Raw genomic sequence first — 1,013,049 nt, forward strand, 5'->3', positions numbered from 1 at the left:
TTGAGGGGCATCCCCTCATTTTCCAATTTTTGGCCACCACAAAGAGCGCAGCTATGAATATTTTTGTACAAGTCTTTTTGTCCATTATCTCTTTGGGGTACAAGCCCAGCAGTGCTATGGCTGGATCAAAGGGCAGACAGTCTTTTATCGCCCTTTGGGCATAGTTCCAAATTGCCCTCCAGAATGGTTGGATCAATTCACAACTCCACCAGCAATGAATTAATGTCCCCACTTTGCCACATCCCCTCCAGCATTCATTACTTTGCATAGCTGTCATGTTAGCCAATCTGCTAGGTGTGAGATGATACCTCAGAGTTGTTTTGATTTGCATCTCTCTGATTATAAGAGATGTAGAGCACTTTTTCATGTGCTTATTAATAGTTTTGATTTCTTTGGCTGAGAATTGCCTGTTCATGTCCCTTGCCCATTTGTCAATTGGAGAATGGCTTGATTTTTTGTACAATTGATTTAGTTCTTTATAAATTTTAGTAATTAAACCCTTGTCAGAGGTTTTTATGAAGATTGTTTCCCAATTTGTTGCTACCCTTCTGATTTTGGTTACATTGGTTTTGTTTGTACAAAAACTTTTTAATTTGATGTAATCCAGATTATTTATTTTGCATTTTGTAATTCTTTCTAATTCTTGCTTGGTTTTGAAGTATTTCCCTTCCCAAAGGTCTGACATGTATACTATTCTGTGTTCGCCTAATTTTCTTATAGTTTCTTTCTTTATGTTCAAGTCATTCATCCATTTTGAATTTATCTTGGTGTAGGGTGTGAGGTGTTGATCTAAGCCTAATCTTTCCCACACTGTCCTCCAATTTTCCCAACAGTTTTTATGAAATAGTGGGTTTTTGTCCCAAAAGCTGGGATCTTTGGGTTTGTCATATACTGTCTTGCTGAGGTTGCTTGCCCCCAGTCTATTCCACTGATCCTCCTTTCTGTCTCTTAGCCAGTACCAAATTGTTTTGATGACCGCTGCTTTATAATATAGTCTGAGATCTGGGACTGCAAGACCCCCTTCCTTTGTATTTTTTTTCATTAATTCCCTGGGTATCCTTGATCTTTTGTTTTTCCAAATGAACTTTGTTATGTTTTTTTCTAAATCAGTAAAAAAAATTTTTGGGAGTTCCATGGGTATGGCACTAAATAGATAGATGAGTTTGGGTAGGATGGTCATTTTTATTATATTGGCTCGTCCTACCCATGAGCAGTTAATGTTCTTCCAATTGTTCAAGTCTAGTTTTAGTTGTGTGGAAAGTGTTTTGTAGTTGTGTTCATATAGATCCTGTGTTTGTCTCGGGAGATAGATTCCTAAGTATTTTATTTTGTCTTGGGTAATTTTGAATGGGATTTCTCTTTCTAGTTCTTGCTGCTGAGCTGTGTTGGAATTATATAGAAATGCTGATGACTTATGTGGGTTTATTTTGTATCCTGCAACTTTGCTAAAGTTGTTGATTATTTCAATTAGCTTTTTGGTTGAATCTCTAGGATTCTTTAAGTAGACCATCATGTCATCTGCAAAGAGTGATAATTTGGTCTCCTCCTTGCCTATTTTGATGCCTTCAATTTCTTTTTCTTCTCTAATTGCTACTGCTAGTGTTTCTAATACAATGTCAAATAATAGAGGTGATAATGGGCATCCTTGTTTCACTCCTGATCTTAATGGGAATGGATTTAGTTTATCCCCATTGCAGATGATATTAGCTGATGGTTTTAGATATATACTGTTTATTATTTTTAGGAATGACCCTTCTATTCCTATGCTTTCTAGTGTTTTTAGTAGGAATGGGTGTTGTATTTTATCAAAGGCTTTTTCTGCATCTATTGAGATAATCATGTGATTCTTGTTGGTTTGCTTGTTGATGTGGTCAATTATGTGGATAGTTTTCCTAATGTTGAACCAGCCCTGCATCCCTGGTATGAATCCTACTTGATCATGGTGGATGACCCTTCTAATCACTTGCTGGAGTCTTTTTGCTAGTATCCTATTTAAGATTTTTGCATCTATATTCATTAGGGAGATTGGCCTATAGTTTTCTTTCTCTGTTTTTGGCCTGCCTGGCTTTGGAATTAGTACCATGTTTGTGTCATAAAAGGAGTTTGGTAGGACTCCCTCTTTGCTTATTATGTCGAATAGTTTGTGTAATATTGGCGTTAACTGTTCTCTGAATGTTTGATAGAATTCACTGGTGAATCCATCAGGCCCTGGGGATTTTTTCTTAGGCAGTTCTTTGATGGCTTGATGGATTTCAATTTCTGATATGGGATTATTTAAGAAAACTATTTCTTCTTCTGTTAGTCTAGGCAATTTATATTTTTGTAAATATTCATCCATATCACCTAGATTGGTAAATTTATTGCCATATAGTTGGGCAAAGTAGTTTTTAATGATTGCCTTAATTTCCTCTTCATTTGAGGTGAGATCCCCCTTTTCATCCTTGATGCTATTAATTTGCCTTTCTTCTTTCCTTTTTTTAATTAAATTAACCAGTACTTTGTCTATTTTGTCTGTTTTTTCAAAGTACCAGCTTCTAGTCTTGTTTATTAGCTCAATAGTTCTGTCACTTTCTATTTTATTAATTTCTCCCTTAATTTTTAGGATCTCTAGTATGGTTTTCTTCTGGGGGTTTTTAATTTGTTCATTCTCAAGTTTTTTGATTTGCATTTCCAATTCCTTGGTCTCTGTCCTCCCTAATTTGTTAATATATGCACTCAGGGATATGAATTTTCCTCTAAGTACTGCCTTGGCTGCATCCCATAAGGTTTGAAAGGATGTTTCGCCGTTGTCATTTTCTTCAACGAAATTGTTAATTGTTTCTATGATTTCTTCTCTAACTAAATGATTTTGGAGTATCATGTTATTTAATTTCCAATTAATTTTTGATTTGGGTCTCCATGTACCCTTGCCGATCAATATTTTAATTGCCTTGTGATCTGAAAAGGCTGCAGTTAATATTTCTGCTTTTCTGCATTTAAGTGCCATGTTTCTATGACCTAGTGTATGATCTATTTTTGTGAATGTGCCATGTGGTGCTGAAAAGAAGGTGTATTCTTTTTTGTCCCTATTTATTTTTCTCCATATGTCTATTAATTCTAATTTTTCTAAGATTTCATTCACCTCTTTTACCTCTTTCTTATTTATTTTTTGATTTGATTTATCTAAATTTGATAGTGGTTGGTTCAAGTCTCCCACTAATATGGTTTTACTGTCTAATTCCTCCTTCAATTCTCCTAGTTTCTCTATTAAAAATTTGGAAGCTATACCATTTGGTGCATACATGTTGATTAGTGATATTTCCTCATTGTCTATACTTCCTTTTAGCAGAATATATTTACCTTCCCTGTCCCTTTTGATCAGGTCTATTTGTACTTTGGCTTTGTCAGATATCATGATTGCAACTCCTGCCTTCTTTCTATCGGTTGAGGCCCAAAAGGTCTTACTCCAACCTTTAATTCTAACCTTGTGAGTGTCAACCCGTCTCATATGTGTTTCTTGAAGACAACATATGGTAGGGTTTTGTGTTCTAATCCAGTCTGCTATTTGTCTGCGTTTTATGGGTGAGTTCATCCCATTCACGTTCAAAGTTATGATTGTTATTTGTGGATTCGCTGGCATTTTGATGTCTTCCCCTAGTTCTGACCTTTCTTCTTTAGCTTTCTCCTTTTGAACCAGTGATTTACTTTAGGTCGGTCCCCCTAGTCCCCTCCCTTGAGATGCTTCCCTTTCTAGCCCGTCCCTTTTTATGCTCCCTTCCCCTCCCCCCTCTCCTTCCCTCCCTTTTTGTGCTCCCTCCCCCCTCCCCCTCCTTAATTTTCCTTTCTTTCTTGCCCTAATGGATAAGATAGAAATCAGGATCCCACTGGATCTAGATGTTCTTCCCTCTCAGATTTGATTTCACTGAGAGTAAGGTTTAAGTACTTCCACTTCACGCTCTCTTCCTCTCCTTCTCATATGAGAGTTCTTCCCCTCCCCTTCCCATGTGTATCTTTATATGGGAAAGTTTATTCTATTGATTCCCCCCCTATTTCTTGAAGTTAATCTTAGTATTATCACGGTTCCCCCCTCCCTTTTCCTTTTTTTGCCCCAACTTTCCCCAAATCTTCTTGATTCCCCAATCTTTCCCTATGCATGTTTCTTCTAACTACTCTTATGATGATACAATTTATGAGAGTTACACAAAACATTTTCCCCACATATTAATATATATAATTAGATGTAAATGTAGTCCTTATAGAAGAGAGTTTGACTTAAAGAGAAAGATAAGATTTATCTCCTTTTCCCTTTCTTTCATATTTACCTTTTCATGTTTCTCTTGCTTTCTGTGCTTGGATATCGAACTTTCCACAGAGCTCTGGTCTTTTCTTAGCAAATGCTTGGAAATCTTCTATTTTGTTGAATGCCCATACTTTCCCCTGGAAGTATATAGTCAGTTTTGCTGGGTAGTTGATTCTTGGTTGGAGACCCAGCTCTCTTGCCTTTCTAAATATCGTGTTCCATGCTTTGCGGTCTCTTAGTGTGTTAGCCGCTAAGTCATGTGTGATCCTTATGGGAGCCCCCTTATATCTGAAGCTCTTCTTCTTGGCTTCTTGTAGGATTTTCTCCTTTACTTGGAAGCTCTTGAATTTGGCAATTACATTCCTAGGCGTTGTCTTTTGGGGATTTAGTATAGAAGGTGTTCTATGAATCCTTTCTATTTCTATTTTGCCCCCTTGCTCCAGAACGTGGGGGCAATTTTCTTTTATAATCTCCTCTAGAATAAAATCCAATTTGTTGTTTACCTCTGGTTTTTCTGGGAGACCGATGATACGGAGATTTTCTCGTCTTCCTCTGTTCTCCAGGTCCGTGACCTTCTCAGTGAGATATTTTCTGTTTTCTTCCAATTCATTAATTGTTTGGGTTTGCTTTATTGATTCTTGCTGTTTTATCATCTCACTTTCTTCGAGGTCCTTAATTCTGGTCATTAGGGACTGGATTTGCTTTTCAGCCTTGTCTGCCCTTGTATTGGCTGCTTCGAGTTCTTTTTCCAATTGAGCAGTCTTATCTGTCAGACAGCTGATCTCTTTCTCCCATTTTTCTTTCCAGAAGGTTTCCATCTTTTGGATAAGTTCCAGTTTGAGATCTTCCAGAGCTTGTTGATAGTTTCCATTTTGGGAGGCGTGTTCTGAATTTTTTTGGATTTCCTCTTCATTCTCCTCTTTCCCTTGGGTACTTCCACCATAAAAGTTTTCAATAGTCACTTTTTTCCCTTTCTTCCTGGAGGCTTGATTTTGGGCCATGTGAGCCATCCCTTTGGTGGTTTTATTTCCCTTTCCTTTTTGGTCTGGGGTCTGGGTTATAAGAGTGGTTTTTCTGTGAATTTAGGTTGCTTCAGACTGGTTCTTCCCAGCCTCCGAGCCCAGGTATTCAGCTCCGCCCAGATAATCCGTGCGCCTTGTTCAGCGCAGCCCGCCCGAAGTCCGCTGGCTTCTCCAGTGAAAGCGCCCTGAGACGTTTTTTCCTGGCAGTCCCCAGATCCCAAGGACCCTGGAGTGCCCCCCCAGACAGAGACGCTCCCCACTCACTCGCTGTCCTGGTGAGCGCTCAGGTAGCTCACTCTGGTTTAGTGGGGGAGGTGGGGTGGGGGAAGGGCGGCTCAGTTCACTTTTCTGTGCAAGCTTTTCCTTCTTATTTTAGTGTGGAAATGTTCAAGCCCCACGTACCTTTGCCTCTGTGGGGTACTGGGGAGTCCTTCTGTTCCTCCAAAGGTGATTTTATGCTCCTTTGATGTAGTCTATTTCGTTCGGTGCTGGGGAGAGGAAACGTGCTGCGTCTAGATTGCAGCCATGATTACCCGGAAGTCCCAAGATGTCATTTTTATTTCATTGAAGTACATAGATTCCCTGAAATCTATCTGGAGGGTGGGGGGAATCTCGGGCTCTAGGTTAAGAACCCTTTCTATAGAATCCCTTACAAATAAGATTTTTCACTTGAGCAGAGTTCTTAAGGAAATGAGAGATATTAACAGAAGGAAATGCAGTAAGGTTACATTCCAGGAATGGAGTTTAGCAATTCAAAGTCAGAACAAAATATCTATAGAGTAGTATAATGTCTGAGGAACAACAAGAATGCCATTTCAACTGGACTGAACAGTATGGGAAAAGAAGTAACAAAATACAGTTCGAAAGGTAGGTTGGGACCAGGTTGTGTAAGGATTTAAAAGCTAAAAAGACCTTATACTATATTTGGTCCTAGAAGCAATAGCCATCCTGTGAAATTTTCTGAGTAGAAGGGTTGATGTGGCCAGACCAATACTTTAGTAAATTCACTTTGACAGCTATGTAGTGGATGAATTGGAAAGGGAAGGAAGTTGGATTTAGAAGACCAATTAGGGAGTTTTTGTAATAGTTCAGGTAAAACAGGAATGATGACCTGATCCTTATGTGAGCAGAGAAAAGGTAATGGATACAAGAGATATTAGCAATGTCTATATTTGACAATATCTAACAGCTGAATGGATATATGGAGTGAAGAGAATGAAGTATCAAGGATAACACTGAGTTTGCAAACCTGGGTGGATAGAAAGCTGCTGGTACCCTCAACAGAAATTGGAAGTCTGGAAGAGGGAAAGGTTTTAGGGGAAAATAATAAATTCTGTTTTGGAAATGTTGCATTTCAGATATATATTTTGAGGTCTCAGAGGTGGAGTCAAGATGGTGGCATAGAAGCAGCAAAAGTTCAGACCTCTGAATACCCTTAGCTTCTAGGGGACTGAAAATCAAACCTAACAACAAGACAAAGCCAAGGAACCCTTCTGCTGTACTCAATCCAAAAAGTACACTGCCCAAAAGCTCGGTTTTAAGGGGAAGGCAGAAGGAAGGTCCCAGAACCCCTCCTCCCCCACCTAGAGTGCTAAGCCTCCAGCAGCAGCAGGAACCTCTGGGCTGGCAAAAACACCTGTCTGGAGGATGTACCTTGCGGGCAGGGCTGTGCCAGGCTCAGAGCATCAAACACAGGCGGTGGGGAAAGAGCAGGAGAGGGAATGCAGTGTGGGATGCCTGGTCACAGCAGCAGAGACCCTCCATATTGCTCCATCCTTCCAGGAGGTTTTAGCCTCAGAGCACATCCAGCCCAACCCAGCTGAACCTAATCCCATCAAAAGTCTTCAGAGGTCAGGGAAACCCAAGCTCCAACACCCCTCCCCCACAAACAGCTGGACTTTGATCCAATTAAAAGCCTACAAAGGACAAGGAAGCTCAAACTCCAACACCCCTCAACCACAGACTGCACAGAGAGATCTTCTGTCAAAGCTCCAAGAGGGGTGACTGACAGAAAACCCCAAAACCAAGAAAATTAGAGGAGCAAGAGCACAGACAAATACGGGGTATAAAGAAGGGGTAAACATGAGGAAACAACAGAAAAAGAAGAAAGAAATTACAATAGACAGCTTCTATACAGGCAAAGAACAAAGAGCAAATGAAGCAGAAGAGGAGAGATCATCAAATGATAAATCAGAAATCCCAGCGAATTGGATACAGGCTTTGGAAGAACTCAAAATGCAATTCAAAACACAATTAAGAGAGGCTGAAGACAATTGGGAAAGGAACTTAAAAACTAAGATAAGTCATCTGGAAACAGAAAATAGTGTCTTGAAAGCCAAAATCAACCAGCTGGAAAATGAGGCAAAGCAGATGAAAGATAAGGCAAAGAAGATGAAAGATGAGGCAAAGGAGATGAGAGATGAGGTAAAGAGAATGAAATACGACCTCCAAAGAAAATCAGATCAGAAGGAGAAGGATGACCAAAAGCCAGGGATGAAACCCAGTCTTTAAGAACCAGAATACAACTAGAATTATATGACCCCACAAGGCAGCAGGACACTATAAAACAAAATCAAAAGAATGAAAAAAATTGAGGAAAATATGAAGCATCTCATTCACAAAACAGAAGATTTAGAAAATTGTTCAAATTGTTCAAAATTTAAGAATTGTTGGTCTACCAGAAGGCCATGACAAAAGAAAAAGCCTGGACATAATACTACAGGAATTTATTCAAGAAAATTGCCCCAATATTCTAGAACAAGAGGGAAAAGTGGAGATTGAAAGAATCCACAGATCACCTCCTGTTCTTAATCCCCAACTCACAACACCCAGGTATATTATGGCCAAATTCAAGAACTATCAGACCAAAGAAAAGATATTACAAGCTGCCAAGAGGAAGTCATTCAGATACCATGGAACCACAGTGAGGATAACACGGGAGCTGGCTGCATCCACATTGAAGGACCGGAAGACACAGAATAGGATATTCTGGAAAGCAAGGGAACTAGGTCTACAACCAAGAATCAACTACACAGCAAAACTGACTATATTCTTACAGGGGAAAGTATGGTCATTCAACAAAATAGAAGAATTCCAAGAATTTGTAAATAAAAGACCAGACCTGAACAGAAAATTTGATGTCCAAGCACAGAACTCAAGTGAATCATCAAAAGGTAATTAAAAAAGAGGGAAAAAAGAAGAACAACACAAAACAAACAAAAAAACAACCCCTTTTTTATTTTTTTATTTTTTTTAAACCCTTACCTTCCGTCTTGGAGTCAATACTGTGTATTGGCTCCAAGGCAGAAGAGTGGTAAGGGCTAGGCAATGGGGGTTAAGTGACTTGTCCAGGGTCACACAGCTAGGAAGTGTCTGAGGTCAGATTTGAACCTAGGACCTCCTGTCTCTAGGCCTGGTTCTCAATCCACTGAGCTACCCAGCTGCCCCCAAAACAACCCTTTTTTTAAAGAGACTCAATAAGTTAAAATGATATGTATCCCTACAAGAAAAGAGGTCATTGGTAACTCTTAAAAACTGTTATTATCACCTGGGCAGCTAGAGGAATTACACTTATAGGGAACAGTGACAAACTATTTGGAAGAAATAACAAGAAATAAATAGGTACATATATATATATATGTATATAGATACATATATATGTGTGTATGTGTGTGTGTATATATATATACAACTAGATCTAAAAAAGAGGTTAATACTAAAAGAAATGGGAAAAGAAACAAAAGGGGGTAAATTTATATGTCACAAAGAAGTTGATGGCAGGAGGGGGGAGAACATCAATATACTGGGAGGGTAAAGAGGTTGGAGATAGTAAATACTCAACTCTTGAAATTGACCCAAAGAGGAAAGAACAATCCAATCCATTGGGGTAGAGAATAGATTCGAGCCCTATAGGGGAGTAGAAGGGTAACAAATGGACTGGTGGGGAGGGAAGCAGTGTAAGGCAGGGAGAGGTAACATAATAAAAATGACAATCCTGCCCAAATTAATTTACTTATTTAGTGTCATACCCATTGAACTACCAAAAAACGTTTTTACTGAATTAGAAAAAAACATAACAAGTTCATTTGGGAGAACAAAAGATCAAGGATATCCAGGGAAATCATGAAAAAAACTGCAAAGGAAGGAGACTTTGCAGTCCCAGATCTCAAACTATACTATAAAGCAGTGGTCATAAAAACAATTTGGTACTGACTAAGAGACAGTAAGGAGGCTCAGTGGAATTGACTAGGGGTATATGACCTCAGCAGGATAGTCTATGAAAGTCCTAAGATCCCAGTTTTTGGGACCAAAACCCACTATTTGATAAAAAAAAAAAACCTGCTGGGAAAATTGGAAGAAAGTATGGGAGAGATTAGGTTTGGATCAACATCTCACACCCTACACCAAGATAAACTCAGAATGGGTGAATGACTTGAATATAAAGAAGGAAACTATAAGCAAAGAAGACAAGTGAACATTGAATAGTATACTTGTCAAAATATAAAATCAATACTTTTGATTTCATCAAATTAAAAAGGTTTTGTACAAAAGAAACTAAATCATCCAAAATTAGAAGGGAAGCAACAAATTGGAAAGCAATCTTCATTACAAAAACCTCTGACAAAGGTCTAATTACTCAAATTTATGAAGAGCTAATTCAATTGTACAAAAAATCAAGCCATTCTCCAATTGATAAATGGGCAAGGGACATGAATAGGCAATTTTCAGTTAAAGAAATCAAAACCATTAATAAGCACATGAAAAAGTGTTCTAAATCTCTTATAATTCGAGAAATGCAAATCAAAACAACTCTGAGGTATCACCTCACACCTAGCAGATTGGCTAACATGACAGCAAAGGAAAATAATGAATGCTGGAGGGGGTGTAGCAAAGTTGGAACATTAATGCATTGCTGATGGAGTTGTGAATTGATCCAACCATTCTGGAGGGCAATTTGGAACCATGCCCAAAGGGTGCTAAAAGATTGTCTGCCCTTTGATCCAGCCATAACACTGCTGGGTTTGTACCCCAAAGAGATAATAAGGAAAAAGACATGTACAAGAATATTCATAGCTGCACTCTTTGTGGTGGCCAAAAATTGGAAAATGAGGGGATGCCCTTCAATTGGGGAATGGCTGAACAAATTGTGGTATATGTTGGTGATGGAATACTATTGTGCTCAAAGGAATAATAAACTGGAGGAATTCTATGTGAACTGGAATGACCTCCAGGAATTGATACAGAGTGAAAGGATCAGAACCAGGAAAACATTGTACACAGAGACTGATACACTGTGGTACAATCGAATGTAATGGACTTCTCTGTTAGTGGCAATGTAGTGATCCTGAACAACCCAGAGGGATCTAGGAGAAAAACCACTATCCACATTCAGAGGAAACACTGAGGGAGTACAAACACTGAAAAAAAACAATTGCTTGAATACATGGGTCGAATGGATATGGTTGGGGATGTAGACTCTAAATGAACATCCTAGTGCAAACAACATGGAAATAGGTTCTGATCAAGGACACAAGTTATACCCAATGAAATTGCACTTTGGCTGTGAAAAGGGTGGATGTAGGGGAGGGAGGGAAATAAAGTGCTAATTGTAACCAAAAAAAATTAAAATAAAAAAATACAAACAAGAAAAAAAGGTATATATTTTGAAATATACAAAAGGAAGTTAGAGGAGTATGATTAGAGCTCAGGAAAGAAAGCTTTTTCATATTGTATCTCAGAATAATCCTGAATATAAAATAAAGTTATCATTTTCCAAAAATTTCATTTAGGCTTGGTAAGAAAGAATAAAAGTGAGTAAAAAATTTATTAGCACAGGTTACAGTAAGGTTTACTATATGTGCCAATGTCTGCACACAGTAAGCACTAAATAAAAGATAGTTGAAATTTTTGTGGGGGGTGGGGGTTTCATTGATATTATCCAGAAGCCATTTAGTTTCACTGAATGGTAGTACTCAGTTGCAAAGCACTATTTTTTCTCACAGTTTCTTTCTCAGATTGAGATAGCCAATTGAGTTCACAGTTCGACTTCACAATTAATGCTAATTAGAGTTCAATATATTTTTCATGTTATAGTTCAATCCCTAAAAACTAAACCCTAAATAATCAAAACAATAAATACAGTCTGTTGGTCATGTAATTGAGCTTTCATCTTAAAGATTTCTGAATATCTTGTTCTCTCATGATTGCATAAAACTTAACAATGTAGATAATTTAGGGTAAGAGGTTCAATATAAAGCAGTTGGTATTGGTGTTATATATGGGTTATTCTGAACTTGAATTTTTCTTGATATGAGATAGTCTTTTTGTCCTCACAATTTGTCATAATCATATGTAATTTTAAAAATGTGCAAATAATATAGTGGCAGATTAATTCACTCAATGAATAATATAAATATTGCATAAATAACATTTCACGATTTAATTATATTTTAAACATTCACAATCCTCATGATCTGTAATGTTTTCCAGGAAGGCTCTAAATGTAGTTCCCCACTCTCTTTCTGGTGGTTCTGACATAGCAACTTTGATATACCATGGGAAATTATTAAAATTGACTCATACTTAAAAAAGCAGAAACTCAGAAAATTCAGAACTTTTGTTATTATAATGTATAGATCTAAAATTTTAAATATTTATTTTCTAATAATCATGGTCATCTCAGTTTAAAATTCATAGAAGCTTTCTTGTTTCCATACATGATCTGATAAGTCATTGAGGGTTTTTTCCTCAGAGTAAACTGTCACAGGTAATTCTTAAGACACAGACCAGGTTTTATAAGATGTCTGACCCTCAAGTCTGACCCAATGTTTAACAGATCTACATAAATTCATGTCATAGTAGGGCTCCAAATATTTACAGAATTATTTTTGGAGAAGATATCTTGTTTGACACTTAGTTATTTTTTTAATCCCATATTGAAGACACATAGACCCAAATATTCTTGTTTTCTCAAGGTTATCTGCTTTTCAATTTAAAATGATAACTAGTTATTTCAAGACATAATATTTAAGATTTTATTTAACTAGTGGTTGCAAGATCAGCAATATTTTTTTTTGAAACAATAAATCCCAAAAGAATAGGGGAAGAAAGACAGAGGGGGGGAGAGACAGATAAACAGAGACCTTTCTATGCATTCTCCTGTCCAGTTATCTTCCTTTTTTCTTTGCTTTTTGTCATTGTTTATCATATTAAAAGGAAAACAATTTCTGCCCAGAGAAAGCTCTACTCCCAATCAAGTGAATTTGAGAATTCCTATTTTTAAAAATCCATTATAACAATTATTTTATGTGATAAATCCTAGAAAGAGAAAATATTTTTCTTTTAAGTCTCCCCACTAATGCTCATTCCAACACGACCTGCTTAGAGAGGATGAACATCATATTAGTTTTCAAGATTGAGCTTAAATGATTCTTATTCACCTAACTTTAAGAGAACCATTGTTGTAGAGGTTGAGTATTATACCACTCCCTCTTCTATACCCAGTCATATAGTTTGGACTAGGTTCTATCCTTATTCCATTGGAGCTTGGCTTCTAATGTGGGTGGTGAGGGTTTCTTTTTATCACACTTTTTTGGCTCATTAAAATCCCCACCCTTGCAACCCTATTTAGATCTTACTTACATCTATGAATTACAAATAAAGCTTTATGAGAGAGACAGTCAGAGAGAGAGAGAGAGAGAGAGAGAGAGAGAGAGAGAGAGAGAGAGAGAGAGAGAGAGAGAGAGAGAGAGAGAGAGAGAGAGAGAGAGAGAGAGAGAGAGAGAGAGAGAGAGAGAGAGAGAGAGAGAGAGAGAGAGGAGAGAGAGTGATTCATTGTACAATTTGAAATAAGAATGGGTCAAATAATGTATTATTCTACCAAAAGAAATACTAAATCATAAGATCACAAGTATGAATTTGTTGAAATACAAGCTTAACATGATATTGTAACTTAATAATCACTGTTACAATCTCCTGTCAAGTTGATATTTGAACTTCTATAGACTATAAAGCAATTTTCAGAATTCCCAATTAACCATATTACATTTCACCTAAGGTCAACACCGTCCAAACAACTTCTGCTACATACCTGCTAGTAAAACAGCCAGACCTGGAATTCCTCCCAAGGCCACGTTTTTGTTTTGTTTCTTTTAATCTCAGAACCTCTATACTTCTTGAACTCACAAAGTCACCTCTGAGACTAGAAATGTCCTCCTTCAGAACTGTATTTACTCACCTTTTCAGCAAAGGAATTATAGAATAGAAAATACCCCCATGGCCTAGCTACTGGACTACCTATATGCCCCTCATAAGAGTGGCAGTGAAGTTGGGAGGAAAGAATATAGCTCACAGGAAATCTAGATTCAGGGTATTTTACCTGTTACTTGGGAAAGTAGAAGTCAAGGGCGAGTCTGCTGCCATTGGGCTGGGGAGGAATAATGGATCACTCACAGCTGACAATCAAAAAAGACAAGTCCTTTTAGTGCCAGGTTATCACAGGTTGGAAGAAAACTCCAAAGTTCCTAAAGGGTTGACTAGAACCAGAAAAGATAACTTGAATATGGACCATGGGATGAAGCCAACAAGTCAATTCAGTCTTGTTAACGTGTTAAATTGTTTCTGGCAGCTGTATAGTTCAGAGAACAGAACACTGGATCTGGATTCAGGACAACCCAGGTTCAAATCTGGCCTTAGACACTTACTAGCTATATGACTCTAAGCAAGCCATTTAACCTGTTTGCCTCAGTTACCTCAACTTTAAAGTGGGGATAATAATTGCACCTACATCATAGGGCTGTTCTGAGGATTAAATAAGATAATATTTGTAAAACATGCTTAACACAGTGAGACAGTAGGCCTATATAAGGGCTTATTCCATTCCATTCCCTTTCCTACTTCCCCCAAAAGAACATATAAGACATCTATTATTATAAAAAACTGAACTGGAAAATAGGTCATGGAGAAATGACTTAATCAAACAACAAAAAAAAAAAAACAACTAGCTACTATATTTCAAGAAATCATAAAAGACAACTGATGACATTTATTATAACCAGAGAAAATAGGACAAATGCTATGAAGAACAAAGAGGATGTTTGTAAAGTGCTTAGCACAGGACCTGGCACAAAGCAGGTGCTTAATAAATGCTTATTTCCTTCCTTCCTTATCATATTTTCCCCATCTATTAAAAGCTACATATCATTCTCACTGGACTGATTACATCATACATACAAATACAGATGATAGACAACAAGACAGACCCTTTTTTAGTCTCACAAAATCATTCCCATAGAAAACATTCCTCTACTAAGATCCATGCTGGGTTTTTTAGATTTCTGTTCTCTGGTATTACAGTAACAACTCTGGCAGGGTTAGGTTGTTTTTTTTCCCTAGAGTTAATTATAATTATTTAGACTTTCTCTCACAAAAATTCAAACTTTTTTTTTAACTGGCTGAACACTTAATCTTTTGTCCAGAAAAGCAAGTGGAGATTATACCTTACTTCAAGTTTAACTAACCTCTGAAAAGTTAGGAAGGTTTGCATGTTAGAGGAGCAGCCAATTTTTCTCCTTTGTTGCTGAATTATAAATTTTCTTTTCCTTAAGTTCACTAATAAAATGGCCACAGGTGTTCCCCCTGGGAGACAGAAAAAAAATACCAAAAAAACACAACACTACCAAAGTGGGAGTTTCTCAGTTCATAGATTTATTCCACACAAGTGAAGCTTGGGAATAGTCTGATGAAGTGAGCCTTTTAGCCTAAAAAGACTTCTCTAGTCCATAATCCACTTTGCCAAAGAGATTCAACGAATTTCTGTTCCCTAAAAAGCATTATCAAAGTGATAGCCCTTCTTAGAGAGACCTTCCTTCCCATAGAATATTCATCAAAGAGAATTGTCTCATGGGTCTACTGACATAGTAGTCAAAGATATGATGGATTCATTATGAATTGGAGACACAATAGGAAAGGAATCTACCTTTAGGAATCTCACTGCCATCGACCCAAACCAAAAAGAATTGTTCTTCAGTTTTCTCTCAGTACCAAATTGAACAGAATAGCCAACCCAAAAAAAAAAGTTTAATTAAAATAAAATAAGAATTTCATGAATTTCTTATTATATATGAGATGTCTTTTTTCACAGCATAAAGAATATGAAAATATGTATTGCACAATAGCACTTATATAACCTATATCAGACTATTTATAGCCTCTGGGAGAAGGCAGGAGAGGGAAGAAGTGAAAGAATCTGAATCATAAAAGATCAGATAACAATTATCAAAAATTGCTTCTACATGCAATTGAAAAAATTTAAAAGTTAAAGCTTTAAAAAGGACATATGGGGGCAGTTGGGTGGCTCAGTGGATTGAGAGTCAGGCCCAGAGATGGGAGGTCCTAGGTTCAAATCTGGCCTCAGACACTTCCCAGTTGTGTGACCCTGGACAAGTCACTTGACCCCCATTGCCTAGCCCTTACTACTCTTCTGCCTTAGAGCCAATACACAGCATTGGTTCCAAGACAGAAGGTAAGGATTTTAAATAAAATTTTTTAGAGGACATATAAAAACTTGGAAAGATTTATGTGAAGTGATGCAAAGTGAAGTGAGTAGATGCAGGAGAGCAATATACATATTAATAGCAATAATTCATGATGAGATGATCAACTGTGAATGACTTTACTATCAGCAATTCAAGGATCCAGGACAATTCCAAGGGACTCATGATAAAAAAGCCTAACCTGAATGCAGATTAAAGCATATCATTTTTCACTTTATCTCCTTCATGAGTTTATTTCTCACATAAGTGATATGTGTCTTCTTTCACATGACAAACAGGGAAATATGCATTGTATGATAGTGCATATATAACCTATGTCATATCACCTGCCATCTTGCTGAGGGGAGAGAGGTGGGAGCAAGAGAATGAATATAGATTGGAAAATGTCAGAAAATGATTATTAAAAATTGAATTGACATGTAATCTGAAAAATATTTTAAAATAAACCAAAAAAAGAAATAAGAAATAAAGATTCTTTATTGACCTCAAGGTACAAAAAATTCCAGATGCTTCAAACCTTAGAAGGGTCTCTATGAGCAGGCTTCCTCTGATTATCTAGAAGAGAAGATAAACAGTTCTTTCATCTTCAAATTGTGCCCTGGTGTTCTGCAATACCCTTTTTCCAGATGTGTGTGTTGGATTTTCTGGCCAATTCTCATAAAAAACGGTTGTGAATTAACTATATCTAGTCCATAAGCAGAACAGTAGAAATCTTATAAAAGGAATACAAAAGACATAGACCAAATATGAGCAGAGAGAAATTCCTTTAAGAAAACAACTCTTATAGGTACTAAGTCTTATATACTCTGCTGAGGCAGTTGCTTGCTTCTTTAGCATTAGTTTTGAAAGTGAGCTAATTCACATTTCAGCCTTAATGTAGAAGTTTACTATTATACTAAAGAATTAGGACTATCTGGTTTATCAGCTTAGATGCCAGGAGAGAAGTAAGGAGGGCTTAAGAGAGACAGCAGGTGGGAGACTTCCGGTCAAGATGGCGGTGTAGAAGCAGCGAAAGTTCAGACCTCCGAAACCCTTCCCTAACGATCGCAAACAAAGTGCTCCTAGGCCACCGAAATTCAAGCTGAACAACAGGATAGACCTGGGGAAACCTCCTCCTGGACCTGGATCAAAAGGTACCACACCCCAAAAGCCAGAACCCTAGATCACTCGGATCTAAAGGGTAGACAGAAAGAAGGTCCCAGGACCCATCCCCCCAACCCAGAGTGCTGAGCCCAAGGCAGCAGCGGGAACCTCAGGGCTCTGAGGACTCACCTTGAAAGCAACCTGAGCCAGTCTCCGGAGCGCCCAACACAGATGGCAGGGAAGCATAGAGAGAAGGGGGAAGCCTGTGGCCTCCTGGCTGGGTTCTTCCCTCTGGGTCTCGGGGGAGGTCTCAGCTTCGGGGCACCAGCTGAGCCCAATCCCATCGGGAGCCCTCAGAGCTACTGAAAGGACAGAGGGCTCAGGGCTGGCAAAGGGGTGGCTCCGAAGAGCCTACCTTGAAAGTAACCCGGGCCAGTTTCTGGTCACTCAACACAGACTGAGGAAGAGGAGGTTGCTGCTTTTCTCTTTCTTCTTTTTTGGCTCCGGGATCATTCGGCCCACACTACCTGAACCTAATCCCATCAGGAGCCATTAGAGTCCAGGCAAGCCACGACCCCTCCCCCCTTAGAGAGCAGGGTCTTCTGAAAGAACCAGCTGAACCTAATCCCATCAGGAGCCCTCAGAGCTACTGAAAGGACAGAAAACTCAGGGCTGGCAAAGGGGTTGCTCCAAAGAGCTTTCCTTGAAAGTAACTCGGCCAGTCTCTGGGCACTCAACACAGGCTGTGGAAGAGGAGGTGGCTGCTTTTTTTTTTCCCTTCCCTTTTTTGGCTCTGGGATCTTTCGGCCCACACCACCTGAACCTAATCTCATCAGGAGCCCTCAGAGTCCAGGCAAGCCACAACCCCTCCCCCCTTAGAGAGCTGGGTCTTCTGAAAAAACAGAAACCTAGAGGCGAAGTCAAGATGGCAGCCTAGAAGGAGCATAGACCTGGCAGCCTGGCTAGAGCTTTAGAGATCCTCCATATCTGCTCCAGCCGTCCAGGAAGTTTAAAACTCAGAATAAACCCATCCCAAATAAGCTGAACTCAATCCCATCAAAAGTCTCCAGAACACAGGGAAGCCCAGGCTCCCCATCCATCCTCACTGACTGCTGAACTTTAAGCCAATCAAAAGCCTCCAGAGGACAGGAAAGCTCAAACCCCCAACAACCCTCCCTCAGAGATTACACCAAGAGATCCTCTGTTAAAGCTCCAAGAGGGGAGACTGATAGAAGTCCCTAAAAAACAGAAAAATGAGAGGAACAAGAGCACAGACAAATACAGGGAGGAAAGAAGGGGTGAATTTGAACAAACAACAGAAACAGAAGAAAGAAACTACAATAGATAGCTACTACTCACCAAATGGAACAGAGGGGGAGAGATCAGCAAACGATAAACCAGAAATCCCAGCGAATTGGATACAGGCTGTGGAAGAACTCAAAACACAGCTAAGAGAGGCTGAAGACAATTGGGAAAAGAACTTAAAAATTAAGATAAGTCATCTGGAAACAGAGGCACTTGAACTAAAACAAGAAAATAGTGTCCTGAAAGCCAAAATCATCCAGCTGGAAAATGAGGCAAAGGAGATGAAAGATGAAGCAAAGGAGATGAAAGACGAGATAAAGAGGATGAAAGACAATCTTCAAAGAAACTCAGACCAGAAGGAAAAAGACGACCAAAAAGCCAAAGATGAAATCCAATCTTTAAGAACCCGAGTAAAACAACTAGAATCAAGTGACCTCACAAGGCAGCAGGACACTATAAGACAAAACAAAAAGAATGAAAAAATTGAGGAAAATGTGAAGCATCTCATTCACAAAACAGACGATTTAGAAAATCGTTCAAGAAGAGACAATTTAAGAATAATTGGACTACCAGAAGACCACGACAAAAGAAAAAGCCTGGACATAATACTAGAGGAAATTATCCAGGAAAACTGTCCCGAAATCCTAGAACAAGAGGGGAAAGTGGAGATTGAAAGAATCCACAGATCACCCCCTGTTTTTAATCCCCAACTGACAACACCAAGAAATGTTATAGCCAAATTCAAAAGCAATCAGATAAAAGAACAGGTATTACAAGCTGCCAAAAAGAAACCATTCAGATACCATGGAAACATGGTGAGGATAACACAGGATCTTTCTGCATCCACACTGAAGGACCGAAAGGCATGGAATATGATATTCCGGAAAGCAAGGGAACTAGGCCTACAGCCAAGAATAAAATACCCATCAAAACTGACCATATTCTTACAGGGGAAAGTATGGTCATTTAACACAACAGAGGAATTCCAAGCATTCATAAATAAAAGACCAGACCTGAACAGAAAATTTGAAGTCCAACCACAGAATTCAAGAGAATCATCAAAAGGTAATTAAAAAAGAGGGGAAAAACAACAACAACAACAAAGGTTTTTTTTAAGAGACTCAATAAGTTAAAATGATATGTATCCCTATAAGAAAAGAGGTCATTGGCAACTCTTAAAAACTGTTGCTATCACCTAAGCAGCTAGAAGAACTACACTCAGAGGGAAGGGACAAACTGTATAGGATGAAAGGACAAGACATAAATAGGTATATAGAGATATGCATGCATAAATACATATACATGTGTATGTGTATATATATATGTATATACATGACTAAAGCTAAAAAAGAAAAGAGGTTATGACTAAAAGAAATGGGAAAAGAAACAAATGGGGGTAAATTTATATGTCACAAAGAAGCTCATGGCGGGAGGGGGGAGAACATCGATACACTGGAAGGGTAAAGAGGTCGGAGATAGGAAATATTCAACTCTTACTTACTTTGAAACTGACCCAAAGAGGGAAGAACAATCCAATCCATTGGGGAAGAGAATAGATTTGCGCACTACAGAGGAGTAGAAGGGTAAAAAACAGACTGGTGGGGAGGGAAGCAGTACAAGGGAGGGAGATAGGGTGGGGGGGAATTTTTAAAAAAGACTACAGGGGAAAATAAGGGAGGGAATTAGAAGGGAGGGGGGTAGAAAGGGAAATACAAGGGGGACTGATTTAAAGTAAATCACTGGACTAAAAGGTAGAGCTGAAGAAGAAAGGTTAGAATTAGGGAAGGATATCAAAATGCCAGGGAGTCCACAAGTGACAGTCATAACATTGAACGTGAATGGGATGAACTCACCCATAAAACATAAACAAATAGAAGAATGGATTAGAATCCAAAACCCTACCATATGTTGTCTCCAAGAAACACACATGAGGCGGGTAGACACCCACAAGGTCAGAATTAAAGGATGGAGTAAGACCTTCTGGGCCTCAAGTGACAGAAAGAAGGCAGGAGTGGCAATCATGATATCTGATAAAGCCAAAGCAAAAATAGACCTGATCAAAAGGGATAGGGAAGGTTATTATATTTTGTTAAAAGGGACTTTAGATAATGAGGAAATATCACTAATCAACATATATGCACCAAATAATATAGCACCCAAATTTCTAATGGAGAAACTAGGAGAATTGAAGGAAGAAATAGACAGTAAAACCATATTAGTGGGAGACTTAAACCAACCATTATCAAATTTAGATAAATCAAATAAAAAAATAAATAAGAAAGAGGTAAAAGAAGTGAATGAAATCTTAGAAAAATTAGAATTAATAGACATATGGAGAAAAATAAATAGGGATAAAAAGGAATACACCTTCTTCTCAGCACCACATGGCACATTCACAAAGATTGACCATACATTAGGTCACAGAAACATGGCACACAAATGCAGAAAAGCAGAAATAATAAATGCAGCCTTTTCAGACCACAAGGCAATAAAAATAACGATCAGTAATGGTACATGGAAAACCAAATCAAAAACTAATTGGAAACTAAACAATATGATACTCCAAAATCGTTTAGTTAGAGAAGAAATCATAGAAACAATTAATAATTTCATCGAGGAAAATGACAATGGCGAGACATCCTTTCAAACCTTTTGGGATGCAGCCAAAGCAGTAATCAGAGGTAAATTCATATCCCTGAGTGCATATATTAACAAACTAGGGAGAGCAGAGATCAATCAATTGGAAATGCAAATAAAAAAACTCGAAAGTGACCAAATTAAAAACCCCCAGCAGAAAACCAAACTAGAAATCCTAAAAATTAAGGGAGAAATTAATAAAATTGAAAGTGATAGAACTATTGATTTAATAAATAAGACAAGAAGCTGGTACTTTGAAAAAACAAACAAAATAGACAAAGTACTGGTCAATCTAATTAAAAAAAGGAAGGAAGAAAAGCAAATTAACAGCATCAAAGATGAAAAGGGGGACATCACCTCTGAGGAAGAGGAAATTAAGGCAATCATTAGAAATTACTTTGCCCAATTATATGGCAATAAATATACCAATTTAAGTGATATGGATGAATATATACAAAAATACAAACTGCCTAGACTAACAGAAGAGGAAATAGAATTCTTAAATAATCCCATATCAGAAAATGAAATCCACCAAGCCATCAAAGAACTTCCTAAGAAAAAATCCCCAGGGCCTGATGGATTCACCAGTGAATTCTATCAAACATTCAGAGAACAGTTAATCCCAATACTATACAAACTATTTGACATAATAAGCAAAGAGGGAGTTCTACCAAACTCCTTTTATGACACAAACATGGTACTGATTCCAAAACCAGGCAGGTCAAAAACAGAGAAAGAAAACTATAGACCAATCTCCCTAATGAATATAGATGCAAAAATCTTAAATAGGATACTAGCAAAAAGACTTCAGCAAGTGATCAGAAGGGTCATCCACCATGATCAAGTAGGATTTATACCAGGGATGCAGGGCTGGTTCAATATTAGGAAAACCATCCACATAATTGACCACATTAACAAGCAAACCAACAAGAACCACATGATTATCTCAATAGATGCAGAAAAAGCCTTTGATAAAATACAACACCCATTCCTATTAAAAACGCTAGAAAGCATAGGAATAGAAGGGTCATTCCTAAAAATAATAAACAGTATATATCTAAAACCATCAGCTAATATCATTTGCAATGGGGATAAACTAGATGCATTCCCAATAAGATCAGGAGTGAAACAAGGATGCCCATTATCACCTCTATTATTTGACATCGTACTAGAAACACTAGCAGTAGCAATTAGAGAAGAAAAAGAAATTGAAGGCATCAAAATAGGCAAGGAGGAGACCAAGTTATCACTTTTTGCAGATGACATGATGGTCTACTTAAAGAATCCTAGAGATTCAACCAAAAAGCTAATTGAAATAATCAACAACTTTAGCAAAGTTGCAGGATACAAAATAAACCCACATAAGTCATCAGCTTTTCTATATATCTCCAACACAGCTCAGCAGCAAGAACTAGAAAGAGAAAACCCATTCAAAATCACCTTAGACAAAATAAAATACCTAGGAATCTACCTCCCAAGACAAACACAGGAACTATATGAACACAACTACAAAACACTCGCCACACAACTAAAACTAGACTTGAACAATTGGAAAAACATTAACTGCTCATGGGTAGGAAGAGCCAACATAATAAAAATGACTATCTTGCCCAAACTTATTTATCTATTTAGTGCCATACCCATGGAACTCCCAAAAAATTTCTTTACTGATTTGGAAAAAAGCATAACAAAGTTCATTTGGAATAACAAAAGATCAAGGATATCCAGGGAAATAATGAAAAAAAGCACTAATGAGGGGGGCCTAGCAGTCCCAGACCTCAAACTATATTACAAAGCAGCAGTCATCAAAACAATTTGGTACTGGCTAAGAGACAGAAAGGAGGATCAGTGGAATAGACTGGGGGAAAGCGACCTCAGCCAGATAGTATACGATAAACCCAAAGATCCCAGGTCTTGGGACAAAAATTCACTATTTGATAAGAACTGCTGGGAAAATTGGAAGACAGTGTGGGAGAGAATAGGAATTGATCAACACCTCACACCCTACACCAAGATAAATTCAAAATGGGTGAAAGACTTAAACATAAAGAAGGAAACCATAAGCAAATTGGGTAAACACAGAATAGTATACATGTCAGACCTTTGGGAGGGGAAAGACTTTAAAACCAAGCAAGACATAGAGAGAATCACAAAATGTAAAATAAATAATTTCGACTACATCAAATTAAAAGGCTTTTGTACAAACAAAAGCAATGTAACTAAAATCAGAAGGAAAACAACAAGTTGGGAAAAAATCTTCATAAAAACCTCTGACAAAGGTTTAATTACTCAAATTTATAAAGAGCTAAATCAATTGTACAAAAAATCAAGCCATTCCCCAATTGATAAATGGGCAAGGGACATGGATAGACAGTTTTCAGATAAAGAAATCAAAATTATTAATAAGCACATGAAGAAGTGCTCCACATCTCTTATAATCAGAGAGATGCAAATCAAAACAACTCTGAGGTATCACCTCACACCTAGCAGATTGGCTAACATGACAGTTATGGAAAGTAATGAATGCTGGAGGGGATGTGGCAAAGTAGGGACATTAATTCATTGCTGGTGGAGTTGTGAACTGATCCAGCCATTCTGGAGGGCAATTTGGAACTATGCACAAAGGGCGATAAAAGAATGTCTACCCTTTGATCCAGCCATAGCACTGCTGGGTTTGTACCCCAAAGAGATAATGGACAAAAAGACTTGTACAAAAGTATTCATAGCTGCGCTCTTTGTGGTGGCCAAAAATTGGAAAATGAGGGGATGCCCATCAATCGGGGAATGGCTGAACAAATTGTGGTATATGTTGGTGATGGAATACTATTGTGCTCAAAGGAATAATAAAGTGGAGGATTTCCATGTGAACTGGAACAACCTCCAAGAAGTGATGCAGAGCGAGAGGAGCAGAACCAGGAGAACATTGTACACAAAGACAAACACACTGTGGTATCATCGAACGTAATTGACTTCTCCATTAGTGGCAGTGTAATGTCCCTGCACAATCTGCAGGGATCAAGGAGAAAAAAACACTATCCAAAAGCAGAGGACAAACTGAGGGAATAGAAACACCGAGGAAAAGCAACTGCCTGACTACAATGGCTGAGGGGACATGACAGAGGAAAGACTCGGAGCAAACACTCTGATGCAAATACTAACAACATGGCAATGGGTTCAAGTCAAGAACACATATGATACCAGTGGAATCACACGTCGGCCACGGGGGGTGGGAGGGAGGAAAAGAAAATGATCTTTGTCTTTAATGAAAAATGCATGGAAATGATCAAATAAAATACTATTAAAAAAAAGAGAGAGAGAGAGAGACAGCAAAGGCAAAAACAAACATGCCTTTTTCCTTAAATGGAATGAATGCCAGTTTCTAAGGTGAAATTATTCATGTCAAGAGGGAGAAGATATAGATCCTCTCTTTTTTGATACTATACTAAATTATAATCTTTACTTTTCTTCACTATTTTTTGTAATGTCATATTTTGTTTTTCATTACAGGAATTTTATTTTCTCTTTTCTAAATCAGGTTAGCTAAATATTAATCTAGCTAGTGTTTTCAAATAACTAGATTTTAATTTTATCATTTTAGTCTCGTTTTCATCTTTTTCTCCTGATTTTCAAGTCTCTTCTTTTTACTTATTTTTGTCCTATTTTGTTGATTTCCTAGCTTTTAAATTATATACTCAGTTCATTACTTCACCCCTCTCCTACATTCTTAATGTAGGTTTTCAGAGACATTTTCCCTCTGAGGATTTCTTTATTTGCAAATTATAAATGTGGACATCATTATCATTCTCTTTGAATTTGTGAATTCTATAATTGCTTTTAGATCCACTCATTATTCATAAAGCCATTAATTCTCCATTTATTTTGTATCCTTTGCTTATGGTTATGTATTAATTATCATTTGTATTGTGTTATGGTCTACAAAAGAAATGCTTAGGAGCCTTTTTTAAAATTTTTTTTTCTGTTTCTCTGTGCCCTTACAGATGATCTATTTTGTAAAGGTACTATTTTCTGCTGAGTAATATGTACAGTCTTTAATATTCTCATTCGGAGAATGCAATGTCTTTCAGATCCAATCTCTCCAACAGGTTATTCTAGTATATATTTTCCTTTTGGCTTATTTTTTATTGGAATCAACAATCTCTGAAAAAAAGAACAATAAAATCTTCTATAATTACTGTGTTGTGTTTTATGGGTTTCTATTTTTTTGTAATTCAATTAATTTTATTTTATAAATTTAGATGCTATGCAATTTGGTACACATAATTAATATTAATTCTGTATTGATATTGTTTCATTGCCTTGGTGACTTTACACATAGAATAATAGTGCCTGGAATTTTAACCAATAAATAATATGAGGTCATTTCCCCAAGAATAACATTGTTTATTAATAGGGACATGTGATCTATTAATAAAAGATGGGTTCATCATGTCTGCCTCTTAAGGGGAAAGACCTCCATAAGGCCAGACCCTCTCTTTTATTAGGGAGGTATATCTTCTTTCTGATTGGCTTGACAGTTTGTCCTCTAGACCTCTCTTGGCAGTCCCAATTAGTGGATATTTTGAAAGAGGAAGTAGACTTTGAGATCTCAACTCCTCCCCTATAACTTCATCATGGATGCAGGGTAAAGGCAGGTGGGTGGGTGAATTTTCACTTTAGATATGAATACCTAAAGCTTCACTTAAACTTAGAGAAATGTTGCTGATCCAATAGTTTCAAATGCCTTAGTGACATATCCTTCCAAAGTCTTTAACAAAAAGCAAAAGATTAGATGGACCAGTTAGATAGATACCTTGAGGCCTGGGAGTAAATTACTTTAGCTTTAGTAATTGGACTAATTCTGCTTAACTTTCAAATTCAGGTTTAAAGAAATGAATGGTTTCCCATAAAAATATTATTAACAAATAATACAATTCAACATTAATCTTCTCACTCCCCTTCCCCTTGTCAATTTGTTGGGAGATACTGTCTCCTCAATGAATCACTACATATGTGATATTTATAAATTTCAAAATTGACTCATCAGAGTACATTAGAACCCAAAAGTACTATACATTTCACAAAGAGTTTAATTCTGGAGCTTGCGGTTTTTTTTAATATGATGTTAAAAAGTGATTGACTGACATATTGATGGAGAGTATTTAAGGGGTACTCTCTTTCTGGGACATGGGTCTTACAAACAAATAAAATAAGAAGAAATGGAAGGGATGGGTGACCCAACCTTCACAATTCAGTCTGTTACATCCAAGGACTCATGATGAAGTTGTCTGATTTTTTAGGACATCCACATCTTCCTCTTCTTAGGTCTTCTGGAATCATGTTGATCCTCAGAGCATTTTCTCTAGCAAATCTGTTTTCCCAGTCCAGGTCACTGGTAACATCTTTCTCTAAAATTTCTTGAAAAGTGGATCTTAATACAATTTAATACAGTCATTAAAATTTCATTTTGCAAATAACTCTGCCATATAGTGAGAGTTAACTCAAATCCTGTAGTTCTAATCTTACTAATATGAAAGTCATCCACCCATTTCCATGTTCTTGAGAATTTAGTACATGTAGCTTTTTCCTCTTTCTTGACTCCTGATTCTTAAAACTCCTTTTAACTATTTAATCCCTTGAGTTCTTAGTACTTCTTTGTTCCTTCATTCTCTGCTTAGTTCAGTTTTCCTATTGTCTTCATGACAAAATATAAACTCCTTATCTCGGCTTTTAAAACCCTTCCCAATTTACCTCCCTCCTACCTTTCCAAGAATTATCACTCTTAATACACCCTATATTCTAGCCAAATTAGCCAACTTGGTCTTTCCCAAACCTGCCATTCTGACTCTTACCTCCATGTCTTTGCACAGGTTGTCCTCCATGTTTGAAATGTCCTCCTTCCACACTTCTACTTTTCAGAATCACTTGCTTTCTTCTTTAAGTCTTGGTTCATCTCTCCTCATCTCCCCCTAATTGTTAGTGCTCTCTTTTTCCTGTTACATACTTAACTGTGTATATATTGTAAACCTTGTTAGACTGTAAACTCCTTAAGGGAAAGAACTATTTGTCATGTCATTCTATTCCAAGTATATTTCTTTTCACATATTAATTCTTTAATAAATGCTCATTGGGTTAGATTAGATTATAAACCACCAGATGAATTGCAAGGAATCAGCTTCTCTCCTCTCCTCACACTCTCAGTTTTCCATGGTCTTTCTTACCTATCATAAACTGAGAGTGCCAATTTTTTTACTTCTTGGCCCAAGAGTGAAAGTTCCTTATTAAATCTAAGTCTTCTCTGTGGTTCTGGAGAAAATTATTGCCCACCAACAGTGTCTACCAAACCTGGTAGTTAACATCTCTCCCTGGGCTACATATAAAAGTGAAATCAGTAGTTGTGGTAAATTTGACAATTGGAGGTTTGGAATTCTCAGTGCTCAGAAAACAGAGTGGATGGAAAGTTAGTACTGTACTTAGAGTGATTAGCAAAATGAGTCAGAGAGAAAGCGTGAGTAAAGGGTCGTGAGGCTTTGTGAAAGTTGAAGGAGTGTGAGTCAGTGAATATTATGAGTGGGTGTCTTGAGCTGATTTGGGCTTGGCCCTTTTTCTCTTTCTATGAAAATGGAAAGGAAAGTCAGTATAGCAACCAGCTATGGATGATGGATTCAAAGGATGGAACCACCAAGCTCAGAGAGTTTATACCAACCTCATGCCAATTCTCCTTCCTTGACTTGAACATAATTAGCATTCCTTTGCATGCTCAGGAATCTCTCTCCCTCAGACTGGTGCCTCTGGCCATGAGCCAGCTTTACTTCATTTGTTTCACTATATAACTACAGCTTTGGTTCTATCTGGTCACTGTAAGTTGCCTAGATCTCTCTGATTGCCTGAGATTTAGCTACACACACTATCTGGCTTCACTTCTCTGAAACAGGTGAAAATAAGGAACTGAGTGGCAGTGAGAGAGAGAGAGAGCCCTTTTAATCTTGAATCCCTCTTTATGAGCGTTGTGCTAGTAGAATGTTATCATTCAATGAACTCAGCAGTCAGTTTAAGGTAAAAGTCACCATGGCTTTATTCCTCAAACTTCCCAAACCCGAAATAGCTTAAGTTTATTTATGTGTGGGAATTAATCAAATAAGTCTCTAATTAGAGGAGAGTTACTGGGAGTTCATTTTGAACAGGTAGTTCTTCTCTGTGTGCCTTGTTGTTTATAGGAACAGAAAGACTGGGATGATGAGTTGTGGGGACAGTAAGAAAGTCATTTTTGCCTGCAGCCCTGTCAAGGGCTGGAACTGCCTACAGTCATTACATAAACACTGGGAGAAGTAGGGCTTATATATCATGTATAAAGGTTGAACTATCTTTACTGATTTAATGGAAGTGGGTATCCTTAAAGGAGAAAGAAAAGGATCCAGAAAAAAAAAAACTTTTTGTGGGAGAGCAGTTCAATTGCAGGAATCTGTGGTGGCTTTTGCTCCATCTGTGTTTGTGTACCTAGTATTCAGCAAATTTCCCAATGCCACCCAGAGACTCTCTGGACTCTCAAACTCATACTCACTACAAAGTCCTTTTGCACCCACAACTCTCTCATGAGCACCCTCTTTACCTATGTAGAAATTGACAGGAACCAGAACTATGCCCAGAATATCTTTCAAGGCTTGGCATTGCTGCCTACCGGTATATGTACATTAATCTCATTGGTTAATACAGGTTGGAGACACTTGCCACTGTGTAGCACCTTATTTCTAACTCCTTCCAACTCCCTAAATCACATCTAGCATCACCCATGCCATAGATGCACAAAACCCTACTCAAAACATGTCCTGATTTACATTTCTTCAGTTTTGACACAGTCCCCTCACTCTTTCTCTGATTCATAACACTAATCTAAGTGCAGTACTAAAAACTTCACTCAAACTCAGTTCAACACACCTAACATTTCATACCCCCAAGATCCACTTTCATCTTAACTATGAATTGAACCTAAGAAGGAGGATTAACTATCAATCAAGGGCCATTACATTTCCTTTACATTGTATGAGTTATCTGTTTACGGTGTTTTTGTTCAGTCATTTCAGTCTTGTCTGATTCTTTTGACCCACTTTGAGATTTTCTTGGCAGAGACTTGAATGGTTTGTCATTTTTTTTTCTCCAGTTAATTTTACAGATCAAGAACTGAGGCAAACAGGGTTAAATGACTTGCCCAGGGTCACATGGCCAGTGAGTCTGAGGCCACATTTGAACTCGGGTTTTCCTGACTCTAGGTCTGGCACTCTACCCACTGTGCCACATAACTGCCTCTAAAACTGGCATATCCAGAGTCTAATACTTGATGCCTTAGGTAAATGGAATGGAAGAGGATTGAGTCTTGATGATTCCATGTTAGAGGCCATTGATCTCATTAGTCAGTTGCCATAGGACCATGACACTTGCCTATCCTGTGCTCTATGATACCATTCTACATCTACCAGTTCCCTTCTTTCTCACAATTTGAATAGAAGAAAAGGGGTCATGAATTTAAATATTCTTCTGAAAAACTGATAAACCTTGTGATCAATAAAACAGTACTAGTAGGAGAGAATTCATGAAATCTCAGATAATACATATTGACACTATAGACTTTTGAAGCTCAGTCCTGTTGTTGTTGTTGTTGTTTTTAATAATTGTATCAAAAGTCTCTAATAGTAGAAAATTTAGGCTCTGATAGCCAGAAGCAAAGAAGATTTTGGAAACAGGAAGACCTTTCTGGATCCTTCAGATCACAGAATATAAGGAGCTGCCTATTATACCTGGTTACAGATTTAACTATGTGTTATAAAAAAAATCCACAGTGATTTCTCTAACAACACACACACACACACACACACACACACACACACACACACACACACTGGCTCATATGTGTGCTCACATAATTCAGGCATCCTGGCCCAGCAAAAAGACTTGAAGATTTATTTTCAAGAGACCTAGGTTCAAATCCTGAATAGAATCTTCAAACTATAGGTCAGTAAGCTTGACTTTGATTTCTGGCAAAATTCTAGAGAGATTATTTAAGATAGCTTTTAACTATCTAGATCAACAGTGGTTTAAAAGAGGCAGGATGCATTCACCATGAACATACCATGTCAGATGAATATCATTTCCTTTTTTTCTTTTTAAACTCTTCCCTTCTGTCTTAGAATCAATACTGTGTATTGTTTCCAAGACAAAAGAGCAATAAGGGCTAGGCAATGGGGGTTAAGGGAAGTGTCCAGAATGATGAAGGTCCTTGATTCCAAGACATATAAGGATTAGTTGAAGGAACCTAACATGTTTGTCCATGGAAAAGATAACTCAAGGGGCATCTGATAACTGCCTTTAAGTGTTCAAGAACTATTATAGGGTAAGAGGGATTACACCTCTGTTGAGCCTGAGAGAGTTGAAACAGGATCAATGGGAAGAAGTTGCAGTGTTAAGATTCAAATTCTCTGAAAACTGCATATTAATTTATAATTATTTATTAAATAATGAAAAGACTGGTTAGAGAGAGAAAAGGCACATAATCACCTGGCTGATCGCCTAGCAAACCTGAACTTGCTGCTTACCACATGTCTCCATTCACTCCTGTTGCTTGGCTAGAACAGAAAGAACAAATTTTCTTGATCCATAATTTATAATCCCCATGATATCACTTTTTATGAGTCACCCTGATTGGACAGATGTAACCTCAGGCCGGATTAGAGGCCAGTCTTCAGCACCCCAAGAGTCACATGAGAGAAGAAGCAATCATCTTCCAGAATGCCAGTAGCCACTAGACTTCTAGATATCTTCCCATAGTGTACATGCACCCTCCCTCCAACAAGATAAGCCTCAGATCTTGTTTTTAATTCAATAAAAAGATGAGGCTTAATGAAAACTCAATTCACTAGAGAAACATCCCAAGACTAATATTAGGATACCAAGAAAATGGGGGCAAACTAGCATTTCATTCTCACAAAAGAGACAAATGTAGGCTTGATGCCAGGAAAAAGTTTCTTTCTTTTTTTTTTAAATCCTTACCTTATGTCTTAGAATCAATACTGTGCATTGGTTCCATGGAAGAAGAGCAATAAGGGCTAGGCAATGAGGGTTAAGTAACTTGACCAGGGTCACATAGCTAGGAATTATCTTAGTTCAGATTTGAACCTAGGACCTCTCATCTCTAGGCCCGATTCTTAATCCACTGAACCACCCAGCTACCTCCTAGCAAAAAGTTTCTTAACAATTAGAACTGTTTTAAAATGGAATGGATGGTCTCAAAAGGTGGTAGGTTTCTCCTCCTTGGAAGTCTTTAAGAAGAGCCTATAAAACCAATTGTCTGATAGATTGTAGTGAGTATAAATTTTGTATATTTTTTAGACAAAATGGCTACTATCCCTTCCAATTCTTGAACTGTGACTGCAAAACTTTGCACCCCACAGAAAGAGATAGAGAAATTCCATTTAAAATAATTGCAGAAAATATAAAAGATTTGGAAGTCTACCTGCTGAGACAAACCCAGGGACTGTATGATTACAATTTAAAAACATGTTTTCACACAAATAAAGACAGATCCAAACAACTGGAGAAATATTAATTGCTCATGGGTAGGCCAAGATAAATATTCTACCTAAGTTAATTTACTTATTTAATGACATAATAACCAAGCTATCAAACATTTACTTTATAAAACTAGAAAAAATAACAAAGTTCATATGGGGAAACTAAAAGTCAAGAATACCCAGGGAATCACTGGAAAAAAAATGTGAAGGAAGATAAAAATATATTACAAAGCAGTAATCATGAAAACAATCTGGTACTGTGTATGAAACAGAGCAGTAGATCAATGGAATAGATTAAGTGGTATTTGACAAACTCAAAGATTCAAGATTTTGGGATAAGAAAGTTACCATTTGACAAAAATTGCTAGCTAGGAAAGTTGGGAAATGGTTTGGCAGAAAGTAGGCATAGACCAAGACAAGGTCAAAATGGGTAAATGATTTATATATAAAGGGTCATACTCTCCACAATTAATAAACCTAAAAAATTATTAACAGAGGGAAAATCAGATTCAAAAATGTGGCTGAGCCTTTCAGTAATCTAAACTATAGGAATGTGTAGGCTGATAAATAGGGCAAGATTAGATTATCTTCAAACACCTTAGAGTTAAGTAGCAACAGAGTATAATTCATCTGCCACGGGGGAAAAAAAAAACAACCAGAATAGCTTGACAAGGGTTTGTTTGTTTTTTTTTTTTTCCCAGAGAATTAGAAGTAGTTAAAAAAGGACTGTGCTAGAAATAGAAAAGCAGAGAATTCCAACATGATGGTAAAAAGGGTACAAAGGGCTGTATAAAAACCTAGTGAGGTAATAATACTCACAGGAATTCTGAAACATTTTCTCAAATATATCTAGAAGATAAAAAACACTAAAGAGAAAATAGCCCCATTAATAAATGACGAGTGAGATGAAATGGGTTTTTTAAATAGTTGGGCTACTGAAATGATTTTGAAAATACAGCCTTTAACAAGAAAAATTAAAAGGACTGGGAGAATTTTTTAAAAAGGGAACTATAAAGACTTGTCAGCAAAATAGTGATAAATAAAAAGCAAGGAATATAATATTTCAGGGGAGATGAGGGTTTTCAGATCAGTGGGCTTCAATAATCTAGCTTCTTAATGGAGGAGGAAAATTAATTAATGAATTTATTAATTCATAATTCATTGGAATTTGTATTTAGTCTCATTACTTCTAGGATCAAATTTTTGGCATTTAAAGCTCCAGACTATCTTTCCAACCTTATATTACTCCTTTCTACACACTAAAATTTAGCCAAATTGCAATTCTAACTATTCCTCAAACACACCTTCCTTTCCTCCATCTGTAAGATCCCTACTTCTTTCAAAACTCACCTCAAACACTACCCTCTATACTATGAGCTCTTACCTGGTACCAAAAATCTATGAACAGATATTGAGGGTCCTTGAACTTAGTTGGGGGGATTACATCTTTATTTTTACTTTGGGTTATCTTTGTATTTTTTAGATATTTAAGAATTATATTAGCCAGATTGCTTATAAAGTACATTTTGACTCAAAAGCAAGCTCTTCTATATGAAGCCTTTCCTGATCCATTCTTCCCTTCAGTTGCCAGTGCCCCCTCCAAGTAGCCTTTTAAAATATTTTTATATACATATATTGCAGTGATCTTCCCTAAGAGGATCTAGTTCCCTGAAAACGGGTACTATTTCATGTTTTCCATTGTATCTCCAGAGCCTAGCATGATCTAGCCTACTTACCCATATCAGGCACTTAATAAATACTTGTTAATTGATTTATTTTTGTATTAAATATCTTGTATGTCTTCATCCAACCAAGGCAGCAAGTTAAATTTTAAACATTGGAGGGTGTTCCCATTTTATCCAAACTCCCACGTACTTTCTATTGCTCATAAAAGCTTTGGTTACGAAACATTAGATTTTTCCCAGAATCACTCAGCTCTAGTTCTACATTCCACACTCTAATATATCCAATACCATCCCCAAACTCAAACATAATTTCAATCTTTTCATGGACTTCTAAACATTAATCCCTCACCTACAACTCTCTACAACATATTTCTTGCTGTTTCTACTCCCTAAAACAAACTAAATTTCTTTGTTTCAGATTGTGTTACTAAAATTCCTGGATCTCCAACCACATATACCTACCTCAGATTCATACCCTGAAGACAGAAATAACAAAATTCAATGATGAAGGAAGTCTGAATCTAGAGTAGAAAGTTTTAGGTCATGTGAGAAAGAAGATAAGTTATAGAGCAATAATAATAATACCTCACATTTAAATAGCACTTTAAGTATGAACTTATGTACTGAGCTATATTTTCTATCTTCATTTCATTTCAACACAAATTTAGTAAATAATTAATATGTGTAAATTATTATGTTGTGCTCTGGGGATAAAAAGAACAAAATGAACATTTTTCTGTCCCAGTGGAAGCTACATTCTAATGGCAAGTAAACAGATAATTGGTGGACTCTAAGTATGAAATAAAGCATACATTTTGGGGCAGCTTGTTTAAGTGTTATTTGGTACAAGAAAGGGTTTAATTCTGGGAGGAGGAGAAGGCAATGAGAAGTGACAGGAACAAAAACAATCTTGGTCCAAAGGAATTTGTAGTTGCATCCTCTCAAATATTTAAAGAACAATTAATATCTCTTCTATATATCTTTCTTTAGGGTTCTCATTCTCTTAATTCTCAAGCCTCTATTAAGTTTTTCATTAATGTCAAGTTGTTAATTTTGTTCTTTATGTTGCTTTGTCTCTTAATATTAGCTTAACCTTTTCATTGTTGCTTTCAGTTGTTGATTAAGGGAATCTAGAATTCCTGGTATGCTTGTGTTTTTCAGGTTCCTTATTGCATGTTTTTCTTCTGTTATTTTTAATTGCACAATTTGGTGTTCCAAGTGTTCTACTGAATATACCAGAAATATATTGACTTAATCTTCTAATGCTTTAAATACATCTTCAATAGTTTTTTCAAGTCTCCTCCATATGACAATATATCTGTCCTTTGGAATATTTGTTGGTAGTTCAAGCTTTTCTCCTATGATTCTTACAATGGCCACAGCCTTAACGTGTATTGTAGTGTACAAGGTCCTGAAATATTTTATGCTTTTTCTAAAATATTGTAGGAGTATGAATTTGTTCATTCTGAACAACATATATTAATAAATATGATTTTAGCAGACAATAGATTTTTTAACGTTTACCTTTTATCTTATTATCAGTTCTAAGACAGAAGAGCATCAGGGCAAGGAGGTTGAAGTTAAGTGACATGCCCAGGTTCACAGAGCTAGAAAGTGTCAAATTTGAACTCAAGTCCTCTTAACTCCAGGCCCAGTACACTATCCACTGTACCTAGCTGCTCCAATATGAACCTAAGTCTCAAGAAGCTATGTAATAACAGGCCCACAGGTAAGTTAGGTATTTCACAGTTGGCCAGGGGACTGCATTAAATGTTGAAACTAACATAGGGTGGGATGGTAAAAGTCATTTCTTGGGGGAATGTTCTAAGATTTTCTTTTGAATAAAAGAACAGCATAGGGTGGTAATGTTTCACATGGGAAGCACCATCCCTGATCTCTTCTAGCTTTTTGATGATTCTTGCCAACTTCTTATGTGCATGAAGATTCAATCAGTTTCAGAGCTGTTCTGGGAGGCAGCAAGACTGTAAATCTGGAAAAGCTAGAAGCATTCAGGGTCTTGAACTTTATTGGGTTTGAATGTGTGATTGTGAAAGTAAAGAGTAGAGAAACGACAGCACTCATAAATCAAACCCAAAGAAGATCAGGGTTGTCAAGATAGGTTCTGTGCACAAGCACAACCTGGGATAGGGGTTTAGGTTTGAGGATACTCAGATGGATTGGGTGGGGAAGATACCTGGGCAGAGTTTAGCTTTCACCATTCAGGGACCTTTCCCAAGTTAAATTCTCTATCCCCAGCCTTTGGGTCACATCCATTGGAAGGAATGATGTTTGTTAGCTGGAGAGAGCGAGACAGACTTCACACAGCTCCCGCCAGATGAGACTCTCTCTGGACAAACTCCAGACAATAGATTTTTAAAAGTACTCTGGGTTTGAACATAAAGAAGAAAACTATAAGTAAATTATGTGAACACAGAATAGCATACATGTCAGACCTTTGGGAAGGGAAACTTTTTTAAACCAAGCAAGACTTAGAAAGAGTCACAAAATGTAAAATAAATAATTTGACTACATCAAATTAAAAAGGTTTTGTACAAACAAAACTAATATAACAAAAATGATAAGGGAAGCAACAAATTGGGAAACAATCTTCATAACAAAAACCTCTGACAAAGGTTTAATTACTCAAATTTACAAAGAGCTAAATCAATTGTACAAAAAATCAAGCCATTCTCCAATTGATAAATGGGCAAGGGACATGAATAGGCAATTTTCAGTTAAAGAAATCAAAACCATTAATAAGCAATGAAAAAGTGTTCTAAATCTCTTATAATCAGAGAGATGCAAATCAAAATAACTCTGAGGTATCATCTTACACCTAGCAGGTTGGCTAACATGACAGCAAAGGAAGGTAATGAATGCTGGAGGGGATGTGGCAAAGTTGGGACATTAATGCACTGCTGGTGGAGTTGTGAATTGATCCAACAGTTCTGGAGGGCAATTTGAAACTATGCCCTAAGGGTGCTAAAAGACTGTCAGTCCTTTGATCCAGCCATAGAACTACTGTGTTTATACCCCAAAGAAATAATAAGGAAAAATAAATGTACAAGAATATTCATAGCTGTACTCTTTGTGGTGGCCAAAAATTGGAAAATGAGGGGATGCCCTTCAATTGGGGAATGGCTGAACAAATTGTGGTATATGTTGGTGATGGAATATTATTGTGCTAAAAGGAATAATAAAGTGGAGGAATTCCATGGAGACTGGAACGACCTCCAAGAAGTGATGCAGAGCAAAAGGAGCAGAACCAGGAGAATATTGTACACAGAGACCGATACACTGTGGTACAATCAAATGTAATTGATTTCTCCATTAGTGGCAATGAATTGACCTGGAACAACCCAGAGGGATCTACGAGAAAGAACACTATCCACATTCAGAGGAAAAACTGTGGGAGTAGAAACACAGAAGAAAAACAATTGCTTGATTACATGGGTCGAGGGGGATATGATTGAGGATGTAGACTCTAAATGATCACCCTAGGGCAAATACCAACAACATGGAAATGGGTTCTCATCAAGGACACATGTAATAATACCCAGTGGAATTGCCTGTTGGCTATGGGAGGGGTGAGGAGAGGGGAGTGAGGAATAGAAAATTATTTTTGTAACCAAGGAATAATGTTTGAAATTGACCAAATAAAAAAATAATATTAAAAAAGTACTCCGGGTATACTAGATCTAATTGTTGGAGTCATGTTATTTCAGAATTAGAGTATAATAATATCTATCTCCTTTTCAAAACCATTTGATATATCAGTTTTGTTTTCATCATCCACTATGTTATTAAATATGATTTTTGAAATTTGCATTAAGATTTTCAGTGACCTTAAAGGTCTTCAACTTTCCCAACCTCATATTTTAGTAGTCCTTTAATTTCATCTCTTATTTTCTCAAACCTATGTACAGGGATGAAGTTTTGTGTGTGTGTGTGTGTGTTTATGATTGTCTTGCCCTAGTTGATAATACAAGTTTGTGTGATTTGGAGCTAATTGTATCATTGACAAAAACAGCATGAACCCCTTGTTTATAACTGGAAAGATCTTTTTCAAATTTCATCATGATAATACTGGCACACAATAAAAGTATTCATGTATTTAGCCTATTTCATGCACACTTACAATGTCTCCACTTGGAATTTCAGATTTGTTCCAATGAATTTTGCCTTGCTTTGATTCCGCAAGAGGAAAAGTCTTATTCATTCTGCTATCATCTAGGTCAAGGTGATTGATCATCATAATAATTTCAAATAAAGTGAGTCCTATGAAATCACATGTATTTTTTAGATTTATAGTAGTGATCTTATTACCCTAGCCAGCTTTCTAACCCGAAGTCCAACCAAGGTTTTTAGGGTTCTTACTCACTCTTCACAAAAGGCAGCAGGGAAGAGCAGTTGATAGAGTAATGAGACAGGATTCAGAAATACCCCAGTTCAAATATGGCCTCAGACACTTACAAGTTGTTAAATGAACAAGTCATTTAATCTATTTTTACCTCAGTTTCCTCATCTGTAAAACGAGCTAGAAAAAGAAATGGTAACCCATCCCAGAATCTTTGCCAAGAAAACCTCATGGATAGCACTGGCATGCTAGGGTCCTTGGGGTGTTGAAGAACTGAACATGACTGGAGAACAACAATCTGATTTTCACAACTACTACATGAATTTCAGTCCCTAATGCACATCAGGTCTCTTACTGGCATTTTTTTCCCTTCATCATTGCTTCTACCTCAGGATATAGACAATGTTGGTCTAGGAGGGAGGGGGGTGTCATTATTGTTGCTATTAACATCAATAATAGCAATCATGGCAATAGGATATAGTGAAAATAGGACTAGAACAAGTCAGGAAACATAAGTTCGTGTTGTGGCATGCTTGGGCAAATTTCTTAACTTCCTTGGACCTGTTCTTCATCTAGAAGAAGAAGTTAGACTAGATGATTCCCTAAGGTTCCTTCTGCTCTGATCAAGTGAAATTATATATATGTGTGTGTGTGTGTGTGTGTGTGTGTGTGTGTGTATTATATGTTTACATATATATATAAAATTATTTGCAAACCTCAAATCATTTTATAAAAGTTACTACGTTAGTCAAATGCAGCCTACAGTTTCCCCTTAAACCTGGCTTGTACAAAAGCCAAGTATAACTCCCTAGCCACAGAACAACAATGGAGGTTAACTAAACAAAACATATATCATATAAATAACTCCTGCTCAGAAAAAAGAAACTGAGAAGACAAAAAAAAAACTCCTAAAGAAACAAAACTTAGGACCAGGTGGATGGTGGATTTACAAACATTCAATGAACATTTAATCCTACTATTAAATAGATTATTTGCAAATCTAGAAAAGAAAGGAATCTTACAAAACTCCTTCTGTGCGACAGATTTGGTATTGAAGTTTAAACCAGAGATATATGAAGCCAAGGATAAACAAACTATAGACCATATAGACCAATATTTCTTTTTTTAAAGCCTTACCTTCTGTCTTAGAATCAATAATGTGTGTTGGTTCTAAGGCAGAAGAGTGGTAAGGGCTAGGCAATGGGGGTTAAGTTACTTACCCATGAAGTCACACATGTATGAAGTGTGTGAGGTCACATTTGAACCCAGAACTTCCCATCTCTGTGCCTGGTTCTTAATCCACTGAGCCACCCAGTTGCCCCTTAGACTACTATTTCTATTTAAAAAATCAAATCAAATATTAGTAAAGAGGCTATAACCAAGTTGCACTTATACTAGAAATTCAGAGTTGTTTCAATATTGGGAAAACTATAAGACCAAATAAATTACAATAATTAAAATGACAGAATTACCTCAATAGATGGGAGTGGGAAGGAGAAAGGAATAAATATTTACATATAACCTACTTTGTACCAGGCAATATAGGTTAAGGCTTTTTAACAAGTGTTATCTTATTTGATCCTCATAATAATGCTGAAAGATAGGTGATGTTATTCTTTCCATTTTACAACTGAATATATTGAGGCAGACAGTCAGATATGAACTTGGAAAGATAAGGCTTTCTGACTCTAAGCCTGGAACCCTATGTACTTTGTCACCTTGCAGAATCTCTCAATTCATCTGTTATCTCTCTCCTCCATTTCTTGGGAAATGCATATAAAATTTTTCTACATTCATTGCAACTTTATCCTTTTCTTTGCATTCACTCTATATAAAAGCTTTTGAAATCTGTATTCTGACTATCTCATTCAACTGAAACTATTCTCTTCAAAATAACTAATGATTTCTTTTTTTAAAATGTTTTGTTTTTTCCAATTACATGTAAAAACAATTTTTTAACATTTTTTTAAATCGAGCTCCAAATTCTCTTCCTCTCTTCTCCCTTTCCTTTGTCTGAGGAGGCAAGCAATAGATTATATATGTGTAGTCATGTAAAATATACATATTAGTCATGTTGTGAAAATGTGGATAAAAAAACAAGAAAAATAAAGTAAAAAGGTTTTAATCTGCATTCAGATTCTATCAGTTCTTTCTATGTAGGTGGATAGAAGTTTTCATTACAATTAAGAATTGCCTTGGATCATTATATTGCTGAGAAAAGCAAAGTCATTCATAGTTGATTATTGTACAACATTGCTATTACTGTATACACAGTTTTCCTGGTCCTATTCACTTCACTTTGCATCAGTTCATGTAAGTCTTTCCAGGTTTTTCCGAAAGCTTCCTGATTGAACCCCTGCACCACCCAGCATACTATAATGCCAGAGCACTACAAGATACACCATAATAGCTAAACCCTTTTATGCCACACTACTAGGCACTAATTGCTTCTATTTCTTCTCTTCTCACTCATTCCTTAATATTTTGAAATCAAACTTCCATTGTTCACTCAAGTAAAACTGATCTCTCCTAAGTTCTGATCTGATAGTCTTTTCTTAGGCCTTATCTTTTTCATCACATCTGCTGCATTTGATACTGCTGTCTTCTCTTCTTGCATATACTTTCCTCTTTGGGTTTTCCTGACATTCCTAACTCATGATTGGCTTCCTACTTGACTATTTCTTCTTAGTCTTAGGAGGCTCATCATCTACATTATGCCCCCAATTGTGAGTGCTCCCCAAGATTCTTTTCTCCCTACTGTTGGTAATTTTATCAGCTCTCCTAGGTTAAACTATCGTTATGGAAATCACTCCCGTTTATATGTCCAAATCCTGTCTCTCCCATGAATATCAGTTCTGTATCACAAAATTAATCAAAGAATCAATAAAAATTTATTAAATACCTACAACTATGTGGCAAGCACTATGCTAAGTACTGAGGGTATTAAAAGAGGCAAAAGATAACCCTTGGCAACAAGGAGCTTATAATCTAATAGGGGAGAAAATATGCAAACTAATGTACAGAAAGCAACCTATATACAGGCCAGCTAGGAAATAACTAATAGAGAAAGGACACTAGAATTAAAAATTAACAATTGGATATTACATAATGGAGACATTTTCAACTCCACATGTTTAAAACTAAGCTCATCATCTTTCCTCCATAAGCCTTCCCTTCTTTCAAATTTCTTTAAAAATTTTGTCAAAGATACCAACATCTTCCCAGTGTCTTAAGTTCATAATCTTAGCAATATCCTCAACTATTCACTCTCCCTCATGTCTCACATATCAATTAATTTGCCAAGAATGTGTCATTTCTACTTTCACAACATGTCTTGCATCTGACTTCTCCTCTCTTTCCACACAATTATTACTTCATTATGCACTCATCACTTCTGTCCCACATCATTGCAACATAATCCTAACCAGTCTCCCTTTCTCACATCTCTCACCACTCCAGTTCATTCTACACTCAGTTGCCAAATGAACTTTCCTCAAGCAAATTCTAATCTTATGACTCCCCCACTTAACTAAACTCCAGTGCCTTCCTCCTGAATCTAGGATAAACTATAAACTCCCTGAAAACCTGGCCCCAGATTTCTCTTTTCAATCTCATTGGATGTTATTTTCCTTCTTGTAATCTAGAGAAAATGGTCTTTCTCTATCCCTTACTCACTACATTCCATCTTCCATGTCCCATCTCCAATGTCCTTTCATTAGTCATCCTCCATGGCTAGAATGGACACTTTCCTACCTCTGCTTCAGAGTTCCACTCTTCCTTTAAGATGTGACTCAGCTAAGACATTCTTTTGCGTGAAGCTTTTCCTGACCCCCCCCCCCAAGCTAGTGTCCTCCCCCAGTCCCTTATATTTAACTACTTGTATGCACTCATATGCATATTCATTAACTTTATACTTATGATGCCGATTTGTATATGTATTCCTCTCCTCCATTAGAATGCAAGCTTATCGTTGTATGGTGTGGTGTGCTGGTGAGGAGGGCTAATCATGTTCTTTCCCTCTCTCTCACTGCCATTCATCTTTGTTTGGGTTGGGTCACTGACTCTTAAGCTATTCCCATGTTCTAACCCTTGGGGATGGCTTTCCTATAGCTTCTCCTTCCGTGTTTCCTTCCCTTCCCTTAAGAAGGGGAGGGGCTAGTTTGTTAGTCAGAGTCGGGTTCCATTCCATTACTGGATAGTCAGCCTTCTAACAGACATTGTTTCCCAGGTCCTATTAAATAGTAACAAGTATATTTCCCTAGAAAAGATACAAAGTAAATGTTTCTTCTTCTAGTTGCTTAAGTGGGTTAGTATTCCCACTTCTATTTCTAGCCTGTAGCAGTTAGGAAGAATGACTCAGTTGAATAATGTATTTCTTTCTTGAGCCTTCAAGCATGGAGTGCACTCTTTAATTGCAAGCCTTAAGGGTGAATTAGTCCACACTCATTTTTTTTCAATTCTTTACCTTCAGTCTTAGAATCAATATAAGAATTGCTTCCAAGGAGAAGAAAAATAATGGCTAGGTAACTAGGGTTAAGTGACTTGCCTAAAAAAGTGTCTGAGAGAGGATCTGAACCCAGGAACTTCTATCCTTAGGTTTGGCTCTCTATCCACTAAGCTGCCTAGCTGTCTGCCCTTTAGGCAATCAACTTTTAGGTTGAAATACCCAGACAAAAATTGCAAATATGGAAAGACAAGACAATATAGATTTCTATCCCATTGCCTTATAATATCAGCTTCTTGAAAGGTGGGGGGCTCTATCACTTAAAAGTTCTATATGATACCAAGTGTATATGGTATTTAGTAATCATCCAACAATACTATCCAATCAACTTACTAAACAGAATCTGGTGGCATCAGTTAAAACAGCATAATATAGTCATTACTTGTCTTGGAGTTTGTTGGAAAATGTGGAAACAAGTTGAGCAAATTATCCACAGAGGAAGGGGGGGGGAGGGAAGGAAAGAAGGAAGGAAGGAAAAAAGAAAGGAAGGAAGGAAGGAAGGAAGGAAGGAAGGAAGGAAGGAAGGAAGGAAGGAAGGAAGGAAGGAAGGAAGGAAGGAAGGAAGGAAGGAAGGAAGGAAGGAAGGAAGGAAGGAAGGAAGGAAGGAAGGAAGGAGAGGGGTAGAGTGAAGGAAGAAAGATGGAGGGAGGGACAAAGGGAGGGAGGAGAAAGAGAGGAAAGGGGGAAGCAAGGGAGAAAGGAAGAGAGGAAAGGAAGAGAAAAGGGGAGTTAAGAAGGAGAGAGTGAGGGATGGACAGAGAGAAGGAGGGAAGGAAGAAGGGAGAGAAAGGGGAGAAAGGGAGGAACAGAGGAAGAAAAAGGAGACATAGTGGAAGAAAGGGAGGGAAGGAAGGGACATAAGGTAGGAAGGAGAGAGAGAGAGAGAGTTACTTTCAGCATCAATAAGAAAAGGAATTCCATAACTTACATTACAATTGGAGTAAAAATGTTTTATACTCTAAGGATTTGTAGAGAAAGGATAGACAAGGTAGATAGCTTTATACACACACACACACACACACACACACACACACACACACACGTGGTACTAGGATATCTCTTTAAGGAAAGGATAGATCAAATGTATGTGGGGCATCTCCAGGAAACAAGCTGCAAGTAATTCTAAAGCTCAACAAAACTGTTGGCATTGTTACCTTTGGTGCATTGTGACCTCAAACTATATAACTAACTGGTCTAGGGCAGCAAGGGACAAAGAGTAGCAACATTAAAGGTAAAATGACTTAATTAGTGGGGGAAAAGAAAAAGACTTTGAAGAGGCTGTTTTTGTTTCCAGGGTTGAATGGAACTACATACACTTTCAAGATGAACAGTACCACAAAGTCCGCCAGAAGTTTGCTACATTCTAAAGCAAGGTGAATGTTTGGTGGGAATTATTTTTAGGTAAAAGGTAGGGGAAGAGATTATCTCCACATTTTCCCAAGTAAAAGAATAACATTAATGGTATTTTCAGGAGACGTGCTAATATGCAGCAAGAAAATTACCTAAAAGAATTAAATGAGGATCTGAAACTAAGAAAAGAGGAGTTGGTGGCGATACTGAAACCCTTGGAAGAGAAGAATGGCACCTTACTTCAGAACTTAATGACAAATTTAGAGGAAAAACAAAAGAGGTAAACTGGGCAGTACTTTATTTTTAAAGAGGAAGTGGGGATAACAAAATTGTCGCACACAAAAATGTCCCAGGCATGCAGAAAAAAGCTTTGGAGCTTCTTCCAATCTAATCAGAAAGCTGCCAATAGTTTCAGTTTTTTGAGAGCTGTTATGAAAGTGGAGAAGGATTCCTGGGCACCTTGGCATAACTTTATGAAAAAGAAGTTGAGATGAGGGGGCATATTCCTGTCCTTATGATAGCCAGAGATAGTGTAAGAGATCTAAGCAGACATTCCCAGACTGAATACTATCGAAACAAAGAATGATGTAAAGTGGAAGGCAAGGGAAAGTTCTTTTGAGAAGTTTGTCCCTATCTTCTTCTTGCTGAGTTTTATCTGACTCTTTGTGACCCTGAATGGTCTTTTTCTTAGCAAAAATACAGGAGTGGTTTGCCATCATTTCCTTCTTCAGTGGATTAAGGCAGACAGAGGTTAAATGACTTGTCCAGGGTCACATAACTGCCCCTTTCAAGAACAGACATTTTCACTTTAAGACAAGCATAGTACACAAGAATACAGTTGTTCTGGCTATCATAAGGTTCTTTCTTTTAGATATCAGACAAGCTAGCAGTTTCATTTATCTTGCCTCCTAAGGAGAACTCTGAGAGAAATCATGGCATTGTGGACAGAGGACCAACAATGGGAAGTCAGAAAGAACTGGTTTCAAATCCAGTTTCTAACAGACTAGCTATGTGGTAAATGGTCCAATCTCAGTGCCTTCAGGTAACATTCTAAGGCAGGGGGTTAGATTTCAAGGGTTTCTAAAACTTACATAGGAAAATAATTATGATTTCAGTGTGATCAATTTCATTTTGAATCCTATGCATTTTATTCTATTCATTTGAAAACTTATTCTAAGAAAGAGTCCCAAGGCTTTTCCAGACTGTTAAAGGGCTCCATGACACAAACACAAAAGGTTTGGGACCGCGCCTCGGCTAGGGAAGGGGTGGGGGGATCGTTGGGGGGGGAGGAAAAGAAAATGATCTGTTTCCAATGAACAATGTATGAAAATGACCAAATAAAATAATGTTTAAAAAAAAAAAAAGGTTCAGGACCCTTGCTCTAGTGCTGCAAGTTACAAATTGCCTATCTGCATTTGTGGTGGGAATTTTCACAAGGTATTCCTCACACTGATAAGATTGCAGATCTAATCCAGAAAGAACAAGCAGATTAACGGGGATGAATAGTTGGTTACTTCCCGAGTGTGAATATATGAACCAAGGCAGGAATCTCATTAATTATGAAGAACTGATTATTTCCAGAGGTACTTCCAAAGCTCTTTTAATAGTCTAGCTTTGACACCACTTCTTTTGCAGGGGACCTTTCAGCCCCAAGTAGGTAAACGTTCTCTTCTGTGCAGAATGCCTTTACTTAATGCCTTCTCCTTACCTTCTAGTCTACAGATCATGAGGCAGATCATGGTAGCAAAAGGGGATGATTCCGATGATACCATTGTCCTGGAGATGATCCAAGAAGCAGAAGAGCTAAAACAGAACCTGGTAAGAGAGTCTGGGGTTGGAAAACAGAATCCTGGGCAGGGTTTGGAAGGTTCATGGCACCAGTTATGGAGGCTGACTTAACTCTGACAGTGTAGGGGCCTAGATGCTTGCCTTATAGTGTTGAGTCTCTATGATCATACACCCTTATAAAACTGTTCTGTGTACAGAAACCTGTGGTGACCCATGAAGAACAAATATAGAGGTAAGGGGCTCAAGTATTGTAAGACTACTTTGATTTTCTTTGTGATTTCCTCAATTAACTATCAGAGTTTAAAAGACACAAGGCATATTAGCACTTCACATCTCATCACAAGTAGAAATTTCCCTGGGGGAGGGGGAAAACTCATTATTAGAAGTGCTGAAGGCATTATATAGGATTTTATTTTTTTATTGTTATAAAGGAGATTTGTGATTTAGTGCTATAGAATTACTACTCTGCCTTTTCATTCATCAAATCAAAAGGAAAAGGAAGCTAAAAGGCATTTAAGTTGTTTTTTTCTCTTAAATCTAATTTCCAGTCTAGTAATTTAAATTTTTTTTCTTTAAGATTATCAAGCTCATCTCTTAATTTTTTTGAAATTTTTTATTCCTTTGCCTTCCTTTATTGCCATTGTCTCCAGGCTCCACTCTCCCTTTTCTACCCCTCTTTGTCCTGCTGTGCCCCTTCCCATTTCACTTCACCCCATGTGGAGTAGAACAAACACTGTATTTCTCTATAGGAAAGAAAAAATATGTTGCTTCGAAGAGAAATGGATTTGCTATGGAACAAGGTAAGAAAGCTAGAGTCTGAAATCATGGTAAATTGATAGATGTCATTCACTCTGATCACTATCATCATAGAGTCTACTTTCATTCCTGAGACATTTGGCACACAAAAAAGTTTAACCTATTAAGTTAAAGGCCTTGGGTTAATCCAAGGTTCAGTAATCAATAAATAAGCATTGGCATCTAGGTGGCACCAAGTATAGAGCATTGGACCTTGCAGTTAGGGAGAACTGAATTCAAAGCTAACCTCAGAAATTTACTACTTGTATGAGCCTAGGCAAGTTATTTAACTTCTGCCTATCTCCATTTCTTCAAATGTAAAATAGGGTTAATAATAGCACCTACATCACAGTTATTATCTCAAACTGGAGAATATTAGTAAAGTTCTTAATGGTGCCTGGGACATAATAGCTGCTTAATAAATGGCTTAATTCCTTCCTTATTAAGCTCCAACTCTGTGTCTGTGTCAAAAAAGAACTTTAATTTGTTCCTAGGAATGGAAGTTTTCATGGACTTTATGTATTAATTCTCTGGCCAGATATGATCTATATTTCTGTTCAGCTTTGACTTAAAAAGTCAATGATTATCACTCCATTTTTTTTCACACACAATTTGGATGCCACTGCGATCAGGTCAGAGACAGCACTAAACTCCATTAACTGTAAATAGAATTTAGTTTTTGAGGTCTTTTAGAAAAAATGCACTCAAGAGATATGAGAGGATATTTCCTCTGATAGGCCCCAGCTCCTCCAGAATTTTGGAAAGTTTTCTAAAGAAGAAGGTAATTCATATTCCCTAGCTTTTTTATATTCCACTTCCCCATTTCTTTCTAGAAAGAGAGAAGCAAAGATTGAAGAAACTTTTTCATTCTGGATTCTCCTTAAGTAAGAGAGATGCTGGATAAAAAGTGTCTTCTAGTAGAAAAAACTGAAACCATAAGTCCATCTTTCCATACCTCCAAATCATCAATGTAAAGTTGTTGTTGTTTTTTTAATTCCATTAGCAAGCAATTGAAGATGAGCATCGTTGTCAACAGAAAGAAATGCTACTCAAAAGCAAGGCAGAAATGAAAGCGTTAAAGGCAAGTATACTATGTGCTGCTTAGAATTCTCAAACCTTTTAATATAACATGCTAAAAGCATGAAATTAGGAGACAGGATCACCTTGAGAGGCAGAGAGATAATGTTTGTTTAGCTATCTTGCTGGGTACTAGATTTCTTGCTTCACCTATATCTATGTATAGGGAGTGGCAGTGCGATTGACTGCATCCCTTTTCTAGGTTCTCCATTCCCTTTAGTGTTGTTCTTTCATCCCAGGCTCCCTAATTCCCTTATTACCTAGGATGAACTGAAGGGAGACATCATATACAGAGAAAAAGAGAAGGAGGCAAAAAAAAGTGAGACCTTTCTTAGTATTTGTGACTTGGTGGTTAGAAAGTAACTCCAGAGGGTACCTGACTGCTTCAGTAAGACAAAACTGAACACAGCAATTAAAGTAAAGTGAGCTCCCAAATGGATCTGAGTTTTTCCCAGGAGACTCGATTTTTTCTTGTACATATTATTTCATTGACCAGTAATTCTTCTGTAAGCTTCTGGAATGTCTGATCTAAGGTGAAGTGTTAGAGTCTGTCCCAATCATTGTGATTCCACAGTGTATCAGTGGACAGTGGTATATGGTTGTTACTGAAAATTTATTAGAAGTGCCTTTGATGCATCACACAATTAGAATTTTCCTATAATGTCTTGATTCAAGTAAAACAAATTTAATTCATTTGGGTTTTGCCATGTGAAATTATTCTACTGCATTATTATAATAAATTTACCAAAAAACCCATTCGTAGACAGCTAAAGAGCCACTAGTCTATCCTTACTGGCCATTGTACTGTGGGAGTTTCATAGATTATGGAGAAGACTGAGCTTTAATCTTTTTTGGTGATTTTTCACCAAGAGACTCTTGCTTTCACTAGGAGAAGCTCCAGAGGCAAAAGGATATGATCACTTTTCAACGGGAACCTGACAAACTTCAGGTATCAACTCTCCTGACTATGGGTATGGGGTACAAATTTAAAGTTATCAAAGCATCTTTATATTATTGGCTGATGAACCTTATATTCACTAAAAACACAATTATTTTTTACCAGTAGCAACAGATTTTCTTCATCACTGAATTTTATTTTAAAAAGTAGTTAAACTGTCCACTGCACAAAGTGGGAAAGTAACTTCCAAAGAGGATTCTAGAGTCTAAGAATGGCCCTATACAAAACTGTAAAGTAAGTAAATCTTGCCTTTAGAGCACTTTATTCTTTTGACATGCTTCTCAGGCTCCAAAGTCCTTGTCACAGTTACTTTCTGTCTATAGGAACTCTACCAAGTGTCTATATTGAGGTCTTTTCTTTATCCATTCTTATTTTCCTTCCAGGAGAAGACTGATGTGTAAAGAACACTAGCCTTGACAAAAAAGATATGGATTCAAATCCCTGCTCTGTCCCTATTTACTAAGGGCAAGACACTAACTCTCTGGACCTTAATCTATTCCTCATCTATAAATTGAGAGAGTTTGAGATTACCTCTTAAATCTCTTTAAACTCTAAATCTATTATGCTATAATCCTGTACTCCTATACACCCCTAAGCCTTAGCAGTACTTGGGTAACCTGGTGAGTGGTAATGGGTTCATCAATAAAATAGATTTTCATTAATATCCAGATAAAGGTATAGAGATAAGTATTTCTTTATGGGATATTAAACAATTTAATGATACAATGCTAAATTGAGAGTCAAAAGGGTTCTGTTTTTGGTTTCATGATGTAGTCATTGAATATTTGGACTAATTAAATTTTTTCTCTTGTTCATTTCTTTTGTCTAAGTTAGGAATGAATAATAGCCCATTCCCCTGGCACTGTGAAGCAATTAATTGTTGGCAATCCTTGAGTAGAAGGCAATGAGTAGTTAGGAACTGGGTTTAGAGAAGTCACTAGTAACTAAGTATTTCGCTAATTATTGTTTTTCCAAAAGGAACTTCATGGTAAAGTGATTGAGGAGAACATTGATACAATGATGAACCCTCAGGCAAATGACCTTTTACTACATGATCTGAGTGAGAATTTGGAGACATCTGAAGACTGCTCCAAATTTCATAGTACCTCAAGGTAGGTGGAGATTAGGGTAAGTGTATTTTTTAAACCATTATTTTCTGTCTTCATAACAGCTCTGACAGAAGGGCAAGGACTAGGCAAAATGAGCTTAAGTGACTTGCCCCGAGTCACAGAGCTAGGAAGTGTCTGAGGCCACATTTGAACCCAGTTCTTCTCCATTCCAAGCCTGGAGCTCTATCCTCTGTGCTACCTCACTGCCCTGTGTAAATGTATTTCGGAGGAAGGGATTGCTACTTTAGGGTTTTGTAGCACAGATTAGAAAATCCTAATATAGGAAAGAGAATCCTTGCCTCTAGGGTACAAAACGAAGGTAACAATAGTTGATATTTTATATAAGTTTTAAAGTTTGCAATGTAGTTTATGTATGTAATTTGATTTGATCCTCACCACAAACCTATGAAGTATAGGTCCTATTACTGTCTCTGTTTTACATATGAAGAAACTAAGGATCAAAGAAGGTAAGTGACTTTACCTAGGGTCACAGGGCAAGTATGTTTATTCCAAATCCAGGCAGGCCTTCCCAACTCCAAATCTAGCACTTTATCTTCTATACCATTGTGGTCTTCAGTTAGAAGGTCTAATAGGTAGGAGTTTGGATAGTCACCAGAGTTGTTGAATTCGGGAGAATCTTTAATCCACTATGCAATTCATTAGCAGATGTACAAGGGAAATCCATAGATAGGATAGTAATAAATGTGTTTTTTGCACTAGCCCTAGACATTCCTTATATGTAAGAGTTTACCATATCAGAGTTAAGGAATGGCTTTAGAAAGGAGAAAAAGTTCTTAAGCCTACAAATAGTTATGAGAGACTATTATAGAAGGTAACGAGAATTAAGAATTAAGCAATGCATATTGCCTTGTACTTCTGCTTGTACTTTCATCTTAGACTTAACATAGTACTTTAAACTTTCTCTCTCCCTCAATGCTCAGCAGTGTTCGCCATACATTGTAGTTATTTAACAAATCTTTATAAAAATGGAAATGGAAATCTCAAACTATTAATAGTATTAGTACAGCAAACTAAATTTCTTTATGATTTGTAAACTGATCACAAAAGAGCTAAAGGCAAGGTGCCATCAGAACCAAATGACTGGTATAACTGTTTATAGAGGAACCTAGATTAGAATTTTCCACAAAAATGCAAATATTAATAAGATATCCAGAGGCATTTCCAGGTTGTTTTTCTCTTTGTAGTTTGGTAGTTGCCAAAGTCCATAAACTGTTCTGAAGAAGTCCTGCTAAGGTTTATGTCTGTTAGCCAGACCTGAACTAATATGTAATGTTAAGGGAATAATATTGCCTTCGTTCATGGAAATATGATTGAGTATATGTGATCTGCTGGATAATGTGAATGGATATTTCCAGCACCTTTACTAAAATGGACATTCTACATGAATTTCCTCTTTGCTAGCTAGGAGGTGGACCAGGAGTATCAGCAATGGGTAATGAATTCGCAAGACAAATACACTGTTAGAATTCAGGGAGTTTTGGAGATGGAAGAAAGTTTAAAGATAATCCAGCTCCTTCCTCCTACCCCTCTTCCATTCCATACATGAGGAAAACTAAAGCCTAGAGAGGTGAAATGAACTATTCAAGGTCATACAAGCTGATTGCCAAAGCTAGGATAAGAACCCAGTTCTGATTCTTACTTTAGCATTCTTTCTCAATACCTGTGACTTGTTAGTAGTCACAACAATAACAATATTTAAAGAGATCTGCAAAGGACTTTATATTTGTCATGACAACACCTCTGGGAGGTAGGTACTATAGGTATTATTACCTTATTTTAGAGTAATAGCTGAGGTTCAAGAGTTTGTATCAAATTACCAGAAGTCACATAGAAAACAAATATTAGAGATTGGATTTGAACCCAAGTATTTCCTGACTCTAGGCCCTGTCCTCCACTCCACCAAACTGTCAAACTGAGGTTCTTGTTTGTGTTTTTGGAAGGATTTGGTGCTTTTCTCTTTATGCATGTTAGATGAATGAACGAATGCATGTAAAAATTGCCCTCTATGAATCATACTTTTTTCACTTATAACAAGTATGATCATAGGCACGTAGGGAAATAGCTATCTTTCATGCTACGGAAGCTAGTTTTCCTATCTAAAATGAGAAAACAATGAAATATTTGAAGTTGTTTTCTCCTGCATTGAAAGGCTGGAGACCCAGGTTGGATCCTGGTTCTGCCTCTGGGCCGTTTAACCTCCTATGCGTCGTTTTCCTTGTATAGAATGAAGGGTTAGACTACATGCTCTGGTAAAGTTTCTTCTTGTTCTGACATCTTGTGATTCTAAATCAGAAAAGCTCTTACATATACGCAATCCTTGGGTTTGCTTGAATAGGACTGAAGAATGAGCTAGGAGCAGACAACTTATTCAAGTCAACACACTAAATATTTACTAAACACCTACTCTTTGCAAAGCGCTGGGAAACAAAAAGTCCAAACCAAAGCAGTTTCTGTCCTCAAGGAGCATACCATAGATAAAGTACATACAAAGTAATAAGGGTAAAGAGCACTAACAACTGAAGGAATAGTGAAGGGTCTTATGAAGAAAGTAATGAGAGACAGCGGCAGAGTAAACAGAGTGAGTTTGACTAGAACTTAGGGAGTATGAAGAGGGCTAATATATGAGAGGGGCTAATAATAATATAATGAGCTGGGAAATCTAAGCCTGAGCCTAGACTATAAAGGGCTTTAAATGCCACCTTAAGGGGTTTGCAGTTTATCCTTCCGGCGACAGGGAGTTCACTTGCTTATTGAAGAGGACAGTAACAATCAAATCTATGCTTTGGCGAGATCACAATTTGGATTCCACGTTGAAGGATGGATGGAAGAGGGAAGAAACTGGAAGCATACTATAATAGTTCAGGCCAAGATTATAAAAGCCTGAAGCTAGGTGGCCTCCACCAAATGGTGGAAGGTCTGGATGAAAAAGATATTGTGCAGTAAAGCTGACAAGATTTGGCCCCTAATTAGATAATAGAGGTTGAGAAAAGTGGAGAAATTTAAGAATGACTTTGAACTTGAGAAGCTATAGAAAAAAGGAGTTAGAAAAAGGATGAGGTTTATAGAGAAAGATAATGATCTCTTTTGAAAGCACCTGAGGGGGAAGTTAGGTGGCTCAAGGGATTGAGAGCCAGGTCCAAAGAGACGGGAAGGTCCTGGGTTCAAATTTGGCATCAGACATGTCCTAGCTGTATGACCCTGGGCAAATCACCTAACCCCCATTGCCTAGCTTTTACCACTATTGATTCTAAGCCTGAAGGTAAAGGTTTTAAATAAAATAACCAGAGTTCTCAGCTATTCCAGATCTAGCCAAGCAAGGGACTCAAATCTATGAGTCAGATGTGCTTGAATAAAATATGGCCATAAGTTGACACCCCAAATTCTGAAATGGTGATTGTGGATGCTTCAGGAGAAGAAGAGTTGAGGTTAAGAGGCTCATTACACATGAAAAAGGATACTTTCCACTGTAATCTCTTTTCCAACCAAGACTGGAAAAGTTCATGGAAGGCCAGCCCTGTGAATGTTAAGTGTAGCAAAAGTTGTAGGAGACAATTCCTGTTTGCCAGAGAGATGACTGCTCCAGTGACACTGAATACCTGTGTAGGTAGACAGAAATTTTTGAGACCCACTGGAGAGAAAAATGAAAAAGTTTTAGACAGACAAACACAAATTATCTTAATGGAAAATGGGTGAACTTCCTGGAGTCAGACATTCTGTGAAGCTAGCTCCTAACATGTTCTTTGGCTTCTTGTACCTCCAACTCTAGAGGCTGCTAAGAATGAACTCTACAGAGTTTCTTGAAGAAGAAAAGGCAATTGGTCCTACAGATACTAACCCAAATTCTCCCATCTCATATCTTCTTCCCTGCTATGTTGTCAAAATGTTAAGTACTGATTGGTTGCAGTGTAGTAGTACTATGTGTCTGTGATTTGGTTGGCAAAACAAAGCTGTATTAATGGTGCCTTAAAAAGGAGATCAAACTCTGTTACTAAATCTATTAATTTTCACAGTATCCTTGCTTTGGGAGAAAGCAAGAATTATCACCTCCATTTCCACAGAAGGAAACATTCTGGTAGAATGGGAAGAATTAATTTCCCCAAGTCTGGTATAGCATCAGTCCTTACCTTTTTTGGGGTCAACTGCAAAACTCAGGATGGAAGATTGCTAAGTATTAGCTTTAGCTTGTCTCAATCCCTGTCTTCATATTATAAACACATGTTTTTCATCTTATTTTTTTTGTTCTGGCAGTTAGCACAATGCCTGGCATATAACGTACAAATGTATTTATGTATATAAATGTACATATGAAGTCTTTCCAACAGAAAGCATCTTTTTTCCTTAAAATTCTTCCCTCTGGAAATTTCTTCTATCCAGGTCACTACCATCCTCTTGGTTACATAGGCTGACAACCTTTATGTTGTCTTCAACTCTCAATCATTACACATAGATGAATCTGTAGCTATCTTGTCATTTTCTGTGTTCCTAACAAATCTCCTAAATGTTCCTTTCTGTCCACTCACGTTGCCACCAACCTAGTTTGGGCCCTCATCACCTCACCCCTGGACTATAATAATAGCCTTCTGATTGGTTTCCCTCTCCAAGTCTCTCCTCCCTCCAAATTCTATTAAAACCCCAAACAACAAAATAGTCACTTTTATATCATAATATTTCATTTTTATTTTTGTTGTTCCAGATCTCTACCTAATGCCCTAATTTATGACAGTGTTTAATCCACATACATTTGAAAAATAGTAGGATATATTGTATGCCATATTGTAATCTACAGAAGGCATGTGGGTTTATTTTATGGATTTCCAGCCCTGTTGTAATAACTTGGAGGATTTGGAACCATTGGTATTATATAGAGAAGTATACTAGGTTCTGGGAGACATGAGTTTATATTCTACAAACAGATAATTTACTGATCATTTTAGATTTTTCTTTAAAAAAGTATGCAAGATAGATACCTGGAAGGTGTAATATATAACTAAATAATGTAGAATACAAAATAACAGTGCATTATAAGTAAGCAAGAGAAGTACAAAGTTATATGTGACATGTAAAAGGGAAAAGTTAAGGGGGGAAATCAGATGAGATTTGAGTGTAAAACTGAGGTTAAATGGTTAATTTCTTAACTTGTTATTATTTCACATTGTAAAACCTTCCAGAAGTCCTTAGAAAATTAAATCTTTGATGTAAAACCCAGTAGAATTGCACATCGGCTATGGGGGGAGGGGAAGGGGAAGAACATGAAGCATGTAACCATGGAAAAATATTCTAAATTAATTAATTAAATTTTTTCAATGGAAAAAAAAGAAAATTAAATCTTTATTTCAAAATTAGTTTTGAAATCTAAGAAACAAAAAGCAGATAGGTTGCTCTCTCCTATATTGAGACAAGACAATTAATCTTGTTCTGATAACTCCAATTAAAAACAGCAGGTAAAAATTTTTTTTTCCAAGGATAAACCTGAATGGGGACAGTCTACCTACTTCTACTTTTCTGTTCCCTTAAACCTTAGCCCTTCCTCCTTCTACTTGCATTTCTCTTTGTTTTCTTTCTCTTCCTCCTCTTCTTTTCCTTTACCTCTTATCTATTTTCTTTTTTTTCTTCAAGCCATCCTCCCTTCCCCAAAAGAACCTGGTATGAGTATATGTATACACATACACAAATATACATACATATGCATTTCTCAATTACATTTTCATCTGTTTGCATCACACTGAGGGGAGCCTCCCCTTTGACACCTCTGGCAGATAGAGAGATCATCCCTAAATCAAGAATGTCTGCCTTCTAACACCTACTTGAACTATAATTCTGGGCAAGTCATTTAAATTCTTAGGGTTCTAAACAATCACACAAGACTATTAAGTTGCAGAAAAGTTGTCACCCTAAATTGGTAGAGGGCATTTCCTTACCCAGGTGATCCCTATATCAGTGAAATCACAGATCTACTTGCCCATGATACTTGGTTAGTTTTATTTTTCACTGACCATGTTAAATATATATGCATTTCATTTTCATCAACAAGATTAAAAAAAAAAACCCTTAACCATTTTAAGCCTTAAGAATATGACTCTGGATCACACACCTCACTTAAAAGAAACAGGAAAAGTATGCAGGTGGAGTAGCATCATATTGTTGTGAGGTGCTGGGTATGATATGTGCCCATAACCCATGCTACTGAGACAGAGCCCAAAGCTGGTGGTTTGTTTGAGCTAGGGAGTTCTGAGCCCTGTAATAAAGCTAAAACCTAAATAAGGATTCCTACTTAGTTTTACATTGTATGGTGAGCCCCAGAGAGCACCAGACTTAAGGTCAGGTCATAAAAAAAAAAATAGGTCAAAGCTACTTTATCAATGAGTGGTAGAATCAGGTCCATGAGTGGCTCTTGTACTTCATTTTTATGTGAGATAGATTGTTTTTAAAAAATGAGGAACCAAGAATCAGAGGGAAGAGGCACAGAGGAAAGCATTTGAGTAAAGATAACCAGAAATTGAAACAAGTAATTTTTTCATTGGAGTATACTACAGACCACATGAGAAAGAGGAAATAGACAAGGAAATTGGAAAGGGGACTGGTGCCAATAGCAGAACAAGAAGTAACTTCTTGACCTGAGTTAATATGAAAGTTTCGTTCTTCAGAAGGGAACCAGTAAGCAAGATTTTACTCTTTATCTCCTTGTCTCTAATAGAGAGGAATTGATTGTTTGTGAGGAAACGAGAATATTAAAAAGAAATGACCATTCCTCCATTCCCTTATATTGCTATAGTCTGAATTCCTTCTTCATATAAAAGACAATCGGATGGCCACTAATCTTTATTGATTAATGTTGACAGAAGTAGAGAATTGTGGAGAAGACTTGCCTTTGATCAGACAGCTATGGAGAAGAAAGCTGCTAATAAGTTCATGTATAACAAGTAATGGTCCTATTGTTCTGGGACAGGAGAGAGGAAAGACATGCATGCAGACTAAATTTTTAAGAGAACAGATTTTAAAGAGTTCATTGAAAGATAGTATTCCATGGAATAAAATTCAGTCAAGGGAAATTAGCCTGGTAGAAATAGGAAACACTAGAGAATGGAATTTGAAGATGTAAAGGAAAACAATTTCAGTGGGGGGGAAAATGGGAGTTGCCTGAAGTAATGTGAATTCAGGAGGAAATTTACCAGTCAACCAACTTGAATTTTAAAAGGATAAATAAACAAATGGAAACAAGGGTTGATAATGGATGATGAACATAAGATTGTGGCATGAACCTATAAAGCTAGTGTCACAAATGCTAAAACTAAGAATGAGCTGAGGTTGATGAGTAAAGGAAAAGAGAAGAGTTAGGATCTTTTGTTTGTCATTTAAAAGCTACATTGTGTGAAAGAGGTGACTCAAAGAAGTAAGACGATCACTGAGGGCTCATCCCCCTCCCTTCCTACCCCCTCAGCATCACAGAAGGCCAAAGTTTTCCCCAAATCTCTACTTGTGTCAGCTTTAATGACAAATTTCCTTTTACATAAAAAGTAGAGTAAAACAATAGCAAAGATAGAATAATGGTCAATAAGATGATGGGGGTGGGGGAAGAGAAAACCATTTATTTGAATAGGAATAAACTAGTGCTTGAGCTGCCAGCTGCAGAGATATAGCTTCTTCTCCCGAGTCCAGTACTCCAAAGGGGGGAAAAATAATCCATCAGTTTAACAGGGACATGAACTATTTTGAGCCAGGCCCAACTCAGGATGAGTTCAGTAGGCTTAGGGTCAGAACAAGTTGAGATACTGTTAGCATGGAAAGGATATTTAGGAAGGCCAGCATTGATTTGCCTCCACATTTGCCTAGTCAGAAGTCAAGAATCCTTGACTCTTCATGCACTGAACTTTTATACTTAGGTAACCAGAAAGTTGTCAATAATTCATGTTTTAGTCCCTGGGCCAATAAGATATCAAGGATGGTTTCATTGCCTTTTAGGTAAAAACTAGCCTAGCCTACATGACAAGGACTTAGTAGATGTTAGACCAGGCCTGCTTTAACAGGTAAGAGGAAAAATGAATGGTTTCTCCTGTCTTATTGACATGTTCATCAGTTCTAGACTGAAAGAGGTGGGAGTAGGGGAGTTAATGATGACCTTTGCTAATTTGGTAATGAACGATCAGCCCCACTTGACCCTATCCTCCTTCTTCCCCAACTGGTGGATTCCTAGACATTCAAGTTCAAAGACATCAACTGATGAACTCTGGGAAAGCATCTGCTTGAGTATTCCTGTTGCAGCAGAACTCGGAGCATAGGTGTGACAAACCCATGGGAGCTGACAAAATAATTCAGTACAGAGAGGAGGATGGGGGTGGGGAAAGCCTGGTACAAAGCCTTTATTTCCACAAATAATTACGCAAAGTGATATGTGGATGATGAGCTACCAAAGGAGACTGAGAAAAGGAACAGAAAGTTAGGAAGGGAATCAAAAGAAAGTAGTATCATGAAAACTCAGGGAGGGGAGATTATCAAGGAAAAGATAGGTAGACAACAGTGTCAAATGTGAGAAGAGATCAAGAAGGTTAGGTCTGAAAAGATAAGGTAATTGAGATCTATTGATAACTTTGGAGAGAGTAGTTTCAGTTCACTGATGAGGTCAGAAGCCAGATTGCAATGGGTTGAAAAATCAGGGACATATAATTGGAGACAATGAGTAGAGTTTCCTTATTTTTTAAAGCATAAAAAGTGCAAGTTATTTTTTCTAGAAGTTTAATATGGTATCTGCTTTAATAGTAGGTACTTAATGAATCATTGTTTCCTTGTTAATTTTGTGATTCTGTTACTCTGAGATATCTGCAAGTTTTATTAATTTATTGAATTAGAATTAAGAAATTCTAATTCTAATCTAAATTCTAATATAAAACATGATTCTGTAGGAATATATCTTCATATGATAAATAGTAGCAATGGAACTTAGTCCTTGGAATCAGGAATATCTGCTTGAGGCAAATTCAGACTCAGACACTTTAGTAGCTATATGATCCTAGGCAATTCATTTCATGTCTCTTAGCCTCAGTTTCCTCATCTGTAAATCGGTATTATAATAGTACCTATATCCCAGCGTTGTTTTGAGGACAAACTGAAATAATATTTGTAAAGCATTTTGCAAACCATAAAGTTTTATGCAAATGCTTAGTTGTGATGATAACTATGTTGTTGTTTAATCAGTTCAGTCATGATCCCATTTGGGATTTTCTTGACAAAGATAGTGGAGTGGTTGCCATTTCCTCCTTCAGCTCATTTTACAGGTGAGGAAACTGAGGCAAAAAAGGCTAAGGGTTCTGCAACTAGTTAGTGTCTGAGGCTGGATTTGAATTCAGTAGGATGAGTCTTTTTGATGCCACAGCCATTACACTGCACTACCTACCTGCTACTGCTGTTATTATACCTTTCAGTGCCCTGGGCAACAATTTTAAGACTGAGATGCAGGGCAGGCACTGGTCTGTGCTGGTAGATTGGTGGAAGGAGTTTCTTACCTGTTAGCTTCTGATTCCCATAAAATCACAGGATCAGTTAAAAAAAAATTTATAGAACATTGTAACTAAAAAGTAAATTGTTTTCTCCAAGGCAGCTCACTTTTTCCTCATGTTTCCTTAGTAGGTATTCCAGATCCTCCGGCAGTGGGCAGAAATCAATCTCTGAATGTGGTGAGGACTTTCATTTGCAATGTATTTTAATAAAAAATACTTTTAGGACCCATTTTGATAATGGTTTGGGGTTTTGAAACAGACTCAAATGGGGCAGCGCAGTAGCACAGTGGAAAGATCCCTAGGCCTAGAGATGGGAGGTGTCCTGGGTTCAAATTTAGTTTTAGATACTTCCTAACTGTGTAACTCTAGGCAAATCATTTAAACCCAACTGCCTAGCCCTGCTTCTCTTCTGCTTTTTAGAAATAATTCTTAGAAGGTAAGGGTTAAAAAATGGGCTTTAGTTCTTGAATTTATCTCAATCCCATATTTATCCTCCCCAAAGTCCTTCATTATTAGACAAACTGCTCAACATTTTGAAGGCTTTCTTTTTTGACACTATAAACATTTTTATATTATAAAGGAAGTATTCGGGTACTGTATGCAATTATGGCAAAATTTTTATGTGTTGCAGGGAGTTTAAGGAGCAGAGACCTTAGTAGAAGATCCAGATTCTAAGGAAAATCTGGATGATGATGTAAGCAGGTGAGGCTCTTTTTTGTATCTGTATCTGACTAAAGCTTTGCCAAGCACAGTTGACATTGTAGAAGATAAGGTGGTTTAAACTTTGTTTCCTTTCTGCCTTAGAACTAATAAGGGTTTTTTTTTTTTAAAGATTCCATTACTTCACCATATCCTAATCCCATATCTATCCTCCTTTCATAATTAGACAAACTACCCAACCTTGTGAAGACTTTCCTTTTTGACTCTGTAAACATTTTTATACTACAAAGGGACTGTCAGGGTACTGTATGTAATTATGGCAAAATTTTTGTCTTGCAGGGAGTTTAAGGAACGAAGATCTTAGTGGAAGACTCAGGAACTAAGGAAAGTTTGGTTAGGCTCTTTTCTCTGGATCTGCACCAGGCTGAAGCTTTGCCAAGTTCAGATGACATTCTGAAGATTAGGTGGTTTAAACTTTGCTTTGGACTTTAAAACAGGACCTGGCATTTTGTATTAATTAAAACATCCCTGCAATTTTCTCCTGCTATTATCTGCAGAAGGTCACGTTTTGTCAGTTTAAATAACCACTTCTGGGTTGCTGATAAATTTTCGTTTTGGCACAGTATACAAAATCATCAACATAATTCACAACTAAAATCCTTCACTAACTTGAAAACAGATAAGAAAAATACCATAAAAGAATGATTGCTTTGATAGGATGTGTAATTTTATATTTTAGTGATTTACCTTCAGTTAAAAATGAAGGTTAATTAACTTAATTTTAAAAAGTTATGCCAGAAACTGTACAGTCATTTTAGTGACCTTTAAATTTGAAATCAAAGTCAGTTTAGGTGTAAATGGCTTAAATTTTTTCACAAAATGTCCATTTCCCCCCTTAGTCTCCAAAAATACAAATTTAAAAAGTCAGGAAATCCAAGAATCATAGGGAAGAAGTATGGGGGAAAGAGCATGAAGTACTGAAGTATTTAAATAGTTCCTGGGAAACCTCCATATGTAGGTGACATTTTTGGGTATTAAATGCTCCTGAAATAAAAACTGGGTGTAGAAAAGAATGCAACAGAGCATTCTGGATTTCAGTTTGGAATTACACAACAAAAGTTATTAAACTGCCCCTATCAAATGACCCAGTAATCTCAACTACTGTACTTGTATTACAAGAAAGGAGGGGGGGAAAAAAACTAAAACAGGTATAATACCTATCAAAATATCCATGACGGCATTTCTTTTTGTGGCAGCAATGAACTGGAAACAAAATAGGTGTCCATTGGAAATGACTAAAAAAGTTATGATATATGAATATAACAAAGCATCATTAGACAATAAGAAATGAATGATATAGGGAATTCAGAAATACATTTAAAGATCTATATAAATTCATGCAAAGTGAAATAAGCAGGATCAAGAGAACAATAAATAAAATGACTACAACAATACAATGAAAAGATTTCTAAGAGGAAGTCTGACTAATAAAAACAATGAAGTTCCTAGAGAAGAGATAATGAAATAAACATCCTTCATGGTAGGGAATTTTGGTGTAGTGGAGACTTCTAGGATAGAATTTTGTTTACATGGGGAAAAAGTTTTGGTAACTTATGTTATTGCTTAATTGTTTTTTCTTGGCTAATGCAGGAAGGTTTAGTTTGGGGGTGGAGTGATTGAGAAATGACTGATATAGGCAGAAGATATCAATAAGACCAAAAGAACTAAGAAACAAATTTATTGAACTAGAATTCTACCAACTGGATCTTTGAACTTTTATGTTGGGGTAATTAAGTAGTAGTACCTGGATATAAACCCAGTTCCTCTCCAAATCCTTTCTCTATTCATACATGTACAGGATGACTCCTTTACAGGTATGCCATGACCTATTTATGTATGTTACAGGATGAAAATGAGCAAAAATCAGTGATAATTGTGAAAAAGTGCTATTTGATTATTCTAAAAATGAATATAGAATTATTATAAAAGGCTTAGACTCATACAAAACTTTTATGAACCATGTTTCCTTAGCTCTGTTAATCAAATAACGAATTCATAACTTCAGAGATAAAAATGGACCTTTGAGACTTGAGTTTGAACTCATCAAATCACTTTCTCATTTGAAACCTGGGTCTTTCTGACTCCACGTCTAATACTCTATCCACTACAGCATGTTGACTTGCTTGCTGGTTAGAGGTTTATAACTATCTCAGAAATCAAGGAAAAGTTTAGCCTGGCACTTAAACTTCTCTTGCCTTCCTTCAAATATCCTAATATTTTAACCTTTCTCATGACACAATTAAAATGTAACAATTTGTTATATTCTTTAATGTTAAACATTTCATTAAAAAATTTCCCCCAGATTACATGCTGATATAATTTTTAATTGTTTTCTGACATTTCAGGATCCAGGTTCTCTCCCTCTCACACACCCCTTTCCCTTCCCCAAGACAGCAGATATGATATTGATAATAGGTTGTTACATGTGTTACAATATATATTTCCATGTTTGTCATATTGGGAAAGGACATTGCCTAAACTAAAGAAAAATTCATGGAGGAAATGCAAATTAAAACAACTCCAAGGTGTAGGTGATCTGTATTTCTCTAATAGTGAATTGGAACATTTTTTTTAATATTACTAAAGATTGTTTTAATTTTGTCATCTGAAAATTGCTTGTTCATATCCTTTGACCATTTATCAATTGGAGAATGTCTTATATATTCCTATAAATTTGATTCAGATCTCTATATATTTGAGAAATGAGGCTGTTGTCAGACTTACTATCAAACTTTTTCAGTTTTTGTTTCCCTTCTAATTTTGCTTGCATTGATTTTGTTTGTGCAAAACCTTTATAATTTAATGTAGTCAAAGTTACCTATTTTACATTTTGTAATGTTCTCCATGTATTGTTAGGACACAAATTCTTCCCTTATATATAGATCTAACAAGTAAACTTCCATGCTCCCTTAATATAGCATCCTTTATTTCTAAATCATGTAAAGATTTTTACTTTATCTTGGTATATGGTGTCAGGTGTTGGTTTGTGCCTAGTTTCTTTCATACTGTTTTCCAGTTTTCCTAATAGTTTTTGTTGAATAGTGAGTTCTTTCAAAAGCTTGGGTCTTTAGGTTCGTCAAACACTTCCTTATCACGGTAATCTACTTGTTTCTTAACTAGTTCCAGATTGTTTTAATGGTTGAGATCTGGCACAGTTTAGCTACCTTTATATACCCCCCCACCCCCCACCCCCGACTAATTTCCTTGCTATTATTGGCCTTTTGTTCTTGGCTTGGATATGACTGAATTCTTGAAGGGCTAGGTGATTACACAGAGTGTCTAGCCTAAAGTCAGGAAGGTGGTCACCAAGGACTACACTGTCTGTTAAAGGCCGGAGTTGCTGCAATTTCTTTCATAACAAGTAAGTTTTGAATAGGCACTCTGTCACCTTAGAGAGGTGTCAACTTTCCAAGTAGGCCTGAATTGGGCTTTGTGCCTATTTTTTCATGTGTTAGAATTTTATATTATGAAATAAGAGAACAAGTCTGTTCCAGGAAAGGAGGGAGTGTTTTCTCTGTAAACCAGGCAAGAAACAGCACATTGATAAATATGAAATTAACTACATTATTATGGTAAAAATTTTCAGAACAATAAAAAAATACCCCATCTATTCTACCTTGTAACATTTTAGTCTGAACATTCATTCTACAAAATAAAATATACATATATGACCATATAAATGATAACAGTCAAATATTTAAAAAGGCAGAAATAGGGTGGGGGAGGCATTTAATGAGATGATGTATATTCAGGGAGTTTTCTTTTTTGCGTATTGATTTTATTAGATAGACTATACTTAATCTGAAGCTTGGCTTTAAATTAAGATCTAAATTTAGATGTAGAAGGAACCCTAAAGTTCATGTCATCCAATTCTTTTACATTTGAGGAGTCACTCTGAGAAATTAATTGACTAGCCCAATGTAAGTCATGTACCAGATAGTTAGAGGATTGTAGAACTAAATATAGCCCCTCTGATTTCAATCTTTCTAGTATTCATATAATTAGGTAAGGGATTCCCAATTTATCACCAATATCACAGCAGTCTCAGAAAATTATTCTACTACTTTTTTAGGTTGCTTTTTATTTTTTCTTCCTACATTTCATTCAACCCTGGTCTGATTGATGTTAGATCACAGCATTGCTTATTTGCTAGTCATCTGGAAAAAATCTATGTGAGGGGAAAGGAGGAGTTTGCTTTCTTGACACCTTCTTTTTGATTCCTCAAAATTAAGCATTTCTTAGTAAGTTTATTAGACCAGGCACTGATCAGACCATCCAGTAATGACACTTTACCAGTTAGTCCCCTGCTACTTACTTCATACACCTTGTCTGACCTTTCTTTTTACCTCTGTATAAACAATGTAGTGATAGTAGTTCAACTGTTTTTGTTGTGTTTGACTTTCCATTTGGCATTTTCTTTGCAAAGATAAGAGTGGTTTGCCATTTCCTTCTCCAGCTCATTTTCCAGATGAGGAAACTGAGGCAAACAGGGTCAAACGATTTGAACAGGGCCACAAAGCTAGTAAGTATCTGAAGTGGGATTTGAACTCAGGATTATGAGTCTTCCTGACTTCAGGCCAGGCACTGTCCACTGAGCAATCCTGCTACCTTGTAGTGAATATGCCATTAGCTATTAAAAATAAGGTGCTTTTTTGTTGTTCTGGGTAGCCATTTTTGACACAGAGGAAGTCACTGGTGCTTCTCAAACATTTTCATTTGGGTAGTATACATAAATTGATACCTCTGAGAGAGTTTTCCCTTACCTATTAATATGAATACTGGGAAGATTTGGAGTCAGAAGGGCTCAGTATAGATCTATTCTCTACTAATTATTTTCTGGTAAATGACTTACAATGGGTTAATTAATTAATCTTTCAAAGTGTCTCCTCAAACATAAAAGGTAGGGATTGAATGACATGACGTTTAGGGTTCCTTTCACTTGTAAATTTAGGATTCTGTGATGTGGGGCTTTACAAATAGTGAGAGGCCAAGATGGACCTAGATTACTAATATATTACCAAGATAGAGGATATCAAGGGCACAGGAACTGAAAGCGTGATCACCATTACATTCAGTAGATATAAAATACTAACAGTTCTCAAGTACAAATGGGTTAAACTTAATTTCTTTGGGTAATTCTTTGCAAAGAATAAGGTTGACTATAACGATAATAAATAAAGAGTACACACTGGCATATAAAGGTTTAGCAAATACCCTAATGCTAGAGGTCATTCTTCCTATGTCAATTAGGCACCCAAGTGGGAGTGAGATTAATGGGTGTAGGGACAAGAATGGGTTGCAGGGAGTAGTCTCTGACAGAGGTACTCCAAAGCAAGAACTCCAAGAAAACCTCAATTTGCTGACAAATCATCATCAGATAAAATAGGAAAGAATTATTCCATATTAGTTTCTTAACAAACAGAACTTCTGGAGACTTCAAGGGCAATTGGGGGACCCAGATTACAACAATGATAATGGAAGATAACACCATTTCATTCAGTGGAAAATGAAAACACTAGCAGTTATTCCTCAATTGCAAATGGGCTATGCTTCAAGAATTTCTTTGTATGTATAACTGAAACTCACATCCACAGAAACAATTTTTTATATATGGTGGTTTTCTGGCCAGCTCACATCTTTATAACCCATAATGTACCTAGAATAGTACTACAGAACATATTTATGTCTAATGACAGTATAATGGGAAAATGCAAAGTTCCAACTTAGTACACTTCTTTATGTGTATTTTTCTTCCTGTGCAATGGGAATGATAATTTCCCTAACCCAAACTTCCTTTGGAGGCTTGTGGCAGGGACTTGAGAATATAAGGGGTAGGAAAAGAGGCTGCTGAGGATGGGAATCTGGGTGAAGAAAAATAACTGAAAATATCATCCCATCTACAGCCTCTTTCTACTTTGAAATTCTGTAATTTTCCAGTATATGGCCTTAATCTTGAAAATATGTGATTAATGATTAGAGGTAATTGAAGTAAGAGTATACATACAGCTTAATTTGCAAAAATTTGAAAAATTCTTTAAAGTGCTTTCCTTTCGACAAGATGAATATTACTGCTTCTAGAAAAACTCAAATCACAATCTATGGGAAGAATTTCTATAATGAGAGATATTGCATTTATACACTAGAATCTTTTCTCCATTTTGTCTTTGGCAGCCAGAATAAACCTATGGACCTATTTTCTATTGTAGGCGCCTTTTTAGAAGGGGAAGAAAATGTGTTCATTCAATTCTAACTCTTACATAAAGATATCTTTTCATTTCACTTCTAGGTTAATTTTTCTGCATTATGACTTCTAAGATATTTGTGAATAAACAGATTCACTTTCTCATTTCTCAAGTAATTTTATTTTGATCTAATACATTTAATTCCTGAAAGAATTCAGGAGTGATGTTAAAATGCACCTTGTTAGGAAGAAGAAACAAGTTTGGTAGAAGAAAAAGGTGTTAGGCATTGGATGACATTTTGCAAGTTCATACAGTAACAATCACTTAGAAACCACTGATAAAAGGAAATCACACTAATAATTGGAACAACAAATTTTTTGTAATATTTTATTAGAGTATATTGAATTTTTGCAGTTCACTGGCATTATATATATAATATAATGTATAATGTATATACAGAATTGAATTTTATTAATTATAAATTTCTGCAATTTAAACATATTTGCAATATAAATATATAGTTAAAATATCAGCGATATAGATATATATTATATATTGGCTAAGAATTAAATATATTCATTCTCAAATCAATTTTACTAGATTTTATCATATGTAGTATTCTGCTAAGGACTTTACAAAGAACAAAGTCCAAGATGTTAAGATAGCATTAGTTTGTAAAAGGTCCTCATTAAATGGAATATAGGTAGTCTGCATAAAAACATAGAATTAGATGGTTAGTGCATAACCTAAAATCATCTAATCCACCTCCTAGTTTTATAGACAAGGAAACTAAGGTCCAGAGTATTGACTTGCCCAAACTCTCAGCCAACAGTGGGAAAGTTGGGCCTAGAATACAGGTCTTTTAACTAGTGCTTTTCATATGAGAAATAAAAAATTTGTTAATTTTACATTCACAAAAAGAAAAAAAAATAGGATATTTTGCAATATGCAACAAGCAGTGTATGTCTTTTATTCTTTTTACTTGCTTTGAAATGTAGGAGATATCACAAAAGCATGGTGGTGGGTCTGCCTGCCCCAAGTGTTCCTAATCCAATCCATCCTCTATTCAACTGAAGTGATATTCCTGAAGTATAGGTCTGACCAAGTTACCCCTCCCTACCTGATCCTTCCCTTTAATACTTTATGTTTTTATAAAAAGTAATTTCACATATACATACACAAGGGGCTATATAAATATAAATTGTCTTGTTGAATTCACCTATGTTTCTTTCCATTATCTCAATGGGGCTAAACATTTACTAAAGGCCTATCAGTCTGAGTCTTCTGAGTTGAATAGTTTTTAAAAAATGACTTTTGCTTCATTGGGAGGCTCTAATATATTTACAAACAAGTTTAAAGTGTGGGTTATAGTAAACAGAATTAGTCTAGAAGACCTTCTAAAAAAACCCCACAACAGTTCTTAAACTCTACTAAAAAACAGGTTTTCTATAAAATAGATTTTAACCTCAAGGTTTTGGAAAAGAAGTTGTTTTTTTTTTTTTAATGAGGGCACTGGAAAAAGGTGAGAAAAACTAAAATCATCTTTCTCCCTAAATCCTTCCCCTGCCCATCCCGCCTTTACTATTACCATAAAAGACATCATCCTCCCCATCCCTAGATATCACCCTCAATTTCTCATATCACTATCTCACTATCATTCCCCACCATCTAATTGGTTCCCAAGGGCTGCTGGATTTTACCTTTGCAACATCTTTCCAATATGTCCTTTTTTTTTTTTAAACCTTCTGTCTTGGATTCAATACTGTGTATTGGTTCCAACGTAGAAGAATGGTAAGGGCTAGGCAATGGGGGTCATATGACTTGCCCAGGGTCACATAGCTGGTAAGTGTTGGAGGCCAGATCTGAACTGAGGACTGGCTTTCAATCCACTGAGCTACCCAATTGCCCTCTTTTGACACTTCCACACCTCTGGTAAAGTGCCTCATCACCTGGATTATCACAAAAGTGTGGTGGTGGGTTTGCCTGCCCCAAGTGTTCCTAATCCAATCCATCCTCTATTCAACTAAAGTGATATTCCTGAAGTATAGGTCTGACCAAGTTACCCTCCCTACCTGATCCTTCCCTTTAATAAACTCCACTGGTTCCCTCCTGCTATCAGGGTCAAAGACAAAATACTCTGGCATTCAAAGCTCTGCTGGCCTAGGACCTTCCTACCCTTTCAAGACTTCTTTCACTTTACTTCTCAAACCTATGGCATATTCTCTTTCCCCTAAGCCTAGAATGCTCTCTCCCTACTGCTTTTTCTTGCTTTAAATTCCAACTAAAATCCCATCTTTTATAAGAAGCCTTTCCCAACCCTTAATTTTGATGCTTTCTCAATTATTTCCTATTTACCTTTTATATAGCTTGTCTGAATACATTTGTTTTTTCATTTATCAGATTGTGAGCTCCTTGAAGGTAGAGACTTTCTTTTGCCTCTTTTAAAATCCCCAGTGCTGACTGACAAAACAGGGAAGAGTTAGAGAATAACAAAAAATAACCATAAATGTACATGTTTTACATAAAATATAGAAAAATACATTATCAAGCTGGACAGATCAATGGGTAAGACACCTGGGCTTGGAAAGGTTTGAATTCAGGAAGATTTAAATTCAAACATCCTGCCTCAAACACTTAACTAGCTCTATGTCCCTACCTCTTAACCTTTTTCAGTCTCAGTTCCTCCCCTTACCTAATATGGTTGTTGTCAAGATAAAATGAAATATGCAAAGCACCCTGCAAAAACTAAAATGCTATGTAAATGCTAGCTATTACCAAATTCTCTATTTCGATATGAGTTATCAGTGGGGTAATTCAAATACCAAAATACCAAAACAGTAACAGAATGAATTTAAATTGGAATTCAAAAGTACTGGATTCCATTTCCAATTTTGATTGGGAGGGTCTAGAGGACTGGGGAGCTTAATTTTTTGTGTCATGGAACTCTCTGGCAACCTATGGACCACTTCTCAGAAAAAAAAAGTTTTTTGAATTTAAATCCATAGGATTATAAAGGAAACCAGTTATATAGAAAATTATCAATATTATGCATACATGTATATATATTTTTACACATCGTTCCGTACATGTCTACATTTGAATACGTATGTGAGTATGGTTTTCAATCTATAATCTCAAATTCATAGAGCCCAGGTAAAGAATTCCTTGTGCTTTTTCTTTTTCTAATCAAACATTCAGTAAATAGGTTTCACCCTCATTTTTCTGTATGGGAAACCCCTAGAATGTCAGGAGTGCCAAGGAAGAGAAATGACGCTAAAGCACAAAGCTGCTGGGATGCCCAGGGAACACCATAAAGTGCATAGCTAAAGAAACCAGGTTGTCTAAGAGCTACCTTCTTCTCCTAGCCGTCTCAGAGCTGCTAGCATCCAACATTCACATTCCACCCACGCAACCTTCAAAGCTTCTTTCAGGCTCCCCATAGGGTTCTCCCCCGCCTCCCATGGAGTGGGCGGCAATTCCCCAAGGGCAGTGCGCACCGTCCAAAGGAATCCTACGCCTCAGTTACCCATATGCCAGGGGTCCTGCAGGTGCTCAGAACACCCTCCAGGGATCTCCAGGGCAGCGGCTGTACCACCCCCGCCCTCTAGCAAAAGGGGCAGGAAGACTAGAGAAAGAGTTCGGTGGCATCTTCCTCCCTCTCCTCCCCCCCCAAATCTCTGCTCGGCGAACGATTGCTTTTGTCTGGGGCTCCTTTTAGGTTGACCATTCCGCGCGCTCCCGTGTCAATTTCGTACTTACCTTTCTCCACTCCTCTCAGAATCCGCCACCCCCCAACCCGCCCAGCCAAGCAAAAATTGCAACCGGCCGCGCGCCAGTGCGCGCAGGGCCACGTTTGGTTTAGCTCGTGCAGGTTCCCTAACCCGAGCAATCCCTCAGTCACTCCCCTCACCTCCTCCTCCACGCTCCCACTGGCTCCTTGTCCCGGCCCGTGACTCCGCCCCCTCCCAACCCAGGCCCAACCACCTCCGCCACCCCAGGAAACTCCCCACCAGCACAAGCTCTCCCAGAGGCTGCCACTTCTGCTCCGATCGACCACTTCAAGTCCTTAGCTTTCCGGGAGCGAAATTCCAACTGCCGCAGCTGCTGCTCCCTCTGGCGTGGGCTCTTCTCTTCCTAGCCCACCTTACCCGCTCGGACTCCGCTCATGCGGGTGCTGAAGTCGCGTGCGCGCGCTAGCATACCCTCCCGCTGCCTCTCCCGGCTCTTTGACCCTCTAGCAGCCTTCGACCCCACTGTATCCTAGTCACGCGCTCTGACTCCTCCTCTTCTTCGTCCTTTCCCTCGCGGCCGCCTGTGCCCGGTCACTTCTGGTCCCCCCCCCTCCCCTTTCCTCCCTCCTTTACCCTTTTCTCCTCCTCCTCCTTCTCTTCTTCCCTCCCCCTCCTCCCTCTTCCTTCGCGCGCTCCCTCCCTCTTGCTCACTAGCTTGCGCGCTCCCGGTCCCGCGCGCTCCGGGCCCCGGGTTTCTCTCGGCTCCTGCCTGTGAGGTGACTGCGCTGGGAAATATGGCGACCGAGGGAATGATCCTCACCAACCACGACCACCAAATCCGCGTTGGGGTCCTTACAGGTAACCGGCAGATGAGGGATGCTGGGACCCCCGCAGCCGCTTCTCCGGCTCCGCCTCGGGCTCCTCGCCGGTGGTGGCTCCTCTCAGCGGCCCCCGGGAAGAAGGGGGGGGGGGAAGAGTGGGATCGCGGAGGTGGGGGGGGTACTGACAGTAGCTGGCGCTGCTGGGGTTGAGGGTATCCCCGAGGGTCTCCCCCCACTTGGGAGCTGCGGCCGCCCCCGCAACGTGTCAGGGCCCGCTGCTGCCGCTGGAGCCGGAGTCCCGGGCCTCCTGGGAGAGCTCCAGGGCCGGCGCTGCGGGGCACCGACCGCGCGGCTGGGGAGGAAGCCCGGCGTGCTGGGACCCCGCATTGGGAAGCCTGCGTGCGTCCCGCGCGGGCCGTAATGCATCCTCTTGTGTGATGTGTGTGTGTGTGTGTGTGTGTGTGTGTGTGTGTGTGTGCATACTCCTGCGTGTTGTTGGTGTGTGTGTGTCTACGAACATTCAACGGTTCGACCATTCCCAGATTTTTTCCCGTTCCTCTGTTCTTCCTTCTTTCTCTACCCGGCGGCCCCGGAGCTGCTCGGGCCATGGTTGAATAAGGCTCTGGCTGTACGTTACCGGGAGTGTTAGCCTGGCCAAACTCCGTTACCACCTCACTTGCCACCACTCGGCTGGGCGCTCCCCCTGGGGAGGAGAGGAAGCACCTAGCTTGAGGACAGGTGAAGGAATCTGCATCTTTCCTCCTTAAGAAAGGAACCTGGTTTTACTTCCCCCTCCCCCTTTCCTCGTTTTCCTCTCACTGCTTTTGCACTTCACACAGTCAAAGGGGTCCCGTCCTGTTCTCTTATCACTCAAGCCCCCTTACGTCTCGGGATTCCCCCAGTCCTCTTTAGCATCCCTACTCCCCATCCCCCAACTGGTGGAAGGTCCGGAAGCTGGTAAAAGGCGCACTTTTCCTTCGGCCCGGGTTTACCTCCCTCTCCAAGGCTGTGTGTGCTCTGCATGTCTGATTCGGTTGCGTTTTATTTGGGTAATAATCCTCTGTTCGGCGATATGCAGGCAGTTGCTGCAGGACACGACTCCCAGGATAAATAAATAGCAAGTGAATAATTTCTCGAGCGTTTTTGTTGCGCTTTTGTTTCTATAGTTGTTGGGTTTCTGTGTAAGAGAGAGATGGTGAGATGAGTTAAAGGACCAGATTTAGTATTTGGTTTGAAGGAAACACAAGATTCAGTTATGACCTGGGTTTGAGACTTATGGAAAATAAATTACAATAGGATAGGATAGGAATCCTAGCTCCCCATTTCGCTCCCCCATATGTCCAGATATGACAAGTCTGAGATGGTGCTCTAAAAAAGGAATAAAATCATGGAAAATCGTCTTATTTTTAGTTAGAAAAATGTGTGAGGTTACTGGGCACGAAAGTGCAGTTTTTTTTTTTTTAATTCAGACTTGCGTTTATTGATTATTTTCATTATGTGGAAAAGGGTACTCCCTTCAGAGTAAGCGATGCTGACACTGATGTCTGTTGAATATTTCTTATTGAAAGCTCTCAGAAACCAGTCCAAATGATTTTTGTAGAAGGAAACCCCCAAGTCAGATGGTGCGCTGTTCTTTCCTTTTGGTGCTGAAACTGTTGACTGGCACTGAGATTCATCAAGGTTTTCTAGAATGAGTGAAGTTAGACAAAAACTGACTACAAAACTCTGTGATTGAATGCTAACTGGTACTCCTGTTTATCATGCTTCAGGCTGAATTTTAAGGGCATCAGTATCAGATGTTAACAACAGAGATTGGAATATTCGGTAAAATCATAGAAACATTATTTATGTGTATCTGCAAAGGTGTAGTTTTTACCTGGTAGGAGCTGGTAGTCTAAAAACACTGACAGTTTTAAACAACTCCACACATTTACTGAGTATATACAGTTGCTTTATTAATATTATGTACAATTGAATTTGCATTGTGAAAAGGTAGTATAAATTTGAATAAGATGGATTGTATATTTGAAAGAATAATGAGTATTTTTGCCTTGAAAGAAGTAGAAAGGTAGAGGATTATAAGAGAGGTTATGAAGGCAGGCTTCTAAAAACCTTTGAACCAAGGAAAAAGATCCATAATTTTTAGTGAAAGACATACAGCATGGTAAAAATGTTAGACAGAGAGATGTTTATAGTAGAAATATGGAATACTTGAAGATGAAGAGTTGCCAGAAAATGAAGTTGCAGTAATCTAGTTAAAGATGTTCAGAGACTGAAATAGACTATGGCAATAGGGATGAAGAGAAAAGATCAGTTTTGGGAGAGTTGGTAACAAAAGGTAATAATATTTGCCCTCCTTTACTCCTAAAAAATGCTGTGTGGAGGTAAAAGTTGCTGATATTTCTTGGTAGGAAGGTGAGGCATGAGGAAGGAGAAACATTTTTTATCTCTTTGTTCAAATATATATTTTATTTTAGGGTCAAGTTACTCTGCTCATTATGGTATGTGTTTTTGGAAAAATTAGAGGATCAAGTTTTGTTGTATTTTTTGCTTCTGTAGGAATTTTAGTATCATAATGTTAATAATTAAAATTAGTTTTTGTTTATCTTTTTGAGGACCATGTTTCATGCCTAGTGAAATTCACTTAATAGGCTTTGCATCCATAATGATGATTTTTCGTATTCTGAATTATACTATGAATTTATGATCTACCTACAGAAGTATTTATAATAGCTCCTTGTATTTAACAGTGCTTTCATTTTTATGATAGTTATATTGAGTTACTTCTGAAAACTTTAACTGATTTGATTCTTGTATAGCAAGCATTCTTAAACTGGGGTCTTTACATTTGATTTTTATTTTTTTCTATCTCAAAAACTTTATTTCAATATACTTGGCTTCCATTGTAATCCTATACATTTAATTTTATGCCTTTAAAGCCATTTTGTTGAAACGTGGTCCCATAGGTTTTTCTAGACTGTCAAAGGAGTCCATGAAATAAAAAAGATTAAGAATACTTCTATATGATAATGTCATATAACTCTTAAAGTATACTTAAAAGATGACATTTGTGCTTGGGATTTTCATTCATTAGCCATTTTTGTAATCTTCTCAACTATGAATTCAGCAAATTTAGTATACCAATATATTGAAATTTTCTCACAATAATTTCTAAAATCATGATTATAGGAAGGTCAGTATTTAGCAATAAGTACTTTTTGGTTTTATCTTCTGAATCATTAGGATTTTAGAAGTCAGATGATTAACTTAATATAGATGTCTTAAATTTTTCTAGTTAAGATCATGAGCATATTTTAAACAGTAATATGAGATATATGTATGTAAATTAGTTGATCAGGAAAATTTATATTGAAATACTGTCATTGCCTTTTGAAAAAAGGTCATATAGATTTGAAATGTTTTATAATAACTTTTATGTTGATGTCCCAGAAAGAAAAATTACATATATAGTTCAGTGATATAAAATATCATTTCTAAATAGTTTATTGTTTCTTCCTGGTTTTGATTCTAGTAAATATTGAAGATAGTCCAATAACTAATGGCTTGTCTCAAGGTAATTCTTGTTTTAAATCTGAATTTGGACATTAGAGAATTATAGTGATTATGATGAATTTTGTAGATTTTTGGTAGTTGTGATTTTGCAGATAATCTTAATATCTTATTAAATTCACAATCTCATTAAAATAATTTCTTATTCTCACAATTGCACTTAGGATGCAAACACTTGTATAAATCCATATTTAATGCACTTTCTATTATACCACATTGCTTCTTAATTATAGATTTTTTTTTAGTATCAAATGGTAATTGATCTAGAGTTACTACTGTATAAGGTTATTTTTTCAGACTAGTTTATGGGTTAGCTGTAGAATGTTCTTCCTTAATATTTATCTTGAAAGTACATAGAAGATTGGATATTTGTGAAAATGGAAGTTTTAATCAAAATTTTTTTCCCTGAAAAATCACTGATAACGCTAATTTGAGTGCTATAGTAAGAATTAGTTAATTAACTGGGAAGTATTTTGCTTTTGCTTTTTTTTTTTGTGGGGAGCATACTATTGTGGACTTTTATTTCCAGAACACAAGTTTGGAGTCTTAAAACTTTTTTCTTTAGCATATAAGTGCTTAAGATTGTTTCTTTTTCTTTTTTTTTTTGGCTTATGTATTTATCTGGCAGAGTGTCTAGCTTAAATATTTCTTTCAGTTGTTGAAATCCGCATTCATCTGAATCACTTGATTCAGTCATTTTTCAGATTATGTGGAAAGCACACAATAAAAACTCATTCTTTATTAAGTCAATGTATAACTTGCCTTTAAAAGAGAGCTAAGAATTACCAATGATAATATTTAGGTGAAAATATGTTAATTGAGGCATAAAGAGATACCTTTTATATATCTTTGAATATTTGTTTTTTGATCCAGAAAATGTGTACATTTTTTTCAGTACGCTGGAAACTTGCCTTTACTGATATAGTTTGATATTGGCTTGGTCTAATCATTGCAATTAATATCTCTCCAATTATTTAGATCTATCTTATTTCTATATAGAGTGTTTTATAGTTGTATTTATATAGTTCCAGTATCGGTCTTGCAAACACTTCATACATCCTGTTGTTTTTTTGAATTGAATTTCTTTTTATCGGTCGCTACTGGGTTTTGTGGATGTTATACAGAAAGGTGGATGATTTGTATGCATTTATGTTGCACAGTGGATAGAGCATAGGACTTGAAGACAGCTAGACCTGAGTTCAAATCCTGTCTCAAAAATCACTTAGCTCTTATGATCCTGGGAAAATTACTTAACCTCTCTCTGTGTCTCACTTTCCTCTGTAAAATGGGCACCTACCTCTCAATATTGTTGATGATGGTCAAATGATTTGACACATATAAAGTCTTTTGCACATCTTAAAAGCACTAAATAAATGCCAACTTATCCCACTGCTTTGCTGAAGTTATTGTTTCAGCTAGGTTTTTTATTTTTTGTTGTTGACTATTTCTAAATAGATCATCATGTCATCTGCAAAAAGAAATAATTTTGTTTCCTCTTTACCTGTGCTTATTCCTTTAATTTTTTTCTTGTCTTATTGCTTTAGCTTGCATTTCCAGAGCTATATCAAATTGTAGTGGTGATACTGGAAATCTTTGCTTTATCCTTCATCTTAGTGGATAGGTCTCTAGCATTTTTCCATTTCAAATAATTCTGGCTCTGGGTTTTAGCCAAGTATTGTTTATCATATTAAGGAGAAGTTCATTTTCCAATACTTTTAATGATTTTTAAAAGAAATGAGTATTTTAAAATATTTAATTGAAATCTTTTTCATCATTTATTAATATCATGATTTCTATTATTTTTGTTAATACCACATATTATATTTATTGGTTTCCTAATATTGAACCAAATTGGTATTCCTGGAGTAAGTCCAATCTGGTCTGAGTGTGATAGGTTGTGATGGCTCATTAAGACTTGATAATAGATAGTATGGGGGATGGGAGTGAAGGAGATGCAAAACTCTTACATGACTCACAGGTTGCAAACTGGGTGCCCAAGAAATTTATTAGTAGTTCTTTTTAGCAATAGGTAAGTTTTGATAAACTATGGTTTTAGGAAGGAAGACAGCTCTAACTTAGACATCTTAAATTTTAAATGTACTTGTGCGATATCAAGAAGATAGTCAGAAGAGAAATTAGAGCTGGCTATCTGGGTTTTCAAATCATCTTCTTGGATAATAATTGAATCCAATGGAAAATTTTCATATATCAAGTTTTGATCTAAGACAGAATCCTGGTGAATATCTAAGCTTAAAGGGTCAGAAAATGGATGATTATCCTGCAGAAAGAAAAAGGGAACAGACAAATAAGTCAGAAAACTAGGAAAGTACAGTGATAGAAGCCAGAAGAGGACAGAGATCTAGGAGTAGTAGATGGTCTACACTGCTGAAATTTCTAAAGAGATTAAAGAAGGAAAAGGCCACTGAATTTTCTATTTTAAAAAGCTGATAACTCTAGAGAGAATAGTTTAAGGAGAGTGTTAGAGTCTAAAGTTAAGTTGCAAGGGGTTTAAAAGGAAATGAGTAATGAAAATGTAGAAGGAAGAAGAATCCTCAGGTATTTCTAAGAGTGGCATTTGTTAGTGAAAGGATTATAACATATAGCTTGACAGTATGACAGGGTCAAATGCAGGTTTTTAAAGGATGAGATAGACCCAAACATTTTTTTAGACAGTGGGGTAGCAGCCAGAAGGTAGCTGAAGGTGAGAGAGGAATGAATTCCAGGGAAGATGAGAGGTTATTGAATAGACACAGATAAAGATTTGACCCTGGATAAGGCTTCTTGCATGGCAACTTCTTCCTAAGAAGTCAGAGTAAAAGAGGAGAGAATTGGGGATGTGTGCTTCAGAGAGGATTTTAGGGATAGAGTAGGGGAAAAGAGGTAGCTCATAATATATGATCTTGAATTTTCTCAGCAATAAGATAGTCCAAATGTTCCAAGATATTCAAGTCAAATCAACAAGTGTTTATTAAGCACATAGTATTGTGCTAAGCACCGAATAAGAAAAGCAAGAAAGAGTCCCTGCTCTTAAGGTGCTCTCAGTCCACTGGAGGGTGTACAACCGAGGTATATAAACAAATACATATATATGAGACAATTTCAGAGGGAAGACATCAGGGTTAAAGATTTGTCAGCAAAGGCTTCTTGCAGAAGCTGAATTTTAGATGAAAATGAAAGAAAAGTAGGAAGAAATAGGAGGGAGAGAATTCTAGGCATATGGGCAGCCAGTGAAAAAATGGCTGGAGTTGAGAGATGAAATATTATGTTTGAGGATCAGCAAGGTCAATGCCACTAGATTCCATTACATGTAGAAAGGAGTAAGGTGTAAGGAGACTAGAAGGGTAAGAAGGGGCCAGATTATCAAAGACTTTAAAAATCATAGGATTTTATTTTGGATCCTGTAGGTTATAAGGAGCTGCTGGAATTAATCAAATGGCAAAGATGACATGGTCAAAACTATGTTTTAAGAAGATCAGCTGAGTGGAGGATGGATTGGAGCATGGAGAGGTATGAGGCAAGGAAACAAGCCAGTAGGCTTTTACAATAACCTAAGCATGGAGTGATGAAGGCGCCTACACCCAGGTGGTAGCAATCTCAGAGGAGAGAATAGGGCCTAATGGACAGATGTTGCAAACACAGGTTTTGGCAGCAGACTAGATATGGGATGGCAGGGAGAGGAATAAGATAATGTTAGATAGTTATGGATGACTTTTAGGTTTTAAGCCTGGGTAACCTGGAGGATGGTGGTACTCCTTGACAGTAACAGGGAAATTGGGAAGAAGGAAGGGCTTGTAGAAAAGTTAGTGAGGTCAGTTTTAAATAATTTAGTTTTAGATAACTAGATATGAGACTGGAGGTAAGCAAGAATTGTTAGGGCTGGATAGGTAGATTTGAGGATCATAGCATAGAGATAATTTAATCCTTCGGAGCTAATGAGATTATCAAATGAAATAGGAGAGAGGGAGCAGAGAAGAGGACCCAGGACAGAGTTCTTTGGTACACCCCATTTTAGCAGATATGACCTGGATAAAGGTCAAGCTAAGTAGACTGAGTAGTCAGGTAGGAGGAGAATGAGGAAGAAAGACAATAGTATCACAAAATGAGAGAAGAAAGCATCAAGGACAAAAGAATGATAACCAACAGTGTCAGAGGCTGTATAGAGAGGGCAAGAAAGATAAAGATTGAGAAAAGACCATTTGATTTTACAATTAAGAGATCATTGGTAATCTTGGAGAGAACATTTCTAGTTGAATGATGAGGACATACAAGTTCTTAAGGCTACATATTTCCAGCTCCTTTAAATAGTTCATTATAACTTTTTAAGAGCACCTTTACCTTTCTGGAAAGTTGTGGAGACTATGTGTAGTTAAAAATATACAAACTTGCTTATAGTCAATATCTTAAACTGGAATTAGTCCCAATAAATTTTGACTGGGTTCAGTTATCTCTATGCAGATGATTCCTATCTATTTATATATTGTGGGTTTTAAAATATTGTGGCTGGGTAGTCCCTCCTCCCTACCTCCTGGTGTAGGATTGGTCTTGAATTGGACCAATTCCATGCTAGGGAGGGACCATGCCCCCAATTCTGGGCATGGGATTGGTCTATATAAGGTCTAAGGACCAATCCCATGCCAAGAAGGGACCTTTAAATCTGACAAGTATCAAAGTGGGGGTGGGTGGGAGTTAGTCAATATCAGGCTAGGGAAACTCATTTTTCCTTTAAAGCAAAGTTTTTGAAAGATCAGTCAGCTTTTTCTTTCAATACATATACATATATATATTGTTTTTTTATATATCTATATCTATCTATCTATCTATCTATCTATCTATCTATCTATCTATCTATCTATCTATCTATCTATCTATCCTGCCTTATCCTCTTTCCTGAACTCTCAGCCATGCAGGTACATAACCTCTCTCATCTTAAATTTTTCATTCTCACTCACTCAACCTTTTCATTTCTATCTTTATAACACTTTTTATAGATACCCTTCTATTCACTCATGTTTAGATTTTCATCTCTTCTCACCTAGATAGTTGTAATAGCTATCCAGGTCTCTATCCACTCCAAAGTAAATTGTTGGCCCCCAAGTTACCTTTATGATCAAATATAACATCTTCTTCTTGACATTAAAATTTTTTTTATAACTTGGTCCCTTCCTACTTTTCTAGTCTTCTTTACTCCTCTTTATTCACTTTATGCTCTGGTTCTGTTGGCTTTCTTGCTGACCTTTACATGCAACACTTCATATCTTACCTCCATTCTTTTGCACTTTGTTTTCCATGTCTGGAATATTCTCTCCCTTCACTTCTGCCTCTTAAGTGTTCCTTACATCCCTTAAAAATCAGTTCTACTCCTGCCTTTTGCAGAAGGCCTTTCTTCATCCTCTGAGTTGCTAGTACTTTTTGGATTTCAAAATTACACCTATAGAGTTTTCTTATCTTGGAATTTCCCTTAGCCACTGAAGCCTCCTTGCCCTAGACATCTTACTATGCCGGCAGTCTGCTTACCCTGGGTATCCCTCTGCAATGTCTCTTCCCTACTCTTATTGCTCTGTTCTTCCTGGAGACTCTATTTAATGAAGTGACCTAGGCTGGCCTGCTATTATTCCCCTCTGGACACTGTTCCTGACTTCTTCTGGATTGTAAAACCATGCTCTCATTCATTTGACCCTCTTTTCCCCAATGCTTTTTCCAGCTCCCCTTTTTCTGTTTTCTTCCCTTAGAATGCAAGCACCATAAAGGCAATGGCCCTCTTTCTTCAGGGTCAGTGTCTATCTTCCTTTTGATACCAGAAACATATTTAGGAAACTGTAAAGTTATTTTGATGCATCCTACATAATGAGATACATTTCTTGTGGAATGAGCTTGATCATTATTACTTCTACCACAGACTACTAATCCTTTCACAGGTTGTAAAATATAAGAGTTAAATTGAAAAGACTTGGGTCCTTAGAATTTTATAAAATTTATTAGAATTACTTGGGTAGGTAAAAGAGCAGAATTAGGTAAAAGGATAAAAATAAAATAGCCTAATCGAAACTACCACTTGGTTAGTCTCAGTCTGGCCACAGCAGCAGCTCCCCCACCGCAGTCACCCGAGATAGAGTGGGAGCACTTCCTGGATTGCCTCTTTTTATTCCTTCTTTTTACACTCTGATCAATTCAGAATCTCCAGATGTAGGTAACACAAACTCATGGACATTGCCTTAGAATCAGGTGACCTAATTTATCCAATGATTTCTCTCACACTGTCCTGGCTTCCCACCTGAGTTTGAACTCACACCAGGTACTCCTAGTAGAAAAGGGGAAAAGGATAAATTCTCTTTTCACAAAAATGTGTTTTTTATAAGATGATTAAACTATTTTAGCTACTTGGGATTCACTGGCCAATAGTGCATGGCATATTTCCATTTTTGACCATCACTTTAGTGAACTCAGTGACTCTGGATAGGACAGAGCCATAAGCAGCTGGTAATGAAGATATGCCACTTGTTTTTCAGATCTAGGCAACTTCACCTGTGACCCTGACATTGGGTCCTTCAGCTTCTACGTCCTTAAAGCTGTGGTCTCCTCATGAGGGCTTGATCAATGCATAACTATCTATTCTTAAGTTATAATAGGATGTAGTTCTGCTTTCCTGACAAACTTCTGGTATTGTTACTTCAGTAACCTGTCTTTTTGACCATCATTCCCTTTTGGCCATCATCCTTTCCTGTGGGATGGGTTTGATCAGAGGTCCACTTCTTCCACATTTTCCATTACTTTCCTTGGAATGTACTTCTTTAGACTTTGAGAAAATATCCTACTGTGTTTGAAGTTGAGTCTCTACTTGTTGCCTATTTCATGGACCATTTTTATAATGCTTGAATACTTTCATATGATTTATCAAGTTGTCATAAGTTCAATGACTGTTTCATTGCTTTAACATTCCTTATGTCACCCACATGGGCTATTGGCTACTTGAATAATTCTGGTCATGCTTTCATCTTTAGAGGATATCACTCTTCTTGCTATAAAATCTGACTAAGTTGTTGTCAGCTCATGACAAGAATTTGGATAGTAGTTTCCATTTGTATGGAATGATACTATCAGACACAGCTATTGCTATTGCTGTTATTCACTTGGATTGTAGAACAGCTTTTTAAATGTATTCCAGATATGTAAGTCTGTGAATTCTTCTTTTTATACCAGAGAATATTTAAATATTGTGTCTTAGAGGCAGCTGGTGGCACAGCAATAGAGCATTGGGTCCAGAATCAGGAAGATCTGAATTTAAATAAGGCCTCAGATACTAGCTGTGTGACTCTGGGCAAGCACTTAATTTCCATTTGCCTTAATTTCCTCAGCTATAAAATGGGGATAAAAAGCACCTACTTTGCTGGATGATTATGAAGATAAACTGAGGTAATACTTATAAGATGCACTAGCACAGTGCCAGACTTATAGGGGTTATGTAAGTGCTTCTTCTTTTCTTCTCCCCTTTTAAGGTTTTCTTTCAAACAATTTATCTTGACTTCTCTCAGAAGCCTTCCAGCCCTGTAGAACCTAAATTGCACTAATACCAAAGTACCTAAAAGAATATTCGAGCTAAAAGATGACATTTTTTCTAATGATGATAAAGTTCATTTTATAATAAAAATCTCCCATACTTACATAGTTGATATCATTGCAAAACTGATATGATAAATCAAGGCAAAGTCTTCAAATTCACACTATGTTCTAGAAATGTAAAGTGATTTCATTTATATGTATATTTCTTTTAAAACTGGCAGTATCTTCTCTTCCTGGTTCTTGTTTTGTCTATCTGGCTACTCCTTCAGGTCCTACCTTTTAACTCTGGGTGACCCATAAGTCTCTCTTTTGGGTCCTCTTCTCTTCTCCCTTTATGCTATCTCACATGGTGATCTCATCAACTTCTGAGGAGTCAATTATTATCCTTAATCTCAGAGTTAACCATGATTCCTCACTTTTGTTCTCCCTCATCCCAGATTTAACTGCCAGAGCATTTCTCACATCAAGTTACTTATATTTACAGCTAGTTCAAGCCCTCCTCACTTTTTTCCTGGTTTATTGCAATAGCCTCCTTTTTGGTTTTCCTGTCTCAAGTCTTTCTTTACTCCATTCTATCCTTATGACATTCTTAGGGATATTCATAAAGCACATGTTTGGCCCATTCCATTTCCCTGCTCAACAAACTTCATTAACTCCCCATCATATTTAGGATCAAATACCAACTTCTGTTTGGCTCTTAAAACCTCTTTCAACAGGAATTCTTATCCTTTTTAGATTGTAGACCTCTGATAATCTGGCAAAACTCATGAATCCTTTCTCAGAAATTTTATGCATTTTAAAATGAATAAAATAAAACACATAGATATGATTATAAAGGTAACAATTATATTTAAATAAATATGTAATTTTCCCATTTAAGTCTATGGACCTCCTGAAACTTTTGTGGACCCCAAGTTAATTAAAAGCCTTTGCTTTACAACCTGGCTCCAATCTACTTTTCTAGCTTTTTACAGTACTTTCCTTTATACTTTCAGTGGACTAACCTAATTGTCTTTTTTTATGTTCCTTTTACACAACATTCTTCTATCATGTCCGTCTGACTTTGTATAGACTAACCTTTATTCTCTTTTCACCTTATTTTAGAGTTCCTAACTACCTTCAAAGATCAACCCAAATGTAACTTCCTTCATGAGACCTTTCCTATGCTACCCTTCTTCCTTTCCCAGGTGCTCTAGTGCCTTTCCCCTAAAATTCTTATGTTCATATTTTTGTATTTATGAACCATATCTCTTAACCACAAACCTTCCTTCATGCTAACTTCCCTGTTACTATCAAGGATCACTCCCAGTCACCCAGGCATAAAACTTAGGTGACAGCCTTGAATCATCAATCTCATCTCCCCCTCTATGTAATCTGTTGCCAAAGCCTCTTGATTTTACCTTTTCCAGATCTCTTGTATATACCCTTCTCTTCGCTTCTCTTAGATTGCCACCACACTGTTACAGGATCTTGAAGTTACAGCATGCCTGGACTATTTCAGTGGCTTTCTGTTTGGTCTGCCAACCACAAGTCTCTCTTCCAGTAAATTCTCCATTCAACTGTCAAAGTGATCTTAATAGAGTTCAGGTTTGACCATGACTCCCTCCACTCTTAAATTTTATTTACTCATTATTTCTAGGATCAAATATGACATCTTCTGGAGTTTAAAGCCATTTATAATCTTCCTCTCTCTTCCATGCCTTTCTACTTTTTTTACACCTTACTCCCTTCCATTACTATGCAATCCAGTGACAATGGCCTCCTTCCTGTTTCTCAGACATGGCACTCCATCTCTCAGATCTCAGCATTTTTACCTCACATGTTCTCTTTCCTTAAGTCTGCTTCTTGACTTCTGTGACTTCCTTTAAGTTCTAGGTTAAATGCCATGTTTTTAAAAAAGTAAAGACAATATTTCCAAATTTCCCTTAATTCTAGTGCCTTCCTTCTGTTGATTACTTCCAATCTATAAGTGTGTGTATAATATTTTGCTTGTTTGTACCTAGTTAATTTGCATGTTATCTCCCTTATTTGGTTGTGAGTAGAGACTGTCTTTTGCTTTTCTTTGTAGCCACCACTTACCACATTTGTTGACTGTTGATGTCTGAGAGTACAGATTATATGTTTGCATATGTGTCTAATGTATCCTCCATTAGAATGTAAGCATTTTAGGATAGGAATGATTTCATTTTTGTCTTTGTATCCTCAACACCTAGCATATAATAGGAGCCTAATAATGCTTATTGACTGATTAGATTATGAAAAATTAGACTAAGGATATACTAGTTTTGTAAGATTTATTTTTGAAGCTTCTCAATTTAATTTCTAGTTTTCTTATACCTTACTGCCCCTGCTGTATACAATGTAATCTAATAACACTAGCTTCCTTGCTGTTCCTCAAAAGTTACAGTCTCCCAACTTCTAGAAGCTTACAAGTTCTTCAAATGAAATAAAATGGATCTATTTATTAACTTCTTGTCCACTCTAAGCAGAAATTATCATTTCATCTTAATGACCTAGTTAATTCTAAAAATTAATAAGGAATTCATTTGCTCTGAGCAGATAAGATACTTTTTTAGCCTTCTGCACACAAATGAGTGATGGGCTCATCTCATGGAAATGTTTCTACAGGAAAATATACATTGACAAAGGATGAAAATAAAGAATTCTCTGATTTGTCAAACAGTTGTTCCAAATTGTATTACTATTTATGACATTTTATTTTCTCCTCTGAGTATAAGGATAAAAATAATAGTTTTCTCCTTTATCCCAAAATGACAAAGCACCGATGGTTTTGTGACTACGAAATGACTAGGGGGCATGGGTACAACACAGTATAGAATGTGTTCTAGCTAAAATAGACCATGGGTCTTGCATTTTATCTCCCATTACATTAATAATGAAGGCAATGGAGTTGACCAAAGCATACTTGTTCTTTTAAGTAAATCTTTTCCCATTCCTTTTTACTTTTTTTTTTTAATGTAGAATTGATCAGGATAGTACAGTGGAAAGAGTAGTGTCTGAGGTCAGAGAAAACCTGGGTTCATGTTCTGTTTCTCATACTTGCTAACTACATAAAAATATAAGTCCTTGAACCTCAGTTTTTTCATTTTTAAAGTGAGGGGGTTAAACTAGATTTCCTCTGTGATTCCTTCCAGCTCTACCTCTATGATCCTATGTATTTCTCTGAGTTTATTTCCTCATATATAAAATGATGTCAGTAATACCTATATAAAGTGCTTTGTAAATCTTTAAGTGCTTTCATTTAATTCAATTAAATTCAATTATTTTGTTAATTGAAAAAAACTCAGTTAAGCTGTAATTATTCCTATATATGTTTGTAATTGGGTTGTACTGTCATTAAGAATATGGTTATGGATAATACAAAATTGTATTCTTAGCAAAAATTACTTAAATGCATCCATATTTTGTATTTGTATTCTATGATTGCAACCAATATCTGAGAAAACAGACTATTTACAAGGCTATGTTGATGCTAGTTGATTGCTGTTGCAAGGTGTGCTGACATGTCAATCTATTTGTAGTTGCTGAAGTGAATTAAAAAAAAACAAAACACCTCAGCCATGTTAACTTTAGAGCATTTGAAAACACTAGAAAATAAGTCTGCATTTGCCATATGGGGAAAAAAAAACAGTTGGTAAGCAAAAATGGTTTTGGATTTTTTTGTGCATGTGGAAATGTTTTAAGCATGAGAGAAACATTAAAAAATACTCATGATGAGAACTATCAAATCAAATTGATGAAGTATATATATATCAATATATGTATACATATATATATTTCTGTGCTATATGCTATGGAGAGTGAAGTGTAATCACTACACTCTACCAACTTAAATATTAAAGTGGGACAAGATACTATAATTCTGATTCAAGTCTAAACCAGGAAAGAGTTAAGCCAATGAGACTGGGTATATCTTATGATTTTCTTCCTTTTTTTGTCTTTTTCTTCAAAGGATACAGTCAGATAGCCTGTCAGCACATCAATCAGTATGATGGTCATGAATTTCTTCTCCCTGGGAATCTGAAAAAAATGGGAAAGAACTTAGGATCAGGAGAAGTGAATATGCATGGACTTTTGTTAGTGGGTTTGATTGCAGAATCTGTTCAAGTGTCAGATGATAGGTATTTTGGAACAAGTATGACATTGAGATTATAAAATGTATCATGTGATATACTATTGTCTAGATCCTTCACAGGATACCACTATTTCAGTTAAAAAGTGGAAAAAGGATTAGGAGAAAAAACACATACACACAAATAATATTTACCAATTGTTTAGAGTCTTGTGAGAGATTTGATGGGGAAAGAGATGAAAAGCAGTGGCTAAAATGAAATTTTGTATAATGTGTATAAAACTGTCTCCTTTATGGAAGTAATTTTTCTTTACCTTCTCCTTTTAAAACAATCCTTATAAGTGCTTAGTTCAATAATCTATTAATTGAATTTATGCAAGTTGCCCATATTTCTTCTTGGAATGCTTGAAACCTGTTTTTTTTTTAATTTTTCCTAATGATTAACATGATTGAGTGCATTGTAGAAAAGGCAATTATGACATCATAAATTGGTATATGTTTTGTGTATATTGTGACATTAAATTACTGAAATTCATGAGTTACTTATTAAAATCGAGTATGAATGTAAGTGCAAGAGCTCTTCAACTAATTTTGAGGTCTTAGATTTTGATTGGGATAATTTTAGATAGACTTCAGACTTGGGGAAACTTTAGGGAGAAGGTAGTATTAGTTGATTGTTGTTCTTTGTAATTGAAGAAGTCCAAAATGACATCACTATGTCAGGGTCAGTGTACAGTGTGTCTGACTGTGGCTGATAAGACCAATTCAGGCTCTGAAGGTTCTCCCACAGGTCTGGCACAGATAGCCTATATGAACATTTGGGATGGAAATGTCTCTAAATTTGTGCATCTCATGTTTCTTTTTAGTTCTGCTTTACTCATAGATCCTAATATTTTCTTTGATGCAGCAATGCCACGCTGGATGGTCCTGTGCTAGTGTTTCCCAGGTATCATAATCGATACAAAATCAATACCAGAGAGAGTTTGAGTGTGTCATTGTATTGTTTCTTTTGACCTCAGTGTGAGCACTTGCTGTGTGTGAATTGTCTGTAAGATAGTCTTTTCTGCAAACATGCAATGTATGTGCCACATACATTGTGCTATGCAGTAGAATGAGAATGCTTGGCATAAAGCTTTAGAAAGGTTCCTTAGTGTCCAGCACCTTATCTTGCCCAGTGATCTTCAAGTCTTACTCTGTCAGTTCAAATGGAAGTGATTCGATTTCCTGGCATAGCACTGGTATACTGCCTAGATAAATTACATCTTTGAAGAAAAACCATTTATTAGTTTTTTCCTACTAGGTTAATATTTTCTTTTGAAATTTAGATAATTAAATTTTCCTCCTAAAATGTTCAAAATTGGTTACTTTTTGCATTCCAACAGAGGTTAAAAAAGAGAACAACACTGATTGCAGCTTTATGATCCTTTTAAAACGATCTCAAAATTATTGGGTTTTAATATATTATAAATTATACCATTCTGGTAAATTCTTATTGACGACAAACCTTTAATTTCACAAAATTGAAATTTTGTAAAAGAATATTAGAAATCTTAAACATATAGACTAAAATTATCGATGTATTTATGTAAAAAGAAAATTCTGTTTCTGGTATTGTCAGTTAGAAGCCTTGGAAAAATATATTATTTTATTTTATTTTTTTTATTTTTTTTTATGTTATGTAAATTTCAGTTTTAATTTTTTTTTAAAATATATTTTATTTGATCATTTCCAAGCATTATTCGTTAAAGACATAGATCATTTTCTTTTCCTCCCCCCCACCCCCCATAGCCGACGCGTAAGTCCACTGGGCATTAGATGTTTTCTTGATTTGAACCCATTGCTTTGTTGATAGTATTTGCATTAGAGTGTTCATTTAAAGTCTATCCTCTGTCATGTCCCCTCAACCTCTGTATTCAGGCAGTTGCTTTTTCTTGGTGTTTCCACTCCCATAGTTTATCCTTTGCTTATGAATGGTGTTTTTTTTCTCCTGGATCCCTGAAAGTTGTTCAGGGACATTACACCGCCCCTAATGGAGAAGTCCATTACGTTCGATTATACCACAGTGTATTAGTCTCTGTGTACAATGTTCTCCTGGTTCTGCTCCTCTCGCTCTGCATCACTTCCTGGAGGTTGTTCCAGTCTCCATGGAACTTCTCCACTTTATTATTCCTTTGAGCACAATAGTATTCCATCACCAACATATACCACAGTTTGTTCAGCCATTCCCCAATTGATGGGCATCCCCTCGTTTTCCAGTTTTGGGCCACCACAAAGAGCGCAGCTATGAATATTTTTGTACAAGTCTTTGTGTCCGTTATCTCTTTGGGGTACAGACCCAGCAGTGCTATGGCTGGGTCAAAGGGTAGATATTCTTTTGTCGCCCTTTGGGCATAGTTCCAAATTGCCCTCCAGAATGGTTGGATCAGTTCACAACTCCACCAGCAATGAATTAATGTCCCTACTTTGCCACATCCCCTCCAGCATTCATTACTTTCCTTTGCTGTTATGTTAGCCAATCTGCTAGGTGTGAGGTGATACCTCAGAGTTGTTTTGATTTGCATCTCTCTGATTATAAGAGATGTAGAACACTTCTTCATGTGCTTGTTAATAGTTTTGATTTCTTTATCTGAGAACTGCCTATCCATTTCCCTTGCCCATTTATCAATTGGAGAATGGCTTGATTTTTTGTACAATTGATTTAGCTCATTATAAATATGAGTAATTAAACCTTTGTCAGAGGTTTCTATGAAGATTTTTTCCCAATTTGTTGTTTCCCTTCTGATTTTAGTTATATTGGTTTTGTTTGTACAAAAGCTTTTTAGTTTGATGTAGTCAAAATTATTTATTTTACATTTTGTGATTCTTTCTATATCTTGCTTGGTTTTAAAGCCTTTCCCCTCCCAAAGGTCTGACATGTATACTATTCTGTGTTTACCCAATTTACTTATGGTTTCCTTCTTTATGTTTAAGTCACTCACCCATTTTGAATTTATCTTGGTGTAGGGTGTGAGGTGTTGATCTATTCCTAGTCTCTCCCACACTGTCTTCCAATTTTCCCAGCAGTTTTTATCGAATAGTGGATTTTTGTCCCAAAAGCTGGGATCTTTGGGTTTATCGTATACTGTCTTGCTGAGGTCGTTTTCTCCCAGTCTATTCCACTGATCTTCCTTTCTGTTTCTTAGCCAGTACCAAATTGTTTTGATGACTGCTGCTTTGTAATATAGTTTTAGGTCAGGGACTGCAAGGCCCCCATCATATGTGTTTTTTTTCATTATTTCCCTGGATATCCTTGATCTTTTGTTCTTCCAAATGAACTTTGTTATGGTTTTTTCTAAATCAGTGAAGAAGTATTTTGGTAGTTCAATGGGTATGGCACTAAATAGATAAATAAGTTTGGGTAGGATGGTCATTTTTATTATATTGGCTCGTCCTATCCATGAGCAGTTAATGTTTTTCCAATTGTTCAAGTCTGGTTTTAGTTGTGTGGCGAGTGTTTTGTAGTTGTGTTCATATAGTTCCTGTGTTTGTCTTGGGAGATAGATTCCTAGGTATTTTATTTTGTCTAAGGTGATTTTGAATGGGATTTCTCTTTCTAGTTCTTGCTGCTGAGCTGTGTTGGAGATATATAGAAAAGCTGATGATTTATGTGGGTTTATTTTGTATCCTGCAACTTTGCTAAAGTTGTTGATTATTTCAATTAGCTTTTTGGTTGAATCTCTAGGATTCTTTAAGTAGACCATCATGTCATCCGCAAAGAGTGATAACTTGGTCTCCTCCTTGCCTATTCTGATACCTTCAATTTCTTTATCTTCTCTAATTGCTACTGCTAGTGTTTCTAGTACAATGTCAAATAGTAGAGGTGATAATGGGCATCCTTGTTTCACTCCTGATCTTATTGGGAATGCATCTAGTTTATCCCCATTGCAGATGATATTAGCTGTTGGTTTTAGATATATACTGTTTATTATTTTTAGGAATGACCCTTCTATTCCTATGCTTTCTAGTGTTTTTAATAGGAATGGGTGTTGTATTTTATCAAAGGCTTTTTCTGCATCTATTGAGATAATCATGTGGTTCTTGCTAGTTTGCTTGTTGATGTGGTCAATTATGTGGATGGTTTTCCTAATGTTGAACCAGCCCTGCATCCCTGGTATGAATCCTACTTGATCATGGTGAATGATCCTTCTGATCACTTGCTGGAGTCTTTTTGCTAGTATCCTATTTAAAATTTTTGCATCTATATTCATTAGGGAGATTGGTCTATAGTTTTCTTTCTCTGTTTTTGACCTGCCTGGTTTTGGAATCAGTACCATGTTTGTGTCGTAAAAGGAGTTTGGTAGAACTCCCTCTTTGCTTATTATGTCAAATAGTTTGTATAGTATTGGGGTTAACTGTTCTCTGAATGTTTGATAGAATTCACAGGTGAATCCATCAGGCCCTGGGGATTTTTTCTTAGGAAGTTCTTTGATGGCTTGATGGATTTCAATTTCTGATATGGGATTATTTAAGAATTCTATTTCCTCTTCTGTTAGTCTAGGCAGTTTGTATTTTTGTATATATTCATCCATTTCTCCTAAATTGGTGTATTTATTGCCATATAATTGGGCAAAGTAATTTCTAATGATTGCCTTAATTTCATCTTCATCGGAGGTGCTGTCCCCCTTTTCATCTTTAATGCTGTTAATTTGCTTTACTTCTTTCCTTTTTTTAATTAGATTGACCAGTACTTTGTCTATTTTGTTTGTTTTTTCAAAGTACCAGCTTCTTGTCTTATTTATTAAATCAATAGTTCTATCACTTTCGATTTTATTAATTTCTCCCTTAATTTTTAGGATTTCTAATTTGGTTTTCTGCTGGGGGTTTTTAATTTGATCGCTTTCGAGTTTTTTCAATTGCATTTCCAATTGATTGATCTCTGCTCTCCCTTGTTTGTTAATATGAGCTTTCAGGGATATGAATTTGCCTCTGATTACCGCTTTGGCTGCATCCCAAAAGGTTTGAAAGGATGTTTCGCCATTGTCATTTTCCTTGATGAAATTATTAATTGTTTCTATGATTTCTTCTTTAGCTAAACGGTTTTGGAGTATCATATTGTTTAATTTCCAATTGGTTTTAGATTTGGTTTTCCATGTACCATTACTAATCATTATTTTTATTGCCTTGTGATCTGAGAAGGCTGCATTCATTATTTCTGCTTTTTTGCATTTGTGTGCTATGTTTCTGTGACCTAATGTATGGTCAATTTTTGTGAATGTGCCATGTGGTGCTGAGAAGAAGGTGTATTCCTTTTTATCCCTATTTATTTTTCTCCATATGTCTATTAATTCTAATTTTTCTAAGATTTCATTCACTTCTTTTACCTCTTTCTTATTTATTTTTTGATTTGATTTATCTAAATTTGATAATGGTTGGTTTAAGTCTCCCACTAGTATGGTTTTATTGTCTATTTCTTCCTTCAATTCTCCTAGTTTCTCCATTAGAAATTTGGGTGCTATATTATTTGGTGCATACATGTTGATTAATGATATTTCCTCGTTGTCTAGAGTCCCTTTTAACAAAATATAATTACCTTCCCTATCCCTTTTGATTAGGTCTATTTTTGCATTGGCTTTATCAGATATCATGATTACCACTCCTGCCTTCTTTCTATCAGTTGAGGCCCAGAAGGTCTTACTCCATCCTTTAATTCTGACCTTGTGGGTGTCAACCCGCCTCATGTGTGTTTCTTGAAGACAACATATGGTAGGGTTTTGGATTCTAATCCATTCTGCTATTCGTCTACGTTTTATGGGTGAGTTCATCCCATTCACATTCAAAGTTATGATTGTCATTTGTGGACTCCCTGGCATTTTGATTGCCTTCCCTAATTCTAACCTTTTCTTCTTCGGCTCTACCTTTTAGTCCAGTGATTTACTTTGAATCAGTCCCCCTTGTCCCCTCCCTTGATGTTTCCCTTTTTAGTCCCTCCCTTTTTGTTCCCTCCCCCTCCCCCCCTCTCTTTCCCTCCCTTTTTGTTCTCCCTCTCCCCCTCCCCCCCTTGGTTTTCCCTTCTCCTTACCCTTGTTGGGTAAGATAGAATTCAAGATCCCAATGGATCTGGATGTTTTTCCCTCTCAGAGTTGATTTCCCTGAGATTGAGGTTTAAGTAAACCCCCCCCCCCCTTCCTCTCCTTCTTATAGGAGTTTTCTTCCCCTCCCCTTCCCCTGTGAATCTTTGTGTGAGAACCATTATTCTATTTGGTCTTTCTTTACCCCCTATTTATACATTACATTTTCCCCACATATTAGTATACATAGGTTGATATAAATGTAGTCCTTATAGAAGAGAGTTTGAGTAAAAGAAGATAACATTTTTCCCCTTTCCTTTATATTTACCTTTTCAGGTATTCCTTGCTCTTTGATTTTCGGTATCAAACTTTCCACAGAGCTCTGGTCTTTTCTTTGCAAAAAGTTGGAAGTCTTATATTTTGTTGAATGCCCATACTTTCCCTTGGAAGTATATAGTCAGTTTTGCTGGGTAGCTGATTCTTGGTTGGAGACCCAACTCTCTTGCCTTTCTGAAGATCATGTTCCATGCCTTACGATCATTCAGCGTAGAACTTGCAAGGTCTTGTGTGACCCTGATTGGCATTCCTTTATATCTAAATTGTCTTTTTCTGGCTTCCTGTAGGATTTTTTCTTTTGTTTGATAGCTTTGGAATTTGGCAATTACATTCCTGGGAGTTGTCTTTTGGGGGTTTAGTGTAGAAGGTGTTCTGTGAGCTCTGTCAGTGGCTGTATTGCCCCCTTGTTCTAGAATCTCTGGGCAATTTTCTTTGATTATATCTTGTATCACCATGTCCAGTTTGGTGTTTATTTCTGGCTTTTCTGGGAGTCCAATTATTCTTAAATTTTCTCTTCTCCCCCTGTTTTCCAGATCTATCACCTTGTCGGTGAGATATTTTATGTTCTCTTCTAATTTCTTGGTGTTTTGGCTTTGCTTTATTAGTTCTTGCTTTAAAGCCTGGTTTTCTTTTACAGTTTGGTCAAACTGGTTTTGTAGATGCGTGAATTTCTTTTGCATCATTTCCCACTTTTCCTCCCAGAGGGCTTCCATCTTTTTGGTCCTTTCTGATTCAAATTCTTCATGGGTTTGTGGAGAGTTTCTATTTCCTTTGGGAGATTTTGGAGAATTTTCTTGTATATCTTCTTCTATCTGCTCTGTATTTTGTATTTTGGCTCCATAGAATGTGTCCAGAGTCGCCCCTTTCTTCTTATTTTTCTTGGTATTTTGGGGCTTCTGTGCTTCTGTGGAGTTTGTCATCTCTGAACGTGGAGGATTGGCTTTTCTTGTCTTTGTCTGGTGATCAGAGGCTTTAGTCCTGGGCAGATGTTGGTTCTATGAGCGTTCCCTGGGTTAAACTGAATATGCCTCACTGGAACTGGAATGGAAGGGTCGGACCTCGAGGCCACACTCTCCCCCTGGCTCGATTTCCGGAAGTTGCCTTCAGAATCCCTGGCCGTGAGGCTGTTTCCTCGGCCTGCGGGGGATGGGCTGCCGCTTCCCCAAGCTCCGAGAGCACAGACTTTCACTGAGACTTGGATAGCAGGATCCAGCCCGTGAGGCTGTCTTGCCCGCCCTGAGGGTTGCTGTTGTTTTGACCAGCTCTCTGCAGCGGAGGCCCCAGGCAGTAACTTTCACCCGGACCGACCAGCTCTTTGCAGCGGAGGCCCCAGGCAGTAACTTTCACCCTGACCGACCAGCTCTCTGCAGCGGAAGCCCCAGGCAGTAACTTTCACCCGGACTGGGACTTGGGTAGAAGACCCTGAGGGTTGTTGTTCCTCAGACCCTGCTCTCTGAGCCCGGCGCGGCTGCCGCTTCCGGGAGCCTTGGACTCTGCGCTCCTACCCCTGAGGTCCGAGGGATCTCGGGTTCTGGCTTTTAAGGGGAGCCGTACCTTTTGAACAGGGTCCAGGTCCAGGAGGAGGGTTCCCAGGGTCTGTGCTGTTGATCGTTTTGAATTTCGGCGCCTTAGGAGCTTCTAGTTTGAGATCGGTCGGGAAGGGTTTTCCGGAGATCTGAACTTCAGCTTTCTCTAAGCCGCCATCTTAACCGGAAGGGCCAAAAATATATTATTTTAAAAAAGCTTTTGGTATCTCTTTTTTCTTCCATAACTATTTAAAAATCTATATCTCTTCCCTCCCTGCCTGGCAAGCCATTGTTTGTTGTAAAGAGTATAAAAGAGGTTTTAAAAAGTTCATTAAAACTAACCAATATATTAAACAAATCTGATAATTTTAAAAATGCTTCCCCACTCATAAAACCTTTTCAAAAGAGAGAAGAGAAAAAAATTTTCAACTTTTTTCAAGGGCCAAGCTTGATCATTATAATCACATAGCACTGTTTCCTTTTTATTATTCTTTCCATTGGCATTGTCAGGTCATTGTGTGTATTATTTTCTTAGTTCTTCTCAACTCTCTACCTGCTTGTATAAGTCTTTACATGCGTCTTTGAATTTTTCATATTCATCATTTCTTCTAATGTAGTTAAGATTTCATTAAATATACTTGCCACGAATTCTTTAGCCATTTCCCAGGTAATGGATGCCTGCTTTTATTTTTCTTTATCATATACTGTACTTCATCTGCATATGTGTCTTTAATCTATTTTTCATTCTTTGATTCTGTTTTCCTTCTGCCAAGCACAATGCCTGGCACATAATAAATGTTGACTGATTGCATTTTTTTGCTGCCACTGAAAGTAATGGTATCAATATTTTTTGTATATGTGGAATCTTTCCTTCTGACTGTCGTGGACACTGGGATCTAAGATACTGCTCCAACAAGCAAAAGAATCTCAGGTATGAAGGTATGAACATTTTAGTAGTTGAAAAACTACTCTATCATGCTACATTGGAAAGAACATTGTAGTTAAGGAATCTGGGTGAGTTCGAGTTGTAATTTCCACTCAAAAATAATTAAACTCCATTTCTTTTGGATATTTTTAGTTATGGATATTTCTTCCTGCATCTACACTTGTACTTTGATAGAGCTCTGATTTCTTTAGTATGTGTATTCCCTTTACTGAAATGGTTTGCAAACCATCCTTAGTTTCACACTTATTAGCATTATTAATTGATTGATAAGCATTAATTATATGTCTGCTATGTGCCACATAGTGTACTTAGTGTCAAGCATTCAAAGACAAAAGTTAGGCATTCCCTGATTTCAGGGAACTTATATTCTTTTGGGAAGGGGGATACATTTTTACAGAAATAGAAAATTATTCAAAATAAATACAAAATGTTTGTGTTTTTTTTTGGACAAGAACATTCAGTAAGGGAATCTCAACATGTCTCTTGATAGAGGTGGCACGTTAGCTATGCTTTGAAAGGAGCTAGTTCATCTAAGAGGTGGAGGTGAGGAGGGAAAACATTTTGCCTATGAAGATAGACAGTGCAAAGGTTTGGTGATGAGGGATGGAATGTTATATTCAGCAAGGAGATTGGTCTGGCTGAGTGAGAGAAATGTGCAATCATATTGGAGGGATAAGATGGAGCCAGAATATATAGAGCTTTAAATACCAACAGAGGAATATGTATTTATCTTAAACACAATAGGGAGCCAATGAAGTTTTTTGGTCAGGGGAGTCATGGTCATTTTTGCACTTTAGGAATAGAAATTTATATTATCTCCTTGGAGAATGGTTTGGAGAGAAGGGGAGACCAATTAGGAAATTCTAGCAGTATTCTAGGTAATGAGGACCAGATCTAGGGTGGCTGTGGTATGAAAATGGAGAGATGAATGTGAGAGGTAATGGAGAGTAGGATTGTTAAGATTTAGGAACTGACAGGAGCAAATGAAGATAAAAAGTCCAGGATGACTCTCATATTGAGAATATGGAAGAACAAAGATGCCCTCACCACAAGGAGGAGAAATGGGTTTATGGAGAAAGATAATGAGTTCTTTGCATGTATTGAGTTAGATATGTCTTTGGAACACCCAAGTGGAAATATGGGACTGGATTTATAAATATTTAGATTTGGGAAATCATCTGAATGGAGAAGGTAGTAGAATTGATAGGACTTGATGAAATTACCAAAAAAGAAAAGTACAAAACTCAAAACAAACCTATGAAGTATCATTCAGATATGGAAGGCAGTACTGCAGAAGAAACTGAAATTGCTTGAATACCTAGAAGGAAAACCATGGGGCAGCTAGGTAGCAGAGTGTATAGTGCATGAGGCCTGGAATCAGGAGGACTTGGAGCAGATCTAGCCTCAGACCCTTCTTAGCAGTGTGACCCTGTGTAAGTCACTTAACTCCATTTGCCTATCCCTTGTCCTTCTGTCTTAGAGTTGTTACTAGAGAAAGTGAGTATTTAAAAAAAAAGAAAGAAAACTGTGATAGAACAATGTCACAGAAACATAGAAGAGATATACAAAATGGCAAGGCAAGTATCTTGTGTTTTTGGAAAGGAAGGGTCAAAAAGGATAATTGAGAAAGATCCATTGAATTTCCAAATTAAGAGATCATTGTTGACTTTGGGAGAGTCATTTAAATGGAATACTGGGGATAGAAGACAGATTTCAAGGGTTGAGAAATAAGAAAGTGGAGGCAATATGTATAGGTTACTTTTTTTAGGAGTTTGATTATGGAAGAGAAAAGATAGAATATTAGCCTGAGGAAAAGGTAAAGGATTTTTAAGAATGAAGACCTAGGGTATATTTACAAGTGTGAAGCTTTCCACAAGAAGTTAAAAATTAAAGAGGAAGGACATGATTGGATCAAGGACACAAACAGAATTGTCATTATCAATGAGAACGCCTACTTCTTTCTAGACTGGAAAAAAGAAGGAAAGAATGAGACATGAAGGGGTGATATGAACTATGAATGGAGAAGAGAAGTTGAGCAGATAACCTCAATTTTTATGTTCCCACAATTTTTTCATAGAAAACCTCAATGTTCTAGAGGCCTTGTGCTTTCATTAGTATGTGGATTGTCCATCTGTCTTATTTCTTTCTCACTATCTGACTGGTTTGCCTTCTTTTCCAGAAATATGTGTCTTGAGATATTTATCTTAAATGGACTTTTGGGAGAGTGAACATGTTGGCATTTAGGCCTAACTCCTCAAATGCAACCCTCTTCTCTTTTTTTGGTTTTTTGTAGTATTCTAGATCTCAGCAGTTAGTACATTGTCATCTACAAATAGGAATATTTGGAGAACCTCATATTTAATTAGGGAATACTTTTTTGTTAGGACTTTATACAAGACATCTTCCATGATATTTTGTGAACACCTTAGATGAACTTATATTTTGTTTTATATTTCATTTGCTGCTGGTACTCATGTGGTTATCCTCGTAGGTAATATCACAAATAATTTAAATTGATATGTATGCAAACTGTGTGAACAAGGCTTCAAGATTGTAGTTTTAATATTGAATAAAATGCTTTTAAAGAAATCAGTACACAAATTCCTAGGACCTCAAGTTCTCTATACACTTCAGTTTTGTAATAGCAAGGATTTGTCTTTTGGTAGAAAATGAATTATAAAATCATTGCAGTTTGCCTCTTAGCTTAAGTTACTCTTAGTATTTATATTGTTTACTCATATAGATTTCCCAGGAATTATTTAATGGTTTTTATAGTCCAGGGTCTTTCCTCGTCTGCATACTTCATCATGTTGATTGGTCTGATTCTTTTTCCAAAAGCCAGGGAAACTGTCCCCAAGATTTAGTTGGCTCAGGAGGCTAAGGCTCCTTCAACCCACTAAGTGGTAATAGTAGCTACTTCTTTACCTGAAGACATAAAATAGCTTGGGCCCTCTGACTTCTGGAATTCTAAGCTCAAGGATTTGAGTATCTCCATACCTAACTTAGCATACCATGTGTTTTTCCATTTAGAGGTAAGGGGATGGAAAGGAATGCCTACTTAGCTGAGTGTTTGTGAACCTGTTGAATAATCTTTATACCACAGCTAAATGAACCTTCTTTTGTTAACTTAACTTTGATTGTCTAATTTTATTTTGATTACAGACCTAAATTACCTCCTTTCAGTTGACTTAAAAATTTTTTGTAATCTCTTTCATTCTTTTGTAAATTTTACCTTCCTTTAGATTGATTGGAAAATAAATTCATGAGTAACTTTGAATTTGTATTTACTTTCACTTAGTCTGAACTAAAGATATAAAAATTATTTCGCCAATTCCAACCAGGGGAATATAGTTGTAGGAAAGAGCAGTGGCCTTTGAGTCAGAAGACCTCTGAGTTCTAGCCCTGACCCTCAATTGTGAGCAAATCATTTAAGTTCTCTTGAGCTTGTTTATTGGTAAAATGATAATAACAATAATGATATACTATTTAGTAGTGGTTTTTGTTGTTGAGGAAAGTGTTTTTAAAATTATGAAGTGTTATGTAAATATGAGCTATTTATATACTATGGTTATTATAGTGTTCAGAATGAGTTAGATATAACCTTTTATCCATAAGAATTTACATTCTACAACATTTGACTTCTTTGAAACGCCAGTACTTTTAGATTTTAAAGCCCTTGTTCCAGGATGCAAATAATAGTCAGAAGTAGAGAAGTAGAGATAAAGTTAGGTTTTGGACCATGATCAATACCAGGCCTAAATGGTTTATTGAAATTGGCAGTAATCTAGATATAGGCTCTTGGATAGTCAGGGTGTTTTAAACTTTTTAACTTGACTCGTTAAATTTTCATTCTTATAATGAATACACTTTCATTCTACACTTTTAATTGAAAGAATGGGTAATTGACATTATCGAGATAGATGTTCATATAATCGTGTTACTTGTACTTAACCAGCAATAATATGATGATAACACTAGTATTGTCATTACCATCTTACAGGTACTTATATTTTCAAAGACACCTTCTGTATTATCTTATTTGATCTTCACAACAATCTTCTCTGGTTGCTTTTATCCAGTTGTCAGATAAGAAAATTGGCTGAGAGAGTTGAAGTGCCTTCCCTCAGTGACATAGATTGTAATGTTAAATCCAGGGTTCTTAAATAAATATAGGCTAAGCACTTCTCCCCATTATATCAGGTTGGGTCTTTTGTTTATTGGGTTTGGTTAAAAAATAGAAATAAATTCAGAATTTGAATAGGAAAAATAAATATTTTTAAGCAGAAAGGGAACAGAAGAACATTAATTAAAACAGATAGGGAGCCTACCAGTATGAAATGTATCTTATTTTCTTTAAGCGTGTTCTAAGCTGTAGAAACAAAATTATGTGGCAGTGTCCATGCATAGAATGTATAGTAATAAAGCACAAGTATAGTGTTGGGGACTTAAAATTACATGTCAGAAATGTTGAATCTTACACATATCCTATATCCTATATTGCAACACATCTAGAAGGAATATAGTTCTTGTCCCTACCATGGTCTGGGGCTTTCTTTAGAATGAGAAGATCAGTAACTGTTGCTTACAAATAGGATAACAAAGTATAACTCAAGACATAACTAAGTTGTGTTATAATTAGTGGCTTTTTTACTAAATGAATGTGTGGGACTTTTATAATACTAAATTTTATGTTGTATATTAAAATTTAAAGGTAAATATGAAATTATTTGGTTTATTATACATAATATAAGCTACCTTTGGAGGCAACATGTTCGTGTAGAGGTGTGCTGATTAAGAGAGAATTGGCTTCAGATTCTGTTGGTAACACTTCCTATCTGTGTGAACCTGGACAAGTCAGAAAATCATATACTCTCAGCATTGGGAGAAAAGTCAAGAGTCTATCTTGTGCCACATATCTCCCAAATTAGACCCAGGCCCTTTGCTTCTGAGACAAGGTTCCATATAGTATAATATATAAGCCTACGTACAGGACTTTGCCCTAGTTTCATTTTACATTAAATATATATTTGATAACTAAAATCTCATCTTAATAATGTAAAAGCCTCACTGTTTCAAAGTTCTGCTGATTAATCTAGATCCAGATCATAATGTTGACTAACTCTTGAGGCTTAAGTGCAATGAACTTTTCCTAAGCAGCAATCTATTCACAGTCCTATTTATAGCATTATTCATATAGAACTAACTGCCAGCTGCAAACTTGTTTTGCTAAATACAGCATTTGCAGAACCACTTAATGATAATAGTTAAGGTATAGCTATACATATTAATTAGGAACATAGGTAAAATAATGAGATAATTTGGTATGATCTGAAAATCTGAAGGAAGTAAAAAGGGATGAGTTAGATGTAGTAAGGATTTGAAAAAGGTCTCATGAATGTAGAGAGATGTGGGGAAACTGAGAAGGAAATGAATCTTTTGGTTCAGTGGCTTCCCTTTACTGGTTGAAATCTGAAGTTATGTGGTACCAAAGAAGAACTTGTGTTCACTTGTGAGGATTTTTCTCTTATTGCATATAACACATTTGAAAAAATTAGCTTACTTGTCTATTGATGAAATACATGTGATAGTGGTTTTCTTTTTTAATGTGGTTAATGCTGAAATTTACATATGCTTCTTTTTCTTCTTTTTTAATTTTTCTTTTAATAAAGTCCCTACCCCCCCAAAGCAAATGTGTTTAACTTCACTTTGAGCCAGGACCTTATATGTAAGGTATATAACCAAGGTATTCCTCTCTATTAAATCCAAATGTGTTAACATGTAGGATTGAGATTAGTTTACAGATTTGATCAAAATTTTTACTTTTGAAATGATATGGTAGATTGAATTTGACAATGTTTACCTCTAAATATTTCATAGTCAAATATTTGACTTATTGCTAGCAAAACAGCATAACTCAAATTTCTTTAATTAAAAAAATCACTACCCTCCCTCCAAAAAAAAAAAAATCTGGCAGTGTCCGAGGCTAGATTTGAAGTCCAGAAGATGAATCTTCTTGACTGCAGATCTGACACTCTATCCACTGTGCCACCTAGCTTCCCCTGTAATAAATTACTAACAATCAAAATAAATAAATGCAAAATAAAACAATCAATACATTACTTTGTATTTGTCAAATTGGAAAAATGAAAAAATTAAATCTTTGAGGGGCTGTGGGAAGGCAGGTACATAATTCTATTCTACTACTAGAAGAACTATGAAATGTTCTAGCCATTTTGGAAAACTATTTAGAATTATGCAAAAAAAATTACTAACTTGTTCAAATCTTTTGACTCAGTGAACATGTCACTTGTGCTTATAAGATTATAGGCTTAAAGCTTGTAAAGGACATTAAGAGCTCATCTAGGGAAATCAACTTATTTGCTGATGGACTAGCTAAGATTGCATTGCATAGGTGATAGTGCTTGGTAGGGTTAGGATTTGGAACCACATCATTTTTACTTTATTTAAAGTAAAAAAATAAATAATGCTTTTTCTACTATATTACAGTGCTGTTCAGATAGGTACCATGAAGAAGGTAATGATTTGTACAAAAGTAATCATAGCAACATTCTTAATAACAAAAAGGTGTGCCATGTGCCTAACAATCAAGGCAATGGCTGTATGAAATGTACCATTTGAATGTAATGGAATATTTGTACTATGAGCCATAATGATTTTGAAGTGGAAAATGAAGAAAACAGAACCAAAACAACAAAAAAAATGAAGTGACTAAAAAAATAAATCAAATGATCCTTAAAACAAAACTTAAGTGCAATAATTTGGTTCCAAATTACTAAAACTTACAAAACTTATCTTTTTTCTCCATAAATAATCAGTAAACTATAAAATTAGAAAATACATGTACCATAAATTAGTCACTAAATTTGTTGGTTTTGCTCATTTTTTTGAGTTAATATACTCTGTGGGGATTGGTTTGGGTTTTATTAAGAAATGTTTATTGCTTCAAGATAAAATGTACAAATAATTTTTAAAAAAATCTGGACACACCCTTCCCCAAGAATATAGTATTAAACTGATTTATAGTGTTATCTATCATGGGTAGTGAGAAAGCAGTTACTTGCTTTTCTGTCACTTAAACTTGGCATTCTTTCATTTGAAAAGTAATTGTACTCTTGTGAATAAATTTTTAAGCAGTGGTAAAGTTGAACAGGTAATAAGAATGAAATGTTCCAAAATGAAATAAAAAACCATATTGTAGAGTTATTAAAAACTTAAGGATGAAGTCTACTTTGACATAAAAAGGATCTTTATTATCACTTTCAAAGTAAAGATCTGCCATTAACTGATTTATCAATATTAATATTTTACACATATAAGTATATATAGAATCTATGCTTATGCAAATCAGATAGTATGAAAGGAAATGTAATTACCATCAGGTACATTGGCAATATCATAGGATTTTGTTAAAATATTATAAGAAACATGTTTTCATTTGAACTGATTTTAAAAAGTGGTAGCTCTCCACTTGTGAACAATTAAAGTGGCAAATTTAATCAATTGTTGAGTACTTCTGTAGATCCATGATATCATTTTTAACACATCTTAATTTATATCTTCTCCTATATAATTCTTATCTGTGTTTACTCACAAATTTTCTTTACAAAATCTGCTCTAAAACCTAGTAGGTCTTTGTCTAAACTATTAAGAAGTTTGTCATCAACAATTGGCTAATAGGTGAACATTTCTTTGTAGCAATCTATGATTTTCATAGCAATAGAACATAATATTTATTACTAGAAACAAGGAAAAATAATTAATTTTAAATGCTATGGTTTTGGTAAGTGTAATCCTATGTGTTGGTGTATATGAAATAGAAATTTATAATAAATGTGTAGTTTATTGTGCAAGGGTGTTGGGTTGAGGGAAGGTGTAAAAGTGAACAGATTACAGTTAGAACCAACATATTAGACATGAAGTGAATCTGATTCATTTTAGAACAAATTTTGCTGGGAAAGGATGGATATCCATTGGCAGTGTTAAAAAATCTTAGAGATAAGGAAGATAGTATTTAGAATAGGAAATTAAATGTTACTATAGATAATATTATGACTGACTTCGTATCTCATGAGGTTGTAATGAAAGTTCTTTGTTAATTTTAAATTCATCAAGTGTATCATGAAACTAATAATAATTCATTTATTTATTCCATTTAGTATATACATATTAAGTTGCCCATTAGGTGTAAGGCATTTTGTTAGATACTTCAAATTGGCTACATGTAACCAACATGTAGCCAAATAAATAAGTGATAAATTATGCTTTTATCTGCATCCTTCTCCAAAAATTCTTTCTTTGGAGGTGGATAGCATTCTTTTTCATAAGTTCCTCAGAATTATTCTGGATCATTGCATTGCTGTTAGTAGTAAGTCTAACACAACTGATCATTCCATAATATTGCTGTTACTGTACTGTGTACAATCTTTTCCTGGTTCTGCTTATTTCACTCTATATCAGTTCATGTAGGTCTTTCCAGCTCTTCTGAAATCATTGTATTCATCACTCCTTAGAGCACAAGAGTATTCCATCACCATCATATACCGCAATTTGTTTAGTCATTCCCCAATTCAGGGACATCCTTTTAGCTATCAATTCTTTGCCACACAAAAAATGCAGTTATAAATATTTTTGTACAAACAAGTTCTTTCCCGTTTTCTTTTAATCTTTTTTGGTATATTGACCTAGTAGTATTTTATTACTGGATCAAAGGGTATGCATTCTTTTATAGGCCTTTGGGCATAATTCCAAATTTCCCTCCAGCATGGTTAGATCAATTCACAACTCCACCAGCAATGCATTAGTGTCCCAGTTTTGCCACATCCCTTCCAACATTTATCATTTTCCTTTACTATCATATTGGCCAATCCGATAGATGTAAGAGGGTACCTCAGAATTGTTTTAATTTGTATTTCCTTAATCAATAGTGATTCAAAATGTTTTTTCATATGGTTATTGAAAACTTTGATTATTTTATCTGAAACTGCCTATTCATATCCTTTGACCATTTGTTAATTGAGGAATGACTTGTATTCTTATAAATTTGACTTAGTTCTTTATATATTTGAGAAATGAGACCATTATCTGAGAAATTTGTTCTAAAATTTTTTTCTCAGACTGTTGTTTCTCTTTTAATCTTGGTTGCATTGTTTTTGTTTATATAAAAACTTTTAGATTTAAATTTAAAATAATCAACATTATTCATTTTGCATCTTGTAATATCTGTCTTTTGTTTCATAATAAATTCTTCCCTTCTCCATAAATCTGACAGGTAAACAAACTATTCAGCTTTCTCCATCTTTTAAATCTGACTTTTCTAAAATTTCATTTACTTCCTTTACTTCTTTCTTATTTGTTTTTTTTTTTTGCTAGATTTATCTAGTTCTGATAGGGGAAGGTTGAGGTCCCCCACTATTATAGTTTTACTGTCTATTTCCTCTTTAAGCTCTTATAGTTTCACCTTTAAAAAATCTGCTGCTATACCACTTGGTGCATATATGTTAAGTACTGATACTACTTCATTGTCTATACTACCTTTTGTCAAGATGACACTACCATCCTTATCTCTTTTTCAGATCGCTTTTTACTTTAGCTTTGTCTGTGATTGCTACTCCTGCTTTTTTGTTCTCAGTTGATGCTAATAGATTCTGCACCATCCCCTTACCTTTACTGTATGTGTGTGTCTACCTGCCTCAAATATGTTTCTTATAAATAACATGGTAAGATTCTGTTTTTTTAATCCACTCTACTGTCTGCTTCCTTTTTAAGTTCATAGTTCTAATTACCATCTGGGTATTCCCTCCACCTTGTTTTCCTTTTTTAATCCTGCCCTTAATCCTTCCACTCTGTCACTTTATGCAAGTGTTTTGCTTTTAATCATTCCCCCATTCCCCCTCCCTTATATTACTCCGATTCCCACCAACACCCTTCTTATTCCCCTCCTACTTCTCTATAGGATCTTTTAATCACCCCTTGCAACTTCCTCTTCCTAATATTACTTCCCTCCCCACCACACCTTTTCTTATTCCCCTTCTATTTCTCTATTGCGTAAGACAGGATTCTTTATCCCAGTGAATCTGGCAGTTCTTTGTTCTCTGAGCCAATTCCAATGAGAGTAAGGTTTAAGTATTAAATTATTATTTGGGAGAAGGGGAAAGGTAAAGAAGTTGAGAGGAGAGAGGGTTTGGGGATTCTCTAATCCTAAAACAATTCCTACATTGGAGGATGGTGGAATAGAGTTCAGATTTGGAAAAATGGCCAACAGGTTTAAAGATTCAGTCACTTGAGTATTGTAGAGAGAAACCAGAGAGCAGGACTTTTCTGTCCCAAGGGCAAGAGACCAAGTTTTTTTTCAGTTTGGCTCTCCTTCAATGGTCCTTCCTGGTTCCCATTCTATTTAGAATGTCCTTGATTGACAGGTTCTGCAGTCCTGGCTTCTCCAGCTCTGCTGCAGACTTTACCCATTTTCTCTCTTCCACAACATTATATTCCTCCATTTTGTCTTTGGACAGGATGCATCCTACATCTTGTATTGACATTACTTACCTTTTACATATATCTTGTCAAATTTCTGTCTATTCTTAATCCTCTACTATGTTAAATATTTCTTTACTCTCCCAAAACAATAAATCCTAATCTGTCTTGACTATTCTGTCTACCTAACTGTATGCTAAGTTTGGGTATAGGAAAATGACTTAGGTAAATAGGGATTTTACATTAATATAGGTTTTTGAACATAATAACAAACCATGTAAAAATTTAAACAATTTCAACAGTATTTTGAATATGTAACCGTCTTATCTCCTTATGTCTATAAGTTCTAAGTAAAATTTCTATTACTAAAAATTGTTAACCAAAAATCATAATGTAATCTAACTTCTATACTTAATTTTATGTATGTCCCTACATTCCCTAAGACTTTGAACACATTTTTCTAAACTGTCCCTATTGTTAGTCATTAGAAAATTAATAAAATTATCCTAATATAATTAGTTTGTTAGTACATTAGTATTTACATATGTACCTAGGCTGTATATATACAGATTTACATATGTGCAAATATGCAATACAATGTCTTGATTTCTGTGCAAATTCATGCAGATAAGAACATTCTTTGTTTGAATTTTCCACAGAAATTTATATATCAGTATGAATTTTGTGTGTTGCAATTATGCATCTTATATACTTACCGAATCTATGAGACTTTCTTTCACATTGTGTTTATGTGTATCTTATGTATGTATATGTGGAGTTAACATTTATGTCACATTCTTACATGACCTCATGTCCACAAGTCCAAAATTTCAGAGTCCTTCCATGTCTTTTGATGTTGATTGTAGAAACATATGTGTCTTGGTTTCTTCCTCTGTGCTGCATACAATTTTTTTGACTGTCATCTCACCTTGATTGAAGTCCTGTGTTCTTTAACATACAGGAACATTCAGGAACTTACATGTGTATAAGGCTTTACATGTGCATGTTTGTAAGATAGAATTTTTCATTTTGTATGGAAGTAAGGTATGAATTCTTCCTGTGTGCTTGTAAGTATTCATGAGTTGTTCTTCATGAATGGGTGTACGTAGTATGTTGTAGTATAAGTTCTTAGATGTATGTTATGATTATAAATTTGATATTTTCTTATCTTTTGATGTTTGAATTTTCACAAGGGGATTTATTGTTTGCTCTCTTTGATGTTCATGTTAAGATATGTTGACTTTTGAGGTTTCTTGGAGATAGAATTTTGATGTTGGCTTATGTTGATGATATAATGTATTTCATTTAGTCATAGAGTTATGTTTTCCTAGTGAAATAATTTTGTTACTTTCTTTGTTGTTACGATTGTTGGCCGAGACTTTGTAGAGATTTTTTCTTTGGAGCTAATTTTAAAGTGCTTGTTTTTCTTTTCTGTCTGTTTTACTGTCTATCTTTCTATCCAGAGCTGTTTCATTTGCTTTTGTAGTGCTTGATTGTTCTAATTTGTACTCTCGTGTGCTTTCCTTTATTTTTTCTTTCATAGCTTTCCATTCATGGAAACTGTTGTTGATTATTGCTAGGGCTATTTGTTTTGTTGGTTATGACTAGGGCTATTTGTTTCAGATGTCATATTTATGTATCTTCATTGATGGTAATGTTATGGGTATGATGCAATTTTATATGTGAAGTATGGAACCATGGATCTTTTTGATCAACCTTTATAGATGTTTGGGTTGTCATTATGACCATTGTTGGACCGATCCATATTGGTTCTGTAGGAGATTCTCTATTGAAATTCTTGACATATACTTTGTTTCCTGGCTTTATCTTATGCAGTGAAAATTCTAATGGTAAATTCTAATTTAAAATCTAAAAATCTAATTTTCTTTGCACAAATAGTCTCAGTTTCCTCAGTTTTTCCAATCTATTTTGTATTTGTTTTAAATATTCATGAAGTACACATTCCCCTTTTAACATGGACAGAAATGATGGCTTTACTGTCCTACCATGCCAAAGTGGTTGACCATATCGTATTTCAAATGGTGATATATGCAAGTCAGTTCTCTGTCTAGTTATTACATTAAACAAAGCAAGAGGCATAACATCTGTCCATTTTAAGTGTGTTTCTGAACAGAGTTTACCCATCTGTGTCTTCAATTCTTTGTTCATACGTTCTACCTGGCCTGAACTTTGGGGTCAATAAGCCGAGTGATAATTGCATTTGATTCCCACGTTCTTGTAGATTTCTTGCAGAACTTGAGAAGTGAAATGAGACCCCCTGTCCGAGTTTATGGTATTGGGAATGCCATGTCTAGGTATTATTTCTTTTAATAGAAATATCTAATTATGTTGCTGTGTCATTTTTCTTGGCTGGACACGCTTCAACCCATCTTGTCAGTCTATCCACAATAACCAATACATATTTGTATCTCTTGTCTTTGAACGTGTTAATATAATCAATTTGGATACATTGGAAAGGTATGTAGCTGAGAGGTCTGCCTCCCAATGCTTAAAATGTCCTTGATTATACTTTCTGCATGTTTTACATGCCCGACAAGTTCTAATTGCATTTGTTGTTATTCCTGGTGCCGTCCAAAACCTCTGTATTGTATATAGAATCCCTTGCACCCTGTTGTGTCCTTTTGCATGAATTACAGTGCATAGATGTTGATATAGTTTTTTAGGGAGAATCGGTTTACCCTCTTGAGCAATCCAAATGCCTTTGATTAGTTTAGCGCCTAGCTGCTCCTTCCATGACTGTATTTCATCTCTATTGTAAGATCAGGTGAGATTGTGCTTTTCAATCAGATAGAAATTCAGCACATGGTGGGGTCTGAACCTCGCAGCGTATTTTGAAGTTACGTCTGCTCTGTCATTCCCTAGGGATAGTCTGTCCTTTCCATGAGTTTGTGCCTTGCAATGGATTATGGCCGCCTCTTTTGGAAGTTCTACAGCTTTTATAAGATGGTCTATTAATTTGCCATATGCAATTGGTTTCCCAGCTGAAGTTTTATACCCTCTGTTTTTTCATATGTATGCAGATGAATGCAAGGTGAAGAAAGCATAATGAGAGTCCATGTAAATGTTAACCCTTTTTCCTTTAGCTAACTCTAGGGCCACGAGCAGAGCCTTCAGCTTGGCTCCTTGGGCACTAACATGACTTGGCAACGATGCACATGCCAAAGCATTTTAAATTGTCAACTACCACTATCCCTGTAACTCTCCATCCTCCGCGAATATATGAGGAACCATTTGTGTATAACTCTTATTTCAGGAATGATAAGAGGTATGTCTTTAAGTTGTTCTTTGGGTTTTTGCATCATTTCTACTACTTGGTTGCAATCATGCAATTGTTCTCCACTTAGTGGCAAATCTGGAATCAGTCTCTGGGTTCAATGGTGTACATTTATGAATAGTGATGTTGTCATTGCCTAACAAAATGATTTCATACTGGGATATTCTTCCATCAGTGAATGGAAGCATATTCTGTGACTGTAGCAGTTTTTCTATTTGGTGTGCAGAATATACATGCAATTTACATTCCAATTCTATATCATATGATTTCTTGCCCATAAGAGCTGTTGCTACCACACTCCTGAGGCAATGCACCATTCCTTGTGTGACAGAATCGAGGATAGAACTGTAAAACGCTATAGCCCTTAGATTCAGCCAAAAATACTGTGCTAACATTCCAGAAGCGATGCCTTTAGCTTCATGGACATATAAATGGAACTCCTTCTTATAATTTTGTAATAATTCCCAAAGCTGGAGCTGATAGAATGACTCCTTTCAACTGTGACAAAGCATGCAGATGTTCTTTGTTTAATTGCAGCAGTTCTTTAATTTCTTTTTTTGTCATGTCAGTTAAATATTTGGAAATATGGGAATATCCTACTATGTATTGTCTTGAGAAACCAGCAACCCCTAGAAATGCCCTAAGTTCTTTCTTGGTCCTAGGGATGCCTAGCTTCTGTATGTCTGCTATCCTTTTATCAGAGATTTCCCTGGCATTCCCCTCTAGGACAAATCCCAGATATTCGACTTTCAGAAGAACCCACTGGACTTTCTTTTTTGAAACTATGTCCTATCTTATGAAGTTCTATTAATAACTTCTTTGAATCTTCCAAACATGTTTTTGGGTCAGGTGATGCTAGCAGTAAGTCATCCACATAATGTATTAATCTACTACGTTAGAAAATTATGCTGGCTAGATCTCTCTAAAGAAGTTGACAAAATAAGGAAGCCGACTCACAACATCCTTGCACTAGTCTTTTATAGGACATCTGATTTTGTCCCCATTGGAAAGCAAAAATATTTTGAGAGTCAGGGTGCAATGGTATGGTAAAGTATGCATTGCTCAAGTCCAAACACTGTGTACCATTGTGCTTCCGAAGGTATTTGTGTTATTATATCATTCAGAGAAGGTGTGACAGTGTGGTTTTTTCTTATGAAGTTATTTACTGCCCTAAGATCCATTACAAATCTCCAACATGGTTTTCCATCTTCATTAATCTTCATTAAGCTTGTTCTTTTTAATAGCTAGAATTGGACTATTGAATTCAGACACTGTAGTTCTTAATATGCCTTGTTTTAGCAAGCTGTTTATGATTGGTGGTATTCCTTCTTTTGCTTCTTTAATTAATTTGTACTGTGGTATCTTAGGAGGTATTCCATCCCTGACTTCAGTTCTGACTGGTGTCACAAACTTAATCCTACCCATATCATTTTGATGTTTTGCAACCACCCCTTGTGGAATATCTTTAGATATTTTATACATAGATGTTAAAATTTGAATTTTCTCAGGTTCTTCTGATTTTTCCAGGTATAACAATGGGTAGTGTTTTAATGAATGTTTGGGCAAATGCAAGTATATTTTCTCAGATCTTTCACATTGCAAAGTCACTTGGATCTTACACAAAAAATCCCATCCTAAAAGGTTATATGGACATTAGGGAAATATGATCTGTGGTGAGAGGACCCAATTTGACCATTGTGCTTTTGAGCTCAGGGACTTGTTGTATTTGTCCTGTAGTTTCAGCTACAGAAACCATACCCTCTATGTTGGTATCCCCTGGACATGTGTATTTAGGACAGATTTCGAAGCACCAGTATCTATGAGAGCTTTTTAGTTTTTCTTTCCCACTTTAATCCATACATAGTTTTGGCTTTTGTATAGATATGGAATTTATTGTTAGTGAATCACTCTGCACTGCTCTGCTATCTACTACCATTTGCATGGTTGAACTAGTTAAATCTTCTTGACTTAAATCATTTCCTATGTGATCTTCTTCTGAGTTTGATTGTATTATATCTTCTACTTCATTGGAAAATGAATTTAAATCATAGCTATGGTTAATCTGTTATATTCCTTCATGATCAGACCTCCCCCAACCATTTAGAATGTTGGCTTCATGCCTATCATTTGAATACTTGGCTGTTCTATCACTTGCTAAGTTTTGCATTCTTTGATCTTTTCAATACTCCACTTCCATTACTTTGAATATGATTGTTTTCAAATGTAATTTCAGTTTTATTTTTATTAAATTTTGTCATTTCTAAATTAGTCACTGTAGGATGAAAACTTTCAGCTTCTGGATTTAAACTAGATGTTTTTTCTAAGGAAATCTGTGCCATATAGTTACTAGAAGAGTTAACTTGTTCGTGTGGGTTTATAATTTCATCTGTGAGTGGTTTTAAATCTTTTACAGCTCCATTAACCTCATTTGTAATAGTAACCTTGTGCTTTGATTTTCTGCTACAGTCCTTTTGCTAAAGGAAATTGAAATTTTGCTTCACAGTGCCTTCCACCAAATTTTTAGGTTTATATGAATTTTTATGACTTTTTCTTGTACAAAATTCAATCCCTGTGCCCAATCTGCACTGAAAAAATTTTATAAGTATGTTTTAACTTGTTTCCTACTTTTTTCATGAGTAGTTACTATACAGTTTCTCTCTAAGTCTCCTATTTCAGTTTATATTTGAGGAATGATATTTTTAATTTCTTCATCTAGTTCCTTCACTTGTCTCTGCCTTTCATTTGATATTTTGTTTGGTTTGCTCTTCTCAGTACTCACAGACTCAGTTTTCTGTATCACCTGTGTTTTGTCCCTTTTCTGTTTTCTCTTTTGTTTTATACCAGCCTGCCTTTTACTCTTTTGCACTGTGATAGAGACATGAATAGAGCGAGGTTTTGAAGGACTTGTTGGCCAAGATGCAAGGCTAGAGACCTAGCTCTAGCTGTCAATCAAGAGAAGATTCCAATGGAATGTTCCCAGGAGTGGCAGTTGGGGGTTTGCTGGCCACACTGAGAATAGAAACTGGGCTTTTGGACTTGGTCTCTGTCTCTCTGGCTCTGAACAGTTGAAGCTGACAAGAAGGAAAAACTTGGCTTTTGACTTGGTTGTCTCTTGAAGAGTTGAGCTGGCCAGGAGAAACTTAAGAGACTTTGAACTTTGTTTTTCTCTGGGGTTGAAGTTGAGAAAGGAGACAAGCCAAGCTGAAGAAGAGACTTTTCTTGGTGAAGGAGAAAGAAGATTCAAACAGTTGTCCTCCATCTCCCTGTCTTAGAGTCACAGTTTGTGACTGAAATACTTCCTCAAACCTTCCTAAAATTATCCCCATAGTTTAGGGAAATTCTCATTCTTCTTACCTCAGTTTCCATCCTGTTATCCCAATAAACCCCTTGACTTGAAAAAGGAAAGGAAAAAATATCTTTATAGTTTACTCAAGTAAGGAGGGAAGGAGCCAAAGGCTTCAAGAAGAACTGGGTGGAGAGGGTTGGTTAAGGGAGGGAGTGATGGAGGAAGGAGGTTAGGAAATAGTTTGATCCATCAGCCATCAGTAGGGATCAATAGGCAAAACCCCAGAGCAGACCCTAGAGCACTCTCTTGTAGGCAGCTCCCCTGTGTACCAGCATCCCTGTATGGCATCCCTCAGCATTTCTCTGTTCTACCTCCTTTACAAATAAGCAGCGTCAGGTTCCTGTAGCAACCCTCTAGTCACAGCCAGCCAGAGGACAGCAGTCATTAAAGAAGAAACAGTTCCCCTCAGTTTACATTTCTCTTTTTCAGTCAGTAATAGTTTCCTTCAGTTTATTTCTCTATTTCAACAAGCAACAGTTCTTTCTCTCAGTTTATCTTTTTTTTATTTCAAGTGGCACCTTTAATCTGACTGTACCCAACAATCCCACCAGCAGTAAAGATAGTAAAGATGTTTAAACAAGTAGTTTTTGGTGTGGTGGTTTTGGCAGACATCGCCTGCTTTTGGGTTTATCATATTCTGTACAGCAAACTGACTCAAATGGTACTGGAGAGTGTGGATTATGTAGGAAACTTGACAATGACTGTTTTACAATTACCATTTCAAAATGAATTAGTTCTCTGGCAAGTCCTGGCACAAGTATATGTAGTCTTCATGGCTGTATTACAGACTCTAACCCAAGTAAAGAAAGTTTTCAGATTCATGGTACCCCTTAAGGCAGAGAAGGTTATGACCATTGACACCAACTTAGGCAAGATGATTAAGGCAGTGTTTATTATTCTATCACAAGTTTTCTCTCAGTTTATTATTCTATTTCAGCACCTATCTATCTCCTCACACCAAACTAAATACAGGATGGTTTTGGCTTCATAAGTCCCTTCTTACAATATTTGCCTATTTGGGCTTAGTCCCTGCATTTTTAGCTTCATGCATTTCCTCCAGGTTTGCTGCTTCCTGATTTGATCTTAAATCATAGTGTTTGCAGCAGGTATTTTTCTGTTTATTATAGTGTTTTCCTTGTGTATTCTTGTTGTTAACTTCATACTTCTTTTTGAGAAAACAGTCTAATAAATAAAATTAGGTGTCCAGTTTTGTGACAGAAAAAGCATTGCCTGGTCTCCCTTTGTACTTTCCTTTTCTGATAGGTAGGTTTTGTGTATGTTTTGACCATGTTAAGATTTTTGATTTCTTGAATCTCTTTTTCATTTAGATTCTGTTCTGATTCATGTAATTTCTCTTTTTATTCTATCACCTGTCTATTTTGCTCTGTGTGACTGTCAAAAAGATACAATGCAGAGTCTTGATGATCTGACAAATTCACTGAATCATATTTGGGAAAGTAGTTCTTGAAGAAATTCCTAAGGTTTGGTGTGCACCCTCTTAGAAATTGTCTTCTAACATGTGCTGTAGACTCTTCAGAATCCTTCTCTATTCCCATGATAGCCTCTGTTGTCTCAGAAAGGTGGTCAATGAATGTGGCTGAATGTTTGCTCTTTTCTTGTACCATTTTGTCAAATTTTACCCCAAAGCATTTGGCTTGGAGCAGCATCTTGATTGCCTGTAGCAAATCCTCTCTGCATTTCCTCAGATAGGTCTTGCTTATAGGGTTAGAGAAGTCAAAATCCTCTCTTTGCTCCTCAGTTGGCCAGCTGGTCAGGGTGTTCTCAGATCTCGTTTTGTCTATGAATTGGCGGTGTTCATGGGGGCTAAATAATTCTGCCAAAAAGAACTCTGTATCTTCAAAACTTGGCTCAAAGATACGAAAAGCCCTTTTTAATTCCTTGTGAGATCTATGAGTCTCTGATATAAATGTTGGGAATCTTTTCTTTATAGAATCCAATTCTTGTTTTGTGAATTGTTTGTGGACCTTGGAATGTAACACTCCAGCTGTGTCAGAGATCTTAGTAATGTCCTTTAATGGAAAAAAAATTTTTCAGCCTCTTTGCAATAGTGTCCTTGTCTTTGTCATTTCCCTGTGCACCCAACTTGTTTTTCTTGGCCTTCTTTTCTTTATCCTTTGTCTGCCTGTCCATTTCCCTTATCTTTGATCTGGTCTAGCCCATTTGTCTTTAAAAAATTCTTCAAACATGTTTTTCACCAGTACTTCCAAATTGGTGTCAACTACCATGATTTGTGCAGTTGTCCTTGGAATTAAAAATTTGTAAATGTTCTTCATGTATGTGAGAGTCTGTATTGTAACCATGGTAAAAATGTAAGCCTGAGTTAGTACTTGCCATAGGATAGTATCTTTTTGAAATGGCATATTCATTATAAAAGTGGTGGTATTTGTTATGTACCCCATGGTTTCTAATATTATCATTGTCATAGTATTATACAGGATATTGTATATTCAATAGCCTGCAATTATTGCAAATACCATCATCCCACATATTATTTGTTTGAACATCTTGTTTTCCCATTTTCTCTCCTCCACAACATTACAAAGGGCAGTGTCTAGGTGGTGCAGTGTATAGAGCACTGGACCTGGAGTCAGGAAGACCCACCTTCCTGAATTCAAATCTACCTTCAGGTTCTTAACTAGGTATGTGACCTTGGGCAAGTCACTTAACCTTGTTTCTCTTAGCTCCATCACCTTTAAAATGAGATTAAGAAGGAAATGTCAAGCCACTCCCACATCTAAGCCAAAAAAATCCCAAATGGGGCCACAAAGAGTTTGACACAACTGAAAAACTACTGAATAACAAAAACAAAATGCAGGGTTTGAACTTTTGGTAGTCTTTTATGTACAATCCAGCTCTAAACTTATGATTGTATAATCTTTATAATTTTTCTTATAAATAGCTGTTAAGTTGACATGCCCAAAATACATCTGATCACGTCACTCTTTGAAGGTTTAAGTAGTTCCTCATTCATTACCTGTAACAAAGTACAAATTCCTTTTTTCAGCATTTAAAGTCCTTGACAATCTAGCTCCAGCCTCTTCCCCAGGGCAATTACTCTCTACCCTCTAGCCAGGCTGTTATGTATTCTCTGTTTTCAATAGTCCATCTCTAATCTGTAGAAATCCTTAACATGCCTTAAAATAGAGCTCAGATGCCTTAAGCAGGCTTTTCCTAATCTCCTTAGTTAGATTATTCCCACCCCAAAAAATTTGTATTCATTTTGTGAATATTTATCTATATACATGTTGTTGCCCCCTTTAAGGGCAGGTCACTGGTTCAATTTTTCTTTCCATTTCCAAGCACCTAGAATAAAGTCTGATCATAGTAGAGACTCAGTAAGTGGTTGTTGAATAAAATTTAATTGAATTCAATAACTAACACTGAGAACATTACTTTTTTTCAATTTATGTTCCATTTATAAGCAAGAATTTTCAAGCTGGAAACAAGGCTTTTAGAGATCATGGCCAATACTATATCCAATACTTTTATTTTTCATAGTCGATAAATCGGAGTCACAGAGAAGTGCAATGACTTGCCGAAGAGAACCCAGTTGAATAAGGCACAGAACCTAAACTCCAAAAGACATCCTCATTCCCACTCTGTTCTCTTTTCAGTATGCCATATCATCTCCCTATATATATATATATATATATATATATATATATATAAATTTAAGGTCACCAAGGAATTCACTTATGTAATTTCTAAATGAAACACTCAAGTCAGCAGCCAAATTTTTTATGGTGTTTTAATTACAACAGGACGAAGAAAGTATTGGGGGGGAAGGGGAGAGAGAGAGACACACACATACACACACACACACACACACACGCACACACACGCACACACACACACAGGGAGACAGGGAGACAGGTTTTAAGGCCTTGGATAGCCAAGGCAGGGAAAGTGATCAGTCCTTATCACTCACGTGACCAATCTGAAGGAAAGCAGTCCATGGGGCTCCTCCAAGCACCAGCCTCGAACTGACTCTAGCCCTCCTCACAGGAAGTCCCGAGAACTCCAGAGGCTGTTCTCTACCTCACTTCCTGTGTCTCACTTGTGCCAATGGTGGCTCTAGCTTGACCTAGGATCTCCCAGAGGTCTTTCCTTTTTTTTGCACATGTCTGTTGAAGGCCATATTCTCAAATAATTAAATCTTGAGTTTGCTGCAGCCCTTCCTAATCTTGTTACACTGAGTAGGGTGGAGAATGTAGTTTCTAAGACCTGGTTCTGTTATTCCAAGTATCTCTATTGTTATTGATCAGGAAATAGCTAAATCCTATCTTCTAAAGAATGGTCTGAATAGGGTGGAGTAGTTTTGAAATTCATACCCTCCCTCCCTTCCTTTTTTTTTAACATGTTGGTTTAATTTTTAGTAATTGTTTTCTGACATTCTGTGATCTATGTTTTGTCAATCTCTTCTACTCCTCCCCCACTCTAAGAAGGCAGGTAATATGATATATAGATTGTGCATGTACTGCCATAAAATACATATTTCCATATTCATCATGTTGTGAAGGAAGATATCACTTACACTAGGGAAGAATTCATGGAGAAAATCAAGTGAAGGATGGTATGCTTCATTATGCATTAATTCATTCACATTGATCATCAAACATTATTGCTGTTACTATGTACAACTTTTTCTGGTTCTATTTACTTCATTTTGCATCCCTTCATATAAGGCATTCCAGGTTTTTTCTGATCATTCTGTTTCTCATTTCTTATGGCACAGTAGTATTCTATTACAATCATATACCATATACCACAACTTATTAGCCATTCACCATTTGATGGACAAATGGTGATGGACAACAAACCCTACAATTTTCATTTCTTTAGCCACCACAATAAGAGCTGCTCTATATAACATTTTTCATTATTATTTTAAAATGCCTTTATATATTAAACATAGTGATTATAGTAATGCAAATGTAATTATTTTTCTTATATATTATGGAGAAACGTATTACTTTCCCCCTGTTTGTTGATATTTGTAATCCTTGGTTTTTTAATTTTGAAGAACTTACCTGAAGAATGGGTACAGCTCTTTTTAAGAAGTCAAATTATAAAATCCTTAGCCTCAATAGATATCATTCATACAGAGAAATATTAAGAAAATTAGAAATAGCTGTGGATCAGTTTGGAGTAGAAATAGAAATGTTCTGTTTTATATAGAAAAGTATTTAAGGTAGAGGAAAAGAGATTAAGAGGAAAAATAGTGGATGGAGTTGAAATTTTAAAAGTTTGCCATGACTATTTATTGGCTTTGAAAGATAGATGATTTGGAGATAAAATGAAGAAAGTTATGAAGTTGCTTCTTGTAACTAGCAAGTGAGGCAGTCTCTGCGAATGCCTCAAGGAGAGAGAGAAAGAAAAGGATAGTAGATTGGATTCCGTGGGGGGCGTGATGGAGCCAGGTAGGAGATGGTAGAAATGAGTCAGAAACCAGGCTGTATTGATTACAATGGAGCCACAGCAGAACTCCGATCTCTGGACCACACAAAGGCATAATCCATCCAGTGAGCCAAAATTAACCATCACTCATGTCAGAGACATGATAGAGAACTTAGCTGAGAGAATTAGCCTAGGTTCTTTAAGCTAGTTGCCAAACATGAACCTTACGGCTGAGAGAATAGGGTGCAGGTAATGGAATGAATTAGAAAGAGCTAGGTATGGACTGCTATATCAAGGAAGTACAGTTGTAACTTTCAGAGTAATATTAGCTAGCATTTAAAACTACTAGCATATTAATAAAAAGTAACATTTAGATAGAGATTTAAAGTTTGCAAAACACTCCACATGTATTATCTCATTTGATCTTCACAACAATCCTGTGAGGTAGATTATTTTACCGACAAGGAATATGAGGGCAAGAGATTCTAAGGAATTTGCTTCAGATCACATAGTAAGTAAGTTGTGGAGAGCCATCATACCTTCACTGTCTGACAGAGTCACAGTTTGGGAAATGAAGCTGCAGAACAGCCTTTAGAAAATGAGGCACCCACTCAGCCCCACTCTATGTGACTTTTCCCACTAACTTCCCTTACTAATGGAATTGTTTTGTTTATTGTTCTCTTCCCCAATACAGGAGAAATCATATAAGAATAAATACTTACAGAGTTAACACACATATGTCCCACTTTAATCCCCCCAGGTTATTTCTCCAAAAATTATAGTCACAGAATTAAAACCTAAAGAGCAGACCCACTACGCCCTCCTTTCTCTCTTAGCAGAGGTACATTCAGAGGCCCCACACTCATTTGTTAGCCAAACACAATAGCACCACATCAATCACTCCTCTGAAGCACAAGCTACTGACACACTTCATTGTTTTGTTATGTTTACAATAACCAGGCAACATTGTTAAGGCGCCTTAATGAAACAGAGAAAAATATAACTTGGAAATGGAGAATGTTCCTGATTTTGGTCTGTCTTAAATTACCCTTTAACCCCATACCTAGCTGCGAAATGTTTTATTACCCATCTCCTAAATAATTCTGATTGATTGTGAAAGCTGATCAAAAGCAACAATGATTCTCTTAGCTGGTCATCCTACAGGTCTGGGGGAACTAACACCTGGATCACCCTGTCTATGTCATTTAACCCCATCATGTAAACCTTAAAATTTCTTAGACTTACAAATGTTGGAAATTTCACCGTTGGGAAATTTCATACTTGGAAAATTTCTTACTGATAGTCTATTGGAATGTGAACCCCATTGGCATGGGAATCTTACTGATAGTCTATCAGTCCAATAGACTATCAGTAAGAAATTTTCCAAGTATGAAATTTCCCAACGGTGAAATTTCCAACATTTGTAAGTCTAAGAAATTTTAAGGTTTACAATCACGAATTTCTCTGTTTTAGCAACATGGTAAATGGTCACAGAATGTTGATTAATTTGTTCATGCGTGACATATCCAATTATCTATAGATCATGTATGGTGAAAAATGACTTTGTGCCAGAAAAGCATGTACTCACTGAACTGTATAATAAACACGAACTCTATGCCTGGTGGAACAACTTGGCGACACCTAAGCACACAGGTCTGAGCACTGAGTTTGTCTCCCACCTCTTTAATCTTCTAAACTGCCACACCTAGACAGAAAAAGGACCCTTAGTTTTGAGAGACCCCTGGACAGACTTTTAATAGTAAGTGCCTGAGATAGGACTTGAGCTTGGGTCTTCTTAATTCCAAGTTCAGTACTTTATCCTTTATGCCATTTTGCTGCCTTATCACTTAGACTTTAAATACATTGTCTCAGAATAAGTTGGAACATATAGGGCCCCATATATTTAAAAAAAGCATATAAATTAATGTGTGAAAAAAAGATTTTAAGTGATTGTTTTGTGCTGAGCATTGTGCTAAACACAGGAGATACAAATAGAAAAGATATAGTCATGGAACTTATATATAGTCCCAGCCCTTAAGGGTTTCTGTTAAAAAAGAAAAAAAGAAGGTGACACTTAACTGGAAAGAATAGTTGAAATATGAATGACAAAGCTGAAGTCTGGAGGACAGAGGCAGGATTGATGTTAAGTTTTCATCTTATAGGAGAGAAGTAGAGTAAGTAAAGCAATAAAGATTAAGTTCATTATAACTAGATTGTATTATAGCTGTAGAGGCAGAGTAGAAGAATAGCTACAGGACCTAAGGCCAAGTCCTGCCCCTGAAACATATGACTTTGTGACTCTGGGCAAGGCACTTAGCATTTAAGTACTTAGGTAACTCTGGAAGCAACATCTAAGTATACCATCCTGTATTGGTAGAAGGAGTTTCATCAAATCTTACTTTTCCTTTACTAATGTAATTATAGGGTCAAAATTTTATCATATATGTACTTGTTTTCATTTTAAATCTGTATTTCTTAGTTTTCCTCCATTTTTATGCTATATATATGTACATATATGTATAGTCCAAATTTAAAAGTGGATTTAAGTGATTCATTTTATTTATGAAATATGATTGTGAGTGTAAGTTGCAGTATACTCTTTTTATTCACTCTTTGATGTCCCCTCAAAGTCTTAATAGCTGAAACTTTATTATATAACTCCAGTGGCAACTTCCAAAACTAAACATAGAATGCTAGGGATAATCAAACATCCTCTCTAGAATATAATTTCAATCTTGACCAGGATAGAAATATTATATAAATATTAATAATAATATAATAATCTTATCAAGGTTTTTTTTTTGCCTTACAAATTAAGAAAATATGCTAAAGAGAGGGTGTTGATCATTTAACAACTGTAACTTGTAATTTTTTTGATGGTCCTATAATAATTGATTTTTAAAATTACTTAAATTATAAAAAAATAACATTTTCTGTTTTAAGACTTAAGGTAACATATATTACTAAGGGAAAACTAACAAAGTGGTTTGTGTTTCTGATGGAAGGATTTAGGTGACCTTAACCAAAACTACACTAGCAGGCGCCACTATAATAAGACATTGCTAGTTCACAGCTTCCTGAGAAGCTACCGCATCATGATGGCATGCACACCCACTCAGAATTTATTTTCAGAAATGACAGAAACACCTTGTTATAATTAAACTTTTGTACAGAAAGTACTGGGATGCACTGAGGAAAATACACAAAGAAGCCAACAATCTTTGGAGATCAAAGACAGTATTAATTTTCAATAAGATTTCTTAACTATATAGTGAGAGACTATATGGTATCAGAGAAGAAAAATAATCAGATCTCATGGTCTGTGCCTGAGACAGTACAACTCATGAAATCTGTATATCATTTTTCTATGTAATAGAAATCATTTTTTCATCAAGAAATCTTTGAAAATGTCAAGAAATGTTTTCTCAGCTGTAATAATTGTTGTCATTTATATAATGATCAGAGTTTGCAAAGCACTTGATATATTATCTTATTGGTTACTTCAAAACAACTTTGTGAGGTAGGTACAAATAGTCTTATTGCCCCCATTTTATAGATGAAAAAAAGTGAGGTTCTCAGAGATTAAATTATTTAAACAAGGACATTCATGTAGTAAATGTTGAAGGTAGAATTTGAACATGGCTTCCTGATTTTGATCATGTGTCCAATATTTTTCCTGCTGCAATATGGTATTATAAGCATTTATTAAGTGCCAACTATGTGTCCAGTATTATTATGAGTTCTAGATTTCAAATAGGAAAAAGAAAAACAGTTCCTGCCCTTGAGGAGCTTTCAATTTAATGGGGGAAAGAAAACATACAAAAGAAAGCTAGGAGGAGAGAGGAGAAGGGGGGAGGGGTCAGTGGAATCCATGGAGTACTACTGATGGGAAATGAATGCTATCCCGAGTTATTTCACCTGTGATTCTTAAGAATGAATTGATAAGAGAGATGAATGGGAAAGTCACAAGGATTTATGAAGGGCTTACTAGATGATCCACACTATGTTAAAGCACTGAGTATGCAAGTTCAAGCAAAAAGACATTCAGCTTTCAAGGAGTTTATACAACATCTTAAAGGGAGCTGAAAACAGAAGAGCAAAGTTGATTATTTACCTGCACTGGGATATAGTGTTGAAGTACAGAAAGTGAGAAGCCTGGGTAAAGGGAGATTGAAAGTTGGTTTGCCTTGGTGGAAGAAGTCCAACACAGAGGGAGAATGTTCCACAGCAAGCAGGCTGTTAGGGGAGGGGCAAGGTGGGTGTTCCCAAGTCAGAAGGAGTTAGGTACTAGTACTAGAGGGAAATTACTGGATAGATTGCAATTGAGTAGTGATGTTGAAGTTCAGAAAATCAGAAATAGGGCTAGTAATTGCTAGAAGATACATAAAGAAAAAGTACAGCAGGCCTAGGGATAAAAGAGCTTACTTGGGGATAGTAAACATGGTTGAAGATTAGTTCTTGCCAGGAAAGAGTATTTTTAAACATTGATCATTTTTATTCATCTTAGAATTAGAAAAACTTTTTATTATAACTATGAAATTATACATTTATAGAAGCAATTATATTATTCATGCTATTTAGTATGGATGCCATTCTTTTCATATTAAAAAGTTATATGTAAAGTTATCTTCATTTACATCTTTTTGAATTGTTTCATATATATATGATAGTTTTCTCTTTAAGTAAGTGGATCATTTTGCAAATTGTATAATTGAACCTGCTCCCTTGGAGTTCCCAGCATCCCACTTTCCTTCTCACATTACCTGCTGATGTAGGGAGGATATAAGTTTGGTGTAGCTCTGCCTCTGGCTTTCTCTTTCTTCTAGATCACAGCAGTGGAAGGGGGCAGGAGAAGTTACTCACAAGGGCTTACTTTTTCTTAGATAATTAGTTTTTATACTTCTATTTCCTTTTTATTCTTTTTACTTCAAGTGATTATTAATAAACTTTATAAAATATGATACTTGGAATTTTGGACATTAATTTAAATCTTACAAAATCTTTACACAAAATTGTATATGGGCTACTAGGTATCACAGTGGATAGAGTGACAGGCCTGGAGTCTGGAGGACCTTGGCTCAATTCTAGCCTCAGACTTTTTTTTTTCATTGTGTGAACATTTTATTTTATTTTAGAATTAATTTATTTAGTAAATTTAGAACATTATTCCTTGGTTGTAAGAATCACATTATTTTCGCTCCTTCCCCTTCCCGCAGCTGACACACAATTTCGTTGGGTATTACATGTGTTGTTGATCAGAACCTATTTCCATGTTGTTGATGTTTGCACTAGGATGTTCATTTAGAGTCTACATCCCCAGCCATATTCCCTCGACCCATGTATTCAGGCAGTTGTTTTTCTACTTTGTATCTACTCCCACAGTTTTTCCTCTGAATGTAGATAATGTTTTTTTTTTTTTCTCGGAGATTCCTCCAAGACATTCAGGATCACTGCATTGCCACTAAAGGAGAAGTCCATTAAATTCCTTTGTACCACAGTGTATTGGTCTCTGTATACAATTTTATCCTGGTTCTGCTCCTTTCACATCAATTCCTGGAGGTCATTCCAGTTCCCATGAAATTCCTCCAGTTCATTATTCCTTTGAGCACAATAGTATTCCATCACCAACATATACCACAATTTGTTCAACCATTCCCCAAATGAAGGGCATCACCTCATTTTTCATTTTTTTTTTTGCCACCACAAAGAGCGCAGCTATGATTATTTTTGTACAAGTCTTTTTCCTTGTTATATATTTGGGGTAAAAACCCAGACTTGCTATGACTGGATCAAAGGGCAGATAGTCTTTTAGCACCCTTTGGGCACAGTTCCAAATTGCCCTCTAGAATGGTTGGATCAATTCACAACTCCAACAGCAATGCATTAATGTCCCAACTTTGCCACATTCCCTCCAGCACTCATTACCTTCTCTTGCTGTCATGTTAGCCAGTCTTCCCTTCTAAATTTGGTTGCATTAATTTTGTTTGTACAAAACCTTTTTAATTTGATGTAATCAAAATTGTTGATTTTACATTTTGTGACTTTTTCTAACTCTTGCTTGGTTTTAAAGTCTTTCCTTTCCCAAAGGTCTGACACGTATACTATTCTGTGTTCACCTAATTTGCTTTAAGTTTCCTTCTTTATATTCAAGTCATTCACCCATTCTGAGTTTATCTTGGTGTAGGGTGTAAGGTGTTGAGCCAAACGTAATCTCTCCCACACTGTCTTCCAATTTTCCCAGTAGTTTTTATTAAATAGTAGCTTTTGGTCCCCAAATCTAGAATCTTTGGGCTTGTCATAGACTGTCTTGCTGAGGTCACTTACCCCAAGTCTTTTCCACTGATCCTCCTTTCTGTCTCTTAGTACCAAATTGTTTTGATGACCACTGCTTTATAGTATAGTTTGAGATCTGGGACTGCAAAGCCTCCTTCCTTTACATTTTTTTTCATGATTTCCCTGGATATCCTTGATCTTTTGTTCTTCCAAATGAACTTTGTCATGGTTTTTTCTAATTCCGTAAAGAAGTTTTTTGGTAGTTTAATGGGTGTGGCACTAAATAAGTAAATAAATTTGGGTAGGATGGTTATTTTTATTATGTTATTAGCTCATCAAACTCATGAGCAGTCGATGATTTTTTAATTGTGTGGTGAGTGTTTTGTAATTGTGTTCATATAGTTCCTGTGCTTGTCTTGGCAGATGTATACCTAAGTATTTTTTTATTGTCTAGGGTGATTTTAAATGGAATTTCTCTTTATAATTCTTGCTGCTGAGATGTGTTGGAGATATATAGAAAAGCTGATACTTATGTGGGTTTATTTTGTATCCTGCAACTTTGCTAAAGTTGTTGATTATTTTGACTAGCTTTTTGATTGATTCTCTGGGGTTCTTTAAGTAGACCATCATATCATCTGCAAAGAGTGATAGCTTGGCCTCCTCATTGCCTATTTTAATACCTTCAGTTTCTTTTTCTTCTCTAATTGCTACAGTTAGTGTTTCTAGTACAATGTTAAGTAATAGAGGTGATAATGGGCATCCTTGTTTCACTCCTGATCTTACTGGGAAGGCTTCTAGTTTGTCCCCATTGCAGATGATGTTTGCTGATGGTATTAGATATATACTGTTTATTATTTTTAGGGAAGACCCTTCTATTTCTCTGCTTTCTAGTGTTTTCTTTTTTAAAACATTTTTATTTGGTCAATTTCAAACATTATTCCTTGGATATAAAAATCATTTTCTTTTCCTCCCTACCCTCCTGCCATCCCTCTCATAGCCGATGTGCAATTCTACTGGGTATCACATGTATCCTTGATCCGAACTCATTTCCATGTTGTTGGTATTTGTACTAGGATGTTCATTTAGAGTCTACATCCCCAATCATACATATCTCCTTGGCCCCTGTAGTCAAGCAGTTGTCTTTCCTTGGGGTTTTTACTCCCACAGTTTTTCTTCTTCATGTGGATAGTGTTTTTTTCTCAGATACCTGCAGATTGTTCAGGGAAATTGCATTGATACTAATGGAGAAGTCCATTACGTTCAATTGTACCACAGTATATCAGTCTCTGTGTACAATGTTCTCCTGGCTCTGTTCCTTTCGCTCTGTATCACTTCCGGGAGGTTGTTTCAGTCCCCATGGAATTCTTCCACTTTATCATTCCTTTGAGCCCAATAATATTCCATCACCAACATGTACCACAATTTGTTCAGCCATTCCCCAATTGAAGGCCATCTCCTCATTTTTCATTTTTTTTTTGCCACCACAAAGAGTGCAGCTATGAATTTTTTTAAACATTATTTTATTTGGTCATTTCCAAACATTATTCATTGGAGACAGAGATCATTTTCTTTTCCTCCCCCCCCCCCACCTCTCCCATAGCTGATGTGCATTTCCACTGGGTATCACATGTGTTCTTGATTCGAACACATTTCTATTTTGTTGGTATTTGCATTAGAGTGTTCATTTAGAGTCTCTCCTCAAACATGTCCCCTCAACCCCTGTAATCAAGCAGTTGCTTTTCCTCAGGTTTTTTCTCCCACAGTTTGTCCTCTGCTTGTGGATAGTGTTTTTTCTCCTAGATCCCTGCAGATTGTTCAGGGACATTGCATTGACACTAATGGAGAAGTCCATTACATTCGATTGTACCACAGTGTATCGGTCTCTGTGTATAATGTTTACCTGGTTCTGCTCCTTTTGGTCTGCATCACTTCCTGGAGGTTGTTCCAGTCTCCATGGAATTCCTCCACTTTATGATTCCTTTTAGCACAATAGTATTCCATCACCAACATATACCACAATTTGTTCAGCCATTCTCCAATTGAAGGGCATCCCCTCATTTTCCAATTTTTGACCACCACAGAGAGCGCGACTATGAATATTCTTGTACAAGTCTTTTTCCTTATTATCTCTTTGGGGTACAAGCCCAGCAGTGCTATGGCTGGATCAAAGGGCAGACAGTCTTTTATCACCCTTTGAGCATAGCTCTAAATTGCCCTCCAGAATGGTTGGATCAGTTCACAAACCCACCAGCAGTGAATTAATGTCCCAACTTTGCCACATCCCTTCCAGCATTCATTACTTTCCTTTGCTGTCATGTTAGCCAATCTGCTAGGTGTGAGGTGATACCTCAGAGTTGTTTTGATTTGCATCTCTCTGATTATCAGAGATTTAGAATACTTTTTCATGTGCTTATTAATAGTTTTGTTTTCTTTAACTGAAAACTGCCTATTCATGTCCCTTGCCCATTTATCAATTGGAGAATGGCTTGATATTTTGTACAATTGATTTAGCTCTTTGTAAATTTGAGTATTTAAGCCTTTGTCAGGTTTTTGTTATGAAGATTTTTTCCCAGTTTATTTCCCTTCTGATTTTGGTCACATTGGCTTTGTTTGTACAAAACCTTTTTAATTTGATGTAGTCAAAATTATTTATTTTACATTTTGTGACTTTTTAAAGTCTTTCCTTTCCCAGAGGTCTGACATGTATACTATTCTGTGTTCACTAATTTATTTATTGTTTCCTTCTTTACATTCAAGTCTTTCGCCCATTCTGAGTTTATCTTGGTGTAGGGTGTGAGGTGTTGAGCCAAACGTAATCTCTCCCACACTGTGTTCCAATTTTCCCAGCAGTTTTTATCAAATAGTGGATTTTTGTCCCAAAACTGGGGTCTTTGGGTTTGTCATAGACTGTCTTGCTGATGTCACTTACCCCAAGTTTATTTCACTGATCTTCCTTTCTATTAGCCAGTATCAAATTGTTTTGAAGACCATTGCTTTATAATATAGTTTGAGATCTGAGACTTCAAGGCCACCTTACTTTGTATTTTTTTTTCATTTTTTCCCTGGATATCCTTGATCTTTTCTTCTTCCAAATGAACTTTGTTATGTTTTTTTCTAATTCAGTAAAAAAAGTTTTTTGGATGTTTAATGGGTATGGCACTAAATAATAGCTAAGTTTGGGTAGCATGGCCATTTTTATTATGTTAGCTCGTCTTACCCATGAGCAGTTAAGGTTTTTCCAATTGATCAAATCTAGTTTTAGTTGTGTGGAAAGTGTTTTGTAGTTGTGTTCATATAGTTCCTGTATTGTCTTGCCAGATAGATTCCTAAGTATTTTATATTTGGAATTTCTCTTTCTGATTCCTGCTGCTGAGATGTGTTGGAGATATATAGAAATGCTGATGCCTTATGTGGGTTTATTTTGTATCATGCAACTTTACTAAAGTTGTTGATTATTTTGACTAGCTTTTATGTTGATTCTCTAGGATTCTTTAAGGAGAGCATCATGTGTTCCCCAAAGAGTGAAAGCTTGGTCTCCTCATTGCCAATTTTAATACCCTCAATTTCTTTTTCTTCTCTAATTGATACTGCTAGTGTTTCTAGTACAGTGTTGCTTAATAAAGGTGTTAATGGGCATCTTTGTTTCAATACTGATCTTATTTGGAATGCATTTGGTTTATCCCCTTTGCAGATGATGTGGCCTTATGGTTTTAGATAGATACTGTTTATTATTTTTAGGAAAGATCCTTCTATTCCTATCAACCATCCTTGTCTTCCTGGTATAAATCCCACCTGATCATAGTGAATAACCCTAGTGATGACTTGCTGGAGTCTTTTTTGCTAGTATCCTATTTAAGATTTTTACATCTGTATTCATTAAGGACATTTCTCTGTAGTTTTCTTTCTCCTTTTCTGGCCTGCCTGGCTTTGGGATCAGTACCATATTTGTGTCCTAAAATGAATTTGGTAGAACTCCCTCTTTGCTTATTATGTTAAATAGTTTGTATAGTATTGAGATTAGCTGTTCTTTGAATGTTTGATAGAATTCATTCTTAAATCCATCAGGCCCTGGGGATTTTTTCTTAGGGAGTTCTTTGATGGCCTGTTCAATTTCTTTTTCTGTTATGGGATTATTTAAGAATTCTATTTCTTTTTCTGTTAATCTAGGCAATTTATTTTTTGTAAATATTCATCCATATCACCTAGATTGGCATATTTATTACCATATAATTGGGCAAAATAATTTTTAATGATTGCCTTAATTTCCTCTTCATTGGAGGTGAGTTCTTCCTTTCCATCTATGATACTGTTAATTTGGTTTTCCTCTTTCCTCTTTTTTATTAGACTGACCAATATTTTGTCTTTTTGCTTGTTTTTTGAAAGTACCAGCTTTTTCTCTTATTTATTAGTTCAATAGTTATATCACTTTCAGTTTTATTAATTTCTCCCTTAATTTTTAGGATCTCTAATTTGGTTTTCTTCTGGGGGGGTTATTTTGTTTGCTTTCAAGTTTTTTGATGTGCATGTCCAATTTATTGACCTCTGCCCTCCCTAATTTGTTAATATTTCAATTCAAGGATATAAATTTTTCCCTGAATACTGCTTTGGCTGCATCCCTTTGAGTTTGAAAGGATGTCTCATCATTCTCATTTTCTTTTTTTTTTTAACTTTTAAGCCTTTATTTAATTTGGTTATTTTTCAATGTTATTCATTAGAAACAAAGATCACTTCCCCCTCCCCCCCTTCTTCCCATCCCTCCCATTGGCGATGTGTGATTCCTCTGGGTATTACATGCTTCCTCAACCAGAGCCCATTTCCATGCTATTGGTTTCCATAGTAGGGTGTTCATTCAGAGTGACTCCTCGTTCATATCCCCTCCACCCATGTAGTCAAGCTGTTGTCCTTCCTCCGAGTTTTTACTCCCACCGCTTGTCCTCTGCTTGTGGGAATGTTTTTTTCTCCTTGGTCCCTGCAGGTTGTTCAGGGACTTCGATTGTACCACAGTGTATCAGTCTCTGTGTACAATGTTTTCCTGGCTCTGTTCCTTTCGCTCTGCATCACTTCCTGGAGGTCTTTCCAGTCTCCATGGAATTCCTCCACTTTATAGTTCCTTTTAGCACAATAGTACTCCATCACCAACATGTACCACAATTTATTCAGCCATTCCCCAATTAAAGGCATCCCCTTACTTTCCAATTTTTTGCCACTACAAGAGCGCAGCTATGAATATTCTTGTATATGTCTTTTTACTTATTGTCTCTTTGGGGTACAGACCCAGAAGTAGTATCGCTGGATCAAAGGGCAGACAGTCTTTTATTGCCCTTTGGGCATAGTTCCAAACAACCCCCCAGAATGGTTGGATCATTTCACAACTCCACCAGCAATGAATTAATGTCCCAACTTTGCCACGTTCCTTCCAGCATTCATTACTTTCCTTCACTGTCATGTTAGTCAGTCTGCTGGGTGTGAGGTGATACCTCAGAGTTGTTTTGATTTGCATCTCTCTGATTATAAGAGATTTAGAGCGCTTTTTCATGTGCTTATTAATGGTATTGATTTTTTTGGCTGAAAACTGTTGTATTTAATAAAAGGCTTTTTCTGTGTCTATTGAAATAATCATGTGATTTTTGTTGGTTTGCTTGTTGATGTGGTCACTTATGTGGATGGTTTTCCTAATATTAAACCAGCCCTGCATCGCTGGTATAAATCCTACTTGATCATGGTCAATGACTCTCCTGATCACTTGCTGGAGTCTTTTTGCTAGTATCCTATTTAGGATTTTTTCATGTCTATTCATTAGGGAGATTGGTCTATAGTTTTCTTTCTCCATTTTTGACCTGCCTCGCTTTGGAATCAGTACCATGTTTGTGTCATAAAAGGAATTTGGTAGAACTCCCTCTTTACTTATTATGCCAAATAGTTTGTATAGTATTGGGATTAGCTGTTCTTTGAATGTTTGATAGAATTCACTTGTGAATCCCTCAGGCCCCGGGGATTCCTTCTTAGGGAGTTCTTTGATGGCCTGCTGAATTTCTTTTTGTGATATGGGATTATTTAAGAATTCTGTTTCTTCTTCTGATAGTCTAGGTAATTTATATTTTTGTAAATATTCATCCATATCACCTAGATTGGCATATTTATTGCTGTATAATTGGGGAAAGTAGTTTTTAATGATTGCCTTAATTTCCTCTTCATTGGAGGTGATGTCCTCCTTTTCATCTTTGATGCTGTTAATTTGCTTTTCATCTTTCCTTTTTTAAAATTAGATTGAACAGTATGTTGTTTATTTTGTTTGTTTTCTCAACGTACCAGCTTCTAATTTTATTTTCCCCTGAATACTGCTTTTTCTTCAATGAAATTATTGTTTCTATGATTTGTTCTCTGACTAGCCAATTCTGGAGAATCATATTATTTAATTTCCAATTAATTTTTGATTTGACTCTCCATGTATCCTTACTATTTTTATTGCCTTATGATCTGAATTGGGTGTATTTATTATTCATGCTTCTCTGTCATTGTATGCCATGTTTTACTGACCTAGTATATGGTCAATCTTTGTGAATGTGCCATATGCTGTGGAAAATGTGTATTCTTTTTTTGTCCCTATTTATTTTTTTACATATATCTATTAACTCTAATTTTTCTAAGATTTCATTCACCTCTTTTACCTCTTTTTTATTTATTTAATTTGATTTATCTAAATTTGATAGTGGTATGTTCAGGTCTCCCAGTACTATTGCTTTACTATCTATTTCCTCCTTTAATTCTACTAGTTTCTCCATTAGAATTCTGGGTGCTGTACCACTTGGTGCATACATGTTGATTAGTGATATTTCCTCATTTTTTATATACTCCCTTTTATCAGGAGGTATTTACCTTCCCTATCCCTTTTAATCAGGTTTTTTTTTTTTACTTTGTCTTTGTCAAGATATCATGATTACAACTTCTGCCTTCTTTCTGTTAGTTGAGGCCCAATAGGTCTCACTCCACCATTTAATTCTGATCTTGTGAGTATCTACTCTCCTCGTGTGTTTTTTGTAGACAACATATGGTAGGGATTTTGGATTCTAATCCAATCTGCTATTTGTCTACGTTTTATGGGTGAGTTCATCCCATTCATGTTCAAAGTTATGATTGTCACTTTTGAACTCCCTAGCATTTTGATATCCTCTCCTAGTTCTGTCCTTTATTCTTTTGCTATATCCTTTTCACCCAGTGGTTTACTTTTAGTCAATCCCCCTATATCCCTCCTTTGATATGCTTCCCTTTCTGGCCTCTCTCTTTTTGTTCCCTCCATTTTTTTAGGGTCTGTTAGGTTCCCTTCCCCCTCTCCTTCCCTCCCTTTTTTGAAATCCCTCCTTCCTTCCCACCTTAGTTTTCCCTTCTTCCTTACCCTGTAGGGTTAGATAGACTTCAAGATCCCAATGGATCTAGATACTCTTTTGTCTCAGAATTGATTTTACTGAGAGTAATGCTCAAGTATTACTTATTAGCTCTCTCTTCCTCTCCCTCTTATAAGAGTATTCTTCCCCTCCCCTCCCCATGTATATCTTTGTGTGACAAAGATTATTCTATTTATTTTATTTCTTCAAGTATCTCTTTATATCATCATTAAACCCCCCCTTTTTGCATATCATTTTATAGCCTTTAATTCCCCAATCTTTTCCTATGAATGATTCTTCTATTTACTATAGTAATGAAAACATTTTGAGAGTTACAAATAACATTTTCCCCATACATTATATATATAATTTGATCTAATTTTAGACCTTAATGAAGAGAGTTTGAATAAAAAAAAATTTTCTCCTTTTCCCTCTTTTTTTTTAAAATATATTTTATTTGATCATTTCCAAGCATTATTCGTTAAAGACATAGATCATTTTCTTTTCCTCCCCCCCACCCCCCATAGCCGACGCGCAAGTCCACTGGGCATTAGATGTTTTCTTGATTTGAACCCATTGCTTTGTTGATAGTATTTGCATTAGAGTGTTCATTTAAAGTCTATCCTCTGTCATGTCCCCTCAACCTCTGTATTCAGGCAGTTGCTTTTTCTCGGTGTTTCCACTCCCATAGTTTATCCTTTGCTTATGAATGGTGTTTTTTTTCTCCTGGATCCCTGAAAGTTGTTCAGGGACATTACACCGCCCCTAATGGAGAAGTCCATTACGTTCGATTATACCACAGTGTATTAGTCTCTGTGTACAATGTTCTCCTGGTTCTGCTCCTCTCGCTCTGCATCACTTCCTGGAGGTTGTTCCAGTCTCCATGGAACTTCTCCACTTTATTATTCCTTTGAGCACAATAGTATTCCATCACCAACATATACCACAGTTTGTTCAGCCATTCCCCAATTGATGGGCATCCCTTCGTTTTCCAGTTTTGGGCCACCACAAAGAGCGCAGCTATGAATATTTTTGTACAAGTCTTTGTGTCCATTATCTCTTTGGGGTACAGACCCAGCAGTGCTATGGCTGGGTCAAAGGGTAGATATTCTTTTGTCGCCCTTTGGGCATAGTTCCAAATTGCCCTCCAGAATGGTTGGATCAGTTCACAACTCCACCAGCAATGAATTAATGTCCCTACTTTGCCACATCCCCTCCAGCATTCATTACTTTCCTTTTCCCTCTTTTTTATATTTACCTTTTCATGTTTCTCTTCATCTTTGTGTTTGTATATCAAACTTTCCCCTTAGTTCTGGTCTTTTCCTTACAAATATTTGGAAATCTTCTATTTTGTTGAATGCCCATACTTTCCTCTGGAAGTATATAGTCAGTTTTGATGGATAGGCGAACCAGTTCTCTTGCCTTTCTGAATATCATGTTCCAGGCCATGCGGTCCTTTAGTGTGGAAACTGCCAGGTCTTGTGTGATCCTGATTGGTGCTCCTTGGTATCTGATTTTCCTCTTTTTGGCTTGTTGTAGAAATTTCTCCTTAGGTTGAAAGCTCTGGAATTTGGCAATGACATTTCTGTGAGTTGATTTGGGGGGTTTAGTGTAGAGGGTGTTCTGTGAACTCTTTTTTGCCGCCTTGTTCAATAATTTCCGGGCCCTTTTCTTTGGTAATCTCTTATAGTATGGTGCCAAGGTTTCTGTTTATTTCTGGCTTTTAAGGTCGACCATTGATTCTCAAATCATCTCTCCTTCCTCTGTTTTCCTGATCTTTCACCTTGTCAGTGAGATATTTTATGTTTTCTTCCATTTTGTCAGTCTTTTGACTTTACTATAGTAATTCTTGCTGGTTTGCAAGATCATTGGTTTCCAGTTGCTCAATTCTGGTCCTTAAGGCCTGGTTTTCTGCTTTAACCTTTTGGTATTCAGCTATGATTTCTTCATTTTTTAAAAACCATTTCCCACTTCTATTGCCAGAAGTTTTCCATGTTTTTGATGAGCTCCAATTGAGATTCTTCCAGGGCTTGTGGACAATTTCCATTTATTTAGAAGGGTTTGAATTAATTTGATTTTCATCCAGTATTTCCTCTGTAGCCTGGGTTTTTCCTCTGTAAAAGTTTTCAAGGGTTATATTTTAATTTTATTTTTTTGGAAGGATTTTGAGGCTACTCTGCACAATTAGCCATTTCCATGGATGTTTTTCCTTCTGTTTTTAGACCAAAATCTGAGTGAGCTATGCAGGTTATCTGTATATGGAGTTAAGGAGCAAGGATTTTGCCTGAGGCAAGCTCTCGAATATCTGCAGTCTTTTGTAGCTCTTCTCTGTGCTACCTTCCCAGGGGCCTGGGAAGGTCTGCTCTCTCCTGCCCACTTGGGTTTCTGGTCTAGCTGCCTTCAGGGTTGGGTCCCCGGCAGCCCTAGTCATCCCCCAGGGACCTAGAAGTGCCCCTTGTTAACTCTAGAGGTGCTCCTCACTCACTCCTAGGTTCTGGCGGGTGCTCTGGCTCAGAGCACCTAAGGTCTGCGCTCCCTCATGCCCTGGGGTTTCCCGCCTAGTTGCTTTCAGGGGTACGTCCCTAGCAGTCCTAGTCAGCTCCCAAGGACCTAGAGGTGCCCCTTGCTCACTCTAGAGGTGCCCCTCGCTCGCTCGTTTTGGCATGCGCTGGCTCTGATTCTGGCTCCATAGGTGGGGGTGGGGGAGGGTGGATCGGCTCTGTGGAAGCTTTTTCACTCTCTTATATATTGGAAAAGCCCCAATCCCACATACAATTCCTCCGTTCTTTTGAAAATGATTTTTAAGATCTTTTGGGGGTGTCTTTGTCGGTGTGTGCTGGGGAGAGGGAGTGAGCCGTATTTAGACTGCCACCATGCTTGCCTGGAAGGTCCTTTCTAGTGTATTCAGTAGGAATGAGTGTTTTTATTTTGTCAAAGGCTTTTTCTGCATTTGTTGAAATAATCATGGGATTTTTGTTGGGTTGCTTGTTAATATGGTTAATTATGTGGATGGTTTTCCTAATATTGAACCATCCTTGCATTCTTGGTATGAATCCTTCTTGGTCATAGTGAATAATCCTAGTGATCACTTGCTGGAGTCTTTTTGCTAGTATCCTATTCAAGATTTTTGCATCTATATTCATTAAGGAGATTGGTCTATAGTTTTCTTACTCTGTTTTTGACCTGCCTGGCTTTGGAATCAATACCATATTTGTGTCATTAAAAGAATTTGGTAGTACTCCTTCTTGGCTTATTCTGTCAAATAGTAAGTATAATATTGTGATTGGTTGTTCTTTGAATGTTTGATAGAATTCATTTGTGAATACATCTGGACTCGGGGATTTTTCCTTATGGAGTTATTTTTATGACTTGTTCAATTTCTTTTTCTGATATGGGATTATGAATTCTATTTCTTCTGTTAAGCTAGGCAATTTATATTTTTGTAAATATTCATCCATATCACCTAAGGCATATTTATTGCCATATCATATTGTCAAAATAGTTTTTAATGATTGCCTTAATTTCCTCTTTGTCTATTTTATTTGTTTTTATCAAAGTACTAGCTTCTAGTCTTATTCATTGAATCAATAGTACTTTGACATTCAAATTTATTAATTTCTCCTTTGATTTTTAGGATCTCTAATTTAATCTTCATCTGAGGATTTTTAATTTGTCCACTTTCTAGATTTTTAAGTTGCATGCCCAATTCATTGACCTCTGCCCTCTCTAATTTGTGAATATATGAACTCAAGGATATGAATTTCCCCCTGAGTTCCTCTTTGGCTGCATCCCATGGATTTTTAAAGGATGTCTCATCATTGTCATTTTCTTCAATGAAGTTATTAATTGTTTCTATGAGTTGTTCTTTTACCAACTGATTTTGGAGAATCGCAATGTTTAATTTCCAATTAATTTTTTATTTGCCTCTCCACATACCCTTATTAATTTTTATTTTCATTGCATTGTGATTGGAGAAGGTTGCATTTATTATTTCTGCTCTTTTGCACTCTTTTGCAATGTTTTTATGCCTAAATACGTTGTCAGTTTTTGTGAATGTACCATGTTCTAATGAAAAGCAGGTGTATTCCTTTTTGTCGCTATTTATTTTTCTCCACATATCTACTAACTGATATTCCTATGATTTTATTCACTTCTCTTATCTCTTATTTATTTTTTGGTTTGATTTCTCTAGTACTGATAGAGGAAGGTTCAGGTCTCCCACTAGTATAATTTTTCTATCTATTTCATCCTTGAGCTCCACTAGTTTCTCCTTTTTAGAAATTTGGATGCTATGCCATTTGGTGCATACATGTTGAGTACTGATATTTCCTCATTGTCTATACTGCCTTTTATCAGGATGTAATTACCTTCCCTATCTCTTTTAACTAGATCTATTTTTACTTTGGCTTTGTCAGATATAATGATTGTGACTCCTGCCTTCTTTTTCTCAGTTGATGCCCAATAGATTTGGCTCCATTCTCCATTTTACCCTATGCGTTATCTACCTTCTTCATGTGTGTTTCTTGTAGACAGCATATGGTAGGGTTTTAGACCGTAATCCACTCTCTTATTTGCTTGTGTTTTGTGGGTGAGTTCATTCCATTCACATTCAGTTATGATTACCAGCTGTATATTTCCCAGCATTTTGATTTCTACTCCTAGCCCTGCCTTTTCTTCTTTCACTATTTCCTTCTACACCAATGTTTTCTTTTTAATCAGTCCCCCTAATTCCCATCCTTACTTTACTTCCCTTTCTACCCCCCTCCCTTCTTATTCCCCCCTTAGTTTCTTTACAGTCTTTTTTAAACTGCCCCCACCCTCTCCCTCCCTTAAACTGCTTCTGCTTCCCTCCCCACCAGTCTGTTTATTATCCTTCTACACCCCTATAGGACTCAAATCAATTTTCGGCCCTAATGGATTGGATTGTTCTTCCCTCTTTGAGTCAATTTCAATGCACGTAAGAGTTGAGTATTTCCTATCTCCAACCTCTTTACCTTTCCCCAGTGTATTGAGTTCTCCCAGTGTTCTCCTGCCTCCCGCCATGAGCATCTTTGTGACATATAAATGTACCTCCTTTCATTTTTTTCCCTTTTCTTTTAGTATTAACCTGTTTTTTTAGCTCTAGTTATATATATATGTGTGTGTGTGTGTTTTATATATATATACACACACAGACACATACATATATATATATGTATTTATGCTTACATATATCTATATACATATTTATATCTTGGAATTCCATGCTATACGGTTTGTTACTGTTCCCTGTAATTATAATTCTTCTAGGTGTCCAAGTGAAAATAACAATTTTTAAGAGTTACCAGTGACCTCTTTTCTTATAGGGACACATATAATTTTAACTTATTTGGTCTCTTAATAATGTTTTGTTTTGTTTTGTTTTGTTTTCCCTCTTTTTTAAGTACCTTTTGATGATTCTCTTGAGTTCTGTGCTTGAGTATTCAATTTTATATTCAGATCTGTTCTTTAAAAATGCTTGGAAATCTTCTATTTTGTTAAATGACCCTGCTTTCCCCTGTAAGAATATAGTCAGTTTTGCTAGGTAGTTGATTCTTGGTTGTCAACCTAGTTCCCTTGCTTTCTGGAATATTATTATCCATGCCTTTCGGCTCTTCAGTGTAGATGCAGCCAGATCTGAATATTTGCTGCCTCTACGCTCCCATCTTGACTCTGCCTCTAGCCTCAAACTCTTCTTAGCTCCGGGACCCTGAGCAAGTTATTTAACCCCAATTGCCTTGATTCTAAGACAGAAGATTAGGGTTACTTTTTCTTAAGTATTATAAGAAAAGTATTTCTCTGTGTGTCAAGTTATGCCATGTGATGTGGGTAAGGGAGGATGAAAGAGAGCTTTGTTCCCTTATAGGGAGGGAGCCCACAGACAAAGAAGAGATTATAGGAAGAGGATAATAAAGGATATGGGCCAATCATATGAGGGCCTACCCAAAACTGAGAGGAAGTAGTAGGGCAGACACTTTGGACTATCAGAGACACAGACCTCAGTTTTATTGGATGGAGGCATGCAAGCCAGATATGTGGAATAGGGGTGGAAGTAAAATGGGCCATAGGTCTCCTAGTACCAGAAGGTTCAAACCAAGTCCTCTAAGCAGGGGCAGTCTCTCCAGGTCTCTTCTTTTAATTGAAGAGGTTTTTTTTTTAAATATTATTTTTGCTCTGCCCCAAGTAAAAACAATTTAGAATATTATTTTTTTAAATTTTCAGTTCAAAATCTCTCTCTCTCTCTCTCTCTCTCTCTCTCTCTCTCTCTCTCTCTCTCTCTCTCTCTCTCTCTCTCTCTCTCTTTCTCTCTCTCTCTCAACACTCTCCTATAGATTTCACACATGCAATCATGTGAAATACTTTTTCCATATTAGTCATTTTGTGGAAGAAAACTATAACAAAAATGTATTAAGAAAATGAAATATAGTGATTTTGATCTTCATTTAAATTTTAGTAGTTCTTTCTCTAGAAGTGGATAGCATTTTTCATCATGAGTCCTTTGTAATTGTCTTTGATCACTTTGACCTTTGACCACTCAGCTGAGAGTAGCTAAGTCATTCAGGACTATTCGTATGATGTTGATGAATCTGTGTACAATGTTTTACTGTTCTGCTCAATTCACTTTGTATCTGTTCTTGTAAATCTTTCCACGTTTTTTCTGAAATCATCTTTTTCATCATTTCTTACAGCATAATAGTATCCTGTTACAACCATATGCATAACTTATTTATCCTTTCCCACCTTAATGGACATTAAAAAAATTTTTTTTTGCTTCCTCAAAATAGAAGGACACAGAGTGACCAGTAGAGGGGCAGGAGCAGAGTACCATAAAGTAAAAATAGGTATTTTTTTGGAATACAAATTTCTTTTGGTATTCTTTATATAAAATTTAATTTGTATAATGTGAATTTATGTAACTCAAGAACTGTCTATAGTCGGTTTTGCTAAAACACTTGTTTTCAAAATATGAATTTGTTTCATTGTGATTGGTGCATTAGGGAACAATTTGAGCATATTGTGAATATATGCATGATTTTGATCATAAGAAGCACTAGGTGAGCAAAGAAACTTTCTCCTTTTAAAAATCCATAGATTGTGTTGGGGTTCCAAAGTAAGGGGTACATGCTAGTGTTAAATTTTCATAGTAAGCATATTCAAAATGCATACATTTTTTTTAATATATTTTATTTGATCATTTCCAAGCATTATTCGTTAAAGATCATTTTCTTTTCCTCCCCCCCACCCCCCATAGCCGACGCGTAAGTCCACTGGGCATTAGATGTTTTCTTGATTTGAACCCATTGCTTTGTTGATAGTATTTGCACTAGAGTGTTCATTTAGAGTCTGTCCTCTGTCATGTCCCCTCAACCTCTGTATTCAGGCAGTTGCTTTTCCTTGGTGTTTCCACTCCCATAGTTTATCCTTTGCTTATGAATAGTGTTTTTTTCTCCTAGATCCCTGCAAATTGTTCAGGGACATTACACCGCCACTAATGGAGAAGTCCATTACGTTCGATTATACCACAGTGTATTAGTCTCTGTGTACAATGTTCTCCTGGTTCTGCTCCTCTCGCTCTGCATCACTTCCTGGAGGTTGTTCCAGTCTCCATGGAACTTCTCCACTTTATTATTCCTTTTAGCACAATAGTACTCCATCACCAACATATACCACAGTTTGTTCAGCCATTCCCCAATTGATGGGCATCCCCTCATTTTCCAGTTTTGGGCCACCACAAAGAGCGCAGCTATGAATATTTTTGTACAAGTCTTTTTGTCCATTATCTCTTTGGGGTACAGACCCAGCAGTGCTATGGCTGGGTCAAAGGGTAGATATTCTTTTGTCGCCCTTTGGGCATAGCTCCAAAATGCCCTCCAGAATGGTTGGATCAATTCACAACTCCACCAGCAATGAATTAATGTCCCTACTTTGCCACATCCCCTCCAGCATTCATTACTTTCCTTTGCTGTAATGTTAGCCAATCTGCTAGGTGTGAGGTGATACCTCAGAGTTGTTTTGATTTGCATCTCTCTGATTATAAGAGATTTAGAACACTTCTTCATGTGCTTATTAATAGTTTTGATTTCTTTATCTGAGAACTGCCTATCCATGTCCCTTGCCCATTTATCAATTGGAGAATGGCTTGATTTTTTGTACAATTGATTTAGCTCATTATAAATATGAGTAATTAAACCTTTGTCAGAGGTTTTTATGAAGATTTTTTCCCAATTTGTTGTTTCCCTTCTGATTTTAGTTATATTGGTTTTGTTTGTACAAAAGCTTTTTAGTTTGATGTAGTCAAAATTATTTATTTTACATTTTGTGATTCTTTCTATATCTTGCTTGGTTTTAAAGCCTTTCCCCTCCCAAAGGTCTGATATGTATACTATTCTGTGTTTACCCAATTTACTTATGGTTTCCTTCTTTATGTTTAAGTCACTCACCCATTTTGAATTTATCTTGGTGTAGGGTGTGAGGTGTTGATCTATTCCTAGTCTCTCCCACACTGTCTTCCAATTTTCCCAGCAGTTTTTATCGAATAGTGGATTTTTGTCCCAAAAGCTGGGAGCTTTGGGTTTATCGTATACTATCTTGCTGAGGTCGCTTTCCCCCAGTCTATTCCACTGATCTTCCTTTCTGTTTCTTAGCCAGTACCAAATTGTTTTGATGACTGCTGCTTTGTAATATAGTTTTAGGTCAGGGACTGCAAGGCCCCCATCGTATGTGTTTTTTTTCATTATTTCCCTGGATATCCTTGATCTTTTGTTCTTCCAAATGAACTTTGTTATGGTTTTTTCTAAATCAGTGAAGAAGTATTTTGGTAGTTCAATGGGTATGGCACTAAATAGATAAATAAGTTTGGGTAGGATGGTCATTTTTATTATATTGGCTCGTCCTATCCATGAGCAGTTAATGTTTTTCCATTTGTTCAGGTCTAGTTTTAGTTGTGTGGCGAGTGTTTTGTAGTTGTGTTCATATAGTTCCTGTGTTTGTCTTGGGAGATAGATTCCTAGGTATTTTATTTTGTCTAAGGTGATTTTGAATGGGATTTCTCTTTCTAGTTCTTGCTGCTGAGCTGTGTTGGAGATATATAGAAAAGCTGATGATTTATGTGGGTTTATTTTGTATCCTGCAACTTTGCTAAAGTTGTTGATTATTTCAATTAGCTTTTTGGTTGAATCTCTAGGATTCTTTAAGTAGACCATCATGTCATCCGCAAAGAGTGATAACTTGGTCTCCTCCTTGCCTATTTTGATGCCTTCAATTTCTTTATCTTCTCTAATTGCTACTGCTAGTGTTTCTAGTACAATGTCAAATAGTAGGGGTGATAATGGGCATCCTTGTTTCACTCCTGATCTTATTGGGAATGCATCTAGTTTATCCCCATTGCAGATGATATTAGCTGTTGGTTTTAGATATATACTGTTTATTATTTTTAGGAATGACCCTTCTATTCCTATGCTTTCTAGTGTTTTTAATAGGAATGGGTGTTGTATTTTATCAAAGGCTTTTTCTGCATCTATTGAGATAATCATGTGGTTCTTGCTAGTTTGCTTGTTGATGTGGTCAATTATGTGGATGGTTTTCCTAATGTTGAACCAGCCCTGCATCCCTGGTATGAATCCTACTTGATCATGGTGAATGATCCTTCTGATCACTTGCTGGAGTCTTTTTGCTAGTATCCTATTTAAGATTTTTGCATCTATATTCATTAGGGAGATTGGCCTATAGTTTTCTTTCTCTGTTTTTGACCTGCCTGGTTTTGGAATCAGTACCATGTTTGTGTCGTAAAAGGAGTTTGGTAGAACTCCCTCTTTGCTTATTATGTCAAATAGTTTGTATAGTATTGGGGTTAACTGTTCTCTGAATGTTTGATAGAATTCACAGGTGAATCCATCAGGCCCTGGGGATTTTTTCTTAGGAAGTTCTTTGATGGCTTGTTGGATTTCAATTTCTGATATGGGATTATTTAAGAATTCTATTTCCTCTTCTGTTAGTCTAGGCAGTTTGTATTTTTGTATATATTCATCCATTTCTCCTAAATTGGTGTATTTGTTGCCATATAATTGGGCAAAGTAATTTCTAATGATTGCCTTAATTTCCTCCTCATTGGAGGTGCTGTCCCCCTTTTCATCTTTAATGCTGTTAATTTGCTTTACTTCTTTCCTTTTTTTAATTAGATTGACCAGTACTTTGTCTATTTTGTTTGTTTTTTCAAAGTACCAGCTTCTTGTCTTATTTATTAAATCAATAGTTCTATCACTTTCGATTTTATTAATTTCTCCCTTAATTTTTAGGATTTCTAATTTGGTTTTCTGCTGGGGGTTTTTAATTTGATCGCTTTCGAGTTTTTTCAATTGCATTTCCAATTGATTGATCTCTGCTCTCCCTTGTTTGTTAATATAAGCTTTCAGGGATATGAATTTGCCTCTGATTACCGCTTTGGCTGCATCCCAAAAGGTTTGAAAGGATGTTTCGCCATTGTCATTTTCCTCGATGAAATTATTAATTGTTTCTATGATTTCTTCTTTAACTAAACGGTTTTGGAGTATCATATTGTTTAATTTCCAATTGGTTTTAGATTTGGTTTTCCATGTACCATTACTAATCATTATTTTTATTGCCTTGTTATCTGAGAAGGCTGCATTCATTATTTCTGCTTTTTTGCATTTGTGTGCTATGTTTCTGTGACCTAATGTATGGTCAATTTTTGTGAATGTGCCATGTGGTGCTGAGAAGAAGGTGTATTCCTTTTTATCCCTATTTATTTTTCTCCATATGTCTATTAATTCTAATTTTTCTAAGATTTCATTCACTTCTTTTACCTCTTTCTTATTTATTTTTTGATTTGATTTATCTAAATTTGATAATGGTTGGTTTAAGTCTCCCACTAGTATGGTTTTATTGTCTATTTCGTCCTTCAATTCGCCTAGTTTCTCCATTAGAAATTTGGGTGCTATATTATTTGGTGCATACATGTTGATTAATGATATTTCCTCGTTGTCTAGAGTCCCTTTTAACAAAATATAATTACCTTCCCTATCCCTTTTGATCAGGTCTATTTTTGCATTGGCTTTATCAGATATCATGATTACCACTCCTGCCTTCTTTCTATCAGTTGAGGCCCAGAAGGTCTTACTCCATCCTTTAATTCTGACCTTGTGGGTGTCAACCCGCCTCATGTGTGTTTCTTGAAGACAACATATGGTAGGGTTTTGGATTCTAATCCATTCTGCTATTCGTCTACGTTTTATGGGTGAGTTCATCCCATTCACATTCAAAGTTATGATTGTCATTTGTGGACTCCCTGGCATTTTGATTGCCTTCCCTAATTCTAACCTTTTCTTCTTCGGCTCTACCTTTTAGTCCAGTGATTTACTTTGAATCAGTGCCCCTTGTCCCCTCCCTTGATGTTTCCCTTTTTAGTCCCTCCCTTTTTGTTCCCTCCCCCTCCCCCCTCTCTTTCCCTCCCTTTTTGTTCTCCCTCTCCCCCTCCCCCTCCTTGGTTTTCCCTTCTCCTTACCCTTGTTGGGTAAGATAGAATTCAAGATCCCAATGGATCTGGATGTTTTTCCCTCTCAGAGTTGATTTCCCTGAGATTGAGGTTTAAGTAAACCCCCCCCCCCTCTTCCTCTCCTTTTTATAGGAGTTTTCTTCCCCTTCCCTTCCCATGTGAATCTTTGTGTGAGAACGATTATTCTATTTGGTCTTTCTTTACCCCCTATTTATACATTACATTTTCCCCACATATAAGCATACATAGATTGATATAAATGTGGTCCTTATAGAAGAGAGTTTGAGTAAAAGAAGAAGATAACATTTTTCCCCTTTCCTTAATATTTACCTTTTCAGGTATTCCTTGCTCTTTGATTTTCGGTATCAAACTTTCCACAGAGCTCTGGTCTTTTCTTTGCAAAAAGTTGGAAGTCTTCTATTTTGTTGAATGCCCATACTTTCCCCTGGAAGTATATAGTCAGTTTTGCTGGGTAGCTGATTCTTGGTTGGAGACCCAGCTCTCTTGCCTTTCTGAAGATCATGTTCCATGCCTTACGATCATTCAGAGTAGAACTTGCAAGGTCTTGTGTGTCCCTGATTGGCATTCCTTTATATCTAAATTGTCTTTTTCTGGCTTCCTGTAGGATTTTTTCTTTTGTTTGATAGCTTTGGAATTTGGCAATTACATTCCTGGGAGTTGTCTTTTGGGGGTTTAGTGTAGAAGGTGTTCTGTGAGCTCTGTCAGTGGCTGTATTGCCCCCTTGTTCTAGAATCTCTGGGCAATTTTCTTTGATTATATCTTGTATCACCATGTCCAGTTTGGTGTTTATTTCTGGCTTTTCTGGGAGTCCAATTATTCTTAAATTTTCTCTTCTCCCTCTATTTTCCAGATCTATCACCTTGTCGGTGAGATATTTTATGTTCTCTTCTAATTTCTTGGTGTTTTGGCTTTGCTTTATTAGTTCTTGCTTTAAAGCCTGGTTTTCTTTTACAGTTTGGTCAAACTGGTTTTGTAGATGCATGAATTTCTTTTGCATTATTTCCCACTTTTCCTCCCAGAGGGCTTCCATCTTTTTGGTCATTTCTGATTCAAATTCTTCATGGGTTTGTGGAGAGTTTCTATTTCCTTTGGAAGATTTTGGAGAGTTTTCTTGTATATCTTCTTCTATCTGCTCTGTATTTTGTATTTTGGCTCCGTAGAATGTGTCCAAAGTCGCCCCTTTCTTCTTATTTTTCTTGGTATTTTGGGGCTTCTGTGCTTCTGTGGAGTTTGTCATCTCTGAATGTGGAGGATTAGCTTTTCTTATCTCTGGTGATCCGAGGCTTTAGTCCTGGGCAGATGTTGGTTCTAAGAGCTTTCCCTGGGTTAAACTGAATATGCCTCACTGGAACTGGAATGGAAGGGTTCGGACCACGAGGCCACACTCCCCCCCCCCTCCCCCGCTCGCTTTCAGGAAGTTGCCTTCAGAATCGCTGGCCATGAGGCTGTTTCGTCGGCCTGCAGGGGGGATGGGCTGCAGCTTTCCCAAGCTCTAGGGCAAGGACTTTCACTGAGACTTGGATAGCAGGATCCAGCCCGTGAGGCTGTCTTGCCCGCCCTGAGGGTTGCTGTTGTTTAGACCAGCTCTCTGCAGCGGAAGCCCCAGGCAGTAACTTTCACTGGGACTCGGGTAGAAGGCCCTGAGGGTTCTGCTCTCTGAGCCGCTCTGGGCTGCGGCTTCCCGGAGCCTTTGACTCTGCGCTCCTACCCCTGAGGTCCGAGTGATCTCGGGTTCTGGCTTTTGAGGGGAGCCGTACCTTTTGAACCGGGTCCAGGTCCAGGAGGAGGGTTCCCAGGGTCTGTGCTGTTGATCGTTTTGAATTTCGGTGCCTTAGGAGCTTATATTTTGAGATCGGTAGGGAAGGGTTTTCCAGAGATCTGAGCTTTAGCTTTCTCTAAGCCGCCATCTTAACCGGAAGTCCAAAATGCATACATTTTTATATAACAAAATATCTACCAATTACCTCAGGTCATTGTATATGTGTATATCCTACAAGGGTGTATTTAGCTCTTTTGCATTTGTGAATGTTTCTACATAAAAAAAAAATCACCACCTAAAACATGTTGAAGCATCCCAATTCAAAAACACAAAGAAGTACATATAAAAGGAAAGCTATCAGTAGTGAGGAAAACCTTGGAATAAAACATATTGAAAGAGAAAAATGGACATGTGATATCTCCTGAGTAATAGGCATAAGGAAATCCATATTGAGGACCTTTGTAAGCAATGTCATGAAAGCTAAAAAAAAAAATCTATCTTCATGTTTTGTACCCCCGACTCCATTTTTCCATAAGCCTTATAATTTTTTATTGTATGATTTTGCATAACTTGGTGGTTTTTAGGAATTCACATATATACATACACATTATATAAACATATATATAGTGTGTGTATTATCAGAACCAATTATTTTATTATGCTTATGAAGTTTTTAGGGCATAAAATAGATCCAAAAGAGGAACTAGTATTATTTTGAGGAAATTTATTTTTATTTTTTATTTAAAAATCCACATTTCTAGGAATTGGAATAACAACATTATGTAATCAGCCTGGAGATATAGGATGAAGCCAGATTTTTGAAGGACTTTAAATGTGAAAGTTACTTTATTCTATAAGTAGTAAGGAGCCACCGAAGCTTCTTAAGCTAAGGTGTGATATGACTAGATTTATGTTTTTAATTTGGCAACTCTAAAAGATTGTGGAGGTGAGAGGGACCAAATAGGAAGATGCTCATATAAAAGCTGACTGAAATCTTCTGGGTTATATGGTAAGAGGAGGTTTTCCCCCAGGAAATGAAGGATGCCTCAACTGCCCATCTCTAGAAAAGAAAAGGACATAGATTATCATATGACAATCACAAAGGGGACTCCCTCTCTTGCTTAGTCAGCTGTTAAGATTTTTCCAGAGTTCTCCTTAATAAAACTGAACCATCATGTGGAAAATGGTCATCTACCTGAGAACCAGTATGGTTTCAGAAAGGGCTGATGATGATGTTTGCTGCCTGACAACTCTAGGAGAAATGCCAAGAATGGAATAATATGTATAGCTTTCATCCATCTGACCAAGGCCTTTGATACTGCCAGCTGTAAGGGCTTGTGGAAGAAAATCTGGCAGAATTTTATTGCCTTGAGAAGTTCATCCCTTTGTATGCCAGCTTCATAACAATATGCTTGTACGAGTTTGGGCTAAAGGAGGATGCTCTTATGCTTTCCCATTCACCACTAGAGTGAAGCAGGGCATTTTCGGTATAGTTGTCAGATGGCCTTCAAAGAGGACAAAAACATCAAAGTTGGCTATCACATTTATAGTAAATTATTTAACTGAAAAGGTTACCAGTTTAGACTAAGTGGAAGGAGAGTTGGTGCATGACTTGTTCTCAGATGACCATAATACATTTGATGTAGCCTCTGAGGTTGAAATGCAAAAGAACATGGATCAATTCTTTGCTGCTTGTGCTAATTTTGGTGTGACATTTAACACCAAAAACCCCAGAAATTCTTCATAGCCAGCATTGCACCATTCCTATGTGGAGCCAGTGGTTATAGTGGATGGAGAAATTTTTAATGTTATGAATAAGTTCACTTATCTTGGCAGAATATTTTCCAAGAATGTCCACATAAGATGATGAGGTTGACACAGGCATTACCAGAGCAAGCTCATCATTTGGGAGGCTCTGAAATAAAGCGCGGAAGAGAAGAGGTACTAGACTGCTTTTCAAACTGAAAGTCTATAAAGCTCTTGTGTTGACTTCAATGTTTATGCCTGAGAAATTTGGACAGTCTACCAGCACCATGGCAAAAAATTTAACTACCTCTATTTGAATTATTTTAGAAAGATTCTAAAGATTACCTGGCAAGATAAAGAACTCGAACCAAACTGTTAAACATTCACATTTTACTGAGAGAGTACAATTCTGATGGGCTGGCCATACAGCCCAAATTTCAAATCCACATTTATCTAAATGACAACTTGAACAAGATAAGTGCTCACATGGAAGCCAGGAGAAGTGACACAAGGACACTCAATGTCTCTGTAGAACTTTAGTATATATTGTGGCATGTGGGAGACACTGGCACAAGATGTGGCATGGCCACGTCAAAGAAGGCACTGTGTTTCATGAGCAAAGGAACAAAGTAGAATTGGAGGTACAGAAAGGAAACTAGATGTATAAATCTTCTTCTCAAATGTTCAAATGGATTATTTATTGTCCTACCTATGATAAAGCCTTACAAACTTGTATTGGACAAATCAGCCACAGTCAAACATACATGACTCCAACATTCTGATACTGTAAATGTTAAAATTAAATCTCAATAATAAAAATATTATATTTTAGGAGATTTATTAAATGATCATTAGAAGTAAAGGAATAAAAGGGATACAAAATAAATACCACATGCCCATGGCTGATTAGCCATTTAAAAATCCCCACTCACTACCACCATGCTCACTGACAGGGCCAAAAAAAAAAGTGCAGGACCCTCCATGTCCCAGTCTAATATCCTCTGTATACAGGAAATATGTATTGACAGGAAGTCAGTGGCCTCCCATGAAATGTAGTTCTTTTTTAGGGTAACAGATTTTCAATTATACATTCCCCCCTCCCTGAGATCTTTGGAAGACTAGTCTCTCCAATGGATCTTGTAAACATAACCAACTTTTAAATTACAATAATTTGAGGATAAGAGGAAAAGAGAATAAAACTGATGATTGCTAGGCTCATTGACAAAAAGCCAGTTGTGGGGCAGCCCCCAAGCATAAGAGTATTCATACAAAAAAATGCATTCAACCCCATACAGTTCAAATCACCACATCTCAGAGTTCACTCTGGATCTTCCGGTGCAGTGTGTGGTGTATGGAGGCATCTTCATGGTGCCTTCTCCAAACAACACTTTCTAGATTTGGAGAGGTAGCATGTTTCTTAACCTAAAATTAATCTCAAAAAGAATTTAAACGCTGCATTTTAGAATAATAATACAGTGGTAAATGTGGGACTGGAACTTTGGAGAGAGATGAGTACTAGATTTGTATATTGAGGAATTTTAAATTTTGGGGAATTAATGAGATAAATGGAGGAGAGAAATATACAGAAAAAGAAAAGAAGACAGTATAGGTTAGAGTCCTGGGATAGTTGTTTCTGATCATCAATTATTCCTTTGGAAGTTGAATTAGATCTTTTTCATTATATGGGGTAAGTGAGAATGAGGAGTCTCAGATGATGCTGAGGTTGTGAACTTTCTTGATTGGGAATTGATACCCTCAGTAGTAGGAGAGAAGTTTAGAATAGGGGTAAGTTTGGAGGAGAAGAAAATGAGTTCTTTTTTTTTTTTTTGATATGTTTAATTTGAGATGCCTATTGAATATCTAATTTGGCATGTCCATTAGGCAGTTTATACTGGACTGAAGTGAGAGATAGGGGGGGGGGGGCTAGAATTGGGTATTCAGATCTTGAAGGCTTCTATATAGGCATCTATATTAATATCTTTCTGTCGGTTGAGATTTTTCTAAGTCTCAGAGGATCTATTTAGATTTCCCACTCTTAAGAGTTTGTAAAACACTTATAGTTGGATTCTGCTTGCTAATCTATTATGCTGTCTTCTTCCGCTTATGGGCAAGTCCATCCAATTCATATTCATATTTGTGATTGTTTATCTCCCCCTACTCTACTGGAATTTTTTTGAAGGTGATTAGTGAATTCTTTCTATTTTTACTTTATCCACTGGTTATAATAGATTTGGACAGTTTTCTTTCATAATTTCTGAATACTTTTCAAAGTAGTAAATCAATTTAAATATACTTTTGAGGTTTGATGTGGTTGGTTTCCCACTTTTTCTGATTAGGAGCTATCCAAAATAGTGAGCAAAACACTCACAGTGTACCTGTGTGTTTGTCCTTTATGTCTTGAAATAATCTCTGACCTATAAGTTATAAAATTATAACAAGTTTCAGTAAGTAAGAGAGGTGGCATGACATAGTGGATAGAGAAATGCCTTAACCAGGTTCATATCCTGCCTATGACACATGTACTGACTATGCAACCCTGAGCAAGTCACTTAATTTTTCAGAGACCCAAGTCAACTATTACTATATATTATAGAATGGTTGCTGAACTACAAAAAAAAAAAAAAGAATTTCCTTCTGTTTTGGAGCTCTTCTAGGAGTTCATTTTTGATCTAATATCCTTTCATATTTCCCTTTGAGGTTTCATACCTTTTCATTTTTATATTGTTGTCCTCTTCAGAGCTTGCATTTTGGGGCATCTCTGTTGCTGACCTGATTTTCTTTGTCTTTTGCTTATTTGGGGAGGGGGTTGCATTTTTCCTGACTTTGTCTATATGTTGAAGCTTAGTTCCATTCGTGGGGTGGAGGAAGTACCTTCCTGAGTTTGTACTGTGGTCTATTTCAGTGCCTGGGGGTCAGCTCAGATGTTGAACACGCCACTGAGGCAGCCTGGTTGACCTTTTGTGGGGAAGTTTGCAGCTGTAGAGAGTTGAGAAGTGAAGTGAGAGGAGAGGAAGTGGAGGCACTAAATGTGAATGGCTAGGGATATTAGAATCTAGTGAAGTGATTATGGGCAGCAGAGAAGAAATCAGTTATTGACAGTTGGAGAAAGGAAACGAGAACTGGGGTAACTTGCTAATCTTTTCTGACAGCACATTTGACAATAACATTTCTGTTATTGTCAAGTAAAAGTGGATGGAAGTGGGCACCCTTACTCTTAATTTTGTACCAGTTTTTCACCTTGAGTATTTTTCCATTGTGTGTTATGTTTACACTTAGCTTAAGGTAACATAATTTTTATTTTCCTTAGAAGAATTCTTCTGTTCTTGGTTTTTTGTCTTTTAAAAGTAATAAATAAATATTGGATTTTATCAAAGGCTTTTTCTACATTTGTTGGTCATATCTTCATAGTTTTTGTTTATGTTACATTATCATTATTTTAACTATTAGCTACTTCTCTTGGACTAATTTTGTTTCAAACCCGAATATGTTATTAGTTTCTAAAAAGTTAACATTATTCACTGACTCACATATCATTCTGTGTTTACTTTTCCTTTTCCAAATTTTGTGGTAATATTATTAAGAAGTAAAATTTACTTTCTGTTTTATTTTTCTTGTAGGATGTGTCTTATATAACAGGGAGTAGAAGTAAAAATATACTTTTCAGAATTGGTTTAATTAGGAAGGAATTTTTAAAGTCTAATTAAGATGAATTACATGCTACTAACCATACACTTTTACAAAAATGCATTTATTTTAATATTCTAGATGTAACTTTGTACTGGTATCCTTTTAAAAAAATCTTCCTGTACTTGGCTACTTATCATTCTCATATATAAGAGGCATCCCAATATATGAAGTTCTATGCAAAAGCTCAAAGTAAATGCTAATCTCTCTACTGTAAATTTTTAAAGTTTAGAAACTAGCTGAGGAGAATTAAGAATGGATAAATATATTTCACAGACTAATCCAGGTCCATGGGGGTACATTATCTCCCCTGCTCTGTATTTTACACACCATTTACTTTGTTCCTTCTTCACTTTTTCATTCAATTATAATGCAGATCACAAAACATGAGATAACAAATATCTTATCTACTCACTTGTTGGTTTAGAATGTCCAAGAAGTGGGAAAAATTAATAAGGTATCATCATTTTGCATTTTGGGCTTTCCTTTTCATTATAGGATACAAAATTTACTTGTTCTATAAAATATAGTTGCAGATCACATTTATATAGGACTATACAAAGCTATTTACTCACTACTGTATTATGAGATAGATAGTGAAAGTATTATCTCCATTTACAGATAAGTAAACTGGAGTAAAATAACTTGTCAAAAGTCACATAGTTACTAAATGATGAAGCTAAGATTTTAAAACAGGTTTCCTGAATTCAAGATTAGTGCTTTTTTAAAAAAATATATTTTATTTTATCATTTCCAAGCATTATTCGTTAAAGACATAGATCATTTTCTTTTCCTCCCCCCCACCCCCCCATAGCCGATGCATAAATCCACTGGGCATTACATGTTTTCTTGATTTGAACCCATTGCTTTGTTGATAATATTTGCATTAGAGTGTTCATTTAGTGTCTCTCCTCTGTCATGTCCCCTCAACCGCTGTATTCAGGCAGTTGCTTTTCCTCAGTGTTTCCAGTCCCATAGTTTATCCTTTGCTTATGAATAGTGTTTTTTTCTCCTGGATCCCTCTGTTCAGGGACATTACACCGCCATTAATGGAGACGTCCATTATGTTCGATTATACCACAGTGTATTAGTCTCTGTGTACAATGTTCTCCTGGTTCTGCTCCTCTCGCTCTGCATCACTTCCTGGAGGTTGTTCCAGTCCCCATGGAACTCCTCCACTTTATTATTCCTTTGAGCACAATAGTATTCCATCACCAACATATACCACAATTTGCTCAGCCATTCCCCAATTGATGGGCATCCCCTCGTTTTCCAGTTTTGGGCCACCACAAAGAGCGCAGCTATGAATATTTTTGTACAAGTCTTTGTGTCCATTATCTCTTTGGGGTACAGACCCAGCAGTGCTATGGCTGGGTCAAAGGGTAGATATTCTTTTGTTGCTCTTTGGGCATAGTTCCAAATTGCCCTCCAGAATGGTTGGATCAGTTCACATCTCCACCAGCAATGAATTAATGTCCCTACTTTGCCACATCCCCTCCAGCATTCATTACTTTTCTTTGCTGTCATGTTAGCCAATCTGCTAGGTGTGAGGTGATACCTCAGAGTTGTTTTGATTTGCATCTCTCTGATTATAAGAGATTTAGAACACTTCTTCATGTGCTTGTTAATAGTTTTGATTTCTTTATCTGAGAACTGCCTATCCATGTCCCTTGCCCATTTATCAATTGGAGAATGGCTTGATTTTTTGTACAATTGATTTAGCTCTTTATAAATATGAGTAATTAAACCTTTGTCAGAGGTTTCTATGAAGATTGTTTCCCAATTTGTTGTTTCCCTTCTGATTTTAGTTACATTGGTTTTGTTTGTACAAAAGCTTTTTAGTTTGATGTAGTCAAAATTATTTATTTTACATTTTGTGATTCTTTCTATGTCTTGCTTGGTTTTAAAGCCTTTCCCTTCCCAAAGGTCTGACATGTATACTATTCTGTTTTTACCCAATTTACTTATGGTTTCCTTCTTTATGTTTAAGTCACTCACCCATTTTGAATTTATCTTGGTGTAGGGTGTGAGGTGTTGATCTATTCCTAGTCTCTCCCACACTGTCTTCCAATTTTCCCAGCAGTTTTTGTCGAATAGTGGATTTTTGTCCCAAAAGCTGGGATCTTTGGGTTTATCGTATACTGTCTTGCTGAGGTCGCTTTCTCCCAGTCTATTCCACTGATCTTCCTTTCTGTTTCTTAGCCAGTACCAAATTGTTTTGATGACTGCTGCTTTGTAATATAGTTTAAGGTCAGGGACTGCAAGGCCCCCATCATATGTGTTTTTTTTTTCATTATTTCCCTGGATATCCTTGATCTTTTGTTCTTCCAAATGAACTTTGTTATGGTTTTTTCTAAATCAGTGAAGAAGTATTTTGGTAGTTCAATGGGTATGGCACTAAATAGATAAATAAGTTTGGGTAGGAAGGTCATTTTTATTATAATGGCTCGTCCTATCCATGAGCAGTTAATGTTTTTCCATTTGCTCAAGTCTAGTTTTAGTTGTGTGGCGAGTGTTTTGTAGTTGTGTTCATATAGTTCCTGTGTTTGTCTTGGGAGGTATATTCCTAGGTATTTTATTTTGTCTAAGGTGATTTTGAATGGGATTTCTCTTTCTAGTTCTTGCTGCTGAGCTGTGTTGGAGGTATATAGAAAAGCTGATGATTTATGTGGGTTTATTTTGTATCCTGCAACTTTGCTAAAGTTGTTGATTATTTCAATTAGCTTTTTGGTTGAATCTCTAGGATTCTTTAAGTAGACCATCATGTCATCCTCAAAGAGTGATAACTTGGTCTCCTCCTTGCCTATTTTGATGCCTTCAATTCCTTTATCTTCTCTAATTTCTACTGCTAGTGTTTCTAGTACAATGTCAAATAGTAGAGGTGATAATGGGCATCCTTGTTTCACTCCTGATCTTATTGGGAATGCATCTAGTTTACCCCATTGCAGATGATATTAGCTGATGGTTTTAGATATATACTGTTTATTATTTTTAGGAATGCCCCTTCTATTCCTATGCTTTCTAGTGTTTTTAATAGGAATGGGTGTTGTATTTTATCAAAGGCTTTTTCTGCATCTATTGAGATAATCATGTGGTTCTTGCTAGTTTGCTTGTTGATGTGGTCAATTATGTGGATGGTTTTCCTAATGTTGAACCAGCCCTGCATCCCTGGTATGAATCCTACTTGATCATGGTGAATGATCCTTCTGATCACTTGCTGGAGTCTTTTTGCTAGTATCCTATTTAAGATTTTTGCATCTATATTCATTAGGGAGATTGGCCTATAGTTTTCTTTCTCTGTTTTTGACCTGCCTAGTTTTGGAATCAGTACCATGTTTGTGTCGTAAAAGGAGTTTGGTAGAACTCCCTCTTTGCTTATTATGTCAAATAGTTTGTATAGTATTGGGATTAACTGTTCTCTGAATGTTTGATAGAATTCACAGGTGAATCCATCAGGCCCTGGGGATTTTTTCTTAGGAAGTTCTTTGATGGCTTGTTGGATATCAATTTCTGATATGGGATTATTTAAGAATTCTATTTCCTCCTCTGTTAGTCTAGGCAGTTTGTATTTTTGTATATATTCATCCATTTCTCCTAAATTGGTGTATTTATTGCCATATAATTGGGCAAAGTAATTTCTAATGATTGCCTTAATTTCATCTTCATCGGAGGTGCTGTCCCCCTTTTCATCTTTAATGCTGTTAATTTGCTTTACTTCTTTCCTTTTTTTAATTAGATTGACCAGTACTTTGTCTATTTTGTTTGTTTTTTCAAAGTACCAGCTTCTTGTCTTATTTATTAAATCAATAGTTCTATCACTTTCGATTTTATTAATTTCTCCCTTAATTTTTAGGATTTCTAGTTTGGTTTTCTGCTGGGGGGGGGGTTTAATTTGATCGCTTTTGAGTTTTTTCATTTGCATTTCCAATTGATTGATCTCTGCTCTCCCTTGTTTGTTAATATAAGCATTCAGGTATATGAATTTACCTCTGATTACCACTTTGGCTGCATCCTAAAAGGTTTGAAAGGATGTTTCACCATTGTCATTTTCCTCGATGAAATTATTAATTGTTTCTATGATTTCTTCTTTAACTAAACGGTTTTGGAGTATCATATTGTTTAATTTCCAATTGGTTTTAGATTTGGTTTTCCATGTACCATTACTAACCATTATTTTTATTGCCTTGTGATCAGAGAAGGCTGCATTCATTATTTCTGCTTTTCTGCATTTGTGTGCCATGTTTCTGTGACCTAATGTATGGTCAATGTTTGTGAATGTGCCATGTGGTGCTGAGAAGAAGGTGTATTCCTTTTTATCCCTATTTATTTTTCTCCATATGTCTATTAATTCTAATTTTTCTAAGATTTCATTCACTTCTTTTACCTCTTTCTTATTTATTTTTTGATTTGATTTATCTAAATTTGATAATGGTTGGTTTAAGTCTCCCACTAGTATGGTTTTATTGTCTATTTCTTCCTTCAATTCTCCTAGTTTCTCCATTAGAAATTTGGTGCTATATTATTTGGTGCATACATGTTGATTAATGATATTTCCTCGTTGTCTAGAGTCCCTTTTAACAAAATATAATTACCTTCCCTATCCCTTTTGATCAGGTCTATTTTTGCATTGGCTTTATCAGATATCATGATTACCACTCCTGCCTTCTTTCTATCAGTTGAGGCCCAGAAGGTCTTACTCCATCCTTTAATTCTGACCTTGTGGGTGTCAACCTGCCTCATGTGTGTTTCTTGAAGACAACATATGGTAGGGTTTTGGATTCTAATCCATTCTGCTATTCGTCTAAGTTTTATGGGTGAGTTCATCCCATTCACGTTCAAAGTTATGATTGTCATTTGTGGACTCCCTGGCATTTTGATAGCCTTCCCTAATTCTAACCTTTTCTTCTTCAGCTCTACCTTTTACTTCAGTGATTTACTTTGAATCAGTCCCCCTTGTTCCCTCCCTTGATGTTTCCCTTTTTAGTCCCTCCCTTTTTGTTCCCTCCCCCTTCCCCCTCTCTTTCCCTCCCTTTTTGTTCTCCCTCTCCCCCTCCCCCTCCTTGGTTTTCCCTTCTCCCTAGCCTTGTTGGGTAAGATAGAATTAAGATCCCAATGGATCTGGATGTTTTTCCCTCTCAGAGTTGATTTCCCTGAGATAAAGGTTTAAGTAAACAAAAAACCCCCTCTCTTCCTCTCCTTTTTATAGGAGTTTTCTTCCCCTCCCCTTCCCATGTGAATCTTTGTGTGAGAAAGATTATTCTATTTGGTCTTTCTTTACCCCCTATTTATACATTACATTTCCCCCACATATTAGTATACATAGATTGATATAAATGTAGTCCTTATAGAAGAGAGTTTGAGTAAAAGAAGAAGATAACATTTTTTCCCTTTCCTTAATATTTACCTTTTCAGGTATTCCTTGCTCTTTGATTTTCGGTATCAAACTTTCCACAGAGCTCTGGTCTTTTCTTTGCAAAGAGTTGGAAGTCTTCTATTTTGTTGAATGCCCATACTTTCCCTTGGAAGTATATAGTCAGTTTTGCTGGGTAGCTGATTCTTGGTTGGAGACCCAGCTCTCTTGCCTTTCTGAAGATCATGTTCCATGCCTTACGATCATTCAGAGTAGAACTTGCAAGGTCTTGTGTGACCCTGATTGGCATTCCTAAATTGTCTTTTTCTGGCTTCCTGTAGGATTTTTTCTTTTGTTTGATAGCTTTGGAATTTGGCAATTACATTCCTGGGAGTTGTCTTTTGGGGGTTTAGTGTAGAAGGTGTTCTGTGAGCTCTGTCAGTGGCTGTATTGCCCCCTTGTTCTAGAATCTCTGGGCAATTTTCTTTGATTATATCTTGTATCACCATGTCCAGTTTGGTGTTTATTTCTGGCTTTTCTGGGAGTCCAATTATTCTTAAATTATCTCTTCTCCCTCTATTTTCCAGATCTGTCACCTTGTCGGTGAGATATTTTATGTTCTCTTCTAATTTCTTGGTGTTTTGGCTTTGCTTTATTAATTCTTGCTCTTTTACACGATCGTTGTCTTCCAGCTGCCTGATTCTGGCCTTTAAAGCCTGGTTTTCCTTTTCAGTTTCATCTCACCGGTTTTGTAGATGCGTGAATTTCCTTTGCATTATTTCCAACTTTTCCTCCCAGAAGGCTTCCATCTTTTTGGTCATTTCTGATTCAAATTCTTCATGGGTTTGTGGAGAGTTTCCATTTCCTTTGGAAGATTTTGGAGCATTTTCTTGTATATCTTCTTCTATCTCCTCGGTATTTTGTATTTTGGCTCCAAAGAATGTGTCCAAAGTCGCCCCTTTCTTCTTATTTTTCTTGGTATTTTGGGGCTTCTGTGCTTCTGTGGAGTTTGCCATCTCTGAATGTGGAGGATTAGCTTTTCTTATCTCTGTCTGGTGTTCAGAGGCTTTAGTCCTGGGCAGATTGTCGGTTCTATGTGGTTTCCCTGGGTTAAATTGAGTATGCCTCACTGGAACTGGAGTGGAAGGGTCGGACCAGGGGGCCACACTCTCCCCTGGCTCTCTGGGTCGGGTTGCTTTCCGGAAGTTGCCTTCAGAATAGCTGGCTGTGAGGCTGTTTCGTCAGACTGCGGGGGGGGGGGGGGGGAGGGGTTTGGGGGGGGGATGGGCTGCGGCTTCCTGGAGCTCCGAGGGCAGTGACTTTCACTGAGATTTGGATAGCAGGATCCAGCCCGTGAGGTTGTCTTGCCCACCCTGAGGGTTGCTGTTGTTTCAGACAAGCCTGCTCTCTGTGTGTGTGTGGGGGGGGGGGCGGAGCTCGAGGGCAGTGACTTTCACTGGGACTCGGATAGAAGGCCCTGAGGGTTGCTGTTGTTTCAGACAAGCCTGCTCTCTGCGGGTGGATATCTGAGGGCAGTGACTTTCACTCGGACTCAGATAGATGGCCCTGAGGGTTGTTGTTGTTTCAAAGGACCCTGCTCTCTGAGCCGGGCGGGGCTGCGGCTTCCCGGAGCCTTGGACTCTGAGCTCCTACCCCTTAGGTCCGAGTGATCTCGGGTTCTGGCTTTTGAGGGGGGCCGAACCTTTTGATCCTGGTCCAGGTCCAGGAGGAGGATTCCCAGGGTCTATGTTGTTGATCGTCTTGAATTTCGGCGCCTTAGGAGCTTATAGTTTGAGATTGGTTGGGAAGGGTTTTCCGGAGATCTGAACTTTAGCTTTCTCTAAGCCGCCATCTTGAACGGAAGTCCAAGTTTAGTGCTTTTTTTGCTACATCATACTGTTTTCTTTTCATTAGAATTTGTATTCTCTATTATAATTTTTAAGTGATGTTTTGAGTTGATGCTATTTCCTTAGACTTGTTTTAATTTTCTTTTCCAAAATATTAGGAGATTTGATGTCTTTTATGGCAAAATAATTTTTAGAACTGATATAGATGGGAGTATTCTTTTATATTATTTATTTTGCATCATACATATCATGAGATTCTGAAAAACAACACTCCATATCCCAAGAAGCTATTGGGCCAGCCCATATCTTCCATCTGGAATTGTGCAGACCCTAGCCCTTACATCAATTTAAAAGTAAGTAAGTAGGCTGGAAAATGAGCAAAACAAAACAAAACAAAACAAAAAAGAATTCCACCATAAAGAACTATTATATTGGCAGGGAAACTCAAGATACAAACTTAGAATAAGAAAATGATTTCAAACATCTGCAAGCACAAACCTCAGATAAAAACAGCTTGGGCATCAAATGGCCTAGAATTTTTGGAATATATGAAGCATAAATTTTTAAAGTTAAAAACCATTTTCATAAATGAAGTGAGAAAGCTTGATGAAAACTGAAAAGAAAAGAGACCTTTGGAAGAAAGAATTGGGAAGGGAATTAATCGATTGGCACAGGAGAGGCAAAACTTGCCCAAAGAACAAACTCCTTGAAAGTTAAAATAGACCAAATAGAAACAAGGACTAAATAGAAACAATGACTAAATGAGGCAAGAAATATTAAAAATAAAGTCAGAAGACTGAAGAAATAGAGCAAAATATAAGCTATCTCATAGCAAAAACAATTGGCCTGGAAAATAGATCAAGGAGATAAAAAAATTTCAAGAATCACTGGACTATACTCCCCTCCCCCCCCAAGCCTAGGAACTCTATTAAAAGAAATTGCTCAGATCTCTTACAACCAGAGCACAAAACAGAATTAGAAAGAATTCACTGGTCACCTCCTAAAAGAAACCTCAAAATAAAAACTTTTGGGAACATCATAGACAAAATTCAGAAACTCTTACAATAATCCAGAAAGTATTCAACTGTTGTACTGAGGAGCAACAACCCAAATCACAAAATTTAGTAGACAGGACTATAGAGATGTGGAAGACTTGTAATGCAATATTCCAGAAACCAAAATATATGGGCTTACAGCCAAGAATAACTTATCCAGTACAATTAAGTGTTTTTCTACTGAGGAAAGATGAATCTTAAATGAGGTAGAAGACTTCCCAGCCTTTCTGAGGACAAGACCAGAGTTACAGAGAAACTTTGATTTTTCCAGTACTGGAGTTAATAGACACATAAAGAGGTTAAACTTGAATGAGCAATGATCAGGGTCCAAACAAGATAAAGTACTTATATTTGAGGAAAGTACCTATGTGACCCTCAAACCTGTATCAGGGATCAGTGAAAGATTCTAATTAAAGGTTTGAGAGTAGTTCTGTTATGTCTTGATGACCTTAAAAGAAGAATGGAAAGAGGATTACAGTGGAGAAGAAGAGGAAAGGAAGCCTAAGGAAAATGATCTTACTTAATCAGATGTCCAAGTAGAAGAACAAGGAGGAGGAAATGGAAGGAAATAGCTGATACTTCTGATTTAGTAACTGAACTAGTTAGAGGAAGGAAGAATACACACACATAGTTGGGTACAGTGGTACATTTCACTCAGCAGAGAAATTGAAGGGAAAAAGGAGCAGGGAAGAGGGGAAATTGGGAGGAAAGATTAAGGAAGGAATTAGTCTTATGCAAAACAAATTCTTATTAAGCAGATTGAAAAATAGAAAATAACATATAATAGAAAAAGGCTGTTTTTGAAGTGCCAAAGAATAGAAATCTGAAAGGGTGCCCATACATTGGTCAGTGGATGAACAAGTTATAGTATATAAATGTGATGGAATATTATTTATTGTAAGAAGTGAGGAAGATGTTTTTAGAGAACCTAGGAAGACTGATCTGAACCTATGCAGAGTGAAATGAACAGAACCAGGAGAACAGTTTATACAAGGACAACAATGTGGTAAAAGTAAACTTTGAAAGAAGTAGGAACTCTTTTTCAGTGTAGTGACCAACCACTGTTCCAGAGGCCTGATGAAACATGCTACCCACTCACTGATTGAGAGGCAAAGGACCCAGAGAACAGAATAGATATGTTTTTTTCCTATCTCTCTTTTGACATGACTAAGATGGAATTTTGTTTTGATTAATTATACTTTTTGTAATGAGTTTATTTTTCTTTAGCAAGGTGATCTAGTAGATAGAGTGCTGGGTTTGGAATCAGGAAACTCCTGAGTTCAAATCCAGCCTCAGACATTTACTAGCTGTGTGATCCTGGGCAAATCACTTAACTGTGTTTTCCTTGTTACTAATATGTAAAGTGAGCTGGAGAAGGAAATGGCAAACCACTCCATTATCTTTGTGAAGAATCAGACACGACTGAAATGCCTAAACAAGAAGTTTTCAGTTCGGGTAAGAAGGCAGAATTTTGCTGATTGGAAAAAAGTAAAAGACATTTTAAGAAAAAAATAAAGTAGTATGAGAAAGAGAGCAGCCACATATTGTTATTTATTGTTTCCTCCCCCTTGTTAGTAATAAAACATCTTTAAAAACCCGTAAAAGGGCTGTTAAAATTTTTTCTGATTTGACATGACCTTTGGAAAGAAAGAAGACATTTAGGAGGTATAGTGGATAAAGTGCCTGGCTTGAATCAGGAAGACTCATCTTCCTGAGTTCAAATTTGGCCTCAGACTTTATGAGCTGTATGATTCTGGGCATGTCACTTAACCCTGTTAGCTTCAGTCTTCATCTGTAAAATGAGCTCGAGAAGGAAATGGAATACCACATTACCAAGATGAAAATGAAGTCTAAACTGACTTATCTGAAGTTCACAAAATTAGTAATGTAAGGAGCACTGAAATTTAAACCCAAGGTCTCTGGTTCCAGATCCAGTGATCTTTGTCCTAGTATGCCACAGGGCTTCTAAATAATATTGTTTATATGGGGAAATGCTGTTCCTAAAATACACTTAAAACTGAAATTTTCTATGTATATCTATAAGATATATATATGTGTATATATATATGTATATATATATGTATATGCTTATATAAACAGCATTAGTTGTGTGTCTAACAGAACATTTGGCATTTATTAGATAATGGCTTGAATACAGTAGGACAGAAGAACAAAATTTTAGGTGTAATTCTGGAGTTCCAGAGATAAGATGTATTTATTTGTATTTTTGTGTACTTGAGACCCATATATTGAGCACAAATTAATAGGAAATCTATGAGGACTTTATTTAACTCTTTTTTGGATCAATGTAATCTCTTTCTATTACCTACATTTATAAGTTAGTACATAAAAATTTGTCTTATGCTGTTCATAAGAGAGCTATAACTTCAGAACCCTCTGACTTACTAAATTTCCACGTCAAAGGCAGTGTCAAGAATTGAATCATATGCTGTTTGGAGAATGGGCAGGGACTTTGATTCCTGGCAGCAATGCCCCCAAACACCTTGCTGGTAACTATTTTCATACATTTAGAACTAGAAGGGACTTTAGAGATCAGTTAGGTTACAGTTTAGAAAAAAAACAACTAACAGAATCCCCCTGCACCCCCTTCTCAAGATCAATAAATGTTAATGATTTAGGCCACATAGATAATAAAGGACAGAGCTAGGTCTCTCAGCTCTAGATTCTAGATTCTTTCAAATATACCTTTTTTACCTCCAAGGTTAAGAAGGGAAGAAGAAGAGAGTAAGAGAGAACCTTTGTTCATTCAGGGAAGGATGAGAATCAAAAGAGATTGTGAGCAAGTTTATATATAATTCAACAAACTTATGGTATACTAGTTTGGGTTTTGGGCATGCAAAGATGGATATGACAAATAATTGTGATATAAAGGAGGATGTAATAAGTGTACAGGGAAATTATTTTTTATTTTTCCTCTTTTTTTTTCTTTAGTCAATTTAGAACATTATTCCTTGGTTACAAGAATCATATTCTTTCCCTCCATCCCCTCCCCAACCCTTCCTGTAGCCGATGCACAATTCCACTGTGTATTTCATGTGTCCTTGATCAGAACCTATTTCCATGTTGTTGATGTTTGCACTAGCATGTTTACCCAGAGTCTATATCCCCAATCATATCCCCTCAACGCATGTTATCAAGCTGTTGCTTTTTATCGGTGTTTCTACTCCCACAGTTTTTCTTCTGAATGTGGATAGTGTTCTTTCTCATAGATCCCTCTGGGTTGTTCAGGATCACTACATTGCCACTAATGGAGAAGTCCATTACATTTGATTATACCACAGTGTATCAGTCTCTATGTACAATGTTCTCCTGGTTCTGCTCCTTTCACTCTACATCACTTCTTGGAGGTTGTTCCAGTTCCCATGGAATCCCTCCAGTTTATTATTGCTTTGAGCACAATAGTATTCCATCACCAACATATACCACAATTTGTTCAGCTATTCCCCAATCAAAGGGCATCCCCTCATTTTCCAATTTTTTGCTACCACAAAGAGCGCAGCTATGAATATTCTTGTACATGCCTTTTTCCTTATTATCTCTTTGGGAAATTATTATGAGAACTATGAAGGGAAAAGAACTATTTTGCATTTAACCTCTGATGGTTTAAGTAAAGGAAGGCAGAGAAGTGGGGAGGAGAAGGGGAAGATGATAGGATAAAAAGGGAAGTCAGAAAACAGTCCAGTTAAGTGGCCTCTGGGGTGGAGGGAGGGTGAAGTTTTAGTTCCTACAAGAAACTTGGGATATATTACTTTATTCCAGAAATCACAGTTAAAGTAGTTATTGCTTTGCTTTCCTCAGAAGTGAAAAAGGACATCTAAAAGGAAGAGATAGTGTTCTGTTCTTTTAAAACTTCTGGGATATTTGTTGACACTTTATTTTATTTATTTTTTAAACCCTTATCTTCAGTTTTAGAATCAACATTGTATATTGGTTCTAAGGCAGAAGAGTGGTAAGGGCTAGGTAATGGGGGTTAAGTGACTTGCCCAGGGTGACACACCTGGGAAATATCTGAGGTGAGATTTTAATCCAGGACCTCCTGTCTCTGGGTTCTCAATCCACTGAGCCACCCAGTTGCCGCCCCTCCCCATTGATACTTTATAAAAATTTAACTACCAATTGTCTATTTGGAATTTGTATCTAATTCTTTTCCATTTTAGTTCTAGCTTTTTTTGTTGTTGTTACTTGAAGCTTCATCAGAAAATAGCTTTACTTGGAAGAGAGACAAAAAGGGAAATGCAAGACTTTTACAATTAGTTCTATGCTGATAGGATTAAAAGATATTAAGAATTCACTGGAATTTTATTTTCTTGCTTGTTGGAGTCTGTGTGAATAGAGAATGCCATATTCCACCAAAGGAAGCCTGGAGAAAGCAGTATGGAACTGCAATATGGGAATTCCTCAGAACTCAAAATTTAAAATATTCCTAGTTGTGGTTCACTGTGCCAGGACTGCTGGCAGCCGGTGTTGCAGACATGCAGTTTGTGTGTAGCCTATTTTTAATTCTACTCTAGATTTTCTTAGGAGGGGCATGGGATTCTTTGGGAATGTGAAGTTTAATTGTGGTTTGATCCCCCACCTCGTTGTAAAATTGGGTACCTCTAAATTTGGATCTGTGTACAATTATGAACATGTTAACAAATAAAGGTAGGCAAACCACAGAGTAGAAGTAGTAAAACATTTAAGAACAGAAAAAGAAACGAAGTGATCATTCTCAGCAAGCATTCCCCAAATGAATGCGTTCCCATTTTCTATATCTCAGCACAGTTTGGAGAGGGTATTCTCCTTTATCCATATTCTTGCCTGCACACTATAGGGGTATGGAGGGGAAAGCATGACATCTTGGCAGCCATGAACCCTGTCACTTATAGTTCTTGGTGGTCATTCTGTTCCAGATATCACCTTGTTGAAGCCAGTAGCCTCCCTAGTAGTCAATACACGTTTCTATTTCATTTCAGTTCTTCACTGTTGGCAACTGTGGACTCCCCCGATGCCATGTTTTATCATCCTCTTTCTCCATTCAGCTCCACCCTTGAGGTTTTTTTTTTCCCCTTCCCCCTCCTGTAGCATCCATCTATTTTTTGGAATTCAACTATCTCTTTCTTTGAAGTATCAGTTTTTGGATAAATGCTGAGTAGCACACTGGAAATTTTGGCTTTCCAAACAACACCCATTTACACATAGGTGCCTCTTTTTTTTTAAATAACACCATGCAGTTTGGTTCCTAGTTGAGGGACTTGTAAGTATGGTATAGAGAAGTAGTGTAATGTGTTTTGACTCCTCATTGCTCTAATATAGTATGGGAGATGAGTTCTAGTTTCATGACTAGTAAGCTCTTTCATGAATAAATCATTTAATCATTCAATATCTGTTTATAATTGGCAGAGTGGGTTTGATGATTTCTATTCTACCTGCTTCATGGGGCCTTGTGATGATCAGTAAAATATGTGGGGAACTGCTTTGAAAACTTATGAGGTTCTGTAAGAATTTAAATTTATGTTTTATGCTAAATATGAGAATTATAAAGTAATATTGTGGTCAGTGATTTAAAAATATTACAGCTTAAATTAAAATTACTTTTAGCAGCTTTATTTACAAAGAAGTGGAAAGGGTGAAAGTGGAAAAATATAGAGACAGAGAGTAATGCTTAGCTACAAATATCGTAAGTTGAATACTGTCTCCAGACTTCAAATGCAAATCCAAAAGTGAATATCACCAGAATCCAAAGCCCTAATTAGGAAGCCAAAATCCAAAGAACCATGAGACACTGAAGAATCCCCCGAGAACCTTTCAGTGCATGAGACTAAGACTACCAAGAATCTCACCAGAACTCATGCTGAAAGGAGTGTTTCACCAAAGGGCCAATGAACAGAGAAGGTTTCCTCACTGAAGAACCAAGGAAGGAATCACTCCACTCACCACCACAAGCCAATGCAGGATCCAGGGAAAGAGTCTCCTCCTCTAGTCTAGCTCACCAATGCAGAGAGAGTGACTGAATCCTTGAACTGGCCTTTTAAAAGCAGTTTTCTTGATGTCACTTTCTGTCACACCCCCGATTTTCGGGAACCAATCACAGTCTTTCAATTTGCCTAGCACTTCCCAGGGGGGTGTGGTGTGGGCAGTGGTCTCTGAAGTTGTCACCCACTCTAGCAAGTGACTTGTGAACTCTCCTACTTGGTGATTTATAAGATACTAAGTAGGGGTACTTAAATTTTTGATTGATTAAATTAAAAATTGCTGATTGATAGACAAAGAGAGTTTGATTCACTCTTCACAGTTCATACATAAGAGAATTGCCATAGATTTCAGCAGAACTTTGAATAAAATACTTTATGATATTCTTGTGGACAAGGAGAAAGATTAATAGTGTAATAAGGTAAATTCAAAATTGGTTGAAGATTTGGATTAAAAATATTGGTTAATGGATAGATGTCAACCTAATAGGAGATCTTTTATGGCACACATCCTTTTCTGTTCAGTATGTTTATCAGTGACTTACATAAAGACACAAATGACATACTTATAAAATTTCTAAAAAGCAATGATGACAAAAAATGAAAATAGTTTGTTAGTATTCTTTTCTCAGGTGTACTTTTGACTTTTTGAACCTTTAATATTGTGCTTCTGCATCAGTTTCACTCTGAAGCCTGGAGCCTCCCTACATGCATGCTTGGGACCTTCACATGCTAGAATATCCAATCATCTACTCATTCACTCATTCCAGTGGTTTTCTTATCCCAAAACATCCCTTGGTCATGCCGTCTATGCTCTTTTATGCTTTCTTCCAGAGGCTTCTATTTTGGGAAATAGGCCAGACCCATGATGGAGAACCTATGGCATGTGTGCCAAAAAGAGAACACAGAGCCCTCTCTGTGGGCATGCTTGTAGTCAGCCACCAGAATTCCTAACTTGAAAGCCAGAGGGTCTAGGGGCGGAGGAGCTGTTTCCCTCCCCTACTCCACACTCCTGAGGACATTCCTTACTTCCTCTGTCCCTCTGCCCAACAGCCCAATGGAAGTGCTTTCTCCCTCTCCAGTCTTGGGTAAAGGGGGACCAAGGGGTTAGGTGTGGGGGTCAGGATGCAGCACTCAGTGAGGGGGGGGAGGCGGAGGGCAAGCACTTTGTCTCTAAAAGGTTCACCATGACTCGCCCAGACTAATCAATCTTCATTCCTCCTTTTATTTTTTAATTTTAATTTTTTAAAAACTTTACCTTCCACCTTAGAATCAATACTATGTGTTGTTTCCAAGGCAGAAAAGTACTAAGGGATAGGCAATGGGGGTGAAATGATTTGCCCATCGCTAGTACATGTTTGAGGTCAAATTTGAACCCAGGACCTCCTATCTCTAGATCTGGTTCTCAACTTACTGAGCTATCCAGCTGCCTCCTTTCATTCCTTCTTATACCTATGCTTCTGATTTTTCTGTCTTACAGTACCATGACTTTATTTAGACACTCCTCCCTCATTCCCTCTTACCTTTTCAGTTCCCTTTTCTGTTTTTTCTTCCCTCTTTAGAAGGTAAGCTACTTGAAGACAGGGATTGTCTTTTTTTTTACTTGTATTTTTATCTTCAAGTACTTAGCAAAGTAGTTGGCACATAGTAATCATGGAATAAATGATTGTTGGTTTCCTGCCTACTCACTTGTGAATTTGTATAGCCATTTTGTGAAACAGTTTGAAGTTGGGCTGAAAATATGACTAAACTGTCCATTCCTTCGTGCAGAAATTCCATTGCTAGGTATGCACTTCACAGAAGGTTCAGAGAAATATAGGTTCTAGACCCCAAAATATTAAGTGCTTTGTGTATGAGTGTGGATATCAAAGAACTGGGAAAAAAAGACATCAATTTGGATATGGCTAAAGAATTGTTATATGTAAATCTATGAAGTTTTATCATACTGTAAGAACCATATATCGAGATTTCAGAGAAATGCAAAATATGAACTAATATGGAGTGAAATAAGCAGAATTAGGAAGAATATATACCGTGATTGCAGCAATGTAAATGGAAAGAACCAACTCAAACCAAAACTATATTGTTATAATGAATAAGTTTGACTCCAGATAGCAGTTGATAAAACACTCTTCTCTTTATTTTAGGGGTTGGCAGATTATGGATGTGGAATATTGTGTATATTGTCAGATGTGATCACAGTGCTGATTGATTTTATTTAGCTCTCTTATTATTACTTTAAAATTTTGCTAAAAGGAAAAGCTCTCTGGGTAGGGAAAGAGGGAGAGATATACTTGAAAATAATAAAATTTCCAGAAGGCATGAAGGTGGGATAGATAAAATAATGTGACAAGGAAATCACTTTAAAAGACTGATATATATTAATTTAAGGTTGCCAAGGAATTCAGCTATGTAATTCCTTAATGAAAACTCAAGTCAGCAGTCAACCTTTTATGGATTTTAATTACAAACAGGAGGAAGAAAAGTATTAGAGAGAGAGAGAGAGAGAGGGAGGAGAGAGAGAGAGAGAGAGGAGAGAGAGAGAGAGAGAGAGAGAGAGAGAGAGAGAGAGAGAGAGAGAGAGAGAGAGAGAGAGAGAGGAGAGAGAGAGGGAGAGGGAGAGGGAGAGGGAGAGGGAGAGGGAGGGAGAGGGAGAGGGAGAGGGAGAGGGAGAGGGAGAGGGAGAGAGAGAGAGAAGGGAATAGGGCTTAAATATCCCTCTGTTTAGGCTAGGCCAAAAGGCCCAAGCCCTTAGATAGCTGAGGCAAAGGAAAGAGATCAGTCCCTAACTCACGTGACCAAAATGGAGAAACAGTCTCAGGGGCCTCCACCTCCAGCTTCCTTCAGAGCAAGCTTCTCAGAGCAAAAACTCTCCAACCACCTCCCAGTCCTCAGACCCTCCTATCTTTAAGGAAACCATCCAAGTTCCTTCCCCTCAGTTCTCACATCTACCAATCACTGTCCGTGTCTTCCCTGTGCCCACGGTGGCTCTAGCTTAACCCAGGACCTCCCAGAGGTCTGTGGCTTTGCACATGTCTGTTGAAGGTCATATTTTCAAATAATTAAATCTTTGATCCTTTGCTACAGCCCTTTCTAAATCCTGTTAACCTGAGTAGGGTAGAGATTGGAATAATTAAATTTTGATCTAGGCTGCAGCCCTTACTCAATCCTGTTAGGCCTGAATAGGGTGGAGATTGATTCCAAGTATCTCCATTGTATCAATTCTAAAATCAATCATGACTCAAAGAAATTCCTGTTCTATGCTTAAGCATAGGTCAAAGTCCTTTCCATTGTTCAGCAAAAGGTTTCTGTCCTAAAGTAATCTTAAGAAGGGAGGAGGAGGAACCTCCCATGCCAATGGGGTTCACATTCCAATAGACTATCAGTAAGAAATTTTCCAAGTATGAAATTTCCCAATGGTGAAATTTCCAACATTTATAAGTCTAAGAAATTTTAAGGTTTACAATACACAGAATCAGGATCCAAAAAGCTCATTATAGTTGAGACAGGCTGTATTTAATAGGATGAGTTTTAATAGGGATAAATATAAAGTCCTATGCTTAAGTGCAAAAAATAACTATAATTACAGAATAGGGAGAGACCTGACTAGACAGTAGTTCCTGTGAAAAAGGATCTAAAGTATATTAATGAAATGTAAGTTCAATGTGAATCAGCAGTGTCATGGGACAGGTAAAACTGCTAATGTGATTCAGGGAGAGGGGAGAGAAGGGAATTTGGAGAAGAAAGGATGAGAGAAAGAAAATTTATATTTCTGGTTGTAATTGTATTTCCTAGCATCATCGCTTTCTGAAATAAGTAGTAACTTACCCAGAAAATCTCTTCACTCTTTTCATCTTCTTTTCCTGCTGTTGTCCTTGTTAATAAATTTTTTGGTTGAATTTATGATTTCATTGATATCAGTAACTCCTAGGGAGGAAACTCCTTCTATTAGTATAGATTGATGCCTACTCTGCAACCTGTACCTTTAGAGAGTTACCTGGGGCACTAACAGTTTATTTTTTTCCATTTGAATATGTTTATTTAGTCAATTTAGAACATTATTCCTTGGTTACAATAATCACATTATTTCCCTCCCTCTCCTCCACCCCCTATTCCTGCAGCCAATGCTCAATTTCATTGGGTATTACTTGTGCCCTTGATTAGAACCTATTTCCATGTTGTTGTTTACACTAGGATGTTCATTTAGAGTCTACATTGCCAACCATATCCCTTCGATCCATGTATTCAAGCAGTTGTTTTTCTTTGGTGTTTTTACTCCCACTGTGTTTCCTCTGGATGTGGATAGTGGTTTTTCTCTTAGGTTCCTCCAGGTTGTTCAGGGTCATTGCATTTCCACTAATGGAGAAGTCCATTACATTTGATTGAATAACAGTGTGTCAGCCTCTGTGTACAATATTTTCCTGGTTCTGCTCCTGTCACTCTGCATCAATTCCTGGAGGTTGTTCCAGTTCCCATGGAATTCTTCCACTTTATTATTTCTCTGAGCACAATAGTATTCCATCACCAACATATACCACAATTTGTTCAGCCATTCCCCAATTGAAGGGCATCCCCTTATTTTCCAATTTTTTTTGCCACCACAAAGAGATAGATTCCTAAGTATTTTATATTGTCTAGGGTGATTTTAAATGGAATTTCTCTGTCTAATTCTTGCTGCTGAGATGGATTGGAGATATATAGAAATGCTGATGACTTATGCGTGTTTATTTTGTATCCTGCAACATTGCTAAAGTTGTTGATTATTTTGACTAGTTTTTTGGTTGATTCTCTAGGATTCTTTAAGTAAACCATCATATCATCCGCAAAGAGTGATAGCTTGGTCTCCTCTTTGCCAATTTTAATACCTTCAATTTCTTTTTCTTCTCTAATTGCTACTGTTAGTGTATCTAGTACAATGTTCATGTAAAAGTTGAGTATTTCCTATCTCCAGCCTCTTCACCCTTCCATTGTATTGATGTTCTCCCCCCTCCCACCATGAGCTCCTTTGTGACATGAATTCACCTCCATTTGTTTCTTTTCCCATCTTTTTTAGTATTAACCTCTTTTTTAGCTCTAGTTTGTCACTGTTCCCTCTAAGTGTAATTTTTCTAGCTGCCCAGGTGATAGCAACAGTTTTTAAGAGTTACCAATGACCTCTTTTCTTATAGGGATACATATCATTTTAACTTATTGAGTTTCTTAAAAAGAACTTTGTTGTTGTTCTTTTTTTGTTTTTCTTTTTCCCCTCTTTTTAAATTATCTTTTGATGATTCTCTTGAGTTCTGTGCTTGGACATCAAATTGTCTGCTCAGGTCTGGCCTTTTATTTACAAATTCTTGGAATTCTTCTATTTTGTTGAATGACCATACTTTCCCCTGTAAGAATATAGTCAGTTTTGCTGGGTAATTGATTCTTGGTTGTAGACCTAGTTCCCTTGCTTTCTGAAATATCATATTCCATGATTTTCGGTCCTTCAGTGTGGATGCAACCAGATCCCGCGTTATCCTCACTGTGGTTCTGTGGTATCTGAATGACTTCTTCTTGGCAGCTTGTAATATCTTTTATTTGGTCTGATAGCTCTTGAATTTGGCTATAACATTCCTGGGTGTTGTCAGTTGGGGATTAAGTAAAGGAAGTGATCTGTGGATTCTTTCAATCTCCAGTTTTCCTTCTTGTTCTAGGATATCAGGGCAGTTTTCTTGAATGACTTCCTGTAGTATTATGTCCAGGCTTTTTCTTTTGTCATGGTCTTCTGGTAGACCAATGATTTTTAAATTGTCTCTCCTTGAATGATTTTCTAAATCCTCTGTTTTGTGAATGAGATGCTTCATGTTTTCCTCAATTTTTTCATTCTTTTGGTTTTGTTTTATAGTGTCCTGCTTCCTTGTGAGGTCAATTGATTCCAGTTGTTGTATTGTGCTTCTTAAAGACTGGATTTCATCCCTGGCTTTTTGGTCATCCTTTTCATTCTGGTCTAATTTTCTTTGAAGGTCATCTTTCATCCTCTTTACCTTGTCTTTCATTTCCTTTGCCTCATCTTTCATCTCCTTTGCCTTATTTTCCAGCTGGTTGATTTTGGCTTTCAAGACACTATTTTCTCATTTTAGTTCAAGTGCCTCTGTTTCCAGATGACTTGTCATAGATTTTAAGTTCTTTTCCCAATTGTCTTCAGCCTCTCTTAATTGTGTTTTGAATTGCATTTTGAGTTCTTCCACATTCTGTATCCAATTCGCTGGGAATTCTGATTTATCTTTTGCTGATCCCTCCCCCTCTGGTCTTTTCGCTGTATAGAAGCTGTATATATTGTAATTTCTTTCTTCTTTTTCTGTTGTTTTCTCATATTCACCCCTTCTTTGCTCCCCGTATTTGTCTGTGCTCTTACTCCTCCCATTTTTTTGCTTTTGGGGGCTTCTGTCAGTCTCCCCTCTTGGAGATTTGACAGAAGATCTCTTGGTGCAGTCTCTGGGAGATTTGTTGGGGGTTTGAGCTTCCCTGTCCTTTGGAGGCTTTTGATTGGATTAAAGTCCTGCAGTCATTTAGTAGGGGTGTGGAGCCTGGGTTCTCCTGAGTTCTGAAGACTTTTGATGCGATTAAGTTCTGCTTTGTTGGGCTGGATGTGGTCTGAATCCAAAACCTCCTGGAAAGCTGGAGCAAATATGGAGGATCTCCACTCCTCTGGCCAGGCTTCCAGGTTTATGCTCCCTCTCTAGCTCCTTCCCCACCATCTGTGTTCAATGCTCTGAATTTGGCACAGCCCTGCCCGCAAGCTACAGCCTCCAGACCAGGAGTTCTTTGCCCGTCCAGAAGTTCCCGCTGCCACTGGGGGCTCAGCGCTGTGTGTGTGTGTGTGTGTGTGTGTGTGTGTGTGTGTGTGTGTGTGTGTGGGCTGAGGTGGGGGGTGGGGATTCCTGGGACCTTCCTTCTGCCTTCCTCATAAACCCGAGCATTCTCGGATTCTGGCTTTTCAGGGGGCTTACCTTTTGAATTGAGTCCAGCAGGAGGGTTCCTTTGCTCTCTCTTGTTAATTTTGATTTTCAGTCCCCTAGGAGCATTCAGTTTGTGATCAGTAAGGAAGGGTATTCAGAGATCTGAACTTCTGCTCCTTCTATGCTGCCATCTTGATGCCACCTCAGCACTAACAATTTAAATGATTTTCCCAGGGTTCTATCAATGTTCAAGTGAGGAATTGAACCTAAATCTTCTTCCTGTGACTTCAAGGAAAGATTCCTATCTATTGTACCAGACTGCCTCTAAATGCAAATAAAATGTTGACTGGCAGAAAATCTGTAAATGTTACTATTGGGAGGGAAATAATTTTAAAATTCCTGATTTTAAATGATGACTTATAATTAAGTAATTTTTCATTTGAAAAAAATCTCTCAAATATTAATCTCTGCCTACCTGGAGTGCAGAAGTTATATTTTAACTTTACTTCTAAAATGTACTGACATCTGCAATAATAATTACTAAAAAAACTACCAACAAGACAAAAAAATCCTCATATTTTATGTTTTTTTCTTTTTATTTCAACACATTTATTGGGTGCATCTTCTGTATAGGACACCATAGTAGGCATTATCAACGGCACAAAAATAAATATGATGTGGTATTATGCCATAGTATTTAGTTTCGAGATTAACGGGGATAGTTATTGCTTTTACAAAACAGAGGCCCGCGACCTTTTCCTGATGTGAAGTAATAAAATGTTTTCTAGCTGGAAAGTAGCCAAGAGTTCTTCTCCAAACCTCTCATTTTACAAATATGAAATCATGGCATAAACTACTTTTGATTTTTCCTAAGAGATTTTGTTTAAAAAAACAAACAAAACCTTTTCACCAACAAGGATTGTGGAGCCACTGACTTTTGAGATGAATATCACAGTCTTACATATGGAATTGGTACTGAAGAAAACAAAGATAAAGAAAAAAAGCCAAACTAAAACTTAAGTATATCCAGAGGGTCCTTAGTTAAGGTGACACAATTTTGAGGGCATTGAGGGTTTCTTAAAGTTTCGGAAGGAAAGAAAAAGCCAAAGGTATAGAGAAAAAAATCTCAATGCTCATGATTACAAAAGATAACCAAGAGAATATCAATGACTACTCACCCATATTCTTATTTTCCTAGCTATGTAGTTTTTATGCAACTGGTCTGTTCACATATCCATGGAGTTGTTGATAAAGGTTTTAAATTGCAAATCATATTGCATTTTATTATCATATAATTGAACAGAAGAGAGAGAGAATTTAAGATGCTATTGTGCTTACTGCTTTTGACTTAAAAAAAGGCATTTGTTTTGGAGAGCCATATCTATCTATTTTTATAGTCTATCCACCAGCAAGATATCTCCCATGCATCTGCCAGTCTATAAGAATCCTTGAAAGATGCAACAGCAGAGATATTATTTGACTGCCCTCTGATTATTAATATCAAATACTCAAATGGATCCATGAGGTTTTGGTAGTTTCCCCCAATAAGGCAATTCTAGCTTTTCTGTATTTGCCTAGTGCTATGTGATGCCTCACCATACCAACTTTGAAGTTTGCCACAGGAAATCCATCCAATATGATTGAGGCCTCTGTGCTTCTTGTTAATTTCACAGAGGTAGCAGCAGAGCATTCTTTTCATCTATCTATCATCTCACTCCTGTTGTGGGACCAGCCCATTTTCTCCTATAATGCAATGGTGGTTCAGTTGGTTGAGAGCCAGGCCTAGAAATGGGAAGTTCTGGTTAAAATCTGCCCTTAGAAACTTTCTAGCTGTGTTCCTGGGCAAGTCACTTAACCCCCACTGCCTAGCCCTTATATCTCTTCTGTTTTGGAACCAGTACACATTATTGTACTAGATGGAAGGTAAGGGTTAAAAAAATAACCTTTATTTTCTGTGCTATTAACAACCCCTAAGACAAAAAGGCAAAGGCTAGGCAAATGATATCTTGCCATGGGGTGACATAGCTAGGGAATGCCTGAGGCTAGATTTGACACCATGATTCTACCATTCTATCCACTTTACTATCTAGTTGCCTCTCATGCAATTCATGATGATACATTTTATTTCTGTTCTTTGGAGTTCCTCTTTGGTTATATGTTGCAACCTGCTCACACTTGAGTGTTTACATTATCTCTGATAATCATTTTAAATTTTTTGTAGATTTGTATTTCTTTTCTGTTTTGTTTTTACTATGTAGCATTACCAGTATAATGGCAGTATTAAAAAAGATAAACCTTTGCTATCATGAGAAAATTGTAGTCACTAAAGGAGCTGTAGACATTTCTTGTACTTCTCTTGTTCTATTCTAGAATCAGCTTTATTGATCATCTGCACTACCTATCCAAGATACACATACAGATTGACAGAGTAATTTGAGCAGTTCTTCATCTAGTTGGTCTTTCTTTTATGAATAGTTGGCCCAAACTTTTAAAAATAATTATAGATTTCTGAGGAGACTCTTCAGTATTATTGGGATTTGTTGCAGTTAATAAATACGTCAAAAAATAGAACCATCTGAAGCAATTTGAGTTAGAAAAGAAATCTCTCTGCAAATCAAAACAGCTCTGAGGTATCACCTCACACCTAGCAGATTGGCTGTGACAGCATGGGAAAGTAAGGAATACTGGAGGGGATGTGGCAAAGTTGGGACATTAATTCATTGCTGGTGGAGTTGTGAATTGATCAAACCATTCTGGAGGGCAATTTGGAACTATTCCCAAAGGGCAATAAAAGACTGTCTGCCCTTTGATCCAGCCATAGCACTGCTGGGTTTTTACCCCAAAGAGATCATAAGGAAAAAGACTTGTACAAGAATATTCATAGCTGCACTCTTTGTGGTGACAAAGAAATTGGAAAATGAGGAGATGCCCTTCAATTGGGGAATGACTTAAACAAATTGTGGTATATGATGGTGATGGAATACTATTGTGCTCAGAGAAATAATAATGAAGTCGAGGAATTTCATGGGAACTGGAACAACCTCCAGGAAGTGATGCAGAGTGAAAGGAGCAGAATCAGGAGAACATTGTACACAGAGACTGATACACTGTGGTACAATCGAATGTAATGGACTTCTCCATTAGTGGAAATTTAATGATCATGAACAACCTGGAGGGATCTATGAGAAAGAACACTATCCACATTCAGAGGAAAAAAACACTGAAGAAAAACAACTGCTTGATTACATGGGTCAAGGGGGATATGATTGGGGATATAGACCCTAAAGGAACATTCTAGTGCAAACATCAACAGCATGGAAATAGGTTCTGATGAAGGACACATGTAGTACCCAGTGAAATTGTGTGTCAGCTATGGGAATGGCAGGGGGAGAGGAGGGAGGAATAGAATATGATTTTTGTAACCAAGGAATAATGTTTGAAATTGACCAAATAAAATAAAAAAAATTTAAAGAAAAGAAATCTCTCTTCAACTTGGATATTAACAAGGACTTCATCAGAGTAGCAAACATCTTTGGCAAGTGTACTTGTCTCAATTCTACATCTTGCTTGATACTTATGATCAAAGAATTTTCAAAGAGTTATTTCTGATAATACATCTTTCAAATGATATTGAAATTTGGATGAATTACTATTATTTAAAAAAAAGACTAAGGCATTTTGTTCTACCAAGTCAAGTGCCTTGTCATAATCAACAAATATTAAACAGTAGAATCTTAATTATGAAATGGTAAAGATATGGTTCATTGTTGAATATTACTTGCAGAAGTCTGCTTTTTCCTTTTTAAAAGCTTCATTTGGGGTTTTCTGGATTTATGTGTAGATGACTTTACCAAAAGTTTTATATATGTGAGGGAGAGTAGGCAGTTGGGTGATGTTTATTAATTTTTTCTTGGTGGCTTTTCAGTACTAATAAGGTCTGCAATTTCTCCCTCAAAATCTTTGATATCTTTCTTTCCTTCTGACCTCTTTTTTCCCTCAGTACTCTTATAATTAGCCTTAAAGTTGAATTTAGCCACTTTTTCTGTTTTTTGTTCTCTTTAGTGCCATCTCTTTTTCCCCTCTAACTTTTCCTCTTTTTTTCTGCTACTTATTTAGGATAGTGATATTCAGATCAAAGTTGGTGTTTTCATTGTCCTTCATGAAGAAAACAGTCTTTTAGAATGCTTTTTACAAATCTTTTCAATTTTTCTTCTCTTGTTGTTCTCTTAAATGTTCTTCTCAAACTTAAATGCTCTTGGGATGACTTTCCTTGGTTGAATATTTTGCCAAATTTTGTTTAAACTATTCTTATTTTCTGTTGTTTTTCAACTGTTCTTTATAAGATGATACTGCTTTTAACTGTCCATCACATTTATTGTTAAGATTTTAGAAGATCAGTTATATTCTCCTCTGGTTGTTTATTGGTAGCATGGGTTTTAAAATTAATAATCAATAACTAAATATATTTTATGAAGTTTTATTAATAATAACTAAAAGAAAAGAACTTCCTGGTTGCAGGTCCAAGAGAGAGTTAGAGGGAGGAGTCACAGCCACTTAAATACAATCACACAAAATGAGGGGACACAGGAAAAAGGAATTTTGGGAAATTGTTAAGGGACTTCTGGGGGATGAAGTCCAAAGACTCAAAATCTCCATGTATACATAATCCCCCTGTGATCCTATTGGGAAACCAGTTTCCCCAAAAGGATCATGGAAACATAATCTACTTAAAGATTGCAATAATTTGTGGATAAAAGGAGAAGAGAACAAAATCAATGATTACTAGGTCAACAAAAAGCCAATTTGGGGGCAGTCCCCTTTGGCATAAGTCTATACATTCAAAACAAAGTCATTTCAACCCTGCATAGTTCAATTCACATCCCAAAGTTCACTCTGGATCTTTTGGTGCAACATGAGGTATCTGCAGACATCTATCTTCATGGCACATTCTGGATTCTGGGAGATAGCAACTTTTTATACTAAAATTGCTCAAATTTAAATCAAAGTTCACAACAATAACTTTTCCCCCCTGAGGTGAATAATAACCAACACAGGGATTACTCAGTGATGAATGGCTGAGTTATGAGGTATATGAATCAATTTGCAAAACAAAATCAAAAACATGAAAAAAACAAATAAAAGAGAAAATAACATGGATGAAACACAAAATGTAAAAGTCTTATGGCTAAAAAAAGATCTAAGAAAAGGAAAAAACCTCTATAACAGGTTGTTGAATCAGGACCCAATTAAAATGATTTAAGCAATTATGCATTTACCCAGTCATGAGCCAGGACTATAGAAAATTTGGCACACCATGAAATACAGAAAAGGGACTAGATTATAGGAGCCAGGGAGGAGCCAAATATGAGATACGTGGTAGAATGTGTGACAAGGCAGACCTGCCGTTAACACATGTTAAACAGCAGCAACCTCGAACCCCAGACAAGTTCAAGTCCTTTTGTCTTGGCTCAAAATTTTCATCAATTCCATTGAGATTGGTTGGTCTCTTTGACCTTGTGCTCGATTGGCATTATGCAGTTTCGCTTTCTGATTCTTTGTCACTGTGCAATGGCTCTTTTTGTATTCTCTTGTCCTGGAATCAGACAGAATCATTAAGCAAAGTCCCATACATTTTTTAAACAATCAGTGACATCCTTTTTATAGTCTGAAGCTTTTTGGGTATGTATTAATATTAGAACAACTGTATTTAAAACTTATATTACTGCAAAATAAAAAAAAATTAAAGAAAAACTTCAATACTGTTGACATGTGCTTCCAATACAAAAAGGAGAGAAAAAATAAAACTCAGATACTATATTGCACATACAAGGAAAAACAATAATAAAAAAGTTTTTTAAAATCAAAAATATATAGGTTAAAATCAGTGACACACTGTGTCAGGTATGTGTGAGTACAAATGATTTTCAGAATAAAACAGTAGCACAGTAGATAATGCACATTCAAAGAAGTACCAGAGTTCCCCAAATTCACAAAGCCCAGTTAATTACAATAGCAAACAAACCCACAATCATATTTCACATAAGTTGCTGTATGACATAATAAAACCTATGAACTGATGAATATTTTGTCACAATTTTTACAGATGCAACAAATCCTTGGCAAACATATTTTTAAGCAAAGTAAAACTTATTTGGGTCTAGAACATCATTAAGACATCTAGATTGTTCTGCTGGAAGTAAATTAAAATGAAGAGTTTTGCAGGAGCTCTTTTTTTGGCTTCCTGATTCATAGAAACACCCTGGTAGGAACATTTCTTTGTTTCTATACCTTTAATATAACATTCTTTATTATATGTGTATGTGTATATCATACATTCAGAAACTAAAATTATTTCTGAAGACCCCTTAGAATTAACAATTAAATTCTTAGCTCATTAAATTCTCCAAAGTTTGCACACAATTTAACCAGTTTGTTGAAATCCATCCATCATCATTTATGTGACAGTATACAAAGGCAACATGTGATCTTCAGTGGATCTAGTGACAAGGGTTTTAGCAAGATGTGCATGGGCTTATACAGAGATATTTTGTTCTTCAGCAAAGGTAAACATACAAATTAAAGATCAATGTAGGCAAAACATAGCTTAAAATGATTCAGTATAATAGATATTGATTAAATTAAAACAGATAAACTTAAAATAATTTAAACCTTAAAGCAATCAGATAAATAATATGAACCAATGAGAAGGTGCAGACAGGCTGTGCAGTCAAAATCCTTTACACCAAACCCAATAGATTTGTTCACTATTATAGGAGGAGAATAAACTCAAAATAGTTAGCAAGAAACTTCTAGATCTTTTAAAGTTTCCTTCCCCTCCCCCAGGATCTATTATCCACTTAGATTTCTTTTGTCAGTGCTTTGAATTTTTTCATAGAAGCACAGGGCAGAATCTCCACTCTGCATGTTGAGAGCAGTTAGGACTTTTAGAACTTTGTCATAATATTTTAGGTTGGTTTGTAGCATAAGCAGCCTAGCTTGTGGCATATTCTCGAGGAGAAGGAAATAAAGTGGGAAATCTCCAATGAAAATAAAAATTCCCAGGAAAAGAATTAAGCAGATCCAAACTGCACTTTTGAGATCTATCAACTCAAACTGTTGTTTCAGAGTTTCAAGCATGCTTTGCAATAACATTTTTCCTGAAAGATGCTGAATGGGGTTGTTAACATTAACAGAAAGAAGCAAAACTTTGAGGGAAAATAATAGCATATTTTCATATGAGAGAAATAATACTTCTTGGTATTTTGGGTCAAGAGAAAGAAGGAAAAAATAACCAGACTTATTCCCCAAACCTGACTTTAAATCTACTGATTTGGAACTAACTGCCCTCCTGTGAAGAACCTTTAGTAACAGCCTTCTAAACTAGGAGTCAAGGATCAGCTTTTAAAAAAATCTGCTTGAAAATTAGAAGGTGTGGGGTTCTTTTCTTCATACTGAAAAAGAGAGCAAGAGGGAGGAGTACAATTACTTAAATACAATCTTGCAAAACACTGGGATGCAGGAAAAAAAGAATTTGGGGAAATACTAAGGGACTTCTGGGGGATAAAGTCCAAAGGCTCAAAATCTCCATTTATATAGTAGTCATATCTCCCCACTTGGTGAGTCAGATGTTGACTAACTCAGGTGCATTCTGGGCTCTTGAGTCTCCTTGTTGAGTCAATTAACTTAAATTAATTAGATTTTTTAATTAAATTATTATAGTTTATGTGTTTGAGTTATTTAAGATTAAGTGATTTCAATTGCACTTTATATCTTTTTCTCATTATTAGTTTTTTAAAACTATTTCTAATGATAATATCAAATGAAGGATATTATAGGGCTGTGATGGTAAACCTATGACACATGTGCCAAAGATGGCACACAGAATCTCTCTGTGGGTGTACATAGGCCCCAGACTTGGTTGACTGGAAGCCTAGCCCTGTTCTCAAACCCAGGAGGTAGGATACTCTAGCCTCCCTCCACCATTGCAGGCGTTGGAGCACAGCCAATCCAGTGCTGGTAGCCTGGTCCCGATCCTCCACCCTTCCCCCTCAACATAAGTGGAGGGTATGGGACACTGGGACCTCCCCCTTCCCCCAGAGCTCAACCCTGGCTTGGCCAGCCTGCAACCTGGCACTGCCCCAAAACCTAACCCCCAACCCAGCCCTGAACACAAGGGTGGATGGGACACTGCATGCCTCCAGGGGACTGCACGTGGTATACATTGAGGGCCAGGGCATGGGCAGTCTGTGGGGGAGTTGGTAGAGCATGGCAATGGGGTCCCTAAAAAGTTTGAAAAAGTTCAACATCACTGACACAGGGAAAGGTTTAGTTTCCAAAGTGTGCCATTGTAATGTAAGAGATCCAGGATAAGGTCCAAGTTGAGTAAGGTTTCCCTATGGAAGGCGAGGTCTTCCAGTCACTTCCTATTTAATGAACAACATTCTACTGATTTCATCAAACCACAGAACATTATAGAACCTTAAACATGAGATCTATAATCAAAGAGTTTAACTTGGGGGCGGCTGGTTACCTCAGTGAAATGAGAGCCAGGCCTAGGAGGTCTTGGGTTCAAATCTGGCCTCAGATACTTCCTAGCTGTGTGACCCTGGGCAAGTCACAACTCCCATTGCTTAGCCCTTACCACTCTTCTGCCTTGGAACCAATACACAGTATTGATTCTAAGACAGAAGGTAGGGGTTTTTAAAAAAGAGAATTTAACTTAACTATTGACCTAGGAATAACCAAGTGGATGAAGAATGTTTATTGTCCATATCTAATTGGATAATAAGGATTAGAAAAAATTATCTATCTGTTCTAGAATGAATTCCTTAAAGTTTGAATTAAATCAGGTTAATCTTTTTTTCTGTTTTGCTTTTGTTATATATTTTTCCATGATTGTTTTTTTATTTTTTTATTTTTTTAAACATTATTTTATTTGGTCATTTCCAAACATTATTCATTGGAAACAAAGATCATTTTCTTTATCTCCCCCCCACCCCCACCTCTCCTTTAGCCAACGCATGGGTATCACATGTGTTCTTGATTCGAACCCATTTATATGTTGTTGATATTTGCATTAGAGTGTTCATTTAGAGTCTCTCCTCAGTCATATTCCCTCAACCCCTGTAGTCAAGCAGTTGCTTTTCATCGGTGTTTTTACTCCCACAGTTTATCCTCTGCTTGTGGATAGTGTTTTTTAAATCCCTGCAGATTGTTCAGGGACATTGCATTGAGACTAATGGAGAAGTCCATTACCTTCGATTGTACCACAGTATATCAGTCTCTGTGTATAATGATTTCCTGGTTCTGCTCCTTTTGCTCTGCATCACTTCCTGGAGGTTGTTCCAGTCTCCATGGAATTCCTCCACTTTATTATTCCTTTTAGCACAATAGTATTCCATCACCAACATATACCACAATTTGTTCAGTCATTCCCCAATTGAAGGGCATCCCCTAATTTTCCAATTTTTGGTCACCACAAAGAGTGCAGCTATGAATATTCTTGTACAAGTCTTTTTCCTTATTCTCTCTTTGGGGTACAAACCCAGCAGTGCTATGGCTGGATCAAAGGGCAGACAGTCTTTTATCGCCCTTTGGGCATAGTTCCAAATTGCCCTCCAGAATGGTTGAATCAATTCACAACTCCACCAGCAATGAATTAGTGTCCCTACTTTGCCTCATCCACTCCAGCATTCATTACTTTCCATAGCTGTCATGTTAGCCAATCTGCTAGGTGTGAGGTGATACCTCAGAGTTGTTTTGATTTGCATCTCTCTGATTATAAGAGATGTAGAGCACTTTTTCATGTGCTTATTAATAGTTTTGATTTCTTTGGCTGAGAACTGCCTGTTCATGTCCTTTGCCCAATTATCAATTGGAGAATGGCTGGATTTTTTGTATAACTGATTTAGCTCTTTGTAAATTTGAGTAATTAAAACTCTGTCAGAGGTTTTTATGAAGATTGCTTCCCAATTTGTTGCTTTCCTTCTTGAAGACAACATATGGTAGGGTTTGGGGTTCTAATCCAATCTGCTATTTGTCTATGTTTTATGGGTGAGTTTATTCCATTCATGTTCAAAGTTATGATTGTCACTTGTGGTTTCCCTGGCATTTTGATATCTTCCCCTAGTTCTGACCTTTTTTCGTTAGCTATATCCTTTTGAACCAATGATTTACTTTAGGTCAGTCCACCATGTGCCCTCCCTTGATATGCTTCCCTTTCTAGCTCCTCCCTTTTTATGCTCCCTTTCCCTCCCCCTCTCCTTCCCTCCCTTTTTATACTCTCTCCCCTCCTCCCCCTCCTTAATTTTCCTTTCTTTCTTACCCTGTTGGATAAGATAGAATTCAGGATCCCACTGGATCTAGATGTTCTTCCCTCTCAGAATTGATTTCACTGAGAGTAAGGTTTAAGTAATACCACTTCACGCTCTCTTCCTCTCCTCATATGAGAGTTCTTCCCCTCCCCTTCCCATGTGTGTCTTTGTATGGGAAAGATTATTCTATTTAGTCCCCTCCCCCCCATTTCTTGAAGTAAATCTTAGTATTGTTGATGCTTCCCCCCTCCCTTTTTCTTTCTTTGCCCCTCCCTTTCATCAAATCTTCTTGATGCCCCAATCTTTCCCTATGCATGATTCTTCTAACTACTCTTATGATGCATACAATTTTTGAGAGTTACACATTACATTTTCCCCACATATTAATATATATAATTTGATGTTAATGTAGTCCTTATAGAAGAGAGTTTGACTTAAAGAAAAAGATAAGGTTTTTCTCCTTTTCCCTTTCTTTCATATTTACCTTTTCATGTTTCCCTTGCTTTCTGTGATTGGATATAAAATTTTCCACTAAGTTCTGGTCTTTTCTTAGCAAATGCTTGGAAATCTTGTATTTTGTTGAATGCCCATACTTTCCCCTGGAAGTATATAGTCCGTTTTGCTGGGTAGTTGATTCTTGGTTGGAGACCCAGCTCTCTTGCCTTTCTAAATATCGTGTTCCATGCTTTGTGGTCTTTTAGTGTGTTAGCCGCTAAGTCATGTGTGGTCCTTATGGGAGCCCCCCCTATATCTGAAGCTCTTCTTCTTGGCTTCTTGTAGGATTTTCTCCTTTTCTTGGAACCTCTTGAATTTGGTGATTACATTCCTGGGGGTTGTCTTTTGGGGATTTATTATAGAGGGTGTTCTATGAACCCTTTGTATTTCTATTTTGCCCCTCCAGAACATGTGGGCAATTTTCTTCTGTAATCTCCTGTAGTATAGCATCAAGGTTATTGTTTATCTATGGTTTTTGGGCAGACTAATAATTCTCATGTTATCTCTTCTTCCTCTGTTTTCCTGGTTTGTGATCTTTTCAGTGAGATATTTTATGTTTTCTTCTAATTCATTAATTTTTTGGCTTTGCCTTATTAATTCTTGCTGTTGTGCATGCTCACTGTCTTCCAGTTGCTTAATTCTGGTTGTTAGGGACTGGTTTTGCTTTTCAGCTTTGTCTGCCCTTCTATTAGATGCTTCCAGCTCTTTCTCCAATTGTGAAGTCTTGTCTATCAGACTGCTGATCTCTTTCTCCCATTTTTCTTTCCAGAAGGTTTCCATCTTTTGGGTAAGCTCCAATTTGAGTTCTTCCAGAGCTTGTGGATAATTTCCATTTTGTGAGGCATGTTTTGATTTTGTTTGGGTTTCATCCTCTTTCTCTTCTTTTCCTTGGGTACTCCCATCATAAAAGTTTTCAATAGTCACCTTTTCCCCTTTCTTCCTGGAGGCTTGATTTTGGGCCGTGTGAGCCATCCCTTTGGTGGTTTTATTCCACTTTCCTTTGTGGTCTGGGGTCTGGGTGATATGGGCAGGTTTTCTGTGAATTTAGGTTGCCTCAGACTAGTTCTTCCCTGCCTCCGAGGTTTCATAGAGCACAGGCCCCTGTGCTCAGCCAACTGCCCCTTTGCTCAGCGCAACCTCCCCTTTGTTCAGTGAGGCCTCCCCTGTGATCAGTGCAGGATTCTCCCATGGATCCACCCTGAGAGGTCGTTTCCTAGCAGTCTTTAGATCCCAAGGACCCTGGTGTTCCCCCCCCCCCCAGACAGAGATGTTCCTCACTCACTCGCTGTCCCAGTGAGCGCTCTGATACCTTACTCTGGTTTGGTGGGGGAGGTGGGGGGAGAGGAAGGGTGGCTCAGCTCACGTTTTTGTGCAAGCTTTTCCTCCTTCTTATAGTGTGGAAATGTTCATACCCCATGTACCTTCGTTTCTGTGGGGTACTGGAGAGCCCCTCTGTTCTTCCAAAGGTGATTTTTTATGCTCTTTTGGGGTAGTCTATTTTGTTTGGTGCCGGGGAGAGGAAGCGATTCGCGTCTAGATTGTAGCCATGTTAACCCGGAAGTCCTCTCAGAAGTTAATCTTGAAGCTTGCTCACGAGCTATTGAAAATAAGAAGTTATAATATGACAAAGAATGAGTAAAGCAAAAACCTTATTGCATAAATCATTTAAAACTAGATTGAAAATTTTGTTTAGTGAATTGACTAAGTTTATCTTGAGGCTCAGCCTTAAGTATAATATTCAGAAACTCTGAAAAATAGGAATAGAAGTGTCAACAAGATGACCTAATTTTCTCTTTTTGCATTTAATTTTGTAAAACATAAGTGATAAAGGAATTAGAAATATAAAGAATTAAACTTTGAAGAGATCAGATTATGTAATCCAATGATTGAGAGATTTTGTCCATAAGACAGAGGGGGGTACTTCATGAATTTAGTTGAATCATCTTGGAACTCATCGAGGCCATGGAGCTTTGTCTGCTAAAATAAGGATGATCCCTTTGCTCCAGGCATATCCAAAATTATCTTTCTCGTATATGTCTCATTGCCAAGTTACTGAACTATAATTTGGTAGTGCACAATTTATTGTAATGAAGGTTACTCCTCGCTTTTAAAAGGGACCTTATTTTGAAAGAAAATTAGATGCAATTATCTCTTATTGAAGATAAGATATTAGAACTGGTGTATCAATATTTGATGTTTCCTCAGTTTCAAAGATATTTTGACAAATGTTACATCATTTAAGTTTATTTTTGTAAAATTATGTTTCCAAATTATGGAAATTATGTGTGGATGTAAGAAAATGTATGTAAAACTTTGATTTTTGTGTCTTTTTTTCAGTATAAAGTGATAAAATGACAAAAAGGATTAAGATATAGACTTAAAATGAACAACTCGGTAATCATTATATAATATATGCATGTGTATTGATACATACTTGCCTTAACCAGGACGTTATTATATTCTTGCATTAGACTCATTGAGCTTAATTTACCTAATAGAAAAAAGAGTGATATTTAATTTGAATGGGAAGAAGTAAAAAGGATCTGAAGAATTCTAGAGGAATTTTAACCTGAGTTAGGATGTTAGACAGTGAAAGGATATGATGCCTAAAGGAAGAAAGAGTACTGAACGTTTACATTCTTGTGGAACATAGTAGTCAAATAAGTAATAATTGCTTCTGTAAAGGGCATGTCAGTTAATCACCTCATAAATATGTCAGTTTAGTATCTCTTGCCATCAAAATGTTGTTTGTACTCTATTAGAATGGAAATTCCTGAAGGCAAAGATGTCTCTTTTTTGGTATTCTATCCTCAGTGCTTATTAACACTTCCTGACACATAGTAAATGTGCTATCATTACTTTTACATTCACCTACGTAAAAGAAAATAAAATAAAAGAATTAAATCATGTATTCCAATGAGTTTGGTTTACATTATCTAATGGTAAATAAAGAAACTTAAGAGAAGAGAGTAATTACCAAAGAATTTTGAATATAATTGATAATTAGGACAGAATAGGAGGGTAAATGATCTTGATGTCATTATATGGTTAAATATAATAAAAGCATATGCAGTATAAAAATGTTAAGGAAAAGGTCATGGTTATGAGTTAGGTAGGTAACACAGCAGATTAAGAAACTGAATTATTTTTATTTCCTTGGAACAACAAAAGAGCTTACAGTAACTGTAATAAACAGCTTGGGAAGATGACTTATTGACAAAGGAATAGATATGGCTTCAAAAATTAAATGCATTCTTTTCTCCCTTGGCTATAAAAGAACATGAATGAAAGTTGTTATAAATAGCTACATTTTTTCTTGGAAGAGAAAGAATTATCACTGAATATATATTAGAAATTGCACCAAAGTTGTAGGTGATTTAAAAATTTAGGCATGTGATAGCTAAATTAAGCATAAGATTCATTCCCAAATAACAGCATATCTCTGAGTAAATGGAAATATTAACTTTATTTTGTTTTTGAATTTAAAAAAAAAGTCTACAAACTATGCACAATTTACTAAACCACAAAGTTTTCATCAATCTTTAAAAATTATAGTTATTGAGTTGTTTTCATTTGTGTCCGAATCTTTAGGACCTCATTTGGGATTTTCTTGGCAAAGATACTGGAGTGGTCTGCAATTTCCTTTTCTTCTCTAGGTCACCTTACAGATGAGGAATCTGAGTCAAATGAGGAAAAGCCCAGGGTTACACAGTAAAGGTCTAAGGACAGATTTGGACTCAGAAAGAGAACTTTTCCTAACTCCAGGCCCAGCCTTCTATGCACCCTGCCACTTCGCTGTCCTTAAACATAACTTTGCTATATTTTAAGATACTTTCATTAACCTTTAAAAGTAGGATATCAGTAATAATTCCTTATCTTAATTTTACTTTTGGCTCACCTTGGTCTATCTAAATTTATTGTTCAGTAATTCAGTTGTGTTTGACACTTTTTGATCCCATGGACTCTACTTCCTATGGAGTTTTCTTGGCAAAGATACTGGAGTGGTTTGCCATGCCCTTAGTCCAGTGGACCAAGACAAACAGAGGTTAAGTGACTTGCTTAGGATCTCAAAGCTAATGAATTTCTGAGGCAAGATTTGGAAGTCAGCTCTTCAGACTCCAGGTTCAGCATTCTATTCACTGAGCCACTCTGTCCTATCTCAATCCATACATGTTACCAAAAAAAAAAAAAAACCAACACAAAACTATATAGTAACTACCCTGCATTGTGGGGGAAAAGCATACCAGATACAATTTTTTAGCAATTTATGATGAATCTAATCCAAACATTCTTTTGCTTTCTGACAGTCTCCTCATGCCTTCATATATCTCTCTAAATCAAGTCATTTTTTGACACATATAAAACCCACTGGAATTGCACATCAGCTATAGGAGGGAATTGGGGTAAGGGGAGGGAAAGAACATGAATCTTGTAACCATGGAAAATATTCTAAATTATTTAAACAAAAATTTCCAAAAAAAAAATCCAATACTAAAAATAAAATAAAATTAATCAAGTCATTTTTGAAATCCATATTTATAGAATTTTTGAGCAAGCTGTACTTCATGATATGTTCAAACATAATTATAGGGCACAGGATAAGGTAGAAGTTCGATTACTAGTTTGATTCATCAAGAAAACAATAGTCATTTAAGTTTCAACATATCCTTGGAAAATCCTATTTTTAAAACCATTTGATTCCTCTTTGGCCACTCCCTTCAAGGAGTCTTCTTTCCTGTTAGACAGATTCCCCTAATTTCCACAAACTCAAGTAATCAAAGCAACTTTTCCCTTCTCTTAGATGTATCATTATCTTAATGGTCTTTCTACCTTTGCCCATGCCAAGTCTTTACTCTAAGGTAAGGTCTTTTCATGGGCTGCTTTGGAGAGTGGTAATCAAGAGAGAGGAGAACAGGCAAACATTGTTTCTGAACTGATAGTTAAAGAAGACTAATGGATAACTTTTCCACTTAGTACAAAGTATGCAGACTTTCATAATTTCAAATGCTTTTTTTTTAGTATTTCTAAAAAAGGGTCTGTGGTCCTGGCTGCTTCTACAATGTGCTTTATTTCCACAAAGACATTTTAAGTTTAATTAAAAAGTAGGAGATATAAGACCAGAATTCTGTATTTTTCTTGGATTGTAACAGAAGAAAAGTTATTTGCATTTCTGAGATTCATTCTTTACCTTAATCCCCAATGGATAACATATAGGAAATTTAGTAAATTCTTGTTGATTGAGTAGAGTTTTAGCCCCATTTAATATATGAAGAAAGAGACAGTATTGCATAGTGGGTAAAAAGCCTACTTTGGAGTTAAGACAAATTAGATTCAGTTCTTAACTCTGGTACATACTGATTGTGAACTTGGATAAGGCACTTTAACCTCTTATTCCTAGGCATGGTTTCCAGAGTGGATCTGGGAATTCCTTTAATGGCTTGTTGCTTAACCTAAAAGGATACAGGACTAAATCTTTAAGGGTGTTGGGTTTTTTTTTCTTTTTGCTGTAAATATACGATCTTATCCTAAGACAAATTGTATTTTATCATCTTTATGAGAATTTAGAGGTTGTTTCCAATATAACTTTTATTAACTAATGCTCTGCCCCTCCTCCCTGATTCTAGGTCCCGACCTTTTCTGAAGTCCCAACCTGTTCTGAAGCTGGCATTCCCTAACTAATTGATAGGCACAGGTGCCATTAGGAAAATTAAATTCCTGCCCCTACCCTGAGATCACTTTGTGGTTGGAGCAGTTATCCATAAAAGGGCAGGCTTTGTGCTTTTAGGGAAGTGACTAGTGAATAAAAACTTCCTGCATCCTCCATTTAAAAAATTTAAGTGGAACTGAGTCACAACCAGATAAACAGGCATGGATAGATTGTGATCTGAATCTTGGATACTGTTTGTATTTTTTTCTGCAAATTCATTCATTTTCCAATTTTCACTATTATTGAAGGCTCCACATTTCCTTATAGTGATCTGGATTTTCACAGCCTCAATTTCATCTTCTCATGTTCCTTAACCCACATATCTTGCCAATTTTGCCCCCACATTTCTTAAATCTGTCTCTTTTTCTCTGTTTATACAGCCTCCTCCTATTTATAAGATTCAGGCCTTCATCACCTTGCCTGGATTATTTCACTACTCTCCTGAGTGTTCTCCCTCTCTCAAGTTTTTCCCATTACAAGTCTTTTATATTCTGTATTGCTGCCAAAGTGATTTTCCTAGGAAGTAGGCCTTACTAAGGCAGGTTTACTCATAAAACTCTGGTGGCACCCTATTGACTTTAGTATCAAATATAATAGAAATAGCAATTAGACATCTGATTTCTTTATAATATAGAACTCCCAGGTAAGGAAAACTTTTTCTTCCAATTCAAGATAGTGTCTTCTCTGTGATATAATTTTAGATAATTCCCTAGAGAGATGGTCCAAGGTCACACAACCAGAATTTGTGTGAGATGGGATATGAACCCTGGTCTTCCTGGCTCTCTACTATAGAATGTATCTCTCTCAGTAGGATCAGATATTGTTGAATTTTTATCTCATTTTTTAAAAAGTCTATTTTTGTGTAAGTTTCATAATAAACTTAATTATTGGTAGAGTAGTACATGTGTATAATTAATGTAAATAGACACATTTGAGGTTCTTACTCAAACTTTTTTTTTTCTTATTGGGTATACTCAAAACATTTTTACTAATAACATTTTATTTGCCACTTATAGAGCAAGTGCCAGTTTGCATTGGTACAAGGAGTTTCCTCATTAGGATTACTGTTACCCCAATGAAATCACTGCTTAAGACCAAAAGAATTAATTAATAAGGATATTGAATTGTAGAGAGATGAAATGGCTTGTCAACCACAGAGATAGGCATGTTAGGAGTGGGAGTAGATTTAGGGGGAAGGATAATGAGTAAAAGTGTTCAAGGGAAACTGGGTTGGTAATATTTGGCAGACATTTGTAAATGTGGGCCTGGAGTTCCATAAGATTGAAATAAGTTCTACATTTGGGTGTCATCTATGGAAGAGACAATAACTGAAACCATGGGAGTGGATGAGAACTATTTTACTGTGGTCTTAGAATGCTTTTTCATGGTGTTAAGGTTGTCTTCTTTATTATAGTTCTGCATTTCATTCCTGAAGGGTTCTTTATGAGGTTCTCTGCTCTCAGGGGATCTTATTTTGATGTCAGGAAAGCAAGGTTTGGAATAATGATTAACTTGTTAGTATACCATGAGGATGCTTTGGTCAAAATATGGTTGTAATATAGCACCAGGAGCTGCTTTGTTCTTCTCTTTCTTGTAATAAAAAGCAGTAGAGCCTCAGTCTACTTAGACGCTTTATTTTTCAGCAATGAGATAGTGTAAATTCTGTATTCATATTTTTATAAAAAAGCTAAATTTTAATCCTAGTATGAAATGGGACTATCTACCTGGGATTGTTGTTGAGATCATTGGATTTATAGTAAGAAGGGCTTTAGAGATCACCCTTTCATTTTACACATGAGGAAACTGAAACCTGAGAAGAGTATTGACTGACTTGTTCATGAAAAAAATCCTCCTCACCTCCATTTTAGAATTCCTACTTTCCTTCATAGTGTTGCTCAGATGTCACTTTAAATATATGAGGCCTTTCCTCATTCCCCCAGCTGCTAGTATATCTCCTTCAAAATTACCTTGGATTTATTTTGTACAAATTTTCATATACTATGTGTACATGTTGTTTCCCATATAGGATGTTATCTACGCAGAGACTTTCATTTTTGCCTTTAAATAGAAATTCAAAGAACTTTGCACAATGCCTTGACACAGTGCTTAATAAATGCTTTTTTGTTGATTGGTTGATTTTATTTGAATTCAGAGGTTTTCAGTTAGAATCTCAGTTATGCAACTTAAGAGTCTGTTACTCAGTAAACATTTATTAAGTCACTTCTACTTGCTAAGTACTGTCCTAAGCATTGAGGTATACAAAATAAAAAAAATAGTCCCTGCCCTTGAGGAGGTCATAATCTATTGGGAGCAAGACAAAATGTAAATAGATATATACAAACAAGCTACATACAGGATTAACAAGAAATAGTCAACCAAGGGAAGGTACTAGAATTAAGAGGAATTTGGAAACACTTCCAGTAGGAGGTACTTAAATGAGGATTTAAAGGAAGCCAGTAGACAGGTTGCTGAGGGAGAGTGTTCTAATCACAGGGTAAAGCCAGTTAAATGTCCAGAGTTGGGAGATAAGAATGCCTTGTTTGAAGAGTATGTAAAAAGGGTTTAACAACTGGAAAACTGCTAGAACAAGGAGAGGTAAAGTTGTGAATATCTTTCAATATCAAGTTAAGGATTTTCTTTTTGATCCTGGTGGTGATAGGAAGCCAGGGTGAGTTTATTGAGTAGGGGATGGCATGGTCAGATAAGCACTTAAAGGAAGGGTTTTTTTTTGACAGCTGAGTGGAGGATGGATTGGAGGAGGGAAAGACTTGAAGCAGGAAGGACCTATTAGGATGCCATTAGAGTAGACTAAATGTGGGGTAATGAGGGTCTGCACTAGTGGTGCCAGGGTCAGAGGAGAGAAGAAGGCATAGTCTAGAGATATTATGAAGGTCATTTAATCTGCTTGGAACTCAGTTTTCTTCTCTGTAAAATCAGGTGATCTCTAGATAATTTCTAAGATAACTTTCTAATTTGAAATATTAGATGCTATTACATAGTAAACTCAGGCTATGTATCAGTTGAGATGTGGCCCCAAGGAACTGCCATTACTGGCACATTTCTAGTTTAGTTTTGATGTCAGCATTATCTAGATTGGTTGACTGGAAGTAACGAGAGGAAGAAGTGTATAAGGAGTCAAGGTGTTGGGTAAGTTGAGGTAAAGGAGAAGAGGTGGCTATGGATTACCAAGAAACTGGTTGTTCCTCTCTTAAGCTGACAGAGAGTTTTCTCCTCTTCCTACTTCCTATCTTATCTCATGCCTATTGATGAGTCCAGGGTTTCTGGAATTGTTTTGACCTTGAATCAAATCCAAGTGCATGTTAAGCTTTTTTAGATCAGTGATCTCTAAACTTTTTTTTTTTGGTTTGTTTATAAATACTTACCTTCTCTCTTAGAATCAATACTAGGTATTCGTTCCAAGCCAGAAGAGCAATATGGGATTAGAGATTAAGTGACTAAGGTCAGATTTGAACCCAGGAACTATCTCCAAACTTTTTTGACTAAGTAACCCTAGCATTTTAAAAAATTGAGAATCTACCCCCAATTTGTTGACATTTTAATATATATATATATAATATACATGTACATTGTGTTAGTAATATATTATCACTTATTGATTTTTAAAATTTTTAAATTATTCTTTTGATTTTGTATATGTGAGAGATATGGTAGCTAGTGAGCTGGTTTTGAAACCAGGGAAACCTATATTCATGTCCTGCCTCTAATATATATTGGCACGTCCTTGGGCAAGCCACTTAACTTTTCAGTTCTCTAGGCAAATCTCCAAGACTGTAAGTTGTAGAGAAGCTGGTGACCTTCAATTGATAGAAGGAGATTTCTCACTTGGAAATTTGCTGTGTTAGTGAAATAACAGGACAACTCCCTAATCCTAACCTATTATGTAAATTATAAAAGATTTATTAAAAAATAAGTTTAAAATGACTGAGGTAAAGATGATATTTTAAAATTATTTTATTTATTAAAGGTACAAAAACCATAGTTTGGTTGTGTTTGGAAATGTACTTCTTGTTCTGTGCCTCTTGTCACTCAGTTACCTCTATGCCAGAAGACTGGAGTTCTGCTTTCATCATCAGTCTTCTAGAATAGTTATTGTTCATTGCATTGATCAGAGTTTTTAAGTCTTTCACAGTTTTATTCCTTTCCATCACTTTAGTATTGCATATAGTGCTATTCGAAGGTCTTTGATACAACAAAAAATGCTGCTATAATGTTTCTTTGTTCTTTTTGGAGATATTTATCTCAAAGAATTCTATTATTTTTTGGGATATAGTTCCAAATTCTAGAATGAAGGTATAAAAATTCACAGTTCCACCAAAAGTACATTAGTGTAGGGGTGTAGAGGCAGATAGGTGGTTCAGTGGATTGAGAACCAGGCCTAGAGACCCAGAGGCCCTGGATTCAGATATGACCTCAGACATGCCTAGCTGTATGACCCTGGGTAAGTCATTAACCTCCATGGCCTAGTCCTTACCACTCATCTGCCTGGGAATCAATACACATTATTGATTCTAAGACAGGAGATAAAAGTTTTAAAAATAAAAGTATGTTAATGTATTTATCCTCCCAAATTCCTTCTAACAATTATAATTTTCCTTTTTAAAAAAAATGTTTGCTATTTTGATGAGCTGATGAGGAATCTCAAAGATATAAATTTTTTACTTATCATTTTCTTAGTAATTTGAAGCATTTTTAAATGGTTGTTCTTTTTGGAAATTGCATGTTCATATTCTCTGCCCATCTATTTACTGGATAATAGCTCTTATTCTCACATATTTTTATCTCTTTCTCCTATGTATCTTGAATAGCAACCATTTAGCAGAGAAATTTTCTGCAAAGATTTTATGTTAGTTTCCTGTTTCTAATTCTAACAGAATTTACTTTTTCTAAAAGTTTTTTATTTTATGTAAGTACAATTTTATACATTATATTTTCCTATCAATCTCTTAACCCTTTTTCTGATAGCTTTCGTTTTCCAGTATTCCAGAGAAATAATTCAAATGAATTGCCCTTAGAACAGAGGTTCTTAATCTGAGATCTACAAAATAGGGTAGATTTCAAGGAGTTTTTGAACTTGGATAGGGGGGAAAAACTACATATTAATTTTCACTAACTTCTAACTGAAATTTAGTTTTTCCTTCAGTTATGAATTCTAAAAAAACATTCTGAGAAATGGTCCAGAGATTTCAATATATTACCAAAGGGGTCCATGGGGAAAAAAAAAGGTTTATAACCTTTAGCCTTTAAATGGTAACTAACTCTTGCCTCTAACCCCTAATATGAAGCCTAAGAACCATTTAGAGCCAAAGATTTTGATTTAGCTTTCAAGAGAAACGTTTGGAAGTATGGAATTTATTAGGAAAAGAAATAGCGTAAGTGGCAGATGTGCATTTATTTCTTTTGTTTTAGTGCTCCCAAAGAAGATTTTCTTCTTTGTTGAACCATTATTTAATTATCTGGTGTAGCCACAAAGTAAAGAATAATGTGCACATACCTATTAAATATCAGCTGCTATGTACCTTTGGATTTTAAAAATATCTCATCTAAAAGGAGCTGTCCCAGGGACAGTTGTGACCAAAATTAGAAAGATTTCTATCTATTGGCAGCCAATTCATGCTGTAGATTAGTAATGGTGAAACTTTTGGAAAGTTTAAGGACCCCATGCCCCATCACTCTCAACCATGTGCCATGGCCTACCCTCCCAGAAAGAGTACAATGCCCTGACCCCGTGTGTTGGAGGGTGAAGTCTGACCCATAGTTGGATCCATGGGATCCAGGCCTCTGTTCCCAGCCAAACTGGGAGTGGACAGGGTGACTGTTGCCCAAACCCAGTGGGATAGGTGGGGGAAGCCTAGGCAGGTAGATGGCTCAGAGACCCTGTGCTCTGCCTCCTGCAATTGGGGGGAGGGGCAGGGCTGGGCTCCAGTGCCCACAGAGAGGTCTCTGCATGCTGTGCATGCCATAGGTTCACCATCACAGCCATAGACCATTGCTTCTCAAAGGTTGTACAGGGGCACACTAGTCTAGTGCCAGGAGTTTCATTGGATGTGTTTCCTTCCCTTATCCTCAGACTATTCTTCCTGGCTTGGTAGCTTTGTCCAGAGAAGAGCAATGCTAACTTTTCTGTTGTAAGTTCTTGGAATGTAAAGAAAGAAGAGAATGTGGAGAGCTGGGAGGGGAGGGAGATATGCCAAAGTCTAACTGACTTGAAACCCTTCTTTATTGCTGCAGTGTCATGGTAAAAAATACTGTTCCATGAGCAGAAAATAATTTTAAAATCACTGAAAAAGGCTGAGGATCTTTGGCCATAAAGCTTATATATGTTACCAAGAAATATCACAGAAAGATTAAAGGAGTTCATTGCCTCTTCCCATAGACAGCTTCCCCCCCCCCCGCCCCCACCCCCTGGAGTGACCAAGCTAAGATCTGCCCTTTTCATAGTTTTTAAAGATCCTTTCCCTCAAAACTACTTGGTTTAAAGTAATGAGTCTCAAAATATTTCCAGTTTCTTCTAGGAAACAGCACCTCCTCTGCTCTTCACCCATAAGACCCTTTAACTGGATTGTTCTGATTGTTCTTCCCATCCTGCCATTCTCTCCACTGTGCTTATTATTTACTTAAATGAAACCCACCCAACTCCCTTGTGCATAAAATGTGTTTTCCCTCCTTTTTAATTTCTCATAGTACTTTCTCTGGACCTCTTCCTTGCCCTTTATTACATTCCAACTTGTATCACAGTTGATAGGTGCTTTATAATCTGTACCTAGCACCTAATAGTGCCTTGCATATAAGATATACATCAAAACTCACCAAGTACAATAAACACTTATTAAGTACCTGCTATGTGTCAGATGTTGTGTTGTCTAAAAATACATTTAGTGGACTTCCAGTCAAGATGGCGGCTTAGAGGCAGCAAAAGTTCAGACCTCTGAAAACCCTTCCTTACTGATCACAAACTGAATGCTCCTAGGGGACTAAAATTCAAACTTAACAATAGGACAGAGCCGGGGAACCCTCCTTCGGGACTCAGATCAAAAGGTACACCTCCCCCCAAAAGCCAGAATCCTAGATCACTCGGATCTAAGGGGAAGACAGAAGGAAGGTCCCAGGACCCCCCCCCACCCCCCAACCCAGAGCACTGAGCCCGTGGCAGCAGCAGGAACCTCAGGGCCATCAAAAGGACCTCAGGGCCGGCTGTTCTGAAGGGTGCACCTTGAAAGCAACCTGAGCCAGTCTCGGGGGTGTCCAACACAGATGGCAGGGAAACAGAGAGAGATGGGGTGGGGCTCCATCTGAGTCTCACCGGAGGTTTTTGCTTCGAGGCACATCCAGTCCAGCCCAGCTGAACCTAATCCCATCAGGAGCCCTCAGAGCTCAGGGAGGCTTGGACTCCTCCCCCCTTAGAGTGCAGGGTTTTCTGAAAGGACAGAAACCTCGGGGCCTACAAAGAGGTTGCTCCAAAGGGAGTACCTTAAAAGTAACCTGGGCCAGTCTCGGGGCATCCAACACAGACGGCAGCAGAGGCTTTTGCTTCCAGGCACATCCAGACCAACCCAGCTGAACTTAATCCCATTAGGAGCCCTCAAAGCTCAGGGAGGCCATGACCCCTGCCCCCTTAGAGTACAGGGTCTTCTGAAAGGACAGTAACCTCAGGGCCGGCAAAGGCACTGAGGTACCCGGCAGACAGTGCTGTGCCAGACTCAGAGCATGGAAGTAAAACAGTGGAGAAGCAACTGGAGGGAACTGAGAGCCTTAACACCTGAAACACTGGCAGGCAGGGGAGGGCAGACCCTGGGCTTCCCCAGGAAGACAGAGCAGCTGCAGAGAATGGACAATTTGCCTAGGGCTAAAGCCTCGGACCATCAGACAGATACACTAAGAGCCAGTCCTCCTCACTCAGATAGAGATGGCAAACAGTACAGAAGTGAAAAAACCTCCAAACATCAATGAAAGCAAGAAGAAGAGGGGTGACTTTGGACACATTTTATGAAGCAAAAATACAAAATACAGAGAAGATAGAAGAGGAAACACAAACAAATTCTCCAAAGCCTTCAAAAGGAAATGGAAATTCTCCACAATCTCTTGAAGAATTTAAATTGGAAATTATCAAAAAGTTGGAAGCCTTCTGGCAGGAAAAAATGGGAAACAGTGCAAAAGGAACTCAGCAATATGAGAGACCAAAATATGCAAAAGCAGAAACAGCTCGAAGCCTCAAAAAAAAAAAAAACAGTTCAGACCAAACTGAAAAGGAAAACCAGTCTTTAAAGGTCAGAATCAGGCAACTGGAAGACAATAGTCTTTCAAAAGAGCAAGAATTAATAAAGGAAAGTCAAAAGACTAAATTTAGAAGACAACATAAAATATCTCACTACAAGGTGACAGACCTGGAAAACAGAGGAAGGAGAGACAATCTGAGAATCATTGATCTACTAGAAAAACCAGAAATAAACAGTAATCTTGATATCATAATACATGATATCATCAAAGAAAACTGCCCAGAGATTCTAGAAAAAGGGAACAAAATATGCATTGATAGAGTTCACAGAATACCCTCTATACTAAATCCGCAAAAGACAACTCCCAGGAATGTAATTGCCAAATTTCAAAGCTTCCAAGCAAAAGAAAAAATCTTACAAGAAGTCAGAAAGAGACAATTTAAATATAAAGGAACACCAATCAGGGTCACACAGGACCTAGCAATTTCCACTCTGAACGACCGTAAGGCATGGAACATGATATTCCGAAAAGCAAGAGAGCTGGGTCTTCAATCTAGAATCAGCTATCCATCAAAACTGACTATATACTTCCAGGGGAAAGTATGGGCATTCAACAAAATACAAGATTTCCAAACATTTGTAAAGAAAAGACCAGAGCTATGTGGAAAGTTTGATATCCAAACACAAATATCAAGAGAAACTTGAAAAGGTAAATATGAAGGAAAGGGAAAAGGAGAAAAATGTTATCTTTTTCTTTTATTCAAACTCTCTTCTATAAGGACTACATTTATATCAAATTATATATATTAATATGTGGGGAAAATGTAATGTGTAACTCTCAAAAATTGTATGCATTATTAGAGTAGTAAGAGGAGTCACACATAGGGAAAGTTTGTGGCATCAAGATGATATGGAGAAAGGGGGGAAATAGAAAGAAAAAGGGAGGGGGGAATCATTCATGGTACTAAGATATAGTCCAAGAAATAGGAAAAAAAACTAAATAGATTAATCTTTCTCACAGAAAGATACACATTGGAAGGGGAGGGGAAGAATTCTCCTATAAGAAGGAGAGGAAGAGAGCTTTTACTTAAATCTTATTCTCAGTGAAATCAACTCTGAGAGGGAAGAGCATCCAGATACATTGGGATCTTGAATTTTATCTTATCCAATGGGGTAAGGGAGAAGGGAAAACCAAGGAGGGTAGTAGGGGAGGGAACACAAAAAGGGAGGGAAGGAGGGGGGGGAGTGGAAGGAAACAAAAAGGGAGGGCTAGAAAGGCAAACATATCAATGGAGGGGACTAGAGGGACTGATTTAAAGTAAATCACTGGCTTAAAAGGTTATAGCTAAAGAAGAAAGGTCAGAATTAGGGGAGGATATCAAAATGACAGGGAGTCCACAAGTGACAATCATAACTTTGAACCTGAATGGGATGAACTCACTCATAAAACGTAGACAAATAGCTGAATGGATTAGAATCCAAAACCCTACCATATGTTGTTTTCAAGAAACACACACGTGGCAGATAGACACTCACAAGGTCAGAATTAAAGGATGGAGTAAGACCTTCTGCACCTCAACTGATAGAAAGAAGGCAGGAGTTGCAATCATGATATGTGACAAGGCCAAACCAAAAATAGACCTGATTAAAAGGGATAGGGAAGGTAAATATATTTTGTTAAAAGGGACTTTAGATAATGAGGAAATATCACTAATCAACATGTATGCACCAAATAATATAGCACCCAAATTTCTAATGGAGAAACTAGGAGAATTGAAGGAGGAAATAGACAGTAAAACCATATTAGTGAGAGATTTGAACCAACCACTATCAAATTTAGATAAATCAAATCAAAAAAGAAATAAGAAAGAGGTAAAAGAAGTGAATGAAATCTTAGAAAAATTAGAGTTAATAGATATATGGAGAAAAATAAATAGGGACAAAAAGGAATACACCTTCTTCTCAGCACCACATGATACATTCACAAAGATTGACCATATACTAGGTCACAGAAACATGGCATTCAAATGCTGAAAAGCAGAAATAATAAATTCAGCCTTTTCAGATCATAAGGTAATAAAAATAATGATCAGTAAGGGTACATGGAGACCCAAGTCAAAAATTAATTGGAAATTAAATAATATGATACTCCAAAATCGGTTAGTTAGAGAACAAATCATAGGAAACAATTAATAATTTTGTTGAGGAAAATGACAATGGTGAGACATCCTTTCAAACCTAATGGGATGCAGCCAAAGCAGTAATCAGGAAAATTCATATCCTTGAATGCATATATTAATAAACTAGGGAGGGCAGAGATCAATGAATTAGAAGTGCAAATAAAAAACTTGAAAGCAAACAAATTAACCCCCCCCAGAAGAAAACCAAACTAGAGAACCTAAAAATTAAGGGAGAAATTAATAAAATCAAAAGTGATAGAACTATTAAACTAATAAATAAGACTAGAAGCTGATACTTTGAAAAAACAAACAAAATAGACAAAGTGCTGGTCAATCTAATTTAGAAAAGGAAAGAAGAAACGCAAATTAACAGCATCAAAGATGAAAAGGGGGACATCACATCCAAAGAAGAGGAAATTAAGGCAATCACTAAAAATTACTTTGCCCAATTATATGGCAATAAATATACCAATCTAGGGGATATGGATAAATATTTACAAAAATATAAATTGCCTAGACTAACAGAAGAAGAAATAGATTTCTTAAATAATCCCATGTCAGAAAAAGAAATCCAACAGGCCATCAAAGAACTTCCTAAGAAAAAATCCCCAGGGCCTGATGGATTCACAAGTGAATTCTATCAAACATTCAAAGAAAGGCTAACCCCAATACTATACAAACTATTTGACATAATAAGCAAAGAGGGAGTTCTACCAAATTCCTTTTATGACACAAACATGGTACTGATTCCAAAATCATGCAGACCAAAAACAGAGAAAGAAAATTATAGACCAATCTCCCTAGAATATAGATGCAAAAATCTTAAATAGGATACTAGCAAAAAGCTTCCAGCAAGTGATCAGAAGGGTCATTCACCATGATCAAGTAGGATTCATACCAGGGATGCAGAGCTGGTTCAATATTAGGAAAAACATCCACATAATTGACCATATCAACAAGCAAACCAACAAAAATCACATTATTATTTCAATAGACGCAGAAAAAGCCTTTGATAAAATACAACACCCATTCCTGTTAAAGAATCTAGAAAGTGTAGGAATAGAAGGGTCGTTCCTAAAAATAATAAACAGTATATATCTAAAACCATCAGCTAATATCATCTGCAATGGGGATAAACTAGATGCATTCCCAATAAAATCAGGAGTGAAATAGGATGTCCATTATCACCTCTATTATTTGACATTATACTAGAAACACTAGCAGTAGCAATTAGAGAAGAAAAAGAAATTGAAGGTATTAAAATAGGCAAGGAGGAGACCAAGTTATCACTCTTTTGCGGATGACATGATGATCTACTTAAAGAATCCTAGAGATTCAACCAAAAAGCTAATTGAAATAATCAACAACTTTAGCAAAGTTGTAGGATACAAAATAAACCCACACAAGTCATCAGCATTTCTATATATTTCCAACACAGCTCAACAGCAAAAACCAGAAAGAGAAATCCCAGGCAAAATCACCTTAGAGAAAATAAAATATTTAGGAATGTATCTGGCAAGACAAAGACAGGAACTATATGAACACAACTACAAAGCAGTCTCCACGCAACTAAAAGTAGACTTGAGAAATTGGAAAAACTTTAACTGCTCATGGGTAGGATGAGCCAATATAATAAAAATGAACATACTGCCCAAAATTATTCATCTATTTTAGTGCCATACCCATTGAACTTCCAAAAAATTTCTTTACTGATTTATAAAAAACTATAACAAAATTCATTTGGAAGAACAAAAGATCAAGGATATCCAGGGAAGAAATGAAAAAAAAATACAAAGGAAGGGGGCCTTGCAGTCCCAGATCTCAAAATATAATTACAAAATAGAGGTCATCAAAACAATTTGGTACTGGCTAAGAGACAGAAAGTAGGATCAGTGGAATAGACTTGGGGCAAGTGACCTCAGCTTGACAGTCTATGACAAGCCCAAAGATCCCAGCTTTTGGCACAAAAATCCACTTTTCAATAAAAACTGCTGGGAAAATTGGAGGACAGTGTGGGTGAGATTAGGTTTAGATCAATATCTCACACCCTACACCAAGATAAATTCAAAATGGGTGAATGTCTTGAACATAAAGAAGGAAACTATAAGTAAATTAGGCAAACACAGAATAGTATACATGTCAGACCTTTGGGAAGGGAAAGACTTTAAAACCACGCAAGACTTAGAAAGAGTCACAAAATGTAAAATAAATAATTTTGACTACATCAAATTAAAGTTTTTTTTTACAAACAAAACCAATGTAAAATCAGAAGGGAAGCAACAAATTGGGAAACAATCTTCATAAAAACCTCTGTGAAAGGTTTAATTACTAAAATTCACAAAGAGCTAAATCAATTGTACAAAAAATCAAGCCATTCTCCAATTGATAAATGGTCAAGGGACATGAATAGGCAGTTTTCAGATAAAGAAATCAAAACTATTAATAAGCACATGAAAAAGTGTTCCAAATCTTTTATAATCAGGTAAATAAAAACAACTCTGAGGTATCACCTCACACCTAGCAGATTGGCTAACATGACAGCAAAGGAAAGTAATGAATGCTGGAGGGGATGTGGCAAAGTGGGGACACTAATTCATTGCTGGTGGGGTTGTGAATTGATTCAACCATTCTGGAGGGCAATTTGGAACTATGCCCAAAGGGCGATAAAAGACTGTCTGCTCTTTGATCCAGCCATCGCACTGCTGGGTTTGTACTCCAAAGAGTTCATAAGGAAAAAACTTGTACAAGAATATTCATAGCATCTCTTTGTGGTGGCCAAAAATTGGAAAATGAGGGGATGCCCATCAATTGGAGAATGGATGAACAAATTGTGGTATATATTGGTGATGGAGTACTATTGTGCTAAAAGGAATAATAAAGTGGAGGAATTCCATGGAGACTGGAACGACCTCTAGGAAGTGATGCAGAGCGAGAGGAGCAGAACCAGGAAAACATTGTCCACAGTACAATCGAAGGTAATGGACTTCTCCATTAGTGGCGGTGTAATGTCCCTGAACAATCTGCAGGGATCTAGGAGAAAAAACACAATCCACAAGCAGAGGATAAACCCTGGGATTAGAAACACTGAGGAAAAATAACTGCTTGACTATATGGGTTGAGGGTATATGTCTGAGGAGAGACTCTAAATGAACACTCTAATGCAAATACTTACAACATGGAAATGGATTCAAATCAGGAACACATGTGATACCAAGTGGAATTGCCCGTCGGCTATGGGAGAGGTGTGTGTGTGGGGAAGGGAAAGAAAATAATGTTTGTCTCCAATGTATAATGTTTGGAAATGATCAAATAAAATATTGTTTAAAAATACATTTAGTAAAAAAGATAGTTTTTGCCCTCAAGTCCAGTGTGGAAAGACAACACAGAATCAGGAAAAGGAATGGTAGGGCTAAGGGATATCTTATTTTGTGTAGTTGAAACCAGACAGAGCAGTAGATGTAGAATGGAATGATCTGAAAAGTCCATTTTCTGTCTTCTATAAAAGAAGGCACTAGGAGGGATTTGGCACTTTACCTTGATCCCTCCAATTGGAGTTGATAGTAGGCTTAGAGAGGCTAATAAAAGTTTGTTTAAATCTAACCTTCTTACAGTCTCTTCTCTTTTTTATCCTTCCTGTGAGCATTGTTTGATCCTTATACTATTTCTCCTCTACTCCTCCCATTCTTAACCTTAGAAGCCAAATTATGTATTTTTAAAAATAAGGGTTCTAGAGTTGGAACACCTAGGTTTATATTCTATCTTTGGTACTATCTCTGTGACCCCAGACAATCACTTAGCCTTCCTGTATTTCAGTTTCTTCTTTCATAAAATGAAAGCATTTGATTAACTGATCTTTTAATTTCTTTCCAGTTCTAAATATAGAATCATGTGTTCTTTTCCATCTTTGCCTTTAAATTCTCAACTATATTTTGTTTCCTATCATATTTGAAATTATTGAATGTTTTTTTCTATCAGAATCTCCTTTTTGGGGGACATTCTATGTATCTTATTTCTATTAATGATTTAAAAATGAATGAATGAATTCATAAAATAAATGAGGAAAGGGTGGGAATAAGCATTTTTATAATGCTTACTGTGCCAGATACTATAATATGTGCTTTAAAATATTATATCATTTGATCTATATAACAAACCTATAAGATAGGTGCTATTGTTATCCCCTTTTTACATTTAAGGAAACTTAGGCAAACAAAGATTAAGTGAATTGTCCAGGCTCATACAGTTATTAATCATCTGAGGCCACATTTGAACTCAGTCCATATCTCTCTCTCTGACTTGCGCTGTTTCATGCTAGTGACTGAATTGCCATTTTTCTCAATATCCTCCAACCCAAGACTCACTCTAGATAATAGGGAAACTTCCACCACTCTTCCCTTCATCCTCTATCTTTCCTGTTTTCCCCAATAAACCCTTACTTGAGATAAAGAAGAAAAAGGAGATTTCCTCTGAAACATCATAGCTCACCCTGAATGACTTAGAAGGAGGCTGAAGAAGAAGGGGAAAGGGGAAACTGAAGGGAAGAAGAGGGGAGGAAGGGAGATTGGAAGAGGGAAGAAGGGAGGAACCAAAGGAAGGAGGGTAGGCAAAAGAAGATAACTATCTAATTTATTAGTTATCTAGTATTCATTAAATATACCCTCCAAAATTATCTATTACAATTATACTGTCTCAGTTGATGCTCTCATCAGCTTCCATAGTTTTAGTTATCATATCTATGCAGATGATTTTCAAATATTATTTGTCCAGTGCTAATCTCTTTCCTTACCTCAGTCTTGAACCTAAACACCCCAAAGTAAATATCTCTTGGACATTTTGACTGTGACATGTTCGATACAGAATCTATTATCTTTTCTCCTAAACCCATTCATCGTTTGAACTTCCTTAGGACTATTGCAAATGTACAATGGGCTACCTTGGGTAATTAACATATGCCTGCTTTTTGTCAGGTATTATAGCTAGTTGTCAAGGTGAAGGTATTGTGTCTTAGCAAAATTTTTATTTCTTTCTGAAATTTGCATTCAATTGGTGTTTAGTAAATGTTTAGTGTATGAATGAAATAGATGAGAAAGAGATGGAAATCATTATTTGCACTCATCTGTGATTCTCCTGAGGGACTTGAATATCAACATCTTCCCAATTTAGTTTATGTAGTAACATTTAATTTTGTAGATAGTTTTAATTTATATATAAATTCTGTAGGCTATACCTAGATGAGCTTTAAGTAACTTGTGAAGTATTTCTTTTTACAAATTCTGTTTCTTTAGCGTAATGATTTGGAAATTCTTATTGATATAATGCAGTTGTTAATATAAAAACAAAAACATTGCTATGATTATGTATATTCTATTTTATGTTTCAATTCTTATTTTTACTTTGAAAATTAATGAGTCAGGAAAGACCTAAAATAGTTTATTTGCTAACTTATTTTACTCTTCTTATGAATGGTTTTTGTAATGGAGAAGAACAGACATGCTTTGGATTTAGTATCAGAGGACCTACATTCAAATTCCACCTTTCTCTTCTTACAATCTATGTGATTTTGGGCAAATAATTTAATCCCCCTGAGTCTCAGTTTTCTCATCTGTAAAAACAGGGAGTGATATTAGTTGGTCACTATTGTATATTCTTTCCTGCTCAAAACAATCATATAATCCTCAAAATGATCCTATAATTCCTTGGCATGGCATATTTCATGACCTTTAATGTCCTGTGTTTTGCTCTGATAATACTCTTTTTTTTTTTTAAACCCTTACCTTCCGTCTTTGAATCAATACCAAGGCAGAAGGAGGTAAGGCTAGGAAAAGGAGGGTTAAGTGACTTTCCTAGGGTCACTTAATTAGGACATATCTGAGTACAGATTTAAACCCAGCACTTTTCATCTCCAGGTCTCACTCTCTATCTACTGAGCCAACTGGCTGCCCCTTCCAATATTCTTCTAAAATTTTTTCATGAAGATTTTTCTTCTCATAAAAAGGAGAAAGTATCTACTTATACAAAAATATTTATAGCAGCTCTTTTTGTGGTGGCAAAGAGGGGATGTCCATCAATTGGGAATGGTTGAACAAATTGTGGCATATGTTGGTGACAGAATATAAATAGGATGATTCCAGAAAAAGCTGGAAAGATCAACATGAACTGATGCAGAGTGAAATAAGTAGAACCAAGAGAACATTGTATACACTAACAGCAATATTGTACAATCAACAATTAAAGAATAAGTTACTCTCAGGAATACAATGATCTAGAACAGTTCTGAAGGTCTTATGACAGAGAACGCTATCTACTTCCAGAGAAAGAACTGTTGGTGTCAGTTGCAGTTCAAAGCACATTATTGTTCACATTAGTTTATTTATAGTTTTATTCTAGGGCTGTGATGTTGAACCTTTTAGAGACAGAATCTCAAACTCTGCTTCCCCCTCCCAACTGCGTGCCTTGCCCCTTCCCAGCACCAAGTGCCAGTTGTGCCCTGATTCCCCTTTATCCCATACAGGGGAGAGAGAAAATATTCTAATTGGGCTGCTGGGCCAAGGGGCAGGTGATGTGAAAAATGTCATCAGACATGATGTTGAGGGGGAGAGGATCAGCTCTACCAGAGTCCCTCTGCCTTTCCCATAATTAACTCAGGGGAGCAGGGGGGAGCCAAGTGCCCAAAGAGAGTGCTCTATATTTTGTCTTTTGTAAGAATTTAAATTTAAGTTTTTATGCTAATATGAAAGTTCAATAATAATATTGTGGTCGCTGATTTTAAAAATTAACTCTTAAGTCATGAGTCTGTTAGCCACTTTTAACAATTTAGTTTAATAGAGATAAAGTAAAGAGTGAAATGTAGGAAGGAAGTAGAGAGTATTGCCTAGCTAGATACCCTATAATTTCTGTCCAAAGAAGTTCAGCTCACCACTTGGCAAGGGCTCCCTTGAGTCCCGATCTTCATGAGGAGTCACGATAGTCTCTTAAGCCAGGAGTCCCTGTGGTGTCTTCAGCAAGGATTCCACCAATTCAAGCCTCTTCCTTCAGTTCCAGTCACTCACCCAGCAGATTTACAGTGCAGAAAGCTCCAGCCCAGCCGAATCCTCCTCCAGGAGAGTTTCCTCCTCCAGTCTGGCTCATCAACAAAGAGAGAATCCAAAGACAAACTCCAAAGGAGAAGTTCAAAGGAGATGACCCTTGGACAGGAAGTTAAGGATTTTTTTTAGTCCTTTTCCATGCCATTTCCTGTCTTTCCCCCTCTTTACAGGAACCAATCATAGTCTTTCATTTTGCCTAGCACTGTCCAGGGGCAGGGCAGTGGCCTCTGGAGTTGTCCCCCACTCTGGCAAGTGACTTGTGAACTCTCATACTTAGTGACTGGTAAGGTACTAAGAAGGGGGTACTTCAGTCTTGATTGGTTAACTTAAAATTTGCTGATTGATAGACAAAGCCCCACTCCTCTGTCTTTAAATAATGTCTCAATAAGCACTTAAACAAGTGACAAAAAGCAAGGAAAACAGAAATATGTCTTTAAAAAAGAATTATAAAAGATATAACAAAAGAAATGCAACAGGTATTTATAAGTTCACAAGTCATAAATAAGGATTGTGATTATAGTAAAATGTTATACTTCCCTCTTTTTGCCTTTTTTGTGACATACATCATAGTCATTGGAAAATTGACTTAAAGGTTTTAAAATATATTTCTTTCCTTGATTCAAGCAGGAGCTGGATTAGAAAAAAAAATCTTACTTCTCCTGAGATGAGTATATTGTTTAATATACTATATAAAATTAATTAAATTGTGATTTTTAAAACTCTAAGTCATTTTCTAACTTTCCATTATTAATTATAGTTTAACAATTATGTAGTCATACTGAAAAATAATTTTTTCAGCAAATAATTTTTCCTAATTATTTTGAATGGATAAATTTGCTAGAATAAGTTGCTTTGACTGGTGTAACTTTTCAATAACATCATTGATACATTATAACCAATATCCAATTTGACTGAAATATCACTGACATAATTAAGTAAGCTTTTTTTTAACATTAGCCTTATATAACTAAGACTCCTGCAATTTTGTTTATCCTAACAAGATATTTTCCTGTAGCCAGTTAAATAATCAATAAACATGTGCTCTATGACATTAGAAATCTCTATCCAGACTCCGTTTTCCACCTTTCATTCTAAACCTTCTTTGAACCCAAAGAATCTTAAAAAGTTATACTAATTATATATATATATATATATATATATACATATATATATATATATATATAAATGAATTATTGAGAACTTTCAGTTGTTAGGCTACAATCTACAAAGCTGGGGAGGAAAAAAAGACCATTTCAGAAACAAATTTGTACCAAAGTCAACTGTTTGTTTTTTGGGACTTTGGACTTTGCCTGTTATTCTTCAGTTGATTTCTGCATTCTGAGAACTAAGGATTCAGTTGCATACCTAAAAACTCTTTTCTTTTCTAATTGACCTCTAGATTGTGGCATCTATATGGACTTATATACTATTTGCAATGGTCTTCTGTCTAATTTGGCTCATGTTGGACTGATCTGAACCTTTACTACCTATAATGCAGTGCTAAAATGTGGATCTTTTAGGGAAACATTTTATTAGAAGAGAATTCCTGAAAAACTACTGGTGGGAGAAGAAAAGGACAATTGTACAAATATTCATGTTAAAAAAATGAAAGCATAAGGATTTTTACACAACGACCCTTTATATTGCTGCCCAATGAGTCAACTTTTAGGTAAAACTATTATTTCAACAATCTTGGATGAGAATTGAAAATGAGTCTATTTAATGGAATCTAGAATGTAGTAAAAAGTGGTGTCATGAGATTCTAGTACAATATTTATTTAAAACTATATTGAATAGGACTAGTAAGAATTTTAATAAGTCCAACCATTTGATTGAGTCACTGTATCTGTAAAGTAGAAAATAAAACATTTGGCAGCTTAAAGAATTATATTAGCATATTCATGACAAATTCAAATTTTTATAATGATCTCATCTGTTCTTAGACAAATTAACATCAGGGCCCAAGTCTTCTAAGAAGTGAGGGGTTAGACTTCTAGATGAATAAGGCTCTTTTCAGCTCTTTAGCTGTGATCCTAGTTCAATGTTGGTGAAACTTTTAGAGATTATGTGCTCAAATTTGTAAAGATTAAAATTTAGGGGATACCGAGGCAAGTAGAAATTAGTTTCTATCTGCAAGGAGTATTATATTTTTAGAGGTTTATTGAAGATTGGTAGTAGTCTCTTGGAAGTCGAGAATGACGATTGTCTTTGTGCATGTTTGCGCGAAGATACTTGTGTGTGAAAGACATTTAAGTGGAAAAGTCAGTGCACAGAGACAGTCCCACTCTCTTGGCATTGGAAGCCTGGGTCCAGTGGCACGAAAAATCATTACAGCTGGAGCCTTCTTCAGCTGCATTGGATGGCCATGTTGTCTTTTGTGCTCCAACACGCCACGCCCTAAGCACTCTATAGTGCCTTGCTGTATCACCATCTCAGCCGTTGAACCTTCTTGTTGGTTTCTTCCACCTGTTCCGCCGAAACAGTCTTCACATCCTGGGTGAGCAAGGCCCTGGTTCACCAGGGGTCTACGACCTGATGAAGATTAAAATATAAAGAAAATACAAGTAAGAGATGCATGTGTCCAGGCCCAAAGAGCCTATTCCTGACCACTCACATCTTGCCTGCTAGGTGGAAAGCCGCGTCTGCTCCCAAGCGGAAGTAGGAAAAAAGGGGCAGAGCCTTTTTTACAATCAGGTTAAATGCCCCATCTTGCTCTCAGCCCAGGTGAGGTTACAAGGCATTCTGGGGAAGTGGAGCAAGGAATTCTGGGGATTGAAGTGCTGGATTCAAGTCTCCATTTTTACAAACTGCACCCTCAAGCTGCCTGTGAGCTTCCCACCCCACATTACCCCAGATAACAGAGGGAGGAAGTGCTCACATTCTGCTGCTGGGCAGAGGAACAGGGCATGTGAAAATTGTCCTCAGGGAGGGAAAACAGAACAACCCTTAAACCAGGGCACTTGTGCCATGGATTTGCCAACATGGTCCTAGGTCCTTATGAATCAGACAAGTGACCTACATTTTGCCTTCATTGTTAACTACAGTCTTTTGACTGTTCCCTCTCTCTATTTTTTAAATCACTTTCATAAAATATGATCCCTTTCAATTTTTCATTATTCTCAAAGGTCTACCATTATTCATTAGCTCCTGTTACTAGGTTACTGAAGAAATGAATTAAATCATAAAATCAATATGTTTTTTGCCTGCTACATATTTATCACATATCTCTTCTTTCCGCCCACTGAATATAATGACATTATCCATGCCACACAACATAGGATTCTATGATTCTCACTCTCTATTACTTTGCTTTGGGGCAAGGACTGGGAATTGGGCATGGGGAAACAAGTTAGGGATGTAGAACCTCTCTTTTATATAGAGAGATACTTAATTTTCTACTTTACTCCTTGGAGACCATAAAGACCGTGAAGTCTACTACATAGTTGCTATAACTGTACTCATTAAGATGTCAGAAAATGAACTTGATGAAATGGTCATTGAAAGAAATACCAGGTCTAGCATAAATAAGAAGAGTTGCTGTTAAAGTCACAGGATATAATTTGTTCTTCTGTGTAGCCCAAGATTCTTTTCAAGGGTATTTCCAATGCTTGCTTCACCATTTTCTTGATATCATCACATTTGGTATGTTTTCCCAGGGGGCAGATCAGATCCAGAACAGGTACATTTTGAGTAGAAACATGAAAGGCCATGTCTGTGAGCTTCCCATTCAGTTCAAGTATGACCTTACTTACTGTCTTAGAAGCACTGGTAGAAGCAGGGATAATATTTTTGGCAGCTTTGTGCCCATTACACCACAGCTTGTTAAAAGGACCATTTGCTATCTTCTGGGTAGCAATAAATGCCATCTTAAATTGTGATCATGAATTCTTCCTCAACATCAAAATAGTTATGAATGACCTTGGCTAAGGGTCCAAGCGGTTCATAGTACAAGAGCTATTTTTGACAATCTTATGGGTATAAATAGATATGACATGCTTAAATTCATCCTTTGAGTGTGCCCCTGACCTTTTGGTGGTAAATGGTGGTAAAGTGTTTTTTTTTTCATTTAATAGTGGTGGAATTGTGATGATAGAAGTCACTCCCTAAGTTTGTCCTACCTCACATCCCATATTTTGCTTTCATACAGATTGGTATGTAGGGGCACAGAGAATAAAAGATGTGGGACAGAGCTCTCTCTCTCTCTCTCTCTCTCTCTCTCTCTCTCTCTCTCTCTCTCTCTCTCTCTCTCCTTATGCTGGAGGGCTTTTGCAAGGTAAGTGGCTTAGCAGGCTTGGGGTTTCAGTTTAGGTATTTTTCTGGATAGGTGAGATTTTCTGACCACTTCCTTCATTTCCCATTTTCATATATCTCTATTTTTATTAAAATTATGATGTTAAGAGCTACTAATGAATTTCTGATTTGAGAGTAATTATAACCTCGACCACAATATTTTATTAACATTACCTTTAATAATAATATTTTCATTTTTTATAGAACAATGCTCCTAGAAGATATTATATCTTTTCCATTGACCATCAGCTTTCTTAGCAATGGTATTGCCCTTAAACTTGACATGAATGGAATCATGTTGGAACATATAAACCATGTAGATGAGGTTATTGAAGGAATCATTGATGACCATACTATTCCTTTACATCTGAAATGGCAGTCCTGGTCACCAGAAGTCCAATATGACCAAATCCACTGACTCCAACCATTACCACCTTTTCTCAGGGTTGGGGCTACAACAGCAGATTTTGGCACCAAGCTTGGGAGAAGAACCAGAAATCATGCATATCTTTGATTGGACTTGACTGTTGTTTTATTCTACTTTTATCAACTTCCCAACTCACCTACCCCATTGACTGTTCCAAATTCTTTCTCTCTACTTAAATCATCAGCAAATTCCACATTGTCCTACCCCTTCCAGAGAATTTGGCCTCCTTCAGTGAGATTGAAACTGATTCATGGGCTCTCACTTGCATCCCATTTTTTATATTTTGGCTCTTATTTTGATCCCATTCTTTTTTATACCCGGATTGTTTATAAATTTCTTCACATAATCATTCATTTCATTCTTTCCTTCTTCTGTTTCAGAGGAGTTAAGAATTTTTTCTTCTTGCTAAGATGAATCCCCTGATGTACTGCTTTAATTTAATCTCCTGTTGTTTCTTCTCCATCCCCTTTCACCAGCTATCATCTATTTTCACTCATTTATCTTCATACTGCCCCTTAAAATACAACACTCCACATCTGATAAATATTCTTAGCATTCTGCTCTATCTATTCTACTAATCCATGTCTCTCTCCTTAGTGCAAAATTTTTGGAAGGAGTGTTCTGATCTAATGCCTTCATTTTTTCAACCATTAGTCTCTTCCCAATTCTAGGACAGACATCAACTAGGTTTATAACCTTGGCATTATGCTGGAAAACCTACTTTCTCACTTCCTACCTATCCAGAAATTCTCAAAGCTTGTCACTTTTATTTCCACAATATCTCTTAAATTCAGTCCCTTCTCTTCATTCACACAGATACCAAATTGGTTCAGATCATTATCATAGAATACCAAATATTATTTTAGAGGGTTTATTTTTTAACAGTTATGTGAAGTTATTGATTAAGGGAGTAAAGTAACATGGTCAAACCTCTGCTCCCCAAATGATTTTGGTGGCTGTATGGAGGAGCAATTGGAAGAGAGCCCAGAGATTAAATAGGAAATTCTTACAGTTATTCTGGTGAGTAACAATGAGTGCCTAAGCTAGGGTTGTGCCTGTGTGGGTAGAGAGAAGAGGGTATATGTGATGAAAACTACCAGATTTGGCAACTGAATGGTTTATTTAAGATGAGTAAATGTGAAATATTAAGGACATCAAAAGAACTCATACTAATTAATAATTAGTTTCATATCATTAGTTTACAATTAGACATTTTGGTCTGGATGTCTTAGACACATCCTGAACTCAATCAACATGTCCAAAACTGAATTTGACTTTTTCCTCAAATTGTCTCTCTTCTAAATTTTCCTATTTCCATTGAAGACACCATTAGGTTCAGAATCTTGGCATTATATTGGAAAACTCACTTTCTCACACCGTACATATCTTACATGTATATTGATGTTTAGTAAAGTGTTGAGAATGAAATCATATTGCAAATGTGAGTGACTGGATCAAGGGTAGTATCTTCAAAAGTAATAGTGAAGATTGAAAGAGAAGGGGGTTTGTGTGGGAAGAAAGATAAATGAATGAGTTCATTGGGGCATATGGATTTTGAGTTGCCTATTGGAAATGTAGTTTGAAATGTTAAGTAGGTAGTTGGTGATATGGGACTGGTGCTCAGAGGCAGACTTAATATAATTGATCTGTGAATCATCTGATAAAGAAGAGAGTAGAGATCTCCGGAAAACCCTTCCCGACCGATCTCAAACTAGAAGCTCCTAAGGCGCCGAAATTCAAAACAACCAACAGCACAGACCCTGGGAACCCTCCTCCTGGACCTGGACCCGGTTCAAAAGGTACGGCTCCCCTTAAAAGCCAGAACCCGAGATCCCTCGGACCTCAGGGGTAGGAGCGCAGAGTCCAAGGCTCCCGGAAGCGGCAGCCGCGCCGGGCTCAGAGAGCAGGGTCTGAGGAACAACAACCCTCAGGGTCTTCTACCCAAGTCCCAGTCCGGGTGAAAGTTACTGCCTGGGGCCTCCGCTGCAGAGAGCTGGTCAAAACAACAGCAACCCTCAGGGCGGGCAAGACAGCCTCACGGGCTGGATCCTGCTATCCAAGTCTCAGTGAAAGTCTGTGCTCTCGGAGCTTGGGGAAGCGGCAGCCCATCCCCCCGCAGGCCGACGAAACAGCCTCACGGCCAGCGATTCTGAAGGCAACTTCCGGAAATCGAGCCAGGGGGAGAGTGTGGCCTCGTGGTCCGACCCTTCCATTCCAGTTCCAGTGAGGCATATTCAGTTTAACCCAGGGAAAGCTCATAGAACTATCTGCCCAGGACTAAAGCCCCTGAACACCAGAAAGAGACAAGAAAAACTAATCCTCCACATTCAGAAATGGCAAACTCCACAGAACCACAGAAGCCCCAAAATACCAAGAAAAATAAGAAGAAAGGGGCGACTTTGGACACATTCTATGGAGCCAAAATACAAAATACAGAGCAGACAGAAGATAATATAAAAGAAAATGCTCCAAAACCTTCCAAAGGAAATGGAAACTCTCCACAAACCTATGAAGAATTTGAATCAGAAATGACCAAAAAGATGGAAGCCTTCTGGGAGGAAAAGTTGGAAATAATGCAAAAGAAATTCACGCATCTACAAAACCAGTTTGACCAAACTGTAAAAGAAAACCAGGCTTTAAAGGCCAGAATCAGGCAGCTGGAAGACAATGATCGTGTAAAAGAGCAAGAATCAATAAAGCAAAGCCAAAATACCAAGAAATTAGAAGAGAACATAAAATATCTCACCGACAAGGTGATAGATCTGGAAAATAGGGGGAGAAGGGATAATTTAAGAATAATTGGACTCCCAGATAAGCCAGAAATAAACACCAAACTGGACATGGTGATACAAGATATAATCAAAGAAAATTGCCCAGAGATTCTAGAACAAGGGGGCAATACATCCACTGACAGAGCTCACAGAACACCTTCTACACTAAACCCCCAAAAGACAACTCCCAGGAATGTAATTGCCAAATTCCAAAGCTATCAAACAAAAGAAAAAATCCTACAGGAAGCCAGAAAAAGACAATTTAGATATAAAGGAATGCCAATCAGGGTCACCCAAGACCTTGCAAGTTCTACTCTGAATGATCGTAAGGCATGGAACATGATCTTCAGAAAGGCCAGAGAGCTGGGTCTCCAACCAAGAATCAGCTACCCAGCAAAACTGACTATATACTTCCAAGGGAAAGTATGGGCATTCAACAAAATATAAGACTTCCAACTTTTTGCAAAGAAAAGACCAGAGCTCTGTGGAAAGTTTGATACCGAAAATCAAAGAGCAAGGAATACCTGAAAAGGTAAATATTAAGGAAAGGGGAAAAATGTTATCTTCTTTTACTCAAAGTCTCTTCTATAAGGACTACATTTATATCAACCTATGTATACTAATATGTGGGGAAAATGTAATGTATAAATAGGGGGTAAAGAAAGACCAAATAGAATAATGGTTCTCACACAAAGATTCACAGGGGAAGGGGAGGGGAAGAAAACTCCTATAAGAAGGAGAGGAAGAGAGGGGGGGGGTTTTACTTAAACCTCAATCTCAGGGAAATCAACTCTGAGAGGGAAAAACATCCAGATCCATTGGGATCTTGAATTCTATCTTACCCAACAAGGGTAAGGAGAAGGGAAAACCAAGGGGGGGAGGGGGAGAGGGAGAACAAAAAGGGAGGGAAAGAGAGGGGGGAAGGGGAGGGAACAAAAAGGGAGGGACTAAAAAGGGAAACATCAAGGGAGGGGACAAGGGGGACTGATTCAAAGTAAATCACTGGACTAAAAGGTAGAGCCGAAGAAGAAAAGGTTAGAATTAGGGAAGGCAATCAAAATGCCAGGGAGTCCACAAATGACAATCATAACTTTGAACGTGAATGGGATGAACTCACCCATAAAACGTAGACGAATAGCAGAATGGATTAGAATCCAAAACCCTACCATATGTTGTCTTCAAGAAACACACATGAGGCGGGTTGACACCCACAAGGTCAGAATTAAAGGATGGAGTAAGACCTTCTGGGCCTCAACTGATAGAAAGAAGGCAGGAGTGGTAATCATGATATCTGATAAAGCCAATGCAAAAATAGACCTGATCAAAAGGGATAGGGAAGGTAATTATATTTTGTTAAAAGGGACTCTAGACAATGAGGAAATATCATTAATCAACATGTATGCACCAAATAATATAGCACCCAAATTTCTAATGGAGAAACTAGGAGAATTGAAGGAAGAAATAGACAATAAAACCATACTAGTGGGAGACTTAAACCAACCATTATCAAATTTAGATAAATCAAATCAAAAAATAAATAAGAAAGAGGTAAAAGAAGTGAATGAAATCTTAGAAAAATTAGAATTAATAGACATATGGAGAAAAATAAATAGGGATAAAAAGGAATACACCTTCTTCTCAGCACCACATGGCACATTCACAAAAATTGACCATACATTAGGTCACAGAAACATAGCACACAAATGCAAAAAAGCAGAAATAATGAATGCAGCCTTCTCAGATCACAAGGCAATAAAAATAATGATTAGTAATGGTACATGGAAAACCAAATCTAAAACCAATTGGAAATTAAACAATATGATACTCCAAAACCGTTTAGCTAAAGAAGAAATCATAGAAACAATTAATAATTTCATCAAGGAAAATGACAATGGCGAAACATCCTTTCAAACCTTTTGGGATGCAGCCAAAGCGGTAATCAGAGGCAAATTCATATCCCTGAAAGCTCATATTAACAAACAAGGGAGAGCAGAGATCAATCAATTGGAAATGCAATTGAAAAAACTCGAAAGCGATCAAATTAAAAACCCCCAGCAGAAAACCAAATTAGAAATCCTAAAAATTAAGGGAGAAATTAATAAAATCGAAAGTGATAGAACTATTGATTTAATAAATAAGACAAGAAGCTGGTACTTTGAAAAAACAAACAAAATAGACAAAGTACTGGTCAATCTAATTAAAAAAAGGAAGGAAGAAAAGCAAATTCACAGCATTAAAGATGAAAAGGGGGACAGCACCTCCAATGAGGAGGAAATTAAGGCAATCATTAGAAATTACTTTGCCCAATTATATGGCAATAAATACACCAATTTAGGAGAAATGGATGAATATATACAAAAATACAAACTGCCTAGACTAACAGAAGAGGAAATAGAATTCTTAAATAATCCCATATCAGAAATTGAAATCCATCAAGCCATCAAAGAACTTCCTAAGAAAAAATCCCCAGGGCCTGATGGATTCACCTGTGAATTCTATCAAACATTCAGAGAACAGTTGACCCCAATACTATACAAACTATTTGACATAATAAGCAAAGAGGGAGTTCTACCAAACTCCTTTTACGACACAAACATGGTACTGATTCCAAAACCAGGCAGGTCAAAAACAGAGAAAGAAAACTATAGACCAATCTCCCTAATGAATATAGATGCAAAAATTTTAAATAGGATACTAGCAAAAAGACTCCAGCAAGTGATCAGAAGGATCATTCACCATGATCAAGTAGGATTCATACCAGGGATGCAGGGCTGGTTCAACATTAGGAAAACCATCCACATAATTGACCACATCAACAAGCAAACTAGCAAGAACCACATGATTATCTCAATAGATGCAGAAAAAGCCTTTGATAAAATACAACACCCATTCCTATTAAAAACACTAGAAAGCATAGGAATAGAAGGGTCATTCCTAAAAATAATAAACAGTATATATCTAAAACCAACAGCTAATATCATCTGCAATGGGGATAAACTAGATGCATTCCCAATAAGATCAGGAGTGAAACAAGGATGCCCATTATCACCTCTACTATTTGACATTGTACTAGAAACACTAGCAGTAGCAATTAGAGAAGATAAAGAAATTGAAGGTATCAGAATAGGCAAGGAGGAGACCAAGTTATCACTCTTTGCGGATGACATGATGGTCTACTTAAAGAATCCTAGAGATTCAACCAAAAAGCTAATTGAAATAATCAACAACTTTAGCAAAGTTGCAGGATACAAAATAAACCCACATAAATCATCAGCTTTTCTATATATCTCCAACACAGCTCAGCAGCAAGAACTAGAAAGAGAAATCCCATTCAAAATCACCTTAGACAAAATAAAATACCTAGGAATCTATCTCCCAAGACAAACACAGGAACTATATGAACACAACTACAAAACACTCGCCACACAACTAAAACTAGACTTGAACAATTGGAAAAACATTAACTGCTCATGGATAGGACGAGCCAATATAATAAAAATGACCATCCTACCCAAACTTATTTATCTATTTAGTGCCATACCCATTGAACTACCAAAATACTTCTTCACTGATTTAGAAAAAACCATAACAAAGTTCATTTGGAAGAACAAAAGATCAAGGATATCGAGGGAATTAATGAAAAAAAACACATATGATGGGGGCCTTGCAGTCCCTGACCTAAAACTATATTACAAAGCAGCAGTCATCAAAACAATTTGGTACTGGCTAAGAAACAGAAAGGAAGATCAGTGGAATAGACTGGGGGAAAACGACCTCAGCAAGAGAGTATACGATAAACCCAAAGATCCCAGCTTTTGGGACAAAAATCCACTATTCGATAAAAACTGCTGGGAAAATTGGAAGACAGTGTGGGAGAGACTAGGAATAGATCAACACCTCACACCCTACACCAAGATAAATTCAAAATGGGTGAGTGACTTAAACATACAGAAGGAAACCATAAGTAAATTGGGTAAACACAGAATAGTATACATGTCAGACCTTTGGGAGGGGAAAGGCTTTAAAACCAAGCAAGATATAGAAAGAATCACAAAATGTAAAATAAATAATTTTGACTACATCAAACTAAAAAGCTTTTGTACAAACAAAACCAATATAACTAAAATCAGAAGGGAAACAACAAATTGGGAAAAAATCTTCATAGAAACCTCTGACAAAGGTTTAATTACTCATATTTATAATGAGCTAAATCAATTGTACAAAAAATCAAGCCATTCTCCAATTGATAAATGGGCAAGGGAAATGGATAGGCAGTTCTCAGATAAAGAAATCAAAACTATTAACAAGCACATGAAGAAGTGTTCTACATCTCTTATAATCAGAGAGATGCAAATCAAAACAACTCTGAGGTATCACCTCACACCTAGCAGATTGGCTAACATAACAGCAAAGGAAAGTAATGAATGCTGGAGGGGATGTGGCAAAGTAGGGACATTAATTCATTGCTGGTGGAGTTGTGAACTGATCCAACCATTTTGGAGGGCAATTTGGAACTATGCCCAAAGGGCGACAAAAGAATATCTACCCTTTGACCCAGCCATAGCACTGCTGGGTCTGTACCCCAAAGAGATAATGGACACAAAGACTTGTACAAAAATATTCATAGCTGCGCTCTTTGTGGTGGCCCAAAACTGGAAAACGAGGGGATGCCCATCAATTGGGGAATGGCTGAACAAACTGTGGTATATGTTGGTGATGGAATACTATTGTGCTCAAAGGAATAATAAAGTGGAGAAGTTCCATGGAGACTGGAACAACCTTCAGGAAGTGATGCAGAGCGAGAGGAGCAGAACCAGGAGAACATTGTACACAGAGACTAATACACTGTGGTATAATCGAACGTAATGGACTTCTCCATTAGGGGCGGTGTAATGTCCCTGAACAACTTTCAGGGATCCAGGAGAAAAAAAAACACCATTCATAAGCAAAGGATAAACTATGGGAGTGGAAACACCGAGAAAAAGCAACTGCCTGAATACAGAGGTTGAGGGGACATGACAGAGGATAGACTTTAAATGAACACTCTAATGCAAATACTATCAACAAAGCAATGGGTTCAAATCAAGAAAACATCTAATGCCCAGTGGACTTACGCGTCGGCTATGGGGGGTGGGGGGGAGGAAAAGAAAATGATCTATGTCTTTAACGAATAATGCTTGGAAATGATCAAATAAAATATATTTAAAAAAAAAAAAGAAGAGAGTAGAAGCAATAGTATTAAATGCTGTGGAACGTTTGAAAAGAATAATGACTGAGAAGAGTCATTATATTTTGGCAATTGAGATCAGTGTTAATTTTAAAAGGTGAAAGATTTATACGATCTGAAGAGAAACCAGAGTATATCAATGTTAATTTTAGAGAGAGCATTTTCTGTTGAAAGATGAGTTTTGAAGTCAGATTTAGAAAAGAATAAAAGAATAGGAGATGGAGGCGCTAGCATAGAAGGCTTCTTCAAGAAGTTTTGCTGAGAAAAGGAGAAGAAATACAAGGCATTTTCTTTTATTTTTGAAATAATTTACTATTTGAGGTCTCAGTATACATGTGAAACAGCTAAATAGCAGGGTGGTGTGGAATATAATGAATTGCCAAAATAAAAGGAAAGCTAAAGCAAGACAGGAGAGTATAGCCAGGGGCTGGAGCTTTCATTCCTGCTCTAGTTTCTGAGGAAGAGTTATTTAGATGACAGCTAAGTGGCATAGTAGATAATGTTGGACTTAGAATCAGGAAGACTCCATATCCTGCTTTGTATTTATTAACTGTGTGACCCTGAGCAAGTCACTCTTGCCTCAATTTCCTTGTGTGTAAAATGGGGATAAAATAGGACCTACGTCCTAGGGTTAATGTGAAGATAAAATGATTTAATAGTTAATAAAAACTGTATATCTTAAAATCCTATACACAGAAGTGTTTATTTCATCCCAGAGGTAACTGGAGCCATTAAGAGTTCATTAGAGTTCAATAGGGAATGACATTAACCAGAACTGCATTTTAGTAAAATTAGTTCAGCAACACTTTATAGAATGTAATGAGAAACCTGAGAAAAGAAGGTCATTTTGGACTTGATGGCAATTTTATAAGGAATGATGAGAGTCTTAATCAGGATAGTAAGTCTGTGAATGATGATAAAAGTGATATCTAGGACAGATGTGATGGTAGAGAAGGCCCATTTTGGCAATGAATGACATATTTGGGTCTAGGACACTTTTGGCGAACCTATGGCACGTGTGCTGGAGGGGTCTTATTCCCTCCCCCTCTCCACAGGCACCTGAGGACATTTCTCATATCACCTGCCCCTCTGCCCAGCAGCCCAATGGGAACACTTCCTTCCTCCCCTGTGTGGGGTAAGGCAGGGGACTCATATGCAGCCTGAATTTGGGCACTCAGTTTCTAAAAGGTTCACCATCATTGGTCTAGGATGACACCAAGATTGCAAAGCAGGGTCATTGGAAGGACCATGGTGCTCTTGACATTAACAAAGACATTAAGAAGAGGAGGTGAGTTTTTTGGGAAAGATAACTGAATTTCCTTTTAAATATGTTGAAGTTAGTAAACCAATGAGAAATCTAGTTTAAAATGTCTTGTAGGCAGTTGGTGATGACTCATAGGAAAGAGAGCCTATGTGGATATATTGATCTGGGAATCATCTGCATAGTAGTGATTATTGAATCAACAGATGCTCTTGATATCACCAAGTGAAAGAGAATAGAAATGGAAGAGAAGAGGATCCAGGATAGAGTCTTGTGGGATGCCCACCATTAATAGGTGGCACCTAGAAGAAGATTTGTTATTGAAGACCAAGATGTCTAGCAGTTAGGAAAAGAACCAAAAGAAAGCATCCAAAGCAGAGAAGTTATCCAGAAGATAGTGATCAAGTGTTAAATGCTCCAGAAAGATCATGAAGGATGAGGATTAAGAAGAGGTAATTATATTTAGGAAATAAAAGATCATTGATAACTCTGGGGTGGAGCAATTTTAGTTGAATGATCAGGAGCCAGATTACAAAGGGTGTAGAAAAGAATGAGAGAAGTGGAAGCATTGAGCATTTTTGTTGTTCAATCATGTCCAAATCTTCATGATCCCATCTAAGGTTTTCTTGTAAAAAATACTGGAATTGGTTGCCATTTCCTAATCCAGCTCATTTTACAGGTTAGGAATTGAGGGAAACAGGGACAAATGTTTGATAAGTGACTGAGGCTGGATTTGAACTCAGATCTTTCTGACTTTAGACTGAGCATTCTATCCAATGCACCACCTAACTACTCATTTGAGTGTATAGATGGCTTTTTCAAGGAATTTAGCTGAAGAGAAAAGGAAGGTATAAGATAATAGTGGCAGACATGGTCAGATCATGTTTTTAAGGATGAGGGAGGTAGAAGTAGATTATAGGGGGAAATGCCAGGAGGTAGAAAAAGATTGAAGTTAAGAGAGAAATGCCAGAAACTTGTCCAATATACAATAAAACAACTGAGGCAGAGCTCTGAGCCAGTAACTATTTATTAGAGGAATCTGGCTTCCTTGAGCAAATAAGTTCCCAGACCTTCTCCAGAGTATAGCTTTTATTCTTTTCAGTACCCAGTTCTATTTTCAAATGCTTGGTCAATCCAAGCACCAGAAAATTATCTCAATCGTGAACTCCAAACTCTTGGTATACCTATTGTTCACATTACTACCAAACAATGAGATAGACATATAGCAACCAGCCCATCTACACCCCATCATCAAGGCATACTTAGAAAACATTTATCTGGGCATCCTAATGATAGGCCCTACATTGATATGATTTGGTATTAGATCAAATCTCTTGTCCAGGCTAGGCCTACCTGACATGGTTCATAAGGGAAGTGATATAGGGTAGAGGGGTTCTTAATGCATCATGGGACTTTCCACTGAAACTTGTGACATCTGGGTGGATCCCCCCTTCAAGCTATGCTGACAGTTAAAGTTTAACATAGAGTTTTTTTTTTTAATTTTTATTTGGTCATTTCCAAATATTATTCATTGGAGACAAAGATCATTTTCTTTTCTTCCCTCCCCCCTCCCACCACCTCTCCCACAGCTGACGTGCAATTCCACTGGGTATCACATGTGTTCTTGATTCAAACCCATTTCCATGTTGTTGGTATTTGCATTAGAGTGTTCACTTAGAGTCTCTCCTCAGTTATATCCCCTCCACCCCTGTAGTGAAACAGTTGCTTTTCATCGGTATTTTTACTCCCACAGTTTATCTTCTGCTTGTGGATAGTGTTTTTTAGATCCCTGCAGATTGTTCAGGGACACTGCATTATCACTAATGGAGAAGTCCATTACCTTCGATTGTATCACAGTGTATCAGTCTCTGTGTATAATGATTTCCTGGTTCTGCTCCTTTCACTTTGCATCACTTCCTGGAGGTTGTTCCAGTCTCCATGGAATTCCTCTACTTTATTATTCCTTTGAGCACAATAGTATTCCATCACCAACATATGCCACAATTTGTTTAGCCATTCCCCAATTGATGGGCATCCCCTCGTTTTCCAATTTTTGGCCACCACAAAGAGTGCAGCTATGAATATTCTTGTACAAGTCTTTTTCCTTATTATCTCTTTGGGGTACAAACCCAGCAGTGCTATGGCTGGATCAAAGGACAGACAGTCTTTTATCACTCTTTGGGCATAGTTCCAAATTGCCCTCCAGAATGGTTGGATCAATTCACAACTCCACCAGCAATGAATTAGTGTCCCTACTTTGCCACATCCCCTCCAGCATTCATTACTTTCCATAGCTGTCATATTAGCCAATCTGCTAGGTGTGAGGTGATACCTCAGAGTTGTTTTGATTTGCATCTCTCTGATTATAAGAGATGTAGAACACTTTTTCATGTGCTTATTAATAGTTTTGATTTCTTTGGCTGAGAACTGCCTGTTCATGTCCCTTGCCCATTTATCAATTGGAGAATGGCGTGTTTTTTTTTTGTACAATTGATTTAGCTCTTTGTAAATTTGAGTAATTAAACCTTTGTCAGAGGTTTTTATGAAGATTTTTTCCCAATTTGTTGCTACCCCTCTGATTTTAGTTACATTGGTTTTGTTTGTACAAAAACTCTTTAATTTGATGTAGTCAAAATTATTTATTTTATATTTTGTGATTCTTTCTAAGTCTTGCTTGGTTTTAAAACCTTTACCTTCCCAAAGGTCTAACAGGTATACTATTCTGTGTTCACCTAATTTACTTATAGTTTCCTTCTTTATGTTCAAGTCATTCACCCATTCTGAATTCATCTTGGTGTAGGGTGTGAGGTGTTGATCCAAACCTAATCTCTCCCACACTGTCTTCCAATTTTCCCAGCAGTTTTTATCAAATAATGGATTTTTGTCCCAAAAGCTGGGGTCTTTGGGTTTGTCATAAACTGTCTTGCTGAGATCATTTACGCCAAGTCTATTCCACTGATCCTCCTTTCTGTCTCTTAGGCAGTACCAAATTGTTTTGATAACCACTGCTTTATAGTACAGTTTGTGATCTGGGACTGCAAGTCCTCCTTCCTTTGCATTTTTTTTTCAAGATTTTCCTGGATATCCTTGATCCTTTGTTCTTCCAAATGAACTTAGTTATGGTTTTTTCTAATTCAGTAAAGAAGTTTTTTGGTAGTTCAATGGGTATGACACTAAATAAGTAAATTAATTTGGGTAGGATTGTCATTTTTATTATGTTAGCTCGTCCTACCCATGAGCAATCAATGTTTTTCCAATTGTTTAGATCTAGTTTTAGCTGTGTGGAAAGTGTTTTATAGTTGTGTTCATATAGTTCCTGTGTTTGTTTCGGCAGATAGATTCCTAAGTATTTTATATTGTCTAGGGTGATTTTAAATGGAATTTCTCTCTCTATTTCTTGCTGCTGAGATGTGTTGGAGATATATAGAAATGCTGATGACTTTTGTGGGTTTATTTTGTATCCTGCAACTTTGCTAAAGTTGTTGATTATTTCGAGTAACTTTTTGGTTGATTCTCTAGGATTCCTTAAGTAAACCATCATATCGTCTGCAAAGAGTGATAGCTTGGTCTCCTCATTGCCAACTTTAATACCTTCAATTTCTTTTTCTTCTCTAATTGCTACTGCATAGAGTTTTTTTGAGAGGAAAAACTATTAGTTTTAGAAATGATTCAAGTATGAACTGTAATGAATTGCTTCTGATTATTGTTTGTTAGTAAGCAATTAATCACTATTCTTTTGTAATCACATTAAAGTAGATAATACTCAGTAGGACTAATCATAGGGATAAAATTATTGATTTAAGATGCACAGGAGTCCACTAAAGTAAAGTAGGAGTCAAATGATTTCTCATAGAGTTTGGGGGGCAGTTGTCTTAACACAGGAGGTAAGAATAAATGTAGAGGGATTTTGCTTAGGAAGAATAAGGACTATTCCTTGGATAAGGGCCACAGACTCAAGTGAAGGGAGAAATAGGGAGAAATAATGTCATACGGTTATGAAATAAAAAGACAAGAAGGAGCTCTCAGTAAATGGCCTTAATTTATTAGTAAAATATGAAGGGTGAAGGTCTTCCACTGAGAAAGTAGTGGGAGGAGTTTTCACAGGAAGTTAAAGGTCAGATAAGATTTGGAAAAACTGCTGTGATGCGTGAGATAGAATTAAATAGAGTTTAAAATAGGCAGAAGGGTTGCCTCAGAAGTTGAGAATAGTTGACAAATTTATGGTGTATCTAATCAGGATGGTTTTAAAACAGTTTCAATTTGGTTTAACAATACATAAACAGGAACAAAGGAAGTTTATGATAGAGTAATTCAAGTTTGATCAGCTTGAGAATAAAGGTTCAAAGAGACTTTTTATAGAAGAACTTGGTATACTGTTGAAATGGTTCACCATGGGGTTTGAGATTGGGAGCAAAGAAGAGTATAGCTAGTCAAGAGATGATGGTCTAAGTAAATAATGAAAGTTGGAAGGATTGGAGATTCTAGTTGGGTCAGAGGAATTTCAGAGTTTACAAACATGAAAGGGAAACATTTGTGGGTGGTTGCAAGATCAAGAGTGTGACCTCTGGTTAGCTATGGTAGAGGAGATGATAAGGTCATGAGAACTATGAAATAGACAATAAAGTCATTGAAAGCAGGATAATTCCCTAGAAATTGGTAGCTAAATCACCAGGGTCTGGATAGGATAACTACATGTATGTCAGAGGGAGGTTGCTAAGTGACAGTAGAAAGAGAGACTAAAGATAGGTAAAGAAGAGACAAATTTCAGACAGAGAGATTAATTTGAAAACATTTTACACAAGATAGTAAATTGGGGTGGTAGTTGTATGAGTAGAGAGAAGGCAGTGGTTGAGAGAAGTATTATTGTTGTGGAAATGATAAGATATAGTAACTGATTCAGTATGTGAGGTTAAGTGAAAATAAAGAGCAGAAGATGACTTGATTAATAAAGAAGTTGTTAGTCGCTTTCAGGCAGGATATGAGCTCCAAGAGGGTTCTTACTGTGATTTTAAAATCTCCATCTTGCTTGGTCTAGCACCCAGGATTGTGCACACCCACACTACTCGGGTTTGTGCTAGTCAATGACAAATCAAAAATAACTGACTGCCCACCTGGACTGTCCTAAGCCAAGCTTGAGCACTTGTGAGGCACAGGAAGTGAGGTAGAGAACAGCCTCTGGAGTTAACTCACTTCCTGTGGACAGGGCTAGGCGGGAGTTTGAGCTAGGTGGCCAGCAGAGAGCTTTCCTTCAGATCGGTCACGTGAGTTGAGGACTGATTCTCTTTTCTACCTTGGCCTTCCAGGCCTAAACTCCCTCTGGTTCTGCCAGAAGGTTGAGTTAACCCTTTTCCTTTTCCCCTTCTTTCCTTCTCTCCCTCTCCTTCTTTCTTACACCCACTATAATTAAACCACAATAAAACTCCATACTGACTTGAGTGTTCATTTAGGAATTTCATAAGTGAATTCCTTGGCGACCTTAAATTAATATAAACCAGTCTTTAAAGGTGATTTCACTATCACATTACTCTAACTTGGGAGAACTATGGCTTACACAGCAAAATATGCAGCCATATCCAGGAATAGCAATAGTGGCATCCAAAATTTGATTTCACTCTTACACAATCAACATCAACCCGTAAAAGACTTGCAGGAAGCCTCCAGTGTTTTTACAGGCTGAACGAGATCAATGTAAGCAGTTCTATTGGGTCCATACTGTTATGTGTATTTTTCAGACTGTGTGAAGCTGTGGCCTTGTGAAGTTGCATTTCAGTAAACCATTGTCAGTCCCTGAACTCCTCTCTATTCCCAAGTATCTTCACTTTCATTTCTTGATCCTTCCTTAAATAAACCATAGAGAGCCACAAGTAACATATCTGCCTCATTATTTTGGCATTTCATGAAGAACCCAGCACAATTGGTGGCAGAAGTTGAATAATGAAGTATTGATAACTGGGTTTTGAAGAACTAAGGAGGATGAGGAAGAGGAGAATTTAGGAATTTTGATGTCTGAAAGCAATCCCTTCATATTGATTCAGTCAGAGTTCCTTAAGAGTCTAGGAAACTACAGATAGTGAAGTAAAGAGGCCATCCATAGGAAGCCTGTTGACTTAGGGTATTGACTTAATAGGGAAATTCCTGTACACCATGCTGTGACTGTTTTAAATTCTAATTGAGCAGCTAACCCATTTGGGATTTAGCAATTTATACTCCTCCCTACCTTATCCTTTCATATACACATGCTTTTTTATCAAACAGAAAGTTCAAGCCTTATAAAGGATTTTGTAAAAAATAATCCCATTCTACTGCCTATTTAAATAGTTTTAACTGTTTCCAGTTTAGAAAATAGCTCAACAAACCTCATTTTAGTTCTGAGAGCCTTCCATGGCCAAATTGGAATGCTCAAAAAAAAATTCAGAAGATAAGTCAGTTTTCCTTCTCTTTCTCCAAAGCAGTCTAGAAACATATAACACCTGGCTAGATTCCCAGAAAAGTTAACTAATGCTTATATTAAATCTTTCTGGTTGTATGGGTGCATGAATACTAACTAGCAAAAGTATTCATTTCTCTTGATTTTTAACATGTATTTAAATGTGATGAATCTGTTCAGTTTCTAGTAAAATTGGAATGAATTTTAAGAAGAATGAGACTATTAGGGTAATGAAATTTTCCCAAACTATATAATTAGAACTGGAGTTTGAGTGAAACACATTTTGGAGGAGCAGGGAGATTGGTGAACTCAGAGGGAGGGTAATAATAAAAATTCAAATAAAAAAAACGTTTTTCTGTTTCTGTGGTTTGTTGCATGGTGGGAAAAAAGACTCCAAAATATCAGGGATGATAATTTATGTATAAATTTGATATATTTTGGTGCATTCTTACATATGAAGATTAAGTGAAATGTTAATCATATTTTAAACTGCTACAGTTTTGAGCTTTTAGGTTGGGAGCAAGGTGTGGATTGAATGTCAGACCAGGAATCAGGAAGACTAATCTTAGTGAATTCAAATCTGACCATAGACACTTAATAGCTCTGTGACTCTGGGAAAGTCACTTTGCCTTAGTTCCCTCATCTGTAAGATGAGCTGGAGAAGGAAATGTCAAACCAGTCCACTATCTTTGCCAAGAAAATTCCAGATGGAGTTGTGAAGAGTTGGACAAAAAGATTACAATTATGTTGATGTTTCAGGTTTAAAGTATACATCTCTGTTTAGAATTATTTTCCTTTACCTAAACCATATTTGATATTTGTGTCCTATTTATATCATTGTCATTTTCTAATATCATTGAATACTTTTTCTCTTTGTTTTTTCTTTATTTATTTTCTTCAGATAGTTTTTAAAAATCAGATTATTGAAAAAATATATCCCCCCCAATTATGATGAAACACTCAAATAGTTTTAATGAATGATCTTCTTTTGAATGTCAGTATGGAGTTTATCTTTAGAGTATCAGTATGCATAATGCCTTTTGTAGTTTATAATGATGGATAGTTGATAACAAAATACTAGTATTTTTCCTTCCAAACAGATAATGAAAATGAACAACATAATAAGCAATTAAGGTAAGATTAATGATATTAGATTGCCAGAAATTGAATGTACCCTCCCAAGTAGTCAACAAATATTTGTTGAATATTTGTTAACAGTAAATGCTTAGTGGTATTGAGGAATGTAGAAATAATAAGTTCACTATCTAATTGGCATGATGATATATACAAATAAAAATTTGTATGGTGCTTTTAATTTTTACTATGAACTTTTTTTAAAAAAATATTTTATTTTGATAGTTTGTATTTAAAATTCATTTCCAAATATATTTCTTACCCTTTTTCCTACCCAGCAATTCTCCTCTATAATGAAAATTTAAAAAAGAAAGAGAAAAAAGCAATTTAGCAAAACTAACCCATGTATTGACTATATCTGATGGTATACACAATATTCAATTTTTGTAGTTTCCAACTGTAATGCTAAGAGAGAGATACATTTTTCTCATCTTTTCTCAAGGAACATGATTGATCATTTTAATCATAAAATATTCACTTTTTTGTTCTTTTCTGCTTGCATTTTGTAGTAATTATGTATATTGTTTTATTGGTTTTGCTTATTTTACTCCAATAGGTCACATAACTCTTCCTATTCTTTTCTGTATTTTTCATATTCATCATTAAGGCCCAGAGACATTTCATTTATATTCATGTGGACAATTTAATTAGCCATTTCACAACCACTGTGTTATCTACTTTGTTTTCAGTTTATAGCTTCCAGAAAAAGTGTTTCTTGCAATGAATATTTTGATGTTTATACAGCTTCCTTTTTGTCTTAATCTTCCTTTAGCTATATATACCAGAGGAATCTTAGGGTCCTAAAAGGTATGGATATTTAACTCTACTAACATTGGATCAGTTTACCATCTATTTCCGTCTTTTCTGAGATTGGTTAATTTATTGGGTGTGTCATGATGCCTCATAGATGTTTTGATTTGTATTTCTTTTATTATTGGTGATTTAATAGTTTATAATTCTTCTTTTGAGAACTATTTGTTAGATGGCATAGTAGAGTGGCCAACTTAGAGTCCAGGAAACCTGAATTCAAATTCCCTCCAGATACTCAATAGCTATGTCACCCTAGGCAAGTCAGTTAACTCAGTCTTAATTTCTTCCTCTGTATAATAGAGATAAATAAAAAGCACCTATTCCCAAAGGTTGTAGAGAAAAAAATATGTTAGCCTTAAAGTGCCATATAAATGCCAGTTATCCTCATTAATACCAACTTTTGTGAAGTAGGTGGTATATATAATATCTTGATTTTTCAAATGAAGGAATAAAGAGTCAGATAGGTTATTATTTGCCCATAGCCATGCCTGTCTTGATAGAGAGATTAAGCAAGTAATGGTAGAGATGAAATTTGAATCCAGATTCTCAGATTCTGTTACCCAGTGATTATTCAACTCTATATAGTTTCTCTTAAAACAAGGCAGTACAAAATAAATTCTAGACAAGTGGTATAAACAATTTAAATGTTACAGTCATTTTTCTTTAGATGGAATGATAAAGGAGGAACTGGTTTTTAAGCAGGGCCCTAGATGGATAGGTTTTGTTTGTTTTTACATTTTGGTGCAATTTTTTTTAATTCAATCACAGTTTATTAGTTGCCTGCCATACTAGATGCTTGTATTATCTAGGTACTAACCAAAGACAAAATAAGAAGTTCTCTCTGCTCCTAAAAATTATTTTTCTACTGGTTGGATACAACATTTACAGAGACAAAGAAAGATAGATAATTTGAGGACTAACAACAAGGAGCATGAGAAAAGACTTCCCTCAAGACTTGGTAGAGTTGAATCTTGAAGGAAACTAAGGATTATAAGAGGCTGAAGGAAGCTAGAAGTATATCCTGGGCATGTTCCATGAAATTGGGACACAGAAGCAGAAATAGAATCTGTGCCAGAGAACTTGGTTGGTGCAATTTTAATAATAGTTTCCTGACATTTTGCCCTCTGTGTTCTCTTCTTCCCTCCCACTCTTCCCTTTTCCCCAGGACAGCAGATAATATGTTTTAGGTGTACATGTTTTTATCATACAATACATAGAATGGATAAATTTTAAGTAGTTGAGGCTATAACAGAAGAATGTTTTGAAGATAGGTCTCTAGCCTCACAAGAGCTAAAAAATATTCTGGAAATTAGTGAAAAATAAGGTTAAGTAAATACTTAAAAAGCCATTCTTTTGTTTCATGTGGTTGGAAAGGGAACCATTGTTGGATGGAGAATATACTATATATGATAAATTTGTTGTGATGTGAATCAAAATAGGGAGTCAGTAAGGAGGAAGGAGCCTGTTATACTCAGGATAGGAGATAGCATTGAGAATAATAAAGAAAGGGTGACATGTGAGAGACCTAGTAAAGAAAAAATAGATGTGTGTAAGTAAATAATTTAATCTGGAGGAAACAGAGAGAAAAAAGTCAATGATAAATCCAGAATTTCTTTCTAGCTCAGAAGACTAGAAAAATAATAGAACCACTGATTGGAGTTGCCATTTAGGGAAGGGGAGTTGGTTTGCGGGAGAAGAGAATTATTTCAGTTTTTAATTTGTTGAGGTTAAATTGGTAATGAGACTAAAATGAATAGAGATGATCAGGAGAATTTAGGAAATAGAGAACTGGAAATCAGGTGAGAAATAAACATTTGAGATTTGGATGAATGAATTATCATTTCAGGTATGAGAGTAATCCTGAAAGTGGATAAGTGTGAAGGAATGAATTTAGAGCAAAAAGAGCAGAGGACAAGGATGTAAGGGAAGTTTACAGTTGAGAAGAAGGGATGAAGAGGTCAGGTAAATGAAGTATCAAAGAGTAGGTTGTTATTTTTCTCACATTTTAAAAACATTTTATTTATTTTCAATATTAATTATTTTCCACTTTCCTTCCCCTTTCCCAAATGGGAAAAATAAACAAAACAAAAATTCTAATATATATATATAATCAAGTAGAAAAATTTCTACATTGTTTATGTCCAAAACAGTATATCTTATTCTGCATTTTAAGTTCATTTTATCTGTTTCTTTTAAACCCTTCTTGAGCCACCTATGGTACCAACTCTATTCCCTCTAAGCAGAGGACCATTCTTTTACTTTAAAAATTTAAACCATCTATCCTTAGATCTCTCTCCTTCCTGATTCAATTGCTTCTGCATTATCTCTCATTTTATCCTTATTGCTCAAATTTTGAAAGAAAAGGTTCCTCTTTTTGCCAGTGCCAGTCCAAGTCCCTCTACTTGGGCCCTTACTGTCATCCCTTCCTATCCATTTTTTAATTATCAAGCATTTATACCCTACCACCACCTTCTTTACAGAGAGAGAGAGAGAGAGAGAGAGAGAGAGAGAGAGAGAGAGAGAGAGAGAGAGAGAGAGAGAGAGAGAGAGAGAGAGAGAATCTACTTCTGTATGATATAAAAATAGTCAAGCAAAACAAATTTCCACATCAGTTACATACCAAAATACATTTCTTATTCTGCATATTAGTCCATTATCTCCTTTTTGTGAGGTAGGAAGCATTCTTTTTTTTCTTATCTATCACTCCTTTGGAATTATGGCCAATCATTGTGTTGAATCATTCTTTCAAAAATGGTTTTTGTTTTTTATAATACTGTTGTTAAAGTACAAATTTATCCTGTCCTACTTATTACTTCATGCTGCATCAGTTCACACAAGTCTTTTTATTTATTTTTTAAAGCATCATTTTTCTACTTCTGTATGTATTTTTTATAGAAATTTATAGAAAAATTTATAGAATTTATAGAAATTTATAGAAAAATTTATAGAAATTTATAGAAATTTATTTATAGAAAATTTATAGAAAAATATTTCATTATATTCATTTAAGGATACCCTTTCAGTTACCAAGTTTCATTTTGTTTAGTTTGGGATTCAAAGGGAAGTATTTCTATAAACAATTTTGTATATGACCTTGTCTTCTTTCTTTGCTCTCTTCAGGGTATAGGCCCAGGAGTGGAATAGCTGAATCAATGATGAGAAATTTTTTGTGCATGATGTCAGTTGCTTTCCAGAATATCTAGACTAACCTTAAATTTCCCTTTAAACTTTGTCATTGTCCTTTTTTTAATTATCTTTGTTAATCTGATAGGTGTGTGATGGAACTTCAGAATTGCTTTAATTTATATTCATAAAATTCTTAAAGATTTAGAGCATTTCTTTAAGATTGTAGACAGCCTGGGTTTTTTCACTTGAGAAATGCCTGTTGTATATCTTTAGACTATTTATCAATTGGGTAATGATTCTTATTTTTATAAATTTTAATCAATTTTGGATATATCATAAATTATATAAATGAGAAATGAGACTAATCAGAGAAACTTGTTTTGAAGATTTTTCCCCTAGTTAGGTTTTTTCCTTTCTAATTTTAGCTATATTGGATTTGTTTGTGCAGAAAAATTCATATAATCCATATGATGTGCTATATACATCATTTAATTCTATCCATAGATCCAAAAGATATGTTCTTTTTCTCTATTTTTGAAAGTGATATGATCTTTAAATCTAGGTTGTGTTCATTTGGAGCTTATCTTGGGGTAATATGTCAATTATTGGTCTAAACCTACTTTCTACTATACTATTGCCCAGCTTTTTTCATCAATTTTTATCAAATGGTGAGTTGTTACCTAAATAATTGGAGTCAATTTATTTGTCTAACACTGTGCTGCTAAGTTTGTTTTCTTCTTTATTCTGTTAACTAATCTGCACTGGTAGATCTCTCTTTTTTAACCAGTACCAAATTGTTTTTGAAATTACTTTTTTGTAGTTTAATTTAAGATCTATTAAAACTAGATCCTCTTTTTTCTTACACTTTTCAATATTTCTCTTCAGATTCTTGACCTATAGTCTCCACTTTCCCAGTAGCAGGGATCAGACATGTGGACTGCCACATGTAGCTCTGCTGATACTTCTCATTTCTCTCAGTATAAATTCATACAAGTGTTCCTGAGTTTCATCTTCTTCATTATTTCTTATAGCATAGCACAGTATTCCACAATACTAATATTTCCTAATTTGTTCAGCCATTCTTCAGTTGATGGACAACCATTTTGTTTTTAGGTATTTACTATAACAGAAAGTTCTGGTTTAAAGGTTTTATTTTGTTTTTTACATATTGATCCCTTGATCTTTAAAACGTTTTTACATATTGTAGAAATTCTAAATACATAAAATTAATATATATGGTATTCGCATAGGCCATTGGAAATGAAGATGTTTTATATTTTTTGTCTAGGCTATGATTTAAAGGGATGTATTTTTTTTCTTCTGTTGGCATTCCATTGACCAGGGAGAAGGAAGAAGAAACAAAAAAACTTATATTGACTAGCCAGTTTAGAGTGGCTGAGAAAATAAAGAAATGAATTTATGAACTGTCTAGGATAGCTAAGGATTTATAAAGCCAACAGCAAAAAGTAATAAGAGAATTTACAGCAGTTGCCATTCATGGATGAAGTAAATCAGTAACCTCTTTATTCTCAAGTGCCCCATAAACCCTTACTTGTTTTAGGGAGGCTGCCAGAGGCCTCAAAAGAGTCATTGTACTTAGAAAGGATTTGATTCATGACAGATCATCTCAAAAGAAGCATGTAGAGCATCAATGTTGTACCGTGAACTTGGCTGGATAGAAAAACTTCCATAACTAATATATAATTAAGGAGTTTTTTTTTTGTTACCTGTAAATCATATTGTCTTAGCTATAGCATGTCACTATCATCAAGGGAAAATAATATTTTATTTCTGTTCTTGTTCTTCCTTTTGTGTTTTGTTTTATGCTTTATCTAGATTCCAAAAAAAGTAGAAAGTCTCATCTAGAAAAATTTATCATAGTAATAATTCATTTTCTTAAAACCCTCACCTTCTGTCTTAGAATCAATACCGTGTATTAGTTGCAAGACAGAGAGTAGTAAGGAATACGCAATGGGGGTTAATTGACTTGCCCAGGGTCACATAGCTAGGAAGTTTCTGAGGTCAAATTTGAACCCAGAATCTCCTGTCTCTGGGCCTGACTCTCAATCCACTGAGCACCCAGCTGTCCCCTCTCCCCTTCCTCCTCTAGTAATAATTTTTAAAAGCACAGCTAGAGAAGTGCTAGAACTAAAATCTCTAGTTGATAACACATAGTAGGGATTTTATAAACGCTGGTTGACTGACTACATGAGACACATAGAACTAGATAGTAATGGTAGCTGTACCATGAACGTTATTAAAATGATAACATGTGAAAAGGTAGATTAAGGGATAATACTAAAGAATAAAAGCAATATCTAGACATTATTATGGAAACCGCCTAGTCGCCATTTGGTGAGATCTTTGCCATTTATTTTTGTCTACTTTGAGGTGATGCTTTCACCATCTTCCATTTTCCCAAAATGGGATTTGGTGTGTCTCTTTATCCATTGGATTAGGAGACCTTATTCATCCTATGAAGAATGAGGAAACTCTAAATATTTTTTAGGATCCATGGATCTCCTATTCACATTAAAAACAAAGAACAAAAACAAATCACAGAGATCTAGTTCTAGGAAAAAAACCCAAAACAACTTGTGTTTCCATGTACTTAATTTGAAGAATAAGGCTATCAAGATCTAGTTGACTGGATAGTGTTTTTTAGATTCCTGCAGCTTGTTCAGGGACATTGCATTGTCCCTAATGGAGAAGTCCATTACCTTTGATTATACCACAGTGTATCAGTCTCTGTGTATAATGATTTCCTGGTTCTGCTCCTTTCGCTCTGCATCACTTCCTGGAGGTTGTTCCAGACTCCATGGAATTCCTCTACTTTATTATTCCTTTGAGCACAATAGTATTCCATCACCAACATATACCACAATTTGTTCAGCCATTCCCCAATTGAAGGGCATCCCTTCGTTTTCCAATTTTTGGCCACCACAAAGAGTGCAACTATGAATATTCTTATACAAGTTTTTTTTCCTTATTATCTCTTTGGGGTACAAACCCAGCAGTGCTATGGCTGGATCAAAGGGCAGACAGTCTTTTATCACCCTTTGGGCATAGTTCCAAATTGCCCTCCAGAATGGTTGGATCAATTCACAAATCCACCAGCAATGAATTAGTGTCCCTACTTTGCCACATCCCCTCCAGCATTCATTACTTTCCATGGCTGTCATGTTAGCCAATCTGCTAGGTGTGAGGTGATACCCCAGAGTTACTTTGATTTGCATCTCTCTGATTATAAGAGATGTAGAGCACTTTTCCATGTGCTTATTAATAGTTTTGATTTCTTTGGCTGAGAACTGCCTGTTCATGTCCCTTGCCCATTTATCAATTAGAGAATGGCTTGATTTTTTGTACAATTGTAAATTTGAATAATTAAACCTTTGTCAGAGGTTTTTATGAAGATTGCTTCCCAATTTGTTGCTTTCCTTTTGATTTTAGTTACGTTGGTTTTGTTTGTACAAAAACTTTTTAATTTGATGTAGTCAAAATTATTTATTTTGCATTTTGTGATTCTTTCTAAGTCTTGCTTGGTTTTAAAATCTTTCCCTTCCCAAAGGTCTGACATGTATACTATTCTGTGTTCGCCTAATTTTCTTATAGTTTCCTTCTTTATGTTCAACTCATTCACCCATTTTCAATTTATCTTGGTGTAGGGTGTGAGGTGTTGATCTAAATTGAATCTTTTCCACACTGTCCTCCAATTTTCCCAGCAGTTTTTATGAAATAGTGGATTTTTGTCCCAAAAGTTGGGTTCCCTGGATTTGTCATATACTGTCCTGCTGAGGTCACTTATCCCGAGTCTATTCCACTGTTCCTCCTTTCTGTCTCTTAGCCAGTACCAAGTTGTTTTGATGACTTCTGCTTTATAATATGGTCTGAGATCTGGGACTGCAAGGCCCCCTTCCTTGATATTTTTTTTCATTGTTTCCCTGGATATCCTTGATCCTTTGTTCTTCCAAATGAACCTTGTTATGGTTTTTTATAAATCAGTAAAAAAAAAAATTGGAAGTTCAATGGATACGGCACTAAATACATAAATGAGTTTGGGTAGGATGGTCATTTTTATTATTTTGGCTCTTCCTACCCATGAGCAGTTAATGTTCTTCCAATTGTTCAAGTCTAGTTTTAATTGTGTGGAGAGTGTTTTGTAGTTGTGTTCATATAGTTTCTGTGTTTGTTTTGGGAGATAGATTCCTAAGTATTTTATTTTGTCTAAGGTGATTTTGAATGGGATTTCTCTTTCTAGTTCTTGCTGCTGAGCTGTTTTGGAAATATATAGAAATGCTGATGACTTATGTGGGTTTATTTTGTATCCTGCAACTTTGCTAAAGTTGTTGATTGTTTCGATTAGCTTTTTGGTTGAATCTCTAGGATTCTTTAAGTAGACCATCATGTCATCCACAAAGAGTGATAACTTGGTTTCCTCCTTGCCTATTTTAATGCCTTCAATTTCTTTTTCTTCTCTAATTGCTACTGCTGGTGTTTCTAGTACAATGTCAAATAATAGAGGTGATAATGGTGTAAAGATTAAAATTTAGGAATATGGGGAGACTGAGGCAGGTAGAAATTAGTTTATCTCTGCAAGGAGTATTATATTTTTTACAGGTTTATTAAGGATTAAGGATTAAAGAATATACAAGTAAGAAACATGTGCCTAGGCCAGAGGCCTAGACAAAATAACCTCACATCATGGAAGAGACGCCTCTGCTCCAAAACGGAAGTCCAAAAGAGAGCGAGAGAGACCCAAAAACATTTGCCACCGGTTTAAATCCTTCCTCGATCTCGGCCCACCTCAGAATTCTCGTGAGATTACAAAGCATCTTGGGGAAGTGAAGCAAGGGCTTGTGGGGATTGAAGTTCAGAGTTCAAATCTCAATTTTACAATTCCCCCATTTGAACCTCTGGGAAGAAGTCCTTCCCCAAAGGATCATGAAAACATAATCAATTTAAAGATTACAATAATTTGAGGATAAGAGAAAAAAAAGAACAAAACCAATAATTACTGGACGCATTGACAGAAAGCTAGTTAGGGGGCAGTCCTCTTTTGGTATGAAAGTATACATACAAATAAATGTTCAATCAACCACACCCAAAGTTCAATTTTGTGCAACTTGTGGTCTGGAGGCTTCTTCATAGTATCTTCTCCAACAGTTCAGTTCTGGATTCAGAGAGAGGGAGCATCTTCTTTACCTAAAATTCTTCTCAAAAGGAATTTAAACTTTGCAATTTAAATAATGATATATTTTTTTTTTACATTCCCCTCATTAAGAGGGTGATTTAAAAAACCGGGATCACTTAGGGATGCATGGCTGAGGTATGAGGTATATGAATCAATTGGCACGAGAAATTAAAAAGATATCAGAAAAATCCAAAAGAAAAGAAAAAATTTCTGGAATAAAATATAGACTATCAAAGTCTTATGTGTAAAAATTCCAAGTAAAAAGAAAAATAAATCTATAACAGGTCCTTCAATCAGGGCCCAATCAAAATGATCTAAGTAATGATGCATTTATCCAGTCAGTGCCAGGACTACAGAAAGGTACCACACTATGAGAGGCAGAAAAGGGGACCAGATTATAGGAGCCAAGGTTTTGGGGATACTCGTCTGTGAGTATTTTCAGAGTGAGTGTGGACACAAGGAAAGCCTATGTCTTAACACATGTTAAACATAGTAACCTCGAGTCTTCACACTAGGTTCAAGACCTTTGTATTGGCCTAGAAGTGCATCAATCCATCCTAGATTGGCTTTTCTTTAGCTCTGTGCAACGGCTCTTTTGTGTATATCTTGTCCTGGAATCAGACAGAATCATTAAGCAAAGTGCCATAATTTATTTAAATAATTAGTGGCATCGTTTTTATAGTCACAAGCTTTTTGGGCATGCTCTGACAAATGTATTTCAAACTTGTAGTACTGAAAAATCAAAAGGTTAAAGAAAATCTTAATGCTGGTGACATGTGCTTCAAATATAAAAAGGAGAGAAAAAATAATAAAACTGAAAAATTATATTGCACATGCAAGAAAAATATAATAAAAGAGAGCTTAAAAAATTCAAAAATATAGCTTATAATCATTGACACTCTGTGGCAGCTAAGAAAATATAGAATACAAGGCTTTCTCACCAAAAATGAGATCCATTTCCTCTTAATATCTGGCCATGCTCACTGTGAGTAGAAAGCAAATGAATTGAACAAGGTTAACAATTTTTTCATTTTTAAAAATACAGTAGTACAAATATGTAGTTATCAAAATCCCCAAAATTCTCAATAGCCCAATTAATTACAATAGCAAACAAACACACTGGCATTTTAAACCTATGAATTTATGGATATTTGTCACAAGTTTTACAATCATAGCAAATCTTTCAACCTTGGTATTTAAGCATATTTTTTTAAAACAAAGTAAAACTCATCTTGGGTTTAAGAACATAATCAAGAAATCTATATATCATTCTGGTGCAAGTAAAATAGTGAGCTGAAGAATATAAATAAAGGGATGCTCCTTTTTTTTGGAGGCTTATAGGGATACAAATGCCCTGAGATTAACTGCCCAACTTCCATTCACATGTGGGAAGGTTGGGGTTTATAAAATACATTTCACTTCAGCTACTAGAATGGGCCTTACCTCGTGGTAGGGGCAGGCAAAAATAACAAGATTGTTAAAAAAATTCCAAAAATCATATTTAAAAAACCCTTAAAATCAAATCATTTGAGTTATTTAGCACATTAAATTTTCCCAAGGTAGTAATACAATTATAACCAGTTCTGAAGTCCATCTATCCTCGGCAAAATAGAAAAAAGCTGTTTTTTCATATATGGGCTTATTCACAATAATATTTGTTCAATAGTTATAGGGGAAAAACAACAGACTTTTTAAAACTAAGTACATTCAAAATAAATTCAATCAACCTTCAGTTCAAACAGAATAATATTAAATCCAGTGATATATGAACTTAAAATCACAAAGTTAAACCATAACAAAAAATGCAATAGAATAAAGAGATTTTTATAAACCATTGGAGTCTGAAATGCCTTAGAATATAGCCTTTAGTCTCTTCAAAGTTCCTTGGGTTCTTATCCATTTAAATGTCTATTGTCAGAAGGCAGAGTGGTAAGGGCTAAGCAATGGGGTCTAAGGGGTCTGCTCAGGGCCCCACAGCTGGGAAGTATCTGAGGCCAGATTTTAACCCAGGACCATATGTCCTCAGGTCTGGCTCCCAGTTCGTTGAGCCACCCATTTGCCCCTTCAAAGTTAAAGTTGAATCTTTGGGCTGAATCTGCTCCCTGACAGGCAGGTAAAATCAATGAAATTACCAGAAAAATCAAAAGGTATCCTTTTAAACAGCCCATTGCTTTTTATGTTTCTGTTTGAAAAAATCTGTTTCTTCTCTCCCTTTTCTCTCTCCCCTGCTCTGATACCTCCTCCTGCCCTAGTCCACGTGGATCCCGGGCCGCCCATGTGGAGCCAATACACTCCCCCACCCCACCCCCGTTTTGTTACCCGCCAAGGATCTGGGTTTATTGGTCAGGCAGGTCATCAGGTGATTACAATCTTGGTTGAATCAGGTGGGCCAGGTGAGTGAGAGAAAGACTGCGGGGTGGGCAGGACAATTACATTCCTGGGGGTTGTCTTTTGCGGATTTAGTATAGAGGGTGTTCTATGATCCCTTTGTATTTGTATTTTGCCCCCTTGCTTCAGAACATGTGGGCAATTTTCTTCTATAATCTCCTGTAGTATAGCATCGAGGATTTTGTTTATCTCTACTTTTTTGGGCAGACCAATAATTCTCACATTGTCTCTTCTTCCTCTGTTTTCCAGGTCTGTGACCTTTTCAGTGAGATATTTTGTGTTTTCTTCTAATTCATTAATTTTTTGGCTTTGCCTTATTAATTCTTGCTGTTGTGCATGCTCACTGTCTTCCAGTTGCTTAATTCTGGTCGTTAGGGACTGGTTTTGCTTTTCAGCTTTATCTGCCCTTCTATTAGATGCTTCCAGCTTTTTCTCCAATTGTGAAGTCTTGTCTATCAGACTGCTAATCTCTTTCTCCCACTTTTCTTTGCAGAATGTTTCCATTTTTTGGGTAAGCTCCAGTTTGAGTTCTTCTAGAGCTTGTGGATAATTTCCATTTTGTGAGGCATGTTTTGATTTTGTTTGGGTTTCATCCTCTTTCTCTTCTTTTCCTTGGGTACTCCCGCCATAAAAGTTTTCAATAGTCACCTTTTTCCAAACTTTCTTCCTTCAGGCTTGATTTTGGGCCATGTGAGCCATCCCTTTGGTGGTTTTATTCCCCTTTCCTTTTTGGTCTGGGGTCTGGGTGATATGGGCGGGTTTTCTGTGAATTTAGGTTGCCTCAGAATAGTTCTTCCCAGCCTCTGAGGTTTCATAGAGCGCAGGCCCCTGTGTTCAGCGCGGCCGCTCCTCTGCTCAGCACAGCCTCTCAGCGCAGCTGCCCCTTTGCTCAGTGCAGCCTGTCAGCGCGGCCACCCCTTTGCTCAGCGCAGGATTTTCCCATGAAACTGCCCTGAGAGGTCGTTTCTTTGCAGTCTTTAGATCCCAAGGACCCTGGTGTGCCTCCCCAGACCAAGACGTTCCTCACTCACTCGCTGTCCCAGTGAGCTCTCTGATACATTACTCTGGTTTGGTGGTGGTGGTGGGGGGGGTTGGGAGGGGGATGGGTGGCTCAATTCATGTTTTTGTGCAAGCTTTTCCTCCTCCTTATAGTGTGGAAATATTCAAGCCCCACGTACCTTCATTTCTGTGGGGTACTAGCGAGTCCCTCTGTTTTCCTAAGGTGATTTTTATGCTCTTTTGAGGTAGTCTATTTTGTTCGGTGCTGGGGAGAGGAAGCGATTCGCGTCTAGATTGCAGCCAATGCAGCTGTTATCCCGGAAGTCCCTCTACCTTAACCTTTAAAAAAAATTTCAATTCCAAATTCTTTCTCTACCTGTCCCCTCTATTGAGATAGCAAGAAAAGAAAAGCTGATTACTAAGTTGCGTAGTTATGTAAAACAAATCTCCCCTTAGATTTCTAGGAAGGAAGAAAGAAGTAAATAAGAAAGCATGTTTTCACCTGTATTTTAAATCCATTAATTCTCTATCTTGTATCGAATGGCATATTTCCTCATATCTTCAAGGAGGATAGGAATTTGGAATTATGGTTCATTATTGGGTTGATCAGAGTTCCTAAATCTTCCTCAGTTGACTGTCTTTACACTAGTGTAATAAGGAAGTTTGGAAGAGGGGAGAGTTATGAGGAAAAGATACTGAATTCGACATATTGAATTTAAAATGTCTTGAGATGAAGAGAATGGAAAAATTGGGAGCTCTCATTGTATGGTCTCAATTTTTTCAGTAAAGTAAGAGACATGGTCCTCATTTCAGAAAGAAGGAAATCATGGGATATCTAAAAGTGTTGAAGAGTAAAGATTTGGAATATATTTTTTGATGAATGAGATATGAATCACCTAGAGAAGAATAAAAGAATTGCCTTATTTTCTTGTCAGTGAAGTCTTCTCATCACTGTCTTTTTGTTGTTGTTGTTCATTGATAAGACTTTTGTTCATCAGAGTTCAGCAGTTTTTGAATTGTAGTCAAGGATGGGAATGGTGAGAGTAATCCCTAAGATACTGGTGAATAGGTTAAGAGGAAAAGATCATCATGTATATTTGTGGTGAAGTCCTCCAAAGGCACCTGACATAATGATTCACAAAAGACCTATTTTCATATACATCACTCAGGGATGTCTTTTATTAAAACCCCTCTCCCAACACCACATAGGTTAGAATCAATACTATTATTGGTACTAAGATTAGGTGACTTGCTTAATGTCACACTGCTGGGAAGTATCTGAGGCCATTTTTGAATCTGGCCCCTTCCTCTTCAGGCCTGGCTCTCTATCCACTCAGCAACCAAGCTGACCCGGGTCTTCTACATTTTGTAAATTATTTGGTCATTAGAATTGGCATCTGTACTTTAGAGAAGATTCCTATTTGGGTATTTATTAGAATAGAAGCTCTCTGAGGTCTTTTCCGACTCCAAGAGTATCATTATATGAACTTTAAAGGACACATAGTGTAAGGTAGCAGCCTCTATGTTAATGCAAATATATATTTGAGAATGTTCTGTAACACTACAGAAATCTTAAGTATACGATAAAAATAATGTAAAAATTGTTTTTTTACATTATTATCATATGATTCTATATTGAAAAGGATATTCAAACTCCTTCATATTAGCCCCCCTCATTTTATAGTTGAAGAAAAAAAGCCCAGAGAGATTGTGTTTTTTCCAACATATGTGACAAGTAGCAGAGCCAAAAATTATACATAGGTCTTCTGCCTCCATTCTAGCATTTTTTCTACTGCATTCTTCTGATCACCAAAGGTACATATCAATGGTTACCTGAATATAAATTTAAAATTCAGGGTTGTAGTTCTGTATTCAGTTGTGATTTCAATTATATATAATTTCTGTAATGTGCCACTGTTGTCCTGAATTTCTGCTGCCATAGAACATATTTTACCTAAACTTTTTGGTCCTCTTCAACACAAATGAAGTCTGGTGGGAGTTGAGTTCATTATATTGGCACTGAAGTGCACTTCTATGACCATAAATATCCAGCTCTTTTGTCAGAGTCTTCCTCTTCCTCATTCCCCACCAGGGTTATTTTTATTTTTAAATTTTATTTATTTTAATTAATTTTATTTATTTATTTAAAATATTTTCCATGGTTACATGATTCATAATCTTTTTCTCCTCTCTTCCCATCCCTCTCCCGTAGCCAATGAGCAATTCCACTGTTTTTTAAGTTTTTATTCATTTATTGAGTCAATTTAGAACATTATTCCTTGGTTACAAGAATCATATTATTTCCCTCCCTCCCCCTCCTTCCCATAGCTGATGTACCAATCTGTGGCAGGTAAAATTAGTTTCTCTCTGCTAAAAGTATTATATTTTTATGAGGTTTCTTAAAGGTTAAGAACTTAAGAAAATACAAGTAAGAAAGCATGTGCCTGGGTGGGCCGAGATGCCCATTCAACCTCACCTACATCATGAGAGACACATCTGCTTTGAAGCGGAAATAGGAAGACCCACGGTAGGCTTTACAACCAGTTTAAATAGAAATTTTTGATCTCGCCCAAGTGCGGATCTCAGTGAGATTACAAAGCATTCTGGGAAGTGGCCAAGGACTCCTGGGGATTGGAGTCCAGGGTTCAAATCTCCATTTTTTCAATTGTACCACAGTGTATCAGTCTCTGTGTACAATGTTCTTCTGGCTCTGCTCCTTTCACTCTGCATCAATTCCTGGAGGTCATTCCAGTTCACATGGACTTGACACGAAAGTTCTACTACTTCCTTAATAGTTATAAGTTCTTTTTAAAGACGAGGAATTTGATGCCCAGAGAATGGATATTACTTATTAAAGGTTACATGACTTCTAAGTATCATAGTTGATAATTCACTGGTATATAATAGAGATATAAGAAATGCTTCCTGATTGAATGAGCCATCTCTGAACTTTCACATTATTACAACTTCAATAAATATTTGTTGAATGAATAATTATATTACAGTTACATATATCTGTAATAAAATAGGAGCTGATTATGTCATTTTATAGTTATTTGAAAAATATCTTTTTTTAAATTAGGTCTACATTTATTTATGTTAGATATGAAACTTCTTGCAAGCATGATGACAACATAAAATGTATAAAGGAATATGAACAAGAAAAAGCAGTAATTATTTTCAAAAATTTTTGAAAATTCTCATGAGTATACATTTTTCTTTAAACTTTTACAAATGAGAAGAAATTATTCAAAATGATTGTGCTATATGGTTTCACAAAGAATTTTTTTCCAAACTTGAAGCACAATTAATTTGTACTTTATAGAGTAGATCAGAACATAGAAAACATTATCAGTGATCTTTAAAAGGCAAATATGCTTTCAGTTCCTAGGCTAAAAAAAGACAACTGAGAAACAAGTTTATAAGCCAATATCATTAATATCAAATTAAAGATGTTGAATCAATTTCTAAGTAGAATACTACAGTTCACCAAAGTAAATTATCATAACCAAGTAGGATTTAGAACTATGATTTAAGAATGTTACAATGCAAGGGCCATAATACAGTAAATCATATAAGCAAATAAAAAAATAAAATCTGTGATCAAATCATTGGATGCATTAGATTGATTAATTTGTCATTCACTTTTTTCTTGGAAAAATGATTTAAAAATAAAAGATTCATTGCTTAATGTATTTCTATTGCTCTTTATACAAAGAGGCATAACCCTTTGTATAATAGAGAACTACTAGAAGCATTCCCATTTAAAAGAGGCATGAAGTAGGAATGTTTATTTATCCCATCTTATACTTATATCTAAGATCCTAATCCTAACTAAAATTTCTAAAGATCCCTAAATCTATCTGCCTTTGAGGGAAATGTCTTCTGCCAGGCCAAGACCAGCCTGCTCTCTTACTCTTTCTAAAAATGTATCCACTTTGTAACTACCTATCTAAGTTCATCAATAAGCAATTACAAATGAAGCAGATTTATTCCTTGCATATAATGAGAAAGAAGTTAAGAAATGGAAACAAAAATTTAAGGCTAAACAAGTTAATGGTGTATGGTTGGCATCATAGAACTTTTTATTGACAAATTTGCCAACCAGTTCATAGAAATGGTCATTTTGGAACACAAGGAATACAAAATACTGGTAAATATAATAGAAATAAAAAGGAAAGAAGGAACACAAGGCATTGTAGATTTGGTAAAAAAAAGTATGCATAGCCCCTAGCATTACAAACATTGGCTCCAAAATATGTGCAGCTTCTGCAACTTGCTAAGCATATAACCAACATAGCTTTCGAGGAAAAACTTTTGGGGAATGTCCGTAAGCCTATACACTGTTTGAACATCTCCAAATTGACTTTATAGCAATGCCAAAAGCTGGACATTACAAATTTTGTTTAGTTATTGTAGTCTAAATAACAAGATGGCTGGAGGCCTTTCCAATTGCAAGAGGCATGTCAGCATTTATAGTAATATATATATATATATATATATATATTACTCAAAGAAATAACCTCGATTTGGGTTACCAGGAAGAATTTATTCAGACAGGGGAACCACATTTTACAGATTTTGTTTTAGCTCAAATATATTCATACTTAGGTATAACACCAAAATTTCATGTGCCATACCACCCATAGAGCTCAGGACAAGTGGAACTAATGAATAGGGAATTAAAGACAATGATTTGAAAATTATGTACTGAGACTCATTGAAATGGCCTACCGCTCTACCTTTATCATTATTCTACTTCTGAAGTAGGCTAAGGGGAGATCTACACAGCTTACCATTTGAGATGCTATTTGTTTATCCACCTATTCATGCAAAACCATTTAACCCTGTGTATACGTTGTTATTGGGAGGAGATACTATTGCTATATGTATAAGAAATCTACAAACCAAGATAAAAAGAACTTCATGAATCAGGAGCTGTAGTGAAAGCTGGACCTATAGATGTTTCAATACATGATTTACATCCCGGAGATACAGTGTATATAAAGAACTTTCAGTGAACAGGAGCAACTCAACTGATCAGGGAAGGTGCATTCCAAGTACTTCTAACAACCCCTATAGCAAACAAGATAGGATAAAAGACATCATGGATTCATTGTTCTCACATTAAACCTTTAGCTCCCATCAGGAGATTATCAGATTAGCTAATTTGATAAAATTAAGAATAACTATTTTTACATAATTCATCAAGATTTAACAACTCAGAATATACATACAAACCATATAAATTTTTGATTGGTAGAGATAATTGGAAAAGGTGTGAGATACTAGATACTTTTTGAAGAGGGCTAGTTAGAGTAGAAAACCATTTTTAGAAGCTCAACATAGTCAGAGTGCATAAGGATACAGTGAAAGGATGGCTGAGACTCACCTAAACATCATTAAATCAACAAAAATTTATTAAGTGCATCCTTTTTTGCCTATATTCTGCTAAGCATTGAAGATACAAATACAAAAGTAAAGGTCCCTGTTATAAAGAAGATTACATTCTACTAATAATTATTATTAGTAATATGTAATAGATAATAGATAATAATTATATATGTAAATGTGATTTGCTATTATATATATATATATTCATATATACTAATAAAAACTAGATTTGCTATTAAGTATTGTTAAAATTAAATGACAAACTCCAGGTTCTTATTTTCCATAGAGTTTATTAATAATTACTTGAAATAGAGAAAGCAAATATATAAAGATTTAAGCCTAATCTAACCTAACTCTCACCGTGTGGTTCTCCACATGTCTGTCTCTTCCAACCATGATTCTCCACTGCTGCTGTCCAAGGGGATAGAGAGTGAGAATGCCCAGCATCACTCCATTATCCACTTTGTTGACCCCGACCCATACCCTTTAATTCTGGGCCATATTCCTACGGCTCTTCACCTGTGACCTCTATTTGGAGCATTCATATGACATCCAGCCATGCAGCAAGTTTGAAGGGGGGGAGGGGGAGAGGGAAGAATTCTATTTACATGGTATGAAGCTGTTTCTTTTGCAATTCTACCCTATTTAGTGCCATTTTGAAAACCTTTCATTAGTTATAACTTTCAGTCAGATATATCATTTGCCTATTAGACATAAATTTGCTCTTAGTTTACCATCATTTCAAACTCATTATATCTAAGACAGACCTCATTGTTCTTTTCCCTAAGATCAACTTTCGGTCCTTTATGCCAACAGTATTCTCTGAAATCATGGATACAAGGCAAGACGGAAAACACATCAGTTATCAAACCTTGTCATTTCTTGATTAGCAATATCTTTTTCATCTTTCCTTTCTTTTCCATTCTAATTGATATCCTTCTGTTATAGACTAATTCATTCCAGGATAATGGTCTCTTAGTTTTTCAACTGTGTTCATTGTTGTTCCTTTCCAATAAATTGTACACACTATTGTTAGATTACTCTCCTAAAATACCAATCTATTATACTGCTCCCCTCTTTTGAAAAGCCTTTTACACCTTTCCTTTTCTTATCCATACCCTACTCATCTATGTAAACTTTATTGCCCTAAACATTGATGCACTTCCCATGCTAGCAACTCGGGTCTAATCCTTTCTCTTGTAAACACATTGCAATATATTCTGTCTCCATGCCTTCTCCCAGAATTTCTGTCCTTTTCTTGATTAAGATCAAAGAAAGTTACTCTTCAAAATCTAATTCCTCATCCTCCAGTTATTTGTCACAGTAATTACGTTTCTTCTTTGGCCTCACAACTCTAAAACATTCGATGATTTGTAGAAACTTTTGTATTTAACTTTTCATACATGGGATTCTTGTTGTTTCAGATAAATTATATGTTTCATAGTGTTGGCAATTTATCAAATAGCAAACATTTCTGCTATGTACCAGGCACAGTTGTAGGTGTCAGAGATACAACAAAACAGACTTCCTGCCCTAAAGGAACTTACTTCCTAATTGGGAAGACAAGCAACTACAACAAAAACATAATAATAACTAATTCGAATATAGTTCTCATTATGTGCCAGGTATCTTGTGAAGCATCCTAATAGCATCTTATTTAATTGTCTTAAAAACCATGGGAGGTATGTATTATTATTATTTTCCTCTTTTACATATGATGTTAAATGATTTGCTTAAGGTCACAGAGCCAGTAAGTGACTGAAATTGAACTTTCTGACTAAAGAAGGCCTGGTATTCTGTCTACTGTTCCACCTAGCTTCTCATATGTATGTATAGTAAGTATATTCATAAGTGTGTGCATATATATATTTTTTTTACATATATATCTATGTATACTCTCACTTTTATAATACACAAAATAAAGCAATTTTGAGTGGCAAGGTACTAGCAATTGGGTAGGTCAAGAAAAACTTTGTGCAAAAGGTGGTGATTGATATAAATTTTGAAGAAGTAAGAGTAATTCAAGGCCACAGTGAGAAAGAAGTACATTTTAGGAATGGGGAAGCCAGTGAAAAATAATGGAGATTAGAAATTCATGTTTTTGGGAAAAGACATTTTCTTGGACAGTAGAATGTTGGAAAGGGAGTAATATATAACAAGACTGGAAAGATATAGTAAGGCCAGCTTCAGAAATGTTTTAATGTTAAAAAAGAGGAGTTTATATTTTTATGTGAGGTAATAGAGAGTTAAGTAAAGGCAAAAAAATGATCAGACCCTAGCTTTAGAAGTTCATTTTGGCAACTGAGAAGAGGAATGAAATGAAGGGAATTGAGAATTGAGTAATGGGGAACAATTAATTACCTCTTTCAGTAGTCCAGTTAAGAGATGATTGAGGGCCTAAACTAAGTAGGTGGCTATGTGAGCAGTGAGAAGGGTCAGATATAAGAAATATATTTTGTAGCTAGAAATAAGATTTGGTCACTCATTGGATATGTGTACTGAGGGATAGTTCTAGATCAAGAATTGAGGATTATGTTGATGTTCATGGTGCCTTTGGCAGAAATAAGGAAAGTTTTTTTTTTAAAGGTATGTTTTGTGGGAAAGTTCTCTTTTGATATCTTGATATTGCTAAAATAGTTAAGTCTTGTATTTCTTTGTTTTTTCTCATAATATGTGATACAGTATGGTAGTACTGTAAATATTTGTCAAAATTTAATTTGAAAAACTTTTATTCACCTCAACATACATGTAAAATCATTGCTGTTGTTTACATTAACTTCCATTAGTGAATTTATTCTTTCCCCTCTCTAATGTAAAATAGATGTGTGCATAATTAAAATTGTTGCAATAGTTAGATTCTTAAGATAGGATATTCAGTTTCAGAGTTCTATATAGGCAGTTTTGTTTTCTGAAATAGCAATAGGATTTTATCCTAAGAAAAGTTTTGTTTTGAATTGTTCAACTTGGATTTTTTAAATGCATTTTGCATCAGTTTTATTTTTTAGTCAGATAGATTTTGTTTTTGTAAAAGCTTATGCTACATTATGTTTTTTGTAATTTTTTGTATTTTCAAATTTTTATGTATTCCTATAATATTTTAGATAAAATTGTTTTGTGTGTTAGTTTAGCACCATAGTTGATTTTTTAACAGCTATTCTTACCAAAAAATTTTGTATTTGCATTTTGGATTTTCTAGTGCATTCTTTTATACTTTGCATTTTGTAATTGTATTTTGAATTTTTCATTGTTTGATTTGTTTTGCAAATGTTTGCATTTTGTTTGGATCTTTGTAACTGTTTATTGTAAATCCCTTTCCTTTCTTTCCCCCATTTCAATTCCTTAGCTAAGGTAGTGGTGGGACTAGGATAAGATAAGTGAGTATAGGCTGTTTGTTATTTTGGGTCAGAATATTAGAATAGCATTACAATAAGGGGAATTTAAGTTTTGTTGGTGAATAAATACCAAAACCTTTTTTTTAAACTGAGTTTTGGTTTTGTTCAAAGGGTGGATTATAAGGAGGGAAGAAGAGAAATGGTAAGAGAGAGGTTTGCTGGACCTGACCACATGCCAGGAACTGATGATGCTGGATTCTGGAATACTGAGAGGGGATAAAGAGTGAACTATGTACAAATGGTTGGTCAGGGCTCTTAGACTTCCTGTCTCTTGGCTTGTCTGGAGCTGGAACTTCCTATCTCTGAAGCTGAGGAGATTTGGCTTCCTATCCTCTGGAGCTGAATATCTTTACCTTGGTTGTTCCTGGCTGGAGAAACCCTTCCTTGATTTAAATCACAAGTGTCTCTGCATGCTGTACCTGTCTACTCAGAAGATCTGTGACTGGCTAGCCTATACAAAACTTGTCTGTGTTGGGAAAGCCAGAAGCCAACTCCAGCCTGACCCAACTAGGGTTGAACTCTGCCATAAAGGGTTCACCCTGAAGATACTAGATGACCTGTTTCATCCTACAAAGTAATCCAGGAGGATTAAGTAGAGTCAGGTTAGCCAGTCAGCCCTGGGAATTTAGACAGACTAGGGAGCGTGGAAGAAAAAGAAGAAATCTCCATGAGGAGATTTTAGGAGGTGGAAGGTTTAGTGAGAACTTCATTAAAGCTAGGGAATCCTATTTTCTTAATCCTCCCCTTCATATTAACTTGTTTTCAAAAATAAATCCCTGTTCTGTTTTTACAAACCTGTCTGAGAGATCGAAAAGCGCATTGGTCCTAGTGAGACCAGCTCACAGGCCCATCTCATCAAGAGGTACTAAAGACTCAAAATAGCCTTGGTATCTCAATGTCATCAACACATCATCCCTTCTAGGATCAATATTTCAGTAGGAAATAAGGAATGAGTAATAGAATTAAAAGAGATTAATTTTCTTACCCTACGAAAGAAGTCTATCAACTAAAAAGTTTGATAACTTCTTCCAGTAGTTTTGTCTGTGAATTTTATACCAATCAGATAACTGTTTATACCTTTCAAGGAAAAACATGAAAAGATAAAAAAGGAAGGAATCATATTATCATAGATCGTTTCCAACATCATATTAAGACCCAAATTACATTTCCTAGGAATCGGTAGACAAGAGATAGTTTCAAAGGATTTAAATTTCTGAAAAGGTTTAAAGAGTACATTTAATCAATGTAATCCTTTGGCCATATACAAAGCAATTAGAAATCTTATTAGCCAAAAACTTCTTATACCATTCTATGTGAAAGTTCACCCTTCCTTTTTCTAGTTCTTTAAATATACCCAGGCAGTAGTGTTTAATCCTGAACAAGAGCAAGAAATGACAATTGAAAAGTTTCTAGGAGTCCCTTTGGTCCTATAGACAGATTCTCTTCAAGTTGTTATAATAAAATGTATATGAAAAAGATTTGATTAAATTACTAGGTACCATGATTACCTTGCATTTAAGATTTGCCAAATCCCCAATTAAATGAATATAGATTTTATATATATATATATATATATATATATATATATACACATATATATTTATATGTATATACACACACATACACATATATATGGGACGTTGAAAAATAGTATGTTATGGTACAATACGTATTTCCCCATATTTCTATATTTTATACATTCAGACATCTAATAAAACCCTCATATTTGGAATTATACCATTTTGGAAGGCAATTATATACCTGGAAGCTTTTTCAAACCAGCCCAGAGGCAACTCTGAAATACCTGACTTTGGAAAAGATACAGTTAAGTTGAAAGTATGGGCCATACCTTAGTGACCCTCATAACTCTGTCCAGTAGTACCTAAAATTTGTAGGAATTAGTAGTTTAGATCTGTTTCTTACTTGGTGAAAAAATGATAAAGGATCCAAGAAAGGCATTATAGGAAAATGAATGAATAAAAAATATATTATATAATAGATAATATCATGTAATAAAATTAAGAAAATTCACTACAAAATATTACATTTGAGAATGCGAGGCCGTAAAAGTTCTCTTCAAAGATGATAGATCTAAAAATTTAACTTGTCATATGCTACTGTCTTGCTGCTTTTCTAGTTTTCTTGAATGACTAAATTCTTCAGTACTTATGTGATGAAGTCCCTTTTAAATTACTAGTTCTTTATTATGCTGGACTTAACGATTCTTGATTTCAGTTTAATAATGGAGAAATTATATCCCTGATCAAAGAGCAATCTAAACTGAATAAACTCACTTTTCTTGAAACCACTTTGTTTAATAGAAGACACATAAAGGAAAGTAATAAGAGAAGATACTTTATTGCTTGAAGGAGCATAAATAGAAATTGATAACTCTCTATTGTTAGTGTTCAGGATTGTTTATAATCCTCATTACACCTGGATTTTTTTTTTTGTTTGTTTTTTTGTACACTGCTGCTAAGCAGTTTGTTCTTTTAACTAAAACCATGAATAGGTAAAAATTTAAAATTTGTGCATAAATGCTGTAATAGATTGTAAATATTTCCTGGTATTTGTTACACATATTTGTCTATTGTACACAAACACTTTGCTGTACTCAAGTGGCTTTTTTGAATTTTTGTTGAGTTACATAGACCAGGCAGAAAATAATTATATAAAACTTGAGAAGTCTGAAGAAAAATTTCAGGAACTATTTATGTTATTGCTTAAAAAACAAAATAATTTTTTACTTATTAAGCTTTAACCAGTGTGGTCAAATACAATTGATGTTTCAAGTTAATCATCTTAACTGGCCCAATAGAGCTTGCTTTTTGTAAAGATCTAAATAATATTTTATATTTAATACATTAGTTCTTTCTCGATCCATTAATTCTGGTTCCAATGATAAATTCTTAGCATCTTCTATGTTGCAAATGCATTTTTGATTACTTTATTTTTTATGTCATAACTTCTAATTACTGTACTTACCATTAAGTTAGAATTTAACATTCATACCGAGGCTTAGCTTGCCCACATCATTTATTAGGTAAATTTTCAAAATTTTGAAAGGCTGCATTCTTTTCAGTCAACTTTTTTGGTACTAATTTTATGTTGTTATGTAGGCTAGTGACATTAAATGATCAACTAACCAACAAAATATTTTGGAGTTAAAGATATCTTCATTTTTTTTTTATGAAACCCTACAACCTGGTCCAATAAAAATCATTTTTATTGGCATTTTCACAATAGTATGAGGTAGCTGTTTCTTGAGGAATGTGAGAACATTCTTCTTTCCAGTACTCTTTATTTAGGTACTTTGTAAATTTGTAGACACATTTTTCCCTAGTGAGTAAATTACTTCCTGGGTTTAAACTGGCTACTTTGATATAAAAACTCTTTCAGAAGTAACAAGGGTATAATGTAAAAAATATTGAGCACCAAATCAGGGTCACTTATAGGGTCATGTGGATCATATGGGGCAGGTGACCATTTATCTGCTCCCTATGTTTTAGCTGCCAGGAAGAAGCCTGCCATGGTTTTTGGTGTCTCTGGATCTCTACCATATCATCCTGCTCTGGTGGCTCTCAGCAGCAGCCAACAAACAGCTACTGAAAATGCAAGGCAGGTAAGTTTTCTCAAATTGCCCATATGGCTGCAGTATATGTATGGTGACCATCCATCCCAAATTTTTTGGGACATTTCTAGTTTCAAACACTCTCTTCCATTATCTCCTTATGCTATAAAAATATTCCCCAAATTCCAATGTTTTAGCAAATAGCAATTAAGTGAATGTATCAAGTTGATACACATCTATAATGAATGAATAAATGAATGATAAAGCATTTATTTGGTGCTTCTATGTAAGAGTCATTGTATTAAATACTGGGAACACAAATACAAGCAAATTAAGACAGTCTCTGCCTGCAAAAAACTTACTTTCCAAAAAGGGAAGATAACATTTGAAGGGAAACTAGAAAGTGGGAGGGAGAATGGCCAGAGTGCATCTTTTGGAGTTGGCTGAGAAATGACACAGAGGACTGCTTTCAAATAGAATGAAGCAGAATCTCACCATATCTCTAACAGTATGATACCTGAGCAAGAAGCCACCTATGCCTTGCAACAAATGACCATTTTTAGAATAATGATTGAAAATTTCATCTCAATAGGAAGGACCAATTATGATTGATATCAGCATATAAAAAATACCATAGATAGATAACTGATTCTTATCTCACTCCTTGTGTTTTAAAATCTATGCATTCTTGCCCACTCCAAGGTAGTGCTGAGAATGAGGAAGTTTGATTCATCATTTAATCATGCTACCAATATGAATTATAGTCGAGGTTCAAATGAAAATAATTCATACCCCATACAAAATTAACATTTGACTCTTCCAAACCAGAACTATTTAGATTGAAACATCAATTTAGAATTATCTGTGAAGTATGAAGGAATTTTTTTATTCTTTGCATGTGTATAAGGGTAACTTTTGTCTCTCTTGTTCCCCATTCTGGGGTCCATGAAGATTATTGAAAAGATAGCAGAAACAGGATGAGGGTTCTATTTGATTGTGTATCCAGAAGAGCTTGAAAAATTCAGAGCAAAAAAAAAAAAAAGAAAAAACAATTCAGAGCAATAGAAGAGAATAATAATAACTGAACTGATTGATTATATTCGACAGTTTTCAACGTTATAGAAACTTCGGTTACAGTCTATATCTCAGCTAGATAAAAATATTGATAACAGAAGTATTTATAATATAGTGCCTACTCTGTGTAAGGCACTATGTTAAGCATTTTACAAATATCTAATTTGAACCTGGTCAACTTTTGGAGATAGGCATCATTATAGTTGAGGAAACTGATTGTTGAAACGGAAGCTTTATCTCCGTAAACCAAATTAAGAGATGTCAGTGAAAAGTCTATAAAAGTTATTTGAAGAATTTTTATAATTTTGTACTTTCCTTTGTGTTTCCATGTATCAACCAGCAGTGGAAACTTAGGAAATCTAAAGAAAATCTGTATGCTTATCTCAAAGAAGAGAAAAGTTTATAAATGTGCATCCTACTTGGAACTGGATTAGAAAATGTAGGTAGAAATCAGAAAATGAACCAAATTCTAGCACGTTGTGGGGAAAAAAGGAAAAGGGCAAAGACATAGTCTGGGCTGCCCACAGAATTGAACTGGCTGGTATCCTCATTTTCCTATATCCTCATTCAGCTTCACATGTTTTTACTAATTTACTTGTTCCTTGTAACTTAAAGTAGTAGAATTCTGTAAAGAAAAGAGTTGTACATATGGTTCAGCCTCTATAATATGTGTCAGGTGATAATGATAATCAATTTTTATTGTAATCCTTTAATTCTTTCAAAATATTTTATATTCATCATCTTAATCTTTAAGTGAATCCAAATTATATCAAAATAATCTAATTTCAGCTAAGTTATTATGAATGGTTCCAAATATTGTTTTTAACACTTTTCAGTAGTTGAAATATTGATTGAGACTTACTTTTAGAAAATCACATAATTTTAGTGTGAGGAAGGGAACTCAGAGTGGCTCTCTATCCTAATCCATACCAAAAAATCAAGTGATACTTTCTGTTTATTAAATCCCTGATAATTGGTCACACAGACTCTGCTTAAGGATCTCCAGGGAGAGGGACCTCTAATTGCTTTTTTTATCTAATCAATTAATTAATTAACCTATTGATTAATTATTTATTTCTTTTAATCAATTTAAAACATTATTCCTTGGTTACAAGAATCATATTCTTTCCCTCCTTTCCCTCCCCCCACCCTTCACATAGATGACACTTAATTCCACTGGGTATTACATGTGTCCTTGATCAGAACCTATTTCCACATTGTAAATGTTTGCACTAGGATTTAGAGTCTATATCCCCAATCATATCCACTCAACCCATGTAATCAAGCAGTTGGTTTTCTTCAGTGTTTCTCCTCCCACAGTTTTTCCTCTCAATGTGGATAGTGTTCTTTCTCGTAGATCCCTCTGTTATTCAGGATCACTGCATTGCCACTAATGGTGAAGTACATTATATTTTATTTTACCACAGTGTATCAGTCTCTGTGCACAATGTTCTCCTGGCTCTGCTCTTTTCACTCTGCATCAATTCCTGGAGGTCCTTCTAGTTCCCATGGAATTCCTCCAGTTCATTATTCTTTTGAGCACAATAGTATTCCATCACCAACATATACCACAATTTGTTCAGCCACTCCCCAATTGAAGGGCATCCCCTCATTTTCCAATTTTTTGCCACCACAAAGAGAGCAGCTATGAATATTTTTGTACAAGTCTTTTTCCTTATTATCTCTTTGGGGTACAAATCCAGCAGTGCTATGGCTGGATCAAAGGGCAGACAATATTTTAGAACCCTCTGAGCATAGTTCCAAATTGTCCTCCAGAACAGTTGGATCAATTCACAACTCCAGCAGCAATATATTAATGTCCCAACTTTGCCACATCCCCTCCAGCATTCATTAATTTCCATTGCTGTCATGTTAGCCAATCTGCTAGGTGTGAGGTGATACCTCAGAGCTCTTTAGATTTGTATCTCTCTGATTATAAGAGATTTAGAACATTTTTTCATGTACTTATTAATAGTTTTGATTTCTTTGACTGAAAATTGCCTATTCATGTCCCTTGCCCATTTATCATTTGGAGAATGGCTTGATTATTTTTTTTTGTAGAATTGGTTTAGTTCTTTATAAATTTGAGTAATTACAACTTTTCAGAGGTTTTTGTAACGAAAATTGTTTCCCAATTTGTTCCTTCCCTTCTAATTTTGGTTGCATTGATTTTGTTTGTATGAAAACTATTTAATTTGATGTAATCAAAATTATTTATTTTACATTTTTGTGTCATTTCCTAGCTCTTGCTTGGTTTTAAAATATTTCCTTTCCCAAAGATCTGACATGTATACTATACTTTGTTTACCTAATTTACTTATAGTTTCCTTCTTTATATTCAGGTCATTCATCCATTGTGAGTTTATCTTGCTGTAGGGTGTGAGATGTTGATCCAAACCTAATCTCTTCCATACTGAATTCCAATTTTCTCAGTAGTCTTTATCACATAGTGAATTTTGGTCCCTAAAGCTAGGATCTTTGGGCTTATCATAGACTGTCTTGCTGAGGTCATTTACGCCAAGTCTATTCCACTGATCCTCCATTCTGTCTCTTAGCCAGTACCAAATTTTTTGATGACCACTGCTTTATAGTATAGTTTGAGATCTGGGACTGGAAGTCCTCCTTCCTTTGCATTTTGTTATGTTTTTCTCTCATTCAGTAAAAAAAAAAAATTTGGTAGTTCAATGGGTATGGCACTAATTAGGTAAATTTGGGTAGGATTGTCATTTTTATTATGTTAGCTCGTCCCACCTATGAACAATCAATGTTTTTCCAATTGTTTAGATCTAGTTTTAATTGTGTAGAGAGTGTTTTGTAGTTCTGTTCATATAGTTCCAGTATTTGTCTTGGCAGATGGATTCCTAAGTATTTTTTATTGTGTAGGGTGATTTTATATGGAATTTCTCTTTCTAATTCTTGCTGCTGAAATGGGTTGGAGATACATAGAGATGCTGATGACTTATGTGGGTTTATTTTGTATCCTGCAACTTTGCTAAAGTTGTTGATTATTTCAATTAGCTTTTTGGTTGATTCTCTAGGATTCTTTAAGTAGACCATCATATCATCCGCAAAGAGTGATAGCTTGGTCTCCTCATTGCCAATTTTAATACCTTCAATTTCTTTTTCTTCTCTAATTGCTACTACTAGTGTTTCTAGTACAATGTTAAATAATTTGGGTGATAATGGGCATCCTCGTTTCACTCCTGATCTTATTGGAAAGACTTCTAGTTTATCCCCATTGCAGATGATGTTTGCTGATAGTTTCAGATATATACTGTTTATTATTTTTAGGAAAGGCCCTTGTATTCCTGTTCTTTCTAGTGTTTTCAATAGGAATACGAATTGTAGTTTATCAAAGGCTTTTTCTGCATCTATTGAGATAATCATGTAATTTTTGTCAGTTTGCTTGTTAATATGGTCAATTATGTGGATGGTTTTCCTAATATTGAACCATCTTTGCATTCCTGATATGAATCCTACCTGGGCATAGTGAATAATCCTTTTGATGACTTGCTGTAGTCTTTTTGCTAATAATCTATTTAAGATTTTTGCATCTATATTCATTAAGGAGATTGGTCTATAGTTTTCTTTCTCTGTTTTTGACCTGCCCAGCTTTGGGATCAGTACCATATTTGTGTCATAAAATGAATTTGGTAGAAATCCTTCTTTGCTTATTCTGTCAAATAGTTTGTGTAATATTGGGATTACTTGTTCTTTGAATGTTTGATAGAATTCACTTGTGAATCCATCTGGACATGCGGATTTCTACTTAGGGAGTTCTTTGATGGCTTGTTCAATTTCTTTTTCTGATATGGGGTTGTTAGGTAATCTATTTTTCCTCTGTTAGTCTTGGACATTTTTATTTTTGTATATATTCGTCCATATCACCTAGATTACCATATTCATTGCCATATAATTGGGCATAATAATTTTTAATGATTGCCTTAATTTCCTCTTTATTAGAGGTGAGGTCTCCCTTTTCATCTTGAATATTGCCAATTTGGTATTCTTCTTTACTTTTTTAAATAGACTGACCAGTAATTTGGCTATTTTATTTGTTTTGTTTTTTTCAAAATACCAGTTTCTAATTTTATTTATTAAATCAATAGTTCTTTGACTTCCAACATCTCTAATTTAGTCTTCATCTGAGGATTTTTAATTTGTTCACTTTTGAGTTTTTTAATTTTCATGCCCAATTCATTGACCTATGACCTCCCTAATTTGTTAATATATGAACTGAAGGATATAATTTCCCCCCAGAGTACTGCTTTGGCTGCATCCCATAGAATTTGTCTATGTCTCACCATTGTCATTTTCTTCAATGCAGTTATTAATTGTTTTTATGATTTGTTCGTTAACTAACTGGTTTTGGAGAATCATATTGTTTAATTTCCAATTAATTTTTGATTAACCTCTCCATATACCCTTACTAATTATTATTTTTTTTCATTGTGATATGAGAAGTTTGCATTTATTATTTCTACTCTTTTGCACTTGTTTGCAGTGTTTTTATGGCCTAATACATGGTCAATTTTTGTGAATATACCATGTGCTGCTGAAAAGGTGTATTCCTTTTTGTCCCTGTTTATTTTTCTCAACATATCTACTAACTCTAATTTTTCTAAGATTTCATTCACTTCTCTTACCTTTTTCTTATTTATTTTTTGGTTTGGTATATCTAATTTGGATAGAGGAATGGTCAGGTCTCCCACTAGCATAGTTTTTCTATCTTTTTCATCCTTGAGATCCCCTAGTTTCTCCTTTAGAAATCTGGATGCTATGCCATTTGGTGCATACATGGTGAGTACTGATATTTCCTCATTGTCTATACTGCCTTTTATCAGGATGTAATTACCTTCCCTATCTCTTTAACTAGATTTATTTTTACTGTGGCTTTGTCAGATATTCTGATTGTGACTCCTACCTTCTTTTTATCAGTTGACGCCCAATAGTTTGGCTCCATCCTCTTATTTTCATCCTATGTGTATCTACCTTCCTCATGTGTGTTTCTTGTAGACAAAATATGGGAGGGTTTTGGATTCTAAGCCACTCTGTTATTTGCTTGCGTTTTATGGGTGAATTCATTCCATTCAAATTCAGAGTTATGATTACTAGCTGTGTAATTCCCAGCATTTTGATTTCTACTCCTGGTCTTGCTTTTTCTTCTTTCATTATTACCTTCTTCGCCAATATTTGTTTTTAGTCATTCCCCCTAGTTTCCACCCTTATTTTACTTCCCTTTCTACCCCCCTCCCTTCTTATTCCCCTCCTTTATTTGACTTGCAGTTTTTCTAAAATTACCCCCAACCCCCTCCCACCCTTGTAATGATTCCCTCACCACCAGTCTGTTTGTTACCCTTCTACTCCCCTATAAGGTGCAAATCTATTCTCTGTTCCAATGGATTGGGTTGTTCTTCCCTCCTTTGGGTCAATTTCAATGTACATAAGAGTTGAGTATTTCCTATCTTCAACCTCTTTACCCTTCTAGTGTATTGATGTTCTCCCCCACGCCGCCATAAGCTTCTTTGTGACATATAAATTTACCCCCTTTTGTTTCTTTTCCCATTTCTTTTAGTATTAACCTCTTTTTTAGTTCTAGTTGTGTGTGTGTGTATATATATATATATACACGTATATGTAGTTATGCATACATACATCTATATACCTATTTATGTCTTGTCATTTCATCCTATACAGTTTCTCACTCTTGCATCTACGTGTAATTCTTCTAACTGCCCAGTTGAAAATAACATTTTTTTTTAGATTTACCATTGACCTCTTTTCTTATAGGGATACATATTATTTTAACTTATTGAGTCTCTTTAAAAAAGTATTTTTTTTTCTTTTGCTTTGCTTTGTTTTGTTTTGTTTTGTTTCCCCTCCTCTTTTTTAATCACCTTTTGATGATTCTCTTGACTTCTATGTTTGGGCATCAAATTTTCTGTTCAGGTCTGGTCTTTTCTTTACAAATTCTTGGAATTCTTCTATTATATTGAATGACCATACTTTTCCCTGTAATAATATAGTCAGTTTTGCTGGTAGTTGATTCTTGGTTGTAGACCTAGTTCCCTTGTTTTCTGGAATATCATATTCCATGCCGTTTGTTCCATCATTGTGGATGCAGCCAGATTCTGAATTATCCTCACTATAGTTCTGTGGTATCTGAATGACTTCTTTTTGGCAGCTTGTAATATGTTTTCTTTAGTCTGATAGTTCTTGCATTTGGCTATAACATTCCTGGGTGTTGTCAGTTGGGGATTAAGTACAGGAGATATTCTGCTGATTCTTTCAATCTCTACTTTTCCCTCAGAATATCAGGGCAGTTTTCTTGAATAATTTCCTGTAGTATTATGTTCAGTCTTTTTCTTTTGTCATGGTCTTCAGGTAGACCAATATTTCTTAAATTGTCTCTCCTAAAACAATTTTCTAAATCTTCTGTTTTGTGAATGAGATGATTCATATTTTCCTCATTTTTTTTCATTCTATTTGTTTTGCTTTATAGTGTCCTGCTGTCTGGTGAGGTCACTTAATTCTAGTTGTATTCTGGTTCTTAAAGACTGGATTTCATCCCTGGCAAATCCTTTTCCTTCTGGTCTTATTTTCTTTGGAGGTCATCTTTCATTCTCTTTACCTCATGTCTCATCTCCTTTGCCTCATCTTTCTCTTTCTTTACCTCATCTTTTATCTTCTTTGCTTAATCTTTCATCTCCTTTGCCTCATCTTCCTTCTGGTTGATTTTGGCTTTCAAGACACTATTTTCTCACTTGAATTAAAACTCAAGTGTTTCTGTTTCCAGATGGCTTATCTTAGTTTTTAAGTTCTTTTCCCAATTGTCTTCAGCCTCTCTTAATTGTATTTTGAATTGCATTTTGAGTTCTTTCACAGTCTGTATCCAATTCGCTGGGGATTCTGATTGATTATTTGCTGATCCCTTCCCCTCTGGTCCGTTCGCTGTATAGAAGCTGTCTATTGTAATTTCTTTCTTCTTTTTCTGTTGTTTGCTCATATTACACCTTCTTTGCTCCCCATATTTGTCTGTGCTCTTGCTCCTCTCATTTATTTGGTTTTGTGGCTTTCTGTCAGTCTCCCTTCATGGAGCTTTGTCAGATCTCTCAGTGCAGTCTTTGGTGGAGGAGTGTTGGAGTTTGAGTTTCCCTGTCCTCTGGAGGCTTTTGATTGGATTAAAGTCCAGCAGTCAGTGAGGGAGGGGTGTTGGGACTTGGGCTTCCCTGAGGTCTGCAAACTTTTGATGGGATTATGTTCAGCTGGGTTGGGCTGGATGTCCCATGAGGCCAAAACTTCCTGGAAAGCTAGAGCAATATGGAGGGTTTCCGCCATTCTTACCAGGCTGCCAGATCTTCCCTTCCTCTCCAGCTGTTTCCCCGCTACCTGTGTATAACGTTCTGAGCCTGCCACAGCAATGCTCAAAAGGTACACCCTGCAGACCTGTGCCTTTGCCCACCCTGAGGTTCCCACTTCTCCTGGAGGCTTAGCACTCTAGGTGCAGCGGAGGGAGGGGTCCTGGGACCTTTCCTTTATCTTCCCCCTAAGGCCGGATATTCTAAGATTCCAGCTTTTGGGGTGCGTACTTTTGAATAGAGTCTAGCAGGAGGCTTCCCTGGCTCTCTCTTGTTCTTAGGTTTGATTTTCAGTCCCGTAGGAGCATTTAGTCTGTGTTTGACACAGAAGGGTTTTTAGAGGCCTGAAGTATTGCTTCTCCTAAGCCGCCATCTTTACCTTGCCTCTCTTCCTTGATTTTTAGGTTCTCTAATTTAGTCTTCATTTGAGGATTTTTAATTTGTTTACTTTCTTGTTTTTTCATTTGCATGCCCAATTCATTGACCTTTTCCTCCCTAATTCTTTAAATATATGAACTCAAGGATATAAATTTCCCCTAAGTATTGCTTTGGCTGCATCCCATTGATTTTGAAAGGATGCCTTATCATTGTCATTTTTTTCAAGGAAATTATTGTTTCTATGATTTGTACTTTTAACCAATTTTGTAGAATCATATTGTTCAATGTCCAATTAATTTTTGATTTGCCTCTCCATGTACCCTTACTAATTATTATTTTCATTGCATTGTGGTCTGAGAAGGTTGCATTTATTATTTCTTTTGCACTTGTTTGCAATGTTTTTATACCCTAGTACATGGTCAATATTTGTGAATGTACCATGTGATGCTGAAAAGGTTTATTCCTTTTTGACCCTATTTATTTTTCTCCACAAAGATACTAACTCTAATTTTTATAAGATTTCATTCAGTTCTCTAACCTTTTTCTTATTTATTTTTTGGTTTGGTATATCTAATTTGGATAGAGGAATGGTCAGGTCTCCCACTAGCATAGTTTTTCTATCTTTTTCATCCTTGAGATCCCCTAGTTTCTCCTTTAGAAATTTGGATGCTATGCCATTTGGTGCATACATTTTGAGTACTGGCATTTCCTCATTTTCTGTACTGCTTTTTATCAGTATGTAATTACCTTCCCTATCTCTTTTGACTTGATGTATTTTTATTTTGGCTTTGTCAGATATCATGATTGTGACTCCTGCCTTCTTTTTATCTTTTGGTGACTAATAGATGTGGCTCCATTCTTACTTTTTCCCTACATGTGTCTACCTTCCTCATGTGTGTTTCTTGTAGACAGCATATGGTAGGGTTTTGGTTTCTTATCCACTCTTCTATTTGCTTGTGTTTTTTGGGTGAGTTCATTCCATTCACATTCAGAGTTATGATTACCAGCTATGTTTCCCAGCATTTTGATTTCTACTCCTCATCTTGCCCTTTCTTCTTTCACTATTTCCTTCTACACCAATGTTTTGTTTTTAATTGGTTCCCCTAATTCCCACCCTTATTTTACTTCCCTTTCTAACCCCTCCCTTCTTATTTTTATTCTCATCCTCTTTTTGTACTCTAATTTCTAAAGGCAGCTAATTCTTTTTTTTTAAATAGCACCAGTAATTAGTAAGATTTTCCTCACATTAAATCCAAATTTAAGTCTTTGCACCTTCTACCATTCGCTCCTTGGTCTATACTCTGAGACCAAAGGGAATAAATCTAATCCCTTTTGTATATGATATGGCATTATCATGACAAGTCAGTGATTATGTTTCCTTAATCTTTTTCCAATCTAAAGAGCCCCAGTTCTTTCCACCATTTCTTTTATTCAATGCATTCAAGGCTCTTAACCTTCCTGCTTGATATTCTCTGGATTCTCTTCAACTTAACAGTGTCCTTTCTAAACTATTGGAAGCGGGTCCAAAATGGAGCCTAATGCTCCGTATTCTGTTAGCATTAACTTTTTTGCTGCTACATAAGACTTTTAAAGAGTTTGTATTTCCTTCTACTCTTACTGGATATTTTTTAAATAAACTGCTTTATAACTGGTGCCTTCCCTGTATTGTAGTTGTGAAGCAGTTTTTTTTTTTAATCTAAGTGTAAGACTATTCCCTCTTGAATTTCTTCTTATTAAATCCAGTCCAGTGTTCTGCCCTCATAAGACATTTCTTGCTCTTAATTCTGTCTAGTGTGTTAATGTTTGTTCCTAGTTTGAGATATCTGTAAATTTGATGAGCTCATCAAGAAAAGGTTTAAAAACATGAAGCCAATTATGTTTCTCTATAACAGAAATCTTAGTTGCCTGAAGTTTGCAGAAACTAGACTAATGAACTTTTATTAGACTTACAACAATGACTTAACTGATGTGGTTGAAAGAGAATCTGAAGTAATACAAAATAATTTTGGAAGTCAATAAAAATAGACAATTTTATATCTTTACTCAGAATACTGAACTCAATTAAATAAGAAAGGAAAACAATAATAATGAGGGCATAATTTTGTATTCTTTGAATAATTTGAAATTTTATGCTTTTGGGGGGGTTGCTATTATTGTTAAGAGTTAAGGGTATTTGTAGAATTCATGACTAGGATTTGAGGTAAAAAATATTCTAATATTAAACTTTAGAGTTAAAAAAAGTTAGTTTAAAGTTTTTAAAGTTAGTTTAAAGTTTTTTTTTTAGGGAAGGTTTATGAAAGAAAAGGAATATTCTGATTAGGCCTTCTGTCTTGTCCAGTCTAACAAAAAATGAATGAAGAGAACACATCAAATGCTATTCCCTTTGTATCTTCACTTTTTCTAATAGGTGAACCCTTTCTTTTGTCTTAGCTAATGAGGTAGGATATATCTCTTTAATTTGTTTCTACCAAAATGTTAGGGCAGTCATTTATATAAATGCATATGAGTGATTCTCCTCTAAATTTCTCTTCTGCTACCTCATTATAGTGAGTGATCCATGGTTTTATAAGGCTCTGGTTGTAGAGCACAAGCTCTGACATTTCCTATCAAACTAAAATAGAAAATGTGGTATTGGAACAAATGTGTTCGTCTTTCAGATTTAACATACATAATTTTTAACTTAGAAGAAGATTAGCCATCAAGTCATGATTTTTTTTTTTTTGTGATATATAGGACTATTCTAGGTATTGAGGGACTGTAATCTATGTTGGTGGAGAAAATATCCACCTCAGTTAAATTCCAGCTCCTTTGAAGTATGAAACAGTATCAAGTATAAGGTTATATTTGAAAATGTATATATTTAGGATACATGATTTTATGTAAACATGGTATATACATTGCACTTGGAATTAAGATGAAGGAGTTTGTTTCAAATTTGGGTTATTGTTAGACTGACAATACTGAACTTAGTGGGAAATCTTTTATCTTGCATATTTGCTTTGAAAAATGAATTTCTGATATTGTAATAGGTTTATCTCTGTTACAAAATGATAAAACTATCTGAACAGATTTGTTCAATCCCTTTATAATTCCATAAACTTAGTTAATATTTAAGAAAATGGACATTTTGAAGTGCTTAATGTTTTATCTATTTCTTTTTTATTAGCTTCTAAAGTAGTACTTTAAATAAAGAGAGTTGTTGTTAAGTACCCATTTAACTCAGTATTGTATGTATTCCCAGCAAATAAACTGATGAGTCTTGAATTAAAGTTAAATGCACAATGAATAATCAACACTGGATTTTGATTTATTAAAAAAGAGATAGCTTGATTTAAAATTTTTTGTTCTCTAATTTGTTTTTAAATAATTTCCTCTTCTCACTCAACATTTTACCTGTTTGAGTATTCACTGAAATTTATCATTAAACCTGCCTGCAAACAATCTGTCTTAAATATCATTGCATTGCAATTTGGCTTCCTTTATTTGATCACGTAGATTTGTTATCATTTCCTTTGGATTAAGAGAAGAGGACTCTGTACTCTCCCTGTAATCTTCTTTTTCCAAAAGATAAACACTTTCTTCTGCCTTAGATAAAGAAGTAGGATGTGTGTTTTCATAGTGATGTTTAATAACTTGTTTCCATGAAAATAATAGTGCAATCATTTAAATAATTAATTTAAATAAATGTAAGCGATTCTCCTCTGATATCTAATTATAGTGAATGATCTTAACTTTTCCAAGGTTATACTGGTATAACCTTAGAGGTTAAAATCTTTGAGTTGAAAAGAAATAAATTACAGCTGTATTTATTTAAAAATAATATTTTATTTGATCATTTCCAAGCATTATTCATTAAAGACAAAGATCGTTTTCTTTTCCTTCTCCCTCACCCCCTATAGCCGACGCGTGATTTCACTGGGTATCACATGTGTTCTTGATTCGAACCCATTGCCATGTTGTTAGTATTTGCATTAGAGTGTTTGTTTAGAGTCTCTCCTGTGTCATATCCCCTCACCACTGTAGTCAAGCAGTTGCTTTTCCTCGGTGTTTCTACTCCCACAGTTTATCCTCTGCTTATGGATAGTGTTTTTTTCTCCTAGATCCCTGCAGATTGTTCAGGGACATTACACCGCCACTAATGGAGAAGTCCATTACGTTTGATTATACCATGGTGTATTAGTCTCTGTGTACAATGTTCTCCTGGTTCCGCTCCTCTCGCTCTGAATCAATTCCTGGAGGTTTTTCCAATCTGCATGGAATTCCTCCACTTTATTATTTCTTTTTGCACAATAGTATTCCATCACCAACATATACCACAATTTGTTCAGCCATTCCCCAATTGATGGGCATCCCCTCGTTTTCCAATTTTTGGCCACCACAAAGAGCGCAGCTATGAATATTCTTGTACAAGTCTTTTTCCCCTTTACCTCTTTGGGGTACAAACCCAGCAGTGCTATGGCTGGATCAAAGGGCAGACAGTCTTTTAGTGCCCTTTGGGCATAGTTCCAAATTGCCCTCCAGAATGGTTGGATCAGTTCACAACTCCAGCAGCAATGAATTAATGTCCCTACTTTGCCACATCCCCTCCAACATTCATTACTTTCCTTTGCTATCATGTTAGCCAGTCTGCTAGGTGTGAGGTGATACCTCAGAGTTGTTTTGATTTGCATCTCTCTGATTATAAGAGATTTAGAACACTTCTTCATGTGCTTATTAATAGTTTTGATTTCTTTATCTGAAAACTGCCTATCCATGTCCCTTGCCCATTTATCAATTGGAGAATGGCTTGATTTTTTGTATAATTGATTTAGCTCTTTATAAATTTGAGTAATTAAACCTTTGTCAGAGGTTTCTATGAAGATTTTTTCCCAATTTGTTGTTTCCCTTCTGATTTTAGTTACATTGGTTTTGTTTGTACAAAAGCTTTTTAATTTGATGTAGTCGAAATTATTTATTTTACATTTTGTGATTCTTTCTATGTCTTGCTTGGTTTTAAAGTCTTTCCCCTCCCAAAGGTCTGACATGTATACTATTCTGTTTTTACCCAATTTACTTATGGTTTCCTTCTTTATGTTTAAGTCATTCAGCCATTCTGAATTTATCTTGGTGTAGGATGTGGGGTGTTGATCAATTCCTAATCTCTCCCACACTGTCTTCCAATTTTCCCAGCAGTTTTTATCGAATAGTGGATTTTTGTCCCAAAAGCTGGGATCTTTCGGTTTATCATATATTGTCTTGCTGAGGTCGCTTGACCCCAGTCTATTCCACTGATCCTCCTTTCTGTCTCTTAGCCAGTACCGAATTGTTTTGATGACTGCTGCTTTGTAATATAGTTTGAGGTCTGGGACTGCAAGGCCCCCATCGTTTGTGTTTGGTTTTTTTTCATTATTTCCCTGGATATCCTTGATCCTTTGTTATTCCAAATTGCAGCTGTATTTTAAAAAATTACTAGGCTCTTTAAAAATCTCTTTCACTCCTCACTCAAGGAAAAGAAAAATCTTTGTGACAAAAATGTATAGTCACGTGAAAAAAAAACTCCACATCAATGAGGTCCAAATATTTTCTCATTCTGTATATTAGTCCATTACCTTTCTGCCACAAGGTAGGTAACATCCTTCATCATTAGTCTCCTGGAATAGTGATTGATTATTGTATTGATCAGAGTTGTTAAGTATTTCAAAATTAACAATACATTTTAATATTTAAAAATATTTTTGCCATTACGTGCTTTATATATTTTATTATTTTAAATATTTTATCATATTTATAAAATATTTTCATATTTCAGTTAATGCACATATACACACTTGTTTCTAGATAACTCCCAGATTTGACACTTGTCTCCACTTTCCAAAACACCGCCTTAAGATTGGCATTCCCTACTGTTTGCTGCCATCTATCTTTCTCTTGCCTAAACCTGGATTCATATTGCTAAAGTTAACATCTGTCACAGTCTCTGTTTCTTCTCTCAACTCTTTTTTTCAGTGAAGGAATCTAGCCAGTTCCTATACTTCTTTCAATTGCTCTTCAATATTGATTATGCCTTGAGTGTAGAAGGCATTTGATAAAATGAATGAATGAATGAATGCAACAATGAAGAGATCTTCTTTCATTCAAATATTCTCATTACCTTCCTCACCACCCTCCATGCTAATTTCTACATTAGTGCCTTTAAGCATATTTTTTTGGTGTCTCTATTTTTTTTTCACCATCATCTCCATAACTCCCTATAATATTTACTCTACTGAAATGGAATTCTTAAAATAATCAAAGGCCAATTCTTTAATGTAATGTCCACATGGTATTCAACATCACTGATCATTATTTCATAGGCTCCTTCAGTTCTGGGACTTTCTATTGCCTCTTTTCCTATTTCTAGCACTTAGCACAGTTCCTGGTATATAGAATGTGATTGATAAATGTTTATTGACTGATAGGTAATTTCCCCAAGTAAGAAGCCTTTTCCCCTTTCATTACTATCACTATATTACCAGTCATCATGGGTATCTTTCAGTTAAACACTTTCTTCATGAAAAAAAAATCACAATTGCTATAATCAGAATGATTCTCTTCACTTCTCTGAATTCATAGTATTTACTGTCTGTATCACTAATCTTATGTAAGAACAGACTTAAGGTACCAGTTATGGGGAAATAAATTTTAATTCAGCACAAGAAAAATATTTCTGATAGTTAAATGGTCTCAACTGGTATATACTATCATCATTCATGTAATATCAGATTTTATAAAGTGCCAACTCCTTCATATTAGGAAACTGAGTTCTATAGTGAGAAAGTGAATTGGTTGAAGTATATGAATACATTGAGGTTCACCCTGTATATATAATATTTATTGTTTATACATCTGTGTTTATAGAAAAACTTCCTGATATTCAGAACAGACCCAAAATGATTCCCTCAAATGACAATGAGTTACTTGTCACTAGAGGCCTTCAGTTCAGATATAAATGAAAATGAAGTTTTGGATAGGGATTTGGCATCCTTTAAAATCATAATTCCATAGTTAAAGGATGTACCACTTTTAGGGTATAAAAATACTTCCAATTATTCTTTTAGGGTATTAGAGTATCTTATTGTTACAGTGGCAAAATATATTCCTAAACCTAAGCTGGCACCTGTGAAATTAAAAAAAAAACACATTTTAAATAATTGTTTTCAAAATTGACTTAATATACAAATATATTGGCAGTGGTATTTAATTTCATGATGGGATGTTGTCGAAACAGTAGTTCTATGTTATTTCATTTTATCTTTGTAATGTGTAGAAATAGTATTATCTCTGTTACAAATTGAGAAAGCAGCCTATAAGCAGTTAATTAAAATGCCTTCAGGATGCACAGTAGTAGAGCCTCAAACATAAGTCCTCTGATTCTAAATTCATGGCTCTTCCTGTGAGCAATGGGAACATCACTAGAAGTCTTGAATTCATTATTTGCTGGAGATATTGTAGATAGGATTTGTGCTTTGGATCAAGATTGGACTAGATAAACTCCAAGGACTTTTTCAACTCATAAGATTCTATGATTTACCGTATAGTACCTTTGATATCTCTTGTACTCTTGTCATGTGCAATCATTTAACTTTTAAAGTATGTATATGTACAATTTCTGCATGTTTTTTAGGTTCCTTATGGGTGGGTAAGGTATTTTAAAATATCTTTGTGTCCTTTATAGGCCATCATGTAGTGCTTTTGTGTGTGGTAGATTTAATATCTGTTGATTAATGAGACAATTCTCCCAATTCCTATATTGCTTTAATGAAGTCTTTTACCTAGTCATGAGGCAACTAGATGGCACAGTGGGCAGAGCACTGGGCCTGGAGTTGGGAAGCTGTAAGTTCACATTCAGATTTAGATACTCACTAGCTGTGTGACCCTGGGCAAGTTATTTAACTTTTGTTTGCTTTAATCCACTGGAGAAAGAAATGATAAACCAGTCCAGTATCTTTGTTGAGAAAACTCAAAACATGATCACAAAAAGTTAGACAAATTTAAACAATGGAAAAACATATCACCTAATCATGAATTTGATTTTATATCACCTCCTGTTGTTCTCTTGTTTGATATATAAAAGGTGTCGACTTAGAGAAATACATTATTATTTATGTAAGTTGGTTGTTTCAAATTCAAAATGCATTTTTCATTTGATATGTTGTAAATTGTGGTTTTCCATCTTTCCCACACACTTCTCTTTCATCTATAACATGGCTGAAATAACATTATTTAAAAATTTTTTTTTAAACCCTTACCTTCCATTTTGGAGTCAAAACTGTGTATTGGCTCCAAGGCTGAAGAGTGGTAAGGGCTAGGCAATGGGGGTCAAGTGACTTGCCCAGGGTCACACAGCTGGGAAGTGTCTGAGGCCAGATTTGAACCTAGGACCTCCCATCTCTAGGCCTGGTTCTCAATCCACTGAGCTACCCAGCTGCCCCCTTTTTGTTTGATTTAACTAGATCTGATAGAGGTAAGTTCAGGTATCCCACTAGTATAGTTTTACTATCTATTTCCTCCTTAAGCTCCAATAGTTTCTCCTTCAAAAATTTTGGCGCTCTACCATTTGATGTATACATATGGATTACTGATATATCCTCATTGTCTATACTGCCTTTTATCAGGATATATATATATCTATATATATCTATATCTATATCTATCTATCTATCTGTCTGTCTGTCTGTCTGTCTGTCTGTCTGTCTGTCTGTCTGTCTGTCTGTCTATCTATCTATCTATCTATCTATATTACCTTCCCTATCTCTTTTAATCAGATCTATTTTTATTTTGGCTTTGTCAGATATCATGATTGTGACTTCTGCTTTCATTTTCTCAGATGATGCCCAATAGATTTTGCTCTAGCCTCTTACCTTTACCCTGTGTGTGTCTATCTGCCTCATGTGTGTTTCTTATAGTCAACATAAGGTAGAATTTGGTTTCTAATTCACTCTGCTATTTGCTTTCGTTTTATGGATGAGTTCATCCCATTCACATTGAGTTATGATTACCACCTGTATATTCTCCTTCATTTTGATTTCTTCTTCTGGCCCTGCCCTTTCTTCTTTCACTATTTCCTTCTATACCAGTATTTTGCTTTTAATCAGTCCCCCTAAGCCCCATCCTTATTTTACTTCCCTTCCCACCACCTCCCTTCTTATTTCCCTCTTATTTTTGTAGGGTCTATTAAATTCCTTCCTTCCTTTCTTTCCCTCCCCTTTTGTTCTCCCTGCCCCACTGCCCCGCTTTTGGTTTTTCCTCCTCAGCTTTCCTGTAGGATAAGAGAATTCTCTACCCCAGTGGATCTAGATGCTCTTCCCACTTAGAATTGATTCCATTGAGAGTAAAGTTTAAGTATTACCTATTAGCCCTCTCTTCCTCTTCATGTGTGGTTTTCTCTCCCCCCCCCATGCATCTCTTTATGTGGTTGAATTTATCCTATTTTTCTTCTTACTTGAAGTTTTTTTGGTGCTATCTTTGATTCCCCCATACGGTATAAAATTTAGGGTTGGACTGGAAATGTTTTTAATTGGTCGCCAGGGAATTAAATTCTAAATCCCTCAAATACTCAAATCAAAATGGAATTCATGGTGGTTTATTTACAATAGAGGGGAGAAATTAAGGAAATGAGAGAGAGAGGGAAAGAGAGAGAGATGGCTATTCTGGCCTGTTCTGAACCAGGCAGGAGTTGAGAGGCCTCAGCCAAGAGGGCGGGCCAGAGGATTGAATCTAACATGGCTTCCAGCCACAAGACCTCCTTCATAATGATGGGTCTCCCCAGAGGCTAGTGATTCCAGAAAGCCAAGGGACAGTCCCAAGAGATGGGCCTCTCCAGAGGCTGGTGCCTCCAGAAAAATCAAGGAAAGGAGAGTCAGCCTTATCACTCACCACATGACCGTCTAAGAGAAGCAGTCTGAGGTCTCACCTTCAAGGTCCTCCTCGGTAAAGTTCTAAGGCCAACCAAACCTCACAAGAAGTGACACGAAATATAAAGGCAGTTCTTTATGTCACTTCTGGTGTCTTACATGTACCAACAGTGGCTGAAACTTGGCTTTGGACAGCCCAGCGGTCAGTCAGTTTCTGATTTGTCACTTGCTAGCACATGTGGTCATACACCTTCCTCCCTCACATTTAATCCTTAAGTGGGGGTGTATACATTCCTGGTTGCTAAAATTCTAAGCAGGGTGGAAGAATCATGTAGTTACTTCTACACTGTAGCCATCTCAGTCCATAAGTCAATTGTTAGGGATTTGATACAGTGCTGCCTGTGGTTTTTAATAGTTTATCATTCTTTTTTTGATTAAAGTTTGCTCACCTCTTCTGACTGCTTAACCATTGGTAATATCTGATTATATATTTCTTTTAGTTACCTAGGTATCTTATATATCAGACCCTTATCAGCAATATTTGATAAAAAATTTTTTCTATATCCCGTTTCCTTCTTATCCAAGCATTTTGTTCATATATTTGAAATTATCTTTCATCCTTTACTTTTTTTTAGAAGTACTTTATCTGGTTCTCTTGAGTTTTCTGGTATATGTTGTAAAAAAGATTATCTAAATATCATTGTTGGATGCTAAATCTTAAGAAATCTTGACTATGGTTCCTTGGTTTTTGAATTATTTCTTTTGGAATGCTTATAGTAAGTATTATTTCCTGGCCCGGGGAGTGCTCTAATTTGGAAATAATATTCCTGGGAATTTTCATTTTGAAGTTTTTTTCCAGATGATAATTGGTAGATTCTTTAAATTTCAGTATTTCTGTATACTTTTAGTGCAGTTTTATTTCATGGTTTCTTGGAATATGATTTGTGATTCTTAGATTATCTCTCCTCATTCTCATTTTTATTTAACTATAATGGATAAGAAGGGCTCTTGTTGAATGAGTTGTTAGTGGTTATAGCAAAATATAGAAGACTAACATGAAATTATAAACCTTTTCTCATATTGGGGAGTTTTTTCCATTTTATTAAAATTATATATTGTTAGAATTGGAAAGGACCTTAGAGATCATCTATTCCAAGATTGTTATTTTATAGACAGGAAATTAAAGCACATAGAGATTAAGTAACTGTCACAAAGCAGTAGTGTTAGGACTACAATCTAGGATGTCCTGACACCCAATTGAATATCTTTCCATTCAAAATAGTATTTATGGAAGCAAATTTTGCCTTTTAAAAAAACAATTAAAATCCAGCAGTTTCTGACCCCTGTTCAATCTTTCACTTTGGTGAAATTATATACATCAAAGTAAGTTAATAATAATATTCACAAATATGTGTTAAGGTTTACAAAGTACTTTCCTCACAAAAATTCTGTAAGTATGGCAAGTATCTAAGTCTTGGTAAGTTATGCATATTTTTATTGGCGAGGAAACTGTAACACAAAGAAGATTACTGACTTATAATTACACTTCTGGGTTTCCCAAGTCCACATTCACTGTTCTGCCAATTCTTTCCATGCTCCCTTTCAAGGCAGTCAGTTATATACACTATGAATTTTGATTTTAGAATAAAATCAGCACTAATTATTTTTAATGGAAGTGAAAACTAGTGACTCATTTTATTTTATCAAATGCTGATGATGCCTACTAAAATAGATTTTGCTGTTTGATATCCTCTGGCACTTTTCTTAAACTCCTAGGTGAAACCAGGTCACACTTTTGCCAAAAATGAAGCAGCCTTTTCACTTCTATTTTCATCTATATTCCCAATTGTCATAAGGAATTAATCTATTTAAATATATTTTTGTAGCAGTTGTTGCAAAAATAGGTGAAGAAAGGGAAAGGAAAATTATACAAGAAAGAAAGGAATGTACAATTTTCACATAAGATCTTCATAATTCTTAAGTAACTCATCACATATATATAGGTAGTAGTAATATACTAAAATAGTAATATTTTTAAACTTATTTAAAAATGTTAAAGTAAATTCTTAAGGGTGTGATAATCTTTCTTACATTCCCTTGATTCTTGAAAAAACATAACAAAGTTCATTTGGAAGAACAAAAGATCAAGGATATCCAGGGAAATCATGAAAAAAAAATTCAAAGAAAGGAGGACTTGCAGTCCCAGATCTCAAATTATACTATAAAGCAGTGGTTATCAAAACAATTTGGTATTGGCTAAGAGACAGAAGGAAGGATCAGTGGAATAGATTTGGCATTAATGACCTCAGCAAAACAGTCTATGATAAGCTCAAAGATCCCAGTTTTGGGGACCAAAATCTACTTTTTGATAAAAACTGCTGGGAAAATTGGAAGATAGTATGGGAGAGATTAGGTTTGGATCAACATCTCACACCCTACACCAGGATAAACTCAGAATGGGTGAATGAGCTGAATATAAAGAAGGAAACTATAAGTAAATTAGGCGATCACAGAATAGTATCCTTGTCAGATCTTTGGGAAAGGAAAGATTTTAAAACCAAGCAAGAGCTAGAAAAAATCACAAAATATAAAATCAATAATTTTGATTACATCAAATTAAAAAGTTTTTGTACAAACAAAGCTAATGCATTTAAAATTTGAAGGGAAGCAACAAATTGGGAATCAATCTTCATTACAAAAACTTCTGACAAATTACTCCAATTTATAAAGAGCTAAACCAGTTCTACCAAAAATCAAGCCATTCTCCAGTTGAAAAATGGGCAAGGGATTTGAATAGGCAATTTTCAGTTAAAGAAATCAAAACTATTAATAAGCACATGAAAAAGTGCTCAAAATCTCTTACAATCAGAGAAATGCAAATTAAAAACAACTCTGAGGTATCACTTCACACAGCAAATTGGCTGACATGACAGCAAAGGAAAGTAATGAATGCTGGAGGGGATGTGGCAAAGTAGGGACACTAATTCATTGCTGGTGGAGTTGTGAATTGATCCAACCATTCTGGAGGGCAATTTGGAACTATGCCCAAAAGGCGCTAAAAGACTGTCTGCCCTTTGATCCAGCCATAGCACTGCTGGGTTTATACCCCAAAGATATAATAAGGAAAAAGACTTGTACAAAAATATTCATAGCTGTGCTCTTAGTGGTGGGAAAAAATTGGAAAAGGAGGGGATGCCCTTCAATTAGGGAATGGCTGAACAAATGGTCGTATATGTTGGTGATGGCGTAGTATTGTGCTCAAAGGAATAATAAAGTGGAGGAATTCCATGGGGACTGTTACAACTTCCAGGAATTGATGCAGAGTGAGAGGAGCAGAACCCAGGAGAACCTTGTACCCAGAGACTGATACACTGTAGTACAATCGAATGTAATCGATTTTTCCATTAATGGTAATGTAATGACCCTGAACAACTTGGAGGAACCTAGGAGAAAAACCACTATCCACATCCAGAGGAAACACAGTGGGAGTAAAAACACTGAAGAAAAACAACTGCTTGAATACATAGATCAAAGGGATATGGTTGGGAATGTAGACTCTAAATAAACATCCTAGTGCAAACAACATTATACAAAGTGGGCATACCAATGAAATTGCATGTTGGCTGGGGAAAGAGTGGATGGAGGGGAGGGAGGAAAATAATGTGAGTATTGTAACCAAGGAATAATCTTCTAAAACCACTAAATAAACTAATTCAAATGGAAAATAAATAATAAATAAAAAGGGCAGCCAGGTAGATTGTTCTTTTTGTTTTCTTTTTCAAATAAACAATAAGAATCAATTTTAAAATAGTATACATTGGAATTAGAATTATGTTTAAATACAGAAGCTACATTTTATTAGCATGACAATACTTGATCAGAAGAGAGATTTAAATTCAAATTGAATTGTTTCCAGTTATAAACATAACCAATTAATCTGCACAAAACCGTATTAGGAATTGGGAGGAGGAATGTATGTCATTTTAATATTGAACAGTGTTTTGGAGTGCTAATAAATTATCATCTCAAAATTGGATTTTGTACTTTTAATGTGTCAACTAAAGTCAGAGATTCATAAAAGCTTTAAGTCATATTTATTTAAACTATATTTAATTTTGAATATTCTGCTTCTATCATGATTTTTTTACTGTGTAACCTTGCATATTTTAGGGGATTATAGGAGCTAACAAAGGTGATTTTAAAATCTGGTTTATTGTTTTATAATTCATTGGATTAGATACAACTATGTATTCTTAGAGGTGTGACAAGTATTGCTTTCATTAAAAGAACTTATCAGTATTTGTACTAAGGCATGTTTTTGGGCTTGAGAATTTGGGGACTCATCAGAGTTTGAGGACAAGAAGAAGATGAGTATTATAAAGCTTCCTAAAAGGTGGAGTTTGAAGTATATCTTGTAACAGAATTCACACCATTTTTACTAGAGTTAAAATAGCTTTCTTTTAAGGAAATATTGTTAAACAATGTATTAAATTTTTTTATCTTTCACCATTTGGGAAAGATATATTACTTCTATTTTTTGCTGAATGAATCTGTCTAGTGAGCTATATTGCCTTTACTTCTTGAAATCAGAGAAGTATTTTGAGAGTAAATTAATATTTAACATTTGGTATTTTGTCTAATATAACTTGCTGAGTTTCTGTGATAAAAGCGTCATCTCTCAAATATATAAGGATCTATAGTAGTAGTAGTCTCTTGGTAACCATGAAAGACGATTGTCAAAATATATAAAAACAAGAACTATTCCCCAACTTATAAATGATTAAACGAAATGAACAGGTTATTTTTAGAAGAAATTGAAGCTATCAATAGTCACAAAAATGCTGTAGATCATTGTTGATTAGAGAACTACAAACTAAAGCTGTTTGGAATTACTACCTCACACTTATTGGATTGGCTAACATTAAAGAAATAAAAAGACAAATGCTGAAAGCAATGTGAACCTATCCAATCATTCTGGAGAATAATTTGGAATTATTCCCAAAACCTATTAAACTGTGCATAAACATTGATCCAGCAATATAACTCTTTGGGCCATATCTCAAAAAGACTAAAAGGCTCAATATGTACAACAATGTTTATAGCAGCTCTAAACAATTGGAAATGGAGGGTTTGTCCATCAGTTGGATAATGATCAAAAAATTGTGGCATATAGTTATGATAGGTATATGTGATAGGTATATACATATATATACACATATATATAATAGGTATATTAGTATAAAAATACAATTACAAATACTATTAAAATGCTATAAGAAATGATGGCCAGGATGGTTTCAGAAAATCCTGGGAAGACTTAAATGAATTGATATAAAGTGAAGTGAACAGAAAACCAGTAAAACATTGTCAATAGTAGCAGCAAAATTACAAGGATGAGCAATTCAATTGTTTAAGACAATTTCAAAGGATTCAGGATGTAAAATGGTCTCCACCTGAAGAGAGAGAACTTAACAACTCAGTAAAAATTGAAGCATACTTTTTTCATTTTTTTCTATTTTTAACATGTCTAAAATGGAAATGTTGTGCATGACTTCACACATATAATTTATATCATATTGCTTGCCTTCTCAATAGTTTGAGAATAGTCTCGAGGGAGGGAGAGAATCTGGAACTTAAATTTTTAAAAAAATACTGTTTAGAAAGTAAAAAGTAAACTAGCTTGCTGAAAAAATAGCAATTATCATAATGGTTGATGTCTGGCATTAATAATACATACAGGTGGGTGGCGAAGCTTATATATCAAAATATATCACTTGACCAAAGACTGTGGATGGGCAAGAAAATCTCTGCAGGATTGAATAGGCAGAAAAGAGTAGGCTAGATTCTGTTTGGGAAATCAGATTCCTTTTAATGATCCTAAACATCTTGAAACAAAGAGCATATTAATTTTTTTATAAGGATGTAACTATCTGCGCTGCACTTCCTTGGAAGAATTAAAGTTTGAATTACTCATAGACAGAAACACACAATAGGGAATAAATAGATATAGCATATTACAAGTGAATACTTGTACAATATAAATGGCATGAAGTATTCTAATAGTGAAATATATGTCTAGAAAGAGACAATGAAGGGATGTTCTACCTTAATATTCCGTTGGTATGAACATAGCATCAAGAGATCTAAAGAAAGACCGAAAAACATTGCTTTTACCTCCAGTACAAAACTATTGAAAAGGTATGGACAAGAATGGCAATTGGTAAACAGCAATGGATTTGTTGGAATCTGTTCTGACAGTGATGAGACCACAGATCAATCATTTTTTGTTCCTACCTCAATGACTTTGTTTTAATGGAATACTGGTAGAAATTATTAAAATTGTGTTTGTCAACATGGAGAAAATGCTGTTGTCTTTTGAATATTAATTGATTACTAGTTTATCCATATCTGATATTTGTAACAGGAAGATGTTGAGCATAAAAAGGTGACAAAAAACCCCAAAATTCTGTGCTCAATGGCAGCTGTTTCTTAGAATAATCTACTTCAATGACAATTCTGAAACTCCATAAATTTGGAAAATTCAGGATATACTATAAAAGTTATCTGTGGGGTAAACATTTGTTATTGAACAATTTATCCTAACATGGATTTTTTTATGCTTCAGGTCCAAGCATTCATTACTTCTGACCTGGACTATTATAGTAACCTCCTAAATGATCTTCTTGCATCCAGTCTTCTTCTTTCTAATCCATCTTTCATACACATACCAAATTATTATTTAAGTACTAGATAGTATATAGAATACTTCTGTCACTTTAACACAGAAAACTATAAAGATATAATTCAACAAACATTTATTAAATTATTACTATGTGTAAGGTCTGGTGTTAAATGTTTGAAATAAATGGTAGGGATTTGGGGATGGAATAAGATAATTTTTAGGCCCATGTCAGAAGAGTAACCTGGTTTTGAGAAGCCCAGCCAAACCCAGTGCAGGCAGAGCTAGATCCTGAGATAAGACACACACAGAACTGTATATTATAAAATAAAAGTTATTTAATAAAATAGGGACAAGTAACAAGGAATTTGGATATACCTTACTCTAATAATAACTATCTACACCTCCCCAGATCTACAAAATCTCTTCACAGAGATTGCTTCTGAGTGGTTTCCCTACTCTCTTCCTATACTCTATATAACCCCTAAATTACTATACTCAACTAAGCTAACACTAAACCCCCTTTTGATAATATAAGGTAAAGGGTCTATGTGCAAGTCTGACAGGGCCCAACAAAGGTCTCACAATCAGATGTCAGTTGTCACAAGAGCAGTACAGGAACTCAGCAGATGTCAAAAGGCCAACAGGGTACAGGATAATCCAAGTAACAGGTAGAATGTGAAGAACAAGCAGTCAGATGTCACAGGGGAAAAGCTAATTTCCTTAGGTCCACCCAGAGAGAAAAGCACAGCCGCTACACTTGATTGTTTCTCTCCAGCAACAGCTGCTCTATCCCAGAATTCCAAACCTCTGCACTCTGCTGTCCATCTGCCTCTGCTCCCTGCATACACTTAACTTTACCTATAACATGTTGGAACTACAAAGATGATAAAAATGACATGATCCTTGCTTTGAAGACAGCCTCTAACAGGATGATACATATTAGAGGGTAGAATATGATAGGGTCAAAGAAGAAAGCCTGAGCCTGTCCCCATTTCTATATAGAGCATCACCATTCTTCTGGTCATCCAGATTTTCCATCCAGAAATCATGCTTAATTGTTCATTCTTTTATATTCAGTTAGTTGCCAAATCTTAAATATTCTACTTTTTAAACATCTCTCAAACCTATTCTTCATCCCCCACCCCCTCCAACAACACAACTTCTTTAGTATAGACTAACATCAAATCCTTCTTGAAGTGTTGCAGAAGACTCCTAATTGGTCTTTCTGTTTCTAGTCTCTTTCCTTTTCCAAACTATACCCTTCACAGCTTCTGAGTTGATCTTCTAAAAGCACAAATTGACTATGTCCCTCCTCTGTTCTAGAAGCTGGAATACCTCCCATTTTTCTCCAGGATCAAATGCAAAGTCATTTCTATAGAATTTAAAGCCTATGACAATCTGGTCACATTTTTTCCAAGTTAAGCATGCATTCCTCTTCTTGATGATTTCTGCCTTCCAGTCATACAGGCCTACATGCTGTTCCAGGTGCAGTACAATGACTTTTTGTGCCCACATGCTTCTACCTCAATCCTCCCTCCCTGCTTGGAATGATCTATTTTTACCTCTACCTCTTGGAGCTCCTAGCTCCTTTTCAGGCCCAACTCAAGGAGCACCTCTTTCTTTAAAGGCATTTTTAAATTCCTGTATATTTGTTAGTCTTTTCTTGCTTCTAATTTCTTTGTGTTTATTTTGCATATAGCTGGCATTCTTGTATTTATTTGTCTTTGTACATGTTCTGTCCTACTTTTGGAAATTATGACTGTAAGGGAAGAAATTTTCTTACTTTTGATTTTGTTTATTTGTTATCTGATTGGTATCATGGAGAGCAGTAGGTAGAGAGCTGGCCTCAGAAGCAGGAAGACCTAAATGTCAAGCCCTAACTATAAAACATATTGTTTTTATGTCCCTGATCAAGTCACTTAAATTTTTAGTACCTTGGGTAGCCTTCTAAGACAAATTTGCAAAGCAGATTGCAGACCTAAATTCATAGTAGTTATTTCTTATTTGAAGTGTTTCTATATCAATGAAATCATAGGTTTAGTTATATCCTCTATCCTCTTAACTAAATCAAAATGTATGACATAGAATAGGCAATTACTAATTATTTACTAATTGATTGATAAGCAGCTTTAGAGCTTAAGAAGTAACTTTAAACTGGGATTTATGAGGGAGAGACCACATTTGATTTCGGCCGTAAACTAGCAGAAGAATTTCAGAAAATGGAGGTAGGAAAGTATGTTCCAGAATGGGTGAATGGACTACATTAACAAAAAGAGGTGTAAGAGGGGAGAACAAATTTTGACCGAATTATACAGTGCATGAAGACAAGTAGTGAGAAATAGGGCTTTTATCTTTATTTTATCTTTAAGATAAGTTTTAGAACCAGATTATATTGGTTGTAAATGTGAGGTTAATTTGTATTTTATCCTGTAGATATATAATAGAGAAAAACTTTAAGCAGGTGAATGCCTTTGGTACTGTGAATTAAAAAGATCAAGGTGGGAAAAACTGGACAAAGGGAGACCAGTCAGGTTGTCAGACTCATCCCAATGAAAGATAATGACAATGTGAGTAGAGCAAAGGACAAATTTAAAAAAAATCTAGTTATAGCTAGGGGTAGAATCTATGGGACTCAGTGATTGGTTGGGTAAAGTATGGAAGAATTAAGAATGAGGCTTCCAAGTAGATTAATTGGGAGAATAGTGATAGCATTAATTAGTGAAGTTGGGTGAAGCTGCAGAATAATAAAATGGAGAAAGGGTGGGCCTTAGAATCAATTCCAGGCTTGCCTAATACCAGTTTTGGGACATTGGAAAAATCAAAATTTCTTTGAACCTTTGTTTCCTTTTCAATAGTAATATCCCAATTTATATAACTTATATACATTTATATCCTAATTTATGAATAATATAAAATCTCAATATGTTGGGATATAAATATTTGTATTTTGCATGATTATTGTAAAGAAAACAATTTGTAAATTATGGAGTCCTGTCTCCACATGGGTTTAAAGTGGATGATGTTTAGTTCAAGTTAAAAAATTTTTTAATTGCCATTTTTATACAAAATTTGTATAGCATTTTCACATTTGAAAAATGCTTTACAAATATTATCTCATTTGTTTTCACTTTTGTTTGGCTGCTTAGCCTCAATTGGTATATTTTAAAAGCACTAATTAACCATAGCCTGCTTCTTTTGGGGCTGTCTTCTTTCAGTTTGACAACATTTCAGTGAAGGAAAATGTTAATAGAGGTCTGGAAAAGGAGTCCAGTACAAGTTTTGCATCTAGGCATCCCACTACTGATGCCCAGAGGAGAAAGGAGCAGCCATAAGGACCAAGCTCAGTGGTAGTTGAGTTGAATACTTATCCATCATCCTACCATATTTGGTCTGGAATCTGGTGGGATCAATGCATTAAATCTCGTCCCTTTTCCCCAGAGATCAAGGTAGTATATGGCAGAATGTGACTCCTAACTGTTGTAGGGAGGAAATGTTTGTATTTCTGTTCTTGCTATATCTTCAATGCAAATAAATGCTGTTTTGTAGGAAACAGACAACCTTTCACTTGATCTCTGCAGAACAGTTATTGAAGAAGTTTTTTTTTTTTTGAAAATTGTATTTAATTAGTTAATTTAGAATATTTTCTCCATAGTTACAAGAATCAATGTTCTTTCCCTACGTGCCCCTGTAATTCCTCTGGGTTTTACATGTGTCATTTATCAAGACCTATTTCCCTATTATTGATAGTTGCACCAGGGTGATCATTTAGAGTCTACATCCCCAATCATATCCCCATTGACCCTTGAGATCGAGCAGTTGTTTTTCTTTTCTTATGTGTTTCTTCTACTCCCACAGTTCTTCCTCTGAATATGGATTATATTCTTTCTCATAAGCCCCTCCAAATTATTCTGAATCATTTCATTGCTACTAGTAGAGGAGTCCATTACATTTGATTTTACCACAGTGTATTGGTCTCTGTGTACAATGTTTTCCTGGTTCGGCTCCTTTCATTCTGCATCAATTCTTGGAGGTTGTTCCAGTTCACATGGAATTCCTCCAATTCATTATTCCTTTCAGCACAATAGTATTCCATCACCAACAAAGACCACAATTTGTTCAGCCATTCCTGAATCAGAGGCAATCCCCTCATTTTCCAATATTTTCCCACCACAAAGAGCACAGCTATGAATATTTTCGTACAATTTTTTTCCTTATTATCTCTTTGGGGTACAAACCCAGCAGGGGTATGGCTGGATCAAAGGGCAGACAGTTTTTTAGCCCCCTATGGGCTTAGTTCCAAATTGCCTTCCAAAATGGTTGGATCAATTCACAACTCCATCAGCAATGTATTAATGTCCCAATTTTGCTACATCCCCTCCAACATTTATTACTTTCCTTTGCTGTCATGTTAGCCAATCTTCTAGGTGTGAGGTGGTACCTGAGAGTTGTTTTGATTTTCATTTTTCTGATGATAAGAGATTTAGAACACTTTTTCATGTGTTTATTGATAGATTTGATTTTTTTAATCTGAAAATTGCCTATTCATGCCCCTTGCCCATTTATCAATTGGAGAATGGCTCGCTTTTTTTGTACAGTTGATTTACCTCTATATAAATTTGAGTAATTAGACCTTTGTCAGATGTTTTTGTTATGATTTTTTTTTCCCAATTTGGTGCTTCCCTTTTAATTTTGGTTGCATTGATTTTGTTTGACAAAACCTTTTTAGTGAAATGTAATGAAAAATAATTATTTTACATTTTGTAATTTTTTCCTAACATTTGCCTAGTCTTGAAATCTTTCCTTTCCCAAAGATCTGACAAGTATACTATTCTTTGTTCACCTAATTTACCTATAGTTTCCTTCTTTATATTTGAGTCATTCACCCATTCTGAGTTTATATTGGTTTGGGTGTGAGATGTTAATCTGAACCTAATCTCTCTCATACTGTTTTTCAATTTTCCCAGCAGTTTTTGTGAAATAGTGGATTTTTGTACCAAAAGCTGGGATCTTTGGGTTTATCATAGACTATCTTGTTGAAGTCACTTACCCCAAATCTATTCCACTGATCTTCCCTCCTGTCTCTTAACTAGTACCATATTGTTTGTGACCACTACTTTATAGTACAGTTTAAGATCTGGTACTGCTAGGCCACCTTCCTTCACATTTTTTTTCATTGTTTCCCTTGATATTCTTGATCTTTTGTTCTTCCAAATGAACTTTGTTATGATTTTTTTAATTCAGTAAAAAAGTTTTTTGGTAGTTTGATGGGTATGGCACTAAATAAGTAAATTAGTTTGGGTAGGATTGTCGTTTTTATTATGTTGACCCATCCTACCCATGAGCAATCTATGTTTTTCCAATTGTTTAGATCTAGTTTTAATTGTGTGGAGAGCTTTTTGTAGTAGTCTTCATACAGTTCCAGTGTTTGTCTCGGCAGATAGATTCCTAAGTATTTTATATTGTCTAGGGTGATTTTAAATGGAATTTTTCTTTCTAATTCTTGCTGCTGAGATGGGTTGGAGATATATAGAAATGCTGATGGCTTATGTGGGTTTATTTTGTATCCTGCAACTTTGCTAAAGTTGTTGATTATATCAACTAGCTTTTTGGTTGATTCTCTAGGACTCTTTATGTAGACCATCATATCCACAAAGAGTGATAACTTGGTCTCCTCATTGCATATTTTAATACCTTCAATTTCTTTTTCTTCTCTAATTGCTACTTCTAGTGTTTCTAGTACAATGTTAAATAGTGGAAGTGATAATGAGCATTCTTGTTTTACTCCTGATCTTATTGGGAAAGCTTCTAATTTATCATCATTGCAAATGATGCTGATGATTTTAGATATTTTAGGAAATTCCCTTTTATTCCTATACTTTCTGGTGTTTTCAATAGGAATAAGTGTGTCAAAGGCTTTTTCTGCTGCTTATTGAGATAATCATGTGATTTTTTTTTGTTTGCTTGTTGATATGGTCAGCTATGTGGATGGTTTTCCTAATATTGAACCATCCCATCATTCTTGGTATGAATCCCACCTGATCATAATGAATAACCTTCGTGATGGCTTGCTGGAGTCTTTTTGCTAGTATTCTATTTAAGATTTTTGTATCTATGTTCATTAGGGAGATTTGTCTGTAATTTTCTTTCTCTGTTTTGATCTACCTGGCTTTGGGATTAGTACCATATTTGTGTCATAAAAGGAATTTGGTAGAGTTCCTTCTTTGCTTATTCTATCAAATAGTTTGTATAGTTTTGGGATAAGTTGTTCTTTGAATGTTTGATAAAATTCAGTTGTGAATCCATGTGTTCCTGGGGATTTTTTCTTAGGGAGTTCTTTGATGACTTGTTCAATTTCTCTTTTTTTTTTTTGATAGGAGATAATTTAGGTATTCTATTTCTTCTGTAAATCTAGGCAATTTATATCTTTGTAAATATTCATCCATATCATCTAGATTGCCATATTTATTGCCAAATAATTGGGCAAAATAGTTTTTAATGATTGCCTTAATTCCCTGTTCATTAGAGGTAGAAGTTTTTTCTTGATATAGAATTTATATTAATGAAGATATACTTTAGGTTAGCTTAGTTAGTCAGAATTAATTCAATAGATAAGTGAGGGAGTGAAGCTAGCTTCGGTTTCCAAAGATAAAACATTCCTTTGCAGGGAAGAAATTGGGGATCAAGGTTCATAGTTAAATATCATTAGATTAGGGAAAATTACAGTTACCTCAACTAAATACTACTATTTCCTTTCTTATATTTTATTTTGATTAGTTTAGTAAGTAAGAATAAATTTTAGTATAACTGATCTCCAGCAATACCTTGAAAGTGAATATCGTTGATTCCCTCAGCGATCAGTTACTAGTTAGAGTTATAACAGTGATCAATATCCAGGGACAAGATTCCCTTTTACTTATTTACAACAAGGTTTCACTCCCCCTGATCAAATAGTCAAAGATGCCAAGACTGGAATTGTCAATTCTGGAACAATTGTCGGAAGACAAGGCAACCTAATCATTGTTTGTGGAACTATAAATTGGTTCAGCCATGCTGGAAAGCAAAATGGAATTATGTTAAGAAAGAAACTAATATGTATTTACTTTTGAAATCCCCCTACTTTGCATATTACACAAGTAAGTGTATGGGGGAAATGGCGTTAATTTTGAAAAGGTTGGACTTGATCATTTAAGGGTGTGGTCACCAGGAATTTAATTAATTTCAAAGAGGTTTTATTTACAATTTATTTACAAAAGGTAGGAAGAGATCAGAGAGGTTAAGGTAAGATATCTAGCCTGAATCCCAAGTAATTTACTCCTGATTAATGATCAAAAAAAGGTATCATTTTTTAAATTGTAACGGTAGCACTTTTAATAGGAAAAATCTAGAAACAAGGTAAATACGGGGCCTTTGATAGGTGAATGGCTAAAAAAAAGTTGTGGTGCATGAATGAAACTATCTTAAGAAACAGTGAATATGATGAATATTTTTAAAATGGGAAGACATGATCAGTTGAAAAGTGAAGTAAACAGAATCAGAGAAACCACATACATAGTAATTGGAACTATATAAATGGAAAGAACGACAAAGCACTGAAAACTAGTGTGGTGAATGACTTAGCTATTCTCAGTGGTACAATGATCCAAGACAGTTACAAAGGACTTGCAATGAAAAAATGTTATTTTCTTCCAGAGAAAGAACTGATGGAACCTGGATACACAACAAAGTGTATTTTGCATGCTTTTTCTTACTTTGCTTTTAGTTTTATGTTTGGTTTCTGTTTTCTTTCACGATATTACTAATAAATATGTTTTACATGACTTCACATATATAACCTCCATCAAATTGCTTGCCTTTTCAATAAGAGAGGAAGGAGCCAATTTGGAACTCAAAATTTTAGAAAGGAATGGTCAAAATTGTTTATATATATAGTTGGTAGAAAAGAAAACTAATACTGTGAAGTTATAATGACCAAACTTAGCCTCAAGGAGGAAATATGAAAAAATTGTCCCTCATTCTTCTTTGTAGAAGTGGTAGAAAGAACTATGGATATGAAATGCTACTTATGTGAAACTATTTGTGTCATTTGTTTTCTTGAAGTTTAATTTTTCTATTTTTCTTTTGCTATAAGGATTGCCTTTCTCAAAAGGGGAATAAGGATGGCTATATAGAGACTTGTATGTCTACATTAGAAAATGAAGATGATGTACTGGAAAAAATCAATAAAAATGCATGTTCTCTTTCCCTCTTCAAAGTGAGGGGCTTAGATCAAATTAACTCAAAGTCCTGCTTTAAATTTTTATCCCTGTACTTTGCTGCTTCTCTATTTATAGATCTATAACTGCTTGGTAAGCCTTAGTTGATGGTAAAATTTGTTTTTATTTTCTTTCCTCACCGGCTAGAAGCTGTGGTTGAAAAACCCTTAAGGAATTTGCTATTAACGTGCCATGGTTGCCTGAGTTAGTCATGAATATTTTGGAACTCTCAGTACAGATTCTTCTCACAAGATTTCCAGATATATTTTATTAAATACCTTAAAGCCTTGGAAGAACATCAAAGTTCTGAATATTTGCTTAAATTACATTAGATGTTGGAACTTTTTGATAATCACAAGTTGATTTCTCTTTTTAAAAAATCTGCCCTTTAACATCATTTTATTTATTATTATTTAAATTGTATGCTCTTAAAATATGTACCAAAGACAAAAAATTATGAGAATACAAAACAATACAAGGTGATATGACTAACAAAATAAAAGAATAGACAAAGTGAATTCCTCAAATCATCCTAACCCCTCTACCTTATCTAAAATGGGAAATATGTTTAAGAGATAAAAACAGTTTCAAGTCTCCTGGTGCAAAGATATTAAGCATTTTGTAACAAGTTAATAAGCCAGTGAATTAACAGCAGAAGCTAATTTCCAATCCACTCACTCAGAACCTTCCTCCACCAGTTGCAGGACTGTACAAGCTGACCTTCAGAACCTTACTCCCTCCTTCTTCCCTGTCCCTCACATTTCAGAAAACCAAAAGACAAAAGCTTGATGTGACCCATACTACAGTATATCAGTGTTCTTTATTGCAAAGTATCCTTAGCCAGACAAATGAAGTACTAGAGAAACCAGAATAAGGTATTTGCATTTGTATGGTGTTCCTCTAGACCTTTAGGAAAAGATACTAGCCAGTCTGACCCCCCAGAAGTTGATTGGGGAAGGTGAAGTGTGAAATCCAGAGCATGGGTGGAGACTAAGATAACTTGATTTTCTGCCTCTGAGGGGAAGGAGTCAAAAAGTCAACAATGGGAGAAAAGAAGGTCAAAAGATTGAAATGACCAAAGATCTTAGGAGAAAGAAAATTTAAAGACCTTAGTCATAAGCAGATAAAACAACAGGAAATATATAAATATAATAGAAACAAACAGCTTCTATATCACCTAAGACTAGATTTGTATTAATAAGTGTTGCAAACCGAAGGAAAATCAGTTAAAACGGATGAGGCAGATGACCTTGTAGAGTCCCCAGAGATCATGGTGCTACATAAGGATGTTCTTGTAGAGTTTAAGAGATAAATAAGTTTTAGTCTGTATAGTTTTAGCAGAATAGAAAGCTTTTAAACCTCAGTGATGAATATCACCAGAGAAATATGAGAAAAAGTATTTGACTGGGAATATAAATATACAACAGTGAAGTACAATCTGGAAAAGTAAAAATCAGCTTTAAATGAAAACATTATGGATATATAAAAAACCAAAGGAAGGCTCAATTAAAAATTTCATTTTTATGTTTACTTTTTAAATGGGTGCTGTTTATTCCTTGCCCATCATTCTTTATTAAAATCATGATTTTTCAGAACTAAGCAAAACAATTTCATTTTAACCTAACATTTTATTAAATGAGAAATGGTACTTGGGGTTCCTTACAACTCAGAGCACATACATACTTTCTAGTTTTGTCTGTTTAAGTAAAGTAGCATCTTCAGTATTCACTTGAGAATAATTCCAAGAAACAGGCTTATGAGGAAATGTAAGTGTGTGTCTTTGTTTTTAATGAGTGCATTATTAGAATCATCCATAAAGAGAAATGCAAGAAAGATTATTTTCAGCTGAAAGAAGCAAGGTTTTTTTCTGTACTCATGTACCTTAAATGTATACATATTGCCCATGTTTTAACTAGTAAAAGTCTATTCAAACTTTAGATTGGATTATACCTACTGAAATTATCTTATGATAATTCAATAACTTTGATAATTCTCTGAAATTAGTTTCTGATTTAGTAAGTTCCTGCTCATATGGATTGCTATTACCACAAAAGTAATTGCAGTTTTACCATTTGACTTTCATGCTGCCAGATCTTTAGAGTTATTAATCCCTGAATTGGGCCTTAAGACCCAAAGTCTTATGGTGATCCCATTAGGTCAGGTTTATTTTAATGAAGAGAGTTTAAAAAAACAAAACAAAACACTATCTTACTTAATAGTACATAGCTTATAGAAAAGGAAAAACATTTTTCTGTGATAGTGTGCACTTCATCTCAGATTTCTTTTAATCCCAACATTACATGTTAGGAGGAAGTATGTAGATGATTAAAATACATTTTCATTCTAATAAATTTCAGTGTATCAAGAGTGAGAATTGGTTAATGAACAGTCTTGTGTAGTACATTAATATTCATATAAAAACAAGAGACTTTGTGGGGTTTTCCTTAATGGACTTCCCTGACCAGCAGGGTCCCACAAGGGAAGGGGCTCACCTTTGTGATGGGACCCGAGGAGAGGTAGGAACCGAGAACCAGGGTGGAAATGAAAGACATGGACAAGTCAGTGTTTGGATAGGGCAGGCAATCCCTATGATACTCCCTTTGATAGGAGAGTACAAGTACAAAGGAACAAGAGGTGGAGGAGGAGATTAAGATAGGAAATGCAGGCCGAGATGGTTACAGCCTCGGGGAAGGAGAAGGTCAAGAGGAGAGAGAGAGATAGTCATTGAGGAGCCCAGTGGAGCTCCATGGAAGGGAGAAAGGCCAAGAGGCAAGAGGAAGTTCATGGGATTGCCTCTGGATTTTATTCCTGTCCTGCTTGGGCGGTACTCCCAAGGACATAGTAACCACATCACAAAGTATAGACAATCAAGATTGGGTGGCAAGGTAGAGGGAACACCTTTGGGCGTGTAGATTGCAAACCGCTCTTTCCCGGGGAATTGAGTCCGAGCATGTTAATGAGTTTGTCTTAGCCAAGGGCCGCATGGCCAGTTCAAGGTTACATTCACAAGCCTCATTGGTATAACCTTATGCTTGGAGACACAGTAGCCATACAGTCATTTATATTTCATAGATGTGAATATGCTTGGGATGCTACAGACTTTAACAGTAGTGTTGATAATTACTTCTGGAGACTAGACTAGCAGTTCACACTGGCCAGCAAGAGTCAATGATTAAATTTTTAGTGAGAGCATTTACACCTTGAAAATTAGCTCACACTATAAATCAGAGCTTGATTTATTTTGTTGGTTGTATAGACTTAAGAAATCAGTTAAACTTATAATTAAATAAAATTATATCTTATGTACAGTATTTTATTATTATTATACTAAAATAACTCTGCAGCTAAGTAGAATCTGTTCAACTGAAACTACCCTCCACAAGTTGCTTTTGATCCTTAATAGCTAAATCCTAGGGGCCTTTCCTCAGTCCTCAATTTTCTTGATTTCTCTGTAGCATGTAACAAACACTGTTCATGCTCTCTTTTCTAGATCGTCTTTCCTCTCTGGGTTTTCATGACATTCATATTTCAGTTTTCCTTCTACCATTTTGATTGCCCCTTCCCAGTCTTCTTACTGGAACCTCATTTATGTCCTTTTTACTAATTGTGGCTATCTGTTTTCTCAACTCTAAAATGAGAGGACTCAAATATTTCTAAGATCAATCAATCTCAGTTTTCTAATTATATATGTAATTGTCATTGAATAATTTGAGTAAGTCCCTTGAACATTCTGGCCTTCAATTTCCTTATCTTCAAAAGAAGTCAAATTGTACTACATTAATTCCAGTATCACTTTCCTCTTATTATAATGAGTTGCAGTTGGAATTTCAGAAGATTGTTTTAGCCCAATATTTTTCTCTATAGAGAGTTTATCATTATATAAAGCATCTTAAATGTTAAGACATATGAAGCATTTATTTTGTTAAACACATAATCTTTCAACCATTTGAAGATAAATACTTCAAAAATAGTTTAAAAAACAATTTAATGATTTCTTTTCTACTATCACCTTTCTTTTCTGTTGTGCAGAGCACTCCTTTTAATTTCAGTGGGGAAATTTAAGAATAGAATACACTATTAATGAACTAGTTTTTATTTATGTTCAACTTTTAGTTGTACTGTGATGCAAATATTAGATACTGTAGGAATACTGCATATTTACACTTTAAATTTTCAAATATTTTCAATAAGTAAGTTTTGCTTTTTCAGTCAACCTTGCGTTATATCCAGTTCAAGGGACTTATAATCTAGTTAGGAAATACTAAAACCTAACAAACAATTATTAGTGTAAGGATATAATTGTTACAAGTATTTGCTAAGTAAGCAATTAGAGATTATTGATAGGATAGGAATAAGTGGATGGAGATCTGAGCTTGATGGATTTAAGGCAGAGTGGATGATGGGAAGAGAACTTTCCCAAAGAGCGTTGGGAAAGGCAGTTGGACCGAAAATTCACTCTTTGGACTGTCCTGAATAAGGAAAGTTGTTCAAGGAGCTTGCTCTATGAGTTGGAGAAAATCTGGTGAATTTATTTCTTGAAAAACATCCTAGCAAACAAGAGTGGTTGCAGTTACTCTATGTCACCAGTAGGTGACAGGAGAGAGCAGCAGCTGAGTGGTGGTGTCTTGAGAATTCTGACAGTCCTGAGTTACATTTGAGCTGAAGGAAAAAATCCAATTTTAACCTATTACTGTTTATAAAAATTATAATTTAGAATTAGGATAGAAAGATAGTCAGTTGGGGAATTTAGTTAGTATAGATTAAGGAGGATTACCTTTGGTAATCAAGTATGTGAGGCAGAATTTTGTGGGGAAATATAGATTAAATTTATTAGTGTTAAGGAATATTTTACTATACTTATCTTCCTGTTAACTTTTCCTTTCCTTATAATTTAAAAGTTATAATAAATAGGTTTTGTATAAACAATCTGAGCAGGATTTTTCTTCAACTGCTTTAGAACAGTCATCTTTTTCCAACTGTCAAACCCAGGATTGTATATGAACTCAAGAGCCTTCCCATGTCATAACAACCATTGGTAACTACAAATACCAATAAATAATAAGGTTTAACATACCTTATTATATAATAAAGTGCTAAATGTGATATTCTTCTATATGATGAGTAGGGAAATGAATTCAGATTGAATCTAACTTTTGTCACTACCAGTACAACACTTCTATATAATGAAACAAATGTCATGCTGAAAATACTAATATTGCTTTTCTGATTTCATGACAATACATTTTTATGAAACGAAAGCTCCTTTTATGTAAAATAAGTTTTAGAGGCTTTGAGGGAAAATTAATAGAAAGATCATAATTGAGTTTGGGGGAACCTTTAGGCAGAGGTAAAAAATAAGAAACTTCATAGGCTGAGGGAGATGTGGATGCAGATCAGGGTTAGAATTTTGAGACATTCTTCTTCCACATTGGATTGTTACCTTGTCTCAAGAATATGAACTCCATGGTACCTGCCAGTCATGAGCCAAACCTGTTCCATTTCCAACAAAGAACAAGCTCTGCCTAGTCCTTGTGGTCTCACTAATATTTCTCTCATGAGTTTGAATCTAGGACTGGGAGATTTGGCAGGAGAATAGGGATACAGATTTTTTTGAATTTTTGTGAAGTTTGGAATAAATTCAACACAGTAGTTAAAATTATCTGCTTGCCTATTTCTACCATTCAGCATCATTCTGTCCTCTTCTGTTCATTAAGTGTTTCACTAACTCTTAACTTTGCTTCTTTTTCTGGCACCACTACCTATCTTCTCAACTTTTCATCACCTCAAAAAAAGAAAACCACCTTTTGTGACAAATTAGCATAGTCATGCAAAACAAATCCATACATTGTACATATTTTAAAAATATATCTAATTCTATGCCTCTATAGACCATCATACCTCCACTAGAAAGTATGAAACATGTTTCATTATTGGTCTCAAAGGGCCATGGTTGGTCACTGCCTTGTGCACAGAGTTTTTAAGTCAGAATTATTTTATTTTATAGTGTTGTAGTCATATAAATTATTCTGCAGGTTCTATTTTCTTCATTCTATGTCACTTCATTTAATCATTCTCAGATTTTTTCTGAATCCATTCTTTTTGTTATTTCTTATAGTTTAATAATATTCTAATATACTAATGTACCATAATTTAATAATTCCCTGTTTAGTGAGTATTGGCTTTGTTTCTAGAATAAAAAGTTCCAATATAAATATTTTTGTTCTACTACTTTTGTAATACAAACCACTATACCTGTACTGTGCTAGTAGTCCAGTGAACATCACACACACACACACCACACACACACACACACATACACACACACACACACACACGCGCGCGCACATACATACCTAGTAATAGCATTATTTACTCAAAAAATATTTATAGTTTTGTGACTTTTGAGATGTAATTCTGAGGTTTCTTTCCAGGATGGCTAGGCCAATTCATAGTTCTACAAAGCATACAGTAGTGTAACTGTTCTCCAGTTCTCTTCTGTAATTGCCATTTTTCCTTTTTTCCCTCATTTTTACCCATCTGATGGGCAGCTTCATAGTTGTTGATTTTTAATTTGGACTTCCAGTATTGTTGGAGATTAGGGAGATTTTAAAATATGATTGTTGACAGGTTACATTTCTTATTGTAAGAATTTCTTATTTATATTTTTAATTTATATTTGGTAAATGGCATTTGTCTGTATATATTTGAAACAATTCCTTGTGTACTTTGGATAGAGAAGTTTCATCAGATATATTAGCTGTATAATTTTAATTTTTCCCTCTTTCCCTTCTTTTTTTATTAATAAAATTTTTATTTAATTTAAAGAGACCTATAGAGGAAAAAAGAAAGTAATAAGAGAAAATATAAATACTGCATATTAATTTTTAAAGTATGTGGTGTCCATATTTTTTCTTGAGAATCCATTAAACTTTTTCTATCATACCCCTCATTTATATACTAATTATGTTTTTCTAAGGCATATAAATTATCAGTCCCAGAATCACAAGGAGAAAGGGAAAACTAGCCTAAGAAGGAAGAAAATTATATTTTAAAATATTAATTATAGCATCATTGAACTTTTTTTTTTAAAACCCTTACCTTCCATCTTGGAGTCAATACTGTGTATTGGCTCCAAGGCAGAAGACTGGTAAGGGCTAGGCAATGGGGGTCAAGTGACTTGCCCAGGGTCACACAGCTGGAAAGTGTCTGAGGTCAGATTTGAACCTAGGACCTCCCGTCTCTAGGGCTAGCTCTCAATCCACTGAGCTACCCAGCTGCCCCCTTGAACTTTTAAAAAACAGAAAGAAAAAATAATCAAGCTGGACAAAAATGGACAAAAGTATTTAAAACATAATACTAGATCTCTAATTCACATACCCAGAAAATGTGACAAAACTATTTAAAAAACAAAAGAAGATACTTCTAAGACTAATACCATGAAGAATTTTCTTCTTCTTCTTCTTAAAACATTATTTTATTTGGTCATTTTCATACATTGTTCATTGAAAACAGATCATTTTATTTTCCTCACCCCCAACCACCCCCCCACCCCTTCCCTAGCCTATGCGCAATTCGTCTGGGTATTCCTCTTTCCCTTCTAATTTTAACTGCATTGATTTTGTATTCAAAATGTTCACTTTACTTTTGGTGATTCTATTCTTTATTTGATCAAGAAAATTTCTCAAGTCCATAATTATAAGAAGTATCATTTCAAGGCATTATTTTAAAGTTTTGGGGCAGGAACTGGGAAAGCTGAGGCAAGACTCTGCTTTTTCTCTGTCACCTTGGCTCCATCCCTTTGTTGAACACTATTTTTCATGTAGTAATGGCCTTTTTAGAACTTTTGGAAGAGTTCAGAAATAGCTTTTAACAAAACAGATCACAGTTTGCTTGTGGTTGTCTTGCCCCAAATATAGACATGTACTACTTAGTCTAACAAGCACCTTTGTTTTAAAACTAGAAATACTTCTCTTAATTTGTTCTCACTTGATAATATACTTACAGCAAACATTTGCTTTATATTGTAATTGTTTTTTGGCTGGACATGAATATATTAATTAGGTGGTCCCCAGGGATTTATTTTCTAAATCCCAAAATGAATTACTAAAGTAAAATATAGTTTATGGTATTTTTATTTACAATAGAGGGAAGATATTAAGGAGAGAAAGAGGGAGAGGGAGGGGAGGGGGGGAAAGGGGGAGAGAAAGGGATAGAGGGAGAAAGGAAGAGGGAGAGGGAGAAGGAACTAGAACTGGCTTCCTCTGAGCCAGGAAGAAATTCTTTTTTTTTTTTTTAAACCCATACCTTCCGTCTTGGAGTCAATACTGTGTATTGGCTCCAAGGCAGAAGAGTGGTAAGGGTAGGCAATGGGGGTCAAGTGACTTGCCCAGGGTCACACAGCTAGGAGGTGGCTGAGGCCAGATTTGAACCTAGGACCACCCGTCTCTAGGCCTGGCTCTCAATCCACTGAGCTACCTAGCTGCCCCCTAGGGAGAGATTCTAATGCCCTAATCAGGGAAAAAAGTCTCAAGACTTTTCTCAGAGACATTAAAATCAGGGGATTACAATTTAATCATCACAATGAAGGAAGAGCTAAGTATCTTCATTGTTATGATCAGAGGTGAGTTAAATCCAATCTTCACAATATAAACAATAAATAAATAAATAAAACTATACCATCTGTACACTACAGAAATATACCTGAATTACATTGAAGATAAAAAAGATAACAGTTTTGATACCTCACCAAAATTCAGGAAACTATTAAAAATACACATTAAAAATATCCCCTTTTATAGCACAATTCTGTGATATTCAGATTATTGTAATAAAAAGTTTTATTAAAGTACATTTCTAGAAATACTAGGCATAGTCTCATAAATTTAATAAGAAAATGGTGTTTATGCCAAATCCTTCTAAAGTAGTTTCATAAAATGAACGGCCATATTTTGCAGGCAGTAGGAATAAGAAACTAATAAAGATGTAGATGTTATTTGTAATAACCCTTTTCTTATACCTTTGTACAGCAATATGGTTTGGTGTATGTGTATTATATCTGGATTTTGGAAATACTTAATTTAGGTGGTTACAATGTTTGATTTCTAAGTGTGAAGAAATCTAGTGGGTAACTGCAATTTTTAAATATTAGGAAATATTTTAGATAAACTTTGCCCTCTCTAACTGTAGTGCAAACAATATATACTGTAGTTGCATTCTCCACAGTCTTTCTGTGCCTCCTCCTTGTCTCCTTATCTTTCCCTTTGTATTCCAAGTCGTCATTGATTAATTCTATTCTTCCCCATAACAGTCTTTTACCAAACCTTGTTTATTATATATCATCTTCATTTTTATCAACTGCTAAGTAAATGAGCTCTGTTTCAGGAACCATTTTTTATTATTGTATCCTCCAGACCTTAGGTCAGTCCCTGAAACATAATAACCATTTAATAAATGTTATATTGGGGGTCAGATGGGTAGCTCAATGGATTGAGAGCCAGGTCTAGAGATGGGAGGTGTGGGACCCTGAGCAAATTACTTAACCCCCATTGCCTAGCCCTTACCATTCTTCTGCCTTGGAACCAATACATAGTATTGAATCTAAGACGGAAGATAAGGGATTTTTTTAAATGGTATTTTTGTTTTAGTTTATTAGAAATTATTTTATAATTATAATAATTATTGGCTGTAATAATTCATCCTAAAAGATATTTCACAATGATATCCATTTCCCCTAGAGTAGATTTTTTTAAAAAACTGGACAATTCCTTGTGTTTTTTTCTTTTAAAAATGTTTACACTATGATTTATTTTTAAATGTCTTGATAATTTTAATAAAACCATGTTATAATCTTTAAACATTTAAAGTTTTAAAAAGATTTAGTACTTCAATGAGATTTATGGATTTTCATTTTTCATCTTCAGTAGTATTAATTAACCATTTTCGTTCTTGGCTTTTTTTTATTGTGCCAAATTATTCATAATGAACATTTGTGTGTAAATGCACACATACATGTGTACATATTTGTAAATATACACATAAACACATACAGATATAGACAGATATAGGTCAGGAATATATATTATATACATAGAAAAAAGTACATATAAATATCCACGATAAGTTGGTGTATATTAATTACATGTATTTGGTGACTGTCACAGTTAGAAGTAGAACAATAACTGTTCGGATATAGTATTGATTTTAACCAGTGTATAATAGCTTTCTGTGTTTGCTGAATACAAACATTATTTACAGTTGAGATAGATAGCCAAGCAGATTTCTGTATTTGTCATCACAATTATTGTCTTTCGGAAATTCCTTCAACTGCTTCTAAGATCACTAGGGTTTTGCAAAACAAATTTTAAGAACTGTCCAGATCCATCCATTTGAATATAAAAATGAAGAACTTTATTTAGATACCCTTTGAAACAACCCTCTAAATATTCATATCTATGTATGTGTATACACGCAGATATGCATAGTATCATATCTTTATATACTTTGTTCTTTTTTCAAATAAATGCTTATCTTTTAAGTATTTAAAAACTTAAACTTGTAAGTTAACAAATAACAATATTTAAATACAACTATTCAAGAAAACAAACATAAGGAAATAATCAATTCAAAGCATATTTATAAAAGCTAAAGCTATGAAGATGAAAAACAACATTGCTTCTACCTTCCAGGAAAGAAAAATGTGAAAACTGAGTGACAACCTCCTTTTTGGTATTTGGTGTGATTCTGAGAAGATTAGCTAAGTATTTTAACAATTGATGACATATTGGTGTTCATTATTAATTAGTTACCAACCACATAACCATGGTGACTACTATCATTTTATCAGTGTTCTTATAATGCGTGGTTGTTAAATACATCTCAGAATTTTTTTTAATGCAAAAGAATTTTAAATCTTGAAATGTCCAATTTATTACTTTGATATTGCTCAGAGTTCCAGTGACCAAGTAGTCACAGGTTACTGTTGTCATTTTAATAATAAGAAAATGAAGTATTCATGAACTAATAAAATTTACTTTATAAATGTGATTAAATCAATAAAACTAAGCTTTTCATATCCAATATCCTTCCCTGCGGCCTCCAAACATGTTCATTTCTCCCTCATCCCTAAAAACCTCTAATTTGATCCTATATCACCACCCTTCCAGTTATCATTCTATATCTCTCCTCCCCTCCTCAGTTTAACTTGAAGTAAGCTATCTTCCAAACCCTCTTCTTCTCCTCCTCTCATTTCTGCAAATTAACTTTACACCATTTCCTCTCTAGGTTTTCATGACACATTGATCTCTCCTGGTTTTCCTTCTAATAGTCCGGCAGGCCCTAGTCAATCTCCTTTCATGAATCATCACTCAGATAACATTCACTAACCATAGATATTCCCCAAGACCAAGGAAAAAAGGAAGAAAGGAAATAAGCATTTATTAAGTGTATGCTATGTTCCTGGAACTGTGCTAAGCACTTTATAAATATCATCTCATTTGGTCCCAAGGTTTTGCCCTGGGCCTGTCCTTTTTTTTTTTCTCTAATGAATTTTTCTTGGTGATTTCATCATTTATTTCTCATCTATATATCCAGCTCAATTGTCTCCTGCGTTCTAGTCCCGACATCAACCTTTTGGACATTTTGACTTTTATGTCCCATAGAAATCTCAAACTCAGCATGCCCAAAATGGAATTCATTATCTTTCTCCTCCAAATCCAACCTCTTTACCATCTTTCCTAATAAATGATGGTGGAGTGTGACCCTATCTTGCCATGCTTACAACCTTGATATCATTCTCTAGTCCTCAGTCAGGGAATAAGTATTTATTAAGTGTCTGGTACGTATCAATGCTTTAATGGGAGAGACAAGCAAACAAAAATGTATAAATATATACTATATACACAAGATAAACAGGAAATAATTAGGAGAAAGAAGGCACTAGAATTGAGAGATTGGAAAAATTTCTTTTAGAAAATGGAATTTTAGTTGGGACTTGGAGAAAAAGTGAGAAAATGCATAGACAGGGATGAAGAGGGAAAACCCTGTGTTACTGATTTTTAAAAAAATGTGATACAGAGCAAGATGTTAGAAGAGTGGAAAAGTAGGAGATACTATGTTATAGAGAGTTTTGAATGCCAAACAGCATTTTGTATTTAATCCCTGGAGTGATTAGGAACCACTGGCCTTTATTGAGTAGAGGGCAGGGGAGGAGTAGGGGGTGACGTGTTTGGACCTGTGCTTTAAAAATATTACTTTGGTGGCTATAAAGATGTTTGGAGTAGGGAGAAACACAATATAATTTTGTGTTGTCTCGCCTTTTCGTCATAGTCTTCTCTCTACTTAGACTGCCATCATTCTTTCCCTCCTCCCTAGTACCATCTGGCTTCTCTGGTATCTTTGAAGACTCAGATCAAGTCAAACATTCTGTAAGAGACTTTCTAGTAGTAGCAGTAGGAGTTCTAACTACTCTCAGATATTATCCTACATTTACATTTAGTATATCTTGTATAGATGTAGTTATTTGCATTGTCTCCATTAGAAACCAAACTTCTTAAGGGCAGGGACCTTGTTTTTGCATTTCTTTTAACCTGATTCTTAGCACAGTGCCTGGCACATAATGCTTAATAAATGTTCATGAACTATGCTTTGTATTAGTGAATGGCTGGTTTTATATTCACTGTTGAAAAAGAAATAGTGTGTCAGTAATATAAATTAAGACAATGTATATGGAGGAATAGAGTTTCAGAACTTGGGTATTATAAATATATATATATATATATATATATATATATTATATAGGACATGGAGACATTAATTTGCTTAGGTAAAAATGAACAACCCTCCTTGCCCCTTTGTCAGGAATTAAAATTAAGGGTTTGACTAAAATGTATAAAAATCATAAATAATATGGTGGTCACAATTTAAAATATAGCTCAAGTCAAAATGACTTTAAATAGTTTTTATTTACAAAATAGGTGGAGAGAGTTAAAGTTGAGCAATACAAAAAGAGGGTAGAGAAGATAGTTAGCCTATTGCACTAAATATTGCTCTGGTGCTCAACTCAGCCCAGCATGACTTGTTAACCCTCAACTAGAATTAATCTCTCTCCAGAAGTCAGGAAAGGAAAGCCAGCTATTCACTCACCCAAGTTCCCTCCAAGAGGCAGTTCAAGCTGAAGACGGCGACCTGTTGAGGAAGACTCCTGAAGCCAACCTCAAGCCCCAGAAATTCAGTGCTTTTATAGTCACCTCTTGTCCCTTCCCCTCTTCACGGGGGCCAATCACAGCTTTCAAATTGTGCAGCACTGCCAAGAGGAAAGGGGGTAGTGTCTTGGGGGATCCACTTCTTATCCTCTGGAGGTGTTAACTCCAATCAAAAGGATTGACAGTTTCCTGACTGATTGAGTTGTTACCCACTTCAGCAAATGACTTGCTAAAAACACTCTTGCCCAGTGTCTGGTAAAGTACTAAGGTATTAAAAGAAAGTCTGATTCATACTTCACAGTCTGGTGATGTATTAAGTAGGGGTACTTAAGTTAGTGTTAACCAAGTGTTAACTCAAAATAGACAAAGAGAATCAAGAGTTCCCTTTCACAAGTGTTAACTCAAAATAGACAAAGAGAATAAAGAATTCCCTTTCACACCTTCCCCTGTCCCTAAGGCAGCTAAGTGTCTCAGTGGATTAAGAACCAGGCCTGGAGATGGGAGGTCCTAGATTCACATGTGGCACCAGATACTTCCTAGTTGTGTGACCTTGGGCAAGTCATTTAATTCCATTGCCTAGTCCTTACCACTCTTCTGCATAGGAAATAATATTTAGTATTGATTCTAAAAAAGTTTAAATAGAAAATCAATAGACTTGGAGGTCAAAAGCAACTAAAACTGGGGACAGCTACATGGCTCAGTGGATTGAGAGCCAGGCCGAGAGATGGGAGGTCCTGGGTTCAAATGTGGCCCAGACACTTCATGCCTGTGTGACCCTGGGCAAGTCACTTTAACACCCATTGCCTAGCCCTTTCTGCTCTTCTGCCTTAGACAGACGGTAAGGACTTAAAATAATAATAATTTTTAAAAGTAACTAAAACTGGTTATCAGTAATTTTAATTTTGTCATAACTTTTAATTACAAAGCATTTTCATCCTCATTGTAATTTATGACAATTAATTCCACTATGACAGTTCTATACCTGTAATACTTGCTATCAGATTGGGTGAATGAATTACTTGACTTCTGTTCTGAGATGCAATGGATCTTAAGCCAATTTGATGTGCCTGTGGCACTAATATGGTTGAAAGAGGGACAGAATGGATATCAGACTGCTAAGGACAGAAGACATAGCATAGATCAGAAATAGAGTAGGTCAAAACTCCCTTGTAGATCAGTAATGGAATCAAACTTTTTAGTGGTTGATGAACTAAGCCTACTTAAAGGAAGGGAGCCCAGTTTAAAAAATAATAATAATAATGCTACCTAATTTTGGAAGGCTTAATTTTTTTTTTCAATTTATTTGAAATGTGAGAGGACTCATGGTCTGTTGCTACAATACTGAGCAAAATATATAGATCTAGAGGTGATTTGGTCAGTTAAAAAAAAAAGAAATGAGTCTGTGTGTGTATCTTTGGATAGATACATAGATATAGGTATATTTACAATTCCTTATCTTAATGTCTTTTCTGCTCTGCCTATTCTATTATTTTTTTAGCTTTCCTTCCTATCTGTCATCACTCTACTGAAAAAAAAAAGTAAAAAGTTTATAATCCTTCATGAAAATTTAGAGATTTGCTAAATTTTATACTATTTAAAAGTGCTTGTTTAAAAGGAAAATCTATGAAAAAATATTAAAGACAAATGTTAAATGTTATGGTTACATTTAAATTTATGCTAGTCTATACCCTGTTGTTTATATTTATGCAAAGGTATAATCGATAAAGAATTCATATACCTGCTGCTTAGTACCCAATTGTGCATGTAAAATCATTGGTTGTGTTTGTGCTCAAGTGATATGGTATTCCCATGGCAATAAATACTTATTAGCTACAGTGCTAAATTTCTGAGCAATGTGACTTTACAAAATGCTGTTCTTTCAAGGGTTATTTTTTATTCACATGATGAAATACTTTGTTTTTTTATGTGAGAGGCTGGCTGATTTGTTGAAAGTTAATGTTTCATGCATCTTTTGCTCTATTCAGTAGTTGCTATAGTAACTTATGACAAACTAGAGAATTGGGAACTGAATATACTGCACACATCTTTTATTTAGCCATTTTCTTTCTCAGATTTATAGTAAACATTAAAATTCCTATTATCTCTATTCAAGCTAAGAGTATAATCTTTTTTAGATATTAATAGATATGATTGTTTTCATCCATTACTCATTCTGGTCAGTATTTGTGAGTGTGTGAGTGAGTGTGTGTGTGTGTGTGTGTGTGTGTGTGTGTGTGTGTGTGTGTATGTTTTAAAAATTAGAGTTCTTATATGTAAAAGCATATGCAGGGAGAGTCAGTTATACTTATTTATATAGCATTTCTTATAATGAGGAATATAGCTTTATTTCCTATTGGAGTTTCTTTATTTTTGGACTCAGATTCCCATCTTTTTCTACCTTGTTTCTATTAAGGACATCACCTTCCTTTCAGTCATCCTAGTTCACATCCTTTTCATTCATTCTCAATTCTTCCTTCTCCCTCACTCTTCACATCAAATTAGTGGTATAAATTCTATCTACAGTAAAGCTCATATTCACCCCCTTCTCTTCACTCAGCCTCTTCTCTAGTTCAGTTGCTCATTATTTTTCTCACCTACACACTAATACAACAGTAATGTTTTCTATTTAAAAACAGTAATTCCTATTTATTTTTAAATATAGTAAATAATATTTCAAACTTTTAAATATTTTACTTCTATTTCTCTTTCCTTGCCATTCTTTCTCCCAGTACAGTATTTTGAAACAAAATTTGAGAGCTATTACTTCCCCAAAGAGTGAAAAGGGTTTTCTAGCCATAAATTTTTTAAAAATATAAAAGTAACAAAGAAAAATTAGATCTCAGCATACAATCCCTATAGTACTAAGGAAAAACCAAAATTCTTGAACTCTGAAATTTATCAGTATTTCAAAGGCTCTGTGATCTGAGTAGTGGGTGTTCTTTCTTCTGGTACAGAATATAAATTTATGCTTTCTATGTAATTCTAATCCATGTTTTTTCATAGGGCTGCTATAGAGGACCTCCTCAACATCCTGAGGGCTTTTTATATATCCTGGATACAAATAGCTCAAACTACATCTGTCCCCAATTTCCCCCCTCCCCCAATGATATATGTCTTACCTGAGAAGTAGTGTAGGTTCTGTTCCTGTCCACAACAAAAGAGTTAACACACTAAAGCCCATCAGCCTATTTTTTTTTATTTCCCAGTGCACATAAAGTTATGTGTATATTAAATTGTAGTCTGTTAAGGGTGCAATATTACATTTTGGAAAACAACTTATATAACAATTAAAAAATATTCCTTAAACAATGCTAACTGTCATCTGAGCTTTCAGCCAGTTGTAATCATTTTACTAGTGGAGTCTCGATGCTGATGACTGCTTCCTAGTCAAAGTGATGGTTACTGAAGTTTAGGGTGGATCTAGCAATTTCTGAAAAAGATAATAATGAATTTTGCCACATCTGTTAACTCTTCCTTTCACTTGAATACTTAAGAGTCCATTACAGGGTTATTGGCCTGATTTCAACATTGTTCTTTATCAGGAAATAAAAAGGCTAGAGGAAAGGGTGAGAAATGTTAACATTCAGTTGGTAGAGCAGTCAGAATACATACAAAATTTATTAGTTAAGTTCCCCGTTTCATTTGGATTTATTTTGTGGTACCCCAAAACATTTACAGGTATGGCATCAAGGATCAGTGATCACAAGTCACCCTAACAGATATAATACAAATAATAATTTGAAATTTTTCAAGAATTACCAAAATGTGACACAGACATGATGTGAACACGTGCTGTTGGAAAACTGGCACTGATAGACTTGCTTGATTCAGGATTGCCACAATCTTTCAAGTTGTTTTTAAAAAAAATGTATTATGTACAACGTGCAATAAAGGGAAGTGCAATAAAACAAAATGTAAACATAAACCTTTCTTAAATATTGCATTTATTAAATACTAAATGTTTATAGAATTAAGTGATATCAAAGGTCATACTCTAATAACAATACTTCTGATGGATAGATACTTAGTTCTTAATCTTGAATTTATATATCTTTGTATAAATATTTATATTCCAATAAACATTGTTAATCTGTATTTTAACAGAAACAAGTTCTTTAGATCTGAAAGGATGAACAGAATCTTAACTTCAGAGGGACATTCTGCTTAGCTTTTTGGAAATAGATGTAATAGCTATGATTAAAGAGCTGTCATGCATCCTGTATCAGGAAGAGGTTTTAGACACTATTCTCCCACTGATATTATCAGAGATAGCTGGGCTGCCCCTGAAGCACTGAGTACATCTGAGAGTACCATAAAAAAAGAATTTATGCTTTCTTAGCTTAATGATTACTTAAGAGTATTTGAATGTTCATCACTTAGAATGAGAACACTAATTTAATTCTCTTTCCTAGTTTTTATATCTGCACTGTCTAGTGAAAAACAAAATTAGTCAATGGAATTATTTCTAATTATAGTGGGTTTGGTTTAAGATATAAAACTTAATAAACATTTTATCCAAGATATGTCTATTTTCTTTATTTTAAAAAATCCCATCAAATAAATGTTCATTACATAAGTACAAATGCCATTAACTTTAATCTTTTACTCAGAGTAAGAATCTACAAATGTACAAAAATATTCCAAAATATAGATTTCTTGCACAGATTTTGCAATTTAAATATAATTTAATTGCAATAAATTTTAAACAAATTTTAAAGTAGAGGCTCTTGAAATTTATCTATAACTTCATGATTTTTTATTATATAATTTAGCTAAAAATAACCTTTTCTTATAGGATATCAACAGTTTGTTTTCTCTGTGTTCCTATTTAGGAATATAGTATCACAAAAAGCATGTTTGTTAAAAGGAGAAAAAAAGAAAATTCATTATAACTCACAAAACTTTGGATAAGTTTTATCAAGATGGGGTGAAGAGGACAGCTGGGTAACTCAGTAGATTGAGAGTCGGGCCTAGAGACGGGAGGTCCTAGGTTCAAATGTAGCCTCAGACACTTCCTATCTGTGTGACCATGAGCAAGTCACTTTACCCCTATTGCCTATCCCATAGCATTCTTTTGCCTTAAAGTACATAGTATTATTAGAATACGTGGTATTGATTTCAAGGCAAAAGGTAAGGGTTAAAAAAAAAAGATGAGTTGAAGATTTTTAATTAATTTAATGATTAAGAATATTTGAATCTCAGTACAATAGCTAATGGTAAAAATAGACTAATCCAATTACCTTTGCTGGTTTTTATTTCTGAACTTTCAAGTGCAAAAGAGAAACAATTGATAAAATTTCTAATTACAGTGGTTTTGGTTTAAGATAGGTAACTATCTTATACTTTTAAGATATTTCTGTCTTCTTTATTTAAAAAAACTCAACAAACAAAAAATGTTTAAAATGTTATTAACGTTCATATTTTATTAGGAGTTAGAATCTATAAATGTACTCCCAAAATACCGAAATTTCTTCCATAGATCTTGAATTTTGAAAATTAACTTCAAGTTGGAATTAAGTAAATGGTCTAAAAAAGAATTTTATTTTAAAAAAGAAAAAGAATATTCAGCAAAACACACATGTGTAATGTAATATTGTAGAATGAACAGTGAATTAGAATCATTAGAATCCATGTTTCAGCCTTGTATATGGTACTAATTTATATGTATATATTTTAAACCCTTACCTTTTGTTTTAGAATTAATAGTGTGTATTGATTCTAAAGTAAAAGAATGGTATGGGGTAGGAAATGTAGATAAAGTGATTTGCCCAGGGTTGTGCAGCTAATAAGACAAATTTAAACCCAGAATCATCTGGCACTATATTCATTGAGCTACCTAGCTCAATCATATGTTATATGATTATGGGCAAGTCAGTTGACCTCTTTAAATTTTCTCACTCATTTCCATAGTAAGTTTAATAATACCAGTACTATCTAATTAAAAGCAAGTTTCCATTATATGTGATAGACTTCCAAATGTGACTATCTTAATTATATTTATTTTCAAAGCATGATTAATTGGATTAGTACTGACAAACTTTCATCAATTTTTATCTCTATATTTGTTAAATTTTTAAAAAGTATATTGTATGCTATACATGTAATTATGGGAAATAAATGAGATTGTTTCAAACTTGTTCTACAATAACTCAAAAGAACTAAAAATAGCACAACATATTCTTAGAAGTACACTTTTAAACTGAGTTCTTAATTTGAGTTTATTTTTAAGCGAAAGAATCATATAATAAATCTTGGAGATGGAGGAGACTTAACACTCATAAAACCTAATTCAGGGAGTTAGATGGCACAATGGATAGAGTGCTTGGCTTGCAATTAGGAAGATCTGAGTTCAAATGTGTTCACAGGTATTTACTTGTTTATGAATAGGTACGTCACCTGTCTTTCTCAACTGTAAAATGAGGGCAATAATAGCACCTATCTCTCAGGGTTCTTGTAAGGATCAAATGAGATTATATTTGTAAAAAGCATATCATTTTGACTAGCACATGTTAGACTTATAATTAATGCTCATTCCTTCCCTTCCCTTCTCTCTCTCCTTTTCTTTATAGAAAATGAGCAGGCAAAAGAAGGTTGAATAATATGCTCAAAGTTAGTGGCAAAATTAGAACTTTTGATTCATAGTCTAATGTTCTTTTTCTATTATACTCATATGGGTTGAAGCTGATGGATATCTTCTTTTGGGTGATTTTTGCACTAGAATTCTTGTAAGATCATGTTCATTATAATCTGATTTTATAACTATATTCTGCTTATCATGGATCATTTGTGCCTGCCTTTTAAATAAAGTATCTACTTTTTATTAGAAGTGACACCTTTATATTAGGGCATTTATTAGTATTTTCTAGTTCCTCAATTTGACTGTTCATTACAAAAATTACTTTAGTGATGATATTACTTCTAGAAAGTTGTATACATACATTTGATGCAGTGAAAGAGTTTTAAAAAATCTGGGAATGCAGGCTCCCTGCTAAGTGGAGAAGTAATTCTTATTCTCTTTCCCAGATTAGTTGATTTGACATCATTATCCTTATCCATGTACCAATAGTTAAGTCATCAAAGGTTCACTGTCATGTCTAAAATGAAAAAAGAATGAAAGAAAGTAGACTCCTTTCTTTATGTGTATAAATTAGCAATTACTGTGAGTTTTGTTTAAATTTATTTTTTCTGTCTTGCCTCACCCAATCCTGTCCCTCTTCTTTTTTTAGTGAGTGACAGTTGCTTCCGGAACCTAGCAGAAGACCGAAGTGGGATAAACCTCAAAGATTTAGTCCAAGATCCTTCACTGTGAGTAATGACTTTTCATTGCTTATTCTTAAAACTACAGTGATACCATACTTATAGGATCTATAATTCATAATGATTCATTCTAATGGCAGCTTTTCTTTGTTGACAGCCTTTATGTGTATGTTTTATATATTAGAATATATATAACATACACATTATATATACATTATATGCATACATAATTTATATCTGATTGTGTATATATATGTGTGTGTGCAGGTATGTGTGCACATGTATATAGATAGAGTTTGTAAACAAAATGAGACTAGAGCTTGGGAGAGTATTGAAAAAGTAGGGTTGCTTGACATGGCTAATAATGTAACTTTCAGAGACAAAAACTCCATTGCTATACTGTAAAATTACCATGAATATACTATATTGGAAGCAAACTCAAATTGTTTTCATTTCTTTTGAACATGTTTTATGTGTTTTATGAAATGTCATTCGGCAAAGGTTGTTTACTGTTTTTTGTATACATTTTGCTGTTTGTGATTTTACTTTAAATGGATTGATTCCATTTTTTTAGTCACTTAACACATATGTTATCTTAATGTTCACCTTTAACTGGAGTGCAGTAGGAGGGGCTGGCAGGATGATTTCTAAATGTTCTTAGGTGGGGAGAGTCCTTAAAATTGTCAAAGTCAAGTAAACCGTGGAAAAGCAAATGAGTTATGGCAGATTATCATCCTTATTTTTCTTTAATTCTTATTTTTCTTTAATAATGCATTACAGGGATAGGAACTTGGCCTTTCACTGTTAAAAGGAATTGTAGGATGAAGAAAATGACTGTCTTGGGACAGAGGAACAAGGGAATGGGGGACAGTTCTGTAACTGTTTTATAAGTCTTCTTGCCTAAAGCACTAGGTGCATTAAGTGACTGGCCCAGATTCACATAGCATTTCAACACTATGGATTTGAATGCAAGTTTTCCTACCATTGAAGCTATCTATACACTAAGGCAGTCTTCTCATTGTGTACATCATAACAGAAATTGTTATAATCCTGTGTATTTTATTTTATGCATTTAAAAAATTATTTTGAGAAGGGATTCCTAGGCTTCATGAAACTGCCAAAAGATTCCATGACTCAAAAAAAAGTTGTGAACCCCTGTTCTGGCATCATTGAGATTGACAGTCTCTTCCCCCACCTTTTAATTAGTTACTTAGACCAGGTATATTATATTGATTCATTTGTGGTGATGGTGGTGTGTGTGTGTGTGTGCATGCACGTGTATGTGTGTGTGTGTGTTATTTTTTGGAATATGAAAATGAAGCTATTATTTCTTGAAAACCTATTTGAACAAAATAAATTTTTACACTGTTTTGTAAGGTATATACTTCTGTACAAGAGAATTATATATATTTTATTATAATCCCTGTGTTTAAAGATTATATTCACAGTAGACTTAAGTGATTAAGAAGCTGTGAAACATTTCAGAGGAAATATAGAGTAATAATGAGTTGCATTATTTTCCATTAATTTTATACTTTTCTTTTAAACTTAATACCATATTCATTATACACCCTACCAGCAGATACTTAATGTACCAGCAGTGCTGGTGAAACATAGTAATATCTCTAATATAAGAAAAATCTAAGAGAATCTCCACAACTTTATAGGTACAAAATAAGAAATTTGTACACACTGGTTTTTTCAAACCAATGTTCTTAAATTGACATTTTCTCATCTAGGCAGTAGTCTGCTGTTTAAAATAGATCACTGGATAGAAGCAGTCTTTTTTATTTCTTTTTTTGAGCTGGTAAAGTGCCATCACTTTTAAGGATCTTCAAGGTTCATTATTAATGTTGTATTCAGATTAGTTTTATTTAGGGGAAAATATCAATATATATGCCCATTAGAGGAACTGACCAGTACCAAAAAATAGTAATTTTTTCAGGTACTGTCCATAGGAATATCCTCCTTTCTGAGCAATGGTCATTTTAAAGTTTCTTATAATTTTGTAGTTGCCCCTGTGATTATGTATTCATTGAATGGTTCATTTTCATTACACTTGTATTAGTTTACTGAATAGTTGCCTTGGGTGTGAGTAGATCTTAGGAAAGCTTTAAGTAGCTTCCACTTTGCTGGCTTCCATGCCTGGCACAAGTTTTTTTGTCAATTTTTGTAAATTTAGTGATTTTCAGAAACAGGGAAGGCCTCCTCTCCAGCTTCTCCTATTGGGATCCTTCTCTTCCTTCAGAGTCTAGCCAAAGAGTGACCTCCATGAAACCTCACACAAGTCCTCTTAGAAATCTTTCTTTTCCTTCCTATATTATAGCACTTGCTTTGTATATTTCTTTTGTAGTTAGTACATTTCAGTTGGTATAGTTTGGGACTTTGGTCTTATATCCTTTGGCTCACCTTTGCCCTTCCCTTTGAAAAGAGCAATTGTGAGGAGGGGACCTTTGAGAGCTAATGGATTACAAGAAGATCTAGTGTGGCAATACGAGAGCACCCTAACCAGGATCCCAATACTTTGGCTTGTGGAAATGCTGATCTATGTAGCCTGATAGTAATTAAGATTTGTATATTGAACCAGGAGCTTTCCTTTAAGAAAGAAAGATTTGATTTAGTTTCTCTGGCTGCCTGATGTGTGAATTCAGCATTCTGATATGACTAAAGTAAGTCAGGTGAGCAGAATAAGCTGCCAGGAGCTAGGGGTTGAATTACTTTCATTTGGGAATCCCAGATAGCTATTCTTAATGCACCAAATTTCAAAGGAAGACCTTTCTCTTCAAAAATGAGGAAGGTGGATGTTCTCTTAATCCCTTCCCTGCTGTAAATTCAGCCTCCCTGGTTTAGGGTCCCCTACTACCCTGGCTTCTGCTGCCCAGGTTTTGGGCCCCAAGGAAGAAATAGTATGGATGGCATTAGTAATTTAACACATGCCCTTAGTCATGGAGTTCTGGATGGAGGGAAGCTAAATTAAGACCTGGTTTTTGGCGAATCCTATATAAACCTGTGTTTAGAAGGGAGTTTAGCGTCTCAAATCTCAGGGGCAATATTGTTTATTCATGTGAGCCATTTTTTAAACCCTTACCTTCTGTCTTAGAATCAATACTGAGTATTAGATCTAAGGCAGAAGAGTGGTATGGGCTAGGCAATGAGGGTTAAGTGACTTGCCCAGGGTCACCCAGATAGGAAGCATCTGAGGCTAGATTTGAACTCAGGACCTGAGCCTGACTCTCAATCCACAGAACTACCCTGCTGCCCCTTGAGCCATTTTTATCTTGCATCTAAGTGCATGCCCTTTAAATATTTGTTTGCTTATCCTTCTTGAATGTTTATATTAGTCAGAGGATTTTTTTTTAATCTGGTTTATTTTGTCTCTTCAGATCCTTAGTTAATATTGTAATGAGAGTGAACCTAGCTTAAAATAGCCTCCCCTTCTCCACCCACCCTCAAAATTGTCCGCCTTTTGGGTTAGCAGACTGTTTTCCAATCCTCCATACCTTGAATGAATGAATAAAATCAAGCTACCCATCTATTGCAATATTAAGAAAAAAAGAAAAATGTTGGAAATATCCTTGTAGCAAATGCCTTCTTTTTTTGAAAAAGAATCACCTTATTTATGAACTGCTTCAGGCTATTATTTTGGGTATTGAAAGACACAAATTTGCAGTTTCAGAATATAAATATTTCAGCAAACAATACATTACAATATTAACTGACTATTTAGTTTGCTCATTTACCTGGTAGTTGTTGAGGAAAAGAGTTGTAAAGAAACTGTTAACTTTTGGAGGATTTGGAGCTTCTAAAGTAAAGAAAAGAATAGAACAGAATGTTATTCAGAGCCCATTTTCAATATGGTATATATGAATAGTTCATATAATGTAATGAAAAAATACCTAAGATCATGTAGAATTCAAAAGACCTGAGTTAATTTTTCTGCTCAAGCACTTAGGTAGGCTAATCATTTAGCCTCTCTGAATTTTCCTCTCCTCAAAAATAAATAGATAGATAAATACATGAAAAAGTAATTGTGCTTCATTAGCATAGAGTTGTTTGGGTATAATACCTTTGCAAGCTATTAATTGCTCAATTATATGAGCTATTATATTAATCATATTGTTGCTATATTAAACTAGGTTTTGGCCTTTTAAATTTTCTGTGGTGGGAAACTATGGAATCTTTTTCTAATAGAGCAGAGAGCTTGGGTCTTAAATCCTGGGTAGTGTTATTTTAACAATATCATCCTCCTGAATATGGTTGGCATTTTAAAATTATTTGTAATGGTGTTTTTTATACAGGTCTAACTTGTAAATGTGGCTGTGTTATTTTTACAGAAATTAACATTTCATTAAGGTGCAAAGGATTGTCAAAACAGTTTCATTGTATCATTCAATATATTGCATAATCTTTAGAGATTTTTGTTTGCATTTATGGAAAACATGAAATTCTTTTCTCTGTAAAAAAAATGTCTTGTCTATCACTTTCAAAATTTAAAACACAAAATGTTCCATAGCAATTTTGTAACCATACTATTATTTTTTCAGTCTACCTTTCTCTATTAGGATTCTCTTTTGTAGCCTTGTATTATTACTGTGTCTTACTACAGGAAATGGCTATAAGTAGCTGCTTTTAGAAAAAGAATATATTTCTTCTTTAAGCATTAGTGACCAACTTTGAATTGTAGTTTGTAATTTATAAATTTACTGACTATAAATTCAGCAGATACTTTCTTCATAATTGCTTTTGATATTTGAATATAGCCCTCAGAACTGAAAAATGAAAGTCAATACTGCAGAGAATAGTAGTATCTAAATATAAATCTCTGAAACATGCCATCCTAAAATGTGCCCTTCTTCTATCTGTTTCAGCAACTTTGCTGCTTATTATGGAGGTTCCCTGATTCTTTTGGAAGTACTAAAAACACAACCTTCTTACCCGTTGTACCCTTTTCTTCTTGATTGAACGATGTTTGGTATCTTGGGTCATAGCATTCATTACATAAAAGGGAAAAGCAGGATTGATAACTAGAAAACAATCATAGTTAGATATAGCCTGTACTTATCTTTTACATTAATACAAGTTAATGTGGTAAACTGAATTTCTCAAAAGTGCCAGGCAGCCATAAATAAATACTTCCCAAAATGTTTAGTGTTCATGGTATTCTCATACAGCATTTTAAGAAGCTATATACTTCTTTATGAATAAGTTATTTATCGGATTTAAATTTTATAACTTTTTAGTTGAAATTCTCATTTTCTTCAAATTCTCACATTTTTCTTCTATCATTGTCCTACTTCTACAGTTTTTGTAACACTATAAGATTTTATTTTGTTTGCTAGTACCAAAGTTTTGCTAAATTCAGAGTATGAGTGTTTGTCATAATATCATTGAATTTCAGAAAATTATGTAATTATCAACAATTTCTTTACTATTTGGCTACAAATCCTTTAATCTAAAAGTTTTGCTGTGTGAGGAAAACTCAACTCATGCTTGTAGTTCAAAAGAATTGATTCTCTAAAGCCATCTCTTTGTCCAAAAGGGATAGAGATTTGAGACTTCATCCCTGTAGGAGGTGAAGTATACATTATTTTATTTTTTTAAATTGCACCCAGCAAAAAATTTGAAGTTAATCTTGGGTATTATGCAGTGAAAGATTCTTTAGAGTTCAAGTATACATAGGTCCTACCTAAAATGTATAACTCTATAATTATATATCAGTTTATCAATAAACATTTATTAAATGTCTCCCATCTAAAGCAACAAACATCAACAAAATTGAGAATGTTTTTTGGAACAAGGTATGTGATTCCATTGATACAGAGAATTCACAGTAAGTAAACTCCCTCTACCAAAGGAGTGTGACACTTAGTTTTTTTAACTTAGTCATAGAGAAGTAAAGAAGCACTGAAAATGAACAAATTGAATCAATATAGCTAGCATTAGAAGATTACCAAAAGACTTTGTATGCCTTATCCTATAGGATACTTAAGATAACTGTGTGAGGTAGGAATTCAGGAGTTATTATCCCCATTCCATATGTTAGGAAACTAAGGCTCATATAGAGTTTATTTTTTTCCATTTGAATAAGTTTATTAGTCAATTTAGAACATTATTCCTTGGTTACAGTAATCACGATATTTCCCTCCTTCCCCTACACCCACTCTTACCACAGACAACACGCAATTTCATTGGGTATTACACGTGTCCTTGATCAGAGCCCATATGTTGTTTTTACACTAGGATGTTCATTTAGAGTCTACATCCCCAACAATATGCCTTCAACCCATGTATTCAAGCAGTTGTTTTTCTTTGGTGTTTGTACTCCCACAGTGTTTCTTTTGGATGTGGATAGTGGTTTTTCTCATAGGTTCCTCTGAGTTGTTCAGGGTCATTGCATTGCCACTAATGGAGAAGTCCATTACATTTGATTGTCCCACAGTGTGTTAATCTCTGTGTACAATGTTCTCCTGTTTCTGCTCCTCTCACTCTGCATCACTTCCTGGAGGTTGTTCCAGTTCCCATGGAATTCCTCCACTTTATCATTCCTTTTAGCACAATGGTATTCCATCACCAACATATACCAAAATTTATTCAGGCATTCCCCAATTGAAGGGCATCCCCTCATTTTCCAATTTTTTTCCACCACAAAGAGTGCAACCATGAATATTTTTGTACATGTCTTTTTTCTTATTATCTCATTGGGGTACAAACCCAGCAGTGCTATGGCTGGATCAAAGGGCAGACAGTCTTTTATCGCCATTTGGGCATAGTTCCAAATTGCCCTCCAGAATGGTTGGATCAATTCACAACTCCACCAGCAGTGCATTAATGTCCCAACTCTGCCACATCCCCTCCAACATTCATTACTTTCCTTTGCTGTCATGTTAGCCAATCTGTTAGGTGTGAGGTGATATCTCAGAGTTGTTTTGATTTGCATTTCTCTGATTGTAAGAGATTTAGAGCACTTTTTCATGTGCTTATTAATAGTTTTGTTTTCTTTAACTGAAAATTGCCTATTCATGTCCCTTGCCCATTTTTCAATTGGAAAATGGCTTGATTTTTTCTACAAGTGGTTTAGCTCTTTATAAATATGAGTAATTAGACCTTTGTCAGAGGTGTTTGTAATGAAGATTTTTTTCCCAATCTGTTGCTTCTCTTCTGATTTTGGATGCATTAGTTTTGTTTGTACAAAAACTTTTTAATTTGGTGTAATCAAAATTATTGATTTTACATTTTGTGATTTTTTTTTGGTTAGTTTTAAAGTCTTTCCTTTCCCAAAGATCTGACAAGGATACTATTCTGTGTTTGCCTAATTTACTTATAGTTTCTTTCTTTATATTCAGCTCATTCAGCCATTCTGAGTTTATCTTCTTGTAGGGTGTGAGATGTTGATCCAAACCTACTCTCTCCCATACTGTGTTCCAATTTCCCCAGCAGTTTTTTAATCAAAAAGTAGGTTTTGGTTGCAAAAAGTAGGATCTTTGGTTTATCATAGACTGTATTGCTGAGGTCACTTACCCCAAGTCTATTCCACTGATCCTCCTTTCTGTCTCTTAGCCAGTACCAAATTATTTTGATAACCACTGCTCTATAGTATAATTTGAGATCTAGGACTGCAGGTCCTCCTTCCTTTGCATTTTTTTTCATGATTTCCCTGGATATCCTTGATCTTTTGTTCTTCAAAATGACCTTTGTTATGTTTTTTTTTTCTAATTCTGTAAAGAAGTTTTTTGGTAGTTCAATGGGTATGGAACTAAATAAGTAAATTAATTTGGGTAGGATTGTCATTTTTATTATGTTAGCTTGTCCCACCCATGAGCAATCAATGTTTTTCAAATTGTTTAGATCTAGTTTTAATTGTGTGGGGATAGTGTTTTGTAGTTGTGTTCATATAGTTCCTATATTTGTCTTGTCAGATAGATTCTTTAGTATTTTATATTGTCTAGGGTGGTTTTAAATGGAATTTCTCTTTCCAATTCTTGCTGCTGAGATGTGTTGGAGATATATAGAAATGCTGATGACTTATGCGGGTTTATTTTCTATCCTTCAACTTTGCTAAAGTTGTTGATTATTTCGACTAGCTTTTTGGTTGATTCTCTAGGATTCTTTAAGTATACCATCATATGATTCACAAAGAGTCAGAGCTTGATCTCCTCATTGCCAATTTTAATACCTTCAATTTCTTTTCCTCCTCTAATTGCTACTGCTAGTGTTTCTAGTATAAGGTTAAATAATAGGGGTGATAATGGGCATCCTTGTTTCACTCCTGATTTTATTGGGAAGGCTTCTAGTTTATCCCCATTGCAGATGATGTTTGCTTATGGTTTCAGATATATACTCTTTATTATCTTTAGGAAAGGCCCTTCTATTCTTATACTTTCTAGTATTTTCAAAAGAAATGGGTGTTGTAGTTTATCATAGGCTTTTTCTGCACCTATTGAGATGATCATGTGATTTTTTTGGTTTGCTTTGGTTAATGGTTAATGGTTAATATGGTCAATTATGCAGATAGTTTTCCTAATTTTGAACCATCTTTGCATTCCTGGTATTAATCCTACTTGGTCATAGTGAATAACACTGGTGATGACTTGCTGGAGTCTTTTTGCGAGTATTCTATTTAAGATTTTTGCATCTATATTCATTAGGGAGATTGGTCTATAGTTTTCTTTCTCTGTTTTTGACCTGCCTGGCTTTGGAATCAGTACCATGTTTGTGTTGTATAATGAATTTGGTAGAACTCCTTCTTTGCTTATTCTGTCAAATAGTTTGTATAACATTGGGATTAGGTGTTCTTTGAATGTTTGATAGAATTTATTTGTGAATCCATCCCGACCTGAGGATTTTTTTCTTTGGGAGTTCTTTCATGGCTTGTTCAACTTTTTTTTTTTTAATATGGGGATATTTAGGTAATCTATTTCTTCCTCTGTTAGTCTAGGCAGTTTATATTTTTGTAAATATTCATCCATATCGCCTAGATTGGTATATTTATTGCCATATAATTGGGCAAAGTAGTTTTTAATGATTACCTTAATTTCCTCTTCATTGGAAGTGATGTCTGCTTTTCATCTTGGATACTGTCAATTTGGTTTTCTTCTTTCGTTTTTTAATTAGATTGACCAGTACTTTGTCTATTTTGTTTGTTTTTTCAAAGTACCAGCTTCTAGTCTTATTTATTAAATCAATAGTTCTTTGACTTTCAATTTTATTAATTTCTCCTTTGAGTTGTAGGATCTCTAATTTAGTCTTCATCTGAGGATTTTTAATTTGTTCGCTTTCTAATTTTTTAATTTGCATGCCCAATTCATTGACCTCTGCCTTTCTTAATTTGTTAATATATGAACTCAAGGATATAAATTTCCCCCTGAGTACTGCTTTGGCTGCATCCCATAGGTTTTGAAAGGATGTCCTTAATTGTTTCTATGATTTGTTCTTTAACCGGTTATGGAGAATCGCATTGTTTAATTTCCAAATAATGTTTTATTTACCACTCCTTATACCCTTATTTATTATTATTATTTTTATTTTATTATGATTTGAGAAAGTCGCATTTATTATTTCTTCTCTTTCGCACTCATTTGCAATGCTTTTATGCCCTAATACATGGTCAATTTTTGTGAATGTACCATGTGTTGCTGAAAAGAAGGTATATTCCTTTTTATTCTTATTTATTTTTCTCCACATGTCTACTAACTCTTAATTTTTCTAAGATTTCATTCACTTCTCTTACCTCTTTCTTATTGAATTTTTGGTTTGATTTATCTAGTTCAGATAGAGTAAGGTTCTGGTCTTCCACTAGTATGATTTTTCCATTTCATCCTTGAGCTCCTCTAGTTTTTCCTTTAGAAATGTGTATGCTATGCCATTCACTGCATATATGTTGAATACAGATATTTCCTCTTTGTCTATACTGCCTTTTATTAGGATGTAATTACCTTCCCTAATTCTTTTAATTATATTTATTTTTACTTTGGCTTTGTCAGATATTATGATTGCAACTCCTGCCTTCTTTTTATCAGTTGATGTCCAGTAGATTTGGCTCCATTCTCTTACTTTCACCCTATGCATATCTATATTCCTCATGTGTGTTTCTTGTAAACAGCATATGGTAGGGTATTGGATTCTAATCCACTTTGCTATCCATTTGCGTTTTATGGGTGATTTAATTCCATTCACATTCAGAGTTATGATTACTAGCTGTGTATTTCCCAACATTTTGATTTCTACTCCTGGTCCTGCCTTTTCTTCCTTCACTATTTTCTTCTACAGCAATGTTTGTTTATAATCAGTCCCCTTAGTTTCCCCCCTTATTTTACTTCCCTTGCTACCCCTCTCCCTTCTTATTCACCCCCTTATTTTCCTTATAGTCTTTCTAAAATTCACACCCCCACAATCTCCCTCCCTTGTACTGCTTCCCTCCCCACCAGTCCATTTGTTACCCTTCTACTCCCCTATAGGGCGTAAATCTATTATCTGCCCCAATGGATTGGATTGTTCCTCCTTTTTTGGGTCAGTTTCAAAGCACTTAAGAGTTGAGTATTTCCTATCTCCAACCTCTTTGCCCTTCAATACCCATCAATACCCAATAGTGTATTGATGTTCTCCCCCCTCCCGCCATGAGCTTTTTTTTGACATATAAATTTATTTTGACATATAAATTTTGACATATAAATTTTTTTGACATATAAATTTACCCCCATTACTTTCTTTTCTCATTTCTTTTAGCATTAACCTCTTTTTTTAACTTCAGTTGTGTGTGTGTGTGTATGTATGTATATGTATGTATGTTTGTATGTATAGTATTAGTCTCTTGGTTACCAAGGATGATGATTGTCTTTGTGCGTTTTCATCTATGCTAGAAGAGTGTGCACAAAGACACTTGTGCGTGAAGGAGATTTAAGTGGAAAAGTCGATATACAGAGACAGTCCCACTCTCTCGGCATTGGAAGCCTGGGTCCATTGGCATGAAAAGTTGTTACACCTGGAGTCTTCCTCAGCTGCATTGGATGGCCATGTTGTCTTTTGTGCTCCAACATGCCCTAAGCACTCCACAGTGCTTTGCTGCGACGCCCTCTCAGCCATTGAACCTTCTTATTGATTTCTTCTGTCTGTTCAGCCGAAGCAGTCTTCACATGCTGGGTGAGCAAAGCCCTGGTTCACCATGGGTCGACGACCCGATGGCTACCCTCATAAGGTTTGGCCGGCCTGTCAAAGCTGTTGCCCAGGGTGTCAGCTGCCGCATGCTAGCAGTTACTAGGAGCCACAAGTGAGAGCTGGGTGTCAGGTGGAGATTAGAGGCTGGAGAGCTGCCCTAGAAGGGCACGACAAGCCCTCCATACCAGAGATACTACCCCTCCTTGAACACCCCATACCCATATATGTGTATATATATATATATATATATATATATATATATATATGTGTGTGTGTGTGTGTGTGTGTGTATGAATATATATAGACACACATGTATATGTATTTATGCATGTATATATCTATATACCTATTTATGTTGTGTCCTTTCATCCTATACAGTTTGTCACTGTTCCTTCTAAGTGTAAGTCTTCTACCTGTCAAGGTGATATTGACAGTTTTTAAGAGTTACCAATGACCTCTTTTCTTATAGGGATACATATTTTAACTTATTGAGTTTTCTTAAAAAGAATTTTGTTGTTATTTTGTTTCCTTTTTTTCCCTCTTTTTAAATTACCTTTTGATGATTCTCTTGAGTTCTGTGTTTGTACATCAAATTTTCTGTTCAGGTCTGCCTTTTTATTTACAAATTATTGTACTTCTTTTATTTTCCTGAATGACCATACTTTCCCCTATAAGAATATAGTCAGTTTTACTGGGTAGTTGATTCTTGGTTGTAGAACTAGTTCCTTTGCTTTCCGGAATATTATATTCCATGACTTTCTGTCCTTCATGGTGGATGCAACCAGATCTTGCGTTATCCTCACTGTGGTTCTATCTGAATGACTTATTCCTGGAAGCTTGTAATATCTTTTCTTTGGTCTGATAGTTCTTGAATTTGGGTATAACATTCCTTGATAGTTCTTGAATTTGGCTATAACATTCCTTGGTGTTGTCAGTTGGGGATTAAGTGCAGGAGATGATTTGTGGATTCTTTCAATCTCCACTTTTCCCTCTTGTTCTAGGATATCAGAGCAGTTTTTTTGAATGATTTCCTGTAGTATTATGTCCAGGCTTTTTCTTTTGTCATGGTCTTCTGGTAGACCAATGATTTTTAAATTGTCTCTCCTTGAATGATTTTCTAAATCCTCTGTTTTGTGAATGAGATGCTTCATATTTTCCTCAATTTTTTCATTCTTTTGGTTTTGTTTTATAGTGTCCTGCTTCCTTGTGAGGTCCATTGATTCCAGTTGTTGTATTCTGCTTCTTAAAGACTGGATTTCATCCCTGGCTTTTTGGTCATCCTTTTCCTTCTGGTCTAATTTTCTTTGAAGGTCATCTTTCATCCTCTTTACCTAATCTTTCATCTCCTTTGCCTCATCTTTCATCTCCTTTGCCTCATTTTCCAGATGGTTGATTTTGGCTTTCAAGACACTATTTTCTCTTTTTAGATCAAGTGCCTCTGTTTCCAGATGACTTATCTTAGTTTTTAAGTTCTTTTCCCAATTGTCTTCAGCCTCTCGTAATTGTGTTTTGAGTTCTTCCACAGCCTGTATCCAACTCACTGGGAATTCTGATTTATCATTTGCTGACCTCTCCCTCTATGTTCTGTTTGCTGAATAGAATCTATCTATTGTAATTCCTTTCTTCTTTTTCTGTTGTTTGCTCATATTCACCCCTTCTTTACTCCCCATATTTGTCTGTGCTCTTGCTCATCTCATTTGTTTGGTTTGGGGGGCTTCTGTCAGTCTCCTCTCTTGGAGCTTTAAAAGAAGATCTCTCGGTGTAGTCTCTGAGGGAGTGTTGTTGGGGGTTTGAGCTTCCCTGTGCTCTGGAGGCTTTTGATTGGATTAAAGTCCAGCAGTCAATGAGGATGGGTGTGGAGCCTGGGGTTCCCTGAGTTCTGGAGACTGTTTATGGGATTGAGTTCAGCTTAGTTGGGCTGGTTGTGCTCTGAGACCAAAACCTCCTGGAAGGCTAGAGCAAATATGGAAGATTTCCACAGTTCTGGCCAGGCTGCCATGTTCATGCTCTCTCTCTAGCCCCTTCCCCGCAGTCTGTGTTTGATGCTCAGAACTTGGCACAGCCCTGCCCACAAGGTATACCCTCCAGACTAGCAACATTGCCTTCCCAGAAGTTCCCACTGCTGCCTGAGCCTCAGCACTCTAGGTGGAGTGGGGATGGGTCCTGGGACCTTCCTTCTGCCTTCCCCCTAAGCCCAAGTCTCCTTTGATTCTTGTTTTTGGGGGTGTGTACCTTTTGAATTAAGCCCAGCAGCAGGGTTCCTTTGCTCCGTCTTGTTTTTATGTTTGATTTTCAGTCCCCTAGTAGCATTTAGTTTTGGATCGATAAGGAAGCTTATTCAGTGGTCTGAACTTCTGCTCCTTCTAGGCCACCATCTTGATTCTACCTTTCATATAGAGTTTAAATTATCTGCCAATGGTCATATGTCTAAAAAGGGTCAGATATAGTATTAGAGCTTTGAGTTCTCCTGACTTCTTATACAACATTTTTCCCTGTTAAAATGTCTATTTTACAAAGAAGAGACTAGAATCATAACATTTTATAGAATGATTATATCCTATATATATCCTAAATCCTATATCCTAAAATAATAGGAGTTAGAAAGTACCTCAGGGGCACCTAGTCGAACAGTTGTAAAGCCTAGGGAGGTTAATTTACTTATTCAATGTTTTTTAGGAAGTAATTATCAAAACCAAAATTTAAACCTGTATCCTCCAACTCCAGAGTTCCCATGCTTTCTATAATATCTCATTATTTCCCTTGGTTTCTCAACTCCAAGATCCTTGAGGATCCCCCAACAACTTAGTTTAACAAGAATGTGTTAAGTGTTTTCTTTGTGTAGACATTATACCAAGTATGGAGAATAATATGTCAAAACTGAAATATATAGTCCCAATTGTTGACAAGTTTCTATTCTATGATGGTATAAGATTTTGGGGAGTATGAGTATGTAATCCAGATAAGTAAATAGAAAGTATATGTACCAAAAAATTATAGAATAGTTATTTTTTTGATTTGCTTTGTAAAAATAATAATTGGTGAGATATACAAATAGATGGGAAACCTCACCAATACAGGTTTAAACTGTTCAGATACTTTTGATAAATTTAATCAAAAGTATAGTCAGTGATAAAGTGAAGTGAGGGTCAAATGTGAACTTCCCTTCAGGGCCAAACACAAGGACTCTAAAGAGACTATTTATTATAAAAAATAAAATATTTACTGAAATATATAAGGATAACAAGGATTTCTAATTCTAAGGAATTCTAAATCTCCACAAACAAATGAGCTGAGTCTCAGCCAGTTAGAACTCTGAATCTGAACAGACTCAGAGTCCAAACCAACGACCAGATCTTTCTTTGGTTTTCTGAGATATAAACCAGTTTTTGAAGACTGAAATTGATAGTCAATAGTGTTTCCCACGTTGGAAAAAGAAAACACTAAGCTCTTCCAGGTCTTTCCCTCAGACAGAGAGAGAGGAAAAGATCTCCTCTAGTCCTGAGAGAGAGTCTCTGAGTGTGTCTCTGCCAACTTCCAGAGACCAACTACCAACTGACAGAGAGAGTAACTGACATAGAAAAATGGTTATAACTATCAACATTTCAAATTAACATACTCTCTCTGCTCTGCTCCAAACTCTAATTCTTTCTCAGGCCAGCCACTGTACTTCTTATCTCTAAAGTAATAAAACAATACTTATTTTCTAATATCATCCTTACTGCTTGTTTTTAGTAAGGGTGTGAGGATAGATAGAGCAGCAGTGAAAAGGCCTAAAGCAAGAATGTAGTAAACTGAGGTGAAACTTGAAGGAATTTGAAGAGATTAGAAGTGATTGGGAGGCTGTTATAGGCTTAAAGGACAGCCTATGTGAAAGCTTAGAGATTAGAGCTGAAATGTCATGTAGTAGGAATAACAGGTAGTAGGCTTAGTTAACTGGCCTGGAAAATGCTTGAAGGGGAATGTGTTGTTAGTTTGGAAAGGTTGGCTAGTGTGAGGTTATAAAGAGATCTGGTTATGTAGATATAATAATTTTCTCTATAGAGATCATTAAAACTCATGAGAGATGCTGAGGTCACTTAGTTAAAAAGCAGATAGAGGAATTCCGGTCAAGATGGCGGCTTAGAGAAAGCTAAAGTTCAGATCTCCTGAAACCCTTCCTTACCGATCTCAAACCGAATGCTCCTAGGACACCGAAATTCAAAACCATCAACAACATAGACCCCGGGAATCCTCCTTCTGGACCTGGATCAAAAGGTATGCCCCCCCCCAAAGCCAGAACCCAAGATCACTTGGACCTAAGGGGCAGGAAGAAGGAAGGTCCTAGGACCCATCCCCCCCAACCTAGAGTGCCCAGTCTGAGGCAGCAGAGGCAACCTCAGAGCCCCACGGCCTGCTATTCTGAAGGCCACATCCTGAAAACAACCTAACCCAGTCACGGGGGCACCCAGACAGCAGGGAAACAGAGAGGGACGGGGGAGCTCCTAACCCCCTGGGAGGTGCCCTTGGAGCTCCTGAAAGCCGCGGCCCCTCCTCCTCAGAGAGCAGGGTCGTGTGGAACAACAGCAACCCTCAGGGCTGGCAAAAGGGCCTTGGGAGCCAGCTATTCTGAAGGCCACATCCTGAAAACAACCTGACCCAGTCGAGGGAGTACCCAGACAGCAGGGAAACAGAGAGAGACGGGGGAGCTCATAACCCCCTGGCTGGAGCCTTCCATCAGAATATTAGTTCAACCCTGGGAAAGCTAATCTTCTTATCAGGAGTCCTTGCCCTGAGCTCAGGGAAGCCGTGGCCCCTCCCCCTCAGAGAGCAGGATCTTCAGAAACAACAGTAACCCTCAGGGCTGGCAAAAGGACCCCAGGGCCAGCTATTCAGAAGGCCACTTCCTGAAAACAACCTGACCCAGTCGAGGGGGCACCCAGACAGCAGGGAACCAGAGAGACGGGAGGAGCTTATAACCTCCTGGCTGGATCCCTCCATCCCAGTCTCAAGTCTCTGTCTCAGAGCACACTCAATTCAACCCAGGGACTCACCACCAATTCCTGGCTTCCCCAGGAAGACAGAACAACAACTTCATAGAAAGGACAATCTGCCTGGGGGTAAAACCTCTGAACACCAGACAGAGATAAGAAAAGCTAATCCTCCCTACCCAGATAGAGATGGCAAACTACACTGAAGCACAAAAGCCCCCAAATTCCAAAAGAAACAAGAGGAAGGGGGCAACTTTGGACACATTTTATGGAGCAGAGAAGACAGAAGAGGAAACACAAGCAAATGCTCTGAAACCTTCCAAAGGAAATGGAAACTCTCCAGAAACCCATGAAGAATTTGAATTTGAATCAGAAATGATCAAAAAGATGGAAGCCTTCTGGGAGGAAAAGTGGGAAATAATGCAAAAGAAATTCACGCATCTACAAAACCAGTTTGACCAAACTGAAAAGGAAAACCAGGCCTTAAAACAAGAACTAATAAAGCAAAACCAAAAGGCCAAGAAGTTAGAAGAGAACATAAAATATCTCACTAGAAAGAGAAATCCCATTCAAAATCACCTTAGACAAAATAAAATACCTAGGAATCTATCTCCCGAGACAAACACAGGAACTATATGAACACAACTACAAAACACTCTCCACACAACTAAAACTAGACTTGAGCAATTGGAAAAACATTAACTGCTCATGGATAGGACGAGCCAATATAATAAAAATGACCATCCTACCCAAACTTATTTATCTATTTAGTGCCATACCCATTGAACTCCCAAAATATTTCTTTACTGATTTAGAAAAAACCATAACAAAATTCATCTGGAATAACAAAAGATCAAGGATATCCAGGGAAATAATGAAAAAAAACCCCACATATGATGGGGGCCTTGCAGTCCCAGACCTTAAACTATATTACAAAGCAGCAGTCATCAAAACAATTTGGTACTGGCTTAGAGACAGAAAGGAAGATCAGTGGAATAGACTGGTGGAAAGCGACCTCAGCAAGACAGTATACGATAAGCCCAAAGATCCCAGGTTTTGGGACAAAAATCCACTATTCGATAAAAACTGCTGGGAAAACTGGAAGACAGTGTGGGAGAGATTAGGTTTGGATCAACACCTCACACCCTATACCAAGATAAATTCAAAATGGGTGAAAGACTTAAACATAAAGAAGGAAACCATAAGTAAATTGGGTAAACACAGAATAGTATACATGTCAGACCTTTGGGAGTGCAAAGACTTTAAAACCAAGCAAGACATAGAAAGAATCACAAAATGTAAAATAAATAAGTTTTACTACATCAAATTAAAAAGCTTTTGTACAAACAAAACCAATGTAACTAAAATCAGAAGGAAAACAACAAATTGGGAAAAAAATCTTCATAGAAACCTCTGACAAAGGTTTAATTACTCAAATTTATAAAGAGCTAAATCAATTGTACAAAAAATCAATGGGCAAGGGAAATGGATAGGCAGTTCTCAGATAAAGAAATCAAAACTATTAACAAGCACATGAAGAAGTGTTCTAAATCTCTTATAATCAGAGAGATGCAAATCAAAACAACTCTGAGGTATCACCTCACACCTAGCAGATTGGCTAACGTGACAGTTATGGAAAGTAATGAATGCTGGAGGGGATGTGCTGGTGGAGTTGTGAACTGATCCAACCATTCTGGAGGGCAATTTGGAACTATGCCCAAAGGGTGACAAAAGAATATCTACCATTTGATCCAGCCATAGCACTGCTGGGTCTGTACTCTAACAAGATAATGGACAAAAAGGCTTGTACAAAAATATTCATAGCTGCGCTCTTTGTTTTGGCCAAAAATTGGAAAACGAGGGGATGCCCATCAATTGGGGAATGGCTAAGCAAATTGTGGTATATGTTGGTGATGGAATACTATTGTGCTCAAAGGAATAATAAAGTGGAGGAATTCCATGGAGACTGGAACAACCTCCAGGAAGTGATGCAGAGCGAAAGGAGCAGAACCAAGAGAACATTGTACACAGAGACTAATTCACTGTGGTATAATTGAATGTAATGGACTTCTCCATTAGGGGCGGTGTAATGTCCCTGAACAATCTGCAGGGATCTAGGAGAAAAAACATTATTCATAAGCAGAGGATAAACTGTGGGAGTAGAAACACCGAGGAAAAGCAACTGCCTGACTACAGCGGTTGAGGGGATATGACAGAGGAGAGACTCTAAATGAACACTCTAATGCAAATACTAACAACATGGCAATGGGTTCGAATCAAGATATATGTGATACCCAGTGGAATCACGCGTCAGCTACTGGGGGTGGGAGGGGGGAGGAAAGGAAAATGATCTTTGTCTTTAATGAATAATGCTTGGAAACGATCAATTAAAATATTATAAAATTAAAAAAAAAAGCAGATAGAGAAGAGGTTTCAGGATACAACCTTGTGTTCACCCATGATTAGGAAGTGCCATAAATGATGTTCCTTCATAGAAAACTAAGGAATAGTCAAATATGGCTTCAAGACTGGGATATAATAAGTGATGGTACTCTCAACAGAATTAAGGAAATCACAAGGATGGGTACTTTTGGAGGGGAAATGAGTTCTTTTATGAAAAGGCTGAGCCTTCTGAAGCAGAACTCATTTGTTCTCAAAATGAATCCCTCCTTTATATACCTCAAATTGTATCTAATAGATAGCTAGTTCCAAAAAGAGATGTGGATTGGATATCTGTCTCTCTGTCTCTCTCTCTCTGTCTGTCTGTCTCTCTCCCTCTGTGTGTGTCTCTGTGTGTGTGTGTGTATACATATATATGTATATGTATGTATATATATATATATAAACACATTGAAACTGATGAGAGAACCTAAATATAGTGTAGAAATGCCAAGAGAGACCCTAGCATACATACCCAGGTTTAGTGAGTAGTACATGGTTGTTAATCCTTAATTGAGCTTGAGTAGGAATATAACAGAAAGCATTTTCATGAAAGCCATGAGAGAAAAGTATATAAATGCAAAGGGTGGTCACTAGTGTTAAATACTAAAAAATTATCTTTAAGTATAGTGACTAAAAAATGTAAAACATCAAATGAGTTTTGATGATTTATGAAAAATATGTCTAGAATGGAAGAACATGAATACAAGCAGCAACCCAGCTGAACTCTCCCAGCATTCTCCTCCAAACAAGTTTAAAATAACTCCTAAAATTAAATTTTCAAGTAGTAGAGCCAGTAAAAGGTGAGGCATTTTTCAAGCCTAAGACAATAAGAAAGTTAGCAGGAGAGGCCTATGACGTTGGGGTAGGCAGTGGAAGTGTAAGCAATAGCAGCAGTTTTGGGGAGCTCTCAGGCCAGAGATGGAAAGAAAGATTAATGAATGTCAAAGGATGATACAGGGGACCCTTTGCTGGCACTGAGTGTAGCTGGTACAGATTGGCCAGTCTATTCCATATAGATTTCTGGATCACAATTCCTTGGAGAGGGGGAGAAAAGTGCTTGGAGCTATAGGGAAGCAAGAACCTTTCCTAAGTAGATATCAAAATGCACACTAGGGGAACAGTAACTACATCTCTTCCTGGATCACACTACCTTGGAAGCACCAAAAAGTTGCAAACCCCCAGCAGCCCCCCCCCTAAAAAAAACCTGGTAACTTGGGGCAGTGCCTCCCCACCCACAGCAAACAGAGCCTAACTTTAATGTAATGTTTAAAGTCAAGAAATAGGCTGGGAAAATGAACAAAGAATAAAAAGGAACTTGATCACAAAATGCTACTTCAGTCGCAGGTAAGACCAGGACATAAACTTAGAAGACAACAACATGAAAGCAGTTGTAAGTAAAGCCTCAAAGATGAATGCTAACTGAACTCAAACCTAACAAGAATTTCTGAGTTAAAGAAATAAATGATAATGAGAGGATAAATGAGAGTGTTCAAAGAAAATTATGAAAAGAGAATTAACAGAATGGTAAAATAGGTACACAAAATACTGAAGGGAATAACAATTAAAAACCAGAATTGACCAAATCAAAAAATAGATATATATGAAAGCTCCCTGAAGAAATAATCATAAAAATTAGATTTGGTCAGGTGGAAACTAATGACTCTATGCAGTATCAAGAAACAATAAAGCAAAATCAAAAGAATGAAAAAATAGAAGAAAATGTGAAGTATCAAATCAGAAAAAGAACTGACCTGGAAGATAGATTGAAGAGAGATAATTTAAGAATTAATGGACTACCTGAAAGCCATGATGAAAAAGAGCCTAAACATCATATTTTAAGAAAGTATCAAGGAAAACTGCCCCAGTATCTCAGATCCCCAGGGTGAAATAGAAATCAAAAGAAACCACTGATCACTTAATATTTTACTTAAATTTTATAACTTTTAAATCAAGGAGAATATATTGCAAGCAACCAGAGAGAAACAATTCAGATATCATGGTACCACAATTAGAATTACATAAGATTTAGCAGCTTCCATATTAAAATATTAGAAAGTTTAGAATATGATATTTTGGGAAGCAAAAGAGTTATAATTACAACCAAGAATAATCTATCCAGTTTGGGATGATTTCACATACATAACTGAAATAATTTTGCTTCCTTTTTTAATGGGTAGGGGAGAAATTGGAAAGTGGGAGAAAATTTAGAACTCAGCATTTTAAAGGAATACTAAAAAGAAATAAATAGTAAATAATAGTTAAAAGAAATGTCAGGAATAGTAGGTTGGAGCCAGACTACCTAGCCCTTTAGGCTTTACATTTTATCCTAAATGCCCTAGGGTAGCATTGAAGGGTTTTGATCAGGAGAGTAAAAATGGTCAGATCTGTGCTTTAGGAAAATTATTTTAGTAGTAATTTGGAGGATGTATTGGAAACATAAGTAACCAGAAGTTGGGATGTGGTCAGTAATAATGACCTGAATTAAGGCAATATATGTGAAGAAGATTAATGTGTTAAATGTAGTAGAGGTAGTTTCACCAGGACTTCAGGTATGATAGAGAGAAAAAATAAATCTATGAAACTGGATGACCAGGAGAATGGTGATGACCTCTTTCTTAATGGCTTCATCTTACCATATTTCTGAGAGAAATCTCATGTTAATTCTGGTTGACTCTTGTATTTGGCCTCTTTATTAGAATGACATTTGTAATGTATCTGGAGTGTTGATTCTAATGTGCTGTGGTTGGTAAGACACAAAATAAAATGTCCCTTGTCCTCTAGCTATAGAAGTATCTATTTTTCATATTCTGTTGCTGTCAGTTCTTACCCAAGACTCCTCATAGTAATATAATTTTCCAGATGTTAAAGGAAAAACTTACTATATAACATTCCTGATGGAGATCTAAGGTATTTGAAACCAGAAGTATTTGAAAGTAGCTACCTAAATCTTTTTTTCATAATTGAGCACTAAAATCACATTTATGCTGGCAAGTTTGCTATCATTGATTTTATAGGGATAGCTGTATTACCAAATTTTTATCAGACTAATTTTCACCATCACTTCTGGTGAACTAAAAAAGTATTAATTTTCCCTTTTCCACCTTTCATTATTTTTCCTGCCTCCCCTTTCACGATAAAAAAGCATTTGTAAGACTTGTACAAAAATATTCATAGCTGTGCTCTTTGTGGTGGCCAAAAACTGGAAAACGAGGGGATGCCCATCAATTGGGGAATGGCTGAGCAAATTGTGGTATATGTTGGTGATGGAATACTATTGTGCTCAAAGGAATAATAAAGTGGAGGAATTCCATGGAGACTGGAACAACCTCCAGGAAGTGATGCAGAGCGAGAGGAGCAGAACCAGGAGAACATTGTACACAGAGACTAATACACTGTGGTATAATCTAACGTAATGGACTTCTCCATTAGTGGCGGAGTAATGTCCCTGAACAATTTGCAGGGATCTAGGAGAAAAAAACACTATTCATAAGCAAAGGATAAACTATGGGAGTAGAAACACCGAGGAAAAGCAACTGCCTGAATACAGCGGTTGAGGGGACATGACAGAGGAGAGACTCTAAATGAACACTCTAATTCAAATATTATCAACATAGCAATGGGTTCAAATTAAGAAAACATGTAATGCCCAGTGGATTTACGTGTCGGCTATGGGGGGTGGGGGAGAGGAAAAGAAAATGATCTATGTCTTTAATGAATAATGCTTGGAAATGATCAAATAAAATATAAAATTTAAAAAAAAGTGTTTGCCACTGTCATATAGTAGTTCCAGCAAAGAGTTAAAAAAAATAAAATAAAATAAAAAGCATTTGTACAAAATACAAATATTCATGTGATGTCTTTAGGCTTGAAATTGTCCTTTGATAAGTTATGTTTATAACCGTTGTTTAAAATTGCTTTTAGAGTTGAAGGAGGGTAGCAAGATGGAGGCTTTGAGCTTTAACAAATGCAATCTGACTTCTCTTAAACAAACAGTAAATTTATTTAAGTTGATAATTAGTAGTTTGGGTCAGGATGGCGGGCTAGAAAGTTCCCTAAGCATTTAAAAATCTTATCTGTCCCAGATCCCTCTGACCCACAAGGGTTTCTTTGGTCTCCAGCAAAGCTGGAGCTACACTGACTTCCTCTCTATCTCTTTTAAAACCTTTCTATCATACTGCTTAGTCTGTGCCCACCAACAAAAGTCTTTGATGAAGTACAGATCTAGTAGTTGGATAAGGAACCTAGTGACCAGACTGATCAAGTCACCACAAGTTCAAATTGACGTTAGTAGAGGTAAAGTTAAGATGATAAGTGCAGTCTTCACAGGAGTTCAAAGATGTCTCTGGGTTAAAGGAATTGCTGGCTGAAGCTCACAGAGACACAGGACTAAAGTAGGTTTGAGATCTGCATTAGAGAGAGAGAGCTAAGTCCAACCACTGTGACATTCTCACTCCTCTCTATCTTTTCCCCTACTCCTGGCTGTTAGTTAACTGTACCAGAACACTCTGGTAGAATTCCAAATTCTCCTCCTGCATTCTGACCCTTGCCTTCCAAGCCAAATCTGCCTTTTCTCACTCTGCCACACATCATCTTTTCCTGAATTCTGATATTCCTGTCTTTCAGAGTACAGAAATTATGTTTGTTAAGTTTGTTGAATAGCTTAGTACAGTATCTGAAATAAGCAAATGCTCAGTAAAAGATTGTTTATTAATTAGTAACTCTTACATAAGTTTTTTTTGTAATTTGTAGATTTATAATGAGTTTTAATGAGTTATTTAGTCTCATTAGGAGAAGAGTTTAATTCAGAGTACGGGTTTGTGATTTTTGTGTTGTCCCCTTTACGTGGGGAAGACAGAGGTATCTTCTGTGGACCCTTTAAGGAGAGAGGACAAATATCAGTGAAGCAGGAATTCTGGGCTCCATCTTCTCTGACACTGAGAGGACAGGAGTCTGAGTGACAGTAGTAACAGTTGAAAAGAAAGGAAAGGAAGATTTTAGTGTATTGAGATACTTTTGTTGGGAGGTGAGATAAATACTGAGTTGAGAAAGTGTGGTTACTGAAAAGAAGCTTTTTCCCTCTCGGCCACAGGGGGCGATAAAGAGCAGTTTTGTGTCAACAGTCACAGCCCTGCTTTTTCTGATACTGAACAGAGAAACTGCTCTAACTTTTCTCTCAAGAATTTACAATTTGTATAAGTTGCTTAGGTTTATATATTTAAAGTTCATCATTTTACTGTAGGTTAAAATATAGAATTTAATATTTAGACAGTTGAGCATAGTTAAGTGCAGGTTCATCTAGAACGAGAAACAGCTTCATGTGAAGCATTTGGTGGGGTTTTTGATTTTATGTAGAAATCTTAGTGTATAGGTTAAGAGATTCATATCCTGTTTCTAAACCCTGTCTTCTTTCTCTGCCTCTCCTCATAGAGATAATAAGTTAGTTGTATTAGACTGCCTCAAGCCTTCAATCTACCATCTACAATAAGTTAACCATTGATAGTTATAGTGATTATTACAGTTGGCTTTCTGCCTTCCATCAACTAAGTAGTTAACCCTGACAATTTAGTTTAGCAATACAGCTGGGCAATCAAACTATCAATACTCAATACCAACACAGTCAAATCAGTTATATTAATGACATTTATTATACTGCAAATATTTAATATAACAACTGACAGTTTCAGTTACTATAGTGCTTGGCTCATACTAGATTTTTTACTTTACCCATAACAGTTGTCTTTAGCCCTCTATTAACCACTAGTAATTAATTTAATAATATACAAGATTTAATATACCAATTATAATTTCTCAACATACAAGATTTATATACTTGCTACAGTTATCAAACCTATAAGTTTTAATTTGATTATTACAAATTTTAATGACAAAAATTATAACTAACCCCTTTCTACTTAATATTTATTATTTACTATTTAGTTTCCAAAAGACATATCAGTAATAGGTCATTAGGTAACTTGTTAAAAGTTGATTTTGCTGAAAATTTTGAGTAATAATCAGGTACTTGAAAATTTAAGACTATAATCCATACAAACTAAAGATTCAAACACTTAGAGGAATTTTTTCCTTCTGGATAGAGGATGTAAGATCTATAATAAATTTAGGAGATCTCAGTTCAAACAATGAAATATTTATGACTGATAATTTTTATATATATACACATACTAACTAATTTTGACATTTCCACATTTTTCTGTCTTCAGGGGTAAGACAAATATAATGTGACAAAGAAATTGGTAGTAATAATTATAGCTTGCATTGATGAAATGAATATTGATTGTTTCTCGTCTTTTACATTGCAGTGGTCATTGTTAGTTACCATTATTAGTAATAATATTTGTAGGTTTATAAGGTTTACAAAGAACTTTCTTTACCACAGTCTTATAAAGTATTTCATGTTGATATTGTTGGTTCACTTGTATGGGGGGCAATACTTAAGAATCAGAGATGCAATTTTTTTTATCTTTTTCCTCAAGGCTACATAGTTAATAAGTAAAGGAACTGAAATTGAAGCCCAAGTGTCCTGACTTCAGGTCCAGGGCTCTCATTACTACAAACAAAAAGGATGAAAAAAGGATTTATCCCAATATGCTGAGGTTTGTCATTACTCCAACTTCTGCATATCTGAGATTTAATAATATATGATGCTGGAAAAAGATAATTTATCCTTTTGGAACATGTAATTTCCTTTTAAGCAAGTACCACTTCATCATCATTTTGTACTTCCCACAGTCCTTGATTAGATGATCACATTCTATCAGTGCTGCTGAATTCAACTGAATTTTGACCCATTTAAAGGCAAGTCTTTACAGAAAAAACTAAATGTTCTGCTTATTCTAAGTCTCAAAAGCTCTACTACTCCCTTCTATCCTCATTCACTATAACTTTCTGTTAAAATTATTTACCATGATACTTCCCTTGTCTTGCCTAAATTTTTAGAATTATATTGTGAAAAAGTTATTCTTCCATTACTTTCCAGAGTAAGTTTGTTAAAACTATCAAACTTTTTAGATATCTGACAATTGGGGGATGGCTAAACAACTTGTGGTACATTAATATAATGGAATATTATTTACTATAAGAAACTTTGAAAGTTATAAGAATTCTGATCAAATATAGTATTAATTTCTGATTCCAGCATGCTGAAACATCTATGGTTTAATTGAGTTAGGGTACAGAATGAAACATATTTTGTATTACAGGCATTAGAATAATACATAGAACAGAGACAATACAACAAACCATACTGAATTTTGTGAAATTATATTGACAAACATCAGGCCTCAACTTTGTCCCCATACTTGTGGAGGAGGAAGACATATAGGAATATAGGAGTACTCTCTGCCTGTGGCACAGAATATTCAACCAGAGAACTAAAAAGCATAAAGAATTAGTGCAAAGTAACAATGAGCATATTGTGGCTATACCAGCCCAGAAGGAAAGGTAACTTATCTATAGCTAGGGCACCTCTTATCCCTCTAGAAATTATTTGGGGAAGGAACAGGAGGCTGATGAAAATGTGGAAGGAAGCTGGTACTTCCTTCATCAAACAAGCTGGTGATGATTTTGGGAATACCACTCTCTTATGGTTATCCTCTTATCTGATCAGTCATTCACAGTATCCTTTGCTGGATCCTCTTCCATTTCATGCCCTTTAACCATGTGTTTCACAGAACTTTGTCCTGGGATCACCTTCTCTTGTCCTTCTGGTGTTTTACTTGCTGATCTCATCAGATCTCATGAATTTAATTACCATGTCTTTGCTGATGATTCCTAAATCTATCTCTCCCACCTTAACCTCTCTACTGACCTCCGTTCTCACATCTTTCACTGCCCTGCAGTTGCCTCAAACTAGTCCAAAACAAAATTCATTATTGTTCCTTCTGAACCCTCCCCTTCCTACTTCCCTGTTATACTTGGGAGCAATCACATCTTCTCAGTCCCTCAAGCTCTTAATCTAAGCCTTGTGACTTCTCCATTCCCACTGTTTCTCACTCCTCATATTCATTCTCTTGCCAGTTTACTGATTTCATCTTCACAATGTCTCTTAAATATGCCCCATATTTCTTCTCTTACACTACCAGCACTCAAGTTCAAGTCCTTATCACCTGCATTCTTGAACTATTGCAATAGTCTCCTTGGTGGGTCTACCTATCTCAAGTCTCTCTCTGTGTCAGGCAACCCTCCATTGAGGCGTCAGAGTGATTTTCCTAAAGCACAGGTCCGACTATATCACTTCCCCTTCTTATAACTCCAAAGTGGCTACTGATTGCTTCAGTATCAAAATAAAATCCTCTATTTGAGGCTCAGATACCCTCATACCATAGCACCCTCCTACCTTTCTAGGTAAGTTATAAACCTTTCTCTTCACCATATCTTCAGTCCAGTGACACTGGCCTTCTTGATTAAGATACCCCATCTCTCAGCTCTGAGCATTTTCCCTGTTATGATTTTTTTAAAATTTCTTTAATTAATCTAGAATATTTTTCCATGGTTACAAGATTCATGTTCATTCACTGCCCTCTCTCAACCATCCTCCTATAGCCGACCCACAATTCCTCTGGGTTTTGCATGTGTCATTGATCAAGACCCATTTCTATGCCATTGATATATGCACCAGGGTGATTATTTAAAGTCTTTATCCCCAGTCATATCCCCATCAACCCTTGTTATCAAGAGGTTGTTTTTCTTCTGTATTTCTATTCCCACAATTCTTCCTCTGAACGTAGATAGCATTTTCTTATAAGTCCCATAGAAATGACCTTAATCATTGAATTGCTGCTAGTAGAGAATTTCATTATATTCCATTGTGCCACAGTGTATCAGTCTCTCTGTACCCTGTACTCTTTTCACTCTGCATCAATTCCTGGAGGTCGTTCCAGTTCACATTGAATTCCCTCAGTTCATCATTTCTTTGAGCATAATATTGTTTCATTTCCAATAGTCACAATAATTTGTTCAGCTATTCCCCAATCGAAGGTCATCCCCCCATTTTCCAATTATTGTACCCTCCCCCCCACAAAGAGCACAGCTATGAATATTTTGGTACAAGTCTTTTTCCTTATTATCTCTTTAGAGTAAAAACCCAGCAGTGGTATGGCTATATCAAAGGATAAGGAATCTTTTAGTACCCTTTGGACAAAGTTCCAGATTGCCATCCAGAATGCCTGGATGAATTCACAACTCTATCAGCAATGCATTAATGACCTAATTTTGCCACATCCCCTCCAACATTTATTACTTTCCGTTGCTGTCATATTAACCAGTCTGCTAGGTGTGAGGTGGTACCTCAGAGTTGTTTTCATTTGTATTTCTCTGATGATAAGAGATTTAGAACACTTTTTCATGTGTTTATTGATAGTTTTGATTTCTTATCTGAAAATTGCCAATTCATGTCCCTTGACTATTCATCAATCAGAGAATGGCTTAATTGTACAATTGATTTAACTCTTTATAAATTTGAGCAATTAGACCCTTTTAAGAGTTTTTTTGTTATGCAGATTATTTCCCAATTTGTTGCTTCCCTTCTAATTTTGATTACATTGATTTTGTTTGTACAAGACCTTTTTAATTTAATGTAATCAAAATTGCTTATTTTGCTTTTGTAATTTTTTTCTAATTCTTGCTTGGTTTTAAAGTCTTTTCTTTCCCAAAGATCTGTCAAGTATACTATTCAGTGTTCACATAATTTACTTATAGTTTCCTTCTTTCTGTTGAAGTCATTCACCACTTCTGAGTTTATCTTGGTGTAGGGTATTGTAAAGATTAAAATTAATATCCAATACTCCAGTTATTATATTTAATAATATTTATTAAATATTTACCTTGAAGTATGAGGAAGTAAGGCTAGGGAAAAAACCAAGCTCCACTCCTCCCTCCTCCTCATGGATCCAGAGAGAGCCATTGTGGGCAGAAACAGAAACTCAAAACTCCCTCCATGTAAGGAGATGCACAGACAGGAGAAGGGGATTGTGGGATATATATAGATATATTAAAGTCTCTAGGGTTCAAGATTCTAAATCAATACAGTGTGAGATATTGATCTAGACCTAATCTCTCCCATACCGTTTTATAATTTTTCCAGCAGCTTTTGTCAAATAGTGAATTCATTGGCCTCTGCCTTCCTTAATTTGTTAATATATGAACTCAAGGATATGAATTCCCCCCAAGTACTGCTTTGGCTGTAATCTCATAGATTTTGAAAGGATGTCAATTCATTGTCATTTTCTTCAAGGAAATTATTGTTTCTATGATTTGTTCTTTAACCTGATTTTGGAGAATCATATTTAATTTTCAATTAATTTTTTATTTGCCTCTCCATGTATCCTTACTAATTATTATTTTTATTGCATTATGATCTGAAAAGGTTGCATTTATTATTTCTGCTCTTTGGTACCTGTTTGCCATGTTTTTATACCCTAGTACATGGTCAAACTTTGTGAGCATTGTAACAGTTAAAATTAGGGAATATGGGGAGACTGAGGCAGGTAGAAATTAGTTTCTCTCTGCAAGGAGTATTATAATTTTTAGAGGTTTATTAAAGGTTAAAGATTAAAGAATATACAAGTAAGAAACATGTGCCTAGGCCAGAGGCCTAGACAAAATAACCTCACATCACGGAAGAGACGCCTCTGCTCCAAAACAGAAGTCCAAAAAAGAGCCCAAAAACCTTTGCCACCAGCTTAAATCCTTCCTCAATATTGGCCCACCTCAGAATTCCCATGAGATTACAAAGCATTTTGGGGAAGTGGAGCAAAGGCTTGTGGGAATTGTAGTCCTGTATTTGAGTCTATTTTTTACAGCATACCATGTGATGCTGCAAAATAGGTGTATTCCTTTTTGTCCCTATTTATTTTTCTCCATATATCTATTAACTCTTAATTTTTCTAAGATTCCATTCACAGCTCTTACCTCTTTCTTATTTGTTTTTTGTTTATCTAGATCTGATAGGGAAAGGTTCAGGTCTCCCACTAGTATAGTTTTACTAACTTTTTTCTCCTTCAACTCCTCTAATTTCTCCTTAGAAATTTGGATGCTATACCATTTGGTGCATACATGTTGATTCCTGATATTTCTTCATTTTCTATACTGCCTTTTGTAAGGATGTAATTGCTTTCCTTTTGTCTTTTAATTAGATCTATTTTTACTTTGGCTTTGTCAGATATCGTAATTGCAACTCTTGCCTTCTTTTTCTCATTTGAAGCTCAATAGATTTTAATCTAGCCTTTCATCTTTAATCTGTGTGTGTCTACCTATCTCATGTGTGTTTCTTGTGAACAACATATGGTAGGATTTTGGTTTCTAATCCACTCAGCTTTACTTCCACTTTACAGGTGATTTCATCCCATTCACATTCAAAGTTATGTTTGTTTTCTCTCCTTGTCCGGCCATTTCCTCTTTCACTAGTTCCTTCTACATCAATGTTCTATTTTAATCAGTCCCCCTAATCCCCACCCTTATTTTACTTCTCTTTCTCCCCCCCTCCATTCTATCTTTTATTTTTCTTTTGGGGTCTTTTTAAGCTACCCCACACATTCTTCCTCCCTAGGATTGCTTCCCTCCCCACCCTCTCTTTCCTTCCCCTCCCTTTTTATTTCCCTTTAATTTTTTTATAGACTATTGAATTCCCTTCTCCCTCTCTTTCCCTCCCTCTCTTTTTTAAACTCCCTGCCCCACTCCCCCTCTTAGTTTTCCTCTTTCAACTTCCCTATAGGGTAAGATAGAATTTGATACCCCAGTGAATCTAGAATATCTTCCATCTCACAATTGATTTTACTGAGAGTAAGGGTTGAGTATTAACTTTTAGCACTCTCATCCTCTCCTCCTTATAGTTGTATTCTTCCCCTCCCCCTCCCATGTGCCTTTTTGTGTAGTATAGATCATCCTAATTTTCTTATTCCTTCAAGTTTTTCTTGGTGCTATCTTCTCTCCACTCCCCTTCTTATTCTTTTAATATATGAATTTAAATCACTTAGTATCCCAATATCTACCTATGTATAATTCTTCTAACTATTATAATAGTGAATACAGTTTTTGAAAGTTACAAATAATATTCTTCCATATAGGAATATAAACAATTTGACCTTATTGAGGCCCTTTAAGAAAATTTTAGTTATTATCAAGAGACAATGGAGGCACCCTGTGAATATATATTGGAAAATACTTTTTCCCATTCCCTGAAGGAAATTTGAGTCCAACATTTTGTTCTTTGATGGCTTACAATGTAGCAATTCATTCAGTAGTGATCTGATAGTTGCTTTTTAAACATTGATCAATACTGTTTTCTTCTTGCAAGGTCAGTTCCTTTACATGAAATTCTCATAGAGAGCAATGGAAAGTGATGACCTCACTTATTCCCAAGGCTCTTATCTATAAGCACCTGCTGCTCAGCATACTGAGAACAGAGATATCCAAAAAAAAGAATGGAATCTTTTTACTAATGAAACCAAAGGAGAGCCCAGAAAAATTTTTCTAAGCGTTTTTGCTTCCTTCTCAGTTCAATGAGAAAAACCTATATAGCAGAAATTTATGAGATGTACAAAATGTTTTAAGTAGTTCAATTAGTAGAAAGATGTTTGAATTCTTACATTTCTTGAAAGGTGGTATTATTGAAAATAAGTTAGGCAGATGGTGTTTTTCTCTTCTACTGATTCCATCTTCTCTCCTTCTTTTATACTAGTGATTAATAGCAAAGCCAGAACTGGAAAAATAGATAAACCTTGCCAATTAGTTAAAGAAATTTAAAGTCAGATTTTCACATAGCCATCTGGCATTAGTCTAATTTGTTAACATCCATTTGAACTAGAAGCAACCTAATTAGCTAATTAATTTTATTTATCGCAAATAAATGCAATTAGGATATTTTGTTTTTATAACCCCACCCTTTTTCTATCCAAGCATTATAAAGTCATGACTTTTAGGCAAAACCAAAATTCTCATTGTAACAAATGAATTGAAAAGAAATAAAAATCCATTATTATAAAGGTAGCAATATAGAAATGGATTTTGGAAATGCATATGTAATTAGTAGTTTTTTAATAGCATTAACATCAATTCTGAGGATTAGTCGAAATCTTGAGGAAAACTATTAGTGAAAAACATGCATCATGATTAACAAGAAATCTTCATTTTATAGCCTATGAAATATTATATTGTGGTTTGAATGTAGTATTCTGATAGTCATCTGCATGATTATTCTCCTGAACCTGTATAATCCAAGGCTTTAACCAACTGACAGAAAGTTATTGGTTCAATACTGTCTTCTCATAGAATGCATTGCATTTCTTACAGAATAAAATCATTTGATTTATTTCTTTTCAGGAAGCATATTTCTCTTCAGCATAAGCAAAGGTTTATCAATATTTGTTATAACATGCTTAGCAAAAGTGTCAGGTAAGTATCCCAACTTCAACAGAAGATTCATGTTGTGAAACAATGGAAAATTATGTCTAATAAGCAGAGTTGAGCTAAATTTTAGAGGGCCTTTAATTCCAGGCAGAGGACGAGGCCAGAAGTTCTTCACTTTTTTGTATCATGGGATCCTTTGACAATCTCAGCAAACCTATGAATCCCGTCTGATAATAATTTTGCTTTTGGTTTTTGCCTATATTCATATTTGAAGGAAATGCTAATTTTTTGTTACAGGTTTTGAAAACAAAGGTAGTTTTCCCCACAAAGTTCCATATAAATGGAGATTTTGAGCCTTTGGACTTCATCCTCCAGAAGTCCTTTGGTATTTCCCAAAATTCCCCTTTCCTGTGTCCCTAAATTTTGCATGATTGTGTTTAAGTGGCTGTAACTCCTCCTCTTCCTCTCTCTTAGACCTGTGACCAGGCTGAAGTCAGGCAGTTCTTTTGTTTTAGTTAGTATTAATAAAACATTATAAAATATATTTAATTATTGAATATTAATGTTAAAACCCACACTTTGGCTTACCATGAAGGGATTACAAATTCTCAAAAAAAATTTTTGAGCAGATAGACTTACAGTAAAGATAGTAAGTTTGCCCGGTTGCTGATCACCATGAAGGTCCGGGGGCAGGGTGTGCCTATGTTCCTCCTGCTGCCTGCCACTGCCTGCTGTTTCTCCTGTCTATCTGCTTGGCCAGCATTCCTCACCACTCTCCAACCAGCTTGGAGCCTCCTCTTGCTCCAGACCAGACCCACCACAAGAGCCTGATAATCCCAGCCTTTTTTTTCCACAGAGGATGACATATAAAAATTTTTTCTGTCACAATCCCTTTCCATACTCCACATATGTGTTTCTAGCCTGCTATAGCCATTTTTCAGCTGATCCTGGACTCCTAGTATAGAAGGCTGTTATTAAAGGTTTTTCACAGGGAGGGCAGTTTCCCTTTTCCTGCATCCCTGCATTTTGCGTGATTGTATTTAATTGGCTGTAACTCCACCCTCTTTCTCTCTCTTAGAACTGGGACCAGGCTGAGGTCAGGCAGGTCTTTTGTTTTAGTTATTATTAATAAAACTTTATAAAATACAATATTTAGTTATTGAATATTAGTTTTAAAACCCAGTGCACGAATCCCAGTTTTAAAATTCCCACTCTAAGGACTGGAAAGCCAGAGAAGGATTTGAGAAGTGGTAGGTATGATAAGAAAATATCCTTATGTTAGAAAAATTAATCTAAACACAATATGCTTAATAAGAAGAAAGCCTTGGTGTATAGCTGAATCTGAGTAAGAAAGAACTGAGTTTAAATGTAGCTGCAGACATTTAATAACTGTACAAATAACTTAAGCTGTTTTCCTTCAACTCTTGGAGAAGGACATGGCAAACCATTCCAGTCTTTGCCAAGAAAAGCTGGAGAGAATAGAATACCATGGTGAAGGTGATCAATGATGTCAGAGGCTACTGAGAATTCAAGGAAAATGATTAAGAAAAGCCTCTTTGATTTGGCAGTTAAACTCTCATTGATTACATTTGCAAAGATCAGTTTGAAATGAATGATGAAGCCAGTACTCATACTGTAGAAAGTTACAGGAAAGTAACTAGGGTAATTGTTTATAGAAACACTTCTTAGGAAGTTTAGATACAAAATAGAAGGAAAAATATGGAATGATAGGTAGTGATGGATAGTTTTAAGAGAGGATTTTTTAAGGATGAGAAATTTAGGGAAGGTGTTATTAGACAAAGACAATGGGTAAAGAAGTCAACAATTTAAAAACTACACATATATTCAAGGTTATGAACAGAGAGAAAGGGCATTGAATTTTTCAAGAAGATCAGTGGTTTATAAAAAAAGTCTGTTTCTCTGATCCATTTGCAATGCTTAACATGCCTACTCCAAATTTGTCTAAATTCCATGAGTATAAAACTAGTATTTTTACTATATATGTATATGTATGTGTGTTTGTGTATGTATATGTGTGTATTTATATATATATATATATATTCCCAATTACCTGTAAAAACCCTTTAACATTCATTTTCTAAAATGTTGAAACAGTATAGCATGCAGTTTTCAACTATGCCAAACATATTTCCATATTGGTTATGTTTGGGGAAAAATATATCCAAAAAACCACAAAGAAAATAAAGTGAAAAATAGTATGCTTCAATCTACATTCAGATTCCATCAGTTCTTTCTTTGGATATGGAAATGTTTTTCATCATGATTCCTTTGGAATTGTTTCAGATCATATTATTGATGAATAGCTAAGTCATCATACAATATTGTTGTTCCTGCCTACAATATTATCCTGGTTTTGCTCACATCATCTTATATAAGTTCATGTAAATCTTTCCAATTATTTCTGAAATCATCCTGCTTGTCATTTCTTATAGCAAAGTAGTATTTTTTTACATTACAATCATAATCTACAACTTTCTCAGCCATTCTCCAATTGATGGACATTCACTTAATTTCTAATTCTTTACCATTACAAAAAGAACTGCTATAAATATAAATAAATAAATCGGCCTTTCCCCCCTTTTTTGATCTAATAGTGGTATTGTCAGATCAAAAAGGTATGAATAGTTTCATAGCCCTTTGGGTATATAAACTAATATTTTCTAACAATTAGCATTTTCACATCACTTGTTAGAAATTTGAAGAAAAAGTATATTATTGTGGCAAAATGCCATATTCATTATATTAAAAAATGAATCATCAAATGTTGAAGTAGGACTTATGATCTTGGATAACAATAGGATAAATATATCAGGACCTGAATAGATTTAGGACCAGAAGAAAGGTGGCAACTACTATAGGTTTAGGCAGGATTATAACCCAAGAAGATTCCATGGAGAAAAAAAGCCTCTACTTACCTTCATTCAAGAATAACAACAACAATAATAAAAATAGGTAACATTTAAACAGTAATGGCTTACAAAACACTACTTGGATGGGTATTATTATTATTATTATTCCCATTTTACAAATAAGTAAATTGAAATATTGATGTGATTTGTCTAGAGTTATAGAGCTATTCTTTTAGACTGGATTTGAATCCAGTAATGTTTTACTCCAGGTCCGTCACTATCCACTATCCACTGTGCCACCCAGCTGCCTTTTTCATATCATCAAAAACCCATAGAAGCTACAATTTATATATAAATATTCTTTCCTTCAACTATATTGTGCACCAGGAGAGAATGAAAGCTATTGAGGAATTAATTTCTTGTATTTTACAGATTCTAGTGTATAAGATTAATTATTAATGGAAGTTTTCAATTTAAGGGCTTAATGTTTTACTTTTTTCATCACATTAATTTACAAAGGTAATAGTTGACAATGTTTAGTATATGACTAAAAAATACTTACACTAATTAAATCCTTGTACTACTTTAAGGTAATTATTCATGCTCACTTCGTTCTTCATCAGTGAAGTATTGAATTACAAAGCAAAGTATACCTTGAAGCCTATTGGAGAATGTTATCCAAAGAGATGGGGAAAGGTCTTGGAAAAGGTGACATTTGAGTTGGGCTTTAAAACCTGGGTAAAAATTCAATGGGGAAAGAGAATCATAGAGGGCACCTTGGACATTGGAAATAGAATAAACATAGACCCAGAGCTGTGAAATCATAATACATATGCAGAAGATAAAGGGTCATTTAGTATGACAAGAACTTGGAGTGTTATGGAGAAGAGAGTAATATAAGGTAAGATGGAAATAGAGCCTCAAATGCCAAGAAGAGTAATTTGAACTTGACTAGATAGTAGAAAACTACTAAAGATTTTTGAACAGAAGTTTGATGTGAACTGACCTATATGTAAGAATAATTAGTCTAACCTGCATTTCTTCAGGTGAGTAAAAGTGATGACTTATGACAGATGTAATGATGAGATGAGAGTATACATATTACAGAGGTAGCATTAACAAACTCTGGTAACTGACTGGATATGAAAGAGAAGAGATGAGTATAATACTAAAACTAAAAAGAGCAATAAACCCAGGTGAATATTGGTACCACTGACAAAAATAATGAGCTCAAGTTGGAGGTATGCCAACTTTGAGATACTTGGGACATCTAGGCGGAGATGTCTTATTAGTAATTAGACCTGTAAGTCTTCAGCTCAGAAGAAAGGTCAGAACTTAAGCTATAGATTCAGGAGTCATCTGTTAAGGTAGTTGAAAATGAGAGTGAATGTTTTTGTAGAAGCAAAAAGTTGTAATGAGACAAGAAAACCAACAATAGATGTTGAGGAACAACACATGGGAAGTTAAGAAGGGAATAAGGAGAAAGCAAAGAAAACAAAAAGAATGGTGAGAGGGATAGAAGAACAAGGAGAGAGTGAAACTGTAGGAGGAGAGATTAGGAAGAAGTAGTTAACCCTTAAAAGTAGCAGAAAGGTAAAGGAAGAAAAGATTTTAGAAATTCCATTGGATAGCTTAGTGGATGCAGAGCCAGTTGTGGAGACAGGAGGTCCTGGTTCAAATTTGACCTCAGATACTTCCTAGCTGTGTGACTCTTGGCAAATTACTTGATCCCCCATTGCTAAATCTTTACTGTTCTGTCTTGGAACCGAGAGACAGTATTGATTTTCAAATGGAAGATAAGGTGTTGTGTGTTTTTTTTTTATTCCACTGAATTAGACAGTTTCATTAGAGATCTCAGAAAAACTTGAATAGAAAAGGGATAGAAATCAAACTGTAATGGGTTGGTAAAAGAATGGGCAGTGAGGAAATGAAGACTTTTGAGTACAGTTTATTTTTTCAAGAAGTTTAGCAGTTAAATATAAGAGAAACGGGACAAGAATTTGGATAGAATCGGAGGGACTGTAGTAACCTGAGCATGTTTTTAGCCAGATGAGGGCTGAGAGGAGAATATAACTGCTGGAGATAATTCTGTACAGAATGCAAAGTAGAAGACTCACCTCCAGAAACTCTCAGAGTGTTTGGAAACCTACAACTTGGTTCTTGAAAGTGATTTTGTATAGAAAAGTATGGATAGGGCGGCGTTCAAAATGAGATGGCTTAGAAACAGAAGTTGTATTGTGTCCAAAGATACCACAGAGGGTCCTGAAGATCCAATGCTCCAAACCTCAAAGATCTAGGTAATCTCATCACAGAAAATGGAGGTCAATAAAAAGCTTGGGTGACTCAGAACAAAAGCAATCAAGACATGACACTCCATGTGACCTCAGCACAGGGCCATAATTCAGGAAGTAAGTCTAGTGAGATGAGTGAACAAGATCCTGCATGTTAAAAAGAATTATTGAAAATCCAGATATACTCAAAGAACCAACCTCAGAGAAAGTACTAACATAACAGCAAAAAGAGGCTAAATGAAAAAATTGATTTTTCACAAGTACCACATGAACTTAAGAAATGAAGTATGACATCAAAAAAACAAAATAAAAGTTATAAAGAAAAGCATTGGAAGGTGAACAATTTAGAACAGAAAATTCTGAACTTAAGTAACAGACTCCCTGAAAATTAAAATGGACCAAACAGAAATTGATGACTCCATAAAACAAGAACTATAAGAACTTAAGGGAGAAGGCAACTGAAATATAACATTTTAAAAAGGAAAATTAAAAAAAAAAGGTCTTAAAAGTATTTTTTTAGATGCACAGAATTGAAAGTAGGAAAGGGGTTGCTCCAAATGGCATTCCTTGAAAACAACCTGGGCCAGTCTCCAGGCATTCAAAACAGATTGTGGAGGAGGAGGTTTTTTGCTTCAGGGCTCTTTCAGCCCAAAACAGCTGAACCTAATCCCATCAGGAGCCCTCAGAGCCCAGGGAGGCCATGACCCCACCCCTTAGAGAACAGGGTATACTGAAAAAACAGGAACCTAGAGGCAGAGTCAAGATGGCAGCCTAGAAGGAGCATAGACCTGGCAGCCGGGCCAGAGCTTTGGAGATCCTCCATATTTGCTTCAGCTATCCAGGAAGTTTAAAACTCAGAGTAACCCCAGCCCAACTAAGCTGAACTCAATCCCATCAAAAGTCTCCAGAACTCAGGGAAGCCCAGGCTCCCCATCCATCCTCATTGACTACTGGACTTTAAGCCAATCAAAAGTCTCCAGAGGACAGTGAAGCTCAAATCCCCAACAACTCTCCCCCAGAGACTACACCAAGAGATCTTCTGTTAAAGCTCCAAGAGGGGAGACTGATAGAAGTCCCCCCAAAACAAAAAAAAATGAGAGGAACAAGAGCACAGACAAATACGGGGAGTAAAGAAGGGGTGAATTTGAGCAAACAACAGAAAAAGAAGAAAGAAACTACAATAGACAGCTACTACTCAGCAAATGGAACAGAGGGGGAGAGATCAGCAAACAAACCAGAAATCTCAGCGAATTGGATACAGGCTGTGGAAGAACTCAAAACACAACTAAGAGAGGCTGAAGACAATTGGGAAAAGAACTTAAAAATTAAGATAAATCATCTGGAAACAGAGGCACTTGAACTAAAACGAGAAAATAGTGTCTTGAAAGCCAAAATCAACCAGCTGGAAAATGAGGCAAAAGAGATGAAAGATGAGGTAAAGAGGATGAAAGATGGTCTTCAAAGAAAATCAGACCAGAAGGAAAAAGACAACCAAAATGCCAGAGATGAAATCCAATCTTTAAGAACCAGAATAAAACAACTAGAATCAAGTGTCCTCACAAGGCAGCAGGACACTATAAAAAAACCCAAAAAGAATGAAAAAATTGAGGAAAATATGAAACATCTCATTCACAAAACAGATGATTTAGAAAATCATTCAAGAAGAGACAATTTAAGAATAATTGGACTACCAGAAGACCATGACAAAAGAAAAAGCCTGGACATCATACTAGAGGAAATTATCCAGGAAAACTGTCCCGAGATCCTAGAACAAGAGGGGAAAGTGGAGATTGAAAGAATCCACAGATCACCCCCTGTATTTAATCCCCAACTGACCACACCAAGAAATGTTATAGCCAAATTCAAAAGCAATCAGATGAAAGAAAAGACATTACAAGCTGCCAAGAAGAAGCCATGGAAACACGGTGAGGTTAACACAGGATCTGGCTGCATCCACACTGAAAAAAAGAAAGGCATGGAATACGATATTCTGGAAAGCAAGGGAACTAGGTCTCCAACCAAGAATAAAATACCCATCAAAACTGACTCTATTCTTATAGGGGGAAGTATGGTCATTCAACACAACAGAAGAGTTCCAAACATTCATAAATAAAAGACCAGACCTGAACAGAAAATTTGATGTCCAACCACAGAACTCAAGAGAATCATCAAAAGGTAATTAAAAAAGGGGGGGGGGGTAAACAAAACAACAAAAAATTTTTTAAGAGATTCAATAAGTTAAAATAATATGTATCCCTATGAGAAAAGAGGTCATTGGTAACTCTTAAAAACTGTTGCTATCACCTGAGCAGCTAGAAGAATTACACTCAGAGGGAACAGTGACAAACTGTATAGGATGAAAGGACAAGACATAAATAGGTATATAGATATATGCATGCATAAATACATATACATGTGTATGTATGTATATATATATATATATATATACATGACTAGAGCTAAAAAAGAAAAGATGTTATAACTAAAAGAAACAAATGGGGGTAAATTTATGTGTCACAAAGAAGCTCATGGTGGGAGGGGGGAGAACATCGATACACTGGAATGGTAAAGAGGTTGGAGATAGGAAATACTCAACTCTTACGTACTTTGAAACTGACCCAAAGAGGGAAGAACAATCCAATCCATTGGGGAAGAGAATAGATTTGCGCCCTCTAGGGGAGTAGAAGGGTAAAAAACAGACTGGTGGGGAAGGAAGCAGTACAAGGGAGGGAGAGGGTGTGTGGGGGGAATTTTTAAAAAGACTACAGGGGAAAATAAGGGAAGGAATAAGAAGGGAGGGGGGTAGAAAGGGAAATACAAGGGGGACTGATTTAAATAAATCACTAGACTAAAAGGTAGAGCCGAAGAAGAAGAAAGGTTAGAATTAGGGAAGGATATCAAAATGCCAGGGAGTCCACAAGTGACAGTCATAACATTGAACATGAATGGGATGAACTCACCCATAAAATGTAGACGAATAGCAGAATGGATTAGAATCCAAATACCATAAGTTGTCTCCAAGAAACACACATGAGGAGGGTAGACACCCACAAGGTCAGAATTAAAGGATGGAGTGAGACCTTCTGGGCCTCAACTGACAGAAAGAAGGTAGGAGTGGCAATCATGATATCTGATAAAGCCAAAGCAATTATAGACCTGATCAAAAGGGATAGGGAAGGTAATTATATTTTGTTAAAAGGGACTTTAGATAATGAGGAAATATCACTAATCAACATATATGCACCAAATAATAATAGCACCCAAATTTCTAATGGAGAAACTAGGAGAATTGAAGGAAGAAATAGACAGTAAAACCATATTAGTGGGAGAATTGAACCAACCATTATCAAATTTAGATAAATCAAATCAAAAAATAAATAAGAAAGAGGTAGAAGAAGTGAATGAAATCTTAGAAAAATTAGAATTAATAGACATATGGAGAAAAATAAATAGGGATAAAAAGGAATACACCTTCTTCTCAGAACCACATGGCACATGCACAAAGATTGACCATACATTAGGTCACAGAAACATGGCACACAAATGCAGAAAAGCAGAAATAATAAATGGAGCCTTTTCAGACCACAAGGCAATAAAAATAATGATCAGTAATGGTACATGGAAAACCAAATAAAAAAACTAATTGGAAACTAAACAATATGATACTCCAAAATCATTTAGAGAAGAAATCATAGAAACAATTAATAATTTCAAGGAAAATGACAATGGCGAGACATCCTTTCAAACCTTTTGGGATGCAGCCAAAGCAGTAATCAGAGGTAAATTCATATCCCTGAGTGCATATATTAACAAACTAGGGAGAGCAGAGATCAATCAATTGGAAATGCAAATAAAAAAACTCGAAAGTGACCAAATTAAAAACCCCCAGCAGAAAACCAAACTAGAAATCCTAAAAATTAAGGGAGAAATTAATAAAATCGAAAGTGATAGAACTATTGATTTAATAAATAAGACAAGAAGCTGATACTTTGAAAAAACAAACAAAATAGATAAAGTACTGGTCAATCTAATTTAAAAAAGGAAGGAAGAAAAGCAAATTAACAGCATCAAAGATGAAAAGGGGGACATCACCTCTGATGAAGAGGAAATTAAGGCAATCATTAAAATTACTTTGCCCAATTATATGGCAATAAATATACCAATTTATGTGATATGGATGAATATGTACCAAAATACAAACTGCCTAGACTAACAGAAGAGGAAATAGAATTCTTAAATAATCCCATATCAGAAAATGAAATCCAACAGGCCATCAAAGAACTTCCTAAGAAAAAATCCCCAGGGCCTGATGGATTCACCAGTGAATTCTATCAAACATTCAGAGAACAGTTAATCCCAATACTATACAAACTATTTGACATAATAAGCAAAGAGGGAGTTCTACCAAACTCCTTTTATGACACAAACATGGTACTGATTCCAAAACCAGGCAGGTCAAAAACAGAGAAAGAAAACTATAGACCAATCCCCTAATGAATATAGATGCAAAAATCTTAAATAGGATACTAGCATAAAGACTCCAGCAAGTGATCAGAAGGGTCATCCACCATGATCAAGTAGGATTTATACCAGGGATGCAGGGCTGGTTCAATATGAGGAAAACCATCCACATAATTGACCACATCAACAAGTAAACCAACAAGAACCACATGATTATCTCAATAGACGCAGAAAAAGCCTTTGATAAAATACAACACCCGTTCCTATTAAAAACACTAGAAAGCGGGGGGAGCTGGGTAGCTCAGTGGATTGAGAGCTAGCCCTAGAGATGGGAGGTCCTAGGTTCAAATCTGGCCTCAGACACTTCCCAGCTGTGTGACCCTGGGCAAGTCACTTGACCCTCATTGCCTAGCCCTTACCACTCTTCTGCCTTGGAGCCAATACACAGTATTGACTCCAAGACGGAAGGTAAGGGTTTTATTAAAAAAAAAAACACAAAAACACTAGAAAGCATAGGAATAGAAGGGTCATTCCTAAAAATAATAAACAGTATATATCTAAAACCAGCTAATATCATTTGCAATGGGGATAAACTAGATGCATTCCCAATAAGATCAGGAGTGAAACAAGGATGCCCATCATCACCTCTATTATTTGACATTGTACTAGAAACACTAGCAGTAGCAATTAGAGAAGAAAAAGAAATAGAAGGCATCAAAATAGGCAAGGAGGAGACCAAGTTATCACTCTTTGCAGATGACATGATGGTCTACTTAAAGAATCCTAGAGATTCAACCAAAAAGCTAATTGAAATAATCAACAACTTTAGCAAAGTTGCAGGATACAAAATAAACCCACGTAAGTCATCAGCTTTTTTATATATCTCCAACACAGCTCAGCAGCAAGAACTAGAAAGAGAAATCCCATTCAAAATCACCTTAGACAAAATAAAATACCTAGGAATCTACCTCCCGAGACAAACACAGGAAGTATATGAACATAACCACAAAACACTCGCCACAATTAAAACTAAACTTGAGCAATTGGAAAAACATTAACTGCTCATGGGTATGACGAGCCAATATAATAAAAATGACCATCCTACCCAAACTTATTTATCTATTTAGTGCCATACCCATGGAACTCCCAAAAAATTTCTTTACTGATTTGGAAAAAACCATAACAAAGTTCATTTGGAATAACAAAAGATCAAGGATATCCAGGGAAATAATGAAAAAAAAAAACAAATGAGGGGGCGCCTAGCAGTCATCAAAACAATTTGGTACTGGCTAAGAGACAGAAAGGAGGATCAGTGGAATAGACTGGGGGAAGTGACCTTAGCCAGACAGTATATGATAAACCCAAAGATCCCAGGTCTTGGGACAAAAATCCACTATTCGATAAAAACTGCTGGGAAAATGGGAAGACAGTGTGGGAGAGATTAGGAATTGATCAACACCTGACACCCTACACCAAGATAAATTGAAAATGGGTGAAAGACTTAAACATAAAGAAGGAAACCATAAGTAAATTGGGTAAACACAGAATAGTATACATGTCAGACTTTTGGGAGGGGAAAGACTTTAAAACCACGCAAGACATAGAAAGAATCACAAAATGTAAAATAAATAATTTCGACTATATCAAATTAAAAGGCTTTTGTACAAACAAAACCAATGTAACTAAAATCAGAAGGAAAACAACAAATTTGGATAAAATCTTCAGAAAAACCTCTGACAAAGGTTTAATTACTCAAATTTATAAAGAGCTAAATCAATTGTACAAAAAATCAAGCCATTCCCCAATTGATAAATGGGCAAGGGACATGGATAGGCAGTTTTCAGATAAAGAAATCAAAACTATTAATAAGCACATGAAGAAGTGTTCTAAATCTCTTATAATCAGAGAGATGCAAATCAAAACAACTCTGAGGTATCACCTCACACCTAGCAGATTGGCTAATATGACAGTTATAGAAAGTAATGAATGCTGGAGGGGATGTGGCAAAGTAGGGACATTAATTCATTGCTGGTGGAGTTGTGAATTGATCCAACCATTCTGGAGGGCAATTTGGAACTATGCCCAAAGGCAATAAAATAATGTCTACCATTTGATCCAGCCATAGCACTGCTGGGTCTGTACCCCAAAGAGATAATGGACAAAAAGACTTGTACAAAAATATTCATAGCTGCGCTCTTTGTTTTGGCCAAAAATTGGAAAACGAGGGGATGCCCATCAATTGGGGAATGGCTGAACAAATTGTGGTATATGTTTGGTGATGGAATATTATTGTGCAAAAAGGAATAATAAAGTGGAGGAATTCCATGGAGACTGGAACGACCTCCAGGAAGTTATGCAGAGCGAGAGGAGCAGAACCATGAGAACATTGTACACAGAGACAAACACACTGTGGTATAATCGAACTTAATGGACTTCTCCATTAGTGGCAGTGTAATGTCCCTGAACAATCTGCAGGGATCTAGGAGAAAAAACACTATCCATAAGCAGAGGACAAACTGAGGGAGTAGAAACACCGAGGAAAAGCAGCTGCCTGACTACAATGGCTCAGGGGACAGGACAGAGGAGAGACTCTAAATGAACACTCTAATGCAAACACTAACAACATGGCAATGGGTTCGAATCAAGAACACATGTGATACCCAGTGGAATCACACGTCGGCTATGGGGGGTGGGAGGGAGGAAAAGAAAATGATCTTTGTCTTTAATGAATAATGCATGGAAATGATCAAATAAAATACTATAAAATTAAAAAAAAACAAACAAAAAAAGAAAGTATAGGAATCGAAGGGCCTTTCTTAAAAATAATATACAGTATATACCTAAAACCATCAGCAAACATCATCTGCAATGGGGAAAAACTCAAAGCCTTCTCAGTAAGATCAGGAGTCAAACACGGATGCCCATTATCACCTTTATTATTTAATATTGTACTAGAAACACTAGCAGTAGCAATTAGAGAAGAAAAAGAAATTGAAGGTATTAAAATTGGCAATGAGGAGACCAAGCTGTCACTCTTTGCGGATGATATGACAATTTACTTAAAGCATCCTAGAGAATCAACCAAAAAGCTAATCGAAATAATCAACAACTTTAGCAAAGTTGCAGGATACAAAATAAACCCACATAAGCCATCAGCATTTCTACATATATCCAACACATCTCAGCAGGAAGAATTAGAAAGAGAAATTCCATTTAAAGTCACCCGTGACAATATAAAATACTTAGGAATCTATCTTCGAGACAAACACAGGAACTATAAGAAAACAACTACAGAACACTTTCCACACAATTAAAATAGATCTAAACAATTGGAAAAACATTGATTGCTCATGGGTGGGATGAGCTAACATAATAAAAATGACCATCCTACCCAAACTTATATATCTTTTTAGTGCCATACCTATTGAACTACCAAAAAACTATTTTACTGAATTAGAGAAAACCATAACAAAGTTCATTTGGAAGAATAAAGGATCAAGGATATCCAGGGAAATAATGAAAAAAAAATACAAAGGAACGTGGCCTTGCAGACCCAGATCACAAATTATATTACAAAGCAGCGGTCGTCAAAACAATTTGGTACTGGCTAAGAGACAGAAAGGAGGATCAGTGGAATAGACTTGGCGTAAATGATCTCAGCAAGACAGTCTATAACAAACCCAAAGACCCCAGCTTTTGGGACAAAAATCCATTATTTGATAAAAACTGCTGGGAAAATTGGAAGACAGTGTGGGAGAGATTAGGTTTGGATCAATACCTCACACCCTACACCAAGATAAACTCAGAATGGGCGAATGACTTGAATATAAAGAAGGAAACTATAAGTAAATTAGGTGAACACAGAATAGTATACATGTCAGACCTTTGGGAAGAGAAAGATTTTAAAACCAAGCAAGACTTAGAAAAAGTCACAAAATGCAAAATAAATAATTTTGACTACATCAAATTAAAAAATTTTTGTTGAAACACAACCAATGTAACTAACATTAGAAGGAAAGCAAGAAATTGGGAAACAATCTTCATAACAAAAACCTTTGACAAAGGTCTAATTACTCAAATCTATAAAGAGCTAAACCATTTGTACAAAAAATCAAGCCATTCTCCAATTGAAAAATGGGCAAGAGACCTGAATAGGCAATTTTCAGTTAAAGAAATCAAGACTATTAATAAGCACATGAAAAAGTGTTCTACATCTCTTATAATCAGAGAAATGCAAATCAAAACAACTCTGAGGTATCACCTCACACCTAGCAGATTGTTGAACATGACAGCAAAGGAAAGTAATGAATGCTGGAGGGGATGTGGCAAAGTGGGGACATTAATGCACTGCTGGTGGAGTTGTGAATTGATCCAACCATTCTGGAGGGCAATTTGGAACTATCGCCAAAGGGCGATAAAAGACTGTCTGCCCTTTGATCCAACCATAGCCTGTTGGGTTTGTACCCCAAAGAGATAATAAGGAAAAAGACTTGTACAAGAATATTCATAGCTGCGCTCTTTGTGGTGGCCAAAAATTGGAAAATGAGGGGATGCCCTTCAATTGGGGAATGCCTGAATAAATTGTGGTATATGTTGGTGATTGAATACTATTGTGCTAAAAGGAATAATAAAGTGGAGGAATTCCATGGAGACTGGAACAACCTCCAGGAAGTGATGCAGAGTGAGAGGAGCAGAACCAGGAGAACATTGTACACAGAGACTGACACACTGTGGTACAAGAGAACGTAATGGACTTCTCTAGTAATGGCTTTACAATGTCCCTGAACAACCTGCAGATATCTACAAGGGGAAAAAAAAACTGTCCTCAGCAGGGGACAAACTGAGGGAGTAAAAACACCAAGGAAAAGCAACTGCTGGACTATAGAGGTTGCGGGGACAAGATAGAGGAGAGATGCTAAATGAGCTCCCTAATGCAAATACCAACAACAAGGAAATGGGTTCAGAGCAAGGACATATGTGATACCCAGAGGAATTGCGCTTCGGCTAGGGAAGGGTGGCGGGGGGTTGAGGGGTAGGAAAAGAAAATGATATGTTTCCAATGAATAGTGTATGAAAATGACCAAATAAAATAATGTTTAAAAAAAAAAGGTCTTCAAAGTATTTTTTTAGAAGCACAGGATTGAAAGTAGGAAGGCCAAAAAGGGTCATATACAAGCATGACTTCTTTGGGAATAATGTGTTGAATTTATTGTATATAAAGAGAAAATCAAGCTATATATAAAAGAGGTTTGCAGTTTTATGTATGATCCTCTTTAAAAAAAATGTGCTGCTAGATAGCAGGAAGTAATTTATTTTAGAAAATGTTTATACCAATTTATCTGATGAATCTAATATCTAAGATTCCTCAAGAATTGACATACATATATGAGAATAAGTGCTATTTCCCAATAGATTAATCATCAAAATATTTGAAGGAATTTTCAAAAGAATTTCAAGCTATTGACAGTTCTACGAAAATGTTTCCCAAACCTCCAAGAGTAAGAGAAATGCCAAATAAAATACCTTGGTCCCATTTATAGCACATCATGTTTACAAATAAGACAAAACAGGAAAATAGCAACTGGAGGAGAGCATGATAGAAAGGCACACTAATGTAATTCAAACCATTTTACAAAACATTTTGGAACTCTCTATATACTCTTTGACCCCCAAAAATTATCAATAGGAATATATCCCAAGGAGATCAAGATTAGAGGGCAAAATGTCATAGAGAAATCTATTTAGAGCTTCATTTGGAAAAATGGATCAATAAATTATGAAATATTAATATTAAATTGATATGGAAAATTTAATTCTATTTGGGCAGAAGTAATCCTGCTTAAGGGGAGCCTTCTGTTTCTTCTCTGAACCCTGCCTACAACTCTCTATGCTATCTAAAATCTTTTCCTAAGCTATCTGACTTATCCTAGTATTCCCATCAGTAACTGATGAATAAAGGTAAATAGCCTGTTTTTGGCTGCTGCACTAAGTAACCCAAAGTTATAGATGTAAAGCTTTGGATTACCTTAGCCCAAGAAAAATTCAGGCAGATGGAGCACTAGCAGATGATCTTTGGACTCAGGGAAATGGTTTCCTCCAAATAAATTCTCTACCTAGAAATCAAAGATTTCTCCACTTACTCTTGACTATCCAGGAGAATCTCTCAGAGCAAAAACCCTCCTTCATCTTGATGGAAATTCAGGCAGGGAGTCAAAAACACTTCTAGCTCAGAGGAAAATCAAAGAAGGAAGTGAAGTTTCAGTTATTTTCAGTTCAGACTCCCACAATTCCTTTCCTACCCAGAATCTTCTACCAGGGCTTATCTCAAAATTCCTCTTCTTTCAACTAACCCTAGAAAACAATCTATATCTAACATATTCCTACACTGTTCTCTCTGAAGTGCATTGTAGACCTGACTTCTCTAAAGAAGAGTTATACATTGCCAGTGCTCTAATTTGCAATACATTTCTTATTACTTGATACTTTGATATATCTATTTACTTAATAAGTCTAAGCACTTTCTTATTTTTTGTAGATTTCATCCCTTTCATACTTCATCTTTGGAGGTTTTTTTTTTTTTTTCATAACTCAAGCTGCGGGAGGACTTTTAGTTCTTTATCTCTGGGCCACCAATGTATTGTTTCTTAATCTCACTATATGCTGCTATTTGTCTGACTTCCTTTTCTAGCCACATAACCTTGATTATATCTCCTTTACCACTTCTTATTCTAAATCATCTTTCGTAGCATGCTACAGCCTACTTATGTGGACCATTTAGCTTTCTATTGCCTTTGAGTTTCTTATAATTTTGACATTCTGACATCATGGGATTTTGTGATTCTTAGTTCTTCATCACTTGGGGACTATTGGCTCATGCAATAGCTAGCAATTTCCAATACCAAATACCTTGCATAATGTTTTTAGAAATCCTGGTACCATCTCTTTTTCTATCTATACCAAGTATCCATGATAAATTAACTCAGTCGGCTATTTGTGGAGCATCATATCATAATCTGGATCAAACATAGTTTTCATTCAATTTGCTTTTATAATCTGGCTAGTTAAATGAATATCTCTTACATTGCTATCAATTTCATTCAAGAGGCTTTTTTATTCTTCTGGGTTTAATATATTTTTACAATGATATTTGCAAAAAGGACACGAATAGAAATTATTTTCCTTGGGCTCTGTACAAGATATGTGCAGTGACACAGTAAACATATATGTCTCCCTATTTTTATCTCCCTTTATTTCAACATGTTAATCTATAGTCACTCTTACCATTGTCACTTCTGTAATTTTAACATACACACAAGACACATTGTTTAATGTATGATAAATTTTATTCTACCAAATTATAAGAATAATGAGCAACATGTGATTGAGCTAAGTCTTTTGATGGCCTGATCTACTTATTCTTACTTTATTCATCACAAAATGAAGGTAGAAGAGTAGAAGATTGTTGTATCTATCATTTATTTCCATCTGCCAAGTTACTTCAAAAAAAGTAAAAACATTTAGGGAAAAATTTATACACTTTTATGGAAGAAAATTCTTTTAATGTAAGTCTCTTGGGGAATTTTGCCAACTTAATTAATCCTTATTCAGTTGTAATGAATTTCTGACTGACAAATTGGTTCATTCATTATGCAAGTTATATGAAAGGCTCTCATTTCTACAAAAGGAATATGTACGAAATTCTAAATATTTTTATAAGAGATGAGTACATTCTCTATAAATGATGGATACATTCTTCTACCTGTCCACAAAAGCTTGAATTTGCCTTATATGTGAGTACTTTTTTACCCATTACCAAAAATTCATAAATGACATTGTAAATCACAACATATTTTATTCCAAATTCAGGAAACCTGGTTCACATCTTCCTGCCTCAGTGCCAATAGTTCTTTAGCCACAAGTACTGGATCATAGAGTAAGAATTACTTTGGGAACTAAAAGAGAAAGAATTTTGTACTTCTGGGTACCTATAACTTTGAAAATCTCTCAATAAAAGATAAAGCACTTTTCTACATTAAAAAATATTATCCAAAAATCCTGAATTGCAATTGCAGGAGTCAAGAAGAAATGAAAAGAGGGTTGTGTTTATAAATGTACTGTCCATCCTGAAAATATGCCTAAGTAACCTATGGTAGCTATATTAGAAGAAAAAATATTAGTAGGATATCTTGGCAAATTCTCATAGAAAGATTTGGAATATCTATGGAGAAAAGTTAGCAGGAACCTTCTAAGATTATACTATGCATTATCAACAATTTTAATGAAAATGGGATATAAAATTTGCAGATAGACTCTCACAGATTTTTCCCCACTTTGCTCTAAGTGTAATCCATGAGATAAAATTCAGTCACAGACATTACCACTAACTTGAATACAGACAATGTAGCAATGCTAATGGAGTTACATTTATAGAGTGGTTTAAGCTTAAAGTTGCTCTAAGACTTTTGGAACACCTTGTATAAAAAAAGAGATTTTTGAACAACCACATAAGGCTTGTTAGAGTATGAGTAAAAGCAGTCTCTCTAACCCTTATGTCCATCCACCCAGAAAATCTTTATATCTGACCTGCCACATATACCTTCTGGCAAATTTTCTACCTCTTGCTCTGACAACATTAATCAAATTAGTAATAAATAACATTGGAAAGAGCACAATGATAAATTTCTTTTATACACCACTCATTCCTTTTACTACATATCACCCTCTTAGACTATAAGATCCTTAAAGGTAGGAACTGTCTATAATTTTTGTTTTCTTACCCACAATGTGGTAACCAACATATCATCGACTTAATAAATGCTCATTTGTTTGCTCATTCCTTCCTTCTTTCCTTCTTTCTTTAATTTTTTCTTTCTTTTTTCCCTCCTTCACTCCTTCCTTCTTGTCTTCCCCATTTAACTTTAAGACCTTTGAGAGCAAAAATTGCCCCTCTGCCTTTCTTTGTATCCCTGAGGGCACATTCCTGATTTATAGTAGGTGCTCAATAAATGCTGAGTTATCAAAGAGAGGGATTTGTATTTTATACTAGAGGTAATAGGAAGTACCTGGAGTTAATTGAGTAGAGGGAGAAACTTGATCAGATCTGTACTTTAGGAAAATTTTTTTGGCAACTGTTCTTATCCTTTGGGGAAGGGAAAGAGTTGAGTTAGGGAGACAAATTAGATGACTACTATAGGGTCCAAATGACAGGTGACAATGATCTGAACTAAAGTAGTTATAATGTAAAAAGAGTTGAGAGAATTTGTAGAGAGTGAAGACAGTTTTGAGAGATTTTATGGCAATAAAGTCAACAAGATTTGGCAACTGATTGGAAATGTGGAATGATAGAGATTGAAGAATTGATAAATCTGAGAAATTGGAAAGATTAGAGTAAGCTAAACAGAAACACAACTTTGAAGTGTGGCCTTGTGGTAAAATATAGTAGTTTTACCATAAGGCATATTAAACATGAGATATTTGGGGGACATTACCTTTGAAATAACCAATAAGCAGCTTCTGAGTTGGGAATAGAAATGATAAAATGGATTTTCATAATAATAAGACCAGAAATTCATGCAAATGATATGTAGAGCTAGACTGGAATACGGAAACTATCAGAATAAATTGGATTAAGATTGTAGCATAGTATTAATAGCAGGTATATAATTTCCTTTATACACAAGGGATACAAATGGTTTTTACTTAGCCAGAGATTTTGTATCATTTGGATTGGAAGACTAAAAAGTAGAAATTGAGAGACTTATGAAATATAGCAACTTTTGGCTGGGCTCCCTCTAGAATTCTCTAAATACTTTCCATAATTGTTGGTTGGTTCATACCTCCAATAGTTCATTAGTGTGCCTTTTTACTGTATCTCTTCCAATATTTTTCATTTTCCTTACTTGTCATAATGACTAATCTGATGAGTGTGAACTGAAACCTCAGAATTGCTTTACTTTGTATTTCTATAATTATTCATTATTTTGAACTTTTTTAATATGGTTGTTAATTTTTTTTTAGTGTTCACTCTACATATATCCTTTGACCATTTATCTATTTGACCATTTAGCTTTACATTTGAATCAGTCTCTCATACATCTTGTAAATGAGACCTTTATTAGTGTAATTTGCTGTAAACATTTTTCCCCAGGTAAATTTTACCTTCTAATTTTAACAGCATTTGAGGTTTTTATACAATAACATTAATTTTATGTAATTAGAATTGTCCATTTATCTTCTATCATCTGTCTTTTTTTTATGAACTCTTCCTCATTCTTAGGGATCCAAAGGAAACTTCTTTCTCACTAATTTGCCTCTGATATCATTTGACATTTGGAAGTATATATTGGTCTATACCTAATTTCTACCAGAGTGATTTCTAGGTTATAGTGAATCCTTACACAGAACTGAAGTCTTTGTTTTATTTATTATGTTCTCTTCTTTCTGTATGTTTTATTTCTAATATTTTCCACTGATTGACTTATTCTTAAACTAGTATCATATCATCTTAATGATTATTGCTTCACTGTATAATTTGCAATCAGACTCACTTCTTTCCATTTTTATCCCTATTTCCCTTAAGATTATTGAACTTTTATTCCTCCAGATGAATTTTATTTTTTCTAATTCTAAAAAAAAATCATGTTTAATAATTTGATTGGTTTGGTACTGAACAGGTAAATTACAATAGTGAATATTATCATTTTATTAAACTAATTCAACAACCATTATGTAGTTCATTTTCCTCTAAATATTTAGGCCTATCTTTATTTCTGTAAAGTGTATTTTGTAATCATATTCATATAGTTTCAGGGTATTTCCTGATAGATACATTCCCAACTATTTGATCAAATATGTAGTCATTTTAATTGGCATTTCCTTTTCTATTTTTGTTTGCTGGGGTTGTTTTTAATAATGTAGAGGAATGATTATGATTTATGGAGAATATCTAATATCCTTCAACATATTTAAGTTACTTATTCTGTTAATTTTTTTCACACTTTGAGAAAACACTGGCCTGTTGTTTGAGTTCTTTGCTTTATCCTTCTCTGTTGTTAGGATTAGTCTTATATTCCCTCAAACATAAGTTTGGTAAAATATAGTATATCTATTAATTTTTTAAAAGTGCAATAGAACTCCTTATTAAACTATATGGAACAGTATATTTCCCACCTCACAACCCTTCTCCCTTAATAGTTTCTTACAGCAAGTTTAAACTGTTTCTTTGAATTATGATTATTAAATATATCTATTTGCTGCCTTGCTTATCTGAGTATTACATATTTTAATAGAAAACCATATATTTCTTTTGAATTCTTAATTTTGATGTCATAAAGCTATAGTTGGCTCTGTTTCTTATTTTTATTTCTCTATTGTGATTTCATGTTACTTATTTTATTTACTTTCCTAATTAAATTTTTCTCCCTTATCTTTTTTATCAGGTTGGCTATTATCATTTTTAATGTTTTCAAATAATGAGCTTTTCATTTTACTTATAATTGCATTGCATTTTTCCATTTATTTTTCTCTAATATTCAATATTTCTTTTGTTCTTATTTTGGTATTGTTCACTTGTTGGTTTTTTAATTGTTTTAATTAAATATCTAGTTTATTTATTCTTTATTTTTCCATTTTATTAATATGTGATCTTATAGATTTAATCTTCCTTCCCAGAACTGCTTTAGTTGTGTCAAAGAAATTTTAGTATGTTGTTTCCTCATTTCATTGTCTTAATGCAGTTATGGCCCATTTGATATTAAATTACAAGACATAAAGTAGACTTTCTTAGAAAAACTGTATACTTTCCTTTAGCACCATATAACAACATGTGAATAGTTATAGTAAAGGCAGATAGAAGAAGAATCAAAAGTTCAAGTTTTACAAGGCCTTCAATAGAAAAGTATAGGGTAATGTTGAACTGGTTAATTTCTAGGGTTCACATTGTGATAAAAGGAAATCAAAGGGGGGTAGCTGGGTATCTCAGTGGATTGAGAGCCAGGCCTAGAGACGGGAGGTCCTAGGTTCAAATCTGGCCTCAGTCACTTCCTAGCAGTGTGACCCTGGGCAAGTCACTTGACCCCCATTGCCCAGCCCTTACCACTCTTCTGCCTTGGAGCCAATACACAGTATTGACTCCAAGATGGAAGGCAAGGGTTTAAAAAAAAGAAAAAAAGGAAATCAAAGCCATGTCATGGGAGATGATGGCCTCAGTGAAATGAACTTTTTACTTTATAATTTTGATTAATAATTCACTGTCTGAAAATACTATTATGAAAAATCGTATTTTAATTCATAAACTGTAAATTCAGTGTAGATTTGAATGGTAGATAATAATTTTGTTATCCCAGAATTTCATTTTAATTGAGCCATATTTATTTGAATAATCTACTATTCCTGTCCTCTAAATTCTTTCTGATATGACCATATTTCTCCTATTTTGGGCACAGGCAGAGAGAAACAAACCTCTTTCTCTGTGTCTTGTATATGCACATATAGACACACATACATGCCCCATGCCCCTTTTCAGTCTATAAAGTTCCTTCCTCATAGTAACTCTCTTTCCTCTTGAACTACTTCTTCCATTCTTTTAAGTTATATTTCATTCTTCCTGACAACCTGGAAAACAGACTTATGTTTCTCTGGCTTTTTCATGTTTTCCTTCCAGGACAAACACCACCTTGTACTTACTATATGTTAATGGCAGAAACAAATTACCCTGTACATGCCACAGCGAACTGCAATGACATTGCACATAAAGTGTGTTCAGATTGGTTGAGGAGACCGATCCCACTCTGTTTGTGCATGTGTATGTGTGAATGTGTGTATTTTTTAAATAAAATAACAGACCAATGGGAACATGATGTTTCAAGCCTTTGGTACCTTAGAATGGAAACCTTCCTGGGAAGTAATTGTTTGATGATAGTCAGCTTCATGGTCAGTTTTTTCCTCCTCAGCCTTAGATAGACCCCATAAATCTAGTATCTAGTTTGTCTTAGATATAAATATTGCTAATAGCTATTGCTGATCTAGAGACATAGATGAAAAAAATCCAAATCTTTTGATCCTCCAAAATCAATGGAGACCATCTCTTTTCCCAATATCACATAGTTTTTATAATTATCACTTTATAATTCATTTTCTTATATCTAGTAGTGCTGGCCTCCAAACTAAATGTATATGCTATATGAAGATCTAATACTCACATTAAAATACAGCAAGAAATTTGTTTTAAAATATCAGTATGCCATTATATTTTTTCCATGATTGCAAAATACTATTATTATTTAAGATGCTTCCTATAGCAATTCTTTTCCAAGATAACTTTTTGTGAGATTATTTCTGAGCTTTCACAAATATATTTTAGCTCAACATTTTTATTTATACTTCTTTTATATTTGCATCTTTTACAGCAGTGTAGAATTGTTGGGTTTTACAACTGGAACATACCTTATTGCTTAATTGAATGCTAACTTTCACCTTAAAGCATTTATGAAAGGTCACTAAGCCCCTACTTAAACACTTCCAGTAATAGGAAAGCTCACTACTTCTTGAGGCAGTCTGTCCATTTCTTGTCAACTCTATTCGAATGTTATGTTCAAATCTCACTTCCTATAACTATTAATCATTAATTCTTAGTTTTGCCCCTTAAACAACACAAATCAGACAAATGTAGAAAGGAAAATCTTCTGTTCTCATTGTTTTTTTCTGCACCCATGGGTTAACTTGATCTTAATCTCATTTCATGACCTAACCTTTCTGCCAGGCCTCCCTCTGATTAAATTTTTAAGCCACCTCTAATAAACAATCTTCAGAGATTGATAGTATAACATAAAATTTTAGATTCTGATGCCCTGTGTATCATTTCAAATAAGATAAAGGTATAAACATAGCCTGAAAAAAATTGTAAAATATTCTAAGTTTATTCACCTACTGTCTGTTTGTCTCTCTATCTTTCTCCCCCTCCCTCCTTCCTCCTTTTCAACTCTGATGTCATTTCTCCCTTTCTCCCTACTGCTAGCACTGTGGGCCATTGTGCTTGCTTTTGTTCCTCTTCTCAAACCTCTCTGATATTCAGTTTCCTCATATGTATAATTAGAATAATAGTGATTCCTATAGCATTAATTTGTTATGATACTCAAGAATGTAAAATACTTTGTAATTCCTTAAAAAATTTTTTCTGAAGCATTACCATAGAATTAATTTGAATTAAGTCAATAACTTGGAGTTAATCATTCCAGTTTTAATATTAAGTTAAAATCAGCAATCATTTTTATTAGTATCCTAATTTAAGCAAGCCTCTGTCTTGGCTCCGGGAATACAAAGAAAAAGTAACAATCCATTTCCTCAAGATGTATTTCTATTTAGGCAGATACCATCCAAGTCTCTGGTGCACCTGTGCAGAACGTTCCATCTAGCAACAATAGTAGCAGCTAACATTTATAAATATAGCTTGGGTTTAAAAATCATTAAAGATTTGCAAAATACTGTACATGTGTTATCTTATTTAAACCTTAAAGCAGCCTTGGTTAGGTGGTATTATTATCTTGATTTTTATAGTTGTTGAAATAGAAGCAAACCAAGGTTAAGTAGTGTGCTCAAGGGTCAGAGTAACTAGTGTCTGGGGTAAGATTTTAATTTAAGTATTCCTAAATCCATGTCTAATACTCTTATCCACTACACTGTACCACCTACCTGCTCCCAACTATGCCACCTAGTTGACTAGTGGAAGTGTAACAATCTTCTATTTCAATCAGCCATGCTACTTCTAATGACTAGAAAGAAAGGTTCACAGACTAGTTTCAAAATAAAAGTGAAGGATTTTACATAAAATATTATTTGGATTGTTAAAATGGGAAGACTCTCTGGGTCCCCTTCAGTTCTATATTATTTTTTTTCTCAGTTTTGACCTCCATAAATTTGTAAGATAAAGTCACCTAATCCATAATAACTATATAGTTTAATAAATAGTGAAAATTCAAAGAAGATTAAGCGTTTTCTCCCAAGGAATTCTTTGTCCAATCATATCTCTGGTGTCCTCCACAACTTTTTCCAACTTCCCCAAGTAACAGAAAGGGCAAAAGGGAAGAGTACATGTTTGACTTAGAACCCTAACCAAACCCCCAACACACACACACACACACACACACACACACACACACACACACACACACTTTATGATTGATAGATAGATATCTACTTATCTCCAGCATTAAAATGTATATTCATTAATAGCAATTTCTACTTGTTAATTGATTAACCCTAGATAGTATAATATGGGAATTATTTGAATGGTAAATGATAACTAAAGATCAAGGCTGTTAATCTTCCTTACTTTACTCCCTTCCCCCCTTTTTCCCTTCACCCTTCTTCTCTCCACTTCCTGTTGATTCTCCTTTTGGTTTCTCTAAATTAACTCAGGGTGAGTTTATGATGTCTGAAATAAAATGCTCTTTTTTCCTCCTCTTTAAATTAAGGGATTTATTGGGGAAGAAAGGAAATATAAGAAATGGAGGGAAAAGGGATTTGGGGTTTCCCTAATACTAGAATGAGTCTTAGGTTGAAGGATGGTGGGATATAGTTCAATTTGGGAAAATGGACGGACAGATCTGAAAGTTCAGTCGCTGAATCACAACAGAGCAAATCAGAGAGAGCTGAACTTTGTCCTTATTTCTTCTATCTTCAAAGCCAAGAGAGAGAGTCCTGACTTTACTGTCTTCAAAGCCAATGACAACAGATTTCTTTCTGTCTTCCAAGCCAAAAACATAACAGACTTCAGTTGGTCTCCTCTCCTTCCTCCAACTGCTTCTCCCAGTCACATTCCAATCAGAATGCTCTCATTTGAATGATAGGTCATCAGTCCAAGCTATTCCTGCCTTGTTGCAAGCTTTTCAATTTCTCTCTTCCACAGTATACCTCAAGAGATAGAAAGTCAAAGAGAATGAGAAGAAAGGTTCATTTCTTTCCCCACCCTTATTTTCTCACAGCTTCTCCATATCCTGTGCTAGCCAGCAATCCCTAACATTCTTGAATTCACCAAGGAATTGCTGATTCTTTCACATCTCAGTCCATAGATTGCAATTATTCTCCATGTTTGGATCTTAGGTCTCCCACATGATAAATTCCCTAGGCTTTGGGCCAAAAAACAGAGGAATATGATTTGAGGTTCCCTGTGGGAACTCTGAATCTTTTTGCTCTCAGAGAGAGAAAATATATTGTAGATACCCAATGAATAAAGTATAAAGGATAGAAATGAGAATTGGACCTTTAGTTTTATTGGGGTAAGGTACTCCCAAGTAAAGAAATTACCTCGATCAATTCAGGTCAGTATTTTTTTCTGCAACTTAGAGGCTATAAAAGCTTTGTTTAAAAAACAAAGTAATAAAAAAGTTACTTCTTTTAGGAGAAGAAGGTGAGAAAGTGAAAAGTTGAGAATCATTCAACCAATAAGTGTTTATTAAGCTCTTTATATGTACTAAATATTGTTTTAGGCTCTAGAGATGTAAAAAATTCTCTCCATTCTCAAAAGTTTATATTTTATTAATATTAGAAATATGTATCATTTACACATGCATGTATATCTGAATATATTCAAGATAGAAATTTTTATAAATCATAAAATAGAAAATTTGTGTATAAGATTAAAACATTTTGTATACAATAACAAGTAAGTTAAAAGGGGAAAAGAACTAGGTAATAGAAATTATTTTTTAATTTTTAAAAACTTAGAATATTTTTCCATGTTTACAAGATTCATGTTATTTCCATCCCCCTCTTCCCTTCTTCCTCCCAGAGCAGACAAGAAATTCCACTGGGTTATACATATGTAATTGTTCAAAACCTATTTTCATATTTGTAATAGTGTTCTTTTAAAGCCAAAACCCCAGTCATATATCCACTGAACCACGTAATCAATCATATGTTTTACTTCTTCATTTTTATTCCTACAGTTCTTTATCTGGGTGTAGATAGCATTATTTCTCATAAGTCCCTCAGGATTGTCCTGGGTCTTTGCATTGTTATTAGTAAAGAAGTCCATTACATCTGATTGTGCCACAATATTTCAGTTACTATGTACAATGTTATCCTGGTTGTTCTCATTTTGCTCTGCATCAATAACTGGAAGTCTTTCTAACTGGGATAATACTGATAGAACAAAATCTAATAAAGGTCTGATATCTAAAAGAAACATAGGGAATTGATACAAATATGTGAGAACAAGAACTACACTCCATTAGATATTGAAAGGATATGAGCAGGCAATTTTCAGAAATACTTGCTATCAATAATTATATGAAAAAATACTCCAAAATACCACTACTAAGAGATCTATAAATTACAACTCTGGCATTTCACCTTTCACCCATTAAATTGACAAAAATAACAAGTATTGGGAGGCAATAGAAGCATAGACATATTAATGCCTTATTTGCAGCTGTAAAATGGTACTGCTAATTTGGAACTATACCTCAAAAGTCATTAAAATATCATATGAACCAGAGATACTTCTCTAAGGCATATATCTCAAAGAGATCAAAGGCAAAATGAAAGGACTCAAAACTGTTTATACCAGCACATTTTATTGTAGCAAAGAACTAGCAATAAAAGGAGTATCTATCAATTAGAGAATAACAACAAATTATAGTATTTGTTTTGCAAATTCTCTCAGTCTTAGGCGTTATGTCCACATTTAGAATCTGAAAGTTACTCTTGGTTTAAAATTTTTTTCCAGAACCAATTATTTTATTTCATGAACTCAAGCTAGTTGACCATTCAGTTGAAGTTGAGAGGAGTAAACATATATATTCTATTTAAGTGGAGATAACAAGTCATATAACTTCTTCAGTTTCCATTTTCATCATTCACTTAAAGAGCAAATCATCCTTATTTTTGTAGGATTGACATTAATTCAGCAATCATATGAGTCAATGGATCATTTCTTCTTCCTTTTTCCTTTTTTTACCTCCCTCTTCTTGTTGAAAACTTTGATCACTGCCTCCTGTTTTTTTGTGTCCTTGTTTTTAGTTTAGGAATCATTTCAGCTGTATAGAACATTACTAACTTACATGACAGGAACTATACAAGGGACAGGCTGCCATCTTCCACCTTTAGCTGAACCCATACTCTGCCTCTTATTGTAGATCACAATTTCACTCTCTGGAGTACATTTTATTTTTCTTGATGTGCACATAATAAGCCCAACTATGAGGCATACATCTTAAATTTCTCTAGCTGTAAGATTGTCAGCAGCTTTGTCAATTGGGATCCATCTTCCCTCAGCAAATGTCTTCTTTTTATTTAAATATGCAGTATAAGAATGATCTGTGGATACCATCTTCCTAAGGACTTATGTTCTCTAATTCCAGGTGGTAAGAATAGACTAGTGGTACCTTTAGGAAAAACTTAGGAAGATTGAGGGGAAAGGCAATGATGAATAATATTTTAGATATTTTTTTATTTCAGATAATATAGGGTATAACGAGATTAATTATGTAGGGTTGAAGCTCAGGATATAAATCAGGGCTATATATATATCAGGGATAAAAATTCACATTTGGATATCATTTACAGAGAGATGATAATTGAACATATGACAGTTAATGGGATAATGGAACCCAGATGATGATCATGTGAAGACAACTAAGAAACAGTCGTCAGGGTAAAAGTAGTACAGTCAGAAGAAAATAACCTGAGGAGATCCCAGGGGGAAAAAAAATTCAGGAAAGTAGGGTTGGCAACAATTCCCAGAAAAGCAAGAAAGTTAAAAAAGATTGTTTCATAAAAGAAGGACCCTGGATAGAATAATTGCAAAATTTTTATTAAACTCAGTCATGAGGTCAGAAACTAGATTTTAAGAGGTTCAAAAGTGAATGGAAAGGGGACTTCTGGGTAAACATGGTGGGAGTCTAGACTCAAGACTTGTCCTCTCCTCAGCACCCACCAATATAGACTACCTCAAAAGACCAGAAAAACTAAATTCATAAGAACAAAGGGACTCTACAGTAGGGTGCAGCACTGAAGGTATGTGGCTTTGGGGCATTTACACACTATAAGGGGGTGAAAAAGCTCCCATGAAAACACGAGCTGATCTACCATGCCCCACCCCATCTACAGAGCCAGAGTCAGAGCTAGCGCACACCAGAATCAGCAAGCGAGCTAGGGGCACCTCTAGAGTGAGTGAGCGGCACCTCTAGGTCCTTGGGAGCTGACTAAGACCACCAAAGACCTACCCCTAAGAGCAGCTACACATTAAACCCCAGCAGACTGAAGAGCTCAGACTGTGGGCTCTCACGGGAAGATAGCACAGAGAAAGCCAGCAAATAGCAGAAGCAGTGGAGATTCGGAAGCTTGCCTCAGGCAAAATCTTTGCTTTTTTACTCCATACTCAGAGAGCCTGACCATCCCCCTCAGATTTCTGACTAAAAAGGGAAGGAAAAACTTCCATAGTGATGGCAAATTATGCCCAGTAACAACAACCTCCCTCCAAGGAAAACACGAAGAAGGGATTTAATCTGGAACATTTTTATGGAGGAAAAACCCAGGCTACAGAGGAAATATTGGAGGAAATTCAAACAAATGCACCAAAATCTTCCAAAAAAATGGAAATTGTACACAAGCTCATGAAGAATTTAAATTGGAGCTCATCAAAAAAGATGGAAGCCTTCTGGCAAGAAAAGTGGGGAATAGTTCAAAGAGAAAATAACAGTTTAAAGGACAAGAACTCACAATTGGATAAACAGTTGGAAGCCACGAAAAACCAAATAGACCAAACTGAAAAAGGAAAACCAATCTTTAAAGACCAGAATTAGGCAATTAGAAGCCAATGATCTTGCAAAATGTCATGAATTAATAAAACAAAGTCAAAAGACTGACAAAATAGAGGAAAACATAAACTACCTTATTGACAAGATGACAGATCAGGAATACAGAGCAAGGAGAAACAATTTGAGAATCATTGGTTTACCTGAAAACTCAGAAATGAACAGAAAAGAAATCATCCAAGAAAACTGCCCTGTTGTTCTTGAACAAGGGGGCAAAATAGACATTGGATGATTTCATAGAACACCTCTATACTAAATCCTCAAAAGACAACTCCCAGGAATGTAATTGCCAAATTCAGGAGCTTCCAAACTAAGGAGAAAATTCTACAAGAAGCCAAAAAGAGAATTCAAAAACCAAGGAGCACTAATCCAGATTACACAACACCTGGCAGCTTCCACACTAAAAGAACCACAAGGTTTGGTACATGATATTTAGAAAGGCAAGAGAACTGGTTCTTCAACCAAGGATCACCTATCCATCAAAACTGACTATATAATTCCTGGGGAAAGTATGGTCATTCAACAAAATAGAATATTTACAATTATTTGTAAAGAAAAGACCACAACTAAGCAGAAAGTTTGATATACAAACAGAAACACCAAGAGAAAACTGAAAAGGTAAATGAGAAAGGGAAAAGTGGAAAAATTTTTATATTTAAAGTTTCTTCTTTAAGGCCTTCAATTATATCAAATTATATATATTGATATATGGAGAAATATTATTTGTAACTCAAAAATTATATTCTGTGTTATAGTAGTTAAAAGAATCATTCACAGCAAGAGATTGGGGTAATAAGTGCTATAAGACGTCATGGAAAAAAAGAGAAAGGGAGGGGAGAATTGAAGATGGCACCAAGAGATACTTGAATAAATAAAATAAATAGGATAATCTTTATCACACAAAAATACTCATGGGAAGGGGAGGGGAAGAATACTCCCATAAGAAGGTGAGGAAGAGAATGCTGATAGGTAATACTAAAACCTTACTCACAGTGAAATCAATTCTGAGAGGGAAGAGCATCTGGATCCATTGGGGTCTTGAATTCTATCTTATCCTATAGGGAAGTTGAGAAGGGAAAACTAAAGGGGGTAGGGTGAAGGGAATACAAAAAGATAGGGAAAGAGATGATGGAGGAAACTTAACAGACCCTAATCAACCATCTTAACAAGCAAACCAACAAAAATCACATGATTATCTCAATAGATGCAGAAAAAGGCTTTCACAAAACACAACACTCATTTCTATTGAAAACATTAGAAAGTATAGGTATAGAATCGTCTTTCCTAAAAATAATAAACAGTATTTATCTAAAGCCATCAGCCAACATAATCTGCAATAGGGATAAACTAGAAGCCTTCCCAATAAGATCAGGAGTGAAACAAGGCTGCCCATTATCACTGCTTTTATTTAAAATTGTAGTAGAAACACTAGCAGTAGCAATTAGAGAAGAAAAGGAAAATGAAGGTATTAAAATTGTCAATGAGGAGACCAAGCTATAACTCTTTGTGAATGATATGATAATCTACTTAAAGAATCTTAGAGAATCCACTAAAAAGCTAGTGGAAATAATCAAAACTTTTGCAAAGTTGCAGGATACAAAATAAACCCACAGAAGTCACCAGCATTTCTATATATCTCCAATCCATCTCAGCAGCAAGATTTAGAAAGAGAAATTCCATTTAAAATCACCCTAAACAATATAAAATACTTAGGAATCTATCTGCTGAGACAAACACAGGAACTATATGAACACAACTACAAAACACTTTCCATATAATTAAAACTAGATCTAAACAATTGTTTATGTGTGTTTATGGCTAGGACGAGCTAACATAATAAAAATGACCATCCTACCCAAACTTATTTACTCTAGTACCAGACCCATCGAACTACCAAAAAACTTTTTTACTGAATTGGAAAAAAACCATAACAAAGTTCATTTGGAAGAACAAAAGATCAAGGATATCCAGGGAAAAAATGAAAAAAAAATTCAAAGGAAGGTGGCCTTGCAGTACCAGATCTCAAACTATATTACAAAGCAGTGGTCATCAAAACATTATGGTACTGGCTAAGAGACAGAAAGGAGGATGAGTAGAATAAATTTGGGGTAAGTGACCTCAGCAAGACAAGTCTATGACAAGCCCAAAGATCCCAGCTTTTGAGACAAAAATCCATTATTTGATAGAAACTGCTGGGAAAAGTGAAAGACAGTGTGGGAGAGATTAGGTTTAGATCAACATCTCACACCCTACACCAAGATGAACTCAGAATGGGTGAATGACTTGAATATAAAGAAGGAAAGTATAAGTAAGTTATGTGAACAGAGAATAGTATACGTGTCAGTCCTTTGGGAAAGGACAGATTTTTAAAACCAAGCAAGACTTAGAAAAAGTCACAAAATGTCAAATAAATAATTTTGATTATATTAAATTAAAAAGGTTTTGTACAACCAAAACCAATGTAACCAGAATTAGAAGGGAAGTAACAAATTGGGAAACAGTCTTCATAACAAAAACATCTGACAAAGTCCTAATTACTCAAATTTACAAAGAGCTAAACCAATTGTATTAAAAATCAAGCCTTTCTCCAATTGATAAATGGTCAAGGGACATGAACAGGCAATTTTCAGTCAAAGAAATCAAAACTATTAATAAGCATATGAAAAAGTGTTCTAAATCTCTTATATTCAGAGAGATATAAATCAAAACAACTCTGAGGTATCACCTCACACCTAGCAGATTGGCCAACATTGGACAGCAAAGGAAAGTAATGAATTCTGGAGTGGATGTGGCAAAGTCAGGACATTAATTCGTTGGTGGTGTAGTTGTGAATTGATCCACAGGTCCATTTTTGTAACTTTTAAATCTTTTTTGAGAAGCTCAAACATGCTTCTCTGCTAAATCTTTATTATATTTAATATGTTTCTGGTCTTACTCCTTCCTTCCTTTTCCAGTTTCTTATACTTTATTATTCCCTTCTATCTCCTCTGTGGTCTAATGAATTACACTGGCTTAGTTGTATAGTTAGTGTTGCATATAACATTAAATTTCAACTCAATGTTTATCCCGCAGGACTGGAATTTTCCTGGCTTTATGTGAGACTCACCCACAATCCCATCTCCCAGAAGAAGCTTTTTTTTATTCCCTTTCAGATGATCTCCCCCCTTATAGTATATAAGATATCTATATATGAAATTTATGGTTATTGAATATATATTAGTTTGTTATATTGCTTTCTCTATTAAAATGTGACTTTTTTGAGAACAGAAATCATGTTTGTCTCTTTTTTTGAATCTCCAGAGCTTAGCATACATAGCACTTGGCAAATAATAACAAATGACTATTGTTTGAATTGCTTTCTTCCCTGGTAGAAGACCAAGTTTGTGAATAATTTTTTAACAACTTCCTATTTTTCTCTTTATGGAATTTTATTTTAAATTTGGTACATTACATTGTTTACGCCTGCTCTTTTTTTCTTTCTCTGACTAACAATTTTGTGTGCTCATATATAATATTTATTATATAAAAAGAATCTGGTAAAATAATTTTATTCTTGGGTGTTGAAAAATGTCACTTATGAATTCATCTGCATCAGGTTAGGGTTTTCCCCCATTATTGCTTTTTTTTCAGTTTACCTCTTTGAGATCAAGTTTAGAGTATGTTACCTTATTTTTTTAAATGATACTTTCTATATTTTATAAGTTATTAATATTTTAGATTCTCAGTTTTTTGGTCTGTAATTGAATAATTTTTTATCATTCTTTTTATTTTTATTACTTTTTATTTCACCTTGTTTATTGTTCATATTAGTTATATGATTTTTCCCCTCTTCATTAGATTAGCTATTTTTTGTTGGTTTTAAAAAATAAGCTCTTAGTTTTTTATCTTTGTGATATATATATTTTTTAAATTTCTCTTTCTCCCAACTTTCAAAGTGACTCTTTTTGTTCTTTTTTGGAGTTTGTTATGTTTCCAGTTCTGTTTAAAAAGTATATCATCAGGGGGCAGCTGGGTTGCTCAGTGGATTGAGAACCAGGCCTAGAGACGGGAGGTCCTAGGTTCAAATCTGGCCTCAGCCACTTCCTAGCTGTGTGACCCTGGGCAAGTCACTTGACCCCCATTGCCTAGCCCTTACCAGTCTTCTGCCTTGGAGCCAATACACAGTATTGACTCCAAGATGGAAGGTAAGGGTTTAAAAAAAAAAAAGTATATCATCAATTCATCATTCAGCCCTTTTTTATTGTTTTAAAATTTTTAGACATATTGTCTCATTGTTAAAATGATGTTCATATAATTCTCATCTCCATGTTCTTTAAGATGCTCATTACTGAGAATATCATAGTCTTCATTACTTTTACATGTTTTATTTGTATTTTGTATTATAATTTCTTATTACAAATTCTATTAGTGTTGCCTCTTCCTCCACAAAAATCTTCCTCTGGTGATTTCTACCAGTTTGAAATTGGAAGTTAAAGAAGGAATATTTACATACCTTACTGTCTACTACTCTCAGTACACTTTAAGAAACACATAATTATATATATATATATATATATATATATATATATATATATATATATATATATTTGAAATTAAAATTTTTTTATTTGAAATTGTTTATTTGAAACAGTTTGCTTTGCAAATACTTAAATGATTTGGCTGTATTTATATTATTTTAAAATTATAATGCACCTTATAAAAAGGCCTACATCAAAATAATGTATTTGTAGAGATAAAATAAAATATTGGATTATTGATTTAGTACCAAGCTTCTCTTTTAGTAGACATTCGTGATCTTTAACTGTACTTTTTTGTAAGTTCTTGTGGAGTAATAGGTTCATAATTTTAAGTAAATATGTTAATTATAGGGAAGAAAAATATATAGTTTTGTTAGCTAAATAAACATTAAAGTTAAAAAATCCCTATTGATTGAATTTATTTGATGAACTTTAATCTATCAAAATTAATTGGATAGAATTAAAGTTAAGTATATCTTGTATTTCTGAAATTCATTTTCTATTTTGGCTATCACTGGCCACATAATGTAAAAAATGGTGTCTTTTGCTCTTCAGGAGTTTTTATGCAATCTCAAACTCTCAATTTTCACCCCTTTAAGGAGCATTTCCCAATCCACTTCTGTCAAGGGATCCTTTCCCCCTTAGGATCTGGAATAACATTCTAATTTACATTATTTTTAATGTATATGTATATGAGAATAGGGACTCCTTTAAAACTAAACTTTATATCTTTTCCAACATCTGACATAGATATTCTTCACATATTAGATGTATTATGGAATACAGTGTTGTTTATTTAAGATTAATTCAATTAAATATTTAATATTCAGAAAAGGTATCCACTTTTTCCTGAAAAGAAAAAAGTAATTGATCTAATATTATTGCCGTATGTATTATCATATAATATGGCATTTTGAGATGATCTCTTTAATATCATTAACTTACTTCCCTAAGTTTCCTATAACTGTCAGAAGTACCATTTTCCTCCCAGTCATTCAGACTCATAACCTGTATCTAGGCATCCCTACTTTTCTCTCACTCTTCTATGTCTAATCAGTTTTTCAAGTCCTATTATTTCTACCTTCTTTAGAATCTCTTGTACACTACCCTCTTCTCTCTTACTACTTGGTACAGCCCTTTATCACCTTTTCTCCTCAATTATTAAAATAACCTACTAATTGGTTTCCCTATTTCAAGTCTCACCCTACTCTAATCTATTATCCATTCATCATTCACTGTCAAATTGTTTTTTCCTAAAACATAGTTCTAACTATATCACACATAGGCCCCCTGCTCCCACTTAACTCTAAGATCAAATATAAAATCTTGTCCTTTAAAACCTGCACTGTTAGGTACAATTAGGTGGCTCAGTGGATTGAAAGCTAAGCCTAGAGATGGGAAGTCCTGCATTCATATTTGATTTCAGATAGACACTTTCTAGCTGTGTTACCCTAAGATAGAAGATAAGGTTTTAAAAAAATGACCTGGACTTTCTCTGTCTTTCCAGCCTTTTTTCACCTTACTACCTTCCACATACTCTGTGGTCCAGTGACACTAGTCTCTCTGCTGTTCCTTGAACAAGATATTCCATCTCTTGACTCCTAGCATTTTCATTAGTGGCCTCCCCATTCTAGAATTCTCTCCCTCTTCATCTCTGCCTCTTTGTTCCCTACCTTCCTTCTAACTCCAGCTAAAGTCCACTTCTACAAGAAGCCTTTCCCATTCCTTGTTAATCTTAGTATCCTTCATCCCTTAGATTATTTCCAATTTGTCTCCTCTTCTAGACTGAGCTTCTTGAATACAGGGACTATTTTCTTCTTGTATATGTATCCCCTGCAAGACTGTGACTTGAACATAGTAGGTATTAATAAAGAATAATTCATTTGGTTCACAAATTTAGGAGGATAACTCTAACCTCTAAATATTGTCAACAGTGGATACCACTAAAAATAATATATTATAAATATAGTTACCAGAATTCAAACATTTTGCCAAGTGTTTTGAATATGTGTAGGAAATACATTGTGTGTAAAAACTACAAATCTCAAATGAGCTAAGAACTTTATAGTAACATGTTAAAATCAAAACAGAGTGAGTACTAATCTTGTAAGTTTGACTTTTTTGCTTTCTAAATTTTGTACTGAAATTCCTAAATGGTAATTGTGATTTATTTCTTGCTTTTGCAAATTAAAGCTCTAGGAAGTGAAGGAGGAAGAGAATAAAAAGATTTTTTAATGGTTCATTCTAATTTATGTGGTTTAAAATTTCATTGAAGAAACACCAAAAATAACAGAATTTGTGTAATATGTGGCATATTCCAAATGAATTAACAAATTAGACACTCAAAATGGTCTTATTTTTTCTGTAAAGTTCTATGGATCTCACATTAGTAGAATTTAAGAATAATTAAATAGAATTTTTTTTAATAAAATAAACTTTCCAATATACTTGCTTTAAGAATTATAGGATATTAATACTAAAAGGCACCATAGACATTCTGTGTTCAATCTCTTCCTCTTTTCAGAGGTGGAAAGTTCAAAATTTGCTCAAGATCACATGGTTAGTAACCTGTGCAACCTATGTGTCTGACATTTCTGGCCTTTCTCTTCAGTAAAATAAAATGTGACTTTTTTTTTAAAAAAGCACCAAACTTCTGCATAACTACTCATTTGTCATATTTCACAAGTGCAGAGTTAATAAAGGAATATGTGATTATCTAGTACAACTCCCTCATTTTATAGATGAGGAAACTAAAGCCTGACCAGATAAGGAATAAAGTCAGGAATATTATCACAGACTAATTTTTTTACAAACTAATATTACATACAACTGAAAATAATCCTGCTATTTTGGGGAAGGGGGTAATCCTCCTTCCACTCACCCAAATATTTTTCCCTTGTGTCAATAACATGCATTTTTAAAAAGTGAACTTGGTTCTCTGTGGCATCAACTTTATGGGAAAGGGAGAAAATTTAGTCTTATCTCGTAGTATCTTAATTCTGCCTTCAATTAACCACATATGGTCACTTTTACCTGGCAATTTTCCCTCTTATAAACATGAAAACCATTGTAAGGGATTATTCCATTTGTAAATTTGACTCACAAATAAAACTCAACAATTATTTTTGTGTCTCTGGGTTCTGCACAAAGACTATATTTATGTGGTATTACTGAGTCATGTAAATATTTGTGATGTGCCAAATGTTAATAAATATGACAACTCAAGCTCAATCTGTTTAAAAATAACTAGTGTTCAAATACACTTTGCTATGCAGTTTGAATCATATTTATTAGTTGATAATATTAAGAATTAGTTGCAAACTGAGCTGTTTAGAGAAATAACATGAATCTGTGTTTTTAACCATTTTATTTGTGCTCAGGATAGTATCTTATTTTTTTTAACTCATACCTTCCATCTTAGAATCAATTCCATGTATTGGTTCCAAGGCAGAAGAGTGGTAAGGGTTAGGCAATTGGGGTGTTAACTTGGAAAAAGCACAGAACTATTAATGTAGTCAGAAAAAACAAGGCTTAAATCAGGAGAGGGATAGGTCCAATAATCAACTGCTACACAAAGCCCAGCACCAAGAACTACACAGGGCCGATACCCTGGGGACTCTGGGAATATATCCCTTGGAGAAGACACAGGGCTAGATGCTTTCTCTAAAGAACAATATAATTGGGGCAACATATATACCTTTTGAGGAGCTAAAGGACAGGGAAGTATGATTGATTGACATTACCATGGTTACAAGGAAATGAGAAGCTCAAACTATACTGACAGGATACTGTATAATTGAAAATCTGTTATCCTAAAAAAAGAACTACATTTCCCAGGAGCCCACTAACTTCCTGTCCTTAAGTACTTCCTTTCTATAGGGGATATTAGGTGGGGACATGGAGGGTCCCACCCTTTTTTTTGACCCTGTCAGTGAGCATGGAGGTGGTGATTGGGGATTTTGAAATGTCTAATCAGCCATGGGCATGTGGTTTTTATTTTGTATCCCTATTTCTAATGATCATTAATAAATCCCTTAAAATATATTATTTTTATTATTACACATTATCTTATAAAAATTAAAATTAAACAGGCTTGGTAAAGCCAGAAGCTAAACATGATGGAATGGTTTACTCTACAATGCATGCTAAAAGAATGATTCCTGCATGGGTATTGGCCTAATGGGGGAAATCTCTAAGACTAAAAGAGTATTTGATATTTGATTAGGTTGACTCGCCTCACTTAGGCTAGAATTATCCATTACTTTAAGGCCTATTCAATCCAAAATGGTGAGTCTGAGACCTCCCTTGAGGCAAATTCTCATGGGACCAGGGCAAATTTGGGGTTTCCAGATTTCATGTTGATGGGGATTAAATGACTTGCCCAGGGTCACATAGCTAGGAAGTGTCTGAGGCCAAATTAGAACCTAGAACTTCCTTTCTCTTGGTCTGACTCTTAATCCACTGAGCAAAAAGCAATAAAAATAGGGAACCAGTTAATTTAAGCCTAATCTAAGTGGGAAGAAAATAAACCCAACACAGCAGAAGTCCTCCTAAATTCCATACACAAATCAAAGATAAAGATTTGCAGTAATGACACAGTAACATATAGTTATTTGTATTTATTATGATTAGTAAATATCTGGTATGTCCCATAAATACTGAATTTACTTCTTAGATTTCCTATTACTTCTTTAAAACCAGCCTATTAAGCCTTAAGAAAGAAATGGTTTTTAAAAAGTGGCCTGAAAAAAGAAATCACTAGAAAAAGCAAAGATCTAAAGAAATGTAATGCAATAGGATATTTTCTTTGAAGAAAAAAGAAAAAAAAATTCAAAACTCCACAGAACCAGAGCTAATCTTAAGAATGCATGTTTAAGTCTTAATGTGAGGCCATTTCTTTAGGCATATCAGTAATGCCATTAACAATTAGAAAATGGGCTCCCTCAGGTGTTTCTTACATTGCTTATATTAAATTTCATACATTAAATCACATCATTAGTGTTCATGTAGTATTTCATCACAAACCTATTTATATGTAATTGCTTGCCCAGCCAATAGATATGAGAGGTACCAATCACCTTTTATCCACACCAAAGGTATCCTTTTATCCATTACATCACTTTGCCTCTTATAATGCTAAAATATACACATTCTCCAAGTATATGATTACAATTATTTGCAAGATAAAAAAAAATCTATAAATTACATAATAGGTACTTTGAGATACCACCTTCTGAATTAATGCTAACATATAGAAGCAGTATAGGACATAGCCCCGAATTTCTGGTCAGAGGACCTGGATTCCATTTCCAGCTGTTGATGGGAAAAATGGAGGGAAAAAGGTAGGGAAGAAAAGAAGGGAGGGGGGGAGCTTTCTGCTCAGGGTAGCCTCGATAGGGAAATTGACCAGGCTTTTCCTTTTAGCCTATAATTATGGTAGGGATTTAAATTAAACTTAAACCAGACTAAATGGATCTTTAGATAGGTTTATTTTTGCTCTAAAAATAAAGGTCTGGAAAGTTAATGAAAATTAGATCTCCTTCAGGTATGTGGGGACCAAAGGCTCTTACACAGGGTAAGGCTCTTCTCTAGGAAAGGCACCAGAACTCTTGCACTTCTCCTTTCTTTGTATATCTTCTCAGACACCTCCCACAAAGGAAGTAGGGAGTGTCTGAGGAAGTTGGGGTAGAGGGTCCTGGGAGATGTAGTCTCCAAGGTTTTAGAGCCATTTTAAAATGCACACAGATTTGTTATTGTGAGACCTTAGGCAAATTGCTTATTAGCAGTAGATGGTATTACCTCTCAGGGTTTGTGTGAGAGAAACAACTTTCTCCTTTAGCTCCCAACTTTTTAACCACCTGAATATTCCTTACACATAGGCTAGGATGAAATAGTCATGTGAAATATGTTTCATCTCTGACAACTGTGAGTTTGAGTTATTCATAAAAAGATCAAAATTACCAGATTTTCTCACGATTACAAATTAGAACTCTCAAAGCCAAAATGAAACCATGCCTTTGAAGCTATTCAGATCTTTGCTCCAGTTCTGTATATTTCCAGCTATTCACGAGTTTCTTCCATTTCATTTTCTCTTTCTGCATTTTATTAATATACATGCATTGTAATGGGGGAAATTTTTAGCTTCTGGGAGAGGTTATAATATATGAACAATGGCCGCCAAGGAATTTACTTATGAAATTCCTAAAATGAAACACTCAAGTCAGAATGGAGTTTATGGAGGTTTAATCACACTGGGAGTAGGGAAAGGAGAGGGAGAGAAGGAGAGAAGAGAAAAGGGAAAGGGGCTACTCAACCTCTGGCCAAGGCAGAGTGAGTTCTAGGCCCAAAGGGCCAAGGTGGAAAGAATCAGTCCTTAACTCATGTGAGAGATCTGAAGGAAAGCTGTCTGCGGGCGTCCTCTCCCTCCAAGCTCCTAACACCAACTCCTCTCTAGCTCTCTCCACAGGAAGTGAGCGAAATCCAGAGGCTGTTCCTTACCTCACTTCCTGTGTCTCACAAGTGCCAATGGTTGGCTCTATCTTAGCTTAGGACAGCCCAGGTGGGCAGTTGGTTATTTCTGATTTGTCATTGACTAGCACATGCCCATGTAGTGTGGGTGTGCACAATTTTTGGGTGCTAGACCAAGATGGAGACTTTTAAAATTCACAATCCCCCCTGATGATGATTGGGAGACTAGTCTCCCCAATTGATCACTAAACATAAGCATACTGCACCCCAAGGTTCATTCTGGATTTTCCTGTAGTGAAAAGGTTTAGATATCCTTCTGCAAACAGTTCATTCTCTGGATTCAGTTAGTTAGCAAGCTTCTTCTCTGAAGATTTATCTCGAACAAAATTTAAATCTTGGATTTGATGAAATACAATCCCCCCTGAAGAAAGTGTTGAAAAAACACTGAGTCCAGCTGAGGATTCAAGTTTTAGCTGTGGGAGTGTGTGAGTTAATCCAAAAGAAAAACAAAACAAGATGAAAATAAAATCATAATCAAAAGAAGAAAAAGGGAAAAAATTAAGGGAAAAAATATAAACCCTTTATATATGCATATATTTATATTAAAGAAGAATTCAAAATCAGTATCAAAAATAAAAAAATCTATGTATACAAAATTTTAGAAAGCAAGAATAAAAAAAATTTTTTTTTTTACACATGCCCCTGTATTAGGGTCCAGTTAAGTAATTTCTAATCCCACAAGTCTGTAGGACAGAATGCAGTATATTTTACTTCCCCATTTGCAGCCAAGGCTACAGGAAGTTGCCATACTATAGGAGAGAAAAAAGAGGACCAGATTTTTATTTTATATCTAGGGAAGTGTTATTCCCTCGTCTGATTTTACCTTCGTTCTCAGGGATGGATGGAGCCAGGATGGTAGCCAACCTTAGGTACTTGTCTGTAGGTATTTTCACGAAGAGTGTGGATACAGGGAAGGCCTACATCTTAACGTCTGTCAAGTGTCGCAACCCCGAGTCTCACACTAGGTTCAAGTCCTTAGTATTGGCTTAGAAATGCATTAATCCTACCTGGATTGGTCCTTTGATTTTTAGACCTGTGAGCTCTTTTGGCATTATCCAGGTTATCTCTGTGCTCCTTGTTTGATCTCGTTCCTAGAATCAGACACAAACATTAATCATAGTCCCACAACAATTATCAATAAATGGCAGGTTCCCATAGTCTAAAGCTGTTTGGGTGCGTATTAATAATAACAGCAAGTATATATATTTAAACTAATATTGTAGAATAAAATTAATATTGATCATATGTACCTTAAGTACATAGAAATGAGAAAAAGGGAAAAAATAAAATAATGTAAAAATATAATAATAATAATAAAATAAGGAAAAGAGAAAAAAGAAAAAATTTAAATTTAAATTTAGGAATTCAATGTGTCAAAAGCAGAATAAAACAGTTCCACTTGTCAATGGGTAGTTATCTCCAATGAATGTATAGGATACAGTCAATCAGTCTCAACAGAAGATGCTCTCTTTACATGAGAACAGTGAATCCAAGAGTCCTTTTCTCCAACCTTTATAGATGTCGGAGTAGTTAACAATATTTGGAATGGTCCTTCCCAGGAAGGCTGGGTTGCTCCTGTACGCTGGAAGTTCTTTATATACACGTTGTCTCCTGGGTTCAGGTTGTGAAGTGAAAAGTCTAGCAGTCCAGCTTGTACTGCAGCTCCGGATTCATGTAGCTCACGCAGTTTGTGCTGTAATTCCTGTATATAGGAAGCAATAGTAGTATCTCCCCCTAATAGCGATGTATAAGCCGGGGAGAAAGGCTTAGCCTGTATAGGCGGATGTCCAAAAAGCATCTCAAATGATGAAATATGTAAGTCTCCTCTAGGCCTGCTTCTAAGATAAAATAGGGCCCAAGGGAGAATTTCAGGCCATTTTAAATGGGTCTCAGTGCATAATTTTCCAATCATAGTTTTAAGTTCTTTGTTCATCCTCTCAACTTGGCCTGAACTCTGGGGATGATATGGAACATGGAATTTGGGAGTTATCCCCAAGCAAGAATATATCTGGTTTAGAACAGAATCAGTAAAATGACTCCCCCTATCAGAATCAATACGTGCTGGTAGGCCAAAGTGAGGAATAATTTCTTTTAAAAGCACCTTAGCAACAAAAGCTGCTGTGGCTCAGGCTGTAGGAAATGCTTCCGGCCATCTGGTCAGTTGGTCTACTATAACCAAACAAAATTTATATTGTCCAGCCTTTGGCATCGTTATGAAATATATCTGCAGGTGCTCAAAAGGTGTGTAAGCCAGAGGGCATCCACCAAAGGCTTTACCACGAAAGGCATGTTGGTTATATGCCTGGCAGGGAGGGCAGGATGAACACACTTTAGAGGCTATGGCAGTTATACCAGGGGCTATCCATACTCTCTTAACAGAGTCCACGATGCCCTGGGTACCAAAGTGGCCATTATTATGAACAGATTGGCAAATTTGGTGATAGAAACTTCTAGGGAGCAGGGGTTTTCCTTCAGATGACACCCAGACTCCATTGATCTGTTTTGCTTTGAATTTCTGTTTCCATTTTTCCACTTCCTTCTCATCATAGGAAAGTGATAAATTTGAGTCATCAGTAGTTGTTAATGTTAGAAGTAATTCAGGCCCTTCTATGGCTGCTAGCTTTGCAGCAGCGTCTGCTCGGTCATTTCCCCTAGAGACAGGGTCGGTGCCACCTGTATGGGCTGAGCAATGAACTACAGCTAGGGCTTCAGGCAGCTGAAGAGCAGAAAGGACTTCATTAATAATTTCAGCATTAGCTATGGATTTTCCAGCTGAGGTTAAAAGTCCTTTCTGGAGCCAAAGCATCCCGACTGAGTGACAAATGCCAAAAGCATATCTAGAATCCGTATAAATTGTTGCCTTTTTACCCTTGGCAATTATACAGGCATGTTTCAGAGCTATGAGCTCTGCTCCTTGAGCGCTAATGTTAGAGGGCAATGAGGCTGACCACTCAGTGGCAAATTCTGAGACTACGGCAGCTCCACTATAGCGTATGCCATCCCTCATGAAAGAAGAACCATCAGTAAATAAGATCAGGTCTGAATTCTTTAAGGGAGTGTCCAAGAGATCATCTCGAGGCTTTTCTGCCATGGACACTAGTGTTTCACAACTGTGTAAAGGTTCTCCTGAAGTTGGTAAGTCTGGAAGCAAGGTGGCAGGATTAAGGGTTGAACAGCATTTCAAAGTAATATTTTCATTATTTAGCAAGGTTATTACATACCTTGTAATTCGCTGATCAGAAAATGCCTGTGTTCTCTCTCTTAGCAATAATGCTTCTACCTCATGTGGACACATAATTGTCAATGGGCATCCTAATACTAGATCAACAGTTTTTGTCACTAGTAAAGCAGTAGCAGCCACTCCTCTAAGGCATGGTGGTGCTCCTGAAGCTATTGGGTCCAGCTGGGCTGAATAATAAGCAACTGGACGCTGAGAAGGCCCCAGAGTCTGAGTTGAAACGCCTGAGGCTACTCCTCTTCAAGCATGTACATGACATGGTGGTTTTCCCCCATTACAGCATTAATTAGATATGAAACAATAGCTAGCATGAATGGCTAACCCTAGTTTTCTATGAAGCAAAATCATATTAGTAATTAGAATTAAAACAGCTTTTAAAAGTATGTGTGATCTTGTGATCCTGTGATCCTATTTTCTGGATAGTCAGAGCAGAGACTACTCCTACCCATAATCCATTTATGGTCCCTTGCATTATCTAGAGAATTCAGGGCTACTAAATAAAGTAGTTCTTTGGTAGGGAGGAGAGGGAACAGTTTGGTGATTCTTTCCACAGTAAAGCCTTGGGCAGAACTATAACTAGCAATTCCTGCATCCAGGATAGGCACAACAAAATGAACTTTGAGAATACACAGATTCATTTGGGCCTGATTAGAAAAACCAAAGGGAGATTTTGAACCGTGGGATAGTAATTACATGGGGGATGTTTCTATATTAGCACACTACCTTGTGCTAAGAAGACAAAGAACCTTTGATAATACAAGGCTTCTTTTGTGTAGGCTAGTACATGTAGGAACTCATCAGTGGCACAAAAAGAAATCCAATTAGTCTTATAAGCTAGCTGCTACCTTCATATGCTTCTCACTGCTTAGACTAATGGCTTAGAGTCCCAAATAAATCTGCCCTAGTCAGAGATTTTCCCCCAGGGAAGCTTCTTAGTAACAAGTGCTTCTTAATTTCCTCAATCTTTTCTTTTTTTTTTTAATTCTGAACTTAAAATGAACAACAAAAAAGAACATTTCCAGAGCACAAAAAGTATTTTCTATGAAACCAAATTATTATTTCATGACATTTAATAAGTTTTATGTTACACTTATTACAGTCTGTAGAGTGTAATAAATGTGACTTATAAAACTATCTAGCTTGTCTGCTTTTACTTCTGTTATTTTTGAGAATTAAAAAAAAATTTAGTGACCTTTTTTATAACATTACTACCTAAAAATCTCTCTTTCCTTTTCTCTTACCTCCGTTAAAAATTGAGATGAAATAAAGGGGAAACACACTTATAACCAATAAACATTGTCAAGTAAATAAGTGTTGTTGTTCAATCATTTTCAGTTATTTCCAACTATCATGACCTCATTTGGGGTTTTCTTGGCAAAGATACTGGAATAGCTTGCTATTTCCTTCTCCAGTTCATTTTTCAGATAAAGAAACTGAGATAAACAGCATTATGTGACTTGTCCATGGTCATACAACTAGTAAGTGTCTAAGGCCAGATTTGAATTCAGGAAGAGTCTTTCTAACTTTAATTCCTGGCACTCCATCCACTGTGCTACACATACAAAAATGTTTTTTTTTTCCTATTTCTGCATCTTATTTTCATCCTTTGCTTTCTAGAAATGAAAACATTTCATCATAGTTCTCAGTTAAATTTCTTTTAAAATTTTGCTTTCCCTATAAAAATTGTTTCCTTGTTTCTGTTCGTTTTATTCTGGATCAATAATTTGTTCAGCTGTTCTCAAAGTGGCAAAGAGGAAATGGAAGTCACTCTAATTGCTTTTCTTTAGGGTCAGGAAGTTCATTTTGACTGTATTTGCTTAGTAGCTATAGCTATACGAAAGTAGATAATACTTTCTTATTGTCATCACTTCCTTCCATGCTTGTTTCTTTGTTGAGTCTGATGTATTTCTGTATTAAACTCTTGAGTGTTTATCTGATGTGCCGTCTACTCCTTTTTCCATATTTGTTCTCAGGCAGTTATGAGAAATAGCAAGTTCTCTTTCCTATACCTATGTATGCCTTTTCTCTTCCTTTATTATAACAATAACATTTGTATAGCATTTTCTATTACAAGCACTTTACACATTCTCTCTCTATCGTTATAACATCTCTCGGAGACAATAGTCAAAACTGAGGCAAATAAAGGTTAAATAGTTTGCCCAGTTTGAACTATCTCTAGGCCAAGTGCTCTGTCTACCGTACCACCTACATGCCTCTCTTTTTCCTCTTCAAATTGCCAGTCCATCCTCAAAACTTTGTTTCTTTCTTATATAACTCCCTTGCTATCCACTGAGGACATTAAAGTTCTATAAATCTTTTTTTTCCCCTTCCTTCAAGTTGTTAGTATTACATCATCATATAATTCCTAACAGTTGCTCAAATGAATTACTCTTCTAGGTTTCCCTGAACTCTTTCAAAGTTCCTGCTCAGCTCTAGGTTTTATTCTTTTCATCAGAACTATTTAAAAGTTCTCTATTCCATTAAAGGCCATCAATTATATTCAAGTTTGCAGAATAAGTTATTCTTGGTGGTAAGCCTATATTTTTTTACATTTTGAAATATATTCCTAAACCTCATCTCTAAATAGGAACTTAGAATGTCTTGTGTAATCCTGAACATAGCTCCTTGAAACTTTCAAGTTCTTGAATGATTATAGTATTTTTTTTCTATTATATTGGAGCTCTGATGGTGGGGAGGGGAGTGGATTTACATTTACAAGAATTATATTCTTGAGACTTTACCCTTTAGGGTTCCTTTCAGGAACTGATCAATGGATTCTTACAAACTTTACTTTTTTCTCTAGCTAGCTGAACAGTTTTTAATATTTTTAAATTATTTCCTTGGTCTGTTTTCTGAATTAGTTGCTTTTGATCTCACAATATTTTACATTTTCTTTTCTTTTTAAGTTTTTTGGGGCAGCTGGGTGACTCAGTGGATTAAAAGTCAGATGCAGAGATGGGAGGTCCTGGGTTCAAATTTGATCTCATACTCTTCCTAGCTGTGTGACACTGGGCAAGTCACTTAACCCTCATTGCCTAGCCCTTACCACTCTTCTGTCTTAGAACCAATACCCAGTATTGATTCTAAGACGAAAGGTAAGGGTTAAAAAAAAGTGTTGTTTTTTTTTAAATTTTGATTTGATATTTCTTACTGTCTCATGTCATCATTGGTTTCTGTTGGGTCTGATCTACCTTTAAGGGAATCTATTTCTCAAGTAATGAGAAATTACTTGAATTAATTAGGAATAAAAGGAATTAATCCCTTTCTCTACATAGCTATTCATTCTTCCAATTTCTTGCCTTTTTTAAATTTATTTTTTAAAATCTCTTGATTGGTTTCTTCTACGTATTCTTATAGTCCTCATAGAAAATCTTAACTTTTTTTCTTTGCATTTCTGCCTGCAATTGGTAAAGAAATTATTTGAACCTTCTTTTCATGAATAAATTGTAATACCAAACATTTCTTTCTTTAATTTACTTTTCTCCATACTTATTTCCTAAATTGGGTTTTTTGTATAAGAACCAGCCTCTTTGCTGTGCTCTTGGGAGATTGTGTCATCATGCTTGGTCCCACCACAGTATCCCATGGTTTCTGAACAATTTGCCACCCCCTTCCCTCCTGAATTTTTGAGACTCAGAGCACTAAATCTTTAGGAATTGGAGAGAGTGTAAGAGATCTTAAAGCCTTAGGTCTCAGTGCTAAGTATTGCAGCATCATGTGGGTCATTGGTTACTACCACTCCCTGGACCTTCCCAGTTCCCAATCCTCAGACTTTCTGACCAATCTAAGATTTTTTCAGGTCTTTGTATCGCCTTTCCATTATTTGTCACATTGTTCTGTAAACAGTAGGTGCTTAAGGTGTTGATGAAATTTAATATACAGCTTCAAAGTTATCTAAGCAGCAGAAAAGCATCATACAATGCACCTATCTGACATTCTGAGAGTTCTGAGAGAAAAAATGTAAAGGTGGACCCTTTCTCTGACTTGATGCTCACTGAAAAAAAGAATTCGTTTTGTGAACAAATATGATTTAGATTGAGCTTTATGTATTTTAAAATTTTTATTTTTTAAAATATTTTCCATGGTTACACGATTCATTTTCTCTCCTTTCCTCCTTCCCTCCCCCCTCCCACAGCCAACAAGCAATTCTACTGGTTTATACAATATATATTATCACTTGATACCTATTTCCATATTATTCATTTTTACAATAGAGCAGTCTTTTGAAACCAAAACCCCAAGTCATGTACCCATATAAGCAAATGATAAGTTATATGTTTTTCTTCTGAGTTTCTATTCCCATAGTTCTTTCTCCAAATGTGGATAATACTCTTTATCATAAGTCTCTCAGGATTGTTCTGGATCATTGGATTGCTACTAGTAGCACAGTCCATTATATTTGATTATTCCACAATGTTTCAGTTTCTGTATACAATGTTCTCTTGGTTCTGCTCTTTACACTCTGCATCAGTTTGTGGAGGTTCTTCCAATTCATATAGAAATCCTCCAGTTCATCATTCCTTAAATCACAATAGTATTTCATCATCATCATATACCACAGTTTGTTCAGACATTCCCCAATTGATTGATACCCCCTCATTTTCCAATTTTTTTGCCACTACAAAGAATGCAGCTATGAATATTTTTGTACAGTCCTTTTTAATTATCTCTTTGAGGTACAAACCTAGTAGTGGTATTGCTGAAGCAAAGGGTATGTGTTCTTTTAAAGTCCTTTGGGCATAATTCCAAATTGTCTTTCAGAATGGTTGGATCAACTCACAACTCCATCAGCAGTGTATTAGTGTCTAATTTTGCCACATTCCCTCCGACATTTATTATTTTCCTTTACTGTCATATTGGCCAATCCACTAGGTGTGAGGTGATACTGCAGAGTTGTTTTGATTTGCATTTCTCTAATCAGGAGGGATTTAGAACACTTTTTAAATGTTATTATTGATAGTTTTGATTTCTTCATCTGAAAACTGCCTATTCATATCCTTTGACCATTTGTCAATTGGGGACTGGCTTGATTTCTTATACATTTGATTTAGTTCTTATCTATTTGGGAAATTAGACCTTTGTCAGAGAATTTTGTTACAAGAGCTTTATGCATTTTTAAAGTTGATTGAATTGATACTTAAAACTGAGACATGGAATTAGAAGGCTAGATATAGCTGGTGGAAAATGGTTAGCAGATTATGACAACAAAATTACAGAGAACTCTTTTTTATTCATAGAAACTTTATATTTTCCCAGTTGCATGTAATAACAATTTTCAACATACATTTTCTGAAATTATGTGATCCAAATTGTCTCCCTCCCTCCCTCCCCTCTTTCAGAGATGGTAAACAATTTGAGCTTGTATTTTCATGCAAAACATACTTCCATATTGGTCATCGTTGTAAGAAAATAATCATGGAAAAACAAAACCCCAAAATAAAACCATTAATACAGTAATGTGAAAGATGGTGTGCTTTTTTTGAAAGCCTGCCCAGTGGTCTCTCAAAACCGAGTGTTGTTTTCTGCCTAGGTGGGGCGGTTCAGGTGAATAATGAAGAGTGGGAGACAGCCAAGTGCTCAGAACCTGATACTTGGGCATCACAAAGCTGTTCTGCAAGGCACAGGGTTCATGTTTATTATATATAGTTCAGTGAGTACATGCTTTTCTGGCACACAGTCATTTTTCAACATACATGATTTCTAGCAGGTAATTGGATGTGTCACACATTAATTTCTAACAGGTTGTTTAATTAACATTCTATGATCATCTTGCATACCATGTTGCTACAACAAAAGAATGGTAATAGAGATGAATGATACAGGCAGGGTCAGTTCCCCCTGACCTTTGGGAGGACCAGCTAAGACAATCAGCTTTCATAATCAATCAGAATTACTTAGGAGATGGGTAACAAAGCATTTCACAGCTAGGTATGGGGTTAAAAGGCAAATTGAATATAACCCAGAATCAGATATCTTTCTGATTTCTAAGTTACATTTTTCTTTATGTTTCACTCAGGCACTTAGTGATGTTGCTCTGGTTATTGTACACAAACAGATCCAGTGAAGTGTGTCATAGCAGAGGAGTGATTGATGTGCCTGTGTGTTTGGCTTGCATTGAGTGTGGGGCATCTGAATGTGCCTCTGCTGAGAGAGAAAGGAGAGGGGTAGTGGGTAATGATCTTTAGGGTTTAATTCTGTGAATATGATCTTTGGCGTATTATCGTAGGGGGATAAAAGTAGGACATATGTGTGTTAACTCTGTAAGTATTTGCTCTTATATTATTTTCCTGGAACTAGGGAGAGAACAATAATTCAATAGCAAGGGATATTAGTGAAAGAAGTCACACAGAGGGAGGGGCTAAGTGGGTGCCTCCATCTTTCCAGAAAGTCTCCTTGCAACTCTGGCATCCACATGCAACCATGTTAGACAACGTGGGTATGACGGTTCTCCACAATGCTTTGATCTGCATTTGACTCCAATAGTTCTTTCTCTGGAGGTGGATAGCATTCTTCATCATAAGTCCCTCAGAATTATCCCAGATCATTGCATTGCTGAGAATAGCTAAGTCTTTCACAGTTGATCATCATATATTATTGCTGTTATTGTGTACAATGTTTTTCCATTCCAGTTTATTTCACTCTGCATCAGTTCATGTAAATCTTTCCAGTTTTTTCTGAAATCATTTTACTTATCCATTTCATATAGCATAATAATATTCCATCACCAACATGTACCACAATTTGTTCCTCCATCCCCCAAATGATGGCTATCCCCTCAATTTCCAGTTCTTTTCTACCACAAAAAGAGTTGCTATAAATTTTTTTGTACAAGTAGATCTTTCCCCTTTTTTATTATTGCTTTGGTATATAGAGCCAGTAGTGGTATTACAGGATCCAAGGAAATACAAAGGTTTTTAGCCCTTTGGGCATAGTACCAAATTGCCCTCCAGAATGGTTAGATCAGTTCACAACTCTATCAGCAATGTACAAGTGTCCCAGTTTTGCCACATCCCCTCCAAAACTTTATCATTTTCCTTTATTGTCATTTTGGCCAATCTGATAGGTATGTGGTCGTACCTCAGAATTGTTTTAACTTTTATTTTTCTTATCTGGGGATTTAGAATATTTTTTCATGTGGTGATTCATAGCTTTGATTTCTTCATCTAAAAATTGTTCATATTCTTTGACCATTTGTCAGTTGGTGAATTACTCCTATTCTTATAAATTTGACTTAACAAAGAACTCATTTTTAAGCAACGTCTATGCTCTAAATTATTTTATAGTGCTTGTAATCATGGTCTATTATAACAAATTATAATAAGCTAAGTTCCAGGAACCTAAAGACAGGATGATAATTGTATATCCTGGGGGACCAGAGCAATATTATTAACAACAAGATTTAAGCAACAAGAAATAAATCTTAAGAGTCAGAGTACTTCATATAGGGTATGTGTTGTTTATAAACAGCATGTCACACTTTGAGCATCATTGCCACCCTTTTAAGATCAAGTATATAGCACCAATCCTGCTTCTTTTGTGTCTCCAAACAACATCAGATACTGACATATTATAGTTGCTGCTACTATTTCCTGTGTTAGAAAACATCTTTTTTGAAAAGAAATAGACATTTCCTTTATCGATATCAAGTGAATGCCATAAACATAGCATATTTGGCATTTACCTAGACATTTGAAAGAATTGTTTACAGTGGAAAGAGCATGGGATTTGAAATCTTAGACCAGGGCTCATATCCTACTTCTGCAAATTATTTCTTGTAACATTGTACAAGCCACTTAACCTCTTTGTTTCTCAATTTCCTCATCTTTAAAGTGAAAGAGACTGGATGGCCTCTGAGGTTCTTTTAGCCAGATCCTGAGTTATCCTCACTGTGGTTCCTTGGTATCTGAATGACTTCTTCTTGGCAGCTTGTAATATCTTTTCTTTGGTCTGATAGTTCTTGAATTTGGCTATAACATTCCTGGGTGTCGTCAGTTGGGGATTAAGTACAGGAGGTGATCTGTGGATTCTATCAATCTCCACTTTTCCCTCTTGTTCAAGGATTTGGGGGCAGTTTTCTTTAATAATTTCCTGTAATATAATGTCTAGGCTTTTTCTTTTGTCATGGTCTTTTGGTAGGCCAATAATTCTTAAATTGTCTCTCCTTGAATGATTTTCTAAATCCTCTGTTTTGTGAATGAGATGCTTCATATTTTCCTCAATTTTTTCATTCTTTTGGTTTTGTTTTATAGAGTCCTGCTGCCTTGTGAAGTTGCTCGATTCTAGTTGTATTCTGGTTCTTAAAGACTGGATTTCAACCTTAGTTTTTTGGTCGTCCTTTTCCTTTTGGTCGGATTTTCTTTGGAGGTCATCTTTCATCTTCTTCACCTCATCTTTCATCTGCTTTGCCTCATCTTTCATCTCCTTTGTCTCATTTTCCAGCTGGTTGGTTTTGGCTTTCAAGACACTATTTTCTGTTTCTAGATGACATATTAGTTTTTAAGTTCTTTTCCCAATTGTCTTCAGCCTCTCTTAATTGTGTTTTGAATTGCATTTGGAGTTCTTCCAAAGCCTGTATCCAATTTGCTGGGATTTCTGATTTTTTCTTTGCTGGGTCCTCCCCCTCTGTTTCATTCGCTCTTTGCTCATTACCTGTGCAGAAGCTGTCTGTTGTAATTTCTTTCTTCTTTTTCTGTTGTTTGCTCGAGTTTACCCCTTCTTTGCTCCCCTTATTTGGCTGTGCTCTTGCTCCTCTCATTTTGTTTTGGTTTTGGGGCTGTCAGTCTCCCCTCTTGGAGCTTTGTTAGATAGATTTTCAATATGATCAGGTGTGATTTATACCAGGAATTGAAGGATGGTTTAATGTTAGGAAAACCTTCCACATAATTGACCATATTAATAATCAAACCAACAAAAATCACATGATTATCTCAATAGATGTCGAAAAAGCCTTCGACAAAATACAGCACCCATTCCTATTGAAAACACTAGAAAGTATAAGAATAGTAGAAGGGTCATTCCTCAAAATAATTGTAAAAGAGTGGAATTTCCAAAGGAGAGAAATTGGATGTGGAGAAACAAGAACCAGCCCACAAGGGGGAAGGGCAAAAAGGAAGAGACCCAAGATTCCAGGAAAAGAACAGACAGACGGGAACTCAGAAACTGCCACTTCAACTCCCACTCCTTCAGCTGAGAGCCTGACATGAGGATCTCTTAGGCTGGAGGTCCTCCTGGACAACTATACTACCTAGTGAACCCTTGAAGTCTTCCTCAGCTCAAACAGTGTAGACAGGACTTTGAAAGAAGCCATCTACTGAGAAAATCCTCTCCAAGTATTTTCTCCACTTCTCTATTTGCAATTTGTCCTGAACTCCAGCAATTTAAACAGATTAGCGCAGGAGTAGGGACAACCAGCAGCTGATCCAGAAGAGGGGTTTAGGCTGAGAGAATGGACCCCTGAATTTTGGGAGGTCAGTCTGCCAGTCTTTAGGGACTCCTGCTGTCCACTTTCCTTACTCAAACCTTCAATATTTCCCTTCCCTGAGTGGTTCTCTATTAAAGTGTTACTATTTAGATCAGATCTACCTACTTTTTGACATCAAAGAAGCGGACTGAAGATTTGGGGAGAACAGTACTTCTCCCCAAGGAGAAGGATTAGCTCAAGACCAGGGCTGAGGAGCAAACACAGACCTTAAAGGGAAAAGTGGTAGTTGGGGAAGAACCCAAAGGCAGGAAAATCTATCCTACCTCTCAATAACAGCTAAGATCAAGAAGGGAGTCAGTGGGTCATTTCTCCAAAGCCCTTTCTTCTGGTTCTTAATCTCCACCTCCCAAGCCCATTCTCTGAGGAGACAAACTCTGTCCCTCAGAGAGACATACTCAGGTTGTCTTCACCAAGGGGAAGAGAGGGGAAGATTAACCTCTTCTCCCTTCTCATTCTCTCAACCCTTTCTCTCATTCTCCCAATTCACCAGTGAGGTGGGTGTAACCTCCCTTACTGGCTCTATATTACATAATAAACAGTATATATTTAAAACTATCTGCAAGTATCACTTGCAAAGGAGGTCAAGTTAGAAGCCTTCCTAATATGATCAGGAGTGAAACAAGGATGCCTATTATCACCTCTTTTATTCAATTGTATTAGAAACACTAGCAGTAGCAATTAGAGAAGAAAAAGAAATTGAAGGGATTATAGTAGGCAGTGAGAAGATTAAACTATCATTCTTTGCAGATGATATGATGGTCTACTTAAAGAATCCCAGAAAATCAACTAAAAGGCTAGTGAAAATAATGAACAACTTTAATAAAGTTGCAAAATAAACCCACATAAGTCATCAGCATTTCTATATATTTTCAACAAAACTCAGCAGCAGAAGGTAGAAAGAGAAATAACATTCATAATCACTCTAGAAAATATATGTAAGAGTTAAAAGGAGGAGTTTGTCAAAAGTAAGGAGAGCAGTTGAATAAAACAGTTTAATTTGAGAAGTACAGATAGAAAATAGAAAAGGAAGAAAATTAAATTAGTGTTCCAATATCCTATGACTATACCTACATTTTTAATAGTAAATAAAATTTCTAATAACCTACTTCTGTTTTCTGAGGATCAATTCTTTTTGCCAGGTAAAGACCAGGCCTGCTCTAACTTACATTACCTAAAATTAACCTTTATCTTCCCACATAATCAGATATTCACCACACATGAATTCCTTCAATCACTTTCTACCACCATACTCTCAGTAGCCAAATGCCAGTAGCAGAGACAGACCTCCTGCTCTCTCGATATCAAGAGGCAAAAGCTCCACCTGCCAGGGTTCTTTCCCTCTCTCTCCCCTTGTCTCTCTTGTAACCAAGTCTTCAGCTCTGGCTCAGACACCTTTCAGTTCTGCTCTACTTAGAAATCCTGCTCTCTTGCCTCTGAAGGAAACAGAGGGAGATATTTAGAAAATCCAATTAACATATACACCCTGAGATCTTTTGGGAGACTAGCTCCCCAATGGATCTTTCAAACATAACTATCTAATAATATTATTCTATATTCCTTATCAAAGTTGCCTATAGAATTGATTCTTTCTAATATAAAACTATACTTATATGAGAAACAGAGAAGAGAGAAAGGAAGAAAAAGCAAGTCTCAAATTACAAACAACTACAAATAATTACATTTACAAAATTATAAATAATTACACTTACAAATAACACAATCTGACTATACATAAATAAGAATCTAAAGATATTAATCCAATTTCATTTTTAACAATTATTATGCATATGTACAAGAATATGATATAAATATATATAAAATATTTAGGAATCTATCTGCTAAAACAACCACAGGAATTATATGAACACAGCCATAAAACACATTTCGCATAGTTAAAACTAGATCTAAACAATTGGAAAAACAATTACTGCTTCTGGGTAGGATGAGCTAATATAATAAAAATGACAATCCTACCTGAAACAATTTGCTTATTCAGTGCCATACTTATCAAATTACCAAGAAACTTTTTTCGTGAATTAGAAAAAAGTATTACAAAGTTCATTTGGAAGAACAAAAGATCAAGAATATCAAGGGCACTAATGAAAAAAAGATTTGAAGGATGGGGGCCTACCAGTTACAGATCTTAAACCAAACTATAAAGCAATAGTCATCAAAACAATATGGTACTGGCTAAGAGACAGAAGGGAGGATCAGTGGAATAGACTTGGGATAAGTGACCTCAGCAAGACCTAAAGATCCCAGCTTTTGGGACAAAAATACACTATTTTACAAAAACTGCTGGGAAAATTGGAAAACAGTATGGGAAAAATTAGGTTTAGATCAAAATCTAATGCTTTATACCAAGATAAATTCAGAATAGGTAAAAACATAATGAAGGAAGGAAATTATAAGTAAATTAGGTAAACATAGAATAGTATACTTATTATATCTCTGGGAAAGGAAAGAATTTAAGATTAAACAATATATAGAGAATATTACAAAATGTAAAATGAACAATTTTGATTACATCACATAAAAAGTTTTTGTAAATACAAAACCAATGCCATCAAAATTAGAAGGGAAGAAACAGATTGAGGGGAAAATCTTTATAGCAAAAATATGGCAAAGGTCTAATTTCTCAAATTTATAAGGATCTAAATCAATTTTTAAAAAAATCAAGCCATTCCCCAATTGATAAATGGGCAAGGGATGTGAATAGGCAGTTTTCAGATAAAGAAATAAAAACTATCAATAAGCACATGAAAAAGTATTCTAAATCTATTATAATTAGAGAAATGAAAATCAAAACAAGTTTGAGATACCACCTCACACTTTGTGATAAAGGATGGAAAGGTTTTGCAAATTAGCCAGTATGATAGCAAAGGGAAATATTAAATGTTGGACAGGATATGGCAAAATTGGGACACTAATGCATTTCTGGTGGCATTGTCAATTGATCTAACCATTCTGGAAGGAGATTTGGAATTATGCATGAAGGGCTTTAAAAGACTGCCTGCCCTTTCATCCAGACATACCACTACTGGGTTTGTATCCTAAAGAGATAATAGACTTGTACAAAAATATTTATGGTCACAGTCTGTGAGGTGGAAAAAAAATTGGAAAATGAGGAGGTGTCCATCAATTGGGGAATGTGCAAACCTATTGTGGACTCTGTTGGTGATGGAATATTTTTGTGCTGAAAGGAATAATGAAATGGAGAAATTCCACGTGATCTTGAAAGACCTCTAGCAATTGATGTAGAGTGAATGGAAGAGAACCAGGATAACGTTGTACACAGAAACTAATATACTGTGACACAATCAAAGGTAATGGACTTCTCTATTAGCAGCAATGCAGTCATCCAGGACAATTCAGAGAGACTTTTGAGAAAGAACACTATCCACATCCAGAGAAAGATTTGGGAGTAGAAACACAAAAGAAAAACATATGATTGATCACACAGTTCAGTGGGGATATGATAGGGGATGTTGACTTTAAATGATCACTCTATTACAAATATTAGCAATATGGAAATAGGTTTCAAATAATGATAGATGTAAAACCCAGTGGAATTGTTTGTTTGCTCCAGGAGTGGTAGGGAAGTGGGGAGGGAAAAATCATGTAAGCATGGGAAAATATTCTAAATTAATTAAATAAAAATTAATAAATTAATTCTTAAAAAGTAAAAGTAACCAAGGTTGATGGTTTCTGGCTTGCAAATTGACTCATATGTGCTTCAATATCTACAGATAACCCAAGAAAAGTCTTTTGGAGAGGACTTTCTTAGAATAAAATAAGAAATGGATGGAAATACAGAAGTAAGAATTACTAACATGAATAAAAACATGCAGATAAAAAGTTCATTTATAAACTATATAGTCCAGTCATTAACTATGCTTCTGGACAGGTTTCATTCCTGGAGTAGTATAGAATTATACTTTGAAATGATGCAATTCTGCTCCATTTTTTCCATGAGAGACAGTGTTATTATAGGATGTAAAAACCAAAACCTAACTTTTGATCAAAATGATCACAGACACAATATATTGTAAACTACTTGAAGTCAAGGAAGGACCTTTATTTTTCTTGATATTAATTAAACCTAGCACTTAAATAGTGCTTCATACATAAGAGACATTTAATTGACTTGAATATTTATAAGCTACAAATGAATCAGCAATACAGTAAACACGTAAGATTAGTTTAATGTAATAGCATTGTAATTCACTAAATATCTTACAGCATAATGTGATAGTCATAGTTCTTATCTTCCTAATTCTTTTTAAATACATTTTTTGTTCAATTTAGAAGGTAGAGGACAGCCATCACAGTAATGTTATTCAGAAGTATTTCTTAAGGGAAATTTTCCTTTGGAATCTTTTATAAAACTTAAAGAGAAACAGAAGCCACTTCATGACTTTTAAAAAGTGAACCAAGACATTTTTATTTTGCTACCCTTTTCTCACTGCAGATTTCCCTGTAGCAAGTATAGCACCAGAGTTTTTGTTAATTGATCCGACGCCTTAAAAATAGAAAATATTAACACATTTTTTAGTTAAAGTCTCATCAACACAAGTCACTTAATCTTATACTTTGTCTTAGAAGACATACTTGCCTTTAATTTTCATTAGCCAATCTGCTTGTATTGAATTTTTCATACTTTGATACCTCACCATATTGTTTCACAGTATTAAAAAAAAAATCCAAACTTGGTTTAATTAGCTATCAAGCCCAATGTTGTCCATATAGTACTAAGGTTGATTCTAAAACTGTAAAATCAAGTGTCTGCTGTGTTGTATTAATTTTAATAGTGAATTTCAGTCTCGACTATAACAGTTTTTTTTTTAAACTTAAAAGGATTTCAATGACTTAAAGGGATAGTATTCTGATACTAATGTTCTTTTTATTATGCTATTGCCTTTCTCTTTTTCTCTTCCTTCTCTCTTACTCTTTTACTTTCCTGTTTTCTATTGAGTTTATCCATCATTGCCATTTTAGTCACCAGTTTGAAAACCTTTAGAAAAAGGTGCCACAAGTTGGGACGTGAATTGATCCAACCATTCTGGAGGGCAATTTGGAACTATACCCAAAGGGCGCTAAAAGACTGTCAGCCCTTTGATCCTGCCATAGCACTGATGGGTTTGTACCCCATAGAGATAATCAGGAAAAAGACATGTACAAAAGTATTCATAGTTGCGCTCTTTGTGGTGGCAAAAAATTGAAAAATGTCGGGATGCCCTTCAATTGGGGAATGGCTGAACAAATTGTGGTATATGTTGGTGATGGAATACTATTGTACTCATAGGAATAATAAAATGGAGGAATTTCATGGAGACTAGAACAACCTCCAGGAAGTGATGCAGAATGAGAGAAGCAGAACCAGGAGAACATTGTACACAGAGACTGATACACTGTGGTACAATTGAATGTAATGGACTTCTCCATTAGTGGCAGTGCAGTGATCTGGAACAACCCGGAGGGATCTATGAGAAAGAACACTATCCACCTTCAGAGGAAAAATTGTGGGACTAAAAACACCAAAGAAAAACAACTGATTGAATAAATGGGTTGAAAGTTATATGGTTGGGGATGTAGACTCTAAATGAACATCCTAGTGTAAAAAACAACATGGGAATACGTTCTGATCAAGGACACAAGTAATACCCAATGAAATTAGGCATTGGCTGTGGCAAGGGTGGGTGGAGGGGAAGGAGGGAAATAATGTGACTAATGTAACCAAGGTATAATGTACTAAATTGACTAAATAAACTAATTCAAATGGAGGGGAGGGGAAGGAAAAGGTACCACTGCCTCTGGCTTCTAGGAAGAAAGTAGGGGAAGAATCTATTAGTTGACTGAGGTTGGGAAACCAGCGTAAGCCTTATGCAAAATATATCAAGAATGAGGCTGATTGCTGTGTTTGTATGCCAAGGACCATCAATTGATAGTGTGGATATAATTGTCTGAAGTTCCATGACTGAATCATTAAAAGTCAAATCACTATATATTGATTAATTTGTATAGAAATAGAAAATCTATTTTTTCTCTCTTAATGTTCCCATGATTATTTCTTTCCTATCATAACTCCCCCTCTTCCTTGGAATTCTAATAGGAATAAATGGCTCTGTTTTATATCAAATTGTTTTACTGCCATGGAAAAATAAAACTCATCCAAAGAAAGAAATATAATTAGACTGAACGTTTCTTTGAGGGTTATCCCTTTGACCATTTATTTAATTAAAATATGCATTTTGCTATGAATTTTCTTATTATTGTTTGTTCTATTCAGTAGGAATGAATGTTTTAAAACACAAAACATTATAAAGTTGAGGATGTTTAAAAATATTTTGCTATAAATACTTTTATTTATATCAGATTGCTCATTCTGAAGAAAATATGACAAGAGTTCAGTTAGAAATATTTTAATTCACCTTCATATTTATACAAGGTTTGAAAGCTAGGTATTTGGGCTGGTGGCTGCTTTAGCAGTATCTTTTGAAGTTTTCAGCCCAGAGACAGGAAGAGGGTCACACAAATGGTCATAAAAAGGTTGTGTACGAAGTACAGCTGGCACTGATTGGCAACTGTACTGTCTACATACAGAGAGGAGCACTAGTAGTTGATCATAAGGAAACAGGGACCCTGGTCACAGTTTCAAAACAAAGAGAAGAGCCAATACTTGTGGCTACAGGGGACCAAGGACCCTTCCTGGTCCACAGTGTAGGACAGCAGTTAACCATAACTTTTCCAGGATCATATCACCTTGGAAGCAGCAAAATCTTGGAGATCCCCAAACTAACCCTGAAAATAAAAGCATTAAAATGCCTCCCACCCTGAAGAGAGCAGAGCTCAGTTTTAACATTAAAGTTCAAAATCAAGAAAGATGCTGGAAAAGTGATAAAACATCTAAAAATAAGAATTTACCTTAAAAATTACAATTGCGGAGGAAAAACAAAGTTATGAACTCATACAACAATAATTTGAAAACAGCTCTAAATAAAACCTTTAAAGAAAACGGCTAATTTGACCCAAACCCTACAAAAATTCCTAGAAGTTAAAGAAAGATATTAGAGTGATAGAGGAAATTTTAAGAAAAAAAATGTAAAGTATGAAAAGAGATTGGACATCTTGGAACAAGAGATTAAAAATACTGAAAAAATAACAGCTTTAAAATAAATTTGGAGGCATCTAGGTTGTTTAGTGGATTGAGAGACAGACCTAGAAACAAGAAGCCCTGGATTCAGATATGACTGCAGACATTTTTGCTGTATGACCCTGGGCAAGTCACTTAAATTCAATTGCCTAGACCTCACTACTCTTCTGCCTTTGAATCAATATACAGTATTGATTCAAAGATGTAAGATAAGGGTTTAAAAAATAAAATTGACCTCATAATGAAAGAGGAATAAAAATTCACTAAAGAGAATTACTCTTTATTAAGTACAACTTGCAAAATGGAAAAGGAGATACAATATCTCAATGAAGAAAAAAGTTTTTTCAGAGGATCTGATTAGTTCTCACTGTGGTTATTTCTCTTAGTTTTAGGAAGTCATATACTTATGAAAATTGTCTCACAAAAAAATTAATACAAAAGCATGATGTATGAGATTATTAGCTATACTTCATTGTGGTCATCAACATTTCAGCTTATCCACTGAAACTACCTTTTTTAAAAGCATCTCTTTTAATATGCCACAGATATAAAAATGTAGAGAAGTTTTTTATTTAGGGCAGATGACAATTTATTTTGTTTTCACCTCTTAATTTTTTTATTCAAAAAGCCTTATTTGTATGAGTTGACTATTAAACTACATGATACTCTTATCAGAGTATAAAAGCATACACAAAGCAGCGCTGACAATCCTGTATATTTAATTTAGTATATATGATTTTAATCATTAAATTACTAGTCAAATGATACAAGCTTACACTTCCTTTGTGTTGTAAGCATACACCTGCAGCATAGATTACTTCTGTCCTGTGAGGACATGTTGTGGTCTCTGCCTGATGCAAAACCTGGTAGTTTTGGTTTTGCAGTGGAAGGAAGACACTAGTATTTTGATCAGTGGTTAACAAGAAGTATATATACTTAGCCATAGCATGGAAAGAATACTCAAAAGGATATATTTTATTTGAATAGACCTTGGTTCTTTATCTCAAAGCAGATTTACAGGGTAGAGTATTTTGCCTCTGGATGCTGAAAGATTCTGACTAAATGGGTGGATAGGTGATGCCCCAGAACCTCTGTCAATAGTGATAGAAACAGTTTAGCTCTTAGGTTAGTTTCATACCTTTTAGGAAAAAACGGTACCCTGACTTATTTTGGAGGTGGAAAAGGGGGGAAGATAGTAGCTATTGATTCTGTCACAGGACAGTTTTGATTATGAAAATGACCACACAATATTTAATTTAAAATGTATGAAAATTTCAAATATTGAAGGTTTAGTGATGTTTTCAATTCTATATTCCTCTTTCACCTTCTTTTCTCTTTTTTTAATATGAAAATGTATCATTATAAACCTTGAGATTATTTTTATCTGAGGAAATACTTTAAATGCAAATTAGATTATTGAAAAATTCATAATTTCATTTAGTGTATTTTATTCTGGGTGGCAGTTGGTGCTTCTGATTTTAACAGTGTTTAATAATTTTACTTTTCAATTAAAATATGAGATGACAAAGAAAAAGATAATACTGTTCTTTGCTTCAAGGATATCATTATGTTTTACCAATATCCAAAAATATTCCAAGGAAGTTGAAAAAACTTTGATATAGAGAGTAATAAGCTATTAATAAATATTTATTCACTGAATGACTTATCAGTAGAGATGGGGTCTAAAGAAAGGGAGTCCTTGACTCTTAATCATATGTTACAGCATTTCTTGATGTTCTATGAATTCTAAAAAAACCATTTGGTATTAAAAATCATAATTTCTGAGCAGTATTGGTATATATTCATGCATATTTTTGTGTAACTTAGGAATATCACAATCTCTTGGATATTTTGATGACAAGTAGATTTTGGATGGCAAGGAAAACCTTGGCATCAATTAGACAGTAAGATCTTTCTGAAAAAAAGATTAATGTTAATTAAAGTGGCATCTGAGAAACTTCTGCATATGGTAGAAGCCAAGTCAAGTATACAGTTATTTTTAGAGTGCACTGTTCCAAACATGACTTAGAAAGATGAATCAATAGTCTGGCTTCTTATTGCAGTTACTAAGCAGATTGGTTTACATTTTCAAAGTGACTGGATACTTTGAAAGCAAATCATTGCCCAAGCCAAGGACATCTAAGAAAAAAATTTTTTAATTCCATTAATACTACCTATTCTTCCCAGGGGGAGTTGGTAAGGGGGGAAATATATGAGAGAGAGAGGTGGGGGGGGGAACTAAAGATAGCGTCTGCCCCACCTTTGGAATGAATTCACTGTGTATATAAATGCATAGTTTTATTTTTTTTATGCCTGTTTTCAAATTCCTAGACTCACAATTGGTTTAAAAAAGTTATCTCACCGTATCTAGCAAGGAATTTTTTGTTATCTTACGGTAAGAATAAGAAACACCTTCTTCTAAAATAGTTTTTAGAGTTCATTTCCTTTATGGAATTGGGTCTTATATAGTCCATTCAACTTTCAGTTAATTCTGTCATGGTGATTGGTTTGCAATAAATAATTGTTCCATAAATCCAGTTTATTTCCTTCTCATAGTTGTATGAATGATGACCCCAATATATGTAGATTTATGAAGATTTTATAGAGATGAGGAAATACTCAGATAGGTCTGTAGTTAATGATTGCTTTTCAGGGTAGTAATTTTCCTAATTATTCATTATCTGTGCTGTTTAAGATCTCATGAGAATCAGTGACTCAGTGCTTTCAGAATCATGTGACTTCCTTCACTTATTTCTTTTATTTGTACTCAATTTGATACGGCTGTTTTTTCTATCTTAATTTTTTTTTAGTGACATTGTAATTCCCTATAGAGGAGATATGTAGGGAACTGAGTTCAAGTAGTTTCATGTCTGTAGATGGGGATAAATTGAGGACCATGGGATAGATAATTAAGAGGAGGAAATGCTATTCCTCATCCATGCCACTCCTCTCCTCAGAAGCTTTTGAAGGAAAAAGGAGAGGATCCACAGCAGAAAAACTGTGGCTTTTACAAGGAAAATTTTAAATTTAAAAATTAAAAATTTCATTTCTGACAAGAAGATAACCCTTAAAAGGAGGAAAGATTGCTTAGTGATGTGTACTGAGGGAGAATCATAAAGTTGCAGTGGAGAACAAGGGATATATCTACTTTATATTTAAAAAGTACGAATGGTAGTGTAAGGGTAGAGAAAAGAAAACAAATGATAGAATATCCAGGGATGTAGTGACTTCCAAAAAGAATTAGGTTTCCAAGTGTGTATTATCAAGAGAAATTTAGAGTGAGGAAATTTGTTTTTGATTTGCTTTGGGTTCTGGAGAGCATAATGAAAAGTGAGGGCAGAGGAGGATGGAGATTTGGAGTCACACATCCTCTGTTCAGATCCTGCCTTGGCCTATTACTAGATTTGATACATGATCTTGGACAAATCATATAAGCTCTTAAAACCTCATTTTCTTCATCTGTAAACTGTCATGGATACTCTTAGATAACCTTGAAGGACCTTGTAGCTCTCAACTCTATATATATGTATAGGAACTAAAAAGAAATAGGACTGAGGTAAATGGAGATGTGAGAATAAGATTTAGTAGCAGGAATATGAAAGTTTTACCTAACAAGCCTTGATTTTGATTCAAAATGATTAGGTGAAAGAGAAAGAAGAATTTGATCAAACTTATCTGAGGCTCCCATCCTTCAAGGTTATTGTGATGTTTTAGGAAAGCATTAGGCTCTTCATTCTTAAATATCAAATAAGTGAGATTTGAACCAGAAAAAATCAGGCAGGTATTTGAGTTGGGGTGGGGGAAACAACAACTAGTGATTAGTAGTTGTTGGAATTGCTAAGTTAAAATGGTATCAAGTTCCACAAAAACCATACCTTATTACTGATCTCTGAGCAATACCGAAGCTTCAGAATCCTTGCTCTTGTTCCACAGGCAAAGGATGTGATCTACTCTAGCCTTGGTTAACTAACCTTTCTAGAGCAAAGGAAAAAAAAGTAAAAGTAATAAGGACTTGCAGTCAGAATCACATAAGGTTTAGAGCTCTTACCTTAATGAAATGGAAAGCTTGGAAAATGATATTACAAAAGGCAAATAGAAAAGACATGTAACCAAGAATAATTTGCCCAGCAAACGTGAGTATAATCCTACAGGGGGAAAAGAGACATAGAATAAGATTAAGGATTTTCAGTTATTCTTGTTTAGATATGGGCATGGAGGGGAACCAGACAAATACACACTCTGAAATTTTGAAAGTTAAAATACAACTAAATAAAACTATGAAATATGCAAGTATAAAATTTTTATATTTTAATAGCGGGATATAATTTTAAATGTATGTCCTCTTAGAAACCGAGGACTAGGAGTTCTAGAAGAAAATGTTATGTTTAATTATCTAAAAAGAAGAGAAGAAATGGGTAATAGTAAAGTAGAAAGTTATTATAACATTTAATTGGAATACTCAGGTAGAAAACTGTTCCATTGAGGAAGAGATAGACTCATGATATTAGTACATAAATGCAGATACACATACAAAGGACAATGAAGAAAAGACATTCAATTCATTAGGGAAACAGGAAGGACTGCAGGACATTAAGAGTGGGAGTATGGTTTCTAACTTCAGGGTAGATGGTGAAAAAGGGTTTAAAAGTCAAAGAAGAATAAGAACCCCTGATTGGGTGCTAAGGGAAATAAAAGCATATATGAGATAAAGCTGATTACTTCAGGCAGAGAGCATCAATAACTGTCAGTTCTGTACAGACAGCTCCTCTCTCTCCATCTTCTTCTTATAAGGAGTAAACAGGGAACAAGGAATGGACAGAAATATATTATTAATGGTGATCATAACTGTAAGTGTGAATGGAATCAATTTACCTATAAAAATGAAAAGGATAGATAAAAGAATGGATTAGAAAACAGACTCTACTCTCCACTTTCAGTTTATCCTTTAGCCTACTACACTGCCACACTGGCTGCCTTGCCCTTCAATGATAACTCTACTTACGTGATTGCTGAGTCCCTGCCTCAAACCATCAAATCATGGGAAGGTTTAGTCACACAGAAAAAGTGGAATGTTAAGCACATTCTTTAAAAACAACAATATAGCTCAGAGCTGAGATGGTGTAGTAAATCTGCATTCCCCAATATTTCCACACAAAAAAAGAAAAGAAATCCCCTCAATACATAGAAAATATAAAGGAACACATCTCAGTGAGGTAAGAATAGAGAACACGTTAGCACAGCATTGGAGAGAACCAGCAAAACTTGGATCAGCCCAATACATTGCCACTCTGCCAGAGGCAATGCAACTGCAGAATGGGAATATGCCCAGTCTAAGCCACTCTATAAAGGCAGAGAAGGCAGGAGAGCCTACAAACTCTCACAGGGTAACAGAGCCCTGAGTCTACAAGAGTGCAGAGAGCAGGTACTAGAACTGGAACTACAGAAATCTGCTCACTCCCACTTGCTAGCAGAACAGAGAACCTTCCCAGCCCAAGTCATTTAGCAAGGGCAGAGAAGAAGCAGTGTGGGGACCAGGCCAGGCCACAAAAAAAACAGAGGAACAGGTAATACAGGGTGCTAAATATAGCTGGCCAAAACAGCTATAAACCTCTCCAGAGTTAGCCAGCATGACAATCTCCTTGACAGATACACCATGAGAAAAAGAACAAGTAAGATTATTTACTGGAAAAACAACTGATCTGGAAAATAGATCCATAAGAGATAAACTTCAGAATACCTGAAAGAGAAAAAGGGGGAGGGGGGAGTGTTTTAAGAAATCAGAGAAAACAGTCTTTATATCCTCAGACAAAAGAGAAAATAGAAATACATAGAATTCACTAAACACTGAAAGAGACCCCAAAATAAAATACCCTAAGACTATCATAGCCAAATTCCAGTCCTCCCAGGCCAAGGAAAAAATACTATAAGGAGCCAGAAGGAAACAATTCAAAATCTGAGCAGCCACAGTCAGGATAATATAGGACCTAGTAGCTTCTGCATTAAAGGACTGGATGGTATGGAATATGATATTTCTTAAGGCAAAGGATTTAGACCTACAACCTAGAATTAAATGCCCAGGGGGTAAAATGGAAGTTTAATAAAATAGAATAATTTCAGACTTCCCTGATCAATTAATAAGCACTGAAGAGAAAACTTGATGAGCAAATTCAACATGCATGATAATAACACAATATAAAAAATTAAGTGAAAGCTGAAGGCATTTCAGTAAGGTTGAACTAAGTATATTCATTACCCAGAAAGGTGATAATTGAATTAATAATCAAAATATTTATGATATTTGAGAAAGGTTAAAATGTGTAAGGTATCCAAAGTACCTAAGATACTTTGAGAACTTTATCACTATTAGAGCAATGAAAAGGAGTATACATAAAAAGATAAAAGTAAGTTAAATTAGATGGATTGATATCCTCCTTCCACCCACCCACCCACCCAAAAATAGCAATACATGGGGAGAAGAGAAAAGGAGAGACAGAAGCTGGTAAACTCTCATTAAGAAGAATGTAAGGGGGCAGCTGGGTAGCTCAGTGGGTTGAGAGTCAGGCATAGAGACAGGACGTCCTAGGTTCAAATCTGGCCTCAGACACTTCCCAGCTGTGTGACCCTGAGCAAGTCACTTAACCCCCATTGGCTAGCCCTTACCACTCTTCTGCCTTGGAGCCAATACACAGTATTGACTCTAAGATGGAAGGTAAGGGTTTGGGGAAAAAAAAAGAAAAGAAGTATATAAGAGGTAAATACAATAGAGGAGAAAATGGGGCAGAAGGGACTATGCTTAAACCTTACTGTCACTGAAACTAATTCAAATGTGGGAATAACATCCACACTCAGCTATGGAAATAAACCTACCTTACTCTATAGGGAAGTAGGAGGTTAGGGAGAATAAGTAAGGGTGGTGATGGATAAAAAGGAGGGTGAATTGGAAGAGGTGACTGTCAAAAACAAAATGTCTGAACAGAGAAAGACTAAAAAGAGAGAGAAAAGAGTAACAGGAAATGAAATGGATGGAAACACAATTAGTAATCATAACTGAATATGAATTGGATGTACTCATTCATAAAATGGAAGAAATTAGCAAAATGGATTAAAAAACAGAAATTCACAATATCCTGTCTATATGAAACACATTTAAAAATAGGAAATATACAGAGTAAAAGTAAGGTGAATTACATGTAGTGGGCATAAATTAAAGATTTCCACTAAGAATGGGGATAAAACAAGGATTTTCATTATTACCATCTCTTTTGGACGTTGTGCTAGAAAAGCTAGATATATCAATAAGTCAAGAAAAAGAAATTAAAGGAATAAATATAAGAAAAGGGAGAAAATTGTTTGTTTGTGTTTTTTTTACAGCTGATAGGATGGCTTTCTTAAAGAACCCTAGAAGGTCAGCCCAGAACTAATTGAACTAATAACTTCAACAGAAGTGCAATATATAAACAAATCCACATAAATTTGTGTTTCTTAGATTTCCAATGAAACTCAGTAAGGAGGGATAGAGAAAATCCATTCCAAATAACTAGAAAATATATGCAATTCTCAAGAGTCTGCCTATCAAGAAACACAAAGGAACTAGTTGAATACAACTTCAAAACATTGTTGGAGGAAATAAAGACAAATCTGTGTAAAAGGACTATTATAAATAGATTCATGAATAGATTGAATCATTATAATAAAATAGCAAAGTACCAGCATTAATTGGTTTTTAGCATTATATTAATCAGATTGGTTATTAATGTCTGCAACAAGAAAATTATAAAATTCATCTGGAAAAACAAAAGTTCAAGAATGTAGAGGAAATATTTAGGGAAGGAAGAGGAAGGAAGCAGAAATAAAGATCTTAAACTATGCTATAAAATAATAATGATTAAAATAATTTGGTATTGATTGAAAAATAAGATTAACCAGTGGAATAGAGACAGAGGTAAATAAATCTAGTGGCATAATATTTGATTAACTCCCAAACCACAGCAACTTGGGTTAGGACTCATTATTTGATATAGCCTGTTGGAAAAATTAGGCACAAGTCTAGAAGAAATTAGATTTAGATCAACACTTCAAAACATATATCAATATAAATTCTAAATAAATTACATGATATAATATAAAAAGTAGAATCATAAATAAATGGGAAGAGCAAAAAAGAAATTGATATATCAGATGACCAAACAAGAAATAAAGAAAACATTTTCTTTTAAAAGTCTTATTCCTAGGATATGTACAAAGAATTGGTAAAAAATTTTAATAAATTTTCAATTCTCAAGGGAAGAAACTGATGCTACATGAAAAGTACTCCAAATCTCAACTAACTGAAATTAGAAGGAAAAAAGTGCTATATACCCAAAAAGCTTCTTTTGCAAGGAGAAACACACAATTAAACCTGGCAAAATTTGTAAGAACTGATTCAGAGTGAAGTCATATCCAGGAAAGTTTTTGTAACAGCACTGTGAAAACAAATTTGAAAGACTTAATACTGAAATCAATTTAATTACTACTTATGATTCCAGGGATATAGGTGATTATGCAGATATCCACTTCCTAACAGAGAGATGATGATCTCAGAATGCAGAATAAGAAATATTTGTAATTCCATGTGTAATTTTAAAAATCTAAGTATTTTTGTCATGAGGGTCTTTTTAAATGGATATGGGGAGTTCGATCTTGGAGCTTAAGGTTGGTGGAGCCCTGCAGACTGCTTTCCTTCAGATTGGTCACATGAAGAAACTGAAAGCAAAAGGAAAATGATTGGGGGAGGTGGAGTCAAGATAGCGTCCTAGAAGGAGCAGAAGTTCAGACCTCTGAATACCCTTCTTTACCGATCACAAACTGAATGCTCCTAAGGGACTGAAAATAAACCTTAACAAGAAGACAGAGCCAAGGAACCTTCCTGCTGGACTCAATTGAAAAGGTACGCCCCTAGAAAAGCCAGAATTCGAGAACACTGGGGTTTAAGGGGAAGACAGAAGGAAGGTCCCAGGACCCTTCCCCCCTCCCTCCTAGAGCGCTGAGACTCCACCAGCAGCGGGAACTTCTGGGTGGGCAAAGGTGCTGGTCTGAAGGGTATACCTTGTGGGCAGGGATGTTCCAAGTTCAGAGTGTCCAACAGAGACAGCAGGGAAGGAGGTAGAGAGGGAGCATAGACCTGGCAGCCTGGCCAGAGCTGAGGAGATCCTCCATATTTCCTCCAGTCTTCCAGGAGGTTTTGTACTCAGAGCACACCCAGCCCAACTAAGTTGAACTTAATCCCATACAAAATCTCCAGAACTCAGGGAAGCCCAGGCTCCAAACCCATCTTCATTGACTGCTGGACTTTAATCCAATCAAAAGCCTCCAGAGGACAGGGAAGCTCAAACCCCCAACAACCCTCCCTGGGAGACTACACCGAGAGATCTTCTTTTAAAGCTCCAAGAGAGGAGACTGACAGAAGCCCCCCATCCAAACAAATGAGATGAGCAAGAGCACAGACAAATACGGGGAGTAAAGAAGGGGTGAATATGAGCAAACAACAGAAAAAGAAGAAAGGAATTACAATAGATAGCTTCTATTCAGCAAACAGAACATAGAGGGAGAGGTCAGCAAATGATAAATCAGAATTCCCAGTGAGTTGGATACAGGCTGTGGAAGAACTCAAAACACAATTACGAGAGGCTGAAGACAATTGGGAAAAGAACTGAAAAACTAAGATAAGTCATCTGGAAACAGAGGCACTTGGACTAAAACGAGAAAATAGTGTCTTGAAAGCCAAAATCAATCAGCTGGAAAATGAGGCAAAGGATGTGAAAGATGAGACAAAGGAAATGAAAGACGAAGTAAAGAGGATGAAAGATGACCTTCAAAGAAAATCAGACCAGAAGGAAAAGGATGACCAAAAAGCCAGGGATGAAATCCAGTCTTTAAGAACCAGAATACAACAATTGGAATTAAGTGACCTCACAAGGCAGCAGGACACTATAAAACAAAACTAAAAGAATGAAAAAATTGAGGAAAATATGAAGTATCTCATTCACAAAACATGGGATTTAGAAAATTGTTGGAGATACAATTTAAGAATCATTGGTCTACCAGAAGACCATGACAAAAGAAAAAGCCTGGACATAATACTACAGGAATTTATTCAGGAAAACTGCCTCAATATCCTAGAACAAGAGGGAAAAGTGGAGATTGAAAGAATCCACAGATCACCTCCTGTATTTAATCCCCAACTGATAACACCCAGGAACATTATAGCCAAATTTAAGAACTATCAGACCAAAGAAAAGATATTACAAGCTGCCAAGAAGAAGTCATTCAGATACCACAGAACCACAGTGAGGATAACACAGGATCCGGCTGCATCCACACTGAAGGACCGAAAAGGCATAGAATATGATATTTCGGGAAGCAAGGGAACTAGGTCTACAAACAAGAATCAACTACCCAGCAAAACTGACTATATTCTTATTGGGGAAAGTATGGTCATTCAACACAATATAAGAATTCCAAGCATTTGTGAATAAAATACCAGACCTGAACAGAAAATTTGATGTACAAGCTCAGAACTGAAGAGAATCATCAAAAGGTAATTTAAAAAGGAGGGGTAAAAGAAAAACAAAACAAAACAACAAAAAAAATTTTTTAAGAGACTCTAAGTTAAAATGATATGTATCCCTCTAAGAAAAGAGGTCATTGGTAACTCTTAAAAACTATTGCTATCATCTGGGCATCTAGAAGAATTACACTTAGAGGGAACAGTGACAAACAGTATAGGATGATAGGACAAGACATAAATAGGTATATAGGTATATGCATGCATAAATACATATACGTGTGTGTGTACATACACAACTATAGCTAAAAAAGATGTCAATACTAAAAGAAATGGGAAAAGAAACAAATGAGGGTAAATTTATATGTCACAAAAAAGCTCATGGCAGGAGGGGGGAGAACATCAATACACTGGAAGGGTAAAGAGGTTGGAGATAGGAAATACTGAAAACAATTTGGTACTGGCTAAGAGACAGAAAGGAGGATGAGTGGAATAGACTAGGGGTAATGACCTCAGCAAGACAGTCTTTGTCTTGATATTCTGTCTTGACAAGCCCAAAGATCCCAGTTTTGGGGACCATAATCCACTATATCATAAAAACTGCTGGGAAAATTGGAAGACAGTATGGGAGAGATCAGGACTTGATCAACATCTCACACCCTACACCAAGATAAACTCAGAATGGGGGAATCACCTGAATATAATGAAGGAAACTATAAGCAAATTAGGCAAACACAGAATAGTATCCTTGTCAGATCTTTGGGAAAGGAAAGATTTTAAAACTAAGCAAGAGCTAGAAAAAAATCACAAAATGTAAAATCAACAATTTTGATTACATCAAATTAAAAAGTTTTTGTACAAACAAAACTAATGCATCCAAAATTAGAAGGGAAGCAACAAATTGGGAAACAATCTTCAATACAAAAACGTCTGACAAAGGTCTAATTACTCTAGTCATAAAGAGCTAAACCAATTGTACAAAAAATCAATCCATTCTCCAATTGAAAAATGGACAAGGGACATCAATAGGCAATTTTCAGTTAAAGAAATCAAAAGTATTAATAAGCACATGAAAAAGTGCTCTACATCTCTTATAATTAGAGAAATGCAAATCAAAACAACTCTGAGGTATCACCTCACACCTAGCAGATTGGCTAACATGACAGCTATGGAAAGTAATGAATGTTGGAGGGGATGTGGCAAAGTTGGGACATTAATGCATTGCTCGTGGAGTTGTGAATTGATCCAACCATTCTGGAGGGCAATTTGGAACTACGCCCAAAGGGTGATATAAGACTGTCTGCCCTTTGATCCAGCCATAGCCTGTTGGGTTTGTACCCCAAAGAGATAATAAGGAAAAAGACATGTACAAAAATATTCATAGCTGCACCCTTTTTGGTGGAAAAAAAATTGGAAAATGAGGGGATGCCCTTCAGTTGGGGAATGGCTGAATCAATTGTGGTATATGTTGGTGATGGAATACTATTGTGCTCAAAGGATTAATAAAGTTGAGGAATTCCATGAGGACTGGAACAACCTCTGAGAATTGATGCAGAGTGAAAGGAGCAGAACCAAGACATTGTACACAGAGACTGATACACTGTGGTACAATCGAATGTAATGGACTACTCCAATAGTGGCAGTGCAATGACCCTGAACAACTTGGAGGAACCTACAAGAAAAACCACTACCGACATCCAGAGGAAACACTGTGGGACTAAAAACACCAAAGAAAAACAACTGCTTGAATACATCGGTTAAAGGCATATTGTTGGGGATGTCGACTCTAAATGAACATCCTGGTGTAAACAACAACATGGAAATGGGTTCTGATCAAGCACACATGTAATACCCAATGAAATTGCATGTTGGCTGCTGGAAGAGTGGGTGGAGGGGAAGGAGGGAAATAATGTGATTATTGTAACCAAGGAATAATGTTCTAAATTGACTAAATAAACTAATTGAAATGGAAAAAAAAACTAAATGGATGTTGGGGATGAGAGAGAAAAGAGAACATACTTTTCATTTGAAGAAATTTTTAAAAATGTTTTTAACATTATTAGTTAATAATAACAATAATATTGTATTACCTCTGAACTCCTAATATTCATACAAAATTATCAATAATTTATTTTTCCTCATATATCAGAACTAGTCATTGCTCCCCTTCTTTGCATTTCTCTATTCACAAGTAAAGAAACATAAATCAAAAGCAGTTGTGATCACTCATACCTTAAGAAGAGATATTCTAGCATTAAATTATTAATCAAATCATGAATTATAAATATCCTTAGCAAAAAAAAATATTATTTATTATTAGCCAGCTTGGACAATTATAAGGGGTGAGGGGAAACAGCACAGCTCTATTTTTCATTAGTTCTCCTGAAGAGAAATGTTATTCTATTACTGCCACAAACTTATTCCAGCTTTTAGCAGCCTGAGGCAGTGTGAAACAGCTTACCAAAACTAGAATATTTCCTTTTTTTTTCCTTGAAATTAAAAGATAAATGCTCCTATACTGCTCCCCAGTGTTCAGTTTAGACATTCTGTTGAGTTTTCTCTTTTACCTCTTCTCCACTTTTTATCCATTTAAAAGTTGCAGCCTTTTTAGCACATATAGAACATGCCAAGCAAGAGGATTTCATTCCTTCCAAAGTACTTTATTCCTTACAGTGTGCCTGAGTAGCATCCATGGGTTTTGTTCTTCCCCAGGTAAGACTAAAGAATGGTAATATATTAGAATAAATTTATGTCAGTCAAAAGCCTTAATACTACAATGAGAGAAAATACTAGTTTTCTTTCTGGAAATCATTTCTGGTGGTCTGTACTCAATGTGACTGGAATTTTGCAAAGCCATTTATGGTTTTCAGAAATGTCTTTTGTACTACAAAAGCTTAAGCATTCCTAACTTCTCAGTCACATGATTAGTCAGCTGGTTAGATATATATCTGGGGTAGTAGATAGTAAAGAGGGTTCTAATATGATTTCTTTGTTTGGTATTTATATTTCTTTACAATGTGGCTTCATTTTTCCTTTGCAGAATTAAATTTCCTTTTCCTCCCTTTCATGCATTCTCTGGTCTAGGCACACTGACCTTTTTATTCCTCCAAACACAGCATTCCCTCTCCTGATGGCATGACTTTTTGTATATTCTGTGTCTCTTCTTCTGTCCCCTACCTACCATTAATCTGAAATAAATCCCTTTTCACCTTTACTTCTTAGAATCCTTAACCCAGGAATTCTAATTATTAATTCCCCTATCTTCCTTTTTCTTCAATTATCTTTTTTTCTTCAATGTACTTTTTTTCTGTTCCTCCAATAAAATGTAAGCTTCTTGTAAGATTATTTCCAGGACCTAACACATTTTGCCTAGCAATATGCGAGGACAATCTGGACCAATGGTTTCCTTAATGTATAGCAATGGTGTAAAACTCAGATAGAAAGGAGTCCTGTCTGCTATATATCAACTTGGAAAACTACAAATCAACATTATTTATGTTGTATTCTACTTCTGTTAATTTTTGTTAAACATTTCCCATGTATATTTTAATCTAATTAGGGCTAGTTTGAAGGAAATCTTATGAAAGTTTGACATATGTACTATCAAGGACTCAAAGTGCTAAAACTTCTAACAGTAAACACATTAGCAAATCTTCTGTAATTTAAGGTCCAGAAAGAAGCTTAAAGAACATATATCAGGGCTAAATCCAACTGAGCTACCTGTTTTTCAACACCAGCCAGCCAAAAATGGTCTTTGGATTTGTAAAATACAATAATTCTTTTTTATTTTACTTTTTTTACAATAAAACTTAATTTAAATATATAAAACTGCTGGAAAATAGATTTCTGACTCCTGCTCCCTAGAGTTGCCTGGGGCTCTAATTTGGTTAAGTAACGCAATTAAATGTTTCTACTTGGTCACTATTATCTATAGAATTTGAACCCTCTTTCTAATCCTAAAGTTACCTTAGTATTCACTAAACTATATTAACTGTCACCTTGCAAATTTGTTGTTGTTTAATAAATGCTGACTGAATTGAATTGAATAGAATATATACTAAGTGCACCACTGGTTAAATCTGACCTTGAGATATATTATTATAATTTTGTCTGGCCTCCTGTAAACTTTTATTTAGAAAAGCATTCTATCTGCTGATGTTAGCTAGCAAGTAATCAAGGAATGCCTAACACTAGAAAGTGAAATAAATATTGATTTGTTTGTATACCTCTATAAACTTTTATTTACAATTATGTCTTCCTGAAATGCCAGAAATATACTTTTTTCTTAGTTATTATTGCCATTCCTCCAATAGTTTAGAGGGAAAAAAGGAGAGAAATCTTCAACGTTTTTGTTAAGGGTTACAAAAAAAAAGGGTTTACTTTTTCAATTCCCTAAGCTTTAAGTTTGACTATGGGGGGGAAGGATATGGAGTTAAGCATGTGGGCTGACAATAAAGCCACTGGTTAGAGGGAAAGGAAGAACCTACCTCTGGTAATTATGTGGCTTTCTCTGATGAAATTCCTAAGGTAAGAGAGGGTAGAGTTTTAGGAAGGGAATAGTTGTAGTAACAACTAACTTAAAGGTTTGAGGGAATTTTTTACATCTTATTGATACTTTATTTTAAGTCACCATCAATTCCCAATATTTCCCTCCCCTAACACTAGAATCCTGCCTCATAACAACTAAGTGTAGTAAAATCAAAGACACATTGACAATGTCTGAAAATTTAATTTCTATACCATTAGTTCACCACTTCAATGCAGAAAGGTAGGAGACACTGACCAGTAGCTCTCTAAAAGTAGTTATTAAATGATACAATGAAGACTTTTAGTATCTTTTTCTTTTACATATAAATCATTCTTCAAGTTTTTATATAATTATTCCCAAATGACTCTGAATTCATATTAATAATAACTTTTTACTCTGCTGTAATATAGTACCTTTACATACTATGATGTGTTCAACCATTTGCCCAGTTGATGGTAACCCACTTTCCTTATGGTTCTTTGCTACTACAAAAAGTGTTACTGTAAATATCATACATGTGTAGTGTTTTCCTCTTCTTAGATTTCATAGTAGGCATAAATACGTATTAGTAGTGATATCACTGGTTTAAATGGCATATGCAGTTTAATGACTTTTAAAATATTCCAAATTGTTTTCCAGAATACTTCTAACAATTAACTGTATTACTTCTTTGTCCTTTATTATGCCTTTCTTTCTACAGATCCTCTAACATTTGCCATTTTCATCTTTTGTTATCATTCCTAAGCTGAAAAGTATAGATGAAAACTCAGAGTTCCTTTAATTGGATTTTTATTATTAATAATTTGGAGAACTATTTCATCGCTTGCATTTTTTAAAATGCCTCTTGGCCACATATTTTTGAGGAATGGCTCATAATAGTATATATTTATTTTATTTTTCCTTATCTTTGATATAAGATCTTGTATCAAAAATATTTGTTGCAAAGTTATTTTACCAACTCACTGCTTCTCTTCTGATTTTAACTACTTTGGTTCTAATCATTCTAAAGGATCTTTAATTTTATGTAATCTGAATTATCCATGGTATCTTATGTGATCATTTCTATATTTTTTAAATTAAGAATTCATCTCCAAGTCATTCATTGCACAAGGTAATTCTTTTCATTCTCTTCTAATTATTTTATGATATGATCTTTTATATGAGTATACATTTGGAGTTTTTGGAGATTAAAGTAAAATAAGTAAAACAACTGATTTAAACCTATTCTCTACAAAACTCCTTTCTCCTTTATCCATCAATTTTTGTAGAATAGAGAGTCCTTCACCCAGTAGTCGGTGGTCTTGAATTTATGGAACACTTTGCTGCAGTATTAAGTTGTTTCTGTGTCTTGCTTATTTTGTCTATTCTACTGATAGACATTTGTGCTCTTAGTATCAAATAATGTTTATGCTTGCTGCTTTCTAATACAGGTATACCTCATTTTATTGTACTTTGTAGATACTATACTACAAATTTTGAAGGTTAGTAACAACCCTTTGTTGACAAGGTTATCAGTCCAATTTTTCCAAAAGCATGTGGTCATATTGTGTCATTGTTACATTTTAGAAATTATTGAAAATTTTCAAACTATTTCATTATTACATAACTGTAGTGGTTATTTATGATCAATCTTTGATGTTATTATTGTAAATTTTTTAGGGCACCAGGAATCACATCCATATGTGACTGCAAACTCAGTCAATAAATGTAGTGTACTCTAATTGTTCTATCAACTGACTGTTACTGTCTCTCTTACTCTCCTTATTCCCTGAAATATACCAATGTTGAAATTAGGTTAATTAATAACTCTACAATGGCCTCTGTGAAAGGAAGAGGCAATTGTTGAGGCCGATTTCATTGCTGTTATCTTAAGAAATTACTGTAATCACCCAAGCCTTCAGGAATCACTGCCTTCCTTAATTAGTAAATCAGCCATCAACATTGAGGTAAGACTTCATATGCAAAAAGATTACTACTTGCTGAAGACCCAGGTGATAGCATTTTTAACAATATTTTTAAATTTAGGTATATACATTAGGTTTTTAAAATATATGATACTAATATAATATTTAATAGGTTATAGTGTGGTATAAACTTTTATGTATACTGGAAAACAAACAAAAATCATATGCCTCACTTAATTGCAATATTTGCTATGTTGTGGTGTTTGGGAACCAAACCTGCAATACTTTCGAAGTATGCCTGTATACTATAGTTTCAGCTCTAATAATTAGAATCCCTGTATTCCTTACTTCTAACAAATTATTTCCCCTTCAGATTCTTAACATTTTTTTCCTTCTAGACGATTGCTTTTGTTAGTGTGTCTAGCTCTAGGAAGTTAATTTTTGATATTGTTAGAGATTTGTTCTGGCAAAGTGTTGCTGTGAGGTCAAAAGAAGGTAATATGCATCAAACATTTTATGAATTGTAAAATACCTTAAAATTTCAACTCTTATTTTCTTTGTTATTAAAATCTCTTATGTATATTTTTAATGTGGTAGATTGCCTGGAGAGAAAGATTAACGGTATTGAAATTTCTTTGTCAGAGCTTTTAGTATAGTAACAGATTGAGAAGTTGAGGCTTTACATAGTAAAGTTTAGTTTTATTGCCATGAGATTTATTTATGCCATGCATATTTCTCCTATTATTCTTTTCCATTCATTCATGGACTTTTCTATGAAAAATACACCTTTTTCCCCCCTCAACATTGGCATGCTATTTTTGAAAATACCTTTTTTGCCATATTACTCTAATGTGAAATTTGTAAGATGTAATTTTATTTATGGTTCAAAGAATCAAAATCATATAGAGATAGACAAACTAAGTCATCTAGTTTGTAAAAATTATATAAGTACTCACTGAATATTCATTATGTAAAAGAGATTGTGCTAGCTGAAATGTGGAGGCTACAAATATGGGATGTCTGCAGTCATGGAACTCATAGTCTAATCAAGAACATTGAAAAAGTGAATAGTTATGAATGAATGAATGAATGAATGAATGAATGAATGAATGAATGAAAAATCATAAACATTAAGTACTTACTATGTGAAAAACACTATTAAGCTATTATAAAAATAACATATTTCTTATTTTATTTTTAAGAATTATACTGATATTGTACGTATCCCATGAGTTAAGGTTTATTTCCTTTTTGTGGTCTCGTTTTGTTATTTCACGATGTATCATTTCTCTAGGATATTTGAATTTCCATTCAGTATTTAATAATTAAATGCCCACCATGTATTCAGAACTGTCTAATCACAATGGCAGTAGAAAAATATAAAATACATTGCTTATTTTTAAAAACTTAGGAAATGATTATAGATTAATATAAAGCAATGTATAATCAAATCTTAGGTTGCATAGTTTATTATTTTTAATTGAATCATATAGAAACGAATTATTCTTAGCATAGCATAGCAAACATTAATTTGAAATCTATAGAATAGCCCCTTGTATCTCAGATCAGGAAATTTAGTTTCCTCTCCCAGAATCACGAATCAAATATTATTTTGACTCTGTTATGCACATTTGAAGTATTTAAGTTATTCTTTCACTGTCAAATTCATTCGAGTTTCCTAAAATTCAAAATCAATTTGGAGGAAAAAATTATTTTGAATTTATTTACAGTAGTACTCTGTCACTGTTTATAGTATAATATGTGCAGTGGATATCCATTTCACATACCATTGTAAAGATCAAAGCCTTTTGAAAGCTCAGGTTGATGAAGACTTTTTTTGTCTGGAAAAATTTCAGATCCACAGATATAAGCATGATACCAAGATAGTGAAATAATATGAGTGTTAGATAAAATTGAAGAGAAAAGGAACAATAACTGGTTGCTTTGTAGAGCTACTCTCTCTAAAGCTATGTTGTTTATAAGCTAGTTTTTTCCTGTATTAGTTTTAGAATTGTATTTGCTATTTTAAGTTGATTGGTTTTCATATCATTTACATACCCCTTTCTTGATCCCTCCCTACCAAATATCTATTATATTTGACTAATATGGTCAGAATGACCTTGCATTTAACTGTGTCATCATTTAATCAATCTTTTACATATATGATTCCATCTCCTCATTTTGAATTGGCATATATATATATATGTATACATATATATATATATAGATATATATAGATATATAGCCATCTGCTACCTCAGCCTTTCATAGTAAAGGTGTTTTATCATTAAATTGATACATGGAAGTCTGGGCTACCATTTTTTCCTCATTTTGTAAAACTGGATTCTAATGAAAATAATGTATGTGTTTAATGTCAGTAGCATGGATCTATATGAATTATAAAATTTAAAAATCAAACCATCATTTCTTTTATTATTCATTTAACCAGTAATGTCCAAACTTTCTTAATCATGCATTCCTATCAGTAAAAATATTTTACTCACATCTACCTAATATATGTATTTATGTGTATGAAGTAAAATAATGTTCATTATAAAACATAGAAAATGAAATTTTAAATAATTATGAAGTTCCTGTTTTAGATTGATTTATATATGAAAAAGATATTGATAAATTTATTATTATTTATTTAATAATATTAAAATCATTTAATGAGAACAGTGAAATTGAAAGTGCTCCATTATTTTTGTAAAATGTCTTTTTGTGATACAGTGATTAGAAGATCTGATTCTAAGCTCAATTTTTCTATATTTAATTTTAATATTTGTCATAGCTGAAAAAGCCTCATTGAATATAAAATAAAAGGGGTGCATTGTTGCCTATACTTTCTAAATCATGATTCTCCTTTTCCAATTTTACTTACATTGGTTTTATTGAAATTTAAGTAATAAATTTCCATCTTCCCTAATGTCATTTAGTTTTTCTTCCAAGCTAGTTGGAAGGTCTTGGTTTTTTATATTATCCATATTTTCTTATATACTATTCTTGATTTTGAGAGTATTTTCTTCTCCCAATTTCAGGTTGGGTGGGACTATATCGGCTTACAAGATAGTACCAGATGAAATAGAAGAAATCAAGGTATAGTATGATATCCTTCAACTCTGCAAAAAATAGCAAGCCTGGGGAAGGGAAGAAAATAATTACTCCTTTAAAAATATTTTTTAAAGCTTAGAATGATTATGTTGAAGTCTTATCAAATTCCCAATTAGTAACCATTCTTGAAGAGGGTACAAAATTATTATTCATCACTTGACTTCATAATGAAATGATCTTTAAACAAAAATTATAGTAAATCTATAAAGGAATTATTCAATTTCAGTGAAAACTTATAAATTAAGGGTATGATACCTGTAGAAGAGTCAGTTAAGGAGGTAAATGACAGGTATCACCCAAAGCTTCTATACTAAGAATGTTTGCTACTTAGTATAATTAATAAACTAAAATTACTAGTCATAAATTAGCATAAATATTAAAATACATGTATGTGAAAGTAAATGGGGAAAATCCCATACCTTCTTTGCCTAATCTGGGAATTTTCATAGATAAAAAGATCCCTTATGGGGGCTTAAAATGGCAAACGAACAATATAAGAGAAAACACGTAAGTTTTCATCATATTTCTGTTCCATTTTCCTTTGTCCCAGTATAAACAATACTCAAATTTTAACTAATTCTTACTCACTATCTTTAAAAACATGTATGAGCTATTTTCAACATATAGTTGTCAGTTCATATGAAAAAGTGTACTGATAACACTAAACTTGACATACTACTATATTCCTTTCTCCTAAATTTTGTTTCAAATTCTTTGGCTTGATTATATTTATTACTATTTAAAATAAATTCATTTTAAGGAGAGCAGTGCTCAGGATTAATATTATTTTAAGGAGAAATTAAATATTTTAAAATAGCATCTACAACTATCTGCTGATGGTTTGGAAAGGTATTTTGGGATGAGGAAAGAAAGACTGCTTGTTTTTCTTCCCATTCCTTAGTCTTCCTTCTCCATTGGAATTGTTTTAAATGAGGTTTTGAAAATTTGTTCAGGAAAGATGAATATTCAACATGAACATATAATAACTACTACTTTAATCTCCTTGAGCTGTGTAGCAAAGATACTTTTGGTGAGAGCACTGGATTTGGAAATCCCTCCTTTAATACCTATGTGAACTTGAGCTAGTTATTTCCCCTACTGGGTCTTAGTTTCTTCAACTTTTAATGGAATTATAATAAATTATTTTATATTTGTGTATGTGTGATCTGGAAAGAAAAAAATTGGCCCTTCCAAATTAGTAGATGATTTGATTATGTTTAACCTTTTAATATTAATTTAATGAGCTCCCTTTTGAACAAAATTAGAATAATGATAAGATAACCATAAATATACTTCTTTTATATTTTCTCTAATGAAACTTGTGGATTTGAGTTATAATTGTTCAAATGAAAGATCAACACTATCAAACTGAAATTTACAACTATTATTTTTTTCTGGGGTCAGGAAGACTTGTTTTTAATACTTACTAATTATATGTCTCTGAACAAGTCATTTAATACTAATCCCAAACTTTCCCATCCTCCACCCCCTATACACAGACACACTCAGTTTTCCTTACTAGTAAAATTAGAATAATAATATCACCTACCTCACAGGGTTATTGTGAAGATCAAGTAAGATAACACATGTAAGGTGCTTTGAAAATCTTAAAGTACTATATAAATGTGTTATTATTCAAAAAAAGGATGGATTCAGAAACTTGTAAATGATGGTCATTTTCTATTAAAAATTAATTAAAAGTGTGTTTGTGTGTATACACATATGCCTACATTATAAGTATATTTTATGTAAAATAAATGCTGCATAATCAATTTAAATATCTGCAATCGATTTAAACATGGAATTAAGTAAAAATACTGAAATTGTTTAAAACTAAGAAATGTAATTAAACATATTTCAGTTGCTCTGTCAAACAGGAATGATCGGAATAAATTAAATTTGTGGAAAATGAAATATATTCTTTAATTCTGATTTTCTCAACTAAATGTCATCTCTAGTATTAACAAGAAGAAATTGTAACAATGAGACAGTCAAGGTCCAGAGGTTATGACATACCCAAAATCACACCACAAATTAGTTAGAGAATGATATAAAAAGCAACTTAACATAGAGTTTTGTCTGCTATCTGAGAGTTAATCTTGATACCTCTTATCAATACTTTGGGGGGGTGGAGAGATTTATTTTTTTATTAAGAATTTTTTCCTATTGTTACCTAATTCATGATTCCCCTCCCCTACTTCCCTCCCTCTGGGACATTTATCATTGTTCAAAATCTAATTCCATGTTATTCATATTTGCAGTGGAGTGATCTTTTAACATCAAAACCCCAATGATATCCCCGTCAAACTACATGCTTGATCATGTTTTTCTTCTGAATTTCCATTCCCACAGTTCTTTTTCTGGATGTGGATAGCATTCTTTCTCATAAGTCCCCCTGGATTGTCCTAGGTCATTGCATTGCTCCTGGTAGAAAAACATTCATTTGTGCCATAATGTATCAGTCTCTGTACAGTGTTCTTCTGGTTCTGCTCATTTCACTCTACATCAATTCCTGGAGGTATTTCCAGTTTACATGGAATTCCTCCAGTTCATTATTGCTTTCAACACAATAATATTCCATCACCATCAGATACCACAATTTGTTCAGGTATTCCCCAATCGATGGACACCCCCTTCATTTTCCAATTTTTTGCCACCACAAGGAGGGCAGCTATAAATATTTTTGTACAAGTCTTTTTCTTTATTATCTCTTTCAGGTACAAACCTAGCAGCACTATGACTGGATCAGAGGGTGGGCATTCTTTTAAAGCTCTTTGGGTATAGTTCCAAATTGTCATCCAGAATGGTTGGAGCAATTCACAACTCCACCAGCAATGTATTAAAGTTCCAATTTTGCCACATCCCCCTACAATCTTTATCACTTTCCTTTTCTGCCATATTGGCCAGTCTGCTAGCTGTAAGGTGTTACCTTAGAGTTATTTAAATTTACATTTCTCTAATCATTAGGGATTTTGAACACTTTTTCATGTGCTTGTTGATGACTTTGATTTCTTCATGTCAAAACTGCCTATTAATGTCCATTGACCATTTGTTGATTGGGGAATGACTTGATTTTTTTGTAAATTTGGCTTAGTTCCTTATATATTTGGAAAATTAAACCTTTGTCAGAGAGTTTTGTTATATAAATATTTTCCCAGTTTGTTGCTTTCCTTCTAATTTTGGTTGCATTGAGTTATTTTTATAAAAACTTTTAAATTTATAATCAAAATCATTCATTTTACATTTTATAATGTTCTCTATCTCTTGCTTGGTCTTAAATTCCTTCCTTTTCCATAGATCTGACAGGTATATTAATCTGTGTTCACCTAATTTATTTATGATTTCACTATTTATATTTAAGTCATTTACCCATTTTGAATTAATCTTTGTATGGGGTATAAGATGTTGATCTAAACCAAATTTACCAGCAGTTTTTATCAAATAATGAGTTCTTGTCCTAAAAACTGGGATGGGTTTATTGAACACTAGCTTGCTGAGATCATTTACCCGTAGTCTATTCCATTGATCCACCCTTTTGTCTCTTAGCCAATACCATATTGTTTTGATGACCACTGTTTTATAGTATAGTTTAAAATCTTGTACTGCTAGGCCCCCATCCTTCACATTTTTTTCATTATTTCCCTTGTTATTCTTTATATCTTGTTCTTCCAGATGAACTTTATTATACTTTTTTCTAATTATATAAGAAAATTTTTGGGTAGTTTATTAGGTATGGCACTGAATAAATTGATTAATTTGGGTAGGATTCTAATTTTTATTATGTTAGCTTATCCCACCCATAAGCAATTAATGTTTTTACAGTTATTTAGATCTAGTTTTAATTATGTGAAAACTGTTTTATAATTGTATTCATATAATTCCTGTTTTTGTCTTGGTAGATAAATTCATAAATATTTTATATTCTATAGTGTGATGGAGTTTCTCTTTCTAAACTCCACTGCTGAATTTTGTTGGAAATATATAGAAATACTGATGATTTGTGTGGGTTTATCTTGTACCCCGAACTTAACTAAAGTTGTTAATAATTTTCCCAAGCCTTTTAGTTGATTTTCTAGGATTCTTTAAGTAGACCATCATATCATTTGCAAAGAGTGATAGTTTAATCTCCTCATTGCCTACTTAAATTTCTTCAATTTCTTTTTCTTCTCTAATTGCTACTTCTAGGGTTTCTAAGTACAATATTGAATAAAAGAGGTGAAAATGGGCATCCTTGCTTCACTCCTTATTTTATTGGGAAGACCTCTAATGTCCCCATTGCAGATGATTCTTGCTGATGATTTTAAATATATACTGTTTAATATTTTTGGGAAAGGCCCATCTATTCTCATACTTTCTGGTATTTTTAATATGAATGGGTGTTGTATTTTGTCAAAGTCATTTTCTGCATCAATAGATATAGTCATGTGATTTCTGTTGGTTTGATTATTGATATGGCCAATTATGTGGATGGTTTTCCTAATTTTGAACCATTCTTGCATTCCTGATATAAATCCCACCTGGTCACAGTGGATAATCTTTATGATAACTTGGTGGGGTCTTTTTGCTAGTATTCTATTTAAAATTTTTGTATCTATATTGTTTAAAGAGATTGACCTGTAGTTTTTTTACTTGCTTTTGGTCTGCGTGGCTTTGGAATCAGTACCACATTTGTGTCATAAAAGAAATTTGGTAAAACTTCTATGAGTAAAAATTAAAATTAGATCTTAATAAAAAATATTTTAGGAAATGTAATAAATAAGATACAAAATAAAGACAATGTGCCCATGGCTGATCAGTCAGTTCAAACACTTGCCTTACCACCACCAAACTCAGGACAGGAAGTAAAGAGGTGGGACCCTTTACATCCTTGCCTAATATCCCCTGTCTACAGGAGTACATAACAACAGGAAGTCAGTGGGCTCCTGGGAAATTAAGTTCTTTTGTTTAAGGTAACAGATTTTCACTTATACATATGCTTATTTTGTCAAATAGTTTGTATAGAATTGCAATTGGTGGTTCTTTAAATGTTTGGTAGAATTCACTTGTGAATCCTTCTGGCACTGGCGATTTTTTCTTAAGAAGTTGCTTGATGACTTGTTCAATTTCTTTATCTGAGATGGGATTATTTAAGTATTCTATTTCCTCTTTTGTTAATATAGGCAATTTATATTTTTGTAAATATTCACCCATTTCACCTAGATTGTCATATTCATTGCAATGTAATTAAACAAAGTAGTTCCTAATAATTGCCTTAATTTCCTCTTCAGTAGAGGTGAAATTGCCCCTTTCAGCTTTGATACTGTTAGTTTGATTGTCTTCTTTCTTTTTATTAGATTGACTAGTACTTTATCTATTTTAGTTTTTCTTTCAAAGTACCAGTTCCTAGACTTATTTATTAGAGTAGTAGTTCTTTTACTTTCAATTTGATTAATTTCTCCTTTAATTTTCCAATTTAGTTTTCATCTAGGGAATTTTAATTTGTTATTTTTCTAATTTTTTTTTAAGTTGCAAGCCCAATTCGTTGATTTCCTCTCTCTCTCTCTTATGTTGCTATAGAAACTCAGAGATGTAAAATTTCCCCCAGAGTACTGCTTTGGCTGAATTCCATAGGTTTTGATGTGATGTTTCCTCATTGTCCTTCTCTTTAATGAAATTCGTAATTTTTTCTATGATGTTTTTTGACCCACCAGTTTTGAAGATTTAGATTATTTAGTTTCCAATTAGTTTTAAATTTGCCTTTACATGTACCCTTTTTAAGAATAATTTTGACCTCATTATGATCTGAAAAAATTATTTATTATTTCTACTTTTCTACATTAGTTTGTAATATTTCTATGCTCTAATACATGGTCAGTCTTTGTATATATACCATATAATGCTGAGAAGCTATATTCCTTTTTATTCCTATACAGTTATCTCCAGATATCTATTACCTTTAATTTTTCTAACTTTTCATTCACTTTCCTTAACACTTAATGTTAAATGTTATGATTTCTAACTGTGTATTGCCCTCCTCTTTAGATCCTGTTTTACTCCCTTTCACTCTATTCCTTCTCACCAGTATTTTACTTTTTGTCACCTTGTTACCCCCACACTCTCCACTTCCCCTTCTGTCCAGTTACCTCCCACTTCCCTTGCCTTATGCCCCTTAGGGGTACAATAGAATTCTATACCCCAATTAGTATATTTCTTTTACCCTCTGTGAGCCCTTTAAGATGAAAGTAAAGTTTAAGCATTGACTGTCACCACCCTTGTCCTCCCCTCTCTATAATAATTTTTTACCCCTCTTCATGTTGTTTAATTTACCCCATTCTGTTTCTCACTTCCCTTGTCTCTCAGTGCAACCCTCTTTTTTAGCCTTTAATTAATTCTTTTATACATCATTCATCTGCATACAAATCATAATACATACATATATTTCCATATCATCACATTTACATACATATATATCATCATAATCAGCTTACTTCTCCACCCTCTTTTTGAGTAAATTCCTTCTATCTTCTCTACTACTGAGAGTAATTTCTGGGAATTACAGAAATTCTCTTTCCATGTGTACATATAAACATTTTTACCTTAATGAGACCCTTAAATTTTCATTTTCTAATTTACTTTTTTGGGCTTCTCTTGTGTCTTGTATTTGGACTTCAAATTTTTGGTTTAGGTCTGGCTTATTCCTCAGGAATGCTTGGAAATCTTCTATCTTATTGAACGACCATTTTTGCCCTGAAAGTATATACTCAGTTTTGGTAGATATGTGACTCTGGGTTGTAAGCCCAAATCATTTTGCCTTCCTGAATATCATACTCCATGCCTTTCAATCCTTTAATATAGAAGCTATAAGGTCCTCTTTGATTCTGATTGTTGTATAGATTGTACAGATGAAAAATTTGAAACACCTGAGCTACATTCCCAGCATACTTTTAAGTTACATCCTCATTTTACATAAGGATGCTTAGGAGATAAATTTGACTGAATCTCACACTGTGGGGCTTTCTTTTTTTGGAGCTTGTTGGTAAAGTGCTGCAGGTGTGAATCTCTGTTTCTCTTTGCTCTGCTCACTTGACTGAAATAACCTTTTATCTTTTCTCTATTTTTTAATTTATTATTAAAATTCCTATATATTTTTTCAATACTAGGAGTATTTATTTATTTTTACTCCTACAAAATCCTTGGTATTTGAATGATTTCTTTCTGGCTGCTTCTAGGATTTTTTTCCCTTGCTTTGGTGGCTCTTGAATTTAGCTATTATATTCCTGGAAGTTGTCATTTGAAGGTTTCTTTATGGAAGTGATCTCTTAATTCTTCTTTTTAAATTTTATTTTCTTGTTCCAGGATTTCTGGGTAGTTACCTTTGATAATTTCTTGTAATATTATATCCAAGGTTTTTTCTTGATCATGGCTTTGAGGTAGTCCAATAATTGTCAAATTGTCTCTCTGTCATCTATTTTCTAGGTCAGTTGTTTTTTCAGTAAGATATTGAATGTTTTCCTACATTTTTTCATTTCTTGATTCTGCTTTATTATTTCTTGATTTCTTATGAAATTATTAGTTTCTAGATTGTCAGTTCTGACTTTTAAGGCCTGATTTTTCTCTGTCAGTTTTTGTTTTTCCTTTTTTAATTGGTTCATTTCTTCTTGCATTACTTTTATTTCTTCTTGTAACACTTTCCTTTCTCCTTACATCACTCAGTTCTCTTTCCCCATTCATCTTCTTCCTCTCTTAATTAGTTTTTGAAGTCCTTTTTGAGTTCTTCCAGAATCTCTGTCCAATCCATATTTTTCTTTTGGACTTTCTGTGTGTTTCCTTTGCTTTCACTGTCCCCTTCTATGACTATACCTTTCTCTTTGTCTCCATAATGATTATTTAGAATTAGGTGCTTTTTTTGTGGCTTGCTCATTTTTCCTAAGCAATTATAGGTAGGCTTCAGGGAACAATTTGATGGTCTGAGGGCTGAGAACTCTAAGATCCCTCACTCCATGCTGATTCATTTGACCCTTCTGCTGCTGATAGCTTAAAGACTTGCCTCATGCTTAGGATAAGCTTTTGATCTCACTCTTATCTGATCGGGGACTGATCAAATTCTAGCCTCAAACTTAGTCTCAAGTTTTTCATCTCACTATGTACTTAGTCAGGTACAACCTTGATTGCCCTGTCTTAGAGTTCTACCCTGAGCTTTAGGCAAAAAAAATCAGTACTTAGTACTCAGTACTATCATCCACCCCATAGTGCTAATTAAGTACTTGTCCCAAACCCAGACTACAATTCCCTGGGGTGGGACTTTGCACTTCTCCACAGGTTTGAAATTTAATTGGGTGTTGTATAGCTTGTACCTGTATTCGCTCAGGCAATATCTCAGCATCTGGATGTTGGCTCAGACAGGTTCCCAAACATCGAACCTCGGAAAGCAGATGTGGGGTGTGCAGGGGTATGATTAACTCTTGGCTTGCTCTTCCCTCCTTGCTACAGTTTCTTGCTGGGTCTGCTCTCCTCTCACCACAGTGTCCCAAATGTTCATTGTATACCTTTTGGGTTTTTCTTTTCTTGAAAGTTGTTTCATTTGCTCTCCTTATTGGTTCTTTCACTCCTGTATTCATTTTGTGGTGATATTTTAATCTTGGTCAGAGAAGATTCTTATGGAGGCACAGAGGTGCTGAGGATTACTCTGCCATCTTGGTCCACCCCTGGAAGTCATAATTAACTCTTAATATTTATTCTAAACCTGAAACATTTAATCACAACTGAAAGTTAAAGGGTTTACTTTGTTTACTTCTTATCACAGACAAAACTGTTTTTAGATGTTAAAGTCATATTTATGATGATATCAACACTAATGGTTTTCTTATCCCTGGGTAAGAACAGCATAGTGTAGTGGAAGGCTATCTCTTGGCCAGACGTTCTGGTGTGAATAGGAGGAAAATACACAATTTCATTAGCTTTGCAGGGTTGGTCACTTCTCCTGAACTGCCTAAGTTCTCCAAACCTCTTGGGTTTTGTTGTTGTTGTTGTTCTGTAGTTTCAGTCATGTTTGACATTTTGTGACCCCATTTGGGTTTTTTTTTATAAAGATACTAGAGTATTTTGACATTTCCTTCTAGAGTATATTTTACAGATTTGGAACTGAGGCAATTTTAGTGACTTGCCCAAAATCACAAAGTTAGTAAATGTCTGAGACCACATTTGAACTCAGTAAGATGAGTTTTCCTAATTTTTAGGCCTAGCACTCCATCTGCTGCACCACCTGGCTGACCTGTGAATTTTAAAACTACCACACCCTACTCAGACTTTACTTTAGAAGGTCTGATTTAGCTATCTCCTGATTAATAACAATGGAGATACTTGATTTAACAGAATCAAGTCATAGGAACTCTACATGTCTCCACCCTACTTAGTTTAACAAGGTCAGGAATGCCTGTACCATACTCAAGGATTAAGTATTTGAGAAAATGGCCTTCAACAGACATGTGCAGAAACAGCGGACAGACCCCTGGGCAGTCCTAAGTCAAGCTAAGCTAACATTGGTACAGATGAGACACAGGAAAGTGACGTAAAACCATCTATATAGGGCAAGTCACTTGCTCTCTTCGGCCTCTTTTCCTGGAGAGGAATCTCTGGCTGGCAGCATGCTAAGCATTCTGACGTCTTGGCATGGTGGCAGCTATTTGTCTGAGTTTGGGCGGTGATTTTGCCCTTGAGCTAATTCACATTCAGGCAACTTGGCTGAGCCCTATTGGAGTTCAGATTGATTCCTTCCTCTTTTTCTCTCCAAAACCTTACCTTGCCTCTAATCTACCCACCCGGCACAAGCCAGGCAGGAGAAATCCTACACCCTTTTCCTTCTCCCTTCTTCTTAAATTTCTTTCCACTATATTAATTAAATCACCATAAATTTCTAGACTGACTTGGGTAAAATTTTTTGTTGTTATTTGGGATATCCATGGTGGCCAATAATTAATATAGTTTAGGTCACAAAGGTAAAATTATCTGTTACATTTTTGGCTGACCATGTTGGTTGTAATGAAATACCCTTAATCTTCTTGCAAAAGCCAATGTGTTGCTAGGCGCATTGATAAAAAGCCAAATTAGGGGCAGTCCCCTTTGTCATAAAAGTGTACATTTACAATAAATGTTCAATCAAACTTCAGTTCAATCAACCACACCAAAAGTTCATTTTTTACCTTTTTGATATAGTGTAGGTTTTCTGGCATCTTTCTGCAACAGATCATTCTCTGGATTTAGGAGTTAGCAAGCTTCTTCCTTGAAGATCTTTCTCGAACAAAAAAATTCAAAGTCTTGGATTTTATTATAATACAGTCCCCCCTGAAGTGGGTGTTAAAAAACATCCAGTTCAGCTCAGGATGCATTGTTGAGTTATGGGGGTATATGAGTCAATTACTAAAAGAATTTAAAAACAACAAAAACAAATAAAAAAAACAAAAATGTAAAGGGAGAAAAAAAGGAAGAAAGTTAAACTTTTGGAAGAAAAAAAATTTCAAAATCAGAATCAAAATACCAAAATCTATCTATATATATATATATAAAATGTTGAGTAAGCAAGAATAAATTCATAATATGCCCTTGAACAGGTCCAATTTAAAGTAATTTCTATCCCACAAGTTTGTAGGACAGGATGCAGTAATATTTTAGTTATCCATTTGCAGCCAAGACAATAGGAAGTTGCCATACTATAAGAAGGAAAGGAACTAGAATTATATTTTGATAGGGAAGCATCATTCCCTGATCTGATTTTTGTCATTCTTAGGGATATAGGGAGCTAGGATGATAGTGAAATTTTGGTACTTCTCTGAGTACTTCACAAAGAGTGTAGATACAAGAAAGTCCTATGATTTAACATGTGTCAAGCGTCGCAACCTCGAGTATCACACTATTTTTTCCTATGTGCTCTTTTTGGCACTATTCAGTTTAAATCTGTGCTTCTTGTTTTTATCCCTTTTTCTGGAATCAAACACAAACATTAATCACAGCCCCATAACATTTTATCAATAAATGGCAGGTTCCCATAGTTTAAAGCTTTTGGGTATGCATTGACATTATAACAACTATACATATATGTGTGTATGTATACATATATTAAACTTATATTACTGCAAAAAACATATTATTTGTATGTACCTTTAGTACAAGAAATGAGGAAAGGGGAAAAAATAAAATATTCTAATCAAAATAAAAGCAATAATAAAAAAAATAAGGGAATAAATCAGGAATTTACTGTGTTCTCGAAAAAATAGTATCCACTTGTCAGTGGATTATTATCTCCAATTCATGTGATAGGATATAGTCAATCAGTCTCAGCAGAAGATGCTCTCTTTACATGTGAGCAATGAATCCAAGAGTCCTTCTCTCCAATCTTTAAAGATGTTGGAGTAGTTAATATTTGGTATTGTCCTTCCCAGGAAGGCTGAGTTGCTCCAGTATGCTGGAAATTCTTAATATACACCTTGTCTCCTAGCTTCAGGTCATGAAATGAAACGTCTAGTGGTCCAGCTTGTACTGCAGCTCTGGATTTATAGAGTTCATGCCATTTGTGCTGTAATTCCTATATATAGGAAGCAATAGTAGTATCTCCCCATAATAGTGATGTATATGCAGGAGAGAATGGCTTAGCCTGTATAGGTGGATGTCCAAAAAGCATCTCAAATGGTGAGATGTGTAGGTCTCTTCTAGGCCTCCTTCTAAGATAAAATGGGGCTATAGGGAGAATTTCAGGCCATTATAAATGTGTCTCAGTGCATCATTTGCCAATCATAGCTTTAAGTTCTTTATTTATTTTTTTCAATTTGGTCTGAGCTCTGGGGATGATATGGCACCATAAATTTCCAGATTGGTTTAGGTAATTTTTTTTATTTGGGATATCCATGGCAGCCAATAATTAATATATTTTAGGTCACAATACTAAAATTATCCTTTACAGACCTCAGGCCATACTTTTACTAATCACTTCCCATTCCTGTGGGGATCTTTTAGTATTCAAATTTTCCATCTCTCACTGTCTATAGTTTCCTTATTTCCAGTCCCCTCAACCTAATACAACTCCACTTCCATTAATGTCACACTATAAAACTTACCCAAGTTTAGGGTTAGCCAGGAAATGGAAATAGTGAGATTCAGGATCAAGTAAAATAATTTAACAACAAACTACTTCCACCAGTAGTGAATTTAGCCCATTTACACTCTTCACATCCTATTTGATTCTTATCCAGATCTCTTTCTAAGTCTTACATAGGTGATCTAATACATTGAGTAATATCAATGAAATGCAAAATCTGAAATAGTTTTAGAAAAAATTTGTCATTAGGCTAAGGAGAAAGCCAGAAAAAAAGGCACAGCTCCTGGTTTGCTATAAGTTCAAACAAGGTCATCAGAACATTTGCCTGATTGGTTTTAATTGCTAATAGGACAGTTTGAGATAGCAATGTAATTTGAGAAACACAAAACACAAGCTTTGGGTGGACCTGATACAAGTACTGAGTAAGATCCAAACATTCCTTAACAACCATCCAGTTTTCCTGGTGCATCTCTTCACATCAGCCTGATCTTTACAGTAAGCTTTTGGTTTAGACAGTCTCTAGCCTCATAAAGCTAGGTTCAAATGATATTAATAAATGACAAATAAAAAATTATTTTCCTCATACTACCAATGCAACAACAGTCAAAGTTGTAGATCTTTTGTTACTCCTCACTTTTGCTGCACAAAAATCACACCTCCTTTTCTAGTCATATCTGTTCTTTCATACCACGTTTTATATATTTAAGCCCTGATAAGAGACTGCAGGTTATTTATACTCACCACAAGTCTTTTATTTTCCCTTTGGTTCACCTCAAATAGTAATTCTTTTGAGATGTTATAGTTATATTATTTGAATTACAATGTGAATACCAATATTTATTTGCTTTTTGGAGAGAGGGTGGGTGGCTGGCCATATTGAGCTGTTGAGAATTATTTAAAGGGTTATTCTACGCATTGTTTTAAATATAATACACCTGGGTAAACATGGCTGCAACTAGACTCGAATCGCTTCCTCTCCCCGGCACCGAACGAAATAGACTACCTCAAAAGAGCATAAAAATCACCTTTGGAAGAATGGAGGGACTCTCCAGTATGCAACAGAAATGAAGGTATGTCAGGTTTGAACATTTCCATACTATAAGAAGGAGGAAAAGCTTGCACAAAAACATGAACTGAGCCGCCCTTCCCCGCCCCCCCACATCCTCCACCAAACCAGAGTAAGGTATCAGCTCGCTCACTGGGACAGCGAGTGAGTGAGGAAGTCTCTGTCTGGGGGGGCACACCAGGGTCCTTGGGATCTAAAGACTGCTAGGAAATGACCTTTCAAGGCGGTTTCACGGGAGAATCCTGTGCTGAGCACAGGGGCCTCTGAGCCGAAGACAGGGGCGGTTGCGCTGAGCAAAGGGGCCTGCACTCTAAGAAATCTCGGAGACTGGGAAGAACTAGTCTGAGGCAACCTAAATTCACAGAAAACCCGCCCATACCACCCAGACCCTAGACCAAAAAGGAAAGGGGAATAAAACCACCAAAGGAATGGCTCACAGGGCCCAAAATCAAGCCTCCAAGAAGAAAGGGGGATAAGTGACTATTGAAAACTTTTATGGTGGGAGTACCCACGGAAAAGAAGAGAAGGAAGATGAAATCCAAACAAAATCAAAACATGCCTCCCAAAATGGAAACTATCCACAAGCTCTGGAAGAACTCAAATTGGAGCTTATCCAAAAGATGGAAAACTTCTGGAAAGAAAAATGGGAGAAAGAGATCAGCAGTCTGATAGACAAGACTTCACAATTGGAGAAAGAGCTGGAAGTATCTAATAGAAGGGCAGACAAAGATGAAAAGCAAAACCAGTCCTAATGACCAGAATTAAGCAACTGGAAGACAATAAGCTTGCAAAACAGCAAGAATTTAAAAAAAGCCAAAAAATTAATGAATTAGAAGAAAACATATCTCACTGAAAAGGTCACAGACCAGGAAAACAGAGGAAGAAGAGACAACGTGAGAATTATTGGTCTGACCGAAAAAGCAGAGATAAACAAAAATCTCGATGCTATACTACAGGAGATTATAGAAGAAAATTGCCCACATGTTCTGGAGCAAGGGGGCAAAATAGAAATACAAAGGGTTCATAGAACACCCTCTGTACTAAATCCCCAAAAGACAACCCCCAGGAATGTAATCTCCAAATTCAAGAGGTTCCAAGAAAAGGAGAAAATCCTACAAGAAGCCAATAAGAGGAGCTTCAGATACAAGAGGGCTCCCATAAGCATCACAGATGACTTAGCAGCTAACACACTAAGAGACCGAAAAGCATGGAACACAATATTTAGAAAGGCAAGAGAGCTGTGTCTCCAACCAAGAATCAACTACCCAGCAAAACTGACTATGTACTTCCAGGGTATGGGCATTCAACAAAATAGAAGATTTCCAAGCATTTGCTAAGAAAAGACCAGAACTTAGTGGAAAATTTGATATCAAATCACAGAAAGCAAGAGAAACATGAAAAGGAAAATATGAAAGAAAGGGAAAAGGAGATGAATCTTATCTTTTTCTTTAAATCAAACTCTCTTCTATAAGGATTATATTTACACCAAATTATATATACTAATATGTGAGGAAAATGTATTGTGTAACTCTCAAAAATTGTATGCATCATGAGAGTAGTTAGAAGAATCATGCATAGGGAAAGATTGGGGCATCAAGAAGATTTGGTGAAAGGGGGAGCAAAGTAAGAAAAAGGGAGGGGAGGAATCGTCGATAATACTAAGATTTACTTTAAGAAATGGGGGGGGACTAAATAGAATAATACATACAAAGATACACATGGGAAGGGGAGGGGACGAACTCTCATAAGAGAAGGAGAGGAAGAGAGCGTGAAGTGGTATTACTTAAACCTTACTCTCAGTGAAATCAACTCTGAAAAGGAAGGACATCTAGATCCAGTAGGATCCTGAATTCTATTTTATCCAACAACTTAAGAAAGAAAGGAAAATTAAGGAGGGGGGAGGAAGGAGGGAGTAAAAAAAGGGATGGAAGGAAAGGGGGGAGGGGAAGGGAGCATAAAAAGGGAAAGGCTAGTAAGGGAAGCATATCAAGGGAGGAGACTAGGGGGACTGACCTAAAGTAAATCACTGGTTCAAAAGGATATAGCTAGGTAAGAAAGGTCAGAACTAGGGGAAGATATCAAAATGCCAGGAAATCCACAAGTGACAATCATAACTTTGAACATGAATGGGATGAACTCACCCATAAAACTTAGACAAATAGCAGATTGGATTAGAACCCAAAACCCTACTATTTGTTGCCTTCAAGAAACACATATGAGGTGGGTTGATACTCACAAGGTTAGAATTAATGGATGGGCCTTTTGGGCCTCAACTGATAGAAAGAAGGCAGGCGTTGCAATCGCGATATCTGACAAAGCCAAAGCAAAAATAGACCTGATCAAAAGGAATAGGGAAGGTAAATATATTATGTTACAAGGGAGTATAGACAATGAGGAAATATCACTAATCAACATGTATGCACCAAATGGTATAGTATCCAAATTTTTAATGGAGAAACTAGGAGAATTGAAGGAGGAAATAGACAGTAAAACCATATTAGTGGGAGACTTGAACCAACCACTATCAAATTTAGATAAATCAAACCAAAAAATAAATAAGAAAGAGGTAAAAGAGGTGAATGAAATCTTAGAAAAATTAGAGTTAATAGACATATGGAGAAAAATAAATAGGGACAAAAAGGAATACACCTTCTTCTCAGTACCACATGGCACATTCACAAAAATAGATCATAAACTAGGTCACAGAAACATGCTACTCAAATGCAGAAAAGCAGAAATAATAAATGCAACCTTTTCAGATCATAAAGCAATAAAAATATTGATCAGTAAGGGTACATGGAGAGCCAAATCAAAAATTAATTGAAAATTAAATAATATGATACTACAAAATCTGTTAGAGAAGAAATCATAGAAACAATAATTTCATTGAGGAAAATGGCAATGGTGAGACATCCTTTCAAACCTTATCGGATGCAGCCAAAGCAGTAATCAGAGGACAATTCATATCCATGAGTGCATATATTAACAAATTAGGGATGGTAGAGATCAATGAATTGGAAATGCAAATCAAAAAACTTGATAACAAACAAATTAAAAACCCCCAGAAGAAAATCAAACTAGAAGTCCTAAAAATTAAGGGAGAAATTAATAAAATTGAAAGTGATAGAACTATTGAACTAATAAACAAGACTAGAAGCTGGTACTTTGAAAACAGACAAAATGGACAAAGTACTGGTCAATCTAATAAAAAAAGGAAAGAAGAAAGGCAAATTAACAGCATCGAGGATGAAAAGGGGGACCTCACCTCCAATGAAGAGAAAATTAAGGCAATCATTAAAAACTACTTTGCCCAACTATATGGCAATAAATATACCAACCTAAGTGATATGGATGAATATTTACAAAAATATAAATTGCCTAGACTAATAGAAGAAGAAATAGATTTCTGAAATAATCCCATATCAGAAAAAGAAATCCAACAGGCCATCAAAGAACTTCCTAAGAAAAAATCCCCAGGGCCTGATGGATTCACCAGTGAATTATATCCAACATTCAAAGAACGGCTAATCCTAATACTATACAAACTATTTGACATAATAGGCAAAGAGGGAGTTCTACCAAATTCCTTTTATGACACAAACATGCTACTGATTCCAAAGCCAGGCAGGTCAAAAACAGAGAAATAAAATTATAGACCAATCTCCCTAATGAATATAGATGCAAAAATCTTAAATAGGATACTAGCAAAAAGACTCTAGCAAATGATCAGAAGAGTCATTCACCATGATCAAGTAGAATTTATACCAGGCATGCAGGGCTGGTTCAATATTAGGAAAACCATCTACATAATTGACCACATCAACAAGCAAACCAACAAAAATCACATGATTATTTCAATAGATGCAGAAAAAGCCTTTGATAAAATACAACACCCATTCCTATTAAAAACACTAGAAAGCATAGGAATAGAAGGGTTGTTCCTAAAAATAATAAACAATATATATCTAAAACCATCAATTAATATCATCTGAAATGGGGATAAACTAGATGCATTCCCAATAAGATCAGGAGTGAAACAAGGATGCCCATTATCACCTCAATTATTTGACATTGTACTAGAAACACTAGCAGTAGCAATTAGAGAAGAAAAAGAAATTGAAGGCATTAAAATAGGCAAGGAGGAGACCAAGTTATCACTCTTTGCGGATGACATGATGGTCTACTTAAAGAATCCTAGCGATTCAACCAAAAAGCTAATCGAAACAATCAACAACTTTAGCAAAGTTGCAGGATACAAAATAAACCCACATAAGTCATCAGCATTTCTATATATTTCCAAAAAAGCTCAGCAGCAAGAACTAGAAAGAGAAATCCCATTCAAAATCACCTTAGACAAAATAAAATACTTAGGAATCTATCTCCCTAAACAAACACAGGAACTATATGAACACAACTACAAAACACTCTCCACACAATTAAAACTAGACTTGAACAATTGGAAGAACATTAACTGCTCATGGGTAGAAAGAGCCAAAATAATAAAAATGACCATCCTACCCAAACTCATTTATCTATTTAGTGCCACATCCATTGAACTTCCAAATTTTTTTTTTTACTGATTTATAAAAAACCATAACAAGGTTCATTTGGAAGAACAAAGGATCAAGGATATCCAGGGAAATAATGAAAAAAATACAGAGGAAGGGGGCCTTGCAGTCCCAGATCTCAGACTATATTATAAGGCAGCGGTCATCAAAACAGTTTGGTACTGGCTAAGAGACAGAAAGGAGGATCAGTGGAATAGACTTGGGGTAAGTGACCTCAGCAGGACAGTATATGACAAACCCAAAGATCCCTGTTTTTGGGACAAAAATCCACTATTTCATAAGAACTGCTGGGAAAATTGGAGGACAGTGTGGGAAAGATTAGGTTTGGATCAACACCTCACACCCTACACCAAGATAAATTGAAAATGGGTGAATGACTTGAACATAAAGAAGGAAACTATAAGAAAATTAGGCAAACACAGAATAGTATACATGTCAGACCTTTGGGAAGGAAGAGGCTTTAAAACCAAGCAAGACTTAGAAAGAGTCACAAAATGCAAAATAAATAATCTGGAATACATCAAATTAAAAAGGTTTTGTACCAGCAAAACCAATGTAAGTAAAATCAGAAGGGAAGAAACAAATTGGGAAACAATCTTTATAAAAATCTCTGACAAAGGTTTAATTACTCAAATTTACAAAGAGCTAAATCAGTTGTACAAAAAATCAAGCCATTCTCCAATTGATAAATGGGCAAGGGAGATGAACAGGCAGTTCTCAGCCAAATAAATCAAAACTATTAATAAGCACATGAAAAAGTGCTATACTTCTCTTATTATCAGAGAGATGCAAATCAAAACAACTGTGAGGTATCACCTCATACCTAGCAGATTGGCTAATATGACAGCTATGGAAAGTAATGAATGCTGGAGGGGATGCGGCAAAGTAGGGACACTAATTCATTGTAGGTGGAGTTGTGAATTGATCCAACCATTCTGGAAGTCAATTTGGAACTATGCCCAAAGGATACTAAAAGACTGTCTGCCCTTTGATCCAGCAATAGCACTGCTGAGTTTGTACCCCAAAGAGATAATAAGGAAAAAGACTTGTACAAGAATATTTATAGCTGCTCTCTTTGTGGTGGCCAAAAATTGGAAAATGAGGGGATGCCCTTCAATTGGGGAATGGCTGAACACATTGTGGTATATGTTGGTGATGGAATACTATTGTGCTAAAAAGGAATAATAAATTGGAGGAATTCCATGGAGTCTGGAACAACTTCCAGGAAGTGATGCAGAGTGAAAGGAGCAGAACCAGGAAATCATCATACATAGAGACTGATACACTGTGGTACAATTGAAGGTAATGGACTTCTCCATTAGGGTCAATGCAATGTCCTTGAACAATCTGCAGGGATCTAAAAAACACTATCTACAAGCAGAGGATAAACTGTGGGAGTAAAAACACCGAGGAAAAGCAACTGATTGACTACAGGGGTGGAGTGGTTATGCCTGAGGAGAGACTCTAAATGAACACTCTAATGTAAAAACCAACAACACGGAAATGGGTTCAAATCAAGAACACAAGTGATACCAAGTGGAATCATGCTTTGGCTATGGGAGAGGTGGTGGGAGAGGAGTTTGGAGGAAAAGAAAATGATCTTTGTTTCCAATGAATAATGTTTGGAAATAGCCAAATAAAATAATGTTTAAAAAAATATAATCTACCTTAGCTGCCTCCTATTTAATACTGGGCTCAGCTTCATGCCTATATATAATGCGTGTTTTAGCAAAATGTACTGATGGAATAACATACTGTCAGTTTCTTCTCCCAACTGCAATCTTGGCTAGTGGCCTTGATTACCAAATATTTCTTATACAAATACCTAGGTCAGGGGGCAGCTGGGTAGTTCAGTGGATTGAGAGCTAGGCCTAGCGATGGGAGGTCCTAGGTTCAAATCTAGCCTCAGACACTTCCCAGCTGTGTGACCCTGGGCAAGTCACTTGACCCTCATTGCCTAGCTCTTACCACTCTTCTGCCTTGTAGCCAATATTGACTCCAAGATGGAAGGTAAGGGTTTAAAAAAAAAATACCTAGGTCAATCTCTTGAATATCCATGGTGTTAGGGGGTTGATCCAATCAGCACCTTTACTCAGTAAGAGCATCTTGATGAAGAACATCTTCAGTCAATAAGGAATCCCTCTTCATCTTAAAATTTTGAAAAGAAGTGGGATGATCATACCAAGACAGAGATGTTACCATAGATAAAGGATATTAAGTATTAAGACTGATGAAGATAGATTGATATTAGAAGAATGAACTCAGTGGGAGCAGGTCCGTGAAGCAGATGAAGAGATATTGTCTAGGGTCTGGGAGAAGTTTCAGGTGCTAAAAGAATAAAGTTCAGGTTTAGCGAAGAAATTATGGGGATTTGTCACACTCTTCCTCTGGCAGCTTATATGTTTTAATGTCCTATCTTCTAGCTTACCCTAAATAAACTTCAGCTAAATACCTTTGTCAGAATATTAATCTAGACATATTCAGAAATGTGTTCAATCAAGATATTCAAATGCTAATCAAAAGTAATTCATTCACTCTTAAAATAAAGTAAAAACTAGAAATAAAATTGTAAGATTAGGAAAGTATCCTCCCCTGTGTGATTTGATCCATTCCCTGTCTTGTGAATTCTGTAATTTCTCTCCCTGATGACCTAAATTTTAAACATCTAAAGTCAGCTTTCTGTCTTTCACAGTTTTTATTTCAGTTGCAGATATGAAAATTTCATTAGAATTTCTAAAGAGTCATCAGTTAAAAATACAGCACTTTTTACTCCAAGAAATGATAAAGGAATAATTGAGTTAGTATAAAGAAAGGGGGAAATGGAGGAAGCATCATGGTCTATGTCGTTTTATTTAAACAGTTTTTTGCTTTAAGAGTTGTATTTTTTTTAATGTTGTGGTTGTTCACTTGTATCAGACATGCCCAAGTCTTTTGATCCCAATTCTGGGATTTTCTGCATAAAGATACTGGAGTGCTTTGTCATTTCCTTTTCCATTTCATTGACTTACTCAGGGTCACACATAAGTTTTTTGTTTTCAAGTAATATGGTTTAATAGATCAAAAGCTTGTGATTTCTTCTGATGCATAGCTTCCAACATATCTATCCTTTTGTAGGTGACATTCTTGAATTGTGGTCAAAACCAAAAAAGTCACCATGTGATGGCCAACCTACTGGTGATATCTCCAAACTTCTCTGTGTTAATTTTCAGATGACATGTATACAATCCAACTCTGAAGCTTTACTTGAAACCTCTTCAGCTTGGTTACATCTATCAACATTTGCACTCCGCTGGTATAACTTTTTTTTAAACATTATTTTATTTGGTCATTTTCAAACATTATTCCTTGGATACAACGATCATTTTTTCCCCCCACCCCCCATAACCCCTCCCATAGCCAACGGGGGATTCCACTGGGTATCACATGTGTCCTTGATTCAAACTCATTTCCATGTTGTTGGTATTTACATTAGGGTGTTCATTTAGAGTCTCTCCTCAGTCATAACCCCTCCACCCCAGTAGTCAAGCAGTTGCTCTTCTTTGGTGTTTTTACTCCCACAATTTGTCCTCTGCTTGTGGATAGTGTTTTTTCTCCTAGATCCTTACAGAATGTTCAGGGACGTTGTATTGACACTAATAGAGAAGTCCATTACCTTCTATTGTACCACAGTGTTTCAATCTCTGTATACAATGTTTTCCTGGTTCTGCTCCTTTCGCTCTGCATCACTTCCTGGAGGTTGTTCCAGACTCCATGGAATTCCTCCACTTTATTATTCCTTTTTAGCACAATAGTATTCCATCACCAACATATACCACAATTTGTTCAGCCATTCCCCCAATTGAAGGGCATCCCCTCATTTTCCAATTTTTTGCCACCACAAAGAGTGCAGCTATGAATATTCTTGTTCAAGTCTTTTTCCTTATTATCTCATTGGGGTACAAACCCAGCAGTGCTATGGCTGGATCAAAGGGCAGACAGTCTTTTAGCGACCTTTGGGCATAGTTCCAAATTGCCCTCCAGAATAGTTGGATCAATTCACAACTCCACCAGCAATGAATTAATGTCCCTACTTTGCCACATCCCCTCCAGCATTCATTACTTTCCTTTGCTGTCATGTTAGCTAGGTGTAAGGTGGTACCTCAGAGTTATTTTGATTTGCATCTCTGATTATAAGAGATATAGAGCACTTTTTCATGTGCTTATTAATAGTTTTGATTTATTTGGCTGAAAACTGCCTGTTCATGTCCCTTGCTCATTTATCAATTGGAAAATTGCTTGATTTTTTGTACAACTGATTTAGCTCTTTGTAAATTTGAGTAATTAGACCTTTGTCAGAGGTTTTTGTTATGAAGATTGTTTTCCAGTTTGTTGCTTCCCTTCTCATTTTGGTTTTGTTGGTTTTGTTTGTACAAAAACTTTTAAATTTGATGTAATCAAAATTGTTTATTTTCATTTTGTGACTCTTTCTATGTCTTGCTTGGTTTTAAAGTCTTTCCCTTCCCAATGGTATGACATGTATACTATTCTGTGTTCACCTAAATTACTTATAGTTTCCTTCTTTATGTTCAAGTCATTCACCCATTCTGAGTTTATCTTGGTGTAGGGTCACTGGTATAACTTTTGAAAAAACAGGTTTACCTCCAATCCATGATAAATTATCTTAATAATCCATTAGAATAAGTATATACAATAACAAGAAACATATTGCAGAGAATGAAGTTAGCTGTAATGATCCTTTCTCTTTGCAACTGTTCGTATTCGCCTAATGATGATGTTTTTTTCTTTGCTAAATTCACAGCCCTATAAATGTTTCTACTAGAAGGTATCTTTAAAAAGAAAGCCATTGTGATTAGATGGTTTGACTTCAAGATATTATTATTCTGGCTTCTCAAACTTCAAATAAGCTGCAACTCAGTAATGCTAGATGTGCAGGTAGAGTTTTATTTTATTCAAATGAATGATATTACAGAAGGCATAAACACCTGAATTTAAGCAATCAGCTGATTAAAGTAAGAAATTTTCCTACAATCTCATCCACCTCATCTTCTATAAATAAGCTCTTAATCAATTTCAAAGTCTCATAAGCCTTTTGTTACCTCTTGCATAAAGGGCAAATGACACTATACAAAAGTATTTTAAAAAATTACATGACACCCCTTGAACAGTGTATAAAAATAGTTGTCAGTACAGGAGTGCATTTAGTAAGATATTGGAAGTTTTCAACTGTGGAGAACCCTAATTCAGAGAAAATAGCTTTTAAGCTAGAAACTTTACCTCCCTCCTCATTTGCCATGTCATCAAATAACGGAGACTAGTAGGAGAAATGGCATCTAACTGAAACAAAGAGACTTATTAAAGGCAAGCTCTTAAGGGAGGAAAGGCTGTCCCTAACAGTTTGGGGAGAGATACACCAAGAAGAATCATGGAAAAAACAGGAACAAAGGTTGATACAAAAGAATAACCACGTGAGGAGAAAGCAGCTTCCAGAGAACAAGAGAAGAGTTATAGATGGGACCTCAGTTGCATTGCTTCCTTCGGCCCTGCCATTTTGACTACAACATCTCCCTTCATTCCTTTTTCAGTCATTCCAATTTGTGCTTCTTTTTAATGATTGTAAAATTTACCATATTAATGTTATTACGTGTATTTTTCTCTTGGTTTACTTTGTATCAGTTCATGAAAATGCCCTTATGTTTCTTTGCATTACTAATGTGGGTATCAAATAATATTACACTTTTTTACTACATAATAATACAATAATAATCTACTAAAGCTGTACATTATTGTTTGACAGAGCTTTTTAGCCATTTCCTCCATCAGTGGATGCCCAATTTGTTTCTAGCTCTGTTACCACAAAGAGTATATAGCTGTGAACATTTTGGTTATCTGTTGGATATTTGTTTTTGCCTTTGCTCCTCCTCTCCTTAGCTAACCTCCTTAAAAAAGCCATTTACAATAAATACCTCCACATTCTTTCCTCTCTCTTCCACACTTTCTGTAGTCTGGCTTCTAAACTCTTCAGTGAAACAAAAAAGCTCCCTCTAAAGATAATAAACATAATGTCTTACTCATTTTTTAACTTTGTCCATCATTTCTTAATATTCTTCTCCTGGACACTATTTTCTAGGTTTTCTTGAACTGCTTTCTATTGGTTCTACTTCTACCCAAGGCTCTGTTCTGGACTTTTTTCTTTACCATTCATACTGTTTCACTTCATGATCTTCCATTGGTTTGATTATTGTTCGTCTTCCTATTTGCATGTCCAAAATGAACTGTACCTATCTTTCATCATCTTTGCCAACATTCGTGGTGTAAGGTGAAATGTCAGAATGTTTTCATTCTGACTATTATTGTTGTGAAACATGTTTTCCATAGCTCATTTTTAATTTATAATTCTTTTTTTGAAAATTTAAATTTTATTAAATGACATCTATTAAAAACAGTCTTTTGGAACTCTTATGTATTTGAGTCATTTTCCTATACATTTTGAATGTTAAGTATTTATCAATGACATTTGATACAAATATTTTCCCCCTCTCTTGTCTTCCTTCCTTTCACTGGTTTGATTTGTGCAAAAGCTTTTTAATTTGACCTGTATTTCCTATTTTATCTTTAATGATCACCTCTATTCTTGGTTTTGGTAAGGATTCTCTGCCTAGTCATTATTGTGAAAGTTATTTCCTCTCATTCCCTTTCAATATGTTTTTTTGTGATTCATTTATACTTGAGTGCTAAAAGTCATTTTGAGCTCAATTTGGTCTATGATAGAAAATGTTTGTCTATATTTAATTTCTGTTAAACTCTTTTCCAGTTTCCTAAAGACCAAATAGTGATACCCTGCCCAATACTTTTTATACATTGTAATATCAAGTATAAACTAGGCCTACTATTCCAGTGTCCTTACTCCTTATTTTCTTCTATATACTCTGTGATACATTGATAATGGTCTCCTTACTTTATCTTGCATACAACAATCAGGCTGTTGAATGTCCATTTTGGCTGACTTTCTCCTATGCCTGGAATATTCTTTCTTCATCTCCCATCTTCTAGTTTACCTGGCTTTCTTCAAGTCTCAACTAATGTCCCATTTTTTTTTCAAAAATGTAATTTTACTTTAAGATTACCTCAAATTTATCCTATATTAAGCCTTAGTGCCTTCACTCTTAGAATATCTTCAATTTTTACAGTATGTATCTTATCCATGGTTGTTTGTCTCCCTTAATAGCTTGAGATATAAACTCCTTGAGAACAGAGATCCAGTTTTGTTTTTTGGTTTTGCTTTTATTTATATTCCCATTACTTAGTACAATAACTCACACATAATAGGTTCTTAACAATTGCTTTTTTAATTGCCTTGTGAGTGATAAAAACTCCTCAGTGTTTAACAGTTATTCAGCATTCTACTGCATTTCTTTTTTTTTTAGTTATTCCAAAACAGGTAATAACATTTTTAGTTTCTAACCTTTGGCAGTTTGCCCTTTTCTCAACTGCAGTGCTCTCCCTGAAATCTTACTGTATTCTAAATGTATTCTTCTAACCACAGTATAAATCTTTTAGATGAGAGATAGATAACAACTATATGTTATCATCTAGTGTTTATATTAATATGCCATTTCATCTCCTCCATTTTTCCCAGTAATTTTTCTCCCATCTAGAGCCCTTTAACCTATGTCAATATTTTTAATTTTTTATTTATTTAATTATGTAAAGGTATTTTTCTACATGTATATGATTCATTTTCTTTTCCTCCCCTTTTCATTTCCCCCTCCCAGAGCCAACAAGTAATTTCACTGGGTTTTACAAATGTTGTCACTTGATACCTATTTCTATATTATTCATTTTTGCTATAGAGCGTTTTTTTAAGGCCTAAACCCCAAATCACATACCCATATATACATGTGATAAGTGATGTCATAGCTTTCTTATACAAAAGTCCTTCAGGAGTTTTTTCATTACTCCTAGTAGCAAAGTCCATTACATTGAATTTTTCCATGATGTTTTACTTTCTGTGTACATAATGTTCTTCTGGTTCTGCTCATTTCACTCTGTATCAATTCAATGAGGTTCTCCTAGTTCTTATGGAAAGCTTCCAGATCATCAGTCGTAATAGCACAATAGTATTCCATCACCATCAGATACCACAATTTGTCCCAATCAAGGGAAACCCCCTCGTTTTCCAATTTTTTGCCACCACAAAGAATACGGATCTGAATATTTTTGTACAATTGTTTTTCCTTATTATGTCTTTGTGGTACAAATCCAGTAGTGGTATGACTGGTTCAAAGGTTATGCAGCTTTTTAAAGGCCTTTGTGCATAACTCCAAATTGCCTTTCAGAATGGCTAAATTAATTCACAACTCCACCAGCAATGCATTAGTGACCTGATTTTGCCACATCCCCTCCAACATTTATTATTTTCCTTGAGTATCATAATGGCCAATCTGCTAAGTATGAGATGGTACCTCCGTGTTGTTTTGATGTGCATTTCTCTAATTATGAGGGATTTAGAACACTTTTAAATGTGAATATTGATCATTTTGATTTCTTTGTCTGAAAACTTCCTATTCATGTCCCTTGTCAATTGGGGAATGGCTTAATTTTTTGTAGATTTGACTTAGCTCCTTATAAATTTGAGAAATGAGACCTTTGTCAGAGGTTTTTGTTATGAATTTCCCCCCAATTTATTGATTCCCTTCTAATTTTGGTTGCATTGGTTTAGTTTGTACATAAACTTTTAAATTTAACATAATTAAAATTATTCATTTTACTTTTTGTAATGTTCTTTATCTCTTGCTTGGCCTTAAATGCACTACTTTCTCATAGATCTGACAGAAATACTATTCTATAGTCATGTAATTTGTTTATAATTTCCCTATTTATAATTAAGTAATTTGCTCACTCTGAGTTAATCTTGATATATAGGGTATAGGATGTTGATCTAAGCCTAATTTCTCCCATGCTGTTTTCTAATTCTCCCAGCAGTTTTTGTCAAATAGTGGGTTCTTGTCACAAAAACTGGGATCTTTGGGTTTATCAAACACTATCTTGCTACTGTCATTTACTTCAAGTCGATTCCACTGATCCTTCTTTCTGTCTCTTAGCCAGTACCAAATTGTTTTGATGACCACTGCTTTGTAATATAGTTTGAAATCTGGTACTGCAAGGCTAACTTCCTTCACATATTTTTTCATTACTTACCTTGATATTCTTGATCTTTTGTTCTTCCAGATAAACTTTCTAATAATTTTTTCTAATTCTATAAAAAAGTGTTTTGGTAGTGTGATGGGTATGGCACCGAATAAGTGAATTAGTTTAGATAGGATTGCTATTTTTATTATATTAGCTCTCCCTACCCATGAGCAATTGATGTTTTTCCAGTTGTTTAAATCTAGTTTTATTCGTGTGAAGAGTGTTTTATAGTTATTTTCATATAATTCCTGAATTTGTCATGGCAAGTAGATTCCCAGGAATTTTATCTGTATTTTATCTTTTCTAGAGTAATCCTATGTCACTATTTCTGCAGAATAATACCTGAGAGTAAATAATAAAAATTTTTACAATCATTCAGTTTGAGAAGCCCCATCTTAACCAAATATTCTCCTTTTCTCCTTTAGCCTTATTTCTTTATTCAGAAAAATAATCTTGCTAGTGAATAATATTGAAAAGGTTATTTTTTCTAAGGCAGTCTGGCCAAGGGAATAATTCTGTCCTGCTTTTCAGAATTTAACCCAAAACTACTGTACTGTGTTATTCTTACCTTTGAAAGGTCAACATATTATTTTTTCTTCTTCATTGTTGTCCTCTATTTATATATTCATTTGCTTGGCTATAATTCTTTAACTCCATTCTACTTTATCCCTTAGATAGAAAACATATTTCTTTGATATTACATAGCAGTTTAGGTTTCATTTTTAGTACAGTATAATTAACTTCATACTCAGATAATTTAACTTTTACTGCATGCAAGGTCCTACGCTTAGGTTTCAGGACCACAGTGACAAATACGGAAACAGTTCCTGCCCTCCCTGAAGGGATCCAACAAATATGCACACAACCCAACCAAAAAAAAATGAGGAGAGCAGCTGGCAAAAGTAGAAGTAGAGAAAAAAGAAGAAATGCTTTCCAGGCATGAGAAGTAGTCTGTGCATAAGCAGAGTGTAAGGAGAATGAATGTCAATTTTAGGGAACATTTGGTTTTTTATGGGTGGGAGAAAATCATTCATATTTGTAGTTTTGGGGAAGGAAGCATTAATTAAAGAGATATTGAAAATGATCGAGGAAATCTTTTTTTTTTTAATGGCACCATACCAGAAGAGCAGGTACAAATAGGAAGACTCACCTTGGCAAAGTTAAAAACATCTCATTCTCAGAGACTGGTGAATAAAAAAACAGAATGAAAGATAATTTAAAGAAATTTTGAGGTATAGAGGAGAGAAAGATCCAAGACAAAGTATCTTGGATTATCAAGAAGAATAGAATGGAAAGATGACATGCTTTAAGCAGTTTGCGGGAAGAAGAGAACCTAGGAATACCTACTTTAGGTAAGAATATAGCTCAACAGTGCAGAATGAAAGGCTTTACCATTTATTAATGAACGATCAGTTTAGATTAGATACATTTTTGTAATGGATTTCTTTAGCACAACTGTCTGATTTCTTCCAGTAGAAATCCTTGACTTTGCATTTGGCATTTGCCTCTCTCTTCATCTCTATCTTCAATTCTTTTGAACTCATTAAGGCCAAATTGAAATGTTATATCCTTTAAGTCTTCCCTGATCATCCATGTTGGAATTTTGTCCACTTAAATCTTACATATCCTTCTTTAATTAATTATTTATATTTTGTGTTGTTACTTTATTTACATGCCTTTTCCATCTATTAGACTATGTTCTATTAGACCTCCACACAAGCTAACAAATTGATATTCAAGAAGTATGAATCTGATTATAATATTCTCTTGCTCAAAAAGCTTTAGTGGCTGCCTATTGCCTCTAGGACAAACAGAAAAACCTACAAAATGGCATTAAAAGCCCTTCATAATCTGATTCTAACCTTTTTTCTAGATTGATTTCATTTTATATTAATCCCCTTACCCCATTGTCATATATTCTACAATCTAAATAAACTACCCTATTTGCTTGTTCTCATACATGACATTCTATCTCCTACCCTCATCTCAGAGAAAGGCACTAGAACTAAAGTAGTGCAGAAGAGGGGAATGTAGATGAGGAAGAAGAAAATTCTAGGCGCTACAGATGTAAAGAGATGGCTGTATTGTGGAAGAATAACAAAGAGACCGGTGTCATTGGATCATAGGATATATGGAGAAATTTAGGATATAAGGAGACTGGAAAGGGGCAGGTTATAAAGGAATTAAAAAAACAAGATTTTATATTTGATCACCGACTTCAAAAAGAATCATCAAGAGGGTTGATGAACCTTGAAGAGGAAGATATTTAAGGGACATTGATGTGAGTAGGATGAAGAAGAATCTTAGACCAGGTACTGTACTCTTTGAGAAAGGGATGACCCAGAAACAAGTAAATGATTGATTTCAATGCATGTTTGCATCTCATCAAAGATAAAAGATCAAGACCTCATATAAAAATAGTTCCTAACTCCCATGACTGCAATCTCCATTTTCTCTCAGTTATCAGCTAGATGGTCATTCGTTGGATTTCACTATCATCCATAACAGTGCAGCCTTCGTGGTAATGAATTCTAAAATTTATCTCTGTCATCATAATGTCATTTCCTTCCTACCCCCCCCTTCTCTCTCTCTCTCTCTCTCTCTCTCTCTCTCTCTCTCTCTCTCTCTCTCTCTCTCTCTCTCTCTCTCTCCTCTCTCTCTCTCTCTCTCCCCTCTCTCTCTCTCTCTCCTCTCCTCTCTCTCTCTCCTCTCCCTCTCTCTCTCTCTCTCTCTCTCTCCCTCCCTCTCTCTCTCTCTCTCTCTCTCTTCTCTCTCTCTCTCCTCTCTCTCTCTCTCTCTCTCTCTCTCTCTCTCTCTCTCTCTCTCTCTCTCCCTCTCTCTCTCTCTCTAACCCCATTCACGCTCAAAGTTATGATTGTCATTTGTGTATTCCCCAGCATTTTGATATCCTCTCCTAGTTCTGTCCATTCTTCTTTTACTATATCCTTTTAAACCAGTGGTTTACTATTAATTAATCCCCCTAACCTCCTCCCTTAATATGCTTCCCTTTCTGGCCCCGCCCTTTTTGTTCCCTTCCTGTTTTTTTAGGTTCTGTTAAGTTTCCTCCCCCTTCTCTTTCCCTCTCTTTTGTACTCCCTCTCCCATACTTCCCTTAGTTTTCCCTTCTCACTTTCCCTGTAAGATAATATAGAACTCAAGACCCTAATGGATCTAGATGTGCTTCCCTCTCAGAATTGATTTCACTGAGAGTACAGTTTAAGTATTAGCACTCTCTTCCTGTCCTTTTTTTTTCAATTTAAACATTTTATTTGGTCAATTTCAAACATTATTCATTGAATACAAAAATCATTTTCTTTTCCTCCCGCCCCTCCCACCACCCCTCCCCCTAGCTGACGATAGCTGACACGCAATTCCACTGGGTATCATATGTGTCCTTGTTCAAACCCATTTCCAAGGTGTTGGTATTTGTGCTAGGATGTTCATTTAGAGTCTCCATTCCCAATCATGTCTCCTCGTCCCCTGTATTCAAGTAGTTGTCTTTCTTCAGTGGTTTTTGTTCCCACAGTTGGCTTCTGTTGTGGATAGTGATTTTTCTTGTAGATCCCTGCAGGTTGCTTAGGATCACTGCATTGACACTAATGGAGAAATCCATTACGTTCAATTGTTCCACAGTGTTTCAGTCTCTGTGTACAATGTTTTCCTGGTTCTGCTCCTCTCAGTCTGCATCACTTCCTGCAGGTTGTTCCAGTCTCCACGGAATTCCTCCACTTTATTATTCCTTTGAAAAACAATAGTATTCCATCACCAACATACCACAATTTGTTCAGCCATTCCCCAAATGAAGGGCTTCTCCCCATTTTCCAGTTTTTTGCTACCACAAAGAGTGCAGCTATGAATATTCTTGTACAGGTCTTTTCTTATAATCTCTTTGTGGTACAAATCCAGCAACACTATGGCTGGATAAAAGGGCAGACAGTCTTTTATCGCCCTTAGGGCATAGTTCCAAATTGCCCTCCAGAATGGTTGGATCAATTCACAACTCCACCAGCAATGAATTAATGACTTGACTTTTCCACATCCCTCCAACATTCATTACTTTCCATAGCTGTCATGTTGGCCAATCTCCAAGGTATGAGGTCGTACCTCAGAGTTATTTTGATTTGCATCTCTCTGATTATAAGAGATGTAGAGCACTTTTTCATGTGCCTATTAATAGTTTTGATTTCTATAGCTGAGAACTGCCTGTTCATGTCCCTTGCCCATTTGTCAAGTGGAGAATGGCTTGATTTTTTGTACAATTGATTTAGCTCTTTGTAAATATGAGTAATTAGACCTTTGTCAGAGATTTTTGTACTGAAGATTGTTTCCCAATTTGTTGCTTCCCTTCTCATTTTAGTTATATTGGTTTTGTTTGTACAAACACTTTTTAATTTGATGTAATCAAAATGAATTATTTTACATTTTGTGGCTCTTTCTAAGTCTTACTTGGTTTTAAAAATTTTCCCTTCCCAAAGGTCTGACATGTATACTATTCTATGTTTACGTAATTTACTTATAGTTTCGTTCTTTATATTCAAGTCATTCACCCATTCTGAGTTTATCTTGGTGTAGGGTATGAGGTATTGATCCAAACTTATTCTCTACCACACTGTCTTTGAGTTTTCCCATCAGTTTTTATTAAATAGTGGATTTTTGTCCCCAAAACTGGGTCTTTGGGTTTGTCATAGACTGTATTGCTGAGGTCACTTACCCCAAGTCTATTTCACTGATCTCCTTTCTGTCTCTTAGCCAGTACCAAATTGTTTTGATGACCACATCTTTATAATATAGTTTGAGATCTGGGACTGTAAGGCCACCTTCCTTTGCATTTTTTTTTCATTATTTCCCCAGATATCCTTGATCTTTTTTTTCATTCAAATAAACTTTGTTATGGTTTTTCTAGTTCAGTAAAAAAAAAAATTTGGAAGTTCAATGGGTATGGCACTAAATAGGTAGATAAGTTTGGGTAGGATAGTCATTTTTATTGGTTAGTCCTACCCATGAGCAGTTAATGTTTTTCCAATTGCTGAAATCTAGTTTTAGTTGTGTGGAAAGTGTTTCATAGTTGTGTTCACATAGTTTCTTTGTTTGTCTCAAAGATTCCTAAGTACTTTATATTGTCTAAGGTGATTTTGAATGGAATTTCTCTTTCTAATTCCTGCTGCTCTGATGTGTTAGAGATATATAGAAATGCTGATGACTTGTGTGGGTTTATTTTGTATCCTGCAACTTTGCTAAAATGGTTGATTATTTCCATAGCTTTTTGGTTGATTCTCTAGGATTTGTTAAGTGGAGCATCATGTCATCCACAAAGAATGATAGCTTGGTCTCCTCGTTGCCAATTTTAATACCCTCAATTTCTTTATCTTCTCTAATTGCTACTGCTAGTGTTTCTAGTACAATGTTGAATAATAAAGGTGATAAGGGGCATCTTTGTTTCACTGCTGATCTCATTGGGAATGCATCTAGTTTATCCCCATTGCAGATGATATTGGCTGATGGTTTTCGATAGATCCTGTTCATTATTTTTAGGAATGATCCTTCTATTCCTATACTTTCTAGTGTTTTCAATAGGAATGGGTGTTGTATTTTGTCAAAGGCTTTTTCTTTGTCTATTGAGATAATCATGTGATTTTTGTTGGTTTGCTTGTTGATATGGTCAATTATGTGGATGGTTTTACTAATATTGAACCATCCTTTCATTCCTGGTATGAATCCTACCTGATCAAAGTGAATAACCCTTGTGATGAATTCCTGAAGTCTTTTTGCTAGTATCCTGTTTTAAGATTTTTGCATCTATGATCATTAAGGAGATTGGTCTGTAGTTGTCTTTCTCTGTTTTTGACCTGTCTGGCTTGGGAATCAGTACCATATTTGTGTCATAAAAGGAATTTGGTAGAACTCCTTCTTTGCTTATTATATCAAATAGTTTGTATAATATTATGATTAGTTTTTCTTTGATTGCCTAATAGAATTCACTTGTGAATCCATCAGGCCCTGGTGATTTTTTCTTGGGGAATTCTTTGATGGCATGTTCAATTTCTTTTTCTGATCTGGGATTTTTAAGAATTCTATTTCTCCTTCTGTTTATCTAGGCAATTTATAATTTTGAAAATATTCATCCATATCAACTAGATTGGCATATTTATTGCCATATAATTGGGTAAAATAGTTTTTAATGATTGCCTTAATTTCTTCTTCATTGGAGGTGAGGTCTCCCTTTTCATCTATGATACTGTTAATTTGTTTTTCTTTTTTCCTCGTTTTTATTAGATTGACCAATATTTTGTGTATTTTGTTTGTTTTTTTCAAAATGCCAGCTTCTAGTCTTATTTTTTTAATTCAATAGTTCTATCACTTTCAGTTTTATTAATTTCTCCCTTAATTTTTAGGACTTCTAGTTTGATTTTCTTCTTGGGATTTTTAATGTGTTTCCTTTCAAGTTTTTTGATTTGCATGTCCAATTCACTGATCTCTGCCCTCCATAATTTGTTAATATATGAACTCAAAGATATAAATTTTCCCCTGAGTACTGCTTTGGCTACATCCTGTAGAGTTTGAAAGGATGTCTCATCATTGTCATTTTCTTCAATGAAATTATTAATTGTTTCTATGATTTGTTCTCTGATTAGTCGATTTTGGAGAATCATATTATTTAATTTCCAATTAGTTTTTGATTTAGCTCTCCTTGTACTCTTACTGATAGTTATTTTTATTGCCTTATGATCTGAAAAGTTTGAATTTATTATTTCTGTTTTTCTGCAATTGTATGCCATGTCTTTATGTATTTGGCCAAATTTTGTATTTGTGAATGTGCCATGTGCTACTGAAAGGAAGGTGTATTCCTTTTTGTCCCTATTTATTTTTCTCCATATATCTACTAATTCCAATTTTTCTAAGATTTCATTCACCTCTTTTACCTCTTTCTTATTTATTTTTTGACTTGATTTATCTAAATTTGATAGTGGTAGGTTCAGGTGTCCTACTAGTATGGTTTACTATCTATTTCCTCCTTCAATTCTACCTGTTTCTCCATTAGAAATTTGGGTGCTATACCATTTGGTGCATACATGTTGATTAGTGATATTTCCTCATTATCTATACTCCCTTTTATCAGGATGTATTTACTTTCCCTATCCCTTTTAATCAGGTTTATATTTACTTTGGCTTTGTCAGATATCATGATTACAATTCCTACCTTCTTTCTGTCAGTTGAGGCCCAATAGGTCTTTATCCACCCTTTTCTGAGACTTCAAAAAGCAGGTCCAGAGTCACAATGCTAGAATATGTGTGGGTGAGGAACTTCTGGGTAAATATGGTGGTAGTCTTGACAAAGATCTCTTCCTCTCTTCAGCACCTACCAATATAGACTACCTCAAAAGACCAAAATAATCAAATTCATATGAATGAAGGGACTCTACAGTAGGGCTCAGCATTGAACGTATGTGGGATATAGGAATTTCCACACTATAAGCTCCCACCAAAACATGAGCTGATTTACCATCCCCCACCCAACCTATGGAGCCCAAGTCAGAGCTAGCACATGCTAGAATCAGTGAGTGAGCGAGGGGCACCTCTAGGTCCTTGGAAGCAGACTAAGACCACCAAAGACTTATCCCTGAGAGCATCTACACCTGAAACCCCCTTATAGTGTGGAAATTCCTATATCCCACATACTTTCAATGAAGTCTCAGAAATGCGTCATTCAGAAAATATCATCACCTTGGCCTTAAGATCATCATTACCAGATAATAGAATCATTGTGTGAAGCACTAGAAACAATGAACACTTTTACTCATTGACTCAATAAACAAAATGACATGCAGAAACTTTCCTCCATGTGTCCTCTGAATTCTTATTTTTTCTATAGATCCTCAATTAGGGTTAATATAACTACCTAAGGGCTGATACTGTACAAATACTACAACTCCTTCCCCCCAACCTCTCTGTAACCAGTATCCCACACTTGTTAAAGGTTCTTCACCTGGATTTTTTATTCTTGAAAATACAGTTGCCACAATGACATCATTTTCTAATCTTATATTTTATTATAGATTCATTCTACTATACACATACATACTCCATAACATTAAGTCTTGATTCTTCTTCCATTCTCTATATATGATATACTCCATACCTCCAGGGATAGGTTTGTTTGTTTTTTCCTTTGATATTAAGTTTATTTAATTAATTAATTTGGAATATTTTCCATGGTTACATGATTCATGTTCTTCCCTCCTCTCCTTCCACCCCCCTCCTGTAGTCAATGAACAATTCCATTTGGTTTTACATGTATCATTTATCAAGATCTATTTCCAAATTATTAACATTTGCACTAGAGTGGTCGTCTAGAGTCTACATCCCCAATTATATCCCCTTCAAAACCATATGATTAAGCAGTTGTTTTTCTTATGCGTTTCTACTCCCACATTTCTTTCTCTGGATGTGTATAGTGTTCTTGCTCATAAGTCCCTCAGAATTGTCCTGGATTATTGCATTGCTGCTAGTAGAGAAGTCCATTACATTCTATTGTGCCACAGTGTATCAGTCTCTGTGTACAATGTTCTCCTGGTTCTGCTCCTTTCACTCTGCATCAATTCCTGGAGGTCTTTCCTGTTCACATGGAATTCGTCCAGTTCATTATTCCTTTTAGCATAATAGTATTCCATCTATAAGAGATACCACAGTTTGTTTAGCCATTCTCCCAATCAAAGGGCATCTCCTCATTTTCCAATTTTTTCCACCACAAGAGTGCATTTATAAATATTTTTGTACAAGTCTTTTTCCTTATGATACTTTGGTAGGGGGGTATAAACTCAGCAGTGGCATGGCTGGATCAAAGGGCAGGAAGTCTTTTAAAGCCTTTTGGGCATAGTTCCAAATTGTAGGGACAGGTTTTAAAATGTTTTCTGACATCAAAAATGTCAGAACATACCGCTTTCTCTTACAGGTGTAGAGTTAGTGGCCAATCAGAAGCAATATTATGCCCCTTTTCCCTTCTATACATGCAGATTCAGTCTGAGGACCTTTATTGCCTTGTTTTCAACTGACTATTAAAAATCTTTAATATATAATTCATGTAGATTGGAAAATATTTCATCAAGGTATGGTAGAATTCAGAATAAAAAGTTAAACTAGCAGATTTCTGTTTTTCCAACTAAACAATTTCTAAAAGTTTTGACTCTGAGTTAATATCCCTGGAACATGTAATTTTCCCCACAATTTATTTCTACTTTTATGTGTATTATGGATGTGGAATGCCTAGAACAACATGCAGAGATAGTGTAATATTTTATTGGCAAAATAAAATAATTTTCAAATTTAGTATGTTGGGAGGCATCCTGCTGTCTTTTAATTCAGGTTCTCATATTATTCTGTGGTATTTAGGGATTCTGTGCAGGCAGTGAAATAACCTCATAAACTTCTTAAAGTTATTAATTCAGTTCCTAAACTACCTCAGCAGTGTGATTTTTCTAGTCTGCTGCTGAATTAGTTGAACTGTTTCCAAACCAAAAGTATAAAAAGTCATACCTACATTTGGATAGAGATTAACATTGTTCATAAATGAAAATGGGAAGAAGAGAATAAATTGTATGCTTCGGCGGAGAGGAAGGGTTGTGAAGAGGAAGACAGGAAAAGATTAAGAAATTCTCAAGGCTCCCATTCTCAAATGTCTTTGGAGTAGAATAATACATTCTGCCAAATGATGCAATACATTTCCAAGGAAAAGTACATTTGAATGGTAATGTCTCAACAAATTTCAGGGTTGATAGACAGTTGAAATAGTTCGTCTAAAAATTCCATATAGGATCATCAGTCTTTGATGAAAGATGAGCCGTTTTATTTTAAATTGTTTACTATAAAGTACCCTTGATATTGAAAAAAGTTGAGATTTTTAATCTAATCTAAACTAAGGTGGGTTTTTTTTAATTTTTTTTGTATACCCAGCTACATGCCATAATCTGTTATAAATGTAGGTGAATTTGAGTCATACTTCCACTTCAGATGATAGCAGTGAATCTAAGGAAGGCAGGTTTGCTTTTCATCTGGTGTCAGGAACAAAGCTGTTGGAAGCATTAAGCACAGGGTCTTATACTTAGAAAGGGGTAGTTATTAAAAAAATTATACAGTTCCATGCTTGTTGTTTCTATATTATGACTGCAATAAATAGTTCCTAAGTCTAGTTTTTGTTTTTGTTTTTAGCATGGGACCTCTGATTTCAGTGGTATGTTACTCCCACTGAAATCAACATTTTTAAATATATCATCTCAGAGAGTTGCCTAGCCTTTAAAACTTAAGTGTTTTGCCCAGAGTGACACAACTAGTCTATATCAGAAAGCCTTAAACCTAGGTCTTCCTGACTTCGGGTATGACACTCTCTATGATATTCTGTTTCTCTGAGTGTAGACCATTTCCCAAGAATTCATTTTTCCACTTTTCTATGTATTGAAGTGCTTTTAGCCCCTATGAAGACTTAGTTCCAGGGAACAGCTGGGTAACTCAGTGGATTGAGAGGCAGGCCTACAGACGGGAGGTCCTAGGTTCCAATCTGGCCTCAGACATTTCTTAGCTATGTGACCCTGGGCAAGTCACTGAACCCTTACCACTCTTCTGCCTTGGAACCAATCGACAGTATTGATTCCAAGACTGATGGTAAGGGTTTAAAAAAAAAAGGCAATTCCAGATGCTACTAATTCCATGAAGCCCCTTCATCCCCCCCTAAGTGAAAATAACATCTCTGTCCTTAGCTTTTCTTTCTAAACTTTTTCTATATCTCTCCCATTCTTTTGTCACATCCTACTTTGTAACATACTTATTTATGTGTGTTACTCTTGAACTCTCTTCCTGCTGTTAGCGATTAGATTTTAAGATATTTAAGGATTGGTATCATGTCATTTTTCATATTTGTATTCCCAGTATTTATCATTGTCCTTTTCAATAGGAGACACCTAAGAAGCATTTATTGAATTTAAATGAACTGGATCTAATTCTTCATATTCAAAGCAAGATAAAGCAATATTAATGTATGATCCTTTTATTTTTAATAGAAGGATAATGAAGTAAGTGTATTTTCCTTCTTTGGCAATATGGTTCAGTGTCTCAATGTTTATTCCAAGCAACAACCCTGTAAAACAATACAGTGTATGGAATTAATTAGTGTAATTATTCACAAACCACAAATATTCATTGTTGATTTTTCTTCATAATTCAGTAGTCCCTCCTACCATTCTTCATACAAACTCAAACATAGACACTCTCTACCACTTTCTCTTACTGAAAATTTTTCAAAATAGAACTGTCAACATATAGCTTCAAAATCTTGCAAAATAAATCCTCACAGTGACCATGTCTAAGAATGTAGATCTCTTTCTGTATTTTTTATTTCATCATATCTCTGTCAGGAATTTATGTTTCATTATTTATCTTATCTTAAGACTTGTAATTCATCTTTTTACTGATCAGAGTTTTAAGGTTCTCAAAGTTGTTTTTCTCTTTATTCTTATCATTGTACACATTGTTTTCCTAATTCTGCTTTCTTTAATCTCTTACTTAACTCACTTAACAAAGGCCTTCCCAATTTCCTCTGAAATTGTTTATTTTTTCTTTTCTAATGGCATAATGATATCCCTTTTCATTCTTATACAACAATTTCTTTAGCCATTTAAAAAAAAAACAACCCTTACTAAAGCAGGAAGGCCGGCCCACAGCCTTCTCACGAAAGGAAAGATAGAAAGCTGACCTTGGGGAAGGACTACAGCCAAGGAGATGGACAAGAAGCAGGCAGATACACACGTAATATTTGACAATGGAGCTCCACAGAAAAGCCCCCACTACTTAGCTATCACAAGGACATGATACCACTAAGCAGTCCTAAATTAACAACATGTGGAAATAGGAGCATAGAGATTAGCTGAGAAGAAAAGCCACGATTCCTTGCAGCCTGGGCTGCAGGTACAGATCAATTCGGCTTGAGGAGAGAAGATCAAGAAAGAAATCACCGGTTCCTTAGAGCTGGTACTCTAAGCATGAACCACTTGAGGATAAGAGATTGAGGAGGAAAGGTCTTTCAGGAAGAGAGAGAGATAGAGAGGGAAGAAGTTAAAGATTGAGCTTAGCCAAAGGCTAAGTTCCAGGAATGACAGAGATAGGTGAAAGGTGATGTGGCAAGAGACCTGGCCTTCTGTGGAGCTACTATTTATTACCATTGAGATGCAAATGTGCACAATATATAGGGATGAGTGCATAGTGTATTGCCAGGTGAGCACAAAGAAACCTGATTTCACGCCTAACCTGGGGGATGCTGGGATTAAGGGTCAAAAGGCTTTACTTGCTATGCACAAGACTGAGCATGCTCTTTTCTAAGACAATCTTTACATTCTAACTGTTTCCCTTGTCCATAGATAGGTGTGGACTGCTACACTTACCTTCCATCTTAGAATCAATACTGTCTATTGGTTGAAATGCAGAAGAGTGGTAAGAACTAGGCATTGGGGATTAAGTGACTTACCCAGGGTCACACAGCTAAGAAGGGTTTTAGGCCAGATTTTGACCCTGGGACCCCCTGTCTCTAGGCCTGGCTCTCAATCCACTGGGCCACCCAGCTGCCATTTCTTAAAGGAAGACCCCCTTCATTTTTACTTTTCTCTACTATAAAAATAGCTACTACAAATATTTTTGTATATATAACTTCTTTTTCTTTCTTATTTGATTTCATAGGGCTTAATTATGGAAATGTTAATAAATTTTGCTGATTAATTCAAATTGCTTTGCAGAACAGTTGGGTCATTTTATAGCTCCATCAACAACACAGTAGTATTTTCCTGTAGTCCCTGTGTTGTGGGGGTCTTGAGGTGAACCCTTGTGGTTTGGGATAGGTACCCTTTGCAAAAATGCAAGACTCGGACTTCTGGGTCAAGATGGCTCCAGAGTAGAAGCAGGGCTCTACCTCTCCTCTCCACCAATCGAGACAGAATGCCTCAAAATAATAAAACCAAAATCAAAGGAGCGAAGGAGTCCACAGTAGGGCACAGAACAGAAGGTAGGTGAAGTTAGGGCATTTCCGTGCTAAAAGATTTCCCCCACTGAGGGGTGCTTTTCACCTACCTTTACAGAATCCGAACAAGCATGGGACAAATTTCTAAGTTCTAGAAGGGTGGCTGGCTGAGATCAACACAGACTTACTCCCAAGAGAAACTAGACTCACAACACTGGGAGGCTGAGGAAATGTTGAGATAGGCTGTGGAGTTGGAGAGAGGGGGCAGCTCACAAGAAAATGCTACAGAGAACCAAAAAAAGCCATCAGGCAAAAACCTCTTCAACTCTCAATACAGAGACTTCCCTACACTCCACACCCATACCTCTTCCAGTCAATCTTAAAGTTCTTAGGGGCTGGACCTGTCCATAAGTGCAGCAAGAGTAGGGAACCCAGGAGGCTGATGAAACATGGAGATAGGGTGTTGAGCTTGAGCAGGGAGCTCAAAGCTAAATACCACAGAGACCTGAAAAATAGCCTGTGGGTAAAAACCTCTCTAGCACTCAGTACAGAGACTTGCCTACACTCCACACCCAGACCTCTATGAGGCAATCTATAAGTTCTTAGGGTCTGTGCCTACCTCTTAAGAGCAGCTGGACACTGCTGAGAACTGGGGGAAATATCCTCAAGACAAAAACCTCTCCAGAACCCAATACAAAGATCACCCACATTCCTCACTTAGACATCTGACCAGGAAGGAATAAGGCAATGGCTACCAACTTTCAGGAACTAAAATCCACAAATACCATAAAAACAAGAAGAAAACTTTGACCCTTGATAACTTTTATGCAGAAAAAACCCAGAATAAAGAAGAGATAGCAGAAGATGACAAACAATTAACACTCCCAAACCTTTGGGAAAAAATGGAAATTGGTCACAAATTCTTGAAGATATTAAATCCATGATTGTGAGAAAAATGAAAGAGATATTACAAGAAAAGTGGGGAAAAGTCCAAAAAGAAAAGAACAGTTTAGAAGACAGCATCTCCCCATTGGAAATTGAATCCCAGAAGTCAAATGAAACAATAAGCAAATTGAAGACCAGAAATGACCTGCTGGAAACCATGAAAAGTAGGATAGATCAAACCAAAAAGGGAAATCAAGAGATTTTAGCTGAAAACCAGTCATTAAAAACTAGAATTGGGCAAGTAGAAGCCAATGATCTCACAAGACAGCAAGAATTAATAAAGCAAAGTCAAAAGAATGACAGATTAGAAGGCAACATAAAATATCTCATTGAGAGGGTTGACCTTGAAAAAAGAGGTTCTGCCACAAGAGGGCAAAATACACATTGAAAGAGTCCATAGATCACCTGCTATACTAAATCCTCAAAAGACAACCCCCAGGAATGTAATTGCCAAGTTCAAGAGCTTCCAAGATAAGGAGAAAATATTACAAGAAGCCAGAAAGAAAAAATTCAGATATCAAGGAGGACCAATCAGGATTACACAGAATCTGGCAACCTCCACACTAAAAGACCACAAGTCTTGGAATACGATATTCAGAGAAGCAAAGAGAAATGGATGTACAATGGGTATCACCTACCCATCAAAATTGACTATATACTTCCACAGGAAAGAATGGGCATTCAGCAAAATATATGACTTTCAAATATTTGTAAAGAAAATACCAGAACTAAACAGAGAATTTGATATCTAAATACAAAAACAAAGAGAAACATGAAAAGGTAAATAAAAAGATATGGGGTCTTATTTTTAGTTGTCTAAGCACCTCAAAAAGGGCAAATTGTTTATATTCCTATATGGGAAAATGTTACTTGTAATTTTCAAAAAATTTACTCACTATTTTAGTAGTTAGAAGAACTATGTATAGGTAGAGATTGGGGTACTAAGTGATTTGATATCATATATTTAAAAAAAGAAGAAGAAGAAAGAGGGGTGGAGATGACCCAAAGAGAAACTTGAAAAAATTAGAAAATTAGGATAATCTAATCTATACAATAAGGCACATGGGAGGGGGAGGGGAAGGATACAACTATAAGAAGGAGAGGAAGAGAGTGCTAAAAGGTAATACTCAAACCTTACTCTCACTGGAATCACTTCCAAGAGGGAAGAACATCTAGATCCATTGGTGTATTGAACTCTATCTTACCCTATAGGGAAGTTGAGAGGGGAAAACTATGAAGAGGGGAGTTAAAAAAAAACAACAGAGGGGACTTCCGGGTAATCATGGCTGCAATCTAGACGCCACACGCTTCTTCTCCCTAGCACCAAATGAAATAGACTACATCAAAGGAGCATAAAAATCACCTTTGGAGGAACTGAGGGACTCCCCAGTACTCCCCAGTACACCACAGAGACGAAGGTATGTGGGGTTTGAACATTTCCACACTATAATAAGAAGGAGGAAAAGCTTGCACAGAAACGTGAACTGAGCCACCCTTCCCCCCCCCCACCTCCCCCACCAAACCAGAGTGAGCTACCGGAGCGCTCACTGGGACAGCGAGTGAGTGGGGAACATCTGTCTGGGGGGGAACTCCAGGGTCCTTGGGATCTGAGGACTGCCAGGAAATAACGTCTCAGGGCAGTTTCACAGGAGAACCCGGCGCTGATCACAGGGGGTCCATGGAGCTGTACCAGGACAGTTGTGCTGAGCATCTGGGCGGAGCTAAACACCAGGAGTAGACCACGCGCTGATTATCTGGGCAGAGCTGAACACCTGGGCAGTTTGGCTGTGATCAGGGGCCCAGCTCTCTAAGAAACCTCGGAGGCTGGGAAGAACTAGTCTGGGCAACCTAGATTCACAGAAAACCCGCCCATATCACCCAGACCCCAGACCAAAAAGGAAAGGGGAATAAAACCACCAAAAGGGATGGCTCACATGGCCCAAAATCAAGCCTCCAGGAAGAAAGGGAAAAAGGTGACTTGAAAACTTTTATGGTGGAAGTACCCAAGGAAAAGAAGACAATGAGGATGAAATCCAAAAAACATCAGAACATGCCTCCCAAAATGGAAACTATCAACAAGCTCTGGAAGATCTCAAACTGGAACTTATCCAAAAGATGAAAACCTGGAAAGAAAAATGGGAGAAAGAGATCAGCAGTCTGACAGATAAGACTGCTCAATTGGAAAAAGAGCTCGAAGCATCCAATAGAAGGGCAGACAAAGCTGAAAAGCAAAACCAGTCCCTAATGACCAGAATTAAGCAACTCGAAGAAAGTGAGATCATAAAACAGCAAGAATCAATAAAGCAAACCCAAAAAATTAATGAATTGGAAGAAAACATAAAATATCTCACTGAAAAGGTCATAGACTTGGAAAACAGAGGAAGAAGAGACAACCTCCGAATTATCAGTCTCCCAGAAAAACCAGAGATAAACAATAAACTCATTATTATTCTACAGGAGATTATTGAAGAAAATTGCCCACACGTTCTGGAGCAAGGGGGCAAAATAGAAATAGAAAGGGTTCATAGAACACCCTCTAAACGAAATCCCCAAAAGACAACCCCTAGGAATGTAATTGCCAAATTCAAGAGCTTCCAAGAAAAGGAGAAAATCCTACAAGAAGCCAAGAAGAGGAGCTTCAGATATAAGGTGGCTCCCATAAGGATCACACACGACTTAGCGGCTAACACACAAAGAGACCGCAAAGCATAGAACACGATATTTAGAAAGTCAAGAGAGCTGGGTCTCTAACCAAGAATCAAATACCCAGCAAAACTGACTATATACTTCCAGGGGAAAGTATGGGCATTCAACAAAATAGAAGATTTCCAAGCATATGCTAAGAAACGACCAGAACTTAGTGGAAAATTTGATATCCAAGCACAGAAAGCAAGAGAAACATGAAAGGTGAATATGAAAATACGGGAAAAGGAGATAAATCTTATCTTTTTCTTTAAGTCAAACTCTCTTCTATAAGGACTACATTTATATCAAATTATATATATCAATATGTGGGGGAAATGTTTTGTGTAACTCTCAAAAATTGTATGCATCATAAGAGTAGTTAGAAGAAACATGCATAGGGAAAGATTGGGGCATTAAGAAGATTTGAGGAAAGTGGGGGCAAAGAAAGGAAAAGGGAGGGGGGCAACTGTCAATAACACTAAGATTTATTTCAAGAAATAGGAGGGGACTTAATAGAATAATCTTTCCCATATAAAGATACATGTGGGAAGGGGAGGGGAAGAACTCTCATATGAGAAGTAGAGGAAAAGAGCGTGAAGTGGAATTACTTAAACCTTACTCTCAGTGAAATCAAATCTGACAGGGAAGAACATCTAGATCCAGTGGGATCCTGAATTCTATCTTATCCAACAGGGTAAGAAAGAAAGGAAAATTAAGGAGGGCGAGGGGGAGGGAGTATAACAAGGGAGAGATGGAGAGGGGGGAGGGGAGGGGAGCATAGAAAGGGACGCATCTCAAGGGAGGGGACTAGGGGGACTGACCTAAAGTAAATCATTGGTTCAAAAGGATATAGCTAGGGAAGAAAGGTCACAATTAGGGGAGGATATCAAAATGCCAGATAATCCACAAGTGACAGTCATGCCTTTGAACGTGAATGGGATGAACTCACCCATAAAACATAGACAAATAGCAGGTTGGATTAGAACCCAAAACCCTACCATTTGTTGTCTTCAAGAAACACACATGAGGCGGGTAGACACTCACAAGGTTAGAATTAAAGATTGGAGTAAGACCTTTTGGGCCTCAACTGATAGAAAGAAGGCAGGAGTTGCAATCATGATATCTGACAAATCCAAAGCAAAAATAGACCTGATCAAAAGGGATAGGGAAGGTAAATATATTCTGTTAAAAGGGAGTATAGACAATGAGGAAATATCACTAATCAATGTGTATGCACCAAATGGTATAGTATCCAAATTTTTAATAGAGAAACTAGGAGAATTGAAGGAGGAAATACACAGTAAAACCATATTAGTGGGAGACTTGAACCAACCACTATCAAATTTAGATAAATCAAACAAAAAAAATAAACAAAAAAGAGGTAAAAGAGGTGAATGAAATTTTAGAAAAATTAGAGTTAATAGACATATGGAGAAAAATAAATAGGGACAAAAAGGAATACACCTTTTCAGCACCACATGGCACATTCACAAAAATAGATCATACACTAGGTCACAGACACATGGCACTCAAATGCAGAAAAGCAGAAATAATAAATGCAGCCTTTTCAGATCACAAGGCAATAAAAATATTGATTGGTAAGGGTAGATGGAGAGCCAAATCAAAAATTAATTGGAAATTAAATAATATGATACTCCAAAATTGGATACTTGAAGAAGAAATCATAGAAACAATTAATTTCGTTGAAGAAAATTACAATGGCGAGACATCCTTTCAAACCTTATGGGATGCAGCCAAGGCAGTACTTAGAAGAAAATTCATATCCCTGAGTGCATATATTAACAAATTAGGGAGAACAGAGATCAAGTAATTGGAAATGCAAATCAAAAAACTTGAGAACCAACAAATTAAAAACCCCCAGAAGAAATACAAACTAGAGATCCTAAAAGTTAAGGGGGAAATTAATAAAATCGAAAGGGACAGGACTATTGAGCTAATAAACAAGACTAGAAGCTGGTACTTTGAAAAAACAGACAAAATAGATAATGTACTGGTCAATCTAATTAAAAAAAAAGGAAAGAAGAATGGCAAATTAACAGCATCAAGGATGAAAAGGGGGATCTCACCTCCAATGAAGAGAAAATTAAGGCAATCATTAAAACTACTTTGCCCAACTATATGGCAATAAATATAGCAACCTAGGTGATATAGATGAATATTTACAAAAATATAAATTGCCTAGACTAGCAGGAGAAGAAATAGATTTCTGAAATAATCCCATATCAGAAAAAGTAATCCAACAGGCCATCAAAGAACTTCCTAAGAAAAAAATCCCCAGGGTGTGATGGATTCACAAAATTAGAAAAATTAGAGGACAGTGTGGGAAAGATTAGATTTAGATCAACACCTCACACCCTACACCAAGATAAATTCAAAATGGGTGAATGACTTGAACATAAAGAAGGAAACTATAAGTAAAATAGGTGAACACAGAATAGCATACATGTCAGACCTTTGGGAAGGGAAAGACTTTAAAACCAAGCAAGACTTAGAAAGAGTTAAAAAATGCAAAATAAATAATCTGTAATACATCAAATTAAAAAGTTTTTGTACAAACAAAACCAATGTAACCAAAATCAGAAGAGTAGCAACAAATTGGGAAACAATCTTCATAAAAACCTCTGACAAAGGTTTAATTACTCAAATTTACAAAGAACTAAATCAATTGTACAAAAAATCAAGCTATTCTCCAATTGATAAATGGGCAAGGGAGATGAACAGGCAGTTCTCAGCCAAAGAAATCAAAACTATTAATAAGCCATGAAAAAGTTTTGTACATCTCTTATAATCAGAGAGATGCAAATCCAAACAACTCTGAGGTATCACCTCACACCTAGCAGATTGGCTAACATGACAGCTATGGAAAGTAATGAATGCTGGAGGGGATGTGGCAAAGTGGGGACACTAATTCATTGCTGCTGGAGTTGTGAATTGATCCAGCCATTCTGGAGGGCAATTTGGAACTATGCCCAAAGGGTGATAAAAGACTGTCTGCCCTTTCATCCAGCCATAGCCTACTGGATTTCTACCCCAAAGAGATAATAAGGAAAAAGACTTGTACAAGAATATTCATAGCTATACTCTTTGTTGTGGCCAAAAATTGGAAAACGAGGGGATACCCTTCAATTGGGGAATGGCTGAATAAATTCTGGTATATGTTGGTGATGGAATACTATTGTGCTAAAAGGAATAATAAAGTGGAGGAATTCCATGGAGACTGGAACAACTTCCAGGAAGTGATACAGAGCAAAAGGAGCAGAACCAGGAAATCATTGTACACAGACTGATACATTGTGGTACAATCAAAGGTGATGGACTTCTCCATTAGTGGCAATGCAATGTCCCTGAACAATCTGCAGGGATCTGAAAAATACTATCCACAAGCAGAGGATAAACTGTGGGAGTAAAAACACCAATGAAAAGCAACTGCTTGACTACAGGGGTTGAGGGGATATGACTGAGGAGAGACTCTAAATGAACACTCTAATGCAAATACCAACAACAGGGAAATGGGTTCAAGTTCAGAACACATGTGATAACCAGTGGAATCGTGCGTCGGCTATGGGAGAGGGAAAGGGGGGGGGGGAAGGAAAAGAAAATTATCTTTGTTTCCAGTGAATAGTGTTTGGAAATGACCAAATAAAATAATGTTTAAAAAAGAAAAACAGAGAGGGAATGAGAGGGGATGAGAATTTAATAGACCCTAAAAAAATAAAAAGGGAATAAAAAAAGGAAGGGGGAGAAAGGGAGGGTGGGGAGGGAAGCAGTACAAGTGGGGGAGACTGTGAGAGGTAGCTTAAAAAGTCCCAAAAAGCAAAACAAGATAGTAATAAAAAGGGAAGGGGGAGAAAGGGAAGTAAAATAAGGGTAGGGATTGGGGGACAGATTAAAAAGAGAACTCTAATGTAGAAGGAAATAATGAAAGAGGAAAGGGCAGGACAGGGAGAGAAAATCAAAATGTCAGGGATGACACAGTAATCATGACATTGAATGTGAATAGGATGAACTTACCCATAAAGAGAAAGCAGAGTGGATTATAAAGCAAAATCAAGAAACACACATGAAGAAGGTAGATAAACATACGGTAAAATTAAGGGGATGGAGCAAAATCAATTGGGCACCAACTGAGAAAAACAAAATAGGAGTCGCAATCATGATATCTGGCAAAGCCAAAGTTAAAATAGACCTAGTTAAAGGAGATAGGGAAGGTATTTACATCCTGATAAAAGGCAGTATAGGCAAAGAGGAAATATCAATACTCAACATGTAGGCACCAAATAGTATAGCATTCAAATTTCTAAAACAAACTAGTGGAGCTCAAGAATGAAATAGAAAGAAAAACTATACTTAAAAAACAGAGAAAGAAAACTACAGACCAATCTCCTTAATAAACATAGATGCAAAAATCTTAAATAGAATACTAGCAAAAAGACTCTTGCAAGTGGTCACAAGGGTTATTCATTATGATCAGGTGGTATTTATACCAAGAATGCAAGAATGGTTCAATATTAGGAAAACCACCACATAATTGACCATATTAATAAGCAAACCAACAAAAATCACATGATTATTTTATTAGATGTAGAAAAAGCCTTTGACAAAATACAACACCCATTCCTATTGAAAACACTAGAAAACATAGGAATAGAAGGAACTTTCCTGAAAATAACAAACAGTATATATCTAAAACCATTAGCAAACATCATCTACGATGGGGATAAACTAGAAGCCCTCCCAGTAAGATCACAAGTGAAATAAGGATGCCCATTATCACCTCTATTATTTAACATTGTACTGAAAACACTATTAGTAGCAATTAAAGAAGAAAAATAAATTGAAGGTATTAAAATAGGCAATGAGGATCCCAAGCTATTACTTGTTACAGATGATATGATGGTATATTTAATGAATCCTAGAGAATCAGCTAAAAAAGATAGTAGAAATAATCAACTTTAGCAAAGTTGCAGGATACAAAATAAACCCACATAAGTCATCAGTATTTCTATGTTTTCAACACATCTCAGCAGCAAGAATTAGAAAGAGAAATTCCATTTAAAATCACCCTAGACAATATAAAATACTTAGGATTTGGGCATGACAAACAGGAACTATATGAACACAACTACAAAACACATAAATATCATAATAAAAATGACAATCCTGACTTCCGGTCAAGATGGGGGCTGAGAAGCAGCAAAAGTTCAGACCTCTGAAAACCCTTCCTTACCAATCACAAACTGAATGCTCCTGGGAGACTGAAATTCAAACTTAACAACAGGACAGAACTGGGAAACCCTCCTTCTGGACTCAAATAAAAAGTTATGCCCCCCCCAAAGCCAGAATCCTAGAACACTCAGGTCCACAGGGAAGGCAAAAGGAAGGTCCCTGGACCCCTCCCCACCAACCCAGAGCGCTGAGTCTCCAGCAGCAGTGGGAACCTCAGGGCCAGCAAAGGTGCTGTTCTGAAGGGCACACCTTAAAAGCAACCTGGGCCAGTCTGAGGGCGTCCAATACAGATAGCAGAGAAGCTGCATGAGAGAGAAGGGGGAAGCTTGTAGCCCCATGGCTGGCTCCTTACATCAGAGTCTTACTGGAGGTTTTTGCCTTGGGCACATACAGACCAACCCAGCTGAACCTAATCCCATCAGGAGTCCTCAGAGCTCAGGGAGGCCATCACCCCTCCCCCCCCAGAGTGCCAGGCCTCCGAAAGGACAGGAACCTCGGGGCTGGCAAAGGCGGACAATGCTCTGCCAGGCTCAGAGCATGGAAGTAAGGCAGCAGAGAAGCAACTGGAGACAACTGAGAGCAGTAACACCCAAAATGCTGGCAGGTAGGGGAGGTCAGACCCTGGGTTCCCCCGGGAAGACAGCTCAGCTGTGGAGAATGGACAATTTGCCTGGGGCTAAAGCCTTGGATCATCAGACAGATACACTTAGAGCCAATCCTCCTCACTCAGATTTCTGGATGGAAAGGGGAGAAAAAACCATTGAGATGACAAACAGTGCAGAGGTGCAACAACCTCCAAACACCAAAAAAAGCAAGAAGAAGGGGGTGACTTTGGACACATTTTATGGAGCAAAAATACAAAATACAGAGGAGATAGAAGAGGAATCACAAATTCTCCAAAGCATTCCAAAGGAAATGGAAATTCTCCACAAGCTCTTGAAGATATTAAATTGGAAATTATCAAAAATATGGAAGCCTTCTGGCAGGAAAAATGGGAAACAATGCAAAAGGAACTCAGCAATCTGAAGGACCAAAATATGCCAATGCAGAAACAGCTCAAAACCTCAAGAAAACGGTCAGACCAAAGTGAAAAGGAAAATCAGTCTTTAAAGGTCAGAATCAGACAACTAGAAGATAATGATCTTGCAAAAGAGCAAGAATTAATAAAGCAAAGTCAAAAGACTAAAGAATTAGAAGATAACATAAAATATCTCACTGATAAAGTGACAGACCTGGAAAACAGAGGAAGGAGAGACAATCTGAGAATCATTGGTCTACCAGAAAAGCTAGAAATAAACAGTAATCTTGATATCATAATACATGATATCATCAAAGAAATTTTGCCCGGGGATTCTAGAACAAGGGGACAAAATATATATTGAAAGACTTCACAGAACACCCTCTACACTAAATCCCCACAGACAGCTCCCAGGAATGTAATTGCCAAATTTAAAATCATCCAAGCAAAAGAAAAAAAAAGTTACAAGAAGCTAGAAAAATACAATTTAGATATAAAGGAAAACCAATCACAGTCACACAGGACCTAGCAATCTCCACTCTGAATGACTGTAAGGCATGGAACATGATATTCAGAAAAGCAAGAGAGCTGGGTCTTCAACCAAGAATCAGCTATCCATCAAAACAGACTATATACTTCCAGGGGAAAGTATGGGCATTCAACAAAATACAAGATTTTAAGCATTTGTAAAGAAAAGACCAGAGCTCTATGGAAAGTTTGATATCCAAACACAAAGAGCAAGAGAAACTTGAAAAGGTAAATATGGAGGAAATGGAAAAGGAGAAAAATGCTATCTTTTTCTTTCATTCAAATTCTCTTCTATAAGGGCTACATTTATATCAAATTATATATATATATATATATATATACATATATATATTAATATGTGGAAAATGGAATGTGTAACTCAAAAAATTGTATGCATCATTAGAGTAGTAAGAAAAATCACACATAGGGAAAGTTTGGGGCATCAAGATGATATGGAGAAAGGGGAGAAGAAAGAAAAAGGGAGGGGGGAATCGTTTATGGTACTAAGATATACTCCAAGAAATAGAAAGAAACAAAGATACACATGGGAAGGGAAGGGGAAGCAATCTCCTATAAGACGGAGAGGGAGAGAGCTTTTACTTAAACCTTACTCTTAGTGAAATCAACTCTGAGAGGGAAGAGCATCTAGATCCATTGGGATCTTGAATTCTATCTTATCCAACAGGGTAAGGGAGAAGGGAAAACCAAGGGGAGTATGGGGGGAACGAACACAAAAAGGGAGGGAAGGAGAGGGGGGAGTGGAAGGGAACAAAAAGGGAGGGCTAGAAAGGGAAACATCAATGGAGGGGACTAGGGAGACTGATTTAAAGTTAATCACTGGATTAAATGGTTATAGCTAAAGAAGAAAGGTCACAATTAGGGGAGGATATCAAAATGCCAGATAATCCACAAGTGACAATCATGCCTTTGAACGTGAATGGGATGAACTCATCCATAATACGTAGACAGATAGCAGAATGGATTAGAATCCAAAACCCTACTATAATGTTGTCTTCAAGAAACACACATGAGGAGGGTAGACACTCACATGGTTAGAATTAAAGGATGGAGTAAGACCTTCTGCGCCTCAACTGATAGAAAGAAGGCAGGAGTTGCAATCATGATATCTGACAAAGCCAAAGCAAAAATAGACCTGATCAAAAGGGATAGGGAAGGTAAATATATTTTGTTAAAAGGGACTATAGACAATGAGGAAATATCACTAATCAATATGTATGCACCAAATGGTATAGCACCCAAATTTCTAATGGAGAAACTAGGAGAATTGAAGGAGGAAATAGACAGTAAAACCATATTAGTGGGAGACTTGAACCAACCACTATCAAATTTAGATAAATCAAATCAAAAAATAAATAAGAAAGAGGTAAAAGAAGTGAATGAAATCTTAGAAAAATTAGAGTTAATAGACATATGGAGAAAAATAAATAGGGACAAAAAGGAATACACCTTCTCAGCACAACACCTCACATTCACAAAGATTGACTGTTCACTATGTCACAGAAACATGGCATACAAATGCACAAAAGCAGAAATAATAAATACAGCCTTTTCAGATTATAAGGCAATAAAAGTAATGATCAGTAAGGGCACATGGAGAGCCAAATCAAAACTTAATTGGAAATTAAATAATTTGATACTCCAAAATCGTTTAGAGAAAAAATCATAGAAACAATTAAGAATTTCATCGAGGAAAATAACAATGGTGAAACATCCTTTCAAACCTTATGGGATGCAGCCAAAGAAGTGCTCAGAGGAAAATTCATATCCCTGAGTGCATATATGAACAAACTCGGGAGGACAAACATCAATGAATTGGAAATGTAAATAAAAAAACTTGAAATCAAACAAATTAAAAAAAAAAAAACAGAAGAAAACCAAACTAGAGATCCTAAAAATTAAGGGAGAAATTCATAAAATTGAAAGTGATAGAACTATTGAACTAATAAATTAGACTAGAAGCTGGTACTTTGAAAAAACAAACAAAATAGAGAAACTACTGGTCAGTCTAATTAAAAAAAGGAAAGAAAAAAAGAAAATTAACAGCATCAAAGATGAAAAGGGGGACCTCACCTCCAATGAAGAGGAAATTAAGGCAATTATTAAAAATGACTTTGTCCAATTATATGGCAATAAATATACCAATCTAGGTGATATGGATGAATATTTACAAAAATATAAACTGCCTTGACTAATAGAAGAAGAAATAGAATTCTTATATAATCCCGGATTAGTAAAAGAAATTTAAGAAATTTAACATGCCATCAAAGAACTCCCTAAGAAAAAATCCCTAGGGCCTGGTGGATTCACAAGTGAATTCTATCAAACATTCAAAGAACAACTAATCCAAATATTATACAAACTATCTGACATAATAAGCAAATAGGGAGTTCTACCAAATTCATTTTATGACACAAACATGGTACTGATTCCAAAGCCAGACAGGTCAAAAATAGAAAAAGAAAATGATAGACCAATCTCCTTAATGAACAATAGATGCAAAAATCTTAAAAAGGATACTAGCAAAAAGACTCCAGCAAGTGATCAGAAGGGTCATCTACCATGATCAAGTACCATTTATACCAAGGATACAGGTCTGGTTCAATATTAGGAAAACCATTCACATAATTGTCCATATCAACAAGCAAACGAACAAGAATCACATGATTATCTCACTAGATGCAGAAAAAGCCTTTGATAAAATACAACACCCATTCCTATTAAAAACACTAGAAAGCATAGGAATAGTAGGGTCATTCCTAAAAACAATAAACAGTGTGTATATATATATATATATATATATATATATATAAAATCATCAGCTAACATCATCTGCAATGGTGATACACTAGATGCATTCCCAATAAGATAAGATCAGGAGTGAAACAAGGATGCCCATTATCACCCCTACTATTTAACATTGTACTAGAAATACTAGCTGTAGCAATTAGAAAAGAAAAAGAAATTTAAGCATTAAAATAGGCAAGGAGGAGACCAAGTTATTGTTCTTTGCGGATGATATGATGGTCTACTTAAAGAATCCTAGAGATTCAACCAAAAGCTAGTCAAAATAATCAACAACTTTAACAAAGTTGCCGGATACAAAATAAACTCGCATAAGTCATCAGCGTTCCTATACATTTCCAACACATCTCAGCAGCACGAATTAGAAAGAGAAATCCCATTCAAAATCACCTTAGACAAAATAAAATACTTAGGAATCTATCTCCTGAGACAAACACAGGAACTATATGAACACAACTACAAAACACTCTCCACACAACTAAACCTAGACTTGAGCAATTGGAAAAAATTTAACTGCTCATGGGTAGGACAAGCCAATATAATAAAAATGACCATCCTACCCAAACTTATTTATGTATTTAGTGCCATACCCATTGAACTTCCTAAAATTTTTTTTACTGACTTAGAAAAAAAAAACATAACAAAGTTCATTTGGAAGAACAATATTTGATCAAGGATATCCAGGGAAGTAATTTTTAAAAATACAGAGGAAGGGGGCCTTGCAGTCTGAGACCTCAAATTATATTATAAAGCAGTGGTCATCAAAACAATTTGGTACTGGCTAAGAGAGAGAAAGGATTATCAGTGGAATAGACTTGGGGTAAGTGATCTCAGCAAGACAGTATATGATAAACCCAAAGATCCCAGGTTTAGGGATAAAAATCCACTATCTGATAAAAACTGCTGGGAAAATTGGAAGACAGTGTGGGAGAGATTAGATTTGGATCAATACCTCACACCCTACACCAAGATAAATTCAAAATGGGTGAATGACTTGAACATAAAGAAGGAAATTATAAGTAAAATAGGTGAACACAGAATAGTATACATGTCAGACCTTTGGGAAGGGAAAGATTTTAAAACCAAACAAGACAGAAAGAGTCATAAAATGTAAAATAAATAATTTCCACTACATCAAATTAAAAAGGTTTTGTACAAACAAAAGCAATGTAACTAAAATCAGAAGGGAAGCAACAAATTGGGAAACAGTCTTCATAAAAACCTCTGACAAAGGTTTAATTACTCAAATTTACAAAGAGCTAAATCAATTGTACAAAAAATCAAGCCATTCTCCAATTGATAAATGGGCAAGGGACATGAATAGGGAGTTTTCAGATAAAGAAATCAAAACTATTAATAAGCACATGAAAAGTGTTCTAAGTCTCTTTATAAACAGAAAGATGCAAATCAAAACAACTTTGTAGTATCACCTCACAACTAGCGGATTGGCCAACATGATAGCAAAGGAAAGTAATGAATGCTGGAGGGGATGTGGCAAAGTAGGGACATCAATTCTTTGCTGGTTAGGTTGTGAATTTTCCAACTATTCTGGAGGGTAAATTGGTACTATGCCTGAAGGGCTATAAAAGATTGTCTGCCCTTTGATCCAGCCATAGCACTGCTAGGTTTGTATCCCAAAGTGATAATAAGGGAAAAGACTTGTACAAGAATATTCATAGCTGCAATCTTTGTGGTGGCTAAAAATTGGAAAATGAGAGGATGCCTTTCAATTGGAGAATGGCTGAACAAATTGTGGTATATTTGTGATGGAATACTATTATGCTAAAAGGAATAATAAAGTGAAGGAATTCCATGAAGACTGGAACAACCTCCAGGAAGTGATGCAGAGTAAGTGGAGCAGAAACTAGGAAAACATTGTACACAGAGAGTGATACACTTTGGTGTAATCAAACATAATGGACTTCTCCATTAGTGTCAATGCACTGTCCCTGAAAAATCTGCAGGGATCTAGGAGAAAAAACTATATACAAGCAGAGGACAAACTGGGAATAAATCCCCGAGGAAAAGCAACTGCTTGACTACATGGGTTGATGGGACATGACTGAGGAGAGTCTCTAAATGAACAAACACCCTAATACAAATACCAACAACATGGAAATGGGTTCGAATCAAGAACACATGTGATACCCAGTGGAATCGCGCATCAGCTATGGGAGAGGTGGTGGGAAGGGGGAGGGGGAAGAAAATGATCTTTGTCTCCAATGAATAATGTTTGGAAATGACCAAATAAAATAATGTTTAAAAAAATGACAATCCTACCCAAACTAATTTACTTATTTATTGGCATACCCATTGAACTACCAAAAAACTTTTTTACTTAATTAGAAAAAACCATAACAAAGTTTGTTTGGAAGAACAAAAGATCAAGGATATCCTGGGTAATAATGAAAAAAAAAGTGAAGGAAGGTGGCCTTGCAGTACCAGATTTCAAATTATATTATAAAGCAGTGGTCATGAAAACAATTTGGTACTAGCTAAGAGACAGAAAGGAGGATCAGTGGAATAGACCTGGGGTAAGTGATCTCAGCGAGGCAGTCTATAATAAGCCTATAGATCCCAGCTTTGGGAACCAAAATCCACTGTTTGATAAAAAGTGCTGGGGAAATTGGAGGACAATGTGGGAGAGATTAGGTTTGGATCAACCTCTCACACCCTACTGGAAGATAAACTGAGAATGGGTGAATTTCTTGAATATTAAGAAGGAAACTCTAAGTAAATTAGGTGAACACAGAATAGTATACATGACAGATCTTTGGGAAAGTAAGGATTTTAAGATGAAGCAAGAGTTAGAAAAAATCACACAATGTAAAATAAATAATTTTGATTACATTAAAATAACAAGGTTTTGTACAAACAATACCAATGCAATCAAAATTAGAAGGGAAGTAACAAATTGGGAAAATATCTTCATAACAAAAAATGTCTGACAAAGATCTAATTTACTCAAATTTATATAGAGCTAAATCAATTGTTTAAAAAATCAAGCCATTTTCCAATTGATAAATGGGCAAGGGACATGAATAGGCAACTATCACATAAAGAAATAAAAACTATTAATGAGCACATGAAAAAGTGTTCTTAATCTCTTATAATCAAAGAGATATTAATCAAAACAACTCTGAGGTATCACCTCACACCTAGCAGATTGACTAATATGACAGCAAAGGAATGTGATTAATATAAGGGAAAAGATTTGTACAAGAATATTCATAGCTACGCTCTTTGTGCTGGCAAAAAAATTGGAAAATTAGGGGATACTCTCCAATTACGGAATGGCTGAAGACATTGTGATATATGTTGGTGATGGAATATTATTGTGCTCAAAGGAATAATAACCTGGAGGAATTCCATGTTAACTGTAATGACCTCCAGGAATTGATGAAGTGTGAAAGAAGCATAACCAAGAGAATAATGTACACAGAGACTGATATAATGTGGTAAAATCAAATGTAATTGACTTCTCTATTAGTAGCAATGCAATGATCCAGAACTATTAGGAGGGACACATGAGAAAGTACGCTATCCACATCTAGAGGATGAACTGTGGGAAAAGAAACAGAAGAAAAACCACAGCTTGATCACATGGGTCGATGGGTCTATGACTGGGAAAGTAGACTCTAAAATATCACTTTAGTGCAAGTATTAATAATATGGAAGTAAACCCAGTGGAATCATGTCAGAAATGGCAAAGGGGTGGAGGGAAGCAGGTTAAGAACATGAGCCATATAACCATGGAAAAATATTCTAAATCATCTAATTAAATAAATTTTTCAAAAATAAATGCAAGCCTCCATAACATATCTTAGAAATGAAAAGAGAAATTTATTAATTTGGAATTCAAGTTGAAGTGCCTGGGAGGACAGTATAGGTAGGATAATGCCTCCTAGAGGAGATGTATCCTTGGTTTTTTATATCTTTTAGACAACATGGTCTACTGACTAGAGAAAGAATGAATGAATGTAATGGTTTGTCACCTGGCTGGGCCTAGAGTGATATTTTTTGTCCCAAAGACACAAGGAATTACTGGTCATAGTTTAGGGGACAAGTGGATGTCCTAGATTAAAACCTGATAGTAGCAGAGTACAACTAGATGTTTATCTGTTTCCATCTCAAAATCTAGGCGAGAATCCAAGGGGAATATTTCTCTCAAGGGTATTTCTTTATTAGGTGTCTCTGATGTCCAGTCATTCATTGTAAGAATGCAAGGAAGGAAAGGAATTTTCCTGCTTAATCACTTGTGGAGTTTGGGAAGTACAAAGGGAAAATTGGGGCTCCCATACCTCATCCAACATAATATTTTAGTTTTTTTTCATTTTTGCCAGTCTTTCAGATTTGAAGTAGTTGGTGAGTGTAAAATTAATCTTCCCAAAGCTTGTCATCTCCAGGATCATATATAAACTCCTTTAGTGTTAAACACCCTTGATGAACTGGCTTGCTCTTTCCTTTTTTTTCAAATTTCATCTGTTATTCCCAACTTCTCATTCTTTCTCAAATTCTATATCAAATCTTTTACCTTTTTAAAGCATCTCTTAAAAATACCATCTCTCTTCCAAAACTGTTTTTACAATTGCTCCTTACTTTACTATTAAGTAACCTATTAGATTGTTTTCTCTGCCTCAACTCTCGATCACACTCCAACTCACTTTTCATTACCCTCTCTCTACTCTGTGATCTAGTGACGATTGGTTCTTTGCTATTCCTAGGACATAATGCCTCACTTCCCAAGTCTACACATTTTTACTAGTAATATCCCCGTCTTAAAATCCTTTCCTTCTTCATCTCTTTATCTCTACTTTCTGGCTCACCTCACTTCCTTCAAGTCACATCTAAAGCCTTGTCTTATGCAAAATGTCTTTCCAACTTTTCCTTAATCTTAGTAACTTCTCTCTGAGGCTTGCTTCAGTTTATGCTGTATTCATTTTGTTTTTATGGAGTTGTTTGTATATCATTCCCCCTCATTAAATTGTGAACTCCCTAAACGCAAGGAATGTTGTTGACCTTCTTTTGTTTCTTCCACACTTAGCACCTTCCCTGACACTTAAGTCTGTTGAATGATATATTTTGACTGACAGATGAATTGGAATTAAATGAGGCAGAGTTGTAGTCATCAGCCTTACTCTCTCTTCCAGAATCAATCCAATCCAATGGAAAGACAAAAGTCAGGTTCAGTAGTGATTGCTTGGAATGAATGCAACAGATGACTATGTTTTTCATATACTGTGCCACTGTATATGCTTTTTTATCTAATTTCCCTCATCTGTTCTACTGATTATCCTCTCTTTTATTTCATCTTATTGTTTAAATATTTTCCCCTTCCTTCTTCTCTCCCCCTCTCGGGTTCAATAAGCACTTCCACTGGATTATACAAATATTATCACTTATACCTATTTCCATATTATTTATTTTTGCAATAGAGCAATCTTTTAAGACCAAAACCGCCAATCATATTTTCATCCAAACAAATGGCAAGTAATTTGTTTTACTTCTGTGTTTCTATTTCCACACTTTTTTCTCTGAATGTGGAGAACATTCTTTCTCATGATTCCCTTCAGGTTGTCTTGTAGTAGCAGATTCCATTACATTGGATTGTTCCCCAGTGTTTCACTTTCTGTGTATAATGTTCTCTTGGTTCTGCTAATTTCACTCTGCATCAGTTCCTGGAGGTTCTTTTAGTTCATATAGAAATCCTCCAATTCATCAATCCTCATAGCACAGTAGTATTCCATCAGCATCATATCCCATAATTTGTTCAGCCATTCACTCATCAAAGGACACATCCTAATTATCCAGGTTTTTTTCTACCACAAAGAGCGCAATTACTAATCTTTTTGTCTAAATGTTTTTTCCTTATTATCTCTTTAGGTTACAAACCTAGTAATAGTATTACTGTATCAAAGGGTATGCATTCTTTTAAGGACCTTTCAGCATAGTTTCAAATTGCCTTCCAGAATGACTGGATCAATTCACAGCTCCACCAGAAATATATTAATGTCCTAATTTTGCCATATTCCTTTCAACATTTATTATGTTCTTTTACTGTCATATTGTCCAATCTGCTAAGTGTGAGGTGGTACCGCAGCATTGTTTTGATTTGCATTTCTCAAATCACGAGGGATTTAGAACACTTTTTCATGTTTTCGTCTTTTCATGTTTTCATGCTTATTGATGTTTTTGATTTCTTCATCTGAAAACTACCTATTCATGTCCCCTGAATGTTTGTCAATTGGGAAATGATTTTATTTCTTATATATTTGACTTAGTGTCTTATAAACTTGAGAAATGAGACTTTTGTCAGAGGTTTTTGTTATACAAAAATTTTCCCAGTTTGTTGTTTCCCTTCTAAATTTTGGTTGCATTGGTTTTCTTTGTAGAAACCCTTTTTAATTTAAACTAATTAAAATTATTCATTTTACATTTTGTAATATTCTCTATCTCTTGCTTGGTTTTAAATTCTTTCCTTTCTCATAGATCTGACAGTTATAATATTCTATGTTCACCTAATTAACTTATAATTTTCCTCTTTATAATTATCTCATTTACCCATTCTGAATTTATTTTGATAGAGGGTGTGATATGTTGATCTAAACCTAATCTCTCCTATACTGTTTTCCTATTTTCCCAGCAGTTTTTGTCAAGTAGTGTATTCTTATCCCAAAAGCAGGATCTTTGTATTTATTGAACACTAGCTTCATGAGGTCATTTACCCCAAGTCTATCTCTTCACCCGTACCATATTGTTTTGATGATCACCACTTTAATAGTATAGTTTAAGATCTGATACTGCTGGGCTTCTATCCTTCACATATTTTTCATCAGTTCTTGATTTTTGTTCTTCCAGATGAACTTTGTTATAATTTTTTCTGATTCTATAAAAGGGATTTTGGGTAGTTTGATAGGTATGATATTGAATGAGTAAATTAACTTAGGTGGGATTATCATTTTTATGTTTAGATCTAGTTTATTTGTGTGAAGTGTTTTGTAATTTTGTTCATATTATTCCTGTGTTTGTCTTGGAAGATAGATTCCCTAATATTTTATATTACTTAAAGTGATTTTAAATGGAGTTTCTCTTTCTATCTGTTACAACTGATTTTTATTGGAAATAAATAGAAATGCTGATGCTTCATTTTGTATCCTGCAACTTTGCTAAAATTATTAATTATTTCCACTAGCTTTTTAGTTGATTTTCTCAAGTCTCTAAATATGTCATCATATCATCTGCAAAGAGTGATAGTTTATTTTCCTCATTGCCTGCTTTAATCCCTTCTATTTCTTTTTCTTCTCTAATTGCTGTCTCTAGCATTTCTGGTACAATATTAAGTAATAGTGGTGATAATGGACATCCTTGCTTCACTCATGATATTAGGAAGGCTCCTAACTTATCCCAATTGCAGATGATACTTGCTGATGTTTTTAAATGATTACTGATTATTATTTTTAGGAAAGTCCCCTTTATTCCTCTATTTTCTAGTGTTTTTAATAGGAATGGGTATTGTATTTTGACAAAGGCTTTTTCTGTATCAAAATAATCATGTTTGGTTATTGGTATGGTCAATTATGTGTATGGTTTTCCTAATATTAAACCATCCTTGCATTCCTGGTATAAATCCTACATGGTCATAATGAATAATCTTTGTGATAACTTTCTGTAGTTTCTTTGCTAGTATTTTATTTAAGATTTTTATATCTCTGTTCATTAAGGAGATTGGCCTGTAATTTTCTTTCTCCGTTTTTGGTCTTCCTGGCTTGGAATTAGTACCATATTTCTGTCATAAAAAGAATTTGGGAAAAACTCCTCCTTTGCTTATTTTGTCAGTTTGTATATTATTGGGATTAGTTGTTCTTTAAATGTTTAGTAGAAATCCACTTGCGAATCCATCTAGCCTTGAGGATTTTGGAGGGTGAGGGAATTCCTTGATGGCTTCTTCAATTTATTTTTCTGAGAGGTGATTATTTAATATGCTATTTCCTCTCTTGTTAATCTCTAGGCATTTTATATTTTTGTAAATATTCATCCATTTCATATAGATTATCATATTTATTGCCATATAATTGAGTATAGTAGGTCTTAAAAATTGTCTTAATATCCTCTTCAGTAGAGTTGAGATCACCCTTTTCATTTTTTTATTCACTGTTAATTTGGTTCTCCTCTCTTTTCTTATTAGATTTAAAATATTTTATTTGTTTCTTCAAAGTACCAAATCCTAGTCTTATTTATTAGTTCAATAGTTGTTTTACTTTCAATTTTATTAATTTCTCTTTTAATCTTAGAATTTCCAATTTAATTTTTATCTGGAGATTTTTAATTTGTTCTCTTTCTGATTCTTTAAGTTGCTAGACCAAATCATTGATTTGCTACCTCTCTATTTTGTTGATATAGGCACTCAGAGATATATATTTTCCCCTCATACTGCTCTGGCTATATCCTATAGATTTTGATATGTTATCTCATCTTTGTCATTCTCTTCAGTGAAGTCAGTAATTATTTTTATGATTTCTTTTTTGACCCACCTATTTTGAAGAATTAGATTATTTAGTTTCCTATTAATTTTAAATTTGTCTTTTCATGGACTCTTATTAATTATAATTTTATTACATTATGATTGAAAAAGTTGCATTAATTATTTCTATTTTTCTGCATTGTTTTCAATATTTCTATGCCCTACTACATGGTAAATCTTTGTATATGTATGAAATCATTTTAATCATCACTGCTTTGTGCATTTGAGATTTGATGTGACCAACCCATTCCCTCATTCTTTTTTTTTTTTGCCTTTTTTCATTATTAGCCTTTTTTTAATCTTTTATTTCACAGTGTGCATTTTATTAATATTTTCCTATGTATATCATTGAGGAATTTGTTACAGCACTGAATAAGTAAATTAATTTAGGTAACTTTGTCATGCTTAATACATTAGATCAATCAACATTTCAGTAATTAATACTTCCCTGTTTATTTAGGTAGCTCTTTGTTCCTGAAAAGATTTCTATTCATATAGTTCCTTGGTGAATCATGCTAGAAACACTCCTAAATATTTTATAGCATCTATCATTAATTTAACAGGAATTAATTTTTCTGACTTAATGCTAGATTTTGTTGGATAATATAGTTAAATTAAAGTTTTGATTAACTAACAGTTGTGAAATTTAAAAAAAAAACATTTTAACTGCATTCCTAATTATGAAAAATCCTCTATATAAGCCTTTTTTATACTTGTGGATTCAAAATCTCCCAATGGGCCATAGCCAACATTCAGAATAACTGTTTAAATGTATACACCTAAATAAGGGAAAAAATAAGTGAAAAACCTTATTCAATAAATTTTCTCCCTAAAACCTATTATAGGCCAAACAGAAATCTGACTCCATGAATAAGAAATACAGAAACAAAATAAAAATTGAACAGAAAGAAGAAGAGGAAGAGGAAGAAAACTATCTGGCATCAAAAATGACTGACATGCTAAATAGATCAACTTAAAAATTATTGAACTTTCTGAAATGTATAATAACAAGGACTCTAGATATTATATTTAAAGAAATAATTAGATCTGTCAATATCATAAGGCAAAGGAAAAAAAATAAAAGAATCTACCAATCTCCCTTGTAAAGAAATTATCAAAAGTCCCAGATATATTGTAGTCAAGGTCCAAAACTCCCTTGTATAATAAAGAATTTTTCAGACATCCCAAAATCATCAGTTCAACTACCAAGAAAGTATAATCAAGATTACGCAGGACCTAGTAGTTTCTACTAAATATGAGAGGTGGTCTCATAATATAATATTCCAAAAGTTATAAGTAAAGATTTACAATCAAGAATAGCTTACCCTAAAAAAGCAAGCCTATGTGTAAAAAACATGATTTCTCACAAAAAGACCAAAACTGAGTAGAAATTCTGAAATACAAAGAGAATTAAAGAAACATAAAGAAACTTATTTGAATAATTAGAAGGATGTTTATGAGAATATACTGATAAAATTCTAATAAGGGAATAAGAAACAAATCATAATGTCTTCAAAGGCTGTTGAGAATGTTAAATAATAAAAACAGATCATGGAGGATGAATTAGTTTTACTTTGATGGTCTGAAGAAGGGTAAGAAAAGAGAGGATAAAAAGAATATACTGCTATAAAAAAGAGGAGGAAGTGGAACCTGAGTAATTTCTTATAAATAAATACTTGAAAAGAGCACACGCAAAAGAAAGATTAGGAGGAATGGAAATCTTTGGTCTTTTGGTGGAGGATTGAATACACACATTTTCATGTTGAAATATGTAAAATAATAGGAAAACAAGTAGGGATAAGAGTGGGAGGTGATTTAAAGGGAGGGTAATATCCTGGGGGGGAAATAGTCACAAGCAAATCAAAGCAAAAAACTTCCTGATTCTGAAGAGAACATTAAAAGGGAAAAAACAATTAGAATATAAGAGGGTGACTTTTAAAAATTGCCTTTTACTCAATTCATAGGAATGATTGAACAAATTGTGGTATATAGATATAATGGAATACTATTGTGCCATAAGAAATAATGAAAGAAATAAAATTTCTTGTAAACTATGTGAAAAAGAATTGATAGACATGAGGTGTAGACAGTCATACTTTTTTTGGTCATGTGTGAATTTGTTTTGCTTGATTATATTCATTTCTTAAATAATTTTATTTTGCTTTTCCTTTCTCTTGGTTTTTCTTGGCTTTTAATGGAAAACAAAGAAAGGATGAGCAATAGTAATGAGAAAAAAGGAGAATTGTAACATTAAAATGCACAGAAGAGAACAAGAAGAAAGCACCAATAGGTAAATAAGTTTTGAAAGTAGATTACAGAATTTATTATATATATATATATGTATATTTTTTAAAAAGCAAGCAGTAACATATTAATGCACCAAAGAGAACAAGAAAAAAGTTCATAAGGAAGCACAGAAAAGCAAGACAATTTTGAAAATAAATTATTAAACTTATTTTATAATTTAACATACAAATTGTTTTATCTAGAAATTGGTGAAGAGTAACTGACAAATTCACTACACCAGGACAAATCAGGTAATTCTAAGTATAGATTGGCAGCATTCTTTTGGAATATATCCATTAGTTATGCTATCTCAATCTCCCCTGCTCCTCTGGGTGAAAGAGCCTGATCTGAGTGGCCTACACCAGTCATGATACATTTCCAGTCTTCTCCAAACTAGAGAAGTAATTTTTATTCATAAAGCAACATTTATTTCATAAATAAATAAAAAGAGGAATGTTAGTGTGGAAATACCAGTGTCCATTTTTAAATCATGGAAATGTTGGGGTATAAGTAAATTAGGAATCTTTTAGATAGATAGATATAACATAGATATAACAGAAAATTTGCTTATGTTATCATTATGTCCAGTGATGTCTCCATTTTGAGCTTATTTTGGTAGATGGTATAAAATGTTGGTCTATGCCTATTTTCTGATGGAATTTTCCATTTTTCCTAATAGGTTTTTTTGAATATTGAATTCTTGCCCCAATGTCTTAGATCTTTGGGTTTACCAAACTCTAGATTACTTTGGATTCATTTCTATATATTGTATACTTAATGTATTCCACTGATCAACCACTCTATTTCTTATTCAGTAACAGATTGTTTTGATGATTGCTGCTTTGTAGTAATGGTTGAAATCTGGCACTGCTCAGCCACCTTATTTCACTTTTTATTTTTTAGTAAATCCCTTGATATTCTTTATCTTGTGTGTCTTTTTTTTAAAATATATTTTATTTGATCATTTCCAAGCATTATTCGTTAAAGACATAGATCATTTTCTTTTCCTCCCCCCTACCCCCCATAGCCGACGCGTTCTTGTGTGTCTTAAGATGAATTTTGTTATTTTTTTCTAACTATAAAATAATTCTTTAGTGATTTGATAGAGGTGGCACTGAATAAGTAAATTAGTTTTGTATGTACCTGTATGATCCTGGGAAAGTCCCTTCACCTCAATTTCTTCAGCAATAATTTGTGGAGTTGCATTAAATGTTTAAGGTCCCTCTATCAATTTTATTAAGCTATGTATATATAGGTAAAGAGATTGCTCTGACCTTACTCTCCCAAAATGAGGTCAGCTATAGCTCTCTGTCAGAGATCTAATAGTTGTGCTGGTGAGAGAGCAAATCATATATAAGATATAAAGCAAACAAACATTATTTTTACATGATTGCCTGGATATGACTCAAGAGCTCATTAGCAAGAATGGCATAGAATCAAACCCTGTATCCCCTCCTCACCTTGTATAATTCTTATTTATTTGTGTCCTCTGGTATATCTGCCCTGTAATGAACAATGCATTTAAAGTAGGGAAGCTGTCACAAACCAGCAGTCCTTAAATACTTTGTGGATACTAATGTAAAACGCCATTCCCTTTATCACCTTTCTTCCTTTATCATAAATCTCTCCCTTTTACCCCTCTATTACACTAAAACAGATCCCTTCTTGCTATTTACCAGTCTACCTCTTCTGTCAAATATATATCATTGACAGTGTCTCTTTGGCACTTCCCACATGGAAATCATCACATACTACAACCCCATCATATTTGTTCTAGGGCTTTTAATTTCCTTTTGGGTTATAATCTTTGATCCCTTGGGTCAAAAATTAATACTTCAAGAAAGGATTCGGTTCTGTATGAGATATTAAATGACTGATTTTAGAGGCAACCCTCCTCTATCTCTAGTATACATGAAGTCTGTTCTATCATAGTGCAAAGGTCTCATCCCACTTTGGGGATTTGTGAGCTATGACAATCATAAGTCATTGGGAGTGATTCACGCTTTGGTTTGTGTACTGAGGTCTTTATCAGGCTGTCCCAGCCATCAGAGACCACTGCCCAGTTCATTTCAACAAGGAAACAATGATCATTGACTACTCATTCATTTCACCTTCTTTAATGGCTAGCTATATTGCTTTTACTTTGATTTCAGTGGAATAGCAGAAAGGAAAAAAAAGCCATACTCCTAGAGTCAAAGAATTGAGGTTCAAATCCTACCTCATCCACATATAGTGTAGGTTTCCCTAGACATATCACTCTCTTATCCTTAGTTTTCTTGCCTGCAAAATGAAGGATTTAGACTGGATGGCCACTGAGATAATGTTAATTTGTGACTTTCTAAAAAGCATTCATCTTCGGATATGCATTCAAATTTGAGTTTAGCACCTTTGCTCTCAAACAATATAACCAATAGGTGATGAGATATTCTTCAAAAATGAAATCATAACAATATAATCTCAGTAATAAAGTCAACATGTATGAAGAAGTCATGGAAAACTGTTGTTGAAATTTTAAAAAAGAATTTGAGAGCATAAAATCAATCATTTATTAAGTACTTACTTTGGCCCCAGTACTGTGCCAAGAACAAGAGATAGAAATAAGGAATAGAAGCAGATTTGGAGAATACAATCTCTATTTGCAAGGAGCTTATAATTTTTAGAAAAGATAGCAAAAGAGCTTATATTTTTAGAAAAGATAACATATAAATATCCAAAGAAGTACAAAATAGTTAAATCCAAGCTAGTTTGTGAAGTCATTGGCTATTTAGAGGATCATAAATGTGGAGCTGAACATAGTTCTCTCTAAAGGAAAATAACCAAAGATAGATACAAAAGTGTAACCCAAAATTTTGATGAGTTTCTGAAGGGTAGAGCCAAGAATCAAGTTTGATTTGTCTAATTTTTTTGAAATTAAAATAAGATTAAGGGCTTTTTAAACAATGGTCAACATCAGGGGGATAGCTGGGTGGCTCAGTAGATTGAGAGCCAGGCCTAGAGACAGGAGGTCCTAGGTTAAAATCTGGCCTCAGACACTTCCCAGCTGTGTGACCCTAGGCAAGTCACTTGACCCCCATTGCCTACACCTTTCCACTCTTATGCCTTGGAACCAATAAATAGTATTGATTCCAAGATGGAAGGTAAGGATTTTTGAATGAATGAATGAATGAATGAATGAATGAATGAATGAATGAATGAATGACATAAAAGGCAATGTCAACACCAGAAAAAGAACAAAGGAAAAAAATAGGCTCATTGCTTTGGGTAGATTATGATTGAGAAAAGGTAAAAGTACTGATCCTATTTTGCTTTTGTCTTTCACCCAAAGAAGACCTATTTTTAATTGTAAAGCACAAAATTTAAAAAAAATTATCTTCTAAGATAGTCTTATTTTTTTAGAAAATTATTTAAATCTAAATAAAAATATTGCAGGTTGTTCAAATGGCTTTCAGAGCCACTGTTGTTAATTTTAGAAGCCATAGACAAAAAAATATATTCGAAAAGTCTGAATATAGAGGAATAACCCAAATTTTTATGTGGATTTTTAAAATTGCATATTTATAAATTTCATGCTTACTTTGGCAAATTTCTAGAAAGATTTCCAATAAGATATTTGTGAACATTTAGAAAAGTTATCATTGTAAGGTAATATTCTAAATAACATGCCAAGCTACATTAATTTCCTTTTGTGGTAGATTTATTAGGTATTAGTGTCAGGTTTGAGAAATGCCAAATAAATAGTGTATGTTTCTTGATTTCACCAAATATTATGTTAAAAAGAAGATAGAGAAGCTCAACTCAAGTTTATTTCCATTTTTCTGCTAAGGAGAATGACTAATAAGGATTGAGTAGCAAGATAAAAATAAAAATAGAAAATACCTAATTGCTCTTGTCAATTTAAAGTCACTAGGCTCAAATGAATAGTACTGACCTATTAGTTACTCAACCAGCATTTATTAAACATTCACTATATCCCAGACACAATACTAGAGACTCGAGAAAAAAAGGCAAAATTCAAAGTCTCTTGTTTTCAAGGAGCTTACCTTCTAATGAGGAGGAATTAAAAGAGAGTATAAGAAGTACCCAAATAAATAAATACAAGGTATATACAAAATAAATACAGAAAGATGTACTAGATGAATTTTGGTATCCCTTCCCATTTTCATTTGACAATTCTATAGTCCTGGCAGAATTCTAGAATATTCATTGTGCAGTTAGAAGAAGAACTGATCACAAAAAATTAATATGACTTAATCTAAAAGAGATAATGACAGAACTATTCTTATTTCCTCTTATGGGCAGAGTTATGCCATAAATATAACTTATCAAGATTTTACCAAAGCATTTGTCCTCCATTGTTTTGGGGGAATTGGTGGGGAGGAGTTAATGGTGATGTAAAACATAGATAGACAGGCCAGATGATAATTTAAGTAGATTCAGATATTTTGAATGTCTGTTCTTAGAAACTAGCCATTAATTATTCAGTGTCATCGTTGAAGACAGTATGTAATGTAGTGCCCCTGCAATCTTTGTTTGGCACTGTGTTACTCAGCATTTTAAAAAATCTTTATTCAAGCATTCATGCTAATGAAATTTACAAATTATACAGAGCAGAGTGAGTGGGGCTAAAATGTTGGACTATATCAGAAACTACCCTTTTTATGGCACTTTGTAGATTTCTTCCAGATATAAAAGGGGTCTCTCTCTCACTGTTTCTATCAGTCTGTCTATCTGTCTGTCTATCTCTCTTCCTCTTCTTCCCCCTCCCCAATTTATGTAATTAAGGAGATACTCCATACCCTGATAACTTTTTTTAGGTGAGTATGCCTCTGAGTTTCAGAATCAATCAATAGTACAAAATGCATATGAACCCTTTTTAGAAACTTCTGTTGAATTAAAAAAAAATAAGCTAGTCATCATTGGACTGAATCAGTCATTCAGCAAGTATTTAAATAAACAACCTATTTGGGAGAATTGGTAAGCTTCAAGTTATTGGATGAAATCAGCATAATGAAATGTTTCTAGACTAACAGAAAGAATTAGGGCTCAGGAAAGAGTTATACCATCTTATTTATAATAGTGAGATAGAAACCTTTCTATGGCTAAAGTTTGACCCTGAAAATAACTATACTAGACACATTTTCTAAGTTAATTCAGTATTTTGTATTTTCCATAGTAGTTATATTATTTCATTATTATTGACAAGAATAATAGTCACAATTAATAAAAAGGCAATTTGGAATGGATAATGGATAGAGGGCAGTATCAATCAGAAACATCTCCAGTTCTGACTCTCTTTACATACTGCCTGACTGGTTAAATCACTTAGCTTCTTAGTGGCAATTCTCTGAAACTTCTGATCTCCTTTATTATAGGAAGGTACTCTCTGGAATCTCCCTACATCAAGGAATTTATAGGTTGAATAAAAAAGTAATAAACACCAACAAAATAAAAATAGGGACATCCAGCTCAGAATGAGTTGAAGAGGGATTTCTTGTGGGTGAAGACGTTTTTCAAATGTTTGAGAATAAGGTGTCTTGGTCATTTAAGGGACCTGGAACACTACAAAATATCTTAGAAGGGATTTGTAAACACAAAAGAATTTGGCTTGACCATCCACATAATGAAGACCAAGGAACCTTTTGTCTACATCATAGCATGCATCTGAAAGGACCAGCTATAAAACATTCATTGGTGCATCTATCTGGGCCAGCTAATACAAACAGAGAATAAGTTGGGACAAGATTTAATCAGAAACAAGTGCATGATCTAGATGTATTGCCTGCAGGAAATTACCAAACTTTTAATGATCCCAACATTCTCCCTGTTGAACTTCCATCATTTACATATCTGATTTGGTTAAAATCTTAAGTAAGCTAAGACAGAGCAACATTTTTTATAAGAAATTGAATTCTATGTCTGACAATCATCTCAGCAATTTGATCTCATGGAACAGGTGCCAAATGTTTATTAAGCACCAACTGTGTCTTAAATACTGTACTAAGTACGAGAATATAAATACAAATGATGAATAAAACAATCCCTGTTCATAAGGAGCTAGCATTCTAATTGAAAAGACCACAAGTACCTTTATAAGTACATGCAGAATGAATTTAAATAGAACAAATATAAAGTAATTAAATATCATGGACAGCCAGGTAATATACTGGTTGGAGCACCTGGTTCAGAGTCAGGAAGACTTGAGTTGAAATCTGGCTTCAAACATTTACTTGATATGTGACTCTGGACATATCATTTAACTTTTTGCAGATTCCTCATCTGTAAAATGAGCTAGGGAAGGAAATGACAAACCACTCCAGTGTCTTTGTCACAAAACCAAAAATGTGGTCACAAAGAATAGGACATGACTGAAACAACTGAACAACACAGAGGGAAGAAACTAGTTGTCCAGGGGATCAAAAAGGGCTTCACAGATAATAGATCCATTTGAGTATTTTTGTATTTACCAAAGGGAGGTGTAAGTTTTTAGGTTCTGTAGTCATATTATGACTACTACTGTATGTAAGTGATACATTGCTCAGTGGGGAAAAGGGCTTTATAATATCCTGATTTATATAGATTCATTTCAATGGTAATCATTAATTCAGTGTTGACATTTGATGCAAGATTAGATAAAACACCTTGCCAACTATTACAGTCTCCTAAATAGCTTAATATTCCTCTTTATGATCTTTAAGCCACAAAGTTAAATTGTTTTGAAGCCTTTAAAAGTGTTAATACTTTTAGAGTTTCATTAAGAAACAAAAGCACAGCAAAAGAAAGGTTCCCTAAGTGCTCTTGTATCATCATTGGACCATTCCATAAAGTAGATTTTCCATTAAATGAAAGACATCATTTTTTGTAGTCACTGTCAGTTTCTTGGTCATCTCTCTAGTTTGTAAACCTTGTGATTTTTAGCTTTTTTTCTAGATCTGGAAACTAGATGGTTTGCCTCTTTCAGGAGACCTGGGGTGGAAGTCCTAATGATTGACTGCTAATTTTTTCCTTTAAGAAAAACTAGAAGCTAATTATAGTCAGAAATAAAAGTATAATTGCCCCATTTACTTTGTGTTCCTTCTTCTAAAGAATTAAATGAATATTCATTATCCCTTTTGTGGGGTAATTGAGAGGGGAGAGCAATCCCAGATCCTTCTGTGTGATTTGTGGTCACAGAGAATTTAAAACTGGAATTGACCTTCTGTGGATTGACAAAGACTGATTTGAACCTAGGACTTCCTGCCTCTAGGCCTGATTCTCAATCCAGTGAGCCACCTAGCTTCCCCCTCTCATCACCTTTTTATTTCACTGCATTGTCAGTTTTATTTCATTGGTATAGGCACTTTCTTCCTCAGTTTCATCTTGTCCAAACCTTCTCATTCTTTGGGAATTTTATCCTTATTTTTCCATAAAAGAAAAAAAAAACAACTTTGTCTGGCTTTAGAACTCTACTCAAACTGATACACTGTGGTACAATAGAATGTAATGGGCTTCTCCATTACTGGCAATGCATTGATACTGAACAACGTGGAGGAATCTGTGAGAAAAGCCACTATCCACATTCAGAGGAAAAACTGTGGGAGTAGAAACACAGAAGAAAAACAACTGCTTGAATACATGGGTTGAGGGGATGTGGCTGGGGATGTAGACTCTAAATGAACATCCTAATGCAAACATCAACAGCATGGAGATAGGTTCTGAGCAAGGACACAAGTAATAAATGAAATTGCGCATCGGCTACAGGAATGGTGTGTGGAGGGGAGGGAGGGAAATAATGTAATTATTGTAACCAAGGATTAATGTTCTAAATAAATTAATTCCAATAAAAAAATAGAACTCTACTCAATGAGACAGAAAAGGAAAGATGTTACCATCTCCTTTCAGAGAGGCATTGGACTTAAAAATGCAGAATAAGCCTTTCATTTTTGGACATGGCGTTTGTAGAAATTTCTTTATTTGGTCTATACCTATTTGTTATGGATCTTTTTTTTTCATATTCTGGCTTAGTACTAGTTTTATTAAGATCAATTAAGGGATATGTGTATGTATGTGTGTTTATTAGAGTATAGACTCTAGTTTCCATAAAACCAAGATAGTGAAAATTTTAATTTAAGTGTTTTATCAGCAGTCACAAGTCTCTATCGTACCTCACCAAGCCTGTTGAGAATCCCTTCTATAGGTGCTGACAGTCTCTAAATTTCAAGTTACAATTTAGGATTCCTTAATTAGCAGTTTGAGGCAGCTGAACTGCTAACAACCACAAGCACATAAATGAAGTATGGGTAACTTAGCCAATAGTAAAATGTTAGCATATTTGGATGTATGTACACAGTGACATCTGTTTATTTCTACTCCTTTCAGCAGCATAAGGATTAACAACATAATGACTGCTAAATGCTTAGAAATTCTCCAAAAGCATCATACAAGTATAAAGGATTATCATCATCATAAATAATAGTAATCTATTATCAAGGATCTATTCAAAACAGCACCCAGAAAGGTTTTATGTCATATAAATTAACATCAGCAATGACCTAACCCCAAATGGTACACATTTTTAAAAATATCTTTAGACGTAGCACTGTACTTGAAAATCATAGGAATTAATATTTAAAAGAATGGAATTAGATTCAAAATTGTTCAAAGATTAAACACAAGAGCATTATTTTGAATAAAAAGCCTCTACTTTATTAGTAGGAGAAGGATATTCTTAGTCTGAAATTGTACCCATGAGCAGATGGGTTGACAGTTTTGTTGTTTAGTGGGAATGACAAATGATGATTTAACACTTAGCAAACAGAGCTCTGCAGTTTGGGGAATCTTCCCATGGCTGAGGATGTTGTGAGAATTAATGAAATATTTGTGTGTTGTCTTGCCCTAGGATTTCATCCATATAGGGAGCTCCTAGTTTGGAAACTCCCTCTGCCAACTGTAAATATGCAAATGTAGTGCTTTAGAGTTCCCTTGAGTCACTGAGAGATTAAGTGGTTGGTCTAGAATTAACAGTCAGTATGTGTCTGAGACATGATTTAAAAGAACAACAAAACCCTTACCTTCCATCTTAGAATCAATACTATATATTGGTTGCAGTGTAGAAGACCAGTAAGGGCTAGGCATTTGATGTTAAGTGACTTGCCCAGGGTCATACAGCTTAGTGTCCAAGGACAGATTGGAACCTCCTGTCTCTAGGCTTGGCTCTCAATCCACTGAGCCACCCAGCTGCCCCCTTAAGGCCTGATTGGATCCAGGTTATCTTTATTCTGAGGTTAACTATAAGCCAGACACCCACCCTTCACCACACACACACTTACATGGTCATAAATAATTATTAAATACTATAGATGCCAAGCACTGTACTAAGCATTAGGGATGTAAATAAAGGTAAAAGTTTCTCTTCTCAAGTATTTCACAATCTAATGGAGTAAACAATATGTAGATGCCTATGTACAAATGAGACAGGTTAGGGATGAATTGAACTTAATCAGATGAGGGAAGGCAGAAGAGGTAAGAAGATCAGCAAAGACTTCCAGGAAAATGTGGGATTTTAGCTAGGACCTAAAGGAAGCCAGGGGAGCCAAGAGGCAGAGATGAGGAGGGAGAGAGCATTCCAACAATGAGAGTAACCAGTAAAAATACCTGGAAATAGGTAGAGTATCTAGTTCAAGAAATAACAAGGAAGCCAGTGTCACTGGATGAAAGGGTATGTGGCAAGGAGTAGAAGAGCTGTCATAAGGAGTAGAAGAGCTGTCATAAGGTGTAAGAAGATTGGAAAGATAGAGGTAGGGGGAACAAGTTTTGAAGGTCTTTGAATGACAGAGTATTTCATTTTTGATCCTAGAGCCAATGAAATTAATGGTGGGGAGAAGAGGCTAACAGGGAACAGTAATAGGATGATTAGGAAGAGGGAAGATTTTATGGAGGGGTGTAGAATAATGAGTTCAATCTTGGACATGTTGAATTTAAGATGTCCAGAAGACATCCAGTTTCAGATGTTCAGTAGGTGGTTTAGGATGCCAGAGTGGAGCTTAGGAGAGACTAGCCAAATAGATCTGAGAATCATCTGCACAGAAATGATATCAAAATCCTAGGAGCTGATGAGATTACCAAATGAAAAAGTACAGAGGAAAAAGAAAAGAGGGCTCTAGTTATGTATACATACCCAAAGAGAAAATTTTAAAAGTAGCAAAAAGAAAAAGAGAGATGGTATCCTTGGGGAAAAAATTATTTTTCTTCCATATCAAAAGGTATATTTTAATGACAATTATAAGTACAAATTGGAATCTGATTTGAATTAAATGCTTAGGTTTGTGATGTATGGGTATTCCAAGAGGTCCAGCACCTTTGCTGTGAAGGTTATGGCTCCAAAAATCAATAACATTTGCAGTGGCCACACCACAGTAAAACTGTCTTGGCAGATGGCTTAAACCAGATTGAAGATAGCCATCAGTGACAGGAGAATATCTACCCCAAACATGTGAAGACTACTTCCAGCAGAATGGATAGATGAGAACAATTTGTTACAATGACTATGAAGGCAGGTGAAGCAAGTACTGTAGAGCACTTTGAGACTTGTCAGACATCAGAGATGCCAAGCTTATCTACTGCATTCCAGGCCATCACCAATCATCCTGAATTATCTTGCCATTGGACTTGGATGGCTCTGGAAGTCAGAGTGAAGCTGATGACTTTGCGCAGCTATATCTCATTTAAGTCCAGGCTACAGGCAAGTCAGAAGACATTACTTTTGGATTTGTTTGGTTTTTTTTCCTGGTGAAGTTACTTTATTTTAATTTTTTTACTTTAAAAAATGTATTCATTTAGAATAATTTTTCTATGGTTACATGATTTCATGATCCCGCCCCTTTTCCCTCCCCCTCCTTCAGTTGATAAGCAATTCCACAGGGTTAAACATGTATTGTTGTTCAAAATCTATTTCCATATTATTCATATTTGCAATAGAGTGATCATTTAACACCCAAAGCCCAGTCATATCCCCATTGAACCACATGATCGATCATATGTTTTTCTTCTATGTTTCTGCTCCCATAGTTCTTTCTCTGGAAGTGGATAGTGTTCTTTCTCAAAAGTTCCTCTGGATTGTCCTGGGTCATTGCATTGCTGCTAGTAGAGAAATCTATTACATTCGATTGTGCCGCAATGTATCAGTCTCTGTGTACAGTGTTCTCCTGGTTCTGCTCATTTTTCTCTTCATCAGTTCCTGGAGGTCTTTCCAGTTCATGTAGAAATCCTCCAGTTCATTAACCCTTTCAACATAATAGTATTCTACCATCATCAGGTACTACAACTTATTCAGCCATTTCCCAATCGATTGATACCCCCTCATTTTTCAATTTTTTGCCACCACAAATAGTGTGGCTATAAATATTCTTGTACAAGTCTTTTTCCTTATTATCTCTTTGGGGTACAAACCCAGCAGTGGTATGACTGGATCAAAGTGCAGGCAGAAAACTACAGATCAATCTCCTTAATGAATATAGATGCAAAAATCTTAAATAGAATACTAGCAAAAGGACTCCAGCAAGTGATCAGGAGGATTATTCACTATGATCATTTGCCACTTATACAAGGAATGCAAGGATGGTTTAATATTAGGAAAACCATCCACATAATTGACCATATCAGTAATCAAACCAAAAGAAATCACATGATTATCTCTATACCCATTCCTATTGAAAACAGTAGAAAGTAAAGGAATATAAGGGTCATTCCTCAAAATAATAAAGAGTATATATTTAAAACCATCAACAAGCATCATCTAAAATGGGGATAAATTAGTAACCTTCCCAATAAGATCAGGAGTGAAGCAAAGATGCCCATTATCACCTCTTTTATTCAATATTGTACTAGAAATGCTAGCATTAGCAATTAGAGAAGAAAAAATAATTTAAGAAATTAAAGTAGGTACTGAGGATACTAAACTATCACTCTGAAAGATATGAAGATATACTTAAAGAACCCCAGAAAATTAACTAAAAGGCTAGTGGAAATAATTAACAACTTTAATAAAGTTGCAGGGTACAAAATAAACCCACATAAATCATGAATGGGAGAATAAGGAGAGTAAAATATGAAATGACTTAAGGAAGCAAAGATTGAATCTTCTGAGCATATGGATTTATTAAGCATTGTATGCCAATTGCCTAATAAATTGGGACCAAGTCCCTCCCCCAGATTAGGACTAGACCCTAGATACAGAGGGAGACAGTCTTTTATACACTATAGACAAATAAGACTAGTTAAAGGAAAAATACAACATTAGGTAATCTGATTCCTAATTGGATGAAAAATTAGGGACCGTACTTTGTTGGGAGGGGGAGAATGAATAAGTCCAATTCCCTGAAATCAAAAAAAGATGTATCCCAGTCCCATGCCAACTGTGTTCAATCAAAAGAACAACAACAAAAAATCAATAACTGATGAGTATGTGGCCAGTTTTCAGATAAGACATATAAGCTGTTTGAAATATTGAGAGAAAACTCTTGTATTAATCACTAGGATCTTCCTGGATTTATAGAAGATCATCTCTGTAATCAAAACTCAAAGCAATAGTAAATTCTAGTCCCAAAAGTTTTTACGTCTCATAGCAAAATTTCACTAATGATAACTTAGAGCTTCAATATTGTTAACTTCCTCATACCACTGTGACAATATGTATATATATACATTTTCATAATTTTTATAAGTGATAGCCAAAAATTTCAAATGAAAACTCAATTTTTCTTCTAGTAACTCTGATTAGTACAACTACTAACTACAGCTCCAACAATTCCAAAGAACTTATGAAGAAATATGCTCTCTACCTCCAGATGAAGAAGTAATAGACTTAAGAATACAGATCAAACCATATGTTTGTTTCTTTTTCCTTTTTTTTTTTAGACTTGACTATTGGGAACAGGTAAACAAAGTTTTGTTTTGTTTTTACATTCTATAACATTTTAAATAAGATATTAATAGTCCCAAATTATTTGCATGTTTGTTTTATATCCTGTTACATCGAGAAAGTCATTATTCCATTTTATTTTAGTTGACTCTAGAGTTCTCTAAGTAGGCCAATCATATAACATTTTCATTGTTATTGTTAAGTTATTTTCAGTTGTGTCTAACTTCTAATAACCTAATTTCGAGTTTTCTTGGCAAAGATACTGGAATAGTTTGACGTTTTCATCTCCAGCTCATTTTTTCACAGATGAAGAACTGAGGCATATAGGGTTAAGTGGCTTGGTCAGGGTCTCACCTAGTGTCTGAGGGCAGATTTGAACTAAGGAAGATGAATCTCCCTGAATCTTGGCCCATCATAATACTCCACTGTACCATGTAGCTACCCCATATTTTTATTATATTTATTATAGATGTTATTCATATATATAGTGTGTGTATGTACCTTATCTTCTTAGATATCAATACTTAGAATCAATACTCGGTATTTGTTCCAAGGCAGAAAAACAGTAAGGGCTAGACAATTCAGGTTAAGTGACATAGCTAGGAAGTATCTGAGGGCCAATTTGAACCCAAGATCTCTTATCTCCAGGCCTGGCTCTCTATTCACTGAGCCACCTAGTTTTCCTTCCCCCACACACATATACACACCCACATCATATGTGGAAAAGTGATAATTATGTTTCTTTCTTCCCTATGCTTATCCTCTTGATTCCTTTTGTGTTTTTTTCTTTAGCTGATATTTCTCATACTAAAAGTAGTGATAATAGCCTTGTTTTTAAACCCTGAATTTATTTGTAAAAATCCTATGTCCCCATTATTTATAACATTGTAGTTTTTTTTAATTATAGATACATCTATTTCCAGTATTAAGGAAATGTCTATTTCCTATGCTTTTTAATTTTTTAATAGAAATAAATATTGTGTTTTCCCTGAAAGCTTTTCCTGTAAGTTTAGATATAGTCTTATAATTTTTAAATTTATTTTATTTCAAATGAAGGTCTACTTTTTCTCCCTCTCATCTCCTACTTCCCACCTTGAGAAAGTGGGAGATGGAGGGAAACTCTTGTTAAGAACATGTATATTTAAGTAAAATAAGTTCTTGTATCATCCATGAACAAGAACATAGATCTCAATCTGTCTCTCTTGAGTCCATTCCCTCTCAATCAGGAGGTGGATGCCCTGTTTTTTCATGAGTTCTCTGGAATCATAGTCAATTATTGCATTGATTAGAGGTACTGTTATTATTACCACGTTTACTTTGATAATTATTATCATTAGATTTGCATAGTGCTTTAAGGTTTGATAAGAATTTTATCTCAATAACTCTAGGAGGTTGATACTATTATTTTCCCAATTTTACAAATGAAGAATCTGATGTAACAGCACTTAAATGACTTTCACAGGATCACACAACCAGGAAATATCTGAGACAGCATTCTAATTTCAGACTTCCTGATTCTTTATCCAATGCTCTGTTCATTGCCCAACCTAGCTGTATTATAAATTGAAAATTTGAGTGGTACAGTGATACCCTAGAAAACAAGAAGAATGTTTCTTCTGCATTGGATAGAATCTTCTATGGATAATTTATTGTCAGACATTGACAAGAATTTCACAGGATGAGAAACTAGAGAGAAACTATGTTCTGCATTGGTTGAGTGAGTTCCTTCATGCACGTAAAATCACTGAATGACCAAAATATTAAAATGTAGTTTAAATGACTATTTAATAGTTCCATTCAAGAATTGAACTGGGTTCATTCATTAGTAGATCAGAATCACTCAAGAGAAAGTTAATGCCCAAGATATTTAAGAAGATATTAAAAGAATACCTAGCTTCTCTTTATGATTTAAAGTAACCATAACAAAATGAATTGCATCCTTCAGTCCTAAAAGAACTGGCAGAAGTGGTTGTTGGGCCATGGTCATTATTTGAAAGATCATGGAAAACAAGGTACCACAAGATTGGAGAATGGCAAATATCCTATTTTTTAATGGAATAGAACAGCTTCTGAAACATAAGCTGGTGAGTTTTATTTCATTTCCTTGGAAAATTATAGATCAGATTTTTTAAATGGTTGCTTAACATCTAAAAAGGGTAACACAAATAGCCAGTTTGACTTCAAGAATAGATGGTGTCGCCCTAGCTTTATTTCCTTTTTTGACATGATTACTAAACCAATAAAGGAAGGGAGAGTCATAGTTTATCTAGATTTTAACTAAGCTTTACAAGATCTCATAACAATCTGGTGGAAAAGATAAAGAACTGTGAATTAGATCAGAGATATCAAATATAGGCAAACAAAGATCCCAGTAAAAGCAAACCAGATTAAAATTTAACTGGAGTATTTTTAACAAAATAAATTAAAATATAACAGACCCTAGATAATGTAAATCTGGTTTTCTAATTCAGTATGCTGCTTGCAGGTATCCTTATGTACAATTCAGAAATGTCCTCTACCTCTACCTCTTTCTTTTAATGCCATTGGATTAGGTGATAGATGATAGATAAATTCAGAACTAATTAGATGGCTGTACTTAATGAGTAGTTGTTAATGACCTTACCTATAAAAGCATGACAGGAGGTCTCCAGCAGAGTACCCCCAAAGATTTCTGCTTTCTCGTGCTATTTAAAATTTTCATCAGTAACTTGGATAAAGGAATAGATGGTATACTAATCAAATTTTCAGGTGACTCCAAGCTAGAAAGGATACATACATAATATAAATTCCCCAGTCTACTCTCTGGAACTTATGTTTTATCCTGCACAGGGTTCTTGGTTACTCTGAAGAGGTTGAGGAATCTCCTCTTTTAGGGATCTAATGACTGGCACTTCAGTTCCATTTAACGAAGTGATATCAGATTAGATATTAGATACTACTTGACAGAATTTTATGAGACATTTCCTTCAGAGATTTAGCAAAAACAAACATACAGACATTGCTCTCAATTCTTTGGGAAGATATTCCCTATTATACAACTTGAGTCTCTGCATAATGGAGAATTGGGAAAATTAGGCAGAATTTGGCTCATAGTTTATTTCAGTTCTTATATAGCATTATTCTCACCAATTTCAAAGTCAGAACCAGAAACGCTGGTTTCTGCTGGGTTGGCTACATCTACCTTGGATTCCTGGACTCCCATGACCCCATGCACTCCTGAGATAGACTGGGGACTTTAGTACCTATACTTAGAATGGAAAATAATGACTAAAAAGGCTAAATACCCAATCTCATTTCTCATGGTGAGAGACAGAGACAGAGAGACAGAGAGAGAGATGAGGAGATAACACTTAGTTAGACCCTCTCCCCCTACCACATTATATTAGTGAAGGAGGCATTGACCCTCACATGGAAATGCCCCAAACACCTTGTTCCTGCATCAGGTTCTTTTAAAGACTTTGATAATTCTGGCTATGAAAACAATGAGAAAAAGTCTGTTCCCAAACAACATAGCAAACCAGTGCAAAATAACCAAACTTGATTCCATTCTCCCAAAAGCAGGTCCCTACTGTTTTCCATATGTATAACACAATCTTAGGTGCTATAGGCATACATCAAATTCTCCATTACATCTTGGTTAACAAAGACAGAAACAGAAAAGCTCTTGATAGGCTAGCTCACTGGACTGGACCTAATCTTATGAAAATTTAATATTTAAATTCAATAGGGATAAATTTAAAGTCTTATATTTCAATAAAAAATAAAGCTTCATAGATAAGGGGGAATATGCATGGTTAGGCAGGAGATCTGGGGTTTTTAATAGAATTCCTCAATATGAATCTATATAACATGGTAGCCAAAAGAGCTCATTGATTCTTGTCCTATATTGAGTAAGGCATTGCTTCTGGGAACATAGAGATGGTCTTATTGGTCAGACCTCATCTAGAGTATTGTGTTCTCTTCTGAACAGCATATTTTAAGAAAGTCATTAGTGGACAGGGAGGTGGCATAGCGGATAATTATGGGACTGGAGTCAGGAGGACTTGGGCTCAAATCTAACTTAAGATACTTCCTAGCTACATAACAGGTTTGTTAGGTGGGGGGTTGTTATAGTGGGGATTCCTCTTGTGTATCTGCTGAGCTATTTAAAGTCTAAGGCCCCTTCCAACTTTCAAGTTTTATAATTTTGTGACATAAGAAATAGATTGTGGTTCTTAGAAATAGGAATTTGACTAGTAATAAAAGCATTTTACTAGAAATCAGAAGACATGAATTTTAGTCCCAGCTCTGTGACTAACATTAACTATGTGGCTTTAGGTTGGTCATCCTCACCCCTCAGTTTCATTAACTACACAAAGAGAGAGTTTAATTATTTTAACTCCGGGTTTCTTTCGAGCTCCAAAAATTCAATGAGTCTATGATTTTATGATATTAAAGTACTTTTTTTGCATACAAGACTGATAAACAAAAGAAATCATTATCAGCTTGGAAACTTTTCTGCCTACCAGGTATCTCGGAGAATGGCAATGAATATGCTATTTTAAGAAGAAGAATCTATTTGAATTTAAACTCAAAAGAACTTTGGAAGCAGTATCATTAAAACAAATAATTAGAATAATTCATTGCCTATTTACTTTTTATTTGTGCTGCTTTTTTAAAGTCCTTGGGATTTTGGGGATTGGGATGATTCTTAGGAGCTATACGTTGTGTGTTTTTTTTTTCTATAATAGCTACATTTTTAAATTATGGTTGTCTTAGGTGAATGTTCAGTCTTCCATTAAGAAAGTGCTATAAAATTCTCTTCTTGTTTCTTTACAAGAAGCAATGTTTTATCCCTGTCTATGATGTGTTTTGGGGCCCAACATGTTTTGGGGGCAAGTAAACTCCAAAAAAATATCACAACTGATAGTAATACTGTTCCCTTTCAGGAAACACTGATAGACTGGTGTGACGAAAAGGAACTTAATTTGATTTTAACAACTGGAGGAACTGGATTTGCACCACGAGATGTCACTCCAGAGGTGAGATAGCATATGCCTTCATATTTAGCAAATAGCCTTAACAATGTGTTATTTTAAAATCTTGTGCTCTTTTTCTGACATTATTTTTGCAGTTTTTTTTTTATTTAGTTCAAAGGATATGTTCTAACAATAGGGTATATTTGTTGCCATGGTGTTATTCAAACATTATAAAAACACATTGTTTTCTTTACATTCTTTGGACTAAAACTAGAAAAAATTCTCTATAAGCAGGATTGGACTTCTTGCCCCAGGATGTGATGAGGCATTTTTTCAATGGCTTGTTTTATAATCAATAATTTAGGTATTTTCCTAACTGAGGAAAGAGTAATAATGAACAATTGTCCCTGAAAACTTCCTTTTGGCATCTTGAATATTTGCCTAACTTCTAGAAATTCTAGATGCTGGTTTGTGGCCCTGTTCTTTGTGTTAAAATTCTGTTATGTCATTGTGTGATGTTTCAAAACATAACAAGATAACTCAGATGTAATATGCACCAACATTCCAGTGTTTTCTAGCAGGAACAAATTTTTCAAAGAATGCTACCAGTTAGCATAATTAACCATAACTACTTAACTAGCCACTTCAATTTTCAAAAAAGTTTAGCATTCTCCATTACTTTTAATAATCTTTAAGGTATTATGAGGTAGTTCATAAATAGCTACTATTCTCCTTAGCCCAAAAAGGAACATTTAATGTTTGAAAGGGTGTATTTCATACAGAGAACTTTCAAAATATTTTGTTGTTCTTACTGAATGTTCCATAATATATATTTGTGATGCTTTCATCATTAAGGTAACTCCTCCCCTTAAAAAAATTTATCCAAGAATGTATATTGGTAGATTGTTAACTTAAGCTTTTTTTAAAGTCATCTTGTTTATTGATTAACTTAAACTTCTTCAACTCTGGGTGAAAGGATCATTTGATCATTGCTTGTTGAACTAAACTATTTAGGGACTGTGTTTTGGGAAGCAAAAAATTCTTTCTTTAGAATATCATGGGGGATTTTCCTTAAATAGACTAAAAAGTGTGGGATGATTAAGGTTTTTCTAAAGAACACAAAAATTCAGAAGGTATTGATGATATTTGTATTGCAGATAAAATAAGTTGAAAAAACTGAACTTTTCATTTAGCAAGAATAGTTCAAATAAGAAACAAACAGTAGTTCTATCTCAGATTAAATTTTCCTCAGTAGGCCCTAGTTTTACTCCTTCCCCAAGTAGCAGTTTCTCTGACAGCTTTTTTGTGCTACCTCATGGTCTCCTTCTTAATGAGACAATGTTCCAATGTCTCTCTCCCATCCCTTAGATGATTTTGTATTGTGCTATCAGAGATCTCCCTATAACCAATTCAATCCCTTAAAAAAATTTATGTGAGCCCATCTTTCATGCTACTTCTCCTAGGCATTCTTTGTGGTACTTCCCTTGGGTGGTCATTACTAGTCTATTAAAAAGTCACTCGAAGGTACAGCTTTTCAAAAGGCAGGTATTCCTAAATAATGTTCAGTGTTTGAACTGAGTGACATTGAGGTTCCTCACATCTCTATTTTGCATTATATTTTCATAATTTATAATGTCCTTTTACATTAAAATCGCTAGAAATAATGCTTTGGAAAAAAATTGTTCTTAACCTTTATTGCCTCAAGTCAATATTTTGCTGAGAAATCAGCCCACAATCATATGATATGTCAATGTGATAATAATATGATCAATTTTAGCTTTAATGTTTAGTGTCATCCCCTTCTTAATTTGTCCAGACTTCTTTGTAGTAGCAATCTATCAAAACTTCCATGTTACCCCATGTTTAAAGGGCCATGACTTAATAGTTTTGAAACTATAGAGTTGTTCTTATTATAATTAACTTTTCAAATGATTGAAAGCAGGATAGATGTGTGCCAACAGCAGACAACTAAGTATTTTCATTGTTCTAATTTTAAATAGATTTCATGGCTTTGAAGATACATGAATTTTCCTTCATTGATGACATATAATTTTCAGTGATAATAGCTTATAAAATTTTTAATTTTTGAAGAAACATGTATAGAGTGACTATATGAGACTTCTCCAAGTGCAATTACAGAATTGCAATTTTTTTTAAACTTTAGGGGGAAAAGTCATGATTGTATAAAGATGTCTTCTATTGTTATTAAGATTAGATAGATAGACAGATAGATAGATAGATAGATAGATAGATAGATAGATAGATAGATAGATAGATGGATGGATGGATGGATGGATGGATAGAAGACTAAAATGATTGCCCTGTGTCACACAGCCAGTATAAGTATAAGTATAAGTCAAGGTCTTGAAATGAGGTCTCTAAACCACTTTTTTTATTATGCCACCTTTCTAATGTATAAATGCCACAAAAAATTTTAAGATTATCTAATAGCCTTTATATCAAATGACAGTATTCTATGTTCAGGAAAGCTAGCTGATCAAGATCTAGTGCCATAAAGAAAAAAGAATTACTTGAGGTTTTATCAAAGCCAAATGTCGGGCCCTTTAAAACATGAAACACTGGAAAAGGCTAAAAGATTAAGTAATATTAAAGCACCTGTAATAGAGAGGAAGGATGTGAATTTTCTTCTCCCTACCCTCCAACCCAACTTATCTGATATAGTATATAGAATGTAGTCACAACTGAGGAATTTTTTAATATGTAAACAATATGCATGCCTTATTTAATTGAGTATATCATAATAATATTTTTACTTAATTAAAAGTTTTTATTAGTTCCCTTAAATTTTATTTGTTTATATTTGTATTTCTTCACTTTGAGTTTTCTTTTTAAGAAAGACCAAAGACCAACCTTTCCAGCTCATTTGAATGTTACAGTGGAAATTTGTGTTGCCCTGTAGCATAGAAAATAATTGAAAGAAAACCTAAAAATGAAAGTATTATTCTAAATAAACCTAACATAAAATCTGCAGTTTATTTAATTGATCAAAGTAGGAATCCTTTCTTCTATATAACCTCAACCCATATTTAAGACATTTCAAACTAGAATACATATATATTAGAAAGTAGTGCCAACCGGAAAAAAATATAGCGTTGCAAGTAGCCATTATAAATAAGGGTCAAAGGTTTTATGTATTTTTCAGGTCTGGGAGCCATAAATATAAAGAAATTTTTATGGTCCAGGGGAATAAGGGGAGGAGATTTTAGAGCCTGAAAAGTATTGCTAAAATAAACTAATATGAGGTCTGTACATATTACTTGGCACTGTGCTGCTAGTATCTTAAAATATACAGCATGCCGTGTAATAATCCAGTATTTTAACTTCTTAAACACATGTTTTTTATTTAGCCTATTGTGGTACTGTTTTTGAGTGAAAATACATTGCCAAATTTCATAATCATGATGTCAGTGAAAAATAGGTTTTATATTACACATATTTACATCAAAGTACATTAAAATTTGCCAGAATACATCTATTCCATAATTTTAAATACCTATAATAGAGCAACAGACTGTTATATAGTAACCATTTCTTTCTTTACAAGTAGGGGTTTTTTGTTTGTTTTAAAACATGTAAAGCAAGAACAGGGAATAATTAAAAGAAACAAGAAAGCATTGAACCAAAAGTAACAAAACACAAACTAAAGATTCTTTACTCTTATGACTTGTGAAAAATCAATAAAAATTATCACTAGTTACTCTAGCCCTTTGACAAAATTATTCATTTTGGAAAGCAAAAAAAGTGTTTTACAGAATAGTTATTTGAAGCAAAGACACCAGTCCTCTGCAGTGCTGCAAAACATACAAAACAACAGACCTTTATTAGCATAAGTAAAATGGGCAAAATTAAGAGAAGTAAATGGTAGACCAAGCAACAAAAACATTTCTATAAAACCAATCAGGACTTTATGTGAGATAATATCTAACACATGTGTTGTTTTAAGACTTAAAAGCACATTATATATGCTTTCTCATTTGATCCTCATAACAACCCTTTGAGGTAGATACTACCAGGGCCATTTTATAGATGAGAAAATAAGTAAGCTTAGAAGATAAGAGGCTCACACAGCTAGTAATTATGTGACGATGGGATTCAAATCTGGGTTCCTTCTGACTTCAGGTCCTATGATACTTCCACTATAACAAAGCCCTGCTATTTAAGATAAATTAAAACTAAATTGAATTAAGTATCACAGAAAGGTGCCAATTTTACATCATCTGACAAGGCACAACCATTCAAAAGAACTCTTCCTTTTTGGATTCTGTGACATGAATCTACCTGTTAACATTGGGCCTTTTGTTTACATTGGTCTTTTCAAATCAGAGTATTTTCTATTAATACTACATATATCTAGCTAATGTTATAATTTAGTTTTTCATAAATGCTGATTTATCTGTAAGACTATTATAAGAGCTTCTTTGAAGTACATGGAAAATATTTCCTTACTGCTTTCAGAGTGGAGGGATCAGAATGCAGCAAGAAGAGGATAGATATCCATAGTCCACATGTGTGGGGCATGACTTTCTAAAAGTGTTTTAATATCCCCACACTCTTCTCAATTTCCCCTGATATGGAATATGGATATAAAACAATTTGAATTGTATATCTTCTATTTTTCCACCACTGAAAGTTACCAGCTACTTTTTAATGATGTAACTAATTCCTCTTTTTATATGGTTATATTATATAATGTCCATATATAGTAATTTATGATCTTAATCAAATTTTATACCAATTTGAGTTTGCACATTTTAAAAACTCAGTTTCTAGGAACCGTATTCTGTATGAATTGGTCTTGTGAAGGTGCACAACTAGTCATTTCAGCAACTTTTTACAACTGCTGCCCTGGACAAACAAGAGCAAATGCATATCTTTCTAATACATGACTTGAAAATAATTCCAGAAGTAATAAAACAAATTCAGTTGAGTAGAAGGAAAGATTGGTTATTTGGGATTCAACCTCAGGTTGGAAAAGCCATTCTGTGTCCTTTCTAATTTATCAGAAAAATATCAATGAAACTTAAAACCATGTAGTATATTTTAGGGAAGGTGGCACAAATATTATTACCCACCATAACTTAGACTAAGTCATACCATTTATGTAAGATGGAGCAAGAGAGATTTCAGACAACCAGAAAAGAAAGTGTTAGAAAGGCTTATGGGAGTTAGTGGTTTCTTTATAGGACAGAGGAAGGAAGGGAAGGAATAGGCTGTAGTCATCTGTCCTCAGCCAACCAGAATTTGAATTTCCTCTTCCTTATTCTTCAGCAAATGGCCAAACTCACATTCCTTTCACTTTCTTCTAACTCTGCTGAAAGAGTATAAGTGAAGGTTTTTTGAAGCCTCTAAGTTTCCCTCCTTGCCCAAGGCTGGAGCACTGAGGCCACTGGTAGTGAACTGATAGCACTGTGCCTGAAGTCAAAGATACATGAGACCAAATCCAACCTGATACTTATTACCTGGACAAATGCCAGACAAGTGTTTACCGGTTTCCTCAACTATAAAATATAGATAATAAAAAAGCACATCTCCCAAGTTTATTATGAGGATCAGATTGGATAATTTTTTAAAGCACTTAACTTAGTGCCTAGTACATAGTAGGTGCTATATAAATGCTTATTTACTCCTTCCTTCCCCTGCTCTTCATGTTAGTTACAGTTAGTATATGCTATTTAGAATAGCATTTTAATGATAGCCTGCTTTGTGCCTGGATTATCAAAATACTTTTTTTCCTTTCTTCTTTGAAAAGTCTTGTATACTTTGTAATATGTAATAATTAATCAAATCTGATACATTGTGAGGAACACCAGCTCTCTATACCATGGAAATTTATTTCAAATAAATATCTGTTGAGTGCCTACATTCTCAGAATTGTGATTCCTCAAGCTTCCTCATAGAAGCATACACCTGCATCTATAATTTTGTCACTTATGGATTCTTCTAGCCTTTATTAAAAAGTTAAACAAATTAAAATCTTAAAGTTAAAATAGGTCTTAGCTGACACATAGTTCCAGCATTAGTCCACAAAGAAATTCCACTACCATATGCACCAAAAGATATCTATCTAGCTTCATGTCTTGAAAAATCTGTGATAAGAAAAGGCTGAGACATAAAAGTTCAAGCTTAAAATATTTACTGGCAAGCTTAGCAGTCTCTGACCCCTGACACAGTTTGCACAGCTTTTATATAGTTTAGTGGTTTTATAAGGGCCTTTCTTTCTCAGATTACCTTGGATTATATTTACCTAAGCATGTTATATCCACTCCATGTCCCCCCAATTCAATGATTCTTAATTGTACAATTGTGCCCTATTCTTAATAGTATAATAAGTGCCACAGGGGTTTAAAAAAAGAGAGAGTGAGATTAATTTTGGAGGTCAAAGTGGAAATTTCCATTAAAATGAGGAATTTTAACTCTACCTTGAAGAATAATGGTAAGCAGTAAGTTGAAAGATAGTATAACATTCCAGGTATAAGAAATCTCCCATTTACACTAGAAAAGGAGATTCAACTTGGGAAATAATAGCATGTGGTTGTTATCTTAGGACTAGGGAATAGTAGGGAACAGTATAGTAATAATATATAGTCCCTATCTTTAGATAACCTAGACTTAATATCCATTGTGGTAAGAAACCCTCAGTGCATCTTCAGGCTAGCAGTTTATTGCAGAGGAAAGGGTGAGAGAAAGAAAATCACATATTAGTCAATTTTTAGGTACTTATCAGCACTTATCATTCTCCTTGGAGGCTCTTCTCTGTCAGATACTAGCTTAAGTATAATGAAACTTATCATTACTGAATGACAAAAATTACATTATAGAAGTCAAAAGAACTCAGCAGCCATCTAAACCATCCATAACATACCTAGGAAGTGGCCATGCCTGTGCTCGACCACCTCTTAATGAAGGGGAATTTATCCCCTCCTGAGATAGCTCATTCAAATTTTGGAAAACGATTAGATTTTCCTGATATCAGGACTAAATTACCTCATGACAATTTCCACTGCTCCTGGTTCTATGTGGTTTCTCATGTGACTGGGACTCAAGGCCCTTCATTAAACTAGTTGCCTCTTTACATTCTCTGATTTATTCATGTCCACATTAAACCATAGTGCCCAGGACTGAGCAGAATATTCTAGATGTAGTCTGACAAGGGCAGAGGATTTGAGGATTTCATATTCCTAGAAATGATACCCTTCATTCAACTCAAAGAGGGGTAGAGTGAAGATTAGCTTGTTTAGCTTCCAAATCATAAAGTTGACTCATATATAACATATAGTCCATTAAAACTTCCAGATATTTTTCAGATAGGTGGCTATAAATAGCCATGACTCCCTCATCCTGTAATTGTAAAGTTGATTCAAATCCAGACCAATCTTCTAACCTGTGATAATCTTTTTAAATCCTTACTCTTTAGTCAGTATGTTGGCTGTACTTCCTCAGCATTTTGTCATCTGCAAATTTAATGAGTTCTACATCAGTGCCTTTCTCCAAGTTATTGATAAATATGTTAAATAGTATAAAACCAAGCACATATCATTGGGGTAGTACTCCCCTAAAGATCTCCGAATAAGCTAACATTCAACCATTGATGATTATGTTTTGAGTCTGGCTACTCAACCCATTCCAAATCTATCTCAGCATGTTCTTATATATTCTACATTGGTGGTGTCAAACTCAAAGGAAAACAAATCCCATCAGTACATGAACTTAGTAAACAAAAAATTAACATTGTATTTATTAGAGCAGCTAGGTGACTCAGTAGATAAAGAATCAATCCTAGAGATGAGAGGTCCTAGGTTCACATCTGGCCTCAGATTCTTCCTACCTGTGTGAACCAGGACCAGTCATTTAACCCAAATTACCTCACCCTTACCACTCTTCTTCCTTGGAACAGACACTCAGAATCAATTCTGAGACAGAAGTTAAGGTTTTTTAATATATGTATATATATATATGCATATATATAACTGTAATTTTATTTATTTTGTGTTTTGGGCCAAACTATGGAGTTTTTCAGGCCATGAACCTCTGTTCTACAGCTTTCCATGTTCTCTCTAAGAATAGTACGAAATACTTTATTAGATGCTTCACTAACATCTAGATAAACTATATCACATTCTACTGATCTATGAGTTGAATGGAACTCTATCAAAAAATAATAAATTTAGTTTGGCAAGATTTTTTTAATGAAGTCCTATAGAATTTGTAATAATCTCTTTATTTATTCTTTAATCATAAATTCTGAAAGTTGATAAGTCAAGCTCACTGACCTCTCATGCAAAAAATCAAGGCATTTACCTTTCCCCAGTTCTGTTGTACCTTTCCCATTCTCTATCATCTTTCAAATATCTCAAGTAGTGGTTTATCAATCACATCAACTATTTCTTTGAGTGCCTTAGAGCATGTGTGCTCCTGGAGAGAAGAAGTACTTCATTTTTTTTCTTTTTAATAGCAGCGGGAACACCTTGTAATTCCCTCTAACCCTGGTTGTAACACTCGGGCACATCTTTTCCTCTGCTAGACTCCTAACAAGGGGGTTTACCTTTTACACAAAAGGCATTTAATAGATGTTTAGTTGGTCGATGTAGTTCATATGTGCCAGTTGACCTGAATTAATTAAGATCAAATAGGTATTCTCTTACCATTTCTCCTTTTTTAAGTATCAGCTCCCTGTTACACATTTTTATTCTTTGATATCTGGGGCAAAGAAAACAAGAGTTAAATAAGAATGAGCAGCTCTACCTTCTCTTAGTGGTCAGTGATTATTATACAGTCCAACCCTAGTAATGATCCTATCATTTCATTGGACCTCTTTTTTCAACATTATAACTTTTAAACAACAACCCTTTTTGCTACCATAGCATTGCTCCCCAGCTTTAACTCATTCCAAACTTTCATAATCCTAACATTACTTTTATCGAACTGGGCACAGTTCTAATATTCTTCTCTTTACCTTCCCTTTCTTCCAGTCTCTGTATAAAACTAATTTTTTAAAAAATCTAAATTTTCCTATGTAACTACATTAGCCTCTTTAAATTAATATTTTCCTCAGAATTGTTATTCTTTGTGTCTTTGATGTTTCGTTCTCAGAAATTTTCTATTCCTCTGCCCTGGTTTCTCCTGCATGTCCATAGTTTCCTCCCTAACCTTCTTAATCCTTTAAAATCTGTTATTCCCAAATAGAGGCTTCATCAGTTCCAGGATAGAACTTCCTCTTCTTGGTTCCTTGACTTTTTAAAGGAAGAAATTATGATAAGAACAAGTTAAAAAGTTATTGTTAGCTATTTTACTTTTGGCCTACAAAGCTCTACCTGACATCTGGACAACTGAAGTTTCCCATCACTACTCTAAGGCTTCCATGCAAGTGTTGTGTTCTCTTTCTTGAACATCATCTATTTCCTCTTTCTGTCCAGGTGATTAGTGACCTAGTCTTAGTGGGAAAATTATTTCTCTTCCTGACTCCACTTATCTTCACTCAAAAGCCCTTCACCATGTTTCCCCTCCTCTGGTTGCTGGAACAGAATGCTGTCCAACTCTCTTTTTCCCCTTTACCTCTCCTCTTTCTTTTGATTAATGTATTATTCTCCATTATAACTTTAACCATGTTGTAATGAGACTCTCTGATCAGTACTTGAGGAAATCCAAGAGATATTCATATTGTCTCATATTCTACTCTGTCACTGATTAAGTTATGGTGAGGTTCTACTGTATTTGAATATTCATATAATTATAAAGCCTATGATAAAATATATATGATAATTTCCATTTATTTATTTTCTCCCTTCCTTCCTAGTTTTCGGAATCTAAACTCTGACTACTTATTCTTCTTTAAGGTAGATCTTCTTTTATAGAGTGGGTAAAATGAACCAATTATCCTGTTAATACTGAGTAGGATTCAGAAGAGATACAAGCACTCATAATACCTTGAGATCAATCCCAATATAAATCATCCTACATTCTCCAGGGCATCATTGGCAACCATATATAATATCCATATCCATCCCTAGCAAATCTGGCTCTTAAACTAATCTTACTTTTTCTATCTGAAAACTTTGGAGTTTTTCATCATATTCTCCATCTGAATTATGTATTTTTAATTGATGTCATTAGTTTCACATCACATCTATTTCTGAATATTGCTGTTTGATTCCATATATCCAGAAACCTTATAACAAAGAAAGAAAAAAAGAGCAGTTAAATAGAACCAATCAGCACATTAATTATGTCTGACATATACTGTGACCCATGCATAGTCTTCCAGTTCTGCCACAGAGAGAGTGGTGCATTTTCCCAATTCTGCTTTGGGACCAATTCAGTCATTATAATTATTATGTTCCGTTTCTTATTGTTCTTTCTGTTTACATTGTTGTAGTTACTGTGAACATTGTTCTCCTGGTTCTGCCAATTTCACTCTGTATCAGTTCACATAAGTCTTCGCATGCTTCTCTTCATATCTATCATTTCTTAGATATTATTAACTCGATTACATTCATATATCACAGTTTATTTAATCATTTCCCAATTGATGGACACCCCTTTTGTTTCAAGTTCCTTGCTACTACAAAAAATACTAAGATTAATATTTTTTTGTTTGTGGGTCTTTATTTCTGTCTTTGACTTCCTTGGGGTATTTGATTAGCAGCGGGATCTCTTGGTATGAACACTTTAGTAAGTTTCTGCATTGTGTATTAAAGTATACACTAGTCATCTGAAACCACAGATTTTGAGTGTTCAGAAGAATATGCTGAGAATTTGAGTCAGAAGTATTAGACGCCTCAGAAGAGAATAAAGGTACTAATAATTCATTATTTGACCCTTCCTTCTATTTATTGCTGCTACTATTGCTGTCATTCTCCTCTACCATCTTCTGTGAAGCAATCAGTATTAGACAGTAGTAAGGTCTGACCTGTTTTCCCTCATAAAAGATCTAGGGGAGCCCAGTGATCTACAACTGGAACTACCATTAGCAGTTCATCCTCCAATCTTTCCATGCTGCAAACAGGGGAGTTCCCCACGTATCTCCTTGCTGGGAGACTGTTTGCACTGGAGGTAAGTGTGAAACCGGGAAGTTGTGGGATGTAATGGGATGAGGGTTTCCCAAACCTTTCCCAGTCCTCAGAAATAACTTGGTTCTGGGGTAGAGAAAAGGTTCGGGCTGGTTCTTATTTTCCCTGAACCAGTTAACCCAGCCCAAAATTTGACCTGCTTTTCCTCAAACTGGGAGTCAGAAATCCCTTTTCTTTTCTGTTTTTCTGCTGCAGAAATTCCCAACATTCCCATTTTGTGGGCTCCAGAAAGGGGTAAGCAAAGCCTTCAATCCCAGCCAATCATTTCTAAATTAATACTTTTTTAGTGTTTTGGTTTTGTTGGTTTTTTTGTCATCATCCAAAACAATGCTCAGTTCATTTTCCTCATCTATTTAATTTCCTTGTGGATTGTTATGTACCTATGTTCTAGGATTGTTTCTGTATCCCTGAACACTAGAGCTCAGATCCATCTGCTATTTCCATTTGTGTATTGTTCCCTTGTGGGTTCTCATATGCAATTAATTATTATATTGGTATTTGGAAGAATTATTATATTTGGTTATAAGAAAACTCAATTTAGTTTGTTTCACCTTCAGTCTCATCCTTTCCCCAAAAAGGAATTAGTATTTTTCTGCTGATTGCTAGGTACTACCTCATCTATCTGCCTCTGGTCTGAGATCACCTTTCTGCTCTTCTTTCTTTGTGTTTACTGCCTTTGGTTGCTGTATCATTCTGCTGCCCACTCATTTGCAAAATGTTCTGCATTCCCTCAGTGGTGCTTTTTCCATCTGCTAATGGCCCAGTTTTGCCATATCCATTAGCTGCTTCATCTACCTAGAGACTGCCCAGCTTTGCCTATCTGCCATCCTATCCCCTTCTCTGGCATTATCACCTGCCAAATGCTGTGCTTTCTACCTGCCTGCTATTGCCAAGATCCTCTGTTAAAAACTGGGTAATACCAAAACCAAATGCTGACTACCCAGCTTCTATGCTATTTCTATTTGCTAAATACTTTGTGCCTTTGAGATAGCCTTCTGACTGGATTAGATTGTCTGCTGTTTCATCTACTGGTTTACTGAATATGACTAGTCTTATTTCACTGGAGACATTATGTTCATCTCCTTTGACTCCAGCACTGTACTTTTGCTACTTTCTGATTGGATTATATTGTCTCCTTATGTTCCATTGCATCTGATAACTCACTGGCATTGCTCCCTATGACCTTATTGTCCTCACAATATTTCATTTTCAAAAAAAGTTTTTCTAAGCATGATCAAAAGAAATAATAGAAATAAAAAAGTCTTCCTATATAAGTCTAATAGTTTTTCTTTTAAATTTAGTTTAATTCTTTTTTCTACTTTTTCACTTGATTTTATAGTCACCTTCTTAGCTGGAAATAAGGGGCTACTTTTCCAGTTCTTCATTGACTTTGTGTCAGTTACCTTCCCATATTATGTACTCTGAATATTTGTTTCTGTTTTTATTAAATATTTTATGGTTTCCCCATTTGCCAGATATTTTAAATGTCCCTATTTTTAAAAATCCTTTAAAGGGAAAATTATTTCTGTTTACTTTTGTCCTTTTTAGTAGTTCTGGATGAAGTGAGTTGGAGTGGTACTCCAGAGTATCTTCTCAAATAAGAATAAATTCAGTCTTATTAATTCTTTGCAGTACAAATCATAGTAGATTTTTTGTTATCCTTTTCCTTTCAGGCCATTTCTTTCCTTAATTTCTCCATAGGTTTTTTATGCTCCATTATTAATACCAAGAATACTTCAATAATCCTTCCCCTATATCTCTTCCTCTCCTTTTAAATTTCTTCATGGGGATAGGGAAAAGGGTTAGCATGTTTGAATGTTACTTGCAAAACGTTTCTGGCATCTACAAGGAATATAAAGCATATATTTATTTCTCTACACTGAAGAGTTTGTAGTCTTTTTTATTCAAATTTAGATGCAAGATGAAGACCAAATATTAGAATCTGTGAAGATATTGTTAGTGAGATCAGCAAGCACAAGACCTAGAAATAACACCCTAATTTTGAGTGACTATTACTTATAAAATCTAAATTTAGCTTTCTCTAATATAGAATTAAGGGAGAGCAAATCTAAAAGGAAAAACAATTGCTCTAACTAGTGTTGCAAAAATAGATAGGTAAGGCTCTTATTCCCAGTAAAAGACAGGAAACTGGTCAGCATGGAAGAAGTGCAAGACTATTTTTAGTATCTTTCAATTCTTTTATTTAACTTACTGGAAATAAAATGAATAGGAGAGAAATTAGTGGTATTCAGTAGTTGAGATCTCATTGAAAAGCCATGGATATTTGTAATAAAAGCAGAGAAGGAAAAACAAAAGAATATCAGAGAGCCTAGAGAATATGAAAGGGTAAGATTTTTAAGTAAACTACTTAGTTTTGTCTACAAGTACTACAAGTAAAGAGAAGAGAGAAAATAGTTAAAAAGATATGAAAATTGGAAAAGTTGGAGGTATAGGAACAATTGGAGAAAGAGAAAACAGCTGCCTGTGATGGTAATATTGCTTTGGAGTAGAACATGATGATGTTTTAAAGAAGCAAGTCTTTCAAGAGAAGAGTTCAAGTAAAAAATAAAACAAAGAGGCTTAAGACTATGGAGGTACTCTGGGGAAACTAGAAGGATAAATAAGAATAATTACAATGTAAAAATATAATGATAATAATATAATATTTTAATAATGATGATCACAAGATAAGATTTGTTGTCTCATGATGGTTTGATCTGAAGAAGGACTTTTCTTAGACAAATACATATCTTCATAAATATCTATTGTATTTAAGGTGTAAGGACCAATCAGTTGAAGTACAATATAAAGAGTGATCATTAGCATAAAGCACAACTAATCAGAAGCAATTATAATTTCATACTCTTAGGTCAGACTACATGCTAAACTGAAACAATACTACAGAGCAAAATAAGATATTTATTGATTGATGGTCTAGAACTGTGGTCTTTATACTTTTTTTTTAATCATGTACACTTATTAGTAATTTGTTTTCCTTGGTGAATTTACTCAGAATAGGACTGGAGAGTTTTCTCCTGGTACCTAAGTAGCCTTGAGAAACTAATGCCTAGCCTAGAAGGGGAAAAGTGGGAAATTACACAGTTGAGGGAAGATGTCAAATGGGAGAATATTTAGCTAAAATGAGTAAAGAGTAGGTATAATTATGTTTCAGACAAGCTCCACAATTGATTATAATAGAAAGGAAAGGATTTTATATATATATCCTACTTTCAATTACCCTTTGAAGTTAAGCCATGTCCCATTTGAGATGATGGTCCCCAGTCCTGACTTTGGAAACCACCAGTTTATAATGCAACTTTGAATGAAAAGAGTTCTTGTCCACATAAATCCCAACTAAATGTGTTTTGAGCACTTGAGAGAAGCTTAAAGATGACTTCTAGAGTATATAAAAGAGGTAATTTATAATTGTAGTGATAACAAAGTTATAGAATGACAAAGATATAGATAGACGTTTCAAGCAATAGCCATTCTAATTAAAATAAATAAAATTATGATGAATGGATGAGTGGGTGAATGAATAGATGAGTGAATGGATGGAGTAAACATATACTAAGTGCTCACTTTGGGCCAAGTACTATGCTAAATATTAAAAATACAAAAAAATGACAACAATAATGATGAAGATAATAGCAATAATAGCTAATATTTACATAGTGCATACTATGTGCTTTACAAATATCACGTTTGATCCTCACAACAACTCTGTGATATAAATGCTACCTACCTACCACCTGTTTTATAGTTGAGGAAACTAAGACAAATAGAGGTTAAGTGACTCTCCCATTGTGACACAGCTATAAAATGTCTGAGGCCAGATTTGAAACTAGGTTTTTCTGATTTCAGGTGTAGTTCTGTATCCACTGTGCCACCTTGATGCCTGAGAAAACAAGAAACTTACCTTCTAATGGGACAAGGGGAAAGAACAAAATGTAAAGGGGAGCTAGAAAATAGTGGGAGGGGAATGATAAAGGTAAAGAGACAGCAAAGAATTGTGTAGGGTAGTAGAACAGTTGAGAGAGTAGGTTGAACTTGAGAGTGAACCTTATGGCAAAGGCTCCTCCAGAAATGGCAGTCAATTTGGAGAGCAAGCTTCATAGATTTAATAAAGTTAGTCAGTAAACATTTATTAAATGCTCACTGTGTGCCAGAGTACAAATACAGAATAGAAATACAATCTCTGCCTTTAAGGACCTTATAATGTAATGAAAAAGACAGCACATCAAAGGAAGTTGAAATGGGAGGGAAGGTGCCCAGAGTAGGAGCATGATAGAGAAATCTAAAGGAATATAGCAGAGTAGGAATTGAAGAAAATTAAGCTGGCCTGTGTGCTCTCCTTAATTACAAGTTCTGGAAGGAGCTCTTCATTCAAAAGAACCTCAGGAACAAAGGACTGAGGCAATGTGAGGAAGAAGTCTGCGTGATCTTGTAGAAGGATGAAATTCCTTTGGAATCTAAAAGTGTGCAGCTAGGATACAGCTATATTTGGTATTTCTAATTTCTAAAAGCTATAAAATGTGGTACCCTGTTAAAAAATTTCCAGGAGTTCCCTATTATCTCTAGAATCAAATATCAAATATCTTGTTTGGTATTTAAAGCTATTCTCAACTAGTTCCTTCTTACCTTTCCAGACTCCTCTACTCCTTACCACCTGCTCTGTAATCTAGCCATCCTGGTCTATTTGCTATTATCCACCCAACATCCCATATCCCATCTCTATGCCTATATCTTTCCCTAGGCATTGTTCCCAGTTTCCAAGTCCCAGAATCTGTAGGGTCCTTTAAGATTCAACTCAAAGATCAACTCCTCCAGAAAGTCTTTCATTCACCTTCCATGTAGTGTGTATGTGTGTGTGTGTTTTCTCCTATTAGAATATAATCTCTTTAAAGTCAAAAACTTATAGTTCTACCTATCATATATATATATATATATATATATATATATATATATATATAGTTACCACAATAAATGCTGTTTGAGTTATCAATTGATTGCATTTGGCTATCACAAGATTTTGTTCTTTCCTTCTGCCTAATTCTTTGCAAAATCACACATAATCACACATTGCAAAGAAATATATCTTTTCATCTGTCCTAAGAGCTTACAATTCAGAAGTAGGAATTTCTTCTGTACTAATGCTGTTTCTCAAAGAAGGAAGATTACTTGATGCCTATTATAACTTTAGTGCCACTTAGGGTGCTTTCATTTTGAAACCCTACCACATTCAATGACAGGTTAGTCATTCTATTGATCACCAACATTAGATAAAATTGGGCTTGTTATTTTTATACCAAAGAATTTAAGAGAGTAGAGTTATAAATAGAAAACAAGCTGTAAGATTGTTTTTGAGCAAATAATGAGGATTCTTCCTTGAGTGCAGTTTCTTGTTAAAGAAAGCTATGATTTGCACATATGAATGAGTGAGTTAAAAAAAGCATTTATTAAGCATTTACTTTGTGCCATACACTGTGCTAAGTCTTGGAGTTATTATCAAAGACAATTCCTGTCCTCAAGGAGTTTACATTCTAATGGGGAAAACTACATTTAATGAAGTGGTGGCTAGATATATTTTGGTTTAGAAAACTTGAAGTATCATAAATAGAACTTTAGTGTAATAGATTCATGTGCCCTTTCCAGGATCATTGGTAATATTTATTTGATTATAGCCCCCAGAACTGGAAATCAGGAACAGGGGAAACACTGAGGAAATGTAGCTGAAGAAAAAAAATGTAAAATGAAGCATGTCTGGGGCTCACAGAGTTTTGGGGATGAAAAGGGTTAAGACCTCTAGGGCATGGTCTTTGTTCCAAGGTGACGCTAACAACATTCTGGAATTTAATTCTACTTCACTGTCAACTGACACTCACTATCCACAGACACTGCCATATTAATTACTGTCACTACAAAGTAGAATCCAACACTGACTAGATCAATTAATCATTTGAGCCAGGATTTCATTATCTTACACTCTGCCCTGCCTCTCCTGTCAAAATTGAGGTAGGCCTTCCAACCTTGACAGCAGTTACCTTTCATTTCTACTGCTCAGTACTTCACAGTCATCTCTTTAAACTTAATAAGATTTACTGAGCTATTTATCTTCTATTCTCCTCCTATTGTACTCAGGTTATTTCAGTTAACAGTAAGGGAAGAACCAAGTTCTTTGAGAAGAGGAAAAGGTACTAAACCAGAAATCATGTCCAAATCTAACTTGCTTTTTTCATTAGTCTTTACATCAGATTGGAAATATGTTCTGATATGAATTAAAGTTCCATTTTATTTGTCCACATAATGAAAAAAATTAAAGCAGAAATAAATGATACATAAATACAAATAGTAAGAATCACAGTATAAAAGACATGGTATGAAAGAGAGCAAATGAAAATTTGTGTTTTGTTTCTATTAGATGTATTTTTCTTTCTATGTAAGTATCAAAATGGCTTTTTCTCTTAAAGATTAGGAATGTTTCTAGTAATTAAAAAAAACAGAGGAATTAGATACTATTGCAATTCTTTTGTAGAAGAATAGTCTTAAAAAAAGATTATTTAACTTGATTCTAAGTCTCAAGTTATTATAGTACAGTAAAAGAGTATTGGATTTAGAATCAAAAGTTCAAATTTTATTTTTGCCACTTGCTGTAAAAGACACATTGGACAAGTCATTTAACTTCTCTAGGTTTCAATTTCCTCATGGATTAAATAATTAAATTGGTTGATCTCAGAGTTCTAGCTCACCTCTAAATCTATTATTCTATTATCACTGTCATCACAATATATAACAAGGAAATCAAGTTCTTCCCATGTATAAATACCTTTTTTGGAACAGTGGCTTTAGCAATTCATTCTTTTTTTCTTTTCCATTTATCAATCATAAGACAAGAGTGGCAAGGGCTAGGCAAACAGGGTTAAGTGACTGACCCAGGGTCACACAGCTTAGCAACTGAATCTTCAACAAATTCAGTAAACATTTAGGATTACTATATACAGGTTACTGTTGTAAGGTCCAACAGAAACATATAAATCAAGACATTTGTTCTTTAAGTAACCCCCAGATGAGTAGAATAGATAAACACAAATAACTGTAATGAAACAATTATAAGGTTATAGGAGAGAGACAAAAAAAGTTTTATAGAAGGAGAGTTCAGTTCTAAAGGGGAGCCAGGATTAGATTTTAGGTGAAAAGAAAACATTTGAGCTAAGTCTTGAAGATTGATAAAATTTCAGCAAACCAATTTAGGAATAAGAAAGAAGACAGTATTCTTAATTAAGAAAATGGCACAACAGAGATTCTGAAAATAATCATAAAGCATAAGACTTGTACAAAGAATAATCCAGTTTGCTTGGAACATAATTTTTAGAAAAAGAAATAGCATAAAATACAGAAGAGGAAAAGAAAATATTGTGCCCAATTGTAGAGGAACAATCTTGAATGCCAGACTAAGGAGTTTAAATTTAATACAGATACATTGGGTTGGAAGAGGACCAAAACTAGGACAGGCAGGCCAGATAGGAGACTGTTGGAGTGCTCCTCATAAAAGGTAATTAGGCCCTGTAATGGTGGAAATGAAAAGGAAAGGAATTGGGGACAGATGTAAGAAATATTGCTATGGTCAAATAGCTTCTTAAGATCCTCAAGCAGCATCTGTAGTCTTAGACTTACATTTTTTCCTTTCTGTTGTCTTGTTTTGTTTTTTTCATCAGTCTTATCATAAATATACATACTAAAAAGCAGGAGATCAATACCGATATTCATGGCTTTGCCAAAGGTATGATTAAAATTATAATTTTAGAGAATCTAATATCACAGTGTTTAGGTGTTTCTTGAATTATCTATTCCTTGTCATGTTTAGATTTTAGTCTTATAGTATTGTAAAACAGACCCATGGACAGAAAGAAAAATATAGACTTTATTTAACTATAAATATAATAGTATACTTACTGTATTATTACCTTATAATCTATTAATATAGGGATAAACACATAATTTTTCACTCATGTATTTCTGTAACAAAGATCAAAGAAAAAATTAATGGAAATTTGAAGACAGCAAATCAATAAAATATAAACAAATCTTTCTAAACAAATTAATTTTTTCCTTTAAAAAACAAAATCTGTGTGTACTACAGCTATAGTTTTCTCTATGGCTCATTGTTGAATTTTCCATGGTGTTACACTCTAATACTTTGCAACATGATAGGAATGTAAAATTTATTGGAATTCAGCAAAGCTGAATTAATGCAAAATAACTCTTACAACTGGTAAGTGTCTGAGGCCAGATTTGAATCTAGGACCTCCTCTCTCTAGGCCCGGCTCTCAATCCACTGAGCTACCTAACCCCCCCCCCAACATCTTTTTAATGATATCCCCTTCTCCTCTCTAATACTGCCACCATTATTTTGCACGTCCTCAAAATTTACGCCTGGACAATATATTGCAAGAGCCTGCTGGTTGTTGTCCATGTCACAACTCCCTACTCCAATCTACCCTCCACTCAGTTATCAGAAAAATTTTCTAACCAGGTCACCTCCCTACTCAATAAACTCTGAGGTCTCATTTCAGCAAGTGAACACAATAGGCAGAGATGAAGAGAAAGGACAATCCAGACATAGAGGACAGCCAGAGAAAACACTTGAAACTGAGAGATAAAGAGTCTTGTTTGTTGAATAGTGAGAAGGCTATTATCAGTACAGTGGTATTGAAGATTATTTGGCAGGGCATAAGACTGAAAAGGCAAAAGGAAGCTAAATTATAAAGGGCCTTGATTACCAAACAGAAGATTTTGCATTTGATTCTGAAGGTGATTAGAAATTCTGGAATTGATGGAGTAGGGAGATGACATGGTCAGATCTGTGTTGCAGGAAAATCACTCTGGTGAGTGAATGGAGGACACATCAGGGTAGATAGAGGCTTGATGTAGGCAGATGCATTGACAAACTTTTGCCATAGTCCAGGTATAAGCTGTTGAAGGCCTGTACCAGAGTGGTGGCAGTGTCAGAGGAGAGGAGATATATTTGAGAAACTTTGCAAAGGTGAAATTGACAGGCCTTGATTAAAGATTACATAATGGGGGATGGGCATGTGTGAGAAATAATGAGGAATTAAGGATGACTCCTAGGGTACAAACCTGAGGAATTGGAAAGATAACATTGCCTTCTAGAGTAATAAGGAGGTAGGAGGTAGAAGAGGGTTTAGGAAGAAAGATAATGAGTTCAGTTTTGAACATAATGAGTTTAAGATGTCTACTAGAAATTGAGCTTGAAATATCTGAAAGATAGTTAGAGATGCAAAATTGGAGGTCCACAGAGAATTTCAGGCAGAAGAGAGACATTTGAGAATCATCAGAATAGAGATAGTATAAATCCATGGGAGCTGATGAGATCACCAAGTGAAATAGTATAGAGGAAGAAGACAAGACAAATCAAGACAGAATCCTGTGGAATTTTTTTGGTTAGAGAGTATGATCTGAAAGAGAATCTAGCATAGTCAACTGACAAGTAGTGAGATAAGCAGGAGAAACAAAAGAGAGTGGTATTCTGAAAACCAAAAGATAACAACAGGAACAACAATAAACATTATATAGCATAATTATATAAGTCAGGTACTATCTTGTACCTTTTAAGCACCTGATATCTCATTTGATCCTAACAACAACCCTAACAGGTAGGTGCTGTGATTATCCCCATTTTACAAATAAGGAAACAAAGGTAAACAGCAATTTGGCCCAGGATTACACAAATAGTAAGTGTCTTCAGGTCAAATCAAGGAAAAGAATATGATGAAGTGTCAAAGGGTACAGAGAGGTTGAGGAGATATGACTGCTAAATGTTCACTGGATTTGGTAATTAAGAAATCATTGGTAATTTTGGAGAAAGCAGTGTCAGTGGAAGGATGAGGTTGGAAACTAGACCATAAATTTTAAGAAAAGAATTAGGAGAAAATGTTGAGGCACCTATTATTGATGGCCTTTACAGGGAGGTTAGCTACAAAGGCAGAAGAGGTATCAGACAATTGTTAGCAGTGATGACAAGATCAAATGAGGGTTTGGAGGGGAGGGGTTGGTTTTTTTAAAACCCTTACCTTCCGCCTTAGAATCAGTACTATGTATTCTAAGGTAGAAGAACAGTAAGGACTAGGCAATGGTGTTTAAGTGACACAGCTAGGAAGTTTATGAGTCCATATTTTAACCCAGGACCTCCCATCTCTGAGCTTGACTCTCAATCCACTGAGTCACCCAAATGCCCCCTAAGTGAAGATTTTTTGTGAGGATATGGGTATATTTGTAAGCAGTGGGGAGTGAAGTAGTAGTGGAGAGACTGAAAATAAGTAATGGAAAGGGGATCACAGAAGATATGATGGAATGGAATTGGTTAAACAAATAGAGGGTTTAATCTTGATAGAGTAAAGCTCCCTCATTTTGTGAGACATAAGTGAAGGAAGAGATAGTAACAGAAGACTTAGCATATAAGTTACAGGAGATGAAGAAGAGGAGAAAAGAGGGAGGTCATGGCAAATGGCCCAAACTTTTTCTGTAATATATGAAACAAGGTTCTCACCTTGGGTCTGGAAATGAAATAGTTTGGAAGAATCACTATGGAAATTGGGAGAGTGAGTTGATGAGGGATGTATAGTTGAATTGCCTTGAGGGCCAGTTGAGGCTATGTAATATAAATTTACAGTGGGTTCAATCAGAATGGTTGCATAATTTTCTCCACCTTTGCTTAGGAACCCATGTATAAGAGTACCAGGACTAAGGTACAAGTCACAATTGCAAAATGATTGGGAACTTAAGGGAAGAAGACAGTATAGAATCAGATTAGTTCACCAAGTAATCAAGGTAAGGAAAAGAGGACAGAAGGGCAGGTAGAGAACTAAGAGGAAAAACTAGAGATCAGATGAGGAGATTTCAGAATTCTTGAACATGGAGGTAGTATTTTTGTGGGTTATGGCAAAATCAGAGGTATGAACATTCTTGTATGTAGCTCATTAGAGAAGTTACTGCTCATGGCAAGTGACTAGATCAAGGAACTGAGTGGTTAGCATGTGTACACATGTATGTCCATATATCAACATACATATACACATGTGTATAATTTTATGTATACTATGTGTGTTCTGCTACCTAAAAATAAATCACATGTAGATGGATCAGATATCAGTAGAGATTATCATCTCTGTGCTTCTAATACCTTGATGGAGATATATAGCCCTGATCCCTTTCCTAAGCTATTATCTCCCATCACCAACAGCCTCTTAGAAATCTTAAATTCTTTGTTCCTAAAACATCTCAAACTCATTCAGAACAGGACTGAGGGACTTTCCCACTAGACTCTTCTCTCCTCCGGATTTCTCTATTACTCCTGAAGGGATCATCATCATCTACCCAATCACCCAGGCTTGCAACTTCAGTGTCATCCTTAACTTCTCATTATTACTCACCTCATGTATACAGTCATTTATCATATCTTTTAATTTCTAACTTAAAACATCTCCTATGTGTCTCATTCTCTCCACTCACAGAGCTTCTATCCTGGTTTAGAGTTTCATAACCTCCTGTCAAGACTAATGCAGTATTCTTCTAACTGATCATTCTAACTCAAGTCTCTCTCCATTCTAATCCATCCTCCACTCAAAAATTATTTTCCTGAAGCAAATGCCTTCCCACCTTACCTTCCCTACTCAGTAAATTGCAGTGGCTCTCTATTACCTCCAGAATTGACTATAAACTCTTTATTTTGCATACCTTTCGAGTCTTATTGTACTTTGTTCACTCTACAACCAGATCCACTGGCCTTTTGCTATTCCTCACACATAACCCTTCATAACCTGGTTCCATATTTTGAATACTTTTTAAATTCAGTTCTGTGAAATTTGCTCCCATTTCACTTTTAACCTCTTAGTTTTCCTGGCCTCCATATCTTTGCTCAAATCCTACTTTCTGCAGGAGGTCTTTCCCACTCTACCTCCCAACTTGCTAGTACCTTTCCTTCTGATATCAACTTATATATATATATATATATATATATATATATATATATATATATATATATATATATATATATATATACTGAATATATACTTATTTGTTTGTTTGTTTGTTTATGTTATCTCCCTAATTAGAATGTGAGTTCCTTGACAGCAGGAACTGTTTACCTTTTGTTTCACTAGTAATTTACTAAAATGCCTAGCACATAGTAGATGCTAAATCTTTTTTTTTTAATTGATTGGCTTTCCTAGGATCATGCAATCAGTATGTGTCAGAATTAGGACTTGAACTTAGATCTTCATGGCTGCAAAGCCAGCTCTCTATCCAGTACACAGTGCTGTCTCTCAAAGCTAAATATAAAAATAACTGATTATCTTCACCAGTATTAATACAAGGATGTGTGATCACTGATTGCACTCAATTATAATTTGAAGGTGAAGCATGATTATGGTTGTCATGTTTATGTTGAATCAGAAGTGAATGATTAGGTTTGTAGTTTCTATCCATCTCACTATACTTCCTCTCTATATGTGTTCATAGTTTTTAATCCTTGGAAGAGAAAAGGAAGCTTAATTTGATTGTTCTAAAATGAAATGCATTCTGTTTTCCAACTATTGCCTTTCTCAATTTCAACTAGAAATTGGAAGGCTGAATAACTGTCACTTTTAATAATGAGTTACTTAGTTCTGCCAACTTTAATCTGTGTATACTATGGGGCTTCTAGTCTAGGCTATTTAGATTTCAAATACTTAATTCTTAATCTGAGTTCTTAGTTCCAGATTTCATGTGAGCTTAAAAATATATAGTTTCTTTGAATTACTTGGAATTTGTTTACTGAAGCTTTCAAGGTGTAGAGATCATATGCTCCCAAAATAATTTCCATATTAGATGGAAATGATTGATGATAATGCTAATATCTAATATAGAAGTCTATCCATAGATATATATCCTATATCTACCTACATAGATGTAGATAGGTTTTTGGAAAGATTATATTAAAAAATAACTGCTAAGGAACTAAGAGTTGGTATTGTACATTTATGAGTGTCTATATGTTGTTTGTTTTAAGGACCAGAACTCCTAGTGTGTCCCTTGACATTGGCCTAACTGAATCTTCAGGTCTCCTTGCTCTTTCAAATGTTTCTAAGCCAATACTAATAGTATCTCTATCTCTTAAGTGGTGGTTGAATATTAACATCTGTGGAGCAGCGAAGAAAGCCACTTGAATAAAGAACTTTAGGTGATTAGTGGCACAGAAAGCCACACTGAAAAAGCTCCAGCTCAAATTTAACATGTTTAAATGATGATAACTTCCCATTTTGAACAGGGTTAAGTTTGTGGCCATGAACTCACATGTCATAAATTAACAACTATGTTAATATGTGCCCTTACGAAGAAGGCAGGTAAGTGTGAGTCTGTGGGCCTTTTAAAGCAATTGTAACAGTTATAATTTAAGAATAAGAAAAAATGATTGGTCCCCTTGTTAATAGTACTTATTTTAGGAGTCTAAGAACTTTCAATTTATTCTCTATTCTCAACTTATTCTACTGATTTCTCCTTCAATGAACATGAATAGAAGAAATGTTATTACATTTGTTCATGTCAGAAGCAAATAAAATAATGTTTTTAATGACAGAAAAGGATAGTAATTTCCTTTTTACCCAAGCCACCGCAAGAAATAAAGTATCAAAGTAATACTACAAAATCAGTAAATAAATGTTCATGACCTAAAAAGCAAAGTTATAAAGGTTAATTTCTTGGAGATGGAATAAGGAATCCAAAATTATATGGCTATAGCATACCTAATTTGTATTAAATTTCAAACATATTTGCCTCTTCTACATTTTCTCCTGAACCTAGGTCATATTGAATAATATCACCATCATCACCGCTACTCAGATTTAAATAACACTTAAATACATAAAATCCATATTTTCAAAACAGTCCTCAATGAATACAAATAGTATCCCATATTATAGATGAGTAAATCAGACTTCAAAGAAGTGAAGTGATTTGTCCATTGTCGCACAACTAAAACTAGAATTCCAGCCCAGGTCTGACTCTCTCAAGAGCTGCTTCTATCATATCATACTGTCTCTCAATAGTAATTGTAATATGATCCATGAAACACTTGTGTAACTAGCACAAGTATCACCCAAACTAATGAGCAAGAATGCTATCCACACATCCAGAGAAAGAACTGTGGGAGTAGAAAAGTAAAAGAAAAATATATGGTTGATCACATGGTTCGATGGGGATGTGATTGGGGATGTTGACTTTAAATGATCATTCTATTGCAAATATTAATAATATGGAAATAGGTGATAGGAAATATCAGTGATACATGTAAAACCCAGTGGAATTGCTCATCTGCTCTGAGGTGGGGGGAGGGGAGGGAAAAACATAAATTGTTTAATCATGGGAAATTATTCTTAATTAAATAAATAAATTGTTTTTTAACAAAAGAAATGTCATATTTTAATAGCATACATTTTTCCAATTTTAAAAATAACATTTCTGTTAAAATTGAATACAAAGCCTTTCTAAAACCCAAGTCTATTTTACCCTATGTTTATCTATAACTCAACCAGCATTTCTTAAGTGCCTACTATGAGCTAATGCCTGGAAATATTCAAACAGTCATTTACATTGGTGCTGTCATCAACTTCAAAATTCACTGCAATGATTCAAATTACAATCCATCTTTGTTTTCCCATTCTATCTCCTATCTTCCCTTAAGTCCATTGCTGAGGATCCACCCAACATTCTGAAGGTCCTCATTTTCTCCCGAGGAGGATATCAGTGGAGTATTAAGCTCATCCCTGACCCTTGACATATGTCTAGCTCCTCTTCTCTCCCTATCATTCATATATCTGAAGTTTTCTTTTACTTTTCTTCTTCAGAGTTCCTTATTAATTATTTGTTACAGCCTGCTTATATTAATCATGAATCTCTACTGCCTTCTTATGTGATACTTGTTTTCATTTCAGAGATCTCCTAGTGTTCTTTGTCTTATAGCCATACAATTAGAATATTGTATTTAAAATATAAGCCTTTGTTTCCAACAGAAAGATGAAGTCAATAAAGAAAATTTATGATTTCCTGAAGGCAATCCAGTTTCTCAATTTGTCCTGTTTAATTAAGACCTATATCTCATCTTTTTTTCATAACCATTCTCCTAGAAAAAACTATTCACCTCTTGCCAAGATGACTGCAAAAGCCTTCTAATGAGGACTCTGATCTTCAAGTCTCTCTTCTCTCCAATCCATTTTCCACTCAATTGCCTCCTCATTTCTATCTCTCAGAGGTCCTAATTACCTTCAGAGTTCAGTTCAGATAGCACTTATAAGAGTTCTTACCTGATTCCTCTCTATCCTAATGCCTACCTCCCTTCATAACCCCAAAATTAATTAACTTGTATGTTTTACCTTTTTTGTTACCCTTGTTTAAGTTTTTCTTGGGAAAATATACTGGAGTGGTTTGAAATTTCCTTCTGTAGCTCATTTTATAGTTGAGAAAACTAAGACAATTGGGGTAAAGTGATTTGTCCAAGATCACACAGCTAATAAGTACCTGAGACCAAATTTGAAATTAGGAAGACTCATCTCTCTGAGTTCAAATCCAGCCTCAAACACTTGTTCAGAAACAAACAGTCCTTGCAATTCAAAGACAACACACAAAATGAAACTGGAGGAGGGAGGGAGAAGAAAACAGGGAAGGTACTAGATACAAGGAAATGGTGGAAGAGTCAGAGAAGTCCCAAAGTAGCACAGCCAGATGATGTTTTATAGTGTACATACAGATGTTCTAAAGTGAGTTCCCTCCTTTAGTAGAGATTTTAGAGTTCTTAACTCTTCCTTCAAGAAGAGCCCTCTGATAGTGATGAGATACAGTACCATAGTTGATGTTATCTTGCACAATAAGGTTTTTTTATTAATGAACTTTCTCGAGTCTGTCGAAGAAGTTAGAGAAGTCCTAAATAAGTGCAACAAGATGAGAAATGGAAATAAATGCATCCAGTGCCATAAGAAATATTCATACTGCTTTCAGTAGATGTGCTTCTTAGTAGGCACTTTGATTGGCTAGGCCTATTTTTCACTGGGTATGATGATATAGCTCTACTGAACCTATTTTGTTAGTTCTTCCAAAAAACAAATATGTGCAAACACGCTATAAACAGTATAAATAGGAAATATTTAACAAAGGAAAGCTTTACAATTAAGAAGGATTAGAAAAGAGTTCTTGTAGAAGATGGAATTTTAGTTGGAACTTGAAGGAAGCCAGAGAAACCAATTGGAAGACTTGAAAGATAGGAGGGAACTAGGTTATGAAAGTCTTTGAAAGCCAAACAGAGAATTTCATATTTGATCCTAGGGGAGATAGGGAGCTGCTCAAATCTATTAAATAAAGGGATAACATGATCAGACTTGATTTTGGTGGCTGAATGGAAGCTGGATCAGAATGGGGAGAGATGAGGCAAGTAGACCAATCATCAGTCTCTAACAGTAATCCAAATGTGAGACGATGAGATGGCAGTGTCAAAGGAAAGAAGGGGGTGTATTTCAGAGAAGTTGTAATGGTAAAATCCTAGAATGTACTTTTCCCCACACTATTTCCTCTACCTCAAAAATAGCTTCTTCAAATATGGGAAAATATCAATATCCCTTTTTGGTCCTTTTTTTCTTCTGCATTCAGCAATTCTACCGTTCCTGGTGGTTAAATTTTTCTTCACCCACTTTAGAATTAATCCCTTGGCAATGTTCTAAGGGGAAACCCTGCTCCCAAGGCTCCTAGGCTTGTACCCCTTAAAAGTTAAAGAGAAAAACAGGTCCACTATATAGCTAAATGTTTATCTCTGTATTCTTCATGATAGCAAAGAATTAGAAACAAAGTTTCCATCAATTGAGAAGTGAGTGAAAAAATGTAGTATATTAATTTAATAGAATATTATTATGCAGTAAAAGTTGACAAATGGGGGGGGGGGTAGCTGGATGGCTCAGTGGATTGAGAGCCAGGCTAGAGATTGGGAAGTCCTGGGTTCAAATTTGGCCTCAGACTCTTCCTCGCTGTGTGATCCTAGGCAAGTCACTTAATTAACCCTTACCACTCTTCTGCCTTAGAACCAATACACAGAATTGATTCTAAGACAGATGGTAATCGTTTTTTTAAAAAGTTGACAAATGTTAGAAATTCAGAAGAGTATAGGAAGATTTGTGTTAGTTAATGTTGATTGAAATAAGTAGAACCACAAGATCAATATAAATGATGACAACTATATAATTTTTAAATCACTAAAAAGAAATCAGACTTCTTTTATCTCAAAACAAATGAAGATCCCAAAGAATAGATAATGAAACATACCTCTCCTCATGGCAGAAAAACAGTACTAGTAGAGCAGAATGTTTGCATTATCATATTTGGTCTATTAGATGTTAATGCTTTATTCTTTTTATTTGTCAGAATGTAAGATTCAATTAGGAAAAGAAATTATAGAATCACAAAGAGGAAGCATAGCTGTTTTTTTCTCCCAGAAATGACTTGGATGTAAAGATGTCAATGAATTCACTACTGAATGCAACGAAGCAGATAAAAGAAATCTATGCCAGAAATAACAGAATTTTGAAGTTATTGAAGACTTGATTTTCATGAGATCTAAAAGAAGAGATGACAAAGAACTGGAAACAATCATAAGTTCCATTAACATTCAGGAAAAATTTATCCAAAGGAATTCATTAACTAGGATCAGACTAGTTATTAATCATAGTTATCTCTCTGAAATCTTTGTGAAAATGATCTACATATCCTTAGAGGATATTTTCGTTATCCCTAAGGAAAATATAAGAAGGTAACAAGGAGGCTTTTTACAGTTTTCTATATCTATAATCATAAAATTAACTTTAAAAAAAGAGAACACAAGATGTTGGTGTGTACTATTTATTATTTTGGTGGGGTTTTTTGGTTTGGATCTGTGGTTTCATTGGGTACTCCAAATATGTCATTCACATAGAGACTCTCAGTGAACTCATCTTTCCCTACAACCCCTGGTCTTTTCCCAACTTGCCTATTATTTTTGAGGTTACCACCATCTTCCTACTCATCCTATCTCTCTTTTTGTCATCCTTGACTCCTCATTCTCAGTTCATCTCAAATAAATCAGTGTTTTCATTTTTTTTTCATTTTTGCTTCCACAGAACCTCTCTTGCACTACCTTCTCTCCATATATCCAGCTGTCACTCTAGTTCAAGCCCTCATCACCTCTTCCCTAGACTTCTACAATAACTTTCTAATTTTTCTCCCTAACTCAAGACTTTTCCCACTCCAGTATGTCCTCCTGAAGTTGCCAGAATGATTTTCCTAAAGTGCAGTTCTGACCATAATACCTACACACATATCCAAAAAAGTCCAAAAGTCTAATAACTTCCTATTACCATCAAGATTAAATATAAAATCCTACCTTTGACATTTAAAGCCCTTCATAACCTGAACTTCCTATGATTCCAATATAAAAGTTTCCTCCCTTCCACACAATCTATGATCCAACTATGTTCCATATGGAATATTCAAGGAGGATCATCACCTTTGATGTGAGTCCTTGCTAAGCCCTTTTCAGGGTTGATCACTCACCTTTGATGTCTACCTGTCACCCAACTCTCAATTGTGGTTCCAAGAAGCTATGGCATATAGAGCAGCTTTACCATTAAAACAATCTTGGCAGTCTAATCCAGGTATATAAAGACTTGTTCCAACCAGATGAGGCAGAGGAAAACGACTTGTTCCAGTGGTCCTGAAGGCAGCTGAAGCAGACATTGTGGATTGCTTAGAGCTAGGTCAGAAATGGAAGATGCTAAAATCATCCTGCACCATCACCTGTCATCCCTACTTTTGTCCTGACACTGGATTTGATGACTGGAAGAGTGTGAAGCTGATGACTTTGTGCAACTCTGCCTTACTTAAATCCAGTTCATGCACAAGTCTAGACACCAGGCCATGATATCATTAGTCCTGTTAGAAAACAAAGAATAAACAACACATTGTCTATTTACTCTTCCCCACATATGACTTTTTTCATGATTCGTGTTTTCTCCCTCCCCTTCCCCATCTTGGAGTAGATAAGCAATTCCACTGGGTATATATGATATATGTATATATATCTATATATATAAACAAGTGATCAATCATATGTTTTCTTCTGGATTTCTACTGCCACAGATTTTTACCTACACATGCCTCTTAATTTCCCAACTCCATTTGCATTGATTTTTTTCCAATGCTAGGGATAATCTCCCTCTTTACCTCCAACATTTTCCCCCACCACCCCTTCAAAACATTCAGCTCAAATCTATACCTACAGAAGCTATACTTTCTATAGACAGCTTTTTCCAATTCTTCCTTCCTTCAGAAATTACCCATAATTTAACATTGTATATTTTATATATTTACATATTTATTTTTGTTGTCTCACCCTTTAGAATATAAAATCATTGAGAGCAATAGCTATGCTTCACCTCTATTTCTATCCCTAATCCAAAGCACAATGTCTGACACATGCTGAGCACTTAAATGCTTGTTAGGCAGCTAGGTGGCTCCGTGGATAGAAAGCTGGGCCTGTTCAAATTAGGCCTCAGATATTTCCTAGCTTTGTGACTCATGGCAAGTCACTGAACTCCAGTTGTCTAATCCTTACAACTCTTCTGCCTTTGAACCAAAACTTAATTAATTTTGATTCTAAGACAGAAAGTAATAATTTTTTAAAATTATATTTAAATTTTTTTAATAAATAAATGCTTATTGACTGATAGATGCAAGCAGTATATGTCAAGACAGGACAAGAACCTAGGTCATCCCATGCTAGATTCTATCTACTATAAACACTGACTGTCATAAGATAATATTAAGATTTTTAAAAATCCATTATATCAATTTTGAGGGTAGCTGCCTTAAATTTGCTTACAATCCTCAGCTAACACTTATTAACATTAAATGAAAATGTGACTTAACTCAAGAGGACAGAACATTGGACTATAGTCAAGATAGCCAAGATACTCACAAGTCAAGTGTGCTGGCTGACCAAAAGCCTCTCAGTTTTGTCTCAAATTGGATCATGTTTTTAACTTCATGGTTTCTCAAACCTCAGAAACTAATTTTTTATAACTTTCTAGAAATATAAACTATGTATTGAATTTCAAGAGGTAAAATAACATTTTGTTTTATGTAGTTGAAGATAGCCAGTGACAGAGCAGGGCAGTTTTAGGGAGTGTACCGTATATCCTTCCATATAGCATTAAAAAATGAAGATAAATAATCCATACATTAAAAATTGGCCCCCCAAAAAAGCACCTATCTTGGAATTTCCTGGAATTAGCCAATAAGCTTTTATAGAGCACATTTATTGCATACATTGGACTCCATACATTACTCCAAAAGTGACACTGCCCTTGCCCTCCAAAAGCTTATGTTTTATTGGGGCAAAGAGTAGTTGGATGCAAGATATTCATTTAATTCTGGATGTATTCAGAGGAACCAGGAAGGTCCTATTGAATGAGGTTGTGTTTGATGTGAGGCTAGAAGAAGCAACAGTTTCCAAGAAGCCAAAATGCAGAGGAAGCACATGCTAAGCATGGAAGCAGTCTATTTGGGTTGGAAAACAGAATATTCTATATAAGAAACAGCAAGTAGGTTGAAGCACAGAATAATGGGGAAATGGTAGGGGAATAATATGCAATTAGCCAGGAAAGTTAGGCTAAATCCAGATTGTGAAGAGCTTAAAATGCCATAGGGGAGATTTATATCTTTTTATAGTGGTTATAGGAAGTCATTAAAGCTTTTTCAGCAGAAGGAGAGTAGCTTGATTAGAATTATACTTTAGGAATATCAATATAGCTGCTATAGAGGATGGATTAGAGGGGTAAATAGAATAACTTGTGGAGACCAATTAAAAGGGTCTCAGAAGTCCAAAAGATGGTTGTAGTATAAGTAGAAAGAAGAATATGAATTCAAGAGATGTTGAAGTGAAAAAAGCAACTGGTTTTATAAAAGAAGAGAGGGAAATAAATTCGGAGTTTACAAACATGGTTAGCTGGAAGATGTGATATGTTTCATAGACTTTGGGAGACTAATTAGGAGGGATAAGAGTTTAGGGATGGAATAACATTTAGTTTATCACACATTAAATTAAGTGACATGCTTATAAAAAATATTGCCTATTTCCTCTATTAGACAGGTATTGATGCAGGACAAGAGAAAGATAAGAGCTGAATATGGGAATATAATAGTTATTGGCACAGAGAAGAGAGTTGAATCTAAGGGAACTTATAAAAATTACTGAGAAATTACAGAGAAGTGGAGAGGGACCAGAATAGAATCTTGGGATACATTTACTGTCAGGGATAGATACTGTCAGGGATAATGATCTTGCAAAAGAAAATAGAGTCACTAAGACTTGTAGGAGGAATACTGTGACAAAACAGTGTCATGAAAACTGAAGGAAAAGAGTATCCAGCAAGGAGCAAAAGGTTTGGGCCAGAATGGCAAAAAAAAATAGTAAATGCTGAAGAGAATTCATAATACGCAATAGTTAAGAAAAGTGCGTTTGATTTAACAGTAAAGATTTTTACTTTAAACAAGTTGTAGAACGTGCTACTAATATAATGATTAACAATAAGCATTCCTGCTAAGAAGAGAGAAGTACTCTCCAATTGTCTTGGGAAAGTCCTGGGGTTTTTGCTGCCAGGTTGATATAATGAAATTAAAATTTAGGAAAAAAATATGATAATGGTGTGCAATAGAATTATGGAAATATCCATAATGCTAAACTCACATATACATTTAAATGCCATTCTCAAAATAAATGTTACACTAGTGACAAAAGAAGATTGTAACCTCTATTAACTCAGAGAAAAGATATTTTATGAATAAAACCATATCTTCATGGAGGAAAAAATGGTCTTTTTTAAATTCTCCATTGAACTTTGATTTTTTTTCTATAATGTATATAAGTCTTTGTCTACATTGTCTCTAAACTATTGGTCATTACTTTTTAAAAAAATCTGATGTAAAATAAGTAAGGTGAGTCCATCTCCTTTTTCAGCTGGCAGAGGTCAGATGAATATAGATAGCTAATACCAAGACAGTGTGGTGTAATAGATAAAAAGCTTGCCTCAGAATCAAGATAGTAAGTTCAAGGTCTATCTGACACATCCCACTTATACAGCCCTAGTGCTATTACATCTCTCTGACACTATAAGTTCTAGAAAACATATGAACCAGCATTGATAGTTTCCTCACTAGGGAATAATCTAAAGCAGTGAAATCTCTCTCTTTCTATTTTTCTTTAGCTTTTCTTCTTACTTGCACTATTGTCTATTTTGTAGAAAGATCTAGGAACTGAAAAAGAGACTCAGGAAAAATATCTTCCCCCCTCCCATTCTATTAAATAGATTCTAGAGGGGTTTAGAACTATAAGTAATTTGTTGCTCCCATTTTGTCCATTTCTCTAATCAGTTAAGAATCACACATATCCTGTTATTTCTAGCTTTGTAATCTCTCATATGTGCACAGTGGATAGAATGGCAGACATAAGAGTCGGGAAGACTCACCTTCCTCAGTTCAAACCTGGCTTCAGACACTTCCTGGCTATATAACCCTGGGCAAGGCACTTAATCATATTTTTCTGTGTTTCCTCACCTATAAAACAAATTGCAGAAGGAAATGGCAAACCACTCCAGGATCTTTGCCAAGAAAATCCCAAATAGCATCACAAAATCTTCCCGCCTAAGAATTCTCCTTTTCCATTCATATTCCATTAAGCTGCCAAAGTGAAAAGTGCAAGTTCAACTATATCACCCCTTCCAAACACAATAACAATAGCTAGTATTATAAATATTATTTTATATTATGAAAAACCCTGGGAGATCACCCAGGATCACCTTAACAAGAAAATATCTGAAGCTAGATTTGGACACACATCTTCTTGACTCCAGACTTTAAGGTAACCATAACTCCCTATTACATTCAGGATCAAATATACAGTCCTCCATTTTGTTTTTAACAGCTCTTTATAGCCTGACTTCTACCTACCTCTCCAGGCTTCTTACACTTTATTCCCCTCAGTATGCTCTGCAATCCAGTAACACTGACTTCCTTTCTTTGCTGTTCCTCACACATGATACTCCATTTTCCAACTCCTGGCATATTCATATTTTGTCACCCATTCCTGGAAGGCTGTCCCCAACTCTGCCTCCTAGTTTCCCTGGCTTCTTTCATGTGTCTGCTAAAATCCTACCCTCTGCAAGAAATCTTTCCCAGTCTTCCTTAATCTTCCCTCTGAGACCACTTCCAATGTATCCAGTATCTAATTTGCTTATACATACTTGTTTTCATGTTATTTCCTCCATGAGACTCAGGGCTCCTTGAGAGCAGGAACTGCTGCTGCTGCTGTTGTTTTGTTTTTTTTTAGTTATTCTTTGTATCCTCAGTGTTTCACACAGTGCCTGGCAGATAACATAGTATATGCTTAATAAATGTTAATGGACTGATTTTTATCTTGACAGTATGAAATCAGAAGATCCCACAGAACATTTATTTGTTTGGTGCACCTTTCCATCCTATTTTAAAGCTGCACCCTCAATATAGTCTTTGAAGGTTAATTGAGTAGCAGATGGCAATGTGAGAAATGTTCGTTAGCAGGAGGCTTCTTTTTGGTTAAATCTCCCTGACCAGAAATAAGTGTGGAGCAGACAATTTCCACTTTCCTGTTAAGCAGAAATAGGACTATAATAATAAATAACAAAACATAGTTCCTTCCCACCCCCCAACTATATTTGGCAACTTATCCTGAGATACACAGAACTTAATCAAGATTTGGTACTCTTTGGGATTTTATTATTGCATATTCTCTACATATTTAGTAATCACATTGTCTATTAGCAGTGACTTTTTTAAGGTCACTTTTTTCTGTAAAATTAAAAAGTGGACTTGATTTTCATTGAAAGCTTTCATACACTACAGAATCATTGTTTATGGTATTCTTTTGCAACTTCACCTGTCGTTGAAGCCTCTTTAGAACTTTAACTAATGATGTCTTCAAAGTATTACTGCTCAAGGGCAGAGAAAAAGGGATCATAATGCATAGCATTTTCCTTCTGTCATAGGTGATTCATAGCTACACAAGCACATAGAGGTGAAAAAGAAAGGAAAGTATTTTTAAAGAGAATATATAAGCACAATATATCCTCTTCATTTTAGATTCCACTAATTCAGAGTAAGGGATAATTTAGGCAAGAACTAAGGTTTGCCTTTGCATTTATCTATGAAAATTAGAATTGCAGAATATTTAATTTTGGAAGGACCTTAGAATTCATCTAGTACACATATTTCATTTTTGAGTTAAAGAAACTGATGTTCACCATGGTGACTCAGTGTCACCCTAAGTGAATCCTTTGTCATCCAATATTAACTTCACCAGAGCTATCACTTCATCACTTCTCTGTCCCTCACTACCCATACTTTAATTCTATTCTCTGTTCCCTATCTTAGTTCTTCTTTTTCCTGCCTTTAATTTCCTGCTCTTCCTTCTCTTTTCAAACTTGTTTCTGGCTTTCTTCACTTTACTGTTAGGGTCAAAAATTAGTTTGGTTTGGAGGGGATGGCAAGGAAGAAGTTGCACAGAAAAGAAAGTGACAATTCTTCAAACATTTATATTAAATAAATTAGTCCCTCATTCTAAATAGAGAGATGAGTTTTTCTGACCTATATTAGCAAAGTCTTGATGACACATTGCCATACTAAGTGATATATTTTCTTTCTATGTTATAAAATGTCAAATTTACCTAAAACCATGAGTTTTTAATGGAGTTTCCACAATTAACTGGTCTTTGTAAAGTGGATTAGATTAGAATGAAGAATTCAGTGTATAATCTCAAAAGTTGGCTAATTCCAAGAGGTTTAATTTGGGAAGTTCTTACATAATGGAGTAATAGCAATTAAAAATGAATCCCTGCCTTTTCAGAGCACAATCTATTATATTTCATATCTTATAAGACATGCTTTCATAGAACCTGAATGGGTGATCCTCAAATCCAGTCTTAACTTTCTTATTTTTCTTCTAAGATAGTATCGATAACAGGAAACATTTAGATACCTTATTATTTGAAGATGTTATATAAAATATGTACTGAAGCCATGGATAGATAGAAACTAAAATGTAAACTTTTTAATATTTAAAATGTTTTCTAAATCATTACTAAATATGGATTGAAAGTCCCTTTCTGTCCACAAATATTATTGTTTTTTATGGAGGACTGTAAGGAGGAGTTCTGGGCTGGTGATTTCACCTATGCAGAGATCCCATTATAAATCAACAAGCTATACATAAGTTATAGTCTTTAGAGAGTTGATTGGTGTGAGTGAGGAAGGAGCTGAGAGTTTAAGTGATTTGCCTACTCAGCTCTCAGATTCATATATCTGACTCCCTGCAGTCATTGAATAAATCTAGTATGTCAAAGGCAAGACTAATTTTCCTTACTCCCCATTAAGTGTCTTACCTACTAGGTTATACTAGCTCTTTTTTGTTTCCCTGATTCTAGCTTTTCCATAGACCTGAGATTCCTTAAGACTATAGCAATAAGTTATCTTGCTTATTGCAATCTAGTCATAAAATCTACTCCTGTTTTTTTCTCAATAATAACAAACATAAGCTTGCATGCTGTTTTATAGGTTACATTAATATTATTTATTTAAAAATAAAATACCCAGACCCTCCTGACCACCATTTCTTCCCTATTTTTCCTCACCTTCCCCCAAACTCTCATTTCCCTTTCTTGTTTTCATATTGGGAATGTTGCTCTCGATCTAATCACATTCCTTAAGAACCTTGGTTTAAGCATGCTATCTCACCTGAAGTTCTGTAGTTATTGCAATATCATTAACTTTACCACACAATTCATTAAACATTTATTAAACTCCTACTACCCTGTCAAGAACCTATGCTAACTACAAAAAGACAAAAACAGGTAAGAGTCCCAACCTCAACATAATGGAAGAGATGCTACAAATAAATATTTACCAAGCAAGCATTATACAGGATGGATAGGAAATATTTAACAAAAATAAGGCACTGGAATTAAAAGGGGTTTGGAGAACTCTTACTATAGAAGGTAGGATTTTAATTGTACATAAAGGAAACTAGAGAGGTCAGTAGTCAAAAGTGGAGGAGGGAGAACATGTTATTTACCATATTTTGGGATCCACCAAGATATTATATAATGAAACTTAATTCTCCCTATATATTGTTAAAGAGATTTTCTTAATCTCTCCCTCTGTCTCTTTAAGAGGCAGGAGAGCAGGATTTCTAAGTAGAGCAGAACTGACAGGAGTCTGTGTGCCAGAGCTGAAGATTCTGTTACCAAGGTGATGAGGGTAGAGATAAGGAAGGAACATATTTGGCAATTAGGTCTTTTGCCTCAGGATGTCATGAGCACAGGAGGTCTGTCTCTTAGTCAAGGGCTACTGGCAGTTAAATACTGACAGTTGGGTCTAGAAACAGATTGAAGGAGTTCGTGAATAGTGAATGTCTGTTTGTTTAGTAAGATAAGTAATTAGTGAATCAGTTTTAGATAGTATAGGTTAGATAGGCCTGGTCTCACCAGGCAAGAAGAACTTGTCCTCAGAAGACAGAAGTAGGGTTTTAGAAATTTTAGATAGTATTAGGAATTTAGGTATAGTCATAGGGTATTAGAATAACAATCTCCCTTTCCTCCTTTTCTATTTTCTATGTGTACTTCTCAAATTAAACTAAGCGTTTTATTCAACTGCTCTCCTCACTTTTGTAAAACTCCTACCATTTTAACCCTTAAAATATCTTCTTGCCATCTACCTTTACTATTGTCACAGTCTTCCAATTTTCCAGGTGTTTACTTTTTATTAAGATAAATACACCATTGATTCTAAAATATAATTTTTCATCATTGATTCATAGCCTAGGAGTAGTGAAATGTTCCCTTGAAGCTCAAATTCTTACACACAAAAATCTGAGAGATGATGTTTTTTAAGGGGGGAGGAAATCAAGTTAGGGACCAGGGAAACCAAGTACTGGTTCAACTTCTTCTGACTAGTTTGAAGGCCTTGGGAAATCATTTTTCAATTATGTGTTCCTTACCATAGATATTTGTTGAGAATCTGAATACTGCCTTCATGACTTTTATGAATTTAGGATATGGCTCATTATAATATTTTTGCCTCTTCATGACCCAAATTTGATATTATACCAAGTTTTAAATTCTTTAAAGATATTAGTACAGTTCAATTAAGTAAACAAAAAAAAGGAATCACCTTGTGATGTTTCATTAGATTTAAGGATAGGCTAGCTAATAAATTAAAACAAACATCTATGATCCTACTTTCTGTGGGGGAAAATTTTTTTTAAAGAATAAAGGAATTCTCTTGACAACTGACTATGCATGTTTCTTATATCTTTCTATATATTGAGTCATTTTTTTCAGACATGTCTGACTTTTGGTGACTCCATTTGCCTTTTTCATGAAAGAGATAATGGAATGGTTTGCCAGTTCCTCTTCCAGCTCTTTACATTTGAGGGAACTAAGGCATAAGAGATTAAGTGACATTGTCCAAGGTCATATAACTAGTTAAATGTCTGGGGCCAGATTGGAACTTAGGAAGATAAATCTTCCTGACTCCAGGACATGGTACTTTTATCTACTGTATCAGTTAGGTGTTTCATATATCCTCTACATGTCCCTTCCATTAAAAATTGTCCTCTTTCCCAAAAGATATTAAACTCTGGAGGTCATTATTTTCTGGTCCATTTTATTTTGAAATTTTTGATATTGCTTAATATTATACTAGAATTTGAAAGGCTGGTAGTCAAATAATAATGAATTTAAGTATAATTTGTAATAACAATACTTTTATTATAGCAGATCAATAAAAGTATGTGGTAGTACAAGCTTAATTATCCATCATTATAGGGAAGGAGACTGAAGTTCAAACAGTTTTGAGTGAATTGTCTATGACAATAGAAAATGTCAGAGATGATGCATGAACTCCTGTCCTATCTGCATAGTGGTAGTAGTAGATTGCAAGAGACACTAGAAAGAGTCCCAAATTTGAAGTCACAAGACCTAACTTTAAATCCTACCTGTGCTATTACTGTCTTTTTCACCTTTGGCAAGTCACTAAACCACTCTTACCCTTACTTGTTAACTCAGGGGGTTCAATTAGATGAGCTCGAATTCTCTTTCAGCTATATATCTATTATTCTAGGATTTTCTGATTCCACAGTGTTCCTCCACATGTAATATGAAAATCTTCTGAACTAACCAACTGTCGATCACAGGATGCTAGATTTAGAGGTGTAAGGGATATTAATATCCATCTAGTTTAACACCTTCCTTTTAATTTCCTATTAAGAAAAGACTTAACGTGATCCTAAGTGGGTGACATCCACAATTTTAATCTGATTTGAATGGAGCTTCTCCATTCCCACAATGGAAATATCAATCTCTTGTTGTCTTCTAACATATTTTCTCCTTTTCTTTCCCTGCTTTTTCTTTTCCCATTAGAATGTAAGCTACTTAAAAAATAAATTATTTCCTTTATTGTATTTACATCCTCAGTACCATGCACATAGAAAGCACTTAAAAAATTCTTGCTGATTAACTGATTATCTAGTAAAATTCTGTTTTGCAGGTTCATTTCCCTTATTTTTTCTCCACTTATTTTGGAAATGACTAAAGGGGAATTAAATCAGACCACACTGAAACTATCCTAAGTTGGCCAGATTTGTGATCTTTACCTTCACTTCTCTCCTGTATCTTCTTTCATCTCACAAAGCTACCACCATAATCCAAGCCCTCATCCCCTCTCACTAAGACATTTACATTAGTCTCCCATTTGGCTCCCTATTTCAAGTCTCTTCTCACCTTAATCCATCCTCCATAAAGCTTTAAAAAAAAAAAAGATTTTGAAGTCTCCTCGTGTTTGGCCTCTTTTTACATTTCTAGCATTCTCACATTTGACTTTCTTCCCTACATTCAACATTTCAGTTCCTACCAACACATTTCCATCTCCTATTTTCAAATAAGACTGTCCCCCATGTCATTTCTCACTCTTGACATCCCTACCTTCTTTCAAGATGCAGCTCAAATGTGTCCTCTTACAAGTCTTCCTGGCACCCTCCAGCTAATTGAGCTTTCTTCTCTAAGGTTCTTTTCCTTCTATTTTGTATTGTTATATATGTACCTTTTTATTTACATGCTATCTCCACCATTAGAATGTAATCTCATTGAAAACAAGATCTTTTTTGAGTTTTTGCCTTTCCTTGTTTCCCCAAGATTTAACACTTTAGGACAGTATCTGGCACATGACAAGCATTTAACAAATGCATTTCTATTGATTAATTATAATTCTTATAGAAGGAAATTCTACAACATCCCTTAGTAACTCATCCCATTTTTAACTTATCTCTTCAGATAGTTTTGTCTTATTCTTCACATTTATAATATAGTTAAGCCAGTTACCTTTTCTGTTTTCAGTGCATATGAAGATCATTTCTTCATTCTTACTCATTTTTAAACTAGATCATTGATGTATATTCTGAATCACTCAATCAACCAATAAACATTTATTCAATATGTAGTGTGCATCTGGTACCATGTTAGAGAATATGGGAAAAGGTGAATTTTAGAGTTTTTCTTCTATTCCAGCACAGGAAATGGTCTAGATCTATTGTATAGATAAATGGTGCCAAACTTAGTTATTTCATTTCTGAATTCCAACAGGCCTCTCATTGACTTAGAAAAACAGAAATTAATGTTATATTGTATTCATTTTTTCCTTTATTTTATTGAAACATTTCTCAATTACATCTTAATCTGGTTTAGGCTGCACTGGGGAGTTAGAGGCCCTAGTTTGACACTTTGGTCTAAATTACTTCTTCAGATCCTTTTGAGCCCTATTATTAAGTAATAAAGGGATCTCAAAAAAACACTGGGTTTATCCTATGCTTGGTCTGCTTAATTATTTCACCTATAATAAACAGCTATGGAATTGTGGATAAAGAGCCAGGAAGACTTGAATTCATGTTTCAGCTCTAACATATACACTTTCCTTGTGACCTTACACAAATCAAATGCTTCTGTCAATTCTTAAGTACTATAAATTGCAGAAAAGGTGCCAGTCTACATTGGTAACGGGAGTCCCTACCCTTTCAGGAAAGCAACCTAAGAACCTCAGATTTCTGACCTTCTGAAAATCTAAATAATTGTAAATATACTTATGTTTATTTGGGTCCCTTCCTAATGCCGATTTTTAGTTTAATTTTTTAGAAAACCTTTGATATGTTCATATTGATTACATTATTCTAAGTTATTTGGGGGTGAATTTTGTTTTGTTTTTTGTTTTTTAGTTAGATGTAGGGAAAGAGGTGAAATTTTTACTATTTTCTTCTGATTTTAAAGTGATGAAACCTGACAGGAAAGTAATTTCTGTGCTAGTCATCTTTATCACTATACTTTTAAATATCTGCTATAGACAATTGGGCATTGTTAGGTAATTGGAACTTTTTCCAAAAAAAGATAAAAGTTTTGGGGAAAAGGGAATAGGTTTTAATTTTCAAGTTAATTTCATTCCCTCTCTCCTCACCTACCCCTTCTTTAGTTAATTTCACTCAGTGTGCTGTTTAATCTTTAATTACAGGCTACAAAAGAAGTAATAGAACGGGAAGCTCCAGGGATGGCCCTTGCAATGCTGATGGGATCACTTAATGTTACACCTCTGGGCATGCTATCTAGGTAAGAAAGTAACCAAGTGTTGCAAAGATTATTATTTCCATCTATTATGGAGTGGTAGAAGCCTAGTTCATACTACTTAGGCAACAGGCAGTCCTGTATCCAGCTCTGTGCAGGTGAGTCGGATGATTAGTCTCTCCTTTCAGATATGCTCCGTAGCCAAACACTTTGCTTTCCTTAGCACAAAAATAATGCCAGACATATGCCCATGGCTCCATTTTTGTTTTTATTGTGTTAGCTACACATTCAAGCTGGGCTATTAGGGATAAAGGAGCTACTTGTTACCCCTTCAAGACAAACGCAAGACCTAATTGGCTATAGCTATTCTTTTATGCCAAAGAGTAGTAGATAGAGAGCTAAAAGCTAAGTTACTGGTTTAAAAACTATTCCGTACATGTACTGGCTGAGTAAACCTGGGAAAAATCACTTAACCTCATAATGTCCTGGGCAACTATGAAACAATGTTACTGAAAAGGTGCAATTCTATAATATTAAAGGGAATTTCCTCATCTATGAGTTTCCTATACCAATGAAATAACAAGGCAGGATCTATCCCTGCCTCCAGTTGCAACAGTGATGGATTTTACTCCCCACCACAACCACTATCCTGTACTACCCTATCACAATCCCATGATTGTGATATGTGATATGTGATCCTGGCTATGCCACAATCAAGACACTCCTTCACATCAGGTCCACACATTCTCTTTGGTTGTCCCCATGCCTGCAATGATCCCCCTCCTAATCTCTGCCTGCTGCCTGGTTGTCTTTAAAACCCAACTAAAGCCTCACCTTCTACAAAGCCTTTCCCAACGTTTTCTAATTCTAGTGACTTCCTTTTGTTAATTATTTCCTATTTATCTTATATATAACTTATTTGTACATACTTCTTTGCTTATTGTTCCCCCAATTAGATTGAGATCAACTTTAGGACAGAAACTTTTTGTCTCCTGCATAATGCCTGACACATAGTAGGCACTTAGTAAATATTTACTGATGTAGTTAGCAATATTTTCATTTCTAAAAGCTCACACATATCTCTTCAATAATAAAACCTGGTTTGGTTTTTTTTTGTTTTTGCTTTTGTTTTTGTTTTTTAAGGGAGGGCACAAGAAATCAAAGTTATAGTTACTAATCTGTAGTTTAAAAATTCCACCTTTTTCCTTGCTTTTGAAAACTAGGACATATCATTTTGTTCAGTTCTACATTCACAATTAATCTCTTTTAGTCAGTGCAAGAGTGAAAAGCAGAGTAGACTGCTGCACTTGAAGTCATGGAATCTGAATTTTCATCCTATTTATAATATTCTATAGCTATATATTAAATGAGAAAGCCATTTAATTTCTTTGTTTCTCAATTTTCTCCTCTGTAAAATGCTGATAATACTACTTGCATGACCTACCTGGCAGGGATGTTGTGAAGAAAACTCTTCATAAAACTTAGTTCTATAAAAACGCAAGTTGACATTATTTAAATAACTCTTCTTTCCTTGTTGGAATTGTTTGCTTTTCTCATCAAAATTTTATTCTTGGGAGCATCCCATCTCACTTGAGATAGTAGTTTTAGGTCTTCAGATTATGCCCATCTTCTCTTTAAACTCTTTGGCATCTTTATTACTCAGAATTCTAGGTGTATTATCAAACTATGCCAGGTTTTCCTCAGGCTATCTATGCTTATCTATCAAGGTCAGTTCTTTGCAAAATTTTTTCACACTTTCTCCTTCAGAAAACCACTTTCTTATTGTTAGTTAGATTCAGCTCCAAATTAGCAATTCACACAATCACATTGTCCACCTTTATAAGTAAGTCATTTATCACCTCCAAAGAGAAGAGCATTCAAGCAGATGTCCAAATAATTGTCCCTCACCACTTCCAAATCATGCCTCTGTTTATAATAAATTTCTCACTTTCTTCATCCATTTTTATTACACAGAAGAAAGTACATCATCCCAAACTTAAGAAGTTTACAATCTAAGTGATGAAACAAGACTTTCAAAAAGAATCTGACTGATCACCTTGTCAATACAGTTTCTGGCACTGGATAACAAGAGATTTAAAGTGCCTTCCAACTCTAAAATTCTTTAATAATTTATTCTTTCTACATATGTGTAGATATATAATATGTATATATAAGCACAAATATGCATGCCTGCATGAAAGGTAGTAAGTTCTTCTTTGGAATTCATTTGAACAATGAAGCCAAGGGTCTACTTATATTTATAGGGAGATAGTCATATTTCTTTATCTATTTATTTGACAGTTAGGCTCTCTAGAAAAGAAGATGGGAGAGTTTATTATCTTGGGGAGTTGCCTGAGGTACTGCATTTACCCAGAATGACTATAAGTATGGCAGTGGTAGGATTTGAATCCAGATCTTCCTAACTGAGGGCCTCTGCATATGTATTTGTATACATTGTTGCTGTTATTGAGTCATTTCACTCTTGACTGACACTTTGTGACTGCTCTTTGGGGTTTTATTGGCAAAGGTACTAGAGTGGTTTTGCCATTTCCTTCTCCAGCTTATTTTACAGATGAGGAAACTGAGGCAAATTCGGTTAAATGATTTGTCAAGGGTTACACAGCTAGTAAATTTCTGAGGCCAGATTTGAAGTCAATTCTTCCTGACTCCAGACCCCAAACTATTTACTATACTACCTACTTGCCACCTACATATATATGAATACAAATTCATAAATATGTGTAATTAGCATAATATAATGGATAAAGAACTAGCCCTAGAGTCAGGAAGTCCTTACTTTACCACATTATAGTTATATGAACCTGGATAATAGGGACCAACTTGACACCAGCATCTGTCCAGATTCAATGTTGGGATGAAATGAAACTCTCACATGTCATTAAACAATTAACAACAGGACATTCATCTTGCCCTAAGACAGCAAGGATATGCAACAAGGATATAATGGCACTTATTTCCTCTAGTTGCACTTCCGTTCTTTGCCATGTGGAAATGCAAGTGGTCATCAAGTCAGGTATGCTAAAGGATATGATAACTCCTGTGATTTTCAAAAACCCAATTTATCATCATGCTGACTCCCCATGGATGGGACTTTTTTATGCCTTGAAGTAACTAAGAAGCTGTGTGTCAAGGGAAGCAAAGTCTATTCACAAATCCTACATTAAAGGAAACCAAGGAACTCTAATCCTACCACAAACTATACCCCATGGTGCCAAGAACCTATGGATTTTGCAGAGGACCTTCCACTTTAAAATATTTTCAAGGACTTTACTGCATAAATTTCCTGAAATGTGTAGTACTAAAAGGAAAAAGAAGGGAGAAGAAAGAAAACACTTCCAAAAAAGAATTGGAAAAAAGGAAAAAAACAGAGAAAGACAAAAAAACTAAAAAACCTAGGTCTAAGTCTCAGATCTTAACAATCTAATACTAAACATTGGGTGATTTTATATCTTTGAAGTTCGCAGTGGGACTCGTAATGTAAGGTGGGTGATGATTTCCTACTAAGCCAGAGCAATACCAAGAATATCAAGAATATAGCACACATGATGATGCCTTAGGGCAATCATATTTTTCTCCTCATATAAGGTGGTACACCAGGAACTTGGCCTTATGACATATAATACTTCTGATAACAGCCAATGATTTAGTATGCCTCAGGGTCATCTGTAGTAAAATATCCCAGAGTCTAAATTGATGCCAACATTCTTCCAATATTACTACCCATACTCCCTGGCTCATCCACCAAAATATTCTCTCTAAGAGCCACATCAATGGAATGATACAAAATCTTTTCCCTCTTAGAAATCAATATGGACAGAATGCTCCCTTCTTCCATAGGTATTCTTCCTCACATATCCTGTTTAGGGACACAAAATTAATGCCAGGTCAGCTAGGGAATTCTCTTTCTTCCAAGGCCATCCACCATACTTATATAGAAACAGTTTCCCCTCCCCCATTCCATTAGAAAGCAAAGTATTTCCCAATAATACCACCCCATTGGTCCCCCAAGCCCTTTCTGAAGAGTTATCCAGACCATGCCAGAACAAAGGAAGGAAGCCTGTTAAGTTGAAGAGGATATGAACTACTTTTCCAAGGTAAATGAATCCTGCTGAGGAGTATTATAAGGAATTTATTTGATTTTAACGCTGTCTCTTTAGGAGCAGAATTTCTAGGTTAGAGGAAGTTAAGTAATATCACTCTGTCTCTTTAAGAGCAGAAGTCTTTTCAATCTCATGCTGTCTCTTTAAGAGGCAATAGCAGAAAGATTTTTGACCTCCATCTCTTAAGAGAAAATGAGAAAACAAGAATTTTCAGTTAAGCTTGACTCCATGTTCTCTGTCTTCTGAGGAAGCAGGGTGTTTGTGGTTTGTGTGTGAGTGTGCAGTCTGTCACAAATATCTGGGAGTTGGCTGTTGACAGTTGGAATTTATATATGAAGTAAGAAAGAAGCCTATTTCTGAGGGGTTTTCTTCTCAGCACCTTGAGGAAGAAGAGCCTGACCCAAAGGGCTCTTCTCCTCAGAACTGGAAGGCTGTCTGTGTTTCCACCACTGACAGTTTAAATTTCTGATACTTGGTGAAGGAGTTTGAAGAAAAATTTATTAATTAACATAGTTTTAGGGGGCAGCTGAGTAGCTCAGTGGATGGAGAGCCAGGCCTAGAGGCCAGAGGTTCTAGGCTTACATCTGGCCTCAGACACTTCCCAGCTGTGTGACCCTGGGCAAGTCACTTGACCCCATTGCCTCATCCTTACCACTCTTCTGCCTTGGAGCCAATACACAGTACTGATTCCAAGACAGAAGATAAGGGTTTAAAAAAAAACATAGTTTTAGTTAGATAGAGAATATTACTTTAGATTAGTGAGAGTAAGTTTTAGGAGGCCTGTCCTATCAGATAAGAAGAAACTGCAAAGAAAGCAGTTAGATTTGGAGGAGGGTATTAGTTAGATATTTTTAGTATAGGATTAGAATTTTAGATTTAAGAACTTTAAGATATACTTTCCTATTTTCCTAACTCCTGTTTCCTATCCCTACTTCTCCTGAGAATAAACAGTTTCAGTGGTGTACCAAACTGCTTCTGGCCTTCTATCCACTGCCTACAAAATAGTTTTACCAGTAACAGCTTTAGTTTAATAATAACAGCTTAGCAACAGCTTTATAAATAACCTATACACTATTTATTAGCTATAACAGGAGGCAGAAACCTTCAGTCCAAGGCAATTATGCTTTGTATGAAATATGAAGGGCCAGAAGGGTGTTAGTCAAAACTATGTCCAGAGATAATCCATTATCAAGAAAATCTTCCAAGAAACTGGTCCCATCCCAGGAAACCAAAGGACCAGAGTTCTTTTCTTCCTTGGATGGATGATTTGGCCCAGATATGGTTTCTGAGCAATTCTGTAGATTCTCTCATTTACTCCTATCATAATATGCTCTCTAGTTACTGGGACTTCCTCAAAAGAACAAAATTTTGTTCCTCACTGAATCTAGGACATTTCCAAACCTAAATAAGTCTCTCTAGCTTGTGTCATGGTAACAGGACAAAGTAACCTTTCCCACTCTAGTACTAGTATTCAAAGTTGCAGCTACAGATTGGGGCAGGTATCACTTATGTAAAAACATGGCTATTTCATAAGGAGGAGAAATGAGTGGAGGAACTGCCACAGAGATGGTGAAGAGTCTGGGAGTACTTTAAGCCTACTCTCATTAGATCTGGGATAAAGAGAGAACAATATACATAATTAGAAAGGTCAATTTTTTCTTAATATACAGAGAAATGAGAGAGAAGAAGAATGGGGAAAAAGGAGGGATTGGGGAAGAGACTACATAGGAAGAGGAGGGGGCTTAGGGAATGTGGAGGAACTCTTAGAGTGGGTTTTTAGAATTAAACATAATCAAGAAGTAGGAGTTCACAGTTGTGAGGATAAGGAAGGGATTTTTGGAAAGGTGGATAGAATGTGAATTAAAAGGTAAGGAGGAAGGGAGGGACCTTTGAAAAGTTGGCCAATTTGGAATGAAGAGAGCAAAGGGAGAAGATGAAAGGATTTTTAGAAGGGATGTGAATTGAAGAGGAAATTGGGCATCTGAGGTGGGATATGGCAGAAATAAAGGAAAAGGGGGACAAATTGGAAGGAGGAACAGAGTAGATAGAAATGCATAGCTAGTAACTATTGAGTGTAATGAGATAAATTTGGAAGAAAACAGAAGAAAGGTTCAAAAATGAATAGCTGACAATGTTTGTTTATAAGAAACACAATAAAAATGAGAGACACTCATAGAGAGGTGAGGGGCTGGAGCAGAATATACTCTGCCTCAGCAGGCCCAGAGAAAACAGGGGTAGCAGTCATGATCCCTGACAGAATTGGGGCTAAAATGGATGTAATTGAAAGGGAGGAACATGGTAACCACATTATGTTGGGGGGATTACACTAGATAAAGAAACATCAGTATTGAATCTGTGTGTAACAAATGTTATAGCATCCAGATTTTTAAAGTAAAAACTAAGTTGCAATATAGATGGAAACAGATAACAAAATAATAGTAGTGATGGCCTTTAATTTTTCCCAACTCAGATTTAGATAAATATATCCAAAAAAGAAATACGAAAGAAGTTGAGGAGAAGAATAGAACCTTAGATAAGTTAAATTATGGTAGGTATCTGGAGAGCTTTCATACCCCTGCCTGAGGTTAGTAATAGATCTAAACCTGAGCATATACATAATCCAAACATAGTTTCTGGTGGAACAGCAATGGTTTAGAGCATAAATATTCTTTTGCAGACATCATACTATGGAGGTAATCCTGCATTCCTGAAGGATTATGACACTGGAACCAAAGTTCCATTGGTTATGATCAATGTATATTATTTGAAAAGCAGATGGGTTAAAGTGACCAAATTAAATGCTGATAGGAACATAGAGAAATAGACCTGATATTATAATACATTGTTAGAGCAGTTGTCAATTGCTTTTTTGAAAACAAGATGGAAATGTACATTAAGAGTTGTAAAATTGAAGGGACAGCTGGGTAGCTCAGTGGATTGAGAACCAGGCCTATTGGTGGGAGGTCCTAGGTTCAAATTTGGCCCCAGACACTTCTTGGCTGTGTGACCCTGGGCAAGTCACTTAACCTCCATTGCCTTTACCACTCCTTACCTTACCACTCTTCTGCCTTAGAACCAATACACAGTATTGATTCCAAGACGGAAGGTAAGGGTTTAAAAAAAAAAAAAAGAGTTGTAAAGTTGTTCGTGCTCATTGACCTAGGGATCTCATTACTAGGGTTAGGTCCTAAGGGCATTATTGAGTGGATAAAAAACTGTGTATGTTTGAAAATATTCATGGAACCTTCATTTGTTATAACAAAATAACTGAAAATAATACAAATGCAATGACAGGGAGAAATGACTGTATGGATTGTAATAGTTGAATGTAATGGATTGTATCATGACATTGGATTTATAAAGAAAATAAGGAAACATAAAGAATGAAGAGAATAAGAACAATACATGCCATGATTACATTTAAAAAATAACAGCCATAAAATCAAGAGAAAAAATATACAAGTAAAGCAAATCCAAAGGACTGCAAAAGCAGAAGGTATTTATATTAGCATGCATTATAAAATGTACATATTTTAAACAAATTGTAAACAATGAGGAATTTGTGTTTTGCACATAATTTTTTATGCATTTGTTTAGTTAAACGTTTTTTGTTAATGGCAGTGGTTACTAAGTATATAAATAAATAAACAAACATGAACAGGATATTTTAAAGAATAAATCCTCTGCTCCTTGTCCCTCAATAGTAGTTAGTGTTTTTCTTCTGCAAGAATGGAATAATCTTGTCAATTGAGGAATAGCTGAACAAACTGTGGTGTGTGGTTGTAATGGTAAACCATTGTACCATAAGAAATAATGAATGGGATGAGTTCAGAAAAACCTGCAAAGACTTATATGACATATATGATATATAATGCAAAGTGACGTGAGCAGAAGTCATGCTAAATTTGTATGAGTATATCTGTTCTCTATCAAAATGAATAGATCAAGAATCTAGTTGTTGATAGTACTAGCCCAAGATAAAATTGTGGGAATAATTTTTAAATGCAAAAAAGAAAAGTCACATAGACATTCTGCTTTCCTTGGAAATCACTAAGAAACACTGACAATATAAGTATAAAGATATTTTTAATCATATAATAAAACAGTATGAACAGTAATGAAGTTATATTCTATATCAAAGTATGCACACATGAACAATTGGGGGAAGAAGAGTAACTGTATAACCAGTGTAGAAACTTACCATAAAGGTTCAGTTTTTCAGTCTGGATAGCGTATGGGAAATATTCTCTACCTCTACAAGTTTTGTTGATTCTATTTAATGGATGAGAGAAAGATTGGTGAGTTGAACTGGGACGAGGTAGAAGGAAGTCATTCCATATAGCTTTGATTAAAGAAAACTGGAAATCTTCAGTTCATAACAGCAAAGTGAATTTATTTTTTCTCTTGGATACACATAGCCACAAAAGTCAAATGTATCATAGAAAAACATTGCTTCAAAAAAAAATTCCCTTTAAATATATGCTATATTTTCAAAGACTTTCAAAAATTATAGAATAGCTTTTAAATTATTTGAATCTTGACTTAGTTATTGTTTTCACTTAGATAAATATTGTTTGTTTTTCTTCTTCTAAGAGCCTCAAAATAAGATGGACAGGCAGCGTAGCAGATGGGGGGGAGGGGGGGGACAGAACCTGAGTTTAGATCCCAACTCTGCCAATTACTACCTGCACAAATTTGCCTTCTCTAGGCTTCAGTTTCCATAAAATGATGAGTTTATACTTGATTACTTCTAAGTCCCTTTTGAAATAACTATGTGCTATAATAGATAAAGCTCTGGGCTTGGAGCTAAGAATACCTAATTTAGAATACTGCCTCATTCAGGTTTTACTTTAGCTAGTCATTTGTCCTCCATCAACCTCAATTTATTAGCGCTTATGTCACAAAATTATGAGGATCATATGAGATGATAAATGCATTGAACTTTGCAAACTTTAAAGTTCTATGTCAGTGATGATGATGATGAAGATAGAGGGTTTTTAAATCTATGATCCTAACTATTTTATAGATATTTACATCAATATATAAATTTTGCAAGTGAGGTATTAGATGTGTTGGTTCCTGTTTTCAGATTTGTTGGCTCTTTTTCTGTCAAGTGGTGTAGTGGATGAAACACTAGACCTGGTGTCAATCTTTGGAGAGAATAAAAAAAAGACTTCTTGTGAGGCATTTTTTCATTGAATTTTATTTTTTTCAGTTACATGTAGAAACAATATTCACAATTGTTTTCTGATATAAGTGAAAGATGGCATGCTTGATCTATAATCAGATTCTAACAATTCCTACTTTGGCTGTGGATAACATTTTTTTTATCATGTGACCTTTGGGGTTTCATTGGGACCCTGTTTTGCTTATAATAGTTTAGTCTTTCACAGTTGATCATCATATAGTTTTTCTCTTACTGTATATACTGTTCTCCTGGTTCTGCCCACTTCACTTTGCATCAATTCATATAAGTCTTTGCAAGTTTTTCAGAAGTAATACCATTCATCATTTCTTATGTCATAGTTTTCCAATACAATCACATATACAACATATATAACACCTTGTTCAACCATTCCCCAGTTGGTGGAGACCCCCTCTTTTTCCAGTTCTTTGCCACTACAAAAAGAGATGCCCTAAATATTTTTAACAAGAAAATCCTTTTCCTTTACCTCTGATCTCTTTAGGATACAGATCCAATAGTGGTTTTGCTGGGGCATTGCTTTATGGACCTGTGGACATGATTCCATATTGCTCTTTAGAACAGTTGTATCAGTTTGTGAGGTGTTTAGATAGCACAGTGAATAAATTCCTGGAACTGGAGTTAGGAAGATCTGAATTCAAATCCAGCCTCAGACATTTACTGTATGTGCCTGGACAAGTCACTTCAACTGTCTGCTTTAGTTTCTTCAACTATAAAATGAGGATCATAATAGCACCCATCTCCCAGTGTTGTGGTGAGGATAAAATGAGGTAATATTTATAAAGTCCTTAGTGCCACAGTGCCCAGCACATAATGGATACATAATAAACATTTATTCCTTCTCCTATCTTTCCAAGGCACCATTCTGTAAGGTTCTAACTCTTCAGAAAAATGCTAAGGGAGGTGTGCTTCAGTGGCTGTCCTGGGATCCTTTTGTCATTCCACCCTCTCTTTACTAGGAAGACTTGCCCTTCTCCTTTTTAAATAGTTGTAATCCTGGTGGCAGAGTAGGCAGCAGACATAATTGCCTTAAGATTATACTCAGTACATACTTAAATTGTCTGCTGCACTGCTTAGACTTTCAGCTAATCTCTTGTTTAGAAGCTTGAGACACTTGCATAGTTTGTGTAAATAAAAAAAATAATAAAAATATAATAGTGCAATTATTTGTAATACTAAGTATTACCAAGTACTAAGTACAAGTAGTACTAAGCACAAGTACATTTTGTTGTTCAGTTGTTTCAGTCATGTCTGATTCTTTAGGACTCCATTTGGAATTTTCTTGGCAAAGATACTGAAGTGGTTTTCCATTTCCTTCTCCAGCTCATTTTATGGTGAGGAACATGGTTAAAGGATTTTCCAGGGTTATACAAGTAATAAGTGTCTGAGGCCAGATTTGACATGAGAAAGATGAGTCTTCCTGACTCCAGACTAGCCCTCTTAGAAAGAGTTTGTTCTTCCCAAGTAGCAAAGAAAGCTGAAGGTCTTCTGACACAGGTGCTTTTTCTACTATGTGACAAAATAATGGAAAACTTTCAAAAGAAATGCAGCAAAAATCTTTATCAATTAGTATTTCCTTTTTAATTACAAAGTTGTCAAATGTTCTATAATTTGTGCTGAGCAACGAACTCATTGCTGTTCATACCATGCTATATGAACTACCTACATTCTTCATACTAGCTGTCAAAAATATAAGAATTAATGATAAAAGGCAAGCAATTGTTCTCTGTCAAAGATGGCTCAATTTTTAAATCTGATTGTCTGCCCAGCTTAGAGCTATATCCTAAATCTCATGCCAGGCAATCTATATCAAAGTTACCAGTCTTCAAAGGATGATATATAGGGGCCTGCAAAGCAACATTCCTTTGCTTTCCGGTTTTCAAGTTGCCAGGGGGAAAAAAGTAAATGTTCATTTAAGATGTGTTTAAGGAATTACTTTTTAAAAGATATAAATGATAGGATTCTGAGAGAGCTAGACTTCCCTTAAAGAAACTACATTATAGGTATTTGACTTTTTTTTTTAAGAAAACACTGATATATGATTACACCAGTGGGAAGGGAAGGATAAAACTGATCAATCAAAATCATATAAAGAGATGAGAGACAGTTGAGTATACTAAGGCGAGTATGCCCTCTCAAAAAAGAGACCAAGGAGGAAAAAAATTCATATCATAAGTGATTTCAAATAAAAGATTTATCAATTTTCAAAACTTTTTTATAGCAAAAAAAAAAGTGAACTATATCACATAGATTAGGAACATATTACACATTCAAACACCAGACTGCTGTTAGAAACCCTAATAGGAATATAATTTATAACCTAGATTTATTTAAATTAGTAGACCCTACCAATGTCTCATCTGGCCTATGAGATACCCAGTTACAGATGTCTCCTCATCCTTTGCTTACGAGTCCCCAAAGTCTCTTTCTGAACTTTGTTTTCTCTACACTTTCTCCCTTAATAATGTGTTCTACTACCTTGAATTAGAAGAGATTATTATCTCTTGGTTTAAGACTCTCAAATCTATATTATCTATCATTACTATCTCAAATTTCAGTCTCACATTAATAAGCACCTGCTAGAAATACCACTTGAATGCCTCATTAGCATTGTACATAACATATCCAAAACATGGCTAATTATCTTCTCTTCTAAATCCATTCTTTTGTCAGACTTTCCTATTTCTGTTAAGGCATCCACAATCTTTCTAATCACTCAGGTTTAAAAATTAGGAATCATCTTTGGCTTCCTTCTCCCTCTCCTCCATCTGTATATTCAATTAGTTGACAAGTTTTATTCATACTATCTCTACGGAATCTTTCAAATCCTCCTCTCTATCAACTTAGCTTTTACCAAATTCAGTCCCTTGTCACTTCTTATTAGGGACCCTTTAATAGCCTAAAAATTAGTCTTTCTTCAATTCATCCCACATATGGCTATCAGATAATCTTTCCAAGGCATTGGTAGGACCATGTTACTTGCCTGCTCAAATATCTTTAAGTGGGTCATTGTATATAAAATGAAATACAAACTTCTTAGACTGATATTTAAGGCTCTGAATGAACTAACTCCAATTTCTCCGAGTACTACCTGTGTGACCTAGGCAAATAATTTTCCTTCTGGGTTCCAGTTTAAAAGAAGGTTGGAATAGATGGCTTCTTTAATCACTTCCAGCTTTAAAACAACCAAATGCACTAAGCGTCTGGGAATTGATTCCCTAACATATACAGGGCATGTATAAAAACAATTACAGAATAATTTTCAAAGAATCAAAGGAAGACCTAAATAATCAGAAAGCTATTCAGATAGAGCCAATAGAGAAATAAATACATCAAAATCTCCACCAAATATTAAAACAGATTTCAAAAACACACCAGATGGAATCCTAATGGAGAAATCCAAGAAAAAACAAAATCAGTGAATTATTTGTCTAGCACAGTTTAACCTAAGGAAACAGAGGTTTTTAGACATTTTTAATAGGGTCTGCCCAGGTACAATGTAGGAAAAAGCTATAAATATGCACAAGAGGAGTTCTAAGACCCATAGGCACTTTGACCTCACATGGGAACCATTGCCAACTAGCAGTTTTGTAGCTTACTACCTCCTCCTCAGTCATAGATACAGGATAGACTACGGGCAGTAGGTGGGGTACCAAGAGAGAAGCAAGCTCAGAAACCATAGCAGTATGGCTCAAACCCCAGAAACAGAGTCGAGCCTCAGCTCCAACTTCTAACTCATCTAAAGTGTAAAAATTAAAATGAAATCTCAAATAATAAAAATATTATATTTTAAGGGATTTATTAATGATCATCAGAAATCAAGGAATAAAGAGGATACAAAATGAAGACCTTGTGCCCGTGGCTGATTAGCCCATTTAAAATCCCCGTGCTTAGCTTACCACCACCACCATGCTGACTGCAAGCCCAAGAAAGAGCCCCAAGAGGACCGCCCATTTGCTAATATCCTCTGTCTACAGGAAGTACCTAATGACAGGGAGTTAGTGGGCTCCCAGGAAATGTAGTTCTTTTTTAGGGTAACAGATTTTCAATTATACAAAAGGCTTGAGGGGAATAACTAAGACAGAATCTTAGACCAGAAGGAAGCTTGCAATTCCATATCTGTAAACCAGGGGAACTCCCCATCTAACTGACAGTCACTGTCAGCAGCATTCTACTGCCACTCTTACCCAAATTTCAGGTTCCTAAATAAATATCAGGAACTTGAAAAACTTAGACCGAGAAGGCAATGGTCATTTTGCTCTCAATCAGACATCATGGGAAACTCTGAAAGCTTATAGATTCCCAGCCTAAGATGTCCCTAAAATCCTGAAATAACAAGTAACCCAAAGAAAGTGGTGATAAGACCAAGCTAGACCTTCCCTCCAGCAGTACACAGAAGAATGGAACTCTACCATCTAATCCAAAGTCAGGAAAAATAAGCAAGCAAACAAACAAACAAAAGTTCATATGGTGACAGAAACAGAAACCCAGAAGAGAATAACTCCAAAACTTCTGAAAAGCCTTAACAATAAGCATAAATTTAACTAGATTTCCTAGAAAATATGAAGTGTTTAAAATTATTTTATGAACAAAAAGAAAACAGCAGAATAAAGATGACAGAACAGCAAACTCCCTCCCTACCCTGCCCCCCAAAAAAATTCCTAAAATTTACCAGACAGAATCCTAATGAGGAAGTCCAAGAAAAAAGTCACAATGAGTCACTTTTCCAGCTCAGGATAGCTTAGAGAGATCAAGAAGTCTGGAGAGACTATGGGTGTTAGGTGAGAAAAGGAGAAGTGGTCTGGCCAAGAGCACTGTGCATTTGAGTATTCCAACACAAAGGAAAGCTGTGTACCTAGGCATCTAGGTCCCAGATCTCTACCAAGGCACCCCCAGACCTCATATAGGGACATATGCCAGCTAGTGGCTTAGTTGCCCATCACTCAGTTCCTTGTCATAGATCCGGGAAAAATTGAGAAATGGCTTTGTGTCCCAGCCCCTACCCTTATCTTCACCTCTCCATCCCAGCACAGGCCGTAGGGCAGTAATGGGGACCTTTTGGAACTTTTTAAGGGCCCTGTGCCATGCCATCTACCCCCTCAGACTGTGTGCCAGTCCCCCATTGCATGCCATGCCCTGCCCTGGCCCCAACTGCATGCCCCACCCCCCCAACTGCATGCAGGAGCATGGCTGCTGAGGATACCAGTATGTACAATTAGAGGACTACATCGTCATTCCTTTCCTGGAGCTGACGGGATTCCCAGTACAATTTCTACACAGTGCATGAGTCATAAGGAAAAAGGGTCAGTGACCCAAACCTTATCAAAGCACTTATACCAGTGGACCTAGGGATAGTCAAAGTAACAGAACTGGAATGATGCAAATTTCCTGGAAGCCTCAAGCATTTAATAGACCTTTGAAGCACAGGGACCCTGGGCTAGGGGCCAGGGATTTTCTTCTCTTTGAGGGACCCACTGTAGCTACTGCTAATTGAATTAGGGAATTATCTGCCCAGGTAGCTAGGTGTGCATGGTTCTCTGGTTCTGAAAGATCTGGACAGTTTTGTGTTGTTTTTTTTCTTTTCAAAGATTTCTTGAAGTAGGGCACTTAGGTGACTCAATAGATAATGCGAGGCCTGGAGTTAGGAAGATCTGGGTCCTGTCAAATCTGGCAGGTCACTTAATCCTATTTGCCTAGTCCTTACCCTTCTTTCATTAGAGTTGTTACTACCATAGAAAGTATGGGTTAAAAAAAAGATTTCTTGATATATGATGTTTATGTTCTTGTTTTCGTATTTGAACAGTCTGATGATTGTTAATTTTTCCCCCTTCTTGATCTTTTTGCTGGTATATTGATTTTGCTACTTTACATTTTTTCTACTTTGTTTTTTGCCATTTTTCTTTGTTTTAACATTTCTTGCTATCACATTATAGCTTCTAGCCCAATCTGAAGCCTGCAAAGGAATAATTAGGATAGGAATTCTGGGCCTATAATTCTCTCTCTGAGCCAGCACCTGGCTAATAGTGACTGAATAGCAGCAGCTCACTTTTGTTCAGACCCAAATCCACATCAGGAATTTGTAGACTTCAGTTCATGTGATATAGCAATAAGACTTTACCCTAAATCACACCATTTTTCAAGCCCTGAAAGCTTATAGGTTGCTGAAGTTGTCCCCAAGGTTCTGGAAAAACAACACAGTACCCCAAGAAAGGAGCAAAAAATATCAGTTCCAAACTCCAATCTGCCCTCCAAAAGTGAAGAGAACCTGGCCCTAATATCAAGTCCAACATCAGGAAGCAAGCTATAATAGTTAATAAACAAAAGAATCCTATTAATAAAAAGACTATTATGGTGATAGGGACCCTCAAGACACAATCCCAGAAGAAGAAAGCAGAATAGAAATAGAAAGAATCCACCATCACTTCAATACTTCAGAAGTACTTAGGAGCAACAATGTAGGACAACACACAGCTTTGCAGGATAACACTCAACTTCCCAACTTAGCAGCAATCACTATAAAAGATTACAGAACTTGGAATTCTAGGGAAAAGGTATATTTTTTCTATTCCCATTCAGTTCTTTCCAGATGTTTAGCATGTCTAGTTTATCTGAGATTCTATTCATCTCCTTGACTTCTTTCTTAATTTTTGGTAGATTTCTCTAGTTCCAAGAGAAGTTTCAAGTCTTCCATTATTTTAGTTTTACTGACTATTTCTACCTATAATTCATTTACCTTTTCTTTAAATTTGGAATTAGTATTGATACTATTCCAATATGTGTTTCTTTTTAATGTAATGTAGTCTCCTTATGTATCTTTTAAAATTATATCTATTTTAGCTTCAACTTTGTCTGAGACCTTGATAGTTACTCCTGCTTTTATTACATCACCTGAAGTATAATAGAGTCTACTACAGGCTTTACTTTGTTATATGTATTGGGAAAGGAAAGGGAGGATTGAAAAATATGGGAGATAATGGGAGGTTGGTATGGGGGTATGGAGGAGTTTAAGGGGAGGAGTTTAAGGGGAGAGAGGGAATATCGTTCAGTGAAGCAAAGGAGGGAGATGCCTCCTGCTGAGAGGAAGCAGCAGGGGTCCGATAAGGACTGTTTGTCCTGGAATGACTGAACTGAAGTTCAGCTCCCTCTGTGTCCAGAAAGATAGTCCACTTATCTGACTGTGAATTCAAATAATATAAAGTTTAATAACCAGTTGGGATTGGAGTTTTTCCTCAGCTTCAGAGTTTCGGCTAGGCTCAGAGGCTGGCGTAGGGATTCTCCCACTCCTGTCTATTCTATATCAGTCCTGCTTTGTCTAATTCAGAATCTTAGCAGCAGATAGAAAGCCAACAAGAACAGGTCTAACCTTCAGAAGTGATTGGGCCTGAATCTTTGGGCTGAACCAAGAAGAGGCGGCACACCACACCAGACTGGGCTGAACAAGCTCCTCTCTCCTCCAACACCAGCAAGAAAGTCCCACCCCCGGCAGGAGGAAGTGCTAGTCACAAGACCCAACTGCCACTCCCAGTTGCCCCTTCCCCCACCAATTATTAGTCTAGTTTCCTTTCCACAACTTTTACTCTAAAAGTCTCCCATTTTTAAATATATTTCTTATAAATTACATATTGTTGGATTCTGGTTTTTGATCCATTCTAATACCCATTTCTGTTTTATAGGTAAGATCATCCCATTTACAATAAAAGTTATAATGCTAGTTGTGTATTTCCAACCACCCCATTTTCCTCACTTTATTCTTTTCTTACAGTATAAATTATTTTGCCACTCTGTATTGGTGGAAGAAATTTCCATGACAGGTGTTCCCACACTAATTAAATCATAGGTCTGAACCAAAATGACTAAAATCAAGTTATTGGATCCTTTTTTAATAGTATTTGTTTTGTAATATAACTTGAAATCCAGTTGTGCCAAATGTCTTTTGTGACTACCTTTTCTCCATTATTTTCTTTGATAATATATTTTTAAAAAAACTCTTATTTTTCTGTTTGGAATTGTTAATGAATATTGGTTCCCAAGCAGAAGAGTGGTAAAGGCTAGCCAAAAAGGGTTAACTGATTTGCCCAGGATTGCACAGCTATGATGTGTATGTGGCCAAATTTGAATCCAGGACCTCTTCTCTCTATGGTTGGCTCTCTATCCACTGAATCATTAGCTTCCCTGTACTTGATATTCTTAATATTTTGTCCATAAATCTACACTTTGAAAATTATGTTTCCTAATAGTATAAAGTAACTCCTTGGAACTTTGAAATTGCCTAGCGCAATGAAAGACTAAATGACTTGCCTTTGGTCACATACCTCATATGTTTCAGAAGCAAAATCTGAACACATCTCTCTCTAACACTAAGCTCTCTGACGATAACACCATACCCCATCTCTGGCACTGGATAAGAAAGAACAAATTTGTGGACTACATCAAAGAAGAACTAAAAACAAAATTATGGCAATATCAAGATATAGTCAAAATGAGTACTTTATTTAGATAGAAAGAGTGATATAGGGAACAAGCATTTTTTAAGAGCCTACTTAATAAGGGGGCAGCTGGGTAGCTCAGTGGATTGAGAGCCAGGCCTAGAGATGAGAGGTCCTGGGTTCAAATTTGGCCTCAGACACTTCCTAGCTGTGTGACCCTGGGCATGTCACTTGACACCCATTGCCTAGCCCTTACCACTCTTCTGCCTTGGAGCCAATACACAGTATTGACTCCAAGATGGAAGTTAAGGGTTTAAAAAAAAAAAAGAGTGATATAAGCAGATTAGGGGAGTTTGGGAAAAAAATACCTGTTAGAACTACAGATAAGGGAAAGTTTATGACCAAACAGGAAATAGAGAAAATTATAGGCAGCAAAATGAATAATTTTGATGGGATGAAATTTATAAGTTTTTACACAAAGTTAGTGCCAATAAAAATAGGAACCTGGAAAAATTTTATAGCGATTTATGTTGTTCTTATAAAGGCCTCATTTCTCAAATATATGGGAAACTGATGCTAAATTTATTAAAAGAAGAGCCATTCCTCACTTGTTAAATAGTCAAAGTATATGAACAGGCAGTTTCCAGAAGTAGAAATCAAAGCTTTCAATTGCCATATTTTTATAAATCCTGTAAAATTACTCATAGAGAAATGCAAATTAAAATAACTCTGAGGTACTAACTCATTTCTATCAAATTGGATAACGTGATAGAAAAAGAAAATGACAAATGCTAAAGAGATATAAAAAAAATAGGTGCATAGATATACTGCTGTATATGTGGAGTTGTGAACAGGTCCAACATTCTGGAGAACAATTCAGAAATATACCCCAAAGGGCCATCAAACTAACATTGAAATAACACTACTAGATCTGTATCCCAGAGATTTTTTTAATGGACATGAATCTGTATATACAAAAATATTAATAACAGCTCTTTTTGTGGTGCCATAGAATTGATATATTACTTCATTATTTATAGCATCTTTAGCAAGATGTAATTTCCTTCTATATCTCTTTTAATCTGATCAATTTTTACTTTAGCTTTGTCTGATATCATGATTGCTACTCCTGCTTTTTTTTACTTTAGATGTTGCATAATAAATTCTGCTCCAGCCTATTACCTTTAGTTTGTGTGTGTCGCCCTGCCTCAAATGTGTTTCTTGTATACAAAATATAGTAGGATTCTGGTTTTTAATCCACTCTCTATCTGCTTCCACTTAATGGGTGAGTTCATCCCATTCACATTCAGAGTTATGATTACTAACTGTGTATTGCCCTCCATCTTATTTTCCCCTTTAAATCTTGCTTTATTCCTTTTCACTCTGTTCCTCCTCACCACCGTTTTGTTTTTTATCACCCCTCCCACTTTCACCTCTCTCCAATTACCTCCCCCTTCCCTTTTCTTATTCCCCTTCTACTTTCTCTGTAGGGTATGATATAATTCTATATTGAGTATATTTGTTTTTCCCTCTCAGAGCCAGTTATAATAAGAGTAAAGGTTAAACATTGCCTGTTACCATCCTTATCCTCTCCTCTTTATATTGATTTTCCATGCTTCTTTATGTTATTCATTTTGTGGCATTTTTTTAAACATTAATTGGAGGAGATTCTGATGGTGACTTTGAGCTGCTCTACCTTATTCTGCCATCTTGTCTCCACCCTCTAGAAAAACTCATGCCATTGAATTGGAAATTAAGGGAATGCCCATCACTTGAGAAATGGTTAAGCAAGTTGTGACATGAATGATTAAAAAAAAAAACTTTTGTGCTATAAGAAATGACAAAGGAAATGGTTTCAGAAAATTTGGGAAAACTCATATCAACTGATGCAATGTAAAGGGAGCAAAAAGAGAAGTATTACTTCCCTGGAGTTCATGTGGTAGATAACCACTGCCTAATATATACTTACCAAAATGCAGCAATTATTGAGGCAGAAACACAATTTTTCTTATTATGATCAAGCATAAGTTCAAGCTTCAGAAGTAACTGAATAATTAAGAGGATTATGTAAGACTTCTTGTAATCAGAATTACATCAGAATGACAAAGAAATAACTCATTAAATATTGTAAACTTTTATGTTCCTCTTTATTCAATAAGAGTTAAAGTGAAAATAGATCCATAATTCTATACTTCCTTTAAAGTAACAAAAAGTTGTACAAATTTAAACAGTCATAATCTTAGGCATGTCTGAAGAAAATAAACTTTGTCAGACAAAGGTAAACTAAATTAGGTTACAGAATAAAATACATTTAGAGGATTCACAAATATTCTGATTAAGGTTGACAAGGAGTTGAAATTCTTCCTCTGGTTTCTTATATAAGGAAGGTTTAAGGCTCTTAAGTAAATTTTCATATCCCATGGAACAGGTTTGGTCAGATGAGGTAAATATTAAAATCTTTTTCAGCAGGAATACTTTTGAGACCCACGAAATAAAAAAAAAATATTTCAAAGATTCCCATAACAGTAGTAAAAAGTAATATTGTAACAGTGATCAACCATGAAAGTCTTAGCTACTTACATCAAGTATATTCATTCACAAAAATTCCAAGGGACCCAGGATGGAAAACACTGTCCACTTAGATGCTGAGTGCAAATTGAAGCATTTTTTTAAAAAACTCTTACCTTCTGTCTTACAATATATGCTGAGTATTAGTTCTCAGGCAAATGAGCAGCAAAGACAAGACATTTGGGTTTGTGACCTGTCCAGAGTCACATAGCTAGAAAGTTTCTGAGGCCAGATTGAGCCCAAGTCTTAAGAGACTTCAGGCCTGACACTCTCTGTCCAGTAGCTGCCTTGAACCTTTTTTCTTTCTTTTTTTTTTGGCAGCATGGGTAATATGGAAATGTTTCATATGATTTCACATGTATAATTGGTATTCTTTCCTCCTCAAAAGATGGAGGGGGGATAAGAGGGAGAGAAAATTTGGAACTGAAAATCTTAAGTGTTTAAAAAAATGTAAAGCTTGGGGGTGGGGTGTAAGATATGGGAAAAAGTACATGACAGTTTCAAAAGTAGGTTTTTTTTAGAGAAAATAACTATTTTGTCTTGTATTTGCAATTGTTCTTTTTTCCTATGTATTACCTTTTTGATAGGTACAATATGCAATACATTAACACCTCCCTTCCCCATAGTGACTTACATTCTAAAAAAGACAACTGAGAGAACTTCTGTATTCTATCCAATCTAACAAAGTACTCAGTAAACCGCTAGCAAATGTTCATTAGCTTAACTAATAAAGAAGGTTCTGTTTTCTTTAATCTAGTGTAATTAGCTGTGCTAATAAAGACACATTTTTTTCTTTTGTAACACTTTCAGCATTCTCTTTTAATAAGTATCTTTTCTTACCCTACCTGATCTTACCTAAACAGCTTTATGAGAAACTTCTTTTGTCACTCTCTGGGTCATGTCCCTCTGGAGGAGAAAATGTGTGTGTGTGTATGTATAAACACTTGTGTTATATATTAGATGTGTGTGTCATCTGCAAAATGGTAGCACCCTATTGACCATAACCTATTTATGGACTATAACATACGATTGAGTGAGTAAAGTAGAACTTCCCTTTCCTGTATCCTGTGCTATGGTTTATTTGGGCATAACTTGTAAGATTCCTGAAAATTTTCAAAACAATCTTGGTAACCAAGAAGGAATTACTGGCTCGGACTCTTTCATATTCTTATTTCCAAGAATTTTTCAATGGGCTTATGAATCAATTTGGGGACTTCTAGAGAAGAAGAAATGGGAAAGCTGATGAAGTTGCAATTGTGCTCTGTGTCTTTGTGCTCTGAATTGAGAAAGCGACACAATTTAGTCGTTTCTGTATTGTTTTGTCTATCTTTTCTCTAGCACTTATGAAAACTTAATTTCAAAAGAAGTGCTTAATATATTTATGGGTGAATATCTGGGGAAGGACTAGGATTTTTCTGAAACTAGTGCTCATTCACCTTACTTTATGAAGGCTAACAAGTAAGATATTTGTCAGTCTGATTGTGTTATCTTGACCACCCTTCCAGTATAAAATCATAGTTAAACTTTGGCCATAAGATCCAGGTTAAAGGGGAGTAGGAAGATAAATTGGTATGGCCCTATCTGATGTAAATCTCTAGTAGTCTGGAGTTAATTCCAATCATTAATGATTTAAAGCATATGTAAGACTCAGGTATTGAACAATTATTCTTCATTATGGAGGCTCTGTTCCAGAACACTGTATATTTCTGAAATATACTCTCGGAAACAAATTTTGGCTAAGTAGTAGGGAAAACCTCAGAAGGGCTGATGTGTCTAAGTCTACTTATTGAGCTCCATAAGTCTAAAAAGTCATTATGCAATACCTTTATCATGAAGCTTTACAAATTCTAAAGAGTAAAATACAGTTCAATTCCTAAACTGAGTTATTAGTGTATGTGAGCAAACCCTAAAGTACACATATTCTCCATCAATGTACAAAAGAAATTCATGAAAAACTCTGAAATCCTCTTCCTAATGACACTTCAACTAGAGGTTTGGAGAGGAAAAACTCAACAAATACAGGGCAAAATAGAGGCAATTATATATTCTCCCCCAAATCCACTTTCAATAGCAATCTAGTGTTTGATAAATATAAAAACACAAAGTACTTGGAGGGGTCTTTATTATATAATAACTGTAATAATTCCTGATAAATCTGAAAGACAATTTATCAAAAATTACATATAGAATAGATTTTTTGCTATACTGTTTTGTAATACTTCAGTAGATCTATTTTCTTACTGACTAGAGTATTCCTTTCCTACAATGCAGATTACAAGCTTTCTCATGCTGGGTGACTCATGTCAGAGGAGTCCACCTACTAGGTTGTGAGCCTTCCTTAAGTTAATTTAGCATTACATGGATACCAAAGGAGCTTAATGGCTGACCATCTGTTAACCCTTTATCTTGAAACATGGCCCAATTTACTCCTCTTGAGATACTCTCTTTGTGGCATCTCATATACTGTTTGACTTACACAATTCTCTTATTATATGATAAAGTCTACTCTAATGCCAACCATGTGTCTCTCCCTTTGCCCATAACTTTAGTCTTTTGAAAGCTATGGTATTCTGAGATTCATAGACATATAGTATACAATAACAACCACCAAAACAAATAACTTTAAAAGCTGAATAAACTAGGATCAATATTGTGGCCATCCATGATTCTAAAGGACTTAGAATGGGTATAACATGAATTGCACACATTTATCTATACATACATGCCTACATATACATATTATAAACCATCAAAAGAACTTTTTGTTGCTTGACCTACATAATTGTTATGAGAGATTTGTTTTTTTTTATTTTAATGGGTTAAAAGGCAGAGAAATAGATTACATTTTGTAATTAGAGGTAGTCTGATATAGATGTGAATTGTTAAATGAACTTTCAGATAAAATCATAACATTATTAATTTTACTTAATTATTTTACTTTGTAACAAGAGATGTCTCACAAAGTTGGAATAATCTGCTAACAAAGTGGAAGTAATCTGTACAAGTTTGTAATGCAAAAATAAAACATCAATACAACTTTTTAAAAGTAATTTGTTTTAAATTGACCCTTTCTCAGGGAGAAGCTAATCATGTATCTCTTCCTCTTTGAGCCCTATTCATTGTCAATCTGCAGTGTCTGACCAAGATGCATTGCACATATAAACATATTTGTATGTATATATCTAAATCATGATAGATCAATTGAGTAGGTTGTTCATCTTAAATATATTATAGGCCAGACAACAGGAATTTTATTTCTACTTGATTTATCATTTGTAGATTAGAATAGAATCTTTTGAATGATTTTGATAATAGCTTCTACAGTTTTCTGAGCCTTAATTGAAATAGAACAATTTGACTTTTTACATTTCGATTGTTTATCTTTTTAAAAGAGTTTCTCTGTGAACTCACCATCTGTTGGCAGTCCCTCTTCTATTAAGAGTTTGTACTGGATATCCTCCATAATGCTTCTTTTCTTCCTCCATTCTCTCTCTTATCATTTTCCTCAGTATAAAGCCCCTAAGCAAGTATCTTTCCTTCTCTGAACTTTTGTGTTATTTTTTCTAGTTAGAATATTAGTCCCTTGGGAGCATGGGACTATCTTGATCACTTTTATGCCTCAGTTTCTTTATCTTTAAAATGAATTCGAGAAAGAAATGGCAAAATCACTCCAGTATCTTTGCCAGGAAAATTTCAAATGGGATCACAAAGATTCAGACACCAATGAAACAACTAAACAACAATATATGCTTGCTCAGCACTTAACAGAAAGCCTGGCTCATATTAAGCACTTAATAATAATCTGTCTATCCTTGTTCTTGATAATCAAAAAAAGTATTAACAACCAGCTTTGTTGTTGTATGTTTCAAGAAATCTTGTATGATTTTTGCATAAGGATGTTAGACATCTTGTTCGAGAAAAGCATTTTAAGCCCGCATGTTTTACCAACACAATTTTTAAAAATATTCAACAAACAGTAAGTATAATTGGTTCTTGTATTCTCTACATCTTTCAACTTGAAAGGAGAGAACCATAGTTTACATGTGGATTACTGGCACAGAATCAGAATTTAGAAATGTATAAGAACCCAGGAACCATCTTCTCCAAGCCCAGAATGAAAAAACAAAAGTTCCTCAATGACATACCCAACAAGTAGACATCCAGCCTCATCTTGGAGACCTCTAAGGAAAAGGAAACTGCCACCTTTCATGGTTGTTTATTGCTTCTTTTCAGTTTCCATCCATTATTCTACCTGTGGTACTAAATGGACTTGATCTAATATTTCTTCAATATGATAGCCATTGAAGTACCATAACCCAGCTATCATTCCCCTCCTCCTCCACACTCGTCTTCTTTCCTCCTGGTTAATCATCATGCCAGTTCCTTCAATTAATACATATATGGCATGGATTAATTTCATAAGACTGGTAACTCTATCACCTTGCTGATTTATTGAACTTGAAAAATCCATTAATATCCCTAGATCTTTTTTCAGAGAAATTTCTGTTTAATTTTGTCTCCCCCATCTTATACAGGTTTCTTCTGTGTATTGTGAAGATTGGATTTTTCTCTCTATTGATTGTAACAATGAAGGTACTTAGCTCTTTCTTGATTGGGAAGATTAAATTATAATCCCCTAAATTGGAATATGTAGTTCTTTTTTAGGGTAACAGATTTTCAATTATACACCAGCCTACCTCTTCCTCTTTTTGTGTGTATGTGTTTTCTTATTCTTCATATATGATAGCTAGGATTGTGATATGAGCCTACAATACACTGGCACTGGTATTATTGATGGAGAAAAAATGTTTTGCTATAGAAATCTTTTCAATTTTTTATCATCTTTCTAGTTTCATTTTAAGTGCTCTTGATGGTATGGCTTAATTGTGCTTATTGCTATAATTAATGGCTTCATTTATTTATCTTAATTTCCTCTTATGCCCCTTTTTCCTCTGCTCTCTTTATCATTGTTTTATCATATAACAATGTTCATTATCTTCTATTACTTCTTCCAGAAGATTTTACAAATGATTTACTATTCGAGATTAAGGTTGTCCTTGTTTACCATCTCTGGCAAAGATTAAGAGTTTGCTGGCCATGGCAGGTTCTTTTAGTCTCCTTATTATAGCAATTAATCTGGGTCAATATCTTTTTATCTATTTTGCATTTCTCACTATCGGCTGCTTATTTAAATAAATCAGGTGGGAGTTGTTTTTTAGAGTTTCTGATATTATTTGGTGTTCACTACATGTACTTCTCATTCTATTCCTTAAAAAAGGATTATTCTCTTTATGCATGTGTCTGTGTGTAGTACTCAGGATGTTTGATGGGGAGACCCCCCTTCCTTTCTGTTCTGAGAGGGGGCTTGATTCAGGCCAATTCCCTGGTAATTTAGATTGATATTGAAAAGATTGAGACATATATAGCTCATTGAACAGTTAACCAAAGTACATTTGCGTAGCCTTTATCCTTTAAAAAAGTATAAGGCAAAGCAGCGAAAACTGCTTGAGTTGATTCAAGTCAGTAAAGCTCTCACTGTGATTCACCAGCCAAGTATTTGGGAGTCCCAATAGCTGTGAATAGCCACTTTTTACCCAGACAATAAGTAAGTTATATCAACATTCTGAGCCCTTAGTCCCTGAGCTAAATAACCAAGTCTCAAGACTGGTCTCAATACCTTTTAAGGGAAAAATTAGGCTAACTCTCATGGAGAAAAGGGTTTAGATATTGCTTTTATCACATCCTCAATCATTTTCTTCTCTAATAAGTATCACTCTTTTGGATATATGGTGCCCAACTCACATTCAAGGCAACTTTGGTCACTGGGGACAAAGGTTCTTCTGATCATTTTTACTACATATATTCTGAGCAGTTTCTAAAGCAATAATATTTTTCACTATATTTTTCACTATTTTACCCTGTGCTTGCTATTGTAGTAAAAATATTAAATATAAATATATATATATATACACACATATATATAATGTATGTATAAGTTGGAGTCAGCTAAATGACTCAGTGGAATTAGAGCCAGCCCTGGAGACAGGAGGTCCTGGGTTCAGATATGGGCTCAGATACTTTCTGGCTGTGTGACCTTTAACCCCCATTGCCTCACTGTTACCACTCTTCTACCTTGGAATCAATAATCAGTGTCCATTCTAATATAGAATATAAGAGTTTTTTAAAAAGGTATAAGCTGACTTACTTTGAAAGATTTTATCCATTTCTTCACAGATTTTCTCTTCATCCTAATAAGCTTTGTAGCAGATACTAGCATTTTTTCTTCACTTCTAGAAAATAAATCTTCATGAGGGTCTTTTTTGCAAATGCCTATCATGAAGTATTGTAATATGACATAAGCTGATATTTTGAATTTAGGCACAAACAAAACAAAACTAACTCCTTTATTTCCCTCTCCAAAGAAAACTTTCTATTTAGCTGCAATCCTGGCATCAATAAGTGTAAGATGAATTGGAGAGAAGAGAAACTGGAGATGAAGAAGACTTTTGTAATAGTCTACGCAAAAGAAAATGAATGACTGAGTAAGGACTATGGCAATAGGGAAGATAAGAAGGAAACATATTTGAGAACTATATTTTAATGATGGAATGAGAAGCAGTACAGTTCTAGAATACATAAATAACAACACAGGAATTGCAAAGTAATCTTCCTTTTATACTTCCTTTTATACTGATAAAGCTTTAACTAGAGTTTTGTGTCCAAATCTGAACACAACAGCCAAAAGAAAGTATTGGAGAACTTGGAAAAATGTTCTGGAAAGATCACAAAGATTGTTTAAGAATTGAAAAGTATATTTAAATAAGGTTTAAAGGGCCTATTCAATCCATTGAAGAGAAAAGGTGAAAGGAGAATAATATTCTAAAGAAGAGTTTTCACAAAAAGGATAATTACCCATTGTTTTGCTCATTCCTGGGTCCAGTATAAGATATAGAATAAGTTATTCTTATTATTATGGCTATGAGATACGCTGAGGGGAAAGGTAGAATTACAATGGGAGATAATGAAATCTTTTTTGAAATTCATAAAATTAGACCTGAAATGACCTTAGAAATCATTTAGACTAGTTAACCTGAATTACACAATTTTGCATACCATCAATTAGTGAATCGGGATTAGAACATAATTTCGTTGTTATATCATTTTACTTTTCTCTTAGCTTCCTAACTGTCTGGGATAGCCAAAAATGGGTTTGGGGTGAGATACTAAATTAAACACTGACAGTCCAAGCACAATTTCCTGTGATTAGCAACATATCTGTTAATGGTCTTGTTTTCTGTCCCACTCTTCATGTTTTACCCTTTAAAAAAAATTAATGGGTTCATTCTTAAGAACTCTTAGGCATAAATATTATAGACTTCTTACCCCTCTGAGCTTGATTTGCTTCAAACCTGATTCCCATTATCCTACAAACTCCAGATAATGTGACAAATTGGTTTGTCTAATTTTTATAGAAAATGCTGAATATTTTACCATAGACATTCTATTCCTAAGACAGTTGCTCATAACTAAAGGTGGAGCAGTTGCCCTTCATTATTGGGTTTTTTAAAAGTATACCTCACAAATAGTCTTCATCTAGTTTCTTTTTTTTTTATTTCAGACCTGTATGTGGAATCAGAGGGAAAACGCTCATAATTAACCTGCCAGGTAGCAAGAAAGGGTCCCAGGTAAGCACCATTGATGTCAATATTGTTTTAACAGTCACAGCTCATTCATAGATCTGAAATGAGCTGGGCAACCCTCCTTAAAACAATTAAAATTTGGCTCGAGTGTTTCATTACTAACTTTATGAAGACATGTCAGGTAGCTTAAAGTAAGATGAAACATTCTTCCTGGATCAGACACTTAATAGCTGTGTGACCCTGTACAAATCACTTAGCTTCTGCCTGCCTCAGTTTCCTCAGTTGTAAAATAGAGATTCTCAGTTATAAAATAGAGATTATAACAGGTCCTACCTCTCAGGATCATTTTGAGGCTTAAATGAAATTTTATCTGTAATATGCTTAAGCATAGCATCTAGTATATAATAGAATTTCAGTAAAAAAGACTGCCTAGGAACATTTACATTCATCTATAAGTTTTTTTCTTTTGAAATTTCTCTTAATTCTTTTTAAAACATCATTGCCTCTTTTTTTTCCATAATTAGGGTTTTAGGCTTAACTATGACTTCATTGATAAGATTGCTAGAGAGCCACATCTCATGAATTATCCATATCTTGAACAATTGATTTCATCAGTATAAAAAGCTACTAATGAGAAACTCCCTCTATTAATTCTGGGCCAGCATCTTCTTTGCAATTTATATAGTCTTAGGAATACCAAGAACTTAAGTGTTTTTCAGAGACAGGACTTGAATCCAAACTATAAGGCCAGCTGGAAACCATAACCCGAGTAAGGAGTTAGTTTCCTCAATTTCTCAGATAAAAAGCACTTATTCTTTCTTTCAACAATATTGATAATGATCAATAAAAATAGTTTCATTTGGTGAGTTAAATTATCTTGCAAGCATGATTTTAATGTTGAATTTAGGAGAAAGTAAATATCTTACTTTGTTGTTAGAGAATAGATGATGATACACACGTGTACTCTGCTGCTATGAAAAGAAAAACCTAGTGAAGCTATTTCTGGAAGTGATTTCCAGAATTAATTTTACTTGCCTCTGGTTGTCATTTGGCAAACTACCTATTTCTCTAGACCCTTGTGGCTAAAAACTTACAAATATTAAATATACAGTTGAGGGGTGGAGGAGAGAATGTGCTATATATGTTCAAAATCTAAAATAAAAGTGCTTACTAGCCCAGAACAGTATTATATTGTTTCATATATCAAACTCACTTCAATAAAATCTTTTAGTCAATATTCAATCAATCAACCAGTCAGTAAGCATTTATTATGAAAAAGGCACTGTAAAAAATTCTGGGGATAAGAGACAAATAGGTGACTCAGTGGATTTGGGAGCCAAGCCTAGTGAGGGGAGGTCCTTGGATTCAAGTCTGGTCTTAGACACTTCCTATTATTGATTCTAAGATGGAAGATATGGGTTAAACAAATTCTGAGGTTACAAAGAAAGACAAAAACAGTAGCAGTCCTCAAGAAACTCACATTCTAAGAAAAAAGTCAACACATAGATAACCAGGTATATAGAGAGTAGGTGGAAGATAATCTCAGAGATGACACTAGTAACTGAAAGGGCCAGGAAAGGCCTTCTGCAAAAAATACAGTTGAAAGTGGACCTGAAAAGAAGTCAAGGAAACCAAGAGTCAGAATTAAAAAGAGAGAGAGTGAGAGAGATCTTTCTAAACCTGGAGGAGAGCCAGTGCATTGGTATGGAAACAGGAGGTTTGTGATATGGAAAGGATGAGAAAGGACATCAAGTAGTATCAAGTCCCTAGATTGTTGAATATGGAGAGAAGTACAAGAAATTAGAAGGGGGGAAAGGGCCAGTTTATCAAGAGTTTTAAACACTAAACAGAGAATATCCTATTTGATCTTGGAGGTAAACATTAGCTATTGAAGTTTAGAAAATAGAGGAGAAATTGTCAAGCTGACACTTTGGAAAATTCACTGGCAGCTGAGCAGATGGGTGGGAGATCATGACCTAGTCAGAAAGACTAGTTAGAAGGCTATTGCAATAGTCCAAATTATAAATGATGAAGACCTAGAGTAGAATGGCTTCTGTGTTTATACAGAGAATGGGATGTATTTGAAAACTGTTATGAAGGTAGAAATGATATAGTTTAACAATAAATATGTGGTATGAGTGAATGAGTCAAAGATTATACCAATGTTGTAAGTTTAGGTAAGTGAGAGGATATTGGTACCCTTAACAGTAAGGAAATATAAGAGGGAAAACAAAAGTGGACCAAGGAGAGCCTTGCAGCAGACACCCATCCAGAGTGGGCATGATATAGATTACAAGCCAGTAAAGAAAACAGTTCTCTATTTTCTCTGAAGTGGTCAGCCAAATAGAAAACTCGGGATATACACTGTTCTTTAACAGTATAATAACAACTTTAGGATAGTATTCCAGGGGAGATGGTGATCATCAATGTCAAATCAAACGCTTCATAAAGTGTAAGAAGGATGAGGGTTAGGAAAGGGCCAATAGACTTGTCAATTAAGAGATTATTGGTAATTTTAGAGAGAGGAATTTCACATTAGGGTAAAGTCAGAAGCAACTTTACCAAAAATTTTTACAATTAACTGAAGAACTTGGGATCTTATATCCAACCTAGGAGAGGCCTAGATACAATGGGAGAAGCATCAAAGACAAAAGATTTCATTATATCTACTAATTCTATCTAGGCCTAGATCATTAGGTACTTTAAGGTTTATTGTTCAGTCTAAAATAAGGGTCCATCTGGGATTTCCCTAAAGGCAAGCTCCCAAAGGAAAGAGATAAATTTAGGAGCTTCATAAGTCATCACCCAGAAATGAAATAGCACTAACTGCTTAATAATGGCATGTTTATTATCTTTGAATCTAATCTCCCTTGCATAAGGATAGTCATTTGTCATTTGTGTAGCCCCTGAATAATTCTCCTCTTCCTCTAGACCTTGAAGAGAGAATTAACACAAGCTACTAAACCACCTGATATAGGAGAAAGTACTGAAAGAAGAGCCAGGGAACTTAATCACACTGATCTGTAGCATATGGTGCCAGATGTACCCTTTTATGAAAAAACTCCCAAATCATTCAGCATTTCATTGCTTCACATTGAACTTCTAATATTTATCAGATATGCATAAGTCAGAATTCTGTTATCAAAAAGATTAAAAGTTTCCTCTCACAATCATAGAATTTTAATCATTTTATTGTGGGAAAAAAACATGTTTACAAATGCATATACAAAGTATAAAGTGAATGTGGAATAAAAGAAGTCAAAAGAAAAACCATAATTTCTAGTTGTGAGTATTAGAAAACAGGTGTTGGAGAACGGGATTTGGAATTTTGTGCCTAAATTTAAAATATAGGATCAAAAGGCTATCAAAATGGAACAAAGTACCATTAAGAATAGGGTAGGCTACTTTGTGGTGGCAAAAAAATTGGAAAATGAGGGGGTGTCCATCAATTGGGGAATAGCTGAACAAATTGTGGTATTTGTTGGTGATGGAATACTGTTAGGCTAAAAGGAATAAAGAACTGGAGGAATTCCATGTGAATTGAAAAGACCTTCAGGAATTGATGCAGAGTAAAAGGGGCAGAACAAGGAGAATATTGTACACAGAGACTGATACACTGTGGCATGATTGAAGGTAATGGACTTCTCTACTAGCAGCAATACAATGACCCAGGACAATTCTGAGGGACTTATGAGAAAGAATGCTATCCACATACAGAGAAGGAAATGTGGGAGCAGAAACACAGAAGAAAAACATTTGATCGATCACGTGGTTTGATAGGGATATGATTGGGGATTTTTACTTTAAATGATCATTCTATTGCAAAAATTAATAATATGGAATAGGTCTTGATCAATGATACATGTAAAACCCAGTGAAATTGCTCATTGGCTACAGGAGGGGGTAGGAAGGAGTTCAGTACACAAGAGTATCAATTTAATATCATAGACAAGTAGGCTTATGGCTCGGTAGTTAATGACATTTTCTTGATTGTATTTTCTTGTAGTGATGATTTGTGTTGGGGTTTTTTTCCCAGACATGTAGTATCCTCTTCTCTTTGGGGATATTTTGAGAATCTATTCTTGTCTAAGATGCTTTTCCTATCTTTATTTTCTTTAGTACATTTTCTATTAACTTGTGTAATTCATCAGAATATGAAATGTTAGAACCAAAATATAATCATTGTATTGACATTGATTGAAAGATTTATTTTTTAAAGTAATCTTGGAAGATATTTTGCATCTTTCATTTTCTTATTATTCCTGCTGATTTTATTCTTAGATGATCCTGGAATAATCAGGCTTAAGCAGGTCTCTCCAAATTTTCTGTAAACTGTTTTTCCTTCATCAATTTTTACTATTCCATTACTATTTCATAATCTCCCAACATGTTCCACCATGAGATATTTGCCAATGATGCAACTGCTGTTGCCATTGGCTGCCATTTTTCTCTCCCTGTCTCTTTGGCAAGGAGATTTAAGATTTTACTGGCTCATACATTATCTTAAGTTCTTTTGGTTTTCTCTTCAGGGTGATTAAAATTAAATTTCCTTAGGAAATGGCAGTACTCCATGTTAATGCCTGACTATCAATTTTCAACTTCTTAATATCAATACCTTGACTAAATATCAGGTAGGAGTTTTGTTTGCAGATTATATAATCTCATCTTTATTCTTTTCCTAATTTGGGATTAATGTTTCACAAATCAATTGTCTAAGTGTATACAGACAGCTGATTTGGAAATGGTTCACATATCCAGAACTAATCATTTTTTTGTTTTTTCAGATATAAACAATTTCAATTTTATGATGTTATTCAATGTTCACTGTAGCACCAACTTTCTTATTGAAGAAAAAGTTCATTAAGGAGGTCATATGTGATTATCAGCCTATTTGGCTCTTCTTGAGACATGTTTTCATATATATATTTATATATACATATACACACACACACACACACACACACATATATATATATCTTTGTCATCCTCCTCTGTGTGCAAGGTTTTTTTTTTGTGTGTGCTTTTTTCTTAACCTTTTCCTTCCATCTTAGAATCAATATTTTGTATTGGTTCCAAGGCAAAAGAACAGTAAGGACTGGTCAATGGGGGATAAGTGACTTGCCCAGGGTCACACAGCTAGTGCATTTTGTTTTTGTTTTTTTTTAATTAGAAAGTTAATTAAATTAATTAAATTTAATTTAAAAAATTTAAAAATTCTGTGTCCCATCTCCATTCCCTCATGAATCCTTGGGGAGAGGGAGAATAAAGAAAGTAAATCAAAGCCCTTTGAATAAACATATATATATATATATATACATATATATATATACATATATATATTAGAATTTATTGGACATGGAAGGGTTAAAATAGGGTTTTGACAAAATAAGAGAGCAGCTTTTAGTAATTTAAGTTTTAATGAGAATATAGTAGAGTTGTAAATTAATATTATCCCTTTAAGCCAGAGAAAAGAAAACTTCTAGCAGCTTTTAACAATTAACAATCTAGTTTAATTAAAATAGAGATAGTAAAAGAATGTAGTAAAGGAGGGGGAAAGATAGAAAAGAGTAAAGAGAGATTACTAATCTAATACCCTATGACTATACCTAAATTCCTAATACTAACTAAAATTTCTAAAAGCTCTACTCTGTCTTCAAGGATAGGTTCTTCTGCCTGTCCAGACCAGGCCTAATCTAACCTACTCTACCTAAAATTGATTCACTAACTCTCTATCTACACTAATAAACAAACAGCCACCACCCATGACCTCCTTAAATAAGGTTTATCCTTCAACTGCCAGTGTTTAACTGCCAGTCACCCCTTGCCTAAGAGACAGACTCCTGTTCCCTTAAGGTCCAGAGGCAAAAAAACCCTTTTTAAGGCTAAAGCTCAAAGGCCCCTCAGTAAGCTCAGGCCCACCTTTATATAACTAAATGTCAACCCACACTACTAGCAACTAACCCCCAATGACCAACTCATGAACCCAGCAGCCAACTTCCCCACAACTCCCAGCCTTAACATTCTGCAACTCACAGACCAACTGTCAGCAACTTACTCACCAGCTCCCAACAACTTGCTCTCCTAATTGTCATCAACTGACAGCCTGCAACTGATGCTAGCCCAGCACAGGGCTCCCTAATTCCTACTTCCTGTCACTGTGGGCTACCCATCTCTATAGTGAGAGGAACTTCATTAATTTAAAGAATTCCTTTTTATAGATAACATGTCCAAAAATATGTCTCATTTAGCATATTTAGTCCATTACCTCTCTGGCAAAAAATGGAAAATATTCCAAGTCATTTATCTTTTGAAATCAGGATATAGATGTTTCATTGATCAATGTTCTTAAGTTCTTAAGTTTTTTTATTTATTTTTACAATGCCATTTACAACAATAATATTATAGTACAAATAATTATTCTTATTTCACTGTGTCAGTTTATACAAGCCTTCCCAGGTTTCTCAGAATCCATTCCCATCATTGTTTCTTACAATACGAGAATATTCCATTACATTTATGTACTGTAATTTGTTCAACCATTCCCTAGTTTGTGGTCATTTTCTTAGTTTGTACTTCTTTGCCTCCACAAAAAGAGTTGCTATAAATATTTCTGAACATACAAGATCTTTACCCTTTTCTTGGTCTCTCTAGAGGTATATGCCTAATAGCGATATTACTAAATAAAAGAGTAGGCTTAGTTTAGTTATTTTTGGGACATAGTTCCAAATTGCTTTCCAAAATTGTCGAAACGTTTCACAGCTCCACCAGCAGTGCTTTAATATGCCTGTTTTCCCATAACCCTTCCAACATTAATCATTTTATTTTTTGTTATCCTTGCCAACTAATGGATATGAGATGTAAATTCAGAGTTGCTTTAATTTGTATTTTTCTAATTATTAATGATTTAGACCATATTGTAATATTGGTATAGGTAACTGTGATATTTTCCCTTAAATTTTCCTGTTTCATGAGGGATCATAAAAGAAGTCAACTAAGAGAGAAGACCTAGGAATAGTGTTCTTATATTTTATTGATTTTAAAAGAAGAAGGGAATGAGGAATACTCTTAGAAAGAAAAATGGATAAAGGATGAGGGAGACTTCACATACCTGTGACCAATAGAAATCTAAAAAAGTAAGGAAAGGGTAGGGGAAGAAGACATCATTTGATCCTCACTTTTACCTGAGTTTGTCAAAAGAAGATAGAACACACTCAAGAGTATGGTATAAAAATGCATTCAACTCAACACAGAAACCAGAGGGAACTGGGAGGAGAGAATAAGAGGAAGGCTAGATTCAGAGAGAGGCTAGTCATAAAACAAACCAAGCTCAGAGAGGACATTATGGATAGTTTTAAAGAAAAGGTAAGAACTGATTATTATAATCTAATTGCATCTGTCATAGAGCATTGTTGCTAAACACACTTCCCTTCCACATCCTCTCTACTTCTTTGAAAAGAGAGCAAAAATTATTAGAACAGTGTAGCAAGTATGCTTTGGTTCCACTATCCCTGGACTAAACCAGCTAACCTCAGGATTCTGTAGGTACCTTAAGAGATTTGAATTGTCTTTCTTTATTGCCATCCACTCTAACCCCCACTGGTTATCTTCCCTCAACAGTTAACTGCCCAGCACTAGTACCTTAGTTCCATTAAATGACTTAGCATCACTTAGCTTTTTCAAAGGGATATTTACTTTGAAAACATAACAATTAAAAATTATAAACATTTCCTTTATTGCCACAGGGAAGATTCTATTCTACAACATCTCAGATTTTATAGTAAGTGGGCTCAGATTTAGAACAAGATAGATGGATGGATGGATGGATGGATGGATGGATGGATGGATGGATGGATGGATGGATGGATAGATAAGTAGATAGATAGATAGATAGATAGATAGATAGATAGATAGATAGATAGATAGATAGATAGATAGATAGATAGATAAACTAGGCTAAGCACAGTATAGCTAAGCTAGGCTAAGTCCTAAGTGTCACTCCCAAAGTTCACTCTTTATTCCCCAAGTATCAATGGTAGTCTAGATACAAAACCCAAGAAACACCTGGACTCCTGGAAACCAGTTCAAATGGTGAGGCAAAAGGAAAGAGGTCCATTTTATAGGCCTATATCTCAGCACCAGAGTAAAGAAGACCCAAGGCATACCCCCTTAGAGCATGTTCATTCATTACATGCCATCAGTGAAGAAGTGAAGCCAAGAGAGACCAGCTAAAGAATGATCGGCCAAGGTTCTAGTCAGCTGGCACCTTTTTGATTGACTCTATAGGCAAAGAGTACCCATTCACTAATGTGGTAAACTGACCAAAAACAATTATAAAATGGCGGAGTCTATGAAGGCAGTGCCATCACAACTTTTCTTTTAGAAACAGGTTCTCCAGCCTCTTCCACATAAGGAGGCTCCATTAAAGGTTTTCTGTATGTGTAATGATCCATAAAACAGAAGATGATAAGCAGAATGCATTAGAAAGCAGAATCCAACAATATGCTGCTTATGAGAAACATACTTGAAGCACAGATTCATGCAGTTAAAATAAAGGGCTGAAGCAAAAATCATGACTTCAGACACAGCAACAACAAAAGCAAACTTTGTTAAAAGAGATAAAAAAGGAAACTACTTTTTCTTTGTGTTCACCACTGAATTGTAATCTAATAAAATGTAAATGTCAGATCATGAAGAGAAAGACTTGTTAGCTTTTTGTCTTTGTGCCTCCAAAACCAAGCTTAGTACCTGACATATAGTAGACACAATAAATTCCTATTAAATGAATGAAAAATTATCAACTATTAGCATGTATTCTGATTCATTGTAGAAGACCATATCAAATCCTTCATAGAATTTGTCTACTTTCTTATGCTTTGTAATAGATGTTGGTATATAAATTGAAGGTATTGTCACAGATCCATCTTATTTGCAAACATTCCAGCCCTGCCTGGACAACAAGCTGTCTGCCAAGGGACCACTCACTGGAAGCTCAACCGAGAAATGGAACCAGTTCAGAGATGCAGTGAAGGAAACATCAAAGGCAGTCCAAGGCCCAAAACAACACAACCACCAGGACTGATTCGAGGAGAACAACACTGCTATTGAAGACCTATTGAGCAAGAAGAACAAAGCCTTTATGGAGTGGCAAAATAACCCAAACTCTGCTCCTAAAAAGGACAGATTCAAGTCTTTCCAAGCCACAGCACAGCGTGAGATCAGGAAGATGCAAGACCGATGGTGGGAAAAAAAGGCAGAAGAAATCCAGCGTTTTGCTGATACGAAAAACTACAAACAATTTTTCAGTGCCCTCAAGATTGTCTATGGGCCATTAAAACCCACCACCACTCCCTTGCTCTCCTCTGACGGTGACACTCTCATAAAAGATAAAAAAGGCATCAGCAACAGGTGGAAAGAACACTTCAGTCAGCTTCTCAACCGACTCTCTTCAGTCAACCAAAGCGCCCTTGACCAGATCCCCCAAAACCGCACCATTGAACAACTTGACGTCCCTCCTTCAATAGAGGAAGTCCAAAAAGCCATTAAACAAATGAGTGCAGGCAAGGCACCCGGTAAAGACGGGATCCCAACTGAGGTGTACAAGGCCTTAAATGGAAAGGCACTCCAGGCATTCCACATAGTGCTGACCAGCATATGGGAAGAGGAAGACATGCCCCCAGAACTCAGAGATGCCTCCATCGTAGCCCTATACAAGAACAAAGGCTCACGAGCAGCCTGTGACAACTACAGAGGCATCTCACTACTCTCGCAGCTGGAAAGATCCTCGCCCGTGTTATACTCAACAGACTCCTGTCATCTGTTTCAGAGCAGAACCTGCCTGAATCACAATGTGGCTTCCGAACAGATCGCAGCACCATCGACATGGTCTTCACGGTGAGGCAAATGCAGGAAAAATGCCTTGAGCAGAACCTGAGTCTCTACATTGTCTTCATAGACCTGACAAAGGCGTTTGACACAGTGAACAGGGATGCATTGTGGGTGATCCTCAGCAAGCTCAGTTGCCCAGCAAAATTCATCAAACTGATCCAGCTCCTTCATGTCGACATGACAGGGGAAGTCCTATCTGATTGAGAGATTTCCGATCGCTTCAACATCTCCAATGGTGTGAAACAAGGCTGTGTCCTCACTCTGGTACTATTCAACCTATTTTTCACCCAAGTATTACAACATGCTGTGATGGATCTAGACCTGGGTGTCTACATCAAATACCAACTGGATGGCTCACTATTCGACCTTCGCCACCTGACTGCAAAAACAAAGACAACAGAGAAACTCATCCTGGAAGCTCTCTTTGCAGATGACTGTGCTCTCATGGCCCACCAAGAAAATCATCTCCAAACCATTGTGGACAGGTTCTCCACCGCAACAAAACTGTTTGGCCTGACTATCAGCCTCAGCAAAACAGAGGTGCTGTTCCAACCTGCACCAGGGAGGCCAACTAACCAGCCGTGCATTATAATCAACGGTACACAGCTTTCTAATGTCAGCACTTTCAAGTACCTGGGCAGCACCATCGCCAACGACGGGTCCGTAGACCACGAGATTAATGCCAAGATCCAAAAGGCCAACCAGGCACTCAGGCGGCTGCACTGCAAAGTCCTCCAACACAGAGGTGTAAGCCCTGCAACAAAGCTCAAAGTGTACAACGCAGTGGTCCTCAGCTCGCTCCTGTACGGTTGTGAGACATGGACACTGTACCGGAAGCACATGAAACAGCTGGAGCAATTCCACCAACACTCCCTCCGGTCAATCATGAGGATCCGATGGCAGGACCGAATCACCAATCAGGAAGTCCTCGACAGAGCCAACTCCACCAGCATCGAAGTCCTGGTCCTCAAAACCCAGCTACGATGGTCTGGACACGTCATCTGCATGGACCCACAGCGAATACCAAGACAGGTATTCTATGGTGAACTGTCAGCTGGACTCAGGAAACAAGGCCGACCAAAGAAAAGATTCAAGGATCAGCTAAAGTCCAACTTGAAGTGGGCTGGCATTACACCAAAGCAACTAGAATTCGCTGCCTCTGACAAAAGCAGCTGGCGAACCCACATTAACCATGCCGCCGCCACCTTTGAAGATGAGCGATGTCGACGTCTTGCTGCTGCGCATGAACGCCGACACCAGGCCACAACCACACCTCCCGTAACAACTGGCGTCCCATGCCCCATGTGCCACAAATTCTGCCCCTCAGTCTTTGGACTTCAAAGCCACATGAGGGTACACCATAGATGAAACTGCACAAAGACAATTGTCATTCTCGATCACAGAGAGACTACTACTACTACTACTACTACTATTGTCACAGAAGTCTTTTTTCAGATTTTCATCGGTGTGATATGACCAAGTGTCACATGAATTAATATTATTGTATTTGTATTACAACAAAAACAGCTCCACCACTTGGTTTATTTACCTCTCAAGTAGATAGATATAAATGTAAATTCCATTTGGCTATAACTCCTATATATACATATGTATATACATATATACACAGAGGGTGTTCCAAAAGTTTTAGCACAATTTTAAGCCATTTAAGCTTTAGTAAGTTACTAAAGTTTTATTATTTATTAAAGAATATGTTATTAAAGCCTTAATAGTTTAAAACTTTACCAAGACATTTGGAATGCCATGTAATTATAAAGATATAAATGGAGATAAAGATATATGTGTATATATCTATAGACATTGTTTCATTTACAGCAGGATCATCAGTACTAATATGATTCTATTTCTTTAGTAGTATGACAGCTTATTGATCACAGGACAAAGATTTCATATTAAGAATACTAAGCAGGGGCAGCTAGATAGCACAATAGTGTTCAAGTCCTGGAGTTGGAAGGACCTTGGTTCAAATGTGGCCTTAGACACTTCCTAGTTGTGTGTGTGACTGTGGGCAGGTCACAACCCCAGTTGCCTAGCCCTACCTCTTCTGCCCTTGAATTGTTACTAAAACAGGAGTTTTTTTTAAGAGTACTAACCATTAGCGCATTCCTTTTTCTTCACTCTGCTATTGCCATTGCAGAAGTAGAAAGAGACACATAGGAATGAGAACCAGTTCTAAATTACCTTTGTTTCATGGGTTTCTGTAACCCAAAAATGTATCAATAAATTGCCAGCATATTGGTGATGGCCCTTTGTGTACTTAATTAGAATGGTCTTTAGAAAGCAATCATACAAATTTACTAGGATCTTACTTGAAGCTCTTCCACCTTTTAAAAACCTTTTGGTTTTGTGTTCTGTTAAATAACAACTCCTCAGAGTAACCTTCATGCCAAAAGGAAATAATGGGTTAGGACTTTGAGGAAGATTATTTGAGACACACATGCATAAAAAATACCTAGGCCAAAAATACCTAATGTTTATACTTCCATTGCCCCCCTAACCAGCTCCAATTAGAAGAAATCATCTGGGCTTATCACTCTGAACTAATATACACTGGGAACCCTCATTATTCTTTAATATCTTATATAATAATATGACATAATAATAATAAAAGATAATATCCATGAAGTCAGAGACAATATTTTATTTTTTCTGTGTTCCTATAATACATAGCATAGTATCCTTCAAGTGGTAGAAACTCAATAAATATTTGTTGTAGGAATGAATAAACAATAATGCAAAGTAGAATGTGATAAGTGTCTAATGAAGATGCAAACATGATCCTTTGAAAATTCAGAAAGAATAGATTTTGAAAATAAATTAGTTTGTTCATCATAATGATCTAATGGCATATATAAACTATGAAAATCTTTTTTCTACTCCATCCAAGATGTGTTTTCAGATGCCAGTTATGTGTGTGTTAATGTGTGTTCACTTCAGCATATGAGAAATGTTCTCTTTCGAATTCATGCTTCATGACCACACAGTGTGATTTCTGTGACCTGAAACGTAATCTATTCATAAATACAGCTTTTTAGACATGTCCCTTTTCATTTACATTGCCCAATTAAAAGCTCTATGTTTTCATTTAATAAATGGTCGTGCTATCATCCTAGTGACAGGTGAAAAAGTTAATATAAATTATAAAATAATCTTCATTGCAATCATTTTGTACAACTAAAAGGTACCCCTTTCATTACTTTTTTTTCTTCCTCTTACACACAGGAATGTTTTCAGTTTATACTGCCAGCCCTACCTCATGCCATTGACCTTTTACGTGATGCCATTGTAAAAGTAAAGGAGGTCCATGATGAACTTGAAGATTTGCCTTCTCCACCACCTCCTCTCTCCCCTCCTCCTACTACCAGCCCCCACAAACAGACGGAGGACAAAGGGGTTCAGTGTGAGGAAGAGGAGGAAGAGAAGAAAGATAGTGGTGTTGCTTCAACAGAAGACAGTTCCTCATCACATATAACAGCAGCAGCAATTGCAGCCAAGGTAAGTCTACTTAATTTAGAAAAGGAGGCAGTTCTGTTTTCTAAATTAAATACAACATGGTTTCTTTAGGTCTTTTAATAAATACTTGTATTATGAATGACAAGAAAGGGAAATTATAGTTATTTTAAGAAAATGGTACCATTAATTAATTCCACACCAACATACAAATCACTACAAATATTTGTTGTTCCCTTTTTATGAACCATTTTAATGTATCCCTGAATGTTTTTATAGGGTAGTTTATTTTACTTTAATCATTATCCTATATCATTCATGTTTACATAAGTGATTATCTAAAACATGTTTCTCTGTAGACTTTTCTCATATATAATGACACTAATTTTTAATATGATTATTCCTTTTATAATAAATGACCCATAATTCCATAGGTTTGTGATTTTAGTAAGTAGAATTAAATACTGTTAAGTCAATATGACACTTCAATGTTACCAGAAATATACTACTATTTTCTGATGATGTTCAGGAACAGTACATGGATTTTGTCATCTTCAGATTACCATAGCAGGGTCTCATGTTCTTTAACCATTTATAAGGTGAACCCCATTTACCCAACTTTTTTATTGAACTCTGTTTCCTCCCCAGGATTACCCAAATGAGAAAAGAACAACTCTTGTCCCATTTTTGGATATGTTACATATATTTGTTGCTATAATTTTTCCTTTAAAATTTAATACAGTATTATCTGTTGTTATCTTAGCCCCCTGACATAATTTGATTTAAAAGCATTTGAATAAATGTTTAAGTTTTAAAAATACAACAGTGCAAAAAAAAATCCTGTAGCCATCACTGAAATGAAGTATATATTCTGCTTCATGGACTTGTAGCTTATTTTTAGTATTTCTTCCCCAACCCTAATTCAGGTTCAATTTTTTTTTTATTCTCTTAAGAAATTATGTGTTTCTTACAAGTGGTTAAGTCATTCTTTTCCAAATAATCAAACAAAACAACAATCCTTGAACCTTCTTAGATGCCTCATCATGTAATGTTGCAATTTTTGTTTCAGCACATAATCTTTATTGCCTCACACAGTACAACATCCATTACACCCATCATGTACTACTTTTAGGAAACTACATGAAGGTGAAACATAAAAGAAAAGTGATATTAAGAATCCAGTTTTACGGGAACATTCCAAGTAATCTTCCTGGTACCTCACTGAAATATTGTGAAATGAATGTGGGGGACTTTGGAAGCAAAGGGAATTGGAATCAATCCATGCATTTAAAGGGGTTCTTTAGGTCTTTAGATTCTACCAAACCCAAAGAAAGTGTCCCAGGGTCATTGTTGCTATTCATCATTTCATGTGCATTAAACATTTGTTTTTGTTTTATCAAAGTCATGTTATGCTGTGTCTTATTTAAAAGCTAAAAGTTTATGAGAACAGAAATGAGGAATGATGAATGCTTCCTGCTTCTACATTGCTCACTACTCAGAACTCATTTCCTTACATGAAAAAAGTCTTATTTTACTCTGTAGTTATACCACATTGGGGGCAATTAGAATGATAAATTCACCATTGCTGTTTGAAGTTTTATTTATACAGTTAGCAATGCAATGTGAGATTTAATGCATTGATTATCTTGAAACAGCTGGAGCTACTGAGTTATTCTTTTAAAGCAATGTGGAATTTAAGGTGTAAACTGACCATTCCCCTCTTAAGTTTATAAGAATTTGTCATTTCATTGTCCCATCTGTTTTCACCCTTGTTTCTTTCCAGTCATTTTGCTTGTATAGTTTCATGTTTTCCTATCACTGTATTCATAGCTGTTATGTGTTGTGCATTAGAAGCATCCATTCTACACCAGTCCTGCTGTTATCATGGCACACGGTGAGCAGCCCATTCCTGGTCTCATCAGTTATTCCCATCACGCAACAGGCAGTGCAGGAGAACGGGTAAGACACACCTACAAGAGGCTTTTGAATTAATGTTTTTTGTGAACATACTGCCTGCCTCCTATCCTATTATTTAGTGAAGATGTGTTTATCAGTTTTTTAATGCCGAAGAATCTTCGGCAGTGCTTTTCTTCTTAATGTAAAATTTAAATGCCACGGAGCATAAGGGAATTACATTTAACAAAGCTTCTACTTTGACTAAAGCATTTAGTTTAGGATTAAAATAATGTAGTTTGTCAATAAGTTTCCATTACATAACCACCAAGAATTTCATCATTTAGATGTCTATGTTTCTGATTGTTCAGCAGTTTTATCTAATATCTTTAAAACTAATTCCCTTAAATGATCAATTTAAAGGTTTAAAATCTATTTTCTTTTTTTTTCAGCAGATTGTATTCTTTTTAAAGTATTTTTAACAGACAATATTTACTTTTATTTTCTTTGTTTTGACTGCATATTTATTCTTATTATTTTTGTATTTGATTTCTTTCTCCTTCAGTGTTCCCTTTAGTTCTAGATCAAAGATCCTTTGTTTCCAGAATCTTTCCCACATACATCTATTTGTGAAATCATTTCTGTTTCTATAAACCACAAAAAAAAACCTAGAAAATCCAAACATACATATAGATGCTTTAGAAAGGAACAAAATAACCTGTTTAACATTTAGTTGCTCAGGACAAATAAGTGAGGAAGGACATTAATTTGGTATGTTCATTAAAGAAGGAGAACCAGAACTTATCTCCATTGCGTAAATAGATTTGTGACCTCCTCAATTCAGGAATGACCTCTGGAAATAGCACTTGTAACCCATCGATGCCTACCTATCCTGTGTGACTCATCCAGGTCCTCCCAAAAGTTCATGATCAGGACATACTTCCTTGAGGCTTTCTTTACTTTTTCCCAACATTGTGTGAATACCAGTGGAACACTGGGCAATTGCTTGTAAACCCTTGTTCTTGTCTAATGACCAGCATATCTTCTCTTTCTTTCATAAAATAGTTTGATAACATTCTTTATTCCTAGTCTTCTTTAGAATTTGTCTTCTTTAGAATTTTCCATGCTCCTCTTTGTAATGTTCATCTTTAGTTCTTCCAAAGCAGTAGTGTTCTAGTTCTTGCTGCCATACAGCAACAACTACAAATGGCATGAGCCTTTGCTATTATGGGAATTTTAGGGTCAGTAAAAATGCTTTGTGATTTTCCAAAAGTAGTCCAACCTCCTCTCTTCCTCCTTTTCAACTCTGGGCCCAGATTACTGTCTATGTGCATACTGTTAGACAAGCTTAAGGGTTTCCGAGTGAATGTTTATTAAAATCTTGGCTACAGATATGTTTTTCCTATATGAACAGATAGGTTAGACTCCATTCAGTGATTACAAATCTCTTTCATTAGGCTCTGCAGCGTCTTGAAGCTTAATACAGAGTCAACATGATATCATTCTTAAACTGAAGTCTTCAGAGGATCTCAAACCTTCCTCAGCCTGACACTGTAATCTATCTCCTCCATCACAATCATGAATACTTCTGGCAAACATATGTCTACCAGTTGTAGTCTTCATCTTATGCTTATTTTCAGAAAGTTATAGAATATTTCTTTTGTTATATCTTCCATAGAAACTTGATCGATTGTAATGAATCTCTGGGAAACACCTTGTTATAAAAGAACATGTAAGGGTAGTATTTTGTTTTACCAAGTCTAAATACTCTCTTAAAAATCAAGAAACAGTATACACAATGGGATAAGCTCAGTTGTAAAAGGTCATTTGCTAAAGCCTACTTATATATAACCTCATTGAAGATGCCTTTGGTTTGTATATAGATAACCCTGATGAAGATTTTGTATATCTGGGAGAATAGGCATATATGTTGATAGTTGTGAATGACTATTCATTTACCTTTAATTTTTTTCTTTATTCCAGTAATAAATTTACACATAAGTGTTCCAAGGTTACATGATTAATGTTGTCTTCCTCCCCTCTTTCCTCCCTCTTCCCAGAGTTGACAAGCAATTCCACTGGTTATATATAATGTATGATCACTAAAAACCAATTTCCCTATTATTCATATGTAAGAGAGTAATTTTATAAAACCCAAACCCCAAATCATATACCCACATAAACAAATGATAAATAATATGTTTTCCTCTGCATTTCTACTCCAACAGTTCTTTCTCTATTTGTAGATAGCACTCTTTTTCATAAGTCCCTCAAAATTGTCCTGAATCATTGTATTGCTGTTAGTAGCAAAGTCTATTACATCCCACAGTGTTTTAGTTACTGTGTTTAATGTTCTCCTGGTTCTACTTATTTCACTCCACATCAGTTCATGTAGGTCTTTCCAGTTCTTTCTGAAATCATACAGTTCGTCATTCCTTATAGCACAATAGTATTCCATCACCATCATATACCACAATTTGTTCAGTGTAGGATTTAAATGAGTCCAATACTCCAAGTATTATATTTTATAAAGTTCTCAGGCATAGGAGAGCCAATGTTCTAGCCAAACTGAGATACTTTGTCTGAATCTGACATAGGGAAATCCTATGTCTGACATTGTCAAAGAGCTGCTCCTTCAAACACCAAAACAAGTCCTCTTTCTTGGTGCAGATTCTTGTCAATGCCACTTTGAGCTATGCAAACTCTGTAATGCTCTCCCAGAATGGGAGCTGTTTGAGATAAGGAAAATGGACCATGCTTACAATTCTACTTATTAAATTGGTTGCAAATATATTTCCTGTCTGTAGGTGGTGCTACCCTAGTATGTACTGGCTAGGAGTAAAAACCTCACTGGACTACTAGATGGAGACATGCTTTTAATCAGCCTTTGAATGGAGGGTAGCTGAAAGACTTTAGCCTGAGGCTAAGTTAGTAAGGGAAAACAAAAGCTTTCTATTTTAGGCACAGTGAAGGTAAAAACTCCTCAGAGCTGCTTAGCTGAGCTGGTCTGGGAGAGCAAAATAGGTTTAAGGAACTACTCTGCTTGAGACCCACATGGGGGTTTAGGAAAGGCCTTAAAGAGAGAAGAAACTTCTAGGAGTAAGATAAGGTTAAACTTTCTCAATTTAGCCCAATAATTAATACCTTCTAATAACAAATAAATAAATAAATAAAATGAGCTGAAATTATTAACTTCCTCCAACATGCCTGAATTCTGAGCTGCAAGATGGTAGCTTGTTGGGGGATCAGGGTTGTTTCCCCCAGGTGAAAGGATTAGAGACTTAATTGTTGCTTTAAAAAAAAACACCTGGCATTCCAGGTCACAGGGAGCAGTTATCCAGCTGCTTATAATTTAATGGAAGGGGGGGGGCGGGGTTTAGATCTTGTCCTCTGCTGATGCTTCCAAACAGCTCTCAAACCCTCCAGTGGATTGGGTGCAGATTGCAGTAGCTTATGGACAGCAGAGGCCTTGGGAGGCTTCTAAAACTATAGAATTAGACCAATGGCTGTGGCCTTGAACTGCTCTACAACTTGGAGAGGAGTAAGGGTTCCAAACTCCAGACTTCTGGTTGTCATAGATTTAAAGATTTAAAGATTTAAGATTTAAAATTAATGTCCAATACTCCAAGTATATTATATTTTATAAGTGTTATTAATAATCACTTGAAGTAAAGGAATAAAAAAGGAAATAGAAGTATAAAAACATAATAATCTAACAAAAGTAAATCCACTTGAGTAAGTTCTCCTGGCTCTCAAAAAATGCACCTCCACAGCTGCCTGTGATCACAAGAAGAGAGTGTGAGAGGGAGCTATACAAAATTTATATCCTGACTATGTCAGCAGGTAAAGTGAGAAGGAAAGTTGGGTCCTGGGAATTGTTGTTCTGGGGTTCAGATTCCAATTACACATTAGCCATTCCCCAATCAAGGGACATGCCCTCAGTTTCCATTTTTTTGCCACCACAAAAAGCACAGCTATAAATATTTTTGTACAAGCAAATCCATTCCCATTTTTTATTTCTTTGGGATTATTTACCTTTTTAAATATTGATTAAATATTTTTAAAATATTTATTTTAAATATTGATTTTTGCCCTATTTTCATCTTTTTTTAAAATATTGAAAGGAGTCTGTTGGTGCTCTCATAAATGTACTACCTCTGGAATAGATATCTTAGTCTGTTCCAATTTGATCCAATCCAGCTGACTTTCCTGCCTTTATATCTCTTTGGTGTCATTACTATTTCCTTTATAAACGCCCAAGGTGTTTTGATATTAGAATCCTGTTATGGTGGTTCCCTTATTACAGAATCAAAGAATCTAAGAATTAGAAGATAATATCTATCTAGTCCAACCTATACATGAAAGGGATCCCCACTATTACATACCTAATAAATAATCACTTAGCCTTTGCTTGAACATCTCCAAGGAGAAGAAACACACCACCTATCTAGTCATTCCATTAAACTTTTGAGTATATACAACTCTAATTGTTAGGAAATTATTCCAACATCAAGCCTAAGTTGGTCTCTTTGCAAATCATACCCATTGCTTCTGATTTGGCTTCTGGGACCAAATGGAAAAAGTCTGATCCCCTCCTACACAAGTCACCATTTGAAGTACTTAAAGACAGCTATTATGTACCCCCTAGTCTTCATTTCACCAGGTTAGACTTTCATAGTAATTTCAACTGATCCTCATGTGACATAGATTCAAAGCTCAACATATCTTTCTGGTTTCCCTCTTGCACTCTCCAGCTTATCAAGATGCTTCTTAAACCATGTTGCCTAGAATTGAATAAAATACTTCATATAAAGTCTAACAAAAGCAACATATAGTGAACTGTTGCATCTTCATTCCTGGAAACAGCCCAAGATCACATTAGTTTTTTGGGATTTACATATCCCCAGAGCTAATATACCTATGTGCATACACATATATGTGTATACACACATTTATATATGTGTGTGTATGTATATATACTTATAAATGTTTCTGTTTACATATGTGTATGCATAATCCACTAATACTCCCATATATTTTCAGAACTATTTACTATTACAAATGCTGGTCTTATCTTTGATAAGTCAGTGGTCTATCTGTATACAATAGCTGACTCCAAAATAACTCCCATGTCCATAATATGCCTTTTCCTGGTTGTTTAAATGGAGCCAATTTAATTCTTTGTGATTTTATTTGATGCTTGCAATGTCTACATCCTACCAGTTCTTTTTTTAAAGAAATGTTTAATGATAAAGAGATGTCTTCTATATAACTTCTCTCATATTTTTCTCTTGAACCATACTTTCCCAAATATTTCTCCCCATCCTTTCATTTCCCTACTTTTGCATTTAAATTACCAACTCTCAGCGTGTATACTGATTTGATTTTAAGGGATTTATCAAGTTCATGGAATTTTTCTACCAGTTTGTTTATCCTCATCATTATTTTCATGGTGGTCTTTTTGCAAATATTTTGCACTAAAAGATAATCATGTGACTCATTCAATATTATTTCTTATAGCAAAACCCACCCGACCAAATTTTTTCTTTACCTCTAGAAAAGAGTAGCATCATCTTTTCATTTATCTGCAACTTCTTCATTCTTGTTTACAAACAAAACATCAAGGTGGATATGATTCACCTCCTCCAGCACTGTGCCCACTCATTGATTACTGTACAAAGATCTCACATTTAGAGTGTTAACAGCCAAATTAAAGTTTGTTGATAGTTTTAAAAACCATGTGGTTCTTACTATCCTCTGATTTCCTTCCTCATTACTCTGCCTCTGTCACAACAAAAATAGAAGAGGGGTGGGAGGGTAGCTGGGTAGCTCAGTGGATTGAGAGCCAGGCCTAGATAGGAGGTCCTAGGTTCAAATCTGGCCTCAGACACTTCCCAGGTATGTGACCCTGGGCAAGTCACTTAACCTTCATTGCCTAGCCCTTACCACTCTTCTGCCTTGGAACCAATATACAATATTGATTCCAAGATGGAAGGTAAGTGTTTAAAAAAAATAGAAGGAAATCACAGAGGACTAGGCACCTTTTAAAATTTTTATTTGTTTCATAGTTTGTCATTGCCAAAAAAAAAATCACATCATCAAGATAGCAAACCTTTCAATGAGTAGCTAGTCTGTTTCTTGGAAAATAGATTCTGTCTGTTTCCTAAACCACCATGGAAGACTTCAGTATTATAGAACCTGTCAGTGCTTACACACCACTGACAAAGCCTTTGAAAACCCAACTTCTCTTCCATTCAATGGCAAAGCATCAGATTAGGACTTCTGTGCAGGAATATGAACTTCTTAATCTAAAATGTAGCCAATATAGAGAGGCGGAGTCAAGATGGCCCCATAGAAGGAGCAGAAGTTCAGACCTCTAAAAACCCTTCCTTACTGATCACAAACTGAATGCTCCTGGGGGACTGAAAATTAAACCCAACAACAAGACAGACCCAAGGAACTCTCCTGCTGGACTCAATTCAAAAGGTACATCATCCCCCCCCCCCCCAAAGCCGGAATCCCGGAATCCGAGAACACTCTAATTTAAGGTGATGGCAGAAGGAAGGTCCCAGGACCCATCTCCCCCACCCCTCACCTAGAGTACTGGGCTTCCAGCAGCAGCGGGAAGCTCTGGGCAGGAAAAGGAGCTGGTCTGGAGGGTGTACCGTACGGACAGGGCAGTGCCAAGCTCAGAGCTGCAAGCACAGATGGCAAGGAAGGAGCTAGAGAGGGAGCTGGCAGCCTTGTCAGAGCCCTGGAGATCTTCCATACTGCTCCAGCCTTCCAGGAGGTTTTTGGTCTCGGAGCACACCTAGCCCAACCCAGCTGAATTTAATCACATCAAAAGTCTTCAGAACTCAAAGAAGCCTAGGCTGCAACACTGACTGCTGGACTTTAATCCAATCAAAAGCCTACAGAGGACACGGAAGGGCAAACTCCAACACTCCTCCCCCAGAGACTGCACTGAGAAATCTGACAAAGTTCTAAGAGGGGAGACTGACAGAAAGCCCCAAAACCAAAAAAAAATGAGAGGAGCGAGAGCACAGACAAATACGGGGAGCAAAGAAGGGGTCAATATGAACAAACAACAGAAAAAGAAGAAAGAAATTACAATTGACAGCTTCTGCACAGGCAAAGAACCAAGAACAAACAATACACAGGAGGATTCAAGTAATAAAACAGAAATCCCAGTGAATTGGACACAGGCTTTGGAAGAACTCAAAATACAATTCAAAACACAAGTAAGAAAGGCTGAAGACAATTGGGACAAGAATTTAAAAACTAAGATAAGTCATCCAGAAACAGAAAATAGTGTTTTGAAAACCAAAATCAACCAGCTTGAAAATGAAGCAAAGGAGATGAAAGATGAGGCAAAAAAGCTGAAAGATGAGACAAAGGAGATAAGAGATGAAGTAAAGAGAATGAAAGATGACCTCCAAAGAAAATCAAACCAGAAGGAGAAGGATGACCAAAAAGCCAGGGATGAAATCCAGTCTTTAAGAACCAGAATACAACTGGGATCAAATGACCTCACAAGGCAGCAGGACACTATAAAACAAAACCAAAAGAATGAAAAAATTGAGGAAAAATATGAAGTATCTCATTCACAAAACAGACAATTTAGAAAATTGTTCAAGGAGAGACAATTTAAGAATCATTGGTCTACCAGAAGACCATGACAAAAGAAAAAGGCTGGACATAATACTACAGGAAATTATTCAGGAAAACTTCCCCAATATTCTGGAACAAGAGGGAAAAGTGGAGATTGAAAGAATCCATAGATCACCTCCTGTTCTTAATCCCCAACTGACAACACACAGAAATGTTATAGCCAAACTCAAGAACTATCAGACCAAAGAAAAGATATTACAAACTGCCAAGAAAAAGTCATTCAGATAACATGGAACCACAGTGAGGATAACACAGGATCTGGCTGCATCCACACTGAACGACCAAAAGGCATGGAATATGATATTCCAGAAAGCAAGGGAAATAGGTCTACAACCAAGAATCAACTACCCAGCAAAACTGACTATATTCTTACAGGGGAAAGTATGGTCATTCAACAAAATAGAAGAATTCCACGAATTTGTAAAGATAAGACCAGACCTGAACAGAAAATCCAATGCCCAAGCGCAGAACTCAAGAGAATCATCAAAAGGTAATTTAAAAAAGAGGGGGGAAAAGAAAAACAAAAGAAACAAAAAGAAACCTTTTTTTAAGAGATTCAATAAGTTAAAATGTTATGTATCCCTATAAGAAAAGAGGTAATTGATAACTCTAAAAAACTGTTATCACCTGGGCAGATAGAAGGATTACACTTAGAGGGAACAGTGACAAACTGTATAGGATGACAGGACAAGACAGAAATAGATATATAGATATATGCATGCATAAATATATATACATATGTATATATACATATGTGTATATATACACAACTAGAGCTAAAAAAGAAGTTAATGCTAAAAGAAATGGGAAAAGAAACAAATGGGGATAAATTTATATATCACAAAGAAGCTCATGGTGGGAGGGGGGAGAACATCAATACACTGGAAGGGTAAAGAGGTTGGACATAGGAAATATTCAACTCTTAAGTGCATTGAAATTGACCCAAAGAGGGAAGAACAATCCAATCCATTGGGGCAGAGAATAGATTTCTGCCTTATAGGGGAGTAGAAGGGTAACAAATGGAATGGTGGGGAGGGAAGCAATATAAGGGAGGGAGGAAGCGGGGGGATAATTTTAGAAAGACTACAGGGAAAATAAGGCGGGGGGGATAAGAAGGGAGAGGGTAGAAAGGGAAGTAAAATAAAGGTGGGAACTAGGAGGACTTATTAAAAACAAACATTGGTGTAGAAGTAAATAGTGAAAGAAGAAAAGGTAGGACCAGGAGTAGAAATAAAAATGCTGTAAAATTCACAGCTAGTAATCATAACTCTGAATGTGAATAGAATGAACTCACCCATAAAACGCAAGCAAATAGCAGAGTGGATTAGAATCCAAAACCCTACCATATGCTGTCTGCAAGAAACACACATGAGGAAGGTAGATGCGCATAGGGTGAAAGTAAGAGGATTGAGCCAAATCTATTGGGCATCAACTGATAAAAAGAAGGCAGGAGTCACAATCATGATATCCAACAAAGCGAAAGTAAAAATAAATCTAGTTAAAAGAGATAGGGAATGTAATTACATCCTGATAAAAGGCAGTATAGACAATGCACCAAATGGCATAGCATCCAAATTTCTAAAGGATAAACTAATGGAGCTCAAGGATGAAATAGATAGAAAAACTATACTAGTGAGAGACCTGAACCTTCCTCTATTCGAACTAAATAAATCAAACCAAAAAAAATAAATAAGAAAGACGTAAGAGAAGTGAATGAAATCTTAGAAAAATTAGAGTTAGTAGACATGTGGAGAAAAATAAATAGCGACAAAAAGGAATACAAATTTTCAGCAGTACATGGTACATTCACAAAAATTGACCATGTATAAGGGCATAAAAACATTGCAAACAAGTGCAAAATGGCAGAAATAATAAATGCAACCTTCTCAGATCATAATGCAATGAAAATAATAATTAGTAAGGGTTAATGGAGAGGTAAATCAAAAATTAATTGGAAATTGAACAATATGATTCTCCAAAACCGGTTAGTCAAAGAACAAATCATAGAAACAATAATTTCATTGAAGAAAATGACAATGATGAGATATCCTTTCAAAACCTATGGGATGCAGCCAAAGCAGTACTAAGGGGGAAATTTATATCCTTGAATTCATTTGTTAACAAATTAAGAAGGGGAGAGGTCAATGAATTTGGCATGCAAATTAAAAAACTAGAAAGTGAACAAATTAAAAATCCTCAGATGAAGACTAAATTAGAGACCCTAAAAATCAAAGGAGAAATTAATAAAATTGAAAGTCAAAGAACTATTGATTAAATAAATAAGACTAAAAGCTGGTACTTTGAAAAAACAAATAAAATAAACAAAGTACTTGTCAGTCTAATTAAAAAAGGAAAGAAGAAAATAAAATTGACAGTATCCAAGATAAAAAGGAAGACCTCACCTCTAATGAAGAGGAAATTAAGGCAATCATTAAAAACTATTATGCCTAATTATATGGCAACAAATATAGCCATATAGGTGATAGGAATGAATACTTACAAAAAATATAAACTGCCTAGACTAACAGAGAAAGAAAGAAATTACCTAAACTACCCCATATCAGAAAAAGAAATTGAAGAAGCCATCAAAAAGTCCCTAAGAAAAAATCCCCAGGTCCAGATGGATTCACAAATGAATTCTATCAAACATTCAAAGAACAACTAATCCCAATATTATACAAACCATTTGACAGAATAAGCAAAGAAGGAGTTCTACCAAATTCATTTTACAATACAAACATGGTACTGATCCCAAAACCAGGCAGGTCAAAAACAGAGAAAGAAAACTATAGACCAATCTCCTTAATGAATATAGATGCAAAAATCTTAAACAGAATACTAGCAAAAAGACTCCAGCAAGTCATCACAAGGGTTATTCACTATTACCAGGTAGGATTCATACCAGGAATGCAAGGATGGTACAATATTAGGAAACCTATTCGCATAATTGACCACATTAATAAGCAAACCAACAAAAATCACATGATTATCTCAATAGATGGCAGAAAAAGCCTTTGATAAAATACAACACCCATTCCTACTGAAAACACTAGAAAGTATAGGATTAAAAGGGCCTTTCCTAAAAATAATAAACAGTATATATCTAAAACCATCAGCAAACATCATCTGTAATGGGGATAAACTAGAAACCTTCCCAATAAGATCAGGAGTGAAACAAGGATGCCCATTATCACCCCTATTATTTAACATTGTACTAGAAACCCTTGCAGTAGCAATTAGAGAAGAAAAAGAAATTGAAGCTATTAAAATTGGCAATGAGGAGACCAAGCTATCACTCTTCGTGGATGGTATGATGGCATACTTAAAGAATCCTAGAGAATCAACCAAAAAGCTAGTTGAAATAATCAACAACTTTAGCAAAGTTGCAGGATACAAAATAAACCCGCATAAGTCATCAGCATTTCTATATATCTCCAATGCATCTCAGCAGCAAGAATTAGAAAGAGAAATTCCATTTAAAATCACCCTGGAAAATATAAAATACTTAGGAATCTATCTTCCAAGACAAACACAGGAACTACATGAACACAACTACAAAACATTCTCCACACAATTAAAATTAGATCTAAACAATTGAAAAAACATTGATTGCTCATGGGTGGGACGAGCTAACATAATGAAAATGACAATCCTACCCAAATTAATTTACTTATTTAGTACCATACCAATTGAACTACCAAAAAACTTTTACTGAATTAGAAAAAACTATAACAAAGTTCATTTGGAAGAACAAAAGGTCAAGGATATTCAGGGAAATCATGAAAAAAAAAATGCAAAGGAAGGAGGACTTGCAGTCCCAGATCTCAAACTGTACTATAAAGCAATGGTTATCAAAATAATTTGGTACTGGATAAGAGACAGAGAGGAGGATCAGTGGAATAGACTTGGGGTAAATGACCTCAGCAAGACAGTCTATGATAAGCCCAAAGTTCCCAGTTTGGGGGACCAAAACCCACTATTTGATAAAAAACTGCTGGGAAAATTGGAAGACAGTATGGGAGAGATTAGGTTTAGATCATCATCTCACACCCTACACCAAGATAAACTCAGAATGGGTGAATGACCTGAATATAAAGAAGGAAACTATAAGCAAATTAGGTGAACACAGAATAGTATAGTTGTCAGATCTTTGGGAAAGGAAAAACTTTAAAACCAAGCAAAAGCTAGGAAAAAAATCACAAAATATAATATCAATAATTTTGATTTCATCAAATTAAAAAGTTTTTGTACAAATGTAACTAATGCATCCAAAATGAGAAGGGAAGCAACAAATTGGGAAACAAAGTCTAATTACTCAAATTTATAAAGAGCTAAATCAATTGTTCAAGAAATCAATCCATTCTCCAATTGATAAATAGGCAAGGGACATGAACAGGCAGTTCTCAGCCAAAGAAATCAAAACTATTAATAAGTACATGAAAAAGTGTTCTACATCTCTTATAATCAGAGAAATGCAAATCAAAATAACTCTGAGGTATCACCTTACACCTAGCAGATTGGCTAACATGACAACAAAGAAATGTAATGAATGCTGGAGGGGATTTGGCCAAGTTGGGACATTAATGCATTGCTGGTGGAGTTGCAAATTGATCCATCCATTGTGGAGAGCAATTTGGAACTATGCCCAAAGGGCGATAAAAGAATGTCTGCCCTTTGATCCAGCCATAGAACTGCTGGGTTTGTGCCCCAAAGAGATAATGGGGAAAAAGACTTGTACAAGAATATTCATAGCTGCGCTCTTTGTGGTGGAAAAAAATTGGAAAATGAGGGGATGCCCTTCAATTGGGGAATGGCTGAACAAATTGTGATATATGTTGGTGATGGAATACTATTGCACTCAAAGGAATAATAAAGTGGGGGAATTCCATGGGGACTGGAACAACCTCCAGGAATTGGTGCAGAGTGAGAGGAGCAGAACCAGGAGAACATTGTACACAGAGACTGATACACTGTGGTACAATCGAATGTAATGGACTTCTCTATTAGTGGCAATGCAATGACCCTGAAAAACCTGGAGGAATCTACGAGAAAAAACACTATCCACCTCCAGAGGAAACACTTGGGGAGTAAAAACACCAAAGAAAAACAACTGCTTGAATACATGGTTTGAAGTGATGTGGTTGGGGATGTAGACTCTAAATGAACATCCTAGTGCAAACAACAACATGGAAATAGGTTCTGATCAAGGACACAAGTAATACCCAATGAAATTGCACGTTGCCTGTGGGAAGGATGAGTTGAGGGGAGGGAGGGAAACAATGTCATTATTGTAACCAAGGAATAATGTTCTAAATTGACTATATAAACTAATTCAAATGGAAAAAAACAAAAAAATAAAAATAAAATATAGCAAATATAAATTAAGCATTCTACACAGTAGAGTGGGAGTAGGGATTTACTGCTTCACTCAGCATATTTACAATCTGAAAATGAATTTTTATCAATAAAATGGTTTTCTGTGGGGCAAACTCCATAATTTTGATTTTTACAAATAAAATTTGCCTAGATAGAAAGAATTTTTTTGTCAAAAATAAATTGATAAATTTACATTTTTATTAGCAAAATAAATAATAAACTAGAATTCACAAAGTGAGTTAAATATAATCTTGCTAACAGCTATGACTTCTAAGAGTCAATTTGCCAAACGCAAAACAACAGTGAAAATTTTATTCATTCATCAGAAAAAATATAAGCTAATGTAGTCATAGCCAACATATTAAAGAATCATATTGCAAAATGTAGGATGCAATTTATATATCAGACACTCCATCTTAGTCTCCTTTGCTGGATCCTTATGCAGATCTTGCCTGCTAACCATAGGTGTCCCACAGGGTTCTGTCCTGATCCCTCTTCTCTCATACTATTTCATTTCATAATCTTATCAGTTCCCATGGGTTTAGTTATCATCTTGGCTGATGATGCTCAAACCTAACTATCCTGCTCCAGACTCTTTGCTGACATGGTCTCATATCTCCAACTACCTTTCACATATCTTGAACTAAATATCTAATAGGTATCTTAAACTTAACAGGTCCAAAACTAAAATCATTATTTTCCCCCTAGACCTTCCCCCTACCCCTCCTACGTTCTCTATTGCTGTAGAGGACAATATCATCTTCCCAGTCCTCCAGGCTCACAACATTTCACTATCTTACCCAATATCCAAGTTGGTGCTAAGGCCTCTCAATTTCTCCTTTGCAACATCTCTCATTTTTGTTACCTTCTCTACTCTGACACTACAGTCACTCTAGTGTAAGCTAGTGTAAGCCATACACTTCATGTATGGATTATTTTAGTAGTCTGCTAATGAGTGTACTTGCCTCAGGTATTCTGTCACTCTAATCCATCTTCCATTCACCGAGTGAAGTGATTTTCCTAAAGTAAGGTCACACACACACACAGAGAGAATAAAATCTAGTGGCTTCCCATTGCCTCCAAGATCAAATACAAAATCTCCTATTTGGCATTCAAATTCCTTCAAAACATACCATCTCCTACCTTTCCAGGCTTTTTATAGCTTACATCCCCACAACATATTCATAGATCCAGTGATACTGATTGTTCCATCAAAACACTCTGTCTTTGTGTTCTGCAAATTTTCTCTGACCATCCCCCATGCCCGGAAGACTCTCCCCTCCCCATCTCCACCAACTAACTTCTATGACTTCCTTTAAGTCCCAGATAAAATCATCTCTGGTATAAGAAACCATCCCCAGTGCTTTTAAATCTTAGTGTCTTCCCTCTGTTAATTATTTCCTATTTATACCATATATAGCTTGTTTTTACATATTTATTTGCTTGTTTGCCCTTCTATTAGATTGTGATCTCCTTGAGGGCAGGGATTGTGTTTTGCCTCTTTTTGTGTCCTTGGTACTTAGCATAGTGCATGATTTATACTAGTGCCTAATAAATGTTATTGATGAGGTAACCTAAAGAAATCATTTGAATTTTGAGGATGCAACTACTAGCTTTTGGAGTTCATAGGATACCATACAGGTTCCTTATTTATAAATTGGCAGATTTAGTGCCTTTCTTACTTCATTACTCTCATTTACCCCACATATTCAGTCATTTGCTGTATTTTGTCATTTCTTCTTTCATATCTCTCAAGTATGTCCCTTATCTCCATTTACATAACCTCAGCACCTCTTGCTTGGACTATCTTAATTGAATTCTGATTGTCCTCCCTGACTCAAAACTCCCTCCACTACAATCTTTCCTCCACTAAGCTGCCCAAGTGATTTTTCTGAATCATTTGTTTGACCGTGTCATTCTTCCAACCCTGTAAACTCCAGTAGCTCCCTGTTGCCTCCAGTATAAAACATGAAGATCTATGTTTGTCAGTTAAGCATTTCACAACCTTACCCCTTTCTACCTTTCTCATTTTCTCATTCATTCCTCCACTCCATAAACTCAACATTATAGCAACACTGGTCTATTTACTGTTTCTCACACAATAATTTTTTTTTTGCATTGATGGCATCCCATACCTGAAATGATCCCCCATCTTAGCTCTGCCTCATAGTTTCCCTGTTTTCCTTTAAGACTCAGCTTAAATTCCATATTCTGATGTAGGCCTTTCCCTCTATGATCACCTTCCATTCCATTTTTTATAGATCTTGAGCACACCTAATTATTTACATATTGTCTAACCCATTAGAGTGTGAGCTTCTTGAGAGCAAGGAACATTTTCTCTGGGTTTTTTATATCCCCAGCTATACCCCCCTAGCACAGTACCTGACACATGTTGTTTAGTCATTTTTAAGCTGTGTCCGACTCTTCATGATTCCATTTAGGGTTTTCTTGTCAAAGGCACTGGGGAGTGGTTTGCCATTTCTTTCTCCAGCTCATTTTACAGATGAGAAAACTAAGAGTTAAGTGACTTACCCAGGTTACCACAAATAGTAAGTGTCAGAGGCCAGATCTGAACTCAGGAAGAGCAGTCTTCCTGTTTCCAGGGATGACACTTTATCTACTATGCCACCTAGCTTCTGCTGACACAAAGTAAGATCTTAATAAATTGCTTATCAAATGCCTGATTGATTTTAAACATAATTGCTATGAAAGATGGTGATTCAAGTGCAAGGTCTTTATACTTCAAATAAGGCATTTTAAAATAAGCAATTAAAAAGAATAGAGAAGAAAAATAATAAGAAAGAATGAGATCTTCAGAGTTCATGATGCTTGTAAATGAAACTACATACACTTTCTGTGTACTTTATACTAACACTGACCCTATTCACATCTTAGCAACTCCTCTGCTTTGTTGGCAGTACTCCAGAAGGTGTCTGCAGAAGATTAATCACTTGGGTTTTCCTTGGATATTATTGAGCTGTTCTTTTAAGGCTTTCTCAGTAATAAGCTAAAGAACTACTTTTAGAAGGGGAAGGTCATGCAATCTACTTCTTTCCTTTTCTTTCCTAAGCCTGTCATCTTTTTTTTTTGTGACAGGGAAGTAAATCTTGATCGGAATAACAAACACTTGTTCTCTGATCTTGTGTTTTGAAATTATTAAAGTCAGACAAGACATTTCTGTTATATTTCTCAAGATTTGAGTACAAGGAGACAGAAAAAAGCAGCTTGGTGTTTTGTGCCCCTGATTCAATTTACTATCAAATGCTGACTTCAGAGATTGGTTCAAGATGCATCTGATTTCCAAGCATTCATTTGATAGATAATTTAAAAATATGTGATGATTTACTGATGATACTTATTGAGATAAATGGTTTTAAATGATTGCAGAAATGTTTGATATTTCATTTTAATATATAAAACCCAAGACAGAACACAAGATAAGAGAAAGTAAACATATCTGAACCTTTCCCACATATTTAAATTGATGCTTATCTAACCTCAGTCACTTCTCAGGTGTGTGACCCTAGGCAAGTCACTTGACAAGGTATTGCCTAGCCCTTACCACTCTTCTGCCTTAGAACCAATACACAGAATTGATTCCAAGACGGAAGGTAAGGGTTTTAAATAAATAAATAAATTGATGCTTAACTGAGGGTTAATCTGCTCATTCATTATCTGTATCTACTCTCCTCTGAGTCTTTGCTTAATGTTCTCCTTTGTTCACCTCACCTTCTTTATAACCATTAGTCCTGTCCATTTTTCAAAGTCTAGCCTCTGTTTTACCCCTTCCATGAAGCTTTCCCTGACTATTTCATAGTTTTTTTCCCCTTTATTTCTTTCATTTCTTTGTTGAACTACATTCATTCACAAATATTTATTTAGTGCAGTCTCTAAGTCACCTATAAGTTAAAAGTAGAGGAGATGCATTCTGATAATTTTGAGGCCAATTAATAGGCATTCTCCCCTACTCCACAAAACTTTCCAGAATTGTTATTTATTCCCTTCCTTCTGTGCCAGAAACTATATTTCTACCCTTTTCTAAGACTATTTCTTCTGGCCGAGACCTTGTTTCCTTCTCTTCCCACGTCTTTCACACCTTACTTCCGTCACTTTCCCATCCTGCTTAAGCATCTTCAGTTAGCCCCTCTTCACTTATACCTTCTTACATACAAATATTTTCAAATTTCCCCAAGATCTTATAATCTAAGAACCAAAAAATATCTCAAATAAAAGTTGTATCTGACCAGGAATCTCTTAACATCCCCAGTCAAATGGTTATCTGCCTTCTGATTCAAGAATGGGGTCTTATTACCTCTCAAGGCAATCTGTTTCACTTCTGTATAACTCTTATAGTTTAAAAAAAGGTTTTCCTTATGTCAAGCTTAAATCTTTAACCCTGTGGTTTCCATTTATTGCTTCTAGTTCTGTTTTCTCAGAATGATCAGAAAAGTCTAAACTTTTTTCCAATAGAGTTTGGTGATCAAATGTAGATTTTGATGAGACAGTTCCAACAAAGAAGTTAAAATATCAGAGTTGAGGTGAAAGAGTAGTTACACAACAGAAACCCATGCCAAAAATGGGGTGAAAGCCACCAAAATTGGTCTGGTACTTAGAGCAAGAGCAGATGTCTAATCAATGCTTGACCTACATCCCAGGCCATCCTAGCCAGAGAGCTGACTGTCCAAGTGTTTCTGAAGTCTCTCACAACAGTTGTAGCCTGACTGCCCATTAGTTATAAGAATCTGATTATACTTTGGGCCAGATTCTCAGATCAACCTGGGGCACTAATTTTGATCTGTCCAGTGAAGAGACCTAGCTCTGCAGTGGAAATCACATTCACCTCCTTAGAACAATTGAAAACCATTACTCCTCAACTGTTCAACTGAGCTATCTTATACACTTGAAGAGATTCAGAGATTCCTAGACTGATTTTTTTGGAACAAGATTTTGGAACAGGTTTTGACATTGTCAGTTTTTTTTTTAATCACTTTTTAAATCACAAATGATTCTTGAATGCTGGCCTATGCTTCTCAATATAACCTAAAGATGGCATTAGCTTTTGTCTCCTACATCACATTGTTAAATTATATTGAACTTGCAGTTCACTAAAACCCCTACCTCTTACATAAAATGTTGTCTAATCCACCATCTTTTATTTATGAAGTTGACTTTTTGAAACTAAGTATATAACTTTATATATGTCCCTGTTAAATTTCATCTTATTTGATTCAGCCAATTGTTCTGTCCTAAGTCCAAATGTTACTCTTCTTGGAAGACAAAACAGAAGTAAAATAAGAATTGATTAGATTGGCCTACTCACCCATCTTCATTTACCATCAATCCATCTGCCCCAAGCATTAATTTTCTCCCTTCAGTGATACATTAACATAAGATTTTTAAATTTTATTTTTAAATATTTTTCCATGTTTCCATAATTCATTTTCTTTCCCTCCCCTTTTCCCTCCCTCCCCCCAGAACCGACAAGCAATTCCACTGGGCTGTACAAATAACGTAAGATTTTTTAAAACCCCATTTGTAATCCTCAGCATTTATTACCATCCCCAGTCAATATCCTATTCAAAATCTTATTTCCATCTAAAACTGTGCCAGCTAGAAATATTACAAATTCATGTTATCTACCTTTAACTGGGTTCTCACTTTCCCAATGCAGTCTTTTTATATTTCTATAATTGATTCTCTATCTCAGTTCCCACAAAGCTTTTCCAAACCTTCTCTTCTCCAATCAGACCTTCTTGTATTATTAAATCTATTGTCTTTTTATCACCAGTGAATACCATAATACTTTCTGTTCATTGATTGTTCTTTCCTTTTCTCCTAAACTTTTTTTTAAAACACCAAAAAATATATAAATTCTCATTGTGTGCAGAGCACAGCAGGTAGGCTTTGGACTGCCAAACCTCTTGGAAAAGTTGTCTACATTCAGTGTATCTACATCTTTAACCTCTTCTATATCAACTCCTTTTTTTTTAACCCTTTCCTTCTGTTTTAGAATCAATTTTAAGTATCAGTTCCAAGGCAGAATAGTAAGGATTAAGCAATTGAGATTAAGTGACTTGCCCATAGTCACACAACTAGGAAGTGTCTTGAGGCCAGTTTTAAGCCTAACAAATGTCCTGTCTCCAGGTCTGGCTGTCTATCTACCAAGTTACTTAGCTGCCCCATTTTAACTTTTTACAAAAATGCTTCCATAAAAGTCACCAATAATCTCTTAATCCTTAAATCCAAGGGCATAATTGTCTTTTCTCTCCCATTAAATTACTATATTTCTTCAAAGCCTTTCTAGCATCTAGCAGTATATGACTGGAATTTTAAAATATTTTTAAATTAATTTCTGTGCTATTTTCAACAGAAACATGAAGGGTATCAGCTTCTAAGTTAGTAAGTATGTTAATCAAACTGTATTCATTACCATAAATAAAAAATCCAGATTCCTGAAGTAGTCCATCTAATGATCCTGAGGTACTCACTTCCTCACCCACGACCAGTACCCTCTTACAAACTGGCCTAGAAGAACCGTAATGAAAGGACAGGAACTCCTGGCCTCTGATTATAAATAAGGATTCTTTAGACTTACAGAGAAAATGTCCATTCATCCTTTTGGCCTGACTATTTAGCAGTGTCTCCAGCTTGTGCTGATAATATAACACTATTGCTGAAGTACAAGTTGAGTCAGTTTTTCAGGGCTAAGGCACCCCTAATCCTTCTCTTGGTTTCTCTACTGTAAAGGATACATTATGTATACTGAATAGAGAGATCTGTTAATTTCTTAGAAGATTGGAAGGAGACAGTTGTCATTCCTTTACCAGAATTTTCATAAAACCCAATAAATAGGCAGGAAGAACAGTAACAATAGGAGCTGCAAGTCTCAAAGAATAGTCTTTTATATGCCAGGAAGAAAAAGGCATACATGGGAACATGGTCTTATGCTATGTAAACCATTCAATATACCCAGTCCACTCTATAATGTACTAACCAGTTGTATTAAGAGGCTTTGTGTTAAAAAGCCAGCAAATGGTAGAGCTAAAATTTGAACTCTATCCTTCTGACTTCAAGTCTACTATTACAATAACACAATAGAAAAAGCCAGTTCATTTTCCAGCTCTGCTACTTTCTACCTTGTGACTCTGGAAATGACATTTAATAATAACAATAGCTCACATTTATATAATGTCTTAATATTTACAAAGTGCTTTTCTTATAACAACTCTTTGAAAAATAAAATACAAATATTATTATGCCCATTTCACATATAAGGAAAGTGAGCCTTAGAGAAGCAAAATTACTTGTTAATGATCAAACAGCTTAAGCGTTGAACCTGTGATAGAATTGATTTGGACTTGAATTGAGATGGGAAACAGGAGAAATGGAGGATTGGAAAGGAAGGATCTTAAATAAACAAACTATTCTCTCCAAAGATACTGATGATCTCTTTATTGCCACATCTAATGAGAATTCTTTATCCCTCTTGACATCTCTACACCTTCTAAGACTGGTGATCACCCTTTTCTCTTGAATGCTCTCATCTCTAGGTTCTTGTGACATTGTACTCTTCTAGTTCTTTCCCCTTTGCTGAACGTTCATCAATCTCACACTTGCTAATCCAAAGCTCAGTCCAAAGTCCTCTCCTCCCTCTTTATTATTTTGCATGTTAATCTCATTAAACCCCATGGTTTCAGTTGTCATTTCTTTGCAGATGACTCTCAGAACTATTCATCCTTTCTTTTCATCTTTTTCTGCCATTTAGATATCTTGTCTGTTATATACCTTGAATTCAGTATCTCCAAAACTGAATTTCTTTTCTTTGCCTCAAAACTCTCTACTCTCCTGAACCTCCAGAGTCTCCCAGAGACCCATGTTCTCAATTTGATGTCATCTTCAACTCCTCACTCTCTCCTGTTCCCTTAGCCAATCTGCTGACAAAGCCTATCAATTTCATCTTTGTTACATCTCTGACATTATACCCCTTTCTCTCCTCTGACACTGCCCTCACCCTGACGCAGACCTATCACTTCCCTACTGACTATTGTAATAGCCTAATGATAATTGCCTTTCCCTACTCTAGTACATCCTCTATTCAATTGTCAAATTGATCTTCCTACAATAGAGGTCTGATTATATTCCTCTCCCCACCCCATTCCCTAAACTCCAATGGCTCCCTGTTACCTCCAGGATCAAATACAAAATCTTCCATTTGGCCTTTAAAAACCTAGAACAATTTCCCTCATCTCCACTTCCTGATTTCCCTGGTGTCCTTTAAGTATCAACTGAAAGCCTGCCTTGTATTAGAAAACTTCCTCAATCCTCTTCAGTTTTAGTGCCTTTAGTACCTGAAATTACTCTCCCATTTTATCCTTTACATATTTTGCTTATATACAGTTGTTTGCCTCTTGTCTCCCCTATTAGAATATGAGCTTCAGGAGAGCAGGGACTGTTTTTTGCTTTTCTTTGTATCCTCAGCACTTAGCAAAGTGCATAGGCACTTAAAAATGCTAATTGACTTACTGCCTGAGAAAGATCAATTAGGAAATTATTGCAATAATCCAAGCAAGAGGTAATTAGTTGTAAGTATAGTTTTAGTGTTGAAAAGATGCAAGAGTTGTTTTGGAAATAAAATCAACAAAACTAAAGGAAAGATTAGTAGTAAACCTGGGAGCAGTGTTCTCAAAAGTCAGCAGAACTCCATTAAGAAAAGTTAAAACTAGCCTAATTTCTTTTTTTCTTTTTAACTACGATATTAGACCAGGTTAGTTTACTGAGATTTTAACAGGGAATTTACATAGCAGAACATAATGTCTCATACAGATTTTGTCAACAAGTTGAAAATATGTGACCTAAATATTTGTACAGTTGGCTAAACAACTGGTTGAATGGTCATCCTCAAAAACTGGCCTCAGACACTTCCTAGCCGTGTGTCCTAGGCAAGTCATTTAACCCCATGGCCTAGCCCTTACTACTCTTCTGCCTTGGAACCAATATTTAGAATTAATTTTAAGACATTAAAAAGAGTTTAAAAAAAAAAAGAAAATACTTGGTGGGCTCTTTACTATCTTTATCAGTTACAAGAATGAAAGAAATAGATGGCATGTTTATCAAATTCACAAATGACACAAAACCAGGAGAGGCAACTGACATGTTGAAATGCAGGGTGAGAAACCAAAAATATCTCCATAGACTAAATTCCAGGACAAACGAATTAAGTTGAGATTTAATCCAGAAAATCATGAAAACCTTACCCTTGGGTTAAAAAAAAAATCAACCCCCTAAGTCCAAGCTACAGGAAATGTGATGATAGTTTGTCTAAAAATTGTATGTGGGTGGATGGGGGATAGGCAGGGTCTTATTGGAGTACAAACTCAATTCAAGGCAACATTATGATGTCACAACCCAAAAATAAGTTTATGCCACTACTCATTGAAAGACATGCTATCTGGGAAGAGATGGTCCTGCTATGCTATACTTTATCCTGGTAAGATCAACTCAGAATTATTGTATTCTCTCATAGCTACCATAAATTTTAGGACATTAATAAACTATAGAGTTTTTTCAGAAAGTTAACCAAAATAGTGAAAGGCTTCAACATCATGCCATATAATAACTCACATTTGTATAGCGTATTACAGTTTATAAAAGCCTTTACATGTATTATCTCATCTGCAACTGCTTTCCCCAGACTCCCAGTAACATTAGTGATCAAGGTCCCCATAGAACAACTGGCTATTTCTCCTCTTGTGACTTGGGATAACTCTGAGGTTTCTGAGGTTTTCTAATATTGTGGCTCAGAATTCTCTTTTCAGTATGTAAAGCAAAATTAATTAATTTTTCAGAAAAGTATTCTCTAAACAAATATAACAATGAAAGATGTTACAAATAAGCATTCTCCCTAATAAAACCAGGGACATACTCCTCTTGAACACACAAAGTCTTTGGAGAGAGTGGACTTGCATTTATACAACTCATGCAACCAAAAGATAATTTCATAGCTATTAGTTTTTGGAAGACCTTTTCACTTTTTAAGTGTTGCTCTCTAATGAACTTCAAGATGTTCAGATTTTGTCAGTGTCTCGCTGGGAAAGCTCCCGATGCTGATGGTGTTGTCTATTACTGCTGTTCCATGGACCCTGCTACTGGCTCTACTGGCTGATAGAAATTCTCCAATGGCTTTGATAGATCACCCAAACTCACATAGTTACCACTAATTCCCTTCCAGAGGCTTTGCAGAAGTTGTTCCATTACCAGACAGGCCTGCTATTGGAATATGGAATTCTGAAATACCTAGCTATGTTATTCCAAGTCCCAGAGATACTTCTAATTCTTTTTGCCAATGTGTCCTTTGTGTTTTATGCTTTCTTTTAGAAATCAAAGTTCATTCCTTTCAAATTGATAAGGATTTGTTCATACCTAATTTATACTTGTGATTCACTAATTGATTTGCTTAAGAAATCTTGGCCTTCTGGACCAATAACCTCATGAAAAAGGTGCTTGTCTTTTGTTGCTGTTGTTCAGATTTGTGATTTCATTGATGTCAGAATACCTTATAAGGAATTCTCTGCCCTTCACCACTCTCCTTACCAAATTCAGACCAACAACATACTTTTCGACTTTAGACAGTTGCCTGAAGCACCTACAAGTTAAATAGTTCACCCAGGATCACACTACCAACATTTCAGAAATGAGACTGAAGCCCAAGTCTTTCTGACTCTGAGGCATAAGACTAAAGCATAACAACATTAGTGGAAGGAATTACAGTTGTTTACCTTTGAGAGGACAAGACTTTGAGGGAGAAGGGAGATAAGACCTAATAAGACACCACTACCTCCAGATCTGGGAATGTTTGCTTTGTCTTTGAAAATCTATGCAAAGTGCCTTGCATATTAATTGGGTGTTTTATAGATATCAAAAATTGAAAGGAGTAGCTAGGTGCTGTATTAAGGAAAGGAAGAAACTGTTGTTCAGTTGGGACAAACCTCCCCAATCTCCTTGCTTGGGATCTTGCCTTAATACAGTGTATAGTAGTCAGAAACACCTGAGTTCAAATGGGAACTCAAACACTTACTTGCTGTGTGACCCTGGGCAAATCATTTAACCCTGTTTACCTCCATTTCCTAGTACATAAAAGAAGCGAGAGAAGGAAATGGCAAACCCTAAGTAGGATCTGAAATGAATGAACAACAAAAATTGAAAAAGAAAGCAGCCTTCAATTATTTGAAGCACTAGAGGTCTTTCTTGTTTTGAGAATAAAGATTAGAATTATTCTGCTTGATTCTAAAACACAGAAGGAGAACCAAAGGTAGAAGTTGGAAATAGGCCAATTTATATCAGATTAAGAAAGAAAACTTCCTAAAAGATATCCAAAAGGAAGATGAACTTCCTTTAAAGATACTAAGTTACTAGAGGTCCACAAGCAAAGAGCTTGGCTGAACCTAGGCTCTCATAGCTCATTGATCATATACAAGTTGAACTAAAGAATCTTTGAGGTCCCTTCTAACTCTGAGTTTCTATGAAGTCTTTGATCTTATTAGATTTTACTAAACAACAGAAATTGGCTGAGAATAATTTGTTATCAGCAGGTATAGTCATCATATTTTGGGGTTTAATTACTCCATAAATTAGTAAATCTATAGTATCAGCTTAAAAAAAACTTTGTCTGGGGCAGTTTTTTAAGGTAACCTATCAATAGATCTACCATGTCAGAATTCATATATTAATAGTTTGCATATATACTTCCCTTCTCCCAAATATTTTGTATAGCAAGGACCTACAATAGCATAATTTGAATTCTCTATTACAAACAGATCCATTTTACCTCAGATTAATTAAAAGCTTTGGTTCAATTTTTATTTTTTCATATTAATTCTACTTAAAGTATTATTTGATGCTTGTTTTCTCCCTGCGAGATAGATTGACATGTGAAAACTTCCTTTCCAGTTTCATCTTGGATGATTTGCCAGTTTACCTTCAGAAATCATTTCTTTTAAAGCTTTATTTCAAATTAAACTGTTGAACTCAACCATCAAATTTCAGATATTTTTCCATACCACTACTGAGGATCAGGAGAAATTCTCAGAGCTATCTTTTTGGCAGCCAGTCAAGGTCTTCCCTCTTTCTTCTGAAGCATGAAAGCTTCTATCAGCATCTTAGATGAATTTCAGTATCATATACATGTCAAATATTCTTTATTAGAAACTTTAAGGCAAACTCATACTCCCTTCTTACTTTACTATTTTAATGAAATACTACAACCATACATTTCTGAAGATTTGGGGATAAGATTAAGCTTTTGCCTTCAAAGTGTAAGGGGTAAATTTAGGGGGTTTTGACTAATATATTATCCTTATGGTCACCAGGGATTAATTCAAATCCCAATAAAATACTCAAGTCAGTTTGGGAATTTTATGGTGGTTTAATTAACATAGAGGGAAGGAATTAAGAAGAGAGAGGGAAAAGGGTATAAGATTTCTCGGGCCAAGCCTGAGCCAAGGGGAATTCAGAGACCTCCAGCTATGAGGCCTCCTCTGAGATGAGGGGACTCCTAGGAGGATAACATTTTAGGAAAGGGAAAGGGAAAAAAAAAGAATCAGCCTAAACTCTGAGAGAGCTCAGGGAAGATGCCTCACATGACCCACGCCAAGACACCAAGATGCCCAGCACGCTGCCACCAGCCACGTCTCTGCCATGAAAGAGACCCCAGCAAGAGGAAGTGATGCAAATATATAGACATTTTTTACATCACTTCCTGCCTCTCACATGTACCAATGGTAGCTTAAGCTTGACTTCAGATAGCCCAGGGGTCTGTCAGTTGTTTCTGATTTGTCATTTGCTAGCACATGTCTGTCATAGGCCATCCTTCTCAACATTTAATCCTTAAGTAGGGGTATATACATTCCTGATTACTAGGCTAAGCAGGGTGGAGTAAATCTAAAATTCACAATAGAGTTCACATTCTACAACATACAAATGACTATTTATAAGATATGGACCACAGAAATGGAAGGTAATCTCAGAAGGATTGGACTGAGGGAGAAGAGAGGAAGTAAAAGAAAAACATACTGCAGGTGTTGTGAGATGAGTTCTAAAAGAAGCCAGAGAAGGTAGGAGGTGGAAGACCAAACTGAGAAGCTTCTTATTTCATCTTGGAGATAATAAAGAATCATTAGAATCTATTAAGCAGAGGAGACCTATGTTTTCAGAATTATAACTAGCACTTATAAATTGGTTTAGAGAAAGACTTGAGGCAGGGAAGCCAATTAATAGGCTATTCAAAGAGTACCAGTGATGAAGGCCTAACATAGGGTGGTATGTCAGTGGAGAAATGGAGTTGTATGCTTCTCTTGGAAGGCACGGAATATATAAGTCATTGTTAATTTGATCTGGAGGGTCCTATTAAGTTCTTCATGGAATATTTCCCTCTTCCCATCATATGCAAGAGATATTGGCACATAAATTGTATTTATCATTAATAATTATCTTTTTTGCAAATCCTTATCATGGCCATAAGCTGAGATAGAGTTTGGGAACAGAAAAGTTCCAAAACATGTGGATTAAAAAAAATAAACTTAATGTGTCTTATACAGAAACAAGAGTGGTAGGGACTGTGATCTGAGATTTCATTCCTGGATCTGTGGACCCTTCTTGACTAATCTGTTGCTGCACCTCCTCCATCATAAGGGTTTGTTCAGGAGCCTGCATTCCCCTTCCCAGCTAAGGAAAAGACAACATTCATTTCAGTAATCAGAAACATGAATACTAATAGATAGCTTCTATAACAAAACCACAGCCAAATCAAGTGAACCTCTCTTTCCACTTCTATCCCTATTCCCTTGATAACCTCTTCCCCTCCAAAGTTCTCTCACCCCTTATAGTGTCAGCCAACTTCTCCCATTATGTAGAGACCAAGATGCTGCCTCTTCATTCACAGTCTTAGTTCTGCAACTTTGTATCTTGATGGGGATGAGGATATAAATTTTGTATTTAGAATAGTATGTTTATTGACCCCTTTCAGTGGCAGGGAGCTTAAAAACAGGACAGCTATTCATAAATGTCCCTAGCTCATTAATTCTTTTGAATCCGAAAAGGTTCCATTTCATATAAAATAATTTACTAATTTTTTTCCATTGCATGGCCAAAGGCTATACTCAAATCTGTAAATTTTTGGTCATAGGGGAATTAAAAAAAATATTTAAGTTAATCTATGGGAATAAAATAAAAATTAGAATACGGTGACTTGCATCTGAGAGGTGACTTCTTATGTGAAGGATATGTATAGTCAGAAAACATGAGTGATTTGTGTAATGTGGTAGAAGTACTTTGGTGCTCCATGAAGTTAAAAATTATTTTTAATTGTCTTCAATATTGTGAAGATCCTCTGTGGAGAATTTGAAGAAAACTACAAACAATAGTAACCTAGAATAAAGTATTGAAGGTATTGCATTCTGAATGAAAAGAGGGAATGCTCTCGCCTATTTCTCTGAAAACAAAGAATCTAATAAAGAATTAAAGCAAAAAATTAAATTTTATATAATGACTCTTTTCAAACTCTTCATCCTGTTTTTCAAGACTCTCCTTCATTCTTCCTTTATCTTCTCTATCACCAAATATATCTTTATTTCTCATTAATATTAATCTTCAGAGTGATTTTTCATTAAAAAGACCTACATAATATCCACACACACACACCTAGCTTCAGAATGACTTTTGGGCCTACCAGGGATTGACTATTTTCCACTTAGGGACTCTTCTGCCATGTATACATGCACACAAGTATCATTCTGTCCCAGAGAACCTGACATCTAAAGAGAAAATAGATAGCTTCACTTTTCTTTTTTTCAATAAAATGTTATTTTATTTTGGTGGAGATCTGCCTTCTCCCCCTTCTTCCCTCCCTGTTCCACACATCCTCTCCCACTCTGAAAAAGCAAGAAAAAGAAAATGTATACTCAAGAAAAACAAATTCTGGTATTGACCATGTTCTAAATGCACACACACACACACACACACACACACACACACACACACACACACACATGTTTCACCCTGCACATAGAGGAAGTTTGTGATTAACCATGAAACCTCTGGAATTGAGTTTGATCATTGTCTTGATCAGTTACTAAGTCTTTCAAAGTTAACTTTACAGTATTATTGTTATTGTATATGTTGTTCTCCTGGTTCTTCTCTCTTCACTCTGCATTGATTCATACAAATCTTATCAGGTTTCCCCGAAATCATCCCTCTTCATCATTTCTTAACACATGTTTATATTGTATCACATTTCATATGTCATAACATGTTTAGTCATTCCCCAATTGATTTGCATTCCTTCAGTTTATAATTCTTTATCACCTCAAGCAGAGATATTATGAATATTTATGTACATATAGATCTTTTCCTGCTGTCTTTAATCTCTTTGTGGTTTAGACCCAGTAGTGGTATCACTGGGTCAAAGGGATTATACAGTTTAATAACTCTTTTGGGCCTAGTTCCACATTACAACACAGAATTGTTAGGCTAGTTCATAGTTCCCCAGTGTAAAAATTAAAATTAATGTACAATAATAAAAATAATATATTTTAGGTTATTTATTAATGATCATTAGGAATAAAGGGATAGAAAAATTAAAACCACGTGCCCATGGCAGATTAGCCCGTTTAAAATCCCCATGCTTAGCTTACCACCACCACCAAGCTCGCTGTCATCATGCCAAAAAGGGTGGGACCCTCCACATCCCCACCTAATATCCCCTGTCTACAGGAAGTATGCAATGACAGGACGTCAGTAGACTCCCGGGAAATGTAGTTCTTTTTTTAAGGTAACAGATTTTTCAATTATACACCAATAATGCATTAATGTACCTATTTTCCCACAACCTCTCCAGCATTTATCATTTTCCCTTTTTGTCAGCTTTGCCAATCTGATTGCTGTGAGGTGGATCCTCAGAGTTCCTTTAATTCTCATCTCTAATTATCATTAATTTAGATTTTTTTCATTTAAGTATTGTTAGCTTGCTTTTCTTCCTCTGAAAAGTCCCTCTGATCAATTGAGGAATGGTTTCTATTCATTTAAATCAGTTCCCTATATATTTTAGAAATGGAACATTTATCAAAGAAATTTATGTCAAAGATTTTTTTTTCCATTTGCCTGTATCTCTTCTTATTTTAGCTGCACATATTTTGCTTCTGCCAAAACTTGTAATTTTATTTATTCAAAATTATCCTTTTTACCTTCTATCATTCTATCTCTGAGTTTTCTTTAAGTGATATTCTGTATGAATTCCATAATATGATTTAATATAGAGAGATATGTATGCTTCAGAATGGCATTAAAGAAATTGTTATCCCCTTCAAAAAAAATCTCGTCAGGAGTCTATGTACTTATTCTAGTGATACTTCTAATGCTCAAGTCTTTTTTAGGTCTCTTTGGAATTTCCTATAAAGAAAGTTTATAAACCACCTGAGAAAATCAGTTATCTTTTTATAGTCAAGGTTTATTTTTTTCTGTTGATTAATATCCCTTTCTCCACCACAAAAAAAAAAATCTAGAATCATGGATTTAGAACTGGAAGAGATTCATAAAAACATCAAATTCAGTAGATAAAATTAGCTTACCATGAAATCTAGTTAAACCAGATTATTCTTAAAAAATTTGTAGATAAAACAACAAAGATATCAGAAATGAAACAGATCTGCCAGAATTTTAATAGTGATCCGTTTTCATCAACAGTAATGACAGATCTGCTCCATTTTAATTCTTATCACCTTGTCCACTATGCACCATGTGAGGAACTACCAAGGGCACTTAAGAAAAAATTGAGAAAACCATACACAGAACAAATCTGTGCCAGAGACAACATAATTTTAAAAGAACACTGGGATTTGATTCTCAAAATCAAAGAAGGAAATTTCTTAAAGATTTTAAAAGTTCACAGATGGTGTTTTTACCCAAAAAAAGACAACCAAGAAGACATTAGCAACTACCAACACATATGCTTGCTTTCATATTTCTGCAAAATCTTTATAAAAATTGTCTGCATATAGTAAGAATATTCTCAATAAAAACATAAGAATGGAATATATAGGCTTTTGTGAACTCTTCTAAAATAAAGCATATCTTTATGGTCAATTAGCTGATAGTAACATGAAGAATATAATATCTTCCCATCTTCACCATTCATTGATTATTTGAAGTATTTGACCCCTTGAAAAATGTCATCAGGTGGGATCCAAGACAACATTTTTCTCATACTTATATTAAAATTCTACATGTTAAAACTATAAGAGAGGGGGAAGCTGGGTGGCTCAGTGGATTGAGAGTCAGGCCTAGAGTGAACATTATTTATTTTATTGTATTTTTATTTAATTTGTTAAACATTTCCCAATTACATTTTAATTTGGTTTGAGCTATACTTGGAAGCTTAGAAAGACACTTAAGAGTCACTTGAGGGTACCTTGCCATGAGTTTGAAACCTCTGATTCAGAGTATCTATCTAAGACCCATATACTACTGGACTAAATTTATGATTGATTAACTAGTCATGTGCAATAGTAGAAGAATAGGAGCTTTTCATCAATTTGTTTTTCCAGTGTGGATGGATGGTTGGACCATGTTCTTCCACATTGACTCAGATTTCACTGGGAGCCTTTGTGGTATTATGCACCTCAATGCAATTAATACAATGTTATGAGAAAACTTTATGCATCAATAAAAAAGTCTTTGTTTGAACTCTGAAAAGGATCAGACACTTCCCAGCTGTGTGACCCTGGGCAAGTCACTTGACCCCCATTGCTTAGCCCTTACCACTCTTCTGCCTTGGAGCCAATACACAGTATTGACTCTGTAAGGGTTTTAAAAAAAAAAAAACTATAAGAGATTCAATGCAAGATAATTGTGTTCAGTGATTTACTGTATATTAACATTTAAGTGAGATACTAAAGAGAATAACATTTATCTAAGGTATACATTAGTAATATGGAAGATATCCTTTTCAGAGTTCAAACAAAGACTCTTTTATTGATGCATAAAGTTTACTCATAACATTGTATTAATTGCATTGAGGTGCATAAGTCCACAAAGGCTCCCAGTGAAATCTGAGTCAATGTGGAAGAACATGGTCCAACCATCCACACTGGAAAAACAAATTGATGAAAAGCTCCTATTCTTCTACTATTGCACATGACTAGTTAATCAATCATAAATTTAGTCCAGTAGTATATGGGTCTTAGATAGATGCTCTGAATCAGAGGTTTCAAACTCATGGCAGGGTACCCTCAAGTGACTCTTAAGTGTCTTTCTAAGCTTCCAAGTATAGCTCAAACCAAATTAAAATGTAATTGGGAAATGTTTAACAAATTAAATAAAAATGCAATAAAATAAATAATGTTCATTTGTGATTTTCTAAGTCAGTATGCAGCATACAGGAAGGTATTATTATTGAAGTTTGACACCACTGCTCTAGATGAAAGATTTGGGGTGTATATATGTATGTATATGTGTAGATATATAATTTGACCTTCACAACAACCCTGTGAGATAGGTGACCTTAATTTCTCAATTTTACAGATGATAAAACTGAGGCAGAGAGAAATTTTTGTAGGGCCACATAACTAGTAAGTTCTGAAGCTAGATCTGATCTCAGGTCTTCTGATTCTAAATCTAACATTCTTAGCTAACTTGCTACCTAACTGACAATAGCTTATAGGAAATTATGATGGAGAGATACATAGGAAGAAGAGGTGATCCAGTAATATAATAAGAACAATATGCAACAGAGAGTCCAGATGATGCCCTGGTACCCTAAGATATTGAAAGAAAAAAGAGAAAGTCTACCAATACATTTGATAGAGTTTCCATGGAGAATGGGAAAATTATGAATAAGAACTGCACAGGATAAGTAGATTAAGAATCTTTATTTGACAAACTAGAGAAAACTTGAAATGACACAACTCTTTCCTGGAGTATTTGAAGAACTATTACATGGAAAAGAGAATAAATTTGTCCTGGTTGGTCCCACAGGACATAGTTAAGAAGAGCAGATTTTTATTGAATATAAGGACAGTGAGAGATGGGGGTGTATAATGAATATAAAGCTGGCCTAAGACTAGAAAGACTTGAGTCTTATTAAGCATTTATTGTATAGTGAGTATTATAATAAATACTGGAGATAGATACTGAAGTACACAGTTATTGATCCCAAAGATGAAAAGATAACCAACAATGTAACACACAGAAGGGAGTTTATTAAAACAAACTGCAGTTTGGGCTCAGCACTAAAAATGGCTGGCCCCGAGTCTGGGGCTTGCAGGCTTTTTATACACTTTTGTGGTAGAGGGACTGCAGAGGAATTCCTGGGGTGGGGGAAGTGAACAGGAACTCCTGGGGCTGGGGTCCTTATCAGGGTTGTTATCAGTTCCTGGAGGGGGGGTGACAGGTATTCCTGGGCTAGGGTTCTTATCAGTTCCTAGTATATGTCATGAGGGGGAGGGACAGGGACTCCTGGGGTTAGGGGTCAAGGAGGGGAAAGAAGGGGTTTGGGAGCTGGCTCTTCATTCTCCACTTCTCCTGTACATGGGGAATCTTCCTCATGAGACAAAATCCTCATAAGGAGATTCAGTAGGAGTCAGAGTTTGATATTGCTGGTGAAGGACCATAGCTGGACAGTATTAATGCAATCCTTGACAAAGGCTACTAGGTGGGTTAAGAATGCATGGAAATAGCCCGGATGATATAAAAGCAAAGAATCCTTAGGCTAGGAGTCAGGAGGATACAAAGGAACAGAAGAATTTCCCTGACAATAGTCTGCCCAAGTTTCTGGGGTACGATGCCCATGTCATCTCCCCCCCTCTCCAAATAGATAAAGGGGTGATGGTCTCAGTATTCTGTAGCTTCTTCAGAGCTAAGAATTATTGTAAAGCTGTCCCTGCCTATTGTCAGGAGAGAGGTATTGGCTGTAGGCAATGTCCCGGGCTTCAGGCTGGTTGCTGAGGTTGTTATAGGGGCATCTGGGTGACTCCCATGAGTGGTTCTACCCTAGAAGCAACTAGAGAAGTGACAAAGTTACAAATGCAAGGTCCACATATCCCATAGGACAGTAGCCAAAACTTGAACAGGGAGGGAAAGGCTGTGGACACAGGGTCTTTAGGGGTGTGTCCTCAGTGAATGCCTGGGTCCAAGGTAGGTGGAGACCTGCTTTGGAGATCTAAAGGATGTCCAGCAACTGCTTACCCCGACTGGTAGACAGTTCCCAAGGTGGAGAGTCAGCCCCTAAGAAAAAAGTGTAAAAACCAGGCCTGAGGCAAAAACTAGAATGCCAGATAGAAACAGAGAAAATAGTACAATAATAGTTGATATTACACATTTGCCTTAGCCAACAGACTTCTTCAGAAATCATCTTCTGACAAGAATAGATCCCTTTAGGAAACTGGATTCCTGAATTATTTGCAGAGTTGGTATGTGATGTTTTTGTTTTTTTTTCTTTTGTTTTTTTTTTTAATATATTTTATTTGATCATTTCCAAGCATTATTCGTTAAAGACATAGATAATTTTCTTTTCCTCCCCCCCCACCCCCCATAGCCAACGCGTAAGTCCACTGGGCATTAGATGTTTTCTTGATTTGAACCCATTGCTTTGTTGATAGTATTTGCATTAGAGTGTTCATTTAGAGTCCATCCTCTGTCATGTCCCCTCAACCTCTGTATTCAGGCAGTTGCTTTTTCTCGGTGTTTCCACTCCCATAGTTTATCCTTTCCTTATGAATGGTGTTTTTTTCTCCTGGATCCCTGCAAGTTGTTCAGGGACATTACACCGCCACTAATGGAGAAGTCCATTACGTTCGATTATACCACAGTGTATTAGTCTCTGTGTACAATGTTCTCCTGGTTCTGCTCCTCTCGCTCTGCATCACTTCCTGGAGGTTGTTCCAGTCTCCATGGAACTTCTCCACTTTATTATTCCTTTTAGCACAATAGTATTCCATCACCAACATATACCACAGTTTGTTCAGCCATTCCCCAATTGATGGGCATCCCCTCGTTTTCCAGTTTTGGGCCACCACAAAGAGCGCAGCTATGAATATTTTTGTACAAGTCTTTGTGTCCATTATCTCTTTGGGGTACAGACCCAGCAGTGCTATGGCTGGGTCAAAGGGTAGATATTCTTTTGTTGCTCTTTGGGCATAGTTCCAAATTGCCCTCCAGAATGGTTGGATCATTTCACAGCTCCACCAGCAATGAATTAATGTCCCTATTTTGCCACATCCCCTCCAGCATTCATTACTTTCCTTTGCTGTTATGTTAGCCAATCTGCTAGGTGTGAGGTGATACCTCAGAGTTGTTTTGATTTGCATCTCTCTGATTATAAGAGATGTAGAACATTTTTTCATGTGCTTGTTAATAGTTTTGATTTCTTTATCTGAGAACTGCCTATCCATTTCCCTTGCCCATTTATCAATTGGAGAATGGCTTGATTTTTTGTACAATTGATTTAGCTCATTATAAATATGAGTAATTAAACCTTTGTCAGAGGTTTCTATGAAGATTTTTTCCCAATTTGTTGTTTCCCTTCTGATTTTAGTTATATTGGTTTTGTTTGTACAAAAGCTTTTTAGTTTGATGTAGTCAAAATTATTTATTTTACATTTTGTGATTCTTTCTATATCTTGCTTGGTTTTAAAGCCTTTCCCCTCCCAAAGGTCTGACATGTATACTATTCTATGTTTACCCAATTTACTTATGGTTTCCTTCTTTATGTTTAAGTCACTCACCCATTTTGAATTTATCTTGGTGTAGGGTGTGAGGTGTTGATCTATTCCTAGTCTCTCCCACACTGTCTTCCAATTTTCCCAGCAGTTTTTATCGAATAGTGGATTTTTGTCCCAAAAGCTGGGATCTTTGGGTTTTATCGTATACTGTCTTGCTGAGGTCGCTTTCCCCCAGTCTATTCCACTGATCTTCCTTTCTGTTTCTTAGCCAGTACCAAATTGTTTTGATGACTGCTGCTTTGTAATATAGTTTTAGGTCAGGGACTGCAAGGCCCCCATCATGTGTGTTTTTTTTCATTATTTCCCTGGATATCCTTGATCTTTTGTTCTTCCAAATGAACTTTGTTATAGTTTTTTCTAAATCAGTGAAGAAGTATTTTGGTAGTTCAATGGGTATGGCACTAAATAGATAAATGATGTTTTTGTTAAGAATATCCTTTTGCAAAGTACACATTAACTATTAACATCTATAAACACTTGAGTAACAATATTTTGCAGATGAATTTCTTTACCCCAGATTCTGAGGGAAATTCAAAAAAGCTTTGAGCTATATTTCCAAGCTCAAGATCCAAACTTCAACTGTGGTAAATTAAGGCTACAAATACAAGCCATCTGTTAAAAAACTTCACCTACCTCTCAAAGTATGTTCCCTAACAATTTAAGAATTTTCAGTTATTAACCTAATAGGTTGTTTGGGGAAATGGAAACTTTTAATTTTACAATTGGCATTATGTTCTGATTATGGGAATTTGTCACAAAGGTAAAGGCCAACAGGGAAATATTTCCTCCTATCCCAAAGGGCACATAGTGAGGGCTTAACGTACAGGCCAAAGCTATCACTGGCTCATGAAATCATTGTATCACTCAAGGATTAACAGCCTAAATGGTCAGAAAAGGTCCTTTCCTAGGTGAACCCAGAATATGCCTCTGTAAGCATCCCAGGACATTCTCTGTCCTTTGTGTACTTTGTCACCATTAGATCCCAGAAGCCTTCTTTTGCCTTAAAAGACAAGTCTCACCCATTTCAGCTGAAAGAAGTTCTGCTTATCAGCAAATCAGAATTTCCATATACCTCAAACAACCTTTCTGACCATTTGCCCTCTCTAAGGATTCCTTAAAGCCTATGAGTCTACATTATAGCAGTTATTCTTACATATTTTGGCAAAAATTAATTTATCACAATTTAGTCACAAAACCTGAACAGGAATGTTGAATTAATTAGCTCTACAGTAAATACAAATCAGGGCTAGATCAAATCCTGGCCTTAGGGCATCTGAAGGAACTAAGACAAGATCAGTCAGGAATCTCTCTAGAATTTCAGAAAAATTCCAGAATTATTTGTGATTTTCCAAAACCACATACATCAATTCTAGATATTATCCCTAAATTAAAGATCCAATTATTAGAGCAGAACATCTATCTGTTCTCTTGCACCTTCTCTCTCTCTCTCTCTCTCTCTCTCTCTCTCTCTCTCTCTCTCTCTCTCTCTCTCTCTCTCTCTCTCTCTCTCTCTCTCTCTTCTCCTCTCTCTCTCTCTCCCTCCCTCCCTCTCCCCCTTGAAAACCCCTCTGCTTAAAAAGCAGAACATCAACTTCCATTCTTCCTTTACAGACCCGCATACTCAAGCTTTATGAACTTTAGAGCAAAGTCCCTCTTTCTTCTGAATCCAAAACCAACATACCTTCTCCACCTTCTCTGACCTGCTTTTGCCATCATAAGTCAAACAAACATTCCGTTGGTATCACTTCAATTGCTAATCAGTAACCCAAAAGAATTCTGACTTAAAAGATTACAGCACTGAAACACTTTATCTTTAGCATAGTACTCATCAGTTATAAATTTCAGTTCATAGTACAAATGAGTAAACTGAGGTAACTACTGAGTATTGAACAAAATCTGTGATACAGTCAGGTTTACACTGAGCTTTTGTTTACATCCAAACAATACTTAAAATACATATTTTAGCAGCAACTCACATAACATATTTCAAAAAAATTTTTCATAAAGCATTTAGTATTATGGGATCTATTTTAAATTTAGAGATTTTGAAACCTTTTTAGGTTTAAAGGCCATAAACCTTAAAGCAAGCCTTTTGACAAGTAGGCTGATTATCTGTTTTCAAGACCAAGAAGTTAAATGTAATAATAAAGTTAGTCCAACTTTAATACACTGGATAAAAAACATTGAGATGAAAACCATTTGATGATTTTAAACAAAATCCATTTTTGGTAAGTTTAAACACTTAAACCTATTTTTTCCTTTAAACCTCTTATGATGGAAAGATAGATAAGGATGGAATGCAGTCTTCTTGAGGCTATATTACTAAAAAAAACACCTGTTTTACAGAACGAATCCTTGGCTTTTCTATACAGACTGAAATTTCACTGTATGACAAACTTTAAATTAGGATATTATTTTCTAAACCCACATAGGTACATGATCACAATTTTGAAATAAAAAACCAATAAATACCTCTAATAGAGAGATTTAAACATTACTTCCTTCTGGCTAGCAGACAGAGAAAGGAGATTTGTCAGGTCTTCTTATAAGAATAGCCCTGTTTACCCCCAAAACAGGATAATTAATAGGTTGTTCTACTATCTGAATACATGTTCATCTCTAGATCACAAATTCCTTCCAATACATTGTGCATATTTTTTCTAAAAAATCAATTCATATAACTTTAGTCAAAGACAACATCATTTAGAAATTCCCTCATTTGCAAAATACCAAATTCTTAGTACTTGTATTATTAAATCCCATGCACAGATTAACCACTTTAAAAACTTCTTGTGTCATATGATTTCTTGTTGCTAGTTCTGACAGCACATACATTAAAATAACATCTGATTTGAAAAATCCCAAGTTTAAATTCTAGAATAAGTTCTTCTCAACAACATAACAACTTTTTCTCGATGACTTTTACATCTATAAAGTAGCCAGTATAATTTCTGTCCTTATAGAATAAAAGCATTCCCTCTCTGTGTCAGGCTTGCTATCAATCACATTTAGACAATTCTCAAATTCACTGAAACCATTATGCATTGCAAGATCTAACAAAACAAAGTTCTAACTATGAGTTTTGTTGTACTCGATAAAATCTGGCTAACATTTCACCTGTAACTGACAAACAGTTACCACAATACATGAAATTACATTTGAATCATATCAAAATCATTAGCAATCCTCCCAAGTTGCATACATCAACCCTTAGAATTAATCTTAAGTGAAAAGTGCCTATAACTGGAGTAAAAATCTCCCTTTCCTGCTCTGAATTTTTCTCTTTTTCTCTCCTTTGGGGGCCCATCCAAAGGAAGAAAAAGGAAGAAATCATTGAATAGATATTTGCTTTTGCCCTCTGCTGATGATTTTTGATTATGGGAATTTCAATCTTGCAACTCCCCTAACGTTTCCTTTTTGTGAGTGTCCAATTAAGAATACATAGAAACAAGACTGCAATAAACAGAAACATCCTCAAAATAGGGGTGTCTCACCAGGTGTCTTTCTGTTCAGAATCAACCCTCTTTCTCACTGCAGCAGAGGAAGAAGACAGATTTGATCAGGGAACTGATAGCTTCCTGGTTTCCCTTTTTTTTTTAATTTCATCTCTGCCTGGATTTCTCAGCGGGCCCTTGCCTTAAAATTTAAGCAAACAGTAAGGGGCCTCTGTCCATATCATGCCCTCTTTCCTCCAAAATATGTCCAATTGCCACCTGATGTTAGAATTTACGGTATGAAAAAGCCAGTTTCCTCATTTTTTCCCTTGATGGTGCTTATCTATTTAACATGAGAGAAAACAAACAAACAAAAAACCCAATTGAGTTTTTGCTCTGGCTGCTTAGGTTTGATCTCTTCCCAACAAGAGGGGCCTGTGAGGAAACTTTTCCCTTTGTCTTAATTGGGCTGGCTAGTCCCTTTCTGGCTCAGACCTTAGCCTTGGTAGCCACTCCACACCTGAGGCTTCCCAAACTGAAAAGGGAGAAGTCCAGCACAGCCACTCCCCAAGTAGAGGATGGCATTACAGTTTTAGGGTGCCATGGATAGGCCATGCCTCTTGCCTATCAAAGGTGTAACATTGTCATTCAACCTTAAAAGGAATCAGGTTGGTTTGTTTTTTCAAGCTATTTAGAGCCAATTTTTCCCAACACAAAAGCAGACAGGGTAAAGATGGACTGGACAGTCAAGACAGACACAACAAATATGAACATTGGGCTGGATGTGCTCCTCCATTCTCCCCAAGGGGCTAGGGGTGAGTGATGCGAAAAAACAATGTGGTGTGGCCGCTTTCCTCCCGGGGCCACACCCCCTTCCTCCAATGCATTCACTGAGTTTCCAACTTCCAACCAAGGGGCCTCTAACCACCCCAAATTCCAACCAGGGAGCCTCTACCCACCCCAAATAAAGTCAACTAAAATCAACTGGCCAGAATACCCTGCTTAAGAGTCCAACAGGTCCTTCCCATGGCCCATCCAAGGGAGAGGGAGTCAGGGATCCTTAGGTGAAGGTAGCCAAGAGGGGTATCACAGTCTTCATCCACACCCTTCCCAGGATCTCCAACCTATCCCCTCGTGGGAAATAGAATTGCGTACTTTCCCAGTCTACACTCAGAAATAGGTGGGCAGTTCTCCCGGATTAATCCGACTTGGCATTAGACCATCCCAAATAATCCCTGGGCCCATGACCAGTGGTCAGCCACTTAGCCATATGTCGATGACTCAGGAGACCTTACCCCTACACTCTCACACAACATTCTCCAAATATTCATTCAACACCTCCAGAGGCTACTGTAAACCTCAAAATTTCTTAGACTTATAAATGTTGGAAATTTCACCATTGGGAAATTTCATACTTGAAAAATTTCCTATTGATAGTGGGTCTTGACTATTGGAATGTGAACCCCATTGGCATGGGAGGTTCCTTCTCCTCCCTTCTTAAGATTACTTTAGGACAGAATCGGTAAAATGACTCCCTCTATCGGAGTCAATACGTGCTGGTAGGCCAAAACGAGGAATAATTTATTTTAAAAGTATCTTTGCAACAAAATCTGCTGTGGCTCGGGTTGTAGGAAATGCTTCCGGCCATCTGGTTAGTTGATCTACAATTACTAGACAAAATTTATAATGTCCACTACTCACCAGACCCTACTGTCCTCCACCAAGATGTGATGTGTTCTGGATCCCATCATCTCCAGTTGCCCCAGTGACAGGGGTCCCCTCCATCTGTTGGTCATATTCTGTTTCCTTCATGGGATCCAGGACGAGCCCCCATATGAAGTACGCAGTTATTGATCCCAAAGATGAAAAGATAACCAACAATGTAACACACAGAAGGGAGTTTATTAAAACAAACTGTAGTTTGGGCTCAGCACTAAAAATGGCTGACCCCAAGTCTGGGGCTTTGTAACCTCCAAAATGTGGTTGCTAAAACTGTAAATGTTAAAAACTGTAAAGATAATTTTAGTGTTTGACTTAAAAGTCTAAAATAAATGGTCGCCATGGGAAATTCCCAAATATGAAAAATACCCAAGTCAGCTGGTGATTTATAGAGATTTTAATTAATATAAATGAAGGAATTAAGGGGAGAGAGAGAGAGAGAGAGAGAGAGAGAGAGAGAGAGAGAGAGAGAGAGAGAGAGAGAATAGCCAAGCAGTAGAAAAGGGCCTAAGGAAGAGCGAGTCAGTCTTTATCACTCACCACAAGATCATCTCCAAGCAAGCTCCAGTCCTCCACTGAATCTCCTGGACTGAGTTCAGAGTCTAACTCCACACTGAATTCAGAATCTCCCTCACTTCAACTCCGAACTCCAACCCCCTCCAAAACTAACTTCAATTGCCCGAACTAACTTCTCCTTTTAAAGAAATTTTCTCTTATGTCACCTCTTATGTTCTCTTATGTCCACTTTCACATCTACCAATCACAGTAGACGCTTTTTCCAAGGACTGCCCATTCTTAGTTCTCCTCTTCTTTTGTTCTCACCTTCTCTGATTAAATAAAATCCTCTGGGTACTTCACACCTCTTTGTTAAACTCGTCTTTTGTAAGTTGCTTGACCTTTTAGGTACTAATTTAACCTTTATAGGTATTTAGCACCTTTTTGTATTAAATCTAAAAATAGACCACCTAGCTTAAGGTTCTAGCTTTACTATAAGATATGAGTTAGGGACTTTTCATTGTTCAATCAGAAGTTGCAACTTTATCTTCCCCTAAGGCACTGTCTGAGTAGGGTGGAGTAATCTTAAAAGTTCTCAATACATTCCTGATCAAGTATCTTCATTGTTAAAAATGGGGAATAGCTAGGCAAAATCTTCTAAGGTACAGTCTGAGTAGTTTTTAAGATTCACAGCTTGCAGGCTTTTTATACACTTTTGTGGTAGGGGGACTGCAGTGGAATTCCTGGGGTGGGGGGAGTGAACAGGAACTCCTTGGGCTGGGGTCCTTATCAGTTAGGGTTGCTATCAGTTCCTGGAGGGGGGAGGTGACAGGTATTCCTGGGCTGGGGTCCTTATCAGTTCCTAGCATATGTCATGAGGGAGAGGGACAGGGACTCCTGGGGTTAGGGGTCAAGGAGGGGAAAGAAGGGGTTTGGAAGCTGGCTCTTCATTATGAAGGTAAAAATGGTTCTTAAGGAATTTGCTTTCTAATAGGAGCCACAATATATGAAGGATTAAGTACATAAAAATATGTAAATAGAATATGTGAATAGTTTCATTGGGGAAGGCACCAACAAGTGGGGGGAATCACAAAAGGGCTCCTAAAGAAAGTAAGATTTGAGCTTTTAAGAAAGCCAGGGAAACCAAGACGTAGAAGAGTAGAGAGTTTGTTCCAAACATGAGGGACAGATACTACAAAGGCATGGACATAGGAGAAGTTTTTTTCATGGACAGAAAGCCACAAGAAGCCTCGGTAACTGGATCACAAAGTATATTAAGAATAATGTATAAGAAATTTGAAAATGGAAAAGGGAGCCAAGTTATGAAGAGCTTTGAATGCCTTGGACCTGTAAGTAATAGAGGGTCAGTGAAGTTTATTGAATGTGGGGATATGGGAAGGAATCACATTGGAAGATATATGTAGAGAATGGATTGGAGTGGAGAGAGAGACTTGAGACAAGGAGACAATTAGACCACTGCAGCCCAGGCAAGAGGTGCTTAGGCCTAAAGTAAAGAAGCAGCTGTGTATAAGGAGAAGGGGATATTTTGGAGAAATATTGTGGAAGTAGAAACAATAAGATTTTGCACTGGAATGGACATATGGAACGAATGAGAGAAAAGAATCAAGAATGACGCTGAGATTTTGATCTTAGAAGCACATGGTGATACCCTCAGCACTATTAGGAAAATTTGGGAGGAAAGATAAGTATTTTTGTTTTGGAAATGTTGGGTTGCATGAGATCATAGTTGAAGGAAGAGTCTAGAGTTGGATGAAAAGTTGAATGAATTAGTAAAAAAATACCTATATGTTTATTAAGTACTTTTTATATACAAAGCACTCTGTTAAATACTAGGGATTACAAATAGAAAAACAAAACAATTTGTACTCTTATGCTTGAAGAAACCGATTAATATCATGGGAACTTGCCCTCGAGATTGATCCCTAATGGGCCCCATATCCCAAGAACTAAGATTGACATGTCCTTATTTATGTTTCACAAAGATATGTCATCCCAGGCTTCAAGAGGATATGTTATCCCAGGTTTCACAAGGATATGTTGTCTCAGGACTTCAAGTTTCACATAGATATATTGTCTCAGGGGTCACTGACCTGACCTAGGTCCTCATGACCATATGTTGAACATCTGGGTACCCTCTTGGCTCCTAAGTGTTAAGACTACCTTCTTCCCTTACTCCTTCTATATAAACCTGGTCTAGGAAAGGCTCGTGGTCTTTCACTTCTTTTGGAGACCCAGGCTATAGCTTGAATAAAAGTACCTCCTGCATATTACATTACTGTGTGTGTGTGTATGTGTGTGTGTGTGTGTGTGTGTGTGTGTGTGTGTGTGTGTGTGTGTGTTTCTCCTTGGAATCAGAACCAGAAACTGACTCAATAGTTCACATTATAATAAGAGAGGTAACACACCTTTCTCCTGTCTTTCTGTCATGATGCCTTAATACTTCAGGGAGTCGGGCTTGCCTGCTTATAAATAGGAGCTGGTTGGCATTTGGTGGAAATGTCTAGGCTCCTTTACAGAAATTGGTTCCACATATAATGCCTGCAGGAGCTGAGCTGGAAGCAGGAAGTCTGATAATCAACTACATAGCTAGGTAATATATAGAGAAAAGAAAACAGGACCCAAATAGAGAACCTTATAAAAAAAGTGACAAGTAGTCAAACAGATAAGAGGAGAACCAGGAGGAAACAGTATCAGAAAAACCCAGAAAATATCTGTATTTTCTTCAAGAGGAGATTGTGATAAGCAAAATCACATGGAATAGATAAGTTGAGAAAGATGAATTCTGAAAAAAGAGCATTGCATCTGGCAAGTATGAAATCATTTGAAACTTTAAAAAGAGTAGTTTTAGTCTATTGATGAAATAGAAAGCTAGATTACATGTGATTTAGAAAAAAAATGAGAGGGAAAGAAAGTGGATGAGCCCAGCATAAAAAACTTTCTCAAGGAGTTTAGCTGAGAAGGGAAAAAATGATAGAGTCTAATAGCTGCTGAGGATCTTAGTTTCCAGTAGGTTTTTATAAGAATGAAAGAAATTTAGGAAGCAGAATAAGAGGAAGAGAATAAGAATAAGGGAGAAATTAGTGTTAGAGAGTGGGAATGACAGAGAATACAATCTGCTGTAGAAGACAGAATGGAATTGGATCACCTTTGAAACTTGCCTTGACAAGGAAAAGGGCCCTGCTTCGTGTGAGACAAAAATAAAGGAGATTGTGGGAGAAAGCAACCTAGTGATATGAGAGGGAGAAAAAGTGAAAGTCACAGTAAATGGTTCCTCTCTCTCTTTTTTTCCCCCTTTCCTTTTTTTATGTGAAGTATGAATCAAGGTCCTCATTTGAGAAGACAGAAGGAGAAGGTGCCTTTGAGAGCTTGAAGAGAGGTGCTAATACTTGGAACAAGCACTGTGGAGAATGAGATAGCAAGTAAGCTCAGGAGAATTAGAATTATTATCTTGTTACACCAAGGTTATAATTGAGATTAGATAGCATAAATGTATGATTTTGTCATTTCCTTCAGCTCTGTGTAGCAACACATGAATATGAGTGAAAGAGGTAGATGGTTGGAGAAATCCAGGACTGAGTTTTAGCAAGCATGCTAGGCATAACAGGGGCAAGAGATTCAATGATTCAAAGATAGTGTAGAATTAATTTAGTTGAACAAGTGGTTAATAAAAGGAAGGAATAAGAATAATAACCATTAGAGGAATGATAGCATTAGAAAAATTGAGGGATAGAGTATATGGAAGACAGTGGAGAGAGAACAGAAATAGGAATTTCTAGGCACAGGGAAATATGGAATGATGGAAAATTGTGATAAAGAAATTTTGAAATAGAAGTAGATGATGGCAAGATCAGAAGTATTGAGGAATTGGAGGCAGCTAGGTGTCTTAGCACATAGAGAACCAGACCTGGAGTCTGGGAGACCGGGATTAAAATCTAGTCTCAGACACTTCCTAGCTGTATGACTCTGGAAAAGTCATTTAATACTTTTAATACATTTAATAATGCCTAGCCCAATGTTGGCAAACATTTTTGAGATTGCATGCCTATATGGAGTAAAAATTGAGAGGACCTTGGAAATTTCAGTCACCCTCTTTTACCACTTATTAAAAAATATATGACTGGGGAAATTAATTTAAAATGCTTTAGAGAGAGAGAGAGAGAGAGAGAGAGATGGGGAGAGGGACATTATCTCAAGTCTTTGACTGGAGGCAGATGCCCACAAGGGATTACAGAGAAAAGGAGGGGGAGTACTGCCTCAAGTTATTGACCCAAAGCAAATAACCAAAAATTCTCTTATTTATAGGAGAATCCTGATTCTATTAAGTCTTTCAGAAGGGATTATAACATTTTTACAATAGTTGGAGACAGAGTGTTGAATAGCTTTACCATGAACACATTCAAGCTAATTAACACCTTCAAGAAATTGGAGGATCACTTCACAATGGATACATCCAAGCAAATCGATATTTTAAAGAAATGATCAGGAAACTGGAGATAAATATAAGGAGAGTAGTTCAGGACTGGATTATCTAGAAGGGGCCAAGATGATCAATCAAGCCATTGGGCTATACCTCCTGGAAGAAGCTTCAATAATCCAAATACAAATATACAACTCAAGATTCATACTTAGAATCTAAGAACCTTAGCCTAGGACTCTTGCCTAGGGCAATTCCCAGACTGACTCACTTCAAGTTGTAAAGGTTTATAAAGATATGTTTGGGGTGGGGAGGACACCAACTTTTAGATATTAATAGCTATTAATAACTTGAGAACAAAGAAAAGACCAGACCTGAACAGAAAATTTGATGTCCAAGCACAGAACTCAAGAGAATCATCAAAAGGTAATTTAAAAAGAAGGGAAAAAAACAAAACAAAAAAAAATTTTTTAAGAGACTCAATAAGTTAAAATGATATCTATACCTATAAGAAAAGAGGTCATTGGTAACTCTTAAAAACTGTTGTTATTAGCTGGGCAGCAAAAAGAAGTATACTTAGAGGGAAAGCAACAAACTGTATAGGATGAAAGGACAAGACATAAATAGGTATATAGATATATGCATGCAAAAATACATACGCATGAGTATGCATGTATATATTTATATATATATATATATATATATAACTAGAGCTTAAAATAGGTTAATATTAAAAGAAATGGGAAAAGAAACAAATGGTAAATTTATATGTCATAAAGAAGCTCATGGTGGGAGGGAGGAGAACATCAATACAATGGAAGGGTAAAGAGGTCAGAGACAGGAAATACTCAACTTTTACGTGCTTTGAAAGTGACTAAAAGAGGGAAAAACAATCCAATCCATTGGGGGCAGAGAATAGATTTGCACTCTATAGGGGAGTAGAAGGGTAACAAACAGTCTGGTGGGGAGGGAAGCAGTACAAGAGAGGGAGGGAGCGGGGGGTTAATTTTAGAAAGACTACAGGAAAAATAAGGAGGGGATAAATAGGGAGGGGGGTAGAAAGGGAAGTAAAATAAGGATGGGAACAAGGGGGACTGTTCAAAAGCAAACATTGGTGTAGAAGGAAATAGTGAAAGAAGAAAAGGCAGGTAAAGGAGCAGAAATCAAAATGCTGGGAAATACACAGCTAGTAATCATAACTCTGAATGTGAATGGAATGAACTCACCCATAAAATGCAAGTGAATAGCAGAGTGGATTAGAGTCCAAAACCCTACCATATGCTGTCTACAAGAAACACATATGAGAAAGGTAGATACGCATAGGGTGAAAGTAAGAGGGTGGAGCCAAATCTATTGGGCATCAACTGACAAAAAGAAGGCAGGAGTCACAATCATGATATCCGACAAAGCCAAAGTAAAAATAAATCTAGTTAAAAGAGATAGGGAAGGTAATTACATCCTGATAAAAGGCAGTATAGACAGTGAGGAAATATCTGTACTCAACATGTATGCACCAAATGGCATAGCATCCAAATTTCTAAAGGAGAAACTAGAAGAACTCAAGGATAAAATAGATAGAAAAACTATACTAGTGGGAGATCTGAACCTTCCTCTATCTAAACTAGATAAATCAAACCAAAAAATAAGAAAGAGGTAAGAGAAGTGAATGAAATCTTAGAAAAATTAGTGTTAGTAGACATGTGGAGAAAAATAAATAGGGACAAAAAGGAATATACCTTCTTTTCTGCAGCACATGGTACATTTACAAAAATTGACCATGTATTAGGGCATAAAAACATTGCAAACAAGTGCAAAAGAGCAGAAATAATAAATGCAACTTTCTCAGATCACACAATGCAATGAAAATAATAATTAGTAAGGGAACATGGAGAGGTAAACTGAAAATTAATTGGAAATTAAATAATACGATTCTCCAAAACCAGTTAGTTAAAGAACAAATCATAGAAACAATTAATAACTTCATTGAAGAAAATGACAATGGTGAGACATCCTTTCAAAACCTATGGGATGCAGCCAAAGCAGCACTAAGGGGGAAATTTATATCCTTGGTTCATATATTAACAAATTAAGAAGGGCAGAGGTCAATGAATTGGGCATGCAAATTAAAAAATTAGAAAGTGAACAAATTAAAAATCCTCAGATGAAGACTAAATTAGAGATCCTAAAACTCAAAGGAGAAATTAATAAAATTGGAAGTCAAAGAACCATTGATTTAATAAATAAGACTAGAAGCTGGTACTTTGAAAAAACAAATAAAATAGACAAAGTACTGGTCAGTCTAATTAAAAAAAGGAAATAAATAAACCAAATTGACAGTATCCAAGATGAAAAAGGAGACCTCACCTCTAATGAAGAGGAAATTAAGGCAATCATTAAAAACTACTATGCCCAATTATATGGCAACAAATATAGCAATCTAGGTGATATGGATGAATACTTACAAAAATATAAATTGCCTAGACTAAAAGAGGAAGAAATAAATTACCTAAACAACCCCATTTCAGAAAAATAAATTGAACAAGCCATCAAAGAACTCCCTAAGAAAAAATCCCCAGGTCCAGATGGATTCACAAATGAATTCTATCAAACATTCAAAGAACAACTAATCCCAATATTAAACAAACTATTTGACAGAATAGGCCAAGAAGGAGTTCTACCAAATTCATTCTACGACACAAACATGGTACTGATCCCAAAGCCAGGCAGGTCAAAAACAGAGAAAGAAAACTATAGACCAATATCCCTAATGAATATAATCACAAAAATCATAAATAGGATACTAGCAAAAAGACTCCAGCAAGTCATCACAAGGGTCATCCACTATGACCAGGCAGGATTCATACCAGGAATGCAAGGATGGTTCAATATTAGGAAAACCATCCACATAATTGACCATATTAACAAGCAAACTGACAAAAATCACATGATTATCTCAATAGATGCAGAAAAAGCCTTTGATAAAATACAACACCCATTCCTATTGAAAATACTAGAAAGTATAAGAATAGAAGGGCCTTTCCTAAAAATAATAAACAGTATATATCTAAAACCATCAGTAAACATCATTTGCAATGGGGATAAATTAGAAGCCTTTCCAATAAGATCAGGAGTAAAACAAGGATGCCCATTATCACCTCTATTATTAAACATTGTACTAGAAACACTAGCCGTAGCAATTAGAGAAGAAAAAGAAATTGAAGGTATTAAAATTGGCAATGAGGAGACCAAGCTATCACTCTTTGCAGATGATATGATGATTTACTTAAGGAATCCTAGAGAATCAACCAAGTAGTTACTCAAAATAATCAACAACTTTAGCAAAGTTGCAGGATACAAAATAAACCCGCATAAGTCATCAGCATTTCTATATATCTCTAACCCATTTCAGCAGCAATACTTAGAAAGAGAAATACCATTCAAAATCACCCTAGACAATATAAAATACTTAGGAATCTATCTGCCAAGACAAACACAGGAACTATATGAACACAACTACAAAACACTTTCCACACAGCTAAAACTAGATCTAAACAATTGGAAAAACATTGATTGCTCATGGGTGGGACGAGCTAACATAATAAAAACAACAATCCTACCCAAATTAATTTACTTATTTAGTGCCATACCTATTGAACTACCAAAAAAGTTCTTTACTGAATTAGAAAAAACCATAACTAAGTTTATTTGGAAGAACAGAAGATCAAGGATATCCAGGGAAATCATGAAAAAAAATGCAAAGGAAGGAGGACTTGCAGTCCCAGATCTCAAACTCTACTATAAAGCAGTGGTTATCAAAACAATTTGGTACTGGCTAAGAGACAGAAAGGAGGATCAGTAGAATAGACTTGGCGTAAATGATCTCAGCAAGACAGTTTATGATAAACCCAAAGACCCCAGCTTTTGGGACAAAAATCCATTATTTGATAAAAACTGCTGGGAAAATTGGAAGACAGTGTGGGAGAGATTACGTTTGGATCAACATCTCACACCCTACACCAAGATAAATTCAGAATGGGTGAATGACTTGAACATAAAGAAGGAAACTATTAAGTAAATTAGGTGAACACAGAATAGTATACCTGTTAGATCTTTGGGAAGGGAAAGATTTTAAAACCAAGCAAGACTTAGAAAGAGTCACAAAATTTAAAATAATTTTGACTACATCAAATTTAAAAGTTTTTGTACAAACAAAACCAATGTAACTAAAATCAGAAGGGTAGCAACAAATTGGGAAACAGTCTTCATAAAAACCTCTGACAAAGGTTTAATTACTCAAATTTACAAAGAGCTAAATCAATTGTACAAAAAAATCAAGCCATTCTCCAATTGATAAATGGGCAAGGGACATGAACAGGCAGTTCTCAGCCAAAGAAATCAAAACTATTAATAAGCACATGAAAAAGTGTTCTACATCTCTTATAATCAGAGAGATGCAAATCAAAACAACTCTTGAGGTATCACCTCACACCTAGCAGATTGGCTAACATCACAGCTATGGAAAGTAATGAATGCTGGAGGGGATGTGGCAAAGTAGGGACACTAATTCAATCCTGGTGGAGTTGTGAATTGATCCAACCATTCTGGAGGGCAATTTGGAACTATGCCCAAAGGGCGATAAAAGACTGTCTGCCCTTTGATCCAGCCATAGCACTACTGGGATTGTACCCCAAAGAGATAATAAAGAAAAAGACTTGTACAAGAATATTCATAGCTGCACTCTTTGTGGTGGCCAAAAATTGGAAAATGAGGGGATGCCCTTCAATTGGGGAATGGCTGAATAAATTCTGGTATATGTTGGTGATGGAATACTATTGTGCTAAAAGGAATAAGAAAGTGGAGGAATTCCATGGAGACTGGAACAACCTCCAGGAAGTGATGCAGAACGAAAGGAGCAGAACCATGAAAACATTGTACACAGAGACTGATACATTGTGGTACAAGGAAAGGTAATGGACTTCCCCATTAGTGGCAATGCAATGTCCCTGAACAATCTGCAGGGATCTAAAAAACACTATCCACAAGCAGAAGATAAACTGTGGGAGTAAAAACACCAAGGAAAAGCAACTGCTTGACTACAGGGGTGGAGGGGATATGACTGAGGAGAGACTCTAAATGAACACAAATACCAACAACATGGAAATGGGTTTGAATAAAAAACACATGTGATACCCAGTGGAATTGCGTGTGGGCTATGGGAGAGGTGGTGGGAGGGAGGGGAGGGAAGAAAAGAAAATGATCTTTGTTTCCAATGAATAATGTTTGGAAATGACCAAATAAAATTTTTTTAAAAAAGATAGAAATTAAAAGATTAATTTGGATGCAACAAATAAGAAAAAATAACTTGAGAATAACACACTAATTTCTCACTCCACATAGAACCCAAATTGCTCCTTCAAGCTGCCTATGAGCTCCCCCCACCATTACCCTAGATAGCAGAGGGAAGAAGTGCTCCCATTGATCAGTTGGACAGAGGGTCAGGCATGCAAAAATGCCTAGGGGAACTCTGGAGAGGTGGAAGGAAGCAGCCCCCCTCCTTCCCCTCACCATAGCACTAGGCTTCATAGGTTTCACCCCAACACAGGCCTAGCCCTTAGCACTTTTTTTTGCCATGGACCTTGTACTTATATTGATTCTTTTTTTTTTATTTTATTTGATCATTTCCAAGCATTATTCATTAAAGACATAGATCATTTTCTTTTCCTCCCCCCCCCACCCCCCATAGCCGACGCGTAAATCCCCTGGGCATTACATGTTTTCTTGATTTGAACCCATTGCTATGTTGATAATATTTGCATTAGAGTGTTCATTTAGAGTCTCTCCTCTGTCATGTCCCCTCAACCCCTGTATTCAGGCAGTTGCTTTTCCTCGGTGTTTCCACTCCCATAGTTTATCCTTTGCTTATGAATGGTGTTTTTTTCTCCTGGATCCCTGCAAATTGTTCAGGGACATTACACCGCCACTAATGGAGAAGTCCATTACATTCGATTATACCACAGTGTATCAGTCTCTGTGTACAATGTTCTGGTTCTGCTCCTCTCGCTCTGCATCACTTCCTGGAGGTTGTTCCAGTCTCCATGGAACTTCTCCACTTTCTTATTCCTTTTAGCACAATAGTACTCCATCACCAACATATACCACAGTTTGTTCAGCCATTCCCCAATTGATGGGCATCCCCTCGTTTTCCAGTTTTTGGCCACCACAAAGAGCGCAGCTATGAATATTTTTGTACAAGTCTTTTTGTCCATTATCTCTTTGGGGTACAGACCCAGCAGTGCTATGGCTGGATCAAAGGGTAGATATTCTTTTGTCGCCCTTTGGGCATAGTTCCAAATTGCCCTCCAGAATGGTTGGATTAATTCACAACTCCACCAGGATTGAATTAGTGTCCCTACTTTGCCACATCCCCTCCAGCATTCATTACTTTCCATAGCTGTGATGTTAGCCAATCTGCTAGGTGTGAGGTGATACCTCAGAGTTGTTTTGATTTGCATCTCTCTGATTATAAGAGATTTAGAACACTTCTTCATGTGCTTATTAATAGTTTTGATTTCTTTATCTGAGAACTGCCTATCCATTACTTATATTGATTCTTATACAGAAGGTAAGGGTTTAAAAAGAAGTAGAAGAATTAGTATTGGAAATTCATATCTTAAAGATCTACTTTAGTATATAGGTTGAAATTCCCTACTATGAGGGCAGGAGTTGAGCAGGAAAAAAAATACTGAATCAAACATTGAAATCACAAGGAATGAAGGACAATGTCTTGATAGATAATAGTCACCAGGATCTTAATTGGGTGATAAGTTTGGATGTCTCCTCAAAGGAGGAAAGTTGCCAAGGAATGGTTATAGAGGGAGAATGGAGGAATGGTTATAGAGGGAGAGTGGGCAAGTGGGCCAAGGAATTTTCTCCCTCCCCCACCACATCCAGTGAATTCCAGTGAATGAGAGGAAGTACTGGAAAAGGTATGAGTGAAATCAAGAGTTAATAAGCTCTCTTGAGTAACAAATGGAAAGAATGAGAAGGTACTGTAAGAGATTTAATAAGAACAAATATTTTAATTAATAATAATTCCCTTTATAGTATAGGAATTTAGTAATAGAGGAAGTAGTTTATTTATTATGGAACATGCATTCCAGATGGCATGTGGAAGAGAAAGGCCAATCTGGAGTGGCACATTGGGGGCTAGTTGAGGCATATTGAAATAAGGGAGCAGGCAGTTGGGGATGTGAAATAGGATTTGTAGGATGGCATTCAGTGGGTGTCCAGGCATGAGTCCAGATAGTGTATCACTGATTTGTAAGAAATCTGTTAAGGGTAGGACAGAATGATACTGTTGGAGGTCCTTCTTTAAGGTAGGTTTTATCCTGTGAGGCTCCCTCCAATAGTCCCTATCTCTCTAAGGAAAAACTTTCTCATCATTAGAGCTGACCAAAAAAAAAGTGGGCTACCACATAAGGTAGTGAGTTCTTCATCTCTGGGGTCTTCAAGTAAAGGATGATTATTTTACTACCCTGCTTTGGAAGCCAGATGAGTCAGTGTTGCTCTTAAGAGTTCACAAAGAAACAATTAAGAACAATCAAATTCGTCTGTTTATGGTCCTACATTTAGGTCAAATGCCCTTTTGGAAAGTAATTTTTTGTAATTAATTTAGGAAGGGGAGGATGAGGACAAAGAGGGTAGACCATTTAAAATGTAACCACCAGCCATAATAGCTGTTAGCACCAACTATAACATTTTTATTACTTAGCTTGTGATGATTCACAAGCTTTCCCTTTTTTTATTTTTTAAAAAGATACATCTCTGATACACCTTAGAGATATTTCAGTTTTTTAGTTCCCAGGGATTGGCTGCATGGGATAATGAGAATGGAATGGAGGGCTCATTCTCCAAAACCTTTTCTCTGCTTAGGAATCTACTACAATCTTTAAGAACTATAGTGCTCCCCCTAAAAAAACAAAACCCTATTTCACTTGAGTTAAATTATCATAGTCGCCAAAATTTTAGAAATAGTTTAGCAATGTCAGACAAACAAATGAAATTACTGAGCCAAAGGGAAAACCAACAATCAAAGTATCCTAAGAAGTCTTTTGTTTATCTCTGAATACAGTAATCTGGCCCTTTCCAAGCTGAAGGACCTTGATTTATGCTTCTCAAAGGAAAACAATAGAGCTTTTACATTAAGGAGTTACATACTTAGGTTCTACATATGAATACTTACCTGGATTGGAGGGACTCTATTTCACAAGAATTAAAGACAAAAAGACCTTAATTTACCATTGTAGATACTACTAGGATATACTTTCACTAGCAAGCAATATCAATTAATTTACTTTTGTAAAGGAAGGTAGATGTTTATTTTTAAAATAGTAAACATTCTTATGTAACACTGACTGCTCTGGCCCCTATACCAAGTACATTATATTTTACCCACCCTCAGGGGTCTTCCAGTAACTTTACAGGTTTTGGGAGTGTCTCTCTGGGCTCTCTGCCATCAGTTCCAGCTGCTGCTGCTGATGTTTCCCCAATAATGAGAGAATCCCTGCACTTTAGTTCCATTTAGCTACTATTTTGTTTTAACAAGGAAATATTTACTCAGAAGTATAATCCCAAATAAACCTACTCTCCCATCCCATGGGATTTAATCCTCTTTCCCTTCTACCATCTCAGTCTCTGGTGAAGTGAATATGTTCATAGTTTAGCTCAGTTCCTATTAGGGCACAGTCCTAAGCTCCAAACCCCAAACCCCCTCAGACTTGAGTCCCTGGCCTCTTGGCCTCTCAGGATTCTCTGCTGAGCTGAATGCAATATCCTGCCTAAAATCCTGGATCCAAGCTTATCTTGGCTCAAACTCCCAGTTGGGTGGGGATCACTTCAAGAACCTGAATCTGAGAAGAGCACAATAGAAATGAACACAAATATTCCCAACGCCCATTTCTCTGATCCTGGATAAGAGGGATCAGGGTAAGGAGGTCCTTTCTCAGAGGTTCAGTTCATGGTCCTCCTGCTGCAAGTGAACTATGAACACTCTCTGGACATAGCAGGAAGGCATATGGGAAAGAACACTAACCAAATGGAGAAAGATTGTCCGGCCAGTTTAAAAGGCAACTTGTTCCAGTTATGTAAATAATCAAAAAAGGCTACCATCACCCACACAGTAGGTGAAAAAGAGTTCCTCCATGTTGGGCAATTTGGGCACATTCCAGAAGCAAACCTCTTAAACTTGTATACATTATTTTTTAAAGTAAAGAATGACAAGAGATCAAACATGAAAAGTGTTGCAGCAAAGTTCTGTTGGCCCTGCTACAGTGACCATTTGTCAGTGATATTGTTATGGGCATGGAGGATACCCTTTGGGGTTCGGGAAGGATGCCTTTTGCAAGCATGCAATGACTCCAAAACTTAGCTTAAAAACAAAAAGAGATTTATTAATTTAGAAAGTAATGTTGAGAGTGGCCAGGAGGATAGCAAGGTAGAACAGCAAGATGGGGAGCAGTTCCTTGGGAGGACAGCATGAAAGGAAAGGCTGTTCCCCCCGATGACATCAATTCGGGGGATTTTATACATTCTTCACAATGGTTAGTCACTCAGGCATGAGGTGGGGTGATCGTACTGGGGTCTGCCTGGGGACATAAAGATTCCTTAGTTTTAGGGGACAAACAGATGTCCGATAGGATCGAGGTGTGGCCTGAAGGTGCATCTTTCTGACCATCTAGAGGACGATCAAGGGAAGATAGTCATCTCAGGACTCTAGGTGGGGTCATTGGGTGTTTTTAATCTCAGAGCCAGGAAAAACAACAAGGGAGTTCCCTTGACAATAGTTCACCTGGGTTTCTGGGGTACAGTGCCCATGTCAATATTATGATGGGATTCCTAGTCAGCTATGGGTTAAATGGCCTCTGAGGTCCCTTCCAGTTCTGAGTTCTATGATTCTAAGGGAGTACTCATGCTGATAAAAGCACCACTACAGTACCTTGGATTTTTTTTTCCAGACTTTAATCTTTTTAAATCTTTACTTTGGATTACTTTCAACTGTGCCCTTCCCCCAAAAAAGTTTATCCATCATCAATGCTTTAAGCAATGGAATTTGTTATATATATGTGTGTGTGTGTGTATATATATATATATACATATATATATATATATATATATATATATATATATATATATATATACACACCATTGGAATTTGTATATAGTCTCCCAACATAACTGTTTTGTGTTTCATGTGCATATCTTTAAAAACCTGTGACCTATAATCCCGCTGTTAATTTTGTGTTTCTAGCTAGACCACAGATTTCTTTTGGCCAAAGACTTTGTTTTCAGTTTCTAGGTCAGAGACCTTAGTGCTTTTTTTTTTTTTAATGTGCTGCCTTTTATTTAAAAAGGTTACCATACTTGACTCTATTAAAAAAAAAAAACAATATGCAGTTTAAATTTGGTTTCCAAAGGGTGATAAATTTTTACTCATCCCTCCCCATTTTTACACTGTTGAGAGATGACAAATGGCCCACTTTTTTACAAGACAACTGAGTTACAATACAATTTGTAATCATAAAGCCATAATAACTTTGCTTAAAGGCCTTCTTATAACTGTACTCTTGCAGCTAGCCCATAAAGCTAGCTGGCCACAGATGATTTCAGTATTCTCTTCGTCTTGGCCATTCACTGCATGTTTATTTTGTAGCTGCCACCAAAATGCATTCTTCTTTGTATCATTATAGTGTGTTTAAAATTCATAACTAACTCTACATTTATAATTTTTAATCAGTTCAACTATTTCTCTCATTTACTTCTTCCCTCTTTTTTATAGCTTTAGTAGCCAAGTACATTGTACCTGAAAGGAGGGGAAATAGAAAAAAGATTATCTTTTCTTTTGATTGAAAATTTCAAGGAAACTCCTTTAGATAATACAGTCCATTTTATATAAATATAAGCATATGGTTGTAAGCAGCATCAAAGATGCTAGTTGACGCCAGAGAACAAGATTAGGACAAAAAAGTAGTTACTAATACAGTTTGTAGCCATAAAGTATAGCAAAGCTAACTTGCTTAAAGACCTTCTTAGAATTGTTCTCTTGCAGCTAGTTCATAAAGCTAAGTAGTCCTAGATTATTTCAATGTTCTCTTCATCTAGGACATTCACTGCATGAAGATTTTTGTAATAATTACCATCAATGAAATGAGTTGCCTCATTAGATAGTGAGTTCTCTCTTACTCTTCATTAAGAGGTTGAAGTACTACTAATTTTGTCCATGAGGCTAAAGTAATTTTATCAAATGCCTTAATTACTCACACTTATGTAATGCTTTTGCCATTTACAACATGCTTTCTTCACAGCAACCCCCTGAGATAAGTATGCAAGTATTATTACCCCTATTTGACAGATGGTTTGTCCATGGTCACGTAGCTAGTAAGTGGCAGTGTCAGAACTGAAAGATGGGTCTTCTAATTCCAGAACTAGTGCTGCCTACATTGTAGCATGCTGCTTTCCAGCTTTCTTAGCAATCAAAACACCCATGGAGATGTTCATAAATCATGATTATATTCTAGTTAGAAGCTCAGAGAGATAGAGAGACAAAAAGAAAAGAAGATTCCTGGCCACATAGTCTGGTGGCTGTAATATGTCCCACAGTTTCTCTTTGTATTTTTTCTTAACCAGTTGATTAGCTACAGAGAAGTAAATAGTAGATGGGGGAGGAGAGTCAGCACAATTCCTTGGGAAGAATATATTCCCAATGCAATTTCCCTTAATGAACAAATTTCTATTGGTTTAATAACTCATAGTTGAAATTATAGTGCAAGTCTGCTGAGAGTTCAAGATCAGCTGGGACAAGTTGTTTTCTTAACATCAGTTGCATAAGACAATAGAACATAGATCACTATTCTGAAAGTAATAAAAGTATTTTTCTTGGAATCTCTGGTGGTTTTCTTCTAATCCATGTTGATAGATTCATCTTCTCTAACTTCAACTGGTTCTTCACTAATGTTGGTCAAACCTTTTATTCATCACCTGTTCATTTCTATGCACACAACCACAATACCTATCTGAGTTTTTATTCTTTTTAATTCCTTCCTGTTCCATCTAGACCCTGACATCTGATTTTGCCTTCTACTTAACACGAACAAGCCTATAAAGAATGAAATTGTTTTTGTTCCTTTCTTATAACTGAAGCTATATTTAAATCTTCTTTCTCTACTATTTTGTATGCAATGGTTATCCTTCCATTTTAACCTTTGTTTCTGCTCTCTTCCATAGATTTCCTTCCAAAATTATCTCCTTTCTTCGGTACTTTGAGTCCCTTCCTTTCATTCTAAGGCTTCCACCTGCAAAGCACTATGGTATTGAATTTGTAGTCATCTTATGCTTACTTATCAGTGAAATATGTTACTTCTTTCCAGAATATAAGCTCCTCAAGGTCAAGGGCTATCTCATTTTTATATTTGTAATCCACAAGCATGGAACATAATAATTAATAATAAAACTTACTAATTAATTAATTAATTATCTTTCTCATTACCAACTATTATGGCTTCTACCCAATAATAATATTGCATAATATTGAGGACAACTGTGAATTTGCCACACCAAATTCAGTGGCCTTTTCTCATTGATTCATTTGTTCAACGAAGTACAGTGGTACCTTGACATGAGTTTAATCTCTTCCGTGGCCAAGCTTGTAACTCAATTTGCTTGTGTGTCAAAAATTAATCCACACTGACCCCAAAAAACCATTACATGGAAGTTTGTTTCTTCCTCCCTTTCAGAACATTGATAATGTATGAAACAAATGTCATTATACAGCTCCAATGTATGACCTGTTACATCTTTTTCTGGATGTGTCTTTTCAATAAACTGTTTAATTTTTTCCCAAATCCTCAACATTTCCTTAATCTTGCTTATGTTGATTACCTCATCCACTTCGGGCTTCTCCCCAACAATTTCCTACAAACCTCCATATGCTGCTGCTGTAATTCCTTCAATTCCTCCATCATCAGTTCCTCTCTGTGCTTCTCAACAAGGTTGTCAATGTCAAGCAATTCAGTACAGATGCTCTCACGGCTAGATAAACAATGAACTAATGAGACAGCCTTGTGTAACTTGTGAAACTGAACATTCAGTAGGCTTTCTAGTGGAAGATAGCAGAAGCTTGTGATTCAAATATCCTCTCGTGACTTAAAGCAAAAATCCCGATCATGACTGCTCGTATCTCAAATTGTTTGTGACTTAAGGTGCTCAGGTATCAAGATACCACTGTATTGACTACCTAGTACAAAGTGGTGTGCCAGGATTCACCATGATTTTACATAAAACATTTTGTGTTGTCTAATGACTCCTTTAAAATCTTCCCTTCTTTGCTTCTATGGAAACCTTGTTGGATTTTTTCTTTTTAAGTATTTTTCCATGGTTACATGATTCATGTTCACTCCCTCCCCTCTTCCTTTCCCCCTCCCAGAGATGACAAGCAATTCCACTAGGTTATACATATATTATCACTTAAAAACATCCAGTTCAGCTCAGGATGCAATGTTGAATTATGGAAGTCAATTATCAAAAGAAGAGAAAAACAAAACAAAAAATATGTATAAAGAGGAAAGAAATGGAAGAAAGTTAAACTTTTGGGAGAAGGAAAAAAAAATCAAAATAGGCCCTTATTTGGGTTTAATAAGTTTCTAACAGGCCCTTGTATAGGTCCAATTTAAAGTAATTTCTAATCCCACAAGTCTGTAGGACAGGATGCAATAATATTTCACTTACCCATTTGCAGCCAAGACTACAGGAAGTTGCCGTACTATAAGAAGAAAAAGAACGAGAATTTCATTTTGATAGAGAAGTGTCATTCCCTAGTCTGATTTTTCTTCATTCTCAGGAATATGGGGAGCCAGGATGATAGTCAAACTTTAGTACTTGACTGAGTACTTCTCAAAGAGTGTAGATACAAGGAAGTCCTACGACTTAACACATGTCAAGCATTGCAACCTTGAGTCTCACACTAGTTTTTCCTGTTTGCTCTTTTTGGCACTATTCAGGTTAAGTGTGCTCCTTATTTTTTATCCCATTTTCTAGAATAAGACACAAACATTAATCACAGTCCCATAACATTTTATCAATAAATGGCAGCTTCCCACAGTTTAAAGCTTTTGGGTATGCATTGATATTATAGCAACTGTGTGTGTGTGTGTGTGTGTGTGTGTGTGTGTATATATATATATATATATTAAACTTATATTACTGCAGAAAAAAATTGTATGTACCTTTAGTTCAAGAAATGAGAAAAAAAGGGAAAATTCAAATATTCTAATCAAAAAAGAAAAGAAAAGCAATAGTAAAAATTAGGGGGAAAGAAAAAAATCATGAATTCAATGTGTTCTTGAAAAAACAGCATCCACTTGACAATGGATTATTATCTCCAATGTATGTGATAGGATACAGTCAATCAGTCTCAACAGAAGATGCTCCCTTTACATGTGAGCAATGAATCCAAGAGTCCTTCTCTCTAATCTTCATAGATGTTGGAGTAGTTAACAATATTTGGAATGGCCCTTCCCAGGAAAGCTGAGTTGCTCCAGTATGCTGGAAATTCTTAATATACACGTTGTCTCCTGGGTTCAGGTCATGAAGTGAAAAGTCTAGAGGTCCGGCTTGTACTGCAGCTCCGGATTCATGTAGTTCGCACAGTTTGTGCTGTAGTTCCTGTAAATAGGAAGCAATAGTAGAATCTTCCCCTAATAGTGATGTATATGCAGGGGAGAAAGGGTTAGCCTGTATAGGTGGATGTCCAAAAAGCATCTCAAATGGTGAGATGTGTAGGTCTCCTCTAGGCCTGCTTCTAAGATAAAATAGGGCCAGAGGGAGAATTTCAGGCCATTTTAAATGTGTCTCAGTGCATAATTTTCCAATCATAGTTTTAACTTCTCTGTTCATTCTTTCAAATAGACCTGAGCTCTGGGAATGATATGGTACATGAAATTTGGGAGTTCTCCCCAAGCAAGAATATATCTGATTTAGGACAGAATCAGTAAAATGACTTCCTCTATCTGAATCAATACATGCTGGCAGGCCAAGGCGATGAATAATCTCTTTTAAAAGCACCTTAGCAACAAAAGTTGCTGTGGCTCAATTCACAGGAAATGCTTCTGGCCATTTGGTTAGTTGATATACTATGACTAGACAAAATTTATAATGTCCAGCCTTTGGCATTGTTATGAAAGCTGTCTGTAGATGCTCAAAAGGAGTATAAGTCAGAGGACGCCCACCAAAGGTTTGCCACGAAAGGCATGTTGGTTATATGCTTGGCAGGTAGAGCAGGCTGTACATACTTTAGAGGCTATAGTAGTTATACTAGGGGATATCCATACTCTCTTAACTGAGTCCATGATGCCCTAGGTACCAAAGTGACCATTTTTAAGACTAGATTGGTAAATTTGGTGATAGAAACCTCTAGGGAACAGGGGCTTTCCTTCAGATGATACCCATACTCCATTAATCTGTTTTGCTTCTGTTTTTCCACTTCCTTTTCATTATAGGAAAGTGATAAATGCAAGTCATCAGTTGTTGTTAACATTAAAATTAATTCAGGCCCTTCTATGGCTGTTAGCTTTGCAGCGGCATCTGCTCAATCATTTCCATTAGAGACAAGGTCAGTGCCACCTGTATGAGCAGAGCAATGAAACACAGCTCGGACTTCAGGCGCTGGAGAGCAGAAAGAACTTCATTAATAATTTCTGCATTAGCTATAGTTTTTCCAGCTGTGGTTAAAAATCCTCTGTGGAGCCACAGCATTCCAACTGAGTGAAAATGCCAAAAGCATATCTAGAATCTGTATAAATTGTTGCCTTTTTATCCTTGGCAATTATACAGGCGTATTTCAGAGATATGCATTCTGTACCTTGAGCACTAATATTAGAGGGCAGTGAAGCTGACCATTTAGTGGCAAATTCTGTGACTACAGCAGCTCCAGTGTAGCATATGCCATCCCTCATGAAAGAGGAACCATCAGTAAATAAGACCAGATCTGGATTGTCTAAGGGAGTGTCCAAGAGATTATCTCGAGGCTTTTCTGACATGGACACTAGTGTTTTACAACTGTGTAATTGTTCTCCTGAAATTGGTAAATCTGGAATCAAGGTGGCAGGGTTAAGGGTTGTACAGCGTTTCAAGGTAATGTTTTCACTTTTTAACAAGGTTATTTCATATCTTGTAATTCGCTGATCCGAGAATGCCTGTGCTCTATGCCTTAGCAACAATGCTTCTACCTCATGTGGTTACATAATTGTTAATGGGCATCCCAATACTAGATCAACAGTTTTTGTCACTAGTAAGGCTGGAACAGCTACTCCTCTAAGACATGGTGGTGCTCCTGATGCTACTGGGTCCAGTTGGGCAGAATAATAAGCAATTGGGCGCTGAGAAGGTCCCAAATCTGAGTTAAAACACCTGAAGCTACCCCTCTTCGCTCATGTACATACAAAGTAAATGGCTTGTTGTAATCTGGGATGCCTAGAGCAGGGGCAGACAGGATATCCTGTTTTAGATCTGATAGAGCTGACAAGTGTTCTGGCTTTTAATTTGAAGGGTTCAGGGACCAAATCCCTTGTTAGTGCTATAAGGGGTTGAGTAATTTCCCCATAGCAAGGAATCCATTGTCTACAAAACCCTGTTGCTCCTAAAATTGCTCTCAACTGTTTCTTAGTGGTAGGAATGCTTAAATTTTTAATATTTTCAATTCGTTTGGGAGAAATAGAGCAGGGACCCACAGTCAGGTTGAATCCCAAATATTCTCCTTTAGGGAGACACCACTGAACTTTTTCCTTTGAGATCTTATGTCCTCTTTTGTGCAATTCCAAAAGAAGGTGTTTACTATCTTCCTGACATGCTTCTGCGTATTTTGAAGCCAAGAGTAGATCATCTACATCTTTGATTAATTTGCTATTTTTAAATGTTATATTATCTGTGTCTTGGTTCAAAATTTGTGCAAATAAACTCAGGCTTTCCACGAACCCTTGTGGCAGATGACTCCATGTATAATTGGAGACCTTCCAGGTGAAAGCAAAGATATGCCTGGAGTTCTCATGTATGGGTATGGAAAAGAAGACTGAGCACAAGTCTACTACTGTAAAGTATGTAGCTGTGATAGGAATAGAAGAAATAATCATATGTATGTTGGAATCTATGGAGTGTCTCTTTATAACGTGGTTGTTCACAGCCCTCAGATCCTGTACAAATCTAAATAAGTGCTTGCCATCGGGCCTCCTTTTTGGCAGGATGGGTGTATTGTATTCAGATTTACAAAAGATTATTATTCCCTGGTCAGTTAATGAATTTATTACTGGGATAATACCCTCAATTGCCTCTTTTGAGAGAGGACACTGAGGAATGGAATGTCAGCTAGATTTAGTTTTTATCTGCACAGGAACAGCCAACGTAAGTAAGCCTACATTGGCCAAAAGAGATTCCAGTATATCTTCAGGTATTAGAAAGGTGGGATCCTCTTTCCCCTCCTGACTCTCTGAGAGAATTATAGGGAGTAAATTTAAAGATTCCTGAGGTAGTTCCAATGATAAGAAACCATCTGGGGAGCAAATTATTGTGGCTCTGAGTTTGCATAGAAGGTCCCTCCCCAGCAAATTTAAAGGGGAGTCAGGCATCAAAAGGAAGGAATGTTGTACCTCTAGGGGTCCTACAGACACCATTCTAGGGGAAAGTTTTTTAACTCTTTGGGGTATTCCTGACACTCCCATTATACTTTCTGAGCCAACGGAATAACAATGTAAATCAGGTGTACTCTTTAATACAGACCAGGAAGTTCCTGTGTCTAAAAGACAATCATAACAGGTGTTACCCACCTTTAAAGTAACATGGAGTTCATTAGTATGGGGGGGGGCAGTGGATAGGGACAACATGAAGTAGGACATCAGGGTCCAAAAAATCAAAGGTTGTATCCTCATGATTCCTGTGTCCCAGCCCCCCCCCTCCAGACACCTTCATTGTATTTGGGAAGTTCCTTGGGCACCACCCTGAAAGGCACCCCCCTGAGGGCCATTCCCCCGAGGGGCATTAGCACCCCGAGTATTTTTTGGATGAGCACCACTTAAGTTATATTGTTGTGTAGTCATTGGCTTGAGTTATCATTTTTCCAATATCTATTCCTATACTTACCATTCCTAAACTTGTGATTTCCATTATCATTATTATAGTTATTTCTATAATTATAACTTCTGTAGTTGTTATTAAACTGCATATTCCTTCTGAATTCTGCCTTGAATAAAGTTCTACATGCTATAATTCTGTGGTCCTTCTTCTCACAGAATTGGCAGGATGGATTGATAATTAGATTCCTGGAGAGGGGCAAGTACCATTGGTTGAGCATCATGCCCACTTTCCAGTTTAGCCATCTTATCTGTTAATTATCTCTATTGTTTCTCTGTTTTCTCCATGAGATCATTCTTTTCTTCCTCCTTTTCTTTGTTTCCCTTTGAAACATATAGAGCTGTTTTCTGCAATTCTTCAAGGTCCATCTCCAACCATCTCGGGCAGTGTGTTCTAAAATAATCTCTAATCACTTTGCAAGAGTTATTGACAAAGTGCCTTCTAACTTGTCTTATGTAATTTTCTTTAGATAGGTCAAAATCCAGGTATCTACTCCCAAATTCAATTATTCTGTCCATGAATCTTGAGGGCATCTCTTCATTTTGCTTAATTCTTTCAAATTCTGTCCGCTTATCTCTACTGTCTACACACTCTCTCATTGATGTTAAGATGGCCTCTCTACAATGGTATAGTTGTAAATAATCCTCAGAGTTGTTATAACCCCATTTGGGATCCTGAGATGGCCAGTGTGCTGCATTGTACCCCCAGGTTTTGTTGACATGAGCAATTATTTTATTTTTCTCATGTTCAGTTAATCCTGTAGCAGCGGTTGAGAGGACATGACAGAGGAGAGATTCTAAATGAAACTCTAATGCAAATATTGACAACATAAAAATGGGTTCAAATCAAGAACACATGTGACACCCAGTGGAATCACGCGTCGGCTATGGGGGGTGGGGGGAGGAAAAGAAAATGATCTTTGTCTTTAATGAATAATGCTTGGAAATGATCAAATAAAATATTATTTTAAAAAATCCTGTAGCAAGTTCTCAATGTCTTTGTAAGATGGATTATATTGAAAAAATATGTCTGTCATCTTTTTTGTTACCAGAAAGGTATCTTGTTCAATGTGGGAATATTTCATGTAAATACATTTATTTCTTGGGGAGTAAACAGTATATTGTGCCTTAAAGTCACCACATCCCTGTTTCGTCCTATTTCAAGTATTTCTCTTAGAGGAAACAGACCTCTAATTGAATTTGGTACCTGTGGGTCAGTTTGACTAAGACGAGTTTCTTTAGAAGGACGAGATTTCCTGAGGCCTGGAATTGGGTTTTATGTAGGAGAAGGAACAGGAGAAACTGGGATTTCACAGAAGGGTCTTGGGGATTAAGTTCAGCCAAGATTTGTAGACCATGAGAGAACAAGTCTGTTAGCTGAGCTATAGGAAAGGTATTTTCCATCTCCATTTCAGGGAAGGGAACTTCCTCATTTAGAGGTTCAGAAACAGGTCTGTCAGGTTCGGACCTGTTTTTGGTAGGGTGGATGTTTGCCAATTGATCCTGTAAGAAGCATTTTAAATTATTCAACTGGCCTTGCAAGTTCTCTTGCATGTTTTTTAATATCTTCCTGTGTTTTATTTTCAGATTTTTGCATAATTTGTTGTATTTTAGCATCTCTTAACACAGTACTGAGGAGTACAAAAATGACATTACCTAATAACATAAAAAATTGGAGGCATCCTGAATTCCTCAATGTCCCTAATTCTTCAACCGCCATATAAATGTCAAAGAATGTAGTATTCATTTATATATATATATATATATATGTATATATATATATATGCATATATATCGAAATATATAGTAATTATTTTTCCTAGCAGGCTTCACAAAACATGTGGGGAGCAGGACAAGGCCAAAACTCTCTCCAGGTCTCCCTCACTCCTAATTAAGAATAACCTAGGCAGTATTGTCAGTGAAGGTTGCCTAATTGGGTTGTTTGTTCCCTGAGGGAAAGGGGATTCGTAGCCATACAGCTTCCCCAGTCCTGCCGATTTTTGATTAAAAAACAAAACAAAACAGCTGTGTACAATTCAAATTAAGGAGAAAAGGGAGAAATAAAAATGTTTTATACTCACCTGCTCTCACAGCTGTGTTTCAAACTGTTTAAAAGGCTGACTTGAGAAAGAAAAGAAGGAAGGAAGGACGGAAGGAAGGAAGGAAGGAAGGAAGGAAGGAAGGAAGGAAGGAAGGAAGGAAGGAAGGAAGGAAGGAAGGAAGGAAGGAAGGAAGGAAGGAAGGAAGGAAGGAAGGAAGGAAGGAAGGAAAAAGATTTCACAGAAATTTGAGGGTTCTTCTAACCCTCAAATTTTTGTGGATTTTGACTTAACCTTTGTGGATTAGCCAGACTATAAAGATAATTTTAGGATTTTGACTTAAATCCAAATTAATTTGTTGCCAGGGGAAAATCCCAAATAAAATACCCAAGTCAGTCTGTTAATTTATGGTAATTTTAATTAATATAGAGGGAAGGCATTTAAGGAGAAGAAGGGAAGAAGATATAGGATTTCTCCCGCCTGACCTGTGCCAGGGGGAGTTTAAAATCTCCACCTCTAGGTCTCTGAATAAGATGAGAGGCTTCTAAGAGGATAAAGTTGGAAAGTAAAGGAGGGAAACTTTAGCCAGAAACTCACCACCGAACCGGAAAATAGCTGTAGCCACGTCAAGATGCCGAAAGGCCCAGTAAGCTGCTGTCAGCCACCTCTCCACCACCAAAGGTACCGGAGAGAGGAAGTGAGCCAATATATAGATCTTTTTACCCTTGTGTCCCCTCCTCTAAATGCCCATTCTTTAGTTCTCATCTTATTTGATTAGATTATATATTTAGAGTTACTTAACACTTCTTTGTTAAGTTCACTTTTTGTTAGTTACTTGACCTTTTTGTGATTAATTTAACCTTTATAGTTACTTAACACCTTTTTGTATTAAGGTCTAAAAATCAACTTAGCTTAAAGTTCTAGCTTCACTATAAGGTGAGAGCTAAGTATCTTCATTGTTCAAGCAGGAGTTTACAACTTTATCTTCCCATAAAGTAAGATCTAAGTGGGGTGGAGTAATTTAAAGTTCACAATAACTATCTCCATATTATTCATTTTTGTACTAGAATAATGTTTTAAAACCAAAACCCTAAATTATACAACCATATAAACAAGTGATAAATCATTTCCTCTGCATTTCTACTCCCACAGTTATTTCTCTAGATGTTGATAGCATTCTTTCTTAAAAATCCCTCAGGATTATCCTGGATCATTGCATTGCTATTAGTAGCAAAGTCAATTACATATAATCTTTCCAAAATATTTCAGTTACTGTGTACAGTGTTCTCCTGGTTCTGCTCATTTCACTCTGCATCACTTCATGGAGGTCTTTCCAGGTCATACAGAAATCCTCCAGTTCATCATTCCTTATAGCACAGTAGTATTCCATTACTATCATATACCACAATTTGTTTAGCCATTTCCCAATTGAGAGACACCACCCCCCCAATTTTCCAATTTCTTGCCACTACAAAGAGTGGGGCTTTGAATATTTTTGTATAACCCTTTTTATTATCTCTTTGGAGCACAAACCTACCAGTGGTATTGCTGAATCAAAGGGTATAATTCCAAATTGCCATCTGGAATGGTTGTATCAATTCATGACTCCACCAATGATGCATTAGTGTCCCAATTTTGCCACATCCCCTCCAACATTTCTCATTTCATATTGGCCAGTCTTCATCAGGAAAGATTTAGAACACTTATTCATTTAATTATTGAAAGTTTTGATTTCTACCTTGTTTTTTTTTTTTACTAGCTTTTCAACTTCCTATTCCAAAGGTTCACCTCTGGTATGGCTGTTCTTCCTTTTGCATTCATTCTCTATCCCTTGGAATCCTCATTTGTTCCAATGCATAAACTCTCACCTCTTTGCAGATGATCTTCAACTCTAATGCTACATTCCCATCTTTTGAGGTCAAGTCCTGAATTTACACTATTACCTGCATTTTTTCACACATATATCTTCCTTCAAACTATCCTCACATATACCTTCCAAATTCATTTTTCTGAAGCAGCATTTTTATTATGTTGCTCCCATACTCAGAACCCTTTAATGGATCTTTAATGCCAGTTAAGTTAAAAATCTGTAACTTGATGTTCAAGACCTTCTACAGTCTATAGTCCCTAGTCTACTTCTCCTACTTTATGTTGTACCACTACTGCATTTCCTGAAGGATATGACCTCAGAAGATATACGTAAGAATTACAATAATGGATCTCATTTCCAGCAAGGATGTGGAGAGGAGCAAATCTGTTTATGGGGATTTTTTTTTTATTGGTGCCAGGGCCCAGGAATAGTTATCTCTATTCAGATGCACAGGTTGGTTTCTCTCCAGGAAAGGAAAGGAGAAGAAAGGAGAGGAGAGAAAAGCATGCCTTATAGGTTATCATATGAAGCAAAATGTCCCTTTAAAATTGAAGAGGGGATTGAATGTAAAGACAAAAAAGGAAAAAAAAATAATCTTATTTGGGAGAGACTTCAGAGATTATCTACCAATCTAATGAAAACCCAAACAAGAATGCCCTCTACAAAATATACTACAGATGGTCATTTATCTCTTGCTTGAAGATATCTAGTGGGAGGAATAAGCCCACTATCCCTTGGGAAAATCCATTCCAATTTTTAATTGCTCTAATTCTTAGGAAGTTTTTTTTTTCCTTTATACCTAACCTGATCTTTCTCTTTGTAACTTTCATCCATTGCTACTAGTTCTTCTGTATTACAAAAGATATAGAGCTAAAAGAAGATTGAAAGCTCTTCCAGTCCAGCTTCCTCATTTATCAATGAGGAGACCAGAACGATTCAGTGACTTGCCCAAGGTCAGCCAGAATTAAGACACAAATCCTCTGACACCAAATTCTTTTAAATATTCTTTCGACTGAATTACACTACCTCTATGCCGAAAAAGAAGAAAAGTCTAATCACTCTTCAACATGACAGCCCTTTAAATACTTATAATCTCACCAAAACAGAGTAGAAAAGAACTGCATTATCTCCCTAATCCTAAATTTACTGTGCCTCTTTTAATATAATATAACCTAAGATCATATTAGATTTCAGAGCTTCTATAGTATACTTTTAAATCATATCAAGCTTGCAAATCTACCTAATTCTTTTTCAGACAAACTCTTCTTTAACTGTTCTTCCCCCATCTAGGACTTCTGAAGTTGATCTTTTTGAATTCTAGGATATGACTTTTCATTTATCGCAATTAAATCATAATTTATTAGTTTTGGTCCATTGTTCTACCCTGGCAAGATCTTATTAGATTTTTCATATCCAACCTGTGCACTATAGCTTTGTGCTATCAACAAAATTGGCAAGCATGTCAACCTATATCTTTATCTTACTAATTGACAGAAATGTTAACTAGCAAAAGACCAAGCACTCCATTATAGACATCCTTCCACTTGACATAAATCTAATAATGATTTGTTTTGGTCTGGATATATGATGACTTATGAATATAACAATACAGTCATCTAGTTCACATTTCTCCATCTTGTTCCAAATATAGCATGAGACAATGAAAATTGTCAAATGGTTTACTAATATCCAGATAAAATATACAACTTAATAAACAAGTTATTAAATATAATAATCAGTTTAATAACCAATGTAAAATAGAAATAAGGTTGATCTGGTATGACCTATTCTTTCTGGATGAGACCATGCTGGATATTTTTTATTTTTCTTTTCTATATGCTCATTGTTGGCTTTCAGCCATTTTCAGTTGTCTTCCTCTTCATCACTCCATTAAGGGATTTTCTTGGCAAAGATACTAGAGTCATTTGCAGTTTCATTCCTTAAATCATTTTACAGATAAGGAAACTGAGATAAACAGGGTTAAGTGGTTTGCCAAGGTTTGTACAGCTTGAAAGTGTCTGCGGAGCCAGATTTGAACACTGACTCTTCCTAACTCCAGATTTGGTCCATTATCCACTGTGTAACCTAGATGCTCTCTGCTTGTTAAGGTTAGATGAGATCAAGCATGTTCAGGGAGGTCATGTTCATAAAAAATATGTTCATTAACTGTCCACTTATCTCCAACATTTTTTAAAGATTGTTGAGAGAGGTTTAGCAATATTAATCAGTTCTTTCACTACTGTAGGAAATAGTTTGTCTGGGTATGGTATTAACTAATTGGAAAACTAATTTAATTCATTATTTGCCTTGAATATAAATTTCCTAATAGCTGTATTTATTGTCCTTTCCTATCCAGGGATTTTTCTCTTTGGCAAAGAAAACAAAAGCTAAATAAACTGATATTTTCACTCTATCAAGCATTGTCCTTATTGCATCCCACACAAACATTCCTTTCTTTGTGCCTCCTTTTTCTTCCAGTATAGTTTTTTGCAGTCTTTTGTTCCCCTTACTTTGCTTTATAAGTCATAGCCTTTCCAGTACTTTAACAGTTTCAACACTATTCTTTCAAGACTACCGTGTTTTTATTCCCTGTTACCTGTCCTTAACTTCTGTGGTAGCAAAGAATGGGAAAAATGTAAGTGACAGTTGCCAAATGAATAAACAAATTGCAGAACATGAATGTAACATATTATTACTGGGCCTTTAGAAATATGAAGAAATTGTTTTTTTTTATTTTAGTAACATTTCCACATAAGTTTTCCAAAATTATGTGATCCAGATTGTCTCTCTACCTTCTTCCCTCCCCCATTCTGAAGTTGGCAAGCAATTCACTTTGGGTTATGAATATATATTATCATGTAAAACATGAAATATGAAGAATTTAAAGAAGCATGAAAAGATATATTAAATGATGTATAATGAAGAGAGAACAAGGAAAACAATGTCTAAAATAAGTACAGCATTGTAAATGGGAAAAACAAAAAGAAATGAAACTGAATAATTAATAATGGCCTAGCTTAGGGCTATAAAAGAATGGAAAAAATGCAGCTCCCTCCTTTCATTGCAGAGTTGAAGGACTTTGACAGTGTACTCTTTCAAATGATTTCTAAGAGTAAATTTTTCAGTTAGTTTTGCTGAATTTCTTTTTTTTCCACTTTAGTTATCAATCTGTGTCAGAATAAAAGTGTAGGTAGGGATATGTTTAGAAATGAATATAATATAAAAACAAAGATAATAAACAAAAGACTTAAAAATAATTAAATAAAATCCAAACTGGTCAATGAGTTCCCAGTGTTTTTTCCTCCGCATTGAAATCATTTTTATTTGTATCATCAGAGTTTATTTTTAAGAATATCTTATCCTTCTTGGCCCAACTTCCTCTACAGAACTTTAGGTCATATAATCATACTTATTCTTCCTCTGCCAGAAACTATGATGAATCTATGATTTTATCAGTCAAGATACTCTTCCCCTACCCCCCAAAAAAAAAAAAGAACAATTAAATCAAGCCAGACACTGTGCTAGAGTCTAAGGAGAGAAAAATAAAAGTGAAATAATCCATGTTCTCAAGAAGCTTATATTAGTAGCGAGACAACATGTTTTTATATAAAAGAGTTGAGGGATAGCCACTAGTCTTGTGAATTCATTGATAAAAGGAACTCTAGTTTGAGGGAACTCCCCATACTAATGCAGATTGGTACCTTCTCTATAACTTATAATCTTAGAGAGTTTCCTAGAAGCAATGAGAGAGTAAGTGAACTTACTCAGGGTCACATAACCAAACATGTTCAAAAAAAGACTTGAACCCAGACCCTTTTGGTTTCCAGGATGGTGAGACCAGCTCTCTGTCCATTGTACCATGTACTTAAATATTAATTGAAGGGAAGAAGTAGGAGGAAAGCACTAGCAGCTGTAGAGATCAGTGATGCATTTCAGCTGAACTTAGAAGGTAGCTGATGGAGGGGAGGGATAAGAGTATTCCAAGCAATAGGAACAGCCAGTGTAGGGGTTTGGGAGTAAAGAGTTAGTTAGTTATGATAGTCATTAAGCATTTTATACATGTCTACTTTGTCCCAGGCACTGTGCCAAGTGACAAAAAACAGTCCCCAATCTCGAGAAACTCAGAGGCTAATGGAGGAGACAATGTACAAACAATATACTTATATTTGTATACATCCATATATATCCATAAATGTTCATATATATCATATGTGAGTGTGTGATATTCATATACATATATGTGATAAATCAACAGAGGAAAAGCATTAGCATTAAGGGAGATTGGAAAAAGCTTCTTATAGCCATAAGTGAGAGAATGACAGGTACAGAGGGGAGGCAATGAAAATGTCTAAGATCAGGAAATATGGATCATATTATCTGAGGGATGGCAAATGGCCAGTCTCATAGGGAGGGTGAGAGAAATAAAATATAAGACGATTGGAAAGGTTGGAAGTAGATGTTATGAAGTGCCTTGAACATACATTTGATTCTGGAATTAAGAAGTCACTGGAGTTGACAAAATAGGAGAGTAACATGATCAGACTTGTATAAAGTATGTCTAGATGATGTGGTATGGTGTGCAAGTATGAGGTGATGAGGGCCTGCACCAGGATGATAGCAATATCAGAAGTGAGAAAAGGATGTCATTGAGAGATAATACAAAGGTAAAATCAACAGACTTTGGCAACAGATTGGATACAGGAATAAGAAAGTGACATGTTGTGGATAATTCATAGAATATGAGCCTAAGTGACCAGTAAGATGGAGGTACCCTACACAGTAATAGGGAAGTTTGGAAGGAAGGAAGATTTTGGGGAAAGATAATAAAGTCAGGTTTAGACATGTTTAATTTACAATTTCTCAGGACATGCAGTTCAGTTTAGTAGACAGTTGGAGACATAACACTGGAGGTCAGGAAAGAGGTTGGAACTAAAGAAATGAATTTAGGAATCTTCAAGATAAGATGATAATTGAAGCCATGGGAGCTTATAAGATCACCAAGTAAATGGTATAGAAGGAAAAGAAAAGGGATCCCAGTATAAAACCTTGGGGAAACTAATCCTTTATGGCATATAAAGTGGGTGAAGATCCAGCAAAAGGAACAGAGAAGTAGTGGTTGGATAGGTAGTAGAAGAACCAGGACACAACAATGATATGAAAACTAAACGGAAGAGAGTGTCAAGAAGAAAAGGGAAATCAACAATGACAAAGGCTGCAGAGAGGTCAAGAAGGGTGAAGATTGATTAAAAGCCATTAGATTTGACAAGAGACTTTGGAGTGTCATTTTGGTCCAGTGATTCAGGTTAGAAACCAGACTACAAAGAGTTAAAAGAATGAGAGAAAAGGAAGTAGTATTAATAGTGGTAGAAGTAGTAGTAATAGTAGTAGTAGTAGATAACTTTTTCAAAAGTTTAGTCAAAAAAGGAAGCAAAGATACAGGATTATAGTTAGTAAAAAATAATCAGATCAATGAAAGTTTTTTAAGAATGTGGGAAATGTGCCTTTGTTTCTAAGCAGCAAATTGAATATTAATGAGAGTACAGATGATAGAAGATACAATTTGCTGGAAGAGAAGTTAAAATGGAATCCAGGATGTCTAAAGAAAGATTTGCCATGGTAAGAAATGCTAGCTTTTCTTGAGAAACAGGGGTGAAGGAGGAGAGAGCAAGGAAAGACTTTCTGTGAAGTGAAATGAGTAGGAGGGAAGAAGAGGGAGACCTTAGCAAATGCCCTCAGTTTTTTTGGTGAGAGTTGTTAGATGAGAGGGTAGGAGAAAAGCATGTCATGGTTGATTCTCAGAGGTATGAAAAAAGGGTGGAATAGCAAATTGATCTGGGAATTCTAACAATTGCCTTACTGCTGTGAATGCCCAAGCAAGATTATGTAACAAATTTGTAATAGACTCAGGCAACAGTTGTGATTTTCTCTTCCTTCATTCAGCAGCATGTAAAATAAATGATGGGAGTAATGTAGTCATTGGAAAGGTAGTTTGGGGCTAAGCTTTGAAGGATTTTAAAAGCCAAAGTTTATTTCTGGCCCTAAAGAAAATAGGAAGCCATTGGAGTTTATTGTGAGCAAGGCAATGACATGATTAGACCTGCACTGTAGGAAAATCATTTCCCTTCTATGTGAAGGATAGACTAAAGTAAGGTAAGACTTGGGTTGAAGAGAAAGAATTAAGAAGTTATTGTTATAATCTAGGTGAGAGGTGATGACAGCCTGATTTCGGGTAGTGACTATGCTGTGTGAATAAAGAGATAGTTATGAGAAACATAAAGATAAAAATGAGAAGATATGTCAACTGATTGGATTTGTGTGACAAAGAGTATAAAGTAAAATAACATTAAAATTGTGAAGCTTAGCATTGTTGTGTCCTAAACAGACATATGAAGGCTAAGAAGAAGGGTGAATTTAGGGAAAAGATTCTGTTTTGCATATATTGAGTTTAGAATGCCAAATGAGACATCAAAGTCAGAATGTTTAATAGACATTGAAAATCTGCAATTGGAGCTTGAAAAACACTATGGAAGAATGTTTTTGTTTGGTCATGTCTTAACTCTTCATGACCCCATTTGGGGCTTTCTTGGCAGATACTGGCGTGTTTTGTCATTTCCTTCTCCAGCTCATTTTACAGATAAGGAAGGTGAAGCAAACAGGGTTAAGAGAATGTCCCGGTCCCACAGGTAGTAAGTACCTAAGGCCAGATTTGAATTCATTTCTTCCTGACTCCAGGCCCTGTGTACCATTTAGCTGCCACTATGAATAGATACAAGTGTGCATATTCAGTTTGTGTGTATATACACACCCAGTTTAAATCTTCATTGAGATGATTAATTTATGGAAACTGATGATATCACCAAGTAAGTATGTAGAGAAAGAAGGCTTAGGGAAGAACCTTGGGGCAAACCCACAGTTAGGCAGCATGTTACAGATCCTTAATCCAGAACAGAAACTGAACAAGAGTACTGTAAGGTATAGAAGGAAAACCCAAATGACTGAGAACAGATCATTAAATTGGACAATTAAGAGATCATTGGTACATTTTGAGAGAGGAGTTTCGGTTGAGTGATAGGATTGTAGGACAGTTAGCATAAATTTAAGAAGTGAAAAGACAGGAATTGACCACAATGATTATAGATGCTTTTTCTAAGAGTTTGACTTTGAAAGGGATGCAAGATATAGGATAAAAGCTTGAGGAAATGATTGAGTCTTGTGAAGGCTTGATGTGTGTGTGTGTGTGTGTGTGTGTGTGTGTGTGTGTGTGTGTGTGTGTTTAAATATGTCTGGCAGCTGGAGAGTAGGAAATGCACCAATAGATAAAGATTTTTAAATTTTTCATTGAGCCTGTAGATTGTAGAATCTATTGTAGAAGTAGTATTAAATGTACAGGTAAAATGAGTGGTCCAATGAGGGAAAAGTGCATATCTTCTTCAGAGGGAAGAGTAAACAAGATGAGAAAGAGGAATGGGGTATCAACTTTTTTTTAAATTACTTCTTCAATAAATGAGCATTTATTTTCTGTTCTTCCTTTTCGGGGGTGGGGGGAAGGACAGAAAAACCAAAAACCACACACATATAACAAACATGTATCATCATGGAAAATAAATTCCTGTATTGGTCATTTCCAAAAATATGTCTAGTTCTGCATTTTTAGTTCATTGCTTAATATCAGGAACTGGGTAGAATTTTTCATTATTGTCATTCTACAATCATGTGTAATCATTGTATTGATTAGATGAGATGTAAAGAGAAGAGGGAGCTCCTAAAATATGAAACTGAGTGGATGGGAAAGGGGTGGTATGGGTAAGACTGAGAGGATTGCATTGCTGTGATAAGGACTCAGTTGAAAGTACATAATAAAAATGTGTAATAGACTCAAACTCAATCCTTCCATGACCGCCTTTACCATTCAGATCTTTTCCATGCACTCCTATGTGGGAACCTTCCTCACTTCTACTGGCATTATAAGGATACCAGCGGAGCACATAGGCTGGCCATCTGTCATTTATCTCACTCTCACCATATGACTAGCCTATTATCTTTTTTGTTTAATATATTACTTTGATGACATCCTTTCTTCCATTTCTTATTCAGCTTCTCATGTTTTGCAATTTAGCTTGCTCATGAAAACCATGTACCTCTCTATTGGGCTTTGAATGAAACTGATTTTTGATTCTTTGAATATTATTGTACCAAAACTTAAAATTACATCAAAACACCTAAAGAATTTTATTAAAAAGATGGGCATCTGTTTTAGGGAAAGTTTGAAGATATTAAACTAGCTTTTCAATTTCCCAAAGGCAAATCACCAGCTTTTTTCCTTCTTGTGTTTAATTATGGGCCAAATCAGTATCTATTTGCCATGTCTAAGATTATGTATATATATTTCTATAAACATATACACAGATGAATGAGCCCTATAGGCTTTCCATCTAACTTCATATTATAAACTGAATAATGGGAATTCTTCATCTACTTGGTTTTTCACTGACTATTTAGACCAATTTGTTTTTTAGAATAATCATGGATCATCTCTAGGAGGTCCCTGAAGTGTTCCAGAACTTGATGCAACAAGCATAGTGTCATCCACAAATGAACACTGGAGGATTTCACCGTTTTTAGGAATTTCTCTACAACTAGAACTCTATGCTAGATCTTTATTATGAACTCTTTTGGAAAGCATACATTTTGTTATTTTTTTACTTACCTTATATTAATGCTCAGATGATCATCAAACAAGCTTATCTGTATTTTATCTTTCATGTAATATTGAATAATTCAGATATATACAAAGAAGGCATTTTGAGAGCCTCTAAGTAGACATTTTGATCTATCAAATTAATTTTTTATAGTTAAGAAAAGCAAAGGCCTAATACTTTTTCCCATATTTTTGAGATCTGTCCCTGAATATATCAATCCCTCAGAGCTCTCAAATTATTTTACCCACAGTTCTAGTCTCCATTGGTATACTTCCTTTGGCTGAATCTTTTGAAATCTTTCTTAAATTCTATAGCACATGGCTGACTGGCTATATTTACTCTCCTACTTCACAAACTCTAAGATTAAATGGTTTCTTCCTTTCTGCCCTCCCACAACTTACTCTAACTTCAACCCCACCATGTAGCTCTTCCTGGTGAATAGCAGGTCCAGAATAGACATTTCCTAGATTAGTTTCTCCACTGTTTGATAGATATACTTATTAATAAATTATTAATGAGGCAAGAAAATATTAGCTTCTCTACTTTGTCAGAGAGAGAACTCCAGCAAACATTTCTGATTATTGGTTTTACAAGAAAGGTAGCATGAATAAAGGATTTAGTTGGAAAGATAAAAGTTTTAAGTCTTACCTCTTACAATATACTGGCTGTGTGGTAATACCATAAATTGCCAAGTAGTTGCCAATATGCCTTGATAATTTCCTCTCAAGGAGTTCTCCACGTCAGTGAACTCAATAGGTCCAGATAAAAAATAAAGCTTCCTCTCATCACATGAATGTTTGAAGTTGGATTGGAGAGCTGAGACCTGATGTTTCCTTATCTCTCTGAGCTCTCTAACCTGATCCTTTTTGTACAAAGCATCAAGTTATAATGTATACAGGTATAGTATATATGGTACATTTGCATAAGGTTTGCAAATCAGAACAGCTAGCTTCCTAAAAAACTATAGTGATCAGCTTTGTGCTAACCAAATTCTTCTAAAAGTATTTCCATATGCTAAGCCTCACGGTAATATTGGCCTTGTAGTCCATTCCCTATGACTCATTATAGATCAGATAGTCCTATAGTCAAGTCCCTTTGATGTTTCAAAAATGAAAGCTTTTTGGATGGACCTCTGAGAGCCCTGAGTTGCTTTTCCTTTAAAACAATGCATTGTGATAGAGCCCTCATACAGAATTTCTTCTAGTAATGAATTATGCTCTAACAAGATTCAAAATGTATTATTCTTAAACAACAAGGGTATTCTATGTAATATCTGATAGTACTAATAATAATAGCTAATATTTGAATAATGCTTTTATTTTTTAAGCATTTTTAACTCTTATTTTAGTGTTATGCTATATGAGGTAGGCACTATAAAGGACTTGGATACAAATAGATACAATAGGTAAGGGATAAGGGACATAAATACATGAAATTCCTAGTGAGAAAACTCCCTATGCTCATTGGCTTCTTCTTTGAAACCTAGAGTTTTAGAGGATTGTGTGAAATACTTAGAGATTAAGTGACTTCACCTGGGTTTCAAAGTCCAGCTGTGTCAGAGGAACTCAAGTTTTCTCTGCCTGAAGCCAGTTCTTTTTCCACTACCATCTGTTTCTCAGTATAAATATCAATATCCCATTTACATAGTGAACTTACTCAGCTTCAGGTGAAGTGGGGAGCTAGGTCTCCTACTTTTCAACCCAATTTTCTTTCCACTGGTTGGCAATTAGAAATCCAAAATATCTTTTCCCTGTTTTTGAGTGAAATTAAGAAAGTAAAAAAAAAAATTCCAACAAATCATTTTGTTCTCTACAAACAGCTGAATTGTGTTTCTGTTCCGGGTTAATCTAATCTACAGTTGCTGTAAACTGTATGAAAATATATTCGGAAGTGGAAAAAAGCACTGAATTTAGACCAATTCAAAAGACCTAGGTTCAGAGTTCTCAGCTGTTGCTGTATCCTTTATGAATTTAGAAAAGCAAATCATTTAACATTCCTGGACTTCCTTTTTGTCATATAAAAGTGAAGGCATTAGATTAGAAAGCCTCTGAGATTTGCTCCATCTCTAAATAGCTAATCCCATAAGAATATGGAAATAATCATCAATCAGTAGAGGTTGCAATTTATACTTAAGAAATTGAATGTGGGACTATGATTTCCCTTTCTCTTGCAAGAGGATGATTGCAAGAGAAATATAACAATTATTTGTAACATTGGAGAGATGTTCATTCATATATGCAGAATAACATTAAGGAAGTAAGTTATATATACATAATGTAAATGTGTCTGTTTGTATTGTGTATATATGTATGCATTATAAATACTTACAAGGTAAAGCCTTGAATTTCTTAAAATAAAGTCTCAGTGATTCTAACTTCAAATGAACAAACTTCCATGAGAATAAATTATATATGATTTCACTGTATTTAGCCTCTCTAGTCCTAAGAGAAAATATATACATCTAATAAATTATGGTCACATCAAGTTAAAGGTTGATATTCATTCCCATCAATAATCCAGGGAAGGAATGGTTAAATATGTTATTCATCTGCAGTCTCAGAAAATTTAAAAGGAATGTGAATAAATGTAAAAAGGCACAATAATTAGTAACATACTTAAAATAACACTTCTGTCTTTCTAGGTTTTTGCTAATATTCAGACAGCTCATAAATTTCTCCATGCTCTATTTGCAATTTTTCTTTAGAAAAGTTTCCCTTTTATTTTAATGTTACTCATCTAGTCATGTTCTTGCATTCTTTTAAATGATTCTTTTCAGTTCCTTTAGGAAGTCATTACCTCCCATGTGACTGTTTTGGGCACATATCTGAAGGAGACTATGTAGTTTGTTGTAATTACATTGTATGCTGCTTTATTCCTATTGTTGCCTCAGCAGATTGTGACTTTATTGCATAAATTTGCACATTACAGAATTTAATTAGTTGTGGTATGAATTTATATTCAATCAAGATTAAGGCAGAAACCACACAGGGACAAATCAAAATTTGTTTCTACACATGTGGGTGCTATATACCTTCAACAATGCTCATGTTTATTAATTTTCATAGATCATAGATTTTAAGTTGGAAAGAACTGTAACAGTCCCTTCCCCTAATAGATAAGGAAACCAAGGCCCAGAGAATTTAACCAGTTTCCTCAGTCACATAGGAAGTGGCAGAGCTGAGATGTGAACCTTGTTATTCCCTCCTCCAAACCATTGCTCTTTCAACTATGCCATGTTGTTGCCCAGAGCTGTATAGCTGCGACTACCTAAAACTTCTACTTTAGGGGATACTTTTAGCTTCTCTTTGTATTAGAAGTTAGTTGTATAAGATGTCATAATGTAACTTTTACCTTGAGGCCTGTCTTATATAGAAGCTGAAAATTGGCTAGCAGTCATTCCTAACCCCACAAGCCCAAAGTGTTAAAGACTTTATCCTAGGACTCAGATAATTTTGCAAGATTTTACCAACCTCTGTTATACTGATAAGATTGAGAAAAACTAGTGGATATTGTTTGGACAGATATTTTTTCACACTTAAAGATTTTTTTCATCCGTCAAGGTAATATTCCATGTTATTACATTTTTATTAATACCACCACCAAGGAACACAAAACTATGATAGTAGAATGAATGAATTACATAGCACAAAGACTTGAAATTGTTTGAACATAATTTTTTCTTGTTAACAGTTATTTTAATCATTGGTGCTTTCAAGTTATTCATCATGTCTGACTGTCTTGCTCAGATTCCAGATTCCATCATTTCCCGTGGCGTTCAGGTGCTCCCACGAGATACCGCCTCCCTCAGCACTACCCCTTCAGAATCTCCTCGTGCACAGGCTACATCTCGCCTCTCCACAGCTTCCTGTCCAACACCAAAAGTAAGCATAGTGCCTTTGCATTTGGCACTTCTCCAACTGTAATTGTGTAATGAGTCATACTTCTTTTCAATTGACCAAGTTTGGCTTCCATGTACTCACATACTGTGAGAAATAAAAGATGAATCCCATACCTTATTACACAAAATAGAGTTTTGAAAAAGTAATAGTAAAACAGAAACTCCATGGGAAATCTATACTTTCATTACAACTAGGAGTATCACTTCTATGGTTTCTCGCTTTTAGACATTTTTTATGAACATCACCTGATATACTATATAATGTTGTTCATGTAAATGTGGAATTCTGTCTTCATCTTGAGGGTGAAGATACTCTTAGCTAACAAATAAGAGAATTAATATTATAATGTACATTCACAAAACAAGTCTATTCACATTTCTAGTCTAGTCCAGGGTAGCTCCCTGCTTTAGTATCATTCCAATTTCTTTCAATGATATTCAGCTTGGAATGTTGCTGCCTCATATTTGGAAACAACTCTAAATTGACTAGAAAGAAAGTTTTAATGCCAACCTTTGGGGTGGGATGGTTATTATTCAGCATTTGTATTATAATTAATCCTGAAGTCATGTGAAAACAGATTGTACTCTGTTAATAGGCCAATATCATATCTTAGCATGTGAGGAGAATAGACTGCCTAGCTTAATAATGCCTATGGCTGCTTTCTCCTGAAAGTGTCATCACTAAAATCATTGTGTGTTTTAAAGACCTGCATCAGCAGAAAGCTCTTTATTGAATGTGGACATGTTCAATAGACTGGTAGCAAATGGCTAAAAGTAACATTCTTATTTAATTGATTGTGATAGTTATAGATGAGTCTGCTTGCTAAAATTATTACAAGAGTCTGACAGAACATTTTTCATACTATGACTTTTTTCTGTCAGCAAATTGAATTAACCTACAGGGATCTGTTCAGCTGTCTTTCCCAACTCCAACTCAGCATTATGAATGCAATTCTGGATTTGACTAGAATAGATCAGAAATGTGTGGGCATTTTTATCTGGTTTTATATCCCACAGTACAATATTCTTAGCTGTGTCTTCCTATATAATGAATGTTACATATACACTTTTGTCTTTAGTTTGTTCTGAAATTAGTTTAATTTAACTATGCCTTTAGAAAATTGGTATCTCAGAATTTCAACAAGAAGGCTTAATAGTGAATAAAAACAATAGGTATATCTTAGGTATTGGGTTAAATGTGCTTATGCTATTCAGATAAGTCAGCAATAAATCAACAAATATTTATTTGGATGATAATCTAATGCATTCAAACTGAAAACATACAGCTTCAAAAATGTAATTTAATGAAAATTCTCATCTCCTATCATTAAAATATTCAAAACAGACTCATAACCAGCATGGAGCAACTAAGACTTTGCCCCAGAAAAGGAAATGTAAAGGGCACTTAACAGTACCACCTTGGGGTACTATTCTATTCTCTCAGGGACCACGCCATGCACATAGCCCTGTAAGTTATTCAAGAATGTGAAAGCTTCATGGAAGTGTTCTGGGGGCAGCTTCCTTTTCCCAACAGAAATACTTCAGGGGAGCCACTTGTACCAGGCACACATGGGAAAATGTTATTTATAACTCTTGTTTCAAAACAAAAGTATCCATAGCTCACTGGGATTGCATTCCAACTGTGCAAACTGAATTTGGAAAGTAATTCAAACAGGAGGTCAGGTCCATTTTAGTATGTTTTGCTAAAGTTTTCACAGATGCTAAAATGTTCCATAAGACTTTTTTTTTTAATTATAAACAAAATAATTAAATAATTATTAATTAAAACAGCCTCTGTACAGTTATAAATGATACCAATGCAACGCCTTCATGAAACAAGGTTTTATGCATAAAAACCAGAACCTAAAGTTTTTTGTGAATAAACATGTAACATAGATGCTACCCATAAAAGAACCTAAGACTGTTCCACATATTGGGAAGATAACAGAAATGCTAGTGCAACTGGAGGAAATGTGGAAAGATTGGAGAAGCCTTAGTGGCTCAAATAATTAATAAAGTTCCCAAAAGGCTAGATATTATATTTCTTATCTTATAATTTTTTTGGTAATTCAGACCTTCAAAAGAATATACATAAAAGCTTCTGGAAGAAGATGTTCCAAAGTCATTCTTATCTGTGGATTATAGTAATATTCTAATATGTCTGATGTAGCTTTTGTTATTTTAATAGCTAGGTATTTAACATTTAAAAAATTTTTTGTAATCCTAATTTATAATTTAAAGTTAGAAATATAGGAGGTATAAATATGTGTATATGTGTGTATGTGTGTATACATGCATACATACACATGTATATGTATTGTATACATTTATGTATATATTATACTGTATGTAGTAGTTGTATGTAGTAGTTGTAGGAAACTGTTAGAGATGAGCAAAAACTATTATTGTTGAATATTCCACGTGTTTGACCAGTCCTCAATTTTCATTCATCTTACCTTCATTAAAGAACTATATGTATATATGTAATGTATGTATATATATGCTATATACACCAAGCCACATCAAAAAATTTTTAGGTACCCAAGATGGTTGGAAATCTTTCTTATTCACAAGATTGTTTGAGTACTTGTTTATCTACTTCATGTGATAACTTTTGTTACTAGACTTCTATAACAATGTCATCTGTGGTTTCATGAGATACAACTGTCAACTTAAATATGCTCTAACATGTAACAGTTTAGTCAATCAATCAACAAGCATTTATTAATGAGCATCAACACCTGGCTCTGTTATTACTTGCCTGGTGATTGTTAAGCAAGTTATCATTTCATCTGGTTCTTCAGGGTCCTTGTTTGGAAAATGGATTGCTTTCACATGCTCATATTGAAGAATAATTCATTCAAAGTATGTATTTAAGTAGAAATTTCACAATGACATTTTACTTTAAATTTGTATTTTTAATATGAAACTAAATATGATCTCTTAAAGGAAGCACGATAAAAGATTTTTTCCTGGCCCCCAAGAAAATTTTCAAAAAAGTGTTCTTTAATCCTCAAATAGGGTAATTTTGTCTCTAGCAAGGAAGGAGTTCTTTCTTTCATGGGTCCCTTGATTTAAATTGATGCTTGAACTGTATTTACACCTGTATTTGGATAGACTGTCACCTAGGCTCCTTATTATAATTATATTTGATCTTTTTTTTTTATAACAAGTTTTAAAAATAGATTTTTGAAAGTATTCATATATGTACTGAAAACGTAGGGGGAAAACTTTTATGAAGTCATATTATGGTTTAATTTTTCTTTAGTCCCAAACTGCTTGGATTCTCTAAGATTAAGCAGTTTATTTTATGTAAACAGAATAAGAAGTAAAAAGTATGCACCATTGGGAACAAAGTTAAGATGTTTCCCATATAAGATTTTACCAACCATGATTTATTAACTCTTGACTTAAAATCCTTTTTCTACCACTGGTGATAAGATTGTTGCATTTTCTCAGTTGATTGTTCTTAAATGTAACGTATTTCTCTTTCCCTTATTATAATATTAAGTCCATAAGGTCATGAGGCTTCTAAACATCAATCTGCACAAAAGACATCTTTTTAAAAAATAATTTGCTCGGGGGCAGCTGCGTAGCTCAGTGGATTGAGAGTCAGGCCTAGGGACAGGAGGTCCTAGGTTCAAATGTGACCTCAGCCACTTCCCAGGTGAGTGACCCTAGGCAAGTCACTTGACCCCCATTGCCTAGCCCATACCACTCTTCTGCCTTGGAGCCAATAAACAGTATTGACTCCAAGACGGAAGGTAAGGTTTTTTAAAAAAATAAAAAATAATTTTCTCTACAAGAGCCAGTTCAGAAATCATAAAAATTGGCTACCAGAGTGCTTTCTGTCTCAGTAAGAAGAAAAAAAGAAAAAAGTCAAAATAATAATCTATAATTAGAAGTATTCCCCAAAAAGCACTCACAAGAGTTGCCCTAATTTGTGAGACCCATAAGCACATCGTTCACATTCAAATTTAAATCTTTCCAAAAGAATATCTTTCATAGGAAAAGTTGTAAGTCCTTTAGCTTCCAATAAAAATGTAAAAATTAGATATATAATATTGGATTTTGAACCTATTGTCAGATTTGACTAGGCAGCCAGTGTTAAGGTTAATTTCTCTATAAAGTATTCTTGCCAGTTAGCAACTATGCCTAAAGACTACCTAAAAAGGAGGTATCTTTTAGCAGTCATTGTTATTGAATATCATTCTTAATACATATCCATAGCAGCGACCTTTAATTATTTAACACCCACTTACTAAGGAATAAAGTCTCATAATATTATCCAAAAATCATCCATATGAGTTAAAGGGCCTTAAATTCTCTAATATTCTCAAGTATTATCTATCATTAAGCAAACTGTACTGCAGAAATGGCCAATAGAAAAAACATTATCAGCCCCTCCTAAAATAAAACATACTAAGAGAGCCCAATTATTTATTCATTTCTTTTGTTAATGTATTCAAAAGAAATTGGGCATGACTAGAGTTTAGATTTGATATTTTATATTACATTTTATTTATTATTTTTATATTTTATATTATTATGTAACATAATAATATAATATTATTTATTTATTATTACATTTTATATTACAGTCACAGCAGTTATATTTACCTAGAATGGTCAAATTTTTAGTTCAAGAGTCACCCATAATAATTTTGAATTAATCTTTATTTTTATTCCATTTCCATGCTAAAGGTTTCTTTTTCCAGTTATATTTAACTGTATCCTACAGGAATTCTTTAAGATAATGGGCAGCTTCAACATGAAGAAGAATAAGGCCATTTTCCCTTACAGACCCCATTTTATTTTTCTTGTCAATTAATTTGTCTAAACTCCAAAAAATAATTGTAAAGCTGCCATCTACTATACAGAAACATGGGTCTAGAGCTAAGAAGGATCTCAAAAACTATGTAGCCCATCCCTTTTGTGTTATAGATGAGGATACAGTGCCCAAGTTCTCACAGAAAACAACAGAGGCAGGATTTGAACCCAGGTCCTTTGACTGTAGAGTCAGAGATCTTTCCATTCTGCCACACTCCTGCACAAAATAGATCTACAAGCAAAGATGAAAAAGAATGTTTCTGCTTTTATGCTTATTGGCATCTTTATGAATTATAAACAAATTATTTAAATTAGAACTTGTGTCCTTTTTGGAAGTAACATGAAATCATAATTTGGTAGACACTAAAGAACAAATTATGCAAAGCAGTAAAATTTTCAGCACTAAATGCAAGGCTACATTTCTGCTTATCTTCCACATTAGTTTGAAGCATCAAGAATCTCAATGTGTAGGATTGCATGAATATTCAGTTGTATGTGTATGCAAAGAAATATTTGCCATACAAAACTTTCATATTTCTATTTCTTAAATTGTACCATGGAAACTCATACTACTCACCTAAATACTCTTCTGAGGCCTAGAAGATATTCTTAGTTAGCTTTTTTCTAATGTATAACAGGTAACTCATTGAGGTCTGTTATTATATACACTGCTATCTATTTGCTTCCTCTAATCACTGGTGAAAAAATATACACATTAGCATTTTAAAAGAAGCTTGGGAAATAGCTGAGAATGAGCTGAACTGAAGAGAATATAGACTCTCAACATGCAAATTCATTAGGATCACTGAAAGAAACTTTGAAAGGATTCAAATTATCAACAATGATGGAATCATAAAGAGAATAATTGTGATATGAACTTGAATCCTTGATGTCTTTGAACAAAATGGAAAAATAGATAAGATTGGAATAATAATCATAAATAATAATAATAGCATTAATATAGTGCTTTAGAATTTGTGCAACTCTTTATATGTATTAACTCATTTGATAAGGAATTAAGGAAGGGCTCACCCAAGGATATTTTAAATATGTCATTATACAAAAGTATTTAAAGAAAACAATATTGAAGATTTCATAATTATTTTCTAAAAATTAGAAAATGTTTTAACAATATTTTATTTGGTTAACCTAATATGTGTTGTGAAACATATGTTACTACCAGGCAAAGAATAGGTATGTAAGGAATGAATGAATGATTAAATTGAGATTGAGAATTCCAGGATTCATAGATGAAGTAACTGCCAGTAAAACTGTATTCCTGTACTATACTGTTGATATGCCAGAGTGATATTTTGATGTCTTCCAAGGATTACTGGTTCTCACTCTGATTTTGGACACCTGGTTGTGCTTCAGTGTGTAGAAAACTTGCTTGTGCTGGCTCTTCCCTATTTTCATCTGAGTTTGATCCTGAATCCCCGGAATAACCTCAGAGGCTTCTGCTGAGCTCAGCATGCCTTGATTCCTTGAAACAATGTTAGCAATAATCTTTTCTCTCTGGATTCCCCTTTTATCTGTCATATCACCAGTGTTCTTGGGAAACATACCTACAAAAACTATTAACCGTTCCAGAGGAGCTCCCCTGTTCTTCCCCTAACACCAGTCTACAATCTTATCTCAAAATATTAGTAGAGAAAATTCCAGCCCAAATTCTAGGTTGAAGATATGAACCCAGAATGTCATGATCAGTGAAAAAGGTCTGCCACTTGCAGTAATGTGTATCCTCTTGCCGAGCTCTCAGTTCTAGAGGCTGACTACTTGGAGACAGGAAAGATATAAGGACTTAATCATACAGGTTCCTTCCTTCAGCCTATAAACATACTTTAAAGAAATGTTTTTAAATCCTTCTCTTAATGTTACGGACTTTAAAAACTATGATCCTAGGTCTCTATTCACTTTCATTTCTGTCAAGAGTTGTTTATATGATCAGTTGCCATGCCCTATTGATATTCTTCTAGCAACTTTTCTTACATCGAGTCAACTATGTGTAAAGCCCAATGCTAGGCAATGGCATTATAAAGACAAAATGAAACCCATTCACTTGCCTTAAGAACCACATATTCTAGTGAAAGATGCAACCTATAAACAAATAGGTATATATACATACTAGTGCAGGGAGGGAGAGAGTTCTGACCATTCGGAGGAATCAGGAAGGATTTCTTATATGAGGTTATACACAAGCTAAATCTTTAATCTACAAAGGCAGAAGATGGAATGCCAATTTCTGTAAATAGCAATTAGGCTAGTTTGTCTGGTATTCCTCATGAGAAAAGGGGAATAATGTGTAATGATATAGGTTACAAATAGATTAAAAAGGGATTTAAGTACCAACTTAAAGAATTTGTCATTTATCCTGCAGCCAATGAGTAGCCACTGAGAGTTCTTAGGTAAAAGTAAGGCTTCTTGGCTCATGGGTAAGAATATAAATTTATTGATCAGGCTAGCATTAACCAATAACTTAATGTAGTGATCTCTCTCAAAGATCAAAGACCCCAGAATCCCCTCCACAGATACATCAATAGACACTTGGGGAGCTCATTATTCAGCAACTCCTTCTGAACATCCCAAGACATCTCTAATTGGTTAAATAGCCACTGTAAATAGCCAATGGAGAGATGGTCCATCAAAACTCCCAACCCCTCCCCACCCTGGTGATGGTGGGTAGCCACATATTTAATGTTATATCATTAGCAATAACTCCTTATTTACTGAGCAAGGTGAACCTTGTTATCTCCTCTTTGAATTTGCCAGGCTCTAGGAATTTGGAGGGCCAGGCATTCCTTGGAGTTCCTAAGAAATATGCCCAGAGGTCAAAGAACTTATTTGAGTCTCTAATTCAAAACAAAGATATAGAAACAACTCATTATAAATAAAAAATAAAACCTCACATGTTTTCTGATGCATTCTTTATAAAATTTATTTTGACAGCTGTGAATAGAATAAGTGGGAGAGGAGAAAAAAATAGAACTGGAAATCTAATTGGAAAGCTTTCAGAATAGTCTATGGAAGACATGATAGGCGCCTAAACTAAGATGGTGGCTTGTATGGAACCAAAAGGAACATTTGAAAGAGCTGCTGTAAAAGTAGAATCAACAAAATATAGTTACTATTTGGATATTTGGAAGAGTAAAAAGAATGAAGCCAACGTTGTGAACCTGGCTGCCTAAAAGGATGGTAGTACCCTCAACAAAAATAGAGAAGCTTGGAAGAGGGGTAGTTTTAAGAAGGAATGCTCTTTATTTTGAATGTGTTGAGTTTTAAATGACTACAGGACATCAAAATGGAGATATCTAAAAGAAAGCTCATAATGTGGGACTGACCTTCAGGAGTGAGGTTACTGCTGCATCTAAAAATCTGGAAGTCATCTGCACAGAGAAGATAGTTGAACTTGTGAGAACTGATAAGGTTACCATGAGAGAGAATGTAGTGTGTGAGGAGAAATGGGCCAGGTAAAATCTTGGGGAACAGCCTTAGTTTATGGCAGCATTGATGCCAGTCCAGTCAAGAAAACTGAGAGTGATTGTAGGAAGAGAGAGCAGTATCACAAAAATAAAATAAAAAAAAGAAAGTTTTTCCTGCTACAGAGATGTCAAGAAGGATGAGAATTTCAAAGAGGCCATTTCTATGGTATCCTTGGATCATTAGTAACCTTGAGAAGAGCAGTTTCAGTTAAGTCCTAAACTCAGAAGCCAAATTATAAAAGGATTAAGAAATTAATAGATCGAGAGGAAATGAAGGAAAGGATTGTTAGCTTTTTAAAAGTCTGGACATAAAGAAGCTATATAAGAAGATACATTGACTATTAAATGAAGATATTTAAGAATGAAGGAAGACCAGGGTAGCTAAGTGGCTCAGAGGATAAAGACCCAGGCCTACAGATGGGAGGTCCTTGGTTCAAATGTGGCCTCAGACACTTCCTAGATATGTATGGGCAAGTCATTTAACCCCAATTGCCTAGTCCTTACCACTCTTCTGTCTTGGAACCAATATTTAGTATCAATTCTAAGACAAAAGGTATAAGTTTCAAAAAAAAAAAAGAATGATGGAAGATCTTTGTAGGATCCGGGAAAGAGATAATAGATAAAAAGATTGAAAATTAAATTTGCAGCAGGGGTGGGGAGTGAGTGTTGAAATAAAAAAAGCAACATGCACTCAGAGGACACAGGATGGAGTGGGATCAAGGGCACAATGAAAAAGATTGGCCTTGATGAGAAGGGCAACTTCATCAGATTCTACAATAAAGAAGGAAAGAGTGGAGAATGATGTTGAGTTTTGAGGTATTGGAATAAAGAAGTAACATAAACTCACAGCAAATGACTTCTTTTTTCTTAGTGAGTAGGAAGGGAGGCCCTCTGCTGGGCATCTGCAGGGGACAAGGAAAAGAAGGAATAGTTTAGAAGTTATGAGGAGAGAATTCCAGGAACAGCTACTATGAGGAATATAATAGAGCCAATTACTAAAGAATAAAAGCATTATAAACATAAATGAATATTTATATCAATGAATTAAAACATAATAAGTATAAGAAGAGTAAAGCCCAGAAAGAGATGGAAGGATAGATATAGTGAGAAGAATTTCAAAGTTCTGGATCATGGCAATTAATAGGTGACAGTGAGATAAAGATTATGACCACTCCTTTGTATATGTATCCTCCTTTCCTTTATAGTGTCACCATCCTAGCTTAGGACTTAATTGCTTCTCACTTATACTATTATAATAATTTACTAATCCATTATCCCATTACAATCTCTTTTCTCTCCATCCTTCACACATTTCTACCAAAGTAATCTTAGCATATACAAATTAGGCAGCAATAGACATAGAGCATTCTGAAAATAGGTTTAGATATTTATATTCCAACTTTATCACATCATATGGTATTTCTATGCCTTAGTTTCTCCATCTAGATAGGCATGGTGATGGAGTAAAAAGAGTTCTGCACATGAGTTAGTGACATTCTGGTTCAAATTCTGTGAAATCTTGGCAGCTAGGTGGTATAGTGTGGATGGACCTCTGGACCTGGAGTCAGGAATACCTAAGTTCAAATGTGTCCTCAGATACTTCCTAGCTCTGTGACCCTGGACATATATCACCTAACCTCTACTTATCTCAGCTTACTTATCTGTAAAATGGGAACCATAATTGCACTAACCTCCCATGGTTATGAAAATAAAATGAGATCATATTTATAAAGCATGTTGCAAATCTTAATGTGCTACCTATATATCTACTAGTATATTATTATTATTACTACTACTACTACTACTACTTCTAAGAGCTGTGTGACTGTGGACAAGTCACTTAATCTGTGTAAGCTTTGTTTTCCTCACTTCTAAAATAAAAATAGTAATACCTGAACTACCTACCTCATAAGCCTTTTGTGAAACTTTAATAGGATAAGTCATATAAAACTTATCTGTAAAGTGGAGACAATAATAATGGTAGCACCTATCTTAGTGAGTTTTTGAGATTAAAATTGAGATGTAATATTTTTAAAAGGTAGTGTAAGCTTAAAATACTAGATAAATGTCAGCTCTCATTTTTGTTATCTCTGAAAATATGTAATTCTTGCCCTATCAATCATTCTCATATGGATGTTGCCATTATAAATGAGATGATACCATAAAACTTCACTATTTCAGACTGATTTGATAGAAAGGGTCCATTTTATGTAATGAATCTTAAAATGTTTTTAAAGAAATTCCACTTTATTACTTTCACATATATATTCAAACTAATTGCTAGCAGTGTTTCTAAATAGAGATCCTGTTTGGCCTACTTGAATGAATATATAAGACTCTTGGTCCCATCCCATGTTTCTTTTTCCAGACATTGTTTCTCCCTCATGCATTTTTACTCTGTCTACACTACCACTTCTTAAACATGTAGTGTCATCTAAACCCCCAAAAGAAGTTATCTTTGATCCCTATACCATTTGAAGCTGCCTTTCTATTTACCTTTTTCCCTTTAACTGACCAACTCTAAGGAAAATAGTTTATACTTTCTTATGTTTCTTCACACAATCCCATGTAATTTGTTTTCTATTGCTTCTGCTTTACTGAAACTGCTTTCTCAGAGGATAATAATGTCCTAATTTAATATTTTTTATACTTTTTTTCTTCCTTTACTTCTCCATAGTATTGAAGCTGTTGATCAGAGGTGTCAAATATATAACCTATACACCTTCTTGAGTAGGCCTGAACCAAATTAAAATGCAACTGGGCAATTATTTGTAAAATAAATAAAATTACAATAAAACATAGATAACATTACATTTTAAAACTAAATCATCACTATATATGGCTCAAAATTTTCCTCTAGTATGGATTTACACCACCTCCCTGTTGGTCACTCTCTTCTTGACAGTCTTCATTTTCAATTTTTATGATAACTACTTTCTTGTTTTTCCTACCTCTAATTCTCTTCTTGGCCTCCATCACTGGTCTCATATTCTCCCAACCCCTAAATGTATATGTTCCTGGAGTCCTTATACTTGATGCCTTTTCTATTTATTCCCTTTTTTATGCTTTTCGTTTGGTGATCTCATCTATATTTATTAGTTCCTATTCAGAGAGAAATTCTTTGTAAAAAAAAGTACATATCCTGATCCATAAATTTATATAAACCTCTTCCTAATTAATTGATTGATTTAAGGACTAACACATTATCCTCAATAAGAAAGATGAATAAGCTGAAATTTAATAACATACATTTTTATAAAATGTAAGTGCTAGATCCAAAGCATCACCAATCCATAATTCAAAGCCTTGAATTTTATGAAGGTCTTTTTTTCCTTTTTATTGAAGCAATGTATTGACTCCACTGCATTGACCACAAACCCCCCACTCCTATATACACACACCTAGAAAACATTACTTTTTTCTAACCAGTTGGCAACTTGCAAAAGATTATAAAACTACTTTCCAATCTAATTGACCCCAATATATTAGTAAATGTGTATTCAAGATCAGGCCCACAAATACATGTGTCTGCCCAAACATATAGGTTAATTTTACAGAAAACAAAAAACTTCCAATACATTTTTCTATCCATGATATAGCACCAAGTCTTTAAAACATTGTACAAACCAAAAACAGGATTTAGCAACCTACTTCAATTAATGCCAAGATGTACTCACTTTTCCCTTCTTTTCAGTATTTCACCCTCCAAAAGTAGAGGAAGAATTGCTATGTTCCCCTTTTCTAACACTGTGATACAGCCCAACTGTTATGCCGACATTCTCTGGGTGGTCAATCAAGCCTGGGTGCCCCTTTCTATCAGATCAACTTAATCTTAGAGTACCTAATCTCCCAGTGCTTCTTACCTTCTAAGTGTTTGCACTTGTTTATATGTACACTCAAGAAAGAGAAGTGCCACAGCCAAATCTGTTAAAAGATCACAATAACTCACAAATATCCTTCCAACCTGAAATAGGAAGTCTCCTATTTACCCTGAAGGATACACAGATTCAAGAGACAACCACCTCAGCTATCTAGTCACCTCATTCTCAACTATTTTCTAACTCTCTCAAAGAATTGTGACAGCTGTGAGATACTCTGTAATAAACAGACTGGGCATCTCAAAGCTGTTATCCTTGCCCCACCTGCATTGGGATATGTATATGCCAGAGAAAGGACTGAAACTTTCTAGCAAATTAAGTTGATGAAATATTTCTCCAGATAGTTTTATTTTCCACATGGTTGTCCTGTGAAGAAGCTCTCTAAAAAGGGAAAGTTTTAGAAAGGGAAGTGGAACCTTGGAAATCATTGGCATGTGCCAGCTACACAGATGGTATAGTCCATTTTCATTCACTGATACCATATATCATATTCAGTATAGTGTTCTCCATAATATGGCCTTGTTCTCAATAAATATCTACTTCCTAACCTTTATCAAAAAGAGCAATATGTGATATCACACGGATAATCATTAGATGTTTCTCCCAAGGAAATCTACAAGATCGATAGTATTCCATGACCTTGATATCAAATGCAGTTATCTTTTAGGCATGAGCTATCCATTGTTCTTGTTCACTGCCTCAAATGACAGCTTATTTAAATTAGCTCTTCAAGAAGAGTAGTTTCAAGTTCTTGGTGGCTCTAGCTTAACCCAGGACCATCCAGAGGTCTGTGGCTTTGCACATGTCTGTTGAAGGTCATATTCTCAAATAATTAAATCTTGATCCTTTGCTATGGCCCTTCCTAAATCCTGTTACCCTGAGTAGGGTGGAGATTGGAATAATTAAATTTTGATCTATGCTGCAGCCCTTCCTAAATCCTGTTAGGACTGAGTAGGGTGTAGATTGTAATTTCCAAGACCTGGTTCTGTCATTCCAAGTATCTCTATTGTATCAATTCTAAAATCAATCATGACTCAAAGAACTTCCTGTTCTATGCTTAAGCATAGGTCAAAGCCCTTTCCATTGTTCAGCAAAAGGTTTCTGTCCTAAAGTAATCTTAAGAAGGGAGGAGGAGGAACCTCCCATGCCAATGGGGTTCACATTCCAATAGACTATCAGTAAGAAATTTTCCAAGTATGAAATTTCCCAATGGTGAAATTTCCAACATTTATAAGTCTAAGAAATTTTAAGGTTTACATTCTAAAACAATGGCAGTCACCTAAAGGAAAAGTTTCCCTAAAGAGAATTTTCCTACAGATAAATCCTATGTCAAAATCTGTTTGATTCACAACTTAAATGAAGTATGATTTTTTTTTCAGTTACGAGTATCAGCATCTACATTAGAAACAAATCTAGAAGGCTTGAAATAAAAAATAATAACCATCGCAGGAAGCCCAAATCACTTTTCAGTTCTTTATCCCCTCTAGATCTCATTAAAATAAACTTTATGAAAAAATCAGACCAATTCATTAAAGGGAGATTTCCCCTTTCTCCTTAAATATATGAAGCTTGACTTTTAAAGTCCCCCCCCCCCAATCAGGTATTCTCTTGTGACTTAATTGTCAGGATAAAACTATGTAGTTGTTGGATTTGGTTGTTTGAATCAACCAGCAAGCAATTTCTATTCCCCCTTAGGAAGAAAGTTTAAGCTCCAGTGGTATATAATTGCATAAAAGTCTGAATCATCATTAAGAATTATGTCTTTTTAAGTATTTTACATACAGGACATACATGTGTAATTACACAGTATCTAATATTATATTCCAACTAAATATAACACTGCAGCCCCCAATAGGTTTTTACTATTGACCTTTGAATAATGGAGTTTAAACTCTGGTTTAAAAAAAAAAAAAGGAAAATTTGTGTGTGTGTTTGTGTGTGTGTGTGTGTGTGTGTGTGTGTGTGTGTGTGTGTGTGTGTGTTCAAGGCAACAGGAGAACTACAAACCTTTCATCAGGTTGGAATTAATATTTCAATTTTTCCTGTAAGGATGAGAGATAATAGCAATTTTAAAAAATGACTAGTGAGATTTAGATAATCATCTATAGCCCTTGATGAACTTTCTTTCTGGAAATTTGATCCCTTTGGGAACATAAATGATGACTTTGCTTACATTCTCCTTATACTGTAAACTATTGAATTAACTGACCATAATATATAAAGGAAAAAACAGACTATCCTCCAACTTAATGACTTATGCTCATCACTAAAACCTCCCTTCCTCGAAACTTCTGTATTTCTGCAACGGTGTCACCATACTCTCAGCCCTCTCCTCCCCCTAGATTCATAAGTTTGGGGTCAACTTTCGCTATTCCTTCTTCCTGGCGTGTAAACTCTTGTCTCTAATGCTGCAGTATTTGTTTTAGTCATCCTCTTCTCTCTGTCCAAAATGGCTGTCACCATAGTTTTGGCCCTCATCGCCTCTCACTTAAGCTATTGTACTAACTACTTAATATACATTCCAAAACCAGGCTATCCCAATTTTTGCCTTCTTACTTCCTATGTGGCTTAAAACAAAAGTTTTTTTGTGCTTGTTATTTCTGGAACTTGGGAATGAATGTGATCTAACCCGTATAGAACATATTATTTACTTCCATATGCAAATATATTATTAATTCACAATATTGACTGCATTAGAGTCAGCTTTGAGGTCAGGAATTATTTTCATTAAGAATCTACCACATATCATACTCACTACTAGGCAATGGGGATAAAAAAAATAAAACAGAAATAATCCCTGCCCCCAAGAAACTTGAATTCTATCAAAAGGCAAGGTATAAGCTCAAATTCTATCTCTGACACATACCCACTGTATGACCCATGGAAAGCTATTGAGCTTTTCAATGCCCCAGTCCACTATTTAAACTGTAAATTACAAACAAATTGCAGAGCTACATTGATAAAGGGACATTTCCACACCAGGAGATTGATGAAATTATAGATCTAAACCAAAAAAAGAATGATTGCATGTTTTCTAATCTTACTCCTTTAATTTTCTTTAGGTTTTTATGTTATTTTTAAATTATTTTTCCATGGATGTATGATTCTTTTTGTCTCCCTCCCTTTTTCCTTTCCCCCTCCCAGAGTTGACAAGCAGTTCTACTGGGTTATACATATATTATCACACAAATCCTATTTCCATATTATTCATTTTTGTAACAGAGTAATCTTTTAAAACGAAAACCCCAAATCATATACCCATATAAAAAAGTGATAAATCGTATGTTTTCTTCTGGATTGCTACTCTTTCTCTAGATGTGGATAGGATTCTTTCTCATAAGTCTCTCAGAATTGTCCTGAATCATTGCATTGCTATTAGTAGCAAAGTCTTTTAAATTTGATTGTCCCACAATGTTTCAGTTAATGTGTACAATGTTTTCCTGGTTCTGCTTATTTCAATCTGCATCAGTTCATGTAGGTCTTTCCAGTTTTTATAGAAATCAAATAGTTCATCTTACCTTTTAGCACAATAGTCTTCCATCACCATCATATACCACATTTAATTTCCTTTTGGAAAGTTAACTCTGAGGTACATTTATTATCTGATATTTGCTATTCATTTATCTGTATTTCTTTATCATCTGATTTTCCTTCTGCCTTTGCAGATAATAATTACAGAAACTGTAACACTTAATCATGATAATTTTCATGTTTTTCTGAAGAAGTCATTGAATATTTATAGCTTTATGTTCATCATGGAAACTAAGCACAACTTAAATTCTGAAATGCCTAATTTGCATTAAAAAATCTATCTTTACAAATGGAATTTGATATGAATCAGCTTTACTAACAGGATACACCAAGCCAGAAACTATCATTGGTCATGTTAATAGAGTTCTGATTATTAAAAAATATTAAATACAAAAATCTTCAATTTGAGGCACTGGTTTAAAAAAAACAAACCTACTTTTCTCCTTAATGAAAAGACCCTTTTACTTTTTATTAAATGCTTTCCCATGCACAGGATTTATTAGAATTTGAAAATCACTATGTGTAAACAATGGTAGAGGTCACCTGATTAAAATTAGTGACTTTCTTAATTCTGTTTTCTGCATAGGGTGTAAAACTCAGCACATTGATTCCCCACCATTTACATATGCAACAGAAATAGATAAATTTCAACTCTCTAAGTTGAATACAATTAAGGCAGTTGCATTTGACATTATCCTAGGTCAATCATAACTGATAAAGTCACTAAACAATTATGGATCTAAAAATCATATGAAGCCTAACTATATATATATATATATATATATATATACGTGTGTGTATATATATATATATATATATATATATTTCTCTCATAAGTAAATCAAATTTGGTCATCTCATTAGTTCTTCTTACTTATTATGTTTCTACTACATGTAACATAAATACCATCATATTTCTTTAGCATTTTACATTTCATGGCTACAGGTATTTCTACCAGAAATGAACAGTCTTCATTTAAAAGCATTCTCCTTTAAGTCATGTCATTTTTGCTAAATGAAATATTGATTCTTATTGATATCCACTAGAGTTTTTTCAATTTTAGGAATATGAGGAAGTAACTTCAGTAGAACTCTGAGAAATAGTGTAATTTAGAATGAAAGCTGTCAGTAGGATTTAAAGGCTTTGATCCAATAAGAAAAAATGGTTTCAAAATTCACTAGTATGTTATAGAAGGATAACCCATTATAAATAAACTGTTGTATAATTTTATTTAAGCAACAGAACTGATAAATTCCAAGGATGATCTCATTCTGAATAATCAGCTATCATTGTCCCATCCATTGCCACAATATAGAGATCATTCTAAACCCCAGTTCATAGTTTAAAATAATATATATTATAAAGTGGCTTTACTTACTGCAGATAACAAATAAGAGTATCATCTCGTGCTTCCATATGAGTTTTTTGGTTTTTTAGTTTTTTTGGTTTTGTTTTGTTTTATCAGGGGGGAGGTAGAGTCTTGGATTTTAAGAGTAAAGTCAAGTTTAGTCTATTTTGGCCATTTACTCACAAGAGTTGGAGTGAATATTCTTGAGAGAAAGAGAGAATAGGGGCTTTGAATAGAAAGTAAAGAGATAGGGAATCTTATCCAGGAGACTATGGCTGAAACTAGCAACAATTGATGGTAGAGGGATTTTGGGAATGGGGGAAGAGAAATACAGTCCCAGAATTGACCTTTTCTTTGCCTGTAGGCCAATAACAAATCTAAGTGTATAGATCATTATCCCAGGCTATATTCCCAGAGTTATGTGAAGAGAGAAGGGAGCAGATTACATGGAAACCAGCATCAGAGGGAAGGGAGCAGATTTACATGGAAACCAGTATCAGATAATTGTCAAGAATGATGAGGAGAAAAGGGAGTAAAATACCAACTGAAGGAGAAATAAACAGGGAATTTCTTTGCCCACCATTCCTTGAATAAATCAGAGATAGACACTTATTGTGCATTCACTAACTATTTGGAAATAAAATGTTTCCATATTTTAAAGATGCATAAATAATCAAATAACATGTATTGAATAACTATAGCATGTTAATGTAAACATTAATGAGAAATATTAATCTTTTCAAAGGTTTCTGCCTCTCAAAGCATTCTTAATATTCAATCTCCATTGGATAATTTATTTTAGATAGATAAGATTTTAGAAAAATCTGTATATGAATATGATGGTCTGCCTCACATGGGAGGACAAAAGATATCTTGTAAAGATGGATAGACGAATGATTCCTTTTACTTAAAAACTCTTTTCTCTGTTCCTTTGTATTGTTCTGGAGCTATAGCTTGGATAAAATTTTTGTGACATACTTGAAAGGAATTATACTAGTAGAATAAAATGAAAAATAGAATCTGAAAAATAGTCTTTCCCAAAAATCATTTATTGACCACGTAATTTTACATGGTATTTTAAAATTTGCAAAACACTATACAAATATTATCTCATTTTATTCTTACACAATTCTTGGAGATAGGTTCTATTATTATTCCCATTTTACAAAGGAAGGAATTATGACAGATCATGATTTTCCCAGGGTCAATCAGTTTTTCCTAACTCCATGGTCAGTACCCGTATCAGTACACCATCAAGCTGCTTCACTAGGGCAAAGCATTCTGTCAGGCACTAGGAGAAAACAAGATTCGATAAGATATTAGGTATGATCTAAACCTTCATCAACTTTATAGTCAATGTTTAATAATAAACAGATGAGAAAAAAATTTCATGATAATTACAGTACAGGATTTAGAAAGCTTCCAAACAGCAATATCCATAAATTAGAATCATTTTGAAAGAACAAATGAAAAGGAGATATTAATCAAATTTTCCTATGTGTATTTCCTACATTTAGTAGAAATTGCTTTCTCTTTTTTTCAAATAATAAATCCTGTCCTTCTGTCTTAAAACCAATACAAAATATTAGCTTTAAAGTAGAAAAGCTATAAGGATTGGCAATTGGTTAAACAATTTGCCCAGGATTGCACAGCTAGAAAGTATCAGAGGTCAGATTTGAACCTAGGACTTCCTGTTTCCAAGCCTGGCTTTATATCCACTGGACCACCTAGCTGGCTCAACAATTGCTTTCTAGTTGTTGTTGTTGTTGTTTATATTTTTATTTTTTACCAATTGTATTTAATATTGAATTTCCACACAAATTTTCCTAAATTAGATGATCAAACTTATCTCCCTCCCTTCCCTTCCCTTCCCTTCCCTTCCCCCTCCTTGTGCTAACAGGTGATTCAGTCTGGGTTATACATGTATTATCATGCAAAACAAATTTCCATAAACAGGTAACATTTGTAATGAGGTAGCTGCCACAGCAGAGCAAGGAATGAGTAGGATCCCATGAATAGAATTGTATATATCCTAATAAATTTTATTGAAGGATACCCTTTATAGCCTACCAAGGTGTTATGGGCTAGAAGTGGGGGTGTTCTGACTTTCTTTGGGCTGCCTCTTGTAGTCAAGCAGCACAGACTCTTTGGCCTCAGACTAGTCCATGAAGAGTGTGGAATGGCCAGATGTCTTGTGGGAGTTTCAATCCTATTGGGTGACTTACCAGCTTTCCTTTTCTTAATACAGAAAAGATTTCATTTCTAATGTGTATCCATGATGTTCCATTTTTCCATTTTCATGGGATTAGAGGCAGTGCTTAGGCTAAATAGTATGGTAGAACATTATGTATGAAATTGTTGTTTTTTTTCATGGAGACCCTAAACAGTAGAGGGACATAAAGAAAAATAATGGTGATGATCAGAGATTTATAAATTATATATAAATTATGCCTTTTGTGTTTTTGTTTATCAATTCTTTCTCTAGAGGTGGACATTCACAAATTATTCTTCAAACATTAATTCTGTAGCTATATATAAAGTTCTCTTTGTTCTCATTTTGCTTTTCATAATTTCATGTAGGTTTTTCTATGCTTTTCAAAATTAATCTGCTCATCATTTCTTATAGTATATTAGTATTCCATCACAATTATATGCCACTGCTTGTTCAGCCATTCCCCAATTGAATATATCCCCTCAATTTCCAGTTCTTTAACACCAAAAATTTTAGAACATATAAATTATTTTCCTTTTTCCCTGATCATCTTGGGAGATCAAATCAAGAGTGGGTTTTCTGGGTGTAAGGGTATGCACAGTTTTATAACTCTCTGGGCATAATTCCAACTTGCTCTCTGAAATGGTTGGATCATTTCATCGTTCCACCAGCTGCGTATTAGTGTCCCTGTTTTTTCATGTCCCCTCCAACATTTGTCATTTTGCACTTTTATCATTTTAGCCAATATCTTAGAATAATTTTGGTCAGCATTTCTCTAATCAGTGATGATTTAGAGCAATTTTTAGTATGACTATATATGACTCTGATTTCTTCATCCAAAAACTGTCTGTTAATACTCTTTGACCATTTCTTAATAGGAGAGTGGTTCAATTTTTTATAAATTTGATGAGACTTCTAAGCTTATGCTACTCTTTTTTTAACCCTTCTCTTCTGTCTTAAAATCAATCCTAAGTATTGGTTCCTGAGGTTAATTGACCTACCTAGGGTCACATAGCTAGGAAGTGTCTGGGACCAAATGTGAACCCAGGATCGCCCATCTCTAGACCTGGTTCTCTATATACTGAGCTACCTTGTTGCCCCAAAATGAGATATTTGTAAAATGCCTAGCACATGCTGCTATGGGTTTTCTTATACTGGAACGGTTTGCTGTTTCCTTCTCCAGTATTTCCCCATTTTTCAGATGAGGAACTGAGACAAATTAGGGTAAAAATGTGATTTGCCCAGGGTCACACAGTAAGTATCTGAGGTAATATTTGAACTCAGGTCTTCCTGACTTCATATCCTGTGTGTCAACTGGTTCTTTAGGCACCTAAAGAGGTAGTTCATCGGACCAGATGAATTAGTCAATTAAATACTTTCTTATTGTCTCCTAATTTATCATTGATAGCAACTATACATTGTTCATTTTTATTATGCCATTTCTGGAGCAAATGTCATTTTCTGTTGGAGTGAAAATAGTAACAAAAACCAAATATCATGGGAATACATTGTAGCAATAAAAACTTAGTTGGAGCTAACATGAGGACTTGTTAAAAATGGGGAATTTTCCCAAGAATGAAATTGTTTCTTACATGTAGTTCTTTCTTTACCATGCAAGAATGTTGGTTTCAGGCATCTGATTTATTTATTATTCCCTGAATGTTAATTTCTCAAGTTTCAAGTCAGGTAGGTAGCACAGTAGATTAGAAAATTGGACCTGGAGCCAGAAAGAAAAGAGTTGAAATCCATTCTCAGAAATTTACCAACTATGTTACTGGCCAAATCTCCTCTGTCAACATCTGTTTCCTCATCTGTAAAATGAGGTTTGTTGTGAGGAACAAATGAGATATAACATTTATAAAACCCTTTGCAAACCTTCAAGTGCTAATATAAATGCCATCTTTTATAATTCTCCTAACTATTCAGATTGAGAAGCTTTATACTACCTTCCTTGCAAAAGCATGCTGGAGGATTTATAATTAATTAGAGCACTAGAATAATATAGTATCAGAGGAACCTTAAAAAAATCACACCTCTAATATCACCAGGCTATGGATGAGGAAAAATAAAGTCTAGAGGTGCTTGCCTAGTGGTCCACAGAAAGCAAGTATCAGAGTTAAGATTTACACCGGAATTCTTTCACAATAGAGCCATTACTCCACACTGTTCAATAGTGCATCTTGGAGAGAGTGAAACCTCTTACATGAAAGAGCTGAAGAACACACATTTATATATCAACAAAGCAAGTTAAAATATATGGTCCAAATAAACAACTGCAGTCATCAAAAAACTTCCTGGAAGAAATTAATTTTGAAGGTGAGGGATATTGTTCCATAGGGTCAGAGAGTAAGAGGTTTACTTTTGTTCTTTTGATTCTAATTTTGTATTTGAAAATATAATCAATGAATTTTCATAGCAACAAAAAGAAACAACATTCTTTTAGTAAATGTTAGTCTCTGACAGGACTGAAAAGCCGAATGGTGTTTATACTACAATTATCAATATTAAAAAGAAGGAATAGACATGTAGACTCATAGGACCTAAATTCTTCCAGATCCTTATCTGATCATTTCTCTTTACTCGGTATTTCTAATTAAATGAAACTATGATCCCATCAATATGCATATTCCCTCCAGTGATTCAGAATCATAATCCTTCCATATCTGCCCATCCTATTTAACTCCTGTGTATACTGGCCCATGTTTACCAAAGACTGGAGACTTTCTTTACTTTCTCTAAACATCACAAGATAATTAACAGAACACTTGGTTCTTTACATTTTCTTTGTTGAAGTAACAATAATTATGTTAACACCCTCTCAACTCCAAAAAATTGTCTTACTCTCTTAACTTTTCCAGCTCCATTAATGACATCACTAATTTCTTAAGTCTCTCAGGTTTAAAACATTAGTGTTATTTTTAACTTCCTTCTTAAAACCCTAATATTCCATCATTCACCAAGTCACATTGGTTCTTCCTTTAAAAAAAAAGGAAACATTCAGACCTTCTTTTCCATTTCCATTGCTATGACCCTAGTCTAGACCAGTGAGAGAAATGAGGCACACTATATAGATGACATTTCATGAGACAGCCTCCTGTGAATAGATCACAGTCCTGGTAGGATGATCAAAGGTGAAGAGGACTTAGATACAGAAGGAAATTCCAAGGTGAGACAGCAGTATAGACATTAATTAACATTTCAGGAAAACTCAAAGGAAGATCAAAAACATAAACACAGAGAACTGAAAGTGTCTGTGCATTTTATACTTGTTTAAAGATATAGTCATTTCTAGTAGGAGAAGAACAATGTAGGATCCTTTTCTCTTTGCCTCCAAAGCAGAAAATCTTTGTTGTTGCATTTTTTTTTACTGCTGCTATGATGAGATGTCAGGGAATGCACCTTAACCACAGTTCATTATATTATGGCAGTTGGTTACAATAGGAGAGACTAAGGTCAGGGAGAACACTTAGGAAGCTGATATAATAATTAATGCATCAAAACAATGCAACTGTGGTTTCGTGTAAAGAGCTTAGGAGTCAGATAACTAAGCATCTAACCATGGCTCTGCCATGGGTGACTTTGAACAAGTTATCTCATTTCTATTGGTTCCAGTGTTTTTTGTTTTGTTTTGTTTTTCCACTTGAAAAATTAGAGGGTTTAAACTATTTGTTATAGAAAGAGAACTCAATTGGGAGTCAGAGCATCTGGGTTTGAATCTCAGCCCTTCTGCTTAATATACACATGATCTTGCCCTAGACCCTTAACCATTCTGGATTTCATCATCTATAAAAAGATACAGCTAGATCACATGAACTTTAAGATCTTATATTCCATGATTCTAAGTGAGAGAATCTATTTTTTAAACCCTTACCTTCTGTCTTAGAATCAATGCAGTGTATTGATTCCAAGGTAGAAGAGTGGTAAGGACTAGACAATGGGAGTTAAGTGACTTGTACAAGGTCACACAGCTAGGAAGTGTCTGAGGACAAATTTGAATCTAGGACCTTCCATCTCTAGGCCTGGCTCTCAATCCACTGAACCACCTATCTGCGCCCTTAAATTTGTTTGTTGAGTTTGACATGATGGTGGGTAAATTCAGTTAGTTGCTTGGAGATTAGAGTTTCAAAAAGATAGCATAGTTAGTGATATAGATTTGGGGGTCACTCACATCAGGGTACTAGAATTATGAAAGTAGATAAGCTTTATGCAAAGAGTGATGACTAAGGAACAAACCTTAGAGACAAAAGAAGAAATGAAAGCCATAAATGAATATTGAAAAGTAATGATTTGAGATATAGGAGAACTAAAGTATTATATCATCATAAAATCCAAAAGAGAAAAATAAATAAGTGTGGTCAATATTATCAAATGATGAAAAATAAAGTTGGAGGAAAAGTCATTGAATTTTAAGATAAATTGGTCATTACTGATCTTCAACAAGACAGTTTCAGTAGAGTGCAAGGAAATCAACCAGACTGCAAAAGGTAAAAGGAATGAGTAGTTGATTAGAAAATGGAAGCTAAAACTTAGTATTAGTAGGTCTTATATCAGAACCTACTTGTTTAAAAGAAAATTCTTCAATAAAAGGTACAGCAGAATTAACAAAGGTTTTTCTGTTTGGTAGATAGCTCCTTCATACTTTCAATGTATACCAAGAACTTTAAAATTGCATATTTAAATTGAAACATGAATCCAACAATTGTTCCATGCACAAAGAAATCAAAGTGACAAGTAAGGGTTCTCACATAACTATGATATCTGACTCCACTGTGGTGTTATATATTATGAACATGTTTTTTGAAGTGTGTATTGCCATTTAGAAATACACTGTTTCTTCTAAGCACAAAATATATTTAATCTATTGGTGCATAATATTTGATCATGGTGGTAAAATGTGATCAAGAAACTTATCTTCAGCTGCAGTACCATTTTTAAATTGGTCATTTCATAGATTGGTCATTGTTTTATTTTTAAATGATAATTAACTGCATTGAGATGAAATTCTCTGACATCTACTGTAACATTCATAGGGTAAATAGAATGACAACAATCACAAAAAGAATTACTGCTTTGCATGAATATTTGTTCAGTCAGAGAAATTTAGACTTTTTTACTCTTATTTCTTTCTCAATATGGCGATATCTCAGACTAAGGCATATATTTGGCCTTGATTATACCTATTAGTTTATTTTTATTTCATTTTTAGGAAATTATGAAACAACAGATATAGTATTCTTCAAAGAAATAAGGAAACAGGAGTGGAGTTTCCTTTACCCGAAGGCATGAGAATCAAATCTTCTCTCAATCTTCTTGAATAGTTAAAACCTTACTTACTCTAAATAGAAAAAAAAAATAGAAGGAATTGGGATGTACAAACAGAGAAGTGTAGAGGAAGATATAAAAGAACCCTTTGCTCCATATAAAAGAACTGTTTAAAAAGCTCAACAATAAAATGTGAAGTTCCTTAACTAATCTGATAGAAATACAGAACTGTTTACTATTGTATAAAGGCAACTGAGGAATACAGGGAACTTTGAATGATTAGCAGAAAGCATCAGCTATACTTATAGTCTAGAATAAAAAGCAAGATGACTACTTTAAAGTGAACTCTGAGAAGAGAATTTACTCTGCAGTTTTATCCTTTCACCTCCCCTTTAGCAATAGCATACTGCAACCAGAGTACAGGGTAGCATCCTTTGGAGATGATTCAGCTGCAAGTACTGAGTGAAGGGGCGGCTTCAGGAAGATAAGAGTCTGTGCTTGGAACTGTGATCCTGCTTTGGAGATAGCAGTCCCCAGAGGCAATACTCATGCTAGTCCTAGGGCATGAGTTCCAGTTTTCTGTGTTTTATTTTTTTTAAACCCTTAATTTCCCTCTTAGAATCAATATTGTATTGGTTACAAGGCAAAAAAAGTGGTAAGGACTAGACAATAGGAGTTAAGTGATTTGCCCAGATTCACATAGCTAATATGTATTTGAGAAAATATTTGAACCCAGAACTTTGCACCTCTAGGCCTGATACTCAATACACTTAGCTACCTAGATGCCCCCTATGAACCTACTATGTGTCAGGCACTGTGCTGAGTACTAGTGATACAAAAAAAAAAAGACAAAATACAATACCTGTACCCAAGGAGCTACCAACAGGCAAACAAAATGTACAGACTATACGCAGTATAAATACTAAAAAATAAAAAATAGAAGGTCCTGGGATTAAGAAGAATTGAGAAAAGCTACCTGTAGAAAGTGAGATTTTAGTTAGGACTTAAAAAGAGTCAGCAAAGCCAAGAAGAGATTGTGAGGAGGGAAAGTGTTCCAGACATAGAGGACAGCCAGAGAAAATGTCCAAAATCAGTGAGGGAGTGCCATGTTTATGGAACAGCAAGAAAATCTATGTAACTGGATCGTAAAATCTGTGGCAAGGAATAAGTTGTAAAAAGACTGGGAGGGTAGGGGTTAAGGGCTTGGTTATGAAAGGCTTTGAACAGCAAATAGATGATTTTTGTATTTGATCATGGAGGTGATAGAGAGCCACTGGTGTTTGTTGAATATAAGGATGACATTATCAGACCTTTGCTTTAGGAAAATTACTTTAGCAGCTGAATGACTAATGGACTGGAATTGAGGGAGACTTGAGCCTGGCAGCCCTAACAGCATTTGCAATAATCCAAGTGCAAGGTGATGAGGGCCTACTCCTGGGTGGTGGTTAGAGAAGCTAGAGATGATAGAGATAATAGCCAAGTAGCACCCACAGCAGCCAGTGGAGGAGGTTCAACAGACAGTGACACCATGATCGCAGAAGTAATGCAAGGATATCAGCATCTCCACAGTTCTGAAGCAGTAGAGGGATGAAATATCACTCCTCTTCACATATGTGTGAGTTACATGTATCCCCTACATGTGTGTCTCTCTACTTAATGACCAATAGATGTATATGCTCTTTCCACTGACATTGCATTTGTTTGTGGGAAAGGGTACCCCCAGATCTTGGGAGCAATTTGTTGCACTTTGTTTTCTACACCATTTTAATAAGTACTTTGAGTTAACTGTGTCTTCGGGCTGACCATTAGAAGGATTCCAACAGTGGAGGCTTTTGAGCTGTAGTTTTAGGAGTACAAATACACAGTATCTTTTAACTTGGGTCCTCCCAGGTGAAAGACCCAACCTACAAATACAAGTTGCATTAATTTGGGGCACCCCGGATTATAGAGACCCATTGGATAAATGGTTTTTTTTTCCAGACTTCCACTTAGAATGGAGAGAAAGATCCATTAGAGAAATTTATGGGTTGTCTATCTTACTGAAGAAATTCATTAGGGATTCCCCCAGAACAGTTTGGTTTCTTGCCTGAAGGAAAAGGGATAACTACCGATGTCAATTCTAAGTCATTACTCCCTGTTGGTAAATTCCAGCTTTCTCTGGGAACCCATCTGGTACTATATTATATTCTGAGTGGATAAACTGATTTGCTTTCTATTTTTGTTATTGTAGTTTTTCATTTATATTGAAATTTTTGTTCTTTCCTAGTTATTACAGGAGGAAACAATCCCTTACAAGCATCATGCAGATATTACTTTAAAAATATTGTATGCTTGTTTAATACCTATAACTTTGTATTGGAGTATGAATATAATCCTTATGCCTACCAGCTTTGATAGGTCTGGATGCTCAGAAAGATTGTTAATTTTAAGATCTTCTTTAAAATGTGATGAATAAACTTCTAAGGCTCTTTGCAGGGTACTAAGTAGTTCATAACAATTGCATCATATGGTAGGACTCTAGTTCAAGGGAGAGGTACTAGAAAGGGCAATACTTGAAGCCTCCTCAGATTCCCACAGAACTTTCCAAAAATGAGGATATGGAGAAATGTGCTCCCAAAAAAACCCAAGTTGATTTTCTGGAAATAACAAATACTTAACTGGGGAAAGAGCATATTGGAGTTTGTATTGTAGAACTTCCCATGGAGCTAAGCATGAATACTATTCCCTTTTGATGAGACAAATGCCCTACTGTAAGACACCATCGCTAGTGTATGGGAAGGAAAGGGGAAAAAAGTGATCCCTTGCTTAACCCCATTCCATTTCTATATACTCCAGAAGAAAAAGGGGGGAGAAGGAAGGAAAATCAATTTTTTTTCCTCAAAAACTCACCCTAGAAGAGGGAGCCATCTTGCTTTTTATCTAGGTGATAATGGTGTGGCTAATACTTTCAGCTAATCATTGTGAATTCCTCCTTTATCTCACCTGTCTTTATCCAGTGATCACTGTCCTATATAATTTCATGAGGTTGATTAAGGAACATCTTTATACTTTGTTGCTGGATTGTATAAGTAATTCATTTATGCCTTTTTTTTTTTAGGAAATTGTCTCAATACTTCTTTTATACCTCCTTCTCAATCTCCATCTTCTATTCTTGTTATTAATCATTAAAAAAAGAAACTAACAAGCATGAAAAGTGCTGGTTGCTTCCTTCAGGTAAGGGAGAAGCCATAAGACTTCTGTTTTGCAGAAGACCAAGAAAAAATATAAATGATTGCTAGCAAGGATTGATAACCCTAAAAAGAAAAAGTAAGGGGTGGGAGAGAGAACTGACCAGGAGTTAACAGAGTACCAGTTTGTCCCTGGAGGAAGATTAGCATATATTTCTTCATCCCCTAAAAAAGACCACTGCACCCCCTTCCATCATCCACTTTGATAGACTAATTAGGCTTAGAATTGGGAGAGGCCCTATTCCCATTGCCTCGAAGGTGAGGAAAATTGCTTTGAGGAATGAGAACAAAAGGACCTAGTCCCATCTTTACAGTCCTGTATTTCAGGTGTATTCTGATTTACGTAGGCTTTTATGAATCCCTTTCACTGGATTCTTATCAATTCTAGCATAAAATACAATGCCCAAGCTTTACATTTAAAACCTCTAGAGTATGATATCAAGGTACTCTGCTAGCTTTAATTCACATCCTCCCGTTTCAGACTCCTTTTCATCCAAACTAGACTGTACCCCATCTAGCTTCTCTTTCTCTAAATTCAAGAAGGCCTTCCCAAGCTCTGCCCTTCAGACTCCTGCTTTCAAGGAACATCTCTGATGACACTTTTGCTATGAAATATCCAGCCTGTCAACCAGTATCAAGGCACTTTGTACTTAGCACTGGGCATACAAAGAAAAGCAAAAAAACCAAAACATTCTCTGCTCTATGGGATCTCACCATCTACTGGAGGAGGCAGCATGCAAATAACTATGTGCAAACAATTATTATTATATATATGCATATATATATGATAAATTGGAGATAATCTCAGAGAAGGTAATTTACATTAAGGACAGAGAAAGACTTCTTGCAGAAGGTGGGAGCCTGGCCAATAAAAGCCACAAAGCCAGGAACCTTCCAATTATTCCTTTGTAACATGGTTTTGAGATGTCCCAAGCTAAAAAGCATCTCCAACTCAAATTTTCCTGAAACATTTTGTTTGTGTTGTTCTTTTGTACTTACCACCACCTACTTTATTTTATAAGTATTATTTTATAAGTACCTGTGTATTTGTCAGCTCCGGGCCCAACCCCATGTCTCCTTCACCTGACAGATGCAATTTCTTTGAGAGCATAGACTATCATATTTTACCTTTTTTTTTCCCCTCAAACTTTCACTTTTTATTTTGAGTTCCATGTTTTCTTCATCTCACCCCTCCCCACCCATTGAGAAGGCAAGCAATATATCATATTTTATCTTTACATACTTAGTCCCTACTTCACTGCTTTATTCATAGTAAATTCTTAATAAATATTGTTGAACTGAACTGAGCTAAATTGTTCTGGATTAAAAACCTAACTGTAGTTATAACTGTAGTGTTGTTTTTATGGTAATATGCAGTCCAAGTTCCAAACAATCAAATTTAAATCAGAGGCTGTCAGTAGAGTTCATTCTCACTTACCCTGATTATTATGGGTTATTATTAATAATAATTTATTAATAATATTCCATAATTAATATCATTATTTAGAATATTAACTATTCAGACTATTCATTGCTGCTCTTCTTCTTTCTACTGCCTACCTATTGTCCATTTTACTCCTGGCAAGCATCTTCCATGTGGCCAGGGAAAAAGTTAAGAAATAAACTTGAAATATTCTGTTCTAAATATTCATCCTTTTTGTAAAAGTATACTAGCTTTAAATAAAGCATTTGTATTAGCTGTATATTTCATATATTCACTTTATCTCTATTTTCCAATACCACAGATAATTGGGAGTTTGATATAGCACAGCTTAGGATGTCAGTATTACTCCACTGTTTTTAAGTAGTGTGAGCTTAAAACTTCTTGACTATTTTTCAGAATCCATTAATGACATCCTCTATCCCTTTCCAACCACAGCTTCTTAGAAAGCATTCTTTCAAATTCTTTCTGAAATTTCTCTATTAGAACTTCTTATCTTCCTATTTAACCAGTTCATGGAATCAATAGAGTAGTGGATTACAGCCATTACTTGCTTTGAAAACCAGATTGGTTTTCAATTCTTCCCTCTTTCAGTGGTTTCAAGTTGTTCTCTGACTCATTTGCTTAGGCCCAACCAAAACCATTGAAAAGTGAATTAGCTGCTTTCCAAATTTATGTAAACTGGCACTATGGTATGTGCCTTAGTTTTTTCAATGAGACTTCAAATCTCACAAGTTAACAAGCTTTAATAACTATTAACATCAAATGCATGTATCTATTTGTCTTTGCTCAAATTGGTATCTTTATTTTTCTGCATTATATTTATTAAGCTATAATTAGTTCATATTTAAATTTCTCCTGATTGAGTTACTCTTTCATAGACTAATGTCTGTCTTTTACCCATTCCTGAGAATGAGTAACTTTTGTCAAGGGGATAAAATCAGACGTCATATAGCCCCAAATAAGCCAGATCATGTTACTGCTTTATACACTTGAAAATTCATATATAATAAAATATAAGATCCTTTGAGAAAATTCTCATACATATGGTATTGAAATAAATATTTAAACAAAATAGCAGTTTTCTTATGAGAGGCCCCAGAAGACAGAATAGTACTTTATATGTCATGTTTATATATCATAATAACCATTTTATTTTCACACTTATTGTTATTAATAATCACACAGTGATTATTTTATATTTAAATTTTTCATAATTAAAAGTATATAGCTACTTTTTATATCCACTTCCTAACATAACATTTAACAAAGTAAGCACTCAATCTTTGTTGAATTGTTGAATCAAAAGCCCTTTATAATAAAAGGGAAAGCTGCTCATAATTGACCAAAATAACTTGCTATTACAATCATTAAACTTTATCCAAATCTTCAGTATCTTTCTTAATGAAAATCTGATATTTTGTATCTGCTCTCTTGATATCCAAAACCCTAAAAAACTAAAAAGGGAGAAATTTGATAATTAAAAGTTATCCCTTCCACATTACAACTTTCCCTATTGTGTTTTCAGTATGGATCAAGATCAGCATATAAAAATAAATCTGAATTTTGGGGGAATTTTACAGAAGCCACAGATGACACATGAAAGCCATAAAATGGCACAAAATTTATAATATATATATACATAAATATATATATAAAACCTGTGACCAAGTACTTAATCGATATTTTACAATAAAGTGCTGTAAACATTCCATAAAAGAAAAAAAATTCAGACTTCTCTGATAAAAAGGGAGGACCAAATATTTTTACATGGATTTTCCAGATAACAGGAAAGTGCTCCCCTAATCTCTGCAATGTGGAAGGGATACCTATATTTCCCTGATTATTAACATCAGGTGAGACATAAAATAGAAATATATATGTTCTCCAAGATGAACACTATTATGGCCTATACAATGGTCCAATTGGAAGTGAAATTCCCTATAGATGGTAAGGTCTCCTAGATGTTTCTGTTTACAGACAACATTGTATTGAATTTTTCAAACCCCAAAACAAAAATGGACCATCTTAGTGAAATCCATGATTGTTCCCCAAGTGATCAACTTAATAATCCATATGCGAAAAACATCTGTTGCCAAGACTACAACATTCAGTTGAATGACTAATACATGAGGCAAGAGTCAAACCAACTTCTTCCTGGTTCCAAGTCCAATACTCTGTCTACTATATCAAAGCCCAAGTGACTTAATGATTCCCATGAAATATAAAATATAATAAATAAATATAAAAACCTAGAGAATAACCTCTAGAATACTAAGTAGATAATTTTTAGAGAATCTAAGGAAGTTGGACAAGAATCACCCAGGATGAGAAGGCACAGATGAATTGTAATCAGTACCAGTGAAGAAAATACTTTTTTCAATGAATCACAGCCTTCAGCCATAGTTCTTATTTATAATGAGAAAAAACAGTAAGAACAAATGATCTTCAACTAAACAAAATTCATGCCATTTTCAACATCATCTAATATGTTATGACGTTTCTTTGAAATTATGAGTTCTGGTTTTTAAGCTTTGTTCAACAACAGCTCTCACTCTAGGTCACTCCTAATATAATATTCCTGTACTGTCAGAGAAATATCAAAAGTGATATATATAGTTAATAGATAATACTAGGAAAGAATTGTCCTGGAGGCAGCTCAAATTCAACATGTCCAAACTAGAATTCCCTATCTTTAAAAAAAAAAAAAACCTTCCCTCTCCCTTAACTTTCTCTGGAGGGTATTCTCGTCTTTCTAGTCTCCCAGGATCAAAACATTAATCATCCTCAACTCTTCAGTCTCACATCTCTCAAATCAGTTGCCACCTCCTATTGATTCTACCTCTAATATATTACATTCATCCCTTCTTTCCATTCAAACAATCCAACTTAAGGTCAGGCCCTCTCTCTCCTGTATTGGACAAATGCATTAAATTCTTGCCTCCAGCCTCTCTTCAACCTGTCTTCTTCACAGCTGCCCAATTGAGATTACTGAACCTTTAAGTCTTACCATACTATTCCCCTTTTTAATAAACTCCAGTTGCTTCTTCTTGCCTCTTAAAATAAAATACAAAGTCATTTGGCTAGCTCTTAAAACTCTTGTGTGGAGAGCTATGCCTAGAGACGGGAGGTCCTAGGTTCAAATCTGACCTCAGACACTTCCCAGTTGTGTGACCCTGGGCAAGTCAGTTGACCCCCATTGCCTAGCCCTTACCACTCTTCTGCCTTGGAGCCAATACACAGTATTGACTCCAAGACAGAAGGTAAGGGTTTTAAAAAAAAAAAAAAACTCTTGTGTGGTTCTAGATTTCCTCTTTGGACTTATTGCCCATTACTCTCTTTCAGAAACTCTCTATTCTGCCCAAACTGGACTATAAGATGTCCCCTGGTTGCAGTATTCCATCTCCTTTCTCCATGCCTTTATACATATATATACCTCTAGAATACACTATCTCCTCAGATCTACTACATGGAAGTCCTAGTTTTCCTGTAAAGCTCTGCTCAAGTGTTACTTCCTAGAAGAAGCCTGCCTCGATTCCCCCATTTGCTACTGACCTCCTCCCAGAAATTATTTTGTATATTATTTTGTATTGAATTTTCAATGCACGTTTGTCCCCTTCCCAAAAAACTCCTTGAGGGCTTTATAGCCCCATTAGAAACAGTAGGAATTTAATAAATGCTTGTTGAATTAAATGGAAAAGTTTCTCTAGATTAAGCTATATGAATTACATTTATCCTACAATAGCACTCTTTAAAAAGTTATGTGAGGGGCAACTAGGTTGCTCAGTGGATTGAGAGCCAGGCCCAGAGATGGGAGGTCCTAGGGTCAAATCTGGCTTCAAACACTTCCTAGCTGGGTGACCCTGGGCAAGTCACTTAATCCCATTGCCTAGCCATATCACTCTTCTGCCTTGGAACCAATGCACAGTTTTGATTCTAAAACAGAAGGTAAGGGGTTGTTTTTTTTTTAATCATGTGAACAAATTGCAATGGTATAGCAATAACAATGATCATTAATCTGAATTAGCCCTGATCTGGAACTTAGTACCAACTTCTAAAACCTCCCGCCTTTTCCTTATTAGATGGGAGAATTGTTTGTTTTTAAGCAATACCTCTGATTAGAATACCAATAAAAATTAAAGGATTCCTCATTGATATAATACACTTAAGACTACACTTTATGCTCAGGATTTTTTTAATGTTTCAGTAATGATGTGTGAAAAGTAGCAGTTTAATTTGCTTTTCACATATTCCTTTAATCTGATAGGAAAAGATTGTTTCACATGGAAGAAAATTAAATGAACTAGCAAAGAAGATTTAAGGGAGTGATTATATCTAATGTTGGTCTGGCATTAAAATTTTCTAGTCGGGCAGCACAATTGCTTAATTGGGAAACTTAATGGCAGCTGAAAAAAAGCTTAAGTGCTTGTGTTAGCAAGCTGGAGTGATTTACTATGTTACTTACTTGTCATGAGTGACTTTCCACTTAAAGGACCCTTGTGTTTCCAATAACACAATTGATGCTTTCTGATGTTAACCTTGGAATAGGAGTCTAATGCATTGAGCAGTCAATGGAAGGTTTTATTCTCCATGGATGGGTTAGTATTTCCTTGTTTTCTGTAAGCCAAGTCCAGATGTAATGCTTCAAGTCCTGCTACAACAGAAGTCCCCAGCTAGCCAAAAGTAAGTGTTTCTTTCCCAGCATAGAAGGGTACTGAATGAACTGGCTTCTAAAGCCAAGGCTCCCAAATCATTGCCACATCATAACCAGCCAAGAGCAAATCTAGGGCACAGCTGTTTCAGAAGGCATGCAACCTCTATATGTTAGCCAAAAGTAAAATCTCTTCTAGCTTTTCAAAAGGGGTAACTCAGAGAGTCAACTGATATCTTTGCATGTATTGCTAACTAATGTGTAGAAATTTTTTTTAAGTTCACTTTTTCTTTATTCTTCTGTCTTTTTTACCCATCTTCCCTCATTGTAGCAAATTAGACGGCCGGATGAAAGCAAAGGAGTTGCTAGTAGAGTTGGATCCCTCAAAGTAAATATGTTTCTAACATTTTGGGGCAAAATTCTGTCTATAGCCTACACTTCCTACTTCCTTTTTGGAGGGTGGGATGGGAGGGAGGGGGCTTTTTCCATTTTCCACCATCCCATTTGTTTTTTTTATTAATTTCAATATTTTTATTGGCTGTTGGGTCATATTATTTTTTGTTTCAGCTACACATAAGAGCAACCAGCTGAAGGCAAGCCACCAAATAACTAGCTTTGAAATGGCACCACAAAGAAAATGGAGCAGCAGCCTCCTACAGTGTGCCTATAATTTGGGGCTGTAGATTAAACCGTTCCTCTGATTGATGTCACTGTATGCTTAAGTGCCTGTTACATAGAAAACTGATTTTGTATTGTTCCCATTTTTCTTTTTTGGCAAAAAGTAATTAAATATCTCCATGTTCTTGCTAATTGTTCTTTTCCACAAACACAATTATTATAAGGGTAAAGAGTTTCATTAATGTTTATATGCTTAGTAACTGAGAAAAAGGGATAATTTATGACACTAACAAGAATGATTTCACCATTTAACTTATAGTTTTTAAACGTTGCCTCTTTTATTCGAATCTTTTAAAAATATAGTATTTTTAGTGGTCAACACAGTCATTTCAAAAATGTTACCTTTTGGGTTATAATTTTTTTTAATAGGCAACTTAAAGTTTCTTATCTAAGGGTACAGTTTTGCCAAACCTTTCCCTTTCTCTTTGGTTAATTGATATCAGGCACTCACCACTCTACCAGCTAGACTTGGCACAAAAGTTAAGAAACACTTTCCAAGGTAGCCAAGAGCCACTTCCACTGCTGCCACCAAAAGATTTAGGCAATGAATTTGAAGATTTAAAATGTGCATAAACAACATACATTTCCAAGCAGTAAACTCTACCTTCTGGCCTGCCCTCTGTCGCTCTTACAATTTATGTCATGTTTATCAATTTAGTCCAAATACCAGAATAATCCATTGTAATGAAACTGTAATGACAAAATCCAGAAGCCATCATATAACCTAATTTTAAGTCATTTCAGTAATTTACCTTTATGTCCCCTTATGTTATTTCCTTTTTGCAACATAAAATACACTAATTTCTGTGCCCTGACCTTTCCCTGCCTTCTTAGTTTGATTTTCATTTAATTTTTCTTTTCATTTTCTTTTTGGTGTGTGTGTGTGTGTATGCGTCTCCTTTGTTCCAGGACAAGCCATCCTCTTTGTTCTCTAACACTGCTATACAGCGGGCAACTCTTTTGTGAAAATGTTATTTCACCGAGCACAAATAGTGGGAATGGGAATGTTTAATTATAACATATTTCAGAAATAAAGTCATTTAAAATTATTCCATTAGAAAAATGGAAGTTTGTGTGTCACAGTGATGCACTTATTTAGAACATTCCTCACTGTCTATATGTGAGGTGTCTCTCTTATTTTTTTTCCTTTCTTTCGGGGGAAATGAGCCAGTACAAATTTTAACCTTGGGTCATTCCTAAAATTTAAATGAAAAAATACAGTATATGTATGAAATACCTTTATTGAAATTACTAATGGTGACAGTGAGATTTCATGGAAGGGAAAGATAGCATCAATAGTTACAGCAGCATCTATTAAATGCTGGTGGAGGGGTTGGGGTAAGGGTTGGGGGTTTATGTGAGATTCTGGTTTCAGCTTTTGAATGTATTAGACACCAATTTATAAGTACATATATTTGTATTTGACAAGAAAAAATGGAAGGTTCAATGAATTATTATTTTAATATGGATGTGGATATGCCTTACCTACAAAGGGTATGTTTTGAAAGTGAAAGGCAAAGTTTTCTAACACTCAAAAATTTTCATTCCCTCTCCATCTCCCTCTTTAAAAAAAAAACATAGAAAGTTTAAAAGAGTAAGTACCTGGGAAATTATTTGGCTAATTATAATATTTATTTCCCTTTCATTGCTCCTGGGGGAACATCTCACAATTAAATAAAATAAAACATTGATCTCCAAATTATTGATTTATTGAGCATGTATGCTTGTGTTGTACAAAAGAACTTTGATGTCATGAAATGTTTTGCCAAAGGCAGTGAGAAATGTGTAATACTGTGATCTTATCTTGAAAAGAAAAGAAAAAGAAAAAATGCAAATAGAACAAGTTGCTTTTTCAATTCATTTTCTGATGTTTACATGTAGCTCCATCGAAAGCTGGAGGAGCTCAGAGATCACCTAGAAGGCAATGTGAAAGGATACTCTCTCAGAGTAAATGTACGATTTCACTCGGTGATTTTTTTTCTAAACTTCCGCTGGCTGGTAACACCAAATCTAATTGGTTTGTCCTTTCATCTCCATCTTTTTCCTTTCTCTCTCTCTTTCTCCCTCTCTCTTTCTTTTATAGCTGGGGTTTCATGCTAACATATATGAGATAAAGACAAAATTGTCAGGGTTTAAAGGAATCCTTCTTCCACACTGACCAATACTGGGGTTGGTTTGATAACTTTTAGACCTATTGCTAATTTTAAAATTCCCTGCTCAAAATCAAATTTGTTCCTCTAAAGAATTATAAATTTGCTGGGAATCACTCTTTATGCGGCTTCATTTTGAAGCTTTTCCATCAAACTATCTTTTACCTCATTAAAAAAATATTAAGCAGAATTTTAAATTATGGGCTGGTTCAGGCAAGTGATGCCTTGATGCTTCTCAAGCTTGGTCTGTGTGGGATATTAAGGTGCTCCATGCCTACCATTAGGAAAAATAATCAGTACCAGGGTGATATGATAGGTAAATTGGAAAAAAGGATTATTCTATGATCTCATAGAATTAAGTTAACAAACTTCTGAACTTGCACATTTCAAAAATAATTATAAGGTGTTTTTCAATTTAAAATAATCAAATCCAAATGAATTAAGCATATTTTAAACAGACTCCTGATACATCATAAAAACATGTAAGATGATAGTGCAGTGCCTAGAACATCATTTTGGAGGAAGGTGACCACAAGGCAAACCACACATTGTATATTTATTTTTTCACATTTCATCTAATAACTCCACTGCATATTTTTGTACAGAGCATTCTTTTCTTGGCAATAAAGTTGGATTTTAGGATTTAGACACAAATTATTTTGAGCTTCTTCGCCCCCTCAACTTGTGATTTCTGTTAAAAATTTGCTTCTCAACTCATGTTCTTTTAGAATAATTTTGAGAGATCCTTTCATTAAAAATAGAGCATTCTTTAAAATAGTATATGCTGTGGAATTAGAGGAGCTCCATACCATAGTTGTTAGAAAGCTAACTTGAAAGCCAGGAAGACCTGTGTTCATATCCTACCTCTACCATATACTGTCTCTATGACCCTGGGCATATCACATGACCTTTCAGTATTCAGCCCAACTCTTGAGGACCAGGTGTTATGGAGCAAATACTAGTCTGCGTTGGCAAAAGGTGTTTCTTCATCCAAGAGTTTCATATACTAATGATTTTCAGAGTTTTAATTCCTATCCTAATGAAATAAATTTAGTAGATGAGAGTACAATATAATACAATAAAAAAATTATAAACTTTTCACCTTGGACTCTATTCCTGGGGCTTCAAAGAATGGCAGTATGAATCTTAGTTTTATTTTTACTTTTCCCAGTGATGCTTACCATTAATATGTCATAGTTTCATAACTGTTTTGAAACATGGTCAAAATGGAATCAAACATTATGATGGATTTGTTTCATTGGGTTACTTGGTCTAGGTTCCAAGTAGGTAATATTGTTATATCTTTTTCCATTCAAGATCCCTTAATCACCACATCTGTGAGGTATATAATTCAAAATACTTCTGGCTGGACAAGTAATTAATTAACATTGGTTTAAGGGTTTCATCTTTTCCACCTCGTTCTACAAAACAAGTGTTTTGTTTTCCAAGAAAATTCTACAAGTATGCCAGATCCTCCATACTTTAACCATACCTCTACCCCATTAGAAGACATTTAGCATAAATGTATTCCCTTTTAAAACAGCCTCCTCAATGCATATAAAAAGATATCAGAAATATGCTAAAGTAAAAAAAATATTTAAGAATATGAATTAACTTATTTTTAGTGTTATACCTTCTTTACAAGAGGTGTGAAAATAGTTTCATTCAAGTCCATGGAAAGAATTATTCTTAGATAGAGAATCAAAAGAAAAGTATTTTCTGCTTCCTAAATATTTCTTATAGTCATGAGGATATATAACTACATCATCTCTAGATTTCTCTTCAATTCACCACCAGTGTCATTTAATGATTACTTGCAATGTCATCCTCATCTTTTCTTACACTCATTGGCAGCAATTTGCCCAGGTTTCCTTATGAGGGAATATTAGATTTTTCCAACCACAAGTACCCTATATAGGCTAATATATATAAAAAAAGAACATAATGAAATGCAACCCACTACCTCAAACAGATACCTTTCCTAATAAATTTAATACAAGAAAAGATGCAAATGGGTGGGTAGTCTAGGCTTATTCATTTCTGCTTGATTAATCTTGCCCTAAAACCTCTTTATAGGCAGCATTTTTGATGAACACTATGGCTTTCAGGCAGAACAAAGCCTGCGCAAATTGATTCAGATTCCTTCTCATTAATGGAGCCCCTTGAAATGAAGATTTTATTAGTACTTATTTTTCTAAAATTAAGTTGGCACATAGCATCTGTTTCATTTTCTGATAGAGCAGCAGATTCATTACAGTGGTCATATATATGAGTAGCATTGTTCTGGATTTTTTTATATTTAAAGAAATGCCATGAACACTCAATAACAAAGAAAAAAAATTTTTAATGGGTTTGATTTGTTACTTTTTTCTTTTTGTGTTAGTTGAGGGAAATGAGAGAGGCCTTTTTTCTTCGTTCTAATTTGTAGAAATAATTTTACTAAAATAAGTATACTCACCTGACAGTTTCTAGGATATCCTCATCTTCTATTGGATGAAGAGGGGTAAGGAGGGAAGGATAAGGAATAGAATTTTCCTTACTTAGAACCTTTGAATTATTAAATGTCTTCCCACATAGGTTCTTCTTTATTGACAGAAAAGATTATTGGGACCCTACAATCTAGCCAAAAAATACATCAGGTGCATTTCCCTTTTCTGTTCACTTTAAAGAATGTAAGTATATTGAATATAATCTTTTAGTAATATTCTTTAATTCATATAAAGGGAAAACAGTTGACTCCAAAGTGCTTGAATATCATTTGTCTAATTTAAGTGATGAGAAAAGAACTGCAAATTCTTGGGATGGATGTGCAATAAGATATGTGACTATAAGAGAAAGCTCACTAGTAAAGAAAAAAATAATTCCCCTTTTAATCAAAAAGAAACAGGAAACTTATTTAAACCTACTATTTATGGCAAAGAAGACATAAAAATGTTGAATAAGGAATTAGAATAAAATTTAATTTAGATAATTAAAAATAGCCACCTGATTGAGAAATAATATCATACAGATTTATCAAATGAGAATTAATTGGTTAGGAAAGTCAGGCCTTAAAGATTTTTGATATAATTAATAATTAATAGATAGCTATATGCTCAATTATTTTTATAAGCAAAATTTAGGAAATGGTTACTCTACGGTGTGATTCTAATAATTGTTCATTACTTACTCTATTAATATAAATAAAACAAATTATTTCAGGTCAATAAAAGGAATTGCAACTTAAAACAAGACTCATGGTAGATAGTAAGGAAAATGTCACAGTTTAGTATGAGTAGCATAATTTGCCAGTGGACATATTTTTGAAAATTATTTTAAATATTCATGGATGAACTTATAAGAAGTCTTTGTGTATGTTAATTCAATATTAGTGCAGATGGTTTATTCACTCTAGATGTTTTTTGTTATTTAATTTAGGCTTTAAGTCCAGCATTATTATATACTTTCATGTCACATACTTATGATGTTCAAGAAGTTGTCTTTGCATTTCTGATCACTATCAGGTTTTTTTAACTTTATCTTTACATATATACAGATACAGATTATTATATTAAAATGATTATTAATTGCAGTGAAATCACCTTCCTTCTAGAATCTAGAGCTTTGAAAATAAAATTGCCTATTAATGTAAGAAACTTTCTGATTAGTTATGCTTTGGAGATTAATGTTTTAGAGTTGCTGATGTGTCCATGTGATAATTTTTTTATCTTTTCTTTTTCTACTATTTTACCCCCCAAACATGAAATTAGCCTTATATTCTTTATCATTTTGTTCAATGTTAATAGTTCTGTTTAGTATTTTGCATCTATCAAGTCAGGAATATAAAAATAAACTCTTAATTCTTGTCACTAATTTAAAGAATCATTGATTAAGTTAAAACTTTTTTGTTTTGTAAATACTTTTTTATATATCACATGTTTTGTTTATGATTAAATTTTTGTGACAAAGAAAGCTATTTCCCCTAAGAAAACATCTATATCTCTTTTAAATTCTTCTAAATTCTCCATTGTGACTTCATCAGAAATCAGTCTTTCATCCATGATACAATTGCTACTAGAAAAAATGTAACATAATGAAAGCATATGATCATGTCGGTTTAATATATGTATCTGAAAAGGTATCAAGGTGTCTCTATTAGGAAATATCCCAAGTGAGTAGAAGCAGTTCTACATTTCAGCTTAACTGTATGGGAAATAAGAGTATTATTCCTAGTGAAAATCATTTCATCCCACTGGCTATTTGCCTGACTTTCCCCAATTTTCAGGCAATCTTAAAATGCATCTTTAATTCTTACATAGTGTGACTTGATTTTTTTAAATGAACCTTCTTTATTGTATTATTAAAATATTGTATTTGGTTTAATATTGTGTATAATAAGGGACAGCATGGTGGAGTGGATAAAGAAGTGGTCTCAAGTCAGGGAAGGCATGGTTTCAGGTCCTATCTCTAACATCTAGAGGCTGTAACCCTAGGCAACTCAACTCTCAGTGCCCCAGGCAATTCTCCAGGAGTATAAATCACAGAAAAGAACAGTTGCTACATGAATATAGGAATATGGACTGGTGGGCAAAGCTCACCTGAATTCCCTATGCTAATGAAATCACAGGTGTGGACCAAATACATAGATCTCAATAGTTATTATAAATATGAACAGTTTTTATTTAGCATCTTAAGTACTTTAACAGAAAATATGTTATGATGAATGAGATGCTTGACTCACTGAAATACCACCATTTTCCTCTAGAGAAGAGGACCCCCTGAATGTGTAAGGTTAATCAATATGATTTGTGAATGTAACAATCATTTTTTTGTGCAAAATAAAATTCTCCTAACTTTTTTATTAGGAACAGAAATTTCTCATCTAGAACTCCTAAAACCACTTACAATAAACCATCATTGCATGTACTGATACTTCTACACAGGTGTTTATTGCACACAAAGTCAAAATTTTCTTCTCAGAACTGACTTTAATACAATGAAAGATAACACAGTGTCTCTTTGACAAGCAGATCTCCTTAATAATAGAAAATGGAGTAAGAGAAATACCCAAACTGCAATGCTATCAGCCAAGCTGTTTTTAATAAGTTTTTCAAAATTTTCTGTCTTCTCTTAGCCCTTGAGATAATGAAAATTGGGACAAGAGCAAATGAAGAGAGAACAATAATTTAGAGATTTTATGGTCATGCTTTTCTGCAAAATAACAAAATTCTTCTAATTCTGAATTTGCCTTTTAATAAGAAAAATAGATATATCGCTTTATTAAAATGGCATTATTTGTCACCACATCTTTTAAAATATGAAAAGTACTATCCCATACCATTGAATAACACCAACATTATCAGAACTCTTATGCCTGGGATTATGTTTATACTTGTTACAGTCTAATAGTTACAGGAAAGTTCTGAATTAATCAACCTAATACCTTCGGAGCTTTCTCCTGCATATCTCACCCCTCCTAAGATTGTAAAGAAAAAACAGAATAAGATAATTTTTTTTTAACTTCTTAAACTACTTGCTTCATTATTTTTCCCCTTTTCACATCTGTTCATTTTGGATTGTTATTCCAAATTTGTAGGTAGAAGATGCAAACTTTTTTTTTTTACAAAAGGAAGTATTCCTACTTGTGCCTCATTCATTAAAATTGTGATCATGTGCCAGTGGGATACACAATTTAAATGAAGGACAAGACAGAGCCTTTGGTCTTGAACTTAGAATGGATTCAGCATTATAGAATCCATTAAACATGGCTTAACTGAAAATGAAGAAAAGCAAGATGAGCCTGGTAAGGAAGATTTGGTGTTCAATTATGAATCTATTTGGGAGTATGTGTGTGCGGTAATGTTGCCATTGGGTGGTATTTTTCTTATAAATTTGTAGTTTCATTAATCCTGAGAAAAGATAAGTTGAAGGAAAAACAAAAGATCAAAATAATGTGCTGGCTTTGGCATCCTGGGAAGAGTATGGCATTACAATATTCGAGAGTTATTCAATAAATAATTTTGAATGTGATTTTGAACTAATAACAATCAGTGTGGCATAGCAGGAAAAAGCAATCCCAGTGTGTTATATTGCCCAAATAAGCACAGTTCCATCTGGTTCTGTGCATGCATTTCTTCCATTAATTCATTTTACTTACTTTTTTAGCCAGGTGTTTTCAAGAAAAGATTCTACTTCACATGGCTCCAGCCCTAGGATATTTTCAAACCAAAATGTCTTCTTATAACAAATACTGAAATCCCTGGCTAATGTGTTGGTGTTGGAACCATCTAAACTTCTGAGACCCTTATTCTGACATCTTTCCTTCTTAACAGTGTTTTCTTTTCCCCACTGCACAACCAGGCTCGGCTTCCCTCGTGCTCATCTACCTATAGTGTTTCTGAGGTATATTCTGCACGTGTTTTATTACACAGTCAACAACATGCTCACCCTCACCGTTTTTCAAATTTTATTTTCCTGTTGCCTTAATTTATTTTGCCTTGCACTTTTCACAACCTGCCTAGAAAGAGATGGAGAACCAGAAGACAGTTATCCATTTGTGGGGAGGGAGTCACAGAATTGAATGCGTAGAGTGATCTCATCCTACACACCACCACAGTGTCCAGTTAGACTCTTTTAGAACATTATTGTATTGCTCTAGGATTTATAAAATCTGAAAAACTCAAATAATATACCTGTACTGCTACTATTATGTAAACTTCACCCAAAAGCTGCTTTAAATCAGGTCACTAAGGGAAGCAGTGTGGAGCAATCATTGGAAAGGCAGTAGAGTCAGAAGACCAGGTTCAAATCCTCGTTCTGCCTCATTCTCTGTGTGGCCTAGAACACAGGACGCTTAAGTTCTCAGAACCTCAGTTGTCCTAACTATAAAATGAAGAGGGTTAGTCTCCTTTCTGTTCTAAGTCTATGATGTAGTGGCAGATTCCAGGTTGTAGACTTGTATAGTAAAAAACTTTGTTGATTCTCCCTCTCTACCCACACAGCTGAAACATAAAAGTAAAAAAAAAAATTATTAAACAAAAGTTTTAAAGTGAAATTACTATTTCTTCCTTCTTTTCAAGAGAGAATAGCAAAAAAAATGCCATTTTTCCTTAAACCACATCAAAGTCAATTCACTTATACAGCAGTCATTTTTCTGATCCATTTACTGTACCAAGATTCTCACAATCAAGAAAGGCCCACCAATCATGAGATTCTGGCTCTTTTAATAAAATACATTAGAGGGGGCAGCTGGGTAGCTCAGTGGATTGAGAGACAAGCCTAGAGATGGGAGGTCCTACGTTCAAATCTGGCTTCAGACACTTCCCAATTGTGTGACCCTGTAAAAGTCACTTAACCCCCATTGCCTAGCCCTTACCACTCTTCTGCCTTGGAAACAATACACAGTATTGATTCCAAGTCGGAAGGTAAGGGTTTTTTAAAAATAAAAAAAACAAAATAAAATACATTCGATTGAGGTTTGTCCTCTCGGGAGAAAAATATCTTATTCCTGTTGTGTTCCTCAATGGTTAAGGTTTCTATCTTCCTCTAAAAAATTATTTGAAATCTCATCACCAGACTTTAAATAAACTTTTGATCCCATTTTTCCAAGCCAAGAACATTGGTAAGTAGTAGGAAAATAAGAACATACTAAATTCAAACTGTGATCAGAAAAGTTACTTTTAATGTGAGTGTTAATTTAAGAATATTAGTCTCTAATTCTACAGATATAGGAAATTTTTTCTCATATTAACTCTATGAAGAATATTATGCTACTTCAGTCAGCATATGAGATTCATTCAATTCTTACTATAGAAATGTTATCACAAGCTAGTTTTAAAACACACACACACACTCTCTCTCTCTCTCTCTCTCTCTCTCTCTCTCTCTCTCTCTCTCTCTCTCTTTCTCTCTCTCTCGCTCTCTCTCGCTCTCTCTCCCTCTCCCTCCAGTTCTATCAGATTGCCAGTAAAATTTTCAGAACCAGCATATAGAAGATCATCTTTTGACATGTAAATGGAAGAAACCAAATTTGAAATAATTAAGAAGGAATTAGCCTAGAGTCTAATTACTGAGTCATCTTTTAACTTGCAAATTAAAGGAGCCAGATCTGAAAGCAATTAGAAGGGTCTAAAGCTAGTCTTTCACCCTGGTACTTACTGTCATTTCTAATTTTTGCCTTTTTTTATTTTCAAGGTATAAGTTTCTTAGTTTTTTTCTTAGGATTGGTTTTGAGGAGAATTAATTTTTATTGAACCTAATTTTTGTAGAGAAAAGAAAAATCATGTGAGAAAAATGAATAATTAATAACATCAGTCAAGAACCTTGATAGAGAAGTTTAATTCCATCTCATCACTGCATTTTTCACAGGACACTTCATTTCGTAATTTTCCCCTGATGTAAGTTCTCAGTGTAAAAAATAAATAACTTCACCTTCTCACCTCATCTCGGCAATTTACCATATCCTAATATAAGAGGTACAGCAGTGGTACCATCTCCAATAATCCACAGCAGCCTCGGGATATTACTTTTTCTATGGTGGTATATATAAGATATATATATAAGATCAGTTGTAATGTGGAACTGATCTCTGGGACATTACTATTTGACAGGTATTTGTTCCAAGATACTCAGTACCTGAGTACACTATAATGGTCTCTGATTGGATTTTATCCCATTTCATTTTGTATAATTGATGATGATACATGGACTATACTAATTTGTCTTGAAACAGTTTTTCTGTCACCATAAAAGTTGTAAAATATAGACTACATAGGTGGCATTTATGTTTAATTTATGATACTTTTACAAGTAGGACATGAATCAACATTTCAGAGATTCCCTGAGTCTAGCATTCATTGTACAAAAGCAAGACCAGGAGTAAAGTCTCAGAAATGTCAAATTGCACAAAATATTTCAAACATATAAATCTTCCAGTTGAAAAAAACCTAAACTTAAAAACTGTTAATGAAATCTCCCCATTTAATTGATTTCAACAGAACTTCATTTTTTGTAAGTCATATTTTAAATGATGAAAAACTTGTTTTTGGCCTTAGGGAGCTTACATTCTATTAGAATGGTAAAATGTGTTCACAAATAACTATAATACAAGTGGCAGTGTGTCATATGCATAAGAGAGGTGATGAAAGGTTAGAGAAAAGAAGGTACTAGTTGGAGCAATCTAGAAAAGCTTCATGAAGAATATAGTATCTGAATTGGGTCCTTGAAAGTGAAAATGGCAAATGTAGAGAAAATCTGTCCCAGGGATGGCTTTTCCAAATACACAGAATAAAAAAGAAGTCAGATGAAAGTGTGTATTATGAAAAAAATGTTAAGTGCAAAACTCTATGCTAAATGCTAAGAATACATATAAAAAAGTAATATTCCCTTCTCTAAAGTAGTTAACATTCTAATAAAGAAAAACAACACATATTGAAGAGCCCTAGTATCTGAGGAGGGATATTGTGGTTCAGAAAGTCAAAGGAATAGGCAGTGAAGGGGAATGGACTGCTGCTTCTTCCAGTTTCAGTGGCATTATTGATTTAAATAAAATTTCAGCGTTAGAAACTAAGTGGAGGCAGAGAGAGCCTAGCAATAGAGTAAATGAGCAGAAGACAGACTGAAGCTGATCTGTGCATAGAAAGCTATGAGAACTTACCAATTAGGTCAATTCAAGATCCTAGATGGAAGTTCCAGAACAGAAAGAACAAAGTACTCCAGGACATGATCTTTGATTTGGAAAGTATAACATAGAGGATGATAAGAAGATGGATTATAGTTCATTTTACCTGAAAAGCAAAATGTTAGAAGGGGATTAACTTGAGAAAAAGAGATAAATATAGATAAATTGGAGCCAGATTGTATAGGAAGGAAGCCAGAAGAGTAGGAGAGAGAAGATGCAATAATGAATGGGGTTGATTGGTGGAATAAGACCCCCAAAAAAGTGAACAAAAACATAGGTGAAGGGCCATGGCAAGGAGTTTGGCCACCTTCGGCAACTAGATGGATTAAGGAAAGTTTGTGTGAGTGGGCGAATAGAGTGGTAAAAGAATGGACTTGTGGAGTTGAAGAAGCCCATATCAAAGAACTTCAATTTTGTTAAAGTTGGAACCCAGAAAGGACAGTGGGAATGGAAATGAACTCTTGAGGAAAAAGGGGAAACAGCCTTGGGGACTGAGATAGTGAGTCAAAGATGAATAAAAACATTGTCCTGTATTAGAAAGGACCTAATGGCAGTAGAGAAAGGGGGATAATTTATACTGAATTCATTCTGTGTGTTGATGACATCTTCCAGCATCTCTTAACAATTGAAAAGTAGTAAAACAACTGAAATGTCCTTCCTTCTTTATAAAAGGATTTATTGAACACCTACTACATGCCTAGTATCTTGTGATTGGTACTAGAGATACAATGACAGAGTAACTTATATTCTATTTGGGAGAAACAACATGAAGTTAGATAATATATACACCATAATTTATGGGGAAAGAGGACACTAACAACTGAGATCAGTTAAGGTTTATTGTAAAAGGTGTTAATCAAACTGGACTGTTAAGGAAATTAGGAATACTAATAGAAATGAGAAAATAGCCAACAAATATTTATCAAGTAGCACTGTGTTTAGGAATACAAAAAATCAAGCAAAGGCAAAAAGAGGTCCCCCTCCAAGGATCCCACATTCTAGAGAAACAATGTACATGCCAAAAAAGCTATGTACATGCAAGATATATACTGAGTAGGTAGAAAATAATCTCAAGAGGGAGGCAGAGGGCCTGGGAAAGTTGACTTCAGAAGGTGGAATTTGTCTGAATCTTAAAGGAAACTAAAAGGCAGAGAGGGGTGAAGGGGGTGTTCCAGGCAACTAGGGGAAAGACATGAGTAAAGAAATGAATGTTATTTATAAGCATGTGGCAAAGAAGAAAGTTCAATTAGCCTATTGGGTAAGTCTACTTAACCACTTTCATTATTTGGGAAGTTGCGTAACTTGTGCAGCATGGCAGGCAATTTGGGGGAGAATGTGTTAACTTTGGAGTTCTAAAACTACTAATGCTAAATCTGTTCCAAATGCAATGATGTTTTCTCTATAGTTAGTCTTATCAGAAGGTCCTGTTTGGGTAATAAATCTCTAAGGAAGTGGAGGCCTTCCTTCAAGGTAAGATCAGTCAGGTTTATCTTGTCCTTACCAGGTCCCTATTTACACAAGTATTTTAACTCTGTTCTATATTTAACTATTTAATATTCTTATCCTCTGACTTCTAAGACTATTTTTTTCTGGCAGTTGTCTACTTCTTCTACAAGTACATTCCAGGCTTGCATGTTATGTTCTAGGAGTAATAAGAAAATCAGTTCAGCTGGAACATAGTGCATAAAGGAATGTAATGTGCCAATCAACTGAATAATAGACTAATGGGAATAATATGAAGGTTTTTTTTTTCATGTAACCCCTTGAACAGCAGTTTGATCCATAATTTATCTTGACAAATAATGGTGAGGGTGCTAAAAACTTCAATGATAATGGGAAGCAAAAATATTTTACTCTTTTTTTCTCCATGTCAATCTCCCTTAATTTACATCACTGAGAAAACTAAATAATACCTATTTATCACATTGTTAATCCAAATGTATCACAATACCTTTGTCTATTGCATTCTTAAAAAAAAAATTCTTTGCAGAAAAAGGAATGCTGATGGCCCATGATTTACAGTAAGGTAATCTGTAGTTGTCCTTGTTGGAAGTGTCACTCAATTGCTAAAGACCGTTGTAGTATTAAAAGCCTCTTTGTAAAATAATGACACTTCAAGAAATGCCATTCTCTTTAATGTTCTGGGATGATTAAAAGACTTCATTTCTATGTCTTAATGTACAATAATGAGGCCTTTCCATATATATAGGAAACTAGAGGAACTGGACCAATCGTTTCATTAGTATGAAGGAATCCTAGATAAGGAAATTGTATTTACTAATGCCTTAACTTTTTACCTGTCATTCAGTTACTTGTATCGTTATGTGTTCTAACTAATGAAACATAGCCTGAGGAGACTTCTAATTTTTAAAAATAGAGAAAGGCGCTCCATAATATAGTTTATTAATGGCATTATTTTGTAAATATGGTACCAGGGGACACATGTATCTTCATCATAGTGGTCCCTTGATTTTTTATCTTAGGATCATTTTCACATTTGGGAATCACAAAACAGTATTAAATAAAGATGTTTTGTGAATAGTATGGCACAAATGGTATATCTTTACAAATGGGGTTAATCTTTTGAAGTCAGACAAAAAAAAAGGAAACTTATCTATTGAAGTTCCAATTGGCCCTCTATCTTATACCAACATTTAGTCATACAGAGTTCCTTTTAACATACTGATCTAGAACTTTCTTTGTTCAGCTAGAACTAAATTTTGCCCAAATCCCCTGTGTACTGATAATCATTTTTTAAAATATAATAAAAGGTGAAATATGGTATATATGTGCCATAAGAGGTACTGTTGGATTCCAAAGAACAGAAAGATTTTTTTTGACTATAGGATTAGGAAAGACAAAGATGGGGAGAAAAGCTATTCCCCTGAAAAGCAGCACTGATGAATTATAGCCAAAGTTGAGTTGCATATAAAGGGAGGCAGTGTGGAATACAACAGAAAATGTGTGGGATTTGGAGTCAGCGGCCTGTGTTAAGAATCCCAGGTCTTCTACTTACTCCCTTTATGATTCTGGACAAATCATATGTCCCTCCAACCCTCACTGTGCTCTTTGTAAAATGAGGTAATATTTGTAGTACTACTTCCCTCTCAGAGCTGTTATATCAAATGAGAGGATATATATATATATATAAAACACTTTAAAAACCTTAAAATGCTAGATAAAAGATCCTATTTTGGACTTCTGGTACAATTCCATATATATAATAGATAATTAATGCCTGATGATTGATTGTTTTGGTTAGAACTGGGGGCTAAAAAATATTAACTCTAAGATACCCTGGGAAGTGCAGAGATTTGTCAGATTTTCTGATGGATCTGTTATTGGACTAGACCAATAGTTTTGAAATTCGAATCCTGCATACACTTGTGTTATACTTTAATAATTAACTTTATGCTTCATCACCCCATTCATTAAGCTTTTTTTAGCTAAATTTGTATTGAGGGTACAGCTAATGCCAAATAGTTATTCATCCTGGTATCTCAGTAGATCTTAATGGATGTGGGGAGAGAATTCAGGCTGTTGATCTCACTTATATAGTCCAAAGTTCTCTACGGTTTTTTTGAAATTTCAATTTTGTTTTCCATGGCCCCATTAGAAACCCTTTATGTGACTCCCTTTCAAAGATATTGATCACCAGATTGAGAAAGTCTGGGATAATCTAAATGGAAATTTTATATCTAAATAAATCCATAGGACTTAATATTTGAAGAAGTGTATTTTATACAATTACAAAGGGCAGTAAATTAAGGATTATTACTAAGTCACTAAACAATAATTCTTGGTGAACCCTGTTTGAAATGGAGATGAAAATCTGATCTAAATGATTAGCAAAAAGGACATTTGCCTCAGATTGAAATTATGGGATCTTTTACTCATATATAAAGAGGAAACTGTCAGCTGGTAATTTAAGCAAAAAAGGAAGGTTGATGTATCAATTTCCTATGACCTTTTTTGAATAAATTAATCTGTTTCTCAGGATAAAAACCCATCTTCTTTATCAAAGAGATTTTTACTCTTTTTGGGCTGAGCCGCAAAATACTTTCCTTCCTGTGCCCTTATGCTCCACAGGCCAGCATTTTCTCTCCATTATTCTCCTTCTTTCTTAATTAACCCAATTGCCTCTCATGTCTAGGGAGACAGTGCCAACACACAGCCTTCACAGCTTCCAGTAAATTACAGAGTTTTAATGAATACTAAGTAGCTCATGATCTTACCTTATACCGGAAACCTTCTTGGATTTAATACCACGTCTCTTCCTCTTAGATTTGCAAGCAGTTTTGAATTATCACCAATTCTTTTATACATTTATATATATATATGCATATATATATATATACATATATACACACACACATATATATACATATATATATATACATATATATAATATCTTCCTGACTACTAGCAATATAAATTTTCCCCACATATCTTCTTCTTGTGCCCTTAGACACATTCATTTGTGTACAGTGGAGTTCATAGACTGGCCTCTAACAAATAAAACTATCATTGCTCTATAGTCATCATTCCTAAATTTTCAGAAACACTTGTTTTCCCATAGATACTGCCTCTCCATTTGTTTTATTTAAAAATTCAGTCCTTTTGATGAACTGTTTATGTTTCCAAATTATATTTTTGCAGAATCACTTGTAAATTTCTCTTTAGTCTCTACATACAATCTCTTAGCAGCCATATGAATTTGGGGAGTTGAGATATGATACATTTTAAATTGTGAAGTATTTAAAAGTTCCCTTTCCATCATTTTTCCAAAAACAGTAAATCTGGCAGCTTCTCACTATATTTCAGAACCCATTTCTCCTTTATCACAAGTAATTAAGATGGAATTTCCACTGAGGCTTTTAAAAAATGAACTACATTTATTCTACTGATTTGCTTACCTTTCTGAAGGTCTTTAGGGAAAATAAAAATAAAGGTCTTTGGTGTTTTGTTTTATTTTGCTTTTCAATACTGTTATATAAATAGAATCATCTTAAGTCTTTAGGCATGTCTTTTAGACATGTTCCTTGCTTCTTGTAGCATATAGTGAGAAATTTTGTTTGCACAGTGATTACTTTTGGGAAGAAATCTGAAATCTTGGATATTTATCTGTAACTTCGTTATCAGTTGTTTTAACCTAAAGAATTGCTAGTATGCTCTTTTTTTGCCCTGAGTCTACATCTTCATTATTTTAAAGAATTTAGAATAATAACAATTTTGAACATTTTATTATATTATCATTTTATATTATATGAACATATATTATTTTTTCCCTCTTTCATTCTATCTCATGGTTCTTCCTTTTTCACTCTGAGCACTGCTTTTCATGTTTTCTCTTTGTCTTAGAAAACACTTTTAAGTCTGAGTTCAGAGATTTGAGTCTATTATCTGATCTATTCATCAAGTTTTGATTTAATCCCTCCCCTTTTTTAGATTTTGCTCTTTGTTTTATACAGCTGCCCTATTATAACACCTTTCCGGCAATTTTCAACTGTCCTTGAGGTCTATGACAAAAATTCATTCATCACTTAGTTATGTAGAGCACAGAATATGTTTTACCATGTTTTAAATGCTGATTAGACTTAAATGGTGAGCTGGTTCTCAAAAGCCTATATTTGGTTCATAATGTAGCTGAAATTATACTTTTATTTAAGTACATTGTGAGTTAAGTTTGTGATGTAGTCTACAAATCTAACCAACTTAATATTTCTAAGGAAAGGTTTCTTCCACATTCTAGCTTAGATCCTGAAATGTTAGGAAGAGAATACCTCTTACTCTAAGTAAGAGACCCTTCCTTTCACCCCCTCCCCATCCTTTCTTGCCATAGCCTAGTAGATTCTGACTTACTCCTCATATACATCCCTCTTTTACAATGAAAACTGATCTATCTTCAAGCTGAGTTTCCACTTCAAATAAACATTACTTTTCAGCTACTGAATAAGTCGAATTGCTCTGTATGTGTACTTGAGTTGAAGGATCCAGTGTTTTTATGCTGACTGTGCCATATGGATAATGAAGGTGCTCAGGTATTGAGTTCTAGTTTACTACTTATAATATCTTGCTTTTTTCTTTGAATACGCTGGAATTTATTTTAATTAATGCTAACATTACAGAGATGCTTTTACTGAATTAGAAAAATTATAACTACCATTATACTCACCCTTGTATTAACACTAAGGATTCCCTTAACAAACCTTGGACTTATTCTCATACAGCCCTCATATGGATAATTCTTGTCACTGAGTCTACCAAGTCCTAGTCATTCATAAACAATTAAAGGCATTTTCCTCAAATATCTCATGAAATCACTAGAAATTGGGATCCACTGTCCAGTACTACAAGATGCTCCATATTTATAATCATCATCATTACTTCTACATGAGAGCCTATGAGTCTTGTGAGATAGACCTATAAACAACTAAAAAAGTTGAGCTTGATGTTTTTGAAATCTAAGTTAATCTTTTTCCCAATCCTTTCATCTGTTTCCCAAAGTCTGTTCTTTGGAATTCAACTTTTAACCAACTCTGTCATCTTCTCTTGAATGCATCTAACAGTTTACAGGTCTCTCCAGATGTAGTTTGAGCAGAAGATTCTTTTGATTTTTAAACTGCACTCTGCATTCATGTTCTTGCTTGTTGTAACTTCTGTTCTGCTGGTGTTTTTCCTGTCCAAATGTAATGTTCCATGTCTCGGCAGCTTTTCTGTAGGCTTTTGTCTTTGAGTATAAGTAACCAATGGAGATCTTTTGCTTAGCTTCTGTAGCTTATACCCAATGAAATGTCCTAGAGATACTTCAAGTTAAATCTTTCTGAATTTGGCCACTATTTTTGTTTTGGCACACCTACTCCATTACTCAAAAATTATTTATCTTTGAAGCCAGAAGTGTCAGATTTGTAGACTTCATGAAGCCTGCAACACTAAGTGTGGTCCAAAGCTGATTAAAATATAAATGGAAAATATTTAACAAATTACAGTATATCTAACAACCACATACCTTATATTTAATAAAGAGTTAATAAAATTAAAATATAATAAAACAAATATGTTTTAAAATTAAGGCAATATGCCACCTGCAAATCTCCTTATGGATGGATTAGTGGCCTTCATTTCTAGTTAAGATTGACACCATCATTTTAAGCCACTGTACAGATTTTGGTTGTTTACTGTCTCTTGCTGGTCACTAGTTGTTCTCAGAGGGTCTTGTACCTTCACAGACCTTTGACCTCTTGGACCATTCTGACTCTTATTTCTCTAAGTTGCATCATTCCTTTTTTTTCCCCAACTCAGAATAAGCTGCCCACCCATACCAGAAAGTCCAGAGAGTTTTTCTCTTTTATGTTTCTGCTAAAATTAGCAAATGCCTTCTGACTATTACCATAATGGTATTCTAGTATTGTAAACAGATTAATAAGTTATTTCAAGATTTCCTCCCTTCAAATTCTGAACAAATAAAAAAGTAGGCCCCTTTGATGTATTCTACCAATTATTCCTTCACCAACACTTCAATTTGTATGGCCAATCTAAAGTTCTGCAAGTTTCCCAGAGATACATGACTTCTTTACTGAGATTTGTAAGTTGGCCATAAACAAATTCCTTTCCTATAATGAAGGAGATTAAGACACAGTAGTATCTGAAGATGAAGCATCCCTTCCTTTAAGTTTATTATTTATTATTATGTAAGTTTATTTATTGGCAGGTTTTGTCTATTAGGACCTCCACTTTTTAAAGCAAGCCTTTTCTGAGAGAAATCTTTTGATGAGTTTCCGGGTACTATTTCCCAGAGTTACTATAGCAGGAATTGTTTAATTTTAAAAAAATTTTAAACTGAGTTTTTTAATAGTTTAAGTTTCTTATTGATTACTTTCTCTTACTACATCTCTTGTGAATATCTTGATATTTTTATTATGTCATTATTAACACAATGTCCATTCTTAGAACTTAAAAGCTTAATTTCCACTTAAAAGCATTAATTTCCATTGTGTCATACTACATTTCTTTTTTATTATAAAGATAATTCATTTTACCAATTACATGTAATAACAAATTTCCACATAAGGTTTCCAAAGTTATATGATCCAAATTGCTTCCTTCCCTCCCACCTCCCAGAACTGGTAATAATTTAGTCTGGTCTGGGTTTCATACATATATTATCATGCAAAACATTTCCATATTGTTTGTTTTTATAAGGGAATAATCATACAAAACCAAAACCTAAAAACTAAAATGAAAAATCATATGCTTTGATCTGCATTCTAACTCCAACAGTTCTTTTTCTTGAGGCAGATAACATTCTTTATCAGTGGTCCCTCAAAGTTGTCCTGGATCGTGGTTTATGCTATATTCCTTGAATGTTAACTCCCATTTAGTTCAAATTTCAGTTAAAATTGTTAATGACAAAACAAAAATACAGAGCAGTATAGCCTAGCATGAAGAACATATGGTAATAATGTCACAAATAAGCAAATGCTATCAGTGTCCCATACAGATAAGCAACAGTATCATCAATCACACATAAATTCAAATAGTTTGAATTATCAGCAATACAATACTATTGTAGATAGAGGACATAATGCATTAATCAGCATTAATAATTGATAGCATTAACAAAAATGGCATTTGGCTATGTAATATAGTGAATTGATTATGAGAAAAAAAACTCTAAAGGTGGAAAACGTTTAAATTTAAGTTAAAAAAAAAACAATTTATCAGTATCTGAACTGAGAAGAATCAAATCCAGTGATGATACAAACAAGATGTTTCAAAATTAGAAACAGGAAGAATAAAATGTTTCTTCAGAAAAAAAGAAACAAAATTTACCTATGAGGGAATAATCTCCTTCACCTTTAAAAATCACAAACATCCAAAAAACTTTCTTCCATGATAAGATAATAATGGAAATAATCTGGAAAAGATAGGAAGTGATAAGATCAAAGATACATGTTAAAGGACTGACCATGGCAAGGAGCAGGACCACGTTATCAAAAATCAAAGTGGAGGAGGACATGGTGAGGGATAGTTGCAGTGGGCACACAAGATAAGGAAAGAAGAGAAACCTCCCTGCAAATAGACTCATTTTTTTTTTCAGTGAAATAACTGAGATAGCAGGTGGAGTTGCTATGCAAAGATTGAGAACAGCTTCTTGTGGTGAATAGAACTACAAGTGGGCAGAAAATTGATTAAGGAGGAAAAAAGACTTGCATTTGTCACAGTGAAGGCCCAGTTGAAGGTAGATTATATAAATGTGTAATGAACTTAATCAGCAGTTTCCTAACTTCCTGCATGTTGAGCAGTATATGAGAAGAAATAAGATCAAGGCAATGCTAGCACTGGTGTTGGATAAGGTGTGAACGATAGTAGGACAAGGGATCAGAGAGTAGAGGATAGGATAACAATGAACTAGAATTTAGGGCACTTTACAACTTCCACTTTTCTCTTTCCACAAAAAGCACTTTTCTCACAACAACCCTGGGAAATAGGTGGTATAAGGAATATAACTCTATTTTACCTGAGAAAACTGAGGGGGTTAGAGAAAATCAGTTTTGTAGGCTCACATTCTAGTAAGTAGCAGGATCAAATCATCTTTTGACACTTATCTCAGCATTGTTTCCACTATACAACACACTGTAAACATAGATTTTGAAAAGCAAATTTTTAGTCATTTGTTAAATTAAGAATATTATTGAATATTTCAAAATTATCTACATGAAAAATTATGGAGCTGTTTGTACTGACTGATAAAAGACTACTGCCTTTTTAAAAATCATAATTACTACTCTGAATAAATTATTCTGTGGCATTTATAATTTTGATAATTCTTTGCATCTGTATCATGCCTTGTCTCCAGAGAGCTCCAAGAACTTTAAAATATTAATTTGTCGCCATTGGCAGCATCTTTGTGAATTTCATCCAGTTTTTAAACATGAGGCATAGAAAAGTAAAGTACATTGCCTCGGGTTATTCTCAAACAGTAAAAGGCCAAGCCAGAAATAGAATTGGAGCATATGTGGTGATTACCCCCTTTATATCTATGAACTCTCAGCAGGTTGAAACAAAAGTACCAGCTGACTTTTTCAGTAGCTAGAATATCTATCCATTTGGGGGCTATTGACCTTATCATATGAGTTTTTATTGAACTGAAATTTGTTGGGCATTGGGAATTGTATTTCTTTAAAGGTTTGTTTCATGCCTGCTGGCATTTGTCAGTTAACTCGGGGATAAAGAGTGATTATAAGCATATGTCACATGAACCTGATAAAGAACTTGGCCTGATTTACATGTTCAGTTTGAAAATGCTTTCATGCTACTTAATTGGTTCATCATTTTTGTTGTACTGGAAGGTGAGACTAAAACATTAGTGATTCTTAGGATGTCTACTCTGGCTGATTCCCTTGTAATGATACAGATTTTAAGATGGGATTTTATTTAGAAAGACTGTTATCATCCATCACCCTTGGAATAGAGCAAGTAAGTTATATATCAAATGCTCAGTCAAATGTACTGTAGTTTTAAAATCTTCCTTGTCTCTTTCTTCCCCCGTCAAATGACCTAGTTTTCCATTTCTTTAACCCTGCTATCATTTAAAGAAAGGGTATCTCTTCCATGGATTTTCTACAACAGATTTGTAAGAGTATATAACAAAATGGAAAAGAATGAGCTTGAAATTTTAATTTATGTACTATGAGATTGCTAATAGATGTTTTGACTTCCATGACCTTTCTACACCATGTTTCCTTTGTATTAATTAATTTACTTGCTCCTATTTTTTTCTAAGCCTATCCTCACATAAGAAAATGATAGTCTATTTTTGAAAGACCATTGGAGCCATATTACAAAAGGAGTTGCCTAGAGCCATCACTGACCCTTATATAATGTTTTCAAGTTTTCAAAGGCCTTTAATCCATGGCTGATTAGATCCTCACTCCAATCCTATGTAGTAAGTGCTGCAGATATTATTATCTGTATTTTGTAGATGATGATGATGATGATGATGATACTGAGGACCATAGAAGTGACCCACCAGTAGTCACACAACCAATAAATATCTGAGAAGGGATTTGAACTCAGGTCAAGTCTTTCCTCCAAACCATGCTGCTTTCCCTATTCAGGAACAAATGAATAGGGCTTACATTCAGAAGACCTGGTGTTGAAATTTGACTTCCATAAATTTGCTGTATGACTTTGGAAAAATTATTTCCCCTCTTTGGATCTAAGTGTCACCACATGTAAAAATGAAAGGGTTATTTATCATAGGCAATTGCCAACACTTCTTTATAAATTATTAAATTCTAAATCCTGTAAGCAAAATAGAAGGCTCATCTCCATATGCCAACAGTGTCCCTTCCCTCACCAGAGCTGTCTTAACCTCCTTATTTCTAGTTCTTTATAGGCTGTCATAGTTAAATGTTCTTGTTAGTAAGCATGGCACAAGCTTCTGCATGTCTCTTTGGTATGGCTAGTGTGTGCAACTTTATTGAAAGGAAAATTTTTATTAGCAATCTAGCCACACAGATTTTTTTTAATTTAACTTTAATAATTATCTGAGCTTCTGGATCCTGTACAGGGACTGGCAAAGGAAGAGAATTCCCCCTAGATAGGGTAACTGTGATAAAAATGAGAAAACTAAAATGAACTTGCTGCTTATTGCAATTAGATGCTTCTGAATTCCAGGCCAGCATCCTTCTATGAATGAACTAGGGACTTAAGGACTGTATCATTTTCCCAGACACAGATATGTTATCTAGTCATGAAAGAATACTTTAATAGACCTGTAATCTCACTGGTGTAGTTTCTCATTTGGAAAATGCAGACCTAGCCATACCTCTTATCTGAGCAACTTTTGCCCAATTCCTCTTATAAATTTTCTACAGTGAGCTACCTTCTCAGACTTTTCACATTATGCGGAAGCACATTGCAGTCTCCTTGTTGCCTCTCACTCATATTATATGACATTGATATGTCTTTTTATCGTTGATGTTATCTTTTAACATTGCAACTCATTATCGGAAAGATGATGCAGCCTATTCAAATTCATGTGTATCTCTTCATTGTGATATGGATGATCTAAAATTTTAATTCGGAAGTTCCATGATTCTGCCATTTAACAATGTCAACCAGTGGTTTTCAAAAGATGATTTCTGGGAGAAGCTCAGGGTCATTGAAATCACTATGCATTTTTCAAAGTGCAATTTTGCCAGTTCTCTTCCCTCTGAAGTTTTAGGCCTGGATCATTTAAAATACATGTACAAAGGGAGAGGAGGGAAAAGAATATTTAGAACACTCAAACTTAAGAGATGATATGAGGAATTAGCAACACTAGCTAGAAGCAGTGTCCTCAAATACTTAGCCCAGTGTTTGAAATATAAACAATTAGATCAAATTAAGACTGACTTTAATTGTCTTGCAATTAAATTTCACAAATTAATCATCCAGCTCAAAATTACATCAAATATGACTGAATTTGTTCATGTCTTTGGCAAAGTTCAAATTATTTTTAATGTACCTACTATGATACACATTATCATCAGTAATTATAATTTACTGGTTCAAATGTCAGAAGGCCCTTGATCAGTTCCATTATACATTCTTCTTGCTTATTTGAACACCTAACTAGATACTAATAAATATCTTATTGATGAAAAATAGATGTCTTGCTTTGTTTTCTATTTGCAATTTCATATTGAAACAATGAGAAAGTAATGAAGGACCATGAATCTTATCATTTAAGCTCTGAATCCTAAAATAATGATTTTTTCATTGAATCTCTGGGTTTTAGTACTGCATACAGATTTTCCAGTGTTCATTCCACAGTTAAGTCCTATCTAGAATTTTCTCAAGGAATAGTAATAAAAGTATAGTACCTAGAACTAGACTATGTTTTTGCTACTCTGAAATTAAAATGTAGGTGAATATGACAGAGACCAGATAGACTTTATAGAATTCCACAGTAATACTTTCATCTTCATCTAAATATCACCTTTATCTCATCTCCTTTTATTCATGGCAAGTATGGAAGTCAATACATGGCCATGCAACTTAGTGTAATTGATGAACTTTAAGAGTTTATAAAGAGTAGGAATAGTCAAACATTCACAAGTTGAAAAGAAAGTCACAATTATCTTGGGTTGTTCATTTAATCTAGACTGCAGTTCACATAGTAAGTGTTTGAGGCCTGTGCTGAGTTTTCCTACACTATAATTCTCTACTAGTAACATCACCAAAAGCTGCCTTCTACATTTGAGAACCATAGCTTTAGCCTTCCTACATCATCTTCCTTTCACCAGAATTATCTTTCAGAACATTTTGAAATCCATGTCTTGGGACATTGGTCTATAAACCTCCAGTCTGAGCCATTTGCATTCTGCTTGCCTGAGCCACTGCTGCTAGTCTGTGCATCTCCTGATACAGCTTTCCATCTGCTTGAACATTTTAGTCATACTATACTAATGCTTCAAGCTGTGTTTGAAAATTACTTTAGTTCCCTTTTAAATATCCCTCCCACAAGGGAAACGTTGCTACTGCTATTCTGATTACCTCCAAGGTTAGTCAAATTACATACCCTTTCCTTTATACAAATGTCCTTTTGTGTCTTTTTCCTAAACCTTTGGCCATCTCCCTATATAGGTATTAAAAGATGGTTCGATAACTGAATAAATAATGGCACTTTAGATGCTGACTGTGTATATTAGTGGTTGAAAGTAATACTCAAAACATCCCATGGTCTCCTGTTCATTATCTATATTACTTTCACTCATTTCCTATATCTCTTCCCCACATTTTTCTTTTCTGTGGATCTTTTTCTGCAAAATTTTTCTTCACAACTACTCTTCCCCTTTGCCTTTGGCTCCTGGCACACCCTCCTCTGCTTCTCCTATTCATCTGCCTTTGGCTTCCTAAGGCCCACTGACCTTGCCCCAGTTTCAAACACTGAGCAATAGCATAATTCCAGCAACTATTTTTAAAAAGAATGTTTCCATTCTGCAGTGATATGCAAAATAGGAATAAGCACACTTGACATACAGTGCTCAAAAAATATATGCTACACCATTATCTAGTACCAGTTCACAAAGGGTGCCACTGAGCCACAAAGACATGGATGATAAATTATGGATGAAACCAACACAAACAATGCAAGCATAATTTATCCTAACAGTTAAAATCTCAGCATATGAAACAACACTGTCAGAAGCTTTAAAAGAAAAAGGCTATTTGTGATTGTTTAACTTGGATAAAATATTGTGTTAATGAGAATAAGGTTATAGGAGTGATTACAATATAAACTAGTAAACATTATTGTATTCTGTGGTCACAGGTCTAAGTTAGGCATATTACTAATATTTGCACAGTGCACAAGGGAAACAAATCAAGAGATTGTATTGAACAACATAAAATGAACACAACAGTAAAATTTCACTATTTGGCCTTACTGTGGGAAAATATCAATCTGAATTTTTTTTCTCCAGTAGAATTGTCTTTGTATATGAAAGACAACAAATTTTACAAATAGAAAATGTAAATACAAATAGATAAATGTAAGCATAATGTTTTTATATGTATACTTTGACTATATATTGTTATATAAATAGATTAATTTTCATCCTGGTTGGAGAGATAGTGTGATAAAAATGGAATGTACCACATTTTTAGGGTCCTTTTAATCCAATGATTATCCCAGTCAGAGCCTATATTTATTTTTTTTAAGTCCCAGACTTAAAAAGTAGTATTATTTCAGTGATTACCTGTGCATATGTTTTTGTGAACAGATTTACATTTACAAAAGCTTTGTGTTCTTTTTTTTTAGCTAGTGCTTAGAATGTTTCTTTTGTTTTTTAACTTTGGTAGCTGATGGAAAAAATTTTTTTCATAATTCAGTTTTCATTGGTCTTTTGATTCTGTCCCATGACATATTCATTAGTAAACTAGGATAGTAGATAAACCACACAACTGTTAATTGAGGGTGCTAATAGCTGTAAAATAGTAACAAAAGAACATTTCATTCCCAAGAGAATGAATCAATATTAATGTGGGGTCATAGCAATTAATATCTTCATGCAAAGATCTAATTATAATAAAGTGTCAATTAACCATCACCTTACTAATTTTAATCATAAAATCATAAAACAGCCACAAACAAAAATAGCACAAAACAAAAAAATAAAAACAACCCCTGCATTTTAAAGCCTAACTGGGTTAAGCTGACTTCTATAGTTCCTTTTAGCTTTAGTTCTATAATTTGGGAAGAAAAGAACAAATGAAAAGGAAAACCAATATTCTAAAATCAAACTTCTAGAGAATGCCCTGGGATGCATGTCTATTTAGTTCCCTGTCTTAAGTATAAAGAACTGCACAGTGAAAACTTATGTCCATAGTAATGACCCTCAGAAACTATGAGATCTTGAATCACAAAAGATTCAGTTGCATTCACCTAACTATACTTCAGATACTTTAATTGGTTTATACTCTCATAATTGTGGGTAATCCCTCCATCATCACTATTGATTATGTGAGTAGTTTACTTATAGATTGAGTAGATTCTGCCTTATATGAGAGGTCTCAGAGTAGAACACTCTCTCTAGCATTTCTTCCTTTAGACTCTGCTGCATTCAGATGCCTTAAAGCAGCTTTAATATGCAATTAACAATTCATGTGATTAAAAGAGCATATCCTCTTATACACTTATAAAAATGGATTATATTAGATAAATCAATCCAGTATCCTGAAGACCAGGATTTAGAAAAGATACTCTTTTAATCTGAACATCATATTCTAACTTCAGCGAAAGACTTTCTAAACTAAACTTTCTTGTAATTTATACTTCAGATGGAGAAGCTTATATACTTTTTAGCTTAAACACAGCTCAGAAGTTACAGGATTTGGGAGCTGAGATTTAAAAGATCATATATAGTTTAACCATAATTATAACATTGCCTTTTTTGATCATCTAATCTCAATTCAAAGAACTTCAGTGAGTGAGGAAGTCTACCTTAAAGGTTGGCCACTGCCTTTTTTAAACAGCTCTAAGTGTTAGGATATTTGCCCTTATATTGACACTAAATTTTCATCAACTTTTACTCATTATTCATAGTCCTATACTTTGTGCTAAAATAAGTATAACATCCCTTCCACAAAACGGCTCTTCAAACTCTTCAAAATAATTTAAGTTATCACATTACTACCAAAGCCCTCAGTTCTTTGGGCTAAACATACCATATTCTGTAACTACCTCATATATGATAAAGTTTAGAACCCCATCACCATCCTGGGAACCCTCCTCTGGTTATCTATAGCAATAGCTAAGGACCTTGACTTTGATTCTAAGAAGAATTCTAAAAGGCACTGTTATAAGGGATGGTTTATGAACACTCAGAAAGGGATGTGGCAACCCCTGTGAGGCAGTACAGATTCAACAGGAAAATCAAAACAAGAACCTACTTTTAGTTTTATAATTGGCACTGTTTAGAATCTGAAGATAGGAAGTCATATCTGTTCAAACATATTAAAAATAGATTAAAGTTCTATTAGAAAAGGCTAATTCTATTAAATTATTCTCTAAACCAAACTTGAACTGACATTTGGCCTAATTTTTTCTTGTTTATTCAGTCATGTCAAATTCTTTATGACCCCATTTGAGGTTTTCTTGATAAAGATACTAGAGGAGTTTGCCATTTCCTCCTCCAGCTTATTTTATAGATGAGAAAATTCGGGCAAACAGGGTTAAATTTCTTGCCCAGAGTCGCATAGCTAAATAAATGTCAGAGGCCAGATCTAAACTCAGGAAAATGAGTCTGAAACTCATGCTCCATTTCATAGGGTAAATATCATCTCTAATAATTATAACCTCATTATACATTTTATCTTATATACTGAATCATGAAATCTTGGTTTTGAAGGGATGATAGAACTTTTTTAAAAATATTATATCCAACTACTCACACAAGCCAATCTCAGCTTATTTCTGAAGTTCATTATGATAATTTAAAAAATCACTTAATGTATCCCCAAATGAAACAAGTTCATTTGAGACTATCTTCTATTAGATTATCACTGGAATTGTACACTGATTCCAAGTAGTGTAAATAATTGAGTATTTAACATAGTTAAATCAAAACATCGGGTGTGATTTTTGGTTGTAGTTTTATCTTCATAACTATATTCTGGGATCATTGAAACAATTGCAATTTCCTAAATATTCTCTACTCTTCCTATTAAAATTCTGAGCCTATTTAATTATCCATCTTGAGAGCATATAAGATACATCAGTTCACCTAATTTTATATCAAAGTCTGGAAAACAAATATTCTTCATCCACTTAGTTTTTTCCTATATGGATAGTTTAGTTAGACTAAATTTATTTTTTGAGTCACAATAGATCTCATTTAGGAGGCTCCTCAGTGTTCTCTGGCTTGAAGCAATCAATATAATGCCATCTATAAATAGGAATATCTCAAGGACCTCTTTTTCTACCAGGAATCTCTTCTATTTAAACTCTTAGGTAAATATCATCTAAGCCAAGTTCCTCCCATCGATTAATACCAACATTTTAATAAGGCAGTAAAACATAGCATACCATAGTTTTAAAAACTTAAAGTTTTAGATTACCAAAAGGATAATGTTATACATAATGGGTTTTAATATGTTACCAGTGATTACCAATAAGTATGTAAAGGAGATGTACAAACAGAAAAAAAATGGATGGACTCATTATATAGCAGATCAAGGGATAATCAGGGATACAACCTAATAAGAAATCTAGAGGGAAGTGCTTCTGTGTATTGGGTGGCATACTGGATAAAGCTCTAGGTGTGGAGTCAGGAAGACTTGAGTTCAAATTCTAGCTCAGAAATTTAGTAGCTTTCTATCCCTGGATAAGTAATTTAATCTTTCTTGGTTTCAGTTTCCTCATTTGTACAAATGAAGGGTTGTATTCAGTGACTTCTAAGGTCCCTTCCAACTCTAAATATATGATTTTAGAACCTTGTAGAGAATTTATTGGAGAGTATGGACAAGAGTTGCACAGGACAAGAATATGTGGATAATTTTCAGTCTGCAGAGTTGGAGATCATAGATCCATCAAAGTTATATTTTGCTTAAATCAGTATTAAAATTAATACCTCTTCCCTGGGAACATACTGCCTTGAAAATAAGGAAATGATCCATATATGCCCTTCATGGCAAGAATAAACTAGACTGGAAAGTATGTATGTGCCAAAAAATAATTGAGAATTTACTATAGTTAGAGGGGGAAATTTTTTTATACCCCAAGAAATAAAAATCTGTATTATGATTCAACTCCTTCTTCTATGAGTCATGATGATATCCTAGTAATGTACTTATGGATATTCTAAGTATTAAAACTTGTAATTTTCTTTAAAAAAACAAAACTAAACTCTCAAATATTCCTGTTATGTCCTAGAGCAGCAAAGAGGGGGCCTTTAGTCTGCAGTGGTGGCACCAAACCCTTTCACCTGCCATCCTTAGAAGAGCTGAAAACTTGAAAAGATTTTCATTTAGGTGTTAATACTTTTTCTCTTCATAGCAACTCATGGGAAGGCAACTCACATGATCTCCAAGTTCCTTTCTGACTCCAAGACTTTTCCTCTAAGACATGGGTCACAATATGTATTTGTAAAGAGAGTTCCAAACCAATACCATCATAAATGTCTTAGAATACTAAAGATACAAAACTGAAAAGAGAAGCTAATATTAAAACTACTCGCTGGGAAAACCCAAGTTGCTTGAAATTTTTGAAACTCTATCTCCAAATGTGTATCTATATTCTTGGTAAAAGACACTGCCACAGACAGTATTGCTATCCATATGCAGGTGAGGCCAAAGATCCAATGAGTAACCACAGTGTATATTGGATACATCCTTCTATTGATTTGGGACTTACATAGTCTAAAACTAAATAATGGTTCCATATAATTAATTAATCTAACCATAGGGATAAATCTTGTGAGTAGCAATCAGTGGACCATGACATTTAACATTGCCTAGAAATCTGTATCTTCTATAATGTTTATGCCAGTTTTAGACAGTGTTACTCTGTCTAGTGGTTTTTAACATGGCCTACAAAATGGACAGTTGGCTAATTAAAGGATATATTTTAAAATATTTCTCATTTAAATTGCCCTATGATATACAAAGAACCAGGTAGAATTGAAAAAGATTTCTTTACACAAACATGTTTGCAACTCCTACAAAGTTAGCCCTAGATTTTAATAGTTCTTATTCACCTTTATCTTCCCCTATCTAAATCACTGGTCTATGAGTTATAAGTTTCTCTATAGACTTTAATGTGCCATTGCATGATCTGAGGGCAAGCCATTGCTCATAGTTCTCCAGCCTATAAGTTAGACTTGATGTTTACTGAACAAGAATATCTTACAAAGAACTTAATTAAATTACTTCAAAGCATTTTTAATTCTGTGTTATTTCAAAAGATATAAGACCAAGGCACTATAACATTATCTGACTTTACATGAATGGATTTTCATTAAGGTCAGATGGGTCAGTCATATATGTTTTAATTGTTTTCTTGGATAACTTACATGAGAAAAATTATAAAGGAGAAATCTTTCTTAAGCAACTATTCCATTTTTTTTTACCTTTAGAACTGAAAAGAGAAAGAAATAGTCTGAGAATTTCAAGTCTGAGAAAGATGGTAGAATTGCTAGATTAGTGTTTAATTAAATCCAAATTTTCTTTTCCCCTTCTCCTTGAATAGACTTTTAAGATTAATATTTGGGGGCAGCCGGATGACTCACTGAATTGAGAGCCATGCCCACAGATGAAAGATCCTGGGTTCAAATGTGATCTCAGAAACTTCCTAGCTGTATGACTGAGAAAGTCATTTAATCCCCATTACCTAGGTCTTACAACACTCTTCTACCTTGGAACTAATCACATTATTGATTCTAAGACAAAAGGTAAGGGTTAAAAAAAAGATTAACAGTTGGGCAAAATACTTAACCAACAATTTATTGCTACTTTGACTTCTTCCCATCTTCCCAGGCCCTGACATCTGAAGAAGAGTCACCCAGAGGAGTAGTTCTGAAGAGCTTCTTAAACTATCGTCATTTAAAAGATACTTAGCTTTTAAATAAACCTAGCTCCATTTAAGAATTAGGGCCAGAAAGGCCACTGGCAGCATATAACCCCAGTGATCTGATCACACAGGAAAGTTCTATCCCATTTTTTTGCTAGAGAATATCCTTTTCTCTTGGAAAATTAAGAAACCTCAGATCCTGGCTTTAAAAACATAGGGTGCAAAAGTCAATTCAATTAACTTCATACATTTTTAATAGTAGTATTTTAAATGGTATTGGGGTTGGTATTTTTTTAATAAACTCCTACTCTTCCTTGTAGCAGATTACTCATTTATTATATTTGACATATTTTCATGTTGTATACCTACCTTTAAGCAGGATCAAATGCAGTAGATGAATTTCACACTTCATGATTGTTAAGAGATTAACTATGACAACAGCTGAAATAATCCGTAGTGATTTGGTCTCAATGATAAGATGGTATATTCCATAGTAATTGTTGTTGTTGTTGTTGTTTTATAGAGCTCAGAAATCAGTTCTGTTTCTGAAATAAAAACTGTTGCCACATTCAGCCATAAAATCTTTATCATGTTCCTATAGCCTTTCTTCATAACACTAGGTAGCAATGGCATTACTGATGTATCCTACTGAAGAACTGTCCAAGTGATTTTTTTCTACATTAGGTTCAAATAAGATAATGTCTGGACTTTATCCATTCAAAAAATTAGTGGAGAGGATACATTCACAGTGTTTGCTCTACCATCCTTCAGCCCTGTCAGTGCCTTTGATGACTATAGGAGCAGCCCAAAACATAGATCTCTCCAAGTGGCAGGAGATAGATGGGGATAGCTTTGCTATACTGACTTGTTGATGGGTAATATTGAAAAAAGAAATGTCAATTCAGGAGTTCCCAAGGAATCACTTGACTGTATCACTAGAAGCATATTTGGGCTGTTATCCTAATATCACATCTGTCCTGAATGAAAAACACACTATACAGAAAAGAAAACACAATGAAACCAAATAAAGGAAAAAAATATTCAGATCATTTTTAACAAACTGATTGTAAACAGTTAAGAGTGAGAAGAGTATATTTCTCATAGGTTATTATTTAGATAGTATTTTCAATAGAGAATTTAATGGAAATTTTCATAACATTTTTCTAAATAGGTAACATTTAATTTTATTTCCTTTTAGAGCACATTAAAAGATTGAGATTTTAAAAGGGGACTTTTAGCACCACCCTTTCAGAGCTTCTTAAAATGACATAAGTAGGCAGGCATAAATAAGTCTCAATCTCTGAAATAAACTATCAACCAAGAATAAAGATATAGGAAGATATGATCTAAGACTATAAATATAGCCAAAGTTTTTATCTCATGGGCTCTTTAATGTCCACACAGAACAGACAGCATCTTGACATATAGGGCCTTATACACCAGACCCCAAGTAATAACCAATTGCTCAAAACTTTTCAGTTTGCAACCATATTTTACAGGTTGATACCAGCATATATTTCATAAAGAGTTAAAGTTATAAAGGTGAGCAGCAGAAAACCAGTAATTCTTTAAACCTGAGTGGTGTTAATCTATGATTTATTGTATTCACCATTCAAATACTTTGTCATCCAGATACAACCTGTTCTTAAAGTGAGCTTCAATTTATGTGCTCCTTTCTTTCCTCAATTCTGCAGAATGCAAAGGAGGAAAGATGTTAAACACACATTTGTACTTAACCACCCAGTGTTATAAATATTTTCTGGCTTCCACTGGAGAGCCCCTGACATCGCAAGGAACGGTGATCAAAATTCCACACACTAGCTTCAAGCTGGGGGCTCGTAGCTACTGCAGCATTAAAAAGGGGTCTTGTCCTGGCTTCTTTAAATAAGCATGGTGATGGGATGGTTTAAGGGAAGAACACCTCTCAAATCACATGACCACTGCTGTGCTTCATGTGTCCTGCTTCTTTCATTACAGCTTGGCCACTGACATTCTTCCCCTGTAATTTAGTGGGTGTGTGTGTGTATATATGTGGATGTGTAGTTGCTGGTGGTTACACATTATGCATGCCTCTTTCAGTGTTAGAGTGATGTGCTTCCCTGCTGTGCCACAGGTTATGGGTCAGCCCTTTCCAATTTTCTATGTTCCTAAGAGTTGGGTCTTCCGTTATTGGTGTGCGGTTCATGTAGTTGTGATGTGCACATCTCTGAACTGTTCATGTTGCATTAAACATGAGTTGAAATGCTGTCCCATGAGAATTAGCTTTTCACGTTGAGCTGAAAAAGTCTTCATTTCTGTGTAGCAATTCATGTTACTATAACCTATGGCTTTCAATTGTACCTCCATAATGAAGACCTGACTTTAAACACTGTGCTATTCTTGTTATGACCTAAGCATAAGGTAAGTGACTTCTCTAACTGTATCTAAAGATTGTGGTCATTAATTTAAATTTTATCTCTTCTTTTTTTTTTGCATTTTTACATTATTTTTTTCACCTCTAGTTTGTGCTTTTTTCATCTCATTTTCTGTTTGACCGCTTAAGATTTCTTTAAGAGCATTATGATCTTCAGCAAAATATGTACCATAGATTTAAACACATCATACATATTGTCATGAATAATTTGATGTCCCAGAGCAGTCTTGAATGGTAACAGAAAATATGTATCTATATTGTCAGTAAACTTTATGATGTTCATTTCTTCCACTGGCTTTAATACTACAGATTGTATTTTATGCATGGTTCAGTGTTTATTCCAGTGGTAAGATGAATCAGTTTTCAATACTGGAGAATCAGGAGTTAAATATGGTAAAATTGAATGTTCTGAGGGAATCATAAAGCAGATATTCTGACATTGTCCCTTTTATTGTCCCTCAGAAGGCTGGGAGTTGATGAAATCCTAGTTCTGTTTTGTTTTTCAGACTTCCTTTTTTCCAATGAGTACAGCCAGGGTAAGGTAGAGAGAAAAATCCACAAGACATGAACCTTCCTATAGAATTGGAGTCGGGCGTGTGTTACTTTCTCTGTGGCATGCGTGAGATCAAGGGTAACAGTTGTTTCCCAAATCCATCTGTTCCAGCAAATCCCATTACATTGTGTGTGATGGTACAGTGGAATCTTCAGCTTGGGGTTTTATGAAAGGATTGAGAATTTGAAATTTTACAAGTCTCATAGTGTAAGGTAGAGGGGAAGGGGCCCATTTTAAATGGGTTTTGAAGTATGTCTAAACTTTAGCACCGGGCATTTTTTCTAAAGTTATTTTTCCCATTTCTTTATCTTTACATCCAGAACCCTTGATGTTTAGAAAGCATTTATATTAAAGGTTGTTTTGTGTTCTGGGTTTATTGTTGTTTTTTTTTATTTAAAGATTTCCCCCAAATCTGGCACCTTGTTATCCAAAGTAAAATAATTGGGAACATTATACTGCTGTTTGTCGGCTGTGTGCCAACATTGAGAAATGCTCGTATATAGTTAGTTTAATCTGTTTCTCATCATCCAGAACCCTCTTCCTTCCCAGCTTTGAAATTTGTGGGAAGAAAGTTCATTTCCATTTGGCTCATATTGCCACATCACATGAATGTTAGATTTTTGTCTTTAAGCACTAAAGCAAGGTTTCATTTGGGGTCTCATTAATCTATCATATGAACAAGAATGTTTTTATATAGCCATACCAAGAAAATTCTTCTATTTTTTTAATGATAGCTAGTTCCTTACCATCATTGTCATTTGGACATTTTGCAAAGTGATATGCTTTTGGTACATTTTAATAATTTTGAATGATATCTGAACTACTCTGTTCATTATAAATTTCTTGGCTTTGTCCATACACTGACTCTGCTATAGGTTGGAAGGGCTTAAAGGTGAACTCAGGAGAAATAGAGGTTATCACATGAGTAACTATTACTGATCAAAGAAATTGCTTTCCATTCTCAAACGCTTTGCACTATGGGTTTGAGCTCCTTCTCTTCTACACTTTGTTGAAGATTCTCTTGACTTCCATTTGACTCCTTTTAGCGCTTTACTCTGTAACCTTTCTCCCCACTCCCACTTTCCTTTTCCTCTCCATCCTTTCTCCCTCTTTTAAAAAGCTGCTTCTTTTGTTTCCTGAATCACTTTTTTTTAACTTAGTTTCTCTTTTAACAAGCTTGTCTATTACTGTTTCTATTTCTTTTCTCCTTTAGGACTGTGGTGGTTATTGTAGTTATATTAATTTTCATTTCATGATGTGCCAACTTGCTTGTTTATTTTGTATGGAACCCATCTTCCCTTCTTCCCTGTGGTTTTCAGTGAGAAATAGAAAAATTGTAATCATGTAGACGATGTACCCTCCCCTAGGTCTGCCTATCTGCCCTTCTTCATCTCTAAATCTAATTCACTCAAACCCTTCCCTTTTTCTCACTTCCATTTCTTTTTTTTTATATATACTGTATTTGTCTTAAACTGTCATCATTCTTTTCCTTTTGGTCCAGAACTATATTTTAAGAAAACTTTTAAGAAAAAAACTTTCAGATTGGCTCCACTTTTTCATGTCCTAAAAAATAGTCCAGTGCAATAAAGAAATAAAACATCTGAGCCAAAGGAGGACAATTTTGACATTTCTTTGGAAATTTTTATTTTTAATTTCATTTTTTGTGTGGTTTTTAACTTCTTGTGTGTATGTTTGTGATTTTTTTTAACATTAACAATTTTTTTTCAGGGAAGGACAACCATAACCCACCCTAAGTTGCAACATTCCTTTCATAAGTTGTTTCATTATAATAAGTAGATTTTGTTAAACTATAGAATCCAGTTTGTTGTGTGAATGTACCTTTGGGGCAAGCTACTGTGGAGCAGAGAAGAGAGGTTTGGAGTTTTTAATAAGTCCTGATTCCTTTAAAATTAGCAGAAAGCCCTAACATCTTCTAGCAAAAGAGCCTTTTAGAGGCTTGCAGTCTTTTATCCTTAAAAGGAATTTCCTTCTCTTACCTTAAATACTAAAGGGGTTTCAGGTTTTTTTTTAATGAGTTTAGTAGAATAAACATATACATACTTAGACAGATTATTTAAATGATAAATCCAAGAATGGAAGACAAATTAAGCTCAATTTTTTCGATTTTTATTGAGAAGCTGATTGTAAAACCACTAAAGCAGTGCTCCTTAGCTTATCATAATCACAAGATAAATTTTCTTATGCTTGGGTTTTTCTTTTTTCTTTTTCTCACCTTAATGGATCTACAAAATAAGACTACAGTTGAATCTTTACAGTACAATTTCCTTACATGAATTGGTTATTTTTCCATTCAAAGGACTAAAAAGTCTAAAAGTGAAGGGTTTTTTTGTATCTTCAGTTAAATCATCAGCCTTGGAATTTTACCCAGATCTTGATTTCACAAGTTCATGAACAAATTGTCATCATTTCCATCTTTGTTCTAGTTCGTAATATACTCTCAAAGTTTATTTTCCTAACTGCCAATCATTACCTTCTTAAAAGCAAGGAGGGAAATGAATATATTGAATATACTAAAGTATATTGAATCCCACTTTTGAGATCTCAGATATATATATAAAGCCTTTGCCTCTAAATCCCAGAAGCTTGCCCGTTAATTCTGCACATCTGACTATCCATGTTATTTTCTGTATCTCATTGAGTCTATACTTTCTCTGCAGGTCCAGTCCAGGTGCAGCAGCAAGGAGAATATTCTCAGAGCCAGTGAGTATTGCATCATTCAGGTGGATTAATACATCAAACCTCCTTACAGATATAAAGGATACTTGAGAATTATGTATTGGTAATGGACTAGCAAAGGAAAGCCATTTCACACATAAGATTGATATGACTTGATGGTTCTAATTCTCAAAGAAAATCCTCTGGGAATTTAAATTTTTAAATGAGTGTGATGTACTCTTTCATGAACAACCCATGGATTTTTTTTCCTTTTTACTAATTTCTTTACCCTATGGTGGGAGTAAAGGAAAGGAGAAAGAAGCAGGTTTATACTGGAATTTTTTTATATGAAGAAATGCCCTATCCCAGTGCAAATCTTCATCTGTTTTATACTTGACAATCCTAAAGGATTGACTTCAGGAACTAAAGGGATTAAGTGGCCACCCAGGATCACACAGCTAGTATGTGTCAGCTTAAATCCAGGCCATTCTGAGTATAAGGTCCCCTTTCTATTCACTCTGCCTGATATTCAAAGTTGCAACTAAATCTATGCAGCTAAAGACAGACTTTGTTATGAGTTTTTATACTGTAATATAAAGATAAGTAGTTGTAGGGGGAAGCTCAGTGACTCAATAGATAGTCAGGCCTGGAGACAGGAGGTCCTGGGTTCAAATTTGGCCTCAGATAATTCCTAGCTGTGTGACTCTGGACAAGTCACTTAATCCCTTAGAACCAAAATCCAATATTGATTCTAAGGCGGAGTTCAAAAAAGAGATAAGTAGTGCTAGTAGTATTGTTTAAGTCAGATCTCAGCCTACAGTAAAATTTTAAGGAATGTAGTTGACAATAGCATAAAGCCAGTTGAGGGGTAAAGGCGAACCAAATGGCTCAATGGATAGACAGCCAGGTCTGGAAACAAGAGGTCCTGAATTTAAATCTCTGTGACCCTAGACATCACCTAACCCCCATTGCCTAGCCAATTACCTTTCTGCATTAGAGTTGTTACTAAAATCAAGGGGGTTGTTACTAAGACAGAATATATGAGTTTAAAAATAAATAAATAAAGCCAATAATATTAAATTATTTGAAAAGGTAGAAGCTATATGGCAATATACCTGATTCTCAAAAAGAAATTCGTGAGAAGATACTCTCATCCTTTCAGTAATTTGTTACTTCAGTAATCTACAATGTCCTCAGTGTAGGTCCTCCATTCACTGAAGCAGATCATAATCTAATGGAATCTTCTTTTCTTGTGCAGTTCTTATCTATATCTTCCCAGGAAACCTTTATAGACAATTTAACCAATGTTTTAAACATCCCCATGGACTTGTTGCTGAACTGTAGATTGGGAAGTCGACTGGTGGAAAGAAGCAAGTGGGAATGAAAAGGAAGTTAGTGAGTATAGATAGCTTTCTCTTAGAATTTGGTTGTGAAAGGAAGGAGAGAAAAAGACCTGTAGTCTTATGAAGTTGTTTTGTTTTGTTTTTCAAATGGCAGAGAATTGAACTTGTTTTATGGATTCAATAGGTATGGGACTGGTAGATAAAGAAAGATTGAAGAGAGAGATGGGAAATAGTTGAAAGAGACATTCACATGGAAGAAATGGGAAGGAATGAGATTAAGGAAACAAGTAGAGAGTTTAGTATACAACTAAATTAATTGTTGCTTTCTTAATGATAAACAATACTTGTTAGAAAATTATAATTATAATCTGAAAGACTCTTTCAATAAGACATCTCCCAAGCTAAGACCCTCCATAATTGATGCGACCACAGAAATAACTTTGACTATTCTTAGCTCATTATTAGACACATAAAATGGGCTTATTCACCTCCATTGTGGAAGATATTCTATTCAGAGCCCAAATAGAAAGTTACTCTCTATAAATGGTAATATCCTCTGGATTCTCTCATTTGTAAACAATATTTTACCACATGTATCAGGTGTAACCTTTTCATTGAGACCTGCAACCATTCAAAAGGGATCAGTCAGATAATCCACATAAGTGATGATGATAGTCTAACTCTGTGGTACCTACTCCCAAAAGACATGTGATCCACAGGGTATGAAGGTGACTCTCCTCCCACCCTCTCCCATTCTATCCTCTCTCATCTTGTTGACTTCTCATACCCAACCTGCTTATTGACAGGTCATTATCAATTGCAATACATATTATTCATATGGGATCCTGCCAGTTATTCCCAGTTGCCTGCCCTTGCTCCCATCTTGCCTATGCATCTTTTTAAATTCTATGTTGGCCTATGACATCTCTCTGCATGCATTACATTGGTCTCTTTAGATAACTCCTTCTTTTCTCTCTCACTAAAATCCCCTCTCTGGAAAGAGTTCATATTTTTAGCCATGAAATTCTATCTGTTCTTACTCTAGTCTTTGAAACTACCTCTTCCAAAATCTCAGGTATAAGTCAGACTATGCCTGGTTTCCCCACCTTTTCTCCTGCTTTTCCCAGCAGGAGCCTTTAAAAACTGAGAGATATACTTCACAAAAGTAGACATGCCTAGTATACCATGTGTTGTGTTATCAAAACTCCTGAAGGGTGATATATAAAGTATTGAACAAACCCACATGACCAACTATAATGACAAAATACACACAGTTGCAGATGCAAGCAAAGTTATAGGAGTAGCTCATCAATGCTTGAGCTTCTTTAAAGTGCAGGAATTGTGCCAAGGATATAGACAGCCATCCATTAGATGCCTCATGTTGGATCCAGTCTAGTAGATTGAGTGTCTACAAGCTTCCTAACAAAGTGGCTAATTCATTGAATGTGTAAAAATTGGTTTTCACAAGATTATATTTGCTTATTAATTGTAAAGTCCCCAAATTTAGGAGACAGTAAAGTTAAATACTCTTTTGAAAAAAAATAGTGACTAAGAGATCTTAACATTGGTTAAACTAACAAGCTGTCAGATTTTGGTGATCAGTGTGGATGATGAAAGGGTGCTGAGTTCTCTCAAAGTGATACCTCAAATCCTTCAAATACATCCTTAGTTGCAAATAGATCTTCCTTCCATGTGATGTAAAAGGTAAATGGAATAATTACAAGATAAAGGAAATTGATAAAATAGATTGAGGGGTAGAACCAGTTGTCAAAGTATAAGGCTGAACAAGAATTGAGTAGGTTATGGTATTGTTGAGACACAAAAAAGAATTCTAATCAGGTGGTCAAAATATTTAGAAGTGATAATTAATTATAAAAAGTTTTAACCAGATGCTTAAGGTTGCTATGTAGATGGGCTCAAGAAACAAGGCTGAAAATTTTAACCATTATGGAAAATAGGATAATTTTGCAATGACTAATAGTGAGTTTGAAATGTTTGTATTTCTGCCACATCCTGAATTTTGACTGTGTTCCAAATAAAGACCAGCCTCCCCACTGTAGTAAAAAGTGAAATGACATAAAACACATCTCTCCCCATTCTATATTTTAAAGGAGAATGAAATATTTCTAAAGAAAAGTAGAATATGAGATGGAAAAGGCAAGGCTTAACTTGCCAAAATGATTAAGAATTCAAGATTATAGCAAAGAAGAAAAAGGAATGGAAAAGGTTAGCTATATAATTAAAACTCAAAGATGCTTTCTGAATAATATTATGGATGATCTAAGGGAAAAGAAGCCACTCACCTACAAAGACTGATATAGTAAAGTCACAAACAATATTAGATGAGAGAAGAAGAGGATCCAATAAAGGTCAGAGGATAAAAGCAAAGCATGGTGATAGTTGGTGTTTCCCTGCTGATGGATACCAAGAAAGATATTTGTCAACCCAAGAACAATTATAAAGAGTTTGTTTGTCTTTCTGGAACATGAATCCAAAACTTTAAAAAAAAAAAACTTCTCAACAAGAGTTATTAAAATGGAAAACAACCTCGAGATTTCTGGTGAGTCACATAGACAAAAACAAAAGTTCCAAAAGAAACCTGAAAACTAATGCCAAAATTATAAATTCATTGAAAAGAAACTAAAGACCAGGGGTGGGGGTGGCACGGGTTATGTTTTCTTCATTGTTGCCCATTGAAGAGAAGGGATACAATAGAAAAAAATTAATTTGAGAAGTGGACAGCTAGCTAAGAATAGGATTTGGATTTCTTGATCTGAGTCCTGGCCAGAGATGGAGTATACCTAACATTGATTAATAAGTATTTGTTTGCCAGGTGTCCTGAAAAAATCTAATCTAATCTTAAACTAAAAAGTATGGGGGGGGGAGAAAATTCTGTGTGTGCATGTATGTGTATATAAACAATATATATATGCAAATTTAGAATCTACAGACTTGTATACAAGATAGATACTAAAACCACAAAGAAAGGATAGCATCTGAGATACCCAGAAATTGACAGGTGGCAAAATCCAAGAAAGAAGATAGTAGTAAAATATATAACCCCAACTGTACATATGTAAATAGCAGAGCTTAGAGAATAAACAATAGTAAATAGAGCAGGTAAGGAATAGGGGATATGAATAAGGTATCCTTCCTTGTGTGAAGAAATTAGGGCATGACAGAAAATTTGAGTAAAAATCAGAAAACAGAGGAAAAAAGCTATTTTTTCATTGTGCATACTACAGACCAACTGGACAGAAAAAAAAGTGTTATATGGGAAGTTTGGAAAACAAATCATGAAGCTGATACAGAGATAGTAAAGGAGGAATTCATTTATCTAGAAATCTGCTTCCCGCTGCCCAAGAGAGAACATCTGTCATCTTTCATCTCCCCTCTTCTATCTCTCTTTTCAAACTTTCTTTTTTTTTCTTCCTATTTCAAGATTTTATGGCCTGAATTTTGACCATTTAGGAAGTTATCTCTTATTTAAAAGAAGAAAAAATATTCCTAACCTGTAGCCTGACATGTTTTTGCAAAACCAGTTAGTGACATTGTGACTAACTCATGGGTATTGAATTGAAAAGACAACTTTATCATTTCCCAGAAGCAGAATAGAGGCCTTCTTTAAAGTACCCCATCTCTACTAATCCAGAGAGAGTGGGTGGCTTTCTGTTGTTCCTGCATCTAAACAGTTCTGCATTTGCTTCCTCCTTTTAAATTAGTTCTGTGAAAGAAGGATTAGACCAACTACCTATATATACACTGTAGAGCAATCCAGGCCCAGTGACTATGAGACAACATATTCTTGTACTATGTATGAAGTAAGAGATGAAGAAGGAAGACTATCAGGGACTTACCTGGTTAGAAATTCATCCCAGTGCCATCTGATCTTGGGCGTTTGCCCAGCCTGTTCAATGTAAGTTTAGTCACTGGTTCACTGGATAGGGAAGAGATGGTTGCCCATGATATGTGTCGTATTTCCAGAGGACATTTTATATCAAATAAGGACAGTTTTCAGTGTAGCAATTGTATGATAGTCAAATAATACCGAAATCTCTCTCACTACCTTTCTAATAATAATAGGCTCTCATGATTAGGTCATTAAATTTAGAAGTTGAAGAAACCTTAGAAATCATCTGATTGAACTCTCTCTAGAGATGAAACTAAGACCAAGAGCGATGTAAGAGTTCAGCCAAGGTCACAATCTGTATTAACTTTATTTAGTTAGGGCCTTTACATCTGTAAATATACAATGGCAATGATACTCTAAAAGGGATTTCTGACCCTTAACTAATTCATGTTGTTAAGTGACACCAAATGCTTAAATGAAAGGTATCTATTAACCACAGTTTGTTTTGTTTCTATAAATTTGCATCAGAAGTTTCTAATGAGTGCTATCTTTTGTTTGGGTTGCTTTTTATTTAATCACTGGATTTAAATTTTATATTGCTGAATTTTTTAAAGATATAAAATTAAATTAATTCAGCTACTTTTGTATTTTTGAAATCTTACAATATTATTCCTACTCCAAAAGCAAACTATTCCAGATTTTCTTTTTTTTTTTTAATGTAAAAACAAGTTTCATACATAGGAAAATCTGAGTAGGACATATTTCTATGAAGTTGAAAGGAGAAAGGGAGCAAAAAACATCCCTATTACTAATATAAGAAAAGGAGTAGGTGAAAAGCAGCAGTTTACAATTTCATCACCACCCTCACAATTGTAAACTTGAAGGGTGGTATTGAAGGAAACATCCTCCTATGTTCCTTTACTTTGGTTTTCTTCTTGCCAGAATTTTTTTTTAATTTAAGACATAAAAATAAAAATTTAGAGAAAAAGTTCTATGAGGCAACTAATGAAGCTTAATCTCCTATGTATTTATGTAGAAGATGAAATAATTTACTTTTTTTTGGAAATTGGTCAGTAAGTATGTGCCTAATATTTGCTGGGCACTGTGCTAAATACTACAGACAAAAAGAGAGGCAAAAGAGATTGCCCTCACAGAGCTTACAATCCAGTGGGAGACAACAGGCAAACAAATATGTACAAACAAGCTATACAGAGGATAAATAGGAAATAACTAAAAGAGGAGATGAGTTGGAAAATGATTCCTATAAAAGATGAGATTTTAATTGGAGCTAGGAGGCAGAGATAAGGAGAGAGAACATTCCAGGCATGGAGTACAACTAAAGAAAATTCCCAGAGTTGAAAGATGGAGTCTCCTATTTATGAAATAGCAAGAAGAGCAGTGTCACTAGATTAAAAGAGTATGTGGCAGAAAGTAAGATGTGAGAAGAGTGAGAAGGTGGAAGGAAGCTAGGTTGTAAAGGGATTTGAATACCAAACAGATGATTTTGTATTTTGCCAGAGATGACAGGGAACCTCTGGACTGTACCTATGCTTTAAGAAAATCACTTTGACTTTTTGGAGTGGAAATAGACATGAGACAGACAGATCTACCAGATTATTGCAATAGCCTAAATGTGAGAGGCTGAGGATCTGCACCTGAGTGAGTGAGAGTATCACAGGAGAAAGGGGGCATATTCAAGAAATGTTGCCAAAGTGAAATTGACAGCCTTTAGCAACAGATGGGAAGTGGAAAGTGTGAGATAGTGAGAAGTCAAGGATGACTCCTTAGGTTGGGCAAATTGTATATCAGATTGGAGATAACTGAAGGTAGTTGGAATGAGAGATTGGAGGTCAGCAGAGAGGTTAGTGCCAAATAGGTAGATTTGCAGATCAGCAGCATAGAGAATGCAATCACCAAGTAAAGGAAAAAGAAAAAAAGGTCCAAGACAGAGCTCTGTAGAACACCTACAGTAGAGGGCAAGACCTGGATCAGGATCCAGCAAAGGGTCAGATAAGTAGGAGGAGAACTAGGGGAGAATAATGTCCTGAAAACCTAGAGATAAGAGAATATTAAGAGGGTGATCAAACTTATTAAAGGACTAAGAAACAGCTGTTGGATTTGACAAGAAACCATTAGCAACTTGGGAGAGAGTTTTGGTGGAATGATGAGGTTGGAAACCAGATTATAAGAAGTTATGAAGAGTCTAAGAAAAGAATTGGAAACAATCTTCTCAAGGAATTTAGCCACAAAGGACAGAAGATATACAATGTTAGTGGGGATAGAGTAAATGAGGGGTTTTTGAAGACGGGGGAATCGTAAGCATGTTTGTAGAGAGTAAGGGAAGGCACCAATACACAGGAAGAGACTGAAGATAAATGAGAAAAAGGGGGTGACAGAGGGAGAAATTTATCAGACAGATGAGATGGACTGGGATGATTTATATAAGTAGTTGGCTTTGCCTTGATAAGATGAAAAAAGGGACTTCACATGAGTCCGAAGTGAAGGAAGAGATAGATAGTGGCAGAAGGTACCTGAATGACATGAAATGAGTAAGAGGGAGGTCAAGGCAAATAGATTCTCTTTACCTTTGCAAAAATTCTAAACTCTGCCCAAAATACATTTACTTCTCACTTCCTAGAATTTCTACCTTCCCACAAAGCAACTCCTGATCTACCCCCAGCTCTGAATGTTTTTCTCCCACCATAATACCCTCTATTTACTGTGCATAAATTTTATACCTATATTTCTCCCCCAGAAAAATTAAGCTCTATGTGCCTGACTCATAGTAAATTCCTAAATAAAAGTTTATTGATTTTCCACAAATCCTGGAAGTTACTCTTTGGTGTCTATAGATTCTTTGGTAATTTAATCAAGAAAGATCTCAGATGCAGTTCCTTTTTAGCTAGGGAGAAAAGGATGGCTCTGCACTTTTGATTAAATAGTGTATATTTCTTTCTACAGTAGCAAAATCCAACTACTCTATGCTCCTGCCAGTTACTTATCCCTCCTTCTAGATGCCTCCTTCTAGAATCCTGTCATGGAAAAAATGTGTATCCTCAGATTTGAAATAGAAAAGAAAGGAGAAGAAACTAACACCATAACATCATTGTCGAAATGAAGCAAGGATGTTAATGAGATGTCATCTTCACATGTAGAACAATGTCTTTCCAATGCACTACTAAACAAAATAAGAAAGAAAACAAAATCATTAGATGAAATCTTAGAATTTGAAGGGATCTTAGAAATCATCTAATAATTTTTTTCTTAGCTTAGCCTTTCATCTAGTTAATATTTTTAAAAAACACAAATATTTTCCTCCTTTTTATCATTTGAGAATATTTCCTTCTTTACAACTAAACATCAGCTGCAGAAGTTTATTCCTGTAACTTAATTGAGCAAGCACCACTAAAATAAGGAGTTTCCCATGTTTCCAAGGTTTTCTCAGCACTCCTATTACAAACAGCTCTCTTATTGGTTTCACATAGGCATTTAATTTTAAAATAATTTTACCACAGAGCTATTTATATTTGTTTAGTGATATTACTATTGCATTGAAATAATACATTGTCAACTAGCATAGGAGTACATTAAATGATGTCAAGAAGAATAGCATTCATTCATATTATTACTATAGCAATGCCAAGTTACTAAAAGAATATTTTTAACTATTCTTTCAACTTCAATTTTCTATAGAGATTTTATTTTTCAACTTCTTCATACAGCTAAGCAGTATTTATATTTATATATATTACACATTTTTCTTTCCTTTTTACTTTCTTTTTTCCTTCCCTTTCCATTTTTGTTCATATAGCTTCACTTTAATTCAAACCAGTCGATTTCAGTTTTTATTTTATTTACACGTAAAGTTTATTCTCAATTCCTATTATGTTGTATCATTTACACTGATAACTCAGTTTCAGACTACTCTAAAAATCATCGGCAGTTTGTTTGAGTTACTATAGCAAGTGAGAAATATGGATTGTGCACTTGAGCTAAAAACAGGAAATCAGATATCTTCCCCTGAGAACCTGGACCCTGTTCAGTCTCTGGACCTTGCTGAGATAACACCACCATTCCCAACCTCCCCATTCCTGCCTTTTCTCTCATCAGTCCCTGTCATGCCAGAATATAAATTGGTTTAATCTGATATATTTCTCCCTATTTGGATTCTTTTCCTTCTCTCTCCAGGAGTTCTGGCTTTTGTGAACTATGGAAATCAGCTTTAACAACAGTAGTAATAACCGCTCATATTTATGTAGCACTTTAAGGTTTTCAAAGGGCTTTATAGACTTTTTCAAATTTGGACCCCATAGTGCTATGAGCACTTTTACAGTTTTAATTCTTTTCAATCTCCACTTACTTCTTAGGCAACTTATGATCATCCTTTTAGAATTTTTAATACATAGCCAAACCCTAAGTTAACTATTTAATGGTCATGTTTTATAGAATCGTAGAGCAGGAAGAGACCCAAAAGCAGTTACTTAATTCATAGGATGGTAGACTTAGATTTAGAAGGAACCTTAGATAGAAATTAGTTCAACCCCCTCATTTTACAGATGAGGAAACTGAGACCCAGAGAGACTAAGTGATTTGCCCAAGGTCACAATAAAGAATATTCCTGTGGAGGGGAGAAAAGTATATATATGTAGTGAGAGAAAAAAGAGTTATAATGAGTTTTGGATGGAGAGAGTATGCATACTAGGACTTTACTTTCATTGAGAAAAGATTGTATCTTCCAGAACTTGAATCCAACCCCAGGAAAGAATATAAATGAATTCCCAATGGCAGCCAAAACTCATAGTCATAGAGAACATCAAAGAAAAATATTCAATATGTTGCATATGAGACCTACCAGATATTAATTAAATTCTAATTCTAAGTGTGTCTGTTTAGAGAAGAAAATCCAAAGGGATAAAAATATGTCTTTGAAAATAATTCTCTGTGAAGTCATTTTCAGCTTACAATTTATAGTACACAGAAACAAAAACAATTACATATATACGTAGTTATAGAACTCAAGTGAAAATTCAGTTAACATTTTGCTTTATGAAACAGTAGTCCTCTAACTTTTATACACTCTGGGGAATCATTTTGCTTCATTCTCTATTTTAACCAAGTGCTCCTTCAATTTTTCCTTCATCCTTATCAGAGATGAATTAATTCATGAGATATTTCTGTCATCTAAACCAATGGAAGATTTCTTCGTACTCTTATGCTGATAATTATCCTAATCATGTTGGGTTTCCAAAAGGTAGAATTAAGAAAAGAATGCATTTCAGGCATGGAGGACATTGTACTCAAATGTATAGATGTTTGAGATAGAGTGTATAGTTGTCTAGAATATAAAATACATCAAGGAGAATAATATGATTTTTTTAATTGTTAAGTCAACAAATATTTATGAAATGCTTATATGGTGCTGTGCTGGGAATACAAAGAAAGTAAAAACCATCCCTGCCCTCAAGGAATGGAAAGTAAGAGAGCAATTATTATTGTTGTTCAATCATGTCAAACTCTTCCATTTGGAGTTTTCTTGGCAAAGATATTGGAGTAGTGTGCCATTTCCTTCTTTAGCTTGTTTGATATGAGGAAACTAAAGCAAATAAGGTTAAGTGACTTACCACAACTAGTAAGTTTCTGAGGCCAGATTTAAACTCAGGAAGATGATTCCAAAATCCAGGCCCTGCACTCTATCCACTGTGCCACCTGGCTTCCCCAGTAGGGCAGACAACATGTAAATCACTAGTTATATACAAAATATATACAGAGGATATAAGAAATAATCTGAAATTAAAAGCAGGTGGGATGGCCAAGAAAGGCTTCATGAAGAAGTTAAGATTTGAGCTGAGAATCTAATGTGTTCTAAAGGCAGAAACAAGAAGATTCAGCAACAGATTGAATCTGCAGTAAGAATAAAGGATCAAAGATGACACTGAAATTGGAGGCTTGAGAGACTAAGAAGATGGTGACACTCTCAACAATAATAGAAAAGTTAAGAAGAGTGGCAGGCTTGGGAGTAAAGCTAACAAGCTCTGTTTCAGCCATATTCAGTTAGAGATATATGCAAGAAATATCTGAGGCAATTATTGTTGTATTACAACAGCTCAGGGGAGACATGGTTCTGGGAATCATCTGCAGAGAGATGGTAACTCCTACAGAAACTGATGAGATCATCAAGTGAAAGAATATGTAAAAAAAAAAAAGTCACAAATAAAATCTGTCAATTTTTTTTCCAATTCTTTCATAGTTCTCATTTCTTTTCCATTTTTTTCCTTAAGCTCTTTCATTGTATGTATAAAGAACATTTTAACTGTTTTTCTTTTAATACTTGCTTCATCTCTTCCATGAATTCTCATTGAGTTTGTGCCCACATTGTGTTTTCCTCTGAGATACTGATTTTAGATGTTTGGGAGACATTTTCTTCTGCATTTGTCTTGAGCATCCCTTCCACCATATTACCTAATTAAAGTGAAATTCTTTGTTTTGTTTGCCCCTTCTTCCTTCTTACTTCCTGACTTCAGATTTTATATTAGGTCCAGATTGGTCCTGTTGCTGCTTTTGGTGGGTATTAATGTTATTCCAGGATCTCGGGGACCATCTAGAGACCTGCAAGCTTTCAGTGCTCCTATCTGCCACCCATGTGTGGACTCTGCAAATTCTCTTCTCTGAACTAAATCTGCTCCTGGATTCCACCCCATCAGTCAACTGGGAAGCTCTGTTGGCTCAGAGTAACAGAATTGTCGGATCCACTTTGTCCTTGTATTCTCACTCTGGTTAGCCTTTTTAATTTTTTTTCTAATTTTTTTAACCAATTATATGTAATAACAAATTTACACTTGAGTTTTCCAAAGTTATATGATCCAAATTGTCTCCTTCCCTTTTTATCTCCCATCCCAGAGCTGGCAATATGGGTTATACATATATTATTACACAAAAATTTCCAGATTGTTCATTTTTGTAAGTGAAAAATCTTATAAAACCAAACCCCCAAAACATAAACCCAAATAAACAAGTGATATGTGAAAAATCATATGCTTTCATCTACATTCCTACTCCAACAGTTCTTTCGCTGAAGGTGGATACCATCTTTGTCTTAAATCCCTCAGAATTGTTCTGGATTCTCTGGTTATTCTTCTAAAAACCGAACTAGACATTGAAAGTTTAAAGTTGTTTTTATTTATATAGTAGTTGTGAGTATTGTTATTTTGGTTCTCACTTCTTCATTCTGTACCACAGCATACAAGTCTTTGAATTCTAACTCAGAAGTTTGAAACCTAGCTATGTGGTGGCCATGAATAGTGCTGAGCCCAAATCAGGATGAGTTCAAAACCAGTTTTAGATACTTACTACCTGTGTGGTCCTGGGCAAGTCTCTTAATTTCTATTTACCTCAACTTCCTCATCTGTAAAATGGGGATAATAATAGCACCTACCTCACAGAGCTGTGAAGATCAAATGAGATAATTATAAAACCCATACAGTGCCTGGCACAAAATAAGTACTATATAAATGTTAGCTATTATTATTTTTAAATTTCTTGTAGTATAATAATATTTAATTGCATAAAGATGCCACAATTTATTCAGCAATTCCCCAGCAATTTATTTTTAATTTTTGCTATTTTTTATTTTTGTTATTTCAATGTGTTGCTATAATTTTTTTTTTGCACAAATATTTCTTTTCTTGATATCAGTATCTTCCTTAGAACAATTATATGTTCAAAGGCCATTATCTTTATCATATTTATAACATTTCTCGAATAATTCTTCCTTATTTTCAAGAATTATTAGCTTGCCTGATTTCCCATAGCTATAAACAGTTAATTTTTCCTACTTTTATGATTTTTGATAGTATTATTATTACATATTTCTGGATCATAAGTTTATAAAATCATATGTCTAGGATTTCAGTGGAACTCAGAAGTCAACTCATCTAACCCCCTTATTTTTACAATTGAGGAAACTGAGGGTAAGTAACTTCCCCAAAAGGCATACAAATGATAAGTGTTAGAGTTGTAATTTGAACTTTGATTCCAGAACTATCCAATCAGAATACTGCCAGTGTAATAACACCAATTATTTTCATTTCTTCTTTTGAAAACTCTATATCCTTTGCTTATCTGTTAGATTTGTGTCCATTCTCTGTAAATTTTGGATATCAGACTTTTATCAAAAATGTTTAAAATTTTTTCAATATATTTTCTTCTTATTCTAGCCAAATTGATTTTATTTGTATTTAATGTTTTTATTTGTATTTTCATATAATTAACCTTAGTTATTTTGTCTTAATTTACTCTATGTATAGAACCTCACATTCTCCTTTTCTTGATTTAATTTTTTTTTAATTTTGAACTTACACACCAAAAAAGAGCATTTCTGTTTAAAAAACAGAATATAAAAAAGGGATTTTGTACTAAACTATAAATCTCTTTCTTATTACTTGATTTTACCTTAAAAGAATATACCTTCTACACATTACTTTCAAAACTGTCCTGCTTGCCTATGTTTCTCATCTTTTTTATTATTACTTTTCATATATGTATACCAAGTTTACTTGGAATTATTATGATATATAAAAATGCTGAGTTGAATTTAGTTTCAATCAGTTGTTGAATAAAACATTTTCCCAGCACATTTTTTGGCCTTAGATTCATGGAAGATCAACTTATACTATACATCTGCTAAATCTTGCTCTTCAACTTAAATTTTTTTTGTTTTATTCATTGCCAGATAATTTTGATGATTTCAGCCTTATAATATAATTTATTATCTAGTAATGCCCAAATCTCCTTTTTTTCTCATCATAATAAAAATATTTTGCTATCTGCTTAAGGGGTAGAATAGAGAACTAAAAGACATAGAAACCAACTAGAAAGCTTTTTTTTTTAATCCTTACCTTACATTTTGGAATCAATACTGTATATTGTTCCCATGCAGAAGAGCAGTAAGGACTAGCTAATGGAGATTAAGTGACTTGCCCAGGGTCACACCACTAGATAGTATTTAAGGCCAGATTTGAACTGAGGACCTCTCATCTCTCAGCCTGACTTGCAATCCATTAAGACACCTAGCTGACCTTAGAAAGCTATTTTAATAATCCAAGGAAATAATGATGAAGTCTGGGAATAGGGTTGTAGCCTTGTGAATAGTGAAAAGGAAAAACATACAAAACATAGGGTGGAAGGAAAATTGACAGAGCTTGGTCAATCTTATGTATAAATGAAAAGAATGGGTAAAAGGTGTCATAGAAGTTTTGAACCTGAGTGACTGAGAAAATAATGTCTCCCTTAATAGAAGTAGGAAAGTCTAGAGAAAGAATAAGTTGTAGAGTGAAGAATTATTTAGATTTCCAGAATATTAAGTTTGACGTGGAAATGGGATGTCCAGCAAATAGCTGTAGATGTTAGGCTTGAATTTGGATAACAGAGTAAGTTAGGAATATAAATATGCAAGTCATTTTTTATAAAAAGTGATGACAGAACCCATAGAAGTAGAGAAGATCCCTAAAGGAGATAATGTGGAGAATAAAGAAAAGGTCTAAGTCAAAAGATTGAAAAATATTCATCATCAAGAACAGGAGATAGATGATTTTCATCTCTTACTGAAAAGGAAGAATCAGGCAAAGCACTAAAATACTGGATTACAATGGAATTGAAGAAAACCAAAAGAATCCTGGTGAAGAGGTAGTTTACAATGTCAAAATTCCAGAAAGGTTAAGGAGGCCTGGAAATGGTCATCAGAATTTATTTAACTGAAATACTTTGTTTCAACACAATTGACAAACCTTTAACAAATAATCATTACCCCCATTTTATCATTGAAGAAATTGAGATAAAAAGGTTAAGTGACTTTCCCAGATTTACACAACTCTGGTCTTCTTGCTTCCAGGCCAGGTGCTCTATCCACTGCCCCACCTTTCTTCTTCACTCTTCACATCCAATTTAGTTTCTAAATTTTATTGATTCTGTGTTATAACCCCTTTTTAGCCATTAGCCATTACACTTAGTTCAATCCCTCTTAATCAATCTCCATGCTTCCAGTCTCTCTCCTCTTTAACCTAGCTATCCTTCACCTAACTACCAAATTTCAGATCTGATCATGGCACCACTCTACTCAAAAGATAACTCTCCCTTGCCTCAGTTTGGCTTTTAAAGCTATTTACAATCTGGTTTAGTACTTTTCAAGATTTTTTACACATTACTCTTCACATCCTCTCCATTCCAGTCAGACTGGCTATTTTGTTGTTCCCATACATGAAATTCCATTTCACCTTTTTACTTATCATAGACTGTTTCTCCTGCTTTGAAAGCACCACCTCTTCACCATACAGCTCAAATGCCACCTCTTAAGGAAGCCTATCCTATCCCTTACCCTCTAGTTTCTGATGTTTTCTCCAGAGAAATTATTTATCTATATTTTTATTTAATTTTCTGTGCATATATTTAGAATATAAGTACTTTGGGTCTGAGATTATTTTTCCTATATTTTTTCTATATTATTTCCTATACTTAATGTAATGCCTAGTACTTACTAAATGAATTGAATTAAATCGGATTGAGGTGAAGAATAGAGGAAATGAGGGAGTTCATGATAGACAACCTTAATTTTCTTGGGAAATTAACAAGTAAGAACTTCTGCTAGAACTGGAAGATGGTGATGTTGAGAGCTTATAGAGAAGGAGGGAAGTAGGGAGAAGGAAGCATTTCTTAAGTGCTTCCCATGAGCCAGGCATTTGGACATTTGGAATGCATACTTTGGAGAGTGCCAGTCAAGGAACAATAAAAGAATTAGTTTGGAGCAATGAAGCCCCATTTATGATTAAATAATATGAATTTGTAATTGACCCAATCATTTCTAGTAGCATTTAGAATTTTAGAAATAGAAATATTTAGGAATATAAATTTAGAAAGAGTTAAAAACCTATGCAGTGGGTGAGCTAGGGCATTGTCTTGTCATGAATAGAACAAGAACAAGGAGGAAAGAGATTCAGTGTGCACTTAAACTGATTTAAAATTTTTAAGTGAGGAAAGTGAAATCAGAAAGAGGGGTCATGATCTAGGAAACCAGGGAATTTCTTCCACAATCTCCCAAAACTTGATGTATGTAAGTAAGGATAGTCAGTCAAGATAGCTAGCATTTATTAAGCACCAGCTATTTGGCAGGAATTGTGCTAAGTTCTGGAGATCCAAAGAAAACAAAAAAAGTCCCTGGTCTCAAGAAACTCACTTCTAATGGAAAAGAAAATATGCAAATAGTTATTCAAACAAAATATATACAGGATAGATTGGAGGTAGCCCCAGAGGAAAGGCATTAAGATTTATTTAGAGTAAGAAGGACTTCTTGCAGAAAGTGGGAATTTAGCTGAGACTTGAAGAAAGTCAGGAAAGTCAAAAGGTAGAGATGTGGAAGGAAAATATTCCCAGGAATCAGGACAACTAGTGAAAGCACTAAGAATCAGAAGATAGAGGGTCATCTGAGAGAAACATTGAGGATCCTGGAGATAGCAGGGAACCAGTGGAGTTTACTGAATAGGGAAGAGGGTGGCATGGTCAGACCTGTACTTTAGGAAGATCACTGGTACCACTAAGTATAGGATGGAATGGAGTGAGGCTGGGGAACCAACCAAAAGGCATTAGTGTTGACATGAGGTCATGAGGGGCCTGCTCCTGAGTGGTCAGAAGAGAGCTTATGAGAGATGTTATGAAGGAAGAAAAGAAAAAAATAAATTTAGGAAGAGGGAGCCAGATGAAATGATAGAAAAGAATTTGTGATTTAAGTGTAGAATTTCAGAATTCATGAATTTCATTGAGACGGGGTATGGGATTGAGTTAGAAAAATGAGATTCTGATACTGACTCTTCTGCCTACCAAGTGGCACTGGGTAAACCACTCCACCTCTCTGCTCAGTTTCCATATTAGTACAATTAGAGTTGATTTCTAAAGTCCACTTCAGGGCTAATATTTTCCAATTCTATGTATGAGACATGGTAAATCCAAGGGTCAAGGAGAATATTAGTTGTTCCATACTCTCAAATAACAAAGCATTAGCACAAAAGCACCAAGGATTAACTTCAGGACAAAAAGAATGGAGAGGAACCAAAAAAAAAAAAAGCCCAGGTTTATACATCTACTATTTTACATAATAGTCACAGCTCATTTTTTATGGCACTTTGCCCTGTTTTCCTCACAGTAGTCCTAGGAGGTAAGCATTATTATAACCATTTTACAAATAAGGAAATAACAAGGTTATTTCAGGTACTAAAGCCAGTTCTTTTTGTTCTAAGCCCATAACTCTTTTCACTATAGAATTATGCCTCAAATATAGATAAGCCAAAGATTTATCTGGCAAAACCTGGTTATAAGTTGCAAGCTATAAAAATAAAATATTTAGATTAAAAAACTGTTCCAATATAGGTTCAAAACCTTTCAAAACTGTTTAACTCACTAATCAGGTTCAAACTGTTCGTATACTTTTGATAGAGGTAATCAAAAGTATCCTCAGTGATAAACTATGGCTCAAATGTGAACTTCCCTTCAGGTCCAGAAGCAAGGATACTAAGGAGACTCATTATAAACATAAAATATTAATTGAAATATATAAGGATAAATAAAGGATTTCTAATTCTAAGATATTCTAAATCCACCCAAATAAACTCCCAGATTCTGCAAGGAATCCTGTGTTTCACAGGCTACACTAATCCTCCTTGATCTGACTAACCCAAATTTATACTATCTAAATAAAAACTACTGCTAATATCCTTATAAATCTTAACTTCACCTTCAAATTATAAAATAGCAAAGGCTAGCTGGTTGAGTATCAAAAAGAATCAAGTTAGGACTCTGAGTCTTAAAAGACGCAGAGTCCAAACCAAAGACCAGGTTTTTCTTTGGTCTTCTCAGATATAAACCAATCTATAAAACCACAATAGATAGTCAATAGTGTTTCCCAAGTTGGGAAAGGAAAACACTAAGCTCCTTCAGATCTTTCCCTCAGACAGAGAGAGAGGCAAAGATGTTACCTTCTCCAGCCCAGAGAGAGAGTCTCTGAGTCTGTCTCTACCAACTGCCAGAGAGAGTAACTGACATAGAAAAATGGTTATAACTGTCAGCAATTGAAATTAAACATGCTCTCTCAGCCCTGCTTCAAACTCCAGTTCTTTTCTCAAGCCAGCCACTTTACTTCCTATCCCTGAACTAATAAAACAATACTTATTTTCTAATATCATCCTTACCGTATCAGTATGGCAGACATGAACAAAACAGAGTAAATGACAATAAATCATTCAGAATATCAAAAAGGAAAATCCCTTACATGATAATATATATGGTTTGTTGTATTTCTTTTTTTGAAAGGATGAATATATCATTTATAGTCAATCACAATCATTCATTGGTTGTGAGTCATCCAAGCAAGTCATCTACCTTGTAATTTCCAATTGCTCTTTGAAAAAGAGAAGGGAAAGGAATGTATCCAAGTCAGGCCTTTTTCTGTTGGCTAGAAACTTGGTTGCAAAAAAATTAGAAGAAAAAAGAATATTTCTTCATTTATTTCTGCAACTATCAAATACAACCTGTGGATTTTTTGATTTCATGCTACTTAATTTCTCCATTAGCCAAGTCGATCTAGACTTATTTGTCAACATACTAGTACTAAAGTGATATGAGCTTGCAATTCACACTTTGTCAGTAAGTGCCTGCTTATCATCTCTTTGTATATGCTCAACTCCGTTTTTAACTTTCATGGTTTTACCTCACTCCTTCCCTCCAAAAAAGAATACAGTCTCTTTAGCTTCACTTTTTTTTATTTCCCCCAAAAGGATTTGGGGGATATCATAAGAAACATTGCTCAAAATCCATACTGCCCTACATGTCTGTTAAAAAATTTATCAATCAATAAGCATTTATTATACCCCTAATTGTGCCATGCACTGTCACTTAACAACAATCCTTTTACAACATACTTTTGTATAATTTCATAATGCTACAGAATCTCTCTCAGAACTCAAAACTTTATGTCATGATATCTTCATATGAGTAAGAGTACTTAAAGGGCGATCAAAGAAGGAAGGGGTTAAGCAAACTATGCCTCAATTGAAAATAAACTAACCAAAGAGTAGTATTAGGATTAAAGTTTTTATTGTCTTTAAATATCAAAATTTTTACACACCCATTTTAATTTTGCTCAACAAAGCCTTTATTTTTTTTCTTTCCTTTTCCTTTTCAAAAAGAAGAATCAAGTATTCTTCCAACTAAAAGTTGACATGCTTTCTACTACTATCAGCTGTTCCCAAGAGCTTTTGACCAGTCACTCTTTCTTTGATTTATATCAGCGGTTCTCAACGTCTCAATTTGTAGCAATGAGAATACATAATCAGGTATTTACATTCCGAATCATAACTGTAGCAAAATTACAGTTTTGAAGTAGCCACCAAAATAGTTTTTTGGTTTGGGGTCACTACAACATGAGGAACTGTATTGCGGGGTCACGGCATTAGAAAGGTTGAGAACCACTGTATGAAAGACTGAATGCTTTGCATGTCTGAATGACTACATCTGTGAATAATCAAAGGCTTTAACTACTTAATCTTAGTACATTACCATCCTCTGTGCTATTTTAAATTCTTAAGACCACTATTTATCCTCTTTTGACTTTCTTACTTTTTAAAAAGATCCAGGGAGTTGAAATGGAGTGTATTTGAGCAACAAAAACTGTAGTAAATGAGAGAGTAATATTAATAGGGCAGAACAATATCTTCCTTATGGTTTTCAGCACACTCAAAGAATGAATAATGATTTAAGCTTGAACTACTTTGGGGAACTTAGTTGCTGATTGCTTTGAAGAATAAAGTTTCCTCCTGAGGTTTCTTTGATTAATCAGGTAGAACTTACATAAGCCTTTTATTTGTTTCTACTTTCTTCTCTTCTGTGATCTAGAGAAAACATCATTTATTCATTTATTTTTAATAAACATTTGAATGGATTTTTCCAATGAAGATGAAACAGTGTGCTTATGTGGCTGACAAGATAAAGCAGGGCATATCTAAAGTATTTCTACAGATATAAACAGGTCTGTTTTGATTGACACAAAACATGGAAAAGGACACTCGTCTGCAAAGACTATTATTCCTCCTTGTTCAGTAGAAAGGGAAGTTGAAAATATCTTGCAATCACCCTTTCTAGTCCATTACCTAGAATTTATGAAGCTCCTACTATGTGCCAGTTATGGTATTAACTGCTGGAGAGACAAAGTAAAGCAAAAAAATAATTCCTGCTTTTAAGGCGTTCCAAGCCCAAAGGGATGGGGGCTAGGGAGGGGCAGCATGCAAACAACTAAATATACACAAGACATGTACAAGGTAAATTGATTGTAGTCTCAGAGGGAAGTCATTAAGATTAAGGGAGATTGATGAACACTTCTTGGAGAAAATGAGACTAGCTGAGACTTGAAGAAAAGACTAGGAAGCCAGAAGGTAAGAAGGGAGAACATACCAGGCATGGAGGACACATACAGCTTCAGGAGACAGAGAGTAAGAAACATTTGAATCTCATGGTATATGGCAGGCATACATTGTAATAAATTTCAAAAAGTAGGAAGAAGGCAAGTTATAAAGGGCTTTAAAAGCCAGCTGGTTTTATAGTTAATAATAAATGAAATAGGGAGAGATCTCTCCTTTAGGAATATCTTTTTGATGGCCTAGGTTGGACAGGAACAGGGAGACTTGAAGTGGGCAGACCCACAAGCTAAGCTATTGCAGTAATCCAGATATGAAGTGATGACCTGTACCATAGCAGTCATGTCAGAAGAGAAGAGGGCTTATGAGTGATATTTTAAGAGTAGAAACAGGACTTGACAACTGATTGTGTAACTGTGGTACTGTGGTGAGAGAGAGGGAGAAGACAAGGATAACACCCAGGTTACAAGTTCTGGTGACTTTAAAAAGATAAATGAGGACCCTTGACCGTATAGGGAAAAGGGAAAGATAATGAGTTCAATTTTAGACATGTTCCATTTAGAATGTGCAGGGAAAGAGATTAAAACTGGACAGGTATTTCTCAGAATCATCTGCATAAAGATACTAATTAAAACTTGTTGACTAATTGTCAAGCAGCTGAGTACAGGGCATAGTGGACATTGAACTTCTGTATAGTTTCCATTTAGGTCTCATTCTTGTTCCTAATGTATATTAGGTATTGTTTTTTAAATTTAAAAATCTCATTGATACTGATCTTAACCATTATGGCATGAAAAAAATTAATGTAAAATGATTTTATAGGGGATCTACCATAATTCAGATAGGGTTAGCGTTCTCAAGCCTCCCTTTCAGAGTTCTAAATTCAAGCATGGTTATATGATGCCCCCCTACTACAGAGGAAAATATTCTTTATCACAGCAAAAAAAAAATTGCACATACTCTTTTCTCTGGACAGTTCAGTTATAATTAGATACATCAGAAAGACTTTAACAGTATTAATTAACCCCCTACATGAGGTTTCTAAATCGTAACTTTTTGTGTCAATGTCAATTTCTGCCAAGCTTCAGGTGAGCCATCTTTAAAATAGCAATAATAAATGTGCCACAAGCAAATTACACATATTGTTCTGTTTGAAAATAGAAATGCAATAGTGTTGACTAACTCAGCCAACTTGAATATTTTCTTTAAAGTGTTTATCTTCATCATGATTTTCAGTTCTTCTGGTACCAAAGTAGCCTGTACTCCCCATTCAGATTAATAGGTTCTTTGTTTAGTTGATCTCTTCCTCAGCACAGGAAGAGAGATCTCCAATATATTTATACATGATGCAAAAGAACCCAGCAAAGCCTAGAGGAGTGGAATCACCTGTTCATTCACTTAAAGAAAAAGTTGGCAGTCCCTGTTATTTTTTCTACATGCTTATTCAGTGTTTGGCATGAAGTCTGGACTGCACTTAGAGCAGAGTTGACAGGAACCAAATTGTAGATAACCTGTCCCTTTTTCTATTACATTGTGTCAACTGCTCTGCCCAGATTTAGGGTTTGGGATAGTAATTTAAGGCAGAAATATCCTGTATCTCTCAGAAACTGCACCCTACTTATGGGCCCATCTGCTGATGGGAGTTGCAAGTTTATAAAGAGAGGGGGGAAATTGTTAACTAAGCCACTGCTATAAGTGGACTGCTTATGTAATGAGACTTTACTCACAGAATCGTATCTAATTATAGAGAAATCTTACATGTATCTGAATGTGCTTATTGTAATCTACTAGGCTCTCTCAGTTCTCATAAACTAGTGCTAGGCATTTAAGTGGTATAGTCTCAGGCTAATGAACTTTTTTTTTTTTGCTATATGGAAAAAGTGGCCCTTGGGATCAAATTCTGGCCATATAAGTAACATTTTAATTTACTGAACCTGTTTAGCTTTCACTTTATGTGTTAGTCTGAACTGGATGGACTTATTATATACATCTCTGAAGTTTGAAAAGGTGTTCCTGTTTTTAATTTTTGACTAGTGGCTCCCAATTTCACTTGTTCACTTAAAATAAAATCTATTTTGACATTTGGATCATTTACTTATTTTGTGATTGCAATTTTAAGCCAATTAACTGACTATTATTTGTCAACATCTGGACTGCCATGATGAAAGTTATATAGTTTTAAAAATATCATACATAGGTCTTCTTTTCTCTTTGAAGTGAAAAGCTATCATTGCTAAATGTTCAATCTTTTAACATCAGCATCAATAGTTTTATTTTACTAAAGGTAGAGTTTGATGATATTTCTATTATTTGTAACCAGCATAATTGGAATTGGAAACCAAAATTGACAGCTGTAGGTAGAATACTACTGTCCACAAGAAAAGCAGCTGACCAGCATCCAGCAAAGAGAAAAAATCAGGGAGGCAGTTACCTTACCAGAGAGACTAATTGTATCCTGAGGATCAAATGGACCCACTAACCTCCTGCAGTGACCCAAAATTCCTGGAGAATTCTACAGCTAACCTAGATAAACTCTAGATTTCTCAGTACCGATTATGACTAGTCCAAATTCCCTGTAACTGTTGCATCTAAGAGACTATAGACTCTACAAGAGGCCCAGATCCATGAATTTCCACCAAAATAATACAGGTTGTGGACATGGTGAAGTCAAATAACTATTCTCCCACCCTCTCAGCTGAGGGCCTCATTCCTAAAATTCTCTGCCCCACTTTTCTTCTTGATTACCTTGGTTTCTTCAAGACTCAATTCAAATCCCACCTTCAGCAAAAAGACCTTTCAAGCACCTCTAGTTGCTAGTACTTTTCCCTCATAAATCATTTCTATTTACTCTCAATATATGTTTGATTATTATATGCATTATTTTTATGTTATCTTCTGCATTAGAATGTATGTGTGTTGAGGGAGGTATTCATTTTGCCTTTATTTTCCTACCACTTAGCCTAAAGCCTGGCACCTTTTAAGTATTGAATATATACTGCCTGTCTATTAGCCTGACTGACTGATTCAGGACTGACCTATCTTTGAGAAACAATGTCAATTCAAGAATCAACTCACTGAGTAGGCTTGAGAGTCATGATTCCAACAGCAAACTAGAATATGGCTTGAAAAATAGTAATATGGGTTTGCACATTTTCTGGTCCAAGGATATCCAAGCACTTTATAAAGACCTTTTAGAACTTCACTGAGCTATTCTTTATCCATATCCAAACATATGTCTAGAATCAGGATAGCCTCAGTCTTTTAATGAATAAAAGAACCACTTAATTCATAAAATTCCACTCTTTTATGTTGTTGCTCCGGGCCTAGCCAATCCAGACTTGTTACCAAACCAAAATACAGTCAGTTCACAGAGTAGAACAAAAGAGAGTTGCTATTTGTCCCTCTAGTTTCTTTTAGGGCATTTTTTTTTTGGCTGATCTTTTTGTTTGAATTCCTCCTTCCCTCCCCATTTTACAACCCCTTCACTTATCCCAACTTTTCTTCCTTTACTCTTATTGTTTAGTCATTTCTAGTTGTATCGGACCCTTTGTGATCCCATTTGGGATTTTTTTGGCAAACATATTGGAATGGTTTGCTTTTTCCTTCTTCAGCTCATTTTACAGATAAGGAAACCAAGGCAAACAGGGTTAAGTGACTTTGCCCAGGGCTACACGGCTCATGTGTCTGAGCTGGAAAAGGAAGAAAACTCCAAAAGGGGTTACAAAGAGCTAGACGCAACTGAAAATTATTAAAACGACAACTTAATGTTCATCAACTCATTAGCCAATTCCTAGGATTGTTATGAGGATAAAAAAAAAGTAAAACGTATAAAGCAGTTTTATTTTTTCTTTCTAATTTCATAAGATTAGAAAACCAAATTGTGTTTTTAAATTTTATATTTGTATTTCTATTGCTGAAAGAATTCAGGTGGCATGTATTTTATTATCAATGCTAATATCTTTGTAGGTATTTTTTTTAGTTTGTCGATGTGCAAATTAGAGGACAGCCTATCAAGGCTAAGAACTGCTTTTTTTGTCTAATCTCTGTATCTCTCAACCCACTGAATTAGATTTTAGTTGGTGATGGCTGTCTTTTACTAATCTCTGTATCATTCTATCCAGTGAACCAAACATTAATAGATAATGACAAGGATTCTTAGGTGATAGCACAGTGATTTCCTAAAATCTTTTCTAAAAATGTCCTGATTCAGTTGAGGAAAGTAAAAAAGTTATTCTTGATTATATGTGGGTAAAATATGATCTATGAATCAGATCTATCCTCACTGAGTAAAAAAAGAAAGAAAAAAAATATTACCTATTACCAACTAACTAAGAAAAAAAGGCAGGATTGATATAGTCACTATACCAATTAGTCACTCTTAGTGCCTAACATATTATGACATTGCTATTTGATACTGACATACTCAGGCCTTCCTTTCTTCATTCTCCCCCTATTTGTCTTAGCTGCTCAATCTCTGCTGATGGATCCTCATCTTTGTCCTACTCCATAACCATGGCTTTCCCCTAAGACTTTGTTCTAGACCTTCTCCTTCCAATCTCAGTACTATCTTCATTGGTGGTATCATCGGTTCAATTGTCATCTCTATGCAAACCATTCAAAGATCTCTCTGGTCTCTCTTTTGAGCTCCAATCTCATATCTTCAGTTATATTTGACATTTAAAACTAGATTTCCTGTAGGCATCTCTAATTCAAAAAACATCTACAACAGAATAATTATCTTTCTTCTCAAACCCTCCCCTCTTCTAAACATCTCTATTACTTTCAAGTTCACCTTCATCGATTGCTGAATCTTCTTGTTTTTACCTTCACAACATATACAGCCCTTTCTCTCCATTCCTATCACTAAATTTCAAGTACCCATAACCTCCTACCAGAACGATTCTTTCTAATTGGTCCCTCTGCCTCAAATCTATCCACTCCTCCACAGACCTGCCAAAGTGATTTTCCTAAAGCATAGGTCTACTCAATAAACTTTAGTGATTTTCTATTAATTCTAGGACCCTTTAGACATTCCTCCTTATGGTGTTCCAAGTCCTTCATGACTTGATCTATTCCTAATTTTCCTGACTTCTCATACTTTACTCCCTACTATACACATCATGGTCCAACAAAACTTGCTGTCTGTAGTACACAACATACATTTCCTGTCTTTGTGTCTTTGGCTAACTGAAACAATCCAGTGCCAGAAATGCTCACCCTCCTTACCTCTTCTTCTTGACATGCCTCACTTTCTTCAAGATTCAACTCTAGTCTTCTACATATGGAATTCCTGGCTCCCCTTTCCCAACCTCTTGAGCCTTCCCATGTAAGATCACCTTCTTTCTATTTTATTTGTCTTGTCTGCATCAATTTATTTACATATTACCTTCCTAATTAGTATATAAGCTCTTTGAGGTCAGTGGACTAATTTTTGTTTCTTTGTTTCTCCACTGCTTAGCAAACACCTGGCACATAATAAGCGCTTAATAAATTCTTACTGGTTAATTGATTGATTGATTAAACCTCATCTGACTCTGCTGTATTAAGAAACAAACTGGAGAGGGATATAATTGGGTTTTTTGGAGTTTGGTTGTTTTTAAAACCCTTACCTTTTGTCTTAGAATTAGTACTAAGTATTGGTTCCAAGGCAGAAAAGATGACTAGGCAATGGGGATTGAGTGAATTGCCAGGGATCACACAAGTAGGAAGTGTCTGAAGTCAAACTTGAACACAGGACCTTCTGTCCCAAGGCCTGGCTTTCTTTCCACTGAGCCACCTAGCTGCATTGGGGGTGATCGTTAGATAAAACAATAATTTGACTGCAGGCCTATCTTAGATGGCCCCCAAAAGTTGTGTACCATATTCCGTCATAATACCTTTTCTTTCTGTTCCAAGTACCCCTAGGAGGAGTCTCTCAGCAGACAAAAAGAAAGGATCTGAGCCAGCAATATTTAGGTTCAAGAATATAAGACCCTTTCCTTCTGGGGACCAACCTTATTCCAGGGTGGATAACTCCTTTGTAGCTCTTTAGAACAATTCCCAAATTAGTTCATTAAAATCCCAAACACATATCCTACCTGATTTTAGCAGGTAATGTAACAATGATGATTTGTTCTGTTTTTTTTCCCAAATAGAATTATTGAGGTGGAAAGGTCATTTCTTTGTTTTGTTTTCTTTATTTTGAAATATCTCAGAATGGAAGTTATTTATGTGCACAAATCATTTCTATCTTCCCATTGCTGTTCTAGTGATCACAGTCTCAGCTGAAATCTCTTCTTGTCTAGGTCACAGTGCTGTTGATATCACCAAAGTGGCAAGAAGACATCGCATGTCTCCATTCCCACTGACATCTATGGATAAAGCTTTCATCACAGTTCTAGAGATGACACCGGTGCTCGGGACAGAAATCATCAACTACCGAGGTACAATCAGATATAGCACAGATATAGTACAAAGGTACCCTGACTGCAATGTTTCTCAATGTTCAAGCTTAAATATTAAGAGCTATAGTTTTCATAAAAATAATGGGTTTCCTTGCTTGATATTCTGCTTTTTACCACACAACTCTATCTTCATTCTCATGACAACAGTTCATTACTTCCTTTAAAAAAACTGTCTTTATTTTCTACTAATTCCAATATCAACTAAAGAAAACTCAAGGCTGAGTGGTAAACAGAGATATTTATGAGACAACATGCTGATATTCCTGCTTGATTAATGGGAAACAACTGATGACTATAAAAATGTTTTTCATGCTATGGAAGCCCATCCTTTGGAAGCCAAAACCCAGTAACACATTTTCTATAGGGATAACCAAACATCATTGATTTACCTTTTTCTTCTTTGTAGTATTTTAATTAAAATCTTTTTAATAGAAATGACAAACATAAACATCTCTGAGCTTTGTTCAGTCTACACATGTATGGTGGCTTGGACATTTGTGAATATGATTTATTGTGTAGATATGAAGAAAAGAAAGCTAAACATATAAGAAATTTATGATTTTGTTTATGTGCAATCTTTTCTTTGTATGGAGAAATGCTTGTTTTATTTGGCTTTGTAAAATTGGGGCAGGAGTTAAATTCATGTAGGGAAATGGAAAAGTATAGCCAAAAAATTTATCAAATGTCTATATGTGATCACTGAAAAAATAAGGAATAATTTAAATTTCTTAATGTAAATTACAACTTTGAAAGCACTTGAGCTAGTATTTCATTATATTTTTATGTAAGCTTAAATTTTTAAAAAACAATCCAAAGTCTTTATCTACCAAAGCAAAACATGATAATAAGAAAACTGTCCTGCTTGAATCTTTCCTCTTCTCAGCTTTATTTCATTCTCTTCTATGCTTTTCATACTTATTACTTCTTATTCTAAGTAGGGTATATAAAATTCATACTGTTGAAAGTTAGTGGCAAGGTTGGTTCCTTTAGTTTTTTAGGATTTTGGAAATAAAGCATAGAAATTTTAAACATTTAATTGTAGCCACCATCTATGTGGATTGAACCAAGCTCAGAGTTGTAATCATATAGCTAAAAGACTAACTTCTTTTCTTTCCAATACCACAAAATACAAAATTATTGAAGATGGTGTAACAAATGGCATTCATTTTAGTTGGAAAACTAAGGCTGGTAAAACATACTAAATATTAGATTCCATCATAAACTTGGAAGTTCCTCTCTATTCAATATCTCCATTTAGGACATTTTGCATTTGTTCTACATTTCTAGCTTTCTTCTACAGTCTTATATAAGCAAGGGATCAGGGTACAAATTTACTATCCTATTTTTTCTCCTTGAGGAAAATTATAATTAAAAGAGCCCACTAGAGAAATGAATCAGTCAGACCTTCACTGTATGACAACTGGAGTCAGTTTGGATGAAATGAAAGTTCTCATCTATTTTTAAAGGTAGAGTGAATATTCAGAAATAGATTATACATGTTCAACATATCCTCTGACACTGAGGCATTTTTAAGAAGTATGAATATAACCTCAAGTTAGAAAGGAATTATGAAACATCAACAATCTTAAAGTATGCTTTTCTAACCTATTTTGCCACATTGTTTTGGAACAGCCACTCTGGGAGACTCTTAAAACACTATGAAGAGACTGATAGTCTTTTCAGTGCCAATAAAGTCATAGGTACATTTGAGGGGGGGGGGGGGGAATAGAAAAGTCATTTATTTTTTCCTTGTGAGAGGAAATACAGCAAGTTCAGATTCATTTCCCCTTCATCTGTACTAACAAACTATTACTTGTCACTCATGAGTAGACAAACCCTTCAGGAATGATTAGCTTTCTGTCAGCAACTTCTTCTATCAATGCTAATGAAAAAGTGACAAAGATCCCAGCACACAATGTCCAAATCAGATAAAGCTCAGTTTTTAATGCAAAACAGAATTAGTTATAATAAAGCCTTATGTAATACTGGAGTTATATTCAAAGAACAGAGCATTTTGTATTTTTAGAAGTTTCTACAAACTGAAAAAAAACTAGGGGAAGTAGATATGTATTCCAAAGTATGACCAAATTTTTTATTATTATTTAGCTTGTTTCTGTGTCTGTGAGACTTGAGTCATCAGTACTGCTTTTTTTTTAAAACCTACCTCATCAATGGCTACGTAACAAATTAGAGCATTATTACTGGTTCAGAATCTCATTTGGAAATTTGAATCTTGCCTCATCAAATCCATATGTCATTTAAATCACAAATTTATAAACATAGCCTTTTAAAATTTTGACTGAGTTTTTCTTACATCTTTTTTTCCATTGATTTTGATCTCCCACATTTTGTCCTCAAGCTTAATTTGTGAATTTAACAGTTCTTATAATCAGTAACCTCCATAATTGAAATGGTCCTACTCAAAAAAAACCTAGTCACAGCTCTTTTTTGGGGGGAAAGATGCTCTAAATGGAAATTATGCACTCTGAATCTTATTTCTCCCATACATTAAAGGTAAACCTATTGACAAAGGACCTTTTTTAAAAAATCCTTACCTTCCACCTAAGAATCAATACTACTATGTATTGGTTCTAAGGCAAAAGAAGGGTAAGGACTGGGCAATAGGAATTAAGTGACTTGCCCAGGGTCACACAGCTAGGAAGTGTCCGATTTGAACCCAGGACCTCCTGACTCCAGACTTTGCTCTCTGTCCACTGAACCACCTAGCTAGCTGCCTCCTCAAAAGACCTTTTATACTAGCATTCAATTGTTGGCTAATTTTATCAAATTGGTTTTTTTTATTTCTTTTTTCTTCTTTGTTATTAATTATGACTCTGGGAGGGGTATGGACTACAATAGGAAACATAAAAATAAAAGATATCAATAAAACTACATTTATCAAAAGACCTTTTAAAGAAATGACTAAAATGATCTTATTAAATCAACTATAAATAATATGACTGTACATTGCATAAAGTGAAACTTTAAAAAATCAATGAAAAGTTGATACAATAAACAATGTATATTATTTCTCTGTATATTATAGTGGCAGAGTATGTTGTATAATATTATTACTTCATCTAATTCAATTCAACAGCAATTCCTTTAAATTTCTTTTTTTTCCCTTTAAATTTCTTACTTATTTTTATTTTCAAAATAAAGCAGAAAGGAAAAGAATATCTTGAATGGGATTTTAAAATTCAAAAGGGCCATTCAGGGATGTTTTGAGAAAAATTTTTGTGGGAGCTTTGTGATAGCTTTTTTAAAAAGGGATCTAAGGATATGTGTTGATCTCATATTGAATAGGCTAGGTTTTTTTTGAGGCAGTAGGTTCTCCCTCACCAAAAGTCTTGAAAGAAAGGCTGGATGGCCACTTACTGAATATATTACAGAGGGAATTCTTTTCATATACATATTGGTCCCTAAGGACTCTTCCTACACTGGTCTTAACTTTCATTCATGAATAAGCATCAGAAGAGGACATTAACAGAGAAAATAGGAGAGAGAATTTTAAAGATAGATAAGAGAAATAACTCCAGCAGCAAGAAGACCAGGATATATATAGAAATTGTGGGAAGAGGGGCCAGGAAAATTAAGCATCAATACTTTCACCCTGAAAAAGAGGGCAGCCTCATCCACTTCAAGTTGAAGGAGATATAGAAGAGGGAGTGTCCCAAAGAAATCATTTTCAAAAGTAAAGGAGGACTAGAAGCAAAGCAGACTCCTTTCCTCTATTTTGCACACAGATATCTTCATTCAGGTATTTGAAGGAAGGACTTTCAGGTGGAACCTGTAAAGAGGCAGATTTGGGGCTGTAAATAAAGAAAATTTTCTTTCCTTTTTTTTTTAAACCCTTACCTTCCATCTTGGAGTCAATTCTGTGTATTGGCTCCAAGGCAGAAGAGTGGTAAGGGCTAGGCAATGGGGGTCAAGTGTCACACAGATGGGAAATGTCTGAGGCTAGATTTGAACCCAGGACCTCCCATCTCTAGGCCTGGCTTTCAATCCACTGAGCCACCCAGCTGCCCCCTAAAGAAAAATTTCTTAGCAATTAGAGGTGTCTAAAAATGGAATGGCCCTCTTGAATAGTAGTAGAATTCCATTCATAAGATATCTTTAAGCTGAGACTTAATGGACACTTGGCTGTGATTTTGTTGAGGGTTTTCATGTGTAAATAAGGGTTTAAGTGGAAGATCTCTGATATCTCTTACAATCTCTGAGATTCTGAAGTGCTTGGGCATTTTACTTTTTTATTTTTCCTATAAATTTCTCCTTTGCAGAGATAATTTGTCTTCCTGTTAAATTTCTCAAAATTGGCTAATAAACATATCTTCTGTTATGTACTCTCAACCCTAGCTTCCACAAGTACTAATATACTCATTAAATGGCAGAGCATAGTAATAAGTCAATGTGCCATACTTAACTGAACATGGACTACTCCTTTAATATAAGCCATATCCTAAAAATATCTTGGAAAAGAAAAAATGTTAAGAAATACATGCATACATAAATAAATACCTACACACATATAAGAAAATGCTGAAGGGATGAGTATCTACTGAAAATTCTAATTATAGTCTTTACTCAGGTTTTATATAAGCCAGATATTTGAGTTGGGGGATGGTGAAGGATAATTGTGGCTCATTGGGGGTCATGTTGACTTCTCCTTTATTGAGGAAAACCCAAGTTTTGTCTAATGGAAGCACCAGTGCCTTCATTCTCTTTGCCAAACTATGCTCACCTTAATCCAATTCTGCTCAAGGGGAAAGAGCTGAAATTTGTATACATTAAGATAAAAAAATTAACTCCACAAGCATTTATTAAGATCCTACTGATTCCCAAGGCTCTGGGAGTTGACAAATAAAGAAAAGAAACATTCTTATGCCAAGGAATTTGTTATAACCCTCTAAGGCAGAACTGCCTTAGAACTTAAGACAGCTTAAGATCTTGACATTTCTGAGGGTTATGTGCATTTTAATAAGTCTTAAGGTATTTGCTATCAAGTAAAGAAGAAAGAGGAACAGAATTGGCCAACAGAAACTCTCTGGCCCTTTCAAATCATACCTATTTTACCTGTAAGACCAGCCCTGACACAAAAGCTTATGAAGGGAAGCTTATGTTTCAGTTGAGTGGTCTGGAACAAATGATTTCATGATTTGGTATGGAGTATTGAAGTCAAATGAGCTCAATAATGTGACTTTGAATGGTATTTATACATATTTGTGAGCGCTTCTGTGCAAGCAGAGCTGGGCCAAAGTAAAGCAATAGCATAAAAATGCAAACGATCGATCCCTCTGGGTGAATATCATTGACAAATGATGTCCCTTATAATATAATACATAAAACTGATAGAATTTTAGAGATTAGAAGGAAATCTAGACTATCTATTGAATCTCCCTCATCTTATAAGGGAATTCAGGCCCATAGAGATGAATCAGCAGATTTCAGAATGGGATCACAAAATCCTAGTTGGAAGGAAACCTAGAGGCCCCCCATCCTAACCTGTAGTTGAATAAGAATCCCATCTCTGTTATATCTGACAAGTGGTCATACAGCCTTTGCTTGAAGGCAAAAGAAAAATTGCCTCTTGAGCAAGCCAGGTGTCCTGTCTAGTGAGTTTTCCACTCATTCTACCACTATTTTCACCAGTTGCATAGTCCATTATGTGAATACCGACTTGTGAAAAACAGAACATTATTTTCCTTCTTAAATATTACATTAGTATTTATAAAATATACCTATTCTATATAGCAATTTTTGAATAGAAAATAGTAATAATTCTATTGTGCTTCATGATTTCCCTGATTCTTTTTTATCTCAGGTGCATTTTATGTTCCTAAACTCCCAGAACATCTGTGGCCTCATTGAAGTATTTAAAACTTTAAAGTCTTCTCTGGCCAGATTAATTTGGGATATGCAGCAACCATGTTGCTCATTCACCAGTCATTTTTTTTTCATTTGTCATTTATTAATCATCTACTTTGTTCAAGCACTCTGATAGGACCTGGAAGAGCTACATATAGAATTGAGATGTGGTTCCTATCCTCATTTATTTTATAATCAAATATCAGAATTCTTCTCTGCAGTAGTGTGTGCATGTGGGCTTTTTATCTGTTTTGACTGGAAAGACTTTCAGAGATGTCTTAAATGTGTTCTTTTATATATTTGCTATTCTTGTCAAATCTCTGTTGTCAGGGTTTAAGTGAGCTGCTTTTGATTTCTTGTGATACCTTTTATAACAAAAGTTGGTGAGATTTTTCAGACTCCTTTTAAAGATACATTTTCTTCCTTGGTAAAATGCACAACATGAATAGATTATAAACTCACATATGGTATGTGTGAGTTGCCAGCAACTAGAAGGGAGATTCTTTTTAAAATGCTTTGTCACTATTCTCTGTGGATCACAGGCTTTTTTCAGTCAACATAGGGGAAAGAAATTATTCAAATAGCAGAGATTCTATGAACTCTAAATTTTCTTATTTGAAATTATGTGACAAAGTATAGAAGTGCTTCTGGCCTCAGCTTCTGGTGATGGTGCAATTGATTGAGACGTACTGGCCACAGAACTTCCTGCCATTTGCTATGTCTCAGCCTCACTTCCTGTTCCTTCTAGTCAACTATGACACAAACTATCTTAAAACCACATTGGAAACCTTGACTCTTGTCTCAGATCTCACAGCAAACTGTCATAATCTGAGTGGTTTTCAGGTATTCTCTGTGTTGCATATTGAAGGTAGAGAGAGGTCATATTCAGGAACTCTTCTGTCTTCTCAGTAGCAAGTAGTCTTCTCAGAGTAGCAAGGAGTTCTCATTAAAAAGAATCATTTTGGGGGGCAGCTGAGTAGCTCAGTGGATTGAGAGCCAGGTCTAGAGAATGGAGGTCCTAGGTTCAAATCTGACCTCAGACACTTCCCAGCTGTGTGACCCTGGGCAAGTCACTTAACCCCCATTGCCTAGCCCTTACTGCTCTTCTGCCTTGGAACCAATTCACAGTATTGATTTCAAGATGGAAGGTGAGGGTTTAAAAAAAAAAAAAGAGTCATTTTCTAATCTTAGAGATTATAAAAAGCAGCTCCTGGTGCTTCAGAGGACTCTGAAGGGATGTGGGACCAAGGTAATGCTCAGTGTTATTATACTTCTTGTATTCCTCCCAACTAATGAGAAATTGAAGACAAATTTAAAAAGCATATGAGGGGGCAGCTGTGTGAACCTGGGCAAGTCACTTAACCCCCATTGCCTAGCCTTTACCACTCTTCTGCCTTGGAGCCAATATACAGTATTGACTCCAAGATGGAAGGTGAAGTCAGTTTGTTTTTTAAAGGGGGTCAGGGGGATATGACATTTCCCTTTTGTTGAGAGTGCACATTGACATGATGCATTTAATGAGATCCAAGGAACAAAAGGGTTAGGATATATTCAGATCATTCTTTGAGCCAGCCAATTGTATGCCCTCTCATTTATTACTAAGAGCTAATTAAAAAGCAATCTTTGTCTATTTTTGTTTCTCTGTCTTAGGCAGGTCTCCAAAACAAGAATAAAGTGGAACACAGGAATTTATCCAAGTACTATAGATGAGAAAATAATAGCCAACATTTTTAGAGTACTTTAAGTTTTCCAAAGCATTTTACATAGAACATATCTTTTATGTTTCATTAACACCACTGAACAGATACTTCATGTATTATTCCTGTTTTACAAATAAAGAGACTAAAGAGCTTAAGTAGCCAGCTTTTGGGGGCAGTTATATAGCTAAGTGGATAGAAAGCCAGGTCTGGAGAGATATGAGATCCTGATTTCGAATCTGGCCTCAGATATTTCCTGGCCATGTGGCCCTGGGAAAGTCATTTAACACCAATTGCCTTACTGTTCTTCTGCCTTGAGATTGATACTTAGTATGAATTCTAAAACAGAAGGTAAGGGTTTGTTTATTATTTTTTTAAGTAGTTTATTTTTGATCACATAACTAATAAGTGTAAGAGGTGGGGTTTGAACCCAGGTTTTTCTGACTCTAGTATTTGCAAGTTTTTAAATAACTGCAATGGATTTACATCACCAATATCTAAGGACCAACCTAGGATAGGTAATTTGATAGAAACATCTTTCTCTTTATAAAAATTATGCTTTGCCAACTTTTTCTACAGGTCTCTGTATGCTTGTGGTCCCTTGTACATATGAATTTTGATAGATTGTTCCATGAATGAATCCCAATCCATCTTTAAAGTTGCCTCATCTCATTATACTCCTATTTCAGTTATCTTATTAAACTTCTGAATTATGCACATCTTATTGCATCTTCCTCTCCATACATCTTATTATACTCATACATCTTATTATACTGTTCTCTTTATGCATCCATTACACTTTAAAAATATGAGCATATTTCTAAATAAAAACTACAATTAAATACTATAATAGTAGCATTGGAACAACATAGTACAATGGATATATTCCCTGGATTTACATCCTGCCTCTCTGACACTTTCTAGTGGTATGATCCTGAGTGAGGAACTTAACTTCATCAGGCCACAGTTTCCTCATTCACGAGATATGGGGATTGAATTAGATGCTAGCCTTTTAAGGTCTCTTTCAGCCCTAAATCTATAATCTCATGATCCTTTCATATGCAAAGATGACTTTACTGACTCACTAACATTAGGATATATGCTTTCAGTTTGTTTTCCAATGGTAGTATTATATTTGTTTTTCTTTCTATCCAACCCTAATCCTATATTTCTGTGATGATTAGGATTCATGTCTTTGGTCTAGGCCTGAAATGGACCAATGGAAAGACTGTCTTTTTTAAGCCCTTCATTTTGCAATTCAAAAAATTAAGACCAATTGAACTTAAGAAATTTGAAGAAGTTTCATAGAGAGCTACAAAGATAGAATTTAAAGCCAGGTACTCTATAGTCCACATGTCTCAGAGCCTCCCCTTTTGAATGGTAATTTGTATAGTTGTCGATGTGATCATGCTCCATAACAAAGCTAGCCTTGTTTCCATTTGAGACTTTGTTACACAATCTTGATATCTTTGATACCACTTTCCATCCAGTTAAGTTCACTCACCAGCTAAGCTAATTAATCACATACTCCTAATTTTCTCTTCTGCCTGTCCATCACCTGTGCAGATATCATATCTGGTTCCAGTTTTACCTCACTTTGAATAAACATGATACAAAAAAAATTAAATGGAGCAAAATTTTATTGTGTGCTACTAAGTGCTAAAGAAGCTACAAAATTTAGAGTAAACAACCCCTGCCTTCATGGAACTTATAGCCTAGTATGAAAATGACATCTTCAAATAGCTATAATGAAAAATAAAGAATACCTGGGGAGAGCCAGGCCTAGAGATGAGAAATCCAAGGTTCAAATCTGATCTCAGACACTTCCTAGCTGTGTGACCCTGGGCAAGTCATTTAACCCCCATTGCCTACCCCTTACCACTCTTCCTATAGAAGATAGGATTTTAGTTAGAAGGAAGCTTAAAGGAAATGAGGTGGCAAAGATGAGTGAGGATGGAGAACATTCCTGGCATTGGGATAGCTAGCAGAAATGCCTGTAGTAAGTAGGAATATCTTGTTTGGGGAATAGCAAAGGAGACCAATGTCACTAGATCACAGATTATGGGAAAGAGGAGGTTGGAGTGTAAGGTAGAATAAGATTCAGAAGGTAGAAAGGAACAAGTTATGAAAGTCTTTGAATGCCCAATAGTATTTTATATTTTATACTAGAAGACAAGAAACCATTGGAATTTGCTCAGTATCATGGTCAAAGGTACAATTTAGGAAAATCACTTGGTTGATTAAGTGAAAGATGGGCTGAAATGGGGAGAAACTTGAAAAAGCAGACTAGCCAGAAGGCTGTTGTGGTAGTCCAAACCTGAGGTGATGAGGGTCTGCATCGGGGTAGTAGCAGTGTGAGAGGAAATAAGGGGGCTTATGCAAGAGATGTGATGAAGATAAATCAACAGACCTTGCCAACAGATTGGATATGGGGAGAATAGGAGAGTAAGAAGTCAAGGTCAATAGTTAATAGGGAAATTAGGAAGAGTGAAGGATTTGGAAGGAAAAATAAGTTCAATTTTGGACATGCTAGTGCCTATGGGACATCCATTTTGAGATAACCAGTAGGCAGGTGGAAAAGCAATACTGAAGATTAACAGTCATTAGAGTTCAATAAACTCAATAAGATTTGAGAATCATTAGCATACAGATAATAAATTAATCCATAGGAGCTGATAAGACCACCAAGCAAAACAGTATAGAGGGAAAAAAGAAAAGGGACAAGAACAACGGCATCTTGTTGTTAACAGGTAGACTGGATGGAGATCCAAAAGAGTCCCAAGGAGTGATCATGTAGTTAGGAAGAGAATCTGGAGCAAACAGTATCATAAAAACCTTGAGAGAAGGGAATACCAAAGGGAAGAGGGTAACTGACAGTTTCAGAGTCTTCAGAGAGGTCAAGAAGGATGAAAATTGGAAATAATCACTAGACTTGGCATTTAAGAAATTGTTAGTAACTTTGGAGAGAGCAGCTTTAATTGAATGAGTTTCAAAAGGAAACCATAGATAGTTAAGAAGAAAGTGGGAATAAAGGAAGTGGAGGCACCTATTGTAATAGGCTTCTCAAGGAATTTAGATACAAAAAGACAGAGAGATGATATGATAGCAAATGAGCATTTTGAGGAAATGAGGGAAACCTCTGCATGTTTGTAAGCGAGAGAAAAACAGCCAGTAGACACAGAGAGATTAAAGATAAGTGAGAGAGTGGGATTCTAGAGAAGACTGTGGAATGGAATCACTTATGCATGTAGAGGAATTTGCCTTAGCCCAGGAGAAGGGCCTTCTCATATGAAACAGGGATCAAAGAGGAGGTGGAAGATAAGTGAGATGAGGAAGAGAGAAGAGGATCTTTTTGGTGAATAGCCTCAATTCTTTCCAGTAAAATAAGAGTCAAGGTTCTCAATTTAGAGATCTGAGAGAAGGGAAGCTGTGGGAGGTTTTAAGAAAGATAAAAAGATTCAGAAAGATCTTCTGTGATGAATGGGATAGTGAGTTAATTAGGGAAGTGTAAAATTATTACCTTAAAGCAGTGAAGACCCAATTGAGGTTATATAACATAAATTTGTAGTGTATCCAATTAGCATTGTTTCATGAGTTTCTCAAGCTTTGTTCAGAAGCATATGTGTGAAGCAAAGGCCATAACAGATGGTGAGAGTTGATCCAAGGATTATATCCAAGGACAAGATTGGTAAAATAATAAGAGGTCAATAGACTCAAAAGAAGATGAAAGTGTCAAGTCAGATTGGTTCACAAATTGGTTAAGATGGGGCTTGATAAGCAGGGGGGAAAAGGTTAAATTATTGAAGGTCATGTATGGACAAAAAATAGGGTTTCGGATTTCACAGCAGAAGAAGAGATGAAATGACAATAGATTGTCATATTAGAGAAATTCAAAGTTCATGAACATAGAAATGGGTACATTTGCGGGGATGGAAAGATCAAAGATTTGACCGTGACTGAGGTGGAATGGAAGAGTTGATCGTGGGAAATGAGAAAATTGAGGAACTGTGTGGTAGCCCTAATGTTTGAGGCAGTATTATTATGTATGTTGAAGCTCTCTATTATGAGGGCAGGAGACAAAGAAGAAAGACTGAAACCATTGAGGAAGGAATAGGAGTGACTTGGAGATCAGTAGACAGTAGCTATCAGAATTTTGGTTGGATATTAGATATGAATTGAGTGAACCTCAGTGGAGGAGACATTACAAAATGATGGTGCTAGAGAGAGCATCTAGAAGTGGCAATGAGGATCAATAAGTATGCCCACTCCCCCACTTTGGCCAGTAAATGAGTAAATGAGCAACAGCACAAACTAATTTTGGAAAGAGACCCCAAGGAGGCGATATCATGAGCAAGGAGCTAGGTCTTAGTAACAGCCAGAAGATGAAAGGAGCAGGAGAGAAAAAGATTTAACATGAAAGTAAGTTTGTTATTTGACTGAACAAAGAAGAAAAGCATGTTGCCTTTATTAAAAGAGCAGGCATTTCATAGTGTACAGTGGAAGGGCTGGGTAGTTTTAGAGTGGGACATTGTGGGGGTTGGGTTAAGGGGAATGAAGATGGGTTTGAATAATGAGCTTAAGTGTTCAGAATCATAGATGAGGAAGATCTGACCTGGCAGGAATTTGTTAATTATTAAGAATTGAGCTATTTCCCATAAGGATTTGGCCTCAGATTTAATCACTTTCTTAAAAAGTTTAGATAAGGGCATAGGTATTTGGAGCTGAAAAAAATAGTGTTACTTCCCTTCTGCTAAGGCAGAAAAGTAGGCTGGAAATTTGATTGGATGGCATTTTTCCTCTTCCTGAGGGAGGTTAGAGATCAGGAAGACCAATACAGTAGAATGGCATTTTCTTCCCTCACTACCAAAACAGGAGACATGTGCAATTAAATCTCCTCTTTCTGAGGGAGATAAGAGACCAGGCACAACCTAATATGATAGAATCGTATTTTTCCCTTCCCTCCTCTCATCATGCCCTTTTGTTAATATGCTTGCCTGGTAAGACTTTTGGGACATCCTGGATTCTATTATATCCCTCAAGTTTACATACCTTATTTAGTGCAGCTTTGATTGGAAATGTTTTATGCTAGCTTATTTCAAAATGCTCTAACAGAGGTCAGGAATTACCTATTTTTGAAAATATGACATATTTAGTTAAGTTGGAAATAAAATTGGAAAATTAGTGAACATTTCTTTTAAACTGATAGGAATTTTTGAGGAAAGGGTTTTCATATTCAAAAAAAATTAATCACCTTGAACTAGATGAGGAAGAGTTAATATTGTTATAATAAAAATATTGCTGATGTCTGAAATTGTCAGAATAAGTGAAGGAAGAAAAGCAAGGAAAATATCTAAAGATTAACATAAGCATGAATGAAGAACTTGCAGATCATTACAGAAAAATTAAAAGAAATGAAAACTTGGCAATGGCCTTTAAGCTAAATTGATTTAACTTCCCCATTAATTTTCCCCATTAAAATATCAAGCATCACAGCAGTCACCTCTTAAAACTGCTTCTACCGTTTCTCAATGAAATTCTTTGTAACTCTTGAATGGCTAGTAGCTCACCCCAAGTATTACATAGCTAAGTGCCAAAGAAATTGCTGTGGTGACATTATCAAAAGAAAAACAAAAAGCATAGGGAACCTGCTATAATCAACAACCCTCAGTGTATAACACCCTGGAACAATAATTAGCTCTATTTAGACCTAGGGAGCAATATGATGGCTCCTAAGGTCCACTTTTTTCACTCTTCTTTAGCTTCAGGGAGTTTATTTTAGATGTAAAGTTACTGGAAACCCTTGAAGCCCACAGTTAGAAAAATTCCAAATATTTAGGCTCTCAGCCTGACTTACATATATATTTCTAGTTAACTTCTAGCATCTTTGTAGTTGAGGCAAAATTTAGTTTATAATAACTGTTTGGGAAACAAATCAGCAAATTAATTGTAGAGGCTACGGATCAGTGAAGTTGAGAAAGAAACAACCTTTTCTTAGGACTTCTCTCAGTACACATCTGCCCCAAGACATCTTCATAGCTCATGACCATCCTCAGTATCTTTCTTTTCTTCCTACTTTTGTGCCTTTATATGGTGATAATTAATAGATAACCCCTGGGGCATTGTCAAGTTTCCTCTGCTTATCAAGCATGATTCTTATGTAGTCATTAGAGTTCAAAAGACATTTTGATATGATTTTAAGGCTTATAGGATTGATTATTTGAGAATCTCTCTTATTACAACATTGTAGTAAGTGAAGTAGGGTAATAAATCACCCCACTCCTAGAGTCTCTATTTCCAGGAAAACATACTAGAGTATGTTTGATAAAATCCATAATCCCAAATCCTAGATAGCTTCAGCATGATCCATCTTAAATACCTTCCTGAATACCTCAAATACTTTCCCAAGTAGCTTATACTAAAGCATCTCAGGAAAAGGCTGTGGAGAATACTTTGTAATCAAATCCAGCAATCAACATTCTTCCCTTTCCTAAAGATTAAAATTCCCATTGAATCAGGGGAGAAAAAAAAACCTGTCTTCCAATCCTAATCCTAAAATAGCTTCCTTTATTTCAGAGCCAGGAAGAAGTAGAACTCCTGGGGTCTTTAATGACTTGGACCTGTTTGCAAGGCAGCTAATTCAAGCCGTAACAAAAACAATTATATCTACTCTATAACATTTATAGGCTATGCAACATAGCCAGACTAATTTAACAACAAATTAAACATGGTTAACAAACTATACAATAAATACATAATGATAATAAAAAGCAAATAAATGTACAAGAGAGAAAAAATAATTTTAAAAAGGAGCTTGCAGCAATTGACAGGTGCATCATTGAACTCAAATAATTTGGTAAGCATTGGCATTACTGTCAGACTACATATGTAATTTTTTTCCTCATTTTCACTTGAGACACTAAGTTAGTGGTCACTGGTTAGAGTGTCCACTGTTTAGAGAGCACTTGCTCTTCTTTGACCTGATGATCTACTTGCTCCTACACAAGTGCTAATTAATAGTATTAGCTGTTGATACTTCTCATTAGAACTACAGAACTGCCTTCTGAACTTTGGTTTACAGAGGATCCACATCAGCTTGCATTATTATTGATTTCTGAGGCAGTCACCTTTATTTTAAATATTTGTTTCTGAGCTATTGGGTCAGGCATACTTTATATGATTGTCAGGAGGTCTCTTTGACAATTGTCAGTTCAATTCTATATACATTTATTAAGGACCTACTATGTGCCAAGCACTGTGCTAAGCCTTTGGGAATTAAAAAAAAAAAAGGCAAACGACAGTCCCTGCTCTCAAATAGCTTACAATATAATGAGGAGGACAACATGCAAATAAATATGTAGAAAGCAAGTTATATATAGGATAAACAGGAAATAACTAAAAAGAGAAGGTTGGGAAAGGCTTCCTGTCAAAAGTTCTGTTTTGGATGGGACTTAATGGAAGCAAGGGAGCTCAACAGTAGTAGTGGTGGTGGTGGTGGTGGTGGTGGTGGTAGTGGTGATAGTAGTGGTATAGTTAGTAGTTGTTGTTGTAGAAAAGGGAGAACATTCCAGACATGAGGGACAGCCAGAGAGCATCTTGTTTGTGGAACAGTAAGAAGGTCAGTGTCACTAGACTAAAGAGTATGTTAAGAAGTAAAGTGTAAGAATCCTTGGAAACAACTTTAAAATGAAAGAGAAACCAGCTACAATTATTGCAAATAAGTGATTATAAGTAGATCATCTTTGTAGGGCCTCCATTAGCCTCAGAGGTTATTTTGTAAACAGCCAGGTTTTCTGGGCTTGCCATTATTAAGGACAGACTGCTTTTCCTTCATTCTGTTAATTTGTCAGTACCATGAACAGCAAGATTTCCAAGCAGAATTCTCATTACTATGTTTAAGGGACTAAGAACGAGCTCAAGCAATTCATGCCATTGTTTATTTCTTTCAGTGTTCTGAAGTAGATGTATCTGATATATTCATCATTAAGTTGTTGCAATATTCGGTTATTGGTCCCCTTGCATGTGATATGATAAGTAAATGCAAAGGAATCTGAAAATACTGCCAACTAGAAAAAAGTTAAATCTTCATGTAGGAGGTGGGACTTGGAGTAACCTTTGAAAGTAAACCGAAGTTTCCAAGAGGAAGAGATGATGAGGGAGTACCTTCCAGGTATGAATGCTAGTTTATGTATAGACATAGCAACCGGTTATATAATACTGAATTCAAGCAACAGCTGGTGGGCCAGTTTAGCACATAGAGTTTAGGAAGCAAAGTGATATAAAATAAATCCAGATAAATAGATGAAAACCCGATTATGGAGAGCTTTAAATGCCAATATGAGGGGTTTGTATATTATCTTGGAAGCAATTAGAAGTCACTGAATGCCTATGAGAAGTGAAATAATATGGTCATATCAATGCCTTATGAAAATTATTTCAACAGCACATTTTTTGCCCTTAATTTTTTTTTAATTTCAGTTTTTTCCAGATTACATGTCGATAGAATTTTTAATCATTTTCTCACATTTTGCGATTCATGTTCTCTCCCTCTCCCCTACCTCATCCTCCTCTCTAAGTAGGTAATAGAATTTAATTTACACATGCATTATCATAAATACATATTTCCATATTCAGCATATTGTAAAAAAAAGACATAACTTATAGTAAAGAAAAATTCATGAGACCTTTAGGGTTGTTCTGGATTCTTAAAATTGATGATAATTGTTAAGTCATTCACAATTGATCATCATACATTATTGTTGTTACTTTGTTCTTCTGGTTCTGCTAAATTCACTTTGCATCATCTCATACACATCTTTGAAAAATTTTTGTGAACATCTTGTTTGTCATTTCTTACAGTACAATAGTTTTCCATTGTAAAAGTATGTAAAAACATACTCCAACTTGTTCAGTCATTCCCCAGTTAATGGATATCTCTTTGGTTTCCAATTCTTTGCCACCACAAAAAGAACTACTACAAATATTTTTATACAGGTAAGTCCTTTTACCAATACCATCATAGTGGTATTGCTAGGTCAAAGGGTATTGACTAGGTTACTATGGTCATTTGCTACTGTGTGCCAAGTGCTTAATTTATTCCATTGATCTGCTACTCTATTTCTTGGCCAGTACTAAGTTGTTTTGATAGTTGTCATTTTATAAAATACAGATCTGGTACAGCTAATTCACTTTAACTTCATATTTTTTTCATTAATTTCCTTGTTATTCTTAGCCTTTTGTTCTTCCAAATGAATTTTATTTTTTTCTAGCTCTATGGAGTATTTTTTGGTAGTTTGATTGGTATGGTACTGAATAAGTCAATTAATTTAGTTAGGATTGTCATTTTTATTATTTTGGCTCAGCCTTTCTATCAGGAATTGTTTTTTCCAATTGTTTAGATCTGACTTTATTTGTGTGTAAAGTGTTTTGTAGTTGTATTTTAGCAGCTTTGTGGAAATTGGAGTGCAAGGAAGAGAAATTAGAAGGAAGGAGACAAATTAGTAAGCCATTCAATAATCCAGAATATGTGGTCATAAGAACCAAGGGAGTAATAAGAAATTCATCTACAGTAGAAGTCTATGAAGAGAAAGAAAGGCATGAATATGACCTCTGAGAAATAAAAGAATGATGATATCCTCAAAAGAAAAGATTGGATTTTAAAGTGAAAGTTATTGAGTTCTGTTTTATCCCCATTGAATCTGATGTCTCTTTAAACCAGTTGGAGATATCTAGTAGCCAATTTCTGATTTGGGATTATAATTCAGAAGTCTAAGACCGGTAACATAATCTTGAATTTTTCTGAGATAATTTGTTTCAATATGGTTCTCTCAGAAATCAAGAGGTGGATATAGAAAACCAAGATCATGTTCCACTGTCTTGAATTTATTCAATTAAAAATTTCCTATTTCTCAATATTGTCATTTTTAACAATCTCTTCAGATGATAATAGAACAACAAGTATCAACAGTGAACTTTGATTATTCCAGGGATCATGATTCTGTACCTGTATAAGAATCAGATCTTTCATTTTTTATTCCTAAATCCAGGCTATTTTATTTCTCTGTTCATTTATTGAATGAGAATTATGAGTTACTGCCCATTGAACACATGGTCTACAGTGATTTTCAGTGAATTGAAAAACAAATCCACAAAAAAAAGTTAAAACACTTTGAGCTCCACAAAGATTATTCTCAAAAAAAAAAAAGGACTCTACAAAACTCCTTTTATGATACAAACATGATCTTAATTCTCAAATATTAGGCAAAACAAAAAAGAGAACTATTGACCAAACTCATAAATGAAAACAGATGCAAAAAAAATTTTTTAATTAAATCTTCACAAGAAGACTAAATAAATATAGTCTGAAAATAATTCACTATGTCCAAGTTAGGTTTTCAGCAGGGATGCAAAAGTGGTTCAAAATTAGGAAAATAATTAGCATAAGTAATCTTATACATAAAAATAATAAAAACCATAAGAATATTTCAAAAGATACAGACAAAAAAAGACTGACAAAATGCATCCCTCCTTTATGTCGAGAACCTTAAAAAGAATAAACATTTAGGAGCTCTTCTATAATTTGACAAAAGAATATATATTTAAAACCAAAAGCAGATATTATTTACAACCAAAAAATAACTAAATGTTTTCCCAGTACAAGCAAAAGGAAAAAAAGATTGCCTATCTCCTTACTTCTTTTTGACACGGTTATAGAAATGTGAGCTATAATAATAAAATGAGAAAAAATTCAAAGGCAGACAAAAACTACCCCCATTTACAGAATGATGTGATAGTGTATTTAGAAAATCCCAGAAACAAAGAAAGTAAAGTGGCTAAGTTATTAATAGCTACAATAAGGTTTTAGAATATGGAATAAATCCACAAAATAATTAGCATTCCTACATAGAATTTTTTTAAGTCAGGAAGTAATTATATTTTTAAATTTTCATTATGATAACTAAAAAGTACATATTTTGGAATTTACATATAAGATGCAGAAATATAACTACAGAGCACTTTACAGAAATAAAGGGAAACAAACAAGTAGAGGAGCAATCCCTGCTCATGGTTAGGCCATGCCAATATAAATATTAGCTAAGTTAGCTCAAAGATTTAGTCCTATACAAGTCAAATCTCCAAGAAGATATTTTTTAAACTAGATCAAAAATAAAATAAAATTCATTTGAATAAAACAAAAAATTCAGAATACCGGGGGAAATAATGAAAAGTGTGGTTGAAGGGAGCATAACATTACCAAACTTCAAACTGTATTATAATTCATTAGCCATCTAAACCATTTGGTACTGGTTAAAAAACTGAAGGGGGAAAAAAAAGACAAGTAGATAAGTAGAAGAGACAAGATAAATAAGAAACAGAAGCAAGTGAAAACAATTGTTCTCTGTTTTATAAACCCAAGAATATAAATTACTAAAAGGAGGATTCCCTTTTTGAAAAGTACTGCAAAAAAAACTAGAAAGCAGTTCGACAGAAATTAGAATTAGACCAGCATTTTATAAAAGATGCCATGATAAACTCAAAATGAATATGTGACCTGAATATTAAAATGAGAACAAAAGAGGAAAAAAAAAACAGTTGAGAACAAGATCAGGGGAATTTCACAACTATGGCTGAGAGAGAATGCATAATCAAAGAAAGGAAATTATCCATTTTAGTTACATAAAATTAAAGGACTTGTACAAATAAAACCAATGAATACAAAATCAGAAGAAAAATAAAATGAGAAAAATAATTACATCAAACATCTCCGGCCTTTTATTACTGAAAGTAAAAGAATAATACCCTGTATCCTAAAGGTACAGTGTTAACACATATATAACCCCAGAACTATAAAATGCAAACTATAAGTGAAAACAAAGGGCAAAACCACAACCGAAAACATATTCTAAATCACTCGTAGTAATAGAAATACAAATTAAAAAAAACTTTTAAATTTCGCCTAACTCTAAATTAACAAATAAGAAGAGGAACAGTCAATTTAGAAGAGCTATAGAAAGATAGATACACTTATGTATTATTGTTGGAGTTGTTGGATGGGCCAAGTGTTTTGGAGTTCACTTCTGAATTATAAAATTAAAAAATAACTAAAATTTCTATATTCTTTGACCTTGCAATCCTACTACTAGATATACCCCAAGGAAATAAAAAACAAAAACAAGGATCCAATACATACCAAAATATTCATAGCAACATTCTTTTAGATAGAAAAACACAATAAACAACATGAATAGCCATCAGTTGAGGAATGGCTAAAAAAAAATAGCCAATTGTGGTATATGTACATAATAGATGTGATAATAAATTAAGACTATGAGGAATTCAATCCACTGAACATAGGAAAAATCTGCATGAACTAATAATACAGAGAAAAATAAACAGGCTTAAAAGAACAATGCATACAGTGTTTATAATAATGTAAGTGAAAAACATCACCAAAAAAAGTTGAACCCAGAGTAATGGAAAAGCTAATGAAGATTCTTGCAAAGAAATATGCAGGGGGCAGCTGGGTAGCTCAGTGGATTGAGAGCCAGGCCTAGAGACAGGAGGTCCTAGATTCAAATCGGGCCTCAGACACTTCTCAGCTGTGTGACCCTGGGCAAGTCACTTGACCCCCATTGCCTAGCCCTTACCACTCTTCTGCCTTGGAGCCAATACACAGCATTGATTCCAAGATGGAGAGTAAGGGTTAAAAAAAAAAAAGAAATATACATCTCCTCCTAGCAGAGAAAAGGATATCCTGAATCATGCAGGTTTTTTTGATTCTTGTGTTCTTCGAATCTACAATACATTAGAAAAGCACCAAAGAATTCATTTTTTAAAATCAATCATGGAAGGGTAACTAGGTGGCTCAGTGGATTGAAAGCCAGAGACAGGAGGTCCTGGGTTCAAGTTTGGCCTCAGATACTTCCTAGCTAACCTCCATTGCCTAGCCCTTACTGCTCTTCTGCCTTGGAACCAATATGCAGTATTGATTCTAAGATGGAAGGTGAGAGTTAAAAAAAAAATCAGTTATGTACATGTATAATCCAGTAGAACTACTTGTTGGCTTTGGGAGTGGCAAGGGTAAGTGGGGGAGGGTCATGAATCATGTATCCATGGATAAATATTCTAAATTTTAAAAGGGGGGAATCAATCATGAATAAGAGTCTACTTGAATTTTTTTTAGGTAGTCTTTCAGATGTACTCTCTGGATTTTTTTTTACCAGCTTTCTGATTTTATTGATTAATTCCTACCAATGCAAATAGGCACTTTCTTGTTACTAGAGACACTGAGAAGTAAAGTTACTTCCCAAGAATCAAATGGCCAGTATGTCACAGATGTGGGATTCGAACTCAGATCTTTCTGATTCCAGGGTTAGATATCTCTATCCACTATACCATGCTTGCCTATCACAATGAGGGTGGTATGTATAGTATACTGATGAACCTGAGGGCAGATATCATACTGTATAACATATTTGTACATGTCTCTACCAGAAAATATGTAGTCATTTAGATTTGCATATATTCCACCTTTTCTAGTTGTCTTTTTAGTCTGTGGCCTTTGAGACTGTTCTTGCTAGAAATTATTTTGCCTCTCATTGGCTTAGGCTGCCAGTATAAGGATATCAACTTTAAATTTTTTTTGCTTAGTATACTGAATAGCAGTTAGATGGAAGAAACCATGCAATCATTTTTGCTTCTATTCTTTATATGAGTTGCGTTTTTGTACATTCATAAGTTCTATGGAAGTTTGTATTGGACAATACAGCAATCAAAACAGACATGACTCTACTTCTGAAACATTGTCATAAATAATAAAATAGTAAATAAAGGATATGGAAATATGTATTTTGTAAACATATATCACCATGCAAGTATTAGTTTTAGACAGCTAGGTGGCACCATGGATAGAATACTTTTCTTAAAGTACTTTCTTGAATTATATAAATAAGTTTATGACTATGGAATCACTTTCATGAGAAATTCCGAGGTCCTATTTCCTGTTATCAGAATCAGTTTTAAGCTTCTGACTTCATACCTCTAGTGGAAGACACAAATAACATTTTCTTTTTCATTTTTTTTCTTTGAAGAATGCAAATAAGCCAGTTGGTTGCATATAAATCATAGCTGCCCTTTGTAGGCTAATGACTATCTTTTTTATTCACATCATATGTGTTGCTATTGACAGCCTTTTGGATCTGTGAGGGCTCTCATGAGGTGTTTATATATATATATATATATGTTTTAGAAACTAATGGAAACAATGTGAAATTCCATCATAAACATTATAAAGGGAAAGGGATTCTTGCAATGAGAAGTCCTGTGCCTCAGCCATAGGGAGAGAAAATATTTGAGCCTCACTCTTTCTACTGGCTCAGTATAAGGGAGAATCACAAATTAGAACCAGAGCAAATCATCCAGCCTTTAATGCCTACTCTTGCCATTCCTCTCCCATTAATCTCTTGTCTAAATATAGCTCATGTTCCCCAACAAGTGCCAATATACTCTTGCATCAAGATTTCAGATGCTTCTAAATCTCATTAAAATGCACATGTCCTGGGCTGCTTGTCATCTTCATAAAGTTGATAGAATTCTTTATTTTATAAAACTGTTGTATCACACTGTGCATAAGAATGCAAAACAATGTGGAAATTATTTACTGAGAATCCTTGGAGTAGCACATAACATTTCTTTAAGAGATGGCTAGGACTTACATGTCCATTCCAGAATGTAAGGGTCAGGTCTCCATGCTCAAAAGCATGTGCACTAATGATTCCGTCTATGGCCACAGTAAAAGGAACTACATGCTCAGATCATCCAGAATCTGTATCAGCACTCAAGTTACTTAGAAGAAGTAAGTCATATCTCAAAGCATGTTAAGCAAGTTAAACAGAAGGGAATAAAATAGAATACTTACTGCTTGGTCAACTATATAATAGCATTTAGCCCCTGCTCTGGTCAGAAATGCAGATGCAGTTGTTTATACCACAAAGATGAGTATCAAATGTGTGCTCCTCTGATTATCTTGGCATCTGTTGCCATCTGGGAGCCCTTCCTATTACCAGATCTGCTGCATATTGCTTTCCAACACATCGTTTGCTTACCTTTCTACCATCCCTCATGCTTTCAAACCAAAACTTGCAATGACACATTTCCCACTTGGGAGGGCCATGTTGAACCTTTCTGGATCCATCTGCTTTGGCATTGGTATTTTGCTGATTTGCCAGCAAAGATGAATTTACCTGAAAGATGGCAGCTTCCCTACATTCTTGGCAGGAGGAAAAATAATTAAAAAGCTCCAGAACTCTGCAGTCCAGTCTCAAGGGCTGCTAATTCTGTATTAATAATTTTGTTAAATAAGTGTAAAGCAGCCCTTCTTTCTTTCCAGCTGAGATGCATTATTGTTCATTCTATGATCTTTGAAGATGTGCCATAAAGGCCAGCTGGCATTTATGTGCTGCAAACATGATGCTCCAAGAATGTACATATGATATTCTGGGTTGAGGGGGGCAATGTCTTCCTTCCTTTGATCTCTACCCTCCCCTTGTTCATAAGTATCAAATTAAATTATGAAATGAAATCTGCTTCATCTTAGACTATTCCAACTTAAGGCATTCAGGATAAGATGATGAATCAAATTATTCAACAAGGACTTATTGAACAATACTATAAGCTGAGTCAGTCAGTGAACAAATAGCTATCAGAGGCTTACTGTGTGCTAAGCACTAGGATAAGTACTAGGGCAAAAAAGAAAAACAAAAATAGACCCCACTTTCATGGAATTCACATTCTTGTGGGGTTGACATCATATAAATAACATGCAAAATATATATACAGAGCAGGTGGAATGTAATTTGAAAGGTAAGACACTAGCAGCTAGTGGGACCAAGAAAGAGTTCCCTGCAGAAGATATTTCATCAGTCTTAAAGAAAACTAAGGAAACTAGTAAGCAGAGGTGAGGAAAAAATGCATCCAAGACATGAAGAGCAGCCAATGCAAAAACAAGGAGAGAGGAAGCATCACATGTAAGGAACAGCAAAGTAGGCCAGTGGAACTGGATCATAGATTAGGTAGAGGGGAATAAAGCAAAAAAAATAAAAGACTAGGAAGGTAGGGAGGAGCCAGGTGGAGAAGGGTTTTAAGTACCGTTAAATATCAGGGGTTTTTATTTTATTCTGGAGTCAGTTAAGGGGAGGTGACATGGTCAAATTCATACTTTGGAAAAATCACCTTGGCAGCCAAGTAGATGATTCACAGGAGTAAAGAGAGAAGCTTGAGGCAGAGAGACCAGTTAAAAAGTCTTCTGCAACGGTCCAACTAAGAAGTGATGAGGTCTGAACTAGGCTGGTGTCTATAATTGAAGAAATGATACATTCCCAATAGAGTAGAGATAGCTCCACAACTTAAAAGATGTTGTGAAGGGATATAGTGAGAGACCGAAGATCAGAATGGAAAGTGGGATGATAGCGGGAACAATCTGCTGGAGAATATGGAAGGTGATGGACTCAAGGATTCATGCAGTAAAATTTGCCTTGGCAGTTAAAAGGGCCATTTTTTTTTCATGAGAGACAGGAGTGAAGGAGAAAGACTGTGGGAAGACATGTGAGTGCTGTGTGAAAAAAGAGCTCTTGGCAAAAGCCTCAATTTTTTTTATGAGATTGATTCCTTAACTGAGAAGGGAGTGCCACAGGAGGCTCAAGAAGCAATGGAAAGGCTTAGAATAGCCACTGCAAGGAGAGGGATAACTTACTGATGAGGGAAGCATAGAATTGCTTTGCTTGTGGTAAAGAATATATAAAAATATAAAATATAAATATATAAAATATGGAATATAAAAAATTTTGTGATAAACCCAACCAGTATGCTTTTGTGACTTGTCTCCATCTCTGTTCAGCTGCAGGTTTATAGTAGCAAAGAAGGTGATTGGTGGGAGTAATCCAAAGTTGAGATTTTCATGACCTCCCCTAGAAGAAGGAGGCAAACAGATTTGATTGTAGAGGTTGGTACAGAGTGGAACTGATTCATGAAAGGCTTGAAATAGGAAAGATAGATGAGTATAGCCAGTGCAGAGGTAATATCCTAGGGAAAACTGACAGGTAGAAGAATAAAGGTCAAGGTAAAGACAAAAAACAAGATCAAGACATAGAAAAAATGGAATAATAAAAGAATATAATCAGATAAAAGAATTTTGGAGTTCATTAATGTGAAAATGAAACACCATGCCTTTTGTGCTTTGAGGAAATAGACACACAAAAAAGGATATTGGGAGACAAAACATATCTCCATAAAAGATGAAAACAATTGCTATGCACAAAGTAGTATAGGACAAGCTCAATAAATGGTGAATGACAGTGGACTAGAAAAGGAATTTATTAGGAATTATTTCCTGGAAGAGCTGAATTTTGAGCTGTTCTTAATAAATGGTATTTTGTTAATGCAGAGGAGTTTCAGCAAGGATTTATTTAGTATCTGCCATGTACCAGGCACTGTCCTACGCACTGGAAATATACAGTGAGCAACAAAAGGCAAGCCTTGCCCTTAAGGAACTGACAATCTAATGGGACATTAATATAAAATACTGATGGATATAAGCACCAAAGTAGGTGTTAACAAACTAAATGCAAAAACAAATAAACAAAAAAAACCCTTAGGGAATAATTAAAGATGAAGTTAGCAAGATAACCTCTTCATGTGTCATTATTCCTGTCATTATCACTGTCTTGTCTAAGTCCCTTATCCTTCTTTAATCATCAACCTTTTCCAACTTTCCTTCACTATCATTTCTTTCCCTCCTTTGTCCTTTGCTCAATTTGTCTGCTTTAGGTCAATCCTCAGGTAACAAATTCATCATCTTCTTAGCATGAGGTAAAGGAGGGAACAAGAGAGTAAATAAAGGAAAGTTTAAATAAAGGAAAGTTTAAAGTGAAGTAATAGGCAAGTAAATGGTTGGTTGAGGAAAGTTAGACCTGCTAATGTTTACAGAGCTGGGTCATGGTTCCTCCATTGCATACCAAATTGAAGCTACATCTTATCATTGATGAAAGGAGCAAAAATAAGCTACCTCAATAAAGGGTTTTCGTGACTATATTACTGGACCATCTGACTGTATTTTGTGAAACTGAAGTTCTATTCTCCATTCTACCGTTAAAATGTCTTCCTTATTCCCTCATTTTTTTCTTATTAGTTTCTTACTATAGTTCCTAGAATGTTGAACTTAGAATCAGAAATACCTGGTTTCAAATGTTATTCTAACACTTGTTGGTGGTATGAGCATAGGCAAATCACATCCTTTCTGAGGTCAAATGGCAATAATAATAACTATAGTTTCAACTTCACAGGGTTTGTTGTGTAAGGCTCAAATCAGATAATATATATAAAGCACAGTGCAAACCTTAAACCACTATATAAATTCAGCTATTATATTTGTCTACTTTAAAATCAATATAATACTGACCAACCAGTATAAAAAAGAATTTCCAAAAACTAGAAAATCTAGCTAAATATAGACATCATCACAAATACTATCCTTTTGACAGGCTTATAGTCTTTCTTTTTGAAGATTGTGGCTTGTAAATAAGACTGAATCATTCCTCAGCATATAAATTAAATTCTTGTCTACGTCACATCAAGATACCAAAAGCTGTTTTTCAGAAATATGGGCTATAAGGGTTAATTTTTTTTACAATTATCTTCATGTACATTGCATGGATATTATACCTTGGACAGCTCTATATCACAGACATTTTGAAGGAATGTGTGTGTGTTCCTAAAAAGCAGTAATGAATGCCTCCATTGTGAAGACAGAACTTACGATACTTGGAGGATCTTCCTTTGTCTAACCCTGGATTGGTCTAGGACCTTTGTCAATTCAATATACTTGTCTGTATCCAGGTTTGCACATATTAAAAAAAGAATCATAAATAATAACTTGCACCTTAATGTTTGAAAAGCACTTTACATGCTTTTTCTCACAACATGTAATCAAACATGTTTGATCCTCACAACAATCCTGTGAGGTAGGAGCCATTATTATCCCAGGTGTGAGAAAATTCATCTGTAAGTCTTCAGGTTGATAAGGAACTATAAAAATTCTTTCATTAATAGTTAAGGCATCTGCTTGGTATATGTATGTATGTTGTGTATGGTGTACATACATATTTGTATGTCTAAGTAAATATATTCACATGTATTTTACATATGGATCGACAGACATATTTATGTTGAAGCTCATCACCTGTTTCTTTACAACATTGTGATAAGATTAAGAGTTGAGCTGGACAGGAGATGCTGCTACTTTAACACTAACTCTCTTGAACCGGCATACAGCAAGACAAGAACTGGCTGCCATTTTCAGTGAAGTACTATTCTAGTTACTCTTGAAGTGTTTGGAAATGGAAAATCACCCTGTGCTTACCACAGTTACTTCCTTGTTCCCTATTTTAATATTTAATCCTACCGAAATACCAAAGCCATGTATTGTGCCTCATTTCTGTTGTAGGCTTACATACTGCCAAACAGGCAAACAAGAGTACTATATACAGATAAACTAGCCCAAAGGCTTATTTGAATCAATCAAGCAGAAATATGTAAATGAAGCAGCTGTGCTTATAAAAGGTCTCTAAATGAAAATGAATGATTAATGGTTGGAGAAAGCCCTCTGTCATCTCCAGGTCTGACAGCATTTCATCACCTATGATCAGGCATTCTAATGAACCAGTAAAGCCAAAGAAGAGAGTAGCAGCCATTCAGTTGAAATAAGGTATATAGCCGCATCACTGTTGTAATCTGCAAAGTTTGGATTAATTCCAGATATGAAGCTACTCCAAGGAATTTCAATGTGGTCCTGTGCTAGAACTAATTTAAAGAGTTGTATGGTCAATTACAGAGCCAAATGATGGCAGGTCTACCTGAGGAGTAAGGAGAGGGGATTGAAAGCCATTTCAGTTTTGGTCTAAACAGAACGTTTTAGAGTCTACCCTCATTCTTTATCCTACAAATTGAATCCAAAGACTCTCATCACCTTTGTAATGGAACATGTAGAAAAGAAAAGTTCCCTCTAACTCAGATGTAACTATGTGAAAATTAGGACTGGACAACCAGATCATACTGAGCTGACATACTAAAGAAATGGCCTATGCCTCAAGGCAACAGAATTGCTTCATGTAAATAAAGTCTTGCATTTTTATAATTGGAGAAAGGCTTAATTTTTAATAGGACAGTTATTGTCTAGATGATATATGGGAAAGGAAATGAAATTGAATGTAGTTTACTACTGGAAAATATTTGCTAAGTGATCCAGATTACTAAGTAATGTCTCAGAATGACTATTCTCCTATATTATTTCAATAACCTACACATAATATCAGCTGGTAGTTTTAGCCCTCTCCTTAAAGTTACCAATTTATCTGGTCTAATGAAGTCCAAACCAACAGCTAAAATTCAAGTAGGCATTATAAGATAAACATTCTTTATTTATAGAAATGCTGATAACTTGATGGCAGAAGGAAAGGCTATGGTAATGTTACCTAAACTAAGCACAATAATTAAGTTACAAGTCTTCAGAATTTCTCTGCTACTTTTTCCTAGCCTTGTTTGCAACTAAAAGGAAATCTCAGTAGCTTTCCTTTGAAAGAAAATGGAATTTTAGTTGTATTACATTGTTTATGATGCTTCTGCTTGAATCTTTTTGAAGACTTTCTGTGGTTCAAGTCACTATTAGGAATCATTCCCCAAAGAGTCTAGGGAACTTATTAATTCAGATACCAGCATACATTTCTGTCTTCTCCTAACTACAGGAGGTCTAAAAGAGCCTTCATATTTACTAAAGTAAATAAACAAGGAATACCTCATTTATGGCTTTTCTTCCATCTTTGATTTTCTCTCCCTAGGTTTACTCATCCCTAATTCTTTAATTTTGTTTTTTGTCCTTGCAGATGGGATGGGAAGAGTCCTTGCTCAAGATGTGTATGCAAAGGACAACCTACCCCCCTTCCCAGCATCAGTAAAAGATGGCTATGCTGTCCGAGGTAAGGGTTTTGTCTTTCATGATTAGTATTGGTCATATCGTGCACATTTTGCAGGATTTGGGCTCATTCCAGGCACCCAACTGTTATTGCATCTGCTTCTCCCCTGTCTGCTAGAATAACTTTGTTCTCCATACCCATTGAACTACCAAAATACTTCTTCACTGATTTAGAAAAAACCATAACAAAGTTCATTTGGAAGAACAAAAGATCAAAGATATCCAGGGAAATAATGAAAAAAAAAAACACATATGATGGGGGCCTTGCAGTCCCTGACCTTAAACTATATTACAAAGCAGCAGTCATCAAAACAATTTTGTACTGGCTAAGAGACAGAAAGGAAGATCAGTGGAATAGACTGGGGGAAAGCGACCTCAGCAAGACAGTATACGATAAACCCAAAGATCCCAGCTTTTGGGACAAAAATCCACTATTCGATAAAAACTGCTGGGAAAATTGGAAGACAGTGTGGGAGAGACTAGGAATAGATCAACACCTCACACCCTACACCAAGATAAATTCAAAATGGGTGAGTGACTTAAACATAAAGAAGGAAACCATAAGTAAATTGGGTAAACACAGAATAGTATACATGTCAGACCTTTGGGAGGGGAAAGGCTTTAAAACCAAGCAAGACATAGAAAGAATCACAAAATGTAAAATAAATAATTTTGACTACATCAAACTAAAAAGCTTTTGTACAAACAAAACCAATGTAACTAAAATCAGAAGGGAAACAACAAATTGGGAAAAGATCTTCATAGAAACCTCTGAAAAAGGTTTAATTACTCATATTTATAAAGAGCTAAATCAATTGTACAAAAAATCAAGCCATTCTCCAATTGATAAATGGGCAAGGGACATGGATAGGCAGTTCTCAGATAAAGAAATCAAAACTATTAACAAGCACATGAAGAAGTGTTCTACATCTCTTATAATCAGAGAGATGCAAATCAAAACAACTCTGAGGTATCACCTCACACCTAGCAGATTGGCTAACATGACAGCAAAGGAAAGTAATGAATGCTGGAGGGGATGTGGCAAAGTAGGGACATTAATTCATTGCTGGTGGGTTTGTGAACTGATCCAACCATTCTGGAGGGCAATTTGGAACTATGCCCAAAGGGCGACAAAAGAATATCTACCCTTTGACCCAGCCATAGCACTGCTGGGTCTGTACCCCAAAGAGATAATGGACAAAAAGACTTGTACAAAAATATTCATAGCTGCGCTCTTTGTGGTGGCCAAAAACTGGAAAACGAGGGGAAGCCCATCAATTGGGGAATGGCTGAGCAAATTGTGGTATATGTTGGTGATGGAATACTATTGTGCTAAAAGGAATAATAAAGTGGAGGAGTTCCATGGAGACTGGAACAACCTCCAGGAAGTGATGCAGAGCGAGAGGAGCAGAATCAGGAGAACATTGTACACAGAGACTAATACACTGTGGTATAATCGAACGTAATGGATGTCTCCATTAATTGCGGTGTAATGTCCCTGAACAATTTGCAGGGATCTAGGAGAAAAAACACTATCCATAAGCAAAGGATAAACTATGGGAGTGGAAACACCGAGGAAAAGCAACTGCCTGAAATCAGCAGTTGAGGGGACATGACAGAGGAGAGACTCTAAATGAACACTCTAATGCAAATATTATCAGCAAAGCAATGGGTTCAAATCAAGAAAACATGTAATGCCCAGTGGATTTACGCGTCGGCTATGGGGGGTGGGGGGGAGGAAAAGAAAATGATCTATGTCTTTAATGAATAATGTTTGGAAATAATCAAATAAAATATATTTTAAAAAAAGATTAAAAAAAAGAATAACTTTGTTCTTAGAGAAGTATATTCACATGTATATTTCCTAACACTAGGCCTAATGAAAATCTTTTACTAGAAGCCTCACTGTGCACTAAAACTGTCTGAAAAATATGTAGGGAAGGACCTTGAATACTGTGCCTTCAGGTAGCAGATTTGGTTTAAAACCACTCCATAGAGACCTAGCAATGTTTCCTTAGCAGAACCTCTAAAATCTCTAGACCAAGAAGAGAGAAATCCATCCCATCACAGGGGCAGTTAAGGTAAGATTTCAGCTGAACCTCAGGCAACCAATAATTGAAATGTTGAAATGTTCTCCTACTTTAATCATAAGTTAACCATTTACCAAGAAGAGTGAAAGCTAAATTTCTCTCCATCCTTAGAACATGCCAACCTTTAGAGCACTACAGATGGTGCTGGCAACAAGAGCAGTTGGAACTGCCACAGACTATATAAATCCAATAAATAAATGCTATAGAAATTCCTCCCAGTAGAAAGGCCAGTCTGAGACCCCCAAAAATGGGAATTGTAATTGAATTGCTTAAAGACTCTGGGGATCTTACTGAAGGGATTGAAAAAATGCCTAGAAACATTTCCGAGGACACAGAACCTATCATCGGAGCTGAAAACAGTAGAATCCTTTGCTCCCTTTTATATTGGGCAATTAAAGTTATTTTCTTTTGTTTTTAGTACATTTATATATTCATACATGTGTTAAGTCCCTAGGGCCTTTATGTGTTGGAAACACTTCTGCTTAGTCCCTCTCTCTATAGCAGTCTTCTTGGTCAGAATTTTTTAGACTTGTGCTTTACAGAGATTATTTGGTCTGTTGTCTTCGTATAGTTATAGAAACATGCCTTCTTTCCTGAGAGAAAGGAAACGCAGCTTTTTTCCTTTAGCTGGCTGATCTGTAAAAAACTGAGGTAGAGAGAAGCAGAGCAGAAATCCCAGACACAAAGCCCTGTACTAATTCAGCTGGTACGTTTTTGGCTTCCAGATTTCTCTCTCCTTTGAGATTTATACAAAGAATAGAGTCCAGAAGAGAAATTGTTTTATTCTTTTGACAGCCTCATCTGCTCTTACTACTTCTTATTCCCTGCCTGAGAGTTGGAATCCTGTTTGTGGCAGTGCCATTTGTAGCCTTATAGAATTATTGTAAAATGACAAAGGATTCTGACTTCAAGGGAAGGACAAACACCTGAAGCAGTTGAAACTCCAAAGGGAATGAATATTCCATTTTTACCACTCTGGTAATGTAAATGAGGAAAAAACTGAGAAAAAGAATTACTTGAGGCAGAGTTATTTATTCTTAAGGAGAGTGTTCTGTGTTTTCACATGAGACAACCACAGCTTGGCAAATGAAACTGTATTGCTCAGTGCTTTTCTTGTTGCCAGAGAGAATGATTAGCCCACATAAGCTATAAAAGCCTTTTTTTACTACTATGAGATCCATCCAAAAAGGTTTTAATATGAATTACCATGCAGCAGTTTATAGTTATTTTTATTTTAAAATTGTTTCACAAAGAAAAGTATCAAATGAAGCAATATAGTATATAAAGTTCAAGAGGATATCTACTGTGCAGCTGTCTGATATTTATTATTTGTAATAAGTTGGCAGTGCTCTAAGCCACATAAAGAGGAGACACTGGAGCTTACAATCTAATTAGGAGCTTACAATCTAATTTGGATAAACAACTCAACTATAAAGTCAGCAATTACAGAAGTGGTTGAAATTGAAGCACTAGGTTTTTAGGTATGTCTGCTAAGTCAGTATATGATGATGACATTATGACTAAAACAGAAAAAAGTTATCAGAAGTAAGTTCCTTGAGTCACCAATGAATGGATAGCTAAACAGATTCTTAAACTTTGATCCATCTTCATGGTGGATTTTTCAGAAACTCCTTTTCTCAGTTCACAATCCAAGATAACAAATTATACAAGTAATGTTACTGATTTTTTTAACATTGGGAAATTATAGTGATTTTGTCTTCCTTGTAATTAAATTCACTCATTAGGCTTGTTCTGCATAATACCATATCTATCAGTGTCTCAGTAAGAAAAATCTAAGACAGTTATTGACTTTATCCGAATACAAATACAACACAACATAAATAATGTTAATTTGTGGTTTTCTAAGTCAGTATACAACCTGCAGGAACCTGTTTCTATTTTAACTTAATACCACTGTTCTAGAAAATTTACTATTCCTAGTATACAGAATTACGTTTCCCATTTCCATTTCATTACACAGGCTATACCACATTTTTGCAAGACACTTTCTCTTCTCTTTCTCCTCAGAGAATTTGTAGCTTCTTTCAAAGGTCAGCTCAAGTGCCACCTCCTGCTGGAAGCCTTTCCTGATCTTCCTCTCCTCAGTTATTCTCTGCCTTCAATGAAATTAGTTCTTATATTTTTATATTTACTTTTGTATATATGTGTTGTTTCCTCCAAAAGAATATCAATTTCTCTAGAGAAAGGACTGCTCAGTTTATATCTTTATATCCTCAGAGCCTAGCACAGTGCCTACCTAGCAAATTAATATTTATTAAAGGTATGATGGATGGATGGATGGATGGATGGATGGATGGATGGATGGATGGATGGATGGATGGATGAAGAATGAAATTTTTTAAGAGGCTTACAAAGAGGTTGTTGTTTTACCAGAAAATAATGGTAAAGAATGGCTTTTCTTTCTATTTCTGTAAGAAACAGGAAAATAGTATTACTTTGAATTTGAATTTAAGGTTTCTATATGTTTTTACAGAAATCAAATGTTACCAAAGAACTATGTCAAGAACCAAAGTTCTTGAAATAAAGATGTAAGCAAGAACACATTTTCTGAACACTAAGAAAAAGAGATAACTTCTGGGTCCAGCATTAAACATTTGTGAATTACTTACATAATGTGTTTGTTGTTAGATTTGATTTTGATTGCTTTTTATTGCTTCCTGCAAATTAAATTCAGTGGTTACAAAGCAGAAGAGAAACTCATTAGTAGATATGTGAAAATTAGCTATTTGCTTTAGTAGAGAAACAAAATGAAATAATAAGCCACTACTATGTTAAGAATTTTGGTAAAAACCAACTCTATAAATGGGTTCATTCCTTGCTTTCAAAGATATGCAAAGAGGTGAAAGCAGACTTTTAAAAATTCAATATGTTTTATGATAGTGAAAGATTCAGTACTGGCTATTTGAAGTGGTCTTCTGAATTTAAAAAAATAGCAGTATAATAAACCAGTTTAATGGAGTGGGAATCAAGAAGCTTTGGTTTTAGGGAATCTGCCACTAACCAGCTATTCTCAATATAAGTAAAGATGTAAACCTCCACAGCAAACCTAGTTCAGTGTTTCCTTGTGGTGTGTAGAGGTTATACTGAGTTCTTGAAGGCTATATAAATTCATGTCTCGGCAGATTTTAACTAGTTGGAAATTATTTGGGCACAGACCCAATAATGATCTGTATATTCAAAGATCAGCCTAGCAAGTTCAGAGAGACTTGCCACCAGTTTGGTTGACAAGATAATTTTTTTAAGATATTTTATTTTACTAATTACATGTAATAACAATTGTCCACCCCACTCCTGGAGATGATAAATAATTTGATCTGAGTTATATATATATTATCACGCAAAATATATTTCTGTTCTATTCATTGTTGTAAGAAAATACTCAGAACCAAAACTCCAAAATAAGAACACATACACAAAAAAACTAAAGTAAAAAATAGTATACTTTGATCTGCATTCCAACTCAAACAGGTCTCTCTTTAGATGTGGACAGTATTTTTGTTATAAATCCTTCAGAATTGTCCTGGATTGTTGTTTTTCTGAGAGTAGCTAATTTTTTCATATTGTACAATACGCTATTACTATATACAATGTTCTCTTGGTTCTGCTTATTTCATTCTGCTTCCATTCATGTAGGTCTTTTTCTGAAATCATAGGCTGATGAATTTTTTGGTCACATCAACTCTAGTTACTCAGTTGTGAAGGTGTTGTGATACTTTCATGAAAAGAATACCCATACCCAATAAAATTCACAAACCCTTGCATGTTAAAGTATAGATAATATAGTTTTAATTTCCCAGAATACTTTAGCATCTCAGTTAACTTTCCCAGTGAAAGGAGAGAAAACTGGGACATGCAGAGATTTAGTGACTTGTCCAAGATCAGGCAGCTATTTAATGGCAAAGCCATAATAATCAACGCCTAAGCCTCCTTGTTCCCAAACCATTATTTTTTATATTAGGTTAACTTACTATTTTTTATTCAGAAGACAATGTTTGAGGCAACCTGTATTGCATCTTTCACAGGCATAAATTGCATCTTTTTTTTTAAAGATATCTTACATATTTATATCTAAGCTCTGTGTGTATCATGCTATTTTGGAACTGGTAGGTGTGGATTCAGATCCTTCCTCTACTTTCTATTGTCTATGTATCCTTGAGCAAGGCATTCTAGACCTCATTTCCTCTATCTGTATAAAGAAGGGGATTAGATAGTGGATGAATTCTTAGATTATCTCTAAGGTTCCTTCTTACTGTAAGTTCTAAAATCTGATTATTGTTCTCATTTATGCCATATGCTACTAACATTTCATTCGATGATGTTCTTGGAAGACCTACTGATTAGAAGCAAAAGAGTGAAAATTAAAGAAAGGAAGAGGGAGAGTTCACTTACCAACATATCACCAATAATACAATAATAAGAAGAAGAATGCCTGTTCAGGTGCTTTTTTTCAAGTGATACATTGCAAACCACCAGATCAAAAGATATAACTTATTGCATAGTTTGCAGACCCCTGAATAATATTTTTCTTAAACCCTTAACTTCTGTTTTAGAATCAATACCACATATTAGTTCTAAGACAGAAGAGGAATGAAGGTTAGGCATTGAGTTTAAGTGACTTGCCCAGGGCTATACAGCTAGGAAGTATCAGGCCACATTTGAACCTGGGACCCTCCATCTCCAAGGATGGCTCTCTAGACGTGGAGCCATCTATCTGCACCCCTTGAACAATCTTATATTCAAAGTCTTTTTAGAAAGACTTCAAGGAACCAGTGTGGAATAGCACCTTGGACCTTTTTCCCATTATCTGAATTTCATTATTCATATAAGTCTACACTGATCATTGTTCTTGGTTCTGTTCCATTTCACAGCTGCTGATGGCCCAGGAGACCGTTTCATCATTGGGGAATCCCAAGCTGGTGAACAGGTGAGACTTATGTGTAGGACTTATGTAACTTCATTTAAACTCAACATTTATTTAGTATCTGCTGTATGCAAGGCACTGTATCAGGTACTCTGGGAAAGATTAAAAAAAAAAAAAAAAGAAATGTCACCAATTCTTCACATTCAAGGAATTTATGATTTCAAGGTGGAAATAAGACATATGAGACACCAAAAATTTTTTTACAAGGCTAAGTGTGTTACTGGAGAAGTCTATAGTATTGTGAATCTATAAAGGAGAGAAAGAGTTCACTTCTGACTATAAAGATCAAGAAAGACTGCATAGTGAAAGTGGCATTTTATCTAGGCCTCAAATGATGGGTAGGATTTTTACAGGCAGAGGTAGGAAGGAAGGACATTTGAGGAGGAGGAGGTATAGCATAATTAGGAAAGCACGTGACTTATTTGGAGAATATCAAATAGCCCAATTTGGCTGAAGCATATAAGTACATAAAAAAGAATAATGGGATATCTGACAGGGACCAGAACATGAAAGACCTAAAAACGTCAGGCCATGGAGTTTAGAATTTATTTTCTAGGCAATGGAGAGCAGTTTTTGGTCAGAGAAGTGACATGATCACAATTGTGCTTTAGGGAAATTATTCTGGTAGCAGTATGCAAGACGGTTTGAAGAAAGAAAAGATTGGAGGAAGGAAGTTCAACTAGGAGGCTTTTAAGGTTAGTCCTGTAGAAAGACTGGAAGGAAACTAGTAAGGTGGCAGTGGAAGTAAGAAAGGGAGGATGGAAGAGAGACATATGGGGGGTGAGGGGGGCATTGAATGAAGTATAGTAAACAGAGTGGAGGTGGAGGGGACAAGGAAAAGAGTAAATAAAAGGTCACCCAAAAATCACAGCTCTTAGATTGGGCAGGGACTACAGTGGCCATATGGCCTCAAACGTACCTGACCAAGAATCTCTCCTATGATTTATCTACAAATGACCATCCAAGTCTCTGCTTGAAAAGGCTGATACCTAAGATAGCAATAGACTTACAAGATCAGGTTTTGTCTTTGAATTAAGATCTCTAAATCACTGTTCTTCTTTCCCATACTTTGTGTATTCCTCCATGTCCATCCAGGGTCTTTGTTTCCCCAAGGCCTCTTACCCTGTTACCCACTACCATACAACTGAATTTATCATAAAAAGTAGTTTTGAGATCACTTCTGTGCTACTTGCCCTAGATGCATTTTTTAATTGCTTGTCCTGAGGGCTAGAATTTCAGCTCTAAAATTTGTATCTGAACATCTGAGACCACAGGGCTTATTCCTGGTCTCTTCTTCAATAGTGTCTTCCTTATCCTGCTGGTCCTCTGTCCTGCTAGCTTTCTTCCCATTCTGAACCAGTAATACCATGCCAGAGTAGGTCTGGGAGATCTATGTGGACAGTTTTGCTTTTTCTTCCCTCATCTCCCTCTCTCCTTACTGTATTCCCTTTTCCCTCACCTTCCCCCCTCATCCTTCCACTCTAAGTTTAATCATCATATTCAAAAAAATCCTAGTAAGTGTGTTTTCACCAGGACACATTAAGAAAATAAATCCCTGGCCAAGATCTCGACATTGTTATATTTTATTCCATGGTCTAGAAATTTTTTAACATTATCTAGGTTTTATTGTATTTTTATTTATTGTGTTAAATATTTCCAAATGACAATTTAAATTGGTTCAGGCTGCACTGGGAGTATTGAGGACTAACTGGGATCTGGTGGTCACACCTACTTATCCATATTCCTCCATCTTATTTCATGGGATTCACCAGCCCACATCCCAGATCTGTCCTGACCTGCCTCCCCCACAATAAAACATCTCCATTGGGGAGCCCTGATAGGAGTCTCCCTAACTAATGTATTGATAACTTGCCATGATTTAATTGGGTTCACAACCCTCAGCAGCGCATTTCTATGTTAGCAAGGGCTTAGCTTTCTAACATCATCTTCCTAGCTAGCTGTTCACCCTCAAATCTCCATTTCTCTGATGAACTCCCTACCTTCAATCACCAGTAATAGTGAGAACTCCACCTCTGCCCTTGAGTCTTCATGTATAATACTAATAAATGCTAATGCTTGTATAGTGCCTATTATGAGCCAAGTACTATGCTAAGTACTTTACAGATAGTCTCCCAATTGATCCTCACAAAATCCTTGGAAGGTTGGTGCTATTATTATCCCCATTTTACAAATGAGGAAACTGAGGATTAGTGACTTGCCTGTGATCCCGTAGTTACTAAGTATCTAAGGCTGGTTTTCAAGTCAGGTTTTTCTGACTTGAGGCCCAGTACTCTCTCCACTACTTCATAATCCTTAGCTATGCTTTCTAGGTTCCTTCTCAGATCTATGTTTGGCCTTACCTAAATGCTACTTAGTGTTTACAGAAATCCATATAATACCTAGCAATTTATATAACCACAACAGGTCTGAAGCAGGACTTCAAGTATTATTATCTCACCCACCCCCTTTCACAGATGAACACGTTGAAGTTAAGAGACGTTGTTTCTCTCTGGTAAATGTCAGAAGCTGGATTCAGACCCAGGGCTCTCCTAACTTCATGTTCACCAACAGTCTTCCATTTAGCATAGTCTCTGAAGGTAAATGAGAATTTTTCTTTGCTCTTCATACTTTCACTTCATGCAAAATCCTTATTCTTTTCTCTTCTTGTTGGTAGCTCTCTTGGCTAGTGTTTGTGACTAACTGCTTCTCTGCCACTCCTCTTAATTGCAATAACCAAGGCTAAGTAAAGGCTTAATTTACTTGCTGCACATTTCACCATTTTTTCTTTTGACAAAATCATGCAATCAGCTCAAATGAGTTTAATTGGCAGTTGGCATGTTCCTGCCACACCCAAATGTGGCCACAAGCAGAAATCAGATTATCCCATTAAATTCAGCCTCCTTTCTGGAAATCTCCAGATATTTCTCCCTGGACTTCCTTCACCATTTGGTTCTCTGGTGGATTTCAGAGTTTTGAGTTTGAGTGACTAGAAGGATAGTAATGACTTGAACAGAGATGTTTGAAAGGCAGAAGTAGCTTATCTGAGGGAAAGGTGTCCTTTTTCTCTCTCTTTTAATCCTTTGGTAGCTTGGTATTGGACTAAATCAGTAAACTTATTTAAATAGTAGCCAGACACTTTTGGACTTGGCAAGTATATAGATTTGCTTTGCTTTACAATGCATATTTCTTACAAGGATGGTGTGTTTCTCTTTCTTTTTTTTTCTTTTTTTTTAACCCTTACCTTCTGTCTTGGAGTCAATACTGTGTATTGGCTCCAAGGCAGAAGAGTGATAAGGGCTAGGCAATGGGGGTCAAGTGACTTGCCCAGGGTCACACAGCTGGGAAGTGACTGAGGCCAGATTTGAACCTAGGACCTCCCATCTCTGGGACTGGCTCTCAATCCACTGAGCTACCCAGCTGCCCCCTGTGTTTCTCTTTCTTCAGGGAGTTAGCAGCAAAGGATGGGGTGGGAGGAGAAAAGGGGAAGTAGCAACAGATTGCCCCCCCCCCAAACAAAAAAAAAGAAAGCAGAAAATGGGTCATTGTTTTCAATCTTCAGAAGAAAACAGAAGGTAACACACAGGACAGCTTTAAAAGCAACATTTTAAATTTGTTGTGTATTTTTTTAAAATAAGCCATAATAGATATTTACATTTTTACGTATAATCTTATTTCCTGTTCTTCATTGCATATGGAAGTGTCCTTTTTGGAGTATGTTCATTAATTTCAGAACAAAAAATAATTTTTTAAAAGATGTATGGGCAAGGAAAAGAACATTGTTAAAATGTGTTGACTGTGCAGTCTAGGTTAGGTGAGGAACAAAGTGAAACCTTAATTGAATATTCTCAGTTCCTATCGACTTTGACTAGAATAAAGTAACTGTTTCTGAATTTCTTATATCAATGTGTGGAAAGCTTAGAAGTCAGAGTACATCAGCAAGATGATTAAAATATCCTCTGCTGACAAATAAACAGAATTGTAATTTTTATCATCGGCAAACAACTGGTTACTTATCTCTATGGGATGATATGGTAGGCACTCCATTGGTTGCTACCTCATAGTTTCCTCTACCTGCATAATTATGTGATTTTTAAAAAATATTTTGTAAGTTACCAGAGGTCATTCTTGTTTATTTGCTGGTGTTTTGAAGAAAAAATGTAATTATTGGTTTGCAGGTACCAATTCATAAATCTTGTTCTCCTGGACTTTTCTGCAGTGTATTGTAACCAATAAAATTTTGAAATAACATATTTTCTATCCTAGTAAAGAAAGAAATTATTTAAGAGCAGGTCTCTAACCTTTATACCTACTGTTTGAATAGAATTTTCCCATGAGGGTGCAAGTACTTAGCCATTCCCAAAGTAACCTAAGAACAGGTACATGGTGATTTTCTCAATTGTTGATTAGGAATAATAAAAATACAGCACATATATTAATTAAAGTCGAGACAAACCCAAAAGATATTTCCCTTCCTTTCCTTCAGGGCTTCATCCCTGGATACTTTGATATCACTACAACATATTTTTGTAAGCACTTTTATCCAGATGAGGGGAAGTAGTAGGAATAACCTCAATTTTTCTTACTAGCATTAGTGGGGGTAGAGGGACAGGGTGGGGGAAAGAGTAGAAAGTCAGGGAACAAGGGAACAAGGGAATCCAGGATCACAAGAACATTTCTCAACATACAAATCCACATACTTGCCATGAATAAAAATGTCTTTGGTATCTAAATTCATTTAGTTTTAGTCCCATACCAAACTACCAGAGGATTAAAAGAACTAGAAAAAAAAGTATGACCGTGGACTCAATAAATGAGAGGGTTGACGAGCAAAGTTTCCAGAAAAGACCTGTGGGGTTCTATACATCCCCCTCTCATTAATCTAGCACCAGCAGTGGGGACATTGCCTATAACTGTCACCTAGAAGATCACATAACCAAATCCTTAGCTGCTATTGTAATGAAGAACAAGACTTTGTCACAGACCTAGAATTAAGCGCAGTCACTCTGATTTTCTGGTGTAGGCATTTTCTCTGGGAATTGAAACATCTGTGTTTGCCTTGTTGTTTTTCTGTGAGTAATTTGCCATATAATTTTATGAAAACCATGTGTTTTTGGTGCCTCAGTTTATATTAAAGTCCTTTGTAAAAAATTCATTTCCAAAATGAAACAGTCAACACTTGCTTACGCAAGGAGTGGTTATATAGGCCCCTTTATCTTCTTTTTCCTATTACTTATTTCAATCCTCGGTAAGACTTCTGCTAAAGAAATGAGAATACAAAGAGGTAAAATTCAAGTCAGACAAAAGGGATTCTTTTGGAAGTGATATAGATAAAATGATAACATACACATACGTTTTTCTTCTCTTTTGACTTCCTTTATTAACGCAAGGTTTTTTTAAACTGTCCAAGACATTTTTCAGATGGGGCACATATTTTTTTTTTAACTCAAGGGACTTCAGAAAGGAAAGATATTGTGAGGATGATTTTTTAAAAAATAGTTCCATAATGAGTTTCACCTCACATAGCATTGAGTAGGTATGGTCCCAAAATCTATACACTCAACCTCTCTCATGCACCACATAATTATATGGCATTCTCACTAAATAAATATGATTATTGTAAATTCAGTGTAAAACCTCTATTAAAGGAATATGAAGATAATGCATGTATTCCAAATGCATACCTAAATAATATCAATATATACATTGACAAAGAATACCAAACAATCCCAGAGGAGTGTACTTTCAAATGTTATTCAAATGATTGAACAGATCCATGATATTACAACCATCCCTGCCTTTCAATCCTGTCTGTGTGCTTAGGTATTTCTAGAAAGGAGAATTTCTAGTTGCTTGTTAAACCCTAATTAGGCATATACTCTCAGAAGTATTGGATAATTATTGTGAAGTGGATTAGATGACCCCTGGAGGCTATTAGCCAGTCAATTAATTAATCAACAAGAGTTTATTAAGAACCTGGTATGCATCAGGCACTGTATTAAGTGGTAGAGATACAAAGGGAAACAATTCCTACTCAAAAGGAACTTACATTCTAAAAGATAATGCGGACACATATGCAGAATAGTGAATAAATATAAATTAGTTAAATAAAAGTTAGCTTGAAGGGAAAGCTTTTGAGGGGATAAGAAAAGACTTCATTGTAGGTAATGTTGCTTAAGCTGCCTCTTGAAGGAAGAGAGAGATTATATAAGGTAGAGGAGAGGAAAGAATAAACCAGCCAGTGTTACGGAACAACAGAGAGTATCAAGTGTGAGGAAACGGAGAAAGCCAGCTTGGATGGACAGCAGAGTGTAGAAGGAGTAGTGTGCAATAATAATGGAAGGAAAGGTTGGGACAAGGTTGTGAAGGACTTTAGAAACTAAACAAATTAGTTTACATATATATCTATATCATTTTTAATTATATATATATATTTTTAATTCTAGAAGAATTAAAATGGGAAGCCATTGGCATTTATTGAGTAGGGGAATGGCATGATCAGACTTGTACTTAAAGAAAATCACATAGGATGTAGCATACTTATGGATGAAAGTAGAAAAAGACTTGTATAGAGAAACCAATTAAGAAGCCATTGCAATAATCTGCATGAGTATTGATGATCTAAATTAATGTTGTAATGAGTGTCTAAATTAATGTTGTAGCTGTGTAAGTATTGAGAAGAGTTATTGTGGAAGTAAATAAATGGCTAGATTTGGCAACTAATTGAATATGTTGGTTGAGGAGATGTAAGGAGTTGAGGATGATGCCAAAGTTACTAAATTGGAAAACTGAAAAAAAAATAGTGCATTGAGAGGAAGAGGGAAGTCTAGAAGAAGGGTGGATTTGGGAGGAAAGATAGTGATTTCTGTTTCAGAAATGTTAAGTTTGAGATGGCTCTGGGATATCCAGTTAGAAATGTAAGTAACTGATGATGTAGGACTCAAGCTGAGGAGAGAGAATATCTCCATCTGGAAGTTTTCAGCATAGAGATTACATTTAAGCCTAGGTTGTTAAAGGTTGAATGTTTCTAACTAACTGTTCCTAACTACTGTATGAGATTTTCAGGACTTATAAGGCAAATACTCTGTATGTTATTGGTGAGAGGGGTTTCCTACTTATTCCTATCCCAGTATTTTCTTGGGCATTTGATTTGTGACAGTTCTTTGGGGGATGATGACTCCAAGGTGCTGCAAAAACTTAGTGACCAAAGAATGATACAATTATATATTTTATGCTAAACAAAAATATAAACTGATATTCCGGAAAATTTATTCACAGGTTTTGAAATAAAGAAGCTTTTCTTGTTAGCCCAAAGAAGAAAATTCAGTTAAGGGCTAGGTGGCTCAGTGGATTGAGAGCCAGGCCCAGAGATGGGAGATGGTTGGGTTCAACTAGTCTCAGATACTTCCTAGCTGTGTGACCTGGGCAAGTCATTTAACCCCCATTGCCTAGTCCAGTCCTTACTGCTCTTCTGCCTTGGAACCAATTTATAGTAGTGATTCTAAGACTGAAGGTAATGAGAGAGAGAGAGAGAGAGAGAGAGAGAGAGAGAGAGAGAGAGAGAGAGAGAGAGAGAGAGAGAGTCAGAGTCTAGTTAATCAGAATAATCCATTCCCCAAGCATTCCAATTAAACTTGTTTTTATTATATTACTAAAGTATGTTATTCTGTTTTTTTTAAACCCTTATCTTCTGTCTTATGTAAAAATAGACTCGAATCCAGGACCTCAATCCCCAGAAGTCCGTGCTCCACTTCCCCAGAATGCTTTGTAATCTCACTGAATTCTCACCTGGGACAAGAGCAAAATAAGACTCTTTTTTTTTTCTCTTTTGGACTTCTGTTTTGGAGCAGACACGTCTCTTTCATGATGTGAGGTTATCTTGTCTAGGCCTCGCTAGCCTAGACATGTGCTTTCTTATTCTGTATTTTCTTTAATCCTTAACCTTTAATAAACCTCATAAAAAATATAATACTCCTTGCAGAGAGAAACTAATTTCTACCTCTATCACTATCCCCAAATTTTAATCTTTACAGTTGGCTTACCACTTCAGGAAAACGAAATATCTCAATCTTCTAATTCTTTTCTTTACTGATCTTAAGTTCAGCTTTTAATAGCTAGAGCCTAGAAATTTTTTTGATCCACGTTTCTCTGGCCAAGGTTTTTTTACCCTTGCAAAGCTGCTGCTCGTTCCAGCCATTAGATAGCTCACAGGCTCGCTCCAGACCTGTTGCGTTTGCTGCCAACCTGGCCCCTGGCTGCTAATTTTTACTTGCCTCAGCTTCCCCTAAAATTTTTGGTGGCTCAACGAACTGAGAGCCAGGCCTAAAGACATGCGGCCCTGGGTTAAAATCTGACCTCAGATACTTCCCAGTTGTGGGGCCCTGGATGGGTCCCTTAACCCCCATTGCCTGGCCCTTACCACTCTGCCTTCTGACAATAGATATTTAAATGGATAATTAATAAACCAAAAAAACCAAACCTAAGGAACTTTAAAGACTGGAGGTTATATATTTTAAGGCATTTCAGACTCCAGTGGTTATAAAAATCTCTGTATCCTATTGCATTTTACTGTTTGCTTTGTTTAAGATATAACTTTGTGGTTTTAAGTTCATATATTACTGGATTCAATATTATTCTGTTATACTGTTAATTTTAAAATTCTGTTGTTTTCCCCTATAAAAATATTGAACAAACATCATTGTAATTAAGCCCATTATGAAAAAACAGCTTTTTTCTATTTTTGACTTTGTAAATTGTCACGTAGAGGATGGATGGACTTCAGAACTGGTTACAATTGCTATAACAACCTTTGGAAAATTTAATGTGTTAAATATCTCAAATTATTTTAAGGGTTTTTTAAATATGATTTTTGGAATTTTTTTATTATGTTCTTAACCCAAGATAAGTTTTACCTTGTTTAAAAATATGTTTATTACCAAGGTTGAAAGATTGCTACGTTTGTAAAAACTGTAACAAATATCCATCAATTCATAGGTTTTTTAAAATGCTATACAGCAACTTCTGTGAAATATGATAGTGTGCTTGTTTGCTATTGTAATTAATTGGGCTGTTGAAAATTTTGGGTATATTGATACCACATATTTGTACTACTGTTCTTTAAAAATGAAAAATGTTACCTTGTTCAATTCATTTGCTTATACTTATGAAGAAGGAATGGATCTCATTTTTGATGAGAAAGCCTTGTATTCTTTATTTTCTTAGCTGACACAGCGTATCAATGATTATAAGCTATATTTTTTAATTTTTTAAAGCTCTTTTATTATTGTATTTTCTTGCATGTGCAATATATTATTTCAGGGTTTTTTTTCTTTTTCTCTTCTTTTTTATATTTGAAGCACATGTCACCAGCATTAAGATATTCTTTAACTTTTTGACTTTTCAGTACTATAAGTTTAAGTTGTCAATGCATGCCCTAAAAAGCTTGTGGCTATAAAAATGATGCCACTAATTATTTAAAAAATTATGGGACTTTGCTTAATGATTCTGTCTGAATCCAGGACAAGAGATATGCACAAAAGAGCCATTGCACAGGGCCAAAGAAACCCCAATCCAGGATGGATTGATGCACTTCTAGACCAATGCAAAGGTTTTGAACCTAGTATGAGACTTGGGGTTGCGACACTTGATTTATGTAGGCCTTTCTTGTGTCCACACTCACTCTGAAAATACTCACAAACAAGTATCCCCGAAACCTTGGCTCATATAATCTGGTCCCCTTTTCTGCCTTTCATAGTGTGGTACCTTTCTGTAGTCCTGGCTATTGACTGGATAAATGCATCATTGCTTCGATCATTTTAATTTGGCCCTGATTCAAGGACATGTTATAGATTTATTTTTCTTTTACTTAAAACTTTTACACATAAGACTTTGATAGTCTATATTTTCATCCAGAAAATTTTTCTTTGGATTTTTCTGATATTTTTAAATTTTCTCTTGCCAATTGATTCATATACCTCATACCTCAGCCATGCATCCCCAAGTGATTTTTCAATCACCCTCTTAATGGGGGAATGTAAAAAATATCATTATTATTTAAATTGCAAAGTTTAAATTTCCTTTTGAGAAGAATTTTAGGTAAAGAAAGATGCTACTTCCCTGAATTCAGAAACTGAACTGTTGGAGAAGACACCATGAAGAACCCTCCAGACCACAAGCTGCACAAAAAATGAATTTTGGGTGTGGTTGATTGAACATTTATTTTTATGTATACTTTCATGCCAGAAAGGGGACTGCCCCCTAACTGGTTTTTGTCAATGCGTCCAGCAGTTATTGGTTTTGTTCTTCTCCTCATCCTCAAATTATTGTAATCTTTAAGTTCATTATGTTTTCATGATCCTTTTTGGGGAAACCTTTCCCAATAAGAATCAAATGGTGAAAAGTAAAAATAGACTCGAATCCAGGACTTCAATCCCCAGAAGTCTGTGCTCCACTTCCCCAGAATGCTATGCAATCTCACTGAATTCTCACCTTGGACGAGAGCAAAATATTATTTGAAGACTCTCCACCATAGGTGGGGTCTCTTTTTTTTTCTCTTTTGGACTTCTGTTTTGGAGCAGACACATCTCTTTCATGATGTGAGGTTATCTTGTCTAGGCCTCTCTAGCCTAGATATGTGCTTTCTTATTCTGTATTTTCTTTAATCCTTAACCTTTAATAAACTTCATAAAAATATAATACTCCTTGCAGAGAGAAACTAATTTCTATCTTGCCTAAGTCTCCCCTAAATTTTTAACTGTTACACTTAGAATACTGTGTATTGATTCTAAGGCAGAAAAGTGATAAGAGCAGGCAATGGGGGTTAAGTGACTTTCCAGGGTCACACAGCTGGGAAGTGTCTGAGGAGTCTCTGGACCTAACTCTCAGTCCACTGAGCCACCCAACTGCTACTGTTTTGTTCTGATTTTAATTACTTTGCATAACAACACATTTTGCCTCCCAGACCTCAAAACAATTTTCATTTGTTGAGTCAATAATAATAACAATAACAATCTTTGCTACTGTGTACCAGTCACAAATCTGTTATCCCCATTTTATAGATGAGGAAACTAAGGTAGATCAAAGTTAAGTGACTTCCCCAGGATCACAGCTAGTAAGTATCCACGGATGAATTTGAACTCAGCCCTCTCTGACTTCAGGCCCAGTGCTCTGTCCACTTCACCACCTAGCTGCTATTAATCTGATCTGCTAGCTATCTGAAAAATAATCAGAAAAACAATAGTAATTCATGTATTTAGTTCCTTATGGTTTATAAAACACTATATAGCAATACTGTAAGGCAGGTAGCAAACATAACATCATCTCCATTTTTACAGGTAAGTAAACTGAGCCTGAGAAAAGTCAGTTGTGTATTACTCAGCTAATAAATATCAGAGCCTGAATTTAAACCCAAGTCTAATAATTTCAAGTCTAAAAATGGTTCTACTCTACCATGCTGACTTGTATTTCAAAATAAATGTCTTCTTCCTCTTCTATACATTTGTTTTTCCAGCCCACTCAGACCGTGATGCCAGGACAAGTCATGCGGGTTACAACAGGTGCTCCAATCCCCTGTGGTGCTGATGCAGTAGTACAAGTGGAAGATACTGAACTCATCAGGGAATCCGATGATGTGTGTAACCCCCAGATCTTTTTTTTTTCATTTTTCCATTGGGTAATTCTAGAAGTCTAATCCCATATCACACACACACACACACACACACACACACACACACACACACACACACACACACACGGCTCTACAGACCTGGATCTTTCATCATACTAAAATCTTGCTGTTTTGAATACACATCAACCAAGTTACATTTAAAATGGGAAATGTTTTATGCTGATTTCTATTGTAATTGTATTTGTTCTAATAGAAGTTGATCTATATTTGACCTCAGAAATTTCAGGTACAAATAAGGAATGACCATACATCCTAAGGAACCAGTATTTATGATATAAAAGGTATATGTTGTTATAGGTGAAAAATTATTTCATAATGTAGCTGACCTGTGTGAATAAGGAAGAGATGTATTTAAACTATAAAAAAGTCAGTAAAATACTGAATGCTCCTATACTAAGCCAGATCAAAATGACCTTTTTAGAGCTGCTTTTTATATGATTCAGTGAAAATGCCAATGAGTTTACTCTCAGCCTTTCCCTTAATTCTAGGGTCTCGGGGGCAGCTGGTTGGTTCAGTGGATTGAGAGCCAGGCCTAGAGATGGGAGGTCCTAGGTTCAAATCTGGCCTCAGACACTTCCCAGCTGTGTGACCCTGGGCAAGTCACTTAACCCCCATTCCCTAGCCCTTACCACTCTTCTGCCTTGGAGCCAATAAACAGTATTGACTCCAAGATGGAAGGTAAGAGTTTTAAAGATAAATAAATAAATAAATCTAGGGTCTCTTAAGGCTGGAATAAGCTTTCTTGTCATTGAAGATACGAGTGTTGGAGTAGAATGTGAACATTACCGACTGGAAAGTTTTCAAGATTTCTGGGGCTTTATCTTCCTCTTGTTGCAAAGTGCTTTAAAATATCTTCTATAAAAGGAACAAAGGAACTTATATTTAAAAGAAATGCATTTGTTTCAATGCTTAATCTGTCATGCATATTCAACTGTACTGAGGCAGTCACTTTGCCTGGACTAAGGAGAGATTTTTGGTTTGAGTTTTTAATCACTTAATCACTTGCAAACCTTATAAAACTCACCACTTGGGATACAAATCATGTTGTCTACATATTAAAACTGTCCAAGCAGATTTATTGGCATCAAGAAAACCAACAGAACATTGAAATCCAGAACATATGCACACTCAAGTTTTGTTGGACAACACCTACGTCCAGTGTCATCATATTATTTATAGTCCATAAATGTGAGATTGATTGTCACCTTTGATATTGATACAAGTTGACCAGATGTCAAATAAAAACCTTACATTTAAATCATTCCCATAAAATCTTGGTATATGGATAAATTCATGAATCATGGCAGTGGAAGGGAAATGTTATCTTCATTCCCTAAGTAAGAATAGGAACAACCATAGTGTTTTCATTGAATGACTTTAGCCCTGAGAGTGGTACTCTAAAAGTGTATTTCTTTATAATCCTCCAGTACACAGGAAAAGACTGTGAAAGAGGAAAAGAAAATATGAAGTTTTTGCTCATTGCCATTGAATCTCCAAGTCTTTCAGAACCTTCAACAAAAACAAATGTTAATTTTTTTTTAATTTAGCAAATGGGTTTCCATTTCTACGTATATCTCTCCTGAGTTTGTCCAATGATAAAAGCATCTGAAGAGAGCAAGTGAGGTTTTTTGAATAAACTTGGAAATTATCTTTTTTGTTGGATTGGCCCATGTGCAGTCACATGACATGTTCTTGTTCCAGGGCACTGAAGAACTGGAGGTACGGATTCTAGTGCAAGCTCGGCCAGGCCAGGATATTAGGTAAGTAGGTAGCCTTCTCCAAGATATATACATATGTTAATCTGTATATGTGTACATATATTCATTGTCAGAAGAGCATAAATAATATTATGCAAATGATAAAAGTAAATACTAGTTTAAGCTATTCCCTTCCAAAAAAATTAATTTTTTACAAAATTTACTGACAAGCTGCAATGAGGACCACTTTGATTTCTTCATTCTTCTTGTGCTCATTCTTTAGTGGAAATACTGTTCAAAATGCTTTTGAACAGACAAAAGGCAACAGGAAGTAAGAAGAGAAAGAAAGGTTATGGGCCTTCATGTTCCATAAACTATATATAACTTTAGATACTCAAGAATTGACTATTGCCGAGGTTGGAGTTTACTATTGATATTGATCCTAATGCTAATAATGGGCTGCCCACTCAAAATGCTACTGATTCAAGATCCCATTATCCACCTACATTCCAAATTCTCTCCTGTATTTACTCACTTCTTTCCTTCAGTGATATCCTTTACTAACATTAAAGAGCACTTTGGAGAGGAGGGCATGTGTTCCAAAGGTTTCCTGTGTAGGCAGGTTAAATTTGCACTGATCCTAACATGATCACTGCTCTCTGCCCATTCCACTTCCACTGTCCATTGAAAACAAGAACACACATCCTCCATAGACTGCCTGCTAGACTTAGAGCATTGTCTGTGTCTGTTGAACTGAGAGCATTCAATTGCCCCATGTGAGACTCAGGCTCAAGACTAACTTGGTTAGCATATTTCTGTAATCAGCTGAATTAACCAGGCACATTAAACCCCGCAAATGCTGAAGATAACAGATTAGTTACCTTTATACATTCACATTTCCACTTTGAGGATATATGTTTTTAATGGTGCGATAGTAGGCAAAAATGTGGAAATTATATATATATTTGCTATTTTATATATATTTGCATTACAATTATATATATATATATATTTGCAATGTTGATATTTAATAGTGGAAAGAATGAATCTTGCTTTAACCTGATCCTAAGCAAGGGTCCAACCCACAAAAAAATTTAAGAGTTCCTTCCCTAAAACAATGTTTAAATAGTAGGCAGTTTTTTTTCACTCTAAAGATATAAAAACTATATTGTGGCCTCATCCAATTTCCCTATTGACCTCCATCACTAAAGGTGTACAGGATACATCTTTTCCCTGGAAAGTTGAGCAGTTGCTATTCTAAATCACATCCTTTGTGTTTGTACTGTGACTTTCAGACCCATTGGCCATGACATTAAAAGAGGGGAATGTGTATTGGCCAAGGGAACCCACATGGGCCCATCAGAGATTGGTCTCCTGGCAACTGTTGGTGTCACAGAAGTTGAAGTTAATAAGTTTCCAGTAGTTGCAGTCATGTCAACAGGAAATGAGGTAAAAAAAACAAAAACAACTTATTTTCAACTTAATGCATTTTTAACAACCATTCTGTTTAGGATTGTAGAGCTACCTGAAATGTTGAGAATTACATTCCTTGTGTCTATATTGAAGACTTATCTCAGTTTCATCTTCTGCAAAATGAAGGGTTTAGATGAGATGATTTCTGAGGGTCCTTCCAGTTATGATCTATGATCCTATGACAAGATGGTGCTCTTAACAAGAAAGGAGAGTGCCTTCCAAGTAATTTAGGTAAAGAAAATGAGAATACTCCTCAAACAATTTGAAAGTAGATGTTAAGATGCTGTAATGTCCTTTGATTGATTAAAGTATTATAGCTAATAGTTTCTTTGTAACCATCACACCCCTTAGAACAAACATAGAAATCATCATTTGGAAACTGTATATATACTTGAGTGTTTTCACCACTTAGGCCAGAAAATCAGTGAAGTGTGCTCTTCCTGCTACTGAGATATTGGACCAACCCTGGGCTCGGAATGGACATCACAGCCACCCTTGCTCCCAGCTCAAAATGCCATGTGACTGTTAATCACCAAGAGTAGATTGATGATTTAAAACTTCCTGGTACATATTAAACAGTTAAGTGCTGATAGACTGACTGACTGGACAGGAGTTTTTAAATGTTTTAAGTCTTAAAATATTACTGCCAAAAAATATAAGAGGGGCATCTTTTTGGGAAAAAAAACTGTTTAATTTTTAAAAACCTTTATTTTTATCACTGCCTATTATTTTTTTGTTTCCTAAAGTCCCAAATATGGCATTACTTTCCCCATGGCTTTTCTTCTGGGACAAAACAAATCTATTCTTATGGTGCTAATAAATATGAAATCGACATTCCACATTTGTTTAGTTTGGTGTAGATATGCTCATCTTTTTTCCATTATTATCTAGTGACTTCTAGCCTTGTAGGATCAGAGAACAACTTCTATCAGCCTTATCTACATAGTAAAGGAGAAGCTGGATAAGTCTAGTATTCCATGAACCAAATAATTCAAATACAATGTTCAGAAACAGGAATTGGGCTTAATGAGACTTATAGAATATGGAGCCTTGTATCTAAGTGTCTTTATAGGTTTTTTAAAAAATATTTTATATCCATTTTACCATTTTCCAAAGTGTGACCCATTGAACTATGGTGTTCTGTAGGTTGTGGCAAAGTATTTCATGAATAACTATTGGTGCTAATTCTATTTTGCTCAATCATATATTAAATATACCATTTTGTGTGTCCGAATATTTTCACATGTATCTGCAACTATACACATGCACTCATATTTTGTTTGTACACTCAATTTTTTGTCCCAAGTATGGTACTTTACATTTATACCTATTAAATTCTATCTCACTATTATATTTATTGGTATACCTAAGTTCCCTGACAGCAGGGACTGTATCTTATCTTTGTTAGTCCCTTGAAACCTAGCACAGTATACTGAACCAAGGAAGAATGTACTATGTAATTTAATTCTTCAGACCTTTACTAAATACTATATACTAGATGCTAGAGATACAAAGGGACAAAAGCAAAACAGTCCCTCAAGACTACAGGGACAACCAAAGATGTGTTAATAATATTCACAATAATTACTAACTTATTGCAACAAGCATTAGCCCTCCCATAGGTTCATGGAAGGAGGAGGATCTCTTCTAATAAGTGTACCTTTTAGGGCTTGAGCTGCCAAATCTATGTGAAGAATGCCTAAAGTCAACTCATGCCTAAACTCAACTCACTACCATGTTAATAGAAACTCAGACCAACCACAGAAAAGGAAATGTAGGGCATTAGGAGAATTCTCAATATCTCTTTCTGAAGTATCCTTCTGTAGGTTGATATTCCAGTGAGAAGAAGTTTGGGCTTAAGGACAATTTGCCTTTTATCATCTTTGGGAAATGCTTTATATAAATGTCCTAACGACTCCATCTCTTTGTATATAATAAGCAGTCAATATGAGGGCCTGGTGAGGACTTTTTGCAGGCATTCATCTTTTCTTGCTCCCCTGGCTTGTCAAGATTCTACCAAGCTCCTGGGTCCAGAAATACAACTGCGTTTCCAGCTCATTCACTTTTTTCACACCAACCTTGGAACTTTGTTCTGAGGTACTAAAGTTCTGAGTTTTAGAGGCATTCCACACTGTAACATTCCTCCTAAGAAGTGGTGAGGGGGAGGGTGGGGATGCAGCCGGTAAGTCAGACAGCAGGTATACACATGTGTAACTGTAGATATACAATGTAAAACAGCCTTTGAATAAACAGCATAGTCTAAAGAAGTCATCTCAAATCCACAGATCACATACAGGTACTCAGAATCTAATACACACATTTTAATTTTATACAGTTTAGCAAACATGTCATATACATAAATGTAGAATATCACATGGTATGACAAAGTTAGTCAACAAAATAGTCAAATTTTTAAAAATCTATATAAAACACATTACAGAGTTGAATGCAATTAATCAAAGAGGACACATACAGTTAGGATATTGCATTATATTATGAAGCTTATATATCATAGAGCACACATGATAGCCATCATAAAGGGTCAGGCCCTTATCATCTCTCTTCTGCACTATTACAATGGCTTCCTAATTGGTCTCCCTGCCCTGATTCTCTCTTCAATAAATTCAGTGGCTCCCATTGCCTCTAAGATCAAATAAAAACTCCTCCAGTAAGCATCCTTCACAGCATGGCCTCAACCTGCCTTTCCTTCTTTATTATATAGATTTTTCCCTTTCCTATCTCTTCTTTTCTGCAGATCACCCAAACTTGCCTTCTTGCTATTTCCCTTTATCTCATATCTCCCTGCTTTTGCCCTAGCTATCTCTCAGTAAAATTGATTGCTTCCTGACCTCTGTCTCCAACAATCCCTTATCTCCTTTGAAAAATGGCTCAAGAACCACATGACATCTTTCCTGCTTCCCCCACAGATGCTAATGCCCTCCCTCCAAAAAAGTTTGTCTTGTAAATCATTTTCATATATGTACATATTTGTCTCTCTCTGTATGTTCATGTTGGTTTCCCAAAAGAATTTTAAGTTTCTTAAGAATAGGGACTGTTATATCTTTGCTATTATATTCTTGGAGCCTAGCAGTACTTGGCACTTAATAGGCACTTAATAAATTTTGATTGATTAATTGATTCATAGCTTACATGTAGATAAGCAGAGCCATCATATGTTGGATTTCAAACAAAGTACATTTTACATATTTTTTCTTACTGGTCACTGTCTGGCTACATGTATTAAACCTTCATTCTTTATCCCCAGAACACTTCTTAGTCACTGACACTTTGGGTCAGTAGACTCCATTCTACATCAACTTTGATTTTCTTTTAGTCCAAGTGTCCCCTGGACAATCATCATGGCGAATTTCTATCACTGTGGATCAATAAGCTGTGGGCAATACCTACTGTTTTCTAATACTTTGTGTAGGACTGTCTATACTCTGATGCACTATTCCATTTCAGAGCTCTGATTTCTTCTACTCTCTTGTTAACAAGGTGCCTTTTGGGGAACTAAGCTTGAGTTTCCTGGGAGACATAGGCAATCATGCTATAGTCATATTTGTCAACAAGGATAACAAGGGCAGAGACTAGTTCAGTGCTACAATATTTATGACCTACAGTGTTATTCTCTGGAGTCTTAGACACTAAGCTTTTTCTCATGAGTGGTCCCATTCCCTATATATCTTCCCTTCAGTCTTTTCTTGGATTTCTGATGTGACAACACAACAACATACATTCACTTTGGTTTTCCCTGGCCAGTAATACCCACTGACCTTAATTGGTCATTGTTCCTAACCAATTCTAAATGGGCACTAGCCAACTTAGCACTTATTAGAATAAAAATCAGTGGTTTATTACTCATTCATATTTTGGAATCAGGTTTGGTACATCAGCATTGGAACTTATCAATGACATCCCACTTGAAAGCCAATAACTTTAATTTATAGATGAAATAATGAGTCTTTCTCACTGTCATTCAGACCTCAGCTGGTAAATGCAGTAAGCTTCTGGTATCCAGTACTCTTCTGGCATAAAATTGCTTTCAAGCCCTCTAATCTGGCTTCATTGTGAAACATAAAGGGCTTGATTCAATCTATAAAAGCCAACACTAGTACATGCATGAGGCAGTTAACCATGTCTTTAAATGCCTGCTCAGATGTATTAGACTAATGATCTATAAACTGTGCCTGAGGATTCAGGAATTACTTCCCTCCTTTGACCTTATAATTTTTGTTTTTAAGGTCATACAGAGATCCAAGAGGCCATCTAGTCTAACCACCACATTTTAGAGATGAGATCTAGAAAGGATAAGAGAGTTGGTCAAGGTTATGGGGGGAGGGGGTCAGGACCAGATTTGAACTGAGGTTTTTGTCTGATCAAGAGTCAGTGTTCTTTCTGCTATACCACATCTCTATATCTCAATCATGTAACTATGAATGAAATCACCTTAAAAACAAAGAAATTTTACGATGATGAATAGTTCTACAGAAATTTCTGGTAGTAGCATCCAAATCCCAGCAAAATCTTCATAATCCTGTAGACATGGTAAAGTGAAGCGCCTTTCTCCTATTTTCTCAAGGGTCAATATTCCCTACTGGGATTCTATATGGCCTAGGTATTTGATAGACTTTGCAGAACTGAGACCATAAATTGACAGGTTCAGACCAATAGCCCCCAGCTTCTCTAAAACCTGCAACAGTCTTTCCTCATGCTCTTCTAACAGCTTCCTAAGTACAAGATCATCCAAATATTCCAAGTCCTCCATGGTGAGTTTATGTTACCCAGTGATTTTTCCACATAATCATAAAAAGTTGTAGGACTTCCAGAAATCCTATGTACTCAAATTGGTGAGATCCCAGTGTACAGAGTAAGACCATGTTTTCTTTTTCCTCCCCTTCTTAGAAAATCAGATGGTATCCACAGTACAGGTTCACATTAAATATCACTAGTTTCAGAGAAGACATTTGAGCCCATTTTGAAACTGAGGCACAGTGTATTGATATACCTTAGTTGTTTTCATGTACCTCATTTTCCTATTCTCCATACCCCCTATAAATGAAGCATGTATACTCTGGGAATCCATGGTCATGCCATTGGCTTTTCCAATATTTTCCTGAGACCACTCATTGTAGAGAATTTTGTTTTATTAAACTGCTGGTACAAAAGTCAAGTTGTTGAGGTAGATTGTGTGTCCCTCTTTGGGCATGTCTCATGCCACTCATATAGTAAGAGCATGTCAGTTTTCACACTTTTATACAATCCCCTTGAGCATTTGAATCAGCCTAATATGATTTATGCACTCAGTGAACATTGAACTCTTGATTATAGCTCTCTATAGGAGATTCTCCAGCCTTTCCATTTAGCCCAGATGCCTTCTCTCCCTTCTGTTAAGAAATAGATAAGAATTTTCTTTTGTTTGCCAGATGAGGGAGTTAGACTGTATGGCTTATAAAGTCTTTCCAGCTTAAGAACAACCTATAATATTTGACAGATCCTTTAAATGCCACTGTGCCTTCAAGGCACGATATTCTGAAGGCCAAAAGTTCATTTATCTCTGACTTAATTTCCTGATACACAAAAACAATTTATTCCCATGCTCTTTGGTATGGCAGTTCATTTATAATAATAATGAGACCAAGAATATTTTTGCTGTCCTTATCAAAATCTGTAGACATGCAATGTACCAGTCAAACAGCGTGAACAGAAAATTGCTCCGTAAGCTAGGAAAGAATTTCCTACATATACCACAAATAATACTATTACCACCTAAAGCCAAAATACTATATCTGGTTATCCAAGGTTCCCATTCTTCTGAAATACTGTTCCTCCACTTAAAAATGAATTTAACCACAATGCCATAGCAAAAGAAAAAAAGAAAAAGCCAGTCAACTTAACGCCAAATATACCGGGCCAGGCCTAAGCTAAGCCAAACTAGTGATTCTAGCTCATGGGCACTCATGAACCAGAAAACCCAAATTTTAAAATAGTAAATAGAGTAAAAGAATCGACTTTGGGGGCAGCTAGGTGACTCAGTGGATTGAGAGCCCGGCCCAGAGATGGGAGGTCCTGGGTTCAAATTTGGCCTCAGACACTTCCTAGCTATGTGACCCTGGGCACTTAACCCCCATTGCCTACCCCTTACTACTCTTCTGCCTTGGAACCAATACACAGTATTGATTCCAAGATGGAAGGTAAGGGTTTTAAAAAAAAAAAAGAATCAACTTCAAAGTTAAAGGGACATAAAACACTATTCCCTTCTACCTCCATGGTCTCCCAGTCAGGAGCTTAGGAAAACATTTCTACTGTCTGTAGAAACTCCAGAATTGACCCAATTCTTCCCTAGTTTAGGGCTTCTTATACATCAGGCAATGAAGCAGTCAAACTCTTCGACCTTAATGGATAACAGTCTATAGGACTGCTGAAGAGCTAGGAGAAGTAGAAGCTAAGGGAAAATAAGAGATAAGGTGAAAAGAAAACCAGAAGATTCTGGGAACAAGGGAATTTTAAAAAAGATGTTGTCCATGAAGGATAATTTCAGCATGTCCAGAAGTGAGCTAATGGATTGTACTGGCTTATAGTCTTCTCCTTCCTCATTTTGACCTATGATGGATAAATTAAACTCTGCACTGTCTTCTATTCTCAAAACACTTGACCTCTGGTCCTATCTCTGATCATATCTAGCCACATCCTTTCCTACCACATGCTGCTAAAAGGAATTTGGAGTAAGTCACACTGAATCCCCAACAAATTTGTTATCTTATATCAACTAGATTCTTACTTCAACCAGGCTATCCTTCTACTCCTCTATAATCAATTCTCATTTAACCCATTCATGACAGAGGCTGCTCCAAACTTTTTCTTCTTGACTCTTGCCTCAAATTATATCCCATTCCTCCATGTCTCAGCTAAGAACCTTCTCCCACACTTCATTGAAAAAACCAAAGTCATTCATCAAGAACTTCTTTCTGTCTCCTCACCTCACATTCTTCTTTGGATATCCCTTACTTCCTCCTCCTTCACTCCAGTGAATGATTAAGGCAACCTCTTTTCACCCCATCCTCAGTAATCTTCTCCAGCAGATAGTACCCACTATCCTTCCCTCTCCCTAATCATAAATCTCTCCCTCTCTACTGACTCCTGAGTCCTTCCCTGCTACATACAAATAAGCCCAGGTCTCTGCCTTCCCTTAAAAAAAAAATAGACCAAACTATTCACTTCTTATTTAAACTTAGAAGAAGCCTTCTATATTCAATACTACATGTCTTTCATGCAATCTGGCTTCTAACATTAGTCAATTGAAACTATTTTTCCAAAGTTACCAGGGAGGTCCTGGGTCCAAATCTGGCCTCAGACACTTCCTAGCTGTGTAACCCTGGGCAAGTCACTTAACTTCCATTGCCTAGCCCTTACCACTCTTCTGCCTTGGAACCAAAACATAATATTGATTCTAAGATGGAAGGTAAGGGTTTAAGGAAGAAGAAAAAAAAGACTCCACTCAAGTCACACCTTTGGCAGGAGGCCTTTCCCAAAGATATGCCTTTTCTCTAACAGCCATAGGGAAAAAAAATTATCATACACTAAGTCATAAAAGACAAAGGAAGATCTACAAAAGCAGATATTTAATAGTTTTACCCAGTAATTCAATAGAATTAGTTGTAAATGATGATGTAATAAATATAAAATTCCACAGTCTAAAAATTGATAGATAATGAAGGAGGAAATTACAAAAACAATAGCAGAGTACATTTAAAAGTTATGATACAGATATTACATGTTAGAATCTATAAGATGTAGCCCAAACTTTATTCAGAGGCAAACTCATAGTACTTAATGCCTATATCAATAAGAGCAAAAATTAATAAAGTGCATCAAACCAGATTCTGTGTAGGATAACCAACAAAATGTCACATTGAATCATTTTTCAGATCTAGAGACATTAAGTGGGGATGGAAGGAGGGAGAGCTCTGTGGACACTGGTGGTGGCTGTCCTGGGTGCAGTTGGAAACAGCACCTTAAGAGCAATAGCAGCACTAGAAGCATCCAGTGTACAAGAACAATAAGAAGCTGAACACTTGGACAGAAAGATTATAGGGGAACCTTGTGCTTGCACTGATCAGTGGCCTAGATACCATTTGGCAATTCTTTCACCCATTACCCAATTCTGGGTGGCCAGTTCCAGGGCAGAGAAGAATTGTGGTCATGAGAGAGCAGGGGCCCTACCTGAATAAGGACCAGATGCAGACCAGGAGGAAAATTACCACAGACCACTCTCCAAATCATACTAATTTGAAAGCACCAGTTAGTGGAGCTGTAAATTGATCCAGCCATTTTGGAGAGCAGTTTGGAATTATACCCAAAGTTATAAAACTGTGCATAACTGTTAAAATTAAAATTAGTTTCTCTGCTAAAAGTATTATATTTTTAGAAATTTATTAAAGATTAAGAAATAAAGAAAATACAAAATAAGAAAGCACGTGCAACCTACATCTTTCCTGCTAGGTAGAGAGCCACATGTGCCTAGAAACAGAAGCCGAAAGCACGAGTAGGCAGTACAGTCAGTTTAAATACCCATTTTGTTCTCAGTCCAGGTGGGTATTTCTGGTGAGATTTTAGGGAATTCTGGGAACTCCCAAGGACTTCTGGGAATTGAAGTCCAGGGTTCAAATCTCCACTTTTACATTCCCCTATTTGATCCTATTGGGAAAAGTTTCCCCAAAAGGATCATGAAAACATAATCAACTTAAAGATTACAATAATTTGAGGATAAAAGGAAAAAAGAACAAAACCAATAATTGCCAGACTCATTGACAAAAAAGCCAGTTAGGAGGGAGTCCCCTTTGGCATGAAAGTATACATACAAATAAATGTTCAATCAACCACAACCAAAGTTCATTCTTGATCTTCTCGTGCAGCTTGTGGTCTGGAGGCATCTTCATGGGGTCTTCTTCAAACAGTTCAGTTTCTGGATTTGGAGAGGTAGCATATTTCTTAACCTAAAATTCTTCTCAAAAGGGATTTAAACTTTGCAATTTAAAATATTATTTTTACATTCCCCCCCTGAAGAGGGTGATTAAAAAACACAGGGTCACTTAGGGATGCATGGCTGATTTATGAGGTATATGAATCAATTGGCAAGAGAAATTAAAAAGACATCAGAAAAATCCAAATAAAAAAAGATAATTTCTGGATGAAAATATAGACTATCAAAGTGTTATGCATAAAATTCTAAGTGAAGGAAAAATACATCTATAGCAGGTCCTTGAATCAGGGCCCAATTAAAATGATATAATCAAGTAAGCATTTACCCAGTCAGTAGCCAGGACCACAGAAAGTTTGCCACACTATGAAAGACAGAAAAGGGACTAGATTATAGGAGCCAAGTAAGGAGCCAAGTTTGGGATATTCATCTGTAAGTATTTTCAGAGTGAGTGTGGATACAAGGAAGGCCTACATCTTAATATATGTAAAGCATCAAAATCTTGAGTCTTCACACCAATATATCCTGTGTGCTCTTTGTGGCACTAATCAGGTTTAGCTTTGTGCTTCATTGACCCTGTGAAATGGCTCTTTTGTATATTTTGACCTGAAATCAGATAGACTCATTAAGTAAAGTCCCATATTTTTTTAAACAATTAGTGGCATCATTTTTACAGTCTCAAGCTTTTGGGGCATGTATTGACATTGTAGCAAATGTATTTTAAACTTATATTACTGCAAAATCAAAAAAGTTAAAAGAAAATCTTAATACTGGTGACATACTTCAAATATAAAAAGGAGAGGAAAAAATAAAAAAACGGAAATAGTCTATTGCACATGCAGTAAAAATATAATAAAAGAGTTTTCAAAATTCAAAAATGTAGCTTATAATTATTGACACACTGTGTCAGCTAAGAAAATATAGAATACAAGGCTTTCTCACCAAAAATGAGATCCATTTCCTCTTCATATCTGGCCATGACCCACTGTGAGTACAAGCAAATGAATTTTACAAGGTAACAGGTTTTTTTAATAAAGAAGAGTAGTACAATGTAGGTATCAATATCCCAAAATTCTTTTTTTTTTTTTTTAAACCCTTACCTTCCGTCTTGGAGTCAATACTGTGTATTGGCTCCAAGGCAGAAGAGTGGCAAGGGTAGGCAATGGGGGTCAAGTGACTTGCCCAGGGTCACACAGCTGGGAAGTGTCTGAGGCCAGATTTGAACCTAGGACCTCCCGTCTCTAGGGCTAGCTCTCAATTCACTGAGCTACCCAGCTGCCCCCTCCCAAAATTCTTAATAGTTCAGTCAATTACAATAGCAAACAAACCCACTATCATATTTCACATGAGTTGCAGTATGGCATTTTTAAAGCCTATGACTGGTGGACATTTGTCACAAGTTGTTACAGATATAGCCAATCTTTCAACCTTGGTAAACATATTTTTTTTAACAAAGTAAAACTCATTTTGAGTCTAGAACATCATCAAGAAATCCAGATATCATTACAAAAATGTGGCAGAGGAGTCTAGGAAAACTCAAACCTCTGTAAAGCTGAAGAGTATAAATGCAAGATGCTCCCTTTTTTTTTCTTGGGAGGCTTCTAGGGTTACAGTGCCCTGGGATTAACTTCCCAACTTCCATTCACATTTTTATAAATGCTGGAGTTGGGATTATAATTGTATTTCACTTCAGCTACTAAAATGGGCTTTACCTCATGTTAGGGGCAGGCAAAATGACCAGAGATTGTTAAGAAAAAAATTCTAAAAATCATGTCTAAAGAACCCTTAAAATCAATTTAAGATATTTAGCTCATTAAATTTTCCAAAGGTTGTAGCAATTTTCTGATGTTCATCTATCCTCTATGTGACAATTTACAAAGTCAAAAATCAAAAGCTGTTTTTATATGGGCCTACTCAATAATGTTTGTTCAGCATAGTTATAGGAGAAAAGCAACAGAATATAACAGTAGTTAAAACTCAGTACATTAAAATGATCCAGTCTAACAGAATAGTATTGAATGCAGTAATATATGAACTTAAAATCTCAAAGTTAAACCTTAAACAAAACTATTAGCAAAATGCAATAGAATACAGAGATTTTTATAAAACATTGAAGTCTGAAATGCCTTAAAAATATAACCTCCAGTCTCTTTAAAGTTCCTTGGCTTTTTTTTATCCATTTAGATGCCTATTGTTAGAAAGCAGAAGATTGGTAAGGGCTAGGCAATGGGGGTTAAATGACCTGCCTAGGGCCATACTGCCAGGAAGTGTCTGAGGCCAGAGTTCAACCAAGGACCTCCCATCTCTAGTCCTAGCTCTCAAGCCACTGAGCCACTGAGTTGCCTCCCCATAGTGAGGAATCTCAATTTTGGCTAAAGTGTTGCAGGGAGCTGAATTTTTCCCCTGAATCTCAGGTGAGATAAATGAAAGTATCAGTACAGTCAAAAGATATCCTCTTAAAGTAGCCATGCTTTAAGTTCCTGTATGGAAAAGTCTCTTCTTTCTTTCTCCCCCTCTGCTATTCCCTGCCCCCAGTCCACATGGAGGCTAATCATAGCCTAAGGAAAAATCACCCCCATTTTTTTTGCCAGCCAATGGAAGTGAGTCTTGGGCATGGGGCAATGAGTGATCTGCTCCGAGGCTAGAGTTTGCTGGGGCAGGCAGGCAGGTTGTGACCAGGTGATAAAGATCTGGGTCAAACAGGTCCAGATTGCAGAAGATCAAGAGGCTTTTCTGAAAATTCTTGAAAGAATTTGGCTTAAAAAAATCATTATTTGGGTTACCTTTTTTTTTTAATTTGAGAAGTTCTCATCCAATCTAGTGGTAGCCAAACTGTTAAAATTAAAATTCGTTTCTCTGCTAAAAAAGAATTATGTTTGTAGAGATTTATTAAAGATTAAGAAATAAAGAAAATACAAAATAAGAAAGCACATGCAACCTACATCTTGCCTGCTAGGTAGAGATCTGCGTGTGCCTAGGAGCAGAAGCCGAGAGTGCAAGTAGGCAGTACAGTCAGTTTAAATACCCATTTTGTTCTCAGCCCAGGTGGGTATCTCCAGTGAGACTTTAGGGAATTTTGGGAACTACCAAGGACTTCTGGGAATTGAAATCCAGGGTTCAAATCTCCACTTTTACATACCCTTAGTCCCAGCAATACCATTATTTCCCAAGGAGATCAGAGAAAAGGAAAAGAGCCTGTATATTCCATTACATCACTCTCTTTGTGATGTCAAAGAACTGGAAATTGATGGAATGTCCATCAATTGAGAAGAAAAAGACACAATCTATATATACATCTCTGTTTGTCAAGTATTATCTTATATGGTACATAGAGAGGAAGGAAGGACTGAGATACCTGGGAATAATTTCTATTAAATAAATAAAATCAAAAGAAGACACAAACTTGAAAACATCTATAAGCAGATCCTCAAAGAAAAACGCAGTTTGGGCACAAGCCCAGCAAGAATTCATAGAAGAGCTCAAAAAAGAGATTTTTTTAAGAAGCAAAAGAAAGAATTCAAAAATCAAAAAGGATCAAAAGAAAAGAAAAAAATTATTTTAAGAGCCTTTAGGCTTTTATTTTGAGAAATTATAAAGGAAAACTGCCCACGCATCTTAGAATTACAAGACAAATTAGAAATTGAAAGAATTCACTGATTACCTTCTGAAAGAGATTACAAAATGAAAAGCTTCTAATAGCCAAATTCTAGAGCTCCCAGATTAAGGAGAAAATACAAGTATCCAAAAAAGAAATCATTTGAATACTGTGGAACCAAAATCAAGTTTATAGAAGATTTAGCAGCTACCAAAATAAAGTAGTGGAAAGCTTGGAATATGATGTTCCAGAAGACAAAGGAGCTTGGCTTTCAACCAAAAATAATCTACCCATTTAAATTGAGTATAATACTACAAGGGGGGAATGGATACTTAATGAAATAGAGGATTTGGAGCATTCCTGATGAAAAGATCAGAACAGAATAGAAATTTTAATGTTTATAATTATTAAAAAAAAACAAATATAAGTGAGTAATCTTAAGGGAATTAATAGGGTTAAACTATGTTTCTAAATGGAAAGATGATACCTATAACCCTTAATAACTTTATTATCATGAGGACAGTTAGAAGTAGCCAACATAGAGTAAACACATGGGTTTGATTTCAAGTTGGAATGATCTCAAAAGTAGAATGGAAGAATCAGAAAGAGATGCCCTGGGAGAAGGAAAAGAAAGGGAGGGGAAAAGTATCTCATACCAAAGAGACATACAATGAAGAGCTTTTATAGTGGAGAGGGAAATGAAGGGGGTGGCAGTACTTGAACTTTTACTCTCATCTAAATTTATTCAAAAATGGGGGTGGGGAAAAATATATATACATACACATACATATATATTTATATATCTACATATATGTATACACATGCACAGAGTTAGGTAAGGAAGTATAAGGGGCTAAGAGCAATGCATTGGTGACTGGAGAGGAAGTAGATTAAGGGAAATAGTTGTAAGAAGCAAAATAAACTTTTGTGGATGACCCAAGTGTAAAGGTTAAATTTAAGGGTTGGATGCAGTTCATTTACAAAATATAGGGGAAACAATAAAGTAAAGAAATGGGAAAGAGGTTAGAGAAAATGCCTTTTCTAGTCCTCACCCAGGAGAACCAATAGTGAGTAATCACGTGGCCACCTCCAATATGGAAGCTAGTTTCTTGGGAAACTAGGAAGGGAGTCAGCCTTTTCACTCACCCAACTAAGTAGTCCAGGAGTCAGAGTCTAAGTTGAAGTCAGGATCCACATTGCAGTCTTCAATAAGGTTTCCTCGAAGACTATCTCTAGGAGACACTCCACAAGACCCAACTTCACCAGCCTCCCAGTCCAAGGATTTTGTGACCTTTATGGTGGTTTCCTATCCCCATCCCTCTTCACACGGGCCAATCACAGTTTCCAAAATTGTCATGCCTCTGCATCCTCTGCAGGTAGCAACTCTCTTAGGATTCACACCTTTAGAACCACATATTTATGAGTGTGTGAACTCTTAAAAGAATTCAAATTTCTGGCTGTTTGAGTTAGAAAAAAAGGGTGGAGGGGGCAGCTGGGTAACTCAGTGGATTGAGAGCCAGACCTAGAGATGGGAGGTCGTAGGTTCAAATCTTGGCCTCAGACACTTCCCAACTGTGTGATCCTGGGCAAGTCACTTGACCCCCATTGCCTAGGCCTTATTGCTCTTCTGCCTTGGAACCAATACACAGTATTGATTCCAAGATGGAAGGTAAGGGTTTATTAAAAAAATAAATAATAAAAAAATGTTTTAAGGTGGAGCTCTTCCAAGTATCTTGCTGGCTTCATACCTCTAAAGGTGTTAACTCTCCTACTAGGAGTAATAATTTGTGGACTTCCCTTACTTCAGGGTTAAGTATGGATGTATTCTCTTTTGTTGATTAATTCAAAAGTAGACCAAAGAGTTAATCCCATCTTCAGTCTGTGAGATACTAAGTAAGGGTACTTGAGTTATTGTTATCCCAAAGTGTTAACTCCAACTAGGCAAAGAGAACAAAGGATTCCCTTTTCACAAGTGCAAACTCAGAATAAACAAAGAGAACTAAGAATTTCCTTTCCCACAAGGTAAAACAAAAGGATAAACAAAAGAGAATAGTATGGAAGAAAATATAGTTAGCAATCATAACTGTGAGTGCCAATGGTATAAACTCACCCATAAAAGAGAAGACTATATCAGAGTGTATTCAAAACCAAAAATCTAACAAGATATTGTTTACAAGAGTGAAATACACACAAAGCAAAACTTAGAGGCTAAAGTTAAAAAGGCATGAGTAGCAATCATGATCTAAAAGCAAAAGCAAAAGTAGATCTGTGGGATCCAGCCAAAGCAGTACCTAGAGGAAACTTACATCTAAATGTTTATATCAGTGAAAGAGAGACAGAGCAAATCAAACCTTAATTGGACTTGCAACTAAAAAAATAAATAAAATAAAAACTAGAAAAATTACAAATTTAAAATCTCCCAATTAAACACCAAAATCCTGAAAAACTAAAATTGAAAATAAAAACCATTGAAATAGTAAATAAAAATACAAGTTATTTTTATGGGTGGGGACAATAAAATAAGTAAACCATTGACTAATTTGCTATTTAAAAAGAAGAAAATAAAATTACAGAAATTAAAATTGACTACATATACAATGAAGATGGAATTAAAGCAATTATTAGGAAGATTTTTATCTAACTATATGCTAATAAAACTAATAATCTAAACAAATCCTATCTTAGAAAAAAAAATAAAAAATGCCATAACTGAACTTACTAAGAAAAAAACATCCCTGACTAAATGGATTTACAAGCCAGTTCTACCAAGCTACCTACCAAATAACAGCTAATTCCAATATTACATATTTTTTAAATAGGTAAAGGAGTCCTATCAAATTCCTTCTAAACACAAATATGGTTTGGGTACCTAAACCAAAAAGAGCAAAAACAGAGAGAAAATCATAGACAAATTATCCTAATGAATGTACTATATAATTTTTCAATAAGATTACAGCAACATATCACAAAGATCATACATTACAACTGTGGTGGATTTATACCAGGAATGTAGAACTATAATTGACTATCAAAAACAACAAAAGTCATATATATTAATAGTTGCAGAAAAGACTTTTAACAAGCTATAATACTCACTGCTATTAAAAAATTAGAAAGGGGTGGGAAGCTGCGTAGCACAGTGGATTGAGAGCCAGGCCTATAGACAGGAGGTCCTTGATTCAAATCTGCCCTCAGACACTTCCCAGCTATGTGACCCTGGGCAAGTCACTTAACCCCTATTGCCTAGTCCTTACCACTCTTCTGCCGTAGAACCAATATACAGTATTGATTCCAAGATGGAGGGTAAGGTTTTTTTTTTTTTTAATTAGAAAACATGAGAATAATAAATGTAATTTTTTTGAACTATGGGAGTAGAAACACAGAAGAAAAACATTTGCTTGATCACATTGTTAAATGGGGATATAATTGTGGATATAGACTCTAAACAATCACTACTGAAAATATTAATAATATGGAACTAGGTCTTGATCAATGATACATGTAAAACCCAGTGGAATTGCTCATTGGCTACAAGAGGGGGAAGGGAAGAACATGAATCATGTAACCATGGGAAAATATTCTAAATTAATTTAATAAATAAAAATTTTAAATAAAAAAAATAAGAAATGTATCTTTTCTTAAAATGGTAAGTGTATCTACCTAAAACCAAGAGCAAGTATTATCTGTAAGGGGAATAAACTAGTAGATTTTCCATTAAGATCAAGAGTGAAGCAAGGAACCCCATTATCATGATTATTTTTCAGTACCCTACTAGAAATGCTATCCATAGCAATAAGACAAGGAAAAGAAATTAAAGGAATGAGCATAAAATCAAGGGAAAAAATTATCCCTCTTTGTAGCCGATATGATAAATTTAAAGAACCCAAGAAAGGCAACTAAAAAACTAGTTGAAACAATTAAAAACTTTAGCAAGATTTCAGGATATAAAATAAACCCATGCAAACAATTAGCATTTCTATATATTACTAACAAAACCCAGCAAGAAAACATAGAAAGAGAAATTCCATTTAAAATAACTTTGACAGTATAAGATTCTTGAAAGTCCATTTGCCAAAATATATACAGGAACTAATGAACACAGTTACAAAATACTCTTCACACAAATAAAGACAAATCTAAGTAATTGGAGAAAATTTAATTGCTCAAGGATAAAAATGACAATACTTTAAATTACTTATTCAGTACCATATTGCTCACACTACCAAAGGACTACATTATAGAGGTAAGAAAAAAATTGAAAATTTGTCTGGAATAACAGACGGTCAAGACTATCAAAAGAATCATTTTACTTTAAATGTAGAGGAAGAGATTATTTGACAAAGTGGTAATCATCAAAACAATTTGGTAATGGATAAGAAATAAAGTGACTGTTACAATGAACTAAATTAGATTCAGAAGGGGTATCAGGTTTGATAAACCCAAAGATCCTAGCTATTGGGAGCAAGAACTCAGTATTTGACAAAATTTTCTGGAAAAATTAGAAAGTACTCTGGCAAAAAGTAAATATAAAACTATCCCACCAAATACTAATTTAAGCTTAAAATAAGTACATGATTTAAACAGCAAGGGTGATATAATCAAAGTGGAGGCACATCAAAGAAATTATGTCAGCACTGTGAGTAGGGGGAAAGTTCATGATTAAATAAGAGAGAGATGTTCATAGAAGATAAAATAGATAATTTTCTGATAAAATGCCCATTTTTCAAAGCTATAGAGAACTGAGCCAAATTTATAAAAATCAGAGCCATTCCCCATATAATTAAGAATATGAACAGGCAGTTTTCAGAGAAAGAAGCCAAAGCTATCAATAGTCATATGAAGAAATGCTCTAAAGCACTAATAGTTAGAGAAATGCAAACCAAAACAAGATACTGAGATACTACCTTATACCCATCAGATTGGCTAAAATGACAGAGTAAGAAAATTATAAATACTGGAGGAGCTGTGGGGAAATAGGTTCGCTAATACACTATTAATTTGAGCTGTAAACTAGTTCAAACATTCTGGAAAACAATTTGGAACTATGTCTAAGGGGCAATTAAACTCTAAATACCCTTTGAGTCAGCAATACCATTACTGGGTCTATATCCCAAGGAGATCAAAGAATAAGGAAAAAGACTCATATGAAGAAAAATATTTATAGCAGCTCTCTCTGTGGTGGCTAAAATTGGGAAATTAAGGACTGGCCCATCAATTTGGGAATAGCCAAACAAGTTATGTGATTGTGATAGAATACTATTGTGCTGTCAGAAATTATGAAGGTGATGGTTTCAGAAAAGCCCGTAGGAAAACTTATATGAACTAATGCAAAGTGAAATGAACCAGGAACATAATAGAAAGTATGATAGCAATATTGTAAAGATAATCTGCTGTGAAAGTCTTAGTAACTGATCAATAGTTATCTATCACAATTCCAAAGGACTCATGATGTAATGCAAAATGCTATCTATCTCCAGATAAAGAACTGGTGGTCTCAGAATACTAGTTGAAGCATTTAAAAATTGATATCTTTTTATTAGAAGAACAGATTTTCTCCTAGTACTCCTTTCCCTCCCAGAAAGCCATTGCTTATAGCAAATAATATTTTTTAAAGAAAAAAAAGAAGGGGGGAGCAACAAAATCAATCAGTACATTGAAGAAGTCAACATATTTAATGTTCTGCACAGGTGATACTTTCACTTCTATAAAGCAGTAAAAGTGGGGTTGTGTTCTTTCTTATCTTTGGGGCCATGCTTTTTCTTGAAGTATTTTTCCCCTCTATTTTTCTTGCATTTTTTGGCAGTGGAGTAAAAGAGAACAGCTATTGCAGAAATATGTTTTACGTGACATTATAGGTATAATGAATGTTATATTTCTTATTTCTTAAAGAAGTTTGAAATCCACTATAATACACCCTCGTAGTACTAGCTTTAATTTCATTGTATAGGTTTTACAGACAGATTTCACAGACAGAATTGCAGCTCTCTAACAATCTATAATTTTTCCATTATTTCTGGCATGATTTGTAGTGGAATCATAGGGACATAAGGGCAAAGAAAATGCCCTATTAATAGGAAAAACTTATCCAGCTGATGGGTAATACTCTACACTGAAGGTGCCATAAGCATACTATTTTCTTATAGAGGCAGCTTCTATGATTAATGTAGTTAAAGAGCCTCAGCTCCACAAAATTATAATGACTTTGATAAGCTTATATATAATTAGACATTAATAGCTATTCATTCCTAATCCTTGACAGTGTTGTATATGTATCTCACTTTGACTACAAAGGCCAGCAATGACAGAGGCACATTATTAATTCTTAGGTACTATTGAACAAATTGGACATACCACCCTCACTCCTTTTAGAGGATTGGCCCTTAATTGCTAGGACCTTTCTAACATTTAAGTCAAAATTATGACCAATAAGATTCAACAAATATGTTAGGTGCCTGCTATGTACAAGGGAGAGAAAGGGGGAATAAGCATTTATTAAATGACTATTTTATGGGGGCAGGCAGGTGACTCAATTGATTGAGAGCTAAGCCTTGAGACAGGAGATCTTGGGTTCAAATCTGGCCTCAGACACTTCCCAGCTGTGTGACCCTGGGCAAGTCACTTAAACCCCCAATTACCGTTCTTCTGCCTTGTAACCAATACACAGTATAGATTCTAAGATGGAAGGTAAAGATTTTTTATTGACTATGATGTGCCTGGCACTGTGTCAAGTGTTCTACAAATATTATCTCTTGGGTCACAAGGAATTGTGCAAATAAAGGCAGGGGGTATAAAGATATAGATGAAAATATTCCCTACCCCCTCAAAGATCTTACATTCTTGTGGGATGAGGGGGAAAGAATATAACATGAGCAGACAAGTAAATAGAAAGGATTGCTACAAGCTTGGTGTAGATCAAGAAAAAGCTTCACAGAAGAAATGACTCCCAGTATGAACCTTGAAGAAAGCAAAGGATTTTGAGAGGCAGAAATGAAGACTGGGTACTTTCCAGTCATGAGAGATGGTGGGGTGGGCCAAAGAAGAGAATTAGAATGCTTGATTTGGGAAATAAAAGAGTCCAGCTTTGCTAGATCATCAACCGTATGAAGTCATATGAAATAAGTTTCAAATGAGGAGGAACTGGCAGTTTTTGAACAGTGGTGGGAAGGAAAGGGCCTAAAAGGAGGGAAACCACTTGGTAAACACTCCTGAAAAAGCACGCTGAAGGCCTTTATGAGGACAGTAGCCAGCAGAGTGAAAATGGGTACATGATATGTGGTGTACATAAAATCCATAAAAATTGGCAAATGACTATCTGTGGAGGGCAAGGAAGAGGAAAGTCAGGGATGACAAAGGTTATGAACCTGGATGACTAGAAGGATGAAAGCTCAGCTGGGACATGCATGCATGCATGCATACATACATACGCACGTGCGTGCATGCGTAGATACTACATACATACATACATACATACAATCATTGAATACATACATTGGGAGGCGAGCCAGAAGTGTGTGGTTTTCCTGAGTTTGGAGGTAGTAGGTCCTCTGTTTTGGCCAGATTCTAGTCTAATACCAGTCTGTATTAAACCTGGCTCCTTAACAGGGATTCTCTGAGGGTAAGAAGGATGAGGGATTTAATAGATCCTCTCTAAAGTGTTCATTTTCATTGGGGAAGGGGAGGAAGATTATGATGTAAATCCAACAAGTTGTTAAAAGAAAATCTATAGAAATACCAAGTTGTCTTATCCCTGAATCTTTTTGCCCATATCTCCTCCATCTGTGAAAACTTTTGTTTGACCCTGCCATACCCGCAAGTTTATCATCTTATATTTTCAGCAAGCTTTTAGAAAAAGCTCTCTAGATTCCCTACTCTACCTCTTCACCTCCCATTCACTTCTCAGCCTCCTGCAATATGATTTCCATCATTTAATGGAAACTGTTCTCTTCATGTTACCAACAGTCCCTTACTTGCTAATGTCTTTTCCCCAGATTTTCTCCTTCTTGACCATTCTGTAGTGTCTGACACTGTTGGCCACCCCATCCTCTGAGATATTCTCCACCCCCCCAGGTTTTCATGATGCTGCTCTTTCTTGCTTCTCTTCCTACCTTCCCATCCATTTCTTCTCAGTCTCATTTTCTGGGTCATCATCCCTCCTTTGGGTAAGTCTCTCCCTGTATTCTATCCTGAGCTGTCTTCTCTCTCCACATACTTTTTTTTAACCCTTACCTCCCATCTTGGAATCACTATATTGGTTCCAAGACAGAAGAGCGGTACGGGCTAGGCAACCCATATTCACACAGCTAGAAAGTATCTGAGGCCACATTTGAACCCAGGACCCCCATCCCTAGGTCTGGTTCTCAATCCATGGAATCACCCAACTGCCGCATCTCCACACTTCCTCTTGTCAGTCTTCCATATCTATAACCAACTTTCATCCTCTTCTTGAGCTCTTCTCTCACATTACCAACTACCTTTTGCACATCTGAAGAAGTATGTACTCGAGACAGCTAGTTAGCACAGCCCCTTAATCTATCAGTGCTCTAGGCAACTCTCTGTGACTGTAGGTTGCAGAGAAACTACTGACTTCATTGGTAGAATGAGTTTTCTGAACCTTGGAGTTCCCTGAACCTGTGAAATCACAGGTTCAGCTCCTAACCCAGTCCCTTTTTCCTTCTTGCACTCACACCAAACTGGCTGATGGGCTATACCCATACAGAGTATTTCATTTCCTATACCTTTGTATAGGATTCCCAGAAGGCTTCTGTGTTCTCCCTCATCACCTCCACAACCTCCAAGACTCATCCCAAAGGTCACTTCCTCTATGAAGCCTTTCCTAAACCCCATCATTTTTGCTGCTCTCCCAAACTCCCAAATTACTTTGTATTTATTGAGGATATATTCTGTATTCACTTATTTCTAGAACATAAAGGTCATTTCAGAGTATCAGAGCCTATTGAATTGTGTGTGTCTATCAGAGCAAAATGGGTGTATTTGTGACAACTGCACCCTTCAAAGAAACATTATTGTAAGAGATTAATTGGTGGGATTTTCTCTTTTTTTGGGGGGGATGGCTTGTAGTTGCTGAATCCTGAAGATGACCTCTTACCAGGAAAGATTCGAGACAGCAATCGTTCAACTCTACTAGCAACAATTCAGGAACATGGCTACCCAACCATCAACTTGGGGATTGTAGGAGACAAGTAAGTATTGAATTAATTTGACAAGTCGACATTATGCATTGTGGCTCTTTAGAACATGAATTTCACCCAAAGAGGTAAGGAAAAGAAAATTATACAAATATTTTAATTTATGTCAATCTCTTGGAGCCAGAGGGTTATAGAGTACAGATATCCTTTAGGAATTTTTTTCACCCCAAGAAGTGGCTTTTGAAGCAAAAAAGAGAAAATTCTTCATTGCTGTGGTTTTTAGCATATAGAGATCTTTATTTTATGGTGTTGTTTTTCTCTTCCTACTCCTGGCTTTTGCAATTTTGCAACTCATTCTTGTGCTTTCTGCATCAAAGGCCAGGAAAAGCACAGGTGAGTAAAGTAGGAGATGTGAGGACTAGCACTCATAGGCCCTTTCTGGCTGATTTTTAAACATTTCAATAAATAGCCCCTATACATGCCAATTCATTCAGTATTGACTTTTGAGTCCTTGAAACACCTTCACATCTAAAAACCAGCTGATTTCTTATCTGTCATTTCACTCTTTACAGCCATCTTTTCTCCACTTTTTATTTTCCATCTTTTCATGTTCTACAATTATTTCTGGTGGAGATTGTTTCCTTTGACAGCAGTTTGATCTTTGAAAACCTTTGATATTTGCTTTGACTTTGATGGCTAGTCTAGAACTGGTCTGTAGCTGAGGCCCTAGCTCAGAGCTCCATGTTTTCTGCATGCCTAAGAGCCATATAACTTTAACCCTAACCAGGTGTCATATAACTGAGTGAATAGAACCAGTTCCAAAAGAACAGGTTGTTTGAATTTTGAGTTGACCAGCAACCAACCTTTCTTTCACACAGGTTTCCATTCCTTGGAAACTATATACTGATACAAATGACCCCAAGAGAGATAGAATCAAGTGCTAAGAAGAGGAAGAAAAATTTCTGAGGCACAAAGGCTTGAATTGAAACCCTGAAACAGGGGAACTAAGGCTGCCTGGTTAATGAGTGTCTTTCACAACCAACCCTACCTCAAACCCCACAGGTTTTCTTCTATTTCCTAGTCACAAGGACAAAAATGATTTCTAAATAGATATCTTGATATTTGACTTTCTCAAAGCAGTGAGCCTATGCCTCCTGTCTCTTTTTGTCTCACTGCTTTGTCTTCTAAAATAGTGCCAACCACTTGCCACAGTGCTATCAAAAAACACGATAGCTCTGATCCATTTCTGGAGCTAACACGTGGCTGTATTCAGGTTTAACAAGCAATAATAGTCATACTATGCTCTGAAGAATATTCTCTTGGCATCTCTTTGGGGTTACCTGTGAGGGGGGCCAACAGAGAGAGCAGAGAAAAGCAGGCTAAAAAAAATAACAAAATCAAAAACAGTTCCCAGTCTCCAGTGGTAAATTTACTCTTTTTGCTCACCATACCTCACATCAGAATAAAAGTCATTACAAAAAACTGGAGTATATCTGGGCATTCTCAGTCTAAAGCTTGAAAAGCCCCCAAGTGAACAGAAATAACGAGATTAAAATGTAGAAGTGGAAAGTGAATCCATCCAATAGCAAGAGGAAAATCTGTGCAGGCAATTTAGATTAAAGGCATCGTATATCCCTTGCTGAAGTCATTTGGTATTCTAGGAATACCCCCTCATTTTTTAGCTACCTTTACAGCTGTATGCTAATGAGAACAAATGATATTACATAGAAACTACCATGTAAAGTCCTCTAGGGAAACTCAGAGGGGTCTGGGACAAAGTCTATATACTGTCTGCAAAATGAAAAGAGAAACAGTCTCTGAGAACTCACAGACTTTTCTCAACTGTGGCCAAGTGATAAAAGAAGCATGTATCTCAAGTGACGTTAACTAGGGCTCTGGAGAGAGATCAGGGTTAAAACTATAGATTGAGGAAATTACAATAGGAAAGAGGGCAAATATAAGATCACAAATAGGGATAGAAAGGATAGGGAACAGTTGGAGGGAGGAAGACCGAAAAAAGGAAAAAATGAAGAGAATTCAGGACTACAGAAGCCAAGGATGAAGACTTTCACTAAAGAGAAAGTAACCACTAGAGCCAAATGTTCCGGGCTGAAAGAGGAAACCTCAGCAAAGGTTTTAAGAATCTGCAATTAAAAAGTCCTTGGTGATTTTTTTTTCTCAAATCCTTACTTTCTGTCCTAATAACAACTCTAAGACAGAAGGGCAGGGGCTAGGCAAACGGGGTAAGTAACTTGCTCAGAATCACACAGGTAGGAAGTGTCTAGGGCCATATTTGAACCCAGGTCCTCCCAACTATAGGCCTATTGCTCTGTCTACTGAACCACCTATCTGCCCCTTTTGGTAATTTTTAAGAGCACAATTTTAGAAGATACCTTCCTTCCCAATTGTACTATATATACATTTGTGTGATATATAATTACATACTCTATTGGCAGAACTCCACTATTATAGTTTCCCCTAAAATCTGCACATGAGATGACCAGTCAATTAACAAGCATTTTTTTTTACACCTACTATGTCCATTACTCTGATGAGTAATAGGGATTACAAGGAGAAAAGAAAATCAAAAATTGCCTCAAAGGCACTCGGGGAACTTATCAATGCCACTAAGCTCAATGACCACTTCTAAAATATTCTACATTATTTGGACTATTGTCATTTTACCCACAAAGTTTTTTTTTATTTATTTTTACTATATTGTACAGAATTTAAGAAGATGATGTAGCCACCTTTGAGGATAAGTCTTTTAAGTCCTTATAAGTAAGTTAGTTTAGCTGGATAATCAGGCCTCTCTTGAAATAGTCACAACTTGAGTTCATTTGGTCAGAACTGTGTGGGGTCTGACACTTTCTTGCATTTGCACATACACTTCCATTTCTGTGGAATCTAAAGTGAATCTAAGTTTCTTACCAGTTATGACAAATAATGAAATCTCATCTTTGAAATCTTAAATTAATCTAGGTTGCTGTAGTTAATCAAGCATTTATTAAGCTGATGCTGCCAATGGAAAGACAAAAGCAATTCATTTGCCTTTTGTGCTCATGTTCAGGTGAAAAAGAAAAAAATTATCTTTTTTCCCAAGAGACAGTTTTAATAATAGTGTTATTTCTCTAGTATAATAAATAGAAATAAGAATCCAGAAAGCTACAGTCTCCATGTTTATTTATGGCTTCAACATGAAAAAGAAGAAAGCAGGGAAATGAGCAGAATATGTTCATCTTGACATTGATATTGTGCCTGGGTTTTTGTTTGGGGAAAACACACCCCTGAGCACGCAGTGCATTTTTAAGGGACAGGAGCTAGGTAGAATGGAAATCTCCAAAGTTTCCTGGCTAACAATGTGAAACAATATGAAAGAGAAATGAGAAGTAAGTACACAATTTTTATGGTAAAATTTAATCCCTATTCAGAAAAATCCTATATACGATAGACTCATTTTTGTTAGACAGGATTCTGTTACCCAAACTCTATTAACCAGAACTTCCTCACATCTAGAGTATAAGGACACTAAGAAATAAAATTAGGACCTTTCTCACAATGTTATATGTTTATGCTCAGATGTATTCATAATTTAGATACTGCAAAAGTCAAAAACACCTTCTAAGTCATCGAAGAAACATTAAATCTCATAGTATATTTTGATGTTAACTTCCTTTGATTATATCTTTGAAAATGGATAGAAATCAATCCTCTGACCCTATTATATAACAGTTTGCTAAAAATGTAAGATGCTAGCTACTATTATTTTATAGTATTTGTGTATTTTGTAGACACTTTCCTATAGTATATAAAATTGGTGGGAAGTGGGGTAGGGGGATCTTCCATTACAAACCATCTTATATTAAAAAAAATAGGACCTTTGGAAAATCAGTATCTAAGAAACAATTCTATCTGCAAATCCTGTACAGATTTAGGTACTATTTTTCCTGTCACTAAAAAAACTAAATTAGCTTTGGCAAGTTATACTTGCTGACCTTTTTTTTAATGATCTATTTCCTCTTCAGTTAGGAAAAAATAGCAGAGGGAATTGTTGCCTCAAAAGGATATATACTGTTGAATGAATTTATAGAGCACTGGGCCTGGGTTTTCTGACTGGCTCTTTTATAAAGTGGATCACTTAAGGACTGGATTAGAGCTCCTCCAGTATAAATCCCCACTGATCTTGTCTTATGATGCCTATTGTCATGATTTCTCAAGGGCCCAAATAGCCCCTATAGTCTTAGGAGCCTGCACAGCATGGAGAAGGTGTTTTTGAGTAGTGATCTGAGAAGGGAAATAGAGGGGGCAGGAAACCTTTGTAAAGTTTTATTTGAGAGCTCAGAATTGTAAGCAGTCACTAATAGGCCAATTATAGGGGAACACTGATTTAGGACTGGAAGAGGGAGCTTAGAAGTCATCTTGATGACCCTTATTTTTACTTATATAACACCAGAGAACCCCAGCCTAGAAAGAGGCTCAGCCTCTCTCTCCCAATAAAGAATTCCTAGCTCTCAATCCCATGCAGACTGGGTTCAGTCCTAGAAAAGCCTAGTCCCTAAAGAGAAAGATAAGGCTGTTGATTTCAAAGCTCTTCATATCCTTGTCACAAAGCCCTGAGGAAAATCACTTAAAGTTCAGCTTTGGTTCATGTCATCTAAAGGTTCTCTTCCTAAAGGAGGGTAAAAACTGTTACATGCCAGACATTCCAGAAAGAGGAAGAGTCACTCCCTTTTAAAACATTTATATTTTATTTTTTTCAAATTACGCATAAAAAAGATTTTAAACTATTTTTCCTTTTTGAGTTCCAAATTTTCTCCTTTTCTCCCTCCCATCTTCCTCCCTGAGACAGCAGGCAATTAGATCTACAATATACATTTACCATCATTGAAAACCTATCTCCATATTAGTGATTTTACAAAAGAAAACAGAGACCAAAAAGAAAAAGAAAGTAAGTTTTTTAAAAATCATACTTCAATCTACATTCAAAATCCATTAGTTCTTTCTCTGGAGGTGGAGAACATCTTTCATTATAAATCTTTTCAAATTGTCTCGATTCATTGTATTGCTGAGAATAGCAGTCTTTCACAGTCATCATACAACATTGCTATTACTCTGTACAATATTCCCTATTCACTTTACTTTGCATCAGTTTATGTAAGTCTTCCCAGGTTTTTCAGAATCTATCCTGCTTGTCATTTCTTATAGCACAATAATATACTCCAACAATCATATGCCACAACTTGTTCAGCCATCCCCCAATTGATGGGCATCCCTTCAATTTCCAGTTCTTTGCCATCACAAAAAGGTCTACTATAAATAATTTCATACAAATAGATTCTTTTCCCTTTTCTTTGATCTCTTTGAGATACAGACCTAGTAGTGGTATTACTGGGTCAGAGTATACACAGTTTTATAACCCTTTGAGCAGTTTAGAATTGAAGTGTCCCCCCTTTTAAGGAGTATTCAATGGATTGCTCTTGCTGCCTGGTGGGCCAGACTTCCTAAATGCATCCTTCTTCCCCTAGTACCAAGGAATGCTAAGTCCTTCAGCACCAAGTCCTGAACAGGGGAGGGGGGCTCAGTCATTTACTTTCCCCATTGCCCAGATGAAGAAACAAGAGCAAAGAGCAAAGCATTTGCCCAAGATCAAAGATAGTAAGAGGCAGAACTGGAATGGAGGCAAGGTCTCCTGAATTCAAATTCAGTCCTTCTGCTGCCTCTGCCTTGGGCAGAGTTGCAAAGAATACAAGTAGCAGGCAGCTAGGTAGCACAGTGTTTAGATCTAGCTGAACCAGGAGTCAGGAAGACCCTAGTACAAATCTGGCCTCAGATACTTACTAGCTGTGTGACTTTGAACAAGTCATTTAACCTCCCACTACCTAGCCCTTACTGCTATTCTGGATTGGAACCAATACTCAATATTGATTCAAAGATGGAAGGTAGTGGTTTTACTTTTTTAATGGACTCAATAACTTCCAAACTGTTTCCAGGTCTAGATCTATGATGCTTTAAACTCTTCGACTACATTATGTGCTAAATAAGCTTCTGCAAGTTGGCCTCAGAACCTAACCATCATTTACAATATTGTTTTTATAGGAAAATGCCTTGTGAGTTCCAAACAGTTGACTTAGAAATGAACTGTTGGAATACACCATATTCATAAATCAAGAACTACCTATGTAGAAGGAAAAATTGCAGAGAACACAATCGCTGACATAATAGAAAGAGACTTGAATTTGACTCAGAGCTAGGTTGGAATTGAGAACATTGGGCATATAAGTCTCTATACCTCCAGCCTTCAGTTTTCAGTTTTCTTCAGTTTTATGTAAGGGTGGAGTTGAAACCACTCCATCTCTTTTTAACCTTGACATCGCACAAGAATCTTGTTCATATAGGCCAAAGAAATTCAGCCATGCCCCAGAGGTCATCTGTAAATTATCAAGAATCAGATTTCAGTGCCTGCCCTTTGGCCCAGCCATACCACCGTTGGGTTTATACGCCAAAGAGATAATAAGGGAAAAGACTTGTACCAAAATATTTATAGCCACACTTTGTGGTGGCAAAAAAATTGGAAAAATGAGGGGGTGCCCTTTGATGGGAATAGTTGAACAAATTGTGGTATCTGGTGGTGATGGAATACTATTGTACCGAAAAGAATAATGAACTGGTGGAATTCCATGTGAACTGGAATGACCTCCAGGAATTGATGCAGAGTGAGAGGAGCAGAACCAGAACCTTATTATACACAGAGACTGATCCACTGTGGTGCAATTGAATGTAATGGACTTCTCTACTAGCTGCAATGCAATGATTCAGGACAATTCTGAGGGACTTAAGAGAAAGAACTGTGGGAACAGAAATGCAGAAGAAAAACATGATCAATCACGTAGTTCGATGGGGATATGATTAGCATTTTTATGTTAAAGGATCACTCTACTGCAAATATGAATAACATGGAAATAGTGAACAATGAACAATGATACATGTATAACCCAGTGGAATTGTTGTCAGCTCTGGGACTAGAGAGGGGAAAGGGGGAAGGGATGATGAATCATGTAACCATAGAAAAATATTCTAAATTTTAAAAAAAAGGGAAAAAAATCAGATTTCAGGTAGATTCTCTGAGAAGGACCTGCCTAGGGAGGAATAAGAGGTGCTCATCTTTGGCCTAGCTCTGCTTCCCCACATTGGGATAGATTTAGCCTTTGTAGGTATAGATTTCATCCTTGACCCATCAATATATACTCTGAGCCATTATTTGACCATGTTCATTTTAATGAAATTAACCAAACTGGTCCTCCATCTCAGAATTCTAAAACCTTTTCTTCCTTTACTCATCTTAGAATGATTTAGCTTGTATTTGCTATTGCAGGTGAAACAGGAAACTAATTAACAGCTGTTGTCTGTCTGTGTATTTATATTAAATATTTGTAAAATCAAACTACTTTCACATGTTGAATGCTATGTTAGAATCCATGAAAGCCAAAAAATTGTGAAAGCATTGTCTTGCATATTCTAATTACAACAAAATTACTTGCCCAGAAAAAAAAAGGATGTTAACATAATAATAAATAGACAAATTCAAATATAAAAAAGCAACAAAGACTCTGAATTGAAAAAGCATTAAAAACAAGTCAGCCTTATTAAAATTCCAAATATTTGATGATTTGGAGATGTGTGCCCTTCCCAAAGCTTAGTTATTCACTGTAACAGCAGCAATCACATCTATCTTTAATAATAGCTAAAAATAGCAAATAGCATTTATATGGAACCATAGGATTCACAAGTGCTTTATAAATATTATTTTACTTGATCCTCACAACAACCCTGGTTGTTAATTATCCCCAATACACAGAAGAAAAAACCAAGACAAAGATGAAATTACTTGCCTAGGATCCATGTCTGAAACTGGATTTGTTAACTTGGGCCTTCTTGACTCCAGACTCAATTCTTTATCCACTGAGGCCACCTAGCTGCCAAGAATCTTTTTACATATTTGCAATATATGTATTTTTTCCTGCTGTTAAGATTCTTTAGTTTTTGACTAAGCTAGAACTTAGAGAAGATATATTGCCAGCTCTCCATCTCCCAAATTAGATGCAAATTTACTGCTTTTGAAGAGGAAAGCCCTTTTTATAGGGGCAGATATCTACAGGAAATAAGGACAATGATATAATCAAAAGAGAAGTACCTCAGACTTTAAGATTGACTCAGTCTTTCCTCTTCTTGGTTTAAAGAAAATTTAGTTGTATTTATGTAACTGTCTCAGTATTCTCTACTCAAGAACTTTTTTTTAATGGAAAAGTGACTAGTGTATTGTGTTTCTCATATAGAATACAATTTATGATTTTGAAATATTTTGAGACATTTTGAGATAACATCTTCCTTTCTATGAACTAAAAGTCTAGCAGTTATCATGGTAAAGTTTGTGTGAGCAATAACTTTTTTTTTAACTCCTTTCTCCTCTCTCTGAAAAGCTCTGAAAGGAGCTCCTCCTTTTGTTCCTGCCTCCACCCTGCTCCTCCAGGCCTAACGCATATGGCTCTAGTTACAGCAGTAGTTTGCCCTTTAGTCTAGGGGATAATTTTTCCCAGGTTTCTGCTATTTTAGGAGCTTATAAAAACTAATAAAACTCATAACCATAACATCCTTTTATAGTTATAGCTCTGTAAAACCTAGTATGGGAGAAACCCAAATGTTTTGGAGAGAGGTTTGAATCATTAAGTTGGTTAAATTCTGTGAATTTTTAGCTCCTCACTGGACTCCTCCATTTGTACACCTTTTATGCATCAAATATACCAACATTTGTCAGAACGCCTTATGGTAGAAGCAGCTAGATAGCATGGGAGTAGAGTTACAGCACCAGGGCTGGGATTGGAAGGACCTGGGTTCAAACCTGGCCTCAGATACTTAACTATGTGACCCCATTTAGCCCCAATTGCCAAGGCCTTGTGGTTTTTCTGCCTTAAAATCTATTCTAAGAAAGAAGGTAAGAGCTTTTAAAAATATGTTATAGTCAATCATAGGTTTTATGTTAAGGGAAAATGCTTTCAAAACCACTAAGGTCATAAATTATGAACAAGATTAAAAAGAAAAAAACAGGAAAAATTTCTATTTGCAGGTAGTGATAAAGTTAAGGGGGTGGGGGGAATTGAAGCACTTCACAGGTTTCAGTCTTCTCTTGTAGAAAACTCAGTCATCTCTCTCGCAGAAAACAACAGAAGCAGCTTGCCTTGGCTTTCTTTACAGCCACCTTAATATTGTAGCCTTAATCTTACTTTTTCTTTTTTTTTTTCATTTTGCCAATTACATGTAATAATAATTTTCAACATGCATTTTCCAAAATTTTAAGATCCAAACTGTCTCCCTCTCTCTGACTCAGAGATGATAAGCAATTTGTATTATCATTGAAAACACACCTCCATATTGGTCATTGTTGTAAGAACACTCTTACACAATCCATACCCCAAAATAAAACTGTAAATATACTCATATGAAAGATAGCACACTTTGATCTATATTCAATTTCAACAGTTCTTTCTCTGGAGGTAGATAGCATTCTTTGTCCTAAGAACTTTAGAATTTTCCCAGATCTTTGTATTGCTGAGAATAGTGAAGTTGTCACAGTTGATCATCATATTACTATTACTGTGTATAATGTTCTCCTGGTTCTGCTTATTTTGCTCTGCATTAGTTCATGTAGATCTTTCCAACTTTTTCTAAAATCATACTGCTTTATCATTTCTTGTGCTATAAGATAGCACAATAGTATTCCATCATCAACATATTCTACAGATTGTTCAACCATTCCCCAATTCATGAACATCCTGATAATTTCCAATTCTTTGCCACCATAAAAAGAGCTGCTCTAAATTATTTTTGTACAAACAGGTCCTTTCCCCCTTTTTTTAAATCTCTTTGGGATACAGACCCAGCGGTATATAAAGGCTATGCTCAATTTTATGGCCCTAGGGGCATAGTTCCAAATTGCCCTCCAGAATGCTTGGAGCATTTCACAACTCTGTCAGCAATGCATTAATGTCCTAGTTTTGCCAAATTCCCGCCAACATTTCTCATTTTCCTTTACTACCATATTGGCCAATCTGATATGTGTGAGATGGGACTTCAGAGTTGTTTTAATTTTCATTTCTCTAATCAAGAATATTTTAGAATACTTTTTCATATGATTATTGATAGCTTTAATTTCTTCATCTGAAAACTGCTTATTTATATCCTTTGAGCATTTGTCAATTGGTAATGGCTTGTCTTATAAATTTGATTTAGTTCTTTATAGATTTGAGAAATTAAACCTTTTTCAGAAAATTAGTTACAAAACTTTTTTCCTAGTTTGTTGTTTCTCTTCTAATTTTGGTTACATTGATTTTGTTTGTACAAAAGCTTTTTCTTTTAATATAATCAAAATTATTCATTTTATATCTTATAATGCTTTCTCTGTTTTTTGGTATATAAGTTATATAAATATATAAAATAAATATAATACATATAAATTTATAGAAGTATAAATTTATTTATGAACTATAAACATATATATAAATATATAAATTCTTCTCTTCTCCAAAGATCTGCCAGGTAGACTATTCTATGTTCCCCTCATTTATTTATGGTATAACTCATATAGCTTTACTCATTCTTCAAAGCAGTCATGTTTTGCCCATCTGCATCACATACCTTCTTCATCTGAGTTTCCTTCCTATGTATTTTTCCCTCTATTGCAGTTCCTTTTATCTAAAAAAAAAAAAACATTCACTATTGCAGAACTTCAACTCTTTGTGGTAAGATCTCTAAGCAGGAAGACAATACTTCACCACCCAGGCTGAGATTTCCAGAAGTCCATGCAGCTATTCTAAAACCTCTTTCTGACTTTCAAGGAACTGGTCTTAATATCAGGCTATATTCACATAGATCTTTTATGATTCTGATGAATAGACAATAATCCTTTCAGAAGCTATTTCTTTTTTTTTTTTTTAACCCTTACCTTCTGTCTTGAAGTCAATACTGTGTATTGGCTCCAAGGCAGAAGAGTGGTAAGGGCTAGGCAATGGGGGTCAAGTGACTTGCCCAGGGTCACACAGCTGAGAAGTGTCTGAGGTCAGATTTGAACCTAGGACCTCCCATCTCTAGGCCTGGCTCTCATTCCACCGAGCTACCCAGCTGCCCCCTAGCTATTTCTTTTTAAATGAGTTGTCTCACACCAAAGTGAATCCAGATATTACTGTAAGGGGCTGGTATAGTTTGCCTCTAACCAGGATTGTGAAATGCCTTAGGTAGCCCAGTTCAGCTCCAACTCATCACTAATAGAGAGAATTATCAGAAAAAGAGTCATTGTGAAATTACCTTTAAGGACACGTTGAAGTGTGAAGTGAAGTGCCAAACTCTTAGTCACCCCACCTCACAAAGATGTCATCCTTAACTACTCACTTGTATGCCCTCAATTCCAATCTATTGCAAAGACCTTTTAATTTTATCCTCATAACACTTCTCTCCTCTGATAGTGCTACCACCTTGATGCTAAAGCAGGTCTGACCATGTTACACTACCACACACACATACAGAGACTCTCTATCCTTTCCAAAATTAAATAGAGAATCTTCTTTTGTTCAAAGCCCTTTATAATAATCTGACCCCATCCTATCTTTCCATTCTTATACCTTGAAGCTGTCCCATAATCTTTGATATCCAATGACATCAGCCACCTTGCTATTCCTCAAACAAGAGGCAGCCCTAAATAAGGGCACAGGCTGTCCCCCATTCCTCATCTGTTCCCTCTCATCTCCATCTCCTGGCTTCCCTGGCTTCTTTCAAGTCCCAGCTAAAAATCCCACCTTCTCCAGGAAGACTTTCCTGATGCCTCTTAATTCGTGTGCCTTCCCTCTATTGATTATTTCCAATTCTCCTTGAGAACAAGACTAACCTTTCATCTCCCTTTGTATCCCCCAGCACTTAACACAGTGCCGGACAGGTAGAAGATGCTTAATGTTGTGAAAAACTAATATAAAATTTGGATATTTTTGTGAAATAATTTTCACTTTATCCCTCCAAGAACAGTCTGATTCTAAGGTTAGACTGAAACAGTTTTTTCCTCTCAGCTGTGAAAGAGGGTAAAACAATTAGAGGCAAGGCTGACCAGCCATAGTGAACCTCCAATAGGAAGTCATCAAGCTCTGCTTGGAACTGATCCAGCCATGTGGCAGGGAGAAAATGGCATGTTGGCAGCCTCATTCCATGGCCAAAGACCTGCCACTACCTGTGATGAAGTAATAAAGGAGTTGAGGTCTTTAAGTTGAGGTCCTTCCTTAAGTCAACAGGAGGAACTGAGTGGTGAGGTCTGTATAGGTACCTGTGCAAGAGGAGTTCAGCTTCTTTTGCTCTCTTGTGTGCCTGTTCAGATTGTGGAGGAAGTCAACTGGCCAATGAGGATGCCTTGAGCAGTCAATTGCTAAGTTATTTTAGAATAAATACCTCACCTTGAGAATTTCAGTCATTACAATGATTATTGATTGAGTAGAAAGGGACAGATGTTCACAATTTTCAAAAAACGGAAGAGTTGGATCAGAAAACCATAAGCCAGTGTGCTTGACTTCTATTCCTCCAAAAGGATGTTTAGGAGCAGCGAGGCGGCTCACTGAATAGAGTGCCAGACCAGAAGTCAAGATTCAAATCTGGCCTCAGACACATCCTTGCTGTATGACCCTGAACAATTGATTTGACCTCCCCAATTGCCTCAACCTTACTGCTCTTCTACCTTAGAATCCATACTTTTAATAATTCTAAGGTAAGGATTTAATTTAAATTTTTTTTCTAAAACCATTTAGAAGACCAAAAGTTAATCACAAATAATCAACATGGCTTCATCAAGAACTGGTCATGCCAGATTAAAATCCATTTCCTTTTTTGACAATACTGACTGATAAATGAAAATTTGATAGAAATAATTTACATGAATTTTAGCCGAAACTTTTGGAAGTCTCTTGTGCAATTCTTGTGGACATGATAGGGAAATGATACAGAACTTACAACTGCTAAATCCAAAGAATGATTGATCCTCATCAATGGCTCAATGTTAGCTTGGAAAAAAGTTTCTACTAGAGTAGCCTAAGGATCTCTGCTTGGCCATATGTCATTTAAGCTTTCTGTCAAAGTGTAATAGCTATACATTAGGCTTCCAGCAACATTGCTTTATAGCCTGGAGCAAGTCTTCCCTATATTTCCTTAAGTAGGACATGCTAGTGGGGTTTGCAAAATCTAGATCTTTCCTTTGCTCCTCAGTTGGCCAACTAATTAAGTTATCAGTCCTGGTCTTTTCAAGGAATTGGCGTTGCTCATGGGGACTGAACAGTTCAGACAGGAGAAACTCTACATCTTCAAAGTCTGGGTCAAAGATCCTAAAAGCACATTTCAGTTCTTTCTGCTTCTTAAAAGGTTGCTCTATGAATTTTGGAAAACGTCTTTTCAGGGATTCAAGTTCCTGTGATGTAAACTGCCTATGCACTTTAGATTGTAATACACCAGCTGAACTTGATAGCTTGGTGACCTCTTTTAGTGGACAAATTTTTCCAGTTCACTATCAGAGTTGGTGTCCTTGTCACTTTCATTTCCCTTAGCATTGACCTTTGATTTCTTTGACTTTCTTTCTTTTTCTTTGGGTGCACTCTCTGCCTGGCCATTGTTATTAATCTTATCTAGCCCTTTTTCCTTGAGCAATTCCTCAAATAAATTCTTAATAATGTTTTCCAGGTTATTATCTACCACCAGTATCTGTTCTGCCTTTTTGGGGATCACAAATCTATATATCTTCTTCAAATAGGTCAAAGTCTGAATGGCTGCCATAGAGATGATGTACACTTAAGTTAAAATCTGCCAGAGTATAGGTTCAGTCTGAAATGGCAACTGCAGTATAAACATGATTTTGTTGTCAATATAATCCAGAGAATCAAAAATCATGTGGGTCATTTTTCTATAGAGTATATTGTAAACCCAAAATCCAGTAATGGCTGCCATCACCACAGCTCCACAGAGAATTTGCTTAAACATCTTTTCTTTTTCTTTTTCCTAAGGGATTGTGTAGTTCAGTCATTTTAGGGGTGCCAATCTGTAATAGATAGATACTTGAGAGTGTATATTTGATGGATTCTCTAGATGACTAATGGATCAAGGTTTGTCCACCCTCCTCCCTATTCCTCCCTCTTCAGAAGCCTTTCAGCTTCCCTTCCCTCCCTTTCTTCTGTGAACTATGAAATTTCAGAGGAAATACTCTTTTCTCTTCTTTTCTCAAGTAAGGGTTTATTTGAGGAAGACAGGACAAGGGTGGAGGATAAGGTAAGAGGAGTGGGATATCCCTATTCTCTACAGGGAGCCTTGGTTAGGAGGATATTAAGGGAAATGGCAATCAGTCACTATTGTGAAACAGTCAGTCAGAAAGATATGAGGACTACTGTCTTTTCTTCTTCTTTCTGCCTTTCAAATCAGCCAGCCAGCCACCACCATCAGCCAGAAGCCAAAAGCCCAGAAGCCAAAAGCCCCGTTCAGCCATTGTCTTGACTCCAACTGTCTCCCAGTCACATTCCAAATGGAATCTTCATTTTCACTGACAGATGATGTCCTTTGCATGCATGCCTCTTTGACAAAAGATGAGAATAAAGGCATAGATATCGTGTTTATCCAATTTGTATATGGCACAAAACTAGGAGAGAGATATATTATTGGGTCCAATATAGTAAAATGAAATTTAATAGAGATAATTGCCAAGTATTTTACCTGAGGATTTTTTAAAAATCAGATCTACAAAGAGATGATAGGCCAGTGGCTTATTCAAGAAAGCTCTGATACTTTAAATGTACTACAGTCAGTGTGAGGCAATAGTGTCACTTAGATCTTTGCCCACATCAAGGGAAGCATAAAGTCCAGGAATAGAGAGGCAATAGGACTGTTGTACTCTACTCTGGCCTTAGGACATGTAATTCAAACATGTTTCTTTTTGTTGATTTTACATGATCAGGAAACAAGTATTAACCAAATAATTGCTAACATTTTTAAAGTACCTTAAGGGTTGCCAGGTACTTGATCCTTAAAACAATCTTAGGAAGTAAGTAATACAAATGTTGTTATTCTTATTTTACAGAGAAGTTGTCATTTTTCCAGAGTCACACAGCTAGGAATTACCAGATACAGGATCTGAGCCATAGTCATCTTCCAGATTCCAAGGTCATCTTTTTTTCCAGTATAACTATGCCATGTTTAGGAAGGGCATTGGTTTAGATGCCATGTTTTAGAAAGGGCATTGATGACCTACCTGACAGTATATAGAGAAAGACAGCCAGGATGAGGAAAACCTTCAGGTTTTACCATATGAGGATTACTAAAGGAAGTAGAAAAATTCCTTTTTGAGAAGAAAAGACTTGCTGGGACCGGACAGAAGGGAGGGAAACATTATTGCTGACTCCAGTTGTTTGAAAGACTATATTATAAAAGAGGTTCAAACTGGTTGTGCTTGGTGTGAAAGGGCAGAATTAGATAAAAATAGGTAGAAATTGCAAAGAGGAATATAAAAATTTGACTTGAGAAAAAAACTTCCCAGCAGTTAGAGCTATCCAGAACTGGACTGGACTACCTCAGGCTGGATTAGGTATCATTCTACATGTTTTAAATCAAAGATTGGTTGAACATTTGGGGGAGATACTGTTAGTGGGATTCTTATTCAGGCACAGATTAAACCAAATGGCTTCTTGGATCTCATCCAATTCTGAGATTCCATTCCTTTGCCCTATTTCCTGCACTCAATTAACCTAGCTAATTTCCCTAGCTGCCTTGGAGTAGCTGGGTCTAATCCAGCATAGGCCAGGAGTCCAATATAAAATCAGAGCCTTGGGCTTGTTGCAGAGCAGACCTAAGCTAAGTATTAACCTAGCCTTACTTCCAAATGAGTCCAATTTGGAGCAGAAGTCTGGATCTGCCCTAGTTGAAGGCCATATCTGTGCACTCAGGCCACCACTCAAGTGGCCTTAAAAGTTTTCCCCACTAAGCACTTATCCTCTTGACATTTAACACTATTTCAATTCAGATGTGGGAAGGCTTCACATATCAGTACTTCCTAGGAATCATCTAACTGTAAATGGGCAAGGAATTAGTAGTACTGTAGGTATCAAGATTGATGTTATAGTGGAAATCCTTGGAAAATTAGTCATTTAAAATGCAAGCAGAATTAAAACTCATCTTAAATGAAAGGAACTAGAGACTTAACTTCCTTGTATAGACTCAGAACAGATTGTGATTTTATAAAGATCGTTTAAAAGTCCCTCTAGTGGCAGTGGTGAGAAAATATCTCACAGATAAAAGATTTTTCTTTGTAGAATTATGGTTTCTATCATAAATTCCTTTACTTTATCAAAAAATCTTAGCCACATATATATTGAAGTACTTTAAGCCAAAAGTTTTTCACTACATATATTATATATGGCTTTGACTGAATGTTTTCTACAAAAATGTAAATCTATATACAATTAATATATAGTTATTATATACCATTTCAAATTTTTATTCTGTCATGGAAATAAATTTGATATTTAGCTCTTTGCTTTCATATAGCTGGAAAAAAATACATTTTTAAGAAGATATGTCTTCTTAGTTATACTGCTATATCCATGATTATAATCTGATCCCTTCCAACCCTTTATTTCTTTTATTTATCGCATCATTTTTCTTCTTCTCTTAGCCCATGGAGTTATATTCAATCAAACATATTCATTAATTAGCAATATACATCAGAATAGCCTAAAAATGAACATTGATTTTATTCTGTAAAACTACACTAAAATATTATATATATGTAAATATATAGAATAGCCAGATCCCTCAGCCAGAAGCCTTAGACCTGTGTTGGCGAACCTATGACACATGTGTTATAGGGGGCTGTTCCCTTACCCCCTCCACCATGTCTGAGGAATTTCCCACATGACCCACCTCTGTGCCCAGCAACACTTCCTCCCTCCCCTGTCTGGGATAAGGGGGCAGCTCACATGCATCATGAAGGTTGCAGTTTGGGCACTCGGTCTCTAAAAGGTTCACCATCACTGCCTTAGACAGTTGTCATACAGAGAACTCCATTAGGATTTTCCAAGGGACCATGTGCAGGTGTTTGAAATAGCTAAGAAGGATACAAGTAGGAGAGCCTATGCTTGAAAAGATTATACAATTTATGATTGTTCTTAAATTGTTTTTGTTCAATTAATTAATCAAAAAGTATTAAGTACTATAAAGGTAAAAATTAATGGTTGGAAAATAATTTTATGAAATTATGTGGTTGCCAATATTTATTATTTCTTGATTCAGAAATTTATATACAAAATAGAGAGGAAACAATAAAGTAGAGAAATGTGAAGGGGATAGAAAAGTTATCTATCCTATCTTAATCCAGGTAGAGATTATTCAGCTTTCAACCAGGAAGGCCAGTAAGGAGTAATCACCTGGCCTCCTAAGATGGAAGCTAGACTCTCCAGAAACTAGGAAAGGAGTCAACCTTTCACTCACTCCACAAAGTAGTCCAGGAGTCAGAGTCCACGGTGAAGTCAAGCTCCAAACCCACAATCCAAGCTGCAGTCTCCAGCTAAGTTCCCTCAAAAACTCTCCAGACAGGAGACTATTTCCACAAGACTGACTCAAGTTGCAGGATTCATGGCTTTTTATGGTGATTTCTTATCCCTGCCCCTCTTCACAGGGGCCAATCACAGTTTTCAAATTGTCTAGCACTGCCTAGGGGACAGTGTTTGTGGGAACTAGTTCTCATCTTCTGGAAAGGCGAAGGTTTCGCTGATTCTTGGCTGATTGAGTTTCTGAGGGTGTAAACTCTGATCATAGGATTCACTAATTTGGGACTGAGTTAAAAGGGTTGTGATATGGAAATCACTTTAAAAGACTGATATATATATTAATTTAAGGTCGCCAAGGAATTCAGCTATGTAATTCCTAAACGAAAACTCAAGTCAGCAGTCAACCTTTTTATGGTGTTTTAATTACAAACAGGAGGAAGAAACGTATTAGAAGGAGAGACAGAGAGGGAAAGGGGAGAGAAGGAAATAGGGCTTAAATACCCACCCTGCTTAAGCTGAGCCAAAGGCCCAAGGCCCTGGATAGCTGAGGCAAAGAAAAGAGATCAGTCCCTATCACTCACATGACCAAAATGGAGAAACAGTCTCAGGGCTCCTCCACACCAAGCACCAGGCTCCAACCACCTTCACTCCTTCCACACAAGAAGTTCCCAGAACTCCTGAGCTGTCCTCTACCTCACTTCCTGTGTCTCACCTGTGCCAATGGTGACTCTAGCTTAACCCAGGACCGCCCAAAGGTCTGTCCCCTTTGCACATGTCTGTTGAAGGCCATATTCTCAAATAATTAAATCTTGAGCTTTGCTGCAGCCCTTCCTGATCTTGTTACCCTGAGTAGGGTGGAGATTGTAGTTTCCAAGACCTGATTCTGTTATTGCAAGTATCTCTATTGCTATTGATCAGGAAATAGCTAAATCCCATATTCTAAAGAATGGTCTGAATAGGGTTGAGTAGTTTTGAAATTCACAATCCCCCCCTGAGGCCCAAGGAAGGCTAATCTCTCCCATGGGTCTTGTAAACATACTAGCTATGAAATTACAATAGTTAGAGATAAGGGAAAAATAGGAGAGATAGAGAGAGACAGCAAAACCAATGTTTTGCTGGGCATATTGACAAAAGCCAATTAGGGGGCAGTCCCCTTTGGCAGAAGAGTGTACATTCAAAATAAATTCAATCAACCTTCAGTTCAAGCAACCACACCCCAAGGTTCATTCTTGATATTGATGTAATGTAGGTTTTCTGGCATCTTTCTGCAACAGTTCATTCTCTGGATTTAGGAGTTAGCAAGCTTCTTCCTTGAAGATTGTGACAAGGAAATCACTTTAAAAGACTGATATATATTAATTTAAGGTCGCCAAGGAATTCAGCTATGTAATTCCTTAATGAAAACTCAAGTCAGCAGTCAACCTTTTATGGGGTTTAATTACAAACAGGAGGAAGAAAGGTATGAGAGAGAGAGAGAGAGAGAGAGAGAGAGAGAGAGAATGGAATAGGGCTTAAATACCCCCTCTGTTTAGGCTGGGCCAAAAGGCCCAAGCCCTTAGATAACTGAGGCAAAGAAAAGAGATCAGTCTCTATCACTCACGTGACCAAAATGAAGAAACAGTCTCAGGGGCCTCCACCTCCAGCTTCCTTCAGAGTAAGCTTCTCAGAGCACAACCTCTCAGAGCAAAACCTCTCCAACCCTCCTAGTCCTCAGACCCCGCTATCCCTAAGGAAACCATCCAAGTTCCCTCCCCTCAGTTCCCACATCTACCAATCACTGTCCATGTCTTCCTGTGCCAATGGCAGCTCTAGCTTAACCCAGGACTACCCAGAGGTCTGTGGCTTTGCACATGTCTGTTGAAGGTCACATTCTCAAACAATTAAATCCTGATCCTTTGCTGCAGCCCTTCCTAAATCCTGCTACCCTGAGTAGGGTGGAGATTGGAAGTTCCAAGACCTGGTTCTGTCATTCCAAGTATCTCCATTGTATCAATTCCAAAATCAATCATGACTCAAAGAACTTCCTGTTCTATGCCTAAGCATAGGTCAAAGCCCTTTCCACTGTTCAGCAAAAGGTTTCTGTCCCAAAGTAATCCTAAGTAGGGAGGAGAAGGACCCTCCCATGCCAAGGGGGGGGCTCACATTCCAATAGACTATCAGTAGGAAATTTTTCAAGTATGAAATTTCCCAATGGTGAAATTTCCAACATTTATAAGTCCAAGAAATTTTAAGGTTTACAAGATGTTTCTCCAACAAAAAAAAAAAAACTTTTCAAAATCTTGGAGTTTTATTAAAATACAATACCCCCTGAAGTGGGTGTTAAAAAAAATCCAGTTCAGCTCAGGATGCATTGTTGAGTTATGGGGGTGTATGAGTCAGTTATTAAAAGAATTCAAAAACAATAAAAACAAAACAAACAAAAAACAAAAATATATACAGGGAAAAAATTTGGAAGAAAGTAAAACTTTTGGGAGAAAGGGAAGAAAAAAATTCAAAATCAGAATCAAAATACTAAAATCTATGTATAAAATATTGAGTAAACAAGAATAACTTCATAATAGGCCCTTGTAAAGGTACAATTTAAAGTAATTTCTATCCCACAAGTCTGTAGGACAGAATGCAGTAATATTTCACTTACTCATTTGCAGCCAAGACTACAGGAAGTTGTCATATTATAAGAAGGAAAGGAACTAGAATTCTATTTTGATAGGGAAGAGTCATTCCCTGGTCTGACTTTTTTCATTCTCAAGGATATAGGGAGCCAGCATGATAGTCAAATTTTTGTACTTGTATGAGTATTTCATAAAGAGTGTAGATACAAGGAAGTCCTACGACTTAACGTATGTTAAGCATCGCAACCTCAAGTCCACATTACTATTTCCTGTGTGCTCTTTTGGCACTATTCAGGTTAAGTCTGTGCTCCTTGTTTTTATCCCATTTCCTGGAATCAGACACAAACATTAATCATAGTCCCATAACATTTTATCAATACATGGCAGGTTCCCACAGGGTGGAACTACCTAAGTAAGTGTCTTGTGAGTTCTCTCTATACCTTGCTAACCTCTCGCCTGGTAAGGTGTTCAATCTTTTGTTGATTCAATTCAAAAGTAGACAAAGGAAAGTTAATCCTGTCTTCACAATCTAAGTAGGGGTACTTAAGTTAGTGCTAACTCAAAATAGAAAAAGGTAATAAAAGATTCCCTTTCACAAGTGTAAACTCTGAGAGAATACAGAATTCTCTTTTATAGTACCTGCTATGTGCCATACAGTGAAAGACACTATAGATTCAAAGACAAAAAGTTAAACTGTTCCTGCTCTCAAGAGACTCACATTGTTGGGAGACCCCCAATCAAGTACAGAAAAAATGTACAGAGAAAAAATACAAAATGAAGACAATGGGATTTTCTGGGCAAGGATACTGGAGTGGTTTACCATTTCCTTCTCCAGTTCATTTGACAGATAAGGAAATTGAGGCAAATAGATTAAGTTAGTTGCTCAGAGTCACATAGCTAAGAAGTGTCTGAGGCCACATTTGAATACCTGGAAAATGAGACTTCCTTATTCCTAGCCCAGCCCACTGCTCCAACTAACTATCACTGGAAAGATAGCTTAAGGCAAAATTTTAAGGATTTAAAAGCTAAATACATTCATTTATATTTTATGCTAAAGGGAGTAGGGAGCCACTGAAATCTTAAGAAGGAAAATGACATGACCAGACCGGTACAAAAATCATTTTAGCAGCCGAGTAGAGAATAAACTAGAGCATGGAAATATGTAAGGCAGGAACACCAATTTCAGGACCCAAGGTGGAAGATGATAAAGGCCTGAACTAAAGTAATAGGTGCATTGAATGAAGGAAAAGGGAGACATGCAAAAAACATTGTGAAATAGAAATGGCAAACGCTGGCAACTTATTAGATATGGGAGGCAAGAGATAGTCAGAAGTAAAGGATAATCCTGAGGTTATGAACCTAGAGCCTAGTAGAATGGTGGTGCCCTTCTCAGAAACAAGTAAATTCAGTTGGTTTGGGAGTAAAGATAATGAGTTCTATCATACATATGTCAAGTTTAAGATATTAATGGAGCATCCACTTTGAAATGTATAAGCTGTAAATGTGTGACAAGTGATTAGGATAGAGACTTGAGAAAGATTTATAGATCTAAAGACATCTGCCTAGAAAGGATTATTTAAACTATGGGTGTTTGTAAGATCACCAAATAAGAGAGGACCCAGGACAGAGTGTTGAAGAACTCCCACAGTCAGGAGGTTTGATAGGGATGATCATCCAGAGAATTAGCTCGCAGGGAGATATAACCTAGTGATTACTTCTGTAGGTTTACAGTTCCTGCTTCCTCAAGCAGCCACAACTACATTAGGGAAGCTGTTTTTTTCCACTATATCATAGAAAGGACCATGGGGCCTTTTCATTTGAGATAGCGGATTGTCTTGCTTTTCTTTTGTTATCCCCAGAGTTTAGCATAATGCGTTAGATATAAGAATTGCTTAATAAGATGTTCATTCATTCATGACAAGCAAGCAAAAGTTGCTGTCAGACAAGTGGAAGAGGAGTATCACAAAAACCCAGAGAAAAGAATAGTCAGAAGGAAAGGGAACTTTCCTCATTGATCCCTTGAAGTCTATCAAACATTTTTATTCTTTATCCTCTCTTCCTTTTTTTCCCCAACAATGATCTCACACATAAAATCACACAAGAGAACAATAGAATCATAAGGATCAAAAGAATGGAATTAAGGAAGAGCAAATCACAGACACAAGTAATGCATTGACCATTTTGTTGCGTATATATTTTGGGACACTCAGACAGAAGTACACATTAAATCCTTGTCTAGGGGCAGCTCAGTGGATAGAGAGTCACACCTGGAGATGGGAGGTCCAAATTTGGCCTCAGACGCTTCCTAGCCTTCTGACTCTGGGCAAGTCACAACCCCAATTACCTAATACTTACCAATCTTTTGCCTTGAAACCGATACTTATATTGATTCTAAGACAGAAGGTAAGGGCTTATTGTTCATTTTTTTTTTTAGTTAACTGTCCAAACGTGAGGAAAATCCCTTTTAGTTTAGTTCTATTAAAATTGAAATGCTGACCCAGTAAGTTGCTTAACTCAGTAGTCCTGGAAACTATGGAAAATAAAAGCACTGTTCAAAAAATTAATGTTTTTGTGACAACATCGGTCAGCCTATCCCAGAACCTTTACTTGCAAAGATTAATACTTTAATAATATCCATGTTACTGCTGCCATTCTCATTGGCTCAAAGTGACCTTGAGCCACTTTGGTTGGAGCCAACATAGGTCATAAATTTCATAATAAAACATAGTTAATGTCACATTGTTCTGACAGGACATTATTATACTTTAATACTAATATTCATTTTTCATTCACCTTTAACCACTCCCACACCATGTTCCAAATGATATTTTTTATAATTTTTTCCATCTCCTCCAGAGGTCAGCCATTTGGCTAGGATAAATAGTAGCATGATTCAGCAAAGGAAGAAACCCAGAACTGTTTTGTGCCCTTATTGAGTAACTTAGAGTATCCACAATAATATAATGTTACTCACCTTTGTCAGTTTATTCCCTGGGACAAAAAAAAAGACATTGATGAGAAATCTGTTGAAAATAATTACTATGAAATTACTATGAAAATATTACTATGTTAGTATTGCCAATATTGGTGCAAATTTCTCTCAAATGTTTCCCTGATTTTGTAATAAGTCCTTGAGGTAAATTGTGAAATTTCTGTTATGTATATTTATGCATACACACATGTAGTACACCAATACATACACGTACATATAGTACACATAAAGCTCTAGCTCCATTTGGCTGAGGCCATAGAAGCTGATGGTTTGCTCGGGTTCACTGTGATAAGGTTCCCTGATTTCTCAGCAAGAGAACTGTGTAGAGCAGAGAAGTAAAGGAAATACCCATCCATAATAGGAATCAGGCATAGCTTAGGACCTTTTATTCCCACAAAGGAGCAATGAGAGCCTTAGAGGGCACCACACACATGACAAATTCATTATCCCTGGAGCAGTAGGATGTCTCAGTAGACAGAGCACCAGGGCTTGAATAAAGTAGATCTGGGTTCAAATTTGGCTTCAGACAATTGCTAGCTGTGAGACCCTGGTCAAGTCACTTAACCTTTTTTGACTCAGTTTCCTCATATGTCAAAGGAACTGGAGAAAGAAATGGCAAACCACTCCAACATCTTTGCCAACAAAACTCCAGAGAGGGTCACAAAGAGTAGGACACAACTGAAACACAACCACAAAAACAGAGGCCTTCTTCAGAGAAAACAAGACACAAGAAGGAAGTCGCCCTGTCTCCCTGCAAAGCTGCCTGCATCTTCCCTGACACCCTTTACCCCCTTTCTGGATTGTTTTCTCTCATTGGAACGTAAACTCTGCGAGGGCAAAGAAAAGTCCTTCCTTGTATCTGTATCCCAGCCATTTGTGTAGTACAGAGTAGTTAATCATCCTTCATTTCCTTCCTCCTTCCCATAAGCCATCGTTAGTCATTTTATATTATCAATGTCCTGTTCTGTGACTTTCAGTGATATGGTATCACCAGCAGGACTTAAGAATCTAAAAGACGAGCATTTGGGGTAGAAAGCAGTTAGAAATGAATCAAAGTATCACAATTTTCCTGAATGTAAATGAGGCAAATCTCTTCCTATCTGATTGTAGTCTTCCACAGCTTGTCCATCCGTGATGCCTGTTTAAAATCTGTACATGGAAAATCACCATCCAGTTACATTTCCGGATCTGGGCATTTGTGCATTTTCCATCTCGTTTTCACAACATGGACAGTTTCAAACGAATATTGGCTTCATTGAGGGGTCTTTGGAATGTTCCAGGGCTCAGGTCAGTCAACACTACATCACACATGAACAGGAACATTTGGAGAACTTCACTGTCTGTGAGGAAGCCTCTTTTTAGGCTCTTTGCAAGACATCTTCCATTTTGCTAATGCACATCTGATTTCAATTCAACTCCACAGGTATTTGTTAGGTATGTACTGTGTGTGCAAAGCCCTATTATCATATAGGCTCTGGAGATAAACAGACAAAAAGGGAACAGTTCCTAGTCCTAATGAGTTTACATTTGGTTGGAGGAATACAAAATGTATTTACAGATAAATTAATATAAAACATGTAAGAAATTTCAAGAAGGAAAGAGCTTAATGACGGAGGGGATCAGGGAAAGGCTGCACAGAGGAGAGGATACTTCTGCTATACTTTGAAGAAAGCTTGGATCCTAAGAGGCTATAAAAATATTGAAGTATATTCCAGACAACAAAAACTACCCATCTTTTGTGCCTTATTTGCTGTTGATTGTTGGGGTGAGGAAGAAGAACCATTTAATCTTTTAAGATTTTTAACATGACTTGGTAAACATTTTTTTTCCCATTTGTTTCAGTCATGTTTGACTCTTTGTGGCCCCCTTTTGGGGAGTTTTCTTGGCAAAGATACTGGAGTGGTTTGCCATTTCCTTCTTCAGCTCATTTTATAGATGAGGAAACTGAGGGAAACAGGGTCACATAACTAGTAAGTGTCTAAAGTCAGATTTGAGCTCAGGTCTCCCTGACTCTAGACCTAGTGTACTCTATCCACTGTGCCACCTGCCAAAAGAGTTATTTATACAGAATTTTGTTTCATTGAATCAAACTTTTTTTAAAATTTAAGAACAGGCAGCAAGATTTTATATTCTCTCTACTTTTCAATGATATAGGGCTATAATGTTACCTGGCACAGAAAATCAGGAGAGAGAGCAACTGGGTGGCTCCGTGGATTGAGAGCCAGGCCTAGAGACAGGAGGTCTTGGGTTCAACTCTACCCTCAGACACTTTCCAGCTGTGTGACCCTGTAAAAGTCAAACCCCCCTGCCCAGCCCTTACCTCTTTTCTGCCTTGGAACCAATACACAGTATTGGTTCTAAAATGGAAGGTAAAGGCTTAAAAAAAAATCTGTAGAAAGCTGCAAATTCCATCCATAGAAAATTTTGATTTATATAAAGACTCTGTTCATGAAGACATTTTAGAGATTAGAAAGTTGACCTATGATCATTGTTTTCATCTGGTTCTTATTGGTTATTGTATTGTCTATTACCTTTTTCATTATTTTGGAATTTTACCTTCTTCTAGGAACCCTATTTTTGTTTTTAAACCCTGAGTGGTACAGCTGGGCATTTGGGTCACACCACTGAGAGCTGTCTGAGATCAGATCTGAATTCAGGCCCTCCCGATTCCAGGCCTGCTGCTGTGTAACTGAGCTGAACCACATCACTGCCCCTCCACAAGCTGTCTTTGTTTGTCTCACCAGCACAAAGTTCTTTCAGATATGCTTGGTCAGTCAGGTGCTCTCCCCAGCCTTTGAGGTTTTATTTCCACTACTATTTCCTCCCATTATAGTGTGGAAAAAGAACATTCATCCTCTCGTTTTAGGTTTCTGGTCTCTCAGAGGTATTTTCTTTATGTATATTAACAAATGTTGCTCCTTGGAGGGAGATTCAAAAGGCAGCACTAGCTCTCTTCATTGAAACTCTGGCTGCCTGAGCAAGGTCTGCAGATGTTTGTTGGTACCCTGGGTGGGGAGATCCATTCCACAACTGACCATGGATGACCCATACCCGGGATCTGAGCAAACACCCGCTGACCCCATCTATCCTGGGTTTTTCTTGTACATAGTAAAGGTTAATTGATCAATGAAACACAGTAAGACATTACCAACATTAAATACAGTCATAAAAAAGTACGTTGTGTGTCATCATACAGTGATGTACAAAAGTTCTTCCCCCCTTATCCTTGGGGGATCAATTCTAAGACCCCAGGGGGTACCTGAAACTGTAGACAGTCCTCGCTTTAACCCCTGTGTGGACTTCACTGTATAGTGTTGTTCATGGCCTCCTGCTCCTCCACTCCACGTGGAAGCTGCTGCTGCCCTGCAGACCCCTCCTGCCTCCCTCTTTCCCCTCCAGTGGCCACAGGAGACCTGAAACCCTGGAAAAAGAAACAGTGCATGACAGAGGGGGGGACACTTCTATATTTAGAAGTACACACAATTCTTCCTTCAAATTTTAACAAGGGATTAGAGTTCAGGGAACAGTTGCTGATTTAGCAAACAAAAGAATAGTTTGCATGTCCTGGAGAAACAGCTCCCAAGTCAAGTCAAGGAATGGAGAAAGGATTGCTTTTAATTGGATTAGCCAAAGGGATTTCTGTGCTTGTCCAGGCACCACCATAATTCTGGATTTAGGGAGTGCTGAGCTCTTCCCCAAACATTGACTTACTTTACCTTCAGCAATTGGTGAAGCCTTTAAAATGGATATTACAATTTTCAGGATAGGACAGTGGCTTCTTGGTATTTGATTAAGTACTGACAAGGTTTATTTCATTCAGATGAGTTCAAAGTATACCAAGTAAAAATTATTTCCTCATATTTCTATTAAAGGAAATGGGGAGGGTGTAGCTAGGTAGCTCAGTGGATAGACTGCCAGGCCCAGAGTTGGGAGGTCCTGGGTTCAAACCTAACCTAATATGTCCTAACCGTGTGACCTTGGACAAGTCACTTAAACCCATTACCTAGCTCTTACTGCTCTTCTGCCTTAGAACCAATACAAAGTATTGACACTAATATAGAAGGTAAAGGTTTGGTGTTTTTGTTTTTTGTTTGTTTGTTTGTTTGTTTGTTTATTTTAAGAAAATGGGGGAGGGGGCAACTGGGTGACTCAGTGAATTGAGAGCCAGGCCTAGAAACAGGAGGTCCTGGGTTCAACTCTGGCCTCAGATACTTCCTAGCTGTATGACCTTGGGCAAGTTACTTAACTCCCATTGCCTAGCCCTTACTGCTTTTCTGCCTTGGAACCAATACCTAGTATTGATTCTAAGATGGAAGGTGAGGGTTTAAAAAAAGGAAATGAGGGAGAAGAATGGAGTCTTAATATGTTTCTATATTCCTCCCCATTTTTGCTCAGCACAAAACAGTATAAAGCATAATTGATGTTTATTCATCTAAAAGGCCATTTTATACCTGCTAATCTATGGGGACATATTTCTCACACTTCATTATAAATAAGGATTTCTCTTCTTTTTACTTAAAATACACTAGATACACCAAAACAATAAAATAATGAAAAAAACTATTACATATGCTCTAACAATATACCAAATCGCATACTATGTTTAAGAGCACAGCCTTGAATAGCAGGTTATATGAGCTGGGGTACAGAGTGGAGCCAGTGTTCAAATGTACCTAAATCTCCAGCCCTTTAATTTACTGGAGTGGCCAGAAGGCTATTAAGATCAATGTAACTATTTGGGATCAAAGTGGTCCCATTTCAAGGTAATTGAAACTTTAAAATTACAGTCTACTGGTCAAATGACCAGGAGACAGTCTCTGATCCCTTTAGTCACAGTTATAACAAAATTGATATTCTGATTGTTCAATAGAGTCACAATTATGGAGAATATACAAATGTTATTGTGTTCTCTTCTCTATTTTTTTTTTGGCCTACTTTGACTGGATGATTATAAAGGCCAGAAAATTCCCTATTCTCTACCAAGTACTGGAATTTTTCCAGGAGCACTTACAACTAGATTTGACTCTCTCAGGTACTAGATTTCCCCCGCATCTTGGATTTCCAAAAGGATTAAGCATCTGAAAGAGCCTGTCCAATACTAAATGTATTGTATCCTCCCCAGGGTCCTTATATCAGGGCCCAGACTCTCGCCATTGCCAATTTGTCTCTAGAATTCCTTATGTATTTCTTGAGTGATAGAAATTGTTTTTCTATTGTCAAATAAGGTACTTCACTTTTAAAATTCAGCATTTCTTCAGGTAGTATACATAGCTCTACAGATATAGCAATTTGTTTCTCTTGCTGTTTTCTTAGATCGCCAGGTATAAAAATTCTTTAAAATGTGTTATATAATCTTGACAATCTGACTTTTTCTCTTTTTTTTTATATTGCTTTTTAGTTGGCCCTTGCCAGAGATTACCATAGCAGACACAAAATTTAAGACCTTGTGTTGATCCCTCCCTATTTAAGAGAAAAGTTTCTAGTTCCATCTTGCTTGTGTTGAAAAGTCAAAAAATTGAGTCACTTTTTATGGCCTCTAGATGAATTCATGTTTGTTGTTACCATAATTACATTTTTAAATTTTCTCTGAGATAATCTTTATACGGTTCTTATTTTCCTTTAAATAAACTTCAAGTCTATACTGTGTCCATGTAAACTACCTTAATTTCTTTTTCATTCTTTTTCCAATTCTTAACACTGGTTTCTTAATTTTCCAAATTGGAAGGAAGTGAGGGAGACAGTGTGGTTCCCCAGTAATAATAATGGAAAAATTATCCTAGTAACTCATCCAGAAGATACATTCTAAACTGTCCTTACCATCACTACCAGATTAATTTTGTTTAAATATAGATAAAATATTTTCATTTTTATTTAATTTACTTTTTATTTAAACATTTAAAGATTAAAAATTTAATTAATCACATATCTTCCCCCAGAAAAAAAATCTCCCATGATTTTCCATTACCCATTCACTAAAGAACTGATTCATCACCTTGACATTTAAATTGTTCTACATCCCATGTCTGTCTTGCCTCTCTAATCATACCCTATTTCTGTCTGTCATGAATCTTTCACTCTAGCCAGCTCTGTCTTAAACTGAACATATATTAAAGGTCTACTATGTGTCAAGCACTGTGCAAAATGTTGGGAATAAAAACGGAAGTGAAGGAACTCTTGATCTCAAGGAACCTTTTGTTTTATCAAGAGAAGCTGGGAATATGCATAGTATAACATAGCTATAAGGCTCTTGGGGGCAAAAATGGTACTAAGCTGATAAGATGATGGAATTGAGTCTTGAAGGAGACTAAGGATTTAAGAACTCTGGATGAAATACATTCCAGATAAAGTCATAAACACATTAATATTTATAAACAAGGGAACAGGGATGAGGGGAGGACAGTATGCTTTCACAGTGGAATATCGTATACAAGGAACAGAGAGACCTGCTTGCAAAAGAGTTCATTTTTCATTGGAGTTTACTGAGACAAGCAGTGACGTGGTCAGATTTATAGTTTGGAAAAAATCAATCTGGCAGCTATGTGGAATATGGATTTGAGTGAGAATAAGCTTGAGGGAGGGAGGTCAGTAAGTGGAAGTGTTAGGGCAAAGGGTGATGAAGACCTGAATTAGAGTCCTAGTTTTCTGATAAAAAGAATGGAATCCATGGAAGCGATCTTGTGAAGGCAGAAAGGACAAGATTTAGCAATCAAAAAAAAATTTTTTTAATAATTTTTTTAATTTTTTTATTTATTTATAAGCCTTCTCTCTTCTCCCCATGTCATAGAAGGCATCATCTGAGACATTTATTTTTTTTTAAATAAAAGTTTGTCACTTTTTTTTTGCAGACTATAAAACATTTCTAGATTAGCTATGTTGCAAAAGAAAGAAAGAAAAAGTATGCTTCAGGCTACCCTCAAAGTTCATCATTCTTTCTGGAGACAGATAGCATTTTTCATGTCCTGGATCATTGTTCAGCAAACATTTTTTAAGTGCCTACTTAATGTGATAAGCACTGGGGATACAAAGAGCCACAAAAGACAGCCCTTCCCCTCAAAGAGCTCACAGTCTATTGGGGGAGACAACAAATGATTAGATATGTGAGAAAAATGAAAAAATGAAGAGCTGAGGGTGACTAGAGGAATGAGTGAGTGACTAGAGTATAGGGGTTGGGTTGGGAGGAAATCAACAAGCATTTATTAATTACCTACTATGTGCCAGGCTCTGTGCTAAGCACTGAGAACTCAAATACAAAGAATAGAACTCCCTAATCCCAAAGATTTTACATTCCATCCTGAGGGTGGGGGGAGGAAACAAGGATATACAGAATTAAGAGAAAGAATATAAGTGGAAGTTAGTAACAAGGGAAAGAACAATATCAGTGATGGTTCAAGAAGGGATTCATAGAGAAGGTGGTAGCTAAATTGAAACTTGAAAGAAGATCCAGTTGGGGGTGGAGTGTGGCTATATGGCTCTGGATTGAGAACCAGGCAGGAGGTCCTGGGTTCAAATCTAGCCCTGCATGCTTCCAAGCTGTGTGACCCTGGACAAGGCACTTAATCCCCACTGCCTAGCCCTTACTATTTTTCTGCCTTGGAACCAACACACAGCACTGATTCTAAGAAGTTTAAAAATAAGACAGAAAGTGATTCTGCATTCCAGGCATAGTAGACAGCCAGTAGGAATAGACAGAGGCACAGTAGAGACAGGAACAGAGTGCAGAGTGTGAGGACCCCTAAGAAGACCAGCCTGGCTAGACTAGGGGACATAATGTGGACTGGGGACAAGGATGAAAAGGTCTACTGGATCCAGGATGGGAAGAAGTTTAAAGGCTAATAAACAGAAAAATCCATATTTGATCCTGACGACAAAAGGAAGTGATTTAAGGGAAACCATTTGAGGCACTGTGTACAGTCTCCCAACTAGAGTAGGGAAGAGACATGTGGAAGGGAAAAACAACGAAGAGCCTTTTGCAGTGATCACTCTCCAAGTGGAGAGTGACAAGAGCCTGAACTGGGCTAGTTGACTGTGTGAACTGAGAGAAAGACATGTATAGGAGAGATGACCTCAAGCTAGAAATGTCAACACTTGACATTGGCTATATACTGTGAAAGTGTGAGGAGGCAAGGACCTGGGAGATTAGAAGAAAAGTGGGGCCTTTAACAAAAATAGGGGTGTTTAGAAGAAGTGGTAAAATTTAATGAGTTCTGGCAGTCAGTGTCAGAGGACTGAAATTGAAAGGAAAAACTAAGGTCGGATCTATAGATTCTGCAGTCCTTTGCTTAGGAATGATAATTAAGCCCAGGAGAGACTGGATGATTATGAAGGAAATCTTCTGGAGGAGACAGAAGAGGATAGGAGATAATTTATAGAGGGGTTGGCCTTGACAAGAAGAGCCACCTCATTCATTATCAGACTGTAGGAGAAAGAAGAAAATAGTCGGTAAAGATGTCACATAGTTTTGAAATATGGAGAAGAGTAGAAGAAAGATGCTGAATAGCCTCCATTTTCTCAGTAAGGTCAGAGGCAAGGACCTCAGCTGAGAATTGGCACTGAGAGAGGGATGAGAGGCTAGAAAAGAGAAGATTTGGAATAGTTTCCATGGACTGGAGGAATAAAAGGAAAGATAATGAGTCTTGTTTGAGTCATGTTGTTTGAGATGCCTGTGGGATATCCCAATCCAAATGTCCACCAAATACAGCACTGTATCCAGACTGTGGCTCAATAAATAAATCTGGGAATGATCTTCATAGAGATAATAATTAAATCCTTGGGAGCTTATGCGGTCACAGGCTGCAAACACTCCTGTCTTAATCATTTCTCCAAGCTTTTATTCATGACAGTACTGTTACCAAGAATATTGTTGTCCCTCCCATGTCTAGCCTTCCCTTAAGCGTTCAAGAACTCTTTCTTCCATAATGTCTTCTTTATTGTCACTTATCATTTATATCTACATTAACTCATTTTGGAACTTAATCCTATAATGCCTGCACAAAACTATCATGTGGATACATCTTTTTTTCCTTACCCAATTTAAAAACTTGTCGAGGGTAGGACTAGCTCTTATGTATACTATGACATTCTTGTATATATTATACACACACACAAACACACACACACACTTTTGTATATTCCCTTCAGTACTTACCAATACTGTCTTTGGTGTTCAGTGCTTACTCAGAGAATTAAGTGGTTTGTTTATTTTAAGTTTGAACTGTATCTGAATCTTTTATCTATGTGTTAATTTCTTTTAATTTTCTTACAGCCCAGATGACTTACTCAATGCCTTGAATGAAGGTATCAGTCGTGCAGATGTCATCATCACATCAGGGGGTGTATCCATGGGGGAAAAGGTATGAAAAAGGGGACTTGTACCCTATTGTAATTCCCTGGCATATATATGGTCAGTCTGTTTTTTATTGCCTCAGCATCTGACAAGCCCTCAAGTAGCCTTCTCCCATTGCCCTAAAATCTGGGGCACCTTTAGTGCTACCAAAAGTTATTTAGAATACCATTTTAGGTAGGTAGGAGGACCCATTTGGCCTCAAATCCAAGTGGTAGTTCAATCCAAAACAGCTAGTTTGACATTTCCCATCAGATTTTTGTTTGCTTGTTCTTAATTTCTACTTTATCACTACTATGCTTCTCTAGGACCATCCTCATAGATAATCTTTACTCCTAAGAAAAAACTTCAAATTAATTTATGCAAAGTTCTATTACACTAGACCAGATGTACCACCCCGCCCCAAATATATATATATGTACATATATATATATATATAGAAATATATATATATATATACACACACATATATAGTAGATATACTATAGATCTAACTCAACCACAGCCTCAGTAATTGAAGTTGTAGTAAAAGCACTTAGCTTCTCAGGTCTGATTCATTGTACTTCAATCTTTAGTTGAGTAAAAGGAGGTACTGTTGATCACTTCAGAAAACAGAAGCAATTTTAGTTTAAAAGACTAAAAGCTCCTGATTATAAATGTAGTTCCTGGTTACAAATTACAGGTATTTTCTGTGTGTGTGATACCATAGTGTATGCCAGATGGAAAAACTTATAATCACTTGATCCACTGTTTATCTGGTGGATTAACTGTGGAAACCTACTGAATAACAAATAGCACTCTGTTGAATAGAAGTTCATAAAAGCAGGCTACTTGCAAATATTGTATCCAGCCTTATATTTCAGGGTTTTAAAAATATTCTGATTTTTGCCAGATGTGTCAGATTTCTACAAACTACATGCTTAGTTCTAATTTCACTGTGTATCAGAAGCCTACAGAAATGATAGGATACACTTAGAGCTAGAAGAGGCCTTAAAGATCATTTAATCCAACCCATTACCCTTATTTTACAAATGAGAAAATGTGGCCAAAAAGACTATTAAGTCTTGCCCAGAGTCATAGAAGCTGTAAATGACACACTCGGCATTTGAACCCCAGTCTTTGAACTCTAAATCAAGCCTAACTTTTCACTTTGCCATGATGTTGCTTAAGTATTTGTTTTTGTTATAGCAATATCTTATTTTCTGAGAGCATGAATTAGCTAGAATTTATTTCTTTCAAGCCTTCTGCTATGGGCCTGTTCTAATCAATATAATAACTCTTCATCCCATTATCCCTATTAGGGAAACAGGCTCAGAATCCCAAGCCTTTCCCATCAAAGAGTAATCTTCAAAGTGTTTGATGGTGTCCCATTTGCCAAAGAACCATAAAGGGAAGGATTTCTCTGCCTAAATTCAGCATCTTGAATTGGGTTGTGCACCATAAACACAACTCAGCAGATAGATTGCTAGGCTGCTTTTCATTCAAAAAGTAGAATAGTCTTTAGCTTCAGATAAAGCAAACTCCAGCAAAACTCCCCAGAGATCCCAAAGACTGGGGGCTCTACTTTGCAACTGTTGGTTTTAATTATTCATAATAATTAAAGAAAACATTTGACATGTTGCAAATGTTTAATTTACTACTTCCAGGCAGCATTTCATATAGGTAGATCCTAGTAAAGTCAAAGGTAGGACGATGATAACTGATTGCTACGCCCAAAATGTCCAAGTGACAAGTTTATAACACGTTCTCTTGTCTATGATACCTTCTGTGAATGAAAAAGGCCCATTCACCATTTACCTTTGGGGTTGTACAAGTAGGAAAGGAGTCCTTATAAAGAATATTGGCTCAATTTTTTTTACTATGTATTTGCTACCCCAAAGTCATATCACTGAGAGGTAGAGAATATTGAAGATCTCACTGAGCTTATTGCTTGTAATGATAATGGGGGAAGGGGGGCGTTGTTGTTGTGAACCTGTGAGGTCATTGACTTGGGGACTAACTCCAGTGAAAAACTCTACCAAAGCAGAGCAAAGAAGAACAGGTGTTCCACAGCTCACACACTACAAGAATTGTCCTGGACAGTGAAATGTTAAATGACTTCCTCAGAATCATTCAGCCAGAATATGTCAGGGGCACGATTTCCTGGTTCTCTAATCTTTACTGAACCTTTTTTTCCTAAGGGAAAATAATAGTTTTCATTTCTAGTGTGCTATAAGATTTATAAAGCTCTGAGGGCTCAGTAGATTGAGAGCCAGGTCTAGAGAGGGGAGATCCTGAGTTCAAATTTAGCTTCAGACACTTCCTAGCTCACTTAGCAATTATTAATTAGCCCTTATCTCTCTTCTGCCTTGGAACCAATACACAGTATTGATTCTAAGAAGGTTAGAGTTTAAAAAAAAACAACTATAAAGCTCATTTCTTATAAAACTGAGGAATCGTGATCCTATTTTATACCTACATAGTTAATTGATATTTGGATAGTTATACAAAGAAGGTATCAGAACCAAGTTTCAAACCCAGCTCCAACTCCAAATACAAGTGCTTTTCCCACTATACTATGATACTTTTATGGATTTCAGAATGTATTTGACTAGAGAGTACAAAAAGGAACTTTAAGGACCCTCCTCAAACAAGAGTCTCCCACACATATATTAAAATCATACAAGATTCTATGACAGATGTGGCCACTAAGGTAGCTTTCTTTAACCATTCAATAACTGTCAATCTCAGACTGAGCTCAAGGGACAAGGTTGTCCGGAGTTTTATCAACAGAGGACATGGATGCCTAGAATCTTTGTGCATTATATGCTTTCCTCATTTGGCTAGATGGTCATTCAAAAGAGATCAGCCTTAGCCAGCCACTGAGTCTTGGAAAAACAAATTGGATGGATGGAAAATATAACAAGCTGCTCATTTTAAAAAATTCATTTGTCTTAAAAATTGTTTCCTTAACAGTTTCCCTCCTATTCCTTTCCTTTTGGGAGCAAATAAAAAATGTTTTCTTTTGTGGTCCTGGAGGTGAAACCATCATTCCACTCTTATATGTTCTTCCATGATGTGTCGGGCATTTTTTGACACTGGGCAAGTTTACTGATGTATTAACCTTCTCAAAGAAGAGAATGATCATTATTTGAGTTCTCCCTACATGGCAAAGAAAGAGATGGATTATTTTAATATCTTAGGAGTGACTTAACTATATTCAGCTTAAAAATTCCAGTAATCGGAGTGGTTTGAGGTACTGATAAAAGCATTAAATCTCATAAAGCAAAGAGAACTTCTTAACAGAACAGAAAAGTATGACAGAATCCTATTTTAAGATATACTATGACCCTATGAATATTTAATTTGCATCATAAATCTATTTCAATGTCTAGGCCAAGAACTTGGCCTATATTTAAACAATAATTCTGTTGAAGAGAAAAATTCCATGTCATCAGTGTTTCCCAAAGCATTCAATCTATTAGAATTATAAGATCACATTTAGCAGTGGAAGAAGGAGACCTTAAAGATCATAGAATCATAAATCTATACTTGAAATGGATCTTGGAAGCCATATAAATATGAGGAAACTGAAGCCCAAGGAGGTTAAGGGACTTGCCCAAGGTCACACAAGAAATAAATATTACCTAGTTCAGATTTGAAAATGCAGACCAAAATGGGTGAAATGGTTTACCCAAGACGACAAAGATGAAATTACACAGAGAATTCCTAGTAGCCCCCAGTAGGATCAGACCTTTGCCTTCTCAGCTCTGGTCCCATTTGCACAGAGTGAGTTTGGTTCAAGGGAAGCTTGCACTCTAGAAAAGTCAAGCTTCTTTTCTTGTTGTCTCTGGCTCTTTATACCCCAACCCAAACCTTGGAGCCTAGGGGAAATCACTCAAAATTGGATTTATCTCCCAATCTCCTCAAAAGGATGTACTAGAAAGCTATCAGATATATTGTAAATCAAGAATAGTACAGCTATTTGTTTCATTCACACAAAATAAATTCTTTAAAAAAACAGAAAGGACATACACATTAATAAAAAAAAAATTTAAGCCAGTAGTAGTAACTTCTAAATACTGTTTTACTGTTCTAGGAGTTTGATGTTTAAAACCATCAAAATATGAGGCATTGTGTAAGCTTGCTGAATCCACATTTCACCATTCACTCCAGCTCTGTGCTATCTCCCTTAAGGTCTATATCTTTTGGCAAGCTAGGCCACAGGTTGAGGTCTTCCTTCTGACTATGGTCATTTTCTCCACCACCTCCACCCTGACCTCTTAAAAAAAATCCAAAATCAAATCATAGCCAAAAAAGTCTGAAAATATTGGCAAAGTACGCCATTTCAAAGGGTTAAAATGGGAATATTTTCTAATCTCTCCTTTCAAACCATACTTTAATTTCATAATTTTGTAGTCTTCCCTTTTGATAGTGTGAATGTGTGGTTGTTCTTTTTGTTTATATTGTTGTAACACTTCACTCACCATCAGCTCATGTAGATCATTCCATGCTTCTCTGCATTATCTTATATGTCGTATAATATTCTATTGTAATCCATTTGCCATAATCTGTGGGTATCTACTTTGCTTCCAATTCTTTGCCATCACAAAAAGTGCTGCAATAAACATTTTTGTGTGTATGTGGACATTCTTATGAGCGGCCTCCTTAGAGTAAAAGTCTCATCATTGAAACTTAGGGACAAGGGGCATTTTTGTTACCTTATTTGCATAATTTCCCATTGCTTTCTCAAATGGTTGTCCTAACTCCACTAATAGTGGTGGGCCTGCCTAGCCTCCTATTTGAATGGACTATTTTAATCTTTTGTCATCTTTACCAGTTTAAGGTATAAGATATGAAACCTCAGAACCCCTGACTTCTTCAGCCTAGAAAGTCACCACTAAGATTACAAATGTCCATTTCACTATTAACATTTGGTTGCATATTCTCAGGAAAGAAACCAAGAAACCAAGGCCACAAAGATTTTAAGACCAAATCTCAAACCAACCTAGGCCTGAATGTTTTGACTGACAAATTGAAACAATTTAATATCTCATCTCCCATAGGAAATCAAGGTAGAGGTTCTCACAGGTTCAAAAGGTAAGAAAAGGGAGCATTCTAAAGGATATGGTCACTCCTTAAAGTCTATTCACGAGGTAGCTCTTCCTACCTCAAGTGACTAGTCTTCTTTGATTCTGCTGTATATATTTTTCTTATAAAAGATTTTTATCCCAGCTGTGTAACCCTGAGCAAGTCACTTGACCCTCATTGCCTAGCCCTTACCACTCTTCTGCCTTACAGCCAATACACAGTATTGACTCCAAGACGGAAGGTAAGGGTTTAAAAAAAAAAAAGATTTTTAATTATCAAGCATTTTTTTCTTCCTTCTCCCTCTCTCCACCCACTGGATTAATGATAATTATAATAGTTAGCATTTATATAATTATAGCTAACATGTATATAGTTTTAAGAACTTTATAATTATTAGCTTATTTGATCCTCACAAAACCTCCCTGGGAGGTAGGTACTATTATTAGCCCTATTTTACAGATGAGAATTGAGATAAACAAGAGTTTCGGGGACTTGCTCACAGTCACACAGCTTGTAAGTGTCTGAGGCTGAATTTGAACTCAAGTCTTCCCAACTCCAGACCCAGCTCACTATTCACTGCACCACTTAGAAATACAGAACCCTGGGGGCAACTGGGTAGCTCAGTGGATTGAGAGACAGGAGGTCCTAGGTTCAAATCTAGCCTCAGACACTTCCCAGCTATGTGACCCTGGGCAAGTCACTTGACCCCCATTGCCTAGCCCTTACCACTCTTTTTTTTTTTTAATATATTTTATTTGATCATTTCCAAGCATTATTCGTTAAAGACATAGATCATTTTCTTTTCCTCCCCCCCACCCCCCATTGCCGACACATAAATCCACTGGGCATTACATGTTTTCTTGATTTGAACCCATTGCTTTGTTGATAATATTTGCATTAGAGTGTTCATTTAGAGTCTCTCCTCTATCATGTCCCCTCAACCACTGTATTCAGGCAGTTGCTTTTCCTCGGTGTTTCCACTCCCATAGTTTATCCTTTGCTTATGAATAGTGTTTTTTTCTCCTGGATCCCTGCAAATTGTTCAGGGACATTACACCGCCACTAATGGAGAAGTCCGTTACGTTCGATTATACCACAGTGTATTAGTCTCTGTGTACAATGTTCTCCTGGCTCTGCTCCTCTCACTCTGCATCACTTCCTGGAGGTTGTTCCAGTCTCCATGGAACTCCTCCACTTTATTATTCCTTTGAGCACAATAGTATTCCATCACCAACATATACCACAATTTGCTCAGCCATTCCCCAATTGATGGGCATCCCCTCGTTTTCCAATTTTTTAGCCCTTACCACTCTTATTGACTCCAAGACAGAAGGTAAGGGTGACGAAGAAGAGAAGAAGAGAAGAAGAAGAAGAAGAAGAAGAAGAAGAAGAAGAAGAAGAAGAAGAAGAAGAAGAAGAAGAAGAAGAAGAAGAAGAAGAAGAAGAAGAAGAAGAAGAAGAGGAAGAGGAAGAGGAAGAGGAAGAGGAGGAGGAGGAGGAGGAGGAGGAGGAGGAGGAGGAGGAGGAAGAGGAGAGGAGGAGGAGGAGGAGGAGGAGGAAGAGGAGGAGGAGGAAAAAAAAGAAGGAGGAGGAGGAGGAGGAGGAAAAGAAAAGAACCCTTTAATCATATAAACATAGTCAAGGAAAAAAAATTCTCACAAAAACCATGGCCAAAAATGTGTTTGCATTCTTCATATTAGTCCATCATCTGTTCTGCACCATGAAGCCTCTAGACTCGTGGTTGATCATTGTATTCATCAGAGTTGAAGTCTTTCAGAAATGTTCAGCTTTACAACATGTAGTGTTATTGTATAAATTGTTCTGCTTCTGCTCACTTAACTTTGCATATGCCTTCCCAGGTTTCTCTGAAACCTTCATTTCTTACAACACAACACCATTCCATCACATTCATTTAGGATCCCACAGAGTTTCAAGTTATTTAGTTCTACAAAAATAACTGCCGTAAATAATTTTTTTTTAAGTATACAACCTTTTCTTCTTTCCCTGATGGCTAATACTAGTACTAATTCAAAGGTAAAAGAGTATAATGACCTATAATTCAACATTTAAAATTTTCCAGTATAACTACACCATTTCAGTGTTTCTATTCTACCACAACTCCTCCAACATTTATCATTACTCTGTTAAGTGATAGTTTGAACCTGAACCTCAGCATCACTTTAATTGATATTTTTCTAGTTATTCATATAACTATAGATACCTTGGATCACTTCCCTTGAGAATTGCCTGTTCATACCCATTCACCATTTATGATTTGGAGAATAACAATTATTTTTATAAATTTGAATCACTTCCTTACATATTTTAGAAATGTAGCTTTTATCAGAGAAACCTGCTGCAAAGACTTTTCCTAGTTAACTCTTTCCTTTTTAATCTAAGGAACATTGACATTTGTCTGTCTCCAGTTCTGTGGTAACTCTCCATGGTCTTTCCAAGATAGCTAACAGTTGCTTATTAATGATACGTTCCATTTCTTTCTTTGTCCTAAGATGTAGCTCTTCAGGTTACAGTGACTTGAACTCATCAGGGGCAGCTAAATTCTCTCTCTAACTGTTCCTCTGTATATTTCAAATAACAACTCCTTGTTACTAATTTTTATACTGTCAGAAAGCCAATCTGTAAACATCAGAAAAATGAGGACTGAACAGCTCTCCTTTCTCTCCAGTTTTTATCACTTTCCCATTTACCAGAAGTGAGTCTCATGACTTTATTCTTCCTCTTTTCCTCCAAATATTTGAATCCCAACCCCATTTTTTGTCTGTGACTTTCCTTTTCAGACTTGGCTTACTCTGAGCTTTAGTGCCCTTGACAATATTCTTATAGAACAATGCCATGCTTTTTGTATTCATTCTCTACCTTCTTCCAACCTTCTTTATAAAAGTTTTTAAATTCTAATTTTTAGACAAGGCCTTATTTCTGCCTAGATCATCTTAATAAGCCCGCTAACTGATCTCTCCACCTCCATTCTCTCAATCCTCATATTGTTTTTCATCTCCCTAATGTTCTTGTCACATACCACTGTATATTATAGTAATCTGAACTTGTTTTTATCTCCCATACTAAATATGTACTCTGGGAGATCTCTGTTTTTATTTTAATGCAACTTTACTTTTATTTTACTTTTTTATCAATTAATAAATATTAATTCTATCTTCCTCTCATTTTCCTTCCCACCAACATATAGGCAGGGGTGGTGGGGAATCTCTTAAACACATATGCCTAGACAAGCAAAACATTCTCATGTATCCAAAAATGTATGTCTCATTCTACACTGTAACTCCATCACTTCTCTGTCAGGAGAGAGGTAGCCTTCTTTATCATCAGACTTCTGGAATCATGAATGGTCACAGGATTGATAAGAGTTCCTTCTTGGGTTTTGTTCCTGCCCCTTATTTTAACTGTCTGAATCTTTCTGTTTAAAGTGTGTCTTCTATAAACAATATATTGTTGGATTCTGCTTTCTGACTCATTGTGCCATGCTCCTCTCTGTATGGTAGGAGCATCCTCACCATTCAGATCCATAGTTTTGATCATTAATTGAGTATATCTCTCCATCTACTCTATTCTTTTCCCTCTCTTTTTCCCAATCCCTCTTTATAAAGAAGAGGATGGTAGGAGAGAAGGCATGTGCTCACAAACTTGTCTGCTTGTGTTTCTCTGCTCCTCTTCTCTCTCCTCATTCAGAGCCTGATCCAGAGATTCTTTTCCTTTATTCCTTTTCTTTTAAACCCTTCTTCAAGATCCACTCTCTGTGGTTAGAGTTTATTTTGCTTAGGATTCATCTCTTCCTTAATCTGTGGTATTTCTCAACTTCTCAAACTCAAATTAAGGAAAAAGTATTTCTGTGCCCAGTGGTGTACATTTGGGTGTCATCTTCCCTGCTTTGATCAGTTCAGTTGAGAATAAAGTTCAAGGGATATCTGCTCCTTTGCCTTTTCTTTCTCGTTTCTATGGTCTTCTACCTGCATATATTGATTATGTTAAATAATTTTCTGTACCCTTCCTTTCCCTCTTAACTCCCGTGTTTTGTTTTGTTTTTTAAAATAAAAGAAATTTATTAAATGTAATGCAAATTGAATTAAATTAAATGGCTGGGGAGGCAGGAGTCAGTGGAATACTGCCTCCCTGTGTTTTTATTTTAAATTTCAACCAGGATCTGGGCTTTGTTTCCTGGGTGCTATTTGTTTCTAACTTTATTCCTTAATGAGCATCCAATCCTAGTACCCTTGACCACCCCTTACCCTGAAATACAATCCCTAAGTGTGGGTCCCTTTCTTAATATGCCCTGGATCTGTGACCTGGACCTGAGTAGTGAGAGACAGAACTACTGTCAGTACCTGTACCTGTACTCTTCCCCAAGACAGGCCCCTTTGGTGTGTCTGAGACACCCCCCCCCCTTATCCTATTTCACAACCTCACCCTCTTTCAGTTTTTGCACTGAAATGCTCTGCTCAGCCCTTTCTGACTAGGCCCTTGTCCCTACAGTCCTCTCACTTCTCTGTCTCCCTATGCTGACTTAAACTGAGAATATTAGAGTGACTTTTTCTTGGATTTCCCAGTCAAGACTTATCTTGATATATCTTTGTGTCTGTATCTTTGTGGAGGAGGACCATAGTTCCTTCTCCTACACTACCATTGGTTCCTCCTCTGTGATGCCACTTTTCCATAGGCCCTCCACCCACTTTTCCCAATTCTAAGCTTCAGAGAAAAAGAGGAAAACCAAGGAATTCTCAGGGTTTATTGAGTCATCCCTTAACACCAGACCCTTCAGCTTTGAGCCACATGTATCCACTAAAGTTCCCCAGGGAACTCAATGAAAATTCTATGTTCTAGTCATTTCAGCCTAGAAATCCAATCATACCCACTCTTCCTAAGTAATAAGTAACAGGTAGGATTCAATCCAGTTATCTTTCTCATATACCACACTGCCTCAAAAATGGTATACTTTGATAGAGAATTTATGAATAGTGTAGTTATATCTAGCCATCTATACAAATTGATTGCTTTGGGGTTTTGTTTGTTTTGAGAAGGATGTTTGTTTTGGTGAAGGAAAGGATATTTTCTTGGTGATTGGTACTTGGGCTTGTGGGAAATGTAAAATATTAGGCCTTTGATCAACTCAGAGTAGAAACAAAATTACTGCTCTGGGTTATCATGGGCAGATCTTAGACCTTATAAGAGGCAAAGTGCTGTGAATTGCTTTTATGAACTACAAAATCACTGCCTTAACTAAGAATTAATAATTCACAAAGCTACTTGAGCACTCCATTTTATCTCTACCCAACATTTAATACAAGTGGTCTGTCTTTATAATGTTCACTCCAGCACCAACAATCTACATTCAACTCAGCTGAATTCTACTATGTGCAAGGCACAAGGAATACACACACACACACACCAACACACATGAAACTCCCTTCCATCAAGAAGATTGGGGGGAGGGAGGGAGAGGCTGGGTAGCTCAGTGGATTGAGAATCAGTCCTACAGACTAGTCCTAGATTCAAATCTAGCCTCAAACACTTCCTAGCTGGATGACCCTGGGCAAGTCACTTACCCCCCATTGCCTAGCCTTCACCACTATTCTGCCTTGGAACCCCATAGTAATGATTCTAAGGTAGAAGGTAAGGGTTTAAAAAAAGAAGAAGATTGGGGTTTTGAGGGCAAGGAATACAAGAATTAAAGTATAATACAAGGTAGGGAGTGATCAGGAGCAAAGAGGAGATCAAAGAGCTGTTAGAATATTTGAGGAAGAAGAGAGAACCAGTAGTTGGAATCAGGGAAACCTCCACCAAGAAAGCACTATCTGAGACAAGCTTTAGAGGAAATAAAGATAATGAAAGTCAAGTGTGAAAAGGAAGTCATGGAAGACTGAATAACCACTTGAGACAAGAATTAGAAGTCTATTTTGACTGGAGTATAAATCAGTAAATGGAGGAATGTGAAAAAAAGAGAAATATAGGAATCAAATTGTGAAGGACCTTAAAGGATAAGCTAAGTAATTTTTGTTTTGTCACAAAGATGGAAGGAAATAAACATTTCTTAAGTGCCTACTATGGATCGTGAATTGTGCTACATATTTAATGAATATTATCTCATTTTATCCTCATAACAATTCTGATTAGTAGGTAGGTGCTATTAAGGTTCTCATTTTACAACTGAGCTCACTGATGCAAAGAAAGGTTAAGTGACTTGCCCAGGGTTGCACAGCTAATAAGTGTCAGAGTCTAGATTTGAACCCAAATCTCTTCCAGAATTCCAGGTTCAACACTCTATCCTCTGTAGCACCTGGCTGCCTCTGAAATGGAGATAATAAAGGTTTTGAGTTGAGGAATGGTCTTTTTCTTCCTGACCCTTTGATTTAGAAAATTACTTTGGCAGCTCTGTAAAATATAGGAAGAGACTGGTAGCCTAGAAGTTAATTAGAAGAATATTCTGGTAGTACAGGTGAGATAGATCTGAACAATCTGAACTAGACTGGTGGCAATAGGAAGAGTGATAAAGTTCCAGATACAAGAGATGTTATATAAGTAGAAACAACAAAACTTGGGAACCCATTGATTACAGGTGGTAAAAGTAAGGAGAGTCAAAGAAGAGACAATTTCAGTTTCAAAGCAAATTTTAAAAATTAAATTCAAAAAGTCTCAAAATTAAAAATTAAAATACTTCTAACTTTTCATAAATTCAACATTCTCCCATCCCCTTTTGAAGACTGAGATGCTAAGGATCTAAAAAACATTTTAATTCACTTTTAACAGCTTATTTAATAATCATAACCATGCTCAAATGGGTTAGATATTTTACTCATATTAACTATTTTAATTCCTTTAGCTCTTGTATACTTCCCAGAAACGTTAGGAATGAAGTACCATGAAAGAAATAATGTTGGAAGTGAAATCACAGCCTAAACAAAAAGACAGTAGATAAAAATCATTGCAGAAGTTATTCTCTTCTTGTGGCAGTATTCTGGGATATCCTGAGTTAACTGAGTCCTAGTCTTACTAAATTGATTTTTGGGACACAATTTTCAATTTCCTGAGTTGGCAAGAAGGGCTAAATTTATCTTTTAACTTAGGCCTAGTGTGTAATTAGAATCTGTTACCCTAAAAACTACAATTCCCAGAACCTCACTCTCCTCATGTTACATGCTGACATAGGGAGAATATAAATTTGGTATAGCCCGCCTCTTGCTCTCTTCTGGATCCCAAGCTGCTGGAGAGGGGCTTTTAAACAGGCAAGGAGAGCTTGGTCATATGGTCTTATTTTGTTAGATAATTACCTTTTTATTCTTTTCATTCTAGTGATTATTAATAAGTTTTGTGAAATATATAACACTTGGACATTAATTTAAACCCTACACTGGACAGGTATTTTCATTCAATTCCTAGGCCAAAAAGGTTCCCCTCTTATCTGTTGCTTGTCTTGTATCCTCAAAATGTATAAACTTTACTGTTAATGAAAAGCAATTTGGTGTTTTATCTAAACCCAGTTTATCAAAAATGTTGCTTAGAATTTACTATCTGTATAGGTTCCCCCTTTTTCACACTGATATCTGCTTAGGTGTTTCTTATTTACTGAATTTTTCCTAATAATACCTGTACCTAAAGCATCAGGAAAAAGTGACCTTTTTATCTGCTTAATTATTTGAAATGACTAACATTTCTATACATCACTTCTTTATTCCTGTATCTATGACTTTCTGCCTTTCATGATTACAGAAAACTTGCCATAACCAGAGAAAAGAGGGAAATAACTAAAATAAGGAAGAAATCCTCCCCTAATTTGGAGTATTGATGCCATGTGTAAATTGGCCATGAGGCCCAGCCACCTGGATAAAGACAGTTATATCCTTTATCTTGCCACCACCCACTCCATATTCAAGAATTCCAAAATCCCATTAAGGAACTATATATAATCTTTTGGCTTTCCACCTCTCTTTCTGCCTTCCTTTACCAAACCCTACTCTTTTTCTACACTGTGATCTCCAGTTCCTTGACCCCTCAGTTCTCTCTCAAGCCATCTTCCTTGCATTAGCCAGTCTCTATTCTTTTCCCCATCTTGACCTCATGGTAAACCACTTTAACTCAATACTGTCCTCTTCTCTCGAGTCCCTCGTTCCCTTATTTTGCCCTACCAACACTGAACCTTGGATCACTCTTCCTATCGACTCATTATCCCACTCTCCATAGTGGCTTTTCATCTCCCTTCAAACCTCGCATGGCTCCCCTTTCTTTGAGCTGAAAACTTTGCCTCATATTTTAAGGAAAAAATTTAAATTGTTCACCTTCAGCTCACTTTTCTCCCTTTCTCATCTCATATCATTCATGTACATTCTACCCTTTCTCCCTTCTCAGTCTCTTAACTCCTTACAATTTGGCTTCCAACCTCATCATTCCACCAAAACCGGTCTCTCCAAAATTACCAGGGCTCTCTTAATTGCTATATCCATTGGCTTTTTCTTAATCCCTGATTTCCTTAATCTCTCTGCAGCCTTTGATACTTTGGTATCACCCTCTCCTCCTACATTATTCTCTTCTGTCTAGGCTTTTGGAACACCACTTTCTCCTGGTTCTCTTCCTACCTCCCTGATTACTCCATTGTCTCCTTTGCTGGATTCTCATCCAGATCAGACCCTCCAAAGCAGGGGTCCCCAAACTATGGTCAGCAGGCCACATACAGCTGCCTGAGGCCATTTATCTGGCCTCCATTGCACTTCCAGAAGGGGCACTTCTTTCATTGGTGGTCAGTGAGAGGAGGACAGGATGTGGATGCAGAAGCTGAAACACCAGGCTGAGGGGAATATGGCCAGGGCTGGGATGCACACCATGCTGAGCTCCGCTCCCAGCTCTAAGCTCAGCTAGGCTTCATGGGACATAGAGGTGGCAAGGAAGTTAGTGGTGGGTAGGGATGGTGGGGGCTCTGGGTGCACCTTGGGGCGCTGCTCTGCATACCCTGCTGCTGCTCTCTGTGCTCCTACTCGGTACCTACTTTTTCTATTGCCTGTCCGGCCCTTATGCCACCATTTGCCCCCCTGTCACAGCCCACCGAACCCCCGGCCACCTGCACCCCTCAGCCACTGTCCTGGGTACTGAGGCCCAGAGGCTTGCTGAGTCTGAGGCTCCTCTAGAGCCTGAGGTGGAGTGTGGTGGAACTAGGGCTCTCGGAAGCCCCAGGATAGCCAGCGGGAGTGGGATGCCCCTGGCCAGCAGTTTCCAGAGCTGGTGCTTCCCATGTGCACTCATCATGGTCGTGAAGAAGGGTGGTACTCAAGCCTTGCTGGAGTTTCTGAGGGTGCCCCCCCATATCCGAGCTCTTGGCACCAAGCCCCACTTCTTTGACAGATGCTACAACAAGGGGCTCGCCTAGTACAGAAGCCTGCTATGGACATTGGATGGCCAGATCACCATGGAGAAGACCCTCAGCTATTTTGTTACAAGAGAGGCCCCTCCGTGCATCTACAACACGTCCCAGAACACCAAACTGATTTTGGTTGTAGGAAACCTTGTTACACTGGCCATTTCAGATTATACTCAGATGTTGTCCAAGAACCCATCCATTCCTAGCTTCCAAGCACTGGGCTGGTAGATACCTCGTGGAGTGCTGTGCGCATTGGCATCTACTCCAAACATCTGGACAACTGGCTGCAGTATTTCTGGCTATCCCACTTTCTATTTGTGAGTGATGTGACCCAGCCAGAGAGATGGGCCCAGTGCAGCATTTCCTGGGCCTGAAGAGGGTTGTGACAGACAAGCACTTGTATTTCAATGAGACAAAGACTTCCCCTGCCTGAAGAAGTGAAGGAGGAAAATTTCTGCCATCTCCCCTTAACTCAAAATCTGTCAGCAGGAAAACCCTTGATTGTATTCCCAACAGAAACATGTGTGGATTCACTGGAAAAGTTGCAAAAGGAGCTCCAATTCAGATTTAAAGAGCTTCATCTCCATGAACAGGTCATACAGCTTTTCCGTAACCCCTTTTCTATTGACATTGAAAATGTGGATACAATTTACCATATCGAACTGGCTGAACTGCAGAATTGTGACTCTCTGAAAGACCCATTCAAGTCAAGCAGCTTGCCTAATTTCTATGCATCTCTCTCCTCTGAGACAAATCCTACTCTCAAGAACCATGCACTCAAAGTGGCAATCATCTTTGGCAGCACTTATGTCTGTGAACAGACTTTGTCCAGAATGAAACATCTGAAATATCTAACTTAGACTAACTGATGCACACTTGCATCACTTGTTATGGCTAGCAGTGACAAATATGGAACCAGACATTGACCATCTCATTAGCCAAAACCAGGCCCATAGTTCCCATTGAAATACTGGTCAGTTTGTTGATTTAAATTTACTTGTTCTTTATTTTAAATATTGTAATTGTTCCTGTTTTGTTTTTTTTACTTTAAAATAAGGTATGTGCAGTGTCCATAGGGATATGTTCATATTTTTTTTTATAGTCTGGCCCTCCAATGGTCTGAGGGACAGTGAACTGGCCCCCTGTGTAAAAAGTTTGGGGACCCCTGCTCCAAACCATAGGTGTCCTTCAGGGTTCTGTCCTAGGTCTTCTTCAATTCTCCCTTACTTGGTGATCTCATCAGCTCCCATGGATTTAATTTCCATCTCTTTCTTGTTGATTCCCACATCTACCAATCCTATCCCAAACTCTTGGGTGACCTCCAATCTTGCATCTCAAAATTCCTCTGTTACTTCTCAAATTGTAGGCCAAGTACTCAGTGTGTCCAAAAAACTTATTAATTCCTCCCCAAAACCTTCCCTACCTCCTACCTTTTCTATCACTATAAAGGGCAATACCATCTTACCAGTCACAACCAAGACGTTATATTCAACCCCACTCACTCTCTCACCCTTCCTATCCAATTTGTTGTTGAGGTCTATGGATTTCACTTTTGCAGTATCTCTCAAATATACCCCCTTCTCTGCTAACATTGCTACCTACCGCTCTGGTACAGGCCCTCATCACCTCATGCCTCAACTCTCCTAAATACCATGCTGATTGGTCTGCCACTCTAATCCATCTTCTATTCTGCCACAAAAAGGATTTTCCTAAAGTACAAGCCCAACAATGCCACCCCTATCCTCAATAAATTCCAGTCATTCCATCAGTGAATCTATGTTTTCATTCATGTGGGCAAAGCCTGTAACAATGCAAATGCTCCCCACAGCCCCAGCCACACCTTTCTCAGCCCCTGTGGCTATAGTTCATATGTCCCATAAATTTTCATAGTGGAGCCACACAATGCCCTTTTTCTCTTGAATCGTTGGCATAACGAAGATATCATTGTATCCTTCAAACTGTCCAAAGGTGCTTGAGTTGTTAGAATGGATTAGGTTGGATTGGAATTTAATTGAATCCAATGTCCAGAAGACAGGCATGAGAGACAAAGTCAAAAGGTTTAGGAATAAGGAGAGAAGTACTTTACAAATATTATTTGAAGAGCAAACAACATAGGAACTGAAAAGTAACTATTGGATTTAGCAATTAAGAGGAGAGATATACTTCCTTCCACAAAAATAAAATAAAATTATTAAAACCTCTCACTAGCTTGACCCTTTATTTTTTTTAAACCCTGACCTTCCATCTTAGAATCAATGCTGTGTATTGCTTCCAAGGCAGAAGAGTGGTAAGGGCTAGGCAATGGGGGTCAAGTGACTTGCCCATGATCTTGACCCTTTAAAAATAGGTGGCTTTTATTAAGACTTCATATATTAAGGGTAGATAAGTGGATTGAAGTCCTAGGTTCAAATCTGGCCTCAGACACTTCCCAGCTGTGTGACTCTGGGCAAGTCATTTGACCCCCATTGCCCTTACAACTCTTCTGCCTTGGAACCAATACACAGTATTGATTCCAAGATGGGAAGGTAAGGATTAAAAAAAAAAAGACTTAATATATTATAATCATATGGGATAAGAGGAAGGATGGTCATTTTTAACCTCTCTGATACCACCACTTTGACAGTAGCAAAACATTCCCTGTTGCAGTAAACATCTATGAATATATTATTTACAAATATGTGGTACACTAAATGTTAAAAATTTATTTTAAAAAATAAAAAGCATGGTGTGCAATTTTTAAACAAAGACTGTAATTAAAATTTTCTATTGTAAAGAGGTTTATAATATGACCTCACCAGGGCTCTCACTGCACAGAAGTTGGAATAAAGAACACCTGAGTTTGAATCCTGCTTAGACACAGTACCTCTATGTGGCCCTGTGCTAGTCATTCTCAGAGTGAACTTCACTTTCCTCAAGTGTAAAATGGGGATAATAACAGCACTTACCTCACCAGGTGGCAGTGAGGCTCAAATGAAATAGCAAATGTTGAAACAGATTTGCCAAGATGACTTGGCTGAAAGCTCTCCTTTATGCTGAAAAATTCTCAGATCTCTCTAGTTTTGAACTGGTCTGCTATTTTATAAAAGACTCACAGGGCATGAACAAATTCCAAAACCAATCTGAACCTATTGCTTCCAGTTGAATTGCCTTTTGATTGATTGATATCTAAACTTTGTTCACAATTCTGATTAGCTAATTGGACTAGCTGTGTTCTTACCTAATAAAAATCACTAAGGGAGTCTCTAGTCAACCCTCTCCAAGCTGGTAGGATCCAGTCAACCTCCATCATTGCACATGTGTAAAATGCTTTGAAATACTTAAAGTGCTGTGTAAATATTAACTACAGATTTGTGATTTATTGACATTAGGAAGTCCCAGGAAAGAAAACTTCCCCCTACCAGTGTTGGTTGGCATTTTGGTGTCAAACTCAAATGGAAATGGAGCCACTAAACTATACATAAGATCCCTGCAGGGTGCATACTGAATGAATATTATCTGTGTTTTATTGCATCTTACAGCCAATTCTCTCTTCACTATTACATTATTGAAGGAAACCATGATAATGATGATGGTTACAATTACCATTTTCATTCTCTTTGAATTCATTTAAAAATTATTTTTTATATATAAAAGTGGCCAACCCATTTTGTACAAATTAATATATGAATAAATTTCATGAATGAGTAGCAACGTAAAAAACATACAATTTTCTTTTTGCATCTATCTTTATACAAAAGAGGCAGAATTCACTAGTGGTATTTGGCATGGCAAGAACTGAGCAAAAAATTGGCACTATGAAAACTTGTGAAATAATGGAATGGAGTGGAAAAAGCACTAAAATATAAAGATGAGGATATGACTTCAAATCCTATCTCTGCTATTTATTCCCTGTGTGACTTTGGACAAGCCACTTTCTCTGGGCCTCATTTCCTCAAGTATAAAATTGTCCCTTCTAGCTTTAAATAATTCTATGAACAGTGCCTATTGTGTGGAGGACATCCAGATCTGATTTTACCCATTGCTTTGGTGGACTGCCTTGATTCTCTAGCACAGCAACCCTCGTAGAGCTTATCCCTCCAATTCTGATAGCCAATTTAGACATTAGGAAGGACTGGTCTTCCTAGTTTGGAAAGACTAGCTCCAGAGACTTGAATTTGCTCTAATAATTTAAATTGTCAGACTCCTTTTTTTTCTTCAAAGAATTATAAGTACAGGCTCCTGGAATTGCTCTTCTTCACAACATTTAATTGAGACATTAGGACTTAAAGTTAAACTCATCTAGTCACTCAAGACAAATAAATTTAGCTCGTCATACATCTTCTTTAAAAATGCTTTAACTCTTGATCGCTGTTAGTCATGAGAATGAACCAAAAAATGTGAAAGTTTTAGAAAGAAATGTCTTGGCTTCTTTGGGTGGAGGAGAAGAACCAAAAGGAGGCTCCTTCATCCAGTCTCTTTAAGGTTTACATTATGTAGGGCATTCAAAGAATACCAGCACTGGAACCACATGTTACACACAAGCTATGGTGAACAGAAGGAAGTTCCCAGACAAGCTTCATTGAGATATATATTAGTAAGCATAAGCATTCAAACTGGGGAACATAAAACACTAGCATCCAGTGAGCCAAGGACCTGGTGGGATCTCAGTATTACTTGCAGTCATATGGCTTTCCCAGGAGCTTCTGAGGTCAGCCTGACCTCTCCCAGTAAGCTTTTGGGTTAGACAATTTCTAGCTACATAAAGCTAGTTTCAAACAATAGTAATAAATAAGGTTTTCCACATAATTTATGAAATGAAATAATTTCCTACACCATCAGTTATAAAAGGTCTAGAATTCATGAACCAACACTATTTTCCCACTTGGTTTAATAGCTTATATTTAGCAATCTAGACTTCATGTCCATATCTCATTTTAGGATATTTCCAATCCAGCATAGTATGTATGTCCTTATCTCATAGCTAAGTGTAGGCATTAGAGCTATAGAAGATACATAGGTGATATCTATAAAGATATACGTTTCTTATTTATGTTACCAATGAATTAAGTCTATAAAAGAGAATGAAGATAGTCACACTAAACTATAACTTTTATAAGCAAGACAACTGAAATACATTCATTATTTCTTTTTTTTATTTTAATAAAACTTGAAATTATAGCCATTTTTTTCATATTTGCAGGACTATCTCAAGCAGGTGCTGGACATTGATCTTCATGCACAGATCCATTTCGGCAGGGTTTTTATGAAGCCAGGGTATGACATTTTTCTTGTGACAAATATCTATATATAATATGAGTTTTGACTTACACTTTTTTTAAATTTATTGAAAACTATGATTTATTACACTTTAATATTATGGCTCTTTCCTTCTAAGATTTTCACAGAACATTTAGTACAAGAATAGTTACTAACTAAAATGGGAAATAATACACAGATAATTTCTTCCTCAGAGCTATAGGGTAACAATGAACCTGAGTTCATTGAAACTTAGTGCCATGAGAGCACATATCATCCTTCTGCAGCATAGAAACAACTGAGTTTAGCCCCAACTTAGCAAGAATGATTTGGCAAATTAATAAGCCAATACTTTTACTGCCCCTTGTCCAGAGCAGCTATCTCTCCCCATCAGTCTATCTCTCTTCCCTCCAAAGGGGCCATGGATCTCCCTCCCTCAGCTGAATTTGTCTTAAAAAGAGGATTTGAAGGACACTTTTAATTCTACCTTACAGAGGAACATTTTGTAACTCTTCTCTCTCTCTCTCTCTCTCTCTCTCTCTCTCTCTCTCTCTCTCTCTCCATATATATATATGTATATATATATACATACATTGATTAATTAATTTATTTTTTATTTATTTATAGAGATATTGCCTCTGAATTTCCTTATGAAAGACCACTAATTTGTTAGTAGTTAACACTATTAATAAAACAAAACACAGCTTTTCTAGACTTTAGCTCACATAGCCTTCAGGTTAATCTAAAAACTTCTCATCAGCTCATATTAACATTATTGCTACAACAGTTGTTGGGTTTGTTTTCATCAAAACCAATCCTGTGAAAGGATTTTCTCCTCTTATAATTTCCATCCCTATTTTCTTCTTGTCCTTTTTTTCCCCACTCTGCCTTGTATATGTCACATTTTATATAGGTAGACCTTGAACTTTTTCCTATTAAAAAACAAACATTTTGTTGTTCAGTCATGTATAACTCTTTGTGACCCCATTTGAGGTTTTCTTAGTAAAGATACTAGAGTGGTTTGCCATTTCCGTCTCCAGTTCATTTGACAGATGAGGAAACTGAAGCCAACAGTGTTAAGCAACTTGCCCAGAGTCACACAGATAGTAAGTATCTGAGATCAAATTTGAACTCATGAAGATGAGTCTTCCTGACTGTAGACCTAGCACTCTATCCACTGGGTGGTTACCCAGCTGCCTCTGAAATACCCACATAGGGAAAGGCTAATGAATGACTACAGCTGAGGGCCTACAACCAGTGGTAAGTCCCTAATAAATGCCTTGCCAACTGAGTTATTAGAAAAAACAGGTGAGAGAACATGTCTCCAAATTATAATATACTCTTTCCTCACCCCTAGTGACTAAAAAGCTCTTATGTTCTATTCAAGAATCCTTTGAATAGGTTTAAAATCATTTCTATAGTTCTTTCACTAGAAATGATTTTAAACCTATTCCACATACTTTTGTGCCACCTTATATCTCAGATATGGTGACATAACATGGCTGTTACCCTGGGAAATCCCAGAAAATGTGGGAGCAAAGTAGGGAGATAATAAAAAAAGAATTAAGGTATTCTCTAGTTGCGAGTAAGGCTAAATTGAGGGGCAAAGTACTAATCCTTCTCTGTACTTCCTCCTCTGTACAGTGGTCAAAGTACTAAACAACATTGTTATTTTTATACTTAATACCTTTGCCCTTTTTCTCATCACTAGCCAGTGTGTAATCCACTATCTATAAACCATGGGTTACCTCCCTTCCATGATTGTTCACTATTCTTCTAAGTGTCCATGAAAAGAAATATAGAACTTAGTACAAATCCATCCACTAAAAATCCTCAGTTTCTAGACTTCAGCAAGTTTAATAGATTGCATATAATCTTATAGACAAATGGTTAACCATAGTTATAGCATGTCCTACAGAAGCTATTAAATTGCTTGAATTTTTTTTAATCTAGCAACTAAGTTATATAAAAAGAGTCATAACTAAGATTAATATAGTCAGGGAAAGCATAACAAGCCACCTACTGCCCCTGGAGCAAATGGCATCAAAATAGCCTTGGCTGAGGAGTAGGTAATCACACCCTAGTCCATCATCTAGTAGCTTCCTTCTTGAATTTCTTGCTAACTGCTAAACTGTGTTGTCTCCACCCTATTCTAAATTCAGCACCCCTATACAAAATCCTGGGTGCCCCAGTCTAGTTATTTCTCTGATCCAGCATAGCATGGTATAGTAAAAAAGAACTTTGGATTTGCAGTCAGAGAACCTCAGTTCACATTCTGATTCTGTTACTTACCTACCTATGTATAATCTCTGATAGGGCAGCTAGATGGTATAGTAGATAGAACCCAGAGCCTAGATTCAGAAAGGCTCAACTTCCTGAGTTCAGGTCTGGCCTCAGACACTTCCTAATTGTGACCCTGGGCAAATCACTTAACCCTGTCTGCTCAGTTTCCTCATCTGTCAAATGATGGAAGAGAAAATGGCAAACCTCTCCAGTATCTTTGCCCAGAAAACCCTAAATGGGGTCATGAAGAGTCAGACTCTTAAAAGAACTGAACAAAATCGTTGATGAGTCACTTAACATCTTTTCTCTTCTGTTCCCTTCTGTGTAAAATAAGAGAACTAAACTAGATGACTTCCAAGATTCAAAATTTATGGTCCTCTCCTATGGTCCTTCTCATGTTGTAAGAGGTAGTGTTTCTCTTTGTAACAATAACAACTTGCATCAGATGACCCTTTAACGCTTCCAAAGTTATTTATATACATTTGTCTCATTTAATCCTCACAACAATCTTATAAGTATCATTTCCCAATTCAGAGTGATTTGCCCAAGGTATCACCTCATTAATCTATGGCATAACCCATACTCAAAACCAGGTCTTCTGCCTCTTTAAGTTCAGTACTCTTTCCATAATGCCATGGTTTAATTCTAAGCACTTATTCTTGCATTCTTGAGCTACCCAAAAGATGACTGAGACTTTACTATTATTTTTGTTCAGAATGTGAGATTGGCATTAGGATCTCTCCAAAGTTTCCTCCATAGATATCATAGCTTATGTTTAGTCAAATTATGAATCTGGAATTTCCCCAGTAGTCAAGCAATGCTAGCTGGAGTTGAGTAATAATGGATCTTTGAGAACAAAGTTCTCTTTGTCTTGTTACATTGTCATTCAGACCATTCATAGGATGAGCATAGTTTTAAATCCAGAAAGGGCTTTAGAGACCATTGAGTCAACACTCTCATTTTATAATTGAGGAAACTGAGGCTAAATGAGGCCCAGGATCACAGAGTTCATTCAGATTCCGTTTAGTGAGACTTTGTGACTCAAGTTCAGTGCCTTATCTTCTACAACACATTGCCTCTCATTCCTACTGAGGAGAATATTTGTTTTAGATAGATATTAACTGTCTTACCACAGCCATTCAAGTATTTTCTCTAGGTATTGTCAGTTTAATTAATTATACAAAGGACATTCCAAGTGGTATCTCTGTATTTCTTGTTAACAACAAAAAATGAATTGATATAGTCTCTTCCCTGTATAAAATGTGCAAACATTTCCTGCCCTCACTCCTAGAGGAGAATTATTGGTCTAATATCTATGATTAAAAATTCTCTTAACCTCTCTGCTATTTAATTTGGCTATCTCTCTTCCTTCATTCTTTGTTATTCTGGACCTTTGTGAGTTTCAGAGGCTTATCTGTCCTTAATGGTTATTCCTCTTCCCTGGAGTCATAAAACCCAGTTTGTGACTTCAGTCATTTGCATGCATGCTTGTCCCAGCCTGAAAAGTACCCAGGAAATTGCTATTTAGCCACAGCATTTTTAAGATAAGACACTTATGTTTATAATCATTCACATTACAAACATTGTTTGGTAATGACATTTTTTTTTGTGTAAATAGGATTTTGTTAAAGTGAATTGGTTGCAATCACATTCCTAGCCTTCAGATTCATAAATGACACAAAGCTGAAGCCCAGCCTCCCCAAAACAAATTAGCAAGTGAGAAGAAATGATCCCTTGTCTGTAGGAAAAGAGAAAAGGAGGCATTTGGCACAAACAGCTCCATCCTGTTCCTGGGTCTTTGTGGGTGGTGTTTTGTTTTGGTGATTGGCTGGGGAATTTAGGTGGCCTCTTTAAGGAGGTTGGAATGTGGAGAAAAGTAAGGAGATTTTTAAGAGTTATTGCTACTTGATAGAAAGACGAAAAGAAGCATTAAATTTTCTGGTAAAAGTTCTTTCCACCCACCAGAGGCAATTGCGTTGTTTCATTTTAGAATTAATGTAATGTAGACAGAAGCCTGTTCTCAGTCTTTTTGTGCAGGGTTATTTTTGTACAGGATTCTTTATGCTATTTGTTCTTCTTAATGTACCAGTTCTAACAAGTTTAAATATCTCTTTCCCAAGCCCATAGCAGATTAGAAGCAGCCAAAGACTGCCCCAGACTGCAGTGAGAAGTGTCAGCAGATAGCCAGACTCCAAGAAAAGAGGTAGCAAAGCCATAAAAGCAATCATAAGAACTCAAAAAAGCACTAGGGTGTGTGGTTATTTGGAGTAGGGGTCACTGCATTGACCTTTAATGACCCCCCAGTATTACTACAGAGTAGAACAACTGATATATTCATGATAACCTTGAGCCAGCGGACTGGAGTCCTCTAACCCACCTCGAAACATTCTTTAAAAAGAAAAGAAGAGGAGGCAGCTGGGTAGTTCAGTGGATTGAGAACCAGGCCTAGAGACCAGTCCTAGGTTCAAATTTGGCCTCAGCCACTTCCTAGCTGTGTGACCCTGGGCAAGTCACTTGACCCCCATTGCCTAGCCCTTACCACTCTTCTGCCTTGGAGCCAATACACAGTATTCACTCCAACACAGTATTGACTCCAAGACAGAAGGTAAGGGTTTAAAAAAAAAAAAGTTAGATGATTTTGTGTATTTTCTGAGTAAGAAGCCAGAGCTCATAGTTACATCATGCTTTGCATTTTGCAAAAAGATTTCACTCCAATTCACCAAGCATTTATTCAGAACCTCCTATGTTCCAAGAATGGTGCTAGGTCAGTAAATTGGATATAACACTTAACATATCTCTGGGAGCTTTCTTTTAAGGTAGGGAATGCCATCCTTAATTTCAAGATGAAGAAATGTGGGTTCAGGGAGATGATAAAATGAGTCACCCTAACAACAGAATCTTACAGCTAGTAAATGTCTATCTGAGCTCAGACTCAAACCCAAATCCATTTCTTTTCCTGCTATATTATCCAACCCCTTAGTATGTGATACCAGTCTTAGAAAGATTTCCCCTTATGGACAAAATAAAAAACATGGTGTGAGTGTATGCAGTAAACCCCAAGGGTTCTGATAAGCTTAGGTTTTATTATAATGAAATCTGACCTTCAATACAAAGCAAGCCATAGTCCAGAAAAAGAATTCTCTCCAGCACTGAGGAATGAGCTGGAGGTATCTGAGCCCAGGAGAGTAAAGAATAGAGTAACCAGTACAGCAGAGTGAGCTTCAGAATTTATATTTACACATTAGTACCATAAGCAGACTAAAGGAAGAAAAAGAGGGGTTACACTAGAGATAGATATTTAAAACAAGTCTCCTTAAAATCTTGTTAAACACTTGGTGTTCAAGGGACTACAGAAAAGATCAAGTTAAATAAAATATTTTATACCATAAGTATTTATATGTTATAATGATATAATAGGAGGACCTCATCATTTAATTCATTTGTGTATTTTATATCTAGTACATAAAAACAACTTAATTTCTCTCCAGCCTGCCAACAACATTTGCAACCTTGGACATTGATGGTGTAAGAAAAATAATCTTTGCACTACCAGGTAAGAAAAACATAATTTCTGTTGCTTTCTCTAAAAAAAGGGACAGAAATCTTTTGTGGTTTCCCACTGAACAAATCTTGAGTTCCATATCCTTAATGCTTCCTCTTTCTGACCACTGACCCTATGGTGGGCTGAAGCCCATCATAGAAAGATAACAGATAATGACTATGAGTTAAATCAGATGACCTATGGGTTTCCTTCTGGTTCTGAAATGCTATGATTCCATAATATCATCCCACTTCTACATCTCCCCAGAGTAGGGATCTGTAGACTCCATAGAGAAGTCCAACACTGCATTACCCTTCAAAAACTGAAATCATAGCACTTGCTGCCAGGTTTACAATTATACTAATGCTTCATCAGCTCTTTGCCAGACTCCTAACAGTCAAGTTTCATTCAGGATTTTCTCCTGGTTACTCCTGAGCCACAAGACCAGTTCCAGTCATGCATGACTATTTAGACACCTGTGGTGATGAGGCCTCATTTCCACGGATACAAAAGTTCATAGGATCATAGATGTAAAAAGTTGGAAGAGATGGATGGCCACAGATGAGAAAACTGAAACCCAAGGAGTATGAATAATTTACTGAAGGTCATACAGATCATAAGCATCAAAACATCAGAGAGGGAACCTGAATCCAGGTTCTCTCTCTACTGTTAAAATGCTACCTTCTTAACACAGTCTTTCAAAAAAGAAGAAAACCATTCACTTCAATCAGAACTGACCTTTACAATTAAATCCTTGGAATCTGAGGTATTTATTTTTATTGTATAATAGTTCTAACAACTAAGCTATTGTTTGTATAAAAAAGTAAACTCAAGGAGTATTTGATATACATAGAAAAATATATTCTAAAGCATCTAAATCTGATGATGCTGTAGAAAAATGATTTTTAAAAACTATCATAAAGGACTTAAAACAGTATGAAAGGAATTAGATTTCAGAAAGCTAGTTTCTAAACTAAAATAATGAGAATGTGATGCATGATGTGTCTCATGGCCCTTTCATCCCCCAAAATGTGTCTATAATGAAGTGCTACCTAGTTCTGATATTTTCTTCTCTGATTATTATAAAATTGTGTTCCATAAAGAAATAATTGTGCATCACTTCTTACTTCATTTTGACTATAAGAAGGTTGATGTAGTCATTCCTTTTTTATTCAAAAAAAAATTTTTTAATACCTGTTATTTGAAAAGTAAGCAGCAGTATGACATAGTCAATCAGCTAGCATTTATTAAGCACCAATGTGCCAAGCACTATGCTAGCATTGAAGATACAAAGAAAGAGGCAATAAAACAATCCCTGCTCTCAAGCAACTCTCAGTCTTTGGGAAAGCAACATACAAACAAGATAGAGACAGAATAAATTGGGCGGGGTAATCTCAGAGGGAAGGCAAAAAGATTAAGAAGCAATGGGCAAGACTTCTTATAGAAGGTAAGACTTTAGCTGGGACTAGCAAAAAGCCAGGAAAACTATGAGATGAAATGAGAAGGGAGAGAGCTGAATGGGGGTAGGGGGTAGGATTAATTTGACAGCAGAGTGGAAGACAGATTGAAATAGGGAGAGGCTCTAGACCAGGTATTGAAGTAGTCCAGGTGTGAAGTGAGGCTCCTCCCTGGGTTGGTGGCCGCATCAGAGGAGAGAAGGGGATGCATGTGAGTGATATTACAAAGGCTGAAATGACCAGACTTGACCACCAATTTGATATGGAGGGTGAGAGTGAGGAGTCAAAACTAAAACCTAGATTGCAAGCCTTAGTGACTGGGGAAGAACAGTGATTCCCTTGACATTAAAAGGAAATTTTTGAAAATGGGGGGAGGGGGGGTAGGAAGGTTGAGAGGGGGGTGCAGAGGTTGAAGCTAAAGATAATGAGTTCAGAATTTATAGTATAGAGGGAAAAGAGAAGAGAGCCCAGCACCAAGCTTTAGGGTACCCCCTCTGATAGCAGAGATCCTGTGGATAAAGATCCAACTAAGAAAACTGAGAAAGAGCAGTCAGGAGGAGAACCAGAGGAGAGCACTGTCACATAAACCTTGAGAAAACAGCCTATCCAGGGGAAAAAGGCAACTGACAAGTGTCAGAAGCTACAGAGAAGTCAAGAAGGACTGAGAAGAGGCCGTTGGATTTGGAGATTAAGAGATCATTAGTAACTTGGAAAAGTCACTGTTTGTGGAATGATGAAGTCATCAGACCTACAAGCCAAAAACTTCATATGGAAGGAAAGTGAGAAGAAAGGAAAGAGAGGCACTTGCTGTAGACAGCCTTCCTTGGGAGTTCAGCCACAAGAGAGAGGAGAGCTGTGGGGCCAGAGCTTGTGGGCACAGGCAGCTTCACATTAAGGTTTTTTAAAGATAGGAGAGACATGGGCATGGTTGTAAGCTGCAGGGATGCAGCCAATAGACAGGAAGCTTGAAGATTAGTGAGAAAGTGGGACGCTAGAGGAGGCAATCTGCTAGAGATCATGGAACAGAATGGCATCACTTGTGCAGAGAGAGGGCTTTGCTTTGGCCAGGCATAGGGCCACCTCTTCTTGTGAGATCAGGAAGAGAGTGGCAGAAGGATCTGAGTGATGTGAAACGGGAAGGAAGAGGAGGGGAGAAGCCAGAGCTCTGGATGAATGGCCTTAATTTTTCCAGTAAAATATGAAGCAAAGTTCTCAGCTGAGAGAGTGGAGGAAGGAGGAGGATGAAAAGATTTCAAAAGCTCTGTGTTAGGTAGGATAGTGAATCAGTTAGGAAGGTTGTTAAGGAGGGCCCAAGTGAAATCATATTATAAACTTTTAAGTTTATACTAGTGGTTAGAGATCCAGCCTTCAAGACAGGGAGATATGGTGTCCTGCCTTTAATATAAACTGGCTCTGTGAGCCACCTAAACTTTCCGTGTGCCCAGGTAATTCTCTAAAATTGTGCATTGCAAAACAGCTGCTGATCTGCATTAGTAGAATGAGTGTCCTCCCTGGAATGATAGGATCCTAGACCCAGGGCTGTAAGTGACCTTAGACATTCTCTAGTCCAGCCCCTTCATTCGGCAGACAAAGAAAATGAGAGTAAGAAGTTTGCTCTAGGCCACAGAGGTAAGCATCAAGAGCAGGATTTGAACCCAGGACTCTGACTCCCATATTCAATGAAATTAACTCTAGACTGGGAAAAAAATTACAAGACACTGTGCTAGGTTCTGAAAGCTATACAAAGAGTTTACAATCTAGTAAAAAAAGGTAGGACATATAGAAAAATAACTATAAGAAAAGGTAGACAATAGTCTTATAGTTATTTGGTAAATGCATAGGAAAGGTACAAAGTGTTAGGGAAGTTGAAAGGAAGAAGAGGTCTAACCTTTCCTTCTAATCCATTTCTTCCAAATCTGTTCCCAAATCTGTCTTTTTTGCCCTTGAAATCCCAGATGAGTGGAAAAAATAGAATTTTTCTAAGAGGGGCAGAGTAGGGAGAAAATGAAAACGAGTTTCTGACAGTTATACTCACAGGACAGGGAGGAGCAAGAGAACTTGGCCTCTTTCCATCCCTATTCCCTGATGTTTAGATCCACTCCATTAACCGATTAATCAACCATTAATCAGCCTTGCAGAACTCCCCAACTCAAATGCCTGGTTCCATCTTTTAGGGTTCACTCAGCCAACAAGGATAAATTAAGTGGTCCATGGTGGGCCAGACACTGTGATGGGAGATGTGAAGCCAAAAGGGAAACAGCCCCTGCCCTCCAGGAGGTTACACTCTAGCTAAGGGAGGCAGTGATACCCTTGACATTAAAAGGAAAATTTTGAAAGCAGGGCACATACATAATTATATACAAAACAGAGGCTAGGTGATTTGGGAGGGAAGGAAACAGCAGCCAGGGGAATCAAGAAAGTCTTCATGAAAAGGTGGCCCGGGGGTGGGGGGGGGACAGAAACAAACAGGACTAAGGATTCTGAGAAGTTGTGGAGGGAATGTTTCTGAGGCATGAAAGAGCACTAAAGCAGGAGATGAGTGTCAAGAATAAAGAAAAAGAAGGTCAGTTTCCCTGGATAATAGCATACTGCGATAGAGGGAAGCAATAAAGGAAGGTTGGAACCAAGGTATGAAGAGTTTTAAATGTCAAACAAAAGAATTTAACATTTGTTTCCCATAGGTAATAATAGACATTGGAGTTTATTGAGACAGGTCAACATCAGATTTGTGCTTTAAGAAAATGAAAGCCTGCAGCAGGGCATTGGTTATGGGAGTAGAGAGAAGGGGTCAGATTGGAGAGATATTGTGGAGGTAGAAAACAAGATAGGACACTGACCAAATAGGTAGGATGAATAAGTTTGTAGGATTGAGGATGGCACCAAGGTATGAATCTAGTGACTAAAAGCCTGGTGATACCGTCAACAAAAATAAAGAGGTTCAGAAGAGGCATGAGTTGAGTAATTTACTGAGACAGTTAAGCTTACAGTCCTCATTCTATCACTTTCTTCTACTTTTCTAAAAGATGTGATCCCTAATGCAGCTTCCCATGAGCAGAAAGTCTAGTGCTTTCTGAGACCCAGAAGCCCAACCCAGGATGCCTCAAATATATATACATGCATTTAGCAGATTTCATTGATCTGCAATCTCTTAATTGATCATATAACCAAAGACACATTAGAGTCAAGGGCTATTGACAGTGAGTTGGAAATTGTCTCCCCCAAAAAGTATAGCAGTGAACAGGAGTTTTCTTCCCCTTCTCCCCCCAAATTATTATGCAGCTTTGCTTTGAGCAGTTTCAGTTCTGGGTGAGTAGGTGCCTGGAATGGGGCTGAGGTTGCCAGAGGTGGCCTGTCCAGAGGTCAGTTCTTGTGCTTTCATTTGGAGAGTTTTTTTAGGTTTTAGGGAGAAAAGGGGATTTGAGGGAACCACAGAGCACTAAGATGAGGGACAGGAGTACAGAGAGACAGAGACAGAGAGAACAGGAACTCTACTATGCAGTAAAGTTAACAGGTGTCAGCAGTTACAATGAGAATTGTCTTAGGTTTCAGGCATCTACTGAGAGTCTTGGAAACATCCCCCATGGATGGGGGGGGGGGGGGCTACTGTATAATAATGTACAGTTATCGTTACTGTATTTAATGTTGGTAATGTCTTACTGTATGTTTTATCAATTAAACTTTATTATACATATGTATGTACAAAAACATCACGTTATATTTGGGGTCAACGGGTGGTTGTTTATTCCCATGGTTTTAGCTATCCAGGGCAGGTTTTGGAATGTATGTATCCTCTCCCCCATGAATACGGGGCCCTACTGTACTGTTTGGAATGTTCTCTGCACATCCCTAATGATCCAAAAGAGGGCAGCAGCATCTCACATCTCAACATTATAAAGAAAGCATTCTCCAAAGCTCTAAAGCATTTTCAGCTTTAAGAAGTAAAAATCATCTCTCTGCTTTCCTCACTGCCATATAGTTAGAGCCTTTACCACGCTTTATGATTTTTAAAAATTCATTTTAAATAATTCATTGGGAATGTAATCTCTATTGAATGAAGGTTTCTGGCCTTTTCCAGAAAAAATTTCCTCTTATATTTTGAGATAAAAAGAAGTATGTGGTATATCCTTAGGATTTTATTGAAAGTAAATGAATTCTAGCTGTATGACCCTGGGCAAGTCATTTGACCCCCACTGCCTGGCCCTTACTGACTTGAAACCAATATACAGTATTGATTCTAAGATGGAAGGTAAGGATCTTTTTTAAAAGTAAATACATTTTATTTACCTCCTTAATGGCTTTGACATCCATCTCTTTCTCTCTACTCACATCATGTCCATCCTTAGCCTCTTATCACCTCTTATTGGGAATATTAAAATATCCTCCTAACTGACCTGTTCTCCCTTTTATAAAGCCATCCCTTATACAAATATCAGATTGATATTCCTAGAACTGAACATGTTACTGTCCTGCTCATGAAGCTTTGTTGGCTCCCTATTGTCTTTAAATAAAATATAAGCTCCTTTATTAGGCATTTAAAACTCTTCATGATCTACCTCCAGCCTGTCTTTCTAGGCTGATTACACATTATTTTCTCCTATCCAGCTGCTCCTTTATATGATATTCCATCTCCATCCATGAATTACTTTCCTCCTCACTTCTACCACTTGGAACCACTGCTTCCCTCCCAAGATTCAGCTCAAGTACCATCTCTCTAGCCAACATCACTTGGATTGATTTGGTCCATAGCCTGGATTTACTTATTAATCAACATGTTTTCTCCCCCACCCCCATGTCCAAATATAATGTATGTATGGACAGAATATAAATGGACAGTTTCACTTAGAGATTTATGTTTCTTAGCAACCTGCCTCACAGTAGGCACTTAATAAATGCTCACTGATTAATGAGTGTAGTATCATCGCCATCCACAGTGGCGATCTCCACAATGAGAAGATGAAAGACTAGCCTAAGAAGTAATCAAATCAGTCACTCAACTCTCAACCATATGTAAGTGATTATTAAGTCCTGGGAAATCAAAGAAAGGTAAAAAGTCTCTGAGTTCAGCCTTCTAATGAGGGAAATAAGCTCTATATACATATAAAAGACATCCCAAGTATATGAAAAGACTCTTAACAGATTATAATTCATTCGAAATCTAAAACAAACATTCCTCATTACCTAGGCTAATTAAAAGCAACAAATCTCTATGCTGGTCTTTTTAGGAAAGTTCAGAATTGAATCAGCAATAGAAGCCGATGACAAATGAAAATTTGGCCAATTTCTTAGGTGTGATTAAGCACCTATTAAAATAATAATTCAAATTGGCATTTATTAATCAATTAATTCAAGCTTGTTAATGTCTGTAAGGCACTTTGCAAACCTTAAAACATTATGTAAATGTCAGTTTTATTATTAAATGCAATGTGCTATGCTAAGTAATGACGATACTCAGATGAAAAATAAAAGAGTCCATGACCTTAAGGAGCTTATAATCAAATGATAGAATAACACATTTATCTACATTTGCTGTACTGTAAGAGTGAATATCATTATTGCAAAAGAGAAGGATAGCTAAAATATTATGAAAATTTTAAGGAAGAAGACCTTACTTTCACTGAGGAAGGGTAGGAAAGATGGAGAAGGAAATTCTTGACCATCTCTAAAGGAAGATAAGGATTTCAGCAGGCAGAAATGTGGAAGCACTGTGTTCTAAGCATTATAGGTACACCCTACAAAAACTGAAGGGCAAGAGAGAAAAGAATAAGGTCCAGGAAAAAGTTAGAAGTCTAGTTTGGCTGGAATATGGTATTCGTGAAGGAGAATAATGTAAAAGGGGGTGGGAGCACTAAGAAGAAGGAAACAAGTGTTTATGAAGCACTAATGCTAGGCATGGGGCAGCTAGGTGACAGAGTAGTTTAGTGTTGAACCTGGAGCTCTGTTCAGATCTGGCCTCAAATACTAGCTGTGTGTGCCTCAGCAAGTTATTTAACTCTGCATGCATCAGTTTTCTCATCTATGAAATGAGCTGGAGAAGGAAATGGCAAATCACTTCAGTATATTTGCCAAAAAAACCAAACAACATTTTGGGTCACAAAGAATCAGAAATGACTGAAACAACTCAACAACAAAAGATGTTATTATTATTCCCATTTTACATATGAGGAAACAGATCGAAAGAGCTTAAACGGAAAGGACAAGGAATAAGCATTTATAACCTTCTGTGTTCCGGGCACTGTGCAAATATTATTTCATTTGATCCACACAATGAACCTGCAATATAGGTGTGACTATGAGCCCCATTTTACAGTTGAGGAAACTGAGACAAACAGAGGTTGACTTGCTCAGATTCACACAGCAAGTTTGTGTACAAACCTGGACTTGAACTCAGTTCTTCCAGATTCTATCCTCTCCATTCACCTAAGTGTTAAATAAGAATGCTTATTATAAGGTAAAATCATAGGTTGTAGCCAGATTATGGAGGAACTTGAATGCTGGACCAAGGAACTTTTTTTTTCTTTAACCAATTAATATACCTGTGAAAGTTTTTGAAAAGACATTACATGGCTAGACCTCTACCTTAAGAAAATTATTTGTCAGCTTTGTGATAGATGAATTAAAAAGAGGAGAAAGAGTAGTCAGGAAAATCATTTTGGGAGACTGGTCTAATAGTCTGTTAGAGAGATAGGGAAGTTTTAAATAAAGGTAGTGACCATGTGAGTGGAAAGAAGATATAAAACATATTTCTAAGGTAAAACAGACAATTTGCAACTAATGGGTTGTGAAAGGCAAAGGAAACCAAAGATGACTCCAGGCTATCAGGTATGGGTGAGACTGTGATGCTACAAACAGAAACAAGAAAGTCGATTAAGAAAGCCGGATTGGCTGAGAGATAAAAGTATGATCAGTTCAGTTTGAGATGTATTAAATTCTCTGTCTCCAGTCCCTCCCCCCTCCAATCTATCCTTCACACATTTGACAGAATAACATTCCTAATGCACAAGTTTTCTCAAAAACCTTCAGTGCCTTCCAAATGCCTGAGATAAAAGTATAAAATCCTTAACCTGTCATTTTAGGCCCTCCGCAATTTATCTCCATCCAACCTTTCTACCATTTTTCACATACCCTCTAAATTCCAACCAAAACTGAGCCAGCTATTAGCTATATTTCTTAATCTTGATCCCTCATTTCACTCTTTCATCAATTCATGTGGAATTTTCCCCATGTGCACTATGTATTCCTTTCATCTCTATTAAAATTTTCTTTTTTTCCAGGCTCTATTCATATCCCAGCCTTATCCAATCTCTTCCCACCCTTAACTCAGCCAAAAGTATTCTCTCTCCCTCCTCAAATTTTTGCAAAACACCCTGATTAAGTTCCTCCTTTGCTCCTACCACATTATTTATTGTATTACACTTCTTATATCCCACTAATAGACTATAAACTGCTGTGGGCAGGGTCTGGATTATATTTGTTTGTTTTTTAAAACCCTTACCTTCTGCCTTAGAATCGATTCTAAGGCAGAAAAGTTAGGCAATCAGGAATAAGTGATTTTTGTAGGGTCACACAGCAAGGAAGTATCTAAAGCTAAATTTGAACCCAGGACCTTGGCTCCAGGGCAGATTCTCTATCCACTGAGCCACCTCATGCCCCTGTGCTAGTTTTTTGTTTTTATCTCAGGTGCCCAGGACAGTGCCTTTCACATTGTAATCACTTAATAAATGTTTACTGAATTTAACTGAGCATATAAGTAGGGAGATGTCCAGCAAGTAGTTATAGAGCTTTGCAGGTTTCAGATCTCTTTCCTTAAACAGCCATATTTAGAAAGAGCTCAAAAATAACTGAAATTTTACTCCTACCATTCATAGTTGATTGTGTGAAAGAAAGAAAAATGAACAGAATCATAGAATCAAATCATTTTTGACCTTGAAGGAACCTTAGAAGTCATCCAGTCCAAATCTCATTTTGTAGATGTAAACTGAGGCACAGGGAAAGTAATTTGACTGGGCTCACATAACTTATTAGTAGCAGAGTAAAACTAGAATGCCATTCTTTTGACTCTTAAGTCTGGTTCTCCTTCCCCTGCACCAGGCAGTAACCTGCCTTCTTAGAGGAAAACCTCCTTTAATAACTACATTTTTAAATGCAAGCAAATAGCAGAGTGGATTAGAATCCAAAACCCTACCACATGCTGCCTACAAGAAACACACATGAGGAAGTTGTAGGGTAAAAGTAAGAGGATGGAGCCAAATCTATTTGACATCAACTGATAAAAAGAAGGCAGGAGTTGTAATCATGATATGATCTGACAAAGCCAAAGTAAAAATAGATCTAGTTAAAAGAGATAGGGAAGGCAATTAACATCCTGATAAAAGGCAGTATAGACAATGGGGAAATATCAGTACTCAATATGTATGCACCAAATGGCGTAGAATCCAGATTTCTAAAGGAGAAACTTGTGGAGCTCAAGGATGAAATAGATAGAAAAACTATACTAGTGGGAGACCTTAACCTTCCTCTATCAGAACTAGATAAATCAAACCAAAAAAATAAATAAGAAAGAGGTAAGAGAAGTGAATGAAATCTTAGAAAAAAAAGAGTTAGTAGATATGTGGAGAAAAAATAAATAGGGACAAAAAGGAATTCACCTTCTTTTCAGCAGCACATGGTACATTCACAAATATTGACCATGTACTAGGGCATAAAAACATTGCAAACAAGTGCAAAAGAGCAGAAATAATAAATGCAACCTTCTCAGATTACAATGCAATGAAAATAATAATTAGTAAGGGTACATGGAGAGACAAATCAAAAATTAATTTGAAATTAAACAATACAATTCTCCAAAATCGGTTAAAGAACAAATCATAGAAACAATTAATAATTTCATTGAAGAAAATGACAATGATGAGACATCCTTTCAAAATCTATGGGATTCAGCCAAAGCAGTACTCAGGGGGAAATTTATATCCTTGAGTTCATATATTAACAAATTAGAGAGGGCAGAGGTCAATGAATTGGACATGTAATTAAAAAACTAGGAAATGAACAAACTAAAAATCCTCAGATGAAGACTAAATTAGAGATCCTAAAAATCAAAGGAGAAATTAATAAAATTGAAAGTCAAAGAGCTATTGGTTTAATAAATAAGACTAGAAGCTGGTACTTTGAAAAAACAAATAAAATAGACAAAGTACTGGTCAATCTAATTTTAAAAAGGTAAGGAGAAAACGAAATTGACAGGATCCAAGATGGTAAGGGAGACCTCACCTCTAATGAAGAGGAAATTAAGGCAATCATTAAAAATTATTATGCCCAATTATATGGCAATAAATATGGCAATCTAGGTGATATGCATGAATATTTACAAAAATATGAATTGCCTAGGATAACAGAGGAAGAAATAGACTACCTAAACAACCCGATATCAGAAAAAGAAATTGAACAAGCCATCAAAGAACTCCCTAAGAAAAAATCTCCAGGTCCAGATGGATTTACAAATGAGTTCTATCAAACATTCAAAGAACAACTGATCCCAATATTATATGCAATATTATATATATGTATATATATACAAAATAATATACAATATTAAATACAAATTATTTGACAGAATAAGCAAAGAAGGAGTTCTACCAAATTCCTTTTGTGACACAAATATGGTTCTGATTCCAAAGCCAGGCAGATCAAAAACAGAGAAAGAAAACTATAGACCAATCTCCTTAATAAATATAGATGCAAAAATCTTAAATAGGATACTAGCAAAAAGACTCCAGCAAGAGATCATGAGGGTTATTCACTATGACCAGGTAGGATTCATACCAGGAATGCAAGGATGGTTCAATATTAGGAAAACCATCCACATAATTGACCATATTAACAAGCAAACTGACAAAAATCAGATGATTATTTCAATAGATGCAGAAAAAGCCTTTGATAAAATACAACTCTCATTCCTATTGAAAACACTAGAAAGCATAGGAATAGAAGGGCCTTTCCTAAAAATAATAAACAGTATATATCTAAAACCATCAGCAAACATCATCTGCAATGGCGAAAACTAGAAGCCTTCCCAATAAGATCAGGAGTGAAACAAGGATGCCCATTATCACCTCTATTATTTGACATTGTACTAGAAACACTAGCAGTAGCAATTAGAGAAGAAAAAGAAATTGAAGGTATTAAAATAGGCAATGAGGAGACCAAGCTCTTTGCAGATGATATGATGGTCTACTTAAAGAATCCTAGAGAATCAACCAAAAAGCTAGTCGAAATAATCAACTTTAGCAAAGTCGCAGGACACAAATATCTCCAACCCATCTCAGCAGCAAGAATTAAAAAGAGAGATTCCATTTAAAATCACCCTAGACAATATAAAATACTTAGGAATCTATCTGCCGAGACAAACACAGAAACTATATGAACACAACTACAAAATACTCTCCACACAATTAAAACTAGATCTAAACAATTGGAAAAACATTGATTACTCATGGATATGATGAGCTAACAAAATAAAAATGACAATCCTACTCAAATTAATTTACTTACTTAGGGCCATACCCATTTAGCTACCAAAAAACTTTTTTACTGAATTAGAAAAAACCATAACAAAGTTCATTTGGAAGAACAAAAGATCAAGGATATCCAGGGAAATCATGAAAAAAAAATGAGAAGGAAGGAGTCCTTGCAGTCCCAGATCTCAAACTATACTATAAAGCAGTGGTCATCAAAACAATTTGGTACTGGCTAAGAGACAGAAAGGAGGATCAGTGGAATAGACTTGGGATAAATGACCTCAGTAAGACAGTCTATGATAAACCCAAAGACCCCAGATTTTGGGACCAAAATCCACTATTTGATAAAAAATGCTGGAAAAATTGGAAGACAGTATGGGAGAGATTAGGTTTGGATCAACATCATATACCCTATACCAAGATCTCAGAATGGGCGAATGACCTGAATATAAAGAAGGAAACTATAAGCAAATTAGATAAACACAGAATAGTATACATGTCAGATCTTTGGGAAAGGAAAGACTAAAACCAAGCAAGAGTTAGAAAAAAATCACAAAATGTAAAATCAATAATTTTGATTACATCAAATTAAAAAGGTTTTGTACAAACAAAATCAGAAGGGAAGCAACAAATTGGGAGAAAATCTTCATAACAAAAACCTCTGACAAAGGTCTAATTACTCAAATTTATAAAGAGCTAAACCAATGGTACAAAAATCAAGCCATTCTCCAATTGATAAATGAGCAAAGGACATGAATAGGCAATTTTCATTTGAAGAAATCAAAACTATTAACAAGCACATGAAAAAGTGTTCTTTTTCTCTTATAATCAGAGAGATGCAAATCAAAACAACTCTGAGGTATCACCTCACACCTAGCAGATTGGCTAACATGACAGCAAAGGAAAGTAATGAATGCTGGAGGGGATGTGGCAAAGTAGGGACACTAATTCATTGCTGGTGGAGTTGTGAATTGATCTAACCATTCTGGAGGGCAATTTGGAACTATGCCCAAAGGGCGCTAAAAGACTGGCTGTCCTTTGATCCATCCATAGCACTGCTGGGTTTATACCTCAAAGAGATAATAAGAAAAAAGACTTGTACAAGAATATTCATAGCTGCGCTCTTTGTGGTGGCCAAAAATTGGAAAATGAGGGGATGCCCTTCAATTGGGGAATGGATGAACAAATTGTGGTATATGTTGGTGATGGAATACTGTTGCGCTCAAAGGAATAATAAACTGGAGGAATTCCATGGGAACTGGAATGACCTCCAGCAATTGATGCAGAGTGAGAGGAGCAGAACCAGGAGAACATTGTACACAGAGACTGATACATTGTGGCACAATTGAATGTAAAGGACTTCTCCATTAGTGGCAATGCAGTAATCCTGAACAACTTGGAGGGATCTATGAGAAAAAACACTATCCACATTCAGAGGAAAAACTGTGGGAGTAGGAACACGGAAGAAAAACAACTGCTTGAATACATGGGTCGAGGGGACATGGCTGGGGATGTAGACTCTAAATGAACAACCTAGTACAAACAGCAACAACATGGAAATGGTTTTTGATCAAGGACACAAGTAATACCCAATGAAATTGCGCTTCTGCTACAAGAAGGGTGGGGGGAGGGGCGGGAGGGAAATAATATGGTTCTTGTAACCAAGGAATAATGTTTTAAATTGACTAAATAAATTAATTTAAATTTTAAAAATAATGATTACATTTTTGTTCCTCAGCTCCTTTTCCCAATTTTAAGTGAATGCACATCTATATCATTAAGTGCTTTATCCTTTAGTTATTTGATAGTGTTGTGGGCTGTCTTATTTGTTGGTAACATAAAGGATATTTAATCAAGGAAATGTAATGATCAGGAAAGGAAATTAATTGGTTATGTGGTAAGAATGAGAAATAACAGAAAGTTAACCCAGATCACTAATTGGTACTTGCAAAATGTATAAAGACCCAAAGGAAGACTTCTGTAATGTTGGGAGGGGTCCCCAGAATTATCCAGAGTGAAAACGCAGAAATAAGATGCAATGTGCACAAATGGAAGGAATACCTAAATGAGTGAAGTCATAAATTATAATCAAGCTATTGAAGCAATTGTATGAACATTCAGAACTACTGTCAAGCATCTAAAAATAATCTGTCTTTCATGGGTAGTCCCAAAGAATTGCTATACGTGGCATAGCATTTTTATAAAATCACTTTTCTATTAAGATTCTTTAAAACATGTTTTATTAGGAATGCTTCAGAAGGAGTAATGAATAAAGGTCAGTTACTTTATGTACCTAACTCCTGTTAGACTTAAGGACTTAATAGTTTTCAAAGTTTTTAACTCAAAACAGCCCCAACCGAAGGTTTTGTATATACAAAATTAATTGAAAAACTAGCAATGAGGACATTAATTCAAAAACATTTCTTTGTTTATATAACTGTTTGGTTTTTATTTTTCAGGAAACCCTGTGTCAGCTGTGGTCACCTGCAATCTCTTTGTTGTCCCAGCACTGAGGAAAATGCAGGGGATCCTGGATCCTCGACCGACAATTATCAAAGCCAGGGTAATGTTCTCTAGATGTAGCAAACAAAAAATAACTAAACTCTAAGGATCCATTTTTTGCAACTGTCTATAATTACCTGGAGTTTTTGCCAACAAGGGGGGGAAATGTACATTTGAAGAAGGCCACTCTCCTCTGTTCTCCTTTCACATTCTCTCTGAAGTCATTCTTGGCTGGAGGAGAGAATAATCTTCACATAATTGAAAGCCTACAAAGAAAATCTGAGAAATAAAAATTAAGAATGGATGTCAAGGAAGCATACTACAAAGCCAAGAAAATGTCCAGTGCCTGGCAGGCACTACTCTGACCTCAAGCGGGCATAAGTTTTGAGGTCTAAATGCCTAGTATGTAGCCATATTTAGATAGATGTGTGCTCTCACACATCTACCTCAACCTTATTTCAGTGATTCTACTATGAGTAAGGCATGCTGCAAAGTACTGGGGATACAGAGATGAATAACCCATGGTTTCTTTTTTTTTCATGGTATATAAAAATCTTTTTTATTCCAAAAGATCTTTATTATCAGTTTGGTTTTGTGTACTCTCTTGATTCTTGTTTCCTATACAGCCTTTTTCATCACAAAATATGGCATGGCATGAGATCCATGTTGGTTCCTCAGTGAAAGCTTCTATAACTTGTTAGTTCTTTAACCCAGGAAAAAAAAAGGATCAGAGAACAGGGACTTTGGAATGGTTGTACTGTTTGTTCCCCAAGGCTTAAAAACTCTAAGTATTTAGCTAAGAATTAATTTCTCTCCACTTTGACATAAAATAGTTATATAGCCTTGGACAAATCACTTAGCCTTTCTAAGTCTTCTAAATCTTCCTTTCTAAAACAAAGTGGTTGGGGTAAATGTTCGCTAAAGCTCTGTACCAGTTCTCACATTCTCTAGTTTTGTAGTTGATATGATTGTTCCCTAAGCCATAACTAAGGTGCTCATAGAAGGGGAAATGGGAACACATTTCCTTGATAAGTCATAGTTTCTGCTGTCAACGAGCTGCCAAACAACAGATAATAAAAAATGTAGGAGAAAAGACTGATGACAAATAAGGAAAGATGTCCATAAAGGATTTTAAAGTATGAACACTAACAATGGGAAATAATACTCAAAGTTATTTGAAATAAGTTTAATTTTCCCTTTCCTTTAAATACCAAAGGAATATGAAAAAAATTTTTGATTATGTCCATACATTTTCCTTGCACTTTTTTGGGGGAAAAGAAGCTCAAAGAGTACCTAATCCAACCCATACCTAACTAAGCAGGAGTCCTGTCTAATATACCCTTGAAAATGGTTTTCTGGCCTCTGCTGGACCATATCCACTAATGGAAGAAATCCCTTTAATTTTATGCTTTATTGTGTCTTCATTTATTTGGGTAAATATTCCCACATTACATCAGTAACGTGTTTGATATGTTTGCTGCACAACAGCAATAACAGAGAAGTCTACCTGTTCCCTTCTCATAATGAGGATGACCTTAATGGATATGTAGATTGTGCTTATAAGCATGTTACATAGATGGGGAAGTTGGGATACAGTCCTGAAATCTGCCATCTTTTTTTTTTTAACCCTTACCTTCTGTCTCATCCTTTATCACATGGTCAAGTGACTTGCCCAGGGTCACCCAGCTAGGAAGTGTCTGAGGTCAGATTTGAACCTAGGACCTCCCATCTACCCAGATGCCCCCCCCCCCCCATCTTTTTTTCTTGATGATGATAAAGTCTGAGATGTGTTTGGTATCTCTCCCTTCTTCAAATAACAAGAGTTGGTGTATTGGAAAATACTCAGACCCAGGGTTCATAACCAACCACTGGCTATCTGGCAAGTCTCTGCCTCCAAGTATTTTATGAACATCTAAATGTTATGTAATATTAAGGAAGAGAAAGAATTGTTTAGGGTTCCATAAGATATTTAGCCAGGACTAACAAGATGAAATTTAAGAATTCTCTGGCTTTGGAAATCTTATAAAATTGAAAAGTGAAGGGTAGACTAGTTAGTGTGTAGAAAGGACTTTTTCTCTTTTAAGCCAGATTTACCATCTCAGTACATTTCACACATTCAGTGTGGAAATCCAACAAGGAGTTCAATAAATTTGTACTAAATTTAAGAAATAAGAAAGCCTGTTGGTGACAAGAGAATACTAAGCAGTATTCTCTGGCACTAGCAAAGCCCAAAGAATCCTTTTGTGCTTTGCTTATGTTAATACCTATAATCTCTCTTTTTTGAGACTGACATTTGTAGCTGAATTCTGTTATGCAAAGCTGCCTGGGTAGGCTCCTTAAATCAGATTGATGGTCTATACGTTGTTTCCATAATGCTTCCAATTTCCTGTCTGCTAATGGGAATGCAAAACTTGGTCCAAGAATCCATCAAATTCCCATCTCCCACAGAGCCATATCACTCTGTCTGCCAGCAAGCCTCATCAGCTTGGACATTTGCATCTTAAACACTGTCCCATACTAGGTTTAAGAAGCACTTTTAACCACTGCAGTCATCCCAACAGCAAAGTCATATCCTCAGCATTCCGTTATTTCACTTTGCTTTAAAAAGTGTGACTCCTCCAAGGTCAGCTTTCTTAATGAGCAGAATGCCAAGAACTAACAAAAGCCAGTGGAATGCTGGCATTCCATTGCAGCTGGGCCTCTTTCTCCTTTCTCAGCTCTCCCTGACCTGCTTTGGGGGAAGGCTGGGCGCCATGTCCAGGCACCGGACTCCGCTCAGCCACAGGGGCGAACGACGAGCTACAGCTTTTACTTTTTGGCCAGAGCAGGTTTTGTTAAAAAGTCAACCATTCAGTGCTGCGGCATTTTACATTCACTTTTCCTGTTTAGTTGGGGTTAGAATTGAAGAAGCATTTCCCTCCATTCTTTAAGGAAAAACAGCTTTTTCATTGCAAGTGTATGCAAGTCTATGTATACACCGTAGGGTGGGATAGGTACTGGACAGGGACTGAGCCTACAATTCCATGAATATAGGAACTCTACTTTCTGCCCAAGCATGTCAGCAGCCTCCGTACGATTCTAACCTTGGAGAGTTGCCTGAAGGAGGGGACGGCAAGGTGTCCTGCCCCGGTCCCCGAGTGAGCCTTGAACCCCGCTCTTCCTAGCTCCAAGGCCAGCTTTCTATCCACTGGCCTGGGACACAGGGGCTGGCTATACACAGAGGGGATTAAAAGGGGTTAAGGAGAGTGTGACGGGGAAGAGCCTCCCAGAGGAGTTGGTTCTCAAGCAGAGTTTTGAAGGGAACTTAAAAGGAACCTGGGATTCGGTGAGGCAGAGGTGAGAAGAGAGTGCACAGCCAGCCTGGGGGAAGGCATGGACATGGGAAGGTAAGTTTTCTTTGTAAAAAGGAATCAGGTCTGCCGCTCCCTGCTAGAATCTCTTTCCTTATTATTCTTCCAGAGTACACAAGGCTCTACACTCTATAAACATTGAACAAATACTTTCTGACTGATGTAAGCAGGGAAGTAGAACATTTCAATAAAATGACTAGCAATCTGTGCCTTGAGCTTTCCCACAAACTCATGATTATAAATTCAGTGTCATTCTAGTATGTGAGAAGTTCAGCCTTTACTGAGGTCCTACTAGATACAAAGCAATAATGCTGTCGAACAATTCTATTAAATGCCATATAGGCCTGGAGACAAGACCACCTGGGTCCCAATGTGGCCTGAGAGATTGCCTAGCCGGTGATCCTGGGCAAGTCCCTCAACCCTGATCTCCCTGGCCTCGCTGCTCTTCTGTCCAAGAATTGACACTAAGGCAGAAAGTAGGGTTTTTCTCTACAAGGAGAAATTTGGAAAGGCAGACATGCCATAGTCAGGTGGAATAAGGGATTACTAAGGTGGTTTTGGAAAATGGATATGTTCTTAGAGAGCAAAAACATTTGAAAAAAGAATGGCCAATATGTTTCAGGGTTTCCTCATTAAGTCTGAGGCAGATGCTTCAGAGGGACTACTGTGGAAGGACTGGCAGTAAAGACAATGTTGTCATTGTTGTTGACTGTTGAAAACACCCCAAGAGGTAGAGCAGTAAATCTCTTCTGCGATCACTGTCTGCCAAACCCAAGACGGCTTTTATTCCCAATGTAGACAGTCAAATGACAAGCTTCTAGACTGGAAAGGATCTTTCCAACCCCCCAAGCCCCCATTTTTGAGACAGATCCAGAGCATAGAAAGGGCCTCCCCAAGTCATATGGAGGCAAATCCAGGGTTCAAACCTAGTTTTCCTGATGGATTGCAAAGACTAGCACACTCTAGCACAACTGTCCCATCAATGTTGAGACCACACTATATAAGGTTCTCTAGATGGACATTTACCTGGAAAATAGATTTAAGAATATCCTCCCTTTTCTATTCTCCTCTCTAAATGCCCTTAAAAATAATAGCTAACATTTACATAGCACTTACTATGTGCCAATAGTATACTAAGTACTTTATAATTATTATCTGATTTGTTCTTCACAACAGCTCTGAGAGATGGGTGTTATTATTCCCATTTTATAGATGAAGAAACTGAGACAGACAGAAGTTAAGTGGCTTGCCCAGGGTCACACAACTTCCTTGCAATTTTATTGCAAGCTAGTAAATGTCTGAGACCAGATTTGAACTCCATTCTTCCTGCCTCCAAACCAGTACCCTGTCTACTGCACCACTTAGGTGCCTCTAGGCTTTTACTTATGAGGTACTTCAGAAAATACTGTGAAGGGACAGCTGAGTAGTTCAGTGGATAGAGACACAGATCTAGAGAGGGAGGAGGTTCTAGGTTCAAATCTTGCCTCAGACACTTCCTCTCTGGGTGACCCTGGGCAAGTTATTTAACCCACATTACTGCTCTTCAGCCTTGGAACCAATACACAGAATTGATTCAAAGACAGAAAGTAAAGGTTAAAAAAAATACTGTGAGTAAAAGCAATCCATAAAGGTCAACTTAAAAACATCACATTGAATTTGCTTGCTCTATTTTTTCACCAGAAAGGCTGTATTATTATATAAAATAACATTATATTTCTTTATATTATTCTCAGAAATGCAGAGAAACTGACAGAGAACACACTTCCTTAAGCTATACTATTATGATTATGATTTTTATTATAGAAAAATATGATTACTAAAATGCACATACATTTCATTGAAATATATACCCTATGGTTTATGGTTCATTAATAAAAATGCTATTAGATTTTATTTTTTTCTGCTCAAACTTAACTGACATAATAGTTTCAAAGCATTTCTTATTTTAAAGTTAATTGTATTAATGCCCTTTGTCTTAATATAAGAGCCACTTCTGGATAGAATGTTCCTCCGCTGTTCTCTCAACAGAGGAAAACCCTTAAGCAGCATGAGACAGTGAAGAGGATCATAAATTCAGAGTTAAAAGAGAATTTGGAGGCCGTGGGGAAACTGAGACCCGAAAAAGTCATGTGCCTTGCCCAAAGTCACAGAGGTAGTGAGAGAGGCAGGATTTATTTATTTTAAAACTCTTACTTTCTGTCTTAGTATCAGTTCTAAGACAGAAGAGTAGCCAGGGCAAGGCAGTAGGGATTAAGTGACTCACCTAGGATCACACATCTAGGAAGTATCTGAGGCTAAATTTGTACCCAGGTCCTCCTGACTCCAGGCCTGGCTTCCTATCCACTGAGCTACATAGCTGTTCCTAAGAGGCAGGATTTAGACCCTCTGACTCTGCTGAAAGCTAAATATGGAGTCCAGGCACTGAGGATTAACTTGGCTTTGCCATAGAAAGCTACTGTTTCCTCTCCAGTGAGCCAGAGTCTCTCCCAGATCTCTGACCTATGATCTCATCTGACCATTTATACAATATTCTACACCTGGATTCCGGGGGAGGAACACTCCTTCCCCCTTAGCTTCTAGGGCTGAGATTCCTCCTCCCTTCTGGGGGACCAAGATTAGTCATCCCAGCCCCCTGGTGGTTGGGCTTCACTTTAGTGTTCTTTTTATTTTGATAATTGTAGTCATCGTGTGCCGTTCTGCCAGTTACCCAGAGCATTTCAAAAGACCAAGGGAACAATTCAAAATCTATACATGCAAGAAGAGCCATCATATAGGAGGCTGAAAGAGTGAGAAATTCAAGTCCGAGATCAGAACATTTTTTAGTTGAATTAGTAAAAAAATTAGAAAAGGGAAATAAAATTTTTCAAGGTCTTTTAACTATCAGATTTATGAACGTTAATAAATGCCATTGCAGCCCATCATTGCTGATCTGTTTAACTGTGGTCATACTTTTGTAAACTACTGGGGGGGGGGGGGATGCCACTAGAATTCTCTCCATCTGAGTGACTCTAATTAATTAATTCAACATATTTTAGTGTTAAGGAGACTACCAGATGAGTGGGTTTGTGCCAAAGATGAAGCAAGTTGAAGATAAAATTTACTCTGTTTAATGTGCACATTTTGTTTCTTGTTTTTTGTTGGGGGGGGGGGGTGTAAGGAATGGTAGGCTGGAAACCTTTAGAGCCCTATCAGGCTTTTGAAATCTGTGTAATTTGTTCTCAGATGCAGTGTACTGATTTGGTATTTGCTTATTTATATACATATTTTCTTCCCCCTGGAGCATGTGAAGGGACACTCATTTTGTCTTTGTTTCCCTAGAACAGTGCTTGGAACTTAATAACTGTTTGCTGATGGGCTGAAGCAGATTGGTTTCAGGGCCCTGGCAGGCAGCACTTTAGAGTGCCCTTATCTCCTCAGTCCAAGAGGCTCAGGAGCCAGTCTGGGTTTAGACTTAGGACAAAGCTCTCCACGTGAAACCAAGGGGAGCTTCCTAGTTAGTTCTCAGTCAAGATTCAACTGAACTCTTTCCTAGGGATTGAAGGAAACAGTTACCCATTGGCATTGGATGGAGCTATGTGGAGGTAAAAGAATGATCCCATAAACATTTCCTGGCAGGAGAGACAGCAAATACCTATTTTTTTGAAGTGGTTAGTTTTTTGATACTTCTGATTTTTTTATAAATAAGGCTCAATACATTCTTACCTTCATAGTAATATTCAGATTTCCTAAAAACTGTATTGATTTTTAGCTCTTAAATAAGAAAAGTATGTATAGTCACAATATTGTTTATGTGATTGGGTCTTCATTTTAAATTTCATGCAAATAACTATTGTCTTTCGCTGTCAACCCAGGTCTTAAAACAAAGCTTGAAGGGGGCCACCTTAAAGAGTTTCTGCTCTGGCCTCATTTCGTACATGAGAAAACTAAGGCACAAAAAGGCCAAGTAATTTGCACAAGTTCATACCAGAATGTGGCAGATGTAGGAATGGATCCCATGTCTCCTGACTCCCAACAGAGTATTCTGAAGGCTACAAAAAGAAATCAAAGATCTCTACCCCAAGGAAGATATCAATGTGATTAGAACATGAAATAACCTAGTTACATTAAACTCTAATGATATTAGACTGAGAGGATAAGCCCTAAATCAATATATAAGAAAAAAATGATTTAAACTTGAGTTCCCTGAGTCACATGAGGAGCAGAGAGCAAATGAGTAATCAAATGGGTGAGATTTAATGAGAAAAGCCTTCTCAGAGGAAATATATTTCAAGCCAGGTTCTAAAGAAGATGAAGAGCTTGGATTAAGAAAGGAAGGAATGGTGTTTCTAAGAGCACAGTCTATGGGTGGAAGATAGACCTCTTTGTTGTAATCAGATTTCCATTTTGTCAAAAATGTACATAATCATGATCTCTTCTGGTTGCAGTAAGCTGAAGATACATAAAAGGTTTTTCTGAGGACAGTATTAGTTCCCATACACTGGAACAAGCTGTATTCATTCTGACATTGAACTCAATCTTCTATGAGCTGTGGGATATAATTGTGTGTTATTCAACTTAGTCAGAGAATACCCTTCAGGCATCTACCTTGTTTCTTGTACCTGTTCTCTCTTTAACTTATCAGATTTATCACTAAGGGTAAATTAAAAGCCAAACATAAAAGGAATAGTAGTTAAATCTGATTGACTTAAAGCCAGATTAGTCAGTCTATGATATATAATGTGGGTGTGCTGTTTTTGCTCTTAATAACCAAAGAATTTCTTTGTCCTTTTCCATTCTGTGGAAAGGAGTCACCAAGAAGAATTTTTTCATAATGTCGATGTTCTGGTTAATCCAGATTGTCATAACCCTTTGAAAAGATTATATTTATCATCTATCATGACGACTCTTCCTTCACATATATTTTTATGTCTATATGATGTCATATCCATCTATGCATACATGTCTGTGTGAATATATATGCATATATTTTATATTTCTTAGTATTAGAACACTAATGAGAAACTCTGAAGAGACAAGGGCAAATGTACTGTATCTTCATGCTGAGATTTATTTGTTTTTTCTCCTATTCAAATATATTTAAATTCTTGGAGAGGATTTCTGTATTTACTACCTCACAAGCTGCTTCGTATTCTGCCTGATCTGTGCTAGGTATTTTAAAAATCACTATAATTCGGCAGGCTTATAAACAGCCTTTTCTACTCCACTTAGCCTCTTACCAATCAGGCATCAGAGTTTCCAGGCCTTCCTTCCTCCTCATTCCACCAAAGGGGCCCTGACCTTCCCCGGTCATTAGTAGGGGTAGTGATAAGTGAGAGCAGCCCAGACCTATTGCATTTGTCACATCCACCACAGCCCGGTAACACCCCCAACCACATCAGAGTTTGAAAGAAATATCATCCAGTATGCTGGTCTGAACCAATCAAAACCAAGGAGAGGAAAACAACAGGTTTGTTTCTTTTACCCTTTGTCTCCACAGTTATCATGTGATGTGAAGCTGGATCCTCGCCCAGAATACCATCGGTGTATCCTGACTTGGCATCACCAAGAACCACTGCCTTGGGCTCAGAGTACAGGTTAGTCATCCCCGAGTCCAAGAATGCTTTCCTGCCTGGTCTATGTGTGTGATTACTTAGCACTTTGTATTGACCTAATTAGGTTCAGATGATTGGAAATTTTCCTTTTGAAAGTTTGAGTATTTCTGCAGGTTTGGGCATTCTGACATTATAACAGGCAAGAGTTAAAAATTAAGACATAGCTCCTTTCATTTTGTTTAGCTAGGATATCTGAATTGCAAATGTGGAATTGTGGAACACCTTTTATAAGCCAATTAGGAACATAAGAGGGAAAGAGGAAGAGGTAGATCCTGCAATGCACAAAGCTCAGGTGGGGTGAAGTGTCCTAGAACATTGACCTAAAGGGATGATCTGGGTCCAATTGAGGATATAACAGGATCTTGTACAGAAGCCTCACTCTACCATGTTTCCTCCAGTCCAAAATGTTGGTACCAAAGAGTAGCAGTCATGTGACCTGCCAAGGATCATTCCTTTTCCTCTGGACAGCTCCATTATAACTAGTTTTTTGTTTATATGAAAAACTGATCAATAGAGACACATCTTCAACTGTATTGCAAGTGAATTTACATAAATCACTTTTAAGCAAAATTTGAAAAAAATAAAATCTTAACAAAGAAATTAAAAGCAACTGCAGAGTCTGTAAGTGGGGACATCCACGTATTTGTCATCATATAACTAAAGGTGCTTTTGGTTTCTAAAGCAATGTCACAATTTTCTGTTGCATTAAGTCTCCTCCATTCCAACTCTCTGACTCCAAAATTCTTGGTCTCATATTACTCCAGAGTATGGAAAAAGACTTTACAAATTTCTCATTTTCTGTCATATCAATGGGTAACCCGAGTATTGTGGCATTTTGTGAAATGGCATGAAGTATAGCCGATTAAAGCTATAAATGCTAGCTTGCTAAATTTGACTTCAAAATCATTCCTAAGAGTCACACAAAGAAGAAGATGATCTCGTAAAGTAAAATTTGATTATAAAAACAGTTATGGTCATATCGTTCCCTTGCTCTAGAAGCTTCAGTGGCTGTACCATGACTCCAGGATCAAATACAAACTCTTCTGTTGTTGAAAGTCCTACCTAGGAGCAGCTAGTTGGCTCAGTGGATAGTGAACAAGGTGTGGATTCATGAGGATCTGGATTCAAATCTGACCTCAGGTGCTCCCTAATTGTGTGACCCTGGGCACGTTAATCCCAGTTGCCCAGCCCTTACCCTCTCTTCTGTCTTGGAACTAATACTTGTATAGATTTAAAAACAGAAGATAAGAACTTAAAAAAAAAAAGTCCTTCCTAATCTGAGTCTAAACTACCTTTTCAGCCTTTCTAGATATTACTTCCCTTCACCTACCTTTCACTTCAGCCAACCTGCCCTCCTCATTTCGCCTCACACACCATTTTTTGTCACTGTGTCTTCGCCCAGACTTCCCTCCCTACAAGATGCTGGAGAGATAACATGAGGTGGCCTGAGGATGGTAGATAGTGTTAACAACTATGAATCAGAAAAGACTTCCTAAATGGTGCCTGAGCTGAGCTTAGAAGAGAAAGATCTTTAAATGCAAAGATGAGGATTTGCATTCTCAGCATGGAGAGAAATTTATTCTCATAAGTAGAAGCAGGAAATGAGATGTCAGATTCAGAGAACAAAAATTATTCCCATTTGGCTAGAAAATAGAGTGTGTGAAGGAGAAGTAATATGAAATAAAGGTGGAAGGACAGGTTGAAGTGACTGTGGAGGATGTTTAAATCTTGCCAAACTGAAGAGTCTGCATTTTAATCTAGAAAAAATAGGGAGCCAAAGTTTTTTGTTCAGAGAATGACAGCAGACCAATACTTTAGGAATACATCGTTTAATAGTTAGGATGGTATAGTGAAGTGAGAGACCAATTAGAAGAATAGAAGAATAGTTAAGAAGTGATCATCTGAATTAGGATGGTAGTAATTCAAGTAGAGTGAAAGAGAAGGAAAATATGTAGAGACTAAACTAACAAGACTTGACAGTTTATTGGATGTGGGAGTGGGACTGAGGTAGGAGAGAGGCAGAGAGAAGAGTCAAGGATACCACCAAGGCTCTATACCCACTCTGAAGAAGAGGTATGTTTAAGGGATAAGATTATTGGTGGCATTTGGGATATGTTGGGTTTGAGGTGATGATAGCACAGCAAGGTGGAGATGTCCAACAGAACAGTTGATTATCCAGGAGAAAGATTAGGGATAGATTCATAGATTAGAGTTATCTATGTTGATAATTAGAATGAACTCTTTGGTCATCAGGGATATCTTCCAAGGAGAGATTGTAGAATAAGAAGCAAAGGAAGCCTAAAACAGATATGGGGGAATACCTACATTTAGGGGACAGGAGATGAATGATGATGAGAAAGAAGACATTATCACACAGATAAGAGAACCAACAGAAATGAAAGGCAATAGAGGGTACCCCAGAGGTGTGGGTGATTATCAGTCTCTAAAGCATCAAAGAGATGGAGGACAAGACCTCAAAAAAAGTGAATAGAAAAGATTGAAGTAATGATCAAATGTACAAATTCCTCAGGAAGAAAGGAGGAAATGAAATCAAGGGTGCATAATGAGAGTGGTTGTCCTAGACAAGAAAAAGGGTCTCCTTTCTCAAAACCTGGAAAAAAGGAGAGATCAGATGTATAGTTCTTTTAAGGTATGGAGTGGGAAAATGAAGAAACTGACTATATATAAATGGCTTTCATTTTCTCAGACAATTAAGAGGCAGGGTCTTCTGAGAGAGGGATACTTGAGGAGAGAAAAATCAATCAGGGAAGAACAAAAGGGTGCAGTGCTGCAAAAAGCCCACGACTTTATAATGGTCACAACTGAATAGCTTCCTTCAATAGATTTTTGTAGATTGGTATTAAGAAGAGAGAAGGTAGATGGTGGCATTGACTCATAGTTCAGGACTAGCAGCACATGACTGGTGATAGGACAAAGAATTCAAGAGTAGCAGACAACATATAATTGAACTGATCATTTATAGGGTCAAGATTATGAAGGAGGAAAGGTGTCACGTAGGCCATGGAAGTTGAGGACACTGAAGACCTGGGAGACCAACTTGTTCACGAGAGTATCATGGCCCTAAGTAAGGGGGCAGAGGTTGGGAAAGAGAAGAAAACTATAAACCAGTTATCAAATGAACTCCTGGAAGAAAGTAGAAGAGTGGCCTGTAGGCCACCAGATTATAGCAAAAGGAATCCAGGCCAAGTGATATAGATGGATGGAGTGAACCTTAAAAGTACAAAAGTTGCAGACCAGTGGTAGTGTTCCAGAAGTAGCAGAGGAAAGGGAGTATCCTTCCCCTTCTTTTTGGCCCAGTTTTTTGTGTTATGATTGCTGTTATTATTTATTGTTGGGGAATAGGAAGTAATGTCTTCTGAAGAAACCCAGATTTTTGTAAGCACCAAGAAATTGAAAGATGAGAGAACTAGAAGCCCAGATGGCACCAGGGAAAAAAAAGAAGGCAAAGGGTACAACTAGGTCATACAGTGGATAGAGAGCCAGGCTCAGAGACAGGAGGTCCTGATTTAAAATCTGGTCTCATACATTTCCTAGCTATTTGACCCTGGGCAAGCCATTGAGTCACCATTTTTTTTTGCCTTGGAACCGATACTTAGTATTGATTCTAAGACAGAAGGTAAAGGTTTTTAAAAAGGGAAAGGAAGGAAGGAAGGAAGGAAGGAAGGAAGGAAGGAAGGAAGGAAGGAAGGAAGGAAGGAAGGAAGGAAGGAAGGAAGGAAGGAAGGGAGGAAGGGAGGGAGCAAGGAAGGGAGCAGAGGAGCAAAGGAACTAAGGTAGGGTAAGGCCAAGCTAAATGGGATGATGGCTCTGGCAGAGTTAGATGGAGAAAGATTTTTGCCTCAGCTGGTAGGGATTTAGGGAAGCTGTAGAGTGGAACAGGACAAGAAACAGTGAATCAGAACCCCTTCTCTGGGGTGGGCGTGAGGGCCTACTTGAAGAGGGTATGGGGTACGGGGAGTAGGGAAGATGAAGAGACAAGATTTTGAATTGCATTTCACCAGGTTTCAGACTTGAGCAAATCACAGAGAAAAGTCTCTTGGAGTAATGTGAGACCTGGTTTTAAATCCTGCTTTTGGCACTAGCTGTATAACCAAGACAAGTCACTTAACCTCTCTGAGCCTCAGTTTCCTCAACTGTAAGTCCCGCCTTATAGACTCATTATTGTGAGGGTCAAATTAGATGATGAGTTTTATAACCTTAAAATACCACTTAAAAGTCAGCTCTTTTTCATTTTTTTTAGTTGGGGAGGTAGCCTCTGTGATCCTTACAGCCCCATTTAGCTCTAACATTCCATGCTGTAGGAAATTGGAGCCTCTCTTTTCTGTATTCCTTGCATTTTTGTTCATATGTTTTCATTTTGGAAAAAAATGCCTCGACAACAATAGATACTGTTTGCTAACAAGGACCTCTGTCTTGCAGGGAATCAGATGAGTAGTCGTCTGATGAGTATGCGCAGTGCCAATGGACTGTTGATGCTACCTCCAAAAACTGAGCAGTATGTGGAACTTCACAAGGGCGAGGTGGTGGATGTCATGGTCATTGGAAGGCTATGATGACCACCAGCGAGAGCAAAGCTTTGATGCATGTCTACATATCATTGACTGTATCCTGTAATATGCAACGGCACAGCTAGTTTTTTCTGATTTGGATAAAAGTTGATCAGTATAGTCATCACCTTGACCTATATTTCAAATGAATTTAATTAAATACCTTTTAAAAAAAAACACCTAAAAAGAAAATCTTAACAAAGAAATTTCTTCTGATTATATCAAAGCAACTTTTTCCTTTCTTGCAATTGCTTTGTGTGTTCAATGCTAGGTCTGATAGCGGTAGCTTTTAGTAGACAGCAGTAGGTGCCTGCAAAACTTGTGTTTTCTCATCTTTAAAATACAACTACTTATGCTCTTTAAACAAGGCTGTCTGCTTATTTATACTAGCTTAGGAAACACTTGGATTTCCCTTCTTAGTATGCTTCATAACCACTTCACAGAGAGCTTTGGCTTGTTCTTTCTCTTGTATCTCGTGTTTATGTGCACAGTGCCAAAAGAAGACTGACTGTGTGGGGATCTCGCTCTACCTTGGGGTGCGCCACCACCCCCTTTGCAGCAGGGTCCAGGGGTATCTTACATCCCTGCAGCCACCCGGCACAGTCCTCTTGGGCAGTAACTGAATACCTTTTATTTGAACAAACAGAAAAAAAAATGCTTCCTTAAGTGCTGACAGCCTTTTTAACCAATACATTTAAAAATGTACATAACTTAAAAAAAATTAAAAGAATCAAAGACTGATCTTGTACAGATATTAGTGTTACCAGCATTCATGTGGAAATTAAATGAGCAGAGAAATAAGAAACCTAATGTTGAACAATTCTGTACCATAACATTTTCTGTAATGATATTAAAACTTAATGAATAAAAAAAAATCCTTGATCATTATTTAAAATTTCCTTGTGTCAGCCTCATTATTTGAAAAGGAAAAGGCTGGCTTGCCTCTCAAGTAGTATGTACGGCAAGACTGAAAGGAAGGTGGAAGATGCCTGGCAAGATAAGTTGGAGAACCAGAGACTTTCACTTCATAAATGTTTGCGTCAGATAATTATTGAACTTAGCATTTTGTCATAGTAGTTTCAACACTTTGGAGAAGAAGGCTTAGTTGTACAGAAAGGAGAGAAGATTACATTTGGCTGATCTGATGTTTCAAGGCTCAGAACAAGTGACTACGATGCTCACCTAAGGAAATGTCGAGCAAAGATCTGAAACTGGAAAGAAGCATTATAATTTGTTAACTTAGAAGAGAACAAGATAATACAAACTGAAATTCAGAAACCTGTAGTTCTTTAGAAGAACAGACCATGAGGAGTAAGAAAAAGTATCTTTTTAATAGTTTTAAGATAAAAGCAGCCAAGATATTCTACTAACTGAAGGATTCAACAGGATTCAACAATACCATATCCCTGGTGAAGGCCTTAGAGGAAAAAACAAACAAACAATATGCATTAGTTGATTTGGCTGAGAGAGTTTACCAAATGGAAGGGAGGATATATTTAGAAACAAAAACTCTCAAAACATAGTTTTAATTTTAAAAGTAGCAAAAGCAAAATGAGTTCATTTTTAAAAATCAAAATGATTGAAAAGCAAGAGTTAAAGGGAGCAGCTAGATGTCACTGTAAATCTAGCACCAGGCCTGGAGTTGGGAGGGACCTGTGTTCAAATTTGACCTCAAAACTAACTAGCTATGTGACCCTGGGCAAGTCACTTAACTCCATTTGCCTAGTCCTTGCTTTTTTATCTTAGAGTTGTTATAAAAACAGAAAATAAGGATTTAAAAAAATGTTTTTAAGAGTTAAGCAGTTAAGGAGAACAAATAGACTTTGTATAAATAAGGAAGAGAAGAAGAAAGGGGCATAAACATTTATATGGCACCTATGTTCTAGACAATGTGCTAAATAAATGCTTTTACAAATATTATCTCACTAGACCATCACAACAATCCTACAAAGTAAATGCTATCATTAGCCCTGTTTGCAGTTAAGGAAAGTGGGGCAGAGGTTTGCCCAGGGTTACACAGCTAGGAATTGTCTGAGGTCAGACTTGAATATAGAATTTCCATACTTCAGGGCCAGCTCTCTATCCACTGAAAGAAATTACAGAAATGAGACAGTAGTAAATGAGGAAGCAACTAATAAATTTTTATCATAGATAATAATAAATTTAATAAATTAAGTCATTTTAGACAATAGATCATTTAAATAAAAAAAAGATTACATAGAGAATACATAACTACAAATGAATCCTAGGATAAAATGGAACAGAACTATTAATCATCTGGGTAAAATCAGTCAAGAAATGTTTATTTGCCAGGTGACAATGATACAAAGACAAAAACCAAACCCCTGTCCTCAAGAAGCTAACTGTGGAAAGGCTCCATGTAAAAAGCAGCATTTAAGATGGGCTTCAAAAGGGGCGGCTAGAGAGCTTTCTTTGTGGTGGCAAAGAATTGGAAGTTATGGGGAGGTCCATCCATCGGGGAATGGCTGAACAAACTGTGGTACACGTTGGTGATGAAATACTGTTGTGTTATGAGAAATGATAAGCAGAATTTCAGAAAAAGCTGGAAAGATCTGCAGGAACTGATGCAGAGTGAAATAACAGAACTAGGAGAACATTGTATAGAGTAACAGCAATATTGGACAATAATCAACTGTGAAAACTTCGCGGCTCTCAGCAATGCAGTGATCTGGGACAATCCTGAAAGACTTATGACGAGAGTGCTGTCCACCTCCAGAGAAAGAACTATTGGAGTCATCTTTCCCAGCAGTGTATTTATGGTTTTATTTTGGAGTTTGGGTTAGGGATGAGTTTGCTCTTACAACAATGACCAGTATGGAAGGGTGTTTTGTAAGATAATAAAAATAAAATAGAAAAAAAAATTCCCTTCAGTCGGGGAAGGCGGGCAGGCAAGAAGGAAGGAAGGAAGGAAGGAAGGAAGGAAGGAAGGAAGGAAGGAAGGAAGGAAGGAAGGAAGGAAGGAAGGAAGAAAAGAAGGGAGGGAGGAAGGAAGGAAGGAAGGAAGGAAGGAAGGAAGGAAGGGAGGGAGGAAGGAAGGAAGGAAGGAAGGAAGGAAGAAAAGAAAGAAAAAGGAAGAAGCAGCTAGGTGACTAAATAATCAGGCTTGGATTTGGGAGAATCGGGGTTCCAATCTGGTCTTAGACACTTCCTAGCTGTGCGATCCTGGGCAAGTCACAACTCCAATTGTGTAGCCCTTACTGCTCTTCTACCTTGGAACTGACCCTAAGACAGAAGGTAAGGATTTTTTTTTTTTTAGATGGGATTTTTAGAAAACTAAAGATTCTATGCCATAGGGCAAAAGTGGAGAGAGGGTGCATTACAGGGACAGACTGTCCAAGGCATGAAGGCAGGGATGGAATGTTGGGAATGAGGAACAACAAGATCAACATAGTAAGCTAGACTGTAGAATGTGTGAGAGGGAATATTTCTGGAAAGGTTCACTGGAGACCTTCTATACAAGGGTGAAAGACTTTAAATGCCCCAAAGAGGAATTTGTATTTGATGCAGAGGTAAGGTGAGGGAAGAGCCCCAGAAACTTCTTGAGCAAGGGAGTGACATAGTCACACTCAAGCTTTAGAGCTTGAACTTAGCAGCTGTGTGGAGGATGAATTGGAAAAAGGAAAGGCTAAAGGCAGGGAGATAAATGGAAAGAAACAAATGCAATTTTCCAGGTGAGAGGTGGTATGGTAGCTATTCAAGGAGGGGCTGGGTGTGACAGAAGTTATGAAGACTTGGCATCTGATTGGAAAGATGGGATGAAAGATAGTGGGGAGCCGAGGATGGCTCTGCAGTTTTGAACCTAGATGATATAGAAGGATAATGGCACTCTTGGCAGAATTAAATGAAGAATTTCAGAAAAATAATGGGTTCAGCAGCAACTAGATGGCACAGTGGATAGAGCTAGAGTTGAGAGGATCTGGGTTCAAATCTAGACTCAAGACACTTCCTAGCTATGTGATCCTGGGCAAGTCGTTTAGCTCCAAATGCCTAGTGCTTGCCACTCTTCTGTCTTAGAATTTATACTAGACAGGAGGTGAGGCTTTTAAAAAGTCAATAGATTTGCTAAGAGAGATAAAAAGATAATGAGTTCTTCTGCCTTGGAACGGATACTGAGTATCAATTCTAAGAAAGTAAGAGTGTTTTGCTTGTTTTTTTGTTTGTTTTGAGGATAATGAGTTCTGTTTTTGGACAGGAATTTGAGGTGTCTGATGAACATACAGTTCTAAATGTCTAGCCAGCCAGTTGCAGGATGAATTGAGAGAAACTTGGTCTAGATATATATGAATAAACTTATGCGCATCCTGTAGAATATGTTGGAGCCTGGTAGAGTTGAGGAAGTCATTAAGAAAGCACATAGAGAGAAAAGAGGGCTCAGGAAAAACCTTGGAATATCCCAGAGTTTGGGGGGTAGAGTACAGATTATAAAAAAAAAAAAACAAGGGTTAAAAGAAGCAGTCACATAGGCAGAAAAAGAACTAAGACAGGTGAGAGAGGTTTATTGCAGGAAGATATTGCAAAAAGCTCTACTGAGGGGGCAGCTTGGTGGCTCAGTGGATTGAGAGCCAGGCCTAGAGACAGGAGGTCCTAGATTCAAATCTGGCCTCAGACACTTCCCAGCTGTGTGACCTGTGCAAGTCACTTGACCCTCATTGCCTAGCCCTTACCACTCTTCTACCTTAAAACCAATACCCAGTATTGACTCCAAGGTAAGGGTTTAAAAAAAAAAAAGCTCTACTGTTTAAATGCATTTACTTCATCAAAATCATCTTTTAGGTTCTGTTACTCAAAATTTAATACAATAAATATTAAGTTCCTACCATGTAAAAAGCATTGTACTTGGAGGAAATCTGAAAAAAGGTACAAAAATTACACCTTCAATATCTCTAATAGGGAAAAATAAGATAAATACACTATGATACAAAGCAGAATGTAAACTTCAGAGAAATGCAAGGAGAATGTGATGAGAAATTTGAGGGAAAAAAATCACCTTCAGTTGGTGGAATCAGGGAGGCTTCATGACAAGGATAATTTTTCTTTTAGATTAGCATATTTAAAATAATTTATCACATATTCATAACATGTATTTTATAGTTATCAGCCTACATATTGTATTACGTTACATATTAAAAATAAAAGGTAATCCCTCCTCTCCCCAAAAAAAGAATAGGATAGGACAGCAAGTGAAACCAAGATGGTAGAGTAGCAGGAAGCAGGATATCAAATGACCCCCAAAAACTTCTCCAAACAGATTTAGAAAATATATCACAGCAAATCCTGATGAGAAAATCCAAGAAAAAGTCACTGTGATGAATTTTTCCGACCTACATCAGCATAGCAAGGAAAGATCTGAGGACACTAAGAACAGGACCTGGCCTGGAGAGTGCTTATACAGAGCATTCCAGTCAGAGAGAAAGGCAGTGCACCTGGACACTCAAGGGGAAGAAGTACCAACTGACAGTTTTGAAGCTCACTACCCAGCTTCAGGTCACAGACTCTGGCCAGACAGAAGAGAGTTCTTACACTGAGAGGCTCAGAAATAAGCAGCAGTAAGGTTGCTCAGATCTCAGGAGCAGAGGGACGCTGGAGACACAAACCCAGAAGAGAGTGACGTCAAAATATCTACACACAGAGCCTCAGAGTAAAAATACAGGTTGGGCACAAATCAACTAAAATTCCTGGAAGAGATGATAAAAAAAAAAAACTAAAATGTTTTTATAAATGAAGTGAGAATGCTTGAGGGAAAAAATGAAAAAAAAATTGGGGAAATGTAAAAAAGAATTGGGGAATTAACAGCTTGTCACAAGAGAAACAAAACCTTGCTCAAGCAATAAACTCTGAAAATTAGAAAGGACCAAATAGAAGCTGAGACAAGAAAAATTAAAACTAAGTTAAAAGACAGGGTTGGGGGGAATAAAAGAAAATGTAAGGAACCTCATAGCAAAAACAACTGACCTAGGAAAGTTATCAATGAGGGGGAAAAAAACACTTTAAAATCACTGGACTGTTTGAACAACAAACAAAACTAAAAGAACCTAGACATCATATTTCAAGAAATCTTGGAATAAAACTTCTCAAACCTCTTAGAACCAGAGGTCAAAGTGGAAATAGAATACACCAGTCACATCCTGGGAAAAAAAGCCCTAAGACAAAAACTCCCAGAAACATTGTAGCCCAAATCCCAGCTTCCAGGTCAAAGAAAAAATTACTGAAAGTAGTCAGAAACAGTTCAATTAGTGAGGAGCCACAGTCATAATCACAGCCATCACTATAAAGGAGTAGAACTGGAAATATGATATTCTAAGAGGCAAAGAATATAAGATTACAGCCAATTATAATTTTCCCAGCAAAATTAAGTATGATGAGATGGAAGAAGAAATAGATCTTTAATAAAATAGGAGTCTTCCGAGCATTTCTAATGAAAAGACTAGAGCCATACCTGCAAAGCAGTACCCAGGAAAGATGAGACACCCATTCAACCCCTCTCAGTGACTTTCCTTATTAACACCCCCTTATTATTGAAATTGCAATGATTATTTTCTTACTTATCCCCAGGAAAAATAGATGAGAGCAACATGTTTGCAGTTAATACAGATGTCCTATTCTATCCCCCCAGAATATTACCAAGAGATCCCACTCACAAAATTAAAACCTAAGGATTCTTATGTACCCACTTAGATAGGCCCCTCTTTTCTAGGCTTAAAACTTCTGGCAAATCTGTGCTCAGAATTCCCTGACCTAAATCTGGGTCATATTGATTCTACCCTCTGACCCCACACTTAGCAACAGTGTTTTTGTTGACTATCTCCTTAGACTTCGTGTCTGTTTTAGGATCTATGGAAACATGTATGTTGAGAATGAAACTATGTGCCAAGTAGATGTGTGACCATGAGGGTATAAAATAAAGCCAAGCCTCAGCCAAGGCAAAGCAGTTTATCCTGTGAAACTTGTGCTGAGGGTTGAATTTGAAAGCTGTGTCCCATTCATCATTCTGCTGACAACATCCCACCTCCAAGAACCCATCCCCTTTGGGAGTTTGGACCCTCGCAGCAATTTCCCCATGAAGGTATTAATTTCTGTACCTCTATCACTCATGCACATTTTAAAAATGTGATTGCCGACTTCATCCATGGCACAATGGACCCCATGGAAAAGGCCATCATTTTTGGTAGGTGGTTCCAATTATATCCCCCAAACCAGGAAATTTCTGCAGGACTTCTTCCTTGACAAAGCTCAACAAGAATATCAATCTTTATGAGGCTGTTGCTTATGGTTCAGCAGTGTAGTCTGCCATCTTGTCTGCAGAAAAATCTGAGAATATTCTGGACTTGCTTTTGACATCTCTCTTCTTTGTTATTGAAAGTGTGAGTGGAGTTAGGACAGTTCTGACCAAATGCAATACCACTATCCCTACTAACAAACACACAACTTTAGCATTTATGTGTTTATTCAGGGTTTTTTTTGAAGGTGAGAAAGCAGTGACAAAGGATAACAACCTGCTTGGCAAGATGGAACTCACAGAAATCCTTTTTGCCTCCAGGGATATTTCTCACATCAAAGTAACATTTGACAATTGGCATCCTTAATATGACTACTAGAAGAACATGGGCAAGAAGAATAAGGTCACCATCACCAATAACAAAAGTCATCTGAGCAAAGAAGACATTGAACCTACGATCTAGGAAGCTAAAGAAGAGAAGCAAAGAGACAAGTTGTCTTCCAAGAACTCACTTGAAGATCTTGAACTCAAAAGAACTCACAGTGGAGGATGAGAAACTCCAAGGCAAAAATTGGAAATGAAGACAAACAGAAGATCCTTTGATGAATGTCATACAATAATCTGGCTGGATAAGAACCAGACTGCTCAGAAGGAAGAATGTGAGCATGAATAGAAACAATTAGAGAAGGTCTGCAACTCCAGCATTACTATGCTGACCCAGAGTGCCAAGGGACATGCCTAGTGGATTCCCAGATGGTAGATCGACCTCATCTAGAAGTGTTTTTTCTCAACTCAGTTTGGAAGAAGTTGACTAAATGCACTTTTCCCTTAGCTCTTCAGAAATAGAAAGATGCAAATATGTAGTCAAAACAGCAGAAGTTGAAAAGTTAACATTTAAGCTTCGGTGTAAATCTGTAAATTCTTTACTTTTATTTTTAAATATTTTTCCATGATTCAATGATTCATTTTCTTTCCCTCCCCTCTTCCTTCCCCAGGCCCAAAGAAAGAGCCAGGCCTAGAGATGAGAAGTCCTGGATTAGGGGGGCAACGGGTGACTCAGTAGAGAGCCAGGCCTAGAGACAGAAGGTCCTGGGTTCAAATGTGACCTCAGACACTTCCCAGCTGTGTGACCCTGGGCAAGTCACTTGAGGACACCCCCCCCCCCCCATTGCCTACCCCTTACCACTCTTCTGCCTTGGAACCAATAGAGGCTATCGATTCCAAGACAGAAGATAGACGTTTAAAAAATACCCAGTACTTGATCATGATAGGAACTGCATAAGGGCCAGTATTTTATTCTGAATGGAAAGAAATGCTAAACATCAAAGCACCACCACCTAGGAATAGGCTTCACGGGATGAGCAGGTTTTGGTCCCCTAAATTACAACTCTGGAGATAACCAGTTAGAAGGCAAATTTTTTTTTTATTTTTTAAATCTTTTTATTTTTATCTATTTTATAATAGTAATAAAATTAATAACACTTTAATTTCCAATATTGTAAATAGCAATATATATAATTCATATAAACAAAAGCTCTTCCTCAATAATTTTTTCACAAGTGTAAAAAGATCTAGAAACCAGGAAGGTTGAGACCTGTTGCTTTATAAGGATGTCCTCAGGAGAGGAGATAGATATCAACCACAGGTGGGCAACTATCAGGAGATCACAGTACTATCTCAACCCCAGGAAAAAATTGGAACTTCTATAAAGTCATACAAGTGAATGCATGCATACATGAATTATTCTATTTGAAGAGATCTATGGCTATTTAATGACCCAAATCCCTTCTGTAACTGTGTTAAAAATCCTAGAAGGCAAATATTTAAGCTTTATCAGCACAGGACGCGGTTTTGCCAGTCTACTCATCGAGGTTTTCTGTTTCTTCTCCGCTGAACGCAGCGATCCAACCCGGCTGCTCTCCAGCTCTGCTAGCGCCCGCCAGAGGCGCGTCCATCACCGCCACTTCTGCAGGGCTGCCCCGGCCCCGCCCCCCATGGGGAGGGGAAGGGGGGGGTTGGCGGGGAGGGGAGGAGCTTCAGCGATGAGAAGTCCCGGGCTGCTTCCAGAAGGACACGCGGGACTCCGCCCCCAAGGACTCCGAGAGATGGGAGAGGACTAAGCAGAGGAGCCCCTGCCCACCGAGCCTAAAACGGAGGAAGCCAGTTTGGGCCGTCCAGCCTCTCGTCCTTCGTGACTCCCCCCCGTCCGACCACTCTCACGGGGGGAAGGGGGCGCGGCTCGAGCACCTCAGCTAGCCAGATAAATCGGAACGGGGTGGAGCCGAGGCCTGCTACGGCCTCTTTTGCTTTATGTGACTTTGCTTGATTTTAACAAAACCTCCGCCTCCAGAGAGAGGCCTGTCCAGCCTTGGAGGTGGCCCTGTGAGCTGGAGGGGTCAAGACTTCCTGAATCCTTAGTCACTGCGCTAAAGGAGGTCTTCTCAGAGAAGATCCATGGCCGGAGGAGCCCCAAGCCCTGACCTAGTTTGACAGAAGGAACAGTTTGGACAGTGCAGAAGCCAATCAAAAGAAAACCAAGAGCCTTTGGGGTTTAGCATTTTCTGGTGTAGGGGAAATGAATGCCTGACCTGTACCTAGTTTACATTGTACTCATATTAACCTTTTTACTTCCCCTACTTTGGGAAGAGGCTAGAAGGGAGGCCAACCCAAGTTTTAATCTTCCGGGAGAGAGGGGGGTCCCCCAGGAAGGGAGCAACGAGTCAAAGACTTAGAGAAAAGGAATATGGCCTTTCCTTCCCTTTCCTCTGAGACGCATCAAAGCCCAAGAAGGAAGTGGTGGAACACCCCCAAACAGAAGACAAGTCCAAGGCCTTGAAGGCCAAGAAGGTAGGATTGAAGGGTGTTCATAGCTACAAAAAAAAGAAGATCCCAACATCTCCCACCTTACAGCAACTCAAGACACGGAGACTTCGAAGGCAACCCAAATACCTTCAGAAAAGGGCTCCTCGGAGAAATAAGCTTGATCATTATGCCATGATTATGTTTCCCTTGACCACTGAGTCTGCCATGAAGAAGACGGAGGACAATAACACTCTGATCTTCATTGTGGACATTGAGGCCACTAAACTTCAAATCAAGCAGGCAGTAAAGAAGTTGCAGGACATTGATGTAGCCAGGGTCAACACGCTGATCTGGACTGACGGAGAGGAGGCCTACCTCCAGCTTGCTCCAGATGCCACCACATTGGATGTTACCAACAAAATTGTAATCATTTAAACTTTGTCCAGCTATCCTGCTCCACCTACAATTTTTTCCAGGAAGGAAGGAAGAGAGAGAAAGAAGGAAGGAAGGAAGCAAGGAAGGAAGGAAGGAAAGAACAAAGAGAGAGAGAGAGAGAGAGAGAGAAAAGGAGAGAGATTGACCCTTCCTTTAGGGAGGCCCAGGATCACTTCATGCATGAATCCAGGGGATAGACTCAGTGTCTTAGTGGTAAGAAAGATGGTGTATTCACTAGCCTGGTAGATCCAGTAGCGGTTTTAATTGTTACATAAAAAGAGAAAATAACAATCTTTCCCAAAACAAGAGAAAGGCCAAGTCCATACCCATTAAAGCACTGGTAATGGGAAGCTAGCAAGGAATTAGAGTGCCAGGTTAGAGTCAGGAAGATTCAACTTCTGGAAATTGAATCTGGCCTCAGATACTCGCTGTGTGACCCTGGACAAGTCCCTTAGACTTTTAGGCCTATTTGGCCTTATTTCCTTCCATTTCCTCATCTGTCAAATGAGGTGGAAAAGGAAATGGCAAACCTCGCCAGTATCTTTGGCAGAATGGGAACAAGAAGAGTTGGACTCAACTGAAAAATGACAATGATATTCTCTATAAAAGTCATATTTTAATCATATCTGCAGAGAGATTCCATATTTTTACTTATTATATTAAGTAATGGCCTCCTAATTGGTCTTCCCTACATCTCTCTTCAATCCATTCTCCAGATTGGTACTAGATTTCCCAGATAGGTACTAAATTTCTATTCCTAAAACAAAGGTCTGACCACGTCACTTCCCTGTTCAAAAAGTGTTTCTGGTTTCCTACTGCCTCTACTCAGTGAAGCTAAGTGATGCTCCTGATAGAGTGCCAGGTCTGGAGTCAGTCGCACTCCTCTTCCTGAGTTCAGATATGGCCTCAGATACTTATTTACTAGCTGTGTGACCCTGGGCAAGTCACTTAACCATGTTTCCCTTAGCTTCCTTATTCTACATAATATAGGAATATTATGAGTTGCAGAAGAATATGGCGAATGACTCTAGTATCTTTGCCAAGAAAACTCCAAATAGGTTTTGGTTTCATGTGGAATGTATTCTCTTAAAACAATGAACAATATGGAAATATGTTTTGCATAATAATACATATACAACCCAAATCAAATGGCTTACGATCTCCAGGAGGGAGACAATTTGGACTTTATAATTTCAGAAAATGTATGTGGGAAATTATTATATGTAATTGGAAAAATAAAATAATCTTTTTAAAAAAAGGAAAAACATGTGAACTGGAATGACCTCCAGGAATTGATGCAGAGTGAAAGGAGCAGAACCAGGAGAACATTATACACAGAGACTGATGCACTGTGGCACAATCAAATGTAATAGACTTCTCTACTGGCAGCAATGCAATGATCCAGGACAATCCTGAGGGACATATGAGAAAGAACACTATCCACATCCAGAGGAAGAACTGTGGGAGTAGAAACATGGAAGAAAAACACAGAATCGATCACGTGGTTTGATAGGGATATGATTGAGGATGTAGACTCTAAATGATCACCCTAGTGCATGGAAATAGATTTTGAACAATGATACATGTATAATCCAATAGAATTGTTCATCAGCTCTGGGAGAGGGGAGAAAAGAGGGGAGGGAAAGAACATAAATTATGGAACCATGGGAAAATATTCTAAATTAATTAAATAACTAATTGATTAATTAATTTTAAAAGAATAAAAGCTTAACACTACAAAAAAAAGTAGAAAAATAAACAAATAGGGTCACTAAGAGTTGGACACAACTGAAACAATAAAAATTGCCTCTAAGTTCAAACTAAAATACAACCTCATGGATTGGCTTTAACCCATCTTTCCCAGCTCTTCTCACATTACTCCCCTTTGTGTACTCTGGTCTAACCAAACAGGCTCATCTGCAATTCCCTTTATACAACATTCTCTCTCTCACCTCCATGCAATTACAAACCATACAAGCTGTCCTCCATGCCTGGGAAGGCTCTCCCTCACCTCTCCTTTGGAAATGCGTTCCTCCCCTCAAGTCTCATTTCAAATGCTATGTTCTACAAGAGGCTCTTTTCTGCTGAAATTATTTGACATTTAATTTGCATTTGTGTTTTTTTTATTTATCTGTATATTTTCTTATTAGTATATAAGCTTGAGAATGAAGATGATTTTTTTGTATCTTTGCCTCCTTGGGTCTAGCACAGGTCCTGACACATAGTCAATGCTTAATGCTTCTTAGCTGACTGACTTGAATTCAATAGAATAAAACCTCTTTACGTTTATTATTTTATAGAAAACTCCTGAGAATTAAGACTACAAAGGAGCGGTACTTAACCTAGGATCTATGAATTATTTTTAAAAATATTTTGATAACCATATTTCAGTTTAACTGATTCCCTTCATAATTCTCTATGTTTTATTTTAGGTATTTTAAAGAATTATTCAGAGGTAACTAGATGGCTTGGTGAATAGAGAGCCAGACCTCAGGCCTTGAACACGTTCCTAGCCGTGTGACCCTGGACAAGTCACTTAATCCCAGTTGCCTAGCCCTTACTGCTCTTCTACCTTGGAAGAAGAGCACTTAGTATTGATGCTAAGATTGAAAGTGAGGGTTAAGAAAAAAATCATTTTGAGAGAAGGTACATGGAATTCACCCAATTGCCAAAGAGGACCAAAATGGAGGGAGATAAAAATTTAAGTCCAACTCTAACACAAATTCTCCCTTTTCCAAAGTCCAATTTCTTTCTAGGAATCTGAGATCATTAGAGTCAACCTTCTCCCAGCAGGGGAAGATAAGATGCCTTTATGTTCAATGGCTGTGCTTACTCAGCTCAGATTTGCCTCTGCCCTCTGACATCAGCAATTAGGTAAGTGCATTATGATATATAAGTGATAGAATAATATCCTTTACAGCCTTTACAGCTGACTTGACCTTCCTCCCCTGAAATAGCTTATTATAGATCATATAATATGGACGTGAACGGATCACCCCTAAGGAAATGAGAAAAGAGTTAAAACTTATTTGAAAATTAACTGACCTGTCAATAGGGGAAGTCCAGAAGGATCCAGTCTCATTCCCCATGTGAGTGATACTTCTAGATAGGCTAACTTTGGTGAGAATTTTTGAAGGGAAAGATCATAGATTCTGGGCTGGAAGGAAATGGGATTTTTTTTTCTTAATTTAGCTCTGATAATTCATGGGCTAATTAGTTCTTTTAACTTTTCTTTTCAGACTCACTAAGAACAAATAAATGTAGGGAGAGAAGGTAGAATGAGTTCGATTTGCCAGTTGTTAGCAGACTTAGTAAAAGATTCAACACAGAGGAGCTTAAGACTAAAAAAACCCCATCAAAATAGACCTAAATTTGGGGGCTCATTTATGTATTTAAATTTTCCAAGCTCCTGCCAGAGTATGTGGGAACTTGAGACTAAAAGAACAAAAACAAAACCAAGTTTATAGATTTCATTTTGTCTAGCTCTCACTGTAATGTATGCTATAGTTTACAAGTCTGACAACATTCTGCCCTCATAAGTTTCATTATCTGTTATCAGACCATGATTGTTTGGATTTTTCTTTATTGTTCAAAATTCAATTTTTTAGTGACTTTTATTTACATGTTTGTATAGTCATTGATTTTCTGGCACCCTTTATTAGTTAATGCAAATCTTCCCACATTTTTCTGAATTCTTTGCATTCATCATTTCTTACTTCACAATATTATTTAATTTCATTCACATATCACAGTTGATTTAGTCATTCCCCTCATTTATAGTCACTTCGTTTATGCCTAACTTGTGTGCCATTGTTTTCAATGCTTAGTCTTCCAATCTGGACTGGGAAGGACAGTGATCTTGAAAGTCACATAATGGGGGCAGCTGGGTAGCTCAGTGGATTGAGAGCCAGGCCTAGAGACAGGCCGTCCTAGGTTCAAATCTGGCCTCAGACACTTCCCAGCTGTGTGACCCTGGGCAAGTCACTTGACCCCCATTGCCTAGCCCTTACCACTCTTCTGCCTTGGAGCCAATACACAGTATTGATTCCAAGATGGAAGGTAAGGGATTAAAAAAACAAACAAAAAAAATGATAAGAACTATTGTTGGCTTAACGGATAAAAAAACTGAGGCTAAAAGGGTAAGTGATTGGCCCAGGTCCACATAGTTAATTAGGTGTCTGAGACAGAATCTGAAGTCAGTTCTGAATTAATGTCTACTTTCCTTGAACCCCAAACAAAAAATAAAGAGAAAAGGAAATAAGCACCTAAACTGAAGACAGAAAACATTGGAAGACTACCTTTGTTAAAACAATGTGAAAAGAAATTATATTTGGCATTAAACTCATATAGTATGAAATGCCTTTCTTCTGCAAATACAATGAAAGTAATCTAATCTCATTAAATGATAAATACAGGCAAAAAAAGTCTAATTTATGGGAAAATACAAACTGGCCAAAATGCAGATAAATGATACCGTATTTAATATCACTACAACAAAAGATTCTCTCTGCTGCCAATTAAAAGTCACTCCATAATGAAAACACCTCATTGTGGGCTATTTATAGACTTGAATGCTTCTTTCTTGCTAATTCACTTGGAAAAATATACAAGAGTTCAGTTGTCCTTCATAACTCTGTGGTTCTATAGAGGAATGACTTTGTCCTCAAACACCCCAAACATCTCTAATACTCCCCTTAGCAGAGATGACCAATGGACTTTGAGAGGCATAGTGCCTTGTTTGTTTGTTTATTTATTTAGTAATAACCCTTGCCTTAGAATCAATGCAAAGTATCCATTCCAAGGCAAAAGAACAGAAAGGACTTAATGTGGGTTAATGGCTTGCCAAAAGTCACACAGGTTGGAAGTCCTTTGGTCCATATTTGAACCCAGGACTTCCTATCTCTAGACCTGGCTCCCCAGCTACTGAGCCACCACCAGTCCTCCTGGGAGTTCTCTTGGCAAGGATACTCCAGAAGGCTGCCATTTGCTTTCCTTTGCCAGTGGATGCTTTTAAGAAGTGTAGCATTGTATAATGGATGGAGAGCTGGTCTTGGAGTCAGGAAAACCTCAATGACAACAGTGCATAGAGTGCCAGGCCTGGAGTCAGGAAAACTCATCTTCTTGAGTGCAAATCTGGCCTCAGATTTACAAGATAATCCCACCAATCATTTAAAAAATAGTTAGTTCTAATACCATATTAACTGGTTGAAAAAATTGGTACAGAAAGCATCCTATTAAATTCCTTCTTTGACACAAATATGGTCTTAATACCTAAACCAGGATCATTCAAAACAGAGAAAGAAAACTATAGACCAATTTCCCCTAATAAATGAATATATTGATATAAAACATTTAAATAAAATATTAGCAAGAAGCCTGCAGTAATTATCATACATTATGATCAGGGTGGCTTTGTACCAAGAGTTTAAGGCTGGTTCAATATTAAGAAAACTACAAGCAAAATTGACCAAAACAATAAAGAACAACAAGAATTATACAGTTCTTACAATAGATGTTTAAAAAAACCCACTTTGGATAAAATATACCACCTATTCCTATTAAAACACATACATGCACACACAAAAGCATAAGAATAAAAGGAGCTTTCCTAAAATAAGTACTATCTATATAAACCTAAGAGCCAACATTATCTGTAAAAGAGATAATGCTAGAAGCTTTTCCACTATGATCAGAGGTGAAGCAAGGATACTATTTAATACTAGAAGTGCTAGCTGTAGTAATACCAAAAAAAGACAATGAAGGAATAAGCATTAACAAAGAAGAAACAAAAATATCATTATTGAGAATGATATAATGGTTATAAATAGTTAAATGGGAAATGAATTTATATAATTAGGAACATTAGCAAAGTTACAGGATATAAAATAAATCTACACAAATCATCTACATTTCAGTGTATTACTAACAAAATTCAGCAAGAAGAAATTTTTTAAAAAGAAATTCCATTTGAAATAACTACTATGGTATAAAATACTTGAGGGTATATCAACTAAGATATACAATTTTAAATAACTGGAGAAAATACTAGTTGCTCATGAGTAGGCCAAGCTAAAATAATAAAAATGACAATACTACCTAACTTAATTTACTTATCCAATGCCATACTAATCAAACTACCAAGCTATGGAGCTGAATTGAAGACTGGTCTCTCTTGATGGCTGAAAATATTCCAGCCTAGAAAGCTGAACTCTGAACACTAGAGTTTTGCTTGGAAAGATCTTGTGGTGAGTGATTAAAGACTGACTGATCTCTCTCTTAAGGCTTAAGCCTAGGCTGGCCTAGTTCTTTTCTCATTATTTCCTCTTACTCTCTCCCTTTCATTAATTCCTTAATTTGTATTAATTAAAATCTCCATAAAACCCAGCTGACTTGGGTATATTTAATATTTGGCACCATGGCGACCACTTTATTTTTAATATAAAACCAAGACACTAAAAATTATCTTTTACAGTTTTGGCAATTCAAAGTCTTGAAACCATATTTTTGCGGTCACAGTTTAAGGCAACCACTCTTTTAACTGTTATAAGAATAACTTTACACAGTTAGAAAGAAAAGGATAACAACATTCATTTAAAAGAAAAAAAGTCAAGATATATAGAGAATTAATTTTTTAAAAAATACAAGGAAGCGTCCTTAGGAGTACTCTCTCTTAAAATATGATGCAAAGCTATAATTGTCGAAACAATTTGATTCTGAATAAGAAATAGATTGGTTAGAACACATGTGATACCCAGTGGAATTGTGCGTCGGCTATGGGAGAGGTGGTGGGAGGGGAAGGAGGTAGGAAAAGAAAATGATCTTTGTTTCCAATGAATAATGTTTGGAAATGACCAAATAAAATAATGTTTAAAGTGAAAAAAAAATGGATTGGTTGATCAGTAGAACAGAGTAAGTATCCGAATTACCTGGTGTTTGACAAACCCAGAGAATCCCAACTATTGAAGCAAAAAGTAACAAAAACTGCTAGAAAAACTGGAAAATAATCTAGGTGTGTAGATCACTATCTCACACCATTTACCAAAATAATCTCAAAATGGGTACTTGATTCAGACATAAAGAGTTATTACATAAATAAATTAGTAGAACACAGAAGAAATTGTCTATCAAATCTAGATGGAGAAGGGTCTGTCACCAAATAAAAAATAGAGGGGGTTCACAGGAAATGGATAATTTTTATTATATAAAATTTTAAAGTTTTTGTTCAAACTAAACCAATACAGCTAAAATTAAAAGAAAAGTGGAGGGGAAATATTTGCAGCAAATTTCTTTTATTAAAGGTCTCATATCTAATGTATTTAGAAAAAGGAGTAAAATTTACAAAAAAAAAAAAGCCATTACTCAATTGATAAATGATCAAAGGATTTGAATAGGCAGTTTTCAGAGAAAGAAATCCAAGCTATCAACAGTCATGAAAAAATGATCTAAGTCACTAATGATTAGAGAAATGCAAATTAAATCAACTGTGAAATACCACTTGGCACCCATCAGATTGGCTAAGATGATAAACATGGGAAATGACAAATGATGGAGAAAAAGTAGGAAAATAGGCCCACTAACACAGTATTGGTAGAACTGTGGACTAGTGAAACTATTCTGGAAAGCAATTTGGAACCATGTCCAAAACATTATTAAATCATGCACCCAGAAGTACCACTACCAAAGTATCCTCAATAAAAGATCAAAGGAAGAGGGAAAACACCTATATGTACATAAATATTTATAGCAGCTTTTGTTTTAAACCCATACCTTCCATCTTAGAATCAATACTGTGTATTGGTTCTAAAGCAAAAGAGTGGTAAGGGCTGGGCAAGGGAGGTTAAGTGACTTGTCCAGGGTCACACAGCTAGGAAGTGTCTGAGCCCAGATTTGAACCTAGAACTTCCCATCTGTAGATCTGGCTCTCAAACCACTGGGAAACCCTGCTGCCCCCAACAACTTTCTTGGTTATGGCAAAAAAAAAAATGGAAACTGAGAGGATATCCATCAATTGGCAAATGGATGAACAAGTTATTGAGTACTATTGTACTGTGAGAAGTGATGAGAAGGAGATGGTTTCAGAGGAGCCTGGGAAGATTTGTATGAACTGATGCAAAATGAAATGAGCAGAACCAGAAGAACAATTTACACAATAGCAGCAATATAGTAAAAAACATTCAACTTTGAAGAAGGAATTAGACACTAAATGACAACTATCATTCTAAAGTACTCTTGATAAAATATACTCTCCACCTCCAGAGAGCTGATGCACAAACTGAAGTATATTTTCTTCTTTTTATTTATATTTTTTACTATATTATATATATAATAAATAAATATTATTTATATTTTTATTTAACCCCCATTGTCTAGCCCTTAATGCTCTTCTGCCTTGATTCTTGATTCTAAGACTGAAGGTAAGAGTTAAAAAAAAAATCAAACTGAAAAAAGAAGTCTATACCTTTGGGACTAGCTAAGTGGATTGAGAGCCAGGTCTAATAAGCTAAAATCTATGAAGAACAAGGGAAGAGTTCCCTTGAGCAATTTGACCATGACTGTTAACCCATTCTTGGGATCTAGTTATAAATATGCCCCAATTAAAAACCTTTCTTGATGCAGATTTCTCAAGTTATTTTGTTTGGACCTCTCCTTTATACTTATTTTGTATCATATTTGTTTAGGTATGTGTTTCAGGATTCCTCACTTGTCTCATTGAATTGTGAGAACTTTGATGGGGATAGTGTCATTTTTTTTAAACCCTTACCTTCCATCTTGGAGTCAATACTGTGTATTGGCTCCAAGGCAGAAGAGTGGTAAGGGCTAGGCAATGGGGGTCAAGTGACTTGCCCAGGGTCACACAGCTGGGAAGTGTCTGAGTTCAAATTTGAACCCAGGACCTCCCATCTCCAGGCCTGACTCTCAATCCACTGAGCTACCCAGCTGCCCCCAGTGTCATTTTTTTTAAACCTTCTGTCTTAGAATGAATACTGTGTTTTGGTTCTAAGGCAGAATAGCAGTAAGGGCTAGGCAAGGCTGGGTTAAGTGACTCAACCAGGATCACACAGCTAGGAAGTAAGTGTCTGAGGCCACATCTGAACCCAGGACCTCCTGTCTCTGAACCTGGCTCTTGATCCACTGAACCACCCAGCTGTGTGTCACTTTTGCATTTAATATTTGTTAAATAGAAGGAAAGCAAAATTAGGGGCAGATAAGTGATCCAGTAGAAAGTGTCAAGCCTGGGAGTATTATTTCTCTTCTTGAGTTCAGATCCAGCCTCAGAAACTCACTAGCTCTGTGGCTCTGGATAAATCATTTAACCCTTTTTGTGTTGGTTTCTTCATCTGTAAAATGAGCCAGAGAAGGCAAAACCACACTGATATCTTTGCAAAAAACCAACCAACCAACCAACCAACCAACCAACCAAAAGGAGTCATGAAGAGTCAGACATGACTGAAAAACAGCTAAACCAAGCTGAGCTGAACAAACTCTTGGGTCCTTTGGTCTCTAGTGGGGAAGAGGTAGATGCTAAGAACAGGGAAAGGAACTGAAGAGAGAAGGCTTGATAGGGAGAGCTCTAACTCCGGGCATGGCTTTGCTGCTTGTTGGGAATGAATTACCAGGGATCTTTTAATGGTTATATTAATGCTTTCTCTACTATCAGTTTATTCCATTTCCATTTTGCACAAGGTAGATGTTTAATTTTAAAGGAACAAATATTTTCTGCTCTATCGTGATAATTTTTTTGATGATTGTGTATAGGCATCATGAAGAAAATCAGTTCTTCCTTATGGAGCAACAGGAGTAGTTCAGTTTCCATAGAGAGAAGCCCTAGCAAGGGAAATCTTCAAACTATGTTGGATGAAGGAGAATACGCTCCCTTCACATCGACACCTATTCTAGAGGGCAATTTTATTCAGGTAAATCATATTTTTATTTACAATTTAACTCTTAACAGTTTTTGTAACCAATTTCTTTTAGCCTATCAACCATTTTCTTTCAACCAAAGGAATTCCTGTTTGAAAAAAAAAAAGTTAAACCAAAACTATCAAAAAGAATGATCACAACTGGTTATGTCCATCCCTTCCTCTTTTTTATAATACGCATTAAGTAAAAATTTGAAATCAATACCATACGGTGTTTGACCATACATAATTTTGCCTTTATTGTGGTTTTCCCATAGTCATCATCATCTAGGTTGTTCTAATGGTTCTGTTTTCTTAAATCTGTATTAATGCATAAAGGTTTTTACCATGCTTCTCTAAAAACTTCATATTTATCATTCCTAAAATTACAATCGTATCAAAAAAGATATAACTGTATCTTGTTACATTCATATGCTACAATTTGCTTACCCATTTCCCAATATTTGGCCATATCATCTTTTTTTTCTTTTACAATGGAAAATAGTGCTATTATGAAGTATTTTATCATATGAGGTCTTTATCATTGACCTCCTCAGTTATCTGAAATATTCTACTGATGTAATTTTCTATCTTTTAACCAATAATGAATAATTTTGATAGTTATTATTTTATATCATTTGAGATGTAGTCATGGTAATCAAGAAATATCCTTTGTTCCAATTTTTTTTTATTTATCTTCCTTAATAGCCTTGACATTTGCTGCCCTGTATAAATTTAATTATTTTGTCTAATCTCATAAAGAATCTCTTTGATGGTATCACTGTTTATAGATGAAATGTGAACAGAATATGAATATTTAATATCTCAGATTATTTCCCAGCTGTTTTATACATGTCATAAAATATTATCAAATATTTAAAACTTTTCTAGCTTTTCCTCCTGGCTTTTACTGGTAATAAATGGAAATGTTAGTGATTTGTAAAGTAATAGAGTAGAAAAGCATTTAAATTCTTACAATGTGCCAACCTCAGTGCTCATGAATTTTTGTCCTGCTATTTTCATTGAATTGATTGTCTCAATTGGTTTTTCACTAATTCTCTAAAATTCTTCAGGTTAGCCATCTCATGTATATAACAACAGATAATTTTTGCTTCTTCTTTGCCAAAACTTGTTCCTTTAATTTGTCTTATTTCTAGAGATAGTATTTCTAATATCATGGCAAATAATAATGGAAATGGAGAAATAGTAAACTACTCTTATTGGGAAAATACCAGGTGTTTCTAACGAGTACAAATAATTCTAGCTCTTGGTTTTGGATATGTTTTTGTCTTTTGCCTCTTAATGTATCCCTAGCACTTAGCACAAGACCTGTTACATAGTGGGCACTTAATAAATGTTGACTGATTGATTGATTAATTGATTGATTGATTCAAATGACCTTTCATTCCTTTGCTTTCTAGCATTCAAACTATAACTGAGTGCTATATTTTATGGAATAGTTCTTCTACACTTAATGATATTTATAATGATATTTAATTTAAAAAACAATAAAATCACATTAAATGATGAAATATGCTAATAATTTTCCTATTTAAGTATCTTTGCCTCTCTCCCATATTTATTTATTTATTTTAAACAGTTGCCTTCTGTCTTGGAAATCAAAACTGAGTTTGGGTTCCAAAGCAGAAGCGCCCTAGGACTAGGCAATGAAGGGCCTGGCCCAGAATCACACAGCTAGGAAGTGTCTAAGGGCAGATTTGAACCCATGACTTCCTGTGTTCCATCTTGGGTCTCTATCCACTGAGCCACCTAGCTCTCTCTCTCCCATACTTCTTATCATCATTCTTCCAATCCAGTCCAGAACCCTTGCTTCCCAAGACTTTGCTGCTGGACTGGCTACAAGATCAGGTTGGATTCCTGGGTTCTAAGCTTGTGCTTTTTTCCTGGTTGCCTTCCATGCCTGGAATCTCTTCTTGTTTCTACATCCTGGTTTCCTTCCAAGTTTCAGCAAAAATCCCACCTTCCACAAGAAGCCTCTCCTGGTGCCCCTCAGTGCCAGGGCCTTTCCTCTGAGAAGACCTCCAATTTATCCCGAATGTCTGGTTTATACAAGGCTATTTTCATGTTGTCTCCTCTATTAAGCTGTAAGCTTCTGGAGGGCACAACTACTTTTGCCTTTCTAAGTGCTTTATAAATGTTATGTCATTTTAGCCTCCCAACAACCCTAGGAGGCAGGTGCCTAATTTTGCCCATTTTACAGATAAGGAAGCAGAGGTTAGTCACACAGCTAGTAAATATCTCAGGCTGAATTTGAACTCATCCAGGATCTATCCTTTACACCACCTAGCTGCCTCACCTAACACACGGATGGGAACACAATTGGGATTTAATAAATACTTGTTGACCTGACCTGCTTCGGGGTGAAATCTGCTCACTAAATGGCAATCAGGGAAAAAAAGTTTCTTCCACAGTAAAATCAGTAATTATCTACTATGCACCAACCATACATGAAGACAAATTAAACACTCCCTTATCTCAAAAGAATTTAGATATTAGGGGGAAGCTGGGAAACTCAGTGGATTGAGAGCCAGGCCTAGAGACGGGAGGTCCTGGGTTCAAATCTGACCTCAGACACTTCCCAGCTGTGTGACCGTGGGTAAGTCACTTGACTCCCATTGCCTAGCCCTTACCGCTCTTCTGCCTTGGAGCCAATACACAGTATTGATTCCAAGATGGAAGGTAAGGGTTTAAAAAAAAAGTTGGGGAGAAAAAAAAATCTCCCATCAGCATGATCTCTTCCACTAACATCTGGGTATCAGACCTTACAGAACTCCAGTACAGGTACAGAGGGGTTTGTTCAGCAGGCCTTGGAATTCCGAAGGGCTCATCTTCAGGAAGTGAGTCATGACTTGAAGATATTTTTCCTTTTGGACACATCTCAGCCCTCTGTTAATCCTATTCTTTGTGTCCGCAATCGCTTTTCTTTTTTTTTATATATTAAAATATCCACATACACAATATATACAATTTTTGAAAACTGTGTCCTTATTATGAATTATATCTTGGTAACAGAGAAAGCCAATGAGATGTTTTAACATAAATTATTCATTTAACATAAACAGCCTATTTTTTAGGTAAAGAATATTATACAAGTAAAGAATGTTATATGGGCTATAGTGATTTTCATTGAATGAGTAGATTTTCCTGCCATCTATTTTCAAATAATCTTCCTCTCTTTAAATCCCCTCCATCATGGTTCTTTCTCTTCACCCAGGACACAAGATACTAGAACTGTGCAGAGCCTCAGATACTATAGGGAAGGGACAGGGAAGGAAATAAACATTCATTTAGTCCTTACTAAATGTGAGACACTTTGCAAATATCTCATTTGATCCTCACAACAGCTCTACAAGGTAGTTCCCATTATTATCCCCATTTTATAGTTGAGGAAATTGAGATAAACAGGGTTAAATGACTTGCCCAGGGTCACATAGTTCGTGTCTGAGGCAGGATTTGGACTCAGATCTTCCTCTCTCCAGACCAAGTGCTCTATCCAGCTGCCTGTAGAGTCGATATTTTATCACATCATGATTTTTTTATAGTACTAGATAATTATTTGTCTTTTCCTGTTCAATTAAACCAGTTAAGCCTGATCTAAATACTTTCCAATATTCTACTGTAACAGAGATTTTCATCTCTCCCCTCCTGTATTCATAGCTAATTTGACCTTCCTTTTTTCTCACCCACATGTTTTCAGGTCAATGATACTAGATAACTAGCCTTGAAATGAAAATAAACCAAATCCTCACCCCTATTTTTCTGCATACAGGTCAATAGGAGAGGAGAATCTGTGTATCTTCATAACCGAGCCAACTGGGTGACTGTAGGCATCTGTGCTTCCAGTAACAACCTCAATGTTCCCAGTGTGATGTTATTGGCACATCTGGAATCTAACTCCAAGAACAATGATGAGCCAACCTTTAATAATTTCTTGAATCCAACCTCTGAATTTCAGCTAGTACTCAGCAGGTAAGTTACAAAAGGTCAAAAAGTGGAAAACATCTTTTCTATATGGAATAAGAAAGAGAAATAGTTTGTTCCAGGTTTAAGATACTCTCTATACATTAACCCCCTAAATTATAATATAAAAAAGGGGCTAGCATATCTAAAATTTTCACACTTAGATATTATTAGTTAAAGCCAATGATCTCTATCAGCAATTCTAGTGGAAATGGAAAGACTCTTAAGAATATTTCAACAAACCAAATTGGTTACTTTTTATTCATTTCTTTTACAAACTGGTGAAAATAATTTCTGATTTTTTTTGCCCCTCAAAGAAATTTCCAGCCATAAAATTATGTATAACTCTCATTTCCTTGCAGAAATGTTATTTTTATATTAGCTAGTCCATGCCTCATAAGTCACACATAACCACTGAACCTTGGTGGGAAACACAAGAGTAGAGTAAGGAAAGATTACATGTTAGAAATCAAAAGAAAAAAGCTCTTCTCTTTTCATCAATTTCAATTTTTTTCATTTTTTCAATTTCAAATTGAATTTAATTTGATTGAAATTCAAAATTCAAATTCAAAATTCAAAAAATTTCAATTTAAAAAAAATTTTCATTTTCATTTCAATCAACAAGTGTTTGTTCATTAAGTGCCTATTGTGTGTCAGGCTGTTCTAGACCTGGAGATGAAAGGAAATAGTCTCTGCCCCGAAGTTTACATTCTACCACCACAGTTGGAGAAAACAAGGGGTCTAAACAAGGGAAGACAATATGTACATAAATGAGCATAAACAAAATATGGAGTATTCTCCTAATATGAACACCTACTAGGGTTTAGGTCCAAAAAAGCAAGCTGCTCACGAGGGAGCGTTGTCGATGATCTCTGGGGCTAATCCTGTACAGTGGTACTTCTGACCCTTGTGTTATTGAGCCCAAAAATTGTGCTTCTCATTCAAAAACAGCAGAGAGATTTCACTAGCTTCTAGCAAAGATTCGTTAAGATGATGTAGAAAGAAGGGTTGACACAGAACACCCCTCACCAAAAGTCTGAGCGTGCTCTCCCCTAAATACACACAAATCCCTGGGAAGACTGGACAGAACCCCAGAATATGATGAGGCGCATCTCTAGGAAATAGCTGAGGCAGAGGGCAGCTTCAGAACTCTTGGCTCCAGCCTTTCTGGAACACATAGCTCTCATTCCTCCCAGGCACAAAGGGGTCACCCTTTTACTTTACATATCTGTCTGGCAAATCTCTCCACTAGTCCCCTGCTGACCTCGTCTCTCTGGTGACTTGGTCGGAATGGTGTGGGGGGCCAGGAGCAGCTTAACCCCTTCTCTGAGTTCCCTCCTCCCACATTCTCAGCACCTTGCTGCACACTGGTACAGACACAGCACAGGGATTTATCCAGAAGCCTAGAATTTTCCACTGATAGAACAGACTTGCTATTTTTATACACACACCCAAGATCCATGACTTATATGAGCTGATGCAAAGAGAAGTGCGGGAATTTAGAACTCAATTTTTAAAAAATGAATGTTAAAAATAAACACTAAAAAAATGGAAAATTGGTATCAGAGGCAGTTTACAAATGTTTTCTAGGATATACCAGTAATAATGGCCCAGAGAAGAACCAGAAATATCCAGGTATAAGCATCTCCATAATGTTATTTATCCACATCACAAGTCTGGATTGGTTTAACTAAAATAGCTAAGTGAAAAGGGCAACTGGGTGGCTCAGTGCATTGAGAGCCAGGCCTAGAGATAGAAGGTTCTAGATTCCAATCTGGCCTCAGATACTTCCTAGCTGTGTGACCCTGGGCAAGTCACTTGACCCCCATTGCCTAGCCCTTACTGCTCTTCTGTCTTAGAACTAAGACACAGTATTGATTCTAAAATGGAAGGTAGGTTTTTTGTTTTGTTTTAATTTAAAAAAATAAGTTAAATAACTGAGAAGGTCATATGCCTCTTCCATGCAGTTGGACCCAGGTACTAATTTGATATAAGAACTCATCTTATCTGGCCACCCATCCACTTCCCTGGCCAACTGGCCAAACTTCTCCTTTCTGAGGAGTTCCGTCAGATGGATGTTGCCAAATTCTGCCTCCTGTTATTTTATTTTATTTTTTAAACCCTCACCTTCTATCTTGGAATCAATACTGTGTATTGGTCCCAAGGCAGAAGAGTGGTAAGGGCGAGGCAATGGGGGTTAAGTGACTTGTCCAGGGTCACACAGCTGGGAAGTGTCTGAGGCTAGATTCTGGCTCCTTTTTTAAAGACATAAGAGATTCTTTTCTGAAGTTGGATACTCCTTTTTACTTTCCTCCAGGTAAGCTAAAGAATATCTCCTTTTCCAGAAAAACTCCCTTTGATTATAGTTGTAAAGAATTTTACCAACCCCAGAATATTTGAAAAATATATCCTTTCCTAATAATTCTATTCCTTGATCTTCCAAATATTTTATAAGAAAGATCTATTCAAATCATCTCATATGAAAGGATGCCCACCAATTGGAGACCTAGCTATTTCTTTAAGTTTTTTTTAAACTTTATCTTATGTTTCAGAATCAATATTAAACATTGGTTCCAGGGGGGAAAGTGGCAAGGGCTAGGCAATTGGGGTTAAGTGACTTGCCCAGGGTCACAAAGCAAAGAAGTACTTGAGGCCAGATTGGAACCCAAGAACTTCCATCTCCAGGCCTATATTTACCAATCCCCCTAGCTGTCCCCATTTCTTTTTTTTTTTCTTTTTCTTTTTTTTTTAAATATTTTTTTAAATTTTAATATTATTTTATTTGGTCGTTTTCATACATTATTCACTGGAAACAAAGATCGTTTTCTTTTCCTCCCCTCCCCTCCCCCCCCCCCCCCCCCGCCTTTCCCTCTCCCATAGCCGACGCATGATTCCACTGGTTATCACATGTGTTCTTGACTCGAACCCATTTCCCTGTTGTTGGAGTTTGCATTATAGTGTTCATTTAGAGTCTCTCCTCAGTCTTATCTCCTCCAACCCTGTAGTCAAGCAGTTGCTTTTCAGCGGTGTTTTTACTCCCACAGTTTATCCTCTGCTTGTGGGTAGTATTTTTTTTTTAGATCCCAGCAGATTGTTCAGGGATTGCATTGATACTAATGGAGAAGTCCATCACCTTCGATTGTACCACAATGTATCAGTCTCTGTGTACAATGTTTTCCTGGTTCTGCTCCTCTCGCTCTGCATTACTTCCTGGAGGTTGTTCCAGTCTCCATGGAACTTCTCCACTTTATTATTCCTTTTAGCACAATAGTATTCCATCACCAACATATACCACAATTTGTTCAGCCATTCCCCAATTGAAGGGCATCCCCTCATTTTCCAATTTTTGGCCACCACAAAGAGCGCAGCTATGAATATTTTTGTACAAGTCTTTTTGTCCATTATCTCTTTGGGGTACAAGCCCAGCAGTGCTATGGCTGGATCAAAGGGCAGACAGTCTTTTATCGCCCTTTGGACATAGTTCCAAATTGCCCTCCAGAATGGTTGGATCAATTCACAACTCCACCAGCAAAGAATTAATGTCCCCACTTTGCCACACCCCCTCCAGCATTCATTACTTTCCATAGCTGTCATGTTAGCCAATCTGCCAGGTGTGAGGTGATACCTCAGAGTTGTTTTGATTTGCATCTCTCTGATTATAAGAGATGTAGAGCACTTTTTCATGTGCTTATTAATGGTTTTGATTTCTTTGGCTGAGAATTGCCTGTTCATGTCCCTTGCCCATTTGTCAATTGGAGAATGGCTTGATTTTTTGTACAATTGATTTAGTTCTTTATAAATTTTAGTAATTAAACCCTTGTCAGAGGTTTTTATGAAGATTGTTTCCCAATTTGTTGCTACCCTTCTGATTTTGGTTACATTGGTTTTGTTTGTACAAAAACTTTTTAATTTGATGTAATCCAGATTATTTATTTTGCATTTTGTAATTCTTTCTAATTCTTGCTTGGTTTTGAAGTATTTCCCTTCCCAAAGGTCTGACATGTATACTATTCAGTGTTCGCCTAATTTTCTTATAGTTTCCTTCTTTATGTTCAAGTCATTCATCCATTTTGAATTTATCTTGGTGTAGGGTGTGAGGTGTTGATCTAAGCCTAATCTTTCCCACACTGTCCTCCAATTTTCCCAACAGTTTTTATGAAATAGTGGATTTTTGTCCCAAAAGCTGGGATCTTTGGGTTTGTCATATACTGTCTTGCTGAGGTTGCTTGCCCCCAGTCTATTCCACTGATCCTCCTTTCTGTCTCTTAGCCAGTACCAAATTGTTTTGATGACCGCTGCTTTATAATATAGTCTGAGATCTGGGACTGCAAGACCCCCTTCCTTTGTGTTTTTTTTTTCATTAATTCCCTGGATATCCTTGATCTTTTGTTCTTCCAAATGAACTTTGTTATGTTTTTTTCTAAATCAGTAAAAAAAATTTTTGGAAGTTCCATGGGTATGGCACTAAATAGATAGATGAGTTTGGGTAGGATGGTCATTTTTATTATATTGGCTCGTCCTACCCATGAGCAGTTAATGTTCTTCCAATTGTTCAAGTCTAGTTTTAGTTGTGTGGAAAGTGTTTTGTAGTTGTGTTCATATAGATCCTGTGTTTGTCTCGGGAGATAGATTCCTAAGTATTTTATTTTGTCTTGGGTAATTTTGAATGGGATTTCTCTTTCTAGTTCTTGCTGCTGAGCTGTGTTGGAATTATATAGAAATGCTGATGACTTATGTGGGTTTATTTTGTATCCTGCAACTTTGCTAAAGTTATTGATTATTTCGATTAGCTTTTTGGTTGAGTCTCTAGGATTCTTTAAGTAGACCATCATGTCATCCGCAAAGAGTGATAATTTGGTCTCCTCCTTGCCTATTTTGATGCCTTCAATTTCTTTTTCTTCTCTAATTGCTACTGCTAGTGTTTCTAATACAATGTCAAATAATAGAGGTGATAATGGGCATCCTTGTTTCACTCCTGATCTTAATGGGAATGGATTTAGTTTATCCCCATTGCAGATGATATTAGCTGATGGTTTTAGATATATACTGTTTATTATTTTTAGGAATGACCCTTCTATTCCTATGCTTTCTAGTGTTTTTAGTAGGAATGGGTGTTGTATTTTATCAAAGGCTTTTTCTGCATCTATTGAGATAATCATGTGGTTCTTGTTGGTTTGCTTGTTGATGTGGTCAATTATGTGGATAGTTTTCCTAATGTTGAACCAGCCCTGCATCCCTGGTATGAATCCTACTTGATCATGGTGGATGACCCTTCTAATCACTTGCTGGAGTCTTTTTGCTAGTATCCTATTTAAGATTTTTGCATCTATATTCATTAGGGAGATTGGCCTATAGTTTTCTTTCTCTGTTTTTGGCCTGCCTGGCTTTGGAATTAGTACCATGCTTGTGTCATAAAAGGAGTTTGGCAGGACTCCCTCTTTGCTTATTATGTCAAATAGTTTGTATAATATTGGGGTTAACTGTTCTCTGAATGTTTAATAGAATTCACTGGTGAATCCATCAGGCCCTGGGGATTTTTTCTTAGGCAGTTCTTTGATGGCTTGATGGATTTCAATTTCTGATATGGGATTATTTAAGAAAACTATTTCTTCTTCTGTTAGTCTAGGCAGTTTGTATTTTTGTAAATATTCATCCATATCACCTAGGTTGGTATATTTATTGCCATATAGTTGAGCAAAGTAGTTTTTAATGATTGCCTTAATTTCCTCTTCATTTGAGGTGAGATCCCCCTTTTCATCCTTGATGCTATTAATTTGCCTTTCTTCTTTCCTTTTTTTAATTAAATTAACCAGTACTTTGTCTATTTTGTCTGTTTTTTCAAAGTACCAGCTTCTAGTCTTGTTTATTAGCTCAATAGTTCTGTCACTTTCTATTTTATTAATTTCTCTCTTAATTTTTAGGATCTCTAGTATGGTTTTCTTCTGGGGGTTTTTAATTTGTTCATTCTCAAGTTTTTTGATTTGCATTTCCAATTCCTTGGTCTCTGTCCTCCCTAATTTGTTAATATATGCACTCAGGGATATGAATTTTCCTCTAAGTACTGCCTTGGCTGCATCCCATAAGGTTTGAAAGGATGTTTCGCCGTTGTCATTTTCTTCAACGAAATTGTTAATTGTTTCTATGATTTCTTCTCTAACTATCCGATTTTGGAGTATCATGTTATTTAATTTCCAATTAATTTTTGATTTGGGTCTCCATGTACCCTTGCCGATCAATATTTTAATTGCCTTGTGATCTGAAAAGGCTGCAGTTAATATTTCTGCTTTTCTGCATTTAAGTGCCATGTTTCTATGACCTAGTGTATGATCTATTTTTGTGAATGTGCCATGTGGTGCTGAAAAGAAGGTGTATTCTTTTTTGTCCCTATTTATTTTTCTCCATATGTCTATTAATTCTAATTTTTCTAAGATTTCATTCACCTCTTTTACCTCTTTCTTATTTATTTTTTGATTTGATTTATCTAAATTTGATAGTGGTTGGTTCAAGTCTCCCACTAATATGGTTTTACTGTCTATTTCCTCCTTCAGTTCTTCTAGTTTCTCTATTAAAAATTTGGATGCTATACCATTTGGTGCATACATGTTGATTAGTGATATTTCCTCATTGTCTATATTTCCTTTTAGCAGAATATATTTACCTTCCCTGTCCCTTTTGATCAGGTCTATTTGTACTTTGGCTTTGTCAGATATCATGATTGCAACTCCTGCCTTCTTTCTATCGGTTGAGGCCCAAAAGGTCTTACTCCAACCTTTAATTCTAACCTTGTGAGTGTCAACCCGTCTCATATGTGTTTCTTGAAGACAACATATGGTAGGGTTTTGTGTTCTAATCCAATCTGCTATTTGTCTGCGTTTTATGGGTGAGTTCATCCCATTCACGTTCAAAGTTATGATTGTTATTTGTGGATTCGCTGGCATTTTGATGTCTTCCCCTAGTTCTGACCTTTCTTCTTTAGCTTTCTCCTTTTGAACCAGTGATTTACTTTAGGTCAGTCCCCCTAGTCCCCTCCCTTGAGATGCTTCCCTTTCTAGCCCCTCCCTTTTTATGCTCCCTTCCCCTCCCCCCTCTCCTTCCCTCCCTTTTTGTACCCCCTCCCCCCTCCCCCTCCTTAATTTTCCTTTCTTTCTTGCCCTAATGGATAAGATAGAATTCAGGATCCCACTGGATCTAGATGTTCTTCCCTCTCAGATTTGATTTCACTGAGAGTAAGGTTTAAGTAATTCCACTTCACGCTCTCTTCCTCTCCTTCTCATATGAGAGTTCTTCCCCTCCCCTTCCCATGTGTATCTTTATATGGGAAAGTTTATTCTATTGATTCCCCCCCTATTTCTTGAAGTTAATCTTAGTATTATCACGATTCCCCCCTCCCTTTTCCTTTTTTTGCCCCAACTTTCCCCAAATCTTCTTAATTCCCCAATCTTTCCCTATGCATATTTCTTCTAACTACTCTTATGATGATACAATTTATAAGAGTTACACAAAACATTTTCCCCACATATTAATATATATAATTAGATGTAAATGTAGTCCTTATAGAAGAGAGTTTGACTTAAAGAGAAAGATAAGATTTATCTCCTTTTCCCTTTCTTTCATATTTACCTTTTCATGTTTCTCTTGCTTTCTGTGCTTGGATATCGAACTTTCCACAGAGCTCTGGTCTTTTCTTAGCAAATGCTTGGAAATCTTCTATTTTGTTGAATGCCCATACTTTCCCCTGGAAGTATATAGTCAGTTTTGCTGGGTAGTTGATTCTTGGTTGGAGACCCAGCTCTCTTGCCTTTCTAAATATCGTGTTCCATGCTTTGCGGTCTCTTAGTGTATTAGCCGCTAAGTCGTGTGTGATCCTTATGGGAGCCCCCTTATATCTGAAGCTCTTCTTCTTGGCTTCTTGTAGGATTTTCTCCTTTACTTGGAAGCTCTTGAATTTGGCAATTACATTCCTAGGCGTTGTCTTTTGGGGATTTAGTATAGAAGGTGTTCTATGAATCCTTTCTATTTCTATTTTGCCCCCTTGCTCCAGAACGTGGGGGCAATTTTCTTTTATAATCTCCTCTAGAATAATATCCAATTTGTTGTTTACCTCTGGTTTTTCTGGGAGACCGATGATACGGAGATTTTCTTGTCTTCCTCTGTTCTCCAGGTCCGTGACCTTCTCAGTGAGATATTTTCTGTTTTCTTCCAATTCATTAATTATTTGGGTTTGCTTTATTGATTCTTGCTGTTTTATCATCTCACTTTCTTCGAGGTGCTTAATTCTGGTCATTAGGGACTGGATTTGCTTTTCAGCCTTGTCTGCCCTTCTATTGGATGCTTCGAGTTCTTTTTCCAATTGAGCATTCTTATCTGTCAGACAGCTGATCTCTTTCTCCCATTTTTCTTTCCAGAAGGTTTCCATCTTTTGGATAAGTTCCAGTTTGAGATCTTCCAGAGCTTGTTGATAGTTTCCATTTTGGGAGGCGTGTTCTGAATTTTTTTGGATTTCCTCCTCATTCTCCCCTTTTCCTTGGGTACTTCCACCATAAAAGTTTTCAATAGTCACTTTTTTCCCTTTCTTCCTGGAGGCTTGATTTTGGGCCATGTGAGCCATCCCTTTGGTGGTTTTATTTCCCTTTCCTTTTTGGTCTGGGGTCTGGGTTATAAGAGCGGTTTTTCTGTGAATTTAGGTTGCTTCAGACTAGTTCTTCCCAGCCTCCGAGCCCAGGTATTCAGCTCCGCCCAGATAATCAGCGCGCGTTGTTCAGCCCAGCCCGCCCCAAGTCCAGGTCCGCTGGATTCTCCAGTTAAAGCGCCCTGAGACGTTTTTTCCTGGCAGTCCCCAGATCCCAAGGACCCTGGAGTGCCCCCCCAGACAGAGACGCTCCCCACTCACTCGCTGTCCCCGTGAGCGCTCAGGTAGCTCACTCTGGTTTAGTGGGGGAGGTGGGGTGGGGGAAGGGCGGCTCAGTTCACTTTTCTGTGCAAGCTTTTCCTTCTTATTTTAGTGTTGAAATGTTCAAGCCCCACGTACCTTTGCCTCTGTGGGGTACTGGGGAGTCCTTCTGTTCCTCCAAAGGTGATTTTATGCTCCTTTGATGTAGTCTATTTCGTTCGGTGCTGGGGAGAGGAAGCATGCCGCATCTAGATTGCAGCCATGATTACCCGGAAGTTCCTGTCCCCATTTCTTTAAGATGTACAGAATCTTTCTCTATGGGAGGAAGAATCCTTGGGGTCCAGGGGACTCTGCACAAAAGATAGAATAAGAAAAGGCTAGAGGGATTATGAGAAGATGGTAGAGTAGGGTATGAAGTTTCTTTGCCCTCCAAATACCCCCCACAAACAAATAAAAATAACCCCACAAGATTAAAGCTAGAAGAAGCAAAAACATACAGGAGTTGGGAGTGAAGCTAAACAGTCAAGGACAACTAGGAAGGAAGGCTTCTAACTTCCATGACCTCAATTCCATCCAACAGGCCCTGGGGGCAGGACCAGAGCAAACAGTGTGGAATCAACAAAGGAGTCCCTAGGGGTAGAACCTTATTTGTTGAACCCCAGAGCTTGTATCCTGGAGGATGGCAGAACTGGCAAAGGGCTCTAGGAACCACTGCATTGGCTATGACCTAGGCTGCAGAGAATCCCACTCCCCAACAGCAAGGGGTTGAAAGAGTGGACACCATAAAGTCTAGGGGACCCAGGCCCTGAGGACAGAACCCCAAATGTCACTGCTAACCAATGAACTTTGGGGGCCCAAGGTAACCAGAATAGACACCTGTTCTGTAGTAGTAGGTGAGGAGAAGTGAGGAAGGAGTACACCCCAGTGAGGGTGGTTGCTGAGGGAATGGGGCCTGTCAGCTATGGTCACTACCAGAAGAGTAGAGTCCTTGGGTGCTTCCACAGAGAGCAATGGGATCTCTGCTTAAAGTTGCAGTAGCAGAACTTCCAGGCTCTGACTGGAACACTTGAGATCAATCACACACTATGATTTGAGCAAGGTCTAGGGATTAAGTCTGACCCTAGATTATAAAAACTAGAATAACTAAATTAGGGCCCAGGAAATAACAAACACAAAAAATCCTGAAACCTGATGCACCATCCCCCCCCCCCAGCACCCTAGGAACTCAGCATAAAGCCAATATTGGTTTGGCCTTTAAAATTTAAAAAGCATTTTTTTAATGAGCAGAGAAAGAACATAACTACTGATTGCTATTATGGAGAGAGAGAAGACCAGTGTTCAAACTCAGAAGACAGTGAAGTAAAAAAAAAAAACTTACTTCAAAAACAGCAAAGTAGCTCAGTAAATTGAGAGCCAGGCCTAGAGACAGGCCGTCCTAGGTTCAAATCTGACCCCAGACACTTCCCAGCTGTGTGACCCTGGGCAAGTCACTTGATCCCCATTGCCTAGCCCTTACCACTCTTCTGCCTTGGAACCAATACACAGTATTGATTCCAAAATGGAAGGCAAGGGTTTATTTAAAAAAACAACAACAACAATAAAGTAATACAATAAATGGCCACAAATTCAAAAGGAGTTTTGGAAGAGCTTTAAAAAAAAACCCAAAAAAACAAATGAGAAAGGTTGAGGAAAAATTAGAAGAAAAAATAAGAGGAATATAAGAAAATCAAGAAAGTTATGAAAGAAAGATCACCCACATAGAAAAGGAGATCCAGAACCTCATGGGAGAAAATAATTTATTAAGACCAAGAATTGGAAAAAGGAAGCTGACAACTTCCTAAGAAAATAAGAAATAATAAAGCAAAATCAGAAGAATAAAATAATAGAAAAGAATACAAAAAAACTGATCACAAAAATAATTGACCTGGAAAATAGATCAATGAAGACAGTATAAGAATAATTGGACTCCCAAAAAGTTATGATTAAAAAAAAAAAGAGTTAAGACACCATACTCTAAGAAATCCAGGAAAATGCCCAGAAATTCTAGAATCAGAGAGTAAAATAGGCATTGAAAGAATCCACCTATGGAACATCATTGCTAAGTTCCATAGTTCCTAGGTTAAGGAGAAGATAATACTAAAAGCAACAAGAAAAACAAAAACAAAAACAAAAACAATTTAAATGCTGTGGGACTACAGTAAAAACAAGATTTAGTGGCTACAACATTGAAATAATGAAGGCTACAGAACATACTATTTCATAGAGCAAAAGAACTAGGTTTCCAACTGAAAATAATATGCTCAGCAAAGTGGAGCATAATTATACAAGGTAGAAAATGGACCTTTAACAAAATAAGGGAAGTTTCAACTAATCTTCAGGAAAAACCCAGAACTCAATTAGGAAATTTAATCCATAAGAAACACACAAAAATAATGAAGTAAGAACAATCATAAAATGATTCAAAAGGTTAAATTCTTTAATTCCTATATGGGAAAAATTAAGAATGACATTATTATCTGGATACTTTGAAAGAGCAGTATATATAAATAAAAGACTTAGAGGTGAATACAATGAAATCAACCAAAATAATAATAACAGACCAGGAGAGGACAAATTGGAACAACCATCTCATATAAAAGAGTAATAAATGGAAAAATTGACACAGAGAAGAGGAGGAGAGGGAGTGGAGGGCTGGTAGTACTAAAACCCTACTCTCATCAGAGCTGGGTTAAAGGGAGAACATACCCAACCAGAAGGGTAAAAGTCTTCTTAATATGCAGAAAAACAGTAAGGGAAAGGGGATTGGATAAAAGAGGGACTAAGAATCCCCTAAAGGAACTGGGGGACTAAAAGAATGAAGGATAGATTAAAAGAAAGGAGGGCAAGGGGATTAGAAAAGAGAAGACTACCTAGAAGGGAGTGCATATCAAGAAATAAGGAGGGTAAGGTAAGGCAATAAGGGAGGAACTCTTAGGACAAGATAAGGGAAGGATTTTTATTTTATTTTATTTATTCATTTTTAATTAATTAATTTAGAATATTTTTCCATGGTTACATGATTCATGTTCTTTCCCTCCTCTCTTCCTTCCCCCCCTCCCAAAACCAACAAAGAATTCCAGTGGGTTTTACATGCATCGTTGTTCAAAATCTATTTCCATATTATTAATATTTGCAATAGAATGATTATTTAAAGTCAATATCCCAATCATATCCCCTTTGAACCATGTGATCAATCATATGTTTTTCTTCTGTATTTCTACTAAGGGAGGGGTTTTTAGAACTGAACTCATATCAAGAAATAGGAAAGGGGGGGGGGGCAACTGGGTAGCTCAGTGGATTGAGAGCCAGGCCTAGAGACAGGAGATCCTAGGTTCAAATCTGGCCTCAGATACTTCCCAGCTGTGTGACCCTGGGCAAGTCACTTGACCCCCATTGCCTAGCCCTTACCACTCTTCTGCCTTGGAGCCAATACACAGTATTGACTCCAATATGGAAGGTAAGGGTTTAAAAAAACAAAAAGAAATAGGGAGGGGGGCAGCTGGGTGGCTCAGTGGATTGAGAACCAGACCCAGAGATGGGAGGTCCTGGGTTCAAATCCAGAATCATACACTTACTATCTGTGTAACTCTAGGAAAGTCATTTAATCCCCATTACCTAACCCTTACCACTCTACTGTCTTGGAATCAATATTACCTATTGATTCCAAGACAGAAGGTAAAGATTAAAAAAAAGAAAGAAAGAAATAGGAGGGGATGGTTGGGGAGATAGGGGAGGGGCTCTTTGAAAGGTGGACAGAATAAGAATTAAAAGACAAGAGTGAAGGGACAAGGGAGAGATCCTTAGAGAGATGGGCTAATTTGGAACCAAGAGGGGAAAGGGAGAGGATAAAGGAAGATCTCTAAGAAAGGGTGTGAATTAGAGAAATAATGAAAAGAAACTGGACATCTAAGGAGGGATATGGCAAAAAGAAAGGAAGAGAACAAACAGTGAGGAAAAATAGAAAGGAGGAAAAGACTTAACTAGTAATTATGACATTAAATGTGAATGGATGAATTAATTCATAAAATGAAAATGGATAGCAAAAATAAATCAAAAACCAAAATCTGAAAATATGTTATTTATAAGAAACACATTGTAGAGTAAATAAAGGTAAAATAAAGGGCTAGAACAGAATATACTATGCCTCAGCTGATATAAGCAGAGAAAGGGGATTAGCAATGATGATCTCTGGCAAAGTTAAAGTTAAAATAGATGTCAGAAGAGATAAAACAGGGAAACTCTTTTATGCTAAAAGGTACTTGAAGTATTATCAGTATTAAACATACATGCATCAAATGCTTTAACATCCAAGTTTTTAGATGAAAAACTAAATGAGTTACAGATGAAAATAGATAATAAAATAATACTAGAAGAGGATTTTAATTTTCCCCTCTCAAAACTAGATAAATCTAATCACAAAATAAGTAAGAAGTGAAGGAGATGAATAGAATCTTAGATAAGTTAAAAATGATAGATATCTGGAGAGAATTGAATGAGATCATAAAGAAGTATAATCTCTTTCAGGAGTACATGGAACCTTAAAAAAAAACAGACCATATTTTAGGGCAGAAAAACATTATAGTCAAATGTAAAAAAGAAGAGGTGTTAAATGCATCCTTTTCAAACCATAACACAATAAAAGTGTACAGAATAAGGGGCCATGGAAACAAAAAGGGAAAATGAATTGGAGATTAAATATTTAATCTTTAAGAATGAGTGGATTAAAGAACAAATTATTGAAACAATAATTCATTAAAGAGACAACATACCAAAACCAATGGAATATTGAAAAAGCAGCAATAAGAGGAAATTTTATATCTCTAAATGCTTATATTAACAAAATTAATTAATAATTAATAAAATAGAGAAAGAAAAGATCAACAATTTGGAAAAGCAATTTTAAAAATTAGAAAAATAACAAATTAAAAATCCTCAAATAAATGGCAAATTAGAACTCCTAAAAATTAAAAATTAGAATCCTAAAAATTGAGTGTTAAGAAAATCATTGAATTGATAAATTAATCTAGGAACTGGTTTTATGAAAAAATCAACAAAATTGATAAACCACTGGTTAATCTGATTTTTAAAAAGAGAGAAAAAAATCACCAGTACTGCAGATGAAAATGGTGAATATGACACAAATAAAGATGAAATTAAAGCAATTATTTGGAGTTATAAAAATATTTTCCATTTGTTCTTTTGTATAATTTTAACACTATGAAGTAGCTTAATATTGGATCCTAATAGCAGAGTAAATCCTCCTCTACTCTATTGTTTTCTCTGAAGTTCCCTGTGTGCAGGACATTGAGTCCCTACATACCTGCATGATGCTAGCACTAGATCTAATGGGTATGACCTAGCTGGAAGGACATGGTTTTGGAAAGAGTATGGCCCTGGAAACAGTTTGTGTTTGCTGCTTGAGGAGCAATCTAGCTAAATATGGTCCTGGTGATGTATATTAATTGAGAATCAGCCTGGTTAAGTCAGAGGGAATATCTTTGATAATATCAGAGGGAAAATCAATCATTCATTGATGAATTGCTTAGCCTCAGCAACCAAGGACTTCCAAGGACTGTATACTACAGTGTAGAGGGTTTAGCATCTGGAGGAAATGTACTCATTGATCAAATCACAGTTCTTTAAAGTTGAAGTTGAAGAAAAATTGATCAAATTAAATGTGATAAGAATATGGAGAAATAGGTCTTATATTGCTAAAGCAGATATGAATTATTTATTAGAAAACAACATGAAATATAGACTAAGAGCTGCAAAACTGTTCATGCTCTTTAACCTAGGGATCCCATTACTAGGATTAGGCCCTAAATACCTTATTGAGAGGATAAAAAGCTTTGTGTGTATGAAAATATTCATTAAAGCTTTGTTTGTAATGACAAAATAATGGGAATTTATACAAATGCAATGCTTGGAAGAAATGGCTGAATAGATTGTGATATATTAATGTAATGGATTGTATTATGGTATTAGAAATGACAAAAAAGAGAATTAGAATAATACATATTATGATCATATTTTTTAAAAAATAACCACAAAATCAAGAGAAAAAAGTCTCAAAGTAAAACAAATAGGAAAAGAACTCAAAAGCAGAGGATGTTTATATTAGCACACATATATGATTCACACATTTTTAAGCAAATGGTAAGCAAGGTAGAGTTTGTAGTTTTGCACATAATTTTTTTGCATTTGTTTATTTAAACATTTTTACTGTTGCTGATAGTTACTAAGTATATAATAGAAAAATTTTAAATGCTTAAAAAAAAGACTAGAGAAGGTCAACTTGGGACTATATCTTCTGAAAGCTGGACCCAGGATGCAATTGGATAGGAAAACCCCGACTCTCTTTTTAGGATAACACATTTATCAGAAACATGATCTCTGGGATCCGAGGTGTGCTGATCATGATGTTGTTTTTCTAAAAGTTCCTGCACGTGGGTGATACCAGATACATGAGGATGTTATGGAAGATGGAAAACCCAGCACATGTGGTGGCAATGGATCCAACTTGGGACTTTCTTCCAAATAAAATGGTTCAGTAACAAAGATGTCTTTTGTCAAGACTTTGTCAAGTCCTAGATCTTGAATAGCTTTCAATTGCAATGAAAATCTTGCTCTGCTATGGGAAAAGATAATCAATTTGCCAAACAGAGGCAGGTCAAAAACTCTCTAGGATCAAACTACGCTGACCTTTCAAAGGTGAACATTCTGATTGACATGAAAAGCATCATCAACGTGACCGAATAATTGTTGGTTAAGGAGATTAAGGCGCTGCAATGGAACAGCTAACTCTCATATCCTGACTGTGAGGGACCCAATCTCTATTGTTCTTGTGAGTGTATCAATATGGATTGAGCAGAGGTTAGAGGATGCTTCCCGTGTTCACTTGCATGCTGCACAAACAACGTATGGTGTAGGAGGCATCCGCAAAGCTTTCACTGCTACTGATGCCAAAGTGAAGAAATTTTAATTGTGCAATACTTCACCAAACTATTGCAATTATCCAAGAATTAATTTAAATAAACATTTTATCACCTCTATCTCTCAAAGCACCTTTATAGACCAGTCGCATAGCTCATAACTCAGCCCACTGGGCAAGAATGTCCAGACCTTCATTCTCAAGGCATTCCCAGTTACTGGTTAGTAACAGACAAAGTCCAATTGTGCAAACCTTATAACAGGCAGAACTATTAGTAAACAAGCAATGCCACGAGAGCTAAGTCCTCCTGGACCCACTGGACCCCAGAGGAAGGTCTGGAACTGGAGCCGGAGCCTGAGCAATGTCACACCTTGTTCAACTCAATGGACAGCTCCAAGCAAAGGCAATACAGGATATGACCACCCAGGAGCAACCCAGGACCGATGCCATGGAAGCAATTGTTTCCAGAATTTGGTATAACTTAATAGCCTTTCAAAAAGCTCAAGATGTCCAACAAACCTTCAAGTGAGTTGTCTCTTGGGGCCTGCTAAAGCCTCTATTCAACATATTCTTTAGGAATAAAAATCTCCAAGAACATAAGCCCACAACAAAATCATAAAGGTCTGAGGGGAGAAATCCCTAGAGAATCCACTTTATTTTTTTTTAAGCCTTTACCTTCCATCTTAGAATCAATATTATGTATTGGCTCCAAGGCAGAAGAGCGGTAAGGGCTAGGCAATAGGGGTCAAGTGACTTACCCAGGGTCACACAGCTGGGAAGTGTCTGAGGCCAGATTTGAACCCAGGACCTTCCATCTCTGGGCCTGGCTCTCTATCCACTGAGCTACCCAGCTACCCTCTAGAGAATCCACTTTAGACCTTCCCAGGGTACAGCTTGTTCTAGTCCCCATTCAAAAGTGACAAACTTGGGGACAGCTGGGTGGCTCAGTGGATCAGGCTTCCCTCTTCATCTGTGGTGGAGCAAATGTCAACATTTTATTATGGACTTTATTCAAAATCATCTGGATTCTTCCCATCTAATATATTTCCAAAATACTTGCCTGAATGGTGGGGATCCTGAATTTTCTTTGAGTTCACATTCAAACCCTTGTTCTTCACATGGACCACTATAACATTTAAGTCCTTTAACAATGTCGCCTCTCATCCAGCCCAGGCAATGCAGCAGCATCAATAATAGTGGACACTAATGTCCTTAAGAAGTGGAGCCTCTGGGGGCAGCTGGGTAGCTCAGTGGATTGAGAGTCAGGCCTAGAGATGGGAGGTCCTGGGTTCAAATTTGAACTCAGACACTTCCCAGCTGTGTGACCCTGGGCAAGTCACTTAACCCCCATTGCCTAGCCCTTACACTCTTCTGCCTTGGAGCCAATACACAGTATTGACTCTAAGACGGAAGGTAAGGGTTTAAAAAAAAAAGAAGTGGAGCCTCTTTTGTGTCTATGCCCACTCTGCCATGTCAGTATCAAAGACTTTGAGTTCAAATAATCTTGAGGAAAGATGGTGAAAGTCAACTGAATTTCTGTACAAAGTAAAAGTGCTGGGGAGAGGAGTAACCCCTTATTCTGAGGACTGGGTTATCTGGTCCCATTATGTGCAGGAGATCAGGAATGGCTGCAGCAATTAGCATAATTTCCTTATTCAGCTCCTCATCATGCATTGCTAATCACAAGCTATGATCTACCTTCACTGGACACAGACGGTCATTGTAAGAGGAGACTAGGTCGCCTAAGTACTCCAACATTTCTATTACCAGGGAGGAAATATCTTTCACTTCCCCGGGACCCAAAATTATTTAATCTTAAATAGATAATTTTTATATAATAAATAAACCAAATAAATAAATAAATAAGTTTTTATTTAGCCCCATACAAAAAAACCAATACAGGTAATTGTGTATATATATGTACATATATATATCATATATAAGAATTCCCAACATCCATGACCACATCTCTTCCTTCTAGTCAACCGCCATAACTGAAACCCACCTTCCATTTGTGCTCCCAAATTCTCAAAAGAAATTAGGGGTATCCCTAGGAAACCAGCAACTTATCTGTTGGTAGCGTCTCCTTTCCAAGGGGCAGAAACTTTGGCCTACGTCCTCCATTCCTCTGAAGTCCCACAGTTAAAACAGCTTGAGACCCAGGGGATGCTCCGGCCCTACTGCAGGGAGATTTAGTCCAATGGTTTTTCAAATCCGATAACACTTGGGTGACAAGTAACCAGACTCAGCAGAGGATATTTCAGGGACGTTCTCATTTTGGTGGGCACCGAGGGACACTCTATTGTGCAGGTTCCAGAGATCTCAGTACAATTATATCAATGCCCCCATCTACTATCCAGCATCTAGCTTTCCATCTTTATATTTTAGAACAGAAGAGGATATTATTATTACCTTATGCCTAACTAACAGCCTTCTCCCAGAGTGTTCATATGGATAGTCCTATTTGCCTGAAGCAGCTAATGCTGCTCCCATCTTTCACTCCAATTTTAATGACTGATCTGTCCAAGCTTTCTGGTGGCAGAGCAATGAAGTCTTATAGGCAACCCATTTAGGTGGGGTGCCACACAAAAAGAAGGATCTAACTTTATCTGAAGCAGGCTAATCATAAGGAATTCCAGGGGAAAGGGGCATAAGTCCAATTCATCAATTCCAATTCTTTTAAACATTTTACCCCATCTTTTGGGAGAATTTTTATGAAGGCCAGATGGGCAAAATTTGCCATTTTATCTACCTGAAATGGAAAAGGAGGCAAATCCCATCTGAGGGCAGTTGATTTAACTGATTTCATAAGAACAAATGATCTGAAAAATTTCTCAGGTGAGGGAATATCCTACACAAGGCATCCTCCTTAAACACCATTAGACTATGTCCATGGTAGCAATTATTCTAAAGATTCATTGGCTTACTGTTTACATTTCTCTTGAAACCACCCAAATGACTAAAAGTTAAAAATTCAACCACCCTCTGACTCACCATTACTGGAAGTCACTCTCCCAAGAAGTATGAAGGCAAAACCTGCTCTGATTCTCACTCATGATGACTTCCTTCTCTGAGGGACTCAAGGGATGTGAAGGAGAAACCTCTGAGTCACAGAAAATGCTTTACGTTTCAAGCTCTTAGTCACGGACTCCATTAATATAGACATTTTTACTTCTTTACTCGAATAATCAACAATCAATAATCCTCTGACTAAAAAAGCATAGTTCTTAAAAAAGCAAAAGTTAATTTACTACTTCTTCTAAATGTCTAATATGCAAGATTCATTTATTCTTCCTCTCTGTTAGCAATACAACTTTTTCATAGAGCCGGAACATATGTGCATAGTCCCCAAATATATATTGTACTTACTTGGCAGGATAAGGACATTTCTTATTGCAAAAAGCTTCCTCATTTTTTTTTAAGCCCTCACCTTCCGTCTTGGAATCAATACTATATATTGGTTCCAAAGCCGAAGAGAGGTAAGGGCTTAGGCAATGGGGGTTTAGTGACGTGCACAGGGTCACACAGCTAGGAAATGTCTAAGGCTATATTTGAACCTTGGACTTCCCCTCTCTGGCTCTCAATCCACTGAGCCACCCAGCTGTCCCCACCCCCTGCCCTGATTTATTTTTAAACTTTGACTCTAAGGGGAAAAAAATCTGTTGCTAGCCAGTCCATCATCCAGGACTCCCTTTCTTCTACGATACTCTTTGTCTATTTAAAAAATGAATTTAATGGAGTAGCTAGGCACCACAGAGTTCAACACCTGGAGTTGAGAAGACTTGGGTTCAAATTTGGCCTCAGATACTTCCTAGTTATGTGACCCAACACAAATCATTTCACTCAATTGTCTAGCCCTTTCTGTTCTTCTGACTTAGAATCCTTAGTTAGTATTGATTCTAAGACAGAAGGTAAGATTTAAAAAAAAATTAATTTAACTGTGAGTTCCACTGGGTGAAAGAAAACTCAGATAAACTTCACTAAGCACAATTAAAATATCAAAAGAATACCACCCAGCCTTTCCTACACAAAGAGCAAAATATCACCATAATTAGGAAAGGCTTCTAGTAGAAGGTGGTGCTTGAGCTGAGATATGAAGGAAAGGAGTAATTCCTTTCTTTTTTTTTTAACCTTTAACTTCTGTCATAGAATTAATTCAAGTATCTTTTCTAAGGCAGAAGAATGGCAAGGGATAGGCAATGGGAGTTAAGTGACTTGCCCAGGGTCACACAGCTGGAAAGTGTCTGAGGCCAGATTTGAACCAAGGACCTCCCATCTCTAGGCCTGGCTCTCCATCCACTGAGCTACTCAGCTGACCCCAAGAACTTTACAATCTTAACAGAACATGCAAATCAAACCAGGTAGCCAAGAAAGACAGGAGACAGAAATGAAGATGGAGGAGCCAGTAAAAATTTGTTATAGCACAATAATATTCCATTACCAACACATATCACAATTTGTTCAACCATTCCTCAATCCATGGACATCCTTTCAATTTCCAGTTCTTTGCCACTATAAAAAAGGGTCCTTGTGTGACCCTGGGCAAGTCACTTAACCCCCATTGCCTAGCCCTTATTGCTCTTTGGCCTTGGAGCCAATATTGGCTCCAAGACAGAAGTTAAGGGTTTTAAAAAAAATAAAATAAAAATAATAATTAAAAGGGTCCATCTCATTTTACAGGTGAGGAAACTGAGGCAAATAAGGTCGAGTGACTCACCCACGATCACACAGCTAATGTCTGAGGCTAGATTTGAACTCAGATCTTCCTAACTCCTGAGCCAGTGCTCTCACCACCATTTACTTAGCTGCTATATATCACTAATACATGGCCCATGTCCTTATAAATTCTTCTTCCATGGAGAGAAAGTCATTGTAGACAAGTTCCAACAATCATCTAGAGTTTATGTTCTCTAAATCTGCAACAAGTCCAGTTCAGTGGTCTATGGCCCAGGGCCAACCTCTGCCACTGTCTCAATGGCAAGAGATGGAAAGCTAAATCCTTTAACTTCCACTTGCATCGTCTCTCCAAGCCATCCATCCATCCATGAGCCATCAGATAGACATCTAAGTCATCCATGGACCACAAAGAAGGCTGGCCCAATAAACCAGGTTGTGTTTATGCCATCGCAATGCTCTTTGGTGGAAGTGTGCCAAATTCTCAGCTATACTACCATTTGCTTGTAGCTCAGACCCTGGGTTTGCAACCACATTCCATATTATTGTCAGTCCTTGAACCCTCCTTTGGGCTCACATCAGTATATCCTTAGCACTTAGCCCACACAGAGAATCATTTAAAGCTGCTGGCTTACTTTATCCTAGCTTCAAGATGCCTTTGGGGCAGGGCATCTGCATCCACAGTGGTGTTCCCTGGCTGATGGCCGGCTAGTGCCGCTACCCGCCTCTATGGAGCGGCATCCCCTTGAGCAATGGTCTGAACGTTAGTAAATTGTTATCAGTCCACGTTTTTGCAACGTTGCACATAATATATAATAGGAATTTCAGAACTGCCTAGCATGCTGAGGTTTGAGTTCAGAGGAATGCTCAGTCCTGATTGATATTTGAGATTATCGCATTCTTGGAAGCAGAAGGTGGATTTAAGTCATGCCTGGAAGTTCTTAAAGGGACACATAATCTGCAAGACAGACGAAGAGAAAGGGGCCGCTGGGTAGCTTGGTGGATTGAGAGCCTAGAGATGGGAAGTCTTAGGTTCAAATCTGGCCTCAGACACTTCCTGGTGTGTGACCCTGGGCAAGTCACTTAACCCCCATTGCCTAAGCTTTGCCACTCTTCTGCCTTGGAACTTATACATAGTATTGATTCTAAGACAGAAGGTAAGGGTTTATTAAATATATATATGCTAAGGCCTCAGACACTTCCTGATGTGTGACCCTGGGCAAGTCACTTAACCCCCATTGCTTAAGCTTTGCCACTCTTCTGCCTTGGAACTTATACATAGTATTGATTCTAAGACAGAAGGTCAAGGTTTATTAAATATATATATATATATATGCTAAGAGTAAAGAGGAAGGACTTTAAGAGCTGAGGAGAAAGTAGAGGAGTAAAAGCATCACTTGATCTACCCAGAACTTACTGAGCTATGACAAAAAGACAGTATACAAATGGAACAACCAAGAGGAGGTAAAAAGTAAGCTGAGCGATGGTTGAGAAGGAAGAGGTTAAGGAGAACTTTCAAGTTCCAAAAGGCATCTCAAAGTACAAATCTGAGGCTGAAGCTAATACTTGTTTTCACCTCTTCAAAGACAGAGGAAAGGTCTGCTTTTTCTCCAAGTGCCAGTCTAGTAACAGACACTGTAATATATTCTGCTTCTATTTACCTAAACATATCCGTTGTATTTTTTCCTAAACCATTAAAAGGTCAGGAGTTAGAGATAAACATACATTTAAATTAGGGCAGAGAGCCAAACCTCGGCATGAATGTTAGGAATTTTCTTATCTGGGGGAGCTAGGTTCTTGCGATTGGTTGTTTTTTTTTTTGTGGTAGTTTTTCATTCGATATAAACTACATAAAACAACAGAGAAAAGGATTATATGAACCTGAAGGCCATCATTTTGCTTCTAAGCCAAAAAAAAAAAAGTAAATGATTTATTGTAAAAGGGTGTGGTTAAATAAATCATCAGAGGAAAAGGGGATAGAGAGCAGAGGGTAATAAATGAAAAGACACATCCTAACATCTTAAACTCAGCGTGTCTGAAACAGAATTCATTATCTTTTCCCCTAAACTCTTCCCTCCTCCTATCTTCCATATGACGGTCAGGAAACACCATTCTCTCATTCCTCAAACTTGCAACCTAAGAATCATACTCACCTCCTTATTTTCTCACTGCCTCTCTAGCCACACATGTTTTCTCCCAACCACCACGTCCAAGTTGTTGCCAAGACCTGTTGATGTCCCCTTTGCAATGTCTCAACTTTTCCTCTTCACTTTCCAACACTGCCACCACTTCAATTCCTCATCACCTCACACCTAGACCACTGTAATACACTGATGGTGGGTTTGTCTGCCTCAAGTCTCTTCCCACCCCAATCTGTCCTCCATTCTGCTTGTAAGATGATATTCCTAAAGCACAGGGCAGACAATATTACTCAGGCAAGTATAAAGGCAAACCCCCTAGACATCATAGAACCAGAGGGCAAAGTAGAAATCGAAAGAATCCACTGGTGACCCCCTGAAAGAGGTCCCAAAATGAAATGGTACAGCCACATTCCAGAGTTCCCAGGTCAAGAAGAAAATACTGAAAGCAGTCAGACAGAAATAATTCAAATATTATGTAGTCACAGTCAGAATTATACAAGATTTAGCAGCTACAACATAAAGAAATGGAGAGCTTAGAATGTTATTCCTGAGGGAAAAGGATGTAGGTTTATAACTAATAACTTACCTTACAAAAACTGAGTATAATTATAGAGGGGGAAAATGGATTTTTTAATGAAATAGAGGACTTTCAAGCAGTTGAGTGAAAAAAAAACAGAACTGAATAGAAAATTCAATATATAAACATAAGAGTCAAGAGAAGCATCAAATTATACACATGAAAGAGAACTCATAAGAGACTAAACAAGGTTAAATTCTTTATATTCTTAAATGATACAATACATATAACCTCTCAGAACTTTATTATGTGGCTAAAAAATGTGGTATATAATGGTGATGGGATACTATTGTGCTGTAAGGAATGATGCTCTGGAGGATTTCTATATGAACTGGAAGAAGAACCTCAGGGAAGGGATGCAGAGTGAAATGAGCAGAACCAAGAGAACATTGTACACAGAAAGTGAAACAGTGTGGAACTATCCAATGTAATGGACTTTATTACTAGTAGCAATGCAATTATCCAGGATACTCCTAAAGGACTTAGGAGAAAGAATACTATCCACATTGAGAGAAAGAACTATGAGAGGAGAAACGCAAAAGAAAAACATATGACTTATCACTTATCACTCGTATATATGGGTATACAATTTGGGGTTTGGGATTTCAAAGCTTGCTCTATAGCAAAAATGAATAATATGGAAATAGGTATCAAGTAATAACATTTGTACAATCCAATGGAATTGATTTTTGACTGGGAAGGGGAAGAGAAGAGGGGAGGGAAAGAAAATGAATCAGGTAAATGAGGAAAAATATTTAATAAAAAATAATTTTTTTAAAGAAAGAACTGTATTATAAGGGATCTTAGAGGAAGTCTAATTAGACAATGGGTCAGGGTGATATTCTATTATGTTTGGATGCCTGGAATAGGTGGGAAAGAGGAATACTCTAGGAGAGGAGAGGAGAAGAAAGGGAGGAACAATGGGGAAATTTATCTCACATAGATGGTTTGCACAAGTAGTAGTTTATACACAATAAAGAGGATAGTGAGCAGGGAGTAGATGACATTTGAACTTCATACTAATCTGAAGTTTTTTTAAAAAAAACTTTTATTACTGGAATTAAACAACATAAAAGAGCATTTCTGTTCTATATAAAGCAAAATAATCAAACAAAAAATTGGGCTCTATATGAAACCATGAACTCTACTTCACAGAAGTCGCCCTAAGAATATAAAGTAAATACTTAAAGTTTATTTTATACCTTCATTTCAAAACATTTGTTTGTTATGCTCCTATGTGAACTTCCTTCTGTTCCCTTTGGTGGGTTTAAAATATTACTATGTCCCTTAAGACATCACTATTACTAACTCCACCCCTTCACTGATTTTTTTTCTTCCTCCAAATTAAAAACACAAGTTGGTGGGGGAACTTTTAACACAAACAAATTAGATCCACACAGTGGCCATGTCCAAAAGTGTTTGTCTCTTTCTCCATCCTGAGTCCATTTCTTCTGTCTGAAGACTTTGTTCTGGATTGGTTTAAGAAGAGAAAAATGCATACCTATAGTTGGTTGCAAAAACACATTTTAACCAATTGGCAAATAGAAAGGAAAAGTGTTAAAGGTTAAAAGTGAAGAATAAAAGGGAATAGATTAGGGGAAGCATTAGTCAGAAGCAAAATAGATTCTTAAAGAAGGAAAAAAGAGAAAAGTGAATATAAAAATGAGAGGAAATTAAACAGCAATTATGACTGTGAATGTGAATGAGATGAGATCATCTATAAAACAAAAGAAGATAATTGAATGGATTAGAAACCAGAATCTAAAAATATGTTATTTAGAAGAAACATTCAAACAAAAAAGAAATACACAGAGCTAAAATAAGGGCCTGGAGCAAACTCTATTACAGCCCAAGTAAAAAAGACAGGGGTAGCATCTGATCTCACACAAAGAGAAAGCAAAAACAAACCTAATTAAGAGAGAGGTAAAAAAGGAAAGTACATTTTGCTAAAAGGTACCAGACAATGAGTTAATATTAATATCAGATCAAATGATATAGTGTCTAAATTCTTAAAGGAAAAGTTAAATAAATTATAGGATGAAAGAGTATAACTATAATACTGGGTGAATGTAGGGTCTCAGTTTACCCCTCTCATATAAATATAATTATAAAATCAAGAAAGAACTTAAGGAGATGAACAGAATTTTAGAAAAGATAGCTATGATAGATACCTCTAGAGAATACTGAATGAGAATAGGGCCTTTAAAAAAACGAATCATGTATTAGGGCATAAAAGCCTTATAAATGCAGAAAAGCAGAAATGTTAAATATAGCTTTTACTGATCATGATGCAAAAAAAAATCAATAAAAAGTTTTTAAAGTAAAGATTAAAAGCCTTAGAGACAATAGGTCCTGGGTTCAAATGTGATCTCAGAAACTTCTTAGCTATGTGAACCTGGGCAAGTCACTTAGTCCCAATTGTCCAGACCTTACTGCTTTTCTACCTCGGAACTGATACTTAGCATCTATCAATTCTAAGATAGAAGGTAAGTAATTAAAAAAAAAAGAGATTATAGTAATGTATCACAAAGATTATACAGTATGATCAGGCTGGATTTATTTTAGTAATGCAGGGCTTATTCAGTAGTTAGAAAACGAAAAATTATAATTAAATATATTAATAGCAAAAACAACCAAAATTCTATTATTATTTCAATAGATACAGAAAAGGCTTTTGGCAAAATATATCTATTTCTGGTAAAAAAAAATCTAGAAAGCATAAGAATAATTGGAGCTTTCCTTAAAATGATAGGTAGTTATCCAGCTAAAACAAAGAGCCAGTATTATCTGTAATGAGAACAAGTTAGAAGTTTTTCCAATAAGATCAGAAGTAAAACAAGAATGAATGTTCATTAACATTATTACTATCCAGTATTGTACTAGAAATACTAGCTATAGCAATAAGACAAGAAAAAGGTATTAAAGGAATAAATATAGAAAAAATGGAGACAACATTGTGAATTTTTGCAGATAATGTAATGGTTTAGTTAGAAAACCATAGAAATTCAACTAAAAATTGAATTAAAATAATTAACAACTTCAGCAAAGTTGTAGGATATAAAATAAACCCACATAAGCCATCTGCATTTTTATATATTACCAATAAAACCCAGCAGAAAGAAATCAAAAGAGAAATTATATTTAAAATAGCTACAGATAGTATAAAATACTTCAGCATTTAACTGCCAAACATACACAGAAAAAAAACCCAAATACAATTATAAAACACTTCACTTAAATAAAGGCAGATCTAAATAATTGAAGAAATATTAATTGCTCATGGGTAGACCAAACCAATATAATAATTAGGCAATATTACCTAAAACAATTTACTCATTCAGTGTCATAACAATCAAACTATCAAAAACTATTTTATGGATGTAGAAGAAAAGATAATAAAAATTTTTGGTAAAAAAAAAAACCAAACTTTGTCAAAGGAATATTTCTTAAAAAGGAAGAGGTCTTAGTAGTACCATATCTCAAATATACTACAAAATTATAATCATAAAAATTTTCTACTGGATAAGAAATAGAATGGTTGATCAATGTGACAGATTATGTACACAATAAATGGAAGCAAATCATTTCAGTAACCTAGTGTTTGATAGATCCAAAGATCCCAACTATTGAGGCAAAAACTCACTAGCTGACAAAAACCACTGAGAAGACTGTAAAAGAGTCTGTCATACTAAGAACAGATCAACATCTCCAGCCTTTGCCAAGATAAGGACAAAATATGTACATTTTAGACATAACAGGTAATATTATGAGGAAATCAATGGAACATAGAAATTACCTATCAGATCTAGGGATAGAGAAAGAGTTCCTGACCACACAGGAGAAAGAAAAGATCAAGAGAAGTAAAATGTACAATTTTTATTACATAAAAATAAAAGATTTTGCACAAATAAAACCAGTGCAGATAAAACTAGAACAGAAGCAGGAAATTCAGGGAAAATCTTTGCAGTGAGTTCCTTTGACAAAATCTCATTTCTAACATGTATAGGAAACTAAGAAAAATTTATAAGACCAAGCACCATTCTTCAATTGACAAATGGTCCAAGGACATAAAAAAGTTTTCAGAGAAAGAAATTCAAGCAATTTAAAACTATGGCCAAAAGGTTATTAAATAGTGCATATCCTTTGACCCAGTAATATCATTGCTAGGTCTATTTCCAAATAAAGTTGTTGCCATATAAACCACTTATGGTATGTGATGGAATACTATTATGCTATAAAAAAAGCAAGAAGATGGTTTTAGAAAAGCCTGTGAAGATTTGTATATGAATTGATGTAAAATGAAGTGAAGAACCAGGAGAATCATTTATACAATAACAGCAACATTGTAAAGACAATCAACTGTGATGTAGGAATTCTGATCAACACAATGATCAATATATTCCATAAGACTCAAGATGAAGCATGTTCTCAGTCTTCAGATAAAAAAAAAATTCTCTCCTTTTTTGGGGGGAGTGCCTAATATGGGAATTTGTTTTACATGGCCATACCTACTTGCAATGGATTTGTTTTGTTCTGTTTTATTTGCCTTCTCAGTGGATTGGGTAGGAAAAGAGGAAAATATGAAACTTAAAAAATGAATTCAGAAAATTTGTCTATCCATGAGACTGTGGATTCTGAAACAACTTTGTATTTCTTGCTCTTCTGTTTCAGAGTCTCCCAAGTGCTTAAGTGAAGCCATTCAATGACTTAGCAATGGTAACAAAAATAATTCATTTGCAATAACAACACCTAGATCTTAGAAAAAGTCTTTAGATTTCAACACTTCCATGGATTGTGAACAATTTAGGAGTGCTTCCATCTTCTTTAAGTGTTTATGTCTTGTTTAGATATATGACCTACATATGTGAAAGTGACTCTATAAAGTTGGTACTTGCCATTGGAAAATTTTCAATCATTTTCTTCTGGTTGGTCCAACATTTTCATCAGTCTTTCCTCTTGTCTTTTCATGGTTTTCCCAAAGAAAATCATTATTTAAGCAAAAACAAAAACAAAAACAAAAAATATAACCAGCTCACCAAGATACAAAGTTGCTTCAAAGCTCTTCTTCTCTAGTTTTTCTTCTTAGTGGCAGCAAAAAGCAAAAGGCATGGTAGACAGTCTCCAACGACCTTCTTTCTCTTTCTTTTTTTAATTACAAATTTTACAAAACCAAATAAAACAGGCATTTCCATATACCAAGAAAAATGAGATTGTACATAAATGAAATCATTAATCTCTTATATGTTGATCTTTTCTTCATATTTCCATAACATATTCTATCCACAAATGTCCTAGCCCTTCCCATCCTCCCTCCATATCACAGAAGATATCATCTGGGAGACCAATATGTACATATACAATGACTCTTTTATGTTTCACCTTTCATGTCATTTTCCAGAGGTAACATTCAGAGTTTATTCTTCCAGCATTAATTCTGTGGCTGTGTATTATATGCTCCTATTTCAGCCTGCCTGCTCATTGTTTCTTATTGTGCAGTAGTTTTCCTTTACAATCATATACCACAATTTGTTTAGCTATTCCCCAATTGATGGGCATCTCTTCAATTTCCAATCCTTTGCCACCACAAAGAAAACTGTTATAAATATTTTGGAACCTCTGGATTCTTTTCCTTTTCCCCTGATCTCATTGGGAAACAAATCTAGCAATAGTATTGCTGTGTCTAAGGTTATGCAAAGTTTTATAACTCTGGGTATAATTCCAAATTGCTCTCCAAAATAGTTGGATTAGTTCATAGCTCCACCAAGTGTATTAATGCTCCCATTTTCATATCCCCTCCAACATTTGTCATTTTGTCCTTTTGTCGTTTTAGTCAGTCTGATGGATGATATCTCTGAGTTCTTTACATCAGTCTTTGAAAATGAAGCCTTAGGACATTAACCCAAACTGGTAAAAACTAGCTGGGCATATGAAAGCATCGTCTCCTTATATTCCTCATCATGGGCTCTTTTTTCAGGAGGTCAATTCTGCTTTTTAAAAGTCTTTTCTTCATTGGATTTTTGTGCTTCTTTTTCCAGTTAACCAATTTTGCTTTTTAAGTTATTTTCTTTTTGCATTATTTTAATGTCTTTTTCCCATTTTTTCTTCTACCTGTCTTATTTGATTTTTTAATTCCTTTTTGAGGTCTTCCAGCACCTAAGATCAATTCCCATTTTTCTTTGAAGTTTTGCATGTGGCTGCTTGGACCTCACCATCCTTTAGTGACTCTGTGCTTTGCTCTTTATCTCCATAGAAATTTTCTAGAGTTAGATATTCCTTTTGCTGTTTGCTCATTTTCCCAGCCTTTTTTTGCTGGTGGACTAGGAGTTATGAAAGCTGCTAATTCTGTCTCCTCTGTTGATGGCTTGAAGGACTCAGTACTCCAAGCTATTTTGCCCTGGAGATAAGGGCTTCACTGCAGCAGGTTTGAAAGAGCCAAGCACTATAAACTTCTGAGCCTCACTGTGGGCTGGTTGACAGGCTTGCGATTTCAAGGGGTGGGTGTGGGGTGTGGGGCACTCTGTTGTTGGTGTAGGCAGGGTCCCAGGATTCCAAAGTTGTTCTATGTCCAGGCTCAGAACCTGGAACAGATGGTGAGTAGTGGTTGAGCAGCACTCCTCTTCATGCAGTTTTGCTTCTAGTTCCCCTTTATTCTATGAAAAATTGACTCTCTGTCTACCTTTCAAGTTGTTCTGTGGGAGAGCCCCCTTCACTCCATCTTGCTGTTGGTTTTTGATTCCTTTTGTTTTGAGGAGCTTTTTAAAGATTGGTTTGGAAGGATTCTCAGAGTGGTCCCTGCTACTAAGCCACCATCTTGGTTCTACCACCACCCTGCCCCACTTCCTCAACACTGGAATCTGACAGCTTCTAGTGCATAATCCTGAAGTGTACTGGCTACCTAACATACTCTAGGGAATATAGAAATCCTGACATGGTATACTAGTCTATTTTAGTTCTTTTATTCAAAGTTTGGAGCTCTACACACACACACACACACAAATACATTCTTCTTCAGTACTGCCCCTATATATAGGCTGCTGGACACTGATAGTTTCTGAGATCTACTATTCTGAGATCTAATATTCTTTATTACTTTCTTCCAAGCCTTATGTATTTGGCTGGAATTATGTTAATTAATTCATGTGTAATAACCATAGCAGGGTCACCACCTCACAATATTCCTCACTACAATATATGGGTGGCTGAGGTATATGTCATTTTACATATACCCCAGCAATGTCAATCCTCCATCACCTGGAGTATATGGACACTTACTTTTTCTAGGATAGCTCATTCACTCCAACTGTCTTTCTCTCTGGTAGGTCTAAAAGAAATAAATCATTACTACAGGGTTAAATTTAAATTCTTTTGGTATAACTCTATTGAGGTGATTCACTCTTCACCAATCTAGCTCTTAAGCATCTACCAATATTTTTTTATTTACACATTCAGCCACTCATAATACGATTTTTGCTCTTAAAAACTTGGGCCATGTTCTCCCCACAAATTCATTCAGTAACATTTGGAGAAAATAAGCACATACAAAAACCTGGCAGGGTAACATGCAAGGGAGGAAAAGCCAAAAGTCTTGGGGACTGAAGGCATTGATGTCATTGATAATTGATTGATTTGATTGATTCATTGATATGAAGAACATATATACTACATGAAAGTATTTTTCTGCCTACTACTTATTTTATTGGTCCTCACCCTTCTTCAGCTGGACAATGCTCGTATCTATAGTTAAAGATAGCATTTATAGGTTCTTCTAATTTATACTCCCCTCAAAAGGGCATTTAGAAAACCTAATCTCTTCATGTGAATCACTGTGACTTTGAAGCTAGATAACTACAAAGCTCATCAGATTGGCTCTCTCTTGGGTTTAAAGGTTAATCTAAGCTGTTATTCACTTATTTAGATGCTGAGTTTAATCAGAACAAAGCTCAAAGAAACAGCTCAGGTTCACCCTTTAAGCAAGCCCCCGCCCCGCCCCCCAATGCCTTTCCAGCTCACCAGAATACAAAGTACTTGCAAAGCAGCTCATCTTCTCTAGTTTTCCTTCTCAAACCAGAGATGGCATCAGAGAGCAACAGGCACTTATGAAAAGCTTCATCTCTCCCCAACTCTAGATGTTGCCAAAGGCATTCATTACCTGTCACTAGAGCTCTCGTCCCATGAAATCAATTCTTTAAGGCTTCTTTTTTCAGATGTGTTTATTTCTATCTATCACTCTAATGATGCAAGTTTTTCACTCCTGCTATTTCTTTTCAAGCTTCACTAGTTAGTCACATCAGGTTCCTTTAGTTTCCTCAAACTGCAATGACTTAAACATTAAGGTAGCCTCCTGCTACCTCAATGAATCACACACATTTCACTTAAAAAGTAAACAAGCACCAAATTTCCCCTCTGAAATTGATAGTCTTTAATTTTCTTTTATTCTGAACTTAAACAACACCAAAGGAATGTTTCTATACATATAGTAGATTTTTAAAAGTCTCAAACCATAAATTTCCATTTTATAGTGTTTACTTTAAAAAATAATAAAATTTACATATTATTTTCAAAATTATCCTGATTGTTTCTGCTTCTTTTTGAACTTCCTTCTGTTTTCTTCTACTCATATAAAAAAATTTCAGTGGTCCTCTTTTTTTTTGAAGTGGCATCATTATTGCTAATCATCTCTTTCTTTTCTACATTAATGTATTTCTCCTTTTTGCTTCCTCACAACCCTCAGAACAAAATCAGTCTACCAGGACATCAGCTTTTGTTATTTAACACCCTTAATACTCCTTGAAGATATTAGGGTTCTGAAAAGACATTTGTTTCTTCTTCCTATATTAGAATTTTAGAATCATCATATAGTTCCTTCCAATTGTTCCAAAAAAAAAATTTACCTTTCTAGATTTCTCTGGGCTCTTATTTTTGTATTTTAGAAGTTTATATCTGATCTTTTCATTAGAAATGTTTGTAAGTCTGGTCTTCCATTAAAAGGCTCATTTCTCTTCTATAAGATCACATACAGTTTTGTAGGGTAGGTTATTTTTGGTTGTAAAGCTTGGTTACATTTTGCTTTTTCAAGTACCATATTCAAAGATCTCTATTTTTTTTTTAAATAAAGCGGCCAGATCTTGTGGGATACTGACAGTAGTACAGTAGTTTCTTGGTACTTAAACTGCAGCTGGGTGGCAACTGGGTGGTAGCTCAGTAGATTGAGAACCAGGCCTAGAGATGGGAGATCCTAGGTTCAAATCTGGCCTCAGATTCTTCTTAGATGTGTGACCCTGGGCAAGTCACTTAACCTCCATTGCCTAGCCCTTACCACTCTTCTGCCTTGGAACCAATACATAGTGTTGATTCTAAGAGAGAAGGTAAGGGTTAAAAAAAAAAAAGATAATCTTGAATGGGAAGACAGAAGCAACTGGGAAAGTTTTTGGCAAACATGGCAGTTAAGCTGATTCTTGAAGGAAACCAGGAATTCCAAGAGCCAGAGATGCAGAGGGAGAGAAGGAATAGCAAATGCAAAGACAAGGAAGACAAGAGAATTTAGCAATCAATAGACATTTAGTTAACGTCAAGCATCCAAAATGAAACATATTCATATTTTAATATAAGATATTTCCTCCAGGAGGAGTATAAAAAAAAGTCTATGCATAAAATCTGGAATGGAAGAAGAGCAAACAAAACTAGGAATCAAGAGACTTTGATCCTAGTCCGACCATATGGCTAAATTGTTTGTGACTTCAACTTCAGTATACTTTAGTTTTCTCACCTATTCCATGGGGATATCAACCCTCAAAGGATTATTAAAAAAGATAAAATTAGATCACAAGACATGAAAGCACTTTGAAAAGAACAAAACGCCAAGTTTTATACTCCTTTCTTCCTATACAACTGAACCCAAACCACCCTCACCCTTCCCATGTCCCATTCCAGACTTCCAGGATATTTTCCTCCCTTCCTCAGTGTGTTCAGTGCTTGGTTCTCCTCCCCAACTCTTCTCCTAGCAGGGACCTTTTACATAGATATTGATATTTTGACCTCCCAGTTATCAACTTACTCATTTTCCCCTTTGCCCCACTATACCTACTCACAGAGAAGAGTTGAGAAAATGTCTTTGCCCTCTTTTTTTTTTTTAAAGAATTTCTTTCCCCTCTGCGGAGAAATAGCATACTATGGGAGCTGAATGTTGCATATACTCCCAAATATGTTGGTTGATTTGGCTGAACTTTTTATCTTTTTTTTTTAATCTTTCTTACTCTTTGGATAGGGGAAGAATATATTCTGATATTAAAGTAATATAGAAAAAATCAATTAAAAGATTTTTGAAAATGAAAGTATAAAAGATTATACAAATGTAAAGTATTATTAGGTTTACAGATCATATCATTTTTGAGTTTGTTTGCAGGGTTTTCCCATTGCAGTTTGTGACTATTTCTGTTCATGACGCTCCGAAAATGTGCCTCAAAGTAAAGCTGGTGAGTGGACGTGCCTACTACCTTCAGCTCTGTGCCCCCTCACATAAACAAGATATTCTGTTCCAACAATGGGTTGAGCTCATCTCTCTCTTGAAGCCTCCTATGAAATCACAGATGGTCACTGCCTTTACAGTAGGCCAGAAAGTTTCAAAACTCCATGAGAACAATGACATAATGATCAGTTCTGAGGATGATATTCAAGTAAGTCAAATGGAGGGCATTTTTAAGTATTTAGTATTAAATATTAATATACAACCAAAGATTTCACATTCTGCTTGGATTTGAGGTAGTTTAGTGGGATTAATTATTAACATGCTAAGAATAGAATATTTTTATTATTTTTAATTTAAAAGTTTCATTTAATTAATTAATTTAGAATATTTTTCCATGGCTACATGATTCATGTTCTTTCCCTCCCCTCGTTCCCTACCCTCCATAGCCAACGCACAATTCCACTGGGTTTTACATGTGTCCTTGATCAAAGCCTATTTCCATATTATTGATGTTTGCACTAGAGTGATCATCTAGAGTCTGCATCCCCAGTCATATCCCCATGACCACTGAGAAGGGAAAACAAGGGAGATAGCGGGGAGGGAGTAGAAAAAGGGAGGGAAATAAAGGGGGAGGGAATTTAACAGACCCTAAAAAAAATAAGAAGGGAACAAAAAGGGAGGGGCAGAAAGAGAAACATATCCCCATCGACCCCTGTGATCAAGCAGTTGTTTTTCTTCTGTGTTTCTACTCCCACGGTTCCTTCTCTGTATGTGGATACCATTTTTTCTCATAAGTCCCTCAGAATTGTCCTGGGTCATTACATTGCTGCTAGTAGAGAAGTCCATTACATTCAATTGTGCCACAGTGTATCAGTCTCCGTGTATAAGGTTCTGGTTCTGCTCCTTTCACTCTGCATCAATTCCTGGAGGTTGTTCTAGTTCACGTGGAATTCCTCCACTTTATTATTCCTTTGAGCACAATAGTATTCCATCACCAACATATACCACAATTTGTTCAGCCATTCCCCAATTGAAGGGCATCCCCTCATTTTCCAATTTTTGGCCACTACAAAGAGCACAGCTATGAATATTTTTGTACATGTCTTTTTCCTTATTATCTCTTTGGGGTACAAACCCAGCAGTGCTATGGCTGGATCAAAGGGCAGACAGTCTTTTAGCACCCTTTGTGCATAGTTCCAAATTACCATTCAGAATGATTGGATCAATCCACAACCCCACCAGCAATGAATTAATATCCCAAGTTTGTCACATCCCCTCCAGCATTCATTACTTTCCTTTGCTGTCATGTTAGCCAATCTGCTAGGTGTGAAGTGATACCTCAGAGTTGTTTTGATTTGCATTTCTCTAATTATAAGAGATTTAGAGCACTTTTTCATGAGTTTATTGATAGTTTTGATTTCTTTGGCTGAGAACTGCCTGTTCATGTCCCTTGCCCAATTGGTGAATGGCTTGATTTTTTGTACAATCGATTTAACTCCTAAGAATATAATTTTGATAATTTAGTTTTATATTTTTGTACCCATGGAACAAAGTGATTGGCAAGAAAATCACAACAATCTAGGAGATGTCTGCTCATCCCCTAAGCTGTATTGATACCCATATGGTATATAGCATATACTAGTTTCTAAGTAATGGGTTGGTTAAGATAAAAATAATTTGGTTGACAATAGAGCAGGCATTCCAGAGGGCACAGTAGTAGGTGATGGCAAGACTTGGAATATGTATATACGTGTGGTGGGTAAAGGAGGATTGGTCTTGGGAAATCAGTAAATTGAGGAACTCTGAGGTCAAAATATCAAAATATATGTTGAAATCTCCTGCTCTGAGAACAGACATTGGGGAGGAAAGCCAAGCACAGAACACGCCAAGGGAGGAAGGACAGTATCCTCCAAATTCTAAGCAAGACATTGGAGGGGCTTAAGTTGAATTATAAAGAGTAAAGGGGTGGGCAGCTGGGGATGGGGAATGAGATTCATACATTAACAACTGTAGAGTTTAGAATCACAGGGATAGGAAATATATAAGGAGGTTTAAGTATGATGTCTGAGGAGCATGTTCAAAGTATTATCTGTGACTGGCAGTGGTTGTTTACCTGGCAACTGACTGGATATGGGAGGCAGGGGGCAGCCAGGGGGACAGTGAGAGAGAAATAGAGAAGAGTCAGAGATGACTGACAAGTTTCCAACCTGAATGAATTGGAAGAAGAGCAGCCCCATCAGTCAGTTGACTTGCTCTTGGGGAAGGACAGAACAAGTGAGGATGTTTTGAGTCTGGTGGAGACATTGGCAAGTTTATAGGCACTAGTGAAGTGGTAACTAGTAGACAGGAAGCAATTGAACATTATTGAGCTTGTGGAGATGATAGAAGGGGCAACTGCTAGAGAAGAAGGGATGAACTGGGATCACTTGTGAAGATTATTTGCCTTGGCAACTTAAAGAGCTACTTATCCATGTAAAATAAAAGTGAAGAAGATAATGGTAGAGGCATATGAGTGATGTGAAATGAGAAGGTGAGGAAGTCTCAATTCTTTCAGTGAAATATGAGGCAAAATTCTCAGCTGATGGAGAGGGGAAAGGAAACCAGAGAAAGTTTGAGAAGAGATAAAAGGATTTGGAAATACCACTATACTAAGGGAGATGGGTTTAGTGACTGTATTAGGGGAGTATAAAAAGATTTGCCTTGTTATAGTGAGGGCCCAGTTGTAATTACATAACATAAACTCATAGTGGACCCAATCAACATGGTTTCATGATTTTCTTCAGCTCCTTGCTGAATGCAGCATGCAAGTAGGAGTAAAGGCAGCCGAAGGTTGGACAAACATACAAACATGCAAAGTTGATGTCTGGCAGGGGCAAGATCTTCATTGGGCACCAAGTGAAAGGAAAACAAGAAAAGAAGACAATGTAGAGTTGAACTGTAGTTCACTAAGGGTCAGTAGCTAGTGCAGAGTTAATGACTTGAAAAAGAACTAAAATGTGAAGGTGTTTGAGGTAGTCCCAGGAAGAATGAAGAAAAAGAGTATTTATTGCAAAGTAGAGGGAAAGGTAGAATGATGATATTATGATCAGATAAAAGAACTTCAGAGCTCATGAACATGGATGTAGAATACTTATAGACAATGGCAAGATCCAAGATATGACTATATGTGTATGTAGATGTGGTGGGGTGAAGGAGCAGGTCATGGGAAACTATTAGGTTGAGAAACTGAGAGTTTAAAATATCAATATGTATGTTGAAGTCTCCTGGCAGGAGTTTGGCAGGAAAGCCAGACATTAAACACACTTGAAAAGGAAGGAAAGAATCCTGGAAATCTGTAGACAACAGTTACTATTAATAGAAATAGAGAATTTGTAGGAAGGGGCAAAGTTTCAAGGAAAAACCAAAAGTTCAGCTTTGTACACATTGAGTTTGAGGTATCAGTAGTATGTACAGTTGAAGGTTATCTAATAGGAAATCAGAAATACTTAATGAGGGCATAAAAGAGGTAGACATCTAGAATTGCGAATTATTTGCATAAAATAGTAAGAGATAGAGATAAGGGAGGAGATATAGTGGGACTGGAATGGGCCATGAACACATACAAAAGCTACTCTCCGACTTCACATTCACTCTCAAAGAGTTGGATTCCCAGAATGTGGCTGCTATCCCAGGTTCAAGAAATAACTATTTGGGGCTACATTTCTAACACTTTAGGTCCTGAACTCCCAGAGGTATTGTTATGAGTAATCACCTAGTAGACTAAATTTAATCTTAGCAAAGGAATTTGCTTTAATAGCAAAGCAAGAACAACAGGTGGAAAAATATTTCCCCTCACATAGTACATTTGTGGAAAGAATGGGCAGAACCTAAAATACAATTATATTCATTATACATATAGGAAATATATATGGTAAAAGGGTAACTAACAAATCCTGGTACTAGAAGCCTTTTCTTTAGCCCACAGCTATCATAATTTTCTGCCACAAAGGGTCAGGCTCCTTGAAGTTGCCTCCTTCTTTGACTGGCTGGCTCAAAATTTGTTTGTCCTCAGTTTACCTCTCTGCTCCTACTGGTCCAGTGTCTTAGACAACATGGTTAAGTCAATAGTGGGAGGGGAAGAAAATCTCCTTGCTTCAAGAAAAAAATAATTTAATTTAAAATTTTAATTTTAAAAATTAATTTAAAAATTAAAAAAATATATTTCTTTAAATATTTCCCAATTATATATTTCAACAATTTCAATGTTCTTTTTAAATTTTTTTTTACATTTTGAGTTACAAATGCTCTCCCTCTTTCCCATCTTTCCTATCCTCCTTGAAGGAGCAAGCAATATAATATCAATTATACCTATGAAATCATACAAAATATATTTCCATATTAGCTATTCACCATGTTACAAAAGAAAATGCATATAAAACCCCTCTCCTCCCCCCCACAAAAAACTCAAGAAAAATACATTGAAAAAAGTATGCTTCAATCTGCACTCAAAGTTCATCAGTTCTTTCGCTAAATGTAGATAGAATTTCTATTATGGGTCCTTTGGGATTTAAGTGACTCTCTTTCAAGGACCTTGTTCTTTTCCCACTTCTGGGTTTAATTCTCAAGCTGGTCAATTCCTATACAGGCAAATTGCTTCAAGTTACTCTATTGTATTTTATTTTAGTCATTTATTTATTTTTTTTAAACCCTTACCTTCCATCTTGGAATCAATCCTGTGTATTGGTTTCAAGGCAGAAGAGTGGTAAAGGCTAGGCAATGGGAGTTAAGTGACTTGCCCAGGGTCACACAGCGGGGAAGTGTCTGAGGTCAGACAAATTACTCTATTTTAAAAGTCTACAGAGGTGTGGTTAGCTTGTTTTATAGTTAGGTTGTTTCTTTCTTGACCCAATCACCAAGTCCATACCTCATAACAGAATCATACGTATTGTTTGACACATTAAAATCTTACACTATACGCCTTGTGATTACATTCAAGGCCTTCATAATTACAGCAATTGAGGAATTATTTTGATCCCATTCAGAATACCCTTCCTAAGGAGTTCCTAACAATGTTGGAGTTTTAAACAAAAAATGTCCTCTGTGATCCTACATCAGATGGTACCCAAATTTTTTCCAGGGATTCCTGAAGCATATAGTGAATACACCTAGAAATTCAAACTCACCTCTCTGGATAAGCAGACTGGCTTAAAAAGAAAACAAACTCAGAAACTCCCCCAAAGAGGTGTGAGGATCCCTCAAAATGAACTGAGTCCCTTGGGTTGGTTACTAGGAGTAATCAGCAAGCAAACCTTATTCTATGGATGTGCAACACATAAATATCTCAGAAATATCACAATAAAGCAAATAGTCTAGGTCAGAGATGTCAAATACAGAGCTCACAACACTTTGAGTGTGAATTGAACTAGATTAAAATGTAATTGGGATGTGAACCTCCAGGAATTGATGCAGAGTGAAAGGAGCAGAACTAGAACCTTATACACAGAGACTGATACACTGTGGTACAATTGAAAGTAATGGGCTTCTCTTCTAGTAGCAATGCAGTGATCCAGGACAATTCTGAGGAACTTATGAGAAAGAACGCTATCCACATCCAGAGAAAGAACTGTGGGAGTAGAAACCCAGAAGAAAAACAACTGCTTGATCACATGGTTTGATGGGGATATGATTGGAGATCCAGACTCTAAATGATCACCCTAGTACAAATATCAATAATATGGAAATAGGCTTTGATTGCTAGTGGAATTGCTTGTTGGCTATGGGAGGGAAATGAAAGGAGGGAAGAGAAAGAGCATGAATCATGTAACCATGGAAAAATATTCTAAATTAATTAATTAACTAAAAATTTTTGAGTAAAAAAATATAATTGGGAAATAGAGGCAGGTAGATGGCTCAGTGGATAGAGTGCTAGGACTGGAGACAGAAGATCCTGGGTTCAAATACAGCCTCAAATACTTACTAGCTATGTGACCCTGGGCAAGTCACTCAACCCCAACTGCCTAGCCTTGTCACTCTTCTGCCTTGGAACTAGTACAGATTCTAGAGCAGCTGGGTAGCTCAGTGGATTGAGAGCCAGGCCTAGAGATAGGAGGTCCTGGGTTCAAATCTGGCCTCAGACACTTCCCAGCTGTGTGACCCTGGGCAAGTCACTTGACCCCCATTGCCTAGCCCTTACCACTCTTCTGCCTTGGAGCCAATACACAGTATTGTCTCCAAGATGGAAAGTTAGGGTTAAAAAAAAAAAAACAGATTCTAAGGCAGGAGATAAGAGTTTTTAAAATGTAATTGGGAAATATTTAACAAAAAATATAATAAAACTTAAATAATGTTAGTATGTGGTTTTCTAAGTCAATATGCAAAACACAGGGATTCTTTTGTGCAGTCTAATGGTCCCCATTTCCAGTTTAGGTTGCCTTAAAAAGAAAAGGATGAAATAGATAAGCTCCCACAGCATATTCTATAATTTCTCATCTGTATTTTAGGGAACCATATTATAGATATCAGCTATAATACTTGCAAAAAGTACAGTGATAATACAGATAATAGTACTTAAGCATTCAAAAAAATTTAAACAACATTATCTCAAAGGAACCATTCTAATTTGTAAAGGAAACATATTAGAAATAGAATGTACAATTATAGTCTAAAACAAAAAAAAATAATAATAATAACTTTTCTCTAGTGGTTCCAAGCAAGTTAGAGTATCCAAGAAGAAAAATCTCAGATGGAGAATGTCTCTTGTGGGTCTCAGTATAATACCTGCTCTGGGATACTCCCCCAAACTTGTACTCAATTAAAGGGTTGGATTCCCATTGTATAGTAACTACAATAGCAACATCAACACTCCCATCTACCACGGCCATCCCTACTTCCATTACTATCAAGATTCTAGGGTTTATTGGATTCTATGGCTCTGGAGCCCTCGCCATTAACAAGAAGACAGTCTACACTCACTCGGTAAAAACATTTCTCAACAATAAATAGATACACAAACATCCCCCATAAAGTAGGATGTCCTTTACACAAGCACAATTCTCAAGAGGCCTCATGCTTCTTCCACTCCTGACTATAACTCTTGAGCTGACAAATTAGTAAACAGACAAATGGGTAAAATTCTTCTGGCTATTCAAACTCCCTTGAGATGTGGTTAGCTAATCACGCTGTTGCTTTCTTGTATAAAAGGAATTCACACCTTTTTAAGGATGCTGACTCCCATTTTTTTCTACACATGAAAACCCCATAAATTGTGACTACCCTTTTACTTAATGCTTTTTAAAGACATTCTGGGCCTTTTGCAATCACATTAACTGAAATGAGAATATGGGAAGGTAGAATCTTCCTTTCTCATTTTATCTCAAAAACATTTAATCATTTCAATTGCTTTGCTTTTCTTATTTATAATAAGTTCATTTACAACACAATAGTAGGAGATGACTACATGCAACATGTAAGGGTTTTAAAAAAAATCATCTTTCTTTATAATGATGTTTTTCTCAAGGTTCTACACACTTCAACTGCATTAGTTCATAGAAATCTTCCCAGATTTCTCTGAAGTCATCCATTTCTTTATCCCTTATGGCGCAGTAATATTATGTTGCATCTGTCATTATTTGTTTAGCCATTGCCCAGTAGATATGCTCCACCTTAGTTTCAGTTTTTTGCACTACAAAAATTTGCTAAAAACATTTTTTGTAAATAATGGGTCCTTTCACAAGACAAAGGTATAGAGATAGGAGTGATATCCCACGTAGGTTAAGCTAATTTTTCCTTAAAATATTGATATCTTGGGGGCAGCTGGGTAGCTCAGTGGATTGAGAGCCAGGCCTAGAAATGGGACGTCCTAGGTTCAAATCTGGCCTCAGACACTTCCCAGCTGTGTGACTGTGGGCAAGTCACTTAATAACTTCCATGGCCTAGCCCTTACCACTCTTCTGCCTTAGAGCCAATACACAGTATTGATTCCAAGACTGAAGGTAAGGGTTTAAAAAATAAAATAAAATATTGATATCTTTAATGAGGATTAATTGACTCAAGGAACTGAGTGTTAGCCATTGATATGGCTTCCTCATTGTTTGAATTTTTTTTTTAAAAAGGAGGGAATTCAACTGCTCCTCACTGCTTGACCAGAAGCTTCCCATGGGTAAAGTGTAAAACTGTACTAAGATTTTTAGTACACTAATTGCATATGTATGCACGTTCACATGCAAGTGTATATACATATATATGTATGTATAAATAATGTATCTATAGATATTTTAGGAGATATATAGGAGAAATAAGGATATATTTGTATGCATGCATGTGTATTTTCCTCTGTTTCAATGTGTACATATATTACATATCTGTGTGTGTGTGTGTGTATGTGTGTACATACACAAAAGAGACAAGCACACAAACACACAAATGTCCTTGTTTCTCCTGTTAGAATGTAAGGTTCTTGATCCTTGAAAGTAGGTTTATATTTGTATCCCCAATGCCTAGCACAATCTTTGGCCCATAAAAGGCAATTCACAAATACTTTGTGGATTGCCCAATTGATCAAAAATTTATGGAATGGCAAGCAAATACCCTGAGAATGTTAAGCACCACAGATTTGTAGTATGAAATTAGTGAATTGTTGCCACTCATGACACTGAATAGTTCAGAAGGGGAACTGAAAAAACCCCATGCCAGGATCGCCCAAGGATGAAAAATTTGAGAAGAGTGGAAAGTCACAAGGCCAGGCGAGTCTATAAACATTGCTGGTGAAACATTCAAGTGGCCGATCCCAGAGCCAAGCTGAATATGGAGGCAGGTGAATCCAGTGTGGGGACAACAAATTGAACAATAAGATTGGTCAAAGAACTAGACGTTAAAATGAGGGTGAAGAAGAGAATAAACGCAAATGAAAATAGAGATTTACTGTCAGTGCAAGAGTTAGAGAAATAATTTGTGATTGAAGAGTGAAATTTCAATGTTATCTTGAAAGTGAAAAATATGGAGAGATAGTAAGGACTAAGGTGACATGAAGTGACAGGAAGCAGGAGACTGTTGGATTTGAATAAGGAATTGTATGGCCAGGAAGTTAGAGGGATACGAATATTGAATATAAATCCTGAAATTCCCAAGACTGAGAGCAGAGAAACTGATCCAGGGACTAAAGTCACTAAAGAATGACCTGAGATCAATAGATGACTGCAAGGAGGACAGGAAAAAGGTGGCACAAATGGTTTCTTTTAGTCAATGATCGTAAAGAACAATGTGGGCTCTACCAGTGCTCTCCCCCAAACCTTTTGTTCATTCTACCAAGCTTCTATCCTGTGTGGGAATTCCCTCCCACTTTCCTAAGCCCTTGTTTCTACCAAAGAGACCCAAAAGCCATGTGGGTACTCAATAAATATGACTATCCCTGTAGTCAGGAAGACTTGAGTGCAAATTCTAGCAGATGAATACTACTGTGATGACTGGCAAGTCATTTAACTTCTTAGTACCCTGACAATTCTGTAAGATTATAAAATAGAAAGAAAGTTGGCAATCTGCAGCAATAAAGGAATTCCTTCAACAAATAAAATCCAAACTCTTTCTACCCCCCAAAATATTATTAAATGACGTTCTGTGTCTAATTATGTCTGATTTTCTGTTTATTTCCAAAGATAAACAATGAGATAAATGAACAGCTAAAAGATCCAGAAAGTGATGCTGTCTATGAGAATGAACCATCCAGTAATATTATAATCTCTGAAGTAACTTTTGAAGAATGTCAGTGTAAATCAGTAGTGAATAATCAAACCAACATGAAACAACGTGAAACTATTATAAAAAAGGAGGTGAATGATCCTGATCTTGATGAAAAGGAGTTCATTGTTTTAAAGCCAGTCATGAAAGCAAAAGAGCTCAGGTGTGTAAAATTCTAAGATTCTAAGTAATGTGGAAAGATCTATCTATCTACACTTGCATGTCCCAACATTGGTTCCAACATTGGTCATCTGAGGCTTCTTTAGAGTCATGTATTATAAATGATATTTTATATCAAAATATATTTTATTATTTGATCATATATTTTAAAAAAGAGACAATCATCTGTCCTGGATTGTTTAGCAATTCCCCTTCCTAAAGAAAACTCTCAAGGTTTATCCCTGTCTATAACTTTATAATTAGGAATAATTGAAGAATTAGATATAAATGTACTTTTGCAATTTAAAAAATGATCTGCCTTTTGTATTAGCTTTGCCCCATTTTTCTCATTTTCATTTATGTATATAATAAGAGTGTGGATTACACCAACATTACAGTAGAGTGTCAGTAATCCGAGGTGTGAAAATCCAAGATGTTATTCAATATTAAAACATTAGTTAGCCAGCATATGATATAAATCTGGCTTTCTTCTATATTTCCTTCTGCTGCTAAGTAGAATTAGCATAAGCTGTAAGTGACTGAAGAATGTCTGAGTAACTCAGTAATGAGTAATCAAGTCAACTTGAAACAAAGTGAAACTATTATTATTTTTAAAAGGAGATAAATGATACAGATCTTGAAGAAAAGGAGAATTCAGTTTTACACAGAAATCTTGAAATCAGAGTGAAAATCAAAGCAAATTTCCTACTAAAGGTTCTTACTATTATGATTATCTCCAAAAAGGGCTATATGTTTAAACTGGGGGCAGTCCAGCCTCCAAGGAATTTTTTATGGAATTTAATGTCTTTGAATATGAATTATGAATGGCCATTTAAGCTACCTCCTATACCTAACTCCTACCTATACCTACTAGAGAATATACTCCTGAGAGCATCTAAAATAGATAAATTTTGGGGCAGCTGGGTAGCTCAGTGGATTGAGAGCCAGGCCTAGAGACAGGAAGTCCTAGGTTCAAATCTGGCATCAGACACTACCCAGCTATGTGACCCTGTGACCACTTAACCCCCATTGCCTAGCTCTTACTACTCTTCTGCCTTGGAACCAATACATAGTTCCAAGGCAGAAGGTAAGGGTTTTTATTTAAAATAATAATAATAATAAAATTAAATAGATAAATTTCCATAGTAATCCTGATCTAACACTTCACAAAAATGCTCAGTAGCATCTTCAGCCATCTAGAATGCTAAATAATGCTCATAGTTGCAACTGGTAAAAGGAGCTTGGCATTGTGGATAAAGTTATAGACAATCTGGGTTCAAATGCTGTCTCTGACAATTACTGTGTGACCCTGGTCAACCTGCCTCAGTTTCCTCATTTGTAAAAGAGGTAATTTCAGTACTTAATTCACAAGGTTATTGTGGCATCAAGTGAATCATATTAGTAAAGTACCACAGAAACTCTAAAGCATTATGTCAAGATCAACTGGTCAAAGGTACAAGAAGAGATGGCATGATGTAGGGAAGAGCGCTGCCAAGTCAGGAAAAGCATAGCTCAAATCCCTCTTCTGACATCCTGGGCTAATCACATAAATTCTGTGCCCCCTGACAACTCTCTAAGATACAAATTGCAAGATGAGTGCTGAACTGCAATGGTAGAGGGAGTTTCCTCACTGAGAGTTCCATAAGCTAATAAAAGCATGTCTGGTCCTGGTATAGGAGAGAAGAAAGGAGAAGGGAAAGGAAGCAAGCAAGGAGAGGGAAATTATAGCTAACATTTATAAAGTTCTTAAAAAGTTGCAAAATATTAAACATATATAACATATTATCTCATTCGATTCTTTCCAACAATCCTGTGACGTGGGTACCATTACTATCCTCGTTTCAGAAGTAAAAGAACCGAGGTGAAGAAGAGTTAATTGACCAGTCTAGTCAAACAGCTAGTAATTGTCTGAGGTAATATCAAATTTAGGTCTTCCTGACTCCAGGTCCAATCTTAAGCAGCCTCTTGGAAAAAAAGCCACTCAGAAAGAGTTTACCAAAAGGGAAAATATTTTTAGTAACTATGCAAGAAATTGCTATTGATATTTCCACTGTAAAAGGTCGAATTTTGTTGTATGAACAAACCCCAAAACCTGAAATAGTTTTAGAAACAAATTTATTAGGTTGTTTAGTAAAGAGAGATGGAAAGAAAGGGTGGCTCTCCTCCACAGGTTCTGGAAGGAATATATATTATAAAGGATTAAAAAAAAAAAGCCAACCTTACCTTCTATCTTGGAATCACTACTGTGTATTGTTTCCAAAGCAGAAAAGCAGTAAGAGCTAGGCAATGGGGGTTTTAAGTGACTTGCCCAGGGTTACACAGCTAGGAAGAGTCAAATTTGAACCCAGGACCTCCTATCTCTAGACCTGGCTTTCTAGCCACTAAACTACCTAAGCACTTCCTATATAGGATTTTGGCCTACACAAATCACATGAAGGGGGTCCAAAACAAAAGCCTGGGTGAGGAGACCCAAAACAAGAAGGCTTTTGGTGAATCCAGGACCTGGGGAGAACCCAAAATACTTTGTAGCCATTTTCAGCATTCCTAGAGAGTTTCTGAGGTTAGGTGACATTCTGAGTATGGGCAACCTCTATTGATATAAAGTTGCAATCAAACATTATTAACAAATAACAAAAAATCTAAAAACATAAGAAAAAATTTAATTCATCCTAACATCCCTAAATCACAACTGATCTGTCCTCTAGTTACTCTGGTATGTATTCCTTTTACTCTATTTAATTCACTTATCTCAAAACTTACTTATATCTAATTCTTGAGAAACAGATCCAATAATTTGAGATCACCAAATTATTTGTACCTCTTTCTCTTGACTTCCATATAGAGAGCATATGCCCTAAAGAAGCTAAAAGGCTTCTCTGAGTTTTGATATGAAAAATACCCTGGAAGGGCCAAATATTATTTCATTATCATTGTTAGAAATAATAAGAAAACTAAGCATGGCAGGAATCCTATATTCAGAATTTTAAAGTAAGAAAGGACCACTTAATTTAATTTAAACAGTTAATTTAAGTTAAATTAAAAAAAGTTAAATAACAGTTAAATTAAGTTAAATACTTAATTTAAACAGACACTTAGTTTTTCTCCTTTAATCTATGAGTTTACCATACCAAACCTATCAAAGATGTTGTAGATGGGATTCCTACATGGAGGGAGCAATTAGACTGACTTGGTCTCTTCCAATTTTTTTTTTAATCCTCACCTTCAGTCTTGGAGTCAGTACTGTGTATTGGTTCCAAGGCAGAAGAATGGTAAGGACTAGGCAATGGGGGTCAAGTGACTTGCCCAGGGTCACACAGCTAGGAAGTGTCTGAGGCAGAATTGAACCTAGGACCTCCTGTCTCTAGGCCTGACTTTCAATCCATTGAGTCACTGTCCCAGTCTCTTCCAATCTTGCAATTTACAACTTTAAGGATTTTGTAACTTTTGCTAGGTAGGGGAGAAAAACAAATAAAAAGTAAACTAGTAAAGCCAAGGATGGATTTTCATAATTATGCGTTTATGTATCAAACACAATTGTAAGCCACACTATAATTTCATAGTGTTCCTTATGGTCAGTAAAGTTCTCACTAAAGACTATTCCCTTCATTGCTAGTTTTATATAGAATTTTCAAAAAATTATTGAAGAGTGCAGGTGTTTTAAGGTAAATCCATATTAATGAACCTTACTATGGCATCTTCAAGGTTTTGAGGAAGTTTTTGATGGAAATGCATCAATTTGATATGTCTTGGCTTCTTAAAATTGCTTGTTATTATTTTGGACATCACCAGATATATGTGATATATTTGTTTGGTTATGACTATATGGATTCACTGGTTTACAAATTACTAAGATTCGTATCATAACAAAACCATCATAAAACTTCTAGACCATTTAGTTCTCAAAAATGAGTGAATCTTCACCATCAGGCAGGGTTCTGCTGCTGCTTATCTCCCCTTTACAGATTTCAAAGCAGCCCCATGCAATTTGTGTAACTATAGTCCCAGCTGCCTCTGAGAAAGGCAGAAGGCAGGAAAAGTCTATGAAAAAAGGGTTCAGTTTTCTGAACCTCCTCAAAGACCCTTGGGGGGTGCTGATCGAATAAAGGAAATCTACCAGCTAAGCTTTAGGGGAGGAAGGATTCACTCTGTGACAGCCAGGAATAGAAAACAGATTTTGCTGAACAAGGAAAGTAGAAAGTATTCCGATGTACACCTGAGGAAACACTCTGAAACTTTGATGTCCCGAACTCCACCCTAACGATAAAGAGCATCCTCAGTTGGCTGTGGAAACGCTTCCTACTCAACTTGTTCAATCTAGTCTCTTCTCTCCTGACCTGCATCTCAAGGCACTTTCTCTACCTTTTTATAGATATTGCCTTGCTGTAGTTAATGGTCTTTTTAGAGATAAAAAATGTCAATTTTATTCTTTTTATTTTCCCTTCTCCCTCTCATCATCTTCTGGGGTAGCTGAGCTGAGCTGAGCTGTGCAAACTGCTTCTGAGTTTCTTATAGGTTCCTCTCAGCCCTGACATTTATAATTCAAAAGGGGACAACCCATCTATATTAAAAGAGATAGAGAGAAAGAGAATATATATATATTATATACAAATATTATTAATTTGGTTAAATAAAAAATAATGACATTATTATATAATTAGTATATGAGTATATATGGTTATATATTCAAAGAAAAAGTATTTTTATTCATCTGATTTATATTCATATTTCAGAAGTAAATCACAAACCAGGTAAATATGTTTCAGTTATCACAAAGCATTTAGAGAATGGTAGATTACATACTTTCTAGTAATTCTTTTGTAAATATTTGTGGTTGAATTGGCAAAGTTTTGATCTAAGCTGTTTGTCTTACAGGGATTCCAGAAATGATTTAGACACTGCAGGTATGAAATAAATTCTTGTACCTATTTTCATTGTGATCCCTAGTATCTAGGGTCATCCACTCACTAGAATAGAGGAAAAATAGCTTACATATTTAACTAATGGTTTCTTTTGCATGCCCTCCTCTTTAAGAATCACTTTTCTTTTCTCTCCCTAAATTAGCAGTTTTTCTTTAGGTAGATTAATTGGGTACAAACTAGCGTACCAAGACCAGTTTTGTAGGCAGAGCCTATAGTAAATGATCCAACAGATGAGTCTCTCTTGCTGGTTAGAAAGGTAGGAGGGGATATTCAGTAGGTCAAGTTCTCAGTAAATTTTTTGAGGTCAGTTTGCCAGTCCTTTTCCTTTGCCCCTATTTTGGCCTCTGTGCCACAGCCAAGCGGCTCCACTTGATGTCAGCAACTATTTGTTATAGTTGAACACTGACTCTCCCTTATTTTAGCCCATTTTTGCTACTAAGTTTTTGCACTGATGGCTGAACCCCTAGTCAATTTCTTTTTCTTTTTCTTTCTTTCTTTTAGCTGTGGGTGGTTCTGATAATCTTTTAGTTCACAGTTATGCAAGTAAATGAGAATTATGGAAGGGATTTTTAAGATGTCACTTCCTTACATTGTTCTTAATAAAGAGGAGAAGGCAATCTGGGAGTTAGAGAAAACAAAAGATAATTACTTTTCATAGAAAAGAAGATAAGAGAATTTTCTAAAGCTTACATTTTCAAGTGTTTTAAATACATTCACTGCAGCTCTTTTTAAAAATTCACAAGAAGAAGGAATTTGGTATCACTTAGGTCTGTCTGCTATCTTTTTCAAGGAGGGATTGGGTTACTAGAATTAACATAAATATTTTATTATAATACGTTGATTGGGCTTCAGCATCAAACCTGAGAATAATATCACTGTGGGAGGAAGCACATTGGAATTCATATAACAACTTAAAATCTTCTTACTGCTCTGATCTCCTCAAGAAACCAAATTAAGTACAAAATGCTTAGAAATGCCAGAAGTTCCCAATGTACCCATTTTTCCACCTAATAATTGCAAATCCAGGATCAATGGTAGTAATACTATGAGCTTAATATTCAAATAGTGCCTCTCTTCCAAAGAATTCAAAGCTTTCTGTCAAAGAAAACTAAAACAATAAATAACAAGGTACTGAGTTGTATAGCTAGCCTATATAATCTGCTTTGGCTTTTCCCCAACACCAATGAACACCCAAGTCCCATTCCTAGCATTGTAAGACAACACTAATGTAATATATCGTCTATCAACTTGACTTTAGATTTTCCATAAAGTAATAATTGCTTTCCTTGTTTGTTTTCTTTGACTTATTTTCTAACCCTCCCTCCTGTATTTCTTTTCTATATGTTCATTTTTCTTCAGGCTTATATAGTTTTTCCGTCTTCCCTTTGGTTAGCCTTTCCATCCCCTTCTTTCCTTTCCTCTAAATCATTTCATTTTCTGCATTTTCTCACACTCACACTGCACCTGTACCCTAGCCAAAGATAACAATGAGTAAAATGAACTTTTAACTTCCCATTCTATCAAAGTCAGATTTATTTAATCCTAAAATATGAATCCTCCTCTGATCTCACAAAGAAGACTTCAAAGTATTATCTGCTACTCACTATTAACATATATATATATATATATAGATATAGATATAGATATAGATATAGATATATCTACTCCAACTAACCTATATCTGACGCATACTAGTTATGCCCACCAGGGGAGTCTCTAGCTGGTTCATCTCACATCTTTCAAGTATTTATTTGAGTTACATCTTGACTCTGATGAGAGAAATGAAAGGCTACTTATAATACAACTGGCACTTCACATACTCTGTTCTTATAAGCAGAAAATCAGGAATGGTCCAGTATGATTACCTTTCAAAATCTCTCTCATTCTTACTCTTTTGATTTCCTAGCTTTCTGTTCTTTATTTTCCCTTATTTATTCACAGTGAATGTGATGGGCGAAATTAGAAATAATTGATATTTCTCAACAAGATGGATTAAAATGGAGCAACAACTAGAGATACTAAGAAGAGGGGGAAATTGCCCTTCAAATTCTGGCAGTGTACTCCACTCTTTCTTTCCTTTTCACCTTTTTAAATATTAAAAAAAAAAGTCTCAAAATTCTGAGAAGAAAAGTCTATTTTCTGAAAAATGAAATAAACCTTAAAGGGGGAAATGAATGGGACATTAAAAAAAAATTAAAAACATTTTAAAGTTTTCCTATCTTTTTTATCCCCTTTCTTTTTCTTCATGTCTCTTTCCCTCTCTTCACCTTTGCCTTCATTTTCTCATGTTTTCCCTGACTTTCTTCTCTCATTTTTAATCCCTTTCCAATTTACCCAACTTTTAAATTTCCTTAAGTTCTACCCCTATGAATGGTGAATATGACTCAGAGGATGTGAATATGAACAATGCCTCTCCTTATTACCTGTGTGAACTTGGATAAATCACTTAAGCTTTGAGCCTGAGTTTTCACACCTATAAAGTATGCAGATTGGATTGCAGAGCTCTAAGCTCTTTCCACTCTAGGAAAAGATGCCTCACTGTGTCCATGATCAGTCTTTCAAATGCCTGAAGCTAATTATGTTCCTCCTAAATCTTCCCTTTTCAAGGCTAACTCCTTTAGTTCCTTTAAATAATCTTGGGAGGGTATCTTTCCAGGTCCTTAAGGATCCAACTCCTTTTCCTACTTCTTTTGCCCTGGAGTTGAGAAAGGAATCCATTTCCTCCATTATGGAAGTAGCAAGAGGAAAGTTCTCCCACAAAGGTCAGACACAGAAGAGAGCAGTGGCAATAAGAAAGGATTCATGTCATAGCCATTTGTTTCTAAAGGGCCATTTCTAAGTCAGGAGTTTGTACCCCAGAAACTACATATACTAATTTTTTCATGATGGGAAATTTTTGTACTAAAGGAACTATATGAAAAAAATTAAGATGCTTCTAGGAGAAATACAACAAACATGAACAAATTCTGCCTAAAACTGAATAATTTGTTTTGTGTTTGAAAAGACATAAAAAATTATAAATGTTTTTAAGCTTTCTGAGATCTTTAATTTTATTTTTTTTCCAAAATATTTCTGGTTAGGGCAAATTCTTGAATATCAATAAATGCAGCCAACTTTACTTTTCCCAATATTCTAGCACTGAGGACCTAGCTGTTCCATTTTCCATTTAACTTTCTCTGTTTAAACTTTTCCCAATCTTATGCAACAATCATTTATTAAGGCAAGGAATTTGGATGATTAGCCAATTTATTCATTCATTCATTCACATATATATATCATTATATGTTAAACATGATTCATAGACTAGCCTATCAGTCCTTTAGAAAACAGTACCTTAGCTGCCATTTAGAAGTAGCAAATATTTTGTTCTAATTCATTCTGCTGAATTTAAAAATTTTTAGGTGAAATCATTCCATATGTGGGTGGACAGATGGGTAATATAGAGACTGAACAACTAACTAATGTTGAGATTAGCTGTCAAAATTAGATAGTTTGACAAATATCAATTAGCTAAAGGAAATTCAAATGAATAAGAAGATAATCATCTTGCTATTTGCAAGTGAACACAAATAGTGTCTTTCAAGTTAAAACTCTACTTTATGTTTACAGAGAGCTTCATATAGGCTCACAGGATCCATTTTTTTTTTTTAATAAATCTTTTTAGTTCAGGGAAATTGGTCTACAGGTTCATTTTTGTTCCTTACCACTTCCTTTCCCCTTATGACTCATTCTCTGATCTCAAACACTGGTTTAGAACACAACAAAGGTCAGATCATTTTTATCTGTAGGCAAAACCCATTATAAAATCAAACATGCTTTTAAAAATCCAAATAATCAATAACAACCAAAAAAACTGAACAGGAAACTCCCAAAAGGAAAGGATGCTGGTTCAAGAGGGCAGTGATAAGGCAGGAGGAGGAGAAAAGAGGCACACTTCACCACTTGACTTGAGATAAGGGTAAGCTTGTGAAAAATGATTAAATTAAGGTCCAAGGTATGGGAAGGATAGGTATATTAAAGCAAATAGCAAGTTCTGTACAGGCACATGGCTCCTTAAAAGTGGATTGAAAAGCCAAACAGAAGCTCTAGTGTTCATGATTATATGTGATCCTACCTATTAGGGCAGCAGTTCCCTCCCTTGCCATCAACTCCATCCTATTCCTATCTGTGGAGCTTGTCTTTCCTATTTACCCTGTGTTCCCACCTCTCACCATCCTTCAGTTTCCCTATCCAGTTGGAAAAGACTACATTTCCATCAGCTTTGCTATTGATATTGGCGATACAGCAAAGATCTGTGCTTTAGTAGCTGACTTCATGCAATCAATCATAATTTGCTTCAACATCTGGGTATAGGAAATTTCCAAAATATGAACCTCTATATTGCAGATGACTAGTTTGCACAAATGAACACTTAAGAGCAGAGGAGCAAAGTTATTTGGGGAAGCTAAGTGGCAAAGACTTGCTTGCCACCATCATGGGAAGGGAGTCCAAAGAGACTCCTTTTTTTTTAGAGCTGTGGAGGGAAGATGGGCCTCCACTCAAAACTAGAGAAGGTATTAGGGAAAGTCTTGCTTGTTACTGGGGCTATGGAAGGGGAATGGAGGGAAAAAATGTGTCCTCAGTCTCTTGGTTTAAAATTTCCCCATAGAAACAATGTTCTAAATCAGTGTTAGTGAATCTTTTCCAAGTTAAATTCAAGCTGTCTGTGAGGGCCCTACATTATTGGAGAGAGTTGAGGGAGGAAGTGCATGCTTTGTGCAGCTGGACAGAGGGTAGGGCATGCAAAAAAATGTCCTCTGGTGCCTGGAAGATGGGGAACAGAGCACCTCCACAAATGCCAGCTCTGCACACATGCCACATCTTAGCCTATGCTGTTCTAAATGGTTCTTAGATTCTAATTCAGTATAGTGTGATGGCAATACAAAAAATAAAGATTAAACTATCTGGAAAAAGCTTACTTTCTATAAGAGGAGAGAGCATTTGTACAATTAAGTATATACAAAATATTTACAACATAAATACTAGGAAATTTGGAGAAAGGCACTGGAAGGAGCAGGCCAGGCCAATCAGAAAAGCAAGCATTTGAATTAAGCTTTTGAAGAAAAACATTTGGAAGAGGCAGAGGTGAGGAAAGTATACATTCCAGGCAGGAGGGCATGTGAGGAACATTAATACAAGAGGGGTGCCTCAAGGAGACTCCAGGAAAAGCTGAAGTTTGGTCTAGGCTAAAAGACATTGAAATGTAATGAGGAAAAAAGCCTCCAAATTCAAAATAGACATTCTAAACCCTAAAAAGGGTGGGAACTCTGAATGCCTTGAGTGCTTAAGCCAGCCAGACAAAGAACAGGTCTCCAGCGCTTAGATTGTTTTAATACCGTTGTCCCACACCACCACTTATCATTACTGTTGGAGTAGGCCCCGTGAAAATGATGGGTGAAACTAATTATCCTAAAATAACCATGAAGTATCTTACTGAGAGAAGGGGCAAATGGAGAGGAGAGACCTCTCTTCTTAGCTGGGAGTAAAGAAACTCAGAGCTGAGGCTTAAGAATTTAAAAGAAGTTTCTGTAGAGCGCTGTAGCACGCTGGCTGAAAGAGCATGATCAATAAACATTTACTGAGCACCTGCTACATGCTAGATGCTGTATTAAGCATTGAGGATACAAAGAAGGGGGAAAAAGATAGTCTTTTCCCTAGAAAAGCTCACCATTTATTGAGGGAAGACAACCAAAGAGGGGGATTGGGAAGGGGCATGGAAGGGAGTGTGGTGGATGAGAAGGTAACCCTGGGAGGGGCACGACAAAGTCCATAAGAGGGTACTCAGGTGGGAAAGGAAGAGCCATCTGGCCCAGATGCCATCCCTAAATGGAATACCTGAGAGGAGCTCTCCACCCTCCAACCTCTCCAAGCCAAGGGAGAGAGAAACCAGAGGGGCAGTTCCAGGGTTGATATGATCTTGCAGGAAGATGAAATTCAGAAGAGTGTAAGTCAATGGGAAATGGAGAAAGAACTGGTCTGGGCATCCTCCTTATGTGGAAGATCTAGGTGGAGTTTTCCCATACATGGTAGGTAATAACCCAGCTGCAGAAAGCCCAATATCATCTCATCAATCAATCAATAAACAATAAATGCCTATTCTGTACCAGACTGAGGACACAAAAAGAAGCAAAAAAATCCCTTGACCTTCAGGAGTTTATAATGTAATCTGGGAGATAACATGCAAATATATACAATATGCTATATATAAGATAGTTTACAAATTTAAAAGGCAAAGCACTAGAATTAAGAGGGGTATGGAAGGCTTCTAACAAAGGGATTTTAGTTGGAACTTAAAGGAAACCAAAATGAGCAGAATAGAGGAGGGAGAGAGTTCTAAGCATGAAGGACAGCCGGAGGAAATGCCCAAAGCTTAGAGCTGAGGAATGTCCTGTTCATGGAAGGCCTGGGAGGCCAGTGTAAACTGTATTGAAGAACACAAATTGGAGATAAAGGTGTAAAAAGATGGGAAAGGCAGGAAGGGGCTGAAGAACTTTGGTGTGAAGATTTTCAAATGCCAAATACAGCATTTTATATTTGATTCTGGAGGCAACAGAGAGTCACTGTGTGTGTATGTGTGTGTGACATGATCAAACCTGTGTTTAAGAAAAATGATTTTAATGGCTAAATGGAGATTGGACTGAAGTGGCAAGAGACTTGAGATAGACAGACCCATAAATAGGCTATTGCAATAATCCAAGTGTAAGGCAATTAGGGCCTGCACTAGAGTGATGGCAGTGTCAGATGGCATATTCAAGAGATATTACAAAGGTGAAGTCAACAGGCCTTGGCAACAGTTTGGATGTGGATGGAGGAGAAAGGGATAATAAGAAACAGAAGATGACTCTTAGGTTGTAAGCCTGAGAGACTAGGGAGGATAGTGTTACCTTCTATTTAGTGATAAGAAAAGTGAGAACTGGACTATCCACCCTTGGTATTATAATATTTGAAATTCTCAATAGGTAGTATTTCTTAATTTTATGTTAATTTATTAATCAACCATTCAAGACAATCTAAACTGGCCAGCTGACTCGTGCCAAAGACAACAAGTTGAGCAAACAAGGGAGAGGAAACTCCTCTTGAGCAGGCCAATATGTACCCCTTGTGACCTCACCATTTAGATTTTCCTATGGACATCCCAAGATGTCTCTGATTAGTAGTCATTGAAGAGGTGGACTTAAGAGACCTCAGCTCCTTCTTCATTACTTTATCACGGGAAGAGTAGAATCTTAGTTCATATGAAGAAGGAAACCAACATACCCTTTCCTTCTTGCCATATGGCTGAGTCAGTATTGTCCAACATGGCAGCTAGAACTTGGTGACTTTTCTTATCTAAGAGAGTTCTTATTTACAGATAAATACGGAACAGGTCTCCTACCCTCCCTCTAATAAAAGTCATCCTTGTGAGTCGCCTTGAGGCCTGGAGTAAATTACTTTGGCTTAGAAGCTGACTAACCTTTGAAACTGGAGATTTAAGAAAGCTTTTATATAAAAATTATTTTAATTCAATATTCATTTTCTATAGTGTCTACCTCTCACACAACTCTCATCTGTGTCTCCAAGAAACTATAGTACATGCAGTGGCCATATCCTGGCAAAACCATCTCAGTAGGCAGGCTAAACCATGTTGAGGGTAACCACAGGCTTCAGACTTGTTAGTAAGTTCATAGGGATGTCTACTTTAAGCATGTAATGATGTCCTCCTATAGAAGAGGCAGATGAGAACATATTGTTCAAAAGGCCATGAAGACAGCTGGAACAGGCTCTGTGTTTAGTCAGACACCGAAGACTCCAGTGTCATCTACTTTATTCCAGGCCATCACCAGTCATCTTGACTTTGTTTTCTGCCACTGGACTTTAATGACTGGAAGAGAGAGTAAGGCTGACAACTTTGTCTCACTTAAATCAACTTATGAAAAAAATCAAGACATCATTCTCACAGTGTGATTGATTCCCTTTGAAAATGAAGGATGACCAACAATTGGAAAGGGTAGGAGGAAGGGTTGGGTTTAGAGGGAAAGATAACGACTTCCATTTTGGACATATTGGACTTTAAGATGTCTACTGAACATGCAGTTCTAGATGTCTGAAAGGTAGTTGGAGGTTCTGAGATTGAAGATCAGCAGAAAGTATGGAATAGGCTGGAGAGATTTAAGAATCATCAACATAGATATAGTACTTAAATCCATGGCAGCTGATGGAATCACTAAGTGAAGTAATTATAGAGGGAAAAGAAAAGAGCTCCTAGGACAGAATCCAGTTAGATACTTGTGTCTGGAGGAGGATCCAGCAAAGGAAACACAGGAGGAGTAGTCAGATAGGAAAGAAGGGAACCAGGAGAGAGGAGTGTTCTAAAAACCCAGAGAGAAGAGGGTATTAAGGAGATGGGTGATCAATAGTGTCAAAAGCTACAGGAAGTCAAGGGGAATGAGACTTTAGAAGACACCATTGGATTTGAGTACTAGAGATTATTAGTAATTTTGGAGAAAGAAGTTCTAGTGGAATGATATAATTAGAATCTGGATTATAAAGGATTACAATGAGAAAAAGAAAAGAGAAAGCCTCTAACATTTATTGTAGACAATATTTTTGAGTAGTTTAATCATAAGGCAGAAGAAATATAGGATAATACGAATGTAAGGCTCTAGATTTTTTTTTAACCCTTACCTTCCACCTTAGAATCAATACTAGGGCTAGGCAATGGGGGTTAAATGACTTGCCCTGGGTCACACAGCTAGGAAGTATCTGAGGCCAGATTTGAACCTAGGACCTCCCATCTCTAGGCCTGACTCTCAATCCACTGAGCTGACCCTTCTAGTGAGTTTATTTGAGGATGGGAAAGACATGGGCATCTTTGTAGGCAGTAAGGAAAGGGCCTGTAGACAAGAAGAGATTGAAAATAAGTGATGGGATGAAGATGACAGAGGCAGCAACCTATTGGAGAAAAGAAGACAGAATTGGATCATTTGAATGTGTAGAGGGATTAGCTTTGGTAAAAAGTATGACCACTTCATCATGTGACTCAGGGATGGAGGAGAAGATAAAGTCATCTGAGGGACAGGAGATGATGAAGAGAGAAGAGGAAGCTCATGGCACATGGCCTTAATTTTTTCTGTAATATATGAGGCAAGGTTCTCAACTTATAGGTTAAGATGAGGGTGCCATGGGAAGTTTGGGGAGAGATGAAAAGATTTGGAAGAGCTGCTATGGAAAGTAAGACTGTGAATTGAATTCAGAGTATAGTAGGATTGCATAGCATCAGTTAGGATCATTTAAAGATGTATAATATAAGGTTGTAGTGAACCCAGTCAAAAAAGTTGTCTGAATTTCTGTGTTCTTTTAGCAGCATATGTATAGGAGCAAATGGTTGAGAGTGATCCAAAGCTGAGGCTTGGTGGGGCATAATCAATGCAATCATAAGGGGGCAGGGATTTAAGAGAGGACAATATAGAGCTGAATTAGTTCACCAAGGGGTTAAGAAGGGGAGAAGAGGACAGCAAAGGTAGTGCAGGAGAAGGGGAAGGAGAAATTATTTGGAAGAGAATTAAGGTATTAAAGGATAGAAAGTGATGGCAAGATCAAGGGTATGACCATCTTTATATGGGGTAGAAGAATAACCCTTGGGAATGTGTAGGTTGAATTGAGTGATTAGGATATTAAAGTAAGAGTCAATATGTAAACTGAAGTCCCCTAGTATGAGGGCAGGAGTTGGGGAGGAAAGAAAAATGATGAGGTAGGTATTAAACTCATTGAGAAGGGAAGGGAAGTACTCTGGGAACCTGTAAACACTAACTACCAGGATTCTGATTGAGTGATAAATATGAATAACATAAACCTCAGAGAGGTTTGTAATGGATGTAGGGGGAGAATCTAGAAGTGTAAGGATTATCCTAACTCCTTTGCTTTGACCAGTGAACAGAGGAGAAAAAGTGAAGGTACAGCCAGTACTGCCAATATCATCAGAGGGAAGCCATGTTTCAACAAGAGCTAGATGAGAGGAATGAGAGGAAAAATATTTAAGAAGGGAAGTTTCTTTCTTATGGAATAGACAGAGAGCACAGTGGAAGGACTGGGTAGAGTTAGTTAGTTAGAACTAACTAGAACCATTAGTTAGAACTTTGGAGTGGGAGAGTTGAGAGGGATGGGAATGAGGAATTGGGTAGTGGAGAGTGGGGAATGGGGGATTTGAATGGCGAGTCACTAGGCTATGAGAATGTTCATCATTGCATGGAGAGCACCATTCTCGGAGATCAGGCTAGAGGTGAGTTCAATATGAGAGGGGAGGCATACACTGAGATGGTCAGACGGGAGGTCCTGCTTCACAACTCCTCATAGTTCCAAGGCTGGAGATTAGGTGGGAGAAAAGACTCAGCTGAAGATGGGAGTCAAATCTGCATAGCAGGAAAAAGTCCTGTTCCTCACCAACCTTCTTTCTCTTCCCTCAAAAGACAGGTATAGCAGGAGATGGAAGGTTTGATGTCAAAGAGAAAGTTATTCTTTACATTGGAGGTTCTCAATATCCTAGTTGGGAGACTGGTAGCAAGGGGTAAAAAGTGGTCTTCTTACCTAAGCAGGCTGGCAGTGAGGTGGCAGTAAGAAGTGATAGACTTCCTCTGAAGAGGAAAATCCTTTCAGAGAAAAGGAGAATGCTAGGTCCTTGCAGCCTTCCCTCAGGGCATAGGCTATGCCCAGGAGGTGATGGAAGGCAAACCAGTAACTAAAGATAGAAAAAGCATGCAACTGTCCATTAAACAGTGAACCCAGGAGACTAGTGGATTACATCTATCAGAGATACTATACCCTAAACTTGCTTTTTCTAGCCTGGCAGTAGCTGCCCAATAGCAGAGCAGCTTGTGTGACCCATCCAGCAGCAGCAGAGCTGTTAAGAACCCAGTGCAACCACCAAATGATGGCTCAGTCCATCTCAGAAGGAGACTGGTTAGTCTAGCAAGACACCAAACCCTAGGAAGAATAAGCCCAGCTGAGCCATGGAGAATTAATGAATAAACTGTGCCCTGCAAAGAGCCAACCCAGATGGAAGAGTGATCATCATGATGTCATGGAGATCTTCCTGAGAAAGAACAGTGAGGCCTTGGCCACATGTGGCCTACACAAACACCTCACCACCATTGTCCTTAAATTCTGTGTCCACTATCAAGATTCCCTCTAATGCCAATTTGTGTGTAACACCTTGCTGTTGTTGTTGGAGGAAATGTTTTGCAACTATTATTCTTGAATAAATGTCTTTGTTAAATGACCAAATCTTTTGGTTGATTATTAACAGGAAACATATTGGTGGGGATGGGCTGTGCCCTGGTGTTTAGGAGGATACACAACCATAAGAAAATGAGATAAAATTTACAAAACACTTAGCACAATGCCTTGCACATTAGCACTCAAAAAATACTTGCTCCATCCCCTTCCTTTCCCTCTCCCAGAATAATTTGTAGAACCTCTGGAGAAATAACTAGCTTTTGGGGGACCCAATCTATCCATAGTGAGATGATTTGGGTGAGATCCAAAGGGATGTTATAGCAAAGCCAGTTTGCTTGCATTATGGGCTTTTGTGAGGAAGCCTAAGAATTTAACAATCATTTAGAACACTGGTTGTTTTGGAAGGTCAAAGGGAGGTTGGTAATGGGGAATGAATTTCAGGTTCCAAACCATAAATTAAAAAATGAAAAATGTGAAATGAACTTGTGAAAGACAAAAGTGTATTAAAAAAATAAAAGAGGGAAGTTTGTATCCCAAAGGAAGTTTGGACTTCCCATATGGAGAGGAGGAAAGAGAGGAGAACCCCCTTCTCAAAGTGGGGTTCAGGGGAGATAGCAGATGTAATGAGATGGCTCAGAGAGAGGAGAGGGAGTTTGAAGATTTTCCCCCTTCTGCCTTCCCTCTTTAGTTAAAGTCCCTCTCCCAGATTTGCTCTTGTCCCTCTTGTCCCCCCTCCACTACTCAAGACCAAAGGGTCTCCCCTTGATCTGTTCACTCACACTCAGCTTGGGGAACAGATAACTTTTAATGTCAACTCAATCAGGTAATACAAAAGGAAATAATGGGCAGGGAAGAATGGGAAAAGGAAAGTGGGAAAGGGGGGGCCCTGTCTCTATCTAAACCCTTTCCCCTCCCTCCTCAAGTTTGGGGGGAACTCAGGACTTGGCAGCCTGATCCCCCTGAAAGAAAGTCAGATTGACTCACCCCTGGGCAACAGAAGCTGAGGTAAAGTCTACTCAGGTTTCTCTTCAGAAAATCCCTTCAATTGGAAAGTGTTGGGGGGAAAGATTTCCAGTCACCAACAGGAAAAATGGGTAACCCTCAGGAGAAAGTCTTTTCCCCCGACTTCTCTCTTTGGCTTCTCAAGACCGAGAGACCCTCACTGATCTCCCAGCCAGTCTTCTCCTCATCCGGATTCCACTCCTGGGGCCCCCTCCCTCATCAAGGTGATCAATTTCACATACTCTTCAGCCTGGCACTTTTTCTCTAGTGCCAGCCTCTGTCACAAAGGTTGAAATCAAGAGGAATACTGTATGGTCTGGATATTTAAACATTCAAGGAAGATAGAAAAGTCAGAAACAAGAGAAGCACAGAATTCAGCATAACTACAGTAGCTCCTCTCTTTTACTGTTAATCTACTAGGAAAGGCTGTCTACAATTATTATTCATATTTGCTCATATCCCACTCACTTTTCAGCCCCTTATAATCTGGTTTCTGACCCTACCACTCAACCACTCAATGTAGAAAGCAATTTTCTACAATATTAACAATGATCTTTTACTAAATCCCAGGGCTTTCCCTCAGTCCTCAACCAACAGTGCCTCATAGTGCTGACCTCCCCTTTCTTCTGGACACTTTATTATCTGGGTTTTCCAAGCCCTGTTCTCTCTGAGTTCATCTACCTGTAAAGATATTTATTTTTTGGTCTTCCTTGCAGAACCATCATCCATGTCTTGCCTTTTTGGTTGAATGTAGAATGAGTCTCTATTGGGGATCCTTTTCTTTATATCCTCTTTGGGATCTTATCAGATCCTATGGAAATAATTTCTCTGAAGATGACTCCTATATTTATATTTTTTGCCCTTGTGTCTCTTTCTCTTCCTTCCTTCCTTCCTTCCTTCCTTCCTTCCTTCCTTCCTTCCTTCCTTCCTTCCTTCCTTCCTTCCTTCCTCCCTCCCTCCCTCCCTCCCTCCCTTTCTTCTTCTTTCTTTCTTTCTTTCTTTCTTTCTTTCTTTCTTTCTTTCTTTCTTTCTTTCTTTCTTTCTTTCTTTCTTTCTTTCTTTCTTTCTTTCTTTCTTTCTTTCTTTCTTTCTTTCTTTCTTTCTTTCTTTCTTTCTTCTTTCCTTCTTTCTTTCTTTCTTTCCTTCTTTCTTTCTTTCCTTCTTTCTTTCTTTCTTTCCTTTCTTTCTTTCCTTCTTTCTTTCTTTCCTTCCTTCCTTCTTTCTTTCTTTCTTTCTTTCTTTCTTTCTTTCTTTCTTTCTTTCTTTCTTTCTTTCTTTCTTTCTTTCTTTCTTTCTTTCTTTCTTTCTTTCTTTCTTTCTTTCTTTCTTTCTTTCTTTCTTTCTTTCTTTCTTTCTTTCTTTCTTTCTTTCTTTCTTTCTTTCTTAATTAAATTGGTTCCAAGGCTTACCCAGGATCACACAGCTAGGTACTTATCTGAGGCCAGATTTGAAACCAGGAACTCCTGTCTCCAGGCCTGGCTCTCTATCCACTGAACCTTCTAGCTGTCCCCCTCATGTCTTTTTTGAGCTTCAGGCCCATGTCACCAACTGCTTGCTAGATATATCCACATATGAATTCCAATGGCATCACAAGCTCAACATGTGCAAAAGTGAAATCATTATTTTCCTGGAAAAACACACTCTTCTTTCTAACATGGGCATTATTCTTCTTCTGTTACTCAGGTTCACAATTCCACAATCATGCTCAACTCTTTACTTCCCTTACCCATTTCTCAAACACAAAAATAACTATCATAATCATGCCATTGCACAGGATAAACTGATCTGTAAAATGAAGGAGGTTAGAAAGAAGAATGTATTAGAAAGCAGAATCCAACATGATGTTTTTTTTTTAAGAAACAGACTTGAAGTATAAAAATTCACAGAACTAAACTGAGGTGTTAGAGAACTGATCTCTTAATCCAGTTCAAAAAGGAGGAAAAGAACCATGATCAGAAAAAAATAAAGTTTTAGACAGGGTCAAAAATATGTAAGCAGGGATCCTATATTATGTTTAAAAATACCATAGATATTGAAATTATATCAATAATATATATATATATATATGGCCCAAATGTCATGGCCTCTAAATACCTTAAAGGCAGTGATGGTGAACCCTTTAGAGACCTCCCCCCAGCCCCTAGAGATCAAGCTTCCATTGGGCTTCTTGGCAGAGGAGCAGGTGATGTCCTCAGGTGAGCATGGAGAGGGGGAAGTGAGCAGCTCAGGCCCCCAATTCCTCTGGCTTTCTAGTAACAAACTCTGTTGGGCAATGGCACGCCTACCCACAGAAAGGGTCCTGCATGCTTATTGACAGGAGTCCTCTATTTTTCTGAACTTCATCTCTCACATAGCTAATTGAATTACAAGGAGAAAGGGATATTTCTATATCTATATTATAATCTATATTATATAATATCACATATTATATAATATTATATTATAATAGTCAAACTATATTATATATTATACTATATTATAATAGTCAAAAACCTAAACAAATCTAAGAAAAAAAAGAAGTGAAGGATTTGAGTGGAATTTTTCTAGCAATTCTTAAATGGACTTTGAAAGGCACTTATATACAAAAATAAATATATATATACACATATGTATATGTAGGTACACAATCCATCAATAAACATTTATTAAATGCTCACTATATTTTGGCACTGTACTGTACTAATGTCTGGGGATATAAAAAAGAGTCAAGAGTCTCTGCCCTCAAGAAACTCACAGTCTAATGCAGGGAACACACAGACACATATAATATAAATATAGTTATAGGTTATATATACATATATATATTTTAGCTTTAATGGAGGGCTTACAAAAACTAGCCACATATTAAGGCATTAAAACCTCATAAGTAAATAAATAAATGGAAAAATTCAGCATATCTTTTAGTGACCACAATGCAATAAATGTTAGAATTAATAAAAGCAATCTGAAGAAAGATTTAAAATTTAAATAAATAGATTCCAATTTAAATAGTATAATAATAAAGAATATATTTGGTCAAAATACAAATCAGAGAAATAATAGATTATATTATATTAGAAAATTATGAGACAATCACTTTTGGGACACTGCTAAAGGAGTGAGTAGGAGGAAATTTTTATTTTTAAACATTTTCATCCACAAAAGAAAGGATTGATGAACTAACTGATCATTTAACTAAAAATATCAGAAAATGAAATTTAAAAATAACTAAGTAGAAATATAGAAATTCTTAAAAATCAGAGGAGATAAAACTGAAAACAAAAAATCTCAATTCCACTGAACTAATAAATAAAAAGTAGGAGTTTTTTTTTTAAACTAATATATGTTGAATTGAGCCTCTAAAGGCAATTTATGGAAGCTGTGGACAAGTGTGTTATAACATAGGATGAAGATGGGTTATAATCTGTACTGGGAAGAAAAGTAACAGATTAATGAGATTGTAGATTCATGAAATTATTGAAGAATCAAAGACTCACTATTCCCAGTTTAAACTATAATTAATTGTCCCTAGACATTTACAAGTGGTAGGGGCACAGCATCTCCAAGTATGTGAAAAATCTCAAATAATTCTAGGCCCTCCAGCATTTATTCCTAATAATTCTGATCACAAAAAAACAAATAAAACAACCCAGTTCACCCATAAAAAAGCTGCACTGTCTACCTAAGAGAGAAATGAGTATCTCAAACTATGCAATCTTCACAGCCATCAAGGGAGCAGCAGCAACTGCTTCAGGAAGCACAAGCTACAAAGATCACTGCTGCAGGGGAAAAAAAGGAATTCACAAAATTACAGGACTTTGCACTTTTTAATAAAATTTAAATGTTTACGATACATTTGCATATGTATGCATTTATGACTTACTAAAGTTTTTTGTTTTATTTACATACACATGTTGTCTGTGATTGTCCATAGTACTCTGTAAAAAAATCTCAAAATTTCCCATTTAATTATCCATGACCAACTTGTAACTAAAACTATGATAGTGAAATCTGTGACTGTTGAGGGATGATTGCATTATTTTTTCCTATTCCCTTTTAAGCACTGAGGAAAAATTAGAGCAACAAAGTATAGTGAAAAATAGCTCAGCACTTGGAATGGGGAAAGATTTGAATTTGAATTCTGATTCTGACACAAGGTCTGTAATGATAGGAAAATCATATAACATTTCTGAACCTCAGATTCCTCATTTGAAAAACAGGGATAATAATATATATGAAAGTACCCAATTTACGAGGGTATTTTTTTAAACCCTTACCTTCCATCTTGGAATCATTACAGTATATTGGTTCCAAGACTGAAAAGTGGTAAGGGCTAGGCAATGGAGGTCAAGTGACTTGCCCAGGATCACACAGCTAGGAAGTGTCTGAGGCCAGATTTGAACCCAGGACCTTCCATCTCTAGGCCTAGTTCTCAATCCACTGAGCTACCCAGCTACACCCTTCAAGGGTTGTTTTAAAGATCAAATGATTTGCAAAGTGCTTTGTGAACATTAAAGAACTAACATAAATTTCAGACTCTATTAATAGTTATGGAACCTTGGTTAAAGTCTTTATGTATTGCTTTTTAGACAATATTTTCCTCTATTTCCACTAGGCATAAGAAATTTAGCAGAAGTGATATATCATGTATTGTATACAAATTCATTTAATATAAAGAAGATTATGACAAATGTGCAGGATAGAGTGCTAGGCTAGGTCAGGAAGATGAGTTCAACACTTATTAGCTATGTGACCCTGGGCATGTCACTTAACCCAGTTAGCTTCAGTTTCCTCATCTGTAAAATGATATGGAGAATGAAATGTCAAACCACTCCACTATCTTTGCTAAAAAGACTTCAAATGGTGTGGTGACACATTGGACATGACTATAACATCTATATAGAATTTTACAGAGAAAGACTTTATAGTAGTGTAGTTAGTTCTGAATTAATATTTAGAACGTGAAGTCAGGATAAACATGCTCTCCATCATCTGTTCCTTTTTTAAAAAATCATTGCTAGGTTTTCAGGATTCTATTTAACCAAGAGAATGTAACATTCTGGAGCAGTTCCTGCTCCTGATCTTTACTAATCAGCTTTCAGGCTTCTTTGTCTTTGGGAACATTTAGGGGAACATAACAACAAAAAGTAAGACTCCCCTAAACTTCAGATGACTGGAGGCCATTTGGCTAGAGGACCAAAGATGCTTAAATGCTTTTGGTTGCTGTTGTTGCTCAAGTTGAGAATGAATGCCAAAAAACAATGCAACCACAAACTGTGGAAGAATTAACTAATTAAAAACTGAGGAGGAAAAAAAAAGTGGAGCTACTTTTCTAGTCATTCTGAAAATAGTTAACATATTTTTTAAGAAAATGGATTTGATGATTCCTAATAATAATAATGGCTAACATTTGTGTAATGCCTCCTATGAATCAGGTACTTTACAAATATTTCATTTGATCCTGGGAAATAAATGTTACTGTTATCCTTATTTTTACAGATGAAGAAACTGAGGTAAAGTGACTTGCCTGGGGTCACAGTCAGTAAGTTTGCCTAAGTCAGATGTGAAATCATGTTTTCTTAAATCCAGGCCCATAATCAATTCACTGTACCACTAAGCTGCAGGTGTAAATTTCTATTGAGCTCATTTTCATGATTCTCTCGAACCTCCTAGGCTTATATACTATATGAACAGGAAAACTCAAGGTTCTATAAAAATATTAGGATGCAAATGTGTCTGCTGATCCTCATATACAACATAACATCTTCCACCACCAAGTCCGGAATGCATTTCCTTCTCACCTCCAGGGCTTAGAATTTCCAGCTTTCTTCAAAACTCAGCTTAAGCACAACCAACAAGAGGTCTTCCTTATCCCCTGGAGCTGCTAGTGCCTCCTCCATAAATTGCATAGCATTTAATTTGCAAGAATTTGGCCTACATTTACATAATTTATACATACTTTATGCATGTACATTTTTATCTTTGGATGTAGTAATGGCCAGAGAGTAAGCCTCTGAGTCAAATAATCAGGCTTCCAGCCTGACCAGGGATCTATTGGTTGTGTGATCCTAAGCATTAGTGTGCTGTAACCCTACAAGCAATTCTATGAGACTTGTAAGTCTTCCTGGGCTGTAAAAGTTCATCATTAGAGACCCCACCACTAGTGAAGTCACCAAGATAGTTAAAAAGACAACAAAGAAATTCCTTACTTTTATATGTGTTCATATAAGTAAATATGGAGACATGTACATATTTTTTCCCAGAAAATATAAGCACTTTAAGGGTAGGGACTATTTCATTTTTTCTCTGTATAAAGGATTGAACAATATACCTCAGACCTAGCCAAAGAGGAGATCTTAATAAATGTTTACTGATGGATGTAAATGGAAAACTGTGTTTTATCATCAATGAGACAAGTAACAATTCTGGCACTTGGAGCAAGAGCCACTAAAATGTGCTCAGGGAAAAAAGCACTCTAACCAACTCTTTAACACAAATTCAGCTAGGCTAGGAAGGAGGAAACACTTCAAAAAGGGAATAAACTCTAGATCTGTGATGGCAAACCTATGGCATGCCTGCCAAAAAGGGCAGACAGACCCCTCTCTGTGGGCATGTGAGCCATCACCTGCCAGAGTTAGTTACTAGAAAGGCAAAGGGACTTGGGTAGAGCTGTTCCTTTCCCTCTTTCCACCAAGCCGGACATTTTTTCACTTCACCTGCTCTTCTGCCAAGCAGCCCAGTGTAAGCACTTCACCTGTGGCAGAATTGGGAGGGGAATGGGCTCTCCATTCCCCTTCTCCATGAATAGTCTTACTTCACCAGCTTCTCTGCCCAGCAGTCCAATGGAAATGCTTCCTCCCTTGTCTGGGGTAAAGGGTGGGGGGGTACGGGGTTTCTAAAAGGTTTGCCATCAGTGCCCAAGATATTCCCTGTGGGAATGGAGACCACCGAACATCATTCTGATAAAGTTGAAGATTCCCTGTTGTTGGGACATCTGAGAGCTAGGTAGGAGTGGGGTGGTAAAAAGTTCCCCTGAGATACAGCTGCTTTGGAGAAAGAAGCAGGCTAGATGGTAGCTTCTTACTTTTTTTTTTTTAGTTTTAATTCATGATCTTTACTTCCACATACAGAGT

At 35.9% G+C, this 1,013,049-nt stretch overlaps 4 protein-coding genes, 1 long non-coding RNA gene and 1 pseudogene across 22 annotated transcripts; 5 read left to right on the forward strand and 1 right to left on the reverse strand.

The window, feature by feature from the left end:
• Window positions 1-43,179: 43,179 nt before the first annotated feature.
• CCDC196 (coiled-coil domain containing 196) lies at window positions 43,180-59,780 on the forward strand. Of its 4 annotated transcripts, none has more exons than XR_008915004.1 (11): window positions 43,181-43,357; window positions 43,456-43,614; window positions 45,050-45,152; window positions 45,872-45,922; window positions 46,921-46,998; window positions 47,884-47,943; window positions 48,931-49,064; window positions 57,042-57,106; window positions 58,704-58,750; window positions 59,205-59,275; window positions 59,573-59,780. XR_008915004.1 is itself a non-coding variant. In XM_007473059.3 (10 exons), exons 1-9 carry the CDS (start codon window positions 43,308-43,310, stop codon window positions 59,246-59,248), a joined length of 726 nt encoding a protein of 241 aa, XP_007473121.1. In that variant the 5' UTR covers window positions 43,180-43,307; the 3' UTR covers window positions 59,249-59,275; window positions 59,573-59,780. The 4 variants fall into 4 exon arrangements, 2 of the variants coding, with proteins under 2 accessions (XP_007473121.1, XP_007473120.1); XR_008915003.1 differs by having other exon boundaries at window positions 58,701-58,750; window positions 59,573-59,598; XM_007473059.3 differs by lacking the exon at window positions 57,042-57,106 and having other exon boundaries at window positions 43,180-43,357.
• A 9,534-nt stretch (window positions 59,781-69,314) lies between these two features.
• On the forward strand, window positions 69,315-921,720 carry GPHN (gephyrin). Of its 12 annotated transcripts, none has more exons than XM_056820913.1 (25): window positions 69,453-70,064; window positions 304,661-304,739; window positions 416,986-417,043; window positions 498,819-498,911; window positions 510,131-510,169; window positions 540,644-540,738; window positions 568,630-568,696; window positions 581,780-582,052; window positions 663,322-663,456; window positions 697,664-697,720; window positions 699,892-699,957; window positions 735,522-735,564; window positions 762,446-762,583; window positions 791,097-791,189; window positions 798,165-798,220; window positions 809,724-809,843; window positions 811,602-811,660; window positions 812,893-813,046; window positions 834,724-834,845; window positions 867,261-867,348; window positions 886,964-887,037; window positions 892,791-892,855; window positions 907,274-907,377; window positions 916,143-916,239; window positions 920,698-921,720. In XM_056820913.1, the coding sequence occupies exons 1-25, from the start codon at window positions 70,001-70,003 to the stop codon at window positions 920,829-920,831; spliced, it is 2,373 nt and encodes a 790-aa protein (XP_056676891.1). In that variant the 5' UTR covers window positions 69,453-70,000; the 3' UTR covers window positions 920,832-921,720. The 12 variants fall into 12 exon arrangements, with proteins under 12 accessions (XP_007473125.1, XP_056676886.1, XP_001369878.1 ...); XM_056820910.1 differs by lacking the exons at window positions 510,131-510,169; window positions 699,892-699,957 and adding exons at window positions 250,558-250,670; window positions 583,859-583,966 and having other exon boundaries at window positions 69,459-70,064; XM_056820912.1 differs by lacking the exon at window positions 510,131-510,169 and having other exon boundaries at window positions 69,457-70,064; window positions 699,892-699,963.
• Window positions 297,356-352,544, reverse strand: LOC103099241 (uncharacterized). Of its 2 annotated transcripts, none has more exons than XR_457445.3 (3): window positions 352,379-352,544; window positions 308,432-308,493; window positions 297,356-300,988 (listed from the first exon to the last, which is right to left on the reverse strand). It is a non-coding gene; the product is annotated as an uncharacterized LOC103099241 (long non-coding RNA). The 2 variants fall into 2 exon arrangements; XR_008917226.1 differs by having other exon boundaries at window positions 297,356-300,864; window positions 352,379-352,543.
• On the forward strand, window positions 873,973-886,934 carry LOC130458022 (heparan sulfate glucosamine 3-O-sulfotransferase 6-like; annotated as a pseudogene).
• A 9,111-nt stretch (window positions 921,721-930,831) lies between the features above and the next one.
• On the forward strand, window positions 930,832-931,363 carry LOC100028204 (60S ribosomal protein L23a-like; the record flags this gene model as incomplete). The annotated part of the gene is made up of 1 exon (XM_056810931.1): window positions 930,832-931,363. A coding segment is annotated over one exon (468 nt), but the record flags the coding sequence as incomplete, so codon positions are not given.
• A 2,868-nt stretch (window positions 931,364-934,231) lies between these two features.
• Window positions 934,232-995,801, forward strand: GARIN2 (golgi associated RAB2 interactor family member 2). Of its 3 annotated transcripts, none has more exons than XM_007473065.3 (7): window positions 934,232-934,388; window positions 941,056-941,213; window positions 944,989-945,188; window positions 978,834-979,104; window positions 988,526-988,770; window positions 993,639-993,667; window positions 995,627-995,801. In XM_007473065.3, the coding sequence occupies exons 2-7, from the start codon at window positions 941,061-941,063 to the stop codon at window positions 995,656-995,658; spliced, it is 930 nt and encodes a 309-aa protein (XP_007473127.2). In that variant the 5' UTR covers window positions 934,232-934,388; window positions 941,056-941,060; the 3' UTR covers window positions 995,659-995,801. The 3 variants fall into 3 exon arrangements, with proteins under 3 accessions (XP_007473127.2, XP_007473126.2, XP_007473128.2); XM_007473064.3 differs by lacking the exon at window positions 995,627-995,801 and adding an exon at window positions 995,045-995,198; XM_007473066.3 differs by lacking the exon at window positions 995,627-995,801 and adding an exon at window positions 995,045-995,198 and having other exon boundaries at window positions 978,834-978,903.
• Window positions 995,802-1,013,049: the final 17,248 nt, after the last annotated feature.

This window comes from Monodelphis domestica, chromosome 1 (assembly GCF_027887165.1).
Source record: "Monodelphis domestica isolate mMonDom1 chromosome 1, mMonDom1.pri, whole genome shotgun sequence".
NCBI classification, from domain to species: Eukaryota; Metazoa; Chordata; class Mammalia; order Didelphimorphia; family Didelphidae; genus Monodelphis; species Monodelphis domestica.

Bases quoted from the DNA above. Each gene is read 5' to 3' on its own strand.
- CCDC196 (XM_007473058.3), top strand. From the start codon at position 43,308: ATGAACAGTACCACAAAGTCCGCCAGAAGTTTGCTACATTCTAAAGCA. The intron at 43,358-43,455 runs GTGAATGTTTGG...TGGTATTTTCAG, and splicing joins TTGCTACATTCTAAAGCAAG to GAGACGTGCTAATATGCAGC. The intron at 45,153-45,871 runs GTAAGAGAGTCT...ATTTCTCTATAG, and splicing joins AAGAGCTAAAACAGAACCTG to GAAAGAAAAAATATGTTGCT.
- GARIN2 (XM_007473064.3), top strand. From the start codon at position 941,061: ATGAAGAAAATCAGTTCTTCCTTATGGAGCAACAGGAGTAGTTCAGTT. The intron at 941,214-944,988 runs GTAAATCATATT...TTCTGCATACAG, and splicing joins TAGAGGGCAATTTTATTCAG to GTCAATAGGAGAGGAGAATC. The intron at 988,771-993,638 runs GTGTGTAAAATT...TTTGTCTTACAG, and splicing joins ATGAAAGCAAAAGAGCTCAG to GGATTCCAGAAATGATTTAG.
- GPHN (XM_007473061.2), top strand. From the start codon at position 70,001: ATGGCGACCGAGGGAATGATCCTCACCAACCACGACCACCAAATCCGC. The intron at 907,378-916,142 runs GTAATGTTCTCT...TTGTCTCCACAG, and splicing joins CGACAATTATCAAAGCCAGG to TTATCATGTGATGTGAAGCT. The intron at 916,240-920,697 runs GTTAGTCATCCC...TCTGTCTTGCAG, and splicing joins GCCTTGGGCTCAGAGTACAG to GGAATCAGATGAGTAGTCGT.